Genomic DNA, 877,849 nt, shown 5'->3' on the forward strand with positions numbered 1-877,849 from the left:
GGTATTTTGCGAAACTGTTTCCTGATTTTTTAAAGCCTTAGCAATTATTACCTTACAACACGCAATTATTTAAAGAATCCGTATGTAAACTCCTTCCCTCTTACAAAATATATAATTATACCTGGATTATAATATATATATAGCTACACATTTTACGGTATAATTCCCGCAGTATTGCGAAAATCGAAAGATTGAGGACAATGGAGAAATGTCAGATACAAATGCCAACTATATTTGATATATATGTATATATATATATATATATATATATATATATATATATTCTGTTATTTATTTTATTATATAAGATCTTATAAATTTTCGCTAATTTTACTTTTTATTTTAGTCTTCTTATACTTGCGTTCATTCCTAAATCTTACTTAACTTCATCACGCAATTACATAACTATATTTAATTTAGATACATTTAAAATTCTTTATACTTTCATAATATAATCATAGTTTATATCCTTTTACAAAATATTGCTGTTTGCTCGCTTATAAAGAGCAAATAAAAAGTAAACTACGAGGAGAGATAAATTAAAAGAGAAAGTTGAGATGTGTGTGTACGCGTGTGTTTGTTTGCGTGCGCGTGTGTGTGCGGAACAATCTATCCGCATGTAGAAATGAAATGCGGAAAGAGAGGGAAAGAGAGCAAGTCCAATTGAGTTCATTTGCCGAAAAATATATCTAAAATAATTGAAATATTTTCCTTTACTTCCTAAAACGTCTTACATACAGATATCGATGTAACGAACCATACAAAAATCAACGTTATATCAAAAGAGCTATGCGTTAGACGAACTTCGCGAATCGTTATCGCGTAACGATCCTATATAGCAGCACCATATATTATATAAACATTTACGTAGATCGTATACGCCCGAGAAAGTAGCTTCGACCTTTTCAAACCACATTTTTAATTTATTTAATCAAATATTGCATCGTACACGCACATCAATGGTTGGATAGATTTTCATTGGAAATACAATTAATATAAAGTGACGCGAAGGAACAAGAAATAATTATGATTTCCCTTCAATTCACTTTTATATCTTTTAATTGCTCGATGCGTCCAACTGAAATCTATCGTTCCGCTAGGCTCGAAGGTGTTAAAATCAGGTTCGCGGCGCTCAATATTCTTGCGAAATCGCGATGCTTGCTTTTACATATACGTATAGTCGGGATATTTATTTAATATTTGGTACTACCAAAAAAAAAAGGAAGGCGAGAGCGTTCACGAACGTGATGTTTTCGTATTCGTGTCCTTTTTGCGCTTCGCTCGCGCGACTCGACGACGTTTCTCCTTCCTCGCGGGTGAGAGAAACTTGAGCTTCGTTCGCGTTAAATAAATAATAGTAAACGCGCGGCGCGCGTCAACGCGAGCCAAGCTTCGCGGATCTAAATTCAATCGACGTGGTCGATCGAATCGGTTATACAACGGCTCGCACGACCGTTAAATCCGCGGCGGTGATCGCGCCCGACTGCGTTTTCCGTCGGGGTCCCTCTCTTTTTTTTTGCCGTTACCGTGATGAATGAGCCGTCGATGTAACGCACGTTAATGGGGATTCGAGAAAGCTCGGTGAAACCGATCATCGGAGCCCGATGGAAACGCGTGTCGCACTCGCGAGCGCGGCGAATTCATCGCCCCCGCGAGCAACACGCGCGGAAAAGATGCGCGAGGGACGATCGATGTCTTACTTATCGAACTGGAAAAATATTAAGTAATCTCGCTCCTAAAATGTTAAGTACGCGTATTTTGAGCAACCGTCTCGCGCAAGTCGGCCTTCCCGGGCAACGCGAACGTCCGAAAGACGCGGTAAGAGAGTCCAAAGAAATATTCATCCCTCTCATTTCTCGGACTTCTTTCGGACCTCGGGGTCTTTCGGACTTTTGCGCCGCCCGGGTTCTTGCTTTCGGTCGGATGGAGTCGAACGATCGGTCTATCGCGGGAAGAAATAAAGAGCTTTTGTATTTTGAAGAATCTCATGGCGTGATCGTAATCTCCGCGTGATATCCGGAGCCACGGATTTTGAATTGCGGGTAAATATAAATTTACGTCTGAGGTCGACGGTACGCGCGATCGCTTCGGATCGACAGATTTTCTGCATCGCGAAGCGCGATCGACGGATCGACCTCGGCGAATCTCTCGAATTCCGTGTTGAGTTATACTTTTGGTCCTCGTTCTGCTAAGTGAAACGCGAATTTTCGTTGCTAGCGACGAGCACTGGAGCGCCCGGGACACTTTCTTTCCATCGATGCCGATCGGCCGAGTTTCTTCAGTAGTTGTAGGGCCCGTACTGGGAACCGTGATAATACGGTCCCGGATACGCCGCCGCCGGTGCCGGATATCCGGCGTACGCGTACTGCTGCTTCTGCGGGTACACTGGAAAAAAAACGAAAAGGGAGATTAGACTCGACCTGACTTTGCTTCTGTGATAAAGGAAAAAGGTACGGTTCTCTTAGATAAATGAGCTTAAACGAGATGACGATCTATTCTGCTACGGTTAGTTTCATGAAAGTCAAAGGATGAAATAGGAACGAACGTTCACTACTTTATAAATGACGCTAGATAAAGCGATGGTTTAAATTTACTCCTTTACTTCACAGGCCAAAATGTGTGTTTACCAAGGTATATGCTACGTCATACGTAATCGTTAACAATATATGTTTAACACGTTGAATTGCTGGGATCTAATTCGCTACGTGTCTCTCCGGTAACGCCGGAATGAAATTTTCACTATTAGATCCATATCTCACTATATTATATAATACAATTAAATTATGCAAAATTATTATGTAGTACATTTATTATTTTAGACTATTATATTAATTATATTTACAGAATTATACAAATGTTATTTTTTGAGTTTGGTATAGCGCCGATAATCGATGCGGCATTCAACGTGTTAGAGAGTATACGCTTTAATATTAAAATATATATATTTATTCGTGATATAAAGTTGAAAGGACAATGTCGACCTTGATTTTATCGAGAGGAAATAATTATTTTCTTATTTTCTATTTTCTCTTTCATGTCTCTTTCGATCGCCCTTGCCACATCTTCGAATAATTGATCCGCCGAGAAATGCATTTACTGTTCCACAAATTTCTGAGCCGATTTCAAGAAATACTTTGCATCCGGCATTGCGAGACGCGACACATTTGTTCTCTCCGTCCTGCGTATAAATTGAATTCCAGCATCGATAAGTCAGTGTATGGGGCTGAATGCGCAAACACGGAAATTCCTTTGCGGCTAGAGGTCGGTGGGTGTACGGAACGGAAAATTAGGCAAGTATGTCGCTTTCGAGCGTCTACTTCTGGATATCACTGGTTTTTCCGTTCTTTTGCTCGAAGAAAACAACAATTATCTCACACGAACGTCTATATTTCCGCGTGACTAATTTTCTAAAGTTACTTGTAACATCGGACGATGACCGAGGATCGCATTATGCAAAGATTGTAAATAAGATTTTTGCATAAGGAAAGCGATAAGAAATTGTTTGAAAAAAGAAAGAAATTTTGATCTCGATTAAATTCACGCGTTTCCGCGTGTATTTATTTTTTAAATAAAGTTCATGGAAAAAGCACGCGACAAAAACTTTGAAATCTCTTATACAATTTACTAGTATATAATCAATATTTCTGCTACCACAAGTGTGTAATTTTGTAAAACAAAACTTCTCATGAGATTGATCTTTTCAAATGTAAATGATAGAAAAACGTCCTTATATTGGAAGGAATTTTTACAACGTGCATGTGTAACGGGAGGAAAAGTAAATCGCTGAAAATGTTAATCATTCGAGGCGTTGCGTTTTCTTCCTAAAAATTTCGAAATGCATTTTTATGACGGTGTGCCAAGCAATTCTGCAACCCGGTCGATCATCCGGAGGAGAACTAGAAAGTTTCCTTCAGGATTAGAGCGTGACAGTGCTCCGATCCGCGGTGGAAACAGAGCGTGAGGCGAACAAGTAAAAGTCTCGCGAGAATGAATATTGGCCGTTACCTTCCACGCGATTATCAGTGGAATTTGATAATCGACCTGGCTAAATCCGTCGCTCGGAATCGATCTCGATCTCGCTTTTTATCCTCAATAATCACCTATCGCTAATGGAACACAATCGTTGCACACCCGACAATCGGTGGCATTCGTTTTTCATTGATACGCGTATACGCGTTTCCGATCTCTATTTTCAATAAAAATGCGGCTTTGGCGGTATTAAGGTATCGAGAGCATAGATGCAAATTTAAATACTCGGCAGACCAGTAATTCTCCGCGCGGCTTCGCTCCTCCGATCATATTAAAGCTGTGGTGTGGGAAAAATTGCGTAAAAACCAAATCTAGAATCTCGCCGTGCAATTCGCTGCGATTTCAAGTTAATATTCATCGGAACTATATAGTTTCGCGCGCGGCCTCGTTTTTCGCGCTCGCGAATTCGCAGCGAAAACTAATGTTTTCGAAACATCACCGGACTCTCTCGCCAGTAGGATTAACATTACATTACTCAAACGGTATGTGGGGAGAGAGAGAGAGAGAGAGAGAGAGAGAGAGAGGGGGGGAGGGAGAGAGAGAGAGAGAGAGAGAGAGAGAGAGAGAGAGAGAGAGAGAGAGAGAGAGAGAGAAAGAGAGGGATCGAGATCTTTTTATATACAAGGCGTTATTGGGGTCGAGTCTCTTGGTTTGTGGATACGAGTTATGATTAAGCAATTAGATTAATCTCGTTTGTACGTATCATCGTTCAATTAGTTCACGAAACTCTCTTCAACCCCTTGGGTATATATTACAACCGCTTACTAATACATATAATCTGAATATCGGATAAGCTAAATCCTGAAATAATGGGTATTATTTCTCATCCAATATTGTTCCTTCGCATAGATGACAGTATCCATAAAATAATACGCCTGATCGCGCTAACAATAATCGTTATGCGCCAATACGGAAGCACTTGTGGCAAACCCCGTACAGCTATTAGATACTTACAAAAAGTAAATAAGACTAGGAAAACCGTTTAACGACATCGCCTGCTTCCGTGTTGACGCTTCTTCTTCTTCTTCGATTGAATCCAGTTAGTATAATGACGAGATCGTTATCCCCGTATCAAGGAACGTGTTCCTTGCGATCAAGCCCGATGATCGTAAACTAAAGTTAGTAGAACCACCTGGTGCACGCGGAATTCGACGTGGCGATTTCGTATCCCGGGCGATTTCTTCCGAGGAAGATTACGATGTCTATTGCAACTTTAATTACAACCATAAAATTGTCCGATCAGGGACAGTCTCGATGTTTTTTTGGAGTGCTTTAAACGGTATCGCGTTGATATCAACCACTGTTCGAAACTAAGGCTAAAATTATCGATTTGAGGCTTAAGTCATGTTTATATAAACAAGTACATTACACAATTTAATGATAAAATCGTATTAATATAATGTACAGAGATCAACGATATCAATGATTTAACCAGGACGTGATGAATGGAGAATCGACATCGGACTGTCAGAATGTTCAGACGTCGTCAAAAGACGCAGCGCGTCGCATAGCGATCAGGAATTGAAGTAATCGCCAGATACTGGTACGCCAGTCGAATATTCCGCGCGTAGTCGGCAAAAGCAATAGTGTTAAATATGTACCAGGCATGAGGTACTGCATGTTCATCGCCTCCTCGCGCATTCTCTCGCCCCTCAAGCAAATCGCCGCGGCGCTAAACAAGATCGCGCTGACCAACGACCAACCGACGCCGACCCAAGCGACCACGTACGACCAGTCGTACGAGATTAGCGAGTTGTCCTTCAGGACCTAGACAGTTTTTCCCCCGCGTGCCGTGCCGTGCCGTGCCGCGCCGCGCCGCGCCGGGCGTATATAACAAACAAAAAGAAGAGATACGGGGCGAGTTAGTTCGGCCGTTTCACGGTTGTCGTGTCACCTGGCATGATGTACTGAACGTTCTGGGCCTGCTCGCGGGCACGCTCCCTTCTCAGGCAGGATGCCGCGATCAGGAATAGCGTCATTGTGCCCAGACACGTAGCCACCCCCAGCCAGGCGAGGTAAAACGACCAGTCGTACCACTGAGCCGCGTTGTCCCTTAAAACCTGCGGGTAAAATTCGGTCAAAATCCGATGCGTATGATTACGCCTGCCACCTCGGTCACGTGGAAGTACTCGATGCGATCAGGTGCCTGGAAGAATCTCTTCGTGATGCAAAATAAGCGAAATTTGTCTATATGTCCATTACGTTTATCATTCTGCGGTTATTAGTCTGTATAAAATCAATTAGCATATTGACTGCAATTATGTTATTTGGAAATTTTTGGTTCTATATACGAGAAAATGTATCCGACGGTACGTGATTTTGTCAAATCAAGCGTACTCTTTTGGAAACTGTTTAATATTAAATTTTTTCAATATTTAAGAAATCACCTTTTTCGCTTATCTTGGCATAGCAAAATTGGCGTGTGCGCCAAACGTTGATCAGTTGCAGTTGACATTTAGAAAATCGTGCAAATAATTCAGACGACTCGAGGAAACGATGTAAAATCAAGTTGAGGCAATTTAAATAACCAATATTAACATACCGTATAAATTCCTATAGTCTTCCGATGCGATTGGTGTAACGGTCAACGACAACGTTTCAACGTTTTATAGAGCATTTTGATTACATTGTTGTTAACAGAGTTTCAAAAAGTAAAATTGAGTACTTACGTTGCTCCATTGCTGATAATATTCTTCCCCGACGATTTTCTCTTTTTCATAATACTCGACGCCGTGCCACAGGCCCATACCGCCAGCACTTAGCAGGCCTGCGCGACATAAACATATATAGGTCCAGTAATATTACAATAAAGAACTTTTATGAATATTCACGAATTTATGATTCAATCTTCTCACGGTCGCCGTCTAGAAACTTTCTCCGCGTATTTTTATTCGAAATATCATCTGATCGTCTCCAACAAAAAAGTTTTACTTTCTTCATAGACGAACTTTTGCAATAGTCTAATTCGCGAAGAGCAAAACAAAAGAGAACGTCGGATATTTTTTGGGGAAAAAAAAATCAAAAGAGGTGTACTGACAGGCGAATAACATCAGAATTGCCGTGGCCGTGATATTTCCTGGCGATCTTCTCCAGCAACCCACCACTCCCGTCCAGAATGCCGAAAATATCGCGAGAAAGCCGACCATGAATAGAGCTATCACGGATCTCCCCATATCTGCAACAATGATTCAGACCTATTATATCACTTCGCACTCGCACACGCATTACAATAAGAAAACCTGCATCTTCTGTTTCCACATTGACGAGAAATTTATTATGAATATTTTTGTGAAACTAGATACATATATTTTTTTCCCAAATCGTTTGCTGTTATAAACGCGTTCGCTGCCGCGTCAGTCGTCAGCGAACTTTACATTCTCGTCGCATATCGGATAGCAACGTGACCGAATTCTGAAGCGTCTATCATCATTCATATTTATAAGAGACATAATCGTACTGTATCTCACGTACGATTAACTCTTGCGATGTCGCCTTTCGACGTAACATAAACGACATGGTATAAATATACGAATTATTTTCCACACATTAAGACATTCCATATTAAATATGCTACACGGGAATATATTTTAATTTCTTTTGTATTATAAAGTGAGTTTAATAATTTTTTAAATTGTGACATACGTCAAGTAGTTTACAAACTTTTAACAAACCAAGTCTTTATTTATGAATCTGTTTTATTCCAAACGGAATTTGTAATAGAATTATTTGATCACGTTGCATCAACGATATCGGAAAAATTAATAATGGAAGGAAAAAAGGATATAAGTTTTACAAAAATGATCGAACACGTGTAAATTTTTTTTCTAGTGAAAGTGTGAACGTGTGACGAATACTGATTTTTCATCCTGATTCAATGCGACGAAAGACGAAATTTGTTCGATCGCGCTGTACTTACGTAATCGTGCCATTGCGTCGTCGGAGAAGCCCCTCGTTTGATTTTCTTCATCGGGAATGAAATAATCGATATTCATGCAGTGCGTCTCCACGGGGCTCAAATAAGTCTCAACTGCAATCAAAACAAAAAACAAATCATGATAGAATATAAGAATGTGATACAAGTGCACGTTACAGAGTGAATTGTATAAGCTATTTTTGATTAACTTTACTTGAAACTTTTTTTATTCTTCTATAATCCGAGCAAGAAAACTTGTGCTCTTTATTTGTATTGCTCGCGTGAAATTGATTAATATCTCTTTATTAATAATTCTTCTCGAGAGATTGTGGGTTCGCGAATTGCCTTTACCAATTATGAGATGTAAGAAACGTTTTACCGAGAAGCGCATGTTCTACGCTTAATTGGCTAATCGTCACCGACGTTCTCATTCCACCGGCCGCAAGATACGCGGAGTCAATGTTCGTCCAACGGCCGATCTTACGACATCGAGAATCGAGGTGCACTGCATTTTCTAAGCGAGATATATAAATGCGGAGTCCTGAACCGCGAAATAATATTTTACACCTGCGAAAATGACGACGTTGTAATTTACACCACTTATTTGGGAAATTCATGTCGCTTTAAAGAGAAGGCTCTATACGTCGAGAGCAAAATGTGTGGCTCATTGCAGTCCGTTACTAACAACTAACAATAAATCACATAAAAATAACGAAAAAAGATTAATTGGAATGGGGTAATCCAACACAAGATATATATATTTTTTAATTAGCCTGAGAATTCGCAGGGTCTTTATTTCTTCCAACTTCTTTCGCAAATATATACATTTGGGGGATATTCTGAAGAATTCTGCGTACACAGAATATAAGGATATCTCGTCATCTACGATTTCCTGTAGATATATACGTAATGTATATAATAATGAGCGACCAGTTGCTGATCGTCGTGTCCGTTTGTTCTCCGGTTGCGCGCGGAGGAGGTGCGAAGGATCCTTGAAGACGCGTCCATTAGATATCCCCGTGTTCTCGCGGGGAATTTACTACTGGGATTTATCAGCGCTTCCCACAGCCCCGGCCGCGCGCGTCAGGCGAGCGCGCGCCTCGAGAAGCACGCGACCCAGAATGCAGAATACGCTATCGCGCCGGGCGCGAAGTGTGCGCGGTATGCTTTTACCTGTATATATGTATACTTCGCGCAGCGGGGATTTATCGCGCACGGAGGTCTTTCGGCTCTTTCGCAACGGTACTCCCTCGGCGAATCCTAATCCACGAAACGCCACCTTGGCACGTATAGGGGAAAAAGGTGTAAAGACTGCAAAAGCAATCGCGCTTTCGCGGTCTCTTTCCCTGGCGAACGCACGTCTCGCTTGACGAGCCGAGACAATGACATTGTCTCGAAAACGTGATTCTCCGTGAGCCTTCAGTCAATCAGATCATTGTCGCCAATAGGATTCAGGCAGGACGCAATCTCTTAGAAATTTTGCTCCAGGACTCGAAAAGTTTCGCAATCGTATTTTAGGCTAAATAATATTTTTTTTTTCCCAACGTTAGATTCATCTTTCTCTCTCGTCTTTTTCTTTCGATGATTATCTGTTTTTGCTTCATTCTTTAGTTTGTAACTGATTGTGAGTGAAAGTATTTCGTTGAAAAGAACTGCCGAAGCTAAGAAACGGAACAGAATGACGTTTTCGAGTGATTCGATCTTTTTTTCTATAAATTATGATTTCGCTCAGATCCTTCAGTCAGTTAACATGCCGTTATTTATCTTAAATGCGTGAAACGTCCTGCGTTTTCAAAAACTGTTAACGTTTCAACGTTCTCATTAACGAAAATTGTCTCCAAACTTTTATAAAGGATACTACAAATTTTTCTTCCATTTGAGGCATATCTGCGTACACATAAAATATATACCGGTTTGCGAGAATTACTCTACCAATTCGCGGCGCAAAATTCCGTTATCGTAGGGCCGGAAGTGAGTTTTTTTCCGGAGGAAGAGCCCGGACTTCGCGGCCGGCCTCCGCAGGGCGAGACGTATACCGTTCGAGATATTTGAGATTCAGGCGACGGACGACGATGCCGCGCGGCGGCCGTTTCCTCGACCCTCTTCGAATCTAGTTTCGCCTAAACGAAACAAGGCGCCGTGCCAAGATCGTTGACTCGCGCCTAACTGTACACGCGTTATACACTCCTCGCCATTCCGGAAGAGGAGTCGTCGGCGACGGTGGCGATGCCGCGGAGCGACCGACGGTCGACGAGGAGGGCTCCCTCCTCGTGCTTTTCATCGCGCGTCGCGCGTCGCGCGTCGTCGCGCGATACCGCGAGAGGTAGATAAAAGTCGCCGGACCGGTCGTTGACTGGTTTCATCGAATTTTTCATGTGTGCACTCTCGCGACCGTACGCGCTGACCTCGATTTTCGGCGCTGGCCGACACGACGCCGCACCGGTCACGAGACCGTACAAGAGTGACGCGATACAAAGTCATCCCGTAGAAATTCCACGTATAACGAAATATTACCTGGTGGGTATCAACAGATATGCCCCCCAGAGTATCTTAAAGTTTGGATTTGTTTCGTAAACATATATAGCGGAATAGATATATATTTTTAATAATGTAATACACTTGATATGATTCGTTCATCAGATACCAAATAGATAATGGGTTAAATAATTAATTGATACGAGAGGGAAAGATATTTTCTGAGAATGTAATTAAACTACATTTCTCTAAAATGTGTTTAGTAGTTAGAGATCAGATATTTTTTCCTGTTTCTCATTTAAATTGATTAAAGAAATATATATTGCACATATTTAAAAAACTAAAATAAAATAGGATTTTTTTTAATTTTGTTTCAACCAAAAAGGGATATTTGATGCTTTTCCTAAAAGAAAACAAAATATTGATCCATGGATATTCAATATGGAAAAATGCGCGGTTCTTTTAATTTTTCACTTAACATTTCACGCGAGATCGACCGCGGATTTGTTTGGGATTCTTCCCGATGCGCAAAGGTCAAGCCGCAATCACGCGTCCCTAATAAATCGAAGCCGCCGGAAGCGGGTCGCCGGAAGAAAACGGCATGCCGAAACCGATAAGGTGTCCTCGGCGAACGGCATCGGTCGGTGAACGGTACCGCGATACACGAGCGATGCACACCGATCATTTCGATTGTTTTCCGGCCGAGCGACGATGAGAACGAACTCTCGCCCAACGATTTCTTCGCTCGCGGACTGCCGCGGATCGGTATACCGACCGATAGAATCGATTCTCACCGATCCGGCCTCGATACGCTCGCCTTCTCCTCGCTGTTTTTTTTTCTGGTCCCACGATACCCGCCGAACAGGTACCTACACGTACCGGCCTGGCGCGAGCGTATTTTCGTTCGCGAATCCGGTGAGAAGGCATTGTCTCCGCCGGTTTCAGCATCCCGCTTCGCCAGATCGTATTTTATCCGAATCGGATCGTCTGGCTCGATCGTTAACCCTAAGGCCCAGTTCAACAGTGGCCAGTTAGCTCAACTAGTAGTTCACTCTCACTCTCTGTCTCTTTTTAACTCAAAGGTTGGATAGAGACGGAGAGTGAGAGTTAGCTACTATAGTTGAGCTAACTGGCCACTGTTGAACTGGGCCTAAGTCGTCGTCTATTACGACTATTAATCTGGGATCTGGGACTAGTTCAGGTCTCTTGAGGACACCGGCGTTATGTAGGGTAATGAGGGCGATTACTCTCGTGTCCAACTAATCTGCAGGTAATGGAGACAAGGCGACTTTTTTTTTGTCACTTTACCAAGGGAGGTACCGCTACACGTTTGTGTAAGAAAGCAACCGATCGTTACGATCTTGACATCCTGACCGTCGGGATTTTGGGACGGCAGTTTCACCTGCTGTCCGCAATTTTTAGCGGAGAAGAATTGCAGTAAATTTACATGAATATTTTACAAGTAAGAAGCTAACGCGGTTTTTACGTTTTGCTTATAAATGAAGTGCGTTATGGAAAATATTTTTAATATTTTTTTCTTTTCGTCGAATATGATCTCTTTCGCTCTCACTTAATATTTCTTAATTTCTATAATTTCTTGACTCTTCTAATTGCTTGTTGTGATATCGAGTTCATTATATCGCTCGCCACGCCATAGCAACATCTCTATCAATCTTATATTTTATCTTTATTTTATATACAAATCTAATTCAAGCGCGTCGGAGGACTTAATCTCAATAACTGCTTCATTCGTTTTAAATCGATCCTATCTCGAGAAATCTCGTCCGTAACACATGACATCGACACACTTTCCTCGCGTTCACCTCGGAATTTTACTGAACGTTAACCACTGTTTCCTCCCTGCGACGGTTCGCTATTGTGCGAACAACAATGGATTTTATATGACCGCCCTAATGTATGTACGGCCCGCATCCACACGCGGCTAGCCATGGGTACGTTTTCACTTCGTAGCGCGCGCGGCGCGTTTTCCCTTCCCGTTCGAAGAATGTGCGCAACCTGAAACTTCCGGGAGAACTGGAATCACCTGTACCGCGTACCGGACTTGCAAAAGTATACTCGCGCGTATATATCTTTCTCTTCATTCTCTTCCATTTAATCCCTCGATCGCCGTCTCGATAATCGATTCGTGTGACTTGCGCGATATTTTCGGAAATCTAATTTCAAATATCGATTTCACGGAAAATCGCGTGCCTTATCGGATTCAGTATAAAATAATAAGAGATTTAAAATGCCAATCCTGCATGATTCTAAAAATAGAAATTGCTTCAGACGCAGCTTGCATAACTAGCGGCCGAAGAGCGAAATATCCTGCTTCGCATTCATGCATGGTTACACATTTTTGTTGTTAGAGCGTGATCTAAAATTGGGTCTTATCGCGTCACGTTACATCTTCTACTTTTCGTTATTCGCGTAACACGGTGCGCAAACGCGACCGACGCGGGCGACCGTTTATTTATGATATTTTTCATCGCTTATAGCTAAACCGATTACAGCACGATTTGATTGTACGCCACGCATGCTTCGCGACGCTGACGCGCTTGCATGGAAATCTCCAATTATTACGTCGTGGAATGAACGTTGCGTGATCGTCGAGGCACGTAAAAATCGATTTCACGATCTGTACGACGTAAAGAAATTACTTATCGTATATCGGCAATATCGGCATTGTTCTAATTTATTTTAAGAAGATTCTCATGCACACGCGTTGCAGAAGATAACGCGATGGATTTTGCAAATCTGAAAAGTCGCTCATTATAATCAACTTTAAGATTAGAATCGATTTTTCCAATGCTGATTGACTTTAATCGGGGTTCAATCGTCCTTCTTCGTTTAGAGACAAAATTTAAAAGAGCAAAGAATGATTGAACTATGATTAAAAATTTACTCAGCATCGAAGGAACTGGATCCTTGAACAAACCAATTTGATTAATTTATACTTCGTGACCTAGATTTGTATCGGAATAATTCACTTAATCGGCACATACTTCCTGCGATGAACGTCAAAGTGATTATATGATATTATGGCCATAATCGGGTTAATTGCGTTGATTACGGATTTAATTGACTCGGTAATTCTGAACTATGGATCGTCGCGTTTGATTACGTATAGCTGCATTTACGTATCGTTGCAGTTACGTATCTGATTCCTATAATTGGTTTAATTGTCCGCAAAGACACAGACATTGTTGGGTTTCTTCATTTATTACCCTAAAAATACCGCGATATCTCGCTGAACATTATACGACATACACCGTGCGTCATTACCGTAGAAAGTTTCTAATTGGAAAGGCGTTCCAAGCCATAGAGCGTTATACACGATGCGAAATTACGCACGAAGAGTAGGATTTGATCACATCCTTGTGCGTAACCTGCGTGCTTTTATTCCGGGTTTAAATGCCAGGATTTAAGACACGGAAATAATTGCGTCTCTTTTTTAACACATTCACCGCCACGACGCGACGGCGGCGGTCACCGGTGGCTGTCACTAAGTTTTTTTCCCCCTTCTTTTTTTTATACTTTGTCGGTCATCAGTGACTGTCAAATAAATATAATATCTGCAATCACCTTTGCAAATCATATTTGCAACTTAATACTATAACTGAAAGAATACTATAAATTATTATAAATTAAAACTATAAATTCGACACTCTCTAAATCAAGTATTTTATTGTTCTTCTTAATATACAATTATTCAATCCGGTGTGAATGGAAGATCAGCTAAAATAGCTTGGCGGTGAATGTGTTAAAAGCTACGCTACTCCACCATATGTTCTTTTTCGTGTATTATTAACTAAACTCTTTCATTCACTTATGACAAACTTTAAGAAATAGCCTCCAGGAAGGGAGACTTCTAAAAATACTACGAAAATAAATTTGCATTTATATCTGGCCAACTTTCGAGGAAATTTTGTCCTCTTTGCTTCGACCGAATACTTACTTAGACGCGGCTTGTGTTTCCAAGGCATTAACACGCGGGCGATCGGCCGATCGATCGGCACGTCGGCTGTTCGTTTCGCAACGACCGCGATCGCAACGGTCCACTTACGATGCGCAGCACCGAAAGAAAAACGATCACCAAGTCCTCGCAACTCCAACAAGTCTTATCGTCCATTAAGTGATTTAACACGAGGCTTCTCGCGATCGATACCGATGCAAAAACCTCGCGCAAGTCGATTCCGCTCGAGGACAGAATTTCGTATTTCCGTCATTACTTAGGCATTTCGTTCGAGATGACGTCTGATGGAAAGATGACCGCGGCGGTCGTTCACACGACATTTTTGCCGATTCGATTGACTTTTTCGATGCGTTCCTGTTCGTCATAAATTTGCTTGACGATAATATCGCGTACATAATACATACCTATTTCACTACGATTAGGAATTTGTTTGAAATTTTACTACAAGGCACAGACGCCGCGGTTTAACTTTAAAAACATGCATGCGTATACTTTAATATCTTAATTTTTTCTGAAAGTATATCTGTTCTCGATAAACAAGAAAGAAAGCGTCGTTTTACGATCTACTACATCGGTACTTTTCATATGAGAGCGTAACACTCGGCACTCGGCTATTGCGCGGTGATGAATCCCGGGATGGGAAAGCGTCGTGGCTATCGGGTGAAAATGTACCTTTCTCCAAAGATTGTGCGCGTCTATGCGGCTGATTATAAACTGTTAACCTATTACGTGGAGATCGGATAACCTGCGACATTACGAGATCGTAACGTAGAAAGTTTCCTAAAGGCCGCGTGAGGGGTGTCGTTGAACGAGGAATTGTCGATCTTAAATCGCGAGTATTATCGCGGACGTTGATCGAAGGCGGATAAAAGACGTCAATCCAATTCTTTGCAGTGCCTATTATTCAACGTAATTATACATACCCTACCCGCTGACGTAATATTATAAAAATAATGTAAAAACAATTGCACGAGCAATCTCAAAACTTTTTTGCAAGCACGAATATTGGATTGGCAAAATGCAAAATTAAGTTAATTGAGGTGACGAAAAGAAAATATTCGTCAAATCAAAAATAACATTTAATTAAAATAACGGAATAATTATTGAACTGCAACTTTTTCGAGATAATACGCCGAGTTGCTCACAATTTTTATCAAATCGTATATATTTTATTTATTAAACACTTGTTACTCGCAATTCTCTCCGCGTGGGAATTCTTACCTGTCGGTGGCCTCTCTTTGGGATAGCATATCCTAAATAGACCCTGAGTCCTCGTGTAATAATAGTACTTCGTGTTCATTTGCTCCACCAAGTGGCTCTGCTCGGCATGCTTGCTCGCGTATTGCTGCAACAGAAAGAAAAACCCGTCGTTAAGCGTCAAATGTCAAATTGTAATATTCAACGAAAGTTGCAACGCGCATTATTAACGATGATGAAGTGAAAGGGCAAGGAACAAAGTCGCGGCGAATAATCCGCCTTAACGGAGAGAGCTACCGGACGTGCGTTTTCGAATGCAGATGAAGTATGCGCGCTCTTCCTTTCGCGAAAATGTTATTATCGTTAGAAAGTAAGACTACTCGCGTTCCGGCGCGATAGAACATCTGTCAGAATCTCTCCCTCTCGCGTTTTTAGTGAAAGAGACCGCGAGCTACTTTGCCTTCTCAGGATTTACTCTAAGGTTTATTAGTTTATGCGAAACTATCTTAAGACTTATAGTTATTAAAAATCCAGGACGCTGAAAATTAACGACTTAGAACGGATTGGCGACACAAAAGTCGGTGTAATAATATACGCGCTCTTCCTTTCGCGGAAATGTTATTATTGTTAAAAATAAATATCGAAAATGTTGTTATTGTCAGAAAAAAAAATACCGCGTTCTTGTTTTTAGTGAACGAATTTTTAGCGAGCAACGTTGCCTTCTTAGGAACATTCTGATTTATTAGTTTACGCGAGACTGTCTTAAGACTTAATTATAAAAATCCAGGGCGCTAAAAATTAAAATACCTTTTAATTACGGTTTTAAAACGGGTTGGCGATACAGAAGTCTGATGCGTATATATAATAAATCGTAGCGTGTAGCGTGACGCTCGCGCGAGTTTCGCAGTCACGTTAAAGAACCGCCGATGGATGAAATTACGAGTGGAGAAAACGACGACCAATTTTATTTCGCATCGCATCGAAGGCAATCGATATTCCACTATACAGAGTCCGTCCACGATGGCCCATAAGAATAACCCATAGAGAGCGTTTACTCGTGCGTGTCGACAGGCAAGTTCCGTGCTTTCTCGCGTTCCTCGAGGATGCGTGCTTCGCGCGCGCATTGTCCTCGAAATTCAATTGCAATTTCAGATCGCGATGCGGTACAGGCGAGCGTCGATTTCGTCCCCATCGGCGACGATCTCATCGTTGGTAATCTTACACCCATTCGGGACTCGTCCACGGCGAGCAGGGCTTGGATCGTTACGATCTATTTTCTAGAAAGTCCGTCTTCGATTTCCCGATTCAACGTCTGGTAGAAAGTATAAATGATATACCGCGCTATTATATACGCGGGAAATCTTAACGCATGAATCGCGACGCGTGTCGGCGACGGAGAGGAACATTTCCGCGAAAACACGCTTGTTCGTTTTACCTTATTTGCGTTACACGAGTCCGCTTCTCACGAGGCATTTCGCTCGAACCGTTGTCCGCCGATCGCTGATAAAACTGTTACCGCCGTTTAGCGACAGCGTTTCTTTCAACGCTCGTTTTCGACAAAACAATATCAACGGTTCTAACGCGGTCGCCGCGCAGTCCCTTACACGATTTAACAAATTTTTAACTCGTTTCGAAGGGCCAGCCAATTTAGAATTAGACTTTTATATATTCCTCCAAATTATTTAAAAATGGTTAAAATTCAGATTAATCTCGTCGAAGGAAAATAAGCTTCAGATTAATCGGATTATCAAAGTTAGCGACGACATATTTACTAGCATAATTCATATAACAAAACGCTTATTTTATTAAAATCTTAAAATGCATTTTCAACGTGAGCTTCGTATTTACTTTGTTACTTTGTTCTACAGTAATGGCAGAAAGTATCGTCGTATCTACAGGTGGGAAACGTTAGCCGGGAGCTTTATCGCTCGGCAAAGCGATTAGTTTACGCGACGGACACACGGGTTTGCACAGAAAGCAGAAACACGTTCGCGCGTTGCGTCTGTCAACAACGACGTGGCGATTGGTGTTTCTGAAATTCCTACGGCCTACGTTCTTCCTCGATTACCAACCGATAATCGTATATACGAGCGTGACGTATACGCTGATGCTGATGCAAGGCTCGATTCAACCTTGGTGAACACCCATGCGTTCCGAGCAGCGGTTCTCTCGGAAAGAACGCGCAAGGTGAACGATGCACGTTCGCCAGAACGGTTCCATTTTGTTGCCTTACGCGCGCAGATCGAGTAACTTTGTATTGTAATAAATCGAGTAACAAAATTATATTATCGAATTTAATCATTGTCGTCGATTGACAAACGTCCCTAGATACAAAATATCAGGAGAGAGAAAGAAAGGTGGTTCCAGTCAAGTTGCATGACAAAATTTTCAAGTATCGAGAAATACTGAATTTTCTTCCGCGCACAATGCAGTTATTTAAAGAGAGTGTGTTCCGCGCGCGAAAGTTTCTGCGAGCAACAGGTGTTGTCTGAAAATGCAACACGTGAATCATCTCGCGACGGTACATATATATCTCTTACGCGAAATAATCGTCGCTCGCGGTTGGCGAGAAAAGGAAGAAAGGAGGACTCCAACGAATCCCGGTCTCGTCTAGGCCACGCCATTCCGCTTTCACGTTGTTATTTCGCCATTGCTCGCCTCAAGCGCGGGAATATCGTCGAGTCCGGCTGATTTCTTTGACATAGAAAGGAAAACCCGCCGTGGTGCTCCGCGAAGACAGTTATATTATCAAATTAAGATCCCGAATCCCCTGTGGCATTTTGTCGGAGACCGATCTACCGCTGTGTGTATATACAGTTTTCTACATTTCTGACACAATTCCGCTACAACATATCATTCCCGCGATGTCAACGCGCGAGCATTTGCAACATATTTTCACTTCGTGACATTTTAACGCAACGTCGTAGCCGATTGTATCGCGGTTTTAATCGCGGAGGGAAGCGTGATAATTATTGCAGCAACTATAGAGGTGATTATGCAAAATATTTGCGCGCGCGCTCGCGGAAATGGACAGAGGATAGCTTTCACTAAAGCCTGTCGTTCTCGTCCTCATCCCCGGCGCCGGACAAATTGTTATCGACGCCGCTTATATCGGCGTCGGTGTAAATTGTCGAGGCGTTATCGGCTTGGTTGCGAATTTGCGTTAAAAGACCGAAGGAGGCCGGTTCACCTCGCACGCGAGCAGCGAGATTTTTCGCTAACGAGCCACGTTATAAGTTGCGTACGGCAACTTTCATTTGAATTTTTATTCGCCGGCTGGCTAACTCACCAGTCGAGATCGTGTCGCGATCGTTTTTCCGACTCTGCGCGACTCATTGCACAATTCCTTGGCGAATCTGAATAATCCCGCCGCCGTTGTGCCGTCGATTATTTGAAGGGACACCGATATACCATCAGGCTTGCGCGGACACCGCTCCGATTTGAATGACAATTGATGTGATTTATCCTATTGCCGGATGCATCTAAGGATCTCTTGTATTAATCCGTCACGCCGGACGGCGAAACGGATTGTTCAATTGACAAATGCGCGATTTCGCGTATCCGCCAACATCGAGCAGTCCATAATCGACGGAGCCTCTCGTTTATAAGTTAATTATTTTTCTAAATGTTGAGCAACAGATTCTTATATACTTCACTATATTTATATCGGGCATTTTTAGAGTACAGTTATTCCCTCTATTTAATCCCAAAGTTATTTTATAGATTCTTTGCCAATCATATTTACATCGGCAAGTAATGACGACAAATCCTTCCTATTTATAATTTTGAAAGGTTTTTTAAGTTAACAAACGTAGTTTAAATATATTCTTCGCTTTCACGGGGCGCTCGGGTTAAAATCACCAATTACCAATATATACTGAAAGTTTATAGAGTCAGAGATAAACCAGAAGCCGAACTCAATACTTAATAAAACTGATATATAAAGCATTGAGATTTGATCAAGCCTCCTTTCTCTCTTTCACGATTTTCTATCTAGAGATGCAATGGTTGTCAATTACGTCGGTAGCAGTGCGAAGTTTTGTTTCGCTAGAATAACTCATTAATACATCAAAATGTATTAGGTATTCGAGAGGTATATTATTCTCAACGTATACAAGCGCTACTTTGACGCGACTTTTGCACAACTTGTCTCTGCTGAATACGATCAGTTGTGATTATATCGGCTACTAAGTATATTGGCCGAAACGTTTCTGCTTTCTACATATATCTATCCTCTTATGTAAAACTCGCTCAGCGTGTCGCTATCTGATCGCGATAAAATTCGAACGCTTTTCTCGAGCGTCGAAAGAAAATTTGCCTGGCACGGTAAAACTGATTAAGACGAATTACGTCGCGTGTGTTGCGAAACGCTGTATCGGAAAGCAGCGAGGAGTATAATATAAGGAGTAAATAATCCCCGATTACTCATATTTATATAAAGTTCGCGGACGTTGCATTTTCGCGCGACAAAAGACAGTTGGAGCATCTTCGTCGACGCGTTTGGACAGGAAGGATATATCGCGCAATACTCGAGTTTCTCCGGATCGTTTCGCTCACGAAGCCGACGTTACGCCATTCAACGTCTTTAAAAAGCGCCGCGAATCGCGGCGTCTTCGCAGCCTTGAAGAGGCCTCCACGCGCGATTCGCGACGATCCCCTTAACAGGCCTAAACTAACTTAACTTATCGACAGATACGGTCACCGATCGTTTCTTCTTTAAGAAACAAGTTTACGAAACAATGTAATTGGCGTGATCGACGTAATTTCGTGTATCTCGTTGTTTTCTATAATTTTTTCACCTAATATAACTGCCTGTGCGCATTTGCGTGAGTTTAGATTTTAATTTTTAAATGCCCAAACGTATATCGGAACGTACTCCTTCTTTCGCAGCGAATCGTAATTCTCAAATGTTATCCGCGAGAGCTGTTTCTCCGCTTGTCTCTCGAATATCGAGGCGAATTCAGGTGCGCGCATTCCTTTCCTCGCGCGCCCAGCTCGCCACGTCACCGCGGCGCGGTTCTCGAATGAAAGTACAGTGACTATACTTGATGAATATAATGCCGCGTGTACTTAACGCGCTACCGTGCGCACCGCAGGATAAGTACTAAACGGACGCCTTTATACCGGCGAGCAAATAGGGATACAGCGATGCAATCAGCTCGGTGCGATAACGCAAGCGGACTCTCCTGGCCGGCAGGATGGTGCGCGCATCGCGTAAACGCACGCTACTCATTACGAGTAATTCATTATTAAAGCGGGAGCGGCAAGGTGAAAATTATACTGCGCGCTCGTAGGTAACGTTACATTTGTATAAAGGAAAATACAGTGTGTTTCATACACGCGAGATTTAAAAAAATATATATTCGACCTCCCGAGAGAGTCTGCCTCTTTCCTTGAACGTAATAATGCAATACAGATCCAATTCGCAGAACCGGTTTTTTTTTATCTTGCAGCCTACAGTCAGAAAGAACATTCCAATTAAGATTCTCGAATACCTGGTCCTATCAATTAGCGGTCCTTCTTATAAGTATTCTTGTCCTTTTCGTTCCTACTTTCAAATATCAGGAAGAGATGTCAAAGTATCGAGAACTAAATGAACACTTTCTTCACAATATATTCTCGAGTATATATATATAAGCGAAATCTGGAATTTATCTTCCATTGGGATATTCAATGCGGACAGCGTGCACGAAACCCGTTAAGACGGATACGCGTCGTTATCCGTCTCGTCGAGATCGTCCTTCGGAAAATCGCTGTTTCTACACGTCTCCTCGGCCTAAGGATCGCCGAGGTTGTCATCGGGTCTCATCCGACAATCAACGGGGGTTTCGTTAATGTCGGGAATTTACGCGCGGAGTCTTTTCCCGTTAATCGACGGCTACCTCGCGTGCGTGCTGCTCGCGAGGAGGCATCCGAACGCGCGTCCGCTCGCGCCTACTCTCGTCGGGATGCGCGCTGCGCCGCGCCGCGCCGGCGCGGGCGACATAACTGTACGCGGCCGGTTCTCCTCGACGCCGACGCCTCTTCGCCACCCGAGCGAGGAGGCGAAGTAGCCAACCGGCCGGTCGTCCAGGTCTGGGGATCGCGCGGTTTCCTGACGCGCAAAAGAAAATAACAACGTGACGCTGCGCCGCGTCGCGTCGCGAGATCCTCTCGAATCTTGCGCATCCACGATTTTCCGTTAAGAAGTGGATTAGTGGGTAATTTGTGGATGACAGCCGATCTCGAACCGATCGGTCTACGGAAGAATCGATGCGTAAATTTTGAATGGAAACTCGACTGAGGTGATGAGAGAGAGAGAGAGAGAGAGAGAGAGAGCCGAAAGTTTAACGGAGAATTCTCTTTACCAGTAAATTCTTTACAGTAATTTTAATAGGATGCTTATTAGCTTCAAAGTTAACTTGATTACCGAGGATTTTATACTGTTCCAACGGAAGCTGTGCTTCAAGTCCCCCAAATAATCAGTGCAGTTTACTAACAATAAGCTGGAAATATGTGTATCAAATAAACAGAAATATTAATAGGCTATCAAAATTGATTTAATGGAATTGCACTCGACCACTGATCATTAAATTCGTATTGTCGAATTATACTCAATTTGAGTCATTTTTAACCATTCCTATAGGTCCACTGCTTCTATTCATTGTGTCATTAATTCAACTAAAACCAATGAAGTTAAAATAATAAATTTCGACACACATGGTAGTTAAAAATAATAAAATGTTATCTAACTCTAGATATTGATTCAAATTTCATCCTTTAATATTTAACAGTATACGCAGAACTATACCGAGCACAGAATCCGGAAAGTCCACATGGGATTTCGATATAGAATGCCAAATAAGTTTGAAGACAAAAAAATTTTGGCGAAATACTGGAAAACTGTTTCAATACCGCGCAGCTCTCGGATTTGCGACGTGATCGTTTGAGATAAAATGGAAATCACGCCTCGCGAGAATGAGACACGGGCGGATTCTTGTCGCGCGCGCGCGGCTGTCCATTTACGCGGATTCGCTCTCCCGAGAGGAGCGCTTGCTTGCGTGAAATCTCGCGATCGACGGAAGCTCGTCTCTCGCGCGTCTCTCGATTCTCGCGCAAAAGGACATACCGCGCGATCGGCCGCGCGATCGGCGCACCGAGCCGAACAAGACTCGTCGAGTCAACGCGCTGAGAATGGGCGCGGCTCGGAATGTCGATCGTTCCGAAGGTATACACGGGACGAGATCTCGGGAGATCGAGACGAGAACGAGAGATAAGGAGAGGAGAGGAGAGCCGCCTCGGCCGGCTGAGAGAAAGAGAAAAGCGCAAACGCGAGGAACGGGATAAACGCGAAATGAGATTCCGCTAACGACGAGATAATCTGATTTAATCGGGCGACAGGTCGTTATTGCTCCAGCTGCGCTTGGAGTAATAACGACCGCGGGTATTACTAACGTCAAACGGAGACGCACATCAAATAATAAAGTTTCTTCGTGATAAATAAAAGAAAAACAAGGAAAACAAATAGAAACTTTGCCTGGTCAGTAAATAATTAACAAAAATGATTTTTACTCGATCCAAATTATTTAAGTCCCGATGTTTCGTTGGATTCGGTCCTTCTCAAGCGTAAGTCCAAGTTAGAAATAATTTTAAAAAATATCACACAGAATGTTCCATCGTAAGAATGATCATTAATCGCGGAACGCTCTGAGGAATTCGTCGTACGATGATCGTATATAGGTATATATATATTTTTTTATATAAATTGTGGCTCTCAAGCATAACAGCTTAAATACGGCCAGATGATCGTATGTTGAATGGATACGCGGCACACACCTACTTACATGCTGGATGACGCGTGGAACGCGCGCGTCCGCGCATCTGTCATTTGATAATTCCTATTCTTACGTTCGCCCGTGCTGGATATGATTTTTGCGTTGCACAGGAAATTACATCAACGTCGGAATATTTCGCGTGCGCCGAGCTGCGTTTTGCGTCGAGCCGTGGCGTAATTCGCTACGCCAACGAATCGATGTATCATTCGAGGCGTCCTATTAAAATGCCTCTCAAGTCGGAACTAAAAATTTCGATTCTGTAAAATTATATACCCCAAAGGATTTAAATCAGAACATCCGAGAAAAAACGCGAACGTTTAAAAACCTCATATCTTTCGTTTCAAAAGAATCTATCGACAGAAAAAATTGCTTGGATGTGCGAAAAAAGGAATGCGGTCACTTTGCACAATGGATCGCGTTGCAATTGTTTTAATCGTCGAATCGACGATTTATGATTAATTGCATCGATTATTCGAGATGCTTGGTTGACTTGATATTTTTGTCTCGATCGATTTCATTTAGGTAACATAGACCTTCTTAGCATTGACTTCGGTATTCAAAAAAACGTCCGCCATGATCAAGTTAACCGAAATTTCTCGTTGAACGGAATCAAATATAGGCTCTTTCAAGCACCTCTCGCTAGTGTTCGTTGGCATTTTCCTTAAATGCCACTGACATCTTCCCGATTCCACGAAGAACTCGTGAGAACAACGTCCGACTTTCAACGACCCTAAAGGGTAAACTTGACCTTCGACCCGTGCGTTCACCCGCAAGAAGGACGGCGGAAGTCGCGGGAAATTCTACTTCCTATTCTCCCCCTTCTCGAGGAAGAACGCATTCCACTTGGATCTTCTAATAGAGATTACGCAATCTTCCCGCTAATTAATGCTACTTTTTGCGAGGTTCGCTAATTAACAGTAATTTCTATCGGCCCTGTTCCCAATTGTTCGATCGTATATTTTAACTTAAAAAATTAATCGTGTGGAACAGTTTTTTATATCCTGTCTCCTGTTACGAATTACTAATAATTTCGAAAAAGCGAAGAAATTACAGACATTTATAGCTTGTTTTCGTATAAGGTATATTTTACCCGCTAGGCAAGCGTAAAAATTTCACTAAAATAATTTTTTTCTTCTAATCCTTAAAAGCATACTTCTCTCTAAACGAAGCCATACGAAATATTGAATTAATTTAAGTAACCGTCTAGTCTTTAAATGACAAGTCGCGTCGCGATTGCGAGTAATTTTAGTGTATTTATTTTAAATATAGTTCATAGTTCAAACGGATTGTGGTTACTCAAAAGCACGATATATAATAGCAACGATAATACATAATCATAGAAATTACTATAATGAACCGTTGACTCGTCGTATATTAGTAAATATCTGTTGTGGAAATGGGATTATAACGATGTCGGAAATTGTGTCCATTAACGCGATACAATTTACGTGTCGCTGCGTGAGCCATGAAATTGTTATCGGTAGAGAAGAATGAGGAGAGAGGAGGGACTCTCTGAAGAAAGCCCAAGGACCACGGCCGCGCCGCAATCGAGTTTCTTCGCGGCGTACTCGCATCCTTAAGGATGCGGAGGATGTGGAAGAAATTAGATTCACGAGCGCACGGGCGGCTGATGACATCAGCTCTGGCCGTCAGAAGTAACGAGATCCGGATGCGATCCAACTTCGGGCAGGAAGATGGCCATTTTCATAAATGATCGAAGCCCTCGCTCGGCGCGGGGACCGTCCGCCGATTTACAGCGGCAGTTTCATCAGAATTTGCATAAAAGATCGAGAGAACGCGGAGCGGAGAGGAGCGTGTCCGTGGCCGAACCGAATTAGTTCTCCAACAACGACAGATTGCATACATTAACGCGACGCCGCGCCGCGCCGAGTCCTTGCAAACGGGCGAACAATTTCCATTGTAACGCGTTTCTCATAAGAGATTCCTCGATGCGCCACGTAGAACGTACTCGCGACAGAAGTCGGGTGTCTTTAATCTACTCGTCGCGGCGTCGTCGAGATCTCCTCTCGGCGCGATAATTCGATAAGAAGTATCCTCGTGCCTTCGCACCTTCTTCCGTGAATTATCTACGAGATAAAAGAAAAAACTTTCCTCTTTAATTCTTCTCACGAGCGCGTGCATCCTACCTGCAATGCTATAGGCTTTTAAATACAGGTGACGCGGCGAAGATACGATTGAAAGGAACGAATTTTTATCTGAAACGTCGGATACGAAGATACGTTACTTTGGAAAATCCTTGCTCGTTACTTTAGACAAATCGGTTAAGGTAGTATGTTTCCGGTTGATGCGTTCCTTTGGAATGCGGAGACACGCATTTGTGTAAAAGAAAAGCGCTCTGAGCGCTTTCTCGAGAAAACGGAGAGGCGAAAGAATTTGTGTTTTAAAGTAAATCAGTGGAGGGGCATATCTTAAGGGACGCATCCATAATTTTGGAATACATATCACTGAACTCATTGTATTTGAAGTTTATCGAGATCGGAAGTCAAATTGATTGGATTTTTGTTAAATTATGTGTCGTGACACGAACAACGCACATCCTTTTTCCAGATATTTCTAAATATTACACTTTCTAATTCGAGGCCATTCCTACGGACATATGTTAAAGTTAATCGGTGTTTACATCTAATTAATTTTGCATCTAACAATTAGAGAGCAAACCGAACTCGATTTATCTAATATTTATGAAAATATCTCGGCGCGGAAATGCACTCGAGCTTCGAATGCGTCTATTATCTTTTTCGATGTTTTTCCAACCAGAAATGATAAATCAAATCGACTTTAATTCGACTTTAATTCAACGTTGATGCGTCAATTCGAGTACTGGTATTTTTATTACCCCTTTGACGTCATCATAATTGTTTTTATATGTTAATTGAGTAATTAGGAATATTTTTCTATACGATTTCTAATGTCTTTCAGCCAATTCTATATCGAATACATTATATATATATATATATATTGTGCTTTCCAACTTTTTGTATTAAATTCGATGTAGTCAGCCGAAAGACAATAGAAATTTTACAAAAATATTTGCAATCGCTCAATTTACATTATGTATCTTATGTAAAAACAATTATGATGAGATCGAAGATGAGATACAACAAAGATACTTTCCAATCAGTATTTATCGACGTCGAATTGACGTCTATTTAATTAATCATTTCTGGGTTAGTGTTTAAGTGTATGCGTGATAAGAATGGATGAGTGTGGATAAGACGTTATACTTCCTGGCTAATTTTTTTTGTAAAAGCTGAAGTAAATAAATCTATCTATCTTAATTAATCATTTCTGTCAGAGAAGCATCCTTTTCTGTAAATAAGCGCGACTCGCGTTATCGCTTCCACTTCTGACTTTCGCGCGTCTCTCCCGCGTCTATCCAAGCGCGATCTCGACAGAGCTGAGGCAGAATCGACGGGACGCCCCTCATCTCGGTATCGGGCGGGGAGGATCGGATACGAACCTGGATCTGAGCGCGCTTGACCTCGGTGTAGAGCCAGTTGTCCGTGGAGAAGGCGATCGCCAGGAGGGCAGTAGCGATTATACCGGTTATGGTGGCAAGAGACAGCGTCACCGCGGAGCACGGCATCTTGGTATTTTATCTTCGGTATCTTTTCTCTTCCTTTCTCTACTCTTCGTCGTCGAGGGGGCCCCTCTCGGTCTTCTCACCTTCTTTCTCTCTCTCTCTCCCGTCTCTTCCGTTAGCTTCACCTCGCACTCACCGCGATTACGTGGTGGTCGATGTACGTGGGCATCAGCGCGCACACGAGGAAGGAGAGGCTGCCACGAAGAGCGCACCGCGAGTAGGAAAGCTGGACCAAGCTGGACCACGCTTCGGCGGATTTTGGAGAACGCGGGGGGCGCGCGCGCGCGCGCGCGCACGACTCTCACGAATCCCGCGGGATCGCACCGAGGGGGTGCGAAGAAGGGGGTCGAGGGGGGAAAGGGGAGGGTTCGACTGGTGTACCTCCGTGCCTGGTATCCGCGATATCTTCCGCCGTTCTTCAAGATGCGCGCTCCGCCGCGATGCACATCACACATGCACCACCGTTCCTGTCGCAACGGCAACGATACTAACGGCTCGACTCGACTCGACTCGACTCGCTCCCGACTCACCTCGAAGGAAAGCCAGCCGGAGAGCCGGCCGAGAGAGCAAGGAGAGAGAACCGGACCCCAGGTGGGGATGGACTCGCGTAGCCTCGGGCAGGTATATTACCTGTGTTTTACCCGGCAGCGGTGCTCAACGCGCGTGATCCTGTGTCGCCCCGTTGCACCTGGCGCCGGGAAAGGGAAAGATCGAGTCGATCATTCACTCTTGCAGAATATTCCCAGAGGATATCCATCGCGATGCGGAGAAACTATATCTATTATTTAGCGCGTTCGAAACGAACGCGATCGCGACGAGTCCGCGAATGGTATTCCGATTAAGATGCCGCGCGACACCCGAAAAACGATATCGCTCTCCTCGGAAACGCGACGCTCGAAGATTTCTACGTGCAGGAGATCGAGGCCTGCAAGATTATACTTGTTTCGAGAGAGTCTTGTTGCTTATCACATTCTAAATTTTAAAGCCGGATTAAAGATCCGACCGAGTCGTTAGCTTCATTTGAGTCTCTTCAGGATTTCTTGTGAAATATTTATTCCTACGGCCGCAATTTCCATAATAAACAATAGTCGTCGGAGCAACGCGGATCTTATTCAGATATGTGCCGATTACCTGGGTTGTCGCTACATTCGTGAAAATTCGTTTGGGATCGGTCAGAGCAGGGTAGAAGATTAGGAAGGTCGCGAACGCGACTTAAACGAAATGAGAACAGTTTCTTCGAGGCTGTGTACCTGCCGTCCGCGAACCGTTCCTGCCTCGTCCCTGTATAGCGAACGATCCCACCGCTATTGTGATATAAAGTCGGCGTAAACGCCAGGGAAAAGCGTAGGATTCCGCGCATTCTATGCGAACTCTCGGATCGCCTCGCGATTTCACAGGGTGTCGTCGTCGTCAAGATCCAGAAGCGTCAGCTCTTTGCTTTCGTATAGATTAGCTATTTATTTTTTAAAAGGAAATGTGCAGACTCGCCACGATCGTCGCGCAGGCAAATGTGATCGCGAAGAAAATGGACGTTTCATCCATCGCCATAATTAATGGGATCAAGATATCTTTAGTAGTTCCAACGTGGACATGAAAAAAAAGATATATAGATACATCTTGAAAAGATTACAATTCAATCTTTCGAAAATAGGAAAGCTTTAATAGTTTAATTAGATAAAAACACGATTAACAAACTTGTTCATAATACGTTCAGCGAATATTTAAATATGGAAATCCTATATAAATTTGTCTTTTAAGAATTTTTTTTGCAAATTATTACTCTTTTGGGACGAAGCTCTTTTTATCAAGTAGTAGTAGTAGTAAAATATGAAAGTGCAATATCCATTTGAATTTATTTAAAAATATTTCGTTGTTTTTCTTCATAATTTTCATAATATTAAATACACGACATATAAGTAAAACATATAAAACAAAATATCCAGGATATTAAAACAGGGAGATTTCCAGGCGATTAAATTACATATACTGCATATATTATATATATATACACGTATATTTACATATAAAATTATTACAATATAAATATTTTAATATAAATATTATTTAATAAACATTGAAAATATATTAAGGTACGTTACGTGTATTTTAAAATAGAAGGGTCGTAAGGTGTACCCTGGAAAGGCGATCCTTTCGCGTTCCATGCCTGCTTCAAAGTGGCCTCCATTTTCTGTAAATGCAATGTTATTTACAATTTTACAAAATATTGAAATAAATATTCGCTTTATACGTGCTAACCGAACAAGATATAGACAATTACAATTTGTTCAGACGTTGGTTTGCCTAAGACCTTCTGCTGGCAATTCCACATCAGTTCCCGCACTTTCATTTGCTCCTCTGGCGCCATATCGTCAAAATGTTTCGAACAGTCAATCTTGTTTAAGTCAATTTTCGGTTCGTCAACTGTTAGGGCTTCCCACCATCTTTCCATAGCCTTTTCAAGATGAATCTATAAGTAACAAATAAATAAATGAATAAGTAGATACCAGACAAATACATTTGATGAGATTCCAAAAAGTTATATATATAAACGTACATTAATTTGATTCCCTTCAATGCTCCATGTAGATTCACCACTTCGAATTTTAAAACTAAGTTTGCCATAAAAAATGCTATCCCATTCGGAATTTGCTGATGAAGCAGAAGGCTTCCCAACAATTCTGATCTCACTCGAGCTTATATCGATTTTGACCGTATCTTTGGACGCTTTTATATGTTCCGGTACTTTCGCAAGTACATCCAAATCGCTGAGAGTCTGGGTCCAAATGTAATTTTCTCTCACGGCTCCGTTGTAACTGTCTGACGCATGATTCGTCTTGAGCGATTGCGCGGAGGGTGGTTTAACATCGTTAGATTTGTCACGCGACGCGATTTCAATTTCTTGCGCCACTGGTGGAGTAAATCTACAGCTCTCGTCTTGCGTCAAAACCAGTTGATCCAATGTACCACTGCTGTTTGTACTATCATCGTCGGACAATGTTGCCTTTTGTAAAGATGGTGTGGTGTTCTTCCACTTGTACATGGTACTCAGTACGAGTTTCTCTGCCACTCCCGGTGGGAAGCCCAATTTCTGCTCCGAGTCCGCTTCGACATAGAAATCTGTGCTGATATTATAAAACGTTATCATATAAAATGAAATTTTATTATTTGAAGCTTCATTGGTTATCGATACCTCTGACACTCACCATCTATATAAAAAACCGAAGAAGGCGTCCAAGAAATTACTGACGTTCTTCTCCTCACGAAGTACGTGGAGAAACGTTTGATCGTGACCGGATCCCATGACTGAACGGAGATTTCTACGGAGTACTGGAAACGCTCGGCATACTCTGCCAGTTGTCGAATAAATGGAAAGAATAAATGGTTCGATTATGTGCTCGAGAAAATTCAATTATCTTGGACACGCGTTTTTGGAACCGGTCCAAGTTTCTAAGAATGTTTAAGATAACCTATACACTCCAAATTCGTCGTAATGAAGTAGTGTTGATACAAATCTTGATAAATATCTAATGAATTTCTATTAAATTGGACTATTGTGTGCGACTTGTATCGCAGAATCCGAATCTGTATGAAAAATTCGTCGTCTATTTACATCTGAAAATATTCCAGGAGCGTCAGATCAGAGAGAAGGATGAGAGGCGCAATGACGGCGATTTTCTTGGGACGCTTTTGCAGGCCGTACAGTAGCGCCACACATCCACTTTCAGAAATTGGAACTACGAGTCACATCCACTTTTCGATGCTGTCGATGAGAATTTGGTTCATGTCCGTGCTATGTATACATCCACTTTTCGATATTGTCGGTCTTTGGTGGTTCGTGTTGTCATAAACCACCAAAGACTGACAATGGCGACAATATCGTGTCGACACAAACCACCAAAGACCGACAATATCGAAAAATGGATGTATACATAGCACGGACATGAACCAAATTCTCATCGACAGCATCGAAAAGTGGATGTGACTCGTAGTTCCAATTTCTGAAAGTGGATGTGTGGCGCTACTGTACGGCCTGCAAAAGCGTCCCAAGAAAATCGCCGTCATTGCGCCTCTCATCCTTCTCTCTGATCAGATGATGCCGACATGAGAGCTGTACCCTGTACCAAGCTATATACAGCTGTTCTTTGTAGGTGCACTTTACTTTCTGCACTTAAACTGCAATAGATATACGTAATGGACATTGGAGAAAAGAGGAGAGAAGACAAAAAGTGGAGAAGGTTCAACTACAAAGAACAGACCTAAAATCTGTATCAGACTCTTCCTTGTTTGCACGCTTGCCATTAGTTGCCATCCATCTGCCACTCTCGGAAATGTCAAATGTGAATGGCCGTCGTTTGCAGGATAAACGTAAACAAGCCGAAATATAAGTTCCACAGTAGTATATCGTGAAAGAAGCAGCTGTTAATTGTTATTAAATGAAATCACGTCAAATTAAATACGATAATCTAAAATAGGGTCAACGATTGTGTACGAAAAATTTTTATATGTAAAATATTTGCCGATTTAACCATTTAACAAGCGTTGAATAGTGATCTGCAGTTTACCACACGTAATTTTTTAGCAATCCAGTATATTATATAAATAACATAATAACGTCGCTGAGAAAAAAAACATAACCCTCGCTTACTCCCGACAGTGCGCTATGGCAAGTGTTCCTGGTTTCACACTGGAAACTGCAAAAGGTATAATCCATTATGTAAATTATGTATACATTATAAATGTATATTGAAATTGTAATTACACAAAGAAGTATCTTTTTCCTCCAGCGATATTGACGGACATTCTGACGGCGCTGAACACACCCGAGAATTTGCAAAAGCTGACGGAGGCAAAGGAGAGCTCCGGCAACGAGATGTTGAAAATGATGCAGTTTGTGTTCCCACTGGTAACGCAGATTCAAATGGACGTCATAAAGAATTATGGATTTCCAGAAGGAAGGGAAGGTGGGTGGATTTAAGCCATTTAAAAGGGTGTGATGAAAGTAAGTCTGATGAAAATAGAATTCAACGATTGATCGTCATCTGTGCGCAAAGCAGGTACTGTACAATTTGCGCAGCTCATTAGGGCCTCGGAGAGAGAGGACGCCGAAATAGCTCAGCTACACAGCCAGGTCCGTTCGTACTTCCTTCCGTCGGTTACGATAAACTCCTCGACTGAAGCGTCTCTTTAGATTGAAAGGGATTCGCATATGAATTCCTCATATGTATATAATTTTACCTGAAGACTGGTATTAAGTTATTTGAGGAAAACTTATGCGAGTGAAGAAAAAATTATCCTATGCATTTTTATGGAAAAAAAATACATTTAACATATCGTTTTTTTTGTTATATACACTTATTTTAATAAATTAAATATTAAAATGGTTCTGATCTCATCACTCATCTAAAGTCTACGTGTAACATCTTAATAAGAATATTTATGTAAAGATAAATACCTTTCTTATTGAAATATTAATGAAAATGTCGTAATATTCGTTCTCTATACTTTTATATATATATAGAATAATTTAACTATTAAATATATAGATTTTAGTTAGTGCAATCAAATCTGTGTACAAATTTTCTTCTGGAGAAAAGCACCAAAGGAATTTTAAGGGTGCGTTCGGGAAGACGCTATTAATGCTATTTGCTTATTTTATCCTTGTTTTACACCTGATGAGCGATAAAGATAGAATGATGCAATAGCGCTAATAGCGCGCTTCCCGAACGCAGCCTGTGTTTAATTTGAGAAAACTTAAAAACCTTTATATTTATTTGTATAATTATTAATAAGTATATCATTATAATCTACTAAAATATATAATATTTATTTATATAAATGGTTCTTTGAATTTTTTTTCCTGCAATTACATCAGCTCTAAAAGCTAAACAAAAATATTCCACTGTTCGCACAGGGATGAAGCCGTGTATACATCATGATTTGTATATATTTAGTCACTTAAATAAGACAGGTATAAAAAAGATTGCAGATCTACATAACAAACCAAAGTATACAGGATGCTGTGGTAACGTCATCCTATATTCAACAGGCACGATGGCTAGTAGAATCGTTTATATTTTCAAAACCGTTCAAGACAATGATTGTATAATTAAATCTCTACACGTATCGTACATTTTTTAACTTCATGTCCTGGCGAACATCTGGATAAATACATATTAAATATACAATTTCACTCATACAAGCAAGTAATGTTAAAATTGCATAAAGCCAACAGAAATTATAGATTTAACGATAAATAATACATTGGAATTATTTGCTCGACGTTTACTTATTGGAACAGCTTGAATCGTGCAACTTTCTGATTTATCTCGGAGACAGGCGAATATAGTTCCCCCTTGTCAATGCTGTATACTGGCGAAGTATTCTCTTTGTATAAAACTGTAAAATGCGTCGTCATTTTGAAGAAAAAGATGCTGAGATCATGCAACAGATTTCAATAATGCTAAAAAAAAAAACCTTTTGCTTGTAACTTATATCAATGCTATTTATAAACGAGCAAATATCGCGAAATAAATAATATCATTATGTAATATCAGCGGTACGGATTATATAGGCAAGAATAGCAAATCTAATAAAAGGGCGAAAAAAAAACTCAGCAAATTTTTCTACAAACGCAGAACAATGACACGGTTTTCGAATATCCAAAACTAAAAAACTTTCTGTATATTCATTAATAACACTACGAACGCTTGACAAACGGGGAACGATATGTTTTAATATATGTGTGCTGTAGGCCGCGGTACGTCATCCGTGAATGACCGGCCTTATACGGCTATGTGAGAAATTCGTGTATACTTTGCAACGCGGTAGCTGCCCGTATTGCGGATCCCTGTATTAGAAAGCAAGCCACAACATCGAATTTTTTTTTTACAGACCATAATCGACACATCTTAAGCGTACGATGGCGAACGGAACTCTATTCATTGTAATGCTTTTGCAAATCATGATTACAGTCTCACGATCTCATTTTTCCCCCTTTTTTTTACTATAGAAAACACGTGTGTACAAAAACGCATAAACTGATCTCAATGCCAGCGTTACTTTACATCCTTCCACGACGGTGATGCGGTGTTGCTGAGCACAATCTTTCCCTGAATTATGTGATTCATACATAGAAAATAGATCGCATAGAGAAAGGAGTGTATATAAAATCTAGTCGTACCCTTTGGGATCGCTTAAGCGTTCAAAAGTTAAAACATGATTTGTATTATTATGTTGTACCTTTTAACCATCCAACCATTCACTTAATTACAAATATGCCACACTTCTACCAGTTAATTATTTGGGTGATTATTCCACAATAAACTTCAAGAAGCGAGTAGTACATGCAAAAGAAAATTTAAAAAAAAAAGAAAGGGAGACTTGTGTACAAAGAGCGTAAGTGCGCTGCAATATAATTCGTCGCAAAAAGTAATGTTTCAAGCTATCGATAAAAATCCCCATTGACGGGGACGTGTCTCCTCCGCCCTCTTATTGGTCTTATTCAACGTCTGTCCCTGCCCACAACTGCTATAAGTAAAATCATATCTTTTTTCTTTTACCGTTAACCGAAATCTATACCGTAATAGTACAATGTAGAACTGCGGATCACGTTTCGCAGTAATTACGTAGATCAGGCTACGAGAGGAACGGATTAGCCGTAGTAGTTGTGTTCGCTGTCCATGGATCCTGTCGAATCTGATTGATCGTAGGACGGGGTGGTGGTGGCGTCACAGTTGCAAATGGATTTGCTGCATATGACACGGCTGCTGTAAAATCATTCATGTATGTTCGTCCGTTAGTATAAAATAACTCTTATCGCCCACACAAAGACAGCTCAATCATTTAAACGCCTTTCAATACATCGACATCCGATACTTGTATCAATATCTTGAATAAAAACAAAAAAGATGTTATTTTATGACCTGGAGGTAGAAATACATTTCCTGTCTTTTACTTTCATTTGATAAGATTAGTTCTTATTTCAAGATATTGATTTGGACTTTCAATTTGCATATTACGAGAAAAAAAAATCGTGGAAATTAAAAAAAAAAAAAAAAAAATAAACTATCTAAAAAAAAGGGGGGAAATCCACGTATTCCACTGGAACACTTACAGGATATATATTCGAAGAAAGATTTAAATCACAGTACTCTTAAGTAAAAACATAACGCGCTTGACGTAATATATGAAAGACGTAATAAGCATAATTATACTGCACAATAGTCACCATGCATTCATGCCATATTCTTAATCATGTTATTGATACTCACGAACTTATTTCCAATGAAACGCTATTTTGTAGACATAGAGCGTGTTACAGCGTAAAATATATTCTCTTTTTCCATGATATTTAAATTATTTGTTCGTTGAATATTACATTAATTAGATTTGGTCTTTAATGGATTATCATATGATAAGAGCAATATATGCGAACGAGAAATATCTTGAATACTGGACTTCTCTTTCTCGATATTTGTACCTTCTAATCGCTAATGAAAACTTACCCGCTGGCGCAGGAGCCGATGGCTTAATCGCCGAAGCGCTGACAAGATTATCCAAATTGACGAGCGCCGAGTTCTCTCCTAAGAAGGATTGTGGCGTCTTCTTCACGGCACCGGTGCTGGCGGGAAGGTTTTCAACCATGTCACTCAGATCGAAGGGATCTCCTCCCGATGATGCCGTACCGCCTGTTTTTAAATCATATGATCTCATTACGCAAATTCAGCAGACATTAATGTTGCGTTACACAGAGAAATTTCGCGTGGTTCAAGTACCGTTGTTCACCGTCTGCGGACTAGCTCCGAGTTTTCCCCTATTGGTAATCACGTCAAATTCATCTAAATCGCTGAGGGGACTCGTCACGGCGGCGTTACCGTTGTTCTGAGTAGGAAAGCTGTTGAAGCCCGGCCCCGTGCCGTTGAAACCGTTGCTAGTGCTGAAGGTGGTAGCGGCCGAAGATACGGGTGGCAAATTGAAACCTATATTTTGAGATGACGGTACATTGAAGCCAATGTTAGTCGTCAAGTTTGAATTGTTGAAGGATGGCGACGGGGACGTCATGCCATCCTGAGCCGTCTGCAACGAGAAAATTTCAGACCAATGTGCGTTAGTACAAACATTGTGAAGCTCGAGGAACTTTAAAGGACAGATCTGTATTACCTGTTTGTTCGTCTCCGATTCGGTAGCAGTGGTAGACGGAACTGGTGACCAAGGGTCATTGGTACGCGGAGGAGATGCGACCGTAGCGGGAGATGGGGGAGGTGCACGCCACGGGTCGATAGTGGCAGCTATAATTAAAATTTAATTTGAGTCCAGTCCAAATTATTCGTCAAATATTGCAATCAGAACTTAGGAAAACTTAGAACACCGCTTTCATTATTCAGACATTACAATAGAGAACAAAGAGTAGACATATTCTCGATATAAGGATCCAAATATAGTAATTTAATACATTTTAAGAAAATTATGTGAAAAAATTAACTGATTATACCTGAGGATCCTGAGAATTATCGGAAATCGTCAAAGAGAGACGTAAGAACACATGCAAAAAAATATAAATATAAAGATTAAATAAATGTACAATCGTGTAAAGAGCACGTAGCCGCAATAATCATAATAAGACTCACTTGGTCTTTGTGGCGGAACGGGCGTCCACGGGTCTATCGCGGGTACGGGTGACGTCGTACTCGTTGTTGGAACACTCCATGGGTCGTTCTGTGGCTGTAATACGAGTACACTATTATTCTTCCACCAGTTTATCGATAACTCCACCATTTGTCAATAATAACAAAACCGTTATTCCATGCTTGTACGCTCTTCTAAATACATATTTAATGTCAATAATGTCCTCTAACATTCATCGGACATACCTTATACGCATGAAATTCAGATAAATCCAAAGACTGTGGTGCATCATGCAAAAACGATTACAATTTCGTGTTATCATGCAAAGTACGATTGTTAAAAGTTCGCAGCATAATTACCTGTACCTGTGGTCTAGGCGGTGGAGCTGTTATCGGAATACCCCAAGGATCGGTTTGTACGGAAGAGCCGCTCGCTTCTCCCAAATTTACATCGAGTAAATCCAGCATGTGGCTTTGCTTCTCAGATTGCGGAGTTCTGAAATTCATACACGTGGCATTGTCCCGTGAATGCACAGTCGGGTGTTTTTTTTCCGTATCGAGTTACTTGATTATTATGAATTACATTGGATTCCGCTGATCACTTACTTAAAATCTTGCTGACTTTGGCTGAGAGCTAACTGCAATCTAACGTCATCGCTGCGTCTTCTTTGTTCTTCTTGCTCCGCTTCCTCTCTAGACATAGCCAAGGCCAGCTGCAGTTGTAATTCTTCCTCGCCTACCGTTTGCGGTCTTGCGGCTTCCAATTCCGCTGTAAAATATACTTGTTGCGTTAATTCTTATATGTAAAGTAATTAATGTTTGCGTTTGATAGATTGCGCGAAAAATAAACGAGATATGATAAGAGAATTTAGATCAAATGTGTAAAAGAATTATCTCGTCCCAGTTAAAGTAATCTCAATTTGGAAGGTCTTGACCAAAAAGGAGTTACGAAATGCTAGTGCTTGTTACTATAAAGAGGAACTACTCGTACGTCTGGCTGTTGATTCGGATAAGTGACAGGGTTCCCAATCTTGAAACTGAAACAAGATAATAACGTGTAAATTTATAGTTTTTAATCGATTGATCGATAACACATTACTCACATCGCTGCTAACAGGTGACATTGTGTCCAGACCGTCACTTCCAAAACCACTAACCGACTGTGCAAATCTCTCTTTTGCCTTCAACGCTCTAGCTCGCTCATTTCTCAATCTCTCGTCATCTTTTAATAAGGCCACTAATTGTTTTGCTTTTTCTCGAACATTAATCCCTTGATCTTTATGCCCATCCATGTATTGAAAATCTGTGCAAAAGAATAATAGGACTGTGTTGAAAAACCGGGGATTCCTAGATTTGTTCATTAATTACAAATATACGCCAATACATTTCTGCATTTTATTAATATGTAGAGCTTTAATGTTCCAATAATATATCACACATATGAATACTTGATCTCATATATTATAAAATAAAATGTCACATTTGTTACCTTTTAAAGTTTGGATGGCAAAAATATTTTCTTTGCACTGCTGCGCTACCTTTTCACTTCCCGTCTTGATAAGATATTCTAAGAGAACTAAGGCTTTGTATACATGTCGCCAGTTTTTCCCATGATCATTCAATCGTTTCCATAGCATTTGCATAATTTCCGTAAACGCTACAACATTGTACGTTAAGTCGGCAATTTCTGCCATAAGTGTACTACTTGGACCCCAAGGATCATTGCTGGTAGCTTTTCGTACAGCTTTCTGTAGAAAAACAGTAATTATCTCATATCGATATTCAGAATGTTCACACGTTTAGCTTTATTAATTTTTTTTCATTTAAGTCTTTTTAGATATTCCGTTATTATTTTTAATACGTTAACGATGAAAAATAATATCAAGTAATATAAACAGATTTCACTAATCACCTGGGCATTGCTGTAATTATGGGCGAGATTCATAATATCTCGCCTAATACCTGCTAGATTCACCTGCATGACGTCTTGCCCTTGTCTTCTCATCTAAAATATCATCGCTACACGTTACTCAATTGTAGTATTGTGTATCTTGGTTCTGGGAACCCATATTTATTATCGTATCCGTTCCAAGGCAAAAGGAAAAAAATCACACATGTTATATCAGACGTATAGGTACAAGCAGCTATTTACAGGGTTTACATTCTACGAAGATTCGTAGTCTTTCAAAGATCTATAAATATATAAACCTTGACTAATCTTTAATGTACGCAACCTATAATTGCTATATATAATGTAAAAATAATAGCAGGTCAATTATGACGCAAGTAGCGTCGGATAATAAATATGGATGTTTTGTTTACACATGAAAGCCATGCAGCTACAAGTACGCATTATTTTAAACGTCACAAAACTAGTGATATTATCACCAAAATTTCAGTAAAAAATACAATTATAAGTCAATTAATAGCGGGAAGGTTAGAGCTAAAACCAAGGCATGCGAGGCATCAATCAAATTGCTCGTAACAAACAAATAGTAGAAAGAAATATAAATTGCGGAAAGAGAAATGTAAATACAATTTTATCTATACTATATTTGTATTATTGTTATATTATAAAATTGTACTTTTTCTTAAATATCGTAAAAGTTTATACAAGTTGCATACAAGTAAATCAAATTATACCGTACCGCTAAGCGAAGAAAGTAAAGTACAATTTACCTATATTTAACACAATTTTATTTTAAAATCTGTACTTTAACACAATTCACCTGATCCAATTATCCAATGATATATAAAAATATGCCTACATGCTTCAATGTTAAGTATAAAAGGTCATTAACTTTGGAGACTAATAAAAGAATATATACCTATATATATTTTCTTTTAATATCGTATAGAAATCAGGTTCTTTTGAGATGTGCCTATATAAAAATTTCTAATTAATATTATCTCTCTTTCTCTCTATCTTATCTGAGATAAGTATTGTTCTGGGCTACACGGAGTATAGCTCTAAATTTCGAAACGAATCGACCCCAAATAATCGTACAACAATATTTAATGCAATACTGACTTGCATAATGTACATTTGTCATCGTCATATTCACCATACCTATTATTATCGCGTTATTCCGCTGGTAAACGTTGCAAAAACTAATAAAGGTGCATTATAACAAAAAAAAACTGGAAAATCAAAATAATCCGAATATGTCACACGAGACGTAACACACATAGCAATAACTGCTTGTAAAAAAAAATATCAGATTGCTTTTACAAATACTGGATAGATATTTACCGTGAAACACAGAGATCTTCTAATAATATGCTCTCACATTGAATATAATGTTATTACGAGTGAGTTACAGTTGTTAATTCAACGGTCATGAACACATCGTTGGAATTTACCTTCTGCATCGCCATTCTTGACTAATGAAATATCGCTGGCGGTTGTTGACGAAGCTCTTTAGGTTTCGTTCCCGAAATACAGAAAACTTCCGAATACTCCGAATCACAACAAAAGCCTAGGCTATCAGATGACACGATGAATAAGTAACGAGAATTTTATAGATAAAATTTGTCACACCTTAAATGCACGATACGTCATTCTGCGTATATGGATGATAATGACACGTTAAATCTGTTAAATTAATATGGTATTATGCAAATGAATATTACATGAAATTTTTTCTTGTAAAAATCGTCGGAATTTCAAACGAGACTCCGCAAGATTGTGCATATATGCGCGAAAAAAAAAAAGAAGTAGCAGCGATGCACACGTGTTCAATACGTTTGCGAATCGAGCTGGTACGACAAAAGATTATACTCGTAGCGACAACAGCAACTATTAAATTAAAAAGAAAATAGAAAAATATATTTTGTTTTTAATAGGCACAACTCATATATATTCCCTAAGCTCCTCTTACAATTAATTACGTACAATAACGCGATTGACACGTCGTCGTAAAAATATAACAGCTCACGTATCTCAGTGAGAAAATGTAAAGGAATAACTTCACGCATAAGTATATACACGTACACGCAATCAAACATCGATTGAGATACAACGTTTACGTTGACTTTTATGATTTAAAAGAGATCTTGGAAGATCCGTGACGTCGCGCTCGATTCGAAAGTACGAAAACCAGAAACTCATACTCGTTATATGCGCTCCTCAGCAAAGTTTTCGACGAGCAACTCGCTAAATTGAACAAAGCACGTTTCCTACAGGGGAGAGAGACCTATCATCAAAACTACCCCGTTTACAGACGACAGAGCGCATGCGGAAAGCGTCCGCGGAAAGAGAGAGAGAGAGAGAGAGAGAGAGAGAGAGAGAGAGATCACTTACACTGACGGAGGTAAAGATGCTGCACCTTCCTTAAGCGAAACTGTACTGCTCTTCTGGAAAAAGAAAAAGAAACAGGTGAGGCTTTATCGACCTTGCGGCGTGTTTCTGTTGTGCGTTCCCCGCCTTATCTTATCGCGGCGCGGTGTGATTTTATTCCTCATCGGAGCAACGTTACCAAAATCCGTCTGATAATTATTATATACAAAAAAAAAATCATACGGAGAGATTGTTCTCGATATTTAAATGTCGCACGAATTAGCAATGCCTTGAGATTTTGAGCCGCAGATAATGTTTCTCGACGCCGTTATTGTTTCCCCCATCTCTCCGAGGTGACAATCTAAAGATCTTCCATAGCATCCATTCGCGTTTATTCAACGCGCACGATATCGACGTTGTTATTCAAACATTGCACTCCTTTGTAATCACACATGCATCTGCTTTCGCGGCACTGACTGAGTCTTCTTCTCCCCGCTGTCGAGCATGACCGCGCAGGATATCGTCGCTCACTGTTTGCGGAAAGTAAAGAAGAGTATAAACACAGCCGACAATGAGCTGGAAGAGCCTTAATCTGGTTACACCAGATAGAAGATATATCACAGCGAGCCCGATATCCTTTGCAAGGCTTCCTTCCGTCGCGTTAACAGCATTATACATGTAATTGACCGCGAAAGTATTGATCATTATCCTCTCCGTGTCCTTTTGCACTGCTCCGCTGACTTTCTATTCCCCGTGTACGCACAAAGCTCGCTCGCACGTGCGTAACTGTCAAGACCTGTCACGTCGGAGTTGGGAAAACCATCAGCAACGGCGCGGCGAGATGCGGTAAACAATCTGCTGAGGATGATTAACACACACTTTAGAGAATCTCCGTGAAAAGAACAATCACAAAGGCATCGCACGCTCGGAGAAGCCGAGATACTCGCGCACTCGCGTTATCTCGACGATTTCCGAGAGTTAACGCACGTCAACGCGCGCGGAGGAGAGAGCGACGGCGGGGGGGGGAAGGGGGGGCAAGCGCGGGCAGGAAATTATTGGCCGTTGTATGTACAATTGCTGGCGAAGAGATCGCCAGGCGTTCCAGAGGTCGATTCCACCTCGCCGCCGCGCGCCTCCTCCGGGTGCAACGCTCCGCGCTCCGCGACGAAGACGAGAGATGCGAGCCGTTCCGCTCCGAGCGTGACTGGCGGAGCGCGCCGTACCCGCCCACCGAGGGGTCGCCGGGGTCCCTCGTCGCGCGAGTAGATCGGAGTAGACGTAGGTGTACGTACATACGTATACGTGACACGACTCTGACACGTCAGTCCCGCGGGGGTATCTCCGTTCTCCGTTACGGCCGTGCGAGAGGGGTGGCGACGACGGCGGCGACGGGGCGCGGCACGCTCGTTTTACGACGCTACGACGTAAAGGGTTGTTGACAATGTCGCGCGACCGTCGCGCGAGATGCTCGATCCGGAGTACCCCGTCGCGTCCATCCGAACCCGACTGAATGACGAGTGACGACGACGACGGTGACGGCGACGACGACGGCGACGGCGACGGCGACGGCGACGAGGACGACACGGGACGGCTTCGGCTACTCACCTTGCGTGCGCGGGCGGCCACCACTCCGGGGAATTTGGATACGCGGGGGGCTCGCGAGAGCGTAACGGGGAACGGGGACAGAGTGGCGGAATTAAATAAGTAAGACACTTATGACAAGTCCATTCACAGGCACTGACGAATTGTACGGTTACGAGGCAAGATGGCGCCTCGGGCTCGGGAAAATATTTCCGCTCCGTTCGCCGCGCCCGCGCACGAGCGACGCGTTCTGCCCCGAATCCTCCGTTCGAGGCGAATAATTCTTCGGGGGGCGAGAGCAGCTCGAACTCCCCCCTCCCGTTCCCCCCACCAATTCAGCGATCAATTTGATAATTAAATGAAATCGCTGTCCCCCGATATAATAATCCTTTTTTTCATATGTTAGTCTGGTTAGACAACAAAAATGAATAATTTTACCTTGATGAAATAATATGGATGTTACTTGTTAATTAATCACTGACTAACGCGCATTTTGTCAACGTAGATTAACTTTAATCTCATTGTCAGTTAAAATTTGTAAGAATTAGAAAAATATAAATATATATAGTAAGTCAAATCGGGATTAAAGTTAATTTGCATTGAAAAAATGGACAGATTAATCGAAATTCAAGTCACCCTAATCGTCTTTCAAACATATAATTCTCTTCTCGCTGCGATTGTCCAGATTCGAGATTCGCTCGAGAAAAGCGAAGTTTTTAATTTCATGATTCATTGTCCCCGATATATAATCCTTTTTCCCATATGTTAGACAAGAAAAAAATTAATAACTCTCTTTACATGTTAATAAAGTAACACGGATATTACTTGATAAATTAATCGCTGATTAACGTCCATTTTTACCAACGTAGATTAATTTTCATTTCGGTTAATCTCTAAGAATTAGAAAAAGATAAATAGAGCAAGTTAAATCAAGATTAAAGTTAATCTACATTCGACAGAAATGAACATAAGATTTCAGTCACTCCGCTCATCTTTTTTCTTTTTCATATCTGATAGTGGAAGTTCCCAGAAATCCGTTTTCGTTAGTATGTAACGTCCACGGTTAACGGCTGATTATTATAAACGAAGAGGATACCGCATCTTGACTCTTTAATCGTTTCTCTTTATTCATTGTTATGTTCACAGTAGACTAGATTGATCTTATAAGTGGTTTACATCGCAATATACGACGCCCGGCAATTCATTTCTACGCTCTTACAAAGTAATCGCAGTTACGACACGACACCGTCCCTTCAATTACGTCGCTCGGTAATGCATGCGTATCTAGTTAAGGCACGACAAATCAAAATTGCACTCGGAAGAAAGATTCCGAGGGCAACGCTGTCCCTGTAGAGAGATCCAAATTAATGAACAATTTGCGAGGACGCATAACGGCTCGGGATTAATATTTAAACGCTGTCACTTAATTTGATGACGCATCGCCGGTTTTTGGATACTTTCGCGAGCCATACACGAGAACACAATATTGCTTGATCGACAATCAATTTCAATGGTATCAGTTTGTCATTTTGTCACAAGTCATATTTTCATAAGTCGAATTTCGTAAAAGAACCATATGTTATCGGAAAGATATATATATATATATACACACATGTATGAATTGTTATCTACATTTTTGTAACGCAATTAATTTTCCAGGAACGCAATATTCCACTTTCCCTATATATCTCACGCTTCCAAGACATCGAGAAATTACAAGCGCGTGATAGACACAAGTTCGTAGAATCTATAAATGTTATTTTACGCAATAAATATTAATTTTTAAGTGACAGCACATATAATATTTGTTTTTTTTTTATCGTAAAATACAACAGTCCAAAGAGGATTTTGCGCGTTTTGAGGATATTAAATTTTTCTCAACGGTCGAATGAATCGCTGTTAAAGGTATGTCGAAGTTAAATAAAATTCTACGAAAGAGAAAGGTAACTTTGACGGACTGTTGTATTATACGAAACCACAACGAGAAAATATTTAATTTACGTTTAATTTCTACATCTTTATATGTTTAACTTGAAGACTTAAAATAGAAAGTTTAGCTTGCTCTAGATCAACGTAAACGTAAGCTAAGTGCATCGATAAATGCATTGAAGCGCATTTCTTAATTCAAAAGAATATCTTACAAAAAGTTCGCTATCTACAAATGGAATAACATTTTAATAAACATTTGGTTTCAGCATTGTATGATCATTTCATCCATTTTGCTGATATACAGAGTGGGCCGAAATACAATCGGGAAGAAAATTTTATGGCTTAAAATAAGTCGGAACAATGAAGACAAATCGTACAGAATATATCTGTAGCAAAAAACATTGCATTAAATAGCCAAATGCACACATACTCGATTAACTTTCCAAGTCCTTTTTCTAAAAAAAATAAAATATTTGAAAAAAAGAAAATTATTTTACTATTTCGACTTATTTTGAGCCATAGAATTACCCCCTTGCCGGTTGCACCACGTATTTCGGCACACCCTGTACAGTATTCCGTAACAGGATATTCACAACTTAATTCAAAATTAATGGCGACGGGTATTTGTTTGTCAATTAAGTTTCAAATAATTAATTGGACTTATTCTATTTGAAGTTTACAGTACAATTCCAAGTGCAGTATAATTTCAAGGATATAAAATTCAGTTATGAAAATCCTATTGTGTATGCCGTACTTGTAGCAATACTGAAACTTGATATTATATATAAAAACTTTTAAAAGATAACTATCCTTTAAACAATAAATTATTTTATTCGTTTATTGCTTTACCGCATCTATTCGTATTTCCGTTTACGACTGCCAAGCGAAAATCAATGTTGTTGAAAAAATTATCTCGTCCTAATCGGTGGACTTATTCATGCTGATGAAATTATGTTCATTTCAAGTAAACGAATCGTCCCTAATGATGATATTCCGTAGTTGGAGTCACATTGATCATGTCGGCGGTGCTAAAAAAGAGTATATATAAATATATATATATGTAATAAGTGCGAAAGAAAATTTACGCTCAACTTTTCTCAGTTTGCTAATAAAATAAGACCCAACGATATAAAAGCACAGGAGAAATTAAAATGCTTCGAAATGTAATACGTAAATTAGAAATATATATACTATCGACTTTGAGATGAATGTTCTTTTTTCGGGACATGCGACATGCTTTTTATAATATGCTCATATATATAATTTGAATCGGATTTAGTCCGTGTTGTTTTTTGTCGAAAAAGGAATTTTTGTAATAATTTGGCCGATTTTTCGGGGATATCGAAACTACTTCAACTCTTCTTTAATTTTGTGCCAATGCACAAAAAAGTGCAATTACTTCCAAATTTGATTTTAAAAATGTACGTATATCCAAATATATATACAAAAACAAAAAATATATGTACAAATATATATATACAAAACGCAAAAACATAGAACAAGCGTGTAACGAAATCACTTGGACAAACAGTTAACTATAACTTGTGCTTCCCACATATGACACACAATCGTTACTTTGTAACAATTATATTATAATTATATGGAATTATATTTTGTCTTCTAATTGGTTATTATTTATAAATCACAATTATGTAAATAATAAAATCAACAGTTGTATTAAAATATTATATCTGTCGTTTAATATAAAAAAAGAAATTACACGTAGCTGTTTAAAAATAAACATCCTACTAGTCTGAGAAACGTAGCGGAAAAATGCACACATTCTGGCAAAGCATACAATACGCTAAATATGACTAGTCGAGCTAATTGTTAGTTTTTATTTGCAGTAAAATATTAGTGAAATATTTTAAACATTTCGGTATTTCCGTTGAAGTGACGTTTAAACGACAAAAGTATCGCCCGATTGGTCATATTTTATCAAGTTAACATTTTACACATCAATATTACAAAGGATAGACATAGCACGATATCACAAACACTTACAAGAACATACATGGGTGCCCTAAGAATACTTTCTCGTAGTCGTCTTTACATTAGTTTGCTGTATAACATATATCAGGTATATTATATTATCAACTCATCTTACAGAAAAAAAATGTTAAATATGTGTCTGTGTCGACCTGACTCGAGAGGATAATAATTTGCAAATCACAAGTGATTATATTGTTCGAGATTGACATATGTTAGATCGCGCATGTTTAATATTGCACAAAATTTAAAGTACATTTGTGAACATTAAAGATATTAATGGTTAATATCTTGATTTTACAAGACTATGTTCAATAATTCGTACAGATGTTCCTTCACCACATGGAGGATGTTAAGTAAGACGTTTTACATGTTTATTGTTTATATAGATGAAAAAGTGAAAAGGCTACATAACGTAAGAATATATTGGTTACCTCTTAGAACATTTAATATGTATGATGAGTAGTGCTACGCCCAGCAGCAAGCACAAACTCCCCACAACAATGTAAGCGATACCGAGGAAAGGATTCTTTCCTCCCAAAAGTGAAGTTGTGCTTAAAATCATCTTTTTCTTTCCGTAGAAGGAGGATACTGAAAATGCTGAAAAGAAACATTCGAAAAAACGTTACTTCATTTTCCTCATTGTGTTCATTTAAGTAAAATATATGTGATTGACATCGACCTTCGATTCTTCATTTTAGATCACTTACAATATTTGACCTCGAGATTGTAGTTTCCCGCAAGCAGACCATTCTTATAGCCATCTTGAGTGTGGTCGACCCTGCGATAGAGTTTTCTGAAAGTGGGCAACGCAGCGGTTCTCATCCACACAATTAAATCCTCGTTTTGGAATCCATTATTCTCATCATTCGTGTCATCCAAATCGTAGATGTGTCTGGTCCAGTTCTTAGGCTTGGCAAAATTTTTGAACACCTCGCTCAGATTGCCCTCTGGATTTCTGAATTTGATATTCTTGTCGGATGGCCAGGCTATGCCAGTTTTTAGTAACGGTACTTTCGTATTGCCATGCTTCGCGGAATATAGCGTCAGCTTGTCGCTGAAGAGCGAATTTGCGATGGCGCCGCACGGGGCGATGGGAATTTTGGTATTGTTCACTTCCTCGTAGGCAAACGGCTCGCAGTCACTCGAGACCGTAGGGTCCAGGTGTCCCAGCAGTTGACCGTCGTCTCGAGATTTTACGTACCTCCGATGATTCTGATAGAAGTTCGTCAGGCCGTAATACATGTAAACCTTGCCGGCAAACTCCGTGGACAGCTCGAAATCTATATTGCACGTGCAGTTTTCTTTTGGATTTGCCGCGATTACGTCCGCACACTTCTTATACGTCACCCCGTCGCTCTCCAAGAACGTGGAGTTGCAGTTGGTGTAATCTATGGTATGTTCCTTGACTTCGTCGGAAAAGTAAAGCAATCCAATGCCGACCGGTATGAATGCGACTCCTATCACGAAGAACGTCGGTAGAACTGTGCCAGCTGTGAGTATCGGTTGCCAGGCTGGTAGCCGCTGCTGCTTAAACGCGCTATCTGCGTCACAGTCAAAGTTCACGTGTATTAGGAATAATTTTCGCGCGCGAAAATACATAGTACAACATCAACAACGATGCGATATGTCATATAATCTTGTTTCCCTGACTTTGTTTTCTCAAATGTTGCACGCTACACAGGAGTATATATATATATATATATATAGTTTCTCGTATATATAAAATAAAGAAAACGAGATTGTGCGCGTTTAGATAACGAGGAAAGATGTTTAAAGATAGACATATTCCTGCGCTGTCTCTGTTACGATCTTTCGCGCCGCTTTCCACGGCAAGACACAATTTTTGTTCGACGGAAAGATGAGCTAACGCGTTTTGTAAATAAATTAAGACAATTTTCGTAAACGTTAGTTGATTCGATGATACGTGATCCCGTGATCGAGAGTCTCCGTCCCTTCCAACTCTAGACTCCAAAATACGCAGAAGTCAATCGGACTTTAGCCAACTTCAGCAGAAACGAGTAAATAATTAAGACCTAAAAAAAGGTTCGCAATACATTATTTAAACAACTCGGGGAATATGCAAAATTGTAGGTACAAATTATCTCGAGATCGTCGAGGAATCGTCGAGCAGGATGTACGAAGTCGTCGGAGGCCTGTCAGCAAGAAAGCCCCCGTTAATTCGAGACCGTTCGGTCTCTTGCCTTTAAAACCCCTTTAACGATCGTTTTAATCGCTCACCCGTCGGCTTTTTCGATTTAGGCACCGCGTCGACCTCGCTGATGGACGTCATGATTTTAACGACGAGACTTGACGCTTGACGGGCCTCGATAACCTAATCGGGGGAGGGGGGGGGAGTCCTGACCCTGACAGGTCTCGACTCTCGACTCCTTGCATTTTAATGGCGACGGAAGACGGAAGTTTGATAAGTTCACAACTTCCGGGCCCACAGGGTGCAGCACTATCGTTCCCCCATTTTCCCCCACTGAAAGGAAAATCACTGACACGAGCGCGCTAATTATACCGCGGAGTATGAAATGTGTGCTGTCCATTGTATAACATTTTTTAACCACCCCGGAAGCGTGGTTAAAAATCATTTGAAAACTGTATAAAGCATATATATATTTTTTTTAAAAAAGTAAATTTTATTGAAAACAGGAAAGAGATAGATTTTTTTAAATACCGTCTTTATAATATTATCAAAATTAATTATAAAAAAGTTGCCATAAGTTTCTTTATCGCCATAAGAGCTATATAATTAACGTTATTTCAATTACTTAAAAATAAAGAAATAATCTATGCAAGAATATTTTCATTCCGTATTAACTAAAATATTTCATTTCATTACTTTTATATACGATCTAACAGTAAGTAACCGTAAATAACATAAATTATAGGGCCGGTATCACAGTCTCCGATTAACGTGATTCTCCGATTAAACTCACTCTGCATCTCTTTCTAACTATCCCCCTTAAATCGGAGACATGTGATACCGGCCCTTTTTTACATTTCCAATTTCAATTAGCCGCCAGCGGCCTCGCTTCTCGTCACGTGACCCATTTTTTAGTTCGCCGTTTTCGGGTCCAGCACGGTGGCGCTGACAATTGCTCCCTCTATCCTCTATCCTCTATCCCTCTATCATCCGAGAAGGAGGTTTGGATTCGCTCTCCTCTCGCACGGTGGTCGCTGGTCGCTGGTCGCGTCAATTTTCTCATTTACTGATTTTTCGTGAGAAGGAATCGACAGGCGGTTTTGAGTCGCCTCGAAGCAATACGTGGGATATCTCGAACGTTCGCCCGCACACTCTCCTGTACGTTTCTTCCCACCCCCCGGGTGAATACGGTAGCGTCCGTCGGCTCTTTTTCACGTAGGATATTCTCTTTAATAATCCCTCGAGGATGGGACGCATGCTATATCAGTGCGTGCGTCGTTCTCGGGGGGGTTGCCGATCGTTTCACATGATCGCTCTCCGCGTTGTGTCGCGCGGTCGTTTGTATCTCCGACCTGCGATTCTCGTCCCGGGTCCACGGCGCCAAGGGCACGAGCCGCTTCTCGTCGCGGTTCTCTCGAATCGTCGCGAACGAGCGAGTTAAATATGTATATTCCTACATTTTTGTCGCCTCCGTTTCTCGCGAATCTCGCGATCGTCCAACTCGGCCGAGTCGTACACGTTGGTGCGTTGTATCGCAAATCTCGCACGACTTGTCTAGTTGTTGGGCTCTCGAGTCTTATACGTGCTTAATAATGCCGATGTATAATTATAATTAATTACGTGCCTGTGTGATAGAGGAAACGAGTAGCGAACGTAGATCAATGCATATCGCACATTGCTCGGAATAAATTAATAGCTTTTTCTATTTATTATTTCTTGCTTTACTTCGAAATAAAGAAAATCTCGTTACGCGTACGATACGTGAATAAGTGTGATGGAAATTTATTTTTATAAAAATAATTTTCAAGCATAGCGAGAACACAGTTCTGTCGTGCTGCCTCCTCGCTTGTAAAACCTAAATAAGTACGGCGTTAATTTTCAGTTTCTCTGACAACTTACGATTGCTATTGTATTTTCAGAGATGTCTGAATCCGATCTTTTGGCTGGCGACCACATCGATGGTCTGGATGGTCTTGAAAACGGTCAAGATGGAGACACTGTTATGCAGTGCGACGGCGTGAAGCGTGACTTGGGCGAAGCAAACGTTGACGATCCTGTAACTAATTGCTATTATTGCGCTAGTATATGGCAACAACAATAAAATTTTTTTCACCGATGTGAATATTTAGTTTATGAAATATTGTAATCTAGGAATTGGAGGCGATTAAAGCACGAGTGAGGGAAATGGAGGAGGAAGCCGAGAAATTGAAACAACTCCAATCCGAGGTAGATAAGCAGATGAACATGGGCAGTCCACCTGGTATTAGTAAGTTTGCAAATTTGTTTCTTCTATATGAGAAAGTACATTTCAAAATAAAATCGAATATTTAGCTATATGCAATTTATTCTTATTGCGCGTCTTATATTTCAGCAAGCCCATTAAATATGTCTTTGGAAGATAAGATGGAAGTTGATAACCGGTCGATTTACGTCGGCAATGTAAGTTTGGGATAATTCATTGAAATCTGCAGCGAGCATCTTTCTTTTAAAATGTACTACTATAATGTATGACAGCGTTGCAAAGACTTAAAAACTTGATTTCTTTTGTATTATACGCAGGTTGACTATGGCGCTACGGCTGAAGAGTTGGAGCAACATTTTCACGGTTGCGGCAGTGTCAACAGAGTGACAATCTTGTGTAATAAATTCGATGGTCACCCCAAGGGCTTTGCTTATATCGAATTTGCCGAACGCGATTCTGTACAGACCGCAATGGCCATGGATGAGTCTATGTTCAGAGGACGTCAAATTAAAGTAATGCCTAAAAGAACAAATAAACCTGGTTTCTCTATGACAAATAGGTAATTTTTTGTTTCAGATAACATATCCTATAATTGTAACTTATAAAATAATATAACTTGACTTTTATAAAGACTTTTATAAAAACTTAATACAAAATAATCAATTGATATATACATAACTCAAATTTATTTGGATCTTCTATAGCATCGACATTGCATTTCATTGCTTCTTGTATTTACAGGGGTCCCAGAGGTGCGAGAGGCTATCGAGGCATGGCTAAAGGAATTATTCGTGGTAATACATACTTTGGATACCGACCTACGAGGCGACCTAGGTAATTTTGGTTTGGTTTTACTACCTTCTAACTAATTCATTAACAATTTCCACAATATCTGTGTTCTTTTAAAGAGAGAATTCTGTCGTGCTTTCTATAAATTCTACTACTTCATGGTTTTCTCTTGCAGGAGTTACAGACGTGGTTACTATATGCCATATTGACCATTTTAAAGGGCAACATTATTTTACAAGTATCAAGGTAAGTTGTTATTTTACGTCATGTATGTGATAATTCCTATTTATACCGCTCAAAGAAAAGTTCTCGGCGTAAAGAAATTAATTTTTTTTATTACACATATGCTTATTTTTATTAATCAATAATTAATTTTATGATTTTTGAGAGTTACGAAGAAATACAAATATTCACAGCAACAAAGAAACATTTCTTTGAACGTTTCTAAGCTTTCTGAAGGTTTCTGAACTTCATACATTTTATTATAACTGGAGGAAGGACCAGAAGCATTTGAGAATTGGATAATAAATTTTCTGAATAAAAATAGTAATAAATTAATACAATGTTTATACATTTATATATATATATGCGTTAAATCAGAACTTTCTAATTAGATGTTTTTGAGTGACTCTTGCTCACATTTTTCTTTTATTCAGTTATGTAACGTCGCGATAACTCTGTGTCTATTAGGATCTTTGGACCAATTTTTTTAAATAATTTGCTGGCCATTCCTTCATATGATTGAGATAGTAAAATTATGATTAGTAATAACACATTACTTAACTCTAAATAAATTTAACTTTTAATATAATCTGATGTATCTATATGATCGAACTCATTGTTAGTAATGCAACAAAATTAAAATTATAAAGAAATTAACAGTTGTAATCGCTTTATTCACTGAATATAATGGAATATGATATTTAGATACATTAGTATTGACACTTGGCCATAATAAATATCTATACTATTAAAAAATATTGCAATATATATCAAATTGTAAAATAACATCTTGTTCGCTTCACTTTTCTATATATTGCATTTTTCTTCATTAGTTTAATTAAAGAAATTATTACGTTTTATTACATTTTTGTTAATTTCAATTAAACGTGCATATTGTTCATATATTTAATATTTCGTAGATTGAAAGTATAGAGTATGGCCTTGTGAGATAAAACATTGAAAATTGTAAGTTTTTGTGAAAAATTGATTAACAATTCGCACAAGAAACTTACAAACGTGTATATCATCGTGCATTGCATTGAAAAGCGGTTAAGATATTTAAGTAAATTCTTATGATATGTCCACAGAAAAAAAAACTGATACGAAGGGAAAAAAAAGAGAAAAACATCATGTCAAAAGAAAAAAAGATTGGACAGTTGGGCACAATTAATTATATTTGATTTAATAATTATCACATAAAACTACAAATGTAGAACAGCGATCATTCACTATTGTAGTTCAATAAATTTTTATTAAAGTTTTAACACCAATAAATTTTATAAAATTGATTTTTGTATCCGCCTTAAAACTTTTCCAAAATGTTTTGCTTTACTTTATTCATATAATATATATTTCAACCGTGTTTTATGTATCTGATACAAAATACGTTTGAATGTATGTTCAATAAAATATACATTTAATATATTTATGTTTAATATATATATATATTTAATATAAATAAATTATTATATATATATATATATATATATTTATATTCGATATATATATTTAATGTAAATAAATTTATACGAGTATCATAATTAAATATAATCATATAATCTTACAATTACAAACATTATATAATTAGGTGTCATTGAAATATTTGACTTCAGGCTCAATTCAGTTTGTGCAAATTGAAATATTTGATCACCAACAGTCTAACTTATCTATATATCTATACATGTGCAAGATGTTTAAACTTCAATAATGTATTACATCATTAATTTCGTATGAAAATAATATTACATGTTTATTAAGAACAATTATATTCATAGTAAGTAGTTCAGATAAATAATACAATATCGTTTAAAAATATATATATCATAAAATTTTTGTGTGTACACCTGAAAGCAGAATCTGAAAACGCACCGTACTGACTTTGACATAAAAAAGTTCATAACAAATAGTAAATTTGTATGAAAGCATGTTTGTATTTTAATGTGGTCTGATTTTTTACATAAAATGATAGACATTATAATTGTAGGGATAATTATATGTAGAGATGTATGTCTTGTGTTAAGGCAGATACAACAGAATAGTAAAGATTGAACTAGATAATAATATCCATCTGTTGTGAATATTAACATATTCATAACTGAATAATGATTGTTTAAAACTGAATAATAATTATTAACTATATATATATATATACACATGAATTGATATGTATTATTATCTATTTGATAAAAAATGCACCGTCAGTTTTGCACGTCATAAAGATGTTATAAAACAACGGTAAGAAGATTGAACTACAAAGTGAATGTCTAGAATAATATCATATAATTATAATTTGTAGTAAATTTTGTATGCATGATAAGTGAAAGTTGCGCCAAGAAATTATGAAATACTAGAATTGTCCTGTATGTGAAATGTTTGGCTACACGTTGCATATTTTTCATTGCAACTTTCATTTATTCAGTACTAACTATACATCTTCAGTTTTATCTTAAACATATTGCTACTAATTTGTAAGACGCGTGTAAAATATGTTTCTGAAATATTGATCCATTGTGCTAAGGTGTTAGGAGGAGTGCCGACTTTCAACACATTTTTAATTGAGAACATTTCGTAATGTTACCTCCATGTCGCTAAGTATTTTGCAGGTGCAGCACAGCATCAGCATCAATTGAGTGATAATGATACAAATTGCATGAACAATTTTTTGTTTCATTAAGGAAAAAAAAGAAAATAATTAAGATACATGTGTAATATAAAATGTAAAATTAATGAGTGGTAAATAAAGAATTTCTTGGCTAATATAGGTATTTCAGTGAGAAGAGAAAGAGAAAGATGCATTTTTACACATCTACTATTTATTTAAAAATCTTATAAAATCAATACTAGAGTATTGATGTGTAATAATGCAGTAACTGATCCGTCAAAAAAAGCATCAATATATAAAGGCTTGCATAGCATGTTTATTAACATTCAGTACCATTCAAGTTGATATTTCTTACACTTCAAGTGTCAACATGTAATAATATCAGAAGAATAAATTTCGTTTATATAAATTCGCAATATTTTAATAACAGATATAATCTAATATTAATATATGTATTTTTCTTTTATTACAAACTCTCTGATTTTTTATATAATCTCTGAAGGCATGTATTATGCGTGATCAATTTTTAAGATGTTTTTATCAATATTTAATGAAGAATAAATTCCATGAAGAATATTTACTAACAAAATAAATTGAAGATCTGAATTTAAGCGTTAAAGTATGACATTTAACAAAATAATTTTTTTAACATCTTATATATATCCCATCACTTTGTTGAATCGTAGAAAGAGACAGAAGTTTAGCATAATTTTCTGGAAAATACAACAATGTTTAATATATAATACAGAATTCAAGATGCTAGTCTACAATATATATATATATATATATATATATATATATATATTTCACAGAGAGAGATTATATTAAATATATATATAAATTATATATAATATGAATGATATAATATATATATCTATTAAGAATTTAATTCAAGCGTTTCCAGAATTGATTGACATAAACTTTGCAAATTCGGTTGCGTCGTATATTCTGTATGCGTTTTTTCCAATTGCTTTAAAGTTTCTACTCCTCCTTCTCTGATCAACATCACGCAATAACGTTTTGCTGAAAATAAACATACGATTATTATGTTGTGTGTATAGAAATTCGTAAATTTTTACTTTGCTGTACTATCAGAATAGATTATCACAATCTAACATAATTTGTCACATAAAACATTCTGTTTTAAACTTACGGTTCTTTGTGCAAACATGATGAATCGCCCATACTGCCCAGAGTTGAACAGGATACGCATCTGTACAACGTAACAGTGGAAAAAATGGTTGGAAGCTGCGATAGGCAACCATCTCTCCCTGTGGTGTTTGCCAATGAGTTACAGCGTGGACCAGTTGATCTAACAACTGCTCCCTGCTCGGTTGTGATGGCATACTACACCAAGATCCAGGACCATCGCTAAGTAAATGCGCAGCGATACCAGCTGCGAAATAAGATACATCAATGTGCTCGGAATCGAGCAGCATAGAGAGCATCTTTATAAACCGAGGTTGCATAAGCCGTGGTCTCAAATGATCGACCTGAAATTTTCGATACAAAAAATTTAAATCACATCTTAATATAACGTTTTATTAAACATACAATACATCACATTTATATTAAAGACTCCGGCACGAACCTCTGCTATATTGTTTAACAAACCAAGAACTTTGGTTTCCACACTAGATTCTCCTTGGAAGCTGTCCAGTACTTCAAGAAATAACTCCATTCCACCTTCGTCAAGAAAAACCTTGCACGTAGCCGCACTCTCATCCGTTAAATTCCATAGTGCGCTTAATGTAAATTTCATTGTAATATCTACTAATTTGGACTCGACCTTAGATCTAACCATTGCAAGCAGTTTCAACATATATTGTGGTTGTGCGCCAAGCATAGAGGTTTCCAACGTCGATATCTTTGCTGCTAATATTGAGCAAATGGCCACAGACATACGATTCATGGATGCGTCATCAAATGTCGATAAGCAATTCATAACTAATCTTGCGCACCTGTTAAATAAAAAACACTTTTTTTTTTTACATTTATCTATATATCACGAATATATTCGTATATGCTGAAAATTTCAATACCTCTATTCATTTGATAATATTATTACGTTTCATTTTATATGCATAAGAAAAATTAAACCTAAAGAAATAACGTTTTTATTTATTTATGTTATATATTGTGAGATTTACTCGAATACACCACTTGTTTAATATTGATGACATTACGGCAAATAATGTGCAAAATATTGATAAGAGTTTAAAACTAAAGATATTGAAATCTCAGCATACCGCACTTCTAAATATTAGATTCGTAAATTTATATAACTACCTATATTTGTCAAATGCAACATCCTGTAGGATTCTATCGCTACACAAGGTCAATAGCGTGTTCTTTTGAAGTTGATGATTAGTTGGATATGATTCCATCGCTAGTAACGTTAATTCGACTATTTGTTTAAGTATCGACGGATGAATCATGTGGGCCAATTCACCCTTTGTGAGATTATAGATACACGCGGTAGCCGCCATTTGTACACGAAACTCCTGTGGATGCTCTCTCATTCCAGGTAAGACTAATTTTATCACATCGACCCGTGGTTCGAGGAAGTTCGGTGTCAAACGGAACAAGTTAAATAGACATTTTTGAAGATATATTGGTCTGTACGTATATCTCCTAAGGGCTTCCAAAATTTGAGACTCCGTTGCTGTACCACTGATCTGAAGCGAAATACGAATGTGTATATTTATTTCACACCAATTTGGTCTATAAAAACGTTTATTTTTTCCTTTTTCTTATCAATAAAATATTAGTGATTATTTTGCTATCATTATTATGCTATTTAATTTATACATTTATTTCTTTATATATACACTTTTCTTAATTTTTATCTCTATAGTATAGAATAAATAACAAAATTTCTAACAAGGAAAGTAAAGTGACGATTTTGAAAATGTTAAATTTAGAATGTAAAATGTAATGCAACGTGTATAACGATATAATATTATAAATAAAATATGTAACAAAAATATAAATTCCAATTTTTTTAGATATTAAAATAATACAGAGACATAATATATGCTTGCACAGTCAGTACGTATCGCGTCAACTTACAATAAATTCAGGTCTGTAATCCTCGTGTGTAGAATCTATAAAACGTTCATCGTAACAAGCATCGGAATGCACCAATCCCAGAAACCTCAAGTGTACATGTGACGCAATAAATTTTTTTAAATCCTTCGGATTTATATCATCTTTGCCTGTGTAAACAAACGTTACGCTTAATGAAATATCAATATAATTAACTAATAATTTCACGAAGTGCAACGCGCAATGTGAGATTGCATATAAATATCACGTTGCACCGCTCACCTGATAAGTCTAGGGTTGTTAAGTAAGGCATACAATTCAGAGTTCTTAAAAAATCTGTTATTTTTGGCTTGGCAGGTGCGAAAACTTCAAAACCATGCGGATCTTTTTCATCGGAAATATCTAAGTGCCTTAATTCGTTTAGCTCCAGCAACACCGGTATTAAATTTCCGCATCCACTTATCTTTAAATTATACATATTTAATGTCTTTAAACGACCTTTACATTTTTTTAACGGCGTTATATCGTCGACTCTCGTACAAGATATATCTAAGCTCTCTAAAAGGGGAAGATCTTCGACCACTATGTCCAAGCCGTGTTTATTAAATTCTGTTCCCGAGACATTCAAGGTATGAAGTGCCTTTAATTTGTTTAACGTTGCGATATCTACCATACGTTGTCTACAACAAAAAAATATATAAAGATAGATTATCGTAGAGAGCTTCCATAATTCGATTTGAGAATATTACAAATACGTGAAACGTTGCAACAACCTTGAAAAATCCATAAAGCTTCCTTTAGCTACGCTTAGCGACCTAAGATTTTGTATACTCCAATCGCCTAAACAGCTAATTAATTCGTTAACAGTGATCTTCAGACCGTTTACTATTAAATCTATAACTTTATGTTGCTTAAGAACGCTTAAGCCTTTAGCCGACAATGTCGACGCATCCTTCAATCGTACGTGCCTGGAAGAAGATTTTAACTGTCGTTATAAAATTTTTCTTCTCTCTAAACGCACTCAAAGTCTCGTCACCTTATTCTAGTGGTCTTCGAGTCGAAAAGCGTGATCGTTAAATCGGATAACGTTTTCTTCTCACATAGGTTCGATAATAATTGCTCCGACACTTCGGCGGGCAAAAAGGCGTCCGGATGTCTAAAGGTGAGCCGAGTCGCCGAGCTGGAGGGAGCATCGTTAGACGATGTTCTACCTGTTGCGGTATCAAAAGCAACTTCTGCGCCGTTACTGTTCGCCGTACCGTTGTCTCGTCGATCTAAAAACTTATGCCGCTTTACGTCCGCGAGAGTCAAGCGCGCCGACCAACCAAGTTTTTTACGCCACTTACCGGATACGGTACTACTGCTCAGAGTATTGGGAGAGTTTGTATCGCTAGGGTGAACCTTGCACAGGGCGAGAACGTTACCGCATATGAAGTCGATGCAAACCTCCTGGAGACTTCTCGGAGACTCGAACATCTTACGCTTCTGCTGTCATCCGTGCCGGATAATCTCTAGCCCTTATTTTTCCTTATGTTCTATCGACTTCCTAGAGAGCACCGGTCCGTGCGCGCGCGTTCACAGTCCCATACCTTGAAAGTGCAACATCGGAGAAAACGCATGAGCACTTTGATATCGAACAAATGTTTATAAATTACATCCGCGCACCAGATCGCGCGCTGTGGAATACAAAATATAAAAATTTTCTTTTACGGTGGGAAGGGGGAGCACATACATGAAAACAACGTCGCGTGAAGCTCGTTCACGTTGGAGTCAACCGGGCACCGTGGATCGCTTCCTTCCTCGAGCGATCGAGAGCCAAAGGTCAGCGGGGGGGGGAGGGAGCGGGCGAGCGTAATCTCGCCAGCTCGGACAACAGGCGATTATTGACGATTACGTAATGATGCAATTCCGCACGCGGAAGCGGAGAGAAACGCTATCTCGCACCGTGCACTGGCCCCGACGGCACGCGCCTCGAGGCCTCGAGGTCGAGGGGGGTCGAGCGCGACGTCGCGCGACGTCCGCGCGACCGCGTCGCGGAGCAGGAGCTCGCGGGGAAGAGCTCGACGTCGGGTCAGAGGGACGACGCGTACGCGGGGCGATCCTCGCTAGAGCCACGGCCGCGGGGACTCGCGGACTCTCATCTGTGCCTGTGCTGCGGACGCCATGTTGACTCGCCAAATGTCAAAACAGACCAAAAAAAGAGCGCAGCCGCGTCGCCGACGTCGCCGTCGTCATCGTCACTGTCATCGCGCGATTCGCGCGGCGCGGCGTGGCGTGGCGGGCGGCGGGGTGTGGAACGAATGCGTCTCCCTCTCTCTCTCGCGACTCTCGCACTCTCGCGAGACCGCCCAGCTGATTTCGGATTTCGGGCCGCCGCCGCCGCGCGAGAATCGGAGCTGATCGTCGATTCTCGGGGAACGGGATCGCCCCCCTCCCAGTCCCGCGCGCGTATTTGTTTTGTATCTACGACGAGACGACTACGACTACACCTCGGCGAGGAGATAACGCGAGCGCGTCCCGTCTCGGCCGCACGAGCGAGACGTGCCAATTTCCATGTACGGAGAAACGGGCGAGGCGGCGGGGGGCCCCGTAGCGGGAGTGGGCGACTCACGGGAGGCTCGCCCGCGGTCGGTCAGTCGGCTATTGACACATCGTCCTCCCAATATGGCGCCTATGGCGGTGAGGTGGAGAACGACGGTGTCGCGCGGCGCGCGTCGCGATCCCGTTTCCGCGCAGTGAGAATTTTCCCAGGTGATTGTCCCATTGTCCCATTATCCGCGCGCGTGACGGCCGTGGTCGCCCCGTGGGGCCCTCCCCCACTGCGTGTCTCTGTCTCTCTCGCTCTCTTTGGACCCCATCCCCGGATCCCGCCGACATCCGTCGTCACTCATCCGTCCCGCACTGGCGTGTGTGCGCGTTTAGGAAAACAGTGACGCTTGACACGTCGAGCTGTCAATGAGACGACCGCGGCGTCGGGGTGATGAAATCTCCGAAAGGAGAAAAGAATCCGTCGACTCGACGACTGTGAGCTTCGTTGCGCATTGTTCGAGGGATAATTCGGGATAATTGGAACTTCGATTCGAGCCTGAAACGCGTGGATGTAGTACATACGTGGGATAGATCGTGACAATTCTCCCTTCTAATTTGTCCAACAAAGTTCTGTAGATTCCATGGAATATGAATGTACGATTGATTTGTTGTAACGTACATCTCCGTGTCTCGGGCTCGTGTTGGTGTCAACGTGAAGTGATAGTCGGCGGAACAAATTAACCAAGTTGATTTTGTTCGTTTACTCCGTTTAACCCTCCGGTATAGACGTGTGAAAATTTATAAATATTTAAACAATTGGTATCTTTTATTTTCCGTTTAATATTAACAGGTTGAAACTTTAATTTTAATGTTTTTTTCGATATTGATCGGTTCTCTATTGAAATAAGTCGATAATTTTTTACAAGCTGTTGTGGAATGGAAATGACACCCCATGCATCCATCGGAGAGTTAAGGAAGATATAATTTACCTCTGCTTTAAATTTTGTATTAGTTTAGATTGGAGAGAGAGTAAGCAAAAGACACAAAATAGATAAAAAATAAATTTGTCGGTTGATAAATTGACCTCCATTATTGTACGCTTCCTACAACGAGATTTCGTAATGCGCACTTATATATGGATCTTTTCAGGTTTAATTTGCGACCTATCGCCGGTAGCTATAAATCATGGTACGAGCCTTACGTCAGGTGAAGTAATGTTAGACAATAATTAACATTCTTAATCGCTGTGTACCTTTGCTTGGACTCCTCCTCGAAAAGATGCCAAGCTTACGGAAGAAAGTTGCCGGCTTCATGCGCCAACTGTCTATCAGCAACTTGGCCGGGGCTGTGGAAAGTATAGGCCTCGGGGAACAGTCGCTGCGGAGCCCGCGGTCATTGACTCAGGATTTCCCTGGCGGTTGTTTCGTTACGCGCTACCTCAATGGGTAAGAACATCCAGGATCACGCTCCCACGCCCCGATTTACTCTCACACCCTTCTATTTGTCTGATGTGTTGCTCCGATACACGTATATATTTTAACATCCTTAGACTGGAAACGAAACAAGAAGGACCGCCAATTTTACACGGCCGGAATCCGGAAGAATTGCCGAGCAGGCAGATCGACGTTCGAGAAAACGAGGAAGTATTTGCGGCCTACACCGGTCCCGACAGCGGTCTTACCGCGGTCAATCTTCAACAGAAACATTTAAGTATTAGCGATACCGATATCGACTACATCGATATGCTGGATCAGAATGAGCAATATAGAAGCGGTGAGTTTAGAATAGAGTCAATAGAGATACTCGACACAGATTCTTGCGTTGTTGCACAAAATAAAAATTGACGCTTCTCTCAGGATCGACGATGTCGAACGTCACGATTGCTGGAGTTACCGATTGGTTTAATCCTCATGAAAATGCATTTGGAATTGCGACTACGCTGTATGAGAAAAATCCTACAAACGATACCAACAATGGAGAGCCAATAGCCGATTGTTTTGGCATTGTGGCAAGACCAAACTCTGCCATACTGGCTCTTGCGGATGGTGTTAATTGGGGTAAAAGCACAGTAAATCTGAGAAAAAAAATAAGCTGTCATAAAAAGCGAAAATAGAATGGTTGGGGCGAGTGCAAATTAATAGTTTTGTTTGACAAATGTATTCATAACTTTAGAATAACTTTAGAATATATTCATGGAGTGAATATCTTCGAGTTACAAGTATTAGAAAATTATTTCATAAGTTTCTGATAAAAAAATTTGATTCATTCTTTGTCTTTATATTTATTGCTTCATTAAAACTAGCCGGACTCGGTTTCTTTGCCACTGGCCCTATTCTACTTCAACGTTGCGAGAGATTCTTATAATTTGTGATTTTTTTAGGTGCGAAAGCGAGTATAGCGGCCAGATCCGCGGTTCACGGTAGCATCGAGTATTTGAATCGAGCTTTGTTCTGCCCGTCTATAAACGGTGAAATGACAACGACGAAAGACGTATTTATAGCGTTACTTCGATCATTCCACGCGGCACATTCGTTGATTCTTCAGGAGCAAGGGATGCTCACTACCTTAACGGTGTGCGCGATCCTTCCACTGCCAAGTTCAAATGCGGATACAAATATATGCCAGAGAAAATACATTGCCTGTACCTGCAACGTTGGTGATAGTTTAGCTTACGTATATTCAGGGTACGTATTTCTTGTTACGCGCAACGACACCAGGCCCGTTTGACAATCGTCTCTTGTGTTGAAACAAAAACAGGAAAACCGGGGTGAGAGAGATAACGCGAGGATCTCACGATATTCATTGCATGCGAGACATGCGAGATGCCTTGGGAGCCCTAGGTCCGGTAGACGGCTCTAATCCCGAATTGAATAACCTAACGCTGGCTATAACGGAGGTCGAGAGAGGTGACGTAGTGTTTCTCACCAGTGACGGAATTTCCGATAATTTCGACCCTGTGGTGGGAAAATTTGCGGTCCTACCGAGTCACAGTAGCGGCGCGGACGCCACGCTGAAGAGTCACGACGCGAGATCGAAAACACGCCGGAGATCCACGGAGAATCTGCGGCACGCCGAATCGAGTAACAGCAACGCGAACAGCAACAATCTCCCGGTAGTCGAGGCCTATCAGCGACACGAGCTCACCCTGCTCAGAATGGACGATCTGCTGAGACGCGGGGTTTCTGGAGAAGGACCGCCGTGCAACAGTGCCAAGCATCTGTGCGAACTTCTCCTGGACTTTGCGGTAAGCGAAGAAGCAAATATCTTCCGATATCTTTCAAACGATATCTTTACAAATGCCCCTTTTGCCCGCAGGTACGTATAACCGCGGCGAAGAGGCGGATACTCGAAGACACGGAATTGTATTACGCCCAGCACAAAGACGGTCACCTCGTACAGCTCTCGAAGCAGGAGCAGAGATCTCGAAGGAAGAAGACGCTGGAGAAAATAACTATGATACCTGGCAAGCTAGATCACGCAACGGTCGTGGCATACGTAGTCGGATCCTAAATTTCTTCAAAGTGTAATTAACGATAGAGAGATTATAGTTTTTATTCGTATAAAAATTGATAGATCAAACTTTCTATATTGTAACATTCTTACCTTAGCGTTAAATAAAAGGCGAATATATCTTTTACGAGTCAGCGACGAGTCAAGTTTATCTCTAGATATCGGTAAATATAATTAGAGATGAAAGACGGAAACCCCTGACATTGTTCTTGTATATCTGAAGTCCATGGCGCGCGATGACTCGATGCGAGCTAGCATTAAATCGCTAGAAATTAGCGCTCAGCATTTTTAACAAAATGGCACGCCATGTGTTTTGTTTTGTTCTTTTCCGCCAGATATTGTGTATGTACATACAGTAGAAGCAGCGAGCTCTCAGTGATTCCTTAACATAATTGGTTCTTGCCTTTAATTGTTCTCTAGACCTAAATGTAGAAACCAATTGTAATAGATAATTATTGAGCGTTCATTGAGTTGTTTTTTTTTCGCTAAATGCAGCCCCATTGGGTGCTCACTGAGCGATTTGTCCATTTCTACCAATGCAGATTCTAATAGAGGATTCACACTGCGTCCGATGTTCGACGTACGACGATTCGACATCCAATAGGAAATTTTTGTTTCTAATAATAAATTCTGTTATTGGATGTCGGATCGTCGTACGTCGAACATCGGACGTGATCGGACCCAATGTGAATCCTCCATAATTTTATACTCGGTTCGTAAAGGCCATTGCAGGTAACAAAGTTTTAGTCATAATCGTGAGGCCGTAAGGAAATAGACCACGCACAGTCGATTATTCTTCGAGCGCGAGGAGAATAATCGACTGTGCGTGGTCTATTTCCTTACGGCCTCACGATTATGACTAAAACTTTGTTACCTGCAATGGCCTTAAGTAGTTGATGCGTTCGGCAAAAAAAACTTGTAAAATTCGTGAATTTTGCCAGAATTTTTGAAAATTGCACCAATTAAGGCTGATTTATAGAGGCCGTAACTGTTCATTTAAACCGTAATTTTTAAGAAATTGACCAATCACAGTCGATTATTCTTCTCACATTCGACTGTGATTGGTCAATTTCTTAAAAATTACGGCTTAAATCAACGGTTACGGCCTCTATAAATCAGCCTTTAAGATTAATAATTTTAAAGACAATTAATTGCAAAGCAGTTTTCTCTGGTTGAACGCAACCCAATAAAATGTGAATGGTCGCGTTCAGCAGACCAAGCCGCTGAGTCGCAATCGAATGTGATTGGCTCTTACTTTTAGAACCGACCAATCAGCGCAGAGCGTTGATAAGGTGAACTCACAGTCGTGTTTGCTGAAACTCGGCCATTGGTTCTTACTTTTGGAACCAACCAATCACATTTAATTGCTGCCCAGCCGCTCATTGTACATACGGAAGCCGGTGCGTTCGAGTCGAAGCGCGCGCGACGGATGCGTTCTCGCCTTTATTTCGTCTCCCTCCCCCCCTTCCGCGCGTTCGCGAAAAGTTTGCGGCGCGACGACGCGAGACGCCGCCAGTGGCGCCGATCGTGGGGCCTTACGTCGCCGCGCCAATGGCAGCCTTGACAAATACATGATGGCCGTTGCCACCGAATAGTGTAACGCGTACATGATACCCGTCGTGTAACTGAAAGGTTTATTATTTTCAGTGGAGTATCGTCGTCGCGCGTGCTCCGTGTGCGTTTGTTTTCCCGACGGCGTGGTCGCGGCGGTACGCGCCCGGGTACGCGGGATCGCGCGCGGCTTAGTCGCGCGCGGGCGCCGAAAGATTCCCAGGAGGAAAACACGGGGTGGCCAGAGCCCCGCGTACGCGGCACCGTAGGTAATATTGACGATTTTTCGGGGCCGCGACGCCGCGCGCGCTTATCCGCGTCGGCGGCGGGGCCGTGCACGCGCGTCGTCGCGGCGCCGCGCGGCCCGGCACCCCGCCGCGCGCGATCGGCGGCCCCCGGTGGGATCCGTGTGGTCGCCGTGTTCTCCGAGTGCTCTCTTTTGTTTACGCCTTGTCAAGTCGACGGGACTCCCGGGGGGGGGGCCCCCTTTCGTTGTGCGCGACTCCGCGCGCCGACCTGCACCCGCGAGTGAGAGCTGTGCCGTGCGTGATTTCCCACGTCCCACGTATTGCGTGTGTTGGTGGCACGTACCCTCTCGCACACAAGCGCGCGCCTGCCTATAACCTCAAAATATGCTTCCAGCTGGCCCGAATTCTCGCCCGAACCAACCGAATCGTCATCCCGGAATCCCCCGGTCCACCCGAGAATCACCGTACGGCCCGGGAGTTCGTCGCGGTCACGGGGCACGACGGGCCACGACGGGTGCTCGGCCGCTCGTGACACGTTTACCACCGCGTTTCCCCAGATTCTCTCGCGTATCCCCCCGAGGCGAGCCCCTGAGATTCCCGCCGATCTGATCGCCCGATCCGCGGAAAACGTCTAGGCTAGTTGGCGTCTTCGCGCGAACGCTCGATTCGCCGACGGCTAATCGGGGTCTCCGTTTCTTCTTTGCAGGACGGAAGTCGGTGGCGAGATCCGCGCCCGTAGAAAGGCTGGTGTGCGGCACAGCGACGACAGAGAGACTTTTTGTCGAGAGAAAAGGATCGCTGCGACGGACACCGCGTGGGTGAAGGCGTAATGTTGTGACATTACACTCTACGCCATTTGACAAGTATTCAAGAATGTCTGTGAGTTACTTCTTGGACCTGGGATAGCGAGTGTAACGCGAGAGAACTGTTTATTCGTAAAGTGATACATATATCCTGTTTGACACCGTTCTGCCGAACGTGCATCCCCGAGCCGCGTTGTCATGGACAGGCGTAGCGTTGCTGCACTTATAAATGGATAAGATCTTGTGGCAGACGCGCTTTAAGTATAAGTCGGGATATATCCACGATGCGATTGCGCAATTGTTTTTTAATGGGTAAAGTGGTTCGCGAGGGAACTACTTTCTGCGTGCTGCGAAGCGATGCCCGTAACGGCTACGAATGGTTAGCCCTGGTGCGAGACTTTTGAAGGCGACGTTAACCGTACACGTGGATACGAGCGCTCCGAGGATATTGAGCACGCTGCTGCCCTGAGCTTTGGAAGGATTACGAAATTGTATGCATGACAGGAACAGGAGAGAACGTAGGCCGCAGACGTGTTGAGTGGCGCCGAAACGCAAATATCGCTCGCTGCAACTGTTAAACAATTTTGGTAAATATCCGTGTGTATTAATAATATATAATTTGCTTAAAAACTAAACGATTCTAGACATTAAATATAAAAAATCTTGAATAGTTTTATTAAGACATATATTTCAACTATGTTTATGGAATTATTGTTAGTCTTATCTATCTGGGATGTGTCAGTTTTTCGATAAATATACAACTTTTTTACACAAGTCAAAATTTAATCACTGGCAGTTAAAATTATTCGTACATTATGTTTACAAACTATATATATTGTAATTTCTTGTGAATCTCTTCAAACTGTGAGATGAATGAAACGATATTTTACATAGGAAAGAACAAAATAAGCTGAAAAGGTGGCTAGACGCTGCCCATAGTAAAGAGGGGCTGCGTGGGCATGCAGCAGCCTCAGTCACGCCCTCTTCTTGGGGACTCAGTATCCTCTACAACTTCCCCGAATGCGCGTCATAATAATCCAGTTACAGTTTTGACCCAACAACAAGTAAGATTTCATAGAAACACATAGATTTTTTGTTGATACTCCTACATGTACTTCTTTTCTAAGTATCTCCTTCCAAATTTAAACATTTATGTAGCTTGTTTTATACAAAATATAGAAAATACGTAAAGAAAAACTCATTCTTATTGCAGTTGCAGCAATTACAACAGTTACAAGCCCAGAATAGCAGTGGCCAGTCGCTAACATTTGCTTTGCAACAGACATCAAATAATGTAAGCTATTTTTGTTTGCGAACACATTCTGTCACGAATGTGATTTTGAAGAGTGTCGGTGTTCTAATGTCACCGCTTGTTCTTGCAGCCACAAGAGCAAGGAAATGGGTCAGCAACTGGAAATCACATAGTCTACGTAAATCAGTTGAATCAATTGAATCAGAGTACCATAAATCCCTCGGGGACTGGTATGGGCCTACCCCCGGCCACCCCCACTTTTGGGGTGGGCCTTAATATGGGATTGCCACTGTCACTATCACTAAATACCAGTCTTACTTCTCTCACGTCCAATGTTATCACCACATCAAATCCTCTGCTGAATTTGGGCTTGCCGAGTATAAGCACAGGGCTAACCGCGATAAATCCTAGCCTGAATCAATTAAATGCTATCAACTCCAACATTGGCTCAAACAGTATTAACAACAGTTTGTCTAATTTGGGACAAGATTTGAATAGCATTAATACGGGAGTTAATACTGGGATAAACAGGCTCAATACGATAAATTCCACGAATATTAATTCTGGGCTATCTGGAGTAAGCGCTGGACTGACCGGTCCAAATCTGACGAGTCTGAACTCGTCGAGCGTGAATCAGAATCTTGCTACGTTGAATACCAATTTAACCGTCGCGAATTCCGGCGTATCAGCTTTATCTGCTATTAATCCAAATACGAATTTGGCTACCACTGGTATAAATTCTGGTGTGAATCAGGGCCTTAATCGACCTGCAAATGCTCTGGCAACTGGTCTGACGCCAACTAGTTTGAATTCCAGCGGTACACAATTTCCATTCCAAACGATACAGAGCATTCAGACTATTGCACCACACATCGTTGCATCGTCAAATATAGCACATGTACCAAACTCTGCTATATCGCAACATCCTAATTCGAACATCTCAACCATCTCACAAATCTCTAACTCCGGAACTCTGACGAGTTCCAGCATATTCACGAGCACTCCGAGCGAATCGATTCACGCGACCACTGCAAATGTGAATCACGCTTCGAACGTGAATCTCACTACGAACATACCGCACCTTGGTACAATGCACCCTAATTTATCAAATATATCGACGTCTAATGTACAACATATATCCGCATCCAATGAACCGACTATGTCATTGAGTCATGTTTCTTCTTTAAGTTCCTCCCAGTCGACTGGATTTCAACCACAGCGACAGTATTCACAGGGGATAAGCCCCGGGTTAAATGCGTCAGTAGCATTAACAGGCACAACGCAACCGTCGAATGTGGTCAGTACTATGAATACCGTTAAGTCTATGCAAAATATTCAAGGTCAAAACATTAGTTCACCGGGCAGCCCGTTTTCAATACCCTTGAAAAGTCCAGCGTCTAATATAGCACCACCTACGCCGAGTCCTAGCCCTAATCGACTTTTACTTAGAAGTCCGGCTTCGAACTCGATACAGTCCAATCGGAATAGTCCAAGCCCGGTCAACACGTCGACTTCGAACAGTACCTTTAACATGCAGATGCAAAGCCCCATGCAGAGTCCGATGAGCGTTAGCCAAATACAGAGCCCTGTACTTAGCCCGTATCCCCCTGCAAAAAGCCCTCATCTATTAAGCGGGAATAATTCTCTCAACAATAGAAGCCCAGCACCTGGCGGTAGCCCTGGTCCACCTGTGGTAAGAATACTTATAAAAACGTAGAAACTTAAATTCTACTCTATCTGCTTATTGAAATTTAATTTGTTTGCAACCGTATATTTACCGTATAAAATATATTTTAGTGATTTTGTTAGAATACCCGTTAACATCTCTAATTTCATCATTTTCTTTTATTGTTTTATTTAAAAATGTATATTATATATCTATACTACACGAGAATATGTTCATTATCCCGCTCAGAAATTGGAGAGCTTTATCTCATTTTAGTTTAACATATATCTCTTGTAATTTGTTATAATTATGTTCAGATGACTACAACCTATCTTTTTTTTTGTGTACTGTTACCTATCTATTTCGCTTATTTCCTAAAAAAAGGGAAATGTGTCATGCAAGATTAAATTATCTATTTATCCATACATTCTTTTATTTTTCACGTGTTCCAGGTTAGGCCTAATACACCCATACTGCAGCAAGGAATGCAGGTGTTACAAATAATTCACGGTACACCACAGGGTTATCAATCTACCCCTACCCAACTGGTGACTAGGACCCAGTTATTTGGAAATCAACAGATACAAATAGCGGCGGGTAAGCCCACCAAGCAACCACCGCAAATTTTGCCAAAACCACCAAATCAGCAAATTTGTAATGCTTCTCAACAAAAGTCGCAAAGAGTTACCACTACAATTACAAATCAGGTACGGTCTTAGTTTTAATCTTATTTTTAATTGCTACATCTCGAATACTTTACTTACATAATTTATATCACATAGTTAAGTAGATAAATTGGACATTAATCATGTATTAAACAAATAATGATATTACATCTAACATGGCATTCGGCTATAATTTAACTCCAAATCTATTCTACATAAAATATATAATCTATATAAAATTGTTCTTTTCTTCAATCTGTTATATACGATACTATAAAAATAAAAATAAGAATAAAATATAAAAGTAATTCAAGGTTCAGTAAATAAAAATCAAAGGAAATAAAATAAGCTGATGAACCGAGCTAGTTCTTAGTGTTAATTATCGTCATCTAGATAATGTATCGTCATCCAAATAATGTTTTGTCATCTAAATATAAATATAAATATAAATATATGAAATGTTAAACTTGTCAACTTGTAATCGTCTTCAGTGCGCTGATAATGAGAAATGGTAATTCGAACAATAAGCCATTGAAGTTAAAACTCAAAACTAGCTTGGATTAGCTATTTTATTAGCTATTTTAACTATTTTTTTTTTTTATTAAAAAAATACATCTTGCTTCTCTCGATGTCTTTACCATGGGTTCTATTTGTCGATTTCACGTTGCCTGGACTGCTTTTGGTGAGTTGATTTCATTTCTCTTTGTCAGTTAGATCCAACTTTTATTTCTCCGATTATTTGGCAGACTATGTAAATAGTCTAAAATTAGCAAAATTTTATTAGTATTTTCTCATTAAAACTACACCCGTCTTTGACTATTCAATGAAATGCTCACCTGAGGCTCGTCGGAGAGCGTGAGATTATTTAATTTATCTGTCACCGTTTCGCTGAAGAAACGTACGATTTAAAATTTTGTATTAAATAATTAAATATTACATAACATTAATTTACGTACAATCGTGTTTGAATCTCATTTTTTCCTTGTTTATTGTTAATTTCAATAGTCAAGAGTTTTTAGCTAACTTATTTGAAAAAATAACATATCTTAATGCTGTTTATAATTTTTTTTAAATGTACATTACCGAGTACATTACACAACATGAGATTTTACATTAAAGTAAATTTATTTTTCTTTATAGGTAACGCAGCAGAGTCAGCCGCAAATTGTTCTTGCTGGACCACAACCTAGTCCAACTACAGCAACAATGATCCCAACAGCACAGGGTTTGCTACTGAATCAGGTATATTATTATAATATATCTGTTTGTGTTTCTTAGTTATGTCTATCATCTGCATATTCATTATGTAATTATATAAAAATATATACATCATGAGGTACTTTGATATGCTTCATATTTATTACAACTGCTTATGTGCATTCTTCTATTGTCATGAAATGTTGCTTCTATGCTTCATATATTTGTCATATTTGGTATATAGGTATTGCCGTCTACCGGACCTGTCATTGTACAGCAGCAGCCAGGAGGCGTTCAACTCATACTAAGGACGCCAGCAGGCGCGCAGCAACAAACGCATACTGCACAGGTGATGGTTTCATCCATTCATGCGCGCATTCTTCATATTGACATTCATATATAATCATTGCTTATTAAATTTTCATAAAGTATTTTTTATGTTTATATACATTTTTTTACCTTAATAATTACATAAATTTCAATAATGTTACAGAAGGTAAAGTTATAATTATTTGTCATAAAAAATTACATATTTTACACGAAATAGGTGAGAATACATAGAATACGTATAACAGCCTCTGAGATACTTGCATACAAATTATAGCATGATAAAAAATATCCAATAGAGTAAGAAATTAATTAAACATTTAATTTCTAATTATAGTTAACACAACAGCAATTGGTGAGGGTTGTCACAGCACAAGGTATGCAACTGCAGGGGATTGCGCCCACATTCTTCGCTGTACCCAACGGATTTCCTTCAGCCGCTCCTCCAGTAATAAGGCATACCCCAACTAGTCCTGCGCCAGGTAAGTTATTACATAACAATGTTACAACAAAATAAATTATAATTATATTTTAATATCACACATACAAATATTAATATATATAGATTAAATTAAGCAATAGAACACTAAATATTTCTCTTGGTTTGAAAAAATATTGTGGAACGTAATTTATATAAATTAAGAGAACTTGAATTTTTATTTTAGTGTATTTAAATTAAATGTTTAGAAATGCGTAAAATCTTCTATATTTTACGTATCTTTTATTATGTCTTAAAATTCACGACCTTAATCTGTATGTATCCATAAGATATTAATTTTCTGTTATATTTTTTAATTTTATAGCTAATTCAGGAACTAGCAATCCCATCGTAATTCAGAATGCTATGGTACAAAGTCCTCAGTCGCAAATCTCACAAGTTACATCTGGTAACACTACTGGCAATGCTTCGTGCACGCAACCTGTCTCCGAACAAAATCTGTTGCCACCTCCTAAGAAGAAAGCGAAAAAGAAGAAGAAAGCCAAACGAAAAGATGACGAACCGAAGTTAGATCTTGCCCGTATTATAAAAATATCGGGTATTGGGGATGACGATGATATCTTTGATTCTGAGTTGACAACTGAAACCGAGGTTCCTTGTCAAACGCAGCAAAGCGAAGTTAATCCCGGGCAATCTCTAGGCCAACTTTCATCGCAAGGAACAGTTCCTGCTAGCCCTACTCTAACTCAAGTACCTGCAACGAACACAACGAACACGCAAGCTTCTGCATCGCAACCACTTAACAATCAGCTTGTCACCCAACTCCAGATGCCTGTACAAAATACGCTAACGGGACAATTTCGTATATCGATTGGAGAAGACGGAAAACAACTTATTTTGCAGCATCAGCCCGAACCCAATCAACCAGAAATGGATGGAGCGACTGCGCAAGCTTTGATACGATCTCTGACTCAAAGTAGCGGACAAAATTCGCAGATTATCTCGCAATTTTTCAGCCAAACGCAAAATACGCCACAGTCCGCTCCAAATACGACCCAGCAGAGGCAAAAGTATGCCAAATCTCCTTTATCTAGTGGAAATCAAGCTTCAGGCAATACTATAAGTTCCACATGCTCGCAAAATGTCATTTGCACTACTAGTCCGCATCATGGCCAGATATGTTCGAAGATTAATCAGCAGAAGAATACAAACGTTCCTCAAGAGACTAATTCGCTACCTAATATCTGCGTTCAAAGTAGCCTCGGACCTTTACAGGAGACGCAAACGTCTAAGAACGTCAATGTACAAAAACTGATGCAAGTTAAGAATGTTCAATCTGCATTGTCACAAACGAGCAATAATACTTCTTTGAATCCCCCAGATGTCTTATCAAAGCCTTCGTCTATGTATGGCATTCAAGGTTCTCGAATATCTAATGCAAGTCAGACGAGTTCGAATCAACAAAATTCCAATCTTTCTCTACAAAAGTCTAGTCAGGTACGACTCATGAACACTTGTGTAACAAATATACGGAAAAATTTGGGAAAGCAGCCAGCGCACCGACAACACGCTCATGTGCAAAAATCATTACCCGGTAGCTCGATAGCACAAAACGACCATATGTCTAAGACTAATCAGAGTCTTCAGCAAACGAGTCAACAGGAGACTCTAACATTGCAGCAGGAATCACCACTGTTTCAACATAATCAACAAATCACTGCGCAAACCGTACAAACTCAAAATGTGCAACAAATATTTGAACAAAACTTACAGAGCTCAAACATTCATCATAATTCCATGAATATATTGCAGCAACAAAGTTCTTGTAACACCATGCAACAACACGATACCATGAATGTTTTACACTCGAGTATTCAACAAAATACGATTAATGTGCTGCAACAAAATACAGCCGGTAATGTTCAGAATATAGAACAAAATTTGTCAGGTATCAAGGATATAGCACACGCGCAGCAGAATGTCATGACTAGTTTGCAGCAACAAAATACGTCTGCTGTTTTACACAACACGAGTGTCCAGCAAAATGTGAATGTTCAGCAACAGAAGGTAGTGACAGCAAATACCTTCTCCTCCGTTAATGCACATCACTTCGAGTCTCAAAACTCGGCTAACGTCGTGCAGCAAGGAATCAATACGCAACAAAATAATCAGAATCAGAATATATTGATTACGACCGCTCCTACTTCTAATACCGCCCAGCCGAACGAATCTCAAAATGTCGAATCCCAAGGCGCAAATATATTTAACTCGGCGGCGAACAGTATACTAAATAACGCACCTAAAATCACGCCTGAAATTTTAAATGCGTTGAGAAACTTGAATCCTAACGACCAGCTGCTAATCGCGAACGCGAATGGTCAGATGCAGGTGATCAGTCAGCAACTCTTGCAACAACTTTTGGCTGGACAGTTAAACGCGACAAATCAGACACAGAATCAAAATCAAACGCAGAAGATAGTGATTGGCGAGCCGGATGCAAGTAATCAGAATCTGCAAGGAGTTCAGATCAACACTCCAACGAGCCAGATAATCGTGAACAGTTCTGGTGGAGCCCCAACAATCCAAAATAATATTCAGAACATCGTGGTACAAGCTGCACCGTCCCAGATGCCGCAACATATACAAATTCAAAATTCCGGCTTTCCTAGTCAATTTATTGACAATCTAAATCAACAACAAATTAGGAACTTGGGCAACAATCCACCAAAGAAGACGAAAATCGTGAAAAAGACGAAAGTTGCCGTTACGGCTCAAAGCATAAACTCACAGGTATGTAAATGCATTTCTATATCTTCCAATCTGCTATATCTATTTTTTACTCAATATAAATAATTGTCGATTCTATTCTAAAAATGCGTTAATATTACAAAATGTGCATTTTACCTCTTATTTACTTTTTTTGTAATTTAAAATCTATTCTTGTTTTTTTTTAGACGAAGACAGTAACTGTTACTCGACCAACAATGGTTACGTCCAATTTACAAAAAGTTGACCATACTAATAAAATAAACACGACGGTATCTCATAGTACAAATCCTACTAAGAGCGAACCAACTCAGATCATTGCCAATGGTCCTTTAATTACATCCTCTGCCGGCAGTCACGTATCAGTTCCCTCAAATGGGCAAATGGTACAAAGAGTACAAACTATTCAGCTTCCTGCTCAATTGCAGCAATCGCTGAAGAACATTCAGTCACAAATCCAAGCTCTTTTATCTCGAAAATCTGGTACGTCGCACGATCAGACGGCGTTGGCGAAATTGTACCAAGAGCAAGCAAAGATATTAGCCAGTGGGAAAGTCGTTAGCACTACTACACATTCTGTCAATAGCGTAAGTAAATTTGTAGCAACAGAAAAAAATCGCCAACAAGGTATACGAAATATTTTGTTAATATTTGTTACTCCAACGAAATATTTCTTTTTTTACATAGACGACCGAAACGACGTTCAGTGTAAACGTAGTTTCAACAGTTGCGTCGAGTATACATTCGCAAAATTCATTCAAGAACCAGACATCAGCGGCGCAAACACAGACACAAACTTCCACCGCTGCTATGCCAGTAACATCTCAAACTCTAAGTTCAACTACAACAATGCCAAGTAGCTCGAATAGTAGTTTCATTAATAATATTACGGTAAGCGTAGAGAGTTGTTGGAAATATTCACTTACAAGACTGCACTTATTTTATGCATAGAAACAATTGTTGGATGTGTCATAATGTTATATTTTATAACGACGATTATTACAGGCGCCGCAAAGTATACAAGGGCAACAATCGAGTATATCGAATACTTGTGTGACACAGAGTATGCACCAGACGCACGTCAAACAGCACAAGTTTTATCAGAACCATGGGACTCAGATGTTGAATCCGTCCTCTGCGAACATGCAAATCTTCTCGCCGCCTATTACCTCCGTAGCAACTTCACAGTTACAGAGCAGCGCACAACAATTGACCCAATTGCAAACGCAGCAATCAGGCATACAGTGTCAACAACAATCGACGCAGTGTCAGACAGACCCGTTGGATTTCAAACCGAATATACAGACACCGAGCCCTGTGAAACAAGAACTCTCGTCCCCTATTCAAGTGCAAGTTCAAAGCGGCTCGCCTGCGAGTCAGGTGACCTCGCCTAGAATGATAAACAAGGGAACGCAGAGGATTCAGAGCCCTGTAAATACCAACGGGAATACAATGAAGCAACTCGTCAGTCCTAATAGCAACTCCAATCCTTTGATAAGTCCGAGGCAAGGCGTAAAAAGGCGTGCGATTAGCCCGATTTGCAGGCAGGTCAACCGCAGTGATGTGTACGTATTTAAATATACATTTCTGTTACATTTAATCATCATTTTTCGAGATTTAATGATACTGACATGTAATTATGTCATTGCTTGCAGAGTGGAACAGCAACTAAAAACTGATCAAAATGGCGCAACCAATCCAGATATGAATACACCGTTCTCAGGCAAGCGTGATGCTTGCAAACGTTTAGTACGATATCATTGTTTAAATGAGCAAGTACTAGGACCCAAGGATCTGACAAAAGCGGACGAAATATTTGAAGAGACAGCGAAACATCTATTGAACAAATTCAGCTCTATGATAAATAAATACACGTATCTTCTCTTAATGGAAAGCATGGTATGAATAATATGATACACTTATCTGATAATCAGATACATTAAGTTGAATTTTTAATATTGGTTATTTTGCTCATTAATTACATATAAAAATGTTTAAATTTGATACTTGGTTAACTTGAAATTATAGAAAACGGTATCCTATATTCCAAATTTTCTTTCTTTATTTGATAAATCAATCTCACATAAGTGATTAACGTGACCACTGTATTAACATCTTTAAATTTACAGCGTGAAGTGAGGACGTCAGAATTGATGATGATTGATAGGTCTTTTGTATCTGAAGAGCAAAATATTCTCCAGAGGTTAAAGGAACAGGAGGCAAAACTTAACGGTAACTGCGCATGTTATCAATTATTTCTAATCGATATAATTGCTAATACAATATGTATGCATTTATATTGTTTTTATTGTATCACGAGATTTTTAATTGAAAAAATATATATATATTACCTTATATATTTACCTTCTATATTGCAAATGAAATTACAGCGGAGTTTAAGAAGGAAGAAAAACCGTTGGTGCCAAAAGTTGAACCTGGCCTTGTGGAAGAGAACAAGTCAACCTTAACAGCATCGTCACCTTTGGTGAATGTATCTGTAAAACGCGAATTGGAAGATGATTTCCCAAGTGACGAAATGGAATGCAAACCAGTGATCAAGACGACGAGTAGTACAAGTGGCGATTACGACGAGTGGTTGGAGATCCAGAAGGCACTGGGTGTATATCCGTCTACCGCAGACACTTTGAAGTGTAAAAACGGCAATAACAGTGGTAGTGGTGCGTGTGCTGTTGCGAGATCATCGAAAATTGAAAGAACACGAGCAAACGGCGAGTGTCTTCGTGCAAATGTTGCAAATACAAATTTGCCCGGTGTCTCGAACGCGATTATGAGGGACGATTGCGAGCAGGATGTAAATACGTCTTTCGACAGGCGTTGGAGTAGTGCCACTGATCTTGAACGGGATTTGTCAGAAGATACCGACTTGGATGAATTGGCTTTGCACTCCCAGACGCAATGTCCAAGCAGTACTGCCCACGTAACGAGTAGCGAAAGCGGTAACACCGGTAACGAGCATGATGAGATCAACGCGCAAGTACAGTCCGCCATCGACAGCATTCTTAATCTTAAGCAACGTCCTACGAACACCCTATCAGGCAGCGGTAGCGGTAGTTCGTCATCGCAGTCCGGCGACTCGAAAGACACTGCGTTGGACCAAGCAGTCCGCAGCATCTTAGGCTCGTGACCCTCCTTTAGTAAAGTATGTTAAGAAGTGAAAGTTGATAGTTGAATCAAGCTAATTATGCATCTTAAGAGTTTTAGAACAACTGTAAGTCGATTTTTCATGATTTTTGTGGATATCGTTGAGATCTACCTATCATGGGAAACTGTGTTCTAGTATTGATAAACGTCGAGCAGACTGTTTCCGATACTGCATATCTTGAAGCACACAGATATAATTACTAAATTATTTGTATAAATCATATGTGACCTTATTGTTTTATTTATACGTTATTCAGCAGAGACAAGCTGGATCGCGCATACATGTTTCACTGAGCATTTTGATTTATCAAATATTCTGTTCTACAATGGCAATAATTATTCATAATATACAAACATGTATACTTTCCAGTAGTCTAGCTGTAATAAAGCCACCGCGTAAATCTAATTCTAGCAGCTGTAAATGTGAATAGATTAGATAGATAACTCGCTCAGATTTTTCAATATGCCACTTTGTAATGTAATTTTGTAAAAAGTAATTATTTAAAGCAACTTATTCCACTTCATCCGTAGTACTTGTAGGAGAATCTTATTGATACTTAAAAAAATGGGTCGGTGATTATTGTACATACGTTTTTAAGGTATATTAATATTATTATATTACGACTATTTGTATTATTGTTATTGAGATTTATTCTCAGAATTATTATTATTATTATATTACCGTCATTATGATTAATACCATCATCATTGGAATCGACACTGAACATGTGAGAATGGCAAAGAGAAAGTAATTACATAACAGACTGATATGTAAAATCGTGGAAATGCAGAATGTAAATTAATACAAGGTGATTTGTTATTGGCGATACAATCGAAAAGGTGATAATCGATCCCATAAGAAAAGAAAAATCATGAATGTTGAATGGAATTGTTCTTACAAGACTTTATATTCTCAGAAATAGTTCTCCGACGACAATTGTAGAATAAAAATACCTCTTCTTCGTAAGTTTCTTCCTAAATTGGTTGTACCGTCAATAACAGATCATCTAGTACAAGGAAAAGAAAGGGAATAACATTTATACGTGTTATTTTGGATTCATTTCTATATGCAGTCTTAGTGTTAAGACGTAAAATCAAAGAGACAAACTGTTTCTAAATAATGTATAGGGTTTTACGACTTTCCTTTTTTTTTTTAGCATCACATGGATTCACACTAGGTATGTGGGTAACGATGTATATTGGAGAGTGCATGTGTGGAAAAAGGATAATCACATAATAATCGTTGGATCAATTTGAAAATGTCTCTGTAATTATCGAAATTGATCGGCATACATTCCTATGGTCAATGTGTGGTTTTATTTTTAATCTTAAATGCGCGATGGTTTACGCAAAATATTCTAATTAAAATTAAAAAGAAAACAATTGATCTCTAGAATTCCTTTTCTGCTTTTAACACACTGACGTTCGTAAAAGTGCAGTGATGGCACGAAGTGATGATGACGTCTCTCTCTCTCTCTCTCTCTCTCTCTCTCTCTCTCTCTCTCTCTCTCTCTCTCTCTCTCTCTCTCTCTCTCTCTCTCTCTCTCTCTCTCTCTCTCTTGCGAGGTGAAAAGTTTTATTATGTGAACTCTGATCGTGTATTCTTTTTCTACATATAAATCTAAAACGACTCTCTGGAGACATCGGAAGCGATGCGTATTCTGGCAAAAGCAATCCAAGACTGACGTATATACAGAGAAAAAAAAGCAAGCAAAACTATGTAATGTATTACAGTAAGGAGTAATAATCGTTTGTACATACATAATGTTCAATTACACTCTCGACGGCAATCGCGACTTAATGAATTCCTCACGGATTTTCCGGAGCTTCGGAACACAATTCAAGTTCTTTCGATCCTAAATAAATCACCGATATTTCACGAGTATGTATGGTACACCAATCCTGCGTCCCCGTCTGCTGATTTCGGATCGTGTGTTTCGCGGAGTTTGTAATTATCGCGCGTTAAAACAACGAGATGTATAACGATATACAGCCGCTGACGAGAGTGAAGACAAATGGTACAGTGATAATATATTATAAATATAATTTAAAGAACATCTTATTTTTCAGTCGTTTTATCAGTACACCCAGGAAAAAAAAGGTATCATTATTTGTAACATAGCTATATGTGTCGCAGAATTATACAATCTTGTATACAATCCAACTTTATTTCTTTTAGATGTGCTACTTGAAATTATTTTTACGTAATGTAGACGAACAGGAATAGTAATAACGAGATTCGACGCGAGCGTAATGTATGAAATAGGGGTCTCCCCAATCTTCTTTTGTCAAGAGGGTCAAATATTTAAATCTTTGTAATGTCCGGGGAACCGGATAAGTTTTATTCTTAAAAATTGTAAAAATAATGTCTTTATTTTTTTTAATTCTTTTATATCAAGTTTCAAGTACGTTTTATAAAAGTCTGACGCAGCGACGACCGAATCATAAAAAAACCAAAGGCGCAACAATATATAGATATAATAATTATTATATTTATAATATATAATAATATATATATATAATGTCAAAATTTCTTGGCGGACCGGATAAAAGTTCACAGGGTCCGAATCCGGGCCACACAGGTTGGGGGCCCCTAGAATAAGAAGATGCGCGCGAGCAAGGGTGATCGGGTGATGACCCGTGCGTTTTGTATCTTGCAGAGGAAGACGTTACGAGAATTGTACATTGCGTGAAATTTTTTAAAGCCGATAAAAATTCCGTGCACTCTATGTACTTAAAACTCGTCGTTCATTTCATCTCTGCACAAGCATCTATTTCTCTCTCTCTCTCTCTCTCTTTCTCTCGACCGTTTCTCGTCGTTAATCGGGAACTGATCTCGCTCCTGATCTCGGATTTACGGAGAGAGGAAGATAACAGCGGTGCCCGAGATCGAGGATCGAAACCGGTATAATTCAACGATGATAATACAACTTTCTTCCCGGCGTGGAAGAATCGCACGAGGAGATTTAAATGCCGAACCGCGCGAATCGTACATATAAATTATAGAGGGATCGCGATTAGATCCGTAGCCTGCACAAATCGGAAGGATAACGAAAATTATAACGATTATATTGTTTTGTATTTATTTATTATTACGTTTGAATATTTTTTATGCACACGCATATTTATACACGAATACATTTATTTGACGCAATATTCATGCCCCGCGTTTCATTTCCTGGCCTAGATCGCCCGCCTAGAGATTATGTAACTTCCGCGTGCCGAGAGCATAAAGTGCGTCACGTAGAATGAAATATTAATATTTCATCCATAATGAGATAGATGCGACGCGTTGCGAAATAGGTCGGAGCAATATTTTTCCAAGTCGACAATTACGTTCGATCGAACGAAAGTTTCCTTCAATCGCCTGACCGACACTTATTCGTAACTGTAATGAATTTCTTGTAAAACTCTTACGTTCATTTCTACAATGCAGATTAACTTTAATCTTGGTTGAGATTTACTTTTTATTTTTCTAAGTTCTAAGAATTGGAACTGGATACGGATAGAGGTGGAAATGGACATTGTCAGCTTCGCGGTAATATCGTATCAATTTGACAGCTAGTTTCGTAATAAAACTGTCTCGAGAATAACAGTCGGCGCATTGTTCGAAAGCGCAAAGACGAAATGCATATGGAACTCTAAATTAACTAATTATTAGGCGCAAGCGATCCCGGGTATCCATTCGTTCTGCGCGAAACATCTTCGTTTCGAATTCGATGCGAGAGGGATGCAACCGGAAATAGCAGATCGGATGACCGATCCTTCCTCTTCCCCTCGTCCTTCGGGAATCTGTAGGCTGCAGGGTCTACGGTAGGTTGTATTTGTATAAAAATAGGATTGGGAAAGGCTTTTTGAGGCTGCAATTATATATTCTGCATTAATTTATTAATTTATTGTCAAGGTCGATGTTTTTATATATTAGATATGTTTCAGTTGCCCCCTTTTCCTTTCCTCCTCAAGCGTTCTTGGAGTCCCTCCTGGGACTTCCGAGATTTTTATAAACGTTTTGAAAAATGTTCATCCAATTTTTTAGCCTCTGCCTTTATAGTGCCTTTGTTCTCGCGGCGTGCGAAGGAGAGGGAGGAGGAAGAATTCGCGAACACGTGGTGGGGGAGTGACAAGTGACATGACACAATATGACAACCGCGCAAATTTGCGTGGGGCTGCGCGGGGCCTCGTGAGGACCGGCTGTAATTTGTAATTCTAACAACACTTGTAAACGATCTTCGGCCTCGGTATGATTTCGCTGACGAAGGAAAGCGAGAGAAGCGTGGTGGAAGTCGCCGAAGTGACCGACGATCAGGACGATCCGTACGACGTGGAGAGATGCGCCCGTTGGGTCCGGACAAACGCCTTGAAACAGGTTTGGAAGATGCACGCGTTTTTTGAAAAAAATTCCTCTCGCGTACCGTAGAATTGTAGTTGCAGATCTTTTTGAAAAGAATCGGCAAATCGTTCCTTTTCGCGAATTAGAGACGCGGTAAAGAGTCGAGGTTGAGGTTATGTTATTAGCTTGCCAGATCTTAATTCTTTTTATAGAAGATGCATGATTTTATATATATCTGCAAGAATGCTGGATAAATAAAAAGCGATGCAACGATAACGATAATTACGTTGCTGGAGTTGTTTATTGATGATAGATGAGATTAGGTTAAGTTAGGTTAATTGTAAGTTTATATCCGTGGTTCAAAACCACAGTGGTGTTAGTCAAATTTTTAAAAATATTTTCTCGTGTGCGTAGATGCAATCTGTACAATATATAAATTTCACTTACGCACCCAAGAAAATATTTTTAAAAATTTGACTTACACAACTGTTGTTTTTATCCCTCCATCTGTACATGTATTTGATATGAACAGTTTTGTAGCCTAACTTGATAATTTTTTATATATAATTGTTTATAAATATATTCATATATATTTACATATAAATACATTATATATTATTATATATTAATACATGTGTAATTCTATTGTTAACTTAATGTTTATGGGGTCGTAATGCTCTTTCGTGTATTGCAGGTATGCCTACAGTTTCCGGATAGCCTGCTACCGGATTCGGTGGAGGTTGCGCTACGTTTGGAGAAAAGCCTAGGGCGAAAGGTGTATATCTTAGGTGATACGACCTGTGGTAGCTGTTGCGTCGACGAGGTAACGGCGCAGCACGTCGACGCGGACGGCATAATACACTTCGGACACGCTTGTCTCAGTCCCACCGCTCGTTTGCCGGTCTTTCACGTTTTGCCGAGGAAGCGATTGGACGCGACGGCACTCTGCGACGAGTTCGTGCGAATTTTTCCGGATTGCGGGAAGAAGATTATATTTTTCTACGACGTGGCGTACGCGCATGAGATTGGTAAATGTTTGAGATGTTGCTATTTGATTGAGAGAGCTTGTGATGGCGGATAAAGTAACGTAATGCACATTGTATGATTGCAGAAAATGTATATAACGCATTGAAACCTGTATATAAACACTTAGTTTCGTCTAAATTAAATTGTACGTCGAACGTGGAATATACCGATACGAGAGTAAGCCCGGCCTCGGTTGTCTTGGGTAGAGGTTACACCTTAGAAAATGGATATAACGTACAGGATTACGAAGGATTCTTCTTGGGCGAGGGAGAAAAGACTCTCGCGTTATTAGCGATGAGCATCCCCGTGAAAAGGTGGCACTGTTTCGCAAACGGTAAAATTAGCGAGTACAAAGCGTTGAGCACACCTTGGTTGAAGCGAAGAAGATTCCTGATAGAGAAGCTAAGGGATGCCAGAGTTGTGGGAATTGTGGTTGCCACATTGGGCATTCAGGAATACCTGACGGCTATAAACACCGTGAAAAGAACCCTCAAACAGAAAAATAAAAAGTCTTATCTTCTCAGTGTAGGAAAGATAAATCCTGCCAAACTCGCAAATTTCCCAGAGGTACGTTCAGCAGGGTGCAATAAAATATATTTGACTTGAATTTAATTTCAATCTTGCTATACAATCATGTCGATAAATACTTATTCGATTTTTACAGATCGACGCCTTTGTCGTGATAGCTTGCCCAGAGAACGAGGTATTCGACTCGAGAGACTTTTTTAAGCCTATGCTTACGGTGTACGAAGTTGAATTAGCATTTAATAGTGCGAGGGAGTTCTGTCCGCAATATTTCATGGATTTTCGACAAATATTACCCGGTGGCCCTCACTACGTCGACTTTAAGCCGTCAACGGACTCGGATGTTTCTCTTATTACTAGCAATGTCAGAAATTGCGAGGACGACAATTTATGTACAGATCAAATGAATGCTCTGACAGTCCGTTCCTCAGGTATATTTAATTTATTTAAATTAAAAGAAATATCTCTCAAGAAAGTAATAAGATAGTAAAAATTGAAATTGCAATCTTGAAATTGTACTTTTAAGGTGATCCTAAAGCTGTCTGTAATACCTACACTCGTTTTTAACAATATTTGCTTCGTATAAAAATTCTACAACTTGATGTTACAAAATGAGGGTGCAGGTCCATTCAGTAGACATCAAGGAATATCATACCGCGGTTTGTAGAATTAGGCTGAGACTCCAAACAAAAAAGTTAATTCTAATTCTACAAACGCGGTATGATATTCCTTGATGTTTACTGAATGGACCTGCACCCTCATTTTGTAACATCAAGCTGTAGAATTTTTATACGAAGCAAATATTGTTAAAAACGAGTGTAGGTATTACAGACAGCTTTAGGATCACCTTAATACGAAGTTATTTGATATCTTTTGCCGCATTAATTAGTTTCACGGAAGAGACATAATTGTCTCCACAAAGATCAAAGAGACTTACTTTTCTTGTAACTACACTGTTAAAGAATTCTTTTTATATGTTCGAAGCGTCAAATGTTTTTGTTTTTTTTTACATGTATTTTTTGTGCAAACAGTTTAACAATTCAAAGCGATTTTATGTAATTAGACACTGTAGTGATAATACAGCAATTCTTTTACTAGGTACTGTTGCCATTGGCAAGGCGGGGGCTCAATATCTACAAGAAAGATCTTGGAAAGGTGCCGAACAGCGACTAGGCGAAGATCCTGTACAACCAGCGGAAGCTGGTCGCGTTGGATTAGCGTGGGAATATACGAATGAACCTTTAAAAACAGATAAACGTGACGCACAAGCGGAATAAATATAGCATTTCTAGATATAGAGTAATTTCATTCATTCCTTTCTCCTGCGATCTGAAAGTTCGAACCGAAAATCTAAACCCTCAAAAATTAACAAAGTATCAGGAATATATAATCAGGTGAGAGCAAGTGAGACATCAACTATAAATTTCCAAAAATTTCTAAAACCAAGATTTCGAACAGCAAGAATTTAAATTTTCAAAAATCAATAAAGAATTGGGATATAATTAAGAGTCGTCGTGCTGAAAAATGAAAAAGAACCAGCGACTCCAGAAATTCTTAGACTTAAGTCCGCGTATTTGAACTGCAAAAACTCGATGTTAATCTCGTCAAAAGTATCTGGAAAATATAATCAGTAGTTGGCAATTAATAGAATTGATAGGGTGATGCAAATAAAACAAGTATTTCATTTTCTTGGATCTTAATTCTTGGAATCGACAACTTTATTTCTTATATCTATTATCTACCTTTCATTTTATCAACGGAGTGTAACGGATATAAAGAAAGAAATGAGGTGGACGTGGATAATAAAAAAGATAACTGTTCTTATATGAGTAACTTGAGTAAGCAACATATTTTGGGGTACAAAATCTAGAAAGGGGCGTAATTTCCTTCGGCGAAAGATTATTATCAATGATAATTATTTAACACAAGAAATTCGTACAAATGTCAATAGTGTCATTGCAGATAATAATCTAGGGAATTTTTTTTTTACATTCGTAAGGACTGAGACGGCTGAGTCAGCTGATGATCTTGAACATTCTAATCCACTAGTCAAACGTCAGAATTCTCGCAGCTTTACCGAGCTCTAAATAGCTAGCGAGACTGGCATCTCGGTAAAAAAAAAAAGGAGAAAAAGAGAGAAAACTGCAAGCCGTCTTCTGCTACCTGCGAGATAGATGATGCTACACCGTTGAGAGATGACAACAATTCGAGCACGTTCCGTACCGTCGTGCAGGTGGAGTCTCGTCATCGGGATCTTGCTGCTGTGCGACGTGTCGCAACATGTGTCGCGCGGCGAGAACGCAGTTAACCTAAGCACCAGCGGGATCGTCACCGCGGCCTCGGTGACGGACGCCTCGGCCGTACCGGGTGTCACAACGAATGTCAGCGTGTTGTCACACGAGTTATCCAGCACCGTGCGACCCGCGATTGATACGAGCCAAGTCGTCAGTCGCAATGCTAGTTCGACCAGTTCAACCGCTAAACCACCAGCACCGACCTCCGCGGCGAGCACGGCGCGGCCGGAGGATGTCGCGAGCCACCGGACGACCGAGAAAAGCCCCGCGGCGACGTTGCCGAGCCCCGACAGGAACACGACGGACGTTCCCGTGCCGTCGCAGAGCCCGGCGGATGCCGCCAACTCGACCAATGTCACCGCGAGCAACGTCACCACGACCACCGTCGCCCCGGCGGAGCCGGTCCTCCCCGACAAGGGCTCCGCCGAGGAGGAGCACAACAGCTCCATGTCCATATTCTTCGTGCTGTGCGTCCTGGCGCTGGGCATACTGCTGATACACCTGATGCTGCAGACGAATTTCCAATACCTGCCCGAGTCGGTGGTGATCGTCTTCCTGGGCGCCGCGATCGGCATGATCATAAACCTCATGTCGCATCAGAACATTGCGAACTGGAGGAAGGAGGAGGCCTTCTCGCCGACCGCGTTCTTCCTGGTCCTACTACCGCCCATCATCTTCGAGTCCGGCTACAATCTGCACAAGGGAAACTTCTTTCAGAACATCGGCAGCATCATGGTGTTCGCCATCTTCGGGACCGCCATCTCCGCGTTCGTCATCGGCGCCGGGATATATCTGCTTGGTCTGGCACAAGTGGCGTACAAGCTCAGCTTTGTCGAGAGCTTCGCGTTCGGGTCGCTGATATCGGCGGTGGACCCGGTCGCCACGGTCGCGATCTTTCACGCCCTGGACGTCGATCCGGTCCTGAACATGTTGGTTTTTGGTGAATCGATTCTGAACGACGCCATCTCCATCGTGTTGACCACCTCCGTCCTGGAGTCCAACAACGCTGCGACGACCAGCGAGGCTGTCATACTCGGCTTGAATCGGTTCTGCCTCATGTTCTTCGCGTCGGCGGGCATCGGCGTGGTGTTCGCTTTGATAAGCGCGTTGCTTTTGAAGCACGTAGACCTCAGGAAGAATCCGTCTTTAGAGTTTGGCATAATGTTAGTGTTCACATACGCCCCGTATGTTTTAGCGGAAGGCATACAGCTGTCGGGTAAGCGTTCGTGATAATTTATACAGTAAATTTCTCTGTTGTACAACTCTGTTATCGCTTAATTGTTTCATACTGATTCGTTGTTGCAGGAATTATGGCGATTCTGTTCAATGGAATAGTCATGTCGCACTACACGCATTTCAACTTGTCAACTGTTACGCAGATTACGATGCAACAGACAATGCGTACGTTAGCCTTCATTGCTGAGACCTGCGTCTTTGCTTATTTGGGATTAGCATTGTTTAGCTTTAGACACAGGGTAAGTGTATCGCGTAATATGCCGAATATACACTCCTCGAATCCTTTTCGATCAAGTCTCTTTTTCTTTCCCGTAGTTCGAGCCAGCGCTAGTCGTTTGGTCGGTGATCTTGTGCCTGATTGGAAGAGCCGCCAATATCTTTCCTTTGGCCTTGCTCGTTAATCGTTTCCGCGAGCATCAAATCACGAGGAAGATGATGTTCATCATGTGGTTCAGCGGCCTGCGCGGTGCTATATCATACGCGTTATCGCTTCATTTAGATTTCAGCGATGAAACGCGCCACGTTATTATAACGACGACGCTAATCATCGTATTGTTTACGACCTTGATATTCGGCGGATCCACGATGCCTCTGCTGAAATTCTTGAGGGCCGAAAAGAAGCCGAAGAGCAACGGTAGGAGGAAGAAGAAGGATAAGGAAGTTACATTGAGCAAAACGAGAGAATGGGTAATTTAAAAAATTGTATAACGCAGGTAACGTACAAAATTTTTTAAACACATATAGATGATATATTATTTTTTTAATACAGGGACAAACTATAGATTCTGAGCACTTGTCGGAACTCACGGAGGAGGAAATGGAAGTGTCCTTCTTGCAATCGCGAATTCGCGGTTTCGCAAGGTGGGATCTGAAATTTTTCATTCCGTTCTTCACGAGACGATTCACGCAGCAGGAGCTGAAGGACTGCAAGTCGCAGATGACGGATTTGACGAATCAATGGTACCAAGCTATTAGAATCAGTCCAATAGAATCGGATGACGAGGCGACTACGGCGTCGACCGCGCAATTAAATCTGAACATCACTGGAACAGCTAAGGGGCAACCGCCGCACGGGAAGGAGAAGAACGGACGTCCTAGACACGGGTCCATATTAAGTATTTAATTTATTTTGTGTGTGTGTGTGTGTGTGTGTGTGTGTGTGTGTGTGTGGTGTGTCCTTATGTGTGCTGAACTCTACGCGCGCGCGCGTGCTTTTAAATTATATTGCCTACAAATGGGTGTATGTACAAGTATTTATTAACATTAGTATTAAATCTATAACATTATAGATCTTTTCACGCGAAGGAGAATTTTCTGTTTCATCAAAGCTGCAAATGTTGCTTTGTTCCAGTGAGCTGAGGGAGAGCACTTACAATTTTCTCTGTTTAAAATTAGTACAGAATTTCTCTTTGACCTTAAATTCGCTTGTTGCTTAATATTAACTTACATACGTTTTATTAACGCACTTCATTGATACATAGAGAATATCAAATGTTATCTTCTATAATTCTCTAATTATTTCCATGATTTGTGAACAACCACATGGAAAGAGAAAATGGATGAGAGAGTTTGTGCACAGCAAACTATACAGCTACAATACGAGTGAGATTTTTCCAGGGTTGAATTGTCTCTTATACATCATATTTTCGTAATTTATTTGTTTTCGCCTAATATTTACACGTACCTGTATAATTGTAAGCATCGTTACATTATTGCTTATATAGTGAACAGCAGTGTATTGTCCAATATGCTTGCTTTATTCAAAGCAGCTTGGCAACGGTGGTGATGGGCATTAAATTGATTTCAGTTCCTAAAATATTAACAGAAATACTATTAATTTGCAGAGCTGAGGAGGATTGGTCTGATTAGTTCAACTTATTTCCACAAGTATATTTTTCCCCTGCGGATTAATCTCTTGTTCCACGTGTAATTCTTTAATCGCGCAATACTTGTTGAATTCGATGAAGATTATTTATACGATCTGATACTTTCGTTAGTATTAGAGATGTGTACATACAACAGATTTCTATTTGCGTTACTCTTGTTATGCATATTTGTAATTATTCTAAAATTAAATTGTATGAAAGTAAAATTATAATAACCAGGAAACAACGAAGTCGGTCACAGTAATGTGCATAACGATAGTACAATGTTGTATATTTTATCGTTTAGCATTATTTTATCCAATTATGTGATAATTATTATTTTAATAAGTAACAAGTTATTTGAACGGAACTTGCAAATGATTTAATTAGCGGTAGTAAATTACTGAAATTGACTGAAAAAATTTAAAACAGTCCCTATTCATTATCATCTCTTTCACAGAATTGTCTAATTGTATTTGTAAAAATAAATGTCATCTGCGTTTTTACAACATCCCAATATTCTTCAATATTTATAGTACAAAATGGATTGTATTTTTGGTATCGCCAAATATGTTCGTACAGCGTTGAAGGTATTTTGATTTAAACAATCAGAAAATGTGAGAGATTGAAATTAAAAAAAGATCTGTTTCCTAGTTATTAATTATCCGCGATGATGTCGTTGCGAGAAGGGAATACGTATGCCGTCATGCGAATAGTTACGAGCACGGTGTTTCGTATCGTATCACTCGTAGGAGGGACTGCGTTATCTTGCTTCCTTGAGGCCGAGCGTTAACCCAGCGTGTACGTTTTGTAGCTAGAAACCAGCTGGCGAAAGATAGCACGTCCTACGTTCCACTGTAATGTGATTCGAGTTGAATTATAATATAAAATGATATTTTTGGCGGGCGACACTTGGTCGGTTTATCCTTGTAACTGGCGCGGTGTATCAACGGAAAAATTGCGAGACGAATTCTGTTCAAGTGTTCTCTTCGTCCACTGTCTGAAATACGCATATTTAGAAAAAACGTGAACATATTGTACATTACACTTTGTACGACCGTAGGGACAATAAAGGTGATATAATATTTGTGATATACATATATAAATAAACTCACGTGAGCGACTCCAGGTCTGCTGCTTTCTTACCCTTAATAAGCGACGGATGACGAGTGAAAAAGAGAAGCATTTATTTTGTTGCGAATTTATTTCTCATATCATTAAACATATCGATCTCTCTCAGATGGGGGGTAGGGGCGGGGGGGGGGGGGTACATTGGTTGTCTGTTTTTCATTATTCTTTGCGGCAGGGCACATAACGGAGGCAGCGTCTAAACATCAAATCCATTTATTCGTTCGATTCGTTACGGCTATTTTTATTATGCTCTAGAGTTCTTAAATGCTTCGCACGGTTCGTTACATCGAGTGACTGGAGCACGAGACGTTAGTGTACAATAGATTAGCGATGACTTATATACTCGCCGTCATTTTTTTTCCCTTCCCTCTTTCTCGCGAGCGTCAATCCGTCAAGGATATACCTGAAAGGGAAGAGTGCACGACTTTGATTGTACGGTACGCTCAGACGAACGTGATTTAACACACCTTCGAACATTCATCGGTGCGGAAGGAAGAGTTTTCGTTGGAAAAGATCTATCAGGAATCCGTAGGAAAGGAACGGATTATACGGATTGCGCGAGCCAGGAAAGGAATATGGTTCCACAATTTAAGTCGGAAGCGAGTGAGGTGAGAATAATCTTCTCTCATTAATCTCCGTCAATTTTGAAAATCGAACGCAATTGTAACATAAATGCCGAAACGGACGGAGATCCGTGCTTGAATGTGCGAAATTAATTCGCTTATTATTTGCAGAGAACCCAAATGACGCGCGTGTGTCGAGAGAGTGACGCCTCCCATTCCTTCGCACCTCGCAGAGACGTATATTCGACGCGATCAGGCGAACTAATTAAGTCAATCGAGCGTCTCGCTCCGGTCCTCTCGCGAGAGGATTCGATCGCCCGGCTGGTACAAAGGGCATATTTTTATCGCGCTAATCTGGGATAGGTATATTGTCTAAGAGAGGAGCGCACGTCGACGACGACGACGACGACGACGACGACGACGACACACCCACCGTCCCTGCTCTTTCCCTGTCTCGATGCTCCAGCCCCGTTTTTCTCGCGAACGCATCGTCCGGGTTCAGTTCGCTGTAACTTGCATGTTTTGTCGGCTCGATGAACTTCTAAAGATGATCGTCACGTATCGCAAGCGCCTACGCGCGCCTCTATCGATAGCTTTACAACCCTTTATTAAAACGTCCGTCGCGCGGCAGGACCTCGCGGGCCTGCCGGCGACCCACAAATTGGCTAAGCATGCAGAGTTAAATGGCTCTCTATAACGCTACGAGACCAGTATGACTATGTACCAATCAGTGAGATAATAATATTATCGTACGCCGACTTCGCGTCTCCCTTCCACCTTTTATCTCTCTTATTTTTTCTTCGCGCGCGCGCGCGCGCATCCTAATATCTCCTCTATCGTTCCGATATATAATCGCTGTACATTTTAAACGTCGTGTGACCCGTTCGGAAGAAGGGTACCTCTGACGATCCTTCCGCGGCTCAATCGCCGAGTCGGGGATCGTCTTAATACGCAAACGCTTCTTCTAAAAATGTGCAAAACCCCGCGCGCCGGGTTTTACCCGCAATATTTACAACATATCTCGCGCGCGTCGCGCGCTTACGTGTAATAAAACTTGGTGTTTGATATAGCAAAGCTTTCTCTACTCTCCGTCCCTATATCGGTCGAAAAATTTCGCTCGTCGCTCGCGTCGCTCTCCCACGATTCAATTTCCAATTTCTTAAGATTAAGAGAGGAGAAACCGCGCGCGGAGTAAAATCCCTTCGACAAAGCGCACGCAAACTTTATCGTCGACGTTTATTTTCGCTTCTCGATCAAGGCCACGTTCTTCCTCAGTCCTTCGCATTCGCACTTTAACGTCGGCGGTACACCGACGCGCTCGGTTCATTGAAGATTCGAACGCGGAGTTGCGGGAGTTTCTCCCGCAACGCGATTAAACGCGTCTCGATTACAATTAAGAAAACGACCGACGGCAATCGCGCAATGCAGTCTCGCTATACGTTTAACGTCGTACAACTTTATTGCGCGTCGTCGATCCTTTTCGGGGGACGAGAGGGCAATCGGCATCACATCTCGCGACTTGATGGCCCTCGGCCCGCGCGAGAAAAGGAATCGAAAACTCGTCTGAGAAGCGCACACGTGCGTGGAGATATCACATCCCGCTTATTTCTAAGTCGCGATATGATACCGGTTGCCGAGATCCCGAGATATAATTCACAAATATTGGTGTATCGTTTATCAACGCTCGAGTTCCTCGGCGCGATTAATATACCCCGATCGAACACAAATCTGCTTCGCTCGGAACAAGTTTTTTTTTTTAGAATCTACCCGATTGGAACATGAGTCCCCGATGGTGTGTGTGCGAATTTCAATTATATTGGGTCCCTGTATTCATACACCATTTTCCTCCCCTTTCGTCCGACTGATCCCCTATATCATCCACGTCCGCGCGAATCTCCCTTACATTTATACACATTTGTGCGCGAGAGATCTCTCTATCGCGAAGGGGGGTGGGGAGGGGGGGAAAACAGAAAAGAAATGGAGCGCTTCACGGCTACTTATCTCTTATTTTTCTCTCCCTTTTTCTTCGCTATCTATACTTCGCGTAAGTAAAATTATATTCCGCTCGGAAGTTGGAAAGGGAGCGACGGGGATGTCTCGTGCATCAAGAGCTATACACAGTTCGCTATTATCGCTCTTTTGTTAATTTCCTTCTAACTATATCCTAACGCCAAGCAGCGCGAGTCACACCTATATGTAATTATCGTTTCAATATATCCGTATGTTTATATGTATATGTAATGTATGTATATATAATATATATATATATATATATATATATATATATATATATATATATATATATATATATATTTATATATATTTATATGTACAGAGTATATATTAGGAGGTATTAATATATATATGTATGATACATATGATATATTAATATGAGATATAACATTATCTATGGTCACAGTGCGAGCGATTTTCAACACGGCAACACGGTACTTGAGCTTCGGTTGATCTGATGACGATCGGGACGCGATTTCAATGCGCCTACGCTGACTCGCGGTCGTCCAACAAAATCATTTAAGTCCAGTCAACGATCCGTTATTGATAATTATATCGTATCGACGGGACCATACTCCTTAATTTATACACACTTCGATCGATACCTATCTCTCTTAACCGGGGATGAAAAAAAACCGATAGATATATTAAATAAAATATATATACACGTGTAATTATACATATGTGATATTCATTATACATATATGTATAATTTCATTGAATTCAGCTCTACCGTCCTACAAGCACGTAAGCGAATTACCTCGATTCTTGTTTGCGATATTCGCGTACGGATTCGCTTCGTATAATAATATCTAAATAATTAAACGCTCAAACTTTTATCCTGTTCTCTCACGTTTATATTAATTGCCATTGAAGATGCCCGTAACAATGAAGCGTAGGTTTGATTATTCTGTTTATCGATGGAGGATTCTTCACGTGCCTATTACTGGAAACTGAAACTCACCGGTTTTGATCCTCGGCTACACGCGACAGATCCTTGGAATTTACAGATCCTTATACTTGTTTTTTCAGAAGAATTACGTGAGTTCCGAGAGAAAAGCTCGATGTGTCGATTTGATTAGAAGCGCCTTCTCTATCGTGAATAACGAGGAATACTAACGGGAGAATTAAATCGAACCGCGATCGCTGCCTTCGTAATAATGGATTTAATTCATGGCTGAATTTAGTAGAACGGTGTCGAATATTATCCGTAGTTATCCGCTAAAATTTAGTTATATACCGTACAGATTCGTCACGATCGCCGTCACTGGAGACCACACATATTCACGAAAGAGTTCCCGCAGAGAAAACGATTATCTGATAATTGTAGCGCGGGTAGAAGAGGCACTTTCTCATTTCGCGTGTCGTATATCACCTGTTTTCTATCTACGCTGAAAATTTTGGGAGATGCACGTTTTTCTTTTCCAATTTTTTAATCGCGAGATATGACTCATCCGCTAAATTAAATGACCGACAACGAAAATATAAATGGAAATCAGCAAACGTATTTCATAAAAATGCACGTCAATTTTTAATAAATTAGGAGAAGTACGCCTCGTACAAACATTTCATGTTGGAGTGTTTACGTGATCAAATAGATATATTGCTAATTATGCTATTAAAATACGATCAAAAATAAAATAAAAAACGCATGTGTTGTGTTAAAAAAATAAATCGTAAAATGCTGTATATTTTTACGAGAGTATTTTCCTCTTTTACCCGGGGAAGAGATACAATCGCAGTAAGTGACAAGACATTTGTACATCATGACGAAATGTATAATTCCACGTACGCACGCCTCTCCACACACAGTTCGATCGAGACCTTCTTTTTTTTCTTGTCAAATGACTTCAGTTCAAACTGGCAGGCGAAGCGAAACGGAACATTCAGCGGGAAGCATGAATTGCGCTCGTGCATAGGAAAGTATGCGCGACATAGACGGTCCGGTCGGAACGCACTGCTTCGCTTTATCGTTTATAAAATAGAAGACAATTATAAATCGGCAGAGAGCTCGATAGTCAGTCAGTGTTCGCGAAACAAAGAGGTTCGCATGAAATTCAAACATCACTCTTGTTACAACTGTCCCCATCGTGCTTGCCAAGATCTTACTCGCAATATAGTTATTCTTTCTCTTCGGTAATCGTACATTATGTATACAGGCATTCGCATTAGCGATGTAAACAAGTTTATAACAAACAGAAATGTTCATTACAATATCAGTATTGCAGGGCCCAGTGGAATAAGACAAAGCACATGATACTTTTTACAAAAGTATACATAAATTTTTTTATATCAACATTTGCAAGCGCGCGATCTTACCTCGCGCTAATTTTATCAGCGCTTGCCGCTAATAAAATTTAGATATATTGACAAAAGCGATACGAAAAAAAAATAATATTTTCAAATTTTATATAAAACTTCACATATTAGACAAAAATGAAACTTTTGAATATGCGCGTACATATTGTCTTATCCCAATCAGCGCCCGCGTAAAAATTACATATCCCAAGAATCCACACACACAGTTACCGACTCTCAATTATCTACAATGTACAGATCCCTCTATTTCAATTTACATTTATTTGAATGCGGCCCTTCGTTACGCGCACGTCTGTTGATGAGTATTTCTAAACCGGTCCACGTGTATTGAGAGGTAGACGTAAAATATTAATTAAGTAGCCATTTCTGTCCCGTTGCGACTTCGCGACAAGTTTGTTGGCAAGAATTTACAGCGACCGGCGTGTGCGATGTATAAAAGTACACACGGATAACTGAGTCAAGGCAATGAGTCCTAATTTTAAACCAAACACGATACCGAGCCCGCCAGTACCTTCGCAGCGCATTACGAGCAGATCCCACGACTCTTGGAATATCCGTAGATAAATTAAATGACGATTACGAAGAATGCGACACGAATGTGTGTAAAATAATGTATATATAAAGTATACTATGAAAAATTCCTTTTTAATTTAAGTTCTCTCATCACAAATTAAAAATACGATTTAACAAGTGTACAACTACAAGTGGTCAGCCGATGTGTTGAGAGTGTTTACGTTAGGAAGCACGCGCGCGGCCGTTTCTTTTTTTTTCTTTTATGTGGAAATCAGCGGAATGTTGCAAGATCTTCTTCCTTAACAATTTCCGGATTTTGCGACACTTCGCTCGCTGCATTCGAGAGACAACTTTCCTTGAGGCGACTTCCGCAATATTGTCAAATCACCATTTGTAAAGGGTATATAACAATCTTTTCGAAACGTTTACAGTTTCGTAACATTTCCCACGCGGAGACACGCTCGTAGCGTACGAGTAATATCACAACATATGTTACAATTTATTTCCGTAATTCGTATTATATCAAATAGTTTTCTAGTGAGTGTGTGTGTGTGTGTGTGTGTGTGTGTATACGCGCTCTTAAAACGCACTTGCTCTTCGTACGCAAATTGGGTCGCTGAATTATAATTTTTCAGTACGGAAATAACACCTGACATTTACAAGTGTTGTCGGCTTCCTATCACACTCTCGATTTACGATTGCGACAACTGGGCGGTAGGACCGGGGTGAAAAAGTTGAGGGGGATATTACAGATAAAACAATAAAAAACGCGATCACTTTTTGATTTGCAGCCACGGATGCTTCAGGCACTCGGCTGCGGTAGCTCGCATGCTCGGATTGAACTCGAGCATCGGTATTAGGAACTCTGCGAACTCGCGCGCTTCGCTCGGCGCCCACTCGTATTTCTCTGTCAACACTTCGTACAGGCCCCACGGTTTCAATCCGGTAATATGCTTCAACTCGCCCTTCCTGTTGAAGTATATCCTCGAGTTCTTCCCTGAGAGAGCGATACGTCTCGGTATTTCTCCCAGCAACTCGATAATATGGGCCAAGTGGTCTTCATCTCTGGAACGTTAATAAGTTAATTGACTCAATCCTTGAAACAGCGTTGATACAATTTTTACAAAATTCACACAATTGCAGTTGAACCTTGTAATCGTTACCTGCAATAGTCTTTGCCATTGTGCGGTTCAAAAAGGTAATCGCCAGTCGCCAATTCGAACGCCATACAAGCAGTTGACCATATGTCGGCAGAGGTGTCATATCCGGAACCTAACAGAACCTCGAGCGACCTGTACTGACGAGTTTGGATATCGTCCGTGAATTTCTTATGAACCCAGCATGCGTTCCCGAGATCTGCTATCTTCACTTCGATCTCGCAATCCATTATGGCAGGATCCAAAGGAGACATGGACGCCCGTTTCAACTGCTTACTTTCCGGAGGGTTCAATGACCTACGTTCTGCAAGTAAGACGATAGATGACAAATAAAATTGCAGTAGAAAACGAGAGAAAAGAAGAGTCGTGTCGTCGCTCGACAGCGACGATTACTTTACCTTCGCTACCTTCGTCGGTATCGTCGGGATCGGGTGGTAGCATACCTTCGCCGCAGCTTTTCTCCACATCGCACAGAGTGACGTTGTCCATCTTTTCGGATTGCTCGGGCGATGGATTCTGTATCTTCTCACCGCCCGCCAAACCGTCTACTCCGTTCATGTGCAAGGAAGGCGCGGATGGCTCTGAGATGTCCGGAGAACCTTTGCTCTCCGTATTGTCCTCTATGCTCTCCGTATTGAGATCCTGGTCTAAGCTATTCGTTTCAACTTCCCCGTTTTCTCTCGTGCTATTCGCGAGTTTACTTTGTTCCTCTAGCTCCTCGATCTGTTCCATCTGCTTCTTCAAGAGCTCATTTTGGCGCTTGGCCTTCTTCTTTAGTTTCTTCTTCTTATTCTTGGACATTTTGGAGTTTGGCATAGGTTCTTGAAACTCCTTCGGCGCGGTAGAAATCAGGGACACAGGTAACTTCGCTCCCATAGAATGCAGTTCTGTCGCTTCACAAGCTAATTTTCTTATATAAGTCTCATCGACGCACACAAGAACATTCTCAGGTTTAATGTCTGTATGAATAATTTTACCTGAAAGAGAATGCAACATGTAGCGTACACAGCGGTAAACTTATTGAAACTTGTAGTGATTTTCCACTTCAGATTTGCAATAATCTGTTGAACTATCGCATAAAGCGGACTACGGGTATAAAATTGAAAATTGAATGCTATCACTGACTTAAACATTCATCTTACATTTATTATGAAGATAGTCGAGACCTTCGAGGACTTGTCTGATGACGCGCTTAACGTTATTTCTTGGAATTCCTCTGTAGTTCGACTTGATAATCAATTTAAGAAGATTATGTCCAAGCACTTCAAATACCATGCAAACATGCAGGCCGTTAATGCCGCTGATCTTGAAGTCATTGAGCAACTGGACGGTCTTGTTGCGCTTAGGATCGTTGGGATCCGTGTCGCGCACATCTTTTAATAATTTAATTTCATCCAATGCAGTCTCAGTGAAATGGGATGCGGATTTCACTATTTTAAGCGCCACAAAACGTTTATCCTGCAGCATAAGTTTCAAAAAAACGTCCCGTGTTTACGTATACGTGTGCGAAAGAAGAATTGATTACAGCATATCCGGGAATCGTACCTGCAGGTCCCAACAGAGCCACACGGTGGAGAAGTGACCCCAGCCGAGCTTGCGCGTGACGTGGTAGCGATTTAAAAAGAGATCCCCTATCTTCACGGGATGGTACCCGCCTTTACAGTAGTCACTGCTGTCCTCCTGCTCCTCGTCCTCGCTACTGAACGCATCGTCGTCCTCTATCGTTTCATTGCTGGAACTATGACACGGTACCAATCTACGACAAATTCGTCAATCGTAAATGATAAATTACTTAACTAACGCGACACTCTCGAAACACCTGATTCTTCCTCGTGACACGAGAGGTGCGAGCTAAATCAGAGGAAGAAAACGGATCGTGCGCACGCAATAGCCAGGTTTCACGTACGTCGACCGTCTCTACGACGGTGATGTTCAACGAACGTATATTTATTACCAAGAGATTTAGAAATAACGCGTTGAAGATCATAAGTAATCGAATACGCGAATTTCGTATCCAGCGTTTCCTACGACGCACCCAACACGCTTGATCGTCGCCAAGCTCCCGATTAATAAAAAGATTACACGAATAATTCATCTTAATCCTTCGTGCCACCTACAATCGTTACTCACAATTATTATCTTACATCAATTAATCATCGTTATCCACAATTTCTCTCCCCCGGCAATCACAAACGTGCATATATACATACATAATCACCCACTTATCGATATCTACGTGACACGGGAACCCGAATGACGGAAAGGGAGTCGAAACGGAACGCGTCGTACACACTCCTCGACGACGAGCTGTCATCGTCGACACGCGGCCCGTACAAAATCGCGAAAGCAACGTAACGTGAGGGGATAACGCGGGGGTAACGCAACGAGTCCGGACGATGAGTCTTCGTGCCGGCGCGCCGATCGGGCATGTCGGGGTTACCTGGTCCCGTTGTCGCTGTTGTAGGCGCGCTGCGGAAGCCTACTCGAGGCGTACACCGAGGCGTACTCGTACGTCGCGTTGGTGGTGGTGGTGGTGGTGTTGCCGCTGCTGGTGGTGGTGGTGGTGGTGGTGGCGATCGTGGTGGCAGCGTTGCCGGTCGTGCCGGTGGTCGTGGTGGCGGCGACCACCTGGCCGGTACCACGCGCACCCTTAGAGCTCTGCGCGTCCTGCTCGCCCTGGGAACCGGCCTTGCCCTTCCGCTTGCTCGGCTTGTGCCGCTTCTTCTTCGCCTGGATCGCCAGGACCCGTCTGTTGACGTCCGTCTTGGCGCTCATCCCGCCGACCACCTGGACCTCCGCGCCGAGCTCGACCAGCGGTGCCCCGTTCGCCGCTTCCGCCTCCGTCTCCACTGTCGTCGTCGTTCTCGTCCTCGTCACCGCCGCCGCCGCCGCCGCCGCCGCCGCTGTCCGCTATCCCTTGTCCAACGTTCTTTCCGCACGCACCGCACGCACGCAGAGGCACGCGCGACCCACACTTCCGCCCGTTCCGAGCCGCTCCTTCGTGCTCTCCTTGCTACTCGTTACTGTTACCGTTACCGTTGCTGACGCTGCCGCTGCCGCTGGTGCTCGCCCTCGCGCCGATTTGACTCGACTTGACTCGACTCGACTCGACTCGACTCGACTCGACTCGGCTCGGCTCAGCTCAGCTCAGCTCTCTCAGCTCCGTGCTCCGTTCCGTTTGTCGCCTCGTCCGTCTCTCTTCTCCTCGCGCTCTCCTCGTCTCTCTTTCTCACTCTCTCGCTCTCTGCCTGTCCTGATGCAGCTTCACGCGCGCGGCCCGCTTCACGGAGATCGGTGTGGATCCTCCTTTCTCTCTCCCTCACGTCTGTTTTCCGAAACTCTATTATCTACCTCATCTCTCGTGGCCGCGCACTCCCGACTCCGCTCGGCTCGGCCGTTGTTTGAGTATGGCCGTCGCCGCTTCTGCTCACTGCTGCTGTTGCTGCCGCTGCTACACTATACCGCTGACCGCGCCGAACGCACGCATGCACACGCACACGCACGTCTGCCCGTACGTCCGTCCGTTCCTACGTTAACACGTTACGTTACGTACGACGCGCGTCTCGCGATCTCGACGTGTCGCACGCCTACCTACCCACCGAGCAGGTGTCGCCGTGCCTCGTCCTCGTCCCGCTCCGGCTCCGGCACGGCAGGTCGTCGGTCGTCGGTCGTCGGCTACTCCGTGTGCACGCACGAATGCGATGTGTGCGACGATCGCGATTCGCGATGCGACGAGACGAGCCGCCGGACGAGCAGCGCGCGGATCTCTCCCACTTCGCGCCTCGCGCCTCCTCACCTCCGTATGTACCTCGGTACTCCTCACCTGCGACGCGGTAGAATCGAATCACCTCGGCTGACGAACGACTCGCGACCCGCGATTACGCTCCTCTCCGCGCCGTGGCAGCAGACGCCCGCGGGACGCGGGACCACGGCGTCGACGGCGTCGACGGCGTCGACGACTCGGGCTGACGTTTCCTCTTCCTTTTTCTACGGTTTTCATTCATTCGTGAAATCTCCGCGCGCGCCCCTCGCAGCCGCCCTCGTTTATTATGTATTTGGGGGATTGTTGGGTGGGCCGGGGATGGCGGGGATACCGTCCTGCCGTCTTTACCTCTAGGCGGATCGCGGATCTTCCGCTTTACCTTTTCGGCGGCGCGCGACGATGACGTCCGCGTTGCGTATAGCGTGTAGCGTCGCCGTCACGGCGATTGCGCGCAACGCGCAACTTCACTCTCCGGATAAACAGGTTTGGGAGACAAGATTTATATATTATATATTGGATTAGCGCGCGGCTGAATATCGAGCGCGACGTGAGATTCTAAAAATGTACCTGTCTAATCAACCGCAAATTAAATGTAAATTCGGCGGTTGAGTGACGAGTCGAATTGAAATCCTCGCGTGCGCGAGGCGAATGACCGCGCTTACTCCGAGATGCTCTTTTTCGACAGGTTTTGAAAATGGAGCGGACGCGCAATTTATTGGAGCAACGCTTGCCTATCCGAATTCGAGCCGATTCGACCTGTTCCGAAGTAACCGAGGAGCGAAAGGATGTCGCAATATCCACGTCGCGTAATTTTGAAATTTACCGCGCAATTCCGCGCGAGTGAAACCTAACGCTCTCTGTGATCGTCCTCGGTAATTATTTGCATGAAATCCCACGTTTATCGGTAATCGGTACTATCGGTAGCCAATCGATCGCAGGATCGTCGCGGGCAGCGACGAGAAAGGAGGTTATCGGAGGCTTATCGTTTTCATAAATATTCCACCCGTTATCAACCGGTATATTCATGCGTGCGAGAATTAGCGACGCCGACTGACATTCGCCTTGAGAACACAAAACACAAACGGTGAGTCTGCAAGATCCTTGGATATTTTATTAAATAAGTTTGAGCGAATTAATTTCGGTCGAGTGTCGCCTGTCGCCCAATTATTACCGTCCATGTGACGAGATCACTCCGGTCGACTCATAAGCAAGTCACGTATGCTGTACGTAAGAACGACGAAGATTGGTAGAAGGAACGAAAATTATACGCTGCGCTATTTAGTTCCAACGTATCCCAAGCTGTAGTTGTTCATCCTATTTAAAAATTTTATTTTCCAAGTCCATTTCCTGAAAACACATTTTAATTGCTACTTGTCTTGATGCATTTGTAATTCTTTAGATAGATTTGTCCCTCGAACGAAAAGATACGTATTGTTGTTTTACCTCTTACAGGTGAACTACGCTGTTGCGGGTAGCAATGGGTACGTTGGAACTAAAGCAGAGCCTGACCAGGCACAGGGGCAGAGTGTGGAGTGTCTGTTGGCATCCCAAGGGTGCGAATCTAGCGTCTTGCGGCGAGGACAAGACGATTATAATATGGGGATTGGAAGGGCCCAAGTGGGTTACGAAAATGATCCTCGCCGAAGGACACTCGAGGACCATTAGGGAGGTGGCTTGGTCCCACTGTGGCAATTACGTAGCATCGGCGAGCTTCGACGCCACTACCGCGGTGTGGGACAAAAAGTCGGGACAGTTCGAATGCAACGCGACGTTGGAAGGGCACGAGAACGAGGTGAAAAGCGTCAGCTGGTCGATCTCCGGCCAGTTACTCGCCACGTGTAGCCGAGACAAATCAGTGTGGGTATGGGAAGCGAATGACGATGAATACGAGTGTGCCGCCGTTATCAATGCTCATACTCAAGATGTAAAGAAGGTACGTTTACAGATTTATCCATTGAAAAGTCTTTATTAAAGTATATATATTTATTAAGAGAAATCTCTGTTACTCGGTCTATCGATTCGTAAGCCGAAGATTTGTATCCAGTGTACGTAAAAAGAGCGTGCTTTTAGGTGAGGTGGCATCCACGCGAAGAGATCCTGGCCTCCGCCAGTTACGACAACACGGCGAAGATATTTAAGGAAGACGCAGCCGACAGCGACTGGTCGTGCGTCGCAACCTTGTCGTCTCACGCGTCCACGGTGTGGAGTCTTTCGTGGGATAAGATCGGCGATCGCATTGCGACCTGCAGCGACGATCGAACGGTGAAGATATGGCGGGAATATATACCTGGGAACGACACGAGCGTCGCTACGCCGAATAACGAGCCTGTTTGGAAGTGTATCTGCACGTTGTCGGGATACCATACGAGAACTATTTATGACATCGACTGGTGTAAGACCACGGGTTTACTGGTGACCGCGTGCGGCGACGATATCATTAGGATATTTAAGGAGGACGGCGACTGCGATCCTCATCAACCGAATTTCACGATGGTTTGCTCGATAAACAGCGCGCACGCTCAAGATGTTAACTGTGTTCAGTGGAATCCCGCGATTCCCGGTCAACTCGCGTCCGCGAGCGATGATGGTTCGGTCAAGATATGGTTTTATAACGAATAAAGTATACATCTATAAGATATATGATTCTGTCGTACTTTATTTGTCTTTTTTTTTTACTTAGAAGTAAGACGATCCAAAATTAGTGGATAATAAATTATAACGTTTGTTATAAAATTAAGAGTTATCACCTCTTCAAATTAGCATGAGAGAAACGTCATTATTTCACCTAATTTTTAGTCGATTTTTCATTTCACGCAGCAACGAACAAATTTTGCTAAAAATTGTTATGTTGCGTAGAATGGTGAATAGTTTTATTTCTTTTTTTCTTTGAAAGCTTAATTCGTACAAGATTCTCTAATTCCAATAGTTTTTAGTGTAACAACTCAATATCTCGACATTTTTGTTAACAAAACTCGACTTTAATTTTGTGATAAATAAATGGTAAATTAAAATATCTGGATACCATTACCTTCAATATAACTTTGTGTACTTGAACGATATTTATATATAAGTCATATTATCCATAAATACGTTTTTATTACAGAGCCGCACATAAATGCTGAAGCGCTTGTACAACGTGGGATTGTCTTGCGAGAATTTTTACTTTCGATACAGATTTATTAAACGGTGCGAAACTGTACGCGCGATGAGTCACACCGCAGAAAACAAAGGCATGCCATTGAAGGATGTTGTGAGCGCAATGAACAAGTTTGCGGACACGTCGCTGGCAGCTTCTTGGGATAATGTTGGATTACTGATTGAACCTACGGAACCGAAGATTGTGTCGCATATTTTATTAACAAATGATTTAACCGAAGATGTCATGGACGAAGCTGTCAGATTAAAAACCGATTTGATCGTCACGTATCATCCGCTAATATTTGCTCCGTTGAAATCTATCACAACTGCATCTTGGAAGGTACCGTGATGTTCTGTAATATAATCTTCATTGAAATGTTATTGCAATCTGATTTTTTTTACGTAATTTTTTTATTTTGCAAATAACAGGAACGAATAGTAGCGAGGTGTCTAGAAAATAAGATCGCTGTCTTCTCTCCGCACAGCAGTTTTGATTCTGTGAAAGGCGGTGTAAACGATTGGCTAGCAGAAGCTTTCGGTAAGAAGAAAACCCGTTACGGCATCTCTGTCTCAATCGTTAAAGCATTAATCTTACCATTTAATATCTTACCATAAAAATTTATATTTTAAGAGCTCGAGAGTAGTAATCCGATTCAGCCAAACGAGAGTAACGCGACTTATGGATTTGGAAGGTTGTGTACCTTGAAGAGCCGAATATCTATCGACGAAGCGGTAAATTTAGTAAAGCAACGAACTAATCTGAAGTACGTAAGATTGGCACGTGCGCGCGGTACAGGTGAGATCTTTGCAAAAACAATTTAATGCTGAAAGAAAGAAATCCAAACTTGATGGGTGACGAATAAATGTACATATTATTTTGCATCATTATTATTATATTTCAGATGGTTACATTAATACCGTTGCATTATGCGCCGGATCGGGCGTGTCGGTATTGAAAGGAATATCTGCAGACTTGTATCTGACGGGAGAAATGTTGCATCACGATGTATTGGACGCTGCGCATCAAGGGATTCATGTTATACTAACGAATCATTCTGATTCAGAACGCGGTTTTTTAAAAATATTTGCTTCGATATTGAAGCGCAGCTTGGAAAAACCTGTCGAGGTGTGCGTCTCCGAAAGTGACGAGGATCCACTACAAACCGTGTAAGCTGTAAAAAGTAAGCTTGTAAAAAAAAAAAAAATGAATATTTACCGCATCTCTTGTCACGTCAATCGTATGTGATTTAACAGCGATTGAATATTCTATTGTGAAAGAGGGCAATATTGGAAATAAAAGTTTTTGGTCTTTTTTTATTTAGCATCACGTACATTTTATCCTGATAGGACTTTAATTTTGAGATTATCGCGACATTGATCGCGTTGAAAGATCATGTACGAATAAGGTTTCAGCTAAGGAAGTATCGACTTGTCTTTCTCTCGAACTCGTTAACAAATAGTTTCTAGGGAGGACTGCGGGGCATTCCGTATATTAGCAGATTGTTTATCGTGATCCAGATTTTGACTTGAAATTTAGATTCTCGCGTCCAACCGGTTTATTTTCGATTTAATGATTTATTTCAATATCGTGAATAAATCTATAAAACCCAATCTAATCCTCGAACGTAATATCGTTTGTACTCGAAATTGGAGCAAGACGGCGATATACCTTGAAAAAGACGTTCGATACGCATGATTTAATCATAATTGATTTATTTGCACGACAATAACAAATAGCTATTATCTAAATAGACTCGCCAAATCAAGAAGTGGTCGGAGAGTCTCGAATCGTCCACACAAATTCGAATAATTTCGCGGCCAAACGCACGTCGTACACCCTCTAATTTGTGGAGCGACAACGATATAGAAGCGCGTGTTGTGAGGCCAAGATGCCGTAAATCCGAAACTGACCGTTTAAATTCGTTAAACAATCCAAGTCTTCGAGATGCAATCTAACATTAAAAATTAAGCTATTTTTTTCCTTCTTGAATAAATATTAGAATCTCTACTATGCTTTTTTCGCGCGACACAAATTAAAGGTAACACACTTGGAACGTATATATACGTGGAAGAGAAATTGCCTATATGCTTTCTGTGGAAAAGATCTGTATTCAAATTGGGCGCGAGAGAGAGAGAGAGAGAGAGGCAGATCAACCTTCGCTCGCGATGCGCAAGCGTAGGGATGACGTCACGCTCACCGCGCTGTTACGGCGCGATTCGCGCTCGCGCATTGCGGACGGAGGTACTCTTTCCTTGGGGGAAAAAAAAAAAAATTAGTTCTCCGAGCAGTCCGAGTTCTCTCTCTCGCACCGTCTCGCCTCGCACCCGATTTGGACACCAGGCTCGATCCTTCGTTGCCCTTCCAGGTACATACGTTCTAAGGTAACGCATTAGACAAAACAAAGACACATTACATATCAATGTTCGTATACAGTAAACGGGGGCAAACTTTCCTCGACAATTACAATCTCGAACCTTATGACACCAAACTTGTAATTACAATCTCTTTTCATAATTATCATACCACCACATTTGAGCTCTATAACATTCATTCGAAGCACTATATAGATCCACGCCGTCAAATTGTTCAGTATGAAATGAAGCGCGAAACGTTTGATAAGTAGTAGGTCCGTCTCGAATTGGCGAAATAGAAATTTAACACGTGATTGTAACACACAACATTCGATGGTTATCGAAGCGTTATTTTTCGTTCGAGCGCGTCAAACTTATCGGAGTTTCTTCTCTCATCGGAGTTTGAAGACGATCTCGTTATAAGGAACAGTTTCCGCTGCACAAAAACTTATATACCGTTTGTACGAACGCGTTCTGTTTGCAAATGATTCCAATCATACCTCAGCGTGACACGCTCATTCACACATCATCGAATATTTCCATTTTAATGGCTTTACAGTGTATCTTATGTATACTATATATATATTTTTTTTTTGTTATACGGGATTCTCTCTCCTCACAACGTAATAGATTTTAACACGAATCTCTCTCTCTATGTCGAAATCTAAATTATTCCTGTAACAGTAACATGTACGCAGCTCTTTTTCTTGGCAAGCGCAACGTATTGTCTTGTAAAAACGTGGGTAAAGCAAAATAGATGTAACGTTACCTGTTGCTCGGGGGGTCTGGAGCATCCCAAATTAAGTAACTGGCCGATATTCTCGCAAATGTACTCGATTTTCGTTTAACCTGTTCTTCGCCCTGAATCGCACATTTACTGTGTTTCAGCACAAACGAAAATTTGATTCTTTTTTTTTTTTTTCATCTCTTGCACGAGGCGAGAAGCGTTTCGGTTTACAACTATTGATTTTACAGTCAATTTAGAAGAAACTGCCATTTGCGGCTCGAGCTGGACCTTGGTAGCCTAATACTACTTTTCTCTGTGTGCATTTTGTACCCGTATTTTTTCAACTCATTAAACTGCGCGCCGATTGTTTGTCAGACTTAAAACACAGTTGTTGTTGGAACATTAAAATCTCCTCTTTTCCCCGTAATTAAATCGATTCGATTAAATTTTGATATTATAAGCATCTAAATCTGCGTGAAGAATTTACTGCGAAAAATATTATAATATGGAACCTCTCTCAATCTGTGGGTCTAATTGGCACGACACCAGATTCGAACCCTGGCTGAGGTAATATTTTTTGCAGTAAATTCTTCACAGTGATTTAGATGCTAATAACAAATTCCAACAATAACTGTTTTAAGACCAACAATCGGCGCGCAGTTTAACAAGTTGGAAAAATATGTGTATGAAATATACACAGAAAATAGTATTAGGCTACCAAGATCCAGCTCGGATCACAAATGGCAAGTTTCTTCTCAAGTGATTGTATATCGTGACGGTCTTGTTAAATATTTATTGATTTTATCCTTGCACTTCTTTTACGTATGCGTTACGATGCTTTCGATTCCGAGGTACGATTCTCTCTCGTTATATTCTCCTATACAGATTTTCGTGAGGTACGCTTATTGACGTAGACAATATACGTATAGGCGACGGTTTACACACAATCCGTAAAGAATATTGAATAATTCTCGCAAGGTATAAAGACTAGTTTTGATTAAGAACTACGTTACGTCGTGTAAAGGCTATTTTCCATTCAAACGTATCTAATAAACAATAAATCATAGAGAACGACGGTAGTAACAGCCTTTGATAACAACGCATCCAAATAACAGGTGTACAATATAAATCACGTTATCGCGTTAGAAAGACTCTCGAACTTGTGGCGGTTTATTTTATCGATCGTTTTTATTCATACTGCATGGAACGTTTCAGCGGCAGGTAGATGCTTCTCTCCCTCTCTCTCTCTCTCGAGGAAAATCAAATAACGGTCAGGTGCGAAGGAAGGATCCGAGAGAAAATATATCCGACTAACGTTTCACAATGGTCCAGCTCTACGTCTAATAAGGATGATTCAGGAAGGTCAAAAGCGTCGTCGAGATCATTACAAAAGGTAAATTGGCTAATCTGAGCTGCCCGCCGTGCTGCATCGCGGCTGGATGTTCCCCTGCAAAGCGAAAGATTAATGCCCTCTCTTTTGCCGCTTTTTCCTTCTCTTAAACGGCCCCCGGCCGCGGTAATGTTTATTTTCTCGCGATATACTACGCGCCCGGATAATCGGTACTGAATGGCGTGTAAAGATCGGCCATTAAAGGGTGCATTAAGCTACCCATACAGACCTGTTGTAACAGTATGCGTAACAGCAGGTGCGTTATAAGATTAATAAGTATACATACCATTAAGTACATGGACTAAGACTGTCTTTGTGTTGGCGTTGCTGGGATGGCAGGTGTATTGTCCGCTGTCCGCCGCTTGAGCGCGTTGAATTAGAAGGTATGAGGTCGTTACTTCACCCTTCTCCGTGATAACCGATACCCCGCCTCGCGGACTGTCATAATTGATCACCTGTCACGTGCAGGCCCCGGAAAAAAATTTTATTTTAATTAAATCTCCTCCTGTAACGCTTATGCAATAGTGTTCGACAAATCGACCGAAAGGATCAATTAATCGGATGATTAATTAATCCTCCGTCGGAAAAAAAGGCCTCGCTCGCGGACATTGGCGATACCTCGCAGAAGGGCGGAAGGGACGAAAGAAGGTCGCTGTAATAAAGTAGTTGGATTTTTTATCCTGAATTATACGAATGCGAGAGATAAATCTTCAGTTCCGTCTTTATCCCGGCGCGAAAAGCTTCGTGGAATTCCTCTTCCGCGAGCAGCGTCGTAAATAGTGAGTTTTGTCGAGAAAATTGTGCCTTCGCTATTAATTTATTTAAAAATAAGCTTGTTCTTTTTGCGCACGCCTAGCGTTATTGCGTTTGCGTTTTTCGCGGGTGTATATTTCGGAGACGTGGATTAAAAACGGGCAGCTCTTCTTTGAGCTCGCGATCGCGTTTCCCGGTTTGTAAACTGGTGAGAATCCAGTTTTGAAAACTTTAGTGAAACTGATATAGCAGTTATCAGTTTATGTCCGTATATTTCGTTGAAACTCATAATGTTTCAAAGCTGAACTTACAGCACTTTCAAAATAAACGAATCGTATGTCACTCCGTTGCAGAATGGATTTCAAAAACTTTCGGAGTGCGTGCGAGAGAGAGAGATATATATATATAGTAGAGACAGCGGCGGAGAAGTACCATAAATCCAAAAATACAACTACAGCTCGGGACATCTCGTCTGTTTTATATTAAATGTCGCTTTTTTTTGTATTATTTTCTTTCCGAGTGCAGTTTGAGTGCCGTTTCGCGTCTCTGTATACGACAATTTCTTTACCCGCGCTCATATATTTTGTCTGCTTTAATTTTAACTTTTCTATCCACATCGCCCATTTGTTCTGCCTCTTAAATTTAGACGATCGCTTTTTACTCCTCTCACGTCCGCTTAGAAATGGATTTTGATTGAATCATGCCCCGCGCGCTTATTACACATCTGGCAACGAATCCCCACCGTTATTGTCCGCAACGTCATATATATTCACGTAATGCATATTTATCCGAGAGCCTAAAACAGATAGCAACTTGTGCCTTCCATATTAAACAAAGTAGCGATTCTCCACGTAGCTATTCGGACCCGCGGAAAATGTAATATATGCGGGAATACCTTCAAAACTGTTTGAGGTATCAAAAATTCCGTCTAGCGTGTTTCGCGTAAAAATTCCAAAGCGTATGGCATACCGGAGGCTGGAAACGAAAAATATTACATTTGCTTTTAGTCAGTATAAAAGCAAAATATTTTATTTACGTTTCTCGCTTTGCCACAGAAATCAGATACGTGCCCGTGTGAGTTTTTTTTCGAAATTAAAACGAAAAATCAATCATGAAACACAGGGCACCCCGTATTTAATTAAGTTTCGATATGAGCGGAATTAATAACTGTTCAAATAATTATTTCAACCACGAGCGTGTTATTCTCGCTGTTCTATCCGTATGTATACCACACGTATGTGTATGCGTGTATAATATTTCGAATGTCATTACCTACACGTGCACCATGTTTCATTCTTGTTTAGTCGTACTGATGGAGCATTTTTTTTTAACAGCGTCTCGCTTTTACGGATTTTTTCGTGTATCTTGAAAATATTTCAAAAACGAGATACACGGCGAAATATTTGGCTTTGATTAAACCTTTGTTTAATGAAAGTTAGCGTTTAATACATAATATTAACATATTCCCGTTTCACAAGCCGATCCAACATTCACCAGCGTTTGCATGCCGTTGCTACAGCCGCATGCCGTCAGCGAATTCCAATGCAACAATGGCACGACGGGCTAAATGCTGTCGGCGGGCCACAAAATGTCCAAAATTCTGAAAATCCAAAATGTCAAATTGGCAATGCTCAATTGACATTAACATCCGTGTTTTTGCGGCCCTCTCGTGTATCGCGTTTAGTTTCCCGTCGGCACCGCTGCGTGATTCTCTTAACGCAATACCATTTTTTCTATCTTTATCTCTTGTCGTTTTTTTAACGAATTAAATTTCTTATTCCCAAAACAGAATATAAACGTTTAATTTAACAGTCAAAATTTAATAATACCAATTGAATGTAATCTCACTTGTATTACGTATCCCAATAGTCACAGCATACTCTAAAACAATCCATATAAAGCGATAGGCGCTGATCTTGGAACAAAAAAAAATGTCTTACCATTTGTGAGAAATAAGGATGACTTTAATCCCCAATACGATTTTGTTCGGACGAATTATTTCGAAAGATTAATTACGACACGTTTGATTTATTTCACAATAATCTCTGCGCGTCTGCAGAATCTGATAAGTTCTATTAGTATACAGGTATTTTCGAACTGAAATGTTTGTCTGAAGATACATTTCGAAGGCAAATGGTATTCCAAACCACAATGTTTTTTTCCTGCGATAGTAACTTTCTCGAATTAGGACGATCTTATGTAAACCTTTTTATAATGAGGATACACAAAGCGGATTACATCGTGGATAATGCCGAGTGCTCTCGGGTCGATGGGGAGGTTTCGCTACGAGCGGGAAACTCTCGCAGTCGAACACACCGCTATTTCCGCGGGTCACCGCGAAATTTTATTTCCTCGTGAATTATACCAAAGCTTCTCGGTGCGCTTGATATTTATATAAGTATCTCAATTTTCCTCGCAATTGCAAACGTAACGCAAAACGCAATTACGCGTAACGAAGTTAATAGACACCGATACCCGAAATCAATTGTCCCGGCGGCGGCGGCGGCGGCACGATTGCGCGTTTACCGATATTTATGCTATACGTACTGCATATCTCAACACGCATAATTCTCCCTATACGAACGGTCGGGGGGGGGGGGTTAACTAGGTCGCTACGAATGGAAGGAGTGCGTGCGACGAGACAGACGGAAAATATGGGGCCAGTAGGAAATACTGCACGTCAAATTTTTCACTCGGGGGTTCGGGATATCGAGGCAGGATTGGCTAGCACCGTATAGGATGCAATAGCGTCCGGGACGGGATAGAAAGCGAATGATGAGACATCGGCGGAACAAGTACACGAGGAGAAATCTCTCCCGTGCGCGCGCGACGCGCGGAAGCTTACCGGGATCGAGGACGACGGGACAGATGGGATGTGTTCCCCGTTCGGGAGAGGAAGAAAGTCAAATTCTGGAAGATAGACTAAGAAATAAAGTGACAGACGAGCGGAAAAAGGACTTGGACCCGCATGCGAGGATTGCAAAAATCGGATTGCGAAAAGAAAATCCTCAAATGAGGGGAAAAAGGTGAAAAAGGAAAGATAGCCAGTATGAAAAGGAGGAAAATAAATCCGGCCGTGGAGGAGGCCAAGAAAAACTTCGAGGAGCGTAAACAGGAGAGGAGATGAAAATAAATAATGAAAATAAATATCAGGTCTGCAAATTGATATTAATTGTAAATAAATAATATTAATGATATAAGCTATAAGCAGCAAAGCAACTTGAACAAGTTACTTGTATTACTTATTAACTAGTTATTTATTGTCACAATTTGTTGCACCAATTCCTTGTTCAGTTCTTAATGTGTCGTCGCGCCTTGTTTATCATTTCGTAATACAAGTAATTTAAATAAGTAACTTGAGCAAGAAATGAATAATGGCAAACAAGTTGCGATGAACGATACGTTGGGAACTGAATAAGGGGAATTGGTGCAACAAACTGTGACAATTAAATTAAATGTTGCACGTTTGTCTCAGAACTGTGCCGCGAGAATTGCGAAGAAATATTGATAAAGTGAACTGAGAATGGGTAATAAACGAGGAACGGAGGTATATACAGCGCGCGATATTGGCGAGGAACATTACGAAACGGGAGATACCGCGGAGGACGACGAGAGAGTTAATGCGATGAACTGTCGGTGGAGTTCGAAAGTAAGAATGTAAGACCTGAGTAGAGAAGCCCGCGAGGTACAGAGACAGAAACACGGTCGTGGAAATAGGTGTTGTATAATGCGACCAGGGTCGCGGCAAAGCATACTAGAAAAACTTTACGCGGCAAAGAGAAAGAGAAGGAATAACAGGGATAGAGGAGATAGGTTTTGAAGTTGAGAAATGAGACGGAGTTCTTTCCGCGGTGTTCGTACATTTAAAAATTCAACAAGGAGAAACGTTCCGAACAGGTAATATTAAAATTAAAAGTTTTCCCTCCACCCTCCCCTCTCCCCCTCTCTATCTCTCTCTTTTCTCAGCAAACTTAGAATCTTAGATTTAAAAACTTGCTTAAAACGGGTCGCATGATGGAGTGAGGACGGAGTAGATCGAGTGTAAGTTGAATGGGAGATGGCAAAGAATTATGGCAGCGGGGGAAGAACAGTGGATTTAAGTTACACCGTCTTTTACCGTCCTAGTTGGGAACGGCGATTGAAAAATTAATCCACCGGCGTTTCCGTCTCCTCTTTACTTTCATTTCCGTCAAATGAGAGTCGCGCTTGATGACAAAACTTACCTCATGATCGTGAGTCCAATGAATGGTCAAGGGTGGCTCGGGACTGTGCCGCACGACGCAGGTCAAGTTCATTGTGCTATCCTTATTTATGTACATTTCCGGTTCTCCAATGATCGCCGTCACGGGCTCTATGGATGATAACGAAAGAATGTGCATGGAAGTGTTATTGAGAAAGTCGCATTACCCATGATCATAAAAAAAATCCGTATCTCACGTGAAAATTTAATATAAGTAAATTATTAATGTAATGTATTAATTAACGAAGAGGTGTCGGATATCTTGTGTGATAATTAATCTTCAAAAGATTAATTTTATTTCGAGATTGCAATAGCAATTTATAAAAGAGATTTTATATTTATCTTCACTCAATAATAATTATGTGATAAGCATTTCAAATTTTATACTTTCGTAAAATTTCGTAATTGGGGAAAATTATAATTTTGCAAATGCGAACTTAATAAAAATCACAAAGGAAAACGTTAATTCAGGGTAAAAAGGATATTGCATATTCATAAAGAATTTAATATCTCCAATTAAAATTGTTATTGGATCAACTATCAACCTTCGTTTTCTTTGTAATATTTTTTGATGTAAAATGAAACCGGAATAATAAGCCAATGAAGCTAATGAAAGTCAGCGATGAGTTTAAACGGAAATGAAAGAGACAAAAATTATAAAATTATACATACTGCGCATACTTATTAATTAATTTTCTTTTGATTAAATTTATCTTCATCTTTTTTCCGGAATTTTGTAATTTTATATTATTCCGCTACAGTATTTAATCCATGAAAATTAGTGGAAAAATAGCTGCAACAAACAATGATTTATAAATAAATAAATTTTCAATTTAAATAAATATTTTTAATTGAAAAGCCATGCAATTAATGACGAACTGTTTGCGTTAAACACATTACGTTTGATATTTGTTTGCTTCTCGTTTGTTATTACTATACATTTAGAAACACTGACATTATCGATCATATAGAATCAGCAAACATGCACTATATCAGATGTTAATAAACGATAAACATTAATAAATGATTCGTTATTAATGCATTAATGCATTAACGCACAACTGAAAAATTAATGAGACGCATCTATGTCTCAAGTTACTATTTTTTAATTACTAGTGACCCTCGAACGACACACCGACACGATATTCGAATTGCACGGTAAAAAAATTGTAACATCTCTATTTTTTAAAAGTTCTTTTTTTTAAATAATCCCTTGGAACCAAATGCCCATTCAATTTTATATATGAATCTAGAGTTTTGAATTGCACGATTTTTAATAGCACGGAACGTGATCTCCAAAATTGTATGACTCCTAAGTCTCGAATAAAACGCGGTTTTCAATAACACGGAATCAATTAATCGAAGGTTACCCGTATTATACTTTATTCCTTTAGCTGCTTTTTTTTCCTGCTAAATGCTGCTAACCAGAGCGAAAGAGAGTTTATCGCGGTTAATAATTCAGTTTTACAGATACTTTCGACATAGTATTGAAAACCGCTGGTTCAATTCCTAAATTTTGGAATGAGAGGAGCCTGATATTAACGTCAGATTATTAATATCAGGTTGATATTAACTCCGGAGTCACGAAGCTGATTATAAGTCACTATCCGCGGAACGGGGAGTGCGAGCGCGTGTATAATGACAGAAATGTATAATTCGCGAAGTTATCGCGAAGACGAGATTGCAGTCCGTTTGTAGGACGCATCTCTCGCCGTGCGCGAACTTCAACGTGCTTCATAAAAATCCGAAGACAAGGAAGGAGAAGGTCGATATTCTCCGATTTCATAAAACGTATATACGTCCCCTCGACCGTATCTGTCCGATAATTTGATCCTTCCGGGGTGAACTTATACCCGATAACGTCAGCGCGCGCGACGCGCGAGCAGGAGATCGCGAGCGGAGACAATAAGAGGCGAGGCGACGCGGTGAAACACTTAGGTCTCGCCCGTCCCGTCGAGGGAACTCCACGTGAATTAAGTCGCGGCGGTAAATCAGCAGCGGGGTCCGTGGCGCGGCAAATGCCGCCGGGTATATCGCGATGCACGTGCGGCGCACATTAAGCTTCCGGCAAATAGATATAGCGTGAATTTCCGCGTCGGCGTCGCGGCGAAATCAGCGAGGCGCGCGCGCGTGTGCCCCGGCGGTGCTTCCCAGCGCGCGCTGCTGCGGTCGCGAAAAAGGATGAAGAGGAGGAAAACTGACCGACGACGGAGAGGAGCATGGAATGACCTATGGGCGGCGTCGTGGACACTTGACACTCGTATGTGCCGGAATCTCGTCGTTGAGGGTATTTCACTTGTAGCGTCCAGTCCTCCGTGTGAGGGAAGTGCGACGCGACGAATCTCTGGTCCGACGTGTACGTCTCGACGCCCACGGTGAGAAGATGGATATCCCTGTGTCTCACCCATGACACCTGGAAGAAAAAAAGAAAAGAAAGGGACACGTCGCGAACGTCCATTTCCACATCGTCCGGCGGTATAGACGTCCGCCCTTTTCCGCGCGCAGCTGAGCCCTGCGGCGAGCCCCGGAATGAGGCGTCCGCAGGTTCGATCAAGGGATTGCGGTATAATTTAAGCGGATTTCGCGATACTGTGGACATGTAAAAATGATCCCTACCGCCCATCTGATGTAACGAATAGTATTCGGGGGTTTTTTTCCCCCCCATCAGCGCGAAACCGCTTCGCGAATAATATATATTGCGAAATCACATTTCAATCCCCGATATGTAATTCAGTGCTTTGTTTTTCATCACTTTTTTTTGGCTCGTTTTAATTTTTTACATTTACGATAACATTCGACAGATCGTGTCTTACGTTCCTCGAAATGGATCGACGTGATTGATTTACGTAAACGTATATAGCGTGCGTTTGAGCGATATTATATTAGCGGGGACACGCGAAATGCCGAACACGTAGAACAGAAATGCGTATTCTCCCATAAAAACGGCTTCATTGAGTTTTGTTACGCGTGCCCGGCGTACCGAGGCTTGATATGAAAAGGGGAAAAGGTGCGGGAGGGGGGGGGCAGAAGAACCGTAACGCGGCTTTTGTTCATATGACGCGCGGTTACGATCTAGTGCTAATGAAAAGCGCATATTCGATTTTACCTTTTAATAAAGAGAATGGAACAGCCGTGCGCGCGTTTTCGCTCTTCTCCTCCCCCCTCGGCTTATAAAAAAATACCTCTACCGGCAAACGTAAAGTTGAAATAATTTTTCAAAGGCCTGCGAGGTCCGGCAATCTCATTTACAAGAACGTAAATAAATAAATGTTAACGTCAAATTTGCCCAGAAATGTTAAATTCTATGGGGGAAATTTAATTATATTGAATGTAAAAACACATCTTAATTCAATTTTTATTTAATTTTGTAAATGTTTTTGCGAAATAAAATGGACGGTGATGGACGTGTTTTGAAAAGTTCTCCCTCCCCCCCCGGAAGCTAAACAAAATGACGTTCAAGCTGCATGCCTTTTAAATACCAGCTGTAGAAAGCATATGGAAATGTCAAAAGTATATTTACGTTACTTTCGCGTATGGATATGAAGCGAAGCAATCATATCGCATAGTTCAGATTATACGGGGCTGTAATTAAAATAGTTTAGCGCCCTTTGTCGTTCCGCCTCAATAACACGAATTTGCCCGCGTGCTTGCCGACCTATATTTACCTACCGTGCAGCAACATTAGAAATCTCTTCTCGCGATTGCGCGAAATACGGTAGGAACGTTTGTGTATATGTATATATATATATATATACCTAATACGCGCGACTCCGCGAGCGGAATATGCTTATACGGTAAAGTGGAAACATCGATTTATCAATTTACGTCAAACTTATACGCTTTCGAATACTTTAACTAGCCATCGGAAAATCCGAACTTTTCCTCCCCCCCCCCACTCTTGCCATCCCTTTCCTTTCCACCGTCGTGATTACCGTGTAGAATTGACTATACTATATACGCGAAAAGTCACGCGAGCAAAGAATCTTAAGCTTTCAGAATTCCATTTTGAAAATGTCAATACGTGCTTTCACTTCCAACACGACAGTGCCCGTAAGTGTACAATTTTTCGATGGCGTATACGTGCACCGAGCGCACCTTTCTGATGACGTATTAACCGACGTGTTAAGCGACATTATACAATAATAATAATGCACGCAATAATAATAATAATGTACAAAAATATTAATCCGCAGCAAAGTGTGGCTCATCTATATTTTAATGAATAATAGCTAAATGTTATATATAATACCGAAAAAATAGCTTTTTCCACAAATAATTTTAACCGTGAAAATTTTCGCATTACGTTCGAGATTAATCCTTTGCTTACATTAATATAAATTTTCCGCTGAAATTAATGTGATTTTATAGGAAATGTGGAAAATGTGCTTTGCTTTGTAGAAAAAAAAGATAATTCGACATATCCGCACGTAGCCGCAAATTTTTAATAAAGGTAGAAAATGGTATTGCCTTTTCTCATATTTTGTTATATATACGTGTTAAAATTATCGCGATACAATCCGCGTATTATCGTCATTTGGAATAACAGGTTTTCTATTAAAATTAATGCCCCTCGTATGGGGCCGGGAGGTATAAAATTTACATTGCTCTGTGAAAACGTAATTCAACTTACCCACGCAGGACGCAGCGAAGAGAGACAGATTGTGTGTGCGGGGGAAATATAAAAAACGGTGATAATGAAATAGAGACGAGCGGCGCGCGCGAGCAAAAACTCAGACGCGAAAGGGGGATATGATGCCTTTTTTTTGGTCGAAATCCCTCTCGGGCGTTCTGTCGCGCGCGCGCGCGAGTTGAAAAAAGCACAAAGAAAAAAGGTATGGCAGAGATATTGCAGTCTTGCCCATTCTCGCGCAGTGTTCTTTGTATATATATGAGTGTCTCGTGATGGGCCAACTTTATTATACATGTGACGGAAAAACTACGCCCAGGGATATGAAACTGCGCCGCAGTCAAGTTTTGCAACTAATCGCGTTTCGTGGCTCGTATAAGTTTTGCGGCGTCGATAGCCACGGCGCTTTCCACGACTCTCTCTCTCTCTTTTTTTCTTTATAATTTATTCATAAACTTTCTTCTATAAATGGCACCGCGACGTCGCAAATAACACGTATACGTACGTATTTATCCGCCGCGACAAGTTTAATCGTCTCGCGCGCGCAAGTCGTGTATTATATATTTCACTCTAAAGCGCTTAGTGCATCGAGCGTAGTGGAAGAATCCTGGACGGGTAGGTATCAGTCGGTACGTGCGCGCGTGAAAGAAGTTGCGTTATCTAATAGACAGGCTTTTAATAAAAGCTCTCTAAAGCTGCCGTGTTTTTGAGTCGATCCATTTCTGGTAAAAGTTTCCCCTCGGCGCGGGAGTATCGCCGGCGAGAAATATTTTAGCACTGACAGCCGATTTCGCGATACATACCGGAGATAAAAGTGGCACTCGCGCGAGCTACAATAATGCATATTACTATCGAGAGTGGACCTATTTTCAGGCGCGCTAAAGGGATATTTTCTGAAACTTCGCATCATTCAAATTTTCTCTTAAAGAGCTTAAAACAAACTTTCGAGAACGGCTCTCTTTACCGTTACTTACTTGTATTCTTCGTCGATATTATACTAAAATCGTATTATATTAAACTTTATTGGTTATTATAATAAGCGAGATAACGTTATTAGAATATAAAACTACATTGGCTTTGTAAAACGGCAGTTCAGTCGTTATTAGGATATTACAGAATATTATTACGCTACATCTTTCCCATCTTTACATTTTCAAACCCCTTTTAACAGAGTTTAATCAGGAGAAGATGGTATTGATTCAAACAATCCAACCGTACACTCGAATTTAAATAATATATTTTACTTATTTAACTCTCCAGTGTGCGCGTGGGGTGTATTTTACAAAACAAAAAATATTAATTGGTTTAATATTTATAGCATAAATAATGTAGGGTAATTTACACTCCACGCGCCCTTTCCCACGTTTCAAATTTTCACTGGAGAGTCAATCAATATACTTGGTAATGGGATAAAACTCGAAAATATTTCGTCGCGTTATATATTCTTTTACAAAAATAAAAGTCGCTTCTAACAGCGAAAGGGAGGGTGATGGTTTTGCACTTACCGTACGGTCGCCCAAATTTCGTACTCGGCAATTCAGCGTCGCTGTTTTCCCGACGAGGGCCGTCACGTTGCGAGAGGCCGAGACGTCAAAGTACGGCCCTCGATCGAGCGGCTCCGATGCACGATTCTCGTGTGTCCTGTGATCGGCCATGCAACGGGTAGGTCCTTGCACTTTAACCAAATACAACAAGGCTGTGTCAAGGGTCGGGTGAATCCTTTAACGTTGCGGACGGTCGCGCGGAATGTAATTTACACCGCTCGAGAAGATCGAGAAGATACATTATCGCCATTCCGTTCGAACGCGTCGGAATTACCGATAAAAAGTTTCGTTTTCCAGTCAATTAGGCGAATTAGCTTATCGGGACATTATACCGCGTCTCCGACAAAAAAAAGGGAGGACAATTCCGCGGATATAAACGTTTCACAAAAGGCGCCCCTATTTTTCAGACCTTCTTCGACTATCTTTTTCGGACACTCACGAACTCTCCCGTATCTCATAGAGTCGTTATATGCACTATGCGTAATAAATAACAATGATTTATTAAAGTACATCCCGCCAAGTAGTTTAGGTCGTTGAAAAAGGTTGTATTATTCCCGGGTTAACGGGCGTGTTCTTTAATTCTTATTGCCCGTACTCCCGTTGCAAAATAACATGAAATTAAACACACGTCGCGCACGTAATACGAACGCAACAAATTATTCGTATTTTACATAACAGTTTTGCATATTACGGAATAATTTTTTATAAACATTTCAGAGATTTTAGGATAATCGTCCTGGAAAAACCGATGATAAATTTAAATCTTTTCCCCATCACGGTTCTCCAGCAAATATTTTAAAACAAAATAGACCCGTAAAAATATAACACTTAAAATAAGACGAAATTCATTTTTCTATTAAATATCTCTTTCATAACTTTTTAGTACCATCGTCAGAGGAATTTTTGTATTGGGAGATCCCTCTTTCCAAAAGGAAGCTAGAACCTGCGAGATTGTGGTGGCGGTTAAAAAAAATGAGGACATCTTTCTTTTAAAGCTTGGTAGGAGAACAATTTATTTGAGGTAGAAAATCTTCGATTGAAAGTATATATATATATATACTTTCTACGGTCAACATCACTGGGGTATATGGTGCATTAGAGAATCGTATGTTTATTACCTCTATCTATTTTTTTTTTATAGAATCTCAAAATTAGCAAATATTACTTCTCGTTAAAGGATCCGTTCCTACTGAAAATGTCGGAGGTTGTCTCTGCCGCAATTTCAATATTCGATCAATACCTTGGCAGTAAAGCCTGAGAAAAAGAAACGTTATATTCTTTTTCGAAATAAATTCGAGGGGTACGACGAACAATGTTTCACTAGCTGTTTACGTCTCTGAGATTTAAATCGCGCGAGAACCTCTCATTTGCATAATTCAGGAACTTCTGGTTTCTTTGTCGCAATGTTTTATAATCAATTTGGTTTTATCTCGTTTTCTCCTTCGAGAAAATTATTTCGCGTTCAAACCATAAAAAGATTTATACTTTGTATCCAAAGAACAAGCTGTCTACCGTTATATTGTCAAGCTCCCCTTCTTTTTAGCTACTTTCCCTTCAAATTTTCTCTTGAATCTTCCGTGACACCAGAAGAGAAATTTAATTTTAAAAAAGTCCATGAAAATATTTCACACGCATCTCGAATATTAACGAATGGATATTTATTTTTTATTCAATTAAACGAGCTTTGCATTGAAACATTGGATCGCTATAGTCAACATTTGTCCGTAAATACAATTGTATGCCAATTCAACATAGCCTGTAGCATAATGTCCTCATATTAGATTCATAAACAGCCATAAAATAGCCGTATCGTAAATCGGCACATAGAACAGCGCGAACTCTCCATTACCCGTTTATCAAGTTCTCTAACGTTGTGAATCGTTCATCGTTCACGGGGAAGTTCGTAACTTTAGTCGGACGTTTTCCGTAAATATATGTAGCCGTTTGTACATGGACGGTCAACTTGAGAGGATGGGTACATCCTCCAGCCTTCATTAATAGTGAAAATGTGTAAGAGTACGCGAGAGAGAGAGAGAGAACTTTTTATACGTAATAAACGATATACGCATGTAAGAAACGGGCCGGGCTATATACGGGAATGCACGCTTCCTTGCGCAGCGAAGGAAAATTCCTCTCGCGATATCGGCGGCGCCAGTTTTCGGATCCGATAAGACCGTCGTCGTCAGAAAATCGTGCGTTATAAAAATAAATACCGCTCCAAAAGGGTAACTTTAAAGGGATGCAGGTAGTTGCGCGAGTAAATATTTACCTCTCCGCGCTTCCGTGGGATTTGCGCGGCCCCGCATAACCCACGTTAAAATACATATCAGAATTTCCGCCCCTCGGCTGTTTCCTTTTATCCTCTACGGTTACTTTTACAAGAATGGACAGTCGAATTAATTTCTTTGCTTGTTTCCTTATCACGTTGTTGTGTAAATTCAGTTAATTTTCTAACCAGCCAGCAGCAACCGACTAATTGCGCGTTTACTCACAATCAGTTCCGCAGACTTAAAAGCACAATCCCAATTTATTCTTAAGCCGGGGCTAAAAATTATCAATATTAGATACGTTTTAAGAACGTTTATATCGTCTTAAGGGATATCTCAACCCAATCCTATTAGTGTCTTAAGAAAAATCTAATCTTTCAAACTTTTACACAATTTCACCACAATTTGATATGATTCTCGCGCGTGGGATGTATCAGTTTACAATTCCGTTCTAAATTCCGTGCTTTCACCGCGAAAAATTATCTCATCGTATGCGCATCGCAATTTTTATTTATCTTATAATGCCCTCATTTTGTAAATTTTTCAATTTTATCTCTCCCGCACGCTCGTACGAAGCGCAATAAATATTTATCTATTTGTTAATATAGAAGAAGTGAACAAAAATATATCATGCTTTATTTTTATTTTAAATTTTCCGAATTATTAATTCTCTACACATGGCTACTAGCCAGTGAAAAACAAAAATACGAGAGTTGTGTATAAATATTTTTGTGTGTGAATGCGAGTCAATTAAATAGCGCTCAATAAAATTTTTGTCGAAAGAGTAAAAATTCAATATAACGGTCTTCATAGTACCGCTTACTGTTGAATGAACAGTAAGGCCAAGTTGAGCTAAAGGCCGAAATCATTAAAGCCATTGAAGCGATGGAAATAAAATTTTACGTTCTCCGTTTTACTATAGTATAATTCTGCAGAAAAATATAAATTGGTTGGAAAATATACACACGCATAAGCTTCAATTGATATTCTTTTGGTAACAATGAGATGTAACGAGCAGATTTGGGACAGATAATTCAGGTATAGCATACGTATATCAGAATGACATAAAAAATTGTGATTACTGGTGATTAGTGACCAAATAATACCTGGTTTAAAATGTCTCTTTTGTGACATTTTAATGACGTTGTACAAAAACGTCATATATAATATCGTAATTTTGTACATCCTGAATTTTTTTAAAAATTAACAGTTTTATTTGTAAACTTATTTTTAAACTCTTGATAAAAAATTGAGTTTAAATTTTTTCAAGTAATAAAGCCTGATCTACAATGTGTTCTTTGCTTCCTGTTTTCTGCTCTTACCTCTTTGCGACTATCTCGTATTTCGCAATTCCGTCGCGTAACGTGATGTTTCTTGTCTCTTCTGAAGTTCGTCAATTTTTATCTTCGGCGACAGAGAACGAAAAACATCGCATTACGCGGCGGAATTGCGAAATACGAGATAGTCGCAAAAGAGGTAAGAGCAGAAAACAGAAGGCAAAGAACACATTGTAGATCAGGCTTAAAGGATTGTGATAATAATAATATAGAGACATTAAGATTATTGTGGTGATAGTTAAGTAAACACAAAACATAAAATATGTGTATTTTACAATTAATCTCGTTTTAAGTAAAAAATAATTTTGTATATAATTTTGATTTTCACAATCTTTTAAGTTATTAAAACATCAATACGTTACTGAAACATCATTAAAATGTCACTGAAAAACCAAAGAGGTCGTAAAGTCACGTCTTTTTAATGTCCCGAATGTTGTCATCGGTCACCCTAGTTCGTCATTTTTAATCGTCTTCTGACCAAATTTTGACGTCATTTTGACGTATTCCTGCTAGCTGGGTCGCATCTACGGAAAAGAAACGAGAGTCGATGCTTGCCAAAAGAAGGGCGACAATGAAAAGTATATTTTCTACAATACACGCCGCGATACAGAAAATTGTGCTTGCACTTTGAATCGCTCTTTTATTAACCGTGGCGTTGCCATTACGTCGCGTGTGTGTGTGTGTGTGATATTATATCTTTGTCTCATTACATTACAGAGTACATGGGACTTTTGGGTTAATTGCTGCATAAACCCGTATTTTGGACAAGGGTAATGTTAATACTAAGTTATTACGAAGTTAAGACTAAGTTTGGGAGCTAACTAAACCCCCGGTAATATACCGTCGGCACCCTCCAAGCTGGGTATACATAATATCGCGCGGCGTCTCTCGCCAAAGGGGAGAGGATATATTCAACGCGCATCGCGCGAGACAGTAAAAAGACGGTTTACACGCCGCCCGATGCGTACGTGCCTCTCGCGTAAATGTCATTAAATCGCGCTGAAAAGAAGAGGGAGGGGGGGGGTAGTTAATGCTCGTACGCTCTAGCTAGAATCGTAAATCTAATTTTGCCGCATCCCCCATTAATCGAACCGAGTAGCACGTCCGAGCAAATACGACGGACGCAACGGTCAAGGACCGTTTGTCGGGTTGAATGACCATCGACGCTTATTTTTGCGTACGGAGATGTCACGCGCACTCGTTGGAAAAAAAAAATATTTATACGTTTTTAATCATCGCGCATAATTATAAATTAAAACGGTTATTTACAGGAATTTATCGATCGCGCTCCCTATAATTAATTTTATTGAAGCCCCAATACGTTTCTCTTTTGTTAATTTTAATTACGATATATTTCTCGGGCGAGGGCAACGGCGTATATACGAATTTCGAATCTTGAAATTTCCGGAGTATCATTCTTCTTGGGAATCTTGGGATTATTCCGAGACTATAGTACGTGCGAGAAGGAAGGGAGCGCGAAAAAAGAGCGCAGCTGATAAAAGCCGAGGGAATTCCTCGCACGTTTTTTTCCGGCCCAACGCAAATCGCACGAATAGAGTTGGCTAATGAGCGGAAACGACTTTTTTCTTGCGCGCGACAAAATCGACAAAATTGCGTAAAACCCGCGATATTTGTATAAATGTATCGCCGGCGGTTCTACTAATGTAGCTTATCGTTCGCGCTATTCGAGGGCTGTTGAACGTTTGTCCGGCCGTGTTGTTTGCCTAAACGCGGATTCCGCTTCCGCGGTCGGTCGGCCGTAACGTATTTGGCGTGTGGCCGGTCGTTGTCGACGACGTGCGGGTTGATTGACGACGCGACGACACCGGTCGGGGCGATTTCCGAACGCGATTTATTTCGAAACTCACCCGAAACCATCAGCAGACCGAGGGTCAAGATTAGACACCTCATTTTTTATCTCTCATAGTCGTTTTCGGGGTGCCGGGAATCGATCTTCCTTCCTCGTGCGCCGCGTATCCTCCGATCTCCGATCGATCCTTCGTATAAGCGGGAGCGGAGGTCCGGCGGCGAGAGGCCGCCGAAGGGGTGAGCGATTACTCGTAGGCTCCGCAAAGCGGCCCCGCGAGCGTTTCCGAGTGCCTCGCACTCCGCCGAAATTGGCAGCAACGTGCGCCCGGACGAGAAAAAAAAAGCGGGGGGCGGGCGAGTTCAGAGCGAGTTTATCGGATGAATCGACGGTTTCCGGTTCTTCTTGCCTCCACGCTCCATGGCACCGTTACGTCGCTGCTTCGTACCCGCGTATCGTCTGTCCCAGCGCGATTTCTCATCGCGACGGCACGCGCGCGATCGTTACCTACCCTCTTTCCGTCGCGCGTCCAGCCCGCATAGTCCCGCTCCTCTCTCTCTCTGTCGAGCCCGCTTAATTCGCTAACAGCTTCGTGATCTAGATTCGCGTAATTGAAAAGCGCCGGCGGGGCGTGATACGTGCATCCCTCCGGATCTTTGACTCTCCTTCTCGTCTTCCTCCTCCCCCCCGGTCTTATCGCACCCTCGGCGAAATCGCGCTCCGGCTGATCGCGTCTCGCCGCGCCGCGCCGAAGTGTCGGTGTCGGAAATCAACTGTGCGCTTTGACAGATGTAAGTTCTCGCTTCGTTTCACCGCGTCTCTCTCCTTTAACACGTTCTAAAGACCGGAGATCGGCGTCGAGGAAGCCGAGGATTCCACCGTCGTGGAAACCACGCGATCCCGCTTCCTGTCGGCGACAGGCGTGTCTCTCTCGGCGCGTCGCGGCGCCGATCGCGCGCGCGGCGACGATCGACACACGCGGCGGCCCTTCCTCTCGGCGGCGTAAAGGGGGATGATCTCGGATCGGCGGGCCGATCGACCGACCGACCGAAGGGGTCAACTCGTTGCACGGATAGCCGAGCGAAACTGAGGAGAGGACTGACAGTGCGTGCAACGCGGCTTTGCGCGGCCCTGCGCGCGGCCCGGGAGAGACGCCCTGCCATCTATCCTCGCACACGCCCCGCTCTCTCGTCCCCCCTTCACTCGGGGTGGAGGAGGAAGGGGGTGCACCGTGCGAGTAGATGAGGGTTGATATCCCTGGCGCAAGCGTGTATCTCTCTTCGTTTTATCGTCGTCGTTGCCGTCGTCGTCGTCGTCGTCGTCGTCGCCGTCGTTGCGCACGCTCCCGCTCTCTCCTTCTCTTCCTTTTCCCCGGTCGCTTTCTCTCTTTCCCTTGCTCTCTCTCTCTCTCTCTCTCTCTCTCTCTCTCTCTCTCTCTCTCTCTCTCTCTCTCTCTCTCTCTTCACATCCCACACAGCATCCTTAGCCGGGAATCCGGGAATCGAATACCGCCCCCGCGAGATACCACGGCGCCGATTAAACTTGGCAGTGGATCCTATAAGATTCATCCCTGTTTTTTTTTACCTTACGTACCTCCATCGTACGTACCCCCGCCACTGCCACTTCTTGTCGAGTTTAGGATTGTTGGTCCAGTCGGTTGGAATATCGTAAAACGTATATGGAAATTGTACGCGTGTGTATACATATCGCTGTTGTTCCCGGTATCGCGTACTCCGTTTCATAAATAGTAGGACACACACGCCGGCGTATAGAATTTAACAATTTAAATAACGTGCGCTGCGCGATTCTCTTCCGTGTCCCCTTTTTTGCTTTTATTATTTCTATCGGGAAATGCAATCCAAAATGTTCTAAAGAATTAAAAATATTGAAAGACTGCGCGGAAGTTTTTAAAAATCACGGAAAGCGTTGGAAAATCTTCTTTGTCGAAACGTCATGTTGTACGGAAAGAAATCTTTCTCCCTCTCTCTCTCTTTCATTTTTATCATATTTCCGAGTTCTAGCACGCTTCTTATATATTTTTCTCATTGCGAATTAATCTCAAGTCTATCTTATTACTCGTTAATTAACTTTCGTGTAACTACTTCCTTATAATTCTCCGTTGTTTAACATAAACTTGACACGGTCATGGTAATGGAACTCTTGTGAATCTATTTACCTAAAACATTAAAAATAATAATAATAACTATATATATTGTCATTTCATGTAACTGCTGCCTTATAATTCTCTGCTGTTTATTTATTTATAAAAGTTTCATATAATTACCGTGCGTGTCAAAGTTTATGGTCAACAGTATAGAGAATTATAAAGAAACAATTAACCAAAATAACAATATATATTGTTATCATTTTTGTTTTTAATGTTTTGGGTAAATGGATTCACAAGAATTCCACTAATTACCGTGTCAAGTTTATGTTGAACAGCAGAGAATTATATATAAAGAAGTATCAGTTACGCGAAAGTTAATATATATTGTAGAGGAACGTGGAGTGTAGAACGGAGTAAAATTTTTATTTCTGCCATCAAATGTTGTAATCTGCGGGGATTTCTCGAAACTATGTCAGTACAGCATCGTCTACAACCAGACAGCAGCCATTCTCAAGTCTTTATGTGTTATTTGAGTGTAACGTTATATTCTGTTGTCTTTTTACAGTACTAGATACTTTTTCCATCTCACGTTAGTGAAGGAGAGTTACTTGTAAATACTTTCCGTGTATTCTATGTTACAATGCATTTTATTTATTTCTAACCCTGTTTTTTTTTCTTTAAGTTTCATGCCAAATTCATCAAAATTTGTGATAAAATTATTAAAAAGGAAGATACCCTAAACGACATTTATTTATTTAAACCAGTTATATGTATATTACAAAATTGTAATTCAGCAATTGTTTTTCGTTCTTTATACATATAATAATAAAAGCATTTATATCGTAAAACCAAATAATTGTTACGACAATATTTGTTATAAATTTGTTATGAAATATTTGTGCTCAAACGTTAAGTACCGCTCTTACATTTTCAACCGTTACATCAATATTGTATCTCCCTGTCTCTCTCGGTTCTTTTGTAGAATAAAATACACCAACAATTCCTCGGTCACGGCGTGAACGAAAACGGAATATTTGATGTCACTTCGGCCTTTTCTCGCGAGTTTCTTCAACCGCGCGCACGGTTAAAGACGAAGAATCGAAGGCTCTCGGAAAGCTCTCGCGCGACAACGAACTCCGCATTTCGCGACCGATGCACCACTTGGCCGTGTTTCGCGCCTGCCCGTTTTGCTTTCACTTTTTTCCGAACGCCCCATGTTTAGGCGACGATAGGCGATAAATTTTGCAGCGTTGTTTGCCAGCAAAAATCCCTCTCCCTTTGCTCGCGTCGCATCGGAATATCCCGGGTCCTTTGATCGCTAATCGGCTTATTAACTCGATCTCTTTTTTCGCCCCGTTCGCTGCTACTTTAGCGTTGCGATTTTCGCCCGTGCCGTTTTCACAGCGCGCGAAACATCGTAGCGAAACTTTATCAGTTCGGACCAAGCTCCGGTAGACGAATGTTCGATAAACAAACGCCCGGCAACGAATTAATAAATGGGTTAACAAATTCGATCGCGCGCTCCAAGTTTGCGGAACTGTCGGGGAGATCCGTGCTCATTAAGCCGTGTCTGTTGAACGTTTTACCTCTGCTTCTCGCCGTTACGCGATTCCTTTTTTTCTCCTCTCTCCCTCGCAATCTAAAACAACGAATGTTTAACAATTGTTACGGCGGAGCACACGACGAATGTAAAGCGAGAAACAAAAAAGAGCGGACTAGCCGTAATTTCGCACAACTCCTGTTTTAAAAATGAACGCACAAGTCAGGTTCTCGCAGTAGATCAGCGGCGGGAGACGCGGTGAATTCGCACGGGAAATTCGTGCGCGCTATTTTTAATTTTCTCTTAATTTACTAACGCGTGATGTAAATTACGTAATCGGACCCCATAATTCAAGGAAGTGTAATCTACCGTTACAAATTCCGGTATTTTATGTGTAACGGAAGTTCGATCTGCATGTATCGAGAATTTTTTAATTATATATATATATATATATATATATATATATATATGTATGTATATATACCTATATATATATAAAATATATATTTAAATTAAAAATATTTAAGAGAGATTATTAAAAGCTTATTAAGAATATTTAATTTAAATATGAACTTTAATATGAAGAGAATAATTTGTTTTCTTAAGCTTTGACCTCAATTCAGGAAAATATACGGAAAAAACTGTAGTATAAGGTACACTATTTTCAAAAAAAAAAAAAAAAAAAAAAAATAGGAGAAACATGAAACACAAAATGGAATAAAAATGTATATGGTAAAATGTAACATAAAATAAGTTACAAGGTTAAAACTAATCTCGGTTGGAAAAATAAAAAACTAAAGAAAAATAAATCTATTAATAAGAACATTCAGTTTTTTAGTTAATGTTAATTTTGGCGAATTCGACTGGGGATGATTATATATATATTTTTTTTTTGACTGACAAACAGTTATCTCGTTTATTTATTAAGTTTGCAGTTTCTTCGTTCTCACTATAATATTGAATCCTTCTGTTGCATAATTGATAAAAAAAAAGGGGTGAAATAAGTAAATAAAGTAAGTAAACACACGTGGAAAAATATACAATTTCAAGAGAATGGAAAACAAATCTTTGTTCGACGAAATTTTGTTTCTTTCAAAGTCAAAGTCGCATTGCTCAGCGCTGCCTATCGATAGGTGGTTCGATAGTATTCGAGAGAAGTGTATCGAGAAACGAGAAATATCTTTGGCAGGTTATGTTGCCGGAGTTGCACGAGTCGTGCGCGCGGCTGTGAGCGACATTACATAAATATGATATTGGAACGTAATATTAGATATAGTTTGTGAGTGACAGCTGATTGTACCGATTAGTTACCTTAACTTATTAATTTTGTGCGAGAAACGACACCGCCGCCAAGGTAAGTTACGATTTATTGCATTTGCTCGTAACCCGTTCTAAGCTAAAGAGACGTCTTGTTAAATCTCATATATTTATCTTATCTCTCTTTCGTCGAAGATGGACGATCAAGCGTGTCCACGGTGTAAAACCACCAAGTATCGGAATCCGTCGTTGAAGATGATGGTGAACGTCTGCGGTCACGCATTGTGCGAGAGCTGCGTGGACCTGCTCTTTCTGAAAGGTTGATTTTTTGATTCCACCATTCATTGTTTGCTACATTTAATTTGGAGGAGAGCGCGATTTCAATGATGCTTACGATTGATTTGTTCAGGCTCCGGATCCTGTCCGGAATGTAAGATTCCACTGAGGAGAGCAAACTTCCGGGTTCAAATGTTCGAGGATTCTATGGTGGAGAAGGAAGTGAACATAAGGAAGCGTATCTTGCGAGATTTTAACAAAAGGGAAGAAGACTTTGCCACGTTAAGGGAATATAACGATTATCTAGAGGAAATTGAGACAATAATATACAACCTGGCCAATAACATCGACGTAATTGAAACGAACAAGCAGATAGAGCAGTATAAGAAGGACAACAAGGAGCAAATAGCGAAGAGCAAATCTAAGCTCGGCAGAAGCGAGTACGAGCTGGAGGAGATGATAGAATTGGAGAAGCAGAAGGAGGAGGAGAGGAGGCTAGAGCTTGCGAAAGAGGAGGTCGAGGCGAAGAAGAAAAAGATTCGGGAGAAGGAGGCTCTGATCGACGAGCTGACGTTCTCCGACGCGAATGCTAAGAATATCGTGGAGTCGTTCGCTTCCGCGATACAGACCCAGAAGAAGGAGGCGAAGGCCGCCGTATCTCCCGCCGTTAGGGCGACTCAGTTTAGCACGGGAATTAAATTTGGCAATCAGGCAAATCAGAATTACTCGGTGCCAAAGGTAGAAGAAGGACCCCTCTATTCTTACACGCCTATCCGACAGCAGATAGAAGGGCCGTCGCCGCCTAACTGGCGGGAGCTTCAGGCTCGCGGATACGTTTCGCATATACGAAACGAGTGTCAGGTCGATAGAGCGGGTGGATTTAGAGCGCACGTCGCGTGCCTGCGAGCGTTGCAGGAAGCGATGGCCGGTTTGTATCACAACCCATCGCAACGACAAGCGGAATTCGGGGCTGTATGACCACGCAAGACATTTTCGAACAACGAATGTGACATATCTCTGTTTGTTTTGACTTTTTAATGACGCTAAATTACTGCTTCGATCAACTAATCGAAAAAATAATAATTATTGTTGTTCGTCACACAAGTTGTCAATGTCAGTGTCGGAGTTTGTTCATGCGGTGACAGTGCCTTGAGTGTAAATTGATGCGTATATGACGTTACAGCTCAAATTACCAAAGCACTTGTATCAGAAAGATGACTTTTTGTTCTGTTAAATGTATATAATATATGTATATTGCTCACTTATAAGATAATTTTACTGTTTATATTAGTTAAAATAAATACTATATCGTTATATTTAGATTGATGTGGATTCCTTTTTGCAATCAAAAGTTTTTCTGAATAAAAACACATTATACTGACGCTTAACGAAAAGCGTAGTATAATGTAAAATTAACATTGTTACTGGCGTCAAAATATTGTGTAATATATTTATGTATATGAATATATATTACATAATATATAATTCTGCAAAGAAGAAAATAAATTTTTGTGATTTGTATGTCGTTGTTTGATGATCATCCATTTATAAATATATTTAGAGTTATTTGTAATAATTTATCATTATTATTGCTTATATAATTTTGCGTAGATATACAGAAAATACAATAATCACATGTTTTCCGAATCCTTACCCACCGTTGCTCGTAATAAATTGCCCTATCGGACCCGCAGATGGCAGCGCTAGCCTCATAATATATTAATTGACAAAAGTATCATTATCAAAAAATGAACATAAGACGTAAAAAGCATGTTTTTCTAAATAGTTGATTTATTGAAAATTTTGACATCCTAAAAATTAACAAGAAATGTTAGAAAGATAATTATTTTATTGCTAATGTTATAAATCATTATATCATAATATATAAATATGACAAATGAGTATTAAAAAAAAAATTACAATTTATATATAATAAAAAAACGTGGCAAAATAATTTTTTCTGCATTACTCCAACAACCGAAATATTTACTTTATTTTTTATTTTCCTAAAAACTCTCTTTTGATTCGAATTGATTTTAATCGGACGACTGTTTCGATTACTATAAATTCAATGAATTAATTACATAAGTATTTTACGTCAATAAGTAATTAATTAAAATATATATAAATGTATTCCATTATGCTATACTGTATATCCAGAAAACATTTTTAATGCTTTTTAAATGTCAGTATATCTTTTGCTAAAAGTAAATAATGAAACGTGATTTTCATTTCTAGATTAAATATCGCCGCGGCGTTTTTCAAAAAATTATCTTAATATATAGTACGCTCTATCGATTATCGTAATTATTTCGCACGGCACATGCATCACTTTTGTCCATTGTCCATTTCTACCGATGTAGATTAATCTTGGTTTAACTTACATTTTATCTTGTTCTAACTCTTAGAACTAGAAAAAGATGAAAAGTAAGTTAAACCAGGATTAAAATTAACTTATTGCATTGGTAGATATGGACATTTGTCTTGTAGTTTACAATTCGTAATGCTGTTATAAAAATTGAAAGTAGAATGATTTTGCCGAGTCCAGATCTTCATCTCAATAGTACCGAGACTATATCGAATCGATGTTAATTTCATGATATTTGTTATAAATTATGCGTTATGTACAATATGAGTCTAAAGATGTGTAATGAGAATCGTAGATTAAAAATCATTAATATTTTCTTCAAGCGCGTAATAAACGCAAAATTTACAATCCGCGGAAAATAGCGACATTGATTTGAATCAATATCTATCACCAAAACTTATTGTTCAAGATGATCTTAATCTTAATCATGAAATACTCGTAATTACATATATAATTCATTGGACCTATCATAAAGTGGGTATATAGATCCAATATAAAAGTTTTAAAAAAATTAGAAGAATTGTTACGTACAATTCTTATGGTGATATGTAAACACTCGATGCAATTGTGTGTTGTTTAGAAACGAGTTTATGTGTCTGTCTGAAGATACCGAAATGTATTGAAATAAATTCGATTTGGATGACGATATACATCAATATTGATTGAACAATGCTATTCGTGACTGGCAGGAAATAACGAAACGATTGCTCTGTCAAAATAGAATCTCCTATTTCCATCATTATCGTAATGACGAGGAATAATTTTAACTGTATTATATCGATACATAACTCATTTTTTTTATAACATAAAATAATATAACGTACGCGCTGTACGCCGCGTGTACGTTATTTTGTATAAAAGTATAAATAAACGTAACGTTTTTTAAAGTTACGTTCGTGTACAAAAATTCATTTCGTGCTTCCGGAAATATGAATTTATAACGCAGCTTTATTTAACACCCATTTCTCTACTGAACGTTTCTCAAACCCGCAAGGAATAATTTAAGCAATAGAAAGTTAAATATTTAAGATTACTCGCGCATTTTTTTTGTCCTTTCTATTGCTTGAACAAATTTACGCACCGACCGAGATTATGAGTAAAGATGAATTTTTTGCTTGTGCCAGCAACGTCCTTCCATCGAAAATAATAAATCGCGGATCGAAATTCTTATCTGTATGTTTCCCTAAAAAAGAGTCAATAATTATCCAGGTGGTTATTGATCACTCAATTCATTCGCAAACTATTTCTTTAACAATCTGAAAGATAATCATTACTTTCGATCTTTGTTTTCAGTTAATTTCCACATCTATCAAAATTGGGAACCCGATCACGATATTTTCGACGATGAGAAAAAAATCGGCTCAAAAATTTTCAAGACAAAAAGCCTTGTCTTGAAAATTTAGTATCCGATTTTTTTCTTTAACCAAAAACTCAAATAGCCTTTTCTCTCACCCTATTATACGAATACGCCAAGGAAGACGAGCGGTATCTTTTAAATGTCCGCTCCTACGAGATGGTCTCCCATCTCAATAATAAGGGGAGCGATGAAAACGCGCAATCGGCGCGGCCGGACGTAAACGCGAGACGTAACGCGGGGACAGTCTCCAGGGTCTCGCCGGTTAAGTCGGATTCGATGAGACAAGCGCGAGTCGAGGAACGAATCGCGAGCGAGCGAGCGTACGTGCTCCGGCACCGTCCCGTCGCCGCCGGTGCGCCGAAATGCTTAATTAGCGCGAGTGGAGCCTCCGGTGGCTCTTCGGCGACGCGGCCAATCGGCGTGCCGCGAACGAGCGGCGACTCCGCCCACCGCGAGAGCCCCGTTGCCCTTTTCCTCGTGACTATACCCGCTACCGGCCACCACAGTCCGTACGCGAACGTTCACGGAGCGTCGTCTCGCCTCGCGTCGGCTCCGCTCCGCTCGCGGTTCACCGTGCGTCGACGACACGACGACTGGTTCTCATCGGCGGCGTCAAAGTTCCGCCCGAAGCCGCGATTTCGAGACCTTTCGGCGCGCGGAAACGACTTACCCGCCGATTTACGGCCGATCCGGCTCCGGCCGCGCAATTCGATTCATCGCGTCGCGTCGCGATCGCGGCATTCGAAATTCGGTCCGCGCGTCGCCGGAAACATGTAAGACGAGACGAGGGACCGGAGTTGGAGGACTTTCGTCTGCAGAAAGTCCACGGTCTTTCGGGCACAGAGCGGCGCGAGAAGGGGGAGACGCGGGTACGCGCGGGGTGTCGATCCGCTCCGGGCGCGCGCTCCGAGATCGCTCTCGATCCCGGCCACGCTCTGCTCCTCTCTCTTTCCCACTTTCGCGCGCGATCTTCGATCGGTCGACGATCTCGCGTCTCGTCGTTCGATATCTCGCGCTCGCGCTCGCGCTCGTGGAGAAGACGATGCGAAACGCGGACCGTCGTCGGCGACGCGTGTAAGAATGCGAGGTTGAGAGAAGGCAAGGACGATTCCACGTAATCTCGCCTCTCCTTCGCGCTTCCACGGAGGAGATTCGACTTTGAGGATTCGGCGATCGAGTTAAGAGAAAGAAAGAGAAAGAGAGAGAGAGAGAGTGTCCACACGGGATCGCCGCACGCAACGTACGCTCGTCATGTCAATGAGCTACCTACTTGTGTCTTTGCTGATCGTCGCGTGGCAAAGCGGCGCGCAAGCCAACTGGTGGTGAGTCAAAGTTGCAATGTATATATCTTTTATCGGATAAACAAACCGGGACATCAAGAGATTCATATTTAACTCGTCGTTCACCGAGATAAAAACGTATGACGCGATTACCAATGTATATTTCTATCAATGCGGATTATAAACTTTAAGTAATCTCTCTAAGTTTTAAGAATTAGAAAGAGATAAAAAGTAAGTTAAACCGAAATTAAACTTAATCTGCATTGGTATAAGGTAGGCGGAGGGAGGGGGTAAACTCTGGCTAATCAAAGTCATAAAAACATTTAGAATATTCATTTAGGTAATACCAATAAAATAGATATATACGATTCAAGATCATTTAAAAATGATTTTTAACTCTTGCCCGTTTTTTTTTTTTTTATTATAACGATAGACACAGGAGCAGTTGTGAAAATAACGTTGTATCTGGTAAACCGGGTAAAAATAATTTTGTTGTACTTCGCTTTAGTAATGTCGATGAATAAGAAATACAAATACGAAAAAGCTCGTGAAAATATCTAAAAATCATCTTAATTATTCTAACGCTCTTTAAATATTTTGATAGCAAGATGATACATTTTAAGATCCGATTGTATACTAGCGTTTAATTAAACCTTCTGACTATCGCAGTTGCGCATATTATTCCTACGTAGATCTTCAGTACTTTCACTGCCAAGAATAACGCCTATCGACGCCTCCGTTTTCTTATGGAAGAAGCCGATGACATTCTTATTCTTATGTTCCAGCTACTCGCAATCTTTAAATAGTAATTAATTTGCGGGCGCTAAACTAATATAAAAATATCAATTGAAACGGCATAGGAGAAATTAATGTAAAGAAATAATCGCACAAGGTCTCGTCATCCATAATTTAAAAAATTATATCAATTCTAAAGCGTAATTGAAGATCATTCCTATAACTGTTTCGTCCAATCTCGTATTAATTTGAGATCTTTATTTTTTTTAATTAAAGAGCCTTAGACTAAAGATTTCTTCTCACAATCAGGTGACAGTCTACAACGGCGTGTTAAAAAGAAAATTCCAAATGTTAACAGCGCGTTGGACCTGGGAAAGATGTCGTTATTATTTATCAAAATTAAGAAGTTTATCCAGATTTATAATATCATTAGCGTGCAATCGCGTGCGCGCGCGCGCGCACGATCAGGGAATGCATTCTCCTGCAAGCATCATCTCTATCTACGGTAATTTCCTCCGGGAGACGAAGGCAAACTTGTCTCTCCCTCGCACTCTCCCTCCTCTTCTCTCTCTCTCTCTCTCTTTCTCTCTCCGAGAGCACTTCGCCGTTTGGCCGCGGCCGGCCAAACAAATGCGTTCTCCACCGCAGACAAATATCCTCCGCGAGTTCTGGACAGTCGATTATTTTTATTGACACGATGATCGCGCGCTGATGCCACACGTTATAACTCGCGAAAACGCGGCGCGGATGCATCGCGCGAGAAGGGAATCCCGGCCCGCCGGGAATACGGTCCAACGCTATATACGGCTTTCTTCGTGATTATTCGAACGTCAGCATCCCCCGAGATGTTGCCGCGCGCGCGCGCGCGCGGATCTAAAGTGGCACGTAAGTAGCGAGTTATTACCGCGAGTTATGTTGAACGCCACTCAACGGGCGGGTTCAAGGATACGTATTGGAAACCGCAACCGTATATACAGTCTCGTAGTCACGAAATGTTTGCCTCATCCCGATCGGCTGTCTTCCCGAAAGGGAAACGACAACCCGGCGGTTTGGTTCGTATAAAGGCGGAACCGATTGAGAAATAATTGCAATAAATCCCTATCATCAATGCGCGCTGAATCCCGAATCAACCGCGTAATTATCGTTAAATTTTCTTCAGACTTCTTTTCTTCCCCCTCCCCCCCGCGTCGATTACAGTTACGAAATCGCAACTCCAGCGAATGTATAATATAAATAAAATTCTCATCCCTGTCTTTTTTTTTTTTTAATATCTTTAAAGATCGCATTTGTCATCAGTTTGAGCTGAAAGTCAGATATTTTTCCTCAACAATTATAACTTACGTTTAAACGCTTCTTTCACTATCTTCTTTCACTAAACCGATTTAATTCGAGCACTCGCCAAGTTATTGAACCAATATTGCTCGTTATCGCGCTCGAAAAATTCTCACCGTAATAATAATTTGAAAAAAGTAGGACCTTTAATCGCCAGGCAGGGTAGCGTTAATCAGGTATAACGATCGAGAATACGGCCGTGTCGAAGAGGATATTTTCGGCGTAAATTTGAAGAACGTTCATCGACGCGCCGGACAGTCGTCGATAGTCATGAATCCGTAATGGACGAATAATCCCCTTCGATCGGCCGAGCCGCCGCGCCGCCGCGAGCGAGATCGGAGGAAGCCCCGGCGGTAATGGCTACGCGGCGAGCGGTGTGCGTGGAGTATAGGTAGCGACAACGTGCCCCCTTAATACAATCTTAAATGAGGAAGAGAGCGGGTCGATCCTTTACGGCCGAGCATCATGATTTTCTACCCAGATATTTCATTTCCGACAAACCCGTTCCCTCGGGCGATTAATCGCCCGCTATATCGGCGCGCGTGGCGAATCCGCCGATTAGGGTCACCGATACGCCGATATTGGAAAGTATCGACCGTCTATTTCGCTTTTAACATCGATCCGCACGGCACAATGGCGATATTTAATATACATTCCGGTGGACGATACTCCGACCATTGAGCCGCGGATTTCGCTTGTGCATTATTGTTGAAACGAGACAAATGAGACAGGGGGGTGTTTCTTTGAATTGTCATCTATTTTACATTTTTGATTTTTATTCTCGATCGACTCGAGAATAGTATTTAATGATATCTAGACTTTTTGTTAATCATATCGTGGCATCGATGATGTCGCTCCGTCAAAATAGACAAACGAATAATAAGAGTATTTTAAATAAACATTGCAACTGGTTTTAGAAAATAAACGAATATGCATACGTGGACTTGATCTCACGTTATTTATTTATTTTTTTTTTTTATATGAAAGTTATATAATTTTCATTACTGCTCCTCGTAAAATACCGCGTTAGTCTTAACTTCGTTTAAATCATAATAAGCTTGCGCGGTTTCTATCGACGAGTGCTTCATGTCGGACGTTCTTCCAGAGAATACCACTAACACGTCTTAGCTATCGGCGATCTCGTTGAAGAGTAGCCTACCGACTAAATTGAAGAATATCCCGGGAGAGCCGACTTGACTCTTATCCGCGATCGTGGAAACTAACGACGCGTATGCGCGAGTATGGCGCGGGAGATGCCTCAGATGCGTGCACATCAACGAGATCAATCAACTCAAATTATCGATCGCTTTTTAGATACCGCAATTACAGTGATATCCTACAGTTATCCATCATCTATATCAATTACGATCGCGAAATATATTCAAGAATTGAGTTTTAGCGTAGGTCTCTCTCAGAGAACCCCCCGTTGCTTTTCTTCTCGTCGTCGGCGAAAGTACGCGTTCGTTTCTTCTTCCTTTTCTTCAAATAGTTTATCAAAGCGCACGCTAACACGGTTGATTTCAACGTCGTCATTATGGATGTCCGTTGCGCGGACCAGAGGCCCGTATCTCGAAGCGAGTCATGAATTTTCGAAGCGTTCGATTCTCGCTGCGGGAACGCGAGGGCCCCTCCACGCCGTATACGCGCCGCATTAATTCAGGGGGTGCCTCGAGCATGACTATCCCGGTTTTAATGAGGTTTAACGAGGGCTTCCGTTCTTATTTTCAGCTTTTGTTTACCATTTCGAGCGGGCACTCGATTTATCGATCACTCGCGTTTTTCCGCCACCGCCGTCCATAGAATCTAACGTGCTTCAGAATTAGACGCGCACCCTCGGGTGATTCCTCTCGGCCTAGCCGAAGGGAGAAGAGCGGGAACAATTTATCGCTCCTTCTCGTTCTACGCGTAAAGTTGAAAATCTAGCGTACCGTTTGCGACATTATCTTAATTGTATTGCAACAAAGCCTATATTTTAACTCTATCGCAATAAGCTGGTGTATCAAATATTTGAAGGAACAAGTTACGCTGCAAGGAAAATGAGTTTCTTAAAATTTATAAAAAATTAATATTAAAAAAAAATGCTAAAAACGAGTAATTTTTTCAGTTTTACTTAATAAATGTAAATACATAAATGGGATTTCAATTACCGAACGACGTTCAAAATACTTGCGGACTGCGAACGGTGCAGTTAAATAATCGCTACTATTAATTATTCATATTAAAAACGTAATATGGAGATTCAATAGATTACAGATACAGTATTGAATGGCATTTTCTCAGGCAAAGAGTTGGCTGACAAGCCGATAAATGAAAGCTCTTGGTGAGCGGATTACGAGTCCAGATTCCGAGGGTAAACCTGTTGTTCGGCGATCGACAAAAATGCGGTGGCGACAAAGATGCGCTTGCTCCCGACTGACGAAGACGAGCGACCGAGACAAAGACGACGCCGCTGTCTTTTGAAACGTCACGATCTTCATAAAGAAATAGAAAGAACGCGGCCGTAAACCAACACGCGGCGGAGCACGAGGGTGAAGAGGGGCCCCGGGTGGCGAGAGAGACGGCGAGGGGAGTGCGCAGCCGCCGCTGCCGCCGCCGCCGCGCCGTCGAGGCAGATTTAATAAAAGCGTCTTTATTGCCAAACGCGAGTCTCCGGTCGGGTGCGTTATAGTTGCACGCGCGCATCGTCTTTACGACGAGCGATTAAAATTGGTATTAACACTCTAACGTTACCCCGCAATAATCCCCCGGACCCGTCGCCGATGTCGGCAGGCCGCCGCGCCGCCCGGCCATTATCCGGCTCCTCCTGAAACGACCCGGGGACGACGGTCAAGCCGGACCCGAACGACGATTTTGCGCTTTATTTCTCGGCACCGCGCTTTTATCGGACGGAGCACATCCGCCAACGGCGATGACATTGCGAGCAACCCCGGCCGGCCGGCCGGCTATGTCGTCGTCGTAAGCTCGCCCGTGGCGAGTTTCTTGCCGCTTTAACGCACGATCGTAACGCGGTGATCGTAACACGCGGTAACATTTCGATAAGAACGGGGGGGGGAATGCTTAATAATACAAAATAAATAAAATGGACGGAATTTTAGAATTAATAATATATACGTTTTATGAATTTTATACGTTCCGCTTCAGGTTTTCGCGCTTTTATCTTGCCCATTGTCAAATACATGTTCGACAAACCGAAAAGTAAAAAAAGGCTATTCCGTAATGACTCGCTTTTTTTTTTTAAGACACAGGAATTCTCAAATCCGAGAGTACTTTACGCGAAGACAAAGACTCATCATGGCGACGTGGCGCAACATCGAGACGCTGCTCGTCGGAGACTCGAGGTAGATTACTCGCGAGATTCGATGACGGAATAAGGGCGCGCGATCTCGTCGTTGTTTCGCTCCGCGACGTATGGAAGCGCTTTATGGGGTTCGACGGGCGCGTCGCGGCCAATACGAACGCCGCGCATCTCGTCGTACTTTAGTTACTGCTACTCCCGGGTCCTCGTATATTTTTTTTATAAGACCCATATAAAGAGTACCGTAATATATGACCTAGCCGTCTCGTAAAAATAAACGGCATCGCCGCCGATAACGTGTTCCCCTTCGGCGCGACGTGTCATCCCCTCGCGAAAGCCTCCCCCTGCCCCGAGATCCGGCGACGCTACACGCTACGGCCTCTGGCCGAAGGGATAAATCGGGATTACCGCGCGTTTCGTTAATTCGATCGTTTGGAATTCGCGGGGGTGTACCGGAGCACGCCTATAAAATCCGCTCCCCCCCGTCGAAACTTATTTCTCCGCGTCGAAACAACGCCGGCACACAACGTTCGCGTTACGCAAAATGAATTTTTCTGCGAAACCTCTCGAGCGATCGAGAGGATCGGCACCGCCAAATCCTCGCGGCGCGTTGGTAGCCTGAAGGATCATCGGACGGCGCGGCGGGGCACGGCATGGCACACGGAGGCTTCAGTGGCGCGCGGCAAAAACCTAATAGCATCCTGTTTTGTTTAGTATTTCTCGTTTTACGTCGAGAGGGCATGCGAGCGAGCGAGCGTGAGAGGGAGGAAGAGAGAGGGAGAGAGAAGAAAGAGTGAAGCTGCATCTTCTGACCCCTCGTCCTGCTGGCCATCTCTTCCTCTCGCTCGAAGAATCTCCGACAAAGGAGGCCGCCGCGAGCTTTGGCAGCGTGCCTTCGGGACTCCTTCGGCGATGTTTCCCTGGAGTCTGAGATATATTGTCATAACGAAGAGGCCCAGGTTAGGCTGTACGGGGGATACTTCTCTTTCAGTCCTCCGCCTCCTCTTTCTTTCTCCGCGTTCTACCCCCTTTCTTTTCCACTCCTGTCTCTCACCCGCTCTTTTGTACCCGGCCACTTTCCAATTTTCCAGAACGATTTCGTTACGCGTGCGAATTTCCGTTTTTTCTTTTCCCTCGAGACGCACGATCCTGATACGCCGATTACTCCGATAATAACACCGTACATCCGGAACTGAATTGTTTGACAAAGGTTGACAAATAACTTGAAAAGAAGTCAATAACAAGCTTGGCCTACCGAATTATTTTGATGTTATGCAGGAACACGTAGCGAAGGGGAGAAAAATGAAAAATTGCCGGGGCATCGTTACCGCTAACTTCTTTTTTCAAAGGTACTTGCCGGCTGGAACAATCAGGTTTTTTGTAACTGTATAGCGGGAGTCGAGAGTGCATGCGTTCGGCGATTTTTGTTTCTGCACAATAACGGCCGTTTCGTCTATACCTGGCGCAATTTTTTTTCCTTCCTTGGGCTGTACGCGGCCGGCTCGTTATTTGCGCTCGCTTTTGCGATCGCGCGCTCATTGTTCCCGTATGGCCAGTAACATTTTTTCGCGGCGCACGTAATTAACCGCGCAAATGTTCATATATTCATCAAGGAACAATAACCTTGTTAGCTCGCGGTCGACCCGCGGCTCCATAGAACGGCGCAGTGCCCGGAAGGCACGGCGCGATTGACGTATTGGATTGATAAATATCAGAGGGGGGAAAGAGGGGGAATATGTCGAGCGTTTCAATGGTCGTCGCGTTACAACTCCCGCGCGCGCGCGCGCAATTTCGCCGCAATTGCCCCGCAAAATCAGATATATTTATCCGTGACTCCTGAGACGATCTTCCGCGACGTCTAATCGAAATCGCGGACGCCGCGCCGGCTCTCGCTCTCTCTCTCTCTCTCTCTCTCTCTCTCTCTCTCTCTCTCTCTCTCTCTCTCTCTCTCTCTCTCTCTCTCTCTCTCTCTCTCTCTCTCTCTCTCTCTCTCTCTCTCTCTCTCTCTCTCTCTCTCTCTCTCTCTCTCTCTCTCTCTCTCTCTCTCTCTCTCCGGAAATATCGGAAAAACGTCAGACGCTCCGTGGTGTGTACCTCGCGCCGTGCTCGGCAGACTATAGATAGACTATCGGCGACGCACACTTGTTGAACGCGTGGTTTATCTTGGCCTATAGATCACTCACATCAGAGTCTAACGAGTCTTCCCCAGTGACTTCTTCCCTTGGTCACCTTATTCGTCTCCTCGCTCGCAGCTCGCGCTGGTACGGTCGCGATTAGCGCGATGCTATTACGGCCAAGTCGTGTATAATATCGTGCGATCGTTATTTCGATCTCTTTTACAATTTATTTGCAAAAGACATTCATTCTACGTTTTAATGGTTGAAATTAAACGGCAGATGAGCAATGTTATTATTCCTTTTTCAGAATTGCAATATATATATCGAAAGAAATGTGGTTAGCTGGAATAGCCACCGAAGCTCGAAATCGGACACTGTTGAAAATTCGTATAGTATTATCAATAAATTATATTCAATTTTTAATCATTCCTTTAGGTCACCACTGCTCCATACTCAATACGTTGTTAATTATTATACTGAAACAATAGAGTTAAAATAATAAATTTCGACACACATGGCAGTCAAAGATAACAAAATGTTATTTTACTCAAGGTGCATGCTGGTTTAAATTTCATTCTTTAATATTTAACAGTGAAAGATGTATTGCTGGAGTAAGTGATTAGTACTACAGTAACTGAAATTATATTTGCTTCCGAATAATAAAATTAAATTATTTTCTTGTATCCCCTAGACTCCTTTATTTGTCTTGTATCGAAGAAGGAACTGCAGAAAGAGAATACGTAAAATCATACATATTTTTCGATGAAAGGGTACATATCGCTTGGAAATTTTGATTCTTCTCTAAAAGCCGCGAGCGCGCGACCGAGGCAATCGCGCATCGCCCGTGCCGTTCTCCGATTACCTCCGATCGAAATTTTCGCGAATATTTGCCGATTATCGCGGATCTTCGTTTTGGAGAACTTCATGGGATCGAATATTATCGCGCCGGTAAACTTTCCGAAATCCGCGGCGCGGGCGAGATATCCGGACCGAATGAACGAGACCTTTACCTCGAATTTTCGATCCGTCTCCAGTCGACCGCAATTTAGGTAGAAAGTGCATCGCGATAACGTACGAAATTTCGCACGAATAGAAGGAGCATGGCGGCGACAATAATTTGACTCCGCAGGCAATAGCCTTCCGTCTCCCTCCTTCTCCCTCCGTCTTTCTCTCTCTCGGTTCCTGTATTATTCAAGTCGCCATTATTGGACCCCTTGGTCCGGCTGCTGTGCGACACGCTCTCTCGCCCCCGCGGGACGACGCAATTGCATCTGCTCGGAATGAGAGTGGGCGAGAGAGGGGTGGGTCCACTACTTCGTCGCGTATCGCAGCCGTGCCGAAGGAGAGTACCGTGGGCGCGTTTAACCCCTCGATGTGAACTTCAGATCTAGTTACTTAAGTTCGGTGCTCGTGCAAATAAAAGGAGGAGCGTAATTTATAGCCGGCAAGATATCGGGACGTAGGGCCGCAGAAGGGGGTGAGAGAAGCAACGGAGGGGGAGGGCGATGGAGGGATAGCCAGAGGACGGAATAAAAATGAAACGCGCGCGGAGTCATTGATCGGGATAGGACGCGGGATAGGGATAGGGATAGGCAAGGAAGAGGCGGAAGTGAGCGAAGAAATAAATAGGCCGGAGAGAGTATTCTACTTATTTCTTCAGACTTGAAATATTATTGTAGTGATTTTGCCTTCGTCTTTCATCCATCTGAATACGAGAAGGAGGATAAGAACAGAAAATCCTCTTCTCTCCAGGAAAACAGAATTTCAGACTGCACGTTTCGAAAATAAACTAGATAATATGGATATAAACTCAGTTAAGCGAGAACATGTGAACTAACGTTGATCTCTTGGTATTTATTTTTATCTCTTAACTCTTATATATCAAAACAAGCAAGTTTATATAAAATTATTTTTTATAATAAAAAAAACCATTGTTTTATTGCATTATCTTTGAGTAATTATATTATAAGTTTTAATTAAGTTATGAAGTTGGTTTTTCTTACAGTTAGAATAATATACATGATGTTAAAATTAATAATATCATATTGCCCCCCTTTTCTCTCCTCACTTCTGAGATACAGAGTCATAAGGTTTCACTAAATTAAATAAACGCATTCCTGATGATAAATCAAAATACATAACCGATGTAGAGTGAAATTAGTTGGTAAATTATAAATAATAAGGTAATTTCTCCTTTTTATAAGCTGTACAGCGATAATTTCAGCGATAAATTAACGGGATCTTATCGCGAAAACTTTAGGCTCAATACGCAACCCTTTCGAAGCAGGGCGCGCAAACTTTTCTTCCACGCGATTCCGGGGTCAGTATTATATTCCAGACACGCCGCCTCGTATCGCGTCTGAATTAACATTTATCCGATGCGTTCTGTCTTAACGAGAGGCACGCAAATTACGAGAGCCCACGGCTACGTAATTTGTGAGTGGCGGAAGAGGAGGGTGTAAGGGGGAGAAAATCGTTGAGAATCGCAATCCCGTGGCCTGACATAAATTAGTCGTGGCTTAAATCCCGGTCTAATCCATCATAAATAACTCCGTGCAGATGCGTGTACATGCGTATGCGCATGGGGATTCCGTCCCCCTAAATTATTTCGAAAAGATCGCGGCCCACGTGCTGCATCGCGCCGGCGGACGCGTATATATATACGCGTGTATACCAGTATATATCCGACTAGTGCTTAACCACCTGCCAAATACGCGAGACATTTTTTAATCCGCATTGACGATTTATTCGCGCGGACCCGGGGCGCCCGACGGTCTCTGGCACTTTACAGAAATAAAAAAAAAAATGCTTCCGTTACTCCCGCGCGTTTCTTTTTCGAACACTTTCTCCGGACAAATAACAGTCGCAATTTTTTTTTTTTTTACGCCTTTTTTCGAATGAGGGCTAGCGATAACACAAGTGACGTAAAATGACGACTGACAGCCGGATCGTTAAGCACTTAACTTTCTCGATTCCCGAACTCGCTCACTGTATGATCAATGTTTCGCAATAAAAGTCATGACGTATATGTGGGGAAATATAAATTTGTTGTGAGTATCCAAAGTCGGGCTCTCGACGATCATCCGAAAGCACGAGGAAATTGAACTGAGCGATATACATCATGGCCGCGAAATTTAATTGTCAATAATATAAATGTTAAATGGCGCCATCCGAACTCCGTTCTCGAAGTCATATAGTCGAGCTCGCGCAAAATCGCCCTCCCGTCGAACCCCGGATCTTTAATATTAATGGACAAGTTAGTAGACACCCTCTCTTTCCCCGAGACGTAATGACGTCGATGATGGGCGCCGTTACGAATGTTTGAGCGTGTATATGTATGTATCGAATGCGAGCAGGTGAACAGAGGCGAATATGTCTCTCTAGGGTCTTCGTAGTCGCTTTGCATTTTAACGCATTCTTGTGTCAAGTTCGACGAGATGAAACATTCCGTCCAGAGAAACGAAATAAATGTTACATAAGAAGTTCGCGATAATTAACGCTTGGATACAAACGATGCGAAAAATGTGAAGGGAGAACGTTTGAGTTTTAATATAAAAAAAAAAAGAAATCAACGCGATCCCGCGAATTTCTCCCAATTAACTTTGTTGATCCATCGACGGTCCCGCGACTGTTGAAAAGATTTCCTTCGCATCGTACGTGCCGTTTCGTCGTTTGCAATTGCTTTATCGGACGCGCGTAACCAGATCGATAATTACGTGTTACTTAATTACTCGTTTTCTGCCGGAGCATTAAGTCGCCGGGGCACGAGAACGCGAGATCAATTAATTATACCTGACTTGTGCGCGCTGCCGTGGCATTTCTCCGTTCGGTAATAACATCTCGTAACGCCCGTAGCTATTAAAACTCTCTCTCTCTCTCTCTCTCTCTTTCTCTCTCTCTCTCTCTCTCTCTCTCTCTCTCTCTCTCTCTCTCTCTCTCTCTCTCTCTCTCTCTCTCTCTCTCTCTCTCTCTCTCTCTCTCTCTCTCTCTCTCTCTCCAAACGAGGCGGCAATCGCGCAAACTCCATTAAGACGCGCGCCGCGCGCGCGGTCCGTCGAGTGCGTTCCCTCCGCTATACATCACTACCGCGCGCCGAGCTTTAAATCGGTCACAAAATTTATATTAAAACATCTGTCGGATGGCCGTTCTCTCGTAAAAGCTCGTAAACCCCGCTCGCACGAAGCAATGATTACTAAACAAAGTTTTTGCACCTGCCGCGGTAGGTACTTATTGTTGGGTAGCCGAGAAGGATCGCCGCGCGGTATTCCGCGGCGCGTTAATGAGAAGCAATTTGCCGTTTTAGTGTTGCGCCAAGTATTTAACGACGGCCCGATGGTCTGAAATATAAAAGAAGAGCTTGGGAAACACTGAATGATCCACTTACGAGTTTTGGCTCCGAGATATCTTCCCTATTATATGTTTTCTTTCAAGAGAAACTTTGAGACGATTTCAAACGATTAAGAGCTAGTTCGTTGAGTTCGATTAATTATTTAATAAAGTGCCTTGCCAATTGTAATAATTTATAAAAATGTGAACAAATCTTGTTCATACTAATCGCTGTAGAAAAATTTTAACTGTGTACAGTAAAACATAATAAGTATGAATTCTATTTATTCCTTCAAAGTATTATTTATAAATATGTTAGCACAAAATATGATTTTTATATATCATATATATGTATATATATATGTATGTTTAGACATTTCATTTGCACATTGCAATACTATCGTATAAAAATAATTTCAATTAAATAGATTTAAATCTTCGAAGTCGAAGGGAGACTTTCAGATCGCGCAAAGAAATTTGTCTTTACTATATTTTAACAAAATTATCCGACTCGGCTGCTATTAGATTTTTTACCTTGTGAATGAATACATATATCATATCCGTTATGTATACATAACATAGAAGAATCCTATCTCATCGTTGGAACTCCGTAAGATCAATCTTCATTCCCTTAGATAAGTAAAGGTGTAATCTACTCGGGCCCGACTAGAGCGATCATGCTCCGCGGCCTCTTCTAATCTAGCCTCGAATGGATGGAGGAAACATGAAGAAAGGGAAAGAAGCGCAGAGGAGGAAGAGCGGGAACAAAAAAGCAAACAGCCCCCGTCCAGTTTTCCTGCCTCTGCCGCGTTCTACGCGATCCTTCCTCCTCGCTGTCGGGGCATTTTCCGTGGTATCGATGTGAAGAAAAAAAATGAGGTTGTCGGAGGGGCGGGAGGGGAAGAGAACGAATCGTGATAACTGGGGCGTAATGCGCGCGGAGAGACGCATGTATAGAGGGGGACGCGAAATGGAGAGCACTCTCGATTCGCCGGTGGCTCGATCTTCCCGGTCGATCTTTTGTCAGGAGCAAGTTTCTCGTGGTAAAAGGGGCACCACGATGGAGGCGGCGTATAAGAGGCGGAAGGTACACGGGACATAGAGAGAAGAGAAGAGAAGAGCAGCAGCAGCAGCAGCAGCATCGGCAGGGGCAGTCAGCGGGGGTGGGAAAAATGGCGAATCTCGCTAACAAGCTTTCGAGGAAACTTGTGGGGAAACAAGCTCGAGGCTGGTTTCGTAGCTCAAGTGTACTCGAGCGGAGAAAAGCTGAGCGTGCACACGCGTATATTTTCTTTTTTTTTTATTTCTCTCTCTCTCTCTCTCTTTTTCTTCCTCCCTCTCTCTTTTTCCGCTTCTTTTCCGGGATCGTCGTCCCTTGCCCCCTTCTCAAGCGCCCTCGCCCTTTCTCTCTTTCTCTCGTTCTGTTTTGCGTAACACGCACGCTGGAGCGTGCTCGAGCGCTCCACCCTTTACACCGCGATGCTCTCTCGAAAATCCAACCCTTTTTCAGCCGGGCCGACCAATTGGGCGCTCCCGCTCCCGTTGTATCCGCCGGTGCCTACGTCGCACTATTTCGTTATTCGTCATTCGACCGGTTCAAAATTTCATTCGTTACCCTTTACGGTATGTCCTCGCGCGAAACAGTCTGTTGGGGGCCACTTCCGGTGCACTCGCGCAGATGTTCTCTCAGAACGAGAAGATTCCGTTCTCTCCGCCGAGTTCGGCCGCCACCCTTGGCTACCTATAAGCCGCCCGTTGCTCTTATCCTCTCCTTCTCGTCTAGCCACAATATTCCCGCTGATATCACGGCGCTCTTTCAATTCCGACCGAATTTGCCGGAGTGCTGCCAGTTCTCGAGCGCCGCCGCGTTGTCGTACACAATATCGCGTTCGCAGTTCTTAAAGGATCTAGATATCCATGAGATTTCTATATAACATATCCGTATTTGAATTTCAGATTTACCTCCTTTTTTCATTTAACTTTTCGCCCGCTTTGCATTATTATTTATTAAGAATACATAAAAACGCAAATGAGCGATAATTTCAGTATATGGTATGTACCGAAGAATAATAATTAAATCCCCGAAACAAAGTATATTGGGAATGACTAAACGCGCGACGGCTCAGCTCTCAACTCGACAAGAAATGTTCTCATTATGAGAGGGGAACAATGCGCCATGCAGGTACGCGAGCGTAACGTAACGTTCTCCGGCCTTCTCCCCTCTGCACCCTTCGTCGCGGGCATTTTCAGTCCCGACTGTTGACTCGCACGGATCCCCGTAACGCTTTATTACTTATTTGCGAAGAACGCGATAGTTTTTCGCCGAAACGAACGAAAGGCCGACGCCGCTAAACCACCCCGGTCGGTTTCGCGCGCGCAGCGCGGCGCGTCGCGGCGCGGCGGCCCGGTAGTAATGCAGCGCGTGCATATAGATGGGACCGGAACTAGGCGCGTAAACAAACAGACAAACAAGCCGCATTCAGCATCCCGCGGATTGTTCCGTGAATTTTGCAGCAGTCATATTCATTTCTGAGATTGGCTTCTTCCAGCTTAGCATGCGCTAGCTCGCTCCGCCGCGCCGGCGGTGCCATCAGAAAAAAGGAGGAACGATTCCATCTATCGGAGATGCGAAAGGGAGGCCGCCGAAATGAAACTCCGGAGCGAGAGAACGCGGAAAAACGGCGGCGGAACAACGGGGCGGCCGCTAAAAGAGAGGAGAGAGAGAGAACGAAAGTGAGCGCGTCCGGATCGATCGATTCGTCGTGCCAGGAAAATTCGCGATCTCGCCGCAATTCGACATCTGCCTGTGTACAATCTCGCGGAAAAGCCGCACACCGATAAAATCTAGTCCCGGTCGCGCCAGTCCGCGAAATTGTGTCTATACTGTCGGGAGATCGATCGTATGAGCTCGTCTTATCTCGCGACGTTTGGATCTGGATAAGAAATTACAGATTCGCCCGAAAGCGATATACGCGATGCTAAGAAGACACGATATTAATAGAAACTGCAATGGGGGGAAAAAACGACAGGACTTTGGCACGCGTATATCCTTGACTCGGCTATATCTGATCTATCTCGTCGGGAAACTCGCGATCTCTCTCCGTTGTCCCGTTTGCAAATATTACGGAAGTTGTTTGCCGCGGGGAAAATTTACGATCCCCCGCGGGGAGACGCCTATACGATTCTCTCGAAAAATTTTTAAGCGGTATCGCACAATCGAACGGACAAAAGTGTCGCGTTATCTCGCTGTTGCGTAAAACTTGTCGCGAGAAAAATTCAGATAGACGCCTTTACGACTTCTCTCGGAATCCCGACTCTGCCGTCCATTTATCTCCGATATCTCCGGCCGTTGTCCCAAACACTTTTAATGAGGCCCCATTTATAAAGCTTTTATATCATATCTCTTGTATGCAATCTTAATTTCATTCCTCTGGTAATTGTCTGTGTTCCTTCGAATATTTTCTTTAAGCGGTTAGGCAATTTCTCTCTCTCCGCGTGTTATCGCACGGACTGCCCGGTGAACGACCGGGAGAAGTTGAAAAAATATCGTTAGATAATATAATATCGCGTTTTACAAGCCCGTTTCTCGTATCGTCGAATCTTACAAAAATTTAATAAAACTGAAAGGCAAAAGGGGTTGGGGGGGAGGGGTCAATTATCCCGGTGCCCCGTTGTTGCACGCCACCTTAATTTGGTGGCGCGGCATCCCCCGCGCGCGCTCCAGCGACAGCATCGGCGCGCACATTAAACCCAACGTTAAATCGCGGCTATTTTCGGAAGGTAAGCTTTCCCCTTTCTCCGTCTCCATCCTTCGCGATGCGCTCCTCTTGGAACGCGCCGCGACGCGTTCCAACGCAGAAAGGGATCGCGCAGAAAGGTATCCGCGACAACTCATAAACACGAAATCAATTTTAATCCTCGCCAGACGGTCGCTCGCGCGTATTTATTTACAAGCTCCGAAACTCCTGCTTCCTGTACGGACGTTTTCGAGGTTGCGCGATGGATTCCGTTCTGTCCTTTATTTCCTTGAAAGGGGTGTCTACGAAGAATTAACCTTCCGCTTCTTCGCATTTTATTTAAAAAAATAAATCAGTATTATACATTTTCCTATAGACATCTTCCGTATATAATAATAAGTTCAAGAAAATTATTATTGCTTCGACAATTTTATGGACATCCTTTCGACGGACATATATGCTCGCTTCTTCATCCAGAAATTATCTAAATCCGTTCTTCTTTCTTTCTTTCCTCCCGTTTTCTTCCGCGGAGCGCGCGCGGGCGCCGGTCACTCGCGGCCGGCCGATCGTCTCGGCTGGAAAATTTAATTAAACTCACGTGCGGCTGTAAATTATCGCGCTATCGACAGGGATGTCAGGTGGAACCTGTCGCGCGACGAGGGCACGCGGGGCGCAGCGGGCCCCGAGGGGGCGGTGGGCGCGAACGGACGAGGTAAAGGGAGCGGCCAGGGATCGCGCCGCGGTGGTATAGTAATACATTTCGTGTCGCGGTCGCTGTTAGCACCGTTAAACTAGCCTTTACTGTTCCGCTTCGGGCCTTTGAACGTCGCCGACTACTCGGCCGCGGCCAGCAGCCGCGAGCAATAAAACGCGTTCACCATAAAATGCCGCGTCTCCACACCGAGGTACCGGAGCTGCGTGACCTCGACTGTTGCCCCCCCCCCCCTCCCCCTACTCCTTCTCTTCTCGTCACACAAAATACGTTGTTCTTACTCGTACACGAGCGAAGTCACGCTTGGTCTACCAGTCTACGGCTTTCGTGCGACACGTTTAGTCGCGCGTGCAAAAAATAAAAGTCCCACTGATAAAATTATGACTCCGCCAACGTAGACCAGATGTAGGACCGAACTTGCGGCCGCGCTGAATCCGAAGTTTCGTCTAGCATGCACTCGCGTGACGAGTTCGCGTAAAGCATTCTGGACTGACAATCGGATGGTCGCGACTCGATGTTAAATCTTGAACGACGGCGAAGATTCCCATACGCGAACCAAAGCGGTGCGAATGCTTTCGGAAGAATATGATCGAACGACGTACTGACGATGAAGGATACGAGCTTTTTTTGCGTAATAAATAATTTTTGTCCCTATCTGAAGTACACTGTTTAAATTCGTAATGTCAAATTATACACAATTTGAATCATTTTTTACCATATATAGATCGCCACTACTCCCACTCAATATGTCGTTAATTTAAACTAAAATAATGGAGCTAAAATAATACATTTCTGCATGCATGATAGTCAAAAATAATAAAATGTTATTTAACTTGAGGTATTGGTTTATTTCATCCTTTAATATTTAACAGTGTACAGAATTAGTTTGCAGTGTGTTATATACTCATTTTTATACAATATTCTCTCTCGCAAATTGTATCTGTAAATAATTTCAAAGATAGCTGTAATATTTAGAATTTTTACTTCCAATTTATTTCTCTGATACAAGCGAGATTTCTTAATGCGATTTGTCCTGGCTTTTAATGACGGCGATTGATAATAATATCTATATAAAAGAGCTCTTTTTTTTCAAATGATCCAGATCAAGAGAGAGCGTTTCTCAAATAACCGCTACTTATCCGTTACGAAATCGATCAAGCGTAATCCAGCGAGCGATCGACCGATACGATAAGTCGTCGAGGAGCACGTGAAGGGCCGCGATTGTTCAAAGGATACCGATAGTACTTACTTGCGAAAGAACGGTCTACTGTCGCTCTGAATATACCCGGTTCCCCAGCGTATACGCCGCGATACATTATATTCAAAGTTAGCTCGATATTTTTCACGCTCGAGATTCGCTCCTTTTATTTATATTCTTTTAATTTCTCGCGCGATAAAGAGTCGTGCTTGCGGGCACAAATTACCCACCGCTGGCAGCAAATTCTTCGTTTAACTAGACACAGAAATTACATAATGCAGGAATCGATAGCCTGAATCTATCGTGTGTCGAAAGAGTGACTTGTGCACATATAAAGTAGGCCGCTCGGCGCATACGCGATCACGAATTACGATATAAGAAATATGGACCGCCGCACACGGTATAACGTGGTGCAAATTCTGCGATTTTGCGCGTGCGCGTTGTTTCCTTTTTCTTTTATATAGTATAAAAAATAAGTCTCTTATCGCGCTCGTGCGTCTGATTGCCGCTGCACGAAACGCAGCATACGACGAGAGCAATGCTGCGAAAAGAGTCATAGATAAAGCGTCGTAATTCGATTGACGCGGTTAAAGGGATAAAGCCTCGCCTGTATATGGAACGGGTGACGCTCGTTTTTTCTCAGATTACGAGCTACCGCGGGGTAGAGGAACAAACTGGCTGCAACTTTGCTTCAAAAAAAAGAAGGAAAAGGGGGGAAAAGTAAAAAGGCGCGCGCGGTATAGACATCCGGCTGGTGCATCCGTTTCCTCGCGTCTTCCCCGGCTCGTCCGAGGCTGACCGTCAAAGATAACCGTACGGCGCGCTTCCGAAAAATCTCGTCTTTGAAGTGACGCGGCCAAAGCGCGAGGGCGCGTTTCGCCCCAGAGACGATGCTGCCGTTTACGTTTACGCGTCCCGCGAGGCGAGGATTTTTATTTCGAGAACGTATCTTTATCGCGTGTCTCGCGCCTTGGGGTAACGATCGAGCAACGTCTCGGAATCAGCCGTTCCAACCGTAGATTCAACGGCGGGTTCTTCCCGCGCTGAGAGAGAGAGAGACTTCGCTTAAAAGACCGACTTGTCGCGAATTTGTATTTTTCATTTTTACGTCTCTTGATCTCGTTCTTAAAATTAATTTAAATCGGTCACACTAGTTCCATTCCACGTAGCTTCTTTAAAGGTAAAAATGCGATACAGATACAGACGTTCCAATTATTAAAGTTATCGAACCTCAAATTTTCCCTTCTCATTATTGAATTTTAATGCGATGTAATTACCGTGTTTCTTATTTCGTTCTCTCGCTCGTTTGCGCCCTGGCGACTCTGCGGGCCCACAGATTGGCCAGATTCTCGGGTCATGGAGCACGCGAGACAATGGCTTAAATAAGCGGAAAATCCATACGCAAGAGGAGGGAACGGGCGGGCGAGGGGAGGAGGCCGGTTTAGAGGGTAAACACCGGGGTAATTGGGAGAAAGCATAAAGAATTTTCTGCTAAATTGAGCCGCTTCCGTTGAGATGGAATTTCTCCCGGTGGCTCCTGGCCCTCCCCGACGCGACGACGTAGCCGCGCAATGAAAGTTTTCCAATAAGAAACGAAAGAGCTAATCAGACTTTTTCTCATGTTGTATACCAGCTCGAGGGGGGGGGGGCCTCAATGGACCGTGTACGCGTATCTATGTTTACGTCTCAGCCGAAAGTCTCTTTCTCTCACCGCGTTGCCTTATACGTTCGTCGCGCACCCGCACTCTCGTTCTCTCCGTTTTTTAGCTCCAGATTTCCTGATTCGATCTCCGCCGCGCGTTCTTTCTCGCTATCCTTTTTCCATTAATGTTCTGCAGCCCGAAAAAAACAGATCGGAAAAACACCCCATATTAATTTCAATTATTCGTTTACGACATGAAAAAAGAAAAATATTTTTTATCTTAAAAGTGCAAATTACGATCGCCCAGAGTTTGGCGCTCTTATTTGTTTCGCTAAAACTATTGTTGTATACGTAGAAGATGAATGAGATACCTAGCTTGACGTAAAAAATTGGAGGTTCGCGTGCCGCGAACGACAAGCTATCACAAAGTATTTGCTGAAAAATGATCGAATTTGTCAGAGGACTCGTATTTAGGGCACCTCGCGAATGGCATTGACACACATCGTTCTTGCAAACGACATTTGTACGATCTAACGATGCGTGCTTGCGAAATGTCCTGCCGGCTGGCGGCGAAACGCACGATAAATATCGCGATACATCTCGTACACGTGATTTCGTACCGCTATTCGTAGGACCGTTCAATCTCGGAGGTCCTCTCCGCTTCGGGCCCCTTTGAACCTCGAGTCGTCGCACGTGTTACGTGATTTACGATATTATATTATTTCGCTTTACGTTTACATTTTATTCGAGTAATACGACGAGGATTTATCGAGCGCGGCTGTTACCCGCCAAAAGTTATCTTCCCGCACGTCCGCGATTATTCTCAGCGTATACTTGCGCGTCGCGCTTTGATCCCGTCCGGCGGACAAACAAAAAACTGCACGTCGAAGGTAAGACGACGCGACGTGGCCCCCGCGGTTTCGTGCTCGCGAGAACGCGTGCTGGAGATTACCGCGAGCGTCTTCCAGCAATCCGAACAATTCCGGAGACCGGAGTGATATAGAATATTCATGAGCGAGTCGCAAAAAACCTAGCTCCTCGCCATGCGGACTTTCACAAGTGAAAACAAATCTATAGACTTTATATGTTGAGCATTACGGTGTGCGAGAGAAACTTTATTCCGCGACATTCAACAACGGAGATTTGTTTTTATTTCTAATCAGTAGTATTTATTGACGAACGATATGGATTTATAGAAGTCGAATGGCTCTGAAGCGATTCATCCGCGCGCGATCTCTCGACATTGTCGCTTACGATTTCCCACGCGAACCTGAACGTCTCTGATAGACGGGGATCGACTTCTCAGCCTATCGTACGCGCGGTCTGTGTAAGTCCCATAAGCCAATAACGGGTACCGACGAAATGGTTTCGAAGATTTGAGGAACGCGGCGAGAGACCGCGACCGCGGTACAAAGCGCGCCGCCACAGGCGAGCCCTGCCTGCGAGGACTGCGAGATAATTGTCTTCTTAGCGAAGGCATACACGCGCATATACCGCGAGCAAAGAGAGAGAGAGAGAGAGAGAGAGAAAGTGAGTGAGAGAGAGAGAGGGGCGAGGAGGGGCGGAGAGGCATGAATGGTGGTCTCACATACGCGGGGCGACGCACACGCGGGACAAAATAAATACTGTGTCGGCCGCTGTATACGTTGTGTCTCACGTCGGAGCCGTGTGTAAACGGCGGGTCGAGAGTGCCAAAGCCATCCACTCGATCTTTCACCTCTCGTTTCGGAGAGGCGAAGCGATCTCGATGGAAATTTTTCATTTGCGCGGAAAAAGGCGCCGTTTCATTTGCGAAGGGATAAAAGCACGCGATAATTCGGATCCTCCTTCGATGTTAACGTCGTTCCTGAATGATAATACGATTGTCTAACCGCGCCCTAATATTGACACACAAAGCATATAATAATCCACGATTCAATGACAATGATTTACTCTGTCATTAATTGAATTTGTTTAGCTATACGATGACGAATAATCTTCGAGTTTTAAGTTGGATAAATAAAGAACTTTTCTCAAGAATTAAGCCCCTTGCACAATGCCAGGCAACGGGCAATAGGAACAGGAAGTAACCAAAAAATCGTTAATTACAACCTAAAAAATTCGAACGTTATGATTGGTTGGCAACGGGCAATAGGCACAGAATTTCCAACGTGACGGAAACTGTGTCTATTGCCTCTGTCACTGTTTATTCTGTATTTATACATGATTTCTGATTTCTGTGTTGTTCCCTGTCCCTATATTACCTGTTGACTGGCATTGTGCGTCAGAGGGCTTTAAAAATGCGAATACATGAAAAAAATTCGTGATTTAAATTCGAAAAGATTCTCAAAATTTAAATCAAGCGTTTTATTTTTTGTTTTAATTATTATAAACATCGCGCCATCTGAAACGAATCGTTCTCCAATTTGTAGCAACAAATCCATTCGTCGTTCCTTCGCGCGCGATAGTATCGAAACATGCCCTCTCCTCTCCGCGCTATCAACTCCACTCCTTTTCTTCTTCGTGTCACTCGGGCCGATATGTTCCTTTTTTCCTCGTCTCTCGCTCCTCATTTCGCGTTCCCCGCCTGTCGCGGCGAGTGGGCGGCGAGCGGCAATTAGCATACTCGCGTGATCAAAGCGGTAGAGGACGCGCGACAAGAATTAACGACCACCAACAAGACGACGACTCTCTTTCCTCGCGCGCACGCGATGAATCGCGGCGCGGCACCCACGCGCCCGATGATCCGCGCGCGCGTCCACGCGCGAATACCGGTGGTTACATATCGCCCCGTGACTGCTTCTGACGCAATCGTTGAGTTCGACGTGCCGACGCGTCGTCGCGCGTAGATCAGAAATAGCCGACGTATACGCGCGAGATGAGCGGTAAAATCGTACGTACGGACGGAAACGCTCCGGCTCTTCGATCATCGCGAGGAGAAACGTGAGATTAAGATTCTCGAGAGAAAACTATCGAAACTTTTGGAGGTGGTCTGTCAAAAGAATTTCTGCAAATACAGTGATGCAAATGAGATACACAGATCGGGATTGAAAAGCAAAATCCGTTATCCAAAAAATTACCGCGAATATCGGAAAATATATGTTACTATTAACAATTTTTCCGAAGATGACTCAAAGTAGAATCGAAATGTACGTTATAATTTGGATTGAATTGTTAATTAAATGTTACATAAAGTTAACTCACGTGCACAGTTAATCGACTCTTTTGACTCTCAAAGCCCGCTTTTTCTTTTATTACTTGTTAATTTCAATATCGAGAGTCCTCAGTCAATCGTATTAAAAGTATTACCATCAATAATATAATTAAATGGTATATTAATAGATAATTTATACAAATCGAAGTTGGATAAAGGATCGGTATTTATAACACGTTATAAATTTATAGAGCGATAAGGATTGGCATATTAATAGAGGGTGGTGCGCAATTGGAGAATTTATATCGAATTGATACGGCGAATACTTATAGAGATGTACTCGGGTACTCGACTATTTCCGTCCATAGGTGGAGAGAGATACGCAGAGATGGGATATTTATGGAGGATTGCCGACATTTTCTTCTTCTTTGCTTTGAAATGAAGGCCTCCATGCAAAGCGCTTTACGCGAGAATGCTTTGATTTATTTTCAGTCGCCTGCAGCGTCTATCATACGGACTCTGCAGATCAAGCGTGCGTGGCGCCTCGTCACGCGTGACTATATACTCCGGTTTCCCATGCGTTAATTACTCGCTCACAGCGCTCGTTACAGCGTTTTCCTCGCCTTCAACCGTTCGTCTTCCCTTTGTCGGGCAGCGCGCGACGACGTACGTTTTCGCGAAGTCAAGTCGTATCTCTTCTTAAGAGAAAGGACTATATCTCCTAACACCAAGAGTTAGCTTTCCATTGGTCATAATTAAGGGAAAGGAGATATCCCTAAAATTATTTGTTACTTTTAATTTGTGACTTATATGCTTGTCGTCAGACACGTTAAATGTCCACAAAAGCGACGGTACGCTTTATTTTTCGTACCGACGACCAACGTCGGGCTTTGCAGCCGTGATTCTTCTCACCGATGAACGCGACTTCGAATGACGAGTTCAACGATCGGTCATGTAATCGCGCGCGTCACGTAACATATCCCATTAACTTTCGACAATACGGCCGTAGTCGGAAAACGCGGGTATCTCCCACTTCCCTTCCGTTTTCTCCCCCTCTCCCATCTCGCCCGAGCATCCTGAAATGCAAATCGCATGTGGCGCGGCGCAATATGCTAATGCAACCATCGTGGTATCCGACAACATTTGTCTAACCGAGCGTTAAGATCCTGCCGGGGCGCACTTTGCCGCGGCTCCTTGTTTCACGCGTGAACGACCCTTAACCCGGCGCAACGAAAGCCTGAACCAACATGGGGGAGGGCTGTTTTCGCGCTACGGCTATGAGGATATCCGTATTGGGTCGAAAAACGTAAGCCAGATTGATGTACCGCGCGCGCGAGAGAGATTTATCGAAACGATATTTATCGGTGACGACGTCTGACGGATTTTTCAATAAATAATGTAGCGAACGGCGACGTAAAGTGTACTTTATTCGCTGTCCAGGTACCAGGTACTTGCCTTTTTTTACTCTTCTATATACCTAGATTTTCTGAAAATTGACTGTCCCAAGAAAATTTCTTAAATTTCGTTCAGTCGTGAAGTAATCTTAATATTACGAGACGCAAAATTTCAAATACCTCTATCTCTCTTTGTCTATGTATTTTATTTATATGTTCACACTGTTATAAATTCTTAACGTCAATAAGTTATGCTCAATTTTAGTTATTTTTAACCATTTTTATAAATGCTCTTATTCAATATATTGTGTTAAAATAATAAATTTCGATACACATGATAGTCAAAAATAACAAAATGTTATTTAACTCAAGGTAGTGGTTTAAATTTCATCCCCTTAATTAATATTTAACAGTGCAAGAGATTGGGAATGTCGATTAGTATCTATATATATATATATATATATATATATATATCTCGAGTATATCTCGGGGGATTAAACCCGAAAGCTTAAAACTACGATGTATGAAAAAATATACGTCCCATATTTTAAGCCTCCGTACATGTCCGAAGCTCATCAAGAACTGGGACCGTTGCCAACGTTTCCTCGTCACGAACTTCGAGGCAGTTTGCCTGGCGGAAGCAATCTCTTACTGACACAATGCACGCTCGCACATTTGTTTACGCGAATCAAGACGCGAGAGGAACGGCGGATAAATAACGAGCACTTTTACAGAACAAATGTCCTCGTGTTGCTGCAGTGTCTTTCGCGATTGATTCAGAACGATTAGCGCCAACTGATCGTGGAGATTTCAATTTCTATCGCGAGGTAATCACGTTATTACCACAATAACGATGAATTTCACGAACGTTTAAGTTTAAAACATTAATTATATTTTATCATCGTGAAAATAAATAATGTACTTGCGAGAGAAAAAAGAAAACATATATAGGTATGAAAGAAAATTGATACATAATTATCACGGTATACCGAAAACGTTGAAAAAATGTTCTCCGCACGCGCAGCCACAACATTTGTACTTTAACCACCCTAATTAGCGCCCCCCTAGCGTTACGCCCCGGGGGGTGCCGTGGGTCCGTCTCCTTCTGTTCGCTATATAACGCACTTTCCCAACGATCCAACGGAGGTCAAGTCAATCCGTTGACGCGATCGAAAAATTACTGCGGGCTAATATCCCCGAGCGAATATACACACGTACGCCGCCGTTCCCCCTCGCCGGTTGCCATTACGCAACGAGGGTGTAGAGAGATCGAGGAGTGCGTAACGTGCGGCGGCGGTGGTGCAACGAGGGACTCTCCTTTCGGTAATCGATACTAATTAGAATGAGGCGAAGTTTCGGACCGTGTGCCGGCGCTCGAGCTTCAACGGTACGCCAACGTTTCACCCCGATGGGTTATCCCCCGCGCGTCGTCCTCCTCCCCCTCATCCACCCCGTCCGCTCTCTTCCGGGGAGGGGGTTAATATCGACGAGACGTGTACCTAACGTATTGTAGGCTTTCGTAGAATTTATCCGGCCATTATATCGGCGGCCGTGAGTGAGTGTTCTCGACATAAATGGGCCCTATCACTGTCACGCGAACAAAGCCGCGGCCCCGACGTGCGGTTATGACGGCAACGCGATACCCGCTTTCGAGAGTAATAATATAATAATCGCGGTTGTTTCGCCGTCGTCGTTGAACCACGCGGGATCGTCTCTCTCCTACCCGTCTCGTTCTTGTGTGTGTGTGTGTGTTTGTGTCTCTAAGTTCCCTTTCCGCTCTCCGGACGTGAATAGGAACGCGGGAGAAAAGCCGCCCCGACGCGACGGTTCTCCTCCGGCGCGCGCGGCCGGATACATCAGGCGAACCTGAATATGGATTCCCATTCTTTCATATCGGCGCTTTGTGCAATTATTCTGCTCCCACTCTCTTCTCTCTGTTGCTCTTTTATCGCCCCCTGCCACCCCCTCGTCTTCTTTGTACGCGCGTTTTTCCTCTCCTCAGTGATGTCCGTCTCCACTTGGAGTAATTTTTTTGTGTATATTTTGATGCACGTACAGGTTTTCTACCAAAACAGTCCTTCGGTTGACGGATCTATGATTTAAAATAGCCGTTCTGCGCTTCTTCGGGAATAACACAGTTTCAGTGATGTGTGGACTCCGTTTGTTTAAAAGAATTTTCTGAAGTTTTTAAACGTTTTGTTTATTTAAAGGGTTACGCGGTAAGGATTAAAAAAAAGCATAAATCCTCTGAAACATCCCTATATCGGAGAAAATCTATTTTTCAGTCAACGTGAGCGAATCCACGCACGTAGGGATAAAAGATTGCAAGCAGAAAGCGATGGTCTCCCTGCATCGTTTTTTTTTCCCCGGCCGTTACGTCCTTGACCGCTTTAACCGATCGCCCGATATCGATTGCGCCCACCGCAAAACTAGACCGGTTGTCCGAACAATCAACCCGTTTCCGCTAACGACGCTTTTGGTTGGTTATATACTGTCGCTCGTCTCGATTGTCTCGGAATGGCATTTCCGAGAATTGAAGAGAAACGGTGCTATCTCAAAACGAGATAAAATCGAAGACAGATCTATAGATAGACTCATAGATTGAAAGGGCAAGGAGTTAAAACTGATGGCACTATTCAACAACGCTCGGTCTTATATTTAAAAATGCATGAAAAAGACAATTGCAAAAGTTATTTCTGTTTTATTTTTATTTGTTTCCTCGATGTTCGGGCATGTTTAAGACAGTGCGGGGACACTCCTCGGCGCTTTTAGGATATCGATACCGAGTGTTACCCTTTGCGAAATAGAGGGTGTATATTTCGCTTTACTTTGACGGACCGCAATATCGGACGACTGTTTCGATCGGGATGCCACCGGGAAGAAAATCTCGACTGTTTGACGAGAGGCTCATCCTCGTTGCAAACACCGTTTCTCGCGATGCGACCGCAAGGAACGGTGGCGGTGGCGTGTGTCCCGCCGCTACTCCCGGCTCATCATCGGGATCGAACGCGTCTGTTAGGAATGTTTCGATCTTGCCTCGCTAAGCGGCGGTAATCCCGGTTACGCGGGGGGGGGGAGAGAGAAAGAGAGAGAGAGAGAGCCAGCGACATTTCACGAGTATACACAAGATAACACCGAAACGACGAAAAGGTGGGGTTGACTAGACTCGCGGCCGTTGAGTATCAGTAAAACGCGCTCTCGGAAGGGCCGTAAACCGTACCCAAACAAACCTGAAATAGCTGGCCCGACTCCTCCGACGGTGCCTTGACGAGTGTTGCTGACTGCTGATGCCGGCACCGTCTGTATTCTCGGCCGCAAATAAATAATAAACGTTACACGCACCGTCGCCGCGCCGGTCCCTATGAAAGCTGCACCCCTGGACGAACTATCATCGGCTCCTTTACGACTGACGCTGACGGATGCTTCGGAAAACGGCTAACGGATGAGAACGAAAGTAACCGGTCGGTGGATAAAGTGGTTACAACGTCTCTTCCGTGATCCTTTCTAAATGCTTATTCCCGACGGTGGAGGTCCGCCTTGTAATTTATGATTCTATATACTAAAACGCTCGGGTTGACTATTTTTATTTAAAAATATGTAATTTAACAAAAAAACGTGTTCTAATAATTCTTATCCTAAAATTAAATAATACTTGAGACTTTACAGTCAATCTCTTGTAAAAGTATTCGACTGCGAAATGGATGAAAAAATTATGATACGCTATACAATATTGCACACGATTACATTTCCAGTTATCGCGCGTATCGATGACGTTGATCGTCATTCCAAGTAGCGAGTGTGCTTCAGTCACTTTTCGAACGACCCTCGCTCTCTCATCGATACACCATGACCACCGTCTCCTTCCCGTTGGTGCCCCAAGGGCAGCTGGGAGTGCTTCCGAGCCCTAAAAGCCACACCCTCGATTCTCATTAAGATTTACCGTGTAAACGAGCGTTGCCCATGTCCGGACGGTGCTACTAATCGAGCCCCTCGAGCCGAAAAGAATTGAAAACAATGCAGAGCCGATGCTTTTAGGAGAACGAGAACGCGCTAGGCGTTTAAAGGCATCGAGAGGCAAGGAAACCGAGGCAGTTGTCTGGGCGATTTACATTTAACGAAATTGCTGGTAAGTGCCGGCACAATAATCGGCAAATTAATCCGACCGCGGGTCAACGCGATCACACGTTATACTATATTATATGCCAAGCAAAATCAACAACTTTAGCATATAATTCGATATGCGAGACGTTGCAAAAATGTGCCCGAGAAAAACTGATGAAATTTAAACCAATCTTGAGTTAAATAACATTTTATTATTTTTAACTGCCATATATGTCAAAATTTATTATGTTAAAACAAAAAAGTATTATTTTATTAGTTTAGTTAAATTAACATTGTTTTAATTAACGACATATTGAGCGGAAACAGTGGCGATTTACAAGAATGGTTAAAAATCACTCAAATTGAGTATAATTTGAGTCATTTATTACTACAAATTTAACAGTGTGTGATCTCGTTATCTGTTCTCGTCGAAATTAATTCGCAAGGAATACCCCATAATTTCAATCGCCTGTATCTAACACGAAAATTATTATGACGTCGATATTTTGCAGGAAAAATAAATCTCACGCGCGCGTACGTGAGAATTAAGATTGCGAAACAGCTTCGTAATTTCAATAATATAATTCGATAGATACATATCTTATTGTCGTCTTGATCGAATCAGCAAAGAATTGCCATTTACACTTACGTGTTTAGAAACCAAGAAAATGCGGATTTAATCAGTACGGTTCCTCGATTAATTAGTAAGGAATAAAAACAACGGGGGTTTTCGAGTTACAAATTGGAGTAAGATCGTCGACGGTTTTAGAGAGTTTAGGCAGCGAGCAGCCTAACTCACTTGCTTGGCTTTCCTCCTGACTTCGTTCACGACGAGGCTACACGGCTTCTCTCGTCCTCCCCGCATATCCTGCGTTCCCCACCCGTTCCCCTTAGTCCGCGTTTCACCCTCTCTCGGGCCCCCGTCGTCCTCTCCCCCTCTATAATTTTCACCCGAATACCTGCTCTAATTATAGGTGTTTCGTCACGGCGGAGAGAGTATATTCTCTCGTATAGCGTCGGTAGCTCGTGCGGTTCCCGCCGCTGTGTATCGTCGTGAGGCATTTCATGGTAAGATGATCCATAGTTGTCGGCCACCGCGTTCTCTCGATAGCGTACGTTCTCCGCGCCGAGACTCGCCTTGGATTCGACGGTGGGCTCGTGGCATCAAAAGGCGACGGTTGCTCGCGTTAGGGCTAGCGCGCGAACATTGCCGTAGCGTCTCACGCCTTACGTGAGAATCTTGCGTTACGCGACACGCAAGCCAATCTTACGGCAACGCACGAAGAAGAACGTAAATTAGTAACGCAATTAGTCTTTATGTTACGTACGTTACATTACGCTTTTCTTCGTGCGCTGGCCCTTAAGAGATCGCGATGAAACAAAATAGTGATGCGCATCCTCAGCGGAGATCGAACGTGATCGTTGGAGTTTCTCATCTTTCTTTTATCGATAATAATCAACCTTCGGCCAGTGATTAAAAACCGACACGGCGTGTTTCGTTCTTCCCCGATCGAGATACCACATTGGCATCCTCGTAAATCGTAAATCGAAGAAGAGACAAGGGTACGGTGGTTCAATTGCGCCGTTGATACGCGACGACCCGTTATTTAGCGGCACGCCTAAACCCGGCGCGCAATGAGGCGTGGAATTAATTAAATTAATCACCCGATATAACCGTCATTACGTTATTACAAGGCGCGTGTTCTGGTTTATAGGTACTTGGGGCTGGAGCCGAGGCTGACATCCGGCCCGATCCAAGGGAGCGGCGTCGACTCGCAGACGCAGATCGCCGGCGCGGGTGTGATCGGCCCGGCGAGCGCCGAAAAGAACTGTAAGAACGCGCACCTGACCACCAAGCAGCAGGCAATATGCTCCCGCTCGCCACCCGTCCTGCAGGTATTTACCTCGTAGCGGGCCCCGGCGGGTCCCTCTCTTTTTCTTTCTCTCCTTCTCTCTCTCTCTCTCTCTCTCTCTCTTCTCCCCGGATTAATGCCCGGGGAAGCACGCGGCTAATTCGATTCGCGGGACCTACGACCGCGTGGCCGAGCATCGGCCTTTGGCCTTCGGCCGACCGAAATCTTTTTCGTCGAGTCGTTCTTCCGAGAAAGCTGCTTCGCCTCCGCGTAATAAACGGATTAATGTGTCGTGATTAGATAGTTCTGGGCATTATCGGAGGAATCACGGAGGAATTATAGGGCTCGCGGCCGACAATTTCTGAAATCTGTGTTTAATCTTCGGGGGATTTACGGAGTCGTCATTATATATAGAGATTCGAATTCTCGGACTAACATTTCGTCATCGTTGGCCCATTTTCGCGAAGCGGAGTTAACGACCTTGTACGCAGAAGGAAATTAAAAGCGACAATCAGGGTATACTCGGCGTTTCTTTACATATAATTGAACGGACTGTTCCCAACAAACATGTAACCCAAGTAACATGTAACTTACCGCGTCATGTAATATAACACATTGTTAAGTAGGAAATTGTAAGTTGCGTATGTTACTTGGTGTTTGCTGGGTTCCGTCTGTAAATCTGATTGTAATCCTTCCATTCGTTGCGGGACGTGAAAGCTCTCGCGACGGGACGCACGTTATGTGGGCATCCGAAGATTTACCGTTGCGATACAATAGGTAGGCACGAACTCTTTAAGCGGAACAAATTTGTTTCCCGATCGGCATCGCGCGGTTCGATCTCGGCTGCCGCTGCCCCGCCGCGTGAACAAAACGGAGCCGGACGTCGTGCGGTTCACGCCATCCCAAAATCGCGTTTACCTTTCCTTAATGCACAAAACGTGTCGGGAGGGGGAGGGGGAGGGGGAGGGGGAGGGGAGGGAGGGGGGCAAAGGGGACGGTCGTCTAGGAATCTATCTAGGTACCTAGGTAAACCTGGGAAACCGCCGAGGCACGATATCTCTTTGAATATCGCCGACAGCGCGGTGTCGTTTTTCCGAGTGTGTGAGTTACCGACAAAAGAGGCCCCGGGGCATGAATATTCATATGTCAATCCGGGTATCGAGGTTTAATTTTTTAACGAGCGACCAAACCCATTAAGAGCCAGCTAAATCGCTTTCCAACGATCCACGGAATGTACGCCGACGTTCGATATCCACTATATGGTTACCGCTAACGTGGTGGCCGCGGTTTATTAAAGCGCGCCGTCGCGTCGTGTTTTTGCGCAAGCGTGTTGGAATTCGTTTTATCGCAGCTGGACATTAGATGATAATTTTCAGTGGTGCCATGGCGTGCTTTTAAACGGTGACTCATACTCGCGGCGAGATAAAGAGAAAGTTGAGTAGGTACATCGCGAATGAGGAATAGAGGTGACGTTAAACGGAAATTAATACGTGAAAATTTTCTCAATTTTCACTGTCACATCGGTCGTTACACATCTCACATTCAGAATCTATTATTAATAATAATAAAGAAATATATTATTAATATATATGTGATGCATTTTGATTTCTTATTATTAATATTATAATAAATATATTAGTAATTGGCAATAATTTCTTAATTAATTTTAAATATAAATAAATTCTCGTGGCATTCTCGTATAGAACGCGAGTATCGAACTTTATAGATTGAGAAATCAATTTATAAAAGCATTTTGCATCGAAGAAAAAAAGTGGATCTTCCGTGTGTCATTTTTTACATGCTCGCATGCACGAAAGCACGTCATCGACAAATCGAGAGTTGGAGATGTTAAAAAACGGGAAACGCGCGCTTGATGTGTGTTTGAGCACCGAGGGGAGACGTCGCTCTCCGCGAGAGTATCCGAAAAGCGGCGTCCCTTTTGATTCTTAGCTTTCACCGTCTTATATACGCTTGCAGGCAGTCAGAGCGGGCGCTAGGCTCGCCATAGAGGAGTGTCAGCACCAGTTTAGATCAGCGAGATGGAACTGTTCCGTCAGCCCGGAAAATCCCGAGAACGTGTTCGGCGGCGTCATGTTAGTCAGTAAGTACTCCACGGTTCGATGCCTGACGCGGCTCGACCCGCGGACGAGCGCGGGCGCGGGCCGGATGTGTCGCTTCTCGGAGTTGCTCTCTGCTCGCGCGCCCACATTGCGCTCTCGTAACATCAAGTACCCCGGCCAGAGTGGTCGGCTTGTGAGCGACGACAAAAAAAAATCCGCTTGCGTTTTGCAGATAGCCGAGAGGCCGCGTTCATATACGCCGTATCAGCAGCCGGGGTCGCTTACAGCGTCACGAGAGCCTGCTCCAGAGGCGAGCTCACCGATTGCTCCTGCGACAATCGCGTGAGAGCGCGACGTCCGAACAATTGGCAGTGGGGAGGATGCAGCGAGGTGAGTGTCCATGGAGGATTCGTTTACCGCGCATATCTCCTTTTGCACGTGTCTCTCTTTATCTTTACGCTTGACGCGTCACTCTCGCCATATCGCTTCCTGCGCGACACCGTGATCTATAAATTGCTCTTGTAAACGTCGCGTGTATCGTATCATCGATCTTTATCCAACTGTCTATTATATCTTACGCGTTTACTTTATCCACATTAACACTTTGAAATCTTTTTCAATAATTGGATAAAGATCGATAGTTTAAGTAATCTACATTTCTACGAGAAAGGACAAATAATTCGGTATTAAAATCCGGTATTAAATTAATATTGTCTATTAAACATCTTTAGCTGGATGTGTGCGCAACCGACGTGTTGCGTATCTCCCGCCGCATCCAATATCGCGCCGCAAGGGGTACCCGCGGGACACGTGGCGTCGGTAATTATCTGATATCTCTCTGCCCGCCGTCTTTCACCGGCGCGCGGGTCTTTCGACGCGAATTTTAATGCCAGCTCCGAAGACAAAGCTCGAACGGTAAACGGATGCGTTTCATTGGAACGGCTGACCCCTTGTAGACATTGCCGGCTTACAAGGGGATTAAGGGAGCTAAGCTTGTTAAGTTGCAACAACCCACCGGCCCCTGTGTCCCCCACCTACCCCTCCCGCCCCCTCTTACCCTGCAATCCGGACACGTAACTTAGTCGGGCAAAGAGGAACGAGAGTTCGCGCAACACACGTTAGACGCGTGACACGTACAGACAGTTTAGGAGTATACGCGTCTGTCAGAGTATCTGGGACTCGAATATCTTTGACTCGCAACGTATCTTACAGTCAGAATTTATTAATAATAACAAAGAAATATATTAAATTATTTTTTTCTTATTATTAATTATTATATTATTTAAAAAAATCCCGTTATATATATATATATATATATATATATATATATAATCATTTTTAAATATAAATAAATTAACGGATTCTTGTAAAGAACATGAGTATCAGGCTTGATGATCTTAGCGATAATTAACTCTTTTTACATCTTCATGCTAATTGAGAGATCACTTTGCACTGAAGAAAAAATAATTATTTTGGACTGAGAATTTTGTATATTTCTTCTCTCTTTTTTCCTCTCTTACTTGTCATTTCCTTTCTGCGATTTTAATATCTTGTGATATTCATTTTGTCAAGAAAATATCGCGTAACACGGTCACATTAGGAAAGTTCTCATTCAGTCGCGAGAGCCAGGGCGTGAGAAAACGTGAAAATCGCGGGGGAGGGTCGGATGTATCTTAACGAGGGTGAGTTTGGTGGACAAATGCCTCGGATAACCGGCGACACCAGAACACGGAGGTAATGATGTTTGCCCGTTCTCTCGCCGAGCAGCCAGGAGGGTCTCGCCGTTAAAGGCCACCGGGCCTGAATAAGTTTTTGTTTTACTATCGTTTTTTATACTATCAAGCTGGCTCGGCAATAATTGAGGAACCTTCACGTATAGCCGGACCAAGTAATATCGCGACAGTAGAAATCAGAGCGTCAAAATTATTGGCATATTAATCACAGTAACTATATTTATGATTAAAATAGAATATTCGGAATATCTCGATGGATCAAAGTAACGAATTATGTTAGCAGCTTTTTTTTTAATAATTATTAATTGCAATAACTGTTTTGTTGTATAGTTGAAGTGGAATATTCGGAAATTAAAATATCTTAGTGGATATCAGAACCGAAAAGTGTAACTACTTACGAGATAATTTGTTGTAAAAATATGCCCGCGACCTTTTTTCCAGTAATCGAAGTGACATTGGAAGATCGAAGCACGCGAGTGCTTCTGTTTCGAGTTCTAATCACGGCGATTATATGACACGCACGAGACTGAAATACACGGGACTTATTTACTTATATCACTATCACCGAGAAGATACTATCGAAGACCCTCGGTGACTTGATTACAGTAGGCTGTCGTCGATAAGTCGACGTGTATGATGCCACTGGAGAGAGATAGAAAGTGGCAATGTCCGAGGGGAAGGGTTACGTTTAGACAACATCTGACAGCGAAAGCAAAGAGGGCACGATATAATCTCGGTTTGCCGACGTGCATCGGAAAACATTCGGAACCGCGAGACAAAGTCGGCACTATTAATAAGTTAAAAGAAATCATTAGATATACGAAACGTCAGGACGAAACGCTAATACACATAAAAAAAAACGGGTGATAATAATACAACATTAGCCTACGTGAATACTGAAGCAATGTAAAAGTTATTTCGCGCGGTATAAAGCTAAAATGTGGCAAAATAGGATTTTCAGAGTTTTACGCGACGAAGTTGTATCGTTTCTGATGATATGCGTTTGTTTAGCTCCACCAGCATCCAGGGCGAAACTTGTGTGTACCGCGTACTGCGCATTCGTAACCATGAATCGCGCGTAAAGCTGCATGCTTCGGAAGTTTCAAAGCTGGGGGGTCTTGAAGGACCGCGCGAAATCTCCTCGGGCAGGCTTAGGACCTGTTCGCTTAATCTCCACGGTCGTTCTCGGCTCGTTGTCGCCGCCGCAAAACGAAGGAAAGCCGGGCGATGCAAAAAAAAAGAAAATCCGAAAGAGTTCCCTAGAAGACTCCAGATATATCTGCCGCAAGTCTTCTCTCCTCTCGCATATCTCTCGCAAATTCTCAGCGTCAAGTTTTTAACGTTGTTTAGGAAAATGTATTCAGAAACGTGTGCGGATTCTCCCGCAGGATATACACTTCGGGGAGAAGTTTTCGCGGGAATGGTCCGAGGGTGGCGAGGAACCGGTGAAGGAGGGTGCTCTGTACGGGCCCAAAGGGTTGGCCGGCCAGCTGATGAGGAAACATGATAGCGAGGCCGGTAGACGCGCCATTCGCTCCAGGATGCAGCGCGTTTGCAAGTGCCACGGTGAGTAACAAGGAGAAGATCCCTCGATGCCCTCTCGCGCAAACACGACGCACATCGTGGCTACCTATAAAATGCGACGAAATAAAATATTAATATTATAATATATAAAAAATATTAATATAATAATAAATGTTTCCCGCGATTGAGATGTTGCTTCTTCATTCTCGCGCGCCCCGCTGAATAAATTCTCCATCTTCTCTCTTCTGTCGCACCAGGTATGTCCGGCTCCTGCAGCGTGCGCGTGTGCTGGAGAAGACTGCCGTCGTTCCGGGTGGCCGGAGTCGCCCTGGCGGCTTTGCACGAGGGTGCCGCTCTGGTGCGGCTGGCGCAACGCGGCGGTAGAAGACCGGCCAGGCTCAGACCGGCGCGTCCCGATCTCAAGCGACCGAACAAGACGGATCTGGTTTATCTCGAGGATAGTCCCGACTACTGCGAAAGGAATCTCACGTGGGTCTAAATTCGCGCCGCGCAAAAACACCCCCCTCCTCGATCTGGTCATGTTGAATAATCCCCCAGCATTATCCGTCGAATAGATATGATTGCACGAGTTGTGTGCAGTGTTAAAAAAATGCAAGAAACACGTGTTTTTAAATTCTTATAAGAAGATTATAGATTGTCGCGTATATGCGAAACAATAAATGCGTTAATTTGAGTATAAGTTTTAAATTTGGCACTTCTTCTTTTTCTGTGTACTTTTGAAGAATACTCGAGGATACACAACTGCATATTATTGAGGAAAATCTCGTGAAAAAGATCCAGTGTCTCTTTTATATTATTTCATCACGAGCTTTGTTGCGTTCAAAGGATTCAACATGACCCGAGGAATTGAAAGGAAATTCTCTATCGCGTCGACGTCGCGCTATTTTTTAAATTTTGTGCAACATCATCACGCGCTTTCGCGCAACGTCATAATTTTCGTTTTCTCCGCAGGCTCGGTATTCCCGGCACGCGAGGAAGGGTGTGCAACCGGACGTCCCTCGGTCTCGACGGATGCCGGCTGCTGTGCTGCGGCCGGGGCTACCAGACGCGAGTGCGGGACGTCACCGAGAAATGCAAGTGCCGATTTGTCTGGTGCTGTCACGTGAAGTGCGAGATGTGCCGGCACACGCGGGAGGAGCACGTGTGCAACTAGGCGGCAGATGCATTCCGGGGTCCGGCCTATCTATAGGAACGGCGCTCACGTCGTTCTTTACGCTTTGGATTAATTATTATTCGTTGCCACTTCGCGTTGTATATCCGCAATTAACGCCGCGAGCGGCTACACACAACGACGCGTTACGTCGATGCGGTTTCCGCCTGACGGTCGCTAAACACCGTTTTTCTCATTCTCACGTGGAGAATAATAAAATGCAATACGAGAGCGTTCGCTTGTGCTTCAAGCCTTTGCTTCCATAAGAAAGCGCAGAAAATGCTGCGAAGAGCTATACGTGAATGATAAATGAATATTACAATTCGAAACATGCATTTATTTTAAAACGAACGGTTTTTCGATTAGATCGAAGACGCTCTTTTACTAAGAGCATCTACTTCACCTTCGCATCAAGATTCTCGGTATTGCTATTACAACGTTAACGTTAATGATACGTCCGCGAGGTTGCTGTTGCGTGGCTTATCATCACCGTTTGACTGTCAGGTGCCACACTACTTGCGCGAACGTTAATGCATCGAAAGCGAATGTGTTACTTTAAATTTACATTTAATCGTTTAACTTTATCTCGACCCGGACGTACCGCGGAGGAGAGGCTTTATATTCCAGGGACACACTGACGCAAGCCCGTTGCATGCTCGCTTTGCATCATCGGACTCGCGCGGCCCGACGATTCGAGTTCCAAGGTAACGATGCGAACGCGGTTACGGCATCAAGTTTCCCTCATCTCTCTTTTCCGACTCTATTATATACATATATTTATTTATTCGATATAGCTATATGTATCTCTCATATAATTAGTACGCGCATTCTTTTTATAGCGAGAATCGAGTGATAGAAGATTTCGTCGGAACTTTATCTAGATTTCTCCTCGTGACATATATTACGCATCTCGCGACGCTCGACATCGCGCCCCGATGTGCCAATTTACTATTTCTGCGTGCGACAGGAAGAGAGAATGAAAGAGCGAAAGAGTGTGAGAGAAAGAAAGAGAAAGAAGCCAGTGGGAGTATGCAAAGGAGAGCAAAAACGTGGTAATAGACCACGCGCGTCGTTTTCTCCCCGCTCCCTGCTCTCGCACATTCGCGCATGATACGCGTGCAATTACGCGACGAGTGTCCCATTTATATCGAGGTAAAGACCTCCGCACGGTGTCTCGTAGGTGTATGTCTCACATTGTATATCGATGCTCTCTAGTTCATAGAATTCTTTTTTCATCTAATTAAAGAGCAACGTAGCGACGGGCGCGAGAACGAGCGATGCGTATTACGAGGCGGTCCACGAATCCGCCTCGAGATCTCCGCGCTCTTTACTCGCACGAATCGGGAACAATACTGCCAATGAATGTAAATATCGTCTCACCGTTTTTTTCTCGACTCTACGTCCGTAATCATCGTTGTATATACATGAGCGTTTCGTCATGGCTTCGTTTAGGAGAATCTGTTTGCGTTGCAATCTTTTCACAGCTTACACGAAATACTCTTAGCTCATCCGCGACTTTATCTCTCACTATTTTATATATTTAATACGATGATAATACGAGAGAGAGAGAGAGAGAGAGAGAGAGAGAGAGAGAGAGAGAGAGAGAGAGAGATATGTGTATATGACCGCTTTATCGCATGCCGTCGCCAGTTAAGTCGGCAGTCTAGTCATTTACGAATTTTCTGATTCCCATAATCAGCGGACACTATGCTCACAACGAATTACACGCGAGACTTTGCACTTTTCTTCGGCCGAAATCGTAGTAGCATAACGCATCACGTAATTATTATTTTGAAAGACATAGATATACATATATATATATGTATATATATATATATATATATATATATATATATATATATATATATATGCTTTATTATTTTATAGTTATATATAGATATGAAATATTATGCAATGTCTTTTATAAACAGGACTCTGCAACTTCTCAAATAATCTGCTGAAATAATTTACTCAAATTATTGCAGAATAAGGAATTATTCAAATATAATACACAGTACTATTACATATGCACGCATACACATGCATGCGTATGTAATGGTACTGTGCAGCTATAAATACGCGTCTAGAGCATACTATCAAAAATTCTTGCGAATATAAAATTGCTTCACAAATCTAATTCGTCAGTGAACGACGCTTATTTGATGAATTCTATAATAAGATATTTCGCGTATATAATATTGTATGAACATAAACCATTATTTCGTGAGGTTGCATACCTATTATCTCTCTTATTTGTTTAGGATACGGCCTTAAGCAACGCATAGTAGATATCGCGATTCGTCCGTATATTGTAAGAACTTAGCGTTAAACGTAAACACGAGGGAATACGCTCGTGCCAACGACATACAGAATTCAGTATTGACAAACTGTAATTTATTTTCTTCACGATAATACATCACACTTCATTAGACTCGTAGTCTTGTCAGTCAAATTATGAGAAGGTCTTCTCGTAATAATAATATAGTAATAGCAAAAACGTCTTTTCGCTAACTATGAGATAAATCCTAGCTCGTAAAACCTTTGTATTCGTATGTACCTGTATTCTACGTGCATTTATATAAATATACATATACGGAAATGTCCATGCATGGCGTCTATCGAGTCGAATCTCAATGGAGCACGCTCACTGCGTGTATCGTCCCTTCGCTGTTTGCACTTTGTTAGCCGAGACGATGAGATATCGCGCGACGACCGCGCTGCCCGTACAGACAATCCCGACGATCACGCCTAACAAAAGGCCAACGAAGAACCGAATATCCTCCGTAAGTGTGCTCGCATGACTTTTCGGCTTATGAAATTTCTCGGTGTCGTCTTTCGTCCTCGCGACGTAGCCCAGCCAATAGATGAGCCTGTCAGATGGTGGGTTCAGTCTGTCGCGTATCGCCACGGAGACCTTTCGCGCGTTTTCACGATAAGCCACCGTCTCGTGGATCTCGTGGACTATCCGCGCGATCTCCACGGCCGAGGCGTGATCGTTCGCGGCCTCGATGGAGCGCGCGAAACCCAACTCGATCGCGCGAGCCGTGTTGCGAGACTCGTGAGCGTTCCTCGGCAGACATATCAGAGGCGTCCTGTGAAAGGCAGCTTCCAGGAATTCCGTATCGGTACAATGACTCAACACCACTCGGGTTCGGCTGTAACCTGTAACAATGAGGCAACAGTATTAAGGGAGAATGCCTTTACGCTATTGCACTATTATCCTCTTTCGCGCGATTATTCAATTCAATGGCGCTTTGGAGAGCACGCATTCGCGAGGCACGTATTTCACTTGTGCGCAAGTAAACGCCTAGGCTCATTGTTTTCATTTACCGTGAAATGTATTGTGCCGTGGGAAAGTGATAAAGGTCCCGCGTACTTTTAAAATTTTTAAGTTCACGTCTTTACATTACAGCATAAAATATCATGTACATTCTTTCTAATCTGATTTGAATGAATTGAAATATTTTATATTTAATTCTCATTCTTGTAAAAATATCCACACTTTTTATCACATAATTATTTACCTATGAGATCTTGTCGGTCGACGTCATCGTCAATAAAAAGATTTTCCGGTGCGGCAGCAATCGTATCGCTCTTACTCTTCCAGACGACAGCTTGACCTTCCCTACCTTGAGGCAATTTCTTTGCCAGTTCTCGAATCAACGTCTCGTAACTCTCTTCTAAAAGAACAACGACGGTGCCCGTCCTATATTCGACCAATGATTTTTGTAGGTTCTCAGGTAAGGGATGCGCGCCTCTGCAATGATGACAGCCAACCTAAGAGCAATTTCAAACCGATGAGTTACAGTTTTGGGACGTAGACTGCTGAAACATAAAAAAAATACCAAGATAAAGAATTAACGTGCATTTTACGAACCTCCACGAGTAGATCTGTTAAAGACGCAAAATCAGAACGTAACGCTGTATCGGCTCCCCAAAGCACTAGTCGAACATCCGAGTAGAGGTGCTCCAAATCGATGTTAACGTCCGGTAGATATTTGGCTGTTAATCGTAGAGCAGGAACTAGGTAATCGTTCTTAGCAGCGGAAAATATGGACCTCCCTGAGAAACTTGTTGAAAGTCTCGACCAAAATCCGCCAGTATGCACCGGCAGGGCAACTCTAGTGCATTCAAATGCATATAGTTCCTCATCCGAATTCATTATCCAGATTACCGGAATGGATCCGATGTGCTTTGCAAATGGGAGCAAGCAGCCATCGTGTCTGAAAAAATAAAAAGTATAAAACATTAATGTTAAATTAATAAGGCCTGGGTCTTTTAAATCTATTGTAATAAAATTGTGGGAACAATCTTAAGATTAATATACCTTAATACCGGAAATATAGTGAACGTGGGCTGAAACTCTCGTATTTTCTTCAATATCTCCTCATCCGCGAAGAGATTTTCACACGTCTCCAATGCACGTTTGTTGACGTGCACCGACTTATCGACGTCCAGTTGCAGCACTTGAACGTCGATCAATTTATTATAAAGATTGTTGGCAGCATACGTTGGTATTATCACTGTCGCATCAATCCCTTGATCCGACAAGGTATTAGCTAACAGCGATAGATCGTATACACTATCGAACGCAATCACCAGAGCCGATAGAGGAGGTGCCGTCAAAGTCGAGCTGCTCGCAAACCGGAATAAACAAAAGCACGCGTACAAGCCAATTAGCTTCGACATTATTATAATTGCACTTGAAATCTTCGTCGTAATTTCTATTTTGTTCGGATTTATAAAATTTGGACGAGTGGCCCCTAATATATCTGACTTAGATTATCGATTTTCTAATCGAAGAATTACTATTGCACAAAAATGGTGCACGTTTTTAGGCGATCACGTATCCCTTTCGTCAGTAAACAAACTTTTGAATTTGTTGGTAAACGAAGGCGTTGCACTCTCAGTCCGGCGTTTCACGAAGCAATCACAGAATCTAAAAGTTACAAACAAAATTAGAATGCGTGGTAAAATGCATCTAAAGGACGTTCTAACTTCCTCGAGAATATCGCGATATTCACCTCTCGTCACTCTTGACGGCCAAATCGTAGTCCGCGTGTGCACAACGACTTCCCGATCGTGGTGCGTCGAACCCTCGGATCTCAGCTTCAAACCGGAGCTGTCCGCGCGAACTGCGGCCCGAGAATTATCCCCGGTTCTAGAGATCGCGCTTCCAAACGCGCTCGGTGTCCCCAGTTAGGTCCAACGAAGATTCGAGATTTCGTGGGTTATTCCACGCGTGCCACAGACACGGCCGTCGGCGCGGCGTACGATAACTCGTACCCGTCACCCGAACGCAGAACGTCCGCGGGGCGTCCGCGTCCGCGCGCGCGGCAACCAACGCGCGTGGGACTGTGGGACGTGGGACTCCGATCCGATCCTCGGCACCTCGCCCTGCGCCCGGCGTTCCCCGACTTCCCCGTGGGTTCCACGCCGACGGGTTTGCTTTTTATTGCTGCACCGGACCGCATTAGAATGGAACCGCATTGATCCCTTCTCGCTTTCATCGAATTTCAAACATATAAAGTACAGACTATTAGATTATAATAAAAAAAAAAATAAAAAAAAAACAGATCTCATGGGTATATCCCTCATTATCGTCGCCACGTGATAATTACAGTAGCGTAGAGGGCATAGACCCCCCGCGCGTCACATACGCTACAGCACGTTACATGCGTTACAGGTTATACAAGTGCATCTGTGCCATCGGATCGGATCTCGGATCCGCTTTCAGGGTCGGCGGTGCGGTGTGCGGTCAGCGGGGCGATAACCGGGACCGTCTTCCCGCGACGCGATTGGTCGCCGCGCGCGCTTTGCCGCCGCGTCGGATTGGTCGGCGACTCGACGCGCACTTCAGACAACCGCGCGCTCGTCTATCTTCGTTTATCTTCGCGCTTCGCGCCGTGCCCTCAGTCCTTCATTCATAGCCATAGCTCCACGCAGCTCCAGCCGCTCCAGGCTCCAGTTAACCACTTTAAACCGCTAAGATAGACGGTTGGAGCAGACCCGGAGCACGGAGTACACGATGGCTACGCCTCCGAATCCCCAAGGATTGGTATACGGCGCGGCGAAGCCCACGACAGGTATACGCCGAGCGTGCTGAACGGGAACAGAAATGCAAACGTCTCTGTGGTTTCTCTAGCTCGGGGGGAGAGAAACTAGAAAGAGAGAGAGGAGAGAGACTCGCGTCCGCGGTATTTTGATGTCCGTCGGCACTTTTCCTGTTGCAAGGACTCACCGGGCTGACCTTCGGCTCTCCGAACACCATGGTACCCGGGACCGGCTTCGGCCTCGGCGGCGGAAGCGGGGTCACCGCAACGACGACGTCCATATCTACGGCAACGAGTCTGCCGAGCTTCACGAATCTCACGAGCAGCGGGACGCCCATGCCCGCGACGACGGGCCTCTCGTTCGACCCCGCGAAAGCGGCCGTGACCCCGTCCACGGGATTCCCTATCGCGACAACCGCAGCGCCAGGTTTCGCGGGTTTTGGCGCATCGAAACCCATGGCGGGTACACCAGGTACGTCCTATTTTCCGGCGCAACAAAGCATTCGCCTCTTTACGACGTAAGAATGACGTTAACGCGTACGCGTTATATCTTCGAGGAGCCACCGGCTTGACCTTTGGCACTCCAAACACCGTGGCCACTGGAACTGGGTTCGGTCTCGGTAGTACAATTGCTGCTACAACGTCCGTACCGAGCGTTCCGAGCTTTAATCTTCCTAGCGGTACGCCAGCGACATCCGCGACACCGGGACTGTCGTTTGACGCCTCGAAAACGGGCACCGCTACACCCTCGACCACTGGATTCTCCCTCGCGACTACCACCACAGGAGGATTTAGCTTCGGAACGTCAACGACCACCTCCGCTGGATTCCCTCCGAGCAAAACGACCTCCGCCGCTGTTTCGACAAGCCTAGCAGCACCGTCTACTCACGCTTCACTGGGCACCACCACCACGTGAGTAACGCTAATTACAAAATCCACGTTTAGAACGATTAGTTAATTTTTGTTCGTTGCTAACTGTAAATTCAATTATTTTTATCGCAGCGTCAGCTCCGCGACTGGCGTTCAACCAGGGGCTATTAATTTCTGCCAGCTCGAAGAATCGATCAACAAGTGGACCTTGGAGTTGGAGGAGCAAGAGAAGGTATTTGTGAATCAAGCGACGCAGGTTAATGCCTGGGACAAGTTGTTGATAACGAACGGGGAGAAGATAGTAACGCTGAATCAGGAGGTTGAAAGAGTGAAGATCGAGCAGCAGCAATTGGAGCACGAGCTGGACTACGTTGTAAGTTACACATGTATATCCGCAATTGTATAGATTGACGTCTGTGCGATTTTAGAGCACGGGAAAAATTAATTACTAAATTTCCACGTTAAATTGGAACAATAATATCTTTCAGGTTGGACAACAGAAAGAGTTGCAGGAATGTTTAGTACCATTGGAAAAGGAGCTGGCGTCTCTCTCCGTCTCGGATTCCGATCGAGATTACACCTATCGTTTGTCAGAGAATCTCGACACCCAGTTAAAACGCATGTCGGAGGATCTGAAGGAAATAATAGAGCACTTGAACGAAGCGAACCGCGCTCAGGACTCCAGCGATCCTATCGTTCAGATCGGAAAAATTCTGAACGCGCACATGAACAGTTTGCAATGGCTCGATCAACAGACGGCCCTGTTGAATCAGAAAATACAACAGATCGATCAGATGCATCAGAGTTTCAGGCAAGAGAGCGAACAGAATTTACATTTAGCTTATAATTAGTTACTCTACGTATAAATTTGTAAGGATTATTTTCGAATTGGCGTATAGCTTATTTAATAGACAAGTTCAACCTGTATGGATGCGAACGTACGAATGAGAAGCGTAAGAAATATATATATATTTTTTTTTTGCATTTAAATAACACTACATCTAAGTCTTTCTTCCCTTCGCTCACGAGGCAATGGCCGGCATGAAATAATGTATTTTAACGTGATCCCCCACGTCTAAAGTTAGTTTCACCATCTTCTCCCGCAACAAGTTGCACTTAACGCTGTCCGGATGGAGAATGTCCCAACCCAGGAACATGGCGAGTTTCTTTACGTTGACAGTCGCCGAGATATCGTTAGTCTCCCGCTCCTCGTTGCCTTCCCAAACTTGTAGCCCTTTGAAATGAGTCGACACGGTAGCGTAGTCCACCTCGATCTTTACCACCAACGTTCCGGATTTATTGGCAATCACCGTCAGCTGAGGACTCACGCTCTTCATTCTGTCCACGATGTACCGTAGGTATTTCAGCTGCGGTATCTCCAGCGATATCTGCGTGAAACAAGGTTCTACCCTTACCGAATCGATCGCGCACGATTTATAGAGCGTACATCGCTATACCTACGTCGAACTCGGGAATGTCCGGCATTTTGTGCTCCGGCCACTCTCTGCGGGGTATGAGCTTCACGGGCACGTCGTGCACGCACTGCCGCGAGTCAACGGACAGGGAGGTAAGGTCGATCTCGAACGTGAGACAGGGCTGTCGCTTGTTCGTCAATTTAATCTTCACGCTCCTCGCCGTCACCCGGAGGCTGTTCAAGCTTCTGGCGAACATGGAGGCGTCGAACTCCAGATAGATCTCGTTCTCCTGCTCGGACACGCCGTTCATAACGTACTCCGCGAAGAAGTGCTGCTGCGAGAGCACCGCCCAGAGCACGGGGATACGCTCGTCGCCGACATTGAAGCACAATTCGTCCGGCGTCAATCGCAGCACGCAGTATTTTGCCATTCGGGATATAGTATTAACGATACCTGGGGGGAAAAAAAAAAACGTTCGTATAGTTAATAAAGAGATATTCGTTATATATATATATCGATCATCGTCATATTTATCATTTCAAGAGATTCGCATTTGACATCCCCGATGAGGTTAGAAGCACGAAATTTAAATTTTACTTGTAAAATCCCGCATGGCACCCGTATCCACCATTCTACATCTGAACTTCATTTTTAATTAAGTCATTCGCTTGTATCGTTGACACCTATGTTGTCGCAATTGTCGAAGAAAATCGAGAGGATGCGAAATTGGCGCGGAAAACTCGCCGGCCGCGCGTGTCGACACTTGTCGACCACGTGACATAAATTCGTTTGTCAGATTGTCACAGCTGCCTGAGCTGCCCCTTCTGTATTTTGTTGTTTCTTTCTTTATTATATACATATTTTCATTTATGATTATGACGTATGCAAAAAAAGATTGCGACCGAGAGACTTGTATAGAAAATCAAAACAGTTGTTTAGCTCGGAAAGAGATGCAAACATGAAAATCGAGTAAAATAAAAAATGGATAAATATTTTTGTCCATTTAAATATAAAATTTAAAAATAAATTTATTAACAAATTTAATATTTCATAATAAATATAATCATTAAATTCTCAATAATTATATTTAATTAATATCGACATTAAAATTTTTTACATATAGGTATATAAAATGGATATCTAAATTATATAATAGATAAATAACAAAAATGACAAGTTTACTAACATTTGATAATTACTATAATGATAAAATTTAATAATTACATTTATAATTATTTTATCTTTTACAAAACGTTAGGGAGATCTTTTCCTTTGCTGCCGTTGATAAAGCAAAAATTCCGCTCTAGAGCATCACCGATCGTACGGCGCGGTAGAACGGCGCGGGGGGTGGGAGGAAGGAGGGGATGGAGCTGGACTACGTGACCGACGGGGCTGATCTCCGCGTCGACGTCGTCGGCGACTCCGCGGGGCAGTTAGCCTGCGCGAGGTAAACGGCTCGCGGCGTCACGGGGAGCGAGCGAGGAGCGATCTGTACCTCGTATATTCCTCGTAATTCGTAAACGCGGACGCGGGTCGCGGTCTGTCAAAAACCGCGAGAGTCGCGAGACACGCGAGCGCGAGACGCGAGATCGGTCGCGTATAGTGCGCGACGCCAGCGTCGTAGAATCTCTCGGAGCGCCGTCGATTCGCGCGGGGAGTGAGAGCGCCCGCGGAACGCCGAAACGAGGGTTTCTCTCCCCTGCCTCGGCCGAGGCGAGGCGTCGCGTCTCTCGCGGTTGTTCCGGTTTCCGGAGGGTGAGAGCGGCCATATTGTTTAAATCGCTCTCTACGCGTCCACCGCTCTCTCTCTCTCGCGCGCGCGCGCGCGCGGTTTACGTGAGACGCATCTCGGATGTTCACCCCGAGACGATGCGGCAACATGTTCCTCGGTAGAAAGAGGTGAGTGCACGTATATGTCGCCCCCTTGTATGTCGCGGCCCCCCTTTCCCTCCCTCCCCGACGAAAAGGGGTTCGCGCGTGTACGTCGAGGCTGCGTCTCAGACGCGTCTCCCCGTACCCCGTACCTCCCCCTTCTCTGCCTCCTCTGGCGTATTTAAAATTAGATAAGTCTGTACTCGGTTATTTTTCGCCGGCCCCGGGGACGGGAGAAAGGAGGGAGGTGGACGAAATTCTCCCCCCCCCCTCCCTTCCTTCGAAGGGTCGGGGGAGCCGCGCGCTCCTTCGGCTCCTCGTGTTTAAAGCGCGATATGTTTTTGGCGGGAAGCGGAAAGGAAGAGCGTGGGAGAGCGACGCCGACGCGTGGACCCGCGCGACGGGTATCTCGCGTCCCCCTCTCGCTCCGCTCACCCGCGTATCGCGAGGGGCATGCCATGGCCATGCGTGAGGATCGAGGATTCGGATTCGGAGCGCGTTGTCGAGTCGCGCCAGGCAGGCCGGAGCGAGGCCGGAGTGCGGAGTGCCCCGGTCAGCCGGGGGACGCTTCCATCAGCGTGTTTTTCTCATCTTCTCGCGTGCGTCGCCGCGCAGGTCGGCGGGAACGCGCCGATCTCGCCTCGTTATTTTAACGCGTGTCGCGAGGCGAAGACGAGAGCTCGAGAGTGACAATTGACGACAATAAACAGATCGCGCCTCGTCAAGGTGAATTCGACACTTTGCTCTCTCGTCGAAATCTCGCGGGGCCTATTATTGTTGCTCGACTGTCACCCCGATCATCGTCGTCGCGTCGTGTGCCACTTGTTTTCCGGCCGAATGAACGACGTCGTCGCTGGTCTTGGTCCTTGATCCCCGATTTTCTCAATTTTTCGGAATACGGTCGCGTCTGTCGATTTGTTCTCCTTTTTTATATTCGCGGAAGATGAGCTTTTCAGGTTTGCTTCGTGAAGCGAAATTAGGGACCGATCTTGTATCGTCGAAAGTTGTATTTATATATTTGGGTTTGACATTTGTACGTTGATACATTTTATACATCGATTTGGTACATTGTCACACGTCGAGATAATGAATTTAAGTATTTTTGCAACAATTTTTCATAAGATCAATTGTATAAAATTAAATTTGCGTTGCGTTATTGTACATCGTGTTATTCTCATGTCACTTTTGACGAAGGTGCAACGTACACGTTTCGGTCTGGCTCTTCGGTGACATTTGCTTTTTATTTGTTTCATCCGCTCGCGTCGCGATCTCATCTTTCTCATTCTTGTATCCGATAACCGAGCGAAGTATAAAATAACCCGCGGCGAAAGGATCGACTTTCTCCTTCGGGATAAGAATTAATAAGATACAGCCGTGTGAGAGACGGTGAGACCCAAGAGACGACGTTAAAATCGATAAATTTGCTCCGTTAAAGATTTCTAAAGGGAGTCTCGCTCACAAACTCCGATTAACTTAATCGCGATTAAGTAGTTTTACCGGCAAAGTCGCTCAAAGCAAGATTTTCGACTATATAATTCATTGTTCTCGACCTTTCTTTCTATATAAACAACAATTAATAATTCTATCTATGTACAATAAATATTACTTGATAAGTTAACTCCGATTAAGTTTTAATCGGAGTTTGGTCGAAATCATCTTTAACCCAGGGGTAGTAACACCTGGAATGATTTTTACACCCCAGCGGCGAGAAAGTTAAGTAAGTCTTATATTTTTTTGTTACCAATTGAGAAAATCCATACCCATTTTTTATTTTTTTCTTACTTTTTTATAGAAAATATTGAATAAAATAATGATCTCGAATACTAATAAATTGTAGAATAATCAAATGCACAATATGTAATTGACAATACTTGTTGACTTTTCATTGGGGTGTAAAAAAATGCTCAGGTGATCGTTTACGCAAAAAGAAAACTAGGTGACTATTCTCGGGTTAAACTTGTTCCGTGTTTTGTGCACAGGCATCGATCTCACAATAAACACATAAATTTCACGTAAACATCAGTACAAATAAGTATTTCAAAGGTGCTGGAGTTTAAAATACTCTTCTCGCGATATATATATATATTTTTTTTTCTTGCGATAAAAGCCGAAGAGTCTTCCGTCGAAGATTGTTTCTCTCTCTTGAAAAACTTTCCAACATATGATTGTTGCGCCAATCGTGACGATAATAATCCTTTATCGGCCTGACGCGACGATAACAATAATTTTTATGCGTATAAGATTGGTAATAACAAAATAGGTAAATATAATGTGTTTAATATTCAGATGCATCTGCGAAAAGTGAGACCGTCGGTATAATGCCGCTGCTATGATGCCTACCTGAAAATAAAAGAATGTGGCATTTGCGATGTAAAATTGATAGAATGCAAGCAAAACGTGATAAACAGATCACAAGGTAGACGGAAACGTAGAACAAACGGAGCACAGACGGAGCCTATGTATATAAGAACATCTGACAGAGATGTTCCTGAATATTTCCGGAGTAGATCCTCGAAACTCGCGTCAGACTATGCATTTGCGATTAAGATGGAGGAACTGAAGATTCGAATTCGATCAATCAAATAATCTTAATCCGTTCCGATGACTTATTCTCAATCGCGTATAGCAGAGCTGTTACGTGCTTTCGAAAAACTTCGGGATCTCGTCCATCCATTTGATGATCGATGAACGCAATGGGTCTCTCTCCCGCGCTTTTTTATTTCCACGCGCGGGAATACTTCGTAAACCGAGTGATCTTCCTCTTCGTCCCGGAACGGCCACGCGAGGTCCCACTTATCAATTTTAAGCTTGTCCGTCGGGAGATAGGGTGACGTCAACCCGCGGGTCCCGGTGCTTCGCGTGGCAACTGTAGCGACGAGGACAAAACGCAGACGACGAACGTATTATGTACAACAACCACGCGTGCCATCGCCTGCTGGCGGTCTCGGTCTCTCCTCGTGCGCACGCCCGTCGCCCTTCCGCGTCCTGGCCTTGCCGTTCGTGCCCTCCTGCACCTCCCACGTCCCCCTTTTCTCGCCGCTCCGCTCGCTCTCTCTGGTCCTCGCGTCTATTTGACGCGCATTTCGCGCCATTTATTCGCTTAGGAAGATCGTACTCTTTTGACGTCTCCACGCCTGTCCATGTTTTAACACGACTTTTATTGAACATATATATTTTTTTTATGCGCGAGAATTTTTAACCATAAATAATATTTAACCAACTAAACAATGTGACTAATATTTACTAAAAATTTACTTACAAAAGAAAGCCATAATATTTACAAAGGAGTTAGGAATGTCTACAAAATAATCACGAAATAGAACGAGTTGACCCAAAACCGGAGGAGTACCGTTAAAAACCGGCTAGGAACATCGAAGAATTTCAGTCAAACCACGATTGCTCGTACATCTCATCTGAGAACCCCAAATTAATACTAAAATAATTAAATTAACAGAGTAGAGTTAATAATGGGCATTGAGAGTACGACGCGGTTACTGCGTAAGTCACAATATTTAATTTTAACACTACATAGTAATACGTCGAATTGACGTGGCCCCGGTCGCAAATCGAAAATAATTGAATAGATAGTGATTTATATTTGAAATCGCTCGTTACCAGAATAAAAATCGCAGTACAAAATTTGTGTACAAAAATAAGACGCGGTTTAATAGACGGATCGATAAAATTGTCGACCAGCGAGATGATTCCTCTCGTCGGAGGATCCGCGCAGGAATGCTCGGCGAGAATGGCGAGATTGACCTCTCGGCTCGGTGTCGCCGGCGACCGGCGACCGGCGACGATGTCGACGGTCATCTCGCGCGAGCGCGGAAACAAATGAGAGACAGCTGCCTCGTTCATATAGGAACAGAGGACAGAGAGGCGGACGAGCGGCGGCGACGGGCGAACCCTCCCGGTTTGGTCGGGGGTCGGGGCCCCGTCTCTTTCACCCGTCGCGCGGATGCCGCCGCTAGCCGCTATTCAGCGCGCACGGCGTGCTCGAGAGCGCGCAGGGCAGGGATCGACACCCGGCGACCGACGTGACGCGCCATCGCTTTGCATCGCGTCGCACGTGGCTCTTTAATACGCCGCGCGCCGGTCCCATAATACACAAATTCGATGCAGTTCGGAAAGATGTATATACGAGACCGGAGACGCGCGATGCGTGCGTGGCATGGATATCGCCCCGCGTCATTCTCGACGAGGAGAAGGTCGCGGAAAAAAAACGCGGGCGAAAACACGATCTACTCTGCGGGCAGAATGATTTCTCTTCAACGAAATCGTGTTTACGATTCGCGAATCGAGAAATCTGAATGAGTTTTTGCACTCCAATTGAAAGCCGCTATTATTAGCTACATATTGGATATTATATTAGTCGCTCTACAATTTATTAGTATTTGAAATCATGTATATAGATTTATGTCGTACTTAATATTACAAAAAAGTATTTTATTTAATATAATTTATACTATCTTATATAATATTTAAAAAAGAGTATATAGAGAAATAAAAATAGATATGGATTTTATCGAACAGTAACGACAACTGTGACTGAGCTAAAAATCACCCCAGGTGACTATTCCCAGATTAATATATATATGTATCTACAAAATCTACGAAGGCTGAGTACGTGGCGTCATAGTATAGCAGCATTGACATTATTATTGACATTATTCCTATTTATTAGGATATTACCGCGGAGCACGAACAGAATTATCATTCCTTCTTACGTTGTTAGTATAGGAATAATAATTCTATGTTTGTGTGCTCCGCTGTAATATCCGAGAGCAATGTCATGTAATATTTACATACTTGATATTGCTGGTTTACTCCGATGTCGGAATCTTTCTGCCAATAGACAGCCTTCGATATCCGTAACTCGAAAAGACTTGCATTTGTGAGCTCGTGCTTATATGACATTTTTTAAAATCGCTATTAATGGAATATGCTGGTGAAATTCAGCTTCCTTTTTTTTTGTTTTCGCCGTATAGAAGACTGTTTTCGTGAATAAATCTTCTCGAAATGTTGCACGAAACCTCACCGGGAGCCTCGAACGTTATAATCTTTCGTGGCTTTGTACCGCCGCGGCCGGCAGAGTCCCGTTTCGGTGCTTTGGCCGAACTTCACCGCCGTAATAAACTTCGGCGATTTGCGGACGCGTTGGGTATTAATGCCTTCGAAATTACGGGGTTACCGCGTACGTATAACCCTCGTCCACAGGTCGGTTAGAGATAATCAAATTCGGACTCACAAACAATCGACTGTACGGAAAGCAGACCGTGAACTGGTGCGGTCGAGAGAGAAACAGAGAGGGGAGAAAAAAAAACTTCATTTGCGAGAAAAATAATATTAGAAAAAGTAAAACGATAATTATTTTGCAGCAATAATTTTATTTTCAGGTAAGATTTGGGGTACTGAAACTTAATACTCTGTATATTAATATTTTATCTTTGACGTATCTAATAATGTCACACACAAATGCCCAATCAATTAAATATATTATATAGAAAAATAGTAATTGTGCATTTATATGTATTTGCTACGTATCATAAGTAACTATTCATATCTCTAAGAACCGAATATTCAGTAATCGCAGTCATGCGATCATTTAAGAAAAAAAAAATTCCAGCAGAATTTGAGGAAACGGTCCGCGAGGTTTCTCAAAAATAACAGGTGATTTGCAAAAATCGCGCACAATACCAGACGTTTGTCCGTTATCCGCGAGATCCTCCGGATTCATTATCTTTTTGCCGAGCAGGGTTGACGGCCACTGGCGGTTCTCAGCTGTGTGGAGTCTTGGGCTGGACCGCCACGATCGACGCTCGTCTTTTTATCCCGAATTGAGAACCCGGAAGGCGGGGGGGGGGGCGCCCGTCGTGTTCTTCGTCGAGGAAAACCTGCCCGGGTGTCATGTAGCGACCTGCATCCAATCCGAGGTATCAGCACGGCCGTGTATGTACCTGTGCGCGGCGTCCGCGTCGGTTCTTCATTTTTCTTCCGCGACCTTCTCTCTCTCTCTCTCTCTCTCTCTCTCTCTCTCTTTCTCTCTCTCTCTCTCTCTATTCGTCGTTTCCTCTCGGAATCAGCCGCCGCGCCGTACCGTGCCGCGGAGAATACCGCCCGCCCGGACGCGCGCTTCGTTCTCGCGGTTGCATACATCTCGCAGGAAGTCTTTTCTTCCAGATTTTGCATATTCTTTCAACTTCGACATATGCCGCTCTCAATTTCGAAACGGGTTCCCGGCTTCGAGACGAGTCACGCGACGTCGCCTCCTTTTCGTGATATCTCTCTCTCTCCCTCTCTCTCTCTCTCTCTCTCTCTCTCTCTCTCTCTCTCTCCCCATCTTTCTTTCTTCTTGTCTTTCTCAGCTTCCACATTTTTTCTCGATCACGTTGGCGCACGAATTTCGTAGGTATTTAAAAAGAAATTAATAGCGAGCGTATTTCAGCACAAACCTGCTTTCTATTCAATATCAAAATCTGTTATTTTTACTGACAAACCGTAAATCGTTAATAAATAAGGAGAAAGAGATTTCAAGAAAAAATGTAGCTTCTGACAAGATTTTTATCTTGTCATTATATTAATTTTTTATATGTTTAATGTAATGTCAGGGAGAAATATATTTGGACTCGCCGAAATTCCGGCGCGTTTTTCGTCCCTGATATTCTTCGAAGCGTGATCCGTAGGAGGTTCCATGATTTCGCGCCATCGACCCGCATTTCCCTTGCCGCGGTTCGTCAAGGAATCGATCGGTTCCCAACGCCCAGAACGTGACGGCGTGATCCGATACCGCCGAGACCTTGCGGCTTATCCCGGAGTCCGCAACCCTTCCTCTCATTTCCTCGTCTTTCTCACGTTCTTCTTCCTCGTCAGCGTCGCCGCGATCTCCTCCTCCTCCTCCTCCTTCTCCTTTCTTGCCTCTTCTCTTTCTTTCAATTCTCCTTCTCATCTTCCTTTTCTCCACTTCTCCTTTCTCTTATTTTTCTCGCTGTACCTCTCGTGGGTTAACCGACTTAAAGTTCCATTTACACTGTAGTAAGTTACATAAAAATTGTGCAACAGCATTTTAACAACGGTCTAAATAGGATAACGCTCCTTATTTTTGTTGTTTTGCAACCTGTTATTTTATATTATGACGTTAGAAGAGTAAATGTCGATTTTAATATGGCAAAGTGCAGATTATACCGTAACTGGCGTTGAAAACATTTGTAGAAAACAAGTCGCATTTGACGTCACAAAATTACTTGTTTATGCTATCGATATACCAATTATTTTTTCGTTATATTTATTTCGATCCTGTCGTCCTCGGTTCTGAAATTTCCACGTCGAGACACTCGGCGAGCAGCGGTGTCCGCAGTGTAGCTGTAGCTTAAGGCGTAGTCCGTGAGTTCCAAGGTATACGCCGCTATTAAAGTACATTCCCACAAACAAAGCGCTCCTCTTGTTTTAAGGACACCGCCGTTCAAGGCGTTCAATTCCTTCCGTGCTTTTGAGAGCGGTACTCGCCGAGAAAAAAATTACATCGTGCACAAAATAAATTTGCTGTATGTAAAAACATTATATTTTAATTTTTATAGATATAATAAAGCAATGACAAAATAACAAAACCTTTCTAAATTTTGACGATAAATTCTGGGTGGCAGCGATTTTAATTCGAGCTCCATCGAGCGCAAGAGAGATTTTTAATGTTGTTACGTGTTACGCAAAATGGATTTAACTATACATAGCGTACCCTCTTTTCATAAATTTTGGAAAATTCACTTAAACGGTTTGACAATTCAATCTTAAGGGAACTCGATGGCATTTTCGACAGATTGATTTTATTATCGTGCTCTTTCTGTACGAAATACGTGCAATTCGTCGAAATGGAACTTAACTCGAAAGCGACGTCAGCGCGGCGAGCCTGAGGCCTGAGAACGAATGGATTTCTCAAACACGCTTTCCTCTCGCGCGCCCTTTTCTCCGACTACTTATCGGCGTCGATTGTTATTCCGCATGGCGCACAGGCATCAGGTCGCGCATTGCGTCGTACATCGCCGCCTCTTGCCGGTCGATCGTTCCTGGCGATTCCCCCGCGCCGCGTACGTTCCGAGGCACGTATGCATGTAAGTTCGTAGAGTAGAGACGACCGGACCGGCGCGGCGCCTTCGTTCCACCTCACCCTTCGGACTCTTCGGAGTCGAGATGCCATGCCGGTTTCCTCGTGTGCATTTCCCTCTCTCCTTCTCTCTCTTCCTGTCCCCCCCTTTCTCTCTTCTCGTCTCTTTCTCTCCCTAGGGTCGACCCTTTCTCCTTCTCTCCCCGCCACCGATTCCAGCGTTAGACCTGCCGTTTTCTGTTGCTGCTGCTGCTGCTGCTGCGGTGCTGCCAGCGAGAGTTCCTTCGGATAGCGATCGCCAGTCCGAACTCGACCGCCGTTGAAAGTGGATCGTTCAGCGCGACGCTTCCCCACCGAAATCGCCGAGTGCTGACGCGCGACGCGATACCCATCGGGGCAGTGGAAGTGTTTCGGCGCGTAAACTTTAGCGCCGTTCGCGCGCGCGTCGGAGCGCGCATCCCTCTTCCCGTTTATCGTAGCGTGCTAGGCGTTCACTCCCTCGCGTCCCCAAGGCGACGGATAATTCCTCCGTCCGGTCGGGAGAAGCGAGATTGCGCGCTTTCGGAAAAGACAAAAGCCGGAGAAGGAAGAAAGTGGAGAAGGGATGCGCGTGGCGTGCCGACGCTCGTAGGGGTCTCATTTTGCGCGGGACCGCGGGAAAGCGCGTAAACATGACCGCGTGAGGCGCGGTTCTCCTTTTGCGAGGTAGAGCAAAATTCTCCGGAGACGGAGACGCGCAGCAGGACCGCCGCAATGGATCGCGTCGTTACCTACGCGCGCAGGCGGTAGTGCTCGTAAGCCGGGGGGTGCTCGGAGCATCTACGCGGGCGAGAGGATTTTCATTTATCGCCGAACCCCGCGCGCTTTCTCCCTCGGCTCTGCCCCCTCGTCCGCCATCCCCCCCGTTCCCGTTCTCTCGTCCGCCACCCGCGAGAATCGTCCGCGCCGCTTATGATGGATATATTCTCGACTGGATTGCTCGGGCCGAATGGATTGTCGATCAACAACGAGATAGCGACCTATCACTCGTCCTATTGCTCACCTCCGATCACGGAAGCGTAAGTATAATCGGCTCGAGAGGCCCACGCACGTGTTTATTTATCTGTTCGGTTCTTGTCGCAAAGATCGTACCTGCGGATCGACCTACAAATCGGTCGATAAATATTTCTTGTAGACTTGTGTCGCGATGGGACACGATGAGATGGGGAAGTTTAATTGGAAATTTATTATGGAAGGATTATTAAGAGACGAGAGAGAAGAGAATATTTTAATGGCGTAGCTAGATTTTTGAAACTATCATATTCTTCATATAAAAAAAATATATAATTTGGTATCCCATAAATTCTCGAGGATTTTTTATATTTGAATTCTTACTCCTTTTCTTCACAGTCGGAGATCTTTATAGTTGTTCCATTTCGTCTCCTCGTCTACTCGGATTTCGTTGCTTCTCTATATCGAGATGAATTTAAGATATCAATTTATAAAAATCAGATATTGTAGACCTTTGATTACGACTTTTAAATAATTTAGCAAAATATTCTAGCATATTGGAGATTACAAAAATTTGTTGATTTTACCGTGCTTAATGCTGCTCCGATCTATTTATATTTTTCAAACACGATAACTTTGTACCGCTTCTGGGTACTTTCATCAGCATCAGGCTCTTTTGATTCGTCGCTGTACGAATACGCGCGATATGAGCAGTTAGGTTCGGTATCTTTCGAAATTCTTCCATACGCGTATCGCTCTGAAGAGATTTAAGCGCGACAGATATTATAACGACATCAAAGTCCCTTGGACCAAATATTCAATCGTCAGAGAAAACTCGCCGGTGATATCGCGTATACGAATGCGAGGGTGGAGGGAATGCGCGCGGCATTCCGACAACGGAAATATGACGCAATGATATCAAAGGATATACAGCGTTATCGCGAAGGAGATTATATGAAGCTGGTCTTGGCGCGTATACTTGTTACTCTCATTAGCTTGGCTATAGTGAGTCTTTGTGAAGTACTTCCGCTAGCATTTACCAAGAAATATTTATTAGAATTAAGATGTTAGATTCCCTATTAAATTTTACATTAAATTCTAATAGAGAAAAATATAATACGATCGTATCTTTCCATATTGCTATAATATTTTTATTTACTTTAGTTATTCCAAGAGTGTCTCCAGCTCTTACTAATTGAATTTATGTGTATCTATAAGCAAACTAATATTGGCGTTTATATCGATCTTGTGGTTCAGATTTTTAAAATCTTTTAAAACTTTCCTGGATGCGTTTAATTTTTTAAACGAACATTAAATGCGTTAAGTAGTAAAAGACGATTGTGATCCTGCTCTTGTGCAATTACTTTTACAATATCTCTTGATTATCAAAAATTTCATTTGTTGAATTATTAAATACTTAAAAGATTATTAAAATTGTGGTCAGTAACCATATATATATATACTTTGCTGTATATAATTAAATTGATAAAAATATTTGATTTGGATGAAATTTATATTTTCAGAAATAATGTGATTCTCGATTCACGATTCCTATTTATAAGAATATACGATTAATATCTCTCAAATATCTTGCTATATAACACACTTAAATAAGTATCTTATAAATATGTAATGATATAACATATTATAGGAGATGTAATCGAATGTTTCCCGAACAGAAATTCTTTACTCACGTTGGTTAATTTCTTTTTTAGTGAATTCTTTCATAGCAAAAAAAACTCGAGGGGAGCTATTTGTTGCAGTTTCTCGATATTTGACGTTATATATGTAATTTTAAAAGATTTTCTTTTATCAAAGTTTACTTTACCGTGTGAAAAAACAGTTTCGCTACTTTCTCACTTGATTCCCAAAACGTCTTTTATTTTCAATGGTCGATCGTTCGGAACGTATTTCGGAGAAATTTCAGAGCTTTTCCAAGCGTTTACTATATAAAGTAAACGAGGATAAATTTAAACAGCGTTTAATACAGATACAAGTAATTTAGATAAATAACATGTACGTTATAATAGAAAATTCTTTATGTATTTCAAGAAACTGCGTTCTTTTTAAGACGCCGAAAACTTTCCATTATGTTGCAACGTACCGTTTCAGCCATGTGCCTACCATAGAGACATTTTTTCTGTGAAAAGGAAAGAATGCTTTTTTTCGAGCATGCCGGTAGGTTTCATTTACTCCTTATTATATTTCTCGGTGTGATGCAGTCAACTTAGACGAGAGTTTTTGTCGCTTTAGGTGCACACTGTTAAAAGAAGGCAATTTTTATGGACGTGTAAAAATTGAAAAAATAAAATAAAAATAAATAATGGAACATTTTCGGAAGAAACCATAGTGCTAAATGAATCTTTTATTTTCTGAAAATTCTCCGGTCTGCTTCAAAGGTAGATACAAAGGTAAACGCCATTTTAGTAACAATTGCAATTGTTTCCGTTGAAATGTCAGGTCTGGTATGTATGAGGGACGGGTAAAGGACATGGAAATCTAATACGAGGTAATACCTTGCGAGAGAGATATTTGTTCATCGCCATTTCCGATCCCCAGTGGTTAGGTAGGAAAAGGGGAACAGGGGAAAAAGCTTGACAAGCGTCCGAGGATGAACGGATGGACGGTAGACAAGAATGCTCGGGTAACATCGTGGTTACTCTCGCAGCATGGTACCCGGCAAGGTACATACGAATATCGCGCCGCTCTTCAAAACGCCATTCGCTCAGAGCGAATTTCGAAGCTAAAAGAAACGTGAGGAGGCGACTGTTCGTCTTTTTCGGGCCGGTCGTCCTCGCAGGTTTATACAGTCTCGGCAAGACAAAAGGGGGAGCGGGAGAGACAGGGGGAGACTAGGTTGACTAAGGAGATTTAAACCCGGTTCCAGGTCAATTTTGTGCTGGGAATTTGTGCATCGTTTATTTTGTACCTTTTCGCTCTCTGGGTCCGACCCTGGGGCCCCGGTTCCGTTCCTTTCGTCGAGAAGAATATTCCTTGCGAGAAGTATCCATCATTTTCGTTTTGATTAGACATTTTGCGATGTCCACTTTCCCGCGGGGTTTTTTTTTTGTATTTGCCCGAGAGTTATTGCTTATAAATTCATATGTGAATAAGAACGCTTTGTGCTCGGCTCTGCCCGTCATTCGGATCTCTTTTCGAATATAGAGATCTAACATAAGACTAATATTTTTTATATAAATTGTATATGTAAATTTAAAAATTATTTAGGCTTTAAAATATTTTTTATTTTATCCTGCATTTTTCTCGCATTTTCTTAAATATTCATATATTATTTATTTGCCTATACTTTTACGTTCCGCTTTTATTTTATTAATCCTTAAAAGAAGTTTAGGGATAGATAGGACAAATTCTATGGGAAAAGTTTTTTTTTTTAATAAAGTTTTAAATTTTATGAGCTCGAGCGACTGCCTTCTACGTGATTGCCGAATGTCTCGTTGGTTGAAGGTTCGAAAAATTAAAGGGAACAAAATGGGAGGTCTTTTGCTTAGCAACAGCAAGATTGCCATAAAGGTGGACCCTAACGATTTCACACTTAGCCGAGATCTTGGAGAGGTCATTAAGTTTGCATGCCGAGTACCATTGGGAGGTCAGATATTAGCATAGACTCCGCTACGAAATCAACGAATGGAAAAGGAAGGATGTTAGCTCCACGCAAACACGCAGAGACATGAATGGCTGTTCGGGGTAGATGGAGAGAGGAAAGGAGACGATTTCTGGAGATCTTCCGTCTTCCGACTCTTTCCGTGGATTCCCACGTGGCGTGTATCGAAGTCATTGGCCACGAGGCGGAAATAGCTATTGATACCGCGATACTTACGATAATAATATACGGTTTCCTCTTTCCGAAATAAACCGATCGATTCGCAATAATATAGACTTACGTAGCTTACAAACGTCGAAGTGTATAAAAAATTTAATGTTTCTCGATTGAAAATCTTTCGCGACTTTTATTTTGTCCTTAATTTTTAAATTAAGAAATGTGTTTATAAAATTATTGTATCTAGGTTTTTACCTATGTTATTAATTAATTTTAACTGATCCCTGATCGCCTATCTTTGATGATTATATACTTTCACGATATTTGTCGAGATCGTTCGATATACGTTTTTGCAACGGTACATCGTCAAAGACAGTAAATTGATTAGAAACTTTTCCTCTTTTAACATTAAGACATTTTTAAAACATTTTTAAAACTGCCTGAATTCTCATTAGCTATACATCACTTGCGCGCCCCGGGGGTCCCTACATAAATAGATCGCGTATTATTGTACTCGCGTCGCGTGTGGTCTTTCGGACCGGAGAAAGAGAGAGCTATCCCTGAGCTCGGTCTCGGGGGGTTTACGAATCGTCGGTGAGATCTGTGAGTTCCTCGCCTCGTCATTAGAATTGAAGTCAACGCGCAAAGGGACACGTTTCCCTCAATGGGATATGTCGGAGCGCGCGTTGTGATCTCGGGCATGCGATTAAATTTCTCGAGTTCTACAATCGAATTTAAAACTGAATCGCGCCGACACGTCTGATGCTGGACAGCTGCCGTGCCAGTCGTTGCCCCAAAATTTCGCCGGAATCGGACCGTGTGGGGCGAACCAGAAGAAAGCCACCCTAAAAAAACGTCAAATAACAAATTTCGAAGGGGGTTGCCGACGATATTCGCGACCGGGCCCCTTGAGGAGGCTCCTTTTAAGACGGGATGGACCGCGGCCCTCCGACCCCGCTCTCTCGCAGCCCGTTCCTCTTTCCTTTTCATTATGTTTCGATATCGATTTGGCGCACCGCGCGGGGTCGACGAGACGCCGATCGGCGGGCTCGCAAGGGCGAACTTGATTTCCAGCAGATGCTTGAACTGAAAACGCCCCTAAATAATCTTGTCTAGCAAGCCACTGTACCCACCTTTCGGAGCCTGGCGGGACCAGTCACTCGCATTTATTATCATATTCGATGCGCAATTAATTTAGTACTCAAAATTAGACGAGTATTCAGAATACCAAGACGCCATTGAAATATAAAAGCAAAGATTTAAACGTCATCAGGTATCCAAAAAAATAAAAACTGTATCTGTATATATGTATCTTTTCTATATTACATTTCTAATCAATCAAAGTTGGAAAAATCTTTCTTTTCTCGTAGAATTATTTATATTCTTTGAACATTCTCCTAATCATTGACTAGCTTCTTATGTTTATTGTTTCTATTTTATTTTATCTGTGTGTATCATATTTTCTTTTCATCTTTTTTATATTCTAAGTAAAAATGTATAAACTTATGTTTGTTACTTATCAGAATATAAGAAAGGCACGAAGGTTCACATATTTTAGACGAGATAATTTCCGCGAGGGAATTTTCCTCCCCCTCAGCGAGATCTCCGCGTAATGACACAAAGGACCGCGTTCTGTCTCGATCGCGGAAGATGTAATTTAATCGGATCACAAGCGCACACATTTATACACACACACATACATATATATACATATGGTGCAGTGTGCGCGGATCTTTGGTCTATGTAGACTCGATTCCCACGGTGGAATTAAAGATTCACGAGTGAAAATACCCATCGCACTTGTCATGGGAACGAGCACCGGGTGGCTCGTCCCGATGTACAATCGCCTCGCAATGGGCACGGGGATAAAAGGCGTGGTGTATGGCGACAAGGCGCACCTCGACGAACGAGAGGGATGAAACGCGCGCGCACGTTGCCGAGGGTCTTCCCGCCTTTTTTCACGTCACGGAGGGGTGATGGAATTCGTCTTGTAGACGTGCATGCGTATTATATATATATATATATATATATATATATATATATATATATATATATATATTTTTTATGTGTATGGTAATGAGAGATAGTATGTACACTGGGGTAGATGCACCAGTGAATGACCGGTTAATGCATATTCTTATATATACGTTATCTAAAGAATTGTAGAATAAGCCAATTTTGCTTGTTGAATAATTAATATTTTCGATATGATTCGATTTTATAAGTACTTGATTAAAATTAACTTTATTAAAATCTTTTAATTTTATGAGAAAAAATAAGGTTTCTCTGTCCGAAGTTAATTACAAAAGAGAAATGTTGGATGAAATTGCAAAGAAATAATTAAAAAATATATATAAATAAATAATTTATATATATAGGTATATAAAATCACACTTTTTTTATATGTAAATCGTTATTGAAGTGATATCGTATGCTCATTCTAGAAGGAAATAATTATAAAAAATAGAGATGTATATTATGTAGTCATATTATCTTCGTAATTTTGCTCACGATGACAATACGGTCTCGATGTGGAAATAGGTACTTTCGCCGTTCATATTAGATCGCGGACGCGGATGAATATTTAATTTTCGATACGGCATTAACGCGGAGAGACCCTTGTCGCATACCGTAAACCTGTATTTTCGTGCAACCCCACGGGAACGGGAGAGGAGTGGCGCGATCACTCGATTATCGCCGGCGCGTACGCGCGGCGCGCAACCCTATGTCCGCGCCGGTATATGAGTCACACGGTCGCGATGCACACACGTACATACGTGTTCCTCCTCACATGTGCACGCGTCATATGAGAGCGGGTGCGTATGTTCGGGGAGCGTTCTATTATGGGGAAGTTTGATGGAGCGAGTGCGAGGGCATCGAGGCAGGTGGTAGCCAGATGTCTTTCGGTAAAGACTTCCACCCTGATGTCGTTGGCTGGCTGGCTGGCTGGCCCGCACGGTCCTCGCGCGTATATAAAGTGCACGTGTAGGTAGGTACATACGTATGCTTACCTAGCCGTTTACCCCGGTCGTACTCACGCCGTGCATGTCTGAACCGGCGCAGCGCACGGAATTCATCTCGGCGGCGCGACCCTGTATATGTCTTGCCCCGTGGCCTTCCGCGCCGAGCGATGATCCTTCACGACCGTCTGTAGCGGCCTCATTAAAATACACTGTCCGCCAAACTAGCTGGTTTTCGTGCCAGGAATCTTCCTCCAGCGATTTCGAGTCGATCTGGACGCGCGCGGCGGCGGCGAGAAAACTTTATCGGATCTTCTCTCGCGGCCGGACTTTCACATATTCGGGCTTCGGTATGGAGAAGCGGCCCTGATGTGCGCAAATAATTCTTACCATCGGATTAAAATATTTCGAGGCAATATTTATTTAGCATTGAGCGAAGAATGATACCGCGTCTCGCGTTTCGATCCTTGATTATACTGATCTATCGACGTCTTTGACTTTGACTCTTACATGTAACGAAATTATTAATGGCTTGATCGTTTCTTTTTGGTAAAAGGAATCTTCCGTGTACTCTTTTAACCAGATATTTTAATCGAAACAGGTTCTGCGATGTCAATAACCTTATACTTAGTCAACCGTGAGAGCCACCCATCAGTCTCGTCCATTTCGTAGCAGCGAAAGGGATCATTGAGATGGAAAGAAAGCTTGATTCCGTGGCGACGAAATTTGTTATGACGAGGTTGAAAACAAAAAGATTTTGTTGTCACCATGCAGACATAGTCACATACCTGAAAATGATTTAATAATGTCTCGTGTTAATTAGTGATGATTTACGTCCTCCCTCTCCGATCTGATAACACACAATGATGATTTATGTTCTCTAATCTTCTTCTAGATTTTGCTTTCTATTAAATCAAATTTATTTGCGACGGGTTTTTAAAAATTTTTTTAGTTCTCTTCTTTTTCAATGAAATAAGAATACTATGAAAAATGCTTATTAATTTTTTCAGATGACATATTTATGATTAGTTATACGACACAAGCGGCATTTTTATATTATTGATCAATAATATAAAAATGCCGCTTGTGTCGTACTTATTATAAATATGTCATCTCAAAAAATTATTTTTATATTCGAATATAAAAATAATAAATATTAGTATATTATAATGTATAGGTACATATAATTTAATTTAGAACATTGCACTTCCAAAAAAAATATATTGGCTTCTTAGAAATAAGTAGTTTTAAATAGTCGATACTTCTAAAAAATCAATATATACTCTTTGGAAATACTGGATGTTTTAAATTAAATTTCTACATATTATGATTTCACCGAACACACAATAGGAAACATAATTTTTTTATAACACTTTATTTCACATTGTTATGCGTTACGCTGATATCGGTAATTAACATCAAAGATAACCCATAGTTATACATGGACGGCGACGAACGCAAGAGTGTTCACTCAAGAGAGTGAATGGCACAAATTCCAAAAGCATTTACCTCGGGCCGGCGAGCAATCGGTTCGCGTGACAACTGACAACTCGTGTCATCGGACGCGAGTGTCCTATGACGCCTTGGCGCGGGGGGAGCACGCGTCATCGTAAGCGCCGGTATCTTGGGTGATCGCGAACGAGACCGGGGCGAAGAGGGTGAGACTCACCGGGGCAGCAGCTGACGCCACAGCCATGAACGAACGCTCCCTGGATCCCATACACCTGGTCTCGGACATTAGAAAATTGACGAAAGAGAGAGAGAGAGAGAGAGAGAGAGAGAGAGAGAGAGAGAGAGAGAGAGAGAGAGAGAGAGAGAGAGAGAGAGAGAGAGAGAGAGAGAGAGAGAGGAGAGAGGAGAGAGAGTGAGAGAGGATCAATTGTGTTGCGGGCGTCGCACGCGACCAACGCGGCGGCGGCGGCGGCGGGATCTGTATTTGCGTTGAACCAATATTCCCGTTTCTGTTACGTTCGTCGGGGATGTTGCAACCGGCGCGCGAAGTTCCGCACGGTTCGCTCGATAAGACGTATGAATGCCGCGATCTCATATTTCGCGCGATAAAGAGTCCTCTCAGGAGCTTGGCTTGTTATACGAAAGAAACGGTAAAAACCCGAAGAGTGAAGCCAAAGGAGATGTCTGAACTTTCCATCAGAAAATTTAACGTATAATTAGAGATCTTTGTATGAGATAATCTGAAACATTATAATTATTGGTACAAGAGCAATGTCAAGAAAGCACTCTCCGAATATCTATAAAGAAATCGATATGAAAAATTAGCTTATTAAATTCATTAATTAACGATGACTTCAGCACACTTCGTTACAGCTTCGCGTGCGAAGTTTGTTTTGCCAAGTCGTAATCGCCGATCTCCGCCGCGCGCCGCCGCCGCCGCCGCCGCCGCCGCCGCCGCCGCCGGCGGACTTTTCATATATAAGTACGCGCACGAAGGGACGCCTTGCACGATGACCTTATTGTTGCGTGACGCGCGACAGGCGGAAGCGAGGAGGAAGTAAGGAAAGAAGGAAGAGAGGAGCTAAGGGCGCCCGGTGTGCGTGTGTCGTAAAGGCGAAATGAACGCGTGAGCGCTGAACGTGAACGGAAGAAGTGCGCATGGAAAAAAAAGAGGGGAAAGCTCGGGACTTTGGCAGATGTCCATACCACGGCACGCACGGCCCCGGGGCTTTCTCTCCCGTTCTCACGAGAAGTCAGATCGCCCGGTCTCGCGATATCGTTTTATTGTCTCTGAAATTTAGCGACGTCCATCCGCACCCCCTCGCTCCTCCCTCCAGCATTTTTGGTGAGTCTTGGCTCGATATATCTCTCTCCGCGATAAGCGAATACGTGGATCGTGAAAAGCTCTATTAGTTTGATTATGATTATATGAATTGTATATTATCTAAAAATTTATTATTGACGAACGAATAAACGCTGAGCCTCGTAAATTGACGGCGTGCAACAGCCGATGCCGAATTTATGTCCCGTTCATTATTTGTATTGCGTTAAAGGCTAACTTTCACAGCCTATTGCACATGTCGTGATATACACGGTTATGTACATGTGTATTTTATGTATACCGGAGCTATAAAGCTGTTGAAGAAGGAAATTTTTGCACGGTGACAAAAGAGACACGCCGTTCATCTTCATAGATAAGTAAGCAGCTGTTAGCGGCACCTGCTTCTGTTGTCGCCTCTCGGGTAAAAGCTACTACCGATAAATTTACCCGAATATTTTATTTGACACATTGCCGAAATAATCGAAGGACGAAGGATGTCCCTTTATCGTCATCGTGTTCTCGCGTTGCTGTATTTTCTCATTTCAATAACAAAACAGGCTTTAAGAATAAATATTTTCCAACTGCTTTTGCTGTCCGATTAGTGTGGTAATTTTTCAACACCTGACATTGCGCGAAGTCTTTTATATTCGTGTCATAGAAATTCTAATTTTTCACGTCGCAGTATAAAATTTTAGATAATGTGAGTATTTTAATTATCTAAAAATTTATTTGTATATTTAATTATATTTAAAGAGATTTGACTTTATTTAACTTAAATTAAATTTTTATTTTGCGTATGCAAATATATATAGACTTTTTCATTGGTTACCTTCTGCTTATTTCGAATCTGATTAGAATATCTCATCTGTCCACTATATCTCTTCAGGTAGAAGACGTTTCCGTTCGCTATAATCGAGACCGCGATTAAGCCGGTGTGTTTTCGCGAATGATGAAGAATGTGGAAGAGGTCCTTTTTTAGACACGCCACGTGCCTGAAGGATTTAAATTCGAAGAAGGCGCGGCGGTTAGGAGTTCCGCGAAGACGAGAACCTTTACGTAACTTGCCGGGAATTCTTGTGCTAATTTGATATCTCTCTTATTAACAAGAATTAGTGACGACTGTGCGCAGTTCCTCTATAGCGAGGACATCGTAAATGTTACGCGTATAAGAATTCCTGATACTTTCACGTCTATTCCTGAAAAACTGTCGATTTATCTAAAGAAATTCTTATCTCACGGTTCTCTTTGTTTTTAATTGTGAATTTAGAAATTCTTGCACACATGGTTTTTCTTTGTTTTTAACCCTATTCACTCCAACGTTTTTTTTTTTTGCTCTTTTAATCCTTGCATCATAACTCACGAACGAATTGACCATTAAATTTCGTCAATTCGTTCGTGAGTTATGATGCGAGGATTAGAAACTCTTGGGACACGAAAGGGCATGATTGGAGTGAATAGGGTTAATTTTATGCTCGTCCTGCAAAATTAATTTTTTTTATTCCATGGCGAAGTCTGCAGTAAGTTGGGGAAAAGTCTATATTAAGCACCAAAAATATACAAACAAATAACTGTGACTTTAATATTATTATTCAGATAGAAATTACGACGACTGCGAATATTGCGACGCTTTCTCGATACATTTCGTTACAGCGGCATTTCCGCTTTACCTTCTCTCACGTGCACCTTACACTTAAGTATTCTCAGACTCTTAAGTATTCTCGAAACATTGCTTCGCATCGTTGTAAGTTGTAAACATAATATGTACACCTGCGGAGAGACGATATTCTTTGCAGATTAATAAAAAGTTGCGGGACATGGCGCTACCGAAACTTATCATCTAAAAAATCGACTATAATTACTTAGTCGAAACGTACGATTAACATCTTAATTGACTTGATTCATCGTTTCGTGGATTGCGGCTCTTACGTTCTCAATTTATTGGCACGACGACTCGGTTTTTAATCGGTATGTACGTACATTCGATAAAACGAGGTTTTTTTTTTTATTGCTCGACGCAATTATATAATATTACTCGGGTGCTAGCGCTCGTTGTACCAAGCAGCCGCGTCGTTATTAAGAGAGCCTCTTTCTTCGGACGTATAATCAAACGGGAGTGGTGTCGTTTTAGCCTGTTTGCATTCCATGGTGCTAGACCGGCGTTCGCGATGACGTAACACTTCATCTTTCGTATCGTCTATACAATAATGCGTAGCAACTACTTACGCGACGTGAAATAAATCGCGTTGGAATCGCGCGCCATATTTCGCACGCGCCAAATTATCACGCGCATCACCCTCTGCCAATTAAAAATATACGGTAAAAGTTAACAAATTATTTTCCACGAAGAATTAATTTTTTAAGCGCAAAATATCCCTGTAGGTATGACATTTCTTTGTCAATATATGACAATTTTCTTTCATTCTGCGATATTTATGATAAACCTGATTGAAATAGGGGGTTCATTAGGGGCGAGGACGTCTCGATCGATGGCGCCCGGCATGTATGAAGCGACGATAGGAACCCCGGGCCATCTGCAGCACACATATGTTTACGGCACACGCATACGTTCCGCGGGTGCTGCGTTGCTATCGCGTTGCATAAGCTAACTATATCTTCAGTCGCTCACCCCGGACTCTCCCCGGCGTATGCAGCTGTTAGGGGCGAGGGAAAGGGGAAAAAGCGAGGGTGAAGCAGATTGCACGGCACGTACCGAGGAGCATTCGACATTGCCTTCTGTTCTCGGACGCATTGTTATTCGGCGCGACCTATACCTCTGTGAAATTCACACCCCCGGAATTCACGGAAATTAGAATTTTGCGATTCAGAATTTAATCGTCGATGTAATCGAGAAATTGGGTTCTGGCTTCCCCGAAGGATCCTAGAGAATCTTCGATCCCGTTTCCGAAAGAGTTCTGACAATTGACACGTAAAACGATGAAAAATTATATATATACTTGTGTAAATGACAGCACACTATTAAATTCGTAGTATCAAATTGTACTCAATTTGAGTTATTTTTAATCATTCCCATAGGTCGCCACTACTCATACTCAATATATCGTTAACTGAACAATGAAATTAAAATAATACTGTTTTGTATATTAAAATAATAAATTTCGACACATATGGTAGTTAAAAATAAGATGTTAGTTAACTCACGATATTGACTTAAATTTCATCTTTAAGGAAGGGAACGCGTGTTCATTTCTTTGCAGGATGTTATTAGCAACATTTAAGGAAATTACATTAGTAGAATTTAATTTCCCACTTTCTACCAATTTCTACGTTATTAATACTGAGTACGAGCTATTCCAAAAATAAATGACGACGACGGCGGGTTTTTAATGAAGTTAAATAAATTGTATATATATGTGCGCCTTTAGTCTCTTATGACTTGATCGTTCCAACGATGGTAAAAAAAAAGTAAAGTTAAAGTAAAAGATGGACTCTCTTGATTGGGGGGGGGGTGGTTGGGGAAGTATGCGAAGGATTCAAAAGCCCAATAAAGAAGAGCTCCAATTACCTGCGTACGAAACGTGACGGGAAGTCGCGGAGCGAGGGAGGCTCAGGTCGTTTGTAACCGCAAAAAACCGGCGTTTTCGCGGTCAGAATTGCCTCCCGAATCGCGATAGGGTGGCGAAATTAGGAGAGGGCGGCGACGATAAAAGTCGAGCGACGAAGAAGAAGAAAAAGGGAGGAAGAGTAGTGGGACGGGAAGGATACTCAGCCATCCGTGATTTCCCGTCTCAACCGTTACTTCCCGGATAGATAGAAGATATTCACTGAAGCTTCCGTATTCGACTTTTGTGTCGTGGAGTCCTGATTCGGGTGATTACGAGTGAACGTTACGGGAAGGAAGACGCTCATTTCCCTATATAGGACCATATTATTAGCAATATTTATAGGAAATTACGCTGACAGAATCTAATCCCCGACTTCCTATACTTTTTTACCTGTGTTATTAATGCTAAGTTTATAAAAATCGAGTACTTTTTATCTTTTTTTCATCAATGTATGCAATAAAACCTGACGCGTGCCACGTTGCTGTGTTATCTGTATCCGATGAGAACAAATCAAATCTCGCAGAGGCTTGCGGTTAATATTGAGAGTATCTAGAGATGATTTTTTAAACTTATTATACTGAAAAAATTATTCATGCGTTTCCCTGCGGTGTTTGCTTTGACACGAGTTACCTCACTTCTATGTTATTGGTTGTCATTCCAGGTCCCGATCTGGTTACGACTCTAGCAGCGGTGGAGAGTCCGACAACGAGTACAGCACACCGGCTAGTCATGGCAATCAAGTACAAAATCAAGCGTCCAATCAAATTCCCGCAAACATCAGTTACGGACAAGGAAAACACATAAATAAAGGACGTTGGACCAAAGAAGAAGTAAGTTTGTCACATATGTCTTTTCCGTTATCTAATACTAAATGGTCAGAATAGTTTTTTTCTGTTTCTTCTCGATCTTCGCAAAGGATATAGTGTATCACGATTTTATTTACCCGGTTTTTTTACTTTGAAATGTGTTTTTGATTTTTGCTTCACACACAGTGGAATAATATTTTTCAATACAAAGTTTTTCATACGTGGAAGGATTGAACCTGGATCTTTGAGTCAGTCTATCGAGAATCAATCAGTCCATCGAGAAAAACTTTAATGTTTAATAATGGATCTTAATAATCGCAATAAAATAAATTTTTTTGCGAATTTTGCTATCTGTCCAGAAAACTCTCCCGGCTGATCTTTTAAATTTACATCAATTCCGGCTGTACCTTTTTATACTCCAGGCACACGTATTGTTACATGTATCGCTTCCATGTAGCAAGTTGAGGGACAGGAGGACGGGGGAAAACAATGAACATACGGATCCCCCTTTTCCCCCAAAAAAATGTCCACCCCTCGTATTTTCTGCAGCGAGTTGCGTCGTCGTGTTGGGAGGCAGATGCCTCGGTTACCCCATAGAACATAAGGGTGCACTTACACGGCTTCACGTGGGAAAGCCTACGAGGGTCGATCGATCTCCCATGCGTCCGTCCGTCCGTCCGTCCTTCCTTCCTCGTTTCGTGCATTTAAGGCGCGCGAATAAAACTTACCGTGGGCAAGGTGGAACGAAATATTTTTCGCTTTTCTACACGTCGCTCTTCCTTTTTGCAGGACGCTTTATTGAAACAGCTAGTGAGCAACGCGGAACAGCAAGGCACTGGTCTGCGATGGGACATTATAGCTGGCCAGTTCCCGGATCGGAGCGACGTACAGTGCCAACAGAGATGGGCGAAGGTCGTGAACCCGGAGCTGGTCAAGGGCCCGTGGACGAAGGAGGTGGGCAGCTTTCGCTAACGTCCGATCCTCATCATTCCCGAAAAACCTTTCCCGAATTTTTATCAATCTTCGATAATCTTACACCTGAATACACACGTACGATAGAATGCATACGTATATCTAATACAATCAGACTTGGATTCTCTTATGCAACTCCAGAATTACTGAATCGTTTCGCAGAACAGAAGTTATTAAAGTTCCGAAAAGGAACCAGAGTTTCTCTCCCGAAACCGAATGTTTTTCTCGCGTTGTTAGGACGACCAAGTACCGTATCGATGTCCTGAGGCGATCACGTTTTAATCGAGTTTTTCTAATGCTGGGTAGCATAGCGTTGTTGTACGGCACTGCCGCATACCACCTACACGAGGCGAACCGCATACAGATATAAGGATCCCGGTATTCGTGTCCGCGGCGCTCGCCTCGGTGGGATATGCAATAAGAAAAAGCTTGGGTCGCGGTGATGCTGCGTCGCCGTGCCAGTGCACTTGGCAACAGCCAAGGGCAAGTAGCGCGACTCCGCGAATCGCGTACGCGTACGTGCGATTATGGCGTTTCCCACTGATATCCCTTGGTCGAGATACCTGCTCGGTATCCCCTTATACTTGCATATATATCGAGTGTCATTCTGACAAATCAGATTATTTACGATTATACACGTGTAGAGGATGTGATACGTTCAGGGGGCGTAATATCTTTCTCGAAATTACATTTTTTGACCGGAGAAAGCTGACTAAATCGTATTTCGGTTATTTCATTATCGAATTATTATCGAATAATATTTTATTAGTTTTAAAAAGATTTGCATATTGTATTCATATATTAAAAGGAGCGATTTAAATGCAATGTAAATAATGCGTACGAATTTCTTGCTGCTTGCCAAAGATTTTCTTAAGATATCTCATATGAATACACATTTCTTTATGATATTTTATAAACTTCTCTGTTTTACAGGAAGATGAGAAAGTGGTGGAACTTGTAGATAAATATGGCCCGAAAAAGTGGACGTTGATAGCGAAGCATCTTAAAGGCCGGATTGGCAAACAGTGTCGAGAACGATGGCACAATCACTTGAATCCGGAGATAAAGAAAACAGCATGGACGGAGGCTGAGGATAAGGTAATCGTCGAGGCCCATCGTAGGGTCGGCAATCAATGGGCAAAGATCGCTAAGCTTTTGCCGGGCAGGACTGACAATGCTATTAAAAATCATTGGAATAGTACGATGAGAAGGAAATATGAAGGCGAAGAAGGAAGAACTGCGACCAAAGGTACTATTTACGGGCGATTACGAATTTTGATGCAGTAATGTCGTAACAATATAAATTTTAACCTAATAAATGTAAATTATGTTCTTCGTCGTTGAACTGTACGTAATGATTCTGTTTATAATGCCATGCAGTTAGACTCGATAGAACACGGCGAAAAATGAACGAAACTTACTGTATTTAGGCAGAAGCAAGAGAAAAAATACGCAAGGCACTACCGCAAGGGATCCGCTTCTTCTGGAAGATGAACAGAGTCAGATGAAGGCCTCGACTAGCAGTTCAACGGCGGGTAGCTCTTCGCAGACTCTCAACCTCGAGTCCATTGATTGGATCAGAAATTGGGAACAGCATGTTGCAACGGGATACCACAACGCGCTACAGCTAAACAGGCATACACACGACGATGAGAAGTGCGCATCTCCGTCGAAAAGGGAATCTTCACGAGCCAAGGCCGAGACAGCCTCGCTAGTACCCAAGTATGTTGTCTTTGAAACGAACGACGTGATGTCCATTTATCTCCCGACAGCTTTTAACATTTTTCTTTCTTCTGCGTAGATATTTCAACCTGCAACAAATATCAACCGAGACATCCGGTTCGAAGAGCTCGGAGATAAAGCTGATGCCGATGCCCGACTTGGAAGATATACCCGAGCAGCACGTGGAGAAGAAGAGTCAGCCGCCTATATTACGCAGGCGCAAAAACGCGCACAGTTTGCTGCAGAGGATAGACATCTCCGACAACGGGAATCAGTCGGATTACATCATAACGAGCCAACAAGTGCAAACGGGAAACACCACCCCCTCGACTCCTATCAAACAACTTCCGTTCAGTCCTTCGCAATTCCTCAACAGTCTGAGCCCGTCGGAGACGTCGTGGCCGCGCGCGAGTACGCCCAAGGCAAGCAGTCCTGGTCCGCTTACGACTCCACAGCCTACCGGTTTTCGACGAAGTCAAAATGGTACACCCCTTTTAGGATATACTTGTATGTGTCGCACTACGAGTTTCAAACGAATCGTAAATTCGCATATTTATTATTTCTTAGTCGCCACGTAATCTCTAATGCTTTTATGTGTAGGACATTTTAAACAAATAAAAGATTTTTCTTAGGATTGTTTTGTCACTCTTACAGACGGTATTACACCAAGAACACCAACGCCGTTCAAAAACGCTCTTGCTGAGCTCGAACGACGAAGCGGAACGGCACAGTTGCCCTCTACTCCTAGTCGCCTGGACGCACTGACCGAAATAATAAAGCAGGAGGTTGAAAACGAGGCTGGAACAAGTACGATTCAGGAAGATTCGGGCTACAACAGCATGATACGAAGGCGCGGTAAAGAGAACAGTGCTCCAGGAGGGAAGCGCGCGCGGAAGGCTCTTTGTCAGGCTTGGGCATCTCAGGATAGTTCCGACATTAGTTTCCTTGTGGAAACACCAGTATGTTGGCCAGACAATTGCTCGAGGCAAATCACGTTGCGTTCAATGAACACGAAAGTTACAAGTAATCAGCTTCTACGAAATGCATCTCACTTGATAAATCTAGAAATATACGCCGTTCACAATTTAATGATATTCTAATTATTATGTTCATTGAACGCACTCATAAATCTCGAGAAATTTGAGACAAACGGATAATAATATATATCTTTTATCGTAGAGTAAAAGTTTGGAGACTTCCACACTGTTCTCACCCGCATCTATGGCATTGGAAGATAGCTTTTTGACGGCAGGAACCAGTCCTACAAAGGTAGAGCAACGTACTCAAAATCAAATTCAAATTCATGATCAACCCGCCCTATCCTGGTATTATTCTCGTACCAATCGTCCTTAGACACGCTAGCCGGCCTTCTAACTTTTCTTTCAACGCTATGTCTTTGTACTTGAATTTTTTGCCTGTATCTTCACATCTCATTTATATAATGCTTCTTATTCATTATTTGAGGACAAAATCCAATTAGCGCAGAAGATATCGATAATTCTTTATTATTTTTTTCTTCTACTGCTATTTGTATTCCTTTCGTCGCTTAATATTGCCCAATCCAAAGATTATTAATTCTTGTTAATTTTAGGTATATAAACTAACATTAAGGTCACTCGATCTATTTATTGAAACTTATACCAGTGCCGAGACCTTGGCCGTTAATTATTTATATTTATTTAATATTACTATTAATTTTTTTTATTATTTTTTAAAACTATAAATATTAATTTATACGTCGAAAATGAGAGAAAACGTTCATGTTATTTAATCGTGACCAATAGAAAAAAGCATTTAAATTTATTTATGCTCATACCTTTGTGACAGACATTTGTTGGTCTTGCAAATTGTGGTCATTTTTTTTTATATCTTTTGCCCGAAGAATTAAATTATTAATTATTTCGTTGTAAGGTTGTACATATAATCGGCACGTGACCGATCTTGTTTCGTTTTTGTTTGCTTCAGTCTTAACTTCGCTGAGAATGGATTCTGACAATGAATCGCAAATGTACTAATATATTAATGACGTTGTGCTTGCAAAATATGCGGCAGTAGCATGAGAAAGGGGTATCGTACTATAGATCCTACGTAAATTTTATCATTTCAAACAACATGTTAACATCCATTCCATGTCAGATCTTCGTCCTTTAAAACGAATCCTCGATGTAGCCCTGCACGAGCGTAATGTTTTTGAAATATTTTTATTATTATTTATATTTAAATAATATATATGTAAATATTTATATTATTTATATGTACTTGTTTTCTTCTTTTTTTTTTAATGATATATTGAGTTGTCGCATGTTAATTGCATACACTAACTAATAAATTGCATTACACTAACTGAAATCGTTTTCCTTATACAGGCCTGGCCTAGCGTACCAAAGTACCTCAATCTTTTCCCAATCCAAAGATATTTATGCGGGATATCCAGTCGAGAACAACCCTAGCGCGCGAATCTAAAATGTGAAGGCCTAGTCTCTTTTTTTTCTTCTTTTTACTTGGACATTTGTTCAACTTGACTAAAGTATCACGAGTTTTCCCATCTATCTTTTTCGAGTCCTTTTTCCTTTCTTCGGAAAAACAATTTCAGAGAGATCTTTTTTCACTTTCCTTATCATACAAAAGTTCAGTATAATTCAGAAAATTCAGCGTAAAAGTAATCAAGATTCTTAAATTATAGTTAGATAAGTTGAGAAAGTGTCTCGAGATGTGAAATCTTGAGCTCATAGACAGGGAGTGATATACAAACAAAAGTCCTTGCCCAAAATCAGCCTTTACGCCCTCACCTAAGAGCCTAGTCATTCCACAAATTGTGGGCAGTCTTCTTCTTTTTCTTTTTTTGCTCTTTCTCTCTTCCTCTGGAAAAGGCGTTGAACGAGAAAGGAGAACACAACGAGATGTATCGTTGCAAATTCCTTTATCCTCGAAAAATACTTCGATCTGTCTCTCTTCGTCAATTATTTGCGAGTCTCAAGTCGTTTTCCTCTCTTTCTTTTTCCTCTCTCGCACTCCTTATATTCACTCTTCGAAATATAAAGCCAATTCTATTGTTTCTTTTTTTTTTTTTCTAAAAACATCTCTTATTTGCCGGCTGTAGCTAGTGTGTCTATCCTTTCCAGACTCCTCACGACTTTACGTCCGTACAACAACGGAAGCCGAATGCCAAGAGAGCGATCACGTTTGACGCATTCGACAGTCCTTATTGTATCTTCAGCCCTCTGCCTCTCAGGCCGGTAAAACGCACCAAGGTGAGTTCCTTGTTTAACACTTTGTCTTTTTTCACGCAGGTCGCGCACTTATAAACGTTAATTTCATCGAGCTTTAAAATCTATTTTACAGAGACAATTAGTTGACTGATTGCGGCTAACTGTAAATTGTGTCTAATATTGTATGTTTATATCACAGCGAATATTGAATTTTATGTCTGTGATTGCGTACGTTGCCAAGTAGAATATTCTACCCCGATAGGAAAAGATCTATAAGATTGTATGACGAAATCTGGATAAAATTTAGTAATTTTTAAATGTTATAACATGAAATATTAACGTAATCAGTATGGCAAAGTTTTAAATAAAGAATCCATCGGTTTTCGTCGGATATCCATGGAACAAGTCTGCGTATTTGTCCGCATTCGAAAATTGTCGCGGAATTGGTCAAACGTGAGCTGAATTTATCAATTTTTGGGCAAATATCATATTCAGAAATTTTATTCTGACAAAACCGCTGCGTTATGGCGAATTATCTTAATGCAATTATTGTGAAATTTCTCCATTTCGTGACATAATTATTGTACAACATTTGCATCCTTTTCCTATCGGGGTACTACTAAATTAAACATTGCAACACGGTTACTGCAGATGTATTGTTGGCGCGCGCGCGCGCGCGCGGACTCGCAATTATCAGATTTCTTCTCTCTTGTTCGTAGACACAATTGGAAGCGCAGTGGATGACAGTGGCGTGCGGTCGTACCCGCGACCAGCTTGACATGACCCGCGCCGCCCGACGCTTCTTGAGCAATCATGGATATGTGCCGTTGCGCCCACGTTCTTTGAATTTCTGAGAAAAAGAGGAAGGAATGTAAAAAAAAAGCGGAATACCGGCGCTCGCGGTCGCACTTTGTGGTACAAAAGACGAAATCGTTAAACTAGTCGTAGATGAAGATGTAAGGGCGCTTCCGTTTCAGGAAGGCGCGGATCACTATCGGTTATTTCACGCGCTATGAATTCGAGATGTAAATTAAGCGACGAATTCGATCGGTTGACCTCGATGTGCGTGGATTAACTCTACACTGCGCGGGTGACAAAGAGGATACCGTGGGGAAAAAAAAAGCGGAAATAAATGACGATTACTCTTTCCTTAATCCTCGGGGAAAACCGAATCAGACGTGGATCTAACATGGAAATGTACATATACATATATCTTCTCTCCTCCGTCTCTTAAACATCTTCTTTTGAAAATTGGCATTTTTGACCGTGCATTCGTTTCGAAAAAAAAGTAGAGATTATTTATTCGAACGATTGTGTGTGTGACACTTTCTATTGGAAATTATTATCTTTCTCTTGCGAGAAAACTGAATATATATGCAATAAAAGCAGATGTAGGAGATGGAGCGAAGAAGTCGCTGTTTCACGATTTGCAAAATTTAAACATTATATATGTCACTTTGTAGAATTGTTCTGTATTTTTTGATTTCTTTTTGGAGATATTTATAAATATATATATAGATGTATATAGCACATGTATGTATATATCACGGCGGTCTTGCGCTGCGCGTGTACTTGCCGCGAGACACTGCCGTGTCTCTTGATATACACATATATAGCATATGGTATACATATAATACATATATATCTTTTATATAATGTATTTAGATGTGCCCCCAACATGCTAGTTTCCCTCCTCAAGCTAGAATTCTAGATCCACTTCTGAAGAGTGCTAATGATAGAATACTGAAAATGTAAATGAATAAATTGATTCTGTGTAAAGAAAGGAGACCAGGGTTCAACCCGTGTGCGCACCGTAGAGTTAAAAGTTTCTCGTCGTTGTAGATATCGTCGGTAATTTTGGACGCGTCGAGTGCAATTTGTTGAATTCGCTTATACATAACATATACGAAAGCCACAGTGAAACCGAATTTTCATCCAGGATCACGGGGTTGTTGCACTTTATCGACTTTAATTCCGTCGCGCCGTTCTCGCCTGAGGTGTAAGTAATACGAAAATAGATCTTTGGCGTCCACGTACGGGATAATAAGAAGTAGGATACTATATATAATTTTGTAATTTTATTTACTACTTTCCCTGTAAACTCCGTCCCGTGGAAGAATGATTTCAGTCTGCGTATTTGATTAAACGGAAGAGAAATTAAAAAAAAAAAAAAAACGCGGAAGATATAAGTTTAAAACACAAGCAATAAATAAACAGCGTCTATCCCGTGACATTAATACGGTTACCAACCTAGAGGCGAATTTCTAGGGAGGTATTTCTGGCAGACGGAAATCATTCCTTCATAGAACAAAAACCCGCAATAAAATATAACAGTTCTGCTTCTGTTTCATCATGAGATTTTAATGCACATATACCCGAATCGCATAAACGCGGATGTCAACAAATTAATATACGCTCTTGTCGAAACACGCGCGTTTTCCGTACGCAAGTACGTTTCCCCACTTCTTGTCATCCTCTGTTTCTTTTATATATATATATATATATATATATATATATATATATATGTGGGAAAGATTAAATAAATAAAATTATAATTGATTTATTTGATACAATAGTATATATTATACGTAATATAAAACAAAATCATTATTGCAACCATTATGTACAAAGAGCCTTTGTAATTCATATTTAATTTACAAGTGAATAATAAAATCGTGATAATAATCACAATGGAATCTACGTATATCGTTCTGCGTCACAAAGTTTTTCTAATGCAGATTAGACACGTAATATGCGAGATGCTTTTAATCTGTTGACGGATCCTAAACAGGTAAACATTTAACATTAATAAAGTTGCTTCAATGGAATTAGGAATGTTATACAATTAAATGCAATTGTCATAGCACCCATTAATATCATTCCTAAAAACATATGTATGTATATGAAGAGCGACATTAGTGAACGTGACAATTGCACTGTTCGCTGATGTATGGAATTATAACAATTTAATATAACATAACAATATAATATCGAGCATCCTAAAAAATTTTCGATGCTTCCGCATCTAAGTATGCTTCATTTTTACAACATGAATATAAAAAAGAAACCTATAGATTTTTAAGGACTGCTCAATATTTTATCGCTTATTAAAAATATCACTATAATATCTCTAAAATATCACTAAAAATTCGCTAAAATATCATTAATATTCACTAAAATAGAATGATAAATGGAATGGTAAGGTTGAAGTCACTGGTATCGATTTGTCTTACTCAGGAACAAAATCTTGAAAAATTGCATTTCAAGCGACACTTGACTTGTAGCATTTTAAATAATTCTACGAAACTGTCAAATCCGAGTTTAAAAGAAAATTTAATCGTGCCTGCCGAACGTTTTTAAACTGTTTATCATAAAGTGAGCTATATCTGACAATAGCTATTCGGTAATTAGAAATTGTTTATCAAACGTGACAGCAAGATTCATGATTAATGCCGTGATTATTCGAGTATTCCACCTAGATATTATATGTATGTGTGTACAATATATTACACTAAAACAGATTATATATATTAATAGGCAAATATATTAGCTGCTAAGAGAATGCTTCTCCCAGGAGAGACGCAAATTCAATATATGCACATCGAAATGCACCGGTACATATGTACGTAATATATCTTAGCATTATTCAACGAAAAGTATAACTTTTCTCTAATTATTCGCTACGTTGATATATTTTATTGTTGCATTAGTGTGTGCCACCCGTGCGGATTCACCTGTGTTTTGTATAAAACATTCACACTTACGAGAAAAATCGTAGTAGGAGCAGCAATACGCGCTCAAATCTTCCGCGACTAGATTACGACTAAATGAGATCTTTTCCTAAATAAAACAGAATGTACAAGGCTGGAAGCTTCCAAGCGATTTACGAACAGAAATTTATCTTAAGGCTTTACTCTTGTTTCTACACGATCGACTTATGCTGTCATTTAAAGTACAATGAATTAGGCCACCAGCATTACATTTTAATCTGGCAAAGATGCTACGTATATATTATCTTCCACTGCCAATGATAGGATTTCGTTAGATATTTACGAGAAAACTAGTGTTGCAGCAACGTATAAATATGCAGAGTATGTAGTTTTACTCAAGATAGGGTGACACGGTGCTACACTGCCTAATATGAAAAATTTCGAAACATTGTATTATTTTTTTCCATCTTTTAAACACACGTACGTATACGCACACATACACATTACACACGTGCCATTCCATAATTTTTTAATTATTTTCTTAGGCGTAATTAGTAGTCAACTGCTAATGCAGTTGCCATTCTGAAGATAAATGTAGCCAGACGCAGAAAATATATACAGAATATCCAAAGATCTACCGCGCATAACTTTCATCGATAATCTTTATGGAGCAATTTGTAATTCAAATTTTTTTAATCAAAAATGTTGCAGTAACTACAGCTACTTTTAAGCTGCAAGAAGGAACACGAAGGTTTATCACAATACTTATTGTTGGAAATGGAAAAATTGCAAAAAAATATATATATTTTCGTTGAAAAAAATCGACTATAAATTTATCCCGATATGTTTGAAATACTGCGCGCGATAAGTCTGGATATCCTGTCTAACACACACACAATAAGATAAAAACATTGAAAATATAAAAATCGATATCCTCGTAAATGTACGCGAAAAAGAACATCTGCAAAATATTTCCACTTCATCGACCATTGCTTCGTAATTTAATAAAATTTGCAGAAATATTTTGTTAATACTTACGTTACTGAAATCATCTACATACTCAACCTCGAAGATTGTGCTACAGCGTATTATATAAAATAACCGAAAACGGTTATGCATTAGTTCTGATAAATGTCTGTACGGGGTCATTTAACAAGATATTAAATTTTTACCGTACTACTTCGGCTTAAACAAAAAGTACTACGAAGGCAACAAAAGTGCAATATTTGCTACAAAAAGATGAAATAAAGATAAAATTCTAAAATACAAATACTCTCCTATCATCGTTACTATATTCCTTCCACGATCGATGGACAGTATCGGATAATATTATCCGAACTTTGGCTTTACGATCCTTCCTTCTCTTCTGTAATACCAGCTGCTTCGTTCAGGGCCTCGGGATCTGCACAAATTATCGAGAATTCACATAATCGTTCCACGAGCGTAAAATCAATCGATCAGTAATCGATCGTCACCTGAACAAGGTGAGCCTTTTATCCTGCAGGTGTTGTAGCTACCACAGTTTAAGCACTTCAACCCAACGATGTGAAACTTTACCGTAGATTCCTGAAATAACAGGTATCTTGCCATTAATATCGCTTAATCATTTTTCACGCCTCAGCATTTCGGATATATGTACGAAGAAGTAGATTTGACCTCGTGGCAGTCTTTACACAAGATATCGGTTTTACATTCGCTATATTCCTCCGGCATCGGTGTCAGCGATACCTCGGCGTCCAAATATTTCCACAAGTCCGTCATGTCTAACAGTGACACCTGACAGGACGGGCAGGCGTAATGTCCCGAGTTCAACAATTCCTCAAAACACATACGGTGAAGCAAGTGCCCACAATCGGGAATGTGACATGGTATACGACTCGTGTGAATGTCTTCCAGGCACACGGGACAATTGGAATGTGAGACATTTTCTATGCACTGTAAAATAAAAATTTATTCCGTGTATAATAATTGCAAACTGAGAATGTGAACGACAGGGTTCAATTATTTCTTCGCGCGTTCCGAATACATTACAATCATTTTATCATACAAAACATGCATCTTGCATTATCGTATCCTTACCGTATGCCCGTTTTGTAATTGAATCGGCAAACACATGTTGCACTTGGCACAATGAAAGAACTTGTCACGGCCGCCGACTCTACATATTCCGCATCCGTCGCAATGGTATTGATTTTTATCCTCGTCGTCAAAGAGATTGCACTCCAGGCAGGTGTACTTGCCAAATTGACAATGGCAATTCTGACAGGTAGCTTGGACAGGTTGACGAGTGTCGCACAGAACGCATATCAATTCTGTCACTTCTTTCCTATTCACTGTGTGCGTCTCTTGCTCGTCGTGACAAAACCGACAGGTATACACCTTGTTGCAGCATGGAGTCTATGAAGAAGAAGAAAAAAACAAGAGCACGTAAAAGAAATCAGATTTGAAAAGGAAAATAATTAATTAGGAAACAAAGCATACATTTTTCATTACTATTACATTTCTAATTTATACAAGAATGTTACACAAAATATGCAAAATACTTATATGTAAAATCAATAAATATATATGAGTCAAGATTAGACTCATTAATAGTTATAAATCTGAGAAGACATACTCGACATTTAAATTACAACGTCTCTATCTAAAAAGAAGTAAAGTGTCCTACATCAGGCTTCACAGGTGTAAAATAAACATACGAGTCTTAAGATCAGACTCATTAACAGCCATGAACCTATGATACTCGACATTTAAATTACAGCATCCCTATCTGAAAAAATAACTAGAAGAAGTTTAATGTTTCACATCATACTCCGATAACAGCCATGACGCTAGATAATGTTTCTTTATCTCATACTCCTACAACAACCTCTACGATACTCGACATTCAAATTACAACATCCCTATCTAAAAATAACTATAAGTTTAATGTTTCATATCATACTCCGATAAACGCCAATTTTTAAGACTATACAGTTATAGTTTTATTTGTCAAACTAAATCATCAGTTTCCGCAAACAAACACTCTACGAGCTACTCGAAGCTGGCCGTAGAACAACGGGCCATCCCCAAGCTTACCACGAATTTCGATTTGCGCTTGTAGTGCTCGCAGCCGTAGTTGTTGTTCGCAACGAGCGTCTCCTTGCCCGAGGTAGACGGGAGGCACATGGTCCACACGCAGTTTCCCTTCTTCACGGGCTTCCGGGCGTCCTTGCGATCCCCGTCGACGCGATCCACGCTGGCGGCGGCGGCGGCGGCCTGCTCGGCGTCGCCGCCGCTCGGATCCTCGTCGTCGCGTTCCGCGACCCCGGCGGCTTCGTCGTCGTTCGCGCGATCCGCGACGGTCTCCTCGACGGCGCCGTCGCGATCCCCGACCGTCTCCTCGACGGCGCCGTCGCTACTACTCGTCGCCTCCTCGTCGTCGCGCTCCGCAACGCCGCGCGACGCCTTCTCGCTGTCGCTGTTCTGCATCGCCGACGTAACCCGCTGGATTCTCCGTTCGCTCTATCCCGTCGGCCTCATCGACGCCAGGACGCGACCTTCCCGCCGATTAACGCCGGTGCATCTCGCGCAGCTGCACCTGCCGCCGTCCCCGTTCCCGCCGTCCTCGTCCTCGTTGCCGAAAACTCGCGAGTCCGACGAAACGAGACCTCTGTGGGCTCCGTGCTCCTTGGACCGACCGACGTGGGCGATGAAAATTGATCGAGAATACTCGGGGCGGGAAGCGGGAAAGCGTCAGCGAGATTCCGGGATGACGGGGTCAATCCGCGACCCGCGACCACCAAACTCCGTCGCGAGTGGAGATCCTCCACCAGCTCACGACCACACCAGACCACACCACACGCGAACTGCAGCTGCAGAGTTTGCTTTGCGCTGACTTTTGGTTGGATGCGTTCAGGGAGCTCGCTACCGCGCTAAGGGTGCATCCCCATGAAGAAAGAAATAGCGGAACAGAATTAGGAATTAGGAATGTTTTGGTGTAAAACTCGGGGCAGATGGCGCCATGGCGTGTAGTCTGTCATGGCGGCGTCACTAACACGAACTTAATATACATGTATGTGTTGGTGTATGCGTGAGCCTATCTGTGATACTTCGCGGCTAGTTCGATTCATCAATTCGATTCGACTCGATTCGATTCGACCGTAATAATCTTCTTTCGACTTTTTGATGAATCGAACTAGCCGCGAAGTATCACAGATAAGCTCACGCATACACCAACACATACATGTATATTGAGTGTTAGTGACGCTGCCATGACAGGACTGGATGCCATGGAGCCATCTGCCCCAAGTTTTACACCAAACAGTCCTAATTAAAACAGAATTCCTTTGATTGGCTAATATCCCATCTTGAGAGCCCTCACGGCTCAGAGAGATCAGCCAATCAGAGTAACTCCGTTTTAATTCCGTTCCGCTATTTCCCTCTCCATGGGGATGCAGCCTAACGCTATTAACTCCGTTCATGGAGCCATGATAGCGCTGCCGCTAGCGAATGCGAGCTCCATGAACAGCAGAGATTGTTATTGTGTGTGTGTGTGTGTGTGTGTGTTAGATGTATCGCGAATCTTCTCACGTGCCTACGTTGCTGTGATTTTCTCTGTAGAACGTAACTCGAGATAGAGTGGCTGTAATTCGTTTGGAGATTTAATTTAGAGTCAAGGAAAATAGGAAATTTTAAAGAGCAAGGACGATTGGACGCAGCTATAGGACCTCGCACGTGTTTCCGCCTGTAAAACATAACCTGCTATCTCGAGAGCGCCTTTTCAAGCTTTGGAAAGAATAAATCGCCCGTCGTGCTTCGAATTCGAATGTCCTTTCGAATATCCTTTCGATGACATCGCCAAAGTGGAGCCAACAGAATTAAAATATTTGTTTTACTTTTGCGAATGGATTTGTTCCTTATTCATATATAATAATAAATATCGTTTGTATGTAATAAAACACTGTAAATTATATTACTCGTAGATTTTTCACGTAAGCTAACATACATCAGCACTTAATCGCGTAACATTGCGCTGACATCGAGATTGCTCGAGCTTCTTAAAAGTACTGAAATGACGGTAATACTAGGAGGCGGTATATCAGGCCTGTCAGCAGCGTATTACGCTCTTGACGCGAGACTATCGTCTATCGTTTTACTGGAGGCTTCCAGTCGCGTGGGTGGGTGGATACGTAGCAGAAGCTCGCCTAGCGGAGCGATTTTCGAGCAAGGACCAAGAACTGTAAGAACACTTGGCGAAGGTGGGGAAAACACCCTTAATCTGATGGATGACCTGCAATTGAACGACAAATTAGTTTACATTGGAATAAGCCACCCTGTGGCGTCGAATCGATTGATTTACATGGACGAGGCACTGCATCGTCTGCCAAATTCTTTAAAGGGTATCTTCAAGACGTCCTCGCTGCTAGATCGTCCCTTGATCAACCGCATATGGACGGACTTGAGGGCTCCCAAGGTGTCTAAGGAGGACGAGAGCGTTTACAGTTTTGTCCAAAGAAGATTGGGCCAGGATATCGCGGATAACGTCATCAGCCCCATGATCTGTGGGATCTGTGCGGGGGATGCCCGCGAGATAAGCGTTAATTTTCTGCTCAAATCGCTGTTCGAAGCGGAACAGAAACACGGCTCCATAGTGAAAGGCTTGCTAATGAAAAGAATGTTTACAAAATCAAAAGACAAAGCTGACGCAGCGAAGGATAATACAGATCGTGAGTCTGCGATCGGATCGTTGACTTTGGTAGAGAGAGCACGAAAGGAAAGATGGATACTGTGGGGCTTGCGGGGAGGACTCGAGCACGTGCCTCGGGCACTGGCCGATAACGTGAAGGAACGAGGAGTGCGGATACAGACCGAGAAGAGGTGCGAGAAGCTTACGTTTAAATCGGATCGCGTGGAACTGTTGGTCAATGGCGAGCCTCAGGAATGCTCGCGCGTTATCTCGAGCTTGGGCGCGAAGGACTTGGCCGAGCTGTTGCGCGAGCAACATCCTGGACTGTCGGCGGAACTGAAAGCGATACCTACCGTAACGGTGGGAGTAGTCAATCTTGAATTCCAGGGAAATGTACTGCCTCTGCAGGCGTTCGGCTTCCTCGTACCGCCGAAGGAAAATTTACCTCTGCTGGGGGTAATCTTCGACTCCTGCATATTCCCCGAGTCTTCCACGGTACGTGTGTATCTCAGAACGATTTTATTGTCCGCTCAGGTCGTTTTGTTTCTTAGTTGATTCACTTACGGTATATAATTCACGATCTTTATTTCTAATAAAACTTTTATTTCTATATGTACAAAACTGGGAGAATTACAAATTAACGTGTAAGAAAAATTCTTTTACTCAATGATAATAAATTACGTGTTATCGTGCGACCACGATTTAGGTGTTGACGGTAATGATGGGAGGTGCGTGGTTCGAGAAATATTTCGGGCCAAATCCGTCGGAGGAGCACGTGTTAACGACGGCGATTAATCACACCAAGAATATCTTGCGAATCGAAGAGGAACCAGTCGCCCACAACGTTGCCGTTCTGAAGGACTGTATTCCGCAGCACGTCGTCGGTCATACCGCACGCGTAAAACGCATCCACGATTACGTTTCCGCGCACCATATTCCCCTGGCACTGTGCGGTTCTTCTTACCAAGGTGTAGGACTCAATGACGTTATTCTGTCAGCAAAACAGGCCGTTCGTGACGTTGTAAAATAATTGCGGAATCGCTTGATTCGTGTAAAACCGTAGGAGACAAAATAACAGCGTACAAAATAAATAAAACTACATGCAAACGCTGCACATGCTGAACCACGCAAACCATGCACAAAATTCTGTTATAAAGTTAAAATGAAAATGTAATCGAGCTCTGGATAAAACAGTCCACGATTTAAACGATAACAGCAGTAAATAACTATTTTGCTCCGCGAAAATATGTCACGTACAAAAATAGAGCGGCAAAATGTGTTTTGCGTAGAGTTATATTTATATTAAACGTACAGTATATAGTTTATTATAGCAATATAATGTAACTTCATTTAAAATATGAATATACAAAGTATATAAAATCTTCCTAAGAGATGGCCAGAGAAACTGTTTTCTTTGTTACATAATATAGAAAAAGACGCTTCTTGAAACCAGTCGCCTCTTTTTTTTCATTATATTTTTATCAAACAATATATTTCGCAGTGGTGCAAGATTATTTTAATATTTTATCATTTATTTATTTATTGAATTTTACTCTGCCCACTGCGTTTTTGTACAACTATATAATTTATATTAGAAACAAAAAATTTTTTTCTATTTATCTGTAACAAAAGACAGTAAATCAGGTGTTTACTTATAAACAATTATATGTTATTGCAAAATAAAGCGACGTTATCCCAGCAATATACGTAAATAATAAGAAACCAATACTTCGCTTCGCTCAAGGTACATATGCAGATCAATTATACGACCAAACAGATTGCGTTAATACTACTTGCAACTTGATCATGCTGATTTGAAAGATTACTTAAGTAAACGAACGAGAGATTCTCAAGTAGATTAATACAAACTTATACGCATTCAGTTTTACATTCGTTGATGGATGTAACATTACGCGTTGTATTTGTCTACTCTTTGACAGTACCTGCATATTTAACTTCGTCGAAAGCCTTTCTCGCTTTCTTAAGTTCCTCGTTCATCGTTAAAAGATCTTTCACTCTGGCATACTTTCTGGCATCCTTTCTCACTGCAAGTAAATTAATGAATTAAGAATTGGAAAAGTGTACAATATGACGGTAAGTTTCTGTGTGAAAGCAGGAAGCTTTAAACACGTTAAACATTTATTTAATTAAATATGCGCTTAAAAATTGCATATGTAATTATTACCTAAAAATACAATATCTTCGACTTGAACACGTCCTGTACGTCCAATCTCCATAGCTCGATGCGTCATCTCGGTTATGTATTCGATAACCAAATCTTCCAACAAGTCGACACTTTCCGTGTAAGGATTCTGATCGTCGCCGAAGCCATACATCATACAGCGCAGCTCCTTGGAGAAGAGACGTTTCCTTCCACCGGGCAGAGTCCCGCCAATCGGAATCTCTGTTTCTTCGTCCTCGAACTATCAAAGCAGCAAGGTACAAGTACATAATAAGAAAAAAGATCGCGACGGTCACATCTCGGTAATTATTTGTAAGATTTTATTGTCCACCGTATAAAATTTAAAGTTTCTAACCAGATTTCTTTTTGAAAAAGGGTATACTTCTTTAATTTAATTACTTCTTTTATAATTAATGTTTCTATTTACATAAAAATTATACTCCGAAAAAATAAGTGTATACACACCGCACGCATACACATTGAAGTAAGATTTTAAGGAAATTTGTGAGGCGCTCAGATTTATTTACATTCACATGATATAATGGAACTTAAATTTATGTAGGAAGAAAAGTAAAAGTAAATATCTAACCTGCTCAAAATTTTCTTCAGCTGACATCGTTTTGAAGGCTGGTCTTAAATTCTTCTGACAGTTTTAGCTGATTATGCTCTTTGTATCTCCCTTCGCGTATTCCGTATCTAAGCGTACACAAAATCTGGTAACACAACAGCAGGAAGATTGTATCGGATAAGAATCGACTGTTTTGTCACATTTTGTTTCTCAATGTTGTTAAAGTTTCCTTACCTAATATCCCACTTTGTCTGAACCGGCGCCTCTACAAGCCGCGTATATTGAACTATATATCCGTGTCGTGTGCGTTGCCACGAATATTTCCTCAGTAGATAACACGTTGACAGGGAAATGAATTCTCGACGAGAAACTAAAAATTAAAGAAAAAAATATGTTACGCTCGGTTACGAGACACTTTGAGCTGTTCTCGAAATATTTAGAATTATTTTTCTAAAATAATTTTTTACAGAAGAAAACGATTTACGTTCGACGCCTTCTCTTTTTCTCACGTTCTTTCGAACGTATTTCACACGATTGCGCATGTAATTAATTTAATGTGACGATCACGCGGAATTTTGCACGGCTTTGCTCTATAATCGTACACTTTCTCGTTACGTTTTTCATGAAATGCGAGGCAATATAGGCCAGTTTATGGACAATTAACTTTATAGCAAAACGAATAATACTTGGGGGAACAAGCGACTGAGAATGTTTTGTAATTTTTAAGTATCTTGGCGGCGCGGGTTCATCGTTTTTTTAATGGTATGCGCGACCACCGAGCTGCGAGAACGATCGCGAACAAGTTTTTACGAACGACACAATTTAACGTTGACTTTCTTCAAGTTATTTAATAAAGTTACATTATATTTCACAGCAAACTATACGCTGTGCGTTTAATTCAAATACAACTCTGTGCAAAAGTAGAGGTTATGAGGAATAGAGACGCACTCGTAGAGATAAATTTGAAATATTTACAACGAATTACGCGAACGGGCGAATAACGTGCCTGTTCTTTAACGCAAAACGAAATTGTATTCGCACATTTTCGAGCTTGTTCGCACTCTCGACGAGTGAGAATGCCAAACGCGCGATCGGTCTCTTCAATCGCTCAATGAATTACAATAATTTCCGCGCTTAACGAGAAATTCAAGTTATCTATTGAAGCATTTTCCTGCGCGATTCACTTATTCGGAGTAGAAATCGAGACGGAGGCGAGAGACGCGAATTTCGAGGTTATCGTCACCCACCCCCTCGCCGCGACACGCGGGGCAACGATTCGATTGAAGATTCCGGATGTATCGCGCTTCGAAACATTTATTTCTCACGTAAAATTCATTCACCGATCACGGAGCGCTGCGGGAGACCCGCTAAATCACAGCCGGGAGGGTGACACACGTCGCTCGTACGGCATACGTCCAGCACGGCGCTCGGCGTTTGTCTCGCCCAGCGACGGAATTCCGCACTCGTTTCACTCGACACACGAAGGGACGGAATATTCGGCGTACGTTCACTTTGCGACACCGACACCCCGCAACCGGATTTCGTTTACGAGAAAGAAATTACACGAGCGACGCCTCGCACCGTTCAACCGTTCAACGTTGTTTACGTATTACTTGCTTCCGCTTCGGCCGCCGCCGCCGCCGCCGCCGCCGCCGCACAGTCGCAGTCGGTCGGCTCATCGGCTGTGGTCGGGCGAAGTCGGGAGCAGTCGGGAGATACGTCGAACGCGACGACTCGCGAGTCGAGCCCCCAGATCCGGCCAATCACGCTCGGCCGCGGCGACTAGTAGGGCGCGACGCACGACCGTTGAACTCGAGTGCGGCGTACGTACGTTCAAAGTCGTCGAGAGGCCTTCCCAGCACTTGTTTCCGTCGACGCTTGGATCACCCTTACCTGCGGAAGTCACTCGGCTATCGTTCTCGAGATAAATTTTGCACGGGTAGTGTTTCGTGTTCCGCGCGTCCGTCGCCGTTCGCCGTGCTCCGTGCTCCCGGCTCCGTGCCATGATGTTATTCGGAACGCGCCGTTGGCCGCTCGTTGCTCATCGTTCCTGCGATTGGCACTCCTGCTCTTCTCTTCGTTTCGCGGGCCGCGGGAATACGTGCCGTGTGCGCGTTAAATAATTTGCGAGTGCGCGTCAAGTGTTTGTACGGAGACGTCGAGGCGCAGTCGGCGAAGGTATATGCACGGCAATTCCGAACGATTTATGCTTTCGTCGTGATATTTGCGGGCGACAATCGTGTGGCGCTCGCTCTTGTCCCGACATACTTAACTATAGTATTTCTGGACTCGAATGTGCAGCATTCATTTGTCTCGTGCCGTGCTTCGAGCGCGCTGTGCCGGAGTTGTCGCGTGTGAGAGTTGTCTCCGCGATCTCTGATTATCTTCGTACGGAAAAGGAGGACCGATCGAGTGATTCGAGTTACGGCACGCCGCCCGGCGCGGCGCCGCGATACGTCGCCCGTGAATGCTTCAAAAATCTGATCGCCTTCGGCTCGCGCGTCAACTCCGCACCCCTTGAATTATCATCTTACAGCACTTGTTGCACAAATAACTATTACCTCTGGTCTTGTACCCGCGGATGTTTCTCGCGCGAGTGTCCTGGTGCGGTGAGAGGAGAAGGCCCGACGTCCTGAGAGGAGGAGGAGGAGCGACCTGGGAGAGGCATCGGGCACCAGCGGAGCAACCTTGGGGTAAGTGTCATCTCTTATTTGTATAAAATTAGAATAATTCGTTTTTATTTATATTCGACGTGTTTTATCTCGATAAATTAAAAGTATAATTAAAGAAAGATAAATTATTTGAAATTTTACTCTCCAGCAAAGATTTTTTTCGGTAAATAGATAATCGTATTTGCTAAATATTGTATTGAAAGACGACGTAGAGGCGCGTAAGAATTAACTTCTGAAATGTTGATTATTATTTTGAGCGCTTTTTTAATTTAAATCTTACGTTTGCACGTTACAGTATCACACCGTAGCTACGTGGCCGAATAACTCCGCTCGTTGCGCATCGGATCGGTGAGTCGATGAGAAATTTTTTTTATCGAGGAAACGAATCTACGAATAATCAAATAAAAATATATCTCGGTATACATGTCAAATTACAATAATTCATAGTATGAAAATATTACATCTCTCGTAGATTCGTGGCCTTAAAATGGATGGGTTAAAATTGATTAAGGCATATATTTAATCTTGGTATCCCTTATCTATCAATATATTTTGCGATTGTGCTTGACGAAATACTCGCGCGCACTTCGCACGCAAGGAGCTCGCAACGCAAAGAGCTCATAATCGTTTAGCGAGTTACGTTGACGAGAGAGACAGAACTGCCGCGTTCTATTATATAAATATAAATAAATTTGAATACAGTTTTTAAGTACATAAGAAATTAAATTTTTAAAATTTTCTTACATCGGTGTCAATTCTATTTACAGTTAAAATAATAAATATTTTGGAAACACAAGAAAGAGAAACAAGAAATAAAATAATACTCTGATAATTGAAGTCCCATGATTTTTTAAATATATTGTAGTCATTAAATTTTTATTTTATAGATTTTTTTAAAGAATTACTTTTACATTATTTTCTTAAACAAACGAGCTATCGTGTTAGATGTTTAAAAGAATATCTGTAGATAGGGAAAAATTGTCTATTAGTTAGGATATGTTCTATTTATTCCCATTTATTCCTTTTCATATGTTTATCCAAGATTAAATATAATATAAATCGATGCAAGGAGGCAATATATAGATATATTTAGAATATTAGTATGCATAAAGAAAAGCGTGTAATATGCATAAATTATACATGAAAAAAATATTTTGATCTTGTTAGGCAATTTGTTTGATTACGTGAAAACGTATATAATTTTTATTAATTGCTCAAATTTATTTTATCAAAGCATCGATTTTACCTTAATTTTTTGTAACTTATCCATCTATTTTTGATTGAGAAATTGGCTTTATGCCTCTCAAGTAATATATATGACGTGAGATTCTAAATATTCCGTCGAGAAACGCTAAAAACTTTTAAAATTATTTTAGAATTGATCGTACAGAACACTTACATATTCAATTTTGCAGTTATATATATGAATATGTTATCTATATAATAAATAATTTTGGTAAAAAATGAAAAATAATGAGATATATTTATATGTAAGTTTATAAAGATTCGCAATTATGTTATATTATTTAATTATCAAAACGTGATTTTTTAATGATTATGACGTGAATTATAATGTTCAATTGTAATATCAAATTGTGCGAGAATCTTCTTTTTTTGGATCTCACGTCATTAGTGGTCAATACTGACCATTATGGTACAATAAGGTAACATAAAATATATAGTTTAATATTTGTCCTATTTTCTTTTTTCTCCACATTTTCTTGCATACGTGCGAGATTGGAAAAACCGCAAATAAATCTCAATCGCGCGCGTGTTATAGAGAACCCCCAATTCCCCAAATTTTTCACATCTCAAGTGATCGTGTCACTTCGAGATATCCCGTTCAGGTATATCCCCCGCTGAATTAACCAGTAAATTAGACCTCTTGTAATCGTGTCGCGATTTTAATTAAATCTTTGTATAATAGATTATAACACGGGTAGGTAGGAATATAGATCACGGAATACGGGTAGGTAGGGATACGGGATATCAATCTGTGACGTGTGTTTAGTAAAATTAAAAATTTGATGTAATTTTAGATAAAAATTTATTTTGTATTATATATATTTCATAACGTTATATTACATAACAAAATATATTACATATGCATATACAAAAGCTACGGTTAAATTAACATAGAATATGAATAAGAGAAATTATAACTGTACACACAATACAATAATGAGTTTAAATTAATAACATTTAATATCTCAATAAAACTGAAATAGATAACATGAATAGACACTTGAAAGAATGTGTGTTGTAATTATGTGTAACGTTATCTCTCTAATTATGCTTAACGAATTAATGCGGCACAACTCAAACTTTATTTTTTATTATTTAAAAAAAACAAACAAAGATTCTTATAGCACAGAAATAAATATTTTTATTAATAAAAATTAATTATTATTTTAAAATAGTTTTACATTGTAGAAAACATATAGATATAACAGAATGGGAAGACTGAGTTTATGTGTTAGATAAAATTACATAAATTCAGAGTTTGTCTTTTCTGAAAAAGTTACAGTATTCTGAACATATAGTTCTATTTATAAAATTATATGTATTATTACAAATCTCTATATTTATCTTTATATTGTTTATACATATATAGTTTGTGCATAAATTATTCATCCTTTTTCTTTACGTTGAAAAGCACTAAGCATAAATAAATTATGTTATAACGCGAAATAAACGATAAGAAATGAGTATAAAGATTTATAAATAGTTATTAATTTTACAAATAGAATTTCAGATAATCGTACATTTATTATGTTTGCGATAAGAAATAAATGTTATATTAGTTTTATTTGTTAATGACGTGGTTTGATGTTTCCACCCTTTTCAAAATTGCATTACACTTTATATATATGCTTGATGGGAACAAGAGCAATAATTTTAATGAGATGTTACATTTAATAGACAGAAATTTAATATGCTTGAAATTGAAATACTGAATCAAGTATGCAGGATTGATTTAAATCTGTAATCTTAGATACAAAATCGTATCGTGAGCATAAATCGTGAGCAAATGCTTCATTTTTGTATCAAATTTTTCAATTACTGTATAAGTAAAAATTATTAAAAAGTTGTTCCAATTTCACTGCCGTGGTGGCTGGAAACCTTCGACTTTCTGTCTGGATCCATTGCGATCGAAATAAATTCTTCGGAAATTCTCTTGTCCAAGCCCGTGTAAGTCTGCGCCAGATCAACTTGATCTTCGCAGGTCGGTGACATCATCCTTGGAGATTCGTTTTTAACTTCAAAATGCCTTTTTGATTCCTCTTGATCTGCGAACGGCTGACGTTTGTGCTTTGATCGGAACTAAATTCAAATACATATTCATTACAAATGAGCAATTGCTTACGATAATTAAGTGAATTAATTAATAAACAAAATGATTTGCAAGCAAATTAAAATACGAAAAGTGTGTCGAGCGATCTAAAAGTTTATAACGCTACTATTACACACTTTAGTTATATTTCTTATTTAAATATATATTGTCATTTATCGAAATAATAAGATTAATAATCACCAAATACGATCTTTTTATTCAATCACATTTTTTAGCAGGATATTTTTCATGTCTTTTATTATACTATATTATTTTAAAACTAAGACGTATGAATCGGCCTGATCTGGCAATAATTTATCATCGTGACGATTCGACCATTGGTTTTGGTCCGATTCATCGTCAAGACGTTAATAATCTTTAATACTTATATATATATATAATATATATAAGCATCTCTCTCTCTCTCTCTCTCTCTCTCTCTCTCTCTCTCTCTCTCTCTCTCTCTCTCTCTCTCCCTCTCATTTAAATAATTTAAATTAAATTACATTATTAAATTTAAATTATTTAAATAAGATGCTTATACATATAAGTATCAAAGATTATTAACGTCTTGACGATGAATCGGACCAAAACCAATGGTCGAATCGTCACGATGATAAATTATTGCGAGTCCGCAGGCCGATTCATACGTCTTAGTTTTATTATTTCGTACTGGCGAATTACAATTGCATTGAAGTATATTATTTTAGTTATTAATTTACCGAGGTATTATTTACCATTTGAGATTGCGGCCGTCCAGCGTATGAAGGTATATGGGACAACATGGGCACAGCACCATATGGCATCGCTGTCGAAATCGGAAGAGATCTAGGTATAAATCCTCCGGGCGTCGATGGCATTCCATATGGTGGCTGTAATGAACACGAAACATCTTTTATATTATTTCTGTAATTATGCCTATTCTTTTATGCATAGACTCTATTCTATTTCAATTACTATATTTGAATATATACCAATGACATATTGAATTATTGCTTCCTCATAGAGGAAGCTTTGTTATATATTTTTTGAGAAATTTGTGGAAACAGGTGTTTATTTTTTTAAAGTTATCTATATCGTTTTTAAAAACTCGATGATTTAAAAACTGTGATGAAAATTGTGTGAGAAATTGAGAGAAAGATAAAGGAGAGGCAATAGAAGATAAGAATGTAAAAGATAGAAATGTTGAAATACAATAAACGGAACATAAGGTAAAAGAGGAGAGATGCTCAGGCATCTTAAGAAGGAATGAAGAGAAAGTAAGTGACGAGTAGAAAGAAAAAATCTAGAGCAGAGCAAGGAGGATAAGAAAAGAGAGGAGAGAGAGAGAGAGAGAGAGAGAGAGAGAGAGAGAGAGAGAGAGAGAGAGAGAGAGAGAGAGAGAGAGAGAGAGAGAGAGAGAGAGAGAGAGAGATGAACAATAGGGTGAAAGAAGAGAAGAAAAAGATACGTAAGCAAATAGAAGTCGCGCTTTTAGGGGTGCCCTATCCCAAGAAGGAATACGTGCAGCTGTTGAGGTCTTGGTTGAGGTCGTGGGAAAAGAGACCGAAAGCGCTTACCTGAATCATCGGATGCATTGGCACTGGCACCGAGTGTACCACGTAGACAGGTGGCTGTTGACTTTTGGGCGGCATATGATTTTGCGTGACGACCCACTGGTGAACCATATTGCGCGTCTTCAGGTGACCGTCGACCATCATATCGTCGGCGGTGCTCGCCCGCAGGCAGCCACATAGCTTCGGTGTCAAGGTCAGACAGCTGTAACCGGATACTAATAGCTCTGCCACACTAGCGACCAATAGGCCAATGCTCGCTAGCAAACCCGCCAAGCCGTTATCTACTTCCATCACATCGCTGTCATCGCCCTGAAATATACATTGAGAAGTTCTTAATCCATAAGAAAGTACATGTTTTGATACTTTTATATGCAGAATAATGGAAAGAATCGATTTATTATAAATGATTCATTAGTACTGTTTTTTCGAAATGTCAGCACTAAACGGTTGAATCAAGAAATAGATATAAGGAACATACGGAAAGACTGAGAAATGATATGTCCGGTGCCCTTTGTGAATCTCTGACGACCGCCGTTAATGCCGTTATAGTGGCCATATTCGAGAGGGCCAGAGCGATCAAACTGGACGCAAGATGAGCGGACGAGAAAGCAGAATTTGTTTTAGTGGACGAGGTTGCTAGTGTTGCGACCACTCCTAGTGCACCGGCAACTAGAGCGGCTGCACCTGCCCAGAGTCCTGCGCCAGATCCACCTAAAGAAGCACCGTGGACGAGCACCAGGATACCAAAGACGACCAAGACAATACCTGAGTGCAAAAGCGCATGAATCAATTATCTTCTTCACTCTTGGAGGATTAACTTTAATAATAATAATAAGTTTGACATATAATAATATAATATATATAATAAAATTTATCGCGGAAAGACACAATTATATACATCTCGCCAAAAATGAATAGCAATAATATTAGCGTGATAATTAGTGAAATTATCGGGATATCTCTTGCATCGAGACTTACCAAGCAGCAATTGCCCGCAGGACGTGAACATGAGCAGATTAGAATCGTCCTTAGCTTCGGAAGCTGCTCGTAGATCCTGCTGATCTTCGGCGCGCCTCGATAGCTGATGCTGCTGCTGTTGCTTTTCCGGGATAAGGACATCTTTCGAGTGTTTTGATTCTAGATAACTCTCCGGCTTTAATTCTGAATTCACCGAGTCCTTCGATTCCTTCGAGTGACTCGAATTTTGACTTCTCACCGTAGAATCAAGCACGATCGTCGCTGTGTCTTTCATGTTTTTCTTCGTTCAAATCAATAGTACATCATTGACTTTTATAATAATATCAAACTCGAAGTCTGATAATGTCTCAATTGCGGTGACAATCGTTTTCCGATTTAATTGTCAAATTTCTTTGTTCACTATTATTTCGAGCAGTCTTGTGTATTTTTATGTGGCGCTGATTCAATTAAGGATATTCGTGTAGGATCTCGTTAATCACATTTTCTTCGTTCACACATTCTTTCAGTTTTATTCGATTTTATGTTTTTTATATATTTATTTTATATATAGGTAGAAATAAATATTCGATTTTGAATTATCTTTAATAAATTTGCTTTTCTTGTTATAAATATTTTTGAAAATCACGCAAAGTTAGTGATAAAACATTTTATATTATTTGGATTGTATTATTTGCATGGGTTATAATATAAAGATTGATTATAACTTGGATATTACTGTTACGTAGAGTCCAAAACAGATGGTTGAATCACTGATGCGACTGACAACGTATGCGCAGGATCGCGATTATCTGGAAATGAAACAAAAATTCTAAAAATTTTAAATGGGACAAATAACAAAACAAGTGTAATACCAGTAGCATAAATTTGTTACATTATTTCATGATATATATAGCTATAACATAGGTTGTTTCACTTGATCACTTGAAATATCTCATATTGTAATTTCTGAATATACTTTTACAATTTTTTTTAGTAAAACTCACTTTTAGAATTACTTACAAGTTTGACTTATAAAATATGACACTTTGTGTGTGGATGCGTACGTATACGTGATATAAAATACAAACCAAGATGGTAAGAGCATGAGAATATATCTAATGATCTTTCAAATTATCAACAAACAAATTTTAATTTTAAACAATGGTATGAGTGTAATCGGTCACACGCTCTTGTGTCAAACTATATATAGAAGCACAATTCTCTCACAGTTTCAATTATATACGAATTTAATTAATTTAATAAATAAAATCTAGGTCAATATGAGCCTGATAAACGACCCAATTATTATTTACTTTATTCATTTCAATTTATAAATTTATTCTGCTTTAATTAATTTATATTTTTGAAAGAAAAATGTATGGGATTATCAATGGCAGATTGCCATTGAATTCAGATGGTCAAGTTAAGTGAAATAGCTGTTATTTTACAATTACATAATATAGCTAGGATAGAAAAATTATTTTTTTTTATTTTTTTATTTTTCTCATTGCAAAGATATCTTCTAGACCGCATCTCGCAACTTTTTAACATATAAATTAATTAAATTTGTACGTTGATTAAAGCATATTTATATAATTTTGCTTTATTTTATTTTTGCGTAAAGAAGCTAATTTGTTAGAAATCATCATATACCATGGAGTCATCTCGAACAATCATCTCTCTGTTCGGTACGATGACAAGTGACATTTGAGAGACGTTATTCGAAACTTATATGAGATTGTCTCGCTTGTATGGGGAAAGGCATCAGACGGTATGAAATGAACGGGATAATTTGCGAGCTTGCAGAAGTATCGTATAAACCGTTGCGTTAAATCAGGAATTTCCAATTCATGATCGTCACGGTCAGATTCATTTGTAGAATATTACAACTATCTGATTAATTACACACACACACACACACACACACATACGCATCGTTAAAACGATAATATAATAATATAATATAAAAAATAATATAAAATAATATAAAAATAGAACGATTGCTATCTATTATATTACAGATTTTACTAATTAATGGATCCATTAAATTTAGATAGTATAAAACATGTATTATATTTATAAAATCTTAATAAAATATTCTCGGAAAATATCAAAATTATCAATTCAATTATATTTTATGTCGAGATGTAATGTTATGCTATTTTGCGAATTTCTTGGAGAATAATTTTCGATATTATATAACCACAGATTTTATAGATACGTATACATTTTTCAAAATCCTCTTATTATATAAATAAAATATGTATTTAAAAAAATTTCAAATTTACATATATCAATATTTATCTTCAGAAATTTAGAACATTAATGCATATGATATAAAATGGAGGATTGTATCGCAAATGCTGTTTATCTAAAATAGTGAACGTTCTAGCCGCGAATCTTCCACTTCTCGTACTCGTGAATAAACATACGTAACGGACCGTTCTTACGGCTGCGAGGCATTTCTCGAAGCGTTTCGAGGGCTTGACGTAGATCATTTCATTACATTCACCGGAGCGCTCTGGTCAGCGCTCGCGGAATCCTTTTACACCTCGCAATGCTTTTCAGTTCTGCTTTCCGCTTTCTATGAGGCTAGAAAGCACGTTTTACTCCTTTTTGCGATTCAAATAAAGATTTGTACTGATATCACGCTGACTTCCATTTGCTACACGCGATGTATGTGTGTGTGTGTGTGCGTGTGTGTGTATCTGTGTATGTACGTTCCATTTAAAATATTACTCCGAACTACATGATTTGAAAGTAGTACGTCTCTTGGAAAAAAACTTCAAATAGATTGCTGGGTTGTTTGTTTTTAAGAGGAATTTTGATGGACAGCATATTTTTTATTCTAGATCTAGATAGAATCATTTCTGCGATTTAAAGATTATTCCCATTTTTGGGAATAAAATTCTATATTTTTAAAAATATTCTTAGTCTATATGTAAATTAAGATGTAAAAACGAGATCGATTGAAAAATGAATATTTTACGGGATATTATATTTGTTTTGGTAATATATTTTAATTTAAAACATGATCTAAGTGTAATATAAAATAATATCTTGTAAATTGTACACTTTTCGATTATGTTACCATAATATCGGACTTTTAATCCGGGAATGGTCACGTGGGATGATTTTTACACCTCACAATCAGTGTCAAAAAATGATGTTCACGCACTTACAGTAATTTTAATGTGCTTATTTCTTTTTTCAAATATTTTTTGTTTTTCCTTACTTTTTTCAAAAAATATTGAGTAAATCTGTATACATATTGTCCTTAAATACTAATAAATTATAGAACAATAAAAAATATACAAATATGTAATTAATAACAATAACTTTTAATTGAGGTGTAAAAATCACTCCAGATAACTGTTAATGAAAGAAAAGTGAGGTGAGCGTTTAACGGTTAAATGCAGAGTGATAAACGAAATCGATTGATGGATCCTACTCTTTATTTATAGATGCGCAATGCAATACATCTGTCGTAATATGCATTTTTCCTTTAAATATATGTTTCTTTATATGTTTTTTTTAACGCATCAATATAGTGCAAGATGCACAATGCAGGAGTGAACAATTTCTACGGGTTATTAAGCCAACTGTCACACGTTTAATTGTTCCACATGCAGTAAATAAAGATACGTAAACTATAATACAAAGATATAGATAATTTTCGCGTTGCATTTAAACTCACCGATATTCTATCGACCCCAATTCCAATTCTGTAATATCTTCTCCTTTTTCCAAACGATCGTAATCGCCATTCATCGTAAATCGCGGATTAAATTCATATACAATTGTACAATTATCTTGCACCAACAATATAATTATAATGTAGAGAAAATCACACGACACAGCTCTAACGCACGTGCACGACAAATCTTCGTTGTACGCTCGTAACTTTCTCAGTCAAAGGTCCACGACTCACGGGAAAGGTCGCGAATTAACATACCGGCGTGTTATCATTGCTGATTCCTTCGACTCACATAATCCACGCATTATACTAATCGGAATTAAGAAATATCTCGTATAAGATATATTCGCACGATCCACCCCTTTTCGCGCGTTTTCGCGAAGGTATGCAGGTCGCGGATCCGTGAGATCAATCGCGAGACCGATCTCTCGAGCGTTCGATCAGCAACTGGAGTCACGCGTCGAGAAGTATACAGGTAGATTGCAGGTACGCTGCTCCTATCTGCTCGCCTCTACGTCTCTCCCTTTCTTTCTCTTTCTCCCTCTTCCCCTATCTCTCCCGCTCGCAGCTTCCTTCTCTCGCTCTCACTCGCCCGCTTTTCCTACCTTCGCCCCTTCTTTTCCGCGCGCGCCGCAACGCGCTGGAATTTGCGAAATTGACGCGAGAGATCGATCACCCCGCATATCTTCGTCAGTGGGAAATGCATTAATTTACGTTCGTACGCAAGTTACGCGATCGTAACGTATTCAGGTTTAGGACAGGAATTAATTCGCATTCTCGCGCGGTTTTTTTTTCCAAAAGGATTGAAATTGTTTAGCAACCGGTTCTTTTTATGCAAAGTAATACGCCGCTACTAATCGGGAAGAACATAATACAGAGATGAATTTAGTTTTATTTTTGAAACTAGTAACCTTTTAGAAATGGAAAGATTTATATCTTTGTTTATTTTTTTAAGCATGGAAGAACTTCGATTATAAATTATATATATACAATTACTTATCTTAACAACGACTATTAAATTAACATACAAGTAAAAGAGTATGAAGTTTCATTTAGTTAAATTATTCAAGTTATTAAAAAGATTGTGTGTAAAATATCTTTTTTATGTTTTTTATAAATTGTTCTACCTTTATACATATGTATATCGATAGCTGCTGTGGGGGAAAATTTGACGAAATATGAAATAATTTTTTAATCCAAAGTAAAGTTTTCAAAAACTAGGTTTGTATGAGAAACTATAACTATGTATCCTACATTTTCTATTTGTTTTTAGCAGTATCGCTTTCTTTTCGCTTGGCTTCCGCGTATTTTTAGAGAAGCAATTCTTATAATGCAATTGACTTGTTTTTACAAGTCAGTCTGCTATTAATTTGCGAGCTACAAAGAGGTTTGTGACGTCAGATTTTGGTTAAAAGTTATAATTTAAAAAAAAACTCAAAGATTTTAAGACTTTCCAAGAAGAAAAACTTATAATTATTTGTCAAAATCAATTTTTCTCTCCTTAACACTTTCTGTCACTTTCCCACACTTATTGTAACGACACGTGCACAGACTGAAAATGTCATTGTGCGCACGCACGAGATAACATTTTCATTGTATTTGCCATGTGGTCATGTGGCAAATGTTAGGTAACGGAGAAACAGCACGAGAGGAGACACTAAGAACATGCTATTAATATAATTAAGAGCGCTAAGAATAAAGAAACGCTGAGAATGGAGGTGATAAAAAAATAGGGAGGGTCGACTGCACTCATTAACTAAGTGTCTGAGTATGGTCTTTCAACCCGGAAACGCATATTAAAGTGCAGTTATTTCTACTTTTATACACACGTTATAATTTACCAGATAGCGAGATTGGTCGAAAAAACTGCTGTTTTTTTTCTCCTATTAAATTTCATTATATGTAAGAGTAAAGCATCTCTGTACTTTTCATGTAGTTATGATAATTATGAGAAATTTATATAAATCATATGAATAGGAATGAAGCGAGCGTTTTGGAAAAGGATAGAAATAAAAGCATTTTATATAAAGCATAATAAACGAAGCAAAAGCATATCTTACGACTTACATGAAGAATTTCAAAAAGAATAATCTCTAAGTGTATCAAATATTGCTAATATAATTCAACCAAGCATGAGTACATTATATTTGATCTCTAATTTTTATTTTTTATATTTTTCTCTTTACTGTGTTTTTCACAGACTCCGTAATTTTTTAATTACTAAATTCTTTTTTTCTATGTGCTTCTTAGAATTGAGATATTGAGGGAATTCAATAAATATTTTAGCTTGAAAAATGAGAAAATAGTTCAGTATCTTAAATGTGATTTTTATAATCATATTATCATATAATTATTTTTTTCTTAATATAATTCAACATGCAGATCAACATTGGAAAAAAATTCAGGATACATAATTTGGAGATAAATGTTTTGAGAGAATCTACGTTTTTCCCCGCATCGTCCGCGATTATGATATACGAAAAAGAAGCCGGCATCCGTTTTCTTTCTTTTTCTTTCTTTCAGTACTTAGCTAATTAGTTTTCTTTATGCGCTGAGCACACGGCAGAGCCTCCTGTAACCTTCTAGAGCATATCTTTTCGCCTCGAGGCGCATACTTTCGTGTGTTGCTTGCGATATATTTTTGCACGCAACGACAACGGAGCTAAGAGCAAGTGAATGCCACGTTCCAAAAATATGCAGCGCTTAAAACTTTCTTGAAATTATCCGTTTTCTTAATAAATTGCGCGAGAATTATTCGACGTAAGTTAATTTTAATATCTTTAAAAAGAAGAAGGCAGAACTGTTTTCGTAATAATACGTAATACAACGTTCCTTCTAAAGTGAAACTTTCTTCCTAATTATTTCCGTATACCAACCACTACTTCCTAGTCAGGATAAAAATTACAATGTAGAAATAAATATTTTTCGTAAAGGGAATATCATCTTTCGTAAAGTATATAATTGTCGGAGACCTAAGTACTAGAGTGCTAGTTAACGTGTGCAGGAGAGATAATTCGCGAAGCACGACGAATACAAGCTGAGCCGCAACAACGCCACGTAGTCGGATGCGGTCCGGCACACTGAAAAGTTAATCGCGCGCGCCTCTTTACGGTATCCTCCTTTACTGGTATACACGTCGTTGAAATGTCTGCTCCTGTCTACGTGCAGCACGCATTGCACATTGCCCGGCCATTACCTCTACACAAGTACGTGCTACATACAGCAGGAGCTTGCCGTATACAGTGCTGTACGAAACCGTTAACGTACGTAAGATGCACGATAACGTGCATGGAATCTCTCACTTTTCACTGCTCCTCTTGCGAAAAAAAGCAAGAAAAGAAAAAAGAAGGAAACTAGGCACAAAAATGTATCGAAACGTATCTATTTCAAAATCAGAAACTTTCAAGAAAAAGGATTTAATGTCTGCCTAGTTCTCTTATTTTATATTTTTTAAATTTTATTCTTTCAAATACGTTATACGTAGATGGTTCTCAAAATGTAAATTATATTTTATCAATTAGTATATTTCTTGAAGAAATTACTACAATATATAAATGGGTAACTGAATTTAAGTATTCAATATAGAATTCAAGAACTCTCTGTATCTTATGAATTCAATTTATATGCAGATATAAAGCAAGTTTAAATTTTGTTAAATAAAATAATTATCTCTAGATATCAAAGATATATTCATTGCTATTTTACTTTAGTGTTACTGTTAGTGTAACTTAGGAAATTTAACCCTTCAATTTTTTCCCGTTCTAATAAGTTCTATTTTCTAAAATAGAAGATTCCGTGTCGAAAATTATGAAGAGAAGAGAACTCTTTTTCTCCTGAAGAATTATACATTTTCTCTTTTCGAAAATGTTACGTTTCGCGTATCGCATAAATTCTATTTTGATTGTTACCTTAATTTATATTTTATTTTTAATTATTAAAAATTAAATCGACTTGAAAAGAAAACATGAAAGAAATCATATTACATAAGTAGGATTTTAAGATTCGCTGGGTTCGTAGAAAATAACAAACAAGCACTCGCATTACGTATATATTGTCTGGATGTTTAAATTAAACGTTGTTCATTAAAATTGAAATTATTTTTCGAAACGTTACGAATATCTAGAATTCTTCTTTTCGCGTATAGAGTTTGCTTCCGCGCAATTATCTCTTCTTACAACAGTATGTTACAAGCAAGACTTCTCGACATCTCGCATACGAAACTAAGCCAAGTGTACGCTTACGTCACAGTAAAATGAAACTCAAATTATATCAGCTTGGAATTTCAATAATGGCACTTGCGCCACTTCCAATGAATATGCTGTCCGTTTCGATGCCGTGGTCACTTCTGATTTTCTAATGACGATTTATTAGCGTAATGATAATTTGATCATCAATGCTATTAACTTTTATATTATAAAGATGGTCGTAATATTGCAATCTTTTCTTTCGCGCTCGCTTTCTCGTTGGAGCTTATCGTCGACAATTGTCTTGAAATGGCGTGAAAGAGTTTTGCATGAGCAACAGAAACATTATTAAAACTAAAGGCACTACCCGCATATTGTTTCAGACAAATAATTGACGGTTATTTTAGCATTATCTTTTTTAATCAAGTACAGTTTAAAAAAATTCCCCTTATGCAATTTTAACATATATATTTCTTTTTAACAAACTTACCTATTTTGACTACATATAAAATATGTAATTTTGGGAATGAATTGAATGAAAAGTATACGACATATTATTAAAAATACATTTTATAGCTACAATAAGAACAAGAAATAAGAACAAGATAAAGAGAGTTTAACATTTTTCCAAAAAAGTTATTACATTTTGAAGAAGACACTACATAAAAACTCAAAAAATTATATTCTTTTTTGAAAAGTTGAAATATTATCTTCCTTTATTTAATTAAATTAATCTGTTTTTTGTGTGTGTGTGTAGACAGATGCAACACATCTAAAAAGAATATTTTGCATCTCAGATAAAATCTTTGAGATTTATGCTGTCCAAAGATTCGTGGCAGTAAACATTTTATATGAAAGATATAACGAAATAGAAAATTTTTTCTCATTTCTCAAACATAAAATTATATAAATAAATACGTTTTTAAGTACATCAATACGGCATCAAATGCCGTATTATTCAATCCATTCTCATAAAATTAATTTCTTCGACATACACTTAGGGCAGTTAAATCTCTTGATATATTATATTTGTTTTTCCTCAATATTTTCTTAACAAATATATTTTATACAATATTTGATTAATTAAAGTATTATATTAAAATATTATAATTAAAATACTATCAAAACGTTAGAAACAATATAGTGCTTTAAGTCTAAGTATATCAGTCTTAAAAGACCAAACTAACTTTCTACTGTGGTACAATCTTCTTTTCGCTGATGGCATTCGATATACGTTAAAATAAGCGTGTAAACTCGATAACACGGTACGCCACTGAGATGAATTCTCGGTACGCTTCTATAGAGGTTTCTCCGCCGCCTTTCTAAAACGGCATCCATCGGAGAAACGCGAAAGAAAAGAAGCCGAGCCCTGGAATCGCCGTTTGCCGCTGTCTGGGTTCCTCTCTCCGCAAATTGTCTTCGGAACGATCCGTTTGTCCGGGAAGGCGCTTCTAGACGCGTACGTAAAATTGCAATCGTAATCAATGGTAGCGAAAGTTCCGCGCCGCATTCGTCATTTCTTTTACAGAGCTACTTAATTGCAGAAGTGACGTAATAACACAATTGAGAAAATAACTTCTTTAATTCAGAAAAAAGGAGCAGTAGTTTCTTTCAGTTGAACTCGAAATTTTCAAAATTAGGACGCAATGGAACATTGCGGAGCTTATAAAATTAAGATTGTATCGCGCACATCACAAAAATTACAAGAAATAATTATTCTTTTCTTCGGATTTTTTTGTTAAACCGTATAAGTGCAATTAGTTATTTTTTTTTATATTAACCATCCAATACTGAAACTGTTTTTTTTTAAATCGTGCATGTCATTTTGCGTACAGAAAATATTCACATAGATAACTCGAAATATCGACAGTTGAACTATAAAATAAAAAAAAGATAATTTAACCAGAATAATTAAAAAAATATATATTTAAAAAAGAGATTAAAGAATTACAAAATTCAAGAATTACTTTATTGTATAAGAGACTAACATTGAACGAAATTAGGATCAACGTCATTTAAATCATTTAAATCAATCATTCAAATCAAATTATTTCTGTCGGATTACTATAGCTCATTTGAATAATATTGATACGTAAATCATATGCCTGCTTTTACTATCAAAACACAACAAGTGCGTCATTTCTATACGGTAGTCACATGTTATGGAAAGTAACAGTGAGTATAAAACGGTTAAGACTTAATCCTTTTCTTTCCCGAACAACAATCCCCTACGTCAGTATAATCGCGTACGTAATTACGTGGGAATTGGGAGAAAGAAAGATTACTGTATTGATCAAGAGAATTTTTCTCACAGATGCCAAAACGGATTATATATTCGCAATCGTCAATTATCCGATGAGAAATTTCTTTTTTGCTCTTGGATGACTTATTCTTAATTGGACAGAAACACGATCATAATGCAACAATGCAAAAGTCTGATGGACACCACTTCGATAATTTTTACATTGTGTTTATTGAATGCGCTTAGCGAGGGACACCTTGTACATGCCTGTAGAAAGTACAAATGTCACTGTAAAATCAATTTCTCGCGCGCACCTTGCCTACTTGCACATTTTACATACAATATGCGCACGCGGTACGTGCCACGGGAGAAAGTTTTCGACATTTAGCTTACACCGATCGACAATTCAATTTTGTCACGAAGAGCTGCGGTTATCCTGTGTTCTAGAAGCCCATTTGGTTTACAAGATCATATACTATCGTCTGATGTCGTACATCACATATCCTTTCTAAAATGGACTTCCTTGTTTCTCTCGATTTTTCAAATAAAATTGTCCGTAATCATCCGTAAAATTGCACACATTACCTAATCTTTATAAATAAATTAAAGCTAATCTTTCACGTGTGTGTTACAATATTTTCTTCTGGATCTTTTAATGCTATTTTATATATCTATATCTGATAATTTAAGACCTTTTGAGTATAGTTATTATAATCATATGGTATATATACATACATTTGTGTTTTTCTGAATGCTTATAAAACCTTTTTTTATATTTTTCTAATAAATATATGCATTGACGCATATGCAAGGTATAAGATATAAGTTAGACACAATATATATATAATGAAGTTTTCTCCGCCTCCAGGATAATAATGCAAAAAATCATAAGCCTTTCAGAAATAAATTTTGCTGCGTAATCCTTGCAATAATACGCGAAAGCTAATATAATTTTGTCCGTTCTATAATTTCTCATTTCCTTTTTCTAAAAAAAGTTTGTGCTCAAGGGAAATCTAAAAAGGCAATAGAAATTATTAGAAATTATTAGCAGCGAGGGATTGTTCGCAACCGCGAGCATTCCTAAAGAATGAAATAATCTGACCTTTTTCACGAGCACCGTAGCCGTTTGAGAGAATCGCGATCTATCCATGCTCCAACTGATCGCTAGACTTTAACAGTAATATCAAATAGACGAATAAATAAATTATTATAAAGTCAACTGTTTTAAAACTTGCATAAACAAGTATAATTAAGAAAGTAGAAAGTGTGTGCATGTGCGTGCATGTTGTGTATGGGATGAGCAACACAGTTTCCATTTATATCTTTGTTAGATTTGAAGATAGAAGAAAAAATCTAAGAAAAAAGTTACATTTTTTCTGTTTTTTTTTTTTAAGGTAAATTGATTTAAGGTGTGATGATGTAAATTCTTTTCTAAGATAATTTTTATATATAAGATAGAAAATATATAAATATAATAAAATATATTTATATTTATAGGGATTTTCAAAATTCTGACTGTACAATCTTAATGGTTCTGTCAAATAAAAAAGATTGTTGTTAAATGAGTATATCCAGCTTGAAACAATAAATTCATGACTGCGTGTGATGTGTGTGACTGCGAATGATAAATTAAAAGACACGAATATATAAATTTTCTTTACGCAATAATTCGCTAACACGCTTGGAGCGTTTAAGATTGCGCCATTAAGCGGGATCCTGAGGAAGAAGCGATTATAAAAGCCGGTAGAAATAACGCGCGCGCAACGTAATATACCATGAATAATTCTTCTTTTCGTGGAACAGCGGACGATACACGCCGAATAATCGGTGGAAACGTTACGGTCGCTTCACCTCTTGTAAATAATTTATAAATTATTGAGCCAGGAAGAAACCCTCGGTTCGCGTTATAAGCTTCGCACCCGGAAGAAAATAACGAATATTTCTTTACGCGCATCTCTTCTTCTCATTTGCATCAAACAAGCACTGAAAATGGTAACGCTATAAAAAAATATATAAAAGAAAAAATGTGTGCCAAATATATATTTCTCTCTAATAAAAGTTTTTCTCTGAAAGATATTTCTTTGTCTGACAATTAATCTTCCACAAAAGAAAAAAATAAAAAGTAGATATAATTTTATGGCATGAAAAATAAGTGAAATCACGAGGGAAACCAAGTATATTAAATTCTTTGCGTTCTAGAATTCTAGATCGACTTGATATAATGTTTTGCGGCAGTCTTCCGCATCGTTCTTCAAACATTCGATACGCTCTGCACGATAAACAAACACTTTTCTCTTTTTTTATCGTATGTGTGCACGTGCGTGCGTGCTTGCACTTACGAACAGAGAAAGAGAATAAAAAAGCGAGAGGGTATCCAATATATCGGGAATAAATACACACATACATACATTTTAAAATATATTTTAGAAATATGCTTAAAAATATATAACAATACACGCGTTAATTAGAATATATTTAAGAAATAGTGTCTCGCATCGCCCCGTGTATCTTTACGCGAACGAACGAGTATTCGAGTTTTTGTAACATATACGTGGGAATATTTAACAGAGAAAACGAAGTTACTGTAGCATGAAAATAAAAAAATCGCGATGTGTGTAATAAAGAATTCTTTTATATTAATGCAAATTAAAAAGTGCAAAATGTATACACGACGCATTACATATACGTGAATAAAATCCTTTTTCTTGAAATTTTAACGAGAAAATCGATTCACACAAAATTCCCCGCGATAGATTTAAGGAGGCTCTTACCTCGATCATAATATGACAGATCTTTATGAAATTAATATATGTTGTAAAGTGAACCACAACGGACCGATGCCCAAAACTTGAGCATAGGTTGACGATAAAAACTGTAAAAATATCAGTATTGAAATTCGCATTTTTAACACAGGGCATATGGTAAACACTAAAATTTTTACCGGAAGTGATGTATTTTCTTGGCAAGTTTGCGAGCCAGGTAAACAAAAAACTAAGGAATTGTAGTTAAAATAATAATCTTTCTAATGATAAGAAGAAAACTTGGTGTTGACGATGAGTTATAAAAGATATTGTAGTTTTAATATGACGTACGACAGGTTAGGCGAATGATCTTCCGAGTGTCAAAATAGCGCGAAGTTTCTAACCTCACTTGCATATGTCTTTTCTCTGCGCTGTATGGTAGCGGCATAATTATTCTCTCGCGCATTGACAACCTTTATTTTCGCGAATTTTCCTTTCATTTTCCCTCTCAGCATTCTCACGTTATATCTTTCTTTTGGCTCCATCTCTTCATCGCATCATTCGCTACAACGCTACACGGCTACACCTCACTTAGCTGCAGACTGCTACAGACGACGTTGTGACACGCGCATGTTCTGCTCTTTAGCACTGACGTAGTCAACTGACTTATTGTATAAATTTTAATATTTACACTAATAGAACATATAATTTACTCTTACACTATGTAAAAATCATTATTTATTTTTTTATTTAATTTTCCGATAATTTTATAACCAATTATTAATGATAATTTTTCGGTTGCTACATTGATTAGAGCAGCCGGGTAAGAGCCTCCTTAAGAAATTCGCAAGAACATATTGTGCATGCACGTCGTCGCAACTGACAATGAGTAAAGTTGGAAAGCGTCGGCGACTTGATTGCACAGCACCGGAGGGTCTCAATGCAATTAAATATATATGTGTATACGTCTCATCTTCTCAGTAGGCGACACATTGATTACAATGCATATATCAAATACGCGTGGCCGCATGCCCACCTTTAAGCACAAATACCATTCGTTTAACCGTGTGAGTGCGCAAATGCCGATGATTTGTAATATCCGGTGTAAGAAGTTGGCCGCGTCTAAGTGGCTGTAACAGAATTCGCATCCGCCGTGCCGTTGCGGCATGCGTTTTGCTATATCGAAGAATGCAGATATCCTTGTAATAGAAGTCTCGTTAAGCTAACGAATTACTTAAGATGTCAAAGATGTCAGCTTCGCCATTGAATACCGTGGATAAATGCTTGCCACAGGCGAGCAATTTTGTTTTTATCCATCGACATTGTCGCAGGAATGTTTTTAGTCGTAGTACAACTTCGCACCTGATCCCTCGGTAGAATGCCGGAGTGGTCTAATAAAATCGAACGATTGGTCTATCGCGGAACAGTTTACGCGCGCCTTTCACCCAAGTGACTCTCGATCGGCAGAAACGAGAAGGAGGAGGAGCAGGCGAGGAAGAGCATCTAAGGTGTAATCGTTAAGGAGCGGTTCTGTACGCAATCCAAGGACTTTGTGATATGCTTTTATCATGACGTAATACGTTTACTATGCGCAACTGTCTCGCTCTCGCGCGGAATCTTAATATGTAACTGTAAAGCCGGTCACGAAACTCTCGTGCTCTCCAAAACGATCTCGCCTAAGTAACACTCGCACTCTGTCAGGAAGGATACGCCGATCTCATCCACGGTCCTTAAGGTCGTCAAATAAGAGCTATAAAAAATACAGTCAGTTGTAAGACGAACGATTTAGCGTCAATGCTGGTTCGACAGTGACTCGTTAAGCTTACCATTTTCTCCATTTGGAGTTCACTCCGACAGAATCGTACGGTAGGATCGATTTTAAATTACCGTTGTTACCCAGGATTAGAATGGGATTTTTGTTAAACTCGATCGACGAGGCGGTGACCTCAGGTCCTGCATAAATGACGGTCGCATGAATATCTTGCTTCGAATCGATATGCACCAAGAATAATCTGTAACAAAGTAATGGTATATATTGAATAATAACTACGCTTTAAAAAACAAATATTTTTTTTTTTTACAAATTATTATATTTCACTGGATATATTCTCACCTGTGATGTAGTCTAGGATCTCTGGTGACCAGCTTCAAGCATCCACCGCCGTTGTAGGAAAATTTATCGCAAAATTCGAAAGTATTGACATCGACGGCAGATAATTTGTCTTCAAACTCGACGACTTTACCACACACTCGTATGATGTTCTTTCTATTTTCGTAGATGCGTTCTATACGGGTTTTTTTCTTATCGCAACTGGTGTCGTTACTTTTATTATTTTCATCATTATTATGTTCTTCATTAACAACATCTCCAGGAAGCGTTCGTTGAGTTGATCGCGTAAATTGCAAGTATGGCACAGGAATTGCCAATTGCAGTTGCTGCATTCGCAGATTGTAAAATGCTTTCTTTTCGGGTGTGCTTTCGCCGTTTATCATATACGGCTCAAAATGTTCCTAAACGCAAACAAACGTGCGCACGTGCATGTGTAAGTTAATTTAAAATGTATCGCAAATATTTTAACGAAAATTTTGAATTAATTAAACGAGACATCTTATTTATTATTATTTACCTCGCCATTATAATAGTAGCAGATACCAGCACCTCGACAGAAGGAAGTTTTAAATGTGTCGTCTTCGAAAATGGGTACGTGTACGTATAAATAAGGGAACAACTGAGCCCAAAATAAATCTTCTAGAATTGGAAAAGCGCTTGGACCAAAGTACTCGTGTGTCCATCCAGGAGCGAAGATAGCAACTGAAAGCCCTTGTTCCCGTATCAAGTTCAGCGCCTTTAAGAATAAAAATTTATTTTTACTATATCTGAATTTATTGCAAAAAAATAAGGTAACGATACGCGTGTAACGTGTGATAGAAGTAAAATATTTACGTATGTTGAGTTAAAGCCGCCTCCTCCTGGACATCCTCTCCCCCAAACGTCTAATCCAACATAAATATCCTTAATATCGCGACCCAATTCTTTTGCGAGTAGACGACTACTGATCAGTCGCGATTCCGTCCAAGTATAATTTAAGAATATACCATCGCAGTGCAAGAAAAATTCTCTAAAATAGAAACAATTGTTATTAAATATGTGTCGATAGAACTGAAATGTGAGAACAAATGATACGCTAATAAATTAAGGTACATTACTTGTTATTGTCATTAAGTTCGTTCTGCCAGTTTAATTCACCCTTATTGGTCACACTGTCGTACCAGATAATTTCAGAATTTTCAATTTCGTTGTGAATGCTTTCCGTTAGATACTTGATGAAATAAATCAGATTATCAATATCCTCTCGCTTGATCTTATTTTCGACGTTCAAGAGCCAGCCCTCAAATTGATAACTTATTGCAATCGATACCAAAGCGTCTGCAAATTTTCTCGCATCCTCTTGTGACGCGAGAATCGTGTCCCAAGTGTCATTGTTCCCTTCCGTGATCACGGTACCCAAGACTTTTACACCGTGACGATGAGCCGCGGTGATCCATCCGCAGGGCGGGATAGTCACAAAGTGATGACTAAAGTAAACGAACGTGTCGACAATGCTCCAGTGATAAAATACATAAGAATCGTGGGAGGTGGAACCCTGTAGGAATCTGTAGAGATATAAAACAAACACCGACATGATTACAAATCACAATTGCGATTAGCTTAGAACATTTTGTTAAATTACCTGTCTTCGAGATAACCACCTTTCATATCGTGACAGACCAGGGTTCTGGGTTGCTCGGCCCTGTCCACCCTTTCCAGCGGAATCTTTTGCGCGACGACATCTGAGCCTCGGTACACATAATCCACCGATTCTGTGATGTATGCCAATGGTGATTCTGTTAACCCATCCTCCAGGGTACTGTACAATTCTGCCAATGTGTTAAATGGCAGGGATTCTCTTGCCTCGACGCCGCTTGCCATCCCAGTAGTTTCTGACACGCTGTTGCTGCATTCCATGGCTGCAATTTCAATTTCCCAACAGTAGACTGACGTAATGACCCTTCCTGTGCAGCTATCACCGGAAAATACTCACGGTTACGATAACTCATTCTAGAAAAAATAGTTCATGGTTTTTGATATGTTGCTCTGCGGTGAAATCACAGTTCCAATTATCTAATCTTTCGACACTGTTATCTGCCGGTAGTTATCGTGGAAGATGAATGAAAGCGAAGCAGAAATCTGTGTTAACCCAGTAAGCAAAATGTCAGCAGGATGCTAACAATTTATCAGCACACCCGAGCAGAATATCGCGACAGATTGTTATTAATCGCTGCAACATTCGGTTAGCAAAGTCGGTCAACATAATTTGACAGTGGATTGCCGAAAGAAGTTGAACAAAATCTATCACTTCGTAATCATTTAAATGAAACATATCATTATATAAAGTGGCTGATTTTGTTCGATTTCTGCAGTCAATCTGCCATCATATTTTGTCAACAGATTTTGTCATATTTCTGTTGACGTTCTATGAAAAAAAATTGTAGCAGACACTTTGCAAAATATTTTTGACAGACTGGGAGTGTCACGGTTTTGTATTACTTAGATATTTTAAAATATATATGAAAGAGATCTAACAAGTCTTTCGTTGAAAATAATTTAACCTATAAAATACTCCAGTAATTTAGTAATTTTTGTATTAATGGCACGATCTGTATAAATACGCTGCTCGATGACGATCGTCAGCCAGTAAGATATAGATAAGATTTTATTTGCAAATATAAGTATTACGAATTAGAGTGCATACCTTATTATCAATTCATAGACAGAAAATGAATATTAACATATTGTTATTATGCATATTTTTTATTTAAATTATTTTATGACATATATACTAATTTTATGACTACTAACTCAGTAAGCACAAACTGCTCGCAATATGACAACAGGTTGACAGCAGATTTGCTTATAATTATTGCAGATCCGGTATCATCTGTATCCGCATTAAACTCGTGTTCATGGCAGAGCCTGCCGATATAATCTGACAGCAGATTGTCGACAGAAACCGCATAGAATCTGTCTTTTTGTAAACATTCAAATGGTTCAATTTCTGCACTCAATCTGCCATTATAGAGTCTATTAACAGATTCTGTTATATATATCCGTTGGGATTCTATCGACAAAATTTGTAGTAGATAATTTTAAAATCTATCCTCGACAGATTTAGCTATCCAGGATTCCAGGATATTATCGTTATCAACACAATCTGTGTATGTATTGTAGAATATATACAGCGAGGTGAGATCACAGACATATATAATGACAGAGAGAGAGAAAAAGAAGCCTGAGAGTAGACATGTTTTAAATGGAAGTAGAGTGGAACACCTACTTAGCGCCTCTATATGCACAAGCACGTGTATATTGAACTACGTAGCCATGGCCACGGATACTTTCAACGGGTAACAAGTCGTCTTTGATTCTCGGTTTTGTCCCGTAGCGCTCCAAAATAATATCTTACGTGAAAAAAATAATATTAAATTAACAGCATTAGTTAACAGCAGTCTAATTAAAAATAATCCTGTTAATTCAATGACAGTATTGATGAAACAAATATATTATACTCGTGTTTCAATGAAATGTTATTCATTTTATTAATACTGTTATTAAATTAAATAAAATTATATTTATTTAAACCGTTATTAACTGATGTTAATACATCATTTTTTTCTGTATTAAAATTCATTAAATCGTGACATAAGGATTTTTTCTAATAAAAGTAATCACTTTTTTAAATAAAATAGTTTATAATTGCCTATCCTATCGCGTTTGCGTTTAATAAAAGAGAGTTCGTAAAAAGCGCTTCACGAAATAGCCATATATTACCGTGATATAGCCGTCGCGAACAATTAAAAAATTAATTGAGTGGAACTAACCAATTCGCCAATTGTCCACTGAAACTGACAGTAATGTAATTAATAAACTGTATGTAAAAATTACAACACTAAATTACCCGAGCCGTTCGATTCGACGATTTTCGTGCTCATAATCTGGAAGTAGCGGTCGAATCGCATTTCTATCGATGCAGGCTTTAAAACGCGAGATGTATTTTAATCCGATCGTGGAAACTTAAAGAATAAGTTTCTATCGCGCGTCCGTAATACTACATCTTTCCACTTCGACTTCTTCGAATAAATAAGCCGCGCGAAATATTCACTTCGATAAACACACAGCCGCCGCGCTTCAATGCGCTAAATCACGGAAGGATAATCAAGCGTAAAGTCGATAATCTTATTCAAAAGCTCGATCGTATTTGTCATATTAACTCAGTCACGTTAGACAAAAATCGAACGAAACCTTGTTAAGAAAAAAATGTTAGCAAGCTGAATTTTAGCACATATACCTCCGTTTTTGTATAAGATTGAAGGGGAAAAAAGTTTTATATAACATATATATGTGTATATATAAAATGTAAGATGGTAAAATATAAATGTCCATCCGTGTTTCATGAGATCTTTCTTTATTTGGAATACAATTTTTCTGCGAAGACATATGTGTATAATCGCAGGAACACGGATAGATACAATTCCACGTAAGATAACTGGAAGACGTACGAGATCGTTATTTAAGTGTGAACGAAAGCAATAATGGATGGTCTAAGGTATTTTCGTTAAAATGGTCCCGCGATGATGTGCCACTTTCGCCTTACGAGGAATTTTCCATAAAAAATGATTTCCATACATAAGAAAGATACCGTACACAATTATAAATTCTGTCAATAAACTTCTAAACAACATACAATTGATAAGGATGATCAAAAGTGTTGCAAATGTACGGAGTAAGGTGATTTTTATTAAAGATTGTTCTTTTCCGGCAGTTCTGATTTAAATTCCCTGGATCACAAACTATGGGATATGGTATAAAGCAAAGGACTACACAAAAAAAGACAATTTAGAATTCTTAGACACGCTTTCGTTATAAAACAAAAAATTAAGCATTTTGAGTAACTTACATAAATTAAGTCTCTTTTTTGTAATTTTCAAGCATATGTTTGCATTAAATTAAAATATTATGTTTAATTATATATTTATATGTGAGCAAAATATTGACAGAATTTATGTCGAGGTAATATACTATTATCGATTCGACGAATGAGGATTGTCAGTAACTGAAAGATTATCCTAAGAAATTAGATATTCTATAACTAACTTCAATAACTAATTTCCAACTATAACTAACCTTTGTATAGAGGAATTTTCAAAAATATTATTTTCATGACTGTCTGCTATTTACGATTCTTCTTAACAATGCAACGAATGTGTTATCAGTTACTTTGTTCATAGACATTACTATTAAAGAACACACACACACACACATACGTCGTTAAATATTAAATAAAGGTCATAATTGAAGGAACAATCGGATGAAAAATAGATATGTATCGTTTCTAATACGACAAAAATAAACGGACAAAAGAAAATTTTACAGTTTAAATTTTACAGCTGTCAATTTTTGTTGACAAGGAATAATGAAAAATTTAAAAAAAGTATGCGAAAAATTGTTTAAAAATTAATATTTGATAGATATTCCAAAATATTTAATTGATTTCACAGATCAAAGAGTAGTTTTTTTAATTACACAGAAATAATTTTCCTATTTAGTTTAATTCTTTTTTATGTTTCGTTCATTAGGATCGCTAATGAACAATGATTTAAAAATTGATAGAAACAGGAGACGCGATATCTAATTTTCATTGTTTTATATGTTTATCCGTTCCTTCGATTGTCTAAAATTGTCAAAATCAATAGTAGTAATCAGACATTCTATGAATCCTTATGAAAGAACAAACTCTCCGATCAAAACTTGTAAACCGTTAGACAAAATTATCCTTCGTGATGTATATGTCACATTGGAGACTACTTATCTACATAATTATCTATATAAACAATCGATTTCTTGTCGCAAAAGTATACAATCCAATCGTCACTTTCACGTATTGCCTGGTCTCTTAGTCATGAAAAAGAATATTGTTTCGATACGACTCACGTTGAAAAGTAACTTTTCAACACGATAAAAAACATTTTGGAAATATCCTTCATATACGTTTAACAAAGCCGCTTATAATAAATTACTGCTACATCGCTATTGTCTATATACTCAAAAACGGTATTCATTGTCAGACGTGATTATTTCGCACATCCAGGAGTCGTAGAAAGTAAACAATCTTCGAGACTAGCTGGAGAGTATTTACAAAATCGCGAGAAAGCAAGGACTGCGTTTACAAAAGTAAATATACCTATATATAAAACTATAAATGTCATCGAATACCTACAGTCGAACCTCCGTATTCTGAATATCTTAAAGCCTCCTTTAATTTTCTTAACATTTTCTCTTGTGTGCTACTAATTCTCATTATATGTATTATATCAGCCAAAATACTCGCATGATTGAAACGATATTTTTCATTCTACGTCATATGTCATTGGAACACGTGCAGAAATTGAGGGTAAGAGTTAAGAAGAGGGAGGGAGTTTGGTCCTGACATGCTAAAAATATGGAGATTTGACTGTAATCGTAATATTGCACATGATCGTCATGCGGGTTATATATATTCGATATTATTCTTTTTTTTTTAATACTTATTGGTTTTTTGGTATAATATGATTAGTTATCATTAAAATATTATATATTATACATTACTCCATATACATATATGTATGATGTAATATATAATAATATAATAGTAAATATCATATATACGTATACATATATATATATGATATTTATATACGTGTACAAAGATATATAATGTATATATAATATATATATTGTGCATACATGAGATATGTTAAATGTTAGGGGTTTTATTAAATGTCATCTTTCTTATTGGTACGATTTTTCACTTGACTACATTTCTATTACTGCGTTCAATCTTTTATATGTATCATGTAAATGTTGTAAACTATTGCAACAAGGGATTTCCGTTATTCGTCATTGGCATTATTCTATTGTAAATATGTAAGATTATGTATGGGGGTATATATTTCACACACCCACACACGTGTCACTACAATATTTGATTATGCACCTATTATTAGGATATGAGGTATGACGAAGAGTATTGTTAAATCTTTTATGTCATATTATTGTGATCGACTAGTAATGACTAAGCTCATTAATATTGTTTTTCACACGTACAAAAGGCGGACTGATGTACATGTGTTGTGATTAATTTATGGATTATAGGCCGTCGTCTACAAAAACATTCTTATATCGAATCTATACAGATACGAATTTTTTATTCACTGAACAAATCACTAAATTACTAACTATGGGATCTATAAATTGAATCCATATCAAATAAATTAAAATGGAAGAAGTTCACGTAGTATTTAAATAGAAAATAATAAGTTCTATCTTTTATATCTGGTAAAATGTATAGATATTAATTTATCAAAGGGCTCCTACGCGAAGAGTATTCAGTCTATCAATTAATGTCCGAAAAGATTCTTGATAAGGCCATCTACGTAAAAAAGACATTCAATCGAATAGGCTCTTTTTTCTCACTCGTTGAAGATTTTATAGGAAAAATCTAGACTAGACATTTTAGGACTATGCCTTCTACGCCGTTTTTGATTACATCCATGATGTAAGACAAATAATTGAAGGCACATCCTCGATGGAAAGAAAATGATTCTCTTTTATGATAAAAAAAAGACGCGATGATCCTTTAATGGTAAAGAACCGCTAAGCGCAAATTCTATAATTCTAATAATTTCATAACCAAATTATTTTGTTATATTTAAAAAGTATGAGATTACATATATATATATATATATATATTTAAAATAAATATTAAGAAGAGTTTGATATAAACGTCATTCAATTATTCACGCTGACCAATAAACTGTAAACGCCAGATCTATTTCCGATTTTCATCGTTACGTACTTTAGAATCAATCTACTCTCGGGGATCTGTTTTCCTTCGCAGGAATCTGTCCTTCTTTCAAGAACTTCTTGTTCTTAAAGTCACATTTAATTAAACGATTAAGCTAGCTTTTTGACCAACGTTAATAACATCGCAGTAATCAGAAGTCCGAGCAGGACTTTGCATAACTCGTTATCAAATGCTTTAGAAATTTTCGCCGATATCCCAATCCCGCGCCAAGTTGAAAACTTCGAAATCGCCGTCGGGTACCTCGGGTTTATCAGGTGCGACTAATATCTCGGGTCGCAGTGCCACACAGTCTCTCGGCGAGCATTCGATGCGGCCTTCGGAGCCGCAGCTGCATTCGACGCAGTTCCCGGTTGAGTGTGGTAGTGTCTCACCCTGTCGATACTCTCTTCCTGTAAATCAAGTTTCCTAGTACATACAAATTTCGTATAAAAAGGCTGGAACCGCGTATGTATATATGAACCGCGCGCGGTTTTTACAATATATATAAAAGAAAATATAGGCTGTCAAAGTATATAAAAGCTCATGCGCTTTTATCTTGCGCCGAGACGCTATGAATATTAAACGTACATTGTGTTCTAAGACGATGTAAGGTACAAAATAAATTTTAAACAAATCTTCAGAGATCTGTTTAAAAGATAATAACTGTGCTATAATAAAAATGTTTTGGAAAATAAATAATATTAAAACGTCTCTATAGAAATCTATTAAAATTAGATTAAATAAATATGTAATAACGTTTATATTTTCTATAAGTATATGCGTAATTAAATTATATTGTTTACGACGGTCGATATAAAAATATTAGAGATTTATGAAAATATTAAGAGAGATTAATTAGGAAAGAAAAATTAATTAATACCCATCACGAGGCAAATGGCCGGTGCAGAAGGCGTTGTGCTTGACAGAGTGCCGTTAAGTTCTTTATGTTCTTGTTGGCTGACCGACGAGTCAAAATTTTCGGAAGCCTCGAACCCATCCACAATGTCCGTACTCATTCCCAGGGATGAAGTGTAATTGCTTTCCACCGCGGTCGATCGCAGAGAAGACGGGTCGAGCGACGAGGCGGTGTTCGAATTATAATTTTGCCACCAACAGTAAACTTCGCCGACGACGCATAGGCAATGCGAATTCGCGTCGTACGACGGTATCTGAGGGAGGAGGTAATGCGTTTAGTAAAAGAGTTAGTAAGAAAAAAATATTAGCGAAAAAAATTATATAAAAATTCAGTATATGCTGATTATTATACGTTGGAGGATATAAGAACGAAATAATTCCACTTCTCGCATTTACATTATTTTTTAATGACAGATTTTTCGAATTTGGAATAGAATCTTTCTCAATGATGAGATGTCAACAATGTTTGAGTTACGAATAATTGTAAGAAGAACATCTTTTTCACGAACAAAACTTGAGAGAGCCAAATGGATTACGTATAGTTGCTTCCATCAGTTTATTTTAGTAAAGTTTACCGTAATAGAATCCCCTGGATCTCTGAGAAAGTTATAGTTACAGAGATATGATGCTAAAGATACTGAAACTGTGATAAATGATGATCCTTCTCAACACTTTCTCAACATTTAGGGAAAGATCGATACGAGAAAAGGAGAGAGAAAAGAGAAAAAATTCTTGCTTGCAAATGTATAAGTGCACAAGCGTATAATTTTCATCTTATATAAAATTTATTTTATTTAAAAATAAAAAATTTGTGTTATTATTAATACTGTTCGTTACATTTTTTAAACTAATTCTTATTAATTTTCAATATTTTTTTTCTTTATTTCTTGACGATTGATTGTTCGCTGCACTGTGCATACTGAAAAGAAATGTTCTCTATCGACATTCGCCAGTATTCTTCATCATTCGTTACCGTTTGGCTGTGAGAATAGGAATTTCCGTCTACAATGCACTTTTTGAAAAACGGGTCCTCTGTAGTGACGTCATCATCACCGTCGTCTCTAAACGTTACATCGTTTTCATCCAATAAAGCCTGACCTGTCGCTTTCGCAGGTGCTGTAACCAAAATGAAAGATCATCAATAGCTGATGAATTGCATGCTTTTTTCAGTTGCCGACAATAATTCAAATTTCAAATTTTCTTCCAGTCGAATCACTATTTATCTCAAAGATATGTGATTATTTTAAATCACTCGTTAATTTCTAATCACAGTTATCGTGCAATCTATCGTTTGTGTAGCATTCTTTTACGAAATCATACATAATTAAACGATCGTTTTAATTGAATCCGCTCGCGAAAATTTGCACGTGTGATACGAAAGCGTACTAATGTGCTCCACAACCCAATTTCATAATTAGAGCAAGCAATTATGACTGCGCCTTGCACGACTTCTATCGTGACCTGAGTCCAGTTGTACGAAAATAATTTTTTAAATAATCTTTTTGTCCTAGATAGAAAAGACTTGACATAGTGGAATTGTCGTACTTTTTTGAACTCTCAGGTATTTTGAACAATTGTATCGCGAAATCAGAATACGTTTAAAATATCTGATTTTCAAAAACAAATCAAAAGGTTAATAGATTAATATCTATTATTATATTCTCTGAAAAGTCCGATTCTTTTACGATAAAAATTAAGGAAGATTATTTGCTAAATTAATGTAAGAAATATTGACGACTTTCTAAAAGTTACATCTTTCTTTCTAATTATCCTAATTTTGTACAATTATGCAATAATGTCAAGCTAAAATTTCACTTTGTTCGGTGAGAACTATTTGTATATTAGGTCATTATTTTAGACAGTCGTGAAAGTTCATCGGACGGTCGTTCGATCGAGTAAGATCGAACTAATAAAATTGGTGTAGCCTCGACCAATTTTACGATGTAGAAAGTTCACACGTGGATTAAAAAAAAAACGATGTTTTAAATAATAAAAATAAACAGTCTAAAAAAAAAACAGAAAGTATACATATACTTTAGAAAGTTCCACTAATTAATTCCAATTAATATTACATATGATTCTGAAACTAATCAGCTAGAAATTTTTTCTCTCAATTCGTGAAATCACTGAACAATTATTGTTTGTTATATTGTAATTGAAAAAAATTGGCTTCAGGATTTTGAAGAACTATCTATACCCAAAAGAACACATATTGATCTTGGGTCTCTCAAAAGATAAAAGATATTGCATATTGAAGCGACGAATCTGATGAGATACAGAACATGGTGTATTAGGATAACGAGCGAGATAAGAGATCGATACGCGAAGAAAATAGGATGGTACGTCGTACTTAAACAAATAAATGTTGTAGCTACGTGATGAGCTATGAAGCTTTGGGACGACACTAGACTAGGATAGGTATTAATCAATCGAGCTTGTAGTTAACAGAACGAAAAAGGCAGTATACTTTCTGCTTTATATGCAGACGATGTGTATTTGCGATCTTTAATTATTTAGGACACCAAAATTATGGATAAACGATTCAGCGAATGCGCCAATAGATATGAACGAATCGACGAATAAGAGGGCTGTATGTGCATGCAAACAGCATGTACCGTGCGCACACCGATATTTTATCATATTTGCAATAATTCTTTAGAATTACGATAATTTTAACATACTCGGAGCATCTGTCGTGTCTAGATATTAGTGCACTTGAAATATTCAGAATTATACAGTTCTATCGATTTATTTAATATTGTATGACATTTATATATATATTATGTAATCTTCATCATCTATTATTCATCTTCAATCTTTGTGTGTTTAATCTTTTACACATATAAAACATTTATAAATATACTAAAGTTAGAATTTTGCGTCGTTTTTATACATATGAATATCTAGACTTAAGATTAATTTAATATTGCTTTTAAACTTTTTTTAAAAAGGAATTAATCCGAAATAAACCACGTCCAATAAAATTGCATTAATTGGGCTTTGAAAATTATATATTACAAAAGAAACGGATTTTTAGCTTTTTATATTGTTTATTTGACGAATTTATAAATGTATAATCTTGTTATATTATGACTTAAAAAAATAACGAATTTTTTTTTCACAAGACAGTATTTTATCTATTTTATTTTATCTATATATTTGTCAACAAAGTAACAGTTATTTAGTTTCAGTAACTTCTCGACTGTCATTTTGTGTATATTTACGTGTTGTAAATTATAAAATTGGAAGTTTATTGCATGAGTCCTGAGTTAAATGCAGCTTTTTCTAGGGCAAATTACGACGCTGAGCTACCGCAAACGAACGCAAAGTAATGAGTGACTTGGGTTTTTTCTCTTTATTTCTCGCTATTCTTCATTGCTACTGTGCAAGTCATTACGTGAGAGCGTGGAGAACCTCTATTCAAAAAATTCCTTTTGTTTCAAACCGTGCCTGACGAAAGCATTTTAAATTAGATTCTTAAATGCCCATAGGCACGCTGCAACGTATAACATGTATCGATATAAACCGCATTTCCTGCTTCCGATGTGACCGAGAAACATTTATCAGAGCTTCCAGTAATCAAGCTTTGATAGCTATATATTAGTAATCAAGTTTTGAAATACACGAATACCGCAAGTTTAAAGTTCTACGCTATTTGTATTTGTGTTTGAGATTCAAGTGTAACATATGTATTAATTCTTTAATTAATACAGATTTTTCAAGCATAAAAAGTTACTTTATTCTTACATTAGTAATATATAAGTACAGAGACACTCGTGCGTCACAAGATTGCTTTGACGTTAATTAAAAAATTTAAAGTAGAACTATTGATTAAATAAATTACTGAACTACATATATTCAAGCAAATAACGCGTTCTTGAAAAAAGTACCTAGATGCAATATACGCATAATTCCGAGTCATATATATAATTTTTTATTAACACCAATACAATATTTTTAACAAACAGATAAATGTAACAACCCGGCTTTTATCACTTTTTTAACAAATCGATTCTTGGATTAACAAGGTGGTCATTCGAAGAATCTTTTGAAATCGTGAACAATGCGGCTCTTCGTTAGCGAAGTGTCCGCTAAAGCGTCATTAATTCAGCAAATCAACTGCGTTGCTTTATCTCCACTGCACTTTACCTCCCCCTATCATATAAAATTAATCAATGGATGAGATATGGCTTGCAATTAAAACGTGTTAATTTAACTGTTATTACAGCTAATTGTTATTAATACAGTATCACTGACCAAACTAATTTATTTAACGCATCTGTAAATTGTGTGTGTGTGTGTGTTGCGCGAAATATCCCTGAATTTTTTTCACCTCTTTTGCAAAAATAGATTGAATAAAATAATTTTCAAATTATCTTACTGTATATCATTTTGGATACGCGAAACAAATCGTAGAAGTCTCCGATCGAGTATACGTTATTCGGACACGCATCGATTATTGTGAATTTGCAAACGGACTTGAAAGTGTCGCGATTACTTAAAATATAATATAATTGTAAATCTTGTAAATGCAATGCTTCGAATGGTGGTGTTAAGCGTTCTTATCTACGGCATGCAGCGTCCGCACGAATGTCGCATAATCAGCGCTAAATTTTGCCTATTATTCCGCGTGCATCAGTAGATGTTAATAATATCACAATATTCAAGAATCAATATTTTTGCCTCCGGCTATATTGGCGATTGAAACACTCAAAATATTAATAATTTTGTGTTTAATAATATTAGATCATCGCCCTTGATTATTAATTGCTCGCTGCATGATGTTATTATAATCGTATATAGGTACTGCACAAATAGATGATAATGAATGATGTACGACAATGGACAAATAATAACATTATAATATATTACTATATAAAGTAAACGGAAGAATTATAACGGGTTATTAATGATAATATAATGTATGTCTGTATTTCAAAAAGAAGCTTATTTTTTAAATAAATATATATTTAAGAAATAAATTAAAAATTGAAAATTAAAATATTAACCGTAAAACACTATGAAATATAATAGGATATGCCGTATTTTATCCTATTTTAGAACGCGCGCCATTCTTTTATAACATATGACAAAGAGTTTGGATGGGAAGGAGAGAGAGAAAGAGAGACAGAGAAAGAGAGTTATACTAATTGCCACACTGCGCAATATTTATTAAGCACTCTTATCAAACTTTAAAGTGCCGCAGGAAACAATATATCTATAGTTATCGTTACACATTTTGCGAATTGCAATAAATTAAAACATAGGTGTTTTCTTTATACAAGTAGAGCTTTTTAACAGCGTAAAGGTTGTAATTAAAATTTAAATTAAATTTTAAATAAGATCACCGTTTTTAGTAGCTAGAAAGTAAAATTTTAAACAAACGATATCAGTGACGTGTCTGATATTTAGAAAGGATATTCAGGAAAATGTATTTTTTCTAAAAATAAATTGATTTTTTTACTTTTTTATGCAAGTAATTTTTTTTAACAAATATTTTATTTTGTTACCAATTGTTAAATCAAATTGACTGCTTCGTATTTTTTATATTTTTATATATCAATCTAAACAATATTATATATATTTAAAAAAATGATTATTAGAACACGATATATATATGAACAGCAAGGTAATTCGTACTCTATAATAGCTGGGTGTTTTTCAGATGTTCAGGAGATTGAGAGTTGCAAAATTAATCCTTGCAGTATTTTTTCGATACGAAAGTGTGCTTCTATTCGTGTTTATTTTCACACGAGCAACAGCGTCGCGGATATATGGCGTTTCTCCCTCCGCGATTAAATTCTTCTTTCAAAATTTAAACATTGCACGTGCAATCTATATTCGTACATTTTTCAAATGTAATTACATTTGTTAAATGTACCAAGAAATTTAATACAATTTCACGAAACGCAATAATATATTTTTAAATTTAAATCTAAAATTTTTAATAACATACATCCTCTCATTCGGCGACAATTTGGGAAGGCACAAATGCGGCAGGTGTGCGCCAGGAAACATACGTACATTCGCAAATACGTGCGAAATTCGTACAATACACTCACCGGCTATTGAACGGGCGACGTGACAGCGCAGCAGATAACCGACGACGAGCAGCATCCGCGGGAGCCTCATCGTTCCGCGAAGCGTGGAATACCGTAGAGCCGGCTAATTTGGGGAAGCGCCGAATCGGCGAAAGGCACGTGAAACCTCGTGGCAGCTCTCGCGCGGCGCGACAACCCCCCCGGGACGAAGGCCACGGACGCGCGTTTCTCCCTCCGCGTCTTTTTTTTTTTTTTTTTCGCTTCTCTACGCTGACATTCGAGGTCGAGGGCCTTGAAACGGCCTTGTTGCACGGGCGACCGTCGCCGTCGCCGCGGAAGGCGAGTTCTCCCCCTCGGTAGCCCTTCGCCCTACGTGTACGCGCGGCTGCCAGCGCAGCCAGCGGTCGACATTCTCACGCCACGCACGTCAAGGTCCAACTGCGAGCGACCAATCCTCCCTCGATACGCCAACCGCGGCACGGCAGGTGCAGCGGGTCTCTCTCCTCGGGACTCGGGAGTATGCGCACCACGGGACCGTCGCGTCGCTTCGTCCTCTGTTCTTCTTCCTGCCGCCCCGGCTGCTGCTGCTGCATCCGATACTCGAAACGACGAGGATTCTCGCGAGCCGCGAGCGCGTGCTCGCAGCTTTCGAGGTTCGAGAGGATAAAGTACCGAGGAAGCTTGACTTACCCCCTTTTAAAACTTGAGGAATTCATCGTCCTGATTCATATCGAGAACGCATTTTTCTCAATCTTCCCAAGTATTTTTTTTCCAAAGCAATGAGGTTGCATATACCGTTCAATGCAATCATGCCGTCATTGCCGTTGCATTGTATTCTTTGATTAAAAGTTGATCTATTGGAATGTCTGAAATGCTGTAGCTATATCTCTCGGTATTTCGTAACTGGACTTTAAAGGTATGTGCTTCGATAAAATGGAGCAATGCGCAAAAAGATGAAAAAGATTAACCCGGGAAACGGGCGTTTGAATTTTTCTGCATAAATAATCACCTGGGGTGATTTTTACGCTCCAAGTCATTAAAGTTAATTACATATTGCATATTTTTGATTGTTTTATAATTTATTAGTATTTGAAGACAATATGTATATATAGATTTATGCAACATTGAAAAAAGTGCGGAAAACAAAACGAATAAATAAAAACGAAAGGAGCACATTAAAATTAATGTGACGTGAGCTTCATTTTTTCGATACGTGATTTTTCGTGTAAAAATCACCCGGGAAGCGCTTCGTGTTTGACATGCATTTATTTATGATACATATTTTCGTTTATACTTGTTATTATTAATTGGCTATTAACCCTTTTTACACTGTTTACATGGTGAGCAATTTTAACGTTCTTTTTAACGTTAATTAGGCTGCGTTCGGGGAGCGCGCTATCAGCGCTATTTGCTTATTCTATCCTTGTTTTATACCTGATGAACGATAAAGACAGAATGATGCAATATAGCGCTGATAGCGCGCTCCCCGAACGTAGCCATGGAGAGTGTATTTTATATCCCAACATTATATTTCAATTTTCGTTGTTCTCTTTGCTAATTTACAATTAAATAAAAGTAGGTAATGTTCTATTTATCTTCTAAATAAAAGTTGACAGTATATTCTATTTATCTTGCAGATAAAGACAAGCGTAAAAGATAAGCGTTCTTCCTTAATTGCGAAACAATTTGTGCAAAAGAAAAAAGTTTTAATATCTATGCATGAATTTAGAAGTTTTTGAGATTGGGGTGTATTTTATACGCGAATAGGATTAATAATCGTTGTCCTGTCTTTTAGTTAGAAGAAAAAAAAAATTTGCCTCTGCCGAAACCCGGGATTGAACCGGGGACATTTAGATCTTCAGTCTAACGCTCTCCCAACTGAGCTATTTCGGCTCGTGAGGAGGACGTTCGTTGGCAGTCTGAAAAGGCATTCTTACAATATATATACGCAAGTCACGTATGATTCTATGTATAAAAACATCGAGATATTATCAATTAATTGTACATACGTATTATTTAAAATTACAGTACATAATTGTGTAATTCTTATTAATCTAGCTTTTATTTATTTTCAAATATTTTTCGAAAAGCGAACGAAATTTCTAAATAATCAATAAACTTTATACTGAATTTCTGTTGTCATATTTAGACGTTATATGAGATTTCTCATCATTTAGAGTAAAATGTTATAAAAATGAACAATATTTTTCATCGATGTAGATTTTGTCCTCACTTTTTTTATTTGCACTTTCTTATCTTCTATCGTGTAAATTCTACACAATTAAGACAGTTATTTACGAGGCAAGATTAATCACTGGCATATTGATTATAGTATCGGAGTCAGATTTATGTGTCGCAATCATCTTGAAATTTTCTCCAATTTTTTTTCTCCAATCCTATCCTTCGTACGTCAAGTGATTGACAGTAAACGCACGTTGCAAAAACGCGCATTCTATGAAATGCTAAGGTTACTTACCAAGAGCGGAAGGGAGGGAGAGCTGTTTTAATTCATGGTCGTGATTCGAGCGAAGGATCTGGAAGAGACCACTTACAGGGCCAAGGCGATATATGTTCCGACAATAAAATACGTGACAATAGAAGCACACGCAGTAAAGAAAAGAGGAAAAAGTAAACCATTGTATACTTATTGTTAAATTCGTAGTGTCAAATTATACTCAATTTGAGTCAATTTTAATCATTCCCATAAGTCGCCAGTGTGGCGATACTTAACATATGTTGTTAATTTAACTAAACCAATGAAGTTGAAATAACACTGTTCGGTGTGAAAATAATAAATTTCGACACGACGTGGTAATTAAAAATAACAAAATGTTATACTCAAGGTATAAGTTTAAATTTCATTCGATAATATTTAACCGTATTTATTAACTATCTTCATCTTTTTTTTTTATTATATAGGTATATATATGAAAATTAAAAAATACATCTTGGATTCGCTCAGGTCTTGATATCTATACTTCTAACGAGTATATTTCCATCGGGAAACGTAATGGATTATTAAAAGAAACACTCTCATGTGGATAATTTTCCGTTACTCCACCAAATTAGATACTTCTTGGTTCTTTTTGACCGAGATATGCGAAACGTTTGAATCTTGAATAATAAGTGCTATTTCAGAATAGTGTATTATTTATTACGCACAGCGTGCAAGTAAGTAACATTGGAGTATCCGCTCGCTCGCTTCCTCGGTGTGTTGACAATTTAAACGTGGACAATTCAACGCGTTCCCTGTGACGTGCGACGAACAACAATCTGCGTAATCTTCCATATAATCTTCCGTCGTTAAATCTAAAATCGATGAAGATTTATCCCGCCTTCGAATCCCCTTAAGCCGCTTATTTCAACATGTCTATATTTTTATTTCTACATTATACGATAACATATATCTTATTTGTTGAGATAAAAATGAATTCGTACGCGCGACCCAGATGTCTTCTAGAAGCACCAATGCCAAGTCAACTCCGAATCCCGCGACGCGGAGAACTGCATAAATTTGCAAAGTTCGGGCAGAGTTTTGCGGTTGGCGAGTGCTGAGGCCTGGGGCTCGCGTAAATAACGATCGCGCCTCATTTCGGAAAGGCAGAAAGAGCGACATATTCGCGGCGGGACGCGTATAGAACGGGAGAACGAGAGAAAAAGGGAGACGAGGACGCGGCGACGAGGCCGCGCGTCCGCGACGCTCTTCCTGCCTCGGAACTTACGCGGGCGATCGGCACCGCGCCGTCGTGGCCGTCGGTGCGTCGGCCGATCGGGTCGGCGGTCGGCGTCAGTCGCGTTTCGTACGCCGAGCGGCCAAGTCGAGCGCACGTGGACGCAGTGGAAGAAGTCGCGTGGAAGCGTGCGCGCGCGTCACCATCCATCCGCCCGTCGTCGTTAGGAAGGAAGAGGAAACGAAGGAAAACGGGGGCCGACGGCGACCAGGAAAACGGAGCGATGGCCAGCTTGAGGCAGACCCCGCTGACGTGCAGCGGCCACACGAGACCCGTGGTCCACCTCGCCTTCTCCGACGTCACCGAGTCCGGGTACTTCCTCATCTCGGCGTGCAAAGGTGAGACACACACGGCGAGAGACACGAGTTTTGCGCGAAACACGGGGGCGAGACCCCGCGATCGGCCTAGACCGATCGTCGTCGCGTCTCTCGCTCCGATTTTTCCCCCCTTCCCCCTTCCCTCCCGACTCCCGATCGGTTCGGCCGCACGTCCGATTCTCGATCGCCTTGGCCCGATTCTTTCCGGTCGCTCCCAAGGATCCGCGAGGCTCTTCGAGGTTAGACGCGCGTAAGTATACGCTCTCGACCTCGACGCGCGATCTCTTCCTGCCTGTCGCGACGTATGTACGCGACGGCAGCTCGATTGAGTCATTATTATTAGTTGAGGTTAATCGAAGAGCTTTAAACGCTTTTATTTTCCACGATGTTCCACGCAAGTCATGCTTGATACATGAAAATTTTTGTATTATAAAATGATAAGCAATTTTGATTCTTTCCGAACTTTAACTTCTCTAAATATTCTACAAAATAGATATTTTTGAAGCATAAAATGTATTGCGTAATATAATATTTGGTATAAAAACATTTTATGCTTCAAAGATATATTAAGTTAAAATATTTGGAAAAACTAAAGCTTTGGAAAAGAGTATTGTTTACAGTAAAATATGCTTTGAATATGTCCATTCTGTGAAATAATTTTTGCGAAAGCTGAAGCTTCGAAAGAGTTAAAATTGCTTATTTCCTAATTCGATGTGTTATCAATCATATTTTTGGAATTATTTGGAAATAAAACGACTTAAATGTCTTTTCATGTTATACATATATATTTATCAATGACACATTTAATTATTGTAAATGAAATTACGTGGATGAAATATTTAGGAGCGAATAATTTTTTTCAGATGGCAAACCTATGTTGCGGCAAGGCGACACTGGAGATTGGATCGGTACGTTTGAGGGACACAAAGGGGCAGTGTGGGGCGTAGCTTTAAATCCAGAGGCTACGCGAGCTGCGACTGGCGCAGCAGATTTTAATGCCAAAGTCTGGGACGCGATTAAAGGAGAGGAAGTCCATTCCTTTCAGCACAATCATATAGTTAAATCTGTCAATTTTAGTACCGATTCCAATCATCTGTGTACTGGCTCTAACGAGAAGATTGTACGCATTTATGATCTTAATAAACCAGAAGCAGCTCCACAGGTAAAATTATATAAACTGATAAACCGTTTGTTCTTTATCGAGGAACTTCCCGAACTGGTGGCACACTAGTACGCGATAAGTTAGAGAGACAAGTATTTTGTTTCGCTCTAACTTATTGCACCAATGTGTCAATCAGTTCAGGACGTTTTTCGAAAAAGCACAGACGGGGAATGATATAAATACGATTTACAATAATTATCTGGTTTAATGTAAAATGTTTCGATTTCTTTCATTTTCAGATCTTCTCAGGTCACACCAGCGGTATTAGGCACGTCACTTTCTTCGACAATAACACCGCTTTAATTACCTGCGCAGATGACAAGACACTGAGGGTATGGGACAGAAATAGCGGGCAAGAAGTTAAGAGACTAGACTTCCCTGCGATTCCAAGTTCCATGGAGGTGTCGAAAGATGGAACCATTATTACTACCGCTCACGCTAACATTGTTACCTTTTGGGATAGCAAAGAGTACGTAACATTTTTTCTCCTTGTTATAACAGTTCTTCGAAGAGTCATTCTACGCGAAAAAAATCTTAGGTTTTTCCTAGTTTTGCTCCAATTTGAGAAGAGGATATAGGCTTTTTACCAAGCTACCCAGCATCCCATTATAAAATTATTAAATATTAAAATAATATCAAAACATTTTTATAATAATGAAGATTCACGCTGTTTTCATATGGAAATAATTGTTTCAATTTTTCAACTTGTCAGATTAACCAAGATAAAAGAATTTATGGCCCCGACTCAAGTCAATAGTGTCAGCTTGCATCCGGATTGTACTATTTTTGTGTGTGGTGGGGAGGACTTCAAAATGTACAAATTTGACTATAGTACAGGGGCGGAAATAGGTAAATTTTTTTTGTAATTTAGCAATTTTAACCAAAAATAATCCTGATTGTATGTAAAATTTGAATTTACAGAGTCTTTCAAGGGACACTTTGGGCCTGTACACTGCGTACGCTTTTCACCGGACGGTGAATTGTACGCTAGCGGATCCGAGGATGGTACCTTAAGACTGTGGCAGACCGTAGTCGGCAAAACCTACGGATTATGGCGCTGCGTGGAACAGCCGCCCACAATACAAGAAAATGTCGCCGTGGTTAATAATAAACAAGAAGTTCCTGCAAGTTAAACTTGAACCTCAATAAGACAAGAAAATCTCCAGATGTCTTTCCGAAAGCCTAAAAGCAGACCTCTTGTACCAAACTCGAGTGGATGAATATTCTGCAAATTAAAACGCGTCGAATATTTATTATTTGGGCTGCCGGAAATTCTTGTAAATAACTCATCCATCTAGACAGAGATCGCCCGCCTCGACCGTGGCCTTTATTCCAAAACTACAAGTGAGAGGACCAATTTCAGAGCTCGCGGAGGTGCGGGGGCTACAGGATTGTTTGTATTACGAGGAGAAACAACAATGAAAAAGAAATATTAACATTTATTAACATTATACATGTCACGTTATTATAATACAAAATTAGGTAGAGATGTAACGAGAGAAAGAAAGACAAGTTCATGACGAACGTTGCATTTGTATTTCTTCCGAGCCGATACCGTTCATCATTCAAACACACGAAACGACATATCGATACGTGACGCTGACACGTACCGCACAGCACACATGATATCGCGTGTCTATTTTGACATGTTTTGTAATCATTTCGATCTTAATTTCCGCGGTAACGTAATATCGCCATAATGTACAGCACGACAATCCAATACAAGCCGTTTGCTTGTACGCGCGTTTATCTACTGCGTTAGTCCTGGCAATGACAGGTGTTCTAATCTCCTTCTTTTGAAAAGATATCAAATATAATCTAATTACGTAAAAATTCAAATTGCTTCGAATATTATTCGAAACCGGAAAGTCACTTTCAACAATTTTTCTGTTTCGAATAATATTCAAAATTTGTGTTATATTCTACATGATTCAATGTGTCTTGAAACCATCGCTACCTCCTAATTCAAGAAGTTCCATGTCCCGTTCGCGTGTCTTTCCGCTCTCTTTTATTTTTCGACGATGCGATCTCGTTCTTCTTCGGTGAACTACTTGCGTCTTATCATCTATATTTACACGCCGACAGGTACTCTTTCTTTCATCTTCCGTTAAGTATCTCCTGCATCATGCGTATGTTTAAAACATGCTCACATGTCCCCCCCCCCTGTCTGTCCGCTGTATTTGTTTTTTTCCTTTATAGTATTGAGCTCGAGCACGACTGACCGGTTATGAAATTTTGGGATCGCGTTTGTCGTACAGTCTCTCGAAGTAAAGGCAGTGCGTTTCCTGCGTACAATACGATAAATCAGTTAACGAAGAGTTATGAATTTTAAGTCTTCCCATCTCTTTCGGATTCAGCCGATGAATTGCGAAAGGTCGGGCAGCTTGAAGCCGTTGAATGAGGCTGGCGTCTGCGAACTTCTTATATTGTTCGTGTGTGGCGGGAAACCAGAGAAACCCGAGCCGCTAGGCGTGGTGAACTGTTGTAGCCTCGCGTTACTCTCCGAGGCTGCCAGCACGAAACCGCATTGGGCGGTGCACACGTCGTCCCGCAGAATCGCCTCTCGAGAAGCCTCTCGTAGAAGTTGATTGCAGTCCGTGACTCTCAGTGAGGCGCATTGCGTCTGCAAAAAGGAGAGACTTGTTTTTAAGATCTAATTTCAAGATTATAGATTGTTGTGTGTATACGAGTACACAAGTGTTGATTTGACACTTCTTTTTTTTTTTATATATGGACCGTAAAAAGATGAAGTTTATTTGATTCGAGTTGGAAACAGGAGACTCGAGCTTTTATGCGTTTCTTTTCATTCAGAGAATATACTTACGCCTTCATTGGTGCAAACGCAACTAGTGCAAGGCGTAGGGAAGCCAGACTCGCCGACCGCGACGTTCCTTCCGCCGATCTGACAGCCATGTCTGGTCTCTCGCCAGGCGGAGAAGTCCATGTGGGGCATGGAGCTGCACGGTACGCGCGGATTCAAGAAATTACTGGGTAGGTCGAACGCCGCTCTCTGCATGTCCATCTGGTGGTTCATGTTCTCACACATCACCTTGGACAGGGTAGTCTTGCGAATCTCCGCCATCTGATGCTCGGTAAAGCGGATGTTGGGATCGTCGGTCTCGTACCAGAAACGATCGCACTTCCTCGACTGTCTGAACTGGATGGCGATGATGCAGGCGAAGGTGGGCCCGACCAGGCCACCCTGAAGCGGTCGCTCGCTCATACCGCCCGGGAAGAGATCGATGTCGTCCACGGAGGCGTATATGCGTTTCATCCGAGCTATCACTTCCGGCGCCATTTCCCTGGACAGATCCTCGAACGTGGTGGCCTTCTTCAAGTTGCAGAGCGCTCGGTAGTGATTGTACGACGGCAGTCCGTGATCGCGGGCCCGGTGAATGTTCAGGGCTATCAGATCCACGCCGGAGTGCGGGATACCGCGTTGCTCGAACAGGTGATTGGTCACCTCGCCGGTGATGAACTGATCCAACGTCTCCATCGGCGTGGCCACCAAGCCACATATCATCTCGTCGATCATGTTCTCCTGATAGAGCATGTCCGGATTGAAGAATCCGTCACGCAGCAAGATGGGCGGATCGATGTTCTGATAGTTGCGGTCCATGCGCGGCAAGTGCGGCCGCAGCAAGGAATGACCGATTCGGAAGGCCGCGGTGGCGAACTCATTGAGCACGCTGGGATTGCAAGTGGGCGAGTACTCCTTGTAGTAACCTTGGGGCAATAATTTGAGACCGTACAGGCTGACGGCATTCCAGCCGAGAATCCTCGGCAGAAACTCGTTGTACGTGATGTGTTGCAGCATCGCGCTAATGATGCGTCGCGTCTCCTGAAACAATTTCTCGCCGTCCCAGTGAGGATTCACCTGTTTAAAAAAATTGTCATATTAACGAAGAAACGATTGTTTTTATCTAGTTAGCAAGGTGTTAGCAATCCGCCGATTCGTAGTGTCAATTTATACTCAATTTAAGTCATTTTTACTATTTCTGTTAGGTCGCCACTGCTCTTACTTATAATTATCGTTAATTTAACTAAAGCAATGGAGTTAAAATAATAAATAGTTAAAAATAACAAAAAATTATTTAACTCAAGATATTGATTTGAATTTTATTCTTTAATATTTAACAGTGAATATATGACGACAGAAAGTTTTTTCCAATCCATATTTCAATAAAAAAGAGAAGACTTACGTGCCGCAAACCTTCCATCACGCGATTGTGTTCGCGTATCCACATGGTATGCATAACTGCCAGGGCCGGTTGCTCCGAAGCGCGACCGTCACCGCCGATGAAGCAGTACCCCGATCGCGCCTTGCACTCCGGATGCGTCGGCGATTGCGGCAATAGGTCCCTGCCGCGATTCGGGTGCGTCGTGATGTTCATGCGGCCGTTGAAGCCGCGCAGGAGGTTGCAGATACACGAGTTCTCGCCGTAGACCACCGACGCGTCCAGGAAACCGGTGTTCTGATTCACCTGCTCGCGCGGACCCAGATGCTGCTGGCCCGGCAACGATCTCATCGACGGGAAGCACATACGCGCGCCCGACGAAACGTTCACGGTGGGATAAAAGTGATCGCCCGGCGGCACGGGGAACGGATTGCACTCGGGATGGACGGTGCGCGGCGAGTCGCACGATCGGCAGCTGGGAATCGACTCTTGAAAGCCCTTGTGGATGGGTGTCATCGTCAAGTCGTGATCCAGGAATTGCGCGAACTGCATCACCATCAGCGTGTAGCGATTGTGCAAATTCGATATGTCGGGGTGGATCACGGTGGAGATCACTCGGGGGTTCGGCAACGCCGCGCCGGTAACGGAGGTGGTTCTCGGTTTGGAAACGCCGTCCTCGTAAGCGGGCGGCAACAGGCGGGCGAAGGTGGTTAGCGATTTACCAAGGCTGGGATTGCGCAGATTGTTGCAATGACCCGACAGGGTTCGGTAGGGCGTGGTTGGATCGCATCGGGAATCGTCCACGGGACAGTGGACCTCCTCGTGATTCGTCGGCTTGTGATGGTGATTCAGGAAACCGGAGATATCGACGTTCTGCAGCAGGTCGGAGAATTCGTTCGTGTTGGGGAAGCCCAGGACGTTCTCCGTGTTGTCGAAGATCTGTCGCCTCCTGCGCCGAAGACCGTGCACGCCATTTAGAATCTCATTCGTAGCCAATTCGTACATGATGGACGAGTTGGCGAGCAGCAGGGCGTCCTTGTTGGCTTTCGAGAAGCTGGCCGCGGTGCCGGCGGGTGATCGCGGGTCGGCGATTTTCTGCTCCAGCCAGGCGTTGTACTCCAACTGCTTCCGCTCGATTAGCTCCTCCTCGGCTCTCTTCACCGCGGCGGCGAGCACCTCGGGGCTGATCTCCGGCAGAAGCTGCATTGGCTCACCCGTGCTCGTGTTTATCGAGCTGTGCTGCATCATCGCAGGAAGTGGCAGCGGATCCTCGGTCCACGCCGCAACATTCAGGGACTCGTACTGCTCGCAGTTGATCCTGCTGTTCAGGTACTGGTCCTGTCGGATGAACACTCTCGGCTGGATCCTGCGGATGTTGGTGTTGGCGCATAGAATACTGGCGAGGGACACCTTCCTGACCTCGACCAGCTGCGTCGCCGTCAGTCCTGACGGAGGGATGTCGTTCTCGTACCAGAAGCGGTCGGAATTTCTTATCGTCACAAACTGCTTCTTGAGAAGACACTCGAACGTTGGACCCACAGCGACGCCCGTGGCCGGAGTCTCCAGGATACCGCCCACGAGAAGATCCACGTCCTCCACGTTCGCGTAAATCGTACTTAGCATCTGCGCGTGCTCGGATCGCATTACTCTCGCTAGATCCGTGAAGTTTTCAATCTGTATCAAAGCGAATTGAAATAATTATTAAGGTTTCTTGATAAAATAAAAATTATTAATTTATTGATTACTGATTTATATTCACATTTATAATTATTTTTAGATTATTAACTCACGAAATTTTATTTTATCGTTAAAAAATGTTATTTCAAATGCAAATTTTCTTGAAAACTATTTTGAAATCTAATTCTATGTTATGCTATAAAAGTATCACTATATCTCTCTCGTGCTGACATTTGTTCACCATTTTTGGTTTCATAAATCTTCTTTCTAATTGTGCAATTAGACAATACAAAAAAGTATCATGTTTAATAATGTATAATTGATTTATGATATTTATTTTACCATGACAACTTTTCTTTATATTTTTATTTTAGGAAACTAACAAAAATGTGTAAAAATGATGGCGGTTCTTCAAAGATAAAAAAATCACGTGGCTTTTACTTCTTTATAAAAAAAGGATAATAATTGTAGAATTTATTTGTGGTATCGAGCTTACCTTAACACTCTCTCCCAAACAGTCAACCAGGAACTTGATGTATCCGGGCACTCCGTGATCTCGTGCAATATGCATAGACCAGGCGGCCGCGTCCGGCGCGGATGCGAGACCGATGGCATTAGCGGAAGTGATAACGTGACTCTCCAGATCCCCAATTTTATCGGCACGCGTCCAAACGAGAGCGCGGAGAGCTGCCATCGCCACTGCGTGGTACGTGCCCGCTTTGTTGGACGAAGAGTAGCCAGCGTAGAAGCCGTTCGCGAGTGGTCTGAGCTCGTGATCGACCTCTGCGGCTTCCCGCAATATCGCCGGCACGTATTCGTTGAGGGTGACGTGCTGGAGCTGCGCGACGACGATGCGGCGCGCCTCCAAGAAGAGCTTCGCGTCGTCCCAGTGCACGTTCGCCTCCGCCAGTCTCTCCGCCACGCGATTATGCTCGCGCAGGAAGACCCGATGCAGGAGGCCGAGCGCGTCCCGATCGGTCCGGTTGCACAACTCGCAGGCGCTCAGGTCGACCTTGCCGTCGTCGTAGGTCCTGAGCAGATGCAGCTTGTCATCGGTGGCGCCGTAGATACCGGAACCGTCCAAATACGCCGAGACTCCGTTCATTTGCTCCCGCGTTTCGAATTGACAACCGTGCACCGTTAAACTCGGTACCGATCGCCAGTAACTCCTGCAGCCGAATCCTTCGTCGCGCATCTCGTGACACTCCGGATGCTGCTGCACGTTGGAGCAGCATTTATCCTCGGGACCCACGGAGTGTATGGTGGCAGCGATATCCTGCAGCACCAGCTCCGACCAGACGCCGGAGAGACTAGTCAAACCCTCGTGACTTTCCACCCTCGGGGAGGATGTCAGAACACGGGAGATGACGTCGCTTGGTGCAGGTAGACTGTGAGTGCCCACCGATTGACGCGGTCTTGAGATCCCTAATGCGGACATATAAAATTACGAGCTCGTTAGAATTTAGAAACTTCGCATCTTCGCTTCTTGTAATATTTTTTCTCTTTTTTCCCCCATATTTTTATTTTTCTCTCATTTTTCTCTTTAGCTTTAGATAGAATTATATATTTTTATATTCCATATTTTTGAATTCTCTTTTGTTGAAAAAAATTGATACTAATAAAATAGTGCCATTAAAAATCATATAAATTTTTTAAAACAGATAAAAAGCAACGTTCGTTTTTCAACGTTACGTTATATCGATGCTTTGCGTAATTATAATAATATTCTTAAAAATTTTTACGTTACATGAATTTTAACTTATCCCCCGTATGGGACCGGGGTAGAATAGTCCCATGGTATGTTTTGCCTGTCGTAAGAGGCGACTAAAAGAACAATAAGTGACATAGGGCAGCTAAGTCACTATCAGGTCGAGGCTGGAGAGAATTCTGGCAGGCTTGATACTGAACACATACAGACGACAATCACTGATTAGGCGGTTGTGATGCTGCGATGTGAAAGACAAAGGGGAAATCCTACCACATTAATACATATACAGAGTATCTGATAATGATGACATCTTCTGAAATGAAAGATTCCGGAGATAAAAATAGTCCCCGAGTCGGATCTCCGGGAGCGAACTACTTCAGAGGACGTTATCGACAAGATCAATAAAAAGTGCAAACTAGATGCAGCACTGAATTTTTAACAGTCTTTTCACATTTCATAAATTTGTATTTATAGATGTGCTTTACATAGAAATTAGTTTAAATTGACAAGAGAAAATATAAGTGTGACTAAAAAATGTTAATATATAAAGAAAGTTATGTGTGAAACAAGGGAAATGAAGAAATATTATGCATGAAATTTACTTCGCATGTTTAATGCAACAGTTAATTGTATTTATGAAATACGTTCATGAAAGATGTACAATGTACAATGTCATTTGTTTTTTTCCGGGCAAGCAACTTTCGATCGTTTGCACTTATTTCATTTTATTTTTATCCCATGGGTAAGAATGGTTTCTTCTTTGAATGAGTGTTGCTATTGAGGCAATTATAACTCTCTAATAGAAAGGATGAATGGCATTAATGAGCTTAAATACATCCATGACTAATTATCTTCGCGACTGTTACTCATCCAAACAGAAGGAATAAAAGATTAAGGTAAAAACGGATTTGATGATTGAAAAATTTAAAGAATTTTTTTAAGAAAATTTTTCAAAACCGTGACGAAACCAAAACAAGAATTGATTCTAATAAAAAAAAACGTCATAAATGTTAAAATAAGATCTTTTAATATTATGTCTCACTTTTGTGAAAACGGTTTCGGAAATTGGAAAATTAAAATTATCTTTTTGCCAATTTGAACGGCATAATTTTCAATGACGTTGTTTTATATTTCATCTTCGATAATTGCCATCAAGATCACGAATATGGCGAGCGTAATGAAGTCGATTATCCTAAACGGAAAGCAGTTTTTCGAAATGAATACAATGGAAATCAAGAGTGTAGCATTACGCATGGAGTGCGAGAAGTAAGACAATATGAAAATATATCGGGATGCGAATACTTAGCACAAGGTGACAATTAATGCATCCCACGTTTGAATGTGTCGGCACTCGATAAGTGAGTGCAGATTAACAAAATAGAACGATGTAATGATCATAAAATTAACGTCAACAATAATGCATCAATCATAAAGAATGATATAAAAATGTTTAATGTGTATATTAATGAAAATGCGCGAACAAATTTGACGATGTTTCAAATGCGGATGCACACGATGACTCACGCCGACACGACGCTACCGGCGAAGGAGCCGCGAAAGAGCGCGGCTCTTCGCGTTCGGGCTCGAAAAGTGCAATGTGTGTCAAAATTCTGTGTCATGGTTACGCACAGGCGTCGCTCTTTAATGATCACGCAGTAAGTGTTACACAGAGCGCCAATGGTTTTCTTCCTACACAATGAACGCGTGGCCCTTTCATTCGTGACGCGCACAACTCATCAATGATGACGACAGCGCGTTTATGCTCGGCGAAAATGATTAATTTTTTCATCTTTTCCGCTTCCACCGCTCTCTCATCAATAAGATTTATCTAACGGTATAAGATCCATAAATACTAAACTATTTTAATTGTGATGATGTTTCTAATTGCGGTAATTTTTACATATTTATTAAGACAAACTTGGAAAAATTTTCTCTTAAATCTCGTCGTTTTTTTTAATGCTTTTTATTAACAAACCGTTCGTGCAGATTCATTTCAATATAGAAACTTGTTATGTATATAAAACATGAACGAATTGTGCATTTATTGTGTGTTCAAACTGTCACGTAATATTTGTATTTAATTGAAAATTTTTGACTTGTATTAATGACTTGACATAACTTGACATAAATCAGATTTATATGTATATACGACCAATTCTTTTGTTACATAATATGACTGATTCTGATGAATTGTCAAGCTAAAATTCTTCATTTCATAATATATAACAAGGTATTTATCTTCTCGCATGATCATTCTGTCGTAAAAGCGCAATGAAAATTTATAGAAAGGCATTCAGCGATCATCGAGGTATTTTGGGGTCAACGACGTCGAAAGGCGCCGTCTGGCAACCACTGCCCACAGAAGAACCACAGTCACTTTCTTCGGTCTTCTCACTTTCATATTTTCGTTTGAATTCTTTTCCCGGAGATGGGCGCCAGCTGCCTGCCTTTCCTTCTCTTTTACGCGAAGGATATCGCCGAAAGTCCGGACTCCGAATAATTTGGTAGTGCGAATTTAATTCTCGCTTAGTTAGCACGAAAACATCAAGAGTTCAACTAACTTTAGGCAATTACCCATAATTCGCAAAGTTCTATTTATAATTTTACGTGTAACTGTAATACGAAAAATATTTGAAGAATCAGAATACGCAACATATATGCGTGTAATTAAAATATATTATTATATGTATATTATATAAATATATTTTATATATTTAAAAGTATACATATATATATATATATATATATATATATATATATATATATATATTAATATAACATATCAAGATATACGCGTATATATTTTTATTTAAAATGTTATATGTGTGTGTGAATTATAAATTTTAAGTGTAGAGTCTTATCAGAGATTGAGCTAATTAATTTGACGATTTATACTCTCTCAATATCCATATTTTCATGTAGTATAACTGATAATTGGATGCAGTTCTGCAATGCGGAAATAACTCCTTAAAACCTTATCTTTCTGCTAAAGCAAATTTCACGAAATGTTATAAATAAAATTCTGCGCTAACGTTATCTCAAATATAATGACCGAACTATAATATCCTCTTCAAGTACGATTCATCTATATGTTATAAAAAACTTTAAATATATTTCTGCTTATTAATGCTAGAGTCTAAAAAATGAGCGAGAAAGAAATTATTCAGTGCTCGGTTTCGAAATTTATAACGTGTCTAACAAAATATATGATTTTATATATAAAAGCGATTACATGTACACGTATCCATCATAAAACGAATGTCCCGGAAACAAGGATAGAAGTGATCAGTACCGGGCGTCATAAAAAAAAAAACTAACCGACACTCATGTCGCCGGGCGGTGAAGAAGCACGCGACCGGAGGTAGGAAGAGGCTTTTTCTTTCCGGGAAAAACAGGGGAGAATGAAAGAGAAAAGTAACGGTGTTACGCGGTGCGAGCACACGTAACAGCCGGCACAAATGATCGCGCGCGTCGCGCGTTCGCGGATCCGCGCGCGCGCGAGATCCTCTATTATTTTATACCTAGTGTCCGTGTTGCGTGCGCATACACGCGATGTTGCAATTGATTGCAATTGATATAGCGCACAGCAGGCCGCGCCGGAGAGAAGACCCACTCACGAAACTCTCTATTTCAACGGGGCCCCTTCCTCCCGAGCACGCGCGCGCGCCTTTCCGCATGCTAATCCGCCTTCTCTAAGGCCCCGCGTATCGGCCATACCAAACGAGCCGACAACGAAGTGGATCTAGGCTCGTTTGTCTAACTAACACGCGCGTTCCAATTTTCACTTTCCATTCTCGATGCTGCATCAATCGGGGGGGGGGGGGGGGAGGGTATTACGATAATAGACGGAAGTTCTTGTTCCATCAATAAACATCAATCATCTAAATGAAGGGAGATCATTTGGGGAACGGCATATTAATTTTTGACGGTCTCTCTCCACTTTCAATGTTGAAATTCATAATTTTTCTCGCGACGACTACGAATACCAACGATGCTACTGGCCGAATTCCTCAACAATTACGTAATCATTTGTACGAACGAAAGTTTCGAGTCTTGATATTTTCTTATCTAAAAATAGATTGTGTATATGCGGTTTTTAAACTCATTATTCACGATATTTAGAAATGCTCAATACCTCTCGCATATTTATATTGATATCAACGCGTTCTATTTATTTATTCTGTCAAATAGCTAATTTAATATTTTAGGCCTTAGGCGAAACAACGTGGTGAAGATATAAAAGGTATATTGTAGATTTTCTTACCATCCGAGTACTCCGATGGCAACAATTTGAGAAACGGGGAACCCCTGGCACCCCAGGCAGGGTATCTCACATTATTGCAAGCGCCGGAGGGCGTTCTGTACTTGCTCGGTGGACAGGGCCTTTCTGAACGGACTCGGCAAGTTGCGTTGACAGATTGTATCTTGTTTGCCCGCCTGGAAAGAGAGAGAAGTGAACTTTAATTATATCCGAGCAAACGATACGACGAATCGAAGGGAACGAAGCTAAACATATACGCTAACAGCAAGCGTATGTATAAGCTTGAGTGATAAGCACTGGTATAGGGTACGGTTTTAAATCGTAATTCTTTCACATCTTTTCGACCGTGAAAAAAATTTAACTTCATCCTAATCTTATTGAAAAAAACAAATCACTCGGAGTAAGATGCGTGAGAACATAATATAGAGGTCATTTAAAATTCTTAGGTATGTCTGTAGTAATTTAATACAGCGTATGTAATAGTCTATTACTGGAAATTACCACTTGATACTCATTACAGAGAGTGAATATAGCAATCTCTTCCCAGTAATATATCAATCAATTTCCTGTAAAACAGTAATTGTTCGTTAACATAATATAGCTATTACTTCCCCTTCCATCATTCTTTCTTCTCTAATATTGCCTCTTTCATCTTTACTTCTTTACATAACGTATATATATCTCTCTTAGTTTCTTTCTTTTTTTATTGCAATCGTCGCGATATTATCGCTGGGGAATTATTTTCTGAATTGTGCAACAAAATGGAGAAAAGAGATACTTTGGTATAATTAAAATTTATCTCATTGAAAAAATAGATAAATCTTACTAAATACTTTTTTTTTATAAAAGCGCGACTGTTGCCAAAGCAAAATCTGTGAGAATCAATTTGTCGTAGTTATAACAATTTGCGGATTCACTGAAACGAGATTTTCTGCAAATAAAACTCTCGTAAGAATTTTATAATAATCACGATATTTGTCACGGCGGCGGTGTAAAGCATGTAGGTTTTGCTGCCCGCTGGCAAGACTTGTTTTTTTTTTCCTCGCGTCGCGGATCTCGCTATCTATACACGCTTCCTTTCGCTCGACGGTGGTAGAACGGAATCCAGTTCCGCTAGAAGCCGCGAGAGAGAACGCGTCTTTCCTGCTCCATTTCCCCCTTTTTCTCGCGCACGGCGCGCGCTTTTACTTTCATGGCCGAGGAAAAGAGCCGGCGATGTCGGCCGATCCGGCATCGGCATTTCAGTCACGAGGAAGATTTCTCGTGCAACCATTGCCGGCCGCTATTCCCTTTCCTCGACCTCGAGAAGGCTGCTGGTCACGGGAGGAGGCGTGCACGCACGAACATTGCGAGATATGTCATATGTGTACACGTGGCCATGATCGGCCGTCGTCATCATTGTCGTTCTCTAATGTCGCCAGCTCGTCGAAGCACGTGCGACAACTTGTCGATCGAGTCAATAAACGAGAAATTCATTCTCGTTGATGATAAAAAAAAAACTAATAAAACTGTTGATACACGAGTTACTTCCGCTGGGAACGGCGCTTTTCTATTTGGAAACAGATAAACAGCTACTTTCTTGATCAATCTATATCGTTTATATATATTTTTTTTATTATTGAAGGATTTAATATAAGAATATATACAACGTATGTAATTATTTTTATAATGTATCTCCAGTTTCATTTGATTTTTTGGAAAATTATACTTGGGAATTTGATGATAACGTCAGATAATATTTGCTGAGGGGGAGAGAAGAAATCTTGAATTTATTTAAACGAAAAAATCGGACGATTTCGTTCTTATGTCACCGACACGCGAAAAATGCAAGTAAATCGTAAACGTCATGGCGGAATCAATTTCCTTCCTGGTAAAATCGACGACATTCCTGCGAAAAGACGGTCAACACTGTTCGTCTTTAGTCTATTGGCAGTTTTACAGCAATGTCTACAATTTAACTTCCGTTATGCATATTGATTTTAGTTCAATTTCTCGAGAGAGAGAAATCGCTGAGCGCTACCGCGTAGCATTACAAATTATAATATTAACGCGCGCCATTTTTTTTATTTTACGTGAAACATCTGACATCGCGCTATATTTCACGTTGACCACGATGCAAATAGATTGCATTCTCATGCGCCTTTACAGCGATTTCATGCTAATTGCTGTTGATAAATGTTTTAGTTATAAAAATAAAAAATGTTATGCAAACTGTTGGCGCGCCGACTGTCTAGCTAATTTCCGCGAATATCACTGGCAGATGCCACAAGGTAGTGATACATTAATTAAAACCCGGCATCGCATATTGTATTTTTAAAATTTCCGAAATCTTTTTTAGATTCAAAGGATTCTTCTCTCCAGAATCATTTTTTTGCAAGATGCATATACACGGATGCAAATTCAAAAAATGAGTTTGTACAAAAATTAATATTTTTTTAATTTTCTTTTCTATTTGACATGATGCAAAAAAAATAGACGTTTTATTCGCCTTTATTATCATCTATATTGTTTGTTTTGTAAGCTAAAATATTTTGAGTTGGTTCAATTCTCTCATTTTTAGAAATTATTTATTTTGTATATATGCACTCGTAATATAAATACATGTGATTTAAAATGATTTATCAACTCCAATAAGGATGTCTGACTTCATAAAACATATAAAATGTATATATAACAGAAACTAATAAATCAGTTTTAATATACGAGTATTCTTAAGACTCTCATCGAGCTAATATACATGTTGTTATAAGATTACAAATCTCATTTATTTATATACTTCAGAGAGGTTTAAAAAAAGTAATAGATATCAATCCAAAAAATTGTGCGATCCTTGATGGGTGGTGTTTTGGATGTTAATAGAGAAATAACATTCTCTCGAAGTCGAATATTCTCTTTTATCTCGCGGACCAGAAAATTAATTTCTCATTAATTACAGACGATCGAAGAGAGAAAGAGAGAGAGAGAGAGAGAGAGAGAGAGAGAGAGAGAGAGAGAGAGAGAGAGAGATCCGTTTGTCCTTGACGCCTACAATAGTATCTTTTTTTCTCTCCCGATCCGATCGTGACCCGACTTCATTATACATTCGACGACGTGCGTGCGCGCATACGTGCTTTCGGAATTCCTGTACTATCACGGATCTTATTGAAATAGACAGATTATATAAAAGTTAATTCGGCAAAATTTTAAATTTCGCCGTCAGAATTCGTAAAAGCAAAATAAACCGGATCGTAATGTATTACGGTCGTTAATCGTGCGGCGGCATGACTGGGAAAGTACGCGCGTTTTCACCGGGATGCATTTCTCATGGAATTTATGGCCGGGTGACAAAGTGCTGTTTTAGCGATCGATCTGTATCTGCGAAAACAGAGATTAACTTACGATCGATAGGCGAATCTCTCCGCCTCGATGGCCGAGCGTGCTCTCGCTTGCAAATCATGATCTATCCCGTAGACGTACTCTGTAACAAGAAGTGTGCAGACCGTTATAAACATTTATATCTTTTAACACATTCACATATAAAAATCGCGTTATGCACATTGACATTTAGGAGTGTAAAATTATCTATCTATTTAAATACAAATTATTTCAACGGTTATAATTCTGAACAAATTTAGTTCCTTAAAAATTAAGTGATATCTAAAAATATTAGAATTGCTCTACCAATAATAATAATCGTTTTTGTGGAAAAATTAGGAATTTTTTATCGCATTGTATATTTTTCTTACATATTTCGAAAAGAGAGTAAACAAAAAATCCTTGGCATACATGCTTCAAAACGTGTATCGCTTCAGAATTAAAATCCCTGTGCCGTGATACCGATTGCCAAACACGTGCACACGTGACGAGATAAAGATGTACGTGAACGAAAGAAAGCACGTGTAACGCGCTGCACAGGTCAAATAACGATCGCGCTTACTGAGATCCCTAACGAAGGATTCCCTCCGTCCCAAATTGTGATGCAATCTTACAATGTTACGATTCTAAATGTCTCATTAGCCGATTTTACGTGCCGACGTGAGAGCAGTCTCACTATTGTTCCTTCCACTATCGTTTCCTTTAAATTGGTAACGCCAGTCTCTGTTTCCTCCCTTACATAATTAACATTTCAGCAATTCACTCCTAAATGAACGACAAAATCAGTAGATCACTACGATACAGAAAATATTTCAAAATAATCCTACATATATCGATTTTTACAAAGTATTTTATTTGTATATTGTATATTTGTTTCTTTTTTTAAAATTTTATTAAAATATATATGGAAAGGTAAAAGCCATGGTGTAAGTCAAATTTTTTAAAATATTGACTCGTGTCAATATCTTAAAAAATTTGACTTGCACCACTATGGCTTTTATCTCTCCATATATATTTTAATAAAATTTCAGAAAGAGAGAGAGAGAAAGAGAGAGAGAGAGAGAGAGAGAGAGAGAGAGAGAGAGAGAGAGAGAGAGAGAGAGAGAGAGAAAGCGAGGCCGCAATATACACGTACACGCACATACATACACCTTGATAATTTTCTTATTTTTTTATGAAACTACTTTGAAGATTATCGCCGATTAACAACCGATAAAAGAATTATATGCTACTACTTCGCCAATCACGTAATTGTGGTCTTTTGTGCAAGACCAATTTGACGGATACATCCTGAAAAACGCTAAAGGATTTCTGAGAATTGCAAAGCTAGTCAGCGTGTGTTTTCTTGCAAATTATTCAACGTTCCTGTCCAAAGGTGATACCGCCACCGGTTATAAAGGTTGATACTGGTCAATTACATTTATGCAAATGTAAAAATATACGTTAATCGCCGGAATGGTCATGGTTTCTTTCTTATTCTTCTATTAAAGTGGTATATGCTCGTAATAAATAAACAAAGCATGCTATTTTATCCCATTTCATAATCCGCAAAATATTTTAAACGTATTACTTCACTTGACAAATATATATGCTATCGATAAAAAAGAAGATAAGGAGAGGATTAAAAAAAAGTATATAGCTATGCAAAGAAGCGTTAATATACGTGTCTCTTCTAAGCAAGCCTTCGTGCAAACTGTTGAAGTTTGTCCCGTGAAAATTGTTATCTTTTTAAATGCCGATAAAAATGCCGATCTTGCATATCCTTTTCGCAAAGCAGACATCTGTCGGATTTTATTAATCCGGATATATTCGCCCAATAGAGAGAGATTGCACATTTTCTGCGTGTGCATACCATTGACTATAATTATCATTATCTCCATACGTACACGTCAGCATAAATCATTCTCGGCGTTATAATACGTCCGACTTAATTTTCTTGACAAATACAACGTTGCACGTGAAAGAAAAGGTGATACTTTAGGCATGCTAAGCTTTTCTTTCAAGGAAATGTAAAACAATTTGCAAGGATGCTGCGCGGACAGGGATTGAAAAACGTTGCGGCGGCGACGCGAGTCTATGGCGAAATCAGGCCGCGGGGTGTTAGCGTCACCTCGCTAAGAGTGGCGCGCGAGATGAATGAATAATGTATTAACGCAAGACGCGTAATGCTCTTTTTTTTCTGCGGTAAAGTGCGCTTACCGGAAATATCGAACTGGCTGACTGTCGACGGTAGTGCTGGCACCACAATAACCAATATACACAGCAGTACCAGGCTGCCTCTGAAACCAAAATAGAGGAATACCATCACTGACCATTGAAATGACTTCAAGGATGATTGTTAAATAATGCGATCACAAGTAAAGTGCAAATATTTTTCCGTGGGATTTATTTTCGAAGAGCCAGAAAGCACCCCTGGGCTTGTTAAAATTAAAATATCTTTTAAATTATTTCGTAGGATATATAACAAACGCGTTATTGAAATAATAACGTGTTAAAAATTAATTTCGATTAATAATATAGTGACGCGACTGAAGTTTATATTTAACATACAAAAAGGTATTAAATATAAAGAACCAATTTTTTTTATTAAATTACATTTTTTTCTTTAAATAGTTAATAATATGAACAATAATCACAAAAAATATGTAGAAAGAATAACGTTACAATTGCGCGACAAACGTATTTTCTATTTATTTATTTATAACATATAATACAAGATTGAGTATTGCTAAACCGAAATAACTTTTTATTCTTCTAAAAAGAAATCATATTTAATATTTTAGTAAGATTATATAGTATACATATATTTTTTTAATAAAAATATTTTTTTGTAATGACAACACCTTTGTCCACCACGAAAAATTTCGATATAACTTATATCAAAGAAAAAGTAAGCAAAAAGGTATCCAGATTGTCCATCGTATTCGCGAAAATATATGGCGTATAACGACATTGCAAATGCTTTCAGGTAGTACTTTCTCTGTGAGGGGAAAAGAGAGAGAGAAAAAAAAAGATCAAGAACAAGCCGATTGAATTCGTCGCGTTTCCGACACGAGAATCCGCTTGCTCGCTTTAACCGGTGTTCATTCCGGTTTCGCGATATTGGGCATTAACAATAAGCGTTGATTTTTATTTTCACGCAACTTTGAATTATTTTAATCAATTATTATACATATCACACGAACCGAAATATAGAACGTTATCATAATTATTATAATACCCTTAATTATATTTTACATTTTACGGTTTTAACAAAAAATACATAAAAATACAAAATAAAAATTATATAAATGAGCAATGCTATATTCAAAAATTTGGAATAAATTGGTTCTTACAATTAGTAAAAATTCACGATTCACCAGCTAATAAAGTTTTAAGCAAAATGTGAGTATGAAATTTAGCGTGATTTAATAAAGTCCAGAAATGCCAGATTTGCGAGAAAGCGTCCAATCTTTTACGCCATATGGTTCACCGGTTGTATATCTGATAAACGATCAGCGAGGAAAAGTTCATTTACATGAAGAATGTCTCATTGGCCGTGGGGCACTTTTCTAAAGACTTTTTATCCCTTACCTACGCGTAAAACAAAACAACGACCAGATACGCCAGCGTATATATTTTAAGTATTATCTCGAAGCGAGATTATTATATGGATATGCATGTGCACGAACCGTATGATTGAGAATCGCAGACTTTCAACAATAACGTACGTATAGATAAACGAACGTGATGTTTGTCTTGCTGCCCAACGGGCGTCTACAGGTTAATCGAGATCAGGTAGCAAACTATGTGCGTCCAGGAGAATTTCCTTGCTAGGATAAGAAGGTAAATATCTCTTCCGCGCGCGCTTCCTCCTTTCTGTATCCGCGGGCTTGTACAGCTGGCTTGAGATGAAGAGAGAGTAGCCACCTCTCGCATGTCTCACATACATGTTTTTCTTTTCCTTCTTTTTCGATTAATGTGTGTGTGTAATTTATAATATAAATATATAAAAAAAATTTCAAAATACACGTAGACAGATAACGTTATAAAATGAGCAAAATACTAGAAATACTATTGAGGATATAAGCATATACATGCGTAATTCTGAAGGCACGTTTAACAAAATATTGAATTTTTTTGCTACATTAATATCTCCGACATAATTCTAGGAATAATTCTGTGCATGGAGAAATAGTAAAATAATGTAATTATACAATTATTGTACTTTAAGCATTATTTAAATTAGGGATAAAAGCACAATTGAGGTCTGGAATCGAAGAAGACGCACCGAAATAAGGAGGATATACGTTAGATAACACAAGTACAAAATAATATGATTAGCATGAAAAATAATATAATTAAGAGATTGATGAGTGTTAAGACTTATTTATTCTCATCTTAGCGCTGATTCCGGAATCAGCTTCCCGAGTCTCTTAATAATGTCGAGCCTTCGCGATTTCTTTACAGTCTATCTCTAATTTAAATCATTGAAGAAAATTGACGCGTATATATATATATATTTTTTATTATTTCTCATGTGTCTCCATTTATATTTTCTCATGTCTAGAATATCTTCTTATATGGAGAAATAAAACGTTAAGAATATAATGATTGAATTTCATTATAAAGAAATAATAGATGTAGTGTAAAGTGTATTTTAAAATATTATTTAAATAAACATATAAAGTACCATTAAATATAAAACAATATAAATTTATTACTTTGCAAAATAACGAAGAATTCAAGTTAATTTTTAATTTTTCGATTTTTTAAATCGACGTTCTTGAAACCGCGATACTTTATTTATTACAAGAAACCACCATAATTTACCTTCGCGCAAAATTATCTGATTATAGCCTCAATAATGGATCACCTTGCACAACATGACGTTGTAATGTATGACATTGTCACCCCAGCACGAGATAAAACACACAGACGCAGACGGCGGACCCGACAGCTTTCCGTTGCGCGTAGTGTAAGAGGTCGCAGTCATAAGGCGCGCGCGCACACATATACAAATGATAATTCAGTGTCAGTGGGTCAACGGAACTGGAGAAATCTTTCTCAGGGATCCGATACGCGCGCGGGTCTTCGGGATCTTGTGCCTCGGGCGGCGATGGCCATACCTCCGAAAAGTATCGTTCCGCGGGGCACATGGCGCGCCGGTAGCTCGAGTGTCACCGAGAGAAGTCGAATTCCAATTAGACATGCTTCTAAGAATCGTCCGATTTCTATTACGTAAATATCTCTCTCTCTCTCTGTTTTTTTTTATTTAAAAAACAAAACATGATATAAAAAAATAAATTTAATATTTAGACATTATAATTCTGTCATAAATATAATTTGGAAAATATAATATCTAATAATTCACTTGATGAATCTGACGAATAAAATCTGATAATTAAAAATGTAGGTTTTCCTAAACAATCTTTCAATTTTATATAATAAATATATACACTAATTAAAATTATATATCATAAATAATATTATTAATCATCTGAGATATTATTCAGATTACTTTTAACCACAAAATATGTAACAATAACTGTTTGATTTCCTGCCGGATGCGAAACGAAATGGATCACTGTGAATGAATCTAACCACGAATTCTTTGAGATGGTAAGTGCCGGAGTAACGGCGATGCTCTTGAAGGAAATACACACAGGTGAAAGTGCTAATGGGACATTCGCCTAGAGACCATCTCGACGTCACGTTTGTCCCATGAGAAAAGCTTGTCCGTGGTACAATTGCTCCTATGATATCCGAAGGTCATCTCTTTTAAGATCGTAATAACGTCATGACTATTATAGCAACTCTTGCAAATTTGCTAAATTCTACCAGACGCACGTCGAGAGTTATGTTCTTTTGAGCCAGGAATTGAAAATCTAAGCTAGATCATTCGATAATCTTCGTCCGGGATTAAGTTGAAAATATCGTTAATTAGACTTCTTATTACTTAATTTATGTAAAAATATAGTAAGTCAATCTCCGTATCCCTAATTTTTTTTCTTTCTTTGCTCTTATGTGATTTCGCATTTTTTATGTGACCATATGAAAAAATGACGTGACAGTGTATAGAATAAAAAACATATATTTTTATTCTATATATGTTCCATATTATAGAAATCATTAGAACAAAAATGAAAACTAATTTTTTTTATGTAAGAAATGATAAATTTTTTAAATCCAGACGAGTTTGGAATAGGAAAGTTTGATTGTATAATATTTTACATGATTTTTATTGTTATTTAATTACAAAATTATGTTATTAAAATATAGCCGTATATTATTATTATAGGTAATGTAATTTTTTATGATAGCGTGATTTAAAAAGAGTATTTAGAATAATTGCGAAGAATCCTAAAATCCCGAAATTCCGATATATATGTTTCACGGATTCCAAATGTTCATACGTTTAGGTTGAAAAAATTGCAGATCAATATAGAAAAAAATTTGCTTTGCCAACTTTCGTCAGAGAAGAAAACAATGATAAAGGTCGGCGCGTTTCAACACTTTGATAGAAATTTCATCGCGCTGACATTGAGGACTTCGGTTTGAATACGTGATCGTTTTGCAGGTCGAGACCGCGCACAGGCGACGAACATTTCTAAACGAATTCTTTCGTCTTACAACATCGCGGACTGCCGTAATCGGCACGAGTAACGTCGTCATCCTGCCATCGTCTTCGGGTTTCTCTATTTTATTACGTTCATTTAGCCATCGTAATAAACATTTACGAAAGACGGGTCACAGTCGCGCGCGATAAAGATATTTAAGGATATTCTGTCAATCAATGTCTAATGAACATTGTTGCAATACAGGTAAAGCATAACGATAAGAAATGAGCGTCGAACGGATCTTCATTTCTATAATGATCGCGTAGACATCGATTACTGCAACACTATTTAATAATATAAAAAGTATCTATTGTATATATCTATTAATGATCTACACTGTTAAATTCGTAGTATCAAATTATACTCAATTTGAGTCATTTCTATTTCCTCTAGGTTGCCAATACTTCTACCTATCATTATCATTAATTTAACTGAAACAATATTAATTGAACTAAACCAATAGAGTTAAAATAATATTGTTTTGTGTTAAAATAATAAATTTCAACACGCATGGTAGTTAAAAATAATAAAATGTTATTTTACTCAAGATATTGGTTTAAATTTTATCTATTAATATTTAACGGTGTACAGAATTATAAATAATTAAATTAAATTTGTTACACGTTTAATACGATATGATAGAATGAAAGATATGAACCATGTGAGTATTGTTAAAGGATTATTATTTACTAAAGTCGTAGCTTTCGATTAATAACAAATTGCATGCAAAAGGGGGAAAAGTACTGCAACTGGCAATGAGTACAATATGATGAGAGACGGATGACTTTGTAACAGAAAGCCGCTCTCCTTGATTTCATCGTCATCTCATCGTGACACTCGCGATTACATCTACCGCATTCACCGCGATAATCGGTCGGACGTGCCCGCGCAACAATGATCTAATGACTTGTGTCGCCGTATACAAAAGTTCGCAGCAGCCTTCTTCACCGCGATCCACCGCGTTCCTTTGTTCCTTATTGCGCGCGATCAGCCCATAAATCCGCTCGCCTCGCAACTGGAAAACTCGCGTCTTATTGCACGGAACGACTAACTCTAACAAGTAGTAAAAACTTAGCGCCAGTGTGTTAAAAGTGGAAAAGAGATTGTTAAACTTCTATACGATGGAAAGGATGTAACTTGTGTTTGTACAGACAGTATAGAATAATTTAGCATTATAATTTGTGTTATCTTAATCTATTATCTGTTTAAATTAACTAAGAAATTTTATTGTCAGTGGATTAAACATCTTAATTTATAACGTTAATCTACAAATATATATTAAAATTACGCAATTATAAATTTAAAATAGAATTAATAATAATCCGCAAAAAAGTTAATCATTTTGAATAGAATATTTTCTATTTTGTTAATAATTGCCACACACACGCTGTTAATTATTAACATTGTTGATCTAATATCTAATTAGAGAAAGAACTTATCGATTTATAATCAACTTAACATGCTACAAGCATTTCCTTAAAAAATAATAATTAGGTAGCAATCATATTTTTAAGTAGTAATTAGTAATCATGTTGACTATAATTATTGGCTGTTGACTATAAATGTTGGCTTCTTAATGAATGATTTCTAATTACGCTTGCGTACTAACAAGTCAGATTAATATCGCATCAGTTTTCCCGAGCTTAGTACATTCTCGATATTCACGAGTGACAGTTAAGTTGATTATTAGTTTCAAACGTTTGTTGAAGTCTTTAACGTTTGCATACTTTTTCAATATGTACGTATTTGTGCCATTTAACACGAAAACCAAGGCTATGATCTTTGAAATTCCAGAGAAAGTGATTTTTTTTTTTAAGAATAAACTGTTTTGTATTTTTACATAAACTTACAGTGTACACGCAATCTTTCGTTCATTCGTGATCTTATTATTATTATTATTATTATTATTTTAATATAATTTAATCGATTTCAATGGAGTAGAATCTAATAGAAACTGTTATAATTATGTTATGAAATGTTTCCAAGCACAATAGGCTGAAGAACCTTGTTAATAGCCGACTTAATGCTTACTGAGGGTGTGTGCGGATAAGTGTGTGTGCTCGTTTGTGTTAGTGCGCTCTGCGAGAAGAGTGACCTATGATTCGTTTGCGAGATAAACGGCTTTTAATCCGGATCGTGATAGGTTAGTGCAACCAACGGAAAGGTATCACTGACCTTGCACCTGTACAGTACCTCTATAGATGATGTTAGTAACATCATGTCGGATGTGCTATCGTTACTTTCCCAGTTCTGTTTGGAGTTAACAATGTGTATAAAAAATAATATGAATAAAATTATAACATAAAATATATAACATAAAATTTGAGAACTCCAGAACATTGGAAACAAAGTATTTTTTGCCATTTTATATTTCCCGAGTTTATTATACAAAATATAAAACGATAATGTCATATGACTGAAAAATGAAAAACAGATCACAAAATTGTACAAAAATTATTAGTCTAAGTTTTAAGAAATTATGTACTAATGAAGAATCCGTATATATAAAAATTGCAGGGAAACTGAAATGTTGTTGGAACACACTCTAAAATTATTTATATAGAAATTTTGCTTTATTTAGGTATAATATCCAGTTAATTAAAATTTCTCATCTCAAAATAAATTTCATATAAAGAGAGATTTCCATTCACGTTTTATTGTGCGTATATTGTAATTTCGAATGATAGAATATTGCACTCTTTTATACTTCTTTTGCCTATCATAGACACGTATTCACACAAACGAGAATCCAAAAAAGGAAACTGTGCACGCGGCCCCTCGAAGGACGGATTCATCACTGGGAAGGCAATTGAACATGGGCATTTGCGATTGCTCATGGTTTTCTATCTCATGAGCGCGGCACACAATACCTCATCCGGCAATTAATAAGGCACGTCCGCGCCTTACGGCTACGGTAACATCCGCGTACGAGTTCGATACAGGAGCAAGGGAGAGAAACTTTCGAAATTCGCATATCGCGTGGACTTTCATCCCGAGGATGGGATTTATAAACGAACGGCCAATTGCTGATGAATCGCCGATACGAGGTCCGATCGGATGTGCACGAAATGTGTGAGGATTGAGTAATAAAAATGCTGGTTTATATGTCACAATTATTCGGTAGCGGAGAACGCTTTATACTTTCTATAAAATAAAGATACTATTGAAAAGTGAATCTCGTGCTCTCTCGCTACCGCGCTGGGCTCTTCCTCGTGTTTTAGAAAGTAGCTACTCGCGCGCGCGCGCGCGCGTGTATGTCTCTCGTCAATTGATCGAGAACTTCGTAGGTGTCTATGATTGCGTAAATGCAACTTGCATCGCGACCGAGGCCTGAGACGAGAAGGTAATTATTACGATTGCATCTTTTGCACGTCAAATAGCCGGCACGAGAAAGGACAAACGCCATTGAACGCGTTACCGCTTTTGCTCGCGAATTTTTGATCTGATTAAATGGATGATTATATATATTGGAGCCAAACTGCGGAAAAATAAAAATTTTACTCAAAAGTCAAATAGTGTGTAAATGGAAAATTTACGCTTCGTCGACATTGAAGATGACGTAATAAAATCAAATTTTTAAAAACAAAATTAGTATTAAAAAAATTATTCCACACGTACACATGAAGAAACAATTGTCTGTTTCTTCTATTAAACGTATATTTTTTACTAGCCGTGATTTAAAATAGATGTAAGGAAGAAAAATAATAAGGATAATGTTGCGGGATGTCGTTTTTTATTTAAACGCGTTCCTGAATACCAGCACGTTTATAGCGTATCAATCGCATCCGGTGATCGAGGTGAGAAAACGGATGTTTTAAGCAGCCGTGCAAGTGGACAATGTGTTTTACTTTCTGCATAACTTTTCTTATTACGCGAGATTTATTCTAAACGTAGACGTAGACAAGATTATAATGCACTGAAGAGAACTCATTACCGGTAGCTTCGAAAGAGAGAGAAAGTGCATGATTCACATGATGCTGTTTGCATATAAACAATTATTGTTTATATAAAAACATATATAAAAACGATTACTCTGTATATCTGTCCAATCTTTTAACGATACATTGCATTTGTGTGATAAAATTCATAAATTTTATTTTAAAATTTAGTTCTATAAATATATTTGTGAATAAAATATATAAAAATAAGATTTATAATGTGTTACGTGTGATTATAAAAATTCTAATTTTTCGACATTTATTTATTTTTATTTCAACAATCAAGCAATTAATTATTTATTTTTAGTACAATAATCTAATATTCAATATATTTTTAATATGTTATATTTGAATATTATTAATATATATATATTTAATAAATATTATACAAAAAAAAAATATATATATATATATATTATTAATAAATTTAATATGTATAATTTTCAGTAAAAGCCAGCAAGAAGAGTTAGATAGTTTCATAATTTCCATGATGCTTTCTCCTTCCTCTTCTATGCAAAATATTTACGACTCACTGCTCTCTTAGTACACATAACGATACTTTTGCTACTATATAGTATAGGAGAAAACATTAAAGCATTCGTTGACACACGCATGCCTGACATATATTTTCTGAATTTTAAGCTGACAAGAAAGAGAGAGAGAGAGAAGTACATGATTTATCTTAGCGATGTAGCAAAAGAGATTCTCCGTCTGGTAGACCGCAAGGAATGGAACTTTGTGTGGCAAATAATACTTAACGTTATTAATGCAATAAAATATCATTACTAGGTTGCCACATGAGATTCCACATGGAAATAACAGTTATGTTTACAACTGCAGTAGGAATAAGAACAACATTATTAAGCGACCTCAAACGTAATTGTAACTTTCTAACTGTAATAATATACGCATCACGCACATACCCACATACATATACAATCGTCTATGAGTGAATAAAAAGCAATCGAGTAAAAAACTTTTTGTCATCTAAAAGAGCCAAAAATAACAAATTATATGCAGTGTCACAGAATCATATCTCTTTTCTAAAAAGTTCTGCAAAAGTTTTACCATTCAGTTTTAAGCATTTTTTACTTTGTCTTATTGTTATAATATATATATATATATATATATATATATATATATTATTTTAAAAGAAGAAGTAACAAAGTTATTCTCTCTCTAAAGTGAAGCATAATTATAAAATATCGCGTATATAATCTGTCACATAAAATATTTTAAATAATGGCACTTAACGCAATTGAGAGAAAGTTTTAGACGAAAAATGCGGAATAAAGTCGATTGTGAGACATTCAGCCTCTTTCAATTACAATCAGAAAAACTCAGTAGCATTCTTTTCCTTTCTTTTTCTATGCGTTTTGTGCCTCTTCGATGACGAAGAGAGTAATATGGCATGTTTGCTAGCGAAGCGTAAAAGCGTCGATTCTATAATTACACGGCTGAAAGATTTACCGCCAGGCCATAATTTATCCGGTTTAATTATGCTCGACTTTACGGTTCGCCACATCACGATATTTAATACAAATCAATGTTAAGTAATGTTAATCAATTTGTTATGACCGTTATGTATATTTTATAAAATAATTAATACTTTTATTATTATATTAGAAAAATATTAATATAATATTTTATAGATAAACATTAATAAAACATTATTCCATGTGTTAAATCGTCACGTATCTAGAAACGTACATAAAATAACGATGTAAATTATTAATTATTACATCAACAAGAATAATCTTGTTTTACAGAGCGTAAAGATACCCGGCAAGATTAATCTCTACCACCGGTTCATGTTTACACGAAATTCTTGTTACTTATCAATTAATCCTCCCGGCATTGAATAAGCGAAATTTTCTAATACAAAATTATTAACACTGCTAACCTCATTTTACGGTACTTAGTATTGCATGATACTACAGCGTAAAAATATTAACGATAGTTTTTACTCGACTGCATCGAATCTCCCTTTGTTGTGCGCTATGTATTTACGAGTACTGATAAAAAACATATATTGCGCAAGAGAAAGAGCGTTACTATAATTGTGTCCGACATGCACCAAACGTACCATTATTTATACTCTAATGTAAGCTAATTCTCTCTTATATTGCCAACGACTATGTAATTTTCAGAAGTGTGTAAGTTAATATCTTTGATTTATATCCAAGAATATCATTAGAACTCTACCATGGCATATCGTAATACTTGCGATACAATGCAGGACCCCGATTGGCCTACAACCCACATACATATCAAAAAGACGCCCAGAATAAGATATCCCGAAGATATCCTATCTCCTAAATATATCTTCGGGATATCTTTTGGACGTCTTTTTGATATGCATGCTATGTAGAAAATATTTTGCATATTATTTCGTATTTATCTAACGCATCGTATACTTAACTCTGGAATTCAAGGTTTTCTGAGTATATCTCACAAATTCTTAATTTACGATAATTTTATCGTGAACTATTTAAATTTTTAAAGTTTTCAGGTTCTCGAATCGTCGGCAATTCTGAGATTTCTCAGGATCGTAGAATGTCAGAACTATTATTTCCTTGGAATAAACGGCTAATTAATTTAAATTAATTATGCGAATTCCAAAATCCCTTCAGTTAATCAGATAAGATCCTTACCCGCTGCTCTTTAAACTTCCGTTCACACTCCGTTTAAATTCCGTTCGCTTCTTAAATCTTGATAAATTTTGAATCATCGATATCTCAGATACTAAAATACGTAGGATCCCAAGATTGTTTTAGTTAGAAATGCATCCGGTGCGCGAGATAATGTTTGACGACGAATACGAACGCGTCTGATTAATTAGAGACCTGCACTACTTGGATCTTCGGTCTACGTTCGAACGTAGACCTAGTTCGAACGTAGTATTCTGAGTTCCATCGACCTCACTTTCATTGCCATAATTAGTCAGATATTCGAGATATGAAATTTTGATATTTTTGTTAGTTTTCTGTATTGTGAAAAATTGACGATACTAATAATCATAAATTACCAAGAAAACGAAATATCAATCGATATGTAGAACATGGCAAGTAAATGGAACAGATGTTTCCGTGTCTGAGTTACATAATAGAAACGTTGATCTTCTCGGAATAATTCGCGATGAGCAATCGAGCACCGTTTTCTCGTCAGTAAGACGGAAAACACAACTACGTTCACGACTTCACTGTTTATCACAGATTAATCGAGTGAGCGATCGCGGCATGTGGCCGTACATTGAACGTAAATGCATGGATTTACCCGGAAGTAATTCGAGAAAAATCTTGGACGAGTGAGAGGCTTTCTGCTTTACAATTGATAATAAAAAAGAAATACGATGTCGAACGAAGATAGACATTTATCAGAAATTATGAAACAAAATTATCACTTTGTCATAAACGACCTCCATATACCACATGCGGGCGCTATCTCTCACTTGCTTCTTGCACATCGGTTCTTTTTTTTTTTAAGCGTAACGCATAAACTGAAGATATTTATTTAAATTTACCTCAGCTGTACGTTACTTCACGATTTGTTCCTCGGAGTTCGTTGTGAATACATTGATGTCTATTGCGGATGCATCGTCGCGTGAAGCGCATTCAATTGAATAACAACGAGAGGACTGTGTGTGCCGAAGTTTAACAGACTCCTTAATTCAGCAAATGCATGATGAAGGATGAAGTACCGTTTGGCTGTTAGAAAGTTACTTTTACACGCTTTGCGGAACACTTAGCTATCATCGTGACAAGCGTTAACTCATACTAATCATCTCCGACGTAACCGCCTATCGATGAACCCTTGACTCCGCGCTTCTTCCGGCGAAAGAACAATTTTCTTCATTTTTTTTCACAGATGAAAAAGAAACCTCGCGATTTAATCGCGACAACATAGATTTAATTTCAAGTTTAGGTTACGTATATGTTGATCGTGGTTGATCTCACAAACGTGAGAAATCAAATAGCCCGGAGAGAATCTTCGTTTTCTCGATGATAGTTTAATGAATAATCTGAGCTCTTACCTGAGCCAGCCGACTGTCACCATTTCTGTCACCCTTTCGACTCGCTCGTCTGTGTCTTCGCTCTTATAATCGCGTGCCTTTTCCCGCGCACGCCGCGGTCCCGCACGTTCCTCGCTGTCGCTTTCGGCGCAGCGGCACGAAGATGTAAATTCGGCCGGCGAAAATTCTCCCGTTCGCTCTCTCACACGAGCTCCTATTCTTTCTTTCTCCTCTTTCTCTCTTTTTCTCTCTCTCTTTCTTTCTCTCTCCCCCTCTTTTTCTTCCTCTGCCTTTCTTTCTCTTTCTCTCTCAGACGTTACACTGATCGCGCGGATAACATCGAGAAGAAACACGTATCTTCAACGGCTCTCCGGTGGATACTGAGAGTCCCGTCACGGGTGCCGTGATAGCCTCCTCTTTGCACAACCACGCGGCGAGTGAAAGCGAGAGGTGCCGCCGTGTGTTGGTCACCGCTATGAGCGAGAGCGAGAATGTGAGAGCGAGCGAGCGGCCGTGTGAAAGAGAGAGGGAGAGAGAGAGAGGGATTCGCGCGCGAAGCGGCACTCGGCTCAAAATCGTCGCGTCGCGCCGCCGCGCGCCGGTGCAACCGAGCGATGGAGAAGTAATAAGCGCGATGCGCTTCGGTTCGGCCGCGTCAAAGTCGCCGGTGCACGGTGGAGGCGAGAGGGCAAGCGAGTCGATGCGTGCCTAACGAGAAGGAAGTTTCGGGAGGAAGTATAAGGGAGGAATTAGGTGGCTACTTATGCATGATGAGTCGTCTCGCACGGCAGCGATGCCGGAGATAACAGACATCTTTGGTGCACCCATTATACTTGATTTATACTCGTAATGTACGCGATAACGGGAGTACATGGAGTCCCCCTATAATCAGCCCTTAAGTATACCGAGGTTGAATTTTGAGTAACGCGGCTAACGTAACCGCAATTCGACCGCGATAAATGCAGAAATTAACAATTAATGAAATTTATGAATGCGGATAAGTGGGTGAAAATAATGTAAAATTATGCCGGGCGGTAATGCCAATTCTACTTTCCATGTGTTCCTGTAATAAAATTAAGAATGTACGAAGTGGGTACCCAGCATAATGTATTTCAAAAATTAGCCCATGATATCGATGATCTCGTCCTGAATCTTAGAACACTCTCGTAAATTTAGGTCTCGTAGCCTAATTCTTTTTTTTTATTTTTTTTTATTTTAAAGTTTTCAATCCTTATATATATACGTATAAAGCAATTTTTCAAGATTACGAATACTTCTGTTTGCGCAAGAAGAACGACATAAGTATAGCACACTTCACGAGAAGCGGTGTAAGATGAAAAATGTTTATATGTTACTATAATTCTAATTCTAAAGACTTCAATTGTGAGATTTCATGAGATTATTATCCAATGTCAGATATCTTTTCGAACACGATCGACAAAAGTCATATTTTGGATTAAAATAAAAACGTCAAATTTTTTGTTTTATTCAAAAAATATCTCTAAAAAATGATGTTACTTATGGGGTAATCCAATATACATATGTTTGGTATTTAGAATCGTGTTGTTTGCGAACCAGATTATTCGACCATTGTTCTGAAATCTTTATAGCGAAAACTCGTGGAGAACCAGAGGAGATATCCAAGAGTACGATGCGATATAACGATGTGACACGTCGCGTCGACTGTTGCAGTTCGAGGAACGGCGAGGGACGAATCGCAATTGAAGATCACAAAAATTCTGAGAAACGACAGCGAATGGAGGCATAATGAGGATGAGAAAGGCAACACGCCGACACAGACAAATAAATGCCGTCCAAGGAAACCGATCAATGCTGGCGCGCGCGCGATATCGGGAACATCGAACGGATATTCTGCCCCGTAATATTTTCCGCTTTTACGAGTGTTGCGAAATTAGGAATGTTGACATCTCACCTTGTGCATCTTATACCCGATTGCGAAAACTGTTAATAATACGGAGGAAATGTTAATCAGTGGAGAATGTTAATGTATTATAATTGGAGATTTTTTTTTACAAAAATTTAAATAGAAATTGAGAGCATTTTAATATATTAATTATACCATTTACGTAAGACCATAACGTCCATTTTTCGACATACACTCAATTTACTTGCTATAAATTATTAAAATACTGAATTATTATTAAAATATTCGAAGGATTGATAAATAATTAATTATCCGTATACTGTATGAGATGATTTTTTTTAACAAGACGTGTTTTTTTTTACAAAATAATGCTTTTTTCAATGATCAACTTCTGTATGTTACTCACATCCTTTTCTGTCTCTTTCGGTGTTTTTATCCAGATGAACAGGAGATTCAATTTGCTCAATTAAAATTTAGCAAACTACGCTTGAACGGGGACACAGTAAGTGGGATATGTGTACGTGTCTTCATCCAAGTACAGGTGTTACGGAGGAGGTGCGATGTCACGTCGTGACCTTGACCTTTGGTAAAAAGAAGCCAGTCGAAAAGCACTCGTATAGACCTCCGCGTACTCATACATATAATCGCCGGTTGCCGGGAGAGATTTCTCTGTAGAAATCGAGTGCCCGATTAGTTAAGAGACGGGAGTTGAGACTAGACAATAAATAGCAGGTATAGTTGGGAGGCGGAAATTTGGAGTCGGGACTTGAGCGCCGAGAGTTCGAAAGTTGAAGATTGAAAAATAAAAGACCAAAGGTTAAGAATGTTGAGAATTGACAGTTGATGACAACCGGTTGTCATATGTTGTATATGCTGAGAATTACGTATGATTCGCAGCATTATTCATTCATTCAATTATTGTTCGGATGATTTTCACGTATCGCATTCTGTTGCATCAACAAAAATACGAACTGCGAGGGAAAAAATGGGCAAACATAGAAAGTAAGCATAGAAAAATTCTAGATAGAAGTGGCATTGTAAAAGCAAGACAGCTGTACGCTCATCGTGACTTTATGAGTACGTACCCAGACCTTTGAACTTTAATGCATCGTGTATTACCTATTTATATTTATAGGGCACTTTCGCATTTACTTATGCATTTTTTGTTTTGATCGAAAGTATCATTTTTTTTACATCCGCGCAGTACAATTCTGCGCGCATGGGATAAAAATAAAAAATAGATAAAAAGCCGCGTTGGACAAAAATTAAATATTGTCGCGTATTGTAATAATGAATAATTATTACATAATATTATATAATAATAATATTATTATTATTATATTATATTTTATTATTTAAATTTGTGCAGTGTTTATTTATACGAATACTTTGTATACCTATATAAAAAATATCAAATGATGTTTCTATAAAATTAATTTATAAATAATTTATTTATGACGTAATAGAGCAATAAATGGGATCATAGCATTCAAAAATTACGGGAAACGATTATTTTTGTATTGTTCTTGTGTATATTTTTTTTAATAATATTATTAGGTGTCATTTTGACACCATGTAAAACCTCGTTTGTTAACGAAATCAAATATTTTCTGAATAAGATTCTCTTAAATTTCGTTTCCAAGAGGTGTAATATACACGGTATGTATGTCATACCGATTATCTTAAGGGGATCCTGCAGCAGGATCCCCTTAAAAGTTTTTATTCCAACAAGCTGTTGTCTCGAGTACTCGAGTTTTTATATACTATCATTCGTCGTATTTTTTAAATACGAGAAACGCCAGCTAGCGGAAGCCAACTAGCGGATGATCCAACATTCGCATACATAGACCTTATAGATATGGACTGAGACAATACATAACAGACGCCTGTCCGGAGTTAGAGAGAGAAACATACTTTTCAGTACTCCTCTTTCTATATTTATCAATAATTCGAAAATAATTGGTTGTAATGACTTTTAGCTTTAATTTTTTTATATCTTTCAAAATATTTTGCACACATTTAAAATACCTTCAAAAATTACTCTCATTTTATAGTGCTAAAGAGTCATCCGAATCTCTTCTCTCTAAAGAATCGCAATAATTATAAACCGCAATACTGTTATCAAAATTGAAAAATAAATGTCATAGAAATAGTAAGTTGAACTGCGAAGACGACAATCACGGGACCTGTAGTGAAAGTGTTATAAAGAGACGGAAAGAAATTCTATCTTTCCTTTTCCTTTCAGTGACTTTCATCGAGATTCAATAAAATAACGATAAAAATTCATGCATTATCAAGCATAAATTTGTAGATAATTAATATTTTATTTTATTATTGCACTAGAATATGCGTTGAAAGAATAAAAGAGAATGGCTATATCAACAAAAGGGGAAGAAGTGAAGACCACTATATGAGAAAAATTCGGAATACCTCTTTAAATCTCTGATATATTTTCGGGGGGTCTGTTTTAAAGATATTGATTAATAATAAATTATTTAAAAAAATTTATATTAAGTTTTGCACATTGTACATATATAATTTCTTTTTATTTGTCGATTATTTTTTGCCTTGCGTGAAACAAGAATCAAATCACGAACTCTCGACGTATCGATGAGACAGTCGCTGTCGCATCCTGCCCGATTTCACTGAGCAAGTAATTTAATTTGCGTGTACATTTACAGTACGGTTCATTCCCATCTTTCTCTATCCCTTTCCAGCAGAAAAAAAGAAAGAGGAATATTTCGTTGATGTCACAGTGAAATTCGAGAGATCGTCCTTTCGAGGTTACCTGCATCGGAGCACGTTTTTATCGCGAGTTCATGTAAAACGTTTCAACGAAGTATGTATGTATGTCACGACAAATAGTTTATATTTATCTCATGTTTTTATATGTGATTTCATTAGACATTAATCGATTCAACTTTTTACTGAAACGTCTGAGATAAACAGAACTCCACGGATATTTGCAAAAACGCCGTGGCGGAATTTTTCCTGAAAATATATATTTATGTCTAAAGGTTTTTTATATATATTAACTAATATTAATTTATATATTAATTTATTTGTATGTAACATAATATAATATAATATATAATATAAACATTTATAATATATATTAATTAATATTTATATAATTATTAATATATATGCATATATAGATATAATTTATTTGTTATGCTTATTAAATGTTAAGTTTCGTTAAACATTTCTCTTCTTATTTCGTGTGTGCGAGCGAGTGCTTATATACACTTATATCTCGCTGCAGCGATATAAATTGCCAAATTAAACACTGCATTACTAATTTCTTTCAATTTGAAGCCGAAGGCGGTTGCAAAAGTTCGCAAAAAAAGTGTGAAGCAGCGCGATTTCGTTCTTCCAGTTCTCACTTCGAGAAACGCTTAGGAAACTAAATGTACACAGAAAAAAAAGTGTCAAATCAAAACTTATACACTCATATATACGCAACGATCTACAAATCTTTTTATAAGAATTTCAACTTTTTATTTCAACTATTTTTTTCTTGGTTGAACTATATATAAATCTTTATTCAAACAAGTTCTGATTTCTGATTTCATTTCAAAATTATCGATTCATGCATATATACGAGCATATAAGTCTTGATTCTACACTTATTTTTTTTCTGTATACATATTTTGTCGAGAAATGTGTTGCATACAGATTTTAATTAGGACATGTTAAAAGAACATTTTACACTTAATCTCAAACTTGCTTTTCTTACAAAAGTAACAAAGAGTTGTCTCAAATGGAAATAAAAAATTTTATTTACGATAGTCGTTTCGCCTGCTGTATAACTCAGCTTATACATGCATATATCATATCATAGAGATCCGCACCGCGGCGGCGACGGCGACGGCGACGGCGACGGCGAGAGTGACTACGGGCATTACTCAATGACTAGCGATCCACATGTGACTAGCAATGTAATCGCGCGATGCCCCACGCGATCTCTCGTAACGAACCGTACTCGCCTCTGCGATCAATGATTCGAGGCGTGCGTCCGCAAGCCAGCACCGCGTCGTTAGCGGCGCGATGCTAACGATTACCGCCATTATCATCATCATCATCATTATCGTTTACCCCGAGAATCGAGCGAAAGTCTCGAACCGAATGTTTTTGAACCATAAGCACAATTTCTCTTCAAATGTACTATTGCTTCCTGATTCCGCGCTTCTTTGATTAATTGTCGCGAATTTGCCCTTATGGGAGAAAACTCAGAAAAACTAATTGCACGCGCAACGTTTCTTAGGCCGTTATTCATAGTCGGATCTTATTTCAAGACCGTCTTAAGTAACATCTTAAGATGCTAATACGGCTCTGGTGATTGGTTAATGACTAATCTTAAGATTGTATACTTAAGACGGTCTTAAATATAATAACCGACTATGAATACCGGCCTTAGCGTTAATTTAGAAGTTAATTTAATATCATGACAAGCGAAACATTTTGTTTCTTTGCTGTTGTTCGAGCGACATATGTTTTATACATATTGTATGTGATTATTTTGTTACTAGCCTTCTCTGCTTTATATGATTAACGGCATAGAATTATTTTATCTCGTGGATATAATTAATTATCTCCCCATACCAACAACTAAATCATATTTTCAGCAGTACGATATACTCGATATAACATCTACGCGAGGCGTGTCACGAGACTACTAGAAACCGGCTCTAATATCAACTATGTCACACGAGCGACAATTCGCTATAGTTATATAGTCCTTCTCTCGTGTCCAATTTGCTTTCATCGACGGCGAACAGAAACTTCTGGGAAAGTGCGCATATGTGCTGAATTATCCTTACGAACGGCGCTGCACGGTAATAGCTTAATTACAATTACGTACCATCGCGCGGAAAAGTCTCGCCGAGTCATCGCGCACAAGTCTCTAACAATGCGATAAATCAATGCTGTAATAATGAATGACCTTTCTAAATTTAGTAAGGAGCGCAATATCTTCCCCGTCTGATCTCTCGTACATGTAAATTCCAGTAGTCGGTATGCAGGAGACCGGGTAAAAAGGACGATTGCAGAAGAAGGTCGTGAGGTCGTTTCTAAAAATATATCAACAAGATAATAGATCTTCCGAGGCGAAATCATATGCGGGATGGGAGATATTTTAGCACATACTTTAATGGCCGTTCGCGCGGTGAGAGGATATCGGTCGTTTTGAAGATTGGGAAAAGTTTAGTCACCGCGACGATGCCGGTAAACCAGATTACCGCCGAGCGAAGGAGGTCAATATCTTCTCGAAGGAATTCAATCCCATGTTAGTCAAGGACTGATGAGTCCGTATGCGGCAAGGCCGCGCACCGTATTTTTCCCATCGCCAAAATCTCTCTTTTACTAACTCCGAGCGCACATAAACACGTATCGAAAAGGACACGGCTGGTTATACGATTTACGAAATTCTTTCGCACGCGGAATTCCTACAATGAACTATCTAAATAATAACGGAATTTCGAGAAAAGAAAATTCAATGAAAAGAATAGCCACATACCTTTCTTTTATACTCGGTTTTTTACACAATCATCCTGTCGCCTACCTTTTAATTTTTTAATACAGATCACGGGGTAAATGCAAAAGCGCCTCGAGAATTCAGGAGCCGAATGGAGGAGACAAACGAGCCGTACACTGACCCGCTTTCCGCTGCAGACATATCCTTGTTTCGTAACGCCGATGTTCTCTCGATGTCAGCTAAAGTTCGATTCGCTCTATACGTAAGACGAGAGAAACAATTTATATTAATTCCATAATTTATATTAGAATAACATATACTAATCGTTATTGATATAAATCGATATCGACAGTTCACGACTGATGTTAGAGACGATTTTCTGATAGTACGATGCCGATACATCGAGAATACCGTATATGAAGAATAATACAAACACAAGTTAGCAGCCTTAAGGATGCAGCTGCGAAATCGTAGGACAAAACTGTCTATCATTATATGTTCCTTTTGCTTCCTCATAGAGGAAGCTTTGTTTTTTATAATTGTGTCAATATACACTTGAATTATTCTTTTTTTTATTCTTCTCATATAATTGGCAATATTAGTAAGCATTAATTGGCAATATTTTATTATATCAGTGCTATTTTCCCAATAAGACCTTTTTGTATCTTAATTATGGATTCAAGAAAGTTAGCCTTTTGCAACTTTAATCGCTTTTAATATTTAATAAAACTAAAATTTTTTTTTTAATCAAACTATCACACAAATCGTAGTCTATTTTTATTCCTAAACAGATTTAAAAAAAATTATTAAAGTTGATTCAGTATATCCTAAGAAAAAAATACATAAAGGTAAAAATATTATTTTATAGGAGAACGTTTTAATAACGTCCACAATTTCACTATACCAGAAAACGATCTACTTTTGTTTAATTTAAAAAATTTATATTTTTGTAATTTTCTTCTCTTTTGAGGGAGAGATGCCGGTTTTTTTTATACGCGCGTATTAGTCAATGCCGATGCTTCTCATGGTGATACTATAGGCTCATTAGATATATACCGGCGACGTAGGATCAACGGGGAGCATCTGATGCTCGCGCAGGTGATGCAAGCGCGCGGGAGATGCAGCTGCAAAAGAGAGGAGAAGAGAGACGGCGCGGCGTTCTTGTCATTCCGTAGGATCGGTCGGTTAATGATTATCGAGATACGCTTCGTAATGCACCGGGCGCCTCGTGCTGCATTGCTACATGCGACGCGCGACATATAATAGAATGAAAGGATAAGAGTTAATTCGCATATTCCCGCTGTCGCACGCTCGTTATCGCTCCTCTGCTCCTCTCATTCCTCGCGTTTCCTCGCGCTTCCTCGCGCTTCCCCGCTTATCTCCTGACCTTTCCATTATTTTCTTTTCATTATTGTATCTTGTTACACTCTGTATTTCAATGGGTGTTTTTCTTCTTGTTCTCAATGTGCAATTTTCGAGATTTATTTTTTATCAAATTCTATGAAATGGATGCAAGGTAGATACCAGATAGATGCTGAATAATGATGAATCCGTCCAATTTTGTCAGCCGAGTTGCAATATAGTTTCCTGATGCGCATATACGTTTAAAACCTTGCCCAGGAAAATGATTGTAACGGGACGCATCAAGGCGCATTACCCGCAAATTGTAACTCTATATATATAAAAAAAAATAATATGTAGCATCCTTTCGCTTCCTTCCTTCTTATTGTTTATAGCACAATTGGGCCTTAAAGATTTTATAAAAAGAAATTAGCAACCCCTTTAAATAAATTGTGACGAATGTTAAAGATGTCTTGCTGTTTGGCCGATGAAAGATATAAAACATCATTATTTCAATCGTTTTATTAACGAAAAAAGTGAGATATTGTTATAGATTTATTTTCATGTATTAATATAACGACCAGATATTTGATGTAACTCAATCAAGTGCCACTGCATTAATTGCTAAGAACGAATATTTAATTAATTCTTAATAAAACATTTTAATGCTTCAAAAGTTACGATATTTAATGAACGGGAGTTTTCTTATAATCGAACGAGAAATATGATAACACATATGAAGTTTAACGCAGTGCAATGAACATTACTCGCGTCACGTCATTGAACATATTTCTAAAAAAAAAAAAATCATGGTCTCTCTGCCGTATATGCCAAATACAAATTTTATTTAAATTCTCGAGGTTGTAATATTCTTGAAGATTCAAGGGTATCAGTGGTTTGCATTTACCTCAAGTGCAGAAGAAATTAGTCATGTGGAAGGATCTTCTGATTTTTGCTGCAATGTAAGATAATTTGAAGATATTGCATTAATATTTAGAAGAAAGAAACACATAAAAATCAAATGCTTTTTATTATGTAACAAAAAAAGAGAATACAATTATATAAACACTCTAAAATATGCATGGTTCTGAAATAAAGATCTTGCTAACAAACTAAAATTCGTTATACATTAGGAAATTTTATAAAATGTAAGTTTTTATAATATAATAGTAATTAGTATAATAGTAATTTTGTCACACTTATTTTTATCACAAAACTCGGGGAGGTTGAGATTGAGAGATTATTAAGAGATTATAGCCAAATATCTCGTAGCGCCAAAATATCGTATCTTATCTTGCGTAGGATTAAAGTATGACGTTTTTCTGCGTCCTTGCGGGTTAACGGAATCGCGTTTAAGTCACCGTGCGCTTCTCGAACAAATAATATTTTACATACGTCTACGCGCGCGTATCAGACGATATTATAATATAACGCTAACAGCCTTGACAGTCACGACACGACACACATATGATCGCAAGCACTAGTACGAAGGCACTTGCAGGATCTAGCTGTGAACAATGCGTCAAATATATAGCGATGACGCATTATTCGGAGCTACCTCGAAACTCCGAATAATATCGGGGCATTCCACCGACGTAACCGATTATCCTTCACATTCTACAAAAAAAAAAGAACAGTATCCGGATGTTCTCTTTTTGATATAGCTACACTACATGGAATTTTTACGAAAGACAATTTGTGACTTTAAAAAAGTCGGTCATATAAAAATCGTAAAGACAAAATAAAATTTGCAAATTTTTTTCCTTCGTCATCAAGACGGATTCCATCCTTCCTCTTTCTTGTCTTGAATCTAAATTCGAGGAAGGTACGAAGATTTATTGCGGCGCTATAAAAATCGTAAAACTAATTCCGGATTTCGTGGAATAAGTGTTCAGCTTCTCGGAATCCCTTTTAAGCCTCCTATATTTCTCAAAAAGACGGTGATTCTGCTATAATAAGATCCCGTGCGCCTAAATGCAAAATTTATCGGATTCAAAGAAACGAGACGGAAGATTTTCGAAATCATTATCATATTGAATGCCGTCGCGCCGCCGCCGGTGTCTCGCGCCGTTGTTTTCGGTCGGGCGTTTCTTCTCTCGATGTTATTCTAATCATCGTTCGCCGCCTATAATTTGAGGAAAGATCGATGTCTTAACCCGCAAATAAATTGGAAAAAGTGCGCGGGGGGCAAAAGTCGCCTTAATGTCAAGATATAACTAATATTTATCGGCGCACGAAGGGAATATTCGTCATGATTTGAACCCACGCCTGACCCGACGTTATACCTAATGCATCGTAGGATGTATGAGATTCTTTATGGCGAAAATGGCCCTCTCTCGCTGGTAACGTTGTTAGATTTTCCGAGATTTCAAAGATATAGGGTTTGTGAAACTTTTGTCATGCGTATTTGACAGCTGGGAGCAATTTCTTATGTAGAACACGTTTCATTGTTTTTTCGTTTATGGATATATATTTGAAAGTTTACCATAATTTAATTAAGCAGTTGAAAGACTCAGATATTGCAAATAAATTTATTTGTCAAAGATATTTATTAAGAGATGAAAAGATTATATAATCATAGTGGATTATGAAAACATTATAATTGTTAGATTATAAGCTGGAGTTGATAAAAATATATGATTATGTAAGTATTATATGATTATATAATACAATATTACGTGATTGTAATATACTGTGTAAAATTATATAATATGAAAATAACTCGTGATATATATTTTAAGTTATCATCCGCGCGCGCGAGTGTAGAATTATGCTTAATTTTATATATACTTATGGTATTTATTTTTATAATTTTGTTATTTCTTTATTATTACAGTATTATTATTTTTATAACATTATTTACTACATAAAAATAAATTTTATAAAACGACTGCTCCATAAAGGTAAAAAGACACACGCCAAATATATAACAACTATTTAAAAATGTATACGCATTTTTTTAAGTCAAAAATTAATTGCTCAAAAATAGATATGCAATCAATTTAATTAGCCATGAATTATCGAGACAAACCTAAATCTTAAAAAGAAACTTTTGAAGATACTACATGCATTTAATTAATAATTTATTTTATTTTTCTGTGACTCTATTGTGATTTCATACCCAAATTTTAAGTCACATAAGAGACACGGTACAAAGATACAATAATATTTTTTTTTTAAATTAATTTTAAACTTTTTTTTAAAATATCTTTGCGTAAAAATAATTTGTATGTACGTATATCGTCTTATGCAGTTTCCATATCTTTCAGGTGGAAGGCAGCTTTTATTGCAAGCTAATTTTTTCCCGACCTTATTACTGTACAAACTAAACTTCCGAACCGCAATTAAATTTGTTTGCTCCCCGCAAACTTGTCGCAGAAATGTCAAACAGCCGCAACACGTTTATCGGCTGTGCGGCTCCCCGTTTACATGCCGCGTACGAGTTCTCTATAAATATATGCGTTCCGTCATTGCAAGAGAAAGTATCGTTGCGGCAACGATAGAGAGACAGAGAGAGAGAGAGAGAGAGAGAGAGAGAGAGAGAGAGAGAGAGAGAGAGAGGTCGTGGAATAGTTTTTACGTGCGCTATCTCGTCTTCAATTCCGAAATCGTTTCTATACGACGCTCGCGAGGCCACGGCTGTGCCGTACTTACATCAAGTCACCGAGGAGGAGAAGCGCGTGCACAAAACTAGTTGTAAATTATATCTCAAGAACCTTATCAACCAAGGATGTAACAGTTGTCTGAGAAACGTATATAAAGACGTTAGACAACTGCTTTGCGAAATTTGAGGAAATAAATATTAAACGTTTCACTTGATGAAATTATCAGAGGTTCGGACGAAATATGTTCTTATATCCGATAATAATTATTATCATAAATATAGGTGTCATTACATTATAATTTTTTTCGTTCTTATCATTGCGGTAAGATTTAAATTGCGGAAATCATCACAAGCTATTGTGCATAAAATTTGTGTTTTCGGAATTACATTCTTGTTAGCTCATCCGCGTGATCGCGTCAATTCGACGAGAAAACGCGACTAATTAGATTCGAAGGATAGGCGAGAGCTGATGATGTACCACCAGTACCGCGAAGTCCTAATCGCGCGCGGACATTAGCAAGTCTCGTTACTCGTTACTGGACGTTGCTGGACGGGTAGCAGTCGCGTTACTCGCGTCAGCATAGCTGTGGGTAAAACCGCCCGTTTACGATTCCCGCGATGGCATATCACGGCGACATGCGCTCTCATGCAAATGACTCTGAGTTTCCCGATACATTGTCAGCGGGAGAATGCCGGATGAATTAATGATCCCGTTGCATCCTATTCTAATTAACTGTATGATGCGCGCGTATTCCTGGTACACAAGCCGACGCGTCTTTGCCGGCATTTTGCCGGTATTTTCATAATTAATTATGCAGGCGAGGAGGCGGCGGCGGCTCACGTGTTCCGCTCGCGGAACCGGATCTAAGCTGTACACCTCGGCCGAAAGAGATGACAACCAGTTACCCAGAACTTAATCATTACTATTTTTGCATACTCTCTCGTGAATGCAATGATATCATTTTCTTAAGAGTTATTTTAACTTTCTACAACCCAATTTTTCTCTTCGCGTCTAAAAAAAAAAAAATTATACAACGTGAAACTGGCAAACATTAACTTTTAGATAAAACTAATAAATTTTATACAATTTTTAAATTTTTTAAGAAACGGTAATTTAAAATAAGACCAATGTCATGTTAAATTGTAACGTAAAAATGAAATAAGATTTAAAAAATACAGATATATGAGTGTGCGACTTCAAAGTTAATATGACATTACAGAAGGTTAATTAATTATCTTCTCCACATCTTGGAACTTTCTTTGAAGTCAGTTAAAATTTGTTTCTCGAAATTGATTTCAAAATTTTACTTTGTTAGGCTTCACCAGATTAATTTTTTATATATGAGATATTAAAATATGAATCGGAATTGAAACGTGACTCGACAGACACACGATAATAAAATTATAAATATCGAACAAATAATATAATTTTACGTCTAAAAATCGTCCGTTTATCCCTGTCTACAAATCTGTTGGAAAACAGAGCCGATGGGGTGCAAACGAGGGATAACTGCTCGCGGATCGCGCATCTGCATAGATCTCGGATAGATATACTAACTAGCAGCCATAATACATATATACGGTTAAAGCACACGTTCCATTCGGCTACGATCACGCGACAAATTGTGCAATCCGCTAATCCTTTTCTTCCTAGCTCTCGCATGGAATCGTGCATCGCGCGGCGTACTTATCTCTGTTGTTCGTACACGACGGCGAAACAACGACGACCATCCCGTTATCTAACGGCGTGTGTGTGTGTGCGGGAAATCTTACGCGAATGGGATACGACGCGATGCGATGGCGTTGCGTCACCCGCGGAATTAAGATCCGATATATTATGTAAAAAAAATGCAGGCACCCCTTGCGCGTGTAACGCGTGTAACATGTTCCGCTAAATTAATCGGAAAACATTTGCGCGCGCGCCCACAAATCGGCAACGCCGGATTTTGTAATGTAATAATGACTAAATAACGAGTAAATAACGAGCGCGTTATTTAATTATGTTACGTCACGAGGAACTCTGGGATTTTTGACTCGGCAAAATTTTATTGAAATTACTTGGCGAGCTCGAGCCTCGTCGTATAAGCCACGAGTAACCGAGCAAAGAAAACAATGACGTGCTCTTAAGAAAATTAATAAAACTTAAATATTTGTAATACGGTATAATGATGTAATTCAGATTATACCGGTCTTTATATATGTAATATATATGTAGATATAAATTAATATAAAAAGAGAGTATATATAGTATATTTTTATTTGTATTATATTATATATTATAATATATACTATATTATGTTATGTGTTATGTAAATATTATTTGCTCTAATTTATAATTTCAAATTTATTAAAAGTACTTGTCACACACGTTAAAGCCATCAATATCGGTATTCTTACCTCTCTCCTAATATCGATGACGTGTCGAAGAATTAATATTTATCGCATCTCATCCACACAACGTCGTAAGAACTACTTATCCGACGCCGATCCGTTTTCACTTTTCCTCTGATAAATATCGTATAAAAGCGCGACGCGAGGCGACGGTCGTTGACGGTTTTCGCGGCGTCGTCGGAGCGTTAACCCGAGGCGAAGAGCGAGGTGGCCTCGTCACAGTATTTCGCCGGGAAAAGAAGAGGGGACAAAAAAAAAAGGAAAAACGGCAGTGCCACAGTCGCGGAGTTCCGTGTCCTTGCGGTGGATCGCGCGAGGCTCCGGCGTCGATTATTACCATGATTTTCAGAATGCACTTCGTGCCGCAATCCGCCGCTTGCAAAACCGCTGTTGCGCCAATACTTAAAGCGTATGCACAACAATGAGACTGAGTTAAAGGTCTCCGCGCGACCGCGAAAGCCGGCGGCCGATCATTCCGATTACCGAAATGGGACATTTCGCAGTTCAGCTGGGGCGCGAAAAGAAAAATAACGATTTTCTGCCGCATTTTTGCTCGGAAAATGCCTGAAAAATAATATTATATTGTTAATATTATCCGACTTCGAGACGGATTTTGGCGTTTCTTGGATTTTTCGTTATTCTTAGAAATTTTCTACCGCGCGGGAATTTTGCGACGGTATATCGTTCGAATTTCAAAAGTCGAGGCGTGTCTCGAGAACGCGCCGCACGATCGGCACGATCGATTATCGAGCCATCGACGCATCGCGACCGCCACTCGCCTCGGCAACGCGGCTGTGCGACGTGCTTGGTTATGTCCTCGTAACCAAAACATATATCTTCGAAAGTTACTTCCATCGAAGAGTAATAGAGATAAAAAGCAAAATGAATCTCGTCACGAGACAGTGTTTGAGAATTTTACGAAGCAACGTTAGGAATCAAAAGACGTCGTACAGTCTTAGAGCTTCCGGCTTTAAAAGCGCTTTGTCCCTGGAGAAGTTTTATCCGGAGAGCAAACTGAAGCTGCACACTCCAACTTTCGTTAGTGCATACCGATCTACTTGAAATTATTAATGAATAGAGTTAACTGTGCTCGCATATCGCTTTTATTACTCATTGTAATTAATTGCTGTGTCTTGACTAACATAACCTCATAACTGTTGACCGAACGGAATGATTTATTGCTTGTTTATTCTCAGGTACCAAATCCTGAAGCGAAATTCAGTGGTTACATACCCATGGACAAGGTGCAGATAACGTACAGTGGTAGCAGCGGACCGGGAGGGCAGAACGTGAACTGCGTGAATACCAAGGTGGACCTGAGATTCCAGGTAGCCAGTGCTACCTGGCTGTCGGAGGAAATTCGAACGAAGTTAGCGGAACAAGTGAGTAGAATTGTGTACACGTAAATGAAATTTGCATTAGTCTAAGTTAGTCAGTTTAAGTTGTAAATAACAGTTAAACGTATCTCCGTCGACAACTTTGGCAGCATCAGGTGGCTTGCGATGGATTCAAACGTGAAATTGTTGTTTCAGCACAAAAACAGGATAAACAAAGACGGTTACTTAATAATCAAGTCGGATTTAACGAGATCCCAGCACTTAAATTTGGCGGACGCTCTTGAAAAGCTAAGAGCGATGATAAGAGCCACTCTTGTGGCGCCGCCGCAACCGTCGCCCGAATCGGAAGAGAAGAAGAGGAAAAATCTGTTGAAAGCTGCTAGGGAGAGGCTACACGAAAAGAGAGCTCATTCCCATCTCAAGCAAAGCAGACGAGTCCCCGCGGCTGAGTTTTAAATCAATTTAGTTATTTAATTATTTAAGTTACTGATTCAAATACTGTATAGTTGTACGTGAGAATGAGCTATATAAATAAAAAATAAAGGAAAAGAATTTATATATTTATGTATCATACTATCAATTTTTAAATAATCCATAATGTAGGTATGAGATAAAAGAAAACTCTGATGTGTTGAATTAGAATGATTATTGGAGAGCAAATTGGAATCGAACTCTGATCAATTTGTATTAAGAATAAGTATAGGGATACTTTTGTGATAATTTCTTTTACGTTACACACATGAAAAATCGCGATTTGAATTCTTTTTTTTTTATATCTACTCAATCTACTGAATACAATGGATGGCACAAGTCATGCAATTGGGACAGACTGCAACTTTTGCTTCGTTGAAAAAAAAAAAAAAAGAATGGTTTGGAACAAATTTAAATGATGTAAGGAAGTTTATTTTCCTAATGCCAATACTCGCTTTTTGCACAAGTACGGTGCGTCAATGATTAAAAGTTGATTGCCCATTCTTACCCGTAATTATACTGAAGGTTTCTATGGCAACGTGAATGCCGCGAATAAGAAAACATAGGCAGTGTCGGTTGTGGTTGTGAAAGCCTGCCTCGACTACAGTGAAGGAGTTTTAGCTTTTTGTCGCGAAAATGTCCTACCGTGATTTACGCAGTGCGTATATAAAATTATTATTAATCCAAACATACGATGTAAACGAAACTGTGATGCGATTTATCTTCTTTTCGCCTGCCTGTGTAGATTTCACGGAGATGATGAGGGTGCTGGGTTATCCGAGGTTGATTTCCCTCGCAAATTTTCGCGTGCCGAATTTTCCCCTGGTCGCGGAGATTCTGGTTTGGCTGGTGAAACGATTCGATCCAGATGTTGATATACATAGCGATCATGATAATGAGGACCAACGTGTGGCACTGATACGTAGTGTCGCTGAATTCATGGTAAATTATTGAAATGTATAGTATAATAATATAATTGAAAAAAAAAAGAAAAAAAAACAGTTAAATCTCTTTTATCAACTCTGTTAAGTTGTTGAATAAAATTACATTTTATTGTTTATTTTTTCCATTACTCTGAACCATCTGGTAAGCGACGTATTTGCAGCTCGAGTGGAATTGCAGCTTGAGTGGAATTTATTATCCCGTAATTATTTAAATAAAACAAATAATTACGAAATGGTAGATTCTGTTCGGTTCTCCTGCAATTTGTCGTTTTATTCTGTTATATATGAAAGACTGTTATATTTCTTATTTTACAAAATTTGTAGCGGATATTCTATGAAATCTATTTTTGATAGATTTTGCTTACTTTATAATATTAAAAGGTAATTGAAGAGAGTTTTTGATAACGGGTAACACTCGTAGTTCTCTACATTCCAGGCGTTGAAGACAAATTTAAAGTTAAACACAAAGAAGTTGTATCAAGCCGATGGTTATGCGGTGAAGGAGATGTTGAAGATAGCCGCGTTGCTGTACGACGCGCAGAGCAGTAGCAACGCCGAGCAGAATCAATCGAGCAGTAATCAGAACGCGGTGAATTTCGACATATCCGATAAAATTAACGAGCTGAAAACAACTCGGCAGTTGGCGAGCCAGTTAACCATCAACGGAGCGACCCTCTTCGACTTACTCGGCCGAGAAGTGGAACTTAGAGAGGTTCGCAATACGAAAATCGCGAGGCAATTTGACACTTCGGAAATAGAAGTGGCATTAAAAGACGTCATTGAAAACACGCGTAAAGAGATCGACGAAACGAAGAAGCAGATCGATAACGTCAGGGTAAAAATTTTCCATCTAATAAAATGGTTCTTGGGTGTTTAAAATTTAAATTGCTCGCTTGACTACTCTCAAAATGTTTGACGATTGCAACAGTAATTTTATTAATTAACGAATGTAATTTATCTTTGAAGGATACAGAACAAAACTTGGATACGAGAATTGAGAGACGGAAAACGGAGCTCGATAGGAATCAAAAGAGACTCAATACGTTGAAGAAAGTTCGTCCAGCATTCATGGAGGAATTCGAGAAGCTCGAAGTCGAGCTCAGAACTTTGTACGATGACTATTTACAGAAATTCCGGTATCTAGCATATCTCGAACACTTGTACGAAGACACGGCTAAGATGGAACAAGAAAGATTCGAAAGACGGTATTTATCAACATAAAAATATAAAAACAAGATACAAAGATACATGTAATCACAAGTAATGTATACAAAAAATTATATGATATAATTATATAATATTATTAATCTTAATTTTGCAGGCAAGCTGCAACGAAGAAACAACTGGAACAAATGAGAGCTGAGGATACGAACTTCGAAAGCATGATGGAAGGGAACGATTCTATATTTGCCACGAATCTTCAGGAGCCTCTAGTTACTCCTCTTACAAATCCGGAGGCCACAGCGGCAGAAAAATCTGGTCGATCCGCCCGTGTCAAACCAAGTAACAATTTTTATACTAGAAAATAATAATAAATAATTCGCACGCTATATGATATCATAATTTTGATAATTATTTGGAAATCAATAAAATATTTGAAGGTGTGATAGACAGGCATGTGAAGGAAATAAGTTTTCCCAACGCTTCTTTGGAATAACAAATTAAAAATGTTTTCCAGGCACTGGAAGAGCGTCAAAGATGCAATATACCCAGCGGCGCATTTACGGTAGCATGTCTGGACGGCAAAGAGGTACGATTCAGGAATCGAATGACAGTGATGGCTCGCTGGATAGCGATAGCGATTTATTGATCGACGGTGATCTTGACGATGATGACGACGAAGATCTTTTAAATTCCATGGGTCCAACAGATATAGGCAATTACAATCTCAAAGCCGCTCAAGAAAAGCGATCCGCCAGTAAGATAGAAAGGCATTCGGATGATGATTTCTAATGAGTAAGGTAATCTTTGTCAATTAGCCAGATTAGTTTCATATATATATATATATATATATATATATATATATATATATATATATTAAATGTTAATATTGAATAAAGAAATAAACGATAATCAATAAAATAAATAAAATTATACCAAAAGTGACGTCTTTATTGCCATAAAGAATAAGAATTATTATTAATAATCAGACACTTTTCAATTAATTGAACTACAATAAAAATCAATACAGAGCAATATCAAGTGTTTTGCGCGTTAAATTTTTCTTATTTTTGCACAATAGTATAAAGTGTATAATAAAACAGCATTTTCGGTGCAATAATTTTTTTTGATAAATACGTGACATTTAACGGTCTTTTTCTAAAATATAATTTTTTAATTATATTGTAATACATTAATTATACTTACATAAGTAATAATTAACGCGGTTCGTGCAGGTTTTTAAATTATATGTAACGGAAATTTAAGAAAATTAAAGTACGTATTGTCCTAGTATCATATTTATTAATTTCGTCAACATAATCAATGTCGACACATCGTCGACTGTAGCTCAGCACCGATCACATGTATGTACCTTAAGTCTATTTTACATGTCATGTACGTGTCATGTACGTACATATGCGTGTATACACATATATACATAAACTTGTGTGTGCGCGTAAGAAACATGATTTCTTTGTATTAAACAAATAGAAAGATTTTGCTATATTCATCTGCCGTAACAGCATTCGGTACATTACGAAGTACCGATTCAGTTTCCAGAAATTCTCCTTTCGTCATCTCGTAAATTGTATCCATTTGATACAATTCCGTTTTATCTAATCAAATTCCCTTGTACAGTTTCTGTCACTCTCATCATCGATCCGAACGGAATATTTTCGATGTTTATTTATTATTTAAATAATTATTAGCAAAATGACAGATTAGAAAATAATCATAGAATTTTGTGCGACGAAATCAACTTCTTTCATATCTCTTCATCCTCAAACGCGGACGAATTGCACAACAATTTATTGTATCGCAAAGCCATTTTTTAAATATACTTTTACATACGGATGCATAAAAAGATACATGAGAAAAAAGCAAACGAATGCATTTAAACTCCAAATCAAATTTATAAAATCTGAGAGGATTTTAAGAAAAATATACTGACTGATCTTTTTGTTTAAATAAATATGTGTTTTCTCAATGTTAGATCTTTGAATTTTCAACGAACTGCATCTGAAGTAATGTTTTCTTGGGAGCATACTGTATTCTAGGCTGTCTCTGCAGATTTAATTTCTATCAGTCCTAAATACATATTATACATATATCACTATGCTAATTATTGATCCTATGGATATGCACAAGATACATTGTGTGGATTTACAAGTATCTAAAAAAAAGGTTTACCCTCGAAATAACGGTACAATAGGAATAATATCTAATGTTGCTCGTTTATCACCAACTGCTTTCTTTTAGCCCGCGATTTAGGCCTTCCGTAACAATCCTCCTTAACGATAATACAATTTGTTTCGCAGACGATCACGTTTGCTGCACAAACGAAAGAATTGTAAGATACAGATAGAAGAGTCCGTATAAAACCGTAAGAGAGAAGCACCACCACATGTAGCGTCAAACTCGATAGACTTGGCTGTCTCCAGATTTCTTTAACCGTTCAAGGATCCGTCACGTAGAAAAATATGATTAATTCGCATCTCGTTTTATTTCTTTTTTTTTGTTCGCGACAATCTCTATTATCTCGTTGGTAAGCGTATTCTCCTGTCTCGCAAATTTAAAAACACGATCCGATGAGTTTCATGAAAAAAGATTGGGAGTTCGCTTAGCTCAATTTGAGAAAACTAAGGACCACCGTAGTTGTAGAAATAGGTCCTCGCGACTTTCGGCGTACCGGTAAAATTGCCAATGTCCCATAGGACCATCTCGACGATGGTTTTTCGCTACCTGACCGATTTGCCAACTGGGCTGGCTTTGATTCGCGGTGTCAACGCCGGGACCGGATCGAGCTCCGGAAGTGAGCACTCGGCGCGCAATTCCATCCACGTTTTGTCGACATTTGTGGCGAGTCGGTCTCTGTATTTGTAGGCCGTTCTATCGACCGTTGACTGTGTCTTGATGCAGTCGTCGCCGCCGAACTCGCAGACACGATAATGATGCAAAATAGCGGCATCGGAGGGTACGTTCAGGGTTCCATGGCCCGGAATAAATTCCCAGACGAAATGATTGCCCGCCTCCACCACGTCCTGTGGTTTACAGATGTACTTGGAGCGTTGCTTGTGCGGATGCAATTTGGTCCTGCGCCGTGTTTTCTTCAGGGTGATCAAACCAGCCTCGGTGGGAGTACGGCTAGTCACCACGAATGGATCGTCGGCCCATTGTAGGTAGAAGAAGGCGTTTTGAAAGGAAAACGCGCCCGTGGACTTGATGTTAATTCGATTTCCCATCCATCTATATAGAAACCGTTTCAAAATTACTGCTTAATCGTAACAGATACAAATCCATAAAACCAAATTACTTGCTAAGATACTGTAAGTATAGAAACCAGTACTTGATCTTTATAATAAGAGCAAGCAAAAGTTTGAAGTAAATAATTATTTACAGCTTTACGTATTGTTAATTTACATTATTTCATATTTATCAATTTGAAAATAATGAATTTGATTTGACAAATTTGACAATTCTAATGCATAACTTCTCACTCTTACTTCCAGATATGCTATATTAATTGTATTACGTATGGTCTGTATTAAGATTACGAAGACGTATCGTACCGTAGCAGATCGATTATGGTGTCGTTATGCCTCGGTATAATATACTCGTCCAGATCTACGAGCGCCACGTACTCGTACTTGTACATAGATCGGTAGAGGCAATCGTTAAGCGCCGCGAAGAGACCCTCCGTGCGAATTTCCCGCTGGGAAATCATGTCGAGATGATGCCACGGTAACACCGTAACCAGATCCTTGTTTTCGTAGTATTTTAGCGCACAGCCAGCCGCCGCGCCTACAGTATCATTATACAAAGTGACATGAGTAGCGCCCAGGAGTCTGTGCAACTCGATAAATTCCACCAACTGCAAAACCTATAAATGTCAAACAGGTTTATACGTGAAAATATGAGATACACTCGTAATGCGTTCATTTCTCCACGGAAGTATATCCGTTAAAAAAAAGTTTTCACAGGAATAAAATTCATTGATGGGCCTGTTTTTACCCGGATGCACTTTGTGCTCATAAATACACAATTATATCGCTAGATTACCAAAAGTACAACAGAGAAATATTTAAATTATTATTTATACTGGTACGATAATAGCAAAAATATTACGCGACAGAAATTGGATTTGAATATGTAGTTATCACTCTACTCACGTGCGATCATTTTATTACGTTTACCCCCACGTAATGTATACATATGATGGAAAATGTCAAAGAATTAAATATGTAGGTTGCAAAAATTTGTATGAATACAGAATACACATAGAAATAACTATTCAAACTTTTCTCCAATTTACATACATTTCCTTTTATGCATATATAGAAAATTGCATGTTTTTCTGATACTGTCGAAAAGAGAGAACTTCTGTGTTTTTTATTTTTATACTCAGATATATATAAATTCTCCTAAAATTTATTTAAATCTATATTAGCTTATTTAACATAAATAATAACAAAATGAAAGAAAAATGATAAATATTTTGTACCAAGTAGAATATTTTTATTCCGTTAAAAATGTAGCGTATAAAGGCAAAAATAATAAGATATGGATGTAAATAATAAATTTGGATTGTAGTGAAAGGGAACGAATAGGAACAAAACACAGAAGCGATAAATGTGAGCAAATAGGGGCTTGACCACACAGGTCGGTAAATGTAGTCATGTCTACATTACGGGTCATCCGTTATTTAACGATGCCGTTTATATAACGGTTAAACAACATACCCTGTTGTAATAATAATGCAAAGGTTTGACGCAGACAGCCAAAGCCTCCTTGTCGTTCATCCTGCTCTCGAAACGATTCTGTACGAGGATACGGTTCGTCGGGACAGCTCGCAGTCTCGCCACGATGCTGACCGCCTCCGGCACCTTATCCGTCGTCGGAGATTCTTTAGGTAACGGACATATCACGAAGCAGGCACTGTACTTGAGATTCCAATTCTCCCGGATTACCTGAAGGTAACGATGGGCGTTCAAGAAACATTGAATTATTTCGAATCCTACTACAAAGCTTCGCGTATCATTTATATATTAATTAAAAATAAGATTTTTGAAAGTCTTGAACATATTTCGGCAGTCTCGAATGTGTTAGAGAGTTTCTAAAAGTTTCTTGAACGTTTTGAAAACAATTTCTTGTTTATAATATACACAAAAAAATTATTTCTACCTTCCAATTTATATACAGAGATATACATTTTTCTCAAAAACACTTTATTCCTATGTTGTGTCTCATTTCTTTTGTTTTATTTAAAAATTTCTGTATGGAGTAGTACAATAAGCCAGATCTTCAATAAGCAACTGGTATACCAAGGTAACTGAAATAATGTTTCTTTGGAATAGTTAGATCTTGAAACAACATTTTGTTTCTCTGAAAGGAGCATACCTTAACTTTGGCAGCTACTGTTACCGAGGCAGTGACGTTTGCACCGTTTTGCTGTCGGTACCAGAGCCTACACCAGACGCGCTCCGGTCCTCTGGTTTTAGTAGCGCTAATCACACGTACCACACCCTGACTTTTGCCGCCAGCCGGCGTACCCGCGCCGCTAACTCTGTTGTCGAAATATGCCGAATAAACGAAAAATTTGAACCTAGACCAAACACACATCTCTCATTACAAAATGTATAGACAATTCATCATCATCAAGTCCTATTATTCGTGTCCGAGCGTGGTGACTTCTCTTCATATACAATGTGTATAATCCACGTGCGCAACACATGTATATGAAGAGAAGTCACCACGCATAGACAATTACTTTATTGTAAATTTTATTAATGCCTCACGTTTTACGTATCGGGCTTTTTGAGCTATTTGATGTAAAGTGTAAAGGACTATTATTTCGAGTCCTCAAAGAAGCAAAAGAATTAATAACGAAGCTGTAGAAACAAAATTTATTTATTGCACGGTTAATATGCGATTTTGAGAAGCTGAAACTCGAAAATTAAGGGAAAGTACAAGCTCAACTTAGTTATATACGTGATTATAAAATATAATCGGACGAACCTTGTGTTAGTGACTGGCAACCATTCGGCATGCGTGACCTTTAGGTTCTGATCCAACTGCGGTAAACGAGCCTCCAAGCTAGGTGGTAAACTCGGTAAGCCACGCGGATCCGGGTGTATTACCGTCTTCTGACCCCCGTCTTCCCCGCGAACCAGTAATCCGACATGCTCGTCAAAGCTACCCTTCAAACCGGCGTAATCTTCGGCCTGAAGACATCAAGATTACTTACGTGTTAATACCGACTGATAATTAATACATTGGCGATATATCCGCATTTGAGAAACGTTAGTGCAAAATCTGTCTCTGTAAAATTACCTGCCCATCCAGAAAAAAAAACTCCCGAAAAAGTTCTACATTTTAATCGCTGAAATGTCAAGTAGTTATTTTCATTACTTTAAATGACAAATTTTCTTTCGAAAGCCAATTAACAGACGCACGGTTAATAGAACAAGATCTACAAAATCAGTTTGTGTCTCTTCGAAGTCAAATCAAATTGGGTCTCAAACTCAAAGATTGTTAGAACGGTCAAGTCGCGGGACGAGTTTTAAAAACACTCGCGGGCTTTCCTCGCAGTATCTCGACGGGAAATGTAAACGGATGAAGAAAGTTCCGCGGGATCGAGCAAACTAATTTGTCAGGTGGTCGCTCGCTCGTATCCGGTTAAACTTTTCCACTGCGGTCGTATGTCTTTTCCCGAACCACGTTGGGGCGTCGTCGTTGAAGCAAGCTGCTGTGTGCAGAGCTATTTTTCCCCTCAAAGTTCTTGGAGGTTCGCGTGAATCATTGTCCGGTACTAGACGCAAAGGGTGCATAAACTATACAGTAGGTACAGATATCCACGAAGGAAGAGAGGGGAGAAGAAAAGAACGAGGCGTACGCTCGAGAAATCGATGTTGCACGTGGTAACTAAAGTTTTTCGGCTTTCTCACCCGAGTTTTTTCTCGCTTTACTATACCATTGCCTCGTGTGTGTTTGTTTTGTTCGCGTTCTCTCGTGAAGAAAGAGAAATATATGAAGTCAACGACTCCATATCCCTCCATTCTAGAACCTGTAGCCTCTAACTTATAATAAAAAAAGTTTCGAGAGAATATTACTAAGAGCGACATATAAATTAAACAGGTTAAGAGATGATATAAAGATAAAAAGATTAAAAATACAATATCTATATAAATACTATATATGTTTTATAAATTACATAAATTTTATAAAATACTATATATATTTTGTAAAATTACAGGGTACAAAACAATTTCTTTACTAAACACAAAATTGAAAATTATAGTTCTAAAAATAACTCTTTGATCCACGCAGAAAAAGTACTATAAAATTAAAATAAATAATGCAATCGTAATATTTAAAGAAAGAGATATGAAAAATAAATACGAATGAGACACAATAGCTGCCTATTCTAATATTATATTGTAGAATAATGTTTTTTATCATACTCGTGTTACTTTAATACAATATTGAATTAATTTGAATAAAAAAGAAGAATACAATTTTTCAGTCTATCGAATAATTTAAAACGTCTACATGTGTGTCTGCAAGTAATAAGGAAAGTTATCAGGGAATGATATACACACGAAGATGAGAATTTACCGAGAAAAGCAATTGAAGTCGCGTGCCGTAGCAGAATCAGCCAGTAAGTACGAAGTTACGTAAATCGTCGAGATAGCAAGGAATAGCTCTCCTCTCTCTCTCTCTCTCTCTCTCTCTCTCTCTCTCTCTCTCTCTCTCTCTCTCTCTGGATACTTACTCCAATTTCTCCGTAATCCGGACGATCGGGCGCAGCTGGCAATCGATGACCGCTCCTGTGACCCCCGAGTACCCCGGTGCCGCCGATGCTCACACCGCGCCTCTCGTCGATCAGGAATATCTCCGTGAGGACGATCAGGCCGAACACGGCGAAAAACATGACGACCAGCATGAACGACATTTTTGCGCGCTCCTTGAGAACGCCAGCGTTCGCTCGGCTCCCCCCGGAGCCGGATCTTCTGCCCGAGCCCATGCCGGAGGGGTGATTCTATAAGCGACACTTTGTGATAGTCACTCGCGCGCGTTCTCATCCGAATCAAAACACGAGAGATATTTCAATAACATTAACGACACGGAAGCTAATGTCAAAGTTTGCTTGTGGTAAAAAATTAAAGCGCAGCAAAATTACTTCTATAAATATAAACAAAACTAGACGCTATAACTATGAAACATTAAAAAAAATGACAAAATGTGAATAAAAGCGATAAAAAAAAGTCCCTGTTAAATGTCAAAGAAAACCAACTTGGCACGAGAAACACACAAAACACAATGAAACACGAGCAAAATACTTTGGCTCTATTTTATTTTCCGAAATAATTTTCTGCAACCTTCCGTATCGATGCATTGACGTCAAATCCTTTGTAATCTTAGAGGCCTATTCTGTGAACATTAACGATATCGTACCGTTATGTGCTTTTGCGCAGCTTTTCTGTGATATATTATATCGCGGCGCAAAGCACGTATAATGATGTCGTTAACGTTTACAGAATAGGCCCCTTAATATAAAACAGACAGAGGAGAAAAAAAAAAGGGATAACGAAAGTTTGAGCGGAGAACTTAAATGAGAAAATTTTAATTATATATTTAAATTTATATTGTCGGCTATATATATATATATATATATATATATATACTTACTTAAAGTGGTTCCAAGAAAATCGCTGCCAATAAGCATGGAGATAGTAGCTCCTGGAAATAATTATATAAAAAATTATTAATTTATTTCTATTCCGAATAAAATGTGTGTGTGTGTGTGTGTGTGTGTGTGTGTGTGTGTGTGTGTGTGTGTGTGTGTGTGTGTGTGTGTGTGTGTGTGTGTGTGTGTGTGTGTGTGTATGTGTTTCACGTTTTATGTGTTCGTCGCTACTTGAATATTAACTCGTAGAATATTATCTCGCTATATAAATAATTTATCATTTTATTATCCGCAAATGTGCATTACTCATGGAAACGAAACGAATTGTTATTAATAATAATTAAAACTAAATCCGATAAAATTATTTATATTAATGATAAAATTTTTTAATTCAGCCATAAAGTAATAGATTATTTAGTCATTCATTTCATAAATTACTGAAAAATGATGGCTAATAATTTATGATCAATATGATATCGCATTCATTTGCGATCTCGCAATTATGTGTATCGACCCAATTAAATCCTTGCGGCATATTGGAGTAAAATTCTAATGCAATAGTTTGCTTAAAGTATTGTAACAAATCGAAAAACATTACAGAATAATGCATCGATAACGCTAATGTTATGCGTTTGATAACGAGAACGAGAATATGTTTACGCAACATATACCTACATTTATTTCGTATGCACTAACGTGGAAACGCGGCAATGGTCGAGTTGAAAATATTTTAACGGCGTATATCTGACTATAGACGCTAAAAATCATGACGCTAACACAATTCGTCTGGGAAGACACCGTAGCATGAATTATACGATTATCTTACGACAATCGACAATCCTAATGACTGGATCGCGTGCGAAAGAACGCTTTTAATGATACCAAAAAAAAAACACCGTGTCGGTATTTCTTTAAAACACGCATACACCAAAAATTAATTACGCATAGTAAAACTGTTAGTTGTGTAAAGCTATTTTTCTACAAATTTAATTATTATGCATATTTATTATGTATACATCGCCGCATATCGACTATAAAATATATTATTTGTTTTAAGACTATACATAAAATTCATGAGAAGATAAGGAGACATTAATATTGCTAAAACATTAATGTCTAGGCTCTTTTAATATTTAAACTAGCAAATACTTTTTTATTGTCGTCGTCGAAATATCGAAACATTCTCCACAAAAATCACGATTGTAGATCTGGCTGGGCATTAATAATCTGATTCTACATTGATTTCCGTCATAATTAGATCGTTATCATTTCTGGACTATTTTGTTTCCCGGAGAGCGCTTTACAGAAAGAAATACACACTTTGGCGCGAATAAGTCGTGCCACGGAAGATTTACGTTGCAATTTATCTCCCGGGGACAGGTTTCGCCGTTTATACACGGGGCACTTTATAAAAGAGCAATGCAGTCAAATCCGGTACTATGTACGCAAGATGTCTCGGATCTAGCAAAACATATTTTAAAATCTTGACAGTTTATACGAAAAATAGAAACCACAGTCGTGACTTGGTAAGCTGCATGCGAACGAATGAAACTTTGCTTCATACTATTATCATCCCCCCAGCCGTTTTTACTTCAAGTATCCAACAGACTTTTCATTTGAAGTTCACTTATCAAGCGTGGCGTTAAAAATAAAAAAAAAGTTGTGACGAATAAAAACATCTTGTTATTCTCGCCGAGATCCGATTCTGAATATAATTATGTATATTAGTAATAAATATTAATAAACTCTTCGATATATTTGTTCTCCACATTATTTATTCTAGCTAAAAATAATAATACAAAACTATTATTTAGAAAAAAGTATATTTTTATAATATGTGATACGTATATATTCGTACTTATAATATAATATTACACAAAAATAATTTTCATATGTTACAGATATTATATATAATACATCTTTAATACGAATTAGTTTTAATATAAATATTTTTAATATTTAATGTATATTATATATTTTTATGCACGCATATTTTCTTTTTTAATAACAATAATGGATACTTGACAGAGCGTGCAAAATGATGTGTGAGAGGCATCAGTTACGACAGTTATGGAGGATTCACACTGCGTCCGATGTTCGACGTACGACGATCCGACATCCAATAGGAAATTTTTGTCTCTAATAATAAATTCTATTATTGGATGTCGGATCGTCGTACGTCGAACATCGGACGTGATCGGACCCAATGTGAATCCTCCATTAGGTGCATGATATTACGACGGCATAACGACGGCTCGTCAGCAGTAAAGCCGCAGTGGATAAATCCTCGTACAGTCAGCCGTAACGAGCGGATACCGTTACTAACTTTTGACTGCTTCTGTAAGTGCTTCAACTCACAACTGACTCGCTTTTCACTACTTCATCTGCACTCTCTTTTTATATAAGCGCCAAAGGAACAAGTAGCTCCGGGGGCTCGCTGCTACACTGGTTTTGCATAAATGAAGAAGGCGACCTAAAACCGAGACTCCGAGCGGAGGAGTATCGCAATAAATTAGCGACGTCGTTTAACGCTGCTGCCGACAGATAATATTACGCCAGGGCGCGCAAATGAACAACGGACCTTCCCGGACGTATTTAATCACGCGCAACGTCAAAGAACGAAATTACGATCTGGAAGATGTTAAGCTCGCGAGAAGACCGTCGCATCGAAAGTGTGGAATGCATTTTTGGAAATTAAGTTTCCAACGCTTTTCATTAAAAACGCTTTATTTTCTCGCTTTTGTATATGTAACATATTGTTTATAAAGAAAAAATCAGAATTTGAAAAGAGTTAATCTAATTTGAGATATTTAATCAGTTTTTTTTTAGTAATAGTACATTTTATAGGTATATAGGAATTTAAATTCCTTATATCCAATCAAGGTAGAAAATTTGTTAAATTATAGCGACCGTTTCATATTTATAAAAGAATTTGTTAAGAAAACAAATCATTGAGCTTTTCAGAGATTCCTTCTTATTCGAATTTAATAATGCGTGGCCAAAGTAAAATAACTATATGAATGAATGAAGTGTGGACGCGCGAATGTGTTCTGAAATTACGATATGGTAATCAACAGTCATTTTTCTATTTTTGCCCCCATATCTCTCTCTCTTTCTCTCTCTCTTAACACATATTTATCGGCATTTATATCGGACGGAAATTAGCATGGGAGGCCCTAAGACCAATCCGGTCAGTTTGACCGCAACGGATATTATTTCCTTCCGCCTGTTGCGTCGATCGATTCCTTTACTAGGCCATAATGTATTCCAACGTCGGAAAATTTCCTCCGCTTTCTGACGTCGTGACCTGTAGGTAATACAAGACCACCGTCCAAGATTGCAAACTAGCGGTCTTTTCATTCCACCGCGCCGTCTTAAAAGGATCTATCGGAAGCGATTATCTTGAAAGAAATCTCGGGAGGTAAGTAATGTTAAAAACGTAGGAAAATTCATACACTGTTCTTTTACTGCCGGCATGGAATTATATCATGTGACATTCTCTGATATATTTTGCTTCTAATAGAGATTTTGCGTTCATATTCATAGTTTCCGTTTTAAGAACAGTGTGATAAAAAGTAATACAATTTCGGTAATATAATATTAATATATTCAAACGAAAACCATCAATGTTTCGAAAAGAAAGAACGTCAAGTATTTTTAAACTGTTCTGATGCACACGGATTTGTAATGAGATACGAAACCGCAGAGATAAAAAAACACGCTTGAATAATTTAAAAATAAAAGACTGCAGAACGAAAAAAGCTTCGAGAACCTTTACTACACGTATACGAAATTCGTTATTATATTATTACTTTTCCCAATAATATTTTAGTTTTATAAAAACAGTCTCTTTCTCATAATTGAAGCAACGGTATTAAAAAATATAAAACAAGATTATGTATATAAAATCACTTAAAAAAATAAAAACATTTTGAAATAAATAAATTTTTAATCAACTGAAGTGACAAATATCCGAAGCACACATGCTCAATTATTAGCCGTGCCATGGAAAATAAATCACTCGCGTAGATGATTGCTTCTACATATTTAGCAATCTCAATTCAGAACGAGTTGTCGACAATTTTTTATTACGCAAATCGATATTTAGCGACGCTGAAAATGGACGATTCATTAGGGCAGGCACAGAAGTGAAAATGATTTATTTCGTCATCGCTAATTGCACGACAGTAGTTCTTTCAATGGTGCAGCCACTGACAGTTTAATTGCAGATTTAATTGACGAAGTATCCGCCAGAAACGAACTATGATAGTCGAGGTTATAATTAAAGAATTATGCGGAAAGACAGAAAAAAAAGAAGAAAACCCGCCAGTATGAGGAATCAAAAGAATTGATTTCCGATGAGAAACCGTAAGCAAATGAACAATGTAACACCGTTAATTAATCTCGAACTTTGCAAATCCAAGGAGGATAAATAAAGAGTAAGAAACTTTCAAGGTATTTTATGTTACAAATCACATTTCAGATTTTCATATAATCTGTGTATAAAAAAATAAAAAGAATACAAATAGTTGTTTAATATATTTTATAATTATTCCGCGATTTATATATCGTATATAAATCAAAATCTAAATTTTTCGCGATTTACCGTCTTTAATTCTTTAAAAATGTCGACAAATCTACGTAAAAAAAAAAAATGAATGTCATAAATTCTCGCTCGCGGTGTTAATTTTTTTCCTTATAATTTGCTCCGCTTCCGCGGAGTTACGTTTTGTGTGTGCGTTGCGCGAATTTCTATTAATTTATTTCTATATACCTTCGCATATATATATATATATATATATATATATATATATATATATATTCAATATATGCCGAGTGTCCTCGAGCCCTTTTGATTGCGCATCGATCGTCTGGAAAAATCCTATTATGCCACTCTTGTGTGCGCACGTGTTCGTATTATTAAAAGAATCAATAACCTTCAATAGCGCTCGCTTAAAATTGCAGGTGATTACTCAGCGTCCCGGTCTGTACACAAGGATGGTCCGTTATTGATTACATAACCGAAAAGAGAATATATAACGGTGTGTGGGATTCTCCACACTCGGAAAACGGTGGAATAAGGCCCGCTTTCGCGCGCGCGTGGGATCCACTCGGGGAAAATTAAGTCCTATATATGAACGGACTTTACGTTTCTGCCATGTAACGATCGCCGTGAAATCTGTGATATCGATCGACGTGAGCCGAGTCTACAATCTCAGCTAGTAAAACGCGAGTATCGCGCGCGGGAATATAAAGATAAGCGAAACAAACTGCGGACGAGCTCATTTAAACGTTTCTATTACGATATTCCCCCGTGATGCTCTATATAGTCTATCGCGATCTCGATCTCCACCTACGCGGCGCAAAGTGGATATTATCCGCGTTGAAAAAAAAAAAAGACAAAAAGACGCGATTTTTCATAAGTGACACGCGCGCGCTTCCTTCGCTTCCGGCGCGCGGATGTGTCGCGCGAGCAGGCGACACTTAATCCTCTTATCTCGAGGCCGTTTTATCTAGGCGTTCGCGAGCGTGTGCTCGCCCGTCGGGATTACATAAAGCGGGAAAAATCGGTCACTAACCGTTCCGGTGGGTATCGAAAATGGTGAAAATAATTTATCTTCCGCTATATCCTATATCCTTCGTTTTCGAGTTATCAAAGGAAAAGTGAAGAGAATTTGTTAACTATAAAGACGTTAACGAAACTTTTTCACTCGCGATGTAATACGTTACACTGTTAAATATTAAAGGATGAATTTTAAACCAATATCTTGAGCTAAATAACGCATCGGGTTATGTTTAACTATCATGTGTGTCGAAATTTATTATTTTAACACAAAGCAATATTATTTCAAATTAACATTGCTTTAGTTAAATTAACGACATATTGAGCAGGAGCAGTGCGGAAACTTTTAGGAATGGTTAAAAAGGACTCAAAAAGTATATGTATATATATATATATATATATATATAGATTACAGTGTAATTAAAGATTACACAGACCCGTCACTCATTGCAATAATTAGTCTATTTTCGAACATAATTGTAATAACTAAAAATAATAAATGAGAAATAAAAGATTTTTATACAATATTATATAATTAGTTGAACAATAAATGAGTCAAATTAACTTAAAAATCTCAACCTACGGCTCAATAACTGATAAACATCATGAGTACGACTAATGGTAAGAGAGATTTTCACCGGAAAGAAAAAAATTTCTAGAAATTTTGTCTATAACCGGTTTATGTCCACGTAATCACATGTAGGTAATCACGTGCGCGTTTAATGATGCACGACTTCTTGTTCCATGTACACGTATATCGATTGAATTTGTATTTCTACTTTGTAGTACGCAAATCAAATACGTGTAATATAGGCGCAAGAAAACAATTTGTAACATCAACGAACAATAAAAGCGGCCCGGAAATTGACGTTGGCCCCGGAATGCCGAGTATATTGTCCATAATTGCTACAATATCCACTTGGTATTTATTCGCATTTATCGGCAAACCGTTTAATCGGTGATATATAAGTGAGGAAAATCGGAGCCAGTGTGACACACAATCAAATATAATCGCTACGTGCTAGTCACGTGACTGTTTGTAGGTTTTCACGTTCAGAAATATATTTCAGGCAATTTTTGCTAAGGGAAAAATAATTTTATGACGTATGGTGTAAAATTTCATTACGTGACAAAGTATGTTACTTTTTCCAAATTATGTGATTTTTCTCATTTGACTGCTCCGTTTTCATCAGCTGATCATGCGAGTCGTCGAGAAAGGTTACAAGCGAGGTTACATCTCCTTTTCGATTGAATTTTGACACGTACCGAGAAAGGCTTTCAAAACGCATGACAGGGGTGTCAATCATTATCCACGGCTAAGAAAGACGAGCCTCATAACCTGCAACTACAGTGATTAGCCAGTGGCGTTGCCAAGTCTTCCCAACTTCGCCTCGACCAAAAAATGTCTGCGCTCGATTACCGCATTTTCACTAAAATAAACTAAAAAATTAGCAGCGAAATCTCCGGTAAACTATATATTTTACGGTTGCATCGGATTCTTCGAAATCTAATGTACAAAAACAATATGTTTTTTCTCACTTCATCTAATCGAAAAATGCGAAAATATGTGATTGAAACCGTGATAGAGCCTTCTTTTTCGTGCCGTCTGTATGAAGTAATGCAAACGTTGTGATTTTCGAGATCGATTTTCTAGAGTAAATAGTCGGTAAGGAGCCACAGAGAAAAAATCGACTGCAAAGCTGATCATATAATTTGATATAAAATTCAAAATCGAAAACTTTATCTAATACATGCCCTGACGAGACGACTATACCTTAATCGACATAATCTAATATATATGCTGGGAATGGGAATTCAGTGTTCGGCGAGTGCGTATTCGTACGACAAATAACGCAAAAAAGAAAAAAAAAATACTGACGTCGCGATAAGACAACATTCGGCTCGACAGCAATTCTTCGTATATGTGTATTAAATACATGAACGTCACCTGTTATACAAGCTATTGTTTCATGTGGTTTGAACTTGTATCACATATCCGGTTACATATATAATGAAGATTGAGATAAACCTGCCTCCTGCATTAGTGAGGACCGCGAGTCAATATTTTCCGTTGACGTTAAAAGCGCGATGGGTGGGAATTTATATCATTTATTGTATCATTTGTACACATATATCAAATATATAAAAAAATATTTCGTGCCTTAAACAAACGCGCGCACAGAGGGACATTACTGACAATGAGTGCCCTACTTTCCGCAGATTATTTTTTAACGACAAATTCTTTAATCCATCTAGGAGATTACTTTTTTCTTTAGAGAAAATGTTGGAGCACGGTTTCCGTATTATATAAGCGAATGGGAAAAAAGCTGAATAAAACTTAAGGATTCAAATGAATTAGAATTATTCAGTTAATCTTGAATATAGTTCGTTTTAATAAAATTTCAATTTGGAGCTTAATCGGAAAATGTGTCGCTGAAAAGTTGAAGAGTTTTTCGTAAAAGACGATCTCTCTCGATAATTTCTAAGAGAGAAATTGATTCCAGACTTATATCGAGAACTTTGTCGTTAAGAAATAATGTGCGGGAAGTGGAACACCTTACTTTTTGTATATATACTTTTTATTAATAATTTCGAGCTAGCAGTACCGCGCTTATAGGTTTCACGAGTTTTTAAGATTCAAAAAAAAATGTTTTGTCAATATCTCGTCGATATCCTTTCAGACGATTACGCGAATGAAAGCTTAATTGGCGTTTTCAATCGACCGTATCGAAAACTTAAAGGAACTCGGTCTGCGAAGTAAATATACACGGACCGATCTAGATTTGTAGAAGAGACCCAACAGAAAAGCCAATTGTATTGCTCGCAAAAACGTGATGAATTTAAGAGAAACATTCGTATCCCAAAAAAGCGTGGACAAACCTAAAAACGCTGAATACGGAAAGGAAGTAATTATGGCGGTGTGAATAAGCCAGCATTCCCACAGTCTCCTTAATTAGAAATTCATGAAAGATCTTTCTGCAAACGCATAATCGGCGTTGAGAAAAACTGAAATGGAGAAGAGAAACGTCGAAACGTATCCGGTGTACAAGGCGTTTTGAAAATTCGCGTACACTTATTATTATAAAAAAAAAAAAAAATTCTAAGCAAGTATGACTACAGCCGACGGAGTTGATCTCTAACTTACTTTAAATGTTCAACTTCTCGAGCCAGAAGAAAAATAAAGACACAAATGTCTCTCAAGTCGCTTAATTACCTTCTGCTCCACGAAAAATTAAGCTCGTTCATCCCCCCCCCCAGCCCCCCGAATTTCACCAGCCCTTCCTGCCCAGCTGGGGCCACGTCGTACTTTCGGCGATTTAAGCGACTCGCAGAGGCAGATCGAAAGCTCCCCTCGATCTCGCCTCGCGCGTGAAAGACGGGCGGAAAAAGCGGATCTAAGGTGAAAAATTAAGTATATCGAGCGTGCACACGGCGCGGTACACCGACCTCGCGGTGCAGCGAGCGCCGAGCGGCGGCGCAACCCTTGCGCGGCGCAGCGCGCTCCGCGTCCTTCGTCGGGCCGCCCTTCGTCCTTCGTCGGTGCGTGATAAAAGAGATTTTTTTTTTACTCACGATTAGCGCACGACGTCCGCGCGATGTCCCGTCGCCTGGCCGCGGTGTCGCGACTCCGACATCCCTGTGACAGCTGCCACCGCCGCGCCGGCCGCGGCCGTGCGCCTCGCGCTCATATCGCGACGACGATCTCGATCTCGAGCGTCGCCAACCATCGGGCGGGTGCGGGTAAACAAAAAGGTGCGGCGAGCGGCACGCCGTCGCGACGCATCCGACGGCCGCGGAGGACGTTGATACGTACGCGGTACGCGACGGTAGCCGAAGGGAAGAAAGCTCCGTGCGACAAATCCCAGAGGAAGCAGGACCCGTGTGCGGGACGGACGGGTTAGCGAGTATAGGTAGGTAACACGCGTGACACGCGCGCGCAACCCTTCCTTCACCGGGTCGGCCCCGATCGGCCTAATCGCGAATCGCGAGCGGCAGCGGGTCTCGTCACGCCGTGACGCTGTGCGAGCCGCGCCGCGCGAAACGGCGAAACCAAACCGACACCGACGTCGCGGTGACGCGAACACGCTCTCGGCTCTCGGCTCTCGGCTCGCGGCCGCCGTCGGCCGGCCGCATCGATCGGAGCACCCTCTACTACCCGCGGGGCCGCGATTGGCCGCGCGGCGCACGCCGTTTACACGCTTGCGCGTCCCCGCCGAGCGAAAGGGCGCGTTCGAAGCTCGCGAACTCCGACCGCTCCGCTCGGAGGCCGCGAGCGAGGCACTGCACTCTCTGGTTCGCGGATCCGCTTCTTCGTCGGGAATCGACGAAGCGAGAAATGATTTCTGACGTTGGAGAATCTAATACTGCAGATAGCGCAAAATGTATGTAAATTTGTTTAGATGTAAATATTGTGAATTCTCACCCGGAATTTGGTTACCTCGCCGCGAGGGTGGGGATTCTCGCGTCGAGGAATCGCGCGTAAGGCGGCAATTTGTTATGTACGTACGATGTACGATCGGAGTAAGACAATTTTTTCCTATATTATGTATGAATATATTAAATATGAAAATATTATATGCATATATCAGACGTAATAACATATAATATATATATATATATATATTACAAAGACTATATTAAAAAAAAAAAAAAAATATATATATATATATATATATACACACACACGTGTCTCAAAGACGTCATAAACACGTTCAAAAGACGTGAAAAGTAGGAATTTTAAATGTCTTTATCATTAAAACAAAACGTTTCTATAAATAGTTTTTTTAAACGTTATTTTATAGGAAAAGAAACGTTCCATCGCGAACGTTTTTCGAATGGACATTTTTATACTCATGAGAAACGTTTCTAGAAATCTTATATATATATAAAATTATAGAATTACAGAATTATATATAAATATAATTAAAAATTTATAATTATATAATTATATAAACATATATTTATGCACTTACAAACACGCACACATAAATTTGCATAAAATGAATACACTGTAGCAAGGAAAACGTTGAAAAATTAAGTGATAAAAGTTCTGGCGATATATTTTATTCCGAGTAACAATTCCTGAATTCCGAGAGCTTAAAAATGGCCACTCACGAGCAGCGATTAAACGACCCTGCCTGTCCATGACTCGCGTACGTGTATACCGTGCGATGACCGTGTACTTCACCCGTTTGCACGCGTTAGACAAAAAATTATGCTGCCGTTCGCTTATGCGTACTAATTTACGATCGATATTTTGATGGTTCATGTTCATATACACATGATCATCGTACACGGGTGATATACTGGACGGTAACAATTTTTTTATTTTTAAAGCATCAATGAGCGCGCGAAGTGCGCGGTCGTTAACTTTATTTATTGCGCGCGTGATCTGCAGACCAAGTAATCACTTTTAACCGTAGCCCGCGGTTGAACAAAGAATTGTTGCCGAATTGTTAAAAATCGTTAAGAATTATTAGAATGACAAAATTGCAAGACTTTTTGATATGCTTAATTTCTCGAGAACACTCTCACAGTATTTTAATTCGCGAATCCTGTGGGATATCCTGTACGTATAAAAAAAAGGAACAAAAGAGAAGAAGAAGGAAATGAAAGAAGGAATGTGCATATAACTGTAAGTTATATTGACTGCGTAGAGAGTTCTGCTTTATAATTTCAGTCGATAATCTTGGATATAGTATATATTAACAACTGATCCAGAAAAAGATTGCTCGTTCTATAATAAAGGAACGATGATAAAAATGAAGGGTAACAACCCTGTCGTTGATGTAACACGTTCATCGCCTTCCCGACGATAAAAATAATATTATCGATAATCTACGTGCACCTTGTGGCTGTGATCGCATTATCGTTTACATTACGCTATAATAGCGTATACCGTATACGTTTATATACATTTCACTGTAGAATGCACAAGGGGAACGCTGTGAATGCATAAGAAAATGGTTGTTTTCGAATTTCACGTTTAATATTATTATCACAAATGCTGTACACGTTAACGTTTGCGCCTCGAAAACTTGGGCGCTTAATAATTTATCCTAAGTGAACACAGGGTCTGTTATGGCGGTAGCTCTGTCAGCGAATCACGGTCTCACCTGAAAACAAAAAAGCGATGCATATCTAATTATTGTTCGACAGTCGTTATTGTAAAATCTTGTAATTACTAACAACGATTATTGCCAAAGGGAGGTAAAATATATGTACAGTCTGCATATTGTGTAGCATATAGAGTTCTTTGATATTTAATTAAGTTTCTTTTTTCTAAAATTATGAAAAAATATTAGTTGAAAATGAATAAATAATGGAGGCTTCGGAACAAATATTTATTAAAACTTTTAGCCGAAACAATCGATAGATTGATAAAATAATTATAGGAAGAGAAATCACACATTATATATAAATTCTACATATCACTAATGGTTGTTTTGAATATTAATACGAGGATGAGTCAATAATTATTCGCATTCTATTTCTGTAATTTATTAGAACAACAATAGAGAACGTACAATTACGTTGTTTTTTAATACAGTCCCCTTGCTTTTCAACGCACTAATTCTAGCGTTCCACAAACTTGCATGTACCCTCGGTAAAAAGTTTTTTTGTGTTTATCCCTCAACCATGTATGCACCGCTTCTTGCACATGTTGGTCTATGTCGACGACCTTTTAAGGCTTCTTTAAGTAAACCAAACAGATGGTAATCCGAGGGAGCGAGATCTGGATTGTATGCAGGTTGCTCCAATACCTCGAAGCCCAGTTTCTGAAGCGTTTGAACGGTGTGGACAGCAGTATGTGGGCGTGCATTGTCACGCAACAACAAAACACCTTCCGACAATAGGCTTCGGCGTTGCCACCTGTTTGGTCCACTTGACGATGCCTTGAGAGGTCGTCGATTTGCCACGGACCAACATATGCAAGAAGCGGTGCATACATGGCTGAGAGACAAACTAAAAACATTTTTTTTTAGAATATACGCACCTGGAGCAAGTGCATTGAAAAGGGGGCTATGTTGAAAAATGATGTAATCGTAATTCTCCACTGTTGTTCTAATAAATTATAGAAATAGAGTGAATAATTATTAACTCACCCTCACATTTACATATTATATTTAATAATACACATTTAATTATATATATTTATATTTTTATACTTTTATATATATATATTAATTTTTTTTATTTAATACATTATATTAAAAAACAATATATATGTAATTAATCTCAAATTGGGAATGATTCAGAACAATTTGATTGAGTATACTAATACTGCATAGAATTTTTATGACAGATTAATATGTCAGCTGCGTATCGATGCCCGAATTAAGGGGAGGTTCTCATCTAGCGACCCAAAAGTAAGGTGATTTTCTTGAATTTTTTTTCATAGAAAGAAGTAAATGAACAACTGAAGGTTTTTGACACTTATTTATGGAGTCTAAGAGTACATAGAACATTTTTTTTTAATAGAAATTGAACCTATAATATGAATAAAAAGTCGAAAATTAAAAAAATGACGGACATTTGAATTTTGAGTACCGTTTTTTCACGTTTTTTTCGCTCTTTAATGTGCTATATAACAAAGAAAAACAACAAATATCACTTGCATTTAGGTTTAGGCTCCAATAAATTTAATATACTTTAAAACAAAAAAAAGGCAATTCGTCAATTAGTTTTTGAGTAATCGTGATTTCCAATTTGAAAAACATGATTTTTCAGGAAACGCGTTTAAATAAGATTTTGTTAACGATTTTTTTGAGTTAACGGCAAAATAATGTACCTTGTGGCTAATCAGCAATTTCAGGGCCATACATCAATCCTTCCTCACCTTCATTAAATCTGCGTTAAATCTGCTGAGAATAAAACTTCGAAAACGGGTTTTATGGCTTCTTGAACTTTTTCTGTAAGAGTAATTTTTCTGTAATCTTGTGCTGAAATGATGTAAGAGTACCGGAAGCTTCAGCCACGCGCCACTTGCCTTTTGGGAATATATTCTACGTGTGATAAGCTATCAAAAAATGCAAAAAAAAATCGATTTTTTGATCGAGCTAGATGAGAACCTCCCCTTAAACGGAGATTTGTTTTTTCTATGCGAAATGAAACGAGTTTAGAATACTGCGAGCTCTGTTATATGTAACTACCGCCTCGCGCCGCGGCCGTTACACGATAGAAACAATATGGTGTACGTTCGAAGTGTAATACTCCGGTACACCGAGGAGCGGAGGGGAAGAGGGGTTGTCATAAGTGATTCGGTATGCGCATACGTGATGATATAGGTCGCCGCGTAAATGCCCACGATGTTCGATCGCAGCTGCAGCATGCACAGGGTGTCCAATTATAATCAATGGAATAAAATATCTTGGGAATTGAGTTTGGTCCGATAATTCGTTTTACGATATTGTATTTTATGACATTTTGAGGAGCAAACTCGATCAAAATAATGTTTGCAAACGCGTTAGAAATGATATAAAGTGCATCTCTAAATTCTTTTTGGAAAAATTATTTTTGAAGAATCATTTTAGGAGAATTTTTTAAATACTTATCATTCTTATCGTGGCGAATCTAGCGCTCTTATTTGGATATAAAATATTTTGTGAGAGATTGAATATTTTTCCTTTGAAGTCAGAAAATATCATAGAAAGGAAAATGTCTGGCTCATATCTTAATTTCAAGATATTTGATGTTATAATTGGAAAGCTATATAAAAATCCACTGTTCAGAGTTTAGATGCACAAAAACGTGCATATAGGCTTTCGCGAATACATAATGTCTTGGAAAAGGTCCTCTGATCGAACGAAATCTTCTATCGAGAAGAACTATCTTTTACTTTTCTATTCTTCTCGAAAGAAAAGTGATGAAACCACAAATTTTTTTTCTTCGCAAATGTGCTCTCGTCGAACTTCGCGTCTCGTCGAGTTTGATAATACGGAAATTTCCAGAGACGCCACAATCCATTAACCCCCCTCGAGCACCATCGGATGTGCCCTCCTCAAAAGCGCAGGGGCTCGTAAATTTGCAAACTCGCGCGCGTCACGTCGAGCCTGATAAAGCGCGAAAATTTCGAAACGCCATCCGCCCTTTCTCCTCGAGTATCGGAAAGAAAAATATGCGGTTCGTAAACTCGCAAACGAATGCGTCATGGCGTTTATGATGATGCACAAAAGTAGGATATTTTTTAATAGAAAAGCTATATGTAAAAACGATTATCCTTAATATCCGATATAATCAATACATGATTACACCAATACGCGATTACAATCAATACACCCTCAGATTAGGTTATTTACGTATTTTACGTTATTACGTTATTTTAAATAAAACAATCACAAATTTATCTTATTTAATTTTCGTGAAAATATCGAGAAAATTGAAAGGAATACTCTTGGTATTCATTTTATCGGTTAGGAAACGATGAAAGCAGTGGTATTTCACCGGCGATGTTGCCATCTCCCACTTATGCTAAGTACACCTCTCATGTCTCCTTACAGTGCCAGACTAGAGTCAAGAGAGAGCTCAGGGTCTTCTTTCCCCGCTAATTTTTCCAAGCCCGTTCCCTTTCTTAAATGGCATCTATCTTCTTTTATACCCTGCTTTAAATATTCACCCTGCTGTAAATATGAAAGTAATTTTCAGAACGTTATGACATACCTATACAATGCCTTTTATATCAAGTCCTTATTCATGAAGTTACTCGAGAACTCAATAAGAGAAGAGAAGGGCCAATTACATTTATGTCATTAATGAATATAAAAAATATCGATCGTACCTGAATGCCAAATTATTTAGATTTATGCATCACCAGAGATTTTTCAATCCGTTACTTTTGTCAACCCGGATCTTTCTTTACATATCCAGATCACATTAGAAAAAGAAATATCATACAAATACTTCAAAGAAAACACCCATTATAATTCTCAGAAATTCCATTTGTAAACAAGCAATTTTTTTTGTCGAGAGAAAGCGACAAAGCGAGAGACTGAAAGTTTACCTGCAAATATCTGCGCTATGCTGCCGGACGATTTACAATAGTTCGCGAGTGACGGGTCGTAACTTATCAAAGTCCGTCTGGCGTCCTCGCACCAATTCCAAAAAATGATCTTCTGATCCCGCGTGGCGAGATCCGACAGGAGCAACGCCAGGTTTTTCGCGACTGTGGCATCAATTCTGAGCACGTGACGGCCCTCCACTACCACCGGTAAGCTTGCCGGCCTCTTGTCGCACCTAGATACGCAACAAAAAGTCGCAGTTCTGAAATAAACACCGTCTTTTTCTCAAACGCATATATTGTACGCAAGAAAAGCGTGCGTTCTTGCGATTTAAGTTATAAAGACGCACACGAGAAAAAATACTATTTGTGGATTTAACGAAATTCTTATTCAAGTTTCCAAGATATCGTATGCTATTAAAAACTTTACGGTGTTTCGCACCCTTTTCGGGGCACCTGGTATACGCGCGCGTCCGAATCATTTCTTACGCGGATTTGCGGTGGGACTTACCACGACATTACTCGCTCTCGGAGGTACTCCGCCGCTGGGAAGCTCAGGGATTGCTTGGGCGATACGAAAAGCACGGTCAAGCCATCAACAATCCGCTCTTCGATCAATAACCCGGGCCGAGCCGCGAAATAGAGTAAGAGAATTAGATTTACCGCAATCCCGGCGATCATACCGTACTCCAAACCGACCGCCAAGCAACATAATAACGTCACTGTCAACGGCACTAGATCGATTTCTGCTCAATGCCAGAGAAAGAGAAGTCGATTAATCTTAGGGACTAGAAACTAGACTGGCAACTAGATTAACCGACAGATAATTTATAACGAGTTGTATTTAATGCTTTCCCGATCGAGTATCGTATTGCTTTCTGTATCTTACATTATTAAAAGCAGAATTTAATGTATAATTACAGTCAAGAAATAGTAATCGTATCTTAGGAAAAGAATTTACTACAAGAGAGAATTTTATTTTTATTTAATTAGAATCCATTTTTCTCATTTATACTTTTTTATTTATAGGAATATGCAATAAATTTTACGATTATTTTTAAATTTTTTTAACTTATCAAATATAATTCGATTCTCAAAATTCTCTACATTTGGGAAGAAAATTATTATAACAAGCTTTTCAAGTTTAAATTTAATTAGTAGGTATATCTCGCGTAGTGAAATAAACAATCGAAAAAAAACATCTAGAAAGCATCGAACGAGCAGCATAATTTAGAGATATCTGGAAAGTATCTGTAAGTAATTAAAATATCTTACTCTTTGTTCTCCAGAGAACAAGGAAAATGTGTGTTTCGAACATGTAAAACATCGCGATTATGATGACCGCCGCTAACGTAGCCTTGGGAATAAATTTGAAAGTAGATGTCAGTAGGCCGCATGCCAAAAGCACCAAACTGCCGGTGATAACACCACCCATCGGCGTTTTGACGCCGGACGCATTATTGACGGCGGTACGGGTGAAACTTCCAGTCACGGGCATCGATCTCACAAAGCTGCCGCATATGTTGCAGAGGCCGAGTGCCAGCATCTCTTGATTGGCGTCGAGAGTCTTTCCTTTCGCTGCAAATTTGCCGAAACTTTTCAAACGCGTCATAAAATTTCGCTTCGTAAATTTAATTATTGAAGGGAGCTTGAGCGCGCGAGAACCCGATAATTCAATAATTTGTAAGATCCGGGCGCGAATCTATACGGGTAGGAGAACAGAGGTCGTACTCTTTCTCCTTCTCGAGAGATCGGTCACTTCAAGAAATTTGTGCTTTTAATCACGCGTTCGCTTCAACGAATGATTTGTGAGTCTTTCATAATTATCACGAGATTCCGGGATAAGTAAATCATATATCTTCACCGACTGCAGAATTTTCTTCTATCGCTTAATCGAAGTAAAATCTTTTTAACTAAATTTGCCATCAATATTTGTGCTCACCAAACGCTTTGGCGATGGCAATGCTCTCCAATATGGCGATGAGTGGTATCGAGAGGATGCCGCTGCCAAGTTCGCCGACTGCCTCTGCGAAGGTATACGTACGGTTTCCGTTCACGATGGTAAACGGAGGTGGAGAAAACGGTGGTAGACCCTCGGTTATGTTGCCCGTAATTTGAAACGGTTTGATGTCGTGAGAAAATAGCACGGAGGCTATGAGAATTCCAACTATCACGACTATGGCGTTTCTGGCCAAGGAGATTAGCCACATGAGTTTTTCGAAAGGAGTTCCCAGCTTCTTGCCGGGCAGTTTCTATTTTCGAATATTTTAGTCTATTAATTATCCTTCAACTGTATCTACTGATGTGGTTGCTCTGATATTTAATCTTATTAAAAAAAAAATACAAGGAAAGAAACTTACAAAATGTGCCACAAATAATATTGGACCGTTAAATTCTACGTAAAAATTATATTAATTATATTAATTATATTAAATTTTCGAATAAATTTTATTAGCGATAAAAAATTTTAAGTCGGTGCTAAGAAGTCGGTTCTAATCAAAAACATGAATAAAATATTGAAAGCATTTCCTAAAGGCGATCAGCGCTTTGTGATATACAACCTTTGTAGTAATCCTGCAATTTAATCAATTTTACCTTGAGGAGAACCAGCACCACCATCGAACACACTCCTAGCACTGTGTCCCAGAGTTGAGTTTCCTTTATATGATTAACAACGTTTGAAATAGCGTCGATAAAGGAGTCACTGCGCCCTTTTATACCCAGCAAGGTACCTAATTGAGAAGTAGCGATAATAATCGCCGCAGCATTACTGAAGCCACAAATTACAGGCATGCTTATGAAGTCTACGAGAAACCCCAAATGAAGCACTCCCATGACCGTGATCGCGACGCCCGATAAAAAGCACACGAGCACCTGAAAAGGAATTTTATCCGAGCTTTATAAATGAAGATTAAAGTAAAATACATATCTTGCAACGAAATCGCGGCGATTGTAAGTACCATGGACTTAAAATGATTACAAATTTCGCGAGCAATTTGAAAGTAGACGCAAAATAAATGTATCCGAATAAAAGTATATTGATAAATTATGTTAATTTGACATACATTACTACGGACATATTAAATGAAGGGAATTGTATACCGTATAAAAGATAAAATTAAGTTTTGAAAATTAAGTTTCGAAGTTTGGACGAGGGTTAATAAATACCACTTACGGCGATATCTTCTCCAAGACTGGTCACGTACTTTTGCACCATTAATGCCATTATCGCGGTGGGTCCCACCGTCACATCCTTGCTACTACCGAAGACCAGATAAACGAAGCAACCCATGAAACCGCTGTACAGGCCATACTGAAGTTTTGAAAAGTTCACCTAACGAGAGTCGTCTTCCAACTATCGTAGATTAGATCGGGTTACTCGGTGGACAGATCCTCAAAATACTCGAGAGATTCAATTAACCGAGCGAAAAATTATGCGAGTAGTTCAACGAGTGTACGAGTACAAATTTGTTTTCAAATTAGGATTATCGTGAGGGTTGACATCCTTCTCACGATCTCTTCCAAAAATTATTTTAGAATTGTAAAAAATTTAGAATTGTATAAATTGATACGCTGTATCGAGGATTTTTAATTTTGTCGGGAATGTCGCGGGATATTTTAATTGATTTGTCGGAGAATTATATCGTTTTTACGATAAAATGTTGAAATTTTATGGTACTTGAATTTGAACGTCATGCGCAGAAGGAAGTCTGTTTATGTAGCAAGTAGCAAGTACGCTCATATCATCTACCCACCTGTGCCGGAAGTCCAGCCACTATTGCATACGCTATGCCTTGCGGTATCGCGGTCAGACCCACTGTCAACCCTGCCAAAGTGTCCTGCAGAAGTTTGCTCCAACTGTACAGAGGCAGCCATGCTAGAATCGGTATCCTCCGTAGGAGAAGTCCCTTGAGGTCGCAACTTTGAGAAAGTCTAACATTTGGATCTATAATTTATATAATGAACGTGTGAATATCAAAAACAGTTGCAAAAATGATTGAAACAAGAATTTTGATTACAATCTTGTTAAATAATCGGTACGAGGATGCGGGAAATGCATGTTAATTCAATTATGTTTGATAATAATAATTAGTATCTGAAAATAATAATTATGACGTCGATAATAACATAAAGATAATAATTTCTTGAATGTTTAAGTAAAAAGTATTAATATATTAAAATAATATAAGATATCGTAAAATTTTCAACTTAAAGCAAGATGTTAAAGTGTAAAAAATTAGAAAACTAGAGAAGATAAATTGCCCACGAAGTTTTCGTTTGAGAAAAAGGAATGTGACGCTAATTACATTTATTTTCTCTTATTGAAATAATAAAATAATAAAGGCAGATAAATTACGCGAGACTCCATTATAGACATCGCTTTACGTTACTTAATTGGTTAAGAAACAGTTTGTTATATATATAAAATTTGATGATGTCTGAGCATCATCATCAGCTTATCATCACAGCCACTGCATCGTGTCAAGAATTGCAAAACTACTAACTAATCATAGTCACGCCTCTCAAAGTTCTGACGATTAGTTGCGATATCGAAAACAGCGCAAACATGCATGATATTACAAAATTGCAACGCGCGTGCAGATATTCTTTTCTAATAATAACCGTTCACATATTCTATCAATATAATAAATTTATATATTCAGTACAGCACTACATATATTAGATATTAATTATATACATACATAGCGTCATAGTCTCGATTTACACTTTAATTTTCCCTCGGCACATAAATGAAATAATTTCCACTGCTGAATTTGTTCACACAATTCGCGAAATTGACGTGTATTGACGTGTTAAAACTGTATATATAGCTTTATCGACGTGAACTTTCGAGGGAGAAACGCGATCTGCGAAATGGCAATTGCGAATAAAAGACTCCCGATTCGGCACGGTGTTCATCTAACACTGAAACCTTTGGTGCTCTTGATAATCCATTACAACAGGAATTGCAAAAATTTTTCAAGTGCTTGATTAGCAGATTGCGATAAAGCGTTTAATGTGTCACGCGCTCACGTGGCAGCCATCGAGATAAGATTTTCTCAAACAAACGGCAATCGGAAGAGACAGTCGATTTAGCATTACAATCTCATCTCCATGTTTAACAACGGCGAATTAATTCCCGAGGTATTAATTCGCGTGTCATGTGATAATGTCGCAAAGAGAACGACACTGTCAATATACTCATTGAAACACATAGGAGCGTCATGTGAGATCTGGGTGAAAGATTATGCGGGATTAACGCGACAAAAATCTATCGGCAATTCTAATTGCCAGAATTCTTTTCATAATTATATAGGTGTTACGAAATTGTATGCGCAAGCGTTATTGTGCTTTTATACACTAACTTTTTTTTGGAAATTTCATTCATTTTGCAAATCCGATACTAAAATAATTATAGCATCTCAACTAATTTTATTAAAATATATACATTAGTTTGAATTATTCCTAAGTTCGAAACTTCACCAAAAAAGATTTCAGAAAATAAATATGTTATACTTATTTTAGCAGATTAAATATTTTTAAAGAAAAAATTATACTATAATACATATATACATATATGTGTGTATGCGCCTGTGTGCGTGCGTGTGTGGTACATGTACTTCCCGTCTGTCTGGAGAAAGGAGAAACAAAGTTTAATTAATTACTGTCTTCGGAACATCGTGCGTGGTAGCGAGATTTTCATTAATTACCAGAGCATACCGTGTCTTATGACCTGACATATTTGCCAAGCACGTACGGATGCTTATATACGCGACGAGAAGGTAAATAAACAGTTATAGAGTATACGCCGCTGTCTGCGAGATTCCAATAACGGAAAACAAAGAAACAATAATATCACCAGTTAACTGTCTGACGTAACAATTTAATTTTTTCTTGCCTCTAGTCTAATTATTGACTTATTATATACGCGCTGTTAATTGAAGAAATTACATGGCATGATTTATATTTGTCGTAGAAGTGACATATTTAATTATATAAAATATTTGTTTTATATATTCTATTCTTTTATTTACAGCATTTTACATATATTATATTATATGTATATAGGATATTATACAAAATAATTTCCTTGATAAATTAGATTATGCACATTGTAAACCTTGCCATTTTAGTGTCCTATTAAATTATAGAAAATATATTTTCAGTTAATTTTCTCTTCTCAAAAAGTGCATTATTTTTACAGCAGCGAATTTATACAATGTTTCTCTCCCCACAGACAGAATCCTTAAAAAGATATTGTTCCAAAAAAATAATATTTATTATTTACTCATACCTCGTATTTATAGTTACGAAACTGTAAAAAAAAAAAATATATATATCATTTTCGCAGTCGGTAGGACTCGAACCTACGCTCCCAGAGGGAATCTGATTTCTAGTCAGACGCCTTAACCACTCGGCCACGACTGCTACAACGATTATCGGTTTTGTTTAATAAGAATACTATTTACACAGATCCTAGTTTTGATTGAATTTGTCTTAATGTTTCTTTTAATTTAAAAGCATTGTATCAGTGAATCAAGTAAAAATCACAACAGATAATGAAAACATGAAAAATTGATGATACAAATAATATAAATCAAATTTTACCAAAAAATTACCACATTATATTTAAATAAATTAAAAATAATTGATAAAAATAAAGAATAAAAACAAATTGCAAATGAGAGATAAAACACTTTGTATGAAAATAAATGTGTAAAAAAATAGATTGCCACAATATAATAATGTAAAAAATATATATATACAAGAATACGCCTATGAAACGAGGAGATTGAATGATTCTGCATTTACATTTGCGTCGTAGTGTTTCCTAACGGTGTATATGCGTTATGAGAATGACGCGGAAGTGACAGTTCGATTAAAATCGGTGGGAATGATGACGCCTGGCATAAGAGGCGCGTCCGTAAATATATTGAAGCGGAACTTACTCGACAGGAGCGGTGTCGTTTCATCGAATCTTCCTCGTAAAAGCAACATTCCGCGGGATCAGACGTGCTGCTAGAGAAACGAAGGAGCGTGTACGTACAGCTGCAGCCGTGCATTCTTTGATTTTTAGAGAAGGTCGATAAAGCAGAATACTGCGCGCGATCACGTGCGTAGTCCGCGAGCGATAATACGGAAACGTGGCGTTCTCCGCGGCCTCGAGTCCGCGTGTCTCGCTCGACATACCTATATATACGTATGCACGAAGATACCGTACTGAAAAAAAAATTTATTAATTCCAAAAAATATTTAGTCCGATACGCTCAACTAAACATTTTGGTTAGTTAACTAAACACTAGTTGAATTAATTAATTTTTTATTAAAGAAACTAAATAAATTGTTGAAACAACTAATGTTTAGTTAACTAACCAAAATGTTTAGTTGAACGTATCGGACTAAATATTTTTGTTAAGATTAACCATTTTTTTTCTCAGTGCGCCTTTAATTTTTTCTCTATCTCGCTAAATGCAGTATTGTTGGTAGAATGGATTCAATAATAAAGTTTCTGAAGAATAACTTACATGGAAATACACTTAAGAGTATCTTCCCCTCCGAGATTTTGATAAGCTGCTGGGCAAGGGCAGCGATCACGTAACTTTTCCCGTAGGGCGGAAGTTTCGTGTAACTATCTCTTTCAATTGATGTCGAATAGAAAAAGATATAGTCACATGAAATTTTTCACTTTTCACGTTTTCGCCCTACGGGAAAAGTTACGTGATCGCTGCGCAGGATATGGGTCGTGCAGATCAAAATTATATGTATAAGAACTCTCGTCAAAGGGATAAAACACTCCCTCGAAAAAATCGACTTCTAAGCATACATCGTTAGAATGATAAGACACATATATGAAAATATATTTTTCCTAATAAAATTTTTATAATTTCAAAGATTTTTCAATAAATTCACACAGAACCATTTTTCACAAATATAATATTTTTCAGAACACTTTATTATCCGCTATTATTTCTATTATTTAGAATTTGTTAATACTCAGTTGAATTTGTGTCGTAAAATGAGCTTCAATTTCGTTTTTTTAAAATTGATTATTAAAATATTTTGAGAATTGTATACAGAGAGTGTATGTTATTATATTATTTTTCAAGAAATTATTTATGCGTATAAATACTAATTGCCCCATTAAAAAATGCTAAGAATGAGTATACACAATTACACAATAATGTCTTGTGAAAAATATTATAATTTAAATTTAAATAAAATAATTTAAACTACAGGAAATAATTTTTGCTTTTTTGATAAGTATGTCAATTTAGATTACTTAATAGTTTGAATTTTGCGCGTAGCATATCTGAAAAAGTGCAATGTAATTGGCAATGATTAACACACTAATTGCAATCTAATCTAGTACGTATGATAGCGTCGTTTCCTGCTATTGTTTGTCCCTGCTTCAGCCTTGAAACAATTAACAAAATTTGTTACTAACGAAATTATTTATGTGGTTAAACGGCAGTCTAACTAACAATAAGATAAATAATATCAGATAATAATTATAAGTAATTATAAATAATAATAACGATTATAAGAAAATCTGTAGATTCTTTACATGTATATCTAATATATCACTCTGAATGCAAATGTATTTATTAATATACCAGAATTTATTAATATGTTTTAACATTTCCAGAATGCATATTTAATACATCTTTTTTCGATTGGACGCATTGTATTTAAACACTCGTGCTTTATAATTATTAAAACTAGATATCTATTCACTTAATTTAATATTGAGTATGAGCTGTTTTGAATCTTTAATTTTATATATATATCTAACATTAATATTTAATATATTTAATCTTCCTCTCTTTAAACGTATACAAATATCAAGCCGTCAGAAAGACTTCTTTGTGAGTCATGATGCACGGATATTTTTCACGATACGCGTAATTGTTATCTATCTATGTAGATAACAATTTAAGATATATATGTTGCACTGCTACACTGTTATATTATTCATATATACCAAAGGATTTTTAAGAAATATTAATTGTATAGAATAGAATACGGAACGTATAAGTTTATTTCATTATACAAAATTATTAAAATAAAAGGGATATTTTAATATAAATTTTCTTTGATGTCCTCAGTTGTGTCGAATCTTCGGTCATTAAGGAGAATTTCAGTTTTAGATCAGCATAAGTATTATTATAAGAAAAGTGATAAGTAAATACATTTTTTGGGAACAGTGATTTTTATGAATCTTACAGGATTATATGAGTACAAGAAAGCTTACTGTAAGTGTATCGATATCTGGTATATCTATTATTATTTATCTTATCGATTATTTAATTTTTATTTCTCATTTTCTTTACTTGTTATTCTTTCCTCTTGAATCTCAATTTTTCGACTTTTATTCTTCACGCACAATTTATTTTTTACTAGACACTACAGACGCGCGCTTCGCGCGCGCTATTTAGCTTTAACATTATGCTATTACTATTACACTATTAACCCTTGATATACACAACTGTCAAAATATACAATGACAGCTGCAAATGAAGTAAGCGCAGCAAAAGAACCAATCGGCATCGCGGAAAAGTGACAACAATACCTACGACATGCTCTTTTTAGAAGAGGACTACAGACGCGCGCTTCGCGCGCGCTATTTAGCTTTAACATTATGCTATTACTATTAGACCCATTACTATTAACCCCATGATACACACAACTGTCAAAATATACAATGACAGCTGCAAATGAAGTAAGCGCAGCAAGAGAACCAATCGGCATCGCGGAAAAGAGGCAACAATAAACTATCCATGCCTTTTTTAGAAAGGGATTCTTCATCTTTATATTATCTCTCTTTTCACACACATACATACACACACGTTTTACTCTTCTTTATCTTTTGTGTATTATATTGATCGCTCACTCTCACAAGGCACAAAGACACACACGTTCTGCGGAAAAATATGGAATATATGGCTTCATGAGAGATTCTAAGGAGTAATCATAGTGAAACTGTGGATTGGTAGAGTCTGAACGCCTTGACGATCGACATGCTTACAGAAATATCACCGATCACTGGTGACAATGATATAAATTGAAGAATTAAGATTTCTCCCTCTCCCCCTCTTCACTGACATATATAGCTAAATATACTCCCGACTGAATCGCTCAGAATTCTTCGTAAGATATTAAATGTTATTGATTTGATGTCCGTTCCGTTTATTCGTGCCATTTGGTATATCTATCTAAAAAGATAAATAAAGGAGATTAAATCTCTCTGTAGATTATTATTATTAAAAATTGTTTTTTAAAATGCACATAATAATTTACGATTAATTTTGTTATCCATTAATAACTGTTCAAATTTCTCTAATTCTTTTAATGTTTCTAACATGGAAAAAATTCCATGTAGTTCGATTCAACATTTTTCTTTTCGCTTCGTCATCCAATACAAAAGTCTAAATGTGGCTTTGTATATTATCTAATTGAGTATTAAGTTATTTTATAATTTTTTGTGTATATTTGCAATACTCTTTCATGTATTCTTGAATTTTTTAAATCCAACAATTTCCGTATAACTGAAATATCACTGAAAATCTATTATTGTAAGTTTTAACACATGTCACAAAATAATTGAACATACATGTTTCACACAAAATTTATGTACATTACAAAATAAGTTAATACTTATAAGTCATAATGTTATTACAGAATCAGTTTTAAAGGCTTCAAGATTAGATGCATCTTTTTTCATATTATTTTTATCAAAATCATGTCCTAACAATAGAACACAAAAAATATTAAATATTTAACGTAAAATAATTTAATAATATTATAAATATATCACTCGAAGAGCCGAATTCTGTTTACGAGAGCGAGAAAGGCACTTCGAGTGATACTTACATTAATAAGATTAGACATTTTGGGGATAACCACTTAAAAAATACGCCGTGCTGTTTACCGTAAGGAGGTGTGGAGAAATGATAACACCATTATATTTTCCATACTATGAGATTGCTTTATTTTGATAGAAAGGGACACGGGGCAAATATAACTCGACGCGGTAACTTAACGGACAGAAACGTACTTATTATATTGAAAGATGTTTTGTGATGATATAATCTATCATGTGTAAAGATACGCAAACACGTGTAGCATGTATACATACATCGCAAATTCAGGCAAATTGTATTTGCTTAGCTTATCAGTCGGTCAATAAAGAGTGTGGAAATATTGATAAAATGGTGTGTATTACTCGATATCGCGAGAAACGCATCTCGCGCGCGTGATATGTTCCAATATTTAAATCAATCTGCGATTCAAATGATATAACTGTCCGATTGTGTCGTACAAAATTAGGCCCAGTTTCACAAGTGTCGGTTAACTTTTAATCTTAGATTAACTCACTCTTCGTCTCCTTCTAACATCCCTCTTAGAAAAAGACGAAGAGTGAGTTAATCTAAGATTAAAAGTTAACCGACGCACTTGTAAAACTGGCCCTTAGCAGCGTGTTTCGTTGTAAACCACAACTTCCCATCAGTAATCATGACTGCGAGAAACGAATCTATCAACATCGCGTCATTAAAAATAATTAAACGCAATCTTGAATATTAAGGCAAACAAGACTCACGCGAACGCGCAGATTGTAAAAATGGCAAAACTTCACAGATGACTTCACCAAGACAGACAATAACATTAACAGAGGAAGGAAAGGCGGATAATATTGCAGGGAAAATCCAGAAATAATTTTATAATCATATTTAATCTATCTTTGTCATCCACCTCATGCTCATCTGTTGCCAACATAAAAGTTGTTATAAAAGTGACGATAAAAGCAGTGAGTAGCCGTTATAACATAATTACACGATAATTTTTTTGCTGCATTAAACTTCTACCCAATGTAAACTATACTTGATTTAGGTATGTAAACATACTTTTTAGGACAGAATAAATTACAGAGAACGGAGCAAACTCATTAATTTTCATCACTGTATATACATACTTAATGGCGTTATTAAAAAAAAAAAAAAAAAAAACAAATGTTACTGATGACAATGACGTCGAGAGCTAAATTCCAGAATGCGGAAAATATTCATTCAAACTGTAAACATATGTCACTCTTTATTCACATGATGGCTTGTTAAAAATACATATAAAAACATATAATACGATTGCGATTACTATTTTAAATCGCCAGTGTATACGTATCAATGATTTCAAAATACGATTTTACAGAATAAACAAATATTATCTGCCCTCTTGTTCATTTGAGCCAGATCTCGTGCGTCTAACGATAACATTTTTACATTTCACTTTATTTCATTTCGAACCACGTGCAGATTGCAATTCGATCTCGAAACGTAGTTTTATGCCAAAATTAGAAATGTAATCCCCTATTATTAAGTAAATTTGTCTGCAATTTAATATTATTGTTACTAGTAAGCATGTAATAAATCTGCTAAGAAATTTATCATTAATAAAAATATCATTCTAAAGTTCAAACTTGGACCTCCTACTTTCCAAGACGAGTAGCTTTATTATTATTAGATGTAAGATCCCCCGATGTTCGAAAACGTCAATATTTTTTCGTTCTGTTGAACACGTATCGTCGCTATTTATTTATAAAAAATAATAAAAATACATTTTATTTTTACAGAATTGACCCAGGTAATCGCATTGTTATTAGAACGAAAATATTCGTTACAAATGCACGAACAATTCATTAATCGATATCAAAGCCAGCGAAAGTTACAAATAAATCGTATGTTACGCCATTGCTGTGCTGTCATTAGCTGTGTTGCTTTATTTTTGTATTAGAATAATTATTCAAAAATTTATCTCAAAATAATTTCAAATTATAAGAAGTTAAAAAGAGCATTATACTACAGTTCCATATAAATCTCTTGTCATGTAATTGCAGCATAATTGACGTGACATTTTTTATCAGTATAATATTAAATTATATCTAATTGTAATTATTATATAATTTGCTGTTATTGTTGCTATTATTGGAAATATCTTTATTGAAGAAGAATATATCTACAATTAACGAGCTTTTTTTTATTCTAGAATCTTATCGCTGTGTTTCTGGACAATATTGTAATTAATAATGTGCGAGTACTCTTTTCTCCTCTATTTCAGAACGTTTGAAATGATTGATCATTCCATTTCGTATTTACACAATTCCCTAACAAAAAGCTTTCTGTCGGTTTTGTAACAAATCATTCGTGCGAATCAATAATGATATATATTACATAAGACCGTATCATTCGACTGTTCCAGAGCTATTTTTCTGCAGATATGACTCTTCTCCAGAGACGCACTCAAACATTCCCATTCTTTTCAGAAAATTATGGATTACGTATTCATATTAGTTGCAATTGTGTCAAAAATATTTTCAATTATTCACACATTATCATCGTAAGCTATTTGCTTGTTTAACTTTATGCTAATTTTTTTATTTCGTACGAGAAAATTAGAAATTTTTTATTTATTAATTATTTAATAAAGAGAATTAGGTTCATCTCTCAAAAAGCAAGAACTACTTTACGTTTCTAAAAAAAAATATATATATATATATATATATTAAAATGCTGCTGTTTTATAACTAATTATTTTGCATAATTCGTGCAACGACGTATCAAAGGAATTGTACACATTAACTATTAGGTACACGTGCATATTTAATGTATTAAATCGCTAATCACGTTTAAATGTCCACACATGCTGTTCGTAAGCCACGCGATTGTGAATTTAATTGCGATTGATATCTCGATTTTCACTCATAGCTCCCGGATAGGAGAGACCATCACGAACCAACAAAAAGCGAACGACGAGGATGGGATTCGAACCCACGCGTGCAGAGCACATTGGATTAGCAGTCCAACGCCTTAACCACTCGGCCACCTCGTCCGTTGCCAAAAGGAAGTGCGTTTACCAAAGCAACTTGTCCGTTGTAATCGTCCGTAATTGAGATTATATATATGTTCTAAGTAGTGAATATAAAGTTCTCATAACGAATCGTTCCCGAGTCGCGAAGTACAAGAGATTCAACTATCCATAAAAATATTTATTATTGAGAATTTAAGAATTTAATTTAAATATAAAATAATAATATTAATTATTAATTATATATGCATATAATATTAAGAATAAATAAAAATATATATATTCCATACAATATTCCTTCGTAAATCTTCGATTTTGTTTTAATGAAAATGTCAATAGAAATCATTATTTATCTCAATATTATATCTTCATAGATGTATTTTAAAATTGAATGCAACTTTAATTTTAAAATAGAGTTTATTCGAATTTGACTGACGAATACAAGTTCTATTAGTTATATTTGTTTTTTTCAAGCATATTTTTATAAAAACTTTTTACCGTTTACAGCCTTTAATTTAAAAGGTATCTTGATATGTTTGTTAAAAGAAAAAAATCAATTTATAGATTTGACCAAAAATCTGCAGCTTAAGAAAGTACGTTTAATGCGAGACACACACCTTATGTAATTTCGTTTTTATCGCCTATTTTTGTAATTTTTACTAAACTATTTTTTACTAAACGATTCGAATTATTTTAATTAAGCGATCATCCGTTTCATGAATGATCAAATTCTGCACGTGAAACTTCATCGCAACGACCTCGAAACTTACGCAATCGTAACGTACAACATGAGATTTGTCGGAATACTGTTCGAGATCGAATTGTCTCGCTCCAGTGGCCACAAATAATTGGTACAATCGGACCAATTCCGACAATTCTAAGGAACGTCTCAAATCAATCACGATATACTTGTTGCTCCTCGTTAGAATGGTCTTTTTACTCCTTTATGATATTTCCCTTAAGAAAAATAATTCCGAACACTTCGTTTTCGTTAAAATAAAATTTAACTAAGCCGTCAACTGCAAAAAGACTCGTTAAAAAAATTGATTTTTTCACGTTACATAAAAAATCAATTATTTTATCTGTAAAAAAATACTTAAATCTGAGAACGTGTAATGATCGAGAATGTCCCATCTGTATATCATTTGTGGTATTTTTATGGAAGTAAAGAGCTAGTATTAACAAATTGAAAAAATTCCTACTTTTGCGTAACTTTTTATCTAGATTAAATGATATTAATCATGTTAATCGCGTTATAAATGTCCAAAATCGTTCGTATTATTGGATGAATTCAAATTAATACGCTAAGGTAAAAACTTAAAATTGTAAATATCAATATCAATATCAATATTGCCGAACGAATCTCTCTCTTTGCAAGATATAAAAGCAAATCTGTCATATATACTTGCGAGTCATGATACGCGGTCAGCCAAGCGGGCCGCGGAAAATGCGGATGTGCTGAAAAGCCAGGATTACGCAATCTCATCGACGATTCTGAAGAGGTAGAAGGAAGAAGCATCAGGAATTCGAGCACGAACGGAAAGTCCGCGAGACGCATTGTCGTTCCTCGTGGAACGTGCCAGCGAACCGATCGAAGATTCGCGGATTAAGAGGCTAAGAATTTTGCTACCGTGACTTACACACAGCTTGGAACATACTTTATATATAGTTACACAATACTTTTCCTTTACAAAGCTGTCTTACATGATAAGCATTAATGCATTTCTATCTGAGAGAAAGTAAAAAGTTTTTTCTTAAAAAGAAAAAACTTTTTAATATCAGTCTGAAATGATAAAATTACTATTGTTTATATAAATTGCTATTTTTAGTAGTAAAAAATTTTAAATGGTTATTATTATAATCCAAAAATATATATAATAGATACTAATAATTTGAAAATAAAAAATGACCGCGTTTTAGGACTTTCCGCATTGTTTTTTTTATTACGAAAACATAGTAAAAAATAATTGTTGAATTGTTAAAATTATTGGAATTGTGCTAGGTTTTTGTCTTGAATTGTTATATTTCAATGGCTATCGAATATTTGGGATTAATAATTTGATAAATCATAAAAATAATCATGCGAACAGGCGATATCGGAGGATAAAATGAAGAACAGAATTTTCCACTGCCCCATACAAAGCTTCGAAGTAATCGATAAAAAATTGAATGATAGCCGCCGGAGCTACATTCAAATGGCACGCGATTAATGTAATGCGATTCATGTAATGCGATCGAGTTCCGCTGTGCATATTTACATACGTTTGCGATAGTATACCTCTCGTGACAAGATTCAATTATGCGAATTGTTCGCACAAGTGAATAGCACACACTTCTCGGTACTTCTTGTTCTTACGCATCGACGTAGACGAATATAACGCGAAAATGTCACAAAAGCTGTTTTCTTTCAGCTAAGAAGCACTTGATTGATTCAAATTTACATCATATTTTTTATATAATTTTAATTATCTTAAAAGCAACAGATAAAATTAAACCTTAGACACACAGAGTCACACAAAACATCTGATGTTCCATAAATGATAATAAAAATAAACAAAATTAATATTATTAATGATAAATTTAATTTGTTTGTCGATTGTTTTATTACTTTTCTACTTTTATTTGCTATACGTTTTTCTCAAATTGGAATTTAAGAAATGGCTAACCTTTTACATATTGAATTAAAATATGCCAAACACAAGTTCTGACAATTACATTGGAACAAAAGTTTTGTGTAATTGGTTCTTGCTGTTTAATCTTCCGGAATTTTCCTGCATGGTGAAATAGCTTTAGCGGGCGAATCGAAGCGTTTCGGATTGACACAACATGCAATCATCGTTATCGTTAGTTTAAACGCTCTCCCCATTTCGCGGTGGAGATTAATGAATGGAAGACATATCTCGCGGAATGCGGCATGTAAGACTTTATGATAATGAGATATGTGCTTGCGCGCAAACGCGACTCGCCGGTGTTTCTATTGCAAAATTGTGCTTATACTTACGCAACCGCGCTATATACGCGAACGACGCGATTCGAATATGTACTCGTTACGACCCGACATAACTTTTCGAATTACGTTATGATAACTCTACAAATCACGTCTTATCTGAATCAAGCGAATTGAAATTTAATTGAAGCTTTATCGGTGAATTCTGTCAAACAACTGGGCAGTTCAATAATCAAATTAATTACGATTCGTTATCTTAACATAGGTAAAATATATAAAGAAGAGACATATTAACACACACACATTAAATATACACAAATAGGATGTTTCTTTATATATTTTATCTATATTAGCTTTATATTACATAAAATTTATTTTTTTTTAATTCAAATATATAAAACTTTATATTTTAAACTTAATTCTGTATATATATATATATTACATCTGTAAAACTTAAAATATAAAAATTCTGTTAAAGTTTACTTTAAAAAATTAATCTTCTCTTTAAAATTTTTTACAAGTTTTAGATCTTAAAAATTTATTATAAAATATTTTTATATCTACACAATTTAAAAAGAAACGGAAAAGAAATTGAAAAGCATACTTTTTTCAAGTAGTATGAATACCTACGAGGAGAAGAATGTATGTATTTGACTAATTGCTAATTAAGCTAATTAAGTATGAAAAATCTTTAAATCCATATGCAAAATTAACAGGCTTTTTTTTCCTCAAAACTACATTTTGTACGGATGACGGTTGCGCTCATAGAAAGTAAAAAACATGTTCATTTTTTTCTTCAAACAATTGTATAAGACACAATTATTAGCACCGTCGCAACAGATTTTTATCTCGTCTCATTACTTGTATTATTATCTCTTGGACATTATCAGTGCACTAATTAATTCCGAAATGTTCAAACACAATAAACAAAAATTTTAACGTAGAACATTTTTTTTTAAAGAACTATTGTGAGAAGAACTTTACTGCTTTCAAGATAAGAATAGCTTCCTTAAAAATCTATTTGTTTCTATACATATATGTGATATTTATAGAGATAGATTAATTTTGGTCAATTAAATGCCCGTAAAAAGATAAATTTCGCGTTCGCACTTAAAATAAAGTTCTTATTGGATTAGATTTACATTACGATAATTATGTTCCGTATGCGATGTGCGAGAGTATGTGAGCGTATCGTATATAGGTGCGCGTGTACATGGTGATGTAAGAGAACGGAAGCAATCGCGAGATAGCAAGCGCAGCGCAGACTGTAAAAATCTCTGGTCACTGCTGGAGGAAGGTTCCACGCGCTCCTTATCGCCAACGTTATTGCATGCCGAGCACAAAATTATATAATGTCGCCGTTCGTAAACAGTGATTATCACCACATTCCATTGGAATGGTCAAAATTTCGTTATACGCTCGCATTCGGTTCCAAGTTTCCACGAAAATGATAGACGTTCTTAAAATTTGTTATTATCAGAAAAGCAAAACAATCTTGTTCGTGTAATAAGCGCAATTTGTATTTCTGTTATTGAAGAAACAAAGGGGTCTAAAAATAAAATAAAAATGTAACTCAGTATTTATAGTATTTCTCATCTTACATCAAATATTTAGTTTGCAAATGAGAAACCCATCCGCACGTTAAATAATATCAAAATGTTATATAGAGAGCTAATTATGTATAAACATTATATACAAGAAATCTTTAATTTACATTAAATTATGAAATAGATTTATATAATTAATATATATGTTTCTATCACGCAGCACGTGATAATTCTAAATATCGTCATTAACAAATTGACACCATTGAATAATAATTGTCACTTATAATAATTTAACTTTTATCGCGACCCTTTCCCTCTACTATTTTACGATTTCAGGGGTACGTGCCAAATTTCGTAAACATATTTACCGTATTATGAGATAAGTCGGATCGATAAAACATTACGCACGGAATACGTATTTATTAACATGCAAACGCACGCCACGCGATTTTATCGCTGCTCAGCGTTTCACTGATTACTATATATATTTTTTATTCGAGTGGATTTCCACTGAGTATAGTTTTCGATTTCAGGATCGCCACACTCCAGCGCGGACATTGATTACGCGTGTAAAATGCATGACGTTATGAATTCTCAGTATAATTAATGTACCGTACTCGCTAAGTTCTTTTGCCGGGCTTTATATTTTCAATCATCCGTATCGATCAAAAAGAAATTTTACATGAATACAATTTTTCGCAACGATACTTCAAATCGCTTTAATTGTAAGCACGTCAGACGATTTTATATTTTCCGCCTGCAAACTTTTTTCATTTTTTTCACGTTTGATTATGGCGTGAAACTGTTCTACGTAACACGTGCGAATGCAACGTCACATAATGAGATATCGGACGTATCGCGCGGCGAACGGTGCATGCGATTATTATAATACAAATCAATCATCACAACGCACGAATTCGCGATTACGCGATGATACCCGGCGAGCATCGTGATCGTTTGTGTAAATATATAGGTACTGCAATAATTACAGATCCGCTCTGATAAATATTCTTTGCGTGGAGTTTATTATATGTGTATTATGTCTATTGATTGTACGTTTCTCGCTCTTGTCTCGGAGATGTCTCTTTCGCATCGCGCGTGACAATGTGCTTCCATTAGAGATGACTTTGCGATTCATATATAAGAACCCATTTTTTAATTTCAAGCTCTTGAGTATTAAAAAATATCGCGTAAAATTATTTATAATTAAAAATATGTAATAAACGCATAAAACGTCGAATAAGAAATATACAGGATTTTCCATAGTGCACGATATTTCAAAATATAGCGTATTTTAAAAATAAAAGTTAAAATTTTTCTAAAACTATTATATATAAGTTATTTAATTGCTCAAGACAATTTAATATTTATACTTGGCACGAGACGCTATCTTTTTTTTGTGGGCAATTCATATATATTAGCTGTACGTGATAATATCTATTAGATTATTAAATCTAACATTTATTATTTATTATAATTTTCGTTTTCTTACCCTTATAAAATATTAATAAATCACTTCGAAAAACCTGGTAAAATTCCCGTCTTCCACGACTATTTCAAACAACATCGAGAATCATGACGTATGACGCAATAGGTTCCACTGTATTATTCAATTACCAACTGATTGGAATATTTTTTATTCAACAGATAAATATTTATGCCAGTCGGAATTATTAAGCAAGTCGGAGTAATTCGAATATTAATTGCAATCAATATTCGATCTGCCAGCCGTATTCGTATTAGCATCGCAAATTATCTTGCAGTCAAGATGCTCGCGTCCAGGGGAAGAACCCATCAGCCGCGCGGGGGGTATCGACATCTGGACGAGAGGTCAGGCGTGGGTGATTCGCTTTGGGTATCGCGGGCAGCGAGAACGCGTGGCGATCCGGTGCGGTGCCGGGGTACGCGGCGGTGCCCATACCAGCGCAAAAGTATAATTCGCGGCTGTCGGAACAGTTCGCGGCCGCAGGTGAGCGAGCGAACGACCCGCTATACTCGAGAGAGTCGGTGACTCGTGCGACGCGCGGACGTGGACTCTCAGCCCGGGGTCCGATACTCCTGAGTCCTAGTCCCTCCGCGAATCCGTTTCGGCGGGTCCGTCCCGCACAGTGCACACAGTCGCGCGCGCGCGCGCAAGAGAGAGAGAGAGAGAGAGAGCGGCGGGTCAGGTGAAAAAAAGGAGAATCCGGGAAGAGAGAAGAGCCGCGGGCCCGCGACGGACGAGCAGCAAACACGCGCGTCGTCGCGGACGATGCGCTGCGCCGGACCTCGCGCTCCCGCCGACGAGTCGACGATGATGAACCCGAACCGAGGAGCCGAGCCTCGTCACCGCGCGTGATATATCACGGACGCAACTCACAGGGGTGAGTACTCGTCGTGATCGGATACAGAGGGGTGGTATAAAAATGAGACACATAATATGAATCTAAAATCGCCGATGTACGACGACAGAAAGGCCAGCCAGCGTCGATTCTGGGCAATATCGTTAGCAGAGCGGGTGAATTAGAAACAAATGTAAAATATAACACACGATAAATGAGAATAATTTACACACTTTGCGGCGTGGCCGTTTCCTCGCGCAAAGAGAGTGAGAGAGAAGCATGCGTTCGATACGTCTTCCGCGCGTCATTTATGTTTATGCAAACTTATGCAGGAGAGGATCGATCGCTGAAATCGCGCCAGAGAAAGCATCATCCGCCTTTTATATAGGATTATAGGCCTTCTAATATAAACTTTCGCACGAGCTCGCTCGCGTGCAGCAATTGCGGACGAGTGAAATGACTGAAATGAGCGAGCCGCGCGAATGTACCGCGGCGTTTCACGCACGAAGGGACGAGGCCTGATAAATAAATAAATAATGCACGCGCGTTTAATCTCTGTTAGACACGCGTCTTTCTCTTTCCTTCGAAGAAAGGGTTGAAGGTATCCATCGGGTGCTTTTGACACTGACGCGAGCATCAATACACGTTCTTAAATTACGTATAGAAATAAAAGATGGAAAACAAATTTTATCGACTGTTTACGTCTACATTTCTCTACATTCTTCTGAGTGGAATTTGAAACCATTGTAATTACTTCAGGTTAGTTCAAACGGAATTACTTAAAATACTCGGAAATAACGTCTATTGTGTTTATAATCGCTGTTGTATTTGATTTCTTCACACGCAATACATTTTCCTCAAGAGATAAAATCAAAATCGTAGAATTCCCCTTTGGAAGTTTCGACCATACGTCGTTATTAGTCGACTCCGTTTGCGAGCGGGAGCCTTGACCAAAGCGGTATTTTTTTCAGTTACGGTGTCTGACGATGTTAGAGGTAAAAACCTCCGATACACACTTCCTCGTGCTGCAATCGCGCTCAGAAAATCTGCATTTGATATATTAATCCCCTATTGTAGCCATATTTCTTAAATGCATCACTCTCCAAAATATCTCAAATAACGCACATCTACGAGATGCGTCTGAGGAATATTTAAAAATACTTGGGTCGTCTAAAAGGCTTCTCTCAAAGATGTCCCAGATTTTTGAAGTTTCTAAAGTATGTTTAGAAAATGATCTAAATTTTTTAGACATTTCAGAAATTTTAGAATATTTAAAGATCATCCTGAATGTCTCCGATTTCTTCCAATATATGCATATAATGTATGTGATATACAAAGGATTTTCTTCTTCTACTTTTTAACGACAGAATATTTGATTAATATGGAATCGATTTTTTCTTAGTAAAAATGTCAAAGACATCGTTTACAGAAACCTTTTAATTTTTAACGTCATGTATCTTTGTAACAAATTAGAATTTTGCTAAAAGAAACTCTATTCGACTCTCTGAAGTTTAGTTTGCGAAAAGACCTTCTTTCGCTCGTAACTCAAAAATTATGTCTTCGACTATTTCGCTAAAAAAATCACACACATACACATCTCTACATATATTTATACATATCTTTATCTTCTGAGTTGTCTATGAAACCATATGATTGTTTTATTTATAAAAATAGAAATAATTATCTATATAATCGGTTCTGAAAAGTCAATTTGCGGTCTCCGTCGAAAACAACATTACACGCACATAATCTCTTTTTATGATATCTCAAATTATAGTTAATCTGAAATTGTAGAATTGCATGAGCTGGAATAGGGAAGTGTCGCTTGTGTGTCGGAAATAGCTAGAATTTCCGAGCTTAAATTCGAAATTACGCTCGTCTGCCTACCTGATGGCCTACCACAAAGGCGTTCAAGGATTCCCATCAGGTGAACTACTCATTTCCTCGACTAACGCGAGGCAGTGATTCATCGACGATCCATTTAAAACCATGCACGGACCACGGACGGCTATTTGCCGCAACATTCTTTCGTCACGTGCAGAACGGTTGAGCGATGAATCGCGATTAATTCGCGCGACAAGTAACAGCAGTTCAATAATAAAAACTTACGTTCTTTCTACGGATGTTTCGCGTTAAAAAATTTGTTAGATTATTCTTAATCCAGTAAAATTGTATTTGAAACTTTTAAATTAATTATTCATTATTATTGTAATTTAGACAATTTTCGATAAAAATATCATTACATCATATATCTTACATTATATACTTCTCTTTTTATACTCTGAGCACAATTTATGTTTCATAAGTACATAACTCTGCTATTTTTCAAAATTACAAGAATATAAAATTTTCTAAGAGAAAAATATAAGAGTTAAATAAATTAAAAACGTAATTTTTAACTAATATAGAGCGTAACAACGTGCAGATTTTTCTAATACATATTTAAAAACATATTAAATTACTGATGCAAGTTTATTATATTATACATTTGTAATAGAATATTCGCATAACAATGGTTATTAAACATAGTTTATAATTTGTTACACCATCAGATAGTTATAATAACTATCACGTTTCCAAATAAAGTTCTAAATACTAGATACGCGCGTATCGATCTTCTATCTATTAATTTTCATAACTCATTGTCAGTTCTAATACTGATTATTATTGCTCAACTAGTCTCGTTAGTGAACTTGTTATGTTGTTATAAGTGCTGCATAAAGACTACAAATCATTCTAAAGTAAAATGAGATATAAGTTTCTAATTTATATTTTTTCACTGCCATGTCTCAAAATACTTTCATGATCGCAGGATATTAAAATCTGCGATTATTAAACTCGTTAAGAGAATATACTCATTAGATGACAAATAAATATCCTATAATTATCATTCATTCACGTACGTACACATACGCGATTTTATCGTAAAGTAACGGTATTGGCAATCATTGTTTTTTCATTATCAGCATTAGACTTTCACGTGGCATTAATAACTATATTTATCTATACTCTATTACTAATAAATCAATAAACTGTAGCCAATTAAGCTGAGATAATAATAATTAAAATAATCTGACAGATCGATTCAAGATAATTAAATCAATTTTCATCTCCGATGACGACACAGTAATATTTTATATTCGTGATTATAATATCCGGGAATTAGTCGATTAAATGAGCAACATTCATATTTTTTTGGATATAATACGAAATATGCTCCAGGTTTCGCATGTATAATTTTTTAAGTTAATAAAAATGGCATTTAAATCGTACTTCTCAAAATATTTGAAATACCGTTTGACAATATAATGAAATATTTTTATCGAATTTATTTATTTAACATTTTTTGATTATATATATATATATATATATATATATAAGATTATATAAAACGTAAGTAAAACGTAAGAAAAAATTTAAATGACGTCGCAAACTAACATGTCAGTATGAACAAGAAATTGACGGCGCAAATTAACATGTCAGTAGACAGTAATTAAATGCAAATTCGTCGAATTTGAATTTAACCCGTTTCATCGTGTACAGTTATTTATAATATAAGTGTGCAAAATAAGTGTATATATAAATAATATTTGCATTTGCAGAAAAAAATTTTGATACACATTCTGTTAATTCACGTCGGTTTAGAAAAAAACTAACTTTCTTTTATTACATAGATATACGTGAGATTACTATTACGCGCAAATGTGTCTTTTAACAACACAGAAACTTTGCTGCAGCGAGAAACGTCATTCTAGTGCCAACTGAGATGTATCTTACCGAGAAATCTGTTCCGCGGAAATGCAAAGATTATCTTTTATTTTTAATTATTTCATTTATCGCTGTATCTCTGTACTGTTTTACGTGTCACATTGTTAAAACCGCTGCAAACAAATTAGTAACAGTTGCACCACGTTTCTGCTTTTTTTTTATATATATATAAAACATCCACTGATCGTGCTTGATATCATTTTACATAATATCGCATTATCTAATACGACGGATAGTCAATAATGAGAACGGTGTTTATTCGATTCAACGAAGGCATGGCTAATCGGAGTGCTTTTTTAGTACGAAATTGATTACGTAAAACGTCTCGCTAAGTATCTAAGATTCCACTCTACACACGAGTTTTCTTGACAGACGTGATATTGTATCCCGCGGATTCCGAGAAACATTACGTTATTGCTTTCCGTAATACGTGAAACCGCGCACCGGATGATATTAAATTATATTATACGCGTAATTCGAATGATTTTCCAAACGCGCTCGCTTTTTGACTTGTTATCTAATGTAACGTCAAACAGTAGTTTCCGATACCGCAGCGCTTCCGCCTCGTAATAAGCTCGAACGAGCGGCTCGAGTCGCGAAACAGAATTTAATTCGTTCGTTCCTCCGCGCGCGCGATAACATTTGTTCATTTTGGATATACGAGCGACCGTAACATTATCGAGTAGATAAAGTCTTAGAACGTTATTCTGTCAACTGTAATTAAAATCACGTTTGCAAGCGGATGCTTAATAATAAAATCGTAGGCACATTCGCAGACAATTAGCGTCTAGCGTCTACCGCGCCCATTGATTTCGATAATTGCAACTTTCATTGAAGCTTTTTTTTATAAACGATAAATACGTGTGCCGCACGCATAGCCACGTGTGTTTTACAGTTATCCAGAATGAACTGAGCGTGACGATAGGCTTTATATACGTATAATCGCGTCGTCGATACAAAACACGAATACACGTTGCTCAATTACAGACTATTTGTAATGTTTTCAATATACATGCCGATTTCTCGTCCGACGATTGCTGAGAAACGGCAATATATCATTGAAAGCAGCGCATTTCTAAACAACGTTGTGAATTTTTGTAACGTTTCTTTCCGATATTTCTTCTTTGTTTTCATTTTAAACTTAATATATTCATTCAATTGTGTATTATATGTATATCTACAAAAATCAATTAATCTGAACTGTATAATTATTTAGTACATTTTTGTATAAATGTCCTCCAATGATTGTCCTACTTGCAACCACGTTCTTTTTAACGTCAATTGTTTCTTAACTCGCGCCGCACGTATTCGTCATTAGAGCAAACCCTGCAGTTATTTTATGAGTTTTCGCAAAGCAATTTGCGAAATTCCGTTAATTATTATGCCGCATTCGCCATTTGTCATTCGCCACTTTTTTGCCATATATCCGAGAAATCTACGTTTAAACAATTGCAAAAGTAACACGAATGTCCATTCACTCGATGGAGAAGGGAACACGGTGCATTTTCAGATAGGTATATCTTTCATTTTCTGCACCACTAAGAATTCCAACAACAAATAATTTCCTGCGTTTCCCAATGTGTAATTTTCTAATCATTCCATTACATTGTTGAAAGAAGCGATTAACTCTTTATCAAAATTATTTATTCACTGTTTGCCGAATAACGCAATAAACGTAAAGCAAAGCAATAAAGCAAAAGAACATAATTATATCTGTAAATATTCATTAGAAAAATAAAGTTTAATTAATTAGATTTATTAAATAATTAAAATTAAATTTAGTAAAATATAATTAATTTAAAAAAAACTCAGAATGAGTTAATTACGTGAAATTAGATAATCGTAAATGAATTGCGCGATATACTGGTCCCGATTCCTCGCCAAAAGCTTCGCGTCTCGCAATAGCGATCGAGGAAATCCTGTGTCGTTCGGATAAATCGCCCGAGAGAACAACGTTAGAGAAGGTACCTGATGTACGTATATAAGATTAAAAATACGTGAAACGATTATCGACGAGGATTATCAGCGAGCGCGATCTAAGATCTGAGAATAAGGTGACAGGTGAAAAATTAACGGGATCGTTATAGTGTTATACGCGCGATATAAAACAGTCCTCTCATTTTCCGACTTCAGGGTCGCTGTGCGAACGAGCTCCCGACGGGATGGAGTCCACGTGAGGAGGAGGCTCGACATCGGTTTGCGTTTATATATCGGTTCACGGGCGTTCCGCCCGAATTGCGCGCACTTCGCCTATCTCGCCGATCCCTGGGTGGACGCGTATCATGTCCAAGTACAACGTCAACGAGGAGCACGACATGGAAAATCGCAGGGAGGTCACGCTGACCGGCTTCAGCAGCAACGCGCTCGACGACGTTCTTCGCAGCAACAACAACGAGCCGAATACGCTGAACGGTCATCCGAGCAGCGCTCACGCCATCACCAAAGACGCGAAGATTGTCAATCTCGAGGGTGAGTCACGACCCATTTCGTGTTATCGCATCTTAATATTAGAACGTAACCGGAGAGTAGGAAAAAGAATCGACTTTGAAATACAATTTTCTGATGATTTTCTGAAAGAATGTTACTTGGAGGAATATTAAAAGCAAAATTCCACGTTGAGAGATGTCGAGCTGAAATAGGAGACGACCAGTCTCTCCATATTTTCGCTCAGATAAAAGCTGAGAGACGCGCAGTATATGAACTTTCGATCGTGGATCATGGTACGTATATTACGAAACTATTCGGAATGGAATCAGAATGGAATTATTCCATTTTATCTAGAAAATACAACAGAATTCTAGGAAATAACTACAATTCCGATCGGAATCCATTCCGAAAAGTTCTACAACGCGTATCCGCAGGCTCGCGCTTTCATTTTGTATAACCGCGGAGGAATTTTTACCCGACGTCACGTTTTCCGCGAAAGCAAATCGCGAGTCCCGCGAATTCGCCGATGATTCGCGCGAGAATATTGCCGGTGTTCGATGCCTGATGGCAAAAGCGGGTGAGAAAATAATTGGCGTGTGATTCAACGCGCGCGGTATCGCGTCGCGCGCGGCGGAGATGCGGGACGGCGCGCGGGAAACATCGAACAAAAATTCGCAAAAATAATCCGTGCACCGGATGCCGACCTTCACTTTCACGCTTGAACAGTCGTTTTTTTTTCTCTAGAGTTTTACAACATTTGCAATCGAAAAATTGTTTCAAGGCACGCTGCCTTCATTCGCGTCGCGCATGTGCACTTGTGCACGCATATAACGCGGCGACTCTTTCGCAAATAATTTTTTTTCTTAAATAAATATGACATCTATCGACATGTTTGTACAGAAATATAGATGATTATAAATCACGGCAGTGGCACAAATTTTCCTCCCAGCGCGCACAGAAACCGAATCCGCGAACAATTGCAGTTCGACAAATACACTTGCAATTGAAATATCCAACCTAATGATTAATATAATAACAAGACTACTAAATGCAGAAGATAGAGAATACAGCTCTGTGTGTTTAAGAATTTGTTCAAGTACCTACTCGTGCGCTTAGCGCTATTTCCACGTTGTCTCGATGTCAGCACGTTGATTAATGCGCAAAAAGACAAATGTTTTGAAACACAATAACTGTTCGAATGCTTTACATTCATAATGCCGAGTGTAGCTCTGCAAGCGCAACAATCGGCCGCTGTTACATCAACTCTTTTTCAAAGCTCATTTCGATCGATGCACAAAAACATTTTGCGTCTACGACATCTCAGCCGCGAGCATAACACGCGTTCTAAATAAGTCATTATTACCTATTATCCATCATATTGATCACTATCCACGTATTTTACCTCACAAATAGCTCGTTCGTGCGATCGTTCGAGATGATATTCAAACCGCAGAAAAACTCACCGGTACTGACGTTATTCGTTGGCAGTCGAAGGTGCGAAATGCAAAACAGCGCGTTCGTTTTCTGGCAGTTTCATAATAACGAAGAAGACAATAATAATAGACCAATGAATTTAAATGCGCAAAAATCGAATACGCCACAAAATTTGATTCTGTCATTACCACGCTTCGGTTAACGATAATAGAATCTACGTGTAGATAATGAGGTGCGGTCTCATCGAATATACAACGAGCTGCAATTGAGTTGCGCACGCAGACGCAATCTGTCGTCCGATTCTAATTTTGATCATGAAGGGCGTTAATTAATTATTATAATGACGTAACGCACTGATGCGCTCTTTATGCAGATTTGCGCTGTCCCATTCGCGTTTAATTAGGTTTTACCGCTGCTGCAGCATTTACTGCTTTGCGCGATACTTTCTGATACTGATTAATTAAAAATCAATAAGAACACCGTGCCGATGAATTGCTACGCTTACGTAAGTCGCGAAGTAGTATCGTATAAAGGATAATCGACCGTAAAATTTAATTCTTCCTCATGTTAGAATTATGAGATTCGCGGAAACTGCCGCAACCAATAATAATATTAATAAACACAGACAGAATTGGTATTCTTGAACTTCGTGCGTTACACGATGCTCGCAAATGCAACGCGAATTAAACATGTTTCGTTTTGTATTTTGATTAAAATCGAGTTAATTGTGTTTATATATTCGTCTAATTATTGTTTTGCGATTATAACGAGCTCTGTTGAGAATAATAAAATGTAAACCACATACCTATTTACTGTTTTTTTTTCTCGTATATACATACTTCTTTGTGCGATAAGTCTTCACAGCAATTCATCCATAATGAAAATTTCGGTTTTATGTTAAATCTGAAATAAGAATGTCATTCGTTAAATTTGTCGACGTCGTGCACTTCCAGCGTTATTTTCTAAAGACGGTATTTGAAAAGGTCAACATACATTTTCACATGACCAAATAAACTCAAATTGCTTACGCGCGAGACAAGCGATTTGAGGCCCACCAGCATGATGCGTAAAGAGTAATTTGTCTTGGCATCCTGTATATTCGACTTAGGTACTCGCCTCTTCTTCCGCTAAAATTAAGAACACGAATAATTTTACGAAGCGACACTCTGACGAGTACAAGAAATATATAAATTATCATTAATGTGTCAACGTAATGATAGTAGATACAAAATTTGATACGAAATGGAAGTTTTTATAGCGTGTGACATTTCTTGATTTATTCCTGAGTGATTTTTAAATGTCGACTCGTCATGCGCATATATATCTCTCACGTCCGTATCACATTTTTCGAAAGTCATGAGAATTCAATAAGTTTCGTTTCAGCTTAAAAATATTTCGGCTAACATAATATTTGAGTAACTATTGTAATTTTGACTGAAATATCATATTTTGCAAAATAAATGTACCAAAAGACGTATGCATGTACGACTAAAATTTTTTAGTTCGCATGGGAAAAAATGTTGACTTGTTACATATTTCTTTGTGAATATATTCTTGCCATGCTAAATAATACAACCGTTATTTAGAACGTGTTTTGTACATATTTTTACCGTAATTTTTAGTACCACAAGATTCTGACAAGAGTGGTCTATGTACCTCCGCAAGAAGCTGGCTCTACCGAAGGGTCAGGAGGTCTTGCAGGAAGAAGCTGGTATTCAAGCGAATACCGATTTTAACGTGGTTGCCGAATTACCGGAAAGAATACGTGGTGAGCGATCTGGTAGCTGGTATCACCGTAGGCCTCACCGTAATTCCACAAGCCATAGCATACGCCAACGTCGCGGGATTACCGTTACAGGTAAGCATATACATACATATTTAAGTATAAAATAATGGCTCCTGAAGTGACGGCCGTGACTCCGACGAAGCGCCCTTATCTAAGCGGAATTAAAAATGTCAATAATTTATTGACCGTTTTCTATGTTACCGGCCTATATCTGTCTTCATCGTCTTCATCTAACGAGATATCTCAGATATCATACGTGATACGCGATATACCTGTCCTTGTCAGATTGCAACACCATGTACTACATACCTAAAATCTGTTGAAGTGAAATTCTTTCTCATTAGGCTTTCAATTTTAGCTTCAAGCCTTCAATGATGCAACGCTGTTCTTTGATCTAGTCCGAGGTGCGGGACACTTTCGATTGTTGTACACGTAAGCTATATACTGATACATTCTGTAAAGCCAATTCGAAGAAAGTCGGTCGAACTGCCCAGACAGCACGCATGTCCAAAAGCAGGACTTCTTTTAGACGTCTTAAGTACGAAAAAGATGTTTTATGTCCCGATTTTGGACATGGTCCTGTCTGAGTAAATATTGATAATTGCCGTCACTTCAGGATCCCCTTGTACCACTCAACGTCTTGACTAGAATGTAAAAGATTATTATTAATTATGATAATAAAATATTATAAATATCTGGATTACACACACTGGAAAATATCCGCGAATTTAGGAGCTCATCAACCTTGAATATCATGCAATAATCATGAATAAGCATTTGAAACCGGCACCTAGCATGAAAATTGGTCATTATATACGTTGGTCTTCTTTTTCTTCGGTTTTTGGCCTATTTTTTCAGGAGGACGTCACAATACACGATTTTGAGATATCTAAAATCTACAAACAGTGAGAGAGACCACTGAATCTGGTTGCTCTTGTTTGTATACAGAAAACTGACCACATATTGGACTGGTTATATGTACTGGGTGGATGGACTATTTTATTACTTTATCTCAAATATTTCTCTGTTTCTGTTGTTTCGCATTTTAGAAAAATATTTCAAAAAGAAGTTCTACAGTTTCATAAGAAAATATGATTTATGCAACTAATTTGAGCATGCGATTTTTATAAAATGTCAATATCATTGATATTAATATTAAAAAATATTTTGTTTGGACAGTATGGACTCTACTCGTCTTTCATGGCCTGTTTCGTGTATACAATTTTCGGCTCTTGGAAAGATGTACCTGTCGGGCCGACCGCAATCGCCGCGATTTTAACGAGAGAAACTTTACAAAAGGCTCATCTAGGACCCGACTTCGCCGTATTGCTGTGCTTCGTCTCAGGCTGCGTCTCCTTATTGATGGGCATTTTGCAATTAGGTAACATTATAAAGATATTTAAAAAATGAAATTGATGTAATTTTTGCGAATTATCACATTTATGGATCCAAAAATTAACGGTCTTTATTTCGCACGATTTTTATTTAATTTTTACATATTTTCTATTTAATATATTTTATACATAAAATATATATTTGACATATATGTACACTTTTATTTTTTATATTGTTATTTATGATACATTTTTGATATATGATTCGTTAAATTATTTTTTATACTTCCGCGACGATATTAGGATTCTTACTGGATTTTATATCGGGGCCAGTATCCATTGGTTTCACATCGGCGGCGTCGATTATCATCGCCACCAGCCAGGTAAAAGATATTCTTGGGCTCAAAGTTTCCGGCACCAAGTTCGTGCAGGTCTGGCAAAGCATCTTCGAGCATATCGGCGAGACGAGACGTTGGGATACCGCTTTGGGAGTTGTCTGCATAATCGTTCTTCTACTTCTCCGGGTAACTAAAACATTATTGAATTTCAGTATATGTATATAGATAATAACTTGTTTTGCTAAAGTTAACATAGATAATAACTTACAATTAGCTTACCTGTTGTTTCGGTATTTAAACATATCTCCCTCGATTATATTCTTCATTACGGCTATAATATTTTTACTTAATAAAATTATAAGATAAGAGAGATTAAAGAATATAAGCAGAATTTTTTGTATTTATTTAGAAGATGAAAGATTTGCCGATAGTGCCGAAAAATACTAAAGTACCGTCGCGGCTTCAGCAAGTTATCACGATGTCGTTCTGGCTCATCTCCACTGCCAGAAACATTATCATTGTGATTGTCTGCGCGGTGATGTGTTGGGTCCTCGAGAAGCATCTGGGAGAATCGCCCGTCATTTTAACAGGCCACGTAAAGCAAGGACTACCAGAATTTCGTTTGCCACCTTTTGAAGCTCGGGTTGGGAACGAGACCTATACTTTCATCGACATGATTTCCTCTTTGGGCACTGGCTGTCTAGTCGTCCCCATGCTAAGCTTGCTAGAAACCATCTCCATCGCCAAAGTATTCTGTGAGTATTATTGACGATATAATATATGTGAAAATCAAGATTATTTAGCGGCAAATTAATGTCTAAAATAAATGTATTTTCTGTCTTCAAATAATCGACGTTGTATCTACTACACTGTATCTAGCTGAGGGTAAGTCGATAGACGCGACTCAGGAAATGTTGGCGTTGGGTGTGTGCAACGTGATTTCATCGTTTGTATCATCAATGCCTGTGAGCGGTGGTCTCAGCCGAGGCGCGGTCAACCATTCGTCTGGGGTGAAGACGACGCTCGGTGGAGTCTACACTGGATTATTAGTACTTATATCGTTGCAATTCCTCACACCTTATCTGTATTATATACCCAAGGCCGCCCTGGCGGCCGTTATCATTGCCGCAGTTGTCTTCATGGTGGAGTTCCAGGTGGTGAAGCCAATGTGGCGAAGCAAAAGTACGCCTTTCTCTTGCTTAATATAAAAAAAGAGCTAATTAGAATTTACAAACAGTTATAGATTAATAAATATATATATACATATATTATATAATTGTAGAAGGGAATCATAAAGATTCTTTCAAAGAGAATTCAAAGTGGACCAAAATGTTTGTGGCGTTCTTTGTTAATTATTTTTATTAGGTCATTATATAGCTCACGTATTAATTTCTGGATCTTTATTAGTTATTACTTTTTTTGCATTGCTTTACTCACGTTTATTATCTGATCGCATTCAGTTATTAATGAATAATTAACTTCTCCAATAAATTTGAATTAATTCAACAGGCAAAATTACATAAAGTAAAATTTTTGTGTTTGTCGTTTATAATTTAGTCTTTTTTCCCCGTTATGTTAAACAACAAAAAATAATTCTACCTACATTAACGAAATACTAATTGATAATAAGTTAATCAAAATTTTGTTGAAGTCATCTTAATTAACTCTTCTCCTTTCATCATTATTATATAGTTTTTTTTTATGTTTTCGTAATAAAGATCACGTTACTAACTGATATACCGTCATTTTCAGAAATTGATCTCATACCGGCCGTAACCACGTTCCTGTGTTGTCTTTTCATACGACTCGAACTGGGCATCGTGATCGGCATCGGTGTAAATCTTTTGTTCCTACTTTATGCCTCAGCCAGACCGACGTTACGAGTTCATAAAGCTACGGTAAGCACAGCTAAGTTTTTAGTAGCGTAATCGTAAACATGCAGTAGAAAATGAAAATGCTAATTAAAAGATAGCCGAAAAAATTGAAAGTCATCTTTTGCAATAGAGTTGTAATTTAGAAAATGTATTGTTTTTTTTTTCACAGAGTATTAGCGGTTGTGAATATCTTGTCATAACTCCGGATCGAAGTCTGGTGTTTCCAAGCGTCGAATACGTACGAGCCGTCATTAGCAAGCAGGGATTACGAGAGGGTACCGCCGTGCCCGTCGTAATAGATTCTACGCATATCCAGGCGGCCGATTTCACCGCAGCAAGGGTGAGTAAATGTCATGGGAGAGAAATAAAGTCTCGTCACATTAATTGAACGTATCGTACCTCTAACCGACTTACCTTTCTTCAGGTTATCAAGACTTTGATAGAGGATTTTACTAAACGGGGCCAACCATTAATCTTTCATAACTTGAAACCGAGCGTTATCGAGATCTTTAAAGGTGTGAAACCGTCGGGGTTCACGTGCAGCTCCAGCGAACTCGAACTCAACGACCATCTTAAAGGTAAGTCGATTTTTATAGTGGTTCTCCTTCTCTATGTATAAAATATATTTTCTAAATTTAACGTTTTTATTTTAGAATACACGAACTCAACCGAGACTCTCAATCGATATTAAATATATAATAGATAGAGATGGGGATAATTTTGGACAATATTTTTCCCTCCTTAGTAAGCATCAGTATTATAGTGAAAGTACTGTGGCGTTTTCGTTAAAGGCACAGTATTACTGTGAAGCAAAATGCTACTTTCAAATTTAGCCAATTAAATATATTTTGTATATATGTACGTATATATTTATGAGCACAAGCTATCAATTTAGCATGCATCTTGTAAATGTACGCTATACACAGTATAATATTTTTGTACTTATGAAAGGCGGAAGTCTATATATACTCCGATAAGAATGTACATTTCGAATTTACTCTCTTCGAATTAGATATAAGTACACAGAGTGGTCTGCATTATTAGTAGTACAATACAGAAAATGTAATAATTCTGTATATATATATAAAGAAAAAGAAAGTACAGAAAATTAAATTTAATTTTTTCATTAATCATTAATCATTTTAACGGGCGTAGCTTGAATAATTTTAATCTCGATGAATTTTACCTTGATTTTAATCTTGACCCTCACGAAGGTCTTAACTGGCAGTCACGCTCCGCCCATGCATTCATTTTACAGTAAATATATAGTCACAATTAGGTTAGCGTATTCAATACTCGTTTGCATACTCTATTTTTATGTCTTGATAACTCTAATCAATAATAAGCGACGACTACGTACGGTTTAAAAATTATTTTTTGTTTGTAACACTAATAACAGACCACCTCTCGTCGTATATTAAAATAAAACGCACACAAATAGTGACAGTTTTACATGCATTGTAAATAACTTAATTCACTGTAAATATATCAGAATTCCACGCTCGTGCCACGAAAAAATGTGCATTCGATAAACACGAGCAAACAATTTAAGATATGTACATCTTGAAAAATTTATGTATTTCAAAGTATCTTACAATTGTGTTAATGATACTGTATGAAATATCACACTGTAAAATATGTACATGTATATTTGAGAAATTAATATTAATACTAGTTGACGCTGATTTCTCGAGCACCTCCGGACGGAGTCGCTATGTAGAATGCAGGTGTGCCGGGATATCTATAAGTGAAAATATTTTAGTAGCATTTATATAAAATGGAGCAAAGCTTAACTTAATACAGACGGAAAGGATATTAACTTTGCTTTCATATGTTGAATTGCCTTATCCACCGCGTCCTTTCTCAATAAAGTTACGGTGCAACCACCGAAACCCGCGCCTGTCAAGCGGCTTCCTAACACGCCGTCTACCTCCCTGGCCGCCGAGACCAATGAATCAAGCTCCTTGGACGAGACCTCGTAATCGTCGCTCAATGAATCGTGACTTTCATTCATCAATCGTCCAAATTGCTGAAAGTCGCCTTTCTCAAGCGCCACCGCAGCGTTCAGAGTTCGTTGAATTTCCGTGACCACGTGACGAGCTCTTTTCACAATGCGATCGGACGCATTTCGCGATGTTAAGCCTAAAAACATGTTAGTCTGTCATGTATAGAGAAACGAAGAGTGGCAACCTAATCAATAAAATAAAATTCAGGCGAAGAACATTATAAAATTAAAGGATATATGTATGATGTACATAAAATCTTCTATCATTACCTAGGATATCATTCATATTTGCATCTCTCAAACTCTTCTTGCCCAACATTTTCGCGGCTTCGTAACAACAATCTCTACGCTCGCAATAGGCGCTCGAGCTCAGTTTGTGCGGTGCGTTCGAATTCGTTATGAGAAAAACGTAGTTGTCTATGTGCAGCATGGGTATTTGCTTAGTGACAAGATCGCGACAGTCGAGCAAAAGCGCGCAGCCTTCCTTGCCCATCGCTGAGATAAACTGGTCCATTATACCGCACGGCACTCCAGCAAAGTCATGCTCCGCTTTTTGACACGCTAAAGCCTATGTATAACATGTAAATACACCCATGTATAATATGTTTTTGATTAATTAATTAATGTTTTTTATTTGGGATTAATTAAAAATTATATAAGGTATAAGTAATTCTCAGTTGTGATACACGGATGAATGAAAAGATGAATGGACGGACGAATGGATGGATATTTCAGGATACAGAAAAGAGTTTCTTAGCCTTCGAAAGATTTTTACAAAGAATCTATTCAAATCTTAGATGCGCGCAATGAACAGAGATTTTATTTATAAACGCTATATTATTATGATGTGCTACTCGGTTTAAAATGATAATTATCAGTAGCACGTATTAGTTCTTTAAGAAATCACATATACATATATTACTTAATGTCACATTATATTATAACATACTGTTGGAAAAAAATACGAATATCGCTGAAAGATCGTATAGTTACCTTCTGCTCTGGTTTCTCCGGTTTTTTCCCGCTCAAGGTCTCCAAGAAGGTGTACGTCGCTACTTCTAGAGCCGCAGAACTACTAAGTCCGGCGCCTGCTGGCACAGTCGACACAATTACGGCATTAAACGCGGGTACGTCACCTAAAAATGTATATTAGTCAGTTGCGTTGTGTTCCAGGATTATCGTGATCGTCGATTTTGATTCAACTTTCTTGGTAAACGTTTTTTAACTGTGGATTTAATTGGGCTTCTGCTTCTTTCATTTCGTGATTCTAAATAAATTATGTGGAGGATCATGATAATTGAAGTCGCAAGTAACTTACAAATAAAATTGGCGATGCATCCTTTTATATAGTTCGCCCATTTTGGTTCTCCTGGTTTAATATCAGTTCGACTTCCAGCTTCAAATTCGAATTCGTTTGTAGCGCCGACTACGTCGTTCAAGGAAAGAACTCTGGTTTTTTTACCACCGTGAGACCTCCCGGCTATCACCGTGACCATCGGTAGCGCCTGGATAATTATTCCGAAATTATTAATTGTTTCGTTAACGATAATGATCTGCACGGTAAAGATTAATTCTTATATATAAAGCTATTTTATTGTAAAAATATCGTGCATACACACACACACATAGATATTTTAGCAGGAGATATGTTGGATATCTCTTATCGGTCAAAGTGTAGCAATTAATCTTTAAAGCGCACCAGAGTAGTGCAGGCAATTGAATTGACTGCAAATCTTATTTGCATTCTTTAGTTATGTAATCGACAGTTCAACGCGCTAAAAAAACACGCGACGATGTCACGTGGCCCATTGGCGCAAGCTGCAACTCCGTGATAATGATAATAATAATTAATTACAATCCATGTATAATTAATTATACGCTTCACATGAATTAAGATGAATTTCGGATGGTATTTAAATCTATACTTACGCTACACGATGCGGTTTTTTTCTCAAATATATTTATAGTACTTCGAGAGGATCGAGAGAGAACAGAAAAAGAATAAAGAAAAAAATAAAGATAACTTACGGGGGGAATTTATTTCGCGTTGGGCTTTTTATAAGTTTTTCACGTTTAGAGCAAGATAACAAATATTGGCGATTTTCGAGGGCGAGCACAGAGCGTATAAATGTTTTGCGTGCGCGATGCAGAGGATATTTTTACCATCGGCAGTACGAAGCCCTCGTTGTAGTCGGTGTGCTCGCCGATGAGATTAACGCGTCCCGGCGCGTACGCACAAACGGCGGCCTGTCCGCCGAAATTCTCGGCGAAGGCCCGCAACGCCTTCGCCTTAACGCTATCGACGTCGGGGAGCGATGCCGCCATGCCGAAATATCGTCCGGTTTTCGCACTTGAGATGCACGACGGAACGCGAAATCTACGGAGGAAGCGAGGGATTAAGCGGCGAGGTCGCAGATAATAAAGCAGCCGCGCGCGCGGCCGACAGTCGTGACGATACTGATGCTAATATAAATCTCCTTACGTGATTAGGGGACAGCAACGGCGTCGTTATCAGCGCAACCTTTGACTATGTGCCTCGATGTAGAAACTCCAAAGATACACCGGTGCTCTTTGCCTGCGAGTGTAATTATAAAATATGTTATTGCGTGTACAACTCTTAAATTATTGCACGATCTCGAGACATTACGTCTCTTAGGTCCAGTTTCACACAAGTGCGTCGGTTAACTTTTAATCTTAGATTAACTCACTCTTCGTCTCTTTAATAAGGGGGACGTTAGAATCTAAGATTAAAAGTTAACCGACACTTGTGAAACTCGGCCTTAACGCGCGCGTTGTCTAGAACGGAAGATAGAAAAAATATATAAAATTGTGTCACAGAATTATCTATGATAAATATATATATATAGGTATATTAATTTTTCGGAATATTATTTTTTATTTAAGCCATTCGTTAGATTTCTTATTATAAGGCCTGGCTATAAAATAATGATTAATAATAAGAAATAGGTGTTACATTATATTTATAAGTATTTAGACAGTTGTCACAACAGTAAGTACGGGATATCTACAACACGCCATTCGTTCGAGAGTGCGTGAGCGTTTTTTGGGAATATTAATTACCAATTCAAATTTTGCTCATATACACGAGCAATGATATAAAAATACAATTATTAGATTAAAATATTAATCATTTAACAGTTACTCTCGTACAATTAAAGTAATAAAATCTATCTTATTATATATATAATATTATGTATATTATATATATATATATAAAATATTAAATTAATATTGAATATTAATTACTAATTAATTAAAAAATGAAGGATTAAATATTTAATATAAAATAATTATTATATATAAAATTGATACCATATTACTAAAAAATATAAATATTATATGTATATTTTTTTAATTAATATTAATATTAAATAAATACACGCATTGAAAACACGTATACGCCACCAAATGCACTGTACGTATGTATGTACGTATGTAAAATTATAAAAAGAAATTTATACTGAAATAATCTCTCTCTCTCTCTCTCTCTCTCTCTCTCTCTCTCTGTGACGTGAATTATAAAGAAATAATCGGTTTTTAATAATATATATAGCATGTTCTCAAGTGTATATATATGTATACTATAAAGCGACATTTGATTTCCAGCGAACGCGATCCACACACAGTTGCGCGACTTTTACTACCACCAACCACCATTCCCGTTAAATGTGTCGCCAGCACTGACAACTGACAACAGTGACAACGATGCAGGCAGAGGCAGAGGCAGGTGTTCCCGTTGACGAGGCTCGGCTGACGTGTGTGTCGCGGCAATAAACCGATTTCCCCGGAAGGACTTATACTATGGAGACGCCGCGGTCAATTTAACACCAATATTCCGCGGAGAATGTGCCATGTCGGTCTCGGATCCTCTCATCAAGGAGCTGAAAGGTAATCCTGCCATCTCGAACGGGTCAGGTTAGACGGACGCCAAGGGGCTTTATGACTTTTATTCCCTTTCGTATACGCGATTTTTCTTTTCAAAATTATCCGGGTGTGCGTCATCAATTTTCAGTCATTAATTGTTCTAGTAATTTATTCACTTTTCTTTTTGTAAAAAAATATTGAGTAACTTTTGATGACACGACAAATATTGCTTTAGTTAATAGTGTTTTAATAGGATTATAAATGAAAAATGTTGAAGTTGCGTGCTGAGTGAAAAATGTTGAGTTTTTTAATTGATTAAAAATATTAGTCTTATCAATATATATCAATGTATTTATAAGGATATTGTAAATGACAGTGAATCATTATCATGTGTCAATAATATATCAAGTCATTATCTTCATATATTTTTTCCAAGAAACAAATAAAATGTATTTCTTTGCCAACGTTTTCAGATATACATAATATTTCTTCGTCGTCATTACTTTCTCGTTAATCATATTGACAAATTTTTTTTACCCCGTCTGTAAAAAGTAATGAGCGTGTGGAATAATCTTATGATATCTTTTCAGGATGGACTCGAAAGCTGATAGAACATACTAAGGAAATCACTGATGAAAATGAAGATCTGTGCCACTTTTGCAAGTGCTTGGAAAATTGCTTGCAAAAGGATTTACTGCCTCCTATCGATAGTGTTGGATACTTTAAGGTACCTTACGCATGGCACTGGTTAGAGTATGTCGCCGAGAAGAATTACAGGTGAAGCGACTTTCTTATTCCTTCTTTTCAATGTCTACGATTTCACGTATTGCCTGCTATTTAACAGTTAATGTGATTTCCAGTGGTTACAGTACGTTCCTCTTGGTAGTCGAGCAGGTGAAGCAAAATGCTAAGGTGCGTACACCTGCCGGGCGACTGCGTCTCCTGATAAGAACATGCCTCGTGCGAAGATGCCTTCACATGCCGGTAGAAATATTGGTGAGACGTCACGCCAAATGCGCTTAATCCACGTCCATTGGGCACATTTGTTAATTGGCCGTGGAAATTTATATCTTCAGAACAGAATACCAACTTTAGCTGCCGAGTTTTACAACTTGAATAGCATTTTGGGAGATGATATTCTACGAGAGATACTACTGTCCGTGCTATTGCAGTGCAGTAAATTTAACTTTAAACTGAATTTAAGAAATGCAGCTTTCTTAGACGACACCTGGCAAATGCCGAAATGTGCAGCATTGGAGCTGGTACCTTGCAAAAGTTTAGGCATCTCTGTATGGTAAGCGATTGTTGCGATAAGGAAGAAGGAGCCTTGTGCGAATCTTATTCGTTGCTATTGCAGTTTCACCAGCGACAAGGCATTAATTGTGAACGTCCACGAGAAATCGGTAGCCGCTGAAGATGTAAGAAAAAGATCTCTCTGAGTATCTAACTATTTAACTTTTTAAAATTGTAAATGCTTAATTGTTATTTACACGCTACATGCAAATCAGAATAAAGTCGAGATCGGAGATGTACTGGACGAGATAAACGAGAATGTCATCAATGGCGATAGTAAGGGAAAACTACGTAAAATTATGAAGAAGGCTAGTGGACGACCGATAATGCTACATATCATTAAGGTAATCTAGCAAATGACGAATAATAAAAGTATGTTATAAAAAAATAATTTATATAACGGATATATGATTGCTGTGTATTTTCAGCATTATACCAAAAAATCCTGTGAGCTTTATGAACCAATAGTGCATCTTATAAAAAATTCTGGTATCGAGAGCATGAGGTCCTTGATACAAATATCACGATTAGACCAAGTGGAAGGAGCCACTAAAAAAACTCAGATATCTAAATCAGGGAGTAAAACGTTAGGCAGCGGATTCTTCGTGAAATACTGCGGCTCTGTGCATGTCGGTGCAGAGGGAGACGTTAAGCAGATTGAGAAAGCAATTTGGCATTTATTGAAATCCGGAGAAGTAAAACAAGTGCCTGTGCGATTTGAATGCTTAGAAATTGGAATTGTAGTAACTCGAGAAGTAGACAATCAGGTAAATTAATAGAGCGCGATCACAGATTTAAAAGAATTATCGGAAGTTACAAATAGCTTCTATTTCACTGATTAAATTCAAGATAATTTAGGAAATATACGTAATATATATGCATTAAATTAAACAATATTCTTATTTTTTTTGTAGACAATATGCAAACAAAGTTATATGGAAATATCATCATGTGGACGTACTATTAATATTCCAGATTATTTCGCATTCATCGCAGGGTGAGTTCTATCAAATTAATGTTAGCATAGATATGTTTTAAAGTCATATGCGCATAATTTGCTTATGTCATCTATTATCATTTTCAGAGAAACAAATTGTAACGTGGCAACAAAATTTGATGCTTACATCTTTCATCATCGAAATGAAAACGAGGTCCAACAAATATTACAGAGTCTGGGACAAGGGTTTCAACGTACTCATTTTGCAGTATAAGCAATTTATGTGTATAATATGGATTTATTGAACTATAGAGCAAAAGAAACCTTATTATCTTCTTCATATTATTTATTAATAGTTTTCCTCAAATCTGTGAGACCAAAGAACTTAATAAAATCAAAGTTATCCATATTACGAATAATCAGTTTATTTTATTCGATAGCAATTATAATAATTTTTCTGACGTCTCTTTCGTATATTTTTTGTGTGCGCATCTTATTACATAATTATTATTAATATTATTGTTAATAATCACTCGTGCATATACTATCACAAAAAACCTAAGAGTGGACACGCCTGGGTTTTAAGTGAAACCCGCGCGTCCATTAGTCACAAAATGTGCATCTTGAACTACGTAGCCACGTCTACGAATATTTCCAATGGGTAACACGTCAGGTCTACGAATACCTTCAACGAGTAACACACCAGATCCACGAATGTTTCCAATGGATAACACATCACGTCCACGGTCGTCGACTCAGCCTTCCGAGATAATTTCCTATGAGAAACCAACAATTAAAAAACAAAATATCAAAAATATGCTTGTTACAGAACATTCAGCAAGAACACACATAGATACCATGTTACATAATTGACTATTGACTGTGGAAATTTTTGGGACTACAAAAATTAATATTGGATAGTTAACATTGTACATATGTATGTACGTTTCTTGCAAGAAAGCACTCGTATAAGCATAATATATATACTATTATAATTACAAAATTTTGTATTAAAAAAAAAAAGTTAAATTTATATTGTATTTAAAATTTAGAATTATGTTCTCGATTATAATCTATTGAAAAGTTAGAAAACAAATTGTCTACGTTTAGAGCGTAACAACTACTTAACAATAATAATAAAAATGAATTGATTGGAGCCAAATCGTGTTCGTGACCGCTCTCAGGTTTCTCTCTGCTATGTCTATATTGTCTTATTGTCTATGGTTATAACGCGACGTATGTGATTGCGCGGCGCGTGTCCTGTCAACGTCGTCGCCGTCGCCGTCGTCGGCTCGGTTCGGCTTGGCTGCCGGAGCCTCGGCAGCGTTCGGTAACGCTCGACCCTCTCGAATTAACGGAACACGGAATAGCGCCGGTGAAGCGCTGATGATCACGGGGGCACGGGGGATCGGCCTATCGGCTATCGGCCATCGACGGCTACCAAAACCAAACGCGAGAGCGAGTCTCTGGAACAGGCCGATCATCATCGACATCATCACCAGACAGGGACAGGGGTGGGAAAATGGCTGCCGCGGCGAACGTTGCACCGGAGAATCAGTACTTCTACGAGGATGTTGTCTATCGCATGGATAAACGGGGCAATATCGTCTACGGCATCGTCATGGAGAACGACGACTTGGACTTGTCTGAGGAGAGCAGCGACAACGAGGAGAACCTGCCGAAGCGCAAGAAGGGCGAGATCCGTATGATCTGGCATCCGTCCGGTGTCGAGGAGTTGGTCAACTGCAAAAAGGTATCTGCGTAATGATTTTTTGGGTTTTTTGGCAACGTGGATCGATCTCACTGCGATTCAGCAATCCAATGCATCACGATGTTACGCATCGTTTTTTTTGTACGATTTTTCGACTTATGAGTGTACACCTTTTGCACCTGTCATTTTCAACCGTGGGTTGCATCAGGATTTCAAATTAACGACGTTTAAACGGTGCCGTGCGTGGAGATTTTTATGACATATTGCTTCCAGGTTCATTTGGCCGATAGAACACTCATGCCTGGAGATGTGGTACGTAGAATGATCAAGGGAAAGGATACACAAAGGGGCTACTGCAGGGATGTAGAACTGACAGCCTGTGTACAGGTCATTGGTACCAAACAGGTTCTCACAGATATCAAAAGCGAAGACTTGATCCCATTGCAGGTATATCGATATCTCTATGGTAGACGGTAATATGTTGTTTACATACTGAAACACGCAGCTGTTATTTGTAGGAATTTGCGACAGATATGGCGGTGTGCATGGACTCCTGGGTCGGTGGCATTAGGATGACACATTTCAAATTATGGCTGGTAACGCCAGACGGGTCTAACTGTGTCATAAACGAGATGGATTCCTGCGTGTTGGGACAATTGGAAGAGGCACGAGATAGCGTAAGATTCGACATTCATATAGAACCCATATGTACATATATGTTTTTATGATCTATCGCTCATATGGGATTTAAACAATAAATCTATTTTTAGGATAATGATTTTCCACATCCGACTGAATTCTATCCTGGTCAGAGTCTATGGGGACCGGTTCACTGCTTAGAGGAGGCGCAATGGATTCAGTGCACAAAGGAAATGAAAGCGAAGAGAAAATTAAAACCTCAAAAAATAACCAAAGTGATTGTGGAAAAGGTGGAGACCGATTGGATTGGAGTACATTGGCAGTGCCGAGCATATTCGAAGGACGGTGCCTGGTCCGATCAGGCTCAACCAAAGTTCGTGGTTGAAGGTGAAGATCTGAAAAAGCTAAAACTGTTGAACGTATTCGAACCCTCGACGGTACAGGTCGGCAATCGTAACTTCTACGTCATTAAGGGCAATGAGAACGTTATTACCCGTGAGCAGTGGCGAAAGCAGCAAAGGGATATTTATCAAGTTCCTAAGCAAAGCCCAAAGAAGACGCGTCCGAATATCACGGTGACGAAGTTGATGGAAGATAAGAAGAAGGAGCAGAAAAAGGAAAAAACGTTTGGTCAACGATCGACGGAGGAAAACGGTCAAAGTAACGGCGTTCATTCTCAAGATACCATAAGCAACAATATTTTAATACCGCCCTCTCAACATGCTCAAAGCTCGGACGAGTGGGATACGGAAGATACGGGTTCGCAAAGTGACTCCGCTTCGGTAATTATTCGTCTTTCTTTTTCTCTGAATAAGAGAAGGAAATAAAGATATAGAAATATGTGTGCGCGCTTTGTAGGTCTCTAGCTGTTGTTCCAGCATGTCATCAGTGGGAAAGAAAAAGAAGGGTCCTGCATTGATGACGAAAGTGCTGAAGAAAAAGAAATTGCGAAAGGCAAAAAAGAAAGTACCGCCTGTTCCGTTAATTCCCGGGGCTAAGATAGTCGTAGAAACGTTGTCCACTAATACGAAAGCGAATGTGGTGTGGCAAGACGGCTCAGTAGAATTTGGTATTGATAATAACATAATTATATATGTGTAGACATTTGTTAGAGAAAAGGACAGATAATTACACATCATAGATGCACTTGAACGAAATATCTTTGTTTATTTTAAATATGAAAGAACGTATTGTTTAAATTATGTTTCAATATTTTCATTTATATTTATAATATCATTTATTTCTACGTTATTATAAGAAAAACAGTTTCAATTTTTGAAACAATTTCATAATGATGCTAAATGTCAGCTATTCTGTTTTAGGCATACCATCGACACAATTGTATCCAATTCATCACCTGGATGATAAGGAATTTTTCCCAGGTGACTTTGTTGTAGATCAAAAGGAAGAATCTAGAATGTATGGCGTTGTACAAAGTGTTGATCATCAAGGCCGTACTGCCAAGATAAAATGGTTCCGTACATATACTTCTAGTCAAAACCCAGAGTAAGTATTACAATAAAAACACTTTCTTATCTTTTTTATCTTATGTTACCTTAGAACTTTGCAATAGTTTTATTTATTCAGATTTTTGTATTAATATATATATATACATGTAACATAAATAACAAATGGAAGTATTGGACAAGAATTCTATCTTCTCTAAGTTTCTGGAACTTATAAATTAAACATAATATAAAATTATTACGAATAGAATTTTAAGAAATAAAATATTTTTTCTAATTTGCTATTAATTATTTTCCCAGACCGATCTTTCTGGAGGAACGGGAAGTGAGCGTTTACGACTTGAAGGATCATCCAGACTTTCAATACAGGCCGGGAACCTTGGTGATTCGAATAGCGAATTTCGAGGGCGAGGACGCCGGATGTACTGCTGGTCAAGTATTGGACAATTACCCAGAAGGACGAGTGAAAGTATGGTGGATTGATGATCATGTTAGCATGTGCTGGCCACAGGATCTCTACAAGGTCGGCGAGTATGATAGCGACGAAGGAGAGCTGTGGGATGATGTATCGTCTGACTCATCATGGGAAACGGAATTGGAAGATTGCTTTATCGCCGATAACGATGGTACCGAGCAGACGGAATTGGATAACATAAAACCGAAATTAGCCGCACACATTGAGAAAGCTAGAATCGCAATGTCAAGATTGGAAGAGATTTTTACGCAAAACCCATCCCTGCAAACAACAGAGGTAATGAGGAAACTACTCGAAGTCTACAAAGATTGCCGTTACATGGATAAATTGATGGGTACCACGTTCTTTCACGAATGCCACTTTCAAGGACTTCTCGAGCGAGTGAGAGAACGCGGCAGGGTAAACGTCGCGCAGCGCATGGCGGATCAAGTCACGAGACTCTTTACGCCTAAATCTGAATGCCCGGAAGAATTCATAGATAAAGATAATTCGAAAAAATCGAACGATGGCGATGATTCAAACGTAACAGAGAAACAGTTTGCCACAATTATCAACGAATCGGAGAATGATAATACTCCAAGTATCGAAAGCAATGCCAAAAAACAGGACGGCGAGGAAAGTGTTAATCGATTATTTATATGTCCCAATCCCAATCCCGAGGATTCCGGATTATATTCAGCGGAAAACTCGAAGAAGGAGTCGGGCTCGAGCGAGTCCAGCGGAGAATTTCTCATAAGTGAAGACGTTAATAATGTACCAGAGTGTTCGTCGACGATAAACGGTATGACTCCGCCCGAGAAGACGGAAGCAAACAAAGTGAAAAAAGTGCCGACGAGTCTGCCAACTTCTCAGAGCATCGGAACTTCACAAGTGTGCGTTAAACTGTGTAATTTGATAAAAGCGCAACTCGTTTTAGCGCATGCCGAGGTATCGAGGAGATTCGGTTTGGGAAAAATGTCGTTGTCGGACGCAGAGAAAACCTCGTCTCCGCGGAAAAAGCAAAAGGGCGAAGAGGAAGAACGTCTGGAAACGATGACGGATCCGTCCTGTTCTGTCGAGATTCCACCGACGGTTTATACCGAAGGCGAGGGCTTCTCTATTGAAGAGTCCGCGCCCGACAGTCATAAGTTCAAGCTGACCATGTTCCAGCCCACCGATATGAGTAACTTCTTTCGTACGGTATCCAAAGAATTGAAACTGCTAAAGAGTTCGCTCCCGCCGGGTGTCTGGGTGAAGGGATTCGAGGACCGTATAGATTTGTATTCTGTCATGTTCCGTGGCCCCGAAAAGACGCCTTACGAAGATGGCCTCTTCCTTTTTGATTTCCAATTGTCCGCCGACTATCCGGCCGCACCGCCTCTCTGTCATTATATCTCCTACTGCAGCGATCGGTTAAATCCCAATCTCTATGAAGACGGGAAGGTGTGCGTGAGTCTGCTGGGTACTTGGTCCGGTCGTGGCACAGAGGTGTGGACAAGCTCGTCAACTCTGCTACAAGTGATAGTTTCGATACAGGGTCTGATTCTCGTAAGTGAGCCGTACTTTAACGAAGCCGGATTCGAGAAACAGAAGGGCTCGCAGCAAGGACGCGAAAACTCGAGAATGTACAACGAGATGGTGGTGCTAAAGCTGGTACAGGCGCAGACTAAATTGTTGCTGTATCCACCGTCTGTATTCAAAGATATAATTATCGCGCACTTCAAAAAACATGCCGAGAAGTTGCTGCAGAGATTGGAGTTATGGATGGAGATATCTGAACAGCATAACAATCAGCATCCGCTGTCGCCAGTTACTCCCACCACGTTTAAAGAAATTGCAGATATTGGTATATAATATATTCTTTGGTATAGCATTTTATAGTACTTTAAATCTGGAATTAGATAATAAATTTTTATTTTATTTGTAGACGAAAGAGTATTGCCCGAATTTCCACTCATCCCGGCATCTCGAGGATTCTGCATAACTCTCCGCAAGACTCTAGCGACGTTCAAAGCTGTGCTCATTAAAAAATATATAATACAGAGGTCGGATGAATGGCAGGACAATGAGAACACCACGGAGTTAATGAACAATATTACAAATCAGTGCCAAGAAACGTCTGACAGTAAAACAGCAGAATCTAACGGGAGTAGTAGTAACAGCAATAGCAGCAGCAATACGCAAGAAAATAGCGAAAAGTCGACCTTAAATGGCAATCAATTCAAGGAAGCGATATTATCTTCCTCAACGAATAGTTTCGCCGCGGCGCCGAGCGAAACGAAAAAGAATACTTCGAGCCAAAACACCAGCTAGCCACAAGGTAAAAGTAAGCATAAGTCGAAATGCTTAGCCCGTTTAAATTATATGGCTGTTCGGTAATAAAAGAGATATAATTATATATATTAGAATGTGCATATACATATATATATCTCATATAGGATATTTCTTAAAGAGTACCCAATAATATTAAACATAGTGCCATTTCTTACCAAAATTGAGTCGAGAAGTCACGAACCATTTGTTTCCATATAATGCTTAATAAAGCAGTAATTATTGAGTAAAGTCAATCCAATCAGCGCCGTTTTTTTAGCTGGATGTCAGTGAGCTGCGTACCTGGTAGTGTAGCGCTCACGCGCACTACCGTGCGCGTCATTGACGTATATAATATATATATATGTATATTATGCACATTCTTTAATAACTTATTGCATACGGAATTTTGAATCATACACACACACACACACACTTGCGATATGTATCTGTTGATCGTATTTAATAACGATGCGATAATTCCTGACAAAAACTCCACGGCAGTTGTTAGAGAAATGTTTTGAGAATAACCACGAGAGAATAATCATAGCGCGATTATAGTTATAAAAAAAATTGCAACATGCGCACACGCACACGTACACGCACATACACGATTTCGTATACTATCTAGACGAATTGTAAAATTCACATTAATATCCGGCATCAACGTAAAAAGGGAAGAAAGAGAGACCTACGTAATACACTGTTCTCGCATTTAGTTCCGTACTTTTGAAGCGAAGGTATTATGCATTATCTGTGACAAATGAGAAGGTAAGTCGTCGGTAGCTCGTCTCAATCTAACAAACAATAAAGATATATATATATATATGTAGCGCGGAAATATGAGCGAAATTTACATTTCTGTAAAAAAAAGGAGAAAAGTATGGAAGATAAAGAGCAGTAACAATATGCTGAGCTAATGAGAGAAAATGCAATAGGATTTTAAAGGATTATAAATACGGTTAATTCTGCGCAGCTCAATTTCACGACCGCACCGATGATTATTATCGAAATCATAAATAGGTCGGTTAATCCTGTCGAGGTATGTCTCGAATGCCACCCAAGTATTACGAATATTCTCAAGCGAAATTACGAGGTGACTTTAATCGCAGGCGCGTAAGGCATAGCTTAGAAAAAAAATTAATATCTAGATGAGATCCTCCACGATGGCTATGGCCGGTATTATGAATTTTCTTAGTATAGCTTATGAAGGATAGATATTTAGAAAGAAATTCATTATCTTTACCGTCAGTCTCTTCCTTTACAGAGATTTTCCGGTCGTCGGAGATGGATTCTCCTTTCATTCCTATTATTTTTCGAGGTATATTTTCAAGGTATGGAAGGACTGATCTGAATGTTTTATTTGAGTACATTGTTCTAATAGTAATAATTACTTAATATGTTAATAGCTAAGGTGCACCGTAAACGGTATGTATGTATACAGTATTATTTATTTATTTTGTTTAGCCATTCGTACGTAACGTATCCCGAGGATATGTTTGGAAATTATTTCTTGTAGAACTACGTTTGTCATGATGCACATATAAAAAAAAAATAGTAAGATCAAAAGAATAGAAAAAAGCTCCCAGATCGATTTTCAGTTTAGAAAATCATAGTGCAAGACGCTGATGTGATATTCAAATGTTCGTCAAAAATTTTTTTTCCTTTTTGTCTCTTGCTTTTCTTCTTTCATATAATCTTTCAGTCGCGGAAGAAATGCGTATAAATTCTTACTGTCGTTCAATTGATTATCGAGCTTTCAAAACGTTGAATTTCCTACGCGTCTTCGCTTAGTGAAAGACGGAAAGGAATGTTCTTCGAGAAATTTACGGTGCTGACGACTAAAGTTATTAGAAAAGACACAGAGAGAGAGAGAAAGATGTCTTCGGTCCTTGTTATGATTGTTAATGAGTATATGCTGATAGGAGCGGAAAAAGGCGCGTTGAAGTCGCCGAAACGTGAAACGGAATTTGGAATGCCTTATTGTATATGTGCCAGTTATATTTATATTAATTACGGTAATTATATCCATGAGTTGCGTTCGAAGTTTATATTTCACGTCTCATTTCTTCGAAGGGAAAAAAGAAAGAGAAACTTGCAAGCGCGTTAGGGGCCGCCAGAATGTGCTGAATTACTACAATCACATCGATGCTAACTTCCCAAGCGTAAAACACGCGAAAAAGAATGTATTCTAGTCTAACGTGAAGTGTGTATGGCGGATTTAGCTTTTTATTTAATCTGCTTTTTTTTAATTTATTTATTTGAACGGTGTTTTTTTTCCCGCTCCTCCCCATCGCTTTTTTGTTCATTGCCATTCGTCATATATAAACTCCTGCACATATTAAATTTATAATTATTATTCGTGATTGTTTTCTTTAATGAAATTATTGTTTATTACGCTTTTCGCAAAATTCCAGTTTGAAGGCACACATACATACACACATTCGTTAAGCTCAATTCGTTATTTCATCGACCTACCGCATTGGCATCGATCTAACAATAATTGCAATAATTCTGTAATAATTTGCTGTAGATGTAATTCAGTTTCCTTAATTTGGATCAATAAAAGATCATAAAAGGATGAACGGATTTTGGAGTGTCCTGTATGACCTGTATCCTTTACCGGATGTAGACATTACAAATCCTTGATCCCGCTACCTCACTTTTATTTCGATATACAATAATTCGATAAGAACATACCTTAATCATATTTATTGTACGGTACAATACAAATTTAGAATCTTAAGCTATAATAGATAATTAGAAAATTTTCATTCTTTTATAGAAGTTATATTAATTAACATAAAAATCATTGAAGTTTGCTATAACATTCGATGCGTCACAGTAAATGCAACGACAGATTGATAGACTGATTCCCAATGTTCTACTTTTGCACGACGTTGTCTTAGGAACGGGAATATCCGTAAATGAAAAAGTGTATCTCTCTCACTATCTTAAAACAGATAAGCTGTACACTCAGCTATCTCTTATCAAAGGTGTGATTCAGTACGCGTTGCGTAGACATTGTACAGTTAACTACGACAGCGATTCGATCCTGTTCTTTCGTTATTCCATTTATCGACTTTTTTTCTGGGAGAGAAAATGTGGTCGAAAAAATTTGTGTGCTATTTAACTATAGCTTTACGTAAGTAAAACATGATTTCAATTTTACACGGAAAGAAAAAAGTGTCGATACATTCATCTGCAGTCGACGATAGGCGTTCCACTTTTCATGTCATTGCACCATAGAAACCGTCGCTGATCGATTAGAAATAATTATTGAATTTTATCGGGATGATAATGTAATCGTCTGTACCATTATCTTAAACGAGAATTTAATCATTTTTCACCAAATATAATGCGATGATATCACAATCATTATTTTTATATCTTTGTCAATAAATTTTAACGTAACATTACACGCGACACAGCATGTAACAAAAAGTCAGATTCCATGAAAATGAATTAATCTTTATTTCGCTTTTGAAAACAACGCCGAACAGTTTTAATGGGCATATTCCTGGAGGAAGTCGAGGCTAGGCGCAAAATTTTGAGGGGCCGCAAAACGATAACCAGACGTTATTACAGTAAGTCTATGATAGTAATGAAAGTAGATGCGGCATGTAATTGAGATCAAAAGCCTGAATGCTCGTTAAATCATTTTCAGGAGGTACAGCTATACCGGCCTGGGCCATAACACTTTTAACGGGTATCGGCATGCTATTGCTCGGCGGCGGACTTTACGCGTTGCTACAGAAATTCGTGGTAGACGCCGCGGACACTGGGGAGAGTCATTCCTATCAACCTGCGTTGCAGCTGGAAAGTTGAATTAGTTTCCCCCACAGAATCCCCAATATGATCATTTATCACCGTATTGAATAATCGACGTCGTAAATTATATTATTAATGCATGTAGAATTTTAGAAGAAAACTTTTTGCAGAAACACAGTGATGTTATGTTCTCGCTTTATTAATCTATGCAGGATCGTCCACTCATTCTCTTAATCTCCTAACAGGTAATATCAAATTATCGATTACCATCGTTCATCTTATATCAACGACCAATTGTATTTATTATTATTACATATGTTCATATCGTGTTTTTCAAGCGCGAAGAAAACGCGTTGCGGTCCGTGTTGCGATATACTTACAATTCTAATCGTTTGTTACTAAACGCGGCAATTTCTTATCAACCTTATCATTATCGTCGATTATTGGTAAATATGTAATTCTCGTTTGGAGTACGTTTAGATTATTCAAATTCACATATACATTGCATTATATATATATAATTAAATGGTATGAAAAGAGAAGTCTATACAGCTTAGAATTCTCTACGATGATACTTGTCGGGATCGAAGTATGATGTAACTACAACACGGTTATTAAACTTTCGGCCCGTGAGAGTCTGTTGCGCTTTTTGGCAATCGATCACGCTATTGAATTCTACGAACACCTGTAACGAAATAAAACGTGGTAAATAATATGTAGGAGCTTCATATCGATATTAAGCGTACCTTGCCGCATCCAGGAACGTCAACACCTTCGATGGGTCTAGGAATCTCCACAGATCGCACCACACCGTATTTATTACACTCTTCTTTGATGTCCTCGAGGATATCCTCGTATTCTTCTTCCTCCATTAGTTCCTCAGGCGTGACCATATTGAGCAAACAAAGCACCTGAAAGGTATTGTACAATTATTAAGTTCGATCGCAAAATCATTATTTTCCGAGAACAATTTCGTTTGAGTTAGCTCTCACTTCGGTCGCAGGTCCGCTAGTGCCAACCATTGACAGACCAGGCACTTGAATTTGTACTGGAGCTTGTGCGCCTATCATAGGATTCTTAGCACCCACGCTAGCACGTTGCACAATTAATTTCTTGTCTCCCAGCTGCATCCCGTTCAATCCGGCGATTGCCTGGTCGGTCATTGAGACGTCTACATATTCACAGAATGCATATCCCTTGGAGAGACCGGTTGCGGAATCCTTTACTAGATTGAACGCTCTCAGTTGTCCAAAGCTCATCAACAGCTCCTTCACCTGTATCATCGTGAAAAATGTTACTCCTTCATTCGCACACAACATATTGTTTAAATTTATAAAATTATAGACTGTGCAACTCTGATATTAATCAATCGTTAAAATTTTACATCCTTTTGTCACATGTGATTAGGAACAATCAAATTTTGCATTTATGAAATTAAGCAAGATTAATCGGTAAAGTTTTATTCTATCAAATCACATCGTCAAAATGAAATAAGGATTTTAAAAGAATATTTTTACAATAGCTTTTTAAAGAAAAAGAGAAAAGATATTACACCAATTAGTGACAAAATAAGGTAATTTAATTGGATCTCCAAATACTTCTCTACAGAAGAATTTTTTAGAAAGAAAGTTGCATCGTCCAGATATTGAGAAAAACGAAATATGAATGCATAGATATTCTTGCGTATCTTAATCACTCTTTCCTCGGTGGCAACTCCTTACACATCACCCTCACGTCCGACAGAACAATTTCCGCTTAATTGTGCTCCGGCGTCATTCCTTACATCGCTCGTTATTTCGAACGCCGATCTTCGTCTTTGATTTTAATTATAATATATATGTATTAAATTTACTTACGTCTCCACGGGCTGGGAAACTGAAAACTCAAAACTTGAGATAACAGCATGTTGCTTTCGTTAAAGAATTTCTTTCAGTTCTGAATTTCTTTCGCATTCTACATCCGATAGTTACTAATTACTCGGCACGATTTAGTTGATCAAGCAACATGCTTTTATTGATGTGAAACTATTGAATCAGAGAACGCACCATTGGCACAGGAGAACCGAGAACACATCGAGGAAGGGGGGCTACAAAATTGTCGCATAAACCCAATGTACGAAGGCAATGAGAATGGTATAAGTACTTGCCTCGAGGGACTGGGCTTAGCCTCTCTCCAGGCAGTGTGGTATTTTGTCATGTTCGGTAGTAGTAGTAGTGGTAGAAGTAGTGGTAGAAGTAGTGGTAGTGGTAAGCGAATGCTTTTGATCGGCACGACCCTAAGCTAAGAAATGGGGAGAAAGGGTACTGGTATCAGTCCACAGTTTACTACATAATAACGAGACGTTCATATTCTTTTTCTTTTTTACTCTTTTACGAGTTTAAACATAGTCCATTTGTAAGAATACCGTTTTATATTTAACTTCCTAATATCCAATAAAATTGCCGTTTCTTTTTTTTTTACTAGTTTCCGTTTTTCTTTGCATTGTCATTTTTTTTGCAAGTTTTCAATGCATTGATATATTCGAAGATCATTCGTTCGCGGTAACCTGTAATAACGAGGCACAAGACGAGACGTGCAGTAAAGCCTGAAAAGCCTGTAAAAAGAACAGCTGCAAAAAGGAAAAGGTATTTCCTGAAAAGAATATATACCGGAGAACTTGGAGCTGTTACCAGATGCACATAAAATTATGTGTTGACCCTGTAATCCCAAAAAAAGAAAGAAAAAGAAAAAAACTTCTGCTACATGTAAAAACGTTGATCTTATGCTTTTCTTGCAGACCTAAAAAGAACCTAAAAAAGATCCTTCTTTGCAACACGTATCATTGCTGCACGAAAGTGGACGGCTCTGTAAAGGCATTTCAAATTGGAAATAGAAGTCATAAAACAGCTTTAAAGAGCTTTGTTCAAAACGTCGCACGTATCTCTATTTTATTTATTTTTGCATTTCAGACAGAATTGAAAACGCGAATGATCGTCTATTTCCTTTAATCGATTTATTTCATAGTCGGAACAAACTCTTTTCCCCCTACCCCTTTCCTGTTGGCTTTCCTAAAAAAAAAGACTGCCTAGATTTGAGAGACTCGTATCTCCTCGTGATGGACTGGGTCCGCGATGTGCCTAGAAAGGCTGTAAGAGAGAGAGAAAGAGAGAGAAAGGATAACCGTTGATGCGACTGCATACCCCACCTAAATAAATGCTGTAACGCCACTAATGTTCCCTAAACTAAATATGCCACATTGGAGAGACGACGAGATGCGAGGAGTAATAAAGAAGCTCCACAAGAAAAACGAGAAGCGGATCTTCCGAAGATAAAACACAAAAACGAGATGGGAGCCACAACGTCCGAGTAACGAATCTCTACCTAATGAGGAACCTAATCGACGCCGAAATCTTGATGGAAACGCATACATACCTCTGTTGAACTTGAGAGTTGGAGGTTCTCGGTCGTTTGTGTTTATGTGAGTGCACTCACTGCTAAATAGCTAAATACCTATATTATAATTTAGTCCTTTGAGGGTAACTTGTAACGCAACACAGAATTAGCATGCGTGCGTCCCCATGCTAATCCTGTGCCGTTGCGACATCGCGATGCAATTTTTCGTCGATCATTGAAGCCGATTCTCTCGATTGACCAAAAGTTTGTGCCACTGTCATTAGTAATGCAATTCAGATTAATTGCGATTGATCAGAATGGGCGTCAATGGAGAAGAACTGCATCCAAAGGTGTGCGATAAATAAAATTATTTCACGGATTTGCCGGCATACCTGTTCCTCATTCAAATAATTTGGTAAACCACCAATGAAGATCTTGTGCGGCGAATCTAAAAGAGATATATAAGCAGAATTAAAATAAGCGCAAATTATATCATCAAGCGGTCATGCAATATTATTAAAAGATAAGAAAAATGTATGTTTAAAACATACCAGGAACCGTACCTGGCACGTTCATGCTTGGATTATCGGTCATTCCCGGCATTGGCTGATAATCATGCGGCCTTCTTATCTTCAGGCTCTGCCCTTTGAAATTTATGCCATCGAACGCCATAGCCTGCGTGGTTTCGTCAATCGATCGGAACTACATTTCAAAAAGAGAAAGAACGAATAAAGAAGTGTTGCTGGTACTTAAATTACTGATCGGCATAACTAATAAAAATTTATAATACATGTGCACATCATATCTCTGAACGACGTGTAAAAAGTATACAGAGATATATCTGATATGTGCACGTGATAAGTTATACCTCCAAAAATGCGAAATTTTTGTCTAAATTAATTTGACACGCCAATACTGGATTTCCAGCAGCTTGCGCAAGTCCGGAAAGATGCATCTGTTGGTTAAAGAACTCCATCATTTCCTCCTCAGTGACGCCGAATGGAATGTTTCCTACGTAAAGTCTTCTCGCTTGACGAGTAATGGTGCTACCGACTACGGGTACAGCTGCCTGAGGTGTGTCCGCTACAATATTCGCAGGTATCTGACCAGCCGCTTGCATAGCCTTGTACTGTACAGACCAAACATATACATGTACATATACGTAGATGCTTAGCGTTAAAAGTAATTTCGAGAGTGGATCCGATAGCAAGTAATCTTGCCTGCAAAGGAGTAATATGTTCAAAACCAGGCGGCGGCACATCCCAATACAAAGACGGTTTTCTTCTCCTGGAGCTGCGACTCTTCTTCGGCGAATTACTCCTCTTCCTGTCTCTGCGATCTTTGGAGCGAGAACGGGAGCGCTTTCTGCGATCTCGACTGCGCGATCGGTGCCGCCTGTCGCGATCCCTATCTCGATCTCTGTCTTTGTCCCGATCCTGTCTATCGCGCTCTAGATATAAAAGTAAAAAAAAAAATCGGAGCATAGCATCATCGTCGTCCATATTACATAACACTAAATACAGTTGATTAAATTCACTTGTAAGTCAGTTACGTATGTATTACTAGGTTTTACATCAAATAAGGACAATGTTTAAATGATATACAATGAAATTAGTGGACAATATATTCTCAGCAAGTGCTGATATACTTGTTGAAACGCGGATACTTCAAGTCATGCGAATTTGTTGTGACGCAAACGCGATAGAAAAACTTAAACAACAAATTTGACATTTAAACAACGAGGACCCTCCCCCATCTCGAGAATCAATCGTTGGAACTGTTTACTAGCTTGTATTCAGCCATTACGTATCGCAAACAGATCGGCTGGCGAGTTAATAACGCGGGAAGTTGCGTCGCGGCGGCGCGTCTGACAGCGGGACGCGCCAACTCGTCAAATCGCTCACCTCCGTTAAAATCTTCGCCCATTCTTGACGTGCTAATACTTGGCCCGAGAGAACGCGCGACGCTGAAATATAACAAAATCCAGGAACGTCAACTACTTCTAAACGAATCTCCTCTTCCAAAATGGCGTGCGGAGTGCGGAGTGCGGAGTGCGGACTGCGGAGTGCAGGGACATAAGAATACATAGACGTAGCACAAGGTGCCATAATAGAGTCCTAAATAATAAGAGAACCGGTGGCTCGCTTGCTGATTGGCTGACCGCGGCCACCAATCAAAACCGAGAGAATTGAGAATTGGGAATTGAAAATTGGGAATTAAGAATTGAAAATTGAGAATTGAGAATTGAGAGAATAGAGAATTGAGAATTGGGAATTGACCACGTCGTCAATTGATTTAAAATATAAATATCTGATTGGTTAAAACTCCAGGCATCGGGGGCTGTGAGTGGCTGTGGTCAATCGCTGCGGTCAAACGGGACGCTCCCTTCTGCTTACGGGGCCCGATTCTCACGAGAAACGTATGCGCAAACTCTAACAGAAAGGCTGCAAATTGATTGGCTATCGCACAGTTTTTAGCCAATAAGCTTGCAGCTTTTCTGTTAGAGCAGAGTTTACGCATACGTTTGTCGTTAGAGAATCGGGCCCCCGATTGGCTTCAGGGTGCCATTACATGGAGCGCGGAAACGCGGAAACGCGGAAGCGCGGAACAGAATAGTAACTAGATTCCGCGTTTCCGCGAGTTGAGTCCCGCACGTTTGAACGGAAAAGCGGAATCCGCTATTATCGTGTATGTATGTATGTATGGCTGCGTTTCGATATTCACTGCCAGTACTTAACGCAGCCTATGTATGTACCCTGGCTTGCATAAGATATACTTCATAATAACCATCAACATGATGTTTGGATCTATAATATTATACTGCCACTTTTATTAAATAATAAAGTAATCGAAGAGTATGTGTAAAAGCTTTTTTTTCAATGTGATTAAACAGCTCCGAAATTTGATGGAGTATACTGTATCCGCGTTGACAACGGATTTTGACGCGTTCGTTCCGCGAGTTTGTTTCTCCTTATATTACATGGAGCACAATTTGCGCGGAAAAGCGGAACAGTATAGTGACAAATAGACATTTGTATTCATTTCTTAAAATTGTGTTCACTTAATTCATTGCAATTTTTATTAATATGCTTATCTTTTCAGCTTATCTATTGAATACAAGCATTTTAATCAATAAATACCGTTAAAAATTAATATTTTATAATTCTCCGTTCCGCTTTTCCGCTCAAAATATGCTCCATGTAATATTAAGGCATTCAAAACAGACGGAACGGATCGACGGAAATCTAGTAAATTTTGTCTTCCGCGCTTCCGCGTTTCCGCGTTTCCGCGCTCCATGTAATGGCACCCTCAGGCTTTCCTGCTTTCTGCTATTCCGCCAAGGTGTAAATTTTTCCGAAGAGCGTGGTTCTCGAACGCAGCCCTGCTGAACGCGTCCATTATTTCTTCTGCGGGTTCTGCCAGCCTCCAATCGCCGCCTTTTACCCCTCCTGAACTCACATGTGGGACACGTAGTACACCTGCAGCGGGCAACCACCCTTTTAAATGCGTTGTCAACAATAAAGCAATACTCATACATCTTCTTTTCCTTCTTTTACAGGTTTAATTAAATTACTTCCCTACCGGTAGCTAGAATTCCTATAACAAAGGTTCTTGCACAATCCCTTGCTAGGCAACGGGGAACAGGCTCCTTTTTCTTCTTCTTTTAACTCTTGTTCACATATTGCCGGGGCAAACCAGTAGTCTTAATCCGTTTAGTGAAGTTGATTACAATAGACTACTGGTGCTTTCCAATTATGTAATACTTCAACCCAAGAGATTCATTACGGAAAGAAAAAAGGAAATAGGTAGAAAAAAGTATATTTGACGTCAAAAAATGCCTTTAAGTAATTTTAATACCAATATAAATATGAATCCTACGTGAATGAATCTTTAAAATACCCAATATAAAAATTATTAGATAAACCTATCTTCTATTTCTAGTTTGCCATAAAATAAAGGGATCTTTTCTTATGGGTCATACTAAACGAAAAATCATGAGAATCAACAATCATCCGATCTTATAAAAATAGTTATTTATTATTTGGGATATACGAGTAATAAAATGAAAGGGATAAAGATAATATGTATTTTGAACCAAACACGTGTGTATCTTTCGCTAACGGTTCAATATTTATTTTTAATTAAAACAAGTTGTTAAGTCATACATTTTTAACTCTATGAAAATTATGTACAAAAGCTGTTTTTCTTCAACTCAAATATTGCATTAACTCTATATTTTAACACCGACTCTTTCGCGTCACGAAATTATTAGAAGAAATTTTCACGTTGCTCACGACGACGACCGGATTATGCTCAGAAGACGAAACAACGTTCCACACCTCGATGGTCCTCAAACATTACCGACACTTTGATTCTCTTGCGTGGCTGAAAACAATACGCAGTATATTACGCACATTTCGTTTACACAAAGGTACAGTTACGCATGACATTATTAGATCTTGCACCTTGTACGAACATTTACCTTTGTAGGAATATTCCAAAGCGGTCGCTATCGTTCTCATGTCTCCCTCTATGCTGCGCGCCCAATTTTCCGCGTCTCCGATCTCTTTCAAGGAGCTCGAGAAGGACTCCACCAAATTCAACCACAACTGCGTTTGCTTGGCAAAATTGGTCGCGCTGTGCTGCAGCTGCTTCGCTTCTGCGTCTAGTTTCTTCTGATTCAGGTACGCTTGAGCTACACTGTGACAACGATATCAACAATAACTTAGTCTGATTTTTTACAGTGTATATGCGCACATGCGTATGAATTATAATTAAATCACGACACAAGTTTTACTTACCCAACATTCAAGTGATCAACGAGGGCTTGTGTCAAGTTGCTCGCAGCCTGAACGGCATCTTTCCGCTTTTGCTCTATTTAAATCAGTTCACAGTTTCATTTTAAAGATCATTGTAACCATATCTAATGTCCATTTCTACTGATGTAGATTAACTATATAATCTTGGTCCAACTCGCTTTTTATATCTTTCTAATTCTAGAATTATAATAAGATGAAAAATAAGTTAAGCCGAGATTACATAAAGTTAATTTACATTAATAGAGATAGACATTGGGCACACGATTAGATAATTTACACGTCCCACCTTGCCTTTCTTTCCTCGCAGATTGCTTGCTCTGGTGCTCCTTCACAATTGCGGATAACATATCTGCTGTTGGCTGAAACTGTATCGAGTATCCCGTTGATTATTATGCTTTGTATATGTGATTAGAAAAAGAGAAGAAGCAATCGCGAGGGAACCAAAACAAACCTCTCCCCACGCCTCTGCCCTCGTATATATACAGATCTGCGCAATTGAGAAAGATCGTAAACACCTCTTTAACGAGCTTTAAGCTTTAAAACGCCATGCGACATGCGATCGACGTCCAATGCTCCAATACTCCAATGGAAGATTCTCCAATCTCCTTTCTAGTTGCCCCCACGAGCGTTTCGTCGCCAAGCGGCCCGTCCAATCCGATCGGTCGACCCTGGGGTCGACCTCGCGCGCGGATTCATGCAGACGGGACGACATATTTCGTGTGCGACGGCGACGGGGCCGGGGCCGACGACGGGGACGGGACGTTCGGCGCTCGGCGCACCGACAGATGGCGGTTTCAATTTTTCTCGAACACACGGACGAAGGGTGAGCGGGGAGGGCACAAGCGCAAGGTTTACACGGGAGGACGAGGATCGAGGATCGTCTACGATGCCGACGGGCCCCGCTTGCGCACGTCTTACCTGTTGATAATCGACTTTCGAGCCTCGGGCGCGAGGGAACGGCGATTCGGAGCGACGGACGCCGCGCGGCGTATCCTTCGGTGAGTCACGTGCGCGATTCAACGTCGCTCGCTCGCGGCGGCAGCGGCAGCGGCAGCGGCGGCGTGCGTTTTCATACAGGGTACCGGAGCGCGCGCGGTGCCCGTGGTGTCGCGTTGAGTACACGCGCACCCGCGATCCGCGTGCCTTCGTCTTCATGATCGGGAAACGTGCGTTGTCACTCGCGCTCGCACGTACCACCACGTGCCGCACTCGTACCCGCGATGCCACCCGTCCGCACGCGCCGATTCTAGAGCCAGCTTTTGTCAGCGACCACCCGGGGATCTTCCGGCGACCGTTCCGCGCCGGCATCCACGAGGACGATTGAAGATGTAACGGCACACTCGGCGACGTTCACCCGTGGAACTGAGAGCCTGCCCCTCCTCCCCCCCTCCCGCCCTTTTGGTACTTTCTTTTGCGAAACGGCGTAGGGAATCGTCCGTTCGAAAGACAGAGGATGGCGGTGTCGACGGTGACGGTGGTGACGGCGATGCGCATCACCCTGGAATGCGGGCACACGTCGATGTTACGTATGCGCACCACTCCTGAGGGATACACTCACGATTGGGAAGTGTTTTTGCGTGGAGTGGACAATGCAGACATACATCATTACATCGAGAAAGGTATCGCTTTCCTTTGCGCCGTTACTCTCTTGTGATTCTATCATTGAGGTCCCTAGGAACGTGTTTACGTACCCTCTTCCATACCGTATTCTCTCCATTCTAGTTTTTTTTTCTTTTGTTTACATCCCCCTCGAAATCCTTGATAAACTATGGCGCGTCGTATCTTACAATATTTACGTTATCACTATGGCAAAGTTATTTTCTTTCAACGTTCTTTCGATAAAAATGGTTTTTATTTTTTATATTTTTCAGTGGTGTTCACTTTACACGACACGTTCCGGAATCCTAAGAGGGTGTTCAAAGAGCCACCGTTCATAGTGAAAGAATCCGGCTACGCGGGCTTTCTAATACCGATCGACATTTACCTGAGAAACAAAGAGCCTGACGTCAAGAAGTTTCAAATATTGTACGATCTGCATCTACAGCAGAGCGGCCCGCCTATTAACAAGGCCATACGTCACGTAGAAGTATTCACCAATCCTTCTGACGACTTCAAGAAGAAGCTATTGAAAGGCGGAGCTGTAAGTATAATTTTTTATACGAATCTTTGTAGATTATTGCGCTTGTATCATACAGAAACGTAATATGTAATAAGTGTCATTGCATCAAGCAACGAATTAATAACAGTAATTTTTTCTGATTTTATAATTTCAGGTTTTAGTAGCCAGTAGAGACAGTTCACTGGAGAAAAGTGATACAAAAGCGTCCACGATGGTTGGCAAGCCAAAATTAAATGGCAGCGAAAGCAAGAAACATCGCGTCACCGAGTCTAAGACTTCTAATTCGTTTCACGAGCTATTTGGCACTCCCATAAAGACAGCGTCCGTCAAGATATCACCGGATAGCAAAAAGACGAGTCAGTCTGATAAAAATCTAGTTCCTAAACCTATAGCTGTTGCCGAAAAATCTGACAAAGCGGATAAAGCAGCAATTAAATTGAAGGAAAGTCCTCATAAAGATAGTAAGAAAGACAAAATAGACGAGAAGAAAGATAAAAAGGTTAGAGATAGTACTAAGGATCAGCTCAGGAGTAAAGAGAAATCCAAGAGACCCCCTAGTCCTGGAAATAAAAGTCATTTGAGTCCTGGGAGCAAGAGACCAGCGTCACCTGTCGTTACCAAGAAGCCGTTAAGTCCATTGCCCCCTACAAAACGACCCGTATCTCCTAAATCAAAGGAAAAAGAAGCAAAAAAAATTGTGCTGGAAAAGGAGAAAGATAGCAAAGAAAAGGAGAAGGTAAAAAATAACTCGAAAAGTGACGTGGATTCTTCAAAATCTGAAAAGAAGAAAGACAAGAAGAAACACAAGGACGACAGGGACAAAGAGAGGAAGGATAAATATAAAGAATCAGAAAAAGCTAATGTTAAAGATGTCGCGAAGGTAATCGAGAAAAAACTGGAGAAAACCGATAAAGCAGAGAAATCAGACAAGGAGAAGCTTCAAGAGTACAAATCAAAAGACAGTAGAAAATCTCCGAAACCTGGGAAAGAAAATGATAAAGTGAAGGATGACAAAGCGGTGAAAGAGAAGTCAGAGAAGAGCGAGAAGTCTGAGAAAGTAAAGGACGGCAAATATGATAAGGATCGGCCGAAGCACAAACATAAAAAGAGAGAGAAAAAGGATAAACGAGACAGCAAGGACCGTGAGAAGAAAGAGAAGCGTGATAGAAGTAAGGATGAGAATGAAAAACAGAACGATACGTCTTCGTTAGTCGGAAACCCATTGTCGTCCCTTTTGACGGAGATCCCGGAAAGGGATAGTAGCGATTCAGCACCTTCGGTAGACGATGATTCGTTACCTGAAAGCAAATCTATGCTTAACGCCAAAAAGGACACGGAGCACGCCGTGATATCCACTATGCCAGCGGAAACAGCAAAGCCACCGTCTCCTGGTATATCGGTGGAGATGAAGAAGGAGAAGAGTGACCGTAGCAGAAGAGACAAATCCAAAGGAAGCCGAGGCGAGGAGAGAGAAAATCGGAAAAGGAAGAAGAGTAAGGAAGACGACGAAGGCGCAGCGAAACGTGACAAGAGCAGGGGCCAATCCACTTCTCCGCCTTTGGAGCCGGTTTCGTCGAGTCAATCTCCAGTCGCGATGGACGTTGATTCCATTCGTCATCCGGAAAAGGAGACGAAGAAGGACTTTAGGAAGGAGAAGGACGGTCATGTTGTCAATATGGCTGACAACGCGTTAAACGACAAGGACGCTGATCCTGAACAAGCGGTCCCAGATTCTACAAATAGCACAGATGCGGAGATCAACGAGCCGCCGGTGTTTTCCGAGGATTATGTATCGCAACTGAAGGATTTGCAACAAAAAATAATGACATTACAAGATAACGACGAGCTGCAAAGAGTCGTACAAGTAATTGCAGAAACTGGTCAGTACGAAATCACTAAGAAGACATTTGATTTTGATCTGTGTGCATTGGATCGTAGAACTGTGCAACGTCTTCAACAGTTTTTCTCTGCATCGTGACCATCTGTAATATAAGGCATGAGACATATTAATTTATACAAGTGTACTTGTAAGATCATACGTTAAGTCACACGATCTTACGGCAGACTTTTTAATGATAAAAAAAAGTAGTAATACACGAGACCCCAGAAGAATTTTTCAGTACAGTTTTTCAGTTTAATCGTATCGTTGCAATAACTTATGCAAATCAGAGATGCACCATTTGCAGTAATTTGTGCAGGTTGAAGACTCATGTGATAGTAAGTATAATGTGTAAAATATAAAATATTTTTTTAGTTCTTTTTCACAATTCGTAAAAAAAAGTCAGCAATTGCTAGCATATTGACCAAATTTGGCAAATTTTGCTAAGAAAATACGATAGCAAAGGTCAAGTAGAATCTGTAACATAGTCCAGTGCAGATTAGTGATAGAAAATCGAATAAAATCTGCTAAATGTATTCTAAACAGATTGGCAGCAGATTGATCAAACTAAATTAGATTGGTAGAAATCGAGCAGAATCTATCGCTAATTTGCCTTCATTCTACGTTTAATAGATTCCGTTTGATTTTTACTGCTAATACACCAATATGCTTCTGTCAAGCTTCTCTTTCTTCTCCTTGTCTTTACCCTCGCTTATCTTTTGCATTTTTTTTGGTTCATATTTAGGTCGATCATTCTTTATTTCTCAGATATCTTTTTTTTTCTAACTTCTGTTATTATAAATTATTTCTACATTATAACTCGCTAATAATTTATTTAAAAGTATAGATTCTATTCAATATTAAAGCTTCCGAAATTTGTTTGCTTTTAATATTTCGTCAGAATATAAAGAAAAAATAGTAAAATCCAGAACATCTAATATTTAACATTAATAGTTTTTGTTGTCTAAAATTTAACGTATGTAACAGATATAAAAATTTTATTTATATGAAATGTGAAACATTTATCAGATATGTATAAATGTCCGACTATATAAAAGATGCAGCATATGAACATAGATCTAAGTACACGCAAAGATACAACATATAGAATACAGATTCTCAATATGTACGTACATGAAAGATACAATATGTACAAAGATACAACATATAAAAAAGAGCTCAGCGTTAGATAAAAATTTATCCAATATAAGAGATAGAACATTATAGAAAAGTCTAATATGTATAAATATTTAGCGCTTTGCTATTTTTAGAATATTCGCAACGTTCTTTTGGGGTATTCAAAATCATCTTTATGATGCATTTATTATATTATGTGAACACAACAAAGTTGATTTTATATAGCACATGTGTCACATATAGCACTGATTTAGTAACATAAGAAAAGCTGTTTGTGAAGGAGGAAATATGAGTATCGGTGTTTGCTTTATAATATAGATGTGTAGATATATACATTTTCCTCTTTTTAAAATACTTAAACACTGTATTGCTAGATCATCGTAAGCCTAGTATTTCTGTGTTTAATATAAGCATTTATAATATAATATTACCTTATGTTATAAATATTATTATAATTATGTTGTAATATTATAATAATTATATAATTATATTATAGACTAATGTGTTTATATGCTAAACGTAGAAATACTTGTCTTATTATGATCTAGTAATGTACTGTTTACTTTGAAAAGAGAAAATGTGTACATTTAAACGTATTGCAAAGCAGAAATATTCATATTTAGGATGATCTAATATAGCGTATGTATTTATGTATGTATTATATAACGTATAGGAAATGAAAGAGTTATGAGATAACTCGTGTGATGTTAAGATATATTAGATAAAATATCACATAAGCACTCTCTCTCGAGAAATTCTCTCAGAAGAAATTATCCCAACGTAATATTTTCGACTTGCAGATTGTACCATTAAGTTACACAATTATATTGATAGGGGATGTATCACTATTAAATTTTTTTAAAATCAGTCGCAATTGTAATATATCTGATATACATTCTGTACCAAAATTTAGAACGCTGTGAGTGTAATATAATTCATCGATATGCTGTATAAATTCACTTTCTACCTCTTTGTGCTAGCTCTTTTTTTTTTATTATTATTAAAGTGAATTTTGTGTTAATTAAGATTGGCGTACTTATGACATCACATAAGCTATCTTCTTTTACTTCGTAATTCACGCTAATATGTCTAATTTTCGCGGTGTTGAAAAATGTATATATAGTACAGTGATGTAATGTTGTACAGTATCATGGACCAGTCATAATGTTACGTGCAATTGATACATCAAACAGTCTAATGTTTTGATAATATAAAAATGAATAAATAGTAAAATACGTGTATATTACATAAATTAAGGCACTATGTACAGTCCTCTTCTTTTGTGGTGTATATTATTCATAAGAATGTTAACAAAGAGCGTGAAATGTCGCGCATTTACGCAGTTGTATTTCGAAAAGTATGCCGTTGTCTATCGAATTAAATGTATATATACTGCGTGTATATGTGTGCGTGTATCATGTGTATGTATGTTGCGTATGCTATGTCGTTTAAAATACTCAATGTTATGTCGTTCTGCATGCATTGTCGTAACAAAACACGAATAAATGAAAGTGTGTCTTTTCAAGTAATGCCGCATCGAACGCCTCCGGGATCTAACATCTTTTAATTTCTTCCTTATAATAATTCTTCTAATTCTATATGCGTTTATGAGAATGTTCATAACAATCCACTCGCGCGCGCGCGTATTTATATTGCTACTTACTTAAATATTATTCAACGATAAATATGTGTAAAAGACTTCTTATTTTATTTTGAGAAGACTTAACTAAAGTTAATTTCTTTTTTTTTGTTTCCACCCAAAGAGACGCTTATAGATGTACATCCCAGAAGATTTTACAATTTGCTTGAAATTGAAAACGATATTTATATTATCAACGTGAAGGATCGAGAACACCGTGAGATGTTAAAGTAAAAACAAATTGTATGTGTGAATCGCACTCATAAATTGGATATTAAGAGAATGCGGTTTTTTGCCATATTGCCTGCTAGTAAATTAGCTCAGCGCACATATTTATGACTGTAAGATTGTTGCAAAGTATCGCGGCTTAATCACAAATCGTGGTTAATTTAACCTTAACCGATACGTTGTATCGAACTCTCTTATCTTCCTTTAACTCCATTTTTATCACATACTCGGCGTTAAAGATTTTTTGAACTTGTCAATCACGATATGTATAGTCTCTATTATAGCATGTTAACGCGCTTTCTTCGGGTAATCAAATAATAAGGTGTTTTTTACATCGGCCAGAAGAGATAAAACGATAAGACTAAACGTAGTCCTTTTAGATGCCTTTTTCAGAGCGATTTTTTTTGTTATAACTTTGCGATAGGCATTTTTTACGAATGTCGATATTAAATCAAGTTTGCTCGTGCTAATTGAAAATCTCTGTCATGTTATAGAACATTTACACGGATATTTAGGATTTGTGCTTATGTATTAAAATGTACGTGTTTTTATCGTGATGTGTATACCAATACGCTGCTGCATATGATTACGCAATCTTTTTCTACTTTGCGATTACACATCCTTAGCATCATCTTTTCACCATCTCGCGTTAAATATAGTCCTTTAAAGCTCCAAATTATGTTTAATGTAAAGATCATCCTTTATATGTTATCGTGAGCTGAATATCATATAACGTTATCCACAATATTTAACGTTGAATGTATGGAACATTGTTTTTTTTTTTTTTTTTTTTTTTTTTTGATCATGTTCGAGTGATGATACGCGATGTACGTTAATAGGAATATTATGTGAAATACGTCTGAGTACTTGATCTAATCATTATAGCATAATATTTATAATTGCATACGCATTGTCGCTAAGATCATTGTATTGCATTGTATTGGTTTTGTAAGAATTTCTAGATCAATGTTATGTAAAGTTTATAGGTGCACAAGTATCATTTCTCACGAGTCTTTATTTTCTGTATATATAGTGCACGGAATAGCGTGCGGAATGAGAAATGCTCGATGACTTTGGAGATATAGTACAAGACAAAACTGCTCGACTTATATCTCATTTGATGATATACGTTCTATGTACATTTATTAAATATATTAAAAAATAATAAATGTCTTGAGAATAAAGTGTGAATGCTTTTTAACACCTATAATCCTACGAAATTATTATTGGCCGGTAGAAATATTTATTCTTACAAAGAGATTATAACTTAAAAATCGAATATTTTATTCATAAACTTAGATATTTTTAAAATCTATATTTAAAGGTTTGAAATAATTGTGACTTGTCGTGCTTTAAGTACGATTCTTTTTCGTGCTGAGAAAATTATGGTATTTTTGTGAAAGGCTTGAAACTTAAAGATCAAAACACATTTAAGAATTTTTTCTTAGAAATTAATACGCGATATATGGAAATATTTCCACTTGTTGGTTCTTCTCTCGAGTTGTTTGATGATTACTTGGTTCAAGATGGAAGGTCTATCAATTTGAAAGCTTAAATAGCTAATTTTTCTGTGAAATTTTATCCAATATTGTAATTTTTAAATGGTGGGGTAACCCTAATGACCTAATATGAAGGGAATTAAATTCCTGTTCACAGCAAACTCAATTTTTTACTTGCAATATTCGAAGGTTTATATATCGCTTTTAATGAACTAAAAGCACTAATTTTTTTCTCGCATGATGAGGAAGTTACACAGAGATATCGTGAATACATGTGATATTTTGACTGCATACCATTGTACAAAGCAATAAGAAAATTCGCGCGATAAAAATATCGTTTGATATTTTTATTTCGGAGCGGAAATGCGCTTTTGTATCCATTTATTGAGTTTATGTTACTGTTTATTGAATGTCCCTTAATCTTTCGTACAATAAATGTAACAGAGTATAGAATTAATCACGACTTGGTCACGTCAATAATTCCATTATAATAACAACATTAATTACGAAGGACGTGAGTGTAGCATGTGTGTCATGTTCGAGGCATAATTTCAACCATGGTCTCTCCTTTTTGTCAAACGACTCGACATCGAGCCCTGTAACGGTTCGCAAAGAACATAGAATGTTTGATTTCCCGACAAGAAGATTATTAGGCACAAAGCACAGCGAGATAAAGTAATCTAATATCCTGCCAATTCGGCGAACGTCGAGTCCATTTCGTCGGCCAATGACTTGTATCTGTCCTTATTGAGACCCAATTCATCTGAAATGCAAGATAATTTTATTTCCGTGACACCGTTCGTGATAGGGGAACTGATATTTATATATATTTAAATAAAACACGTGGAACACACACTCACCTTCGAGCCTATCAACCTCCTTCTGGAGTTTCTTGACGGTCTTCTCGGCGAACTCGGCGCGGGCCTCGGCCTCCTTCAATTTGACCGTCAAAGTCTTCAGTTGGCGCTTGAATTCTTCGACTCGTTGATTGGCCTGAAAAATAAATATTACCTTATAGCACACATAAAGAAAACATTTTAAATAAATTTTGATTTATTTAATCTATTTTTATTAATTATTATAATGTTTACTGTTCATACGTAAGAGTCCACGTGTGCATACCTTTTCTTCAGAGACTTCCAAAGATTTCAAGCTGTTACCGACGACCTTCAACTCCTCTTCCAGCTCCATGATCTTGCTAAAGCATGAAACAGAGAAGTTATAAAAATATGATAGAGTTTGTTTTACATATTTGTTTTGGCATTAAGCCAAATGATCTGGCACTTACGCTTCGCCGGATTTCACGCGATCCTCCGCGACTTCGAGCTCGTCCTCAACGAAGGCCAGCTTGCGCGACACTTCGTCAGACTTTCCGTCAGCGTCTTCCGCGAGCAGGCGGGCCTCCTTCAGTTGGTTCGTCAGTTGGTCCATCCTCTCCTCGTCCTGCTGCGCACGGTTTTCCAATACTTTGCACATACTGCAATTGTATCACATTTCGTGATATGGTACACGGACGGGTGTTGATCAATTAAATTGTACAATTTACCGGCTGGACTCGTCGGCGGCCTGCGAAGCTTCGGCCAGCTTAGCGGTTGCGGTGTTCAGTCGTTCCTCCGAACGCTCGAGATCCTCCTCAATAAGTTGGACTTTACGATTAAGGGCAGCAACCTCGGATTCAGCCTGGAAGGATCGAATGTATTATACGCGAAGACCAGAATATATTATATATAGAATTATTTCACACAGGACGTGCACTATCGCTTTTTTCATTTGTTCATAATATAAAGTATGAAATATAGAAATAACAATATAATAATAGTAATAATATTATAAAATTAATAATAATAATGAGATAATGATAAATAATAATAATAATAATAATAATAATAATAATAATAATAATAATATAATAGACACATAATACGTTTTATTTTGAGTTCAGGAATATGTCATTAAAATTACAGACGCAAGTTGTGAAATATCCTGTGTGTGTGTGTGTATAGGCATAATATATTAAATACGTATAAAGCTTACGTTGGTAAGAGATTTCTCGCGATCTTCGAGATCCTTGTTAGCCTGCTCGAGAGCTTGCTTGTTAGCTACCAGATCGGCTTCAACCTGAGCTAATTTTTTCGTGAGATCCGCGACTTCCTCGAGAACCTTATCCGCGCGCATATTCGCATCTTTCGCCTGCCCTTCGCAGGTGTCGGCCTTGTCCATAGCATTGTCTTTCTCAAGCTTCATCGCTTGCATCTTCTTCTTGATGACATCCATGGTGGCGGCTTTGTTTCGCGGACCGTACCAACGAAATTACCGAGTTTGCTGAAAATACGAACGTTCATGCTTAAATTTCCATCGTCGTTGACAAAGGACGCGCCCGGATTCGCGCTTTCACGCGAGATAAGTGCGCGATTTTTGAGCTTGGGCGGCATGCATTTTCGGCACTCCGAAAATATACATGCCGCGGATCGAGCACGGCTTGCGAGCCATCGCGCCCGACGTTCTGCAAACCCATAATTCCGGTAGGTGATCGCAACGCGTAAGCACGAGGAGGAGCCCGCATCGGAGCGTCTACGGAAATAGCATCTACAGCCCGATTCTATAAATATGGGCGGAACGACGGCGGCAAAGCTCTGACGACGCCGCGCGCGCGGCGCAAGAAGAGGCCAAAACGTAACGAGTGTAACCCAGAAGAACGGGCTTTACTTGGCCGCCACCGTCGACCGACATTCGATCTAACCGACGCGTATTAATAGCATTTTACAAAACTTCGGCGGGTCCTCCGTGCGATCGCGGCCTTCTCGCGCGAATTTTGCGCCCGCGAATATCAAGCTACTTTATTTTACGCGCAGAAAATCCTCGTGCATTTTTGTGAGAATATATGGTTGGTGAGATTGACGCGCGATAAAATTAACACAGCAAAATATTCAATGCCAAAGAATGAAATCACAATTTGTACGGGAGAATATTATTATGTAAATTTGAATATATTAAAGGTAATATTGCGTTTTGTTATACAATATAAAATCAAATTTATTATCGCGTAGAGCAGATTTAATGCAATGCCTAATACATATGAAACATATTAAAGTAGAAATACCGTTAAGAAGATAGCATGTAACAATATAATATATGTTATATTGATTTTCAATATGTACAAAGCTATCTCTTAAGTATCTGCTCGCCGTTTAAAATAAGTATTTCTTTCAATCGGGAACAAAAGGATCAAGTTTTACTTGATGATTCATTTTAAGACATTTACAAATTATCGTAAAATTGATTAAAATGTTATTTAACTTGTAACATCTGACTCTGAGATATATTAATAACTTGCTGAGAAGCTGAGCTATCGATCACAATTGTGTCAATCGTCTGATGTCAAAGTGACGCAACGTCATATTTATTATGTCTATCGTTGAAAAAATTACAACAATTTAAGCGCAAATATTTTTGTCACGTGTAATTTTTTTTTACTTTCGGTCGAGCGAATCGATAGCTTTGTCATGCAAAAAGGGATATTACGACAAAGTGTGTGTAACGTAACGAATCAGCGCATGCACGCATTTGACAGTTACAAATGCTACTTACGGCATTGTTTTATGTTAAGCCCGAAAGCAAATTCCTGAAGCGTTAGCAGAGCTGTTATTATTTGGCAGCGGTTAGAGAGTCTCGCGAAGCAGCTGTCCAGTCTCCAAGACATCTTCGTGAAGCGAATTATATAGCTTCCTGCAAGAAGTTAAACGTCGTCTCCGTCGTCCAATAAAAAAAAAAAATACAATATAAATCGGATCGGACAGATACGCAAGCTAAGATTTGCCGTCGAAACGTTAGAAACGTTATAACTATTTTAAATAGTGGTCGGACGCGCGAACGACACAAAAACGGATCAATTTCGAGCACTAAATAATTATCTCGGCACTGAATTGTTTTGATTGCAATCTTTCTCAGAGCACTTCCTCCTCTTCCGCGTTTTCGCACATTCCGATAACACTCGTACTTTAATGAACATAAGCGCGTTCCTCCCGCGGTACCTTTCACTGATCTCACTGTGACGATCAACATCCGCACCGGGAGGATTACATCGTAAAGATTACTACTTACAATCACCGCTACAGATACCGACGCGGCAAATCGTTAAAAAATCCCAGTTAAAGCCCCCTTTAAAAGGTCAAGTGCTGTTGATTAATTCAGCACTGTCGGTCGTATCCGATTTATCCCTGTCGGCGATCCGATGCTTCCTTCGCCACTTCCGCCGTTTTCCACTCGCCAACGGGAACTCGTTCCGCATCGCGCTGTCACGGGGTAAAGCGTAGAAGACAGAGAGAGAGAGAGAGAGAGAGAGAGAAAGAGAGAGAGAGAGAGAGAGAAAGAAAGAAAGAAAGAAAGAAAGAAAGAGAAGCGAAGCGAAGCGTTTTCACTGCGGGAAAAGCGCGATTATCGACGACGATGAATGCACTTACCAAAAATCCGAGCGATCGGAGCAGCGTGAGACGAGTATCTGAGCGGAGAACGGAAAAGCGCGCGGCGGAAGGACGCGCGTGTGTCGCGTCGTCCCGGGGTGGGGATCCCAAAAATGGCCCGCCGCGAGCCCCCCGTAACACGTTTATTTTCTGCTCCCGCGTACGATCCGCAGACGATCCGTTCGCACCTTCATTCGCCGTATCGCTGGAGCGCGGCACAGCGTTCGGTGGATCCAGCATCCGCGCGCTCCAGGATTGCGACGCGACGGCTTGCGCGCACAGCTCTCTCGCCTCTCGCGAGAGGGTAAATTCTCGGCGGATCGTAGAGCAGACGCCTTCCGAAGTGCCCGTTTACGGTTTCCGAGTGAGAGAACGCGGGCGCGCACGAGTTTTACGTGACTGTGAGGTTTCCCTTTTGGCTTTGTTAAATTAACTTGCTCCAGATTCGTGCCCTCTCCGCGACTGTTGCAAAGTTTAACATGACAAGCTTTCATTTTCTATATAGAAAAAAAAAAATATATATATATATATACACTTTTCTCTACAAGTGTTGCAATTAAATATAATTGTATTTTAAGATGAAACTTTGATGGAAAGAAACTTCGCTTCACAGAATGTATTCTCACACACACACACACACACATACACAGTTGCTTATAATTACTTTTCATTTATTATTATTCATAACTCATTTGTCGAACAAAGAATGCACTTATAAGCACATTGTACAAGTGTTTTAAAAATATTTACAAACGTTCAGATATATTTTTGTAAGGATTAACGTCGTAGAAGAAATACCTGTTCTTTCTCTCTCTCTCTCTCTCTCTCTCTCTCTCTCTCTCTCTCTCTCTCTCTCTCTCTGTCCCTCTTTCATATTTCCTGTTTTATTTCCGTTTCGCGCGGCGAAATCATTTTTAGAGATCGCTCCGCTTCGCTACGTTCACCTGTTGCCAGACATTTATCATTGTGAAAAAAATAAATCTTTATTTTAAGGCCGTCATTTGAAGTTCCCTAACTAGTTCTGTTGATAAATGTACAATGAGAAAACACGACTGCGCAAAGTTCGAATTAATCGGATAATCTCTTGCCTTCGCACGTAAATTCGCGGCTTACTTTTGTACGCGCAGTTACGTATGTATGTACATACATAATAATTCTGTGTTAACCCCTTACGGCGTAGCGTATAGTATACACCGAGTGTACGCGTTCGATAAAAGCCCCGCCGCGATGGCTTATCAAAATTTATATATCTTTTGAGATTTTATTGCGTCATTCCGCGCGGGGAACTACTTCAATCTACCACCTCTATAGAATCCTTCGTGTATTATTGCCGATGAAAAACATTAAATTCTATATTTCTCATTTAAAGGGAATAGAATATATTTTAGAGTATTTTGCGACGGAAAAAAATGACTACGCGGTAAGGGATTAACGGGAACAGAGCGTTGATGATAACGCCTCTTTTCTCGTACGCTCAACCAGCTGGTCAAAAATACTCTTTAAAGATATTCCAAACAGGTCCTCTTGACTTCGAGTATAAATAATAAGGAAGAAAACTGTTCTATTACTTGTTTGTGCTTATTGACCTTATTACGATAGAATTCATGGAGAGGATCGTGCTACTTCGCAGTCCTGTTTAGGAGTGTAAAAAGTGATAGAAGTCATGAAGGGTGTTAGATATAACGTCATAATGTACCTAGCTTGAATTATAATGCGAGGAGCATAGAAATAGTATAACAAAATATATGAAATATTTATAAAACAGCTCCTTCCAGCGATATTTGTGAAAATATTTCATATCTCTCTCAACGTTGACAACGCGTCCAATCGAAAATTCAAAGTAATTGTACTTTCTCACGATTATTAACCTTTCTTCGCGCGATAGCCGCGTGATAAACCAGAAACCAATGAATATATTTTCGAAAAATATTCATATTCAGATATTTAGATATTTTTCCGTAGTTAGATCGCGCGTCTGTGAAACAATTGAACTGAGCTTTAATAAATTTTTACCCTTTTGCCTTTTTAGCACCTGCGGCACGCCGAATTTTTCACAAATAGCGGCGGAAGTGTTCGAACGAACGTAGTCGTGCATGGCCAAAGCCGTGCCTTATCACATATTTTCAACGTCGCTCTCCCTATATACATGTCTGAATTAGTCTAAGAAGTAACTTACAGCTAGATGAGACAGATTCTCAGTGACACAGCTTACGATGGACACGCATCCCCGACGAAGTGGGCTCGAAGTTATTTAACGCCTAGCAAAGACGGGGGTCGCCGCGTCACTTCCGAATCGTCGACATGGTCGTCTCTTCTGCGCGCGAAAACGCGTTATTATATTTAATTTATATGTCTACTTAACGAGAGAGAACATATACTACGGATACTCTCTAGATTGGACGTCGACGGTGTACATTGAAATTTGTTGTGCACATTATTGCTACCCTAACTTTCGAATAAACGGCTCGTAACCCTCGTGATATCCCATGGAATTGCTTCGCGTGACGGAGCTGCGCGAAGCGTTCGACTTGTTTTCAGCGGAGACATGCAACTTAACGTATAGCGAAGACCCAATATACTCCTCAAGCTGCGCGCTTATATGAGCATGAATTAAATTTACGTGTACAACTATCTACAAAATTATATATTATTTAATATTAAGTAGAAAACGCGCGCTTTATATAGGTTTATAGGTGGTGTAGATTTTTATAGGTTTTCTGGAAATTGCTTACGCAGGTTGCAGAGACGGCAGGATAATTATAGTTCTCGATAGTCGAATATTATTTCAGAGCGTACGTTTTCAACGTACATATTGTAATCATTAAATTAGAATTACATACGACAGGCGAGAGAGTTTATTTTATTCAAAGGACGAATATATAATACTTTGAGAACGAAAAAAGCAGAGGCGTATAAAGTCAGGTATTATCCTGTTTGGCAGTGAGAAATGCCTAGGACAATATATGTATAATATCGCTTAACTCTTGAATGCACGACGATTTAATAAAATCTTACGTTACCCGTAATGTAAGACGTTTGTAAATCGCAGAAGTATTTGAAAAAATTTGTGTTTAAAAATACGATAAAAATACTTTTTATTGGAATATATTATCTATTCATCACATCGGTTTAATCGTATTAAATAATAATATTAATAAATTGTATACATATATCGCTGGGCATAATATCATAATCGGATATTGATATATATGTGTATTCATATCGTGATAAGGTTTAAAAAGTATTTTTATATATAATACTTCCTGCTTTCTTTTGCCTAAACAGAATATCGTAAGCATATTTGATCTGATATGCATATTTCGTCAGTCTTAATTTATCTCATCTTGTGAACAAAATAACCGAATGCATTCAAGAGTTAAATTATTACCAACGAGATCACGAATTGACGTTAACGGCGAAAGGAAACGTAAATGTCAATTTACGAGTAATCTAGTATCGCGTCAACGCGCTTGTTTACGTTATGATTATATTACGTGCCGCTGAATATGCATGTGCATTATATCGGCCGTGATTTGAAATTACCATTTTTTGATCAATCTCGTAAATATCATCGTTGATCCATTTCCATTGCGGACCGCGCTCAATAGCCCCCAGCAATTTTCTTTTGTCAGAACGTCCAGTTTTATTTTATCAGAAATTATTCCGTTCTGTCCGTAACGTTAAAGCGCCGAAATATTTATCCCGATGAATGTCTAACGGCTTGACGATGTCGCGATTAACCTGCCAATCAAACATTATTGCCTCAAGCCTGTTGCTTTGGAATTATCGCGTTGTCGGTTGACCGATTAGCTCTCGTACTAGCTCTCGTACAAGCCTCCGAATTGAAATTTTCCAGACTATAAAACTATTTTATTTGCTAGACTTGCGTTTTATTCTTCAATCCGGCGTTTCTTCCTTCCGCATTTACGTCGAAACGAATTTTTCGAGCGGGACGCGAGCTCGCGAATTAACCAGTTCAGCTATCGAACGGATCGAACTTCAATGAGCGTGACTCCGGAAGACGTCGTAACGCCTGGTACAGCGACGCATTGTCGGCGTCGGCGTCGGCGTCGCCGGCGCTGAAGCGGTGCCACAGCTTGTTGTCGGGATCCCAGGCTGAATTGGGTGGCCTGTATAATCGGGGAATGTGCCGAGCGTTGCGAGCAATTCCAAAAACGTAGCTGTCATTTCCTGAAATCGGTTCAAAAGTATCTTAAGACGTCCGGCGATTCTTATCGGCAAAGCGGTGCCGAGTCTGTGCACAACCAAGGAAACAAAGTGAACGACCGTTGCTGCATGTACCGCAGAATTTGAAATTGCGACAATTATTGCGACATTGACTTATCGTACGGTGAATAAATGAACTTGTCGGACGTGTCATGATATATGTGATTATTTTTTTAACGCAGAAATATTTTTGCCGAAAGAGAAAATGTCCCTCTGGGAAAACACATGTGGATAACTTGCGCACAAGTAAATATCCCGTGTAGGACGGTAAGGTGAAAGGTGTCCCCTTTGTAGAGTAACTCATCGGCAGTTCAAGTCCGCCACCGCGTAACCCTTTACTCCTTGTGTAAATGTACGAACAGAGGACGCAGCCGCCCCCGCAAGCGAGATATCTCTGCTTCACAGAACGTGTTTCTCGTAATAGAGAAACGTTTTCCGCACAGGGAAGTATTTTTTCCTCGGAGAAATATCCCTATTGCGAAAACGTTGAAACGTATGTTCGTGGAATCGTGTGAGTGGTTATCCTTCCCATGATGAGCCGTATTTCTTTCATAATATATGAAATATTTCATCCACCGGGGAAAATATATAATACATTTATTTTCTAAAAAGTATTATTTTTCCAACGCGCGCGTGGATCTCGAGGTGGATCTTGCCTACCCAAGAGACCATCCCTCTTTCGAATAGAATCCATCCGTTTGTATCAAGTCGTTGTTTTAATAAGCTCCTGGCAATCCCTCGCGACTTTCTTTTTTTTTTTATGTACGAATACCTCTAACTCTAACGCGTTAACGAAAGTATAGCGCTCGGGATGAAATTACCTGTAGTCGGAGATTGCGAGGGCGATTGCTGCGGCGAGCCCGCCAAGGGTGATAAGGGTTCGTAGGGCGGCGGTGGAGGCGAAGACGGCGACGGCGTGGGCGACGGCGGTTGTAACCTGAGAACGACGTCCGGATCGAGGCCGAGGGCCTTTAGGGCCCTCCGGGGATTCGCGCGCACCCACGTCTCGAACAGATCGACCGGCCAATTCGTCTGCGTCGACGCGTCGATCAATCTCGCCGGCGGATTCCAACAAATGGCGTCCGGGGGATGGGACGAGCTCCTCGCGAGGACACCGCTGCCGCGGCTCGCCGCCGGGGTCGGCAGATTCGGATTACTCTGGGGTGAGCAGGCGAGCATCTGCAACGCTTGAATGGCGTTGCGCACCTGTCGATTCAACGCGCGTCATTTTAATCTCACGGTCAAGCTCCCCTCGAATAATCCGGGTGTTTTGCATTTGTCCGAATGAAAATGAAAAAGAAAATAGAAATTAAAAATTCAGTTCTGTAAAATCTCCGGATCAGTTTCTCTTAAAATTCATTCGTTTCTTGTACGACTTCGTAGTACGACTCTTATTTAAAGCCAAGATGTCTTGAAGGACTGACAAGTACCGGTAGCTAAATAAGTGCAAAACAATTTTGCATAATGTCTCCGAGCCGGATTGAAATGAAGGATTCCGTATAATGTACCTCGCAACTGAGCGTCGCAACGTCCTGGTGTAGCGTGGAAAACTGATTATCGAGTCGCTCAACCGATCCTCGGATGTGCTCCTCTACGGATTCTTGCGCGATCACTTGCGCTGCCCTACCTCCTCGCAGCAAGACTCCTCTTCCCGCTCGCCTCCCTTCTCTATAATCCTCCCTGACATTCCAAACAAAGTTAACTTTACTCCTCATTACACGGGTATCTGATCTGAAATATCGAGAACGGAACGATATCGGAATTGCGACGCGAAAATCCTAAAGTAAGAAATCCAAAAGTGGTTTATACACCCAGCAATTTACCAACGATATAGGTATATCACCGTCTAAAGCCGAATCGAACGTGACTTTGGGATATTCATGAATTCCTCGAGCGGAAAATCATGTTATTCTACAATTGAGGATTTCTTTCTTCAGAAAGGGTGCCGATAAATTGCTCGCCTTACAGAGGTATTTTTCTTACACCTCGCCTTTACCTTGCACTTAAAAATGCTACTTAATAAAATACTTCAAACCACTATTAAAAAAGGAGTGTTCTTTTTCTGGGAGCAATAACATATTGGCTGTAGATATTTGATAAATAAAAATAGTTAAATATATTTAAGCTTTGATTTTCCTCGAAAGAGCAGGTTGATGCAAAAAAAAGTTTAGTCGAGAAAAATGGAAAGGCAAAAAATCCTAAACCACTAGATTAACTTTTTTCCACTCTCATGGTCTATCCGTTATCTCAACCTTTTTATATCGTTGAAATTTTTATCTTGCCATCGTTTACTTAACGTATCTTCCCTTTTTAGCTTTCCATATTTTATAAGATGTTCAGTGACGAGATGTGTTTTGCCGAATTTTTTTTTCAATTTTAGGATCCTCCTTTTTCAATATAGGGACTTACCTGAACTTGGCATGTCGCGGGCTCGAAGTGCCGTGAAGTGGTGATTTATTTGGGGGCGAGAGAGGAGAAGTCTCGCCCTCCTCGGCTAGGTTCTCATCATCCTCGCTGATGGAGGGCAGTGTCAATGACGGGCCATTTACATCGGACTCCTGCTAAAATTTACGCGACAAAGAAGGCTGTTAAATTTCACACCTGAACGGAGCTCAATGATTTTTGTGGAATAATAATACGCATATCGTTTTCTTTTTATAATAATAAATTCTTACATTTTAATTCTCATATTAAAATCTTATATAAATTCTTAAATAAAATTCTTTTTATAATATATAGATATTAAATGTGTAATATTTTCTTACTCCTTGTATACATCAAAATATACGTAAGATATATAAGTAAAGCATATTACATTCTATTTAAAATTGAAAATCAATATATATATATATATATATATATATATATATATATCTTCTGAAATATTTCAATAAATTATAAAATATTAAAACTCTTTTCAATGGTTCTCTCTCTAAATATATCTTCAATAATTAAAATGACATCTGTTATACCTTAGTAATTCTACCTCTCTCTCCCTTTTCGTCACTCTCTCTTTCTCTCTCTTTCTTTCTCTCTCAAGAAAATATGTAAAATTAATTACCTCCGCCTCGTATCCTTCACGTAAGTTGTACGTAAGATCGTGTTGTATATCGTGCGCAAACTCATGTTGATACTCGGGGTAGAGTCGAAGGACTTCGACTAAGCCCTGCATGTGTATGCACTTCAAATCGCAATATGTTAGCGCCTTGACATCGCAGCTGGATTTTACTATATCAACTGATCCAGATCCAGTCGTACCTCCGCCATTATTCCCGTGTTGCAGATGAACATTTATATCGCAACCCACTAAATCTCCCTTTCCTTAAAAAATAAAAAGTCAAGGGTGAGATCTGCCTCATATCCAGGTAGCAAGATAACGTCTAAAAACGTCTTAATGACGTTTTATTGACGTTAGAAACGTCATTAAGACGTTATTAATACGTCATTTGACGTCACTCTGCTACCTGGTATAAATTAATAACTTCGTACAAGTTGCGAGTTGCGTATTAATTTAAATAAATCTCAAACTGATCTCAAATTAACGTGCTCAATATAAAACGCGTTTCAGACTTAAGCATTATCCATAATTTGGCAATGATATTGATTATAAAAAAAATAAATCGCATCAACCCGAGTTTTATTTGCATTTTATTTGTTTGTTACCTAAAATCGCGACCACCATGCTATTTTGCACAACTTCCATAGATCCGTTACACAAATAATAGATGTACGAAAGCGCATCGCCTTTGTGGATGAGAAATTCGCCGGGGGCGCAAAAGTTATTTCTGATATGCAGCGAGAGTAGTTTTAGACATCCCTGTGAGGCGGCTTCGAATATCGGTAAACTTAAAATCTCTCGATGAAGGTGCATTGAAACATCTCCCCGTAGTTCCTCGGGAAATTGTTTGAGGGTCTGCAGAAGAATTATTACGTGTTGCAATGATGGACAAGTATTGTAGCAATTTGCATCATTCTTATCATTATTCTTTTCATTTGTTGCTTTAATATAACAGAACTTAGCGGTATATATTGTAATATTGCTTTAATTAAAAAGAAAACAAAGCACACGATATCCTTTTACCTCATGCACATCAATACCGTGGTTTAACGACCACATAGTCTGAAAGTAATCCTGCATTCGCTGCTTGAGCTCGTCCGGGATTTGATGTAAGATTAGAAAATCTTTGAGATCCCGTAATTTTGTTTGATATTGAGATCTTCGAGAGTACATTCTTTGAATAATCGCAGTAACGTTGCCGAATACCACAGCGTGCATAAGAGCTGAAATGTAAACCTTACAATGTGTGTAAAATGCTCCGATTGAGTACATGGAACATAACGATTTCACGTTAAATCGCTATCAATATCGGAAAAAGAGATGATTCTCGACTAAATAGTATAAATGAAATTATGTTAAATGTGAAAATTATAATACTGTAGGAAATTTTACAGGCAAAACATATCAATCTCATTTTTCATCGATAAATTAAATAAAACTTACCCCCAATTAACATCGTGCAAATAGAGAAGAATTTCTCCGAGAACGTATTTGCCGAAACATTTCCGAAACCTACAGAAGTCAGACTACTGCAAGTAAAATATAATGCCGTTATGTAGCTCTCTGTGTGCGTGACGTTTTCCACTGATATTTTTAATCTCTCAGCCAGGGTATGTATCCAGCCTAGAACATATTAACGGCAATTCCAGCGTTTCAGTTTAATGGATTGTTTATCATTTATTTTCGTCTCGCTTGAAATGCTAACTACTACATTTTCATGCAATTTAATAAAAATATTATCCAGCTGCATAAATATTGATTTTCATATTGTTTAACTTTTCTTTTTTGCATTTATTATTTGTATTTCCATATTTTACGTTTGACACGTGAAAATACTTTTATATTTCTGGGAAAAACTATCGGATAACAATCTCTACAAATCTTATGCAAGAGATTCCATGTCGATAGGATCTTTTCTATAGCTATACAGATCAATTCGCGCAATTCTACGCCGGATGTGTAGACATCCTTTCTCAAGATAGATATAGTGTCGAGCGATTTTTATAGGTCACGAAGTTCTTAGATTGTTTTTGTATAGATATACACTATAGAGAATACTGGCGTGTTCTCTCGAAGGATTGGCAATCCATCATGCACACGGCGTCTCGCATTTCCCATGAAAATTCCACGACGTTCCGCGTCGCGGAACGCGGTGTACTTGCAAATAATAATGTCGAAGTGGCTCCGGGAGACTTACCTAAATCCCAATCCTTGTCGTTCCGCAATCGCTCCTTTTCGGCGATCACGTACCAGATGCAAGCCAGCCAGTGTGCCACCAAGATGAAAAATAACATAAGCATCGTTAAAATTACCGCGCTGTATTGCGAGTATCGGTCCATTTTTTGTAGCAGTCGCGCGAGTCTGAGTAATCTTGTGAGTTTCACTAAATGAATGTTACTGTGCGCTGAATCCTGTAACAGAGATCGATAAGGAACATTTATTTAACTCTGGCACCTTTTTTTAACGACACACATTAGGACCTATACAGCGTCTCCGAGATGTCAGACGCTGTAGCAATTTTAATCGTATATTTTATTGCAAAAACAATTTTGTTTATTTTACATATTTAATAAATCCACAATTTTGCACGAGTGGTTTACTAAATTGAAAATAGCAACGTAAGGCGATATTTCGGCAACGGGATTTAATAGTTAATTTTGACATAAGGCATCGATTTTGTATTAGACTTGGGGTAAATTAATTAGCTTAACTTCATTAGGTTGATGCTTGGCGGAAATTTGAAATTAGCAATTATCTGATATTAGGGCGAGAAAATACATACCATTCTACACAAATTTCTCCGTCGTAATTCAAGTACTTTTACTTCGTCTTGCTTCAATATTTTATTTTAATTTTAATTTTAATTTTATTTTTATTTTTATTTTTATTTTAATTCAATTTCCATATTATACAAAAAAAAAAAGAAAAAAAAACGAGAAATTTTTCTTACTTTAGATTAAAAGTTAGAAAGTGCTGTAAAAAGTTGAATCCAATCTCTTGGAGATTGCAAGACGAGATTGCAGATTCATTATTTTACGAGAAAAGGGCTTATCGCGTAAAAGTCACTCGCTCTTTACTAGAAATTGAGCTAACTCATAAAGCTATTTGTAAGCGGATGGAAGATACCTACCTCGCCGCTGTAAACGTCCGAGGCATAGAGAAAATCAAACGGCAATGCCGCTACGAGGTCGACAAAGAACCAGCCTTTCACGTAATTCACGGCGATGCTTCTGCTATTGCTGACTACTTCGCCCTTCCTGCTCACGTACGTTGTTCTGAAGTTCAAAACGATATCTGGGGAAGAATAATAAAGCATATATACATTCGTAATGCACATGGAATCATCAGGATCTTTCGCACGTACGAGAGGGTATCTGAGAGTATCTGAGGGTAGCTACGACCTTAAAATCTCGTAGAATCCCGAAAGTTATTTGATTAAGGAAAAAGTGCAGGGATTTAAATTTAAAATAAGATCTTAATTTAAATATTTTATAATTATAATTAGAAGTACTTTTTACACTTTGATTTGGCCGCAAAAGTTTGTTCGGCAAGTCTTGCTGAACAAATCGCAATTACGAACAATTGGTTTGTGTGAATTGTCCCTGATTAATCTTTTTTTTTTATAGAAAAGTGTCAATTAAGCATGTTTTCGTCGAGCAGAAAACATTGTTTTCACCCCTGGGGTGCGACAATAATCGTGATTGCGAGCGATTGTAAACGCGGAGTCTGCTTGTACGTAGCCTAACTAAACGAAGAGGAGAACCCTGGCTTTCCTGCTTGTTGTCCTACGCCGAGTTTCTATTCCTACAAACGCATCAAGCAGCTCAGCGAAACTTCGGCTTTGTGCGATGAATGCCTTTTAATCTCATTTGCAAATTGAATTTCAACCGCGAAAATCACGTTCCACGTCCACTTATCCGAGAAGTAACTTCATTTAAAAGTCGCAGATAGTCGATATTTTACACATCACGTCGATGCGCGCGAAATATCGTTATTCGTTAATCCTGCATTAATCGCAATATGATAAACTTATTTAAAGAATCTGTCATTAAAACGTGTTGTGCACGCTCTCGCGTGCGAGGAAAGAGAAAATAAAAAAAGTTCGCTCCAATTTGTAATGCGGACGTCTTTTAATGCGAATTTTATCAGACCTCGTTCAATTTCATGACAGCGCAATTTCGCTTGACAGTTAAAATCCGACGTTAAACTAGCGAGTGTATTGAAAATGCTTGTTGTTTATTTTGTTTATTTAACATAGTTTGCAACACAATGTGGTGCCCCACGAAAACGCTTGCGTCAGAATTAGCCTGCAGCCTCGATATCGCGAACGATTAAAGAGTTAAATCAAGGGATCGGCATTATAATGCGAGCTCGTCGTTTAAAGGTTTCCTCAAGGTGAAAAACCCACCGCTTTTTTTCCATCGTCATTAAATCCCCTCTTAATTGACCCGCTTCATTATCCGGTAACTTTCTTTCGATGTTGTCGAAAAAGTTAAAGTGGCTTTGTTTACTCGATTAATGCAGATTTAAACGCGTCGCCGTCCCGTTATTCGGCACTCTCGAGACCCTCGTTGTCAGTCAGTTCGGAGCTTTCTTGGAAAAACAATTTGGAAAAACATTCGCGCGAAAACATTTCTGGTATGTTTTCATTTGGAAGAAGCTGCGAGGGTTGAACCGATGGGCCACTCATTATAACGCGATATAGAAAAAAGGAGGGTGGCCGAGAATGCCTCTCTTGGTTTCGATCTAACGAGCTCCACGTGTTGCGAATGATTGGTGGACTTTTCTCATTTCCTTCCCGGAAAACATTGTTCCAAAAGGGCAATCGATTTCTACGAAGTAACGATTAGAGATCTTGATTTATTTTCTTACTTAAGAAAAGCGCGTTCACTCACGTGATTGTAGTATAAATATACAAGCGCGATGTTTAATGGACCGATAATTCGTTGATGTTAATTTGAGGAACAATATCGAGGAACGGTGAGCTAATTAATCTCGTTTATCGGCATGTCGGAATACAAGCGCGTTAAGATCGTATCGCCTTTTTTTTTTTTTTTTTTTATAGAGAATCCGTTTACCTGGAATGATCCAGGAGGATTAGAGTTCAGACGGGAATCTCATCAGTGGGACGAAGGGATAAAGAGAGGTCTAAAGGGCACGAGGGTCGACAATTCGAGGTAGGCTATACTCACCGATAATGAAGAGCACTTCGACGACAACGTCACTGACCATGGTAGGCCTATCAATGTTGATGAAGCTCGCGTTGTAGGGAACAATTATTGCCACGTAAAAGGTCGCGATGAGAATCAACCAGTCCCAGCAGGATTTAAAACCACCGTAATGGCTAAGAATAAATTGCGATTTTTTGACGGTTGTCGTTTTGTATTCCGGTAAAGGCGGCGCGGTTGAATGCAGAAGCGTCTAGAATAATATGCAATGTAAAAATAAGAGCTTTCGCTCTGAGTGTTACCGAATTTCTTGGCGACGAATAATAACGTATTTAATAACTTTAAAGCTTCTTCTTGCTATATTCCGGTTTCTAAAGAAGACTTTGCTCAGTAAAGCGTCTTTATCCGACTATTCAGTTCCAAATGCAAACTAACTTGCGAAATGACATTCTTAAACGTTGATCGTGTGTGTTATAATTACTCGAAAAATAAATTCCTCTTGCTGGTATGTATCTTTATTAGAAATGTGTATATTATTTTAATTTTCTCCAGCATAATAAACATATTATTACGGGTAATAAGTTCTTATTATTTTATAAATTATCGTCCCATCATAATTTGATCTTTATGTTTTCATGGCAGTAATTTTTGAAAGGAAAACAAGTAGAACGTACATTGTTTAGCTTAATTTTGTGCTTATTGTCCTGCTTGTAATGGCCCGACAGTTGATAAAGGACGGCGCGACTTCTTCTTCTACCGTAATTGGAAGGCGGTGCCTCAGGGTCGATATTGCCATTCGAGTCTGTGGAATCGTAAATTGCGCTATTATTGGACCAGAGGAGAGAGAGATTATGTACAATCGCATAGAAATATCAAAGTATTCTGATAGACAAAAATCACGCAGAAAGCATTACTTAGAGGAAATGCAAACAGAACGCACCCACGCACGCACACATATTCAGTAAAAAACACATACATACATATAAATAAATATATATACTATATTACAAAAGAAAGCGATGAGAATAGTTTTTTCTCTTGAACGCATTATTATCTTGCAGCAATTGTAACTAAGCGAAATAATAAAAAAATGCAGGGTATATATACATAAAAAAAAATAAATATAGCATTTGCATACACAATAAATAAAATCCTTCTTGCATAATAATACAAATTCAAATTGGTGAATTTGTGTTTTGTGAATATTCTGTAAAGTTTGTAACCGACTAGTCCAGTCTAAATTGGTATATTACAATTCCAACTTCAATTACAGTTCCAATTCGAACGAGCACTCTTATAGTAACGATAATACCACGTGTAATCCGGAAAAAAATACTTTATTGACGAATGCGGGATTACGCAGCGGATCGGAATCTTTTTCAAACAGCGAAACAGTTCGGTTACCAACCCTGGACGTTGCGATAACGATTTGTGCAGCGTGTTGCGTGTCGCGCGTGGTGCTCCAAGTGTGGCTCGTTAAAACGCGTCTGTGAGAGAAAGACGGTAAAAGGGCCAATTCCTACCCATCCTGCGTTGCGAAACTCGTAAACTCCGAATTCAAGTTGTATTTTTGGCACGGCGCCGTGAGAGAGAACGCATCATTCCTCATTAAAATCGATCCACTTGCGCGTATTTAGCAGCGAAGCATGGTTAGAACTCACCACTATCGTGCAACTCACAGAGCTGAAGGTTCTTCGTGTGCGTGATGTCTTTGTGCGAGGCCAGGAACAGAACGACGTCGCCCTTCTCGTTTTTTATCGGGACAATGTCGAGTAGGCAATCGAATGGACTTCCTGGACACAAGTCGAAAGAAACCGTTTACCGAATGTGAGCGGAATTAAATCAATATCATTGGCTATCAATTTTAAAGCAACAAAGTTGTCCGTAGGGAACGCGAAACGATAAATTGCTCGCCCCTGAAAGCTTCGCGCTCCGATAATGGAGCTTCGTGATATTTGCGTCAGCTTCACGGCAAACTGTGCTGTAAAACGTACGCGCGCGTGCAAAAAGAATGTAACGCGAACGACGGATTATGTCAAGTTTTTTTAAAGCGTGGTATTTTTCGAAGAATTGCGAAACACGTTGAAAAAGTTGGGAAAAAATGAAACACGTTGGTCACCGCGCAACGCGCCAAGCGTATGAAAATACAGCGTGATTACACAATGGGAAGATAAGATGACGTTTTATTAGATGCCTCCCGATGGAATTGCCGCGAATGCGCGTTGGTATAGCTTACAAAAGGAATATCGCGTCACAATGCAGACGGGAATTTCCGTCGCCGACACGTTCCTTACGATCCTTTCTTCGCGTCTCTCTCGCATTTAAAACTGATTTTTTTTGTTTTCGCCACATTAGCTTTTATTCGCGTTTATGGATGTAACGCGCGAAGCTCGCTGTAAACGACGATAGAAGATAATAAAATTTGATGATTTTTTTTTTCTAAAAAAGACGTAATGAAAAAGCAATCACCTGCCTTCCCGGGGCGTTACGTCGACCTTGCAAGTTCATAAATTAATAATTGACTTACAATCTTAATCACGCGGCCAATAAAAGAACTTAGTTAAACTAGATCACCGGAGAAATAAATTCTGGATCGAGATAATAACACGGAGTATATTGTGCGGAAAACCTCTCGATTAACTTTACTGTAGATTGATTTTTCTCGCTGCGCGAAGAAAAAACTAATAGCGCCGGTCAGCGTCGCAGACACGAGATTACTTCATTTGGTCTTGCATAGCGAGTTTTCTTGGAAAATATCGTATTCCTTAATGTCGCCCAAGCTCGAAAAATTTAAATTGATAATGACTTTCACCATTGCGTGGGATATTTCTCTCCCACTCTCTATTTTTTTCATTCGCTCTTTTAAATACAGATGTATCTCATTAAAGATTCTATATTCCTCGCCATAATACATTACGTTATTGCGTTATAAAATTCTAAAATGTACAATTTAAGTAAGAAACGTAATAAGAGCCGATGCGTCGCAAATGGTTGTAAGTTTCCTGAAAGACCAAGAAAGTTACGTATCGTAAATGAAAGTTACGTATCCTGTAATGGAAGTGAAGGTAATCTTTTACGACGCTGGCGTATAATACTCATAAGGTGATCACCCGCGCCGTTCAGAAACATCCCGTCATTGGATATCTTGGTAAAACTCACCGCTCTTCTTGTAGAAGACAACCTCCATTTTCAATTCCGTCTTGCTCTCGAGGCTCTTGTCGATCATGGCCTTTTCTTCCTCCTTCGTTTCCGGCCCATAGAGAAACTTGCAAGCGCAACTCTTTTGCATGATTTGCGCTCGCGCGAATCCTGTCAGCTCGCAGAATCCATCGGAGCAATAGACGATCGGATAGATCGTCGGAACCTGCGCATTTCCCAGTACAAAGTTGCTGTCTGCGAACAGAAGTAGAACAGAGGTATTGAAGATTGATCGCGATTGATAACGATAAGAGCACGCTGTAAGCACGTAAAAGTTATTTGCCAAAATTATATCATCGGAAATTACTCTATATATATATATATATATATATATATATATATGTTTTTTTTACATAGAGTATATCTATATATATTAGATTATATAACATATATATAAATTATAGAATGTCTGTCTGCATATTCCCTATTAACCTCTTGACCGATATGGGCCAAATTTTGCATAATTACTCTCATGTTGCAATAATATATGTGTGTACTTAATATAACGGAACAAAGTGATACGCTGTACACTATACTATTATATGAATTTGTAAATTATATACCTGCACTATAAATTAAATTCAATATGTTTTATTGTTTGATTTTCTCAAATGCTGATGTTCTAGATATAAAAAACCTGTGCAACGCCGCGCGAGTGATTAAGCCATGCAGTAACGTACAAAAAAAGATGTCAAAATGATTTAACGCCATCAGTTTGTTAAATGTATTCCACGAAATTCTCTCGTTAACATCAACGTATCGAGAAAAACTGTACGTAAAGTGCCAGTATCTCTTCATCCGATTTTGTCAACCAACATTCTCTTTTATAATTCTGTTTTAAAACACATATGTTTGCTTGCGCTCGCATTGGATTTCACGCGATGCAAAAATGCACCTAAAAATCTGACATTTTAATGAAACGCCCGAAAGGAGAACGCGTGGTGTACGTGGCTTTCCCCTAGGGGCATATTTTTAGCCGATAATCCCTTCATGGTTCAATTTTCCCTATTATTCGTATTAATTCCTAATTTTCCGCGTCGCATAAAGGGTGGACTATAATCATCGAACGATGCGACGTCGTTTCCGGACGCTTCCTTACGATCGGACCGGACACTCACACGGGACATAGGAGAGCGTGCAGGGTGTGCACTGATAAAAGCGTTCGTACATTGCACGCGTGAAAGCTCTTAACCCGAAAGAGAAAGACGCGTAGGTATAATACGTATGTATCGGACGTTTCGTTTGAAAAAAATCACACCGTTGTTTTACGCTTCGGAGTTTCGCTGGCTCTGACATCCTGATAGATGCAGCAGTTTCCACAGTTCGCGTAAAACGACCTCGTTTTACCAACGAAATTTATGCTCGAGAAAACGCGCGTGTTTGCAAAACAATATCGTATTAACCGCTCGTCGTATTAATTTAAATGCATCTCACGAGTTGCGCGTTTTCCATCTCTACTCGCATTAGAGAGTAATGCGCGAATCCTGAGCGAGCACAGTATGGCAGGAGTCCCTGTATAATTAGGTATCGCAACATTTTATTTAGTATTATCGTCATAATAGGATGCGTCATTTGGTATGCCATAGATAGGATAAAACAAGAAAAAATCTCAAGGTCAAGTGCAATATATTAAAAAATAACGTCGCTTTTACCCTTAGAAGCTGACGATGGATGACGTCAGAATCATTGACAAAGCTACCGTCCGACGACCGAGATAATTGACTATGCAACGTTTGCATCATGCGTTCTTTTTTTTCCCCCGAGACGTCATCAACTTGATTATCGACAGCACAGTTAATAGAAACTTATGCAATTCTTGGTTGCTCTCGATACGTTGCGTCACTGGCGTTGAAAGAGTGATAAAATACAACGTTAGAAAAGCTTAATTTGTAAGCTGGTGGTTGCGGTGATAAATCGATCGACAAACTACCAAACGATTATTAGCGCGAGTGGCAAACGAGTTGTCCCAAGTGTAGTTTCGCCCGATTGCTCCGGAGGCGGTAACACCAAATAATTACCGAGGTCCCACGAGGCTTCCAAACCCCGGGCAAATTGCGTAAGTTATAGCCGGAACGACTCATCACAAATGTAACAACTAATTACGTGCTATCAAAGCGATGTCGATCGAATCGATGTCTTTTTCGCGCACTTCCAGCTATTTGGTGGTAACGATCGACGGGTTTTCCGTTGATCCAATTTTTACTCCACGCAGTTTTCAAACGACGTGTTTCCCCTTAGTACAATCGGATTTTTCCTCGAACGTATCTAAAAAGGTGTATTGGACGTACGGTAAGAAACATGAGCTGCCTTCTGTATTTCCTGGAGAATTCAATTATTTAAAGCTTCAGTAATCGATGTTTAAACGGTCTAAAATTTTGAGAAGTTAATTTTTAAATACAAAAGATTTTTGAAAAATCATAAAACAATATGTATTTTCCAAACGCGATTATTTGTTTTCACACTCATTAATCCGATATACACGCAGTGTTTCGTATTTCACGGACTGATGGAGATATATCAAGCTGTGCACGTTAATTGTTATTTGCAATTTTACAATTCCCTTTCAATAATCACTCGTTACAATTTCGGCGAGCAGTGACGACAAAATCATTCGTGAAAATTTTGAAGGGTCGTACAGTTAATCGCGCAAATTACACAAAAAAATGAGAAAATGTGATTTCTTTCACAGGATATAGATCAAATGTACTATTTTTGACAATTCATTGTTGACGCAAAAGCGCGACTCGATACTTTCGTGGTATAAGGTATATCAGTGGTTTCGATAACATGCACTTATACGCGAATTTAATTAAAACAATGTTTTAAGCTAATTATGGCTAATTATGGTAAATTATCACGATTACAGAGAATAGCACGCGATACATTTGTACAATGCGCATTCGTTGCTATTATATACCTATACTGATGCAGTCACGTTCCTTGTTGTCTTTGGCTCATAGAATATTCATGGATTAAAATATACGTGATGTTCAGCCAAAAATAATAATATTACTTTACACAATGCCAGTTTCAGTCGCGTGTCATTGTTTAATCGCGACCTTATCATGGCCATCATTGATTTATATAGGGATATTGTAAAGTATGGGTATACTCGCGACGACCTTGCGAGCTTCGTCACGTTTCGGGGATTTATGTTACAAGTGAGTTTTCGAATAGGGATAATTTAATGGGATATTAATTTTATAGCCAACGGTAAGCCCCTCTTCCTTGGATTTTCATAAAAGACCGTTCCGTCAAACTTTCAAGGTGCTAACTTCCAGGCGCGGCGTCGCGGTGCTCCCGTAACGAGATTGCGGAAGAGATTGGCGACGGTCAAAATGGCTAGCGTATTTATTTTCTAAGATTTATATATTTGACGATACCGTTCGATGAAAATGACATTGTCACAGTTATACCTTCCCGATTGAAACGCAAAGTGGTCAAACGTCGAAACTTGGCTCGAGGCAATTTAACTTGGGCCAATATTCATCTCCGAGCTCACAATGAGCGATAGATATTCTTGCGCGATATTCTCGCGAGGTTAAAACACATTATCAGCGCGACCGCGAATCGATATTTTATACATACAGCCCCTTCGATATTACGCGAACGGTTATTGACCTGCCAAAGGTGAGCTATCCATTGTTTTCCGCGCTCGCGTGTTGCATCTCCGGGCGGGTGCAGCGAAATGCTGCGGTGTGCGTTACAGGCAGCGAATGGCTAATAATCATAAGCGACGATATAGATTAACAGTTCGTCGAGTATTGGAGTGTTGGAAACAGAACAATGTTACCCTTGCCACTTCCGATGTGCATCTGCCAAGAAACTTGGTTGTAATGTAATTTACTATATACAACTCGATTATATGTGTATAAGACGCTACAGTGCGCGTTTTCCGTCTTCTTTAGAATTATATTCGGTATACAGATCGCGGATGCTGCATATACAACAATGCACAAAAAAGCATATGGCGAATACAAAAACGAATATAAAGCCGGAAATAATAAGTCGCGGTTTTAATTAAGCGTTTAGATAATTATTGTATTTACGCCAAATTTTATGTGAACATTTTTAATTTATATATAATATTTGACAATTTTTTTTTTTTCGATAATTTGCTAAAATTCATTATTAAATTTTTAAAATGTTTAACTCTTAAAATATTGAATAATATCCAATATTTTAATATATATTTTATATATTAATATTTTCAATTATACGCAATATTTTAATAATAATAATAATATATATGAGTTATTAATACGTTATTAACATTTTTAAAATATTGTACAATTTGTTACTATTATTAAACTACCGGAAAATATATTTCTCCGACTTTTGAAATAATGAGGTTTCGATTATACAAGATGATGCGGCATACAAATTTCCTGCTTATCAAAGTAATTTCGAGACAGAATGGTTTATTATTCAAGCGAGTTTATTACGAACGATACCGGTAATTTGGCGATCTCTGTTGGGGGAACGACGAATCGTTGGCTTTAATCGTAAAATTTCGAGGGGTCAGAGAGACAAATAAAGCGACACACGTGTATATATATATATACACACACACACACACACACACACACATTTGTGGTTTAAATCGATTTCATTTCCCATTATCGTGCCATCGCACATTTTTCAAGCAATCCAAAATTTCGTTATCATGTTCTGATTCGCAATCGTGTTTGTACATGTAATAAATCTCAACTACATGTGGTCAATATGCGTGTGTTATAGCCAAAGGAAATGATGCAGGAGGATAATTTACGAGTTTGTAAATAATATATAATGCTCTCCCTCCCTCCCTCTCCCTCTCTTCCTGTTATTAATAATACGTTATACATGTTATTTGTCAATGTTAATAATATTCGGTGAAAAAACAGAGGCAACATTTGTCATCAGTTGAAAATCAAAACGGTATTCAGTCTCTTCCGAAATGGAAAATAGCTTTTATTCGATCTCTACAGTTTCGTGCGACAACCTTAGTTTTTTCTTCACAGGGAAAAAAAATAGCCTGTCTCTTTACGTTACAATGCTTTCCTGACGCGGATATCAAGAGATTAACCTTGGCAAACGTGAGATCCAATGCTTATGGAATCCCGTGTGACCAACTTTGTTCGTTGGTATCATCAAATATATTTCGTGGAATTTTTTTGGGAGAAATAAAGTCGACTCTCCCGTTTGTCGCATCGCTGATATTGTAATTTAGCTTTTTTCCTCTCTAGCGACATATAAATTTGAATAAAAATAACATCTGTATAAACTATAAAAATCTGTAAAGCAAATAACGTACATTTTTCAAACAAAATACCGGAGAAATAATTACAAAGTTGGAGAATAGTTTTGCTAGAAAATTATTTGACTTCTTTTACTTACTTGTTCTTTCTTTACTTATTTATTATACATATAATAGAACGGTAATAATAACGTGGTAAAATTAAGTCCTTCTAGTAATTAAATTGGCCTTTTTAAATTTTAAATTATTTTCATAATTATTTTGTCGTTGAACGTTTATAGTTTATCGTTGTATCGAGAACAAAGCGCGGATAAGTGCGTGCATCGTTCTATGGTTATCTATCTGCGTCAGTACCCGTTATTATTTACGATAAGATACGAGCTATCCATATTTAGTAATCATCATTATCCTTGTCGCTTGGATCGATACGTGGATTATTCGTATGCATTTTCTATTCACCAAAGAAATACTAGATAAGCATAAAGGAGAATGGAGAGATCGCTTTAGACATTACATAAATATGTATAACGGGATTAAACTTTTGAATGAGAATTGTATTGAAGAGAATTAATTACATCGTAAACTCTACAAGAACATTATTTCACGAGCTTTGCATCTTTGCATATGTGTACCAGACATATCCTTCGTTGTTTACATACAGTTCTCAAAGTTCTGATTGACGTACGATGTCTAGCGAAATTATACCTCCGTTGAAAGATAAATGCCACCTTAATTTTAGCACAGTGCTGGCACCGTTTCTTAACGGGGCTTAATATTTCTGTATATGTACTATCTTTATGACGTATATAAAACGTAATTGGAGATTACTTGCAAAAGTTATATTTTATCAGGATAATCTCGCGAAATATTATTCCGACGTTTATTATCAGAGTTGTCATAAATTTCAGATTACAATAACGTTATCAACATCCCCTTCAAATAATTTTTCACTAACTTTGTTCTTATTTCAAGTTTTGATAATTGGTCAGAGAGTTCTAAATGCAAAGTGATTAAGTAGCGAGTAGCGATTTATGCCATTGCTCAGAATTAATCGGAGATTGTCGATACGTCTGGTTCGTCAGAGATGCGAGTAATCACGGTGATTAACGTGTTGTGTCAATACTCTTTGAGCACACGTGAAAACGCAGTGCACAAAGCGTCGAAAATTAACGTCGCGACAGTACGTATGTGTCATAGCACGTGAAGAGCAGGACTTTTTGATGTAGACAGTATTACACACAGATTGAAATTCTCGCTTTCGCTAACGCGTTGCATGCTGTCGCGCAACGTGCGTACGTCGAAACATTGTGACAGCTATAGTGATTCGGAGTGGATACGATCCGAGGGCCGAGCAGGTCTGTACAACTGGAAGTTGGAAGCCGTCGGGAGATATTGGTCACGCTCTGTGTGTGTGATGTGTGTGTGTGTGTGTGTGTCTGTGTGTGCACCTATCTCTTTTATAACATTCGAGTTCCCAATATTCCCATGTGTCTTTAAAGTGTCGAGCATCGTGGTACATTCTAGTTATTGCCAGTTATTTTGCATTACATTTATACGCGGTAAGAGAATTGCGATCCGACAAATTCTATATATTGATTTTTTACGACTTTTTGTGGTGTGCATCATCAACTCCGGACCCAGCCATTTTTTAAATTTGAAAAATGAGGGCGAGGATAATAAATGTATGTAATATTTTATCAATTTTTGAATTTAAAGTTCAATTGTGTGTACATATGTGCACTTGTATGAGCGCGCGCGTGCTGAAGAAATAATAGGATTTATCGATAGATAGTGGGAAAAGGCTCGGGAATAAAAAAACTCTCGCTTCGCAATCCTTTGGCACTAGCTAAATGTTAAAATTTAATAGAATAGAAATTTCATCGCTACTTGAACAATACCGTGTTATTCGAATTGTAACGAAAAACTAGTATGCTAACTGCATATTTGCTGAACATACTTTTCGAAAAAATTACAGCTCCCTCCTTTCCAATGCGCAATGCATTAATACACAATTATGATTTGATCAATAATAGCTTGTAATTATATTTGTAACGTTCCACTTTTTTTACAGAACGACGGCTACATTAAACGTAAAAAACTCTGTGACAAATTTCTATAAATAATTTAAAATAAAACAATATTAATATCTTTTTTAAAATAGCAGCAATAATAATAGTAGCAGCAATAATAATAGTAGCAATAATAATAATGCGTGCAAAGGGTATTTAGTAAAACGTGTACAGGCGTTTAAAACACATTCATAGATCATATAAATGTAAACAATGTGCAACAATGTCCTTATTTTGCAATTGATATGCAATAAATGTAATGTAACTTGTAATAAAATTGATATTATTATTTTCCTTTGTTTCTGTGCAGAGAGTTTTCCGATGTAAACAGTAAATATACCGGAATTTCGTGCATTTAATAATAGCCGCGTTTGTCACGAGTGAGATGGCTGCAGTCAGATTTCACAAGTTACATGATATCTTGATGATGACATCGAGCGTAACATGTGCGTTTCGGTGGTAACCGAAGCAGAAGGATTCTTCGCGCGAATTTATGTGATTGAAATGTACGACTTTAAAAGCAGAATCGATTCGCGTGTCGCCGATGCTGAATTAATATTCTATGTCGACGAGAAAACGAGGCAAAACGCAGGGTCGACGAACGAAGTTTTATGTTCTTGGCGAGAGGTTATCTAACTGCACGCACAACATGCATCATAATAACGTCGCTATAACAATAGAATGAGAAACACGCAATGCAAAATATTTCCAATTTCAAAAGAGCGTAAGAGAGGAAATCGCGAAGGAATAAGAAAATAATTGGTTTTAAAATGCGCAATGACTAGACACTAGAATAAATGAAAGAGGATAAAAATTGCTGAACAAAGAGATATGGAAATATATAAAAATATAAACGAATGGATCAACAATATGGAGAATATCAATCAATAGATCCGCGTGCGCGCAATAATGCTATATATAAAGAGTTGAGTACATTAAATTTGCAACCTTTTGCAAAATCGTCGATGAGATTTCTCGGTGTCCTTGACGAAAGAAGAAAACCGCAAATATTTATTAAGGATGCAATTCTAACCGTGATTTGTTTGAAGACGACGACATTGACGATCCGTCACCTACTTCTTATAATTAGATTTCTCTTACAATATAGCTCAATATAGCTCGAACCAAAGTTTGATGCCGGCACACACAAACCCTGCGTTTGTTTTGTTCATTCCCATTGGGAGCTACTGAAAAAATAAAATAAACGAACGCGGGCAAAGTTAGGCGTTAACTAACTTGTAGTCTCAGTGGACAGGGATAAAGAGAAAAATTCGTGCGGAGTGATTGAAACGAGACAATTGGATACCCATGCAGTGAACACAATGTCCTAAATCGGGACATATGACGTTTTTAAGATATATGCGTGTTGTCTGGGTAACCAATCGTTATGTTGTTATCGATAAGCAAATCTGCGAAAATAATCTTGGGAAAATTATCTCTTATGATCCCTTTAAATCGGGCGGCAGCCTTTTACCGCGGCAACTGCTGCTGACTCTGAAATTGCGGAAAAAAAACCATTGTGCCTTGTAGCAGCCTGAGCTTTTCCCTCGCGAGAGTTTCGAACATAAAATCATGGAAGAAAAAGGACTTGCCCTCAATTCATGCAGTCCGAGGGCTGCAACGCGCGTTATAATCATGACGCTGCACCATCTGGCCCATCGGGCCACCGACATCCTACGCCTCTCGCATTGTTAATGTCCCCGCAGTTAATGCCGATGCACGCATCGAGGCATTAGAGAAAGCCGCGTGATACAGGGACATTAGCATTACAGGTTCAGCTGGGGCTGAACGATAAACCTCGACGGATGAAACACGAAACAGAAAGGGTTTAACCTACCGTTCTATACTAAGCATACCGTCTATAATACGGAGAAGAAAGAGAGAGAGAGAGAGAGAGAGAGAGAGAGAGAGAGAGAGAGAGAGAGAGAGAGAGATGTATCAACAATATTATTTTGTGCACTACACTTTGTTCCTCGCTAAAACGTGTCAATTCGCATATCCTTTCGCAGCACCGACGAATGCCGATGTAAAGCAGCATGAGAACCGTATCGTATTTTCGTATCCCTAGCAACATGCAGAGAGGACTTATTGTTAGGGGTGCGCAACCCTCGCGTATGGGGATTAAAATTAATCGAAAAAAGCGACGGCTTCGGCATTTCCGTGACGGCTTTGGTTCCGCGCTTTTTACCTCTTAAAAGAGAATTAAGTTTTGCAAAAAAAGTTTTCCTGTGATTTACGAGGGCGGATTAGTTCGCGAATTGTTCGATACTTACGGTGATTACGCGTAAGTAATCCGTTGATTTACGGAAATTAAAAAAGTAGAGGAAGAAGAGTAATTAATATCCGGGTCTTTGTTTTAGGGCAAAATCTTTCCAAAACTTGGGCGGCGTTCGATAATATTGTAACCGTTACGTCGAAGACTTATACCGTGTCGAAGACAAGTGTATATATTATAGCAGACAAAAGACTTACGGGTTCCATCGAAGCGAGTCGCGATAGTGTCCAAGAAAGTATTCTGTGGAGCGAGGAGGCCCTTCCTGACCGGCATTGGGGCCGCTCCACCGCGCTGTTAAGCGCACGAACCTGTGCAAATGCGTAAATATCATAATTAAATTATTCGCATACATATCACACACACCCGCATCGTTTACAAAATTAATTAAATTAACGTATAAAGATGTGAAAATTATTTCGCGATCTTCACGTCTTTTAGCAAAGCTCTTCGACGAACGTCGAATTTCACCGTTTGTGTCGTGCACAAAGTATATATATAGAAATCTACGATTCATTGAACAATACCGTAAGTCAATGTCATTCGAAGCTCCCTATTACGAGGCAAAGTGCCATTGCATTGTAACGCGCGTTGCCCGGTTCCCGAGCTGATGCAATAAATATTTTCTGGAACTATAATCCAATCCCTCTATTTTCCCCTAACCGAGAAATCATCGACCGTTCGCGAATAACCGGGTTATACTATTGCGTCTTGCACATCTCGGAAATATATGTGCAAATTGGTTGTGCTCGTCATTACTTTTTCCCTCGGGGTACTCGTGTATTTAGTTAATTAATTATAAATTTAATAGAGATAGAAAAACTATATACGAATGTTTATTCGTAGACATAATAAAAAATAAATCACAAAATTGCTTGCTGATTTTGTAATTCATTAATATAATATATAAAAAAATATACATTATATAATATATTTTACATAATATATACAGATACACATGTGTAAATCTCACACGTGACGATGTGCCATGATTTTTAATTTCAGAGGTAGTCTGCGATAAATGACAGCGTTATATTATGAAATATCTTGCTGGAACAATTTATTTTAGTTATTGTAGTTTGACGTGTACATATAATTCAATATAAAACGTTTCAAACTGTCTATGAACAATAGCTCTTGTGTTATTTGCCAAAATGAAAACTCTATGTAATCTCAGAGAGAGAGAGACAGAGTACCCTATACAGTCTGTACACCTAGTGTAAATCATTCTAGCTTCGCGCGCTGCATGTACACGACGCTCTTTAATGCTTTCAGAACGAAACCCATATAGCTTAATGTTAATTTTTCACTTTAACGTAGGAACGCGATACAGATTTTCTTTCTTTAGCGTTAACAATAAAAAAAATCTTTTGTATTTCTCAGAAAATTTTCCATTCTTTCGAAGGAGCGAGCTCATTATCTATGTTTCATATTTCTTGGATGTGAACAAAAAATATGAGATGTATTATAATAATGTATGTACAACGTTACAAATATATGCACCGCGCACGCGTTGTGAAGTGAAATGAAATATATAATATGTAAATCTATAAATTATAATACATGTGCAAATCTGTGAAAATTGAGATTTGATAATCAAATCGGCAAAATCGATCTATCATTAAAATAGACTTCAAGTTACACATAGTATCTCAAAGTAAACTTATATTTTCCTCGAACCCATCGAATGCTCGGTTTATTACTGTGATATATCAAGACGATCGTATTAATTATTTGTACGCCTAATCCACTAAAATAGATTGAGGCACGATACTGAAATACTGAAATCATGTCGGATATCTAAATTTGCACAACGTTTCGCATGATAGATCGCTTGAAATAAGCGGTGATAATTACTCGTGTATTAAACAAGTTGCATGAAACTATATAAATTACCTGTAAAAGGAGACAATTTTATCCAATAAAAAAGCGTTCACTCTTTAACAATTAAAAAATAATAAAACTTTTGAACGCGATATAATGCTCAAGAGAATTATATTATTTCATAATAGCAATGGAAAAAGGACTTATTTAAATTGCTTATAATATAAAGTAATGTTCTATTTTGCGCCGAAATGAAACGGTACAATGATTATCATTTATTTAACGAGAAAAATATTCTCCTTCGCCAACAGGTTGTTCCATCCATTCGCGAGAAAGTAGAACCCTTCTACAAAATTCACGATATTCTCCTCATTATTAATTGAATTATTAATGTACAATTGTACATCGCGTTACATTTAATAAAATATATAATATAATAACTGTAATATATTTGTAACATCAATCATAACATTATTAATTCCACGATCATTAATTATTAAATAAGGAATCATCTCTTTTTACACATCTACTTCGTATAAAAATCCTCGGAACATATCAAATGGCACGTATTTTCGTTCCTGTCGCTTTTTAGCGACGTGCATAATTTAATATGAACTTTGACGGGCTTCCGTCCCCGATGATACCGACCTTGTCGAGAAAGCGATTAACCCGCTCACTGATCGAGCATCTTCGAACCACCACCACCGATCTATCATCCACACCGATTCTCCCTTCGCGTAACCCCCTTCGCTCCGAGTTTAAGGGACGTTCGCGCCTCGTCCGTCAAGTTCGATGCACTCGAGAGATGCGGCACTCGGTGAGATCGGCAGCAGCAGCTCGGGGTGCGCACCGGCCGCGCGAATCGTTCGCTGGCGATCGCGTAACTGACCGAGAGCCGAGGGGAGAGATTCCGTCTATCCTGATGGCCCGGGCTCCTGGCTGACTTGCGCCCCTCGCACCGAAGCGCAACATGTGGTAAACCGTGGGAAGGTAACAGACACACGCGTCCTAGGCGTAGGTGAAGGCACGAGCGAGTACCTCCGATAAGTGTGCAACCCCCCCGCGACGTCCCGCGACACCCCGCGGTACCCCACGCTCTCCACCACCGACCGCCGTAGGGTTGTGCGCGCGCGCGCACACACACGCACACCGCCTATTTGCGTGCGCGCGCGCACGTACATCTCAAAATCTGATACGGTTTTCAGTCGAGATAGTCGAGTTCGACACTCGAAGGTTTTTTCCGGTTTGGGTGGGTTTTTTTTTTTTAATTCTTCGAGCTTTTTCGGTCGACAGGTCAATGGCCCACCCGAATCGAGTGCCACGTGCAATTTCATCGTGATACAAGCAGATTTTTAATAGTCCTTTCGCAGAACCGTTACCATTTAAATTGTTATATAAAGACGTAGATATAGGCATCGACCATCGTACAATTTGCATAATTATGGTATGATTGAGATCGACGGCGAATATAACTTTTTCGGGAGAAAATCCGAATATTGGAACGAAGATCGACGCGGGTCTTATCGCCAAGTTAAAACAAAATCCCATCGTACCCGACACTGACGGATCACCGTAGAAGCTTTCCTCTCTTAAACACGGCCACAAATTGGCATATCCGTTATTTCGTTCACGTCGAAGCGGCGCCTATCCGATGATCAAACATTTCCACTCCGCAAAGAATGCGTCCCGTGTTGAATATATTTTCGTTCGCTTCAGTCCGCTTTATGACGCGCGTTATGGCGCTTTTGACGCACGGCTCTAAGCTTACCTTATCTTTTCAAGGTCGAAACGTCGGGGGAGAACGTGCTCCGTAGCCGGGAAAATCGCATTTCTCAGCTGCAGCCTTTTAAACGCGCGCGTCTTAAAACTTGGACTTCGACTCACGTACGCGTATATGGAACGTATATAGAACGAATTACCATACGCATGACGGGAATGATTTGAAAACGTAAAAAAAAATATATTCCGCAGTGGTAAAGATCGGCGCTTTTTTTGTGATGGAAAGGCCGTTCGGGCGCCGGGCCGCGCCGCGCCGCGCCGCATCGCGGTCTATATTGAATAAAACGTTGCTGCAGGTCAGTTTGATGGTATTGTATAACGCGGCGCTCATACCGAGGAGGGTCGATGACTGTATTCGCGTGCTAGTCCTTCGTGAACAGGCCGCGCAATCTGCAAGCGTTCCCGATATAGATCTCCGTCGCAAAAAAAAAAAAAAAAAAAAAAAAATTCACGGGGGCGGGCTCGATTTTAACCGGCAACCAAGTTATTTTAAATCTTAATATATAGAACTCGCGGCTGATAACATCGAAATTGGCCGCTGCTGCGAGAAACTGACGCAGGGGGCTATATCTTATTATTACGTCGAGTTATACGGCGAAGCTATCTTCCACAAATCAAACGCTAAAGCTTTCCCCAGATACGCGTGCGTGCGCGCGCGCGGGTTTCCGCTGAATTAAACTCAATATACATCCGTCTTACGATCGCCCGCGCGGTATCCGTTCCCGGAAGCTGAAATCGGAACGTTTGGGTTAATCAAGAACGATGGTCGGTCGGCGGCCGGGTGTCGTTACCCCCAGAAATGGATGTTTATCCGTCAGGTCGTCGCCTCATACATCGTTCTCGAAGAGTGATACATCGTCGAGCGTCGTCACGTCGTATAATACGTCGAACAGAGAGAGAGAGAGAAAGAGAGAAAGAAAGAAAGAGAGAGAGAGAGAGAGAGAGAGAGAGAGAGAGAGAGAGAGAGAGAGAGAGAGAGAGAGAGAGAGAGAGAGAGAGAGAGAGATCGAGCGAGAGAGAGAGAGAGAGAGAAAGAGAGAAAGAGAGAGAGAGAGAGAGAGAGAGAGAGAGAGAGAGAGAGAGAGAGAGAGAGAGAGAGAGAGAGAGAGAGAGAGGAGGAGAGAATTTTGAAGAAACCGCTACGCTCAGCTACACAACCGCGGTCTAAGAATACCACCTTCGACTACATCGCGATTATAAAGCTGCGACCTAATTTTAAAAGCTGCGTTTCCGAAGCGGCCGTGTCGCGCCAAGCCGCCAGGCGATACCGCGGCCTACGGTTAAGCACGTCTACTTTGCGGAGGGATTAACGCTGCACAAGAAGCGATAAGGTAAACGCCTGCAATAATTCCGCTCCGTCTATACCTCGCGCTTGTCATTCTGATGCTTTTTATAGGCACTCGCGCCGCAACGTCTCTTCGAAATTAAAACAGCTCCCGCTATGTAATAAAATATTGATTCCTTACGCGTTATCTGTATAGTCTTCCCTGATTACACGTCGTCCCCCTTCCGTATTTCCGCAAATAGTAAATTTAAACACAAATACCGCATTATAACAGCGCTACAAAGAAAATGGTAAAAAAAAAAATCTCCAAACAATGAGAGAGGATCGTCAGTGTTAGTGGGTTATCCGGACAGCGCGGACTGCGCGTAGTTACGAAGCGCGGGGTCCATATAATCGATACTCCAGTACTTCAAATGTCTCCGCGGACAGATACGAAGGCGAGAACGAGAAAGGCCAGGAGCGAGAAAAACGGGATGAAAAAACAAGACGGGATGAAACACGGCACGCTTGCTGTTCTATTTGATAGCCGAACGGATAAAAAGTCATTGGCACGAACGACTGGACGACGTTAACGAGTTTCATCTTTTACGATTTGTTCGTAGTTTGAATTGTTCTCTCTGTCTTTATGCCACCGCTCGCGCGCCACTCTCGCGACAATACATATTTTATATACCTTTCGCTATACTGAGCGATTTGATCGCCAGCGATATTTACGAGCCCAACGATTTTATCCATTTTACAATACGATGCAATATGGTATAATATAGTACAATTTAGTTCACCGCACTCTGTGTTAATTAGTAACTATCATTAACAAAATATTTATAAGAATATTTAGCACTACTTTTATACATATATGTATATGTATATTTTTAGACAAGACAATATTTTAGGTGTTATTTAGACAATATTTCACACTTATAGATCTTAAGTGTTTTTTGGGCTAGAAATTGTGACATTTCCGTGATGTGAAACTCTTTCAAATGTAAGACTCTGCTGCGTGGTAGGGCATGTGTGCCATAAATTTCAAACTGCCAAGGCGGTAATACGAATAACAGATACGGAACCTCATGCATTATTCAAGGAAAAACAGAAAGGTAAAAGATATACGGCGCGATACGAAGAGATGCGTAAAATCTCAGAAAATAGAGTTGCGTTCGAAATAATCGCGTTATTTGTTTACAAAATATCGCAGGGATATTAACGCGTCCGTTCTTACGAAAAGGCAGAAATCCTCTGACCGCGCACACAATCGTATGATTACAACGTAATGAATCACATTCCTGGAATGTATTTGGTGTACATTGAAATTAGCGGTCTCAGGGAAATAGATTAGCGGTTCCAAACGAATTAAGCGAGAAATACTGGGACAACCTCGCGTCGCACAAGATTAGTTGCTAGTGTAGTCGGCCTAACGCGATTCTCGATTTTGCGAGATTAGGCGCTTATCGAGGCGTATATGGGAAATGCACATTTGCTTCGATAAATTGTGCATAAATTCATGAGCCAAGGCATTAATGACTCTGTGTGTACAAGAGCGTTCCGAGCGACGCGAGGGTACCACAATGCGGTGACTTCGATCAAACGCACCGATTACCTTAATCGGTGATTAATTTATCAACTAGTACCTGTATGTGAAAAAGAAAAGATTAGATTAAGAACGGTAAATTATACGGTCAGAAGTTTTGCTTTACGCAATTCTGTCAATTAATCCGGGCAATTAAACGGGCCTGATTTTTTTTGCCTAAGTGTTCACCTGGAATAATTTTTACACCCCAAATAAAAATCATTGTTATTAATTACATATTAGATATTTTTAATCGTTCTATAATTTATTAATATTTGAGGACAATATACGTACATAGATCTTTTGAAAAAAGTAAGGAGAAACCAAAAAAATATTTAAAGAACGACAGAAGCACATTAAAATTGTTGTGACGTGAGCTTAATTTTTTTCAATACCGAGGTATAAAAATCATCCCAGGCATCCGTTTCCGGGGTTAAACCGAGTTAATTAATAACCGGAGTTCGAAGTCGTCCTGAGAGGCTGAAACGAATGGACTATATATAGCGCCAGGAAGGACCAGATTCGCCTCCGTCTTTCAACGAGACGAGGCTTCCGACTTGGTCGCTTCTTATCGCTCCTCGCTATCGTAATTCACCCTGGTTGAAGTAGCACGGTTCGAGATAACGCGGTAACGATCGTTCACCATCGGTCTTTATCTACGTTGGTGCGCGGGCCATCGATATCTCGCCGTGTGTGCCCAATCTCGAAACCGTGTTACGCGGGCCGACGAGCGGTCGCGTCCTTAATATCGCCACCCCCTCCCACCAACCGTTCTACCTGCGTTCGCCAAGCGGCGAATGGTGCCAGGTGCAACGACTAGGCCGACGTAGAGCGACATTAAAACGCTGCCGCATTGCCGATGTCGTGCCGGCCGTAACCGCGGCACGCGGGGTACGCGTCCTTTCTCTCTCGTTCTTCACCCTCTCCGTCTCTATACCTCCTCCCTCGTTCGCGCACCCTCGGTACACAGGCCACCGACTTTCTGAACCTTAAGGGGTGGACGGTTTATCGACCTGATGTTGCCAGTCAGGCCTACCACCCTTAATCCCGTGTATACTTCAATCACATGTTGTTCCGATAAGCACTCGGAAATTAGGCCTCGCTATTTCTACGTTATCCTTCTTGGCGTCGGGCAAACATCTCTCCGGCTGATTCAGCCGGTAGGCCGCCGCCTTCGAGATGGATAGCTATATAAATATTATCATCTTGACGAAAAGAACCCCTAAATGAACAATTTTCGGAATTACAGGGGATTTTATTGCAAAACACATGAGGATCCGCTTGTGGGGGGGCTGGGTCGAGTTTTCGTGGTAAAAATTGTTTACCGAGTCTCGTTTCAATCATTTGGAATGCGTCAAACTGATGATTAGAGATGAGAATTTTACTATAAGTTTTTTTGTAATAAGAATACAGCAAATAAATATCGCAGAGTGAAAGATATCCCTCGTTAAAGCGGCTCATCAAATATCGCGTAAAACTATCCGTTCTTCAAGATCACCTTTCTCGCCGCGCCATTTCCCGCCCCGTCGCCGCGTAGCAACGGGCAACCCAGTTGAAACGAACCGCCGCAGTGACAACGACAACGACGACAATAAACGACGATGGGATCGCGCGATCGCGCGAAATTGGAGCGTCGCGTTCGCGTGGATCGCCGCGCCGAGTCCCCCCTTTCCCGATGGTACATACATCAATAGGAATAATACGGGGAAGTGCGCGGCGATGCGGCAAGAGATACGTACAGGTAGACCGGGGAAGTTTAACGACCTTACAACCCTCGCAAGTAGCGGGATCGATGGTCTCGGAACTCCGGGGGCGAACTCTCATCCGTGGCTCGGAGCGCGCGGCCCGGTCGCTTCCGCCGTCGTGGGCCGTGTCCTACTTTCATCACGGTTCGCCGTCGCGCCCGTTGTTGCCCCGTGGTCCTGCTTTTCACATCGTGTCACGGCATTGCACGACCCGACACCCCGACGGTCGCCCGACGGTTCGCGGATACGCGCCGTGACACACGATCGCGCGACGTGGTCTCTGCATTCACTCTATGTTCGGCTCGACTGAAGAACCTGATCCGCTTCCGATTTAATTTAAAAGTACAATGTTATTAATGCAGAATCAATTCACTGACAGATATATATATATTTTTTTAATAAAAGAATTTGTTAATTAAAATTTTCAAATATAGGAATGATCCTTTCATATTTGAGCATTTCCTTAAATGATGCGCTAATAGCTTAATAAACCGAAAAATATATCTCACCTATGAAAACATTTTGTGTGTCTGTTTATTTCATTCTTGCGTTATATCATTACAGGCATACACTGTTGCGTGAACGTATTAATTTATGTGTGGGTTGCTTATCAGTAAAAATCTTTAAATATGGTATATAATATAGGAATGAAATGTGCTAAGAGCGCAGATATGTAAATATTTTCCGTCGCGACCAGATCAAAATAACTTATATACAATTTTAATTACAAAATATCGACATATAATATGTAAAATCGATATATACTTCAATTTTGTCTCATCCAACAAAAAACATTTTTTTTTTTTTTAAATAGACAACTTTCAATATTTTTACAACATGACTCAGATAACATTAGGCATCGAAAATTCCGTGTCACGTGATTAGCAATTTTCGAAGCAAAACCATATTTATTTTTGTTATCACACCATATAATCTTTTGGCAAGCGCTCATTGCAATACCATATGCATCTGTATACATGTGCTAACTCTTGGCGCAAGCATTGTATATGTTACGATGTGTATATTGCACACATACTTTTGGATAAATTCATGCGATATGATGTCCATTAAAATTGTATGTATACCTCTATTAAAATATTTGCTATTTATCATTTGACCATTCTTGATTTAATCAAGCGTAATCTGTGAGTAAAAATTACGTACGTTATACGGCAGTAATATTTATCATGCATGAAAAAGGAACACGTATATATCTCTTTTCTTGGCAGATTCGTTAAATCCATCCAATGGCGATGTAATCAGTTTTCTTTAAAATTCCAATTAAAAATATCTTACCGCGTTGCCATTTTATCTACGTATTTTAATACGAATATTCTCCGAGTTAAGGTATAATTTTTATATTAAGCAAAGCTCTATTTCTTTTTATGGATTTACGGTATTAGAAGCTACTCTTAATGCTTCGCTTATCGCATTAATATTAAAGTCAAATATTTCAATAAATTAATAATTTTGATTTGCCCTGTTTCCTTGGTTACTACTTCTACACTAATAACTCGCGAGAAAATTATTCCCATCTAAATAGTTTTTGATACTAAATCATAAAATAGTTTGCAACGTTATACGCATGTAAATTTACGGTATTATCATTGAGTTGCCAGTTACCAGTTACTAAGTTACTAAAAAATCGCAATAACATCTTCGATCGCGTCTATCACATACTTATTATGCATAATTACCTTGTAGTTCACGTTTACATATCAAGATCAAATATCAGATCATTCTTAAATTCCAACTGAACTGCATCTTTCGTGGCTTTAGTCGAGGTATCGGCTTGAACATCTTCGGTGGGTTTTTCTTCAAAGCTAGACTTACGCTTATGCGAAGAATGTTTATCATCGGCGTTCGATTTTGTGATTTCTATGTTGGCGGTTCTTTGTTGCCGCGAATGTTTGTCTCGAGCAAGTATGGGTTTCACGTTGTCAAAAGTTTCCTCACTCGGCGAACGTTTATAATCTACTTTATATTTGTCACGCTCTTCGGTTTCAGAATTCTCACTTTCGCTTAGTCGGCGATCATGCGCGCGTTTCTTGTTGCGCAGTTTACGTTGGTTCTTCTTTCGCTGTCCAAGAATACTCGAATTAGACCTAAAAAAAAACAAATTATGCAAATAAGTTTATTGATATTGCTTGTAAAAGACCGCAGTTGCGAAATCATAAGGCAAAATTATCTTTATATAGATATTACTTTTTCTCTCTTAAGATAATTTAAGAATAATTCTTAATTAAACGTAGATTATTCTTTGTCACACATACCTAAATAACTGCCGCGAAACTACATCGTTAAACCGTACAGTCTTCTTTAAACTGGAACAATCCGATTCAGAATTGATATCGTGTACGGAATCGTAATGATCATAATGATAATCTGTACACGATGCAGGTAGACTGTTTTCGTCGGCGCTCGATTCGGACATGGAACGCGAGAAATCGCGAGCGCGACGTGACTTTAATATTCCTTTCGAGTGCCTCGCACTACTACCACTGCTATTGCTTGCCAATTCATCTCCGCTGCTTTCCGAGACCGATCTGGCTTTCTCAATGACGAGCTTCTTCTCTTGCCGTCGTTTCACGACTCTTGCGTTTGCTTCGTGCTCCTCTTCGTCATCAGAATCCTGCTGATTTGGACGAATATTTATAACGACACCGTCATCTTGCGGCTGTACAGAAATTTGCCTTTCCACCTGAGATTCGCCTTTCGGACAGGACTGTAAAAATATTTTACTTATTATAGACAATGCATATAACTCTCTCTTATGTTCTTTTTGTTATGCAATATATTTAAATGTTTTACCATTAATTCTTTAAACTTGTTCGTAAATGACGCTGCTGTTGGAAGATCTTTCCCCTCCATGAACTCTGTGTCCACTCCAACGAAATATTGTGCTATGTTCTCAATATCCTTTACCGTGATGCTAAATACAACATTATTATCCCATGGTTCAATCGTAAGAGTTTCCGGCTCGACACAGCCGTCTCCTATTTTAAGACACAGCGAATAATATTGAGGAAAAAATCCAGCACCCATAGATGTCAACAAGATACGTAGCCCTACATTATTATCTAAAATTTTGTGGCGTATCCCACTCGGATTCACATTTTTTACATTTATAACAATGGCTAACTGATTATTGTAAATGTTACAGGTATAAGGAGGAAGATTGTACTTAATATTAGGATTTATAAATGCATCAGCTGTTTCGATCGTTTTACTAGTCCGTAAAGCAGTATCTTCACACTTATCCGTTACTTCACTCGCTTTATTCAATTCTTTATCTTTGCACGCGTTTTTAAACTCTTCCACTAGTTTTATTTTGTTATTAGACAAGTCTTTTTCGTCATCCTCGGACGTTACTAATACACCACTGTTTTGATCGCTATCGCCCCCGTTATCTACCGGCATCGATGGCGGAACGACTGGTAAAGTTACGATTAATTTTTTGTACTTTGGATCAAATTTAGCATTCCCCCTATCTCCGTCCACGCGACATGGTATTGGGAGATTCAGGAAATACTTTGCAGGGTTGTCGCTTTTCAAAGTAAGAGACCGTTCGTGTATATCGAGCGTCGCATCGTTAGCACTCTTCAACAGAGGCAGATGTACGGTAATCACTATTCTTTTAGGGACTGTGGCAAACATCCTTGCGTCTCGGTTTAAAGCAAAATCTTCCATTTCCAAATCGGACTGATGTTTTATGGTATACGTAGGAGTAGTGTATTTTTCATCCACAGGCTTCCGTTGCTCGTCCTTGTAATAAGCGGTGGTCGGCGGGGCACGTTTCGGCTTCTCCTCCCTCTGCTTCAAATGGCTCTCGCGACACTCGTCGTAACTCGACATTATCTTCTGATAGATCTCCGGTTCTATGTCCAGCGGTTCCGTTGACGGCGTTTCCGAAGGTTTTCTGATCACCGTGGGATGCGTCATCCCTTTAAAGCTGATCTTGGGAAACTTCAGATTCTTCCTGTCCAGCTTCACCTGGCGAGACGCAGAGAAGTACGCGTCAGAAACAGAAAAAGTAAAATTTTAGCGCAAAGATTTAGACGAGGCCTGGGCAACTTCAAGCTCCAGAGAGTCACGATACTTCTCCCTTTTCCCCATTCTCCATAGACGACAACCAGGACGGTCTACGTACGTTTGCGCCAATGTGTCAATAGACCCCAGGCATCGTAATCATCCTTCGTCCGAAGGAGAACAAGGAAACTCCCCTCTCCGTGGATGAAAAGGGAGGAGTGTCGTGGTTCTGACACTTAGATATACCTTGAAGTTACTCTCCACGCCGTCCATCGCCGTGTCGTTGACAATCTCGCGGAATCGCGCGTTCTTGGACGCCAGGTAGATGGTGTCCGGATGGAAGACCACGTCGTACACCACGCATCGCACGTTCTTCTTGTCGAGGTCATAACGGGGCGGTATCAGGGTGTACGGGATGGACCACTGCAGGCCGCGGTGGCCCTGTTCGTACGAAGGCTGGCTGGTGGGCCGCGCGACAACCTCGTTCTTGCTGATGTTCAAGAAGCACTTCCTGTCGCCGTCCACGCTGGTCTTAATGACGTAACCGGGCTCGGGGTTAACGAACGTCACGTCTACGCCCCGCTGCTTCTCGAGCTGGGTGATCTCTTTCTCGTAAATCTTTCGGTTGTCCGGGTCGGTCACCTCTTCCGCGTACTCGATCAGCAGCTTGCGAAACTCCTCCTTCTTCAGGCAGTCGGTTATGTTTCTCAATTCCTCGCGCGACACGTCGAAATCCTCCCAATCATTTCTACGCCGCTCGTACACGTCCATCTTTATGTTGCGCGTGTTTACAAATAGACCCGTCGGTAGAGAGATTGAGAGATACAGATATCGCGGAGAAGAGCGTGACACGTGGACCGCGGCGCCACCGCACCGGCCGGTCCCGGCACCGGCTTGCACCGCGTCCGTTCGATCACTTTCCTATCGCGCGCGCGCGTCGAGGAATTTCTCCTCGCTCGAATCTTCAAATGGGCAACGCAAATCCGTGGAGAACGGATTTTGCAAAAGCACACGTCTCTGCTACGTATATTTCAGCGGAACAGCGGAAATGTGACAGAATCTGTCAACGGGATCGATTGACTGCGAGAACCGAATCAGAGTCCATCACATTTTGTAATTATAATTTAACGATATATCTTATCGTTAATTAAATCGCTACGAAATTCTGATAGATTCTGCTTGATTTCTTGCAATCGGATGCCGAGAGATTCTGCGGATGCAGTTGATGCTAAATCTGCTGGAAATTTGCTAGTATATACACGGTTAAAAATATTTTCTTGCTCGAGTGGAGTTTTTGCTTTTCTTATTTCCTCGCGGAGATTTTCGAGTCGGTCAAATACCCGCGCATATATAATACTGGTTAATCCAGCGGGATATCTGAACGGGATGTCTCAAAATGACACGATCACTCTGTGGGAAATGTGGAATTGGGGGCTTTTTAACACGCGCGCGAGCATCGATTGTATTAAAAAATGTACGACAAAGTGTTAATTAAAAAAAAAAACGTATATATATATTAATTTATAAAAACTAACTGCAACAACATTGAACATTAAACAATATGTTTCTATCACTATAATTCCGTTATTTATTTAAGAATATTGAATAACCGTTTCTTTTTGTGCCCGTTCTTCCAATTTGGAATCGTAATCAAGCACATAAAAAATTTTACTTCGCGTTATACGAATATCTCAATTATATCCCGCAAAAAATTGAAATTTTGTAATGTGGACTCAGCCGGAGAGAATCACACGACAATTCCGGCGAAGCGTTCAAAGCCCGACACGAGAAATGAATCGAGGAGTTCGCAGACATGGCGGGACGAAGCAATTATATCAGCCGCGAATATCGCAACGAAGCTGCAATTAATTCACACGTGCCGTACAAATACCTTCGCCTCGACGTCTCCGGCTCGGGCGAGCGATTCGCACGGCACGTTTATTCCGACACTCGATTCGGCGCGTACTCGCGTATAGTCGATTCTGTCCGTCGTCCGATTATTTCCGCGGCCCGCGGAACGAGGAAGCAAGTGTGCCAATCGCAGGAACGAGTGCGTTCCGAATAACACGGTATCACGGAGCACAAACACTTCACACCTGGTCCAAAATTTATCGAGAAAATGACTACGTAACTTCCACAGGTAACGGTGCTCCGAGCGTCGACGGAAACAAGTGGCAAGGCACCTCACCGACGAAAATAATCGGCCGCGCGGCGAGTTTGAACGTACGCTGCTTTCGAATTCAACGATCGCGCCCTAGTATGATGGAGCGGCCGAACGTGATTGGCCGAATCTGAGGGCTCGACTCGCGAGCCAATCGCGTTCGACTGTGCGGTGCGGCGCGGCGGCAGCGGCGCGGCCGGCAAGTATGTACGACGTACGACAGTACGACGTAAACACGTGTGTCGCGCTCGTGTAATTTCTTTCTCGTAAACGAAAAGAAATCCGGTTACGCGGGGTGTCGCAAAGTAAACGCCGAATATTCCGTTCCTTCTTGCGTCGAGCGTGGTCGAGTGAAACGAGTGGGAATGCTGTCGTTGGGCGTATCACCCTCCCGGCTGTGATTTGGCGGATCTCCTGCGATGCTCCGTGATCGGTGAGTAAATTTTACACGAGAAATAAATGTTTTGAAGCGCGATACATCCTAATCTTTGATCGAATCGTTGCCCCGCGTGTCGCAGGGTGACGATAACCTCGAAATTCGCGTCTCTCGTCTCCGTCTCGATTTCTACTCCGAACGCGTGACTCGCGTGGGAAAAGGCTTCGGTAAATAGCTTGAATTTCTCGTTAAGCGTGGGAATTAATAATTAATTGAGTGATTGAAGAGAACGATCGCGAACGAGGGAGCGAGCTTGCTTCGAAACGCATGCGAACGTCGAGAGTGCGAACAAGCTCAAAGTGTGCGAATACAATTTCGTTTTTCGTTAAAGAACGGGCACATAATTCGCTCGTTCGCGTATAATTCGTTGTAAATATTTCAAATTTATTTGTACGAGTGCGTCTTTATTCCTCATAACCTCTACCGTTGCGTACAGTTGTATTTGTATTAAACACGTACGTACGGTGTATATAGTTTGCTATGAAATATAATGCAACTTCGTTAAATAACTTTAAGAAAATTAACGTTAAATTGTATCGTTCGTAAAAACTTGCTCGCGATCGTTCTCGCAGCGTGATAATCGCGCATACAATAAAAGCCGATGAACCGTCGCCGCCAAGATACTTAAAAATTATAAAGCATTCTCTGTTGCTCGTTCTCCAATTATTATTCGTTTTGCTTAAAAAATTAATTTTCCACAAACGAGCCTATTGCTTCGCATTTCATGAAAAACGTAATAATAAAATGTTTCGCAAAATGTTACCGTGCAGAATTGCGCGTGATCGTCACATTAAATTAATTATATGCGTAATCACGTAAAATACATTGAAAGGAACGTGAGAGAAAGAGAAGACCTCGAAGTAAATCGTTTTATTTTTTTTTTAAACGTAGACTCATGTAAAAATTAATTCACAAAGCGCTAAATATTTTAGAACAGCTCAGGTGTCCCATAACGAGTATGACATTTTTTCTTTAATTTTTGGTTTCTCGTAGAAAATCATTTTGCTGTGAAACAGAATTATCAAAGATTGTGAATGTAACGTGTTACACCGAGGAAATATTCATGGGGACATGGATATGTAGATACAATGTACATACACGTCTCAAGCCTTGAATACAAAGGAATAGGGAATAAGAGAAGCAACAGAAATATCAATTCTTCCAATAAATGATAAAATATTAAAATAGTCTTGCACTACTGCGAAATATATATCGTTTGATAAAATATAATAAATAAATCATAATATAATAAAATAAAATAATTAATATAATAAGATTAATATAATGATTAATATAATACAATAAGATAATATAATAAAATATTAGATAATATAATAAAAAAAGAAGAGTCGATCAGTTTCTCTCTCTTTCTCTCTCTCTCTCTCTCTCTCTCTCTCTCTCTCTCTCTCTCTCTCTCTCTCTCTCTCTCTCTCAAGAAGGGTCTTTCTTTATTATGCAATAAAGAAAATAAATTTCTCTGACATTTCATTTGTATATTCATATTTTTAATAAAGTTACATTATATTTCATAGCAAACCGTACATCGCGTACGTTTAATACAAATGCAACTCTATGCAAAACACATTTTGCTGCTCCATTTTTGTACGTCACATATTTTCGCGTAGCAAAATAGTTATTTACGATGCAGCGCCTCGTCCGTGTAAATCAATCGATTCGATTCATTTCTTGCCGTTTAACATGAAGGAAAGGAAGATTAGATTAGAGACAAGGAATGATATAGCTCGAAATTTTGCCAATTCTGCCGATTGAATTAGTCGCCGGTTAAGTTAATCCGGGTTCAATTGAAGTCGCCCTTAAGGATTAGTCATAGTATATAGACACAGAGCCGCGAACGGCGAACGTGTTCGCCCGTTGCAATATGCATATTGGAAAGTGAAATGTTGCGTTTCACCCAATCAACCGATCGGTGGGGGTCGTAGGCTGCGGCGAAGATGTAGGGATCACGCAGTTTGCGGTGTTTGACCCACTAACATTCTCCTCAGTTACTCGGCGCGGCGGCCCCGATAATCCGCGCGTGCTGAGTATCTGTGAAATTACATCGAAGACACTCGACAGTAAAAAATAAAAAAAAAAAAAAATAAAAAAAAATGCGTCGACATCACGGTCTCCTGTTATCACTCTCGACGTGCCTGGCGATGGTTCTCATCGTTCTGAACACGCGGTCGTTCACGGAATTACTCGGCACCGCGATCATCGCCGAGAAACGTAGCGCGTTGACGGAGCAAGAAGTATCGCGCGCCGATGATCGATGGACCATCCGCAGCCAGGTGAAAACTGTACCTCTAAATATATGTCTGTAATAAATAAGACTAAATAAGGCACAACGTCGATTGTATATTAATGTGGCATGAACTAGAAAAATTGACGAATCCCGTCATTGACGTCATCTCAGAATGTCCCCGCTCGAATCTTATGGTCGTGTACGTTTAAATGTATTCTATATATCTAGATTTAATTATTTAATTAGTGAGCGCGGCGGAGATGCAGCCTCCGAGCAATGCGTGTGTGTGCACCGGAGATCACTTGTGCTTGCGCAACGGAGAGTGCATTCTTCGAGCATGAGTATGGAGCGAAAGCGCGTCGTTCGTCTTTCGTGTTATTATACGGAATCATAATCACGCCGGTCGCCGAACGTGATCGGCAATTTGTGTACAATTAATTCCGCGCGATTAAATTATAATTGGCCAAAACTAAAATGGTCGAAACGTCATGACGATTATAATTGATAGCGTTAGGTTGAATAAAAAAAAAATTACTGTTAATTCCGCGTAACCGTATTCCGACTTCGGCTTTTCGCGATTGTTTACGATTGTTTAACTGTCGAACAGGCACGCCGGTACGTCACACCGTCCCTCGCTGAATTGGGCGACTTGCCGTACAAGCACAAGCACGTTCTCATGCTGACACGCATACCTGGTGCGGGCGCCGAGCTGATGGTCCTGATCCTGCAGCGGTTGCAAGGGTACAACGCTTTCAAGCACATACGTCTACCACCAGGCGATCGTGGACTCTTGTCAACTTCGCAGCAGGTGAAAAAGAATTTTTCCTGACTTCTATCCGAGACTCGAACGTTGACTGACCTTACGAATAATTTAAATAAAAATTTTTTTATTTGCGATATTTCACGAAAGTTTTTCGTCGCAAACCGTAAGATATTTTTCATTCGACAGGAGTTGCTGGTGGAAGAAATTACAGGTATCGTCAGACAAGAAGCTATTCCCTTAACTTTCGATGGGGACGTAAGATTCCTGAATTTTTCGGAATTTGGACGGCAAGGGCCTACCTTTATATCTTTAGTAAGAGATCCTTTGGACCCACGAATCTGGCAAAGGTATATGCACATATATTCAAGTTTCCCCCGCTATCCGAAAGTAGAGAGAGTTCCTACGTAAGGCGAAAAGGCGTAAAAAACGAAGAAGCAATTACTATTAATTTATATGGAAAAATTTTTTTTCGTAAAAGCGCGAATCTTTTTGGATTTCTTTTCGCTAACAGATATTAATGTACCTACCAATGTACCTTTCCAAAAACGGGGGTATATATATATCTTTTTTATATTTATAAAAATCGAGGGAAGGGAGAGAATGAAAGGTAACAAAGTTTTACAATGAAGCAACGGTATTGTTTTAACATGATTTAGGAATAAAAAAGGAGAGGAAGAGATGCTTTATCGTGGGGTTATACCTTATTTTTGTGGGCAGGATCCGCGTTGTATGTAAGTATTAACATCTTTGTCAGTTCAAATAAATCTGATTGCGTATAATCTCACGTAACATTTTATTGAGTAGCGAAGCATCTCTGTTAATTTGTCCGAACGCGCTGAGCGAGGATAAGAATTTTTGCGAAAAAGAAGTAGTAGAGTGGCTGCTATTGATTTTTACTGTACATGTGTTTTCCTCTAGGGAACAAAATAATACGTGGGCGACGGAACGAGCTAAAGCAAATGTTATTCGATGGTATCCTGTTGTTGGCATATTGGATTACATGGAGGAATCGCTAAACGCGCTTGCAGCCGAATTTCCCTATTTTTTCAAGGGCGCTATACGTGTCTATGATCATTTTCGTAAGTACTCGTATAAATATTTGCCGTCCACATATCTATGTAGTGTAATTTTATCGATTGAGCATTCCGTCTGTCATTCTTTCACACCCGTTTTTTATATACAGGACCAAAGGAGAAGCACCCGTCCATTTTTTCGGCAACTTTAAAACTACGAGTTAAAGACGTGGCCTTGAGAAAAGTACTCGCACAGGAGGTAGAATTTTATCAATGGCTGAAAACCCGACTTCTCGATAAAGATTTCAGCAACGGCTGAAAATACAGTCCGATAAAAATGGATAAAATCTTCTAAAATAATAATCGCGACATTTCACGAATCTTCCTAAAAGGACTAAAATAGAAAAATAAATTTTTAAAGTCGTTTCGCTCATAATTTCGTAGTTGTTATACCAAAGAAGCAAATGTGAACTTCTCGTGCCATCTAGAGTTTGATTCTGTAACCATTTACATCATCCTACGTAGAGGGTAACTCTTCGTCAACTACTACGGTACGTAAATTGTATGCGATTTTAACGAATTGTAGCGTATCTTGGAATAATCATGATAACTTGATGTGCATGCAGTAGAACGCATTCGCACATTATGAATAATTTAAATGTCAATGTAGTTTAATATTTGTAGAATAAATACAGAAGAGTACAAAGAAATGCTTTACGTACGCGTCATCTCCTTTCTTCTCATTTTCCTTTTTTTCCTGTCGGCACATTTTCACAACCAAAGACAAAAAATATAGAATGCAATCTACATAATCAGCTAATTATGTACACAGAAATAAACATGAAAATGCTATCTCCTTTTTTTTTATGTAGACAACGTTGTTCTTTACAAAAGAAATAATATGTGGACATCGAGTGCGTTGTTCTCTATGCATAATTTTGAGCGAGAATATTGAATTACATCAATAAAACGTCTTGCAAACGTAGCACGATTAATTTTTCTAGATTCTGCAGAATAAAAATACAAAAATAATTACCATTGTCGTTATCATTAGCACGTATACACGCCTATAATGAATGAGAGAGTCAAGGAGGATCGGGGAGCGAATTAGATTGATCGACGCGCGGGTAATGCATGCAACAGGACAACAGGATCATGTTGATGTACAGATGGACGAGCAACAACATGAGAAATGCGTGCCATCACTTCTTCTTCGCGTCTTTCAACCCGGCGCCTGCGTTGAACTTGAAGAAAATAATGTCGCCATCCTCAACTACATAATTACGTCCTTGCTGTCTGTACTTTCCGGCGGCCTGGAAACAAAATAAAAGGTAATGTAATGAGTAAAAAACGTACCGTCTAATGCGGAAATTGTTTCAAGTACCTTTACTGCTCCTTCCGAGCCCTCGTTCTTGAAATCTTCAAATTTCATCACTTCCGCCATAATAAATCCCTTTTCGAAATCCGTGTGTATCTTGCCAGCAGCCTGAGGCGCTTTCATTCCTTTCTGCGTGAACAAATAGAACATATTTTTATATTACAACATTAACGCTCATTAATAAAGTATATTCATAAAATTAAAATTTATGTTATGCTATGATGAAAAGATAAGGGAGGAGAAGAGAATCGTCAAAAATATATAGATAATACATATTTTTCTTATTTTAATATTAATGTTATTTTAAATATACAATTTTAACTTTTTTCATAAACTATATTGATGACATTTAATAAATCAATATGCGATTTTTATTTAACTTAAATGCACTATGAATCTCTAAGCCTACCTGAATTGTCCACGCTTTGACTTCATCGTGACCAGACGTGAAGAAATATTGCAGCTGTAGCGCCTTGTATCCTTGTACGATGATTTTGTCAAGTGCACTAAACAGAGGGAAAAAAAGTGAATAAATGCGTTTCTTTACTGAAACCAGGATACGTGTTCCACTATCTACGGTTGCGTCGAACAACGAGATATATGTTTCTCACTTTCCGCGAATCACGAAAAAATTAGGCGCGTCCGCGGTCAAAGCGGAAAGTGTCCGAGTTGTGGAATAAGATTGTCTCGGGCCAAATATCGTCTAATGACGGGTTAGCGCAACTGGAGCCGTCCAACGCGCGGTGGGCCCTCGGACGAAAGTCCGAGAGTTCAGAGAATACACATAAAGCCGAACGACTTAATACCGCAATTTTATCATTCCGACTCTGGCCGGGGACCTATTCCCCGGCGCCTCGGTTATCTGCGGTCTCGAAATAAAATCACGGTATCTATCTTCCGTCCCTTCGTTTGGATTCCCCGATCATTAGGCAAACTTTTGGGGGTATCGCGGACTCTTCCTCACTGCCGCGAAAGTCCGGGAAATGTTATATAACGAATATCGCAGAGAGAAAATACCAAACGTGTATTCTTTGCTCGCTTTTATTTTTTTCCAAGTATTTCCCAACGTCCGCATCTCTTTCCCGCTTATTAAAGTACTTTCTAGTGTATCGTGTCGGATTTAATTCAACGTTGTTCAATACCCTAATTGAGTGTCTCGGCTGATAATTGCAACTGTGCCGTACGGCTCGATTAAAATTCACTCTGACAAGTAAAAAAAAAAAAAGAGAGAGCGCGCGATGCAAGTCTGTACGCGTATACCACGCGCAACGCACGCACCGCCCTGGGGTACAAATGACCCGCTAACCAATCGAATTGCCGAACCACCACCGATTACTTCTCGCTCCACCCACCTCCTCGATTATACCAGCGTGCCCGCGAGGGCGGGAGGGGTTTTTATGCAATTTTGCAAGAATTTGAATAGCCGTTCGTAAAAATATAATGCGCCGCGGCCGAGCCGGCCACGGTTTTTATTAGCCGTCCCACGTGGTGAGAGTTGGGACAGGGGTCTAGACGCCGACCGTGCCCACCATTATTATTACCGTTAGAGAATAACTCGGTGCATAGCTAAATGTGGGAACTCCCCAAACTCGGCCGAGGGAGATGCGGGATTTTACGAACGTTCCGACCTTCTTTTCCCTGCAATCTTGCGCGGCGCTTCGTCGTCGGCCGGCAACGAGCGACGCATATATGCGGGAGAGCCACACTACCGAATTTCTCTAAGTTTTAAGGCGGCGGTAAACGACGCGGGACCGTACCCCCTTATTTGCGAGCGCGACACAGCAACATTTAGAGGGTAAAAGTTAATAATCGTTGTTATAACGGACCGAGAAGATACCGACCTGGTGACTTTGTGTTCCTCGAAGTATTTTGCGCGCTCCGCCTCGTCCATATCGAGAATCTTGTTTTCGAAGACGCCGCTGAAAGGGATTAACACCGCGCCCGGGTCGTTCTTGTCGACCCATTCTTTTATCTTGATTAACCTGTTACAGAGAATCGCGAAAGATATGACAAACTCGTACAGCGATTACGATAGGTAGGAGGAGTACACTCGTTTAAATCGCGTACCATTTGTTCTTCTTGCGTATGTAGTCCTTTTCCGACAGGTTTACCAGATAGATAATCGGTTTTGACGTAAGGAACAGATATTTGTTCAATACTTCGATCTAAAAGTTGAAAGCGCAATGCAAAATTAAAATAGAAGACTCTTTTAATAATTCATGATAAAATACAAATGTGAAACGTTTAAACTTACATCATTGGCACTCCAATCGGCAAACCTGATGTGTTTTTTCTCGTCCGTCAGGACGCCCTTTACCTTCAGAAGCGTATCCTACGAAACAGGGATTGAAAATTTCCGTTTAATCTCGAGATTCGTTTCTATTGCGTAACGGCCTTATTTCTCGACAATCAAACGTAACGACTTCGACATTCGTCGATCTCGCCAGACATTCGGATGCACGAACGCGGGCCATCGAGTATAGGATAATTTCGCGATCGAATCGTGATTAGAGGATCGTACTGGACTAGTCGGGCGCGCGGTCCCATTAGCTCCGCCGAGGGAGGGCAAGAGAAAGGACGAAAAGGTAGCTTCGAATTCTCGAAAACTTTTGCCAAATTGCAAAGTCGAGAACGAGGGGGAGATCGGTAATTGCCGTGGGTCAATCCGCGGAAGGAAGGTAATCCGACGATCGACTCGTTCCAGGAAGCCTCGTTTCGCCCGCGTTCTCTTAATTTCCTTGGTAATTTCGTAGTTGGCCTTACAAAGGGGGCTGCAACTGTACTCGGCAGACGTTCATGCGCCGCGTATGAACGTCAAGCGAGGGGGAAAAAAACGCCAGAAATTCTTCAGAGTCTCTTGACAAAGAGCAACTCGGTGAGAAAACGATTCGGCATAATAATCCGAATGATGGTCTTTTAAAGAAATTTTATTTATTAAAAATATAAAATACGCGCCTACAACACATCACGGACGATCTCGTGGCTTCGTGTACAAATAAATTTCAATATGTAGCCAATGGAGCCGAAGGAAGGGTGAACGGTCGAGCGCATGAAACGCGAATCGCGTGATTTACGTTCTATATGCGATATCGCGTTTGCAGGAAGTAACAATACGTGGGCACTCGTTGTAATCGATGGAATTAGGGCGTTATCGCTCATTGGGAATAGCAATTTTCTTCGTTTTCCTGTGAAATTATCACGATAGTTTAGAATAATGCGTGTCACTGTAAACATAGGAAAAGTCAGTAGTTACGTTGCGCCGGTTATAGCATATACGGAGCAAGCGATAAGCTTCCTAAACGACATGCCGATAAAACTCGATAATGGCAAATCTTAGCCGAGTCAAATTTTTGCAGAACTGGTCGCTCTTTCAATTACCGAAAATATATTTTCACGTGGACAATGCGTTTCCCCATTGAAATACCTATTCTACTGAAATGTAATGATCAGGCACTCACATATTCAGGTTTTAGCTTCTTGTCATTACCACGTATCACGAGCTTCTCGAGCTTCTCGAGGTGTACGTTCAAAAATTCCACGTCCTTCAGTCGTAACTCCTCGCTGATGATATCGAGGTCCCTTACGGGGTTGACATCACCCTCAATGTGGGTGACATCGTCGTCCTCGAAGGCACCTAATAAAGCACAAGTAAACAGATTACGCGCGCCGAGCGAGGAAGCGTAATCTCGAAACTGGGGCTGTGCGATGCTCGTAAGTAAGTAACGCTCGCCTCAACCTCAATGCGAGGCTCGCATGTCGACTGTTTAAGCGAGCCGCCGCGCCGCCACCGCCACGCGAAGATTGCCGGGTTGGGTTTAATTGAAAAAATTACCACCTGTCAGTCTGCCAGGGCGTATTAACCGGCAGAACTACCTCGAAATGTTATTTTCAGTGCGAATATAATACATATACCTAACGATCGTTCTCTCAGACAAATCAGCAGCCGTTTAGCGAATTACTGCGTGTTACATTATCGCGATGTAAAATACGTGGATTACGCCGCTTGTGGCCCTTGCCCTGGATATATGAAAAAATACCGCGTGCCGCTGACTTTATTGACAATTATACGTGTTTCTGCGCGAACGCTGCCAAGACAAATTCACTTTTTCGCTTGGCAACGTTTGCGCTCTACACGAAGAAAATATTGTAAGATTACAATAAAAATTTTTCTCATACTAGAACTTACCTTCATTATAACGGAAATTACAGATATTTTTATTCAAGGATATACCTATTTGTTTTATATTTTACAAAAGGATTATTGTGATTATTCAAATATCGTAATGTACAATTTAAATTATAATTTATAATTTATATCACAATATTTTCTTCGTGTACTTTGATCGTGATAACATTAATAATTAAGTATGTGTTACTCACACAAATGTATGCTAATCAATTAAATTTCTCAATTTAAAATTGAGTTTCTCAAGAAACAAGAAATGTTAAAATAGTTGATCAAAGCTTGCATTAAACATGCGCCAGCAATTAAGCACGCTTTCAAAAAAAATTAAGATCCTTTAAATTTATGTACTGAATATACCGAATTTTTATATTTTATCACGTCATGATGTTTTTTGCTTTTATTTTTCATTTCACACGCGTGAGGTACACGCGAATATATCTATTTGCAATAAGATAGACGCAAGTCGATCGATCTGGATTATCGCGAGGGACAATAATGTAATGCGTTTCCAGGAAGGTAGTTAGCGACAGCTATAAACACGTAACGCCAGCGAGCACGTGTCGTAAAAATAAGTTCGCATCCGCGATTACACGTTCATCGAGCGTAGAGTAGCTAAATATCGTTCGAGACCAATCTCTCGATCTCATCGACAAAGATTTCCCTCTTTTCCCGTAATCATTCTTGTCGCGATTCCGTGAAAATACGGCTTTCCCTGCGATTCATTTATTTACGCGAGGACGCGCCGCGCACGTCAGCGCGGAACATTACGACGATATTAATAACGGAAACGAGTCGAGTAATAAATATTGAACGCGGATAGTGACGAACGGCGACGTGGCAAGTGGTAGCGTACTTACGACAAAGATGAAATATGCCGTCGCATGCTCCGACGTGCGAGAGAAAACTGTTTCCTAAGCCTTGTCCCTCGGAGGCGCCTTTCACCAGTCCAGCGATGTCCATTACGTGCAGGAAGGCAGGAACTTTACTGGAAATTCGAATTTCTAATTATAATTATCAGATAAAAATAAATGTCGAACAACATAATATGTAGTTTTAGCCATAGTCTAAACTTGTCAAAGTCTAAACCGAGACATGTGTAATTTAATTGTTATTACACGGGATAGTATTTCGAGGACGCGAACCGCGCTTTTCGCTCGCTGATTTCATCGCAACGGAGGTCACCGATGATCCGCGAATTAAAGGTCGAAGGCGCATGTGCCGCGTGATGCACGCGCGCAGAATGGAAACCGGGGGGAGACGACGGTGACAACGAGGTGTATTTAAATGCTAATGCCAACGGGCTCATTAAACAATTAGCCTTTGAAGGGAGGCGTCGATGAAAGTGGACGAACTGACGATTGGAGTGACGGAGGGAGAGGGGATGGTGTATTAGCCGGCTTTCATCACGGATCGTCGAATCATCCGACACGTGCCGGCAATCGGGGAGGGGGTCCGTCGGTCCGACACATAGACGACGAGAGAACGCAAACGATAATAGGGCGGGCGAGACGGCACCGATGAATCGGCCGCTCTTTGATCCGACGCTGCTTCGCATTTTCAATGCTTCGATTCCCGTCGAATCTGGCGCAAGACAAGCGCAATTTACATTCAGGCATCCGCGTATGAAGTCGACCGAGGAGAGAGCGGAGTTTTATTAACTGTCCGACTCTCTCGCCGAGTAAGTAAGTAACGAGAATCGCGCTCCCTTGTGCAATGGCAACGTCGTGAGCACGCGCTCACGATAATCGAAAATAACTGGCTTCGCCGGTATTTCCCCGATCGATACTATATTATTTTCAAGATGCCGTCATCTGCCCCGCGTCGCCGTGTTATTTGCCGATTGTTTTATTCGAAAATCTACTGCCCGCGCGCTGCTCGCATTAAGAATGCTGCATCACGTGCCGAGGCGAATAAAGAAACGTGTATAGCGCCGACGAACGGGGACTTTGCGTTTCGTAGACGAATTTAGACCAATCTGAATTGCAGATCGCTCCTCGCTCCTTTCCCTCCCCTCCCCGCTCGTCTTGCTGCGAGAATAAAAGCGAAGAAGTATGGAAATGTCCCCGGTTATTCCGACTCGTTTCCCTTCACGAGGGTGCATCTTTATACGCCGCGTACTATACGCTTCCATTCTGTGTTATACACATTTACCCTACGCTACGTTCAATGTACTTTTTGGGAACATTCGTCGCTGTTTCTTACCTAGCTGGTTTAAAGTATTCGCAGAGGTAGTCGAATCTCGTGTCGGGCACCGGAACGCGACGTGCTGGAAAAGAAAATGGGAATAGCTTGAATTCTCGACAACGTATATAAAAGCGATTAATAATGTTCCACAGAACACACAGATATTTATGACTTAGACAAACATATGTCCGCGCGATGACGCACATACGTACAACATAATATTTAATCGGAATATTTTGGCACGGATACACAGGGATTAAACTTCTTCTTCACAGCGTCAGCAACGATCTCTATAATTCTGTCTCGTCCCGCGATTCGTTTGCTCGCAGCCTCGTACATATCCATCTCGATCAAGTTTTCGGTCACGTTGCGCGTCTTCAGGTGAACGCCGATGCAAATCGCCGCGCTGACGGCCGCCGACAGGCCGAATATCTTCGGACGACGAGCGGCGATTTGATTCACAGCTTCGACCAGCGTTTTCGCCACCGTTTGCTCCAGAAAACCCAGGTCCGGCAGACGTCGCACTTCGATCGGCGGGAGCTCGCGAGGGAACGCGATATCCGTATTGGAGTATTTATCGTGCTGCGCGAGAAACTTCTCGCGACATTCCTCGCTGCAAAAGAGATATACCTTATCCTTGAGGATAACACCCAGCTCGACTTTGCCCGGCGTCAGCCTGCGATCCGGCAGGCCGTCGACGTAAGTTACTAGACACAACCCGCCGACCTGGAGACGTCGCGCCCAACAAGCGTGCTCCGGGTCAACTGTCTCCCGCAAAATCCGAGGTAGCTCGTCGAGAAGAGACGCGGTAACGGGTGAAAGGTAACGCAGCGGATCCTTAACGAAGGCGTTTATATGTCGCGGACAGATCCAATAGAAATATTCCCTGAACTGGACCATTCCCTGACTGGTCACCGACTGGCCGGAAGTCTTCAAGATGTTTTCGCGGGACAAACAAACCGGACAGTACGACTTAAATCGATTCTGCCGTGATCGAAACTCGTAGGGTGATACGCACATGTGCTTTAAACTGTGAACCTTGTCCGAGTTCGCCTCGTGAAAATAAAGCACGATGTCGGCAAATCGCGAGCGTACCGCGTGATCCGCGCGAGTCCACACGTGCCACTTACTTTTCGTTGCGTCTAATTCAACCACGTTCTGCGAGAATCCTTTTAGCCAGTCCCGAAAACTCGCCTGGCTCGTTTGCCAGTTCTCGTAACGTCGCGACAGAAAATCGGCGGATAAATTCAATGGACTTCTCGCGTCGTCATTATCCCAGGAGAGGCATTCGAGACAGAACTCCAAATCCGCCTTGAGATCAAGCACGATCATCGGCTGTATTCCTAGGACAGCTAGCTGCTCGGCTTCCTCACGATTCGCGGGACAATCGTCCAGAATGTAACCCTGAGTCGCCGCGCGTGGTCCTATGCAGAACATTTCGATGGCACGCGTTACAGATTCGTGCGAAGCGGTCTGACCGGCTCGAAGCTGATCTTCGATCATTCGCGCCGACTCGGTCCAAGGATAGTATCTCAATACGTGGCGCAACGCCTTGCCGCGAGTAATTACCTTCACGCCATACGTTTTCGCGAAACGATTTGCTAACGTTGTTTTTCCGCATTTCGGCGGCCCGATGATAGAGATTCGAAGCGGAATAAGTGGCGGACGGAAGTCCCGCGCGAGATACTTCGAGGGATTATTCAGAAACGCGGAGAGGGCTTCTTTGCCCGCAAGGAAATAAGTATGCGGACGGCGTACGACTGGAAAAATCTGACCGCGCGCTTTCATCGGTAGAAACATTGAAATTGGTATCGCATTGTATATTTGCACGGGACACCATCGACCGAAGGAACTGAAAAAATAGTAGCCGCAGTCGAGAAGCCGTTCGGCTGTGGCGAGATCGACGATGAGACTATCTTCTTTCTTCTCTTCAACATCTTTATCTTTGTCAGCCAAATTTGCTTCGTTTTCCATGGCTGCTGTTTCTTCCAGTATTTTGTCCTCTTTATTTTTTTCTTCGACGTTCGCGGCGGTATCGACGACGTCGAAACGATGTCTAATATAATTTATTACATATTCCATTACATTTTCGATATTCGCGAGATTGCACTTTATCACATTTCCTTTAAATTCGGGAATTTGTCCCGCGAATCTTGCCCACTCCGATTCGAATTGCGTTAAATGCTCAAGATATTCCCATTCCGCTTCCTCATTCAATATTCTACGTTCTTCGCGATCCGCCTCTGTATCTTCTATAGAATCGTCGAGATAAGAGAAAGCGCGAAACTTATTCAGCAGATAGGCGTACGGCTCTTCTTCGAATAAAACGACAACTTGTTCGAAAACGATGTTAGCCTCAACAATTTTTCGCCAGACCTCGACGTCCACGCACATTCCGTCGACAATGTATCCACCGTCTCTTCGAAGCTCATCTTCCAACTTCTCGTCAGGTATCCGCTTGATGTTCCGTATAATAATATCAGCTTTTTCATCAACCGATATGTCGATAGGCTTCAGCGAAACTCGTGCGTTCGAATCGTTCTCGAACTCTTGAAACGGATACTTTTCACGTTGTTTGACTAACTCGTTTATAATTTTATCAACATTTATCACCGTTCCGCCGAGAATCTCCGCCAACCTCGCGCTAAGTTCCGATTTACCAGCGTATTTTGGCCCGAACACCGCTACCTTGCAGGCCGGTCGCGGATTCGGCGGCAATAAAAATGTTCTCGGATTTTCGATGAACAAGTTTTTGGCTTCTCGAGAAGAAAGAAAAAAGATCTTATCCAGGAATCGCACCGCGTGCTTCGGGAGTCCCTTAACGGCTCGTCCTTGAGCGAGCTCGACAGGACAGTAAAAGTTCCACGCGGAAAGTCTCCAGGGAAATTTGATAGACACAACTTCTCTCCGTCTCAGCATCTCGAAAGTCTCTTCGGCGGATTTATCCGCGAACTCGTCGCTCAACGTCATCTCCGAAGACTCGATCATCTCTTTCGGAAGGATCGACGGTAGTAATGGCAAAGTACGCAAACGCGTTTCGAGGATTTCAAGCATTCGTCGCACGGAACTGCGGCCGTCCACGCGGACTACACGCCGAGGATCGTGTGCGAGGATCCATTTATCGATTACTGGCAACGCCAATCGTTCGTAAAGGTCACATTTCGCCACGATATCGTTCGTCACGTCGGATATTAATCTCACCGATCTTCGATCGTCATCCGCGATCAGTTCGTTCGCAGCTTGGGAGAAGTCGAACGAAGTGTCCGATTCGTCGCGTTCAGATTCGGACAGCACCGTGAATTCGTTTTCATAAAAAATATCGCCTGTCGAATAATTTACGCGTCGGCGCGCACACCTGCTCGCTACGTCTCGCTTCGAACACACGAGATAAATAATTATTAGAGGTTTTCTCGGCCATACGGTAAATACTTCGTCGATCTGTCGAGCGATTTCTCGCTCGCAATCAAATTGCATTTTACAACCTGAATTATCGAACGTAATCGAATCTTCGCGCGCTTCGTGGGATTCAATCGTCGTCGCGGTTTCGCAAAATTCTGGACAAGTACTATTTGCATTCGAAACAGGACTACAATATGAATAATCGAAGCTTACATTGTTTGGAATGAACGGTAAACATCCAATGACGTAGCCTCTGTGTTTGACATCCCTCATCCTGACTCTGCTCCGTATCAAATTCGTAAGGATCTCCGGTCCTACAGATCTACCGAGCCGCAAGATTTTTTCCATGTAACGGCCCTTGTCAGTGCCAGCATCGATCTCTTGCCTGATGAGCGACGTGGGTGAAATTAAAACGCAGTTCCAAGCGTCGGCTACCGCTGACGCTACATTGGCACGATCTAATCCAGGTTTCCCAAAAATAACGAAACTCGGTGGATCGGTTCTAAGATAACGATTTACCGCTTCGTCTTTCGAATAAGGATCTCGATTCGCAAAGAGTTTCTCGCGAGACACAGCTTGCGGCGAAAGCTTTTCTTTTTCAAAAAACTTAGAAGCGGTGACGATCCTTTCCATCGGATGTATATCTTCGGCGAAAGCGTAATATAAATTAGCCTTTGGATGTACGATTGAGGAGGTGGCAACAATTTTTTGCGCACAACGAGAATCTCCGATTAATTCTAGAAAGCTTCTTTTCGTGATAAACGATTCGTCGACGAAAACATTCTCGGCATGACTCCGCTCCCGTTTTTCCAAGAGTTTGTCGCACATTTTCGGTTCGTAATTCTCAATGTTTTATATATATGTATATATATATATCGACGACTTTAATTTCAGTTCAATATTTTGTCACGTGGCTGTATATTCGAGCGAGGTTAAACAAGCGAAGTCGTAATCGTTTGTTTATAAATGCGCCGTTTAAATTACTATTTCAGGTAAATATATTTTAATATATAATAACGTATATAGAAATAGGAAAGAGGGATCGAGGATATTCGAGACTTAAATTCTATTAATATCGTTTTCAAGATTCACACGAATATATCGAGATACTTATTTTCATTAGGATCGATGGTGCAGAAGGGGAAATTCTCGGCCGCTGCTTGGCTCTTGGTGAGAACGTTGAAGAAGGTCGACTTCCCCACATTCGGTATTCCGACTATGCCCATCTTTAAATTAGTACCAACGCGACCGATAAGCGGCTTCCGCTCGGGTTCCTCGGGCTTCTTCGGAGCCATGCTGGACATACGAGAGACGTCGCATTAAAATACGCAGCCGAATTTTATCCGAATTTTATCGCCGGTGTCCTTCGCGCGGAACGACGTGGAACGAGTGCCGCGCGTGAGGCGTGGGTACTTATATACGGAGCATAATCGGCTAACGGCCGACGACGAGACCAGCGACTTCGTCTGTCGCGTCGTGGACGCCGCGGGACGCGCGCGGTGCCCCGAGGGTGCGCGGCGCGTCGTCGATACTCGCATCCCCCGAAATACTTGAGCGCGGCTGCGATATTTTCGTGCGTGCGTGCGTGCGTCGCCCGGGGGCGCAAGCGAGAGAATACGGAATCCGCTCCCCGGCATCGCTCTCTCGGAACGCTCGCGGTGACTAATTATATTAATGCGGACGGCACATCGCGAGCGATTGCTGTATTTACCGCGAGATTGAGCTCCCCGTCCCGCCGGCATACGGCCGAGCCGAGCCGAGCCGAGCCGCGCTGTATCAAAAGACCGAGGGGGCTGCGCGGGAGGAGGAATACGAGGCCCGGGCGAGGGGGGAACCCGGGGATTACTGGGCACCAGAGCCGCGAATCACCGGCATCGCGCCGAGAATCCGCAACCGCGCCCGAGGCCGCCAATCCGCCACCGTCTTCGCGGTTCCTGTTCGTCCTCTCTCTCCCCGCGCTTCGCCATCTTCCTCTCTTTCCATCCCTTATAGCGGTCGGCCGCCCCTTTCTCCGCGCGCCGCACTCGCGCGTTTCAACGCGAAACCACGGGCGCCTCTCGTCGTTTTTCATCGCGGTCCCGGGGAAATTTGCAAATTACGATAATGGAGGAGCATCTCTCGAAGAAGCGTTCCGCCCGCGATGCTACTCGAGACTCGAGAGCCGAGAGAGAGAGAGAGAGAGCCCCCAGAGCTGCCTTGGCGCCGCGGCGTGACCGTCCCTCCCCTTTTACGACGTCGTCTCGCTTTTGCGGATCGCTAGACGCGCACGGTTAATGGGCGATCCCGGACTCCGGAGACGCGCCGCCTCTGATCGAGGCTGCTGTTAATCGCGAAAAATCCGCAAAACGCTTCACCGAGGAAAGACTCCTCGACGAGTTCGCATTGACAACGATATGCGCGAAAAGTCATTATCGAATATTTTGAGGCAGGAAGCTACCGATTGCGCTGACTTCGAGAATTGATACACTATAAAAAATAAACGTTTATAGTTTTTAAATTGAATCCTGCGAAATTTCATCCGCTAAATCATCCCGCTAATATTTTTGCGTAAGAGACTAAACATATGGCAAAACATGACCAAAATTATATTAAAGTTGTACTCTTTCACGTATCTATTATTCTATTACATATAACAAGTTCTATGTGCTCTGTATAGAAATAAATACAATTTATATAATTAAAGATACTTGGGAATAAAAAAGAAAACTTCATTAAACATTTTTTAAATTTTGATAAAAGAAACCCAAACGATTTATATGCTTAGAGAAATTATACGTTTAGCTTCTTTCGACCGTAATAAAATTTTCTGTTTTAAAAGAAACAATTGATTTTTAATTATATTTCTCGTAGCTTCAATTTGAATTAACAAACTCATAGATTAAAAAAATGTGATTGCTCGTAAGGATTAAGATTCAAAGAAAACTTAAGCGATTTATGTGTTTAGATAGACAGCTTCTTTCAGCTGTGATAAAACCTTCCGTTTCGGAAGAAATAATAAAATAAATTCAAGCAAATTTAATTCGTTTTTAATGATATTTCTCGTAGTTAGACGGTTCAAATTATAACAAACTCGCCGATTCGAATAAATATGATTCCTCGTCGGAATCACCGTCAAGATTTGAATATAATTCGCATAGTTGTAATATCCAAGCTCGGATAATCGAAAATCGAACAATCTGATAAATTAATCACCCAAATATTAAAATCTTAATTAATCCATATATTTACGACCTTTGAAACTTCCAAACGCGTTTTAACTCCGACGGCTCCGATTCGAGTTGAAAGCGCGCGCCGCGCGCCGCGCGCCTCGCAGCTGCGGAGCGGCGACCCGTTGAACGGTGCTGCCGCGCGACGGCCGGCAGTCGGAGCTTCTGCTTCTGTACCGCACGGCAAAACTTAACCTTACCTCGCTGCCGGAACGATCGCGCGTCGACGTCGACGGGACCGTCACGTTTCCGCGAACGAATCTCTACGGACTTACGAGCGGCGGAGTATCAAGGGGCACCATATACTGCTCGACGAGCTCGACGCACGTGGCTCGTTGCATCAGCGACGTTCGCGATCTCTCTCTTTCTCTTATATCTCACATGCGTATGCATTCCCATGTCGAATCCGGATGCCCCGCGAAATCAAAAAACAGCGCGCTCCGCCCTCGTTCCACTCGGCCAGCGTGCACCGCGTAAAGATCCTCTCGAAAGAATACCTCGACGCGTCTGCGTCTTATCCGCGGTACGATTATCTCACGACTCACAATCGCAACAACGTTCGCCGAATACACGAGACGAGCGGCACGTAGACGACGACGTCACGGATTCGACCGGCGACCTACGGGTTGCAGGGTTTCCACTTATCCGCTGGAATCCGTGCGGAGAGAGAATATACCATGCCTGCCGCGCGGTCGCTCCGTCGATGATGCAGTTTCAGTTGGAGGGGCGGGGCCGGCGGAGGAGGAAGATCCCAATTCTCCCCGTGATTCTCTCCGACCCCGCGGGCACATATCCCGCCGAGACTATTTTTCTCCGTGGTAATTGCGAACGTCTTTGTTAAGCGTAAGAAACGATATTCGAGACATAACTAATTATATCGTATTAATAAACTGTACGGTTAATCTGAATATCGCGCCAATCGCGAGACGTACTTTGCGGTTAGAAAATATCAGAGAAAAATCGATAACGATCGAACGAGTTTGAAAAAGAAGTATATGTAACGAAGTTTGCCGGTTAAGTTATTCGACTGCGAATTGCAGCTTGCGAGTGGAGTCGTCGGTTTACCACGTCGCTCCTCGCTGCTCCTCGCGTCGTCACGTTGTCCGTGTTTCTTTCCCTTTTCTGAGTTTCCCTGTGCTGAGTTGATACGTCGATCGGTAGATCAATATAATCGTATGATATAGAAGTTCGTGTAGTGACGCTGGCGCAAATACGTTGTAAGATGTACGCGATAGATATATCCGCGATACGTGATCGAGTGTCGTAGCAATTTCCGTGTGCGTAGTGCAATGTTACTCGCGTTCCGCGTCGCCATTTTCTCAAATTATTTCGTGTCTTTCGGAGGTGTCTTCTCTCCTGACGTAAAATCGCCATATTTTGACGAATTGTATTGGTGAGCGAATTTTCATATCGATTCATCGTATTTACCCCTTATACGTTTAATTAATGATGTACTATCAATTTTGAGGTATTAATTGAGAAAATGTACACAGTTTCGGCAGGATTAATATTAAAAGAAATCGATGATGCTCCATATATATGCAAATGTACGCATAAGAGAAATATGCGATGAAACTTGACTAAATTATTTAATACTATATTCATAGTTTCAATCGATTGATTTATTACCGCGCATCGTATTTTTTTGTTCCAGGTGAATGTGAGTTACGTTTGGCAGTATAAAGAGCTTAATTGTGTAACACCAATGCAAATATATGTGAAATGTAAGTACACGATAGATATTTGTCACGCCAACAATATCATAAGCGATCGAATTTATCCGTGTGAATCAAAGTGAATCATAAATTTCTGTGTGAAATAATGTACAGTCATTATTGCTATTGCGTCAAATTACTTTGTCTTCTGCAGAATCTCTCCTGGCGTAAAATCATCGTAGTATGAATTATTAATTATATTGATGAAATGTGTGATTCGCTATATTTATACCATATATACAATTGTACAGTGTCTTGAAAAAATAAAAGTAATGTAATAATGCTTATTAATTAATTGGCGTTGTTGTATTATTTTTATTTCTTTAGGGACGTTAATTAAGAAAATGCAGCTCTTCGATAGTCTTTTTTTAAATCGATGATGCTTCGTCAAGCTATGTGTAAGAAAATACTCAACGAAACTTGCCAGTTAAATCATTTAGTTTCAGTCGATTGATTTATCGCACTTCTTTTTCTTTCGCACGAGTGAGTTACGTTTAGCAGTATATAAAAGCTTATGTAACTGCACCGATGTGAACATATTAAAATGTATGTACGCGATACTCGCGATAGATATATTCATGCTAAGCAATCGAATTTGATAAATTTTCATGTAAATTGGTAAATAATGTGAATCGCCACCTGTTATCACCGCCATTATCTCAAGTTATTTTGTGTTTTTTTTTACAGAATTTCTCCTGGGACCTGGCGTAAGATCGTCCTAACATTGGCGGCATTGGTGAGTGAATTTATTTATTATATTTATTAACGGGGTGTGTGTGCCGTTGATAAATTATATTATTTTGTTGCGATTTGCGTTTTGTCGCAACTATGTTGCGATGAAGTTATCTTACAAATAATTAATTGTGTATGTGAAATAATCGAGGCTAATAATCTGCCGCTTTTATTGAATAATTGGTAACATTTTCTATGCAAATATGTATAAGATACGTGCAAGTGAAACGTTCAAACGCTTTCAGCGAAATACAGTTTTCGCTGAATTCTTTAACGACAAGCCCGTAGCTCTCTTTGCACTTTTATATCCGAGTCGGCCCGCGAACGCAACGTTGGACGTCGAATGTCGATGTCCATCGGCGCGGACGGATAACGATCGACGATGCAAAGTGCTTCGCGTCGGTACCAACGCGACATGACGCCAGTCCATGTTTGCGAAGTGTCGCTATCACGACACGGCTACGAGTTATGCCGTGTATATAGTCAGTCGCTTCCTGCCAGTACAGGCTACGAGCGACACGATACGTGTCGCGATATATGAATGCGTTCTAGGCCCCGGACGGTCGGCGAATATCATTCGCGTCGCTCCGCCACGTCGATGTAGCGCCGAAGATTTACGACGGGCGAGATCTCGTGACAATGTCTCGTGGTTCGCGACGGATGGCGGAGTCACGCGTCCGTGACGTTGCGAAATATCCGCACGTATAGCATGTTCGATGCGAAACTTACGTGAACTTAGGCGAATAATTACGAGCCATTGGCCCGATGAAAGAAGCGGGAGAGACGTTTGCGTTGGCGTGACTTTCTCGCTGCAGAAAGAAATCGACGACATTTATTTCGAACGTATGCGAATGTAGCAGCGTGTTAAACATGAGACACGCTCGTTGCGCAAGCATAATGAAAATAACGAATAATCACCCCGTTTGCCAAAAGTTGCGAAATAAATCCAGATGGTATATCCCGATATACCAGTTCGACGTCCGGCCCGGCCGGAGGAGACCGCTCCGAATTTCGTGATCGATCATTAGAGCTCGATGGCTCGTACGTGTAGTGGGAACGCGTATCGTGGATAACATTAGGGCCATAATTCGAAGGATAATATTAAGATTGGCATGGGGCAAAATAGAAGGCCGGCCGCGCGTGTGTAGCCGTGTAGCCGCGACGCGACGGCTGGATCGTCGGCGCCGCGCCGCGCCGGTGAGATAGGACAAGGAAAGGGCAGGGCGCGACTATTCGTATAGCGACGACTTAAACGCGTCTGATTCCTTATCCTCCGCGGTCGTAAATACAAAAACGAGCGTTTCCCTTCAAACAAAGGACTCCGTGCGAACAAAGCTTCCTCGAACCGCGTTAGAAACGTCCTGTCGGACTTGAATTTTTGCCGAGAACATTGCGCTTCGTATACATCACTTGTATATACACAGATTTTACATCGTGTCTGCGAAAGATGCGCGATCGCCGTTCGAGAGATTCTGCCGCGTGCGACGGCGGTTGAATAAATCTCGGCGTAACGATCGGCGCCGGCGTCCCGGCGGAATTAGTAATGCAATCCTTCAATTCGCTCAATATCTAATTTGCCGAAATTCCTATAATTCTCGTCGGTCGCTAATATCCTTTTGACCGAGATTATCGGTCCACGAGGTGGGAGGAGGAGGGTGGGCGGATTGCGCGCCGGCAAGATGCTTCGATGCACCGGTGACGTTAGGGGGTTTGCGGTCTCCGAAATTACGATATCGTTAAAATACGATGGCAAGAGCCGGGGCGAATGCTTTTTCCATCCGCCCGCCCGCACTCGCGAGTAATAGGCTTCGTGATTATATGCATTATGTCTGTTAAGATTAAAAATACAGTATGTATTAAATTATTGAAATAATCGTACGTCAGTCGACGAGTCGACTATTGGCCCGGTGGCCTGCGCGGCGATATGCGAGGATAAATGACATGCAATTGAAGATGAGAGTATATTCGATTGGTTCTCGATAAATCGTGTACTCTCCGAAAGAGATGGCACTTTCTAAAAACGTTAAAAGTGCTTAGGAACGTGAACACGCGAGTATAATTTTAAATATATTCAAAAGTTAAGTAATTTTCAATAATTGTTTTCGACGAAATGTAGACGCATATATTTAATTAACAACGTGTTAATTGAAACTTCTTAAGAAATTATCTAATTACTAATTAGTCGAAGATGTATACATCGATTTTAGCTGCGCGAAACATTGTTAGGGTATAATGTACGTTATTGGAACATTATTGTGTAGAGGATGCACTCTCTCCCTCGCGTGCAGAAACAAATTCGCAGCGCAAGGCTTAATAATTTTTTTTACGAGTATCTCAATTAGGATAAAAACTAAGCCAGTTTGTTGAAACGTAACGAGTAAGCTCGCAGTACGAAAGAAAGTACTTCGAGTGCCTGTGCAAATATTGCACACCTTTCGCGGCTTCTATTTACTCTCGCGGGCGAACTGTAGTAGACCGTAACATTTCGCGAGAGGTATACTTCGTCGGAGCGCTCGAGTATACTGAATGCTTTTATTGCTAGAAGAAATGTGGAAGACGAATCGTAAATGCGCGTTCGGATAACAGGGTACGGGAAATAGAGAGACGATACCTGTGCGCGCGCGCTCTACTCTATAATAAATATAAAAACGATTATTTAAGGGAGATCTCGTGGGGGTTACAGCCGTGAAGAACGAGTTTCAAAAACGATAAATTGCAATTCAATTATCTCCTCTCGAGAGCTACAATATTGTATGGTTTCTCATTCATATCTAACATTATGATATACATTTGAAAATAAAAAAGTATATATATATATAATGGCACACATGATAGTGTAATTTTTCAAAATAGCAGCAACTTATTTTTCCAAGATAGTTTTTTTTGTTGCCAACAAAGTGGAGTGAGCTCTTAATGTTGAACTTTCGATGAATTTAGAACATATGTTAGAGATGTGAAAATTGTGAAATGTAGAAATACAAATATAGAAAAACAATTTTTATACAAAAATAATTTCAGGATTGAGGATACGTTATGTCGTCGTATTGCATGCGACATGCGACTACAATTAGTTAAAAATACTTGTAGATAAACATACAAGATACGATAAAAGAAGATTGAAGATTGATATTTATTAAATTGTATTTTTTTAAATTACGTTAGATTAGAGGTATATATTTTATATTCTATTTTTTTTTATTTGCGCACTGCGTCAGCCACATTTACGTTTACATTATGCGTGGTAAAATAGTTTCCAGCGATGCGGTACTGATTTGGAATATTTATAACAATAGCATTAATACTCATAAAAATTCTTATCTTGTTAAATTGCTGCTAAGAGAGTATTTAATAAAGTCGACGATTCGCCGCAAAGTGAATAGTTTACGGTAGACTGCTCACACTCTGTTTCTCGTTACTTTCCCTCTTTAAAGCATTTTTCTAAGTAGAAGCAAGGAAAATGTAAATGAAAAATAGATAAGCACTTCCGTGAAATAAATAATGACTATTGATTATCATATACATTCTGTGTTCAAGGTAGATCAAACGGCACGTAATAAGTAGCTCAAATATAATCTTGTGCTTAAATTAAAAAACTCTAGAGGCTCTAGAGTTATCTAGTGGAAAAATTTATCAACGCAGGAAAACATGAGATATGATCAATGCTGCAAAACTTTTAAAAGAAAGAGAGTTATTCGCGTGAAAAATGTAATTTTATAAAATTTGTGCAAAGACATTTTAACTTATATTTTCAACGTTGTGTCATAATAATGTTTTGTATTTTTGAATGTTTTTTTTTTTTTTAATTTGCTTCTTGAGGATTATTTACACGCTAGTTTCTGTATGTTTAATTGCATGAAGTCCGTAAAAAGTAGATACAGTTGACGATCGAGACCATCGTCTTGTTGCTGGATTAAAGTGCATGCCGCGAATCAATTTTGTTTCGCAGCCATCTGTAAGAAAAAAGGAAATAATTAAGAAATTATTACAGAATGTAGAATCACTTATGGATATTTGTTTTGAACTTGTTATAATTATACATATTTTTAACAAAATACTTTTTTAATTTTTTTCTGGAATTAACAACAAGAATAAAACTTACGATTCTTCAATATACGTTGAACTTCTTGTGGAGCAATAAATTTATTCCATTGATGAGTACCGCGAGGTATACTTCCAAAAATGTATTCAGTCGCTACAATGGTAGATAGCCAAGATGTTAGAGTTTTGTTTATCGTCGTTATAAAAATCGATTTGCCAGGTTTCACAATTTTCACACATTCCTGTACAAAGTTTTAAAACATTTGGTTTTTATATCGTATATTTATATCTAATAAATTTTATAACTTTTATCATAATAATGTACTTCTAAAAATATTTGTGGATTCGCTACATGTTCTAAAACCTCGGAAGTTACAACAGCATCATATGTCTCTTTCGGTTTTCGGGCGAAATCTTCCACGGTTGTCTGAATGTAATTCACCCTTTCTGATATATCGGGATCTAATTTTACGTGCTCTTTAGCAATATCAATTAATTCTGCCGATGCGTCTATTCCAGTTACTTGAGCTCCTACTCTAGCTAAACCCTCAGTCAATATACCTCCGCCGCAACCAACTTCAACAATCTTAAATCCTTTAAATGGAAGATTGGAGTTCTGTAGTTTGACTCCAGCGTTTATCAATCCATCTTTCACAAACTGTATTCTCAACGGATTGAACGAATGGAGGCCATTTATTGGGCCATTCTCGTCCCACCAAATGTTTTTCATAGCAGAATGATATTCAACTGCCTTAGAATCTATCGTCGACATTGGTCTGGTTTTATTGACATATACGATATTTCCTGATAATCTACAATAAATAATCTATCTTTATTCAGTTGAACAAATATTTTTATATAATGTATTATATAAAGATAAGATTTTACTATTTTCTGATTTAAAGGTAGAAAACTTTAATTAGATTGAGGTTGAATAACACGATTAGATATAATTATTCTATATATAAAGTATAAATAGCTATCACACCTCTTTCCGAGAATGCTCCTCCATGGTCCGTTGAAATATTTGACAACGTTTAAAGTTATCATGTTTGTATTTAAACGCAATTTAAACTGTAGTTACAGTTTAAATGACAAACTGCATTAATGATTCTCCGACAAGCAATAAAAATACACAATGATACATATATCTGAAACTTATTATTTTTATAATTTACTGTAATCGAGACAATTTAATCTATGATATGATAGAAATTATAAATACGTAATTATATAAATTAATATATGATCCATTATGAATAAAATTTATACGTGGATAAAATTTAATGTGGATGTGCAAAAGTCTGCTTTACTACATGTTTGATACAATTTATCAGCGTAAATATCTACTGTAGAAAACAAATGTATATTTTGAAAACCTTTAAAATTTCAAAGTAGTCTACACATAGATGTGTACGCGCGCAAAACAAACCAATTCGCGATTCTGGTATATGATATTTTTGAAAAGCATGAATTTAGAAAAAAACATTTTGATAAACTTCGATAATCTTGCATTTTGTACACCATTGATGTTGACAGATAGAGAAAATAGAAAAATAAACCATATGAATTATTCTTTATGATATATATTATTAGATAAAAGATAACATATTAGGTGTATGAGAAGAGTATCATACTCATATTTATTTTTATAAAATTGGTATATCGACAATTTTCATTTTTAATTTTTATACAAAATAATATACGAAATGAGTGTAATTTTTATCAAAATTTAAGATGGAGTACATATACTATATACTTGTTAAATGGTCCAACTTACATTCGGTGAATTAGTACAATCGTATAAGACTCACTTCGACTGGCGGCTGTTGGGTCTCGAACCTTCTTGAAATAGCATGCACTTGTGAATGCGACGATGCATATTTGAACTTGAACTTACAAGCAATGCTCAAAGCGTCGCATGCGTTAGGGTGCGTTCGGGGAGCGCGCTATTATCGCTATATTTGCTTATTCTATCCTTATTTTACACCTAATGAGCGATAAAGATAGATTGATGCAAAAGCGTTAGTCATCCGATATTATCAAGGCAGCATGTGCGACACAGTTTGCATCTAGTTTTGTAGCTAGTTATCGGAAAAAAGAAAATAATTATAAAATTATAAATTCATTCGTTATCTTGATGGATTTTATGATATGGCTGCTGTAGCTAACAATAAGAGGGAACATGAGATACTGCCTGTATGTGTTACGTACAACTGTTGTAACGCAGATATGGAGATAGCAAACACAACACAATTACATTATACACTCGTAAACAGTCTATAAATGAATGTGCGGAAGATAGTGTTCAGAAAAAGATTTATCATCGTATAACTCGACAACGCTAACGAAATTGTTCGTTGATATGCGCCGAACTACTATTTAATACAGTTTTTTAATTAATATATAGCCTTTTTTATTAAGACACGCATCGCAATGTGCAGAAATCTTTCCTGTCCCTATCGCGATACTTGCACAAAGCGTATAATATTCTTCACAAATAGGGTTATTTTTTCCGGCCGACGTTACGTCGCGTTCCAAATACGGATATGCAAAAGACGGGAGAAAACGCGCTCTCTATACCGATCGTTACCGACGAGAACCGAGAGAGATAAACTCGCCGTCCTACGATCTCTCATTTATCCGGTAAAAAATCGCGAAAGAGCGGATGCAACGTAGAAGCAGTATCGCGTTTTACGGGCGCGTAATGCAACCGATGGCCCGTCCTCAGCGTACATCCGAGTCGTCGGGAAGTTATTACAACATCGTAATACACCAGTAATTTCCACTTCTCTTTCTCTAACTCGCGTCCCGCGACAGTCATAGAATCTTTGGCAGTTTCATGTCAGTTATTAAATTTTCTGGTATGCTGAAAAACATGAGGGGGGGGGGGACCGATGAACACTCCTTTGCCAATTCCATTATGTCCTCGCAACACAATTTCATTTCTCATTAATTATCAGCTGTGCTAACAAATGTGGTGGTATATCATCTCGATATTTAACATAGGTTTTACGCACCATTTATCATATCTATCTACGAATGACTTTGTCATAGTCTCTTATAATCTATCCATTTATATTTATATTGATTACATCTGTTCTTTATTTTATCTGATACAAGATTACGTAATATAATATTCTTGTCTTTATACGCGATTGACGTTATATAATCTCGCGACAGTTTAACAGAAATATTAACGAGCGGATGTCACGATCCTTTGCATCTGTATTTATTTCCACGTGAGAAAGCTCCGTCCGGTCAAACGGTGTTTTAAAAACGAGCTTACAGCTGACTATATATTGCAACTTCGTGCTAGAGCCGACTGTATGTCTAATAAGTAATGACGTATAGGGATGTAAGGAAGCCTTGATAATTCTTCGAGCATGTAGCCAGACAATTAAGGTGTAACGTTTTGAAGTTCTGGTCGTAAACAACGCGGGCAAAGTAGCGGAACCTTCGTGGCTCGGTTCCGCCCGTCAATTGTTACCAATTGTTGCCAATCAGAGTAATACGTGTCATTATGCCGAGAGAAGGCTGGCAACGGTGCGCAGCGCCCCTGCCTGCGTACCATCCTGATTACACCGCGGGTAATATTAATTTGCCGCTAATTGGATAGTATCTGACGGACGCGCGCGTAGGTCGAAATCAGTGTTTTACAGGATGCGCCTTTGCCTTCTGTAAAAAGGACTAATCTCCTTTCGCCATAGGCAAACAATCCGACAGCGTGATCTTGTTTCTAAATCGTGATTCTTTGGGAAATTTCATTTCGATATATCATATTCTGATAATATCTGTACTAATTGACTCGTAAATTAGTTGCAACAGCAAATTTATATAACATTAAGACTTACGCGTTATGCAGATGCTGTTACATTTAGTTGGTATGTAGCAAAAAGAGAAAGAAACTTCCAACTTATATTAATCAACAAAAATTGATCATGACAAATCATTGGTATATCGATGATCGACCAATGATACATAGCGTGTAATTAACACGTTCTATCGTATATTAATTTGACGGCTTCATTATTTCATTCGTTAACGTCGATGTGTATGTTTTGCATCGTGTGTTAATGGTTTTATTTATTGATGGCTGTTCTCGCGTGACTGCATTTATGCATTTAAAATAAAACGCAGAAATCGATGGCTGCATTCCGTAATAATTATCTCGTTGTAAAGCGTGCGCGTGTGTAAAAAAATAATTGCTCACATATATAGCGATCTGCATAAAGATTTAATGTTTATAACTTTCCCATCATGGCGACGCTCGTCTCCCTCGATAGAGTTATAACCGTTCTACTGCAGCGGACACATTGACGACCGTTGATTAAGCGGCGTATGGCGTAGTTGCACTTTGCAATTCAGGAATCCGATGGGCTAGACCATATGGGCGTAATACTCCGCCTTTCGCCGCGCCGCCAGTGTCGGCGGCTACTTTGTCCGTGTAACAGTTAGTTGGCTTGGCATTTACATCGCGATGTAGGAGTAGATTTATTATGTGGCGGTACCAGTAGTGCCTGGAGATTGTCGCAGGATAATCGATAATTGTCGCTTTACGTCATTAAGGTTAATTGCGGCAATGTACCAACTTTATCGAATGTTCATCATCGTTTATCATGAATCGCAATTGGACATCTCTATTACTTGATTATTCATTATGATATTGTCTTCCCTCTACAATCTTCTTGACACCTACGCATTGAGATCTCCCGAAAATGATAAAACGTATAATATATATAATTTTTTTGCGCCTGTCGTTATCTTCCGAGCGGTAAGCTCCGTTAATGATCTCGAAAGCTTTCCAACGTACGGTTAACTTATATGTAAGAAAATAGGAGAGCGCGGACTTTTGATGTAAATCACGGAGAGAACGCTTGTAGGTATTTTGAATGTGGCGGAGAGAGGGTGAGAGAGAGCCGTCTCGTCGGTGCCCACTTACTGAACCCAATTACCTACGGTTCTGGTAACTCGATGCGATTAGCATACGCGTTGTACGGACACCGTTGCGCCGGCTGCGAGATGCGAGGGGACCCGAGGATGTCGCGGTGCATCGCACTCCTTGGCCGCGCAAAGAACATGCAAGGGGAGCAAGAAGAAGCGGGAGAGGAAGAGGAGAAATAAGAGGAAGAAAACCAATGCGTTCGTGCATCGCGTGGCTGAAAGTGAACCAACCGGGTGGCCACGCCTCCTTAGACAGCCGCCAGCCAACAATTAAGATTTGATCGGCAAAAATGGTCGAGGTAAAATGGCGCTGGCCACTGAATACGTAATGGCCCACGAGAGAACGAGACGATCTCGATCTGCCGCGTTGGCGAAAAACCGGTGCATCGCGCGCCTTCATTCGAAATACAACTCGAACCGGTAGCTTCGATTAAGGAGTAAGTGGACGGTACTCGGATAGCCCTTATAATTTTATACGGGCTATGGTAACAGACGAAGACATTGTCATTCGGTGTAATTTTGCCGAACGGAGTCTCCGTTCATCGAATTCATTTTTTATTTACATACAGGCATCATTTCGTAGAACTGATTTTAGTCGGCCTGTCGTTAATTCAATCGGTCGATACTTCGTACTTTGTACACACCGTGATCAGCATGGCTATAATTGCCAAATTTTCCCGACCACAACACTAAAATGATTCAAACTCTGTGAATTATCACAAATTTATTCGGTCGTATGAATTTTTATTTAACCTTCGACTCGCACATGTGTATGCATGAGATAATATCAGTTACTTTTATAGAACTGATAGTGCAGTATCACGAATATTGCAGCATACACGTATGCTTATTATAAGCATATTGATATATATGTAAGTCGAAGTTTAAAATAAAATAAAAATTCGTGCGACCGAATAAATTTGTGATAATTTGCAGTTTAAATCGTTTTAGTTGCGATCGGGAAAATTCGGTATTAATAGTTGTGCGGATTATAGTATGTATACAAAAGTATCGAGCAAATTAATATCAAACTGACTGACATCACTTCTACGAAGTGATGATTTAGATAACGTTGGGCGCCGATTAACTCGCCCGACAACGAACGCCTGCAAATGGGCAACCGAGCGTGCATCGCTGTAGCGAGTCAGTTCATCGAAATCTGGTCATCATCGTACGGTATAAAGACCCGACATTCAAAGTAATCACGCGCGCGATTCGAGATCTGTCGCATTTACAGAACGAAAACACAAACGCGTCCATTATTCTGCGAGCTCATAAATCATCTTCGTAGCAAACTATACGCGCTGCCAATCGAGATCGAGCCGCGCGATCGCCACGTATCGCGCACATCGGCCGCGCGCGCATATTCGTTCTATCGAATGCTCATCGTATCGATTCCCGCGTTGTTTGTTACATTCCGCGTCTTTGTTCTCGTTCCTTCCCGCGAGCCCCGCGGAGATTCTCTTCCAGCGCCGGTATTCTTCCTGTTCCTTTTTCTCCCTCTGCCACCGACTCGAAGGAAGACTATCCGAGACTGGATTAAAATTGCAGGAGCGATTTCACGAACTCACGATATCGGCGAAAACGCCACCGAGGCTCTAATCATGGCGGATACACGGCGCGCGGTAGCCGCTACCACGTTTTACCCCTTAACTCAAGACTCTCATTACACTAATGTCCCACCAATCATCGGCCCTCAGTCGGCGGCACTCTCCCTCCCTCCCTCGCGCACCCCTTCCCGCGTTTCTCAATCACTTCAATCAGAATCATGCAAACCGACGAGGAAATCAAATTCCTCGAGCCCGCCGAGGCGATACCGCGAAGATTTCTGTGAAACGATCGTCGTACTCTGTATCCATTCGTAATAGTCGTAAATTTGCGCGTGATTCGGATTTTTCAGGACCTTCCCCATTTCATTCAACCGCTTTCTCCGGTCGCGGTCGGATTGTATAGCGCAAAATTTATTACGCGCGCGATTATTTCATTTATATGAACATTATAGTGGAACGAGACCGTTCCTTTACTCCGAACGTCCCGCGGTACGACGCGGTCTTTCTTGCGAGGGCATGGAAGACCGCAACGGCCCATCGAAGTCTTTAACGGGGTACTTCGCGAAATAGCCGAAGAAACGCTCTTTAGCATACCGGGAGGGCCAACCGTTAAGACGGTCGTTAAGTTTATGGGGGAGCGCGAGATGCGAGAGGTTGGCAATTAGATGCCTTCTGTGAACACTGTGATCTTCGCCACGCGAAAGAAAACGACCGCGACCGCGCGCGCAAGGCACCCCTCGGACGCGAAACGAAGCGCGTTTATATGTACGATCGAGAAAGGAAATTGAAATACGCAAATGGCTCTCCGTCCGCGTGATTCACGTCCACCGGATTCGAACGATTTCACCCCATCGCCGTCGTCTCGTTCCGACATGGCACGATTAAAATCGGCGTGCCGTGCAACAGGGAGAAAAAAAGAGGAATACGAAGCAGAGAGTCGATCGTGCGCCATGCAGTTCGTTGAAACGCGCAGCGTTGGTTCGAGCGAAGTGTTGCTATGCGCGCGGCATCGCAGCGGGATTATAATTTACATGGCTGCGCCCGACAATTTGCATAAATCGGCTGTAATGTTACGAAAGATCGTCGGTGCCATTAAAAGAATGTTTGCTCGCGGTGACTATACGTACGTGTCACCGCGCGATATAAGGCCGGTTTTGCCAACATCGATTAAAGTTTAACCGCCGCAGTTTCTTCACCGGCACCGCTCGTCTCTCTTTGGGTATGTCGCGTCGCTTGCCACAACTGAGAGGAAATATTTAGTTTATATACGGCGGCAGAGATGAACGTCGACGGGACTGGCCCCCGTAATCTTGAAAGTACCGGAGATTGTTGTTGTGAATAGCGAGAAAAATCGATGGACGCCCCGCGATAATCGATCGTGCAATTTCGCTCGCGATATCCCGCGACGCGACCAAGTACCGAAGGCCGATTTCGTCGGCAATTACAGGAAAAGTTTCAAGGTAACTCCGATCGGATCAAAGTAGCGTGGATGAAAACGCCAACGTTCTTTATATTACGAATAGCAATAATGTAATCGAGCGGCATTAATGTACATGATCCGTGTTCACGGACATAACCCACCATTTTGTCACATTGCAACACCCTCGATATAAATCCCGGGAGGGGGTTCCGCGCGCGTTTCCCTCTTACTTATCCGCGCGGTGAAAATGGCGCCGAGAGGGAGACGGGACGAAAGGGGCAACGCGCGGCAAAAGCTATGCTTCGCAGGCCCGGGAGAGCAACCAACCACTTATCATTAGCCGCATCTTCCGCCGGGCAGTCAGGGTAATTGTTTCCTCCGGTTTATAGTTTTATTCCGACTCACCGGCGCGATGATATCTCTGCTCGTTTTATATTCCTCGAGGCTATATCGGCCGCATCATGGCCGCGCGTCTGCCTTTCTCCTTCTTTCCTCGGCACGCTCGCCTAGCTGTTTTTGTCCCCTTCAGCATCCGTCTGCTTCCTCTCCTCCCCGGAGCCTCGTCTCCGTCCGAGATATACGATGATCGAGGAAGCGACCGGGTGGCGTGCCAAGATATACGCATTTTGCGCAATTCGAATCGATCGAACGGTTCGCACTTCGCACGCGAGGCGAAGCTAGATCCGCCGAATTACGGCAACGATATAGGGAGATTCCGGCTTCCGACGAGCTTGCTTATGCGAGATTGAGCGATATATCAACCGGCAAAATGGAGCTTGGCTCTTTCGCGCGGACCTGACAACGGCTTGTTCCAGAAACGCCATTCGGAAGGGAGGAGGGCTGCCTAGGCTAGGGAGGATTCACCGGCGAACCGGCGCGCCCATCCTCGACGAGCCGAGGGAAGCTCCGGGGGTTGGCGAGCGGTACCACCGACGTCGGCGTTAAACCACGTCTAGCCGCGCGATATGGAAATATTCGAGCCGCTTGTAATAACACGGCATCGAGTGGCCCGGTCTCGTAAACGGCGACGAAGACCCCCCTCGCAAAGTATTTTCGTGGAAGCCGCGCCACGCTCGTTCTGCCTTGGAAATTAAGAGTCTCGCGTACGAGGGCGGCGCTCGAAACGGGGCCTATCGTTTAAGTCGGATCTCCATGCGAGATTACTGCCCCCGGGGGTGGCCGCTGCGGCGGCAACCGCGGCGATGATGGAGGCGGCAGTGTCGACGATGGTGTGTGCCGGTATTGCTAGTAGCGTCGACGGTGGTGGTTGTTCGCTGGAAAAGGCGGACTCTGGGGAATTCCCACCCATGCATAATCTAAGTGGCTTTTATATACATGTGTACGGCCTGCGGTCGCGATAAGCCTCGTGGATGTTCGCCGAATAGCGATATGGCGCGAAATTTCGGCGTTCCGTCAAGTTACACCGACGTCGACGATTCACGCTCTCTTAATCCGAATTAATATATAACAATTGAAATTATATTAAAATCTGAAAGGAAACTTGATATCGCTCGCAACTCAACAATTTTCTAAAAGCTCACAAAGATATAGCCGCCCTACATTCGCGACGTTTTCATATTTTTCGTCTGCACAAGATCGATCAGAGATTGATACGTCCTTATTGTATTCCGAACATAAGAGGGAACGAATCTCACACGGAACATAGTTACAGGGGTATTATAGGAAGAATTCGACAACGCGTGCCAGTCGACATGAATTTTCTGGGGGGTGTGTCGTGTGGGCGTGAGGGTGTCGCAGCTGCCTCTCTGTGCACCGTGCACGCGCCCCATGCACCGCTCGTCGAATACGCATGCTCCGTCGCGAATACGCGTGTCGTACGTGTGTTTACGCGCGCGAGAAATACAATAGAAAATGAGACACACCCGGCCGCTGTGTAGTCTAACTTACGCGCTTACCGCACTTACCGTACAAGATCTTCATCTTTCTCTTATACGAGAAAATGACGAGACTCCAGCAGCCACCATCCCTTTAGATATAGGATCGCCTATTAACGTGTCGGGAAGGGAGGAGTTCTTTAGAACGCGAGAGCAAAAGTCTCGAGTGACAGGAAGACGGTGAAGAGAAAGCGCGTTTCGCTTTTCGCCGACTTCCGGGTCCTTCCTTGGTATTTTGTCTCGAATTAGAAAGTGGCTATTCGTTCTTTGATAAACGCACCTCTAAACATGCGATTTATTTTAATAAATGTTGTAAAATTATTATGGAAAATATTATGGAAAGTTATATCAGTCTTGCGTTAGAAAAAAAAAGTAACACCATGATATATCGATGATATTTTCAATATCGATCGCCGGCGTTTCTAACAACCTTTTCAGTTTCGATCGTTACGCGTTTTTATTTTTCTTCTGATAGGCGAGTTGCCCACGCGCGTAGTCGTGCCCGAAAGCGACCGGATCTGAAGCGGTAATATAATTTTGCCTTCTACCAGCACACAAATTCTAATACGCAGGCGGGCACGGTAATGACTACAATCATCCGGGACCGTACAATGCTATCTGATCGGATCACAAAATGGGCACGTCGTTGTTTTCAAAACAGGTATGATTGTAGAGCTTTGCGGCGCTCGGCAGATGCTACGCCCGAAAATGCCCTATATAATGATAGAAATTCGTTACCGTGTAAATTCCGATGATTTCGACGCAACGATTTGAGGTGCGACCTCCTTGTCAAATAGAGATCGCGTGAAATTTCTAAAGAATCTGTTAAGAATTAACGCAGAACATTTTCATCTCCGGAACGCCCGGACCTTAGGTATTTCGTCGATTAAAAATGTGTCCGGAGCGTTAGCGTGAAAATTTCCATAGTCAAGCTTATTCGCTTTCGGGATAATCTAGTCGGATACTCTGTTGTGTCGTTTCTGCCATTGAGCGGATCGACTGACGATCGACGGAATCGTGAATCTCGTGTTACAGCCCGATTTCAATAAAAGACCGAGGAAATGCGCTACAATAACGAAAGGACGGAGGCGTCGTACGCGGAAGTGTCGAGTATTCGGGAAAGGACGATGGTCGAACCGCATATAGTTCCTCAATAGAAATCGTTACTTTGAAAAGATCACTCGCTTCTTGTCGTGGTCGTGGCGATCTGCGATCTAGAATCGGTGGAGCAGCGGCTTTGAAGCGTACCGCCGCGTTGCGAATGTGTTCCTTCATCGTTTCGTTTAGCCGCCTTTAGCGGCCATAATGGTGACTTGGGAATATCAGATCCCGTTCGTCATTGTTACCCTCGATGCATCATGTGCCATGCATGATGCAGTGAAACTTCGACTCTACTTGTATCCGTCGATCGATCACTCTTCTGTTATGCAATGTTTTTGAAAGAACTGTTTAATATGTTTTTAATACATTTATTCCTTATTCCTCACAAATAACTAATGTAACTTATTTTTTATTTATATTATTTATATGATTATTCAAGTATATATATAGAAATGATTGCACGCGTTTCAAGAACGCTCAGAAATTAATGCAATTAAGGATATATTTTCAAAATATGTAGTTTCAAGAATAATATATTTTTTTCATGTCGCACGCTTGAGCCTTGATACTATCGCATCTGCATTTGAAATAATGAAGAATTTCATTGCAATTTTCTTTACCGAGTGTTCATGTGAGGTAACCTTCGCCAGCATTTTTCGTTTGAATTGTTCGAACTGCAAATCTGCAATTCATAGCTTCCTTGAGAGAGCTCGATCATAATTACATAATTAATCCGTACACGACGAGAGAGGAAGAATACGTAATGTATGCGTCGATCGCAGCTCGTTGTTGTCGTACAGCCGCGAATTGCAAACCCGTATTCATGATGGCACATCCGAGATGTTCCTGCACATTTATCAATTCTTCTTTTCTAATGCTGCATCTCCGTGGAAGAAAATTTTTTTCAAATTAATTTTTACACAAATTTCGATAAGAAAGTCATCTTTTTAGATTTTTTAGCTATTCGAAATTTTTTAGCTGTTATATACTTTCACTTTTGTTTTGTGTTCACATATTTAGATCATCTTAATTTTCACCGAGTATTTACGAGTGTATTGAATGTGATTTGTCATGATACGCTTGTTTATTGTATGCCGAATTTAGAAATTAACGAAGCAAATTAAAACTTATTTAAATTTGGATATACAGAACAGATATAAATAACAAGTTTCTCGTATGTACACATTCGTATACCTTTGTTCGTGGAAATCGCGATACAATCATCTCTCGCGTACTTATGGTGCGGAGAAGAATCGTTTTCTTACCGCGTCAAGTAAAATGTGCGTAAAATCTCGCGACTGACGAAAGCTTTGTCACGAGGTATCATTAAAATTAGCGGTAAGTCTGTTTCATCTCTTTCGCCGAGATAATTACAGGTAGCAATGTCGCGATTGCGAGCAAACAGTGTTGTACATTTTCAACGCTAGCGTCGTGCGGCTAGGGAGTAGGGAGGTAAGAGTTCAATTATCGTTTCCTTTGCGTATAAGAATCTCATATAAGAATGCAGATAATCGCCTTCGTTAGCGGGATTAAGGATTACCGGTATCGCGTCGTATCGTTCTTCAAACGAATTCCTCTGACACATCCTCCCCTATACGGAAATCTCTCACTTCGCAGATTATACGGACGACGGTTTGATTAAGAGGCGTTATGTTTTAATAATTTATCCTCGCGATTTTTCGCGTCGTGCGCTATTCTATTCAATATGTTTCTATTCAGTGCGCAAAATTTTCTTGACTGGATTTATATTCTCGTTTGTGTTACCAACGCAATTATATAACGCAATTAATAGTTAGTCTCCGATAATTTATTTGGTATCATATTTTTGTTGTTAATATTAAAAATATATTGAGTGTAGCAATTAATCAAGAATCTCAATTTATTAGCAATGAAAAATTTAATACTTCTTTCGGTTTAATAGTATTTTTCTGCTTGTTTAAAAAATAATAGGAATGCTTTTCATCAGGAATTATATTTGATCGTTTCCTCGCCGGTAACAAGGGTTCGCGATATTCGACTCATAATGACGAGACTACTCGTAAATTACGAGCGTAAGAGAGATTCGCAGGGAGAGCGGGAAGAAAAGAGAGAGAAGACAGTCGGAAGGGGTGGAAGCGAGAGAGGTTCTGGGTGTCGATGAAAAGGAAGCTGGGACCGTTGCGTTGCTGCGAAACAGCAATCGCATGGTACGCAACCCTGTCCGGGGGGGGGGGTCGGGAGGGAACGAGGCGGGGAGTATTATACGCTGAAAACGCAGTTTGTCTTATCATCCGCCATCTAGCAATGGCGGAGGAGCATTGCTTTACGACTAATGGACTTGCACCGGTAAATCACCGGATACAATGCGCGCCGGTCCGCTCACGATTTACGAGGGGTCCAGTTGCGCGCGGCCGAGTTCCACCACGGTATAAAAGATCGGGACGAAGTTAAAAGTGGAGTGCCGCGACGCTGGAAGACGGAACGGGGGCAGGAAAGATCCCGAAGACGGTCTTGTTGTGCCGCACGATATCGATCTGTAGGATCTCCCTCTTCTTCGCCCCTTTTCTCTCTCTCTCTCTCTCTCTCTCTCTCTCTCTCTCTCTCTCTCTATCTATCTATCTATCTATCTGTCTCTCTATCTCTCTTTCCTCACGATCATAAATACAACATCGTAAATCACGCGAAACTTAAACGGCATTCGGCAAGGTATTTTCTTAACACCTCGTCAAAAAGGACGCCTCCGCCGACAATGAGTATCTGCGTCCATTGATAAATTTACGAGGCGGCGCATGGTGACATTGTGTGACCGTGTAATTTGGGCTTTCCTGATTTAACGGCGGTCAACATGACGTTCCTTTAACGACACTATATAAAGCCAAAAAGATAATAATCTAAAACGCCTCCTATAGGTAGATACGTGTATATCTTTCCGATATCGTTACAAGTTAAATCGAGGTAGAGCGATGTAATGGGATGATACAAATCGGAGAATCGTAGTACGCGAATGACATTAAAGCGACACAATATTGCGATAATGCTCAATTTTCAATTACTGTTTACTGAACGTCGACTTACACTTACACGTATCAGCGTTACCGTTGTGATTATACTTGGATCCATCAGATAAAAGATAGGTTTCCTCTCGACTCAGGCGCGATCACATCTTAAAAAGCATTTTCGATGTTTTAGAGCGAAAAGCACTTAGGAGGCGCCTCGGGTATGGCGTAATGGTAATAATAATGTTATCGAGCTTTTATCTGAGTTTAGCAAGGTACGGTTACAGAACCGCGTAAACAAGGATCTGGGGGCGTGAGTAAATCTATATAAAGAATTGAAAGGTTCTGCCTCAAGGGCCACGTGCGATTAGATTCGGTAGGACAAAGTCCATGATATTTATGTTATAATCTGTCAACGCGAGCACGCGCATTAAGATTTTTTTCGAGAAATCTTCATAAAATAAATTTTTGAATCAAAAACTTGAAATCAAAATTAATTTTTGAATTATAATCCTTGTTACTTAGCCTGAAAAACAAGATAAACAGCGCTCTATTATACGAACTTGAACAAAAATCGAAAGTGCATGGGACATTGACGATTCAAAACGAGCAAAAATTCTCTTTTCATCACGATGACACTTTCAAAGGAACTTGGCGCGCGGCTGCCAAAGAGGTGGCTAATTAAATTATTTCATGCTTCGATTCAACCGTCAAAGAATCCGTCGGTTACCGCTTCGACCAGTCACCGCTCGATTCGAGGGGCTATTGTATCCATCGATAGTTTAGTACATCTCATCAATTAAGGAGAGCTCAAGAGGCCGAGACGAATTTTCTTCTTTTCAATCGAACAGTTAAGTAATATGATGTATCTGTTATAATTCCTTTTTCTTTTTTGCTCGGTTATGTCATACATATTTCTCTTGACAACGCGGTTTTCGGGTCTTCAAAGGTATCTGAAAAAGAAATTTTTATCACGTATTCCGCGTTGCATAAGACTTAAGCAATGCAAATAAGATTTCAGTGTATCGAAATAAATAAACAACGTCACAGAAACACATTCAAATTAGTTATACCTGGGTTAATTGCGTGAAAAGTAGTACCTGGTTGGTACTGTACCAAGTGACTTTTAAGTTAGACCATAGTGGCTTCTGCCCATTAAGCGGATAAGATCTTCGACCGGTTGATCGGACCTTTACTCTCCCGACCCCAATTTGTATCTTTCCACCATCATCGGTGCTGCCTTTACGGAGCCGGCCTTTGTCGGAATGCGAAAAGTGACGCTTGGCACTGCGATAAGATCGCGGCAATGTGCAAACCCTCGGGAAAAGTTGCTGAAAAGAAGAAAATAATGATAGATGTCGTTTTTAACAAAAAAGGAAATTTTGCTTCAATACGACTGAGAAATCATTTTTTCTAATTACGTGACGTAAAATAGACGCATGGAGATCTATAGGATCTCGCGTACTTAACGTGAATGTGATTAATATTCCCGATGGTGAAATACATTTGTCATTCTACCGAGAAATTTTTCGGATATCGTTGGCCGAATTTTGAAACTGAGCCTCGCAGCGTGATGCAGGTTCACCGAGAAGAATCGGGTAATGAGTTAGAGCAGACTTGGCGCCAGCGGCTGCGTCACGGCCTTATTTAGTTGAGACCGTTTTTTGTCATTTCCCCCTTGGTAGGACCACAAGAGTTGCCGAAAAATGCCGGCTTACCGCGCTGTATAAAATAATCGGTGGATTATTGTAACAAATCCCGACGTTTTTTCTCAATCTTCAATCAATTTCTTTCTTTTTACAACTTTTTGCATTATAAGATGCATTTTAAATGCACCGCACGCTTCTTGCCGTGCCGACACAGATCAAGGCTGATGTTCCGCAACTCGGTAAAGAAACGCGACGAATATAGCTTGAGTAATTATGTAAAAGCTTTAAAGAAACTTCTAAACGTGCGCGTAACGAGAATAACGCGCGAAACGTTGCCGGACAGTGGCGTTCGATTTACGCTCGATCAAATTCAATTAAAACGCGTAACGACCCTATTCGAAGGTCATCATGGGACGGATATTGACGGGTCCAAGGGTTCGACGTGTCCCGTCGCACTTTGAATTACTATTGGATTATACAGCCAAATTCAAGGTTTTGGCTTCGGGCTGCGCGGCGCGGAGAAGAAGACGAGGGTCTGACTGCCGCTTTATTGTGTCGGCTTCTCTCCTTTCGCTTCCCTCGATAAAGGATAGCATTAGTAATGGGTTTTAATTACTTTATAATGAGGCCGTGATTTGGCTTCCTCGACTGGCGCCAAGGTTGGGTGTACTTTAGAAAAAAAGACGCTGCCGTGGCTCTCGCGGTTTGCTGGCAGGTTGATGGCTTTATACTCCGTTTTATAGCGAACAAAGGGCGCGCATATTCTGATATTTTCAATGTGCGATAATGAAACCGCGGGCTATTATCATCAGCATTTTTATAAAAACAGTAAGCTACTCTCTATTAATTTCGAGACTGACGGAATCCGCACAGCGGCAGATTATTCAATCCAACGGAGAACGAGTCCAAAAAAAAGTATAGAAGGACGGAGGAACGATTTAAAATGGAGAACAATATATGTTCATAATTATGCACGATTATTTAACGACGGTATACTTGCACGATATTATCTCACAAAGGAAAATACATGTAATTGCGAGAAGAGATGCTGGTCGATGATTAATCTCGCGTAGGGGATGTAGACCGATGTTTATTGGCAACGGTGACACGTGTTCGCCCGAGCTCGCAGCCTATTAACGATTCTGAGCAGCTCATTTAGATACCTGCGTTTTCAGCGTCGAGAGCATCCGAGAGAGGGATGGGAGAGGAGAACGAGAGGAGCGACTAATGCGTCTGTGGCTACCTGAAAAAGCGTCCGCGCGGCTGAGCATCAAAGGATTCTTTGGCGCCGGCTGCATCCTTCCGAGACATCGCGTTGATGTCTCGCAAGCGCGCCGCGTTGCCAAGGGACTTTACATAAGATCGCTCCTCGATGTTTTACACGGCAGAATCGTGTTTGACGAGAGACGTAAGAAATCGTGAGGGTGACCGGCACGTGGCTTTCGATGACGATTGTATTCTACATTTACACGATCGACAAACTTTTCTATCTTGTGTGTGCAGTTTCAAATCTTTTATCAGAATAAATAAATATAACAATTTAGATTATCGGTACCTAACACGAAGTATATTAATATTATCGCTATTTCTCGCACCCGGTTGCAGTACGTATCATATTATTAACTCGTTCAACTCTTGCCACTCGCAGATACTTATTTCAGGAACTCATCAGAGTCATTGATTAAAGAATATAACACAGATCTATTTATCTGTTCATATTAAAAGTAGTAGAGTTTGCCTCGAGCGATGAATATTTGAATCAACGCTTGGAATACGAATTGCGAATATTCTCTTATCGCTGCACGTTCTTGGAACACGTCGGTGATCATCGTTCTTTCCTCCTGTTAATGACAGTTACCGCAGGAACGTCGCGAAAACCGCGGCGCGGCGGCGAATCCCGGACGTGCCTGACCCTGAAGCGAGACGCGCGCAATTCTACTTACCGTCTGTTTAATTCGATCAATTTGCGTTGCGGGTCGCGATAAATCCCGCTAGCAAATCGAATGCAAATTGCAAATAAATTGCAGCCCTACTCTCGTCATTTGCGCGGCATGCAACTTCTATGAAACAATTTCCCTCTGGCTCCGCGCGCGTCTGGCGCTCTTGTCCTCCTAATACCTCCACCCTCTCTCGCCAGGATCTCCCTCTCCGGGGTCCCTCTCTCGTCGCTTTACGTCCCTTCGTTCCCGGTCTCCTGTATCAATCAGCTAATTACTCTGCCCTTCGGGTCAATTATATCATTATTTAATTAATTGCGTGTGCGTAATTCCCGCGGCCCCGACTCGCCCTCGATTTCTTGCCGCGTATACGCACTAATTACAACCCCTCGGGTTGATCGCCATTGCTCTATGTGCAATCGTATACACGAGTTCTATAAACGCGAGCGCGACATGACCGCGGGCGGCATTTGCATCTTCTTACGTTATTACCGGACGAATGCGATCGACGTCGCGTGTGCGCGAGCTACTTTCGTAGTCTCATCGCCGTACTGCGGATTACATGATCGCACAGCTATCACCGAGAGGTATTTACGTCCTGTTTGCGTGGAACAAGATACGGAGGCGGTTTCTTCCATGACATCGCTGACGATACATAATTCCGCGAATTGAAAACGGCGTTCGGTATCTCGCGAGTATTTGTTATTTTTCTTATGTAAAAAGAAAATTATGGAAAATGAAAATTATATTGTTATATTTAAGCATGTCTCGATAATCATTACAGCAGGATAAATAATGTCCGTAACGTCAAGTAATTCGCTCATGTTTTCCCCCTCTCTTTCTTTTTTGTACAAATTATTTTAAATTTACGGAAGAAATAATTTTTTTGACAGTATGTATTTGTACAAAAGAGCTCGGTAACGCGGGTAATATTTCAAATAGGTATAATACATGTCATTTCGACGACCCCGCGTTAATCGATGTCCAAGTTAGCTCGCGAATGAAGCTACACTTGTGGGACTTGTGGGTTGCGCGCCGGCAACGAATGCGCTGTACAATTACCCGCCATTTTCAAGTATATGCAGTACGTGCACATATACTTTCGCGACACGAGCGAACGGTTTAGTGAGTGTACACCTGAGCGTCGCCATGTTTCGACTTAATATCGATCGTAGATGCTCGGTACCGGCAGGTAGCGATGCTACGAATGTATTATGCACGCTCGTACGGAAAGACGGACTGCCTGGAACGACTCGTTTACTCGGCGCGATGCGTGTCAGTTGTATGGGGTATTCGCAAATTGGTCGTACGAAGGGTGATTTCTCGATGAAAAAGTAAAACTGAGAAATTCAGCTTTGTCATTTAACGTGCCGTTATTTTTGCGTGCCGTCTGCATCGCGCCGCGATCATATAAAAAGAACCGTCACGGTTTCATGCGGAGTATATTATTAATTATCCGTCTTATGTATCGAGTGGATTAAAAATGATGGTGCAAGCCGAGCGATTTATTTTTTGAGAGAAATGAGAAATGAATTTTGGAAAATTGATTTTGTATAAATGTATTTATCTCGGGAGTAATATGTTTCTACGAAAAATAATTTTACATTTTATAATCAGTTATAAATTTATTCTGCATTTTCGACTAATGCACAATTTTAGAAAGTTAGTGGAAAGTTAACTTTTGTTCGAAAGCGTAGATATTTAAAGCGATATATTTTATATTACATTTTTCTAAAGAATACATCGAGGAATGCATTTATTTCTATTCAGAATGTATTAGTCATGTTCGTTTACTTATAGCGTATATCAAACTACTTAAGTATATATAATTAATTAGATATGCTTTGATTTCATAATAATTAATCATTTTCCTCCAAGTCAATTTATTATTTCAAGAATAAGTTTTTTTAATTTAATAATAATATTTTTGTTGATATTCTTTCTTATTAAATCAAGTTTAATATTTAATTAAAAAGCATAGAATAAATCATATTTTTTTAAATACTGAATTGCGCTTTAAAAGTATTTTATGTATATATCTTTAATATTAATATTTCTACTAATACATCCGTTACTAAATTAATGATTGCAAATACATTGGAGTCGATATAAACTAAAATATAATTTATTGTATTAAGCGTAAACTTTATCCAATTCTATTTTTGCACGCTTCTTCTGTAACTGGATGAAAATAGGTAATGAAATACGCGCAGTCTAACACACTCGCCGCATAATGCGCCATTATTTAAGGACAAGCGTTCCCAACTCGTATCAGGTAAACATCCCTCCGCTTATACGTGAGCGTATCATTACCGTCGTAAAATTAAGCGACAGCTCATGGTTGTATCAGTTTTCCCATCAATCAGTCCCTACGAATTGTAGACTATTGCACCTGTCAACGACGCACGAAAAGCCGCTAATACGGCATTCGTTGAGCACTAAAATTACGCCGGCGACTTGTAATCGGGTCGTTCGTTCAGGGGTTAAGACCCTTCTCGGCCTTGCTCCCTGAATTTGCAAAGTTTTCATTCGCGCAACTTTTTCATGTAGTTATATTATTTTCTTGGAGCACCATTTGCTCTTCCGATTTCTCTCCGCGAAACTTTCGCGCGATCAGCTGGCACGATCACGATCATCAACCGCAGATGGTAGACACGACGGGCGATAAAGGCCCCACGTCGCTCTCTGTCGGTACGTGGAAATCGCTTCCAAGTTAAAAAAAAAAGAGGAGGGCAGATGAGAAAGAAGAGGAAACGTATTCCTCCGGGATGTCCGCGGGCTTTATGTCCCGTCGTAAACCGACTATGCTTTCGCCGTTTCGAGGGGGCGGTGGCTGCTGCCACCTTCGGCTATAAAAGGCGATTGACCCTGTATCCTCCCGCGGCTAATGAGCCGTGTGTGTTTATGCGATCTGCGATTCGGCTACCGGGTTCCCGTGGTCCGTGCAGCCCTGGTCGTTAATCAGAATTTATAATGCCGCGTGATGCGACGGCCCGGAGAAGTCTGTCGGCAATAGCTGCACTTGTCTTTATTTCGCGTCAAAATACAACAAAGGCTGTTTTGATGAGAAAGTTTGCATTGTTCGTTTTAATATTGAAGAAAGAACAATGAAAAGTTTAATGAGTGTAACGAACCGATATAATTAGATATAGATTACTCGAAGGTTTAGCAAAAATCATTATAGTTGGAACTTGTTTGTCAAGCTCTGGCAACATAATTATATTGTAATATTTAGTTTAGGGCCCATTTTTAGATACAGAAGGAGCAAAGATTTAGGATAATCGAATAATCGAGATTGGTGGCGTAAGGAGATGCGAATGGTATATTTGTATAGAGCCGCTGGCAGGGAACTCATCCGGAATTGAAGTTCCAGAACCACCCAGCGACGCCCTGGACCACCTAGGGGTCGACGGGGGCGTTGGCTTGGCCCGTCCTTGATACGCCTCTGCGTGTGCTGCCGTTGAAACCTCTTCGGGGGCCAGTAGCCGCCGCACACGCGCTATTCCGCCGTTGCTCTCAAGAGCACACGCGTATACCAGCCGGGCTTGGAATTATCGCGGCAGGGGCGTGGACCGGTCTCCCTCGTCGACCCCCGAAATCCGACGACGCAACCCGCCGTCGACTCCACGGACAAAAAACTAAGGGTGACGAACGTGTACGCGGTCGTGAAGCGCGAGCGAAAATAAACTGATGCGCGCGTCGGTTCACAGCGGCTAATGTGATTCTTTCTGAAACTAACGAGTATTCATTAACCTTTGATATTTTCGACGGCGGGAGACGTTCGCGGGGTCTAAGCGCTAGTTACGTTCGCGCTTAAGCGATCACGTAACGAACCTCGAAATTTAATTGCTTGTAAGCTCCGGTTAATTAGGAATTTAAATGTGCGGGAGTAATGAGAGTAGGGTACAAGGCGTGAAAAAGTGAGACGAGAATCCAACGTTTAGAAGTCTGAAATTTTTCTTTAAATAATATCGATCATAAGTGAGATCAGTCGACTGTCTTGGTCGGAAACCGAGAAATATGTATCTCCCTTTTTAGAAATTTCCCGTGCTGGTCTAATTCGTTTTCCGTGGTTTTGTCGGATCTTTTAGAAAGTTGATCTGGCCAGTAGAGGCGGCAGGAAAAAAGTTATAATAACGACTGCGTGGGCGGGGTTCTATCCACAGCAGGAATATATCTAGAACGAGCACAAAGGATTTTCCTTTGTTCTACCGACACTTTCGGGACCCAAGTCTTGATTCATTTGAGAAGCGGAGCGTGGGCCTGGCAAGATTACTGTTTGCTCAACTCATTAGGAAAGCTGATATGTTATTAAATTCGTAACAGGTTTCGAGTTAGTTTGGTGTTTTTTCGTCAGATGAGTCCAAGTCGGTAGCGCTCTTTACTATCCTTCGCCGAATCGTGAATGTGTAAACATAATCAGAGAAGATTTTCAGCTATAGAGAATATATCGAAAGAAATCAAATTTATCAGTATCAATATTAGTATTTGTTTTAAAACGCGAAAACATTCTGCGAAAGACGTTTTTTGAAAGTCCGGTGCCGGTACGTCGTGGCGATGCGGGATCGAACGCGTACAAAGCGCGGAGTTGAAACGGTCACCCGACGTACGTTGCGTCCTCGTAATCGGATCCGCGCACCCCTGCATCTTCAAAAGGTAAAGCGTCCGGGCGTCGAATTCAGCTGTTTCCGGTGGGCGTTAACGTGAAAACGGGTTCGCGATTCCTTTCGGTGCCCGGTGCCGAAATCATGCAATGAGAAACTTCCCGCTATACCTGACGATAAAGCGCGGAGCTGTGCTAAGTACAAAGGGTGGCGGAGGGTGCGCGGAGAGCGTACGTGAAAGACGCTCGAGTAGAATCCGTCCCGATGGGTGCGGAAGCGACGATGTTCGCGGCCGGCAAAGGGTGCTGGCGCGTGTGCCCTCGCCTTTAGATCTTGCGCCTTCAGGGGCGTATCCAACAAACTCCCGTCGTGGAGCACCGCGGGGTTTCCGGGGTGCCCCTCCGACGAATTATCGTCCCGGGAGGTATATGTTCTCTCTCGCCCCTCCGATGACGGACGCCGCGATGATTACGGGTGTCTCGGATTTCCTCGCACTATACGGGATGTCGCGGCCTTATTGTCTCCCCATTTGGGCCCTCCGAATGATGTTGCGCCGCCGTTCACGGGAAGTTTTCATCTAATCAAGAATCTAATATTCCGTCCATGCATTTTACTCGTATGTATGTGTGTCTAATGGGTCGGACACGGTATACAGCATCTGTTCACACGATCGTTTATAGAATTGTTAGAGATCGTTATTTTTATTTGTGCGTAGAAGTTGACAAAAGCAGTCTTTATAAATTTTTATAGTTGTAGGAAAGTTTCACGTTTTTCGCAACAAAATAATTTATTCCTTTTTTTTTTTTTAAAGAACAATTTGGTTGTAAAAGGATACAATTTAACAAAATAGTTAATTTTTTCGGTATCTTTCTCAACTGATTGTTATTCCGTAATCAATGAAATGAAAAGCATTTTCTAATTCACGCAATGGAGAGTCGCGAACGATCTCGCAACCTCACGTATAACACATTCAATCCCCGACGAGGAAGACATTTCACGTTCAGCGTTAATTGCGGCGTGAAGAATGATTTTACAGCCGTGGTGAATATCCACGCGCCAAAACTGCAATTGCCCGCAGTTTGGGCCGCGATTAATCTTGAGATTAAAGTGAGAGACTTTGTCGGCTGTAATTGACGTCGAGGGAGCGAGAGCGAAAGGCAGAGCGAAGATAGCAGGAAGGACAAATAAGAATGGTAATTATTGTAATCTCCACGCGGTGGGAGGACAGCTGGGAGGTCCTGCTGCTCTCCTCGCTTCAGCCGTATCTAATATCGGAGGCTACCGCGAAATTATCTTCTCAGGAGGTCCATTTCTTTAATTTGTATTATTATTTAAGACGTCTGTAATTGAGATTGCGTTTTCAACGTCACGCCTCGTATCTGTTAAACAGACATCAGCGGGGAGATGCCACTTCTTAGCGCTGCTTCAAAGAAAATGCGATTAATAAGATTGTTCGAATTGGAAATATATGCATTTCCAACTAGCGAATAATTTGCATAGAACGCTGAGAACGCTCTAAGTAATTAATCATGTAAGTTGACGTTTATATATTCTGCGAATTTTAAACCAATTTTAAACCCCTAAACTGTCATTTACATAAAATTACTCCGATCTTTGAGGAATAATCGAGATTGCTGAAAATACATTTTGCAAGTCTACCGGATGGATAATGTAACTTTCGTGCATCACGATCAAACGATGTTGCATATTAGAAATGGCAAGAGAGATATAATCGGTGTAACGTTGGAATTCGCGATCCAATCGTTTGTCGCGTTGGCCGTTAACGCGGACGTATCGCGGCGTACCGAAGAGGTGCGCGCGTCTCAGGTGAGCTATCAGGTTGTTCAGGTATCGTCCTGCCCCGTGAATACCATTGGTCGAGGGCAGACCACGCCTGCTCACCTGCAGCTAGCACATTCCGTGGTGGGGTTGGAACTTACCTGTCGCTGACGTCACCGAAGTCACGCTAAGTCCGCAGGTAAATGCCTTCCTGTATTAGCCGCCTTCGCGGCATTTTCGCTCGTTTATCGCGTATCCTTTCGGATTGGCGTCGGAGTAGCGGAGCTACGAATGTTTTTTTTATAGTACTTTTATTGTGTAGAAAGATACAATTATAATACAAATGCGATGATATCGAACACATTATGATAAATGCGATAGCTAATTAGTAAAATAAGATAATTTAAAAAATTACTATAGAATGGCAGACAAAAATATATAATTATATCATGAAACGTTAATTAGAAATAATTTTAATTGAGACGAATGTTGAATTGACACAATCGAATCCTCATCGTACTAGAAAACGTTAGAGTTAGATCGGAAGGTAAACGGATCAGTTGTTATTTGTTATCCGGCTTGCATTTGCTGTTCGGGCATTTCGGGCCTGGCATGGGCGCTCGCTCTCTCGAGTCGTAATTGTCGGAGCGAAAAAAAGAGCGATGGTCGCAGCCTCGACGGGGTTTCATGGCGCGCAGACGAGCTCGCGCGGGGCCTCCGGACGCGTATGAAAATTCATGAGCGCCTGAAGTCAAAGGCAGTTGATATCCATATTCAGAAAATGGCGTCGTTAACATTAAACGGGCACCATTATGCGTGGCTACCAATACGCGCGCGCGCGCGCTCGCTCACGTACGGGGCTGGTTGCCGTGCGTGTGTGGCACCCGCACGCTACGGGAACTCCCAGGAGAAGCCGCGCCGTGCGCGTGCAGTGCGCGTTATCCGCTTGCATTCGAGGTGCGCACGTTTCCCGCGACGACGGACGGCATTGCTCCTTGGCATGCGACGACAGACGATCGGTCTCGCTCGCTATCATTTTCGAGCCGTTCCATTTGGAAAGGGTGTGACTCGGGGTTTAACTCGCGAAGGAGAGAGAGACCGGCCGCCGATTACTCGGAGATCGCCGGACGATACGACGTCATTAGGGTACTTATCCTTTCTCACGGTGCGTGTACCAGCAGCGAACGATAATTATTTAGCGCCGCTACGCCGAATAGGGTCTATATACCGCCTCCGTTTACTCGTAATATCGACCGACCGAATCCAGCCATGGATCTCGGTTCGGTTTATAATTTTGCTCCACATATGTTAATTCGCAATATCCGACGTTGCGATCACCGCCGCGATTTTCTTTATGGGCGATAAGTATACTTTTCACGGATCGGTATACATTGCGTCACCGTGACGTAACGCGCACTCGGCAAAGGCCCGACGCGTCCGGACATTTAATCTCTTCCGAGAGATTCGAATATTTCCAGCCGGTTTCGAATCCCGCTCGCTCTCTCCTTCGGGAAAGCGAGCGGAACGCAAAGTGTTCGACATCAGAGAGCTCCGAGCCGAGCTAATATTGACGCACGTAGGATAGAGATAACGGCAATATTGGATGTCCCCTGGTTGTGAGCCGAGGAAGCGGGATGATCGGCGGCCCCTCCGGATTTGCCTTCGTAGTCGCAGCTCCATTGTGGCATGTTCGATGAAGCAAATGCACATCGGCGGTGCGCTCTTCGGCGGGACCGCGCGCTTCGGCGAGCGCAACTCGGCCTACATATATATCTATATATATACGCGGTGCTCGCGCGCGTGTGCGCGGTGCTGGTACACGCTCCAAGACACCCTGCGGCGCAGGGTATTTACATATCAAAGTGACGATGGTCTCTCGCACCGTGGTGGAACTGCGCTATCCGTCGACAGACCGCGCGAGGGGACGCGAATTTTCCTCGCATTCCGGCCTGTCGGCCGGTCCATTCGCTGGCTCACGAATTTGACGATAAAACGATCTTCTTTTACGATTTCTCGCTGTAAAACGTTCGCGTCTAAACAAGACGTCACACTTTTTGCCCTGTCGTCGAGTTTTATCACAAAGAGCAATTGATCATTTTTTGGTAAATTAATTTAATATTAATATTAATATGGTTTAATTTAAATATACTTAATTTTTTGCTGTACTATTTTCCATCACAATTTATGTTAATTTCGGCGATCGTGCTTAGTACTTGAGATGTGAACTCTGGAAAATCAGTAAGTGACTTGATTGAAAAGACTTTCGTCCATCTATCGCGTATCTACCCCAGCTAGATGTCAACGTGACATCCATCACAGTCTCACGAATTTGTCAACAGGGGATAGCTCTGGGGCATCTCGATTCAGGGAGTCCCCTACTGCGCGCCTACCTTTGGATTCCCACGTCGGAGGGTGCACTGTCACAATACGCACCCCGCGTGCCTTAATTCACGGCTAAACTCGGTGCTAAAAGCAATGAAAGCGGCTATAAACTTACGGGATAAACCCGCAACGTGCGACATCGATCGTGTTGTTATGCTACGAGATTAGCAAAAGTTTTGCGGCATTATTAAAAAAATTTTTCAATTTTTTTTTTGTAAGAGAAAGAGATCTTTTTTTATTCCGAAGTTGTGCTTCTCTCAACGTCGCGATGCGTTAGTAAATGAATAAGCTGGAATAAACCGGCGACAAACGTCGCAAACGAGTTGAACACGCGTACGACGGGGTTATCTTGAAATCAGATAGAACGCAAATCAAATCGTCAATTGCAGAAACGAGCATTGTTCTCCTTCTTCCCTGTCCCCCGCAAGTTAAGAGCTTGGCCGCGTGCACGACGGCTACTATAGTAGATCCGCTATATGATTAGAGCTCGCAAACTCCGCGCGGTAAAAGTGGAATATATATACGTGGGTATCGAGCGCTCTTACGACGTCTCTTTAAAACTTGTCCTTTCGTAACTTTATCCGCCGGTTATGGATGTGAGAATGTGGGAGGCGGGTAATAAGCCGGAAACGATTGCGTGCTATGGCATCGGGGAATAAATTATTTTGTGTGCGTTCCAGGAAGAAAGACTTAACCCCTTTCGTAGTACACGATTTTTCTGCTTATTCTTATAATTCTGTCTGTTGTATATTTTATGATCTGCGGAAAATACACAGTATATATATGGACATAGATAACTTCACGTTCCAATTAATTGGAATAGAAGTTCAACGTGATGTGTGATTTCAAAAAGATTGCTTTCCATTTATTTAATACGCTAATACGATATTTGTGAATAGTACAGCAAGTACTCGTAACATTTCCGTCATTCAGACACGATTTTCTTCGCGGTAGCGTCGCGTTAGTCGAATTAGCGGCGTTAGAGGCGATCTTTCTGATGCAGTCGACATCGCGTGGCGTCACGCCGTCGCAGCCTCTCGACGCGGTGGCTCCGGATCACAGGATGATCTCGATGACCCGCCGCTTTGGGGTCAAGGTAAACCTCCTCCGCCAATGGGTTCCCGTGGATCGAATACAGAAAATCAGCGGAACGACTTAATAAGGCACGATTGCGGGACGATTGCTTCACCCGGCCGTTCTGTGACGATTTGCATACACGATTATAGACCGCGGAGGGCTTGAACGGTGGAGAGGAAAAAAATATCGAATTCCTCCTCTAGAGGTGGGTCGAGGCGAGATGCCAAAAATGTTGGCTATATCCGCCTGTGCATAGGTATCGCGCCTGCATTTACGTGTTCGTACTATTACCGTGCGCGGTAAACTCGGGTAACCTTCTCTCAGTGAGCGCACCTTCCAACAACTAAATGCGCTCGTTATAATGCGCCGTTACGATTTCCACGATCGCGAAAGCGTGATTTCTCGATCCCGGCGCGGTGCAAAATTCTGACAAGAAATTCATATAGAATCGTATACATTCTCTTCCTTACTTACGATTCGCAAGTAGCGATGACTTTCAACTTAACGGGTGCATAAAATGTTTTCTTTCGGCATTACCTCTGACAGCGCCGGAATAATATAATCGCGGTGATCCGTTAGCTATAAAGTGTTAAGTCGTTCTCCATCAGTTTTGGTTGTTTTCGATTTTGCAATAGTTCGAAACGCGACGAGACGCAATGTCTATAATGACAAGCGTTCCCGTCGTTCCGGCGGATACGTACATACATATCACATGAATTAGAGATAGGAGTACGGCCATTTATTAGATTCGCCAGCGGGGTAATAATAACTTGGCAATAATTTCGTACCGAGTGACTACAATGGCGACGGTAGAAAACCGGCCGCACAGTTGGTTGCGCATCTGCGACATCACGCGAATGTAGTCGCCAGCGTTCTGCGGCTTTTTTTCTTTTTTGCCGCAACATTATGTCGGACATGTTTTATCGTACGATCATTGAAAGAAGACATGAATTTCATAATATTGACTGTTTATGCAAAATCGTGATGTGTAAGCAAAGTTTGCGAGATCAGCTCGAGTTTAACGCGTTTTCCGGACGAATATCAGTAACGATACCAACGTGAAAAAGTATGCAATAGGGAGGTCTTTAATCACGCTATATGCTAAGTCGATTCGATCTCTCACGAGCGATCGGTATAATTGATCCTGTAACGCTGCCGCTGGTGGAATGGCCGCGCGATGTCACCGATCGGGGCGGCGGACATCAAAGGGGACGAGGCCGATCCGAGCGCGAGACCATCATAAACTTTCGCGAGCAGTCGGTTTCGCCTCATCTCGCGTCGCCGCTTCGCCTCGCCGCGGATCGGAACGTGATGCGAGCGTGGCGATTTATTTGCCATTGTGCCGCTCCTCATTTCGCGCGACGTGCCGCCGACGCGGCGTTCCTCATCGAGAACGCACGACTCGTATCTCGTATTGTCCGCTCTCCGAAACTGTTGCTCTATAGTTTATTCCGTAATCTGCTTTGTTCTCACATATATGACCAATCGCGAAAGATCAAGAATTCTAATCGAATATAATATAAGTGCATTTTCCAACGTAATTTAATAACACGAAATAACGTCACCGAATGACGTAGCTAGAAAGAATCACAGGGAAAGTGATCTGCGGTACAACTTTGCCGGATTGCGTTTAATGCCGCCGGTGGATCAGAGAGATGTCTCCGAATCGCGCGGATGAACAGAGTACATGCGGTTCAAAAAGTAACAACTGGACGCTTGTCCCAGGAACGTGAGGAAAATTGTGCGAGAAGGGACGAAAGAGAGAGAAGTCCTATCAATGTCCTTTCATCGTCCGCGGTGGCGGCAACTCGGCGGCCGTTCTTGAATCGCGGGGGGATTTTTGTTGCCGAGTGTCGTCGCAATCGGGCGGCCTCATCGCACGAATTACAGGCTTGGCTCGTGTTCGTGGGTGCCTTTGAGAGTCGCGTGGATAGGCGGAGAAGCTTTGCCGGAGTACGCCGCCGCGCCGCAGCCTCCTCGGTGAATCGGCGCACGATACCGACAACGGCGAGCACCGTTGACCCTTTCCCTTCTTCTTTTTATTTGTAAGAGAAGAAGGAAAGATATTTTTTTTTAAGAATCAATTTCGAGATATTTGAACATTAAATTAATAAAGATTCAGAAAGGACTAATTCCAAAAATTTTAATAAATGAAAAAATAATTATTTAACAGAGCAGGCAAAAGTCATTCTTTCACGTTTCATACTAACATTGTATTGTGTGGCGATTCTTTTATCGACCAGTGCTGCCCCCTAATCGGCTGGTCGAAAAGCCACGGGTCGAGTAGCCGGTGCCGGACGGTCCAGAAAAGAGATTGCCTGCGCGTCGCTGTGGGTGCAATCGCTTGGAGAATGTTAATCGTGGGGACAACGACCCAGCCGGTGTGGTCCACCGGGCCAAAATTACATTTTCGGTTCTGGAGATACGCGGCGCAATGTACATTAAGGTCATCCGGTTCGCGAGAGGCCGCTCGTCGATCCTTACTTCCACTTTCCATCCCCTCGTACAATTTTGCCTGCTCTGATCGCGCCGGGAATACATGATTCACGAGTAAATTGAACTCTAAAATGAAATATGAACGTAGATTAATAAATTTTAAACGAACAACACGTATCATTTTATAAGTCATTATTTTTCGACGAAGTAGAAATAGTGTAACAACAATAAAAACTGCTATAAAAGAATGACACTTAAATATTGACAAAGTTTTGTACAAATCATTCTGCGCATACATGTATATTCATGTTTGAATTACATTGTGATAAGAGATGATTGAGTACAATAGGCATTTGGAGGCGACACTATATGCATAAGCGAGTTCGAAAGTTTCCATGTATCGCTTCGTGAGACCCATTTTCTTATAGCTCTCGCGAATTGACCGAGGACTATTCTTCGCCGGCAACGATTGAGCGTAACGACTCTGCCAAAGACGGGAGGGTCGTATTCCCTGCATTCGAGAGAGACCCTCGGAAACTCGTTCTCATCATTAGGGATGAGTGGTCCGTGCTCTGCCCAGGGCCGTAGTCAGAAACGCTACGAGACGCTCGGTGCGGACGCTTCCGAAAATTGTCGACGATAAACTGGACACTCGACATCAGGTCCCCCGAGTGCTCGGAGCTATTTCCTGTTTGCTCCAGGCTCGACCACGGTATAACCCCGTGACCATAAAGCTAATACATCCGCAAGAGGGGTTCCGCGATTGGGGTGTCGCGCTTCCTTCGATTTGACCGTTCATCCCTTCGGTCCACCTTCCGCGCATCGCTCGGCTCCATTCATCGTCGGAGGATGGGAGGATATATAGTTGAAACTCTCTGACAAATCGGTCGCGTGTCGAAAATGTACGACACTTTAATGCCATACTTAAAGCGGAAGGAAGCTATAACTATTAAGTACGCGAATGAGTCGTTATTTGCTACGACTCTGCTTTGGATAGGAAATGAAAAGACCACTGGGAATTAGCTATAAAGATTGACATTCAGATCTTGCCAGCAAGACAGTAAATTATGAACATTTAGTGTATAGTTTGCTTAAAATTGTCTTCAAATAGCGGTAAAGAAATTAAAAAGGGATGCTATCTGAAATGATTCGCGCGGAAATTCCGAGCGTCGTTGACGATAAGAAGTCAATCCGGTAGATATCGTTCTCGTCCTTCGGGCAAGCTATAAAGATAAATAGTCAGCCGGCAAATTTACACAATTTGTGGCGAATGACGGTCGGCGCGGATCTTGGAGCGAAAAGAGGAACGGGGTGGTGTAAGATAGGTGGTGGAGGGAATAGCAATCTACGGAAATTGGCAAGAGCGACGAACCAATTTCCGAAAGAGGCCCGCAAACACCGGGCCAGGGGTCAGTCGGGGTGAGGGTTAATCGTCGATAAAACGATCCTCGTTAACGCGCTCGAACGATATACAGCCGGGCTGCGAAAGCGAACGTCGCAGTTGGCACGTCCGTGAACGTTGCACGCTACCGTCTCTCGGTATAAAGCACGTGTTAACCCTCGGTTAATCGGAGCGGGATGCGATTAGATATTGAGCATAATTTTTTAAACATTGATATAGCGTTCTTAATGCGCTTAGACTTTGGTAAAAAGGTAACGCGGAACTTTTACTTTTTTCTATTGAAGAAAATGTAAATAAGATTTGCTTTTTCTTTATACATATCAACTATATCTATGTATTTTTGCTTGTCTTAACAGATATCTTTTCAAACATTGAAACATTTCTATCTTTCGATTTATATCTTGAACCGAAGAACCGGAAAACAAAAATATCAACCACGTTCAAGATTCATTATTTGTATTTAAAGGGTTTCGCGGTAGATCGCTTGGTTTTTTAATAAACAATTTTAGTGTTTCAACGAAAACAGCACTTAACGATTATTATCGGTCGTCTAAAGAGGCCGACGAGGACAGAGGGCAACGAGCGGAGTCTATGTAGGAAGTAAGGCAAACACATGGTGGCAAGCAGCCCTTCGAGTTAGTTACACGCGGATTTCGGGCAAGGCCCGAGGGGACCTTTAGACTCGAGTATCGGAACGAATGATATTTATTGACCGAGCCCAATCTGCAGACTATCCAAATCCCAAGGGTGGTCCTTGCATCTATGTCCACCGATAAATAATACCTCCGAGGTGATCATAAAGTGAAAATAGTACCGGTACTTATCCAAAAGAACGACCGTGGTGGAATTGCGAGCGCTGTGATTTCCGCGCCAGTCTATTCCACTTGTCACACGAGACACCGTTGGGAGGTTTTCGAGGACATTTCTTATCTTTTTTTCGAAATTCAATTTACAACATTTATGAAATTTTACAAGATTCGCGAATAGGTGATGAAGATTATTCTTAATAAGATAATCGAATTGTATTAAGTTAACTTATTCTTAGTAAGTTTAATTTGGCCGTTTCTTTTTTTCGTCTATATATGTATAATACAAACTCTTCGGGAGATTTAGCGTCGACGTTTTTCTTACAATAGTGATATATACAAATCACTGCCATTTAAACGCTTCCTAATTTAAAAGTTTTTTATTTTTTTTTTAATAAGAAGAAAAGAAAAACATGATTTTTTGCCGTAACTATGACATCTCGGGATACTTTAGCCCTCCATAGAAATCGGAACTTCGGCAATTCTCTTTGAATGAAACTGAGGGCGAACTCCGGCGAACTAGCTATTAGCGTCTTACCTGGATAGATGAATAAAGGATCCTTTTTTTGATCCTAACAAGTCATACAGGTTGTACTCTATTGTGAAAGACGTGCGCGAAACGTTAGCGAACAACGATCTGTTGACATCCGATACTAATTGCCGTTCTCATTTGATTGAGAAGCCTTCTTATTGCCCGTTTTAAATCCTTTTTGGGAAATCGTCGGATTTACGAACTTGCGAGGCCTACACGATTATTTGATTACGAAAAATATACTTTAAATAAAAAACAATTATATTATTTACAAAATTTATTTACTCTATATTATTTACAAAATTTTATAAGATTTAAAAAAAAATCGAAAATTATCGTAAATCGTATTAGATAACTGAGTAATTTACTTATACTCGTGACGTATATCATATATTGTGTATTAAGCGTATTCTTATTAAGTACATCTACTTAAGTATACTTTTTACGAAGATTTGATTTTCATGATCTGAAATTTCTGTACGCGTTGCGATGTAATGACGTAACGATAAGTATTAAGATTTCTCGATGCAAAAGAAATGGTACCGGAAGCAACGGTATCGAGACATACCGCTAAAGGCAGCGCTCAACATGAAGCGTCTTTATGGCCTAAATGAGATATCACTAATAATGTATTCTCTTTTTATAAATCGCAGTAGCGTCTCTTGACGATCCTTCCATCAAACGAGTACGGAGCGGCTATAACGAGCGCTTTCTAGATGAGACGACGATAAGACCCGTTGGTATATAAACTCGGACGAAGCTGCACACGACGTGATGCATGTTTCGGCGCTATTTGTTACGTACACGTAGCGTTGACTGGCGTGAAAAAAATCGTATGTTTTTCGATGATTTATCGTTCTCCGGCTGAAAAAGTGCAACGTGGTTCGCGGCATGAGGAAAAAACGAAGATACCGAGCGGAGAGCGAGTCTAGAGAAAGAAAAATATTCATTATCGTCCGAAAGGGGCAAAACGAGTAAAAAGAAAAAATAAGCTGCATAAAGTCAAACTCTGCCAAAGTCAAAGTAAATTATGGCTAAGTGAAAAAAATATATTTTTTACTGTAGATGTGCCAGAGAATAATTAAAGAGGAGCGTTTAGTAATTTAAAGTGACCGTCGTCGTTAGTCGCGGATTCACGCTTGCAATGTTTGTTCCGCTTTTCGCATTAGTTATATACTTTCCCGGATTTATAATTATGATGGTACTGGAAAAACACGTTGCGTTTAAAAGGTAATTTTATTTATTTAAGTACAAACACAATTATATAGAATTACGCATAAAATTATATAGACTTGTTAATTAGTGACATATAAGTATAACGCTATTTATTATCGACATTAAATATATCGCGAGATGGTCCCGTGACATCAGCAATGATCGAAATTGAAACAAAAGCATCATCACGGGGCATATGCCGCGTGGAACGTTCACCGTCTTCCTCACCGCGAGCTATAATTCACGCTTCTTTTAAGTGCGACAGTCAAGGCGTTAATAAGCCCGCGCTGTTCGCACTTCCAGAAACAATTATTCGGTCTGCTCGCGCATTCCGCGCTGGACCTGATGTAAATATATATCGGACGAAGCGCGGATATGCCATAAATACTCGAGCTAGGCAGTATATCTCTTTCGCGTTGCTCCACGCCCAGAGCACGTGCTGTGTCGCAGGCACCTCTCGCGGTCCCCTCTGCTCCGCCGGGTTAAGCGTCTTCTTGGGCTTCTTCTTAGTCCCGAACGCGGCGACGAGGCCGTAAACCCCGTTCTCGGATCGCCAAAAATCCATCGCATCTAATGCGAAGGCGAGTGCAGCGTCGCGGTGCCGAGCCGTTTGACATCCCGACCCGCGGAGTCGTGCATCCTCGAGCGACGACGCCCATTCTCGTCGACTCGAATGCAGTTTCCGAGAGCGAAAAAGGCATGTCTGAACAATTCGTCGATTGATGTTACACGGTACTTAATGTTAGAGGGACGATCCGTACCTGCCGCTCCAGTTTTCAAGCAAAGGAATAATCTATTTGAGTAAACAGTTCAAATTCTGAAGATGTTAAACACACATATTTTTATTTTGTCATTATTTTATAGGTACTATATAAACGCGTAACTTTTGTTCTTTTCGTTAAATAAATGTGTACTAATTAAATGCTTTTTAATCAACGCTCGGTGCACGATCGATCATGATATCGGGCGTTTTCCGCGCGTTCGCTATAATAGAGCGATTCATCGTTCTAAACGAAATTCCTTAAAGGACCATAAAGCGCAGATGGACCAGAAAGAAGGACGGACTTCCTCCTGACGGTCGCGGGACCATAAAACAAGCTAACCGCGTCGACAGAATCCTGTGCGACGTTTCTGCGCGAGGCGTTACCGAGGGGCCAACTTTATCGCCCCGTGTACTCGTAACTCTTGCGAGCGGTTCTTCACGCGGGTGACACTTTCTCCCGAGTCGTGCCGGATTCTGTCTCGCTGGAAGCGTTTCCACGCGATTTCGGGATCGGTTATTTTCAGAGGCACTTTTCGCGTCGCGTCTTCTTTACGTCGAACAAATCGAGGAAAACGCATTCTCTAGTGCTCCCCACAAATACGTTACAATTTCAAGAGAAATATTGTTCAAAAGGCTACTGTACGCGCACACACAATATGCTCAATCTTTTTATATTTTTTTCTCGTAAATCACGAACCTCTCTTTATCGCAAAAACGGATAAAGGGAGCCCACTTGTACAGCGTCTTCAGAAGCTAGCTCTATTATATAATACGACATATCCTTTTCAACGGTCAGATGTCGTTTCGTCGATGGCACCAAGTTCCCAAACTAACACGCTACCGTTCTCAGCGTCGACGATTCCTGCCCGTCGATTCAAGAATTCTCCTGTTTCGTGCTAAAGCGTAACGCGCGGAACAGGCACTTCGCCCCGAGATACAAGGTGAAAGGAGTTTCATTTTTATGTTGGGTTATACGAACGATTTCTCGTCTCGTCGGCGTGCGTAGATCTGTTCCCATTCGACGTAACAACGGTGACCATCACAAATGACACATAGGCTTTCTAGGTCGGCCGAATGGGCCACCGGGTGCCATTTGTCATCGAGCCATATTGTGGTCTTGCCTCCGCGCCACGAAAAAGCGCCGCGGTTAAGAATCTTTACTCTCCTTTGAGGGCCGGCAGCGATGCCCCGGGGCCGAGTCGAACATTGTTGCCCGGTTTCGCATCGATATAGCTTGATTTATGCATTGCGACTCTCTCTCTCCCCGGGACGACGGCGGTACAACGGTGCCCCGAGGTCCGACAATGCCGCGAAAGAAACCACGGAAATGTCGTCCTCTATTTTGGGGTGCGCGCTCTACCAATCCCCTCTGCCCCTGCCCCTGCCCCTGCCCCTGGGACGGCAATAAAGGATGGGGCAGGATGGCCCTAGATGTTTAGGCGGCAGAGAGGGATTGCGGTCGCAGCAGCGCGATCGGGCATCTGCCAATATTTGTCATCTATTATCGCTCTCGTCTCGTAAACAGAGAGGTATATGATCCGCTTGTTAAACCGCGCGCGCAGCACGTGCATAATGGCGCGTCGTGCAAGCGCAGCGGTACGCCTCGCTCCTCGTGAAATATTGCCTCTCGCATCGACAGACCATCGGGCCGTCGCTCCGTGGTCTCTCTGCACTCGTGTGCCTTACTTATATTTCACCCCGCTAAAACGCTATACGATACGATCGTACAAGCTATTCGCGAACATCGAGCAAGTTGTTCGCGCTATCGCGTTATCAATCGCGCGTTATCCGCGCGCGCGCGCGCGCGCTTATTATTCCTCGCGCGAGAGATAGGACGATAGCCGGAGCCGGAAGGAGAAATTTGCGAGTGAACGAGACTATCTGCGGTCGCACGCATATCCTCTCCGAGCGCCGGTGCGTACGCCGCTCCGGCCGCTATTATTCCCTCCTCGGGCATATGTAGGACACGTATTCAGGAGGTACACTTTCGAAGACATTGACAGGCGCGTTTCTCCATCTGTTGCCGTCGCCGCGGCCACTTTGCCAGCCGGGAACTACAGTTACTCATTGTTCGGCCGAGGCGTGCACCGAACAAAAACCTTCCCGCGAGATGCAAAACACGGGACGACGGGAAGGGGGGAGGGGGAGAGGAGAGGGAGAGGAACGGAGCAAAGGGGATGCGCGCTGCTGTCGAGAGTATCACGTAACTCCGCGCAACGGCGAATCGATGGTGCACGGACGTGTTGCACGCGATATCGGGACCGGGTATTATTGTCGCACGGAAATTACGTTACGTCCTTGTATGTCTTACCATCTGACGCCATTTCGAACCCTTCGACTGTCTCGTTCGTGTGGAGAGAGAGAAGCGACTCTTCGTTTCCATTTTTATATAGATTGTCTCGTAGACTTTTGTACGTATCAAAATATGGATACTATATCATCTGGAGTAATAATGAATACTTGTCGAAGATGTTCATTGCTCGTTTATTAATGTCTACTATCTTTATTGATATTGTACGTCGCATACTTTACATACAATCTTTACATTCTCCATATTTCAGGTGTTTTAATTATGGCGATGCCAGCGTGGTCGGAATCTTTGGCTTAGTAGTTAGTATTTATACTTATACGTTATGAGAGCGTGAGATATGTCGGGTACCACCCTGACCCACCTGGGGGCGGAATCGCTACCGCCCCGGCCGCCCCCGGGCGTATTCGAGCAGCGTTTACACGCGTACCCGTTATACGCGTGTGCTATAATGTAAGATGTTTCCCGTCCTGTTTGATGCCCGTGAAATGTCGAGATATCATATAGTTGTAGCCGTATCTCATAACTTACATTCATCGCTGTATAATAGCGATTAAAATTCAATGTATCGTGAAATATACGCTTCGAATAAGGTGCATGACAAATTGATCGGAAGGATAAATCTTCGGGATAATCGAAGACTTCCACTCTTCTCAGAAATCTGTGCAGCTGTTATTGCGGGCCTGCTTCTCGCAAAGTTGTACACAGTCGTGCAGAAAGACGCGCGGAGGACACGTAACCGATTCTAGCATTGTCCCACGGCGCGTATGCGCAACGCGGAACAATACTCGTAGACGCGTAATGAACGGCTCCGTATTGTGTCCTCTGGTACCGCGCTCCCGTCGTCCCGTATGTCACGCGTGGATCGTCGCGCGCGCCAAATCTACGCATCCAGGACGAGAGCGCTCGTCGGCGTGAGCGAGCGCGAGCGCGCGCGCGCGCGCGCGCGTGTTAATACCTCTATGAATGCACGCGTATATACGCGTCGCCGGATTGTACGCACGACGTACGACGCGGCGAGGGTGCATCCGCGGGAACCTCTTGCATCGCGGCCGAGAGGCGTGGTAGGTTCACTCCCAGGTGCGTCCCGTCCTGGGACAATGCCACGTAGGAAACGACACCATCGGCCACGCCCCGATCTACGTGCCCTAATATACGCTCGCCCCATGGCAGATGCGCCCCCCTCGATATATATAAAGAGAAAAAAAAATTGAAGAAAAATAATGCAAAGGTAAAGCTGAGGGAAATAATGACGACGCGCAAGCGACATATTCCGGTCTCGATCGATGCGCCTCTTGTTGATATCTGTTACATCGCGATCATAGTGTTTTAAGCGGGTTGAAATACCGTTGTTATCTAACTCGATCCGATAACGCCTTTTGAAGTTAATTCGCTGTCGACAAATGAAATAAACGTGCATTCTCCGTTTTGTTCGCTTTCGACACGTTTGTAGCGGCATTCGTCGAGGTAACCGCGCGGCGCTCGTCCATCTATCGTCGAAAAATCAATCGTCAGCCTCGGAAACCACGCGGTCTCACGACAGATGCGACATGCGGTCGCGGCTGCACGCAGTCACCGTTGCACGACGCTTAAGAGAATAAGCGACAAAAACTTTGGCGGTCTACGCCACGTATCTAAAATTCACGCGACTGCCACAAGCCGTACCGTTGCTCCACATCGTTTGCTCCGTAATGTTCCTCGCATTTACATACAGATATCGGGCGGGAGAGAAACAACAAAGGTGTCTCGGTTCGGTCCGGCGAAACACGCCGCGCGCGCCAAACCGCAGACGAGACGAGATGGATCGCGATTATTATGCTATTAGGCCGCAACTGACCCAGTTCCGATCCCGAATTCGCCCGATGCAAAAGAGATTCGTGACGCGCGTAACCGCGCTCCACATCTCGCTGCCCGCTACGTGAGAATATATTGAATACGTTCGAAATTTCGTATAGGATATCCCGGTCATTTTGTTTTCACGTAGGAATGGTGACTGAAACCATGGAACTAATTCTGAATCGCTGGTAGAATGAAATTTCATATTTTCATTCAGAAATATCAAATAATAATAGAATACTTAATACTTGTAATAATCAATCGTGAAGGATATTTCTTTATGAATCTAAAATGTCGAACATGTTATTCAACAAATAGACGCACGATACATATATTCAAATTCAACTGACAATAAACCTGACATATATGATACTTATTTTTTTTACTTACTTTTATTGATCTTTTTTTTATTTTTTCTTTGAGCGAATCTTTAAAGAATTTCTAAAGGTTTTTCTTAAAAAGATATCTCGGTTACTATTTAACAACATTTAAAACGTTGTTCTCAATAATGGAGAGATAATTGGCGATTGTTGATTTTACGACATGTATTATTTGGAGAAAGAAGCAAAAATAATCCAAATATATGATACATGATCTGTATATAACTAAAACTTGAACCACATCTAAGGGGTTCTCTTACTCTAAAATATTTTATATGCATTTCTTGTGCAAAAGACGGATACGCGTGTGTTACGGCGGAAAGGCAAATGTTCGTACTTTGAGGAAAAGCGCAATTATTTCGAACGTCTTGCGTGGATCGCCGCGCGTAGGGCGCTTTCCTGATGATGAGGAAAACGCGACGTCAAAAACGTATCTCTCCCATCCGTTTCTTCGCGTCGCGTCGCGCACGAACGAATGGCGGGATCTCACGGCGACGACCCGTTTCCGACGAGTCGGTCGCCGAGCAAACCGAACGACTCGCGCTTTCCCGCGGTGCCTGTCGCCTGTCGCCTCTCCGCCGCCGTCGCGCGCCCTTCGCTCATCGCCGGGGAGCGCGCAATCAGCATGTGTACAACCGGGCGGACGAATCGTTCACGACATCCGAAGCATTGTAACGCAACGTGTCATTCCGGTAATGCCGCGCCGGGGCTACGAGCGTAACAATGCCGCGCACATAGACGTTTAATTATCATAGAGTAATGCATCTAATGACATATATTAGTCCGCGAGTCGCCATATGGGGACCCTTTTGTCCCGCCACTATATACGGTATATAATAATAGTCGTTCACGGAAAGAGTTGTGCACGCGCATGCGTACCGGTGGTATACCGACGACCCTCCTCTTCCCTTCGCGGTTCCTCACATCCTCCTCCTCCTCCTCCTCCTCTTTCTCCTCTTCTTTTTCCGCTTGCACCTCCTCTCCTCGCTGTCGTCCAGGTCGTCCTCCTTCGCGCTTGTCTCATTCTGTCACTCGCGGTGTCCTCCGCGCTCGTCCGCCAGCTCCGCGTCTCTTTCGCGCGCGCGCCCGGGGCTTCCCTCTCCTGGACGTTCCCGGCTTCCTGCGCTACCGTGAATCATTCCGCGTGCGACTGCGTGCGACTGATTACCGTAATCAGGCTACTCCTGGTTCCGGTATATCGACCGCTAATTATAATCATTGATTTTTGCTCGTACGTCACTTCCTCGTTTTCATGCCGCTTCGTAAGCGCGTCTCCGCGGATGTACGGCCAAACGGATCCCCGTCGCCCCGCGTCGCGCCACCGATCACGGGAAAGCCTGTCATTTTCGGTAGCTTACACCCGTGACCTGTCAGTTTGCTGCGCCGGAAGTGAGATACGTTGCGAAACCACGCGCATCCTCGATAACCCGATCGTGTCCGATCGCGCGAACTGTCGTACATATGCAGCTCGTCGAAAAGCGCACGCTTGAGAACGACGTACAATAAAGCGACTATTAATGTTACGGGCATTTACTTGCTGTAAATGTTTTGAAAATACCTTTAATCGAGAAACATTTTGTACGCGCGCCATAAGACACGCACGCAGTGCGTGCTCGAGTCGCGCGATTTTTCTGCAACCGTGTTGCGAAACGAGGAGAAAATTGAAACGCGGCTTTCCACGAAGTCAGAAAGTGCGAGCGCCCATCGCCGGGCAAATTGCTGCCATTAACCGAGCGCGAATGCCCGACGTTCAATTCCCTGATACCTCTTTGGCGTAATCGGCTCGGGCCCCCTTTACGCGGAATTTCATCGTGTAACCCGTACATATGTGCGAGCGCGATGATATAGCGTCAGGCTCGATATGGTGCGAGCTTAACGGCCAATTGCCCTCGTCCGTGCCGCGAAATGGAAATCGACCGCTAATCCAGTTAGAGAAACGAGTGGTATCGTTACGAGTGGCGTCCACGAGGGATGTATATACCCGCCACGGGATCGCCGAAGTAATAAGCGCGGCGGGGCCGCGTAAGTAAAACCGCAATTATCTAGAACTCGACCGTGCGAGTTGTACGTTCCGCTTTTCAACCTGCGCGAAATTAAGCGGATACAGTTTATTAACCATTTCATTGCCGGGTTGTTAAGAGAAAAATTTGAATTTTTCACGGAGGAAAAAAGACGGGAAAAGGTTGACAAAATATTTTCTAAGAGCTTCCGATAGACTTCTTATTGGTATGATTTTGCACGTGGACCAAATTATGGAAAACAATCGCATTGTGCCGTGGCGACCGGTAGCGAGAATCAACCGATCTCGAGCTGCTTTTCAGTCTTCGTAAAATCGATCCGACGCGACGTGTCCACTGAGTCGCGAAATGCGCGCTCGGACGTGCACGTTTCGCGGCGAAACAAAAACAGAGCGGCAGGTGGCGGCGCACAAAGAGGAGCGCTTTTAATTGCTGAACAATGAGACCGAGCCGTGCCACACCTTGAGCCTGCGCACCACCGCGTCGCTTTACGCAGACGGATCGGCGTTAACGTCAAGACCGGTAAGCGCACCGTGCGGCAATTAGTGCCGCGCCCATTGGCAGAAAACGCTAACAGTCGGCGTTAATGAGACGACGCAACTTGGAATTAAGCGGCGCATCCTAACCGCCGACCGTTTGGCTTTACATTTTCAGGTTCCAGATTTTACATCTCCCTCGCGTTTCGTACTTAATTGCCCGTGCACGGATGATCCATCGAGGAGGAGAGGCAATCGCGTGCTCCGATTGCCCCGGCGTCGAGCGTTATTCTTGAAGATCAAGCGTTCACGTAACACGGGGTCTTTATCCCTTTTGGCGGCGGAAGACACGAGTACCAGCTCCTCCGCTCGTATACTTGTCCGCGTGATTACGGAAGAAAATGGGCCACGCCGGGCCTACCTCTTTCGACGTCAACTTCGTGTGCGCACCGTGTCCCGTGTCGCGTCGTGTCCCGCAGCCCCGAGCCCCGAGGCTCCGAAGCGATCTGAATTCGCGCAAAAGTATGAATAAGGCATTGCCGTGACAGAGCCGGAACAACGGCATTGCACGTTATGCCGCGGCCACATGCGAAACATCTGGCATTTTTCACGTGAAAGAGAAAGACTGCGGAGGCCGAAAGACGAATTTCTGAAACGGTGCACGCCCCCCTGTCACGCTCCTCCGGAGTGGCCGCGCGCGGAGGCCCTCGGGGGAATTTATATTGTCGCGGCGCTTTATTGTACGGACACGCGCAATTATATATCGTGATTGTTCCGCGATTCTAGCCCTTAATTAACGATCAATGAGGTCACTCGCGCGTGGATTGGCGAGGAAGGAATTTTATTCCGGCCCGATTGAAGAGAGGCGTAAAAGCTCTCGTGCGAATTCGCACGCGGTTTTTTTTGTTCCGTATAGTGTTATTACCACCTATACCTTCGAACGAAGTATTCGATACGAGCGGCGGGCGGCCGGCGCGTGCACAGAAACTGGTGTCCTGCTTGTGGAAGCGGAGGTAGGTATGTAGTTTATTGTACGACGAAAAAGAGTTCACCTTGGAACGTTCCTTTTCGTCGTGAAATTATGTCTGGATTCTATAAAGATAAAAAGTAAATCGTTATTAGACATTTTTTATATTACGAAGAAAAAAATGTACGTTGAAAAATAAGATACGTTGATTTAAAAGGAAAGAGGAATTATATTTTCCGAATGATTTACGCGTTAAAAGAAGGAACTTTGCGCGTCGCGAAAGATTAAAGGGAACGTCGCTCTCTCGTCTGAGGTTCCTTATCCGCGTGCTTATTCCGTGCCGTAGTCCATCGAACCGTTGTTACTCACGTCCCGTCTATCAGGATATATCGATCGCCGCTCTCCCGGTGGGCGTTTGTTCGACGAAGGAGGTCTCCGAGATTGACGCGCGTCGGTCGACCTGGCGACGTATAACGCTTCAGATTTATTCAATGACGACGATCGTTAAGGGTTCCGAGAGGTGGGTGGGGCAGGGTCAAGGGGTCCGTGGCCCCTTCCGATATCCGACGCCAGACACGTGCTCCATTCCGGCACGGCTCGACGCCAAGAATCCATGGCGCGTCCCCGCGGCATGATTAGCGTCGCGCGACCGTCGTCTGCTCGTCGTTAGCTCGAATCGCGGTGTAATCCGTCACGCTCTATAAATTGCGCCGATGACACGCGGTGTCGATGATTAAATCCATCGGACGTTCACACTCTTTCGATAATAATAATCGGCGCCGTACCGCATTTATAGATGAAAGGCGGTCGATACATTAAATGGACGGTTGTACGAGCCGCCCGAGATCGAACGAGCGAGGAAGCCTCCGTCTCAGCTTCCGTCAGCTTGGAAAGACTAAGTTTAGCTCACGCGGCGGCCAAATTGCGTCTCCGGTGAGTAGCGACGTGTTAAAGTCGTACGTCATATTTCCGTAACCGTAACTGTCGCTTAACCGACATTCGTTTTATCGTCCGCTGTCGCCTCCGGAAATTGTCAAACGAGACGTGCGAGAAGGGTCGCACTTTTTTGGTTCTTTATCACGGGAAAGCATATGTCCGGAGAAATGTAGTAAGTACCGTATCCTTCTCTGTTTGTATATTTTGTGTTTATATAAATGATCAATAGTTATACGAGCGAGAAACTTTAGAAATATTCGACGACATAAAATACTCTTTACTAATCACGTTAATATTATCACTCGTTATCTTATCATATTAACATTGTTAATTTACCAATGAAAAGGACTCAATTTCAATTGTAAAAATTGATTTCAATGACGATTCACTCTTTGCTCGGATTCGCGATCTCGAAGTGTAACTTCGACAAAGCAGAAAATATGAGAAAAGAGAGAGGAGAAGGCCACACAGCGGAGGCCGAGAAATATTTATCACAGACGATCGCGACAAGAAGAACTTTATTCGCCTCATCCATTCTCTTTCGGCTCTTCTCTTCGAGACGCTACGTCTCCTTTTCCCCGTCATTCTACCTCTTCTTCTCCTCCGTTCCTCTCGTGCTATCCTGTTCTTCCGCGTGTGTGCTCGCGTGCATATATAGAACCGTCGTGAATCGTGCGATGACTGGCGAAAATCAATTCAATTCCGCCGTATATCTAATTCAATAATCTGAACGTGCGACGAGTGGGCGAGGAACAGGCCGGAGAATGTAAATGCGATAAATGAGTTCGAGGTGATATTATAAGAAGGAACGAAGGAACAAAGAGTACCGCGACTTCCGGCTGCTCCGCATGACCGACTCGGCTGTCATAAATCGTTTCATGGACGGAACCAACTGTGGCTCGGCTTCGTCCGCCTTACGAATCTGACAAATGATCGTTTCACGAGAAGCCAATTAACACCTCGTACAACAGTCGTACAACAGGCAGTGGCATGTGTTGGTGAAATAACTTTGATCTGAAGATCGCGACGTATATCAACCGCGAGCATAAATTTAGATTCTCAGCAGGGATCTAGCAATTTTTCCATTTCTCATTTTTCTCCTTGCTTGAATATTGTAAGTCGATGTATACATCGATGTGTAAAAGGAGACTAACAGACTCGTTTTATCGTTCAGTAAAAGATCGATAACAACAACGCTACTTGAAGGTATCGTTTATAATTTGTACCATGGCTAGCTAGTTCATACATTTTTTAAGCGTTCAGTTTCGCAACAATGAGGTAACGAGGCAAAGGGTTGTAAACGTAAAACGTAAAAGGCGAGGGTGAAAATTCCGAGTACGAAACGTTTAATTACACCGACGATTAGCATGATTCATAATGGATTTCGCGACAAAACTGCTTACGTTTTATTTTGTTCAATATAAAATTACTTAATTATTTATAGAATAACATGAAATGTCTTGATTTATATAACATATATAAAAGTATTACAAGTATAATGGAAATACAATCCCTCTGTCGCTCCCTCCCTCCCTTCTCCTCTTATTCTCTCTCACTCTCTCACTTTCTAAAAGATTACAAGGATTAATATAAAATTTCTTCGTAATCGACATCGTTAGCCTGCTCCTAAAAAAGCTATCCGTTCGCGAACACGCCATCGAAGATAACCGCGCGTTCCCTCTAGATGTTGCCATCTATTTGGCACATCCGTTGTCATGGTGGATTTCTTGCTGTCGAGGGGCGACCACTCGCTCGTGGCAAGATAAAAATACGGTCGGAAGGGTATTAGTCACTGTGCGATGGCCCGTGGGGTTCCGAGAGAGAAAGAGATCGAGAGAGAGAGAGAGAAAAACAGAGAAAGAAAGAGGCGGAGGGACCAGTCTGTTCGTCTTTCACGCGTACTCCGTCACCCTGCAAACTGCACTAATACTCCGTGGTGCACGCGTGTGGGTACGCGCGTTAACTAGATCGCCAGGAAGCGAAGCCGTTAAATCACGCGGGACTCGGACAAACCCGGAATGCAACGTGGTTGCGCGTATACATTACGTATACACGTACGTACGGTGTGCGGGATGTGTGCGCCGGAGATTGGCGCTGTGTGCATTCCGCCGCCTCATCGGGCGCGGACGTATCAATTAACTCGGGAACTCGACGGCCATCTCAACTAATTTCCATCCATTCTCGACATACCTACTCGATGTGCCATGAAATTATCGGTCGATAGCTACGAACCGCTATAGCTACCGTGCCTACCGCTCTTTCGTGAACCCTATAGCTCGTATACGAGGTCGACGGTGCGCTTTTGAATTATCATCGGGGAGATGATTCGAGGGCTTCTCTTTCTCTCGTTAAAACGTAAGCACGTAAGAATATTGATAAATTGAATTGCGTTTCCCTCGGTATAAGTGACGCGTATCCTATGAAGACGAAGTCATTTATAATTGCAAATCTCGACTGCTTAGTGGCAGTTACTTTTTATCCTATCGCTTTTTTTTTTTTATCGTAACTGCAACGTGTTAATGAAAAGCAAATGTCGACAAATGCGATATAAGCGCGTCTCGCTCGTTCGGGACGGTTAATTACACGCAGTTGCCGGCTCTTAAATCCACCTCGTGTGATTAAAAGCAGCCGCATCATAATCGTGATGATGCAGAGACGCGCCACGTATATTGACTGGATCGCGCCGATCGCGAACGAATAACGAATCGATATCGAAATTGACAGCGCTCGATAATTACCCACGGCCGTTCGCTTCAATTAGGATAAGCTTGCGTAACGAGGTGATTGCGGGAGCGACGTGATTCGTTAGCCGGCCCAGAGGAATACTGCGGCGTCCCCGAGGCCCCTCGACGAGTGTCGCGTGAACCAATCGGATACTTTAATGACCTCTAACGACGAGCAATTAACTCGAATCGGACGGTAATGTTATCAGCTTTGCGTTACAGGATTGCCTCTCTCGACCGGCTTCTATATTCGGTGCGGCGCGACGCGACGCGATGGTCGGCCCGACGCTCGTTATGACAGCGTCAGAATGTTCGGTGTTGTTTGCCCATTAGACTCGACTGTTCGACAATGTCGAACACGAGAGCGCATCGATCGCTCGTGTCGGATGACGTTATTTGTCTGATTTCCCGAGGTATACTACTTCATTCGCAAGAGACGCAAGGCTGTTTTACTCCGTAATAAAGTACATAAAAATACAAAACTTTCTGGAAATATTGTAGCATTAATAATTTATAAGAACTTTAATATTTTACACACTCACGCACGCGCGCGCGCGCGCGCGAATTCTTTAAACAGTTGTGCGATAATAAATCACACTCTCCGTCTCATACAGTAGTATGCGTTGTTAATATAATCGGCGGTCTTTAAATTAAAATAGGAGACTCTCTATTCAAGCTCGAATTGATTTTTCAGACGCCAGCTTTCTCAGTTTCCCGATCCCGTCTTTTCTGATCCCTGATTTTTCGAGTGCGCGGCACTTTGGTAACAGGACTCGCGTGCTTCTCTTATACCAGCACGTGTACGTCGCGCGCGTCTGCGTGCGCCTGAAAACGGCGGCCTTTGAAGTTGCGTACTACCTCACGCATGTGTGTCCGCTCGCAGCTTTTCCAGCAAACTACATGTAACTGTGTTAACCATATGTCCATAAACCGTAGGTCTAACCATAGCCTCGTTAGTCCTCTCTGCGCAGTCTTCCCTCGGCTTTACAACCGGTTCGGATTAGCGTATTAATCTGTTCGCCCATTCGACAGGTTCGTTACGCTCGCCATCTCGTTCACGCTTAACAAATTTCACGAGTAATATTGTAACGAACCTAGATGAAGCATATTGTTTGACATGACAATCAAAATAATTAAAATTATTTCGAGATGCGTGCTATCATAAAGCTTTTCAGCAAGCACTTCCTATTTTTCATGAAAGACCAAAGTATAATCAGTTCTTATCGTGAATCGTGTACCAGCGATACGTCAACTTTTTTTTTACCGCACGAAAGGCGCCTCTCCTCTCTCTCTCTCGCTTTTCCCTAGACACTCCAGTCTGCGGTGAGGTCGTCGAGAAAGAGGCGGTTTCGCTTTTGAAATTTTAACCGTGGTATCCCCAACCGAAGTCGAATCGTTAGGATCATGAGATTTGTTAACAGACCTCGAAGGGGCGAGAAACGACGAGTCTTTTGAGCTCCTTTGTCGTATTTTTTTACTAAGCTTTGCCGACATCACGGTGTGAAATTTCAAAGTGCCATTCAGTTTTCCGTCATCTCTCTACTTAGTACTTTGCTCTCTCTCTCCGTCATTCACTAATTTGTTTTCGGAGAAACCGATTGACTCGAGACACTTATTACTGAATTTTTAAATACAATAAAATAAAATAAACATGGTTTTACTTACCTGTCGTTTTTCCATATCCATAATTGTTATTTTTACATTAATTAAATTATTATTTTTAATATTAGCAAAATGATACGTGCCATGCAACGTATTCAATTTACTTTTCCCGGTTGTGCGGTACATCTCTGCCATTCGTAATCCATTTATAGATCGTGATGAGCGCGATCCGGCGCGGGACGGTGTTTGCGAGCAAAGTGTCGTTCCGCCGGCTTCATAAAACGCTCCCGCCGCTCCATTCGTTTCAATTGTATCGCGATGGGGCGCACCGCCGTGAAATTAATCGCACAGCGGTGTCTTTGTCTGGTGACGGTGCGCGACCTTTATTATCGCAACACGTTCGAAAGAACAGACGGATCTAATGACCCCGAGCCTTGAGAACGGTCTCGCGGACGTGACACTCGCACGCGCCTAATTATTCACTCGCAAGCAACTGGACGGACGTGGTATCTCCCGAAGGAAAATCCTTCCCTTTAATTTATTGGTGCGCGTACGCCGAGGTGTACGCGGCATACATAAATACGAGCGCGAGTTATACGAAAAAAAATTACGATAAAACTATACGTTAACATGTGTCTCGAGTTAATTAAATATCATTCTATTCGTATCTCGAATCGTAATTTGTATACGAACATCCTTTGATGAAAGGTTATTTATTAGTAGTGTGGTTACTTTTTTTGGAAGAATTACAGAAAGTACACGAGTAAAATGATATTTATGTCAAGTCTATTAAATATTAAAAAAAAAAGTATTTTATTGAAGATTACTTACTCTCTTCTTAAATATTAAAATTATATATATATATATATATATATATATATATATCGAAACATTAATATTAAATAAATAGTTACGTTAGTTTAGAAATACAGTAGATGTAATACGATACTTCAAAGGAAACAAAAGATTATGATAATGATACAGAATAAAAATAAATTTTCTTTGAATTTTTTAAAAATTTATTTTACAGAACACAATGCATATTTTATTTAATGAATTATAACTGTAGTGATTCTCTGAGTACAGCACAGATTCAGCATGTTGCAGCAGATGTATACGTACGATTGTTGTCAGCTTCCGTGAAACAAATAATGGAATGGAGGATAAAGTAGTTACGTAAGTGCGGAAGAGTTGAAGCGGCGTAGAATACCCACCAATCGCTATATCTCGAGCGAGGAAGAATGCTTCCTGCATTAGGAGCGTACGGCCATGGTCGTAAAGGCGCGATGATCTGTAGGTAGAGGGTGAGCAGTGGCTGGTACCGAGGGGGTTGCAAATTGAATAACAAACGTTCACCCTCCTCGGTTAAATCACCGAAAAAAGCCATCCCCCGGGCTTGCACGCTTGCCGCTAGACGTTAACCGCACCCCCCGCGAATTGCTGCGGCGCAACCCCGGCGCGACCCTCTCCGACTGCTTTGCATAACGATCTTATTTCGTAATCTCTGCCATATTGATCCAGTTTACGGCGCCGCGCTTGAAAATTGTTTATTGCGGTGTCTTCGTCAGGGCATGTCGAATCTGTAGCTCCGCGGCACCGCACCTTTGGTGAAACATGAATTCCGTCTTTAAATTATAAGTTCATTAAGTTTTTTGCACCAACTTTGCGCGGCGCCTTTCTGAACACTTTATTCTAGCCGCATCCGAGAATGAAAGATCATTTTTCTATAATTGCTTCATTAATTTGCAAACGTATCTATGTTTTAAAAACATGCAATTGTCTTTTGACACGAATTGTTGCTTCTGCTGTCATTGTTTGAAGAATATTGCGTATGTGGTAATCAATTATGATCGCGGCCAGAATGCTCGGTAGAATCAACTTTATAGAAGCTTAATGATCGCGTGACGCGGCTACTCTACTGTTTAGGCCCGAGAGAGGCGAGCCGAGTCATTCTCGCTAATAAGATCGAGAAGCTGAAGCAAGTATCGGGCGCATTTCCCTTGCACTCGCGATGAGGCGATGCCCGACGCCGCGGTGATCGGCGAAATCTGCGAACGGGGAGCGAATAAGGTCGAAATAAAATCCTGGAGCGGGAAAATAAAGTGGCACGACACAAAGTGGGGGGAGGCCCGATGTTATGACGGGACATTTCACGGTTGGCAGGATCTGGGATTTAACGGCCCGTGCGATAATATCGTCCCAGAAGCTCGTGTCCCGCTCGTGCTCCGCCGTGTTATCCGCTCAGTGTCGTTCTTTGTCGGCCTGTTGATACATTGAGGGTAATATTCGCTAGCGTCAGACTACATGACTCTTCATCGCGAATATTTAGATCTATATGTGTCAAAATTAAAAATCATTATTGGCGGATACGCGACGTTGTACTCGCAAAGCAATTATGAATGAACTTACTTTCAATTCGTGCGTAGGAATCACGTTTAGCAGGCGAGGAAGATAAATTAATCCAGGTTGACACGCGCACGGGTTGCACCTTAATAAACAGCGGCAGCAAGAGCGGGGGTCGAGCCAGGAGTTAATAGAAATTAGTGCGGACTGTTTTTTTCATAGATTGCAATAGGAAGTCGGCAATTGGGCGGTAGGGACGAGCTTCGTGAATGGAGTGAAAGTCGAATAGAGTCGTCGTTATTCACAAAAGCATTATTTATTTCCTTTTTCTCACTTTAAAATGAATTTATAATTTTTATAATAATACAGTAATAAAGAAGAGTTAATAGTAATAATTAATAATTAATAATTAATAATAATTAATAATAATTCATTGATAATAGTGCGATACTACATCCAAAGAGTGGGCTGATATGAGTTATCGTTCAAGTCCAAGTTCCAAACGTAATCAACAAATTGCCTGGAAAAAATTTTAAATTCACTAAGGAAAATCACTTTCTCGTCAGACAGTGTTCAAGGCCCTGTGTGGTATGAAATCGTTTGGAACCTGTCCGTGTCCATACTCCACGGTCGTTTCTCTTTAATTCGTTCCGTCTCTCGCCTTCCGAAAATGAACGGAAGAGAAGAGCCGGGGCAGGGCGCGAAGTGTTTTGTCGGTGTATGGTACAACGCGACAGTGCTTTATGTATATATATATATATATATATATATATATATATATATATATTTATATTTATATTTATATATTTATACGGGTTACTTCTTTTTACACATCATTACACCGCTTAATTAATATAATATCATCTCTCTTTCTCTCCCTCTCTTTCTCTCGCGCCCTATATATATAAATATATATATTATGTACAAATAAAAAAAAATTCTGAAATATCCGCGTGCGTGCGTTACGAGTTACGAGGACCATCTCCGTATAGTCAGAATACCAGGACGGGGAGTCAGATTCGTGTATGTACCTCCGTGTATGTACTCGTGTCTACGTGTTATGTATCATTCGTGCCTGCGTGTATGATCGCGGCGGACGGACGTGCGGTGGATTGTGACCGGTTGTTGGACGCAAAGTGCGCTCGTAAACCGCTTAGAGACTATGTACAGGCGCGGGGGACGAGGGTGAGGGAGTCTGCGCGGTCCCCGGCGTGCCAGGATTCTGTTGCACAGAGTAGGAGTTATTTTGTCGCGAGTGCTGCTGTTGGTGCGATGGGTGATGATGATGGTGATGGTGGTGGTGATGATTCTGGTGTTGCTGATGGTGGTGATGGGGAGTCGACGGATTGATGGTCGAGTGATTCTGCATGAGGTTCAGGTTGAGGGGGTAGGATAGGGGGGAGCCCAGGGCCGTTGCGGCAGCGGTACTGCAGGCACCGGCTCCGGGCCCCACCGGGCTCAGTGCATGCTCATCCCCGCGTGCGGGTGGTGGGCCGCCGGGACGGAGGTTGCGTGATGATGAGGATGGTGCATTAGAGGCGGGAGATGCGGGTGGTGGGGATGGTGTGGGGTCAGAGGCGGCGGGGTCATCTGTATTGGAGTCATGGGGGTTGTCGGCTGATGGCCGAGAGTGGTGGTGGTGGTCTGGGGGGAGGTGGTGTTGCTGGTGTCCTGGCCCGCCACCACCGCTGCCGCCGCCGCCGCCGCCGCCGCTGCCGCCGCTACCGCCAGCTGCTGCTGCTGTTGCTGCTGCTGCTGGGCCTGAGCCGGCTGCTGCGGCGGCTGCGGCTGCGGCACCGAGCTGGAAGTGGGACTCTGCTGACTCCCGTTGTCCTCGCTGTCGGAGCAGGACTCGGCCGACGAGCTCCCCGCTCCCCCCTTGCCCTTGCTGCCGCTGCTGCTGCTGCTGCTGCTGTGGGTCTTGACGTGCTTCGCGAGATGGTCGCTGCGCATGAACCGCTTGTTGCAGACCGGACAGGCGAATCTCTTTTCGCCGGTGTGGGTTCGAAGGTGCCGCTGCAACTCATCCGAACGTGTGAACCGCTTGCCACAGAAAAGCCAGTTGCAAACAAACGGTCGCTCACCAGTGTGCCACCGTAAGTGGGCCTTCAGATGCGACGTTTTCCCGTAGACCTTGCCGCACCCCGGTATGTGGCAGCTATGGATGTTCTTCTTCCTGAGGTGCACGCCGGCGGGACCGAGTCTCTCGGCTTCTTGACAATTCGGGCAATCGCAGGTGGCGCGCCCGGTGTAGCGTCTCTGCGAGCGCGGCGAGGGCGCTTGGCTAACGCCGGCGCCCCCGACGCCGACACCGCCGCCGCTGCCCTGAGGGCTTCCGGCACCGGCGCCGGCGCCGGCCGTGGCGGCCGCGTGGTGATGGAGTCCAAATCCGGGCGGCCCGCCCGGTAGCATCGACTTGTACGTATCTTGCAGGAGATTGTGGCCGGCCGTCGTCGCTGTGGTCAGCAAGTGATTGCCGGCCAGCGCTAGGCTCGTCGAGTAGTCGGCCGAATAATTGGCCATTTGCGCCGCGTGGACACCGACGCCGACGGTGCTGCTCACGTCCAGCCATCCACCGGCAGTCGCGGCGCCGTGCACGTCCCACCAACCGTCGCTCGCTTTAATTCCACCGTGCGTTGCGCCCGGCATCGCGTTGAACGGCCACGATTCGTACGGATGCCTGCCGTACACCGAGCCCAGGGTCGCGCCCTCGACCTTGCCCAGAAGACTACTTTGATGGTGATGCGGGTCGCCGGCCGGCTGGGCGCTCGCCGTTCCGGGGAAATACAATTCGCTACCATATTGCGGCGCGGTCGAGGCGCAAGACGTCACCGGCGCCCTGGCGTAACCACCGGTCGTGCTGCCGGCGCTGCTCGTCGCCGTCGGTCTCTGGCTCACTCCCGTCGTTGTGCACCCACCGCTCCCGCCGCCTCCTCCACCTCCGCCGCCGCCTCCCCCGCCGGTGTGCTGTGGCGAGCTCCCGCTGCTCTGCGGACTCTTCTTCCAGGGGTGGAAACCCTTGCCCACGGCTGCGTCCGCCAGCGGCGGCGGGCTCTTGCTGCTTAGCTTGTTGCATTGCGCCGCCAGCATGGCCAGAGGTGTGCCTCGTAGTCCCGGATGATCCTGTAACATAATTGAAAAATCTATGTTTACTCTTTCATCATAATTTTATTGTGTAAGAAAAAGGCTTATTGATATATCTTATGATTTTTTTTATTTTAAAACATGCATTGTCCGTGTGACGCGATAAGTATAATTCGAGCTAATATTGCTTTGCACTAGATTTATATCAAGGATTATAAACGTGACAAATTCTTTGTTAAAAGCGACGAATGTTTACATGCGTGATGTCGCTTTACAACGATGTGCCAACACGCTCGCTCGCGCATTACCAGTTCTTTTCGGGATTTTTTAAGGCCGGAAACGCTCGTTATGGCGCAATCTCGTCGGTGCGATTACGCAAATCGGTAATAACAACTCTGGAGCGAATTACGTATCGCGCGTATCGATTCACGGGACTGTCGGGATACTTTTTCGTGCTAGCGCGCGGGTCGTAATATCGAAATCTGGCGGTTGGTGGACGCCCATAATCGCCCCGCCGCGTCTAAATCGATCTAAAAAGAAGTCCCGGTCCGGGCACAGGCCCAAGAAGAGGGAGAAAGAGGAAAGTCTTCCCCTAAGGGCATATAATGACACTAAATTGCCGCTCCTATCCTAGAAGAGATCCAAGATTAGTTGCTGAAAGTAATGAGACCCGGATAGACCGACCGCTCTACCTTAGGCCGCTTTCATGCAAATTGTTCTCGAATCAAGCACAAGGTCGACGTACGATTTCCATGATACCATGATTAAGCGACCCGAAATAACGTGGGAAAATGCTGGGATCTTGGAAACAAGTATGAAGAAGATCAAGATCAACTCGCTTGAGATATCGCGTAAATATGCGACCGGCAACGAGATAAGAACTATAATTTGTGATAGAAGCATGACGAGAACTCTCGATGCAAATTGAGCAAATTCAATTCGGCACAATTTGTGTGTAGATTCCACGGCAGATTTCAATGAGCCTTCCAATTCCGAGAAACTTGCGAGAACTCGTGCTCCTTTCGCGCACACGCGGCCCGAAGAATTAGAGGGAACGCAATTTGTGTGCGAGTTAAAAATTAGAGCGAACGGCAGAAGCCGACTCTGAAACTTTAGATAACGAACTTCATCAAAAGCAGCTCCATGCAAATCGCTCGCGGGGGTAGCGCGGGGATGAAAGGACAAGGAGAGCGTCGGCGGCTACTGAAGGGCCGGAGGCTGAAGAGGAGAGGTCCCGAAGCGGATTTAGACGCGGAGAGGTAAAAGCGAGAGGGTCCGCGGAAGCGGCAGGAAATTAAGGTCTGGAGGGCCGCGCGGCCATTAGCAGCCGGCGCCATGGAGGCGACACGCCCCCACGTGGATTCAACCTTGCGCCAGCAACACCGGCGAAAGACAACGAACGCGCGCACCCTTCCAGGATGGAAGCGACGTGAGAGAGAGAGAGAGAGAGAGAGAGAGAGAGAGAGAGAGAGAGAGAGAGAGAGAGAGAGAGAGAGAGAGAGAGAGAGAGAGGGCGCGAGAGGGGAAAGAGAAAGGAAAAACGGAGAAGTCGCGACCGCACCACACGCTCGATCTATCCTTCGAAGAGATTCGGAGTCCTGCTCGGTTGCCTCGATCATTCATCAACGCGTACAACAAATGTCCCACTCATATTTCTTCGCGGTAACATGACATATTATTGTATATGGTCGTTATTCAGGTTGCGCTTGTATACGAAGCCGTTTCAAGGCTTTTCGGGTGATTTAGTAACACTGTTACCTTTAAAGTAATAATAAATTAAATAACTAGGTGTTAAAATGTAGATACGTTTGTAAAAACGATTTACATCTCGAGAAAGCTGCGAATCGATCGAGATATCTATAGTTTAACGAGACATTTGAACGAGACGTCGAAAGGTACCGAGAGTTATTATTCCGAAAAATCTCCGAACGCGCTGTGTGATTGCTCCCCGTTACGATGCTCTCGACGAATGGTAGCGCTCGTTGACGCAGAGGTCGTAGAGGGTGACGACTGGCACGGAAGAATTTCCGCGGAGGGTTGAAAGGACGAAATCGTCTCTCCCGCTTTTACGTCGAGAGGGAGGCGGAAGGTTTAGCGCGGTGGAGATCGCAACGGGGTTGAGTGTCTCTCCGCCGGTGTACGAGCCACGCCCTCTTCAAGCTCGATGAGTGCAGGTTGTAGGCAGGCCACGTATCGATCCGCCGGGACAATATGACAGTGGCCTGCGGAGACAACGACGTCCCTCGCGATCAGCTCCCTCCACAGTCTCCATCGCTGAACCCTACGCGTGGATACACGCCTTCCATGACGCGTTGCGCGCGTACGCGATCACGATTCGCGGCTATTATCACTTTTCTGTCTTATTACCGCCTCTACCTCTTTTCGTCTACCGCGATACGCGCTTTCTTCGTAATGAGATATCAATAGCTTCTGAGCTGTCAGCCTCAAGTTGGAATTAATCGCGAGAGATTGTTCGCGCGCGCGCGCGCGCGGTCGAACGAACGATCGTGTTGGCGGAAGTGCGACGATCGCGTAGGTGAGTGAAAAAGTGCGTAGTACGAAATTGACGGAGCGTAAAGAGTACCGAACTATCAGCACAGGCACCGGCGAGGCTCGGGACCCTCGCACCCTCCTGTCGGCACGGTTAAAAGGGAGCCGCCGACGTGAAATGGGCATCGGTAGGATCCTTTGTTTTAGCCGCGTGACGTCACGCCCCTCGAAGCCAGCTAGGACTAATAATGCCTGGAGCTACGCCGCGCATAAATTAAAACGAAGGATCCTCGCTTGTCTCGCCTCGTCCCGTCTGTGCCGGCTCGGATCTTTTTCCGAGAACTCATTCGCGCCAAGGCGTCGCGCGATTGCTTCCCGACCGGCGCGGCGCGGCGAGGCCTCGAACGTGCCAGGAAGTATCGACCGCCGCACGAGATCGTTAACGAGATCGGCCACTCGACACCCGATGCGACGCGACGCGGCGCCGGACGGCGGAAAATAAAGCGGAAACGTCGGCGATCGCGTTCGAGCACGAGCCACGTGACAGCTGAATGCGAGGGAGGTAAAAGACCCGACAGCGAGGGTGCGAAGCAACAAACCGTGGGGTGTCTACCGGTCGAGCTTCGTGGCGAACCGCATCCGACGTCCGTGTCAAACTTTCATTCCCCTTTCAGCTCGAAGAGAACCCTCGTTCGCACATCAGGCGAGACGCGCGTTGATCGGTACTTTATGTACTTTATGCATGCACGCTAACAATAAGATATCGAGAATCCCCTCCCTTTAAACATGCAAGAAGAAAATGTTTTCTTTTCTAAAGACAAGAAAATATCTCTCTTGGGGTTACGGTTACAAATTTTTATTTCTACGAAAACGCAAGTCATTCGAGAAACGACTTAAAAATTTATCTCTGCTATCAAATCGTTGTCGTCGAATTAGCCGGAGACAATTAAAAGAACGACGAAACCGTGGAAAAAGGATTGCTTTGTGGCACCATAATGGAGCGCCGCGCAAAATTAGTCGGCGCTCTTTTCTGCTTTCGGTGTAAAAAGTGTCGGTCGTTCTCGAGAGCCATTGACCGCGATCTCCAAGCACCTGCCGAGCCGGCATGGTCGAGTTTCTGATTGGATCCACCTGCATTGAGCCCCCAACCATGAGTGGTATTGACCAACTACTTCACCACGTCAAACTTTGCGTATTTTAATTTCTAGTTTTGTATGTTTAACTGAATCATACTCATTACCTCTCTCTACGCGTTTCTTTTGTCATTTTTATAGATCGTAAAAAATATTTTACTCTATTACGATATGACACGCTATTTTACTTCATTGTGAAGATGAATATTAATATTTGTTAATACTGGAAAAATTGTTTTAAGTCGGTACCTGATAAGTATATAGTACGTTTGAGAGAGTAGTCTTGTTTATATTTTAAAATATTATCTATATGTATATATATAATTTTTTAAGATATTTTATAGGAAAGAGCCTGAATTAATCCTAAAATGCAATCCATTTCATATTTATCACATAACGTATACGGTGATTTATCTCGTGCTGCGAGTGAAAAATGCAGGGATAAAATTATTCACAAAGCACGTAAATAAGTAACGTAACTATTATTACCATGCAAATTGTAACATGTTACAGATACGGTGTATACCATCGGATTATAATTTAAAATGGTATTATTACTTCTGCCTGAAACGATTTCGTTGGCATTATTCTCTTTACAATCTCGATACGCTTACGCGGACACGCAAAACATTCCGCGGGGAAAAGAAATGTACCTAGATCGAGCGGGATCGAATTGTTGAACGCGATTTCCATACCGCGCTAATTACTCGTCCGAGGTACAAGTCGGGCGAAATGTAGCGGGCGGCACGGAATGCCGTTGCGCGTTGAACGTGGCCAGGTCTTCGTCGGGTCGGGCGCGCTGGGCACGTACGTCAACGAAGGGTTACGCGGGCAGGCCTTCCCTCGGCGAGAAGAGCGATGCCAGCGATAGTACGAATGCGGGTTACTTCGAATGCTAATTATTTGTTTATCAGCCTCCGCATGCAACCGCGCCGGCACGCAGCCCAGTGTCCCGATAAGAAGCGGTGCCCCTTGAAGCTGTTGCGCGCTAGAGTTATATATACGCTCGACGTCGGCCTCGCAGATAATTGCCGCGATTATAAAAACGTTCGCTTTGCCTCGCTCGTCTTTCTCGTTATCGGACTGGCCGTCGACTTCGATATACTCGTTTCCTGCGTTGTTTCCCCACGTCGTTTCGCGGCTTTCTCCCTCCCTCTTGCTCTTTTTCCCGATACTTCTTTTCCTCCGTTCTTCGCGGTTATCTTGAAGTGCAAATTAAGATTTAATACGCATGATCGAGTTAAAAAGTATGTACTACCATACGTATATTCGTACGAATGCGAACGGCGATATCAAAGTAGTAAGAATACAAAGTTTAACTACTATTATAGCAGAAATTTTTACTTTGCAGCAATGTTGCGTGACGTAGAATTGCACGTTACGATGATAGTTCGTAAGCTGAAAAAAAAGGAAATAAAAACTTTTTCCCATTGGTTACAAGACGCGTTATCCGAGCAACCTCATTGCATTTATAAAGTTAATTGTGTGATAGCACTATCCACGTAGCGTCCATATAGGTCATGCAATATATTGTGCAAATTCTGCGCCAGATACGACGTTGAGCCAAAGTAAATTCGACGCGGATTAACGCCGCGAGAGATTTTCAGTCGTGTAGTTCATACGTCGCTCAAGCGCGCTCTCACACATAATAATCGCGGCTTCTCTTCCCCCCCTCTTCCCCCGCCTAATAGTTGCGAAAATCTTTTCACGTTGGCGGCTGGCACCTCGTTTTCCTTCCGCCTCGTTTCTCCGGCTTCGCGAACCCGGACCCCTCGATCGACCGGTAGCGATGGAACAAAATTGTATATTCGCACGCAACGCGACTGCCATTATATATATACGGGAGAGAAGCTAGCCGCGAGGTCGTCGGTCCTCCTTTCGACAAAATGGCGCTGCTTTTCTTGCTCTCGCGTCGGTATCCTCTCTTTTAATCTCGCGCGCGACACTGACCGCGTCCCCAACAAATGGATTTTTAACTCGGCCCATCTAAGCTGCCCGAGGTCCACCCAGCGACGAACGTCAGTGGCGATCAACTTACCGGGCGACTTTGTTACACGAGGGACGGCGGCGTATCGCGCCTAGCATCAACGACCGCGATCGTTAACGAGATGATACACTATATATACGGCTAGATTGCTCGAATCTCTTGAACTCGAGAACTTCGAACAAACTCCGCTAATTTTTTCACGACGCTTGTAAGATAGAATTCAGATCTATCTGCAACTCGGAGACCATCTCCACGGCAGTGCTCTCGTCGCAACACCGCGCGTGCAAGACGTTTATTAATACCGGAGATCTCAAATGAAAGAGAATTAAGTAATACGTCTTATCTGTCTGTCGTATATCGTTCGCTCATAAATAATTATTAGCAAATTAAATTACGCGCGATAAATTTTTCTGAATATTAGGAAACGCGCGAGAAGCGAGGGCGCGGAAGAGGAAAGAAAAGAGGAGGTTTTCTGCAAAGGACGGGATTAATAATCTTATTCATGAGTGACCGCAGGCCGGCGCCGAACAGCGCCGCACTGTGACGGAACCTCCGTTAGTTCCCACCGGAGCCGAGCTACCTGTTATCCTCTGCCTGCTAAATTATGTTTTTTAATTAAATCCATCGTAAAGGAGCGGCTCGCCTGTATACCTCACTCGCCGCCCTTCTCGGCCGAGTCTTCTATTCCCTTCTCGCACGCCGGTCGCCGCGTTACGAAAGAGCCGATCGTATACGTCCGAGAGTGTCTACGTCGGGTAACCGTGGCTCGAGGCCAAAACAGGGAGCTATCCAAATTTATTCGGCTATATCCTATAGCCCGAGAGGCATCTCCTACTTTGCCTCTTTTTTGCTCCTCCTCCCGACGGCATCGAATTTTTTTTTTCCTTTGCCGCGGACCCTCGACAAATTTCAAATCGCCCTTGGATCCAATGATTTCCGGGTAAAGATGTAAATCGGGTTCAATATTGTAAGATATTTCTCTACTTAGCATACTTTATTTCGTGATAAATTTTACCTCTGTCAATCACCAATCAATTCTCATATATTAATAAGATGCGATTATATGGATCCTTGTAGTAACGTAAGCGAAGTACTACAAACTAGCACTTTTAGTTTAAAATTGAAGAGAGCGCCAAACTGTTCGTTGGGCAAACAGTGAAAAAGAAGCGGATGGAAATGGGGGGCAGACAGAAGAGAAGGACTACCAATTCATTAGCTCTCGTAAATCCGTCGCCCCCGCCGGCGTTGAATATTAAGCGGGCATTACGCGGTCCGGTTATAACTCGTAGCCAGTTAACACCGGTATCATCTTCCCGACCTTCCGCACTCTTGGTGCGCGGTTATTCCAATGCACTTCCGAACAAGAATCCTCGGTTATCAGAAAGTTCGTCGCAAAGTTGACGAATAGTTCGATAACGCTGCACTCAATTTTCGGCAAAAATCGCGACTCGTTTTTTGCAAACGTTACGTCTTCATTAGGATAATGAGGGCGGAGTAAATCTCGAGGGGCACGGTCGCCTGCTTGCGCGCGCGCACGCGGTTGAGAGAGTGCATTTCCAGAATGCCCTTGTCGAGGAACGACGGAAGCAGCCGCACATTTGCATAGAGTAATTTAGTGGTACATAAAATTCCGCAGCCAATTAGCGCCGGAGTGTCCGATCTATCGCCCGGCCAGCCGTTTTAACGCGTTTCGCTCGCCGCGGAACGCTTCTAATTTGGGAAGACGGTGACTCCCTTAAGAGAGCGGAGACATTCTCGCCCCATTAAAAAAACCCGCGCTTCTTTGCACAGGTTTTATCATCTCGTACGAGTTTTACTGTCAGGTATACCAGCAGCGCCACTTTTACGTCTCGGACTAATATTCGGGCCACCCACCCTATAATATTCATATTCGAGGAAAAGTTTTTATCCTTCGGACGCAGCGCCGACATGTATTTTGTCTGAAATTGCATCTAATTAAAATACTAACTGATTGAGAATACATGAATATGCGATTTGTACAGATTATTAAAAGCGCATCGTTTATATCTCGTTAAAAGTCTTTCGCTTTGAGCTGATGCTGCCGATACATCAAAATGTGATTTTTACATACAGAAAGAGTTTGGCCCTCTTCATTTAAATCCTCCATTTATTACTATTTCCTACTAACTCTAATAAGATATCGCCGCGAGGCAGGCAAGCGATATATATATATATATATATATATATATATATATATATATATATTGGTCGGCGCTCATTGACTCGAAGTCCCACGGAATCGCGGAGGCCATTCGTAATTCTAGATCTCGACAAAGCTCATACCGGAGCTTCGCACGGAAGCGGATCAAACACGGAAAGCGCAAAACGCGTTGTACGTCGGAAGCCGTGCATTAGCATATAGACGGAGTTGCCTCCTGGCGATGGCGTTGGGTAGGTAGGTAGCCACCAAGGGGCTCTTATTTATTAACGATGTATTCTTCACTGCTACGCCGTATTTGCTCACTTTGTTCTCGTTAACCCTTCCCACCTTCCTCCGCCGTGAGGTCCGCGCGGAACTACTCGACTAAATAAAACCAATTTGATCGAGATTGAGTAGGAGCGTATGCGGTAGCGGTCAAAGGATGACTAAGCCGGACAGGTTGATTAACTCACTGATGCACTATTCAATTTCGATCTGATATCTGAAAACTCTCCATATGATAAAATGCGATGCAATGACGAAGCTCTTAATAAAATTATTCAAAGTAACTGAAATAAGAACTGTATTTACGATTTTTTACAATAGAAATTTATGTAATTAAACAATTCTCTTTTCTAACTATATACCAGACGAGAGAAATGAAATGGAAAGGGAGATTTTTTTTTTTATATACCACTGAAATGGACAACAATTATTTTACGTCGTCCATTAATTTTTCCTCTGTACAATTTATGCTTTCCTAAATGTTCATTCAGTTATTTATACGTGTTACAGATTACATTAACCGCGTCTGATCAATCGCGTCGTAAAGTGCGTATTACAATTTCGAAAATACTAGCCACGGATTCTCTCCTGCCCAATGTTCCGAAAGGACACTCGGTCTCGGAGCGTTTAATAAATTTCTCCATCTATATGCGCTTCCATTCTCGTGGACGTTCACAGCTGTTTGTAACTCGCGGGAACTCGTATAGCGACAATAATTTCTGAATAGCGCGCCGGGCTCGGCCTCCTTATTATGACGCGTGAAAGGCGCGCGGTCGTAAGCACGCCTTTATCAGCCGTTTCAGGTAGACCAGCACGGGGTCCGTCTCCCGATCTCGTTCGCCCTCCTAGACGTGTCTACCGAAAAACCTCCCCGTCCTCGTATATTCAAAGTTTTATAGCTGCAGTTACACGGTGGTCCCGGTCGGCGGCTTTCTTTCAATTACGAAAGTTCCACGTAGAATCGACGTGTAAATAGCGTCGACGCCGGATTGCTTGGCAGAACGATAGGCCGATAAATTAGGCCTGTATTAGCATTTAAACGATGGAGCGGTCCATCGACGATCACGATGGCTCTCGATTACTGCGAGAACCGCGAAACGAGAAGAGGAACGAGACGGTTTGCGCTATCTCCCGCCATTGCTACTATCGATTGGAAGAACTCCGATCGATGCGTCCTTCGTCATTCGAAAAGGAAAAAAAAAGAATGTCTATTATCATTTTCGGAATTCGCGGCTTTCTTTGTAAAAGTTAGCGTTACGTCGTACGGATAATTTATTCGAAAGTGAATTCTCACGCTAAGGTAGTTTCTCCGTCAGAGATTTTCCATTATTGCGCGTTTACGAGGAAATGCGGTACACCGCGTATTTTATTAAGCGATAAAGTGTTCAGCATTAATACATAACACTTCTCCTAGAACAGAAACGTTGAAACAGTATAACAACCTTCTGGTATAATAGCGAATAGATGAAGGTCAGACGAGTACGTATTCATATTTGATAACTATCGTGTCCATGGGAGCACGCCGAAGTAATTACGAGCACACTCGCTCTCCCACATTCACGCTTCGTGAACTGAATTTCGAAGACAAACTTTAAATAATTCATGGAAGCGTGCAATGTACGACGTTGTCGAGATCGTTTTTTTGCTCGCTGCGCGAGAGTTACATGCGTGGAGTCGAATCCGTGTGACTCTTGTCGCTTTCATCTCTGCGATATGCATGCGATTATCTGTCTGGCAAACGGTCCACGAGACGGACAAGACCGGAGAGACGGAGAGTACTCCTGAAGATCGACCACACACACGCCGCTCCTGTTATCACCTGCTTCCGAGCGATATTATTTATCCGGGGCATTTCCGAGCACGACCACCGATAGATGACGGCGCCGTAATATAGTCGCGGAGACGTTTTACGAGACGCAAAAGAGCCGGCCGAACGAATACGGCAGTCAAACGAGACGCGCGGACGAGAGCGAATGCGGCGCACGAGCTGATAAATTTACGCCAGGCGGCTCGCCTGTGATCGCCGTAAGTGGCCCTTTTACGACGGAAGGTTACATTGAAGCGCGGAATACACGTCCGATACGCGCCCGCCTCTCGCGCGATCACAAGCGGAATCTCGTGGAGGGGCCCGCGCACCTGCAAATGTTTACGTTCACTTAAAAAGTCATAAAGATCTGGCGCTTTGGTAAATCTACGCAACGTGCTACTTCTCCGGGGTGATAACGAGCGCCGCGAACGACCTGGTCGCCGGCCTTGAAGACGATGTGACGCCCGAGACGATCGACGGTGCCGACTTTGGAATTGGAGCCGCGATGACGGGCCGCCGCGCCGTGCCGCGCCGTTCCCTCGGAGTGCTCGCACGCACGAGAGCACACACGCGAGAGATTCGCACGCACGCGGTGCGGCGGCAGGTTTTACCACTTTCTACGTGCAATTTAAGCGATAGCAGGGATGGACGTATTTGCGCGCCGTTTTCGGCAGAGCGACATAAAGATGTGCCCGCGCGATAACATCATTTTAACGTTAATGCGTACCTTCCAGTATGACTTTATTACGCGAAGCATTCATTTTCTTATCTACCCTCGCGGTCCAATGGATCGAAAAAATATATCATTAAGAATAGATCGATGAAAAAAAATTTCAGGATACACAGGAGCGAGTACCATTTTCCAAACGTGATATAATCTATCGATAGATCGACGAATGTCAGGGTGCTCGGTGCACCTGCGTGTCGCAATCATCCTTCCGATGCGAGAGAGATTGGCGTCTAATCGCGCCCACCGACGTGGCACTTGCACCGCGGCGGATACGACAAGATCGTTGGCGAACTAATGTGCGACCGGTCCGCGTGGCGATTCTCCCCGCGCGCACCTTAAACGTCGGCTTATCGGAGTCGTTCGGTAGGATAAACAAAAGCGCCGCATCGGGCCGACGAGGTAATTTAACGGCGGACGCGACCCGCTCTCTCTCTCTCTCTCTCTCTCTCTCTCTCTCTCTCTCTCTCCTCTCTCATCTCTCTCTCTCTCTCTCTTCTCTCCTCTCTCTCTCTCTCCTCTCTCCTCTCTCTCTCTCTCTCTCTCCTCTCTCTCTCTCTCTCTCTCTCTCTCTCTCTCTCTCTCTCTCTCTCTCTCTCTCTCTCTCGCCCGGCGAATCTTCGTGTCTACGAATACAGTCGGGGCCGCCTCGCCTTCGCCGAACGGGGCGATGTGTTACCAACGGCGTTACGGCAACAAAACTGGCACTAAATCACCTTTGGCAGACCACGTGAACCCGTTCATCTCGGCGGCCGGACGCAGCTGCCGCTAAAGTAAAGCGGTTAAAGATCCAATCTCTCGAGGAGAGCCGCGCGCTCTTTCTCTCCCTCTCGTCTCGGCGCTATAATATTCCGAGCAAAAAAGACACGCGCGCGCGCGGTCTTCCGAGGTCGGCCTCGCAAATAGCTCGAGAACTTGTAAAGCATCGCGCATCTTGCACGAGCATCAACGATAGGAGGTCGTTTCCGCAACGGAATCAATTCGACGTCATTTCGGGATTTCTTTGAATGGTCGGTCCGCGATCTTTCACAACTGTGACAAATATAGTATATCGAAGAATTAAGAGAGTCAGTTAATAATGACCATGGCACATAAGTATCGAATTCCGGGATGTTGCTGCCAGTTATGAACTGTGCGAAGTTTCCATAGACCTGTCGCGTTTAAGTAGGTGACTATAGACGTACTTAACACGCTGCGAACGTAACTGACGGGGACTATAAATCTACCCGGTTGCGAAACAGGTGACTCTATTCTCGAAGAAAGTGCGCTTTACGCGTACCCGGTGCCAGGTGAACGTCAGCGAGTTAATTCTGGCGTTAAACGCATGAAATACATTATTTATCGTAATAATATAATTTCCGACGTTTGTGTATCATTGATTCATTACGTACGAATGACGATGCGTTATATCGTTATTATTATCGTTATATCGGTAATAATGTTGGCACGAAGATTCAATCGTAATAGGCTCAACTAGCGACTTGTAATGTCGAGCCGATAATGTCAAAAGGTTAACGCAAAGATCACCGGAATAGAACGAGACGTGCGAGCTTCAACGTTGCCTAGTTGCGTGTATCTCGGTTTGTCGAACGAAAGAGCACCAGCGCGAGCGATAGAGGAGGCATCGATCGCGCTCAAAGTCGAGAGTAAACGTTTCGATCGGCGCGGGGAGAGCATTATGCGCGCGCGAGAGACAAAAGCGTTTCCACGTAAAAATTTAAATAATATATCGAAAAGCGTCGTGTTACAGACAGTAATTTAGGAGGGCCGCAACACCGCGAGTTAAAGGCGAAGGCGGAATTAAGCGGTCCTCTTCCTCAGCGCCCGCCAACGAGGCGCTTTACGATCGGTACACGCGCGTAATACCTATAATCGTTGCACGTGTAACCCGTGCTTGAGGAGGAACCTGTGCTTTCTATCTCGTTAGCGCATGGTACCAGGGTGTCCGTTTTAACCGCGGCAACGATTTTAAATCGCGAATTACCGCGCTATTAAAAATTATCCAGGCGTTCGTCATTTAGGATATCCCGTATCGCCCGATATGATCGCGATCGCGATTCTCAACGTGAGCTGATCGATAAAGAGAATAGAACGGTTTAGAAAAAAATGTAGACAAGAGTAAAAAAATAATGAAGACAAGTATATGGAAATGGCAAAAGGTATAGAACTGGTATACGTACGTTAGAGAAAGTTTCTTGCTCGTGTGCGTAATTGACATGACGTGAAAAATACCTTTAATGGCATCGGTCGACGAAGCGATAAAGTTTACCGACACGCACGTCACTGTGTTATTAAAGTCAACTGAACACCATTAAAAATATTTCTCACGTTGTCTATTACGAGAGATCGTAATTTCAGATATTCTCTTATTTTATATATGATTATTATTGAGCATGTAGCATTATAATTAATATTTCGCACTTAATAGAGCAGTACATCGATGATGATGTTGCTCTTTAAAGGATGATTCAGCCTATACATGATTAAAAATATAGCTATTTATAAATATATGGAGATGTAAACAGTGTATGATATTCAAATCAATTAACTAAAGAGATTAACGAATAATATATGTTAAATGTGCATATGAATTATCGAAAAATATTGAAATATCGAAGTATTGAGGTAAAATTATCGTTGTATTGTTTAGTAGCCGTAGTCGCGCGGTTAACATTCGCGAAAATGAGCGTTGTATGTGCACAGATATCAGTACTGGCAAATCGACCGGATCTCGAACAAAATGGTTCGCGTGTCTTCCGTGCCAACTTCGCAAAATTTATTGCTTCATCGTGCTTTCGCACGGTAGATTCGCGATACCCTCGCTCGTTCGTCTTATCTCGCGGCGAATCGCGCGTTTTGAAATTATGCAAATCATTTTTCCCGACGTTACATCTTGGACTTCCCGACGACTCCATAAGCGAGAGGACCGTAAAACGCCACCGATCGATCCCTCGGGGCAAGGATCGAACGTGTCCCGCTGTCAGTTGGTATTTTCATCGGGAAACAAGATTTGATATATCAGCAAATTTAATTTAAAGAGATGACACGCGCGCGATCCTCGTTGCTGCCGATTGTAAAATTCGCCTGGGGACGCGAGTTCGCGAAACGAGGATCATGGTTAATACGATTCGCGAATACGGGACCGGGAACGCGTGGAATCGGTTTATCAGATCGTCGCTGCGCATCTAATCGCAAGTTGACCCTCGAAATGACGGGCCACCCTCGTTCTCGAGAACCGAGCTGAGCTCCGATGGGGCGCTCTGCAACAGACTGTGACATATTAGGCTACCCCCGCCCTCGCAAAAGGGGGCATCATCCCCGACTGTAAGGACCTCGTAAAGAGGGTGACCCCCGCGACCGGATTTATTGTTTCACGATTTGTTGGACGAGCGAGCGAACCGGGCCGTGGGAGCGAGATCTGTCGCGGTCGGTTCGCCCTGGGTAACCTAACGCATCGACGAGCCGCATATAAATATATTATCGTCATTGCGCGGAAAGATTGCGAGCGATCGCCGAAGATGGTTGTGCCGGAGGAGCGGTAATGTTCGTGAGCACGCGAGTGGATGCTTACCGTCGCGCCTCTCGGCGATTTTATCGCCACGACGGAAGTTTGAATAATCGTCGACTGTCGGGTGAATTACATTGTTCTGACAATGTGATATACAGGATACGTCGAAAGCGTACTAGTAAGCTAATAAATTAAGTTCATCGGAAATGCGTTTGCAATCTCGGGTTATCTGCTAATCTCGTTAGATGGGTTTCGGAACAGTATTAACATTATACGGATATTTCATAGCACATCGTAATGTTAAGTATTAGTTAGTATCCAATATTGAGAAATCTTTAACGCACACACGTGTCGTTAATAGGGGAAAAAGAGAGAAATTAAATGTTGAAAGAGAAGAGATGCTGCCTATCAGAGATGGTTAATTTAATGCTCGATGATAAAGAGCTTCGTAAATAAGCGGCTAAACACGGAAAGCCATGTGAATCCCCCTACATAAAAATTCATAAATGAGCGAACGAGAAAACGTTCCCTCGATTCTCGAGGACGCGCTCATAAATCGTCGCGGCAGTGCGTCGTCCTTCAGAGAGGGGATAGAGGGAACTCCGTTTTCCTAATTCACTGGCGGATGTCGCGCCGGAATAGAACATGGCGAGAGCGCCATCCGATCCGTAAATCTATAACGGTATCGGATCGGCTGCGGCGACGGCGACGGCGACGACGACGACGACGACGACGACGACGACGGGGTCGTTACGCAATGCGCGGAGAGGATAATTCGTCACCTCGGGGTACGTAGAGCGCGATAGGGATACCGAAATGCAAATTATCCGGCTTGCTAGAATGCGAGTGAGTGAGCGAGCGAGCGAGCTGAACTGATGCTGGAAAATCGGAGTCGCGTCCCGTTGACCGGCCCTCGTTCGCCAAGTCCGGTTTCTCCTGCCGCACCTTTTCAGCGCGTCTTTTTTCCTTATTACGCGAACTACGTAAGATCCCCGATACGATCTAGATTCGTCGACTCGGTCAGCGTCGCCCGGAATCTGTTCCACGAAAATAATAGGCGAGTTGCAACGCCACAAGATCAATCTTCCGCATCACTTTTCACGACCGCGCATTTTCCTCTCGTTAGTTTGATATAAATTGCGCGTTTATTATCTGCGTTAATTCACGTGGGATCCAGTAAATATCTAAATAAAAAATTTACAATGACAAAGAAGTGTTTGTTTTATCAAAAGTATTACGTTTCAAGCATTCTCGAAAACCCACGCACGTTATGTTCTGGCGTAACGTTTGTTTGCGATGTCAATACGAGACGAGAACAAGACAGCTATATTGAGTGCTAAATGTGCGGTGGAAACACGAGTCATAATCTTTAAACTCCCGTCAGACATTCCATTTGAATTGTCGTTCGTAAGGCGTTATGAGTTATCGATACAACATCCACTCATTAATCATGCACGCCTCGTTGCTCGAAACAAGCTTCTCTTATTTCTGTAATTTATTACGCGGCGCATTATGTGGAAAAGAGAGGACGAAGCTGTCACAGATTTATTTCTGGCCTGACGAGTATATTCGTTTCTTATCCTTTCGAAATAGATATATACGCAGACTGTATCGTGCATGCGTGCCGTCATTCTCGCTCCAAACGCTTCGTCGACGGGTCGAAACAATTCAACGTCGGCACGATGTGAAATAATTTTCCGAGCGCGAGGGGTTCCGTGAAGGGCTCCGTGGGTCAAATATCATTACGCGTAACGATTACGCCAGCGACTCCGCTTTTATTGGCGTTTCTAAAACGCGATATATCCTCTCTCGCTCTTTCTTTCGAGTTAGCGGCTCGGCGCGGCTCGTCGTCGCGCAAGCGAGGATAAGGATCGGTTAAGGAGGAGCGATTACACATACACGGCGTCGCCGTGCGAGGGAAAAGGCAGACGTCGCACGTCCGTCCTCGTATATACGCGCGACCGATTTAATATCAAATCCGCCGCATTCCGCGGTAATAACACGCCGGGCAATTATCTCCAGCGATTACTCGAAACTCGTTGGTTCCTCTTTCGCACGCGAGCCGCACGCAACGGATCCAAACGCCGCCGTGTGTGTATCGTGTACCCGGGGCGGTCCGGACCGCCGCGCCGCGCCGCGCCGCGCAAGGTGCGACCGTATATGCATCTGCTAAAAGAGGAAAATCGCGGCTGGCCTCTTCACGTGCGGAATATGCCGGAAGTCGTCGTCAGAATCCCGGAAGAGGTCGTCGGCCGGCTCCACGCGCGAAACAACTTTAAATTGCTCGAAAGAGGACGACGCTAAATACGGCTCGTCGGCCGGCGAATAGAACTGCGGGACGCGTCGAATATTCGTCACGCGAGCGTTTTCCATTCTTCCTTCCTCCTCGGGGTTTCAGTCGGGGGCCACTCTCCGCGAAGAGAGTGGAAACCGGGGGACGCGCCGAGGTGCCGGCACGTCGGTCGGGACGACAGGCCAACGTGAACGAGAATCCAGATTGCGAGCCTGATTTTTACCTTGTTCGACCGTGTATACGTACAGTGGCGACTAAAAGTTTGCCGCCGGCATGAGCGATAGTTTGATATCGTACGGAGTATTCGCCTTCTTCGCATTAAAAAAATTTAATGACAGATTTTTTTAAATACCAATACTTTATACTAAAAAACCTATTATTAACTTTTTTATCATATATATGCGCGTGTCTGTGCATATTATACAAATATGTGAACAAGTTTAATTTAATAGACCTAATAAAATGGATTATATATAATTATATATAATTACATATGTAATTTTATATAACTAGCATTTTTATTTAAAAATCTATTATTAAAAACCTGCCTTTTTTAAGAATATAGATACACAAGAAAACTTTGCGTTATGCCTACACGGAGAAAAAAATGATGCTGTACCTACAGCATTAGTCTAATTGGAAATAATCTTGTTAATTCAATACTCTTGTTGATTCAATAGTTAAAAAAAACATGCTTTGTTTTAATAAAATAAGCATCGTTTCACTAATACTGTTATTGAATTAACAAGATTATTTCCAATTAGACTAATGCTGTTGATACATCATTTTTTCCTCTGTGTACACTTAAAATGATGTTAAATAGAATGTTGTGTAATATTTAATATTATATTTTCTCAACAGATCGAAATCGAGGAGAGAAGAGCGAGGAAGTGCAAGGCGCGCAATCGAAAGAGCGATAAATCATCGCGGTCGACACTGGTCGCGTCCATGCCGTCGGTGTTTTGGTTTCGACGCTGCGGGGGAGACGGCTTCCCGCGGAGGCGCCCTTTATCCGTCGAGCCGAGAGCCGAGAGTGCCGAGAGGCCGGCATCGCCGGATAAAGGGTAGAGGCGTCTGCGTCCCGCCGAGCGTCGTTGGTACCCGTCATTCATCGTGCTCTTTCAACGAGCGTCCGTGGTCTCCGATCCGGTAACGATTACTCGCATAGTACTAATCACGGTACTAAATGCCGTCAAGCGCCATACGCGAAAAACCACGCCGCGCCGCGCCGTACAGACAGGTGCGTATACTTGGAATAGTTTCATGTCGAACCCATGCTTGCCTAAGAAATTACACGTAATTTAATCTAATCTCTAACTTCCTCGTGTTTATGCCCGTTTTTACTCGACGAGTACTATTGTCCGGTTGTTTAAGAATTCCTGCGGCGAAATATAGCGAGATCGTTAACAGCCATTCCGGCCAACGCGCGTTCGAACAATCATCTGTCAACGAGGATATTACTCATTCTTCGCCGGTACTGTACGCAGTACGATTTGTACCTACAACGATCGACAGGAATATAATGGGCGGTCGCGTGCGCGCGCGCGCGACCGCGATATCGATATACCGTCCGATACGCTCGGGAGGGAAGGAGCGCTAAGCTCCGCCGCGCTCGAACGCGGGCTAAAATTCGTAAAGTCGCGTCGCGCGTTCTCGCCGCGAGCGTTTTTCAGCCTCGGCGGGGAGAGATACCCCCCCTATTGTTTTCAGCGATAAAAAAGTTAGCGGGGCTTAAATAGAATCGCGCGCACAGCGAGAGTCGTTAATAATCGTCCCTCCACTTTACTTGAGTGGTACACGATAAAGCCTCGAGGTGTCGACCGCAGATCGAGTATTGTTCGTCCTTTCCCATCACGGGGCCCGGTGAATGACGCTGCCCCGGCGATGATACGTCACGATAATGGCCGGTAATTCGACGTACCATCGTGGCCGGGGCTCGTGCGCGCCTAGGAGGAATATTGTTTCGCAGCCGCGCGCGATGGGAGTAGAGAGAAGTCTTGGCTTTTCAATTATCGGACCTTGGAGCGATACGATGATGGCTGGCGGAAGGCACGTATAACCCGGTGCAAGCCGCTGCACGCGGCCGGTAAACCCACACGCACGGGCGTATCTACGCCAAATTGCAGGTTCGATCGAGCCGCGCTCGTATACGTACGTATGTGTGCGCGCAACGGTACGTAGGGTACACACAACGCGTGTGTGGATCCCGCGAGTGGTCGATATATCCTCTGATGTGCACGGGATTCCCGCGGTCAACGACTATCCGCAAAATTTCACTGACAATCTCGCCTCGATTATCGCTCGTTTAGATGAACGTTGTGCCTTTTCTCTTCAAAAGGGCCGTAATTTTCATTAAAATTTATCTTTCTCTCCCTTCGGTTGGCGCCCACTCTTATAAAAATGTCCGTTTCAAGCAAACTGAATCAAAAGAGAAAGGTTGTTTGGACCTTTCACAAGTGTTCTTCGCGAGTGTCTGCTCGTGACTTGGTATATAAAATATTGTACGAGTGGATGACTTTTTATGTATTTCACGGTTTATCAATGGCAGTAGCAAAGTTCTATTATATCCAGAAGGAAATGCGCTGTTATCTTTACCGCCGCACATCTCGATCTGAGTCTTCACAGTCATAATGTTCAATTTGTCGTGTACTTTTATAACCCGGCAACTTTTTTTTCGAAATATATTCACACGAGTTTACTTTTTCCCGAGCAGGATTTTTCCAAAGTAAGATCTTGCGAAACGAGAAACGCGGTCGTGCGCGAGACTTCGATCAATAACGCAACCATCGATCGAAGATTACTTCCGTAGTGTTTTTCAGACCGATTCACTTTGCAGATACGGCGCTGTTAATCGAAGCCGGGAAAGCAAGGATGCAAGGATGAAGGGTAATGGCGAGTATCGTGTTCCGCGACCGGTTTCGAGAAAGGCTCACTCGAGGTTCTAATACGTTGAAACGCATAAATCATCCGCAACATAGACGACTTTGAAAAAGCAATAAATATATCGCCTCGTGTAATATCCTCTAGCCTGCAATTTCACACAATTTATGTCCCTCTGAAATATATAAGCGACGTGCCAATCCGACTGGAGGAACCTCGTCTATCGCATATTTCTCCCGGTGTTTAGGATTGATTACACTTTCGGACGACGTTTTTTTAAGCCCGCGGCTCGCTTTCCAGCGTGGGTTTCGCGACACGCAACATTTTCCGTCTCGAGATATTGTTTTTCAAAATAATCCCGGCGCTGCGAATTACGCAACTTGCGACAATATGCGCGCTTTGCTCTTTTCCCGAATTTTCTACCTTCTGTCCAATATTTATGCGCGTTGTGTGTAAAAAAAAATTATCACTTTATTTGCCGCGTCGTCGTTTACTTCTCAGCGGGGCTGTTTTTCCCAGACGTCAAGTCTATGATCAATTTCGGTATTACAGTTGTAAAACTCATATGTGTGTGTGTGTGCGCGTGTGTGTGCACACACACACGCAAGTTTTTTCATGCGAACTCGTTGCACACACCTATACGCAAATTATAGCCGGCTGTTTTCGTGTCGTTTTCTTGCGAGAGAAAAGGGACGACCGCGCGCGCGACGCCGACGTCCATGTCGACGCTTAAATGATACCGAAGTCAATCGATCATATGTAATAACGGTTTCCTAAAGACGACTTTTCACAGACCGCCACCCGGCGGCCATGTTGTCTCCCCGCACATCTGCCAGTTTTAGGCCTCGTGCAACACGACGAGCAGAACGAGCTGTACGAGTGAGCTTTCGAAAGGGTGTTTACACGTCGCGAGTTATACGATGTGCTCGAAAATAATTCATTAGGGTATCACGTTGGGCGTGACAGAGGGGAGACCTCGAGAGAAGCGGCGACTGCCAGTATCCACCCTGAGTGATTTTCCGCAGATAGCGTTTTTACTCGGTATTTGGCCTGAAACTCGTTGAAACACACGAAACTTCTATATAGAAACTTGATAAATTTTTACGTCTGTAAAGCGTAAAAATTTGTTACAAAATAAGAAAAGGAAAGGAAGAATAATGATTCCAGTCTACACATTTCGCAAACGCTTTGTCGAAGAGAGATAAAGGATCTTTATTAACCCGAATTTTTAACCGCAAGCATGCGTTTCTATTGGATTCTTTCTGGCAGCGCTGAAAGATCTATTCTCCGGAATGTGAAGCGAAATTCGGGCGCGCGTGATCGCCCTTAAGATATACGTATAGAAGGGCTTCGTGTGGTCAACGCGAAAGGCCGTGTGCATCGCGTGTTTCGCAAGAGATGTTGCGGTCGTTTAAGGAAATGGTATGTTCGCCCTCTTCTCTCTTTCTCTCGCTTTTTCTCTCTCTCTTTCTCTCTCCCTTTTGCTCTCAAATAGTACAAATTAGAACGACATCCTCGTGTGGCATCCGATGCTTCAGGTAAATCCTCTTAGGTCACGTAAAAAGCCCCGCGCCACCCTCCGCGACCCTTCGTCCGCGCTCCCGGCGTGACGGAGGACGCAGCATTTTCTGCACGACGCGCATTGCACTCCGCAGCGGCCGTTCGCAGTCCATTGTTGCCCTCGAAAATGTCAACGGGACGTCGCTTAAAGGGACACCTTTACCAGACGAATCGGATTATCGGATTACCGACGTGGAAGTAGGAGAGCCCTCGAGAGGGTACTCGAGAGCGCGGCGCGCGGACGACGTCGTGCAAAATATTGACAGGTGTCAACTACGTTCGCTATTGGCGGACACGAGCAGAAGTCGTGCATAAAAGAGCTCGAGGACGTTAGTTCTGCCACAAGGACGACATATATATATATGTTCTCTCCACCGATTCTCTCGTGTCACGATCCTCGGCGATATAATATACATAATATAGAGGTCATCTACACACACTTCAAGAGATACAATTTAAATATAAAGATTCTTTGCAATCGCTTCCTGTATACGTGTACGCATATGCATGTACGTGCACACGTATATGCATCGATATTATAAAGTTTAGTTTACGCACATCGGATTTTTAAAATATATTTATGAGATCGCGGGGTGAGGCGGAAGTAGTCCGCTAAAAACTGCGATATGTCAACGAAGAAAGCGACGGGGCGCGGCGGAGTCGTACGTGAATTAGTAACTCCGGTTCCACGGATATATTTCCAGGCTTCGTCGGTCGCGGCATTAATTATTAATTGACACACCGGAATCGATCGCTATAAAGACAATGCTGCTGCATCGCGTAAGCCGCGTCGTTCGTAGCGTGACACGTTTGCTGGTTTCCCTCGGATTCACGTCTTTTCAATGTAGCGTGCCGACGTATAACTTTACGAAGAAAATTCTCTTCAAGTTTTGTACGTAGTTTCATGTATATAGCTCCGACGTGACGAAGGTTCAACGTGTGCCGTTTTGCGTGTGCCGCGTTTATTATGCATGACATTGGAGCGGTAAGAGAATAACATATCTTTATACTGCTAAACACATACATTATGTATCGCGTCCTTCTCTCTCTCTCTCTGTCAAATAAATCTATATAGCTATGATAGATATCATAGCTATATAGGTTTATTTGACAATTTTTCAATCGTGAATATTTAATGTAAATTTTTACCGTTGATATTAAAAAACGTTCGAGATGGTAAGCGTCGAGGAAAGTTGAAGGTTTCAACGATCGAAACAACAGGCGTCATATCGAAACTAAAATGCAGAGGGTTGTTGACATTCTTATCCAATCGACCAGCGAGGAAAAAGAGGGAGAACGCGTATGCGTGTAAACGACGGGGTTAGCGTTGCACGACAGCGAGAGTTCGCCTCCTATTCCTCTCGTCGCGCCAAGTCGAGCGTATTAATCGACGCGCAGCGCGGAGGTTCCATTCACCGATGTGCCGTCGAGGAGTCTCATGGCCCTTTAAGGACAACCCCCATTGACGACATGAGAGACAGGATGAGGAGAAAGAAACAAAGAGACAAGACCCTTACGGAGGAGAGTATCTTATTGGCGGGATCGGGTGGCGAAAGGAAGTAGGCATCGCGTTTCCATCCCACGCATCCTGTCAAGTGGATTCCTCCGGCGCACAAAGGAGATCGGACAAATAATTGGCTCCTCGGATACACAGGTAGGGCAGTCCTTTTGAGTCCTGAGAACCTTGCGCAAGGACCATTGTGCGAGGGACACTCGATACATTCGGATCGAGTGGCTCGACACCGGCAAAAGAGCGTGGCTCCGTAGTTTGGAAAACGAGACATCTCCGATTTAGATGAAAAACTCGGTACACGTACGTTTTTCCTCTCGGCAGAAGCTGGAAAAACTCTGAAAGGATTCTCGCGCGATAGGAACCATTACCTTCGAGCAAAAAAATTTGTTGGAGGGAACGGGCTCCTCGATACATATTTTTACATCTCGAGAAGAGGAAAGCGCGCAATTTCCCGGAACGAATCTTTTGCAATGTAATTTCTATCGTCGGGGATTGACGGTTATTCGCAAGCGCGAGTTGCAGAACAGATCTTGGACGAGTCCTGATACCGTCGATGCCGTCTGTGAATAATCTCGTAGCAAAAACGGACGGCTCGCAAAAAAGACTCGGGTGACGACGCGTCGGCAAGAGACGGTCAGCTATATGAGAATCACGCGAAACAGGTTCGCTGTTGACGAGGAAACGCGAATACCGAGAAACAAATATAGCGAATCAACGTGCAGGGCCACGCGAGGTAACGAGAGGTCGCAAAAAGTCAGGCCGGAAGCTGGGCCCGTCCGAAGGACGATCTCGAGGATTCTCGAGCGCCCGCGCGATGTCCACCGACGGATATGCGACTTTTCGCCGACATTAATATACTCGACGCGGCACACAGGAAACTTTCTGCCTGACTTAATTAATACCCGCGCTCGCGCGCGCGCCTTCCTTTTTGACGGCAGGGATTTAATTACTTTTTTACGTCGACTCGTAAATCATCTCGCAGGGCCTGCACGGCGACCGCCGTCGTGTCCTTCCTGCCGAGTCATAAAATAAAGAGCTTCGAGCAACGAGCCGGGTACATGTTGCCGCGAAAGCTGAGGGATATACACACTCGAGTTTATCATCGTCAGATTATCTCCGATATTTCTGATTCGTAACGCGACCTGCAGCGTGTCGCGCTAACTTCGTTATACGTTCGAGCCAAAAGATAATCTCGACAAATCGAAAACAAGGTACATATGGGTAGTTGCAGCGCCGCAACGCGATAAATCATTATTACTTTATCTCTATTTACAGGATCTAATATAATGATTGATAACGATCACAGAAAGATCACTAATATTTGGCATAAATACAAGTTACGGCTATTTGTTTCTTCGCGTAGGTATATTCTTCAAATGTACAAAGAATTTATCTCAAAGACTTTTTCGCAATGCGATAAATCATTATTACTCCATCTTTATTTACAGGGTCTATAATAATGATTGACAACGATCACTGAAATGTTACTAATATTTAACATATAGTTACGGCTATTTTGTTTTTTCACGTAGGCATGTTCTTGAAATGTAGGATTTATCTCAAATTTAATCTCTGTCTTTTAATCCCTGATGAGAAGAGATCTTAACATATATTGCAAAACTCACAATCGCGCGATATGACGTTGCGTAATACTATAGGTTTTCTCCTTTCTCGGCGTTCACACATTCAACATTGATCACTTGGACTTCGTAAAACACATTAAAGGTTACCGTGCTTGTTTCAAGAATTTGCTAATTTACAATTTATGCAAGCAGTTGATATTTTCAAAGCGTTTCTGCTTTTGCTTTTCCGTGTTTCCTTATTTCAGTATTTAATCATCAAATAACATAGGAATTATATAATAATAATGAGTGAAGTGTTGCCGCGTGTCTTTTTTACTCGCGTCGATATTACTGACGTTAATATTATTATTAGAAATAACTGCACAATGATTTATCTAATAATTATTTGATAAAAAAAATTGAGACTGGTGTACTATTAATAATTAACGGATATTGCTTTGTAACGTAATATATCAATATTTTGATCGCGATTAGTTCTCTCATCTTAATTATTGAACAGACAGACAAACAAATGATACGGTTTGCAGAATGTTGATTGCTATATCACTCTAATGCTCCAGATGTATCATGAATAACTAAATATCCGTTGTGCTACAAAGATAATAATCAACCTTCTGATTTATCACTTCTGCATGTTGGAATAAAAACGTCAACGTATAATCATATATTAAATAAAGCACCGTTTTTATACGTATATAGATAATCCAATCGTCTCATTGTAGCAATTATAAATAATAGCAAAGTAATTTATTGCTAATACCTAATTACGCAGCATCCGCGTAAATGAAAATGTTTATCAACTCTAATTTGTCATTTTCAATCTCAACTATATAATACCGGCGTAGAGAACATTTTTGCTCTGCGATATATGAAACAAGATTCAAAGACGGAGTCTACCAGCAAATTGACGTCGGAAATCGAAGATGACATTCGCCTTGACGCCTGAGATGATGACAACGCCGGTGACCAAAGTACACCTTTGAGGAAATCTCGGCGATCTTATCGGGAGGTGTCAAGGATTCGACGGTAGCAGCTAATCTCCGGCATCGCGCTTTACCTGCCTGCCGAGACCAAGATCTCTATCCGGGATTAATGCGGGCGTCCCGATGAAATTCGAGAATTCGGTCTTGCTCCGAAGAGATTTAACTCGGCCTAACTAGACCTAACTCGACCAAGAAATTAACCCGCGACGGGGGTTCCTTTCACTGATGTCAAAGACCCTTTTTCACGAGTCACGGTGGCAATAGCGACACAAATTTGCAACGTCACGCGCCATGAAACGTCTGTAGTAGCAAATTTCGATATTCGATATGATGGAAAATCGGACAATCGGATGGACATCGATACTGTGACACACATATGACGTTGAAAGAAGAGAAAACAGGGAGGAGGAAAGACTGAACGGAGACACTCACCACGTGCCCATGCACCGGCGACTTTGCGATAGACTGTAGCTGTGGATAGAGTTGACCAGCCGCCGCCGGGGTCATGTCGGTCAGCATCTCGACTCGGGATTGTCACAGCCGGTGACCCGCGGGACTCGCGCACCGCGGAATTTAAAAGTCACCACCCGACAGAAAGGAGTCCTCTCGCGTCTCCGGGTCGCTTGTTTTCTCTGTCCAGCTGTTTCGTTTTACACACTGCACTCGAGAGATCACGGGACTGGACGACGGTGCGATCGCGCTTGGGATACTCCGCTCGTATCGGACGCGCTTCGGTGTCGTCCTCGCGGCCGACCGTCGCTCGGATAAAAAAAAGGCTCTCCGTGGGAAAGGCCGGGATTACCGTGGTTCCCGTTCTTCGCCCCGTGACAGACTGCCGACCGTTCGAACGACTTGGTCTCAACCAAACGGGGATATTAGGTGGTAGGGAAACGTCCAGGACTCCGCGGCCCCCGGGCAAAAAAGGGTCGGGTCCGTGGGGCGGGGTCCCACCAGAATTCGTCACCGCCCATCACCGCCTACGTGCCGTGCCTGGTTTCCTCGACTTCGTTTATCCCCCTTCCCGTGGCACCGTGAGCCCCCCTCCCCTACCTCGCGGGGTGCCCTCACCGCCGTGCGCCGTCTCGGTCCCACCGCTCCGGTTTCCTCGGCTCGCTTTTCTGTCGCGCCCGCGATCCCCTCCGCAACCCCCTTCCCCCCCCCGGTAATTCAGTCGTGAAATGCGCGCGCAGCTCGTGGTCGCTGGAAGGAGACACGCGCGGCGACTTTGGTCCCTCTCGGCGTATAGAAGCGAGAAGAGGCTCTCGCTTCGGCCCCTTCCTCCTCCTCGCTCACCCTCTCGCTCGCGCTTCCCCTTTCGCCGCTTTACGTGACTCGGAATCGTATCGTTTCGCGAGCTCGCGAGCTCGTAGTTTGACACAACGGTATACTACGCGCCTCGTCGTTATTTAAATACCGATACGCGCGATGAAGAATCGGAGCGTCAGGTCTTCGCTTTATCCAAGATACACGATTGAAATCGGAGCTGATCGATTGATCAGGTCCTCCGCGCGCTTGGTGTCCGCTGCCCGCTCGTGCGCGTGTCCCCGAGTAAAGAGGTAAAAGGGATAAACGAAGATATCTGGATATATTGGCCCTCCATGGGGGGGTAGAAGACGCATTAGACCCGCCACGCAACAGCGATCGTATTTGACGACTTACGGTCTCGTAATCGCTTTTTAAATATTCCAAGCTATTTGTTCGCCAGGAATTATTATCCAGAATTATCTTAAATACGCGCGTTCAGGAAATTACATGCAAATTGTTTTTTACCATTGCCTTTCCTACGACCATATTCTTAATGGCTATTATTCCATGGCACGCGCAGTCGCTGATGTAATTAAGTAAAATATGTGAAGATTGATTTTTCTAAGTTGTATAGCTGGAAATAATAATTTTTTTATTAACTGTGAGCTATATGTCCTGTTTAAATCATGCATGATCCTATATACTTTCATATGAGCTTTATATCGCAAATGTGATTGTATCTATATATTCGCGGAGACAAATGCATGTTATTTATCGAATTATAGTTCGTTGTTGGCCGCGGTAGTATCGAATTGAAATATGATATTTCAATATATCTATACGCTGCTTGGAGACAGTCAATTAATTTGATAAGGTATTATGACCTATTTTATTTTTGCACGATATATTCACGGCACTCGACGGATCACTCCATTTCGGGTGCAATCACGCGTTAACTTGTTACAACATAAGTTTACAAATTAGTTTTAAACTCGCGCAATTTCTCACTCCGTATTACGACAGCTATATGCATGGAAATCGATACTAATATTTGATCTACGATAACACAGCAACAGTATCATTAATAATAATATTACGGTTGGAAAAATTCTGAATCAATGATCGTATCGCAAGTTGCATATAAAAATTAATAATCATTTGTATATATATTACAAGTATCGCGCTACCGAAATAAAAAAGTAAATAGATACAGTTTATATCAGCGAGAGAACGAATTAATGGATATATAATCGTAGAATATATATAGCGTGTAAATATTTAATACCTAGTTCAATTAAATGTCGTCATATATTTTTTCGCATCGCGAAACAAGATTTAGGATCTCGCAGGAACGTTCATCTCGACACCTGCCTTGTGTAACCGTACCTCTGTATCGAACGTCAATTATTACATGCAAAAAAGAAGTTGATCGTACGAGCTCGCAATTTACTCGTGCTGTTTTGATTTTGCGAAACAAGCTGCGTGCACGAGACGCAGATGGGCGATGCAAGCTCGAGAACGACGGCTGTTAAAATCACAAATATCACAAAGTTGTGCAGGGAGAACCTGGCGGGTACGCGCAAAAAGCTAATGCGACTTTAATCGTGGAGTTTGAATTTCAAATGTTATCGGCTTCGTCTTAACCTAAAACGAAAAAGTATAACGAAGAAGTATATTTCCAATGGCGTATTCGTGCGGGCGGAGCATTTTTAAAATTTTGGAATAAATAAATGATCACATAAATTGCATGGATTTTATAACCGTATACAGAAAAGTAGGGGAGCAATGTTTTCATAAGATCTGATTAAAAATTGTCTAAAAGAAAAAAAAATCTGGGTACATCTTGCGTCAACGATTCGAGAATTAAGACGAGAGTTGTCATTAGGCTACCGCAAATTTTTTTCGTCACATGGCGAATGATACGAGCCGCTTTTATAGCGGTTTGCGTCGTGGCTGCGATTAAACCGTGCCTATAAAACCGCATCGCGAGAGGTAGCCAACCGGTTGCTGAGAATTTCATAATTGGCGTAATTTGGTGAGCCGGTTTCTCTTAAAATTTAACGCAACGTATCAAATGTACAAACTACAATTTAATTCCACCGCTAAAGAGCCATTCGTCGAGTTTGGTTTATGCGATTTACGAAATTTAAATTTCCCGAATGCAGTTTTAGGGGACATCACGGTTTTTTTCTGCTCTATACAGACGCGTTCGTTACCTTCCTACGCCAATGGCCGGTGGAGACGCGAGCGACGGGTCGAGGTCGCATTAGGATCTAATTTTCCATAATGGAAGAAGTCCGTGGCGTGGTACGGCGCCACTACGGCGAGGCGACCGGCTAATCGTGGTCCATTCATAACCATTCCCGACCAGCCGGGCGCGCAACGACCGGACGATCGCCGTGGTCCCAATCGAGATTGGCCCGGGTAATTTAGACGTAATATCTCATGGAGCTCGGTGACAAGGCGGTCGCGAGGTCCGCTCAAAGAGAATGCCGTCAAGTTTGATGACGGATTGTGACTCGATGTATTCTCGTCAAACGTCTCGTAAAACGAGGGTTTTAAAGTAGCTTTTGGTCCGATCAACGAGATACTTGACGTAAGATAAAATAAAAATACACTATATATAGTTGCTTCCAGTTTGAATATATTCGATCTATTCTTTCTAAATCGCAAATAACGTTCTGTCTGAGTTTTCTTGACGATTTCCGCTGATATATCCTGCATCATATAGAGCAACCATCTGATCAGCGTGATTTGATTTCATATCATCGCATCGGCCGGATAGTGTTTACGTTAGATGGTACCCTCGAGATAGACGCGTCCGAGTAATCGATAGATGGACTACGCGAAGGAAGGTGAGAAAGGAATAGGTTCGCGGAACGAGGGGACGTTATCGGTCGCCACCCGCTATACGAATCCTGGCGGCCGATTATGCGTACATCGCGTGCCACCGGTGCACAAAAGGTGCGACCCGCCCACGCCCTTGCGTATCGCGGAGTAGGATGGCGAATGGGCGCGGGGGGGGGGGGGGGCAAAAAGGGATGTTTTACAATGAACGGAACCAAAGACGGGCGTTAACGCTCGCGGCAAGGACAAATGGCGTTGGGCCGCGCGCGTGGAAGCTAGTAGCTATCGGGTTTCCTCGTTTTCAGATTCCCGCACGAGAGAGCAGTTTCTCTGGATTTATTGCGTCCGCGCGCGCATACAAACCCCTCCGGATCGCGAGGATGAATCGTGCGTCTCGATATTTTACGAGGATGGACAGCGACATTATTTCATTCGACACTAATGTATGGATATTTCGCGTCGTTGAAAAATGATTAGCGCCGATCGACTACCGATAGTACCGATCGCAACGCCGTTCTTGATAGCGCGATAGATCGACGTTAGCCGACATCGGATCTTTCGATGATGGATCGTTGATTGGCAGAGATGGGCCATGGGGTTATTGGGGTTGAAAGGGAAATGGGGCCTATATATATATATATACACGGGCCTCACGGGGGCGGATAATGACAGGGCGGCCTCTCGCGTATATAGCGAGGATGGTCCGCGCTGGGACCAGCTCGGCTCTTGCCTCTCACACGGCCATGTGGCCATCGAGAGATGCTGATGGACTAATAATTACCAAGAAACTAGCTCCGTGCGTGGCGGCTGGCAGCGTCGAAAACGAAGATTCACCTTACCAGTTGAAGTCAGATCTTGTCTTACTATCTGCTAACGGCGTGCGTAAGCCTTTGCCGAAATCGGACCGAAGGACGCAGACGCGGGACGATCGTGTGTTCATTGATGTATACCGACATCCGCAGTGGCGTTTTCGTGACGCTTCTACAATTCTACCGAGCAACATTCTACGTTTTAAAACGTTATTTTATTCTTACAGGATAAATCCAGAACAAACACACGAGAGAAAATTAATTTCGGAAAATGATCTCCGAACTGTAACATCGCGGTGATATATAGATTCGAAATTCTAGCCGTTGTAATTTCCAATAATGAATATACACAGCTGTATATCGCAGAATCGCGCGTGAAAGGCTTTTAAGACCGAGTGGTGCGTCTCGCCGTGAAACAGGACACGGAGAAACTCGTCCGGGACTGATTTACGGACTCGTTGCCGTGGCCGATGCCGGGGCGTAAGTCGAGATTCTGTCTACATCGTGCTTCGGGATAGAGAGACGCCCGACCGCCTGCCCGTCCCTCCGTCGGCCGACCAGATTTATGGGGTGTTCCACGGGGAGGAGAGGAGACAACCCCCCCCCCCCGTAATTCACGCGTCGCTCCTTTCCGCCGACCGCGAACGTTAGAGGAGCGACGCAAATAAGGCGCACCCTCGGTTTCAGAAGGGAATCGATCGAAATAAATATCTTTCCTCGATTTATCCTGCTGCCCTCGATGCTATTGCCTTCCTCTGCTCGTATTCCGAGTATATTAGATGTAGATAAAAGACGGACTGGAGAGGGATAATAACGTTGGACAAGTTATTGGATGCTGCGGCTTGTATCGATCTGTATTTTATCTCGTATACACTTGGTACGAAACACGAGAAGAGATCACTAGATCAATTTTAAAGCGACTTACAAGTCTGCCTAACTAATCTGAGTACCTATGTTTAATCGAATTAGTTAACGGATTAGTTATTCTTCTAATCACATTCAATCATACATGAGGAAATATATGGAACACTTGTGACTATAATTAAAATAATTTCAAACATTAAGAACGTACATGTATAATATCAGATTTTTTAGTCTTTGCATAGCAGCTACTTAGGCATCTTTGCATATATAATTGAAGTTAATTAGGTGCGACATTTAAGAACGGGTAATCCAGCGAGAACGTAGCGCAAAGGAAATCATGATTCTCTCGATGATTTTTTAATAACGGTTTCATTAAAGATTTTTGCATTATACATGACGCAATATAGACGTGGATGCTTGGACGGCAGTCGAGGTTGACGCACACGTGCCGCTATAATTACCGATAATGTTGGTGATAATAACCAATTAAGGAAAGAGTAAAAGACTCGTAACGACGATTAACTATCCCCGCAAAGCACATCGTCAATTGACGCGACGCGACGCTTGAAAAACTTCTAATTGATGTACAGCGTCGCGGATTTAATGAGTTACAAATAGCAATTGGTCGATGTAAAACATCGAAAAGCGGAAATAGTCCTCGGTTGCGCAATGTGTAATTTATTATACGACCCGTGGATAAGTGTTACGTTTTACGACGCTTTAAATATTCGCTCCTAATAGATAAGTAGCGAAACCTGCCTGATCCGATATTTCTAACGATCGGCACGTTTCGTCGGGTAACTGTGTCAGAAAACGATCGAGAGCAGGATCGATCGCCGCGAGCGAAATGTCACGGTTTAAACGCGTCGTCTTTAAACGACGAATATCCGGTGCGCGAGCCTTCTTCTCTCCGAGGCGCGCGTGTCGGGAATACGTAAAGGAAAGTATGCGGAGGAGTGGTTGCTGCGCGAAAGTTTGGCGCGAAAGGGGGAAACAATTAGCCTGGCCAAGGACCCACGCCGACAAATTCGCGCGCATGTTCGCTGGGAAGTTGAGATCGCGAAATGACGTGCAAACTGAGGGACGCCCTCGTCCGCCCCCCGGCAATACGGTAATCACTATAATTACGTATCGAGCCCTTATATTAATATCCCCCAGCTACATCTCTCTTTTCATCTTTCTTTACCTTCCTTCCTCGGTTCCACGGCGATTCCTCGTTCGTCGCCTTGGCCGCGTGAAAGCGCGGACTTTTTTTCGCAACCTTTCGCGCGAGTCGATCGACCGCGATTTATTATTGGCACGCCGCACGTTTCTTCGGGTCGTTAACGACGAGTGTGTTTTAAGTAAACGAAATTTCGTCATCTTTCTTTTCCGTGGATCAGCCTGTGATCGAGATTTTGCGATTTACATATAGGGTTACATTAGTACGGCAACTCGCGATTCAATTAAGAATTAAAACGTTATTGGAACGGTAATTTACGCAGCCGATATTCCTAACAAAAGCGGACTGGTATATCCATACTTCCATCCTCAACAAATTCAATCGAACGATCCGATTGGCAATCGGACGAATTGAATTTTCCGCGAGCGCCAACGAGTTGATGGAAAATGGCTGGTTGCGGCGACCTTGGTGATCCCGTATCGAATCCCCTTCGTGTTAGACGTCGGGAGATGAACAATTAACGAAGGGGCGCTTTAGAACCGCCCAGGCTCGTTATGGAACCAAGCTGCGAAGGGGTCGTCGCGGACTTGAATCACCCGCTAACTCGGCGAGACACTCATGGAGTTTTAAATCGCTAAAATTACTTGTCTACGGTGTGTCGCCGCCCGCGGTTAAACCGAATCTCCGCGCGCGCGTGGCATCCTTAAAGATATACAATATATACCTCGACATCTCTCCTACCTCGAGATACTCTGTTTCCTGCGCGGGGTGTAGACTCTGCTGCGGTGCCGTCGGCGCGATCGTCATCACATTTTGCGGATGGCCGTTATGCGAATACTGATATGCGCAATTCATTTCCGAGTCTTCTCTGCTCCGAGGACTATACGAGCTCTTAAAAAATCCACCCGATGAGATCGTAAAGGATCGGTAGTCTTGCTTTCCCCTGAATCGACAAGACTCAATCCGCTTCTTCGACGATCGTGACTCAGCCTCGGATTCGCGCGTGCAGCGAGACGCTTTCCGGATGACGTCCGCAGGTGCATCGGCTGCTGCTGCGGCGGCGCGGCAGTCCGCTCGGAGTGCTCCACGAGCCCTCGTATATCCCGGTAATCACAGTAATTTCTGTGGCTGCCGCTCGGCCGCGGACGAGGTGGAGGAGGTCAGTCGATAACAAGGTCGGTCGAGGACGCGACGAACGCGGATTCCCACTCGTCCGATGTCGTCCGATATATACGCGTCCGTCGCGGCGTCGCGCGGAACCGCCAGCCACGCGGAAGGAGGTAACAATTATCGGAGGGACCCCGAGATGCACCTCGCGGCGTGCAACAATTATAACTGAGCTTTTTCGTCCCCCGCACGTTGGAGAGAAGCGGCCCAGCTACGGAGGCGAGCCGGATCGGTATCTCTTTCTCGCTTTTTCTTTTCGTTCTCGTTCTCGTTCTCGTTCTTCTCTTCCTCCTCCTCCTCCTCCTTCTCCTTCTCCTCCTTCTCTCTTTCGCGCGCTCTTCCTCTCTCTCGCTCTTTGTCCTCTTTTTCTCTTTCTCTCTCACTCTCTTGCCGTCGCCCCCCTACCGCGCGGATACGCGCCTGTATGCGTGGGCCGTGAGTGCGTGCGCGTGCCCCAGGAGAGTGCGTCGAGTGGCCGTTCCTAAGGAACCTCGCGAGTACGTTTCCATCCTGGAAGGTGTTGCTGGTGGGGCAGAAACAGCGCCCGCCCTCGCAACGGTCCTCCTCGGTACAACCTCGCGATCGTCTAATCCACGTTGCAACCCTAACGAACGCTGTTCGCCCTTCCCTTACCCCCTCAGTCACCCCCTCGGTCCCACTCGTGTCCCCCCTCGTGTCCCACCTTTCTGCTTGGTTTATCTCGTCCTCCCTCCATCGCAGCGTGGATCGCGCTCCCGACCAATTAAAACGCTCTACGATCACGTGGTTCAGCACAGCGTCCGCCGCTTCGTCTTCCTCTTCTGCGGCTCTTCTCGTTTCTTCGCGTCCTCTTCCTTGTCCTTTTCCTCTTGCTTCCTCTCCGTTGTCTCCTCCACCTGCGCCACCTTTCTCTTCTCACGATCTTTATTGTTCCTTACTCTCTCCTCTCCTCTCTTTTTCTCTCTTTCTCTCTCTCTCTTTCTCTCTCTCTCTCTCTCTTGTTCTTTTTATTCTTTTTTTATTTATTATGTTTCCGTTTAGTGTTGATATTCGAGTACGAGATCATCGAAAGATCGATTCTTTCGACGATCTCGTATTTGAAATGTAGTGGTGGACTAGGTTCGAGATATTAATATATCATTACGGTGAAGAATAGGTTTCCTGATTTTACATTAGTTAATAATTATCCTCTGGTAACGAAAATAACACCGTGTTCAACGACGTCCATACATCAATGGAATTGCCTTTGCGTGTCCATTGATACTATTACACTAAGGTATACTTTAATTAACATACTTTAATTAAGCAATTTTCTATGTCAACTTTTTCGATCTCATGAGTATCTTCGAATAATTATATTTGTCAATTCGATTAATATTTGTTAAATTTTTAAGATTTATGTGGATTATGGTTTCTTCTTGTTTACCGCAATAATTGCAGAAACTGAGCCATTTTGTTAAAAGATGCTTATGCTATCTATTAACGATTGCAATGATAATATGATAACATTATTCGCGATAATAGAAACGTTGCGAATACAATATTTGAGTATTCGAGTGCAACGAATAGCTCTTCCCCTCTGCCCTATTATATAAATCTGTATAATAATATTAGACGAGATTATCTAGTAATGAATATAGGTACGCAGCTGCAAAAACGTGCTAACACGAAAAATAAAATATAATAGGTTTAATGACTTAAGACGTTCACACACCCCGATACTGTGTATGTACACAAGTTTTTCGTTTTTGGACACCAAATCGATATCATAAATAACAGGATAATGCATCATCGGGACATAAATTTCAACGATATAATTATCGTTAATATGAAATTGCAGTTGCGGACGGTTAAACCTGATGCATTATTGCCGAGTCAATAATAACCGTTCGCTGGTCGCTCACGTAAACGAGCGCACGCACGTTCGCATAAAGCACACGGATACCTTGTCGCGACTTTGTTATTCGAGATATAAATTGAAATCATTTGTGTCGTTTATCACTGAGGACATTAAACGTGTTCTTCAAAAATTCACAAGGGGTAATATAAGTTATACTAACATATATCTGACTCGTGCATATGCAACGCGATTTCATCGTTCGTATTATTGAGAGAAGCAGATATTAATATCATGTACATATAAGGAAGATGAATAATCGTTTGGTGTCGCATATATTTTTCAAATAAATTTCGTAAAGCATTTTCCTCTTCGCGAAACTACCTCTGAATACATCAGCATAACCATATTATATGTATAGTCGCTATAATGTGATTGATCCAATTGCGCCGTACTCGACACTTTAAGACAACGCATCAGACAACCCAATGTAATGAATAACCGATCATTTTCTCAGTAAACGATTATTGTTGATCCGATATTATTCAAGTAATAAATTGTAGAAATCCTTCGGGCTCTGCGGTATGCGAATACTCGAGGTTAAATCGAGTCGGATTCGATTATGTCTATCGGATTCGATTCATGTGCGGATAACTTTTGATAACTCGATTATCTTTTATTATCCGAATCTTCTCGCATGTTCGGTTATATATCTCGGTTTGCCCGTTTTATTAGGCTATCAGAGAGAAATTAATTACCCAAATTTCTGCGCGTATTCCGATTATTTTCAAGTCACGATGTATGCACATTGCAGGATATTTAAACTATTATACGTCTAATTTTTTTGATTATTTCCAAATTATATACTACATTATTAAGATTACGTTGTACATTTATTTAGACAAATATGTTTGTGAAGTCTAAATCGGATTGGTCCAATTATTTTCAACAAATTCGCTTCGTGATTTTGGATAAGCGATAAATATGGATATCTTTTTATCCGATTATCTTTTATTATCCGAAACGCTCGATAAATCTCGGTTTACTTGAATTTTACCGAGTTATCGAAAAGCAAAATCCCTCAGAAAGACCAACGACGATCGCCGCTTCAATGGATCCTTCTTTCGGACGCATAATACTGGAGGCATTTCATTCTTCCTCCATCTGTCTCTAGCGTTTGTAATTCAATACAGTGGGAACCGCGTGTGATCACCATTGAATGGATCGCTAGAACGTCTCTTTAGAGAAAGGATTTAAAGGATTATTTCGGCAACGCTAAGGGTGCGCCTTCGACAAATGCATTCTCTTATCCACCCTCGCGCACTTTTCCATCATTTATTTTCCGAAATAAACGGCGCTATTCTTATTTTGCGCAACACAATAATTGATTGTGATAGCACGAAAAATATGTAACAATAATTAATATGTCGCTAAAATTTCTCGAATCGATAGCCAGATGGGAAACAATTTTAGACTTCAAATTTAGACTTCTTCCGCCGTACCGTTCTAAAACTATATCGATCTACGAACGACAGTTGGATCCCGGACGGGCAAGAAAGTGGAAAGTGTTAGGGTTGATCGATATAGGTGGCACGGGGCCAGGTGGCGCCAACGAGCTTTCCCGAAAAGAGAGTAAACGTCGATCGCGTTAAGGGATGATAAACGACGTCAAAGGCGGACTGTGGGTAAAACGAACGAACGAGAGAAAAAGCAAACGATGTTGCGGCGAAGGGCAGGAGGGAGAGGGATCGACGCGTGATGCAGCGGTCAGTGCGCGCAGGGTGCGAGGGGGTGAATGATGAAAAATTGTGTCGGCCAAGACTCGTGCGTTCTTCTGGATATGAAACTGCCAGACGGATAGACGGACAGACGGACGAAAAGAACGAATGGCCGTTTCTTCTCGAGCGGAGACGGGCCCGACGGTCTGTTATTATACATCTATCTCTCTCTCTCTCCCTCTTTCTTTCTTTCCTTTCCTCGCTCTCTTCCCTTCTCTCTCGCCCGTGTTCTCCGTGACTTAGGAGAGAAGAACGGATCGCCGCGTTACCGACGAGAGAAAGAATAATAGCTTCCCCCTACCCTTCACTCGTATCCGTGGTCTACAATTAAAACTCTCTCGTGCGCGCCCGCGTATTTCCAAGGGCGGGAAGAGTACCCTCTCGTCGCTGTACCGACTAATCGACTCGCGCGCTCACTCGCAGAACGTTTCGCAGAACATCAAGGCGAAATGGTTCGCGGCCAGACGCCTCTGTCCGATACCGGCGCGGCGCCTCGAGTTCATCAAACGAATTGCTCGATCCACTTTCTCGGGCATGAAAAACGCCCGGTGCGCCATGAAATTCCACGTTGAAACGGAAGCCGCGTCCTTGGCGTCAGAAAACGCCGTGAAATCCGTGCGCGCGCGCACTCAACGCCGTGATCCTCTCAATCGGTCTATCTCGTAGCCGGTAGTTACGTGAATCGAAATGAAAACTGGAGACGATTAGTTCCTGTCGGCCTAATAATAAAAATTCCGCGTTGACGTCGGTAGCGTCGGTATAAGACGAGCGGAAACACGGTGGGAGAGAATATAACGGGTATATACCGCCTAGGCGCAACGGTGGCAGTTGCTCGGGTGGTTTCGGCTCGCATTACGAGTTACGCGGGCGGGGTTAATCATGATGATTCCGACTTTGGGTGGGTCATCATCTCGTCACCGCGTCACCCGCGGCCAAAAAACACCCCGGCACGCACACGGTGTACGACGTGTATTTCGCAGCCACGAGGCTTAACCGCAGCCTCCGACCACTACCACCACCATCGTCCGCCAGCGTCAGCGTTGATCGACACCACCGCCGGACCGAAGAGGAAGATTGCGAGAGGAGCGAAGAATGCTTTATGGACTTATCAATCACTTGATAGCCTCGCGCTCGATGCGCGCGGCGCTCCGCGTTTCTTAACGGACGCGCACCCTGTTATTAGCGACGATTAAAAAATTCCGCGCGGCGGTCGGAATCGAGTGCCGTTTCCTCGATTCGTTTCATCGACAGGGATTTATGGTTCCCCCCCCCCGCGCCTGATAGGTCGTCGAACGCATCTCGGTTCTCACAGGGAGATTTATACGTTGTCGTCGCCGCGAAAAGTGACGATCTTTCTCGGAAGATTATCCGGCGACGTGACGTCTTCCCGCGGCTGTGAATTCTAAAATGTGGCGAACGGCTGACTTTGTCAGATATTATCGTTCAAAACTATATATGCGATAATTATTCGTTTGACACCAGCATCGATGTTACCGTCTGTTCGCGATTACTTCGCCTCGGGGTCTCGATGAATAAACTTTACGTCCGATCACGTGGAACTAGCCAGGCATTCGGGGCCGGGGGTAGAATCTAGATAGGCACGGCGCGGCGCGATATACGCACACGAAATCTCAATATCTCGAATCGAAATCTCTCTCTCTGCCGATCGAAATTGAGCGAGCCAGGCCCGCGAGCGGCGCGGCGCGGCGCCTATCGGCAAATTCTCGCGTCGCGAACGGATCGGGGATCGTCTCGCTGTTTTGTGGGTGGACTTTGCGGCCGGACTCGCCGTATCTACCGTGTTCTTGCCGTACGAATGTACTCGCATTTTGGCCCGGGCGTGCAGGGGCCCGGGGACGGGGCCGCGGCGGGACCCACGAACCCGGTAATTAAATAGCTGTACCCTGCAATTAGGGCCACTAAATCGTGGCGGAGCCCGGACCCGGCCAGCGAAGGGCCCGCCAGACACAAAAAACAACGTCGAAACGTTGCTTATGCCAAGCGAGAGTCGCACACACGCCGCGTACCCTATACGTACTACGTGCGAGCGGGCCCCGGGATCCCTTGGTGTGCGTGTCGCGGGGGTGGCTTCGTAGCATGTGGGAACCTAATCGGGCGAAAGAAAACAGCGAGGCTGCCCTTCGTACCTAAAACACGCTAGCGACTGTCGTTTGGGTGCCTCTATCCTCTCTATTCCTCTTTCTTAACCCGTTCGTGTTATACGGCGCGAACGATCGCCGTTATAAGCGTTTCGACATTTCTAAGGTATGTAAGCCTAGACGATCATATCAATCGCAAAGCGTTGAGAATCGTATAAAAATGAAATATATTATAAATCAAGGCTTTGAATGTGAAATTAAACCGTACGACAAGGCTGTCGATTAAAAGAGATTTCGATAATTGCCTGCAAGATATATTGAAGAATTTTTTATTTAAAAATTCAGCGTGCTGCAACGGCCGTGCTAATTTTGCGAATTACCCCGCGAATTAATTATCTTGCCTGCGTTGTCACGACGAGCGACGTATTTTTAATCGACGAAACGAGTTTGACGATCTTATCGCGCATTCGAGAGAAGACCGTTGAATTATATCGTTCGAGAGAGCAGATACGTGAGTTGGCGTCTCTAGAGAGATAGTTACGCGTGATTACCTTTTTTTTTATGAATTTCTATTTACGATTTGCAGTACGTGAGCTCTGGTTTCTGCTACTTTTATACGTGCAGAGATTGCAATAACTTGAGTACTTTTTGTATTATATATATATATACCTGCCCTGCCTGCCCATACGTCAGTATGGTAATCAACTAATACGGTTGATTGTAGAATTATCTGCATAATCTAGGATGTTTTGCATAGCATAAGAAAAAAATTATTATGGTTATATGAACTGCGATTTATAACGTAGTACTTTGCCCAAGGTTCAAATTGTGCGAATCTACATTCGTGAGCATTTTGCGGGCAAAGTAATCAAACTAAATTAAACCTAGCAGTCTTAATTACTACCGCAACAAAGAATATCATTGTTACGCTGTCAGCTTTTTAAAAAATATTTGTCTCATTTTTCACGACACTTGGATCTCGAGTTAAAATCCCTCGACGCTCGCCCAGCGTGTTCATGTCGGCTGCGAAATATTCACCAGCTCGCCGAGGGGATGGACGAGCGGGGAGCGGGCAAACTGGAAAGGAAGATAATGGTAACAAACAGTCTTCCTTCCTGTTACAGAACGACAGTGTCGCTTCCCGCTTCTCGGCCTTCCCGGCACGGTGAAATAGCACGTCCGCCGCGTGCATTGCGATATTCGCGTATGCAAAATCGGGTATGCGCACGCACCGAGAGGGAGCACCTCTCTAGATGGATGACCGAGCATCACGCTTCCCGTCGTATTAAAATATCAGGGCTACCCCCGGCCACCCGGGCAACCCTCCGCCGCCACGGTTCCGCCGTCGTGCCGGCCCTCTCAACCCCCCTCGCCACTCGGCCGCGTTGGCATTAAATCAGCCACCCACCAGCCCTCGGGTTATCTAAAGAGCCTATCTGTGGACCGGCTAAGATATCGTCGCCGCTTTGTGAGAGAACTCGTTGCGTTCGTTGCGCGCCTACATGATCCTTCTCTCGTCGTGGAATACCTTCGAGGAAAGAGGGAGAAAAAATGAAGAGAAGTATATAGAGGGAGAGAGAGAAAGAGATTAGCTATTCTCGGCTATTAGCTATTATACGAGCGATGTTCTCTTGATTTTCTTAATTTGAAAAAGAAAGAAAGAGATATTTGTAATACGTAGTTTTTCCCATAATTCAGATAAATTGCACGATACTTAATACTTTTTGAATACTTTTTAATACTGGAATAAACCTTTCAACGAAGAGCAATATCGTTGCATACATTGTGTAGAAAATACCGGTCGTGATTTCGTATCGATCGAGTTACTTGAAGGCACACGTTCTTTCCGTCGTCATTATTTTTCGCGGTAACATGAGAAAACGCCGTGTTTGCGAGCTGAATGGAGACAAAGAACCACTCGGAGCGAGAGAGCACGAGAGAGAGAGAGAGAGAGAGTCGGCGACGTGATGCCGGTCGTGCGTGCAATTCCTCTCTCAGTACCGGCCGACAATTTAATTTTTTAATTATCGCGACGCCGCCTCGATCGAGAGAGAAGGTATGCCGTCGTTATCGCCGTGTGGTATCTGCGTATGTAGCCGGGCACTCTACGCGCATATAAAAGCTAATGGATCTACAAGCGAGGCGAGGCGAGGCTTCTCCGGACTCAATCTCGACTAATATCCTCGTAGCGCGAGCACAAGAAAGAGAGAGAGGGAGAGAGAGAGAAAAGGAGAAAAAGAGAGAGAAAGAGAGAGAGAAAGAGAGCATATACGCCCACGAAGTGAACACGGATCATCGCGGACGATGAAGCGGACGACGAAGAGGACGACGAGCACACGAGGAGGATAAGAATGGCAGGGTAAGAGTGAAGTGGGGGATGTTCGCGTACTATGGTGCGGTGAATTAATTGATTACCACGCGCGCGTACCCACGTACAATCGTTCTTGCAGCGGGAAATCGCGATGGAGAGAAATTCGCGGAGAGACGCTCGGGCAAGTTGCCGATGCTGAATAATAACCAATGCGTGAAACTTTCCACATCTTTCCTATAGATGCGTCAAGTTTCGTCACTTTTCCACGAAATTTTCTTTTGCTGGAGCATTTGCAAGCATTTTCGAGTTTTGGACTGCAGGAGTTTCGTCCTGAACGTTCAAAGCGGGACGCGAGTGTTCGCGTTCATTGAATAGAGTGCCAAACGAGTGCCAAAAATTACGGTATCGAGAGGCACTATAGCCGCCAGTAAACAATATAAACCTCAACGGTTCGTTACACAAGGTTTTACCGTTTTCACACGCTGGCGGGTATAAACGCCGATGTATCAGATCGAACGCACGAGCGGTGACCCAGAATTATATACCTTACAAATTTGCGGAGCTCTCGACGAGCAATCACGGCGTCTAAGTAGCGTAAGGAGAAGACGGACGGTGCCGGCTTATACAAGGTATTCTTACGGTAGTTGGCCGTACGTGTCGGCGCGCGTTGCGGCCGGACGCGTACAACATACACGGTTCCACGGGGTACAGCGGAGGGAACGCGCGCACTCTCTTCCCGGAGGGCCCCGCCGGCGGTTAAGGCCGCGGTTACCGCGTGGTTATCAAGTTAACCTTTTACCTCGGAGTCGCGGCTGGATGAGGTTTGCGGCCGCGTCCGACGTGGCCGGCAGAGATAGGGATGGGGCGAGGGGGCTGGACGGGGGCAAGAAAGGGGACGACGGAGGTGTGAAACCACTCCAAAGCAAAGAGGCAAGAAATTGTGTGCGATTATCCCCCGACTGGTAAACGCGACCGGCCCAGAATGGCTCTCTCTCTCTCTCTCTCTCTCTCTCTCTCTCTCTCTCTCTCTCTCTCTCTCTCTCTCTCTCTCTCTCTCTCTCTCTCTCTCTCTCTCGGAGCCTCGATAACGATTCGATGAAACTTTTCTCGCGTGTGTTCGCCTCCTTCATTTTTGGTCTTCTTCTTCTTCTTCCTCTATTTCTTCCTCTTCTTTTCCCGGTGTACCTTTCCGTATTACACTTGGCGTAACGGCAACAGGTACGCTTATTTTACCGTGCGACTTATAAAAAAGGTAGGCCACGGCTGCGGGAAAGGACAAGAGCGGTATACACGCGCGCATACGTATACTTTATTCATTATCCGGTTTGTAATTCATAACGCGCCATTAGTCGTATTATTATGGTATTTACTTGCGTCCCCGGGTGTCCGGGCGAAACTCGTCATTATATCGTAGCGCGCGCGCGCGGTAATTGTTGGAGTTACATGTGGAAAGGGAAACTCGGAACTACGTATGTGGATACGAGTGAATAACGTATAAGAAAAAAAACGTGAAGAAAAAAAACGCGAAAATATATATTTTGCACGATCCGGAAGACAAGTTTTCTCTAACAATAGCTCGAACTGCACGTCGCGGGATTATCGGAGAGCAGAATCAATTTTGGTTCGCGGGCTATCCCCTAAACTCCTATAGACGTTACCGTATCTGCGGCGCATTATTGTTCGCGTAAACGCGACCCGTAAATCTCCCCCCCGTTTGTAATACCTCGCTCGCGTGTTCGACTATTACGTAACGTTCACGACACACGCGCGGCGCACATATTTCACGCCACTTTCTGAGAAACGGCTACCTGCCGGCGTGCAAAAGAAGATTACCGGCTACAGGCGATTCGCGAGTGCCGTAAAAGTCAACCCTATTTCGACCGACGACCCGACGCGAGTGCCATCGTCGGTTTCGGCTGTCCCCTCGTTACACGGGACGGGAAAACGATAATGTTCGATGAACCTGAGTAAGCATTCGACGAACTCTATGATGACGCTCGTTATACCGCTATACGTGATCTCGTCTCTTCTCTTTCTCCTCTTTCTTTTCTACCACGCGTGCGATCGATCGTCGATAAATTATCGCGCCCCTCGCGAAATCCTTTATTTGTCATCACGACGATCACGGCGAAGTGTCTGCTAAGCGTGTAACGTGATCCGGGATCACGCTACACCTGCTGTCTCGTCCTGCGATCAGACTCGGTGCGGGCGAGCGATCGACGCTGCGCAAATCTAGGCGCGAAGGGTACAGCCTGTCTAATGTGTGTGTGACAGGGCTTTAAAATAATAAGTTATATTAACGATCTGTTGCTAATAATATAGAAGTAACAACAACGTACATTGTTCCTAGACGCAGAGCCTTCGTAAACACCTCGGAGAAAATGGGCATGTAAGCTCGATATCGATTATTCGCCAGCGCCAGTTTATCGCGATGCCGATATATACGGTACAACGCTTCCGTAAGCGACGCAGTCACATATATCCTCGAGGAGCGGAGTTTCCTACATTTCTCTCTTTCCCCCCTTTTTTTTCTCTCGACTGGTTTCCTACGCCGAGTGACGGACCGCCGACTTCCTCGACTGCGATCCCATCGAAGACCCATCCCGAGCGATCTGGGGCGTCTGTTAATCTCAATAACGCCGGGCGCCCGGACGGAAGCGCGGGCTCGTAAAACGCGCGCGGAATGTCGTCGTTCCCTTCGTCCTTTCTTCCCGGATTCATCCGTTTCCTCGGAGTCGATCGGTCCACCGCGCGCCGCGCGCGACTCGCTTCGTCTCCAGCACGGACGGGATGCTGCGGACTTTCTCCGAGATGCAACCGACCGTTATGCAGACGAAGCAGGCCGCGTCGCGTCGATCCTCCCGCGGCGCGTGTTGGCAAGAGTCTCGTAGTCGCATACATAATTCATACAATTAGCGGGCGTGTCCGTCGGCTCGGGCCAGAGCTTACGTCGCGCTTACACGCTCGACACCAGATTGGGAAGAACCCCCAGCGGGACTCTGTGGCAGGGGCCCCGCGTGGATCTCCGACTCGTGTGTCGTCCACAATGGAAAAGAGATACATTGCGCTTTAAAGATGTGGCATACGGCATACGATTTCCTCTTCGAAATGACGACGCTGTCAGAATTACAATCGTCTCGTTACGGAAGTGAAAATACCGTTCGACTAAAAAAAATGTCAAAATGAGATAGAATGACGAAGGAAACCGAATGTCGTTATGTTGTCCTGTGTCGCATCTATGTTTGTCGACAAACGCGAAAAAAAACTGTCGTTATCGTTACGACATAAGCGATGAGTCCAAATGACACGTTTTCGTCTCTACGAAGATTATAATAATGATTGTCATATAAAAACGGCGTTAAGACCGTAGGAAGAAAGAGAGTAAGAAATTAGGTTGCAGATATCAGCGTCGCGATCATCAGGTACGCTGAATTTTATGCTCGACGAGTACTACCCTAATTATAATGCAATAAAGTAGACGCGCGGTCGTCATTATCGGAGCGCTCATCTCACCGGCGCTCATTACGAGGTTGTGGTAAATTGGCTGCCTCTCGCACGTGATAAATATTGATGTATAATTGTATTACTACATACGTTTACAATACACTCGTTAACTGTCGAAACGATTCGAGCGTGCAGCGCCTAACGCGATCATCGATCCGAAACGTAACGTTGTAGTTTCGCGTTCGACGGCAAAGTAACAAATATAACAAGGATATATTCATTAGTGATTATCCGCTGATGAATTTTCACGTCTTGTTAGTCGCGTTAGTATCCGCATGATTGTACAATCTTGTCCTTTCACAAACTTGTAAAAATAAATACATAAAACATTTTTTTTTTTGAACAATAGAGATAAAACTGAAATACAGTGGAAGATAAAAGTGGAACGGTACCGCAATTAGGAGCGCCGAATTAATGTGTATCACAGAGCGAGATTGGAATTGCCATTGTTGAATCGAGTAATTGACAGGCACAATTGACAAATCGCGTTTGCGTTACATTACGTTACACGAGCGCGAGTTTTAAATTTCAAAGTTATCGCCCGCGTTTTGTTTCGCGAGAGCAAATGTCATGGCTGTCGAGTGACAACTATATCGATGCGCGAAGATCAATATTGCGATGTCGGGACTAATAAGCGCGGTTTTATCCGTACGTGTGTAGGAATACGTGCTGCACGCTGGGCTGCATTCGTCGACGATGCCGCGCGCACCACCAAGCGGCGCGACGACTCCTCGTACTCGTCAACCGGCGCCTGCTCTGTAATTGCGATTCGCGCACTGTAATAATTATTACCCTCGGCCTGTCATCAGCGGCGACGTCTATGCGCGAGTATGCTTGTCGTCGTCGTCGTCGTCGTCGTCGTCGTCGTCGCTGAGCTTTCGAAAGAAGGCTAGCAAAAATAACTCGTCGACTCTTTATATGTCGTTGAGAAACTCGTGCAACGTAAGGGAGAAAGAAAGAAAACTCATTAGGGGTGTATTGTGTCGTTTTATAATCGGGCTAAAGAACGAATTGCTGAAGGGGAGCTCCTCGATATTCAAGAGTCTGGATTATCATTAGCAGATACGATTGCAACATCAAAGGCACCTTAATCGGATTAAATTTGTATAACTATAATTTTATATTTCGCGATGAGATACAAATATCAATTGAATTAATCTTGTTGAATGCCACATAATAGTAGCTTTCAAGAAACACCCATGTAACGCAAAATTCTCGTCGTCTGCGTCGGAACTTTGCGTCAGGCATCAGGAAAGGGAGATGTAGAAAGTTGTTAAAAAAAAATTAGCGTGTCCGATTGAGGTCGTGTATGCAGGGATATATCCGAAGAAGAATACGAGAGAAAGGTCGATGAGGAACAGACCGGAGAATGAATGGACTCGGTAACGTTATACGTGGACCAGTAATTATGACTCCTCTAATCACCGACAATTACTGCAGTTACCGGGCTCGCGGCGTTATCTCGACCGGTCCATCTCGCGCCGCGGTGGAAGAGCACGGGGGGAGACGGGGAAAGAGCAGGGTATAGAAACGTCAGGGAATTAACAGGATGAGTGTGAGGGATGGATTGTACCCGGTGGCTCGATTACAAAGTAAGAAACTATTCGATCGATACTTTTTCAGACGCGCTTCACTCGTAGTTCAGAGTCTAAAGTTCATCAGAAATAGCAGTCTCGTTGACAAATTCAACTAATTCGGTATAGTATCGCGTATAAAATCGCAACGCATATCTCGTCGCGCGCCGAAAGAACGGAAGGACGACGAATCGTCGTTCGGTCGCGTAGGTTTCGCCGTCACGATGGATTTTAATACGTTTTCGCCAGTCATCGCGCTCTCCTCATCCCTCTCTCTTTCCTCCCGCCCCCCCCCCAACCCCGGCGTATCATCCCGTTACGTCGTCGGCGGCCGAGGTCGATATCAGATCGCCACGCTTCGACGTCGGCTATATGTACGACGTCGGCTATGTAATTCGCCGGAGCGAATACGCGCCGTCTGGTTCCGAGCGAGAAGAACGCGCGGGACGTCGCGCAGGGCGATGGACGTTAGGAAGGGGGAGGCGGGGGAGGGGGGATATTCAAATGGCCCTACTCTTGTATGGAAATGCGCGAGATGTAAAGATGACGGTGGGATACGAGCCCCGTTGCGGGGATATTACCAGTCGTTAGCGCGACAAGCCAGCCACGATAACGCTCCTCGAGGCCGTCCTCCTTGAACTCCGTGGCTTTTAAGGTCCTCACCGCGCGCGAGCCGACGTCGATGATTGATAATGAGAACGATGCGAGGGGCAAGCTGGTTTAAATACGGAGAGAGGAAATTATTATCCATTAATCTCGTTTACGATTTAGTTTGTATTTTCGTCGCGAGGTATATTATACGAGGGACACAGATGGGCTGTTTACGGCCGGTTGCGAGAATGAAATGTTGATTTTTAATAGACTATTTTAACGTAACGCGCCCTTCTCTTCGCGGACGTTACCGCCGTTATAATCGCCGAACGATCGGCAGAAAGAGAACGTAGATTCGTAATGATGAAAAACATCAATGCAACCCCGTTGGCTCGCAACGTGTAATTTCGTGGGCCGTGCAAACGTCGAAACTTTCGCGGACCTACGAGGGAGATATATGACCGAGTACCCTCGTCACTTAAAAAATCGAGCGCGTCCGAGCGCTGGAGTCAGTTCAAAAAGGAGATTTGGACCCTTCGGGCCAAAACGAGATAGTCTTGCACTCGTCGTAATAGGCAACTCGGACGCCAAGGTGTTATTAAAAGCGGCAGAAAAGCCGCGCAACAATTAAAAAATTACTCTCACGTTCTGGCACGTGGGAACCCTCGAATAAGCTTTCGAGATTGCGTTCGCGGGCATCTCCTGAAAAGGGTGGCGTTTAGCTATTCGCCATTTCGTGTTGCGCGCGAAAGAAACAAGTATGAGAGACACTGGAAGATTAAATCAGAAGATTAAATTATAATACAGGCTGAGCATTTTTTATTGTTGTCTAGCGACCATTGCGTTAGCGATTAGTGCAGACGAACGTGTGAAGCAGCTTCCATCGCGGATCAGATCGCGGATCTACGTACGTGTCAATAGCGTCGGTCAATTTCTGCGATAATTAGACACGATACGTGGAGATACGTGGCCATCGTATCCTCGAGAGGGTCGACCTAATTAGCTATCGATCTTCTGGAAAGATACCCTCAGCCATAAACTAGCCATGCCTTCTGTAATTGTACGAGTTATCCCTCGGATAAAATTCCGGTGTACGATTGCGTTGGTCTAGCGTCTCAATTATCGATCGCAGCGATACATCTATCGTCAATAACTGCGGCTCATTACGGATGTCGCTCAATAAGACATTATTGTCCATCGAAACACGCTTTCGTAATTGTATTACTGTTAATGAGTACACCATTGTTATCACAGGCAAAGACGAATGATATTAAGGATATGACATATATGCGATTTATCTATAACGTAAGCTGTAGATATATCGTTTCGACGCAACAAAGTTGCCACATATTCATGCTGGAAATTCTCTCGCTCGGTCTAAAAGAGAAAGCGCGACGAAGACAGAGAAGAAATTTATTCTCCCATACGAGGGGGAATCTCAAAATTCCGGAGATAAAATCGCTCTCGCAATGAATAGACCTGGTTAACGTCTAAGTCCGTTCAACACAGCGATATACGGACGCATTTTGAGCGGGAAATGATTGTTGATATATCCATGCACTATTCTTCGGTCCAAACGTGATTTATCGCATGAACTGCGAGAGTTTTACAGGAGCCAGAATTGGTAAAAAGCCAAACATGATCCGGCACATTGTTACGGTAAGAGGGTAATAAGCGGCGGACCGGGTGATAATCGGGGATTCACACGATGAGTTTCCGCATCGGCGAGCGCCGCCGCAGCCGCGGCCGCGCGGATGCCTTTCGCGGCCGAAAGAAAAATGGCAGATCAGATAGGCCCGTAGCCGTTTAGCACGCAACGATGCATTCATATCGATCGACGCATGCATATGCAACACCTCGCCGGCGCGTTACCGGTATGCATTTCGCGCGCGTGCAACGGGAAAGAGAGGAGAAGACGCCGACGCATATACATTTTATACGCGTGTGTGTAGGCATGCGTTACGGCGCACCCGTTAATTACCATCACCCGCTTGCCAAAAAATTAAGGGACTGCGATAGCGTCGATCATTCCATTCTGGAATCTCGCCGATCGCGAAGTGGATGAAAACTCCGCTAGATATATATCTTCCGACTTTGCGTTTACATTATTTTTAACTACAATCCTGGGAAAATGTAAATATATTTCTAAACCTGAAATAATCCTTCGCGAATCGTCAGGATTGTTCCGCTCTCGCAGAATCCGCTCGGAGCGATAGCGCGCGCCTGCAACCGAGACAAAATCGGAAACGTCGCGATCCCTCGATAACGGAAATTCGTGTACCCATATACTTTCAGTACTTTCTTCAAACGCATCGAGGATGACGGATTTTGCTAATGAACGAAGTGTATACCGTATCCTTTCGCTCAACATGAATATTCACGGTCCGATATATTTCCGTGCGCGTGAATATTTGCATTCTGCGAAATTGAAAGCGAGCGATATTACGATCTTATGGGCGTTCTCGTGTGTTAAAAGAGATCGAAACTATATATGAGATGCGCGAGATTGAAAACCGACACAGCTATCGTGCGTAAAATGAGGGATTTTTGCGCAACCGGCGAATTAGCGGCTTTAGAAGATCATCAGACTCTGGCTTCTCTCTCGAATTTCTTTACGACATAATATGTACCTGCGGTAACGATAGTCGATAGTGCTTACTTGAAAGTTTCCATGCGCGTAACCAGACAGCCATCCAGTGATCAACGCTTGACGATCGCTCGCCTCGGCGAAGGAAGAAGCATCGTGCACACTTACCGGCTGAAACAAAATAACAAAAGGACAAAATTTGGAGCAATCGGTCGTAAAAGACAATTAGCTTGTAGCTCGCTAACGATAATCCGATAATCTACAGCGGAGCAGCGTAAAAAAATTAACGATTCTAGGTCTTATTTAACTCGATATTTAACTTTTACTTAATCCTTTCAGAGGAAAACTTTTTTAGAGTCGGAAGAAAGAGATTTAATTTTTTGTCTAATTATATTTTATTCGATTTAAATGGGAATTAAAAACAAAGAATAAAAGAACGAAAAGAATTAAAAATTACTGTGGTAAATACTGTTCGTTTTTCTTTTAGTCAGTACTATTAGAATTATAACAAAAATATGTCCCTGAAGAAATTAAAGGAATCACTCCTCGTTTTTTACAGTGATGTTACAAACGCAATATAAAAAACGTGTAACTTCAGATCGTCTTTTTCTCTAATTTATGCATTTTAAGTAAAATTCGTTAATATTTAAAAAAACCTAAATTCTTCTTCGAAGCTCGCGTTCCTTATAAATCGCGGCAATGCAAAAGGATCGTTTAATAACTCGCCGTTCCGGTCAATCGAGATCTCGCGGTCGTGATCGACCGGAACGGTGCGCCGTTAAGTTTTTTAATCACATTGTATAAACCCATAACTTTCTATACGTCCTCATCGAGGTATGATGCGCGTATTATTATACCGGAATAACTTTATTAACTGCCTGGGAAACCGGATTTTTGTAAGAGAGAGACTTTGATGATGAGAATACGAGGAAAGCCCGAGCGCGAGCGGAACAAAAGCGACCTAGTTGGCGGAGTGTGTCCGAAGGTTCCGATAGTATACCGATAGCTCTTCAGACTAATACCTATTACTTATAACTATAAAGATCCGCCCGGAATCAGATAAATCCGCTTTTCTGGCTAAACTATTTAATGCCTATAGGGATCAACTTGTGTATGTGTGTCATATATGGAATGGGTATATCGTACTCCGCACGCATCAACTTCGCCGCAAGTTTCGAATTTAAACGGTCGTTTTCCTCGTTTTTCGCCGTACCCCGTAATGCATCCTCTGAAATATTATAATTTTGCTCCTGTTGTGCCAGAATTCCATTTTGAAAAGTTGGCAACGCCGGTGCCATCGGGGACCGGCGAGGGGTGGCTCGCGCGCGTCGTCGTGCGAGGGTGTACGTGTAGGCGAGTATGTGCGCATAAAGTGTACAGAGAGAGAGGGAGGGAGAGAGAGAGAGAGAGAGAGAGAGAGAGAGAGAGAGAGAGAGAGAGAGAGAGAGAGAGAGAGAGAGAGAGAGAGAGAGAGAGAGAGAGATGAAGATAGGGAGAGAGAAAGAGGGACAGGCGCGGCGCGATGCGCCCGGTAAGAGGAAGACGTGATCGATGCCCGTGGGATGCGAGGGCGTTCCTGGTGCGGGAGGCGCCCGAGACAAATGGACGTCGCGCGTCTACCGACCACGCCTTCCCGCGGGAGAAGAAACTCCGTTGCGTGTATGTACTCTCCCGCTTCGCCACGGATTCTCCCGGCGCGGGCGTCTTCGACGGGGTTCCGCGGCCGTCCGGTCGGCCGACCGCTCTACTCGCCTCGCGGTGATGACCGCCGCGCCGAGGAGAGGGGTTTTCCCTTTGAACGTCTTCCGACCCTATCTCACTTCACGCGTCCTGGCGAACTTTGCGCGGTATCGCCGGTATCTCGCCATCGGGAATCAAGTTGGGATCAGATAAGCCGCCGATTGTGTTCCGGTAATTAATGTCAATCATGCGGTGAATGAAAGGATCGGTTTCGCGAGCTCTGATAATAATAGTCCGCTTGCGGAATATTTCGAGTTATTTTATACATAGTCGAGGCGATTATACATGTATATTAAAGTACAGCAAATATTTCGTGAGTTGATCGCACCATATGCATCCCGTATTGCGAACTACGTTGTTTAGAATGTGAGATACATTAGATAGAATCGATTCGAAAGATACATATCGGGTGCAGGGAACACTTGTCTTCTATATATAGGAGATTCGCGTTGACGAGCACGATGACTTTGCGGATACACGCGCCCGTTCCGCTCGTATTCGCGCGAGCCGCTCGTTCCGCGGCTTTTCGCTTCATACGAGAGGAGCAACGAGACCGCCGCGCCGCGCACACTCCCGTCACCTTTCTATAAATAATCCCGCGAGGCGAGAAAGAATCGTTGCTCGCGAAGAGGAAAAACGCATGAGCGGAGGTACGAAAGGCATTTAACATCAAGCGAGGCAGAACGGCGTACAAACAAGGCGAGCGGCGATAAATATTCAACGAGCCTCGGGAAGTTACGTCAATCGCGGGTCTACGTGTCCCTTTCGTTTTACTCCGAGCTACGCTCGCGTTCGCCACACCACGGCACCGCTCGTTCCGCCGCGCCGGACGTTGCGACTGTCACGAAACGGCGCCTTCCACTGGAAAACGACCCGTGTGCACACGAGAAAGAGATCTTGGATTTACCGGGCGCGACGTATATCGTATTCCCCGCACGGGGAAGTTTCGGAAATGACACACGCTATCGAGTGGCAGGTATTTAAGAACCGTGCGCGCGGCGTGATGCTCGGTCGGAGGCGAAGTCACGATCGGATCGCTCGTGGTGATGGTGAAAACGACGCGCGGGAGGCGTCAAGAGTCGCGTCAAGATTATCGGCGGTGGGACGACCACCCAAAGCGTCCGAGAACTATCCGACTGTGCGCGAGGAAGGGCTAACGATAGCGAAAACCTGTCCTAACAGCGGGATCCGCGAGATAAGGTGGTGAATGCAGGTGTTTAGCGGCCGTCCAGTCATCGTATTGTCATTACTTATACGACTGACATCCGCGAAGCGGTCGACGTCGTTGAACGCGCCGCGGGGGTCGGACACTCTTTTAAATTTCGAGAACACGCGCGCTCTTCGGCAAGCGTCGTTTTTGTCACGTCATCGACAGCCGAAGTGTCTCTAGCCGCGGCGCGGCGGCGCGCGGCGCTCTGGTGATCGACCATCGTCGAGATCGTGCTATATCATTCGCGGACGGGCAGGTAGACTTGCTAACATTGAATGAATTATCGCTCCAAAGAGCTATATGTAGTAGAGAGACGCCGCGGTGAGAGAAGAAGGTGAAAGCACGCGTACAAGTTGTTATTATTGTTACATAGCACATCGTTACTGATTGTGAGCTTCAAGTTGACCCGCGATTATAGAATAATCGCATGACTTTCATGCCTTTGACATTGTATATATATTTATAATTAGTCGCGAAACACAAATAATAGGATAAAGAGGGACTATTTGAGCCAAAGAAAAAACCGGATAAAAAATTTTCAAGACATCTAAAAATCTAGAAGAAAAAAAAACACCCCATGAGACTCACACACATACACAAAAAGGTCCTCCATCCTATCCTGTTATTGCGTATATAAAACGTATATCTCTATGTATAGTTCTATCTATCGAATGTCCAAGATAATCGTAACGCACAAGTAACTGGTGAACGTTGGTATAATATATATATATATATTAATCGTATATTTCAACATTGACGACGACGCAACAAAATTTGTACGGACATTAGACGTGTCGCGCGACACCTGTGCGTGGGTGTATGCCGTCGCGATGATTGATGCCGATACACGCACAATGCGCGCAGACATTGTCCGACAACGTGGATTGTGCCTAACTCAGCTGGAGGTGGACCCGCAGTGATATAACGTAGACTTTTACGACTCGTCAAGATGTTTGTCCGACAAGGATCTCGATCCTCTCGCGCCTCGCATAAGATTACCTAAAGACTTTTCGGATAAGCAGCATTGTTCAGCGTAATCTGGAGTTTATCTGTTCCAAATTTAAGCGTAATCGTATCATCATAATCGTTTCATTGTAGCAAAAAATCTCTCTTTAAATAAAACATTCGATGCTAATCACTGTTCTTCTTTTGATTGCAGCTACGCAGCTATGCAACATTACGGAAATTCTGCGAGATGGCCATCAAAAAGTGAGTCATAAATTAATTTATAATTTTTATATAGTATAATATGTCATTGCTCAAAATTGCATGTTTTTAAGTATACGTATTCGATTTTTACGAAATACACAATCCTTGTTGTTTAGTTACTTATTGTTAGTTCTTGTTATTGAAAGTCAGTGGCGATCGTGGCGCAGAAAGTTGTGCGCTACTCTTGTGAGCCGAAGAACCGAGTTCAAATCCAACCAAAAGTCGCTGGATTTTTTTCGATCGCCACCTCTCGGAAGATATACTGGCAAACCCACCGAGAGTATAAGTATCTTGCCATGAGAAAGTAGTATCTTGCCGTTCGGAATCGGCGTTAAATTGTAGGTCCATCATATATCTGTACAGATATATGCAGAGATGTATTCACGACGCTCGCGAAATCGAGCAAAGCGACAAATGATGAGTATCGAAAGCCACGGTCTTCGTGATCGAAAGTTGATGACAAAGATGAAAAAATTAATGCCATGCACTGAGTCAAATCGGAAAAAGATTAATCTTGGTTCGATATATTTTTTCATATTTTTGCAGTGCTTCATTTTTTGTTTCATATTTGCCCTGAAATATTTTTTTCATTCGATACATAATATATAATTCATATTATGAAAAAATATTATATTATGGAGTATCTGTCTCTCAGCAAGATGACTCATTAACATTAGTCAACCCATTCGCTGTAGCATTATATTTATACGCTCAGAGCGTTATTGCAAACAAACGATTAAAAATCAATTCTCTAATCAAACTCCATTATCGACGAAGCGTGTCTCGTGTCACGCGTCGACTCGCACGCGCGTATACACGCGCGTAAATAAACGCGAACTCGATGCGTTGCGACCCTCTGATGCCGGACTACCACGCCCATTATACGACCACGTTCGTCCGTCCGTGACGCTTTAGCAAAGACGCTGAGCGCTCCGCAACGCGAACACAGAAGGATAGTGCAGCTTCTCACATAGCACCGCCGCCAAAAATACGCACGCGAGGTCGTCGTGAAAAATAAGACGGGCGTGGCGCGGCGAGGGGAAGGTGTTGGAAAACATGAAAGGACGCTTTGTAAAATAAAAAGATTATGATGAAGCGAATCCCATATAAAGTAACGCAACCGTGGCTTCGTTCTTTACGATCCCGCGTCACGACAGAGTCCGACGATCGCAACATCGCGTATACATCCTCTCGTGCGTGCGTGTGCCATTTTACAATTCATATACTATATCTAACAGGGATCAGACACCCGCTCATTGCAGTCGGATATTAGACGAGGAATCGGCGCAGGAGATCTTAATTAACTGCAAAAACAATGGTACGCGACAAATCTTTCATATACGTATAAGCGGAAAAAGGGTACGACCGCGATGAAGGGTTATTTTCATCTTAGCCACTCACCGGAGCGCGCAAACCTCTCGCTTCGGTTTCCAGCCTCGCGGTTAGGTTTTTCACGCGTCGGCACGCGCGCGAGGGAAATCCGAGAGAGGAGCTACCGAGCGAGCGAATGAACGGAGCGAGGGAGATAATATCGGGGGCGCGCATAACGATCGAACACCGGGAGCCTCTTCGGGGCATCCGCGCGAAGCGCGCGCGGTGTACACACGCTATATCGGGGCAGAGGGAACGCGGAATCGGAGATCCCGGCCTCGGATGGCGATGGGGAATAATTGCGCGTTTGCGCTCGTTGCGGGAGGAGGATTCCGTGCGGGCCGCCTCCACGACTCCCGGTAGTAATTATCGAATCCCTCCTCTCTTCCCCCCCGCGGCCGGCCGTTGAGCCCTCCCTGTATCCCCCTCCCCCCCCCGCGTCTCTTCCCGTGTTACTTGGGTGTCTTACGATCCGCGGAACGCTCTTCTCCTCTCCTTCGGTCCTCTGTGTGTTATTATTCGGTGCGCTCTCGCTCGTTAGATCGGCTTCCACCGCTTCTATCGAACCTCGCCAGCATCCAGCGGCGGCGGAGCATCGCCGTTCGCCGCGCATCGCCCGCGCCGTGCCGCGGCATATCGGAAGCAGCTCTGACCTCTGACGCGAAGATTACTGGAATTAAGGCCGTAGCCTCCGCGATTCGTGCCGACGAATCGCTGCAAACTCGCGCTTCGGGGCGACATCCGTCGCAGCGTCACCTGCCCCTTTCCCCTTCTCCCCTTCGCGACATCATAATCATTGAATTATGCGGCGTATACCGTTACGCGTTGTCGCGGATCCGAACATTCATTATTCACATTCAAGATTAATCGGCGAGATATTGTCCGTCATAAAAATATATATTAGAAATATTTCGATCTATTACACGATTACACGAGGGAATAAGGCGAATTATTTATTAGCCGCTAAGGGCGACGTCGCGGATACAAATAGGTCCACAGTCTGGGTTTCGTAATGCGTTAGTGGTTAATGAATTCGAATCATTCTTAATTTCCTCGTGGCGACCGAATCGCACGTCCAAGATAGCCGTCGTCGGTTATCGCGAAAGCTCCTTCCATCGCCGATGGACAAGAGAACGTACGATGTTTTAATTGCTTAATTGGCGTGCAGAGCTCGGTGATGGAGTCGCCCATCGATTTCGCCGGAGCGACAAAGGTACTGTCCTCTCCGCCGCGAGGCCCAACCAGAGCTGCCGGTAGATCGAAATCGCCGATGAACGACTCAATCGAGATAGTATCGTCTTTCCGGCCGGTGCAGTACATAAAGTTTCTGCCGCGAAGACGAGGTTACAACTTACAGCTCTTTTTCCGGCCGCGATCGCGCGATTCCTCGATTAATCCGCGCCGAATTACACCCAGGCATACTCAGGCTGCAACGTCGTAAAATCGAACGTCGCGCAGATTTTTTACACCCATCCGTTTGCCCATATCCATTTGCTTTCTTTATGAGAGCAATGTGTCGCGCGTTCGGGGACAATATCGCTTCCGAATCGCATTAGAAACGAGATCTAAGCCCCAGGCGCATTAGGGAGCGTGTAACCCCGAGAACTCGCGCATATACAGCTATCCCCTAATTGTGGCCGGAGTCAATATCGTCGCCACGATCAACCTCGTTGGCTGACGCTCGCTACCGCAAATGGAGTGCCTGTAAATAACGACGCCACCCCGATGTTGTGATTATATTACTTACTCGGGACAGAGAGAAGGAGAGAATGAGATACGCAGGACGCAGGAATGGGAGAAGAAATAAAGGGAAAGGAGAGAGATGGGAAGAGACAAAGAGGCACAGGGAGGGTGGTCTCTCGAGGGAGTCTGCGGTAGATTAAATCTTCGCCGGTTAGCGTTTGATTAAACCCGGGATCGGGCTGGATGTTAATGTTCGTACTAAGGCCGATTGCGTACCAACGAGATTGTCGGCTCCGAGAGTCACAACATTGTAACGGCGGCACGCATGCGATTTATTTCTCCCCCGGATGAGATTCGTGTTTAATTGGATTTTAAATTTAGGAAAGACAGGATATGTCCGTCACGCACACACACACACACACATACACGCGCGCACACACATGTGCGTATTTCCAATAAAGATAATAATTTCCAATTAATTTAAATAATTAATCAAAACGTTAAGACAAAAAATATTTCTATTCAGCTACAACGTAATGTATTAATGCACAAGTTTTGTCATATTTGTTAAGTAAAATTAAAAACAATATTTCAACAAAATTTAATTGTAAGTAAAGACTTACATTCTTCTTTTTTTATGTAGAGAATTTTCGATTCCTTTTTCAACGACTTCGATTTTCTAATTTTAATTAATATAAAGTTTATTGAAAAAATTACAAACCTTAATAAAAATAATTACCAGCTATCTTTCGTTTAGTAAAACGGATGCAGATGTGTTATCATAAGTAAAAAAATTGAAGTATATAGAACATCTCGATACAATATATGTTTCATCCATCCCTTATATTACTAATTAATCACCAGTCAGTTAATAATTACGTATGAATATCTAACGGGACTTTCAAGTAATACGATCATACGTCTTTGGCAACGACTTTACTCCCTTCGTGCGTTACGAGCGATCGCGAGGCGTGCACGGACTCATTCGTAACACCTTCGACAGATTTGTTTAATTACTTAATTGCCACGCCGCGGGCAATCGATGCATCGTGCATGTACCGAGCGTCGCAGATGTCGAAACCCTTCGGGCAAGATGGAGATGAAATAACCGTCTTATCTGCCGGTTCTTTGAAATCGAATTAAACCACACAAGCCGGTCTTCGCTCTTTTCAAATTTTGCAATATTCCAACCGCCGTTATATTTCTCTGGATTAAAAGAATGAAGATACGATTGAGTTTTCTTGCTTTAAACCTTACTTAATGGGCAACGATAACGTTAAAATGATATGACTCGAATCAACCTCGCTGTTCCAATTATTCTCAAATTTGCTGCTAATTTATATTATTTCTTTGTATATACTGAGCACGTAAGAAAACTCATTTTGCATCGCTTATTGCCGATCACTCTATTATTATCGCGTAATAATAACTTTAATTCAACGTTGTATTCAGCAAGCGATTTTAATATAAAACGTCCCGAGATATTTCCGGCAAAGAGATTTGCAATTTCGAATAAAAATTATATCTGCAGTAAAAATCGAGCGAATACGTGAAGGAGGCATATCCTCGATGAGGCACGTATATGAAGAAAGAAAAAGACACCGCTTGCGCGCGGAGCGGTGTGGAGCGGCGCGGCGCGGAGGGGGCGAGGAAACGGAGGAGACTGGGTCTCGAAGCGAAGGGGCCTCACAATTAGCGCATACATCACCGCTTGAGAGGCCGCGAGAGGGTAAGAGAGGGCCCGGTACTGGCAACCTGTTATTATATACGCGGCCCGAAATACGCATGTATCATTCACGTACACACGTGGGCGCGCGAGCGCGAGCGCACGAACGGCTTGTCGTTGGATTAATTCACACGGGCCCGATCGTGAAAACGACGACGGAAAGCTACGTACGTACGACGAAAGTCGATTTACGAACGACAGGTTTGCATTTCTTATTGGCGCACCTCTGATGCGGTACCGAACGGTCCCAACGATCGAGGTCTAGCCGGTCGAAGAGACGTTCACGCGCGCGCGCACGAAAAGTCCCGCTTGTGGATTGTGACGATGAATCGCGCGACGGGGCCTAATGTTCTGACGCGGGCCGATTACACGATGACTTACGATCGAACAACCGGCCGACTAATGGCAAGACGAGACGAGTTTCCCTAAGGATCCGCGTAATTGATAGCTTCGTATAAATGAGCGGGCGCATGTGCGATAAGTGCGAAAGATACCGCGAAATAGTTATTAACGCGCGCCCGTCGCGAAGTAAATAATCGGTGATGCAATCGCTGCGCCCGATAGTTTGTCCGGGCACCTCGATCGTTAACCCCGCGCGACCGCCGATGAGTTCCGAATTAACGCGCATTGGTCGCACCGCCGCGTCGCCGAGTGATGATTTAATGGCAACGATATAGCAGTTTCATTCAACGATATACAGCGCGAATGTGTTTTACAGACTGCTCTACGTGTTTTATGGAAGTAATTAATCGTTCGAAGTATTTTTATACGACATAAGATACCGATTTTCTGCCAAATTGTCCTGCATCGCGTTGTATCAGGTCGATTTTTATCTCGATGACGAGAATAAAAGTTGACGATATTCGCCAGACTGATAAATAATCGATTCGCGGTTCCCTGTATTAATAACAGCAACAGCATCGAAGTACCCGGGCTCGTGTCAAGGACCACCCGCGGCGAGTCGTCCCGACACTGCAGGGGACAGACGACACGACACAATCAGGAGCTCCCCTTCCGCCGGCCGAGCTCGCTAATAAATTATTAAAGGACAGCTTCTGGAACTGACTGTCCTGGCGGGAACGAGCGACCAGTTTCTCGCATTGTCGCATGATTCGTTTCTTCGATTTACTTTGCAGCGAAGAACGCACAAAGAGCTTGTAAAGAGCCAACCGCGCGATGAAAAAAAAAGAAGAGAAAAACTTTAACAAGTGGATTAAATCGTAAAAAGAATTCTTTTATTTTTATTATGGCAATTCAGATCGAAACTTTTTATAATGTGCAGCAATTCCATATATGAGCGATATATATTTTACTTTATAAATATTATACTTGCCACACGAACGAATAAAAGTGTTTTTGTTGCAATGGAACGCGGCGTGTGACGAGTTAGTTTAACATAATACGATAGAAAAATATTGCGGGGAGCGCCGTGGTATCAAAGTTCCACGGATCGGAATGACACGATCGAGTCTCGACGAATCGTATTCATTCGACGTATCCTGGCGCTCGATATCTCGATATTCGATCCGGCGACGCGATGCGTGCGATTCCGAATCCAAACTCGGTACTCATCCCCATGAAGGGGGTTGACGCGAAAGAGAGAGAGCGCGGTTCCCCTCTCTCGCAAACTATAAACTCCGTCACTATTTTGATTCCCAGCATTCGGCATGATCGTACTCGCGTTCGGCGGTCCCCTCATGCAATATTGATGACCCGCCGCGGATCAAATGCCCTATGATAGCCCCCACCCTATCCCCGTCACCCTAACCGGTATCCTGATTGCGAAGCGGGTCAGAGCCACTGATTTTCAATGGATGGGATCCGAATTTAAACTATGATTATACCCCCGCGTCGCCTAAGTGCCGGGCACGACGTCGGGTTAATGAAGCTTTGCCGAATTAGTGCCGCGAAAATTACCGTCGAGCGCTCGCTCCGCGATCAAACTCGAATGGGATACGTCATTGTTGCGAGACACGTAACGTTATTTGCCGCCGACTCGTGATCCGTTGGCGTAGACGTTCGGAAATATTCGGAATAAAATATCGGCCCCCCCCCCCCGTTTCGATATCGCGAGATATCGCAGTTATTCGATGGGTAATAACTAATTTTCCACTCGTATCTTCGAACGTATTTTAATGAGGCACGATAACGTCATTGTGTAAGCCACATAGGTAAAAGTTATTCCGAGAAAGCCGTAACTCACTCGCGATTCGCCGCGAGGGTGAAGATGCCTCGGATATAGCGCGTTAAAGCTGAGAAAACATCCGACGATGTCCGGAGATGGCGATCTCTGCGCCGACCGCGGTGTGCGGCGAGGCAAGCTAGAAGAGATGAATGACGGCCCTCGAGAGCGCACGTTCCACTTGCGCGTCATAGCGTTGCGATAGGCTCCGTGTAACTGGTCGGCCACCAGAGTGGAAGATTGGTAAAAGAGACGAGGGATGGTACAAAGACGGGGCGAGAAAGATGAGGAGGAAAATTTCGCAGAAAGAGAAAAGTCCGGAGGAGAGAGGAGGAACCGAAGGACGGCAGGAAGAAAATTAACGAGCCACGAGGAAACGAAATATTATACAAAGGGTTATTCCGAGGCCAAATGACTGAAGGGTGTAAACGAGACGATAACGAGGTCGGAGTTGCAAAATGGCGTACAACTGCAACAAATTCAGAACAGTCAATCTTTTCCGCGATTTTATTCTCTAAAATCTCTGGATCTTTTTCCCGTCCATTCACAATATCAACGGCGCGATCGCGCGTATCCTCCGATTCGTCCTTCTCGCCCTCTTCGTCCTCCCGCCCCTCGCTTCTCCACCCCGTCCACACTCATCGACGCAATGGCGCGGCCAGCATGGTATCCGTTCCTTCTTAATGGCAAATAAACCAGGTAGAGCGCAGTGGAGAACCGCTCGTGATTGCCGGATTAATTGGCTGTAGCGTGGCTGCAGCGGTAACGGAGAGGATGTACACGGCACGGATTATTATCCGGCCGTTCGACGGAGAGCTATCCTAAACGTTCTTTCCGTGCCCCCTAACGGCCACCCTCCGCCTCGTCTCGTCGACCCCTTTTCGCTCTGTGCTCCGCGGCATCGATCCTCCGTAAATTCTCTCGAGCCGGGAGAGAAGACGCGGGAGCGCGAAGGATGGCTCGATCGATTATCCGCGAGGATGTCGCTCGTTTTTCAGAACGACTCGTCTCTCGGCAGACAAATTTTCGGTACGGTATAAGAGAGATAAACAACGGGTGTTTTGACAACGGCAAAAAGATTAAATTTCTGCGCAGAAATTACCACGGATCAGAGGAAAGAAAGAGAGACGGATAACAGAGCTAATAATTACTCCTTTATTAAAAATGTAAAGGGAAGAAATTAAAAACTTTCACTTTTTATTTTCTTGAAACAAATGCAGGGTTGTACGAATTATATAAATCGGATAAAAATCACGCCCGATCTTGTTTCTTCGAGAAAATTTTTCGATAATGGAGAAGCGCGTCGCTTTGTCGCAACGGAATTGCAAGCAAATACCTAGGGTTATCGAGATCGCTTACGTATATCGCCGCGGGTGGATACATCGGGATGATTCTCGGAGACTCGAAAGTGCTGACGCGGTAACCATCTTGGTTTCCCTGAGTGGCACTGTCGGCGAATGCCGTTGGGTGTCACGGGGTGGATTCGTTCGTGGATGGCGGCGGTGGAAGATTCGATTTCGGTGCGGTTGGGAGGGCGAGAATGGGGGGCCTAGAGGGAGAAACGGCGAGAGGAGAAGAGGAAGAGGTCTCTGTGTGAGCGACGTGACCGCGGGAATCGATGCGGACATTCCGGTAAATTGTGCGCGCCGTTGCTGATGCGGTGTTTTCGTAATCCGCGAAATCCTCGCCGCATTGGCCATCCGGTTCATGTCGCTCGTTGATCGCGTTTACAGAGTAAAAAAAATTATGAAACGAACGCGTAAGACATAAAAACTTTTCGCTTCATAATAAAGTTTCAAACATCCCCTCGGCCTCCCGAATTCTCCGATTGCTATTCTCCCGCAGCTTATATACGCTCGCGTTCAATAGCCAGTTTTCGTAAAATGTGTCTCGTCATCCAATGAAATTTTAGACTCAGGACCTTCCTCGTTCACGGTGATGGCGGGAAAGCGGTTTCGAGGAAGATTGAATCAATGGAATTCATGAGGGCGGGACAGACGCGTGCGCGGAAATCGAGAACACCGTATATCACTTTAGGACTCGAGTGGACTTTTATTTTTTGCCAGCAGCACGGGTGTCTTCCCCCTTTTGCGGCGGATTCACTTTACCGTGACGCAGAGTTGAATTTTTATTATTCTGTTTGCGCTTTTTTTCTCTCTCTCTCTCTCTCTTCCTACTTCCGCAGGAAGTTTCCACGGAATCATAGGCCTGTTCTGAATAATATAGAGTTTGTATCGAATTAATTTATAATTTTAAATAGCGTTGCTCTCTCCGGAAAACTAGCCAGTCACTCCTCTCACGTTAATACCGCGTGTCGATCAATCGGTATATATAACAAACGCGAGCAAAGCAATTCCGCTCGCGTACATACACGAACCTTGTCACCTTGTTTTGCCACATTCCTGCAATGCAATTAGAAACGTGTCGAGAAAACGATGCCGAAACTCGCAATAGTCCGCTGATAATCAAACATAATTATAACATAATTATCCACGATCGTTTTGTAATCGCGGTCGGTTTAGTAGCCGTATCAAATTATAATAACGATTATGCTAATCGCCTCTGTCTCTAGGCAATCGCGTATAATTGGCCTATTATACACGAAGACCAGAAACGCGTTATCGGCTGTAACACGCACCAATAACTAACCCGTTAGATATGTTCTCCGCACTCCGCAGTTTTTCCACGGACCACGGAAATCTCGTTACACATCTTTTAATTATTATTTCCGAGAGATTTCGAATCGGATTCTCTCGCGTTATAAGGATCGCGCCTATCGTTCGATCCGCGGGAATCTCGGCGAGAATACGGGTTCTCGATTCTTCCTCGTCGGTTTCGTCGGTCTCGTCGCTTTGTCGCACGCCACAGATTGGGGGCATTCATAACGGCAATCACGCAACGGCCGCGGCGTGCGTGTGCGTCACTCAAAAGCCGACGAATCTCCTTCACGCGCGACCTACCTTTTCACCCGAACAAGCTACAAGATCGTGCCGGTATGCATCGACTGATGCATCCATGTGGAATCTTCAATATTTTTTTACGCCGTCGCAAAACGATCTCGTAGTTCGGCCACGCTACGTCTTGTTTCGATTAAGTGATCCTTTAGATACCAAGAAATCCAACGACATCATTACGAGAGTGACGTCATGCGTCCCTGCTCCCGCACCTCTTCTGCTCGCGTTATTGCGTAAGTCGGAAGTAGAAAAATGCTCACGAAGGTAATTTCAATTCCCAGAAATGATACTAAACGACGATGTAGGTAAAAGACGAGCCATAAGACAGAGAGAGAGAGAGAGAGAGAGAGAGAGAGAGAGAGAGAGAGAGAGAGAGAGAGAGAGAGAGAAGAAAAAAGAGAGACCGTCGATACGTTTCCGACACACAAACGCAAGTGACCCCGGCACTGAGGGTGGGAATTGGTCCCGTTTCAAGGACGCCACAGGAAAGACTCGTAGATTGCGTGCTTGTCGTAAGTTTTCGCTCGTCGATATACCCACGAAGTCTCAAGGTGTATATATAATGACGACGTTTTCTGTCGGCCTCTTTCAAAGCGTCACGATCAGACAGCGGGCTGGTAGCTCTGTTACGCGGAAGCCACGTTCGAAAGTATCCCGGTAGTTTTCCTTTCTTTCCCGAATTCACGCCATCTCAGAATCTGCACGCGCGCGTCGTCTCCGCATCGCGCTTCTAACCGTTTACCTCGTCGAGCTCCGAGCCCAAACAAGAAAATGTTTTCTTTTCTCCAAACAAATTGATTTATGATTGTTGTAATATAGTCGTCGGTTATTTCACTCATTATTATAATAAGCGCAGAAATCACTGTGTTTACCGGATTTTATTATCGTTTTAATTGCATTCAATTCTTCGCGCTCGCGTGCGTCGGGAGTTTCCGTTTTTTATTAAGCAGCACAGGCCTCCATAAATATTAAAATAGGCCGTTCAAGATCAACCTCTTGCTATATATATACCATTATCTCGTTCCTCGACCTACTGCTATACGTATAACCGCGCACGCATATGTTAATCAAAGCCTGTACGTTCACTCGTGTCATAAAGTAACCTCCGACGCATGCACGAGTTGTGAAACAGAAGTATACACGTTTTTTCGCGTTACGGTAAGAATTTTTGTTCGTAAGAAATTACGCGTGGTTCGGCTCAGCGACGTCCGCCCGACGGTGCCGCTTATCGTTTCGTATATTACCTGCCCCGCTGTAATCGGTCGACAAAGTTGCAGAGCGAGAGATAATGGGCAATTACCAGTCCAGAAAGGGGAACGGCGTGCGTGTTCGGAAAGAAACCGGTCACGATGATCGCGGGGACCGGCGCAATCACGGAAATTGAACTTTGCGTTTTTCTTTCTCCGATAACTCGTATCACTCCGACCCAGTTGTCCCGATATGCAGCAGCAATACGTCGCGCGCCACGCGGGCCACTATATTTTCCTTTCCCCGGTTTCACGTTTTAGAAAATTTGAATTTATGCTTGCCACGTTATTGGATCTAATAAAACTTGCCGACGGTAAGATTTTTCAAATCATACTTGTGCGCGTTGCACGTTGAAATTATTAATGAGAAACTAGTTACCCTTATTTATCTTCTTTCATCAAGAAAACGTTGTCACGGCACACTGGAACGGGCGATTATCCAGAGTATCTAAAAAAAAAAGGAACTCTCGCACTGCAAGTCTTTGCGGTCTACACGCGGAAAACCGACGAGGAACGTTGACTGTGATATCGATCGAAGCATTTACGAGATCGTTAGTAGCATGGATTATTGCGCCGGCTAACCGCATCAGGTCCGGTTGACCGGTATGCAAAGAAACATCTCGACCACGATTGTTACGTAAAATCTAGCTCGTAGTTCAAGTTAGTGGTAATTTTCGATGCGTCGCGCGCGCATCATACGTCTTTCAAAGCAGATTAATCTCTCTCTCTCTCTCTCTCTCTCTCTCTCTCTCTCTCTCTCTCTTTGATCCTGTATCTTTACGTTCGATCAGATTGAATAATTTTTCTAATTATCGTAATTAGTGCCAGGCATTTATTCATTATCCACGCACGGTTCTGTATCAGTTATCCTATTTAAAGATGTATGTTTCGAAAGAGTGAAACTTCTGGATTTAAAAACGGTTTCCTTTTTTTTCAACATTATATAGTTAACATTTTTTTTCACGATATTTACAACCGCGGACCATCTGCATTTTTCATCTCCGACTCTCGCTCGCTCGTCTAGATCGCCGAACAGGCCTGCTCGATACTCGCCAGCACGAGAGTCGTCCTGGCTCTATACCTGAAAATTTTGCCGTCGATCGCGTGTCCATCCGCGCGCGACCTTGGAGCGATTAAAGTCGACGGAAAGGTCTAAATTCGCTCGTGCGACTGCTTCAACTTCCCTCGTTCAACCGCCTCGTGCGATCGGCTCGTCCGTTTCGCTCGAAATTCCGCGAAACCTTCCGCTACCTCCCACACGCAGGTCGGACGAGCGCGCGCACGCGCGCGCAAGAACGATGCCGAGAAAACCACGGAGGTATCCAGGTACGACCCGGTAAGGCACGATAATTGCGCACTTCGCGCCGATAACGGCAACCAAAGGTGGCAATGACGGAAAACGCGAGCGAGCCGCGCACGTCGCCGCGCGAACTCCCGCGAACGGACGCGGCCGCCTCGAGACGAGAGTTCCCACGTAGTCAAAGTCCGAGAGTCCGAGAGCCCCGCGCGCTCGAGCCGAGGGATCATCGGCATGAAAACGGGGATAATTGTGGCTCCGTAAATACCGCTACTTAATACCCGTACTCTCCCGTACTCTCGTATATAGCGTTATATGCACCTTGTTGCGCCGCGCGTATTAGCCTTCCTTCTCGCATTCGTGCTACCGTCAATCTCCTTTAGAAAACGCTTTTCTCCTCGCGCGGCACCGCGCGGCACGGCTTGTAGAAAACGAGGTAATTGTACGCGGCAGTTGCATACTCCGCCGATATGCACTTCCGCCGCGGATCTAGCCCCGCTGTAATTTCACGCGATCTCGGCCGCCGATTTCGTTCTCGAGCCCGCTCGTCAACGCCGCGCCGCGATGCGCTCCCGAACGGCGGCGTTCGAGCGTCGAAGTTACCGATGACCGTTTATGGACATTTACGGTATATCTCGATGATATTGAACGAAACGATTTTGCGATACCAAGAAACATACACACACACACCAATGCTAACATTTACGTCGCAAATAAATACAAATAGGAAATTGTGATCAAGAGATCGTTTCGCGATGGATATAAAAGATGATCCGTAGGACTGACGCGAAAGACGGAGCGATCGAGCAATTATCGGCGCTGTTATCGCTGTCACCACTCGTCTTGGCCTTATTTGCATCGGATCGTGATTAAGAGCGAACTGGCAAAGTGGAGAGCGCTCTTTTACACGCGCGGTCAATGCACCGCGTGCAGCCGCGTCCTTCCTCTGCCAGTGCGCCGCGGCGCCGCGCCGCGGCCCGCCCGGTCATCTTGATGTCATTTTGCATTCTGTCCGATGCGAGGAGTAATTAAAATGTAGTCAGCGTTATCTTAGATCCCCCGACGGTGATTTAGCTCCGCCATCTGATGCGCACGCCCGGTCCGACTGTGCCGCATCAACATGTCCCCGTCATAATGTCCGGCACATTGCCAGGTGGGAGGCTGACCCTCCCACGAAATTACGTGGAAATTCGGTTCGTTCGGGACCTTCGAGCGCGCGGAACGTGAGGTAGTGTATTTTTAACGACGCGACGCGTCATATAACACCCCCTGTTGGTCGACCCAAAACGAAGTCGCGCAGGACGCGAAACGCGTACGTGTGCGGCGTACAATTAATTAATGTCGAGTGCTTTACTTTCGCCGACGACCCGAGCGCCAAAGTCGTGTATTATTAGCTTGATGTCTTGTTACGAGAACGCATTCCGGGAAGTCCGATCCTACCGTGGCAGAACCTCGGTCTCCGAATTTCTGGAATCCGGAGCTTGTCGCTTCGAGCTAATTCGTTAACGCGATGAATTTACTGAATTAACAAAGTGGCGACGTGTCACGCTCGTAGTTCGTAGTTCTCTCTTTCTCTCTCTGGACCGACGCATCTCGCAGATGACGATTCCCGAATGCTTCGATACGAGAATTGGCGAAGCAAAATCGTGAACGCGAGATATATATACGCATAAGAATTTGATTAGCGATTGGGACGATTTTCGAGTTGAATTGAAAAGCAAGCGAGAAGTTGCGGGATTATAACCATCAGGATCGAAGCGCAGCGGTCAAGGAAGCTTGTGAGAAAACTTCTGCCAGCAAAGCGGGAAACTCGGGTGAATGCAGGGCTCTCGTAACGCGCTTACGTTAAGCCGACGCATTTAGAAAATGGCGAATGGTGGATAGTGTGTGCCTTGGGCCTGGCGATTACTCAGGAATGAAGGGATACCGGTATTGCCGCACCAGGAACACGATCCGGCTGTACCAAGAACCGCTGGCGCCTTCCTCCACACCCACCCCACACCCGCCTCCGCCACCTTCGCCCTCTCTGCTCGTATCCGCGATCTCGCTTCTATTCTTTCGGAAAAATTGCGTAAAGTTCGGCAATGCACCGCATACGCACGAGAGATGGCTGATAAAAACCTGGGTAATTGTTGTCTACGTTCACTTTAGAAACGTAGCTACACCGATGAGATTTGACGGTATTTTGCGAATCCGAAAATAATAGTCTAAAAAGGGTGGATCCAGTATCTGGATCTCATTCGCGTTGTTACATGCGCGCGAATCTTTACGCACGTATTACGCGCCGTGTAATGCGAGTTTTATTACCTTTGAACGCGGTGCCACTTTTCTCGTTGCGTGCCAGCCACGAGGCTTTTAACCGCACAAGCCTCACCGTGCTAAACCCCGTAAACCACGGGTTTAAGAAACCGTCTTATATCTTTTCGCGCGTGCAAAATTGCGAACGTTGATAAACGCAAACAGCCTCGCAATCGACGTCTCCGTTTGCCATCGAAACGTTCGATCGATATTTAAAACGGACAACAGCAATGACGATTCTTCGTTCGTAAAAACGATACGCGAAACGTCGGACAAATTGTTACGGATTAGACGCAACGTTGAAGGGCGTAGGCGTCAATCGTTTATCACACCGCGCGAGATAAAGGAGTCTCGTTGCGGCTCGCGGCGAGTCGACGAGTTATTTGTTTTATCGCCGCGCGATATGGAACTAGTATTAATTAACGCCGACGCCACGTGCAAATTAACGACGTCACGCGAAATCGAGCGGCAATTCTACGCGATGCGCTAGAAAGTAATTACACATCGTTACCGGTTCCGGTGACGGATATTACCGCTGTGCCGCCGGAGTCTGGATTCAGTTTGCGATGTGATTATGTTTATTGTCCTTTCCGGCCGACTTCTCGGAAATCTCGGAAACGACACGTAAGATGGCCACGCGAGATCTGCCGATCGCCCGTTTCTCCGTCTGCGCTTAACGCTTTCGTCGTTCCGTTCGCGTTCGTATGAAGCTGATAAGAGCGCCAATTATCTCGAGCAGACACTTAGACACACCGTGCATTTTTTTTTATGTGACCGTAAACTCCTGGCATTTATATTTCGAGGGGATAGCTTCTTTATTAAATTATCAAAATAATGAGTTTCTTGGAAGGTTCCTGCCACACAAAGATTTCGAGACACGTTTTTAATTCCTTCAGTTATCGTACGCACAACCGCGCGTTGAAACGCGAGCGCGGTATTTGCAACTTTTAGAAACGACTTCTTTGGCAGTGCGACGAATCGCTATCAACAAAATTGCCTTTTGCCGAGGCGAGTCACTCATTCCTCTCGGCGAGGTCGTGCTCTCACGACTTCGCGCGATACGCGAGCACTTAACTAACGGACTCTTCCACGAAGTGGAACGACTCCCGTCCGCTAGAGTCCGCAGTTTTTCGAGCTGACGCAACGGAAACTGGAAAGTCGCCCGGGATGAACTTTAAATATAGAAATAAGACGAAAACGAACGATAAGAAACAGATCTTTCCGAAAGGAAACCGTAGACCTGAAGAAAGAAAAATAGATCTTATTCCCTTAAAAAAGAGATGTTTTTTTTTTAATTACTTTAATTATTGCTGGTGATACAAATGTACTTATGTGTTTAAGACAATTACTTGGAGCAATATAACAGGTTTTTGTATCTAGTTTGAATTTATTACCGATATTACTACTAGTTTTCCTGTCACGCTTATATAAGCGTGATAACACTAATAACAATAGTTAATGATTCAAGGAACGATTTCATCTTTTAAAACTGAATTATTTAAAATTACATGTGCAAAAGTTCTGTAGGACAGTTCGATGATAATAATTATATTTTAGTTTATTCAATTCTTATATTACATAAATTTCTACCGATTTGAAATTGATACGATATTAGTTCCGGCATCTTTCTGTTATATCTTTTATGAAACTATATAAATAATAAACGCAATTTGTGTATCACCGTGTGTGTAAACGGTTTAAATATCAAATTGCGATAATTAAGAAAAGGAATCTTCCTCCGCGGCAACAGTCGTGCATTTCTCTGAAGAAACACGAGGTAGGCTGATCCAACGTTCGTCGCCGCGAGAAAATGCGGTCTTCCCTCATATGTCTTGCATAACATTCTTCCGGTAAATGGTGCGAACTTGGCAACCGCAATTATAACGTACTGCAAACTCGTTCGATGATTTAGATTATCAACGATCGTCCTGCCGCATTGCTCGTATTTTCTTTTCCAGACAATCTATTTTAACGCGCGATGTTGTCTGCCATTATCTCCAATTTGAGTAGTTAGTGAAAATCGCAGCCTCAATCAAGTTTACTTGAAACGCACTTAATCATTATCAGGCGGCGTAGATAAATTTGGAATGAGAGAGTATCGATCTTTAGCGTGTGATAAATTTATTATCGAACTTTGATACACTCCTGTGCTAAAGAGAGAACTTCCTTCTGCTGGTTCTCTTCCTGCTCTTCGAACTTCCGTCGAGACGGGTCTCGGAAGGTCTCGCGTTAGAGTCGGAAACTGCGCTTGGCTGGCACACACGAAGTCGAAAGAGGCTTCGCAAGTAATTGCCAGGCCGGCGGGTCGATAATGAGCACTGGCTTCGGGGAACCGATTACGCCCGACCCGAGCCAAAAGCAAAGTCGGACCCCAAGAACCAGAGAGAGGAGCAGGAAAAGGATGAAGATGAAGAAGAAGAAGACGGAGAAGAAGAAGAAGAAGAAGAAGACGGAGTGGAAGAAGGGCAGAAAGATCCGTTGGGAGGAGAGGATCAACTCGGGTAAAGGGAGATAGAGGGGGAAGTGATGAAGGAGAGATTTTAAGTCGCTTATAATCCTCTGGACCGTAGCTCCGCGAGAGCGGCATTCACGGGGTCTCTTCGCGATCCGATAATTCAACGGACTTGGAGTTCGATATTCCGACTAATCTCGCATGATGTGTGTGCAGAAGTTCTCCGCGCGCGCCCTTTTCGGGGCACCGATAATTGCGGCTATACCCTTTTTATTTTTGTTTTGCGTTGCAAACTGTCTGTATCCCGACAAATGCCTGCTCGAAGCTCGCTCGGACGTGCTTGTATGCCATTAATCGCGCTCTCTACCTTCGCCGTATAACGTACGGGAAAAATTCTCTCTGCGGCGCATTCATTATTTCGCCTTGTAAGACGTCGTTTCCGCGTAATTTCGCAATCTGAATTTATTCCATAGAAATTTGTGCAACATTCCTCCACTTCCGTTACACAACGATTTTATTTTGTTTGAAATATATATAATTATTGTACCACGCGCACACGCTCGATTTATTCTCTTTCAGCAATAAAAACATCGTGAGTTATAGGTGTGTAAAATATCAGGCAACTCGATACTTATTGACGGCGATAACGGCCATTGCATATTAACGGTATTATGAATTTATCGAGAAACAGCGAGATCCAACGAGGACGAGAAACGAGTCAACATGTCGATATGCATCGATACTAGTATAAGAAAAGAAAACGTAACGTAACTAATTGCTAAATCACCGGCAACGAGTTGTCGATGTCAGGCGATGGCGAGCGGCCACCTGTGCGGCCTGAAAGGAAGAGAGCATCGCAATGGAAAGTGGAAGAAGTCCGAGGCAGGGACAGGGAGAAGGATGAGGGATCCGGGCGAGGGAGAGTTGGAATGAACAAGAAGAAAATGAAGCGGAAAAATGGACGAAAGGAGAATAAGAAGTCCTTCCTGTATCGCGCGATGAAACCTGCCTAGATCTCGCTACCGGGATGAGAGGTAGAGGTAGGTGATCTAATTTCCCGGGCAGTCGTGCAGAAAATGATCCAGGCCGCGATTACGAAACGGCTTCCAGTCTTCGCCGGGGGCGACGAAGGCGCCGTTTTTGCCTCTCTCTTTTCGTTTCTATACGTGCCGTGTGCTACGATCGCGGACGCGATACGTTGTCAGCTATACCTCTACAAATGGAGAACGACATCCTGCGTGTGCGAGAAGTTACTTCATAGTTGGGAGGAGAGAATTTTTTGGAGGCCGCGTCTCCCAACGATGAGAACATTGCGAGAGAAAAATTCTTATCGATGAAACGTTCGCTCTCCTTGGAAATTGAAGTCTTAAAAAAGAACGTCGATTTTTTTTTAATTTCAGCAGACAGTATGCCCGTCTCTTTAGCGTCGTTGTTTCTTTCGTGACGCGAGATAAGCGCAAAATGCACGAAGCATCACGTTAGCTCGTGGACCGACAGCGTGGTGGCGACGATGCGGTGCCCCTTCGTGGCCTCGAGGGTCGCTGATCCCACAATTAACATAATGAGGTAGAAAACGTAGATATTAGCGCGAGGTTAGTTAATAGTGCACTTATCCGGAGAATGTAAATAGTTGGTGGTCGCGATAGCTTTCTCTCTTTCTCTCTCTCTCTCTCTCTCTCTCTCTCTCTCTCTCTCTCTCTCTCTCTCTCTCTCTCTCTCTTTCTCTCTCTCTCTCTCGTGCTTCGCAGCAGGGTCCATCCCTCGCCTTCTCGTGTTAACTCGCGCGTCCCGCATTTTCCGGTCCTTCCTCACCCTCGGAACACACCGCCACATCATAAGAAATCTCGTAAATCAAAAGTGACAAAATCGAATTCCCGTTCGCATAATCCGGTCGTTTTATTCCACGCGCGTGTCCCCGGATCGATTCGCCGGTTCCGAGGCTTCCTAAACAAATTATTAATCAACGTTATCGTCAGACATTCCCAAAATTACTTATATAAGCGGCAGCGCACGGCTTGCAATTGATGATCCTAGATCGATACGATCTTTCGATTTAAAAAATGCCCTGGCGAGAACGTATAACGGATAATGACGGCGAAGAATAAAAGCAAAAGTAAAGCGTAACAAGAGAATTCTGCGAAGACGGAAAGATGCGGTCGGTGATGGTATTTTAATTAGTATCGCTGTTAGCGTTATCCTGCGTATGAATCACAGCTCGAGAGAAGTAAATAGTAGACGCTGAAAAAGTAAATTAATGCGTGCGCTATTACCAGTATCAACTGCATGGTAAATTAATTTTTAGCTCATATGTGTAATGAGAGATACGACTGTATTTTCTATATATCGCTGTGCTGCCTCAGCCCTCGAATTTTCTTCTTGTTCACCTCCTCGTATATCATTCATTTCGCACTCTTTCTTTGGCCAGTCTCGTTGCTTCTCGATGTTCTTCAGTTCCTTTCAGTGTCGTTACGTCGTTACGCCGTCCGCTCGAATGCACCGGGCGCATCTCTCCGCGGCCGATGGTATCGCCGTAATCTGCAACAGCTGCAACTGGGGTTGGGTTCTCGCGGTTCGAGACTATATTATCCGTTGCATCCCTGATTTCTAGGCCTCTCCCTCGCCTCTCCCTCGCCCTTTCCGCGGGACTCTACCTCACCGCGCTCGCAAATGGCGGTGGCAATTTGCAGGTGCAAAGTTCACGATGGAGGGAAACCGCTAATGAGGGAGCCCCGATGCGCAACGCAGGGCACGCGTGGATTTTTAGAGGGACGGGTTAATTACCAGCTCTGAGACCGCCGCGCCGGAATTGTGGCTTATTCGTGCGCGCTGCTTTCCGCAAGCTGTCGTGCGTTCGCAGGTCGCGCTAACTTGTCTTTGACAAGCGCTAATATATCTCTCGTCCACCGGTGCCTGTCGTGTCGTGGGGGCTTTTTTGCAGGCCGCAGATCGAACTAGCCAATGTTATTCCACTTCAGCCCGCCCCTTCGAGACCGTAACTGTCCGACGGCGCCTCTCGCTAGCCATAAATTAATTAAATTGGCGCGGAGATGTGTGGACGGGTGTCAGTGCGACGTTCTTCATCTTTCGACCGTCGTTCGAACCACTTCGAGCCCCATCTCGATCGAGCAGCCTAAACTCGACTTGCGCTACGGCTCGTTTCATAATTTTCAATAGGGCAGTTCGCGTCCTTCGATGTGAAGGGACCATTTCGCCGGAATATCGTTTACGCTCTCCTCGAATGGAGGAATTTGAATATATTTTGCAAAATCATTTGTCAACATAATTGCTCCATATATAACGACAGTAATGACATACATAACCATACATATAGCTTATGTAATTTCTTCGGCGCTGTATATCGTGCCGCTAATTACACCCTGAACGGGTGCTAATCGCTTCCAAGTACGTATGTACATCGTTATTATAATTATTACTGCGTGGTCTATGAGAATTTATCGTCATAACAACGTCATTCGTACACGCTCATTTTAAATAACTTAGTTTAACTTGAAAATGTAATAACATACGTATAATGGTCACTCGCTCAAGCTGGACGCGTGACCGAATAATAAGACCGGACACGGAAGAAAGGGGCCGGGGAGCTTCACGAATCTATTGTACTTCAAATATTTTATGTTTGCACCGTTTTAACACCATCCCGAGGATCGTATTCTTGTTCTTAGCGCAATTAAAGCCGTAAACGTAGAAAGACGGTCGAATTTTTATTACGCCCGCAAATCGTCTTAGGAACGGCTTATATACGTCGGCGCATAGTTGTTCGCATAAATCGCTCTTCGGCCGATGTATGGCAGGGGGGCGTGAACGGGGCGTAGCAACATAGCAACGTTTATTACATTGGCTGGCAACTAGCGAACTGTGCGCCCTCGCCGCGATCTCTCCGGAGGACGACCGGACGCGTTAAAACTTTGCGGGAGATCCCATACACGGGGCCACTCATCGCGCCGTTTATCGATGCCATTCTATCTCGCGCTGATGCCGATCCCGATCGTGAGACGTGAGGCGCGAGGAACAAAGACATCCGAATGATAGAGGATGCTGTCGGTATCGTTTCTTGTGCCGTGCTCTTAAATAAGACCTATCTCAGAAGAAGTACCTAGAAGAGGCACGAATGATAAAGTTTGATTGATACAGTCCGAAATAAAACACGCCGACGCTTTAGTAGGTTTCCCAGTCAGAAAGGTGACGTCGAAGAGCTGATTAAATCGAATTGATTGACTTCATCTTTTTGACTGAACGATGCGTAAAGTATCCTAGTGAGAAATGTATAGTTGATCCGACGTCGAATCAATGTCGATAATATGATATGAAAATAAAGTTGGAATTTTGGTCGATTCGACATCGAAACGAGGTTGAAACGATAGTTGAAGATTCGTTGACATTTGATACGACTTCGATGTCGAATCGATCAAAATTTTAACTTATTTCGATATCAGATTATCGACGTCGGGTCAACTATACATTTCTACATTCCCTCGTCGTAGATAATAATGGCGGTCGATTCGATTTGATGCAGAAACGAGCGGGGCAGGTAAACGAGGTAGTCGATACGAGCTCGCGACGAATGTTCCATTCCCATTGTTTCGCCGGTGTGCGGGTCACTTCCAGCGAGTAAAGATCGATCGTGTGCGCGGCACGGGTGGTCGGATGTATACGAGTGCACGTCGTTTTCGCATGAGCTCCTCGTCGCGTTTAACTAGAGGTGACTCCGCAAAGGGGGAAGACCGGATGTGGTAAAGAGACACCACCGTGCTGGACACCACTCGCCGACATTAATTTCTCATGACACGTCCGTGCAATTCCCTTTCACGTATGTTAGGGCCACCAATTATATGCACGCTCACGGTGGAGATATACCGTGCATCGACACATCGTACGTTCGAAAATCATTTAGCGCAATTACCTAGGTGCGTGCGATCTAAATTGGGAAAGGAGCAGGAGTAGGGAATATTAATTCTTGATTTGACTACGTGCTCCAACTTCCATGAATGACGAATTCTCATGGAAAAGAAGCAAGACAATATTAGGAAGTCGTAACGGGATCGAAATTATTGGCGAGATTCTCACAAAGCAAAGAAAACAATGAAAGCGGCGGATTTGTTTCAAGCCTCATAAGGCTCACGTTGAGATAGAAATGTTCATCGTAGAAATGTTCACCATATTCTTAGGGGAAAAGAAAAAGAAAACCACACAAAATCCAAAATAATTTCCGCGGTAGTAAATTCGAGGTTCCATTTAAGAGACGATCGTTAGGATTCTCGTAATATCAAGATGATCGTGTCGGAAGGAGATTAAACGCGATCGCGGAAACTTGAGGAAATTAAAGCGACTAGAGGTAACCGCGAGATTCTCGTAAAATCATGAGTAAGGACGATCGTGGAATTCTCGTTAATTTAAGACGGCGCTGTAAATGACGGCGATATTTCTCATAAAACCGGAATGTTATTAAAACCGATCGTCAAACCTGTATGGTATTCGCGAAGCTTGCATCCGCGCAAATTAAATCGACATTCACGCCTTCAGAAATGTGATTACAAGTGCAATCGAGAAGGTACAAAGATTTTAAGAGAACGTCTTATTCGATTATTAAGTGAAAAGAGAGTGGAAGAGCAGCGATCATCGGATTATCTTAAATGAGAAAAACGCCACGACCGAAATTAACGCGAGAGATCGGGGTATAATCGAGACTATGGGGACTTACGTTTATACTGCTGAGGGGTGTCGGGCTGACACCCCTGCGGCCACTGCCGCCGCCGCTGCTGACCTCCGCGTCCAGTTTGCCGATTTGCCTAATCGCTGCGACGTGGACGACGATTAGTCGGTCCCACGATTCTGAAAACGCGCGAAATCACGCGAAGGACGAGATACAGCGCGGTATCGGTCGCGAGACGCGTGGACGATCTCGTTGACGTCGGAGGTACGGCGGGTTTCGGTCACGACTCCATCTCTCGAGTGCTTTCGAGTGTTCCTCAAGAAGACGGATCTCTTCTCCCGGGCTCGCGATACTGTCTCTCTCTCTCTCTCTCTCTTTCTCTCTGTTTCGAAAGCGCGCGCGCGCGCAATCGTATCTCGCGTGGCGATTTCAATCGATATATCGGTGGTAGACGCGGCTACGACACGTCAACGTCGCATGCGAGTCGCGCGGAGCAGCCTCCTTTCGGGCAGCCGGCTACATTCATAGCGACGAGCGCACTGGCTGGCTGAATGGCACTCGTAAAACGTACGCACACAGCGGGGCACAGAGCGTCGACGCGCGGCGGGCCGCGCGGCTTCGGCCGAAGCCGCGAAGCTTCATTATTCACTGACGCGCTCCAGCGAGGGCCGCGGCGCGGGCACGTCAATCCTCTCGCGGACACTATATATCGCCGGGCGACGGGCGACGGGCGACCGATCCCGGTACCCCCCTTTTTTTTTCGTCGATCGATGCGCGACGCATCCGTGTCCCACTTCGATTCCTCTCGCGCGGATACTACCTGGAGCCCCCGGCAAACGGAACATTCGCGACGACGGCAACCGGTGACGACGGCGATGGCAACGATGATAATGCCGACGGACGATTGGTGCGGTGGTAGCGGTGGTGATGATGCGCGCGTGATTAAAGCGGCGACGGCGACGGCGACGGCGACGACGGTGACGATGAAGGCGAGTCGGCGTGCTGCTCGTACGCCTTAAGGGCCGTTGGTCGCAGACGCATGCTCGCGGCACGTCGCAGCCTCTCGCACTGACCGCACGTAACACGTAAGAGAGAGGTGCGTACTGTACTTGTGTGCCTACCCCCTCCTGCTGTCCTTCTCTCTCTTTCTCGCTCTCCGCGCTCTTCCCTCCCTCGTCGCCCTCCGGAGGAGCGCTATCTCTCCTTATCGCGTGCCCCGGCTCTCTTCGTCACTTTCTCGTCAATTACCCGCGCGCGCGGAAGAAGACGCGGCCCCCAAGGGGAGAAGGAAGTGTTTCCACACACACGGGCGCGCGCGCGCGCGCACGCCGGGGCCCTCTTTGAATCCTCCGCTTTGCGCGCCGGCTTCACGCGGGTATCCTCGCGCGGTAACTCCGCCGGGAACGTTGAACGCGAGTCCGGAATTGCCGTGGCGCCATTCTTCCTCCCCTCCCGGTGCCTCCATTCTCTTCTTCCACCTCGTCCTCGTCCTCCTCGTCGTCGTCGTCGTCGTCGGCGTCGGCGACGTCGTTGTCCTCCGCCGTGAGTGAGCGAGTGCCGCCGCGCGGCCACGGGGCTGTGTGCGGGGCTGCCTCTTCTTCGCAACGCGGCGCCGCGCCACGCCGCGCGTCCCGCACCTCGTTTTTCCCTATATAATTTGCCCGGCGCAGCCGGGCTTTTTTTTCCTTTACTCCATTTTCGTATCTCCTCTCCGCCCCGCCGCTCGTCGCGACTCTGCCGTTGCTACCCTTTGCGTCTCTTTCGTTCCCCTCCGCCACCTTCTCCTGCTCTCTCTCTTCCATCGCTCATCCTCTCTCGCGATGTCTCTCTTTTTTCTCTCTGTCTCTGCCTCCGCTACCGCCACCGCCACCGTTACTGCCTCCGTGCCTCTATCTCTGCCTCTCCGCCTGTGCATATACCTCTTCCTCTTGGTGCCAGCCATGAGTCCTCGATCGGGCCGGGGGGTCAGGAGGGCTGCATGGCGCACCGCCCCTTTAATAGCGCTACGTCGACGTCTTCCATTCACCGTGCTTCCATCTACCAGTGGCAAGTCGAAGACCATTGTTGAAGACCATTGTCGCACTGGATATGCGATCACGCTCTCTCACCCTGAGCAAACGATACACGCATATGTCATGAAGGGGTTGCGTTTATTATGAAATTTGTTTTCGATACGCGAAGAGAAGATTATAATTATTTTTTCTTCAATGAAAATTTTATGGAATTATAGATCTTTAAAATAATTGTGATAAAAAGTACTTCATATCGCAATATGGATCCGGTCCCCATGAATTTTTATCCCCCCCCCAGTTCGTTAAAATATTATATATATATATAATTGTTGCACTTTTTTAGTTTTTTAGTTGGGTCGTCGCTGCATCGGACTTTTGTAATATAAAAAAATTAAGAAACAAAAATATTTTATTTTTATATAATTTTCAAAAATAAAACTTATCTTGTCCGCCTGTTATTACAAAGATTTTAATTTGATTCTTTGACAAAAAAGGTTGAAAATATATCTATGTAGAATTTTACTCGTGATTTTTGTTTGGTATACAAGTTTATTAGAAATTTTAATAGCAATGTTTTACTGTATCGTCTCTGGATCTGCGATCTGACAATAAGTCGACCCACCTGTCAGAAGGCGCATAGAACGAAAAATATTCCTAGGGCCCTTACCCTGTCGGCTGACCCTTCTTTTGAGCGAAACGAAGGGTGGATGACATATCGAGTGACAGGAAGCTGTCAGGAGAGAATTCGATATACAATTCGTAAACGATTCGTTATTATTCGAATTTTTACGGGACGACCCCTCTTTTTCCGCCTCGTAATATCAAAACCTTTGCCGTAAAATCATCGAAAATATTCTTGAAATTCAAGACGTGCAAACGACCACAGGCGTAAAGAATATCAGATTATTGAGATGAAGTAATTATGTGTATCATAAGACAAAACTTTTTAAACATAATTTTTGAAAGAAAAGTTACTTTATTACATACACGTATATTCGGCTCACAGAATATATCAATAGTCTCCAACAGTTAATGCTTAGTTATTAGTCTTAAAATTAAGAAAAATAATAAAGACAATATTACAATTAATATTGACTAGTATAATTATTGACTAGCATAATTATATAACACGTAATATACAAAAAATGCGTAATTTGCACTTTGCAAATTTATGTCTTTTTTATGTCAGTCGATTTTACAAGTATCTTGTACAAGGTGATTAAAAAATAAATAATTTACAAGACATTTTCTATATTAAAAAACTGATTAGAATATTATATATCAAATGTCTCGTAAACTATTGATTTTTTATGACATTACCTTTATAGCTTAATATTTTAAAATAAATGAATAGGACAATTAATAGTTAAAAATATTGAAAGTGACTTTGATATTTTAATCTTTGAAAAGGAATGGATAAGAAAATTTATAGTTTTGGTTGAAAATAATGAAAGCGGCTTTGATATGATCTTGAATATGATCATTAACCAAGATCAAATTAAGGCCATTATTTTATATCCTTCTCGAAATCAAACAGTTTGGAAATATTTTTGCTAAAGTTTCAAGTTTTTGAGACCTATCTAATTATTCTAATCAGAATTGAGCCATATTATAATACATGATACGTATTATAATACATATGTATGATTACATTATATAGACATGTACATATGTATGGTATACATATATGCATGTGTATATAAAATGTATTTTAATGTATTTTATATACATATACTAGATATTATTTATATATAATATATATTACATATAAAATATATTATATATGTTTATATTATATATTTATATATATATTATATCTTACACGCCCGCATACATCACATATATAGAACAGTCTAAGTAAAGTGTTAAAACATTACATCTCTTAAAAAAAACATTTTAGCAGAAAATTGAGATAAAAACTGTTTGGTTCTGAAAAGGACGTAAAATGGCTTTAGTTTGATCCTGATTAATCTTCTCATAGTCATATCTAAATCATTTATGTTTTTTTAAACGAAATTATATAAATTTTCTTATATAAATTGACTTCCTTTAATATTCTGTATATGGTGTATGTATATACTGTTACGTATATTTTTACACAAAATACAAGTATATTTAATGTGTAAGAATATATTTTTCTAATAATATATCGAGAATAAAATTTTCTAATTTTAAGGAAAAATTTTCATAAAGATTTTATAAAATTATATTTGAAATTTGTAATACTGTATGTTGTATAAAATTATATAATACAGTTTGCATAAAATGTACAACTATTAAGAAATTTGGATGAAATCCAATTTTATCAAAATATCACAAATAAGCACACGGCTTACGATATTCTAAAGAAGTAGCTGAGGGATCTGACATTTCGGCGGAGGTGTTTTCAAGTAAATTGCCTTTTTTCGCGTCAGTCTCGATCGCACGAGATTTATTATTTTCCTTCTCGTGCGTCTTCGCGTGCTTGTTGAGATGATCGCTTCTCGTAAACTTTTTATAGCATTTGTCGCAGATATGTTTTCTTTCGCCGGTGTGCGTGCGAACGTGACGCTGCAGCTCGTCACTGCGAGTGAATTTTCTATCACAGTGAGGCCACCCACAGTGATACGGCCGTTCGTTGGTGTGCGATCTGATATGCGCCTTGAGATGCGACGACTTGCCGTATACCTTTGTACATCCCGGTATGTGACATATGTGTTGCCGTTTGCCGTCGCTGCCAATCGGGGCTTCGTCGTCCTTGGCAACGCAATTAGGACACTCGCATCTCTTCCTGCTGGATTTATTGGGGTTGGATTTTCTGGGCCAGAGTACGAAGCCTGGAAGTTGAGAATCCAAAGTCTCCATTGGCGAATGATAGAAATTATCTTCTAACATGTATCGATGAGAGTGTCCCGCTGTTTCCGTTAACTCTTGTGACAGATTCGAGTTTAATGAGTGATAATATTGGTCGATTGAACGAACTTCCGCAATCTGGTGGTTAGGATGGTTCTGCATTAACGACATGCCGGTCATCATCTCGGGCTTTGGCATTGCTGTATGTGTATTGCTGTATGACATCGAGGGTTGACAACTGTCTTTATAAGGAGTGGTATTCGGGTATTGGTAGATCGCTGTGCTTGGCAGATTATACGAGAATGGCTCGTATGTAAAGTCTTCCTGACATGCTGGCTTGGGAGAAATGGCAGAAGCGAGGGCAGAAGTGGCGTTGTCGCTCGTTTGATAGTAATAATTTGGCGTATAATTGTAACCTTGCTTGTAAAACTTGTAGTCCTGATTTATAACACTTCTATTGTCAATATTGTACTCTGTCAGGTGGGGAAACAGCCTATTCGTTATTTGTGTCATATCATTCATTGAAGATGAGATCGATGCCGTTTCAGTAGATGTCTGCAAGTAAAAGACACGTATTATTAGAAAAAAAGGAGAGAAAGAGAGAGAGAGAGAGAGAGAAATTTTATGTGAGTGTCATTTATTAAGTAATTTTAAACAAATCCCAATACAACACAAGAAGCATACATAACGTACAAAGAACAATCATAATGTGTCAATAAGAATAATGAATATTACATATATATATATATATATATATATATATATATGTCAAAGACACACATATATGATTACAAGATGCTCAATACGTGATTAATGAAATATCTTAAGAAAATATTAAAATTATTTAAAAATTATAGAATATTAGAATATCACATACAAATCTTAGTCAACAAAAAATTATATTACTATTGTACGCATATTTATAGATATTATATGCAAATATTATAAATATCAAATATTGGTGTATACGAGGGACCACAATTATACCGTACGATATATCATAGTCCTGATAAAGTATGTATCTCACTAACCAAATGTCTTTTAAATCTTTAGAGGGCCGCAAGGTTTTTTTTCTTAAATTATGAAAATTTCATTCTAAGAAAAGATATATACATTTAATATATAATTGGATAAAAAAAAAATATCTATCATTAAAAAGACACTTGGCTATTGAGATATACTTTGGAGACATTATTATAGCTTTAAAATAATGGTTTATTTATACTTTGCTCTCTCTTTTTTGTTTATAAATTGTATTACAAATCATATTACAATCATTACTTTATGTATTTTGAAATTCCGAAAATATTTATTTTATGCCTTAAAACCGTTTACAAGATACAGTTTCAAAACTTAGAATTTTAAACAATTATTGTCGGCACGGAGGGAGAGACGAACATCGCGCGGCACAATGAAATTTTGCTTTCTCCTTTCACTATATGCAGTCGAGTTACACGAGCCACACACACACACACGTGAGGAGCCACATAATACGTACGTGAATCGAGACATACCTGCGAAGGTATGATACCTCGTGGATACCAGTTTATTTCTTGTCCTTGCCATGATGCCATGTACACGTTGTAACTAGTGCGAAAAATAAACAACACTGTCGAACTCGGTTACATAAATTTAAAGAAATGAAAAATGCTTTACTAGTTCACTATAATTATTCGTAAAAATAATTTAAAAAATACAGAATTAATAAAATCATAAGCCATTACATAAAAATTTAAACATACAGCAGATTTCCAAGTTAAAAAAGTATTCCTTTAATATTATATTAAATATTAATTTTTATTTTAAATTTTTTACAAACTTGCTATTTCTTTGTAGCCTTCTTTGCAGTAGTTTGTGAAATCTTTGCATTTCCAGTACGAAGATGAGAATTAGAGTTGTTTCTATAAGAAGGTTTGTACACAGCTAGGGTCGTGGTAACATAACGCTTCGCTTCAACTTTTAAAACTGAGTGGGCAAGACATTCGTCGAGAAGAGAAGACGGAGCCACATTTATAAGTGGGGATAGGAGCAAATCCTTGACGCATGCGCACACTCCATTTATTTGTCTGTCATAAATCATATCTTAAATCTCAACTATAGAACATGTAAAAAAAACATGGTTTACGCGGCAGCTCTTTTTGTTCTCCCTTGGGACTTTCTAACTTCCTCCATTTCTTAAAAACGAAGAAAAACAGAACGAGACGCTTCAGGAAAATATTAACACGTTATAGCCACGAGCTTCGATTCAAATAAAATAACTCAAGTTTATAAAATATTATTTAAAACTTTTATATAACTCGATTTTTATTGCTTTTATCTTCTTTAAAGTTATGTGCGACACGCACTTCCCTTTGTACAATATCAATTTGTGACGGCTTTTTAGAGAACTTAAAACCTGATTAAGACATTATACGAACAATACTTTCTAGAATCAATCCATCATAACGTTAAGCATAAGACTCAATAGAGAATTTTATAGCATCTTACTCTTCCAAATGGTGTATCTGTCGTACGTATCGAAAATTCGCTCGTATCATTTGCTATAATTCAGTACAATTATTACAATTGATAACGTGACTTTGATATGACACTACGTTCATATAATTTAACATTTTATCAAATATAGGCTGCGTTCGAAAACTTCACTCTGATGCACCAGCGTCGTTCTGTTCTTGTTCAACTTTTAGTAAAATATATAACAAAGATAGAACGGCGCGTTGTTCACGCACGAGTAAAGTTTTCGAACACAGCCATAGTTCTAAACCTATATTTAAATATTTTCTCTTTCTTTTTTATTTTTCTTCCTGAAGATCAACAAAGTTTACCATTGTTCTTTGTCCTGTTTCATTTTTGAGGATAACGAATTTTGCATACGTTAGGTATCGAGTTCAAATAGCGATCTGACCGCAGGCAAAATCATTGCTTCGCGTTTTGACCGCCCAAGCTTCGAAGGCGATCGTTCTGGTAGGTAATAATTATCGATAAAAAGACGGTAACGCGGGGAGGCAGGTAGAGTAGTAGTGGTGGTAGGGGGGAATAAACTTCATCGTTTGGATTTAATTAGCGGATGAGGCTTTTCGGTTTAATTAGCGGTCCTGCGCGCCCGATGTCGCTTCGTTTAAAGACGCGAATGCCATCGCGCAAAGCTTGTAACGTCGACATAATTATACGATGGCCAATGGTCGCCCGTAACGTTGCTCTTCATTCCTCTCTCCGATCGCAAACGCTTGCGTGCGTGTTTTTATGCGTGCACATATGCGGCGAGCCTTCGCGAGGCGTTACGTTTTCATGGCCAAGCGATTTAAACTTCGAGTTTGATAAGTTAATCTCAGCCTGTACCAGATCCGTCAGAGACAATTATCTCATAAGTTGAAAAACAAAACTATTTGTTTATTCATGGCATACTTTCATCGAAGAGTTTATAGATATACGAAATATCTACAATTCCACACGTAATTTGGAAAGGAACTGGTATTTTTTCTCGGGTATTTTAATCAGATTTTTAATTAGATCACTTTTTTTTTACTTTTTTCTCCAATATTATTGCAAATCTATAATAATTATAACAAAACTGAAGAACGTTTGTCAATTTTCTATTAGAAACATCAGTGCTTAAATACTTCTCTTTTTTAAGAAATAATTGAGGAAGATAAAGAAATAAAGTTTATAATAAGCTGTGATAAAAAATTCAACGCTTTGTAACATTTAAAATTTAACACTCTAACTTAACTTCCGCACGTGATATCGACTTCACAGGAAGCAGATTTCCGGTTTGGATATCGATAAAAAGTTCTACATTCTTTTGTTACTTATTTTAAGTTACGCCAAAAGGAAAATATTTTCCATAAGTCATACAGGACAGATAATGTCGAAAAGTTCGATAAATACATTACTAATTTCCACTTTTGACCTACCAGTAGAGTTTGTCTTTATTCGACGTGTTATGTACACATTAATTATGTACATTAACAAGAAGCTGAACAAATAGAATTCCCAAAAATGAGATTTTGAAAATGTTATGTTTATTAGAGGCAAGACGTCTTTGGGTAAAATGACGGCGTATGTAATTTGGAGACATGTGTTTTTTATTTTGTGACTTTGGAAAAGTTATTTTGATAATTAAAACTTAATTCAGTTCAGTAGCTATAAAATTATAAAAAACTAGCTGGTTACTTGGGCTTTGCCCCGGTAACGAAAAACTATACACTCTATATGCTACGCCGGAAAATTCTACCCCTATTTTATATGTCTTAATACAAAATCTGTCCAGCCGTTCTTGAGTTATAAATAGTGTAACTAACCCGACTTTGTTTTACATATATAGATTATATCAAAGAGGTACATGTGCAAGATAATCGATTAGTAAATTAGTAATTAGTAACTGCAAAAGAAGACATTTTTTATTTTTATTTTTTATTTTAATAAAATATGTAAGCTCCCATAGCTTTGACGTTTACTTTTCCGAACGGTACCCCTCATAATGGTCACTGCATGATGTCTTTAAAGAAACATCAATGGCGAAAATAGCAATTTATGACCAATTGTTGCTTTTTGTTCGGCATCGTTTGAAGTCTATATACCTGGGTGCAGATACAATAATAGCTCATTTATCTTAATGCATATCAGTAGCGTAAAAATGTCAGCACCTTGTTCATGACTATATTATAAAGCACACTAAACTAAACGTATATTGAATTTTCAATAAAATAATAACAATATTAATACATTTTTAGATCGTCCGAAGTGGACTTTATAATACATCGATTTGCCTTACACATCGCAGTATTACATAGCCGCCCAATCAATGATTGGTGTCTGTGATTGTTCAGTATCGGACTTGTCGAGAATCCTCTCCAGGGGCCCAATTTTGTACACGCTTACCGACAACTATCGGTTTGATAAGCGTGTACAAAATATAGGCCCGGCCCCGACCCGATAGTGACTTTAGTTGTTGCCCTATATGTCACTTGTTCTTTTAGTCGCCTCTTACAATAGACAGAACATACCATGGGACTATATTCTACCTCGGTCCCATACAGGGTAGAGTTAAAAAATAAGATGTTAATAATAAATATTCAGAAAATGTATTTTTTTTAGAAATTGTGATGTGTGTGTGTGTGTGTGTGTGTGTGTGTGATGGAATGATAATTTTTAAATATAAGTTTTAATACGATACAACTTGATATAACGATACACTTGATACGTTAAATCGGAATTCGACGTTAGACGGTAATGGGACATAAGTTGTTATTTACTTTGCGACAGATGTAGCGGGATACATCATCATGATCCTCCTTTTCGGCGATCACGGATTGCCGCATTAACTTCGAAATCTTCTCGGATCGAAGATACAGGTGGAAAGTTTCTTTTATATCCAACAAGTCGTAAAGCATGTAACCGCGGTCTTGATGGCATTAAAATGACCTCCGGCCGAATGGATTTCTAGCTAACTATAAACGCTTCTAAGTTATGTGGCGAACTGTCGGAAAGTGCGCGCTTGTTCGGGGCATATATCGGTTTCTCAAAAATGAAACCTCGTAATGCGATCGAAAGGCCGACTGTTTCACAAAAGAGTGCCGAAAGACTGTTACGACCGAGAAGAAATATGTTATCCCCTTCGTTTTCCGCGTCCTTCGGTTCTCTCGTCTGTCCAGTAGAGGGTCACTTTAATTTCCGACCGGCTGCTGCGCCGACGTGAAACGCTTGGCGGTATAATTAAACGATCAGTCGCTAATCAGGATTTATCGGAATGGAAATGAAATAATATACAATGTAGAGGGTTCTCTTAAGTATATTTACTTTTTTTGTTAGAAACCATCTCATCGATCTGTTTAAATTTCTCTGTTTTGTAATTGTTATTTTTGTCTTTATGAATTTATACATATTACAATATTTTATTGTTATATATACAATAATTCATAATTTCCTACGTTGCATGACTCTGACATTCGTCAGAAATTGGATGCATTAGTGAAATATCTATACGTTTGCATTTCCTGATGTGGCGGCACTTTAGATCTATGCCATTTCTTCGAAACTTGACAAACGTTCTCTCACTGGATGATGACCAAAATGCATTTCCTATTTCCCTTGATGACGGTCGTTGTTAAAGCTCGAGGGATCTACCAGAGAACAATTTTATACACGATGTACCTGTCCTCGACGGAATTCTGACTTCGGTCTGGAAATTTTCTTTAAGAATATTAGTCACGTGAAAGAGCAACGGAGATAGAAAAGGGAAAAAGGTCTCGCGAGGAACTAGGCGCGAAATCGTAAGAATAAAAGAAAAGCAAGACCACTATTTGACCGTATAGTAGGATAATGTTTTGCGGTCGACGTTTGACGTTTCGCAGTCAATGTAATGATTCATCTGTATTTTTTTTTTTGTAAAGACGACGATGCATGCAATCTTGATGCTGATGCGTTTTGACTTGCTAAAAGAGATTTAACTGAAACAATTCTTTGAAACTCTGTACTGTCGCTAAACAATTTTATAAAATAGAACTTTGAAAGAAAGAGAGGGAGAGAGGTGGTTGAGAGAAAGGAAAAAGAGAGAGAGATTTTTGCGGGAACCTTTGACTACACGATGAGCGGGTAGATCGTTTCGACCAGCCTGCGTATTAAGAAACGTATATAACGAACTCATTAATCATCTCCCGAACGAGAGCAGAACCAGAAACAATTCTGGGATGCGCGGAAGGAGGCTGCTGTCGTGGACGAATGGTACGAGTCACTAGTCCATTTGTTACGCATCGTTTACAGACAAAGGATCGGCCGATCAGTGGCGCTAATATAATCGAGAAAACGATAAATCGGAGAACACGATTTCAATTCTATTACAACAGGCGTTTTATTATTATTAAATGGATCCTCTCAAGAGTTCGATACGACCATAATTCGATGCGTAAATAAGTGTTAAATTTTGTATGTGCATGTAGTGTGTGTCACTGTGTGCAACTGTTGTCCGCGGTATCCGTAGGTTCGTTAGGCCTAAAGAAGTGCGCGGATCAGTCCTCCCTGCGAGTTATTACAACAGGCGTTTGATAAAAATCCACATACGCCCGGATCGAGACTTCGCCCAATGAAACGATTCCCGACGCGACCTTCGATTTTATTCCCGATCCGAGCTGTCGCACGATCAAAGGAATCGTCATTCGCGAAGCGGCCGCAGGTGGGAAACGGTAAATGTAGCTGATGCAGGTGAGCAGGTGTCGGTTCTAGAGGTCTATAAATTTGTACGCGCTCCTCTCGGCTCACACGGAGACGGGGCACACGAATTGTACCCCGAAGGGGTGCCTCGGCGTGGCGAGGCGAGGCGCGGCGCGGCGCGGTGCGGTGCGGTGCGGTGCGGTGCGGTGCGGTGCGGCGCGGCAATTTTACTCCGCCGAGAAACGACACCCTCGTCACAATACGACCTGTTGCGTCGACATCGGCAAGAGGAGCAAAGAAAGGCAGCGATCGGCGGTAGATTCGGATAGAATTAACGTTCCTTCTTGGTTCTCGGAGCGCCTTTCGCCGGTCGTGAGAATTACCGTGGGTCAAAGCATGCCGCCGCCATTGTGACACGGCTTCATTACGCAAACTGAGCTTTGTGTATACCGGGGTGAGAAGGCATATGTGTGCACACACACCCTATAGCGCAAATATTCCCCTGACGTCAACGGTTCTGTCATTCAACAATAGAAATCGTCATTTTTCAACAAGTTTAAAGATAATGTTTTCGCTATTTTTTTATGCAGAAAGAATTTTTTGAAATGTTGCAATTATAAAAATTAGATTCATTAGAATTGCAGTTTAAATCATCAGAGTGTTCTTTTTAATACGTTTAGATATATATTTTTTATATATTTTATGTAACACGTGCATGGAAAGTGGCCCATTACGCACGCGACGCGTGCGTGATAGACCACTTTCCACGCACTTGCAACATAAAATAGGGTATGCAAGCTGTGCGTGAAGATGAAAATTCCCGGGTGCGGTGACCACTCGCCTTCGGCTCGTGCGTCAACTTCGCACCCGTGAATTTTCATTTTCCAGCACTTGTTGCACAAATAACTATTATATATTTTTTATTTATATTACAATATATTATTTTTATATTATTTTTAACAGGACTTGAGAAAGTTTTGATAAAAGATTGCGGAACGCGTTTGCGTAACATAGAGTAGTTTTAAATATCTTATTAGGTTTGTCAATACCGTTCTTCCACCCCCATCCCTTTTATGTCCCTTTTACGTCGGTAGAACTGGTGCTGCGACCTTACGTGAAACCATAGCATGCACTTGACTACAGGTTCTCAAAAGTCGATAACATTGTCATCGTCTTTCATAAAATCTTGATTTCATTATGAATATGATTAACATCGTTATTCATAGAATTACAGCTGATGTTCTTTAAGTATTGTTCGCGATTAGGTAGCGAAAGGTTTTACCTGATGATAAACTGCATATGAGCAATAATTATATTTACACAAAGACTCAAAGAATATATAGTATTTATATTGAATTTTATAAGTAGATTGCACATATTCTTAAGCGACAATACGCTGAAGAAAAAAGATATGCAAAGACAGACTGTTATTCATTAATCGTCGTAATGTTTTAGAGAGTAAAATGAGTAGAGAAGTTCTCTTTTTGATTAAACCTCTGAAACAATAATACGCTTAACAATAACTGCCCAACAATGATCGCATATTGAATTTTGGTGTTGCTGCGAGTGACTGACGAGAACTAAAAATTTATGTTTAAGATGAATGTTTGCTTATATTGAAAAGGGAAAATGATTCTTAAAATAATAACCATTAGCATAATGTATTCTAGATAATAATTATTGATGCGATTATTATAAAAGGTGTTATTTTACCAAAACTTTTTCTAAAAGATAGATTAAGGATTGACATATGAAAACAAGGAGCTTATTTAGATAAAAATTCTTTTCTTCAGCCTTTCTCTCGTATTTCGGGGAAAGATTTAAGAAAGTCTAATATTATAAAAAGATTGAATGCAAAATGCAAGATATTACATTGGGCATTGTTCATTAAGGAAATTATTTGAGAAGGACTTTTAAGAACTTCAAAAGTTTTTAAAAGAAATTAAGATAAAAATTGTGGCATGTAATAAAGTTATGTTGAAGATCTATTATGTAATTTGAAACAATATCTCCAAGGACTTACTATCTACACCTGTCACGGATAAAGAGCTTTAAAGAGATTTTTCGAGATTTTCACAATAATTTACTAGATTACACAATTGAGTTGATAAAAAGTTTGTCTCTTTACACATGTTTCGACTTAATACTCGGTACGAATAACGACTAACAAGTTTTAAACTTGTTTTTCAACAATGTTCGTTAATTCATAAGTAAGATAAATTGCATCAACCAAGCGTAGCGCACTGAAAAAAAAATTTACATGATATGTTCTTCATTGAACGGTTACGCAATTTTAAACATTTTTCCTTATGTTTCTTTTGTTTATAGATTACACGCTAGGCGCGTAAAATTTAATTATATATTATTACCTACATATGGAATAATGATATTGTAAATGATATGATGAATAATATTTGAAATGTGGGTCCATTGAGATATAAAATAAAAACACGCAATAGGGAGGAAGAAATATGTACGATTTTAATAAGATGACGCGATCTCGATATTATCGAATTATATATATAGTATATTTTCTAATCATAGTAATACTGTTCCATTAATAATTGTTACATTAATTACAGTGCGATAATGAACTAAATGCGATTGATAATTACCAATCAGATGATTACCAATAATTATACAAGAACCAAAGAGCCCATATTTGTCAGGCGCGTACCTTCGCATCGACATTCAAATATGAGAGGGTAATGAACGCAATATCGATTATGCTCGCATTATGTATAAACACATTCACCCAATCCAGTAGGGTAATAAATCCAAATGTTGTAGCTAGCTACATATAGGGAATTACATATGTACCAAGCACCGGAAATATCATACTTTTTATAAAATTCAGAGATTCGCAGGAACTTGCTCGAAAAAATATCGGTTTACTGCGTTTATCTAACTGTACTTAATAACTGTGCTTACACTTGTTGTCGCTATAATTTTTAATACAGTCGTTATGAAAAATACGTACATTTTTGCGTGACTAATCATGTATTTTCGGTGCTTCGTACTACGTAATACGCGGTCGTATACATATTGTCTCGATATTAAGCATACAAAATTAATTAAGAGCAAGAGTCATCTCTTTATTTGAAGGTTCGGTTTCTGAAAAAATACTGCGCTCTGTAAATACGAAACTCTGTAGGAATTATTTGCCTTTTAATTCGACAATTCATGCAGCGATGTACCCGACCGACGGGCTACGTTCAAAGCTTATACAAAGAGTACGCCTAACGTCATTTATTTTCGCTTCTTTGATTGCTACGCAATGTAAAATTTGTTGCTTGTCTCTCCTCCAAAACTAGCGTATTACACGTAATTCGTTTTGTTACGTGCCAAGATGGCCGTGAGAGAAGGAATGTGTGAATACGAAATCGTTTGTTCGGTGGCTGGATGGTCGTGGGAATGAAGATTGCGTATTACGAGGTATAAACAGCTTCTGTTTGCAGTAATGCGGATGACACGCTAGTTGCAAGAAACAAAAAGCCGCAACGAACGAAATATCGACGTAGGAGGGATAATGAAATATCTATACGAGGGTAAATGCACACAGTAAAGTGAAGAGATGATACGAAAACATTTAGCTTAAGTTTTGTACACTGAGATGTAATTGACTAGCTCTACGAAATGGAAAACATTGATTTTCGGGTATCCGAGGCCCGAGACTAGATATCAGGAGACCCTTTGCTTAAAAAGCGACCCCTCCTTTGAGCAACCCTTTGTGTATCCACTAAACTTTCGTGATTTAACATCGATTGCACGTCCTAAGATTTGCGATATAACTCACTCCTCCATTACACCAGTTAGGAGATGTTTGCAATAAATCCTCATTTTTAAACGACCCAATAGATTCCCTTGGCCTCACAAATAATTCTAGTTATTGCACTTGCCCGGTAATACAGTCGCTAAAAATGATTATCTCTTCGTCATATTGCGTTTCGTGATGAATAATAATAACTAACATAAATAATATTGCGGAACGATTAATTGTTTTGGAAACGTCATTGAAGATCGCACAATGCGAACACAAGCATCTCTCAATATCTAGCCCGTTGAGAAGCCACGTCGACCTTAGCTACTTATGGATGGATTACATGTGTTGGGCCTTTACGGGCATAAAAATTCTACACGAACAAGAGAGCTCCCTTCGCTCGTCGCATCTGCTCTACTTACAATACGCTTACTAAAACTAACTTACTACGACGAATAGATACAATCACGGTAAAGACTTTCGATTCGCGATTCTGCAGCGACTCAACGCAAGATCGCTGACGCCAGCATAGCGATTATAGTCTCTTAGAACACAAGCCTTTTCTTTTATACTTTTAGTGACTTCTAAATACTTGCATTCTGCAAAAGAGTGCTGTTTAAAAAGAAATTGTGCTTTGCTACCGTTAGTTTGTTCTAATATAATACAAAATAAACAATTGCTTAATTTATACAATTACGGACTCTAAATTTTTGTTTGCCGTATTTAAAATCGTCAAATGACACTGAAACATTTGAAGTATCAGCGAGCGAATATTTGGGAGCGAACGGTTTGGGTATAAAGACTATAAAGCATTGTTTTGGCATCTTTGAAACATTATTTTTTTTCAAGTAAATTGGCAGATAAAAATTATCGCTAGTTTCTCGCCAACACACGTATATGCAACATTTTATTTTTGAGATCAATAATTCTCGCATGCTTTCTTTGCTTATTTTCCAGTCATTCCGGCGAACAATTAATTTGCTTTGCTAAAGAATTACAGCCTACTGATTTGCCTCGCAAACTGGAATAAAAATTAAAATTTCTTTATAAAAATCTATCTACTGCAGAATAGAAAAATCGGTCAGTAATAATCTCTATAGTGGAACAATCACGAGTCGATCTCGTAATCTTTGAATGATACATACGGCGTTTCATGATTTACATCCACTAATTACATCAGATGCTATTATGCTTAATGAAAAACAAGTCGAAAAGTTCCGAACCAATTTTTTTCTCCTTAGGGTATTATTAAATAACGTCCACCTAATCTGCGCCCTTATTCCTAAGGAATAGCGCTATGTAATTAATAGACGCGAATGATGGAATACCGTGTATACCTCTGATCCTACAATATTTTAAGCTTACGCATCTGACATTAATTCTATTCCATATTTTACGCACATTGAATTTTCACATTCGATGGCAGTTGAGCGCAGATCAGGCCAGACGACTTTGCAGATGCTTACCTGCATATAACACGAAGTTTTGGCGATCGGGGAACTTAGTATCTTTCTTATCATATCCTACGAATAAATTACGTATCGTAAAGTTAAGAGACGGATGCGATAATAAATATAGGATTGCGACGCGATATTTTAAATCGCGCTTTTATCAGTAAACTATTGAAGATCAGTACAATCTCAATCGCCGACTTGATCTGCGCTTCTATATTTGAACATTCATTTTTTTTACAAAATTCACACTGAGAACACTTGAATCGGCAGGTTCAATATGAACTCACGATTCGCGAAGATTGTGTTTTATGGCTTTACTTTAAACACACACGTTTCACATACAGTAGAAATATTAATTTGACATGTTTTAGAGTTAAACGTAAGAGAATGTTAATCTTTTATACAAAGAAATAAAAATATGGATGCAATGATTTTTAATATACTTTACGAATCAGTAATGAATGTCAATAAATAATATACAGAATAGAATTATAATTAATGAATTACAAATTGAAAAATATAAAATTCATAAAAGCAACACAATACGATAAAATAATTTCCTATAAATTTATTTGATGATTTTCTAGATACGTATTTATTGTTATCTACTTATTTACCTATCTATCGGCACATTAAATCTCTATGTTTCTCACCTAAGCAGCGATTACGTTATTATAGATTACTTTCTGCACGATAAAATTTACTATATTTTAAAATGTACTTCTCAAATATATATATTGCGCATTGATACATTGACGGCATTTGCCAGAAACAATGACTACGTTTTGGCATGTTATACGATACTTCTCTTCCGCGATTTCTTCGATTTCGACGTTGACAGTGCAACGTAGAAGATATGACGTAAGTGGTAATAGCAATCAGCAAACTTTAACGAACGAAAGAAGTCAACAATTTTAACAAAAGACATATTCGCTCTGTAACGAAGAACGCAACATATATAAAACTAACGATGTTTAACTTTAATGTTAATAGTAAAATAAATCAGGATAAACGTCGAAAAAATCGATCTCTTCAAGCGTCAATTTTACCATCAAGGAATATTTGTAAAACACCACAGTAACTTGGAAAAATTGGACTGCACGAACGCTTCCCTTAATCATCAGTCTTCTCGTACGTGCTTTTCTTATCACTAATGCGCGGATGACTCAGCTAAAATGGACCATCGGTCATCCTTAGAAGATATGCGGCGCCAACTGTAACTTCCAAAGAGAGACCGGCCTGGCGAACACCGTGACTTGACCCTTTTCTTTGCCGCCAACCAAAAAAACGTACAAGGGTGCCGGTCCGTAGGAAGATGTTTTAGCGTCGGTCGCGTCCACCGCCGCCACCTTTGCCCTCTGCCTCTCGGCCCTCGACGCGCTCACCGCTCTTCTCGACGGCGAACCTAACGGCAGGCTTTTCGGTGGCGCTCGGGGCACCCTCCTAATCTCCTGAAGCTCCAAGAGCTCAGCGAACGTCTGCGAAGCCGATCTTCCAGGTTCATCCTCCAATACGCTATCGGGCGGACTGTTGAGCAACTTGGCATACTTTCCGTCCTGTTGCTGCTGTTGTTGATGATGATGATGGTGGTGGTGGTGATGGCCAGGTTTGGTCTCATCCAGACCGAGATAATTCGGATTACAGAAACCGAACTGGCCCTCTCGTATCGTCGACGAAGTGACAATCGGCCTGTGCGGCTTCGATCTTCTTCCGGACGCCCAATCATCCTCCGCGAGCGGATCGCCCGGACTTCTCGCCTCGATACTCGCGTAATCCGACGTCGATTCCTCACCCTCCTCGAGATCGGCGAAACGAACGGAGGCGGAAGTAGGGATTTTCGTCGTCGTCGGAGTTTTTGGCGTTTGCAGAGCGGCTTCATAGAGATGCGAGCTGTAACTCTCGCCGCGGGTGGGCTGGCAAGCTTGGTGTACCGCTGCAAAATCTCTGCAACGAACGTATAACGAATGTAGGAATCTTACTGAATCTTTAACAAATTAATTAAATGTGAGTAGTTATTTGAAGGCAGCTACCGTCTTTCCTCTTGAACCTCGATCAGTCTCGACGTGGGCGGTTCCTTACGCTCTTCATTGTCGCTATTCTCATCCGGATCAACGAAGACCAATCTAGCGGCCTCTATAGGCGTGAGAACAGGGGTTGGTAACGTCAAAGCACGAAAGTTTGGCACCGAAATAGGATCTCTGGTCATACCAGAACTATTGCTAGTATTGCTAACGTCAGTCGTCCTCGCCATTCCCTCCGACGCTTTTTGTCTTCGGCGGGCCAGCGTGTTGGCACTACGAGATTTCACCATTCCCGTGGAGGGTTCGACCACTTCGACATCCACTTGCTGAAAAGGATAATACGTGTTTGCCTGCATGCAGGCCTAATTGGAATATAAGAGCGCATCGATGGAGAACGTATCTCGGAAGTTATGTGGACACACATACCTCCTGGGGGCTTTCTTCATTATCGTCGTGTCCGCTGAGAACTGAATAACTACACTTCGTCGGATGACTGAGCCTCGACAGATTTATTTGCGATAATTTTGAAATTTCCCTGAGAAAACTGGGTCTGGCGGAGGGTGCCTCGTTCGGCGATATTCTATTGCTCGACAACCTAGGCCTTTGGTTTCTCGGCCTCGATTTTGAATTGTCTATGCCTGTTCCTCGAATCAGCAATTCGGACACCGCGAGAGCGACGCTTTCAGCTCTCGGTTGCGGTTTCGGCCCCGATATCGTCAATTTCTCCCAGGTTTCTGTACCTGTCGAAATAATAATTAATTGATTTATGAAAATCATATAATATTGTACACTTAAAACTTTTTTACTGTAACAATGTAACAACGGGTACCAAAATGAAATCTCCAAAGCTCATTTGTCGCCAAACCGCCGCTCTCACCGCCAAAGATCAGCATGCAACTTGGCAGTCTGCATGCCGCGTGGCCATGAAGAGGTCCAGGGCCTGGTTTGTTCTTCAGCATGGACCACGAAGCGCTGTTGACGTCCCATCGCCAGCAATCGTTCCTTTCTTGAAGGTCCGTCATCCCACCGTAAATATACATCGCATCACCATGCAAAACCGCTGAATGCTTGTGTCTCGCGGCCGGCCCACTTTCGCTCGACGAAAGCAGATGCCAAGATTCAGTTTCTGTAACGTTAAGTAAGTTGGAGTTGGTTACACATTATTATTGATCGCGGTATACGAAGCTGTATACGAGGTATCGAAGCGACATTACCGAAATGAAAAGCCCAGAGTTCAGAGGAGCTTCCACGTAAGTCTTGATAACCGCCGTATATGAGCATTTGTCCGCGATGTACCAAGGCGGTGTGGCCTCTTCGACCTCTAGGAACCACGCAACCCCGTTGAGCTCTCACCTTTCTCCATATATTTGTCTGAAAATCATAATCATTTCACCAGTCAGATTACTTGGCTTTTCATTACTTGCGTTATTTATCTTAAAGAATTGCTTTTCCGATTATAAACGAGCTTGATTCTACATCTCTGCATTTTGGGGAATACTTGTGAAGATGACGTATAATAAGGCCGGCCAGCAACAAAAGGGACAAAGACCTCTAATTTGCGACCCTCCAATTCTGCCAAGTCTGAATAGGTTCGGCTTTAACTCTTGGGGCTGCGATAATCGTCGTTGCCACCGCCACTGAATAGATATGCAAAAATTATTCTCTCACCAGTTGCAATGCGACTCCTGGTAAATATTTCATTCAGCAAAACGTGCGCTTACAAAGTACGTATTGTATAATTTGGACTGCTTAAACATTCATTAGGCAAATATTTCTCTTTTTTTTCTCTTTCCTCTATTATTACTACATAATGGTGTAGTTTTAACATGGTTAATTTTTATATTGACAAAAGCAAGAACAGCGTTTTGTAAATTCGCTCCGTGCGGAAAATATTTATTTATATGAATTGAAACGTTTTTTCACCAATGTCGAAGACATAGCGTAGCAACGTACGCAGACGAGAGACGTCGTCGGTATCCAACGTTGAATATTTGAGCCTGGTAACGCATTCATAACTCGAGCTTTCATCCAGTTACGAAAAGCGTGCGGCTGGATGAAGGAATGTATGCAATATGTAAAGCCCCACCGGCGAGGTATTATAAAACTATGACGTGGGTGTGTTACGAAAGAGAATATATGCGTTTATAAAGACGAATAATTTGAAAAATACATATTACATCAAATATATAAAGGTACTTATATAAGATTATACCCTGGTGGTTAAATATCGCAGAATTTTTCATATTAATAATCAGAATTTATATTAAAATTTTAAGACTCAGAATTTTAAGATTTTTTAATACAAATTGGAACATTTTTCAGTAAAACTCAGACGAAATAATAATGAAATATTTCAGATTTTTCCCGCAACACATCTTTGTAGAAATCTACATAAATTTGTGAAAATAAACGCAATTTATCAGAAATGTTCATACATACAGATACTGAAATATATCCCGAAAATCTTCATTCAATTATTTCTGAAAGTATCTGAGAAATTTGACATATTTTTTCGGAATTTTTCATAAATGTAAAATATGAGAAATTCTTATAAGAATTTCCTGAGAAAATATCAGAAAAATTTTCACCAGGGTGCATATGTAAAATTGATGAAATATTCTGTTGAGTTTATAACGTTATGCAATGGAGATATTTTATCAAGACAGTACTGCCTTGTTATTTACGAAATTACAATATTACGAAAAGACTTTGATGATGATTAATATTCACAAAAGAATATTCAAGTATCGTTACGTAGGTAGATAGTATAGATTTATTTTTACCATGTTGTTACCTTGGAACAATTTCCATGAAAAGTATGCCGCAGGGAAGAAGCATTCTTCGCGTGTCCATTATATTTACACGTATCGATGAAATCAATACGTTGTGCCCTTCCCCCTCCCTCCTCAGAGAGATTTATCGCTTAGTCTAGCAGAAAATTCGGGCGTGCGTATCAACTGGCGTTTTAAAATCGCATTACCCTTCTTCTCTCGAAATACCATGGTTCATGGAATTGCAACATGGAGATGAACAAATGGACCGTGTAACTGTCTGGTGAATACACTCGAAGAGATCATTCCCTTCCGCTACAATCGAGATGAAGACGAGACACAAGTTTCCAGTACCAGCTTCAGATCTACCCAAGAGATGATCAAGTCGCTTCAACCCATCGGCTTTAGACGCGCACTTTATGTAATTACTTTTGACACTCTTAGCCGGCAACGGCTATTTCTGTAGTCTTTGTTCGAGCATTACACACACACACACATTCGTACCACAGGGCATGGAAATCAGCGTGCTTCGCGATAGACATTACCTCCAGCAGGGTAAAAGACCCCGTGATTGCCACTATACATCAAAAGGACTACCGGTGTCCGTTCCGCTCTCTGAGGGAGCTGTGAATATATCTACTACCCTCTCGAGATATTTAGTTATGAACATATATTTTGTCATATATGAGAATAACTGATATATGTTACAATATGTGCATTTTGGACAAAAGGAATTTATAAACCGTAAAAAGATTCAAACAAATATCAATCTTATTATGCATCATCGTAGAATATCATAGCGTAGAATGGCCTTCGTTATTCACAAACTCTAAAGAAAGTTTTTCGTAAATTAACAATGTAAAAGAAATAGAACGTATGTTACGACACATGAGCCTATACTTCCACTTTCTATTCTACAAACAAGGTAGTGTTTTAACGAAGTACGGAGGGAAAGTGAAAGAGACAGGGAGGTAAAAGAAGTAGGGAGAGAACAAACGCGCCGAGCAACCCCTCCGGCTTAGCCAATCAGCTTTGCCTGACGCATTTGTAACGCAATACACGGCGAACAGACAGAAACAGCGGTGGGATACGTCCGTATTTCCTCCCATGGTCCAACGATTAAAAACAAATGGACCAAGAGTAACCATGGTAACTCATCCAAAAAAAATCTCGAGACATACGAAATAGCTGGAAAAGAGTTGGCTGCGTTCTCCCGTTCGATACAGTTTTGCTTATTCGTCTATGTTGTCTATAACAAAATGTTCTTTTCAACAATTCGCAGATTGTAAAATTTGAAACTTGCATTATTAGTATCAGGAGAAACTAATGAAAAACATAACATTTTTACTGAATCCAACAATGTTGTTTATTTAAAGATGAATAAGACAGCGAAAGGATAAGCAAAGTCTCGCAGACAATAAAATTTACGTAAAAGGGATTGTCAGAATAATATGGTAGATGAAACCTATTGAGTGAAAGAGATATCCAGCCACTGCTGACGAAGGAAAATCAGTGTAGTTGACACATTTATCCACCCCATATCAAACTGTACATTAAAGCATACAACGTAATTCAGTGAAAACTTGCAGATTTGTGGTAAATCCATTTACACGAATGAGATTAGTAGACGACTTTATTTTGTTACTTGGTTGTTGATAGAATTAGAAGTAAAAGGCAATATACTTTTATAAATTTAGGGCTTCTTGAATAAAGAAATCGACACTTTAACTTTTCCATTTTACTCGTAATAAATAAGAAAATAACCGATAGAACGAATCGATGACACGTGATGTCTCGCATCCCACGTTTGACGCGAAATTTATTAATTTTTAATGCCTCGCACGTGAGCGGCAACTACCCTTGGGAGAATGAAGCCCTGTCTGGTTTCAAGGGTACGAATCGGAGAGAAAGCCTGTTAACACCAGCTGCTGCCAAAAACCACCCTCGACTTAAATTGCTCTTGAAGGTCTCGCGAAAGATGTACCTCCTCTGAATATTGTATGAAATTAAAGGGTACGTCAGTAAATGTTAACACTATTACAAGAAAAGCGAATATATATATATATATATATATATATATATATATATATATATATATATAAGCTATAATTATAATTTTATAATATTATAATATTATAATATTATAATATATATATTATAATATATATATATATATATATATATATATATATATATATATATATAAAATAGAGAGAAAGGATCTTAATTTGACTTTACAGAAAATTAATGTGCTTGTGTTTTTCTTTAAAGTTAATTTTATTATGTGTTAGCAATTAGTGTAATTAGCTTATTAAAATTAATAATTTGTCGTTAAATTCTTAAGTTCTTAGTATTTTCGCTTAAAAAAAATTTTAATTCGATTTTTCGGAGAATCTAAACCTCTTCTAAACCTTCCCTCGGTGCTCCATTATAAAAAATTAGATTACACATAAATCGAAATTGTGTTAAATTTAATTTGCATATGGAGATAACTTGAATCATATAAGTTCATTGCATAGGCTATAATTATCCGTTAGGTAATTGCTTGGGATATCATCAATTTGAAGTTGATCCTTGAGTTGAGACCTCACCTCTCTGAGATCTAATATTGCAATTATATATTCCGGAGATCAATTGCAATCTCGTAATATCTTCGAAAATGAAAGTAATGCCAGCACTTTGAACATACTATTCTATCGAGACGAAAGCTCGTTCATCATCGATGCATTTCTGTCATTCCCTCGGTATGAATGAAGCATTACGTAGACATTCTCTCAACAATCGAAAACGCAATACGTTATATCAAAGTCGAAACAGAAAACTTAATATTTTCCAAAAGAAAATATAATATTCGACATATCATAATGAAATCGTGAAATAATTTTTGATGACTTGTAGATCTGAACAAGAAGATAGATGTGATGATCACGAATCAATGAAGATTCATTCATTTAATTCAGCTAGGATTTTCATAAAATATCGCCAGGGGTTTTCCGCGTTTCGTCTGGAATTCGCTATCAGGATTTCAATCGAATTCGTTATCAAGATTTAGTTAAGAACGACCCGTGCGGTCTGATTAGATGAAACGATGGGCAGCCTCCGAATAGCCTCCGGGTAATCGCCATGGCTGTTTCGGTGATCAGGAGGAAGGTTTGCACCCCTTCGATTTGGTAAACGAGACGAAGGGCAATATTGGACAACCGCGTCGAAGTTGATTGATAATATCGCGCACCGATGCCTTTCCTAAAATTTGAGGTGTACGCGAGTTATTCCAACACGTAATCTCCTCTCTATCAATTAAACAATGTAAATAAATAAAGAACGTAGCATTAAAATACATAATTCTCTAATTCTCTCAGAGATTACGTTAAAATCATTTAATTGTTTAGCGACACAAACGACGTAACGTATAATTTGCATATTACAAAATATTATTAAAATATCATGTATCTTCTGTCAAAAATAAAATCCTTCATTAAAACACGAATTAAAGTTACTACAGTATCATGATAATCGGATCTCTGTGAGGAAGACAAATTATTAGGACAAATATTATCTTGGTAAACCGAGGTTGATGGTCGGTGCCCGAACTACATCGTTCTTGTTTACGAGAATCGACGAGAGGCAACATCGATTCCGAGCTTCGCTTATTTCGCGGGATTGGTTGTCCACGCGAGACATCTCCCTCGTCACCGAAAGAGGCCAACCACCCCGTGTTGCTCGTTTCATGTCGCGCTTATTATTCTCCCCAAGAAGTGCTTGACACTGTGTGAGGCACAACGGGATAACAAACGGTAGCTCGGTGAATTTCTACACGTGCTCGATCCGCGAGCCATTATTGGCCGGATAAGCCTCGGTTGCCCTTGGTAGCTTGTCACCCGTCGCTAAAACCATCCCTCTGTATCAGCGGCAAGGGAAAGTGGCACGCTACCGCGTAAAACCGATGACGTTGCTATCGGTTAAGCGATGTTTCTCGAGGGTGCGATTTTTCCGTCTTCTCGCTGCCTTCTCGGCGAGACTCCCCTCGTCGCCTCGTGGGGAAGATCATTAAGAGTTTTCTCAGCGCGATCCCGACGCTGACCGTCGGGATCGTTATCAGAAGTGTGGGAACATGCCGATCCTTATCGGCGTAAAAAGTGCTCGCTCTAAGCGGCACTTATTCGCGCGACTTGAATTTCCCGTACGCGATACGCGATATCGCATTCTACACTTGTATTTTGTGCGAAGCATTACCTTGACGTTATAAACCCAGAGTGGCGTTTCCGTTCCGGCAGAGAAGCCCAGCTCGCCGCCGAAAACGTAGAGGCAATCCTTATACGCCACCGTGCTGTGTTCCTGAAGCGCCGGCGGTCGTTCGCCGCCTGGATGCAGTTCCTCCCATCTGCTCTCCACTGAAAAAGAAACAAGGCGAAGCACATGTCACGTAATCCGACATTCTTATCCTCCGGCGGGCTAGGCATGCGGCTATTATAAAAAGTGCACGTGTTACAAATGCATGAGAACGTAAAACGTCGGGCTTTTCCAAGGGCTTTTCTAATGCACTCCTTGCATTTTTATAACCGACTTCGGCCTCAGCAGAATGTGTACTGCATACCTATCCCAGTGTTTGGTAAAAAAAATAGAATCGCTTTTTAGCGTAATAAGGCACGCGATATTTATATTAAATATAAAATATAATTACAAAATGTTGTACTTCGCGTTTTAGTAATTGTGATATCGCAGTTTTAGTAATTGTGATATCGTGGATGTTTTATATTTTGTGAATTCTCGCAATTAATAATTTAATTGATACATTTTTTGTATATAACAATACGAGAACGAAGAGGAAATTGGATGGGAAATCTGGGATTTATTGCGCCATCGTAATGGTGACAGTTTGCGAAGAGAATATTAAAAATCTCTTGTGTATCTGGCCTCTTAATAAAACAGACGTCTCAGCATCCTTCGAAACTATCGTGAAGAATGAGCCGGAGCTCCCCCGGCGAGGGTATAAAAGATATAAAAGCGAGAAAAACGCTCGCTCTCGGGTAGCGCATTTTGCATCTTTTATCGAAATATTCTTTTAGTGAATATTCAAGTGAATATCGAAGTGAGTCTAGAGATATTGATGCATGCGCCAATTATTATTTCTTTCTCCGTGCATTGAATTAATGTTATGCTTCCTCTCGACGTAATCTTATTCCTGGTGTGCCAGGAAGCTTGCTATTATAGATTCTGATTTATCAGATGTTGATTTCTATTAGATTAGCTCGTGGAATATTATTGCTCATTTATTTTATATTAAATTATTTTTTAAAGGGTCAATTTTATATCCTATTATCTCCGCACGCCCTTCTCTATGATTTCACATATTTCAAATAGCGCCTTCCTTTTATCTCACGACCCTCGCTCTGTCCCTTCCATTTCGCATCCTCTTTATTCACCCGAAACCGCTTTGAGGGGAACGGTAATATCCATAAATAAATGAGAGAACGAAATACGTGTGATTCGTGAACGACATTCGTGCCGACATCTATATCGCCTAATTCCGCAATATCCGCCTCCAAAGCTTCAGCCACTCCTCGGAACGTGCTCGAGAACAAAGACCTAAAGTAAGGACCGTAATGTGCCGGTTGAAGCATCCCCGATGCCGCTAGAGTGATACTAGATGCCCGACATTGATTACGTAATACACGTGTCACGTGTCGTATCTAGTTTTGGACATAGTGGAACAATACCTCCCTTTGTATAAAAGCGTGCATTGCAAAATTGCAGCGTGTTCGATGCGCAAGAGATTCGGCATTTCCGAACGAGTGGATATACGTGCTTTGCACAACAACTTGTGCCACTTTTGTCTCTTCAAATATCTTCACGACACAAGAGAGAATATTAAAGGTATTTTACGCAGGAATTTTATGTCATTAAGAGAAATTTACATTCTTAAGAAAATAAGAATACAGTCTTTAAATTAATTTTTAATCCTCTTTTTCCCGTACAACTTTTTTCATCAATTAAATTTTTTTAAGTATGCCCCTCACACTTCTCCAAAAATAGTTACCCCTCTAATAATCTGATAGAAGAGGAACGAAAACTGGTTCCGCTGGAGCACTCTTGTGATTCTTCGAGTTATCACAATATTTTTGCAAGATCAAGTAGAGCGACAAAGCTTTTTAAAACGGAGGGTGGTGACAGCGGGAACATTGTCCCAGGAAAGGAAGCGCTACCCGCCAACCCTTCCGCAGCTGCTTCAGTATTCACCCGAACAAGCACACGGCCGAACAATACTCTCTGATTAAGAGACCCGTTCGTGCGAGCACGAGCAAATTCGTGCTACATCGACTATACTTGACTTCACAAATCATCGCTCTTCTCGAGATTGCTTATAGACGTCGACATATTCATGATCTCTCGTAGCGTCGTAGGATAAAACCGATCTTTCGTTGCGTTAATCAAAATATACAGGGCGCGACAAAAAGAGTTACGATATATGAGATTTTAATTGTTCGGAAGCGAGATAAGACGCTAACACCCCCCCCCCCCGGTGTGGTTAGGGATGAACGCGGATAAAAGCGATGGTACATTTCAGTCGGAGGAAAATCTCACCCTGTCACGTACATAAGCCACCGATTACGGCCGGCGCGGCGGATGCAATTAATTCACATATGTCTGATCTCCGTGGAAACACCACGTAATTGTGGGGTATCGTCCGCGGATTTAACTGATGTACGTTGGCTTTAATAATGGTGCATTATTGATCAGACTGAACCCCGTTCAAATTCCGTCGCGCGCCCCCTTATTCCATGGGGTTGCGCCAGCGGATACGATGGGGTGCGCCGGTCAGAGAGACGGCGTCGGTATTATATCGCGCACTTGGAAACCACTCGAAATATACCGTCGATCACTCTCTCGATAATTATCGGGATATTCTACGTTCCGGAAGCGACGCATAGCTCATGATCGATTAATGTAATAATATGTGCGGTGATGTGTGCGAGCCAACGTATAAGCGGAAAAATTTTAAAGCTCACCAAGGCTGTATCGCCAGAGATCTTTGAGAGGTAGGTTGCCGTTTCGGCCTCCGAGAAGATATACGTGACCAGCAAGTAAGGTGGCACTGTGCTTGCTCCTCGAGGGTGGTGCTGGTCCATTTTCAGTGCCAGCCGCGGTAACCGAGCTCCACATTTTCTTCCTGAAACACCACACGACAGAAATCATTTTATCAGATGTCTCGTATCAACGGGGAAGATCAACGGAGAGAAGTTTATTACTGTATTTCTGGCAGGCTTTATTAAAACATCGGTAACACGGCGGCTTTATCTATAAAGCCAATTAGAAGCTCGAGAGATTAAATGATATCCTGATAGATATAGATAGTCTTGTAATGGCACTGGTTTCCCCTGGTCTTCCTGGTCTGATATCTTATTCACCCGCTTTCCGAATGTTTCCTTCGTCCACAGAATTACCGCCGAGAGAAGTCGCTCTCACGGAAGCTGGGGCTGGGGATAAAATACATTCATCCGGCTACCGCATTTTATCAGTCTTGTACCTTTGTACACACGACATCTCTTCTAACAGACGTTAGCGGATTTAGAGAATAAATAAACTGATTGAGATTTGTTCTTGTCTTCGCGATAAATATATTTTTTCCAACTACTTCTTATTTTAACGTTTTATTTTGAGAATTTACATTTACAATTTTCCGATATAAAGTTCTCATATCTAAATATACATGCAATTTTGAATAATCTAAGAGACACTAATTGTGGAAAGTACATAATGCAAATTTAAATATTTACAGAGTCAAGATAGATGATCAACCGGATCTGTCCAGAAGTTTCATTGACAATCATCATGCAATAGTGCGCCGCTTTACGATTTTATTGGAGCGACAGACGGCAATTTCTAGCGAAATCTTCAGGAAATAAAGCGTCGATTGCATTTCGAGGAGAACTCGGGAAAAAGCATCAGGTGCAATTTTTAGGTGGTTCCCCTAAAGCGAGGGATCCCACTGACCATCATTGGCCGGCCCGTATTCCCTCGGCGCTGTTGCATTAGTAACACACCTCGCACATCTGTTCCAAGATAATCTATTTCCGCGTCCCTAGTTTCTTCACTCGACTTATCAACAACCTCCTTGAAAGCTCCAAGGAACTCTTTGACGGGATTTTTGGCACATTCAAGAAAATGCATGCTATTTTTATTTATATATTACTCTAGATTCTAATACATATCCTATTATATATTTCTCAATGAATAAATCAATTAAGTATAAGCGTTGTGCATTCTCCCATCGGGTGCGCGTCTCGATATCTAACGATCGGTCCATCGCGCGCCAACCTATAAAATCCAATTACTCGGAGAAGCCGAGCTCGGCCTTCGACATTGGCCTTATGAGTTTCCACCCGTGCCTATATCCGGCGCCGGCACTCGAAATTCAATTACGACAGCTGTGAAATCGGGTAAACGAATGCACCCTCACGCGCGTCCCGAACACGCGTATACGCAAATAACACGTTCTTCGCGAATAATACCTTTCGAGGTAGACGCCGCTGTATTATACAAATATCGATCTTTCTTTAATGGTATTCAGTACTGAATCCACTAGCCAACGCGTTGCAACGGCACGATCGAAGAAGGGTGTATGGGTATAAATTTTCAACTCCATTTTACAATGAGTTTTTCCAATACCGTTGACATTGCATTAAAAATGGTTGCAAATCTGTCCTCTTTTTACAAATAGTCAGAGCTTAAATGCGAAGAAAGAAAAATGCTAATTTAAGTCTCTAAATATTTTCTTGATATCGTTGCCGTCAAAAGTATGTAGTATGTACATACGTCTTTCATCGAAACACGATAAACGACGATGTGTGAAGTGACTTGGATTATTTCAATTTCTATCGATATACGTGTGGATTCACTTTTATCTCCGCATTTCTCACAGATCGGTGAGTAAGACGCATTTCCTCTCTGCAGTTCCCCGTCGTAAGATTTCTCGGATATGAAACGTAGATATACGTGAAACCGCGCGCGATCGCTGGTAAGGATTTTACAGCGAGCTGAACACGCGTGTCCGAACTATACGGACGGATTCCATCGGCTTCCGGGAGAGAGAATGCCGAGCGATAATGTCCCGTCCGCAGATTTCAGGGTACGAGCCGTATCGGCATCCCCTCTGCATCCCCTCGGTACGAACGTTCGACCCAAAAGCCAGGATTAAACCGCGCGCCATGGCAATTTTTCAACGATTTCACGGGCTCGACTTCGGGATTTACGATACGCAAAACAAAACACTCAAAGATTTTCTCTTCAACCGAATGTCATAATCTCGACAGCTTTGAATGCCCATCGATCTTGCCCAACGTGAAAATCTCGGATCGTAAAAATATTTTTTTTCTTTTTCTGAAAATGGTTGTATCCAAATTCATGCGTCGATTAAAAATTGATTGTTTTGAAAAGCTTGTCTTGAATATTTATACAAAAGTAGCTGAGTTAATTTTTAGATCCATTAAATATGGATAAAGGAAGGAGTAGAGATTATAAAGGCCACGGTTTTTAATCCGTTCCGGAATTGTTTCTAAATGCGGCTATCTGACCTTCATCGCGTATTAAATGACATGCATACGACATTATGTGATTAAAAAATTGCAAATAATTACATCTGATATTAAATGCGTAACATTAATACAGAAGTCCAAGTGTGCTTTGCGAATTTATAATCCACAATCAACAATATATTTCGAGAGAGGGTCTTGAAAGCCTTAGTAAACATGTAATATCTAGAAATATCGACAATTGTCACCGACGGAACGCGTCCCCCGTCAGGACAAGAGATGTGCCACGCCATACAATTGAGAATACCCTATCATCTTTGACGAGGGAACAACGCCGCAGCCGCGAAGAGAACAGCTCGATTCGAGAATCACGCGGATAGCAGCCAGCATGGAAGACGCACGATTCGCTCCCTTTCCTACGGCGTTACCCTCGTGAGATTTAAGTTAAGGAACTAGGTAGGGGGCGAGAGTTGGGGAGATCAGAATCTAGTCAAGCCTTTGCACGTCGAATATCGTATAGAGACGAAATCAGCAGTCGATCGATACCAAGTTTTTTTTATCGGAAAAAAAAGATGAGAACGTTCGTCTGCATACCGCGTAGTACTTAAAGCAATTTCAATTTCACGGATGTAAAGTTTATCACAAAATGAAAAAAAAAAAATAATAATTGCAACGTTGATATAATTAATATTGTTTATTAATATATGAAAGATATTTGTATCTGTTGTAATGCTGCGCAACGTAAAATGTGTAATAATTTAAAGAGAGAGATTATGCAGATAAATATCATGCACGGAGAGTATTTAATTTAAGGTCGTTAATTATTAAAATCCCTTGTATCTCCCAAAATTGTACTTCTCCATTACCGCAGTATTGCTCTACGGCACGGAATTTACTTTGGGAACCATTTACATAAACGTTCTCCTTTAAACAATTTGGTAGGGCGAACGCCCCCCGCGTTACAAGCAATCCACGAAGGACCGCGGGTAAAAGAAGCGCGATTCTTGTGCAAACACTGCGGCAGTTCTCATTACCGATCCCTTTGTGCCGGAAAGAACATTCTCTAATCCGCTGCATACCTTAAAGGACGCTCATCCATTAGTGCTTTATTTAAATTTCAAGCAGCGAACGTGCGGGCTACGCAGAAATTGCAAAGTCAATTTTTACGGAATGGTTTCGATATAATTTATCGATACGAAAATTAAACAAATACGTTCGTTACGTGTTTTCTATTTTATGTTATTATTAAGACGAAATTTTGTTAGTAAAGCATTACGCTTCTCTCTATGACGGGGAAGGATCACGAATTCTTATTTATTTCATTTATTACTGTAAGTGAGGTTGCTTAAACGGCGTAACGTATATAGAACGTACAATTCACACAGAGATATATGAAGAACATTGATTTTCTGCGAGGTTAAGGACACGATAAATTGTAGGCACCTACCATAGCCACGTGACTTTTATCCTTTCGATGAAAATTTGTAATTGCCTATATAACGATTTCCCCCTTATTAAATACTTTATCGCTATGATTCAGTCTACGTAATCAGTGTTCGATTAAAAGAAATACATGTTTCTTCGAGGAAAACAAACATTTAAAACAAATTGTGACTGGCGCTACCAAACTATCAATTACTTCCATTAAAATCTATTATAGTGTATTCCCTTCGGCCAATAGATTTTTCTCGAAGGTCTTTTTCTTCGTCTAGAATAGAATAGACTTGGAACGTTTAAACTGTAGCGAGTTTTTCCGAGCTGTGACAAATGTAATTATTTTATATAATTTTACAGTTTTTCATTTTTTAATTAACCCGGATATACCGAAGGTCGATCTGATCAGCCTTGTTCTACGTTGACATCAACTAGATCGCCAACTGAAATTTTCCTTTCTTACTGCACACTAATCCGAATCCATCTCACTCTCCGCTGTTGCATCAGCAACTCTACCCATTAGTAACGCCAGTTAACAGGCTTACCTCTTAACACGGCGGACCTTTTATCTCATTAGTTGGGACGAATGCAACTCGTGACCCACATGCAATCGGCGACTTAAGAGCTCCCAAATACACCGCACTACACAAAAACCGACGTGCTCGCTCTCTTTCCCCCTTCAAGCGTGCATCTGTCGTCGAATCCTTCTCGACGCCACATCCAGGTGCACTGGAAACAACGCGACACACGCAGGATGAATATACACGCGAGCGGACAGAAATGTCGAGGACGGTCTAGAGTGTCTGGGAACTAAAGGGACACACAGAACAACAAGATCCCCCTCGCGTGTATGTCACGGTGGAATAACGATATAACGCTCGCGCGTAGATCGGCGCTGATTCGATATCGCGCGTGGAACACAGAATCCGCGCGTAATCAGTCAACGCGCATCATCACCCTCCGCAGCGGCGGCCGCCGTGGAGCCGATACACTCTCTCGACCGCACTCGAATCGCATCAGCCGCAGCACCCGCAGATTCACGAAAGGGTTCAACGAACCTAAACGCGCGCCGACCGATATTATCGAACACGTCAGGGGGTTTTTTTTTCCGCGCTATTATATCCCCGATGGGCCCCGAGCCTCGCGTCACCAGGTCTTCGTTCAGTTCTCACCTCGGCGGATCACCTTCACTTTCGCGTCACGATCACCGAGAACCACGCTCGTCAAGCCCCCTCGTTCTCGCCGCGTGATCTCTCACGCTCGCGGGAAACAACTCGACGGAGTTGAAAAGCCCACGTTACGCGGGAACGGCGAGCTGCCTGCCGCTTGTATTCTCCCAACTGCGTCCGGGTCGAGCACCTACCTCGCCGAGTCGTCATTGAGGACTCGACGCAGGCGCGCGACAAGCAACCCTCGTCCCCTCTTCGTCGCAGCGATCCCTTATCCCTTGTGCGGTCCGGAAGGGTAGCCGAGCCGGAGCGGAGGGAGAGAGGGGGCGGTTGGTGGAACGAACATCCGACGGATGGACGCCGCGACTAAACCCCCGAATGACGGCGATAGAGCCGACCATCCGATGGTCGAGACGACCGTCGCCGGGGGAACAATCTCGCACAGTTTGGCTGATCGTGTTTTAGACTCCGGAGACGCCGATTGTTCGCCGGAGTAGCTATAGATATCTCGGCGTTTGAAGCTGAATACTCTTTTCAGACTGGTCTTTCTATAGGCTTTTATGTCCGGATCCATCAGAAGAATTCAACAATCTACTCTATCTAAGATCGCGTGTTGTTTTTCATTACTAAATTATTATTATTATACATAGCGCTTTATATGTTACATTTATTCTACTTCTTCAGCATGTACAAATGTACATTCAGCGAGATGTTTCGCCAAACAGCGAAATCGAGACGAATATTAAAGTCAATTTAGGAGCAAGATTGCGATACACGTAAAAAAAAATGTGTCTTAAGAGCCGGTATACCATCGTATCATCTTGGAGATATGATATAATTTGTTTCATGATTTTACCGATCGGTGTGATCGGCAACGGTGGTCTCTCACGCACGGTATGGTTGGCGCGAGACTGATTCGGACCTCCAGACGATCTCGTTGGTACAGCGGCACCGCGCTGGACCGACGCATGCGTGGGCGTCAGTTCCCATGGAAACCGGGGAACTCGAGGCACCGCGTGTGAATACGTATTGATTACTCTGCTCTCGCTCCGTTCCGCGATCTCTCGTATCTTCTCCGGGCCACCCCATGCCCCATTCTTCTCTCTCTCTTTCTGCGTCCCGTTCTGTTCCCACTTGGAGAATATCTCTCCCTCTCCCCCTCCCCCCGCCGTTCGAGCCAGTGGCGGCCGCCCCCTCTTTTCTTTAAATTAGGCCCTTAATGTCCCGTCCCCAGCATCCTCGGCGAATAGAATCGGGTTCTCTCTTTCATTGCAGCTCGCCCGCCCTCGCGCGGGGTCGTCGGTTTTGCTTAAATTAATGCCCGCGTCTCGTCGTTCCGCTTCCTGCGGTTGATCGAATACGCGAATACTCGACACAATCGCCGATGCACACGCGCTCTCTCCCTTCGTGCTTGAACGCTCGCGGGTAGAGGGTCGAGGAAACGCCTTTTTGTTTCAAACTCGAGGTGCTTATTACGATTGAAGTTTAAGGCAATTCGCCAACTAAAAGATAATTGACTATAGCGACAATCAACTTGGCTACCTGTTGTAGCGACGATTATAAATGTTGAAAAGATAATGCAGGAACAATAGTCTGGATTATTAGATGTCGTTTTACAAGGACATCTTCGAGATATTCAGACCCAAGGCTTTTTTCGCTGTTGCAAATTTCATAGCGCGGTAATAAAAATTGAAACAATGTGGATACGCTGTAGTCGCTCGATAATTTCGGTCGTTGGTCACACTAGAGGCTACCGCGGCGGAACAAATTGTCCTGTTCACATTTCGTAACGGCGGGATTCGTTAAAGGAACGAAACAGAGGAAAATTGAAATTCGGCGACATATTTTCGGACCTAGCTATTATTATTTTATCGACTCAATCTCGAGTTTGGTTCTTGTGTGGACCAGATATCTCGATTTGTTGTACAGATCGTGCGTGTCTCAAGTCTCTCTCGCTCGAAGCATACCAGGGATTAAAAGAAAAACTGAGATTACGTGTATACGCTTGAATTTTAACCGACAGAAGCTTTCGTGACGCGGAAAGGGCAAGGGACCGTAGCGAACGACAAAGGGAAAGTTGAAAAAAACGAAGGAAAAGTTATATACGAGTCTTGTAGCGTATTTCCGTGAAAACAAATTTAATTGAGCGTTAATTACGCGAGAGAAAGCTGGCTGGATTGGATGAGTTTCCTAAAGGGTCATCATACATCACGTAAGGTGTTAACTCGAGGCGTTGAGGCGAGATGGATGGACCCTATTGGCGTAATTCCGCCTCGCGGACCTGCAAAATTTCGCAAGAAAGTGACGAAAACAATGGGAAATCTTAATTAATGCGCTGGCGTGACGACTGTTGACTCACTCGTGACACTTTTATTTTCGCTAGTGTTCCTCTGTCGCTTGACGTTTGGTCACACTTTGTGACTTCAGGGACGCAGCTAGTACGGTATTATTTTAAGAGTTACACGGTCTACAATCGTTTACGAAATATTTATGCAGCCAGAATAAGAGTAAAAGCTACCAAATCGTCAGTCAGAGTAAATGTTCCATTATTTTGTAAGCGTTTGTCATTATATTATTATCGGTTTTAGACAGTTTGCTTGGATAAACTCCAATGATCGCTTTACTATCATTACATTTGTTGTTTAATGTATCTGATTTTTTTTTCAAATAACTGAAACTACCTATAAAATTTATATTATCGTTCTGGAAATTAGATATTAAATAAGTAAGAAGTATATATAACACATATGTGTAAATCTATATAAAATGTCCCAAAACATCAGGTGTTTGTAACTCTAAAGCTTCAAAAATCTTCGGTTATTTAATTGCAATTACAAAAAAAAAGATACCAAAAAATACAGGAAAATCGTGGAGAGAGTAATTTTTGCTTTCTGACCTCTTTACAGATTTTACTGCAAGAAAATTCTACGTTCGTCCCTGAGGGGTGAATACGCGACAGCATCCCATGCATGACCGCTATATAAATAGGTGAAACTTGAGAAATTAGAGAGCCACTTTTGTGTCATCTCTACGTTAGAACGTACGCTCGTCGAACTACTTGCAACGCCAACATAACTTTCGTGTACACTCAATATCCGGAACGTTTGGTGTTCGGCCGTCAAGTGGAATACTCGCGACAATGATGCACGTTCTAATTCTCTCTGTCATCCTTGGTGTTTGTCGCGCGCTGGCGGAGAAAAGTGAATACACGACAACGACCGAGCATCCGAAGGGACTCGCCAGTTCGGAGGACCGATTCCTGGTTGACGTCGTCCACGGTAAAAACACGTCGGAGCTCGTCCTCGGTGACGTCGACAAGGAGGAGACGAAGAAAACGGACAAAAAACCGAGGACCGTCCTGCATCGCGAATCGAGTCTTGAAAGAGATAAGTCAATATATTTCCGATCGTTTCTTTCTTTTTTTTTCCCTGAACTTAAAGCGCGATAGGAAAATTTGTAATTGCTCGTCAACAATTCGAATTATTCGGAACGTTCCTACTTGCAAGTTCCAGCTGTTGCGGCTCTAAATATGGTTCCAACGGATTGGCACGACCGGATTATAATAATTACAACAAGATCCCTTTAGAGAACGGACGGTATCCCTCCCAAATCTCCCAATACGGCGAGCGACACCCTATTGACAGGTAATAGATAGAAGCTGTCTTTTTTTTTACGCGTGAAAAAAAAAAATTTTAGAACGCTCTTTACAGGTACGGATGGCAAACCCAAGGTCGGCCCCCAGGTCCAAACGGAGGCGGCGGCAGGCCCGGTGGAGGAAGCGGAAGCGGAGTCTACGCGGGAAGTCAGTTGGGAGACAGGTAAATTTACTCAGCTTCCCGCGACCATATAAATTTCCCGCTAATCTCCGTCGGGTCTTCTGTATTAACTCAGAGAAGACTAGAAAGAGAGAAAGAGAGAGACAAGGAAGGAGAAACAGAGGGAGGTTTCGCTCTGCAAAATTAAAAGAGTGTGAGAAGGTTTACGAAAGTTTAAAGAAATTTAGAAAATGAAAAAGGGGGACGGTACGTGATATTCCGACGTCGAACATTATATATGACTTCATTTTGTACATTTATTTTGGTAAAAAGGTACGGGCAGCGTCCGCACGCAAGTGAAACTGCTAATAGACCCAGCGCTTTGGGATATGGCTCGGGAAATACTGGAGGGTACGGTTATGGTGCTAGTGGTTACGGGGGGGGCTATGGCAGACCAACTGGACATGGAGGTCCGACCGGTGGCTACGGGTACGGGGTTACGGGAACGTTGGCCGATGGTGACGAATTCGGTCCCGCCGACCCAGCTTATCCGGATGCTAGCGTACCGCAGGGAAACATTCACGCGCAAAAGGTGCATATTTAACTCGGGAACGGGCACCTGACTTCTTTTTACGCATAAATGTCACCCAAGGTGATTTTTACAATTAAAAATTATTGTCATTAATTACATATTGCATATTTTTGTTCGTTCTATAATTTATTAGTATTTGAGCACAATATGTATATTGATTTACTCAACATTTTCTGAAAAAAAAGTAAAGAAAAACTCGCAAAATATTTAAAAAACGAAAGAAACACATTAAAATTACTGTGATGTGAGAAAACTTCATTTTTTCGATACTAGAATATAAAAATCACCCCAGGCGCTCGTTTCCGGGTTAAAGAAGGAATGAACATTTTTCGCCTATAAAAATATCTTGACAATCAATTAAGGAAATGAATAAGAAATTATATTTTTCCGTTAAGGCCATAGCGTTGAAAGCTCTGGCGGGCGTCGCGCTGATCGGGGCAGCCGCGGCGTTAGCTTCAAACCCGGTTCTTCTGCCAATCGGCATCGTGACCGGCAGAAGGAAGAGATCGGAAACTTTCCCGGCGGAGGAACGGCCCGACGTCCAAATGGATTACATTTTATACATGCTGAAGCAAAACTTAGCCAAGGTACAATCGCGCGGCGCGATCTCTTCGCGCGGAAACCTTGCCAAACTGCTGTTTTCTTACTTTTTATTTTTATGGGCAGATACAACGGGATGGCTCCAGCAACAAACTGGTTGTATCTCCGAGATGCGTCGCCAGATTGACCTGCGAGATCCAAAAGGATTACCTGTCCGATCTCGATAGCAAGGACGTCGAGGTCTTGAGCGCAAACCGGAAATATCACCTTACCAATCTGTATGCTATTTTACACGTTGCAGTAACTGAGTGTTTCGCGTGTTAATCGATCGATTAAAGGCGCCCCTGCATAATTCGCAATTCGCGAAACGCAAGATACACGCACAGTGTCCACGTGTCAATCTAACCTCTCTGTGCGCAAGATCGCGCGTGCGGTGATTACGCTACGTTTCGCGAATTGCGACTTAAGTACGTAGAGACGCCTTGACTCAATTGAATTTTTTTTGCAGGATACGAAACAACGTGCTTAACACCCGTACCGTGCGATCGGACGTGAAGGATTTGATAAATCGAGCTGTCGGCGTAGCATCGGTGAACGAGAGCTGCGACGTGTTCGCCTGTAATTACATAAGAAAAGGTTGAGAGCGTGACTTTTTGCAAGCCTTTTGTAACATTCATTATTAACACTCATCCCTACCGTTTGACAAAGGAGAATGTAATGCACACACGCAGAAATAAAGTCTCTTCGTGCGATCGTAGTGTCGCAACTTGAGAGAAACCCGAAAAGAGAGCGTAAATAAAGCCTTATTTTTAAGCGTCCCTCCAGACGCCACTCCATCTCGCGAAACGCGCGCGCAAGGTGGCGCCTCCGCGCTCCATCCGTCCTTGTCTGTTCTCGTCCGGTATGCGTCGAGCAGTGTCGCACCAGAGGTCGCGCGCACGTGACGTTGCGCGGACAGAAAAAACAAAATATAACTGACGTGTCCTAATAAGGGGCAACGTGGCAACGCGGACGGTGTTTGGAGGTTTGGAGCACAGAGCACAGTCAGCGGTTTCGATTCAAGTTCTCGTCGTCGTGCGAGCTGAGACGCTTCGCTTCCCTTTCCGACGGCGTTTCCGTCGTCGCGATGTCGATGTAAGAAGCGAGGCGGAGAACGCGCGGAATTTAACGTCGCGACTGTCATTTCGGCGTTTCGTTTCGTTTCGTTTCGCGACCGTAAAACCGCGGCTGGCAGCGACAGGTTATGTATCCCGCGGTGATCGCGTCGTCAACGACGACTCGGCCAGCGTAAGTCACTCGCTCGCTCGTTCGTCGTCGACGGGGTACCCGACGTCCTGTCGCGCGTTCCGCGACATGCGGTGACAAGTGGATTCTAACCTAATCGGCGATAACCTTGAAAAATCACGTCCAGCGGTGCGCGAGCGGTGAGTATTCGTTGCTGATCGACTCCGTATGGATGTCAATATGAGGAGGAAGCTGGAGAAGAGGCACCGGATGGCGGAGGACGGCGCCGTCGACTCGAGCAACGTCCAGGAGCCCTCCGATCTGCGAGGGGACGAGAAGAGTATCGCGATCCTGTTCTTCTTGTACCTGCTGCAGGGTATCCCGTTGGGGTTGTGCGGCTCGATCCCTATGCTGTTGCAGAACCGAGGGGTTTCGTATCGGCAACAGGTACGCGAAAGCTTTTTCCTCCGCGACGCACGATTAGCCTGCATTGTTAATGATGAGAAAAGTAGATGAGAGAATGCTGATTAAGGAAAGCATTCGCGCAGTCCAGTTTTTCCAAGTTGTCGATGGTAGGATTGATGCTTGAAGAGATCGATTTCTTCGACGTTTATCCTGATTTATTTTATTATTAAAATCAAAGTTAAATAAGAATAATGAAAGAAGCTTTGAGAGACATAATTCTGTACTGGTACCGTGTAAAACATTTGTCATTTAATATACAGAATAGTCCTAGAACTGGTTTCTAGAACTTATTTTTTTTTCTTGAAATAAAGGAAAGATCGTGGGGGTATCCCATATGGCCATAATAGAGAAACCGATAAACTAACTGTATATCACATTCTAAGTAAGACTGTGATTGGATTAACACGAACGTCTCAATAAAAACGTCCCAAACAGAAGTTAAACTGCGCAATATAAACTCGTGAACTCGTAATTCTTCGATTCTTTGGACTGTGTAAGTGTATGAGTGTACGTATCCTTGTTCGTGTATGTCCGCGGTGTCTTGAACTCGGTATCGGTAATGCCGTGGGTGGGTGCGTTAGGCCCAAGAAACTGCGCGGATCACTTCCTTCTGCGGCCAATCTAGAACTTATTTGACCAAATAGTACTAATATATATTCTTTGAATTATATTGAAAAGTTACAGGTTTTAATAGTCATGCAAAACATGAAAGTAATGCACCTTTTACTTGTTGACACAGGCAGAATTTAGTTTCGTGCAATGGCCATTTTCGTTGAAGCTCTTTTGGGCGCCCATAGTGGACTCCATTTTTTCCCAAAAGTTTGGAAGGAGAAAGACTTGGTTGATTCCCACTCAGTACTTGATGGGCATATTCATGCTCCTCTTGTCGAATTATGTAGAGCACTGGTTGGGCAAAGAGCACGAAAAGCCCAATATCGAGATGTTGACTGCGTTATTCTTCTTTCTGAATGTGCTCGCCGCGACTCAGGACATCGTAGTAGATGGATGGGCTCTCACGATGCTTAAAAGGTACTTTTGCAAAGTATCCAAATCTTGTGTACACGCGTCATATATTTATAATTATAAAATTTGTTTGATTGTGATTTATCCGTCAAGGTGCAACGTCGGATATGCGTCTACGTGTAACAGCGTCGGCCAAACGGCGGGCTACTTTATTGGATATGTTTTGTTTATCTCGCTGGAGTCCGCTGAATTTTGTAATAGTTACTTAAGGTCGACCCCTTCTGAGGAAGGCATACTGACTCTGCCTGGTAAGAAGAGCCCAGCGATTGAAAAGATCATTGTTTATATTAAATATGTATTTGAATTGTAACAAGCATGTTTTGTTTGTAGGATTTTTATATTTCTGGGGCTGGACGTTTATCGTTACGACAACGTTCGTTGCGTTGTTTAAGCATGAGGATAAAGGCAGAGTTTCAAAGGGCGAAGAGCTAAATATGGATATTAGACATGCATACAAATTACTGTGGGACATAGTTAAATTACCAACCATAAAGACCACAATTATATTTCTTTTAACCGCGAAGGTTGAATACTACTCATTTGCAAATATAAAATTTGTGGCATAAATTTCATTATATTTACTCGATTGTTCCATTCTGCAGATTGGATTTTCAGCATGCGACGCTGTAACCAGTTTAAAGCTCATAGAAGCCGGTTTTCCTAAAGAGAAATTTGCTTTTATGGCCGTGCCCATGATACCGTTACAAATAATTTTGCCGTTAATAATCTCGAAATATACCGCTGGGCCCAGACCTATGGACGTTTACATGAAAGCTATGCCCTATAGGTAATTAATATATGCTTTATAGATGTGTGATAGATTTTAATTGGATGACACTTATAAATTTAAACAATACAGGTTAGCTTTCGGCTTGATAGCAGCGTGTTTGGTGTGGATTACACCGCTCCTTGTAGTCAATGGACATGTTCCCGCTTATTATTTTGTGATATTGATAGGCATCTACTTTATACATCAGGTAAATATTATATAAACTGTATAAATCTCCTCGATGGATTTTCGATTTAGATTGTTCAACTGTAATGTGCCTTTTTACACTTTAGATTTCTGCAAGTAGTATGTTCGTCGCATCGATGGCTTTCTTCGCGAAAGTGAGCGATCCGGCAGTTGGTGGCACATACATGACATTACTCAATACCTTGTGCAATCTTGGTGGAAATTGGCCTGCCACTGCCGCGCTTTGGTTTGTCGATCCTTTAACATTCAGACAATGCAGTACCGACTACGCAAATGACTGTAGCACAATTACGGAGCGAGAGGTTGGTTGTAGCGCATTGGCTGTCTTTTTTTAATTTTATTATGCTACATAGAGAAAAAACCAACGTAAAAATTGTTTATCGCATTTTCAGCTCTGTGCGAATACCAATAACGGTGTTTGCGTTATGCAGCTCGACGGTTATTACATAGAAAGCATCCTCTGCTTAATCATAGGTTTCTCCTGGCTTAGGTGGGGTCGTAGAAAAATTAATATATTACAGTCGAAATCAATGTCCGCTTGGAAAATCGTACTTACCCGTACCAACAGGTAACATATCAGCACAGTGTTATAAATCCGTTAACACTGGTACCTGTAAAACTATTGGGAAATTCTTTTCGATGCGTCGTTGCACATACAGTGTATCCAGTACAGTTCCTTTTTTTATCGTAACAATTAGTCATTACTGTTTACGCTGGTGCTAAACCTGCTACTAAAAGTGCTCATCATGAGGTATATTGAGATAAATTGATAACTTTGAAATTATTGTACCATGAATCAAGGCAAAGTTTAGTCTAATTTGCTTAACAATCGCGTTGATACGGATTCCTATAGGAACTATATGGACACACTATATATTTACCCTTATGTAGGGCATGTGAATGCATCATTTCCTGTACGTTTACCAAGTGTTCCAGTTTTATGAGAACGTGCGCGAGGTAAATCGATAACGATCCATTCGCCTCGGGAAGCAACATCTATTATAGAATATATATATAGTACAGATTCCACAAAAAGAAAACTTGTAATATCATATAATCTCAAATAATTAACAACATTCCGTGCATATGTATATATATATATATGAACTAAAGATGACAACCGTTACAGATCCTTTTATTATATATATATATATATATATATATATATATATAGGATCTGTAACGGTTGTCATCTTTAGTTCCTTCGAGTAATGATCGAGATATGATCTAGAATGACATTAAAATATTTAAATAATATATATTAGTATATATATTGTATATTTAACATTAGTAAAATGTTATTTATTATATATATATATATATATATATATATATATGATAAGAAAATTTGTATTATGACATATGTATTTTCCATATACCTATATACATATATACTTGTTATATATGCATATTTATTTATAACAATCAACGAGTCAAATGTTTTCCGAAATGATGCATTACAACAGAAGCGGAACCTGTTATTTTTTTACAAAGCGTTATTTTGTATTTTATTTAGATAAAATTTTTTATGCGCGCATAAACATGCAATATGTTATCTCTCTTTCTGTTTGCGAACAGCGTATTGTTTCAAATATTAATATTTTGCACGGAATATACTTACAGATATTTCATAGAAGTTTTGTAAAACAGACGGAGACGTGTGTGCGCGACGCATGTTCGCAGTTTCTATTGTAAATACATCTAAAAGTATTTTACGTACGCATAAAGAACGCATGACGAATATTTAACGCAGGATGTTAATAAAAGTTTTTCATATAAGAAGTTGGGGCTGATATATAACTTTTATTTGAATTCTCTTGTACCTTCCTGACGGCAATATAGAGAAATAAACGCAGTCACAGCCATGGAAATTAATTATCAGGTATGAATACGAGTAATCAGATACAGTTACATCATTAAATATCCCTGTGGACAGACGCGCAGATATTATAAACGGTTAATATGTTGCATGAAGACAATATTGTGCACTGCTATAACGAGAATCAATAATTGTACGAACGTTCGTATCACTGTAAGGAATTTAAACTTTCGATCGCACGATTACTTTACATCAACATGCAGGAATTTGTATCAATTTTAAGTAATTCAGTGATGATAAGTGCGGAGAATTACTCGCTAAGAAATATTTTTGTAAATAAATAATTAGACTTTTAATCGTTTGTCGATGTTCCTTTTCGAGATCACTCCATCCTTAAGACGCATCTTAATTGCAATAATAATCAGTTGCGGAATATATATCGTCTGTTGCTTTTGAAAATTGCATTGCTAATCTATATTTACCATTTATTTTTACATTAAAACGATATAAACGACTCTTAATAAATAAATTCAACTTGCCTACTAAAGTACTAAACTATATATCGTTTAAATATACCTCTTGTGTCTTGTAGATCATCTTAACGATCTCTATCGTTAATACATCGATATTACGTTATATTGTTATTACGGATACTTTTCACATAATACCATGTAATTATACTTGTCATGCACAATACGCGTGTATACGATACACACATAAATTATAGATTGTAAACGATAATGCATTATCACGTAGATATTTTTTTTGGTATCAGAATAAATCTTTCTCGCGAAGCGTGTTACGCTCTAATTATCCTTTGCGGCTTCACTATTTCATAAATCGACTGAATCAAGAGAACGAATAATATCCATTTTTAACGTTTATATAAATTATTTTTAACTCACAATTGTAATAAGAATGAGTTTATTGTGAGATTCATAAATGATTCATAAATCATTAGATCTATCCGTTCCCAAGAAACAATTCTAAATTCGATTGCACAAACGTAAATGTATGCCAAATCAAGATACAAAATTATTATTTATTAAATTTAAATATTATTTATAACGAGAGAGATTAGTCACATTCGTGTCATGACAACAGAAAGAAAATATGTTTCCTTGCTATCGTATTCTTAATCGATACTTGTATTGAAATATACGAAATAAGAAATGATGAGTTCCCGTTGATGATCGAATTTGTGTGTGTGTGTGCGTAATAAAATATATAATAGATAAACTAACAATAAGATAAGTTACATTTCTCTCCGAATTCGTTGCAACACGAAACACAATGTTTCGTAAAACACATATCGCTTAATCTTGCGATTGTGAAATAATAATAGCCATCTAGACAGGAAAGAACGATAATGTTTCGTTGATCGTGCTAAGAAGTAAAAGTACGAGCTTAAAATTATATGGAATCACCGTCGAACAAGATAAAGCTAAGTACGAAAATAGATTTTTTTGTACCAGACAAAAACTTTCTCGAGGAGTTCAAAATGCATAAGTTAAAAAGGCCTTCTCTAAAGTCAATATTTACAAAATATATTCCATAAACTTTGAATTTCAAGCAACATGTAAAGTGGAGCCGCCAAAAAAGCAAGCGTGGCGAATATAATCGAAAAATAAATTTTACATATAAAACACATTGTGTCATTTAAGTAGCCGAGCGCATTAATTGTGCGTTAACCACATTAAAACTAATAAAAGTTAAAGATTAAATATGTTGTTCTGTATTCCGTCGCACTAGTCTGCGTTATAATTCGCATTGCATACAGTCTTTTACGTACGAATATTTCGTTGTTGACAGTTTAAACGTTATTTTACTTTTAAAATTCAAGCCATTTTCACGGCTCCACCGCGGCGAGCTGGATAGGGAAAACAATTGATAAAAATGTATATTATTTCTAGTCAACAAGTTCTTGGTCGCTCAGAATAGGTGTCTTGTCACTCTTCGGACTAACTCGTAACGTAGATCCCCACTTTGTGCCTTTCTCAGCTTCTGAGGTGGCCATCAAACCGGAATATGAGTTTAGCGTAGTAACGGCTTCTTTACTATAATGGATGCCATATAGAAAGTAGATCATCACCCCTGGAGAAAGAGGAGAAAATAGAGAAATTGAGATGCATTGAAATTTATATGGAGCATATCTAGTTTTGCATTTTAAATTCATATCTTATTTATATGAACGATACACGATTATAATCAACGTACCGATTGTCATCCATACGAAAAACCGTATCCACGTCATTGCAGACAGGTGCATTATAAGACCGACGTTGAAAAGAATGCTTAACGCTGGTATCAAGGGCACCAGCGGTATTTGGAATTTCCCGGTGGGTGAATTTTGTTTGTGAGCGGCAATTACGAAGAGACCTGCGAGCAAACAACAAACAAATACGGTTGAGTACAACATTTCTTCTGTCGTGTGCAAAATCGGAAAAAAATTGAGATAAACTCACTCGCGATGGGTAGCGGAAGATAACTCGCTGCAAAGAGGTAATCGCTCTTCGTGAACGAAACTGACGTTTCGAACGCTATTATCATAAAAGTACTGAGGAAGCCGCAGCTTGTCGTGTAAATAATCAAACAAGCGCATATGAGAGGTCTCATGTGACGAGCACCGTAATTCGGCAGCCATAGCCAGTCCTCCATCCAGGCGTATCGCGGCTTGAATCTGCTAGATCCTTCGCAAAGCAGCTATAATTATGAATGATTTATTAATAATCTGTTATAAAAGATCTAAAAATTGCCTGGCGCAATGTTATTATATATTAGGGCGACACTTATAGATTTTACGAATCAAAATTAATTACATTTTTTTTACAGAAATAAAATATTTTGAAGTTGTACCGTGTGAGCCGCAATTAAAGCATCCTAAATTTAATCAAAAGTCCTGGCGGCACACTCACCTCGGACCTAGACGCGATGCTGCTGGAGTCCGCTTCCTCCGTAGGTGGCGAGGAACAGCCACTGATGGGCGTATCAACGCTGGACCGATGCTCGGACGAATCGGACGATTGCTCGTGCTCGGGCAGATACCTCAGCAGGATAATGCTAATCGCCACGATGGTGTACGCGAGCAGAGTCCCGATCGACATAAACTCCACCAGATGTTTGAGATCGAACATCAGAGCGATTAAAGCACTGAGCACTCCACTTATGATGAGATTGCACACCGGTACTTGCGTGCGCTCGCTGATACGACCGAGGAAGCCGAACAACAGACCGTCGTTCGCCATCGAGTATATTGTCCTCGGGAGGGAGAACAGGGATCCGAAAAGAGTCGTCGTCATTCCGCAAAGGGCACCCACGCTGCAAAAGCCACTTTCGATTAGCGCATCTTAAAAAAATTAATTATTATAAATCATCCTTTATTATAAATATACACTATCTTTTATATCTTTTTAATATATTAAATCATAATATTAAAGTATTTTTAATTTGAATACACCGCGACTTGGTTGTGAGATCTCTTGGTATCGTTGCAGAAATATAGAATAAAAATGATGCAAGGAAGTGTCTACAGTATTTTTATTTTTACTAGTTTTTGTCATAAAGAAATTTCGTGAAAAGAACGTCTATGTTATAAATTTATCGAGTAGAGTTATAGAAATATAAAATTGCTCGCCTTATCACATATTTAGCCCACGGGATACCCCTGGACGAAAAGGCTTCCGGCAGAGCGGCGGTAACATTAATCTCCCAATACGGCACGACCAGTGTCAGGGCGCCGCTGACCAGCATATATCCAACAATTACTATCGCCATCGAGAGCATCGTCGCCAGCGGGATACTCCGTCCTGGATCGCGAGCCTCCTCTCCGGCAGTCGCGATCGAGTCGAAGCCGACGTAGGCGTAGAAACACGTTGCTGCACCTGAATAACGCATCAGGATTTAACGTCTTCGTTTCCAACCGACGAATATCACAGAAGATACACAAAAACCATTTCCCTTGTAAATAAATCTCTATTATCCTCCATAATCCTCGAAATCGCGGATTGGTGAGGTCACACGAATTCCCCTATATTTTCCATCGCATTTGTGTTTAATCAGTCTACTTGAGATAACTCACCCGTGATTATGCCGCCGAAACCATATGGTAGAAAACCACCGTTCTGGCTGCTCCAGTTCGTAATGTCCGCGTAATAAATGCCCAGAACGACGAACAGACCCATCACCGCGAGGTTGACGATGGTCAGCAACGAGTTGACCGTTGCCGAAGTCTTCACTCCTACTCCCAAGAGCATCGCGTAAACCAGACATAATCCGCAAGCTAGGACATCCGGGTAGGTGCCCAGCGGTTCTCCCATGGTCCATTCACCCATCACGTCGCGAGTATAATTGCTAATCGCACCGCCTGTCAACGAATCCACGTATCCGCTCCAAGCTCTCGCCACGGACGCCGCGCCTAATTAACACAATAAAAAGTCATTAATTGCCAATTTGATTTCATTTTAGCGCTAATTTAATATTTGACTCAATCTAATTCGATCTTCTGTACATTTTGCACTTCTTGTCGGTAAATCCTTCAGGTTCTCCGCGAAAAGATAGGTTCGTACCGATCATGTGCTCCAAGATAAGATTCCATCCTACGATAAAGGCCCAAAACTCGCCGATGGCGACGTAAGTGTATATGTACGCGCTGCCCGCTTTCGGTACTCGAGCGGCCAGTTCGGCGTAACAAAGGGCCGCCAAAATGGAAGCGAAACCAGCCACGAGGAAGCTGAACATCACCCCAGGTCCAGCTATGTCGTGCGCGACCGTACCCGTTAGCACGTAAATGCCAGCGCCGACCATATGACCCACGCCTGGAAGTCCGACTCGTTATGTGCATATGTATTGTATAATATATAATAATTTTAGGTACAGGACTGTGGTAATTAATATTATCAAGTGTTCAGTAAGTTACATCGGAAAGTATCTCCTTCTATATACACAGCATTATTATTATTTACATTAATAGTCCGTGCATTATTGTCGTCTAACGCCACATATCTTTCACTCAAGGCTATTATTCCGGACCATTACGCCGCGCGCGCTTATCGTCACACCGCGATAATCGCGCGTGATGTAATGGCAAGAGTTGCATATCGCTCGCACGCACGAAGCCATCAGTTACACACAAGACGCATTATATATAAAATATATATATATTTTTATAATTCCGTCACACAAAGTTGATTTATTCGAGTCGCAAAGGTATATTCACCGAGCAACGTGATGTCGAAGGTGGAGAGACACCTCTTCATTGGTGTCTCGAGCAAATCGCCCTGCAGCTTCTTCCGGCGGTACATCTTGTGGCACAAGTCGGACATAACGTGGCCCAGGATCATCCTGCGAACCGATGGCATGACGACGGGTTCTGAAACGAGATTTCGACTTACCGACAAAAGTCACCGACCCGTTTAGTCGAGAAGAGAAAAAAGGACGATCGTCCAGTTACGCTTTTTAAATTAAATTATTAAACGAAGGCAATGCGAATGTTAACGGGGTCTCGAGACACGCGGCAAAGGACCCCGCACTAATTATATGGGAAGTGGGGTTTCGGTAAAATCAATTTTTTAAATATGTTTTGCAGCTTATATATATATATGATCTACCGAACAAAAAATGTAATGGGCTAAAAGTTAAATAACGGAGTTTTTAAACTACTACTCTCTTGGCATAACCCAGGACGACTCAGATAACCCAGAAGTCCCAGTACGACATGGACGTCACGCATGCACACGTTCTCACACACACACACACACACACACATGGGACCAGTCCTCTACCTCTTCCATTTTATTAGGAGAATAGAAATATAATACTCGCAGAATCCGAACTTTTCGTATTTAACCGGCTTTAGGTAAAAAACTATCCATTATTTAACTTCGAACCTATTACATTTTATAGAGATATACAACATATTAAAAAATTAGCCGATTTTACCGAGATGCCATTTTTTTATATAATTAGAGGGGGGCGGAGTCCTTTTCATTAAGTAAAAATAAATAAAAATCGATAATATAAAAATTGTCATATGGTGTCCCAACACAATATGTCACGGCGACCATCACGCGCACACATACACGCACTTCCGCGGCGGACGATCGATAAAAAAAAGCGATCCTGGAGTACCTCAAGGAGACTTTGGAATGTAGCGGAATGTGCTCATAACGTGGCGGAGCGTACTTACGTTGTAATTACACGGACGACGAGATCGTCGACTACGTGCTGCATGCGACGCCTACGACGGACCGTGCAGCCGCGATAGCGGATAGACGCCGAGGGGGTCGTATGGCTGATATGGCACGCGATATAAAGGGATAAGGGATGTAATGTTCTCGCGAATGCGCAGTGTAACCGGCCAATCCCAGGCCGGTTCCAGATGTTAAGAAGCAATATCGCTGCTAGCATTAATAATGGCATAGAGAAGGGACTGAGTGAGAGAGAGAGAGAGAGAGAGAGAGAAAGAGAGAGATCAATAATATAGATCGAAATTTAATATCGTTTCTAAAACTTTCACGGTTTTAATTGACGATTAAAATTTTTTTCTGGATATATTTGCCCCAAATTTTTCTTTTTAAACATTTTTTTTGTATTTCTGTTTGTCTTTTATTAAATTTTGATTTGAATCTGCGAGAAACTATCAAACTCTTGAAAATCTCTCAGTCGGCAAGGAGATAGTATATTAAATAAAATTCTAAAAAAAAAAATTGTTTTATGTCTGGAAATTTAAACCTTAAAAAATTATATCTTCGAAAGTCTTAGAAAAATATAATTGATTAAAAAATTTCACGACACGCGATTTCAAAAGTTTCTAGAATTTTAAATCGGTGGATTCAAATCGCAAAAATTTAAAGCTCTATAAATCATTATCAGAATAACAATTGGACATGAGATAGCAAAAATTAAATTCCGCGGCGAGCATTACAGCTTCAGGAGTTTTATTTATTATAAATTCTCTTCCATTATATATATATATATATATATCTATACCGATATGAACAAAATTATGACTCTTGTAGCGAATACTAAACCTGCCGATCTGAATCACGAAAATTTGAGGCTTCAAAAATCGACGGAGTATCAATGTATAATTAGATACGGGATTTCCGAACGTTGTAGCTTCAGGAACTTTATTTATTATTATTTAAATATTTCATTATCAACATGAATAAATAATATTATTGTCATAAAATGATAAAATCAACGTAAACGAATATTCATTAATTCAGCTAGGTATCGCGCACGCTCGGGAGCATCATACGCGCCTATATATACACATACTTTACTCTGATATCGACGCGCTTTTAACGCTTTGTTTATTATCCTGCCACGCGATAAGTTACGGGCGAACGAACGCGTGCAAGTTCTTTTAAAGCGCTACGAACTCGGAGGATCGGGATCGGGAATCTTTCCGACGGCCGTCGGAAAGGCAACCGTCTTTGGTTGCCACTTGCCACTCAACCTGCAGTTTCCCCATCCCTTCTCCTCGGTATCGCCGATAACAACGACTGATACTGACCGATGTCAGTAACTCGCGTGCGTGCAACGTGTCTCGATCGATTTTGATCAAATGCCAAATGTGACAATCTAAGCTCATCCCTTTTCGTCGTGCGACATTCACATTCCGATGTCGGCCGTTTCTCGGCGGCTCGCTTTTGCTTGGGAGTAAGGTTTAAGGTTAGAGCGAGCCTCAGAGCCTCGCGTTTCGGAGAAAGCGGCGGATTTGTTTTTCTCTGCAAGATGGGGACGAAGATTCGCCCCGGGATCTGATGGTTCTCTCTTTCGCGAATCGTACCAGAGCGGCCGCGCGCGATCACGAATCTCAGGCGTGTTTGATGTCAACGTAACATTTGTGGACGATGGACGGAGAGGATTCCGTGGACGTGGACGTGGACGTGGACGTGGACGTCGACCCGCGGGAGCTGCAAGAGACCCTCCAAACGTACAGGAAGCTCGCCGACGATTTTGCCAACCACGACACGATTCTGAAGGTGAATGCTCCGATTCGAGCTATGTCCCAGATAGACAAAGCTGTTGAAGATCTTGCGAAGCGTACTGTAAATTTTGTCAGCAGAATGCCAGCGGAAGTTTGTCAGAAACGGTTAACAGAATCTATTGGCGAATTACGGAAATTGAGTAGAATCTGCTGGCAAACTGCTGTCGCGTTGCAAACGTTTGGTTTTACCAGGTATATATATTATCGTTGGCTGAGATCGCTTGCTTTTGTTTGCAGGACAAGACGGTCTTATCGTACATAGCGTACGTCTTAGAAGTACCTGATGTAGATGTGGTTACCTTAGCTCTGGACATTCTGGAGACATTTGTTAAGAATGTAGACAATTATATACATATAACGTCCACCTTTGGCGTGCGCGAATCTCTGGAGGTGATTATCAACAAGTACAGCTTGAGCGAACCAAAATTAGCCAGTCGGGCGCAGCGCATCAAAGATGACATAGAGCGTATGAAACCGCCTATATATAACTTGCGCAGTCGTTGCAGGCGAGTTATAGAGCCCAAAAAGTTGAGGACGCATGTAATAGTTTTACACGTTCAAGGTTTATTACCGGTAAGAGTGTTGATTTGTCTATTTCAGTTTATTAATATCATGCGTGAGAAAATAATATAAGTAATTATTACGTTGGAAAGTCTATAATAAGACGATCGAAATAATTAGGAAACTCGTGCCGAGCTGGAATCGATATTGATAAGAATCGAAGGTCTCGTTTCGCTTGTTGTCGACGTAGAGCATCAGCGTGTAACTATGCGCACCTTGAGTTACGTCACCGCGAAACAGATTGCGGAAGCGATTGAGAGACATGCGGATAACATGGAAGCGAGATTGGTTACGAGGAACAAATTTAATCAAGAATTCCTCGTGAAGCTGGTAAGAATCGTCAACCTTTTAAATTAATTTATAGTCTGCTTTTACGTGACAGACGTGTGTTTTTGATTTTAATGCAATTTTTGTTCGTAAAGTTGAACGCGATGTTTCACGTTAAATATACGGATGTAATGACTCTTTTTCAGATACAAGAAGGCGATACCGATAGCGAAGGATTGCCCGATTATTTACCCGAGGAAGAGGAAGAAGATGATAAGGAGGGAGTTGTGTCACTATTTACCGGTTTAAAACAAAGCGCTTCATCCCTATATAAATCTACCACCGAGTTTCTAAGTAGTTCGTTCTATTGGTAGAATTTCTAACTGGAACGGAGATTGTTGTAATTTGTGACTGTTGTAATTAGAATTTTATTTATTTGAAATTAATTGTTCATTTTTTTTTATCTGTTCAAAGAAAGGCTGGAAACAATTCGTGTGTGCGTGTGTAGATAGAGTACATTACCTCAATAGATATATATCAAAGAGAAAGACTTGTGCTTTTTAGCAGTAACCATGATTAATTAAATCTCTAATTGTTTAAGAATTTCACACTCATTTAATACATTCATAAATAACGATGATTAAAGGGAGTAAAGTTAATTGACTTTTACGACGTACAGTAATACTTTGTACTCTCGCCGTCTGTCTCTCAATAGAAAATTAACGTGTACAAACAGACTTCTGAGTTTTAATGTCTATATTTGTAAAAAGAAGACACGTATGTTTTACACGTATTTGTGTACAAAATTAATTTTATTTTTTGTACTTTAACAGCTATGCATGCTTTATCTTGTGACTTAATATATATAGAGCAATTATGTACACATGCAAATTATATTACGATCTCAGAGACTTCTAATCGAATTTGACTATATTAACGTGTAAATACGTAAATTCCAATAAGTACTACGTATGCACTAAAGATCTAATTACCAAATCTTATTCACGTAAATGAGATTTCGTTATAAAAGCTTCTAATGTAAAATGTTAGATTAGATGTAGATATTAAATGTACGTGATATGACATTCAAGCCATAATACAGCTTTTGCAATCGAATAAAAGTAAAACGAAAGAATTTTGATATTTAATTTTTCAATAATCGTTTTTAAAGAAAAGCAATCATATAGAATCATTGAAAAAACTATTTGCAAATGATATTTAAAATATCCTTTCGAATCTTGTTATGCTCTATGTTCTTAGCTGCTCACATCTCTACACACGACGCAATATATACTGCTTGGATTTGTACAAAGAACGAAATATAAAATGTTGTGTAAATCAACTTTATTTTATGTATAACACAAATTTTGTGTACTGCTTCTATTATTATATAATAATAGAACTAGTCAATTTTTTAGCTGCCACTGCACAAAAAGGAACAATTTATGCAACTACTCGCATAAGTATGATGGATACAATACGTATGATTACTACAAAGTACATCTCTCTCTATTTATATGTCTCGTAAATTATTTCGTTCAGATGAGCACATCAAAATCGTTATCCTATCTTATCTTTTACGCTTATTCGCTAAGTTCCCGTTGTATTGTCTATATTTACAGATACAGATGTATATAATTGTCATTAAGGCAATTTGAGTTTCAAAGCAGGTACAATAGATGGATGCAAAACTTCGTTTTTTTTCCTGTAATCGAGTAAACGAAATAGTTCGTGGACGTGCGTGTGGAACAGAGAGATAGAACTTACAATAATTATTAGTACCAGTAATTCGCGGAATGAGTATGGGGTTCGCGTGCAGTCCAGTGCTATTGTTGAGCTTCGCTTTTGAAACTCGCGTAACCAGCACCGCGTTTGACTATTTCGCGCAATACAACTCATTTCTTAAACTACACATTAAATGCTTAGGCTGAAATCAATAAGTACATAGTCACTAAAGATCTACGCTCTCTGACTCTTGTTGGCTGTGAAGTAAAAAAAAAAAAAGAATTAAGTTTCTTACGTATGAGCGTATGTCTTGGAAAATATACATACGACAGTACAATGTACCCTCCTATTGTAAATATAGTAGCTTTTCAGGGAGTTTCGCATTTTTGTATTTTTCCTCTCTTACTTTTCGATTTTCGCCTAACATCTTCGTATTTCATAATATATTGCAAATATAAAAGATCGTACAGGTACAACAATATCTTTCAATACATGCTTCAAAGACTAAATTGCGTATTATTATCAATTCTCTAACTTTCACTAGACACCTCGGTCGATGCATGCAAATTGCCATAGGCACTTATGTCAATAAAATTCATTATCGTTACGTTGTACATTTCTATTCTGTTTCGAGAAGTTTATTAAATTCTTTTTTCTTTTAAGACAATGCATTTAAACTGTGCACATACATAATATCATCAGCTAGATGCTTTCATAACTATGAAGGCATCTCACTATTTACAGCTGCCTTTTCATTTCGTCAAATATAAACACATACATAAGCAGTGAAATACGTGAATTTCCAAAGTTGTTGACTGCCTGCATTTTTTCAATGAAAACTTATTTCTATGGCAATGGGTATGCACAGTTTGAAATTAGATTTGTGATTTAGTACATTTGCGTATTCGGAAAGAACTGCGAATGCAAAATAATAGAGATGCCATGGAAGAAATAAATAAATGATTCTTCTTATCTGCGAAGTACACCGAGCAGTATGTAGCTTAACATTTACTAATGGCGATTATTACAGTGAAGTAAATGAGTATTAAGCATAAAAATGCTCGATGTACTTATGCGATTGCGGATAATAATAATATAACCACTGCATCTGCAAATAATATCCTTCGAAGCAGTATCTAGATTTGTTGAACGAGAATTACGCTATACAGTCTATACTCATGTTCTCATGTTGTATATGCTGCGTAAAAAATGTTGCGTAATAAACTCAAATAAACTTGAGCAATATTAATCTGACTTTTTAGCAATCTATATATGCAACTGATTAAACAATGATTAAGAATGTCTTCGAAAATTGTTTGGCTTTAATAATCAATCGGGATATAAAGTCTCGAATTCTCGAATTATTTGCTTACCGAATCATTTGTTTTCTAAATAATATTACACAGTTTTTAATACATGTATGTATACATGTTTATATGTATATGGAGATGTATATGGATGCAAGTATATATGTATATATGTCATTATGTATGTGTATGTATACATATATGAATAGACAAATATCTACAATATTCAACATAAGTTACAGAATGAAGAATGACGTGATTACTGACATTCACTCAGGCAGTAAATCTAACTTATAAAAATTACACTAACAACTAATCTATATTCGGCTTTCCACTTTCATAGATCCACTTGCCGGTTGAGATGCAATTGTAACTTCACTGACTTCGTCCGTTTCCGATTGACTCGATGTATCAGAAACGTCGTCTATTTCCTTTCTCTGAGTTTAAATTAAATGTACACGTTAATTTCAGAATTTTTTAAGAAATATGTTGTTTATAAATATTTTTTACCACCCGCGAAAAACTAAACAAATTAGAAAAAAATTATGAAAAACCCACTTCAAAACGGCTTAATATATATTCACTTATATTTTCTCTTCAATATTGCAATATATTAATTTGTAAATGTAAAATTCACTTACTATCATGTATAATAACATTCTTATGTGAAATATATTTTATTTTCTGCAAAATATAATTTGTATTGTTTTTCGCATGTGGTTATTCGTTTGTAACAATGCACGATAATGTAATGCGAATCTGTTTATATTTTCTTACTAAAATAATATATAATAATATATAATCATACAATTGTTGATTAGAATTTATTCATGTGAAACTAAAATATATTATTCAGTTTACTCACTTTCTGGGAATGATGTATATTACGAAAAACTCTTTGAACATCCGGATTACTTTCTAAGGTGGAAGTCTGACTGGACGGAGGATGCGAATATTCAGAAGTATTTTCCTCATCAGAAGCTAATGCCCCCTGTATTCTCCCGGGTATTGTTAGTTTAGATCTTCGTAATCTGCATCCGGGACCGATCGGCCTTCTTGCGATACTAATATTGGAGGGAATATATATTATTATATATTAAGTGTCATATTCTCAATATGACTCAGTTATGTATTGCTAGAAGCGAAAATTTAAATAGCTGTTGAAATGCTTGTAAAATAAACAAATCTGTCATTTCGCAAAATAATATTTATACCATAAAATTTTACAGCAATAATCTAATTTATTTTCTAAAAAATTAAAAAGGTTGTTTGATAAATTCCTATTTAAATTAATTTTTTTAACTTTAAAATGTGTATTTAAAAAAAATTTTTGTTTAAAATAAGAATTAGCTGAATTAGTCCACTATTGACTGAATATTTTAATACGGCTGTAGAATGTGAAGTTGAATTCACTATCGACTAAAATATACCTTCTTCGTCTTAAGGAATAGTTATAAGTATAACTTGGATCCTCTCCCTCTTCATCCGACCAGCTTTCTTCACAAGCATCGTCTTCGCGATCATCGGTATTGTCCGAAGAACCTCGTATTTTATCGGATTGTTCCACATAGTGCCCAGATAATTTAACCGAATCTTCTTTATTTCTACTGTAATGTTCGATTAATTTAATAAATACTGAATATACAATAAAAATAAATTACATTTTCGCGGATATTATTATGCAATACCTATGAGAGATTATGACATCATCGCCATTTCCATTGTCAATGATAAGACGATTCGCATTAATAATTTCGCTGACTTTTCTGCCGAGAGTCTCAAGATTGTCGTCGTCGCTACAATCCCTCAAACGTTCGTTTCCATTGGAATTATTTTCATCTAAGTGCTCGGGGCTGGAGCACGAACTCGTTTGCATGGGATAATGCGTTTCCGGCAAAATTGGATTCCCGTTTAAACATTCTGTTGTTTGCTTATGCAATGAATGTCTTCTGACGAGGTCCAAGGAGGATTTCTCCGGTAAAGAAAGTGCTATATTCGCTACCGAGGTGTGATCCGATTCACTGATGTCTGCGGTGTCCGTTTGTGTGTGACTGTCAACGAATCTTCCAGGTACCTCTGTACTCTATAAATTAGGAACCATACCATATACAACATACATTGAGAATTTCTTAAAAGATGTAATGTAAACTAATCCATCATAAAATTAAGAGTCTCAATATTCTTACAAAAAGGATATATTCTTTCAAAAAATTCTTTCATTTGAAGGAATTAATCAGGAGCACAAGATATTGAAAGGGTTGACAGAAGACGATCAAAATTATCTTTAATATTTTCTCTTTAATTTTATATCTAGATTTTCACCTTTCTTTCACGATGAGGACTCGATCTAGGACTGGAACTTAGACCACAACCCGAACCGACCCTACGATGCCTGTATTTACGCTGTTTGAAGCTATTGCTTGGTGCTAAAACAGTTTCCGGTTGATTGGATTCGTTCAGCTGCGTGTACATGGTGGCTTTGACGGGGCTCTGTGGTGAATCCGTGGGCGATGGAGGAGTAGTAGGCGTTGAGGAAGTGGAGAACTGTACTGTGCCATTGCGTCTGCGGTACAACCTCTCCTGGGCCTTCAGCAAAGGACGGACAAGACGTTTCTTGTACTGCTTGTATCCTGTTGATTGCTGTTCTCTCCTGAGACAAACCAGACATTTATTTCCAAATGTGCGAGTTCGGCTGCAGTCTTGTGCTATCAGTCCCGTAAGCGCAAAGCGGTTATGCAAAGCGATACTGCGTCGTCTGTATTTAAAAAAAATACAGAATATCATATAGTACGTCGCTCATACACATATGGACAATACAATTGCACATGTATATGTTACAGAAATACATCTTTGACTCTATCTTTATATATTATAATGTAGTTTTTTTTCTTACTTTATCACATCTCGCTCGCGTAATTCTAATTGCAGTAGAATAGAGTTTAGTTCCAAGTACAGATTGTTAGTACGTTCGAGTTTACGCTCATAGTGTTCTCTGACATCCTGAGCGTGTCGCAATTCATCCTTCCTCCGTCGGATTAGCTCAGCCTCGAAACGTGGATCGGTATTAGTAAATAGTGGCATATGCTGCATGTGTTCCTGTATTTCCTTCTTCCAAGATTGCTGTAATGAAGAGAATTTCGCTATCTACGCATCTCTACGTACTCTCATTAATAATTGCACAAAGAACAATTCGTTATTTATTACTTATTTCGTTAGCCATTCGTTAAAACTGCTTCTTTGTTATATTAAAAATTTAGCAAATTGTTACTAGACTTTATTGTATGTAACAATCAAAAGAATAAATGAGAATTTTTTCAATGTGTTTATAAATATATAATATAAAATTAAGATAAATAAATTACATAATGTGTGATATAATAATACATTTTTTAAAATACATAATATATTTATACATGGTATAAAATAGAAAAAAACACTTTTGTATGTTTTGCTTATTTAACAAACACTTTAGTACTGGATTATTATCATCTACTCAAGTAACTGAAATAAAATTTCTGAAAATTTGCATTGTATCAAATGAGTGTCCCACCTGTGCTTTAAAATAATCTTCAGGTTCCGTGGAGAGTACATCAACAGCTGCAATAGCGAGGTGCATCTCGATGAGTTTGAAGGAAGGCCTGTTACGCGGTTTGGCTGACCAACACTGCTTAACCAGTAGCCCATATCCCTCCGGGCAACTGGTGGGAATTGGTAAATGAAGAGAATTGCTGCCCACTCCCCACATAACAGCGGAGGAATCTACATCTTTGTAAGGTATCTCGCCGCTCAGTAATTCCCATAGTACGACCCCGTACGACCATATGTCTACCTTCTCCGAGCATAGCTCGTTCCTGATTACCTCCGGCGCCATCCACGCCACCGTACCAGCGAAAGTCATTTTCGTGCTAATTTCATTCCACTGTCTACTCGTGCCGAAATCACTGATCTTTACTACTTCCCCTTGTCCTATTAGAACACTACAAATACAATAATTTTCTTGTTATTCTACAATTATTATAGATTTTGGATGTATTTTATTTTAAAAAAATTATTTTATTTTAATTAAATTTTATAGTTTATCTCATATATAGATCTATTAAACCATACTCCATGCATGAATTATTTAACTAATTTCAATTTTTGAATCAATCAAATTGGAATAAAAAATTGGAATTAAGCAAAAATGTTTATAACTATTATTTATTTCGAAGAGTGCTTTTATCTATTTTATCGTTTACTTACTTTGGACTTTTGAGATCTCTGTGTATGATTTTGTGAGCATGAAGATACGCCATCCCCGCAGCTATCTGTTTTGACCATGACACCAATCTAGCAGGAGGAACCGGTTCTCCAGCTCTTAGAAGGTCATATAATGGCCCGAACGGACAAAACTCCATTATTATGCAATAGCAAGGAGGTTTTGTACACACTCCTCTGTAAACATCAGATGAGCGTTTGACGATAAACATTTTGTAATGCGACTTCTATAATATCTTAATATTATAGAAAAAATAATGAGCCTTACTTGAAGTGCACAATATTCGGATGATTGAGTTTCCGTAAATGGCGTATGTCAGTCTCTTTCGGTTCCTTCACCTTTTTCACAGCTACTATTTCCTTATTTAATTTTCCACTAAATACTGCACCTTGAGCCCCAGATCCGAGCCATTGCAGCTCGCTGATTGCTTCGAAGGGTATCTCCCAATCGTCAGCTAAAACAGGCAGTTCGTATAAATAGCTGCGCTAAACGTAACTTATAAAAATCTTTTCAAAACGACGACTATTTCAGGCATTCGAAGCAAGAGATTACGCTCATATGTATAAATCCTATTTTAAGTACATGATTGTATCTAAAACTGATCTTGAAAAGAACAGATTTAATCTATTGCTACTTCGAATATACACCCCTTCTAAGACAGTCGTAAAGAATGACGATTATAACGATTATATTTTGCCATTAATTTCTATACTGCACGTAAAATATAAAGATTTATATACAAAATATTGAAGCAATTTTTGGCACACTGCAACTTAATTTAAAAAGAGGGGAAAAAAATTATAAGAGAAAAAAGCCAAATGGAAACTTACATAACTTACTTGAAAATCCCTTGATTTTATCATTAATAGCGGCCTTCGATAACATGGTCCAAACGGGACGCATGCATCCCAGGATGCCCTCGACCCAACTCGATCGTTGAGAATCGATGCTTTCCGATCCGGGAGCGCATTTTGTCGCGGCGTCGCTGGAGTTACTCGCGGAATTGAGGTGATTACTATTCGGCAATTGAACCTCACGCAGCTCGGTGATTAGCCGTTCGGGGCTTCCCGCGATTTCACTCAGCTGAGCCAGCTCCTCTTGGATACACAGCATGCTGAAATTTCGTATATATAGATTACAGATTTTCGATAATACCTGACGCAAGTCGTACATACGCTATCGCAATGTACATTTATCGCAATACGTTACGGCAATGTCCGAAATAAAAGTACAAATATCGAGAACAACAGATTCAAATTAACCGATGATACTATTCCAATGTATTATGCATAAAAGCACGTGCGTTCGCAATTGAGTATGTTACTAATTACGAAATTAATTACATGTTCCACGTATGCTTTGTTCCTCGGTACGCACTCTTTGAATATTCAAAGATGAATAGGATTACTGTAAATATAGTGTTCGTAACAACGCACGAATCTTATCTTTGCTGCATATTGTACTTTGTTTCGTTATATATAGAATTTATGTAAGTATTATTCGTACGTATTTTACCAAACGCAGAAAAGATTTGCGGAGCAATGTTTGATTGTTCGATTATTCAATTTATGACAAATGATTTTAAATAATGTATTTTCTCTCTTTAATTAAAAATTTGTACACATTTTATAAAATTAAAGATATATATATATATATATAAATTCTTTTTCTTCCCCTTTTATGGATTTTCTTCTCTTTTCATTTGCTTTCTTAATCTTTTGTTTCTTTTAGCGGAACAATTTTTGAATCGTGCAGTGTAATATAGCAGAACAGCCTTCCGATCGCAAAGTAATCGATCCATGAGAAGAGAGACTTAACCTGATGCAAGTTGCATTGAGAATCATCCGCAAAAAAAAGCAATCGAAAATTGCACATAATTATCTTTGTGCGGTCCGATGAACGATAAGAAACGACGCATGTGTGCCGCACGTCACGCCGGCGATAGCAATCGCCGGATGATCTCAATATTGACAGATTTTCGATCACATGGAGATCAGAATCTAAGAGATCCCAAATTAAGCTGCGTCCATAAGTCTTAAAATGCCAAATAAATCTGCCACCGTCAATACTGATGCATTTAGCATTGTTTGATACAGAATCCGTATTTAATTGAAACCATTAAGTTTCTCTGAACTATCAATGCTTAAGATATGAGGATTGATATTGATTTGACTATAGCAATAGAGCTATAGCAATGTCTTTGCTATAGTTATCATTGTCTTAGATAAAAAGCAATTTTAAGTAGAGAAAGAGAACTTGATGCGTATATTATTCTTGATATATTATTCTAACTCTCCATTTTTAATGTATAAACGATGTCGATAATATTAAAACTGTCGAATCGTTATTGGAATTCTGACATTTCTCGCACGTCAATTATCAGCTGACCGAAGACGGCTATGTCTTAACGATAACAAATAAAATACGTAGACTCATAATAGTCTATTTTTAAACGCAATGGTCACAGAGTGACATCTGATATCACCTTGATATTATTTTTATAAACTTTAAAACACCTATCAATTGAGACATTCGCTGTAACATGTTAAATATTTGTAAAACAATAGTACAATTTCATTTTTCTTTATGTTATTTGGTATTAATTAATTTGGCGTCGTTCCTATTTTCTTCGAAAATTCACTTTATCTGCTTCTTCTTTCTGCTTCAAAGACTGTCAAAAGATGATATTGTAGCGATAACAATCGCAACGCCTCGCTCGCAGACGTCTTTTCAAGGCTACACGTGGCAAAAGATTTGCGTTTGTGTCAATGACTTTTTACGGGTGACAGGCTAAGTGGTGGACATGTTTATCTAACTACGTTTCTGTCCTTTTCTCCCTTTCTCGGTTAATACCAGCCTATCTGGCAAGTGCGAGAAAACGCGTTACTCCAGATTGGACATCAGAGCATCTGTAGAAATATTTATTATAGAATTATTTATTATATATAGAAGTAACACAAATTGATCAATTACTAAGTAATATTTTTAATAACAGATTCTTTGATCAATTGCTTTCTTCTCTCACTAAAATATTAATATTAAGAGCTTTTTAGTTAAAGATAAAAGCATTTTTCTCTAAAAAATAAATTTTTGACTTTTGTTATGTTCGCAAAGATAAAAAGAAATGAACAGTCTCTAATATTTTTATCAATAGTAAAACTGTGTTTTCATTTAAATTCAATTAAATCTTATTTTTCCAGAATTTAATTATCTAGATGCATCATACAATAAAAATATATATTAAAGAGTAAAAGATTTCTCGAAAGTTTTTGTACGAAAAAAATAGACAATAAATTTATTAAAAAATTTCTCGACATTGAGATTATCAATCGTTTTGTGTATGTATTGTGCATTAATGTCGCATCGCGGAGACACGAAATGTCACGCCCACTATAATTTCGATTGATACGATGCAACTTTTCATGCGCATTGCGGAGATTAATATTACCGGCTCTGATAACATGTGGTGCCGTCTTATCGGGCGTTTTACTCATTATGAGAGCGCGACACAAAAATCTTTGAACGGAATGCAACAAAAGTGGCATGCAACGCGGATATCGATCGCGCTCTTTACGTCGCAGCTGCATACAGACATATATACATATAGATACATGTTTCTAAATTTAATTCTCGACTGATAGTACAAGTCATGCTCTACTAAGTTCTTTAGCGTCTCACGGACAGATTCTTTCAATTCGGGGAAAACCAAATTGATTGAAATATATGTTAGTGTAGCTATGAAGAAAAAAAAATCTATACAAATGACATGATTGATCACTTCCTTGAGTTACCCGAACGGTGTCACTCCTTCTGTCGCAATATAAAAATGCGATAAAAAGTACTTGATATAAATGACGTTATTATATAAATACATACTTCCGTAGAGAATATCCTTTATTTTAAGTACTATAATCAATTAATATCAAAATGTATGTAATGTGGCATTAAATTATGAATAAAGCTGCCGAAAGAAAATTCTTCATTTTTCAAATACTTATCAAGTAAACGCACAAAACAACAGAGTTTCAAACAATCTTCTAGTAATAACATTTGCCGTTGCTCTTCACCTTTGTCCATATGAAATAATATTTGTGTGTGTCGTAGATATATTTATTTAAGTATGTAAAGTACATATACGTATCTTTATCCGTTCCAGATTGAGCGGTATTATTTGCGGTCATGTACACGATAAACATGTATTCAGATGTTCTCCACATTTTGAATACCCATTTCTTAATATCCTTATTATACATGTATTAAAATGTTAATAAAACGTCTAGTAAATGTTTAATTAGTCTTGGATTATTGCGATGTAATGGAAAAAACGCTTGCCGTTAACTTAAAGCTAAAACCGTTAGATAAGAGAACTTTGCTTATTGTAATTAATTAAAGCTAAATAAGAAAAAACAAATTTTTAATTTTCTTTCTTTAAAGCTAGTTCAAACTATATTTTCTTAAACGAGAGTTTAGGTAAAATTTCATCTAAAGAGTAAATGAATTCTTTAAAAATAATCTAAAATAAAATAAAAAGGAAAAATGGGAGATTCTTCGTTTTATCGTTTTCTTTGTACGACATAAAGCTAACTTTTCAAAATTTCACTAACAATAAGATTTTACAATAATTTATAACGTATACGTGCAACGATACCTAAAAAGAAAAGCAGGAATTTCGTGCGCGTGCGAAAGGAATTGCATAAACAATCCGGTGTGTTGTGTTTAAACTAGTGTTATCGCTGTTGATTTTATCGATAACCGATACCAGCACGCGGGAAAACATGCCGAGTGCGCGGAAAATTTATCCAAATTTATATGTAAGTAGAATTAAAACTCTGGAGATGCTTATTCACTTTTGTCTGAAAACATGGGGTTTTTAAATTAATTATTTTTATTTTATCGCTGAAGATGGCCTGAAGTGAAACCGAAACATCCGGTTCTGTACGTATGTATATCATATCTAATCAAACAACAATGTACACCCACGACTCACGTATTAACAACCGCATTACTCTCACTGCCCTTTATTTTGCTCAAATTTTATGTTCTATTGAGGGTCTAAGAAAAGTTCAATTTGTGAGTGTTAACGCCGACGCGTCTGGAAGAACGGACTGTCGATCGCGTGGAAAAATATCAAAATAGTGCCGATACATAGGCCGACTGTGTATTTTCACGCCGACGCGACGTTATCACGTCGCATGCTCGAACGATGACAGTGTCGTTTGTTATACATATTATCGCTACATATATCGTGGAATGCTAGTCGCATTCATTAGATACATCAATACTGCTCCGGCTAAAAGTCTGGTCAGTAATTTTGATCAATAGTAAATTCTCCGTGCGAATATGTGACAAACTGAACTAAAAGAAAAAAATTGAAAGAACGCATCGCGAGGAAAAAGAAATTTTTTTCGACAAGAAAATTGTAAAACGTTTCGGATAAGACACAGATTTTTTAATACGGATAGAGTTTGACTTTGAGACAAATTGATAAGAAATAAATCGTCTAACAAGTTATTTTTTGAACGATAATATGATAAGCTAGCGATTAAAGGTAAAGTTCGATTTAAAAATTCAATTTCTCGATGAAATACGAATAAGCCGTCACGCTAATATACACCTGTGCATTTTTAATACGCCCGAATGTGAGTTCGTAGAAAAGTGAGCTTGGGAAGTGAGAGTGGCCTTGGAAGCACGAATGGCAGTGCCCTTGACAGAGAATCGGCGGCGGCGGCGGCGGCGGCGGCTCGAGATAAAACGATTGTCTTCGGGACAGCCTTCTCTTATCGTCCTTCTCCCGCGAATACGTAAGAAGCCGGGCGTAAATGTACATGGCAAGAGCCGACACGCCGCATAACGAGCGAGTCGTGTACGTGCATGCGCACGCTTGCCGGAGTTGCCGTGGCCTTCGTATCAGCTGTCTGCTGGCGTCACTCAATGAGGGCCGTGCTGATCGCCGTAAACAAATACGCCAGACTAACGGCGGACTGACGGCGGATTCTTCACACGATTAATTATATTACGCGTTATATTATATCACAACATTAGTTATATTGCGATACCTGCGGTATATCTACACCTGTGTTGGTTTCTCTCTTTTCAACTTTACATTGTATTTTATTGCTATACGTATTTATTGAGTTAATTTGAATACTCAATTATTATTAATATTATTTCACGTGTAATAGTAAGTGATCGTCGATTGAGCATGTCGTATGATAACGCCGTGAACATTTAAGCCGTCTATATGTTCGTTAGTTTCATATTCCTTTAATTATTCTGAATTACATATATTTCTATAAATCGTTTTGTCTTTGTACCTGTATTAATCTGTCGATACATTCGAAAGAGATTGTTGCATCATAATGTATTTGAGATACATATAGAATCTTAATTATTTATGTTTATAGCAATGCGTCTATATAGAAAGAATGTGTGCTTTATGAAAAACGATAAAACGTAATTATATCTGAAACCCATCAATCGCGTTAAAATTCGATTTCTAAAAAAAATGGAGTAACAACAACTTTCTATGTCATTTACTGTTTCGTAAAAGTTGCGATTTCACCATTGGCTCGACGATACGAAAAAAGATATTTTTAACGCATTTGAATCATATATATATATATATATATATATATATATATACACATATAACGTTGGTTATTTGTTGTTTGTGCAAGCGACGTATCTCTATAGCATAATTATAACTCTACTAGTAGAACAAGACGTTGCAGAAATTGACGCAGCATCAAACTTCGATTTTTCATTAAAAGAGAATGTCGCAGCCAAGCATCTGTTGCCCCCGCATCACAGCGCTAGAATATTATTCCGTCTTTTTCAAAGAACTTCCTGAACTGATGCACATGCACCAACATTAGTGCAATAAGTTAGAGTGAAACAAACTAGTATTCGTCAATTCAAAAAGTTCTTCGAAAGAAAAAAAAACAAACCTAGATACGTCCGAGATGCAAGTTTCAAAAGATGAGAACCCCTTCTTTTACGAGTATCTGCGCTTTCCAATACCGCTCTTCATTAGAGATTTATGTGGTAACAACGCAGCAAGTCCAGTTAAAAATTTCACGTCTAGTCTCTCCTGACATCAAGACGATCGATGTATCTCGGAGCGGACACAGGAAGGGTTCTATTATTTTCTTTTCTTAACGCACATACGTTAAGAAAATACGTTAATAACTTACTACGGCATTATCATTTTTAACATTGCTTCCTGACAGAGCGCGACGTTCGCGTGTGAAACACAAGGGATTACGTCGGTTTGGAATTTCTCGATTGTCTCTCCGACGGCCGATAACGAAACGACGCGACGCCGCGTCAGGCGAGAGGAGTTGTCGACGGAGCCGCTATCGCGAACGCATTCCGAAGAATCCGAAGACCCGGTGCGTGTTTCACGCGGGATCCGCTATCGTGAAACGCGTTACAAAGGCACCCGGGCGACTCTCGCCTCACCGGCCTCACCTCTTCGTCGTAGCGCTGGCCACATCGTCGGGTACTATCGTAACGGCGGTGGGGTCGCGGTCGCCGGCGGCAGCGTCGTCGTTCTGCGTCGCTGGCTTCTTGCTGAAAAAACGCGCGAGGACCATCGCGTCGCGTACAGCACATGGACGTAGATAGGCACAACGGGAGCACCGTTACAACGCGGCCGGCGAGAGACTAGCGTCGTCGTCGTCGTCGTCGTCGTCAGTCGTCTCGTCGCGCCACCGACCACCGATCGTTTCGGATCCGAGAGCGACACACACGACACTCACGCACGAAATGTATCCCGCTTACTGGCGAACGGAGACTACTATACCCAGATAACCAAGCAGCGCGCGACTATTACGGACTACGGCTGGGATCTCGACTAGCACGCGAGCAGCACGTCTTCTTTAATCTTTGTTTTCCTCTCTGTCTTTTTTTCCCCTCTCTCTTTCTTCTCCTTCTTCCTCTCTCGCGTTCCTCTCTTTCTCTCTCGACTTATCTGCTGCTCCAACATCACCGTCACATGCTATCGACAGCGCTCGCTCGCTCGCTCGCTCGTTTGCGACGCAATGCGCGAGCAGAGATAATATGCGACCCGCGCTATTTCAAATTCACAAATATTATAATACAAAATATCTATCAGCTTTTACATCCTTTTTACACCGATAACAGTCAGCTGATCGCGTTCCGTAATGATAAACTTGGCGGCAATATATCGACTCGATTCCCCAAAACTATTTATTATAATTTATTTCTTTTAATATAAAAAAAAAGTGTGCATAATATAAAAACACGGAAATATGGTCGAGGCATTGATCGTTAATATTGTTAAAATTGAAATACCTCATCAAATGTAAAATAATTGAATTGATAGTTAATTAATAATGAGATAAATATTGTAATAACTAATAATAGTTAATTAACAATTAGTTAATAATTATACTTTATTATTATTCGCGTGCAGCATGCTATTTTGTATTTGTATATAAGGAAAGAATTAAAAAAGGGAAAAAGACAAAGAAGTGATATAAAACTAGCGATGTTACTTCCAACGTAAGAATGAATAAAATTGCAAGTAATAAATTCAATGTAGAAACATGTGATTGCATAAAACCGAATTATGAAAATTTTCTTTCCTCTTACAAGAGAAATGTTTTCCGCTACGTTGACGGATGAATTGCTGTATCGAAAGGGCCAAAAGTGCTACTTTACTTCTTATCTGTCTCTCACTACTCTTTCTTATCTTTTCTTCCTTTCTTGTCTTTTGTTTGTTTTCGTCTTTCCGATATCACCGCTAAATCATCGTTTCGATCAAGCGCATCGGTATTATTAAAATCTTATCAAGAATTAAGATTTAACAAGAAGAAGAGGGAATTACCTGTTAGTAAATATATGAGCCTCTGGATGGGGAGACGATAAGACCACTCCGCTCACGTCCGCGGACGTCCCCGTTTCCTCGGTTTCCAAGTTGTACATTTCGGGTTGGGCCAGAGTCTCGGTCTCAGCAGGGGTGCGCATTCTCGCCTAAGTGCCAGATTATTGACAGACCTGAAACGAAGCATTTCAATTCCGTTACTTTCAATCATTAGCCCTAACGGATCTGCATGAATAGCGCGTAACGATAATGCGAGAAATAAACAAAATAATTATTTAATAAATTTCGAAGCAATATCAGCTCTACCTTGATCAATAGAAATTGAATTTACAAAAAGACGATTCTACGTATTTCTAATTAATGATTTAATATTTTATTCGCAGAGCCTAGAAGAACAAGCGCACGATTATATTACTTTACGGACTAACACGATCGAATAGTCTTTTTATTAAATACGCTTAAATACAAGAAGCTCGGCTACTTTAATCGAGCACAATAATGATGCAAAATATGATTTTATTTTTACGTACGTGTCATGTATGAAATTTATGGCGATTGACAAGATTTAGTTTCGTTCCGATTATACCGATTATTTTATTCAACGCTTAGCTATATGTTAAAGAGCATCCGCTGATCGTCCGTTACCACGTTGGAATGGGCGAACACAAAAAGAGAGGAATAAGAAATCCTTTGGCGTAATATCTACTGGAGGGAGGCAGCCGGATTCAATGGAATGCCGATCTAGTAAGAGGTGTGGTATTTGCCCGTCCGCATACCGAACCTTAGCATATGTTTTATTTTATTTTGCGTATACAGATTCTTTAAGCCCCGGGTCTGACCATGTTATTCAGACATCTTTCGACAGTTAGGCACTCTCTCAAAATAATGGAGAGTTCTGTGAGAATAAGTCGAAGGAAATTTATGAATGCAAGTAAAAAGTCAACTGGACACAGAGTCATTATCATTGTCGGATAAACAACAAATTTAAACATTTCCAAGTAAAAACATTCGAGTTTCAATGTCCGAAGATTCAATAATTCATTTAATGTAAAAAACTTCTCGCGAAGTAATTCTCATTACAAAGAAAACCGCCCTTTATTCGTTCCTCGAATCATGATTAAAATTAAAAAAGATTATTTGAAAACTTTTGCAAATTTAAAATATAAGTCGATAATAATGTAATAATGTAATAAGTAAGAGGGTGAATTATGCAGGTAATATTTGCTCCACACACGCACATCCCTCGTACAAAAAAAAAACAGAAAAAAGAAACCAGGAACTCCTTCCAGAATGAGTCACGCCACTCACGCCTAGGTGTGCCCTACGATTAATCCCGTGCACCTGGATCGAAGTCTTGCCAAGTTCCGAGTTATTTGAACCTGAAACCGCTGTTGACTCTAGCACGCGCATGCGAATATCCCTTTTCAATATCACCCTCGAAAGTATAGAAAATTCGTTCGTTCATTCTAAATTACTTGATGGTTATTATATTATTCGTTTAATATGTTTTGTCTTGAATTTTCAGTTTTTTAGATACATAAATATTTTTTACAAGAATGTTAATTTTATGTTGTGCGTGTGTGTAATAAAAATTGATGTCTCAGACATAATTATAATAGTCCTTCAGAATATATTATAATTACATTTTACTGATAACAATATATATATAATTATTTGTATTATTTTGATTATATAATAATAAATAATTATATAGATAAAAATTTGCGAAAACGTATCCTTGATATATAATTCAAGTCGTGGATATGCGAATACTTGAAACAAAAACATTAAATAAAGATTTCATGAATTTAAGGTGGAAATTTGAAGCTGCGTGAGGATCCCGTTAAGTATTGCATTGAAAGAGTAAACAGCCTGGTTACGCTCCGAAGGATTGCCTCTTTTGCCTGAGAAATATAAATTTTAATGAGAAGGGTGTTAACACCCTCTGTTCTAATTCTATGCACCCTGTGCGCATAAACGTAAATTGCAACTTCGATCAGATATAAGTGATATAGCTCACATACGGCCATCTGACAGAATTATAGCAGCGCCGAATGGTGGCATCGCATATGTTAGTTTACTCACGTGACTTGTCTACAATATACAATCGTGTTATACTTTCTAAAAAAAAGCAACGAAGATCGAGAATTTCTCAGTTTATTTCTCGCGTATACGTATAAATGTTATATTTTAATAATTAATTACGGAATAATTAATCGTCCCAATTTTTATCGCTCATGCTAACGATAATGATAAAAAAAACATATTAGATTTCTATGAAAGAAAATGATCGTAAGTTACAGTTTCATGTTAATTGTTCTGCTTTGAGAATCACTGACGCTAAAAGACCTGTTCCAAAAGATTAGGGCAAAGAATAACACAGAGCGGAGTTTTTCTTACAAGTGTGTTCTGAACAGGTAACATACGCCTGCTTCTCGGAGGCTACGCATCAGAAATTAGAGTCCTTTATTTAATTTCAAATGTGTCATTTTTTTTTAATTGCAATTTGAAGAGTAGTAAAAAAAGATTTCTTTGTGAGAAATTGAAAACTAACGACAAATGTGTGTGATAGTCTCTTCCCGAATATTTTCGGTAAAGAAGAAGCTACACAAAGAATCTGTCAAACAAAGACTGTTCGCTGGTCGAAGAATCTGTAAACTTTTCGTTGGTAACACCCCGTATAAAACAAACGTCACGAAATTCTTCATAGGGAGTCCCGCATAAACACACACACACATCCCCGAATACGTTTCCTCCGGTCTACCATACGGTCTACCGCACAAGTATTATTACTTTTTGCGGATACGCGTCGTGAAAGCGATTGGGTGGCACTGCGTGGTGGGAGGAGGGAGGGGGAGGGGAACGCAAACTCGTGCGAAGCATCGCGTGTGCGGATTGACCTGCGCAGACAAAAGCAAACCTGTTCTCGAGGGTCGTGACGACGATTTCGTCCCTCAGGCAAGGGTGGAGAAAATGAAAATCCATTTCCAGCGTCGTTAAATAGGTGTAACGCCACGAGCGTGAACGAACGGCCGACCGAAGCCGTTCTCATGCGTCATTCGCGCGAACGAGCTCTGCTCGCATAGGTACCAGTTCGTAACCACGGGTCTTGATCGATCAAGCAAGTTCTTATTTAGCTCTTTGCTACGTAATTACAATCCATTTCCTTTTACGTGTAGAACCTGATTTTGATCAAAAGTCTCTCGCGCACAGCTTCGTTGAACGACATTTGAACATTGTTATGTGGCGTAGAACCAATTTCAGAAAGCGGGATTTTTTATGTTTTTGAAGGAACGTCTCAAAGAAAATCTCCTCGACTTAGATGTTTCGTATAAAAAAAAAATAATTATTGTATCTCCTCTTTTCTATTAAATTTGTATTTTTTTCTTATTTTATCTCTTCTAAATATCTTCCTCAATGTTTTTTTCCAGCTCTAATTGATAAAAAATAAATTTCAAGTATAAATTAAAGTTAAATGTAAAATTATAAAATTAAATATAACTATAAGGTTATATTTTTTCAGAAAAAAATGCAACTTGGAAAAGAAAGTTTGTGATGTATTTCTATTTTGAGAAATTAGAAACATTTTAGGTACTTCACTCGGTATAGGTACATGACATAAAAAAATATTGCTTTGGCTTCTCGAAATCCTATGGTCTCACAAATATTTGTTGATTTCCTAAGTTAACAATGAAATAAGCAAAGAAATCGATCGAACAAAAAATTCTAAATATGGATCGCAATTATGTTCGTGCGACGAAACGTGCCTCGAATCCGTGTATAAATAGAAAGAGAAAATGAAGGTAAATTCTAAAAATATATACTCCAGGCGCATTCGAAGATCCTATCGTCCGTGTTTGTCTGGCATATGCGCTATCGATCGCGCACGAACTCGCTACGTATGAATGAAGCCGCCCCTTGGCGTCTCGTGTCGCGTAAATAAACACACGAATCGTGGCGATGCCGGATCTTTAAAGGATAGTTTACGCCCGCTTCTCCGCCGCCGCCGCATCCTGGCATTGAAATCACCACCCGATAACGGCCAGTGATTGCAACGCTGTCCACGATACCCCGCGGCTAATCACTTACAACGTACCGATTCACTAATAACCCTGAATATAGTAAAATGGAATGGTTTTTTAGAGTTACGAGAGTGGCGATCGTGGCGCAGAGAGATGTATACGCTGGTCCAGTGAGCCCGGAGAACCGAGTTCAAATTCGACCAAAGACGGTTTTGTCAAATTTCGATCGCCACCTCTCGAATGTCAGATGGGGATGGCAACCCACCGGAGAGCGTATTGCTTGCCTAGCTCTCTATATTTTAGAGAGAGTCCCCAGGTTGGGGCAATGAAAAAGGCGTATGTGTTAATTATGCTATACCAAGTGTTCTTATTGTAGCATTGCAAAATTAGAAAAATGGTGTGTAATATCTATTATTAGATTCAATCGTTCAATTGATCGATGAAATGAATCTTCATTTGATTTCATTGATCGTTGAATGATTTCTTCCAATAATAGATATCGCACCATTTTTCTAATTCTTCTAATTTTCCTAATTTGATTATAAAAATTGGTGTGTCAATTGTTCTATTAAAATCAATTTTGCAATGCTACAAGAACACTTTCTCTAAATTATGCTACTTATTATATACGCCATACGCCATTGCATATTGTATGAAAAATGCTGCTTATACAAATTTAATAATAACTCTATCTCGCGATCACTGCTTTAAGTGTCAAGTTTCGCGTCGATTAAACCAACCCAGTGTTTTTCCGATTGTTAAAGGTTATCGGTATGTTACTTTTGAATTAGAGATAATTAGCTATTTAATCTTATCGCTAGTTTGATGCTATCGGGGCTCGGTTTGAAAACTTATATACTGGCATTAAATGCACTGCGACACTATTCCTCGATGTTTCTTAACGTACGTGTTTCCTTTAGTGCAAGATCAATTTTCTTTAGTATAACGGTCAAGTAAAATTGCGTCTTTTATTCTTTAATTTGTCTTACGTTTCAGCTTAAATATCCTCATATTCCTCTGTTATTACATAATCCTAGGAAGATTAAAGATTCATGGAAGAAAACAGGACATTCCGGTATGCGTAATAAAATCTTTTCCTGGTCTGTGATTTACATAAATCAAACAATTATTATAATTCCATCGGAATTTTCTGTCGGAATGAACGGAGCTGGGATATAGCATCAATAGTGCATAATCTCTTAAGAATTCAATATTCGTCGCGCCGCCCACGTAAATCTCAAATCGCTGGAACAGAATTACCCCCGAAGTGGTGAAAGGGTCGATCGACGTATTAAACTCGTATTGCGTAAAGAAACAAACTATAAGATGAGATCAGAGAAATGATTGCGCGATCTACAAAAACATTTTAACCGTAACAACTAAACTGTAACATTTTATAAGAACGTAAAAGAGAAGTGGACAACATTTATAATGACATGACGGTTCGTCGCGATGTAATAAAGTCTTAAAATTGCTTCGAAACTTGGATTCTGTAAAATTGTAGATATATACGTTTGCACCACGTATAAGAAAGGCATTTCTTTTGCGTTTTATAGCATTTTCATGTCCCGAGACGGGACTTGAAAAGAAAAGAAATCGGCTGAATATCGAGAGAGATACGAATGAAGATAAAAATCGCAATCTTTCGGAAAGGAGCGCGACAACGTTGAAAGGCAAACGATGCGATTGGATTTCTCCTTCCCGGATTTATTCGGTTTAATTTCCTCCTCGCTGCTCCGAGGGAGACGCGTCGTTTCACATCGCGACGACAATAAAGTCCGTTTTAACCGCATCTCGCGCACCTCCGGCGCACCTCCATCGCACACAAATCGACATAAAATCGACATAAAAGCGTATAGCGGCTCACGAACGGAACGTTCAGAAGTGTCGCTGTATATTATTTGGCAGAATACTGGATAGTTTCGGTACCGAGGGCGCTTCCGCTATAATGCACTCTGACCTTCAACTCCCACGTCACAAACGTCATTCTCTTGTATTAAAAAAAATGTCGTGTTTACGGTAGAAATTTCGTAAGTACGAAAATGATGGACTTCTTAAAAAGTTTTCCGCTTAATGTCACAAAACTTTAAAAAAGTTTATTATTCTCGTACGAAGTCTCTACTACAAACCACGACCTTTGACGTGGGAGTTAAAAAAAAAAAATGACGCTAATAAAAATGTGAAATACCCGTGAAAATTCGCGTACGTTTGACACTCGACGTCTGCGCATCGACGCGCGGTCCAGCTACAGATTCCTCGCGCATCTCACCGTCCTCCTCTCCGTCTCACCCTGAAAGAGCGAAACGTTACGTCTACGTCTACGTCGTCCTGGACGCGGCAAACGCGAAAGACAGCCAGAAGAAAACGGACGGTCCTTCGCGGCGATCGCGGCCGAGCGAGGTGAGCTTTCACTTTCCTCGATTTGCACAAGCGCGAGCGAGCGAGCGAGCGAGCGAGCGAGCGAGTCCGTCCGGTCGTTCTCGCCGCTGCGCCGTCGCCATACGGACGATGCGAAAGCTCCCCTCGCGGCGCGCGATGGGGGATGAGCGGGCGCGCGCAAGTTCCTCCTACGCGGGAGAGGAAACGGGAAAGATGGATGGGAAGAGAGGACGCGGACGCGCGCTTTATCGATCAGAACGACGCGCTACCCTCTCGGGCGACTCACCCGAACGCCGCTCGTCGTCGTCGTCGTCGCGACAACGGGAACGGTCGCTGCTATCCGCGGCGGAATCGCCGCCGTCGTCGCCATTCGCGCAACCCTTTTCTCTCCTCCTTTCCTTCTCGGCCGAGTGCCGGTCGCGACGCTACGTCCAGCACCGTCGTCGTCGCGGCTCGCCGCGAGCGCGATCCGGGAGTCGGCTTCGGCTCGTCCTCGCCGCGCGGGACGTCTCCTTCGTCGAAGTCGTCGTTGTCACAGGCACGAACTGAGGAGACGCGCAATACATATTACGCCAGATCTCGCGAGGAAGTCCGAGCCTGGGTCGCTCGCGCGCGCCGCCGCCGCTCCGGCCCGGGCTCCGATTTAATCGCGCACAGCGTTAACGTTAACAACCCCGCGACGGCGACACCCCGACGCGCGACGCGTTCGACGGACACTGGACAAAATGGCGCGCGTCAGCGTCATTGTCCGGATTGTCCCGCAACTCCGACGCCAGAGCGCGCCGCGCCGAGTGCGGTTCGTAGGGTTGGAGTTTGGAGCAGCGGGGTGGGGAGCGGCCGTTCGCTTCGCTTCGCGCTGGCCGACCGCGACGTGACGTCACGCTGCGACGCGTGAGGTGCACGGCGGTGGCGGCGCGGCGGCGACGGAGAACGAACAGGTTCCTGTTCTCGGCCGAAAACAAGCCTCCTCGGGGTGCGTTCGGGAAGACGCTGTTAGTGCTATTTGCTTATTTTATCCTTGTTTTACGTCCGACGAGCGATAAAGATAGAATGATGCAACAGCGCTAATAGCGCGCTTCTCGCGAACGCAGCCTCGGTATTCGACTCGCGTCGATAGCGCGCGATCGCGACTTATACGAGAATTGCACTTTCGCGGCAACCTAGCCCGGAAGCGAGAATGTTTTTTCGAATATCTCGTATCGAGAGTCACGTTTGCGCCGTTTCTCGCACCTTCCTGGCGACCCGGGTAACCCGGTATCCCGCATGTGTTCCCGTATCCTCTGCGCATTTTATTTTGTATGAAGAACCAAAGAGATTAGATAAGATCGATAAAGAGAGAGAATTTATATCGCAATGTCTTTGACCTTTGCCACGCCTCTTACCGATCTTGCTTACGATTCGTATTTTTTTATCCATAAAAAAGTTATATTTCTATTTATTTTTTTAAGAAATACTGCTTTCATTCCTTGTTTAAATTATCATGCCGAAGAAGACTTAATACAGTCGTCTCGCGACTTATTTTGTCTACGATTGGACAAATGTAGGATAAATTAACGGTAACATATCCTTTAGTGCACGTTACATTGGCCTTTTGACTTTCCCATATTATATTGTAAAATTATTATATGAAAAAATATACGAAAAATATGAAGACGATCAAGTATTCTCGCTTTTGAAACGTTATTCTCTGTGGGCTACGCCGTTCATAAAGTACAATAATGAATTATAAACTATACTTAAAAAATATACTTTGTGCGCGCGAATCTTGAGAATTAAAAATCACTGCATTGTAATTTCAAAGCGACAGTTGCGTTGAAGTTCGATTTTTACATGAAAGTACATCTCGATTGTTCAATTACCTAATTGAATTGCGTTAATATTATAAATGTTTTGTTCAAAGTCGTCAAAGAGACGATAACAATAATTTCATCTTTGTTATTCTGATTTCGCCACGATGATGCGAAGACGATGGCCTCTCAATTGTACGAAAAAAATTTCAGATTATGAACGCGATTCACGCACACGTTTGCTTCGCGAGACGAAAACACGCGAATATACTTCGGGATACGAGATCGAATCCCAGCTCATTCGCCGCCAAGATTCCGTCGCGTCGTCCCTTGGATCGTTTCTGAGTTGGCGTGGTAGGAGGGTGACGGGTGACGGAATGACGAGCAGCGATTCCTGGAAACGACTTTTCTCCTTTCCAAGAAACGGGGTGGTCGGTCGGGCCGAAAGGCGTGCGCACCCTGCGCGGAAGATCTTTTACCGATATACATATGTGTATATATATAGATATAGATAGAAGAGACGCAATTGCGCAATTCTGAAGAGCGTGATAATCAAGAGAAGGGAGACACGCGTCATGCCGTTCCTTCATATGACTGGCTTCCTCTCATCTCGCGTCTTCTTCGGTAATCACGGCCCTTCGTTCGTCTATCGACGCTCGCCCTCCCCTTTTCTCCGTCATTTCTTTTTGGTCGAAAGCTCTTTATTGTGTCCGTAGCCGCAACCTGGTCGATTCCCAAATGACGTCACAACCACTGGCGTCCATCCCTTATCTCGTAGTAACCGTGATCGTGACCGTGTGACGTTCAAGGTCTCGCGTAAGCGCCTACGCGGCACGCGCTACTCGGAAAAAGTGTAGGAAAGACGAAAGAGAATGAGAACGAGTTCGGAAATAAATCTACGTCCGAGAAAAATATTAAGAGAAAACTCGTTTTTTCTTATTCCGCGAAGCTTCAGAATAATTTTTGCGCATTTTCAAGACCATGCGCATCGTCAAGACGATAGATAAATGTCGGTCGCGTATCAGTCAATATTAAAATTTGTATACGTAAAACTTGACGCATTAGACGCTTAATATATTTTTAACAATCTTTACTTAAAAAATATATTATTTATACAAAATAATAGAGATTTATGGTAAATTATTGAACGCTACTGCAATATATTTTCAAGTAATTATACGTAGGCACTTAAAAATTCTACTTGGTTCCGTAAAATATTCCGCAATGTTTTCCCCCCTATAACGATATAAACACATTAATTTAATTTTAGATTCATTTCTTCTGCTTCTCAAGTATAGATATATATATATATATTGGCGTTTATATTAAATATCTTTTTCGAACATATAAAATCACGCATAAGAAAAATCAGTCCTTATTGCGGCTTTTTAAGTTTTTATATTCCCGCACTACGTTTTCTACTTTGGCAAAAGCTTGCAAAAAATCATCGTCCTCCAAACCAAATTGTTTATATTGATGCAAGAAAGCCGCGCATTTGTAAGAGCCCCACGCTTTGTCTAGATATACGTCCAACGGTCGGTGTATCTCCGAATTATTGCTGACCAACGCCAGGAACTTGTCTCGATTCAGAAACCTGCGTTCTTGATGCAAATGGGTAAAATAATTCAGGATAGTCCACTCTGGATACAGATGTCTTCTCTGCAAATCTTCCAATGCTACAACATCGTTCTCCATAGATTTGCCACGAGTTACGAGAACATTGGACACGCAAGGACTATGCGCGTAAGACATTGCTGTTTTGCTCAACGTGGGATTTGGCGCCTTTAATCGGGCATTTGTTAATTCCGCTTGTGACTTTGATACTCGAAGAGTCTGCTTCAAATGACGTATATACACCTCCCATTTCTGCGTGGGTTCGTACCGCAGAGACGTCACAGGGGTATGCGGAGTACTCTTGACCGTTACGAATCTAAAATTGGGATGCGCGGCTATTTTGGATATTAAAAAATTCGCGTTGCACCTCGCGTTGCTGCTAGGTTGAAAAACGGCGAGCAGATTTTCCGAAATGATGCCATTCATGTCGCGCAACGTGGTGTTAGAATTCTTCAACAGATCGGTACACGTAGAGTGCGTCTGCTCGTTCTCGAATAACACGGAGACGTCTGCCCTGTCCGAGAACTTGGCCAGGGTCAGTACGGTGTTATAATTCTGGGTGCAAACTTCTCCGAAGGTGAACGGCAATACGATCGCGGCGACGATAGGCTGAGTTTCGTACTCCTCTCGCAGAAGCTCGACCATGCGGCTTCCCGTACCGGATCCCGTGCCCCCAGCCGAGCTGAGAAGCAGAAGGAATCCCTGGGAACGATCTAACTTCTCGATCTCCCGTCGCGTGACGTTCAGCACAGCGCGCGACAGGCGTCGACCGTTTGTCGCGTAGCCGTAGGCCCAGTTGTTGGCGGAACCGCCGCCAGACTGGCAGACTACGTTGCTCGTTCGATAGATCCACGACGCAGTCGCGTCCCTGCATACCTTGTTGACGACCTTCTCCTCGGTGTCGACGAGAATCGCCTTGGCGTAGTGCCGGCCGCACTCCCCGATTCCGTCGAACCACCTCTCGATCGTGCTTTCCGCGTACTCATAATTCGCGCCGTAGGGAACGCCGGTGTTGGAGGTTCCTAGATCGGAGGCCACCTTCGAGAACAGGTCGCAGCCGAGTTGATTCCCGCATTGTCCGAACTGCAACGTCAGCATCTCCGGGTGGTAGATTCTTCACCCGCCGATGCGAACGGCTTGGTGTCGTCGACAAGCTCTTTCGCTTCTTTGTTAAATTCTTGACGTGGCGAGGCGCAGCTTCGGACGGTTCACGACCGTTCATACCTGGAACGATGAGAATATTATAATTCGTCGTATGTACGTACGCGAAAGATATACATCAAACTGACGTTTGCGAAGCGAAGGAGTAATTTTGACATTTACAATTTACACCGCGTCGTCGCTTCCCGCCAAAACTGTGTAAACATATACCGTCTTTGACATATCTTCCGCACTCTTTGCACTTAAATTACACACGGAATGTAAGAGTGTCTTCGACTAAACTCCGATCGATTTATGTCCAATTCTATTTATCAAAATAGGTCTGTTCTTTTTAAATTCTTGCACGATTCATCATCTTTTCTCTTTTTCCCTTCAACGTGAAAAGAAAATAATGTATAGTGTAAAGTATACATATAGTGTATTTTGTAGTGTAAAGTACAACAAAACAGTGATGTAAAAAGAGAAAAGATGAACCGTGCAAGAAATTCAGGCTAAAAATTAAATTAATTTTTAATTCAATCTTATTTTTATCTTTTTTAAACTGCAGATATTAAAGATAATCTACATCGGTAGAGGAATAGACATTAATATAGACATTAATCGATCGAGCAATTAGAATAATTAACGTCAAGTTATTTAACGTGTGGAGTGGACAGAAAAATTAAAACAGGGATAACGATTAGTATAGTAAATATAGTAATAATCGTCGAGTTGTAGAATCGGAGATAGGCTGTGCTGTGCGCCGTTCTAGTATCTCTGCGTTCGCGTTGTCAACGTTGTCGGTTGGTTCGACTGGCGTCCGCCATTTCGGGCCGGCCGACGCGAGCCAATTAAGAACCGCCGCGCGCGCGCCACACTACTCCGACATCCGACATTCAGCGCCCCTGGCTATCAATTTGAAGTGATTGTCAGTTGTACTTTGTCTGTACTGCCCTGCCGTTACGTTGGGACGTTGGGACTGGTTGGGACGTTGGGTTAGGAGATACGTGTGCTTCTCGTGTTTTTTTCCGTTGCGTCGTTGTTACGGGAATGCCGAATTTCAAGCAGCAGTACAAGAATCCGCGCCCGGGATTCGGCGAGGCGGATCACAGAAGGTGCCTGCGCGCCTACAACTGCGATAAAACTCGCAGGGAAGTCAGAACTCGAACCTTCGACAGGAACCGCAACCTGCAAGACGTTTCGGCGCCAACGACCCCGCAGCCCGGTAAGTTGAAGGATTTTTCCGTTTCGCGTGATCTCTCTCGCAAATTGATAATTGCGATTATAGATTAAAGATTTCTCTCCTGCAGCCTCCTGCTTGCGTCATCTTTTCAGTCACGTTTTTTGGTTTAATTGTTAAAATGCCTTTATTTCGATTTTGCTTTTTATTCGGTGTTATGCGCCTTCGTAAATATTTGTTTTAGATCTCCCACCTTAGATCTTGAATTAAAAATACGTTTATTCGATTTACGTGCAAAAAAAGTAAATGGAAAAAGAGCAGAAAAATTGTTGTTTAGCACTGGGAAAGGAGTAATTGAATGTTAAAAAAATGGCATTAAATAAAACGTTGAATAAAATGATATCAAAAGAGTATATTCCTAAATGTAAGAAACATCTAAATATTTACCATGCAAATAGCATCTTTATTAAATATCATATATTTGTTGTGTGTATTTTCTATGGGAAATTTTATCGCTTTTATATTTAAAATTAAATGCTATATATATACATATAATGGTTAATGGCTTGATAGAACGATCTGCTGTATAGTTATAGTGACAATTATTATTATATCAATGAAAAATTTAATATAAATATCAATAATTTGATATTGAATTATGTCTTATTGAAATCTCATATTGCAGTTTTATATATTAATAGTGAAAAAATATTTTTATACATATGTGCATTTGTAATAATATACATATTATATACGTATTTGTAATATATACATATTTTGGGAATAGGTCGTGCGTGAGAGGCTTGATTGATTAACGTCTATTTGAATTGTCTATTAATACTGTTTTTAATCACAAATCCCGGGATCTCGCGATCGTTTTCTTCTCCGGACTTCGTGTTCTTCGAAAAGTCGCTTAACGTTAATCATTATTGTTTGTGTCTTGCCTTTATATTTCCACTTATCGTTACCTATATTTATGTTTTCTTACGTTTTTTTCTATATTTCGACCTTGTTATTTCTTACATTCGATTCGAGCTGTTTCGGTGGTTAAATGTATGACGATGTAGTCGCCACAATATTATACAAACGACGTGTAAGAGTTTCTAAGTATGCAATAGAGTGTATATTTGTTTTTTAAATGCATACATTTGTACTGATCTTTTTTTTTATTGCTCTGTATTTATGTAAAATTGATTAAATTATGTAGTCGCAAGAACAAGAAACTTTTATTATTTTTAGCAGACACTGTACCTACTGATGAGCGTATGAAAAAATTATTGAAATGGAAAGAGGAACGCAACAGAAAGAAGAAACTGGAAGCCGCCATGAAGAAACCTGCTTTCAAAGTAGGCATCGTTCATCACTCTTTGTATTCTCCGGTGAGCAAGAGTGACGTATCAATTGCGAGAACACCGAAACCACAGAAAACAGAACATCCAAATCATATTCAAAAACGAATTACGAGGGCTACAGAGAAACGATTGCTTGCTAAAGCTGCTCAACAAGTGACGAGTGATCTAACTTCAGTGCCGACGAAACATCTCATGAATGTCAAAACGTCGTCTTCTAATGCCAAGAAACAGAAATCATTCGCCCCACCTGATCACTGTTTTAGACCTCCGTCTGGTTTGCACAAGATACCTCTATTTGGTCGTGTACCGATGAAACGAACGCCACGAGACAAATACACACCGTCGCAGAAGTGTTCGCAGACTTCTGATAGTACCGCAAAGAATTATGAAACTTCCACAGGTCCGAGGTTATCGTCAAATGAGCAAGACCCATCGCAGAAATTAAATAAATCGACCATTCGTGATTCGGATGAATTAAATGCAATTAAAACAGTAAGATCGTCATTGAAGGAGCAGACAAAGAATCAGACGGACATACAAGACGCCTTGCGGAAAGAAAACAGTTTTTCATCAAGCAGCACTGAAACAGAAACGCCACCGTCTACTCCGCAAAAGTCTACTCCGAATTCTTCGGAGAAAGAAAATTGTTCTTTAGAAGATCTTATTGTTTTTTCACCGTATCTCACACGAAGCCGTGGGAAGAGGAATTCTAGAAAAGAGGTACAGCAACGGCTGGGCATTGGCCGTCCATCCGACGAAATTCCCACCAAAGACACGGTTATGCAAAATTTAAACATATGCGTGGAAGAAGAGGAACGTACAGCTCAGTACTTCAAAATTCTCTTGAACAAAGAAACTGATAGACTCAAGGAGCTTTGTAAGAAATGGTTGGATATTGGATTAGAGACGGATGTTCCAGAGGATGCTACGTATGAAATACAAACAGCGGTAGGGCAGACAAATTTGCTAATAAATAAAAAGTTTGAGAGATTTCGTGGCTTAGTGCACGACTGCGAGACTGGTAAAGGAGAAATGCTGGTTACGTGCAGAGATCTTCAAGGATTTTGGGATATGACGTACATGGAAGTCAAAGACTGTGAAACGCGATTTGAGAAATTGGAGCAACGTCGAAACAGAGAATGGAAGGAGGAGGAGGAGGAGGAATACACAGTCACCAAGCCTGCCGTTAAAAAACGAATGCCTGTTAAAAAACAAATTGTATCATCAAAACCAAGTTCATTGCGATCATTAATCCTTGCTGCCAGAAAAAGCAAAATGGAAGGAGAAACATTGAGCAAGGAAGATTTGTTGTTGCATGATACACATATAAATGAAAAACCGAGTAATAGAAAATTTTTTACCGAAGAGAACACTCGACGTAGTAGGAGATCTAAATCCCTTGATCTTAACGGTAGCGAGTCAACTCCTGTTCGACGTGAAAGCTCTAAAACAGGTTTCGTGCAATTTTCCGACAAATCTAAAAAAATGAGAAGTCCATTTGCAGCTATGAAAATAAGTCGAATGTGTAAGACACCCGAAGTTCAATTAGATGATACGGTGTCATACGTTAATTCCGATCAAACGCCGGGCAAGAGCATATTAAAGAAATCGGAAGAATTAGAAAATAAGGAAGCCCGTATAAAGTCCGCGCATAAAGTCAATTTTGATGATCAAGTGGTTCTAACGGAGGTCCCTCTTGACGAAGAAACACATACTAAATTGAGTTTAGCTGCTGCATTAAACAGGATAGACAATTTCGATTTGGATGATATGTATCATTCGCCATCCATTCATGCTGAAAAAAGATTAAACTTTGAAGATTCTGACAGACTTGACGATCTGAATAAATCAATATCCGAGATACAAACAATAGGGAAGCGAAATAAATCCAGATCATCTGTTCAGAATACTTTAGTAGATAATATTATGCGTCCACTTAACGACATAACATCTTCGGCATTTATCGAAGAATCATCGCCAAACAATGTAGAGATTATATCACCTAAGAAAAGCTTAAAAAATCGAGTTCAACACAAGGATGCATCAAACAGGAAACATGTAGATATTTATTTTTCACCTCCAACACGTGCGAACAAAGATGACGAGATAGACATTACTACTGAAATAATTTCAAAAGACATGGGAGATCTTGACTTAGGACCAAGAGTACTTAGAAATAGAACTGTCCCGGCAAATAATACACCTAAAAGCAGTAGAACGAGCAAAATGGTAAGCTATAATGTTTTTTAATGATATTAATTACATTTTTCAGTTTAGCATTCATAACACTTGATATTAAATATAATATAAAATAACATTCCGAATATTTTTTAATAAGAACCTTTTGCACAATTTTTTCTATACGTCTGTTACGTACATATATCTAAAATATATTTATAATCTGTTAATTCTCGGAAGAAGTAATCATTGAAAGGCTGTGGCTGAGTTATTTTTTACTTCCGTACTTTATTGGATTATCAAAAAGTCGCTTTGCGCAAACAGATATAGTATATAAAACAGCAGTTTTCACAGGTTTTAGATTTTTTTTAGATTCTTGCGATATAAAGAGGACGCACGAGTAATCTTCAAAAACTAACGCATACTCACATTGGGTCTCGGATGACCCAGCCACCGTCGACCAAAGATTAATTGACTAAATGAAAATTAACTGACAAAAGAAAAAAATTTTTTGTTTTTTAGGTGACTCCAAAAAGAGCAAGTAAAGAGGGAAATAAGAAGTCAAGTATGAAAAGTTCGTTAAAATTATTGCAAAAAGACGAAAATATGACACCAAGTAAAAGCAATACAATGGATATGGAGAATGTAACATTGACAGACAATATTGTTAAGAAAAGATCAGTTCGGAAAAGTGTTGCATTTGATGGTAAAAATCTTTAAATATCTTATCATATATGTTATAAGTATACGTTTAGCTACGCCATATTCGATATACATGTATAATCGTATTTTGTTATAACAGAAACTTGCGTGGGATGTGCCGAAAGTAAACCAGTGCTACCTATGACTCCTCATACAGTACGTCGTAACAAGACGCCTTTGAGACAGAGTCGAAGCAAACAAATTGATGAAGATCTTATATCGTGGGAAACGCCAGATAAAAAACATCGTGAGTTCTAGTAATGTATTACATATAATAATCATATAAAAAATATTTATCAAAACTTATTTGTTTTAGCTCATCGTCGTAGGAGTACTAGATCGCAGTCGGATAAATTTTAGTATCTTTTTACAAATTGGCTCCGGTCAACGTGACGCTACAAATGCTTTGGAGCGTTCTTCTTCTATTTCTTTCTTCATTGAAAGAAAAGAAAAGAGGAATGCTTCGAAGCATTTGTAGCGTCACGTTGACCGTAGCTGACCGTAGCCATTATGTATTCATATGTTGCATTTATATAAATGGAAACCTGACATATAACGAAGATTTTTACATATATAATGACATCTATGTGTTATGTATGCGTGTAACAAATGTATTATAAAATATTCCATTTGTTTTGTTTAATGTAATTTAAGAGATATTCAATATAGTGAGATTTTTATAATGTTTTTAATTTCATATCCATTACTTAGATTTTATTAGCATTTACAATAGTCTTAGATACTTTTAAATACTGACATTCGCAATGTCAGTATTTATAAATTGTAATATTTCGTTGTAAAAAGATACTTATGGAATAAAGAAGGAAAATAGAATACGAATAAAGAATATTCCATAAAATTAATGTAATTTAATATTAATTGAAATACAATTAGTATGTACAAATATTTACAGTCTAATATGGATTCCCGAAATGGATTACACCGTTTACTTTATATATATTCTTTCGCTTACAATATTTACTTCCAATTAATCTCGTATAAAGTTGAGGTATACATGAGATGAGAGTCGAAATCGAAGGCAGGACCGCTTTCACAGAAAGCTACACATTATCTCAAGTATGTAGTCTTGTTTTTATTCTGTTCAACGCGCAAACTCTATTCGTATGTAAATCAAAAGTTATCTAAAGCTGCATTATCAAGAGGCCCACCATAATCTCACGCTATTGTCTCTATGTTTATTTTCAATACCACATTGCCTTTGTCCAGAACTGGTTGCTATTATAGGTAATCTTGTGTGTAAGCTTATTCCATTTATACAATCTTTGGACAGTCTTATTTTATATTTTGGATACAAATCCTCTTCGTTATAATCTGTAATTTCCGGCAATTCCCACACAACGATATTTCCATCAACACCGCCTGTGGAATATGTAATATTAATGGAGTATATCGTATCATGCACTTATTACTTGTCATTTTGTGTTTATTGAACTAACCCGAGATTATTTGTTTACCGTCAGGCGTAACAGCAATTTGTATTCTTTGATTGGTATCCGATTGCCTTCCTTCGAGGGAATAAAGGACATTTCCAGGATTACGGAGGTCCCAACATAAAAATTCACTATTTTTCCGGACAACAGAGAACAACTTCATTCCGCAAGGACTAAATTCAACTTGTGTTACACCACTCCCGGTCTGAAAAGTGCACAATGGTCCGTCTTTGTACAAACCTTCGAATATAAAAAAGAAAAATTACATATAGCTATAGGCATAATTAAAATATATAATTTATTACATCCTATGTGTAATATCAATATTATTACAGGTGGATACGTACCGATACATTTGGAATATGTGCCAAAGGCAACTAAGCCGGGCATGCATGGATTTTCACGGATACACGAGACCAATCCTATCATATTTGGAAAATTGTGTTTAAATTGAATGTCACTTGTCTGACGTCCAGGACGGTCCGTGTCGAAGGTTCTTACAGCGTTCTTGAAACCACACCATATCTCCCTTCCTGAATCCACAAATTGAACGCTGATAGATGCTTCTACTTCGTCAACTCTGAAAACAGACGCACTCTTGCAAAGTTGCATTGAGAGAGTAAGAAAAAGTAATGCTACTACTAACTGATTGTAAGCTCGATACGTGGCACGCAATTCTCCTGTAAATGCATCCCACAGATGAATAGGACTCTCTCTGCTGGTACTGAGAAAGCAGCACGTCGCAGGTTCGCGCGAATCCATAAAAGGATACCAGCAAGCGTCGTATACGAGGCCGCCTTCCTTAATCGTCAACGCGGACGTAAAGTTGGTCTGTATGAAATCAGATGGGACCTGGCCAGAGTATAATTCTCTGGGAAGCTCGTAAATGCGTGTCTTGAAGTCTTCTGATGGTACAAGTAAGCATGTTCCGTCCGGCGACCACTGGCAACCTTTTGTAAAATTCTCATGCAAGTTTGTGGGCTGGTATTCCTCAGTAGCTACGCACAATACCCTCGGCGCTGTGGACCAGTTATACTTATAGACGCAGGTAGAATCTACTGAGCTGGTATCTTCCGAAACTACATTTCTTGGCTCTGTGATATTTGTAGCTTCATTGGCCCTTGTTTGCTTCGATATCTCAAGACTTGCTATTTGTTCTGGCAATGTATCGCACGTTACCTATAATTTGAAGACTGATTATTTTACAATTTGCTCAAGCAACATAGATCTGTCGCAAGAAGTTTTCCCAATTTATAAGATATGTTTGCCTGTCCAATATCTATCTCAAACTTACTTGTGGCTGTGAAGAGGCGAGAAAGTCAGTTTTATTCGAAATTGCACTAGATTCCAAACGAGTTCCTGCATTTGTCTGACTGCAAGTGTCTTCGGTCGGTACGAACAAATCCGGTTGCACCTGACTAGCTTCACAAGTTTCGCTTTCTGCATTGTTTTCGACTGCCTCGTGATTTCCATTTAAACGTGGTGCTGTTATCGGCGAACGCGATTCAACGGCGGTTTCTTCACATTCTATCTCCATTGTTTATTGTACGAGAGAACACGGATCTCCTTTTCTAGAAATCTTAATTTGTTTATATATGTATGGGAATGTTTTCAGCACGCGCAGTGCTTTATTTTTTTGGTATTTATTTAGAATAGCTACTGCACCTCAAATATCGATGAAATTAGGCTTAATCGATTCGTTTTTGCATAAAACGAAAGAATCTGGCAGAAAAATGCGGCGGTCTGCCCTGCGAAGCGAGATATTTAGCGTTAAAGTTGACGACTATCAGGTATCAGGTTATGAAACCTGTCATACCGACGCGATGTAGCGATTGTGGTAGCGACTAGCGACAGAAACATGCCCCGCGGCCACATGCGCATGCTCCGTGTCCGCACGCGCATGCAAAAGTGCGCGAATTTGAAACGTATGCATACTTATAATGCATAAATATAAATATGTACTTTTTATATACAAACTATTCTCTGCTTTAACAAATTATTTGTTAAATAATTACAAATTATTTCTGCTACAGATATTATGCGTCGAAGTTAACGAAACAGAAATAATTTGTTAAAGCAGAGAATAGTTGGTATACGAAAAGTACATATTTATATACCAACTATTCATTGTACATATAAATATGTACTTTTCATACCCCAACTATTCTCTGCTTTAACAAATTATTTAACAAATAGTTTGTTAAAGCAGAGAATAGTTGGTATATGAAAAGTACATATTTATATACCAACTATTCATTGTAAATATAAATATGTACTTTCCATATACCAACTATTCTCTGCTTTAACAAATTATTTAACAAATAATTTGTTAAAGCAGAGAAAAGTTCGTATATAAAAAGTACATATTTATATTTATGCATTATAAGTATGCATACGTTTCAAATTCGCGCACTTTTGCATGCGCGTGCGGACACGGAGCATGCGCATGTGGCCACAGAGCTGACAGAGCATGCGCATGTGGCCGCGGGGCATGTTCATCTCGTCGGTATGACAGGTTTCATAACCTGAGAGTCGTCAACTTTAACGTTAAATATCTCGCTTCGTTGGGCAGACCGCCGCATTTTTCTGCCAGATTCTTTCGTTTTATGCAAAAACGAATCGATTAAGCCTAATTTCATCGATATTTGAGGTGCAGTAGCTATTCTAAATAAATACCATTTTTTTGAACTGTTAGATTGCCCCTTGCATAATAATAAAATATATTTCGAATATCGTGGACTGGAATACCGCTGAAACGGCTCTAAAGTCAGGTTAGGAATTGCCTTGCCAGTCAGCTTAGGTTAGGGTTAAATCACGCGTGCAATGCGTGCATTTTAGTTACGAGATTATACGTTCGAGTGCGTTGCGTTCGTTTACGAAAGTGTTTTTTTCGCGAGTAATTTATTCGGATTCGGACTGAACACTGAACTTACAATTAGCCGATGCGTCGACTAATTACATATTTTAAAGGTATTTAACTTAAATTATCCAAACTAAGCATTGATTACATCTCAAAACTCTTCGTGCAAAATACAAACGATCTCTCGTACAAAAACGTTCGTTCACAATTTATTCATGTCGGCTAGCTACATATAACCATGGGAGTTTCCCAGCAAGTGACACAAGACACGAGTCGACATGTCATTCTTTGTTTTTTGGCAATGAGTAAATGTAGCTAGCCGACATAAATAAATTGAACGAACGTTTTTGCACGAGCTCTCCATAGCGCCATAGCGTAAAAATAAAATTAATTAATTAATTAAAAAAAAGTATATGGACCGCCGTACCTTTTTTGCATTACATTTTAAAAACTTTCGTACGAAACACAAATGATTTTATAAGGAAATTATTTAAATCATTATAATTGTCGATTAATGTCCATTTATATCAATATACATTATAGCTTTTACTCTCACGGCCTAACTTACTTTTTATCTTTTTCTAATATTTAGAACTAGAAAAAAAGATAAAAATTAAATTAAATCAAAATTAAAGTTAATCTACATTGATAGAAATGGACATAAGTCGGGAAATGCGTATAATTTAATATAAATTTATTTAATGGTTTCACACGCGTGTGTGTGTGTGTGTGTGTGTGTGTACATACATCTTGTGTGATTGCAGGATTCAAGGTCGCTGCTTACTGCTTACATGTAAGACATCTTGTGTGAAAGAAATTTTTTTATTTAGTGTTCTCCTTTTTCTGCTTCTCCTCTGCAAAAAGAAGACCAAAAGTTTTGAAGCTTCAAGAACTCGACAGTTCGAAACGTCGAAAGCGTGAGAACGGAATTCAGATTCACTGAATCTTGGCCGAGATTGTGCATACGTGTCACATGTAGCGACGTTTATATCACGAAATGTAGTTTTTCCGAGTTTAGTTATATTCTGGAGAAAATTTTAAGGGTTTCGTCGAGAAGATACGTTGAAGAAATGTTTGCGTTAACATCATAAATCTTTTTGTTATAGTAAAGAGTAAAAAATCCCGGTAGCAATCGGCAAGCGTTGATATCTAATCAAAACTGACCCTATGTATCGGGTCAGTCTATGAGTAACGCAGTAATTTTACATAATTTGAAATAATAGAGAGAATAAATTATCCTGCAAATTGTACTGCAGTAATATAAACGGAATATACAATTTAATTGAAAGTTGATAAAAATTTATTTAACAGTTCTTTTATTATTATTTGTCAAACAAAAAAGATGCATTGTCAATACTTATTTTAGACGTTTTTATTTATAATTTTTATATTATATATTTTAATGTACGTATATATATATATATGTTTAAATATCTTTATATATTTTATATACATATATGCGCGATATATGCGATCGATTTACGTATTACGTGGCACATAAAGCTCATAAAGGAAATATTCTGAATTTACTGCGATTCAGAGATCGTTCAAGACGGCTTTAGTTACACGGGCATATCAAAATATGCAGCGTATAACATCACTGATGGTATTCTATTCTGAATTACGATCACGAGTCATACACTGTTAAATATTAAAGGATGAAACTTAAATCACAGTATCTTTGTGTTAAATAACATTTTTACTACTTAAAATAGGTTTAGTTTAGTTAAATTAATATTGTTTCAGTTAAATTAACGACATTTTAGTAGAAGTATCAGCGACTTATAGGAATGGTTAAAAATGACTCAAATTGAGTATAATTTGACACTACAAATTCAACAGTAGATCGTTTTAAGCAGAATGTAATTCCCCTTTTTTCTCCTCTTTTTTCAGTTCCTCTTGGCTCTTAACGTATAATCACGATACGCCGTAAGAGGAATCGGTTTACGGATTGGTAGCAGCGCAACCGACGTCTCGCAGCCGACGACGCTGCGTCGCGACGCGCGTCGGCCGAGAACGCTCCGGCAGGCCCGGCTCGGGCGCCGCGCCGTGGGTGGGAGTCCTCGAGAGCCGCGCGAGTGAGCGAAGCGAAGACTACCCGAAAGAGCCGTGCTCCACTCAGTCTGTCCGCGGGCGTCCGTCAAGCAGACTTCTCCGGCTCTCCGTCTTCCTCCCTCTCTCCCTCGCTCGCTCCCACCCTTGACGGGTCTCGGAACTCGAGGGCCTCGCGGAAGACACATGTCGTCGGTGCTGGTGGTGCAGTTGCTACCGGCCAACCCGCGTGACCGTGCGCGTTAACGTTAACACGAATTCACGACGTTCTTCTAGTCCGACATCGCGTCGCGTCCACGTATCGCGTGTGCTATTATTTTAAAAAAATTTTCTTCTTTTTCGTTCTTCTCTATCGCGCGATCGGTTCTCATATATGAAAGTGAGTCGACACACACACGGCGACAGAGTGCTCGCAGTGCGACCAGTGATACGCCAGACCAGCGGGCAGGATGTGGTCGACGAGGCTTCTCTGGGGTCTCCTCGTCGGGCTCGCGATCGTCGGCTCGCCGATCCAGCACGTCGCCGACGGCTTCAACGTCGAGACGAAGCACTATGCGGTGTATCGTATGGAGGAGAGGTCCATGTTCGGATTCGCCGTGTCGACGTACCGTGACAGATACGCCCGCGGATGGTGAGTCTCTCCTTTTGTTTTTCTTCATGTCGCAAAATCACCGAGATACGAGAAACAAAATAATAAACGCCGCTTAATGTTGGCCATCGGTACCATTGATTAAACGGTGCGTCTTGAACCTTCGCTGCCGTTAAACATGCGCCAGTTTGCCGGCGTGTGCATATCGCGATGGGGAAATATTTGGAAATATACGTAATAACGATGAAGATTAAGTCCTGAGATCGTAAGGGAAAACTATTGATCATTAATATATATAAATGCGTCATGGGGCGAATCTAATTCGTCATCTTTAAAAAGACGTAATTCGATGACACACGGAGTGGAAGGGGCAGTGTTATTGCATTGTCATATCTGTGTCGCGTTGCACATACTGTGCTAAATAATCTCATATATTCCTCAAGATTTATTGCAATACATTAAAGCGATGCGCGAAGCGATGCGGAGAAACGCATGATAACGCAGACATGATAACACTATAGTGCAGACAATTGAAAAGCAACTCGAGAGAGAGAGAGAGAGAGAGAGAGAGAGAGAGAGAGAGAGAGAGAGAGAGAGAGAGAGAGAGAGAGAGAGAGAGTCATGATCAGCTCAGTTTTCTATACATTTCTAACATAAAATTTTTAGATAAATAAAAATGCTACATAGATAATAGGATAAATACTGGTAATGGAATTGGGTAAATAATGCTTTCCTTAAATAGGCAAATTAACTCGTTAGCCAGGTGTTTGACTCATCGCTTGATTACACATACGATTGAGTCACCCGACTGTCGCGAAATGGTAAAAATTGTTGGACGTTTTTAAATTACCGTACGACTCGGTTGCCAGCATCATTACGATAAAATCATTTTAGACTCCGGATCTTTTCCATAAACGATTGTACACATTTCACACAGGGAACATATATATTTATTTATTAAAAAAAAGATCAAAAATCTCTCCGAGAGAGATCAGCTTTGACGCGTTTTTTACGAGATTTTTACAAAAGCAGCGTTTCGTGCTGTTACATCTCTTGTTACGAAATAAATGTCGTCGTGAGTCGTGCGCAAATAAAAATAACGGCCACCCCTCGTTCGAGATACCATTCGGCGGGATAAAGGTTTTCATCTCGTGTTTCATTTCGGGCATTAATAACGAGCGATATAATCCTCTGTCTATCGCCGATAAGTATTCTTCGGGGGGACGCTCGCAACCCCTAGAGACGTCCTCTCCTCCTGCCGCGATCTGGCATGCGAACGGTGAACGTGTGCTCGTTCTCGAATTTCGTGACTCACGCTCGCGACGGGCCGCGAATAAACGTTTCTGCTCCCGGCTGCCGTAGGTCGTCGGTGGACGACGATTATAAATAATATCGGCGAAACGGGGAAACGCGGCTAATAGCGCCGCCCGCATCGTCGGAGTTCCACGGGAAAATCGACGTCGATGCCAATGGCGACACAATGGGGACGTTGCATCCGCGCGAGGCCGGCCTGCACTCTATTCGCGAGCGATTAGCGATCAGCCGTGAAACGGGCACGCTTATATTCCCACGATACAAGATTTCCTCGGTGATAGGAAAAAAAAAAGATTTCTATACAGGGAAACCTAACGCTATATTAAAAAACTTCGACCTAGCATATTATACAATAAGTATACACGTCCGATCGCAGCATCTCATTTTCACGCAGCGTTCTAAGAGGATCGTGTCACTGTTTCCGAAGGGGATGAGGAAGACGTTTAAAAAAGGAAATGTTACTTAAATGACGAAACACGCAGTGGTCACACGCGTTAGCGACAAGGAGGGGAAACGTCGGCGCGAGGAAGGCCGCGCAGGAAGTCCGGATTACACCCGAGGCCTTACGGGAGGAGCCGCGCGCGTTTCTCTCGTGGGCGCTTATATTTAGGCCAGCTCGGTGCGAGCTTTACGAGCGCCCGCGTTCGCGCGCTCGTTAATTCCGCCGTTCACGAGGATTAAAGCGCGCCCGATCGCCATCAATCCTCGGAATAGAACACGGGACCCCGTGGCATTTGTACGCGCCCTACCTCCTCTCGATCATTCGGCGCGATCGATTTCCGTCGTTCGCTCGCGCGCGCAGTTATCCGATATCGCGAGTTTTTAACTCGGGATCTAAAATTACGTCTCTCCCGTACTTTGCAGAAACGTAGCGCGAGTGAACCATAATTGGATCGGGGGACAGATTTGAGTCTCGCGTCGTTCGTGCGGCAGAAAGTAATGAGTCATTTTTTTTCCCTCACGCTTCTTCGCGAATTCAGCGTCACCGGACGTACGTGGATTCTAGGTGCGGCGATCTGACGAGGTACGATCGATTCGTCCGTGAGGCATTTCGTGATGCAGGACGTTAGGTCAACTGCACGTGACGTGGGCGGTTCGTCACCCTCGCGCCGCTCCGATTAATATCTTTCGTAATCTGCGCGTTCGATCTATTACGATCCGCTACGTGACGTCGTCCTTTCGGGCTTTCTGTGAACGAACCGATCGGGGGACGCGCTGAAAGAACGTGCGCTTTGTTTCAACACAACATCCGGACGAATTTTAAAATCTGTTTCCTTCCCTCGATCATCGACATTAACGATATCCGAGAAGCGATATACGGACGGAGGAGTAAACGCGAACTCCGGGGGAATCTTGTTTCGGAGGGAAGACTGAATTGAGATCCCCCGGCCTCCCGTCGCGGCCTCATGCATATGATTGGGAGCAGCATACATCTTGCATCCGATATGCCACCTAATATCTATACGCGCGAGCGCTCTAAAGTATCGCACAATGTGCCATTACCACCGACGGCGGTGTAATCTCCTCCATATATCTACCCGGTCGTACATATATTCATGTATAATCCCGGCCTCGTTTACCATTCATAAAAAAAATGTAATGCGATTACAATCGCGGCTCGCGCACGTTGCGAACACGCGACGCTGCCGTGTAAATCTTATACGGGAAATTGAAACTCGGATATACTTAACTCCGCGTATGGCCATCTGCGTAAAAAAAGAAATCACCTAATCCTTTTTATCGCGATCAGTTGCGCGCGTAATTTCATTACACGCCCGTTAATTCCCCGCCCGATCTTCGGAGGATGGACAACTCTCGAAATCGTTTGTTGATTTATCGGCGATTAAATTTAATGTGCCTGCGCAATTTTGTGCAGCTCGGGGCGGCATGATGCGGCTCGTAGAGACAAGCACGAGGAAGCCCGGTCGAGAGTAAGGTGTATAAATGTCAGCGTATAGCGGAACACGTATTGTGTGATTCATTGCGCGATCGCATCGACGATCGTGTCTTTAAGAGGCGAATTCAGTCACGACCGCGTGGGGCCGCACCGGGTAAGGAGGAACAAATGGGAAGATCGAGTCACGCGCGTCGTCTCCCGGGCGTACCGATGACTCGTCCACATTTCCCGAATTTGCCGATCGTGCACGCGGAAACCTGCCTGATGCGACCGCGAACCGCGTACTAAATATAGAAATTATTTCACGACGCGAGACGGCGAAGTCACGGCGGAGCTGAACGTCGATAAGCCGTCGTCGCAGTCGCGAGGCGTTCAAGGCGAAATGTGAGAAAGAATGGCGCGATATCGCCCGCTGTGTTCCCATCGTCGCTTATTACCGATCAGATTAACGCCTCGGGTAGAAGGTTACTCCAATTATTGCGAACGAAGCTGCACGATTATGATAAGTTAATTATATGCAATGCATCTAAATTAAGCTATTTCTTGGCTAACTTGCATAAAGATCGGCTACAACTTGTACAGAGCTCGTGTAACATCGCTTACTTCTTGTATAGGACGGGATATTATAATATGAAAGAATTTATGCAATATAAAAGCAAATAACAATTTTTCGCCAAGAAGTTAAAAGAGAATACGTTGAAAGCAAATATGTTCGCGATTCTGTTCTTGAGGTATACTCCGTACGAAATCGACCTTACCGCATCGCAAGAATACATATATCATCGACGACGTTGAAATGCATGTAAACGATTTCATGACGCGACGTCTCGCGAACAAAGTAAACACGCCGATAATAATCGCTATTCGGAACGAAATTAACTCTCCTCGATCCCGCATTGTTCAGTCGGATGATTGAATTCGCTAACTTGACACACGCGTCACAACACAACGGAGCGAAGATATCGCTGGACCATTTCTTCGGAGAGAGAAATTGACTCTCCTTTGTAAGCTTCTATCGTGCGAAACGCTTCGCGTTGATATTCCGGGAAGCGTAGTTGTCTTATCATCGGCCGCTTCCACGTGATAAGCACACGGCACGGTTAATCATCACAGTGAGCTTCATTTCTGCGCAAGACGACGTTGTGCACGAGAATATTGGATATTGTGAAATTGGAGAAAATATTAGATGTTATGAAGCTAAAGAGATAATATTAGAGATATTATATGGAAACTTTTCCTGGATGATTTGAGAGAACAAAAATACTTGCTGTATGATGAGACATGAGTGTCATCTTCTTTATATTATTATGTAAGCTTATACGTTTTTTACAATTATACGAAGATAACAGCAATCAATCTCTTTCTCGCTGTTGACTTCCAATCCCCCGTATACGTCACAGGTCGGTTCATTCGACGAGCGTTGTTCGCGCACGACGGCGTTACGTTCGTCCGCGTAAAAAGTGCGGTGCTTACGACGCGTGTCGGGACAGAGGAGGAAATGCGGATTCAATTTCCTCGTCGCTTCCGGCTGGGCGAAATGAAAGTCGAGACCGATCGAGCCGAGCGTCACTCGGTCATCGTGTATTCTTTTTTTCGCATTTTTCTCGATTAATTTATTCGCGTCGTATTCCATCCAGCACGCGATTATACCGTACACTTATATAGCTATAACTTCGTCGACGTCGCGAAGGTTCGCCGTTTGTGGCACAGCTCGAATAAGCACCGTGATGCACGATGATTGTGCGAGCATCTTTGGCCGTTGGAGTCTCGTAAGCGGAGATTTAAAGCGGCGGCTTACAAAGCGATCGCGCCGGTGTCACAACCTCCCGGATGAGATATGGGACGCGCGAAATCGTCGCTATCGCAAAAACGCGGAGTGCGAGTGGCGAAAGTGAAAAAAAAAAAAAAAAAAAAAAAAAAAACAGGCATGAATGATATTCCGTGAGGCGTTATCGGCCTTTCGCTTTATATTGCCATGCGACATCGAATTAATTTACGTTGTCAACCATCTCCCAAAGAAGTAACGGGAGAATATCGGTCGTATTACGTTTTGTAAGACGGCTAAAATCTCGCTTATACCTCGTACTTATCGCAAATAAATCAGATATGTCCCAGCAAACACCAACCAACAGTAACGTATCAATATTATAATTTCCTAACATAATTTCCTTAACAATGTAACTGTTATGTGCAACATGTGTTGTACCATACTTATGTTGTTGAGCTTGGAAATTATAATATTTATGTAATATCACTGTTTGCTGGGGGTAAAATGCGTGTAGAGCAGCTCGCGTGTTTCAACTTTTACCGCGCGTCATTCATATCTCTCATTCACCATCTATGGTTCACCTTATTTTACCCGACGCCCACCGACGCATGCCTCTACCACACCTTGGAAATGATTATCAATCCTCGATGGACGTCAGACGATCGATATAGATGCAGGTTGATGACGGATGAAAAATTGTCATTCTTCCATATATTCCTTAGTGATTACCGAATTTGAAAATAAAAAATTTCATATCAGCATTTTTTCCACTTTTCAGGAAACAATCAATTTTTTTCACGAAACTCTTTATAATCTCGAGAATTATTGCTCGCGGCAGTCTCATTTTTTCGGACTGCAACGTTACAAATGAAAGGTCGTTAATTCGATTCTTTTTTGCCCCCGAAAATCGAGACGAACGGATCCCGAGAGAACGCGAAGGGATGAGAGAGACCGAGGGAGGGAAAAGAAGCAGAAGGTAATGAGGATCGCGTGAGGCACGTGCCCAAAGCTCGGACCATGTCATTATGCAGACGAGAGTCGGCAGCCTCGAGGCCTGTTACCTTTACCTGCCTGCACGCGTGCAGCACGCATACATGCGTACGGGATACGGACGGTTATATCGCGACGGCACGCGAGGATCATCTCGCCGTAACGCATTAAATTCGTAACCCCTCGGACTTGAATATAATATAGTTTCACGGACAGAGAGTACGGGGTGTCTCTCGCAAGGCGATACCCGGTCGTTGGATGGTAACTCGAATTGGCTGGTCGGGACGATGTGTCGGTGTCACGTTACGCTACCGAGAGTGATTCACGATTCAGTCGGAATCGCAAATGTGACTACGCTCGCGGACGTGTCACGTATAATAACTCACGATTAAGGTAATGGATATGCGATTATGCGGAATGAGTTTGCAATCGCTCACTAAAGATATAACTGTAGTCTTTTAACGATCGTAAATATCAAATCTCTTATTATCTGATAAAGTTATCTCACACAGAGAGCTACACGCTTAATTTTAAGTAAATCACTTTGATCGTCGTTTCATATATATCGAGGCGTTTATGTGATTAATATACGATACATCAAGAGATTACAATGCGCCAGAAAGAAAACTGTTAAACTATATCACTTTGTCGTAATTTTGTCACTTGCCTCGAATACAATAATTGAAATACAACAGCGACAACAGCATGAAGTGTGACGGATGTTTGATATTTCTCAGAAAGAAAAATATATTGCATCCCAAAACTTTATGTGTCCATCGACAGTTTTTTTTTCTCGACGGGATGCGGATACGCAACATGCGCGGTCAGTTCTGCTCGCCATATGGCCACGGTACGTCAACGTGTCACTCCCTCGAAACTGCATCGTTCCTTCTGACTACGTTTAACATATGTTTCCCCTTTTATCGAAGTTCATGAAGGAGATCCGTCGTGGCCTGACCAACGGAAAAACAATTTGCAGGTCCTATTCAGGAGATTATAGTTCCCCTGACAATCCCATTTTTTGTTCCCTCGAAATATAATCTTCACTCGAAGAGTATTATGTAATCTAAAGACATTTGTGTGAACTTTTGTTTAAGGTCTTTCAGTGCGAAGTGAAAAATTTGTTGTTTTAATTATTTTTTAAATTGATTAAAAACAATTATTACAAACATTAATAATGATTTATCGATATTTGGTACTGATTGCGTAAAAGTCGTATTATAATTTCCGAATTATTCTCTACGAAAGATTAATTTACATGCGATATGTTCCGTCGACTGAGCACTCGACAAACCAGATAAATGACCGGGCATTCCGGGCAATCTCGGCAATGCAATGGTGTAGTTACATAATCACAATCGTGTTAACAATAGTGTCGCTTCGATTAAAGTAGGTCATTGTATCGCGATCTGGGATGGAACGATTAACTACGTGCTAATTAATGAGATTAAAACAGCTTGATCTTAATTCCTTGCAGCAAAATGTGTATGGAAAAGTTATCTGACTTGTTTTTCAACCGTCTGATATTCTGCGCGTTTATTTTCAAGAGGCAGAGCTCTTAAATTCGATTCGCGATTATTTCACAGCGGAATTCGAGACGCGATTCTTGATAACATTGGGGAAAAAAAATGAGTAAGCACAGCTGCTCGATAATGAGAATCGCAAGACGTGAATTAGCATTTTGTACATACTCGAGTGTGACTAACGCGAAAAACCTTTCTTGTATTTTACAAGATTTGCCACTCGGTTTATAGCCATCGTTGTTCTTGTCACCTAAAGAAGATAAAAAAGAATTCAACGACTGAATATTGCTACAATATCATCAATTAACTCTTTCATTCCCAAATTGTTTAACAGCTACAAAAAAATATTTGTGATGAGAGGTCTTATAATTTTTGAACGTACGTATTTTATACAGATGATATCGCGCCATAAAACAAGCGTGTCTCAAGAGTATACTTTACTGGCGTTTATTTACCAACGAGACCCTTGGCAAGCAAATTTTTTTTCCTTTAGAGGAGGACACGTAGACGAGGTAAAACATGTTTATCGTACGTCTAAAGTGACAAATTCGCGACGCCGAGAGCGAAACTGTCACGATATGCCGAGATCGTAGATTACATTACCGCGGAATTGCGGTACCATTACGCGGCTCACGCACACGCGCGACTTCGCTTTGAATGGTGATTACAGGTTTGCCCACAGCGAGGGTCGAATGGTGTTAGTGAGGAGGTGCTCCTTATAAAGTAGCGCCGGCTCGACGTCGATACACGCCTCCGTTCGCGTTACGTCATCGACTGATCGTGCGTATCCTCGACGCACGTTACGTACTTACGACGTCTTTAAAGACCTTACGCAATCGAGGTTCGAAGAATTTTTCTTAAATACAGAAATAAATTCGTAATTATATATAAAACTTTTTTTTATTCCATCGCGCGATTTATTTCGCGATCTTATCGATTTTTTCGTCCTAAAACAATATTTTTAAATAATGTTAAATTTCTCTAAGCTCTATACCTTTCTTGATTATGAACGAAATGTATTTATATCTCGTCCCAAAATTATACTGCAAAATTATCAATATGTTATACATTTATTTGATCAACGTGAAACTTGTGCATAATATATTTCGAGAATTCGAAAAATTATTAACGGAGATTTGTAGCTTAGTGAACTCTATATGTCGTTTAATGTAGTGGAAAATTATAATGAAGATGAAGATCTAAAATAATTATCAGAAATGCGCAACGAAGTTTAATTGGCATATAAACGCGAATACCCGTAACGAAGGGATGCGTGACGCGCAGAGATCGGAGCGAAATTTCGCGCTGACCGCGAGGTATGCTGATTTTTGTTATCCTCAGCAATAGCACGGCGCGCTGCATGTGGATATCGTACGAAAGGCGTATTCCGCCTGGTTTAAATTTCCTAGCACGCGCTGGCTCATTAACATATACGTTTGTTGGAGAAGCTGAACCGCGCGCGGGTTCGCTGAACCCCGTACTTTAATCGGCGGGATTTTACTCTATATAAAAGTCTATTAGACATTAGATTATAATATAAAAGAGAACCGAACAAGAGGAGATGGAAAAAACAAAGGGAATTAAAATGATAGTGTGTTATTCTGCTTGAATTATCATAAGTTTCTTAATTTTCCAACTGTTTTAAATTTTTCAATGATTGGTTCCAATTTTAGTTAGCTTTACCTATGATAACGAAATCTGCAGGCTGACACTTTTGTTCACATTAAGTTGCTATTAATCTTATACTTAGAAATTTACAATTATCATTTTGTTCGTGACGGTTTATGTCAGTATATGTCTCTATAGGCATTTCCGTTTCCCACGATTTGCTTGCGAAAAAGACGTCGTGTACTCAATGTCGGCAACGTTTAATTTAACGTTTAATTTCTTCCCATGATCTTCTCATCAGTTATATTCGCGCCTTTTAAGAAAATACGTAATTATCACAACAAACGAATCCTATAAATATACGAATAATATAATACATTGGAGTTTTTGTATGTATAGGAGAGAGCGAGGGAGAGAGAAGTTCTGTACTAGGAAGCGTTAATGATTCCAATAATCATAATCGGCATTTTTTGTGGAGACGAGTCACGTGTGTATATTTTCCCGTGACGTTTAAGAGACGCTTTCCTTTGTAGGGAGAGAGCAAGGGATCGTAAGTGTTGCGTGATTTCCGGCTTGAAACCTGAGGTTGCATTACAATCGTCATTCTTTATGCCCGTACACGAGTCTCCATTTGGCTGTAATAGTTGTAACGGAAGTTGAATTCTGTCCAGCGCACGTTCGGCGCGACGACGTATAACACGCCGCGGAAGTAGCACGTGGCTACACGAGAAAACAATATGTTTTATTAAAACCTGCAGTTGAAGTCAACGCCTCGGCAGTAACAGACGGAGCATTTTTGATCATTTAAAGATCAAGCGATTATTATATATCAATCAGTTAAAAATATTTAATTATTTATTTATGCGATAACGTGAAATAGATCAAGTCAGTTTCTCTGAAATTTCCGCCAATTCCACGCTGGTTTATCTATAAATTATAAATAATTCATTTATCGCTCGCATGTTTCTCTCTACGCATTTCTATAAATAATTCATCCGTCAACCGCGCGCAGAAAAACATTTTTGCTCATGAAGAAATATTCATACGGCTTGTAACGGGTTAAGAAGATTCACAAGAGCGAGACATACACAAGCTCTCCGACGTTTCCGAAAAGACAACGGCCGTGTCTCTCGCGAACAATAACGCCACGGTGCGGCATGACGATACCGATCTTCGGTGGTGTACCGGTACTTTTAGCGCGATTTCACGCACGACGCCCTCGTGGCAGGCGTTGCATACGACGCTCGTCACATTACACGCGCGACGTGCGTGCGTGCGTGCGTGCGTGCATGGATTCGTCCTCGCGGAGGAACACAAAGACAGAGAGAGGGGAAAGAGAGAGAAAGACACTCCTCGAGATCAAAGCGCGAGATCCCAGATCCCAGCGTGGAAGGGACGGGCGGCATTGAGCAATTCGCCAAGTACGGCGCGCCACGTCGGATGGAGCCGTCCCGATTTTGCCAAATACGGGATTACGAATGCGCGCACGTACTTACCTATATGCGCGTGTCCGCGGGCCGTTGTAATATAAGTCAATACAACACGCGCGACGCTGGCGATCGCGCGGACTTAAGGAACGCCGCGATATTCAGCCGCGAGAATCTCGAGTTACACCTGACGGCGACGACGACGACCAAGTCCACCACTCTCTAATTCATGCGCGCGAATGCAGGACGAGCGCGGCGCTTAAAGGAGCCGCTCTTGCGCGCGGCCTATGCAGATTTCGATGTTCGCCAGGAAGCTTATGCAAAGTAGCCGATGCAACGTAGCACGTGCTGCGTCTCGGAAAACATTGCGCGCGATACGGAGTATGTGCGCTATCGAGTTACCTCGCGGCGCGATTTTTCATTCGATCTGTTTGCGCGGTCGTGCATTCGGCACGAACGGCTATCGTCAACTAGAAATGTAGCGATAAGGAAGAAATAACGATTCAATAAATGATTTTTAAACTTTAGTTACACATTAACACATATACCAATACTCCAATTAATGCTTCCGTAGGGTGAAACAACAATTGCTATGGTGGACCGTAAATAGAATCTGCGTGCGCGAAGTGCATAGATATTTTTAGAGTTGTTGTCATCTCGCATCGATCATTCAGGAAAGTCGCGCTGAAGACAGTTTCGTATTCTCGTACGATCGGCTTTATTGAATAGCTTGAATAGGCGTTCTCCGTTTTACGGCCGAGGCCTTGAAAATCGCCAACTCGTCGAATTTTTGCCGTTAAAAAGTATTCGCACGACGATAAACACCGAGAGACGCAGGTGCATAGCTAGTCGCAGCTGCGAGCCTATTTTCGACGCTGATTTCTCGCGTGATCGATCGTATAAGCTACATTCTTATACCGTATCGGGTAATATAATTTACGTTTTTGATAAATAATGCATTAAAGTTTAGTCATCGTAAATTCATTGTTAGACATTTCCCTCTATTTCTCTTCGATTAATAACGTTTCCTCGTCAAAGAAATATCTCAAGAAAAAATTAAGTAGTTCCCGAGACGCTTAAAATAGGTCGAATCAGGTCCATGGAGAGAGAACTATATTAACATATGTGATATGTGTATATTTCCGTGCACAAAGAAGAACGCTAGATAAAAGACTATGACAGAATGACATTAAGAGCCAATGGGTGCCGGGACTTTCTCTTCGACAGTCAGGTTGCTCGTGCTCGTGTAACCTGACTCGGGCGACAGGCCATCTCGAACGCCCACTTGATCGCACCTATTCGCACGATTCGCCCGATCTGAACCCTACATACATCGATACTCCCGAATCGCAGCCGCGAGAATCCCCCGACGAGACGCCAGTCAGCGACTGCGTATCCTGCGGGACCGGTTCGCCCCTGCATTCCCGTTCACGTGTATGCGTCACATATCGGTGGTCGTAGTTCCCCTCACGAATGCAAAAAAAAAGTTGAGTGTGGGCGAGAGCTTGAGACTTGAGACCTCGTCAGGTACAGCCCACGTTGTCCGTCGTTGAAGTAGCGCGAGCCTCTGTCCGTCGCGCGTCAAAGTCATGTGTATATAAACCGCGTACCGAGTTTCACTTTCTGAATTTTGTGATAATGACGATGCATTATGTTAATCCGAGAAAGAGAGAATATCAAGTAAACTTTATTTAAATTAGTGGTTAAGTTAAGTATAACACAAATTCTAAAATTACAATTCAAAACACGATGATGATTACACATCAGGAAATGATAATCGTATTATACGATCGAGTGTGCAGATGAAGATGCAGATAAAGTCTCTTAAAACGTTTTAAGCACTTGTATGCGTGTGTTTAATCTGCAATGTTTAAAAAAATTGTCCGTGCCAGATGCTACGTTGTCTTTGATATCTTTCCCCTAGCAATTACGGCACCCTTTTTGTTCTTGCATCAATGTATTATAGAGAAACGAGTTTCGTGGTCATTTCTTCGCGCGCGGTCATTATTTACCGCATCTCTAATTATCAGTCTTCAGTCTTACTTGACCGCAAACTCATCCAATTTAACGTTTGTATTATCTCGGTTAAGTCTCGCGAAAGAGAACCCGCTTCGTTATTAATTACGATGACACGCGCGTTACGATAATTATGGTGGGAGCTTCCTTATATCTTCACTTCCTCTGGAAGGAATCTGTCAATCTGAAAATTATACAGCCGTTTAGAAATTCCGCATAGCTCATGGTTGTTATTGATATTGTGGCATGCGACTTCGACGGGGCACGTCAAGCATACGCTTATGAATCGCTTACATAAGCGGCATAATCGGCTCCTCTCTTTCCACGCGTGAGTATGTGTGGCGCTTACCTACGCAAGCTGCACCAATCATGCAACAACCCAGAAGCCGATGTATGCCAAGGTTGCTCCATAGGCAACGGTATTTCCATGTGGCTTCGAGATGGAAACCTATACGACGCAAAATCTGTCTCGCGTCGAGATTTTCACTGATAATGAATAATTGCAACAGCCGTGTAACTTGGAAGATCTTATTATTCGAACGTTAAACTGTGATATAGCGTAAACGTCGTTTAAATTATGATCGATCGTCAAAGCTCATTCAAGTGCGGCCATAGGTCGAGTCCTAATAACACTAATTGCGCGCGATACGGGATGCTGTAATCATTGTCGATTGAATTCCCCCGTCGCAGATTAGAGTGATTAGACGACGAACAATGTGGCCGAAGTTATCGGTTATCGTTTATTGAGCGCGTCTCGACGTTAATGGGCTTTAAATTAGCAGCGTTACCGAAACTGGGTCACTGGATCAGAGTTAAATCGTGCGAGCAGATTATCCATTCGAAGACTCTTTTGAAGACGATTGCTTCGTCATCGTTCTATGATTCGAAGAATATACTGCGCGCACATTCGAATAGCGCAATCTCTTTTTTTTATGAAATTTGATTAATTATTCACATATTTAATGCATATGTATTCAATATTCATATATTTCATATATTAACTTCCGTATAGTGTTACGATATCTCAGAATAATCTTAACGCGAAGTATGTAAATGTGACCTCGCCGTATCGCGTGGGTGCATGTGTTGACGAGATAATTTCCGTCGAGTAGAAGAAAGCTTTTACCTTTTTCCCTGTCGAGCTAATATTCCGGAGTCGTCTGACGGTGCTAGACGATAAAAGCCGCATCATTCGTCACTATTTGTCACAAGGTAAACATAGCAATATCCGAAAAGCTTTTAGCATTCGAACTATTTGTTAACCAGAAATGACGCGTGGGGAGGGATTTAACTTATCGAAAACTAATCTCCGATACACTTTTAAATTCGTAGTGTCAAATTATACTCATGTGAAATCGTTTTGAACATGTCATTAATTTAACTAAACCAATAAAATTAAAATAATCCTGTTTTGTGTTAAAATAATAAATTTCGACATATGATAGTAACAAAATGTTATTTAATTCAAGGTATTATAATGTCCCGTTATCTTATTCATCTTATTCGAAGCAGTCAAAATAATTTTTCTCGGATCTTTAAGTTCTTTTCTTTGACGTACTCAGTCTTTAGATCGGCAAAAATCAAATTCGCAAAAACGAAGAAATATCGAACGATGAAGGAAAATATCAGAAGAAAAATATAAACAAAAAAACACTACCATAAGAATACGTTGGGCATTCTCCGCGAGTGAAATTAATTACCTAACTGATAGGTCAGGGTAATACCGATGCTCCCCTTGGGCTCCGTGGCCGACACACCCTCCGGAGATAATTACACGATCGATTGTCTTACACCGTCCCATTTTCATATTGCGTCTGGGCGCGCTGGTCACATCGCGCTCTTTTATTTCCGTCTTTCCGGGCGTTACAGCTGGGCCGGCACGCGGACAATAAATTATCATGCGGATAATAAAACAGTCCTCGGAATACCTGGTTCTAATTATTCTAACATCGGGGATACCGCCGAATTCGTGGGAGAGGCGCTCGCTTAAACAAGGCGTCTTCCGTTCAATAACGGTAATGGCCAATTTGGCACACGAAGCGGCGATCGTTAACGTAATTGAAGGTGTCGGGCGGCACCTTCGTTACTTCGCCGCAGTTTTTTTTCTCTCGCGTCGGCCGACGCTTAATCGTACTATTTTATTGACGCCCAGGCCGCGCTGTCGTTAAGATTAATTATGCGTAGTAAAAGTTGCATTAATAAAGCCATTTTCGCGAAGGAGATCTCTTCGAGTAATTAGGACGCGTTGCGATGCTTTCCCCCGGAAATGACTGGGGTAATTATAATGCCTACGATTTTATAGCTACCATTCACGATTAATTTCTTATCGATATTTTATCGCTGTTTGAAAATGCGTTACGACTCGTTTGAAACAACGCCGTCATTCCAATTAATTAGATTGCCATCGGATCTTACGAAAAGATTACACGACAAAAAAAATTAATTCTCATTCTGGCGATCGAATAGCATGCAGTTGATATAGGTAATGGAAAGAAAAAAGGACGGATGAGAAAGAAGGCTTAAAAAGGATCGATGTAACGAGCAAATCGGAAGAAGCCTTATATTAGCGATATGAGATTGCGGGTTAGGAATAAATCAGATTGTAGTGCTCTCTCCATGAGAAAAGATAGAAAATTATACGAGAGAGGCAAATATGCTACGATCGTGCGCGGGTTTGATGAGCATATAGTATTGCCTAGTTCAGAACGCGTAATTGGCAGTTCTTGACGTCTCAATAGTCTCTGGCAGCTGTACCTGAGATTTTGACAGCGAAAGCTGTTTCATCGAACACGATTCATCGTCCATCCATTAAGCCGGACTTTGCCGCCAGATCTTACGCCGTTGATCGAAATAGTCCACGCTGACCACTGACCTTAAATCTCGGACGCACTGCACGAGCATCGGTTATCGAGTGTCGTTTAAATCGATACAAGTGATAATATCGACGAAATCAATCGTGGACGTGATTGCCTCTACAAGACAATTCGCAATTGCGAATTGTGATGTCGAAACAAACAAACTTATATCGGAGCGTAAATCGAAGCTGTGTTATAAGCGCGCGTTGCTTGCGTTGGTATTCGATTTCGCTGATAGCGTGTTATTTATTTTTCTTTCAGGGCGGTCGTGGGCGCACCGGAGGCTGAAACTGCACAGGCCGGCGTCTACCGAGGAGGCGCAGTCTATAAATGCGATATCGCGGCTGATGATAGATGCAACATAATCCATTTCGACGATAAAGGTAACGAAATCATCGACGGTGATTATCTTAATTTTGACGGATGACGCGCTAATGGGGCTTCAGGTATGGTTCCTAGAGGTCTAATTTTAGGCGTTGATTAACTACGGAACCTCTCGTTCAAACATCAAAAACTTAATTACGTAATGTACACCGCTAACTTTTGCTCGTAAAAACGTCGAGTATATTTTGTGAAGACAGTGTCAAATAATGTTGCAATATTTATAGCAATTAATAACGTTTTTAAAAATATAAAAGATAAAGTTTGTTCTTCTCGTCTTGAAATCTTTCGGCTCAAGCGCACTTTTGTGTCTTCGCCATTAAATGTTAAAGCAGTAATTCGCAGCGACTCGCGCATGACATGCTTTTATCGGTGATTGACAGGTAGTTTCTTTGATTGAAAATAGTACAAAGTTAGCGTGCGCTCGTATAAATATCGGTCGAGGTGAAAGTAAATTTAGGACGGCAAGCTCTCTCGCTCTGTCCACATTAATCCGGGACTAATTTAGATTGCCGCGTCAACCGCGCCGGCGTTGAAACATTAATACGTTTGCGAAGCGATGTAACGACCTCGCGAGATTCCGCATGCTCGATCGCGTGTGACATAATTGGCGATTCATTGAGTAAGTAATTGAGCGTCGTGAATTCGAAACCACGGCCGGCCGGGGGCTCTTTGGTGTCGCCGGCTGAAGCTCGCTGACGTTCTTCGGAGAATAATCGATTGGCGAGCGATCGCCGCGGTCTGGAACGCTTGATCGTGATTCACGATCGAGAATCGGCGCGACAGGACCGGTTTTGGAATTCACTCGGGAGAGACTGACGGAGACAATCGAATGATGCGCGAGATAATACTCCGGACAGATGCTAATTGCGGATGAGTGCCACTATACCGCGATTAACTGCGCCTAGATTAGATAATTAGCTGTTTACCATATTAACTTTTCGGACTTTATTCGAACGCGCAAAAGTAAAAGTAGACAATGTAGATTTTATTATCCTATTGCAATGAGTCTACTATTATTGAATACTTGAAAAACTTAATAGAGCTGAGGCTCAACATATAGGAATGGTTTTATTTCTATTCGTTGCAAACTTAAAAGTTATAAATCCTTATTTTAATAATCCCATTAATATATGAATTGAAATAGATACGGTTCGTTGTACCTTTAAGATTAATTTAACATTTTTAAAACGGTACTTAGTGCCACCTTAGATTTATTTGAGGGCGTTGAAAGATACAAATAAGAGGTTTCCGCCTCAGGTTTGGCCGGGCTGTCTCCTGCGAGGCAGTTGACCCACATATTCTACCTTCCCTCCGACGTTCGTGCGCCAGCGTAGCTTCGTAATCTCAAGAAGTAACCGGCGAACTGGTTACGGTACGCGCTATTCTTAGTGCCAATACACCCACCCTGTCGTTGACCCTACCATATTTCGATGCTTGGCAATTGCCGCACGTGACGTCGCTCACTGACCACGCATGATATATCATGCTTAGAATTTACGTCGCAATTTATGTACATGCGTATAAGAAGAATTCTAAGTTATATTCAAGACGTAAAGTGCTCTCATTTATTGAGAATCTATATCTAACGTTATCATCGACGATCAACAATCGTATCGAATCGGACAATAATCTTGTAATTAAGTGAATTAGATCCTTATAGAAAATATCTCAATATTGCTTCAGGACAAGAAATATCTTACATTAAACTTTTTGATTAATGACTAACGGGTAGCTGTTGAAGATGATCGTAAAATCGGTTTATATGGGTCTATCTATGTCTTGATTTTTATCACAAATGATCTTAACAGAAGTTCCTCTAAGCGATCTGATTAGTTAAGCTCGAACTTAATGTAAGGCTATTTAAACGTCGCCTGGAAAATATCCCCAACGAATCGGATTACCGTCGTAAATTCGCGCGTTCTAACTGAGAGAACTTCGGCCGCGCTCTCCGCTTCGTAAATCCGCGAGGAAACGTTGCGTAGCGAGGTCTCCCTGGTCTCCAGCGGGACGGTATAACGTGCGCGCGAACCAATTACAGCGGCCGCGTTTAGAGCACATCGCCGGCTCATAAAATTCCCTGCTAAGAGCGCGGCGGGAAGGGGTTAAAAATATTATTCGCGCCATGTGCTCTGCTCGCGCACGATGTGTAGTCTTTCGCGCCGCTCGTAAACACGCGCGCGAGTCGAACGCGCTAATGCAAATTAGCGGAAATAAACTCGCGGCGTGAATTAGACGCGGTTTACACACCTCGTAATACCGTCGTATCTCGACTGGTAGCGATCGGCGACGCGATACGGCACGATTCCGATATTCGCGCGCTTGCAATGTTATAACGCGACGCCAGCTGTATATATGCGTATACGCGCGAAAAGAAAAGCGAGATTGCCGGGCGCGAGCGCACGATCGGCCAGGAAATTACGCGATCGGGCGCGGCGACCGCCTGATTTTACATTGTATTATCCGGCAAATGGAGCGCGAACGGGATCAATCGGCAATGCGGGATCGGTGTGAAAGGAACGATCGAAACGCGCGGCAATACAATTCTTCCTTTTTAGTGCGTTCGCGCATGATCGAGAAGATAGAAACGCGCGGATAGTTGAACCGTGATGGCTCGTGGCTATATTCCGTGAGAAAAAATATGCTGTTCGCAATATATGCATTCTCTTGGGATCTTGGATGAGGTCTTGATTTCTTAGACGTAATCATTTCTTCGCATATGGAGCTTTCTCTAATATTCGATATTCAATAATTCGAAATTATACAATACAAAAAAATGTACTCGATTCAGCATCTGAAAATTTTTCATATATTTTGTATCATCGCGAGATACACACGATGCGGTCAACTATGAGAAAAAGAGTTTGCGAGCAAATTAAATTAAATTCTTAAATTAAACGAGCGAAATAAGACGATTACTTAATAGTTGAAGATCACACAGACCGAAATGACGACGGGGCGGAACAGCTGAGCTAATAAAACCTAAACAAAACCGAGCCACCCGCGCATGAAATTCCCGCGAACCTGTTTTCTTGAAGAAATCTATTTCTGTTCCCATTCTCGATTTCATCGATTTGCGTTCGCACGAGGATCGTATCCGCGCGCAGTAAGAAGCGGGACTAAAGCCTTCCTCTGGTCTTTCGCTCTGGTCTTTTGTTTTCTCTCCGCCTCCGTTCTTCTCGGCCGCGTGGAAACGTTCTTGCGCCCGGCTGTGCATACAAGAAGATCTCGAGTTGTACGTCCAATTAGTCGATTTCCTTCTCTTCCATCGCCGGCACGCTATACCATCACGCCTGCGAGCGAGTACATTTCACTTTGATTATTATCAATTAGGCCGATCGCGCGGTCTCTATCTTTCCATGATCTTGTTCAATTAGGATCGTAACCGGTAGCAATGTGTCGTCGATTTTATTGCACGCGCGATGAAGAAAACATCTCGATCGTTTCTCACCCTTTGCATATTGCGTGGAGCCTCGTCACGCAAGACTGCATTTTCCGCGCGATCATTGCTCGCGATTTTGTCGAAAGGCTGCTTTACGATGCGCGTTGGATTCGAATCGCAATAATAATATAATTTTAGCCGTGTTTTTGCTTTATTCTTTAGACGAGTCGCTTTTTTCGGATTACACATACGGATTACACGAGCGTTTCTAAACTGCCGCTGTATAAATAATGACGTTTCAATATCGGGATCGAGAAAAAGGATTACGTAAAATCACGATTTGCTTTTCCGAGAACGCCGCTTTGCGGATTCGTATTTCTTTCGACGTTTACACTGTCGCGGTTTAAAATAGTGGTGGGTTAACCAGCGTCCGGATTTACAGTATGCCGTGGAAACTTGCGAAAGGAGTCGCTCTCGAAAATAGCCGCTGCCTGGGTTTCGCGATGGTGTCTCGACGACAACAACATTATTATTACTTCGACGAAGAACTTGCCATAATCGGTAATTTATACAGAACGTCTAATTTTAGTCGCGGTTTCTTCGAGAAAACCGCAGTCGTTCCTTCATACGTCGTTGAAACGTTTTCTCCAAAGAGAAGAGAAATGCAGCTACTCTCGAATTTACATTTTTATTCTTCTTTTCCTCCAGTTTCTTTATCTCAATTTTGTAATTATTATGTTTTATCAGTTAGCTGATGTATCATTTACTCTTTATGTAAATATAAACATTTGTTAAATTCAGTAACGTAGGAAAAAATTACAATCAAGATTAGACGAGAAGGTCGTTTCCTTGTAATCCGTGCAGAACTACACTCGATCTCTCGCCTTCGATCCTTATTTGCGATGTATCTCGCTACTCCACCTGCGGCACGTCCAAGTGCCAAACGATCCTCTCGATCGTGTATCGCTGATTCTGCCTGCGTACGAGGAAGAGATCTCGTCCAGGTCTCCGAGGTCACTCACTCTACGGCCCTTTGAGCGAATATACGTCGTCTCGAGGAACTCCTCTCGCCTTACGCTCTGCCGAGTATCGAAGTGCCACAGCCCACACCGGACTGTCCGGTGATACTGAGAACCGTCCCTCGGCAAGAAGCCGACGATGCCTAATACAGAAAACCGTAAGACCGTTCTGCCCTAGCCCTACCTCTGCCAAGGTACGGTGTTTCTTGTCGCGTACTGCTCAAGGACTAATTTCCGAAGGTCGAAAATACTTCACAGTTGCACGAATGCACTCGCGACTGTCCGATCATCGCGGATATCGATGAGAAATGAAAAGGCGCAGATCAATGAAGCGGTGATCAAATTATCACACGAAGTGTATTCTGATTTATAATTAATTTTAATCGTAGGAAAGTCAGTTTATTTGTAACTGAATTATATAATTGATATACGAAACAAAGTTTTGTTAAGCACAGAGCGTGTTGTTACGAAGATAGTATAGTTGTCGAGGGCGAAATTAATTTTGACAATCGAGACTGTGATCATTGTCTGCTATAGTTTCCCAGTCTTGACGATCCGGTAAGCCCGGGTAAGCATTGGGAAGCGAAGGACAACTTCCCTTTAAGAACTAAAGCTGATCGATACGGGCTAACGGGTTCGCTAAATCGACAAGAAAAATACAGAACGCTCTTAAGGCAGCTCCACTATGACACCTGTCCGCGACTCTTTTATCGAGATCATCGAACGATAATTGCAAGGTCGACCTTACGTGGCGCGTGACGTTGTTGAATCATTTTCATTAAATAATAGTCAAATTATTTATCAAGATTATATCTCTATTACGTATTCAGGATAGAACATCTTTCTCTCTCTTATTTGTATTATTTGTAAAATGCGAGAATGTTTTTTTTTTTTATGAATATTACAGAAGAGTTAGCAAAGAATCTTTCCCGTTCTCGATGTGTGATTTGACACACTCGTGTTCTCCTCGTTCGAACAAATCATATTTCTTTATCGGATGAATGTATCTTTGTAATCCGTTTTCGACGATGATGAAGGATAATAAGGGAACCTCGAGAAAGAAACGAAATTCACGAATCGATCATTTTGTATACTCCTTGTCTGCTCGATACCGCGTGTTTATTCTTCAGCAAATTACCTTCCACAAATGGTACCTTTGATATGATGAATATCACGAAGGTTGAGTTCGACCGAGATTAACCCTATAGCGAGATTACCAGGTGCAGACGTCAGTAAGACTCGTCCTTGCCGCTTCGTACCATTCGGTTTTACCGTGTTCGCTTCATCTTATTCAGCGACATATTAGGTTACTTCCAGTTAAGTGACTGCCTGACAGGATAACTAGATACTAATTCCTACTACCGATACGACGTCTGAGTAACCGCTTGGAGTAATCCGAATGGATCTGAAAACGTTATTTTTTCTTACTCTTCACAAAAGCACATCCTTTTCTGAACAGATATGACAAATTTACAAATAAATATTTTTCTGAATTTAAATAAACATGAAACTTATTTATTTTTTAAAAATCGATTTTTATAAAATTTAAATTATTTCTTTAATGATTTTTTCATTAATTGTAAATGCATTGATCCACTGGTGAATTGATTATATCTTGTATTTAAATTTTTATGATACGTATAGCGATTGCTTTTTATAACTTAATGTCTAAGTCATGTAAATTATCAATACCATATTAAAAACATTTATTTATTACAGGACACAATCACGTCAGAAATCCAAATATCGCTGGCGGTTTGAGCCAGATCGACAACAAGACCCTGCAGTGGTTCGGCGCCACGGTCTCAGCTTCTAGCAAGGACGGAGGCCCGATTCTGGTAAGTCCGACCTCCGATATCGAAATGCACGACTTGCATTTTAACCGTCAGACGTCAGCGCGTTAACGGTGTAATAATTCTTCGGTATGGTAACGCGCGCGCGACTGTTCAAGGCGTAGCAACGGTAATTAATTACGTGCGTGGCCAAATGCAACGTTGGATTTTTGATTAATGAGTCGACTTGTATTCAATTGATATTCAATTGACATAAGCCTCAATTAGAAGCATTAAAGTACATACATGACGATTTAAAATATCTGACTGATCTGAGATGGGAAATTTGTGATAAAATAATAATAATTGATGATAAAAAGATTATACTCATTTTTGTTGCAAGAGTTCATAATTACAGCGGATGTTAACTCTTTAATTATGCATACATTGTGTTTATAATTCTTAGAAATCCCAAGGCGTTATACGAAAGCTGTTTAACGAAATAAACGATATACACTCCAATGAAAACAGACGATGGAGACCTAGTTGAGTTACTCTCTCAGTGGAGAGAGAGCTCTTGTTTTTTTCGAAGATTAAATTCTTTTTTAAAACGAATATAAGTAAGAATAAAATTAGGAAAATAGAAACGTGAGCAACGAAGAGATCGTTAATTGCAATATCTTCTTTAATGTTTCAATATCTTCACTCGTGGGATTTATAACTAGAGGTCTCGGATAGATCTCCTGAGAGATTACAGACGTGCGTTCCCAGAAGGCCGCAGCTTCTATTTCAGGGTTCGAAAACAAACGAATTCCCGGCGCGTTCCACGTTTCGTTTGTGATGTTGAGACGTCTCGCGATCGGGTCGAATTAGCACGGAATTCAGAAGTCAAGTTATTTACTTTTGATGAAGCAATCATGCGTTACGCGGTAATTAGAATCAAGAAATGTTTGTTGCAACGTTAGAAAAACGTTTATTCATATTTAGCGTGATATGTAGCTACTAATAGATTGGGAATAATAAATTCGTAAAGTTTATTCATTAATTTCTATTTTCCATCTATATAGATAGTGAAAAATATAATCTAGGTTTCTCGAAACAGATGGAATAGAACTTATTTTCTCGATTACACAATGTATATGAAGTAGTTAATTTTCAAGTTACACCGGTTTACTTTTCCGAAACATGAAATTATGGTCCCTTCGGTCTCGTGAAGCTGTCTTCGGCGGCGTTCTCTCGTTATCTGATCAACACTCGCCGTCCGCGATACGTGTTAAAGTCATTATCCGCCCGCTCGCAGCTTCCACGCAGATTTTCGATTCAGAGTGCGTGGCGGAGCCCCGTTACGACGAGCCGGCACGTTCGCAATGTAACGCCGGCATGCCCGTCGCCCTCGTCTTGCGGGATGCGCTTCTTGCGACGGGTATATGTTGCCTGTGCAAGCGAAAGGTCGGACACCAATCTAGCGCGAAGATCTCTGCCCTTCCCGGGAGACCTGGGGCCCCCCTTTTTTTTCCCTTCTCCCCCTTCAAACCGTGCGGCGGCCCTTATGATGTACGAGCCGCCCTTATCTATCTTTATATGTACTGCTCTACGTTGCACGCATGTGCGTATGCTCATCACGCGCGGCTGCGGTGGCCCCTGTGATGGCGGATGCGAAGTTTGAGCGCGGGAGAGAGATTGAAGCGGGGTGAAAGGGTAGTCAGGAAGCGGCGCTTGCAAATCTGCAGGCGGTCCGGAGTGTATCAAAGTTTTCGGCATGCACAGTGAACTGACGAATAATTAATTTCGCTATATTACTTCTACTGTCATCTATCTAGTTAAATTTTACATTTATTTTTATTATTTTTTCTTTTTATTGTCTTTAAATTTTCCAACCTAAAATATCCAATAAGTATTATTCTATTTATATTTCGTATATAAGTTTATTCTATTTTACAATACGTTGGATCAGAGGTTTTTCACGAAAATGGAAGCAATAATTAATATTACGAGGTTTTGAATCGGATCGCAAAGTATCATTCGACCGCTCGTCGTTCCTCGAGTCGTTCATAACGCTGCGATAATCCCGAGTGATTGCTCGGTTAAAAATGATACGTGGATGACTAGGTGGATTTCGAGGAAATTCGATACGGTCGGTCAAAACGAGTCGGGGGCCCTCGTGACGGGCGATGGGTGCGCGCGAGCGAGGAAGAAAGTCATAAATAAGGCTACATTCGTATGTGAAAGGCGTATTAGCGACGATTATCGTGCTCGCGTAATTTTCACATAGCGAGACGTCGCCGCACGCTATCCCGTCAACGACATTCCCATCCTTGCCTGACGCGTCGACATTATGCCGGAATTATCTACTTATTTCAGAATGCGAGACCGCGCGTTCCCTGGTAAACGTACGGCTTTTTCCGCGATTACTCTTCCTCGCTTTCTCCATATCGCTTTTGTGGCCCCTTCTCCTCCTCTCGCCCTGCTCCCCGCCCTGCAATTAAAGATAAGTAATTACTGCTGACAGATAAACGCGAAGAAACGTGCCTCGCTTCTTCGTTCTAAATACTCTCCTCTTTCACATTTTCGTAGAACTTTGTTCTTTCATGTCTCTTCATTATTGTCCACTATACTATTGGATAATTAATATTAAAAATTATGTACAAGATATGTGTATGGAAAATAGCGCGTTATATTGTTAAGATAGAGGGGATTAAAAAGAATTCACTAATCTATTGGTGTGATTGGGAAAAAACGGACAACATATCGATAGCATGCGATCACTTTGTTCCTATAGACTTCTAATAGGTTCCTTAAAATAAAAAGAAAAGAGATTCGTAATAATCCGGTAAAACCCGATTTATGAGTGATTAGTTTCTTCGAGAAAAAGATACAACCATGGAAGTTGCCGAGTGTCTTCTCTTATAATATGACCGGAGGTGCGCGCGTGAGACGCATGTACGACCGTGCAGAAACTTTAATGCGTCTGTCTATGGCGCTAAAACAATGCGTCGACGCGGCTACCTTATTCCCGTCACGCGTGGTTGACGTCTATCGCAGCGAGTTCGATGTCTTTCGAAAATCATATGCGAACGTGAGGACGCAAACTCGTGTCTCGCTTGATCCGAATTTGAACATCTCTTCAATGAAGGTGATTGAAACGCGATAAATCTATCAATCAATGTAATAAAGCAAATTGATGTCACTCTACAAAACAAATAAAGCTTCTCTTGTGTGATTTCTATCTTGACATATAATCTATCTATATATAGAATCATAGAATTATAATTTATCGAGATACTCGAGTATTTATGTATGTGATCAAAATTATAACAAGACAAGATTTTTACAAGTTGAATAATTGAATATAGGATTTTTTAGTCAAATAATTGAATATAAAGATAATTATATTTTAACAGATTCCAATTGATTTTCTTTCAACGCTGTTACGCGATATGTAACTTTTGTCCAATACGAATAATTCGTACGTATTAAATCAACTGTCGTTTAACATGGCTGGATAAATATTGTCCCATATGTAAATGTCATGTAGATACACACGCGCAATCGGATAAATGTCTTCTCTCGCTTCTGCTTACGTTCTTTTTATCGCCACCGCGAACAAAGGTCGAACCCGTGAGTATCCGTGGGCGGTTGTCATCTTATCGAATAGAAACTCGTTAATGCTCTTTGTCGATTGCCATTGACGGATAATGACTCGTCTTCGATCTCTAGCGGTGAATTTCACGCGCTCACTTGTCGATCACCTCGCGATCGTCACGCTACTAATTGCCCCCGGGACAAAAGATCGCACGCAGAAGCCGCATACGAAAGGTGGACGAGGGTTCCGTGAATGCTGGAAGGTATTAGAAGCTTTATGCATCGATATTGTATCTCCTACATGGTCATGGTCTAGGTCGTCTAGGTCTTGGAAAAGCTACATAGATTTTTTTTATTTTCTTTTCCTTAAAATTTAGTCACACACACAAACATGGATAAGGATTAAATAAATTTAATTTTTATAGATTTAGAATACTGTCATATTTTATTCCGACAAACATGATTTATATAGGGCTCTTGTAACAAACCGACGCCTTGGCATTATGCGATGCCTCGTGCGTCGTTGCGATTTAACGAGCTGGTGGTTACGAGGGCGGTACCAAAAGGTCGCTCTTCCTGGTTGCCCTTTCGCTCCTCTACGTACAACGTGTGTCGGAGTAATTCCGCAGATCGCGCGGAATGTTAGGTCCACTTCATAGTCTTCACATCATCACGCGAGTCGGCAAATGCGAGGTCCGCGTCGGGATAGAGACCAGGACTACTCGGCGGGACCTTTCACCGCTGGAAGCATTCCTCCCTTTCGCGCATCCTCCGGCGGACGCATCATCCATACGCGTTCGTTCGTCCTTTTTTACCGCGATCCAATTCAACGGCACTTCTTAATCTGTTTTTTTTTTGTCGCGCCCCCTCCGATCTCTCTCTTTCTCTCTCTCGCGATCTACCGACATTTCAAAGATGCAGCTCTTGCGTTGATTGTTGCCAGATGTTTCTTCTTTTGACCCTTTCTTCGGCGCACTCTCTTTCTCTCTTGCCAAATAAAGCGAAGGTACGGTTCGATACATTGTTATTTGATGCGAGATTTGACGATGTACTTTCTATCGAATGATTATTCCTTATTGCTATTATGATTTTACTGATTCAATATTGTGAAAGGCTAAAATTAATCGAGTAAATATAATGATTCTCCCATTACAGACATTATTATTTGATAGACTTTCTTATTGAAGAAAATGATCATTTTTTTCCAAAAACCAATTTTAAATCTAAAACAAATTTCACGTAAAAGTAATAATTTATAAAGTCAATTCTGCATAGCAATTCAATTTTAATTCAATTCGATCGAAATTGCCGTATCGTAAATTTCGTTGCACTAACATGACGTTTGATTTTGATTAAATCTGCAAGGAGAAGATTCGGCGGATGCGGTGAGCGATGCAGAAAAAGGACCGGAGCCGAAGAACTCTTTAGAGGCAAAAAAGCGTCCCGCCGGGTGAAGAGGGGCAGAAACGAAGGAACAATCGGCAACAATAAAATATAGTCGAGGCAGGACGATAAAGTCACGATGTTGTTGTCTCCGTTGGCGGGTCGCCTTCGCTTTCGCATCGCCGTCGCCGTCGTCGTCGTCGGCAAAAACGCATCGATTAAAAGTTAAGCAAGTCCAACCGCGCGCTATCAAAGCAGAGGACAATCGCGACCTCAGCGACCCGGCCTGAAAGCAGAGCCTTGTACGAAATCCTCGTCCCCTTTCGCCGTCCTTCTGTCGAACCCCCTGTGTAGCTGCCATCCGCCTTCCCTTCCCCCCGCCTCTCCATTGCCCTTTTATTCGTGCTCTTCGTCTTCTGCCGGCCGGAGTTCGTCGTTCACGTTCCGCGCCACCTTCCGCCACTTCATCCTCGTGCTTCTCTCGTTCTTCATTCTCTGATGCTCTCGCCCTTTTTGGGAATTGGCGGGTTCCTGAGTGCGGCGCGCGATGGGTCCGAGATCGTCGTTTGTCGGCGGCCGCGAGAATGGAAATACCATTGCCAGACAGAACCGACAGGACAATGTTCGAGAAATTCTCGCGGCTATGCGAAAGATACCGCGTGCCGTCGTTGATCATCCTGTCCTCGTACGTGCCGCCGATCTTTTTTGGGTGTTCGCGCATCGCGCGCAGTAGGGCATTAGTGATCGAGATAAAAAGAAGACAAAAAAATTCCTTCGAAAGATTGAGATAGTTGTACATTGCCTTTATCATTGTGCGCTGTATCGTGCCTAAGTGCGCGAAATTTAGCCATTACAATTGATCAACTGGCTTACAATTTGGAAAGTATTATAGCCTCGACATTTCCGTAGCCTAGAATTTTTATTTTCTTGTTACATTCTTGAAGCAATGTGGTAGTAGCGGAACTTTCTATATATGAAGTCATGGAAAATGTCAGTCAAGTTTGCTAGGTATAATAGAGCGCAATATCTCGATCAATCTGCTATTCATGCGGTTATAGTTCATTAACAGGAACTATTGAGAACAAGCTATCATTTGAATCAAACTTGATCTCTATGACAATGGAAATGCGTAAGAAAATGACGTTAATTTCTCGTAACTATACATATAGAGTCGAAAATTAAACTCATCGAGATTACGCCAGTTCAGTCTTCGATCTCTTCGCGGCTCGCGCTCGTTCGGATCAGAAATAAATTTCGATGACTTCTTGTTCGCGAATCAACGCCTCTCGTCCGCCTCCCGATGAGAAGGCGGACGAGAGGGAGGAGGAGCTGAAGCGGCAGAAGGATAATCCAGCGGACGGACAATACGCATTCCGGTCCTGTGTTTTGTCGGCGGGACAAATTGCGACGCCCGTTAAACGCCCGCTTTTTGCCCGCGGCGGTCTTTCGTGCCCTCCGGACGGCTCATATGGACGACGCACTTTGTTGCGTTCATCCTGACGACCGACGTTGCCGTACGTGGGATACGGAAACGTCGTTTCTGACAGTGGGAAAATCTCGCGAGACGTTTTACAGCGAGATTTTTCACATCGAGGAGAAAAACGATCGTATAATTATTTCGAACGGTTATATTTTTATCTTCGTGCAATGATACTTGCGTATTTCTTACGAAATAACACGTTTTACTTCGTTTATTTTCGTGTATACGTATACTGTAATAGAAAAAATATATTTTAATCGTTGAATACAGGATTATGAGAAACTAATTGTGGAATTTATCGCGTACGCGTTTGCATCGATAAACGATACTCATGAAATTCTATCTCATGATTATCCTCAAGTTCTGTAGGCGGTGAGCCATTGACCGATTGATAAGTCCTCAGGCCTCTTTAAGCAGGTAAATCTTGGACGAACAATCCGAAACGCCTGGCCGCGATCCCGCGGCTGGACCGCACTGCAACCGCATGATGTATAAATAATGTTGTGACTCACTGACCACGAAGTGAGTCAACCTCGAAACTAAGGCGATGTGCTCGCGCAAAACCACCTCCGTCTTCTAGACTCCACCTTCATCACGTAAATATCCCTCTTCCGCCGCTCTGTTATCCTGTCGCTCGCGAGAGCTGTTTTCCCCGGCAAAAAGCCGGGAGCCAGGTGAAGGATGTTCCCGCAGGAGCCGAGCAAATTCAGACGAAAGAGCCATTCATATATATTTCCGGATAATTTATTCGCGCTTCCAAAAGCGGTAGTGGCCCCTCTTCGTTTTCGCTAATTTTTTTTTTATACGAACACAGAAGATACTCAAGCGACTCTTTAGTGGTCATATCGCGAGATAAATTGGAGGGGTAAAAGTCATAGTGGTGTAAGTCAAATTTTTTAAAATATTTACTCGTGTGCATAGATGCAATTTATATATTGTAAAGATTGCATTATGCACACGAGTCAACATAGCTTAAAAAATTTGACTTACACCACTATGGTTTTTACCCCTCCAATTGTACCCATAGAAGTTTACGGCAGAGTTAAGCAAATTTTTGTTAAATTGTCTTGTAAAAAGAGATTATAATAATAATTGAAGAATAATTATAATACATTTATTAATGATGACATTAAAGAAATAACGAGAGAAATGGATATAATAATACAGGAAATTAATGGGGGATGAGATAATCTCTTAAATGTGTATATTTATGTACCAGAGAAATCTTGAACGTTTAAGTTATTGAGTTTTATCTCGACCGAGCGAATTTTAGTACTTAAATCCACACTTATTTACAGTTTAATGTCGCCATTAACTCGACGAGAAATGTTGGCGAATCAGCGAATTTTTCTTCACGATATCACAGAGTGAATTCCGCCGGGGTAATTCTCGCTTCGTTGTCATTAGTTTAATTCGGGATAAACAAAATATCTTAAAATTTGTTATACGTACAGGGGACGAGTAGCGTACGACGTTTTATGACCGACCATTACCGGCCATTGCGCCCGAATAAAATCGGCTTTTGCCTGTTGTTTCGTTTTTACGTGCCACTTTCCGTGTGTTTTACTGTTCGTTGAGTTCCGGGTATGTCTTCTCGGTAGCCTAATGCGTTCTTGCTGCAACTCGAGTGAGAAGAATATGTGAATATACGTTGCGTTAACGTTACGACGAACTAACGATAAGTCGCAGGTCGGTAACCGCGAGAGCATGACTCCAACATTTGTATGATAAACACAGAATAACACTAGAAGAATTTCAAATACGTCTTTTGTAATTTTGTAAAGTATTCATTTTTTAAATGTACATACGTTTTGTATGTACATTATAACAATGAAGATACGAAATGTCAAAGAAACCTCAATGAATATAACGCATAATATGATAACACACTTTGTCAAGCTAAGAAAAGTGAGATTTTTGTATCATCAATTTATTCTCTTATATCCGTTGAGTTTAATCGATCCGAACAAAAAGCCAAGAGAAAAGCTTAAAGAATTATTCACGGCGATCAAAGAATATGAATCTGCCCTTTAAACGGACTGTCAACCGGTTAAAAATGCAGTTCGATCTATCCGAGCGAGCGTCGTTGCGTGTATTCGACCCGAGATGACCTCGTTCAAGTCCTCAAAATAACTTTCGCTTCCGTCGAGGCGCCCCATCGAAACGATACCCTCTTTTTTTCTTCAGATTTATCGATCGAACGCAGATAAAGCGTATCGGTGTTCGCGTTACCGTAAAAAAATCCCATAATTTGTAAGTCGATTGCCTCTTTTCATGGAGGATCAGCAGACGAAGCTACGCTTCTTTCTTACGAAACACGCGCATTTGTTTACCGAAAGTTCTGAATTTTTTTAATTTTAATATCTCTGGCAAAATCCTTGTGCTTTTCAAAATACGTATACGTATTAAAGCTGACACAGTTAAAATTTGATGTGCAAAGATTCAAAAATTTCTGGAAGATTTCAACATTCGCTAATCAGGTCATCCGATGCGACTTTTTCGAGAAAGGAAGAATAGGAGAAACCGCTGTTTACTTCACTCGAGTCGAAAATAGATTGATGCCTGATGTTCGTCACAAGGTTGAATCTCGCCTAAAATGTGGTCCTTAAGGTTCAAACTTTACGGATTCGAAGACATATAATAGTCCTGCATGGTCGTCCTATTCTTTATTACGTTCGACTTTTATTGTTCGAAACGTGTTACGCACGTGCGCGTCCAGGCAACCGTTGTCGCCGCCGCCGAGGTCCTAAAGTACGCTCTGATAAGTGCATCGAGCATGGGAAGATCTTGCTTGGCCAAGCGAAACGGTGTTGCAGATTACAATAACGTGTCTCACCATTTTATGCGCGTTGTATCTATAATGCACTTGCCCTGTAACGGAAATGAAAAACTTGTAGAGAGATGCAAAGAGAGAAACTCGAGAACGCCGATATGCGATTTTCAAGCAAGAAGGATTTTCTGAGGCAGATGCCGCAAACGTCTGGAAACCATCTCTAGAGACCTTCTTTCAAACGTTCTTTGGGCGTATCTTGAACATTTCGTAGGCTTTTGCGCTGCTTGGTCGAAGAGAGGACCGAGTGAAAAGGGAGCTCTCGTTCACTTTAACGGCCTGTTTAAGGGCGTTTCGTGCATGGGCCGACGCGACGGGACGGGGAAAAAGTTCCGCGGCGCCGCGCCGTACGGTTCTTGCGCGTTGCCGTCGCGTCGGTGAAAGACGAGGAAGAGCGGCCGAGTGAAGACATTAAAAGTACCGTGTCATTAACCATCTTTAAGCTCAAGTGGTCCTTTTTAATGAAGAGTAGATCGCGCGCGCGTGCAATTGGAGAGGAGAAGCGAACGAGGCGAGGCGGAACGCGCCCGCCGCGGTAGACGGATATTATTATTCCCTTCCTCCCGTTCTCTTACAATTAGACGCACGTTACTTTCGTCGGGGCAATTTCATTGCCGCGAGCTTCCTGCCGCACGAAACGCTTGTTCGAAAGCGGCCCGTACACACGTATGCACCATACACATCGTTATTTTCCCCTTAAATTCTTCCGCGCTCTTTAATGAAGCGCAAATCGCGAATCAGCCACACCTTCGAAATTTCATCACGTGGGTTCCTCCGAATCATCATCGCGCTGCAGTCTGATTGTCTGATACACGACTATTATGCTGATGTTTAATTATGTTTGCGGGACTTCTTTGTAATCTTCTTCATGCACCGTTGCACTGTATCTAGGAAACGACTTGAAAATTAAAATGTTGTGGATATTTTAATATTTTTGTCGTGGGATTATTCACGTGTGTTACTTTTAGAAAATATTTTGCGCAAAGCGATTCACACTTTCGCTGTAGAAAGTATTAAAAAAGAAATGAATATTGCAGAAATATCTTGGTTATTTTTTTTATTTCTACAAATTTTGAACGCCATTTATTGCGTGACTTTGTCACGCGAAAGGAAAACAGTATCTCCTAATTTCTCGTGGTTATGTATTTAATCGTCGCCCTAATTATACAGTTGGGTTTCATGGAACTAATTTCCGGCTATTAGCAGTGTTTGTTCACGGCGATTTGGTTGCGCAAAAGCCGCGAGGTCGAGCTGCCCTATACCAGTCAAAGGCTCGTCTTTAGTGGCGTAGTCGCGCCAGCGGCATTTATATTCTTCTGTTCTGTCTAATGAACCGCGAATTATTTGCACTTAATATTGCGAAGCACGAGTTTTCGCATCGTCGAAACGCATTCTCGAGGCTATGAGACCGGAGTTTCGTTCTATTCCACCTCGCGCTTGATAATTTATTGCATTTTCCAGCGATTGATTATTTCCAGCTATTGTGCTTTTAGTCGTGCGTAAAGGAAGCCTTCAAGACTCCTAACGGCATGCATTCTCGTCCGCGTGTCAATGTATCATGTTGCATTTCGAAGGCAGGATTTCTGGTATTTCTCAGACAGAATAGTTCTTATTTTTACACCTCCCCCCTCTCCGAGCAAAATCGCAGTATATTTTAACGTATAAAGAATAATCTTATTGTTTGATGAACGTACGATGCATAGATTGAAATAGAAAAAAAAGAATAATGAAACCTTTGTCTATAATGCCTTAGACAGATTGAAAAATTAGATTAATATTTAATTAAAATGGAGTAACAAAGAAGAATTCTCGTTTTGTCGCCTCTTCTTTCCGCTTTTAATGCAAATTCCTTAGGGTATACCGCATGCGAAATAATACATTAACTTTGTCGGCAGATCAGGCCTATCAGAGACCCGTATCGGCGAAGTACGACGAACGATTTCGGGCGTTCACAAACGGGCAGATCGCACGCACTAGAACGGACTCGAGCGATTGAGCTAAACTGGCGCAATGGATAAATTGCGGCACTTCGGCGCGTCGTCTTCTTTTTCTCGCGTCCTTCTCCGTCTTTCCTCCTTCGACGATAGTCGATAGGCCGGCCAGACCAGCAGCGTGACGATCGTTACATTCAATCGGCCTGCGGTGCGCCGGCATCGTTTCAAAAGCCGTGCTCTGCGAACGCGAACAAAAACTTTCGCGGAAAATTCAGTTCGGGTACCTCCTTGGCGAAGGGCTCGTCCGTACGAATTTGAGGTACACCGATAATGACGCGTCGTTTAAGTACAGTTACGTCCCTGATCTCTTCTAATTAGTCCGCTCGAAACAAAATGGATCGTCATTAAGGACGACCTTTTCCGATAATCTCAAGTACCGAGGATCCATCACCGGCCTGATTACATTTTCTTTAGGGAACGACTTAATCGGGAGAAAAGTTCTTTCGTAAGAGGGATGCACATAATGACGCGCCGTTGTAACAGGCCTTAATTGGCTCGCAATTAATAATGCATGGTTGCGTGTGTGCACAGTTCCTCGCGAACGTTACGCCCGTATAAATTTTACTCCACTAAACAGCATTTCTCTCAGGCATCGTTCACGCGATTCTCGTGCATGCGGAATCAGCGTGCGTCTTTAAGGCCCATTTACCCAGGCGACCTTGAAAAACAGTTAAAATGTTGGCCAGCGACAAATTATGCAATCGCGCGAGAAAACACCGTGCTATTTCTGAAGCCACGCGTCTCGGAGCGATCTTTGGACGAGTTGAGATTTTATCATCTTTGTTATAATACTGCATAATAATAAAATGCATGCAGAAATATGAAAGAAATAATGACGTTTCCTTGACGCTCTAGAATATCTCGCAAGGACTGTGTTATACAACCTCATTATATGCCTACTGGTAACCTTGAGAAACATTTAAAGTATATTAGCAAGTGGTACGTACAACGCGGTTCTTTATTTTCCTGATAAAGCTACACTTGATAGCACCCGAAGAATGCCACCGCCAGTTGCTTCACGATTTCAACGATTAATCGCGTTGATGTGCAATGTGCTTCGCGATGAGTTGTCCGGGCACGTATTTCGAGAGATTTACAACGTAGACCTGAGGCGTCGGACATAAATACCGCCGTTATACCGCTCGCACGTACGTTACGTCGCGTTATTAAGGCCATCAGCAGCTCCTGGTTGGTTGACCAAGTACAGATTGACGTAATGCGACGATCATTGTGCGTGAGAGAGAGCTCGCGGTCAGACCGGACCGTCTAACGAAACGGTTTTTGCAATCGTCTTTCGGACTGGTCTGTGGCTGAAAAAAAAACATGTCGCGAACGATAGGATCTTGCTTGAAATTCTAACGAGCAATTTTTCACAATCATTCGTTTGCAATCATGACTTGCTTACTTTCGATAACGTCAGGCACCAGAAATCAAATCAAGAAAAATTATTTCAACCTTGAGCCGTCAATTATTTTATGTTGCAGCTTTTTGACGTATGTGGGAGCCGAGATCGACTTTAATTGTATCTCTAATTGTACCGATATATAGCTAAAATGTGTCAAGTTCGAATTTAAGTTATGAAATTACGGTGACAAAAAGTATAATAGGAACTCTCTTAATTTTCTGCTAAAATCAACGTCGCATTTAACGTTGCGTTTTTGATTGAAAGGACATCCGTTCTGGAGGAAAGGATTGCATTACGTGCATTAGGGACTTTGTAAGATCATTCGTGCATTACCGGAATGGAATCAAATTACAGGTAGTCTATGTAAGGCGTACTTATGGGAGAATGGCCTAAGGCATGAATTTAATATTAATGGTATCTGTCTGCAATAATCGAATGTCTGGTAATGCATGATGTTTAGCGGCAGAGCGAAAATTATGCAGCAGAATGGAGTTTTTACCTCCTAAGGAATCATCAAAGTGCGCGAGCCGCGCGTATACGTAAATACGTGTGTAATCTCGCGGAAAGCGCGTATACACCTCTAAATGCGGCAATGATCCGTGCGGATTGCGCAATGTGCCTCCCGCGGTTACTAAACACGTCTGTATTCCTGCCGTACCTACATTTATCGTTAAATGAGCAGCCGTTAGGCAGAACAGCAATATACGCAGTCATATTTCCCCTATTGTGAGAGACGGAAAAGCACGCGAGACTAATTAACGTAAAACCCACCTAATTTATCGCAGCCTCTTTTACGGCGCTACAAAGAGGAGATTCTAAAATCCTGTGGTCACGCCGAGATAATTGTGAAACGGTTGTGTATGGTAGAAATCTATCTTCCTGGCGATTTATACCGCTACACCGGCCGCGACTACGGCTCAACGTTAAATGGAAGGTGAGAATCGAGCCTTAATGCGCGATTTGTCGACGGTGATGCCGTCACGTATAGGTCAGACTATAAACATGCCGCAACATGCGGTTTCAAGTTCGTCGTACGCGCGTTCTTTTTTCCTCCCCGATGTGTAAGCGCTTTTAACGACCGGACGACGCGTGTTTTAATTGCGATCGAAGCGATCGTTAGAAAGCACAAACGACCGCGTCTTCGCGATAAAGGCAGTCGAGAGTCGTGTTAATAGCGGTTCAATTTTTGTTTTATGTTCGCAGGCATGCGCGCCCAGGTACATCTGGTTCTCGGTGTCGCAGTCGAAGTACGATCCCGATGACAATAGGTGGAACAAGGAATCCACGGCGGGCAACAGAAGAGAGCCAGTGGGCACGTGCTGGGTCGTCGCTAATAACTTCAACGAGTCGCAGGAATACTCGCCTTGTCGCACGAGTGAGTTTCCGAAAAGTTGCGCGCTTTCCTTCGAATTCTGACATCCTTGATGATATATGGAGCAGGAAAGGAAATCAAACCATTCGTAATCTGTCTTTAACGTCAGACATACCGATAAATCGAACACTGGAATGTTCTGTTAAGACAAGATCTATTAACCTTTAAATACGCAATTTTTCGTAGCATTCTATTTTTTAAATAAATAATGACTGTTTAAAAAAACCTAAAAAAAAAAAACATTTTGAAAATTTTTCTTTACTAATTTGAACCCTTTGCACATGGAAAGGCCCAAAAGAGCGTTCTCATCCAGAAGGGAAAGTATCAAGAGAAGGGTCTTTACAAATGTGCAAAGCCGCGCGTTTTTAGTTCGAACTTTACAAGGGAGAGTATATACGGAGCATCGAAAAGTCGCTTTGCATATGTGCAAAGTTACGCACTTAAGGTTAAATGAAACAAAACTAAGAGCAGGACTTTATCTACTCTATATCTATACTTTATCTCAACGAAAACATCTCGTACGCGTTATTTTAATACCTGCTGTCCGAAGAAAGCGCGCGATCTTATCACACGCCTCCGTCCTCTTCAATTGTTAACAAAACGAAAAATCGTTCTGAAGACTTCCCGTCCCTGACGAAAGCTTCACCTCGCGCTAAAGTAAACAGAGCAACGCAGGAGCGAATGTTTAATTTCCACTCTCACCGTTCTCTCCCCGTCGTCGGTATCGAACTTTCTCTCTCTTTCTCTCTCTCTCTCTCAAGGGCGGTACGATTTATAGTGCGCGCGTCGCGTTGCGTTGCCGTCCGGATTTAGCTCGGTTTACGAGAAAGAGCGGGAAAAAAAAGAAAAATATCTTTCGAGATTTTTGTGCGCCTGGAACTCACGTTTGCGACGTGAGTGCTATAAACATTTGTGAAACAGGCACTCTTGAAAGCGCAAGACAGAGTCGAACGCGTCCTCGAGGCGCAAGAGGGTAGCTCCCGCCGTGTCCTCCTCCTCGCCGAGGATCTCACGAGGACGAATTTCCTCTGCGACACGACAAGGATCGCAGCCGACATACGGTCGTGTTCTCCAGGCATAGCGACCGTAAATACGTCACGTAACAGGATACTTCCTGCCGACGACGTTGGTCTGCATCGTCGTCTTAATGACAAAGGACATATCGATTGTCGGCACTGTCTCGCCCGACTTGGGTGATTTCAAACCAATAATTAGCGATGATTTTACAGTACTTACATCAGCGAGTAAAATAATGGCGTACCCCCCTGCAGGAATGCAACCACGCTTAGCAATTTCAGATATTATATATTAGAATATTTGATTTGATTTTTTTGGGGGGGGAAATAGAAAATAAATATAGCAATCACGAATTAAACTGAAAGAAAATACTTTATTTTATTTCCAAACATATATGACGATTTCAAATTTACTTTTCAGTTTCCAGGTTTGGTCCTTATTGTTTCTCGCGATATTAACACTGGTATTTTCTGATAACCTCCTGATATTTTCCTTGAAAAGTACTATATCTTTTTATCTCATGGTTATCAATATGCGGGGACAAGTTGTCGCCAGGCCTTAGAAATATTGACAGATACAGACAGAATGCAATGCGTTGTAAACCACTCATTGTTTTCGACCTGATATCGATCGTGCAATATTTCTTTGTACACTCCTACGTTTATTGCTGATAATCCACAGAAATTTTTTAAAATTTTCCACGCACAGATTCCGATTAGAAATTCAAGCTCAAATAAGTATCGCACTGGAAAGCCAATGGAGAAATTCATTTTTTTATTCCAAGTTGGTTTTCTATAAATTTTTCATGATTTTTGGAGGAAATTGGACCGAATTTTTTACTTAAATCCAATTAAATTCTAGAAAGTTTTATCTGTGAAAATCTTATGGGAATCTGTGCGCAGTTAAAGCCACGTAGTGTCTATATTAGCGTAGCTCTGTAGCTCACGAGTTTTGTTTGCTGGGGACGCAAATAACATGACGCGCGTTTTTAGAATCGTACTTTCCTGTAATTAAAGTCGCGCGCTTTCTCACGCGCGAGCGATTTCGGCAACCGATTCCCCACCGGCTTTCGTCGACTCCACCGATCCTCCACCCCGTCGCTACCGCATGCTTTATGACACTTCCGGTCGTTTGAGGGAGAATTCGAATATCCGTTCTCTCTGTGCGCATTAAATTGAACGCAAATTACAATTGAATAATTAAATTAATTGGAATCTTAAGGCAATAAGTGAATAATTGAGCAGTGAATTTTTAGCAATAAAATTGACAACTATTGCTTTTTTAATAATTTACTATTATATCTAAATTAATACAATCTGCCTAGAGATTTTGCAATAAATCTCAATTTTATTCTTTGTTATATTTATCGATTTATTCAATTGATATATACAAATTCTAATTTATGCAAAATATAAGACTGTATAAAATTAATCGCGAGATTTTGTAAAAAATACAAAAAAAAAACCCTTTTTTACAAGGGTGACGTTAGCTGCGTGACCTGGCAGCTTTCCAAATAAATATTACCAGAATTCACCGAAGCAATATCTTCGCGGAACACAAAGTGCGGAAGCAAACCCGCAGCCTCGATGACGACGATGATGTGAGCTCATCGTCCAGAAATTCCGCGACGACCGCGCAATTAAACAATTTGTAGGAGCCGAGTCGAGCGAACGAACCGCTTGATGCCGCTTTTCCCGGGAATCGTAGAGTCTTTTTAGCAAGGCGTTAGATCTCACCCGGAGTTTATAGCGTCGTGTCGACGTTACTTTATCGCACGCCAGAGTCGAATCAAGTCGCTCATAATCGCCTTTTCTGGAATTAAACGTCCATCGCTCTGCTGTCTGTTTGCCCGTCCGTTGTTGTCCACTTGGACAAGCAGAGGCGACAGCGGGGCTATCGGTGACTTTAATCTGTAATTTTCAGATCGCCATAACAGTTCACAAGTGGACATAGTATGAAATAGTTCTTAACACAAACAGTTTTTTTACAAAGATATATTAAACATATAGTTCAACAATGTATAAACAAAAGGCTTGTTTCGATAGTGAAACAATTCTTTCCAAAGTATGACTCATTGCAATTTGAAAGATAGAAAATATTAAGGGTGAGAATTTTGTAAAAGTATATCTTATTTCTTATCTCTTGGACGATACTGGCAATTCCAACGAGTTAAGAAGCATGATTACGTAGTCGATAACGAGCTGTCTTGGAGAGAGAATTTTTACGAAACATGATTACGCGGAAATCAGGTCGCGGATATCGCATTGTCCATTGTTCTGATTACCTTATAAGGCTGAAACGACACTTTGACCCTGTTTTGAACCTCAACTTCTGGTTAAGCGGTGAATACATAATATTCTAATGGGTTCTAGTATAGCATCTACAGATATTTATACGAACAACTGCGAAATTTAAGTTTTGTTATCCCAATAATATTAATTACGAGGAATTGTTCTGCAAAGTAGCTCACGTTTTGTAACGCGTTTTATAATGTTAGTTGCGCCGTTGCTTTCTCATTGATTATCTTTTGTAATTGTATATCTTATTATCCATATATCTTGTTACTACATTTAACAGTCTCGAAACAAATAAGAACAAGTCGGGTGGCACGTATAGAGAAAAACATTTTTCACGTGCGCAACTGACAAAAGGAAGATAGCAATGGAGAATTACTTACAGTAAGTGCATTCCTCGATGAAAGGCGCCCCACTCGCTCGAGTGGCTCGGAGGAATTGGAAAAAAAAGAAAATAATTGGAAGGCGCCTCTTTCGGACCAAGGCGCTAACTCGGCACCGTTCTAACGAGGCCAATTAGCACTTAATCCTACTTGAATTACGATCGAGCTACCGATCTCCAGCGAGCAGCAGCATATTCTTTCTCTCTCGGTATTGCAGTTTCATTAGAATAATTTTTTTAAATATGTAATTATATATATCGTGCGTATTTTATTTCGTATAAGAAGGAAGAATGCGTCGTTTGATCCTTTGGAGAAAGGATTTCTTCTTGAATTACCGATATAAATTTTCAATACACGCAACATTAATCAATTTTGTGGTTACTGAAATTATCATAAAATATGATAAATTATTATCTATATTTGAGCGTTTATGTGATGTGAGATTGATTGAACTCTTAAGTGAAAGATTCTAGTTTCTTAATTGAAATTAGTCTTGATTGAAAGATCCTAATTTTCTAATTGAATTTAACTTTAATTGAAAAATTGATGTAGAAATGAATAAAAGTTGCTTATTTTTACTGCGACCGATGCCCTATTTCTAAATAAAAGAAGTGACCCGATAATGCATATTGAGGATATGTAATCGCGCACCGACGACGCGCGCACACACGCACGTGGAACAAGAATTACAGTAGCTCCATTCATTCCTCGTAACTCGATTAAGGGTCGCGCGGTCATACAACTCGAGCTCGTCTCCTGTAACGCTCCGATTTCTTTATTATGCGCTTCGTCAAAATCATTCACGGCCAAATTCATCCTCAGTTCAAAATCTTTCATCGTCTCGTTTATTGACTTAGCGTCCGGCTGTTGCATTTAAATCAAAACGCACATAAAAAAGATACTTGTCTTATATTTGGGACATTTCGCGACACGTATCTGAGGCTCTTCGCCATCAGAGAGAGAGAGAGAAAATCGTGAATATTTTCTTGTTGGGTGAGAAAAAGCTTCTCTCTTCCACTTGTACTCGATGTCGACTCGAGTTTGAAAGCGGAGTGGCCTCTTACCGACGAGAATAGCACCCTTGCAAAGCGCGAGGACGAGACGGATTATAAATAGATTGACCACCGACGATATCGCGGTCGCGCGCGAACGCGCACTCTTTATTACTTCACGAATGATACCATTATCGTGATTCGCCGATAACAACCGTCAACAATCCTATTAGCATCGTTACACATAAAAATTAATCGATTACGAAGTTTGAGCGTCCTACTAATTTCTAATTTGAAGAAATATGCAAGTTCTATTCACATGCAACTTCTATTAGAAATTTCTGTTAGAAAATAGGAAATCGAAAGGGTTAAATAAAATCGGCAGACATCTCCGAGTGAAATTATTTTCACGAGACTCTTTCTGGCAGTCGGTGACTTGAAACTTTCATCGGCTTGCACATTGAGCCCCGCCACTGTTTTAGAAGCGACATGCGTGTCACCGATGTTCGACGAGTGGCGCCGATCGCTCGCTTTATATCTACTTTTTCGTCGCCGTCGTTGTCGTCAGCGACGACGAAGGCGACCGCGACCGGATTGATGTAATTGCGTGACTGACAGCACGTCTAAAGTGACCGATCGGCTGTCAAGAGCGCTCGCTGCCGCTGCGCTCATAACGTACGTGCACATATGTAGAAGAAGGTCGGATTCTGCGGGTCGAGCCACCGGATATTCGCACGCACACACACACACACACACAAGCACGCATGCATTTTCTTGCGGACGTGCCGCGCTCCGCCGCAGCAGCCGCGTCTGAATGGCACTGACCCTGTCAGCCGGCTCTGGCCTGATAATTTGCTACTTGTGCAGTTAGCATCGGCGACTAATTACGGAACTGACCGACGCGTTAACGGCCGGCACCCGTAAATTCCTTGCATCGCGTCCATTCGCCTCGCGAAGCGGTCGATCTGGCTGTAAAAATTACCAAAGTTAATTAAAATACATATTAATGTGGATTAATCTGTTTCTTCGGAAAGTAAAATCTTTTCCCGTGGTCACAGATTGTTCGTCACTTCCGTATAATGCTGTTCCTCGTTAAATTGTGAGGTCCACGGATTTATACCCTCGCGTTAATTGGGTAGATTAATCTTTGAGTTAGCGCTGATTTACCCTCATCGATAATAATTACAACGATTAATCGTAATAACATCGTAATTACGTCGACGAGATTGATCCATTATCTTTTGATTCTTGTCATTTATTGGATATGCTGATATTACGATAGGTCTCTAATTGGTGATAGCGATAAGTTACGAGCACACGAATATTACAATAGAAGATTTTATCTATCTCGAATAGAATAATTACAAAAAGGCATGAATATCATTAATCTTCGCGCAGATAATTGCATTTCTGTCAGATGACTCAATTATCGTCCATTGTCCGGTATAATTTTCTGTCATTCATACTCAGTACGTTGTTTTTCAGGAAACAATCTAATCTTTTTAAGGTATTTAGTTAAGATAAATCGTTTTCTTTTAATTTACGAGCTCGCATTACACTCTCCGCGTATAATTAACACGATACCGTTGCTACGTTAGATTTCGTCTATTAACGCGACATCGTTGCTACGTTAGATTTTCGTCCGGCACGGAATTCCTTTTAGCAAAGTTCTTTGTGTTATCGCACGACAATTAATCGTTTTCGTCTTAACGCGCGGTAGGACAAAAACGCGCAGAGCCCTTTCACATTTCAAACTGAAAGAATTTCAGTATAATTGCCCCGTCGTGCGTCGATCCCTTCGACTTTGCTGCCGTTATTACCGTCCGTCTAAAAGTGCTTATCTAAAAGTGCCGTTGCGTTATCTAGTTAACGAGCGTAGATACTCGATGGCTGTTTCCCGGGCCACGCTATTCATGATCGCTGTTGTGTAAAACAGTGCAGCTTGCACTATCGACTCGTCACGGCGGTTCGGAGACGGAGAAAAAGGATCGCGAAGGCGTCACGGCGGAAGATCGATCTGGGATTAATGACGCGTGTATGTATGCACTACTTTTGCTCGTGCGTGCAGCCGGTCTGCGATGCCACTTCACTTCCTAGTCGATAAAGTGCGTGGAACTCCAAGAACGCGCGCGCGTGCGCATACACATCTATTTAATATATTTACAGAATGTGTGTGTTCTCCAGTCCGAATTCATTTTTTTAAATCAAGGAATATAAATAAAAATAAATTTTAGCTTCCGTTGTGTACTGCTCTGTCTATATTAAAAATGTATATGGGTCTTGTTCCAACATTTTATTATTCTTAAATTAGGTATCATATTTGTATCATTGCACTATCACAAAAACGCTTATATGCGGGTATATATACAATGCGATATGAGTGTCCACAGTATATTGACCTCTGTGAGTTCGTTTATTGTAAATCTAAATAACTGTGCTATCAATCATCTGTGATAAATTATCTTTATACAATAAAAAAATTGCATTCTCTATTAAAACAATTTTGAGATGCTAGTTTTTCTTTGGCAGATAAAAAGATTTGTTATTACTATATTTATTACACATTTGTTATTATTTTTTATTACAATATATTGATACTCTCTATCAATATCTTTTGCGATTTTGTTAAATTATTGTATCTAATTTTGGAATTAATATTTAAGTTTTTAATGTAGAAAAATTATTATTGCCCTAACTAAAATGATCTAGACGAATTATCGCTTGCGCAATAGGAAACAATTTATTCAAATTGTACTCTCGAGATATGATGTCTCTGTTTGAAGGAATCAAGGATGAAACGATATAATTGTCTGTTTCCGTTTTAGGGTACTGGGGTTATCACAGGCAGGGTTCTTGTCAGGCTGGTTTAGGAGCCGCGATGTCTAAGGTAAGTAACGATACTCAACTTTCTCGTCTATAACATGTAGAGGATGTTGTGACGGTTTCTTTTTTTTTTTTTTTTTTTTTTACGCGCGAGACATGATCGCAATGTGAAAAATATTGGCCTCAACGTTTAACATCTTTGACTCCGCTGACCTATCTTGAGCTGTCGACGTGTTCGGAGCTATGTCGGTTCAAACGTGTCTCGTGTCTCGGTATTCCGCGCAAAGGTCTACGCGTAACTTGGCGGTTCAAGTGACAACCGAAAGCGCATCGCGCGAATGTGAATACACAGCGGCGTGTCTCGGTGGTTGCCGACGTCCCGAAAGAGTTAGAAGGCGACGCGAGCGGGGGCCGAATATGGCCAGGAATGCGAATTCCTACCTTACGCACCTCCGGTCGTTCCGGGCATTCGTATTCGTGCCGTAACGCATCCGCGCATGGTGCAGCGGGGTGCAGCTTTCTCTCTCTCGTATACAATTGTCTTGTTCAAGGCCCGATTCCCCCGGCAGATCGCTGGGCCCGATGGGTCAGGGATCGTAGGCGTCTCGAGCGCCTTTTGCTCGCTTTTCACTTCGGAGATGCATCTTCGGGTAGGCCTGTCTCCGTACGTAGGATGTTTGTGTTGCACCTGCACAATCCCCACGCGTCGATATGCCCACTTCATCCCAACGACGGCGACATTGCGATAAATATCGGCAGCAGCCATCGACAAATCGGTAGCTGCCGCAACTTTCACCTGTCGACGCAGATCTAAAAATCTTAAATATCGTGATAAATTATGGTCACATATTTTAATTTCTTTCTCTTTGTAGCAAGAATATTTAGACTCATCAGAGAAGTAATTGCATTCATGGAAATTCTATCGACGACATGTCTAATTTGAAAGATTTTTTTTTAATGTGGTATTTTTGTCTGTAAAACACAATAAGATGATTACAGAAACTTTCGTAAAGAAATTCAAATAAAACGAGGGTATCGAGCTGCAGTTTCATCTTTAATACTTGAAAGTCGGTGGAAGATTATTTTACCGTTCGTATTAGAGCAAAATTGCTTTACGAGTCACGTCGCGATTAAAGCAAGATCGCGGCACAAAACGCGCGATTACGACACGACACACTTCTATCGTGCCGCAATCGGTTTTTCGAATCGTCAGTGACCCAGCGACTGTGAGATCTAATCTCTTTTGCGGTGAAGAAATCCCACGCGGGCGAGCTCTCTCATACTCGCGCGCGGTGCGCCGTTATCGGCGTTATCGCGCATCGGGACGGCTTCGATTATCGCCAAAGAATAAGCGAGCACGGTGGGACAATTCCGCGGACACTCAAATCGGCCTATCTTCGCCACGGATGTATAATTCAGAATTGCGCGGCTATGTGGCAGATGTTTAATGCATGCCGCGGACCGTACCCGACTCCTAGCTCCGTTTCAGCATTCAATGTTAATATGTCCGCCCGCGCTCAATCCCAATCGCGTATGCTCGCGCTTACGGTGCATACGCCGCAGATGTGGTAATTTTAGGTGTACTAGCCGACATTCTCCACATTCTTTTTCTCCTAATAATTTCTGCGGGCACTTTCTAAAACGGAGCTTCCTGATAGTATACGGACATTAACTTTGCGCTCATTATACGTGGTATCGCAAATTGATATTTACTACATTTATACGAGGAAAGGGGTTCTTATTAAAAGATTTCAGTCATCAAAACAAAAATTATCCTGTTAATTTTATATATATATATATGTATAGTCGATATTATATCAAATTTTATTGATAATAATAACGAATAATGATCTCGTTGTGCGACAACAAAAATTGAGTATATCGAGTGCAATGTAAGTTAATGCAAAATTCGGATAAATTTGATTTCTCATCGAATGCGTATGCCATTTCTCTTTTCGGAAAACAAACGCCATTGTACGGCAACTCGAACGGCAGTGAGGAGTCTTCGCGTACGCTAAATCCCGATGAGCGTGATTTAGGGGCCCTCCCGACGCCATCGAGAACGCAATCGACCATCGATCTTCGCGTTAAACCACCGCTGCTGGTACCAACCTCTGTCGTGCCTGGTACCGCGGCTTATCCGGTGGGTGATCTAGAGAAGATCGATCGATAGCCGATCACTATCAATCGATACAACCCGACTTCCCGTCCAACTCCGTACGCGACCCCCGATTCGACGATTGAAATATAAGCCTTCGAGATTCTTTAGTCTGAACGTATTCTTTCGTTGAGTTTTTCAAAGAGAAAATCTGAATTGGATTCGACATGGATCGATTGGCATAATGCCGTGCGATCTCTCCTACTATTTATTGTAATCTCGTATTTTGTTAGGTAAGAATTGTGACGTCTTTTTGGATAGTGAATGTTAAATATATTTTATATTATTTGTCATAAATTAATTATTATATTTTATGTAAATATAATCAATTATCGTATTTTAATCACTTATTATATTTTAGAAGATATTTTGTATATACCTTTTGGGGGGGGGGGGGGTTTGAAAAAATATTAATACGCTTAGAAGGCAGGACAAATTGTATACTTTGATAGCTATTTCAATCATCGACAAACTTTACATCTGTCATACTTATTTTACGCTTTTTATATAAAAAAATCATCACGAATATTCGTCATATACAAGTACCTACAATAGAAAAAAGTTTGTGATAAATATTGATTAAAAAAAGGTTAACCAGCTGTCTTTCCAGCTTTAGCTCGACATCGAATTATACTCTCATAAAATCGTTATGATTGCGATTGTGGTCCGCGAAAAAAAATGCAATTTACAATTTTTCAAAGCCGATAACTCGTCTATCCGCGCGTGCATTAGTCTCGTTTATCCCGCGTTAGCTTCGCTCGCAACAGTTTCTTGCTTCGTCAGGGCCCGGGCCTCGTTTCTTGCCCGGCGTCGTCGCTCCAATCTCCCGGTTCCCGGCTGCATTTGGCGTGCACTTAAGCGCAGCACACTTATGGGCGCGTGTGTGCACGCCGGCATATAAATTTCACCATGCGGCCCCCATACATATTTGGCCGCGCGGTTATATTTCAATCTCGTATGCGGCGCCCGCGTGCGTCTCTCCCATATCTCCCCCGTCTCCCGTTTTATCCTTAACCCCTTTCGATCGGCGCCAGAACACAACTCGTGCCAGTCGTGTTTCGCGTAGACGGGGGCGCAGCCCGACCCCGCCATTGTCTCGGTTGCAAATTTTTCGCGTGTATAAGCATGGGGACCGACCGCAGCTCCATGGGGGGTACCATCGTGTAGACCCCTTTCGATTCTTCCGCGCGCGCTCACCGTGTCTCCGCGTGTCACACCGACTTGGACGACAAATGCATGTATTTGCTTACTACTGTCCGGCTAATCTGTTTAGCGTGTGACAAGAAATCACGGGAGGATGAAAAATATTAGTGCAACACTGATGTAAAGTTTGGCCGAAGATCTATTTACTTTGCTCGAGAGATTAATGAGAAGATGACAATCTTCTCAAAAATATCTCTACATATATGTATTTTAAAATACATGTAATCATGTATAAATTATAAACTTTGGTCTTTGGTCGACCCCCCCTCTTCTTAACGTCTACGAAATAAAGATATTCACGTATCGAAGAGAAAAATATTACCTGACACGTGCACACATCTGTTTTTTAATCCATCATTCCACTGCCTATCCTAATTACTTTCCATGCGAGAAACGCATCGATCATTGTCTTCCCACTTGCATGAGTCGCGCGGTCCGAAAGACAGACCGATGCCGGCCTCGGGCTGACCTCTGATTCACCTCTCGGCACGTCAAAAAGCGCATTTTTCGGGTTCGACGAGCAGAACGGCCCGCTCTGCGTCCTCCGTGCTCGGCTCGGCCCGGCTTGGGAGGGCCCCAGAGACGGATGGCGCCGGAACACAAAAGTTACGGCTGTTGCACCCGGTTGCGTCCGCGCCGCCGCGCCGGAGCACCCTATCGCGTCGCGATATGGTGTACACGTGACTCGATCGCATGTTTGACATTGTTTGGCCGACGAGGAGGGCCCCTATTGTTCCCGGAGCGGATCATGCGAATCGCTTGGCACGGCGTACCGCGACTCGCAAATAATAATACTTGCGAGACGACAAACAAAAGATTGCACCGAAATGCGGCGAATCTGGTCCATCATTGATCCCCCCTTGCACACGAATGCACGTGGTTCCCAAAGCGATCCTTAAAACATGGAGTCGAGTAACAGAATTTCGTTTTAACTTTTAATAGCTGACTTGCATAAAAAAATAAAACTATCTCGTTGCGCTTTGTTTAAAAGTTTTAGTATTAATATGATTGCTTCGAAAACATAATTTTTTAAATTTTTTCACAAAATTGAAAGATAACATTTAATAATATTTTCTTTTTTATTAAAGAATTGGATTTTTAAGGCTACATTATTGTCAACGTGATACGAATTAATTGAAATCTTGGAAAATATATAATAGTGTTGAGTAATCAAATACTTTTCCAGCAGTCGCGATAGAAGTGCTGGAACGAACGGTATATATGTTAATTTTACTAATCGAGTTGCATGTATATCCTGGTTCTCAACACCTTAAAACAGTTTCTTATTTAATATCTTATCTCAGGTAACGCGCGTGACTGCTCGAATGTTAATTTGCTCGGCGAGAAGTAACGTTTTCCTTACTTACTTCGTATGAGAGGCGAGGGATTTGTGGACTGGTTTGATCCGACTAGGAGGAATGCGGCGGATGCGTTTTCGCTGGATTCTGATAAGCAATCGCGGGGTCCATTAGGACCAACGCAGTCCGCGATTGCGTCGGCGGTCGTGTTACAAACGACGGCACAAACGCTGTAATTCTACCGGAACCGGGGAATTCACGTTGCCGAGTTGCCGCATTTACATCGGCCGCGCTCCTCTGATTGCCACGCTAAGCGAATTTTCGCGGCTGTGGGTACCCGCGATATTTATTCTCTTGTATACCCAGAAGTTTACCCGTATTAGGTATATACAAAAATTGTATGTATGTTTATGGAAATTCTTCGAACGTCAAAACTAAAGATCTATGTACAGTGATGTGTAGTAATTCTTCGCCGACGAATACCTACGACGCGCCAAAGTTAAAAAATAGCGCTGTTCGAGAGAAGTGTGTCTCTTCTTTTTCGATTTTCAATATTGCGACAAGATAATGGCACCTCGTGACTTAAGAGTGACGTTATAATAAAATGGATTTTCTACTATGACAACGAGATCCGTGACTGCGCCCGTCGACGTATGTTAATCACCTCTTCGCGTATATCTGTTTTCACACTTCGGTATCTTCTTCTCGCAAAACCGAAGGCAGACAACCGTTCGTTATCGCGTCACTCGAGAACGTCTCGACGAGGCGAAAAATTGACGCCACCAAAGGGAGACGATTCCTCGTCCTCACGGTGACATTGTGTCCGCGCGTTTAAAGCGCGCGTAATATACACATATATACGCGGCGCAATGTCTTGTCGTCGTCGCCGTCGCCGTCGTTGTCGCCGTCGCCGTCGCCGTCGCCGTCGCCGTCGCCGTCGCCGTCGGTTGCGGAGGAGGAAGTCGGAGGAATAGGACGAGCGGTCGCGAAGAGGCAAACAGCAGGAAAGTTTCAGATGGCCATTTAAGGCTCGGACATTTCGTTCTGTCACCGTGTTCCGTGTTCACCGTCGTGCGACGCCGCAAGAAGGCCACCTACGCGCCGGTGAGGTCGTCTCTCTACCCTCGCGGTTGCATTGTCTTATAAACGGCCGCCGTTTCTCATGATAAGCAGAGTAAAACGAAACTAGACACGATCTTTTTCTCGTGAAACGCGCACCTTCGCCACCGAGCGCCGACGGCTCCGTTCGCTTTCTACCGCGATTCCTCGGTAATCCTCTTCTTCAGAAAGAGATCTCTTGATTTCATTACTGAAGATCCTTCGAAGAAAAATTCTTTCAGTTGTTGGATCACAACAAAATAATTTCATCGATTACACTTATGTCCACGCGCATTAAAAATTTGTTTTATTTTAAATTATTATCTTAAATTATTTGCTGTTGTTTTTTAAATTAGAATATTTATATTTTTGCTGTAGATTAATCAAGTGTCGAGTAAACGTTAAATTATATATTATGTCTCGAAAATAATATAATAATCGTGGAATGATTACAATTTATCTCTTTACTGCTACTATTGCTATTAATACATTGCTGTTATGTTAATTCCAGTATTATCGTTCATTTCTCCATAATCTCATTAACTCTCCTGTGCGTCTAGAGTTACAGAAAATAATAACGCGATTTTATCGTCCGTACGCAAAACAACTTCGACTATAATCCAATAATCTCCTGGCAACGTTGTTCACCGCACAATTGCGAGATATCGCGTGTCGCAAAGGGAAGTGCGTCACCGCATAAAAAATGGGAATCTCGTGTTACACGATTTCGTCCGCGCATTGCGCTCTTCTTCCCAACTCGCATTAACGCGTCCCTCTCTCTTCCTGCGATCTGTAGAAATTGTACCTTCCCTCACTTCCCTGCAGCGGCGGATCCTTCGCGTAGGCGAACGCGTCAACGCGTGGGTGCGTCTTAAGAGAGTGTAACGACATTGTCGCGCGGTTGACACTTTGATCCGGGCGCTATTCACACGAAATCTGGACAAATGAATTTTTAAAAGAAGTCTATATCGTTCGACGGTGTTTTTCTTAAAAAAAAAAAAAAAAAAAAAAAAAAAATCAGATATTTATTTGCAGAGTAGGTATTCCAGATCTTCTTCAATGAATTAATTTGTTCGTAAATTAATTCGTTTTCTTTGGCTAATTTAGAATCGATTAATTTTGTCCTTTATAGAAATTGATTGCTTACTTTTTTGCATAATTTTCTGATTATTGTAATATTAAATGTCTTAATAATTAAACTTTGCATAAAAATGCCACTAAAACAAACTCTGCTCGAAATTGAATTTAGTCGAAGATTTGTTAATTATATTGAAGATTATCGATTCTCATACAATTATAATTTTAATATCGCTATATATTCTACGAGCATTGGAATCCAGTTTGATAACGCAAACTGGATTTAAAAGTATAATCGCGTAAAAGTAGCCAACGTTTCCCGTTCCGTTTTGAATCCGTTGCCATATCCATATTGCATGATCTTATCGCGTACTTACGCATTCAGTTTCTCTCACGATCATTCATGTAGACTGTCGATTAATATGTATGCGAGCCGTAATCTTCATTACTTCGACACCGCCGTTAGCCGAGTGCGTGGGAGTGCACCGTTACGATACGTAAAACGTAAAACGCATCGTGATGCACGATCGAGTATGCTGGTTTACAGGGTCGCGACCTCGACACTACGCACAAACTCTTATTTTTTCCCGTAGGGTTGCGTATACGCGGAAGTTGCTACGCAATAATTGTTACAATACAGATGATGATAATCCGACGATGAGGGGGAAAGACAAATTAATTAGCTGTTCGTCTCTTCGCGATGTTCGGTATCTTCTGGTCGCCTCGTCAGATTTTTCCGAAATCTGACTGTTCTCGGCAATTATCGGGACAAGGTGAACGAAAGAATTCCCTCGTGTAAATTCACGAGTGGGCGGACTTCCGTGATTTCACTTGGATTCAGTGGACTGTCGAATACAGTATCCGTTTCGTATAAGTGCTAACCGTACAAGTACCTTCGATGCGTTGCATGGGAATGACGGGCGCAAAAGGGTCAACAGGCATCGAGTACGTCGACAATTTCGAGAGCCACTCGAGTTCTCACGTACCGATTCAACGGAGGTCTCACATCGCGGGAGGCGGTACCGTGTGTGTGTGAAACTCTCGAGAGAGATGGTTTCTCTATCTCGCGGACAGTGTTACTCATTTCTCCTTGCAGAGAGGATATACATTCCCGTTCCGCGGGAAACAAACGAAAATAAATGCGACGTGTAGGCTCGGAGGCTATATGGCGAATGAAATTCTTGCTTTATTGCACGGGCCGTGCCACATTCATTTTCCGTCCCGCGAAGCGCGGCTCCTTCATTGCGTCTTGCCTTTCGCGGACACGTTGAAACAGTACATCGATTTTTCCACGCCTCCGGAACGGGGACCGCCGGCGTTGTGCGAGTTATACGTTTTGGAGAACGTTTAACGTCTCACGACGTTGGCGCTCCCATTGTCGCGTATCAGTTGCATACCGTTTTGCGATGATTAATATTTTTGTACGGACGGCAAAAGAGCACGCTGTGCCGCGTACCGCGAGCGGTCTTTGTGCCGCGGACTTACTGGTGGTTCGCGCGCATTTAACGCGCGAGACAGATGTTGCGCAACAAAAGCACGGTTGCTTCCATTACATATTGCGGTCATAAATAATGCATGCTGTGCGCGATGCCGCGCAAATGTCCCTTGGTGCGTGTACTTATCACATTTACTATGTCGATCCGTCTTCACAATTCGACATCTTTACACTTTTGGGTTCTTGATAATAAAAAAAAAAACGACAAATTTTCTGCGTGAGTTTTGAGTAAATTTAAGATTACATAACTCTGTGATTAATTATCGAATTAAAATTTTACCAGAGCAAAAGCCACTCACAAAAGATCTTGTTGGGCATTCGAATTCGTAAAGCCTGATTCGTGAAAAAGAAATCTTTATCTTCAATCACCCCGCATGTTAGGAACCGTTAGGAATGCTGCGGATATTTCGCAACAGAGCATAATGCACCACAGATTTATGAGATAGAGACATCGACAGGTATCGTATTCGCGGTATCTCACGATATTTTATCGTCCGATCAAGATGCCAACGATCTCGCTATAGTCTCGCAGTGTTTTTTTCTTGATGCATCACAAGAGACGATGGCACTTCGTATTCGTATACCGAGAAGTCTCTATCGTAAAGGCCACCGCGGTTTACTCGTACGGTTTAACATGCGTGACGCGACTGTGTGCAAACGCGTGCAGCAAATGTGCGACTTGCATATGTACGAGCGGTTGATTTATCGCATCTTGCGGGCACGAGCCCTGCCTTCTCTTATCTATGGCATTATCTTATAAATAAAAAAAAAGAACGAAAATTAGACTTTTGTGGGTGCGTCCGCGTTTCCTTGTTATGCACCCGAGGCACTGACGATCACGCGTATCATTTATTGCTTTTTTTTTACTTTGCAAGATAATTCTCTCTCCCACAAAGGAAAATAACGCAGGAACAATTGTGCGAATGCGAGCAAAGTGTTGGAAATAAAATAGGACTTGGTTTTAACATTTTTCTCACAACGAGTGAAGAAATTCGCTGACAGTTACTTTTCTACTTGTTTCAGAGTGGCGAGAGACTCTTCATAGGAGCACCGGGCAGTTATTACTGGCAAGGTGAGGTCCTTTATCAAATTTTCGTCTGTAAAAGATAACGCCCGTATATCTTAGGACGTACGTGAACCGGCCGAGAATCTGTCTTTTAAGCTAAAACGTTGACGTGATCTATTGTTTTTCTTTTTTTCAATCAAAATTATCTGATCCACGGGGTGATGCGACTGAACGAGAACGGAGGAGCGGATGTTGATTAGCGATTAGAGAGAGAGAAAGAGAGAGAGAGAGAGAGAGAGAGAGAGAGAGAGAGAGAGAGAGAGAAAGAGAAAGAAAGAGCGTGCGACTCCAGATCTCACTAATAATTCAGAGAGGAATTTCCTTTAACAAATTGCAGGTCAGATATACTCAATCGCCACCGCCATGAAGTTGAAGTTCGTGGCGACGATGTTAGTCACCGAAGCCGAAGCATCAGGTATCGCGAACACTTTGCAGGCGTCCCCCGTAATTAAAATACTCTCCACCCTTACCCTGTCGCCCCATATTCGCCCCCCCCCCCATTTCTAATAAGCTACCATTCTCTCGTATTGACGACTTCTTACGTGCCAAATTAACAAACGTGTTGCTTGTCGGCTTTCTCCGAGAGTGCGAAAAACTGAAGTGAAAGCCGGCAATAATAATTCGCATTAATCGCAGGAAATCGTCCTCGGAGGCAGGTATCAAGTAACACGAGAGTATTTTCCACCCTCTTCGCACTTGCTTGGCAGTAACTCCAATCATTTGTTTTCGTGCTTAACATATTACGTTTGTTATTAATTATATGATTAAAATCGATGAGTAAAGTGTGCATAACTAAGCCCATTATATAGTTCGAAAATGTGTTAAAATTAATTTGATTAATTTCCTGAGTCATTCTTCATACGTGACTGGAATGATTCGCAGTCTCTGTGTTTGATATTTTATGTTATAATACTTTGTTAATGTTATTACTTAATGTTATTACGAATTAAATTAATTAAAAATTTCTATCAAATTGAAATTTGTTTTTGTGTTTTGTTTTCCTGAGTTAAAAGTCAGCTATTGCGACAATTAACGCGAAGTATGCCCCGTTTCTTTGTAATTACTGCCAAATAAGTGGTGGGTGACAAAGTTTCTAACAGGTGCGGGCCCGCTTCTTACAGCTTCAGCAAGCTACAGATGCAGCAAGAGCCGTGGTAATACAGATCCAACTAGAAAGCTATAATACCCTTAATCGAGAGTTTGCGCCAACGTTGCTACATAGTGACGATCGCTTGACATTAATAGCGAGAACAAATGCTAGATTAATAATAGAAAAGCTTGTCATTCCTATGTTTATACCGTATGTTATTTTCACAAAATCTTAGAAAATAAAATTAAATATATACACACATACATATTGTATAAATATGTGTGTGTGTGACTATGTGATTTCTTCTGTAAATTAATATTTTGGAGAATAATCCGTTTTAACGATTTGCTATAACTATCTGTCAAATGCCAAATTGCTCTCCGTCCGATGGAAATTCAAATCAGTTGCACAGCGTGCATTTTAACGCGATACAAGGTTTTGTGAAGCTTTTTGTGCGAGCTATTTTCTGACTGCAGCAAAGGCCGACAGCCTTTCAGAGATCTTCGACTAAAGCCGCATCAGTCACGAAAACACTTGCATCCTTATCGCTTTCTGGGATATATCTTTTACTAACGTCATGGAATCGTTTTGTAGGACAAGCGTTTTCGCAGCCCTTGAATGGTCGATCGAGAATCATGTTCACCAAAGAGGGTCCGGCGAAGGAGGACGATAGTTATATGGGTTATTCCGTCGCGACGGGAGATTTCGTTGGGAATGGAGATAGTGGTACCGCGGTTGGCGTCCCGCGCGGTTCCGATCTTCTGGGCAAGGTGCGTAAAAGAGTATCGCATTACAAGTTGAAATACAAAGACACGAAGTACAAAAGCATGACGATGGAAATGTAGAAGGAAGAGAAAAGAGAAATAATCGCAATATTAAAATATTAAAAAATTCAGGCACATATCTCTCTGAACGCAAGAATGTCGATAAACGTGAGGAATATTGCGAGATAAATTTCGTTAGATGCAGGCACTTGCTCAGAGCAATATTTTTTTGAACAATTCTCTCTAAAATTAAATTAATTAAATTTCTTAGGAATATATTAAATTGCAAGTACGTATCGCGTGAAACTTAAATTGACGAAGATCAAAATTTGCAAAATCGAGATAAAATTTCCACGGGAGCAATATACGTTTTGTCATTGAGGATGTGGGCTGACGCGAAAATGTGATCGTAGGTCATACTTTTCACATCGAATATGACGAACCCTCGAAATCTCACTGGCGAACAAATGGGTGCTTACTTCGGTTACGCCGTAGCTGCTGGCGATATAGACGGGGACGGGTTGGATGACCTGATAGTCGGTGCACCCATGTACACTGTTCCAGATAACCCGGAAATGACCATCGAAACCGGAAGAATCTATGTTATCTATCAGGGCGATGGTGCGGAGAAGTTTCGCAAATTCGACACAAGGTAAGGAAGCTTTTCACGAGTGCTTTAAAGAATGAGGGAGAAAAGAGGGGGACAATATATTATATTACATATTATATCTAAAAAAATATATATATAGAGAGAGAGAGAAAATTCCTCCGTAGAGCGGAGGCGCTGCAATATCTCCGCTGCTCCGCAAGTTCATTAACTCCGACCCGAAGGGTTAAATGAGCCCTGCGTCGCGCGCAAGTTCGTTGAACCGCGGCGATAAAGCTTATCGTTATCCAGGGACGGCGAGAGCAACCGCGGACGTTTCGGCTTGTCGCTGGCCTCTCTGGGGGACATCGACCGTGACGGTTACGGTGACTTCGTTGTCGGCGCGCCCTACGGTGGTCCAAACGGTCGCGGTGCCGTTTACATCTACCACGGCTCGCGGACCGGGGTCCTGGAGAAGTATTCCCAGGTGATCCACGCGGAGGATCTGGACAATCCGGTGCAGACTTTCGGATTCTCCGTGGCCGGTGGCCTTGACCTCGATGGCAACGTTTATCCAGATCTAGTAGTCGGTGCATACGAGTCGGGGGCAGCAATGTTTTTCAGGTTGTTATCGATCATCTTTCGATTCTCGAATGTCTTTAGATCGCATCGAGTTTCGAAGTTGAACCTTGTGCTCGTTCTCCAGATCACGGCCGGTGATCAAGATGGACTCCTACGTGGTCTTTGACTCGGAATCCAAGTTGATCTCCTTGGACGACAGGAACTGCACGCTTTCGGACAACACCAGAGTCACGTGCTTTCCGCTTAGGGCTTGCTTCAGATACACGGGAGAGGGTGTTCTCACGAGGCACAATTTCAATATACAATACGTACTCGATGTGAAGAAGACGAAAAATCCGAGATTGTTTTTCCTGGAATTGGAGGGCAGAAATACGATGAATCATACGATCACGGTCGAACGCGATCGCCAGTTCTGTCGCACAGTCCAGGTGAGTAGACAAATAGTTTTAATATCATATGCTTTCTTTTTTCAAAATTTACAACTTTGGCATCATTCTTAAAGGTGTACGTGACTCCGAACATTCGCGACAAGCTAACGTCGTTGGACGCCGAGATGCGTATGAGTCTAGAGGAAGAACGGATTCCGGATAATCGTCGTCGTGATCCTAGAATGCCACTAAGACCAGTCCTCGGCGCGACGACCTCCAGGAAGGATACTCTTTCTATCAGAAAGAACTGCGGTTCTGACAACATCTGCATACCCAACTTACAGCTCAGCGTCAAGTCGAACGTTGGCAGATACTTGCTAGGATCTGGCAAAAGGTTGGAACTCGAAGTCCTGGTTCAGAATGCGGGCGAGGACGCATTCGAGGCGACGTACAATCTGCAGCTACCGGCCGGCATCGATTACATCAAGATCGAGCGTGTCGAGACCCTGGAGATTCCCGTTCACTGTTCCGCGCCCAAGCAATCGAACAACAATACTCTACGTTGTGATATCGGAAATCCACTGCCACAGAAAAAGCTGGTAAAGTTTAAGGTGCTACTTCAGCCCGTGACGTCTCACGGGATGAAGCCCATCTACGAGTTCGATATGCACGTCAACACTACAAACCCCGAGGATTCCAGCACTAGCTATGATAACAGCCAGCATTTGTCACTACCGATCTGGATAGAAACAGATGTACGCGTCGACGGTGAGAGCAAACCCAAGGATCTCTATTATAATCCCGACAATTACACTGCCGTGAATATTACAACGGAGCTCGAGTTGGGACCAGCGGTGACGCACAATTATACGATTCGCAATCAAGGCCCATCGGATATCGTCGAAGCAGAAGCGTTCCTTGTATGGCCCGCTCAAACTTTATCCGGAAAGATACTAATGTATTTGCTGGAACAGCCAGAGACTGCGGGACCGATCGCCTGCGAATCTGCCAATGCGAATTATCTCAGTTTGAAGGTACGTATATAAAGCGGAAAATTATTTTTTTTATCAATATCATATATCAAATATAATATATCCAGGCAGTATAAATCATAATAATGCATTTGCAGTTGGATCAGCGTAGAAGAGTGCACCTAAATTACCCTGATTACTCTGGCGTAATTCTGGACGAGTCGCAATCAGGCAGAACAATCAATGTTCAAAGAGGCTTCGAGATAGACCATAACAAAGTGAGTCAGAAGGAAGAGGCCGAAATTAGTAGTGGCGACAGTTCGAATATCCAGAAATCACGACACTCCTTCTCGTCATCGTCGTCGTCCTCCGCCGCCTCTTTTTCCAGCACTGCCGAAAGTAGGCGGATTCAGCTGAACGCGGGAGAAAAACCCGAAGTGCTCACCACGACGTATACGCACAACTCTTCCGGAACTAGCTCGAACGGTAGCGATGACTCATCCAGCAATCGCGGCGGAGTTGTTTTTCACGCGGAATCGAGCGGTAGTTACGGTTCCACGACTTTAGGCGGAGGATTCCGTGGGTCTGAGGAGGAATCCTTTGGCTCAAGGTTGCCCGATCTCGAGCAGTCCTATGGAACTCGCACTAATCAATCCGTTAGTGTGGAAAGTCGTTGGCAGGAGAGCGGTGAAGCGCAAGGACATACGATTTCACCTCCGGGAAGATACGATTCCGTTAGGACTGAGAGCGAGAGGCGATACCAGGAGCTGCTGAGGCAGCAGGAGGAGGCTCGTCTGCGGCAGGAGGAGGAGACTCGACAGAGGAAGCTGCAAGAAGAAGAGACCCAGCGGAGGAAGCTGCAAGAAGAGGAGACTCAGCGGAGGAAGATGCAAGAAGAGGAGACCCAGCGGAGGAAGCTGCAAGAAGAGGCACTTCTAATACGTCAGCAAGAGGAACAAGAACATATCGCCCTGCAACGTCATCGGGAGGAGTTAGAGCGACGTCGGCAGGAAGAGGAATGGCGAAGAGAGGAAGAAGAACGGCAAAGACAGCAAGAAGTAAGACGCCTGCAGGAAGAGAGGGAACACAGGTACAATTACGATGAGGAAAGGCGCTACGGTGTAACCACGGATGGTTATCATCGAACTACGGAAGATGATTTTATCACTGGCGATCGCGAGGAAACGGTCGGAAGTCAGGAATTTGGTTTGCACAATGTCAGCTCCACGCAAGAACTGGAGCGGATCTTTGGCACGTTGTCGAAAGATGCAACTGGTTATCAGCTATACAACAGACAGGGACAACAGTATGTCCAGTTCAAGGCGAGATTCAGGACATCCGCTGACAGAAAAGAGTACATAGAGTTTCAGGACGGCTCTATGTTCCCCCTTCAGGATCGTTACGGCGGGCAAAGCTACGTTTCAGAATCTACGGAGCCTCGCGACAGTCGATTCCTCAGGATAGAAGGCCATTTACTTGTTGCTTCGGACGGCAAAGGTTACATCGTGTTGAAGGATGGTCGAAGATTCCCTCTTCAGGGTTCGTTTACGCACACTGAGGAAAGAACGTACACTTTGCGTGGCCCGCACGATAGCTATCAAGGTGGTGACGTTGAAAATCAAGGTCAGGGAACTCATAGTCAATCTTGGAACGAGGAATCATCCAGTAGTCTCGGTGCAACTTCAGACGGAGGATATGAAAGCAGATATAATACTCGTACACATGAAGAGAGACGAACGGAAGAGAGAACGAGTAACACCAGAGTCTACGGGAGAAACCGTGAACGGTTCGACGACGAGTACCCTACTAACAGACCAGATCCTAATTTTCCAAGCTCGAGATACAGACGCGAGAGCGACGTGGTCGATGTCGAGGAGTTCAAGAAATTCGAACGGTTTCACAGGCATCGACGAGACCTCGAGGCGGACGATTTCCCGTCCGACGCAACCACGTTTCAGGATGACGATTACTACCAGGAAAACGATCCCGAGTCGCAGATACCAGTGCCGCCGTGTGATGCGGCGAGGTGCGTTATGTTGCGATGCGTGTTGGGTCCATTGAAGAAGGACCAAGAAGTCTGGATCAGCGCGAGATATCGCGTGGACGCTAGAACTTTGAAGGAAGTAGCTCTTGAGGAGAAAGTGAAGGTGTCGACGAAGCTGGTGGCACGTGTCACGAAGCAACCATTCATCGGTACGCCTGCAGAACAGGTCATCAGGAGCGACGAAGTTACAACGAACATCGAGCCCAGCGCGGCTCCTTCTACTCCGGACATGATTCCAATATGGGTGGTGGTTCTGTCAGCTTGTGCGGGAATGATAATCCTCTTGCTGCTCATTTACCTGCTTTATAAAGTTAGTACAGAAAATATAATGTAGAAAAATTACAATTTCTCTAAATTTTTTGCAAGTAAGAAACGTTTATCTGAATAACTGAATAATATTTAAATTTGCTTCCTTGTATAAATTGATTTAGTCTACAGTATTGATAATAATGAGTGATTGAGATAAGGATGAAGCAATGATAATCAACCTATCTTATTATTTACAGTGCGGTTTCTTCAAGAGGAACAGGCCCTCCGACGCTCCAGAGAGACAACCGCTGAATCGAAACGGTCACTTCCAACAAGGCGAGGATCACTAAACAAGGATCACCACTGTCCACCTTTCTTCTGTCGAAACTTTCGACTTTTTGGCCATACCAGATCGAATCGTAGGCGAAAGGAACGCGCATCGCGTGGATTCGCTTGATGTAGTCTGCAGACACAGTTTCGACTTCTGTCGAGTATCTCATTAGCGTTCAACAGTGCCTTAATCCGCATCTAGGCCAGACGAGCATCTGCCGAGGTGCACTGGAAACGTTGATTCTGGGTGATGATTGATTCGTCACTCGTATACTGCCGCTGAATACTCCTTCCAGCTCCTGCAGCTCGACCATACAAGTTTCTAGTCAGGAGACGTTCTTCTTCTTTTTTTTTAATTATTACCTGTAATTACTTAAGCCGCGCGTACAGACGGCAGATACGAACGAATATCTCGACATTCTTCGACGAATCGTATTTTCGTGTATATACGTAATATATGTATAATATTATTTTTTCTATACCGTCAACCGCGGTGTAGAACGCCTTGATACGTGCCTCGTCGCTTCCGCTGTCTTTTTTACGATAGAGTACAACTAATTATTTTTTTACCCGTGTTCGGTCGGCACTAAAACGATTTCATATCTCGCCGATAACTCTCTTAGCGAAGTTCATTCGGATGCCGAAAATATTATAGATAATCTTTCCTTTAAGGCTCCTTTCATACGAGCATTTGACGACCAGATATTGAATAGTAAATCACGGGATAGGCAATTCTTCAGATGTCTTTTAGATGTTTTTTTATAGTTATTTTGAGTGCTGCTTTTGTGTTAGCAGCATTTCGAATGTAGACTCGTTTGAAAGGGGTCTAAATCTCCCTGTAGAGCGATTTTGAAATCGCATGGGACTTTTTAATTATTTATTAAATTTGTATGTTATATATGTAATACCGTAACGTATGCTTGAGCGCTGTAACAATAGCGTGATATATGCGTCGTCACGCGCGCAAGGTGAATGTGTGTACAATCTGTAAATTATTAATTTACGTTACTAAAACTATCCACGAAAAGTGGTTTAACGCAATAATATTTGATTAGAAAGGATTTATATCTTTCTGGTATAAATAGGAAGCTAGAACTGACTTGTACATACAACATTAAGATATAATATTAAAAAAATATATATATATATATATACATATAATGAAATTAACACTATTTTGCGTATATTACTAATTTCTTCCCCAATAAATCTGTTAAAAGTTCAATTACAGCTGAAAAGAAGAAAAATTACGTCGGATAAATTTGTACAATCATTTATTGTAAAATTACAATGACGTAACAGTGGTTGACATAAATCAAACGTTTGATTACGATCAACATGTGTACCGTTTGTGCTATTTACTGACTTACATTGACCACTGAAACCAGTGTATAAGTTATATCGTGCACAAATTATAAGAAAATTCCTCCAAATATAAAAAAATATATACTTTATTCTCTTCTTTTTTTTCAATATTATGGACAGTATCCTTCATATTCTTTCATTGGTAAAATGTATATAAAAATAATTTATAATGCATACAGTTGTCAGTGTGTAAAATTTGCTATCATATTTTCGTTAATAGATTTTTTCCGCGTTTTGAGAGCTTTTCACGCAAATGGATCAGTTTCGAAAAATGGCAATGAATAACAGTTACAGATGACCGCAAATGTGATTGGTATTTGCACAAATGTGTGAAGGCGACTGTGTGTGATCGAGGAAATTAAAATCCATGAAATATTTTATAAAAAGATCTGCATATATAAAATTCGTCTTCGTAAAATCGTACAAAAGTTGCACTAAAAAAATACGTATATAAAAAAAAGTAGTGAGATATTATGTACTTAAAAATACATAATTCGATTATTGCTATCGTGCTATAACTATTTACGTCTATATTCGGCAATTGTTTGATGGAGTGAGATGGAATATGAATTACCTTTGGGATACAATATGAATGATAGGAAATTAGAGCGAATATTCTATCGGGCAGTGCGAGATCGTTACTGCTCCTCAAAACGCCATAATGTTGTCAGACAATATGTACAAATTTTGCATTATGCTTAATTTCTATTTAAAATCACGATCAACAAGTTTCTCATTTAATCCTTTTAACGGGCTATATGCGGTCGACAAGATAGTGACAAAAATGTGTAATTTCGCGTATTACCATTAAATATGTATACCATGTATTTTCGATATACGAATGCAACAATGATCTAACGCATGAGCGAAAACAACGTCTAAATGAATATCAATGTTTATAAATTTGCAATTCTTTCAATTTCATGACGTTGTGATGTGAGATCCCCGAAAAATTCCATCGTCTAATAATATTACGTGTGCGTTGAATAAATCTGTTCTCTGTGAATGACGAGTATGTAATGACGAACCTATCTTTAACATTGTAGTATCTTTTGAACAATGATGTCAGATAATGGACACATGAACATTCATATCATCTAATCGTTATTATCACTATTGATTTCATCATCTATATCGTTATATATATTATCCTCATATCAGCTATCAGGGACCTAAAATCAAATAATGTTTAAAGAAAAAAATTTAATGAGACTTGATGAGGGATGACGCTTAGTAATATAAAAATTTTCGTTCTTACTTTCCACTGTAATTGGGTGCCCACTTCGTAGAGTTTCTTCAGCGCTTCTGTCAACGTGCCAGAGCTTTCTAGTTCTTTGTACTTGCGATACAATTCTAAGGCTGCTCGTGCGTCCTCGGCCGAATCGTGAGTTTCAGACTGAATGTTTTTACCCAAAAAATGCCAGGTCAAGAAACGCAATGATACCATTCGATGATGAGGTAAGTGGAATAACAAAACTGTATCTATTATTTGCTCCGACGGCACCACCAAATTTATTACCCTGCAAAAAATTCACGCATTTAACAAAAAAATCTCATCAATAAGATGACGAATTACTGTCGTAGATAGCAAGCAGAATTTCACCTAAAATCGTTTTTCAGGCCATGCCCGACGAAGATTATGCCGTTGTCCACTAAGAACCTCAACTTTTGGTACGTCGATTTCAGAGTTGTGAGATGTTTGCTACTAAAGTTCGCGTCTAAGTCACCCGGCTGGATCCCGCTGAATTTTGTCAGATAATCGACTACTTGTTCTTGAGTGCTTATATAATCGTCTATAAACGCCTTACCTTCCAATGGACCTTGCCTATTTATTAAAAAGAAAAATATTACAGTTCAAAATAACGCGAATATTATCGCACTGAGCGCATTTTTTATTCGATCGGATTAAAATCTCCTTCATTTATAAAGCATTACTGTTTACGTAAATAGTTCACATAGATATCATACCCGCGTATACAGGTGATTCGCGCGACCGACATATGGCTCGGTTTTATAGTTGACATCTTTCCATCGCTCCGTAACTCAGATTCTTCCTGATTTAAAGTAACGAATTCTGCATCGATCCCTACCAACTCTCCTGCAACAAAAATTCAAGCATACATAATCGAGGATACAAGACAAGCCATAGTGAAATTGCACAATAATTTTATATCAAAAACGGAATTATAGAAAGCAAAATTAGAAATTGTTATAACAGAGAAATCTACCTTTCTTAGGCATTTCGTCTGACGACAGGGGAGTGAATGTAATGACTTTAGTTCCACCACTGCGAGCAATACATTTATCTTCCCCGAATACGTCGTATGTAAGAGGGCTGACAAATTGTGTCGGTTCGGGTGCAGGTATCGCTGTATAATGAAGCACACATGGAACTTTCCAATCGAGATTAAACCATACCGCTTCCTGCGGTGTCACTGGTTGTATACTATAACAAGCGTCGCGTCAAAAATAAATGATAAACGTTATAGATAAATGTTTTCCCAAATACTGAAAAACTCACCAGAAGTCGTTGAAAATGTACCATTGCGATACGGCGTTGCCTCCCGATCGTTTGTGATAATTTGGTCCAACTTTTAGCAGCGCTACAATGTTCCTTCGCTCTTCGTTATTCTTATCGTCGATGTAACAGACGACAGCACTGAGACCGTACTGTATCGTTTGAGGATTACAAGTGATTTCCGGATTTGTACTTTTCACGGCTTCGCTGTCTTCCACGTTCGACACTATACTACAATTTTCAACATTTTCCTCACCGTTGTCGCCGGCATTCTCGGAAATTACTTTTACCGTTTTGTCATCTTGGCCGTTCTCCATCACGCTCGTCTGTACGGATGTATCGTTATTCGATTCGGTTTTTGGTTCACTGATTTTCTTAACCGACATCTCCCCGTTTTCTTTTAGGGAGATCTCTATGTTGTGAGGTATCCAGGAGTGCAAATAATACAAATGACTAGGAGGCGATGTAACGGGCGCCGTCGACGAGGTAGATGGAGTGAAGGACGACGTATTTAATAATTTTTCTGTCTCTGCGCAATAAATTATAATTAACATTAATTCAGAACGACGCGACGTATTTAATTTGTACGACGAGGTATTTGCCTACCTGTGTCGCGGCCAATGTGCCTGAATCGACATCCAGTTCTCGTGCAGTTATTGCCATAACGACAGAGCTTGGCGGTGACGGGCACAGGACTGGAGTTGGGACTGCTCTCCTTCCCCGTCAACACGTTTTGCACCACGATGTCCATTTGATTTTGCCAAAATGCCTTATCCTGTAATAATTCGATCTCATGACTTTAGACAAATGGGGCATGACATGCGGTTTCTGTGCTTTGATTTTGTGCGTGCTACGATTGTACATCTAATTCGATGTTGTAAGTACCTGTTGAGTATCTAAGCCGCAGTTTAAAGCCAGTATTTGAGGTAGTGTAGTCAATTGTCGAGACTGAAGAGTAGATGGATATCTATGGCAATTTTCACACCATGCGGGTGTAACTATCTCAGGTTTTAAACTGCGGGCAAGAACATTTGTGAACGGTACCTCTTCAGCTACAAAAGGTAAATCTTGTATTCAGCCGCGAGAGTATGGATGTGCGCGTTAAGCTAAGGTCATACGAAAAATCGGTTTAGTGTGTAGAACATTTGAAACTTTAATGTCTTGAACGTGGTATCATGTAATCTTTATTGGATTTTAAGATCTTTTGCATTTCAAAAATTAAAAAATTATCTTATTAGACTGCGACGCTGTTTCTTATATCTTTTTGCTTTAAAATACTTGTACCTCTGAATATACAAGTATAGCTAAAATTTCAATCATTTTACACACTAGACTCATTTCCCGTCTAGCCAAAACCTTAGACACATTGCTTGAAAACTGCTTACAATGATTAACTATTTCCGGATAAATCAAGTTACAAAGTAACATGATGGAATGTTTTGTAGCTTCTTGCCCACATTTGAGACAGCGATGTATGTGCATTTGTTCAGATCCAAATAAACGACTGATCTCTGATTCGTCATCTCGCACTTCATTCTCTTCGGCGGATTTTTTAGTGGTCTTGTCTACCCGTAATAAATGCGCAAAGATAAAATAAACGAATATTATTAACGGTATTATTAAAATCAATTGAGTAAAAATATTTTCACTAAACGAAATATGTATACAATTTTATAACAGTATTTAAGTAACGCGACATGTATGTGTTTATAATTTCCGATGTTTTGTAATAATAGTTTAATATGTTTTTGTTTATTTAGGATATTGTGTCAAACTTAAAAAATTATTAGATCGTGATTTTTTCTAAACCAAGCAACATGAACTAGACATTATCGAGATAATTTTGAGATTATTCTCTAAAATATATGTATATGTACAATATATACATATGTATATTAGAAATATATGTATTAGATAATTTGACATATCGGTGTTATCATGTCGATACTTTTAACGCGTGGATATTAATCACATATTTTTAAATCCCAGGATTCTCGTGTAAAAGCAAGATCATGCAACTTTTGGAAAATAAGGTAGAAGGGGCTGGCTGCTCTTTTTACTATAAAAATATATATAATATAAAGTAAAGCAATTTAAGGAGTAATAAATAACATTACCATTATTGGTTTAATATAAGATCAATAAAGGTACATTCTAAAAAAAAATTATTACATTGGCGTACATTATGAAAGTTGCAGTTGTGAGATATCCTAAGAACGCAAGATTTAATAAGATCGTAAAGTATTCTATTAAAATGAGAGTAATGTTTCTGCAATCGTGCGTTATAGAAAATTATGCTTACAATTATACAATAATCATATAATTATCAGTTGTCTCTTGCTCTTCGGATATATCGCTGTAGCGCTTTGAATCAAGTAAACAAGTCAAAAAAATAAATCACATACAAATTGAAAAATAAACACAAAAAGTGCCCAGTGCAAAGGTTACACATGAATTGTGTTTACCTTTCGATGTGATCCACATATATTTACCATCCTCCTCCTTTCTCTTTTTTTTCCTCTCGTCGTCGTGGCTTCTATATCGAGAACCGAGATCCTCAAGAATGCTAGGGAAGTCCTGTTCGTTATAAACAAATGGGGGGTATTTGGAACCCGACTTAAGTCGTGCTGCCTCTTCTTCCTGTTGTCGCTTCCTAGTTTCCACTATCTCGTAATGTATTTGATGTAAAATGAATCTATTCCAGCTCTAATACAAAATGCAAATCACAAATAATCTTTATGTCGATGTATCATCGATTGAACATTTATAAATACATCATACGATTAGTTTTACTTCGCTTTTTAAATAAAATTGAACACTTAAAAGAGCACATTTTCGAAAATATAAATTTATCAACATTCATGCATCAAATAAAGAATAACTAAAAAATTTGAAATTTATTCTTGCATTTTAAATAAAAAATATTTTAGACACTCGTTCTGATAAAAGTTTTTAAAATGTAATTACAATTCGCGCGTTTTTACCCTGAACTTTGTAACTATTAACATACTTGTATGAGCACAATCAGATTGATCTTTTTCTTGGATTCTGGGTCGTTCAGTATAAGTCCTAAAGCTGACGCTTCCCGTACGGTCCTAAAAGCCCTAAGGAAATTCGCAGCTTGGCAGGGAAATCCTCGTGACGTATCCAGCATGTGAAACAAGAATCCCAATTCGCAAGAAAGACAGAACTCTCGTTGGCACGAATGTGAGAGCATTGCTACCCTTACGGGCTCGCAATAGTATAGCAACTGCAAATCACGAACGTATGCGTCTGATCTGTAACTTATCTTATTCGTTGGCTCGACTCACCTCGGGCACTATAGTTTTCTTGGACTTACCTGCAACATAGCATTGCAATAACTGTTGGGAAGTGTAGCCTCCAGGCCGCAAAAACTGGTTCGATTGTACTGATCAAAATCGAAATCATCGTAACCAAGCCGTGAGTATTTCAACTCGATTTTACGATAACGCTTAGGTATGGCTACAAAGGTGCCGTCATCTGTTTTAGACCGTGAGTCCCCCGCGAAAGGCTTCGCGACTAAACCCCATCGTTTTTCCAGATTGTACGGTATCTGCAAAAGAGGTATTATTTATTTTTATTTCACTGTGAAAACGTATTCGAATATTTTTCGCCAAGATAGTTTCTGTTTCATGGAATTTGCCATGCGTTACACGTGAATTATCGAGGCACAGTTTGTATAATTTGTTGCATGATAGAGTACAGACTTTTGGACTGTGAAAAAATAAATAATACCTATTGAAGAACGCGTTATGGGAACTAAACTGATATAATGCGGCACATCGTATTAAAGTTACGCATACTGTTGTATGTCATACAACCTTTATTATCTCACTCAAATACAATTTTGATATACATTTCATGCGGAACATATTTTACATGTAAATATATTAATCGCCTATCGAGATTATTGAGCGGAAATCATTAAACAAAAACAGACAAAATGCAATCGATCACAAACACATAGCGCGAATTGCGAGATTGAAAGCAGTAAAATATCACGCCGATCGATATAGGAATTGTGGAAACTTTCGACGGAAAATATATTAGAAACATTTATTCGTGTTTCTTCTTCTTTACGTTGGTCGTTCTGTAAATGTCAACACAAATAACTACAAAGGGAATTATACAAGACTTATACTATCGATATACCAATAATATAATTCAATGCACGTTTTTCCTTAAACGCTGCTGTAATTTTTTTCTCTGCAAAACAAAAGAAGTAATAAGGCCTTTGTTAATCGTATAATCAAACTAAAAAAAAAAAGCAAGCTTCAGTAGCAGTTCTTGAAAAAGAAAAAAATTATTTTTATATTGTATGTTAAATACTAACAAAAGAAGAGATATACACGTAATATTCAATAATGACAGAATTCAGCAATCATATATCATTCATATTTCTAGTTCTTTAAACTAATAATAAAAATATGTAGAATTAGAATATATATATTTAGAATCTAGAATGCAGTGGATTTATATGCTATAGTACTTCGACATACCGAGCAAAGATGTATTTTTATTATATATTATTTTCTTTATATGTATATGTATTTGGCACATTGTTGAAGATATTGGATCCATAAGATTCATATAATTCGAAGAACAAAAATATGCATTTTATATTTAATCTTAAATGTATTTAGAATTGTGTGCTTTTATCGTATGTAAAAAAATTATTTTTCTCAATTTCATATAAATACAGTATCAAATACTGATCAAATAAAAATAAACAGATTCTTGTAAATGTCACTAACAAAAAAATATTTAATATGATATAAAAAGTTAATAGTATTTTCAGTGTTAATGTAAATGTAACGATATATTAACTTCATATAATTTTTCAAAATTACATTATTTTATATTAACATTTTCTCTCATATAGAATATACTGTAAATCGATAATATATGAAACAAACTAACGAGAAGACTAAATGAGATTTCAATATTTTATACGTATACCTAATACACGTTGAGACTGTTAATTTTTTTGTATGCTACTATTGTAAAATTAGTAGAATACACTGGACTAGCTTACGAAAATATATCACGTCTCTTTACCGACTATAATAATTATCACGAAATGTTATCAGTCTTCATCACATTATTATAGCAAATTTTTTGTTTTTCAAAAAATTAAACGCTAAACGCTTTAGCTTTAATTTTCATGTCGACAGTATATTGCTTTAATTGATCACGCTAGTAAAGCCTCAAAATCATGAAGGAACACGTATGTGTATGAATATACCTTTGAAATAGGAGATATATATAAATTCGGGTAGCAACTTAATAATATATATGTATAAAAGCAATATTAAATTCGATATCAAGTCATAAACAAAATGGCTTTCGAAATGTAAACAAAGGTAGGAAAAATCATTAAAGGATATATGAATAGAGCTTAAGATAATTTGAGAAGAGATGGCGGAGAATATTGTAATAGAGTAGGAGAATATTGTTTCCTCACTTGATTTCTGCGAAAAGCCTGAGGATTTGGCGCGTATCCTATTGTTCCCTGCATTTTCATTGTGCGCAAGATTTCGGGATCTATTGGTGGTGTTTTCCTGTGAAAGAATGAAAATCAATTTGCTTGCTTCTCGGTTGTACAAAAACGGAAACATATAGGAGATACCTACCTATAAATTTTTTTTAAGTATTCTTCAGGCCAATCACTTAGCAGTGGTTGATCTGAATATACCATCGGTATAGTACTATACGGTGTAACATCGTCGTCAAAAGGAATTGATGGTATTGTCTCAATTGGATCGGCGAACTCCGTAGGCCTTAGTAAAATAAAAATATATGTTTATTATACATTTCCAATCTAATTTTAATTATTTTTCATTATCAGCTCTATGTATTGATTTTCTAATTGTTCTCAATTTTATATATGTACATAATATAAATAGTTCGTTAATTACTTTAATATATAAAATTTTTTGTTGATTTAAAATACTTGCTGACCTAGAAAATGTATTAAATTGAGGCTCCGGGTTGTTAGTGGACATTAAATGTATAGAGCCTGCCAAGTCTCCAAAGCAAAGACACTGAGATGTGGAAGCTACATCAAATGACAATATCGCCGCTCCGCCAGTAGCAACCTAATACGATAGATATTTCTGTATATTCTCTATATTTTTCTCAATTTTTTAAATTCCTACTTAAAATTTTTTATTTATTCTGAATATATGATAAATTTACCTGATATAAACACGTCATTGACGGTTGTACATTAGCATATATCGTATCAAGCAGTTGCATCTGTCCTAGTGGCGATACCACTGCGAGACGACTGGAATAACTTGGTAGGAACTTCAATAAAAGAGGATATACCATAGTCGTGACTGGGCTTAATGCTCTCATTTGTCTCAGATCGTAGGCCATTAAAAATCGATCGACGGTAAGACCCTGACGACTAAATAATACAATTCATGTATGTGTATGTTTGAATATATATATATTGCACATAAGATGGTTAAAGACCTTCTGATTATCTTATGCCTCACCTGTTGCTGAATCCACATGTAACGAGATAGTTTCCTTGAACATCGAAATCACTTAAAGAACCACTATGCGTGTCCAAAGTATGTTCTACCGATAAAGTATTTGGGTCCCTGAGATCTATCCTTCCCACAGGATTACCAGCGCAGATAAGTCTACTGTGTTGTCTCAATATCGCACAACCATTCTCATCTACATCCACCTACAAAACATAACGCAAAACCATTGCATTAATGTAACTCGGAATTAATGTAACATTTAATTAATAGATTCTTACTAATCCAGTCTCCTTTCCTCTGGTAAGATTAAAATCTATTATTTTATCCTGATGTCCGCCCATAAGTAGTCGGTTTGGAGAGATTTGCAACATACACTGCATGTCGTTCATATTCACCGATCTACAACAATCAAGGTTCGCTCAAATCTGTGGATAGTATTGCTAATACAAAATGGATAATGTAAAACATACGTGTGGGTAAATATAGGTATGCCTCTCCGCAATTGACATCTCAACTGACTCTGAGTCAACACTAAGATACCCTCATCTACGGTATGAATGTGACGTATCTCCTGCGTTGCGTGAACTTGAAAAGAGGTATACTTTTGTAAACCGGGTCCATAGTAGGATGTTACGTGACCCTATAACGAATTGATGTTAATAAACTACATTAGTAATTGTTCAGTGTCTCGGTTAAATAATGTCCCCATATCAATAACGTACTCCTTGATTCCCCATCCACATAAGCTCCTCGACCGTATCGAAAGTGGCAGTGGAAACTCCAAATCTATCTCCGCCATCGGCGAGCAATGTTCTAGTTTCGTGAAACTCGGCCCCAGCAAAGTCCTCTCCAAACTGCTCCGTCGCAGGTACATACTCATCCCCAGGTACGACATAATTACAATCCTCCCCTGGAATCTCCCCTGGAATGAGAATCGACCAGTTAAGAATCGGGCAGGGGTCTACTTTTTATACACGTCTCTATTGCAAAAGCAGCAAGCATAACAATATTTGTGAACTAACGCGAAGTTTGGGGAAATATTCTTTTCATTTGCAATTTATCTGACATAAATAATTGAATATAACGTATCTAAGAATAAAATATAAAATAACGAACTATCTCTTTTGCTAATTTATATAAGTCATGTTTCTATAAATTATATATATTTTCATCGAAGTGTGGAAGGGGGCTAGGCTTGTTTCCAAGTACTTCATACTTGCCGCACAGATAAAAACAAGACACACACGCTCTTTAATGTGATGACTAATTTATTTTATCCCTGGATATCATGATATCAGCTACAAATACAAAACAATTTTTTTTACGTTAAAGTTAAATGCATAAGGTGGAACACGTGTGCGACTGTTGGAGAAGAAAACAATTTGCTCGTTATTTGCTCCAAGGATCTTTTATAATCGCTGTATATTAGGAGAAAACAACGGACGATTCCTCGCCGTGCTCGTGTCGGAGAAACAGCTGATGCCAGCTGACAGATCCGACGCTCCGCGCGTTCGAAAGCAAACGAACGTCGCGAAAGGTAGAAACAGACGCGACGGGGCAGAGGAATTCTCGCGGGAATTTTTTCCGCGGTCCAGGGTCCAGGTCCAGGTTCAGCGCGTCTCTCGGCGCGACGACGCGACGAGCGGGAAGCGGGAAGCGGGAAGCGGGATACTTACAGAGCAGCTCCTGCTGCTCCTCTTCGACCGCTCCTCCACCGTGGTCCGTGGCCTCTACCGTGGGGTCGTAGTGGCCCAACACCGGGTAGTCCATGATGCGCGGCGACTCTGTTTAGACTACGTCGCTGCGGGGCATCGAAACGGCGTTGTCGGCGACGTGAAGGTGACACGACTGACACGAGAATTGCGTCTCGATAACGACGGCGATCGGTCTCGTTATCATAATACACCGCGTACTCGCAGGTACGCGGTGCCGCACACACGCGTCACACGCACAGACGCACGCAGGCAGGCTGGCACGCACGCACGCACGTACGTTTAGTCGCCTTGGCAACTGTGCAACAAGCGAGACACTTTGCGCGCTACGCCACTGCGGCCCGCCGGACTGGAAAACGGACGGACGGCCGCGGCATAACCCTCCTCTCGGCCGCGCCTCCTCGCGTTCACTTTCAGGGGAAACTGCGCCTTCCGCCGCTGGTCGAGAGACGCGATTTAATTCATGATCCGCACGTCCGGCACGTCCGGACGACGACGATTCCGGCGAAGGCAAGGATGCGCCGCGGCCTTGAGCGCTCGCGACATCTGGAAATGGCGGGCGCGCGACTCCAGCCAGCCAGCCAGGCAGCCACTCCAGAGCCGCCAACGAGAGCCCGGTGAAAGCGGCCCTCCGAGGAATTGATTGAGCAGGGGCAAATCCCAATAATCGGCGTTTAATTCAATAAAAAAAGAGAAGCGCGAATGATATATATATATAATATGTATATTAAATAATATTTTAGAGGAAACATCTGACACAATTAATTTTCTGATTTAATAGATCGCAGTTGTACATAATTACAGTTATACAACTATATATACAGTTTAAACATTCAGACTCTTACATTGGCTTAATATCAGTGATATGGCAGTCGAATCCAATGTAAATATTTTATGCATCTCTCATACATGGATTACACATATGTTATTCAGTTATCCATATTTTCGTCCGTAATCCAGGAGATTAAATTGACGCATGTTGCCCGCTCCAAATAAATATAGCCTATAATTAGACCCTCGAAGCTACCTAGAAGTGCGCCAGCGACCACATCCAATATGTGATGTCTTCGCATCAATAGTCTGGATACGCATACGGAGAAGAGCCACGCTAGCAAAGGCGGCGTGTATAACCAGGGTACGGGCCACAGATAGAAGAAAAAGTACACAATGAACGCAGCGCGAGATGCGTGTCCGGATGGGAAGGCGTATTTGTCAGGACCTATGGCGAATGGATCGTCATTGACGGTCGGTCGCCTCCTTCTCGTAGCTGCTTTGAGCACAGTGACCAAGATGATGTCGAGCAACAGTCCTGAAATGATTTTCTCACTTATATATCTCAATCGATTTCCGAGTAATTTTAAATAATAGAATTTTACTTGAATCATACCTAGTAAAAGATTGATTTGCATTTGATACAAGGATTTGTTGTTGAGAACCCAGATTGATACGAGAGACGTCGCGAGCCAAGGTATGCCGTGGCATGATATCTATACAGAGAGAGGCAACGCAAATAAATGCGATTAGAGAGGCTTACAACCCAGTAGTAGTAGTAGTGATAGAGAAATAAACGATTATTCATACCTCTAATACTTTATAATGTACTTTTAACTGTCTTAAGGGTAGGATCTTTTCCACCAATTTGACAAACTCGTCTGTCAAATAGACGTCCACCGCCAATGCCTCTCTCAGCAGTACTGGGACTTGTCTTTTGTCCAACTTGAAAGTATAAAAGATAATTATTATTATTTATAGTTTATTTGCAAGCAAATCTATTTGTAGGGAAAAAAGAGGAACAATGGGTTCGTTTTCTATAGCCGAACTGGCTGCACTAGTTCAGAGTTTATCTCTTTTACTTTACATTGGGGAAGGAGTGCAGCCAGTTCGGCTACAGAAAACAGACCCAATCTGACTGAACATCCACTGTCCACTTGTATCTAAAAAATGTAATTTATAAAGAAACGCGGATTAATTATTTAAACGAATTATTTATAAATGTATGACATTCAATACGGTAGACAATATCAAGGCAAAAATAGCCAAATATATAAATAATGAGTTACGCGCGAAGGATTGAATAATACCGTTTCCATGTTGTTTTCCAACCACAGCTATTAGCGTAACAAAATGTATCAATGTTATTTCTTGCCGATGAATCACATTATCTACGGTGTTGAATAACCACAATAGGAATACCGCATTAAATACTGGCAAACAACTGCAAACAGCTGATTCATCGGCACATTTACGTGTTGTACGAACAACCAACGTCAATAGCTCGACAGATGGCACACGTTGATAAATATGCTCCGTTCTTCCACGCGTCGGGCTTTCTGCAAATTTCTACTTTACCAATAAGTAGAAACAGCTGATATCTAAACAACAAATGAACAAAAGAAAATTATTTTATAAATATTAATATAAATGACTGAATTTATACCTCTTTGGAAATCAAATGTTAATAACGTTGTGAGACAGCATCAAAATTTTGCTTTCTTATTTCATGCATTTTATCAAATTGCGTAAGGAAAAAAAATTTTCTATTTTCTATTCTCGTACTATTTTTTACAATTTTTCATCTCCATTAATGAATCAACTCGTTATCGGTAAAAAAAATGGCAATAGCTGAAGCTTGGAAAATAATTGAAGATTCAAGTCTGAAAAGCTTGACTCGCAAAAATCAAAATTCTCGAAAATTGACAAAGAATCCGGAGAATGCCGTAATGATATAAAATGGTACAAGACAGAATTCCGTGTTGTGCAAGCTTTAATTATTGTAAAGTCTTTTTTCTTATTTACTCGAATAAGACAGTGGCTACTGTGCCAATGCCACACACAGTTACAATTCGCACGCCTCGAGTACGTTTGCAATTGATGCAACTTGACGTGTTAAGGCATTTATGATGCCGGATTGTACGTATCACAAAGAAAGACGATGATCACAGTTCGTTGAGGCTGCGTAATAAGCTTATCAAAGATCTGTCGATGCAGAGGGAGACACAGCTATATTTTCTGATTACGAAAATACATCAAGGAATTATTTCTTCAAACTCATTTACAATGTTACAAAATTACAATCTAGCATATTCGTCTGTATTTTGATGAATTCATCGTGACTTTCGTAGAGACAAAACGAGCTTTATAATTCTTTCTGAATATTACATATTAATACACATATTGATAAGAAATGATGGACGCGTTAAGAAAATGATGGAAATCACACGATTAGAGATTATTTGGTCGTTGTACCATGATCAGTTTGAGAATGCACATATACTTATTCTATCGTCAGGTGTCAGATGCCTCCAGAAAAGTTTACATCAGAGTAGTGTTAAAAAAAAAAATAATTCTTTCTTAGCTTTATTTCAAACGAAAGCTTAGTTACATCGTTGATTTAGCTGCAGTTGAATTTAAGAATGCTATCTCGCTTCTGATGTACACATTTCTAAAACATCCATTTAAAACAATATCGTACTTGTATAAATATTCTATTGCTCGAGAAGAAGATCGATAATAATTAATTAACGTATCACTGCTAGTTAAATTAGATTAAATGCAAATACTTTCGTTTGATTACGCGACTTTAACCCTTAAGTGCGCATTTGCAGTTCTGTAAAAAGCCTTCTCTGCATGTACATATACATCCATTAGGACAAAAAGGGTTAAAATTAGTATAGAATTTTTTAAGGATTCCTTAAATATAGTTATTATTTATTTTAAAAATACTCAGAATGCTACGAAAAATTTCGCATTTAAGGGTTAAAGCATTGTGCGATTTATATAGAAAATAAAGATTATCTATTAAATATATTAGTCTGGGTATATATATATATATATATATATATATATATATATATATATATATATGTGTGTGTGCTGTCGTAATTCGATCCTGAAATTTGATTCTGTATATTAATCATTGTTTTAAATATTTCAAATATTGCTTGGTTAAAAAGCAGAACTTAATGGACAGCGTGAATATATAAAAAGCGTTGCGGAGATGGAGCACTATTGAAGCCGCTGTAAGGGATGCTATTGGAAGATGCTGTTGCGGAGATCTGTTCCTCAGCGAAAGGGTTTTTCGACGTTGCACGAGCGTAAAAAAGGTCATTGGACGTGATCGTTGTGCGTTGTGTAATCTGTTGACATACCCATAAGCGATATATCCATATATCTTTTGAATCAATCGATAAGCTATAAGTTTATTTAATTATATAAGGATTATCATCGTGTCAAAAAACATACCATATAGTGATGACGCGTACCCTGTTAGTTTAATCGCCGACGTAAAAATTTAATGGATTGATGTATACTGAAAAAAGACCGTTTATTTATCTAGTATTTGTTACGCCACGCGCAAATTATCATTTATCTACAAAGAAAAACTCAAGACTCTATCATGTTTTCAAATAAGGAAATTGTGATCATTGCATAATTATATTTTTGAGATCTTAAATTCCTCTAAATAATAAAAATTCTCTAATTCGCATACCCGCTGATTAGATTAAATAAAAGTACTCGATTTTCGCTAATTTGCGAGAAATAATTTTGATCGCAAAGGGTTAATATAATCTTCACCTTGTTCTCGTGCCGCTTTAATGCCGTCGGATTAAACGGGTGCGATGATGAAGAGCGTTAGTGATCCCGATTTCTTCGTCCGACTCAGCCGACTGGCGCCGCGTCAGTCCTTTACTCGGTGTATCACAAAGAGACGAAGTAGCGGCTTTTTTCGCTCGTGGTATTGGAAACGAAGAGCGACGGATAAGCGGGGGCGGCCGCGCTCCTGTGGGTGGATAATTAAATTTTTTCATCTTACCGTCACTAATCGAGTTAAGACGGTCGACGGTCTCATACTGATCTACTCCGCGTTGTACATAGCTTCCAATATTGTAATCATCAAAAATATCATGACTTTTTTTATATTTTTAACGTCTCCTTGATCGTGATAAATATTTAGAGATTATAATTCCTTACTATTTCGCACACATACCTAATAAACGCATTGCGGAACGGTGCATTCCTCCTGGTATCTCAAAGGACTTTTGGCTTCTAATTAATTCTCTTGAAGTGGGACGTCTTGGAGCGGATGTGTCCACCACGTTGGATGAGCTTCTCCGTGAAATAATCGTGCCTGCCCTAGACGAATCCTTATGCATTTTTGAAAAGAGAAGGTGCAATAGTTTCACGAATGCGTGTTTATCCGAGCATCGAGAGACGGTTTTTACTAGCTCCGCGAGGAAAACTGCGAAGCGCTTATCCCGTCGGTCTCTCTGCCGAATATCGCAATTATTTCCCTAATGGTGCAAACATCTAAGAATCTAGCTTTAATCTGGGCTTTAACTCATGTCTGGCAATATTTAAGTGCAAATCATGCACGATGTGCTCAAATAATTGAAGGGACAGTTAATTACTTGCGCGCGCGTTGAAATAAAGTATCATCTCTGAATTAAAGTGATGGCTTTATTTAGAATGAGTGTTTGAATAATTAGGACCACTTTTGAAAATCATAATGCGTTATTTTCAAGAAGGGAGCTAAAGATTCTGAAAAATGTTGCGTACTCTCCAAGTGAAAATTTTCACAGTGACATGCGTTTCGACGTAACCATATACGCTTTTAAGGATACCAAGTTCCAACGCAAGTGCTTAAGAACTTTTGTAATATGTGACGCAATACTTTTTCTCTGGCGAAGCGTATTCGCAGTACTTCAACGAGGGCGGCTATTACTGATACGAGCAACATCGTCACGAGTATGTGGCCTGCCACCGTGACGGACTTCATCTGACGCGACTTTAAGATCTCTTCAGCGCTTTCTTTCATTTCTTCGCCGATGCGCCTCTTGGACCTGTACGTCTTCTTCGTCCTCTTCTCCTCGTCCTTATCCTCTCTGCTATCCTCTTCCTCTTCAGAGTCGCTGTCATCATCGTCGTCATCCTCGTCATCGTCGCACTCGTCCTGCACGTATGTGCAATTTCCGTCGTAATCGCTCATAAAGACGGACGTCAAGCGAGCCTCGTACTGCAGATTCGGACAGCATCTTAATTTTCGGTGAACCATCGGTATCACGGGCTCTCTTCCCCCGCCCAGGCCACTGGCTCCGCTCTCATCGCGATTCTGGTCGGAGTAATTCGTGTCGAACAACAATCGCAAAGGCAAGGACAGAAGCACGCCGAATATCGTCAGTATCAGCAGAATGCTAACGTTGATGCCCAACGACAGTCGTTTCTCCTCCGTCATCGTGGCGGAAGTGTATATATATATAGTACGTTGTTTATCCAATTGTAAGTATCTTCGGTCCAGGACTGATGCCGTCATCATTCTCGCGGATTTCCATGGCAACGCGAGACGTGTCAGGCAGCATTCGAAATTACGCGGTTTTCTAATTAGTAATTGAGGACCAACCGATTCGATGTAAAATTGATGTTCGGAGTTCGATTAGAACCCCGCGAACGTGCGCACTTTTCGATTGTTATTGGCTGAAGTGCCGCAGAACAATTCGACCCGCGACGGTACGCCCGACTGTCGTAACTCCTCTTCGTGTCTCGTTTCGACGCAACTGTTGCGCGTACCGTCGTGCAAAGCAGTTCGTAGCGTAAACCTGGATTGTTGGCTGTGATATTGATTTCCCTAGTTAGACCGAGCACGTACGCGCAAGTCTAACGGTGCTTCGTCAGCGACAAGCCGGTAATTAGATTATGTTTATGGTGAACGGGACGTGACGATTTGCCACGGAGTTTTGAACATTGAAGGACGGCTAAGAATACTTGTACAATAGGTCAGATATTGTTGAGGGAAGGAGAGGAGGCAAAATTTTTCTTCTTAGAAAATAAGTTTGCGAGAAGAAGCTCTGAACCGTGCGCCGCACGTTGAAATCGATAATGTTAAACAATACGTGTTAAACAGTTGTCAAATTTCTTGCCGCAGAAAGATTACACGACAAAGAATCAATAGGCAAAACCCGAATGTTCGCGAGATCGAATTCGAGCGACTGCGCACAGAAAACGAGGCGCGATCGATCTTCCATACGTATATAGTTAAGTCATCGGAATAGATGTGACTACGGTTTCCCATTGAATGGAAGAAACGGCACGACCGCGCGAGAGCGGCGGTCCTCCCGCGAGATTCTCTAGTCGCATACATAAATAATATTAGACAATATCAAATTAAAATTCGCATCTTTCTGCGAGCAACAATGGAGCGTGGTGGAGACCAACAAAGGAAACGCCTGCCGCGTCGATCCGCGACCGGGCAAGTGGTAGTAGGTACTGTAGGTAGCATCCTGGCGGCGGCATTTATAAAAGTAATAAAACAGCCGAACAACAACTCACGGGAGTGAGCGGCAGCGGCGGAGACAGAGAGGAACGGTCGCGGGGTAGAAAGGGCGAGAGAGCGAGCCGGGGATGAGCCAAGAGGTGAAAAGAGGAAAGGCAGCGGGAGAGGAGCGGGCAAAACAGAGCAAAAGAGAGAGATGAAACACAAGAGAACAGCGATCCAACCCGACCGACCGGTAGCTCAGCCAACAGTGCCAGCACACGTATATCTTGCTCTGCTACTCCGATTCTTCGAGGTTCTCATTGATGAGCTCTCCCGTGCCTTCGCGGAAGCCCCCGATGATCGCGTGCGAGGGACTCTTTAAAAATAGCTACGATTACCCATCGGATGTACGGGCGCACCGCGCAGGAAACGATTCATTAAGCGAAGCGGTGACGTAAGTCGCAAATGAAATTTTCAGAAAATAAGATTTCTCTACAAACTGATCTTCGACGGAAATTATTTTGGCAGCATATAACGTCTCGGATTTTGTGTAGAATAACAAAGAAGTACCCAATAAAGTAGACAGATTTTATGTTATCTGTGATTGTATTAATTAATAATTAATTTATTACACGTTTTTTACGATATATTATGTAGCAGTTGCACGATTTTAGGCGTCTTCGTATTCGGCTTGCTGGAAAAGTTTCAATGTCTTTATCTTTAGACAATTCGCAGGCTCGAGAGCGGAATAAATTTATCGTCAAAGAACCTACGTAAAAAGAACAGCGCGTTCATGATCTGTGAAAGCCATAATTATCTCGCGCGACACAATTATTTCGAGGAGCACGTGGGAAGCGAGCACCGGGGGATCGATTATCGCACGCACCACGGGTGCGAAGGTGCGCTTCGAGGTCGTCGATTGAGCGATTTTCACAGGTCGTCGATCGACGATAGTCGCGCATAGGTAGATAGGTTGAGACGGGTTGAGAGCCAGGGTATGTAGAGCAGATGCCGTGGGCTCCGGCCGTGGCGGGGTGCGTGATTTTTCACCGCCGACAGCTCCTCCTTCGAGAACCGCGCGCATTCCACCTCTCCCCTTCTTCTTCGGGGCCTTATACCGTCGCCTTTCCTTCCCGGGGGCTCCTTCATCCTTCGCTCTTCGTTCCTCGCGTCCGGCTGGCGCGCGCCCCGTCTCGCTCGCCAACGTGTACCGGTCGCGGACACGCCACTGGACACCAGTTGCACGATCTTAGATTTGCCGATCTCCTGCGCGTCCAGAGAGTGCACCGACACATCGATACAGGACGATGCATGCATCCGGGCGGGGTACGGCCGGGCGTGATGCGCAGGGCGCGCCCGCGAGCCACTCCCGTAGTCGCGTGTGGCTCGCGATGAGCGCTGTTATTGCTAGTTAAATGGCACGATCAAGAATGATCACCAAATACAGCATATAATATTTAACTGACGCAGGAAAAACTTGAATGAAATCAGCCAGACGCGCTGTCCTTTTTCAATAGCGTGATAAACGGAGGACGAGACCCTCGTTTCGCGTCGTATAAGAATTTCAACTTGCCGCGAATAACTCGCATGCGAGAATCAGCGCTATACTTCGCGTCGCGACTCGCACGTTCGTCTTATCAGAATTACTACTCTGTTGCGCGGTACATCCTCCATAAATAAAATTAATACCACGCCGCGCGGACATCGCGCGTTTCCGTTGAGCGCGCGCGCGCGCGCGCCATTCATCCCCGCGGCCGGATCATCGAGCGCGAGGAGATATCTCGTTCTGTGAATTATATAATATTATTATGCAGATTTTTCAATGTGCTGCGCCCCGGTAAAGAGGCGTGGACGACGCGCGTATATATTGCCCGTCTTTCCCCTTTTCACCTATCGTCTTCGATCGGCATCACGGTGCGGCCGGAATCACGATTACCGTCGTCGGAAATCACACCCCTGGCCGCATCTGCGAAGGGAAAGGGGGCGAGGCGTGAATGCAACTAATTGACGTTGCCGTCGTGCCGCAGTGGCTCGAGGGGTAAAGAGCATGGCTTCGAAATGGCCGCGAAATTTCCATCTATAGCGCTCGTAAAATACAACGATCGGGGGAACGGGGGGAGGGACGAGCGAGACGAAGACAGAGACAAGGGGATGGAGAACGAGGGGAGACGAGGGACGGTCCAGGGCCGCGGGAGACGTCCCGTCGCGGATGCAGGGAGAAGGATGCATCGCAATTACGCAAATTGCGGCTCTGTTCTCGCCCGCTTCGGGCTTCACCGCCCGCGGAAAAGCGTCGTGACGGGCGGTAGAGGGCCCCCGATCGTCCTCTCCCGGTGGCGGAGGACGGCGCGGCGCGGCGTCCCGGAGGAGAGGCACCCGGGACGTTTACGTGCGTGCAGGCAACCGGTGCACGGTATGTTCCGCGGACGCGCTCGATTACCTTCGTTTCACTCCGCGGCGGTTTGAATGAATATAGCATTGAACGCGCCGTGTCGTCGGATACTGCGAGTAAACGGTCGAGCGGCGAACCCTTGTCGCTTGGCTCGTGACGGAACGAGGACGTTCGCCTGAGTAATTGGTAGAGCGTACCTCATTTTTTTAGCGCGTACTCGCGCGTCTTCATCGGCCGCGATAAAATTGCACGAATATATCAAGAGCTGCGAGCAAGAAGTGGTCGCGATAAGGAAGTGAAGTAAATTGCAATTACGTAGGAAGAATTTTTAGATTCTAGCGCGTAAATGATTAATTGAGATAACGTGCGATAATATCGAGTTATGAGAAAAATCTAAAGCTTGCATTTTTGTGAAATGCAGATTTGTAAATTACAAAGGCACGTATAAGTTATGTATTTCTATGAATTTTTTGTTCGACGTTTAATACACGTTGACGATAAGAAAGTAACTTCGATACTGTTCAGATTTCACCTTTTTTTGTGTACGTGGGATTAATATATTTTAAATTTAACCACAGGTATAAAATATGTACAAGAGCGGGTTATTCGTTATGAGATCGCATCAGCTCTCGCGAGTAATTATGCACGCTCGCCGAGATCGCGAGTGGCAAAGCGGTTTGAATGGTGGGTACGAAAAACGAGTTTGTCGTCTTGCGTCTCGGACGAGCTACCGTTCCGAGAGGCATCGGACAAGTCACGCGGAGGTAGCGCGTCTGGCGTGGCACCTCCACCAGCGGAACAAGAGGGATCGGCTCGGTCCGATGAGAAATGCCGCTTATATCGGGAAACTGGTCGCGGGCGCGCGTTCGTTCGAGGACAGCGCGTGGCTTATTAGCGCTGATCAGCCTCGCGATAAATTTATGTGTCGTCTCGAGATATATTATATATACGTACGCGCCGCACGCAGAAGCGCGTGCGCCGAAAAAAAGCGCGCTGTTATTCAGGATACTCCGCGTTCCATCCTGCCGCGCGCGTCCACCTATGTCCGCGAACGTTTTTGCCGCGCGCGCGATTGCACGCCGACAGTATCCCTAATAGAAAGCGACAGAGGATCCATTAGGTTTTCATTGATACCATTGCGGGTAATCGTAAGATGTAAGTCTCCCTCCCGAGGCGGCGCGTGTGCGGGAAACGTAAGGAAGACACGGAAGGCTACAAGTCTAAGGAATATATAGAAGAACTAGACGAATAATATTTCATAGTTATCAATACTTTAACATTTTAAATATCGTGGAAATTAATCATAGTCAGAAATGTTGCTAGAAATGTCGAAGTTCCTTTGATCGGACACGATTGCTTTAGCGCTTTGAAAATATGACGAAGATGATTTTTGCTAACAAGAATATTTTTATATTCTTCCAGCATATCTAATTCGCTCTCGAGCAGAGATATGCTAGCTGCATATCTCCATTGCATCTTTCAGAAGATGTTGCTTCACCTCGTGTATGCGTGAATTAATTTTCGATTCGCCACGGATATCTCTCTATAATGGCGAATTGATCTCCCTATTGCGCTTGATGCGAAATAAATGCCCTACTTGATTCGCGCATCAACGCAACGTTCCGTCTGTATGCGATTCGCTTTACTCATCGTTTATCTCGTGGACTTTTCCTCTTGCGATGGATCTGTCACAGCGGTCGGACACGACAAACCGTAGTGTTCTACAATTTTCTCGAGACAGGTCCATACCTTTTGCGATTTGAGCGAATCGCTCCGACTCCGAGCACGATGGAGCACGCGAACGTGTTGGCGCGAGCAGTTCCCTAGCCTCGGCACGATTTTGCTCGGCTCTCTCGATAAAATCTCGTAAATTTTCAACTTCGTTACGCGACGAACCTGCACGCTTCCAGGATATAAAGTTCTTACTCGCCCGGCCCCCGGCAGGTTTTGCATCGTCGCTCGTTGCTATTCGCCCGTTCGTATAGGATCGAGATAGCGCATCCTATACGATGTAGCCGCTCTATCACAGATTTTTATACTAATCCGCTAACGCGGCTCTCCCCGCGTTATGTCCGCGTGTACCTGTTGAGCACATGTCGTACGTCGCGCGCGCATAGTTTTTTCTTTCACGTCGATAGCCGGCGTTAAGGCGCGATTATAGAAAGACAACAAAAATTGCGCAATCTGGGTCGACGATCTCCGATCGAATACCAGTAGCGAGAGCGCTTTTAAGCGCCACATCGAGTCGCGCGCGGTGAGCAGCGATTCGCCGAGAGGGTATTAACGATCGAGGCCATAACGCGAACGTTTATTTCTCTATCAGTGGCGTCGGTCCTCGAAAGAGCCCGATAGAAACGGCGGAAACTTGCACGGGAAGCCGATAATTAGCTTAAGCCGAATCGGCTCTTAAGAGGCGAGAGGAGAGAGAAAGAGAGAAAGGGAGAACGAGAGCGCGTACCCCAGTGGCCGGCCGGTAATCGTCGTAATTTATGCCCCGACGGGCATTCGATGGAGGACGCGAGGGAGGCTCGTTGAGATAGGCCAGGAGCGTAAAAAAGGCGCACGGCGAAAATGTCGCCCAATTAACGGGTGAATTGGAGCGGCCGAGGTCGAGCTTCGCCGCGCGAAATACGCGTACGCGCGTGTATGCGTGTTTTACGCGCGCGCTCCCGTGTACCAACATATCCGCGTAAAGGAAGCCGGCCGGGCGAGCAGGAGGAGGAAGCTTTAACGAGTCTTCTCGCTCGCGCGAGCAAAAGCCGCCGCCGCCGCGTCATTAGCGAGCGGGAGCGAGCGAGTCCGCTTAAATATCGCGGAGCGTTCAGAGCTGAACGAACGAGGAGGAACGACGAAGGACCGACCTCGCCGAGAGGCGCGCCTTCTCTTTTGAACCTCTGAGCCACTTTTACGATTTTATTATTGGCTCTTGCGCTCGCGATATTTATGCGACGCCGCGCGATATTTTCCACGGCGCAACGGCGTCGACTTTAATGGTGGCCGCCTTATCCCCGGGGAGGACGGTCCTTTACCGTCGTGAGTCTGACGCGCGACGCACTAACAACGCTTCGAACGCGCGCGCGACTTAATTAGGAAGGCCGGCGAGCCGTCCGTCGTCGCAAGAAGACCGCGAGGTTTTCGCGCTGCTCGAGATTTTACGTTCCGCTGATGCGAATAACGTGTGAAAAATAGACGGACGTTTTCTCGAAGCAATGGAGCACTCGCGACTCGTAACGCGAGAATTGTGCGCGCTTTCCTCGAGGAATTACTGACCGGAAATGTTCACCGTCATATATTTCATTAGGTAATACAATTAAAATAATAATTGACCGAGATGAGTTTGTATATAATCGCGCTGGGAGCGAACAGATTTTTTCTAATAATCTCCCTGGTATATCAAGCCGAACGGTTCTTAATTATGGACGGGTGATCGATAAGGCGATAGGGCGCCGATGGATTTTCGAAGTATCCATCGATCAAACGAGAATCCACGTGAAGGGTACTCATAATCTCCCACGCTTATCGGATATTAATGAGCCTAATGAATGTAACCGGAGTGGGCTTGGCAACATTGACATTGAGATAAGTCGATCTATACGTATCTCGTCACATCCTACGCCGCGCCGATTAATATTTATTTATTTATGCATCTTCGCCGAGGTATCTTTCAAACCCGTTTAGTGACGCAAAATCTTCGCCGCGCCCTCGTTTAAAAAAGACCCGAGAGAACGTAATTCGAAAATAAACACACGTCATATCTCGTAGTCTATTATACATGTCGCCTTTATTATTAAAAATTTATGTTGCGTAAATTCAATGAGAGAAAAAAATCGCACGTGTTACACCCATTATTAAAAAATTTATATTTATTTGTCTAGTTCAGCTCAAGACATTCCATTTCGTTTTCTTAATGCGCAAAGCTCAGCTTCGTAATGTCAAGCGAGTGACGAGAGGAGACGGCGCAAGATTTTCAGAGTTCAGCTTCCCTCAATTGAGGAGACGAATCCACGAATTGTTTCTATCGGTCGGAGGATTTATCATATCCTTCTACCTTCTTCGTAACATGAAAACCTGGATGTCGTTTCTGCCACCATTCCGCATGGCTGCCCATAGCTACGCTATCACCGTCACCACTGCACCACCACGCGATTAACCACCGTCTCTTTTACACATCGTCCTCTCCTCCCGTGGCTCGATACGCCTTAACTACCGCGATGCACCTGCGGCAGGCCCGTTTTTATTCGCCGTACGCCGCGTTCCTGACACAACAATCGCTGTTAACCAGTAATTCAGATCTCGGCTAATGCCCCGTAATTTAAAAATGCGTTCGCGCGCGCTCGCGCACGCGATGCCGAGATCGGATCATATTTGACGATTTCCTCGGCGCGCGGCGTCTCGCTGGCGGTTCGGCGATTCTGTCGAGAAGTCGTTCTCAAGATGATCCGATCTCTCATCCCGTGAGAGGATCGTATTTTGTACGCATCAGCAGTTGCACCGTGACTGCGACCAGCTGACACCTTAGACACAAACATCTTATCTTATCTAAATATTTACGGTGTTCCGCGCGTTGATAATGTTTCCTTTACCGCGCACACAATTTTTCGACGCGAATAAGTTACATTAATTTTGAAATCTATCTTCAATTTAATTCTACAATTCTTCGTCAAAGAATTGTACCTACATATATCATTTGCAATGAAGAGTAATAATTCACACGGATGTAATTTAATTTTTATGAGGATATACTTTTTCATTCTCTTATCGCCTCGTGCAAAACGTGATAACGTTAGTGGTGGTGATTTGAATTTATATCGTTATACTTATTGCAGTTATACAATATCGACTCTTCAATTATGCGAGATCGTCGTTTTCCTATGCCCTATGAGATTGTATTTATATTTATAGTAACGGTAACGACAAACGAGAGTCATGAATTATGAGAGTCACGATTCTTTTACCTCCCAGTGTATTGTTAATTGTAATCTAAACATGCGTTTTCTTCGCCTCGTTAAGAGGTTTTAATGTCGGCTATCATTCGAAGGTAACGATCGTTGACATGTCGAAATTAATAATATCCTCGTTAGTGTCTATATCCAGAAAAACTTGCATAGCGCATTTACATACGCACATGCATGTGTAAAAGAAAATAGAGTATAGACCAATACATTTCCTTATGCATATGTTTATGCACCTATGCAAATTTATCTGGATATACCCTTAGAATAGTTATAGTGCGGTAATTACGTGCGCCTGATTAACGAAAATATTTTCATCGATGTTACGAGATCAATAATATTTGCACTAATTTATTATTTTGTAAAATAATCTTGTGCATTAATATTGTGCGTTAATTAAAAGCTGCATAATTGAGAGAGATGTAGCATCAAAACTCTATACAATAATTTATTACTGAATTCATAATAATTTTTTTTTTTTATTAGATTCTCTACTCACAATTAGTCATGTTCGCAATTTTTAAAGCAAACGCATGATTAGATTACAATTAACAATAATGCGAGGCGAAACATTGACGGTTACGGTCTAATGACAAGAAAATAATTAATTATAAGTGAAACAGGCCTATTATAATACATCATCAATTAGAGAAAAGACTATTTAATCCAGAGATTGAATCTTGGTAGCCTATAACAATAATATCGTGTGAATTTTATATACTTTTTACAAATTTAGTAAGCTGCGCTAAGATAATAATTACAAAATGATTAATTTCCATTTCCACTTGATACGCAGTACAGGAACGCCTCTCAATAATTGAACAAGATTATTTGTTCGCTCAAAGAAACCTATCGAGGGCAACATTTGTCAAAATACAGAACATTAGTCTATTTACTCTGCTTGAATAGACCGCGCTAGAAGAAGCGAAACGAACGTATGCACGGGAACTACGGGAAGTCGGGAAATGCCTTGCCACCTGAAGATAGCCGCGTCCGTCGCGTCCGTGTGTCGTGTGTCATGGCGTCATGGCGTCGGTTAGAGCTAATCGGAGTATTCGGAGTAAAAACGAGACAGTGCGGAGCAATAGCGCAAAGTACGAACAAAACCGGAGATATTCTCGACACGGTAAGCGGACGCATGGCGACGTCATAACGAAGGTTATGTGTTCCGAGGTGTCGCGCGCAGCGCGTCAGCCAAATCTAACCCGAGAATTCGACAGTGCTGGAGAACATTCGCGAAGTGAACATCGCCGCGGTGCAACATTGACAGTCTCGAATCCGCCATTATTCATCGCGTCGCGTCGAGGTTCGCGCGGCCGCGACGTCGCGATTACCGGGCGACGCCGACCGCCGAGCGAGCTCCGGCGGGTGGACACGGAAATCGCGGGGCGCCTTTGTTTACGCGTCGCGTCGTACGTCGTACGTCGTACCGCGCGGGCCCGGGCCGCGGACAGGGACAGACCGATGATCGGTCGCGGCGCGCGGTCACGTGCGTCGCGCGTAACGTTCTTATCCACGCGCACCTTCGAAATCGCGATCCGCCGCCGCCGTCGGCGCGCCGCGGCTCTCGCTACACGGCCACACGCCGCCGTCAGTACAATTTCGCGCGTGCAACCGCGACAATCGCCGTCTCGCGTACGCCGTGCCTGCCGTCTGCGTCGACGACGACGGTGGCAACGATAGGACGCGGCGGAATTCCTAACTCCGGCGGAGTGTGTCGTGTCGCTCGCCTAGCGCGCGCGCGCGCGCGCGCGCGCGTGGAAGTCGGGCGTCTTCGCGCGCGAGTGCATCCCGTGTGCCGGAGCCGGAGCCGGAGCGGCCTGCATCCGGCGCCTGGCTACCACGGATCACGTGATCCCCGCGGTCCGGTGGCTGTGCGACGACTCGTGTGTCGTGTGTGTGAACGGATCGGACCATCGGACGGATCGATATAGGGGTGTCGATCGCGCGGAATGGCCCGCAGCGCAACGTCGTGTTCCACCTGATCTGATCTCCGGGGGACGACGACGACGACGACGTCTGTATCGACGCCGATTTAGTAAGAGATTTGTTACTAATCTGTAATATATGCAAGTTCATGATTACAGCTCATGATTACAAAACCTGATATTTTGCCTCGTTGACTCATCATTTATGATGCTATTGGTATCTTCACGCGATAGCGCGAACTTTGCCTGGCATCGTTTAGATTTCAGATCGTGAAAAAAATTGATACGAGCGTTATTTATCGAGGGCTTTGTTTATACGTTGTGTATTTTCCGCTGGAATCTCGCGCGCTATCACATTGAGGATCGCTACATTCGGCGCTAAATACGAAACGCGAGATTAAATCGAGAAATACAACTATGTTGTATAATAATTATAATCACAATAATATTTTAATAATACTTTAAATCGACTATCTGTGGAGACTTCCGAGTTCTTTTATTTAAATTAAATGGCTCATGTGTGTGTGTGTGTGTGTTTATATCTAAGTATAATTACGTGATTGAAAAGTACAATTTACACACACACACGCACACGTGTCTATAATTCTTTTGCCATTTCGAGTTGGTTTTATTGTCGATGAAAATTGTTATTTGCGCCATTTGACGAATTTTTTCTTGGGGAACGTAATTCGATCTCGCCTCGTGGTTTCCAGTTTCGAGATTATCCCGAGCGTTGACTCTTCTATGGAAACCACGTGTTAATTCGCGCTCGTCGCGTCACATTTCTTCTGCCGCGTTCTATGAATTCGGAACGTAGCGGCGTGTCGTGCTATTTTTAAACCGTTTCTCATCCCGCATATCCGTTGATCCGGCACCGTAACGCGAAATTGCACCGGGACGCGTGGATCGTCGAAAGGCGCATCAGGCACGCTAAATATTTTCAGTATTGAGTACGCGCGTATCTCGTGGAGCGTAGTCTCTCCTTGAGTTTCTACGTACAGAAACGCAGAGACGGCGACCACCGGAAGTACAGACTGCTGATAGCGGAACTCGCGCTGAAATAGAGACCGCGAGCGCGGAGTACAGTCTTGCGAAGAAGTTTAGCTCTTTACAATCGAACTTTGATCGAATGAGCCAAGATATCGATCGATTTCTCTCAATCTTATAATTTCCGTCATTTTTTTTCGTCGGGATATTTTATAGACGTTTGAAAAATATAGATTACGTTCACACTATATTCTGCTTAAATTCAATTAGCGCGAGTTGTTCAGATAGTTTCGAGTTGTTTCGAGCAATAGATAATGATCGTAAATTATTGCGTATCGATTCCATGCGAGTGTAAAGAATATAAAATATTTAATCGCGTTTTGCACATATAAATGTGCAGAAGTATATGTTTCCCCTTTCGGGAAAACATTTTTCATTTATATATATATATAAGGAACTGCGAGAAGCGAGATGTAGCATTGAAATGACGCTTACGGCTAACATCTCGTTAAACGTGAGATATTATAATTACACGTTACGCTCTCAAGACGCGAAAATATATATATACACTTTGTTTCGCCCTTTATCACAAACGGGTTTATTACCAACGAGATAGAAAAGCGCTTGCGCGCCGATGTAACTGGAACGTCAACTGTAACCGCAAATGACGGAGTCTCGTAGTCCGCCATTAGAAATATCACGGTATGATTACGTATTGCGTATATTTACGCACACACGCGCATTTACGCGCGTATGTACGCGGATCGAAAGAAAACGTCGACCCGGACGCAACATTATCCCGCGGGTGGGTTTGAGGTAACTGTCGCTCGTCTGACAGAGAGACGAATCGTGCCATTACGCTTTAGCAAAATGACACTTTATATTGTAAACGAGCCGCGGACGTGTTCCCTTCGTCAAAACGAACGCGCGCGCGGGCCCCAATCAAGATTCTACATCGCGATCGAAACAATCTAACGAGTACCGTATTAGTGGACTTTGTACGTTCGCGATAAGTAATATCTAGGAATATGAAAAATACGAAACGGTTTGCGATATGTGCTCTCTTTATTGCATCGCGTTCTTCAACCATGTGCTGCAACTTGTAAGGCGGTAAAGTTACATATGCTAATATTTAACGTAAAAAATTATTTACGTAACAAACGCAAAACTTTTCAACAACTTTTTACCGCGTAATTATAAACTGTTGGAAAAAATATAGCTTCGAACGGTGCGTTGCGGAGGGAGAGACACGAGAGTGCCTCGCCGAGGACGCTTTTGCGTTCCCGCCGTATCTGATGATTCTTGGACGTGCAACATATTCCGCAACGTATCTCGCCGATCGGATGTCTGCTTCCGATCAGGCGAAAACAATCGTTGCGAACAAAGCTTGCCGATCGGCGAAGGCGCGTATCGATCGTCGCGAGGTCGGCATCGATGCCCTCCCCGGCTCAATGTGCGCATTCATAATCGTCCGGTCGATCGGAGGCGAACGCGTTGCCTTTTAACGAGACGCGCGGGTTGCATCGTCGCCGCCGACGCGCGTTCTTCTCGCGTCCTCATCCTATCCCGCGCGACGACCATCGTCATTGCGAAACAATACGGCGGTCGTTAGCTTTCCTACGAGCGGGCTTTACGGGCGCGAACGCCCGGCCGTTAGATTAGAATTCACCTCGATGGTCTATCGCGGCCTCGGCCGCGCGCTGTATCGCGGTAGTGAGTATAGATAAGATAGCCGGTTATCGGACTCGCTTACACTTCGTTCACCTGCGAGTCCGAGGTACCCCTTATCTCGGCCTTTTATCTCTGACCTCTGCTCCGCGAGCCGCCGTTGATATCGCGCCACGTTTACGGCGCGGCCACGAAACGTTCGCGCGGCCGTACCTATTGCACGCGCGCGCGCGCGCGCGCGGCGACGATGCCTATAATGTCTACATCGCGATGGCGCATCCGTACTCGCCGCGCGCGCGCGCGCGTTTCCCTCCGGACGTGTTCCCTCTTTCCCCGCTATTCGTCGATTTTCCTCTCGGATTTCTCGATCGTTTTCTGCCTCTTTTCCCCCTTACGGCGCGCCAAGGTGAACGGACTGCGGTGTGACTTTTGGCATCGAATATACAATTGATAAGATATTGGATATTACCGATATCGCGGCGATTCTCTTCATCTGGAAAGGATAGATCTATATTTCCGTGCGTTGCTCGGAATATTCCGAAATAGCCGCGCGCGAGACGTTTGGCTATTTTTATTTAATCCACTTCCGCCGCGAAAAACAAATAGAGTTACGTGTATAGGGCGCTTGGAAAGGAAGGCAGTGTGGCACGAGCTCTTTTTCGTCTCTTAAAAACTCGTTTACCATTTTATAAGTGAATTCAAAATCACCTCAGAAAAGTATACACCTGCGTATAGTCCCTAAACGAGCTGTTGCACTTCTCTTAACAGCTCGGCGTGACTTTTGATACTTTTTTTCGGGCTTCTCCCGATCGCAAGCCTACAGGTAGCATACCTCTCGCCCCAATTTTCAGAATCGCTTTCGTGCCATCGTTCTACAGTCGCTCCTTCGCACTCGACGTTTCGATCGCGTCTCTTCCTCTTTCATCTTACCTCTCTTCATGCCTCCCTCTCTCTCCCTCTCTATCCTTTTTTTTAAAAGCCTGTCTTCGTTCCACGAAGATGCGATCTTGTCCACCGACCACGCCTTCGCGGCGTACCGCGTCGTGCGTCGATCTTGTTGCGGGTCCCCTTCGTCCACCATCTCCTCTCTCTTCCTGCCGTAGGTGAGAAAGAAGGGAAAAACGAAGGTCGAGAGAGGCACGGTTCCATGGCCTCCTCCTCGGGGAGGCTGCACTCGCGCGATGCTCGGTGGCGGCTTCGAGTTCTCGGCCGGCTTCTCGGTCGTTACTCTCGTAAAATAAATCTCGTTTCGTCGCCGATCGTCATCTATCCCTATCCCCCTCGTTATCTCTCTCTATAGCCGGACGGCACTTCCGTCGCCATCTCCGCGACGTTCCTCGTCGTGCATCGGTGCCTCGCAAAAAATCGGCTGCCGCTCAGGCGGAACGTCATAACCGTGTGTTACCCCGCGTGCTTTTCTTAGCGCCAATGATGATTTCTCGCGCGTTTCTCTTCTTCGCGACACGTCGTGCATTACATCCTGGCGCGCGTTCGTTTCTTTCGATCTAGGTAAATTCTCGCGAAACAATTGACGCCGATTGTCGTGCTTTTTGAATTTTCTAAATAACAACGGATGATTTGTCTGGTGTTTCGCTAATGATATTTTAATAAATATATGTGTCTACGATTTTGCTAGTTTTATATAATAACAGGCGATAATGGAATACGATTTCGATCGAAGTTTCGTAAAAATGGAAAACAGTCCAGCTATCGCGAGGTTTTATCGCGAGGTCGCTTATTTCTGTGCGTCATTACCGCGATAGCTGTGCATTGTAGCAAAGCTTATCGACGCCCCAGGAAATGCAACCAACACGTGACAAAGATCTGCGATTATAGTTATTTCTGAAATAGTTTGCGGTTTCGCTCGGTATAGACATGTAAGATTGTATTCATTTTGAAAGAAAATTGCCGTTTCTCTGACTCCTGATATATTACATTTTATTTACGATTTACTTATGTATAAGAAATATTTACAAACAATTACAAACAATTTTGCGGGCTTACATTACACATTTTCTTATATTTCTGGAGCTAAATCAAAGAACCTGTGCTAAAAGAATACGGACAATCTTTTAATTTAAAACATGTGTTTCTTTATCTGTTTCCAAACGTTGACAATCCTTTCTTAAATCGGTGGTTTCTTTTTTTCTCTCGCGGTACGTTCTTGTCGAACACTTTTTGTATACTGTGCTACCCGTGGTTAAGCTCACCCTCTAACTCTCTCTTTCTTTCTGTTCTCTGGCTGACCGTTCGTACAAAGGGTATATGTACGGCCGTGTGGAGCGCGTGTACATGTATGGCATGTATGGCGGGCGGCAAACAAGAGGGCAGGTGGAAGGTTGTGCAACCTGTTGCTCCGTTGCTGGGACGAGAGCGAACAGTAGGATGAGTCCGCTCGGGTTTGGTTGCGGGTCGGCATGAGACGGCACACTGGATGGAGGAACATATCGCCCGTGGGTATAGCAATCACAATAGGGCGAGTCTCCCTTCGCGTGTATACATACGCACATGTGTACGTGCACGCGTTCTTTCTCCCTTCTGCGGTATGCACATCCTCGTCGCTCTCCGTCTCGCTTCTTCTCTTCCTCTCTCTTTTCCTCCGCTCGATTCATCTCGTCCTCCTCGTCTCCTTCCGCTGCTCCGGTCGTTGTTGCGCGCTCTTTTCCCGAACCATCTTCTCCACCCTCCTTCTTCATGGACATCGCGCCCTCGGGACACGATCCCGATCTGACGTGATTTGCATAATTCCAGTATCCCCGCCCAGGCGTTCAGCTGCTCAATTATTAGCTGGAATTTAAGACGTGTTTAAGAAAATAACTCGACCCGGCCGCTTTTTGCTTCTGTCGATTTGCGAAGTGCCTCGCATCGTCTCATCTCGTCTCGTCCCGTCTCGTTCTGTCTCGCGGGATGTTGCGTTGCGCGCGGTGGACCGAAGTTTATCGACGCCCGAAAAGTGAATCTTTTTTCATACCTGCGCCCGTGCATCTTTATACGGCTGCAACACGGGGCGTTTATCAAGGGGCCTATCAAGCGGCCCTGAGGAATTCGCTTCCCCTGAACTTTATGCGGAATTAGATCGGCTCCATTGCCGGGCTGTGAAATTTCGTTCTCCACGAGACGCAACGGGAAGGAATTCGTAACGGCATTGGAATTTCTTAATAATCCATAATGATGAGATTACAATAAATCTTAATTTTCACTGCGGGCACTTAATGTACGGTTATTAAGGATGATAGTAGCTTAATTTCAGGCTCTAAATCGACTCTGAGGTATAGGTACATGTAACGAATATAGGCAATAATTGTACAAAGTTTCAAGATAACGGCGAAAGAATTAGCAATGTAACTCACGTTGTAACAGCAAACCGTTGACTAGTTTAATTATCATACATTGTCAGGCGAAACGTTGCTGGTCACAACGTTATCAGCGAACATGTTTTTACTCGCTAGCGCGATATGGTAACGAGGTCTGCACCTATGGACATCTGCTCCGCATTTTCTAACTCATGTTCGCGACTCGCTGTCGCACGAATAACAATCTATCGATCTAATAGGTCGTTCTTGATTTAAACGTTTACGGTTTACTGCACTCGGACAACTGTATCTATCATTGGGAAAAGATTTGCGGATAACGTACGCGCGCACACGCGCGAGCACGCGCGTATGGATTGTATTTACGGTCGTGACGTTTCGCCTATGAAATTCAATTTGAAATCGGAATTTTATTAAAAGGGAATGGTATACGCAGCTTTCGCTCAGCCGGTTTAACAGTAACCGTTTCATATGGTTTCGCGCTATCACCTCTCATTATCTCCCTTCGCGCACCTGAATCTAACTATCGTCATTTCATCTCCCTTCCTTGATCAATACCTGCGGTGTGTCGGCGTGGTTGCCGATATCATCAACGTTTTACGCTATATCCTGTTATTCTTGTTATATTGCGTCCGTCTCCGCGTTCTTATCCGCCTCTGCCATCGTGCTTTCCACGTTTGTATTTTTATCTTTATATTTTATAAAATACACATATTCGCATAAAAACGCCACGGTGCGGTGACGCGCACTATCTTTCGCTGGTAGAATATATCGGGATTGTTCTCACCTTCTCGCGTTTCGCTCTGATCCTCTCTTCTGTACGCTCTCCTCTCCACCGTTCGTCCGGAATGTGCTACATCGCGTGGACTTTATGCACTCACCAATTTCGTTGATTAAAGCGCGCGCTCGTCGCTGATATCTTCCATTAATCTCGCCATCGGTCTGGACGCGCCGCGAATCGTATCGCATATGCTCTCGACGTGTGTCTCTGGCCTCCGGGAGATGAATCGGATGCAACGCGTTAGGGCGCATTCCCACTGACCAGTCAGCCGCGAAGTGCAATGTGCGGTCGTACGTAATGCCCCGATCCATCGACACGTCCTCTACAATCCGCTTTATCGCCACCTGCCTAGATACTTGACAGTTCGTTTATCCGTCGTGTGAGCGGGGTAAAATAATTTCACGTCAGCTATATCAGTGTGATATATGTATATGTATCACGTTTGTGTTATAAAAAATAGTCTATGGATCTATCAATAAATTAATGAGACCAATAAATCTTTGTGAAAAGAACGCGATATATGCATGTGTGTTGGCATTAAGTACATATTCTTGCGTACACGTTTTATGATATAGAAACATTACTGTTTGAGAATGCACAATAAAATTGAACAACAATGATCAGAGGAATCCGATTATTTTCTCAACTCGTTCGCGTATTCAACTTTCAAAAATAGATCCAACTTCTGTTGTGTTACATTAAAATTTTATCGCCAGTTATAAATATTATACGCGCGCGTATCGATATAACATATTGATCGTTCTCCTTTTTGAACGGTCTTCGAAGTGTTGACTGATCCCATGCACGATTTATCGTGTTAGTGCGGTACATCTGCAAATGCGCGAGATCTTTTTTGAGAAATATCGGTAAATAAAAAATTGAAAATTACCACGTATTTATACAAATTAATCTGTTAATTTTTCTGATGTGATATCTATTTCAATAAGAAATTTTTAAAATTGATTTTACGACGTTTTCTATATACTTTGTATTTCTAGACATGATATAATTCCGAATATTCCGATGCAAATACAACTGTAGTCGGTCGGTCTAGTCAGCGAAATCGGTGCAAATGCACCCTTACGCCGACGGCGCGGCGGTGCAAGAAGCGGGGCCGACAGGGCGAGGCGCATCGGCGTTGCTCTCTTTAAAGTCGTTGGGCGTTCACCCCGACCTCGCCAGCCCGGTGCAACTGGTTCGAATGCATATTGCTTAGTGCAGAGGTGCACTACTGGTAGCAAGTCTCTCGTTCCCCTTCTCTCCCGGTTCTCGAGCTACCTCTCTCTCGCGCGCGTTCGCCTAATGGAGCTCGCACGGCGACACGCACAACGCTTAGACCGCGTCGTGGCGAGCTGCTCGAGCATTTTGACATTTACTGCCCGGCCGCTGCCGCTTGGCACTTTCGCAGAAACGATGGAGTACCGGCGAATAAAATATTGCGGACAGCCAGCAGCGGGAGGAACGTCGAATTATTGGGAACCGGAAGTTTACGAGACTCCCGTCCGAGATTTACGGCTTACGAAGTAGAAAGGAATGTGGCATTCTCTCCGTCATTGCGTATTGTTGTGAGACTCGATATAACCTCGTTGCATTTGACCGAATGAAAAGCGTACTTTTTTTACTCCTCAGCTAAATCATACGGACAGGTATTCTTTCGTATTCGCGGATCGTTATATTTAACGCGTTCTTTTCGTGCGCCAAATCGTCGACGCGCGAATTACCAAACGGATAATTTATCCGCGTGTCCACAGATTTATGAATGCGCGCGATTCCGTGTTCTCAATTTCTTCCCTCCCCAGTAGTATTGTAATGCGGATTAGTTCGAGGTCTCCCTCCGCAATATCCATAAATGCATGTACTTGTTATTTATGCCGGCTGGTTCATGCAAGCGTAATTATGTTATCTTCATCCGATGAGTAACGGCTGTTGCTTTACCCCGCTTTTATACGCCGCTTATCGTGTATTAAAGCGCATACGAAAATATATTGGCGAAGGGTTAAAATTTCATGATTCACGCCCGCAGACGTGCGGCAGACGTCTATATACTCGTACTCTTTGGCGAAAGCGATAAGAGATATACCAGATCCACTGCAAATAAGCTATTATCATTTCGCCGTTCTATCTTATCGTATACGTTATCATTATTGTCACAAATATCAAAAGTTTTGTGAGGATAATGTGGATCTGTCATTTAAATTTTCTGAATTTGGTCTTATGCGAGTTTTTTTTGCAAAAATACTTTAGTATGTCTAATTGTTCAAGTTTCCATCAAATCTTCACAAAAATCTTTGATTCTTGGCATTTGCGGTATTTTCTACATCGAGTCTCCAATTAATACGGAAGCTTTCGAAGATTGCGATTGCGACCGATGACCTTCCGGAACTTTTTGAACACAAAGGGCTTTGTCTTCTTCGCTTAAAATAAATTTTCTCCTTACCTAACGTGCTGCAGGGCTGCGTTGTGCAGAGAGCATATGGTACCTTTCTGATTACGCCAGTCACTACAATTTCTTAGTTTACCCTCTCGCGCTAATGGATACAAAGGGATAACGTGGCGAGCTAACGCCGCCACTGTGGATTATCGCATAACAGAAGCAAGAAAGAAGGGACGGGTGACCATTAATGGCGCAATACCGCTGATAGGGCCCGCTTTTGTTTTATCGGTACAATTGCATACCCGACAACGCGAAACAACCCTGTGCTCGTAATGGATACTCTCGAACGCATGCGGCGCGGCCATTGATATGGATGATAAAACCGGTATTGATTTTCCAACTACGGCTAATGTACCGATCCGACATGAGATCAGTGAAAAAGTCCATTTAATGATTCCGGTTGCGTGGCAATCGAGTGGCAATGGCGCCGACGCAAAAGTAAATTGTAGAGAACCGCGTCTGCAACAGAAATGGACCGCGTATTTTTTTTCATTAACTATTACGATACTATTAGTCCTCACAGCTTAATGGGATTAAAGATCGTTTTTTTTGTTGCGTTTTACAAATTGCATTTCATGAAATCAATCTTGGATCGTCGATCATTTACGCGAGTTTCAAAATTTGAATTTTGGGAGAGATATATGAAAAAAGTTAACTGTTACTACTATATCGACTCTCTTTTCTCACATGCTCAGCTGATCGTCATTAATGTGATCGTTCGAATGAATGTAGATGTGTGAGCTGCTCGTGCGTAAGATCGGTACACGAGGGCATAAGTGGCCGGCCGTGGATGCCTGGGAGCGATGGCAGTGGTTTTTCTGGCCGGGAAGATCCAAAAGAAGTTCGCCGCAATTAACGACTTCGTAAATTTACATACGTCGGCAATCGGCGGGAATAAATGACCAGAAGTCGCGTTGCACAGAACGGAGACTAAGAGCATACGGATAAATAATCGCGTGTATCGTTGTCGTTGGTGAAAAAAGAGTGGAACGTTCATTTATCGCGCCGATTTGGATTCATTCAGAAATTGATTCCGGCTCATTTTGCGTTCAAAAGTTGTACGACGTCGTGATGATTAACGTCCCCGCTATCAGTTCGGTAAAAACAAGCGTATATAGATACGAGCGGGTTTGTTTTCGAAGTTGTAATCCGCTTTCACGATCAACAATCTTGCTTCGCGTAGTCAGTTCATTTATCGCACGAAATTCGAACATGAATTGTCGTTGTCGAAGAAAACATTTTATGGTTTCGATAGACATTCTACGGTTCCTCCCGCCCGCCGTCGCGTCGCGTCGTACGGTTTCGTCCGTCCGTCAACGTCGGTCGGCGTGCAAAAAGGAAATCGGCAACGAGAAGAGAATCGTGTATACCAATCGGCGAAGCACGTCGATGCCCAAGAGTAAGGGACCACCTTGCCGCAGGGGTTGAGAAAGAGACCCGAGAAGTTACCTTACGGAATGGTGTACGTCTACCTACCTACCGCGCTCGAGCTGATTGCGAAAATAAACATTCATTATTGTAATTACTTTCTGCGACGTGGCCGTGCCGAGGGAGCAACCGTGATCTCGGAGTCTGCAAGGGAACGAGGGAGACAGAAAGAGAGAGGAGAGAGAGAGAGAGAGAGAGAGGGGGGGGGGGGGATAGCGAGAGGGAAGAAGAGCGCGCGTGTTTGTGGAGACAGAGGCACAGAGGCCCTCGTGTATATCTGTAACGAGAGTTTCATTGACGTGGTCGTCGTGCCCGTGCCGTGGCGGGTTAATTACAAAGTCGAACCGACGATTCCTTCATTAGCGAAAAGGAATCGCTTGAATCCGTTCCCGCGGCCGGGCGAGACGAATCCTCCTCGTTTGTATCTGCGCGTTGCGTTGCCGCGCTGCTTATAGGGCCGCCCGGGACGTGTACCTCTCTCGTGAGGGGCAAGAATAAGTGGAAAAAAAAAGAAAAGAAAAAAGAAAGGGAGGCAGAGAGGAAGCTAAACGCGCGTCCGAGAGTGGGACGGGTCCCGCGTGATCGATCTGCGATCCATCCTCGGTTGTCCTCGCGCGGGAAGAAAGTCCGTAATTTAGCCGCACATCCATATGAATACGCGTGTGCGTATGACGCGCGATAAAAGTGGCTCTCACGAAGGATAAGTACAGGGATAGGGTGAACACGGAGACAGAGATAGAGAGAGAGAGAAAGAGGGAGAGGGCGAGTGCGTCGACCTTCGCCGAACGACATTCTTTTCCTCAGGTATAAGTATAAATACACGGTCTCGGAAAAAACTCGAAAATTATATTTAAATCAAAAGTAATCTTATCCGAGAAGATAAATTGCTACGTTGCAATTTTTTACTGCGGCAACATTATTCGTTGGAAAACGTTGTTTACTGCTGTTTTCGAGAGCGAAGTATGGTATTCGAAAAAAATTCGGAGCTAATTAAGGAAAGCTAAATGTCGTGCGAATCGAGCGGATAAAACGTCGTGCGTGCGTGCGGTGCAGTGCAGTGCTGTGAATTAATTATCATCCGTGGGTCCCGTGTTCGTACTTTTAATCGGTTTGCCGGGACCTCGACCTCGCACCACTGTGCGCGCGCGGGCTCGCGCGTGTCGTTTCTGTCCATAAAACGTTCGTACGGTAATATTTCACGCCTGCCCACGCGCCTGCCCTTACGTCGAAGGGAAGTACGGAAGGGGGGGGTGAGGGGTACGGCAAGGGCGAAGGTGGCAGGGTCGACAAGGAGCCCGTGGTCTTCCCGTCGCTTTACCGCAGGTGCATCCGCTCGAGCTGCAGTTCCCGTTTGCGCTCGCGCGGCCACGCTCGCTCGCGCGAAATGGCCGTAATATCGTACGGTTATGCCTGCATTTAATACGCCGGCGGACAGGCTACACAGAGCCATGTTTGTGGCCGGTGTCGCATGTACGTCCGGCTGTTGGGACCGTTGGCAGTCAGCGTAAAACGGCGTATCCTCGACACACGATCGAGCTCCGCACGAATTTTTGCGATAAAGAACGCGTTGTCGTGTTTAAAATATTCCCCTGCAAGTATTGTCTTCAAATCTTTCCCTGCCCGATAATTAGTAAGTGATAAATTGTAATGATGCAATTTATGACGATGTAATTGCGCCTTAATGCAGAACGTGAAAGCATATTCCTTCTACGACAGTGTAACTTTCAAAGATGAAATTTACGACGGAATTAACGATGCAAGTTTATTATTATTCGATAAATTACATCTATTCCGTCCTCTTTTTATCATATCGAGGATTGTTAATTAGTAATGGGTTGCTAAAGCGTCACCGACAAAACTATCGTCGATGGAAATCAGTGGCTATTATGTCAGTGATAGATGCGGCGGAAGCGCGATCTCAGTTTCAATAAGCGAGGTTTTACTCTTGATGGAATCCGACGATCGCATCTCTATGGCGTTCTCAACGTAGCAATTACTCGCAACATTTCCGTAACTAATCGTATTGGCACGCATATATCATGAATTCAGACGCAGCGACTACCACAGTAGCGGTAGACCGGTGCAGCTGCATTCCCCGGAGTCTTAGTGAAAGAAACGTGCGTGCCAAATGGGAGCTTCCGCAAGACGATTTTTCTCACGTCTTCGGTTTGATACACTTTCAATTAGATATCAGTTCGGAATGCTCGCGAACAGAATAATTACTTGAGGGCGGATAGTGATGTCTGTTAAAAAGAAACCTGTATCAGTATCCGGATTCAGAGTGTGCCGATGCAAAAAGTATGTACCAAGTAGCAGTGTTGTAACGCGCGCTATTGTAGAGGCTGTTGTTGAACTTGCACTCTGCAGTTGTCAATGCAAGAAAACGTTATTTATCATTTTTTGAAGGTATATATTCACGTACTTTCTTTTCGGATCAATGTGTACCGATTACAAGAGAGCGAAACGTTTTTTATAAATCGTAGATAAATACTACGTGTTTAAAATTTATATTTAGTAAGCATCGTTTCCTCATATAACGGTTTAAAAAGGTGTTCAATTATTCAACCGGGATGCTTCTCCATCCGGGTTTTTGTTATTGTCGATTATATGCAACGTGCTTGGCTGCACGATCCATCGATTACGCGCGCTACTACCAGACGCGAAATATCTTCGTGCGCGTTATAGAACGGCGATTTATCGCGCGCTCGGTAAATCAACGCGTGTCGAAGATAAACGAATGTTTGCATTGTCTCCCCGCGTGCGCGTAAATGCTTCTTGCATCGCGGTAGGAGTACAAGTTAGGCTCGCGTGCACACCCACGCACACGCGTTTATTGCGTGTGCGCCAATATACACATAGAGGAAGATACAGTAAAAAGAAAAGAGAGAGAGAGAGAGAGAGGGAGATTCTCATCTGCAGGATTCACGCGATACCGATTTCATGTACGCCGGCAATCGTACAGATCGTGGCAATTAATCTCGTCGTGAACGGTCCGCGCTCGAGTTTCACGAGAAGAAATTTACATCGGTGCTCGCATTAATCGCTCGCTCTTATGCTCGCGGTTTGCGCGCCCGTCCGCAGAGATCATAAGGGATCGATAAGGAAATTGCTATTGTAATTAGTGCTGCCAGTGGCGCAGTAACCCAATGGCGATTTATGCGTGTTTTCGGGCGAACGGCAATTAGCTGCGGCTGCAATACAATGCGGCGGAACGCAGCGCTGGCCACCGAACGGTCGTCGTGTGCGAATCGCTTCGGCTGCGATTTGCATGCAACGTTAATCTCGCGGAGACTGGCGCACCCGTATGATCGCGCAGTCCGGCTGTAATGTACCGGTAACGTTTAGCTTCTGATGGTTGTCTAATTAATTGGAACGTTCGGCGGTAAATAGTGGCGCGTTGCGATACGCGCGGTCTTAGTGCACGCTCTCCGACGAACATTCGCATATTAATGGTCAGCGCGGTGGATAAATCAAGCGCGCCGATTTGTCTCAGGGTTTGTCAAACGTTTTTAATTATTGTTCTTACTGAACGACAACCGCTATAATTCTCCTACCATTTGTTCATTAATCATCGCGCGCCGGCTCGACGATAGGCAGTAGATAGATTTGCGAAACTTTGAACGCATGTATACCTTGTCGAGGTTGGTTAGTTAATGAGTTTAATTAGCACGTAATTCTACGAGTTATCTGCAATACGTTATCGAGTTTTGTCATGTTTAAGATCTGTTACAAACGTGAAAATATTTGATGGCTATTACATATTTTTTCATAATGTATAAATTCCAAAAGTAATCTAATTATTGATTATATTTAATTCGGAGTTCATTTATGTTCGTTTATCATGTCACATTTTATCATACATGTCCAATTAAAAATTTCGATTAACTAGCAACAGTAGTAGTATTCAGTAGTATCAAACCCTTAACAGTGTCCACTCAATTACGAAGCATCACGATATATGTGATGAGATAATTGAATAACCTATCGTGTATTGATTAATATTTGCAAATTTTTTTTATCTTTTTAACTACTTCTGTATCAGCGCGGGATAGCAGATACGTCAATGAGCTAATAAAATTTCACATCAGCGACGCGACGCAGTCGCTTGTAACGTCGTCTCTCTCTGAGACTCGTACAATTAATTACAACAAGGTGTGCTAAGTATCTGCGAAGTGATAGTACATCCATGTCTCTAATAATTGGTCGCTTCTACACATTAACCACACATAATGTTTCATTACGAAGCTGTTTGTCATGTACGTAGATAGCGTTGATTTTTAACGGATCTTATTGCATTGATTTAAACATTTTTTTATATTTGAAATGTAAACGTTTAAACTTACGCAAACATGTTAAACTAATAATCTATATAATATTATTTTATAAAATATGCAGAATTTTATATATGTATCTATTATATATAAATTATGAAATTATTTTTTCTCTAGAGTTTATATACATTTACACATTTATACACATAAAAGGATAATTTTATAAAATGGAAAATAATTGTTTCTTTTTCTCTCTCTCTCTCTTTTTTTCTTAATACAAAATAGCAACATTTAACTTTCTAATTTGATTAATACATTTGTACACTTGTACCTGTATAAGTATTTGATCCTTAGATATCGCAGTACTGAATTTAAAAGATACGCCAGGCAGTAATGAAGGCGCGTTTTAGCGTTCACGCTGTACATCGTTAACTGCCTCGTTAATTAACCGCTCGGAAGTCCAACGACATCGGAGATAATTATTTATCGGTTCATTTGAACGGAACCTTTGTAGAATCTTACGTTGTTACCATGTACTGGGTAGCATATACGTAAGAAAATTACTCTCTCTTTTCTTTTTTACTGTTTGCGGATTATGCGTCGGTCGATACCACTTCGGATCTCTCGAAGCTTTGAATATATATACATATACATAGTGGCAAACACGTTTATAGCGATTCTGTATATGTCTCCATCGTCGAGCGGCACCACTTTTTGCAAGCCGCACCGATAACGAGCGCTATTTATTTCTCTCAAGCCATTAGCGCCCGGCGAGCCATTTCTGCTCGGTCGAACGAGTTACGCGACCAGCGAGCGATGCATCCGGTCTTCGCAGATCGGAAACGATCATCCGAGATTCGATCCTCGCGCATTCTCGAGCCCCTCCCTCGTTCTCTATCAAGAGTCCACTTTCTTCCTCTATCTCTCGCTCGCTCTTCTCCTCTTTCTCTCTTCTCTTATTCCGCGTGCGCCCGAGATCACATTGCAGTCACGTATCTCGTGCCATCTTTCCCTCAACAAATCGCCGTCGATCGCGATCGCGGTCGTGTAGGAACTTTACGTTGAAATCGCGCTATTCGTTTGACCCCGCTGCGAGATCGCTACGTCGCGTCTCGATCTCGATCCGTTCTCCTCTTGTTGGCGCAGATCGACTCGTCCTCGTGGCCCGATTTTCATAGGGAAATTGCGTTAACCTTTCGCAGAGGTTAAATTCGACGACCGCCTCGAGTCACTCGAATCTCCTCCACTTTTCGCGCTATGTACCATCACCGTCACCGCGAACGCGAGCGTGCAATCTTTTCACAACTCGTTACGACGACAGCGCGAATATATACGCTTCCCGTTACTTCCACGACTCACCGTGCATTCGTGTTTAAATGATTATTTAAGAGTGCTGTGGACACTTTGTTAAATTTGCTGGCAGACACATTCCTAAGATTGCACTGTTATAAGATTCTTACGTAAGTTGAGCAAATATTACTTGAAGTATTCAATGCTTTATTATTAGAAAATTTAGAAATGTTAAGAGATTAACATATTCGCATATTTTGCTACGCATTAAGATCATCAGTATCAAACGTAGCTTGACTCTCAAGATTAATATTAAAGATGAGCTACCCCATCTCACTTTTCTTGCTCTATCGAGCCTCTCTAGAAAAGATTTATCTCCATTTCAATGTAGTTATCATGCATATATTATTTTTTATATACTACGTATAAAATTACGAAGCAACAGGAAGAAAGAAGCGGTTGATTTGAATTGGTCGGTGACGTCAAACGAGCATAGTTATTTTCAGAGAAACCAGCGAAGGAGAGAGGAGCGAGGTCGAGTCGTACGCGACGAGTTCGGGTCAGCTCGCTTTGCTCGCGCGACTCACGACTCACCCACGCCATTCCCTTTTTCTTGGCTGCGACCCAACGAATGCTGCCGCCACTTCGAATCTTGGCGAAATTGTTCCCGGTGAAGCTTCTCTGAGAAGATGTCGCGAAGTTTTCGCTCGTCTTTTGTGCATTTCGTTGAAATCGTGAGAGGAAATATTTTCGTATCTTTTTCAGTATCGACATTATAATCTTTTTCTGTCATGACAGACACTTTATGGATTTTAATTCTAGATGAAAATGTAGAAAGTACGTGTTCTCGAAAAATAGACAGGGTCTCTCTGAGAAAATTGTTGGATGCAGGAACATCGAAATTCATGTCAAGAATGCAATTTTTACTCCGGAGCAAAAACAATTCAGTATTGCCATGCATCTAAATTTCTCACGATGGCCGATAAAGTTTTCGAGCGGCTCATACAAATTTCCATGGCTATTATCGTTGAATTATTTCGCTGTATCGAGCGTTTCGCGTTTCGTAACGAAATATCGTCCATTATTCACGTCTTGTTCAGGCGTCCTGAAGAAGGCGATCCTATGTATTATACACAAGTGCGGTGGCGCAAGTGATAATCGTTGCTAATATCTGCCATGTTACGGCTATTACCATGCTTCACCACGACATAGTCGTAAATCCTCCAAGCGGGAATCCTCGTATCGTGGACGTCTTAAATCCGTCTCGTTTTCGTGTCTCGTCGTCATCGTGAATCGACTCGCGATACCTTTTTTATATTCTTCCATGCGTCGGGTAAAGACATGCGATTGTACCAAGTGTTTAGACTCCCTGGCAACTGTGTGTGTTTAGATTTCGATCTACACAAGATCTCCACTACTTCAGATTGATCAGTTATTTAGAAATTGAGGACCAGAGTGATCGCACATGTTCTAGTCGCCGTCTATTGAATAAAATATTTTATTTATGTCAATTATTTTATTAATAAAAATTTTATAAATTTATAAATGTCAGCTTAAATCGCTGATAATAACAAATATATTTCGAGAAAGAAACTTTAAAGTATGAATTATTTTTATTGTTTTTGAATACCACGTCAAAAAATGTTTACTTATTGCTTTAGATATTCACTATCATTAGCACTTTATATATATATCGAATTATTTTAAAACCTATACGTGGCAATTACAGGATATTTATAGTTACAAAAAAAGTAATGTATATATATATATAAATCTTTAATTATGAGAAAATTGTTTAGAAATGAAAGATGGACACATCATACGATAATTTGCTTATAACTTATATCTATTCACAAATAAATAATAGCAACAGGATATATTATTTAAGACTTTTGCTAATGCATTGACAAATTACGCATCCAGGCGTGTTCTTCAAGATGATTTCTCGATGCGCGAATTCATATAGATCACGATCCAAGCAGCGCGCGGCGCACCGTTGCTCGAGTTCCCGCAGGTTTCTGTTCGGTCGGTTGCGTGGGCGTCGGGCTTGGCAGGGTTCCAGGACTCGTGGGAGGCTGACCAGGCCTCACAGACTGACCTCAGCCTCTGACCTCACCCGAAATAGTCTCCCGCTGCCTGGCTCGTTCCTCCTGCATTTCTATTTCAGAATTTTCCTCTCTCTCGCATTGCGGAAAGTACGCGACGAGGCAGGCGACGTGAGATCGCCTGCTGGAATGAGCTTCACCGCGTTACCCGTTTTCATTTTAATATCTCTTGCGATAGAGATACATCGAATATAAAAAATTCATAAAAACATTTTTCTTTAAAAATATTGTGTTTCTCAAATTTACTCTTGGCGTTATTCTACGAATATCAATGTAATAAATTCTACTTATCGATACCTGTTGCATTTTATATTAGTTGAAAAATGTATAGAAATTTATAAATATATAAAATCCACATTAAAATTTGTTCCAAAAATTAATTGAGGATATATTCAGATATACACGTAATTTTAATGGAGGCAATTCACGAGACGCAACTTTGCTCTCCTTCTCAAAGTTCGCACTTCGCAGCTCGTTACACTCGCGCTTTACGAGACATCCCCGAAAGATCTCGCAGTAAAAAGGGGAACTGGACGATTATGTGGCACACACTTACGAAACTTTTGATTTCACGTAAACGGTCGACGCGACACACAGTGTATCGTCGGTGCATCCCGCCGCGGGGCTATTTTCAGCGGCATCGTTTTTCTCTTTGCCGTCGACGGTAGCGAATAACGTAAGGAATTATGATGCGGGCCCTCCCTCCCCTCTTCTCTCTCTCTCTCTCTCTCTCTCTCTCTCTCTCTTTCGCGCGCGCAGCTGGGGTAGATAGTTCCATTAAGATGCAAATTCGCCAATAATTCCATGCGGCGCGGCCGCTTGTCGCCCCGGTCGCGTACTCGCTCGTAATCGTTCATATCGCGCCGAGATCGAGAGCCCGTTTTCCAATTCTCCGCGCGACATCGGCCGCCGCCTCACGATGCTGAGAGTTAATTATTGTCTCGGCGATTTAATTGCTCCGGGTATCGCGATATTCCCCCCTTTCTCTCTCTCTCTCTCTCTCTCTCTCTCTTTCGCTTGCTCGCTCGCAAGGAAAACGGCAGGAAGAGAAAGAAGCGAGACCATAAACACACCAGCTGCGTGTGGCGCGGAAAGCCGGACAGACAGTCAGACACAGTGTTCTCCGTGTTGGTAGTATCAGTTACAGACTGATGTAGTGGGTGCTTGTTTGGTTAATACTTTGCCCTTCGTGACGCGTACGTGTCCGTTGAACACACCCTCTTTTCTCGCGCTACGTTGCATCGGACATCGATAAGCCCGGTCTTTGAATGCACCGAGAAAAACGTGGATTCAACATTTCGACTCGTAAATCAGAATGCCGTTATGTACGTGGAGAAGCACGTGATAATATTTTTTCAGTCTTCTTTTATCACGATAGAATGATCGTGGAACTATGAAATAGTTCCATGAAATAGTTCGTTGTAACACGCGAGTTACAAATATCGTACATAGCTTCAGAACCCGATTTGCGAAATCGAATTTGATTGAAACGTGCGATATGCTTGTATAGGAAGCGTTTTATTTCCAAATAGTCTGCAGGTGCGGACTGTTAATGTGACTTTGTTTGCAATTGGGAGTGCATCAGGTTTCTTACCGTTTGCTGAGAACTATCGTAAGGCGATGAGAATTATGGGTACAAGCGTGCGCGCCTACAAAGTCGAGGTAGGAGAGGGGGTGCGATTCTCGTTGCGTTGACGTACTTTACATGTAAATACAAGGAAGGGAGGTACGTCGCGCGAGCAAGGCTATCACTTTCCCAATCTGGTAAGCCAATATCGCTTATTCTCTAGGAGTGTGAAACCGCTCTTGTATAAACTCACGCAGCGATCGGGCGCGAACCAGTCAGCACCTGATGTATTTCCAGGGATATCTAATTACTCGCACAATCTAAGAACCGAAACGCCTTCGCGCCCACGATAACGCTTATTTTACATAATGTTCAACATAATGTTTTCATTTTCTACATTTGATTTTTTCCACCAATCAATGTTATAGAAACATTTTTTAAAACCTCTATTTTTTAAAATAATAATACTCATGATTTTTTATAAGAACAATAATTATTATAAGCATTTTATACGTGTTAATAAGTAATAATAAGCATGTATAATTTTAATGTGGCGTGTTTTCATAGTTGTTTGTTATAAATTTTATTTTTGTAAATATTGGTACATATTTTATTGGACGCGCACGTTTATCAATTTAAGTTGAAAAGTTGCTACCTACCGCGCGTGAGAAACTGGCTGACAATCCAGTCGTCTATCGTGCGCGAAGGTGTTGCTCCTGATTGCTAAGGAGGACAAGTAGCCCATGGTATGAAAACTCAGCGGGAACGGCACTACGTGGAACAAATGTTAAGTCGCAGATGTTATCGTTCCAGATATTTACTGGCCTGCGAGCCATCAGGCCGCTCCAGATTAATGGCGCGATCGGTAATGAACGTGGCAGCGCGAGGGCCACGGCAATCACGGCTTCTTGGTACCACAAATCTCGACTTCCTCATATCCCGCGGCCATACGGAGCGCGTTATCTTACGCACACGCTCGCGCGCGCGCACGTACACGTGCGTTATTATCAATGCGGCCGCGGGGATGCAGGGCGTCGCCGTTCGCGAAGATTACCGGTTTGCCGAGTATAAGACCGCGGAAATATTTTATCGCAACTTAAAGCTGGATTCAAGTGGCGTCTTAGAGCAATTTTTAACATTGATCGCTTCCGCGACGCGAGTTGTTATTACATAATGCGAGGAGAACGAATATCGCATCTCCAAATAGAGTATGGTAGAAAATAGAGTATCTTATTACTTTTACTTCAGAAGAAAATAAAAGAGAGATAGCTTATATATTTTTTTTATATTAAAATTACGACGCATTGATGACTTGCTAAATGCTAAATGAAACCAGGACAGTATCTCGACCGTTGATTGCTTGCTATACATACCTATGTGCTTGTATAAATACAGGTTGAAGATTCTTTTACGCGTCACAGACGGTAATCTATCGCGTGGTCTGTGTTGTTGGCAATTCTAAAGGCGAGCGGCGCAAAATAAAAGCACATTTAGCCGTTACAATGTTATTTGGCCTCCCTTCCGCAATATGATGTCCTCGTACAGTCTTGAGGAAGCGGGTCGGGTTCAGATAAGAATAAGCACTTGGCGCCTTGTCGTAAACGTCGTCCGTATTGCGTACGTTCACAAGAACACTTGTCCGGCGTCTGCACCATCTTGACGCCGTCGAGGGTCCTATATACTTCACCCGCTCTAAATGAGAATAAAAAAAACTAACATTAACACGCAGTGCAGTGTGTGTGTGACAAAGATGTCTACATTAAGTCTTTAGCGGCGCGTTAAAATTTCGAGGCTGGAGTGGACTGACCGAAGTTTATATATTAAGCCCGTAACGATTTAATATTTTGCAGATGTCAGGTGACAATTTGTAATACGGCATTACATTGCTATTGTTAAAAATATTTGCGACAATTCTCGCGCACAAATCTTTCAAAATAATATATTCTTAATAAAAATCGAGAATCTTAAGAAAGTTAACGATAAAATATTCGTAAAAAGTTTAATACTAATAAGAAGTTTATCTTTCTATTTAGATCCACATTAATTTCTGAGCTCTACCCCGTGCAAAAATTTATGCGACTCATAAAATTGAAACGTGAGAGTTCAACGATCTATTTATTTGCGCTATCGGCACAAATGTTTTCGTCAACACCGGACAATGATTTCGTTGGCGCACGTTTCGAATTGCAATAATGCACTTTCGGCCACATGTGTAGACGTTATACGGCAGCTTCGTCCAGCATTTGTTCCAATCTGGACGGCCCCCAGGTAATAAATATGCCCTGGCCGGCTGATATAATGCGAGCGTGGGCTGGTACCGCTGGAATCGGTCCTCCTCGCTCGCGGTTGCTTGATTTACGCCATATGCCGCGATGCATCACGGGTCTATCGTTCTGCTTGCATTTTGCCGAACCGAAAATAGGTTCGGCATTCGTAACTCGATGCTGTCTTCCTCTTCTCGCTCTATCTCTCTCTGTCTCGCGTTCTTTCGCACCTTCGTTCTCTCTTCATCGCGCACTCCGACTCGGAGAACGATCCGTTCGGCCCCAAATCCACCTCCGCTTTCTTATCCCTACCTATTACGAGAGCTGGAGTGCGCTGTTCGATGCTCGTTCGTTTTCAGACACAGTCCGCTGCACCTTCGATCCGCTCTATTTCTGAAAGATCGTTACTCCCAGCGATCTCCCCGCGGCCGACGACGGCTAGTGCTCCAAATCGATAGCCACGGCATCGGCTATCGAAAGCCGAAACGTCTCTCGTAGAACGACATGGAAACTTCGATAACGTCCGCCTTCATCGTAACCCCGTGCGAGCTATATAATACTATCGATTGCAATAAAGTCTAAGTACATCGCCGTTTGGAATGCGTTCCAGATTGCGGAATGTTTATTCGTCCATGCGCTCGAGGATGCTAATTTCCACGAACCAGTTTTTCGTTGTCTTCTTCTTCTTCTTCTTCTTCATCGCGAAACTAATCGCGCGAGTCGTGCAGGGACCCCATCCGAGAAGGACTTATTAGCGTTGTCCCTCCCAGTACTGATACTCGTCCTGATCCGCAAGAATGTATTCTGTAGCGTGGACGACGATCTCCTGACAGAATATCGCGTGTCGTTCTGCCCTGAGCATTTAGCATTTTATGGACTCGGCCAGGAAAATCTCGTGTTCGAGATTATCGTTAAGAGACAGCCGATCCATTTTCCCTTTTTAGTACATCGGCAAAAAAAAAAAAAAAAAAAAACAATTTTAGTTCGCCGAGAAAATAATTTTCTTGTCACTCTTAGCTTTTTTTATTCGCCTGACTTTTTCTTCTACATTGTTTTTATGTTTTGAACTCGCAGGCGCTGCTGAAACACGTTTAAAATAGACCCCGTGTATATAGAATCGTTTTACAAAAAGTTTGTGAAAAGTCTCGTTATTAGCAGGGTCAATCTAATATCTGTAATATGCTTCGACGCACGTCGTGAAAGTGTAAAACTTGTAACGGAGAAACGGTGCAAAACATACATCCGGCGGGTCATTAATTTTACCGTACCGTTTATAAGGAACCATCGACAAGAACCCGATGAAATCGGGCACTCGTCGTTTTACCGACTTTCTCGCGCCTATTATACAAACTAGACAGTTTGCAGATAATCACCAGCAGCATTGATATGTTAACATTAATATTTCGCGTGGTTTAATACGATCGGTATCGACCGTATGGACGAAGTACAAGACGGGCTAATGCGTTTCCCGCGCATTGCTGCTGATGGTGATTATCTGAATATTCGAAAAAAAAAAATAATGCCTTTTCCGTTCATGCGCGACGCGATCATCAATTTTATCTCGCTACGGGGCTACACCACCTTTACCTCCTGCGACCGGAACGCACTTTCTGCGGTCGGTGACTGTCCAGGTCGATCTGGACCGGTTTCAAGGCTCAGGGCTACCGCTTCGTCAATGGAAAAACTCGACTTATGATAACGCCGTTCCATGAGGGGCACAAACGGACCCCGGGCCTCGGGCAGGGCCACCTTCGATCATGGTCTCGCTAGCGTCGATCGAGGGCTACCGTAATTACTAATTGCTACCGCCGGCTTAATTAGCGATTCACGTCGCCGTTTCATCATATCCCTCGACCTGCATCTCGCCCGTCACTTTCTTCTTGTGCGTCGAAAATGTTTTTCGATAGTCGCGAGAAAGCTCTCCGTTGAGCGAGATCGTTCTTATTCTTCGGACGAGTCGCGCCCGATTGCATGAAAGGGAGAGAGAGGAAGAAGGAGCGCATTCCTCGTAAGGAGCGGACCTTCCCGCTCTCAAGGATTGCTTCATTAGACGAGTGCACCTGCTCGAGCCGCATCTCCGGCGGTTTTACTTCTTTCACGGTGTCCAATGTGTCAACGTTGAACATCCGGTCTACGCGCATGATCGGAGTGTCTAATTGGCGTAGCCCGACGATGATCGTAACTGTTAATTTTGTATCTTCTCGCTGATGTCGGTTACGAAAATTGACATCTTGCGGCGCACAAACGCACGCGTGGAGGAATTTGAAGTGGGTTCAAGACGAGCATTCGTATGTAAACAACAATATTCTACAATATAGCGTGTCTAAAATTTATTTTTGTGTGTGATCTGATCATTTATATCTAGAAACTTCGTACGAATACGCCCGGCACGCTATTCGAAATAAAATATCAGTCGCATTTGTCACTTGCAACATACAATTTCGAGAAGTGTGCGGTCACGCGCCTTTAAACTCGAGTCAAAGCGATCATGAGCACAGTTAATAAATATTCCTCGTTTGGGGGGCCCGGCGGGATTAAAGCCGTACCTGGTCTATATGTAGATTACGAGAGAGGGCCCTTCGGAATCGATATACATATGTATACCCGGCGCGCGGGTAGAAGAGCGGCGCAAGATCGGATAATAGCCCTACGCGATGCGGGAGCCGGCGTAAGGCAGCCATCGACAAATGGCCGTGGCCATGCAATAAACAAGCCGCGCAATTAAGAGAGCAGGTTAATTAATGTGGACCAAACTAGGAGGAAGGCTCTCCTCAACCGATGCCGTTCTCTTCCATTGCACTCTCCGTCCTCCACTCCTTTCTCTGTCTCGACCCATCCGCCTATTTCCTCTTGTCCCTTTCTTTCTCTCTTTCCGTCTTCCCTTTCGTCGATCATCTCCTTCCTTCGCGCTCGACGCAACCACCGTGCGCACAGTAGTTATCGAGGACCGAACTGCCCTTTTTTGCCATGCACGCGAAGGGCAGCGCGGGACAGTGTCGTCGCACGGGATTTCTTTCTGTCTCATCCTGACGTGAGTACAAGAGGAGGAAGAGGAGGAGGAAGTGGAGAGAAAGGAGACGAGGGGGGGAAAAAAGCAAAAGAGACGAAGGGAGCGGTCGGTCGGGTTACTGGGCGCGCTCGTGAAATCCGGTAAAATCAATTCGCTGCGCGAGCGGCGACAGTCGTAAATTGTCGTCTTTGTATTCCTTCTGCTTCTTCGATGTGTGCGCGGCCGAAAAGAAACGGCGATGAACGGCCGCCGAGCGGACTGGAAATCCGAGAGAGATGACGAATTCGCGTTTGCGCCGGTGATTTATTGTTTCCGCGCACTGATAGCAGGAAGCTGCAGTTTCGCGCTTCGATCGGTTTTGTCGAGTACACAATTAGTGAATTCATGTATTTACGACGTGTGATTTATCCAAAATTGAAATAAAAATTGAATTTAATTTTTTCCATATGAATTTTGGACGTGAATACACATACAGCGTCGACACTTAGCGCTGCGTATTTTCGTAACGGATGCATTTGCAAACGTAAAGTGGGAAATTGCGCGTAAATAAGCTTGCCGGTCGTATCACCTCGCGCGTTAGGCACCATTTGTGCGAAAACGCCACACTCGCGTGCACACCGTGTCGATTGCGATAATTATCGGACATTTCCTACGAGCAGTCAGTCACGTACTCTGACATTTTGACATTAGTAACGGGAGTTATTGGAAAACCGGGGATTAACGCGTTTGCTTCGACGACATCAGTTACACCTGCCGGACCAGTTCGGACGATGTGTGTTGATGATGAAAGTCGAGGATAATTGATGGCGTTTGATTCGCGAAAGTCCGCAACACGACGAGATCTTTTCATAAGGCATCGGTGTTCTGACTTACAAAGTGTGCAAAAATTGACATACGCAAATTTTACGCGCGTGGAATGTCCGACCAAATGGTATAATTATTTTTACGATGTTAACACGAAAGTCACGGCTGTAATTGCAGTCTGTGCGTAACGTTGAGCACAAAAACGGTGGCAACTCGAGTTGTCGGTATGGACTTTAATAGGTTTAAACCAGGCTAGACTAGATCGGAAGCGTCCGCGTGATAGGTTTTTTTCACTTTTCTGGAATTATATTCGCGCGAGTCTTTTTGTCACTGGTAAAACCAAGTTCGTGTTTATGATGAGGCTGCGCTTCGGTGAGCGAGCTGATCTGGCGTTTACGGAAGGAGTTACGAGAGCCAATGAGGAAATGGCGGCGAGCGTGTTGCAGAATGTACGATGCTCCTCAAGGCCGTGTTAGACCTTCACCTCTTGACACGCATCCGTATCCCATAGGCATGGCTGTGCTCCGCGAAATACCGCGGAACTTACGGCCGTACATACATTACTTCGTGCTCTCTGCGTGCGCGGTATCGATCACGAATAATTCATCCTTTTCAACGTCAAGTTACTATTACCTATAATTGTGTAATAAATATTCGATGCTTTTCACACAAAGATTTATGTTAGTCGTGTATAAAATATTTCGTAAATTACAGATTTCTTGATAACTTTAATATTTTTATATGCAGAATTAGAGGATTTATATTATGTCGAATCAGAAGAATCGTATGGTTTTGTTAAAAAGAAAAGAATTGAATTGTATTTAAAATCTTCTTCATGTCTTCAAGCATAACGAAAGTATTGCCATTACATTATGTGCCCCTCGAAACCATAAAACTCTGTAGCTTTAATTTTTTTTTATTGGATAGAATGACAAAGATATTTAAGATGCTTGAGTGAGGTGGAATACCCTGAAGAAAAAATTGCACAAAAGATCAGAACCTTAGTTGGATCATTGAAACTTCATAATTAAGTTGCAGAACCGAAGCGACGTCTGAGCCGACGGTAGGCATTAATTAAGACATTAAAAAATTAGCCACGCAATTAATTACATTGACCGCAAAAATCCGTTGTGCGTTGCTATATGAACCTGCCTTTTGCGCGACTAACAAAGTAGCGTGGGTCGGCTTTTGAAACGACTAATTACCGTAATTAGTAGCACGGTAGTCGGCGGCTGCGAGAGTTTCGGTTCACGGGCTTATCGCGTCCTTGATTCCTATCAATGGGACTCCTATCTCAACACGTTTTCGTTATAAAACTCATTTTAACATCAATATAGTATATTTTACATACATATGGTGATACAAAGTTGCGCATTTTTATCGAGCGTGTGTTCTGTTGGGTACGTTTAATGCTCAATTTGCCAAGCAATTCGACTCATATACGAACGGACACGTAGGTATGGCAAGAGAGGAGGTCGATGTATGCAAACGTTGCCAAGAGCACTAATCAGGACCACCTACCACTTCGTGATTTCATAATCAACGCTCGCGGCATGAGGATTGTCGGCGTACAGTGTACGTGCCATTATCTTGGACGTTCGAGTTTCAATTAGCGAAGAAATGCCTTCGAGCGAATCTCGCGGCTCGGAGAGTCCGCATGGCAGATCACTGATTAACGTTCGGGCGGAATTGCTCGTCTGGCGAATACGCCCGCTAATAATTTTCCTTTAATAATTTCTACTTTTCCCTTTCGTTCGCGGTCGCGCACCAGTCCTCAGATTTTACAGAATGTTGTTGAACGTCTTTCAAAAAATAGCTTTAAAAAGTGATATTCCACGATACAAAAGTATTATTCTAAAATATTTTTATTGTTTTAATACTTTGCTTTGAATATAGAAAAGCAAAAGATATTTTTTTATTTTTACCGTTTTTCCACAACTATTACTTCATAGTTTTTGCTCTCGTACAAGAACAAATCGAGCGAAACGCAGACGTTTCCATATAATGACGCGAAGACAATTCTTTTGACATATTGCGCGACATTCCTGACGATTGAATCATCGATGTATGACGATCGCGGTGGTATCTCCTCTCTTTTTATTATTAGTTCTTGCTTGCCGAGAAGGGTCGCGGTTTTACGGCTCGCCAATCTCGCGGTGCCGAGTGTAAAAAGCTACGCCGTTACGCAAACGGCCGACCGAGGATTTACGGTGCCACGAAAAGAGCTTTCCGGGTGCAAGACGATTCACGACGTTATTAGCCTACGAAGGCTCGGCTTCTTCACAGTATGCACTTAAGGGTAAACGTGGTCATTCGGCACTGAGTTTTACACGTTCTATATATATATATATATATATATATATATATATATATATAAATGTGTGATATAATAAGGAAATATAATATTATACTAATTTACTAACAATATTATATATATTAGCGAATAATTTATATATAAAATAATTTTAACAAATAATTTTTAACGTTTGCTAGAGCAAATATTAATTAGAGCAAAAAATCACAATATAAGATAGCGCGGTTCTTATATCTTAACACCGTAAATTTGCGTTACATTTAGTTTGCCGCGTTGCGAATGGTAGATTATGTGACAAATGATATCGAGCACATTATGAACGATCGATTTTCTCGCTCGAGCGGAATCAGCTTAATGTCGGCTTTGCACGTGTATAAGCGTGATTAAACTGGAATCTCAGGAATCGGTTCTTGACATTCGCAAGTGACGCATTGTGCGACTCGCAATGCCAATCGATTATGTGACAAAGCAAACGATAAAGGATGCCGGTTTCTTGCGTTACAAGAAAATTTATTAATGAGACGTACCTATATATCTCTATTTTTTTTTATTTTTATGTGATACATACACCCTTTTTGTATTACTTTGTTACTTCTATATGAGATAAGAATAATTCGTTTTAACGCGTACGAGATAACGCGCATTGGGAATTTACGCTTTGCTAGTTTCACGAAATACGGCTATTAGAAATCATCCTGGAAATTTGAGAAACTCGTGTTAATTACTCAAATGTCAATGAGTAGAAATCACGGTGTAGGAAAGACTGCGATGTTTGTTTGCGTTTGATATGGAGTTGAACGTTCCAAGTAAAGAGAACAAACAGGCGAGCCTTTGGCGCGGTATCTCTTTCTCCCGCGAGGAGAAAGGGGCGGCATTCGATTCGCGTGAACCCCATGGCGGCCATGACCCCGATTCGGCAGGTGCACTTCCTCTCGAGATCGTTCTGGCGATAATTGTCGATCGTCGATCATTTTGCGGTCATGTCGGCCGTTACGTGCACCGCGTTATATCGCACCGGCAAGACGCACTCTGGTAGAAAGTTACAGTGAAAGCGATACAAAATTTGATACGGCAGTCGCAGCTTGAAGCGCGCGCTTTTCTCGGCCGCGGATTAATTCCGCGGACGTGACCGGTCGCGGGAGAAGTATAGATCGCGCCGATTTGCGCACTCGCGGCGGCAGCTGCCAGGATCGACTTTAGGTTCGCGTTCAGGAGCTCTGCTTCCGAAGCGAACTTAACTCGAAACGGTCGACCGATATCTCGCATCGCGCTTGAATTCCTCGCCGACCTTCGCGACCTCGAGCGCGTTGCTCTTAAATCAAAGAATTCATCATAGTCCGTTAATTAAACAGACTTTCCCGGGGAATTTCTGATGGGAGAGGTCCGGAGCCGGTGTACGCGCATCAGTCACTGCTGCCTGTAAGTTTCTCGAGGTTAGCTCTCAAACGATCCGAAGACGATTTGATCGATGTTGTCCTTCCTCCTCGGTAGCGGCACGTTCTCACCCCTTCCCTACGGGACGTCCGGCGAGTCCTTCCTTAATGCGTCCTTGATGAGAAGCAACCTCGTGAGAGCCTGCCAGGCTACCCTTACCTCGATTACCTGCCTTATCGATGCCAGCGATTATTTTGCTCGTCACGTTCGTCATCGTCTCTGCGGGTCACTCGGCTGGAAGCTTTTTACCTGCCAGCGCCGCAAAGGTGCGCGCTCCAACGAACCCGAGGACGATAATTTCTTGGAAGAACGTGCACTACCGTCTTCGGGTATTACCCGTCTCTCTCTCTCTTTTTTTCTTTCTCTCTCTTTCTCTCAGGCTTGCTTTAATCTTCTAGTGAAAGACGATATTTTGTAAGTCGCATCACTCACTGTGCGATCGCAACAAATAAATTTCTGATGAAACTAGAACTAACACGCTTAAACTAATCTCATAGAAATTCGAAACGGTTAAAATCGAAAATTGCAATCATACATTACTCTCTTTTTATACGTATGGCGGAAAGAATTTCGTGAATCGCGCGGTTAATTTCACTCGCCGGAGCAACCGCCGCGAGAACGCCACACTTGCAGCTTGTCAGGCGATTTTGATAACTCCGAAATCGATTTATGAACACTGTAGCTATCTCTCACGGTCAAATATCAAAACACGATTCAATACGAAGTTAAACGTACGACGTTAATAGAGACTGTGATTTCTGTGATGTCTGCTAATTAAACACGTCGCGGCACTACTCGATTGTAAGGATCCGCTCGTATCTTTAATCCGTGTTCCGAAAACGACGCGATAGCAACTTTGCTCCGAAACCGTGCGACACGACGCCGGCGCACGGCGCCGCGATGCGAGTCAAGTCGACGGTTGAGAAAACCGAGATCGATCACCCGAAATAATGTAGTCGAATGCGATATTTCTCGGTATCCGTATGAATTCCGCGACACGAGCGGTGAGAATAATGAGGGGATAGGGTGACTAGGCACGGAGCGCGTCAGGCGCGCGTTCGGTATGCGTATCAGCCTACCCCCACTCTATCCCCCCTTATCATGTTTACCGCGGCGCGCGCGACCGCCCGCGAGTCGCTGTAACGTCGTTGCTCTTGGATCGTATCGCGGAGTAATGCACGTATCGTCGGACTTCGGTGCCGCATGCCGGTGGTTGAGATTACGGAAAACTGTGACATATCGAATGTTCATTTAATACGTGTGCTTCGCGGAATTGTTTCTTCGTCCGATGCTGTAATGATTGGATATATTACATCGACAAATGACAACGTTCATCATCGTACTTTTGACAAACAATATATAATCATATTATAATTAACTCTTTAATTATATTACTAATTCGTGTTGTTTTTAAAAGCTTACAACTACAAACCAGTGCGTCAATTTTATTATTTCTATATAAATTTAGTAATATTGATGATTTATTGACCTTTTTAAATTTTTTATTTAAGATAAAATTACCTGAATTGTTATTCTTATATATTACTAACGCATAAAATCGAGCAGATGATATTCAGTAGAAATTTATCATGATTTGTGCCATGTACGATATTAAACGACGGCTTACGACGGTAAATTAAATTTGCGTTTGCCTGCTTTGAGAACGCTTCGCCGAATTTGAAACGGTTGATAACCCTATATTTCTATATATATGAGTGATCCTGTTACGTAGTAGGTACCGCAGTGGCAATTGTTAGTGCGCTGCAAATGGAAGCAGAATCCTAAACAATACGCCATTTAATTTGTGACGCCGGAATAATGACGAAGAAATAATCCCTTTTCGAATGCATCCAATAGATGCATATAACAGACAATCTCGATTTTTTCAAACATATATCGGATTTTAAATAAAATTAGAGCAATTTAAAAGCGGTTTAATTAGTATTTTTAATAATATTGATAATTCGCGATAAAGAATTATTTTCTCGCATCCATTAATTAATTGTCTTTAACGAATAATACTCGCCGAGCAGTGTCTTTATGATCTCAAGTATGGCGCATTGGAAGGTTAATTGCCAATATAATAAATTCTTGATGCGAAAAATAAAAATTATATTTGAAAGCAATTACTTCTCGAAATAATATTTGTTATTCAAAATTTCTTCAAGAAGAGCCTAAGAAAGAGCATTTTTCGCCCATTCATTTTGTACATCATAAATAATCCCCATAAATCTGGAGCGCCTTTACAGTGCTATTGACTTTAACCTGTATGGTACCCTCTTGAATGTAAAAATACTTTTAAGAACGTGGCACTTACAGCTTTTTTTATGTCGACTCTTCAGTGCAGCGCCCAGGTGAGCTCGGTTCAGCACGTCCGTCGGTCGGCAAAAATCGCGAAACGACCGGCTCGTAACTCCGGACTTGCGGCGCATCCGCTCTAACGGATGCTGGGACGAGAGAGCGAGCAAAGGGAGTAGCGGCAGAGCGCGCGGGCTCGATGGAAGGAGAGCGCGTAGATCGTATGCACGTCGAAAAGGCCTCATGCGCCGCTGCCGCTGCTCTAAAAGGCCGGCAAGCCGGCGAGCCGGTATATAGAGTCCGCGATGAGGGCCCCCACGACATTAGAGCCACATTAACGCGCGCACTCGTCGACCAGCTGGTACCCTATCGGGTCAGCTAATTACATGCCGATTCCGAGAGATCACTCGCACAATGCCCGTCGACATGCCTCGTTCTCCTCATCGTCGTCGTTACGCCGCGTCTCCGGCGCCGATACGCCGAGATCGTCAAGTAGCGATGAATCTCTGCGAGTATATACGTTTCTAGTGATATATTACATGCACTTTCAGTTGTACTAAAGTATATTATAACTTTCGATGTTTTATCGAAACCAATTGATTAATTTATTTAAATATCGTGAAGATTTTTTATAACTCGGATGTAACATTATAATATAAAATCGATGATATTTTTGAATTCTAGAAAATCTGCAGCATAAAATTACCAGGAGCTTGCATTTTCCGGAACACGTTCGTAATTTTGTATATAGTCACGCTGATTTGTATTAATTAAAAGTTCCTTGCTTTCAAAGTTGTTTCGCTCCGCGTGAGATTGATATATGTATGTTCAACAGTATAGAATTCTGTATCGCGTATTTATTTGATTCCATTGTACATAGCGTAAATTAATTTTGTCACAAGACAACGACGAAATCATACTATAAATTAAAACTAAAATTGCTTGTTTCAAATCATTACCTCAACCGCTCGCTCGCGAATAGTTGAGACGTGAGAAATTTGTTATTTCAGTAATATCAATCATTATTCTCACAATATTTAACTATCATAATGTTAAATAACCACTTAAGCATATTATTTGAATACAGGTATGCATTGATTATATATGAGGTGGCGTGTTTTGATATTTATTCATATCTTCAGGATAAATATTGGTAGATTGAATTTGGAATCGTTCAGTAGATTCGCGCAATTGATTGCGTTGAAATCAACGAGATATTGAATTGATCCCAACACCAGGTCGGGGAGCTTTCGTGGAAAGGTTTCATCGGTTACACGCTGCCAACGGGCGCGCACCCGCGAGTGCTTGAGCCGCTAATCGTTGCTCGCTACTCGCTACGAACGGCACCAACGCGATTTACGGCCGGATTGTGTGCAGTCGATCGCTCGGCGGATTCGAAACGGGCGCTTTTGTCTTCGCGGTACGACCGATCGCGGTCGCGGGGCGCGCGGGTGGTATAGTTTATGCGATGGCGGATGCAGTTTGTTGCGCCCGTGCGTAGAGGATTAATTAGACGTTACGAAATTGCAGCGTGTAGCCTCGGGTGGTCGTGATGGATGTAATCCGCTGGCTCGTATTTATTTCTCACGTGCAGTCGCCAGCATGTGAAGAATTTTATTGCGTGGCTTGTTGCGATTTTGTCTCGATATAGTTGCTAGAAGCCATTTTTTTTAATTTATTGACTTGATTTTATGTATTAGCTTCTGTCGACTCATATTATTACGGGTATTTGCCCGTAACAATCATTGCCATGTAATGCTATATATTTGGTTCAATGCAGGAATTATTGAAAATATTTGTGCACAAGAATTCGGTGACAAAAAAAAATACACGTGATTAACTTGGGTTGAAATTGACGTGAAAAGTCATAAAGACGTTTCACGAAATTAAAGACTAAAAAATTTCGATTTAAAAATTACTTTAATTGTTAAAAAATTTTGTTTTAGTATTCGAATCTGTGGTCAAAGTAATTTAAAGAAAATTTTTGAATCCAACTGTAATTTTTATTTTACGACGAAAATCTTGCAAGTTTCATTAACTATATCCATTAAATCGGCCGTAGATGCGGTTGTAAATTTATGTTACACAATGGGGATTCACTCTGGAATTTGTCTATCCCGCTGAAACACGCCGATCTCGACGTTGCTCGCAGCTGTTACCAGCGGGAGCTCTGTTGAGTATTCGAGGAAGGTGTATTTATTCAAAACCGCACACAGTTCCCACTGCGTCCGAGGAATCTGAATGTTTAGGTACTCTTCGGGAGTTCTCCGTAGGAACAAAGAACCGTCGCTCGTTACAGCTCGTTTTAATTAATTAAAGCCCAACTTTCGCGATAACGAGAAACATATTCACCGTTCGCGCCGGCATGGCAGGAAGAACGGACGATTTCACGCGGCTACTGTAAAGTGAATGGTTCTTTTTGAAGCCAAGGAATACAACTACGAGTTCAGAGAATTTACCTCTAGTCACGTATTATTTTCCTGTTCTGTAATCACATGTATAGTGATTATGTTTTCAAAAAAATAATTAGTTATCCTGATTAAATAATAATTATTCTACAATAATAATTGACATTTAAATTGTTCTCCTCTTTCAATTTTTAACCAGAAGCAGAAGCATTTTTTTCAAAATGAATATTTTTTTCTTTTTGTTTTCTTGTAATATTTTGTCTCGAGAATTTCGGAATACGACGTTGTATCTTTCCACGATCGTTTCGTCTATTTGCGCTGTTACCGAGCGATGTCACCGGCGGACGAGCGACATTGCAGTCTCGAAAAATCTCTCTATCGAGTACGACGCGACGCGACGATTCGTACTGGCAAATGTGCTACGTGTCTGTCTTCGACTTCACGCGAAAACTGTCGGCCGTTGTAGCCGGCGACGTTGCAAGCCGCTGATGACACTCTACGGCACTTGAGAGCAGGCCGCTGTGTTGCGGTGCTTAGTTTTCTCGAAGAGGGTCGACCCTTGTCGCCGCTGCCGATCGTCGTCGACGACGACGACGGCGATGATTACGACGTTCTCTCTTCGGCAATTACAGCTCGAGTGGCACCGTAAGAGACAGGTGGTAAGCTGCATCTTTGACTTCTTCCTCTTTCACCTTCTTTTTCGTCGTATCTCCCGTAAATTTACGACAGGATATATATTGCAGTATTTATCCCTCGCGAGATAACCACTCGGCTCCTGTTGGCCCGTTTTAAGTCATCGTTCTTCTTAATTAATTATTCTCTAGCTACTAGTGTTATATCGGCGAGAAAATTTACCGCTCCGTGATCAATCTGGCATCTGCTCGCACATGCAAAGATTCCATCGTGTAGCATTGTATATACAGTAGTTTTTAACTTTCTTAATTCTTTTAATATCAAGGCGGTTAATATATGAAATCATGTAGGTAATTTTTCAAGCATATTTTAGCTTCAAATAGATAAAGTTTATCGCATTGTTGTCAGTATAAACACGTTAGAAATTTTTTTCCACAAATATCTCTGAAATTTACGCGTCTATAAAACTTCCGCTCTCGACTACATAATCGTGTGGAAAGTCAGCAGTCGACCAACGAACTTCACACAGTCCAGAGATTAACACTATGTTAAATCGCGATATTATCGCCGACCGCCCTGTAGTACGATCAATAAAACGGGAATCATGGGAAATCTCGACGTAGAGAGACACTTCCAACGGCGCGACACGTTATCGAACGATAAACGTACACGACCAATCGGGGCTCGGTGGGATCGTGGACGCTGAGGAAACACGATGCGAGATCTTCGTCGTCAAGGGCTGCGGATAATCGACTTAACGACGAGGCTTAACGACTTCGCGGTAACGGTTTCGCCGGACCTCTTCTCGTCGTCGCCGGGGCATTACGATCCGCGGGAATTCTAAACTTGGGGCCCGTGTCGTCCGGCTGAACGATCGAGACTCGGGTTCTATAATGCACGGGCGACATCGCCATACGTGTCATGGGGGAATCGATCCGATCCGGTTGTAAGCCGACCTAACCATAAGTTCGCCGCGGATCGAGCATCGTGCAGGCTTTCTGCATGCGGGAAAGCCGAATAAAATGCCGGGGTCTTGATCCGCTATGCTTAAAGACCTCGATCTTCTCTGACACCTCGCTCTGAGGAGACACGATCACTTTAATTCCACTAAGTTCCGAGGTCGTTGATCTCGTCGCGCTGAGAATATCGATCATGCAAATCTCAATATTCGAAGAATTTGCTGATGTTAACTCATGAACTTGAATACTTCACTTGAATTATTGTATTTTATAAAGTTAGCCACTTGCTTTATTTCTTGAGAAACATTTTTGGTTTTTGCGAAAGGTGACTGTATGTCGCTGGACATATAGCAACAAAAATTTTACGAAATAAATCAACAGTTTTTAATTCCAAAATTCAGTATAAAGAATATATAAAATAGAGTGTCCATTTTTTATTATTTTCTCGTTTCTATTCATCGCTCTGTTTAAGCATCTCGTGAAAACGCGGCGCAGGTGCCAGCCGTTCGCTCGGCGCCTTCGATACGGCGCTTGCTGGACCGGCTGGCATCATGATATGCGAAAATTCTTCAGGAAGCCAGGAAAGATGGCGATCGGATGCTTTGATGGAGCTGCTGACTCGTTCCGACTGAAACAGGACTCGCCATCGCGTCCTTAACTGCGCTGAAGAGGGCATGATTCGCGTATATATTCCCCTTTCGTTGGCTCTTATACGAAATCGGCCGATTTAATTACAGCGCTTATCAGGCTGTCGAGCTTGCCGGACGCGCGGTTTTAATGGGCACCTGCGAGATATCCGGGTTCAACGGCGGGCGGCGGGCGATACTTTTTCCTCCCCATATACGCGCAACGCAAATAATTAAGGTTTTGCCAATCGTGATTATCGGTTGTCACGCGAAACGCGCACAGAAAGAATCGCGCGCGGAATTCTCGGGAAGAAAGCCGTCGGATACGTCGCTTCGCCTCGCGATTATACACCGTGATCGTTATATCTTTCTTTAGTTTAGTACGCAATTTATTGCGACACCGCGCGCACAGGCGATATCTGGGCGCATCGTGTATCATCGTCATCGCGTTATCTAATTACATTTATATACGTGAGACATTTCACGAACGACGTGACATTAGTTGACGCGATCATCGATGAGCACTGTTTTCAAACGGGATCGAACCGGTTCGTAACGGTTTGCTTAATTTCGCGTGGCGTGCCTGACAATGAACTCCGTGTTAAATTCTTGGCTGCCATTGGCAGGACGTCGCGGCGTATTTCGATAAGATAATCGACGAGCAATTTGTCGTTAACCACGGTGGACATTTTATTCCCGCTGTACGGAGTTACGTGAGCGAATTAAATTGATGATTTTGTTTAGTGCTTTCGTGGCATAATTATAATGCGAGCACTCCTAATGCGATTGGCAGGATAGCGCGGACGATCTATTCATTGTATATAGCAATTATTATTCTCCATTATTATGATATTCTAATTATCGAAAATAAGACAGTTATACTACAACGCGCGTTGTAATTAGCGATTCACGTAACTACGTGTAGCTCCATAATAATGTAATTACATATAATTTTACATGATCGAGTGTAGCACCGTTGTAGCGCGTTCACTAATGTGGTTGTTTATTTAATTCCTCATTTACTTGTCAGCGATACATTTTAATTAATCATCAATATATCGTTACGATCTATATTCCGTACTTGTCAGTTACCAAGTTACTTATCACTCTGCCTTTGCAACATCGTCTTTATCATCCATGTTTTTGACGCAAGAATTGCTATTTTACTCGAAATACTTTGTTTTTTATGTCACTCTCTTTGAATGTATTTATTATTTATCATTTTTCCTTTATTGCAGCTTTTGATGCATTCTTCGCTGTTTCTAATATAATCTTTTTTTTCGTTTTTAGGGATTGTGACAACCTGGCGGACAGCTCGGAGCGAGACTCCCCTTGGAGTTGTGGGGGTGGCAGCGGTGGTGGCCGCAGACCCCTCACCTCCATTATCGAACACCTACGTACCTCCAAGAGCAGGCTTCACAATGGTGAGTCGCATGTTCAGCATGTTTATCACTGTCCCTCTCTTGGCACGTGTTATTTCTTTCCCTGTATATTGCATTAGGAGGGAGTTTAATGAAATGTTTTTCGTCCTCTCTCATGCGTTTGTCTCGGCGAAACGAGTATAGCAGCGTTTTCCCAGTGAAATGCGGCAGAACTGGTTTTACTTATTGAAAAGCACGAAATTTTATTTTCTCAGAAGAATGCCGCGATTGCATGTCGATGTGCATTCACGCGCACACTTACGTGCGTGAGCTGACTAATTGATCGGTAACTTTAATTGTCTACGAAAAACATCGTAAAGTTAATTATTTCGTATTACTGCCCGGATACCTCTTACGTCCGTCATAACGATCTATTAGGAATGAAAACATTTGCCGATATGTCCATCATTAAATCCGATGATGATTTTATCAAGTCGTCTATAAAATAATATGAACGTCGCAGAGGTTGTATTAGATACATTTAGACAAGATTATTAATTGAAGATTAATCAACATAAATACAACGGATATTTTTGATGCTTCTAACGTTATTAATTAACAATTTATTATAATAATTTGCTACTGTTTTCGGTATAAAGTTTTACGAAGAAAGAACGAAAATCGTTTATTCAAATGTATCATAAATATATTCCATATTTATACCTGCATGTACTTTAAAACGTGGAAAACAAATCCATGAAGTAATCTGTATGAGGGTATCGTCGTGATACTTATATAAGAATTCCGATGCATTTAATCCGCGTACGAAGGGAACGAGCGATGGCGCGGATACGAACGCTATTAGGAGTAATGAGCACGCCTATGCTATAAACACGGCGATAATGATCGGCCGCGCGCTCTCGTAACGATAATAAATAATCAGGCGAAATATCGGCCAACAAAACGTACACGAACGTGCGTTCCTTTGATGGCGGCGCGTCGCTTGGGAGCGAGCGAGCGAGCGGACCACGGAGAGCCGACTTCTGGTGACTTTCTGTGATGTCTTCATCCCGGGTAATTAGAGGCACGGATGCGCATAAGCGGGGCCGTATACCCGGCCGCTTATGTGTGTGCGTCCGATTCTCTCGAGTGAAACGAGGTTCTCCTCCGAATAGCGGCGGGGACGGCGGCGGCCTTTTACACATCGCGACACTCGTCCAGGTACCCTGGGTGGAAGCGCAGCGCACGATAGGATGTAGACGAGGAAAGGGAGTCGGTCAGGGACGCGAAGGGAGCGGTTCCTTCTGGGACGTTACGCGGTAGCATTATATCGGTGCCCAGACACAGGAACCGGGCATCGCGTACGACGGCGACTCGACAGTTTATTACGACCTTGGAAGGAGGATTTCAAGCAGGGGAGATAAAATACAATTATAGGCGGACGTATATCCCGGCGCACCGGTGGTAATGACGGTAATAATAGTATCGTCTCGGCGATAGTTATATTAAAAGTAATAACGATAATATCGAGGCTAAAATAATCGAGGTGAATGGCAGTGTCACTCGCGAAATGTCAATTCGCTGGGAACGAGAGGGAAATATGAGTGAGATATCTCTGTTCAGATAACACTGCATCGTGTTGTTTGTTCGAAAAAGCAGGTCGATAGCGCCCACTTTAGAAATCGAAGGGAGACGATGAAATGTGTATCGTAACAAAGTGTACATGAGATAAGATGCTATGTGGAAACCCTTTTATAAAAGAAATAGCGGGAGGGTTACGAGCTTTATGTCAACCGTAACCGGGAGATATAAAACGCAAGTGACGATAATGCTTGCTACTAATTATAAATGTGGAAGCGGTAGTCGTAAAATGTCACGGACGGAAGCGACAGGAAAACGTACGTGAGCAATACTTTAGCAAAATATCTTTATTTGTAGTTGAAGTATTTGAGATTAGAGTAATTACATTATATTATTTAATAGCTGAAAATAAATGAACATTTTATTTAGAAATTGGTGAGACATATAAGTAACAGAAAAGATATATAAATATAAGCTGTACAAACGTTATACAACAGGGAAAGTAACATTGAGAGAGAAAGAAGGAAAATGTGACGAGTATACACTGCAAATCCAAGTGTGTTTATTTTAACTAAAGCTCTTCTTACACGCATTTTTGCCGTTTTAAATCATTTAACACGGTTGAACGGTATTAACTTTTAATTTAAGACGATTAAACGTGTTAATTTAACAAGCAACAAAACACGTAAAACGAGTTTCAGTCAAATGTCATTTTTAGACGTTTATGCGCGTGTGTAGAAATAACACACTTGGATTTACAGTGTAGGGTAAAATCTTGATGTCAATCGCAATTACGGGATAAATTTTCAGCGCGCGTCTCATTAGCCTACGCCCTCATTATTACCTTATCAACGTCCCCGGGCTCGCATAATGGACCTTGAAAATATTTATGAGGGTAATCCCCGCGGCCGCGTACGAAAGTCTCCGGCTTTCTCTCCAGCATGCAACAATAATCCCTGTATCCCCCTATATAATTGTGCCCGCAGAGGATTTATAGGGCTGGTCCAGTCTCTCGATCCTATCTAACGATCTGCCCATTGAGTAGGCAGACTAGAAGCGCACGAAGAGAGATGCGCCGCCGCGGCCGCCTCGGCAATGGGATTCATTCAAGAGTATCGAGACCTCCTCTCGGCACCGCGATAATTCCGCGCACGAACGTCGGTTTTTCGACTCTCGCGCGCCACAAAGAGCGAGGGCATCGCAACCTGAGATCACGATCTACGTGAGGAGAGAATATTAGGTTTATTATAGTCCGGGGCGAATCGACACAGGAGTGCCAGATGCAAACAGTTGAAAGGCCAGTTATAAACTAATAAGTGGTTTAACCTACTTTCTTTTCCGATCAACGAATCTGCGATGTTTCATCTTATTATTATAAAAATAAAAAATTTGTACATCAATTTTTCTAAGTTCTCGAAAAAGCGTGGGAGACTGATATCCGTGACCCGTATCCTTTTTTCCGAGGACATAACCGAATCGAAATAACAATTCGAATTTACGATCGAGCCACTTGTCGCGAGATAGAAACGAGGGCAGCTCAAGGATAAACGCGAAGAAAACCGTCTCGCGGCCGCGCTGGAATCTTTTTGTTCTCGTCAATGGTGTACTAGGAATTCGTGGTTGGTTTAGGTCGATTAGCTATTCCAGGATAGTCGCTAAGCCACGCATCACCGACGACGTATCATTAAAGTCGCGCTCGTTCCACACCGGATGACATCACGCTGCTCTGCTCACCTTTGGATAATTCTATTATCTTTCTCTCTCAGCTCACTGCTATCTGACAGCCTACTCTGCCTAATAAGGAGCGGACGATGATCCATTGAAAGTAGGTTTGCTTATCTTTACCGGTGATTTCGATCCGAAGCGTTGTCTGATTTCGACAGATCGACATTTGCTTCTTGTTTTATAGTTTTGCGTTGTTTTTCCTTGCCTCGCTTGCGCAGCGATGCACTTTGTTTTATAGTTTAACATCGTTTTCATAAATCATTTGCGAATGACGTGCGCTGTCGTTAAAAATCCTTCTTCTTCTCGTCAAGATATAGATACACGCGCGTGTTACCTCCCAAGCGACGTAAATCAGTCACTCTGCCAATTTGCATATTAATCTTTGTGCCGATAAAATTAATATGTAAATGCCTACTGGTTTAATGAGTTGCCAGTGTGCGGGTGAGATAGATAGAGAGAGAGAGAGAGAGAGAGAGAGAGAGAGAGAGAGAGAGAGAGAGAGAGAGAGAAACAATGTCGTTTTTTTATTGTGATCTGAGCTGTGTCATGAATTATCTTTATCGTGCTTGTCTGTGATAATATTCTACGATATATAGCTTGTAATACGCAATCTTAAATTCGAGAATGTATCGATTTTTTGACAACTTTTTTTCGCTATAAGATATATACCATTGTCTTGTGTTACGATAACTGCCAGTCGCGGCTTGACAACGCGAGCGTAACGCCGCGCATAAATCTGTGTGTGCATTCTTACGCAGCAAGAACGCACTCGCGAGCGGTGACTAGGTGGAATTCTAGTTAAGTATAGCCGTCGTGACTCCCCGTTGTCCTTTCATCTGAAACCGGTATTTTTCGGTCGAGAAACTCGGACGATTTCCGCGTTCGACCGTGATCCTTTTGATTTCCGATATCTCTGGCCGCTCGGCATCCTGGAAGCGTCGATTCGACACGGTGGCGAGCGGGTGCAACGCGCTGCGTTATGCGGTCCGCGGGATGTGCAGGGGCATACACAATTTATAATGCAATTAGAGCCTCAGATGGTAGCGCTCGGATTTACGGCAGGTAGAGAATCTGCCGTGAAGAGAGGCGGAGGGCGACTGGACCGGACGAAGAAGAGAAGGAGGTGGAGAGGTGAAAGAAGAGGTAAAAGAGAAAGGAGAGAAAGAAAGAGATGGAAAGGGAGAGAGAGAGAGAGAGAGAGAGAGAGAGAGAGAGAGAGAGAGAGAGACGGCGCGGTGAACCGTCGGGTCCCGATACGGGGGCTATATTCCCGTGGAATGAGTTATATGCCTCCCGCGGTAGCCGATGCATTATTTATCGCTCGGCTTTTCATTATTTCTTCGTCGTATACTTACGTAGCGGAGCCAGCGCTCGAAACGCGTTCCCCGGCGTGGCGATAGCGTTCGCTCAATTCTCTTCCTATTTGTTACCATTCGAAATAAAATAACATAAAAATCTCAAAGGTACACTTGAAAAAATATTTAAAAGTTTTTTAGCCTTTGGTACTTTTTTTTAGTTTCGATTTTGCACGAAAATATGGCCATCGTTTTAAACGCAAATTTGACAAATTTAGATGTTATCGTAGAATATAATGGCGTATTTTACGCACACACCATCTTTCTTCTCTTCGAATATTCTTACGAGCTTGCTCCCAGCATCTCTACTGCTTGCGGAACGTGGCGTGATTTTTTTCGCCTCTCGCTATAGTCTAGGGACGCCTTTATTATTAAGAGCTATAACTTATGTCGACGTTACGATGCTAATGAGGATTCCTCGTACGAGTAACCGCGGTTATTTACAACCGCGTATTTTTCCTATTATCGTTAAACGCGGTAGCGCTTAACGCGCCAAGTTACGGGCATTTTAGCAGATCCGCGTCTCCACCTGTCGCTGCTTTTATCCGTGTTCGTCTTCATTGATTTCTCGCTACGGGCGCACTTCGATAAATGTCTCGTAAATTTCGCCCACCCGATCATTTTCCCGCGGATGTGTCTTTATATATCGATATACGTTAAATCGACGCGTACGCGTTCTTGCCTGTCTTTGCGTGTGTACAGCACAAAATTTATTTGAAGTTTACTTTAAATTAATCATAAAATCGGTTTTCTTTTATCCACTGAAAATATTTGAGAGAAAGCTGTTTTAATCTTCAGATTTCTTATCGAAAGCGCTAATACCTGTTATTAATGTTGGATGATAGATCTGTACGGTATCCATCTTTTCTTTTCGCGCGATTCCGTCGGCGTGACGTTAAAACATACGTTTACGTCATTGTTAATCGACACATGTCCTAATTACTAACGACGTAGGCGCGAAAAATAGCAGCAGCGCGATTGCTGGAGCAGAAACAAACACGCGAAATCGTTGGCGGAGCGTAACCTGCCGAGTATTATCGTGACATTAAAATCAATCGCCGAGCGGAGATTAATCGCAAAGCGTGCGGGTATAAATCACTTTCGATGAGGCTCACCTTCCGCGTTCGAGGAGAGGCAGGGAGTTTCAATACACCTCTCTCGCGTGCGCGGGTTCGCGCAGGGGGCAACTTCTCGTTCGCTCGTTCACGAAATCGAGAGCGCGGGCTCGTTTCATGGCGGCTTTTATACGGTCGATCGAAAAATCGATAGCCGCTTTCCGAACGGTGAAGGTACCGTGACGTACTCCAGATAGACGAGCGTGCCAAAGAAAGAAGCGCGATATGGGGTAGGTAGCGCGGATGAGCTCTGACCCTACCTGTACGCTATACCAGGATATCCATAGAAGGTTCACAACGAGGATAATCATTTCTCGGAAGAAAGCTGCGAGCTCCATTCTTCGTGAGCGTCGAGTATGTTTAGCGATTAGGCAAGATGATTGACTTCACCCGTTGCCCTTTTCGAGATTTATGGCGTAAAGAAATAAATGTTACTCGGGAATCGCGCTGCATCCACCTTTGCGACGTACGCGCGGACGTTCTTCTAGACGTTTAATTTACAATTAACTTTTTTGAAGTTCTGCGAGTTACCAATTGCATACCCCATACTATAAGAATATAAAATAATTATTATATATTTTTTTATTTCTATATACATGCGCGTACGGTTGTAACGGATACGTGTAACTTGTGGATTAACATTCAAGATACTCGGCGAATCAGTGTCGGCGATAAATTCGACATCGGTGAGATATTAGAAAGTCTCCCTTCCGCAGCGTTATAAAGTACTAAGATGAGCGCGTTTGTGCGGGAGGCATCAAAGAGGCAAAGTCGAGCCCGAACTGTTAATCGCGAGCGTAATTACGATAATCGCTCATCGATTGCTCCGAGAACGTGTTTTTCCTACCGCGTCTCGAGATAGCACGCGATGCATCTGTTGCATCACGACCCGCTGATGTGTGCTTCTGCGTACATTGAAACTAGATAAATCGAGGACGACGCGACGAGAAATATTGTAGCGTCGCGTTGGATAAATAACAAATCGTGCATCTTTCGCCTTCTACAGGTTGTTTGTAGAAAGTGTTAACGGTCGATTTATTTTATCGCGTATTTATTAGCGATCTCCTAAGAATCTCTATTATTTCAATCTCTCTTGAAAACTTTCATAACTTTACGAGTCTCTCGACGCGAGTTCCGCGAACGGTAGCGGGAGTTCTAGCAATGTAGTTTTACTTTCGTTGTTGACACATAACGCTAAATAATCGCGTTACGGTTCTAAACGGCGATATGTCAAACTGACCGTTCTACAACAAATCAGTCGCGAAATATTTCTGCCCAGCGCATTTGTATGCTAATTGCGACGGGCGCGATCTTTGCGACGAATAATCCACCCGACGGGATTGCCTATACACACCTTCGACTGCATTCCGGATTGTTGGTTCGCGCTTTCGTAACACGCGCAACATTCAGAACGATAAACGCAATTAATGGGGCGAAAGTTGGAGCGTGCCCGTGCGCGCGTTTATTCGCGCTGCGTGATTGACGCGCGATTTAAACGACGCGTGTTCGAGAAAAGACCGCGGGCTCACGACGTGACGGGACGCCGGGCCTCGGCGGCGAATAATGCGTCTATCCGCGCGCAGACGTCGCGAATAGAGACATTAATAAAGCGCTCTTCGTGACGACGACGAGGGAACGCAGAAGGAAGAACGCGCGGTCGGGATCTCCCGATGCAATACAATACTGAACGAGGCAGGCCTCAAGTAATGGATGCTGCCCCGTCTGGTTGGATGGTGTTACGAGCGATGGTGCCCCAGATGGTGGTGCTATCTCGGGACTCTGATGCTTACTCGGATATACGCGTTATCGGTCAGGTAATCGTGAGCATCGAATAAAAACGACCAGCTGGCCGACTGGCCGGTGCGGCGCGGCACGGCATTGATACGGATGCTGCGGAACGGAGACCAGGCGGATGATGCGGTCTTAATATAAAGTGGAGCGAAAGAACCCTCTCGCGGCCTCAGTATTATCCCCGAGAAACGATGAGTCGATAATTTTCATTGTTTATCGGTACATCATCGCTGAGACGCTTTGAAGAAACGGAGCGCGAACACCTCAGCGGATTCGAACACTTCCCTGTTACTTAATCCGATTTCACGTTTTATCCATTATCTCGTTCAGTTATCTTCATGTCGCTTTTTAACATATGCTGTTTCCCGTATAGTTTGAACAAGCCGCTTTATCAGTAATCAATTCGAAACTGACACACGACGGTTTTATTGAAATTGCGATTATCGAGGTATTCAGCAGGAAGGAAGGGGGCAGGTCATCGCTCGCGTACAAAAAGGTCGATCTCCAGCGATGTGTACTCGAATCGCCGCGGTTCATCGAAGCTATCGGCCAGGGTCCGGTTTCTCTTAACGACTGATCCGACGCCCCGCATCGTCTCGGCTTTGTGTACCGATCAATTCGCGGGACAAAACGCCCTGCCGGCCACGTGTAAACGAGAAAACGGAACGAGTTTACTAAGTGTCCAGTCGAGTTTATCGCGTACCCTTTGCGGGGCATCGGTTCACCATTAGTCGGTGTTAGCTATGCGCGGTCTCCTCGCCTTCTGGAGCAAGAACTCACACTGTAAAAATTTTTTGTAAAATTACAACTATTATAGTGGGTAATTTTGAGACCCACTGTAATAGTTGTAATTTTACAAAAATTTTTTACTGTGCGGGAACTACGGCGAAGTGGAAGCCGGACCTGTAACGCGACCCCTTCAACACCTTCGGGGAATTAAGATATCGCGGCGGAGAAGGAAAATGGGGGGAGGGGTTTATCGTTCTCCCCTTTTTTATTCTACTGTACGGGTTTCTTTCCTCTGCTTCTTACATATACTCATTATCATAAGAATGACTTCGGACATTGATACCGCAGGAACTATATATTTATATGCGCAGCTGAGTAAGGATCGAAATATCCTTCTCGTTTTTCATGTCACATATTAAAACAGGGTAGATATTGTATTGTTGCGAACATAAATATCGTTATTTGTATCGATCTCAATTCTGCGATTGTGAATTTCTTTTATTTACGCCACCCGATTGCAGCAGAAATTTCTGTCAAACATTTTTATCCGATACACGTTCTTTGCGGGATGCATAAACAAGTATATCGCAGTGATATTTTATCAGAAGGACTAGGAAACGATCGTATAAACAGGCTGCCGACAAGAGCAGTTCGCGCATTGTTTCAGTACCGCGCCGATATATGCAAATCGCACCGTTGGAACGCCGTCATTGTATTTCACCCATATCACCGGCTTATTAACTTTGGCGTTTATGACCCCGTGAACCGCGTCGATCAGGGACCCGAGAGCGCGCTTTATCGTCCGTTTTATAGCGACGCGCACTACTGAGAACGGAATTAAGACGGCGCAAATAATGTCGTTCGCGGGGACACGCCCGTTATTCGTAACCGTCGTCGGTTGTGTCCGCGGGTGCCCCGTCCCCGATAATTTATTCGGAATCGTGAAAATTTTATTACTCGCATCTGATCACGGCCGTTTGATCGAGCGCGCGCGTCGCCGGTCGGCGCGATGCGCAAGCGAGTGAACGAGGCTGTATAAACGATCGCGGATATCAGGTGAACGGAATGATTAATACTCCGCATCCTGTTATCCGCCTTAAGAGTCCCGGCACCGTACCCGAGAAAATCACGACGCACAAAGCCGCGCTCGCAACGAACTCCTCGCGGATAACGATCGCGCGGCCTCTGCGTTGTACACCGAGGACGCAAAATGTAAGGATAAAACGTAAATGAGAGAGTCGTACGCTCGAGGAGGCAGTCGATGCCAGTCGGTGTAGCGTCGTTTCTTTGAGCGCGTATATCGATAGCATCGGGGGTCGCGGTCAAACACCATGATCAATATTTCCGCAGTCGCACGTGGGAGTATAATACCCGTGGCAGGATGACGAATATATGCACTTCCGTAGAAGCGGTTGCAAAAAAATTATATACTTCATATTTTGTTAATTAGAACAGTGTAATATAAAAATATGTTATAGAAAAGCATAATTAAATTTTTCTTGTTACTCTGATTTGTGATGTTTATTAAAGATATCAGTAAAATTGAGAGATACAAAGAAATAATATTGAACTATATTCTGGTTATAAACTTGTTTTGCTCTGTTCGCAACGTTAAACAGAACTACGGTCGGAACACGTCGAGATCTCCGGAAACTCTGGCGCTAAAACCGACGTAGTCTTCCCCCGAGCTATCAAATTCCGCGAGAATAAAGATGTGGGATACATCGGACGCCTCTGTGAATGGGATTATTAATATTTCCCGTCTTGCGCTTCTCTCTCGTGCGGCTTTTCTCCGTACCGTCTGCTGCGTGCACACACGAGATACCCTTGCCGATAATTTATGCGAAATCATGAAATCAAGTTTTACTACTTTTTGCCCTTCGGCTATCTTCGAACTATTCGGATGAAAGAGATCTTTCTTAGATAATTATCTTTTTTCAAAGACAGTTTTTTTAAATTTTAAATAAAAAAATGAGTTTTTTTATGCACAAAATTAACAATACGTCGGTGTTGACGTCGACATAAGCATATCGGGTATGAATTTTGTGTGTTGTTCGCTTAATATTCTTTTTTTGCCGTCTTGACAACAAGTCAGAGCATCGCGCGTTTAATTACACGGATTCAGCGGTTTATCATCAAGATGCGAGGCAAAGAGGGGATAGCGATAACCAAACGCCTCCCGAAATGCTTGTTAATGTCGACCAACGTATAAGTGTTTATATTGTTGAAATAGCGCGCTAGAGAGAATATCTCGACTTTCTTCTTGTTATATGTGGATCGAACGCTGAGAGCATATTTTCAGAAAGATAAAACCATGGCACGCATATGAAATTGTCCATAAAAATATTGAGATACCGTATACGTTCAATCGACGGATTTGTCGACGGTTTCCTGTTTTTACTTACAACGTTCTGCGTCGTGATGATAAAATATCTAGTCAATGACATCTCGCCTAGAAATTTTGTACAATTTACATTCTATCGCAATGTTATGCGTGAAATGGAAGATGCTGCACGTGTCCACAAATAAATATATCACTCCTAGCATTATAGATGTTCAGCACTATATTAATTGGTCGCTAATAACTACCTTCGCGACTCCATATAAGCTTACGTAAAACGTGAAATTATAGAGAAAAGCGGTAGCGTTATCACGGTAAATCGTTATTTATCGTGTCGAAATCGGCCGGATGCGCTGATCCTCTATATAGCGACTTCATACGCGGATAATTAAGATATCCCGCGCGTCGGATAGATTTATGAATATTTTCTATGCTCTCCTCACCTTCGTGCTCGAATCACGACGTTGCGAGAGCCGCGGCAGCGAAATTCGCTTTAACATAATGTCATGTATTAACATCCCGTAATTAATTTTCTTCGTAACTGAAACGTAAAAACGTGGATTTCAACGTTTGCAACGTGGATTCTCGCGCATCGATTGTAGAACCTATAACTCTATTCGTAACTCGTATATAACGCGAACTGAAATTTTTATGAGTACGAAATTACAGTATCAGCCATTTCTTAATACTATTCGCGTTTCGTGATATCCGTGAATTAATGACAACCTAGATTTGCATAAGGCAGATCACGATGAAGATTATGTCAGGGCGTGGACACGGGTAAACTAGATTCTCCAAATTGGTGAACTGGTCCGACGCTTCGTTCATGAGATCCATTTGGAGATTTGTCGAGAGAATGCACGCGATTGACCGATTTGCGAATTTAATATGGTCAGAGCCGTACCTTATGAGACTTATTATTATAATCGACCTTACTGATCTTTCGGCATACGAGAAATTTTGTTACGCTGTGTCCACCCTATGTCCACATGCAAACTAAGATAACCGACAAAGCGCGTTTAAAAAAAAAAGGTAGTCACGACGCCCCGGTGTTTCGTACAGGAATAACGTGAAATAAGTATTTTTACGTGTTCTTCTTTTACGACGCGACGTATCATTACTTTAATGCATCGTTGCCGCTCGCGAGGAAGGACGGACGAGCGGCGAATCGAAATCGTCTTGATCGTCGGCGGTAACGGAGTAGGTTACTAATAGTGGGCTTGGTGGGTCGCTGGGTTGGTAGACTGGGTTGGGCTTCTTAGAGGTCTACCGAGGTCAGTTGTGTACGCGAAGGATATGGTTGCCCAAGGCACCGATGACATCGAAGAACGAATAACCGGGTTCGAGAGTCGAGAGGAACGAGCACGTCGGCCGGACGGAGACCTGCCTCTCAATGAAACGTTCCCGAATAATGATACCAACCCTTCTTGATTACGAGGTCATTCGCGTTCAGCGGCGTACTCCTCTCGTAATTTTCCACGCAACACAGTTGATCTTTTCATTTGCCGGGAAAGAACAGAGCGATCTATTTTTCATGTTTGAAATTCAATTTGTAAGAAAGAGCTTCTATTTCCGTGACTTACGAAACAAAGCTGGCATTTTTAATAAGGAAAATTTGATACGAAATTAGAAAATTAATGGAATAAAAGAAGTAAAAATTACTAGAAGAATTATTACAAGAATTATAAAATATTGATTGTTTTAAAAACATTTACATTTTACTGAGTTTAAAGAAACTTGCGTCAAAATCTACTTTTTCAAGATCCATGCATAGAGTTTTGCAGAATCGAGATTTACAAAGTCGAGACTGCTAAGTGCACACACTGGTAGGTCAATCAATCAACTATCATTAAAGGGATCATGATCCATTTTTGGCGGGAACATTTGAAAATATATCATTGTAAAGGGACTGGTGTTCGCTGGACCCCGGGTGGCATTTGGGGGTTAAATTGTAAACCATGTATCGTGACACTTTCTTCTTCTGCAAGTTCGCGAGAGTTATATTTAATTTAAATTTTAAGCCACGTACCGTTGCAGCACTTTGTTCTTCTGCAGGGGATCACGAGAGTTATATTTAATTTAAATTATCCCAAAATAAATAACGGGCGTATGATCGTCTTCCAGAAGAGTCCGATCGCGATTCGTGTTGCTGGTACATTTATGCGAATAAATATTTCGTGCACAAGTGTATGGTTAGAGAGTCCAGTATGTGTGTCTTCGCGGATAAGAGAACGGTATAAAAAGGAGAGACAGAGCGGAGAGGAGGCGAACGAGGAGGAGATGCTGAAGAAGGCACGGGTCATGCAACAACAGGAAGGTTAGTTGCTCGGGGCGGCGACAAGCGAGCGAACACCATCTCGCCACGGCTCTTACATACGTAACCGGCTCTCATAATAATTTCACTCGGCCACGAGGGACCTGGCACGATGTGCAACGTATGTTTCCTAGAAGCTTGTCCTTTCCGCGCGCGTATATTCATGAAAGGAATGGGAAAAAAAAAGACTATGTGTTGGTCATTACAACTCGGCCGGAACAGAAAAGGAGAGCAGGTGTGATTACTAGTCGATCTTTCACTGTCATAGTCGAGTTACGGGAGTAGAATATGCGATGCGCTGGTATGAATTTTTCGAAAAATCTACTTATTTTGATGATAATTTTCAGAGAGGCTACTTCTTGTCGAAAACTGTCATAATAATTTATGATAACAGTTATTAGATTAATCTTAAACATGTGGTGTGAAATTAATTTCTTACAATCACTTCTCTGCTTTATCTGCGCATTTTTATTAGAGAGTTACGTATCAAATAAAGCATTTTCACGAAAATTACGTCAAATTCGCGCGAGATACGAAATAATCGGTTGCATTTTATCGACGTTGGAACAGGAAGATGAGATTTCGCTACTACTGGCGCGTGCGTCGTTTACACAATAGTGCATGATCACGAACGCGATGACCGTCATCAACCGCTTGTTGTTGGTTCCAGCGCTTTATTTCAGGGTGGTCTTCAATTGCCACGGTACGAAGATGAAATTCACTCCTTATCGCTCGCACCTGTCTAAGGCACAGATGTTACGAGTTACGAGAGTATAATACTCGTTAGCGAAATATCACCTTAAACAATGCGAAATATAGTAATTTATCGCGGCATTTTCGTGACTTTCTCTTTTACCGGGTTTCTGCATGATTTCGACGAGATTAGTTGCGACGCATAAGGCAATCTGAGGAAATCAGGATAATCGTGATACTGGAATAACTTTCAATTTGCCTGAAGTCTATATAATGGTTATGAAGTTTTTAAAAAAATAATTACTAACCTAATGAATATTATAACACACGATCGATGACTATGAATTATATCCTTTAAAACGACGGTGTCACGTTTTTCCAAATATTGCAATCATCTCGCATGATTTTATTCCATTCGCGCGAAAAGAGTACCGTTTTCTGTAACCATTGAACTAAAATAACTGCTTCAAGAATTAGGTCTCCGAACATGCTTCGACGATCTGTGTGTGATCTCATCGTATATGTTATATTATATTTTCTACGTAGGTAATTTTGCAAAATTGCGTTTTTCCGACATGACTGACATACGCATCGAAGGAGATTACGCTCGCAACGGAGATTCAATCGCGACGATCGTAATCGGTTAGAGAGTGCTAATGCAGGCATCGCCGTCGTTAAGCCTTTAATTAGGTACTCTCGACCGTATACACCTGATGCGCGATTTCACGCGGCATTCGAGCGTAATTGTGCCTCGCTCAGTTAACCCTTTATCCGGGGTCCCGGGCTGCTGTGTCGACCGTTGAATCTTTCGACGAGCCCCTCCTTTTTTTCCATTTTGATGCGCTCTCGTGATTACTAGGGTCTAGATTTCACGTAATATCGGATAATTAATTCTAATCGTACGGATTCTTCGTTTGTGCCGAATCGAAAGCATGAGCCATGCACTCCAGTTAATTATTTTAAATTAATTCGAGATCGCGCACGTCCGAAGTCGTTCAATGTGATCGCATTTATGAGGAGATTTTACAGCGTGCGATTCATTGATTATTTTATTTCTTACTCTTTTATAATGCAATTAAATTATACTATAATGATGACGTGTGAGCGACAGAATGCACTACTTAAATATAGTAAAGAAATTTCACTGAATATGCACGCACGCATCGACGTTAATGCCCCAATGTGTACACGTTAGCGCCACTCGTAAATTCGCCGTTTACAACACAGATTGTGCGGCTTGCTGGATTTATATTAACTGTAAATATATATATATGACCCGCTTGATGGACATTAAGGAAGTTCCTCGAGTCGGATCATAATTATATTATCGCGTCGCGGCGATTTATTTCCTCATCCGAACTGTCGGCGCTCGCCGCCGGTTTCTCGTGGCCGATCTCATCGATCTTTTGTTTTACGATGATTGGTGATTATATATATCGTCTCGGCGGCGATCGCGATCGCGCGATCGCCGGGATTTCTTCGGCTCTGTTGCGAGGCTCCCGCTGACGTGGCGCATGTTTTAGGATTGATGGACAGCGCGGATCGTTTGTACGCCTTCTTGCTTCTATTACGGAAATCGCGGCGGAATCGTTGACCGTGACAGACGGTATTCAGGGCGATCCTGTTTCTCACCGGACCCGTTTAAATCAGCCACAAGTGGCTGCATGCTCCGCGACGATAATCGATTGGCTCTCGATGTACGGTTTGACGAACAATTATCGGCTTATTGGAAACGCTCGGCACCTCATCGTTCTCGCGGCAACGAGAGACCTGTTCCGTGATTACTCTCAATCGATTCGTTTATTATCTAATCCACATCACCGCATCACCGCATCACCGCATCCATTTTGGCTCCAAGATATAACTCGTCGGTATGCATGGGTTTTTAAACCCAAGAATTGCACGCTTTCTGATTCAGACGTTGAATATATATTACGAATTAATGAAACCGTAATATTTAATTGGATATATATATAGCTGCGTGTAAAGTATGTGTAATTAAATTTTTTTTTCAATTCTTAAGCAAAGCTAATTCATGAATTAGTGGTGAATTCATGAACAAAACTCCGTGTTTATTTCCTTTATTTTCCTTTTATAAAAAGCTATGTAAACCTGAAGAGAGGATGAATGTTGTATACATCTGCTCTTCTTTTTGCGACGTTCCACCATAGATTGTTACATAATAATTCCTTTAAATGCATAACGGAAGTAATGTGATTATGCCATTTTGAGTGTACGAAAACTGAATTAACATTCACATGAAAATACCGGACGTAGCCGCGCCAATTATCTGGGCCCCGTTGAAAACGTTGAAGCGGCTTTAACCGGTCTGTCTTGTTTTTCGTCTAAACGTAAACTCCGCGCGAGACAATGATATCTTAACCGGGATCTCAATAGGGTTAATTAATACGAGAGAGAACTGCGGAGGCGAGAGGAGATCCAGCTATGGGTTATATAGTACGTTGTAACTTACTTACTGCTCGGATGGGCCGTGCGTTCGCCACGTGTTAGCCAAATTGATTAATCTTCGCCTTAGCGTCGATTAATTATGGACACACTTTTGTTATCCTGACGTCGGCAATTACGTTATCAAGTAATGGTACAATAATTACGTACTGATACGCGCATTACACGAAATTGTTGAGAAATAAATAATAAAAATTTATACATTTTGTAATATCTGAAAATTTCACGTAACTTTTTATTGGCAATATTTGTAGTGTTTCTCGATGACTTTAATGATTTACCAGCAGATATTTAAATCTAGATTGTTCATTTTTTTATAAAACCCTGAAAATTAATCTAAATTTTGTGTGACCGCTGAAAACATTGATCAAAGAAAGAATTGACAGGTAGTATTCAAATATAAATTAATACACAACTACAAAAATATTATTTAAAAGTATAATATTCACTAATTTTTATTTACATTTCGATAAACGATCGCAGTTATTCCAAAGGTGTAAAAAATTGATTTGATACGGTTATCTCAACAACGTAATTTAGAAGCGCATTATGACAAATATCGGCAATCTCGATTAATTCAGTATCGCGTGCTTTGTCGTTTCGCTGTGAAACTGTCGCGGAGTTATTCAGCCGGAGCGGGAGCGCGATATGTAAGGCGCGCGGACTGGATAGCGTGTAGGAGCACGGTATCGAAGGGTCAGACCGAGGCATTGGCAGCCAATAAGATAGCGGCGACTTCCTTGTTTGGCAACGACAGCGATCGAGAGATCGCAATTAGGCGAGCCGCGTCAAATGCTCTAGCCGGTGGGCTCTTATCTCCCCGCGTGGCCGTTTCGTTCGCTTTCTCTTTTCGATCGAGCTACCGATTTCGGTGGAAGCCGAGATGGCAGACACCTCGGCACAAGATCACGGCGACCTGCCCTCCGGTAAAACGTTTCTTTTTCTTTCCTTTAATTTCGCACGACGTAGGGTAGGAATGCATTCTTCGTTAGGGTGAAAAGTTCCCCCCTAACACTTTTTTCTCTCTCTTTTTCTGCATAACTTGCGAAATAACAGATGCACAAGATTGAAGCGGTGTGACATCTGGCTACGAAATTTTCGTAGAATACCGTCAAGTTCTCGGCAATTTCCTGCTGTAAGAAGTACACGGTATTAGTTCTTGTCCTCCGAAGAAGAGAGTTACGATCTCCTGAAGTGTCGACGGTGCGGTAACGTCTTGCGTTTTTTTTGTCTATTACGCGTGAGTTACCGGTGAGAAATTGGTACAGCTTGACGATTCGCTGCTGGCGGCGCAAAAATTTTGACATGATCTTTGCACGCGTATTTTTTAGTAAATAAAATTATTTTATTATAAAGTAAAATTGGGAAAATGTGTCGCTGAACCATTATTAATTTATAAAAAGAATAAAGAGATATGTATTTTGAAAGTGAGAAGAATAAATTAAGCTATAATAATCTGGAAGAATTAATTCACTGATATTTTACTTTACGATGTTAGATCATCGAATGGTTTTTAGATAATACCGCATGATTAAAAAAAAGTAAAGAAAGTTTGTTCCATCATTTTCTACAAATTTATGGAGTAGTATGTAAAAGATTTTCTCTTCTTTACTTTACTATTTCTCCTTTAGCAATTACTTCGCAAGACGTCTCTTGTATATCTCTCTAATCATAAGTAAACTTCTCGAGATAGCTTATTGTCGCGACAAAATTAATCATTTACACGTACCTAATATATTTTTATTTGTATATACAAGAAATTAATTGCACTTAATAATATAAATTTAGACATCTCTTTTTATATTTACGTAATTATACTATTTTTAGAAAGTTGTATTTTTTTTATTTTCGCTGTGTGTCCTGATGTCGCATTTACACATTACATTCGTCGTTTGCCATGTCGGCCGTTAAATACTCGTGTTGCGCCTGTTGTATTGTGGTACTCGCGCCGAATACGCATATTCATTTCGGTTTTTGTCGGACTCTCTTTCATGGTTGAACCCGGTGGCATGTCCATCGTTACGGCCGCCGTTGCCGAGAGAAGCCAGCACAGTCAGGCGACATCGAGAAAGACCCACTCGTCTTCGGGACATTACTGGCGACGCTTCAGAGATCCTTATGGTGTTCCTAGTACAAGCGTGAGCGCGCATACACGGCACGAACGAAACGGTACAGAGGAGCCTCCCCGTCGTAGCTCCTGTCAGCTTCCGGTATAATAGTTTCTTAGGGAAGCCACGTAGATGGTTGTCGGCCATCGACAACATTTTTACGTTTATGCTTCGCGTCCACTGATGGGATCAAAATGTAGCGATGCGGTTTTGCGTGAATTACGGTTTTATTTAAACGTCGTCGAGGCACCGTTGAAGTAACACCGATTCCACGAGACTGTGATTTATTCGGATGATCGCGTCGAAAAAGTTTAATCTGAAAGAACAAGAGTTAACGCGGAATTCTCTATTATCACTCTAACAGAATTTAATTATTTGATCCGACTGCTTTCTCTCCGCGACCATAGTGCCTGATAAAGTAGTTTATCGTAATCTATACCGATAGCAAAAGATAATTCCGATCTTTCTCGATCGAGCGCGTTTTAATTTGATTTCTTCGATTACGCTTCAAACGAATGCCAAGAATCGGTCAGTGATTATAGGCCAGCATTTGTATCGTACTCGTCGCTACCTACGACCGGTGCACGCGTGCATTTGACTTTTTGTTCAGGCCGATTGAGCGACACGCTTCACGTGGCGCGTGTTCAGGATAATGCTTGGAATGCTTTCCACCGATTCTGAGCTGGTAGCTCCGCTCGCTCGCATAGTGCAAGAAAACGGTGGCTATTACTGAAATTCAACTTGCTATGTAACGTTCACCGCGACGCGCCAGAAGGCGCCGGTTAAATTACGACGCGACGTCCCATTTTACAAAAAGAGACACGAGGGTTGTTGATTTAATACGTGAAAGCAACTATATTTATCAAAATCGTGCGATAACGGATAAATCGTAGTAACGTATACGATAAACCGCTCTGGTAATAAATCGTGTCGCGTAAATATTTTAATAGTCTTGTAACTTGTGCTAATATATTATTTCTTTCGAACTAATATATCTTTAATATGGAAATATATTATATGTGGAATATGTGGAGACGTTTAATAATTTTGTCATTTAAAATCGTTTAATCAGCTCTGACGAAATGAAATTGGTAAGGGACAAGTAACTGTACTGACTGGACTAGACAGATGATTTACTAATTGCATACGCTAAGGAACGCTTAGCCATAACGACAAACTCATTACAACTTCGAGCGTTAAAAATCCCGCCGCCTCTCACCCGATCCATTAAGTTCATGCAGCATCTACTTTCTATGTGTATACACGCGGTCGAGTGCCACGGCTCCATGCGCACTTGAAATCTACAATGTATATCCAATTGCTATTCCCGGTATATTATTAATAAATACACGTGAACCGGCGCGACGCCGCAAGCGATTTAGTAACAAGAACATCGAGGAATAATTACAGTGAGCATGTATCGCGATCAGATCACCGGTTGACAGTAATCCTCCGTCGTAAATGCGAGGAACTCGAAGAGCGAGATCAGCTCGTCGTCGTCATCGTCATCGTCATCATCGTCGTCGTCGTCGTCGTCGTTGCCGCCGCCGTCGACCTCGACTGATGATCGATCAGCCTCGACAAACCTGGGTCCGCTTTATAACGGCGCTAATCTCTCTCTATCAGGAGAGGAACAGGAGCGCGGGGGCATCCGGAGGAGAAGGTTATATTCCCCCCTCCCGGAGTTGCCATAAGTAATCATGTCGACCCGTGGAAGTCGTTGGACTCTCTCGACGATGAAGAAGAGAGTGACGAAGCGAGAGGAGGACCGACCGGGACCGGGGCAAAAAGAGGAAGCCACCAAGAAATGCGGCCGAGAAAGAGGGGAAAGGGGGAGGAGGAGGAGGAGAAGAGGGACAGAAAGACGAGGAGAGACGAAAAAAAGGAGCGAACTGAAAGAGTGACCGCAGTAGAAGTCCGGGCGGAGCCCTTCACCGCGAGGACGAAGAAGACAAATAGAAGAGACGAGAGGAGCCAGGCAAGGTGCTTGGGACGGTCGCTCGGCCACTACCTCGGCCACGATGTAATCTCGTTTATCGAGCAGGCTTTCTGCGATTATCATAGAGCTGGTGTATATTTTCGGGTTGTACTTCTCATTTTACTCTTCGACATACGTATCGCTCATGGCGTATAACACGGAGCGAGGTGATACGAGTAAGAAAACGAAGATTTGAACGTCGTTCTTACTCATTAGACATGCGAATCGACTTACAAAGTAGTTTTCTCGAGCGAATAACGTTTGCACAACATGAAACAAAATAAACACGTGAAAGTGAATTTAAAATGCTTCACTTCGTATTGAGGTATGCCGGTCTTTTGGGGCTCGTTAAGATACATCGAGTCAGATCGACGAGCTCGACGGGCCGAAATCGAAGGCAATTGCGAGCTATCGGGTCCCTGCTGGACAGTGTGGTCGAGATAACAGGCTCAGCAAGTCGTTAATCAGCAATAATTACCGATTGGAGATACGTCATAACGCTTGTGCAGCAGCCTCGCCTTCGGTAGTATCTCACCGCGAGAAAGAAAAATCGAACGACGCCCCGATTCAAGGTCTCGCCGCGAGTCGATCGGAAACGAAAAGGCTACTCTCTGTCCCGATGACTCTCATCTATCTTTCGCCTCGGTATAATCGAAATTGCTTCCGCGTCGGGCTTGTTTTCTAATTTATACCAAGTCTTATGAAATATAAATCACGCGCTCGCGTGTCGCTATTTCCGATTTAGTTTCACGCCGATCTCATTTGCATCGCGATGAGCGGGCGTTAAATTAACCGGCGCCTACCGCCTTAAGAAATTGAAATTGTTCATGTAGGATACGACTAGATTTTCGATTACCGCGTTCGTTACTCGTACGGAACGTTTAATATTGGCCGTACTGATCGCAAAGCGATATGGTCACTGGTCATGCAAGTACCAGTGCTCGGCGCGATCGTGAAGTGTTCGAAAGCGTGTTCATGTCTCGCGCGCGCGGTCCCTCGACCCTTGACTCTCTCGAGGAAATTTTATTTTAAAAAGTCGTGCAGCACCGGTGACCGCTACGCGGTCGACGTCGCCGGCGGCGATTATTTTGACTACTCACGCCACTAGTAGTTAGACAGAATTTATGCGCTGGTGTGCGAGGCACACTGCACTCTCGACGATCCTGCGGCTACTTTTGAGATTTTGAAACCGCATATTGTTCCGCGCGAACGTCTCGCGGCGGATCGCGGTATTGTCTAACGGCAGTTGGACGTGGTGACTCCGGCTCACCGACTCCAACTCCGACTTCAGATGTTTTCTGTATTTTTTTATCCCGATGGAGAAGTCGACGCATGACGAAAGGGATGCACATAATGCAGTCGCGTTAGTCAAAACGTTAAAAAAGAGTAGCCGTTCTCTAGACAACTTTTTCCTTTCTTCTCTGGGAATGCAGGCCTATTAAACGATACTTCATGATTGATTTTTGTCCATGTTGCAGCCAATTTCTTAAACTTCGCCAATTACACTTCCAGCGTTTCCAGAAATTTGTATCGTGCCATTTTGCACTCATCTTCGTTGTTCTTCGAAGTCTCCAAGATTGGCCGTCTAAACCATTGACAGAGCTCGCGTGTCAACCATTAAAACAAACACAATGTTGCCGATCGTGCAGGTCTGTGCATCATCAGTTATAAGTATAGATGTCGAATGGGTCTGAAAATTGCAACCGGTTATCGCCATGGTCTTTTCACTTTCAGTGTTCAGGACATTCGCGTTTTGTATATGAGCGTCGTGCTTACTTTGGGAATTCGCGAATGAGACATTCGCTCTTCAAAAGTGAGTAGTATGTCGTACGAAGCGCGTAAGACTACCTTTACAATAAATATTTATTTACTTTAGCAGCCTAGTCGCTGGTAGAAATTATATTCCGGAATTTTGACGAACGTATAAGAAATAATAAATAAGCTCCACAGGTACAAATGCTCTTCGCGTTAATTCTGAGCGTTCTACTAATATTGCGAATGGAAGAGATTAACTAATAAGCTGACGAAAAAAGGCAAGTGTATAGTTAAAGGATCAACCGAGAAATAGCGAAGATTACGCTATAGGTTGTCCTCTTTTTTTTTCTCGGCAGATTCTTGAAGGGCTTTTTCTCTTTCGATGTTCTCTGGATAGTTCGGACATCAAGGTTGTACGCATCAGATCGAAATGAACCTTCGTCAACACAGAGGACAGCCGTTTGAATAAATTAGGATAACATCGACAGGAACTCTTACGGAATAAAATTTTGCTCTAGATTATCGCTTTGTTCAACTTTTTTTCAGTTTTTGTAAATATCTCTTTTCAGTTATTTCGATTCTTATAAGTTCATTGATTGTGCAAGGTATAAATTTATGCGTGTCGAGTGAGCTAAGCATGCGACTAGCAATAATCGCTTCGATACTTCGATGCACGCAGCTGCTAGTTCTGTTCCGTTTCGCTTTGCTCAAGCTCTTCGTCATATTTGTTCTTCTCTGCTTCTCTCCTTAAGTTACGTTTCGTTATTCGCTTTTAGAATCGAAAACACGACTGCGCGACCTTAATGTGATAAAGGGTCAGCAAACATGCAGCGGCAACTCGAGGCCAGGCCTCGACAAGTACGCGGCTACCTTTCAGCTTCCTGAAGTAGCTACGAGCAACACGCGAAGTTACCGTTTTCTATCTTCGTCTCTACGAAACCCATCTCGTTTGCGCTCCTTACTCAAACGCGTTTAACCTTTCTTGCTATTCGATGGTTACTGAGAGAGAGAAAGCATCTAATCCCGTTTAATTATAATCTACTTGGAAAGCAGTTAAAGCCACTATAATTTTAATTATTTTTATTTTCCACACTGTGCTATTGCATTTTCATTGCTAGCGTGGAGATGTATGATAATTTTCCGTGTAGCGTTAGTGTTCGGATGTATTTATTTTATTTATTTACATTTTTTTTAATAGCAGAGTTTAATCTCTGCAAAATAATTATCCATATCATTCGTTGTACATATAATCGAAGTTATAACTTACTAATTATAATATAAGTCTTATAAATTTTATAAACTTTTGCATTTTAAATTTGAACTTTTAAAATTATTATCTTTATTTAACACGTTGTGTTACAAGAGTTTTTATTTCAAGTCAAAGTATATGGTAAAAAAATGTTTAGTTGGCAATCTTTGAAAGTATTGGAATAGTATTAAGCTGAAGATCGCTTGCAATCCGCCAAGATACGATAGTCAGTAGCTTTCAGTGGTAAGACAGGATTCTGACAGATAGGTAGGCTGCCCTAAGGGCAACTCTGGTAGCTGCTAGCAACACGCTATGCCGAGTGGATGTCTTCGTCCGTGGCTTCCTCTTCGTACTTCTCGACTTCGTGACGCTCGCTTTTCGATGATGCCGGATTGACATTTCGCTGCGAGCCGTGCGTCGCTGTAAATATCACGATTATCGTCCTGGAGCACGCGATGGTCGCGGCGTCGTATTGTATAGCGTATTATGCGACCGGGCCGGAGAATTGCGGCAAAGCCGTACTTATGCCGTGCAATAAAAGCGCACTACGTAAATTAGAAATTCCAGCAACACGAGAGACCGCCGTTATTACATGTCGGGCGAGCAAAACGCTGCTACCGTAGCCGGTTCTCGCAGGTGTTTTGTGCGACTCGTACGAGAAACTTTCGACATCTTCCGAAAAGCAATCAACGCTTCAAGGTGATTTATTTCACTGAATGTGAATCTCGCGAAAACTACGCTTCTCTCTGTCCCGTCCGACTAACGATCGGCAGGTAATAATGCGTTATCGCGTCGTTGGGGTTCTCGAAACGCGTAGGAACCGCGGCAAAAAAAGCCGAGTGTCGCCCTCGTTACGTGTCGAGAACGAGCTTCTGGGAAGCTTCGTGTCTGGATAAGTTTTCGTCAACCGCAGACAGGATGCGTGTAAGAATTCTTTGCCGTTGTGGACCAGAGCCTCGTCGTCTCTCTCCGCGCTCTTTCTTCTTTCTCAATCCTTTCTCCCTCGATCCGCATACTTCGTCCCCTTTCCCCTTTTTGTTCGTTCCTTCTCTCTTTCCTTATCCTTGACTTTCGCGGTCGTGCGTCGGTCAAGTTACCGGTGCCTGCGCCGGCACTGGTAACCTCTCCGCGGATTAATTCGAGATCGGGGTTGGGTGTGTGCAAACGTCGGCCGGTCGCAGTTGCACGCGCGAGCGAACGAGCGAGCGTGCTCGCCAACGTGGCGGTGCATCGCGCGCTGTCCGCACGCAACCTCGGAATCGCGCGCTATCAGGTCCCTATCGTCCAAATATTTATGAGTACCGCGTGCTAGCCAGCCGGCTTTATGACGTTGAATTTTATCCGCGACCCGCTGTCGCGCGCACACATCTCGCACGATTTATAAGAAACTGCTCCGTGACTATCTTTTATGATGCTTCTCTGATGATAATTGTGGTGGTTACGCGAGAAAAAAGAGAGTTGTTAACGACTCACAATCAGCGAGTTTAAAGATATATTCGGAGACGATACGTTTTTCAAATCTTTGTAATCTAAATCTTTAATCTTGAAAAAGTAGCCCTATAAGCGATAAAAAAAAAGAGACTATATAGAAAAATGTTATTGATGCTTTTAATAATATTTCTGATTTAGAATCTTGTGACTGCATACATCTTTGATATCATGATTCCATTAGTTTTCCCGGCAAACTGTAAATCGCGATTTAATCTGGCGAGACGAAAAGTCTCGCGCTATCAACAGAGTAGTCGGCTCTCGTGAAATGCTGACCTGCCACGCGCGATGTATTCCAGATAAGCGTATCCGCTTTTCTACATATCTCGTGCGTTCGAGTCGTGTATGCGAGTGCAGTTAACGTGGCCCAGCAAAGCGTGTAAAGAGGGCGGTCGGACCGGCCGCCTTTATTCAAGGTCGGATCCGGAAAGGAAAGTCCGATGCAGGCGCGCGTCAGCTGGTGCCTGATCTGAAAATGACACCGTGTATATACGGGTCCCTCTTTCCTCGCTCCCCTGTCCGTTCCGTGTCAAAGAGCACGGCCGTCGGCTCTTACTTCGATTATAAAGTGTCTTCCACGTCGCCGCCGCGCCGCCGCTGCCGCCGCTTCAGTGCTTCGGAGATACAAGTCAAGAATTTGACCCTCTTAAGCCCGGCGGGAGTGGCACGTCTCTCGCTAGAAATGATACGAGAGAGGTTTTCTGTCCTACATCGGATTGAGATTGACTCCCTCGATATCGCCAAGGATTACCAGCGCCGCAAAAGTTGAAACGCGTACGAACGCATTCCGCAGTTGTAGTAAAGTTGAAGGTGCCGAGCAAAGGTCTATAAATTCACCTACTTACTCAAGCAGAATAAAATTCAAAAGGAATTTTATGTGTAGAATTATATTGCTTTGTTAAATCATAAATTTTATTTTAGATGTTTTTTACGAAGTCGAATGTTTCTTTTTTTTTTTTCAAGTTTCGGTATTTCAATTGCAGGTTTTAACGAGGGTCCTGGTTTTCTTAAGTTTTTCTGGGACGTAGAGCGCGCAGATAAATCTCGAAACAATCGCGAGGTCAATTGACTCGATTCTTTAGACGGCGCAACGATTGTCTGCGCGGGTAAATAACTGCAGCTCGGCGAACCGTGTCGTCAAAGGGCGACTGTCGAAGAATTCTGTTCCTTTCGGTGTATTTCTCCAGGGGACAGGAGGGGACAGGGGAAGTGCCGCGTTGTCGCGGATAATCGCGATATATCGCAGGCAGTTATACGCGAAAGCGCGCGCGTGATCACGAACAATTCAAATCCCTATCTCTCGTGTATGTGCCACGCGGAACTATGTACCGCGCATATTGCTACACGGCTTTAATTAATTCGTGATCGGTAGCTCGTACCATACCGCGTGTGGATTCTTTTCTTCCGTGCTCGCCCCCTCGCGCCACGCGAAATCGGCATGCGATCGTTCCTTTGAGATTCCTGGAGGCCGTCGAGCGTTTTGTTCTTAAAGGCGATAGTTTGCGTTGTTCCACTCGCCGCGTCTCGTATTTCTTTTTTGTAATTATATTGCTGATTGATTTGCGAACGCTAAAAAAATCGGAGATACTTGAACTCATTCAAGATTTATTGAAAGTAATTATAGATATTGGAACATTTTTAATAATCTTATATATCTCCGAATAAAACTGAAATAAATTCATTTATTGGCATTTGATGCTAGGAGAGGAAAAGACAGATATATTCTTTGATATACCAGTTAGATACTTTGTTGCATCTAATTAATGTTATCAGATATAAAGAGATAAAATCTATTGAAGGAACGGATGCTCACTTACCGCTAAGTAATTTTAATCGAAATGAATGATTTTAAACCATCTCCTGTCAAATAAATTTGAAGTAATTCTCACTTCAATTATTTTCAATGCTATAGACCTAATCGAACAGTAATTTTTCGCTGCAACAGTGCTAGCACTATACTGTTCGTGATGTATTCCAGTAAATTATACTTTATCATATTTCTTCTCCTTGATTGTATTCTATTTTATTATTATTCTCGCTATATCTCTTTTTCTTAGATATTAATTATATTATGTTAATACGCTATAAAGTAAGATTTGGTTGAAAACATTTTCTAATTTATATACACAATAAAATTTTGATAGTATTAAAATTAAGACGTTATATAAAATTGTAAAGAATTATCCTTAAAATAATTTAACAACGGAGATATTCAGTCAAAATTTAACTCAATCATCTGTATCTACTGGTATCCATTTTAATGGATTTATGTTGTATCATTTACGGTACGTGAAAATAATACATGTTGTACTCTCATAGTCAGCGTTCCTGCGTTTCTTCCGGCTGTTCAAAGCGACTATGTCCTGGGCTTCTAGCGGACAAATGCCTGCCGCGTTTGCTCGCATCGCCGCTTTACAGTTTCTCAAGTCACGAATCGCACCGCGCGCAGCCGGTAAATCGCACCCGGATAGACTCCAGCAATCCTTGCCGGTGGTAGGTGATAACGTTATGGTGCATTAGCGGCCGCGTGAATTTCTCATTAGTCATCGACGGTGCCCGCCGTAATTTCTAGCACGCGCTCCACGCGGTACCTGTGCCGGTGGGCCCTTTTTCTTCCCCTCTTCCCATCTTTCCATTTTATCTTCTCTTCACCCCGGGTCACTCTCGCGCGTTGGTTGCGACGGAATGGCTTAAATCGTATCTCGTTCGACGTGCGCGCTACTGCACGTGTCCTATTAATATCGCGTTGCACCCACACGCGGGTTAACCCGCGCGGCGCTTTTAATGCGCGCGTACCGCTGCACGCTGAAATATAAGGACAGCGCCAACGGCGCGATATGCGTGATCGTACAATGCCGCTCATTAATGGCAGCTCCGACGCCGCGCCGGCGTTGGTACGCTACGAATCGCTCGAGAATCGCTTGGGCTCGCGCGCCGCCAAAGCGCGGAATAGGAGCGATTTGCCTCCTCGCATTAATGATCCGCTAGTTACGGACGATACTTAATCCCATCATCTGTCAATGTCAGAGCGAAAGTTGGCCGACAGGTTGCACGAAAGTGGCGAGCGTGAAAACGCGGCGAAGCGCGGAGTACCGACCTGCCGGATTATATCATAGAACGTGCGGGGAAAGTTTTGTTAAACGAGAATATCTGCTGTATAAGCGTGCGCGTTATAAAGCAAACACAAGATTCTTACAAACGTAGACTGAACGTTTATTACGCTCCAATTAATCCTTTTTGAGCGATGTGCGGATTGAACGTAGATTTAGCAGCGATCAACGGAATAATTGGATGATTGTCGAGTCAAATTATATAGTGACTTTTTGAATAATTTGTAGCAGCTAGTACTGTGGGTTATCAAGCGGATAACGGTGTTTATAATAATTTATATGCTATAGTATTGTCGCACCATCAATTGTGAACATCCGGGTCGAGGAAGACGCGACTGAGGAAGAAAGAACGCAGATCGTAAAAGAAATCGACATTAATGATAGGCGTTGTACTCTTCGTGGGTGCTCTTACGATTACATGGGTACGAATCTCTGGCGTGTACATGAGAAATAATAAATTAGTCAGGTCCGACAGACCGTACAGACAATCGGGGCCCGTGCTCAATGTTATTAATGCTGCCGCACGATTCGACGGCGATTATGTTATATAGAGGAGACCATGACGTATGATGCGGCGCGGGCCTTCTGACGCGATTCATTACGGAAACAATGGATTCTTGGGCGCCTTCGTTAGATCGATATGTGCCACGCGGCGTTAGCGTATTCCGGCTCGCGCGTCTGTATAATCGTGAGTAATGACGCCGGCGCGCCGCGTCGTGTTTTATGCAATTCCGAGCAGTCGTATCGGCTCGCGTGATCACGGATTGGCAACGAGACGACTGGTGAGCGATAGAAGCAATTACGCTGGGAAATTGAATAACCAATTCGCGTTGGAGAAAATAAACGCGGGACGAGCACCGCGATCACCCGTGGCCGTTTCTGCGAATGTCTGCCGAGTGAAAAGCAAGACTGCGAAGTAAAATTTAATATCAACAATATTTTACGCGTAATACGTGATACCGAAGACCTCTTCTTCATTCTTAGCCACGATAACTTGAAACGAAGAGATCCGAAGGGTCGCGACTCAATGTAGGTAGTTAACCCTTTCACGAACCGTCTGGAAGCATTACGCGGTATACTGTCTCTCTTATATGGAGGTCGGGCGTAAAAAGTCGCTGGACCTACATCTTCGTGATGAACGAACGTAACACCATCGATAGCGGATAAGTTCGAGTTTATTGCTCGCTCATTATCGTATATGCAAAAACTGGATTTGCAATATTGGTAAAGAAAGCTGTATCGCGATGACAATATGCCAACGTGAATATTTTTTGTAGTCAATTAATGGTTTATGTATTAGAATTAGGTATATACGTGTTGTTACTGAAAATACGCGAATGTATTGCAAATGATCAACGTGTAAGTCTCGAGAGAAGCGTCGCGAATTCTCTCAGGGGATATACTTCCGCGTAAATTTATACCGCGTCATCCTGATGTTCGTTAAGGCATGGCACGCGTATAATTTTATTTAGCCAGAATCAATTTGTAAACGTCGCAGTGGCGCGCGTAGCGCGTTGGTAAACTCTTCGCTGGCGAGTGTCCAAAAAAGGCCGCAGTCGCTCGAGGTATTTAAATCACGAACGTGCATGGCGGAACTTTATCCACGCGGATCGGCGATTAGCAATCACTTTTATCGTCTGATCGCGAGCCAAGTAATCACGATACCGGTGTACCAGAGAATCCCGGAATTTCCGTAATCCTGGAAGTACGAACCCGAACCGAGTGTCCCACCGCGGAGACGCAGGCAGCGAGGTAGAGGTCGAGAGACCGGAATATTAGGGCCACGGGAATCCAAAGCGTTTCGACGCCGGCCGTCATAGCGGATTCCTGCGCGTATCCCGTAGGGCCGATAAGAGGAAACCCTTGTGCGCGCTCTCGGTGGGCAACGGCATGCGTGGTCCACCAAGTTGTCGTGCCGGCCAATCGGAATTTTTATTCGCTACTTCCGTTATTTACAGACACCGTCGTTCTTTTCGCTACTGCGGAGCAGCGTGAAGTCCAAGTGGCGGCCGTGCACCGCAGAAGCTCCGTTCTTCTGCGTGATTCGCGCTACATCGTCGTGCTGCGCCTTCTTCTTGCGACACTTTCTTGGTCGGAAGAATGCGAGGCCGCGATGAACGCGCCGCGGGAATGACAAAGGACGACAGGCACGGTGCGCGCCTTGCCAATCGATCAATTGGAAATGAAATTTATTCAGCAGAAGTCGAATAAGAATTGTGTCTCTTATGATAATTTGAGCTTTTATAGTTGCTGAATTGTTGGAGGATTCTTTTCTTACATCTCAGCATTATGTCGGCTGAAATGATTATGCCGGTATGCGACTCGCGACGCAATTATAAAATTCTAACAAAGGAAGAAATGCGTAAGGAACCTCCGCGCTCGTGAAATGTGACTGAGTACTATCGTTTTATTCATCTAACCGCGTGTTTCAAACAGGATCTTTACGATTCAGTAAAACGACCGTCGCAACGATTTTAGGTGAGCCTCGCATTTCCCGCGTGTTTCTTTTTTATGCGTTTATGGCCCGGCGTTGTAAAGGTACACGGTAAAGCATGGCGCGCGGGATGCGTTTATTAGCCCCTTGTGCAATTCGGCACACGGATTATAAAAGCCCGCTGAAATTTCACGAGTACGTTGGTGGCGCGGAGCAACAATCAGCTTTACGAGATCAAAGACCTCAACGTCGCGGGTCGACGATTTGCTTCGACAAATCGTTGACTGATATGCTAACCGAGAAAATATTAACGGGATATAAATTTGTGGGCGGTATTTGCTAATCGTTAAATCCAACAATTATTCAAGCATTAATTATAAAATTGCATTTGCAATTTTTCCTGGGACTAGGTTCATTGATTATATCATAAATACTTAACTGGAATGGATCTATATAAAATTTCGCGCTTGAATTACGTTTGATACATTGCGCTTTATGTTATAACAATTGAATAATTCCAAACATAGAAGCCGCCATTCGAATCAATAAATTGCCGATTTTGATAAACAAATACAGAGACAGCGAGAGAATGAGAGAGCGCCGGGTTATTTTTCTCAAGGCGATTCAGAGGCTGATAACTGTCGTCGCTCGAGAAAGAGAGAGCTGGTAGGCGTTTCCGTTAGACCGTAACGATATCGTCAGGTTGCATAAGGGAGGCCCACAGTTATGACAGATTACGAGCGCATAAATAATGGCCTCGTGATTTTCGACGTGCGTACTCTTCGTTCGCGTCTACCTGCCTGTATAAAGGGTGTACAAAAATTTATTTTCATCCCGAATATTTCTTTTATTCGAAGAAATTAAGGTGGAGACATCAGTAACATGTTCAAAATAATTCTTCTTGAAATAGGGTCGCGTGAGACGTGATTATCGTTGCTTTTCAATCTCAGGACGGTTCACTTTTCTGCTGTCTTCTAAATCCTGATTTAATAATCTTCCTATCGAGATACTCAGATCTCCGACGACGATCTCGATGGTCCAACCGAGGAATGAGAATCCGGGCGATGATGCCTTAATTCCCGGGCACCCGGGTATACACACGCATATGCGTATATTTACAGCGGAGTGGAGTGAGGGTGGGGGTAAAGGTAGAGTATATCAAGACCAGTGATCTACGGCGGGATCCGTAGATCGATGACTGACCGCACCGCCCGAACAGCTGCTGCCGGGTCGCGGGGCGACCTCGGTCTGAGGTTGATCGATGACTTTGACGATGACCTCGCCGACGGAACGATTGCTCGCTCCCCGGCCGGCATTCTTTCGCTCCGCTCTTCTCATGCCCTGCTCGTATACACGAAGCAGGAACTCCTCTTCGACGGGGCTTCGGAGGGCCCGGTGACGTTTGATCACTGCGAAGTATGCAAAAAAAAAAAACCGGTATATCCCTGCTAACTACACTACGGGCCACCGCGATGCCGGCACGGAGGAACAAAGGTCGATCTACAGCGTCGATCGAGGTACGTAGGGTACTCGCTTGTATCGCGCCTCCTCACTCGCCTTCTGCGGCCGCAACCGTGAACTTGCACATTTTTCGCGATATCATACCAGTTGTACTGGTAGACTTTGCTAGAGCAGAATAAAAGATCGATACACGTTTAATTAATAGAAACGTTGGCGGAGAGAAAAGATTTAATTGATATCTGTTTAATACGCTGGGTATTTACAATAAAACAGGATTCATAATAAATTCCGATTGTTATATTTTTCATAATATTGGCAATGTTATTTTTTTTATGAATGTAATTTTATTATGAGATTAGATAAATATAACTACTTCTTGATATATGTATATTGATAATGTAATGCAAAATCAATGAAAAAATTCTAATTTGAAAATCTTATGTACTAATTTTCTCGTAAAAAAATAGCAAATATAGAAAGTGAGACAAAGGAAGATATAAATTTGGATCGATTTTGCTGTGAAGATGTACGATTTCACAGTCGAATAACTTGTTCAGGAAAATCAAGTATTATCTTTGTTCTCCCCGTAACTTCGCACCTGCCCCGACTGAGCGATCACGAAACTTACGCGCGTGGCAGATTCGAAAAGGGAGAATCGTCTCTCGATATACGTCGCTCCTTCCGAGTGTAACGCTGCCGATTCTAGCCGTTTATAACGAGTTCCCGCTCGATTGTATCGCAATTACCGGTAAACAAATTGCCCCGTCAATTTCGCAAATTGCAGGCTCGGAGAATGAAATCTTACAATCTGTGGACTCCCCGTGTGCGCGCTACCTTCGTTCCAATCGCACGCACACGACGCAACGCGTGCACCCGACGCACGTGCGCGCGTTTCAGGCGCACGATGCACGTATAATGCACGCCCGGACGGTGAATGCACGTCGGGCGCAGTTGAATTAGCAGCACGCGGCTCATCCCAAATGAATCAACCGGGATGCGCTGACGAATTTCTGTATTATGTGTCGCGTAATAGGGCGATTTGTAATATCGGTAAATGCAGGTAAATACGTCCCTCGGACATTTATTTTCTAATCTTTACAGAGTTTTACGCTAATGACACAATCTAATGACCATCTTCCGTTCCGATAACGCCCAGTTATTGTCGAGTTTATTTGTTTCTCGTCACTATTCCGACTGGAGTTTTCATTCATAGTCGTAAGTTTCGTATCTCATGGCAGTTGATACGGTGTGCGCGCACGCCGCTGCTTGAATACGTGCGAATCTCATTCATTCATCCGCGTGTTTTCGCTCCTCGGCTTGAACGATCGCAAAGGAGATCGCGGAGCATCGCGGCCGATAAAACCAGCCCCTCCTTTCGAGCTCTTCACCACCGTTCACCCTTGAGCGTAGGAGCCGCGCGTTATATCGGGGACAGGTAAACGGCGTATAGGTACATCCGTGGGATACTTATCTGTAAATGGCTACTTTGCATACAGTAACGTTGGACGCGTTCACAGGCAATGGAGCCGCCTCCCGGCTTACTTTCGATTTTCTTTGCCCGCTTGCGTGGCCGCGGAACCGAGCTGCGGCTGTGCACTGTGCATACCAATGCCTGCAGCGCGACTGCATCGTATAAGCGATATGCACGGTGATGCCAGTTGTGAATAGTCGCGTAGGTGATGTTCGTATCCGCGACAGTTTGCGAGACGCGCTGCTTTCCCGCGACATTATCTACGTGATATTCTAATTGATTGATTATTCTTGTCACCCTTTATCTTGCAATTTTAAGAATCTAGAACAGTTAGCCAATAACAGCGAAACATTGCAATACGGTTGGAGCAACACAGCAACTGTTTTGCATCTCTTGTAGAAGTTTATGAGTTAAAAGATAAAAAGAGAGAAATACGATAAGTGAATTAAACATAAAAGAGAAAAGAAAATTCTTTGTTTATCACTTCAATAATTGTGAGATGCTTATCATATTATAAAATTTAGAATGAGGCTTTATTATATTATAAAATCGATATTGTTACTTTTTATTACGATATTATATGCTATCGTTAATGAAAGGATGAAACGGTTCAATTATTTTCCTTCGAGATTTCTTCCTGCAACATGCCTCGTGTCTACTGTTGCAAACAAGCACGAAGATCGTTTTCTCTGTTTGAGAATGTTAGAATTTGAATTCGCAGTGATTATACTGGTTCCAAGGCGTGCTCGTTGCATTGGGCGTAAAACGAATGGCATTTCGCGTTTGCGACAGCCACAATATCGAACCGGATAATTAATTACGAAGCGAGAGCGCGACGGCCGAGCATATCTTCCGACATCTTCGTCCCGTTTTACATTGTGACCGGCGGCGAATGCGTGGGCGTATCGCCAGTGGCTTATGCCCACAGGGTGGACTGAGAGCCATTAATTCGTCTCCTCGTGAATCCTGCGAGTGTTTTATTACCCGGGCTTTACTCCGCCGTGGGAGAGATACGGACTCGCTTCTCTCTCTCTCTCTCTCTCTCTCTCTTTCATTTCCCCTCGTCGCACAAACCTCCGTCAAGATTATCATAATCGTTCCCTCCACGAGACTGCTCGCTTTCTTAATGATAACGCTTCGATAAGATACTTCGCCCCCGGATACGGAGTACATTGAAAGTACGGGCATGCACAATGTACGCGTAAAGTGTAATTTATAGCAGATGTCCTCTTGAGTATCCGATAATAAATAACGCGCGCGATAACAAACGTTGCAAATAACAAAAAACGGTCGATCGTTATACATATATTAGAAATATAAAACACCGTGGAGAATAAAATTTGATATTTATTATTTGTCGACGAAACGGAACACGCTTACCGTTACGTATTTGATAAATTTCTAAAATCCATCGTGACCGCTCGTGCAGACCTAAGCGAGGTGTTTACGGAAAGGGAACTCACGCCTTTATCGCTGCACTCGACCCCTTTCAGGTTCAACGATCGAAGGTCGACTTCGCGATCGATCCCCGATCTTCCGGGTGTCATCCGGGGCACGGCTCCACCGTGCGGCTCCCGTATCGAGGCAGCGCGTAATTTTAGCCCGAGACAGATCAGGTGTTACGTGGGTCCGGGAGCGTATTAATCATTCTGAATGTACGTGCGCGAACGGGCGGAGGAAGGAACGAGACTGGTCTTGGAAGTTGCACGCGAAACTGGTATCCATGATACGCCTATCTCGCGATCAGCCGCGGCTTTAAGCGGCGTGCATACCGCCGCCGATGCACCCAGGCCCCGGTTGCATATTGGGCCCGTAATTACGGAGGCTCGCTCGCTCCAGGGCCCTTCCCCCCTCGGTTCCCCTTACTTCGCTCCGCTTGCACTCCGTTTTTCCGCTTAGGTCTGGTTAGAACGTGCCACGCCGCCACCTGTGCCCGCTAGACGCAACGGGGGTCTTATATGGCGAAGGCTCCTCTGATCCCTGCATGCTACGCGAGGTCGTGCGGATGCATTTTGCACGAGAGCCGCGCGAAAACGAACGCCGTCGCTCTCGCGGCGTCTCGCCACGGGTGTGAGTTTTCTTTCCTTTTTTCCTTTGCATTATTGAACCTCGCGACCAGCTTGCTCGCTCGTTCGCGCTCGCACTCGCAGCTGCATGACGGGCGGTCACGAATGCGTCACTCGCATTAATTCGCGTCGTACGTTTTATAGCGTAGTTTTTCTAGCGAGCATAAAAAGTAGCTGGACGTTAAGTTCACTGTAATCATATAAATTTTTTTTTTGTGAAATGTGTCGAAAATTACGTATATCAGCACAAGATAAATCTTATACGCTTTATCAATTTTCGGTTTAGCTTAGCAGAATCTTCATTCGAAATTTCAACATAAGTTTTATATAAATATCTTTTTTTGTGGTTTAATTTTATCTTTTACAACGAAATTATGTTTTAAAATTATTAGGGTTAAAGTGTTACAAGTTTCACGGAGTAATGTAAAGCAGAAACTGATATCGCTATATATAGTTCCCGATGCTTGATATCATGGTGCGGCCAGACGGGTTCATCGTACCTGGCGTAACCCTGAACTTCACGGCAGTGTGTTAAAGTGATATAGGACCGTGGCGGCGACTGTACGGACTGGCATTAAATTCGCTAACGAACGTTACGTGGTTTATAATCGTTTAACGGGTTGAACCGTAACGATTACTCGAAGAATTATAGGCGTGCACTGTCGCCGGTGACTCCAGGCGCGTCTCCGGCCGTTGCGGACTGTCTCTTCGTAGCCTCGAAAATTTTTCATCTTGCCAATCAGGAAACGTTACGGAATACATGCCATACTGAAATATCGCAAATCAATATAATTGAATGAAAACTGGGGTCGAGATTAATGAGATTTTTCTAATTAAATATTAAGTTTCAAACGTACGATCTCAGTCGACTATATATTTATCAAATATGAAATCAATAAATACGTTTTAACGTCAACTACATAATTATATACAATTCACACACAACGTGGTTGAATAAAAAGAAACAGATGTTCGTAAATCCGTTATTTTTCTCGATTGAAAATATTCTCTTTTTCGACTGTTTCCTCCGTAAATACCATTCTTTCTGTCTATAAGAGTTGTGCGATTTGTGGATTGCTGATCTCGGAGTTCATCGTACTCGCCGCAACCCGCATCCGGGCTTCGTGCGTTGAAGTGATATAGGGAGCCTTAACGGCGGCATCGGCGTTCAGTGGCCGGCATTAAATTAGCTAACGAACGAGTCCGGTCGTGGGCAGTGCGCCTAGCTTAATAAAAGAATATTCTCCGCCACGACGCCCTTTCCCTCCTCCCCGCCGCATTGCGGCGTGGCGGTGTATAAGAGCGGGTCTCCGGGTCGGCGATGATGCCCTCTCCGCCTCGGTCCCGTGGCGGTGCACAATCAGCGGAGCGTGCTCGTAATGACCATTACCGTCCGTACTCGCTACCTTCTTCGCCCACCACGGTAATGGCTCGTGTCTACTAAGTTCTCTCGCTCGTAAGTTGCCCGATACACCTATCTCAGGGACGCATAACCGCTATCAGACGCGTAATGTACTGCTTATCCGCAGATAAGACAGTCACGGACTAACTTGGCGCTGCAGGAATGGAATAAGGACTGAACGAGCTTTCCTCAGCTTCCATAGATTAAAAACTTATTCGAAAATTTACATAAAGAAGTTTTATTTTAATAATTTCCGACTTGTCAGTGTCGAAAATAAACATGAGTGATAATTATTTCTGTCCACTCGGCGAAACGGAAAGGGAACGATTTGTCGACATTCTCCCTCGGAATCAGGTGAAGTCACGTGTGACGCTAAATGCGCGCTGAGATTGCGGCTCGAGGCTCGAGTCACATCCGCGTCCTTTTCCCCTCCTCGGACTTCCTTTCGGAAGTGAGCGCGACCTCCAGCGCATCCTCGATGTCTCGGGGAATATTCGTCTTGGAGAGGCGTTTCCTACCCGGTGGGGTTTCGCAACGGTGGTCGCTGGCTGCCCATTACGATGCACGCCGGTCGCGGCGCACGTACCTACGTATAATGGCAATCATGTTAATTATCGTAAGTAGAGCCGCGCGCGCGAGCGGCGGCGGCCCGACGCGGCCGCCTTTCCGCGTAGTGGTAACGGCGTGTGCCACCATTACGGGGATCGCCTTACCGTGAACGCACGCTATTCATTCCCTCCGTACGCGAGCGGGCGGCCTGCCCCTTCCCCCCCTCGTCCGCGAGAGACGGGCACGGCGGCGGAGACGGTGGAGGAAGGCGGTTGTTCTAGAGAGGAAGGAAGGTCGAACGAGCGAACCCAGAAGCATACGCTCGCGGGCCTTGCACGCTGCCACCCCCTTACGTCTGCGGCTCGACGATTGCGCGAGCTTCCGGCTCGCGATAATTAGGAGCCTCGCGAAACGCACGCACCAAATCGGGTCCCCTCGTTCTGCCGGTTTTCGCAAAACGACGTCGTCGCGCCGGTCGCGAGGCTTAATTACGATCTAATCCGATTAACGCGTTCCTGAGAGTCGCTGATGGCAATGCTGGTCCCACTGGTATCTCTCTGTCTCTTTCTTTCTAATACATATACCTAACGGAGGTTGCGCGCGCTGCCGTTAAATCTGTATTTTCGTCGATATTATCGTTGTTGCCGACCGGAGATTAGATCCGATTCGCGCATGGAAGCGCAGATTGGAATTCGTAGATGTGACGGTATCGCGTGAAAAATGAGTTCGTAGTATATAGCCGGTATATCTCGCGAAAGCGTGCATTAAGGTCGATCTTAATTGGCGCCGATTTAATTAGGATCACCAGCGTGACGGTTAGCAATAGGCCAGGTCTAAGTCGGAGGTAAGAAAATGTCGGTGTGCGTTATTAAGACGCGCAGCCTTCCTCGTCGTCACGGAAGCTGATTGCACCGCATTCTCTTTCGACCCCTTGCAGCTGCGGCTGGAGATGTGCCGAAGTCACGAGCCGCGTTAAAGTTGAAGCTAATTACTTCGCGATGGAAACGCGCGCGCGTGCAAATACTCTTTGCGCTATTATAAATATTAAAGCGTGGAAAGAGCAATTAGAGTATTTCCAGTTTAATATTTTAAATAAAACAATGTATTTATAGATATCTACATGTTGATATATGTTGAAAATTATATATATAAAATGTAATATTAGATAAACTAAATTAATCTTAAGCAAAAAGTCTTCTTAAGAAAATAACGTAAAAAAAATTTTTAGATGTTTTATCAAAGAAATTAAATTACGTTTTATTATAACAGAAACAGCATATTTAATTATTAGTTAGAATACCTACTAATAAGTGATAAAAATAGTGGTTGCCAAAAAGATGTCATCATCTATCATTGTATATGAAGTGTTCTTGTGCATTCCTTAATAAAAGAAAGTGTTTGACGCATTATAATATTCAAATTTAACAGAAACCGTGAAATAAGATCGATGAACTTATTTGATCGTGCGCATATTAAATTGATCGAATACACCTAAATCTTCGTTTGCACGCGAAAACCGCCTGTTAGATTAAAACTTGATGAGTTTAATGGTCTGCAATCGAAGGGATATTTACCGCTCGTAGCGGCGCGGCGCCATGAATTTAAACACCGTTTTCTTCTACGAATCGCTCATGACGCGCATTCCAAAGCGCAATAAATCAAAATAGCGAGAAGACCGTCGTAAATATGTCATTATCCGAATATTATTAATTATTATTGTGCCGAGCGAGGATTTCAGTCGGTGTAACGAGCGTAAATTTTTACGTCAATTATCGCGTTTTTCTTGCTATCGAAGGAAATATTTGTTGAACGAAACTTTTGTTAAACTCATCGAAATTATGTCGGTTTCAATCGCCGCATCTCAGCGGATACAGCTTCTCCTCGTGCTCACGGGAATTAAATGCGGCTGATGTCTGGCCGGAGGTGGCTTACGGTTCAGTTGAAATTCGGTCGAGTGCAGCGGCACCGGCGAGACTAGAGAAGCCGGCCAATTAATTACCGCGAAAGGAAGGAAGGAGCCAAGATCACGGACGCGGGAGGCGCACTTGAATTTCCACGCGAATCTCACGATGTGCTTGAGCCGCCGAGCGTGGCTTTCGCGTATAATCAACAGCTCGAGTCTGAGGCCCGATTATGTTTCCCTCCTCTTTCATTTCTGTCTCTCTTCCTCTCTATCTTACCTTGCGTCTCGCTTCGCTTTCTTTCTCTCTTTCTCGTTCTTTTCTTCTTTTTTCATCTTTTTTTCGTCGCCAAGCAGAAAAGCTGTGGTTTGGTATGTCTACCTACTTCTTGTACTCGCGCGCGCGTGCGCGCAACGCCTTCTTTTATTTATTTAGCAGGCCAGGAAGCCGTTAATTCTGCCGGCAGCCTCGCGGTAACTAATTAAAGGTCAGGACGTAGTCTTATCCGGGGAACGCCGCGTTGTAAGCGCCCGTTTCCGGCCCCGCGGGTCGACTTTCATAGCCCCGCGATAAACGCGATATCTCCGACCGAATCCTGGTTAACGATCGCCTCGGCATATTCTTGCGAATCCCGGTCGGGAGGATGCAGCGTCGCATCTCTCTTTCCGCAGCGATCCACAATTTAATTGAGTTGCATGCACACTTTTGCAGATAAGGAATGAAAGACGCACGAGTACTACACTGACTTTCTGCTTGGATTCTGATCAACTATAGCTCTAACTAAAATCTACATTACGGGATTAAGTCCTAACGTAATGACTTCCATGAAAAAAATAATTTCACGCGGAATGTTGCAATAATAAATTAATTATGTAATATGTAAGATACATCGATAACATATAAAGTAAAAAACGATTGGTCAATTTTTTTAATTGAGCTACTTTCAGTTTATCTCTTGTCATATATTTCACATATTTATCACTAATTTTTCACACGATCGATTACGCGACAAAAAAACTTTATCGAATAATTGTCGCCAAGAATGGAACGTTTTAAAAGTAGCGATCCAGTCTCCCGCGCGTTATAATTACAGATTGGAATGTGCAGCTTGTCCGGAGAAGGTTTCGTAACTCAGTGGGGATATAAACCGCGTTTACGGTCTAATTAAACCTTTCTGCGCGGACGAGAATTTCGATACTTATCGATGCTGCGCACGCAGAGCCGCGTTCGTGCGATCGAAATGGATGAAACGTCCGTCGGCCGATGGGGCACTTAGAACAAGCTCGACGACGTCGAAATGAAATCATTAGCCGGAGCGGGAGCGGGGCAGACTCGCCGCTAATGGCGCGGCGTATATGGCAGCTAAATAATGGCATTGTATCGATCTTTCGATTTCTATCGTTAACAAGCCGGGTGACCGCGTAAAAAAAGAGGGATATCAACGCTGATTGTAACTCAATTTTTACCGTTCTCATAATAGACGACCTCACGGCTTCAACGTACTTATTCGTTATACATGTTACGATCGACAGGAACCGGCCGCCTCCCACCGCGCAAGTATCGAATGCATAACGCACCACGCGATGTCGCATGCGTGCTGCGTCCGAGAGCCGGAACACACCGATTCCTCCTATCGTCGCACCTGTCCTCCGTGCCTGTCTTGCCTCTTCTGCACTCTCTATATTCCACACAGACTCAACGAAATTTTATATGGTGAAGTTATAATCAAGTCAGAAGTAGGTAGAAGTATAAACTACTGGTAGAAAGCGAATCAGAATTCTGTTTACTTGTTACTTTTACTATGTCATATTTATTAAATTACTCGGACTTGTTTGAGTTTTATATTCAAAGTTGAAGGTGTGATAAAAAAAATTGTAGTATTGAAAAATGAATGTTTTTTAACGGACTTGAGGCCAACCTTTTTTGGCTTATGTTAAGTTTATGTTAGAAATTTGAAGTGGTTTGGTAAGTGTAGTTTGAGTGCAAAATATCGCTACAATGGACGGAATAATAAAGAGTTATAAAATGTTACATGTTATTTCTCGGCATTGCACTATTTTTATAGTTAATTGACGCGTAATGCATGAAGGAAATACTAATGTAACTCGATGGTGTCCATATCCGACCATTTTTCCCCTTGCGCGACACAAGAGCGGCTCGTTTCTGTGACTCTGGTTCGATTGTTAGCTACATGCATTCGTAGGACGTAATAGAGGAGGACAAAGTTAAATCGTTTCAATAAATTCCCATTAGGTCGATCTTGTCAAGATCTCGAATCTTTCTGCTATCCACCAACTAGTCTCTACCACTCGAACACGCCCAACTGCGTTTTAATAGCCAAATAAATATATTCACAGACAATATTCTCGCTTTCACGTAGCCAATAAGATAAACAATTCTTCCAAATAGATTCATCGATGATTAGACAATAAGATATAATTAAAATGTAGCGTATGCTCGATTTTGTGATAAATCCGAATTTAGGTTAGCAATTAAAAAATAAGCAGTTTATATAATAATATATTATGCGTCCATTTTTTATTTAGATGACGAATTCTCCGGATACCTAAAAGAATATTTTTTTATTTGTCCATTAATCCGCATTTGAACCATTTATTTTAGCAAGAGCTCGTTTGCTTTACACAGTCCGGCAAAATATGAATTAGTGCACGAAGTTATTAAACTTGTACTTATACTGGGCTGCAGCAATTAACTCTACCAGTTATGCGACCGTCGCGGTAATTAACGATGCTGGTGCCGCATGGGTAAACACCCGCTGATGACGTGACCGTCACCGGTCAGTTCGGCGAATAAAACGATATCAGACATTCAGGTCGAATCTCTTACGTACGTGATCGCTCGAAACCACGGCAGACCGCTACACGCCGCGTACGAGAACGAGAACGCCTGATTGAAAGTAACGACCGATCCCGTCGACGTGCTGCACGCATTTACCGGCGCACTTTAGCCGCGACCCTTATTCGCGTGGGTACCCTTTTTTTGCATCTATCGTGTGTCTAAAACCACTGGTTGCTGCTTTATTAATGACGTTATAACGGTGCTGCATTAAGAGTGTCGACGGCTTTCTCTTATGGCGAAAAGAGAGAAAAAGCGAGACGCGGGAAGAAAAACGGCTATCTAAAGTTCACGTTTTTCGGTCAAGAGAAAGAGGAAATATCTCAAAACTTATCAATCATTCTTTTTCGCTTTGATAGGAACTACCGGTGACGTATGTGGAGGTAGATTTATTTTTACGATTAGCTATATACATAGTTTTTGCACAACTTCTATTACGATCTGAACGCTTTTGGAATGCGTTTCTCACGAGATATAATTTTATTGCGCGTCATGCGCATTAATAAATCTAACGTATACGCTAAGCTTCGGTTATCGTGATTAATAATTTTGACCTCAGTTATTTTGTTTTTATGTTTTGAATCATGTGTGTCGATCAGTAAATAAGCATACTGATGTGTGTGAGCATTTTATTAAATCTACAACTCATAAAAATTATAAGATTACGTTAGACAGAAAAAAAATCAATATATTTATTCTTCATGTACATATATATAGGTACATATCGGCAACTTATTAAAGAAAAAGAGTGCATGCAGAAAATATTTATGCTGTTTATATCAGTGCAGCACGTCGTTAAAAGCACATTTGATTTGACTCGTTTGCAATCATGCATGATGCTTAGTCGATACGGAAAAGCACTCGAGACGTAAAGAACTCATAGCGTAATAAATCTAACTCGAGTCGCTCATAAGCGCGTATATAGGGCAGATGGGGCCATTGTAGTTACTCTCGCGACGCAGTCAGCATATCGTAAAATGAAATTTGTAGCGCTACGTGTCACTGTGACGTGAACATAATTGTGACGGCTGTGTGTGTGTCGTAAACGTAAGTGTTACACGTGTAACCGACGCTCGTCAACCGCGACACAATTGGAATATGATTTAAGATCGTATCGTAATCCCATAGCAAATCTCCGTCTCTCTAATCCCCCTTGATATCTCTATTATATTTCACTCTTCATTGTTATTTTAGCTCGGTATATTACGAGATTCGGAAGCGATTGCGCGAAGCGAAGCATATTATGCAATACCATAATCGAATAATTTCGGCCCACACAAAAAACTAGCCCGCAAATAACAGACTCCAAATTATCATTTAACGATAAATAGTAATTTCTTTGCTGCTCGATGCTTCCTACGCATTGTATCTTGTACTTTACTCGTTACACGGACACGATGCCGTAGAACGGCATGTCGGACGGACGTTACGGTGTGTCTCGATTCACACGAGTATTCCGATACGTCCGAAAGCCGAGGGCTGCGTGACGGCCAGTCAGCGGCCGTTCCCGGACACAAATCTGCCTTCGCAATTTATTTCCCGCGCGCAATTCTCGAAAAGGATGAGCGTCCGTCTGGCAAGAGAATCGCGGCCAGCGTACACGAGTGCTGGCGTCGCTCGTGAATGGCGGAACGTAAAGCTGAATGAAAGAGTTGGAGAACAAGGAGGAGGAGATTGGAGCGGAAGAAAAGGCCGAAGAGAGGAATAGGAGAAGGAGAGGAGGACGGAGACGGAGACGAAGATGAGGAGTCTCCACCTTCACTCGAGCGGTCACATAACGTGACGTGTGAGCGATGCTTACTCTCCCACAACGACGAGCGGTAGTAGATGATGCTATAATGGTTGGGAGTCGGACATGTGAGCGCGCGGACAGGAAGTCCAGGTTCCCTATGTACTATAAGACGCGCGGAGTCACGCGGATCTTCGCATGGGGGCCTTGCAAACCTCTCCTACGTGTCACGCAACTCATTCACGAGCTTTTCCACGTTGCATTAAGTCCCATTACCTGGGCCGCGCGAGTAGCGACCGGTCAGTACCGGCGCTGTTACACGCCCAGCACGCGGTGCATATGTTGCTTCTGGCTTGAAAAATTAATTGCCCGCCAGATCTGCGAGGAGAGCGAAGCGCGAGACGCACCTTGCGTTGTTCCATTTTAAACGCAAGTTGAGTTTCAGTATTCGTAATCATTAGGACTTCCTGATGCGCTTGCCGGTATCGCTGCGTATCTCCGCGAAAATCATTAACATAATGTCGTTTCGAGGGGACACTCTTGCCGCGCTTAACAAGCAAGCGAAAATTAGCGCATCTATTGCGGATCAGGAAATACTTAATGTAAATTGTTTCATAGAGAAATTATAGGATAAATGGTTTCAGTGATTGTTGTACTTAAAAACAAGATCATTTATAATAATTTAGTAATATCGAAATAATATCCGTTATTCGCATAACGATATTGAAATAAGTTTAATAGTAAAGAGTCACGATGTCTATCGGCGATCACATGGTTCTAACGAACAAAGTTTTTTTTTTAGATATAGCTTAAGTAAGGTCTCAGGCCTATGTTTGAGTGACGTCTTATGTCATTAGGCCGCGCGGGTTATCACGGGATTCCGTGGCGAACGTAGCATCGCTTATCCGAAGCCCTGCGCGAGTGTATCGTTCATCTGCCGACAGGAAATCGTGACGCGTTGCGTAAAAGAACGCATTATCGTATAGTTACGCGGCAGGCAGTTACAATTTCATTCACGGAGAAGAGCGCTCCCTCTCGTTCGCACTACCATGATATCCCACGCGCGCGCGGCGTTCGCTTTCTCCCGACGAGTTCCATCAGAACCAGCCGGGGCCCTCGCCGGCTTCTTTTATTCCACCACCATTTTGGTTTCCGTCGCGCCGTGGCGCGGGGCAGAGGACTCGGCGTCGCGCGGTGTTCTCGTCGGTGATTGTTACGTCAGAAAAAAACCGTCGCGGACAAAAAGCGTGGATAATTTAAATTACATTTCTCATCATAACCCGCGCGATCCAGTTAAACCAACACCGGCTTTTTGTCCCGGTACACCGCGAGTCGGCTCGAGCGAATGGGCGCCTGCTTGCCACGCCGAGGTGACTTCGCCGCTCTGTCGCCCCTTGTCCTCTTCCCCTCTCGCGTCCACCCCTCGTCTCACCCCTTGGTTCTTCTTCGTTTCGTACTTCCCTTCCTCGCCATGCATCGTCCACGCTGACCGTGTCGATGATTGACTCGAGCGGTTTCACCATTGTTCGTGAAAATTGAATTTCTTTTGTTCGATCGAGAAACATACAAGAACTCGTTCCTCGTAGCCTTTTTTACTCAAAAAAATTGTACATTACCTGAATATTTGGAAGACAGTAAATTTCACGGTTTTCTCAGCGGAGGCCGCGAAAACTGCAGCTGCGCCTGCGTCGGAACGGATGCTGAAAGATAGCGGAGTGCGCGACTCGAACGAATCCGACGCGGTAAACGTCGTATAAATTATTGCGCGACGTGTCTGGTGTTTCGTGGGGACGCGCGTCCGTTGCTTTTTCATCGCCCGAGTCCTCAGCGGGGATCCCTGAAAGCGGGATCCCGGTAACACGGCGGAGTTCGTGCGGCGCGGCGACCCAAGCGGCTGCGCGGCAGCCCGGTCGTCGTCGCCGTCGTCGGTCTTCCACGACCGGTAGCCTCCTGGGGACCTCGTTATCGGTACGATGTTGATATATGGCGTGCATTGCTCCTCCATCCACGCCCCACGCCCCGCGTCCACGCTTCTCCGCGCGCGCGTCTCTTTGCTCTGCGCGGCGAAAGAGTGGTTCTTGTTACAAGTAACGCCGCTGCCGGAGCGGGCCTCAACCGGGATATTCAGGCCTATTGTTCGGAGACCGCCTTCTGTGGCGAAGACCGATGCCGCGCTCGTTCATGCGATACTGTCTTATTATAAGGCGGCAATAGACGGCGAGGCTCCCTGTGTCTCACACTTGTAGAGACACGCCGTGGCGTTCTGCACGAAAAACAGAATTGGGTTGATGTAGTAAAGCTCCTGTTCATGCGAAATTCTCAGACGAGAAATTTACTGTTCCTTAGCTAATGAGATGTTCCGAATATCGTTATGACAATCATTCCGTTAATTTTTGTAGTGAAACTACAAGTGCGTCAATTGGTGTTTCTTACACATGCAACGACTGATAATAAGTATAAAACATTTTTTTCGTTATTTATAAAACAGCCAATCTTCTACGATTGTTAATTCAGATAAAATCAGACTTCAACAGCTTTCTCTGGCTTTAAACATAAATATTTATGCGATGAAACTTATCCTCGTACCGGTTTCATCTTGGATCGCCAATCGTTATATAGATATTCTAAGCATTGTATAGAGCGAAAGAAAGGAAAGACTAGGCCAAAGGTAATAACAGCGACGAGCGAGAATCGCGTCTTATGAATAATGTAAAAGTCGGACAAATTTATTAATTGCACGATGCAAACGCGCATGATATTCCCGCGAACATGCAAATCAACTCGCGGGTGCATTATGCCTGTATTGTTCCACGTACCGTTTCTCGACCATATTGGACGTTAAGCGCATGGCGTAGATCCGCCTCGGAAAGTAAAGAAAAGCGTACACCTTAAATTAGTCAGATAAGAGTTTTAGCGCCCCGTTGCACCGCAATAGCCGTAAAACACCACACGATACCTTATTCCGTACTCATTTCTCGTTTCTAGATGGAAACGTACTAGATGGAAAATGTACGGTGTCGGCATTTCTCAGACGTGAAATTCATCAAGATTGCGATAATCAATATTTCCATAAAGAACAGTCGGTGTACGTGTAAGGCGTAATAACTTATCGCGGCGTAACTTGTTTGCGAATATACATATGAGTAATCGCATATTTAACTATTATGCCGATCTATGGCAAAGCAGCCTATGAATAAATGCAGCGAGTACTTTCTTAAATGTTAAGTCTAATACAAAAAAGAATCGCTACAGAAATTAAAGAAAAATAGCAAAATAAATTGTTCATTAATTAATTATAGGGAGATGGGACTCATATTTGTGTGTTCAGAGGGAAAATGGAAACTTCATTCAGAAGAAACGATTTCCCAACTAACGCTAGAAACATCGGCGTCTTTATGGTTTGCTCCTCGCAGCTATCGAGGCTTCGCGTACACCTCCGCCTCGTCGAAAGACATTGTAGGGCTTATATGGCGATCCGGCATAAATCAAAGGGCTAATATACTGCGGGCCACGGTAATGCAGCCGGCGCGGCGGAGGTCTTTTTATCGGCGACGTAAGACAATACGCATTTACATACGCGCGAGTGGAGGGTGTACGTGCCGCTCGCGTTAGCGGACAGTGCGAGAGAAGGGAGTGCACATCTCTCTCTCTCTCTCTCTCTCTCTCTCTCTCTCTCTCTCTCTCTCTCTCTCTCTCTCTCTCTCTCTCTCTCTCTCTCTCTCTCTCCCTCTCTCCCTCCTTTTCTCTTACTCTCTTTCTCTCTTAAGAGAGAACCCGCTTCTTCCGTTCGTCGCTGCCGCCGCTGCAGCCGCGCTCTTCCATGCCCCGCCGCGCTGCATCTCGCAAGAGCATATGGTATAGCTTATTGGAGCGAAGGCCGCGCGCGCGCGCCAGCGTAGCAATTACCGTGCTTTTGCCCGCCGGCTTCTGCGGATGCACCTCGGTGAGTCCGCCTCGCACGTCCCTTTCGTCCCCGGATGCAACTCCCCGAACGCGCCGCTCTTCTCCCGATGTTGCGTGCGAATGTGTGTCATAAACACGGTTGCTTTTCGTGATCTACGAAAAGTGGCGGTTGCAGATAAGGTTGTCGAGTATTTTTCGTACTCGCTCGGACACAGCCGTTGTCTTTGAAACATTTATCAACGATAACGATATATATTCTTATTTTGATACTTTTGAAATTGTTGAACATTTACAAAACGTTATTTCTAGAAGTTCGGAGTACTTGTTCGATAACGACAGTACAAGAGATATGTGTTCCGTGACTGTCCCCTTGGCATTCTCTCTAGACGATCAATTAAGCGGCCCCCGATTAACATCCCGCCGCAAGGACACAGAATCGCGGAAAGAAGGAATTGCAAGACGGTACGGGCGGAACTCGTGTTCTTCTCAGGAGGGTTAACGAACGTCCCCTCGAGCCGCGTTCGTACATAATGCAGGGAATGGAAAGAGGGAGCGTGTGGCGGTCGGATCGGGAGAAGAAGGAGAATGAGAGGTCCGAAGCGGGACTCGCGGTTTACGGGGACCGCGGGTTGACGTAGAAGAATTTAGGGGCGACGGCAAGAGCAAAGGCCCAGTGTGTTCGCGAGCGGCCAGATCCCTTTGAAGTCTAAAAACAATGGCATTGTCTCTTCAGTCTAGCGAAAGGCCGCGTCTCCCTCTTTTTCTCATTCACCTCCTCCCTTCTCGCGATCAGTCCTGCTTTTTAGATCCTTTTCCTCCGTTCTTGATTCACCAGAGGTTCCGCAGGGCCGAAAGGCCATGATCGGTAAGGGCAAACGAGAAATTTATATTTTTTCATTTATAATACATTATCAATATATTGAATTTTTATTTTCAATCGAAAAAAGTTTTTTCGGTCCTCAAACAAGTTTTTATATTATCTACCTTTAAAAATGTCCTGTGAGCACGTAACAAAAACATTTTACATTTCGCCATGATTCTAAGCGTGAAGTTATACGTTTTGTGCGAAATATAATGAGAATTTTTGTACAAACCAAAAACACAGCTACTACCTTAAATTTAAACGCCATAACTCGAACTTCGGCTTTCAACCGCGACGAATGTAAAACGCGCTACCGAATTCCAAGATGCATCTGCGTTACGCAGGTGCACTCGGAGTCGCGAATCTCTTTTTCTGGGTTCGAGGCTGCAGAGGGGTACGTTCCATCGTAGCCGAAGGGCCACGCGATCCATAAAGGCAATTGGGCCAATTTACATTTTTTCATTTACATGGCCGGTACCGCGAAACGTTTCGAGACAAGATCGCGTACCGCTCTGGTTTCTGCCTCTGGCGGGACGAGAAGCCGAGCGTGCGTGGATCCTGACAAACGACGCGATCCTGCGGATTGGCCGCGGCAGGAAGGCAGGAACCCCGGGCTCCGTTCGTTATTTCGGTGCGCGGCTTCCAGGAGCAGGGAATACGGAGATTCGGTTTGCCCGTCCGTCTGTTCGTCCGTCGCGGTAGCCAGACCGAGGCTATTAGGCCTCACATGAGATCGTCCTTCTTTTGTCACGGTCGGAATTTATTCGTCTCGATTCAGCGGAATCCCTTCTTGTCAAAAAAGAAGCCGACTTGTCGCGCAGCCTCAGACGAGACATCCTCCCGCCTCTCGTTGCCGGCGATTTTAAATTTCTGATACGGTAGCCTCGTGAATTGGCTTTTGCACACTCGACGTCACTCATCGATCCCGAAGATGTACTATCGAGCTGCTATTTTGAAGACAGATAAGATCTCAGTATATAATCGCGGATTATACAATTCGTACAGATATCACATGTCTGTGTGATTATTTGTGTGTAATAAAGAAAAAGCTGTTTATATATAATAAAATTACCTGAGATTAGAGAGATTGTAATTTTATTTTAAATAAATAGTTTTTATTGTTGTCTTTTTAACGATTTCAATGGAAAGTATAACTACAAAACTGTAATATTTAGGAGGCTCATTTGTAAAATAATTTCTTACACGTAGAAATGAGGAGAATTGTGACTGGATTAATATAACTACACTCGGATTAATACTCGTTAGCACGAAAGCTTATTTTGAATCGACCGACTTTTTATATGTGCGAGTAAGATATGTACAATTTTAAAGGAAAGACACTTGCTCACAGAATGCAATTGCAATATTTTTTACTGGCGACTTGTAGATTTAACTCTTCTGCGAAGATAGATATTCTCGTGAGGATTTCGATTTCGAAGTGGTGGTAGTACAAATTATAACACGAGTCCATGATCCTGCATGAATGTGAGATCATCGCGTCTCATGGAAGAGAGTTTGCAAAACATGCCGGGTATAAAAAGAGAACTGTACCGTCTCGTTGAACGAATATGCACCGCGCTCGCGATCCAATTAAGAAAGCGCGATTCGAGCGCATCGCGACGCGGTACCTTCGTTTCGCCTCTTAAGGAGCTGGCCGCAATTAATGAGCGCTCCGGACGGAAATCGAATTGAGAAATTCCGGCGGCGCGCTCCGAAGGCCCCTTCGCGGGGTTGGGGGACACTCGGGGGCCGGACGGTGGGCCCACGAAGAGCGCGTACATACGTACGGTAGCACGAAAACATTTATCGAGCGACACCGCCCTCCCGTCCCTCCTCACCCCCGCCTCCCGTCTTTATTGATCGTCGCAATTAACGGAGTGCGTCTCATTAATTGTGCCGCTGGACCTTAATTAGGAATCATCAATTCGTGAAGTCCGGTGCTTTTACGTGGTAGCTCGCCGTATATGATTAACACCGGATGGCAGGATTTAAACTTGGGACCGAGAGCTTGCGCGTCGTAAATACAGATTCTTGGGACATTCTTGGGCATTCTCGCGCAGATGGCTGAATATATAAAATACTGAACGAGTATACTCGAATATTGGAATATCCAAATCTAATTTTAATTTGAAAATTAATTTTCCTTGCAATCAATAAAACGTTTCATGCACTCGAATTCAAGTGTACAAACAAAATTGGTAGCTTATTTATATCGAACGTTTACAAGGACTGGTAAATATATTATCGGAAATCTTTGTGGAGAAAAATGCTGATGAGATGAAAGAAAAATTAACTTGGACTTCCACGTAATTAATCGTACACGGAGGTTGCGTTATGGTAGTTATAACCATGGTTGAAGCTTGGAAGGTTCTTTCTTTTCATCGCTCCACGACGGATTTACCCATCTTCTGGTTTTCGTGACTTAACTCGAGAATCGGCGAGATTGCCGAGCGCGTGCGATCGTGCGCGCCGCGTGAGCCCGTTGCGTGTGATTTCTCGAGAAGATCCCTCTCTGCACATGTCTACACTTTTTCCTTTTCTTCGCGATTTATATCGGTCGGGAGTATTTATAGGGGCGTATTAATCGCTATCGCCTGTTTAATAAGGTTACAGCGCGTATGCTCGCGGGGTCCGATTTATTTCGTTTTCGAAATTAGCGCCGTCGGCAGCCACGATGCGAAGCCTCTGTGCGGATATTGAAAATATCGGCGCGGGTAAAATAAATAATATAAATCAGTATTGTCTGTGAGAAACTGAGAGGACTAAGCACAGATGGGAAGGACGAGAGATATCTTTTTGTGCGCGAGCAAGGCGTCTGGCTACAGACTGACTTGCGCTACTGTCTCACCTGTATTTATCTTAAGAATTATCATAATTAGTTTTATTCTAATTTTATTTTGCTTCGACAAAAATAATATACTTATAAATTTATTCGATGTTGGAATTTTCGGAAAAATAAAAATAGGCGCTATATTAGTTAAAACTTCAGCAATCAAATTTAAATTCAGATATTAATATTTCTTAGCTATTTGAAAATTGTTTAACGTAGCAGCTTATTGTTGTTTCATATAATATTGTAATTTGTAATTAACGTATATAACATAATTATTTGTTTTAAAGTATTTTTTATTCAAAGTTTAATATAAAAAATACAGAAATAATAACACGTATTATGTAGGTAGAACATTAAAACCCACTCCCTTTCGCGATCAAAGGCAACTGAGAAAAATCGCAATGATGTAATGGGTAGTTCCATAGTAATAGGCCACAATTACGCGCGTAGAGCGCGAAAGTTCCCTTCCGATCAAAGTAGCCGATCGGCTTGCGGCTATTGCTTCAGATGCGGGGTCGTGAGTCAACGGCCAAGGCGATTCGACTTTTTTATTAATTAATCTAGGCCATTAGAAAAATGTTAACTTGCCCCAAGCAACCAAGTTAATTCCGAGTTAATTCCGCGTTAATTTCGAATAATGTACGTTCAATTTCGCATTTCTCATTTTTTACGTGAGGCTCCCATGCAGTAACACCCTAATTACGGATGGACGCCGCAAACGGCCGTTCCGCGGACGGCCGAGGCAGGAAAAGCAGCGTCGAAGAAGTGTCTTAACGAGTGTATTTTTCGCGTACAGGCTGGAGCGGAGGGCATAATGAATCAATCTTAACGCTTGTAACGGCGCGCACATCGCACGCCGCGCCGACGAAGGCAAAGCCGAAACAGTCTTGATGAGATAATGGGCACTTCGATTGTAATTGGCCACATTCACGCGCGTAGCATGAAATTTTTCAGCCTGCACGAGCCTGCCGGCCGTGCCGCGGCCGACCGGCTCGCTACTGCTGATGGTCTCGATGCGGGAGGGTCATAGTTCAGAGGTCCAATGCGGGGGTCTTCCGCACACACGTCCATATTAAGCGGCTCACTTTCACGCACCAGGATGCTCGGGATAAGCAAATGCAATTATCGTCGTAAAAAGAAGGCATCGTTTCGGCGAAACAGATGCGAGGATCGCGTTTCGGAAAATTGCTCGCAACTGCTGACATTGCTCGTCAGAAATTATATATTGTGTGAACGAATTGCGTTCCAAACGTTACATTCTTAGCAGTATTATTTTGGAAACTTAAATAGATTGTTTCTGCATTTTTTATCTTCTTTTGTATTTGCTATTGAAATATGGTAATGCTATTTGTAAGTCACGATAACACGGAGACCACGCGCAAGGTACTGACATTTGTGTGACTTTGTTTACCACGCACAATGCACCAGAAATACTCGGTGTCGTTGACTTTTTTAATTGATTCTAAAAGATCATATCTCGCTTGTTTTGCCAAAAGACGAAAATTCGTCTCGTCTTAAGAGTACGAAAGACTGTTAATTAAGTCAAACGTAGCGTCATAAAGAAAGAAGCTGGAAGAGATGAAGGAGCACTATGTATTTCTGCCCGAACGCGTTCTCCACGTGTGCGTCTGTTTTTCACTGTTCATACGTATGTCTTGCATACATGTATGACTCGTATTGTGCGGCTGCCGCGTCAGCTGACAT

At 41.4% G+C, this 877,849-nt stretch overlaps 60 protein-coding genes, 3 non-coding genes and 1 pseudogene across 181 annotated transcripts; 26 read left to right on the forward strand and 38 right to left on the reverse strand.

Moving 5' to 3' along the window:
- Window positions 1–328: 328 nt before the first annotated feature.
- Window positions 329–27,546, reverse strand: LOC143894619 (uncharacterized). Of its 2 annotated transcripts, none has more exons than XM_077401046.1 (7): window positions 26,886–27,546; window positions 15,615–15,738; window positions 7,946–8,056; window positions 7,067–7,204; window positions 6,699–6,796; window positions 5,924–6,089; window positions 329–2,385 (listed from the first exon to the last, which is right to left on the reverse strand). In XM_077401046.1, the coding sequence occupies exons 1-7, from the start codon at window positions 27,009–27,011 to the stop codon at window positions 2,279–2,281; spliced, it is 870 nt and encodes a 289-aa protein (XP_077257172.1). In that variant the 5' UTR covers window positions 27,012–27,546; the 3' UTR covers window positions 329–2,278. The 2 variants fall into 2 exon arrangements, with proteins under 2 accessions (XP_077257172.1, XP_077257171.1); XM_077401045.1 differs by lacking the exon at window positions 5,924–6,089 and adding an exon at window positions 5,631–5,796 and having other exon boundaries at window positions 26,886–27,544.
- A 1,460-nt stretch (window positions 27,547–29,006) lies between these two features.
- Window positions 29,007–30,752, reverse strand: LOC143894617 (nudC domain-containing protein 3). Of its 3 annotated transcripts, none has more exons than XM_077401042.1 (5): window positions 30,619–30,752; window positions 30,212–30,355; window positions 29,563–30,130; window positions 29,287–29,475; window positions 29,007–29,196 (listed from the first exon to the last, which is right to left on the reverse strand). In XM_077401042.1, exons 2-5 carry the CDS (start codon window positions 30,307–30,309, stop codon window positions 29,104–29,106), a joined length of 948 nt encoding a protein of 315 aa, XP_077257168.1. In that variant the 5' UTR covers window positions 30,310–30,355; window positions 30,619–30,752; the 3' UTR covers window positions 29,007–29,103. The 3 variants fall into 3 exon arrangements, with proteins under 3 accessions (XP_077257168.1, XP_077257169.1, XP_077257170.1); XM_077401043.1 differs by having other exon boundaries at window positions 30,476–30,752; XM_077401044.1 differs by having other exon boundaries at window positions 29,563–30,125; window positions 30,212–30,752.
- A 306-nt stretch (window positions 30,753–31,058) lies between these two features.
- LOC143894620 (protein C10) lies at window positions 31,059–32,844 on the forward strand. Of its 5 annotated transcripts, none has more exons than XM_077401048.1 (4): window positions 31,059–31,575; window positions 31,663–31,708; window positions 31,793–31,969; window positions 32,063–32,844. In XM_077401048.1, the coding sequence occupies exons 2-4, from the start codon at window positions 31,669–31,671 to the stop codon at window positions 32,194–32,196; spliced, it is 351 nt and encodes a 116-aa protein (XP_077257174.1). In that variant the 5' UTR covers window positions 31,059–31,575; window positions 31,663–31,668; the 3' UTR covers window positions 32,197–32,844. The 5 variants fall into 5 exon arrangements, with proteins under 5 accessions (XP_077257174.1, XP_077257176.1, XP_077257177.1 ...); XM_077401050.1 differs by having other exon boundaries at window positions 31,059–31,493; window positions 31,588–31,708; XM_077401051.1 differs by having other exon boundaries at window positions 31,059–31,493; window positions 31,596–31,708.
- On the reverse strand, window positions 32,806–42,740 carry Lqf (epsin homolog lqf). 14 transcript variants are annotated; one of them, XM_077401038.1, is made up of 15 exons: window positions 42,516–42,738; window positions 40,935–40,987; window positions 39,995–40,115; window positions 38,544–38,636; window positions 38,121–38,379; window positions 37,735–37,934; window positions 37,617–37,668; window positions 37,238–37,400; window positions 36,992–37,127; window positions 36,635–36,728; window positions 36,168–36,295; window positions 35,783–36,083; window positions 35,513–35,695; window positions 35,279–35,299; window positions 34,633–34,774 (listed from the first exon to the last, which is right to left on the reverse strand). In XM_077401038.1, exons 3-14 carry the CDS (start codon window positions 40,007–40,009, stop codon window positions 35,283–35,285), a joined length of 1,641 nt encoding a protein of 546 aa, XP_077257164.1. In that variant the 5' UTR covers window positions 40,010–40,115; window positions 40,935–40,987; window positions 42,516–42,738; the 3' UTR covers window positions 34,633–34,774; window positions 35,279–35,282. The 14 variants fall into 14 exon arrangements, with proteins under 14 accessions (XP_077257154.1, XP_077257156.1, XP_077257150.1 ...); XM_077401028.1 differs by lacking the exon at window positions 35,279–35,299 and having other exon boundaries at window positions 32,806–34,771; window positions 42,516–42,740; XM_077401030.1 differs by lacking the exon at window positions 35,279–35,299 and having other exon boundaries at window positions 32,806–34,774; window positions 36,998–37,127.
- An 853-nt stretch (window positions 42,741–43,593) lies between these two features.
- On the reverse strand, window positions 43,594–48,816 carry Cdc50 (cell cycle control protein 50A). Of its 2 annotated transcripts, XM_077401040.1 has the most exons (5): window positions 48,651–48,816; window positions 47,120–47,953; window positions 46,844–47,009; window positions 46,425–46,482; window positions 43,594–45,448 (listed from the first exon to the last, which is right to left on the reverse strand). In XM_077401040.1, exons 1-4 carry the CDS (start codon window positions 48,700–48,702, stop codon window positions 46,470–46,472), a joined length of 1,065 nt encoding a protein of 354 aa, XP_077257166.1. In that variant the 5' UTR covers window positions 48,703–48,816; the 3' UTR covers window positions 43,594–45,448; window positions 46,425–46,469. The 2 variants fall into 2 exon arrangements, with proteins under 2 accessions (XP_077257166.1, XP_077257165.1); XM_077401039.1 differs by lacking the exon at window positions 46,425–46,482.
- Window positions 48,817–49,535: 719 nt separating this feature from the next.
- Window positions 49,536–51,838, forward strand: Pabp2 (poly(A) binding protein nuclear 1). Of its 4 annotated transcripts, none has more exons than XM_077400593.1 (7): window positions 49,536–49,776; window positions 50,481–50,617; window positions 50,713–50,827; window positions 50,933–51,000; window positions 51,121–51,362; window positions 51,545–51,637; window positions 51,768–51,838. In XM_077400593.1, the coding sequence occupies exons 2-7, from the start codon at window positions 50,483–50,485 to the stop codon at window positions 51,799–51,801; spliced, it is 687 nt and encodes a 228-aa protein (XP_077256719.1). In that variant the 5' UTR covers window positions 49,536–49,776; window positions 50,481–50,482; the 3' UTR covers window positions 51,802–51,838. The 4 variants fall into 4 exon arrangements, with proteins under 4 accessions (XP_077256719.1, XP_077256720.1, XP_077256721.1 ...); XM_077400594.1 differs by having other exon boundaries at window positions 49,536–49,751; XM_077400595.1 differs by having other exon boundaries at window positions 49,536–49,742.
- Window positions 51,839–54,712: 2,874 nt separating this feature from the next.
- Window positions 54,713–59,811, reverse strand: LOC143894397 (protein zyg-11 homolog B). Its single transcript, XM_077400586.1, has 10 exons — window positions 59,197–59,811; window positions 58,811–59,053; window positions 58,501–58,738; window positions 58,238–58,432; window positions 57,747–58,144; window positions 57,489–57,634; window positions 56,706–57,094; window positions 56,008–56,377; window positions 55,570–55,909; window positions 54,713–55,439 (listed from the first exon to the last, which is right to left on the reverse strand). The coding sequence occupies exons 2-10, from the start codon at window positions 58,938–58,940 to the stop codon at window positions 55,294–55,296; spliced, it is 2,352 nt and encodes a 783-aa protein (XP_077256712.1). The 5' UTR covers window positions 58,941–59,053; window positions 59,197–59,811; the 3' UTR covers window positions 54,713–55,293.
- A 144-nt stretch (window positions 59,812–59,955) lies between these two features.
- LOC143894398 (PP2C-like domain-containing protein CG9801) lies at window positions 59,956–63,630 on the forward strand. Of its 5 annotated transcripts, none has more exons than XM_077400587.1 (8): window positions 59,956–60,488; window positions 61,143–61,181; window positions 61,272–61,438; window positions 61,543–61,766; window positions 61,850–62,050; window positions 62,374–62,677; window positions 62,751–63,237; window positions 63,309–63,630. In XM_077400587.1, the coding sequence occupies exons 2-8, from the start codon at window positions 61,179–61,181 to the stop codon at window positions 63,501–63,503; spliced, it is 1,581 nt and encodes a 526-aa protein (XP_077256713.1). In that variant the 5' UTR covers window positions 59,956–60,488; window positions 61,143–61,178; the 3' UTR covers window positions 63,504–63,630. The 5 variants fall into 5 exon arrangements, with proteins under 5 accessions (XP_077256713.1, XP_077256714.1, XP_077256715.1 ...); XM_077400588.1 differs by having other exon boundaries at window positions 59,956–60,215; XM_077400589.1 differs by having other exon boundaries at window positions 59,956–60,215; window positions 61,143–61,438.
- Window positions 63,631–65,062: 1,432 nt separating this feature from the next.
- On the forward strand, window positions 65,063–79,738 carry LOC143894418 (uncharacterized). 4 transcript variants are annotated; one of them, XM_077400645.1, is made up of 16 exons: window positions 65,063–65,323; window positions 66,009–66,692; window positions 67,000–67,169; window positions 67,319–67,399; window positions 67,488–69,050; window positions 69,476–69,730; window positions 70,829–70,930; window positions 71,130–71,234; window positions 71,550–71,694; window positions 72,016–74,441; window positions 74,606–75,004; window positions 75,105–75,308; window positions 75,423–75,982; window positions 76,073–76,316; window positions 76,547–76,649; window positions 76,808–79,738. In XM_077400645.1, the coding sequence occupies exons 3-16, from the start codon at window positions 67,065–67,067 to the stop codon at window positions 77,560–77,562; spliced, it is 7,047 nt and encodes a 2,348-aa protein (XP_077256771.1). In that variant the 5' UTR covers window positions 65,063–65,323; window positions 66,009–66,692; window positions 67,000–67,064; the 3' UTR covers window positions 77,563–79,738. The 4 variants fall into 4 exon arrangements, with proteins under 4 accessions (XP_077256771.1, XP_077256774.1, XP_077256772.1 ...); XM_077400648.1 differs by having other exon boundaries at window positions 70,838–70,930; XM_077400646.1 differs by having other exon boundaries at window positions 65,063–65,319.
- A 1,911-nt stretch (window positions 79,739–81,649) lies between these two features.
- Dph2 (Diphthamide biosynthesis 2) lies at window positions 81,650–84,753 on the forward strand. Its single transcript, XM_077400650.1, has 5 exons — window positions 81,650–81,945; window positions 82,604–82,937; window positions 83,021–83,502; window positions 83,600–83,891; window positions 84,559–84,753. Exons 1-5 carry the CDS (start codon window positions 81,820–81,822, stop codon window positions 84,735–84,737), a joined length of 1,413 nt encoding a protein of 470 aa, XP_077256776.1. The 5' UTR covers window positions 81,650–81,819; the 3' UTR covers window positions 84,738–84,753.
- A 728-nt stretch (window positions 84,754–85,481) lies between these two features.
- Nhe1 (Na[+]/H[+] hydrogen exchanger 1) lies at window positions 85,482–89,979 on the forward strand. Of its 2 annotated transcripts, none has more exons than XM_077401075.1 (5): window positions 85,482–86,970; window positions 87,060–87,229; window positions 87,306–87,677; window positions 87,760–88,105; window positions 88,835–89,979. In XM_077401075.1, the coding sequence occupies exons 1-5, from the start codon at window positions 85,656–85,658 to the stop codon at window positions 88,918–88,920; spliced, it is 2,289 nt and encodes a 762-aa protein (XP_077257201.1). In that variant the 5' UTR covers window positions 85,482–85,655; the 3' UTR covers window positions 88,921–89,979. The 2 variants fall into 2 exon arrangements, with proteins under 2 accessions (XP_077257201.1, XP_077257202.1); XM_077401076.1 differs by having other exon boundaries at window positions 85,483–86,970; window positions 87,760–88,094.
- Window positions 89,980–90,183: 204 nt separating this feature from the next.
- On the reverse strand, window positions 90,184–100,510 carry Srpk (SR splicing factor protein kinase). Of its 2 annotated transcripts, none has more exons than XM_077401090.1 (6): window positions 98,992–100,510; window positions 98,097–98,307; window positions 97,694–98,009; window positions 96,950–97,528; window positions 96,558–96,855; window positions 90,184–96,459 (listed from the first exon to the last, which is right to left on the reverse strand). In XM_077401090.1, exons 1-6 carry the CDS (start codon window positions 99,324–99,326, stop codon window positions 96,168–96,170), a joined length of 2,031 nt encoding a protein of 676 aa, XP_077257216.1. In that variant the 5' UTR covers window positions 99,327–100,510; the 3' UTR covers window positions 90,184–96,167. The 2 variants fall into 2 exon arrangements, with proteins under 2 accessions (XP_077257216.1, XP_077257217.1); XM_077401091.1 differs by having other exon boundaries at window positions 98,097–98,289; window positions 98,992–100,508.
- A 742-nt stretch (window positions 100,511–101,252) lies between these two features.
- On the forward strand, window positions 101,253–104,769 carry Ciao1 (cytosolic iron-sulfur assembly component 1). 2 transcript variants are annotated; one of them, XM_077401127.1, is made up of 5 exons: window positions 101,253–101,398; window positions 103,418–103,792; window positions 103,882–103,990; window positions 104,084–104,248; window positions 104,355–104,769. In XM_077401127.1, the coding sequence occupies exons 2-5, from the start codon at window positions 103,430–103,432 to the stop codon at window positions 104,621–104,623; spliced, it is 906 nt and encodes a 301-aa protein (XP_077257253.1). In that variant the 5' UTR covers window positions 101,253–101,398; window positions 103,418–103,429; the 3' UTR covers window positions 104,624–104,769. The 2 variants fall into 2 exon arrangements, with proteins under 2 accessions (XP_077257253.1, XP_077257252.1); XM_077401126.1 differs by lacking the exons at window positions 103,882–103,990; window positions 104,084–104,248; window positions 104,355–104,769 and adding exons at window positions 101,767–102,247; window positions 102,385–102,934 and having other exon boundaries at window positions 103,418–103,544.
- Window positions 104,770–105,483: 714 nt separating this feature from the next.
- LOC143894656 (neurotrimin) lies at window positions 105,484–125,632 on the reverse strand. Its single transcript, XM_077401132.1, has 6 exons — window positions 124,558–125,632; window positions 119,047–119,216; window positions 115,117–115,327; window positions 112,898–113,025; window positions 108,208–108,376; window positions 105,484–107,978 (listed from the first exon to the last, which is right to left on the reverse strand). The coding sequence occupies exons 1-6, from the start codon at window positions 124,598–124,600 to the stop codon at window positions 107,872–107,874; spliced, it is 828 nt and encodes a 275-aa protein (XP_077257258.1). The 5' UTR covers window positions 124,601–125,632; the 3' UTR covers window positions 105,484–107,871.
- A 3,678-nt stretch (window positions 125,633–129,310) lies between these two features.
- Window positions 129,311–130,998, forward strand: Mat1 (CDK-activating kinase assembly factor). The gene is made up of 3 exons (XM_077401131.1): window positions 129,311–129,497; window positions 129,596–129,719; window positions 129,810–130,998. Exons 2-3 carry the CDS (start codon window positions 129,596–129,598, stop codon window positions 130,652–130,654), a joined length of 969 nt encoding a protein of 322 aa, XP_077257257.1. The 5' UTR covers window positions 129,311–129,497; the 3' UTR covers window positions 130,655–130,998.
- Window positions 130,999–133,895: 2,897 nt separating this feature from the next.
- LOC143894651 (protein Wnt-4) lies at window positions 133,896–173,347 on the forward strand. The gene is made up of 7 exons (XM_077401124.1): window positions 133,896–134,723; window positions 164,119–164,299; window positions 166,234–166,357; window positions 166,549–166,706; window positions 169,438–169,615; window positions 169,831–170,062; window positions 170,546–173,347. Exons 1-7 carry the CDS (start codon window positions 134,653–134,655, stop codon window positions 170,745–170,747), a joined length of 1,146 nt encoding a protein of 381 aa, XP_077257250.1. The 5' UTR covers window positions 133,896–134,652; the 3' UTR covers window positions 170,748–173,347.
- Window positions 173,117–176,447, reverse strand: LOC143894643 (UDP-glucosyltransferase 2). The gene is made up of 5 exons (XM_077401112.1): window positions 175,769–176,447; window positions 175,072–175,683; window positions 174,622–174,967; window positions 174,269–174,521; window positions 173,117–173,906 (listed from the first exon to the last, which is right to left on the reverse strand). Exons 2-5 carry the CDS (start codon window positions 175,431–175,433, stop codon window positions 173,389–173,391), a joined length of 1,479 nt encoding a protein of 492 aa, XP_077257238.1. The 5' UTR covers window positions 175,434–175,683; window positions 175,769–176,447; the 3' UTR covers window positions 173,117–173,388.
- Window positions 176,448–176,643: 196 nt separating this feature from the next.
- Window positions 176,644–178,665, forward strand: Nup62 (nucleoporin 62). 2 transcript variants are annotated; one of them, XM_077401118.1, is made up of 5 exons: window positions 176,644–176,830; window positions 176,979–177,269; window positions 177,358–177,709; window positions 177,800–178,040; window positions 178,156–178,665. In XM_077401118.1, the coding sequence occupies exons 1-5, from the start codon at window positions 176,773–176,775 to the stop codon at window positions 178,516–178,518; spliced, it is 1,305 nt and encodes a 434-aa protein (XP_077257244.1). In that variant the 5' UTR covers window positions 176,644–176,772; the 3' UTR covers window positions 178,519–178,665. The 2 variants fall into 2 exon arrangements, with proteins under 2 accessions (XP_077257244.1, XP_077257243.1); XM_077401117.1 differs by having other exon boundaries at window positions 176,646–176,830; window positions 177,355–177,709.
- Hus1-like (Hus1-like checkpoint clamp component) lies at window positions 178,617–179,877 on the reverse strand. Its single transcript, XM_077401133.1, has 3 exons — window positions 179,680–179,877; window positions 179,129–179,535; window positions 178,617–179,055 (listed from the first exon to the last, which is right to left on the reverse strand). The coding sequence occupies exons 1-3, from the start codon at window positions 179,729–179,731 to the stop codon at window positions 178,690–178,692; spliced, it is 825 nt and encodes a 274-aa protein (XP_077257259.1). The 5' UTR covers window positions 179,732–179,877; the 3' UTR covers window positions 178,617–178,689.
- A 622-nt stretch (window positions 179,878–180,499) lies between these two features.
- On the forward strand, window positions 180,500–211,997 carry Myb (proto-oncogene like protein Myb). 3 transcript variants are annotated; one of them, XM_077401078.1, is made up of 10 exons: window positions 180,500–180,981; window positions 203,775–203,943; window positions 204,709–204,873; window positions 205,825–206,140; window positions 206,322–206,613; window positions 206,693–207,096; window positions 207,268–207,572; window positions 207,793–207,882; window positions 209,736–209,864; window positions 210,542–211,997. In XM_077401078.1, the coding sequence occupies exons 1-10, from the start codon at window positions 180,935–180,937 to the stop codon at window positions 210,674–210,676; spliced, it is 2,052 nt and encodes a 683-aa protein (XP_077257204.1). In that variant the 5' UTR covers window positions 180,500–180,934; the 3' UTR covers window positions 210,677–211,997. The 3 variants fall into 3 exon arrangements, with proteins under 3 accessions (XP_077257204.1, XP_077257206.1, XP_077257203.1); XM_077401077.1 differs by lacking the exon at window positions 180,500–180,981 and adding an exon at window positions 189,339–190,107; XM_077401080.1 differs by lacking the exons at window positions 180,500–180,981; window positions 209,736–209,864 and adding an exon at window positions 189,337–190,107.
- A 315-nt stretch (window positions 211,998–212,312) lies between these two features.
- Rchy1 (Ring finger and CHY zinc finger domain containing 1) lies at window positions 212,313–217,399 on the reverse strand. Its single transcript, XM_077401125.1, has 5 exons — window positions 216,611–217,399; window positions 215,612–215,929; window positions 215,189–215,467; window positions 215,008–215,098; window positions 212,313–214,934 (listed from the first exon to the last, which is right to left on the reverse strand). The coding sequence occupies exons 1-5, from the start codon at window positions 217,001–217,003 to the stop codon at window positions 214,879–214,881; spliced, it is 1,137 nt and encodes a 378-aa protein (XP_077257251.1). The 5' UTR covers window positions 217,004–217,399; the 3' UTR covers window positions 212,313–214,878.
- Window positions 217,400–218,054: 655 nt separating this feature from the next.
- Ppox (protoporphyrinogen oxidase) lies at window positions 218,055–220,591 on the forward strand. The gene is made up of 2 exons (XM_077401114.1): window positions 218,055–219,695; window positions 219,907–220,591. The coding sequence occupies exons 1-2, from the start codon at window positions 218,586–218,588 to the stop codon at window positions 220,228–220,230; spliced, it is 1,434 nt and encodes a 477-aa protein (XP_077257240.1). The 5' UTR covers window positions 218,055–218,585; the 3' UTR covers window positions 220,231–220,591.
- Taf13 (TATA-box binding protein associated factor 13) lies at window positions 219,612–224,013 on the reverse strand. 6 transcript variants are annotated; one of them, XM_077401141.1, is made up of 6 exons: window positions 223,291–223,602; window positions 222,185–222,320; window positions 221,972–222,095; window positions 221,386–221,623; window positions 221,144–221,245; window positions 219,612–220,191 (listed from the first exon to the last, which is right to left on the reverse strand). In XM_077401141.1, the coding sequence occupies exons 3-6, from the start codon at window positions 221,996–221,998 to the stop codon at window positions 220,187–220,189; spliced, it is 372 nt and encodes a 123-aa protein (XP_077257267.1). In that variant the 5' UTR covers window positions 221,999–222,095; window positions 222,185–222,320; window positions 223,291–223,602; the 3' UTR covers window positions 219,612–220,186. The 6 variants fall into 6 exon arrangements, with proteins under 6 accessions (XP_077257267.1, XP_077257266.1, XP_077257263.1 ...); XM_077401140.1 differs by lacking the exon at window positions 219,612–220,191 and adding an exon at window positions 220,476–220,820 and having other exon boundaries at window positions 223,291–223,603; XM_077401137.1 differs by lacking the exon at window positions 219,612–220,191 and having other exon boundaries at window positions 220,476–221,245; window positions 221,972–222,078.
- Window positions 224,014–224,026: 13 nt separating this feature from the next.
- Window positions 224,027–377,407, forward strand: LOC143894637 (sodium-independent sulfate anion transporter). Of its 8 annotated transcripts, XM_077401082.1 has the most exons (12): window positions 224,027–224,643; window positions 224,918–224,970; window positions 364,576–364,911; window positions 367,926–368,161; window positions 369,269–369,470; window positions 369,727–369,947; window positions 370,171–370,516; window positions 370,641–370,943; window positions 371,514–371,659; window positions 371,805–371,975; window positions 372,060–372,213; window positions 377,268–377,407. In XM_077401082.1, exons 3-12 carry the CDS (start codon window positions 364,725–364,727, stop codon window positions 377,399–377,401), a joined length of 2,100 nt encoding a protein of 699 aa, XP_077257208.1. In that variant the 5' UTR covers window positions 224,027–224,643; window positions 224,918–224,970; window positions 364,576–364,724; the 3' UTR covers window positions 377,402–377,407. The 8 variants fall into 8 exon arrangements, with proteins under 8 accessions (XP_077257208.1, XP_077257212.1, XP_077257207.1 ...); XM_077401086.1 differs by lacking the exons at window positions 224,027–224,643; window positions 224,918–224,970 and adding an exon at window positions 331,847–331,916; XM_077401081.1 differs by lacking the exons at window positions 224,027–224,643; window positions 224,918–224,970 and adding an exon at window positions 358,197–358,716.
- Window positions 226,694–234,669, reverse strand: LOC143894649 (uncharacterized). Its single transcript, XM_077401122.1, has 6 exons — window positions 234,167–234,669; window positions 230,491–231,278; window positions 229,991–230,277; window positions 229,516–229,821; window positions 228,694–228,828; window positions 226,694–227,946 (listed from the first exon to the last, which is right to left on the reverse strand). Exons 2-6 carry the CDS (start codon window positions 230,762–230,764, stop codon window positions 227,704–227,706), a joined length of 1,245 nt encoding a protein of 414 aa, XP_077257248.1. The 5' UTR covers window positions 230,765–231,278; window positions 234,167–234,669; the 3' UTR covers window positions 226,694–227,703.
- On the reverse strand, window positions 242,998–248,613 carry Engase (cytosolic endo-beta-N-acetylglucosaminidase). 6 transcript variants are annotated; one of them, XR_013256137.1, is made up of 10 exons: window positions 248,234–248,613; window positions 247,416–247,561; window positions 247,065–247,341; window positions 246,541–246,987; window positions 246,278–246,452; window positions 245,961–246,179; window positions 245,447–245,844; window positions 245,160–245,345; window positions 243,738–245,083; window positions 242,998–243,464 (listed from the first exon to the last, which is right to left on the reverse strand). XR_013256137.1 is itself a non-coding variant. In XM_077401092.1 (9 exons), exons 2-9 carry the CDS (start codon window positions 247,429–247,431, stop codon window positions 244,975–244,977), a joined length of 1,827 nt encoding a protein of 608 aa, XP_077257218.1. In that variant the 5' UTR covers window positions 247,432–247,561; window positions 248,234–248,613; the 3' UTR covers window positions 242,998–244,974. The 6 variants fall into 6 exon arrangements, 5 of the variants coding, with proteins under 5 accessions (XP_077257218.1, XP_077257222.1, XP_077257220.1 ...); XM_077401092.1 differs by having other exon boundaries at window positions 242,998–245,083; XM_077401096.1 differs by lacking the exon at window positions 247,416–247,561 and having other exon boundaries at window positions 242,998–245,083; window positions 247,065–247,394.
- Window positions 249,820–261,254, reverse strand: LOC143894658 (uncharacterized). The gene is made up of 4 exons (XM_077401134.1): window positions 260,231–261,254; window positions 255,142–255,284; window positions 254,134–254,422; window positions 249,820–253,663 (listed from the first exon to the last, which is right to left on the reverse strand). Exons 1-4 carry the CDS (start codon window positions 260,298–260,300, stop codon window positions 253,449–253,451), a joined length of 717 nt encoding a protein of 238 aa, XP_077257260.1. The 5' UTR covers window positions 260,301–261,254; the 3' UTR covers window positions 249,820–253,448.
- Window positions 262,030–262,102, reverse strand: Trnaf-gaa (transfer RNA phenylalanine (anticodon GAA)). The gene has a single exon. It is a non-coding gene; the product is annotated as a tRNA-Phe (tRNA).
- On the forward strand, window positions 263,596–266,943 carry Wmd (serine-threonine kinase receptor-associated protein wmd). Of its 2 annotated transcripts, none has more exons than XM_077401128.1 (5): window positions 263,596–264,278; window positions 265,121–265,419; window positions 265,659–265,888; window positions 266,132–266,268; window positions 266,341–266,943. In XM_077401128.1, exons 1-5 carry the CDS (start codon window positions 264,164–264,166, stop codon window positions 266,550–266,552), a joined length of 993 nt encoding a protein of 330 aa, XP_077257254.1. In that variant the 5' UTR covers window positions 263,596–264,163; the 3' UTR covers window positions 266,553–266,943. The 2 variants fall into 2 exon arrangements, with proteins under 2 accessions (XP_077257254.1, XP_077257255.1); XM_077401129.1 differs by lacking the exon at window positions 263,596–264,278 and adding an exon at window positions 264,362–264,507.
- Window positions 266,841–297,927, reverse strand: LOC143894633 (uncharacterized). 2 transcript variants are annotated; one of them, XM_077401071.1, is made up of 8 exons: window positions 295,168–297,927; window positions 282,797–282,876; window positions 280,622–280,700; window positions 277,247–277,419; window positions 271,771–272,699; window positions 269,622–271,271; window positions 268,244–269,296; window positions 266,841–268,042 (listed from the first exon to the last, which is right to left on the reverse strand). In XM_077401071.1, exons 1-8 carry the CDS (start codon window positions 295,188–295,190, stop codon window positions 267,773–267,775), a joined length of 4,257 nt encoding a protein of 1,418 aa, XP_077257197.1. In that variant the 5' UTR covers window positions 295,191–297,927; the 3' UTR covers window positions 266,841–267,772. The 2 variants fall into 2 exon arrangements, with proteins under 2 accessions (XP_077257197.1, XP_077257196.1); XM_077401070.1 differs by lacking the exon at window positions 295,168–297,927 and having other exon boundaries at window positions 282,797–282,902.
- On the forward strand, window positions 310,601–311,740 carry LOC143894659 (large ribosomal subunit protein mL62). The gene is made up of 3 exons (XM_077401135.1): window positions 310,601–310,881; window positions 311,040–311,225; window positions 311,376–311,740. Exons 1-3 carry the CDS (start codon window positions 310,726–310,728, stop codon window positions 311,634–311,636), a joined length of 603 nt encoding a protein of 200 aa, XP_077257261.1. The 5' UTR covers window positions 310,601–310,725; the 3' UTR covers window positions 311,637–311,740.
- Window positions 311,880–314,943, forward strand: Cluap1 (clusterin associated protein 1). The gene is made up of 6 exons (XM_077401116.1): window positions 311,880–312,309; window positions 312,397–312,593; window positions 313,032–313,430; window positions 313,562–313,800; window positions 313,917–314,098; window positions 314,274–314,943. Exons 1-6 carry the CDS (start codon window positions 312,288–312,290, stop codon window positions 314,546–314,548), a joined length of 1,314 nt encoding a protein of 437 aa, XP_077257242.1. The 5' UTR covers window positions 311,880–312,287; the 3' UTR covers window positions 314,549–314,943.
- On the reverse strand, window positions 315,037–332,145 carry LOC143894642 (uncharacterized). 3 transcript variants are annotated; one of them, XM_077401109.1, is made up of 8 exons: window positions 331,579–332,145; window positions 322,445–322,495; window positions 321,528–321,794; window positions 319,772–319,977; window positions 319,154–319,358; window positions 318,496–318,723; window positions 317,326–317,636; window positions 315,037–317,002 (listed from the first exon to the last, which is right to left on the reverse strand). In XM_077401109.1, exons 3-8 carry the CDS (start codon window positions 321,777–321,779, stop codon window positions 316,495–316,497), a joined length of 1,710 nt encoding a protein of 569 aa, XP_077257235.1. In that variant the 5' UTR covers window positions 321,780–321,794; window positions 322,445–322,495; window positions 331,579–332,145; the 3' UTR covers window positions 315,037–316,494. The 3 variants fall into 3 exon arrangements, with proteins under 3 accessions (XP_077257235.1, XP_077257236.1, XP_077257237.1); XM_077401110.1 differs by having other exon boundaries at window positions 321,528–321,806; XM_077401111.1 differs by lacking the exon at window positions 322,445–322,495.
- Window positions 333,973–345,128, reverse strand: LOC143894640 (sodium-independent sulfate anion transporter). Of its 11 annotated transcripts, XM_077401099.1 has the most exons (12): window positions 344,953–345,128; window positions 341,758–341,948; window positions 341,178–341,336; window positions 340,598–340,876; window positions 339,945–340,254; window positions 339,278–339,580; window positions 338,514–338,748; window positions 338,006–338,238; window positions 337,784–337,858; window positions 337,504–337,625; window positions 335,798–335,918; window positions 333,973–334,121 (listed from the first exon to the last, which is right to left on the reverse strand). In XM_077401099.1, exons 1-9 carry the CDS (start codon window positions 344,999–345,001, stop codon window positions 337,827–337,829), a joined length of 1,791 nt encoding a protein of 596 aa, XP_077257225.1. In that variant the 5' UTR covers window positions 345,002–345,128; the 3' UTR covers window positions 333,973–334,121; window positions 335,798–335,918; window positions 337,504–337,625; window positions 337,784–337,826. The 11 variants fall into 11 exon arrangements, with proteins under 11 accessions (XP_077257225.1, XP_077257226.1, XP_077257223.1 ...); XM_077401100.1 differs by lacking the exon at window positions 335,798–335,918; XM_077401097.1 differs by having other exon boundaries at window positions 335,798–337,625.
- Window positions 344,350–344,431, reverse strand: Trnas-aga (transfer RNA serine (anticodon AGA)). Its single transcript has one exon. It is a non-coding gene; the product is annotated as a tRNA-Ser (tRNA).
- On the reverse strand, window positions 351,802–351,883 carry Trnas-gcu (transfer RNA serine (anticodon GCU)). The gene has a single exon. It is a non-coding gene; the product is annotated as a tRNA-Ser (tRNA).
- On the reverse strand, window positions 373,197–376,010 carry LOC143894650 (galactokinase). Its single transcript, XM_077401123.1, has 6 exons — window positions 375,804–376,010; window positions 374,959–375,145; window positions 374,634–374,776; window positions 373,911–374,208; window positions 373,456–373,777; window positions 373,197–373,376 (listed from the first exon to the last, which is right to left on the reverse strand). The coding sequence occupies exons 1-6, from the start codon at window positions 375,963–375,965 to the stop codon at window positions 373,307–373,309; spliced, it is 1,182 nt and encodes a 393-aa protein (XP_077257249.1). The 5' UTR covers window positions 375,966–376,010; the 3' UTR covers window positions 373,197–373,306.
- Window positions 377,345–380,164, forward strand: LOC143894645 (uncharacterized). Its single transcript, XM_077401115.1, has 9 exons — window positions 377,345–377,549; window positions 378,116–378,302; window positions 378,386–378,521; window positions 378,602–378,819; window positions 378,883–378,943; window positions 379,034–379,162; window positions 379,247–379,585; window positions 379,733–379,815; window positions 379,903–380,164. The coding sequence occupies exons 1-9, from the start codon at window positions 377,513–377,515 to the stop codon at window positions 380,027–380,029; spliced, it is 1,317 nt and encodes a 438-aa protein (XP_077257241.1). The 5' UTR covers window positions 377,345–377,512; the 3' UTR covers window positions 380,030–380,164.
- A 977-nt stretch (window positions 380,165–381,141) lies between these two features.
- On the forward strand, window positions 381,142–388,920 carry LOC143894634 ((E3-independent) E2 ubiquitin-conjugating enzyme). 2 transcript variants are annotated; one of them, XM_077401072.1, is made up of 8 exons: window positions 381,142–381,508; window positions 381,740–381,913; window positions 381,985–382,143; window positions 382,237–382,887; window positions 382,964–383,174; window positions 383,428–383,611; window positions 383,872–385,871; window positions 385,953–388,920. In XM_077401072.1, exons 1-8 carry the CDS (start codon window positions 381,278–381,280, stop codon window positions 386,336–386,338), a joined length of 3,996 nt encoding a protein of 1,331 aa, XP_077257198.1. In that variant the 5' UTR covers window positions 381,142–381,277; the 3' UTR covers window positions 386,339–388,920. The 2 variants fall into 2 exon arrangements, with proteins under 2 accessions (XP_077257198.1, XP_077257199.1); XM_077401073.1 differs by lacking the exon at window positions 381,142–381,508 and having other exon boundaries at window positions 381,772–381,913; window positions 381,998–382,143.
- A 421-nt stretch (window positions 388,921–389,341) lies between these two features.
- Window positions 389,342–390,821, forward strand: Hoka (membrane protein hoka). The gene is made up of 3 exons (XM_077401143.1): window positions 389,342–389,480; window positions 389,839–389,922; window positions 390,003–390,821. The coding sequence occupies exons 1-3, from the start codon at window positions 389,438–389,440 to the stop codon at window positions 390,161–390,163; spliced, it is 288 nt and encodes a 95-aa protein (XP_077257269.1). The 5' UTR covers window positions 389,342–389,437; the 3' UTR covers window positions 390,164–390,821.
- U2af50 (U2 small nuclear riboprotein auxiliary factor 50) lies at window positions 390,452–395,542 on the reverse strand. 2 transcript variants are annotated; one of them, XM_077401119.1, is made up of 8 exons: window positions 395,383–395,542; window positions 394,699–394,928; window positions 394,347–394,607; window positions 394,042–394,180; window positions 393,871–393,926; window positions 391,099–391,380; window positions 390,853–391,017; window positions 390,452–390,791 (listed from the first exon to the last, which is right to left on the reverse strand). In XM_077401119.1, exons 1-8 carry the CDS (start codon window positions 395,402–395,404, stop codon window positions 390,660–390,662), a joined length of 1,287 nt encoding a protein of 428 aa, XP_077257245.1. In that variant the 5' UTR covers window positions 395,405–395,542; the 3' UTR covers window positions 390,452–390,659. The 2 variants fall into 2 exon arrangements, with proteins under 2 accessions (XP_077257245.1, XP_077257246.1); XM_077401120.1 differs by having other exon boundaries at window positions 394,030–394,180; window positions 395,383–395,419.
- LOC143894662 (uncharacterized) lies at window positions 391,419–393,864 on the reverse strand (annotated as a pseudogene).
- A 2,044-nt stretch (window positions 395,543–397,586) lies between the features above and the next one.
- Blos1 (biogenesis of lysosome-related organelles complex 1 subunit 1) lies at window positions 397,587–399,453 on the reverse strand. Of its 2 annotated transcripts, XM_077401226.1 has the most exons (6): window positions 398,840–398,991; window positions 398,750–398,798; window positions 398,585–398,663; window positions 398,281–398,353; window positions 397,962–398,179; window positions 397,587–397,864 (listed from the first exon to the last, which is right to left on the reverse strand). In XM_077401226.1, exons 1-6 carry the CDS (start codon window positions 398,851–398,853, stop codon window positions 397,830–397,832), a joined length of 468 nt encoding a protein of 155 aa, XP_077257352.1. In that variant the 5' UTR covers window positions 398,854–398,991; the 3' UTR covers window positions 397,587–397,829. The 2 variants fall into 2 exon arrangements, with proteins under 2 accessions (XP_077257352.1, XP_077257351.1); XM_077401225.1 differs by lacking the exons at window positions 398,750–398,798; window positions 398,840–398,991 and adding an exon at window positions 399,217–399,453.
- Window positions 399,454–399,626: 173 nt separating this feature from the next.
- Window positions 399,627–405,889, forward strand: Ear (ENL/AF9-related super elongation complex transcription factor). The gene is made up of 3 exons (XM_077401223.1): window positions 399,627–399,917; window positions 400,170–400,438; window positions 400,572–405,889. Exons 1-3 carry the CDS (start codon window positions 399,752–399,754, stop codon window positions 402,393–402,395), a joined length of 2,259 nt encoding a protein of 752 aa, XP_077257349.1. The 5' UTR covers window positions 399,627–399,751; the 3' UTR covers window positions 402,396–405,889.
- Window positions 405,890–407,179: 1,290 nt separating this feature from the next.
- On the reverse strand, window positions 407,180–411,418 carry Tm2 (tropomyosin 2). Its single transcript, XM_077401224.1, has 7 exons — window positions 411,260–411,418; window positions 408,834–409,121; window positions 408,346–408,479; window positions 408,088–408,276; window positions 407,922–407,997; window positions 407,660–407,792; window positions 407,180–407,562 (listed from the first exon to the last, which is right to left on the reverse strand). Exons 2-7 carry the CDS (start codon window positions 409,071–409,073, stop codon window positions 407,480–407,482), a joined length of 855 nt encoding a protein of 284 aa, XP_077257350.1. The 5' UTR covers window positions 409,074–409,121; window positions 411,260–411,418; the 3' UTR covers window positions 407,180–407,479.
- Window positions 411,419–411,913: 495 nt separating this feature from the next.
- Elk (Eag-like K[+] channel) lies at window positions 411,914–446,523 on the reverse strand. 6 transcript variants are annotated; one of them, XM_077401217.1, is made up of 16 exons: window positions 446,388–446,523; window positions 436,691–436,801; window positions 426,872–427,105; window positions 425,374–425,505; window positions 424,387–424,514; window positions 423,737–423,965; window positions 421,675–421,838; window positions 420,742–420,955; window positions 419,988–420,167; window positions 419,568–419,767; window positions 419,150–419,399; window positions 418,548–418,807; window positions 417,896–418,047; window positions 416,995–417,217; window positions 416,308–416,692; window positions 411,914–415,450 (listed from the first exon to the last, which is right to left on the reverse strand). In XM_077401217.1, the coding sequence occupies exons 2-16, from the start codon at window positions 436,764–436,766 to the stop codon at window positions 415,236–415,238; spliced, it is 3,042 nt and encodes a 1,013-aa protein (XP_077257343.1). In that variant the 5' UTR covers window positions 436,767–436,801; window positions 446,388–446,523; the 3' UTR covers window positions 411,914–415,235. The 6 variants fall into 6 exon arrangements, with proteins under 6 accessions (XP_077257343.1, XP_077257342.1, XP_077257344.1 ...); XM_077401216.1 differs by lacking the exon at window positions 446,388–446,523 and adding an exon at window positions 444,685–445,013; XM_077401218.1 differs by lacking the exon at window positions 446,388–446,523 and adding an exon at window positions 438,963–440,972 and having other exon boundaries at window positions 417,896–418,044.
- Nop17l (PIH1 domain-containing protein Nop17-like) lies at window positions 445,196–449,554 on the reverse strand. The gene is made up of 4 exons (XM_077401222.1): window positions 448,966–449,554; window positions 447,502–448,683; window positions 446,964–447,415; window positions 445,196–446,795 (listed from the first exon to the last, which is right to left on the reverse strand). The coding sequence occupies exons 1-4, from the start codon at window positions 449,488–449,490 to the stop codon at window positions 446,402–446,404; spliced, it is 2,553 nt and encodes an 850-aa protein (XP_077257348.1). The 5' UTR covers window positions 449,491–449,554; the 3' UTR covers window positions 445,196–446,401.
- A 3,512-nt stretch (window positions 449,555–453,066) lies between these two features.
- LOC143894682 (uronyl 2-sulfotransferase) lies at window positions 453,067–455,917 on the forward strand. 2 transcript variants are annotated; one of them, XM_077401208.1, is made up of 7 exons: window positions 453,067–453,604; window positions 454,166–454,366; window positions 454,508–454,668; window positions 454,978–455,052; window positions 455,240–455,400; window positions 455,505–455,593; window positions 455,779–455,917. In XM_077401208.1, the coding sequence occupies exons 1-7, from the start codon at window positions 453,425–453,427 to the stop codon at window positions 455,827–455,829; spliced, it is 918 nt and encodes a 305-aa protein (XP_077257334.1). In that variant the 5' UTR covers window positions 453,067–453,424; the 3' UTR covers window positions 455,830–455,917. The 2 variants fall into 2 exon arrangements, with proteins under 2 accessions (XP_077257334.1, XP_077257333.1); XM_077401207.1 differs by having other exon boundaries at window positions 453,070–453,604; window positions 455,505–455,836.
- Window positions 455,918–455,987: 70 nt separating this feature from the next.
- Window positions 455,988–470,352, reverse strand: LOC143894674 (obg-like ATPase 1). Of its 6 annotated transcripts, none has more exons than XM_077401183.1 (11): window positions 470,233–470,352; window positions 467,596–467,777; window positions 463,101–463,161; window positions 461,756–461,883; window positions 460,171–460,346; window positions 458,967–459,044; window positions 458,780–458,877; window positions 458,554–458,694; window positions 457,122–457,218; window positions 456,719–456,841; window positions 455,988–456,647 (listed from the first exon to the last, which is right to left on the reverse strand). In XM_077401183.1, exons 2-11 carry the CDS (start codon window positions 467,774–467,776, stop codon window positions 456,537–456,539), a joined length of 1,194 nt encoding a protein of 397 aa, XP_077257309.1. In that variant the 5' UTR covers window position 467,777; window positions 470,233–470,352; the 3' UTR covers window positions 455,988–456,536. The 6 variants fall into 6 exon arrangements, 5 of the variants coding, with proteins under 5 accessions (XP_077257309.1, XP_077257307.1, XP_077257308.1 ...); XM_077401181.1 differs by having other exon boundaries at window positions 470,185–470,320; XM_077401182.1 differs by lacking the exon at window positions 470,233–470,352 and adding an exon at window positions 470,069–470,212.
- Window positions 470,353–470,386: 34 nt separating this feature from the next.
- On the forward strand, window positions 470,387–645,420 carry LOC143894680 (uncharacterized). 12 transcript variants are annotated; one of them, XM_077401195.1, is made up of 13 exons: window positions 470,387–470,505; window positions 471,342–471,411; window positions 472,090–472,138; window positions 546,565–546,943; window positions 582,686–582,735; window positions 635,393–635,562; window positions 642,655–643,134; window positions 643,254–643,392; window positions 643,459–643,566; window positions 643,837–644,095; window positions 644,491–644,682; window positions 644,762–644,913; window positions 645,144–645,420. In XM_077401195.1, the coding sequence occupies exons 7-13, from the start codon at window positions 642,888–642,890 to the stop codon at window positions 645,274–645,276; spliced, it is 1,230 nt and encodes a 409-aa protein (XP_077257321.1). In that variant the 5' UTR covers window positions 470,387–470,505; window positions 471,342–471,411; window positions 472,090–472,138; window positions 546,565–546,943; window positions 582,686–582,735; window positions 635,393–635,562; window positions 642,655–642,887; the 3' UTR covers window positions 645,277–645,420. The 12 variants fall into 12 exon arrangements, with proteins under 12 accessions (XP_077257321.1, XP_077257322.1, XP_077257320.1 ...); XM_077401196.1 differs by having other exon boundaries at window positions 470,415–470,530; XM_077401194.1 differs by lacking the exon at window positions 470,387–470,505 and adding an exon at window positions 470,508–471,080.
- On the reverse strand, window positions 475,246–478,759 carry LOC143894531 (ubiquinone biosynthesis O-methyltransferase, mitochondrial-like). 5 transcript variants are annotated; one of them, XM_077400867.1, is made up of 6 exons: window positions 478,387–478,752; window positions 477,953–478,256; window positions 477,161–477,323; window positions 476,498–476,984; window positions 476,234–476,414; window positions 475,246–476,084 (listed from the first exon to the last, which is right to left on the reverse strand). In XM_077400867.1, the coding sequence occupies exons 3-6, from the start codon at window positions 477,220–477,222 to the stop codon at window positions 475,957–475,959; spliced, it is 858 nt and encodes a 285-aa protein (XP_077256993.1). In that variant the 5' UTR covers window positions 477,223–477,323; window positions 477,953–478,256; window positions 478,387–478,752; the 3' UTR covers window positions 475,246–475,956. The 5 variants fall into 5 exon arrangements, with proteins under 5 accessions (XP_077256993.1, XP_077256997.1, XP_077256996.1 ...); XM_077400871.1 differs by having other exon boundaries at window positions 476,525–476,984; window positions 477,953–478,759; XM_077400870.1 differs by having other exon boundaries at window positions 477,987–478,752.
- Window positions 524,941–562,518, reverse strand: Sp1 (transcription factor Sp8). Of its 3 annotated transcripts, none has more exons than XR_013256140.1 (5): window positions 561,891–562,508; window positions 528,313–529,351; window positions 526,295–528,244; window positions 525,100–526,216; window positions 524,941–525,019 (listed from the first exon to the last, which is right to left on the reverse strand). XR_013256140.1 is itself a non-coding variant. In XM_077401190.1 (2 exons), the coding sequence occupies exons 1-2, from the start codon at window positions 562,002–562,004 to the stop codon at window positions 527,687–527,689; spliced, it is 1,779 nt and encodes a 592-aa protein (XP_077257316.1). In that variant the 5' UTR covers window positions 562,005–562,518; the 3' UTR covers window positions 527,549–527,686. The 3 variants fall into 3 exon arrangements, 1 of the variants encoding a protein (XP_077257316.1); XR_013256141.1 differs by lacking the exon at window positions 561,891–562,508 and adding an exon at window positions 554,655–555,065; XM_077401190.1 differs by lacking the exons at window positions 524,941–525,019; window positions 525,100–526,216 and having other exon boundaries at window positions 527,549–529,351; window positions 561,891–562,518.
- LOC143894630 (uncharacterized) lies at window positions 608,587–612,445 on the reverse strand. 2 transcript variants are annotated; one of them, XM_077401068.1, is made up of 3 exons: window positions 612,280–612,355; window positions 611,959–612,047; window positions 608,587–611,015 (listed from the first exon to the last, which is right to left on the reverse strand). In XM_077401068.1, the coding sequence occupies exon 3, from the start codon at window positions 610,980–610,982 to the stop codon at window positions 609,942–609,944; it is 1,041 nt and encodes a 346-aa protein (XP_077257194.1). In that variant the 5' UTR covers window positions 610,983–611,015; window positions 611,959–612,047; window positions 612,280–612,355; the 3' UTR covers window positions 608,587–609,941. The 2 variants fall into 2 exon arrangements, with proteins under 2 accessions (XP_077257194.1, XP_077257193.1); XM_077401067.1 differs by having other exon boundaries at window positions 608,588–611,015; window positions 611,975–612,047; window positions 612,280–612,445.
- On the reverse strand, window positions 620,116–640,051 carry LOC143894676 (uncharacterized). Of its 4 annotated transcripts, none has more exons than XM_077401188.1 (9): window positions 639,125–640,051; window positions 634,623–634,783; window positions 631,849–632,006; window positions 626,059–626,215; window positions 625,674–625,970; window positions 625,271–625,584; window positions 625,032–625,206; window positions 624,854–624,956; window positions 620,116–624,767 (listed from the first exon to the last, which is right to left on the reverse strand). In XM_077401188.1, the coding sequence occupies exons 2-9, from the start codon at window positions 634,774–634,776 to the stop codon at window positions 624,017–624,019; spliced, it is 2,109 nt and encodes a 702-aa protein (XP_077257314.1). In that variant the 5' UTR covers window positions 634,777–634,783; window positions 639,125–640,051; the 3' UTR covers window positions 620,116–624,016. The 4 variants fall into 4 exon arrangements, with proteins under 4 accessions (XP_077257314.1, XP_077257311.1, XP_077257312.1 ...); XM_077401185.1 differs by having other exon boundaries at window positions 624,854–625,206; window positions 639,125–639,308; window positions 639,752–640,046; XM_077401186.1 differs by having other exon boundaries at window positions 624,854–625,194; window positions 639,125–640,044.
- A 244-nt stretch (window positions 645,421–645,664) lies between the features above and the next one.
- On the forward strand, window positions 645,665–653,005 carry LOC143894679 (acetyl-coenzyme A transporter 1). 2 transcript variants are annotated; one of them, XM_077401193.1, is made up of 9 exons: window positions 645,665–646,306; window positions 647,064–647,353; window positions 647,441–647,595; window positions 647,678–647,871; window positions 647,950–648,134; window positions 648,207–648,324; window positions 648,410–648,625; window positions 648,716–648,891; window positions 652,975–653,005. In XM_077401193.1, the coding sequence occupies exons 1-9, from the start codon at window positions 646,088–646,090 to the stop codon at window positions 652,988–652,990; spliced, it is 1,569 nt and encodes a 522-aa protein (XP_077257319.1). In that variant the 5' UTR covers window positions 645,665–646,087; the 3' UTR covers window positions 652,991–653,005. The 2 variants fall into 2 exon arrangements, with proteins under 2 accessions (XP_077257319.1, XP_077257318.1); XM_077401192.1 differs by lacking the exon at window positions 652,975–653,005 and adding an exon at window positions 649,947–650,105.
- On the reverse strand, window positions 651,961–656,487 carry LOC143894678 (cationic amino acid transporter 4). Its single transcript, XM_077401191.1, has 9 exons — window positions 656,327–656,487; window positions 655,358–655,510; window positions 654,708–654,956; window positions 654,221–654,556; window positions 653,777–654,023; window positions 653,058–653,460; window positions 652,608–652,845; window positions 652,360–652,521; window positions 651,961–652,236 (listed from the first exon to the last, which is right to left on the reverse strand). The coding sequence occupies exons 2-9, from the start codon at window positions 655,497–655,499 to the stop codon at window positions 652,052–652,054; spliced, it is 1,962 nt and encodes a 653-aa protein (XP_077257317.1). The 5' UTR covers window positions 655,500–655,510; window positions 656,327–656,487; the 3' UTR covers window positions 651,961–652,051.
- Window positions 656,488–657,404: 917 nt separating this feature from the next.
- LOC143894724 (armadillo repeat-containing protein 1) lies at window positions 657,405–659,511 on the forward strand. Its single transcript, XM_077401309.1, has 4 exons — window positions 657,405–658,130; window positions 658,373–658,708; window positions 658,817–659,026; window positions 659,170–659,511. Exons 1-4 carry the CDS (start codon window positions 657,999–658,001, stop codon window positions 659,335–659,337), a joined length of 846 nt encoding a protein of 281 aa, XP_077257435.1. The 5' UTR covers window positions 657,405–657,998; the 3' UTR covers window positions 659,338–659,511.
- Window positions 659,512–661,334: 1,823 nt separating this feature from the next.
- Wnd (Mitogen-activated protein kinase kinase kinase 13 wallenda) lies at window positions 661,335–682,273 on the reverse strand. Of its 8 annotated transcripts, none has more exons than XM_077401299.1 (13): window positions 681,789–682,273; window positions 681,330–681,413; window positions 675,105–675,274; window positions 667,084–667,367; window positions 666,521–666,707; window positions 666,238–666,429; window positions 665,546–665,972; window positions 664,889–665,115; window positions 664,318–664,750; window positions 663,684–664,078; window positions 663,426–663,602; window positions 662,861–663,059; window positions 661,335–662,432 (listed from the first exon to the last, which is right to left on the reverse strand). In XM_077401299.1, exons 3-13 carry the CDS (start codon window positions 675,242–675,244, stop codon window positions 662,313–662,315), a joined length of 2,781 nt encoding a protein of 926 aa, XP_077257425.1. In that variant the 5' UTR covers window positions 675,245–675,274; window positions 681,330–681,413; window positions 681,789–682,273; the 3' UTR covers window positions 661,335–662,312. The 8 variants fall into 8 exon arrangements, with proteins under 8 accessions (XP_077257425.1, XP_077257424.1, XP_077257426.1 ...); XM_077401298.1 differs by having other exon boundaries at window positions 681,312–681,413; XM_077401300.1 differs by lacking the exon at window positions 681,330–681,413 and having other exon boundaries at window positions 667,093–667,367; window positions 681,789–682,272.
- Window positions 682,274–684,342: 2,069 nt separating this feature from the next.
- Window positions 684,343–686,460, reverse strand: LOC143894723 (tubulin delta chain). 2 transcript variants are annotated; one of them, XM_077401307.1, is made up of 2 exons: window positions 686,227–686,460; window positions 684,343–686,127 (listed from the first exon to the last, which is right to left on the reverse strand). In XM_077401307.1, exon 2 carries the CDS (start codon window positions 685,999–686,001, stop codon window positions 684,658–684,660), a length of 1,344 nt encoding a protein of 447 aa, XP_077257433.1. In that variant the 5' UTR covers window positions 686,002–686,127; window positions 686,227–686,460; the 3' UTR covers window positions 684,343–684,657. The 2 variants fall into 2 exon arrangements, with proteins under 2 accessions (XP_077257433.1, XP_077257434.1); XM_077401308.1 differs by having other exon boundaries at window positions 686,193–686,460.
- Window positions 686,461–686,969: 509 nt separating this feature from the next.
- Window positions 686,970–691,848, forward strand: LOC143894720 (uncharacterized). 2 transcript variants are annotated; one of them, XM_077401294.1, is made up of 5 exons: window positions 686,970–687,268; window positions 688,463–690,804; window positions 691,276–691,459; window positions 691,556–691,702; window positions 691,772–691,848. In XM_077401294.1, exons 1-5 carry the CDS (start codon window positions 687,094–687,096, stop codon window positions 691,813–691,815), a joined length of 2,892 nt encoding a protein of 963 aa, XP_077257420.1. In that variant the 5' UTR covers window positions 686,970–687,093; the 3' UTR covers window positions 691,816–691,848. The 2 variants fall into 2 exon arrangements, with proteins under 2 accessions (XP_077257420.1, XP_077257421.1); XM_077401295.1 differs by having other exon boundaries at window positions 688,466–690,804.
- Window positions 691,849–692,303: 455 nt separating this feature from the next.
- Window positions 692,304–694,539, reverse strand: Wdr79 (Telomerase Cajal body protein 1 homolog). The gene is made up of 5 exons (XM_077401305.1): window positions 694,201–694,539; window positions 693,553–694,085; window positions 693,254–693,486; window positions 692,913–693,146; window positions 692,304–692,835 (listed from the first exon to the last, which is right to left on the reverse strand). The coding sequence occupies exons 1-5, from the start codon at window positions 694,441–694,443 to the stop codon at window positions 692,612–692,614; spliced, it is 1,467 nt and encodes a 488-aa protein (XP_077257431.1). The 5' UTR covers window positions 694,444–694,539; the 3' UTR covers window positions 692,304–692,611.
- A 1,280-nt stretch (window positions 694,540–695,819) lies between these two features.
- On the forward strand, window positions 695,820–758,380 carry If (integrin subunit alpha inflated). Of its 3 annotated transcripts, XM_077401227.1 has the most exons (15): window positions 695,820–695,876; window positions 697,660–698,449; window positions 714,067–714,188; window positions 720,307–720,425; window positions 734,237–734,408; window positions 741,917–741,978; window positions 751,267–751,315; window positions 751,647–751,724; window positions 752,994–753,169; window positions 753,577–753,815; window positions 754,062–754,373; window positions 754,456–754,759; window positions 754,834–755,733; window positions 755,829–758,024; window positions 758,221–758,380. In XM_077401227.1, the coding sequence occupies exons 2-15, from the start codon at window positions 698,268–698,270 to the stop codon at window positions 758,311–758,313; spliced, it is 5,004 nt and encodes a 1,667-aa protein (XP_077257353.1). In that variant the 5' UTR covers window positions 695,820–695,876; window positions 697,660–698,267; the 3' UTR covers window positions 758,314–758,380. The 3 variants fall into 3 exon arrangements, with proteins under 3 accessions (XP_077257353.1, XP_077257355.1, XP_077257354.1); XM_077401229.1 differs by lacking the exon at window positions 751,647–751,724 and having other exon boundaries at window positions 695,821–695,876; XM_077401228.1 differs by lacking the exon at window positions 695,820–695,876 and having other exon boundaries at window positions 697,629–698,449.
- Window positions 758,381–759,550: 1,170 nt separating this feature from the next.
- Pan2 (PAN2-PAN3 deadenylation complex catalytic subunit PAN2) lies at window positions 759,551–770,920 on the reverse strand. Of its 2 annotated transcripts, none has more exons than XM_077401232.1 (21): window positions 770,371–770,920; window positions 769,417–769,616; window positions 769,165–769,334; window positions 768,973–769,093; window positions 768,701–768,897; window positions 768,396–768,609; window positions 768,159–768,295; window positions 767,831–767,977; window positions 767,662–767,758; window positions 765,517–765,750; window positions 765,187–765,426; window positions 764,669–764,882; window positions 763,562–763,741; window positions 763,062–763,228; window positions 762,783–762,951; window positions 762,180–762,705; window positions 761,887–762,104; window positions 761,627–761,756; window positions 761,262–761,483; window positions 760,917–761,178; window positions 759,551–760,830 (listed from the first exon to the last, which is right to left on the reverse strand). In XM_077401232.1, the coding sequence occupies exons 1-21, from the start codon at window positions 770,462–770,464 to the stop codon at window positions 760,816–760,818; spliced, it is 3,954 nt and encodes a 1,317-aa protein (XP_077257358.1). In that variant the 5' UTR covers window positions 770,465–770,920; the 3' UTR covers window positions 759,551–760,815. The 2 variants fall into 2 exon arrangements, with proteins under 2 accessions (XP_077257358.1, XP_077257356.1); XM_077401230.1 differs by having other exon boundaries at window positions 764,642–764,882.
- A 237-nt stretch (window positions 770,921–771,157) lies between these two features.
- LOC143894698 (polyisoprenoid diphosphate/phosphate phosphohydrolase PLPP6-like) lies at window positions 771,158–776,993 on the reverse strand. 3 transcript variants are annotated; one of them, XM_077401234.1, is made up of 5 exons: window positions 774,649–774,721; window positions 772,488–774,542; window positions 771,988–772,122; window positions 771,794–771,893; window positions 771,158–771,715 (listed from the first exon to the last, which is right to left on the reverse strand). In XM_077401234.1, exons 2-5 carry the CDS (start codon window positions 772,494–772,496, stop codon window positions 771,336–771,338), a joined length of 624 nt encoding a protein of 207 aa, XP_077257360.1. In that variant the 5' UTR covers window positions 772,497–774,542; window positions 774,649–774,721; the 3' UTR covers window positions 771,158–771,335. The 3 variants fall into 3 exon arrangements, 2 of the variants coding, with proteins under 2 accessions (XP_077257360.1, XP_077257359.1); XR_013256144.1 differs by lacking the exons at window positions 771,158–771,715; window positions 771,794–771,893; window positions 771,988–772,122 and adding exons at window positions 774,982–775,186; window positions 775,394–775,550; window positions 776,078–776,992 and having other exon boundaries at window positions 773,392–774,542; window positions 774,649–774,715; XM_077401233.1 differs by lacking the exons at window positions 771,158–771,715; window positions 771,794–771,893; window positions 771,988–772,122; window positions 774,649–774,721 and adding exons at window positions 774,982–775,186; window positions 775,394–775,550; window positions 776,078–776,993 and having other exon boundaries at window positions 773,392–774,542.
- Between the last annotated feature and the right edge of the window lie 100,856 nt (window positions 776,994–877,849).

Source organism: Temnothorax americanus, unplaced genomic scaffold, assembly GCF_048541705.1.
Source record: "Temnothorax americanus isolate GAGA-0224 unplaced genomic scaffold, ASM4854170v1 Scaffold14, whole genome shotgun sequence".
NCBI classification, from domain to species: Eukaryota; Metazoa; Arthropoda; class Insecta; order Hymenoptera; family Formicidae; genus Temnothorax; species Temnothorax americanus.

Bases quoted from the DNA above. Each gene is read 5' to 3' on its own strand.
- LOC143894678 (XM_077401191.1), bottom strand. From the start codon at position 655,499: ATGCCATCGGTTCGCAGGATGATCCTGGGCCACGTTATGTCCGACTTG. The intron at 654,024-654,220 runs GTGAGTTATCTC...TGCGTTATTCAG, and splicing joins TTTCGGCGGCATAATCACGG to GTGCAGCAACGTGTTTCTAC. The intron at 653,461-653,776 runs GCGAGCAATTTT...TGGCTTTTGCAG, and splicing joins TGGGCTAAATATGTGATAAG to CGTGGGTGCCCTTTGCGGAA.
- LOC143894630 (XM_077401067.1), bottom strand. From the start codon at position 612,329: ATGCAAAGATTTCACAAACTACTGCAAAGAAGGCTACAAAGAAATAGC. The intron at 612,048-612,279 runs GTTTGTAAAAAA...TTTTCGCACTAG, and splicing joins AGGCTACAAAGAAATAGCAA to TTACAACGTGTACATGGCAT. The intron at 611,016-611,974 runs GTATGTCTCGAT...TTTTACTTGCAG, and splicing joins GAGGTATCATACCTTCGCAG to ACATCTACTGAAACGGCATC.
- LOC143894617 (XM_077401042.1), bottom strand. From the start codon at position 30,309: ATGGGATCCGGTCACGATCAAACGTTTCTCCACGTACTTCGTGAGGAG. The intron at 30,131-30,211 runs GTGAGTGTCAGA...TTATAATATCAG, and splicing joins TTCGGTTTTTTATATAGATG to CACAGATTTCTATGTCGAAG. The intron at 29,197-29,286 runs GTAATTGTCTAT...TTGCATTTACAG, and splicing joins AACCAACGTCTGAACAAATT to AAAATGGAGGCCACTTTGAA.
- Hoka (XM_077401143.1), top strand. From the start codon at position 389,438: ATGTGGTCGAAAAAATTTGTGTGCTATTTAACTATAGCTTTAC. The intron at 389,481-389,838 runs GTAAGTAAAACA...AACGCCGAACAG, and splicing joins CTATTTAACTATAGCTTTAC to TTTTAATGGGCATATTCCTG. The intron at 389,923-390,002 runs GTAAGTCTATGA...AATCATTTTCAG, and splicing joins GATAACCAGACGTTATTACA to GAGGTACAGCTATACCGGCC.
- LOC143894658 (XM_077401134.1), bottom strand. From the start codon at position 260,300: ATGAGGCTCCCGCGGATGCTGCTCGTCGTCGGTTATCTGCTGCGCTGT. The intron at 255,285-260,230 runs GTGAGTGTATTG...TTTTGGTTACAG, and splicing joins CGTCGCCCGTTCAATAGCCG to CACCTGCGAAAGCGACAGGT. The intron at 254,423-255,141 runs GTAACGAATGAT...CTCCTCCCTCAG, and splicing joins CCTATTCTCACAGCCAAACG to ATACCGTCGTACGACGCGAA.
- LOC143894720 (XM_077401294.1), top strand. From the start codon at position 687,094: ATGCCGAATTTCAAGCAGCAGTACAAGAATCCGCGCCCGGGATTCGGC. The intron at 690,805-691,275 runs GTAAGCTATAAT...TTTGTTTTTTAG, and splicing joins GCAGTAGAACGAGCAAAATG to GTGACTCCAAAAAGAGCAAG. The intron at 691,460-691,555 runs GTAAAAATCTTT...TTGTTATAACAG, and splicing joins GAAAAGTGTTGCATTTGATG to AAACTTGCGTGGGATGTGCC.
- If (XM_077401227.1), top strand. From the start codon at position 698,268: ATGTGGTCGACGAGGCTTCTCTGGGGTCTCCTCGTCGGGCTCGCGATC. The intron at 698,450-714,066 runs GTGAGTCTCTCC...TTTTTCTTTCAG, and splicing joins GACAGATACGCCCGCGGATG to GGCGGTCGTGGGCGCACCGG. The intron at 758,025-758,220 runs GTTAGTACAGAA...TATTATTTACAG, and splicing joins TCATTTACCTGCTTTATAAA to TGCGGTTTCTTCAAGAGGAA.
- Cluap1 (XM_077401116.1), top strand. From the start codon at position 312,288: ATGTCCTACCGTGATTTACGCA. The intron at 313,431-313,561 runs GTAAAAATTTTC...TTATCTTTGAAG, and splicing joins AGCAGATCGATAACGTCAGG to GATACAGAACAAAACTTGGA. The intron at 314,099-314,273 runs GTAACAATTTTT...AATGTTTTCCAG, and splicing joins ATCCGCCCGTGTCAAACCAA to GCACTGGAAGAGCGTCAAAG.
- LOC143894682 (XM_077401207.1), top strand. From the start codon at position 453,425: ATGCGTCGACATCACGGTCTCCTGTTATCACTCTCGACGTGCCTGGCG. The intron at 454,367-454,507 runs GTGAAAAAGAAT...TTCATTCGACAG, and splicing joins TCTTGTCAACTTCGCAGCAG to GAGTTGCTGGTGGAAGAAAT. The intron at 455,401-455,504 runs GTAAGTACTCGT...TTTTATATACAG, and splicing joins ACGTGTCTATGATCATTTTC to GACCAAAGGAGAAGCACCCG.
- Wmd (XM_077401128.1), top strand. From the start codon at position 264,164: ATGGCCAGCTTGAGGCAGACCCCGCTGACGTGCAGCGGCCACACGAGA. The intron at 264,279-265,120 runs GTGAGACACACA...AATTTTTTTCAG, and splicing joins CCTCATCTCGGCGTGCAAAG to ATGGCAAACCTATGTTGCGG. The intron at 265,889-266,131 runs GTACGTAACATT...TCAACTTGTCAG, and splicing joins ACCTTTTGGGATAGCAAAGA to ATTAACCAAGATAAAAGAAT.
- LOC143894656 (XM_077401132.1), bottom strand. From the start codon at position 124,600: ATGAGGTGTCTAATCTTGACCCTCGGTCTGCTGATGGTTTCGG. The intron at 119,217-124,557 runs GTGAGTTTCGAA...ATTTGGTTAAAG, and splicing joins CGGTCTGCTGATGGTTTCGG to TGCAAGGACCTACCCGTTGC. The intron at 115,328-119,046 runs GTAAGTGCAAAA...TTTTTCTTCCAG, and splicing joins GAAATTTGGGCGACCGTACG to GTGTCATGGGTGAGACACAG.
- U2af50 (XM_077401120.1), bottom strand. From the start codon at position 395,404: ATGGGCGAAGATTTTAACGGAG. The intron at 394,608-394,698 runs GCAAGATTACTT...TGGTCTGTACAG, and splicing joins AACATATTACTCCTTTGCAG to TACAAGGCTATGCAAGCGGC. The intron at 393,927-394,029 runs GTATGTTTTAAA...TATCTCTTTTAG, and splicing joins CGTGCCAGGTACGGTTCCTG to ATTCGCCGCACAAGATCTTC.
- Sp1 (XM_077401190.1), bottom strand. From the start codon at position 562,004: ATGAATTGCGCATATCAGTATTCGCATAACGGCCATCCGCAAAATGTG. The intron at 529,352-561,890 runs GTAGGAGAGATG...ATTATGTTACAG, and splicing joins AGGAAACAGAGTATCTCGAG to GATCATCCGGGACTACGAGG.
- Blos1 (XM_077401225.1), bottom strand. From the start codon at position 399,453: ATGAAGACGAAGGCACGCGGATCGCGGGTGCGCGTGTACTCAACGCGA. The intron at 398,664-399,216 runs GTAAGACGTGCG...TACTCGATACAG, and splicing joins CGAAAGTCGATTATCAACAG to TTTCAGCCAACAGCAGATAT. The intron at 398,180-398,280 runs GTAAGTAAAACT...TCGTTGTCACAG, and splicing joins GTTGATCACTTGAATGTTGG to TGTAGCTCAAGCGTACCTGA.
- Srpk (XM_077401090.1), bottom strand. From the start codon at position 99,326: ATGAGCGCCAAGACGGACGTCAACAGACGGGTCCTGGCGATCCAGGCG. The intron at 98,308-98,991 runs GTAACCCCGACA...AATTTGTCGTAG, and splicing joins AACAGCGACAACGGGACCAG to ATTGGTACCGTGTCATAGTT. The intron at 97,529-97,693 runs GTAAGATGAATG...ATTCTCTTTCAG, and splicing joins CGACTATCTTCATAATAAAT to GTAAAATTATTCATACAGAC.
- Taf13 (XM_077401137.1), bottom strand. From the start codon at position 221,998: ATGTCAGCTGAAGAAAATTTTGAGCAG. The intron at 221,624-221,971 runs GTTAGATATTTA...CTGCTTTGATAG, and splicing joins CTGAAGAAAATTTTGAGCAG to TTCGAGGACGAAGAAACAGA. The intron at 221,246-221,385 runs GTAATAATTACA...ATTTACTTGCAG, and splicing joins CGAAGATATTGTATTTTTAG to TGAGAAAGGATGCCAGAAAG.
- LOC143894398 (XM_077400587.1), top strand. The intron at 61,439-61,542 runs GTAAGAACATCC...TAACATCCTTAG, and splicing joins GTTACGCGCTACCTCAATGG to ACTGGAAACGAAACAAGAAG. The intron at 63,238-63,308 runs GTAAGCGAAGAA...TTTTGCCCGCAG, and splicing joins AACTTCTCCTGGACTTTGCG to GTACGTATAACCGCGGCGAA.
- Tm2 (XM_077401224.1), bottom strand. From the start codon at position 409,073: ATGGATGTCATCAAGAAGAAGATGCAAGCGATGAAGCTTGAGAAAGAC. The intron at 408,480-408,833 runs GTAAGCTTTATA...CGATCCTTCCAG, and splicing joins GCGAGAAATCTCTTACCAAC to GCTGAATCCGAGGTTGCTGC. The intron at 407,793-407,921 runs GTATGCACACGT...TTTATTTTTCAG, and splicing joins TGGAAGTCTCTGAAGAAAAG to GCCAATCAACGAGTCGAAGA.
- LOC143894680 (XM_077401195.1), top strand. From the start codon at position 642,888: ATGATGCACGTTCTAATTCTCTCTGTCATCCTTGGTGTTTGTCGCGCG. The intron at 644,683-644,761 runs GTACAATCGCGC...TTTTATGGGCAG, and splicing joins TGAAGCAAAACTTAGCCAAG to ATACAACGGGATGGCTCCAG. The intron at 644,914-645,143 runs GTATGCTATTTT...TTTTTTTTGCAG, and splicing joins AAATATCACCTTACCAATCT to GATACGAAACAACGTGCTTA.
- LOC143894634 (XM_077401072.1), top strand. From the start codon at position 381,278: ATGGCTGCCGCGGCGAACGTTGCACCGGAGAATCAGTACTTCTACGAG. The intron at 381,914-381,984 runs GTATATCGATAT...TGTTATTTGTAG, and splicing joins AAGACTTGATCCCATTGCAG to GAATTTGCGACAGATATGGC. The intron at 383,612-383,871 runs GTAAGTATTACA...TTATTTTCCCAG, and splicing joins ACTTCTAGTCAAAACCCAGA to ACCGATCTTTCTGGAGGAAC.
- LOC143894676 (XM_077401185.1), bottom strand. From the start codon at position 634,776: ATGTGGAGCTCGGTTACCGCGGCTGGCACTGAAAATGGACCAGCACCA. The intron at 626,216-631,848 runs GTAATGCTTCGC...TATGATTTTCAG, and splicing joins TCTGGGTTTATAACGTCAAG to ACAAATATATGGAGAAAGGT. The intron at 624,768-624,853 runs GTAGCTGCCTTC...CGTTCGTTGCAG, and splicing joins GAGGTTCAAGAGGAAAGACG to AGATTTTGCAGCGGTACACC.
- Pabp2 (XM_077400593.1), top strand. From the start codon at position 50,483: ATGTCTGAATCCGATCTTTTGGCTGGCGACCACATCGATGGTCTGGAT. The intron at 50,618-50,712 runs GTAACTAATTGC...ATTGTAATCTAG, and splicing joins AAGCAAACGTTGACGATCCT to GAATTGGAGGCGATTAAAGC. The intron at 50,828-50,932 runs GTAAGTTTGCAA...CTTATATTTCAG, and splicing joins GGGCAGTCCACCTGGTATTA to CAAGCCCATTAAATATGTCT.
- LOC143894640 (XM_077401100.1), bottom strand. From the start codon at position 345,001: ATGTTGCTTTTACGAGGAAGATTCGATGAAACGACACCGCTCCTGTCG. The intron at 338,239-338,513 runs GTAAGTCCCACC...TTGCGTATCTAG, and splicing joins CGAGAGCGAGTAATGTCGTG to GTGCGACAAGAGGCCGGCAA. The intron at 337,859-338,005 runs GTAAACTTTCAG...GGATATGTAAAG, and splicing joins CATAGCGCAGATATTTGCAG to AAAGATCCGGGTTGACAAAA.
- Nop17l (XM_077401222.1), bottom strand. From the start codon at position 449,490: ATGGACGTGTACGAGCGGCGTAGAAATGATTGGGAGGATTTCGACGTG. The intron at 448,684-448,965 runs GTATATCTAAGT...GCGTCTCGCCAG, and splicing joins GCGTGGAGAGTAACTTCAAG to GTGAAGCTGGACAGGAAGAA. The intron at 447,416-447,501 runs GTAAAACATTTA...ATATTTTTACAG, and splicing joins ACAAGTTTAAAGAATTAATG to TCCTGTCCGAAAGGCGAATC.
- Cdc50 (XM_077401039.1), bottom strand. From the start codon at position 48,702: ATGACGTCCATCAGCGAGGTCGACGCGGTGCCTAAATCGAAAAAGCCG. The intron at 47,010-47,119 runs GTAAGTGATCTA...GTTTCTTTTCAG, and splicing joins CAATCTCGAGGTCAAATATT to CATTTTCAGTATCCTCCTTC. The intron at 45,449-46,843 runs GTAACCAATATA...ACTCTTTTTTAG, and splicing joins CATATTAAATGTTCTAAGAG to CACCGCCGACATGATCAATG.
- LOC143894619 (XM_077401046.1), bottom strand. From the start codon at position 27,011: ATGCCGTGCTCCGCGGTGACGCTGTCTCTTGCCACCATAACCGGTATA. The intron at 15,739-26,885 runs GTTCGTATCCGA...TTTCTGTTGCAG, and splicing joins TCAAGCGCGCTCAGATCCAG to CAATACGCGAGCAAGCATGC. The intron at 7,205-7,945 runs GTAAGTACAGCG...TCATTGTTGCAG, and splicing joins CGACGCAATGGCACGATTAC to ATATGGGGAGATCCGTGATA.
- Wnd (XM_077401299.1), bottom strand. From the start codon at position 675,244: ATGCGCACCCCTGCTGAGACCGAGACTCTGGCCCAACCCGAAATGTAC. The intron at 665,116-665,545 runs GTGGGACACTCA...TCTTCATTACAG, and splicing joins AAGATTATTTTAAAGCACAG to CAATCTTGGAAGAAGGAAAT. The intron at 664,751-664,888 runs GTAAGAAAAAAA...TTTTAAATACAG, and splicing joins CGCGAGCGAGATGTGATAAA to ACGACGCAGTATCGCTTTGC.
- LOC143894679 (XM_077401192.1), top strand. From the start codon at position 646,088: ATGGATGTCAATATGAGGAGGAAGCTGGAGAAGAGGCACCGGATGGCG. The intron at 648,135-648,206 runs GTAATTAATATA...TAAACAATACAG, and splicing joins ATGAAAGCTATGCCCTATAG to GTTAGCTTTCGGCTTGATAG. The intron at 648,626-648,715 runs GTTGGTTGTAGC...TCGCATTTTCAG, and splicing joins GCACAATTACGGAGCGAGAG to CTCTGTGCGAATACCAATAA.
- LOC143894620 (XM_077401047.1), top strand. From the start codon at position 31,350: ATGGCCGTCGTTTGCAGGATAAAC. The intron at 31,374-31,662 runs GTAAACAAGCCG...TACTCCCGACAG, and splicing joins CCGTCGTTTGCAGGATAAAC to TGCGCTATGGCAAGTGTTCC. The intron at 31,709-31,792 runs GTATAATCCATT...TTTTTCCTCCAG, and splicing joins CACACTGGAAACTGCAAAAG to CGATATTGACGGACATTCTG.
- Ppox (XM_077401114.1), top strand. From the start codon at position 218,586: ATGACGGTAATACTAGGAGGCGGTATATCAGGCCTGTCAGCAGCGTAT. The intron at 219,696-219,906 runs GTACGTGTGTAT...ACCACGATTTAG, and splicing joins TATTCCCCGAGTCTTCCACG to GTGTTGACGGTAATGATGGG.
- LOC143894637 (XM_077401082.1), top strand. From the start codon at position 364,725: ATGTCCAAGTACAACGTCAACGAGGAGCACGACATGGAAAATCGCAGG. The intron at 364,912-367,925 runs GTGAGTCACGAC...CGTAATTTTTAG, and splicing joins GAAGATTGTCAATCTCGAGG to TACCACAAGATTCTGACAAG. The intron at 368,162-369,268 runs GTAAGCATATAC...TTGTTTGGACAG, and splicing joins TCGCGGGATTACCGTTACAG to TATGGACTCTACTCGTCTTT.
- LOC143894633 (XM_077401070.1), bottom strand. From the start codon at position 282,902: ATGGTATTCCTCTATTTTGGTTTCAGAGGCAGCCTGGTACTGCTGTGT. The intron at 280,701-282,796 runs GTAAGCGCACTT...TTCTTGTTACAG, and splicing joins CAGCCAGTTCGATATTTCCG to AGTACGTCTACGGGATAGAT. The intron at 269,297-269,621 runs GTAAGTCTTCTC...TTTTTTAAACAG, and splicing joins TGATGGAAGGTTTGCGGCAC to GTGAATCCTCACTGGGACGG.
- Elk (XM_077401217.1), bottom strand. From the start codon at position 436,766: ATGCCGGTCAGGAAGGGCCTCCTCGCTCCACAGAATACTTTCTTGGAC. The intron at 419,400-419,567 runs GTAAAAGGATAT...ATTCTTCTGCAG, and splicing joins ACGGTATTGATGTGCATGAG to ACCCTCAAACAATTTCCCGA. The intron at 416,693-416,994 runs GTACATTATACG...TTGAATCGACAG, and splicing joins TTGCGACGCTCAGTTGCGAG to GTGCGCAACGCCATTCAAGC.
- LOC143894645 (XM_077401115.1), top strand. From the start codon at position 377,513: ATGTCGGTCTCGGATCCTCTCATCAAGGAGCTGAAAG. The intron at 378,522-378,601 runs GTGAGACGTCAC...TTATATCTTCAG, and splicing joins ACATGCCGGTAGAAATATTG to AACAGAATACCAACTTTAGC. The intron at 378,820-378,882 runs GTAAGCGATTGT...TTGCTATTGCAG, and splicing joins AGTTTAGGCATCTCTGTATG to TTTCACCAGCGACAAGGCAT.
- LOC143894698 (XM_077401233.1), bottom strand. From the start codon at position 776,719: ATGATGACGGCATCAGTCCTGGACCGAAGATACTTACAATTGGATAAA. The intron at 775,551-776,077 runs GTATTGCGTCAC...AAAATGCATAAG, and splicing joins TACGCTTCGCCAGAGAAAAA to GATTCGTCTAGGGCAGGCAC. The intron at 775,187-775,393 runs GTATGTGTGCGA...ATCCACCCACAG, and splicing joins TTCCGCAATGCGTTTATTAG to GAGCGCGGCCGCCCCCGCTT.
- Lqf (XM_077401024.1), bottom strand. The intron at 37,401-37,616 runs GTAGTTCCTCTT...TATATTTTACAG, and splicing joins ATCAACAGCCAGACGTACGA to CGGAATTGGAAGCCGCAAGA. The intron at 36,084-36,167 runs GTAATACAGATC...TTCTCGTTGCAG, and splicing joins AATCGGAGACGAACAAACAG to ACGGCTCAGGATGGCATGAC.
- Dph2 (XM_077400650.1), top strand. From the start codon at position 81,820: ATGATTTCGCTGACGAAGGAAAGCGAGAGAAGCGTGGTGGAAGTCGCC. The intron at 83,503-83,599 runs GTACGTTCAGCA...CGATTTTTACAG, and splicing joins AACTCGCAAATTTCCCAGAG to ATCGACGCCTTTGTCGTGAT. The intron at 83,892-84,558 runs GTATATTTAATT...TTCTTTTACTAG, and splicing joins TCTGACAGTCCGTTCCTCAG to GTACTGTTGCCATTGGCAAG.
- Hus1-like (XM_077401133.1), bottom strand. From the start codon at position 179,731: ATGAAGTTCAGATGTAGAATGGTGGATACGGGTGCCATGCGGGATTTT. The intron at 179,536-179,679 runs GTAAAATTTAAA...TTTTCCCCCCAG, and splicing joins TGCCATGCGGGATTTTACAA to GTATCGTTAATACTATATCC. The intron at 179,056-179,128 runs GTAGGTATAGCG...TGTTTCACGCAG, and splicing joins CGGACATTCCCGAGTTCGAC to ATATCGCTGGAGATACCGCA.
- LOC143894643 (XM_077401112.1), bottom strand. From the start codon at position 175,433: ATGTCGAAGCTAATTGGCTTGTACGCGTGCTTTTGTTTATTCCGGTTT. The intron at 174,968-175,071 runs GTATATTAATCT...TTATTTTTTCAG, and splicing joins ACTATATTTCCGGTATTAAG to ACACGATGGCTGCTTGCTCC. The intron at 174,522-174,621 runs GTTCGTAAAATG...AATTGCTCTTAG, and splicing joins TAACAGATCTACTCGTGGAG to GTTGGCTGTCATCATTGCAG.
- LOC143894650 (XM_077401123.1), bottom strand. From the start codon at position 375,965: ATGGCGGCATCGCTCCCCGACGTCGATAGCGTTAAGGCGAAGGCGTTG. The intron at 374,209-374,633 runs GTAACTATACGA...TGTTATACATAG, and splicing joins CGGAGAAACCAGAGCAGAAG to GCTTTAGCGTGTCAAAAAGC. The intron at 373,778-373,910 runs GTAATGATAGAA...ACATGTTTTTAG, and splicing joins AAATATGAATGATATCCTAG to GCTTAACATCGCGAAATGCG.
- Ciao1 (XM_077401126.1), top strand. From the start codon at position 101,792: ATGGGTACGTTGGAACTAAAGCAGAGCCTGACCAGGCACAGGGGCAGA. The intron at 102,248-102,384 runs GTACGTTTACAG...GCGTGCTTTTAG, and splicing joins ATACTCAAGATGTAAAGAAG to GTGAGGTGGCATCCACGCGA.
- Nhe1 (XM_077401075.1), top strand. From the start codon at position 85,656: ATGACAACAATTCGAGCACGTTCCGTACCGTCGTGCAGGTGGAGTCTC. The intron at 87,230-87,305 runs GTAAGTGTATCG...TCTTTCCCGTAG, and splicing joins TGTTTAGCTTTAGACACAGG to TTCGAGCCAGCGCTAGTCGT. The intron at 88,106-88,834 runs GTATTTAATTTA...ATTAATTTGCAG, and splicing joins TAGACACGGGTCCATATTAA to AGCTGAGGAGGATTGGTCTG.
- Mat1 (XM_077401131.1), top strand. From the start codon at position 129,596: ATGGACGATCAAGCGTGTCCACGGTGTAAAACCACCAAGTATCGGAAT. The intron at 129,720-129,809 runs GTTGATTTTTTG...TGATTTGTTCAG, and splicing joins GGACCTGCTCTTTCTGAAAG to GCTCCGGATCCTGTCCGGAA.
- LOC143894674 (XM_077401180.1), bottom strand. From the start codon at position 467,785: ATGTCCAGCATGGCTCCGAAGAAGCCCGAGGAACCCGAGCGGAAGCCG. The intron at 459,045-460,170 runs GTGAGTGCCTGA...CCTGTTTCGTAG, and splicing joins AGAAGCTAAAACCTGAATAT to GATACGCTTCTGAAGGTAAA. The intron at 457,219-458,553 runs GTCGGTATCTTC...CCCTCTGTTTAG, and splicing joins GAGGAACACAAAGTCACCAG to TGCACTTGACAAAATCATCG.
- LOC143894724 (XM_077401309.1), top strand. From the start codon at position 657,999: ATGGACGGAGAGGATTCCGTGGACGTGGACGTGGACGTGGACGTGGAC. The intron at 658,709-658,816 runs GTAAGAGTGTTG...CGAAATAATTAG, and splicing joins ACGTTCAAGGTTTATTACCG to GAAACTCGTGCCGAGCTGGA. The intron at 659,027-659,169 runs GTAAGAATCGTC...ACTCTTTTTCAG, and splicing joins AAGAATTCCTCGTGAAGCTG to ATACAAGAAGGCGATACCGA.
- Pan2 (XM_077401230.1), bottom strand. From the start codon at position 770,464: ATGGACTACCCGGTGTTGGGCCACTACGACCCCACGGTAGAGGCCACG. The intron at 769,335-769,416 runs GTACGTTATTGA...AATTCGTTATAG, and splicing joins TGTGGATGGGGAATCAAGGA to GGTCACGTAACATCCTACTA. The intron at 761,484-761,626 runs GTATGATATCTA...TTTAATAAATAG, and splicing joins CGAATCACCTGTATACGCGG to GCAAGGTCCATTGGAAGGTA.
- Wdr79 (XM_077401305.1), bottom strand. From the start codon at position 694,443: ATGGAGATAGAATGTGAAGAAACCGCCGTTGAATCGCGTTCGCCGATA. The intron at 694,086-694,200 runs GTAAGTTTGAGA...TTCAAATTATAG, and splicing joins TCGCCTCTTCACAGCCACAA to GTAACGTGCGATACATTGCC. The intron at 692,836-692,912 runs GTTAGTTCAATA...CATATTCCACAG, and splicing joins CGGTAAACAAATAATCTCGG to GCGGTGTTGATGGAAATATC.
- LOC143894651 (XM_077401124.1), top strand. From the start codon at position 134,653: ATGTCAATGAGCTACCTACTTGTGTCTTTGCTGATCGTCGCGTGGCAA. The intron at 134,724-164,118 runs GTGAGTCAAAGT...TCTGGTTTATAG, and splicing joins GGCGCGCAAGCCAACTGGTG to GTACTTGGGGCTGGAGCCGA. The intron at 164,300-166,233 runs GTATTTACCTCG...ATACGCTTGCAG, and splicing joins GCTCGCCACCCGTCCTGCAG to GCAGTCAGAGCGGGCGCTAG.
- Nup62 (XM_077401117.1), top strand. From the start codon at position 176,773: ATGGCTACGCCTCCGAATCCCCAAGGATTGGTATACGGCGCGGCGAAG. The intron at 177,710-177,799 runs GTGAGTAACGCT...TTTTTATCGCAG, and splicing joins TCACTGGGCACCACCACCAC to CGTCAGCTCCGCGACTGGCG. The intron at 178,041-178,155 runs GTAAGTTACACA...AATATCTTTCAG, and splicing joins AGCACGAGCTGGACTACGTT to GTTGGACAACAGAAAGAGTT.
- LOC143894649 (XM_077401122.1), bottom strand. From the start codon at position 230,764: ATGAAAGACACAGCGACGATCGTGCTTGATTCTACGGTGAGAAGTCAA. The intron at 230,278-230,490 runs GTAAGTCTCGAT...TTTTGCACTCAG, and splicing joins CTGCGGGCAATTGCTGCTTG to GTATTGTCTTGGTCGTCTTT. The intron at 229,822-229,990 runs GTATGTTCCTTA...TGTATATTTCAG, and splicing joins TATCATTTCTCAGTCTTTCC to GGCGATGACAGCGATGTGAT.
- LOC143894659 (XM_077401135.1), top strand. From the start codon at position 310,726: ATGAATCTCGTCACGAGACAGTGTTTGAGAATTTTACGAAGCAACGTT. The intron at 310,882-311,039 runs GTTAGTGCATAC...GTTTATTCTCAG, and splicing joins AGCTGCACACTCCAACTTTC to GTACCAAATCCTGAAGCGAA. The intron at 311,226-311,375 runs GTGAGTAGAATT...TTGTTGTTTCAG, and splicing joins GAACGAAGTTAGCGGAACAA to CACAAAAACAGGATAAACAA.
- LOC143894418 (XM_077400645.1), top strand. From the start codon at position 67,065: ATGCAGCAGCCTCAGTCACGCCCTCTTCTTGGGGACTCAGTATCCTCT. The intron at 69,731-70,828 runs GTACGGTCTTAG...TTTTCTTTATAG, and splicing joins CCACTACAATTACAAATCAG to GTAACGCAGCAGAGTCAGCC. The intron at 75,309-75,422 runs GTAAGCGTAGAG...CGATTATTACAG, and splicing joins GTTTCATTAATAATATTACG to GCGCCGCAAAGTATACAAGG.
- Ear (XM_077401223.1), top strand. From the start codon at position 399,752: ATGGCGGTGTCGACGGTGACGGTGGTGACGGCGATGCGCATCACCCTG. The intron at 399,918-400,169 runs GTATCGCTTTCC...TATATTTTTCAG, and splicing joins ACATCATTACATCGAGAAAG to TGGTGTTCACTTTACACGAC. The intron at 400,439-400,571 runs GTAAGTATAATT...TTATAATTTCAG, and splicing joins AGCTATTGAAAGGCGGAGCT to GTTTTAGTAGCCAGTAGAGA.
- LOC143894642 (XM_077401111.1), bottom strand. From the start codon at position 321,779: ATGGGCTCGGGCAGAAGATCCGGCTCCGGGGGGAGCCGAGCGAACGCT. The intron at 319,359-319,771 runs GTTCGTCCGATT...TGTTTGGTCTAG, and splicing joins TTGCCAGTCACTAACACAAG to GTTCAAATTTTTCGTTTATT. The intron at 317,003-317,325 runs GTACGATACGTC...GTTTCTATATAG, and splicing joins ACCATAATCGATCTGCTACG to ATGGATGGGAAATCGAATTA.
- LOC143894397 (XM_077400586.1), bottom strand. From the start codon at position 58,940: ATGTTCGAGTCTCCGAGAAGTCTCCAGGAGGTTTGCATCGACTTCATA. The intron at 58,433-58,500 runs GTGACGAGACTT...ATCTTCTTCCAG, and splicing joins TCGAAGACCACTAGAATAAG to GCACGTACGATTGAAGGATG. The intron at 57,095-57,488 runs GTAAGTTGACGC...ATTTCGCTTCAG, and splicing joins ATTACAGACCTGAATTTATT to ATCAGTGGTACAGCAACGGA.
- LOC143894531 (XM_077400867.1), bottom strand. From the start codon at position 477,222: ATGATAACTTTAAACGTTGTCAAATATTTCAACGGACCATGGAGGAGC. The intron at 476,415-476,497 runs GTACATTATTAT...AACTTTGTACAG, and splicing joins ATCCACAAATATTTTTAGAA to GAATGTGTGAAAATTGTGAA. The intron at 476,085-476,233 runs GTAAGTTTTATT...TTTTTCTTACAG, and splicing joins TCAACGTATATTGAAGAATC to ATGGCTGCGAAACAAAATTG.
- LOC143894723 (XM_077401307.1), bottom strand. From the start codon at position 686,001: ATGCTGACGTTGCAGTTCGGACAATGCGGGAATCAACTCGGCTGCGAC.
- Rchy1 (XM_077401125.1), bottom strand. From the start codon at position 217,003: ATGCAGAACAGCGACAGCGAGAAGGCGTCGCGCGGCGTTGCGGAGCGC. The intron at 215,930-216,610 runs GTAAGCTTGGGG...TCTTCTTCATAG, and splicing joins AGCGCAAATCGAAATTCGTG to ACTCCATGCTGCAACAAGGT. The intron at 215,099-215,188 runs GTCAAATCTACT...CTGTTATTTCAG, and splicing joins TGTGTAAAGACTGCCACGAG to GAATCTACGGTAAAGTTTCA.
- Engase (XM_077401092.1), bottom strand. The intron at 246,453-246,540 runs GTAATGTACCTT...TTTCTATTTTAG, and splicing joins GAACTTAATGACAATAACAA to AGAATTTTTCTTGCACTGCG. The intron at 245,346-245,446 runs GTGAGAATATAT...ACTTTGTTACAG, and splicing joins GATCCTAGACTACATCACAG to ATTATTCTTGGTGCATATCG.
- Myb (XM_077401077.1), top strand. From the start codon at position 190,001: ATGATGGATATATTCTCGACTGGATTGCTCGGGCCGAATGGATTGTCG. The intron at 204,874-205,824 runs GTGGGCAGCTTT...TCTGTTTTACAG, and splicing joins AGGGCCCGTGGACGAAGGAG to GAAGATGAGAAAGTGGTGGA. The intron at 206,141-206,321 runs GTACTATTTACG...TACTGTATTTAG, and splicing joins AGGAAGAACTGCGACCAAAG to GCAGAAGCAAGAGAAAAAAT.